The 1,153,433-nt window shown below is 39.8% G+C and overlaps 7 protein-coding genes, 1 long non-coding RNA gene and 2 pseudogenes across 31 annotated transcripts; 6 read left to right on the plus strand and 4 right to left on the minus strand.

Annotated features, from left to right (window-relative positions):
• Positions 1 to 45,781: 45,781 nt before the first annotated feature.
• On the plus strand, positions 45,782 to 715,466 carry SCHIP1 (schwannomin interacting protein 1). 9 transcript variants are annotated; one of them, XM_019731976.2, is made up of 11 exons: positions 45,782 to 46,147; positions 194,475 to 194,539; positions 199,726 to 199,806; positions 211,572 to 211,707; positions 602,628 to 603,326; positions 687,880 to 687,998; positions 705,819 to 705,936; positions 706,880 to 707,077; positions 707,998 to 708,121; positions 710,377 to 710,470; positions 714,834 to 715,466. In XM_019731976.2, the coding sequence occupies exons 1-11, from the start codon at positions 46,082 to 46,084 to the stop codon at positions 714,883 to 714,885; spliced, it is 1,752 nt and encodes a 583-aa protein (XP_019587535.2). In that variant the 5' UTR covers positions 45,782 to 46,081; the 3' UTR covers positions 714,886 to 715,466. The 9 variants fall into 9 exon arrangements, with proteins under 9 accessions (XP_019587535.2, XP_074183136.1, XP_019587536.2 ...); XM_074327035.1 differs by lacking the exon at positions 45,782 to 46,147 and adding an exon at positions 46,707 to 46,770; XM_019731977.2 differs by lacking the exons at positions 45,782 to 46,147; positions 194,475 to 194,539; positions 199,726 to 199,806; positions 211,572 to 211,707 and adding an exon at positions 221,387 to 221,967.
• LOC141570511 (uncharacterized) lies at positions 79,849 to 94,460 on the minus strand. The gene is made up of 3 exons (XR_012494555.1): positions 94,039 to 94,460; positions 87,110 to 87,178; positions 79,849 to 82,762 (listed from the first exon to the last, which is right to left on the minus strand). It is a non-coding gene; the product is annotated as an uncharacterized LOC141570511 (long non-coding RNA).
• On the plus strand, positions 365,417 to 366,274 carry LOC109447490 (heterogeneous nuclear ribonucleoprotein C; annotated as a pseudogene).
• Positions 715,467 to 776,620: 61,154 nt separating the features above from the next.
• Positions 776,621 to 788,194, plus strand: LOC109447491 (G2/mitotic-specific cyclin-B2; annotated as a pseudogene).
• Positions 788,195 to 817,279: 29,085 nt separating this feature from the next.
• IL12A (interleukin 12A) lies at positions 817,280 to 824,663 on the plus strand. The gene is made up of 7 exons (XM_019731928.2): positions 817,280 to 817,706; positions 818,401 to 818,555; positions 821,501 to 821,614; positions 821,952 to 821,987; positions 822,063 to 822,104; positions 822,202 to 822,345; positions 823,881 to 824,663. The coding sequence occupies exons 1-7, from the start codon at positions 817,691 to 817,693 to the stop codon at positions 824,034 to 824,036; spliced, it is 663 nt and encodes a 220-aa protein (XP_019587487.2). The 5' UTR covers positions 817,280 to 817,690; the 3' UTR covers positions 824,037 to 824,663.
• Positions 824,664 to 830,093: 5,430 nt separating this feature from the next.
• LOC109447523 (uncharacterized) lies at positions 830,094 to 868,813 on the minus strand. The gene is made up of 17 exons (XM_019731950.2): positions 868,358 to 868,813; positions 857,753 to 857,784; positions 855,108 to 855,152; positions 851,924 to 851,965; positions 851,577 to 851,606; positions 848,444 to 848,488; positions 847,774 to 847,821; positions 847,559 to 847,605; positions 847,408 to 847,457; positions 846,926 to 847,143; positions 846,566 to 846,816; positions 844,031 to 844,165; positions 839,111 to 839,249; positions 836,767 to 836,820; positions 836,351 to 836,437; positions 833,303 to 833,566; positions 830,094 to 831,582 (listed from the first exon to the last, which is right to left on the minus strand). The coding sequence occupies exons 1-17, from the start codon at positions 868,600 to 868,602 to the stop codon at positions 831,563 to 831,565; spliced, it is 1,752 nt and encodes a 583-aa protein (XP_019587509.2). The 5' UTR covers positions 868,603 to 868,813; the 3' UTR covers positions 830,094 to 831,562.
• A 107,335-nt stretch (positions 868,814 to 976,148) lies between these two features.
• On the plus strand, positions 976,149 to 980,716 carry LG01H3orf80 (linkage group 01 C3orf80 homolog). The gene has a single exon (XM_019732054.2). It carries the CDS (start codon positions 977,523 to 977,525, stop codon positions 978,261 to 978,263), a length of 741 nt encoding a protein of 246 aa, XP_019587613.2. The 5' UTR covers positions 976,149 to 977,522; the 3' UTR covers positions 978,264 to 980,716.
• Positions 980,717 to 992,257: 11,541 nt separating this feature from the next.
• IFT80 (intraflagellar transport 80) lies at positions 992,258 to 1,099,140 on the minus strand. 3 transcript variants are annotated; one of them, XM_074327086.1, is made up of 20 exons: positions 1,098,996 to 1,099,139; positions 1,088,874 to 1,088,958; positions 1,086,167 to 1,086,386; positions 1,074,933 to 1,075,043; positions 1,073,334 to 1,073,402; positions 1,064,599 to 1,064,708; positions 1,061,013 to 1,061,102; positions 1,060,136 to 1,060,273; positions 1,036,119 to 1,036,298; positions 1,024,229 to 1,024,347; positions 1,021,576 to 1,021,650; positions 1,017,509 to 1,017,672; positions 1,013,602 to 1,013,666; positions 1,010,133 to 1,010,268; positions 1,009,573 to 1,009,720; positions 1,008,300 to 1,008,471; positions 1,007,250 to 1,007,339; positions 1,006,976 to 1,007,148; positions 999,908 to 1,000,031; positions 992,258 to 993,093 (listed from the first exon to the last, which is right to left on the minus strand). In XM_074327086.1, exons 2-20 carry the CDS (start codon positions 1,088,910 to 1,088,912, stop codon positions 992,986 to 992,988), a joined length of 2,331 nt encoding a protein of 776 aa, XP_074183187.1. In that variant the 5' UTR covers positions 1,088,913 to 1,088,958; positions 1,098,996 to 1,099,139; the 3' UTR covers positions 992,258 to 992,985. The 3 variants fall into 3 exon arrangements, with proteins under 3 accessions (XP_074183187.1, XP_019587587.1, XP_074183195.1); XM_074327094.1 differs by lacking the exon at positions 992,258 to 993,093 and adding an exon at positions 993,100 to 996,686 and having other exon boundaries at positions 1,098,996 to 1,099,140; XM_019732028.2 differs by lacking the exons at positions 1,086,167 to 1,086,386; positions 1,088,874 to 1,088,958 and having other exon boundaries at positions 1,098,996 to 1,099,107.
• Positions 1,099,141 to 1,099,399: 259 nt separating this feature from the next.
• SMC4 (structural maintenance of chromosomes 4) lies at positions 1,099,400 to 1,132,134 on the plus strand. Its single transcript, XM_019731948.2, has 24 exons — positions 1,099,400 to 1,099,626; positions 1,100,736 to 1,100,876; positions 1,101,793 to 1,101,971; positions 1,102,434 to 1,102,625; positions 1,104,342 to 1,104,518; positions 1,111,516 to 1,111,680; positions 1,111,929 to 1,112,056; positions 1,112,542 to 1,112,682; positions 1,113,383 to 1,113,533; positions 1,114,905 to 1,115,069; positions 1,117,267 to 1,117,500; positions 1,119,218 to 1,119,403; positions 1,120,616 to 1,120,777; positions 1,121,271 to 1,121,496; positions 1,121,585 to 1,121,661; positions 1,122,289 to 1,122,441; positions 1,123,514 to 1,123,640; positions 1,127,500 to 1,127,689; positions 1,128,155 to 1,128,299; positions 1,128,577 to 1,128,750; positions 1,129,143 to 1,129,325; positions 1,129,482 to 1,129,714; positions 1,130,240 to 1,130,423; positions 1,130,904 to 1,132,134. The coding sequence occupies exons 2-24, from the start codon at positions 1,100,741 to 1,100,743 to the stop codon at positions 1,131,054 to 1,131,056; spliced, it is 3,861 nt and encodes a 1,286-aa protein (XP_019587507.1). The 5' UTR covers positions 1,099,400 to 1,099,626; positions 1,100,736 to 1,100,740; the 3' UTR covers positions 1,131,057 to 1,132,134.
• A 7,774-nt stretch (positions 1,132,135 to 1,139,908) lies between these two features.
• Positions 1,139,909 to 1,150,756, minus strand: TRIM59 (tripartite motif containing 59). 14 transcript variants are annotated; one of them, XM_074327173.1, is made up of 5 exons: positions 1,150,557 to 1,150,755; positions 1,149,546 to 1,149,592; positions 1,147,781 to 1,147,850; positions 1,144,183 to 1,144,376; positions 1,139,909 to 1,143,139 (listed from the first exon to the last, which is right to left on the minus strand). In XM_074327173.1, exon 5 carries the CDS (start codon positions 1,143,134 to 1,143,136, stop codon positions 1,141,928 to 1,141,930), a length of 1,209 nt encoding a protein of 402 aa, XP_074183274.1. In that variant the 5' UTR covers positions 1,143,137 to 1,143,139; positions 1,144,183 to 1,144,376; positions 1,147,781 to 1,147,850; positions 1,149,546 to 1,149,592; positions 1,150,557 to 1,150,755; the 3' UTR covers positions 1,139,909 to 1,141,927. The 14 variants fall into 14 exon arrangements, with proteins under 14 accessions (XP_074183274.1, XP_074183251.1, XP_074183277.1 ...); XM_074327150.1 differs by having other exon boundaries at positions 1,144,183 to 1,144,643; XM_074327176.1 differs by having other exon boundaries at positions 1,147,781 to 1,147,846; positions 1,149,542 to 1,149,592.
• Positions 1,150,757 to 1,153,433: the final 2,677 nt, after the last annotated feature.

Genomic DNA, 1,153,433 nt, shown 5'->3' on the forward strand with positions numbered 1-1,153,433 from the left:
TGAGTAGCCCCAAGCCTGGCCCTAGCAAAAGCCAGTCTCGGTTCCTGGCTTGGCCTCTTGAGATACTTCCAAGCCTACTGTGGGTGGTGGCCATCTTCAGACTGCTTTGGGGCTTATGCCAGGTGGCCCCAGGCAGGGCACAAGCTGTGGCTGAACTTGGCCTGTGGCAAGGCCCCTCTCAGGAGGCCCCAGGGCTGGCACACCCAGTGGCCAGCTTTGGACTGAGGTGGAGACCCCCTGGCTGCCTCCAGGATGACACAACCAAAAGGCAGACTGGGCAGGCATCAGAGCCCCACTAAAGCAAATTCAGCTCTGTAGGGTCAGCCCCTGCACAGCAGACCCTCCACTGTAGTCATGACCAGTCCTCACAACCAGTCAGCCCGAGGGTCAATCGTTCCCACTGATGTGCAAACAGCAACCAAGGCTCAACAATAACAGGAGGGAAAAACTCACACAAGGGACACTCCTGCAGCCCTCGGCTCAGGTGACCAAGGAGACTGCACACTGGGCCCCACAGCACACCTACTACAGCAAGCCACTCTACTAAGACAGGAAGATATAGACCTAACACATAGAAACAAACACAGAGAGGTAGCCATAATGAAGAGATAAAGAAACATGTCCCAAATAAAACAGAACAAAGCTCCAGAAAAAGAACTAAATAAAATGGAGATAAGCAATCTACCAGATGCAGAGTTCAAAACGGGTTATAAGGATGCTCAGTGATCTCAGGGAGAACTTCAACTAAAAGCTAGGAAGCATAAACATGGAAATAATAAATAATAGAAAACATAAAAAAGAAATAGTTAGAAATAAAGGACACATTAACCAAAATGAAGAATACATTAGAGGGCATCCACAGTAGATTAGATGTAGCAGAGGATCAAATCAGCAATTTAGAAGATAAGATAGCAGAAAACACCCAATCAGAACAGCAAAAAAGAAAAAGGAATCCAAAAAAATAAGAATTTAAGGGGTCTCTGGGACAACATTAAGCATAACAACATTTTCATCATAGGGGTACCAGGAAAAGAGAAAGCAAGGATTTGGAAACCAATTTGAAGAAATAATGACAGAAAACTTCCCTAAGCTAGCAAAGAAAATAGACATAGAAGCCCAGGAAGTACAGAGTCCTAAAAAAGATGAACTCAAAGGAGCCCACATGGAGATAACCATAGTTAAAATGCCAAAGGTTAAAGACAAAAAGCTAAAGGAGTTCATCACCACCAAACCAGTATTACAAGGAATCTTAGAGGGACTTCTTTAAGATGGGGGGGAAAAAAAAGATAAATATGACTAATAAAATGGCAGTAACTACATATGTATCAACAATTTTAACTGTAAGTGGATTAAATGACCTATTCAAAAGACATAGGAGGGCTGAATGGATAAGAAAACAAGACCCTTACATACGCTGCCTACAAGAGACTCACTTCAGATTGAGAGACACAGGCAGACTGAAAGTAAAGGGATGGAAAAAGGTATTTCATGAAAATGAAAACAGAACAAAAAGCTGGGGTAGTAATACTTATACCAGACAAAATAGCCTTTAAAACAAAAGCTATAGCAAGAGACAAAGAAGGACCCAGTAATCCCATTTCTGGATACTTATCCAAAGAAACCTAAAATGCTTCTTCAAGGGGCATTCGTATGTTCGTTGCAGATTGTTTATAATGGCCATGATGTGGAAGCAGCCTGGGTGTTTGTCGATGGATGAATGGAAGAAGAGGAGGTGGTACATATATGCAATGGAATATTGTTCAGCCAGGGAAGGAAATGGGTTCTCGCCATTGGTGGCAGCATGGATGGACCTGGAGGGTGTTGTGTTGAGTAGAGTACTTGTATGGCAGACAGAGACAGACAGATGCAGTGTGATTTTGCTTATATATGGAATCTGATGAACAAAATCAACCTACAAACAAAACAGAAACAAACTCATAGATACAGAGAACATTTTCTTGGTTGCCAGATGGGATGGGGGTTGGAACACTGGGTGAAAAGGGGGAAGGGATTAAGAAGTACTTATTGCTAGTTACAAAGGAGTTGTGGGGATGTAAAATAAAGCATAAGGAATATAGTCAATGATATGGTAATAACTATGCATAGTGCTAGGTGAGTACTAGACTAGTCAGGGGGATCACTTCTTAAATTATATACATGTCTAACCACTATGCTCTTCAGCTGAAACTAGTATAATATTGAACGTTAACTGTAATTGAAAAATTAAAAAGGGGGGGAAGGTGAAGGGAAATAAAAGGTTCAAATTTCCACGTATAAAACAAGTCACAGGGATATAATATACAGCATAGGAAATATAGGCAATGATACTGTGATAACATGGTACGGTGTCAGATGGTTGCTGGACTTACCAAGGTGATCACTTCTTTAGGTATATAAATGTTGAATAACTATGGTATACACCTGAAACTAATATAATATTGTATGCTAAGTACATTTTAATTTGAAAAATATTTAAAAAAATAAAAGCTTTGTGCCCTGTGGCCAATGAAGCTGAGCTTGGGCAACTGACCATTGATGTAAAATTCCAGAAAAAAATAGCAAACCACCCATTCTTTATTAGTGACTGCCAGGGCTCTTTACCTATAATTAAAAGGGATTATCAAAGAGAAATGGATAGTGCTTCCTTTTACCATTGGCGGTAGGTATGCAAGTAGTGATTCCAAAACATTCCGACTGTTGGTCCTTCCTCCCAGCCTCAGTTTGTCTTGAGGACTCCCGCCCTTAGCAGGAACTCGTCCCCACCCCACAGGCTGCAATGACATTGATCCATACCATGTCAGGGGAATGAAGATAAGTCACCACTTAGAATAGTCCAGCTATTTAGAGCATCACCATTCTAAGTAACTAAAAGGTTTACACTTAGAAATAAACAGTGGTTTATCTTCATTTTTTTTCTGCTGTGGGATGGCACTGGCACGCAGGCCTGACAGCAGCTGGTCTCCAAATGCCTGTACCCAGGAGTCTCTGAGAGCTGGGCTCCGTGCCCAAAAAAGTACAAGCACAAGAAATGAACATACCCACCAAAGAAAGTTGGGCAGAATACAACACTGGCTCAGAATTAATGAGCCCCAGCAAATCCCTTTCCTAAGACTAGAGTTTTATGTCTTCTGTGTCTAGAGGTTGATTTTGTTTTTAAACAAAATTCTGATTCATTTTAAGGAGGGCGTAGGGATATTTCTTATATGTGTATATTTCGGAGGCTAGTGGCAAATTCTGACTCCTAATTCCTTCTTTTTAATCAAATCCTGGAAATAGAGGAAAAGCACATATCTCTTCTTCCACCCTGAATTAAAATATAAGTTTTAAAGTAAATACTTCATTGACAAATAGACTGAGATTCTGATTGTGGATTTCCCATTATCTAGTTCTGTGACTTGGGCAAACCATTTCACCTCTGTGGGCTTCAGTGGCCTCATCTGAGAAATGGGTATGTGTTTTGATGAATTTACTCCCAAGATGCCTTTCAGCCGCAAGAGCCTCTGGGTCCATGCACATGCCCCACCTGCCCTTCTGTGACCACCTCCACCCTCTGAGGTGCCTTCTTACCTTCCCAGGCATTCAGTAACTTTAGGCTTGGAGCCTGTCCAAACCCCTGCCCTCCCCACTTCCACAGTGTTTTGCTCCCCATTGCCTCTTCCCACCTGATCTCAGTTGGCTGAGGAAGCTAGCAAGTATCTGAGTGTGGGTGACTCCTGACAGCTTTACTCCTGCTTACTTATTTCAGTTTCCTTTGTTGCACTTTTTGCAAATATCACCAACTGTAACCCTCTATTTCTGTGGCTGTGTACTTGGTTAATGCCTACCTCCCTGATACACAGTAAGACTCATGCAGGCAGACACCACATGTTTTTGGCTTGCCCTGCATCCCTGGTACCCGGGCATGTCCGGTAACAGTAGGGGACCAGTACACATTTGTTTGAATGAATGAATGAGTCCTTTCCAGGCAACACACCTTAGATCACATTTAGAGGGCAACTTAAGGTGGCCCTTGTTGGAATTCTTGTTGGCTTATGTAGGTTCACCCTGATCCCCAAATCTGAAATAGCCACCTGCCTCCCTTCCTCTCACCCACCCCTACCCATTCACTCTTGGACTTTTTCTGTTCTTTTATCCCATCTTATTTCATCTCCTAGCACTTTACACGATTAGAATTTATTTATTCCTAGCTTTATTATCTGTCTCTTTTACTAGAATGTAAGCTTTGTGAGGGCAAGGACCTTCTTCACTTTACTTAAGGCTATATCCTCAGCACCTAAAACAGCACCAGCACATAGTAGGCTCTTAATAAATATTTGTTGGCTGAATGAATGAAAACTCACGTATTGTTTGTAGCTTATTCAAGTGATGTGGGCTCTCTGGTTTGACATCAGTTAGAAGCCTCTTCCTTGCAGTGTCCCAGGCCATTACCAGGTACCACTCTTCTCCCTGCTCCCAGGAGCATATTGGCTTGTCATACTTTTGCCATTTCTCCTACAAGGCCTGGAGCAGAAACTGTGTTCTTGAATGACAGCCGGTTTAGGGTAGACCATCTTCTCCTTCACTTGCTTTACTCTTCGCTTTTATTTTAAAATTTCCAGAACTCGGAAAAGAAAGAGAACAAGAGACTTGAACCGAGTGTAACAACTCTTCAATCTAATAATGTTTCCTTCACTGGGCAGGCAGGCATGCGTGGTACCCAGGCCTCTCTGGAGAATGAGAAACATCTGCTCTAACTAAGCCTGATGTCTTGCAAAATTCTCAAGGCCCCTCGCTGCCTTGAGCACAGCACCCAGGGTACCTTCCCTGCCTGCTGTTACTGCTGCCTATTTGGTGGCTGCTTTCCTCATTCTGTTGGGCCTTTGGGTATGTTTTCTGTTGTTATCTACAGAACCTCTGAGCTTTCTTATTGTAAAAGCCACAGAGAAGAACTGGATTAACAGATGTTTTTGCTTTGCTGTATAGAGGAGAATTAATGTTTTCCTTGTTCAATATAGAACATTTTCATACTGTTAAATGTCTTCCTTGCTTAGTTATATTTTAAAGTAAAAATGGGGGTGGGTGTCTTGGGGATGGGGGCAGGGGCAGTGGAACATTTAAGGTCATTTCTAAGAGAAAGACTTCCTAAGGTATCATAAACACATTTCTTTCTGCTACTAATAAACTCTCGTGTTTGTGTAGCAGGCACAAATGAACTTGAATTTAACCCAAAGTAAGTGATTGACATATACTGCTCTCTAAAAGCATGATAAAAAGTCCTAAACATGGGAAAATAGGAGGGAATAGATTAGGGATAAGAAAATGCTTATGTTGTAAACTGTTTACCATGGTAAGTTTGATAGAATTAGTAGACACACACTAACTGTTCTTCATATTATGTTGGCCTTTAGTACTGACTAAAACCAGCTTTAGTTAAAAAAAAAAAAAATTCCACTTATAAAGTACAGTTAATTTCTATGAATGCTTGACTTTCTTAAAATGGGCTATTCTTCTTAATAATAAAGTGAATATTGAAAACAATTTCTCACTAATATGCTGTGGGTTTGTTTCTGTAAATAATACAGTAACACCTGAAAAAACAAAACAAAACAGAACTATTGTTTAACCTATTTACTTACTTGCTCTGTATTGGAATTGTATGATATAAATTATTCCTACTAAGGATGTGCTGTTTTATATGACTTTATTGTTAACCTTCTCCTTCAGATTTCTTCCATAGTTAATTTTGCAAAACTGCATTTAAATCAGTCCCCGATGGGAGGACCTGGAGTTCACATTTTTGCTTTTAATAGACACATTAGTCTTCCTCCATGGTAAGGTTTCATAAATGGCTCCTGATTCTTTTCTTGGGAGATAGCTATTATATATCACTCAGTGCATTTCTGGCCTTACCTTAGGGAATTTACAGCGGTCGTGATTACTTTGGCTTCAGGTGAAACATCAGATGTTTTAAATTGGATGTTGTATTTGTGTTTAGGATTGATAAAACTCTTCATGCACATTTTAACAAGAGTCATGTAAAGAATATGTTGGCTAAGCTAATTTGAATATCCAAATATTACTTTAATACCTAGTTATTTGCAGGTTGCTTTTTCCCCACCACCAGTAAGGAGAGGAAGGGAGGGAATAGAGGCAGGGATGAGGTGAGATTACTGGCAGGGTTATTTACATGTTGGCCTTAGGGCATAAAGGCTGTGGGAGGCCATGAGTGGGGTATTATCCTGCCAGATGAAAAGTTATTGTTGATTTTAAAACATTACATAATATAATTCATGTTTATATTAATATTAGAAAAACAGTTAATAAAAATTAACAAAAATAAGAAAAAATCATTCATAATCTTACTATCTAGAGATAACTATTGTTAAAATTTTGCATATAACCTTTTATGCTTATTTAAATGTTTATGTTTATCTTTTTTTAACATGAAAATGGGATCCTCTGATTAGTTAGCAAAGGGTGCTCTATTTAAAATATATATCCTTTATCTATTGCTTAATGAATAAAAAACAATATTATTATTTATAATAATATATTATTATAAATAATTATAATTTATTATAATATTACATCATACAAATAGTGTTTACAAAGAGAAGAAGAACATGGCCAACCATCCCAGGTCACCAGCTCCCCAAGTGACTGGTCTGAGATAAATTGGAAGAGTACATGGAAGCCTCTGAGAGTCTTCAGGAGAGAGTAATATCGTGCAAAAGCTGCCTTAGTGAAGCCTTTAGTTGAAACAAAAACAAAAAATCCTGATTATACGTGTTCAGGAGTCACAAAGAAGGATTAGGGCACTTACATGAAGACTGATACACAAAATGTTTGGGCTTGGAGGAAAGTGGGGTGAGGAGGATGGGTGTTTGCCAGTTCTACAACTCTTACCCATTTACTTACCATGTATCAAGAACTGGAAACGCTCTGAGATATGTTCCTACCTGTAAGCTAATAAGTTAGCCTGCTACGTGTCATGGATGCTGCCAGAAGACACGAGATGGCTGGATCAGAAGACTCTGTTACTCATGGCACAGCAAGAAGCATGAGCTTCATGTTCATGTCCATTTCCCTTGTACCTCAGGTCTCGTGAGGTGACACAGATAGGTCCAGCTCGATGTCACCCATCAAAATTCGGCATCTCTTTCGGTTTCCACATAATGAATGTCTCATAAAACTTAGCCCTCAGTCCTGTTCTTTGTGTATTTTCACACACATGTTCCCTCCTAGTAGAATTTTTCCTACCCTCATAGAGTTTTCCCTCAAAAATATATTGTTAAAATTCGTTTGCTGCTTTTCAAAACAGTTATCAGTTTTGAAGGACAGTTTATCTAAACATCAGTGAATGCAGACAAAACTGGGCAAGTTCTTTCCCTATTAAAAATGAATGTGCTGGGTATTGGAATCTGGGCCTCCGGCAGAATATAAGGGGTTATTTCAGGCCTTGGTTGGGAAGAATTAGTGATTAGGTTACTTAACAGGACACTAGATCCAGTCTCAGAGGAGACCCAGGTATTTTACATTTTAGGCTAACTGCTCCTTTTATGACTTTAGATGGCATGTCATTTGGAGAATAAACACCTTTATCATTAGCCTGAGAGGCATGGGAAGGTATTTGATGAATAATAAGCTTTTGTTACCAGCCACAGTGAGTTTTACAACTCAGATGTTCAAGTCTGAGGATGAGAATTGTGGTGTTTCTTATTTCACAGTGTGAATTTGGGGATGATGTGGGTTTGGGGTTTGGGAGGTGTGATTTCAGGCCTGGGGATATCCATGAGTTTGACTGGATTCTACTTACCTCATTGGCGAGGGGATCATAAGCTCCTGTCCTCATCTTCTTTCCCAGCCTTACTGTTAATTATTCCCATTGGAAGGAATTGCTCAGCCAGGCTATTTACTATCTGGCAACACGCAGTGGTTATTCCAGCGACACGCCTTCACCCATCCCTTCTCCTTCCCGTTCTTCATAGAAAGAATTCCTAAGAAAGCCCAGCCAAGTCCTGATCTTTCAAAAACCTCTCTATTCATGCCATTCCTCAGGGAACGCCCCCTCCTCTAAGATCCAAAAGTACCTGTTTTCTTTTATACTTCATTCACTTATTCATTTATTCTACAAATATTTTGTGTATTGTATCCAGGGAACAAGACAGATGCTAGTTCTATTTCTATTCTGGAGTTATTGTCTAATGGGGAAGACAGAGCCTAAAAAATCAAATATAGAATAAATCATTAATTATCATAAGTTCTGAAAGGGAGTGAAAACGGACCTAAGAGGGTCTGTCTCATTTGGCACTTGTTTGATACTATCTTCAGGGTGGGAGAGATTATTTATAAAATGTACGAAATGTACTACTAGGCACTAGGCATATATTATCTCATTTCATCCTGCCAACAGCCTTATGCATAAGGTAATATTACTCCCATATTTCAGAAAAGGAGCAAGAGGCTTGCCAAAGCAAAGGAACTCCATCTTGCTAATGAACAGTGAAACTGAAATTTGACGGTGGGTTTTTCAAAGTCTTTGTGCCTATTTGTTATTCTTGTAGGTGAGTTTCTTAACTCCCTCCAGTAGAGTATGACGTTTGAAGATAGGAAACTCACCTTGTAACTTGCCCACCATGTTGCCGCACAAATAGGACGATCTCAGTGGCTACTTGACTGAATTAAATCATGAAATGATATAACAGTGTGTTGGAGCTTGAGGGATTTAGGGGCTGATCCAGGCAAAAGATAGGACCACAGAGATAATGACACAAAACAAGCTTTATGGTGTGGTGCTTGGACAGGGTTGTATGAGAGGAGAAATCCTCAAAGCCTGCGACTACCCAGAAGCTTATGGTGAGGGGGCCACTATCCAAAAGGGGACAAGGCCAAGTGACTTCCGGTGGGGAGAAGGGAATCAGAAAGGGCGGTTATATATGTAACTGCATGATGTCCTCACCAGCCTAGAATCTCTGGGTCAGAAATCTCTGAACGGTGCAGAGGCTGGCTACAAGGCTTTGTTTTATCACTAGGTAACTTAGTCTTATCGCTAGCTGTTGGGGGAGGTTTTTGTGGAGTATGCAAAGCAGACAGGCTCTGAATGGCTACAAATTTGCTTGTTTGGGCTATTTTTTAAATAATTGGAAATGTTAAAATTTGAGTTTGCACTGATGGGCTTTTGAGCTAGTGGGTCTCAGATGTGAGTGAGTACACAGAGTCCATCTTAGGCTCTGCATATAACATAGTGAAATGTGTGACCCATGTGTTCTTCTGAAACTCAGACTCAGGCTAAGTGTGGTGGATACTTTTGTAAGAGGACTTACTTACGCCTGCGGTTGATTGTCTACCAGTAGCACCAAAAATTGTGTTTTAAACATACTCACCAGCGTGAAGGCTTTGGTGGTTATGGGCTCTGCTGTTTCCAGGTCTTGCCAATTTTTTTTTTAATGAATATTCACTGAAGATTAAATAAGGGAGAAAGTGAGATAATTGTGGACACTGAAAGAAGCATCTGCTCTTGAGATGAGTGGTCAGTGTTGGCCTCGTAGTGGGGTCTGTCGGTGGTCCTGCTGTTTCATGAATGGGCAGAGTATTGGAACAAGGTTTGGATGTAAAAGATTAACGTTCACATTATCTCTTTTATTTTATGGCTTCTACGCCCTTTAATTCAGGAGTATGCCTCAGGACATGGTTTCAAACTATAATCTCCTACCTTTTCAAACTATTCTTTCCTAATCTTCTTTCTAGAAGGTTAAGGTATTCTGGCTTTGACAGCTGTTACCCAATCGTGTTATTGACATTGCATTCAGTAATCGTCCTAATCTTTACCTTGTGTTTCTTCTTTGGGACATTAGAACTCAAGAAAAGACAACAGTAAAGAATTAGTAATTCATCATTCTGTGTTGAAATACACATTGATTTTTTAAACAAAAGCATAAACTGAATATTGACCATTGTAGTCTCAATCCTCACTCCTCTAAGAATTCCTAAGAATCTCTATCTCTGCCCCCACCCCCAATTAGATGGAAGAATTTAATTTGTATGACCTTGCTAAACTACTGATAGACAAATATCATGTGTTTATATTAAAGGCTGTGGACCTAATCCTATTCCTGAACAAGAAGTAAAGTGGTTACCAAATGGAGGTTAATTAATTCTTTATGTCATTAAGGTACTGTTTGGAATATTCAGTAGTCTTTACTTATGAGCATATTCTAGTATATCAAAATGGTATCCATTGGGCATTACTTCATGCACTGTTCACTTTAGTAATAGCCCTAGACTAGTTCCTTGGAAAAGATTTGAGGTGATGTGGTGTGGCTCAGCTGTGGGTTTTGAGTAGGCAAATAGGTCTTTTCTGAAATTCACCATCTTGTACTCATCAATCATATTTAATCCTTCCTGCTCAGCCCAGACTTCTTCCCGCCTCTGCCTTTCTTCTCCTCTTCCTTTCCTTTTCATATCACTCCTGTCCACCTCGTCATCTTTTGTGCTGAAATTCATGCACCTAATGTCTAAGTTAGTAGTTCAACTTCTAAAGGAAGAGAAAGGTCAGTCCTTATTCTTTCAATAGGCCAAAGTGATTGGGGGTGGAGGCTCGTGGGGGAGGTGAAAAGTAGAGAGGGTGGATGATTAAGAGCTACTGCATTTTGTTTTCTTTTTAAAACAAAGGGCCTATTGTGACAGAGTCCAAAAAATAAAAATACCTGGTTTCTCCTTTTATTAGGTGACAAATAGATTCTCCTGGACTTGCATACACATAGGAACAAGATGAGATCACCCATGACAAGAGTGAGATTGAGAAGAACAGAGAGCATACTAGGTTATATGCTCCCAAAGAGCACTGACAACTAAGATAGAGTGGAAGAAGCCACCAAAGGAGACCAAGGAGGTGGGAAGCAACTAGGAGAGCAGTCAAGCATTGTGGTCTTAGGAATGACCTCATTCCATGGAGGTCATTGGTGATCTTGTTGCATGCAGTTCAGAGGTACAATGGGCGGAAAACTGATTGGAGTGTGTTGAGAATGAAAGCAAGTAAAGAAATGGAGACAGCTGGCACGGTCATCTACGTTCTTTTCTTCCATTTTAAGACCCACTGTTTCTTGTTCCTTTCTAGTGGTTTTTCAGGAGGTATTTTACAATGGCTCTCAAGGATACCTGTCAGCAGCCTGGTGGAAGAGTGGGCTGGGACTGACCTGTCAAGGCTTTGGGCATGTGGGTGGACAGAGCTTGGGAAGAAGCTGTTTTATCTAATTATCACCTCACCTGAGCTCTGGGGTCTGATAGCACCACACTACTGAATTTTGACTTAAATTCCTATCTTTAGTTGTGAATTAAAATGTCTTCTAAAAGGGTGATACTGTGATGCAGAATTGAATTCAAGCATTGTTAGATGCCAGAAGTCGCTTACATAGAGCCAGGCAATGATCTTGAAGGCTGTGGAAATGACCAAAACCTCACTTCTCAGTGCAGGATGTTTGAAGCTAGGAGTGGCTGGAGGGATGATTCTTGCTCCTGAACATCTCTCTGGCTGACTTTTGAGGGAAGCTGCTTAGCACTACATTAAATATATTTTCAAAAATGAAATGAAAACAATATGCCTTATTAAATATCTTATTTTGAAACTAAGTCTTCACATCTAGGGATTCTGAATTACTTTTAACCATTTTCTAGTAGTTACATTTAATCTCAGAGGACATGCTGATTTTTGTAAGCTAAGACCAAGAGTTTGACTTTTTTATCACATCTAAAGATTTAGCATTATAATTTTTTATACAGTAATCTTTATAATGATGAACTAATATTTGTTTAAGGTTTTTACAATTTACTTTTTAATTTAAGTATAACTTACCTTTGGTAAAGGACACGAATCTTACATGTGAAACTGACAATTTATACATATCATACACCTGTGTAGCCACCACCAGATCAAGGTATAGCACATTCTCAGTGCCCCAGGAGGCTCCCCACAAAGTAACTGGTATTCTGATTTTTACCACCACAGATTAATTGTGGCTACATAAATGTAAGGATACAGTGGTTTCCAGTTCTGCATGTAAGGAGCTTGGGAGTCACCACTCCATCCTAACAATAAGTCAAGTGCTGAACAGACCGAGAAATCAACAACTGTTATAGGATTTCTAAGAGAAGTGAGGTCAGAGGGTAAACTGCTGTCCCCCAATATTGGAGAGATGGGCAGATGAATACAGGGAATCATGGGGGGCCCATATACAGGGGGCCTTCACAATATTGTGAGTTTTACCTCTAGGACCTCCACCAGTCTCTGACAGTAAATTATCAGAGAAAAATCTCCTCAAGGGGTGGGGGATAGGAACTATATTGAAATATGCCAAGGCATTTTGTTCTTAACAAGATCTGTCCTCAAAAGAAACTATTTTACCAGACCCTAACCTACTGGGATATTATCAGAGCCTAACTGACCTGGGAGAAGGGATGTATCCAACTCCAGCCCACTCTAGCCATCCTGTCTCACCTAAGGGGGAAGAAAAGAATCTGAAGAACCTCTTATGAAGTTCACAGTGCAGAGGCACAGGCTCACGGAAAAGCCTGAGATGTAATCCTAGGACTCTAGCAACTTCCCCTCCCCTCATACCTCACACCACATCACTAAGGCTATTGATAGCAGTTCCTTTTGGACAGTACGTCATATATGAATATATTAAACAAACAAACAAACAAACTACAAGGTATACTAAAAGGCAAACAAAAAAAAAGAAAAAGAAAAAGAAACCCAAAACAATACCATTTAAAGGGACAGACCAAGCATCGGAACCAGAAATGTCAGGAATGACCTCGGCACCACATTACTACAGGCTATTGATAGCAGTTCCTTTTGCCTAGTTCATCATGTCTGGATGTATTTTTTTTTTTTTTTTTTTTTTTTTTTTTTAAATTACAAGGTATACCACAAGGCAGAAGCACAATTCAAGAGTTAGGCAAGTATCAGAACCGGAGATGTCAGTGATGTTGGAATGATCAGACCAGGAATTTACCACAGCTGTGATGAGTATGCTGAGGGCTGTAATGGATAAAGCAGATAGCAGGCTTGAACAGATGGGCAATGTAAGCAGAGAGATACAAATCCCAAGGAAAAACCAAGAAGAAATGCTAGAGATAAAAAACACAACGGAAATGTAGAATGCCTTTGATGAACTTATTAGCAGACCGGATACAGCTGAGCAAAGAATCTCTGAGCTTGACGATATTTCACTAGAGACCTCCAAAACTGAAAAGCAGAGAGAATCAAGACAAAAAACCAACCAACAAACAACACAGAATGGAACGTCCAAGGATGGTGGGACACCAGAAGCAGAAGAAAGAAAAAGGAACAGAAGAAATATTTGAAACAATAGTGACTGAAAATTTCCCCCATATTAATGTTGGACACAAAACAGATTCAGGAAGCTCATAGAATATCGAGCAGGATACATACCCCCCAAAATATGTCTAGGTATATCATTTTAAACTACAGAAAATCAAAGATTAAAAAAATAATGAAAGTAACCAGAAGAAAAGAAATACCTTCCCTATAGAGGAAAAAAATCAGAGTTACATCAAACTTACCCTCAGAAACCATGCAAGCAAGCAGTGAGTGAAATATTTAAAATATTAAGAGAAAAAAATCACCAATCTAGAATTCTGTACCTTGCATTATCCTTCAAAAGTGAAGGAGAAATAAAGACTTTTTCTGACAAATAAAAATTGAGGGAATTTGTTGCCACTAGACCTGCCTTGCAAGAAATGTTAAAAGAAATGTCAGAATCTACATAAGGAAAAAGAGAGCATTGAAGCAGGAATAACTGAACGTAAAATAAAAATTTATTTTTCTTCTTAATTGATCTAATAGATAACAAGATAACAGTTTTTTTGGAATAATACTATGTTTCCCCGAAAATAAGACCTTGCTGGGCAATCAGCTCTAATGCATCTTTTAGAGCAAAGATTAATATAAGACCCGGTCTTATTTTACTGTAATATAAGACCAGGTCTAATATAATATAGTATAATATAATATAATATAATATAATATAATATAATATAATATAATACTGGGTCTTATATTAATTTTTGCTCCAAAAGACGCATTAGAGCTGATTGTCCGGCTAGGTCTTATTTTCAGGGAAATACGGTAGTTGGCTCAACAATACCATCAATCAAGTGGATATAACCGACACCAATAGACTATAGCCAACAACAGCAGAATACACATTCTTCTGAAGCTCACAGGGAACATTCACCAAGATTTTGAACACATTTAAAAGAATAGAAACTATACAATGTGTGCTCTGAGACCACAATGGAATTAAACTAGGAATCAATAACAGAAAGATATCTAGAAATTCCCCAAATAGGTGGAAATTAAGCAACACATTTCTAAAGAACACATTTCAAAGAAGACATCTCAAGAGCAACTAAAAACATTTTGAACTAAATGAAAATGAAAAGACAACTTATCACAATTTGTGGGACGTAACAAAAGCAGTGCTTAGCAGGAAATTTATGGCATTGAATGCATATATTAGAAAAAGATGAAAATCTAAAATCAATCATCTAAGTTTCTACCTCAGGAAATGAGAAAAAAGAGTAAATTAAATTCAAAGTAAGCAGAAGAAAAGAAACAATAAGAACGAGAGCAGAAATCAATCAAATTGAAAATAGGAAATCAATACGGAAAACCGAAGAAACCAAAAGCTGGTTCTTTGAAAAGATCAATAAAATCAACACACCTCTAGCCAGGGGAACTAAGGAAAAAGAGGATACAAATTACTAAATTTAAGGATATCAAATAAATACCACCCAAAATACCAGCTTTCCATGTACTTCTTGTTTGACTCCTTTCATTGTTTCACTTCTTTAAGTTGTCTGTAGGGTAGCTCGCTGATTCCAGCCCTACTCCCCCGGCCTAATCACCTCTAGCTGGGTGGCAGAGGCGGGAGGGGGTATGTTCAGAAAGGTTAGGGGGCTGCTTCAGCAGTGGAAGTTGCCCATCATTAATGCTTTGATGCCTGACATCACTGCAATGGCGTTTCCTTCTTTCAGTTCAATGAGCTGTCTGCAGTCTCAGGTTATGCGTGAGACTCTTCCGATTCTGTTGTAGAGCAGCCAGGCAGAGGCCTTGATAGGGAAATGGTGAGGAAAGCTGGGTGATTGGCAGAGGTGGGCTGGAAGGAAACTGCTTCCGAAAGAGGAGAGAAACTGGGAGTGGAGTTAGACAGTAGCTACCCCTGGGCCACCCTTCCTGGGCTACTGGGTGAGGCCTCCTTGGCTCTCATCTCTGATATGCTGCCACAGGCCACCCTCCTCGTGATCTGGTCTTCCCATCTCTCCTTAGGCAGCAGGCTCCTCCTTTTCTTTGTTTAGGATGCCCCTGCGAGCTCTCCAGTGCTTATGGCCCTGTGCTCAGCTACTAATGGCACAACTCACTAGGATCATGAGGCTTGTGGCTGTTGACTTGTGATTGTTTTAGCCACAACGTCTGTTAAAGTCACTGGGGACGGGAAATGGTTGGGATGTTTCTGCCACAGTGTGAGGTGACTTGAGATGACTTTCTTGCTCTTCAGTTAAAGGGATCTATCCTGTTTAGAGAGGATGCCTTAGTACTTTCTGACCCGTTTTGCTTTACAAAGCTTGGGGAGATGTAATTCTTTCTGGCGTGTATCACTGGGCATTTTGAGTACAGTGCAGCGGAGCTTATGGTATTCCTGGGCTGGGTAGAGGGCTCAGGAAAACTCAGAATACACCTCTGATTACTAATAACCCCCTTTCGCTCATTTCTTTTGGCGTTTTTATTGTGGTGAAATCCTGTTAAAAATAAAATCAAAGGTAACCCGGACGAAAAAAAGGTATACTTCAAAAAGGTGATAGCCAGCCTGAAACTGCGTATGAGAGGAGAGGGAAGGGGCTATTTGGTCTCCCCACAACTAACCTTGCCTTTATTGTGTGGACACAACCATCTTAGGTCTTGCTGTTTTTAGTCAAAGTATGTATACATATATAATTTTTTCTTTTTCCTGAAAACTTATGAGAGTTGCATATGACAATTTGAATAGTAGTTATAGTGTAGTCTTATTCTAGAAAGGCAGAAATGTAGGGGTTAGAATATGGGCTATAGAATCAAAGTCTCTGGATTCACCTGGGCAGGTAGGGGAGGATCTCCTCAGAACGCTAAGATCTGAATAAGAAAAGGGGCCGCTATGCATGGATATGGAGAAGAGCATCCTAAGTGGAAGGATACAGCAAGTGCAAGGGTTGTGAATGAGCGTGTCGTGTCTGAGAAAGAACAAAGTGTGGAACTGGACCACTGTGAACGGGGAGAGAGGAGCCGTAGAGGCAGGTGGAGACAGTTTGTTTGGCCATGTGCACTACAGTAGAGAATTGGATCTCACTCCAAACGCAATAAAGAGTCACTGGAGCAGGGAGCAGGCATGATTTGATTTGGGTTTTTAAAAGATCACTGGCTATTGTATGGTAAATGGATTGGGGGAGAATAAACATGGGAGCGGGGACACAGTTCAAAGCCCATTGTAATAGTCTAAGATAAGAGAAGATGGTGGATTGGACCAAAGTGCTAGTGGTGGAGATGAAGTGAAGCGGGTAAATTTGGCTCTGTTTTGGATGTGGGGTCTACAGGGTTGCTCATGTACTGCGGTGGGAGGAGATGAAAAGGGAGCAATCAATGGTAATGCTAACATTCTGATTTCAGCAACAACTGGGGGGGGGCGTGCTAGTTTAGATGGAGAAGACAGACTTTTTGGGGGGCAGGGAACTATAGGTGCAGTGTATGGATATCAAGAGTTCTGTTTTAGCTGTAAATGTGTGACATTAAACCTTAGACATTAAATATCTAAGTGGAAATGTCGTGTAGGCAGTTGGGTATAGGATTTGGAGCTCAGAGCAGATATAGAAACTGATGATAGACATTTGGGAGTCATTGATATGTAAATATTATTTATTTAGTCTTTTTTTTTTAATTAAAAATTTTATGGAGGTAATTACACAGTCACATATAGTTGTAAGAAATAACACAGCGAGACCCCATGTATCCTTTACTGTTTCCCCCAATGACAGCATTTTGAAAATCTATAGTACAATAGATAGTATATTATCTTGATAAAATTGATCTGTTTTGTTCAGATTTCCACACTTTTTCGTGTGTGTGTGTGTGTGTGTATTTAGTATTATACAGTTTTATTACGTGTATAGGTTCATGTGTGGACCACCTCAGTCACTTAACATGCACTCTTGGACATTTATCCCAGAGAAATGAAAACTTATGTTCACACAAAAACTTGTACACGAATGTTCATAGTAGCTTTACTCATAATCGCCAAAAACTGGAATCACCCCACATGTCCCCCAACAGTGAAATGTTAAGTCAAACTGTGGTACATCTAAACCATGGCATACTACTCAGCAATAAAAAGAAACAAATTATTGATACGTGCAACAATTTGGGTGACTCTCCAGGGAATTATGCAAAGTGAAAAAAGACAATCTCAAAATATGTACTATATATTTACACAGTTTTACATAATATTCTTAAAAGGAGACATTAAAGAAATGGAGAACACGTTGCCAGGGGCTAGGGCAGGAGGTGGGTAGGGAGGGTGGGTGGGGCAGGTGGGCAGTGGATGTGGTTATAAAAGAGCAACAGGAGGATCATTGTTGTGTTGCAGCTGGTGTCTTGACTGTAGGGGTCCACACATGAACCTACACATGTAATAAAATTGCATAAAATTAAATATACACATGTAGATGTTATTTAAAGCCTCAGGGATGCGATCTTGTAGGGAGAGGGTGTAGAGGGAGAAGAAAAGAGGGCTGAGATTTGACCTCCAGCATTTAGAGGTCAAGCAGGAGAGAAGAAAACTTAGAGGATTCAGAGCAGTAAATAATGTACTTCACCTAGAGTGTGACATGTAATATGGTAGGTACAGTTGCAACCAGTACGACTGCCACTGTTTTATAAAAGAGCTAAAATATGTAAAATCTGTAATTTCACTTTTTCTTGTAGACATTTTCTTTGATTAGACAGTGCCAGCATTTCATGCATGTTCTTTAATTTTCTTATTTGCCTTCACAGTTGAAGTCACAAGCAACTGGCTTAAGTCCAATGAACTTCCAATTGAGCCTAAAGATTTGCTGTTTTCAGCATACCTAGTGATTTCCAAGTTTGTACCAATTATATTAACTTTATGAGAATTGTATTTCCTATCACTAGTATCAGCACTTTCATTTTTACATTTTCTACTCATTTTATAAACCAATAAAGACAAAATACAATAAAGTATTCACGTAATTGCACAAATTGCTTTACAAAGATGGTGACTGCCAAAACAGAACTGGTTGCAAGCAGGCAGTGCCATAGTGTGATAGATTTAAATGTTTATTACTCAGCTGAGGTATGAAAATATGCATATGAAGGCAATTTTGCAGGGGCCTATGTATATCTACAAATGCATTTTTTTCCCAGAAGTAAATATTTGAAAGACAAGCCCCACTTGGATTTACTCATCCCCAGGCTGACCAACTTTCTTTCATACACCTCTCTAGCCCTTTTGTTCACAGAAGCCAAGAAGTAGGGTCTCTTTTCTTAGCACTGGTGCTTAACTCAGTAGTAATCAATAGCTCAAAATATCATTTAGTTGCTAGTCCTCTTACTTAATGAGGAGTTAACGATTGGCTAACAAAAGGCATCACAGATGGGAAGCAACAGACTTGAAGGGAGCCATGCCAGTCACTAATTACTAAGACATATTTGGAGAGCACGGTACTTGTCTTAACCACAAGTGAGAACTTCCATTGCTTCAGGCTTCCTTCCATTTCCACAATGTTTGAGTCATGGTTTAAAATCTAATGCTTTAGCAATTGGCTTGGCTTTCCAAATCTCAGGTCCATTTTAATTCTAAAATAAATGAATCGTTCTTATTCCACAAGAGATTATAGTACTTCAATTTCTCTAAGAACTCAATTCCCTCATCCTTGGTTTACCTGCCCTCCACCCCCAACATATGTCCCCAAGCAGTGGCTACTTGCTGAGGCATTGTTTTAGATCAGTGCAGATTTTCTTTTGGAATCTTTACATTGGTAAAAGAAGCCCCCCAAATTAACATTAGTGACACATTTGTGAAGGCTGATTATTTGTATAAGGGTTATTCCATTTTACATATTTTGATGGTTATTGTATTATTTATTTGCAGATAGCTGGGTGAGGAGATGATATCTTAATGCTACAAAATTCTTTAAAAATGTTTAAAAATATGTATTACATCTGTACGTTATAAAGCATAATAATAAAGTGAACATTTATGAACCCATTCCCTTTTTAAGAACTTTAGCAATGCTATTGAAATTTCCACTCATTCTTCTTCCTTGCCTCCTACTTTTGTTAGCTGTACCATTTTTATACTGTTAGAGCATATAACACTTTTATACTATTCTCCTCTCCTTATCTTTTAACCTTAGTCCTACAGTTAAATATATTCAAGGCTCAGACCATTCTTTATCCTGAAGCTTTCCCAATAATTTCTTACTTGTCTGAAGCTCATTTTCCAGTAGACTACTCAGGAAAATCTCATGGAATCGATATCCCTGAATTCTTGCATATGCATAATTGTTTGGTTGACACATTTATTCTGGAAAGATAGATATAAAATCTTTGGCTTGTATTTTTTTCTTGGAATATCTTTTAAAATGTTGTTCCATTGTTTTCATCATAAAGTGTTGTTGAGTAGACTGATTTATTTTCTGCCCATCATATGTGACCTGGTCTTTTTGTTTGAATTCCCTAATAAAATTTTCCCTTTTCTTTAAAGTCTGGTAGTTTTAATAGAATATATCTTGGTGTTAACTGTTGTGAGATAATTTTCTCGGGTACTTGGTGTGCCCTTTTGTATGAAGATTTAGTCTTTTTTTTTTTTTTTTAATTTCAGGTGTGTTTTCTTGAATTATTGTTAATTTTTTTCTGTTTTATTTGCTTAAGTTTTCTTTTAGGGGACTTAGGTTATATGCATGTTTAAGCATTTTTGGCCTATCTTTTCTTTATCTTCGATCTTTTTTATTGCCTATTTCCATATGATTTTCTTTATATTTCCCTTTTTATTGTATATTTAGCTCCCTGAGTTTCCATGGGGTCTAGTTTCTCTTGTGTTCCATTTGATTAATTTTTTTCTAATTCTGTCTGATCTCTGACAATCTCACATTTTATTCTCTTATAGTCTAGCCATTTTATTTATAACCTCATTTATTTCTGATGTATGCTGTATTTTTTAAAGCTAAGTGTTCTTGATTTCTTTTAGCTCACTGAGAAATATTACAGTCTTCATCTATTTTGAGTCTATATTTTTCTGGTTTGTTCTCATTGTCTGTTGGGGTATTTTACAGTTTATTTTAATCTGTTTTTCTGGCAATCATTTAGTATGGAAGTAGAGGGTATTTTCCTTTCATATTTAAGGTAGATGGGTTTTCCTGGGCTGTGAGGAGAAAGCTTCAGAGGACTGTGTAGATTGTCCAAAGTAGCTTTCACAGCTTCATAGCTGAAAGGCGCTCTCTTTTATTGTTACTATAACATAGTTAATATGTGGCCTTTCTGTACAGCTATTTCTCTGTCTCTCAGAGCAAAATCTGTTTCAGGAAGGTTTTCCTCCTCTAGCCCTGATTTCCTTAGTGCTGTAAAGACCTTTTCTTCAAGAGAATTGCTCTTACCTTTAGATGTAGGATTTGTGTGTTCACTACTTCTTGGGCTCTGCTTGCTCTGGACTCTTCCTCACTATATATATAGTATTTGAAACTTTTTTTCTCCATGACCCCAGGGCCCTGCCTTGCTCGCCTTGTTTTTCTTTTTACTTCCAGCAAGTTTTCCTTGGATGAGGCTCTGTCTTTCTAGAAGAGAATTTGCTATATGATACCTTTTATCTTGAAGTCCCTCTCCTTTTTTAAAAGAACACTGTTATTAATATAGCTACCCCAGCTTTCTCTTGCTTAGTACTTCCATGATATAGCTTATTTCATACTTTTATTTTAACCTTTCTGTAGGCTTCACTTTTAGGTATGTATCTTGTAAACAGGATCTCGTTTACATTTTCTTTCACAATCAGAAAATTTCTGTTTTTGTAACTGGCAAGTTAATTTTATTTACATTATTTTATTATTGATAATATCTGGAACTGTTTCAAACATCTTACTTAGAGTTTATATGTGTACAGTTTGCACTTTATGCCGTTTTCCCCCTCCTGCCTCTTTTTATGTTTTATTTCCTGATTTTCGTTTTACAATTTTCCCCTTTCAGAGGTTAGAACATGTATGGCTCCTGAGTACTATATTCTATTCTTTCACTGTTTTTTTCTTAAAATCTTACCATGCATATTTAACAATCCAACAAAGTCTAAAATTCTTAGTATGTCTGGCCCGCTCCAAAAATAAGAAAAGCACACACGCACACACAAAGCACCTAAGAACACTCGCAATGTGGTCACTCTTCTGACTGATTTGTATGCTAACGTTGCCCATTATATTATTCTTTTATCATTTGATGTTCAAATTGGACTTAATATGTTTTTGTTATTATCATATCTGTTTGGATTTACATTTATGTTCCGACTTTCTTCATTTACTATTCCTTTTTGCAACTTACAACTTCCTTCACAGATCATTTTTGTTATGCAGCCATAGATAACTTGTATTTTTGATCAGTTATGGAAACTTCTCAACCATTATTTCCTTAAAAATTACTTCTGCATTCTCTCTATCCTCTGAACATGTCTTGTATAATCTTGATCTATTTATTATGTCTGCTCTATATTTTTGATCATTGAATGTCCAAGCTGTGTTCTGTAACGTCTAGTTATCAATTATAATTCTCTCTTCGGTTGTATCTTATCTACTGCATAACTCATTTATTACGTTTTTAATTTCAAAAGTATATTATTTATTACTCAAAATTTTTTTTGTCTTTCAAATTTCCTTGGTCATTTTTGGTAGTGTCTTGTTCCTGCTCATTTTTTATTCTAACTTTCAAAGGATTTTTATATTCATATTTACTTTATATTTGGTATCTGATAATTCCAACTTCAGAAGTTCTTGGAGGTCTGTTTTTTTCAATCTGTTGACTTCAGTCATGCAGTTGTGTTTCTTTGCGGGTCCGGTGGGTTTTGAGTTGTGAGCTCGTATATGACTGAAATTATCCTGTGGAAATTCTGAGGGCCTCCACGTTTAGTTGTTTTTCTATGAAGAAGATTTGGTTTCCATCCGCTGAGATCCAAGAGATGTTGCCAAACTTGAGATGCTTTAGCCTTTTGAAGAGTCCTTGCTTACAGTGGCAGTATCAGGTTAAGCTCCACCTTGCCAAGGACAAAATTCCAGATATCTCATCAGCATTCGCTCCCGACAAGTTCCCTGACTTTGTTTCTTCATCAGTGTTTGCTGACTGGCACTATACAAGATTCAGCTCATAATTTTTCTTGTTTTTCCCCTCTTAGTTCTTGAGACTGTCTCCTAAGCCTCAAAATGCTGTATAAAGTATGTTTAAATTAATCTATAATTTTGTTACATTTCCTCTGAGTACCTAGTTCTGGTCCGTCGTACTGCTGGAATTGGATGTCAGGATCACTCACTTTTCCCCAAAGAAAATAATTTGTCCAGTACATAGTTCTTGAAACATGTAGAATTCAGAGGGCAAAGATATGATCTTCTCTGTTAGTAGACAAAGACCTTAATGTTAGGTCTTTAAAAAACAACAACCATAAAACACAGCTCATAATATTCTTTTATTTGTTCCTCTTTTCTAGTATTCCTCCAGAGAGTTTATTTAAATTATAGTTTCAGTGTAGTTTATTAAGTAAACTTTTTTTTTGCGATTATATCTGGGCATCGTTCTATAAAAGCTTCTACTTTCTAAATTCATTTTTAAAATGAATTTTAAAATTCACCAAAGCAATAAAAACATGATGGAAAATTTGGGAAAAACTACTTGTAACTCTGCCTCCTTAAACACTGAAGTACCCACAGAGCACAGGTAGAGATGAGCTACAAGCCCTAATGCAAGGATTCCCCAGATCACAGACCAGTCAGCTGGGGCAAAGGCATGAGAGAATCCATGATGCTTGGCAGAAGAAAAATCCAGCAAGAAGCAGAGAAAAACATTTTCCTTAACCCACGAGGACCAACAATGTCTGTTTAAGAATGTTCTTTCCTAAACCCTGCCCCAGACCTGCCAATCAGGATCTGAATTTTTGACAAGCTGTCTGAGTGATGAGTTGCTCACTGTAAAGTTTTAGAACTACCAGCCTAAGGGTTCCCAGCAATTTCTTAGCAAGGAGAAGAAACTAGATACTGATATCAATCTCCTGAGTGCTTTTGGTTGTTCTAATTATCTACATTCAAGTTAATATGGGGTAGATGTTATATAGTTTTCATTTCAGGTTGTGGGATCAGTCATCCTTAAAACCATTGTTTGATATATTATTAAGTGTTATAAGTTCCGTGGAATCTGCATATAACTGTCATTTTTAATCACAATATGATATTCTAATGAGAGGAGTAAATCTTAATTTCCTTAGCTGTTTCTTCATTGTTATACATTTAAGTCATTCCCAACTTTTGGATATAATACTAAATCTGTAATAAATGTTGGCGTTCATAGACTTTTTCTTTTCTTTTTTTTCTTTTTCAGTCTTAGCATTATTTCTTTGCACTTAGGTACTTAGATTTGGAATTACTGGAAGGAAAGTCATTAACACACTTAAGACTCTTGATGAGGATTGCCAGATTGCTTTCCAAAAGGTGATACCAATTCAAACTGCTGCCAGCAATGTGAGAATATAATTCAAGGCACCCCGGCCAGCATTGGGCATTATCATTTGTCTATTATGTAATTTGTGTTCTTACTGATTTTTAGTTTTCAGCAGTTGGATTTTACTGAGTTCACTTAATGAGTCTTCAGAAAGGGCAGGGCTGAGTGGACAGTGAAGAGATGTAGGGCAGAGAGCATCCCAGTTGTTTAGACATCCACCATAGATTCTAACCAGCATCTGTTTCCACTGGCTCTACCAAAGTGCAGGTCTGTACTCTTTTTTCAACCTTTATTTCCTCATTTGTGAAATGAAGGTGTGAGGTCAACTGCCCCCAAGATCCCATTTGGCTCACGGTTCTGATCCATCCCTTGGTGTGAGTCTCACATTTCAAATCTGTGCAGATTTGTCTGATTGACTTGTCAATAGTTGTAGGAATTTATCTGTCTACCTTGAATATTTTTGTCTTTTGTTTGGTGTCCTCAGTAGAATGTATTTTAGATTTTGTTCCTCCTCTGCTCCCTCTCTCTCTTTTGAAAATTCTGATAAAAAAAAGAATGCAAATATGGTATATGAATATTTAAAATGTGATTTGCATTTAACAAATTGCACATGATCACATAATTCCCAATGTGATTTTGCATCAGGAAAGAAGTGAGAATATGTATTTTATATTAAATGCATAGCATTTAAATACTTTAATACAAACAAACTGCATTTGAATATTAATCTCTCCCCAGAAGACTTTGCCAGGCACATTAAATATTTAAAACTTTTCCTCATTAAAAAGTTCTTGAACCCCTTAAACATTTCTACTTTTCTATGTTATTTGTAATTTTCAAAAATCTTGGTATTTTTTAATGCATTTGTCGTGAATTTTGAATCTCTACTTGTGAAGCTTTTCTTCCACAAGAACTGTGAATTAAAAGGCCAAGAATTGTCCAGGACAGAAAGTGTGAAACCCATCATACTAAGTACAGCAGTGAGGAGAGATGAATATGGTAAGGGGAAGGATGTTGTCCGACATAAGATGTCCTGCCTAAGAGTTATAGAAACATAGATTCTCAGTGTTGGACATGACCTTGGAAGTCATCAAGTTGAATCATCTATCTAATGCAGAATCCAGGTATCATATCTCCAGGTAGTTGATCAGCCAATCACTTCTTGAATGTTTTCAGTGTTTGAGAGCTTGCCACCTAACAAGCCGATCCCATCTATGTCATAATTAGACAGTGCTTGTTGTGGGTAAGGTCTTACTAACTCGAGTTCAATTCTACTTCTAAACGTGAGCCACTAATTTTACTTTATTTTTCTGGAACAGTTACATGGGAATAGGTAATTCTCAAAGGGATTTTGTTTAAAATAATATTCTATAGGTATGTTTGCTGTACTTAATAATGATTAAAAATAAATTCCACTACAAAGAATGATTTTCCAAGTGTGTGTTGAGGGAGTTGAAATCAAGAACAAGTTAGATGATTTTTTTTGATTTCACACCAAAAACAAAGATGACAAAAGAAAAATAAACAAATGGAACTACATCAAATCAACAAGCTTCTGCTTAGCAAAGAAAACCATTAACAAAATGAGAAGGCAACATACAGAATGGGAGAAAATATTTTCAAATCACATATCTGATAAGAGGTTAATATCCAAAATATATAAAGAACCCATACAACTCAATAGCAAACAAATCAAACAATCTGATTAAAAAATGGGCAGAACAATAGAATAGACATTTTTCCAAAGAAGACATGCAGATGGCCAATACATACATGAAAAAATGCTCAGCATCACCAATCCGGAAAATGTAAATCAAAACCACAATAAGATATTATTTCATACCTGTCATCAAAAAGATAAGAGATAAAAAGTGTTGGTGAGAAGGGAACCCTTGTGCACTGTTATTGGAAATATAAATTCATGCAGCTATTATGGGAAACAGTATGGAAGTTCCTCAAAAAATTAAAAATAGAAATATCATATGATCCAGCAATTCCACTTCTGGGTATGTACCCAAAGGAAAAGAAATCATTATCTCAAAGAGCATTTGGTAACCCCATGGTCATTGCAGCATTATTTATTTACAATAGCCAAGACATGGAAACAATTTAAGTATTCATTGATGTATGAATGGATAAAGAAAATGTGATATATATACATATATCACTGGTTACAGCTGACGGCCAACTAGCCACAGCTGATGGCCATCCAATCACAGTTGATGGCCATTTACTGGCTGAGCCAGCACCTGTATATGTGAGGCAACCCATGCTGTTGCAAATGGTAGGATTTCCTTCTGATTTATGCTTGAATAGTATCTCATATTCATTTATATATATATAAATCAGAAGGAAATCCTACCATTTGCAACAGCATGGGTGGACATTGAGGGCATTATGCTAAATGAAATAAGTCAGAGACAGACAAATAATTTATGATCTCACTATATGTGGAATCTAAAAAAAAAAACAAAAAACTGAACTCATAGAAAAAGAAAACAAATTGGTGGTTGCCAGAGGCAGGGGGTGTGGGGAGGAGGAACTGAAGCAAGATGGTCAAAATGTACAAACTTCTAGTTATAAGATACATAAGTTCTGGGGCTATAATGTTCAATGTGGTGATTATAGCTAACAATAATATATTGTAAAATTAAAAGTTGTTAAGCATAGGTCTTCAAAGTTCTCATCAGAAGAAAAAAATTTTAACTATGTGAAATGATAGGTGTTAACTTATGATAATCATTTCACTTGTAAACATATATCAAATAATTGTGTTTCACACCTTAAACTAATATAATGTTACATGTCAATTCTATCTCAAACTGGAAAAAAATGATCAGAAGTCAATATAGACATCTTTAAATCAGTGATCAGAACATAAAAATAGCCACCATATTTTGTTGGTTATTTATGGGCACAGCACTTTCTCGTAAATAAATACTTAATTGGTTTATTTTCTTAAAAGAACAAGTCAAGAGTTAATAATTATGACAACAACAAGGAAACATCTAGCACATAGTGTTTCTTCTGTGCCAGGCACTGCTCTAAGTGCTTTACACACATGGACTCATATAATCCTTACCACCTGAGGTATGTATTATCTGCATTTTACATATGAGGAAAGTGAGGCGCAAACAAGTTAAATAACATCCCAAAGTTGTTTCTACATAGCTATTAAATAACAGTGATTGATTTTAAATCCAACACTTTGATCCAGTTTGTGTTCTTATTTATTATGCTACACTTAGAGTGCTCATGCCATTCAAAGTTATCATTCAAACCAAGACACTTTTGAGAGTGAAAGGGGGTGCTAATAACAACTACTTCTGGACAGCAACCCATCTATACTGCTTCTGAAATGACAGACTGATAAAAGAACGTATTGAAAGTTCTCAATATGACCATGAGGGGCAGATCCAAGTTTTCTGGGGCCTGAATGTTGTGCTGTTTTGAGTACCCTCATTCAGAAAAAGAATACAAATTATGAATACATTAGATATCAAAATGATTTTTTTGAATGAGAAAGAAATCATAACAAATTAGTGGGGGAATTCAGGTCCCTTTCATATGAGAGCTATTTGGGTAATTTGCCAGAAACCCTTGTTTGTGACTTGGCTTCCTTCCCCCACCCGGAACATTCCATAACTTCCAGATTTCACAGGTGTGGTGCAAATCAGGGGCCTTGAAGCTTCAGCTGCATTAGGTTCATGGTCGCTGTACCTCTGATCACCATTTTCAAGTCACTTAGAAAACAAGTTGAGTGCTTAGAATGTTTGTGGTACTCCCCACTTGATAAGATAAAATAGCATTTTAAAATATACATCAAAGGATCACCACAGACATGCCAGAATGGCCAGTTTACAAGTCCCTTATCCCAGTAAGGCTCCATTTAGATCCTACAGAGCAGGTCCTGCCCAGGCAGGTGAATGGGTTGATCTACTGGTTCTGAGGTTTTGGTTTGAGTTCAGCACTGGCCAGTGTGTTATTTTGACATAACCCTCTCTGTCACTCTTCTTATTGATCTCTTTGTCCTCTCTCCCAGGTCAGAGATGGCTTTGTCATCTTTGGTTCCCAGCCTGAGAATACCTGTTTCTGTAAAGAAAACATTTGTGATTCGACAGGGTCTGGTGCCCCTCATATCTAGGAATCTCGTGGTGCCATATGCATTAGCTACATTAGATTATCACTAATAAATGATGAGAAAGACAAATGCTCACTGCAAAGTCTTCATTTATTTGTGGTTATGTATGGATCTGAATGCTTTCAGAGATATATTAGGTTGGAGCAAAAGTAATCGTGGTTTAAAAGGTTAAAAATGATTGCAAAAACTGCAATTACTTTTGCACCAACCTACTACTTTAAATTCTGTGACTGTTCCCCTGTGCAATTCCAGCTTCATTCTCATTCCCTTCCGTTTCTCCTTTGATTCAGTTCTCCCACACCTGTCCTCTCCCCAAAGCCCCTTGGTCTTCTAGGACAGCTGGTGCAGGAGTGGGGTTAGGAAAGAGTTAAAATCCATTTCAGGTTGCTTTTCTTTCTTTGTTTTCCTTTCTCTGTTCGTCCCCAGTGGCTGTCCTTCAAAACTAACTATTAGAAATAGGAGTTGAAAAAGTTCTTCCTCACTGTCCTAATAAAGGGCAAGAAGTCTAAAATCTGAAACTAGTGACTGCCTGTCAGCCCAAGTGGTTCATTATATTCTTGTTTGTCTTGTTTAGATTATGCATCCCCTGGGCAAGAGGCCGGGTGGGTTTATTACAGTGCCCATTGCTCAGTCAACACCATCGAAATTAAAGCAAACACTCTCTGGAATGGCACTTTGTGATCAGGGGTCCCAGCGCTCAGCCTGCTTAGGACTGAGAGGTTTGTTTGAGTTAGCTATGGCCCCATTAAAATGGACCGAACCCAAAATGATGGGGATGCCCTTGAGAAAATTCATTTTCTCTTTCTGACATGGGCGGCAGAAGACACGTTGAAGCTGTAAGACAGCTTGAAAATGACTAATTTTAGAACCCGTTTACACAGCTGCTCCACTGAAAAGCTGACTTTCATTGTACTGCGTGCTCTGCGAGCGCTTGCCTTTATTTAATTAAAAATGATCATCAAGGCCGACTCTGATACAGCAAGGTCCATAGTAAAACTGCAAGGCGAGTGCAGTTGCTCTCTGACATTCTGCTTTATTAGATGTCAGTTTATAATTAAAAGTTTGAATGGCAGAACTCTGAGTACCCAGCAAAAATGGAGCTTAATTATTTCCAGCTATCTTCCTAGCAAATACATGAGACTGTGAGATTTCAACATGGAGGGAGACATTTGGCACTGCCCTTTGAAAAATGCAGAAATAGGAAATGCTCTAGGGTTTAGAATATGGAAGAGGGAAATTCGTATTTTGAAATGCAATTGAAATCATTCCCTGCTAAGGTGAAGGAGTTATATGTTTGTGGCAATAGATATCAGAAGCAAAACAAAGGGAGTCAAATATCCAAACATCAGTCTTGGTTATGAAGTTAATTAGTAAAATAAAAGTGCTTTTCCCTTCCAGTTAATACGTGTAATTGCTTACGCCATGATACTCATTTTACAGGAATGCGTTTTAGAAATATGCAGATTTTATTGAAAAAATATTTTGAGATTTTTTTCCATTGTGCAAACTAATACAACAATTCAGTAAACTTCGAGAATCATCAAGTGTTCTTTTATTTTTTGACAACTAGGTGCCCTGAATTGAATTAATCGCAATGATCAAATGTTTTTCTCATAAGGGCTATTTTTATATGTCTGAAACTTCACACTTTGGAAGTGAGCCAGTTAGGAATTTCTGGGGAACCAACCAACTCAATTGTTAATCTTATTAGCAAATTACATAATATATGCCACATGTACTTTATATTAATACACATGCCATGCAGGGCAGCCTGCGGGGTCTCAGCTCCCGCTCCCCACACAAGAACACAGGACACGGTGAGGCCAAAAAGGAACACCCACGGAGCCATAGATGGGGGAGTCATACCACTATATTCTCGCTGGCAGCTGGGTTTGCAGACACAGGAAGCAGGAGCCACACAATCTGCAACCTGCCGTCCACTTGTCTCTGCCAACCAACCGACTCCACTTACTAACTCTAATCCGCCATGCTAACTGCAATCCACGCTTGCTGGCTCAGCCTCCATCTTCTTGCTAGCCCCCCATTTTTCTGCTAGTGTAGCCACAGCAGTTATATTAGTGGCCAATGGCTCACTGGTTACCCCTGACGGCCAACTAGCCACAGCTGATGGCCATCCAATCACAGTTGATGGCCATTTGCTGGCTGGGCCATCACCTTTCTATGTGAGGCCGAGAGCCTGGAAACTGTTCTCTGGGGCTCTGTCCCCACAACACACAAGGCTACTTGCAATTTTCTTAAGACTGCTGCCTTCAATACTACCACATTATAAGGATCAGGTCAAGTTCAATAAAATGACTATCAACAAGGTTACTGTTGAATCTATTTCAAGTCTGTTTTAATGGATCAAAGTTGAGGTTCACGGACTTTATTACTCCTTTATTACCTAGTCTTGTTTAATATAGAGACTGATTAACTGATAAGGCAGAAACAATGTAAAGGGACATTACATGTTCCAAATTACAGTAGATTTGTTTGATGGTTTGGAGTCTTTGCATCCTTGTTCTCTAGAAGGAAATAGTAGCAAGCAAAAAGAAAACAGCCATTTTCTATTGCCAGCACATTAGCAAGTGGCTGAAATTTCTGCAAACTAAATTTGGAACCCAAGTTCAGAAAATACTAAGCCATACCAGTTTCCAGCAGCCTCAAATTTGCACATTTTTAGAACTGTGTAGTAAATTCAAACATGAGAGGTAAATTACGTTTTTAAATGAAGTACCTGTGGTGTTTGGAGATGACTTTTTTAGCATGCAAGTTCTCCACTAATTAGCTCCCAGGAGGTCAATGAGAGTTGTCGTTCTTCTGAGTTCAGCTTGAAAAAAGTAAACCAGCAGTTAGCCACCCATGAGCATTCAAAGTATTGTTTAAAACACCACCCCCCTCAAAAGAAGAGAGACTATGCTATACAGAAGATTAACTTTGGTTTACAAAATATATTTTAGAAATAGTGTATTTATTATATCATCTCCTTAGTGTTATCATCTCTTTTTTAGAGTCATAGTTAAATAATATATTCTCTTTTAAAAAAATTGTGGCGTGCCCTTTCTAAATACTTTACATTGAGAATCAGTCCAAGTTATGCCACATTTTGGGAAACAAGCTCCGTGAGTCCGAGACATGACATTATAAAGACTGAAGAGACTATTAAACATATTGATGAGAGCCTCTCTACAAGCTGCTGGAGAACAGTGTCCCTCATCAAGTTCGTATCCAAATTCTGGACCATCCTAACCAGCTTGGCTAAATCCCTCTCCTCAGGTTAATTGGCATTGTATGGAAAAATAAAGGGCCAGTGAAGAAATTACTTATCTTCTGCATCGTGTGTATGAAAGACTAGATTGGACTTAAAAATTCTTGGCACAAAGTGATAACACTCTATGCAGTCCCTCACTCTTTCTTCTTTACCATTTTTTTCTTGATGTTCAGTATATATTTTAAAATTAGGTTTCTTTCAATTCCATAAAAATGACACTCAAATCCTTTTGGGATGAGTTAAGCTTGTTTTCCTTTTTCTTCCAATTTTAATGACTACAGATGTTAGTATTTCCTCTTAAATTGGGTTATATATTGATGAGAATCATTGTAGTAGCGTTGGTCTGTTAATGAATTCCTTCAGGAAGAATGTATTAAGGTTTGGCTATGTACTATGGATTGTTCAAGGTTCTGGAAATAAGAGTGAAGAAAGCACAGTTTCTGCCTTTTAAGGGAACAGTATGGCAGGGGAAGACCTGCAGATATATAAAGACCATGTGATATACTAGTGCTACAATGACAGGCAATATAGATACGTACTATGCTGTAGGTACTCATGTGTATTAATGTTAATATAATCCCCAGAGAAACCCACTGAGATAGGCACTATTACTAGCCCTATTTTACAGCTGAAGAAACGCAAGCAAAAGAGGTTAAGCAACTTATCCAGCGTCACACAACCCACAAGCAGCGGACCCAGGCAGCCTGGCTTATGAATTACTTACTTTTTGTTCAGGAGGATAATGCCTTCATTTTGAACCCCATAATTTCCTGTGCTTCAACTCTTTCCCTACTCCCCACCCCAACATATGCAACAAGCTATTACTCTGCGAGGCCCCCAGGGGTGAGTAGTTCTTGTACTTCCATAACATTTTTTGGCTGGGCTTTTGGCAAGCTTATTCCTGTTTCCTTTCTCCTGATTTTGTACCACAAGATCGAGGCTGGACATTCAGCCACCTTCTTACACCTTCCCTGTTGGGCAAAGATAGATAAATGCATGCTAGTAATAAAATATCACTTTGAGCTACGGGTTTGAGCTTTCAAATAGTATTTAGAGTACAGGGTTTTGGAGGAACTTGAGATCTGAGACAATGATTGAAGAGATTGATCTTTGTAACATTCCCAAGGGTACATAACTATAAACAGGGAAACAATATAGTTATGCTGTCTTAGATATGGCTTTAAATCTAAGATTCTTTTTAGGTCTAGAAATATCCTTATACGCGTATGAGAGAAGCAGGAATCCATTTAGTCATTCAATATATATTAATGAGACACACATGTTGATTTTCCTGGCTGTGGGCAATTGACCATTTACTGTAGAGAAATAAGACATGTATATATTAATTCAATAATGGAACAATTTGAAGAGTTACCTCAGCAACTAAATTAAATAGTGTTTCAAAAGGTTGCCTTGATAGGGGAGGCAAGGTTTCTGATCTTTGGCTTACAGAATGTTAGAATGGGAAAGGATCCTAGAAATAATTTAATTCACCGTTTCTCAAATTTCAAGTCAATTGGGTACCTCCTCTCCAAGATTTTTTAAAGTATCTGTGTAATTAGTACCTGTATATTATTTAGTTAATATTTTCCTTTATATTAACTTCCTGTTTTCATTTAATTACATTATACCATAAATGAAATCAGTTTTACATGTAATAAATAAAAAAATAACCATAAAATTAAATACAATGAAGATGAAACAATATTTTAGTTCTAGCTAAAGACTGCTTTTGGAAGGCTCTGAACTTAAGGCCTGCCCTCTCTTTGTTACAAAAGGACATTTGCTGGTATTAGGGAGGTGTCAGAGCTATACCAGCACTAAGCTGAGACTTTTTCTTGACTTTAGAAAAGTTAAAAAGAGCATTGAAAAGGAAATAATTTTCTTACATTGAGAGTCAATATTATTTATGTTTCTACTTATGTAAATCTGAAACTGTGGGACACATTAACGTAGTTTAATGTCCTTAGTTTGCAGAGTAAAAAGCCTAAATTCACTTACTGGGCAAGTCAACACCGGACCTGGGTCTCCTGATCGCCAATCTCTTTTCTGTACCCTCTCCCTGTAATAAAAAAACACAAGAGTGAATGCTTTTTAGAGATAACCTGTTAACTTAGGGCATGGCCCATCTGAGCTCTCTTGTAACGCCTTGTAGTTATGGACAGTGCCTTTATAATGGAATGATCCGTCGTTGCTTTCCCGCCTTCGTTGAGTACATTTACTATTGCCTTTACATATCTGCTTGCTTATTTGTGCATACTTATTTGTATTTAAACATAGAATACGTGGAAGTTGAATTTTGGAGGTTCTTGAAATTAAGAGACTGAATTCAATTCAGCTCAGCAAGTCAGCAACCAGGATAAGTATAATCCCCTCCTCCCTGCTACCCCCTACACTGTGATGAAGTGATGAACAGCTGGAGTTTTGCTATTACCCTGGGAACAGTTTATTTCGACCTTGTCACAGTGTACCTGCTTGCTATTCCTAGTACAGTACCTCTTCTCATCAGAGAACTTGAAGCAAATATTATATTATGCTCTTTGAAATTAAAGCTAAAGTAGGGCTTAGGATGGCACCAAAGCAATCCACTGGGGGAGACGAGCTAAGGCACATTACCATTTTCTCTGAGACACAGTTCGTCACATTTTTCATAAGATATTTTACACCTTGCACCTCACTGTGAGAAAAAGAGCTACACAGCAGCCCAAAGAGGGCAAATTTAAGATCACATAAATGCTTTTCAGTTTTAGGTCTTTTTCCCCCCCTGGAAATAAATATTATCTTATTTGGGCTTTCTTATTATTGTTACTTTCATTATCCTTGTTTTTGGTTTACTTGTTTTATTGTGTTATAAACTAATTTTTAAAAGCATACATTTTATTTCCTTACAATATTTTTAGTGAATTTGAGATTAATGTCAAATGAATAATGGTCCGAAGGCTTTTAAAATGTTTGGTCTTTGCATTAGTTTTATATTGCTGCTGTAAAACGTTCCTATAAACTTTGTGTGTTAAAACAACACAGATCTATTATTTTACATTTCTGGAGGTCAGAAGTCTGACACTGGTTGCTAAAGTTGAGATGCTGACACTAAAATTGAGATGTTAGCAGAAGAAAAGAAAAAAGATGTCAGCAGAGCTGTGTTTCTTTCTGAGGCTGTATCCATTGCGTCCTTTTCACTACTTCCGATGATTGTCTGCATGCCTTGGCTGGTGGCCCTCCTCGCCCATCTTCAAAGCTGTTAATGGCTAGTCGAGTCTTTTTCACATCGCATCATTCTGACACTAATCTAATTCTTCATCCTCACTCTTTCCCTTTTAAGGACCCCTGTGATTACACTGGGACATCTCTCTATCTTAAGATCCAGGACAATCTCTCTATCTTAAGGACAGTTGATTAGCAAATTTAATTGCATCTGTAACCTTAATTCTCCCCTCACCATTTAATGTTAAGGTTCAAGGAGGGGCCATTATTCTGCATACTGCAGTCTTTTTTTCAAAGCTGTGTCTTTATACTTTTAAAAATATATCTTGAAACAAATATTGATTGTAAGGTGATTATCCATCAATTCATTTCACAATCAAAACATACCTTATTAAATAAATTAACATTTTCGGTATACATTTGCATTTTAAAGATTTGATTAATTATGAAATCTGGTTTTTCACAATTCAGATGGTGTCATTAAAAGTCTTTTCCGAGTGACCATTCACTCTTAATCTTTTATATGTTCTTGGTATTTGGGTGTGAAGTTTTAGAGATATTAATTAGTCAACCCTTTGGTAGGTGGATTTATGAAGTTTCGTTATGATATGCTTTTTAATCAGTTGGTCTTTTCTTCTCTTCCCCAGTCCATTCTTTCCACATAATACCTGTAGTTCCTTCTACTTAAAGCTTTTCTTGTAATTATTGATGCAAATCAACACCAGCACTTAAAATAGAGGCCTCAGATCCTCAGTTATAGAGCGAAGACTGTGTTCTACTTTGGGATTATTTTCAGTCTGGTTTGGTTTAATCTAAAAAGATTCCCAAATTCTGAATTCATTCATTACATCAATGGATATTATAATTTAGCACCTATTGTATGCAAAAGTGCTTTCAAATAAATAAAAACATGTTATGTATGGTTTCTGTTCTCAGTATTAGAGAGGCAAGATGAAGAAATTAAATCAGCATAAGAATAATGTATCAATACAGACTGACAAGACAGAAAATGTCACAGGCAGCATATGATCAATGATTAATTGACAAATCTCTGGAATAGGTAATAAGTATAATGAGTTCTGAGAAAGGAGAGTGCTCTTTGTGTTTTGTGTACCCTGTATATTACCCATTACCACTTAATTAACCCCATCAAGCTCCCAAAGCCACGACAATTCTCCACCTCATCATTAACCTGTCCTTGGAAAATGAAATGTCTTGGTACTGATGCAAGTGCCGTTATAAAGCTAATGCCCAGATTAGGAGGAATTAGAACTATTTTCAGATATTGGGGATTAATAGGACCATTTGTAGGAGATGCTCAGCATAAAGTAGTCATGGTGAGTGCTCAGCAATTATTTATTAAAATGAAATTATATTAACGCAGCTCTTATTTTTTCCAAGTTGAGAGACACTTTCCTAATTTTTAGCTATATATTATTTCAGTTTTTTTCATGATTTCCATTTATTTATTTTGGGGGGATTTTCAAGTTGTTATATATGTAACTAAATTTAAAATCAGTGGTGGGTGTAATTTACACAGTGTTTTCTGGTAATTAATGACTATTAAATAAAATACAGCCTGATATCATTTTAATAATAATTTCTGTCAAAGGAGTACTTGCACTATTTTCATTCATCCCAAACCTTGATTTATATTTATCCATGATGTTGATATTATTATTACTGTATGAGATGGGTTCGTTTTACTACATATAATTTTAGTACCATCCTAAGAAATTTAAAGCTATAGAAGACTATTTTTTTGAAAAGGCTTTTTTATTTTTGCCTTGTTAGGTCAAGATGAAAGAGTAGAGTTTGCAAACCATAGACTTTGTTCATTGGTGATTATTTACATCCAGACCTAGTCTCTGGTAATGATGTTGTTCTTAGATGTGTATTGCTTTTGAAAGTTTTAATTGGACTGCTTTTGATATTGAAAGAGACTTTCTGTAGAGGTAATCCAATCTCATGATATGGCTCTATTTTCTTGCCTCCCTAACACAGATATTTTCTTTCCACTATTTATAATTGCATTTTACAGCAGCAGTGATACCTCAGTTTTATTTTTGCATATGTAATCTCCACATGATCCTCACAACAATCTTGCTGAAATTCTGGAGTGAGAAAATTCAGAGAGCAACTGGTTGTCTACTTGCAGCTAGATCTTGTGAAACAGTGGAGGCAGATGAAGTGGGGTTATGGTACAATTTTCTGTCTATATTATCTTCCTTCCTCAGCACAACATATTTCTGTTTGATCCTTCACTCCATTGTAGGTTGCTCTCTTTCTTCATTATTCCCATCTCAGTGAGATTAAACTGCTTGACCAATAGAATGTGTTTTGACTGGCAGCAGATAACTAGCAATTCTTCTAGCTCCTGTCTCATACTATTATTAGCTCCAACTATCACTAAGATAGAGACCACTTTCTAGAAAGCATTATTTTCATAAATACATATATGTATTTCAAATACATAGAAATATGTATTGCAAAGGAAGAAAGCACAGGGTTAGGAGGAAGGTGACTTGACAAGATAAGAGACTGGTTAACTGCTCATCAAATCCCTTTTCTTTATCTTCCTGCTGGACTACATTTCCCGGTCTCTTTTGTGATAAATGGTGGCCAGATGACTAAACAATAACCAATGAGTGGGAATGGAATTGATGTGCCACTTCCAGACTTGGCCTATTATAAACTTCTTCTCAGTGATCCTCCGTAATCTCTTCCTGTCAGACACAGGAGATCGACCCCCAAAGTGAGCCTGGAAGCCTTGGGTTGCAGACGACAGAGATGCAACATGGAAGAATCCTGGGTCCTGAATCACTGCTTGTACGAGAGGCCCCCAGCAGCTCTGGAACACTGGTGGTGTAATTTGTGTAAGTGAGACATGCACTTTTCTTGCATTGGAGTATTTGTTCATTTTGTTACAACAGCTAAAATTAACTTAATTGATACACTTGGGTCTGCCAAGGTTATGTCTCTAGGTCTCAGTTTCCTCTTTTATAAACGGAAGGAATTTGCCATACTGGCCTCCTTGCTCTTCCCAAATACACGGAACACTTGGGACTTCTGCACTTTCTGTTTCCTTTGTTTGAAAGTTCTTTTCTCAGAAACGCACATGGCTGACGCCCTAAATCTCCATTCTAGCCTAAATGTGACCTTATCAGTGAGTCCTCCCTGGCTACTCTAAGTATAATAACATTATCCCTTCCCCATCACTCTTTTCCCCTCTTATTTTGCTCTTTGCTCTAGTTTTTCTTATAACAAAATCACCAAACAATTGATCTGTTTACTGTGTTTCCCTGAAAATAAGACCGAGTCTTATATTAATTTTTGCTCCAAAAGACACATTAGGGCATATTTTCAGGGGATGTCTTATTTTTTTCATGTACAACAATCTACATTTTTTCAAATACAGTCATGTCATCTTCTTCTGGAACATCGTCATAATGTACTAAATGTGTCCGTCTGGCTGACAATCTTAACTGGGGCTTATTTTTGGGGTAGGTCTTATTTTTGGGGAAACACGGTATTTTTTTTTAAATTTGGCACTCAGTAAGATATTTGTTGAGGACTTGTGTGAATGAAGTGCTTTCTAAAGGTGCCAAAAGCGATAACAGATCATGTTCCCTAAATTTGAGAATTTACAGTCTCAGGGGGAAAATAAAGTAGATTAAAAATCTTAAATACCCAAAAGGCATATATACTTTGTCAACATTATATTGCCAAGTATGAAAGTAAGATAGGGATTCTAGTAATTATTGAGAACTTACTAAGTATTATATAATAAAATTTTCAAAACACTGTTTTATTTCATGACTTTGCAAAGTCAGTATTATTTTACCCATGTTATAGATGAGGAAACAGGTTAAAATGGATGGAATAAAAGCTTCATGAGAGTAAGACCACTTGTATTTTATGTACCATTGTTTCTCTGGCATTTAGTACACCTTCTGATAGAAAGAGTTTTTAAAAAATGGTTTAAATAACTTGTCCATGGTGGGACAGTTGAGATTAGAATACACACTTGCCTGAATACAAAGTAAGTACTATCTTCATTATCTGAGGATGGCAAATATATGGTAGTCTGATTCCCTTCCTGACTCTGGGCTGTTGCTTTTGCTGTTCCCTCTGATGAAAGGCTGCTCCCTTAGAAATGACATGTGTGAGTTTCCCCTTTTCAGCCCAGCCATCACCTTAGTGGAGAGGCTTTCCCTGACCACTTAGTTGGAAGTAGCCCTCTCTCGTTAACTCTATGCACCACCTGTTTTTTGCCTTCATAGCACCTACCACTGTATAAAACTATCTTGTTTAGTTGTTTGCTTTTTAATTCTCTCTCTATCGTACTAGAATGTGAGTTCCATGAACATCGTGACTTTCTGTCCCCACTCTGTCCATAGTACCTGACACATAGTGCTCAATAAATATTTGTTGAAGAAATCAATAAACCAATGAATCATTAATAATTAGATCAATGTTCCCATTCTTTATTGCAGTGCTCATGGCAGACATTACTAATAATCAATCAAGTCATTTTCTCTTGCTAAATCCAAACTCATACTCCAGTGACCCATAGCATCAGCATCATCTGAGAGCTTTTTAGACATGCAAATTCTCAGGCCCCATGCAGATATGCTGTGTAAGAATCTGCATCCCCAGATGATTCCTGTGCTGTAGCAAAGTGTGAGAAACATGACTCTAGCAATGTCGATACTAACACAAATCAATTAGGCTTAGTGAATAAGAGGAACCCTCTTTATCATCTCTGTGTGCTTCTCCGTTGTCCTCATACAGAGCCAGAGCCCCAGCTGTGGCATTGTTATATGTTATCTAGAGTGATGAGGTCTGAGTACAGTTAATGTGGAAATATTTCATAGAAAAGATGAGCTTCAAGTGTTTAAAAACAAAAAAAGGGATTTTGGTTGCTGAAAAGGTAGAGAGAAGAGTAGTGGGTCAAAGAAAATTGAGTAAGTACACTTGGTATTAACCAACCATGGAAACAGATGGACATCTGTGCGTAGAGTTGGAAGGATCCTTGGTCCACAGCAGTACTTACCTTGACTGAATGGATGTAGGAGGAAGGGAAATGAAAGTAGTGGCAGAGGCAATGGATGAAAGTAGCATGAAAGGGGCACATGGGTGGAACAAGGCTAGATTGGGTCTAGGTAAAAAGTGATGTTAGCAGTTAAAAGCAGGAGAGAAAAAAACCTACCAGGGCAATTGAACTTGGGAAGAAGGAAATTATGAGTATTCTTAGAGAAAATAATTATACTAGGTAGTGAGGACACAGGCTGTAATGTGAGAAGTTGCAAAGTTAAAGGCTTTCACAAAGAAGAAGCTGATGAAGAAGGGCAGCATGGATATAGACCACTTACTCAAGTTTACCATTAAGGGAATCAAAGGGAGAAGAGAGTTTAGCTGGAAGGATGATAGGTCCAAGAATTACCTCCTTAGACCTGGGGAACCAGGGTCCCTGCCCCGAGCGGTGCACTTTACAGGGCCTGCTTTGTGTCCTTCTCTGGTCATGCCCTTCCCCACTGGGGGAAAGATGAAGCAGCAAAGGAGGCATGCCCACCCGGAGTCTCTCACCCCTTGTTTAGCATGGTCCCACAACCTAGACACCAGAATTCCCTCCCTAAATGACCTCAAAGGCCATTTCCAGGGCCCGTGCAGACCTCTTCCTCTGGTCCAAAATCTTGATGGCAGCACTACATGACTAGTGTGCACATATCTAAGCCCAAGGGTATACAGTAGGGGTGTTTTTGGCCGTGGGGTTGGGGTAGTCTGATCAGAGTCCACACAAATGCATATGGGGCCCCCACATTGCTGGATGGAGGTAGGGCTGTGAGGAGAGGGGGCTAGGTCTAGAGATAGGGGTGGCAGGTCCCAACTGCATTACTACTGCCTGGAGGCTGATATTGGACTTGTGATGACGTCATTCAGTTCTATACATACAAATATTTTTCACCTTAGGGGAAAAGATGTCTTCATAACTTATGAATTTAATTAATTTTATTTGAATCTTCAATTAAGGAAGTTGAATGACACACAGCTGAATGCAGTATATTTACTGATTCTTCAACGATTCAGGAGGCACCGATATGGTGTCTTCAATAAATATTTGCACTCCCATGCAGATGTGGGATTAATCAGAGTGCTATAGGGGAAAATATAGATTAGACTCAGCTTCTATTTTTAATGCACTTGCGTTTTTAGAAAAGATCTTTTATCATGAGAGGCATTCCTGCTGTACTAAAATTAACCACCATGTGAGTGTAGCGTTTACAGTAACATCACGCTTGTGTCTGGCATCTGTGTTTGTCTCCTTGTTAATTCCTCAACCTTTCCATTTACTTTTCATGTTCACAAAGGTTAATTGACATTGACTACTGTTTATATGAGGAATTCCTTGGTGAGTCTTAGTGGTGGCCACTTTGCAAGGTTTCAGTTCAGTTGAGCAAGAACTTTGACAGTCAATCTACACAGCTCTCTGGAAGCCTGGCACTTAATTGAACTGCACTACCCCCGACTGGGTCGCATTGTTAGGTATGGGGGAAGTTTGATTTTCTTGGCTCTCTCTTTCACATGGCCTAATCCTTCACACACTGACTCCCTTGTAGGGTTCTGATAGGCACTTTCCCCTTTTGCTCTGTTGATGAAGCAGTAATGATTCACTAGTGATACTGATGCTGAGGGCGGAGGGCGGGCCTAGGGCCGTAAGTATACATTTGTAAAATGCTTTTTGACTGGTATACAAATTTGTATATATGGTATTGTTCTCTGTACATCAGTGCTAGGAGGTAGGCAGGGCAGACAGAATCCCCACTACACTGATGGGAGATCTGACAGTGCTAGGAGATAGAGTGGCAACTGAGACGCTGGGTCTTCTAACTCCTGCTCCCACGCAGATGGCACATGGACCCGTTTCCTTTGGCATGAGGATGGCTTGTGACTGCTGTGAAAACGCCTCATGCTCTGTACACTTTGAAAATTGTAGATGTCACTTCTTGATTCTGAGTTGGTAATTGGCTCCTAGTCACTTACTTTCCATGCCTTGGATTTTTGTGGGTTGTGGTTGTATATTGTTCTCATTTTCTTCCACTGGCCGGCCTTTCAGGGCTCGGTAGTATTGTCACTTTGAGAATACAGTATGTTTATATTATAGCAAAATATATAATAGTACATATAGAATTGTGTGTGTTATAATATCTCCTGATTTTATATCTACTATCATGAGCTGGAATCGATGTGAAACGCTAGGTTGGGGGTGATGTAGCCTTATTGTTTGATGGTTTACCAAGGCAGGGAGAATCATATCAATTTTTCATTAGGTGAATAAATGGTCAGGGTTGAGATGTCTGTCTAGCTGTCACCTCTCATAAAATCACCTCCTTATCCTTTGCACTTTAGACCCAGAGAAATAACATTCATAATGTCAGGGAAATGGGCTACCACCACCCCAGCTTCCTGTTTCACACCCACAGGCCCAGTAAAGGTGCCCAGCCAGCACCTTGGCTAAGGCTTCACACAGACCCACAGTGGCCTGTCCCTCAGCTGTCCTTGCAGGGAACCACCTGTAGTTGCTGGCCCTGTGGCAGTGCCATAGCCTCTGGGAAGGGGAGGATACCAGGAATTTCCAAGCCCCTGGCCCTTCTACCTGAGGTGGCCGGACAGCTCCTAACAGGTCTACCACTAGTGCCTCCATTTCACAGTATCTGAGGACTCCTAGGTGGGCCTGAAATGGACACAAGTGCACCCCTGCCCATACCAGTGTGGCTGTAGGCTTCCCAGGTTGGTTGACGAAGCTGGGTGGCTTTGGAGCTCATATTCTATAGCCTCTGAGTGGTGTGGTGAGTGAGGATTATCAGGGATTTTCCAAGCAGCAAGCATGAATTTGTAAAAAACCAAAATTCATAGGTAGAATAATCTTGCCAGATTGCCAGCTATGATGTTGGGGTGTCATATATTTTAAATTTCTTTACCACTGAGTGTGAGAGGCATGGAACTGTAGGATCCCACCTGGTCCCTTTCCGGATTAGGCGTGCGGTAGACATCTGCTGACCAGCACTTACAGGAGCTGAATTCTTATCTAATGCTGTTTGCAGAAGTCTTGTAGCCAAAGCCTTTGAAATCAAAGGGAATCATCAGGGAGAACAAAAGGTAATCCCCTGCCCTTAAGAGACAGAGTCTTTTGTTGTTCCATTAACTGTCTGCCTTAAATATGTGAGTGGTTTAAGTAACTGGAGTGCCTTTGTCTCCCTGACTGTCCTCATTAGGCAGATTGAGCATTCAGCATGCACATATATGTGCACACAGGCACACGTGCACACGGATGCACACACATGCCTGCCACAGTCTGGTTCCTTGGAGGGTACAGCCATGTCGCTATTTATCATTCATCACAATATGAGATCTCTGGTATGAAATGTTCTGTCTTCAAAAACAGATATTGCTTCTCTTTTAGAAAAATATCCTTGGCTGGATCCCTGGAACTTTAATTAAAATCCTGGGTGCTCTTTAAAAAAACCTTATTGCATTTCAGACAGCTTGGATGTAAAGCAGTGAGGCCAGGAACCAGAACATTTTGCCAGTGGGATGGAAGGGACCGGAGGACAGATCAAAGGGTTGCCTGGGCTAGCTGGTCTGATGGGGCTCAGGGGACAGCTCCTGGGGACAAACCTGCCTCTTAATGAGGGCCAACCCATTAGCCCCAAGTCTCTAGGTCTGAAGGTAATTATCGGAAACTCTCACAAATTTTAGTCCATTTGTGCCCTTGACATTGTCTGAGATGTTATAAATACAAAATGAAAAAGATTATCATTAATTAGTTAATTCATTTGTATTTTGTTATGGAGTAAATGTGTTCCTTCAAACTTCATATATTGAAACCCTAGCCCTCAATATGATGGTATTTGGAGGTGAGACCTTTGGGAAGTGATAAGGTTCAGATGAAGTCGTGAGGATGGAGTCCCCATGATGGGATTCGTGCCCTTGTAAGAAGAGGGAGAGACACCAGAGGTTCCTGTGGTATCCTATGAGGATGCAGTGAGAAGGTGGCTGTATACAAGCCAGGAGGAGGTCTCTCCTCGGGAACCAAATCTGCTGGCACCGTGATCTCAGATTTCCCAGCCTCCAGAACTGAGAAAAAAATATCTGTTTAAGCCACCCAGTCTACAGTATTTTGTTATGGCAGCCTGAGATAACTAAGACATGTGAGGTCTGACAATTAAGTTCGCGAACGTGTTGCAACAATGTTCTAACCTTTTTTCATATCAGAGGAGGGATTATTCATTATGAATTTGTACCAACTGGACAAACAGTTAACCAAGTTCACTATTTATAAGTGCTGAAAAGGCTGCATGAAAAAGACGAAAACGACCTGAACTTTTCACCAACAATTCATGGTTCTTGCATCACGACAATGTACCAGCTCACCCAATGACTTCTTTACCCGAAGATAAAGGAAATATTGAAAGGAAGACATTTGGATGACATTCAGGACATCAAGGGTAATACGACGACAGCTCTGATGGCCATTCCAGAAAAAGAGTTCCAAAATTGCTTTGAAGGGTGGACTAGGCACTGGTGTCGGTGCTTAGCTTCCCAAGGGGAGTCCTTCGAAGGTGACCATAATGATATTCAGCAAGGAGGTACGTAGCACTTTTTCTAGGATGAATTCGCGAACTTAATTGTCAGACTTTGTATATTATTCATGGCACTTAACATACGTGTCGCTCACTGAACTGTGAGCCACATAACAACAGGAGCCGTTTCTATTTTGTCCGTTGCTGTGTCCCTGGTACTTAGCTGGGAATGTGGGAGTGGTAGGTACTCCATAAACACTTAGAAATGGATGGAGGTACATGGCATACGGGGTATGAGGGATGTGAAAATGACTAAGACAGCTCTGTCCTCACAGGCTAACGGTGGTATTGAAGGCATTCAGATACTTTTGATTATTATAACATGAATTCCTGGAAGAAGAGACGGTGGTGGGCATAGGTGTTTGTAAGTAATTCTGCTGTGTCCATACCTTACTGAGACCCATTGTGGTCTCTCTGACAATGGCAAACCCCTTGAGGGAGGGTCTCGTCTTAAGTGTCCTTGTGTTCTCCGCAGCATGGGGTGGAGCGTCTAATTCACTAGGTATTTGTTGAATGAATGGATGAAGCAGATGGCAGTGGAGAGATAAGAAAAATCTCTTAGAAAAGAAGCACTGGGCCCTGGAATGTGAGGGGGCCTGGAGGCTGCCCAGTCAATACGTGTTTATTGAACACACTAAAAGATGAGCCCGCCATTTTCAGCAGGCTTGCCATCGACCCTCCATCAATAAACATAAACACTGTTCTGCCCTTGACCTCAAGATTTAAAATAATAAATAGCTTAATTGGTCATTATTAATTCTACCTTGGATTTATTATAGATTAATGTGGCCTTGAAAAGAATCACTCCCACACTCAGCCCAGGCATTTTATCCTGAGCCTCCCAAAGGGGTGTGTGTAGTAAAACAAATAAAACCGGCCTCCCATCTCCACCCTCACATCGATAGCACATTTGCTATTGAGTCCAGGCAAATGGCCATTTGCGAGGTTGCATGAGGAGTTAAGTCACACGGGCACAATGGAATATGACAGCATTCGTCATGGTAATATTGTCCTTCTCATTACATTTGAATATCTATTAGCAGTGTGCGAAGCTTCCAACCTCGCTTCCCATTCGAGAGCTTAGGAGTTCTTCAGTCAAGATGAAGTCCACATGTGCTCCCCAGAAATTATTAGCCGAATTGTAAGCCTAAACAGTATCACAGCTATTGTCAGTAAGAACTTAATTTGCCAAAGCTCTTTTCTTCCCATCCTTAATTATGTATATATTTATGGACTTGAGCCACCTGCCTGCTCAGTGTTCGTGTATAACCGTATCTCTTATGTGCCACTTAATGGCTCAGGGCTCTTCCTTTATACTCTCTTTGCTGCAAACTCTACATTTAAATATCTGTACTCGGTTCAGCTTCTGAGTATTAAAACATTTTTTTCTCCACTTCCTTGAAAAGCTGTGAACAAGCCTTTTAGCATTTTATCTGGACAAAACAGTAGTGGTTTTACACAAGAAACGAGAACTCTGTAAGTAAATCTATGTATTTGTATGACTAAAGTGCGTTATAAAAAGAAGCAGTAAATCCAGTTTTCTGCATAAAAGGAATTAGATTTGCCAGTTTACCTCTGCACTGGGATTAATAAAATGTGCAACAAATAGCTGATGGAATGATCCATTTGAAGTTTGTAAAGGCATCTTGGGAAGCTGGCTGGAGTAGCCTTTTTATTTTTTCAAAAAAGGATGCCTGTTAATTTTTTGATTCAGTCTTGTGCCTGAATGACTGTTTTAAAATGATCCGAGAGACTGTTACCTGCCCATTTCTGCATGGCTGAGCAAATACACCCGCAAATCCAAGTTTCTCTTCATTTCCATCACTATACGTCTCCAAATTACCGAGAATTCATTCCTGAGCTGGAGAGGTGCCAGAAGTTTCTCATCTAGCTGTCTGTGGGCTGCCTTTTTCTTTCCCCTCGTTGAGGCTTTCTGATGCCTAGAGTGAGCTCAACTCAAAGGTTTCCAGCCTCACACTCGCCTCACATTCCCCCACAGTCACACCGAGCTCTGCGATTCTGAGGAATACCGCATGCCAGCATCCGATTCACAGTCTCCTTTTACCTGCAGGTGTTCCAGAAACTTCAAAATGCGTCTGGTAATGTATTTGCTCCTCTAAACATGCCACTCTGGCATGCATTATATGTAGCTGCTTATTATTTTTTTTTAAAATCGGTGTTCTGAATAATATGCTTGCTAAAAAATGTCAAAGGGGGCTCGTAGAGCAGAGTAAGCTTAATTATTGGTCTAGGTGTGCGTGTGTGTGTGTCCTTGTTAATGTAGTCAGATTTGCATAAATATGTATTATTTATGTACACTTATGTCTGTGCAGGCAGATCACTAAAGGAATCTCATTGAAAGCACTACTTTTTATGTACATCCAGGTTTTCTAATCAGATCTGTAAGCATCTTACACAGCAGCAAGTAGAGGAAAATTGCATTTTTCATCCTCATGTACGCGTCACGTTTTAGGCACCTATTTGAAAAACCCTCCTTTCTTCCTTGAAAAGAAGGTGATTGTGTGTGTCTGTGTCTATGGGGATGGGGTGTTGGTTTTTGAAAATTCGGAGAGAAGAGTTATCTTGCTTCTGCACGAGAGAATTTCTATCCCATGTTACCTGCCTTCTTAAAACTCCGTGGTCACTGAGGGGAAGAGATGTGGTTGTGCTTCGGAGTAACCCCAGGGGGACGTTGAGCCGCAGTGTTCAGCAGGCATTTTAGGTATTCTAAGTACTAGTGTTTGAATAATAAGTAGATGGGATAGACTTGCTATCGCCGGGTCCTGCTCTGTTTCTTGCCTTGTGGAAATCACATCCACTCTGTACATTTAGGATGTGCATGTGTTTATTGAACTCTAGTAACACAGCATGAGAGTGTGGGCTCATAAATCATACTATTTATTTGCCAGTGTTGGGTGCTACATTCTAAAATTAAGAAATTACTTAGCAATTAATAATCCATTCGGTATCTCTTGTCTCATTGGGTGAGATTTACATCCTTAGGACTTGCTCTTCTAGTTAGAGACGAATGATTTAAGGTTCAGATTTAATTGCTATTTCAAATTCTTAAGCTAGAAAGGTGCTTGCAGTACTTTAAAAGACTTATTTTGAAATATGTGTATGTATATTTCTAACTGTGGTGGTGAGCTGATTATGACTGTAATGTGCTGTATGTTTAAGATAAACAACTTGTCTTGAGTATTGCTCATTTGTTTAATAGAAATCTACTTTCTTGTCTTTATGTAACAATTCTTTCACTTTGCATTACGTTCTCGCTTTTTGAGAGATCAATAATTACTAATTATTGTGAAGATTAGAAAATAATGTAGCAACTCAGAATTCACAAAGAAAAGTAGTTTGAACTAGCAGTTTTCTGAAAAATAAAATAGATTTTTACAACTGGGTTTTCTAAATGTACAGTAAGTATTGATATTTAAAAATGGAAACATCTTAAATGTAAACTTGTTAAGTGGAACAGATTACAATAGTATTAATGCCATCTTATTGTAGTTCCTCACTATATTTAAAATGAAGTAGTAAATAGGTTAATTATTTTATATTAGCTATTAATTATTTTTGAATCATAATATTGATTATAAAACAATTGGTTTTGATTTGCTTTGGATTGGAGGAGACTGTAAACTTTGGTAAAATAGTTTACTGAATTGCAACAATAAAAATGTATACTCTTGAAAATCAGTGTGAAAACTATTTTTACTTTTTAATGTTCGAGATCTAATGTTTTATCACTTAAAGAGCAGCATACTTATGGAGGATTATGTATATTTAGAAAAATTACATAACTTTTAATGTTTATTTTATCAACCATGTTCAATTCATAATTGCTCAAAGTAGTACAGTAAAAATGCATTTCAATATGTATGAATGATTCCTTGAGAGGACATATTATATTAGGAGCCATAAAAACCTGTGTAGACTATTAATGTTATACTCATGTATTGCTCTGTGCGTAACGGAGTTTTTCAAAGGTACTATTCATTCGCAGTATTTAAATACACCTAAGATTGTGACCTCTTCGATGTAGGAATCTTTGAATGTGAATATCTTGATGAGGGTTTCAAATTGAATACGTAGGATGGCTGAAGCTTTGTAGTACTGTTTTGGTATGTTTTGCAATATGCTTTAATACATATATACAAATATTAAGCTATGTAAAAACATTCATTCAACCGCATACAAAACACTTTCATCTTACTTTTGAAGTTGGTTATTTTGTTTGAAGTCAGTTTCATAGGTGTAAAAAGAGGTTTTATTTTTCTGAGCTTATATGGCGCTGTGTGGTAACAGGAAAACATTCAGTGTCACTTTGTGGGGAATATCTTATGTATGAAATAATGAGAGGAGAGAATGCCGTGTTTGCCATCTGTCTCTAATTATGATTTCCTACTGGCTTTTAGATGTATATATTATAAACCAGGCCTTTATTTTATAAAACAGAATTATATTAATTATAAAACTTATGCAATCATTTTAGACTGTACAACACTTCCCTCATACAATAGTTTCCCCATTCTGTAGCTGAGATGGTCTTATGAAACATTTCATTTTTCAAGGCTCACATGTAGATAGAGGATATAAAAAATATAATTTGCAGACTGACCAGGTATCCACAGCCAAAAACATTCATCCTTTAAGTAAGCATTTATTGAGAGTCACTTTGCTAAGCCATCTCCTAGCCTTAGGGAAAAGGGTAGGTGGGGGAGGGGAGGTCTTGGCTAAAGAAAAGGGAGATGCTGTTCCCGCTAGTTCATTACTAGCAATTGTTTATGGAGGCACAGACACCTTCAATGTGGTATGAGAATTAGATTATATTTTGTTCTACTTTGTTTCAAACTGGTACAGTTCTTAAGGTTTGCCAATAGAGAGGAATGATCACAGTTGGGGTGGATAGGGAAGGCTGGTCAAGAAATCTCTGGAGAAGGTAAGTTCTGAACCAAGTTTTGAAGGCAGTCATTAGCAGGAATGATGGAAAAAAGAGGAATAGGCACTTTAGGTGGGTGGAAAAGAAATATGGGAAGAAGCAAATCAGGGCAGGAGACGACAAGGTGATGACAGTGTGTGGAGAAGAGGAGCCATATTGGGAATAACAGGAAGTGAAATTGAAAACAAAATCACATGGTTGGGTTTGAAGTGTTTTTAATTAAGCCTCGTTAGCCTTATTACATCCTTTGGACAGTTCTCTGAGAAAGTGAACATGTCTTCTACGTTATTATACCCAGCAACTTCTGTAAATGGCATTTCAAAGTCTATACAATAATAATGAATATTTCTTGAGCATTTACTATGGATCAGGCACTGCGCTAAATAATTTAAATGCATTATCTCACATAGTCCTCACTTGCTGTTGAAAATCCTCATTTTGCAGATGAAGAAACTGGGGTACTGAGAAGTTGCATAGCTTGTGTAGGGTTATACAAGGTCAGCAGTGGTGGAGCTGGGATTTGAACCCAAACTCTGGAACCCAGCCTTCTAACCACTACATGACAAGACCACTTCAGCCTATCACTTCATCTGTAGCTCCCGGTCCAGATGGGTATGACCGCTGTGGACTAGATGTGTCATTTATGTCCTTTGGGAGCAGAAACTAAGACAGGATTACTGAACAAGTAGTTTATTGGACTGTAAAGCTAAAAGGAAGAGGAAGCAGAACTGGGTGGGGAGAAAGTTCAGACCACAGTGTGAATCTGAAAGTCTCATCCAAGTCAGTGGCCTCCAGAGGGAAGATGGCCTTACCTTGAAGGAGCCCCACGTTGAGCAGAAAGGGCTAGGCCTAGTACTCCTGACACGCTCAGTCACTCACTGGGGGTTCCCAGGAAGGACATGGTTATGACTCAAAAGTGAAAGCAGATCCTCTGTTCTGTACCTGGAGGCTATCAGCTAACTGCACTTTTTGCCGCTGAATAACAAGTTATTTTTTGAAGGGAGATCTGAGTGGTAGACCTCCTTGGTTGCCAAGGTGATATCTCTACAAAATATCCCATGGGAATTCAGGGTGGGGCGAGCAAGGCACCTAGGGTGCAGAATTTAAGGAGGCCCTCACTCTCAAGATGATGTAAATGCAGGGTGGCGTGGGTATGTGAGAGGAAGTGTCTCCTTAATTTTACAATTTGGAAAATATATAGGAGGTTCATGGGAAACATGCCTGGAAAAGTAAATCAGAATCCATCAAAGAAATGTAGGCATGGAGTTTGTTTTCCCTTGAAGGTTTTGGAGCAGAGAAGTGACATGATCAAATGGTCTTTTGAGAAGGTGAATCGTGGTCATGATGTGGAGGATGCAATAAAGGGAGAGCAGTCAGGGTCAGGGAGACCAGTTAGAAGGCGGTTTTGCTGTTATAGGCGAGAGGAGATGAGAGTTTGAACCAGGTGTGTAAAGAATGGGAAAGATATGAGAAAATATGAAGTAAAGGTGAACAGGATTTCAAGATTGATTAAAGAAAGAAGGTAAAGGGAAGAGAATACTCAAAGGGGACTTAACGTTTGAATTGTGTGATAGGGGCTGGTATATTGGAACAGGAAATGGACAGGAAGAGACTCTCACTAAGGGAAGATAGTAAGAGTTCAAGAACTGTCTGCCGATGGACTTCTCCTTTATTTTTCCAAATGAGTGACATACAGACCTTTCGTTTTTCTCTCATCTCAGGCACTACTCAATTCCTCAAATTTTGCCTGAGTTTTACTTCACTGACCCAATCCTTTGAACAAAAGGTTAAGGCACGGAAGACAAAAGTTATATTTATAGACAACAACAATGCTGACAAAATTTAGGTTCCCTTTCTTCAGATTCAACAGTAAAAATATATTTTTTTAATTTTTATTTTTGTATCCCTGCAGTTTTTAAAAGCCACTTTGAGGTATTATTATTATTATTATTATTATTACACTTTATTTCTCAAGATGATGTCTTTGCTTCATACAGACCTGATCCTGGCCGCCAGAGCCTAGCAGGATCTGCTCTTTGTTTATGGGACAGATTGAAGAGTCAACACTGCTTTCCTGAGATGCAGATGTCTTCTCATAGAGAAAACCTTAAACAGCTGTTTCCCACTGCCCAGCTAATAAAGTGACAAGTTATTGATCTAACATAAACAGAAAAAAGATTAAATTTCTTTGCAAATAAAGATTCACATAGTTTAGGATTGTGATGTGTAACTGAAAACCCAATTTTCAGTGAAAGGGAAATCGTGGCAAAGACTTAATGCTAAATAAGCTTTAGGTACAGACATGAATAGTAAGTTTTTTATGGATTTGCAATGCAATGTGAGAAGCTCAAAGCAAATATTTAATTGCCCTTAAAACTGAACAGCATAATGGCAAAATTTGCATATTCTTCCAGGCTGACATGTTTTATTGTAGTTCAGGAAAACACTTGTAGTAATATTACATTAGCTTCCTGCTATACAAAAAAGTAAACTTTTAAGAGACGATCAAATTAACCTCCAAAGCCTACCAAGCAATCATACACAGACTTGTGCCTAACAAGCTGTGGCAACCAAAAGATAAGCTCTGGGTACATGTGGTTTTATGACAGTGATAACAGATCTGATGCCCCATTCATAACTAGGGCTGCTGACACAGAAATACAGGATTTGCACACTCTGACCTCCAGAGTGTGAAGCTATTATAAGAAGATGAGTGGCAATCTTCTTCCCAGCCACAGACTTAGATATGGGACAGCATGTTTTCCTTATTGCATTAAAACAAAAAGCAGTAAGACACTGCGACATGAAAGCAAAGGGGTCTGTCCATGTGGACTTTTGTGATTCTGTGCTTCACTCTTAACCTTCAGGGCAGTGATCTGTACTGGACAGTATTTAATCTTCATGACAGACTAATGAGTAATGAGGAAAGTGTTATTGGTTATTACTCATTTTACAGATGGGAAACTCTGGCTAGAGAGGTTCAGTAACTTGTTCAAGGTCACACAGCAGGTAAGTAGCAGACCTGAACTCTCATACACCATGCTGGGCATGGTGGGTGTGAGCAGAGCAGTGATGGGTGGGCTTTCCTCCCCAGAAACTTCTCTGAAGCGCTCCTTCCTCTTGCTGCTCTTACATCCCTGGGTCCTTTCTATCTACAGTAAAGAAATTCAGTTGTAAACTCAGGAACCAGCACCACAGCTGTTTTGGGTTTTTGTTGTTGTTGTTGTTGTTGTTTTGATGGACTGATAATGAGTTGCTTACTGACATTATAAATATGTCGCTACTGTATTCTAGTGATGTATGTCCCTGAGTGGGGGACATACGTCATTTGTGCCTTTTGTACCCAACTATGTCACTCGTTTGTACTCAACTATGTCACTTTTCTTAAAAAGGGCTCTGTTACGATTTGGAATTTAGAGACCTTAATTCTGTCTTCAGTTGTGGTCCACACTGAACAATTTGAGCTCAGACTGTATGAGAGAGAGCAGATTGCCCACATGCATGTGACTACAAATACGTGAGCATTCTAACTGCACAGAACTGTGGTAAAGGAAGAATTAGGGGTGATACGGCCCCTGGAAAAACTCTCTTTATTGACAGGGATAACTCCCATTTAGCTTCCTTACACATGAAGAAATGGCGTAGTAGAATAAATACAGGCTTCAGCATCAGACATTCTTGGGTACAAAGCCTCCTTCTGTCACTTTGGCAAGCCACTTGAATATCTCTAAGGAATAGGGATGATGCTTTGTATTGCTGTGAGGCTAAAGATGGTGCATGTATCATTCCTGGCATAGAATAAGAGTTTAATAAATGTGTTTAGCACAATAATAGGAGCACAGAGGCAGATGCATAAGTGACTAAAAGTACCTGATTCTGGATTCAAGCTTCCTAGGTTCAAATCTGAGCTCTATCATTTATCAGCTGAATGACCTTGGGAAATGTACTTAGCTTTTCTGTGCCTTAGCTTTTTTGTCTGTAAAATGGAAATGATAAAAGCATCTTCCTCATAGGATTGGTAGAAGGAATAACTACGTGACTTAATATAAGTAAAACACTTCGAACAGTACCTGACACACAGTAAGCACACCATGCGTGTTAAGCCCATTTATGAGATTCAGTTGACTTCAACCTTATTCTTTTCAGAGTAAGGAGCCTGGCAATGCACAGGACACCTAAAGGCAGCATTTCCAGGCCTTCGTAGCTAAGACCTGAAAATACTTATTTTAATTCAGGGTCCACTGAATCATTGGTATTATGTACCTCAGTCTAATAGTTTCTTATACAGTCGGGGTCTCGCACACCAGTTGTGGGGGAAGAGTAAATCAGTACAGCCACATTTAGATGGCAGCTTGCAACATCTGTCAACATTTTAAATGCACATCTTTTTTGACTTATCAATTTTACTTCTAAGACTTTTCCTAAAGATATACCCACGTCATTGAGCAAACAAATGTGGTAGAATTGGTTGCAGCATTGTTCGTGATATTAAAAATCTATAATCAACTAAATATACATCTAGAGAAAAATGCATAAATAACTTACGATATATCCATGCAATGGAATACTGCAGAAGAGGTTTACAAACTGAGAATTACACAAATGGCTATGAAAAACTGTACAAGCCCACTTTTGGAGAAGACAACCATTTTTCAGAGCAATCACTATAGTATGAATGACATTGTTTGTGTTAAAGAAATAAACAGATATATACTTACATCTATTTACTTGTTTAATAATAGAAAAATTCTCAAAACACTTACAAGAAATCATCGATAGTGTTTACCAACAGGAAGTGGAAATGTGCATTGAGTGGGTACTTTTACCGTTCACTGTACGTGTGCCATTTGAATTGTTTAACATGGGCATGCATTACTTTTACAATTTAAAAAAATGGTAAAAATCACTTTCTTTTCCCTATCCCTAGACATTAGTTTTTGAAATAATTAGTCCTTTATGCAAGGATAATCCTAACCCTTGGTATAATATTTTTAAATTAGTGAGCCAAGTATCATCCTAGGTTTTAACTTAGGATGTGTATGAGCTCACTGCCAAACTCCAGAGAACAGAAACCAAATGACTTAGGACATTTCTTAACATCAAGTCACAGGAGAGTCTTAAGTCCTGTGGCAAAAATTTCTGTTGTTCAAAAGTTCATGCACTTAGAGACGAGACATTAAATCAAAGAGCATTAGATGGGAGAAGGGAACATTGAGTAAATGACTTTTCCTCAGGACTTAATAAATTGAATGCTAAACATGGGGAAACATTCCACATGGGATTTTTTCACATTAAGGTTTCTCTGTATTTTAAAAGTTCCTCTCAGTCTTTTGCAAAATGCTATATAAGAGTTACATTGCTTTTGGGTTTTGAGGGTAAAAGTAATTTGTATGCAGGGTTAATCAAGATTCCTTGCCCTTTGGACTTTTAAAAGTGCTTACACATACATTGTCTCCTTTGGTACTCATAAATGAGGTATTTAGGACAAGTATTATAAAGCTCATTTTCTACATAAGCACCTGAGGTTTGCAGAGGTTAAGTGATAAGTTTAAGCCAGTCAGTGCGTAGCTGAAACACAAGGACCCTTGGTTATGTCTTGGCTGACCTTGCCACCAGCAGCCAAGGGCGTAGCTGTGTAGCAGAATCATTCCTATGGTCGTGATGTTGGTTTATTATTTTCTTGGAATCACTTTTATTCTGGTTTAGAAAGACCCAGGAATGACCAATTGAACTTTCTTCCCAATGTGAATTTTAAACACACTCATTTAAATGGTTAAGGGACAGCTAATAAACTCAGATAGATCTGGGTTCCCATTTCAACTCTACCCATTACTGGCTGTGTAATTAATCGTGGGCAAATTGTTTCATCTTTAAAATGGGGGTAATGGTAGTGTTAATCTTCCAAGGCTGCTGTTAAGAGTTTAAATAAAATAATGTATGAAAAGTGCTGGACAGAGTGCGTGGAGTATAGCAAAGAGTTCATACACACCCGCTTACAATAAAAATTAATAATATTAAAAATAAGTCAGAGTTCAGGTCAGTGCGGTCGGTGTGGCTCAAACAGCCACCAGAGCTTTTGTTTACTTGGAAGTGACAGCAGGAGCTGCTTCCCAGCGTGGGCACCAATCAGTTTCTTTCCTTTTGAAGGAAACTTCCTTGGAACCACAAAGAACTAAGAGCAGGGAGCAAAGTTGCCTAAAACTTCACTGAGCCTCAGTGCAGAGGCTCGAGCATCTTTGACTAAAGAACCCACCCCCAGGTTGAAACCAGTTTTCCAGTTTATGGTCAACAGTAAGATGAGGAAGGGAAAACGGGCCCAGTCACCCAGGGCTTTAACGCAAGGATAGTCATCCCCCTAACAGAGCAGTCCTAAGATCTTCTTGCTATGGGACTTTGTCTTTAGTCTCTTAAATTTCAACGTCTTAAATCAGATTTTGGGGGAAATCTGCAAAGCCAGAGCTCATAATTCACATAATTAATGATGGAGTGATTTATTTACTATTTAGCTTAAAAGTACTTTGCTGCTTCTTTTTTTGAGTTTTTAAAACTTGCTTTTCTTTGCTACATGATTAATTTATGCTTACTGCAGAAAATACAGAAATCAAAACAGAAGAAATAAAAGTCCTTAGAAGGAAGCATTGTTCATATTTATTTTGGTGCATAGTTATTCAGACTTTTATAAAGAAATATATTTATTTTTATGAAAACTGCCAAGCACTGTACGTACAGTTTATAACCTTTCAAATACTAACAATATATCACACACATCTTCCCATATCAATAAATGTTTTTCTATAACACCATTTTCAGTGGTTTCATATTATTATTTGGGGTAAACTTAAGATTTTTATTAAAATGTAGCTGACATGCATTATTATACTAGTTTCAGGTGTACACCATAGTTATTCAACACTACCCACCTGGCACTATACGTAGTAATTACCGTATTATTGATTATATTCCCCATGCTAAAGAAGTGATCACCGTGATAAGTCCAGCAGCCGTCTGACACTGTACCTGCTATCACAGTATTGTTGACTGTATTTCCTAGGCTGTGTATTACATCCCCAAGACCTGGAACTTTGAACCTCTTATTCTTCTTTATTGTTTCTCCCCTTTAAATCTTTCAATTAGAGTTGACATTCAATATTATTTTATATTAGTTTCAGGTGTATAGCATAGTGGTTAGACATTTATATAATTTACAAAGTAATATCCCTGACTAATACTCTATGCATAGGGTCCTAGTATACGTAGTTGTTACATAGTATACTAGCACTATACATAGTTATCACCATGTTATTGGTTATATTCCCTATACTTTACATCCCCATGACTATTTTGTAACTACCAACTTGTATTTCTTAATCCCTTCACCTTTTTCACCCTGCCCCCAACCCCCCTCCCATCTATCACCCTAAGAAATCTAGTACCCATCTGACAGCATTCATAGTTATTACAGTATTATTGATTATATTCCTTATGCTGTATGGTAAATTCTCATGAATACTGCATAACAATCAATTTGTACTTCTTAATCCCTTCCCCTTTTCACCTACCCCCAACCCCCTCCCATCTGGCAACCATGAAAATGTTTTCTATATCTAGGAGTTTGTTTCTATTTTGTTTGTTTATTCTTGTTCTTTAGATTCCACTTACAAGTGAAATCGTACGGCATTTGTCTTTTGTCGTCTGACTTACTACACTCAGGTGCATCCATGTTGTCACAGATGGCAAGATTTGATTCATTTTTTACAGCCAAGTAATATTCCACTGTATATATGTACCACCTCTTCTTTATCCATTCATCCATTCCGGGGCACCCAGGTTGCCTTCATATCTTGGCCATTGTAAATAATGCTACAATGAACACATGGATGAGCACATCCCCTCAAAGTAACATTTTGGGTTCTTTGTATCAATACCCAGAAGTGGGATTCCACTAGGTCCTTCTTTGTCTCTTAGTATAGCCTTCGTTTTAAAGTCCATTTTGTCTGGTATAAGTATTGCTACCTCGGATTCCATGTTCATGAAATATCTTTTCCATCCATTTACTTTCAGACCATGCGTGTTTTTCAATCTGAAGTGCATTTCTTATAGGCAGCATATGTAAGGGTCTTGTTTTCTTATCCATTAAGTCCCCCTATTTTTTTTATTGGAGCATTTAATCCATTTACATTGAAAGTAATTATTGATAGGTATGTAGTTATTTAAATTTTATTATTGATATTTTTATTTTTATTTTTTTCGTCTTGAAGTCCCTCTAAAATTCCTTGTAAAACTGGTTTAGTGATGATGAACTCCTTTAGCTTTTTCTTGTCTGGGAAGCTCTTTATCTGTCTTTCAATTCTAAGTGATACATTTGCTGGGTAGAGTAATCTTGGTTGTAGGTCCTTGCTTTTCATCACATTGAATATTCTGTGCCAATCCCTTCTCTCCTGCAAAGTCTCCTGTTGAGAAATCAACTGACAGTCTATTGGGAGCCCCCATGTAGGTAACTAACTAACTGCTTTTCTCTTGCTGCTTTTAAGATTCTTTCTTTGTTTTTAATCTTTGTCATTTGAATTATGATGTGTCTTGGTGTTGGTCTCTTTGAGTTCATCTTGTTTGGGACTCTCTGTGCTTCCTGGGCTTGTATGAGGTCTGCCAATTAAGTTCACAAACTTGTTGCAATGATGTTGCTAAACTTTTTTGATATCAGAGGGATTATTCATTATGAATTTGACCAACTGGACAAACAGTCACCAAGTTTACTATTTGGAAGTGCTGAAAAGGCTGCATGAAAAAGTTAAACAAAAGCGACCTGAACTTTTCGCCAACAATTCATGGCTGTTGCATCACGACAATGCACCAGCTCAGACGGCACTGTGTGTGAGGGAGTTTTTAGCCAGTAAACAAATAATTGTATTGGAACATCCTCCCTACTCACCTGATCTGGCCCCCAGTGCCTTCTCTCTTTACCTGAAGATAAAGGAAATAGTGAAAGGAAGACATTTTGATGGCATTCAGTACATCAGGGGTAATAAGATGAGAGCTCTGATGGCTATTCCAGAAATAGTGTTCACATTGCTTTGAAGGGTGGACTAGGCTCTTGTCAGTGCTTAGCTTCCCGAGGGTAGTACTTTGAAGGTGACTGTAGTAATATTCAGCAATGAAGTATATAGCACTTTTTCTAGGATGAGTTTGCAAACTTAAATGTCCAACCTCATAGATCTATTTCCTTCACCAGGTTAGGGAAGTTTTCTGTCATTGTTTCTTCAAATAGGTTTTCAATTCCTTGCTCTCTCTCTTCTCCTTGTACCCCTATAATGTGAATGTTGGTGCACTTGATGTTGTACCAGAGGCCCCTTCAACTGTCTTCATTTTTTTGGATTCTTTTTTCTTTTTGCTGTTCTGATTGGGTGTTTTATGCTACCTTATCTTCTAAATCACTGATTCAATCCTTTGCTTCATCTAATGTACTGTTGATTCCCTCTAATGTATTCTTCATTTCAGTGATTGTGTTCTTTATTCTGACTAGTTCTTTTTTTTATGTTTTCTATCTCTATTTGTATGCTTCGTTTCTCTTTGTTGAAGTCTCCCTGAGATCATTGATCATTCTTATAGCCAGTATTTGGAACTCTGCATCTGTTTTGGAACTTGTCTCTATTCTGTTTAGTTCATTTTCTGGAGCTTTGTTTTGTTCTTTTTTTTGAGACATGTTTATTTGTCTCTCCATTTTGCCTACTCCCCCTGTTTGTTTCTATGTATTAGGTAGAGCTGCTGTGTGTCCTGGTCTTAGTAGAGTGGTCTTATGTGGTAGGTGTGCTGTGGGGCTCAGTGGCACAGTCTTCTTAGTCACCTGAGCTGTGCACTCCAGGTGTGTGCCCCTCTCTTGTAGTTGAGCCTTGGTTGTTATTTGCATGTCAATGGGAAGATTGACCTTCAGGATCATTGGTTATGAGGACTGGCCACGACTACAGTGAAGGAATTGTGGCACAGGGAATGACCCTACAGAGCAGGATCTGCCTCAGCAGGGCTCTGGGGCCTGCCCAGGCTGCCCTGTGGGTTTGTTGTCCTTGGAGGTGGCTGGGTGATGCTCCATCTCCTTTCAAAGCTGGCCACTGGGCAGGAGTCTCAGGGCCACCTGGGAGGGGACCCGCTGCAGGTCAAGATCAGTCTCAGCCTGTGACCTGTGGAGTGGCCCCGCAGGAGCCTCAAAGCAATTTGTAGATGGCCACCACCCGTGCCTGGCTTGGAGCCTTGAAAAGCTAAGCACCAAACCAAGGCCAGCTTGGGGTAGACATTTCATAATTTTACCAATCTTCTAATGTTGAATGCTTAGGTTTTTGTTTTTTTTCTCTGTAAGAAAAATTCTTGAAAAATCATTGTAGAAATCCTTAATTCATTCTTTAAAATAAATTCTTAGAAGTGGAATTTCTAGGTCAAACTGTAAATACATTTTTTAGGCTTTTGGTGTCAAAGTGTCTTCCAGTTAAATTTTACCAATTTTATTTGTACTATTGGTACAGGAGTATAGGGTACAACTAGATCAATGACTATTTGAGTAAACATGACTTCTATTCATTTATTATGAAAGGTGAATTCCTTTAGAAAAGCCCTTATGTCAAAAATAAAGAGTACTTCTTCTTAATGTCAAGTTCTATTTTTTGTTTTTATACTCCAAGCACCATATATCCATTAGATGGTGTGTTAATTGTATTTGGGAGGTTGGTAATGATATCAGTATCATATGAGTAACTTTTGATGGAATGTAACAGAAAATGAGGGAAAGTTGCTATAAGCACACTTCCACTGGAGCCCATTAATTCCACCCACATACCCTTTTTAAGATGTGAGAATAAAACAATCAAGGGAGTATAAACCTTTCCACTGTGGTTATCATCACATCAATTTTCTGTAGGGCTGAACATAACCCTGCCCGATCCCTTCTGCATCATGCTAGGCTTCTCAGCAGAAAGGTTAAGATTGGAACCTTTTCAGTAGAGATTACTCGTGATGACACTAGCTCTGTTGTCAGAGTAATTCCTGCTGGAAAGAAGGTGTCTGAATTAATGGTCTAATAAACTGAGTTAGTGTTTCATCTTGGCAAAGGATTAATTAGGGGAAGAGAAATTAACATTTATTTGGATTTTTATTTGGCAAGCCATTTGTTATTACATTATTGAATTTAATACTCTCTATAAACCTGTGAGGTAGGTATTACTGTGGGCATTTTACAATAAAGGAAGTGAAGTTCATTCAGATAAAGTGTCTTCCCTATGGTCACACAGTTGGTGAGCTGCAAAGGTGGGATTTGTACCGAGATTCCCTGTTTCTGGAGCCTGTGCTCTTTATACTGTTTCGTCTCACCAGTTATTCAACAAGCCTGACTGTTTCTGTTCTAGATACTCATTGTAAGCATGAATACACTTTTAGTCAACTGAACTGTAGGTTTTCTCTTCAAAATCGGTGTATTAGGCAGACGTAGAGACTTGATGCACTTATCAATGCTATGCCAGTCAGGATACATTTGTAAGCCAGAAACAGAAAATCCACTATCTTGCTTAACAAGCTATCCTGAGACAGAGGGGTTCTGGGTTTTTTCAGAGGCTCAGTGATTTCATTATGGACCCAGGTTCTTTCTGTCTTGTTACTCTGCTATATTCAGTGCTGGCTTTTACGGTTGTGGGGTGACTTTAGGAGCTCTGAGACATCTTCATAAAACAATATCCAGAGACAGGACAATAGAATGGCTCTTTCTCCCACTTTATTATTTTTTTTTTTTTAGAGCAAGACAAACTGCCCAGTAGATTCTTTCTTATGCCTCACAGCCCAGAACTATGTCATAGATCTTTTCCTAACCCAAACACTGGCATGGAGAATGGCTTAGGCCAATCAAGATTCACTCCCAGGACTGGGGAGGGTGAACCCTGAAACTAGAGCCAGTATCTGTGGGAGGAAGAAGCAACCTGAAATGCTACCAACACTGCTTTTGAGAGTTTGAGATTTCTTTTCGTAAGCAATTGAATATATACTCTGAGGTTCTTCAGTGAGAGAAAAGTGTACTGTTGCTTTTCTAGAAAGTTTTACTTTTGTGTAACCAACATCTACAAATGTATGTCATTTTTTTCCGTGTGCTCCACCAAATCCTTCCTATAGCCGTCACTTTTCTCCAATAGGATTCTGTATTTTTTTTTTTTTACCAGAGTGTTCAATTATTTTAACTCTTCTGCACTAGTCCTTTTTGATGCAACTTCTTTTAAGAATGAGGGGAAAGTAAGATTTTTAATGGAAAGTGAAGAGACTCCAATAGTACCTGCCTACTAGGGCTGGCACAATTTTTTGCTTTTAAAAAAGAGTGCTGCCTTATTGGAGAACATTAAGTAGAAGAAACCTGTATTTTCTATCATGAATAAATACTGATCATCTTTTTTTTCAGTAAGTCATTTAGCCCTCATGCTTGTGTTAGTACAACAAAACAAAAATTGAAATAGACATCTATCAATTGCCAAAATAATTAGATCGATAAAATAATTTGTTGATTCAATGGGGGGAATCAGTTAATAATTTTTAAATTGAATTGGCTTATTAATTGAATTGAAACAGTTCAGTTCAACAATTGTTTATCAAGAACGTACAATTACTAACACAGAATAAATAATATATGCAGCTGGTTAGCTCAGTTGGTTAGAACGCGATGCTCGTAACACCAGGTTTGCCAGTTCAATCCCCGCATGGGCCAGTGTGAGCTGCGCCCTCCACAACTAGATTGAAACAACTGCTTGACTTGGACCTGATGGATCCTGGAAAAACACACTTAAACAAAAGTTAAAATATATATATATATATATATATATATATATGCCATAGAAAGTCTTACAACCTGGTAGATGAGTAAATAATCAATATATGAAAAACATCTGTGATAAACTATTACGTGAGATGCATCAAAGGTACATAATAATTATAACAAGAAAAATAATGCATTGAGTACTTATTATGGTCTAGAGTATGCTTTTATTATGCTCTACATGTAGGAACTCATTTAATTCTCACAACAATCTTATAAGATTTTTTTTTGATTAGCCCTATTTTACAGATAAAAAAACAGAGGTAATAGAGAGAGAGAGAGTCTCATGGGGATGCAATTAACTAACTCTTCCTGGGGACGTGGGGGAAGCACATGTTTGGGGGAAAAGATTTAGAGAAAAGGTGACTTTCCAACTAGGGTTGAGGGAAGAAACCCAGAATAGAAGGCTTAGCAGTGGGGGAAAAATGGCACCTGCAAAAGCATCTCTGAAAGACCTTTGCGTGTCTGGTGTGGCTGAAGCACTGTGAGGTAGAGAACAAGTGGAGGTGAAGACAAAGAACGCTGGCTGGGCTGTCGGGGCCGTGTGTGTCAAGCTAAGGAGCCAGGGCTCTATCACTGGTCAAAACTATTTAAGGTGTTTGGGGAGGATAGTGACATCTTCACCATAAGAAGATGATTCTGGGACAGAATGGACAAAAACAGATTGAGGTAAGAGAGGCTGGAGAGAAAGGAAATATAGAAGATTATTGCAATGATCCAGGACAGAGACAGTGAGCCCTGGACTCGGGGAGTAGGGGAGGAGAGAACAGGAAGGAGGGACACTCCTAGGGCTTGGTAACTTCTCGGTGAATAGTGATGCCATCGATCAAAAGAAAAAAATAGGATTATTTCTAAGCAAAAACGTGAACCTCGACCAGAAGCCATACCTTATATAAGATTTACCTCATAGTAGATCAAAGAATTGAATGTAAAATGTAAAACTAAAAATGTTAGGAAAACAACATAGGAGAAAATCTTTGAGACCCCAGGCTAGGTGAACACCTGTAAACTTGACACCAGAAACGTGATCCTTAAAAGAAAAAAATGAACAAGTTGGAACTAATTAACATCAAACAATCTTTTTTTAATGAAAGAAAAAACATCTTTTTTATCAAGGCAATGAAAAGACAAGCTACTGCCTGGGAGAAAATATTAGTAGACCACCTATCTGACAAAGGATTTGTGTCTAGAATAAATAAAAGACTCTTAAAATCCAAAATTTAACAACAAATAAATCAAACAATGCAATTGGAAAATGGGCAAAATAAATAAACAGCCATTTTATTGAAGAGGATATAAAGATGGTAAATAAGCACATGAAAAGATATTCAGCATCATTAGCCATTAGTGAAATGTACATTAAAATGACAATGAGAGGGGTGGCTGGTTAGCTCAATTGGTTAGAGCATGGTGCTGATGGTGCCAGGGTTGGCGGTTCAGTCCCTGCATGGGCCACTTGAGCTGTGCCCTCCTAAAAAAAAAAAATGAAAAATGGACAATGAGATATCAGTATAGCTATCAGAATAGTTAAAATAAAAGGCTGTGAAAACAGCAAATGTTGATGAAGATACTGAGAAACTGGATCACTCATACATTTCTGGTGAGAATGTAAAATGGTACAACCATTCTAGGGTAAAATATGGCAACTTCTCACAAAACTAAAAATGTGCTTACCGTACACCCCAGCAATTGCATAGTTGGGCATTTATCCCTAAAAATGAAAACTGTGTTCACATACACAAACAGAAAACTGTACACAAATGTTCATAGCAGCTTTATTAATAATAGCTAAAAACTAGAAACAATCCAATGTACTTCAATGTGTCACCACCAAACTGGTTTACCATGACATGGAATACTCTTCAGTAGTCAAAAGAAAAGAACTATTGATATACACAACAACTTGGGTGATCTCTAAAAAATTATACTGAGTGAAAAAAGCTAGCATCAAAAGGTCACATACTGCATGACTCTACTTATTTAACATTCTTGAAACGATGAAATTATAGAGATGGAGAACCGATTAGTGATGGCCAGGAGTTAGGGAGAAGGAAAGAAAAGGGAGGTGTGGCTCCAAAAAGGTAACATGAGTGATCTTTATGATTGAACTGTACTATATTTTGACTGTGATGGCAATTACTCAGACCTACACATGCAATAAAATTACATAGAACTAAACATACACACATATACACAGTGTACATAAAGCTGGTGAAATATACTTAAGGAAGGTGGTTTGTACTAATGTCAGTTTCCTGGTTGTGATATACTATACCGTGTTTCCCCGAAAATAAGACCTAACCGGAAAATAAGCCCCAGCATGATTTTTCAGGAGGACATCCCCTGAACATAAGCCCTAATGAATCTTTTGGAGCACAACTTAATATAAGACCCAGTCTTATTTTCAGGGAAACACGGTAGTTATGCAAAATGTTACCGTTGAAAGAAACTAGGTAAAGGGTATACCAGCTCTCTATTATCTCTTACAACTACATGTGGATCTACAGTTATCTAAAAATAAAAAGTAAAAGAGAATTGTGAAGGAGAAAAGTGGGTGTGCTAGGAAAGATTTGGAAATACTGAGTTTGGGAAGCTGAAGAAACCTGGTAAGATGTTCATAGGACAATGTCAGGGGTGAGGGGAGTTAATAAGCAGGAGGGTTGTTTGCATGAAAGTGGTTAGGGAAGTCTTTCGTGAGATTGCCCCGGAACTGAAAATAAAGCCATAATAATGCCATTCATGAGTTAACCAAAAGCTAAGTGCCAGACTTTGTGTAACTCCTCTAGACCTGTTGCTTATGCAGTCTTCACAAAAACCCTATGATGTAGCTATTGTTACTATATTCATTATACAGATGAGGAAGCTAAGTCCTAGAAGGGTTAAGTAACTACCAGGGTCGTACAGCTGGTAACCAGGGGAACTAGTCTGTGTGACTCCAGAGATTGCCCTGCCTCTGGCAATAGGGAAGAGCCCAGGGTAAAAACACAAGGAGCATGATCATTGCAAGTCTTGACAGGAAAAGAGAAGCTCATGAACGTGACAGAAATGGTAACTCCATTTTGCCCGAGTTTCTGTATTTTGAGCTTTAATGAGATTTTATTCTAGTCTTGTTCCTTAGCTTTCAGATGCATCCTAGTCAAGTCTTACCAGGGGAGAAATACATAGACCGTGTGCACAAAGTTGGTGAATGGGTGGGTTGGTTCTTAGAAGCATGTGGTCACAGAACTGGTGTATGGGGCTAGTAACAGGTGTTCTCATGGAGTCAGTGGACCAGGAACCAAGTGAGGGAAGTAAGGCCAGAGATCAGGAAACTTGGCCCAGGCTAAAAATTGGGAAGTACACTGTGGATGTATCATAATGGAGGAACTGGGAGGAGGGGAATGGAGGGAAACGAGGGTCAGCTGTGAGGAACACAAGGTGTGAGTGGGTGAAAAGAGATGATTCTGGAGCTGATCCAGGGCAGCAGGGAGCCTGCAGTGACCTTCCTTTCCCTGAGGCCTGGGACAGCCAGGGCCCCTCCCTTGAAGACAGAGCTAGGTCCTACATAGCCCATTTGTCTGCCTTAGTCTCAGACTTCCCACCTTTTGTTTTCATTAAATTGGCCAACTGGAAGGAATTTATCAAATTGATTAGTTGTCTGGGTTCATATGGGCATAAATTAAACAGCTCGCCAGCTTTTAGGAAAAAGGAATAAATGTACTTTTTAGTTTCTTGAGTGCTCTTATTTCCTCAGTTGATTTGTACCACAATTCCTACAAATGTAGCTTAAAAGTTAAACTAATTTCCTGAAATATAGTGAAAAACACCAATAGAGGAACTTCCAAAATTAGGTTAATAATTAATGTTGACACACAACAACCCTAATTTGAATTTTTCTTAGCGTATTTCTGAGTACTTCAGCACTCTTCATCTTTATAGTTCATCAATTCATCAGTTCTTGCTCCAACTAACTGATTAAAAAGAATGTTGCTGGGATAAATGGATGACTACAGGTGTACAGTAGGGAAAATACAAAATGAGTGTAGCATCAGAAATCAAGGCAGTTCTCTTCCTGATTTCAAACTGTATTGCAAAGCTGTAGTAATCAAAACAGTATGGTACTGGTATAAAAACAGATACATCAATCAAACATAACAGAGGCCCAGAAATAAGCCCAGGCATATAAAAGAATAGTTTTTCACACACACACAAAAAGAACTATGTGAGGTGATGGATGTGTTAATTAACTTGATTGTGGGAATCCTTTCACAATGTGTGTGTGTGTATACATATATATAAAATCACATTTTACACTTTAAATATATTATAGTTTTGTCAGTTATATCTCAGTAATGCTGGAAAAAAGAAATCAAGGCAGTTTTCAAAACCTAAATATGTCTCACACACATACACACAGACACAGACACAGACACAGACACACACACACACACACGACAGCTTGACGGTCAGGTTTGCTTTGGAAAAATTTGGGGAAATGTAAACATCAAAATAATAATACTCAAGTATTATAACTCATTAAATAAAATTTTCAAAAGTCCATGTGTTCATAATGATATTAAAAAGAGAGAGAAAGGAGGAAAGAGGAGTGAGGAAAACTATTCCTTGTAGAAGAATGCCAGCTAATGAAGAAGAAATGGAATTGGACAATCACTATTTTGAAATTTCTAATAAATTACGTAAAGATTATCAGTGGAAGCTAAAATCATTTTGGGGATTCAGGGCATTCCAACAATCTTAACGTATCACCCCTCAGATGACTTAAATTAATACAAAGGGGGAAAATGTGCCTCTGTAGTGGAGAGAGCCAGAATACAATATTACCTACATAGTACACTTGGCAAAAATGTTAAATCAGCATATAATCATAAGGAAGTAATCCTATAAGTCCAGAATCCATTTTATTAGACAAGTGGCTGGTATCTTTGTAAAAGTCAATGTCATGAAAAACAAACAAAAGGCAATGGGACTGTTCTAGTTGTAAAACAACCGAAGAGAAACACAGCATCCAAATACATGTGAACATTGATTGGGTCCTGGATTCTCCTCCCCACCCAACCGCACTTTGGGCAAAGGCTGTAGAAGACATTTTAGAGAAAACGTAAAATTTAAATATGATTTGTATGTAAGAAAATACTACTGAATTCATGTGATGTTTCTTAGCTGGGATATTGTGCTGCGGTCATGTAAGAGAATACCCTTGTTCTTAGGAGATTAATGTTGACGTATTTAGGGGTGAAATGTCATGATACCTACAATGTACTTTTAGGTAACTAAATTTTTTATGGATTTATGATCTGATACAATGGTTTAGAACTTTAATTTATTGGTCATTATTTTGGATTTGTCTCATTTCTCAAAGTTACGACAGTTCGTTTAAAATTCCTCTGTGATAGTTTGAACTCTGTCTCCCATTTCATCAGCTTTTTGGTTGCTTTTGGCCTTCATACTTTCTCAGCAATGATGAAGCAAATGCCTGGATTTGTATTAATCTCCTGTGTCCTTCAAAATCCACTACCCATATCTAGGTCATCAGATAGAGATTAGCATATGAGTCTGCATGATCCTTACCATTTTATTAGATTCTTGCAACAATTTTGCAAGGTCTTTTCCTTGTTTCCAGCTACCTTTTGTTTGAAAATGAATTTAGCTCATTAGTTTCCTAGAGAACAATCATTTAGAAAAGAGAAAAGTCAGGGACTTTTATATCACCACTTCCAACCCCTTTTGCTAGTTAATTCTTTGATAATAGGAGATATATTATGAAGGTTTTGCATATATATTTTTTTTTCTTCTTTTTTTTTTTTAATCAAGATTTGGCTCCTCTGTTTTCCATAAAACACCTCACCTTTATATGGCAGCCAAAGTCAGTGGCATTGAGTACTGCCTTCCAAATGTGTCTTCACCCAAACCTGGTAAGGCTGGCAGGACAGGGGCCACCCTCCTTTCTGTCATGCTGGGGAGATGGAGGCTGGAGAGGACTGGTGTCACACAGCATTTAGTGAGTGTGTGATGGGAATAGAGTCTGGGCCTCCTGGGTCTTTGGGATTTTTTCTCCTTTACATTCTTCTTCCTGGCACTGTCCCAACCCTGTGCTCCTAGCCATTCCTACAGTGACATTTCCTTTAATTGCAGTGGTTGACTGAGCATCTGCCATATGTCCAGGTCATTAGAGACAAAGACAAACACTTCATGGTCTCTGGCCTCAGAGTGCTATTGTACGGCGAGCTAGACATTAGGTATAACATTATGGAAATTATATATTATATTAGATGTAGGAGATTAGATCTAGAAAAGGAGGATAGAGAAGTTGTTCAGAGGTATCTCTGTCATTTTCAGGAACTTATTTTTGTGATTCTCTGGACTTCTCTGGAGAGAATCTGCTGTTTCTGTAGATGGGGGAGAGGGGAGTTCTACTTACTATTGGAAATTGTGGATACACTTGCATCCCTGATGATTTCTGTGATTCTGGAATTCAGCACAGGTCATTAGAAGTGTGAGAAGAACAGAAATACCATACCTCACACTATCTCCTCTCTTGTCTTTTTTTGAACGTCTACAATATAAAGAGAGCCAAATGTGTCACCAGTGGATGGGTTCACTGAGGAGCAGAGAGTGACAGAGAGCCTCTTGTGAACCCTTAGAATAGGAGGAAGAGATTAAAGCTGCTAAAAGATGTCTGATCACTATCAGGTTGTAAGTTCAGGGAATTGTGTTTTGGGAGCTAGGATTTGATCTTGGGTAGGGCAAATCATGAATGGCACTTTAAGGGCATCTTCTTTATTATCAACTGTTGGTTGACGTAAATTCATTTTCATTACAACTGGGTTAATATTTACGTAGTTTGCACAGCACGATCAGATATTATAGCATCGAAATACTACCATATCACGGGGTAATACCCATTACTCTGTGAGATCCCATACCTCCACTCTTAGCATCTTCTCCAGGACTGGCTTCACCATTCCCACCTTCAAAATCTAGCAACCAAAGAATGAATGCTTGGCACAGCAAGAAAACTGGTTGTTACATATTTTCAATATCTTCCCCTTCCTAGTTATTATTATAGTTCCTAATTTCATGCCATTAATTACACAATTCTTCCTCTAAAATATTCTCATGCCTTAGAACTTAGCGAACTGACTATTAAAACTATTTAATATCATGACATCAAGTGAAAACTCAGTCTTAGTAGTTTTCTAGTTAAAATAATAAAAGTATTAATTAATGTGTATAGTGTTCATGTTCCTGAATGCCTAGTAGAGAAGCTGCCTCTTTTTGGAGTATGGAGACTGTCAGTCAAGAGGAAAATGCGGAGGGAATCAAGCACAATGAAACCTTGCGCACTGGAGGTGCCCCACACATGTTGTCCTGTAGGGAAGGAGGTGGTTCCACGTGGAGGAAAGAGCCAATCAGCGGGCATCAGCTATTATGCCAATGCGTATTTTTATAATGGCAGCCTCCCCAGTTGTTGACTTCTCTTGGTCCACAAAGCTCCTTGTAGCGACCTCCCAGGTGTCGTCTTTAGCTATTTTCTCTGATGCTCTCCCTTGGACTGTGGCCTCAAACCCATTTAATGTCTTCCAGATTTAGACTCTCTTTGTCTTCTGGCGTCACTAGGTACAGCCCTAAGTCTTCCTGGGATCAACATTTTTGTAATGCCTATACCTCTTGTCCCTGGCTCATGTTCAGTTAAACATGTTTCTTATGTGAAAGGCTAAACTCATTGTTTCATAATTCAAGTGAAACTATTTCTATCCAAGTCTTCATGAGAGGATGTTTCTATATACAATTTCATTTATCTACTATTTACACACAGCAGCTACACATTTTTAGCTACTGGGGTGTTCAACTGTCTTTTGGATTCAGAAAAAAAGTAATCACGGCTGGCACGTGCAGAATGGCTGTCTTTGACTGTATTTTCTCTTGCTCCTTCACCACGATGAATGTCATACTAGTAGCCGTCAAAAGCATGTTCACCTGAAATGGTTCTTTTTACAAATAAGAAACATGACTTTGAGTGCTGTACATCAGTTGCCAAGCTAATAAGATAATCCTCTTTTCGTTTCAAAGTCTGTACTCTAATCTTAAAACAGAAGTCTCCTTTTCTCTCTCTCTCTCACTTTTTTTTTTTTGCAACAGCCACTGGATAAAGATTCTGTTATCGTAATCCTATTAAAATGTATTCACTTTTGCAGTACACTTTGATAGTAATATTTATCCTCTAAGCACCTAGGGAGAAGAGTGATAAAAGACAAATCTATTCAAAATTTGGGGAAAAAATATTGCAGAGAATGAGACAGGAACTATATTAAAAGCTTAGAAATGAATAGCAACTAATATCCATAGCAGAAAACAACAATCAGTAATTCATGAATTAGGCTTCTATTTAGCCTCTGAATGGTAATTTTCCAACTGAAATGTCCTGTACTGATGACGTGTGTCCATATAGGCAAATGTTGGCTTAACTGAATTTCCTGAGCACTGAACTAGTTAGTAACCGATTCTCACCTGTGCATTTCTAATACAGCCCCTTTTATTGGCACTAATGGCTTTGAAGTTAACACCATTTTAAAAATAAACAAATAATTAGCTTTGACAGATGTGTGAACAGAGCCATAATTAATGAATTGATTCTGGTGAGAACAGTTGCTTGCGCACAGTCTGTTATTGAGTACAGATGTTGGGCTTTCTTCTCTTCATTTTGTATGGGGCAATGAAAATTCCTGGTGACTTCTGATATTTTAGCTAGGAGTGAGTGCCTTTCTCTCTCTCGCTCTTCCCCCTGCACCAGTAGTAGTAAAGTTCTCTATTCCTGATATGTTCACCCTGTATTCCTGTGTTGGTCCAACTTCATTTATGTAAAAGCTAGATGAAATGATTTGCCATTTCCACAAGCTTTCCTCAAACTTTTTGTTTCAAATCAAAGTGCATTTTCAGATGTCTATGTATCTTTTAGTACTAAGCTGTCCATTTATTTTCATTCCAGGGTTAAGGCTATCCTTTATTAATGGTTTATTTCAGGTATGTCTGTGGTTCATCTTATTGAGAAAATATCCACTTTGGTCACAAAGATTCCATCTGAAAGTTACTTACAAGATAGCAGCAACTTAATGCTTAATATTATTAAATGTGCTCACAATTGCAAAATGTATATATAATTATATATTTGCAGAAACTCTATATAGTGTCCACTTAAATTTTTCAAACCTGGAGAACTTTTTTTTGAAAGTAAATTGACTTGACTTATGCTTTCCACTCTTAGGCATTGCAAATGATTTGATAGACGTTTATAAAAGTTTCCTAAAATGTGTCATATTCTACTCTCGAGGTATTTGGTGACTAAATTAAACACAAAATGGAGTTTAATAGCTTGTAGCTTGATTTAAGGGTATTTTAGGATCTACATTCTCCTTGACTAAAGCGCAAATATGTTTCATAGGTCAATTTAGGGCCAAAACTAAAGCTCACTGTTTTGAAATAAAATATTTATGAAACAAGTGTTATATTTTCCTTTTCTGGGCTAAGTCTAAAATTCCATAATGTTGATATTTCTTGTAGAAGTTTGCGAGGAATGTTCCCAGAGCTGACATTTAATCACTCACTTATCTTCAGTGTTTTACATCTAAGTTGTTGGTATGCTGGGACAGATGCATCCCTCATTTCTCTTTATATCAGACAAGGATACTATAAATTTCTAGCAACTGCTGAGGCTTAAATGTGGCATATAATTTTTTTTTTTTTTGAGAAGTAATAATGCTGGGTAGTTTTACTTTCTCATTTTTAAGTGGAAACCCTGCAGTGATTTAGTTTAATGTATATTAGTATTGCACACACCATGTGGTTTTGTTTCATTTGAAGACCAAGCTGGTGAGACAGAGAGAGCCTCCATCCAATCTCCGTGCTTCTTGGCCGAGAAGCCTCAGTAGGACTGGTTGGTGAGGAGTTGATAGTTCAGCAATCAGCGAGCAAAACAAATGGGGCCTGTGACCTCAGGAGGATATCAAGCCACACAGGACCATGTGCTCTTCCGTAAGGATGCCTTACGGATGCTCTCCTTGGCCTCCTGGCCATCTGGTCTCGCCCTCTCTCAGCCCATCCCTCCTTTTGTTCTTCTCTTTGGACTTGGAATCAGAATGGGGTGAATTCCACTCCTCAGTTCATTGGACACTCTCATCAAGGGTCCATGCAAGGTCCTCTTTTTGTTTTATAAATTTATTTTCCTTTTAATGCCTGATCACGAAACTCATTCTCCCTTCCCAACACATCCACTCACATGTGTTTGATGTGAGTACGATGATGTGTGATTCCTTATAAAATATGCAGTCTTTGTGTGTGTTTCAATTTGTGTAAGTGTTGTTATATATGTTATATGTCATATAAAGTGTCTTTCTTACATTTTCCTCTCAATACATTTTAAATGTCTATCTATGTGTGTATACTAGAAGCTAATTCAGTTCTTCTAATTCTGCATAGTTTTTTATGGAATAAAGCCACTGTATTTACTTATCCGTTCGCCTAGAGTCCTGCTCAATTAAGTGGCCTCCACCATGTCTCCACACCCTGAATTCTAGTGCATTGACAGCTTTACATTCCTCTACAGTAGCAGAAGTCTTCTCATCTCCTGTTTGGCCCCATGCTCACCGCTTAGATAGCACCTATGATTATACATCTTTTACATTTCTCCTTAAGTGTAATTTAATTCAAGAAGCCATTTCCGATCTCCTCTTCGGAGTGTGCTTCGGAGGTTCCCATTCTGTGCGTGTTATACTCAGTACTTCCCTTAGCCAAGGTAAGTACTTTATTATAATGCCCTACTAGCCAAAGAGCTCCCAAGGGCCTGGATCATTTCTGCTTTGCTCACTATTGAACGGTTAACCTCTCAGCAACTAGCCCAATGTCTAGAACATGATAGGTAGTCTATCAAAATGTTGTTGACCGAATGAATAAATGTGTAAAGGAAATCAAGACATGACTACTGAATCCAAGAAGCTATTAGTGTTGCCAGTGACACCCCCGTTTTATTGGAAACTGAAGCTCAGAAAGATGAAATAAATTGTTAAAGTTACGTGCAGATGAGTCATGGAGGTGGGATTCAAACACACATATCTTTGTGTACAGTGGTGGTGACAAGTAAAAGCTATTGCAGTGGAGCTCAGATTCTCACAGAGATACAATGAACAAGTAAACATGTAATTTCAGGTGATGTGAAGAGACTTGAGAGAGCCCTGGTGGTGGTAGTGGATAATTTAAATTGGTTGGTCAGGATGTTTGGATAGACCAGAATGAGAAGGAGCCAGTCATGGAAAAACCCAGAACAAGAATGTTCCAGGCAGAAGGAAGAGTAAGTGTGAAGGCTGGGAGAGGAGAACAAGTGTGGTGGTTTAAGAACAAGTAGGAGGCTCCTGAGGTTGAAGATTGGTGAACAACTCGGGGAATAGAGATGAAGTAGATGGTCTCTTCGTCCATTCGAGTTGCTATAACAATGCACCATAAACTGGGTGGCTTATAAACAGCAGACATTTATTGCTCACAGTTCTGGAGGCTGGGAAGTCCAAGATCAGGGTGCCAGCACGGTCAGGTTCTGGTGAGGATCTCTTCCAGGTTGCCGACTGCCACCTTCTCATTGTAGCCTCACTGACAGGAGGGGGAGAGTGTTTGTAGGCCTCTTTTATAGGGCACGAAAACCATTCATGAGGGCAGAGCCCTCATGACCGAATCACCTCCCAAAGGCCTCACTTTCTTATACCATCACTTTGGGGTTAGGATTTCAACATATGAATTTGGAGGAGGGGAGGCACAAACAAACTACAGCAGATGAATACTTAGGTGACATCACATAGAGCCTTATAGGCCACGGCGAGGACACTGTGTCAGGAAGCCATTGAGAGGTTTTAAACCAGGGAGTTATCTGACCTGACTTACGTCTTAATAAGATCGCTTTGGCTGATTATACGGACACAAAGAGTGGAAGGAGCGAGACCAGTTAGGAGACTGTTGCTGTAACTCAAGATGGTAGCTGTGGGAATGGTGAGAAGTGGTCCGATCTGAAATGTATTTCAAAGTAGAGCAAGTAAAGAGTTGCAAATTCATTGAATTTGTGTTTGGAGGAAGAGATTGGGGTGGGGGAGGTGAGAGAAAGAAAGGGACCACATTGAGTTGACTAAAGGGAATGACAGAGCCATTCATTGAGATGGGAAAGGCTGAGGGTGGAGCAGAATTCAAGTAGAGAGCCAGAAAAGGAGAACTGTCTGGGACATGCTAGACATCCAGGGGTCTTGTCATGGAGGGACACGACCCAGGGCATGGAGGAAAGGTTAGGCCTTGAGATATAAACGTGAGAGCTATCAGCATGTAGATAGTTGTAAAGTGAGGCCCCCTGGAGTGAGGGGAGCTGGAGAAGAAAGAGAAGGGGGCGAAGGATGTAGGTCCAGACTCTAGAGCATCTCAACACTTCACAGTTAGGATGAGGAGGAGCAGCCAGCAGGAGACTGAGCAGGAGTGGCCAGCGAGGGACAAGAGAGTGAGAAAGGGAGGGAGGGAGGGAGGGAGAGAGGGAGAGAGATAAAGCAAATGTTCTGGAAGAAGAGTCAGCTGTGCCATGTGCTGCTGAAAGGTTTCATTAAATGAGGGCAGTATTCACTAGATTTGGCAAAAGCTGTGCTCATCAGTGACTTTCCCGAGACCCGCTCCACACACTGTGGCTGAAAAGCTAATGTACATGCTTTTGGTTTGTTGTTTGTATTTTTATAAATCAAGTTCTGCTTTATAGACACCGGAGGATCTTATTACTAAAAGTAACTTTCCAGAAGGGAATCCTTTTGTGAAGTCTAATACTCTGTTTTATTGTGAATTAAGGCCCCTAATTTTTCTAAGAGTTGTAATTCTAGCAGGTATTCTTTTTTTTCTTTTTTTCTTTCTGAAGTAAAACTCTCATTCCTTTACCTGACCTACCTAACTGCTTGGAGTGCTTAAAGTCTTTACATTTATTTTTGGAAAAATGGCTATCTACCAGTTAATGATACTTCTGTCCAATTTGTTTAAGGACGGTGCTCTTGAGTCTGACAGCAATATTAATAAGCTGATCAGTAATATCAATAAATCTGATAGTAATAACGATAATTTGTTAAGCATTTACCATGTGCCAGACATTGTTCTGAATGCTTTACATTTATTTACTCATTTAATCCTCATAACAACCTATCAGCTAAGTACTGTTATTACTCCGTTTCATGGATGAGGAAACTGAGGCACAGAAAGGGTAAGCACATCGTCAAGGTCAGGCATAGTTAAGTGGAAGACCTGCTAAGTGGTGGCTGAGCATTCTAACCACCAAGATAGATGGTCTTCATTCGTTCCTTCTTTCGTTGGGTGCTCTCAAGGTGTTGGGCAGGGGTGACAAGTCGGGTTAACAGGCTTCTGCACCCTAAGAACTTACTCTCATTCCCAGCACATGCTTACCAGGGTTTTCCTGAGTAGCTGTGTGAACTGAGAAGGTACATGTTGCATCTATGATTTTCCAAAAAAATTTCTAGAAAACAACTTGAAGGGCAGGAAAAAGAACTTCAGTGGTGGGATGGCAAAGATGACACCAGTTCACGTGAGTGAAATGAGAACTTGCACAATGTCAGTGCCTGTCAGCCGCCCTGAGAAGCTGCCATTGTAATTGCTGTTTTATTTAAAGGTTGTAAATATTGACAAATTGAGATTGAATTTCCCAGCTCCTCTTTTCTGGCAGCAATAAGGACATGGAAGATCTGGTTAAAATTAATTACTTCATTTGCATGCATTTTAATCACTCATTCCCTACAAACCTGAATATTTTCTCATCTTGTAGAATAAACGTTTTTTTAAAGATGGCAATGAGACTAGAAGAGATAAAGACTTAAATTTATATTAATGTTTGCTTATTCAAAAGGAAAAGCAACTCTTTGCCTGTTAGGTGTTTAATTTTTTGGGTTGAAGAGGAGTGTCTTCAACGCTACATAAAAGGGTGATATGGAAAGAAAACAAAAAAGAGGGTTTTTTTTGGTTTATGTGTAAAAATACCTTATATTGTATTTGGTTATTTACATTGAATCTTATTTTTTTAAAAAAGGAAGAAGACTCTCAAACAGTAATTTACATAGCTGTATTAGCTGTGAACCTCAACTGCAGTAATTTATTGGTGAATTTCATGCCCCAAGATGGAGCTCAGCAGTAAATCCCCATCATAATACCCTCACACAGCTACCACTTAGTCACAGAAGCAACTATTTGAACTTACAAAAATACCGAACGATTTGATTATGCTGTAATTTTTTTTGTTTTTTGTTTTTTGTCTTCAGATTTCTAAGAAACTACTGTAATGAAAAATGTTGTTTGGCAGTCTCCACCAGGTGGTGGGGAAGCAGTGGGGTGTGTGTGGGAGAGGGAGACCGGTATCCTATTGGATGTCTCCAGGCTCCCAGGACGGTGCTAGAGGCTTCATTATCTACATGAATCCTCCCAACAATCCCGGGAGGTGAGTCTAATCACTCACGATTTCCCAATGGCAGCACTGAGCTCAACCAGAAAGCTTTAGACATGGGCATTTCTGAGGGTCTCCAATCTTACAGCAGCAGCCTTGAGCTGAGTGGAACCCAGGTAGAATGAATCTTGCACCTGGCACTTACTGAGTAAGTTGATGGAAAGTTGTTTCCCTGCCTGCTGTTTTTGTTACGATTTTTCCCCCTTTTGTAGGATAGAAGGGATTAGCTTCCCTACAGGGCCTTTCTCCAACTGTGGTGATTTGAATATGTAAATCCATCCTTTCTGTCAAGCTCACTGGAGAGCAGGACATTTACAAGGAAATGATCATATGACCCACAAGAGTTAACTCTTGGTTTACTAAGGAGACTTACATTAATGATGTTTACATCATTCTCAACTAGGTAGACATCTGCACTTTAACTCTCAAACAGCCAAATTTAAACAACAGCAAATAAAATTTCTCAAAGGCTAAGAAAGCACATAATGCCATAGACTATTTTTAATTGTATTAACTGAAAAGCATGGTCATTCTTGTTGTCATTTTGTGTTGGTTGCCAGTTAAAAGCTCTATCTTTCTAGCAAGAAAACGTGTGTGCGCACGTGTGTGTGTGTGTGTGTGTGTGTGTGTATTTCTGAACATAGAAATTTCTGAACATGGAATTGGAGCACATGGACTAAGAAAGGTTTTGTCTAATTGGTGATTTATTTACCTACGAACATCTTATGAACATGTTCATTATATCCATTTCAGTATTTAAAATACTAAACAAAACCCCACCTTTTCTGAGAAGAATGAATTCAGAGCTTGATATGATAAAGATCTCTAATACAGGGAAACATTAATAATAATGTGGTTTGTGTGTGAAGCATCACTCTTTTGCAACAACATCCAAGAGGGTTTTATTGTATTTCATAGTCATACATATAAATGTTGATGGAATTGTAGTATTCTAGCAATCAGATACATTTTTTCTGTCTTCCTTGTGTTTCATGCTTTAGCAGTATCAGACTTTTTATAGCTTTCTGAGTAGTAGAGCAGAGGTGGAAAATGTAGGCTGCAAATACCTTGTTCCTGGTTTGATGTGGACTTGAGCAGATGAATCTCTCTCTGGCTCAAATTTCTCATCAATAAAATGGGGATAAATCTGTCGTGAAGATTAAATGAACCGATGCATTTAAACTGTTTAGCACAGTGCCTGGCAAACAGAAGTACTCAGTGAAGGTTAGCTACTAGGATTATCAGCATTGCCATCCCATTATACTGTTTTATCCCTATGTACCTTCGCAGCTATCTGTGTTTCCTTTGCATCTTCTCCCACTTGTGCTTCTTTCTAGTGAACTCCTTTTCATTTTTTCCAAAGCCTGGTGAGAATGTCATTTCCTCTAGGAAGGCTTTTCTTACCTCCAGCCCAGGCACAATGATTTGTTCCTCTTGGGGCTCCTGCCTTACCTTGTGCTCGATGCTGCTGTTACCTTAGCGGCCCTGCCATCATGGTGCTTTCCTGAGTCCATGCCCTCTCCTTGTCCGGACTGCGACCGTTATGAGGACCTGTTCTCTCATGCTCATGGTCAGATCACCAGCACCCAGCGCAGTACCTGTCAGGCAATGGGCACTCCAGGGAGGATTACTCAGTTGAATTTCTAACAGACACAGGCTGTGCTGAATCTGGTGTAAAGGAATCTAAGGACTGTGAATCTGAGAATTGGGGGCATCAAACAATAAACATTCTTTTTTCCACCTGCTGCATCAAGTTGAGACCTATTTCCATACTCAATCAATCAATCAATCAATCAATCAATCAATCAAATATACAATCTGAAATTGTAGTTAAAGGGATTTCAGGGAGCCATTGTACACAATGTAGCTTAAAAGAAAAATGCCCTGCCTAAAAAAATGATTAGATCTGTTACGATCATAGAAGAAGTTTACAGCAAACCTTGTTGGTGTGGTTTTGCAAAACAGTTTCAAACATTTGTGCTGGGTGTCACCGCTCTCGCTGTGGGCCTCCACACCGCCGTTCTTCCCGCCTCAGGGGTTAGCCCTTACTGGGGACTTTGTGTGACTGCCACACAGTTTTGATTTCCATTTATGATTTTCCCATTCCCAGTAAGCTCTAGGGCAAGCCCTTATGAATACAGAGAGTGTCCTCTAATCTCTTACCAGCGAATTGATGGAGTACATTCATGGTAAGAGTTCATGTATTAAAATGATGCTGTAACTTGAAATGATATAAAACTGTCCAGTAAAACTCTTTTGTCTTAATCATATTACACTGAAAATATTTCTGTTTTAGCCAGCTTTCTACTCTGATGATATGATTTTAAATAGAAACCAATGACAAAAAAAGAACATAATAAATTAAACAGTATCTCTTAAAGAGGTCTCGGCTATATTCTTGAGGCTACAATGCATGTTCTATGAGAATCTCTAAAATTAGGGCTTTTGTTTTGATGATAGTCTAAAAATTAACCTAAGCATCTTCTGAACCATTCTCTAACTGAACACTGGATTTGGGTTCCTATTTGTGTTGTTGCCAAGTGACCCCAACTTCCTAGTTTGGGCTGAGGAGGATGACCAGAAGCTGGTAAAATGACATCCCCTGCGCATGCTGGAGTGAGCACGCTCAGCTCAAGGCGCCTGCGTCTTAGCACTCAGCGCACGGACACTCCCCAGAGGGATTTGTTTTCAGCAACAACACGTACGTTTGTCACATGAACGTAATGCTATTAATTGGATTGTATTGGTTTTGTAGTTTTATTTGCATTTAATTTGAAAATTTGTTCTGGTTTGATAGTTGCTTAAAAGAGCAATAAACATAAGAAGTTTAGTTGTACATTTATACATATTTAAATAACAATTTTTAATGTCATGCAATATTATGTCTTGAGTTTCTTTTGTTTTTTCCCTTCTCATTCTTTGAAAGCAAACCATATAATTAGTTGATTTTGAGAAATGCTGTAATGGGTTCTGCTCACGCGACTACCTGTTGGGGGCAGGGTTTGTCAGAGACCGAAAGCCCCTTGTTGTATGCCTACTGTGTGCACAGGTGCTCCGCAGACCTTACTAGCCTGACTGCAGCCCTGCCTTCCTCCCCTCATCCTGCCACCTGCTTGTTGGTCAAATGTGAGCAAGTTGTAGATACGTTTCCTTGTCTAACCTACTTGGTGTTTGGATTTATGGATCTCTTTAGCGCCTTCTGGCTCTAAAATTTGAGCCTACGAACCCTTCAGATTCCTGCCATTTGTTTATTTTTCCACTCCGTCACCCCACCTGACACATAAAATTGGATTTATTTTTTCCAGCGTCTTAGACATCACTGACGACACTGCCATGTTTGAGTTCATTCAATCAGTTTTCTTGAAACATAAACTCACTTCTCTTATTGGAAGTTGTACAGTCTTTTATTTTTTTATTTTTTTCCTTGAAAGAAAAGAAATATAAAAGGAAAGCACTTAACCCAGACCTTTGGGTATATAGAACTGATATATCCCCTTTGAATGGACGTTAAGATCTCCAACAAAGGCTGCTGGACAGAAGGCTGGGCCATGTTCACTGTCCTCTCCTTCCCTCTGATCCTGGGGCCATTAGTTCTCTTCATTGGTGTAAAATCTCCCCAGCACTGTGACAGACCTGGGGCGTGCGTGATCCACCGCAGCCTTGCATATCCTTGCTTGCCATGGGGCTCTGGAGGAGCTGGAAGAACTCAGCTGTGGGCAACACAGTTTGGGCGCCTCAGGGCACATCTTGTGCTTAATGAGCAGGCGAGCTTGTTTGAGGCTTTGTAATGCGCTCCCCGATTATTAGCTTCCTTGGTTTCTCTGGGCTGGGAGCTCTAGAGGTGGAGGGAAAATCAGAAAGAAAGAGGGAGTGCTCTCCTGATGGACTACAGTGGGCTTGCCTCCCAAGGGGTCAACTAGGCCCAACAAAAGACCTAAAATCAATCGTCAGAAGTTTCCAAATAAATGGCCCATTTAAGAAAATTCCTCTCTAATGAGTGATTAATCCCAGCTATAGTATGCTGGGTGGCAGATTGGAAAAAGTGAATGTAATCTTCTAATAACTTTTTGGTTGATGGGGTGTAGGTGAACTCAGGTTTGATTTGAAGCAAAAAACCATGCCATGAAGAAAAATGTTTATAGTTGCCATTTGGTTTAAAGAGCCCTGGGACTCCCATCTATATTATGAAATATAGTCTTAGGACAAAAATATTTAGCTGCGCCTGTGTAAATTAAAATCTAGTTTCTCCTTAGGCTTATGATTTGAAGTCAAATTTCTAACTGAAGTGAGATAATTAAAGGAAAACAGAAGCAAGAGGATGATAGCTATAGCCCACATCCTTGGCATACAGAAAAGCCCCAGCTCTTTTTCTTCTGCTCAGCATAGACTGCAGATTTATCATCAGGACAGCAAACATATTCAAGGGGAGGAAAAGAAAGAGAAGTTACGTATAAGCCGCATGACAGCATCTGTCACAGAGAAGCAAATGAATATTCTTATAGAGACATTCCATTTAAAGGATTGCTTTTTATTGTCCTTTGAGTTGCTTTATGTTCATTTAATAAGCAACACTGAGTTCAAAGATAGCTCGGCCCTTACAACACTCACATTACAAAGTGATATTCTTGGCACCGCGATGCAGTGGGCTGAGAAAGTAATTACATCACCGGTACCTGTCAGAAGCTGGGGCAGCCAGTGGAGGGGCTGGGTGGGAAAGCACTTAGAGATGGAAGACTCACAACTCTAATTAACTACTGCTTACTCAATGATCTCTGACGAGATAAATTGTACTGGCTCCATGGAGCCTGAAGTAGTGTGTAAGATGGATGGTGTCATAATAGGGGGAACAGTGGAAAAACATTTATTTTTATACACTGAAAAATTAACAGGCAGTGATAGTTTAAGGATAGATATAAATATTTGACAGCATGAGCTTGCTAGGAACAATAGAAAGTCAACTAACAGTTCTAGGTGATTATTCCTTTCAGCTCGGTACTTGGCTGCCAGGGGTAATTTTGTTATTATTTCCCTCTCCTTCTCTCCACCCACAAGAAAAATAAGAAATTCATCAGTAGTTTGTGTACTTAAAATTGTGAACTTGCTGACCTCATTTTTATGAGCTGAAGAAGGATTGAAGCAGGGCCTGCGTTCCCTGAATGCACTGGGTTTCGGGTCGTCTTTCATTAGAAACAGGACCCTGTATTTTCTGGGGTTCTTTGGTGTGTGAGTGATTCTTTTGTACTTTGCACTGATCAGTAACATAGGTTTAATTTCACGCAAGACTTCTTGTTTCTAAGTGGTTTTAAGCAGTTTCTTTGGGCTAAATTCTGAACTCCTTTGCACCCTCCATCTAATGACATGAAGGAGGAGCTGGGATATCGGTGAGGAAACCACAGTGGCAGCCTGAGACCTTAAAAGCTGCCCCTGGTTCTCAAACTGCGCAAACACAGTAATTTTTCTCTTGGCTTTGCCATTTCTTCTTTTTTTCCCCTCCTCTTATTCCTGAAACTTAGATGAAGATGAAGAAGAAATTTGGCAGTAGAATCAGGCAAAGCTAAGTGGTCCGGTCTCCTAGCCCCCTTCACCCTGAAGAAAGAGCCAGCGTAAAAGTGACCAAGAAGAAGGAGGCTGGAGCTATGTGAACTGTAAGGATCTGTAGAATGTTTCAACATCCCTCTTTGTTCCATAGATTCCATAGAGCATTTGATTTAAAAAAACAACAACTTAAGCAATATGATCCTCTTTCTAATTCCAGTTTTATGCAAAACCTCAATACTGAGCCTCCTCCTACCTTCCCTCCGTAGCCTCATTTTTTGGGGGTAGGGCAGACAGAGGTTTGGTTTCAGGCCCCCACTCATTCACCACAGCAGCGGTGTCATCACCTGCTTTCTGTATTGGCGTCCCATGGAAGTTTTCATTTAAAGAACAAGTTCTATGGCTTTAAAATATTTAAAAAACATGCTAGAACAATGATTTTTTTTGAATTGTGCATCCCATTCGTAAAATATGCTTTTGAACATACTTTCAATGTAAGTATATGTAATTGTTTTATACATGGAGCACTTTACCAATGTATTATATGTATTTCAAAATAGTTTGAATTAATTAAAAATGTGGTTAAGTAGAAACTGTACTATTTTCATACTGTATCCCAGTGGATCACCTTGTGTATCACCCCCCCACCCCCCAACAGTGCTTGCCCTCCACTTTGGAGACCATTCCTAGAGTCATGTGCATAGTAGGCTGACTACTAGAACAGCAACCTCAAAATCTTGGTGACTTAACATAATAAACATTTCTTCTGGTGTGTCCGCTTCAGCAGGTACGGATGGAGCTTCCCCCTGGGGCAGCGACCTGTACCTCTTCCTTTGTGTGACTCTTTCGTTTTCTGGGAGCCTGTCCTTCCCATTCCACTGGAGGCTGGGAAGAAAGCACTACAAATAGAGAGGGAGGGTTTTATGCACTGAATCTGCAAATGATATACATAATTGCCTCCCCCATTTCATTGGCCAGACTCAGCCACATGGCCACATCTAGAAAAGCAGCAGAAGATACTCAGACCAGGAGGAAAAAAGGGTTTGGCGAACGTCCACAGCGTTTCTGTCACCAGAATGAATGCTACCCTGAAGGGGAGATTCTCTTCTGCCCATCTCCCTGGATGTGAAGTCTCACTTTTACTTTTAGTTCGTTGAATGAGGCATTTAGAGAGGCGGGTATGAACCTGTTTTTCCCTTAGGGTGTAGGTTCTGCTGATTGTAACAAAAACTCATCTAGAATAGCTAACGAAAAAGGGTTTTATTTTTCTCATGTCATGAGAAGCGTGGTGGTAGGGAGCCCAGAGCTGGTGGAGCTAGTTGCTTGAGACAGTGGGCAAGCACCCAGTCTCTTTACAGCTCCCTTTTCAGTGTTCTTATCTCTGGTGTTTATACTCATTGTCTCCAGATGGCTGGTCATTGTCCAGACAGCTCATTTGTTTTTTAAAAAGGTGAAGGATGGATAACAAAAAACAAAATGCCGGTGACAGTTGAGTCTGTCCCATTTAGCAAGTCTCCCAGAGACCCCTTCTGGTAGACTTCACTCATATCTTCTTGGCCGTAACTGTGTCTCAAGACCACCATACCCAAGCATTGCTGCAAGGGAGTCTGGGAAATGATTACTTTAAGCTGGGCATATTGCCAACCTGAATAAATTAGGGGCTCCATTACTTAGAAAAAGAGAAAAATTATCTGCAGCCATTTTGTAACTCAAAAATCCAAACTGGTGAAAGGAGGATGGTATGCTACCAAGCTGAGTATATACCAAGGCATAAATTATGCTTTTCTAATTTTTTACCTGAGATCAAGTAGACTGCTAAGATCTCTTATAGCTGGCATTATAAATTAAGCCCTAGTTTCTTTGAGGGTGAAATTGTTTACATGTACCTTTCCTCTTAGTTAGCTATAATATAGATCTTTTGATACACATTTTCTAGGTAAACAGGAGCATAAGCTTTTAAAGCTCAGTCTTGTATTGGTTACCAAATGCTCCTGGGACAACTGACACGTGACAGAGAGCATTAGGGACACACCAGCTATCCACATTCCACGTTCCCTAATATTGATCTCGGCAGCGATCCAGTTCTTCAGAAAGCAAGTGCATAGCATTAGCTTGTTCTCCACAAACATGTCTTCTTGTTACATGTTTATGTTTAGCTATCTATCATTTATATATATATGTGTATATATATATATATAATTACATACAATATATAATATATTATATATAAAATATACAATAATATATAATATATTATTATGTAATTATTATATAATATATATGTATAAAATTATTGCGACCCTTCATAAGTAGGCTTTGAAAGATATATTACCCTCCTCTCAGTTTCTTTTTTTTTTGTTTGCTTTGGCTGCTAGGAAACTCAGAGCCAATTTAGTGCTCATATGATAATGTCATATTTCAGATTCCTAATACAGTTATTTCTTTTTTTTCTAAATAGCTTCTGATGTTTTTTTAATAATTATTTTTTTTATTTTTCAATTACATTTGACATACAATATTATATTAGTTTCAGGTGTACAACATAGTGATGAGACATTTATATAATTTATGAAGTGATCACCCTGAGAAATCTAGTACCTATCTGACAACATACATAGTTATTACAGTATTGGCTATATTGTTTATGCTATACTTTATAGCTCTGTGACTATTTTGTAACTACCAATTTGTGCTTCTTAACCCCTTCCCCTTTATCACCCATCCCCCCAACCCCCCTCCCATCTAGTGACCCTCAAAATGTTCTCTGTATCTGTGAATTTGTTTGTTCATTTATCTTATTTTTTAGATTCCACATATAAGTGAAATCATTTGGCATTTGTCTTTGTCTGACTTGTTTTACTCAGCATACTACCTTCTAGGTCATTACATGTTGCATTTGCAGATGGCAAAAGTTCATTCTTTTTTATGGCTGAGTATTATTCCATTTTCTACATGTACTACCTCTCGCTCAGCAAGAGGGGTGGAACACACCAAGTCCATATGCTGCTTGTTTGGGGTTTGTGAACCTGTGAGAGATTTTAGGAAAGTCCGCAGCAGCAGCCAACACAGGCTATTTGTATGGAAAAGCCACTGGAAGTGGCTTAGGTGGGCCCACATTTGGGTGCTGGGTGGGCCCACATTTGGGTGCGGGGTGGGGGGTGGGGGGGCTCAGGGAATTACCAGTGCAGGATGAATGGTGTGAACCAGATTGATGGAGATTCAGATATCTTGGCCACCTGAGTCTGCACACTGGTAGCAGGGAGGGCTCAACAAAGGGACAGTGGCCTTCTGCCAGCACTTGTGTCTGGAAGGAAGCAGCCCCTCCAGCCCTTGCCTTGAAGCCAGACAAGTCAGTTCTTCCCCGTACGTCCCTGGTGCCTTTTGAGCTGCTGCCCCAGCGCTGAAGCTCAGAGCAAGTGAGTCTGTCAGCGAGTACGTTCATGCATGGGCCCTTTAAGAGGAATGTCTGGGACTCCAGCCACCCTCTGTCTCAGTCAGCCACAATTTCCTCTGGTTTTCCCAGCCAGAAGTAATGGGGACTTCTCTCCCTGGTACTGGAAGCCTGCACTGGGGAGCCTGGTGTGGGGCTAGGACCCCTCGCTCCTCCAGGGGAATCTCCACAGCTGGGATATTCCTCCCAATTTTTAACTGCCACGTGGGTGTGGGACAGCATGTTCCGCATCTCTGCCCCTCTTACGAATCTCGAGGTGGCTCCTTCTGCACGTCCTTAGTTATAGGGCTCTGTTCAGTTAGACTTCAGGCGATTCTCAATGATGGTTTTTCAGTAATTTAGTTGTAATTTTTATGTGGTCATGAGAGAACGTGAGCACAGAGTTTACCTACTCTGCCATCTTGACTGGAAATCCTAATATCATTTTCTTAACTTCACTTTTAACTATCTGCTGTTGTATATGGATTTTTGTTATAAACTTCCTTTTGAAATATAGATAGAATAGGAATGACAAAAAAGTAAAAATAAATGAGGAAAATTTATATTGTTTATTAGTGTCTTATTCTATCTGAAACATATCCTTTGGTAGGGAGCAATTTAAGCTGTCAGATTTATCTTGAAGTCTTTGGATTCTAGAATGACGCTTTTACTTTGCAAATAAATAAATTAGCTACATTTTCAATCTATTCATCTTTATGCATTTTAACTAGAGTTTACATCTTGAGGGGGGTTGGCATGAATGAGTAATTATCACCAAGATGAACAGTGATGTTTATTAAGATGGTATTTTGTTTTGTTTTTAATTTATTTTTTATTTAAACTTTCAGAGGGAAGAAGCAATTATCTCAGTCAGTCATCAACTTTGGAAAGATAGGGCCATTAAATTTTCCCCTTCTTTCAAAATAGTAAATTTTAAATGTGACAGGTAGTAAGTTATGCTCAAAGTAATACAATAGTAGTGTTAATGGGGAATGTAATTGAAACAAAATAAGCACCAGTGGGGGAGGCATTCACACCACTCACCTGAAACAGGTATCCCTTTCACAGACCTCACTGCAGATGCCCAGGACCCTGGGCACTCCTGCCCATTTGGCTTCTAGGAGCTGGGTGGGGTAGCCAAGAGACAGCTGCTTTTCCTGGGGGTACTAAATGGGGGTGGTGTGGTTTGGAGCTTGAATGAGTGGACTGGGTCGTCCATAGACTTGCAGTTGAGGTCCTTCATGGTATGTGGAGGTGTGGAGGTAGGAACAGAAGGGACAGGCAGGCCAGGGGCTGGGGACCAGGAGCTAGGGTCTGACTCTCCCCACCTCTCTACTATTTAAGTACTCAAGACTCCAGGGAGTCTGAGAAGCCTAAATTTTAAACTCCAGCTTTAGACTTTTTTTTTTTTTTTTTAAGAAATCTAAAGGTCAATACTGATGGGTGAGGAGCTGGAGACCTCTTGTGGGTAGATGTTTCCTGTTTTTGAGTCGGCGGAGTGAAAAGAAGCTTTAAGACATATGGAATTAGGAACTCCGTCTAGGCTTTTCCCCCTGGGCCATGAGAATGTAGGACTGCCTACAATGTTCCTTTCCTTCCTAGGCTCTACTGTGTAAAGTCCAAACTCCTTCAGATACTCTTCAGGGTCCTACACTACCAGCCCCCCAATCTCTTTTATACTCTTGCATCATTCTTTCATGCACTCTGTGTCTCATACCTGTCTGCTTTCAGTGTCCCACTTTCCCTAAATACCATCGCCTGCCCTCTCATTCCCCAAGACAAAGGTTGTCATGCTTCATCGTTCTGGCGCCCTCACCTCTCATATCCAGTCTGTGAGTAGGTGCTCTGGAGTCATTCCTCTTCTCATTTCTTCATGGCCACCTGTCTGGTGCAAGTTACCATCATGTCCACATGGATCACTGCAGTAGCTTGGCTTCCCCACATCTACTCGGATCCTATCCAATCCCAATTCCAGTGTGTGGCCAGAATGATCTCTTTGAAACTGAGATATTTAATCAGGTCACTCCTTGCTTGAAAGTCTGTGGTGGCTACTGTGGTTAAATACCAACACATGGCCCACAAGTTCCGTCTGGTCCGGTCCTACCTACCTGTCCAGGCCTCTCATCATACAACTCTCCTCCTCACTCTCTGCACCCCAGTCATACTGCTCTTCTCTCAGTTTCTTCCTTCGTCATGTGTCCCCAGAACTCCTTCCTTCAGTTGTCTGCTCAACTCACGTCTTCAGAGAAGAAATAAGTAGATTCCTCTGTAACATACCCTCATAGCACCACATAACTTTCAATCATTGCACTTCTTTCTATTTGGAAGTATATGTTCATTTGTGTGGTTGCTTCGTTAATCTCTCTCTCTTTTGCTAGACTGTACTATATTCTATAGGTGCAGGACTGTATTTGTTTTTGCTCACCATTGTAACCCCAGGGTCTAACACTGCGCCTAGCGAAGAGTAGATACTCAAAACATGTTTGTTGAATGGATGAATCAATACATGTATGAATGACAATCTCAATGTGCTTTTCCACAAGGAAGTTGTTACAAAAGGAAAAGAACAATAAGTTATTAATACTTATTGTTTATTCTGTGCCAGACTCTGTTCTAAATGCTTTACATGTATTAACTCAATATGCACAACATATCTACAAAGTACGTTATATTGTTGCCCCCAGTTTTACAAATGAGCACAAAAAGGCAAAGCACCCACTCTTTTAGTGTAGGCTGCCTTCCAAAGAATACAGTATAAAGAGAGGGGGAAAAAGAGTACTTGTACAGTGGAGAAACCTGACAAATACTACCTCAGCTAGGTTATCAAGGTCAACATCAACGGTCATCAGCATCAGTAAGTTATATTGATAGTATGTTCCCTTGATATGATGTGACGAAAATGGTGTTTTCCCTCTAATGGTGATCTTTCTCTAAAACACAAGAATAATCATAAGGAAAACGTCAGCCAAATCCCAACTGTGGGACAGTCTACAAAATACCTGATTTTCCTTCCTCATAACTGCCAAGGTCACTAAAAACAAGGAGAGTCTGAGGAACTGTCACAGCTAAGAGGAGCTTAAGGAGGCATAAAGACTAAATGTAGTATAGCATCCTGGATGGGATTCTGGAACATAAACAGACATTAGGTAAAAACTAAGGCAATCTGAATAAAGTATGGGCTTTCATTAATAAGAATGAATCAATATCAGTTTATTAATTGCAACAAATGAGCAATACTAATGATATAAGGTGTTAAAAACAGGGGAAACTGAATGTGGGGTGTATGGGAACTCTCTGTTCTATCTTTGTGTTTTTTTAGTTTTTTTAGTTTTGTGTTTTTTTTGATAGACATCCAACTGTTCTAAAAACTAGTTTATTTTTTTTAAAAAAGCAAGGTCGCAGAGCTGGTAATGGATATAGCCAAGACTCGGTCCTCTGTTATCTGACCATATTCCCTGCACTTAACCTCTGCACTACCAGGTGAGGTGTTCTCTAAGGCTGTTCTTGGAAGACGTGACAACATTCCAAATTCCAGCGTACAAATTTATCATGGTCAGTCCAAATCTGGACCTGATTCGCAGCAGTCTTGACACCCACAGAGGACCAATTCGGGGAACCTCCAGGAGCAGAGCCACCAGTGTGCTGTAGGAACAATATTCTAATGAGCTTGGAACATGCAGTGACTAATGGAAAGTGGGGACAGTCCTTATACTCAGACCTGTGCCGGTCTGGGGCTGCAAGTACGACAACTTCTCCAACAGCTTACGCTGAGAGAAGGGGTGGGCTCCTTGCTGATACCTGAGTGATCCTTTCCTCAGTTTCTTTCTGTTGAAATCCCACCTATGAACTCTAATACCCCTGTCATCATCCTTGAAGCTATTCTGATCCGCCAAGAAAAACTTAACCCTGGTGGTGTGAAGTCAGCAGTGGAAGAGCATGGGCTCTAGGATGGATGGGTGGGTATCCTGGCTCTGCCCGTCATGGTCATGTGACCGTCAGTCAAGTTTTCAACCTCTTAGAGGCTCGATTTACTCCTCTAAAAAAATAGGGATAGAAATTCTTACCTCTTAGGGTTGCTGTGAAAAATGAAAGAGAAAGGTGTATAAGGAGGCACCTAGCTCAGTGCCTTTCATGTAATAAATGCCAAGAGAGCTCCTTTGTCTCCTTCCCATTTTCCTCTTTATGGGGGTATCACACATTATTACTAAGCACTGGTTTCAATCTCTCTTATCAGTTATAAACATTAATGTGTCCCCACAAGACCATACACTCTTTAAAGGGGAGAATCATGTTTAATTCATCTTTGTATTTCCAGTGCCTAAAACAACAGGGTAAGTTCTGAACAAATGATCAGTTTAACTGAACTGAATTGTACTGAATTGCAGAGGGTGCATGTTTTTCAAGTGATGCTTACTCTTAGGGAATAAGATGAAAGGAGATAAGCCCACCTAATGACCCCTGGGAGCTACTTTTCGGGCTTTCTTTCAACCTAGGTAGAGATTTTCTTGACTGACACGGTGGCATTTGTTTTCATTAGTTGACAAAGGACTTTAGTCATCACCTGTTAATAAAATGCTTCCAAGTTAACAGAGATCAGCTCACCAGTACCCTAACGCGTTTATTTCAGCCTGGGTTGATGCTGCTCAGAGGGCAGAACTCTAGGGCAAGCCCAATACTGGTGATTAACACAGGTGAGGCAGCCAGTGGTGGTGACCCAAAGCTGGAAGACCTGGGCAGATTCCCTTGGCCCCTGAGCACACTGGGCACTGGTGCTGCGTTTTTGGTCCCTGTGTGCCACAGAGTAGAGGGCACAGAGGGGAGGCCAATGGGCACGATGCTGACATCCTCTGTTAATTTGCTAACAAGGAATTCCATGAAGTTAACAGCCATGTTTTGAGTGCCTGTTTTGGCAAAGCAGCATCATAGACAAGTGGATGTGATGTTATCCAAGCCATGGCTCATCCGAAGTGAAGTACTGCCTTCTTCATTGGTCCAGTGAGTGAACAAAGTTTCCACCCTGCAGAGGGAAGTGATGGGCTGGGGGAAAGGCACACATTTTGAGATTCTGGCTCCACTAACCAGCTGTGGGACACTGGACCAGGGAGCTAACCTCTCTCGTCCCAGGTTACACCTCTGTATAATGTCCTGACTCTTAGCTGCAGTGAGCACTCACGACAATGAACATACAGGCTCCTAGCACGGGGCCTGGGATGAAATAGCGCTCAGGAAACCCATTTTAAATCTTGGCAGTACTTACTCCTTTAGCCATGAAGCAATCTATTCATGTTTCAAGATTGAATTTCCTAGTTGTATGTTATTCTCAGGGTGAACATCAATTTCACATGATTTGTTTTTTATTAAAGCTCTAGCAATGGAGAGACCGATTGTTCTTGGACACCGAAGGCATAAAACATTTAGTTGTGTTCGTCGAAGAGAGGGTGGCGATTAGAGAATTTTATCGAATCTATTATCAGTAATTACAAAATATAGCCTGAACTATTATTATCGAAACTTTAAAGGAAAGTCACGTTATTGATAGTATGCTTATTAACTCGGTGGGTATGACACTTAATTAAAAACTAGTGGCGGGGGTCGGGCTGCCTTTGGCTTTTCTGTGTAATGTGTACCAAAGATTTTGCTGCAATGCAGAAGTGTAATAAATGCTTCTCATTTAATCTGGGAGTTCTGTAATTCCACAGTGCATATTTATGTGATGAATGGTTATCGTTGATCTCTTTTAAGTAATTACTTCTATCTATTTAAAAAAGAGACCTTGGTCACTTTGATTATAATGCGTGTGAAAGGCTGTAGCGGATAATATTGAAAATCATTGCTTCCTGTTTACCATTTTCATAAACCTGTAGAGCAATTCAGAAATTTTTAAAATTTCATTTTGGTTGAATAAAGCATAGTCTAGTGAGAACATTCTGTTTTATTATCAGTCAAAGGTACCTGTTAAAATTCATGGGACAATAAACTGAGATTACCAGAGAATACATTCAGAAGAGAAATTGTGGACGCTGAAAATCTGAAGTACATTCTAGGACTGAAAATTAATAATAACTGAGATTAGAATTGGTGGCAGATATGTCTGTATATGAGCCAGAGGAATGGATAGAAATCTAGACATCAAGAATTAATTTCAGACTGTTTATGTCATTTCATCTAGTGCAGACAAAAATATTCTTATGCGTCTGATAATGAAATGAAAGTTACAAATATGTTTTTTCCTCTTGTTATCTGGGAATATACAAGTAGAGTTCACAAATATTTTTCTAGTAATACCTGTTGGAATTGTCCTTCTCAAGTGTGAGTGTCATCCGCACATTCCACACTCTTCACAGTGTTGGCACGTTGGTCCCTCATTTCTAGATTTACCTCCATCCTTGTAATGTCTTCCTGGACTCTGGTGAGAGAGGCCTCTCACTGCCATTCTTATGTTCCAGTCCACAAAATTCCAGTCCTTCGTGTCCCCCCATGTAGCCAGATCAGCTCCCCAAAGCTCTGCTCCAAATGTATCACTCCCCTTCCTCTCTGGAAACACACAGAACTATACTCTTCCCACAGTGCTCCCCTTTTTCTAATACCTGCCTCATGTATACCCCTCCGTGTTCTATCCAATCGGGGTTCCCCTTGTTTCCTGAACACACATGCCCTTTGCTCTCCTGCCTCTGTGCCTTCATTCCTCCTGCTCCTTCAGCAGGAAACACCTTCTTTATTATCTCCATCTCCATCTGCCAGCGTGCTATCCTTTGGTAAAAACAGCTGCAGATACCAACCCATCACCGCTTCAACAATAACGACACATTTTTTTTTTTTTTACTTTAATTAGAAAATCTCTATACCAACCTTACCGATAATTTGGAAACTAGAGAAGAAAAAAATTATGGCAGAGTCTGATGTAATTATTGATTTTCCCATTTTAAATTTTAAGATAATTGTGGATTCTTATGTGGTTCTAAGAAATTAACACACGTAATAATGCCATGTACTCTTCACCCAGTTTCCCCCAATGGTAACATCTTGCATAACTATAGTTTAATATCACAACCAGGAAATGGACGTTGCTACAATCCTCTGACCTTATTTGCATTTCAGCAGTATGACACACACACATTCGTATGTGTGTATTTGTGTGTGTGCGTGTATGGGCACATGTGCATTTAGTTCAATGCAATGTTATTACATGTGTAGACCGGCATGACCGCTGCCCCAGGCAGTACTAAGAACAGTTGCAACATAATGATTCCTAGCGTTGCCTTTCTGTAGCCAGGGCCGCCTCCCACCAGTCCCTCCCTAAGCCCTGGGAACTGCTAATCTGTTTTCCAGCTCTGTAATTTTCTCGTTTCAAGAATGTTATATAAATGGAATCGTACAGTAAACAAAAGTCTTGGATAGGAATTTTCAGTTATTTGTTGGGAAGCACTGTGATGTAAGCACCTCCTCCATCTTCCTTATGTCATCTTCAAGACAGGCTGTGCTGGTACTGTCGCCTTTACAACGGGGGCTCTACAGAGACCCTGTGTGATGGAATGCAAGTCCCTGGGAATTAGCAGACGTGTGAGGGAGAGGTTTAACTATCAAAAATACAGATTGGAGCCCATCAGACCTGGAGCTCTGAGGGGCAAGAGGGGTGCAAGTGACTTTGCATTAGACGGTACTGGCATGGCTGCACCACTTGCCAGCTATGTAAGCTCAGTTTTCTCAGCTGTAAAGTGGAGCCGATGACAGTGTGAACCTCATAGGGTTGAGGTGAGGATGAGATAAATATATACTTTGTGTACCTTTTCTGACACATAGAATTTGAAACATCGTATCTCTTCAGGTGTAGATTTATTTAACAAACATTTATAGAGCAGCTCCTTTATGCCAGGAAGTGCCAGGGTCAGATCAATGGTGAGCAAGGCTAGAGGACCTTATGAGGTGATACTTTCAGTTAAGTGTTTTCAGATAACACACAGAAGCAGAACTAGAGCATAATGGAGTCTGATCACTTTTCTACAGAAGTAGAGATTTTTAGTAAAATCATACTTCTTCTGCTTGAGGTCTTTTTAAAAATGTACATTAAAAGTATCCCTCCTTTGTTATCATTTAGTAATCCTCTCCATGTTGTTAATTCACAAAGATTGCAATCCCTTGCTGCTAAACTCCTAGAGAGTAGGAAATAGTTTTGCATCACACCTTAAGAGTCACGTAGTCTGCAGCTTTACTGGTGGCCTTTTTTTAGAACGCAGGGCATTCAAATAGCAGTACTCAGCTAGATGTTAATTCTTATCTTTGTCTATAAATTCTTAGCGAAAAATGAAATTTAGACAACAATGAAAGACATATGCAAACTTAACAAAGATTATTATAATAAATACCTATTAGTTCCTTTCTCGGCTTAAATTTCGAATATTATCAATGAATGCTTATAATCTTTTCTATTTTGCTAATTTATGTATCCGGCAGCCCCCACCTCTATTGCCTGTTTCCTTCTCCTCTTTGATCAAAACCATTAATTATCGCCTACCTTTTAGAAGAAAAGTGTTAGTTGCTTCTTTGATCTTGAGCTCCTTCATTTGTAAAATAGAACTAAAATCTAACTTACTCCAAAGGGTTATTCTAGGGAACAGATAAGGTATAGTACTGAAAGAACTAGTAAAACTGGCAACTTGCAAATATGAGGTATCCTGAGAGTAGCATAGAGGATTGAGCACATACTTGGAGCCAGTCCTGGGTTGAAATCCCAGCTAAGCCACCTACCTTGTGCTGGTTGTGTGACCAGGAACAAGAACTTGACTCAGTGTCCTGACACATCAAACAGGAATGCCATTACATACATATGTCTGTGCCTCTGAGGGTGTGTTTTGGTTCATCTCCATGCCTCCTCCATCCCTGCTCCAATCCCTTCTCTGCTTTTCTCTGTGCTCTGGGTGTCTGCTCCCTAAGAATACATCATCCAGGCTCCCTTGCTGGTCGGCTTTGAGTCGGCCCGTGGGAGGTACTGGCAGATGAGACAGTGGTAGGAAAGAGAGGCGGGCCATTTCTTTGCTCTCTCCAGCTTCAGTACCGAGACTCTGGCAAGGAATGTGTCTCTCCTTGAACTCAGTGTCCTGCATAGCCCAGCCACCTGCCCTCCTCCGCCCTCCCAAGTTCCAGTTCTAGCTGGACTCTGGGAACACTGTCCTTTCCTGGGGAGTGGTGACAGCTTCCTACTGCTGCTAGCCTCTGGGTGCCTAGCCAGCCCTTATTTGTTCCCTTAGTCCTATCTGTACCTCTGTGCTCTTCACTAAGGTGTGTTCCTTTGAACCAGCTGCACTGATCATTATTTCTGCTGGTACAGGTGGTAAGGGATTACATTTAAACATAAATGGACACTATTTAACCTTGGGTCCGGAACATAATAATAAACAAAGTGTTCTTAGGCTCTCATTCGTCTACATTGTTCTGCTTCATTTTTGTACAGAGAGTACCTGCTTTTTATTCCTCATGGCTTAAGTCAAATCCACTTTTTTACACTAAATGTTAAAACTAGAGTGAGCCTGATTCCTCGCACAGAGATTATGCTTTCACGGGTTCTCCGCTGCCAGCCCTTCCAGCCAACCTGAGACCCTCATCCCCTCCCTGGTTTGTAAACTGCAACTTTTTTGTAGTAAGTGCTACAGATCACATGCTAGTGAGCCTAGCTTCTCCTGGAGTTTTTACAGTCTGCTTTGAGGTTGAGAACATTTTGTTGTTTTTAGGATTCCGGCTTTGAGCTGGAAGCTGCCTGGGGAGGTCATCTCCTTCAGCTTCCCTTTTACATACAATCTCAACATCACTCATAGCAGATGGGTACCTTCTGCTAGTCCTTTCAAGCTCTAGGTAATTAAGAAGTATTATTTGGAGAAAAATGAAAAGAAACCTATCCCCTTCTCCATGGTATCCAGGCATAGATTAAGATGCTGCCATTTAAAAACCTTTCTGGTTAGATGTTTCTTCTTCCCCGAAGGATTGAGTTAATGCAGTTAATTTTACAAATATCTTTTGGTAATTAGAAATTACTTTTTTATTATAGAATTTCCAAGAGGGAACGATTTGTAAATAAAGTTGGGTGACCAGAGACAAATAATGTGATTGCCAGTATTCAGGGTCTAATTCAAGTCTGTTTCCTGCCTTTGAACGCTTAGACTCCTGGGATTTTAGAGATGGAAGGCGCCTTACTGACCACCAGTTGATTCCTACTTACAGAAAGGCGACTGAGGCTCCAAGTCAGGAACTGACTTGCTCGTTGGAAAGATGTTGTTTCTAGTTTTCAGGGACAGTGAATTCAAAAGCATAATCTAAGTATTGCTACAGACCTCAAGACCTTGAGTATAGAGAAGGGTTCCCGTTTTCACTGACTCTTTTGGAAAGAAAAACAGAAGCTTGAGAACGCTGATTCACATGACTCTTGATTTAAAATTAAAATGACAATCCCAGTGTGTGTGTGTGTGTGTGAGTGTGTGTGCGCCTCTGATGGTTTGCTTTGTTTTTGCAAACAATCTTTGAGAACTATAATCTTCGGTTTCAGTTTTCTGAACATTTGTATATCAGCATTCCTTTGTTCTTTTCTTTTTCTTTAATAGCATTATCTTTGACTTATTCATGGCAGATACTTGTGTGAAAAATTATGAATTCGTTAAAAAAAGAAGAGACATTTGAGAAAAGCAGGGCCTTTTATTTATCAGCTGTTACTGGTACAAGGTCCCGGTCACATGAGGTTCTCAGGGGGAAACAAAGAAGACTGAGACCTGAAAAAGAAATAATTGGCTCCAAAATGCTTAGAGAACTTTTTGATGTGAAATTAATAAATACTTAATTAAACAACACCTAAAAATAACATTATGTCAACTTCATTAAGTGCTCAATTTAGTATGTAAGAGAATTTCATTATGTTGTAAAACATTTGAAAGTGAGATGTTCTCCTTTCACAAGTTCCCAAGGAGGCGTAATAATTGTCAAGAAGTCATTGATATGCTAAATTAAATGAGTTTTTGAGCCAAACAATTTTCAAGGTAAAATTGTAAATGAAAAGTTTGATGTTCATTTTTATTTTCCTGCAGAGAAAATTACATTGAATGTGTAACGAGGGTGCATTATGATATTATTTATGTGATGTGGGCTGAGGCCTCCTGAAGTATCAAAATACATGGGACCTTTGAGGGACTTAAAGCGTGTCCAGGGGTGACAGGAGAAGTAGGAGGAACATTTTGTAGTTTGCTAGAATAGGCTTCTCTAGCAGGAGTTGTGGTCACTATTTCTGTTAATACAGTGCGTCAGTTGTCTAGTGCTGTATAACAAAGTACCACACACTTAACAGCTTAAAACAACACATTTATTATCTTATGATTTTTGTGACTCAAGATTCAAGGCATCATTTAAATGGGGTCTCTGCTTAGGGTCTCTCAGGCTGCAAAGTGTCTACCAGGCTGTATTTTTATCAGGATCCTCTACATACGAAAAGTCTGCTTCTGAGCTCCTGCAGGTTGTGGGTAGAATTCTTATTCTTGTGGGTGTGGGACAAGGCAGACCTTCCCGCCAGCTGTCAGCTGGAGGTGACCCTTGGCTGTTAGAGGTTTTCCTTCCGCTATTCCTAGAGGTTGCCCGCAGCTTCTTGCCATCCTGGCCTGCCCAGTACATCTGCTACTTTATCAAGCCAGCAAGGAGAATCTCTAGAGTAAGCCTGATGGCAAGACAGTGTTGCATATCGTAATGCAGTTATGAGAAGGAAATTTTATGACCTTTGCCACATTCCATACATTCCAAGCAAGTCTGAAGTCCCTTCCGCACTCAAAGGGAGATGATTACACAAAAAATGTGAACACTAGGAGTTAGGGATCAGGGGGGAACCAACTTAGAGTCCATCCAATACATAGAGAATCTATTCTAAAAATCTATTCATTTGCTTAATTGATTCAGCTGTTTTTTGATTAGAATAGTTCTATTTGTGGAGAGAGTCATGGAACAAATCTGAGAATGACCAGAACCACACAAAAAGTTTATCTATCCTCCTTTCAGTGCCCTTTTCTGGCCTACTTGGGACCCTCAGTAAAAGCTTGCTAGCACCCAAATAATTAGCATTTCCCTAAAAACTGGCTTACCCAAACTTGTCCTTCTTAGTAGCAGTCCATGCAGAGGACTGCCCCCCTCCCATCAGCAAAAATTGCCCCACCTCTTCCATTCCCTCACGTTACTATAGGCAATTCGGAAACTGTTTTTATAAAGCAGCAAAACTCAGGAATTTGGAGTTGGTAATGATCTTAAGACTTTATTGCTTATCCAACACAGATTCTATTTCCATGATGATAGAGGGCAGCGCTGTGTCAGCCCAGGGTTGTAAGAATTATAAGGATTTTAGTCACTGAGGCAAGAGCACTTGGCAAGATGTTTGGGTACATTATGCCACTTCTAGGACACTTGGCTTGTTTTCATGAGTACTGGGACTCTGGCCAAAACAAACAAACCAAAAAAACAGAAAAACAAACAACCCCTCCCCCCACACACACACACATACAAAACCCCTGTGTTCTAGGAATTATCTGAGCCAGTTGGATCCGTGCTTGTTCTTATGCCTTTGGCAGCTTTGCTAACTGCAGCCATCTTTCAAGTCATGCTTTCTCCTAGATTTTTGTGCTTATCCTTTGGATTTGACATTTCTTGTGAAGTTTACTTGGTACCTGTCTCTGGTCTTCCCATAACTCTGCCTTCCTTTCTGGATACGGTTTTTCTGTGCCACTCATGCTTTCCTGGCATGTGATCTTAGCCCCACCCCAATTTTGACCCAGCCCTTCCCTTTAAGCATTGACGGATACCGTGATTTACTTCAATATGCAGCCCCACGCAGGAAATATTGGATTGTGTGGTTAAGAAAGGATTGATAGCTACTGAAACAAAATCTCAGGAATTTAGCACACTAAGAATTTATTTTTTATCGACCCAACAGGATAGCACAGACAATTCTGGTCAGACAGTGGTCCCATAGATGCGGTGATACTGAAACCCAGACCTCTTCCATCTTGTGGCTCTGACATCTTTAACACACAGCTTTCTCCATCACTATGTTTATCTGCATAAAGTCATGGAAAGATTATGGCAGGTTGTATAGAAGGTTTTATGGGCTAAGCTTGGAGTAGTGTCCATCGATTCTCATTTCAAGTGGCCATACTCAGATACAAGGGAGTCTGGGAAATGTGATGGACGTGGCTAGGAAGAAGGGGGAAATTTAGCTAGCAGTTTCTGCCAAATGGAACGTTTTGGCAGCTGTGAACTTGTGTCCACATGCATGCTGGGAAATTTTAGTAGGCAGCATCTTTGAGGCAAAGGACAGTAACCAAATTTTTTGTTTATTTATTGAACATTTATGCAGAACTTAATGTTTCATGTACTGCTCTAGGTGCTTTTCAAATAATAACTCATTTAATTCTTATACAACCCTATGGAGATTCTGTTATTATTACCCTTATTTACAGATGGGAAAACTAAGGCACAGAGTAGTTAAGTAGACTGCTCAAGGGAATGGCACCAGCAAGTGGCAGGACTGGGAATTTAAACCCAGGCTTCCTGACTTTCACCACCAGGCTCCTCGTGAGAAACTTCACCCTCATAACACTTTGGAGTCATGGCGACTTATTCTTTTTATAGGTGGAAACCCCAAAATGTAAAAAGATTACATGACTTACCCAGGGTTCGTGGTTATTAACAGTAAAATCAGAATTCAAGTCCTTGTTCAATCTATCAACATTTTGTGCTTTTCCTGTATTTCTTCCAAAATAAAACTGTTGTTCTAAATGCTCTGTGTGTGCTTCCACCTATACTGCGTTTCCCCAAAAATAAGACATAGCCAGACAATCAGCTCTAATGCGTCTTTTGGAGCAAAAATTAATATAAGACCTGGCTTTATATTATATTATGTTAGATAAGACCTGGTCTTATATTATAGTAAAATAAGACCAGGTCTTATATTAATTTTTGCTCCAAAAGACGCATTAGAGCTGATGGGCCAGCTAGGTCTTATTTTCAGGAAAACAGGGTACCTACCTATATTGAGTGAAATGGCAAATCTTAGGTAATTAGGCTCTGGGACTGGCTGGGGGCTTAACCAATATTTGAATGAGGAGAAATTGGCCATTAGCAGGGCGCTGTGTTGAAGCTGTACGTGTGCGTTCTTTAACTGAGCGAGTGTTTATGTTCCTGTATATCCTTTCCCAGCGAGCCTCCGAGCTTACCGGTGGGTGTGTTCCAGGGCTTTCAGATGAGACCATCCCCTTTATGTTTTTGATTGATATTTTTGACCTGATAGTTCATACTTGATTTTGTATACATATTTATTTGCAGTGCTCTTTCATGAGAAGTAATTTGGGGATTTCTTTATAAAATAGTGATTGATTTTTATATGGAAAGCCATTATTTGCTTCTAACAGTGAGATCCTGAAAACAAGATCTGGGACTTCTCTGTCACTCAGCCTAGAATTGAACAATGAATGATCTTTTCTCTGGTGCCTTGAAACAATGCCTTATTTCCTCAAGAAGCCAAACTAACATTTAAGTAAATCTATACATTTGCATTCAAATCTTTATAAAATGAATTTTCCTAAGTGAGGAAAAGATATGACATTAAGGGACATTTTTTTCTTCCTGGTGTTCTGCTTAGTAAAGATGTTGGATTTTTATTTAACAGATGTATGGATGAAAAAGTGAGTTCTAAGTTAGTTCTGTCAACACTTTGGCCCCGAAGTGACAAAATTAAAAAAAAATGAACTTTTGTGTTTGTTTCCTTTTTACTAGAACTATAGTTGAAAACAGCTTTACTTGGGAAAATGTGTTTTGTGTGATGGCATAGTATCAGCTCTTTTACTGTGAGACTATGTGACTTGGATGGGTCCCAACTTCTCACTTCTGTGTCATGGACAATTTCTTTTTTCTTGTATTATTTACACATATATTTACTGTCAAGCTGCTAAACGATCCCCTTTCATAAGGTCTGGCTCACTGCTCTTCCCCTCAGGCTGGTCTGCTTGCTCAAGTCCTGCTGGGCTGGCTGACCCTGCTCAGCAGCCCGGGAATAGCAGGTTGCCAACTGTTGGGGCAACTGCTGTAAAGACCAGCAGGAGAAATGTCCTGTGGGCTTGCGAAGGAGCCCAGGCACCCAGCCGCAGTGGCCAGGGACACCCACTGTGGGACAGCTCAACAGAAAGATCTGCTTCATACACTTATCTCCACTTGAAGCAACTGGCAATGAGACAGGCCTCCAATATTTACTGAGAACTTACTAGTCTCTAGTAGGCCCTGCTCTCAATGGTGTCCTCTATCTGTGTCACAGATCATGTGAATGTTAAATATAGAAGGTGGTATTATGCTCATTTTCAAATAAAAAATTATCATATTGTATCATATATCATATCATATCATATATCATATCATATATATCCTATCCTGTCCTATCCTATCATATCATATATCATACATGTTCTCTAAAGTTCCACATCCAGTGATGACCACGGCTAGGATCAAAACCCAGGTCTTCTGAGTGAGCATCCTAAAGTCACTTTTTAGGATATAAATTAAACATTTAAAAAAAATACACTTCATGTTTTAAAAAATTTATTTATTTTTTCAGTCACAGTTGACATTCAATATTTTTTTATTATTAAATTTATTGGGATGACAATTGTTAGTAAAATCACATAGATTTCAGGTGTACAATTCTGTATTACATCATCTATAAATCCCATTGTGTGTTCATCACCCAGAGTCAGTTCTCCTTCCATCACCATATACTTGATCCCCCTTACCTTCATCTCCCACCCCCCACCCCCCTTACCCTCTGGTAACCACTAAACTATTATTTTATATTTGTTTCAAGTGTACAGCATAGTGGTTAGACATTTACATGATTTATGCAGTGATTTCCCTCCGATTATTACCCACATGGCACTATGTGTGGTTGTTGCAACATTGTTGACTGTATTCTTTATGCTGTGCTTTACATGCGTGTGACTATTTTGTAGTTACCAATTTGTATTTCTTAATCCCTGCACCTTTTTCACCCAGCTCCCTAACTCCCCTCCCCTCTGGCAACCATCAGTTTGTTCTCTGTATCTATGAGTCTGTTTCTGTTTTGATTTCTGTTTACTTTGTTCTTTAGATTCCACATATAAGTGAGATCATATGGTATTCGTCTTTCTCAGTCTGACTTCTTTCACTTAGCATAATACCCTCTAGGTCTATCCATGTTGTCGCAAATGGTAAGATTTCATTCTTTTTTATGGCCAAGTAATATTCCATTGTATATATGTACCACTTCTTCTTTATCCAATCGTCTATTGATAGGCATTTCAGTTGCTTCCATACCTTGGCTGTTGTAAATAGTGCTGCAGTGAACACAGGAGTGCGTATATCTTTTCAAATTAGTGTTTTGGATTTCTTTGTATAAATACCCAGAAGTGGAATTGCTGGGTCATAAGGTACTTCCATTTTTAATTTTTTGAGGAACCTCCAAACTGTTTTCCATAGTGGCTGCACCAAAGGGAACAAGGGTTCCCTTTTCTCCACAGGCTCACCAACACTTGTTGTTTTTTGATTTATTGATGATAGCCATTCTGACAGGTATGAGGTGATATCTCATTGTGGCTTTTATTTGCATTTCTCTGATGATTAGTGACATTGAGCCTCTTTATATACTTTATCTTTTAGAGCAGTTTTAGGTTCACAGCAAAACAGAATGGAAGGTACATTTTCCTCTGGACCGGCTGGCACACACATTGCCTCCCTCAGTTTCAACAGCTCACCAGAATGGTACATTTGTTACACTTGATGAACCTACATTGACATATCATTATCACCCGCCGTCCGTAGATTACATTAGACTTCATGCTTGGTGTTTGTTGTACATTCTATGGGTTTTCACAAATGTATAATGAGTAGTATCCACCATTTATAGTATCACACAGAATAGTTTCACTATAAATCTTTTTAAGAGGAACAACAAAGGTCTTCTGACTCCAAGTCTAGTGACTCTTCCATTGCCTAGCAACCTCAGAAGTAGGAAAAGAAGGCCCAGTGTTGAACAGTTGTGGATGGATGACAATTGAGAGGCTGTGTGCAAAGGTCTGTGGGTCATACACTGGGCTCGTTACAAACCTCTAGCATCTTCAGTTTTTGAATAGTACTGTGTGTAAGATATGATCACCCTTTTTAAATTTTGTCACATGTCCATTAGACAGTTTCTAAATCATTAGATAGTTTCCATAGAGACACCTAACAGCAAAGCATGGGATGTGAAAGAAAGAGTTCACCAGAGCGGCAGGATTTTCTAGGGGTTTCGAGTGCAGGCTGTCGAATGACAGTGCTTGAGTTTCTCTCTTGACTCTGCCACACACTAACTGAAACATCAGGCATGTTTTACAGCCCTGTACCTCAGTTTTTTATCTGGAAAATGAGAATGATGGTACCTACCTGTATCAGTTTCCTAGGGCTGCCATAACAAAGTACCACACACTCGGTGGCTTAAAACAATGGAAATTGATTATGTCACACTTCTGGAGGCTAGACATGTGAAATCAAAATGTCGGCATGGCCATGTTTCCTCTGAAACCTGTAGGGAACCATCCTTCCTTTCCTCTTCTTAGCGTCTGGTGGTTTGCTTAAAATCTTTGGCATTTTTTTGGTTTGCCATTATAGCGCTTCAAACTTTGCCTTTATCATCACATAGTGTTCTACCTTTATGTAGTTATGTGTCTTTGTCTTCTCTTTCTATAAAAACACAAGTCAATACTGGATTAGGGCCCACCTTAATTCAGTATAACTTTACTTAAACTTGATTACATCTTCAAAGACCCCATTTCCAAAAAAGGTTACATTCATGGGTCCAAGGGTTAGGACTTCAACATATTTTGGGGAAGTACTTAATTCAACCCATAACACTACTCATAGATTTGATGTGATGAAATAATATGCATGAAACACATGCCCACACAGACACTCAGTAAGTGTTTTCCATCATCATCATCAGATCCATCCATTCAATTAGCAAATATATATTGCATGCCCATGAAGTGCCAGATACTGTACCAGAGGTTGAAGATAAAATGCCAATTAAAACAGAGTCCCTGACCTCATCTTAGAGTCTGCTTAAGAATGTCGATATCAATCAAATAACCATTTTAGTACATGTGAAGACGAGACACCTGGCGCCATGGGAGGGAATAATAGAGGAATTATTCCTCTAGGAATAACCCAACCTCATAGACAACGGCAAGGAGTAAACCTGTTATCACACCATAGCTGCCCAGAGTAGACCCTGAGACTTAAAGGATCAGAGCAAAACAGCTTACTGCTCATGGTGCATTAAGCAGCACGAGCATCAGCAGAGTTCCATTGCCACCAAGTCCCAGGAGGTCACCGGGTAGGCCCAGATGTATGCTATGTACCCAGTGGATTTCTTCTGCAGCTGAGACACCCAAGGTCAAAGACACAGCACTTTTTATAGCAAGCAGTAAGCAAGCTTGCTTTCTGTCTGGAGGGACATACTGTCTTTACCTTTAAAGACTGCCAGCTGCATAAACAATCCTGAGAAATGGTATGGATGAAAGAGCGGTGGTCAGCACTGTGCCATCTAAGGGCTCATAGAAGCACAAGACGTCCAGGAAGGACTGCTTCCGACAGGGACCAGATCTCATCTGGGGGTTCTAGGAAGGCTTCTGTAAGGAAATTGTATTTAAGACAGGATCCAAAAAAGTATACATACCAGGGATAAACCAGACAAAAGGGAATGTGGGAGAGAAGATCCCGTGCAGACAAGAGAGGATGAGCAATGTCAGGTTCAGTTACCTGGAAGTCCGGGGAGGCTGAGGGGTATCAAATGAGGAGCTGGGGCGGCCCTGATATTGGAGAGAGAGGTGGGCAGGGACAGACACAACAGAACCAGGTGGGCCACATTAAGGATGTTGACCTGTATCCTAAGATCGATGGGGAATCATTGAAGGGCTTTAAACAGTAAAGATGGAACTGCCTATTAGAATAATAAAATTACCCTTTAGAATTTTGACAGTCAAGAATTTTCCATCTGTAATTATCACCCCAAATAAAGCAATGCTGTTGCTTTCATCATTTGCAATAGATCCCATATTTGCTTTCAGACATTTCTGATTAGCCAAGAAAGTAGAAGCAACCCTCTTCACGCATTATTAAAACACAGTAAATCTTTTGAGGTAATTAAAATAGAAAATTAGTATTTAAATCAATTCCCTTTACAAGTTAGGCATGTGATTTTGATAAATAAATTACTCACCAAAGCCATATTTTTCTTCCAAATCAGCTGAGCGCCTTCCTATACGTAAAGCACTGTGATAGATCATGCTAAGGTTACTGAGACATTCTATACACTCAGGTTTTAATTATATATTAAGTTATGAATTTATCTGCTCTTATGGAGCAAATTGTTTATGATGACATATTAGAATGAGTCCCATTGCCCTTTGATTACTTGGAGTGCATATAATTTAATCAGCTCCAGTTGTATCTCTTTGTTGTTGCTCAATGAAATAAAAATAAAGGATTCGTGTCCTCCTTTAGTCTGTCTGTTTTTCAGTTGGTTTGAGTAATTCGAGGCATGGAGTAATCAGTTACCTTGCAATTTGCAGAGCCCTCACCAGCCATGCCTCTGTAGAGTCTAACTATGTTATTATTCTGTTTCCTCCATTTCAGCAGCTGGTTGGCACAGTTCTTTGAAATGGAGGATAAATATTTAACTCAGTTTTTTTAGTTTGTGGTCTTAGTCAAAAACCTTTGACTGTCAATTGACTGATCATGGTTCAATCTATTTCTTTTTTTTTTTTTTTTAAGTTTCCCTTTTTTACTTTTTGGGGAGTAATATTGGGGAACAGTGTGTTTCTCCAGGACCTATCAGCTCCAAGTCATCGTCCTTCAATCTAGTTGTGGAGGGCGCAGCTCAGGTCCAAGTCCAGGCGCTGTTTTCAATCTTTAGTTGCAGGGGGCGCAGCCCACCATCCCACGTGGGAATTGAACCAGCAACTTTGTTGTTGAGAGCTCGTGCTCTAACCAACTGACCCATCCAGCCACCCCTCTGGCAGCTCAGTGGCAGCTCGTTGTCTTCCATCAAGTTGTGGAGGGTGCAGCTCACTGGCCTATGTGGGAATCGATCCGGCAACCCTGTTGTTCAGAGCTCGCGCACTAACCAACTGAGCCTTCGGGAGACCCCTCAATCTGTTTCTTGAAGGTTCCAAAGGATTGTTCAGTGGTGAAAACCTCTTGTTGGTACTTGCAAGAGAACATGAGATCTTGTGTTCTTCACAGCAGGCATCCATGGCCCCAAGAGCAACCAGTGAGAAGGCTGTATTATTTAGATATTGATGATGATAAATGCTAGAGGAGCAGGTTGTCACCTAGAGGCCAGGCACTGAGGGGACAGCCCTTTTGTTTTATTTTTGGACTGCATTGCCAAATGATGGCCAAAAATCTGTAATATTGACTTTCACGTATCCCACTGAGTCTTTTTATAGTCTTAATAGTTTGATCATCACAACAGATATTTTTAAGTTATATACATACAGCCTGAGAGGGTCCTATAGTATATGATCAGATAACAACATAGTTATCTGAAGAGTTTTCAGTTATGTGCAGTCACGCTAGACTTGAAAGTTTTTGTGTATGCAAGTATAGAATAGCGAGCAAACTTTTGGCATGATTTAGGAATCACAAGCATCTCTGATATTGACCACAGATGGAGCAGGGTCATGCTGGACAAATCCTTTCATGAACTTTTTCTCATGAATCCTCACAATAACTCTGTGAGGTAAACTTACATCATTAGCCTTATTTCGCTGATGAAAAATTTGAGGATCGGAGATGCTACATGACCTGTTCCTGGTCATATTGCTGAGTAAAGGATTGAGTCACAAATAATTCCCTGATCTCTTGACTTCTGATCTATTTTTCACGCTTTCTGCCATATTCTACACACACACATACACTTCCTATTGTATCTAGAATCATAGTGTACAATGGGTAAAACTTTTCAAGATCTTGGTATCTTTGGGTAGAAAAAGCACTACCTATAGGAGGAAATAAATCAATGACTTATCATTAAAGGAAATCTCTTTATCCTTAAAGAATTGGGTATGAAGAAATGAGTGGCCTCATTTCAAATAAGGAAAATGTTCAACCTCTTTTAATTTGCTTAAGTTGTTTCCACCTTTTTTCTCCTGGCACTGCTCCTCATAGATCATTAAAAGTCTCTGCAAAAGGAAATCTGAGTGATCATATTGTTCTTTCCTTTTTTTTTTTTTTTTTTTTTTTTTTTTTTTGGGGTAGCTGTCTCACTCTGAACTTGAAGTGATGAGATCACCTTTTGGTTCCTTTCATTGGTGTTATTCAGGTTAGCAGAAAATTCTGCCTCCTTCATCTGTCAGGAGCTTTAGTCTTTTGCTGTCTTTGAAATCTGACCTAAGAACAAGGCTCTAACATCCAGAAAATGGTAGCTGAATTGATTTTATTTCAGATTGTTGCTATGGTGATTTTCTGCCGATCTAGACAGAAATGAAAAAGGGAAAAGAGTGTGTTGAAGAGAATGGTGGAGAAGCTGGTCAGACTGAGGAAAAGGCATACAGGGCTGTAGGGGACATTTATAGGTCATCTATACTCACAGCGTAGTCATGTCTTCTTCTCAATTTACTATTAATTCATCTGTAGTGGTCAAAATAATCCATTTACATTTGAGAAGCAACAATGAAGGTTTTTTGTTACATATGTATCATACATAGCCTTACAAGTTTGCAAAGATTTTTTTCTCTAGCAACAGGAATAGTAAATATGAATTGTAAAAGAAATTTTTGTGACAGGAAACATTTTGATTCCTGAAATAGTTCTCAAGGTTATGCTTTATTAAATATGTTTTTCAAAACCATGGGAGAAAGACTTATCTGGGGGAAAAGTGGATGAATAAATCCATTTTTATGTGTTTGTTCACTTATTTATTCATTTCTCCAAGTTTCCATCTATTCTTTCATTCAACAAATATTTTTTTCTCCTTTATACCAGATTCCATATATATATAAAATACATACGTATTCAGTAGATATTAATAAGTTTAAGAGATATTTATTGGGCATTAATTACCTGCAAGACAACATAGAGATCAATGTAAGATGCACAGCTGAGTAGAGCCTGTCCTCAAAGTGATTGTAACTTTGGGGATAGGGTGGAGAGTTTAGACCCACATCACCATAATGCAGAAAAATATTAATCATCAGAGCCATTGAGTAGCTATTTCTATCTCAAGGAAGGTTACATGAAGGAGCTATTTGGGAGAGAATTAAGGGCAAGTAGGCTCCTGATAGGTGTGTGGAGATTGCATGGAGGGAAGAAGCACATGAGGGAAATGTACACAATAGTGATTTGAAAGGGTCAGTTACATTGGCCTTGGAGATTGTTGATGTTTATAGAAACCCTCTTCACTCTTCTCTTACCTTACTGGCCTTTGAAAAGCAGGAGCTCAACTTGACGTGGTACATATTAGCTCTAGGTTGAAGATATCGACAAATTGATGCCATTGCTTTGGGTAGAGGTCAGGTTTGGAAGGCTTTGCAAATAAACATTTGGAGCTGCTCAAAATCAGAGTTTGATATATAAAAAAAAAAAAGAGGAGGCAGTGTGCTTGAAATAGAATAGAATACCAAGTGGGGGTACAATCCCTCCTTTTACATCCCCAGGCACTATTTTCTGTGTCTTCATTCCCAGTTGTGGCCCTTGAGGCTTTAGATTTCAGCCATATGAAAGAATTTAGGGAAGTGAGTTCTACTTCTTAACTTCATAATATAGCCTATGCTTAACCCTGCCCCCACATGGGATTGGAGTCGTAGACAGTGAGGGGCAAGAATCAATAGTACAGTCATGTTTTGAGCCTGGCTCTGATGCTTACTCTGTGTTTAACCTTGGACAAGTCATTCAGCTTCTCAGGACTTGAGATTTCTGATCTGTCAGGACAAAACAACCTCTAAGCCAAAACATATTATGAGAGCATGATATTAGAATTGCAAAGGACGTGATGGTTTAAAATGTATTTTCAGATGTGTAAATAAAAGCGTCAGACATAAAGGAAATATGTTAATTTTCACTTCATTAATTCCTAAGCTGTATAATTCTCTCTAAGAATTTTTTGATTCCATCACATTTTTCAGCCAAGATTAAAGTCAAGGGCCGTCAGGTGGGCTCAGCTTCCTAAGGCTTCATTACTATTAAAAATACACTTTGAAGAATTATCATAAATAATTAAAATCAATGTCAATTATTAAAATAAATGAACAAAGTCTGTATCCCTGTTTTTCACACAGTTTTCTCAGCATTTATGAATTAAGAAATACTCCTCATTCAATGCTAGGATTTAGCCTTGAGAAAATTCTATTCATTTTTCCAGTTTGTAATTTTCCTTTAATATGTCAATGTAGAATTTATGCTAATGTTTACTGGCGTCAAGCATTCATAGCAAAATGAGGTTCTCTCTGAGCTCCTTTAATTCAGGGATGGGAGAATTACAGAAGCGCTTGTTTAGTGGAAAGGGATGTGATTTATTTATTTGCTCCTGGAATTTGGACTGAGTTTAAAATATTTGTTAAGACAAAAAGACTACCATTTGTAGAAGGTTGTAAAGCATGTGACCAGCTGAAGCCGAGCCCTTTACTTTTCCATCACCACCTTTGCTCTTTCCCTTCCTCGTGGTATCTTGAGACATAATAATAGGTTATGGCTTCACTGTAGGACATAAAATACAAGACCTCCAAAGAGCAGATATTAATTTGCTGATATATTCGTCCTCTTTCTCAGAACGTTATACTCTTCTTAGGGGACTGACCTGGACCTAGATCCTGAAACAGCCTGCAAACTAACTCGGTGACTTCAGACAAATCTCTGTCAAACCTTCAGCAACTTTTCTTTCTTTTTGGTGAAAGTTAGATTGAAGGGTGGAGGGCGTGTTAAGGAGAGGGAAGTAACATAATAATGTTACAAAATAATTGCTGTTATTGATTTTTTTTTTTTATAAACCCTCTTGGCTTATTCCAAGATAGCCAATGTATGAATTCTGTGTGTGTCTTCTCTACGTAATTTTCATATCTGAATCTCTCTTTGAAACTTACTAAAAATGGAATGACATAAAGTTTCTAAGGATGCCAACCGTAGTGAAAGAACTGTAAAATTGTGAAATCTGTTTACTCCTATACCAGTGGCCCTCAAAGTATGGCCCCAGCCAGCAGCTTCAGCAGCACCTGGGAAGTAGCTCAAAATGCAAATTGTTGGGCCCCACTCCAAACCTACAGAGTCAGGACTCTGGGGGTGGGACCCCATGAGCTCGGCTTATCCAAACCTTCCAGGTGCTTCAGATACATGCATGGTACAGCTTGAGAACCACCAGTTCACAGCATCCAGTACTTTCTGGCGCGCTCATTTGTTGAATTAAAATTGAATGGCATTTGACTTTAGGAAAGTTAGATTCCCTGGCTATATTGTTATACTTCATTCTTCACTTGCTATTCTTATTTCCGATGGATTCTGGTGCATCTTATGACTAACTAGTCTTCAAATTGTTTTCCTATTTATGTGTGGCTGCTAGGAATCTCACAGTCACGTTCCAGGCCTTGGACAAGGTCTTATGATCTCTTTATATTTTCCCTGTGCCCCAAACTCCCCTCACAATGACGTTATCATGTGGAATATTTTGAACGATCAGGTATTAAATAACAAACTTGTTCACTGGCATGAGTAATAAACAGGTATTCCTGGTACAATTTCCTGGTGTCAGTTCTCAATTTGTTTCCTTTATGCACAACGTGAAAACTTCATTTGCGATATTCTCAAGAAAACCTGTAGGCCGTGTGCCTAAATAGCCAGGCTCATTTTATCAGACAGCTCCCACATACTGACGTCTGTCTAGTACGGTGATCCATTAACTTAAATGCTTTGAAACTGAGAGGTCCTGTTTACCTCTCACATGCACTGTGTTTTTCCTAATGGTGGTGAAATTTTTCGTCAAGGGCTCCCTTGCCATCCAAGCCATTGTTTTTGACATTGCAAAATCACCTCTACCTAATGGCTTTACTAGCACATGGAGGACCAGATGTGATTATAAGAGAGGGGTTTTTCTTACAAGTGCTTTTATTTAAGGCAGATAATTCCAAAGGTTAATTAACGTAAAATTTCAGCTTTCAGGGAAATTCACACGCACAGCACCCACTTCTTCAGGTGGCTCTGACACATTTTGTCAGCAATGCCGTGATGAAAAAAGTCAGCTATATAATTGGGGCCACCAAAGCCCTGTTTGATTTAATTTATGGATGACATCTCTAACAGTTAATTGCGTCAGATCTGTGCAGCAAACACAAATATTTAGGTGAAGGAAGGTTCATCCTCCTGTATGGTTTATAATGAAGCTTGTAAGCCCACTAAATAATTAAAATAAACAAATGAAGACTAATGTGCTTAGTTTTCATTTTTACCCAATCCACATTAGTTAATAATTTACAAGATAAAAATGAATAGACAATCAAAATTACTTCTCTTCTGGCTCCCACGTCGCCACGATCGTGGAGAGATTCTGCCTTATTGACTGCTCATTTGTAGTAGAAATAACCCCAGAGAAAACAATGTTCAGTGTGAACCAGGCTTTAATAAAAGGAGCGGCAGACTCCGGAGGTTTTTTTTTCTATTTCCATATAATCCCAGGATCATTTGTCTGGAGCTGTTTTTGAATTATTCATACCAACGGTAGCGCTTTCAGATATTGGATGTGAGCAGCTTCTATCATACAGTTTCACAGGCAGCAATTTTTTTTTATTTTTTATTTTTGCTGGCGTTTTAAAAATAGAGCTTTTTTTCTTTTTTCTTTTTTCTTTTTTTCTATTCCTGATTGCTCTTGGGTGCTACTGGGTGGGGTTGTGTTTGCAAAACATTAAGCATTAAGAGGCTGTTTAGGGGCTAATTCTAAGACTTCTCCAGGTGAAAGAGAAAATGGAGAACTGTAATGGGACTGTAATATTCTTGAGAAAGCGTTCTTCCTTTTGGCTCTGCTTTTGAAAATCTCAGCGTAGTCTCTTGGTGGAAGCATTGTTCAGGAGACTAGAGTTAACATTTATTTTCATTCACTGCAATCTTAACTTGGATCGAAGGGATTGACTCTGCTGATCCTGTTGTTCTCATGCCCCACTGGACACCAAGCGTTGAGTCTTTGTTTGCAACTTCCGGGAGAAAAACATGGCTCTTGAGGAAGGCCTCACGGGTCAGGAAGATGTGCCCTTCTGTACTTCTACTAAGTCGTCTCTCCCCTGCCACCTCTCCGCTCCCTTTAGTCCCAGACATTCCAAAGTCCTGTAAGTTCTTTATCCACCAGAAAGAGTCTCTGTCTCTTTTCTTTGCACTTGTCACATTTGCTTAGAATGACAGCATGTCCCACCCCCTGACACCCCATTCTCCCTGCTATTCCCTACTTCTTCAGCCTTTACACTTAGGTTGGTGCCCATCTCCTCTTCCCCAGAACTGGTTATTGGTGGCCCATGTTGGAGAGTGTCCCCAGAAACAAACCCAGAGCCAAGGATTTGAGTGCAAGTAGTTTTTTGGGAAACGATTCCAAGAAGTACTGGGAGGAAAGTGGGCAAGTGAGAGAGGAACGTGCAGGAAGCCAAGGCAAAGTGTATTCCAAGCAGTTAGTTCACTGTGAGCCCCGGAGGCTGGAACCTGCTGGGGACACTGAGCCAGGGCAGTTAGGCCACGTGGGGAGAGGCAAGGATTCCTTCCAGTTCCCACCTGCCACCTACCGAGGGATGCTCCTGGAGGCACTGCAGCCCCGTGGGTTCTGGCCTGCGCACAGCTGTGACAAGAAGACTGATGGAGAATTGCAGGAGCATTGAGTAGGACACACAGGCAGGCACTGGAGCGCTGAGAGCCAAGGGTCACGCGTCAGGCACCACAGCATATTTTGCATTGTCCTTGCTGCCCCCTCCTCCAGTGCTGTGCTTCTGTATGTTTAGCGTAAGAATCTGCTTCTTACGAGTATTCACCTCTGTGCCCTCTGTACCCTGGTGTAGTGCCTTGTACACAGTAACTAACTCGCATGCAGTGAACATTTATTGTAACGCCAAGTGTGGAATGATTGACTGTTAGGCAGACCCACCCTGAGTTTTGATTTCTGATGCCTCCTCATAAGCACATTCTATCATTAAGGCACCTTCCCCTCCTTCCTTCCTAGTCAGCTTTTATGCTTCAGAGAGAATCACACCCAGTGTCCCAGTGACTACCCTGGTGTTTTTATATTTCCATTTGTAAAGGAATACTGCAGCCGGTTCCACCCCTACTCTCCCATGGGCCCATTCCCCTATGTACCAGAGGGCTTTGCACCCGTCGGAGGTAACCAAAGCGATCCCAAACCTAGAAATGATGCACCTGGGCTAGGAGGGGTGGTGGGAGCAACCTCGGGTCACAGGATTTTAATCTGATATGGAAGTAGTTTTAAAAATTATCTAGTCTGCCTTCCCTGTTTTTTATTTTTTATTTTTTGTAAGTGACTTGAGTAAGTTCACTCTGGGCCACGGCCACAGGAAAGTCCACTCCACACAGGATGGACTGGGGAGGGAGAAGGCGGGTGGGAGAGCAGCCAGCACAGCAGATGGAAAGTGGGGAGACAAACACAGGCTGGACATCACCGTGGGGGGACGAGCTCTGAGAGCACACAGGCGGGTGGCTACAGTAATGATTCCCGCCTCCAAGGGCCACCATCTGATTAGGGAAGTGATCCCCCTGGTCCTGCCGGCAGAAGAGGGTGAAGAACTCTTCCTGGAGGCTGTTCAGTCACGATGTCTGTGAAATCCGACCACGTTGGCTTTTGTGGGAGGTTTTGTTCTTCTGGGAAGTGACTGCTAAGCTGAAAGAGGCTGCTGATTTTGACTCCTTGAGTCCATGGTCTCTCTTCCCTGAGGATCCCGATCCCCACCATCAGGTTCTCTCAGGGTCCTGCTGTGGTGGGAAGGAGGTCACGGGCCGGCCTTCAGGACCTTCTAATAGGGGTTACCATGTGTGTGGACTAGGGGAGACCACAGGTTGTTAAAGGCAAGCCAGACTAAAGACCTGGGGTTAAATCCTGCCTCAGCCAGCCACTAAATGTGTGATTTTCACCTCTGAACCTTGATTTCCTCACCTGTAACATGCTTCTCAGTATTACATGAGGAATAACTGGAAACAATTATTGAGTCCTTATGAAGGCCCAGGTTATTGTGTTAAGCTTGGGGGGAGAAGCACAAAGGAAAATGAGGCATAATCTTTGCCCCCTCCCATAATTCACATTCTTGTAAGGAAGGTAGAAATAGAAACAAGTAATGACACCATAGTCTGATAAATGCAACGGTAGATTAAATGAAGGAATAATTTGCTTGCAAACAATATGTGGAATATTCAATGAGATTTCTTTTTCTCGCAGTATGCTGCATATTGCCCACCTCTAGAGAGCTGTCAGGGCCATTTTGTACAAAGGCAAGTGGAACTCATACCTCATACCTGAAGGATTTATTTGAAATCCTTTAATAGTAAGTCATATTAATAACCTTGAGTCACTACGAAAAGGTTCAATGATGTTTAAGAATCAGGGAACTATAGAGTATATTTAAGAAAGTTTTCTATCTCAAAACATCAAAAAAAATGTTTTTTAAAGTTTTACTTTTGTTAAAGAGAATATTTTGGCATATCTTCCTTGCTCCAGCCCCCAAGTTTCAGAATGTGAATTGCTTTTTTTAGTTCTGTATCCCCAGAGCCTGGCACAGTTCCAGACACAAGCCAGGTGCTTAAGAAACACTAGTTGAATGAGTGACTGAAGCAAAGAGTGAATGAAGAAAGACTTCAGGGTAGAATTGAAAAGGTAAATTTGGGTAACCTAGATAATGAGATAGTGAGACTACCTAACCAGGAGTGCACAGGTCTGGGAGCTAGTTTTGGTTTTGCCAATTTTCAGCTGTATAAATATTGCAACTCGTTTACTTGCAGTAATCCACATGGTTTAATCAGATGTAAAATAGGATTCTTGCTTTTTCACAGACTGTTGTGTAGGTCAGATACAATAATGGAATTATGAACATTATTAGAATTAGATATAATCTTTAAGTAGAATTAAAATCAAAATCTTACAGTGCATCCTCACCTGCATTCCTTATCAAAAATCTTACCACGAATCCCTGAATAGCAGATTAAGAAAATTTTCTGTGGAAGATCTCTACCAACTTTCCCTTAATTAACTCCCCAAATGACTAAAACTCTCCATTCCCTCTCTAAAATATTCTGATGGATGCCCACAGCACAGTGAAGATGTAGGGTTACTGTAGATATGCGTGTCTGCTACAACCAGGTGAATTGTGTGCTTGTCAAGAGTGCTGATTACTCGATCTCTTTATTCCAGTTCATTCTGTTATTCAACCAATATTTGTTGCTCGTTTACTCGGTGCTCGATATTGGTTTAGGTATTGGAGATACGGCGGTGACCAATGTTCATTGTATTCTTGTTGTATTTACTTTTATAATTATGTAATTTAGTTAAATTCCATCAACAAGTGTGGAAGAATTGCTGACTTTTATAAAATTAAATTAAAACTTATAGTGGGCATCTGCCTTTGATGACTATATAAGATCTTTTAAATTTCTTCTCTGCGTCGAACATTTCCATTTCCCTGTGACATAGTATCTACTAGGCAGATGCACCTGTAACCGGTGGACATGGGACTGGATGTGGAGTATCTGTCCTGTGGTGTGGTTCTTGGGTTGGCTGTGGTGGCAGTTATGTCAGGAGATCCGTTCCGTGATGTAATTCCTGAAAGTTGGGTCTGAGTGGACTTCTACTCCTCCTCCCTCCCCAAGTTCCGTAAGTCTTCAAATATGTATTGATCAATTCCTTTTCTTTATGAACCAGCCCTAAGGAACTTGATTGTTTGCAACTAAGAACCTCAACCACCACAAGGGAAAAAAAAAGCACGCAAAAATTGTCAAGCTGGTTGTGGGCAAAACAATTGTGCAACTTTGAAGGGACAATATAAATGATTAGAAAGATTTCATACTCAGATAGCTTCACAATTTTTTCTTACTTGTGTTGGCTTCATTGTAAAGAAACTTATACGGGAACTCCATGCTGTGGCATTGTGGGTGTGGTGTACGTAGCACAGAGACTCCCATCAGGGGACTCCTGCTCAGAGAAAGGCCTTGTCCCATCATCAAGAGATGGAAGATGAATACACATGGATATGTTTTTCTTTAAAATGAAATATTTAAATTATTCATGAATCATTTTTTGTGATTTTCAACTTGGAACACTTTCGTTAACCAACCTTGTATGGACCCCTGCCTTTTGTCAGGTGCAGAGGCTGCTGTACTATTTGAGGCACCTGGCATATCCCAGGGGGAGCCTCCTCCTCAGGCCCCACCATCGGCTTCTCGGGGCCTCCTTCTCTCAGGCAGGTCTAGGGGCTCGGTTCACCCATCTCTTTGAGCAAGGCCTTTTAAAATGTGGAAAGCCCTTTCAGGTCTGATGTCTCCGGTAGCTCCAGGCAAAGCCTCTTTGGTTGAAAATCTCTCTCTGAAGTTATTGTGAATTCAGGTCATATCTACTCAGGGTGTCATTTAGCATTGTAGTCACAGCGGTGTAGGGTCATAACTAGCCAGTGGCCATGTTCAACACTCACTGTCCTCTGATACATACATAGGTTTCTTATTTCCTCATATCTCTTCCTGCTATTTTTCTTTCCTCTCCTCTCTCTCCCTTCTCTCCTTTCCCCCTTTCTCCCTCTCTTCCGTTTTACTTTCTCCTTCCTATTTGTCTCCTCCACCCCCTTTCAGCCTCTCTGGCACCCCCTCCCTTTCTTCTCCCCATTTCCACACTTCCCTCTTCTGGACCAGTGAGACTGAGATCTTGGTAAGAAATGAAGCAGAAATTCCCTTCGTTGAGCACAAGGCAGTATTTTCTGGCTGGTCTTCAATGAAGGGCAGGACCAACCTGTCATTTCTTCTTGCCAAACACTTCATGTAGATCCCACCTGTATAACCCGAGAACTTTACAGAAGGCTACGTGTACTATTTTTAAAATATTAACACTGTCTTCATGTAGTCTTTTCATGGTATTATAGAAGATTTGAACACGAGAAATTTTTTAAACAAGACAGTTTTTATCTCAACTTGTGACACGAGAAATAACTACTGATGATGAATGTTTAGTCACTCAGGTTAATTTTAATATGCCAGTTATAATTTGCCTTTGTAAAGGACTATTGTAGAAACAATGTCATACGGCTTTAAAAATATAAAATCATTTGAAATTCTAGAAAAGAGCTAATATTATAGGCAAAATACAATGATCATTAACTTGTAACTATTTAAAATAATATTTATTACTCATTTCACCAAATTCACAACAGTCCAGGCACCAGACTGAACATTGACTAAGTGACTGGAGATCATCTGTGAGGTAGTGACATTTGGCTTTTCTGGCTAGTGATAAAATTACCCAACCTATTTTGAAAATTGAAGTGTATCTGTAACATATACCTGAGAGGAATGCCCGACACACTAAACACCATCTCATCTCATTTCTAAATATACACACATATTTAGCACTCTTTATGCCTTTGAACAGCCTCCTGGTTTTATCTAATTCCCCACATGTTGTTATCAAATATTTCGTAAATCCTGCTATGTGTTAGATCTTGGCAATGAGAGAAAGCTAAGACAAAACTGGATTCTGTTCTGGAGGAGCTTCTGATTTTATTGAGAAGATCGCATTGTGTTCCTAAGCGATGAATAAAATGGCCGTTTCAAGTGAATGCTGCAGAGGTGTGAAGCAGCAAGATTTCCTGAAGGAAGTGGGCATTGATGGGGGCCCTGAGCTGGGCTTAGAAGGCCGTGAAGGGGTTTAGTACTATTAATAAAATAAAATTACAAAAACCAGTGTCACAGTCAACAAAAGAAACACGAAAGGTTTTTGAGTCCATCCAGGAATTAGTAACATACAAAGACTTACCTCCCAGCTTGGCTACCAGGAGGCCAGCCCAGTGGCTGCTTTTCCATTCTCTTAAGTCTTTACAGCCTACACTTGACTATTTTTACCAATGGACTCAGTGTTTCAAAGCAGCAGATAATCCAAACGTCAGTTATATTTGGTTTTGTACTGTATCGCTTAATCTTTTCAGTGGCAGATTTTCCTTCCTAATTGTGTTTTGCTTAGTCTAATGTTGAACTTAATTTGCATTCCTTGAGCACACAGTGGTTGGAAAGTTGGAGAGAAGGGGTGGAAACTGAGGATAAGAAATGAAGAAGCAGGGCTGTTGTCCAGGGAAACTGGCTCAGAATTTGGAATTTGTCACACATCATTTGCACTGGACGATCCCCTCACATGTAATTACAATCAACCGTGGTATGGTTAACTGAGCAGAGTCGTTTTACAAGTGGTGGTAGTCTGCTCGAAATAAATGTGTTTGTAAGTAGCTCCCTTTAAAATTCATGAGTATAAGGTTTCTATCTTTTGCCTCTGTCCTGCATGTGCTTATTTCTGGTGATTGTCTTTATCTTCTTCAGTAAAAACAAACATTTAATAAGGTCTCTGGTCAGAAGAAGCTTGAAGCAATGTTGCTATGTAAGCAAACATTCATCTTTATATAGTGTGAGTAATGAACTCATTCTAGCCTGTGAGGACATGTGAGGTAAAACCATGGAGGTGTTCTCTGAAAGATGTTTTTGAATAAGTGTTATGTTTATATGGCCTTAGTTCAAATATATGTCTATAGGTATATAGATGTAGATATGACTAAGGCATAGATATAGATACAGATACAGATATAGATACAGATACAGATACAGAGATAAGTGTGTATAAAGGTAAAAGGGAACAATTTCCTTCTCACCATTGCCTACCATCTACACAATTCATGTGACCCTACATACAAATAACCACTATTATTAGGTTCTTGTGTATCCGGAGTATAAACAATTATTCAAAAGAAGTATTGTGTGTTTGGGGTAGTGAAGTTTCTCAGTGATGTCATTAGCCTTCCTTCTTTGGTGGTTGTCTAGAAAGAAGTTTCAGGAACTCTCAGAACCCAAATCTGACCTGAGTTTTGGAGAGCCACTGGCTTCATTGTCAGGACAAAAGTTACATGTGTTTATAGGGGTTCTTACCTTAAGATCTACAGATCATAGAATTGAGGGATTTGTGAACTTAGATGAGAAGAAATACATTTTTAGTTTTACTAGCCTCTGTCTGAAATTAGACACTTTCTTCAATTATGAATGTAGGCCAAATTATAGTAGAATTGGCAGAACCTGTGACTATGTCACTAAAGCACTCACAGTTGTATCCATATCACATTATAGCCATTGCAAATATTCCAAAACATCATTTACACTCATTATGTTGAAATGATGATGTTATTAGACCCACAGCTAGTGTTCTAAAATTTGTACCCGAGATTTAAAGAAAAATTAGTTATGTATGGAAGGACACACCAACACAGAGATGGTTATCTTAAAGGAAATTTATACTCACAGATCTGTAGAAATGGAAAGCATGCCACATCATACAGGACCACATGGGGAAACACCAGGTCAGTTAGGAGGCAGAGGGAGAGAGGGGAGAGCGTGGCTCAGAGCCTTTACTGGGGTTCTCAAGGGGAGGAATGGGTGAGACAGAGTAAGTATACGGAGCAAATTTAGGATTGGGTAGTTTGAATAATTCCACCAAGTTCTGAGCTATGGAGGTGGTCCCTAGTTGTTCTGTACCTCGTCCTGGGGTGATTTTGAGTATGGAGAACATTGGCTTGGTGTGTGAAAATTTTATAAAGCAGATGGTTGGGGTGTGGGGCTCTGGACTAGTTGGTTTGTAAATCACAGGTCTGCTTGCAGGGGAGTCATTTATCTCTAGGAACTAGCTAGCCCTGGTAGGGACAAGCCCCTTCAGGATAAAGGCCCCAAATGCTAGAGCATCAAAAATACGGAAAATTGGGGGCTGGCCCGGTGACTCAGGCAGTTGGAGCTCCGTGCTCCTGACTCCAAGGGCTGCTGGTTCAATTACCACATGGGCTGGTGGGCTCTCAACCACAAGGTTGCCAGTTCAATTCCTGGAGTCCTGCAAGGGATGGTGGGCAGCTCCCCCTGCAACTGGGATTGAACATGGCACCTTGAGCTGAGCTGCCGCTGAGCTCCCAGATGGCTCAGTTGGTTGGAGCACGTCCTCTCAACCACAAGGTTGCTGGTTCGACTCTGGCAAGGGATGTGGACTGCACCCCATGCAACTAGAAAACGGCAACTGGACCTGGAGCTGAGCTGCGCCCTCCACAACTAAGATTGAAAGGACAACAACTTGACTTGGAAAAAAGTCCTGGAAGTACACACTGTTCCCCAATAAAAAGTCCTGTTCCCCTTCCCCAATAAAAAAAAATATATATTTAAAAAAAATACAGAAAATAAATGTACTCCATAAAGCTAGATAGTTATTATTTAATATATTAATAATGAAGCACAGGTACTACATAGTCACAGTTGTGCTTTTAAAAATATGTTAATTACTATATTTCAATGTCATCAGCTTCCTTTGTAACCCCGTGTACTTTATTTTCTGTATTCATGAACACTTCTGAGAAGGAGACCATGGTCTTCACCGGACTGCAAAGTGGTCCATGGCTCACAGGTGTTAAGCTCTGAAGAGAGAGTCAGCTTCTTGCCTCACTAACCCTCCTGTAGTTTCTGTTTTTCTTTCTTGTGGACTTAAGTTTAGCCAAACTTAGCACCAGAACATGTTACTGCGAGAGATACTCCCCTGCCGCCCACCACTAGTGCCCACATCTTCACCAGTTCTTAAGCCTCCCACACCTACCTTGTGCTAAATGGAGGATATATTCATTATGGCTGTGACTTATTGAGCGCTTACCACGTTTTTTATACATTTTCTATGTATGATCTCATTTGATCCTCGTAACAATTCTATGAAGTACATGCGGTTACCGCCTTTATTTTACGGGTGAGGACACTGAGGCGTGGAGGGCTTATAACCTGCCCAAGGTCACACCCTGGTGGCAGAGCCATAGTGAAGTCGGGCCGAGTGGCTTCAATCCCCACAGCATGGACACTGCAGGCGCTATGCTTGCCATGCAAGCGTGATGGGGGTCCCTGCTCTGAGCATGGGCACCAGGAACAGGGCATTCTCGCTCCCCAAAACTTCATAGTGATTAGCTGTCTGAACTTACAAAAGCTTGGAAGCAAATCTGAGTGCAGATCGGGGAGTACTTAATCCTTGGGTTCAGAAAAGGCTAGGCCTATGATAAATATCCAAGGTGATTTAAAAAAAAAAAAAAACACTCTGAAAATGAATTCAAGACGTGGTTAAGCTATTTTGTCAATGCATTAATTGGCCAGTTAAATTACCCAGTGGTAGCCTCTTTTTTATATAACTTATAAGGGGCCATGAAACCCCAAAGTAACTGATTCGTATCCAAAGCTTATCCCTGATTGCTCTGCCAGAGCCGTGATCACTGCTGGTGTTTTTGCTACCATAAGAAAGAAAGCTAGGACTCAGGTTAGATGTCTTGTTTCCCCACTGACCTTACTTTTACAGTACTGGATATGTATAAATTCATAAAGTAGGGAGTAGTCGTATCTTCTTTGCTACTGAAGTTCAGTTATATTGCTTTGGATTGTTTTAGCAAATATAAGGGAAATATATGCTTAGACCCTCTCAGTCAAGCTTTTCCTTATTGTATAAGCCTGCTATAATTAGGCTGAAGTTCAGGTGAATGAGACAGAAAACCCAAAATAACAGTGCATTAAATACAAGAGAGGCTTACTTTTTCTGTTGTCATTCCAGAGAGGTTTTGGAAGTTATCCCATGGTTAGGTAAAACTTCCCGATCTTGTTTCTACTATCCTTACATTTGGTACTTGACCTCATGGTCTAACATAGCTGCTAGAGCTCCAGCAATAACATCTTTATTCCAGGGAGCTGGATGGAGGAAGAAAAAGAGAAGAGCAAAGAGCATCTTCCAGCAGTGTTTTAAAGGAAGCCTGCTACTACACTTGTGCCTACATCTTATTTTGCAAAATGAGGCACAAGGTCACATGTAGGTAGGGAACACTAAGAAATCTAGCAAACTAAAAACTAGGGGTTCTGTAGCTGTGGAAGAAGAAGAAAATGGATGTAGGCATGCAGTTAGCAGCCTTTGTCACACATACTATTTGGACACCTTAATTACGAGTGAAACACCACTAGGGCAGCATACGCTCTGCTCAATTGCATTATGAGGCAAATGAATCTCTTGGACATTATATCTGCAAGCCCAAATATATTGCGTGATGATGGCATATATCACAAGGTGTTAAAGTGTTAGCTCTCCTAGATGGCACATCGGGTTAACAGCGTCTTCTGAATACAAGCTCTTAACTCAGAGACTGCCTCCAAGAGTGGTAGCTTCAGGTGCTGTGTGTCAGTGGGAGGCTTGGGGGAGTGACAGGACTTTGTGGGTTATCTCTCAGATTACATCACACATGCAACTGCATATTCTGTCTGAATGTAAAGCTGTTTCTGTGTTTTCAGTTATAACAGAAAGTACACTGGACCATACAGTATGCTATACTGAAACAAGCCTTGTTTTGGGACTCCTGGGCTATTGTTAAATTTTGTAACAGTACATTTTGTAAAAACATAACATTTATTTTTTTAAAAAAATAAGTGCGTAAGTGTCTTTGGAAGTCTTTGGAATCTTGCAAGTGTATCATGCATTCATTTGAGACACTGACTCATTTTCCCACTTTTCTGATTTGCAAAGAAGTAATTTTATTGATGTTTTTCTCCAGCAGGTGGAAATCATAACAGCATCATGCAGTGCAGGGAGCAGTTGCTAAGCAACCAATTTCAGTGTTAAAAAAATCTAAACAAAACTTTTTAAATGTCTGCAGTATGTGAAAAATTAGATAAATTCTTCATACAACTTTAAACAAACTCACACTGCTTACAAAAATTACATCATCTTTTTTTTTTTTTCTTATTCCTACTCTTGTTACTTTCATCAGCAATATCACAATCTTCAAAGTTGCAGTTTTAGACCTGGGTCAAGCTAACCATGGAACATAGCAAATATAGTTAGAATTCCTGCTCCACTCTCAACTATGGCTTTGTCAATCTGACATCATCTACATAAGGATTCTTGTCATCTGTTTTTGATGTCCTTTGAGTTAAAATTATGTTGGCCCAAGTCTTGGGTGTTTTGGAAAAGTGGGTTCTTTGTAGGCACTGAATTATAATTAAACTTGAAAACTAACTCCCTCACTTCCCCAAATAAGTCCAGTGATCCGCTGTGAGAGAATTAGTTCAGGAATTTGGAAATACTACCCTTCCCAACACCATGTACAACAGCATAATTGGGGGCATTCATATATATGAGGTCTGACAATTAAGTTTGTGAACTCATCCTAGAAACAGTGCTACATACCTCATTGCTGAATATCACTATGGTCACCTTCAAAGTACCTCCCTTGGGAAGCTGTGCACCGATGCCAGCACGTAGTCCACCCTTCAAAGCAATTTTGGAACTCTTTTTCTGGATTGACCATCAGAGCTGCTGTCGTATTACCCTTGATGTCCTGAATGTCATCAAAATGTCCTCCTTTCAGTATTTGCTTTATCTCCAGGTAAAGAAAAAAGTTATTGGGGGCCAGATTAGGTGAGTACAGAGGGTGTTCCAATACAGTTATTTGTTTGCTGGTTAAAAAACTCCCTCACAGACAGTGCCATGTGAGCTGGTGCATTGTCGTGATGCAAGAGCCATGAATTGTTGGTGAAAAGTTCAGGTCGTCTAACTTTTTCACACAGCCTTTTCAGCACTTCCAAATAGTAAGCTTGGTTAACTGTTTGTCCAATTGGTACAAATTCATAATGAATAATCGCTCTGATATCACAAAAGGTTAGCAACATTGTTGCAACAAGTTCACAAACTTAAACGTCAGACCTCACATTTATCAGAACTGCTGCTGTGTAAAGACTGGAGGATGGTTTCCTAGCGTCCTAGGGGTACTTTATGCAAATGAAGAGTTAAATGACCCCAGCTAACCAGTCTATAGTAAATTTTAAGAAACACAGAGGCTCAGAAGCCTTCCTGGAGGAAAGATGGATCAATATTTTGATATTCAAGGTGTGTTTCCCTGGCATGGCTTCTCCAAGGTCATTGGGAGTGACCCCTGGCAAGCTGGGGCCGATCCTGGTGCTAAAGGGTATGTGTCTAGTACATGTGGAAATGCTAGGGATAATGGAAACGTATTCTTAACCATACCATATAATTCAATTCCATACGAAACCCCAGTATTTCCTAGTCTGGATGGTGGCCTAAAGCCTGCCTTTGGCCAACCTGGGAAGTGGCAGAGTTTGTCTTTGACCCGTATTTGTTTTCTCTGCTGTGTCTTCTCAAGTGTCTGCACGTGATGTTCTATTTGCCTACAACACTAGCACAGGTATTTCTTGCCATCTAAACATAGGAATCCACTAGATTCAGCTAGCGACTAATTTTGGGTCTTTCTATAGCTCTTTATAAAGTGAGTTTTCACATTTCCAGTCTTATTTTCTTCCCACAGCAACCACATCAACAAGGCCAGGCAGAATACTTAATTTACATTTTCCAGCAAGGTAAACAGGCTACCTACTTGTAGATCTGAAATTGGAACCCAGAACTTCCGACTTTCAGTGTAGGGCTCTTGCCACAAACTTGGAATTCACAATTTGTCTTGTGTCTCTTTCAATCATCTCTGTTAAGTGCTTGCTTAATTCATACATTAAAATAAATTGAATTAAGTTCTCATTGGGTCATCTTAGCTTAAAGTGTTATCCTTTACAGATAACATTTGAATCTCAATCCTGGAATATAATGCATACTTAAAAAAAAAAAAAAAGCCAATAATGTCAGAATTTCAGGTGTCATGAATTGTTTAGAAAATGGAAGATAGCATGTTCAGGAAGAATTCTTGAATTAATTAATGAATAAGTTAATTGAGTTTCTACCATGTAACAGGCCCTGGCGTTACCACAGGAAGCAAAACAAACATGGTCTGTAAGATGGGTCTTGCAACCAGCTCATTGGTGTTCACAAAAATATAATAGACATAGTTTGTGTGTATCTAAAGCTACCTGTGATGTGAAGGCCCCGGGCGGACAAGCTTATTGGATCCTGGCCATGACAGAGGAAGAAGAGGGGAAAAGACAAGAGATGAAACTTTACTGCCAGTGTTCCAAACTATTTTGGGGTTATTCTTTTGAGAGAAATTTTGTATCACCTGGATGGGCTAGAGAGGGCAGGAAGGGAAAGCAAGACTAGTGGATACTGGCAGTAAAATCCTTGTGCAGAGGAAGAGAGCAGGCCTTCCATTTATTTTTTTCATTCTGGATGCCGTGCACAGCTAGAGGGTGTCAATGCTGTTGAGAGGACTGGCTGTGCAACCAGTCCTACTATGCAGCCCACCTGGAAAGGTCCTACTATGCAGCCCATCTGGAAAGGTCCTACTATGCAGCCCATCTGGAAAGGTCCTACTATGCAGCCCATCTGGAAAGGTGATCTACTGTTTGGATCCCCAAAACAGTGCTCTCCTGTTTTGAATCCCTGCTTTACCTACCTCCGTTCATTATGTTTCATTATCTCCTTTCATTATGAGCTTGAGTGGGGAGGCCACAGAGAGAAGGACTAGAATGAGAGCGCACTTGAAGGAGCTTCTTGAAGGAAGTCCTTCTGAAACAGGAATCCTCGAAGAGCAGAGATTCCTAGAGTGTAGTTCTCCTATAGTATGCATACTATGTAAATCTTGCAAGTGATTTGCAAAATTACTAGTGATCAATGGTTTTGAAACCTTTTTTCATTTATACTTGTAATGTAAATTTTTATATTAAAAACTTGGTGAAATGTAAGTGTGGTTCCCTCTCTATCATAACCACCACTGTGAAGTGGTCTTAGAAATAGTTTCATTGGTCATAACTGATTAGCCGCTGGCTTTAGAAAATCACCATATTTTGAGCCAGCATGTAAGTGACTGCCTTTACCCTGCCTCTCAGTATATGTGTTATTTCATCCATGAGATTAGTAATAGAATACTCTGTATGTCTGCCTCTCCTTGTTACATGGAACAGTTTATTTCTCACACTGAAGATGGGTACTGGTCTAACTAATTGTTTGTTTTCATGGAACACTCCATAATATTTATTCCCATTGGTTTCTACTCTTTAAACAAAATATTTTCAAGCCATATGTGAAAAACAAACAAACAAACAAACAAACACCACCAACAGTTTCACAGAGCCAATGGATCCAAATAGCTGAAGTTACTCTTGCACGGGAATTGTTCTCGTGTGCCAGGCCCACCAAGCTCTCGCAACAATCGCCGTGATGATAATGGTGATAACAGTATAACGTCTGCCATTTATTTTAGGACATACTCCTGTCACATATCTCAAGGACAAAATGGCAGTGTACTGGCCTCTTTTCATTGCATTACCTCATTGAATCCTCGTTTTTTGACTCTGTAAGGGAGATACTTTGGTATCCTTTTCTTCTAGTTGAGGAAACCAAGGCTCAAATGGCTGAACAACTTGTCAAAGACATATAATGTGGAAATAAATGTTGGAGGTGAGCCCTAATGGAAGGTTATGTGCTTCTAGAAATTCATCCATTTTGTCTAGATTGTGGAATTTGTTGGCATACAATTGTTTATGGTATTCTTTAATGATTCTTTGTATTTCCTTGGTGTTGGTTACATCTTCTCCTCCTTCATTGATGACTTCTAGAGCCCATGTTCTTTGTCATACCACAGCTCTAGTTAGTTGCCAGAATAAACATAGGGAATAAAGAGGGGCATTTGGGAGCTTTGGCTTGTTACCCCTTCCCCCCTCCGTGTTCATGACTCCAGCTTAGATCACTTGGGTCCAATAGTGCTCCTTGAACTTGAGGGTTATTTGGGGGTCAGGTTCTGGGAGTGCACAGAGGCAGTACAGAGAGAGGGAAGGAATAGCCCCAAAGAGTTTAGTCATCTTCAAATGTCCTTCCTTGGTGGTTAAGGAGGGAGGAGGTGTGAAAACCCCAACCTGTGTGTGGCCATCCAATGTCAGGCCACACACCTCAGCAACTCACCATTCCAGTTCAATACTTACAAGTAGATTGTTTCCCACCTATTTCTAAAACGGACCTCCTGAATGTATTCTGAAGACTCAACCCTAGAAAGAAGGTTACGTTCCCTCAACGAGTGGTTCGTAACTTTTCTTGATACCCAAATGTCTTTGATCTTTTGATATACTGATATACACTGTAATCTCCCTCCTCAGAAAAGGATGCACAACACACCTGCACACAGCTCAGTATTTACAATGGTGACACATTCAGAGATGTCTTACAGCTCCTTCATGCTCCTACTGAGGGGTCAAGGCACCCAAGTTAGGAAGAAAGCTTCAGGTATGTTCAGTGTCATAGATGAATGTTTCTTTTCTTTCTTCGGTATTTTTTTCAAGATTACAAAGTAAATTAGAAAGGAAAATGGAAGGGAGGGAGTGAGGAAGGAAGGAAGGAAGAAAAGTAATGAGAAATCAAACAATATGGTCGCTCTCCTTTTTTCACAGCTAAAATTGTCACATAATGTAAATAACTTTTGAGGACTTGTCTAATTAGGACAGTTCTAACAGCTAGGAGGGACAAACATTCAATTTCGGCCAGTTTGCGATTTTGAAATGAGAGTACAGCCAATGAGTCCCTAATGAGCATTTATTTTATGCTTTTTAATGGATTAAACAAAAATTTAGTAAGTAACAAGATCTTTAGAACATGAAAAGCAGGCATCCCTCCTGACTCTCAGCCTAATGGTTCTTTCACTTCCCCCAATCCTTGCTCTTTCCTTTCCTTTTTCAGTTTGGCTGTGATGGTCCAAGTCAGATGGGGTAAGGTGCTGTGATGGTTTGAAACAGCGACTGCCGCAGCGTGGGTAAAATGCTGTGACCGTGCTTGTCACCATGGGTGAGGGAAGCAGTAAACCTCAGCTCCTGAGAGGTCCTTTGTCTGTGGCAGCCTGGCCCCAAAGCCTCAGCTGTGGATTCCTCGCCAGCTTTCTCTCAAAGCCCAAGTTGAAAAAAAGAGCAGTGGAAGTGAAGTCATCTGTCATTTTAGAATCATCTTACATTAGCTTTCCATTCTCCGTTAGTCATTCTCCTAGGCATGATGGTATTTAAATAACTTTTTTGGTCTCTCCTTATGCTTCTGCTCTCTCCTTATACTTAGACAAAAGTTTTGCCTCCTTTTTCTTTATAAGTTAGTCATTTAGTGATCAGCCAGTTCTTTTTTAAAAAAGATTATACAGATCAAAACATCCAGACTTCATGTTTAAAGTTTCTAGGAAATCAATAGGTAAAAAAAAATGGACTGATAACAAAAGATGAATACAAGTCACGTATGACTTCTGCAATTTCAAGAGATGCTCAAAGTGGTTACCATCAGCGTCCAGACACTTCTGATTATGGCGAACTACTGCTTGAGCAGCATTGACCAAAGTGTTACCATCTCTTAAAATATGTATACATTTTTTGGCACCCCCACTATACACATGCCTAAGAGTAGGTGTTAAGTTCTACATATCATAGTATATCCTCATCATGGAATAGTCATTAAAAATGATAGCTGTGAAAATTGGCATCATTGGAAAGAGGATGATTTAAATCCAAATAAAAAATTTATAAATGCTATGATTCCAGCCATGAATATATGGAATATGTATTATAGGCTGTATATAAATATATGTATGTATATTACATATAATATATAGGCATTGGTGCCCCACAGACACTGGGCATTGTTCTTAGCAAACAAACATTAGACAAGTGGTTCTCAAACGTCAGCTCTGTCAGCACCTTCTCGGTGGCTTGTTAAACATGGACTCTGGGACCCCATCCCAGGGATTCTGGGATGGCTCGTAAGGATAGGTCCATCTAAAAGCTCCCGGGTGATGGCAATGCTGCAGATTCAAGAATCACTGGTCAGTCAGCACTGCCTGAGGCTAGTGGTTCTCAGCCCTGGCTGCACATTCGATCATTTGATGGGAACTTTTAAAAAATACTGATGCCTTTGTCCCAACCACTCCGGACAATTAAATCAGAACTTCTGAGACTGTGTCCCAGGCCTCAGGTTTTAAAAGCTCACCAGGTGGTTCTTATGTTCAGCCATTGCTTTCAGACCAGTGGTTCTCAGACTTGGGTGTGTGCCTCACAGTTGTCTGACGGCTTGTTCAAACAGACTGTGGGACCCCTCCTTCAGAGTTTCTGACTCAGTTGGTGTGTGGCCAGCCGGAAAACTTGCATTTCTCACAAGTTCCCAAGTGATGTTAATACTGCTGGTCCATTGTGAGACATTGCTTTAAAGTTTAGACTTTCATGATCTGGGCCAGCAGACTGAATCATAATACTTCCACTGGTGTCACTGCAAATTGCAACATTTTTGGAAAATATTGTAGCAATATATGTATTAAAAATCATAAACACTTTCATGCCTGTTGATCTGGTAATTCCGCTTTGGGGAAATCTATCCTAAGGAAATAGACTAGATATGGAAAACAGCTATAAGCTTGATGTTCACAGAACTGAGTTTTATAATGGTCAAATATTATCTAGCTAAAATATCTAAGAGTAGGTGACTGGTTTAATAAATCATGGTACATCCCCATAATGGAACAGTCATTAAAAATGATAGCTGTGAAAGTTGACAACATGGATAAGTGTTGTGATTTAAATCCTCATAAAAACATATATAAATGCTATGATTACAACTATGAAAAAGTACACATAGGAAGAAAATACCAGGAGGAAATAAACCAAAACAATAAATGTCATCTCAAGATGATGGGATTTTTTTCATTTTTCATTTCCAAATTTCTATGACTGCATTTATCAATTTTATAACTATAATTATATAATAGCTATATTTATATATTTTATATATTACACACACACACACACACATATATATATATATATATATATATGGCATCAAATTACTCATTACTACGTCTCTTCATGAGAATGTGGTTTTCTCTTGGTTTGAAGTGAAATTTCTAAGAATTCCGTATTTGCCTGTAGATCCTAATTGCAACTTTCCCGAATGAGTGACAGCACATGCCCTCTTTCCTGCAGCTCCTGTTCACGTATTTTCTGAGTGATGTTAATTACCTCAGAGGTGACATAGAAAGTGCTTAAAGGTTCCTATTAGGCAGAGAGCAGCCGAAGAGAGAGGTGAGCACATGTTGATGTTTCCTTTTTTATGATGAATAAGGCATTCAAATGAAACTCATCTCTATTCACTGTGCCTACAATATCTAAAGAATTTGTAAGACCTCCGGCCTGCCCCCAGTTATACTGTTTCTTTCTGTGCTGGTTCACCAGAGGAGTTGGGAGTTATTTTTCTAAGTCACCATGTTAAAAAAAAAAAAAAATATATATATATATATATATATATATATATATATATATATATATATCAGATCAAATCCCATGAGCAATCAGGAGATTGCTCACTATAATAAAATAGACCTAAGACGTAGATGGCTTGGGGTAATCTTACTTTGCAGACTTTATTACAACCAAATTACCTGCCATAAATACCCGTACCATCCTTAGGACCAGACTGTGGTCAGCTCTTAGGATGGCACACAGAACTTAAATTGTCAAAAATGAGTGTATTCTTTATTAGTTTTTTAAGCATCCCTAATGTTATTATTACAGTTTTTAATTGTATGAGACATTTCTAAGCCACTGACATTAGCACAGTGTTAGGAAATGAGATGTCCTTGGAACCGGGATGATTTTTATATCTTCAACTGAAGTATTTTCTATATTTTTGGAGAGTGTATGTTCTATTATTATTACTATTTGTAATGGAAACATATTTAGATTTATAAAAAAATTTCACCAAAGTCTTTGTGGATTGCTGTTCCTTTTATTCCACTCTTCTAGGATAATTTCTCTCCTTGCCGAAGTACATCTATCTCTTCTTTCAGAGATACGTGGGTAATAACTCTCTCTTATACACCTGAAAACATTGTTATTCCCACTCTCTCTAATTAATTAGGATAAAGAATTTAGATCTTCCCACTATACTTTGGATATATTCTCCATTATTTTGCATCTCTTGTTGCTGATGAGTTTGCTGACAATTGATTGTCATTCCTTCTGGGTAATTTTTGTTTTCCTTCCTTAGCTCTCTTTCTTTGATATTCTGCAATTTTATTACAGTATAAATGGATGTAAATTTAGTTTTATTTATTCTGCTTTTGTTTCATGTGTCCTTTTCAATCTGACAACTCATGTTTTTCTCCCATTCTGAAATTTCTTAGCAATTATCTCCTGAAAGTTCTATTAGATGTTCTTGAAACTGCTCAATAAATCCTCCATATATCTTAATTCTTTTACATAATTTTCATCCCTTTATACTTTTCTGCTGTATTATCTGAAATTTCCTCAGTTCTAACTTCTAATTCACTAATTCTTTCATTGCATTTCTTTTTAAATCTACTCATATGAGTTTCTGTTATTTCAATGACCAGATTTTTCATTTATAAAATTTTTAATTGATTCTTTTTTTAATCTTCCAGTTCTAATTTTATAGGTTTTTTTTGTTTTGGTATCGTAAGCTCCTATTCTTGTTTGATGGCTGCTATCTTGTCCTTGATTTTTTTTGAGCATTTTAAACAACAAAATAATTGTCTGATTGTTCTAATACTTCCCTTTCCTTGAGTATAAAATCTTCTTTGCTTATAATTTTTACCTATGTTTAGGGTTAAAGATATTTTCAAATTATTTTTCACTTAAAAAAGGAAATATTTCTAATGTACACAAAACCACAGAAACAGTACAAACACCCATATTTCCACCCCAGAAAAGAAACGGTAAAATTTTATCATAAATATTTCAGATTATTTTAGAATAATAAGCATCATTATTACTCTAATCGTTATTATTTTTAAGAGAAAAATAACTTATTATTATTAAAATTTATGATTAATATATGCTTAAAATATATGTTTTATTCTCAATTTCCTTATGCCTTATAAAGGCTGACCTCTCTCCTACAGTTACGGGTTATACTTATCCATACTTATCCAGATTTGTGCACTTATATTACACAATAATGTATCCATCATAATATTTAATATTTTTGATATTTCTGAAAATTTACAAAAATAGTATATTGTGCTATTTTGCAATGTCCCTTTTTAATCTTAATCATGTGTTTGAGATCTATGTTGATGGATAGAGGGCGCACATTCCTGTACATATTTCACCACGTACATATTTTGGAATCTCTCAAGAAAATGTACCCAAAGTAGAATAGCCGAATCCTCAGCTGGATCCACCATCAGCTTTGTGAGGTAGTGCCAAGTTGCGATCCCTGTCACTGTACCAACACATACTCCCTTCCACCAGCAGTGGATGAGAATTCACATTTCTTCACATTGCCATTGATGTTTTATTGCTGATTTTACTTTTTTAATCGGCTCTATTGAAATATAATTTACGTACAATAAAATTTGCTAATTTTAATGTACAATTCAGTGAGTTTTAACAAATGTATACAATCCACCACAATTAGGATAGAATTTCCATCATCCTGAAAAGTTCTTTCTTGCCCTTTTTGGTCAATTCTCTTTTCACTCCTGGCCCCTAACAACCAGTAGTCTACTTTCATTAGTTTTCCTTTTTCTAGAATTTTGCTTAGCATAGTGTTTTTGACATTCATCCACCATATTCATGTATTAGTGCTTTGTTTCTTTTTATTCCATATAAATAGTCTATAAGTTGATGGCACAAGATGGAAATTTGGGTTCCAGTTTGGGGCTATAATGAATAGAGCTATTATTACTGACCTACAAGTCTTTGTGTGGACTTGATAAATACCCAGGATTAGAATTTCTGAGTTCTATGGTAAGTATATATTTAATTGTATAAGGAACTGCCAAACTGTTTTTCCAAAGTGGCTGTACCATTTTCCATTCCCACCATCAATGTGTAGAGTTCCAGTTGCCTACGTCTTCATCAACAACAGAAATTGTCAGTCTTTCTAATTTTAGCCATTTAAGTGGGTGCGTGCATTTCTCTAATGATGAATGATGTTGAGAATTTCTTCATATGTTCATTTCCATTCATGTAAGCTCTTTGGTGAAGTTTCTGTTCAAATATTTTGCCCATTTTTAACCAAATTGCTTGACTTCTTAATATTCCATTGTAGAAATTCTTTATGTAGTCTGAATAGAAGTCTTCAATAAGATATATATTTTGCAAATATTTTCTCCCAGTTTTTGATTGCCTTTTTTATTTTTTGAATGCTTTTTAAAGAGCTAAAGTTGTCTTTAATATTTTTATTTTTCTATATTTAATTTTTTATTATTTTTACTGCTTTGATTTTTGTCTACTTTATTTTTAAAATATATTTTCCTTTAAAATTGATATATCCATTTTAGAAGACTACTGATATAAAATTAATGAGTTTTTAAAAATCCAGTATTTAATTAGTAAATATGTAACTTACTACACTTAACGGTGGTGTATTTAAAAGGAAGAGTGGATAATGAAATGTCCCATACATCTTGGAGATGTAACTAAAATAGTTACATCTTTAGCAATAGTCCTATATATTCTAGAGCATTGTTGCCTAATAGAAATGTAATGCAAGCCACCTACGTAATTACATATGTAATTTAAAATATTCTCGTAACTACATTAAAAATTAAGATAAACAGGTGAAATTAATTTTAGTAATGTATTTTAGTTAACCTAAATGTATCCAAAATGATATCATTTTAACATATAATTAATATAAAAATTTATGTGATATTTTACATTCTTTCTTTTATACACTGCTTCAGTTTAAAGTGCTGAATATCCACATGTGGCTAGGGGTGTATCATATTGGTCAGAGCAGTTCCAGAGGAAAGGCAAAATTTATTTCAATTGAATAATCTCCTACAGTGTGTGTAATACTGTACAAGGTGTTGATAAAATATGAGATTCAGCTGTGTAGCCAGGAGAATATCAAAGAGCAATGTCGTCTTTGAAGGTTTCCTAGAAATACTAGTGGGTAGTTCATTAAGCTCTATTTGTTACATGTTAGAAAGGGAATGTAGGTCTCAAAAATCCTGGTAGTGACAGGAATTCTTTTACCATTAAACAGAAAGCAGTTGGTGGGGTGGGGGAAGAGGGGAACACCTTTGGTTAGAAAATGTACACTCGAGTTTCTTCTTCCAGGCAAGGGAGTTAATAGTTTAGTAATATTATTGTTCAGTGACCCATATCAGTGGGGTTCCTTCTGAATGGTCTTCATTGGTTTTAATTATTACAAAATTCCTACCTATACAAGAATCTCGGTGTGTCCTCTTTTCCCTCCCACCCATGTGCAACAATAGACATACAGCAATTCCACTGCTGGGTATTTACTGAAGTGAATGAAAACTCTCCTTTGCATAGATCAGGGATTGCCAGGAAGTGGAGGTGTGGGAGGCAATGATTGAAGAAGCACAGGAGAACTTTTAAGGTAGCAAAACTCTTCTTTATCTTGATTACATTGGTGGTTACACAATTGTAGGCATTTGCCAAACTCCTAGAGCCTAACACACACAAAAAGACTGACTTTTGTTACAGATGTTACTAAGAAAAAAATGTTTTGTGTAGCTTATTAATATTAAGTGCTAGGACCAAAAATGGGGCAAAAGTAAGAAAATGTAAAGATGATTCAACACCAGTTTTTACGGGTGCTGAGATTTGACCTGGAAACCAATATTGCTTCAACTTAATTCAATCCACTGAATGCCTTCCTGTTTGGGGCCCTGGGCCTGCTTCAGGGATAGATAGTGAGTAAGACCTAGCTGCTGACTTCAGGACGCAATGTTCTTTTTTGTGAGACACATGCAGGCATATGATGAACATTTTTATAGTTTGCTCGCCTCCAAAGCACAGCAAATTATGTTCTAAGCATGCCTGTTACTTTGAAGCAAATCCAAGGAAGCTGTTTGGAAGGGACACCAGGCAGTAGCAGCATTTGAAGCATTTCTTCATTTCTATCCCTTTCATATTTGGGACGTCTGTGCCCTCATAGTGAATTCATTGGGAGGTGGGTGGCATGAAATAACTTTCTTGCTGCAGCTGGTATTAGTCAGGAAGGACCGATCGTGGGGCAAGGGTATGCTAAGACATGTCACACATCTCCAGGGCTGATGGCTCCCTACAAGCTTCCATTTGACTGAAAACCACTTAATCTTGGGTGGGTGACTTGTTACCTACTAATGAAACCACTCACTCTGCTGACTGTAGCCCTTGCAGTCCTGTAATCAGCCCAGAAAAATCATTCCTGTTGGGAATGCAGCAGGAGTCCTGGCACAAGGGAATATTCAGAGAGCGACAAAACCTTTGTCTCATAACACCTCCTGTGTGGGTTAAGGTTAGACCCATATGTGCTTGATACCAATACCATTTTTCCTTACCTGCTTCTCGTGTTTTACCCCTGCGTGGTATGCTGTCTCACCTTTTCACTGTGTTCTCCTCTGCTGGAAGGGAACATCCAGGTAGATTATAGTCCGTACGTTTGCATAGCACTTAATAGCTGTAGAACACTTTAGTCCTCAAAACAGCTCTGCACAGTAGCGAACGGCAGCGTTATTATCTCAGCTGTACAGTGAAACAAGAGTCCAGAGGGGTTGTAAGTTATCCAAGTTGCCCAACAAGAAAGGGATGGAGTCAGCTCTCAAGTTGGAGTCTTCTGATCCCTACCCCAGCGTCCTTTTCTCTCTTACACGATGCCTCATCATGGTTTTTGTTGGCTTTTGGGTTAAGAGGTGGTGAGTGGTGAAATAGGTTTGTTTTGTTTTATTTTAAGTAGTATTCTGGAGGAGACGAGACAGATCCCACCATGTCCACAGTGTCACTAGCACAATATCCATGAATACGAATTATGCAAAATTGGTGTTAAATGGAGGAATTATGTCACTTTCCTTCTTTGATGTAAATACTACAGAACAATTGCCTTCGTGTCACTTGGTTTGTTACTACACAGTTGGGATGGAATGAGACATGGAATCGGGCAACAAGGTGCAGCTGCCTGGTCTTCACGTCAGAGGCTGTTCTGGAGCCTTGGTTTTGAACTGTTTCCACATGGTTGGAGGTTCCCACAGAGGCATCTACTTCCAACAGCAGTGACCTTGCCTGGAAGTTTTACACCCACCATGATTCTTCCTATTTTTAAAACCTTTCAAGGGTTTTAAACAAACTAGTTAACTGCTTGTAGCAATACTGATCTTACCGATGTAATACTTACCATGATGCAGTTATTTGAGGGAAAATGAAAAAGCCCTTACAAGCTTGAACTATCATCTCACTGGAATCTATTCTTAAAATATGTTCTTAAAATCTGTTTTCTCTTCTTGGATTAAAATATCTACTATAGGTGTGGGGGAAAAAAGATGTGACATATTTGGCCAGTATCAGCTACTAATGATTAGTGTTAATTAAGCAAGTATTTATTATACACATCTATGAAGAGAGACTGTGATAATAGCTATAAAAATATGTAACTGCCATGTGATAAGTGTTTAGTAAAGATCAATCTCTTACCCATTATTTCCTTTACTCCCAGAACAACCTAATGAGAAAGTTTTGAAAGAGGGACTGAGACTTAGAGGTTCAATAACACGTTCAACTAAAAAGTGGAAGAGCCGGGATTCCAATCTGGATCTGCCTTTAGCCATGACTGTGTGAGCAAGACACAGCTCTTTTACTCAAGTAAATTAGAGTGTACAAGGGATCCTGAGAAAGGACTAAGCATGTGGGAAAATAACAATTCATGGAAGATGTGATGGGAACTGTCAGAGGAGGATGAGCAAATGTGCTTTGAGATTTGAGAAGCAAAACTCTCACCTGGTTGAAAGGGCTAACGGCAGAGGAGGCTTCATGGAGGACATGGCACCTGAGGTGGGCCTGAGGGGAAGGGAGGGCTATTGTGGCAGACAGGGACGTTTATCTGTAGCCTGTAAATGTGCTTAAATATAAATGTTGATTGCGCATTATCAGCAGAGAACAACACATGCAAATTCTGGCTCTTGAAGTTTTATTTGAAATCCTTTCTTGATCTTTAGGTCAAAACTCAGAGCTCTCTCTGTCTCTCTCTAATAATACACTCACGTAAATAACCCTAGTGATTGTGTGTACACATATACACACAGCGTAATTAGTATGATTTTAAACATTATTCTCCTCAGAATGTCTTTGTTCTTAGGAGAAGTACTTAAAGACAAAGTGACATGATGTCTACCACATAGAAATGATTCAACAGAAAAGAATATATATGACGTATGACAGTTAAGTTCACGAACTTGCCACCGTGCGCTTACACTGAAGAAAAAATTACAAAAATTCATCGAATTGTGCGTCAAAATTGTTGGCTGACTGTGAGAAGCATAGCAGACCAAGTAAACATCGATAGAGAATCAGTTAGGAAAATCTTAACTGAAAATCTTGGCATGAGAAAGGTGTATGCAAAAATGGTCCCGAAGGAGCTCTTGCATCACGACAATGCACGAGCTCACATGGCACTGTCTGTGAGGGAGTTTTTTGCCAGTAAACAAATAACTGTATTGGAACACCCTCCTTACTCACCTGACCTGGCCCCCAATAACTTCTTTCTTTACCTGATGATAAAGGAAATAGTGAAAGAAAGACATTCTGATGACATTCAGGACATCAAGGGTAATACGACAACAGCTCTGATGGCCATTTCAGAAAAAGAGTTCCAAAATTGCTTTGAAGGGTGGACTAGGTGCTGGTATCAGTGCATAGCTTCCGAAGGGGAGTAATTCGAAGGTGACCGCAGTGATATTCAGCATTGAGTTGTGTAGCACTTTTTCTAGGAATAGTTCACGAATTTAATTGTCAGACCTTGTATGCTTACGAGTGCATGCACGCATGAGTGTGTGTGTGTGTGTGTGTGTGTGTGTCACATTATATGTATTAATAGATCACTCTTAAAGAAGAGTAGACTAGATGGATGAATAGATAGATAGACAGATAGTAGATATATGGATAAATGGATGGAGGGAGAGACAGAGACAAAGAGGGAAGCAGAGAAAAGAGAACTGTGAAGCATGTTAATAATTAGTAAATATAGGTTCTAAGTGAAGAGTACATGAGTGTTCATTATGCTATACATTAACTTTTCTTTGTTTAAAATTTCCCACCAAAAGTTGGGAGAAAACATGGAAGATAAAGAAATGGCAAAAGAAGTCAATAAAAACCGCCCACAAACCCCAGCCTGATATAGCCACATTAACACACTATATACATTTCCTTCCAGTCTTTTTTCTAGATATGTTTTTTATTCACATCACTTTGTCATTGAGTTGCATATACAGCTCTGTAACCTTCTGTTTTTCACTTAGCACTGAGTCCCAAGCATTTTCTCACCAATAGAATCCCTGGAAGGAAAAAAAAAAGTTCTCCAGGATTAGGACCTACTTAACTATCAGTACTGTCCTCTCCTGTTCCCTTCATAGCTAAGCTTCTTCAAAAGTCGTCTCCACTTCCTCAACCTCCATTTACTTTTCCACCCACTTAAAATCCAGCATCATCCCCACTTCCCCATGGAACCTGCTTGGGCAATGGAAGCTCCCACTAAGTCCAGTGAACACGTTTTGGTCCTCTTCTTACTGTCTTCTCATCTTTCCTTCTTGAGATTTCCTGTTTCCTTGGCCTTCATACAACCACTCTCTCCTGCTGCCTTTCCTGCTTTAGTTGGATCCTGCTCGGCAATTTCACAGGCCTCTCTTCCTCCCTGTTTCTTAAATGCTGGTGTTGCTGAGGAGCCTCTCTGTAACATTGTCCCCGGGCAGGAGGTCTTACTGGCTCAGCTGGTTTTCACTTCCACCTATATTCTGATGACTTCTGAATCTACCCATTTATCTCTTAACTCTCGCTTGAATTTCAGTCTCAGTATCCCATGGCCCACCTGGGATTTCCATAGTCATCTCAAATGCAACATGCCTAAACTGAACTCATTGTCCTCTGCTTCTCAGCTTCCCCACCCCACCTAGAGACATTTGCTCCCCTAAGTCATCTTTCACAGGGAAGGATACCATCTTCTACCCAGCTTTCTGAGCTGGAAGCATAGAGTCCTTCTAGAATCCTCCCATATCTGATGAAAACCAAGTCCTATTAATTTTCTCTTCTACCTCTTGAATATGTCCATTGTTCATTGTCACTGCCATGGTTCAGGCCCTCATCAGCTCTGTCCTGGATTCTTGTACAATTTCCAAACTGAACTCTCATACTTATTCCTGTCTTGTCCATCCTTAATGCAACTACTAGAGTTACCATGTTATTTTCCTCTTAAGATCCCTTAAAGGGTCCTTTTTTATAGCTCTTCATACATTATATAGCTTTTTATTTCACTAAGAATCCTTTCTTGACTGACTTCCCTTCCTTCTACCACTATGCTCAGTGATGGCTCCCTACTTGGTACCTCGTCCAGTCCTTGTACAGAGGTCTGCCATAGCACTCTCTCCCTGGATGCTCTCACTCAGGCCCAAGTTTTAAACACCAAATATTTCCCAATGACTTCCATGTTTGTCTCTCCAGATCAGACCTCGCTCCTGAGCTGCAGATTCTTAGAGCTAACGTTGGGGTTAGTAAATACATGATTTCTCTTGCTATTCTCACTGTTCATTTTAGAGCTCCACTTCAGTGTCTAATTGGCTTCTTAGCCTTGACATGCAAAACCAGACATTTTTATTCTGATCCTCTCAGTCTGTACCTCCCCTAGTTACCCATCTTTGTGAATGACACCACTGTTCATCCAGTTGCTTGATCAAAATATCTAACAGTAATCCTTGATTTCTCCTCCTCTCCAAATTTACTATCACATGCCGTTAGTCCTACCTCCAACATATTTCACGAATCCATTTTCTTGTGCCCAGCCCTCCTCCTGTACAATTCAAGCCTCTACCGTTTCCTGCCAGATGATCTCAGTAGTTTCCTGCTTTCTCTCTTGCTTTTCTACCATCCTGTTGCACATCTAACAGCCAGAAGGGCCTTTATAAATGAAAAACAGAGTATGTCCCACCCTTGCTTAAAATGTTTCAGTGGTTTTCCATCAAACTTTGAGTAAACTAGGAACTCTTCACCATGCTCGACAAAACTTCATGTGATTCACTCCTGCCTACTTCTCAAGTCCATCTCACATCGTTCTGCCCCTAACCCACTGTACTCACGCTACTCTTTCCTTCTTCATATTACTCAAACAAGACACACTTGTTACTACCTTGGGTCTTTTCAACCTGCTCGTCACTGCCCTGAAACACTCTGTCTCCAGATCTTCCTGTGGTTGGTTCCTTCATATTACTTGAGTTTCAGCTTAAATGTCACCTCCTCACAGAAGCCTTCCTGATTACTCATTCTAAAGTAGCTCTCAGGTCATTTTCTTACCCTGATACTTTATTACAGCTCTTGTCAATGTCTGAAGTTTTCTCATTGGGTATTTATTTGCTTTCTGTTTATTGTCTCTCCCTTTCTCCATTAGAATGTGAGGTATAGAAGAACAGTGATTTTGTTTGTTTGTTTCTTTATTTACTTTTTAACTGCTACGTTCCCAAAACCTTAAATAGTTTAAGACACATAGGAGACTCGGTAAATATCCATGAGTGAATTAATAATACCTGTAATTATTTTTGCACACTTTTATTTACATGTCTACTTTTATTATATCCCATGGTTCTTGGGGGCTTAGCCTGTCCTTTTATTTACTTTTAAATTCAGGTATACATATTTTGAATAAATTTAAAGACTGATCTGGTATATTGATCCAAGTTCTGATGCAAAGAACAGAATCTACTCTAGCTAATATAAATAGAATGGAACTTGTTATAGGGCAATAAAAGTTCACTGAATTCAAGGGGACTGAAAAAACAGACTGCATTGAGTTTGCAAGAACATCTCCAAAAGTCCTACTGTGGAATTTTGCCCCCAAAAGAAACACTACTTTTTCTGTGACAACAAGTTCCTTGTCAAATTTTGAAGCTTCCACTTCCGCTGCTGGCTTCAAAATCATGGGCCCATCGTAGGAGGCAGCCAAGATCAGTAAACTTTCATGATGTCAAACTGTCTACCCCTATTACTGTCAGCTACTGACTCACATCGGGCCCATTACAATCCACAAGAGAAAAATGGATGTTCGGAATGATGACTTGGTACTCACAAGAGTTGTTATGGGGTACTGGGACCTCTGCTACAGCTGCTACAAAAAAAACAACAACACAAACCTTTTCACAACTGTACTTGCTAGTGGAAGCAATAGAAATAAGCTTTTTCTTACCTGCCCTTTTGTATCTCACAGAAGTGCATTCTGACTGGTGGAATTGAAATCACATTTGGAACCCTAGCTGCAGGGAAGTTTCAGAAGTACAGTTTTCAGCTTTCCAGTGTCTGTGTTCAGGGGGGCACTCTAGAAGAAGGTTGGAAAGGATCTTGTGTGTCAGTTTACTAATTCACATAACTGTTGGACAGTTATCATAATTGGTTATCTATTGTTACATAACAAATTGTCCCAAAACTTAGCAGCTCAAAACAACCAATATTTATTCTCCCATAGGTTTAGGGTTAGGAATTCAGCAGGGGCTTAGCTGGATGGTTCCTGGTTCAGCATCTGACACGGTGGAGGTCAAGATGTGAGTTGGGGCTGCAGTCATCCAAAGGCTTGACTTGGTCTGGAGAATACACTTCGAAGATGGCGCATTCACATGGCAGTTTGCAGGAGCCCCAGTTTCTTGTTGACTTTTAGCAGGAGGCCTCTGTTCCTCGCTGTGTGGGCTTCTCCCTCGAGCTGCTTGGTTGTCCTGACAACATGGTAGCTAGCTTCCCCCAGAACAAGTGTTCCAAGAGAAAATCAGGAGGAGGCCCAAACATTTTCAGACCTAGCCTTAGAAGGCAACACTGTCACTTCTGTCATATTCTGTTTGTTAGAAGCAAGTCATTACATCCAGTCCGTTCTTAAGGGAAAGGGAATTAGGCTCCACTCTTTGAAGAGAATATCATAGAATTTGTGGACATATTTAAAATGACCACAGTTACCTTTAGCCATCACGAGTTGACAAGGCAAGGGTATAGTCAGGATAGAAATAATGCTCCGGGGAAGGTTGATTCTGTGAGGGCTGAGCTTTTGGGGTCTGAGATTGATCTGATGGATCTAGGTCAGCCTAAGCAATTGTGTATCCCCAGCACCTAGCACCATGTGAAAACTGCGATACAAGTGGACACTGGGTGTTCAATGAATAAAGGAAGAAAGGAAGAAAAGAAGGAAGGGAGGGAGGGAAGAAGGGATGGATTGAATAAGTAGATAATGGCTGGATGAATGAATCCCACCTCTTAGGGTCCCAAACCATAATTAAACAAATCCTTCAAATGCTGTGATTCAGTAGCCAACCTGGTTGCATTTGGCTCTGAGTTGCTTCTTTAAAGGTAAGACAGCTCATTTCAAAACAGTGCACAAAATCCAAACCTCGAGGAAAGCCACGATGAAGCCCTCCTGTGTCTGCTGTTCAGGATTTGTAATCAGCAAATAGAAGCTAGTCAAGTTCAGGTCAATAGCCCCACATGCTCTAGATCAGGGGTGTCCAAAGTTTTTTCAACGGTTTTCACCAAGGGCCATATGCGGTAAAATACACAAACAGCCAGGCCACTCACTCCAGGTGAAGTACATATTGCCTCACCTGGTTTATTTAAGTAAACTAAACATATTTTTGGAATTTGCTGCAGGCCAATTAACAATGGATTGTGGGCCTCAGTTGGCCCGCGGGCCGCAGTTTGGACACCGTTGCTCTAGATGTTACGGAGACAGCCATTGCTTTTGAGCAGCAGAAAATGTGCTCACTGGCTCGGCTCAGCAAATTCAGAGGGGAGAAAGGTGACTGTTCCTGTTCTACCTTACTTTTTTTTTTTTTTTCACCAGCCTGAATCGCTTGCTATTTTTGAAAAGTTGCTTCCTGTCTAGCAAGATGCAGCTAATGACAGAGCAGCAAATTTCTCACTCATCAATCTGAACTAGCAGCTCTAAACTAGCACAGCACTTTTGAACGTGCTATTGGTGAAAAAAAATGGAATGTCAGATTGGTCACCTTTGAAAGGGTTTCTTGAATCATGTGACTAGTTTTCTGAAGAGTGAAAAACAAGCCTCAGGGCGACAGCATCCCGTTGTTTAGGCAAAGAGTTCTGAGAGGTCCATTGAGCTTCCCTTTAAAATGTTGGTTTTAAGTGTCCAGTCCTGTGACTTGCCTCAACATTTCTGTTTTGAAGACACTGGATCAGACATGCTGTTATAACATAATATTTTTTTCATCTAGAAAACTTAGTCTACTGTTAAATAAAGGCCATTTGCAGCCATTTATTCAGCACACATTTACTGAGCTCTTACTAGACACTTGTTGGTGTGCTAGTCCCTGGGGATACAGGGCAAACAAGAGAGAAATGGCCCCTGCCTGGCTGTTGAGGTTCAGCTTTTTATGCTTGCCTTGATATCAAATTCAATAAAACCTGCCTTTTGACCTCTACTTAGTTTTGCCTGAAACTGGAAGGTCACTTGGGTGTGACAGACCTTTGGGAAAGAAAACAGAGGGGCCTATTGTCTCACATGACCCCACTCTTCTTGTTGCTCTGTCTTTAAATTTGTAACAAGCACTGTAGTTGTGATAAGTGTGCCCCTTTCAATGAACTTGACTGCCACAAGGCCCAGTGACTTCCGCATGGCAGGAGTATCTCTTGGGGCATGCCATCCCCACTCAGTCAGCTGGCCACAACGGGCAACTCTGAACTGTGTACATCCAGAAGATGAGTGAGCATTTTTCATGTTGCAAGTGGCAGAAACCCACACGCAGTGCTGGCCTCGGGAGCCGTCATAGTCTGGGAAGCTCAAACCATGGCACCAGGCTCTGTTTCTCAGCTGTTCTTCCTTTGGGATTTGAGCTGTCTCATACTGTCCGTGTAATTCTTTTTCTTCTTGGTGACATTATAGCTACAGCCTCAGAAGCCTCATAGTCTCACACCCTGGTCCAGAGGAAAAGGAAAAGCTTTTCTTTCATAAGGCCTCAGCTAACAGCTCCTAGATTCCGACTGCTCTGATTGGTTACAGGCCCATTTTTGAACCAATCATGGTGGCCAGGGTGGGTGGGATATGCTGATTGGCTTAAATCAAGCAAAATGAAATCAGTCGGTTTGGAATGGAATCAGTCCCATCCAAGCTGCTGACTGAAGTTAAGGGAACGATGATTTAAAGGAAATTTGGGCACGGTTAGGAAAAGGAGAGGTTATGGATGCCTCTACCACTTTCTTCGGTGTTCTCAGCCTTCCTTTTCTTTTTTAAAATAGTTGTTTTTTAGAACAATTTTAGCTTTTCAGAAAAATTGGTAGGATAGCACAGAGGGTTCCCATATATTCCACACCCAGTTTTCCCTATTATTAATAGCTTACAGTATATGGTACATTTGTCATAATGAACTAATATCGATACATTATTATTAAGTAAGGTTCATACTTTATTCAGATTTTTTTTATTTTTACCTAATATCCTTCTTTTGTTTTTGGATCCTATTCAAGATACTACAGGACAATTAGTTGTCTTATCTTCTTACGCTCTTCTTGGCTGTGGCAATTTCTCACTTTCCTTAATTAGTATCCCCATCCTTCGCCTTGCCTCTTAAAACCAGATGTTGCTTTTATCAAATCAGTGTGTCCAGCTCATAGTAGGAGTTGAAGAAATTACTTGTTGCATGGTTCAATTAATGAAAGCTGACTTTTATACTCTCAGTTCATTTAATGGTTTTAGGAATTCTCCCTTTAGGGGGATTTACACCTTAAACTGAAATTTTATTTAAGCCAGAGGGGATGATGTTCTAAGCATGAAATTATAAGTTCAGTTGGAGAATGTGGTGGTGATGGAATTCTGGGAAAAGGAATTTAGCCATGGGGGACTCGTGGCACATCTGAATTCATATTATAGAGTCAGGTTTATGGAAACTCCCGTGTCATGAGGAGAACTTTGATATAATAGAGGGTAGGATTCAGAAGATAGCAACGGTGGTGGAATGGTTTTTTGGGAGAAATTACTAGTCAAAGAAATAACAGCTACTACATGTAACTTGCTTCATTCTGTCAAAGGAAACTTGGAAAAGGAGGCTAGGGCTACAACAGATAATAGGACGTGCTTTTTATTTCATTCTTCTTTTACAGTCTTCATAGCCTCTAGACTGGGGAGAAGGGTTGGTAATTTTTTTTTTTTTTAGCTTGGTTTAGCTATCTATAATTAACAAATCAATGTTTAGCCCTTCACAGTTTGCTAACAGCCAGCTGTAACCTTTAGCCCTGGAACATCTAGGCAGGAGTGTTCTAGCAACTTCTGGCTCTTTATTGTTTCATGCTGCTCATGCTTCATACTGGTACTAGGGGGAGATAGTAACAGGCAGTTCCTGAGACTGACAGAGCTACCGTGTTTCCCCGAAAATAAGACTGGGTCTTATATTAACTTTTGCTCCATTAGGGTTTATTTTCAGGGGATGTCTTAATTTTTTTATGTACAACAATCTACATTTATTCAAATACAGTCATGTCATTTTCTTCTGGAACATGGTCATAACGTACTAAATGCGTCCGTCTGGCTGATGAACTTAACTTGGGACTTGTTTTCAGGGAAGCACAGTAATGAGTGTAGCTCTAGAAACTGTAAGGAGTTTGCTGCTCTAGAGCAGTCAATGGTTAGTCTTGGCCAAGGGTAGGAATTTTTTGAGTCCTCTTTCCAGGAGACTCAGGTTGGAATAAGACAGGAAGACTGTCCATGACTTCCTTCTTCTACAGATCGGCATCTGATCCTGTGAGGGGCCAATCTCGGGCTCAGACCAACCTTGAGCACACCTACAGAACAGGCAAACCTGGTGTCCCATGTCCCAGTTGTTCTTTTCCTATCTCTGCTGTCATTGCTGATTGTCATCCCTCACTCCTCAGGCTGTAGGGCCCTTATGTTGCGGTCTCATAATCTCGTTACTTTCCTTTCATAGCCCACTCTTAGGAAAGGGCCTAACAAACCCATTTGCATCAGGATGTGAATATCTGGAAATGTTCAATCCTTGTCAAGGAATGAACCTTTAATAGTAGAATTTCAGGCATCAGACATCTATGACTAGTACTCAGAGGGTAGATACAGTTTTACGGAGGATCCCTTCCAATCCAGTGCCCCTGAAATGTGGCTGTAGGTACCCAGCTCCCACACTGTGTGTGACCACAGTTGGGAAATGGGGTCAGGATTAGCACCCTGCTCAGCTGCCATGAATTGGAGGAAGCCTCTCCTTCCCCAAACCAGACTCTTCTGGGTTTGACACCCAGGGGTCTTGCCGTTCTCTTGGCATATTGTTGAGGAAAGCTACCACTCGTCTCCTTCTCTGTATTTCATGTGCATGTGTTCAATTCAGTAAAGATTTCCTGAGCACCTCCTTCTACCAGGTGATGTGTGAAGCTTCAGGCCACGTAAGTTAGCTCTGACTACCCAGGCTGGAAGTCTCGTGTGGGCTCCTACACACAGGAAAGTCATTCTGCCAGGAAGCCATCAGGGAGTTCTTTCTTCTCTGGTGTCAGAAGGGCAGAGGGAGGCTGGAGAGAAGAAGGGTGAATCCTGCCTGGGAAGGGCTGTTTCAGAAGCATCTGGAAGTACAGCAGTGCCTTTTTGGATTTGACAGGAAAAGATGGAGGAAAGGAAAGTCATTCGATCAGTAAGACTAGTCATAAGGTACATGACCTGCTGAGGCTGTAGTCTGAAGAACACAGGTAACTGGAGGTGGCATCTTGGGCTGGTAAGGGTTCAGCACTGAACTCAGTACTGTTTACCAGCAGTGTGACCTTGGACATATTGCTTTACTGTCCTGTGCCTCATTTTCTCATCTGTAAATGGGGATAATAGTAGCTAACCTGTAGGATTGATGTCAGGATCAAAAGAGTTATCTAGGACACATGCTTGAAAAAGTTGTGAGACACGGCAATGGCTCAAAAACTGTTCTTGTACAGTTAAGGAACCATTAGACATTGTACCAAATAAACCCAAATGTCAGTGCTCAACACAATAAAGATCTATTTTGTCACTCATCTCACAGTTCTATGGGGTTGTTCCTGTTCTCAGGGGTTCTTCTATTCAGGGACTTCACCATCCCCTGGGATGTCAGAGCCCTTGGCAGTTTGTCGGCAGGTGGAGGTGGGAAAAACACGACTGCTTTTAACCTTTACCCAGGCTTGAAAGCGACATATATGATTTGGTGAGAACAGATCCCACGGCCTCACCTGGCCGGCAGCTGCTACCCAGACAACTCTATGCTCAAGATGGGGAGTGTGGCTTTTGGTTCAGTCAGCTGCCCTGCCTCTGTCAGTTAGGAGGAGGATGGGGAACAAGAGGAGAGGAGGAAGAGGAAGAGGAGGAGGAAGAAGAGGAAGAGGAGGAGGAGGAGGAGGAGGAGGAGGATGCAGCATTGGCTGGGTCTGATCTGGAGCATCTTGGTTCTAGATTGAGGATCTAGATTTTGCCCAAACATATAATGGTTGGGGAGGGGAGCAATGGTACCCCCCCCACACACACACACACCCATTAGGCATATATGAAATCATTGCTCAGTTTCTCTTGTTCCCAGGCTGGGAGTCTGGCACTTTCCGAGGCCCTAGGAACAAGTGGTCATCTTGTTTTCCCTGTCATTGCTGAAATGAAGTGGACAGTGGGATGTATAGCTTATATAAGGTGTTTGAGTTGGTTTATTAGAGGGAGTTCACGCAGAGGGTTAGCCAAATAGCCCTCCAAGTTGAAAAATAATAACACTGCAGCTTTATCTCTGTTTTTATCTGAAGAGCTACCAAGCACTTTACAATGCCTGACAGCATCCCCCCGAGGTGACTAATATTATAGCAATTTTAACAGGGAGATTTTATCTGTTACAAGTTAGAATAAAGCCCTTCTGAAAACACCCTGGCCAAGGTTAAAAAATTCTATTCAGGAAACTGAGGTGGTTGAATACAAGCCCTGTTTTGTGATCTCCCCATTAGGGACTATATAAAGGTCTATATTTTATCATTATGGTGATTTTCTTGTCGGTATCTTGGGTACATTTCTCTGTACAGGAGACAAGTGGAGCCATTGAAACCCTTTCAGACATTTTAGCTGAGAATTATTTCCCCAGGGGAGTGACGTTGTCCTGTAAGTAAGTCCAGAGGGGTGAGAGCAAACTCTTTCCTCTTAACTAAGCTCACACATGAATTTACGCTGAAAAGTATTAGGGGGAGTTTGCTGTCCGCCATATCTTGGTAAATGATCTTGTTTGGGAAAATCAGAATTGGGGCTCCTTTAGGTCTCTCTCTCTCTCTCTCTCTCTCTCTCTCTCTCTCTCTCTTATTAATAATTACATTCTTTGGAGACAGACAAACCTCCTGTAGAATCCAGGCATTACCACTCTCATCAAGGACAAATTTGGAGTGTGTGCGTTCAGGGGGTAGTTTCTATTTTATCCATTAGGTACAAAACCTTTATTCTGGTGCTGTGGATCTACTCCTTCAGACTCTGAGATGACTATTTGCATAGGGGACATTGATGGGAGAGTGTTCTCATGACTCACCTGTATGGAGGAGCAAAGGAAGTAGGATTGGGCAGAAGGAGAAGTTGAACTGTGAAGCAATTGTAATAAAGGCCTCAGCTGAGAACTCTGTAACTAGAATGGCCCAGTAGAGAAGACGGGAGTTGAGATAAGAGGGCCTCGTTTTTGTATCCCTGCATTACCAGCCATTGGATGTGGACTGCCTCTGGGAGGTGGTGTGGCTTTGAGCAGGGCAGCCCTTTTCAGTCAAGAGCAACTCCTGGGAGGGGTTCTGCTGTGTACCACCAGTGGCCAACTCTCCTGGCATCTGGGTGTCTTGGTCCTGAAAAGCAAGCTGGGCATCACAGCATCTTCAGTGAACGCCCCTTGCATACTCAGATCCGCTGTCTTCAAGTATTGAGTTCACTCCATTTGGAAACAGGTCCTCAAGACTTCTGATTAGCCTTTGGCAGGAGAAACTAAGAGGAAGGTTAGAAGACGAATCTCAGCCCCTGTGTTGCAGACTGTCTCAGGACCACCCATCCCTTTCTACTACCCATCCCTCCTCACCCTCACTCTGCACTTCTGCAGGTCCAAGTGGCTTATCTTGTGAGGCAACCCAGACCCTCATCCTTGACCACCTTGGTCACCATGTCTATCTTGGTCTGTGATGGCTACATTTGACCTTGAAAATTGGATAGAAATGTACCAAGAGACACCCTAGTAGACATCTGGTCAGAGGAAAATATTTTCTGTCTGCAAACCAGGACCTGTAGACCTGATAAGCCTGCAGTTGTAAAGATGGGAGACGTAATGTCCTCAAGTAGGTCACAAGAGTAATGATAGTGGGGCCACTTCCACTTCCACCCCTTGGTTCCAGACCCATGTATTTTATCAGTGGCAGACAGTCCTTGAAGGGTGTCATCTCCAAGCTGACACCTCAGTAAGCCTTCCAAAGGTCAGCAGCTTCTGGATTGTGCAGTAAGTCATAGGAATACTAGATCCCATGCTCATATGCCCACTGCTATATACTTTTTTGCTCTAAACTGCGTTCCTTGGTTCAATATGATGCTATGTGTGATACCATATCGGTGGACCAAACATTCTGTAAGCTTTTGGATTATAGTGCAGGCTGAGACTTTAGGGATAGAGAAAGCAAATCTGTACCCAGAATACATGTCAATTCCAGTCAAGATCAATCACAATCCCTGTTAAGTGGTAATCAGATTTCCGCTAAGTGGACGCTTGGTCTTCTCAACAGATGGTGCCATTGGTCTTCTTTACTGGCTAATGGGACATTTATCAGCAACAAGAGCTAGATAAGGCTTGGTGCTAGGAACCCCATACTGTTGAGCCTGTGTGTACCCTCCATTCCTGCCACCACGGCTACTTTGTACATATGGCCATTGTGCCCAAACTGGTGTGACCAATGACAGAGGCTGGCTTTCTTCAAGTGCCTGAGTCATTCTACTTGGTTGTTAAGGGATATCAGTGTCCAGAATCCTCAAAAGTTCTCAATATTTCTCTTTCCTCAGTGGATGATTTCCCGAGTAAATAGTCATATCCCTTTAGGGAAAGTGAGTAAATATTACCACATACACTTGCTGTGGTGTTTCAGGATCTCTTCTGGTAAATCAGCCTCTCAATGGGCTGTAGGTCAGAAAACTTGCTCAGATGTGAAAACTGTGCAAGGTATATTCATTTTATTTCCACTTTTTATTGAAGAATTTCCCTGGACCGCCTAATAATCCATCCTTAAAGTATTTTGATTGTGTAAATTATGCAATACCCTGGTGGGCTGCCTATCTACCTTGCCCCTGGAGACGTTGTGTTCTCATTTCTATAGTTCTCTGTAGGCTAAGTGCCCCTGGCAGTGGACTTTTCATTTACTATGATAACTGTACCCACCTTGTTTAAGTGCCACCACTTGGCCTCTATTATTTCAGGGTCCTGCCAGGTTTGCTTGGAGCCCAGTTCTATAAAAACTACTCCTACCATTAGCCCTGGACTACAAAAGAGCTTCTCAGTGATGTTGGTATCCTTACCAGCAGCACGTTCCTTATCATTTTGGACATTCAGAGTATCCTCTGAGCCCTACTGAGCATAGTTACATAATGGGTTTTCCAGCCTTCTATGGTGCAGTCCTTTAGCATGCCACTTCCCTCAGCCCTTTGATCTTTCCTTCCATCTGCTGCCATGACACTTAGGGCATGACTTAGCATGAACCCCGCAAGCTTCCAAAAACAGTCCTTACCAGCATGTTAGCATCAGCTCCCCCCAAATCCTGTATCACTGGAATGTGTTCCCATATCTATAAATTCTCCCTGATCCAATGGTTTTCTGCTTCTTGAGCCAGCATCTCAAGGTCCAGGCCTGCGTATCCTCCCCTGACTCCTGCTGGTGCACGTCGCTAGGTCCTGCATCTCCTCCATCATGCCTTTTAGAGCTTAGGAGGCCTAGCACTTCATCAGCTTGTTAGATTATTGATGCAAGTTACTGGTCTGGTGGCCAAGAGGGAAGATAGGAGTGGACCCTGGGGAAGCGCATGGTGCCTTTCAAGTCAAAGTTCTCTGTCGTGTTTTCGTCAAGCAATGAGGGACTGGTAGCTTTCAACAGGGAGGAGTGGGCCTCTTCTGTAAGCCCAGATGGTTCCGTGGGATCAGGGACTTCAAGGTTTTCAAGGATGTCAAATAAGATGTCCTGATCCCAAGTCTCAGGGACTTTCTTCCCACACGGGGCCTTAGTCTTTCGTAGCAGACTCGAGAGGGTGGTGAATTCAGCCTTCCCCTGAACCCCACCCCACCATGATTAAGTCTGCTGCTTGGTCCTCAGGTTGTTCTGACTTCCCCCATTCTAACCCCATCCCAACCACCGCCTCCCGCCTCCCCCATCCCCACCACCTCAGAGAGGAGAGCCTTTTTTGTATTCTGTCGAGGAGGCCCTCTGAATTTCATACTTCTTAAATTAATAGTCAGTCACCCTCAGCCTTTCATTATACTTTTCTAATTGATCACACTCAAGAAGACCCATTCAATTCAATTATTCTTATTAATTTATGCTTATTTTCTCAGAATCTCTCAAACACCTGATACATTGCATCTGCCAGTACATACCCTTCCTCTGATATCTCTTTGTATTTCACCACTGGTAAAATTTTAAAAGTTGCACTGCTAAAACTTGCAAGGGACTATCCATTCTTTCCCTACTCTCAGTGATGGAATTATCATTGCAGCTGGCTAGCATACCTGTTTCCCATGGCCCATCTTAGAGCCTTGTTGGTGGGTCACTCCTGCACCAACTGTCTTTGCTCAGATGCCCTGGGAAACTCTTAAGATGAAGGTCCTTTTGCAGAAAACTTATCTGGGTATCTTTCCAGAGCAATGTTCCTGAAGGAATTATGGCAGCAGGATTGGGCAGAAGGGAGAGGGGGCAGTGAAATAGTTGGAACAATGGCTTCAGCCAATCCCACTGAGAACTCCCAAGTGCTGATGTCCCATCAGAGATGTCTTAAATTGATTCAAAAGAATCAGGCCTTTGTACCTCTATGCTGACCAGTCATTGGATGTATATGGCCCCAGAGAAGGTGTGTGATCTTGGGGAAAGCAGTTCCTTTTGCCCAAGGTCAATTCCCACCTGTGAGCCATCATCAGCCAACACACCTGGCATCAGGGGAAAGGCTGCCTTGGTCCTGAAAGAGCATCCTGGGAATGAATGTACTGCAGCAGCCACCACACTTGTTGTAGACCAGCTTAGGCCTCCTGGTCGGCCCTGAAACACTGCCACAGAGACACTGCCACGTGAGCACAAGACTCATAGCTCAAAGGTCTATTGGATCATCTCTTGAGAGAAAAAGATAAATTTAATGTTTATTTTTGCTGATGGGTCCTCAGTAGCAGAAAGACAAGACGTGAACAATTATCTCAGTAATTCACTCCATGGCTTATAAAGTGCACAGTAAAATACCTGGCAGAGAACAAACAGTCAATAATGGCAATAAGGATAATAACAGCAAACCTTTATTAAGTGCTTTCTCTGTGCCAGGCACTGTTTCAAGTTCTTTTCATATATTGAAGTAATTACCCCACAAAACAACCCTGTGTAATAGAAGTAATATAATCCTAAAGCACAGAAAGATAACTTTCTCAAATTACCACAGCTAAAGACATGGTAGAGCTATGATTTGAACCCAGGCCTCACTTCAGAGCCATGCTCATAGTCGATACTTCATTTCACTCCAATTGCTAGTAAATGGGAGCTATTATTTTTATTATGTCTTCTAACAAGTCCTTGACATACAGTAATGTTTTGGAGTTTACATTTAGATGTGCATTTTGATGGATGCAGCCCATTTTACAATGAGAAATCCTAGATATTTTGTATCTTTCTTTAGGGATGTGCTTCTCAAAATTGGCTGTATATTGTAATCACCTGGGTAACTCTTAAAACTCCCAATACTCAGGCCACGTGCCAGAACAATTCAGTCAGCATCTCTGGAGGTGAGACCAGACATCAGTATTTTTGGAAGATCTCCAGGGATTACAATATGCAATGACATTTGCCAACTTCTGTAGGACTCCATCTGCCTCTGCCTCCCAGCCGGGCTCTGCACTTGGCTTTCTTCCCTCTCCAGTGTCTTCCCAAGGGAGCACATTCATTGTCCATACCTGAGATGGCTCATGTTTCTTTCTAAGGTCTCAGTTTCATCCCTCAACTACCTTTATGAGGTAAGCACAATTATTAATCCCAATTTTTCAGAGGAAAGCAAGGCTCTGAGAGGTTATGTAACGTACCCAATGTCGCACAGCTGGGAAGTAGTAGAGCCAGACCAGCTTCAGCCTCCCAGTTTGGCCTGACATACCTGGTACATTCTGGTTCTAGAGTCCATGCGACTGACCATTATACTGTACTATTACTTACTAGACATCTCCATTCATTGCTTGACTCTTAGATGCCAAACTAAACCTTGTCACTTCCTCCACCTTTAGCCTTCTCCATGCCCCACCCTCTGAAAAAGAAAATAAATGCTGCCCACTCTCCTGCATCCTTCGTCGTCATTAAAAGTTCCTAAAATTTATGATTCATTTTTAATGGCTCCAGGTCCTTTGGCACTTGTATGTAAGCGACCATATTAGAATGTGGAGCAGAGATTAGAAGCTGAGCAGTAGAGTCTGACTGAAGTGGGGAGTGTGGGTGTGGAAAGTCCAGTGAGATCCGTGGAGTTGGTGAAGGTCGGTAAATATTAAAATCCAGTCAGTTGTTAGCTCCTGTTGATTCTGCCGCCTCAAAATGTCCCACATCTGGCATTTCTCCACCGCTGCTACCATTGCCCTGGTTCAAACCACTATTCCATTCCCTCTGTGCTAAACTATTGCCCTTGTTTTCTAACTGTTCTCTCCCCCCTGTAATCTACTTTTCATCCAGGTAAAGCTGGATGAAACACAGGTGTGGTCATGGCTTCTGAGCCCACACTAAATCAGCTGGTGAGAGGTACATTCTCAAATGTGAGAATGATTTTCATAGACTATTAGAAAACTTAGAAAATAAGGTGCTTGATCCAACAGATTTTCTCCTGAAGGAATGTGAACTAAGCAAGTGAAAAAAAAAAAAAAGAAAAAATCTAGTTATAACTCATAGGCCATAGGATCCAGAACAACAGGCACCAAGTCAGTTGCCACAGAGGCCAGGCAGATTAATATACTCGTAGATAAGGATGGGAAGGGGAGGCAGGGAGCTGAGGCAAACTGGAGGGGTTTTTGCCCTGTGCAAAGGAAGTAGCTACTCTCAAGTAAGCATAGCATTACCTCGTGGTACTGTGGACCTGTTGTGGCCAGCTTTTCCCATTGCTCCAGAAGCCAGAAATTTAAATTTTGCATGATATCTCCTGGCTTTTAAGTGTTGGAAACCAAATCAAATTTTTCACTAGCACAGCATAGACGATGCCCAAGGGCTGATGTGTTCTGCAGCCTGTGGTCTAGGGAAGGTTGTTTTCTCCTATTCGTACTCCACATCTCTGATTGAATTGTAAATACCCTAAGGCCTTGAATTTTGAAAGTAGGTCCTGCAAATCCTAATGAAAAGTGCTCTCCAGCAATCTCTGAAATGAGCTTTATCCTATTAAACAAAGAACGTGTGGCAGAAATGGAGACATTTCCTCAGTGGTTGTAGGTTAACTTGATGGACTGTGAAATTTTAATCAGGTAGAAAACATGTGTATTTCACTACTCCAATGTTACCTCACAGAGGCAAGTTTCTCTGGTTCTAAACAACTGGAAAGGGAAAGGAGAAAATAATGGGATCTAATATGATGGAGCATGTAGTATATACAAAGCATGCTGCAAGGTGTAATAAATATGGTATTAATTCTCCCTACAACCTTAGAAATGTAGCTGGGTAAGCACCTACTTCCCCTGCGCACGTTCTCCATAAAAATAATAGGCTGACAAGATGATGTTAAGACAATGATGAAAAGCTGTTAGCTTTGCCATTAAGATACCAGTGGTTAGACTGAGATACATGGAACAGGTAATCATGGATAAAATTATTGTTTCTTGAAAAAATTGGAATTTAAAGAAATAAAGTAACTCATCAGAGATTAAATAGCTAATAAGGGGATAAACTCAGGATTCAGATACAATTCTCGTTAATGATAACATTTGTGTCCTTTCCAATGCACTCCACCATTTCTTCACTTTTAATGAAAGGAGCTTGAAAGTTAGGTGATGCTCTTCTGAAACCAGTGATCTGAAGACTGTTATAAACGGAAAGTCATGGGATCTTAGAGATGTACCTCCAAGTACCTTCTATTACCTTCTAACACAGAGTACAGCAAATGGGGCAGTCACCCCAGCACTGTCACTTTGGTGAGCAGATAAACCACCCAAAATGTACATTCTCCTCTTCTTGCTGGGAAGAGCAGTAGACTACATTCCCTAGTTTATCTTGCAGGTTGGTATGGCAATATGACTGGGTATCAACCAATGGAATTGTACCATTTCTGGACCAAAAACAAACAAACAAACAAAAACCTAAAGGTGTGACTGTGGTCCCTACCTGTTATTTTTCCTCTTCATATGAGCTAGATGTAAATGTGACAACTAGGACCTGGGAACTGATGGCAGAGCCACAAGATAGAAAGAACCCAGGCCACAGAATTGCCTTATGAAAGAAAGCCATTCACTAACTTGTAACACTCATCTTGGCCTATGTAAGCAAGAAACAAACTTCGGTTGTGTAGGGCACCTCATTCCCTTTGAGATCTATTTGCTATAATAATTACTATTACTTTAATATAGGAATTGGTACCATGGAGTGAGTATTGCCATATAAAAACCTAAAATAAGTGGTTCTAAATTTGTATTCGAGCAGTAGGAAATAGGTATTTCATGTTGGGAAGTGGGAAACTCAGTGGCAGAACATTTGGTAATAGTTTTTCTTGCTTCATTAGATAAGATATTCAAGCAAAAATTGATAATTTGAGATTAAAGATGAAAGGGAATACAGAGAATCCAGGAATTTGGGGCTTCACTGAGCTTGAAAAGTCAACTGCCTCTGAATTTAAACAATAAAAGATAGACTAAAGAAAGCATTGAACAATAAAATCTCACATAATTTTTACAGTTAATGAGAGGGAATCCCGACTTGTGCTTTTCCCTTCTTAGTGTCTGCATCCATTTCTCTGGCAGTGTCAGGGGAAGGGATTAGACCTTATAAGAAGTATTCATTTAGAATAGTCCAAGAAGTATGGAATTCCTATCGTTATTTCTGGATTTACATGTCCAAAGTACTTTCCATTGTTGTAGAAGGTTTACCTGTTGTGTATTTACAAAGTGTGGCAGGCAGATTAATGGCTCCCAGGGTTTCCACATCCGAATCCCTAGAGCCTGTGAGTATGTTATCTTACATGGCAAGCAGGACTTTGCACATGTGATTAAATGAAGGACCTTGGGATCAGGAGACTATCTAGGTGGGCCTTAAACATAATAATAAGGGTCCAGTAAAGAGTCATCGAAGATGTGATGACTAAAACAGAGTCAGAGTCAGAGACAGACTTGAAAATGCTATACTGTGGGCTTTGATGTTGGAAGAAGGAGCCATGAGCCAAGGAATGTCGGCAGCCGCTACACACTAGAAAATGCAAGGAAACGGGTTCTCCCCTAGAGCTGTCAGAAGGAGCGCAGCTCTGCAACACTTGGGCATTAGCCTGGGGAGACCCATTTCATACTTCTGATCTTTATAACTGTAAAATAACAAGTATGTGTGTTTTCAAGCCACTACATTTGAAGTAATTAGTTATGGCAGCCATAGGAGCAGACAGTTAAGGGGAAGATTATTGGTGTGGCAAGAAGAGAGCTTTTCTCTGTCTTGATTGAATAAGATGAAAGGGCATTACTCAAGACATTCCTGGGAGCTTAAGAGAGGGACCAAGGTCTTTCAGAGAGGGCTAAAGCTTCACACAGTCACTGTGGAGCTGTCCTGGACCCATCACACTGGCTCACAATGGTGTACAATCAGAGTATAAATCTCTTCCAGACAGACTTAGTACGAGTATCCTCCAAGTAGTCCAATTACAGTCAGGCCTTCATATCCATGGGTTCCACATCCAGGGATTTGGTCAACCACAGGTTGAAAATATTCAAAAAACAATCACATTGCTGTGTGCTCGCTATGTAGTTAGGCCTAGGATGGTTATGTCTATAGTGAACATGTACAGATTTTTTTCTTGTCATGATTCCCTAAACAATACAGTATAACGACTATTTACATAGCATTTACGTTGTATTAGGTATTGTAAGTAATCTAGAGATAACTTAAAGTATACAGCAGTATGTGCATAGGTTATATGCACATACTGCACCATTTTGTATAAGGGACTTGAGCATCTGCAGATTTTGGTATCCAAAGGGGTTTGAGGGTAAGTGAGGTTCTGTAATCAATCCCCTGTGGATACTGAGGGACAACTATACATTTGAGAGAAAAGAGCACTAAGACCCAGAATGGAAGCATAATACAGTGGGTAAGAGCATACGTCCTTCAGATTTTCTGGGTTCAAGCTACTTCCTAACCATGTGACTTTGAGCAGAATGCTTAACCTTGCCATGTCTCAGTTTTCCATCTGAAAAAGGGGAATAACTGTATCTTTGTAAGATTGTTGTGAGAGATAAATGACTGTATATGTAAAGTACTTAGAACAATGCCTGGCACATAGTTAGTGTTCAAGGAGTGTAAGCCGGCACTACCACTTACAACTTAGAGGGTGAATGACTAGCACTGAGACTCATAAATGGTTATTGGCACAGCCAGGCCCAGTATCCAGATGTCTTGTCTCCTGGTTCAGGGATTTTCTTTTTTCCCAGTAAAAAGAGTGACCTCCTGAAATAGCTGGGAGAGAAGAAGCAGTTAACCACTGTCCAGTAGTGTGATGGGGCGATGGCATTAGGAAGTGAAATTGTCTGGTTTAGCCTGTTCCCTGAATTTCTCCATGAATCGGTTGGGGTTCTTTAGTTGCAATCACAGAAGCTTCGTGGGCTGAGTTAAGTGAAAGGGAGCTGATTGGTGGTGGGGGACTTTCAGGCTGGAGATCTGGGAAGCAGGAATCCCAGCCTTGGTTCTCCGGCAGGAAGGGCCAGGTTAGGGGGTGTGACCTCTAAGCAAATCTGATTCTTTGTACTTGTGTCCCTTGCTCAAGATTCAAAGTCCTGGCAAAGAACATCTGGTAATTCATTGCACTCTAGCCACATGTCCTTTCCCTGGCTCTGGGGCAGAGAGGAAAAGGATCTGGCTCTGATCTCCTCATCATATCAAGACTGTATTCAAGACTCCACCATGTCTTTACGGACTTCTCAAAAGCCTCATGGACAGAGGAAGGGAGGAAACAGAGGTGGGGATCCTCCCTAGGCTGATTGCGCTGAGATAGCAGTGTGCCGGTGAGGGAGGAGGTTAAGAAGGAAGGTCAGGGAGTTCTGTGTTCTGATGAAGAGCTGCCATGGTTTAATGCAAATTGTAGCATCTGAGAGTGGAGAGAAAGATAAGTATAAGAAAGAGGTGAGGAAGGAAGTGAAGTAAAAGCTAAGAGAAATTCATCAGGAACCACAAAGAGACGTTGATACTGACCTAGTTGTGGTATGAAATGAGAGAGGCAGGGAACATACATTTTTGCAAGAAGAAAAGGCACTAGTGTAGAAACTGAAGAGTAATAGGCTGATTATACTTAATAATTATATGAGGACCTGTGCTTATTATGTGTATATACACACACAAGTTAAAATTAATTGTAACCTGATTTAGTTCTTCTATATCCAACAGAGATCACTCTGCAATTCTTTTGAAAAGTGAAGATTTGGGTTTTATACTGTAGTATTTAGAAAAATCTAAAAGATATTTTGTGAATAATTAAACATGCTAGTGCGGAAAAATGGGATTTAGAAAAAAGTCATCATTGATATATGAGCTATGATATACTTAATGCCAGTTGCATTTATGTAAGCATGCCTGGGTGATTCTTTATGGATGTATATGTGTGCAGAAAAAACATTTGTTTTGGAACAAGTTAAACATAAGACCAAGTTTGCTGAGAGTTGCAAGTATAAAATGTCATTACTAAAAGCAAACCCATTGACAATGGTTCTTAATCTGGGTTTTTCCCCCCTTTTCTCCATTAGTGAGTGAATGAGACAATTACGGAATTATGGTCTAGGTTGGAATGCAAAGCCACCGTGGTTCCTGCTTTCATGGGGCTTACAGTTTGGTTGACTTATCTTGGGAAGTCTGTTTTTCCAATGCATAGAATGCAAGAGCGTGTAATACACAATACTGGGAGCTGGGAGGTGTGGGTTCTATCCCAGTTCCTTCTAATTTGTGTGTGACTTTGGGCAAGTCACTTCACTTCCAAGATCCTATTGACTTACAGGTTACCTGAAAATGTATGTAAAATTTGTGTTTAAGTTCATGTTTATATTGTCTAGAAGAGAATGTCCGTAGCTTCATTAGTGTCTCAAAGAGTCCTTTGCAACTTGAAAGACTCTTTAAGTTTCTAGTGGTTAAAACTTATCTATAACCCCTAGTTTTCCTTTTGGAATGTTCCAAAACAAGAATAGTTGCCAGTCTGCCAGCTATAAGGTAAAATCATTTGATGTATCAACATTATTTTCTAAACATGAAAACTAAGAGCCAGATGGTGTATCACAACAGAAGCAAATCGAAATATGAAGACATGATTTAATAGCAAGCTTCTCAATTTCTGTTCCCTGAGGGAGTTTCTATCCATTTGTCTCTGTTTCCCAGATGCTTCCTAGAGATCCCCTCACAATCTTTCTGACAGAGTCCAACTTGGTTCTCTCTTGAAATAGATAAGAATAAAATGGTGGCCGTCCCTTCATGGTTCCTCTAGATCCTGTTGGCTCTCCCTGATACACAGCCCAACTACCAAGGCACAGGGATGCTCTGTGATGGCGAGCTAAGCAATCCGTAAATGCTCAATCACCACTCTTGTTCTGGGGCTGTGCGAGCGGCAGTACAGCATAATCGTGCAGATTACTGTGTGAGCCATTTGGAAAAAGAAGGAGCCGCCTCAGTCAGCTTTCTTTTTAGTTCGATGATCACAGCTGAGCCCACAGACAAGTAACACAGATTCTTTTTGATAAGGTACAATGGGTTTTTAATTGACTGTTACGTTTCTAACTGCTTTTTGACCCGTACCTGATAGCTAGCTGTTAGTGGATCTAGCATTCTAGGAAATGTGTCATTAACTAAATCCTTTTCTTTTGGCTGTTTATTTTTACCCAGAAATTAAATAAGTTCTGATAGTTTATGAAGACTTTTCTTCGTTTGTTCAAGATATAAACTCCCAGCATCACTGAGTAAGTTGAGGAGATTCTGCTTTTTTCACTGGTCATGTAGTGTAGGTTTGTTTACTGAAGGAACTCAGGATACTGGTTTGAAGCAGATCAACAGTAGTAATGGCAGGTGTGGACTATGGAGTGATTGGATTGTGCTCGCTTTGGTGACAAGGGAACTGTGTCTCTGTGAGGTAAGCCCACTTGTTCACAGTGGTACTGACGATTGGACATTCTGGGTCTTGAGTTTTCTGGTTAGTGTGTGCTCCTTTTATTAAAACATCACTCAAACATCACTGTCAGCTTTCACTCATTTGCCCAGCCGTCTACCCCATCACTACCCTCCCCTCCTAAGAGGTCTGAAATGTCTGTCATCAGAAGTAACTTATACATCAGACTCAAAAAGGCCACTGTTGAGAGAGAAAGAGAGAGAAGAGAGAGGCTAAATCCTGTTTGAGAGAGAGAGGGGCATCTGTGAGTATAGGAAGGAAGGCCATCAAAATGAGCGCCACTCTCCAAGTGGGCATAAGACGATGTTATTCCAGGTGTGTGAGCGCTCAGTGCCCAGAAGGCGGAAGATTCAGTTCTTGCATGTATGTTAAGGGTAGTTTTCCATGGATGTAAGAAGGCTGTGTCCCTGTGTGTGAAAGGGCTTTGTTTCCATTTGGTGAGAGTACAGGGTCACCAGGAGGGACAGAATTGAATTCTTGTGTGTATAACAGGGTTGTATCTCTGTGGCTGTCTTAGGGTCATGACTCTGTGTGAGAGAGAGAACTAGGCACCAATAGACATGAGAAGGCAGAGAGACGCATGTATGAAAGATTGAGCCCCGTTGATGAGAGAGTATTACAGTTACCTAATGTTACATAACAAACTTTTTAAAATTTAGTGTCATTAAACAATGACCCTCTTATTATATCTCACGGCTTTGGGGGTCGGAAATCTGTACAGGACATAGCTGGATGGTTCATCTCTATTCCCGCATGACTGCAGCCTCAGCTGGGATGGTTCAAATGACTATAGATTATCGAATGGCTCAACTGGACTTTCTCAGTTCTGGCCACCTTGCTTCTCCAGATCACATTTTCCGAGGCTGGAATATTTAAGAGGGTTTTTCACTCTCACATTTGGCACCTGGCCTCAGATGGCTGGAACAGTTGAGGCTGGCGAGTCATCTCTCCAAGTGGCTAGCTTGAACTTCTTATGGGGTGGCTGGCTTCCCACGGAGCTAGTGTTCCAAAAACTGGAAGAAAAGCTGTGTTTCCCAAGGCCTGAGCCCAGAAAATGACACAGCATCATTTCTGCCATATTCTATTGGCTAAACCAGTTACAGAGCTTGCCCAGATTTAGGGGAGGGAATATCCATCTTTCAATGGGAGGAATGCCAGAAAATTTGTGGCCGTCATCAATCTGCTATAATGAAAGATGAGTCTCTGTGTGCATAAAGGGCTGGGTCCTCAGGGGTGTGTGTGTGTGTGTGTGTGTGTGTGTGTGTGTGTGTGTGTGGTGTGTGTGTAGAGGAGGGGTTTCTGTGGGTTAACTCCAGAGATAGGTGACTAAAGTGGGTGTATGCTGGAGGTAGGAGAATCTGACAGGAGAAGAGGTTCCTGAGGGGCCTGAGTGAATGCCATGCCTCTGCTTTCTGCACGTTACTGGCTGTCCCTGCCACCTCTGCTGTTCTTGGATGGCAAGCTGATGCTCTGAGGTGCGGCAAGCCAGGCAGCTCGTGCTATAAATCTCAGACCGAGAATTGCCAGGTGGCAGGTCTTTAGCTTCCACTATGGGCCAACATCCCTGGGCTCACATGTACCTTTCTAGGTTGACAAGCAGCAAACGTTTCTACTTGAGAGTTTCCCCACACCACCGTTTCATTAATTTGCTAGGAGAACTCACAGAACTCATTGAAAGCTGTTATACTCCTGGTTATGGTTTATTACAGCCAGAGCATAAGGGTTAAAATCATCCCAGGGAGGAAGCACAGAGAAGTACCAAATAAAGAGCCTCTGCTGTTCTCTCCCTGTGGAGTCAGGCCATGGTACTTTCCTGGCACCCCTGCAGAGATTTGGCAGCCAGGAAAGCTCATCCAAGCCTTGGTATTTATTGAGTTTTCATTGGGGCTCCATTCCATTGGAATGTTTAATTTTCCCTGTGATTGATCTCAGTCTCCAGGTCAACTATTACTGTGTGACCCAACGCCCCCACCTTAAATCACATTGATGGTCTTTCTGGAGTGGCCAGCCCCTACCCTTATTCATGTTGTTAATAATTTGGCTACCTCAGAGACCACAACCAAACTAAGGTTTTACCGTGCAGGAGCCGAGGGCAGAAGCAGACGTGTTTTCCGTACGGTTAAATTCTTTGCTACACAATCTCCTGTAGAGAAGGCAGCCAGTAGTGTAGATGGGTTTCCCTCGCGGGAGTACCCTGAGTGGCATCCAAGAATGCGGATGACATATTTCTTTGCAGTATGCAAATTCTGGCAACTTTAATGTTTCTGCTTCCAAATTGTAAAAATTGTTCAGGTTTTCTTCTTTGTCAGTGTTCTCTGTAGGACTCCATCCCCAACCCTGGGCACTACCTTTCATTTGGTAGAAACATTAAAAACCATTAAGGAAGTACCTTAATGTCTGTCTGCCACAAGATTTCCCCTTTTCCCTTTATCTTCTCTATTCCCTCCTTCCTGACTCTGAGATGGGAGAGTTGGCCTGGGCCAGTCCCTCTACCCTTGAAATTCCATCCCCTCCTCCTTTTGCTGGATCCTCTATCCTTAATTCCTGTTTTCAGTTTCAATTTCCCCCACTTCAGTGGAACATGCTAAAACCCACTAACTCTCCTTCTAGTCACCATTGTCTATATTTTGGTACCTTCCATTTTTAAACTAAGCCATTTCCTACTTCTTCTTTTTTCCCAATCTCTCCACTGATAGAGTCATAATGATTGCCATGGGCATTTATGTGGTGCTGTTTAGTTTACCAAACACTATTGCATACCATGGTGAGATCCCTTGTTTTTGTGTACCTAGTAGTTGTTTCTGGCTTTTTTTGTTTGTTTGTTTGTTTGTTTGTTTGTTTGTTTGTTTAGGGAAAAACTCCCTAATTCCGCAGAACAATGTCTTCCCCATTTGAGGCTGACAATCCTCCTGGGATTGTCAATCAAGATGCCCACCCTGTCCTTGCCAAGGGGTCGTGGTGTGATCCTGGCCAGTCCCAGGCTTCCTCCCTGGAACGAGAATCTTAGCTGGGTAGCCCAAGATTGAATGTGGTTAGCATATGGAACAGGCAGATCACTAGATTCTGCTGCCGAATCCTCTAACTCTGCCCCGGTTCATGTCCTTTCCCAATACCTAGTTCTTCAGCTTTTCTTTTAATTCGATGAGCTACCCCATATCCTTTTATTAATTCTTCCTGGTCCCCAAGTTAGCCTGTCAGTTTCTACTGCTGGCAACCAAAGAACCCCAATGACACCTTTTATTTGACTCTCTATTAGTCTTGTAAAGTACAGGGAGGAGGGAAACTAATATTTACTGAATAAATTTTCTAGTTTAGTTAAAGTAAATTTAAATTCACAAATGTTACGCACCTTGTCAAAGTCCCATATAGTTTTATCACTTGAAGATTTCTTGAGACATCTGTATTTGCTGATTTCCATTAGCTACTCCCCTCTCAATTCTTGAACCCTAATAATTTGGTTTCTCTATCTTGCTGTCCTTTATGATCCCAAGATACCATTATTCAATGTCCAACATCATAATAGACACCTGCTGTGGGGGCAGAGCCCCAGAAAGTAGTTTCCAGGCTCTCAGCCTCACATAGACAAGTGCTGGCTCAGGTAGTAAATGGCCATCAACTGTGATTGGATGGCTATCAGCTTTGGCTAGTTGGCCGTCAGCTGTAACCAGTGAGCCATTGGCCACTAATATAACTGCTGTGGCTACACCAGCTGAAAGATAAAAAATGGGGGCCTAGCAAGAAGATGGTGGCTGAGCCTGCAAGCGGAGCAATGAGGGTTGAGAATTATGTGGCTCCTGTTTCCTGTTTCTCCACCCCAGCCACCAGTGAGAATATAGTGGTATATATGACTCCCCTATCTATGGCTCCGTGAGTGTTCCCTTTTGGCCTCACCATATCCTGCGTTCGTATGTGGGGAGCGGGAGCAGAGACCCTGCCAGACGCCCTGCACGACAAATGGCACAGTGAGCAGGGTCTCCTCCACGACACCTACTAAACTCCAGAATTACTGTATAAGGCCGCTGAACCCAGCAGCCTGTGTTACAACAGCCCAGTACTAGAAACAAAGCATATTTAGAGTCTTTACACGCTCTGTTTTGAAACTCCTTTCTGCTTTCATGCTTCAGACCTAAACAGTTAATTTCATAGTTAATATTCTATGATTTTCTTCATTTTTCAGAACTTTGCTTCAAAACCCAAGTGGTTACAGCATTCAACTGTGTAGTCATGAAAAACTGGAGATAAAGGCTTCATTATTTTATTTTCCGTCAGCTTCTTATTAATAAAATATGAAAGTTAAAAGCTATAGCATTTCAAAATGAAGAGCTATGGGGAAATTCAAGATACCGTAAAATGATCAAAGAGAAAAATGAATGTCCAGTGTACTATTTTGAACCAAAAAAATAAAGAGATAACTTTGGAAATTACTTGACTATTATTGCATTGACGGGTTTCAGGCTATCACCGCTCTGGTGCCATGGGGGTAAGCAGGCCTAAAGGAGTCGTATTCTCACAGTTGTAAATAAGATTTCTGATCATTCATCAAAAGCTGATAAGCAGGGAAGTTCAGCGCTTGGGGAATAGAGCAAACAAGGCTAGGAAGTTGTTTTTGAAAAGATCTATCTTTTTGGGGAAATTTGTGGTAGTTATTAGAAATCTAGCTCCATCTGGTTGGTGTCGGGAGGGGTAATAACTAACATCGTCCTGAACCTTTGCAGCACTTGGAAATTGCCCCGATTTTTCCAGTGTGCATCCCCGGCTGAACAAGCTGGAAAAACAAATGCAGCCAGATCTTCTGACTTCATTTGTACACATGCTAAGAAAGCAAACGTACACTAGTGTGGAGGCAATTAGGGCTGTGGTGCAGAGCACCATTATTTTAAAATTGACCCGTTAGCACAGTTGTGACAAGATAATGAATGTGCATTTGCTTCTGTGGGCGTGGAGCCGCTTAGAAGGGAGGCAAAATGAGCTCACTGAGTCTTCATGGACCATCAAGTCCAGAGACCTTTCAGTGTGAAAAGGCCCTTTGGTAGTACTTCTGGGGGAACTCCTGACAGATGATAGAAAAGGGCCCAGATTATTCCTCAAGGTAAAGCCATCCCCACGACAACCATGCCATGCTCAGGCTTTGCTTCCAACCTCACCGTCCACCTAGTTCTACTGAATGCCTTGCAGTCTCCATGCTGCTCTATCCTCTTCCCTCTGTCACCTGCCACAGTTCACGAGTCTTCAGGGTACACAAATTGTCCTGTCCACACTCTGCCCACCCACAGCATTCTCCGTAATACTTTTGGCTCCCATTGCTCTCCTCTGTGGGGAGCAGGCGAGGCAGAAACATAAGCCTCTTTTTCTTGGCCTCTGGGGTTCCTGACGTTTTTCAGCCTCCTTCCAAGACACTTTTTCCCAGGACAGAATTCTTGGCCAGTGGTCTGGAATCTACTCAATCCTAACAAGTCTCGCTTTCGAAAGGAAAATTCTCTTTCCTCCAACTTCTTATTTATGGGGCGTTCTTGGATTAACCCAACACTGTCCCTGCCTGTAGTGGGTTGCATAGGTCTGTCTGTTGCCTAACCCTGGAAATCTGTGAATGTGATTGTATTTGGAAAGAATCTTTACAGATGTAATTAAGGATTTGGGGATCTCTGGAGATGAGACCATCCTGGATTAGGGAGGGCCCTAAATGCAGTGACAGGGGTCCTTACAAGACAGAGACATGAGCAGGAGAATCACAGAGAGAGGGCCATGCGCAGACAGAGGAAGAGCTGGGGTTACACAGACACAAGCTACAGAATCCCGAGGGCCATCAGAAGGCGGAAGCTCTCCCCCAGAGCCTTCGGAGGGGCTGTGACCCTTCTGACACCTTGATTTCGACCTTCTGGTCTCCAGAACTATAAGAAAATAAATTTCTGTTATTTTAAGCCTCCAAGTTGGTGGTAATTCATTATGGCAGCCCTAGGAAACTCATCAACTGTCTTTTCTTTAGCTGGGGATGGGCCTGGGTTAAACTGCTCAGTACTGACCTGGCTTTGTACCATGATGGCTGGGGCTGGTGGCTGGCAGGGGGCTTGGTGGTGACCATAAAACATCACGTAAGTGAAGACCAGTGAATGCCTACTCTGAGGCTGAGAGGGATGAATCTGCCTCCCTCTTGGGGAGTTTATATTCTAGTTGTCAGCACAAGGCCTACACACATTTAAAAAAATATCCTGTTTTTATGTCATGAGTCCTTTTAACTGTAAAGACAGGCACAGAACAAACCAAAATAGACAGACAAAGCTAAGGAAAAGTGAGGCCAGAGCTCGGAGGAAGGAACAGTTGGGTGGACTGGAGGGGCTGCCAGGGCCTTGTGGAAGCAGAGCTCGCAGGAGTGGGCAAAGGGTGAGTCTGCCCTGTGGGCGACAGTAGGGGGTACATGGTGTGTGCAGAATATTAAAAAGTAATAACACTAACCAGAAATCAGTCTACTTTTTATTATCACAATTAGAAATGATGTCAGTGATAAATGCTCCTCCCCTCCAATCTTTCATTGGTATAAGCTTTAAACAATTGTGGAATACTGATGAGTCTTAATATTATATACGTAAGTTTCGCATGAGCACATTTTGTTACTTAACCATTTATAAGCATTGTATTCTGCATATTAGTTAATTCAAGTTATGTAGTTGACCCCTGATGTGCAGAGTCAGCTACACGTGCTTGTTTTGAGAGTCAGTGTATAAGGTTAAGAATTGTTTTATGTTATGTTTAGCACAGTGCAGGTCTCCAAAACCTGGCACTCTATATTCCTGTGTGTTAAGAAACAATAATAGCACATGGATTCTAAAGGCAAAGAAACAACTTCTGTTACTTTAATTCTAACACTCTGTGAAACCCCTTTGAATTTTTGTTTGTGACTGGGTTTTAATACAGTTACACAGAGTGTGAATTGCAAGGTGTACTATTTTTGTCTAGCAAGTATAAATTTTATTTCATACATGAAATATTTTACTGAATTTGATTATCATTAAAATTGAAACAAATTATTTTAAAATTATTGTTTAAAAGCTAAATAACAGATCGAGAAAATATTACTGATTAACAAATAACCATTTGTTACTGCTTAACTAGTTATTACTGATTAACTAGTTATATTGATTAAATAGTTATTTGTTAATCAGTAATAAAATGTTTGTTATATTTTAATACGGTAAAATACTTTTGTTGTATTGGGTGAGGTATTAATAAAATGATCCGCTCTGGGTTTCAGATAGGTGAGGTATGCCATTGTGTGGGTTAGGAAGGACAGATGTAGAATTGGAGGAATGGTGAGTTTTAAGTTCATTTCTCCAAGTTTAAATCTGTTGCTTACAATTATCCTGGTCATTTTGAACATTGTTTTATTAAAAGTTTTACAACACAGATGGAGGTTATGTAGATTATTAGGAAGTTATTAGGATGACCATAGGTCCTGGTTTGCCTAGGACACTTCCAGTTGAAGTCTGTTGCCCAACATCGTGCTTAATGGAACGCCCTTCTACTCTCCAAAGTGTCCCCATTTGTTATCCTTTAGATGAGGGGCAAGTTGTGCCCACACAGAACAATAAAGTTTGAAATCTAAAATATTGTTTATAGTCTTAAATAAGTGGACATTAAGGATTACGTATTAAGAAGAATGGCAATTGTCAACTTTACTGTCAACTGTGAGTTATAAATATTGAATAATAACGGGAGATGATGAGTCCATTTAGATAGTAACGAATTGCAACTCTTCATTGGTCGAACTTACAGATGAGTAGTTTAGAAGAAAAGCACTGGTGTGGACCAGCAAGTTTCCATTTCTTTGTTTAACAGTTTTAGAAGGAATGCCAGAGTGATGACACACCATCCAGATGGAAGAGAGGTTTTAGAATAAAATTTGGAAATTGTCAGAGCTGGAGTCGAATTAAGCAGAATGGAAGACAACAGAAGGTGTTGGCAGAGGGAAAGAAGTCCTTGTGGTGGGTTGGGTGCATAAGGGTGGCTGGAGTTCCGTAGAAGAGAGTCTGATTGTTGAGAGAATAAATCTGTAAACTGAATTTAAAATAAAAAGCATAGTCTGAAATTAGATCGAAGAAGATAAGCCATGAGAGAATTTTCCCTGTGGGTCGTTGCGAGCGAAACCAAGCATAACTGTGCATGTTCCTCCATGTTTCTTTTTCTTAATGTGTTTCCTTTTTTGGATAAAGAACCCTTCCCATCTCATTCACCAAACAAATTTTGAGCTGCCTTTTAAAAGACACTGGTTTTGGAAGCAGAGTACCTGGGTTTAAATCCCAGTATTATCACTTTCGAGCTGTGGGCTCTTAAGCAGGTCAACCCCTGTACCACCTTCTCGTCTGTGAAGTGTGGATCATGATAATGCTTACCCTGTGGGGTTGTTGTGAAGATGAAATGAGTTACATGTTTAGTACTTAGAATAGAACCTGGTTCCTAATAAGCACTACATAAATGTTAGCTATTTTTATTTAAAACTCACTCCATGAAATCAGTTTCTCTTAGGAGCATTTTCTGACTCCTCTTCCAGGCTATCACGGGGCATCCCCCCATAAGGCCTTGTGCACAGGCTGCCCTGTGCCATAACCATTGATTTTATGTTCCCACTTAGTTTAAACTCCTTCCCCTAAGTATTAGGTCTTACAGGTTCTTACATCCCATTGCCTAGCATACTTCTTCATAATAACAGGTGCTTGATAAATATTTATTGAATGGATGAAAGAAGGAATGCTGACAATTCACCTCTCCAAGTTTCAGTCTTTGAGAGGGATTTCTTAGAGAGTTAGAAACTTCTTAGGGAGCAATTTTTTAGGGAGTCTTAGTTTCTTAGGGAGATATAAGTCAAGTGTAGTGGCAGAGGGCTCTGGAAAGAGGAATTTACTCCTCACCCACTGAAATCTGGCTTTGGCCCTCAGCACATGTATAGACCAGAAGAGTGAACCGTGCTGTCACCACTACCTCCCACTTTTCAATACTAGTAGATGGGTTTCAATTCTAATCTTCTTGATCATTTTTTGTCTTTTATTGAAAACTCCTAACTTGGCTTCTATGACTCCATTTTCAAATCCAGCTTCACTGGCTGTGGTCTCTCAATTTGCTCTGTGAGCTTCCCTGCCTCAACTTATCCCTTCAATGTTTACGTTCCTCAGAGCTATCTTTGTTCCTCTTTAATTCTCACTTGACACTTTCCCTGGGAAATCTCATCCTTCCTATTATTACCTGCTGATTTCCAAATTTCTGTCTCTATCCTGGATCATCCCTTGAGGCGCAGACCTGCTTTCTGGACATATCCACCTAAGCCTTAAACTTAACATGACCAAAACACAGAACTGGACCTAGCATCACCTCTATCCCTACCCCAAGGTGTTTTTTCACTCTTTCTCTCTGTTCATTCTTATTAATTACACTTGTTCACGGAGTCAAAAATTTGGGAATTATTATACACAACTCTCTCTCTTTCCCTGATTTGATCTGGGGTTAGTCTTAGCTGTAACCTCCTAAAAATCTCTTGACTTCATTCCACCTTTTCTAGACCCTTACTGCCATTGTTCTAGTTCAACCCTCAGCATATCTTGCTTGAACTATTCTAAAATCATCTATTAGGGTCATCAAAGGACTTACTGGTTCTGCAGGGTTTTTAAATGTTTCTTGGTTTGAAGTTTCTAATCAAGTGACTGTTTCAAAATCAGGCCTCTTACCTACATTGCACAGCTTTAGATCCCTGTCTGTCAATGATGACTCAGTTTCTCCGTGTGGCCACACGCAGGCTGCTGGCAATACTTTCCTCCCACGCATTCACAAGTATTATGACTTCTTTCTGGCTCCCAGCCCTACGGATCAGACCCTTTCCACCTTCCCACCACGTACTGGGAGTGCACAAACACAAAACCCACCTGTGAAGTTTGCACTCACCCTGTTTCTCTGTAAGCTGCAGGATTTCAACTCTGGCTTATAGCTATGGCTTTGTGTTCCTTCTTTGTTTCTGGAAACTAGAAGTTTTCCTTTCTTAGTTTTGAGTTTGACTATGTATCCACATTTTTTTTTTTCAATTTACCCAACAAGTCTAATGTGTTTGGAGCCAGGCACATTAGGGTCTACCCCTTCTCCATCTGCCACATTGAAGAGGAGTCTGCTTTTAAAAGTTAATTTCAAAGTAGGACAAAATAATTCTCATATCAGTCTAAAATAAACACGTTAAAGATTCTATTTGACTCATTATTGAGAAAGCCAGCAAAGATGTTATTCCCACTCAAGAAAGTTAAAAAACACATATTTGTAGGAATATTGAAATGAATGTGAAAATGGAGGTAAAAATAACTTCTCCCATAGTGGAGCAAGAAGTCAATTAAACCTCTACTGGAAGGACAGAGTTTGCTTGTCTGTAGGATTGTTTTGTATTGTTATCAGTTATCTACCATTTACAGAGTTGTAAAATAGCTCAAAGGCAAGGAACAGCTAGACCAGGTAACCCAGAAGTTGTGCTGGATTTAGACAATTTGTAGTTTTCCACTGAAGCTCAATTTTCCCTACACTGTGTGGTCATTATTTGCTTCATGTTTGTTTTAAGTTTCTCTCAGGAACACAGATGTGTTCAAATCACCGATACACACTCAGAGCCTAGAAAGACTTGAGTTACCAGGAAACAACTCACTAACTACAGATGGAATAAATGAATGTTAAGTGTTCCTTATAGAAACTGGAGCATTTTCTCCCCTCTCTTAATGAGGGAGAAATTTTGAGAGAGAAAAATGAAAAAAAAAAAAATATATATATATATATATATATGTATATGTGCCATATATACACGCCGTGTGTGTGTGTGTGTGTGTGTGTGTGTGTATAAAGAGCATGCCAAAAACATATATACACATTTTAAGAAAGGGAAAAACTGTATTAATTGTAATACTCAATATATACTGATAACAAAAGATGAATACAGGTCACATTTGACTTCTGCAGTTACAAGAGGTACTCAAAGTGGTTACCATCAGCATCCAGACACTTCTGATTACAGCGAACTACTGCTTGAGCAGAAATAACATCTCTCAAAACGTGTATACATTTATTTGGCACCCCTGGTATATGACACAGAAAAGGAACTGAGGAGCTTCTGTCTTCCACTGCCCTCTCGCTAACTCCTAGCAGCCAGCGGGCTTACTACTGATTACAGGTGTCCCTAGGTCACTATGCATTACACTGTTGTAGGTGAACACTAAATAAAAGATCCTTTCTAAATTGTCTGTCAACCAGGTCTAATTTCTTAAGGCATATTTGCCAAAGTATTTTTTTTTTTTAATAAATAATGGCTAGTTCTCCTCCTGGAATTCATGTAAAGAAAATTCGTAATTACTTTCTTTTCAGCTGCTTCTGCATCTGAATTGCTTAATGGCTGCTGCCCTTTAGGTCCTGCCTTATCAGGGGGATCTTAGTGGTCTTGCCAGCAACACAGTCAGTCAGGTAATTTGCATGAGTAGTTCTTTAATAAACATCCAGCCCCCTTATCACTGTTCCCTGCAGGATTCTCATTAGTCAGTAACCTAATTCAAGCTTGAAAGATTTCCATTATGGTACCCTTTGTTTCTTGCCCATTGCCTAATTTTCTGTTCAGCAGGACATTTTTCTGCAGCCTGTGACTTGTTTCTTGACTGACATACGTGTATTTTTTGTTTGTTTGTTTTCAAAATAAGTGAGTACATAAATGCATACAGTCTATCTCCCATTAATGGTGCATTCAGGTTGACAATACAATAAAATGTCAGAGTGGTATTATCAAAACAACCCCTAAAGTTATCTTTAAAAACAAAATAAAGTGACTTAAAAAAATAGAATTCAATAACTTGACTGTGAGTATACAGGAGGGGAAAAGACAATCCAAACCTCAAAATCAATGTAATCATTGAAATGATAGCTCCCATTTTACCAGTTTAAGAGCTCGATTATTTCTGCACTTTTTGCCAACAAGTTTGGGTTGAAACAGTAATCTAAATTGGAATAGATCACTTAATAGAAAAGTTGGGAGTATTTCAAAATGCTTTAAAATCTTGCAGATTTTAAAATCTTTACAATCTTTAAATGCTTTAAATCTTTACAATGCTTTAAAATCTTTGCAGATAGTGCTAAATCAGTAATTTTCATCCCTGGCTGCACCTGGTAAAGTTTGAAAGCATGCCCATGAACTGAACCCCTCTATAGATATTCTGTTTTAATTGGTTTGAGATGATGCCTGGGAATAGGTAATTGTCAAAAGTTCCCTAAGTCATTCTAATATCCAACCAGGGTTGAAACCTAGAAATGTTGCTCTGTAGAACTCATTTATAAATAACATTAAATTGTGATTTTCTTATTATTACATGACTGAGTGTTCATCTAGATTTCAAGGTGGTCCTTCAAGACATTTTTCTTTCAAAAAATGAAATGATATGTTTTGTGTTTGTTGAGCATGTCTGACATGCTTGGCTGTATTTAATCACGGTGGCCTAAGTGTTTGTGAGATACGTAATTTCCGTCATGTAAGAATCAGGAGCGTGGATTCCCAGAGTCTCTATTACTTAGGAATGATGATCTTGAATTTGAATATTGTACTGAAAACTGGGTTCCAGTAAATCACGAGAGAGTTGCTTCTAACCCGAGATGTGGCCCTTCCTGTGCGCGTCCTATCCATCCTGCAGGGAACATCCTTCAAATTAATTTCTACAGCCCAAAGCACTGTTTCTGTTTTATGCCGGCTCCACATCAGAGCCTCTTTCCTCAGTTCCTCCAGGTACCTGGCCAACTCCTCTCATCTTCCAAGTCTCCGCGGAGGGATTGATTACTTTAATAAGTAGCCTTATTAACCGTCCCTCCCCCACCCCACCCAAGTTCTGCACCCTCTTGTGTGCTCCCAGAGCCTGTCCATTGAGTCACACGGGCGTGTTTTGCTTACCTGAATCTCTTTCTAGTAAATAATCCTTGACAGCATGGGCCATGTTCTCTTCACTTTTGTAGGATTGTTGGCAGTTGCTATTCTTAGTACGTTTTATAATCTGTCCGTGTAAGTCTCATAAACAACCCTGTGTGGTGGGTATTCCTATTGTTCCCATTTTAAACATGATGAGATGAGACAAAATAATAATAATAAATAATAATTAGTACGGCTATTCAAGGTCACACAGCTAGCAAGAGAAATTGCTGGGATTTGAACCCAGACAGTCTGGCTCCAGAGTTCTTAATAAATAAGCTGAATGAGCAAGTCTATTGTGGGTCAGTACAGAGTCACAAGTGCTTAGGTCACAGTGAGTGTGGCCTCTACTTAGTTGTGCCCCAAGTGATTATGCTGAAATATTGGGACAGTGATGAACACATTTTCCCCAAAGATGTGTGTGTGTCAAACAGAGAAGAGAGAGAGAGAGAGAGAGAGAGAGAGAGAGAGAGAGAGAGAGAAAGAATGAACAGATTGTTAGAAGTTCAAACACACAAGAAAGATACAAGATTATAACAGGCCAGTCAATACATCTTTGGGATGAGCCCAAAGGTCAGGTCAGAAACATGAAAATGCGATACTGTGTCATAGCTGATTGAACCATGTTGTCTTTGTCTTTTATAAAACAAGAGAGGGCAAGAAGTAGTGTCAGAATCTTCCTGTGGCTTATTTGGGCCATTTGAAGCGCCCTGCATGACCTGGGATGGGAAAAAGGATTTGCGAATTAATACATCGCAGAATCATTTATATTGTAAGTGGAGTAAATATAAAGCAGACAGAATTTTCTATTTCAGTCCCCATTTGGGGGCTACATGGATTTAACATTTTTATTAGTTTTCTACTGCTACCGTAACAAATTATTATAAACTTAGTGGCTTAAAACACCACCAATTTATCTTACAAAGCTGATAATCAGAAGTCTGCAATGTGTTTCACTGGCCTAAAATGAAGAGTATGGGAGCGTGTATTGCTTTGGGGGACAAGGAAGGAGACTCTGTTTCCGTCGTCTAGAGGCCGCCCGCGTTCTTTGGCTCATGGACCCTTCCTCCATCTTCAAAGCCCCAGCATAGCATCATCAAGTCTCTCTCGTGCTCTGACTCTCCTGCCTCCCTCTTATAAGGACCCTTGTGATTACATTAGGCCTATGGGGCTAATCTAAAATAATCTCCCCATCTCAAGATCCTTAATTTACTTATTTACCTCTGCAGTGTCCCTTTTGCCACGTAAGGGAACGTATTCACAGGTTCCAGGGACATCGCTGAGGGTGGGTGACGTTATTCTGTCTACTACAACCATTAATAATCTCTAAGAAAAAAACATGTCCAGCCAATGGACACCCTCATATGTTGTGTCTGGTTGAACATACTATAGAAAATAAAATCAAAGACTCAGAATATTTTTTCAAAGTGAAAATGTTAAAGGAAACTGCTCTTTCATCAGAATTGTGTTGCAGGAAGGCTGGAGGGACATCTTCCTCAGCAGGGAGCTTGGGACTACTACTTCTCTATTCCATGCACATCACAATTGCTGGCTTCTTCCTATGTGGGACTAGCATAGGACCCCCGCCACCCCCACCCCGAGCAATGACCTGTGGTCAGAAAGGAGAACAACCTCTTGACACTCAGGACAGACAAGACCATTTGATGTTCTGCGGAGACAGTGAAGGTAAATTTTGTAGTCATAAATGAGCAAGCTTCCAAAAGATTATTTGAAAAGAGAGCCAATTTCAGATCTTTCAAGTATCACAGTGTTTTTCCAATAAAACATTTCAGATCTCTCCTTTGCTAGAGATTTAATGTTTTCCTTCTAACTGTATCGACTTGTAGCCCTGTCTTAATAATATGGAGAAGCTAGTTTCATGAGGAGATATATGTAAGCTGGTTCATATTTCTATGTTTGAGAAATGACATCTGGTCTAGTCTAAAAAGACATCTTCATAACTTTCACATCACGTTCAAGTCTGAAATATCCTCCTTTTATGGATCCCACCGGACAAGGCCCTGAGTGAGTGAAGGAGAAAGCCTAGTTAAAGGGGATGTTTTTCACTGCACTCAGCTGTGTCTCTGGAGAAGTTTAACAAGTTCCTCTTTGCCCTTTATGTTTTTGAAATTTTTCTCCGTTGAGGCATGAACAAAACTTAATGGAAAAGGGGTGAGTTTACCATGGATGTGTTTCCATTTTTTTCTGTATCTCAGGTTTCTGTAACGTGTGCTTTTGGATACTTCATTTTTCATTCTCACATTGTCAGACTTTAAAAGGCAGCCTCTGCAGCAGGTTAAAAATGGGAGTAAGGTTATGGGATTGAAACAAACGCACACTCTGCTTAGGGGCTGAATTTTGCTACCCACCCCCAACAACAACAACAAATTCATATGTTGAAGCCCCAACCCCTCAATATGACTATATTTGGAGATGGGACATTTAAAGAGGTGATTTAGTTAAATGAGGTTATTAGGGTGCGACTCTAGTCCAATAGAACCGGTGTCCTTATAAGAAGAGGAGGAGCCACAGGGAAGTGCGCACACAGAGAAAAGGCCAGGTGAATCACAGCAAGGCAGCGACCATCTTTAAGCCAAGGGGCGAAGCCTCAGGAGAAACCAACCCTGCTGGCAACAGCCTCCAGAGCTGTGAGAAAATCATTCTTTTCTTGGTTAAGCCACCCAATAGGGGTATTTTGTTATAGCAGCTCTAAAAAACTAATAGAATCTCTTTTTTCTAGTCCTGGGGACTGGAAACACTCCGCTGACCTGGGTCCCGATGTCAGCACAACTAAGATCCAGCACCCCAGCAGTGGTTCTGCGATGAACATGGCACATGAGCGAACATTCACTTTGTGGCTTTAAAACACTAAGATTTGGGGGCCGCATATCTTGGCTGCTGACTATGGTTATTGTTGTTATTTTCACCTTAAATATTAAGAAACAAAGCTAATAGTTCAGGTGACTTGCATAAGGTCTTCTGTCCCCTGAACTAAACCTTCCGTTACTATACCACACCGGTGGTCATTTACATGTTTGCTTTGCAGGGGAGGGAAAAAAATATTTTCCCTCTACTCATCTTAGGTTCTCAGTCTGGGGCCCGGTGTATTAGACCGACAAGAGAAAGCGTAACGAGAAAAACAAACAGAAGTTGATTAATATGCACATTGCATACATACAGGGGAATACTCAGTTATGAGTAACTCAAATGGGGGTTTAGAACTTGGGCTTATATAGCAGCTTAATAAAAGAACAATACATTTTTAGAGAAGTGACAAGATAAAGGAAAAGAACTTGGAGTTTCTAGGGCAGCAAATTGTGGGAAGACAAATATATGAAGGAACAACATGATGGTAGATAAGGGCTGGTGTTAGCAAGACGTGTTATGTAGATTTCTCTGGTGGTCTCTGGGCTGATAAGGGTCTAAAATTGTCTCTGGATATTAACTGCTGTCCTTCCTGGTAGAGAGGGGAGGGGAGGGACCGTTACAATTTTATATCTTGCTTTTAGGCAAATAGGGGAAGGGCAGAGAGCTTTTCTTATATCTGCTTCATCTCAAATGCCTCCAGCACAAAATAATCAATATGCCAAAGTGGCATATTTTGGGATGGTATATTCTACGACCCTTCAAGTTTTTACAGAATTTGAAAGACCTAATTATAGAAAGGAAAAATCTGTGATGGAGAGAATAACAGCCAGATTGCCAGCATTTGAAAAGAAACCAGGTAAATTAAGAGATCAGAAAAAACAAACAAAAAACACAAAATACCTGTTCGTTCGTTTTTTCAAATTTCAAACAGAAGGTAACATTGTTTATGTTCTTGGAGTTAGAACAGCCCTGGATTCAAATGCCCACTGTTCTGTCCTAGACAAGTATTTGACCTCTCAGAGTTTTAATTTCTTCCTCTTTAAAATGGTGATGATTAAAATGGTCTTATGGGATGGTGGGGGGAAATTTCGTTGGATAGTAAATGTAAGGTGCCTGATGGTGGAGAAATCGCTACGTAATATCCAGGCCCCTTTCCCCAACACCACAGATGCTTAACAAGACGTCTTCAAGAGTTAAGTGATGCTTTTCTGAAAACTTGTTCTTAAAATCGCCTCTGTTGCAGTCCTAGAATTCTGAAGGAAAGAGCCTGAAGGTGATTGTCCCTGAATGTTTTCCTACAGAGAATGAAGTCATTATAAATTACAACACGTTTCTCGAAGTAGAGGCAAGTAGAGGCCCTTTAAAAGGTGCATAGAGCCCTGTCCTACATCTTAAAGACTTCACGGAGATTTGAATATAGAACACTGTCAAGCTTTCTACTTGGTCCAAATTCTTCCAAGTCGCGAAAGCCCCTGTTGTTTCAGTCCCTTAAGCCAGACCAAACTAGTTTTTAAAAGAAGTTTCAACTCCATTCACGTTTCCAATCTGGTGGGCTTAGCCTAGAGCCAGGCTTTCTGCTAGGCAGGTGACAGAAACCAAGAAAAAATTCAGCATGAAAGAAAGGAAGAACTTTAGAATTGAACACTAAACTAAAAGACGTGCAAGAGTGAATTTACTGGCGAATAAGCTTTGGACAATCAAACTGAGCGGAGAGACATGAGCTGATGTACTGGTGGTATGCATTAAATACATACGTAGTGAAAAATTAAGATGAAATGAAAGTCAAAGAAGAGAGAACCAATGGTCATATGCTACCATGTAGATATAATAAAACTATTAAAAGAAGTGAGGCATAAAAAATGAGGGCAGCCTGTGTGAAAAATTTAACTGTTTTTAGTAATCTTAATGGGTGGTAGTAGTATTAGTAATGTTTTGTGTGTAAGTTCTTATGTGTATGTATAATATAATTATGGAATGAGTAATTATGCACTATTCTAATTCTATTACCTCCTGTGTTCTGGAGAACTAGGACGTTAGTGTGGAAGATGGAGATACGGACATATTATCAGTTAAAAGTGGTTAAGTTAAAACTCTGCAGCCCTGAAATTGAATTGGAAATCTTAGTTTTAGCCCATGAGGTATTTTATGATATATCCTAGCTCTGTCTACTGAAAAGCCATAGAAATAATGACCAGTGATAATGAACAGATTATGCCCAGATTATGATATTAAAGTACCATTTCCCATATTTAAAAACAAAAAAACAAAAAAACAGGGCTTTTTGGAGAAATGGCTGATTCCTGGTTTCTGGCAGGAAATGTACAGGTCTCAAGTCTGGATCATTTTGTCAGAGCAAATAACCAGAAAGTTATCAGACTACAAGGGTTATATCAGAAGGACTCGGGAGCCAACTTGAAGAGGCTCCCACTGCCCCACAATGGAACAATTTGAGTTTTACTAAGAAGAAAAACAATAACAAAATAAAGATACCTAATATTTAATAATAAGGGGAAAAAAATCCATCAAATTTTTTTACATCCATGAATTCCTAATGATGTTAAAAAAATAATTGGCCGCTTTTTCAAGATGCATATCAAATTTTTTAAAAACGGAAAACACAAAAAATCCTGCCAAGCATGCAGAAAAACGGGCTCGCTCACGTACTGCTGGTGGGGATGGAAAATAGTATAGTGACTCTGGAAAACAGTGTAACGATATCTTCTAAAATTAAAAATGTACTAACCATATGTGGGGACAGAGCCAGGAGAGCAGTTTCCAGGCTCTCAGCCTCATGTGGAAAGGTGCTGGCTCAGGTAGTAAATGGCCATCAACTGTGATTGGATGGCCATCAGCTTTGGCTAGTTGGCCGTCAGCTGTAACCAGTGAGCCATTGGCCACTAATATAACTGCCATGGCTACGCTAGCAGAAAATGCGGGCTAGCAAGAAGGTGATGGCTGGCAAACGGCAGATTGCAGTTAGCACGGCGGAGTGCGGGTTGCGGACTGCAGAGAAGTGGACAGCAGGTTACAGACAGTGTGGCTCCTGCTTCCTGTGTCTCCAACCCAGCCACCAGTGAGACTATAGGGGTATGACTCCCCTATCTATGGCTCCGTGGATATTCATTTTTGTCCTCACCATGTCCTGCGTTCTTAGGTGGGGAGTGGGACCAGAGACCCCGCAGGCCGCCCTGCATGACATATGGCGCAGCAAGCAGGGTCCTCTGCATGACACCATATGATCCAGAAATTGCATTCTTTGGCATTTATTCCAGCAAAATAAAATGTTACATTTACTAAAACATCTGTATGTAAATGTTCATAGCAGCTTTATTCATAATAGCCAGAAATTGTGAAAAACCTGAATATTCTTCAGTGGGTGACTGGTAAAACAAACTGATACATCCCTACTGTAGAATATTACTCAACAATTAAAAGGAATGATACTATTAATACACACAATAATGTGAATGGACCACAAGGAAATTATATTATACAGAAAATAGATACTCTCAAAAGGTTATGTGATGTGTCAATCTATTCCGTAATATTCTTGGAAGAAATCATAGCATGAGAAACAAATGATAGTTTCCAGGAGTGAGGATTTGAGAGATGAGGACGTGATGGTGGCTATACAGGGGGAGTATAAGGAAGCCTCGTGGTGATGGAACAGTTCTGTGTCCTGATGGTGGTGGTGGCGGTTACCATGGTTACACAAAGCTAACCAAAGCTGTGATAAAAATCGCATAGCACTATAAACACACACACAAATGAGTGATTATATAATTGATGAACTTCTAATAAACTGCAAATTGTATCAATGTCAGTTCCATGGTGCTTATAGTGTACAATAGTTAAGCGAGATGTAAATATTGGGGGAGAAAGAATAAAGGGTGCCTGGGACCACCATTTTTTTGCAACTGTTTGTGAATCCATAATTATTTCCAAAAAAAAAGTCCTAAAATTGGGAAAGGCTACACAATAGTATTTAAGGATGTACAATTGGGTGAGAAAACTATAGCAAAACGTAAGGAAGTGGTTACTGTATGAGTTGTAGCAATAGAGGTTAGTAGTTCTAGAGGGAGGAGGGAGAGAGGGAGTGGTAATCAGGATGGGGCATGTGAAGGCGCTTCTGACATGTTTGGTGAAGTTCTATTTCTTGACTTGGAAGGAGGTGGTTATAGAAGTTTACCTTATAATAATTCACCAAACCAGGCATTTTTTTTGGCAGTGTTGTGTGTGTGGCATGCACGTACATGTATGTGTACATTCTCTGCATTTGCTTTTGTTTGTGCAGCAGAGGACAAGGTGAGCAGGGGCCATTTAAGCATCCACAGTAGATTGCTTTCAGCTAATACTAGACAGCTGCTGAAATCGGGAGGCTTAATGAGCTGGTGCAATGCTCTTAGGTTTATGTCTTTGCATTAACAGGGAAAACCTCCAAATGATCCTGGTTTAAGTAATGCGATGCATCCTAAATTGTTAAAATTAGGCTATTTTGGTAGCAATGAGCATAGACAATGCCATGCGTCACCTTGAGAATGCATGTTTTTAAAGATATCGGAAAATCCATAGGCTTGGCTGTGGTGAATTATAATCTAATGAATTTGCAATTATCATAAATTATTAATCCACCACAAAATTGTAGCTAATTGGATTCCAAGGGCTATTAAAACTTATAACCACTTATATTTATATTGTCAAGACCCTCTCAGGAGAGTGAGCATCTTCATTCCTTTGTGTGCAGGATGGGGGGATGAAATATCAGGACTCCTTTCTTAAGGGATGTACCAGAATGCATTTGGCCTCGCTCACCTTGCATGTGGGTACATGCTGGGATATGTTATAATGGCGCTTAAAAGTAGTGTTGTGGATGCTATGGCTGTCCCTTCACCTTAGCACTTCAAAGCTGCTGATTGCAGAAAATGGCCAGGCCCGGAGTGGTCTCTAAACACGTGCTAACTAGATGGAACCTCTTGTGTGCATCAAGTTTCTCTAGAAGATTCTGGCTGAAAGCATTCCGCAAAGAGGATTCTGCCAGATTTCCACATGGCAAAGAAGAAACATTTACCCAAAAAGTGTGGTATAAATGTGTTATCAAAGAAGAAATGCATTTTCAGAACTTTTCACAGGTGAGGACATAAATGTTACAAAGCATGTGTATAAGTCTAAGAACATAGTCATTGGAGAATTCAGGGTGAAAGCCTCAATTTGAAGATTTTACAGATACTGAAAGTGACAATTTCATAGTGAATGGAGAGGGGTAAGTGATAATAGGTGAGGTAATTTACCGTGAAGAGGGAGAGGAGACAAGAGTAGCCTTGTTACCAGCCTGGAGCTGGGAGCTTCTGTGAGCTGTGCTGGGGAGTTAGTACCGCTCATGAATTGGCATCCTGAGTAGTAGAGGTGCTAATCCACGTTTTGTTCCAATAAGTTCTTATTCTCTCCCCTCTCTCCTTCCTCATCCTCTGTGGTTAGAAGACCACCCATTTCTCCCCTGCATATTTCCACTTGGTTTAAATAACAGCTGTCCTTACATCTTGAGTACTTACAGATTACATATCTAAAAGATGTAATTTTAATAACAGAGAGCTTTACTGAGGTTGAATTTCCTCTTTGGGGCTTCAACATTCTTTTCTGAACATTCTGCTATTTGAAGGAAAAATGTCAATTCCAGCATACCTCAGTTTAGAATAAAGTACTTCTTTTCAAGGTTGTTCATCTACTTGTTATGAAGCAACCTGAGCAATTACTAAAATCATGAAATGTAATAGTACACTAATGGGAATTTCATATGTAAACAGAATAAAGTCATCTCGGCAATTTCTCGTTGGTTTTGAAAAGTGATGCTCTATTTATATAAACCTAATATTTTCCCTTCCCTGTGGGTTTCTCTCTTCAAGAAAATTAACACTTGGTTTTGAACAGATAAATCTATAGAAGACAGATTTATTCTAGACACATATGGTACTCACATGTTAATCGATTATAATATGCAGGGGATCAATATGCATTTGTATGTGTAATGGTGTCATGCCCATCACATGCCACAGCAGATGTGGACAGACTGTCTTCTGTCCTCCTGTCTGTCTGCCTGCCTGGCTCCGTCTCCCTCAGTTAATGTCACGTTTATTGAATAAGCGTCTAATCCATACCTTGGCATTTTATATGTCAGCTTTGATGACATGTCTATCACCCTTTCCCCATTCTGCACTCAGGCACTCCATTCTAGTCACAGGAGGAGCAGGTGCCCCACCAGGAACACGGGGTCCCCTCCCCTCCTTTTCTGAGCTCTCTCGAGAATATCGTCTTTCAAGCTCTATTGTCATGTACACAAGAGTCAGGCCTATATGACTGATGTGCATTCTGTCCTATATGTCAAAATGTTTGAGAGAGTTTTTGATAAAGAACAGTCTTGAACAACTTCTTGACTATTTAGAACATCTTTTTTCCCTCTGGCTACATTGGGCTTTTCAGTGTCTACTTGTTTTCTTCCCTTTTCCAGCCCCGCCTACCCCCATCCTCATGCCTAGCACAGTATCTAACACCTATGGGTATATTTTTGTTAAATAATGAACAGAATAATTGATTAATAGTGAAAGGGAAGTTTGCTGAGTAGCGACACCCTTTTTTCTCAAGTTCTGTTTTCAATTTCATGGTTTCTGTGTTGTGGCCTCCATTGTCTCTCTCTTCTTTTAATGAATATTTATTGACTATTCCCCTTAACACCGAAGTTATTTCTGTGTGCCCAGGATTATGTTGGATGCTAAAATTTATCTTACTTGATGTACCCATGAGGTTATAATTCAATCCCAGAAAGCTCAGCATCCACTGGGCCCGGTGGGTAATTAGGTGGAGAAGTGAGTGTTCCCGTCCCTACGTACAGCGATGCCTATTTCATCGATCTCATAGGGCGAGAAGGCATCAGACATACATGGATCCTGCGTCCCCCTCCACAACCAATGAGAGAAATGTAAATAAAGTCCTGGGGCGTCAAAAAGAAGAATGTTACACCCTGACAAGTACAAAATGTTTTTTACTTTATCCAGTGTTGATAGAAACCATACTATTACACACTTCCCAACCAGCTCAATTAAAAACTACATGCTATTCACTTCCTATCCTGACTAGGGTTAGTGCTTATCAAATCCTCCACCGAGAAATCGTGAAGGCAGAAAATAGTGGGCATGTATACTACTGTGGGGTGGGGGGCATGAATAAATAGCCGTACACAAACCTAAACTATATTTGCGGCCTTCTGTTTTTGCTTTAAAACTAATGCAAACCCTGGAGTACATTTTAAAATCATGCTTTTACGATCCATGGCGTAACGATGGCGTCTTGGAAAGATGTGCCCTGATCTCAGGCTCCATGTCCCCTGGCCTGTTGCTGGCACACCCCTGTTTGTGAAGTCCAGAAGTAGGGTTTGCAAGTTTGAAGGATACTTAGGCTTCATGAAAAATATTCTGGCCCTGAACCCTTCTGCTATGTTAAGGGAACTAAAGTACAACTTACAGAGACAACATAGGGTCTGTACTCAGCACAGACACACACAGCTGTAAGATTTCAGAGAGGCAAAATTTACTTCAGATGGGGGAGAATCTTCCAGGAAGGCTTTCGGAGGAGGCAGCATTCTAGGTAGAAAGAATCTTCCTTTCCGTGGTCAGTGAAAATATATAGATTAGGGTCTACTTTTTAGTTTCGCTGTTTCTTCCTCCCACATCTAGTCTGTGATCACCTCACCTCACATCTTCTGACAATAGCATCCTTATGAATTCTTTTATTTGCTGGAAGTTAGGAAACAATAAAATTAAGTGTGTGTAAGAATTGTTTTCTAAAGAAGCCTCTAAATAAAGAATTTCGAGGTAAAATGGATCGGTTTAGGCTCAGGGTTGTGTGACAGGTATTTTGAGACTTAATCTCCAAGAGACATGTTCCAATGTATAAAGTTTTCTGAAACTGCCTTCCAGATAATTGAGGTGATGCTGTACTGTTTGATGATAATATACACATTGTTTCTTATTTAAAAGGTTCTTCATCATTGTTTTATTTCAACTCATGCACGGACTGACTCATTCCAAGTTTTTAAGTGCCTTATTCTTATCTTAACTCAGCGTTTGAGTGACATGATGTTGCAAGAGGATTAAGTGGAAAGGGGGTCTGCAAGGACATATCCAGCCAATCACACAGCACCTCACATGAGGTTCTGCCAGGCCTGGGAGCTTAGGCTCTAATTACAAGGCAGGGAGAATCAAGCAGGGTTTCAAGCCTAATGAAGAGGTTGGAATATTAGGTTGCTCATTCTGGCAGGTGATAAATCCTCTACTAAGGACAATAGAAATAGGGCATACTGTGGAGACAATTAAGAAATAGAATTGATAGAACTAGGTGACTAATGGGAAATGGTTTAGGGTGAACCAGGAGAAGGTGTTTAGGTGCGTGTCCATGTTTTGGAGCATCTAGAGAGATAGAATAATAAAAATTGAATAATGATGAAAATAAGTAACATTACTGAACACCTACTAAGTGCCTGGTGCAAGACTGAATAATTTACATAAATGTTTAATCATCAAGCCTCTTGGCCATCCTTGGAATTTAGTACAAATAGTGTCCCCATGTTACAGATGATGAAACTGGGGCTCAGAGGGGTTACCTAGCCCAAGATCACACAGCTTAGAATGGAACAGAGCTGGGCACCACAGGAATGACAAGACAAGTGAGAAATAATTGCTGTCCTCAGGAAGACAGGCACTTACGGAGTCTCCTTGTGGGTGGCCAGCACTTTAGAATGCACAAAACACTTTTAAATATGTTGATCTTCAATAACACCGTGTAATAGGCGGTCCCATCATCATTTTACAAATGATGACACTGAGACCTAGAGGGAGTGAGTAGTTGTCTAAGGTCACACAGCAGGTAGGTGACATGTCCGGTTCAGATAATAAATTTGAGTATTCTGCAGACCACTGCGATTTCTTCTTTACATGCACCATTGGTGAGACACCAGCCCTGTTGGAAAAGAGTGGAGAAGATAAAGTTCATATTCTGGAATCAGACTTCTTAGGTTGGCATCCCATTTCTCCTATAAGACCTTGGTCAAGATACTTAAAATCTCTGAGTCTGTTTTCTTATCCAGGTAATGGGAATAATAATTGCATATTTTGCTATTTTTATGGGGCTACAGTCATCATTTTAAAGAGACAATTTATGCAAAGTGCCTGGCACCTAGTAAAATTCAATAAACGTTAGTAGTAATAACAGTAGTTCAAAGAAATGGCATCCAATTAGCTATGGAGGGAAATATTGAAATACATAAAATCACATTTGAGATGAACTTTAAAGGATTTCAGAAGGCATAGAAGGTGCAGTACTGGGATCAGGGGATTAAGAGTATTTTTAGTTCTGATGATTGTTTTTATTTAGGCTGGCAGTCAGTTTTGTGAGTAGGAGAGTTAAATTGCTGGAGATGTTCTTAAAGAAAAGCAATGAGGCAACCCAGTGTAATAGCCTTAGTAAAAGTCAACAAGGTAATGAACACAGTTGGCAGTGGAGGGAACGTAAAGGAAGAGATGGACAGGTCTGAGGTGCTACAGAGCATCTTAGGAAACTTCTTCCCAGCATGCACTGGGCTGCTTCCCCACAGTATCACTGAGTGACGACGTACGAGTAAGAACTGTTACTCTGCCATTAGGAAAGATGAAATACTGCCATTTCCAACAACATGGATGGATCTTGCGATTATTATGCTAAGTGAAATATGTCAGACAGAAGCAGTCGAGCACCATATGATGTCACTCATATGGGGGATATAAAACTGAAAGTAAAAAAGGAACAGGACAAACAAAAACACAAAAAGTCATAGACACAGACAACAGTTTAGTGGTTACCAGTGGGTAAGGGGGGAGGGGCGATGGTAGACGAGGGAAAAAGGGATCCAATATATGGTGATGGAAAGAGAACTGACTCTGGGTGGTGAGCACACAATGTGATATATAGATGATGTATTTACAGAATTGCACACTTGAAACTTACGTAATTTTACTAACCATTGTCACCCCAATAAATTTAATTTAAAAAAAGAAATGCAAACTCATTTTCCAATTTGACTGAGCAAAAAAAAAAATCTCATTTGGACAGCACTGTCACACTACAATGAAATGCATTCCAGAATTAGGCATAAACAGTTTGGGAATTACGTGTTGTTCTGATTGCCTGCGTTTGTTCTTATTCTTTTGCACAGGAAACCTGGACTGAGTGTGTGGACTCACTTATCCACCTTTGCTGTTCTGTTTGCATTCTAAGTGGTGTTTATTTGTTGGCTTGTGTGCTTATTTGCACTTGACTTCTCAGCTTGAAGCTCTAGGATTTATTTTTTTTTTCCCAGAAGGCGTAAATATATAAGATGCAAAAATATCTACACCCTAGTGGTTGTATCTAGTATTTCAGTCTCAGCTGACTTTTCATAGTTATTCTGCTGTTAAGCTGAATTAACTTTGAGTAGAGTGAGCACTTTAAAATTATAATTAATAGTATTTTAATTTCTCATATCCTAGATTCAATGGAAATGGTTAGACTTTTTGTAATGAGCTGGATCTTCGTTCTATAATAACTTCAGAATGTCTGTGATCTTGAACTAGCAAAAGATCTTGAGAACATGCACAATTTTAGGGAAAGGAAAGGAGGGGCATTTAAGCCTAAAGGGTATTTTTCAATGTAACACTGAGCTGGCTCATCCTGCCTGACAGTCCTGGGTCCACTACAATCGATCGTCCAGTACAGCTGGATGGAGTGTGCATGTGTTATGCAGATTAGGACAAGGGGTTGGCTTGGGTGATCTGGTTGTAGGTGTGCCCTTCCAGATGGGTACCACTGCACCCATCTACTCTAGGAGAATCTCAGGGACTGAAATCAGCTCAGATCCAAGGTGCCTAATGACTTAAACAGTCATAACTGGGTTTTTACTTAATATGTTTCTATTTGGCATCTGTTAAAATGAGCTCAGGTGTTTGGCTTTCTCAGAATTGGCAGTCAAAGCCTTTTTGTCCTAACGTCTGTGAACATAACCTGGTTGGTCAAACAAGAATAAAGAATGAGCTATCACAGCGATACTCATGATCACATCTTATGTTTATAAGTTTATAAGTTTCACTATGTATGAGACAGCAAATAATAATGCCATGGAGAATTCCCCTAGTGAGGCCAGAATTACCTCACTCCGTGATTGTCACCATAAAAATCACAGCCCCTCTGGATCTTGTCAAACATTTAAAATGTCCTGAAAGTGCTGGAAACAGGCAAATCTCTTTTTAAGTCTACTACCTCATCTGAGTGTATGCCTCATGTGCCTATAAGTTACCTGAATGAATTCTTTAAATGAGCTGTTGATGTCCTGTTCGTCACTTTTTTTCCTCCCAAAGAAATTCATGTTTAGCTGCAAGGTAACTTCCCTGTGTGAAATTTACAGGTCTGTCAACCATAAAAAAAACATTAATGCATAACACATAAACACAACGTACACTCTTTTTGCAAGACATGGCAAAAGAAAAAAGAATTTAGTTTCTGCTTTCCAAAGGGAGAAAACATGAATCTTGCATTTTTACTTTTGATGCCTCTTTGCCTTTAAATATATGAGATGACTATTAATGCCCACATTCGCAGCAGGGGCAGAGGGAAATGGCAGTAAATTGTAAAGCACATTTACATTATAACAAGGCCTGTGGAAGCATTGTAATTCACACAGTTATTTCAACAGAGGTTTGGACTCCCTCCAATTTAATTTTCTGAAGTTAGGCTGTGCAGCTGGGTCATTCCTGGTCTAATCTGGGAAATGTATCTCTTAAGGCTGTGGATGAGAATGCCAGCCTCCCAGCTGTCACCAAGGAGCATCATTTACAGTCACTGAGGTCCGAGGGCAGAGCATCAGAATCTCTTTATGTGGACACAGCAGCCTAGCTAGCTTCATAAACTCTGTTGCAAAGAGCAATAATCAATATTTCATGTTTAATGATGCAGAGCTAAAATTAGTATAGATTTTATGTCTTCTACTTTTCCAAATTATGCAAACATTAGTAACCCCCTTTTTAGTGTGGTTACTACACTTTCATTAAAAAACAAGGGTGATGGGGGTGGGGTGGGGACAATGAGGAAACCTGGTGATATTTAATTGAGTGATTGAATAGTCCAAAGTGTCAAAAGTAATGTTGGCATTTAACTTTTGTTCAATAGCTACCCTTAGGTTAATATGAAATCATTCCCAATACAAAAAATGATGTATGTAAGTGCACAGGCTTTGTCACCCATAGCTACACAATGAGGTAAATTGTAGATTATTTCCACATTTTTCGTTACTCAAATGCTCTGGAATATCCTGAGAATAAAATGGCCAGGGCATAAGTCAGAAAAGTTAAAAGGCTGACATTTAGACAGAAGTACAGTTTAGAGAAAAAGCAGTTTTGTGTAGATTTCTGATTTTAAACTCGTCCAAAGAACATAGCCTGCTTCTTTCAACAGTAGAAGTGGAAGAGGACAGAAAAAAATCAGAAGAGTGTTTATAATTGGGTAGGTTAAGGGGCTGACGAAGTGGCCACAGTGACAAGCGTATCGTACCTTTCAGCTGTATTCTCCTGTTTGTGACAGAAGCGAAACCTGCAGGATTAAGGTGTGGAGGGGAAGCCAGACACAAAGTAACAAACCCAGCATCCACCATCCAGTCTGACAGTTCACACCCACGTCACTTCCAAATCAACACTCGTGATGTGGGAAGCATGGCTTTGGCAAGTAGTTAATCAGTGATCCCCCCTCACGGTACAGCCTACATTTTGCAGTCACTCATAACACAGATTTCATGTGGATAATGGGATTACAGAATATGGAATGCTACATGTCTAGGTTGTGCTTGAATAATTCAACTTGTAATTTGCAGAGGGACTTAGCCCAAATGTCAAAAAAGAGGGAAGTTAAACAGAGCATGGTAGAAATTGTCCCCTCTTCTGGTAAGTCAAACTGAGCCAAAAACTTGGGGTTAGGCCCTTGAGTTGACAACTCCTCCTATAGGGATCAAACAGGCATGTTCTATTCATTAATGTGATTGATTAATATTATTAATTGAATTTGTTGGACTATAGAAAAAGAATTGCAAGGGTAGGGCAAACAAAAGCAAATTTAGGATTTTTGAGGCATGTCAACCAGAGTCCAGGGAGAGAAGACAGATGACTTACTTAGAAGAGTGATTGAAAGAGTTAATGAAGTGACTACATAGATATGGGCAGAATTTGGGAAAATCACAAGTGATGGTGAAACATCTGGGGCTATCAATAGCTGGAAGGGGAAAGAAGAGGGAAGGGAGGGGAAGAAAGGCCTTGGAGAGGTGAGAAAGAGGAGCGGTTATGGGAATATGGCAAGAGCCACCGTGTAGCAGAGGCCACCCCCTGGGAGCTGTGTCCTTCGGTTATGCCAACCTGTGCTCCAGTCAGGGAGGGGCAGCAGGGAGAATAAATAGTTCATCTTCTCTCTTCTGCTCCCCGCTGATTTCCTGCCAGTTCCTCCCACTGCTCAAACTCTATCCAAAGCCCCAGAACAAAGGGGCCGGGTTGATAAAGTACAAAGAGAGCACAGAGGAGAGTGGCGAAAAGTGAAGAGTATAAATGGGGAGATGTTGGTCAAGGGGTACAAAGTTTCAGTTATACAAGAGGAATAAATTCTGGAGATCTAATGTATAGCAATGTATTACAGTTAACAGTACTGTAGTATATACTTGAAATTTGCTGAGAGGGTAGATCTTGAATGTTCTCACCACACACACACACACACACACACACACACACACACACACACACGAGAAAATGGTAACTGTGAGGTGACGGATATGTTAATTAGCTTGACTGGGATTGTTTCAGAATGTATACATATATCAAATGTACACCTTAAATATATACAATTTTTAATTGTCAATTATACCTCAGTAAAGCTAGAAATATGTTAAATAAAAAAGAAAGCTACAGAATGATTTAAAAAAGTATATCTAGAGAGGCAGAGAAGACTCAGCAGAGGACATACGATTTCTTGGGATTTGGGGGGCATTAAGCTACTAATATTTCTTTTCATCCCAGTCTGATCGATGCATTCAATTCATTTATTCAACAGGTATTTATTAAGTACCTCTTAATTGTCTCATTTGGGAAATAGACACCTCAAGGTGAATAAGTCAGCATCCCTGACCTTGAGGAGCTTAGTGTGGGTAGGGGGAGGCGTCAGGTAAAGAGGTAATGCTAAAATAGGGATCGCCACAGGTTGTTGAGGAAGCAGGGCTGGGTACCCCACCCTCCTGTTGAGTTTGGAAAGCCTGTGTGGAGGAGGGAAAAACTGGAAGCTTTGTGAAGGAAGAATGGGAGTTGGCCAATAGAAAAGATGGAGACACACTGTCCTCAAATGTCTATGAAAAGAGCATGTGGGTCCCGGGATTGTGTGAAGTTTCATATGACCAGATGTGAAGAGGGAGTGTGTGTGGCAGGGCATGGCAGGTAGAGCCGGGAGAGACCACCTGGCCTAGTGCACCAGACCTGAGACCCTGGAATCCATCTGAAAGCACCGGGGCTGTGTTGGTTTCTAGTAGGGAAATGGCATTGCTAGATGTGAAACCAGAGGCAAAGAGGACTAGTGGGAGAAACCAGCGATGGGATAGACCAATTTGTATGGTTTTAATGGTAAATTAAAACAAAACTTTCAAAGAGTAAAACTCCGAGTGAAGATCTCTTGAGCAAGCCATCTACCTTATCCATCTCTGAGAAATGAGGACATGCTTTGGAACTTCCAGGCCAATTGAATAGAAGTGTTTTTGTATAGTTAGCTTAAATAACCAAATGATGAAATCAATCCTCCAAATTGTCAGCAGAGCAGCTGTTCAGAAAGCTCTAGTTAGTCATTGACCTTATGTTTAATATGATTTCCTAGAACGTGGATAGTCAGATTGAATAAAGTACTGCTTCAAAGCCCTCCCCACTCAGCAAGCTCCCTGCGATGAAAGAACCAAGGAAGAGAGTGGTGGACAGAGTGCAAAAGCCCTTTCCTTCCTGCTCCCAAAATCCCCAGGAAAAAAGAAAAGAAGAAAGCATGCCACAGACACATCTTAGAGAACAAAATGCTGGGACTACCAACAACTCAGTCTCTTTCCTAATCATAACGCAGGGGGTAAAAGAGAAAACATTTATGACCTAAATATCATCCCCTGGTTTTCAACAATAACTAAGGATTCTTATCCAACTTACTTCATTTTTGGACAGTGGCTTCAAACTTGACCTTTTGCATGACCTGGATTTGTTGCTTATGTCACTGGAGGTGGGATAGGCTATGATGAACAATAAGGTAAGAGGGATGGAGGGTTGGGGGAAAATAGATAGAGATGGAGACTTATTCTTAGAAAAAGGATCCAGTGTCTGTGGTGCTGAAAAGTTTTACCTTGAAAATAGAATGCCATGTATACAATTGGAAGGATGCTCTATCATCTATCTATCTATCTATCTATCTATCTATCTATCTATCTATCTATCTATCTACCTACCTATCATCTCTATATTCCTACCCATTTATCATATATTCTGTCTGTATAGCACTTGCTTCTACTTACTGTGAAAAGCACACATGTAAGAGAGTTAAAATAAAAATGAAGTTCGCACATCAAGTAGTGTTGTGGGGGGTGGATAATTGTAATAACTTCCTGGAAAGAATAGTTCTGGCAATTGAATATTTAATTTAGCTTAAACTTCTGGCAGCCAAGACAAAATAAACAACATCTGTAAAACTTGTAAGTGGTTATTATTGATGAAAAGAAGTGCACTATTATATCCAAAGGAAAAAATATCCCCTAGTACGAAATCCTAAACTTTTATTCTTTTTATAAGAGAAAACCTGTAGCAAAATGTACAGTGTCTTATACAGCAATTTTGCAGAAGATGCAGAAATGTTCTTCATATGAACTTTGTTATACCAATGTTGGATATAAAAGCAGCAGCCTTCAATAAAATGGAACTGAAGCGTATAACCTGTTTCATCCATGAGTCTTCTGAATATGAATTTTTTTAAGACACTGCCAAAGTAAAATAAAAATAAAATCAAACAAAAAGACCAGAACAACACCTATTCCGTTCTGCACTTTTATAGTTCTATGGCTCATCTAGTTAGGATTTTGAATTTAGTAGCCCTAGGCTATGGCTCACACTGTCACTTCTGAGTTAGGATTCCTTCTGTTGTAAAAAGAAGAAGAAAAAAAAAGAAAAAAAAAAGAAAAGAAACAAAACAGAAATCTCAACCAAAAGTGCCTTAAACAAATGAGAGTCTCTTGGCTCCTGAAACCGAAAAGTCTCTCACAAGCCTGGTTTCCGGCTCCTGTCTGACCCGGAACGCCACAGCATCGCTAGGGCCCGGGTCCTCGGCTGTTTTCCTTGGCCTCCATCCGCTTTGCTGTGTTCTCTTTTTCCTCCAGTTAGCATTTCTCCCAACAGCACACACTTCTGGTACAGTTCCAGGGTCCCTCACATTTTAAGATTCTATGCTCTAAAATTCAGAGGAAGAAAACAAAATTTGTCTCCAATTACTGAAGTGCTGTTTAAACAATGAACATTGACCAAGTAAGTCAAAATATCATGTCGAGTAAATTAAGCCAGACCCAGAAGCATAGAAAATATGTTATATGAAATTCTTAAACAGGCAGAATGAATCTACAGTGACAGAAATCAGAACTGGGGTGCCTATAGGAGAGTGCAGTTGACCTACAAGGGTAGAAAGGAACTTTCTAGAGCAAGAGAAATGTTCTATATTTTGTGTCGGGTGGTGGTTCTACCATAGTATTCATTTATCAAAACTTATTTTACTGCACACTTATGATACGTGCATTTCACACACTTAAACAAGCCCAGGTACTAAAAGTACATGCTGGCTGATGTAGGGACAAGTGAGTGAAGTGGGATAATGGGAAATGGGGACACAGGAGTCTCCCACTGTTGCCTTAGACCAGACTGAGAAGTGGTGGTCAAGTTCCAGATGTATTTCTAAGCTGGGGCCAAGGTTAGCTGACTGATTGGCTGTGTATCATGAGAGAAAGAAGGGAATACAGGCTGACTCCTGGGTTTTGACTCTGCATGTAGGTGAAGAGTGATGCCATTTACTAAAATGAGGCAGAAGAGGGACGTTTGGGTGAGAGGATATGGACAGGGAAATCAAGACTTGGGGGTTGAACTTGTAATGCCTGTCAGACATGCACATGAGCTGTCAAGTAGGTGTATAAGATGGAGTGTAAGGACAGGTCAGGTGCAGATATAAATGTAGGGTTGTGGGACTGGAGAAGACCTGAGGGGTGAGGATAGATAGGGAGAGAGGAGGACAGACCGCTAGCCTGCTCCCAGAGGAGCTAAGGGTTTGTAGGATGAGGAGGAACTGGAAGCAGCCATGAGGAGCAAGAGAGGTGCCCCCCCTCCTTCAGACCGTGTAGTGGATCACACGTGGGGAAGAAATGGCTGCCTCGTAAGAGGACTGCAGGGGAGAAGGGTGGTCAGGGACTCAGCCAAGTTTGTCATCAGCACAATCCTCTATATCCTTAAAACTCTTTTCTAAACAGTGCTTTGATCTCCTTGTTCTAACAAAAACCTAGCTGTCCTTAGAACATTGAGGCAGGGTTCAGTAAAACAAAATAATTAAGGGACTGTTGAAATAAATTGACGAGATAGAGGATTTTGCTGATCACAGACCGTGCATTCCAAAGGGCTCAGTGGAAAGGTCGGAGGGATTGGGAAGAAGTGGGTGATTGGCCTGAATTCTGGGATGTAAAGTTAAAGAGATTGAGCAATGGGGGTTGCCCTAGGAGACTCGGCTGTCTGGTGGCTTAGAAGCAGGTCGAGACTAGTTTTGATGGTCTTCTAGGGGAACAGAGGAGTCGTTAGTTCTAACTGGGCTTCCTCTTGGCACTTCAGCAGTTTGTGGTGATGAAGCAAGTAGTGTGACCTCAAAGAACGGTGCTCTGCCCAGGGCCAGAGTCCTGTGGGCCTTCCTCAAATCCCCTGGGACAGACAATGAGACTGGGGACAGGTGGTCTCTCTAGGAACCTGGGCCGTCTTCCCTCACACCCCTGAACCAATCACTATGGCCGGGGGAATGGGGTTGCAGAGACTATGGATGCTTGGAATTCGGGGAAGGGATGTGTGCATGTGTGAGTCTGAGCTCTAGGGCTACAGGAAGAGGTTCCTGAGAGTTACCAAGACAAGAGAGGATGGTTACCGAATGGCTATCCATTCATTAGGCACCCTCACCCAGCAACCAGCAAACGTAATACAGTTGACAGAGTAAACTTGGGAGAGTGGGTGGATTGATAGAAACACATCCCCATTCTAGAAAAATAACAGGAAGCATTATCTTTACTGATGAAAAAAAATCTCATAATTTGACTAGCAGTATTGTATTCTAATTTGATCAAGGATGAAATTGTTTTCTATGTTTAAGTACTTATCCATGGCAAAGCCCAGAACGTTTAATGGTGTGTTATCTCAATTTTGCTAATAATTGTATTCAAATACATATTATTGTACATGGGGTCGATTTGTAACACACTTCTTTTTCCCCCCCACAGGAAGAAATGAAAACATTGCAGAATCCTTTAGAAGAAGTTAATGATGGAAAATATTTACTTGGAAAGTAAGTAAAAAATACTAAAGGAAATTAAATTATTTGTGAGGTTGAAAAGATTGAATGAAAAATAAAAAACTACCTGGCAAGACAAAAATGCATAAGTAAATTTGACAGTTTCGTATGGTTATCATTGTGGTCAGAACCCAGAGAGGTGTCTCATTTGAGATGTAGTTAGATTCATGACTAGTTGAGCTACGATACACAAGCTATACTGATTCACAGAGTAATACGATGCCTGGACATGTCTTTGGTGGTGTGTTTAAGGACTGGAAACTTAACCCTGTCCTGTCATTGGCTTTTAATCAGTGATTACTGAAAGCAATCAGAAATTTACAAAAAGCACAGGGTTACACTAAAACTAATAGACAGAACATGCAAAATAATACTGTTGTATGGAACAAAACTGAGCTGGAAATAAAAAAGCAAGCAAGAAAGAGATGAAATTGAACAGAGATAAAAGTAAAGTCTTCCATTTAGGTTTTTTAAAAAAATTGTACAATTAGAGCATGTGAGATATATTCTGATTTCAATTTGTGGGTAAATGCTTAGAGGTTTTATCTGATGTTAACATGAGACCATGATTTTATATGGCTGAAACTATTACCACAAATTAGACTGATTAGTAGTCATGCATTGTAAAGATAAAAGGAGAAAAAATTAACTATCATTTATTGAGCATTTACAATGTACTTTGTATTAGTGAATGCTTCCAGATGTTTCCTCATGGAACTCTGATTAGAGCCTTTTGATACAGGCGTTGTTATTTCCATTTGACAGACGAGGAAAGGCTCAGAGACCTTTCAGCACTTGTGCAAGTAGCCTCAGCCATGAGGGATAAGGAAGGATGAGAATCAAACCCAGGTTCCAATGCCACCAGCGCCCCTGCTCTCAACCACTCACTGAATTCAAATGTCAAGGCCATGGGGTGTCACGCTTGGCTCTGGGCACCACATTTTAAAGGCATATTGACATCCCTAAGACACCAGAGGAGATCGGTTAAAATTGTGAGGGTTCTGGAACCATGTGAAAGTACCACAAAGAGCTGAGGGTGTATTCCTTGCAGAAAAGAAATCTCAGAGGGAGCATAATGGCGATCCTTAAACATTTGAAGGAGAGCTCCTGTAAAAGAGGGGTTAAGTTGCTGTTCTTGCTCTACAAAGTAGAATAAGGATCAGGGAGCAGGATTTATGGAGAAACAAGTTTGTGACTCTGAAAAAGGATCTGTTTTATAAAAATTTAACCTGCCCAACAGAATGGACTTCTTTGTTAAGGAGTGAGCCGATAAATACTGGAAGTGCCCGGCAAGAGTGTAAATGACCGTCCAGCCGAGATGCTATTGAAAACATTCCTGAAAATGGAAAACCTTGGACTTCATTCCTCTTTCTGCTTTTTCCTAGCTTTGTGAGTCTGGAAAATGTATTTAACCATCCTGAGCCCCAGTTTCCCCATCTTTAAAACTAAAGATAATAATACTGGCTTGACAATCTTATTGAGAGCGTTAAATGAGACACCTATGGTAACATAGTGTCAGCTCCTTCCTTTTCCATCTAAGTGGGTGCTTGGACCAGATACCTTTTCAGGTTCTCCCAGCTCCACAATTCTAAGAATTTTCTACGTTACCACTTAAAGGACAGCTTCAGCCCTTTGCTCAAACCAAGTTTCTGGGTTATCTATGGAGTGAATTTACCCTTGTTATGTCTATATTCATTAATATGAATAAATAAGAATAAAATGGTTCAATTTCCCTACCCCCTCTCACTACCACCATCATTAAGTACATCTAAACAGTAATAACTAGAGTTTTTGGCTGAATTGGAAAGATTTTCCTTCCATGGAGATTAGTGTTGTAATGACATTAGATCAGTGGTTCTTCGCCCTGGCGGCGCTTAGAATCACGCAGGGAGTTAAATAAAAATGCCCCAGCGTAAGCTCCACCCCAGACAAATTGAATCTGAATCTCAGGAGGGTGAGGTCCCAGGATCAGTATTTGTTAAAAGCTTCCTTCATGTGATTCTATTATACTAAGGAGCTGGGGTTGAGAACCAGTGGTCTAGATGCATTTTTGAGTCCTTTTGGTCATTCAATAAGCTCATGTAGCTTAATTCTCTGCAGACACACTTTCTCTGTGGTGTTTAGCCCATTTATCTGCTAAATCTGGCTATGCTGGTTTTTCATTATTGATTTTAATGGAAGAAGTGAACTCCAAAAGTTTTTTTCCTTCTAATTGACCACAACTCTATATTAAACCTCTCGCTAACACCAGCATGTATCTTTCCCATCTCTCTGCTCTTAGGAAGATATGTGAAGATTAATGGTATATATGTGGGCTTCTGCCTCCTCCCCCTCCCCATGTTCTTTTCCTCTCATTATCTAGAGGCCCTTGACAGCTAAAAGCTTCTGGAAATGGCCAGTCTCCTTTGTATGCTTATTTTTCCCAGTCAGGATTGAGGAATTCCAGGGATGGGAATTCAAGTTCCCCTCAAGGCACGCAGTCCTAAGGGGTAAGCGTCCCTTTCATACTTGTCTATGACAGAGAAAACAACGGCTGCCAGCCCTAAAAACTATACCCATTTGCCTGGAATTCTGGAGATTTTCCTGGTCTGCTACAGGGCAGGGCTATGTCCTTGAAAGCTGTCAAATTTGATTGAAAAATTGGTGTACTTTAAGTGAGCAGATGAAGCATTTCATTATAGCTGTAGCTGACTTAGGTACCAATGTAAATCATCTCAGCTACTTGAAATGACCATAAGTTAAATGATAGTGGTGTCATGGCAGTTGATCAGTGATTCCCCTTGGAACATTACGTTTATTCTGAATGCTCAACAGGGTTTTGTGGTGGGCAGTTGATGTGAAGGGAGGGGAAGCTGAAACTCCGTTGCTCTACTTGAGACCACATCCACATGCAGGGCCAGTCGAGTACATTTGTGTACACACACACACACACACACACACACACACACACACACACACCACAGTCAACTGAAGCCAGTAAACAAAGAAGAACAGTTAGTGAGGCCATTAATTAGGAGACTGTTTATGACTCTATTGTTGTTGATGATAGTATTAACTTTGGAAGACCTTAGGCTGACAGCTATTTTTTGTAAATATTAGATCAGGCTGGGTCTTTGTTAGGAAATGTGTGGTAGGTATTTGTAGTTTATAGTTTGTTGAGGATATATAAATTGTGAACCCAAATTAGAAAATTTGTTAATGCAAAAAAAAGTTTCTCTTTATGAAAACTTGAGCTTTTGTCTTTGGTTGCTGCATATCTGCTGGTCTCCAAACACCTCACCTGTATATCTATTGCTGAGTTTGCTAATTTGTTATTTAGAGGTTTTATTGACAATATGTTGAAGTATCTTTGTTATAAGGCTGTTGTCCCTACAAGAACATAGTGTTATAAGAATGAGACTTTACATGCCCACCGACCCTGGATTAGGTCCTTCTGTGTTTCCCCTTTAATAATATCCATCACATTTATAATTAGTTAATATCCATCTTCCTCTAGATTGTAAGACCGTAAGAACAGGGACCGCGTCTAGTGCTTTCACCATTGTATCCCCACTTTGCATCATTCCTGGCCCATAGAAGATATTCAATATATCTGTAAGTGAATGAATAAGGATAAATTAATAATGGACCCTGAATACCGACCGCAGAGAGCAGTGTTTTTCCCCCCTGCCCCTCAACAACCCAGAGGGACAATCAGAAAGCGATCTTGGGCTGATGGCACCACCTAGCGGCCATATACGAATTTATCTGATCTACAATGTTTTCCCCACCTTGGTTATTCCTTTCTACAGAGAAGATAAGTTCGTTATCCTAATAATGCCTCCAGCACAATGTTGTTTCTTGTCTTTTTCTTTTGTTTACTATCACCGTAATCCTGGTCCTCATTAGGTGGCCAATTTGAACATGCTCCTAAGTATTTTCCATATTTTCACTCCCACTGCAGACCATCCTTAAATATCCCGTCCATCACATTTTCCTGCTTCAAAAGTTTTGTTTCCCTGAGGCAATGTTTTTCACACTGTAGATCACAATCTATTGATGATTTGCTAAATCAATTTGATGGGTAACTTCTGACCTTTAAAAAATTTTGAAATATAATAAAAAATGTCAGAGAATATTACATGTAGTGGGGGAAATGATGTTTCTTGAAACTTTTGTTTCCATTTTAAACACACACACGCACACACATCCACCTTTACCACATGCATGTGTATGGGATTGGGATGTCCAATATTTTATTTTTGAAAACCACAGGCAGTAGAACTAAGTTTAATAAGTCTGATATTAAATTCCTCCAAGCAGTACTTTGTGATGGTGAGACTTGCGTTTCAGTGTGGTTTCCTCTTAGTTTAACATAATCTCTCTGAGCTTCAAATGTCTCAACTGTGTATTAAGGAATACTTAAATGATAGAGGCTACTGTGAGAATTAAATAAGATATTACTTGTAAAATGTCTATGACAGTGATTTGTATACATTACATGGCCAGTGACTTAGTTTTCTGCTTATGCAAACTTATTTCCTTTTATACTCCTACTTTTATCATCTACTTCCACCAAATTTCTCTTTATTGTCTTAAAATTGTCTGAATATTTCCACCTCTAATAGCTTCCTCATATGTTTTATCTTTCATATCCTAACTTACTTAATTCCTGTCTGTTCTTCAAAACCCAACTCAGGTGCCACTGTCTCCATGAAGCCTTTCTTGACTATTGTAGCCCCAGTGAACTTCTTGTAAGCTTACAGACTGAAAGGAGGAAAGATTCAATGGCACTGGCACCACTGGGGACGAATTAGATCCTCTTTATAACTTACTAGTTGGACATTGCCATAGGATATATAACATTCTCCTTATGTTTTTTTCTCCCCCCAAAATGGTTCAATATCTGCTTTCCTTTCCATTTAAAAGAAAATGATGTTCATGTCTTAGATATGAATGCTGAGCTGAGTGGTAGAAATCAAAAGAACAGGAAGGTAAAGGCAAAACAACATTTTCTTTCTATGGTATGGTTATTTATCCGTCATCCATCAGTAGGAATTAGGACCCCGTTAATAAATTAAAACGAACAAAATTGAATATATATCTGCTTTTTCAAATAAATATAAATTGGTAATATTATTGCTATAAATTGCATTAACTTTCTGGATTAAGCTATATTGAGGCATTACTTCTGTTTGCAGTCACCAGCTGGCCACGGATGTGGAGAATAATATTGAAAAATATCACCTCAATCTACAGCCCTTGGAGTCAAAGGTGAAAATGTAAGTTATTTCAAAGTTTATATTAAAGCATTAGTTTTAAAGTTCTTGTTTTATTAACCTCTGAACTAGTTTGGAGTTTGGGGGGTATAAAAATTACACATTTATTTATTTCACGTTTATGTGTTACACATTATTTCCTCTCTGTCTGAGCAGCAACAAAGTTGTTTTGGGCACACAGCACCATTGCTAGATAGTGTAGGGAATTATTTGATTGTCATCACTTCATTTCTCAGCTCTCCCCTTTTGGGCTGAATACTGTCCTTCAACTTCCACTAGCATTTCCCACTGTCTCTTATCTTAGTGGCTTGGTTAATTTCGTCTTGGAACAATGTGGTTAATTCCACCTCTCCACCTCAGGCTACTTCTTCATTACACATCCAAATATTGTGGAAAAATATATCTTGTCTTTCGTTCCCACTTCCTATTCTTTTATTTTTTATTCTCTCTTCCTAAGGCCAAATGTGGGTTCCCTTCCCTCACTATCAATGACTATTGCATAAAAATCATGCTAAAACCACCCCATTATTAACAAAAATGAAACTAATAAAATACAAAGTGAGACAGGCATATTATAGAACAAAATGGCAATCTTTTAAAACCATTTTTAAGTAGAGAAGGGGCTATCATAATTACTTTAGAAGCAATTTTAAACTATTCATGCCTGCTCTCTGTCATCTTTTCCCTTTCTGATTTTCCTTTAGGGGGCATATAAAAATTGCCACTAAGGGTGTATATAACACACATACACACACACACACACACATGCACACACACACTCAGCTTAACACTCTGAGAATTAAATGTGTCTGAGAATTTAAATATGTCTGAGCTTGGCCAGGATCACCGATAATTTTCAAAAAGGCCAAACAGGAATCTTTAGAGAAGCCACCCAGAAGAAGGGAGCCTGCAGGTGTACACCTTTGAAGAACAAGAAGCCATTGCTGGATTTAAGAAGTGAAACAGAAATGATGCAACTATAACATACCCTGCTGGATAAAAATAAATATTAATACACTGTAAATCTATTTTAACCTTAGTAATCAGTAAAAAGCTTGCCTCAGAGTGAGCACACAGGGCTACATCTCAAGGTAAAGTTCAAACATGGCTTCTGAACCAGTTGGGTCCCCGCCCGCCCCCACCAGGAAGCTCTGCATCACACTTCCTAAATGAATAGTAATCAGGCTACCAAATAGTTTTATGTACGCAGTGTGTCAGCCTCACTACACAAGATGTTTCCAACCCTAAGTTGCTTTATCCTTAGGAATTTTTCTCATAACGATAATGTCCTCTTAAATGAAAAAGTGCTAAAAAGGAAAGTGTGAAAAATTAGAGTGTTTAGTTTGAATGCTGAAATGAAGTTAGGGAACCTCCCTGTTCTCTCTTAGTTTTCATCCACTCCAATATGTAGAGGCAGTGGGGCAGGAGCCACGAGAAGGAACAGGGAAAGAAAAAAATCTCTGTGCCCAAGATTCTAGCCAGCTCAAGAGTCGGGGATTTTATGTGCAACTGGTTTGATGGAGGAGTCTCAGCTCAGTGAGGTGCAAACTGAATGGTTTTATTTCTTCTAATAACTCTGGACCCCATTTCCACTCACTGGAGGGGGATGAGGGAGAGAAAACTTAATCTTGTCCAATAATGGAATTTGAGTCCCATTGGAAAGTTTAGTGCAGTTCAGTGACTCTCATCTAATCTGGTTATTGAATTCTTAACTCTCATGATGGGTTAAACATCTCCCCTCCACCCACATGAGACCTTTCCTACAGCTCTGCAGCCTCCTCCCCTCTTCCCTCTCCTTTATTTATTTATACTCCCTCCATCTCCCGCTTCCTTCCTCCTCTCTTGTTGTCACTTCTCCTAACATTCATGTGCTAAACACCAAGGTTGCTCCAGTTTTCTCATTAATGGTGAACATTCAAGCTCCCAGATAGTTGTTTCCTTTAAAATAACCTGAAGGGGCTATTTTATTCCTTGTAGGAAGGGTCATTGGGTCTCCCTTAGTTTCTCCACCAATGGTATCGGCTGCCCTCCTCATTGGGTCTCTTGCTCTGCTGGGTCTGGCTTCCCCAGGATGAGCTTGGCATCCTCACAGGGAGAACCCTGGCACACCCCATCCCTGCTTCCCGAGAGACGTTCTTTAGACCTGCAGAGCATTGGGTATGAAAGATGAACCTTGTCCCACGTTCCTGAGTCACTGTCAAAGGCTTTCTCTTAGGGTCTTCTGACTTCTGTTGGTGGGAACCCGCTGAACATCTACCTTCCTCCAGGGGTTAGAGAGAAGTGAGGTTACTACACCATAAAATCTGCTTTTCGGGAAACTCTCCTCTCCCCTCCCTGATGAGGAGGAGACAGTAGTAGGTTCCAATGAAGGTTTTCTTGGCAGTCCAGGCCCTGCAAGCCCTGAGGTAGGATGTGCCTTGTCAGGTCAATCACTGAACGTAAAAGATAAAGCGAGATGAGAACCGTTCTCAGGTGTGGCTACTCTTACTGTATACCTACACTAGTGGGAACCCCACGGTGGAGGTGGGTGGGTCAGGAAAGGGTCTCAGTGTTTTCTTCACACTCAGGACGACATAAAAAAGAAAGAATTTGATAAGGAAGCCTAAATCTGTATGTAGAAGTACAAAGTATCTGGAAGGAAGCAGAGGACTGTGGGGAAAGAAAATGTGTGGGGTGGTGCGGGGTGGAATTTAGAAGAAAAGTCAGGAAGGGCACATTACCTGGTTCATGAATGTTAAGAGTAATTTTGACTTTTAGACTTGGAGGATCAAAGGACTGCATCAAAAGGGCAAAAGCAATCAAAATTGCACAGCTATTAATAAAAAGTAATTTTGGGGAGGTAAAAGGCAAGTTTCTGAAGACCAAGCAAATGCAAGCCTCTCAAGTCAGAAAATTCAGTGAAAGCAAAAGAAATACTGAAAGCTCGCACAATGAAGGCTCTCAGCGCAACTCTGGGACTAAAGATTAATGTATCCTTAAGAGCCTAGGCTGGAACAAGTGTGAGGGTATGAGGCACGTCAAAGGAGCATGGGTTTTAGCATGGCGCCTGACCGCGGAGGGAGGAACTGGACTCACCGGCTCCCATCAAACCGCTGCCCTTCACGTCGGGAACACGCCTTGCGTGCGGTAGTAAGATCTAAGACACATCTTCCGAGTACAAGCCATCATTTAAAAGTTCATGAACTGTGTGCGATCCTTCTCCTTATGTTTCAACAACACATTTATTTTGTGATGGATCAACATAGAGAAACTCCAAGAGAAGCATTTAGCCTAATGTATCTTTTCCATGCAGTTGTACCTTCTCCAAACATATTTGAATGTCAAATTGGGCTAATAGAATAACGCCAGTAAAGATCGTCAGGAATACAACATATCACATCCATGAATATGATTTGCACATGTTACTTAAAACCATTTGAAAGTGTTTGATTTTTTTAAAGAAATTATAATATTTATCGAGGACCTCTATTAGTCAAATTTGGGGCTAAGTGACCTAGATACCTTATCCTTGACTCCTTGCAAGAATTACAAAGAAGTTGTTATTCCCATTTTGTGGGTAAGCAAAATGTAGGCCAGTGAGTTTAGTATTTTGCCCAAGGCCACAGCTAATGAGACATAAAACTGAGCAAGAACCTACTGGTATATCTTGTAAACACACTTAGTTTCTGGTGTGTGGGGGGGACTCATGAACTGTTTTCCTCCAGTGAACACAGTGGAATCTGCAGACACATAGGGAACTATTTCCCCAGAAAACTGGCAGAGCAGCACCTTCACCTTGATCAAACAAGGGAAATCACCTGGAAGAGGCTAGGAAAGGCTGAGACTCCGCCTGGCCCTCAACCCCATCCCCCAGCGCAGTGATTCACAATTGGAAGGAAACTCAAAACCCAGAGCTTCTCCCTGAAGAGAAAAAGATTCATACCCCATCTTGGGCACCCTAACTTTTAAAACTGGCACTGGAGAAACAAGCCCCAGCATATCTGGCTTTGAAGACCAACTGGCTTTGTGCCCGGGAGACCCGAGATCCGTGGGGCTGTGGCAAACTGAGAAACTGCTCTTTAAAGGGCCTGTGCACAGACTCACCCGCCCAGGACCGAGCACAGAAGCAGCCCTTTGAAAAGCACCCAGACTTTTAAGTGAAAGAGATCATTTGCTAATTTTAAAGTGTTCATCTGAGGAGCAGGGGCCTGCTGGGATATTCCCCGGGATGGAGCCTGGCGGGTGCTGCCTTCCTCCGCCTTGCTAAAGCGGGTAGGTGCCATCTGTTTGTTCTTGGTTCCCCACCCCCTTTGCTCAGCAAGTGCCATCCTTGCACTTCTCTGCCCCACTCCAGCCAGTGGGCACCATCTTCACGCTCTTTTCCTGCCACACTCCCGAGCACCAGAATCTCCCAGAGGGGAGCTTCTACACATGTCTGGTGCCCTGGTTTTTACACCGGGTGACCCAAGTTTTGTGGCTGCCACCCAGGGGACTCCCCTTGATTGTCTGGCCCTGGAGGCCAGGGGAGCTTGCCTTCTTGGGTTCCACAAGACAGTAACAGTCAGAGACAGTTCTTGTCCGACTCCAGGGCTCTGTACAGACAGCAGACTGAAACACATGCCCAGTGTTTCTGAGAAAGAGGCCTAGTTGCTTGTTCAGGAGCTTTGGCCTGAAGGGCAGGCTTCTTGTTTGGCACACTGACAGGGGTGCTCTCAGGAAATGAAGGCCGGTGCACGCAATCTTTGTGTTGTCCCTCTGCCTCACTTCAGTTCACCAGTACCTTCCAGAAAACAGCTATACTCTTGTCTGGTGCCCTGGTTTTAGTGGCTGCCACCAGGGGACACCTCTACACCACTGGCTCTGGTGGCCAGTGAGCTGTGTGCTTGCCGGTTGGACAGAGCCACACCGTAAACCAATGGAGAAAGAGTTCTTAACCAGCTACCTCCTCAGGGCACAGCAGGAGGCCGCAGACCCAGGAGTTCAGTCTTCCTGTGAAGGAGGCCTATTAGCTTATCATCCCAGCTGCAGCCTGAGGGGCAGGCTTCTAATTAAACTCACAACTACGGGCTGACAGTAAACCTCTCCTGAGACTTCCTCAAAGGGCTGGCACTGTCTTCGAGTTCTCCCTCTGAGGAGCACCAGCATCTCAGAGGGAGCTGTTATGTGTCTGGTACCCCAGTTCATACATCCAGTGCCCTGTTTTTTTTTGTGGCAGCCACCCAGGGGATACCTCTTGATTTCCTGGCTCTGGTGGTGAGGCAGGGTTAAGTTCTTGGACCCACCAGAAATAGCTCTTGACAGGCTACCACCCCAGGGCACTGCACAGACTGTGAACCGAGGCACTGCCCAGTCTTCCTGTGAAGGACGTCTACTTGCTTGTCCTGGAGCTTTGGCCTTCGGGGCTAGGGCAGGCTTCAGGTTTGGCACAGAGCTAGAGGCTAGGAAGTTGCTCTCAGGGAACATAGGCTGGGGGACTCCATCTTTGTGCTTTCCATTTGCTACAGCTCACCAATATCTCCCAGAAAGGAGCTTACACGCTTGTCTAGAACCCCAGTTTTTACAGCTGTCACCCAGGGCACATCTCCAGATTGCCTGGCTCTGGTAGACAGCAGGGCTTATGCTTGTGGTCCCACAGAACATACTAGGGGTGCCAAAAAATGTATACAAGAGGACACTTTGGTCAGCGTTGCTCAAGCAGTAGTTCGCCGTGATCAGAAGTGTCTGGACACTGATGGCAACCACTTTGAGCACCTCTGGTAATTGCAGAACTCAAATCTGACTTGTATTCATCTTTGTTATTGGTATATATTGAGTATTACAATTTTAATACAGTTTTCCTTTCTTAAAATGTGTATACATTTTTTGGCACCCTCTGTAGATATATATTCTTTAAAAGCTGCTGCCTGAGTGTCTGACTTCCCATCAGCTGAAATCTAGGTACTGACTGAGAGCCTCTTCTTTGAGACACGCCAGGTCTTGGCACCTCTTTAACTATTAGGAGTTATTAAAAGTAAAATAGGCTGCTTGGACAATCACAAAGGTTTGAGAGACAACCAAGAGCTAGGGTAGGGTTGAATGATAAAGTTCATCTCCTGCACAGGCCAACCCTTCGAGCCTGGGAGAGGTGGCTGTTTCATCTCATGCAGAAAAACCACCACAGAGAATCAGTCAGGCATAATGAAGTAACAAAGGCATATGTTCCAAACATAAGAATAAGATAAAACCTCAGGAAAAAACCTCCACGGAATGGAGATAAGTAATTTACCTGAAAGTATTCAAAGTAATGGTTATAAAGATGCTCACCACATTCAGCTGAAGAAAGGATGAATACAGTGAGAACTTCAACAAAGGGACAGAAAACATAAGAAAGTGCCAAACTTGAAGGCACAGAGCTGAAGAATACAATAAACACAGTTAGTTTCTGAACACATGTCCCCTTTTCCCTTTGAGCATTTGTTGAGCTATTTCTTGGACATAGTCTTAGGAGAATATATTTGTTGATCAAATACTTACCATATTTGTATACTATGGAGATAGGATGGATACGAGTGGTCACTGCCCTCAAGGGCTTCAGAATCTACTGGAGGAAGAGGATTCCTTGGGAAAGAAGTGTTGACCTGGCCTAATGTGATACTCTTCTCTTTGAGTGGTTAATCTCTCCCAGAGCTACTATTGTCTTTCACAGACTCAGTAGCCTCTGTGTGCCTTGTTTCTGAAGTGCCTTCTTAGTCTTCATAAAGAACCAAGTGTTGTAGAGCCTAGACCCCATTTGCCCAAATTCCCATCTGTGAGGGAGTTGGGGGTTTTTGACAGTAAAAGTAGTCATAAATGTTGGTGAAGAAACTTGCAGAAAAATCCAGAAGAGTGTAAGTCCATGATGCGTTAGGAAGTACCGATAATCAAAGTAAGGAGCTGAAATCAGGAGTTACAGACTGGGCAGAAACGAGTGGAGGGGCAGCAGGCTAGAGACATGGTGGGCAAATGCTGTGGAAAACCTGCCTTTTGCATGCAGTGGCCCTTTACTGGCATTTGGGCAGGTTTATACCAGGACACAGGGTTGGAGCAGACACCAAAGAATAGAAACATGACATAGCTGTTAGGGTAACTTTTTATTGCACCCAGAAGATTTAGCTAACAGAGGGTTAAACAAACATGGGTTCTACTTACCCGCTAAAAGTCAGTATGTACCAAACCAGGTCAACCATGTTGCTCCCTTCTCTCTTTCTGTCTTGCTGAACCATGAGGAGGGGGCACAATGAAATGGGGAGATAGGGGATCTAGTCCAAGTGTTGGGTCTGTCAGTTAGTTCCCATCTCATTGCCTGAAACTTGGCCAGGGCTCTTGGTTGCAAGTAACAGAACTCAACTCAGACTTACATATATACAAAAAGAGATTATATTGGAACATCTAACAGAAACACCCAAGGGCTAATGTGCTTTAAGCACAGCTAGTCCCAGGTGGTCACGCAAGGTCATCAGCCATCTCTGTCTTTCTTCTTTTGTGAGCTCTGCTCTTCACCTTATTGCTTCAGTCTCACAGGGGTTCTGCCAACATGGTGATAAAGTGGCCACGGACAGCTCTAGGCTTACATCCTACGAGCCGAAAAAGGAGGCTTTTTTCTTGCTAGTCTTTCACTGGCCCGGCTTGACCCATGTGTACGTTCCTGAATCCGTCACTGTTTTGGGTTGGGCAACCCCAGCAGGTGGGCTGCCCTCTACAGTGGAGGGGTAAGATCTGTCCCATCCAAAGCTCGTGGCTTGAGGATTAGTGGGTCCCCTAAGGAAAATGAGTGCTGGAACAAAAAGAAGGAGAAATTAATGTTGAACAGGCAAAACCTACCACTATAATATAATTGTGCCTTCCTGACAGCCCACTTGTGGTTAAGATTGAGTGGCAGAAAACACACAAAAAGAGCTCTGTGTAATTAGCTATTATCTCTTAAGATACTCAGATTTGTGTCTTCTTTGATGGCATTCTCTTTCCCATCCCCAGATTCAGCCTACCTGGGTAATAAAGTATTTTGAAATTAAAAAAAAAAAAAAATTTAGTGACATTTAAGAACTAGTAACTTTCATATAAGAATCCAGATTTCTGACTGTTCCTGAAAAGTTGAAAGGTCTGGCAACAATCAACTGTGCTGTTATGAGGCTCTCCCGTACGAGAAGCAGGTACTGCCCAGTCTGCCCGCAGCCTGGCCCCATTGACGTCTTGGATTCGCTCCCTGTCTCCACAGCCTCATGTCCTACCACACTTTTCTGAGATCGCACCTGCCGCCTACTTGGTTCCCTCACTTCCAGGCCTTTGCCCAGAGGTCTTTCCTCTTCCTCCCTATCAATCTAAATCCCATCACTCCTTCAAGGCTAATTAAAGTACCAGGACTCCCTCACACCTTTTCTGAGCATCCCAGCTCTCAGCTCTCTCTTCTCCTTTTCTATGTAAGGACAACCAGGACTTCACAGGCTGTGAGTCTCCAACTGGCTGTAAGTGCAGGAGGGAGCCACCTGTGCCGTAAAACAGGCATATATAGAGAGAGGGCAGAGGCAGGTGAGTATGGCATCCCTGAGATGGGAAAAGATAAATAGGAATTGACTTAGCAAAAAAACTTACTGATCAAGTATTTATCTGTTTTGAAGTAAACCTCTATACTCTTATCTATAATTCAAAATATAGGAACACACAAAGTGTGCTCCCTTGCTGCAGCGAGCCTTTAAAAACTTACATTGATCATATTGCTTAGTTTCAGAAGTGAAAATGTCAAGATAGTTGGTGCTCAGGGTTTTACTCTGCAGGCGTAAAGGAGACTTGTGAGTAGGAATTGCAGTGAAACTAGGATGAGAAGGCTGAAAAGTGATTCCCCAAGCCCAGGGACGAGGTGCTTCTACGTTTTGTTTTAATTCCCTCTTACAGTGAAATACCATTTGGAGATGGTATTCAGAGAGCTAATATTAGAACAATTTAATCTACGAAGGTAATGTCAGTGTGTTCAGAGGAGAGAAATAGAGTGTGATGTAAACATTTTTTTATGATGCAGAGAATAATAACAGCTCCACCATTTAAAAAACATAGCAATTTATGGTAATAGTCTTATATGACATGACTAGCTTGTCATTTTTAACCTCTGATGCAAGTTTGAAGACATTGTCCAGTCTGTCACGCAGTTGTTAAAACTGTAATTATGAAGGACAAGTAAAACAGTGGAAATATGTATATCGTATTAAGTTTTTTTAAAAGAATAAAATATAGTGTAATATGTTTTCAACTAAGTAAAGTTGTTTCTACACATGTGAACAAGATTAGTAAGGTAAATACTCAAAAATCAAAATAGTTTTTGTGTTAAGGAAGTGAGTGAAATATGGGTGATTTTAATACACATTTTAAAGGTAATTAATATTGTCATAAGGATATCCATCCACTTGAAGAAAAAATATTGACTTCTTAATCTCTGACTTAGGGAAAACTAATATGTCACTTTGCAGATTCCACAGAACTAGGAGGGGGAAAGAGGACGCTTAAGTGCAAATTCACCTGTGCAGACGTCACCTCAGTTTTGACCAGCATTGTTTGTTTGGTTCTGTAAAGGTGTCACACTGCCCCCTGGTGTTCAATAAGCTAAAATGTAGTATCTTAAGTGGCCGCTATATTTTTTTTCTATAATTTATGAATAATCAAGGTGAGAGAGCGAGAGAGAAATCTTTTTAAATCATTTTTAAAATGTCACATGTTTTTAAGCCCTTGATGGGAAGTTTTACAGACTTTAGGTGCCCTCCAGTGGCAGAGCTTGTCAGCGGGGTCCTGGGAGACACCCAGCCCTTCAAGTGCTTCAGATGATGTGAAAAATCACTCACAGCTTCCAACAGGTCTATACTTCTTAGTAAAATGGGTCCCAGAAGAAACAGTGGGCCTCCCAGACTCAGGCCTGTCATCTTATGGGAGATTGCAGTGTCCTAACTAAAGTTACTGACTCGGTCTTATCTGCACAGTTTTTGTGTCATGTTTGCTTCTTGAATCTGATTAACTAGAATATTTCTCTTATCTCCTTTTTACTATGTGCGGTCACTTGACCGAATTTCAGTGTAGGAACCTACACCGTCGGTCTCCAGCACCTGACATGTAAGATACACACTTGCGTACAGAAAGAATCTCCCTTCAGGCATGCAATACCCTTCACATGGAAGATCAATGAGGGAAATCTTTACATTCTATATAAAAACAAAATCAAATTTATATACTAAAATCATTTATCCAAAAATTTAAGTTGTTTTCAAATAAAAATGCATTTCTGATATGCAAAAAAATCTTTAAACCAAAGAAAAATAAATAAGGATGCATTTTGAGCAAACGTTACATAACAAAAGAGTGACCACATATAACCCAAAACCAGGGTCAGATCTTGCTTTAATACAGCCTGAAGTGTATATACAATTTGGAGGGCCCTTAAAAAAAACACCTAAAGCATATCTACTTTTGCAATTTTATACAAACCATGAAGAGCCCTTCTCAGGGTCTTGGAAGAAGCTTCTGATCTGAGTCAAGGCCACTGAAGCTTAAGTTTCATAGTTTCAGGGAAATTGGCCTCTGATCCCAAGATACTGTTTTACTGCAGTTTCTGGAGTTTTCCTTGAGTATTAGAACTCACAGAGACTTCATAAATTAGGGACCACGTATACATTAAATAATGTGGTAGCATTTTTGTGTTTTTATATCTCCTTACTGTTGAAAATTGATGGTCTTCGAACCATTCTAGCCAAATGAAAATAAATCAGTTTATTTACACAAAAACAACTTTAGTAACTTTAGTTGTATGTGGAAGAATTTTAGCTCAAATGCTTCCAGGAGTCTAGAAAAGATAGTGAAGAATTAGTGCGATTATTTTAAAAGGCTGACTCCTGACAATGGGTCTTCATGTCTGGCTAAATACCAGGATAGGATAGATTACGTTCACTGATCGCTTGTGAAAACCTTGATGTTAATCTCAAACATTAGAAGAAAGTCCAAAAAAATCAGTTAGCTTTTGCAAAGAAGAGGTTTCTGTTACCAGTGCAGAAGATGAGGTGTTTTTTAGATATGAATCACAAGAAATAGAAAACTTCCTTGGGTGAAATCTCAAACAGTCGTGTGTTGGTTTAATTTTCCACGCAGTGCATAACACTTTCAGATATTTTGTCTTCTCGGTCCATTTCTTTTTTTATTGAACGTTCCCTGTTTCCTTCCACAGTATGTAAAATCCATGCCCACAGGTCTCTTGCCTGTGTTGGGCCATGCAGACTATACTGGATAACATTGTGGGTGCCCTTCACCTTGAGGCCTACGCGAATGGCGCCCCCTAGAGCCTCACTGCTCTGTCTGTCCAGACGCAGCTGACCCTGGCACAGAATAATCCCTCAGCCATGCTGTATTGAATGAGTAAATGATATGTCTGTCACTTTATTATTTTATATATACATACACACATATTATTCTCATTTGAAATACAGGATGAGAAATTGAAAGTTTGTGTCCCATAAATCAAAGTACATTTACATGTGCAAACTAATTTCACTTTGACTGATGACTTTTTCTGATGAAGTTGACACTTGTAGACTGAGTGAGCTTAGTCTGTGAAAGTCAAACCAGTAAAACAGAGACAAGTCCAGGTCTTCTGATTTCTCGTGTCACATTCTCTGTGTTACAGTTTCCCTGACTCCAAAGCCAGTTTCTTCAGAGTACTTTTCTGAGTCTGTGGGCTGTGACGGGGGAGTGACAGTGCATGTGCTGATTTTTTATTTTGATTTATTCATTTATTTTTGTAGCATTCAGCGAGCGTGGCGTGAGTACCTGCAGCGGCAGGACCCGCTGGAGAAGAGGAGCCCTTCCCCGCCCTCCGTGTCCTCCGACAAGCTGAGCAGCTCCGTCAGCATGAACACCTTCTCGGACAGCAGCACACCGGTAAGTGCCATGTTTCCTTCTCGTAGTGTGACGGGCCGTCACCTGGTCACCGGGCCTTGGCTCCAGCAGCGCAGTCTTGGGATGTGAGCAGGTGGGTTGTGAGAAGAGTGTCTACATCGCTTCTTTGCTGCATGTGAACCCATGATGAGGGCTTGTTATCTCTAAACAAAGACAGGGTTCGTAAACAGAAAGTGAACTTTATCAAATCTGAGGAAATCAGCTGCATTTGACATCAGCCTAAACTCTCATTTGTGTGTTTGCGTTCCTCTGTTACTAAGTATATCTTCTTTTCTTTATAACAGCATGTTCTTTTTAGTCTGCGCCTCGGGTAGCATTTTGTGGTGCTAATAGGATCAAGATTTACTTGGTTATAAAGATTATAAAGAGAACATTTCCAGGAAGTGTTGAAAGGATCGGGGTGCGACTCAAATGCCTATGGGGGCCAGTGAAGTAACCCATGTGACTGATGTGGGCCGACTTGTGGCAGCCCCGGGAGGCTCCTGGAAGTGTGTGGCCATGTGGGGATGCAGGACAGACATTGTCAAAAGTCATTTTCTTTCTTCTGGAGATGCCAGAAATCTGGATTTTTCAATGTGGGCAGCCAGTAAGAAAACTTAAAACAGAACTAGACCCTGACTACAGGACACAGTTGTCCCAGGGGATAGCAGTTTAAGGACACTGGTACAAGGGTACAGAATGAAAGGCTGGCTGAAGGGCCTTATTAAAAAAAAATGCCAAGTGTGGCAGGAAATAAATGCTCAGGCAATTGTAATGCAGAGTTTTGTGGATTTAGCCATTGTGATCATTTATGATAGTCACTGGAGTACGGAAAGAAGTTAGCAAGAGAAATGGAGTAACTATACGAGGATATTATTTTTTTAAAAAAATCTTCCTTGACTATTTTGTAATCCTGTTTGTTTATTTGTAACAAGGCTTCCCAACAGCCAAAATAATGTATTCACATTGGGATCGAGCAAAGGTTATTTTGAAATGTTTTCAAATGATTGAACTGTATGTTCTTTAATAAGTGGTTTTCTCTAGTCATGGATTCTAAAGAGAGAGCAATAAGTTGAGTTTACAGCTGTGCAAATAACAATGGCAGAAGATCTATTTTTAGCTGACAGAGGAAATTGAATACTTAGTGAATCTGCACCTTCACAGTTTTGGGGGGAATGAGTTTTCGTAACTGGCCTTACTATCACTGGGGGGCGCTCATGAACCACATTGGAAAATGGCTGAGTTTAGTCTCATTTGTATTTAACTCATAATTTGCAAGTGAATAATAGTGTGACAATTGAGTGTTTGGGGCGCCTTGTCTATGAATGTCAATTCAAATTGAAAGACTTTGAAGGTTCTAGTTGAGTGACGGACACTGACTATCAGAAATCACTCTGCCTTCGAGTGAAAGGTTTGGGTTTCCCGCCTTTGCACTTTCTCACAGCCCCATCTGGGAACAATGTAAACTGTTCCTGAGTCCAGTGATATTTAACGGTGGTAGTGTTGCTGTAGGGGGGGTTAACCTTTTGGTTTTATTGAAATTCTGGAATGATCTCTTTGCTTCATGTTTATGCTGCCACACCACTTTGATTCTAGCACCTCAGGTGTTTTGTGCGCACATGTATGTTCTTCCCCCTCATGGGTCATGTTTATTTGTATCTTTGCAGTTTCACTAACAGTCTTACCTTATTTGATTTAGCCTAGCCTCCTGATGTTTCTTAGTAGAGGATTTCCTCCCTCAAAAACCGCCAGCGATTCGGTTTCCCGTAGGTGTGTCAGACTGAATGGGGAGGGGCGTCCTGCACCCCCACCATATCGTGTCCTGCCTTAGCGCTGAGCTCATGGGACAAGGATGATTCTCTTCGGTGTGTGAAAGTCGGGCTGACTCCTGCTTGCCTGTAAATAGTGGCAATCAAACAGATTTTCAAAAATCACTATTGGAATTAGCTTCAGAAAGTAAGCAGACCCTGCCCAGAATTCTAATAGAGGCTATTGATTATATTATAACAACTGTGGTATTGATGGCAGTGGTGTGACACTAAATGTACAAACTAAAATATGAAAATGTATGATGTTGGGACATTTCCAAGTCTCTAGTTGGTCAGGCAGGTAAAATATGCAAGTCATAATTTTTTAGAAACTTTATGCTTAGTTGTCTGGGGCGGATATAACTGGCTAAATGGTTTTATCTCCCACGATCATTACTTGACTGGGGCCTCCCTCAGGAAGGCTCATTTTTACCCCGTTTGGTGGTTGTAGCCCCAGGAAAGGAAAGTGACTCTGCTCCCCTTTGACCAGTCTGCCAGACTCCAGGGCTCCCTCTGATGAGTAGACCTCAAGTTTATGGAGGGAATAGGGATGAACACTGGTCCACCTTGGCTATGCCTGTGATAAAGAGATGAGCTTCCTTTAACAGCCAGCGATTCCATTTGGAACTTCAGGGTTAAAAGCCTTCAGTCCATCAGATGCTCTCAGTGAGGTGTCTCCCTGGGGGATTCTCTGGAACCCTGACTCCTACTATTGTATTTCCCTGAAAATAAGACCTCGCTGGACAATCAGCTCAAATGCGTTTTTTGGAGCAAAAATTAACATAAGACCTGGTATTATATTATATTATATTATATTATATTATATTATATTATATTATATTATACCCGGTCTTATATTATAGTAAAATAAGACTGGGTCTTATATTAATTTTTTTTTAAGATTTTATTGGGGAAGAGGAACAGGACTTTATTGGGGAACAGTGTGTACTTCCAGGCCTCTTTTCCAAGTCAAGTTGTTGTCCTTTCAGTCTTAGTTGTGGAGGGCGCAGCTCAGCTCCAGGTCCAGTTGCCGTTGCTAGTTGCAGGGCCATCCCTTGTGGGAGTCGAACCGGCAACCTTGTGGTTGAGAGGATGTGGTCCAACCAACTGAGCCATCTGGGAGCTCAGCGGCAGGTCCGCTAAGGTGCCGTGTTCAATCTTAGTTGCAGGGGCGCTGCCCACCATCCCTTGCGGGACTCAAGGAGTTGAACTGGCAGCCTTGTGGTTGAGAGCCCACTGGCCCATGTGGGAAGCGAACCAGCAGCCTTCAGAGTTAGGAGCATGGAGCTACAACTGCCTGCGCCACCAGGCCAGCCCCTTATATTAATTTTTGCTCCAAAAGACACATTAGAGCTGATTGTCTGTCTAGGTCTTATTTTTGGGGAAACACGGTAGATCCCTTCCAGCCTTTTGAATTTCAACCCCCTCTCTCTGGGCTTGATCTGTTGCAGTTGCTGCCTAAACCATTGTCTGTCTTCTGGAATCTCATCATTTACCTGCCTTATGTTGGGTCCCGGCCTTCCCTCTACTACACAGCCAGTCTGGCCTTGCCTAACCCCTGGGCCTTGCCAGCTGCTCTGCCCACCCCCACGCCTATAGTAACCCCATACTAGTCCTCTGCCCCGAGCACACGCCGCGTGGGAAGCCAGCAAGCTGTTTTGCGTGAGTCCCTGTGCTGAGCTGAGAGGGATGCTTTTGCAAGCTTCTGCTCTGATTGTCTGGGCTAAGCAGAAAGGTTAAGGTCATTTTCAGAATATTTCTGCTCTAAAATATATAACAACAGTCATGTTTCAGTATGAGCTCTGAAATTTGTCATCTTGGTAAGAGCTGAGCACTTGCTAAGTGCCAACTAACTACTTTGTTAATGCTTCCCATGGATTATTGTATTTAATCCTCTCAATGACCATTTGAAGGAGGTCCCATTATTATCTTCGTTTTACAGATGATGAAAATGAGACTCACAGAACTAGCTTGCTCTGGGTTACACCTCCAGCTGGAGCCCGCATGCTTCACTAGTCTACCGCACTCTGCCACTTGAGAATAAGGCTGCAGTTAGACATGGCCAAGCAGTGCGAGAGACAGTCAGGGCATGGGCTTCTAAGACTGTTTTACAATTTAATAGTTATAAACAGTGAACGAAATAATTGAAAAGGGAATCTTCACTTGATTTTATAAATTGCCTAATTCAGTGCTCTCTGATTAAAACCTCAAACCTCAGCTGCTTAATGCCAAATTAAAGAGCAATAGGAGGGAAGATAATATTAAGTTATGTTAGCAATTTGCATATTAAATACCCTTATACCACCATGTATCATATGGTAACAGAAAAATTTGTTTTAGAAGTAGCAATTTTGAATAGCAGCTGTTATTAGGAAATGGAGCTTATGGGTATCAAAGTATCAAAGTGAGAAAAAGGAATAACTTTTTTAACTGTAAAAATATTAGTTATTGCATGGAGGACAACAGTGAAAAATGCTTTGAATATTTTTTATTAATTAATTGCATATGACCAAATATTTATTCTTTTAGTCCCTAGTTCTGAGAAATCTGTACTTTGTCTCATAGGATATCATAGAAAGAAATTATAGAGTGGTACATTCTAAACAAGATTGATAAACTTTTCACAAATCACTAGCATACTCCTGTGGATAAATCCAGAAAAATCTTTGAATCATTTGGAGACATTCTCAGTCCCATTTGGTTCCCCATATTATAATGGTTTGGTCTGTAGAGAGCAGTGTGGCTCACAGAATAAGACCCTGGCTTGGTAAGATTATCTGACCTAACATAGCATCTCTGCTACTAGTTTTCTGAGTCTAAGACATAACACTTGAGAAGTCACTCTCTCTCTGCAAACTGGAAATAACACCCACCTCAGAGATGGATTAGTATCGCTGTGAAGATTAAATGGCAGGACATATGTAAAACACAGCATCGAGCCTGCGACCCTGAAGCTTCTCAATATGTTAGTCTATTCTGAATCTGCTCTTGAAAACACTCCACATGTTCAAAATATTGTGGAAAACTAGTGAAGAGCAGAGGTGGAACTTTTAACTTGATTCCCATTGGGGACCTGGGGGTGGGGGAGAGAGGTGCACAGGGCCTATTTCTGATTCACCAAATGAATTCATGAGAATCAAATTGTGTCCTATTATAGCATCTATTCATGTAATGTATATTCAGAATGTGTGTGTGTGTGTGTATGTGTGTGTGTAGTCAGATTGAAGCTGTCCATCACAGAAATAATACATTCAACATTTATTTTAGTGTTGCTCCTTTTGAAACTAATTTTCAAGATCCAAAGGTAAAACTAGGTCCTTTTTCCTCTAAATGAGTAGGCCTCTTCTGAGAGACCACACCCACATACATAGTAAAAGTGAGCCTAGTTCATTCTCCTCCCTTCAGACCTGAGGAAAAAGAAATGGGAGCATCTGTAGCACACTGAGGAGAACAGAGTTACTTGGCCTCACCTCTCAGGCAAGTCAGTGCAGAAAGCACCATTCCAGTAGCAGCAGAGCCATTCTAGGCCGGCGTCACTCCTGGTCTGGAAGAATTACAGTTCTGAGCAGGTTCGAGAGCAGTGGTCTGGGCCAGCTGAAGACCCCGTTACCTTGGTTGTCCTGGGGAGAAGGCTGCGGAGCTTTCGTATTCATGTGGTTGCTTGAGTGGTCCTGGCTTTTAGCAAGAGTAGATGGGTACCCAGCAAGGGGGTCCAGACCAAACCTTCGCGCGTGTACTACCAAAAACCAGTACTGCTCCTGTCTGCCAAACGTGGCTTGTGCACCTACATTCAAACAGCATTACCTTCAAGTTTGATTGCCCTTTGTGAGATTTACAACCTCCAGGCTTTGAATACATCAGGAAAAAATCTAGTGACTAAAGGGAGAAAGTCTTCTTACAAAGTTGCACGTGTTTTTTTTTGGAGACGGGGAACTCAGACTCTAAAACAGGATTTCCTGGAACCCCTTCCAATACATTCTTGAGAGCCATAAAATTATAGAGAAGGTAAGCCTCGTGCTACTTAATAATTTAATAGCCTCGGTTTTCCAGGTCAGAGACAAGATGTAGTGTGATGCTCAGCTATTGTTATAAATTTAGGTCCCATGCATTCTAATGGTTCAGCATCCAAACTCTCAGACCCCCAAATAGCGCAAATTCTTTGTCTGTCTGTCTTAAATTTCGGTTCAGAGAAGTAGTACAGAATCATATGCAAAAAGAGAAGACTTCTAGATATTTACATAGACGTAGATATATTTCTGTTTTCTTCAAACCAGGGTCTTACAGAACAAATGTTTTCTTTTCAAAAGTTTTAAAAATTATGTCACATAACATATAATCATATATTACAATTTGAATGAATATGTTTTTGTATAACAATGTCTTTATGTCACAAACATTCTCATTTTCATGTCTTTGAATATGAATGATAGTACAGATTCCTTTTCCCAAGTTATCCTTTTAACTTAATGATTGGAGGACATTTTCCTTGATAGGTTTAAAAATGAGCATGTTGTTTTGGTTTGAGGATTTAAAAAAAAAAAGGATTGCTAACATTGAACGTTTCCTGGGTTCAGAATAATACACAAAATTGACAATTTGCTATTTGATAACTGACTCATTCATCCACAGTAATATAATAAATCCTCCTTAGCGGACTCAACATTATTAACCTACGAGTTTAGATGCAAAAACCTAGGCATTAAGTGCCTCACTTTTGATAAAGAGAACTGAGACAGAACTTGTTCTCTTTGCAGTTTATCTCAAGTCCAGTCTCAGCATTTGTCCTCACATAACTCCTGTGTTTATTCTACAGCTTAGAGGAGACAAAGTATCGAATCCTTCATTTAGATCCAGAGTGCACCCTCTGTTACAAAATCCAGTTTCATTATTACAAATCAGCATTTCACTCATTAGATGAATATAAAAGATGCTTTAAGGTCCAGGGAGAAATTGGATGTGGTAGAACTGAAGGGAAGTCTACTATCATATTTCCTTTTTCTGGAAAACTCATTGGCCTAAGGTTGTTTTGGACTTTCTTTTTTAAATAAGACGTCTTAGGTGGGAGGTGTTTATTCACAACCCTGGATTAGGTCTATATCTTTTGTTCACTCATCCAACAAGTGTCTGAGTGCCTACTGTGTGCCGAGCCTTTGCCAAGCACTAGAGATATAATGACCATCCAAATGCACACAACTTCTGCCCTTGCAGAATTTACACAATTCCTCAGTTATGGTTGGAAATTCTTGTAACAAATGCACTAATAACTTATAAAAGATACACAATAACATTTCACTAATTAGTTTTATAGAAGGTTAGGTATTAACAAAAATCTCACTGCTGAAACATCTTCTAGAGCAGAATTTCCCAGAATGTGATAGTTGAAATATTAGTCTCACAGGATATTGATAGGTGGTGATTGGGGGACGGGGGACATCAACCAACTTCTTTACTTCAGGACTTCTTAGAGCCTTTTAAGCTAATACACATTTCAATTTGCAGGAGGGGTGTTACTTTTTCATGTTTTTCAAATTTCTTTGGCCATGAAACCCATTAAGAGTCATATTTTATTGAACCATTGATCCATGGAACACTTTGGGAAATATTCTAGAGCTAGTAGCTGTTGAAGAAAAATTCCAAGAGCTTGTGTTTCTAAGTGGTTCAATAATAAAATGAGTTTGAGTTGAACAGTGCGTTTTGAAAACTTCCAGTGAAATTTTACACGTGACATCTCCATTGTATAGGTCTCTGTCAGAGAGCTGTATTATACAGACGCAAATTTTAGTAAGTTGGTTCACATATAAAACTTGTTCCATTAACTGGTTACAGGGTTTAAATAAAAAGACCAAGTCTAGTCCACAATATAACAGTGTTGGAAGATGGGGTTTTAGGGAGTCAATAAATAACTTCTTTCTCTCCTCTGATTTAGGAACTTATTTTCAAAGGCAAGAAGTTTAGGCAGAGGGATGTTGTTGTCAAAGCTGGATTTGAAGGTATAACTCTTACTGGTGACACCACTTGGCTTCCTGCTACTGAACTTTGGATTTAGGGAAACCTACCAACCACAGGAAGCGCTGGAAACTGCCATCCTTACCCACAAACCTTGTGCAGGGAGGTGGGTCCCATAGAAAAATCGAGGTAGAATGATCCGGGGCTACCCAGTTTCTTTGCCTAATCCTCCAATCAGGGTAACTTCTTCCACCTTCGTGGGGAGGATTAAAGGATGGAAATCAGAAACTGGGAGTATTTAGGAAAGTGCTTTCTCATGAAAATTGAAGGAGATGGGAAGAAGGGAGTTCCCTTATTACGTGCTTCATGTAGCAACAACTGGCCTTTTATCATGACAAATATCATAAACATTTTTTACTTATTTCGATTTTTATATGATTGTATACATTGTAATATGTTAATTTTCAGTGTTTTCCAAATAAGAATTATTTTTGGAACTTAAAAAAAATACTGATTCCAGAACCACAGTGGATCTATTGAATCAGAATTATCTAGAAAGAGGCCTGGGGTTCTGCATTTTTAAAATGCCCTAGGTAATCCTTATCATCATTAAAGTGTAAAAAAACTGAGTTATAGAAATTGGAAAAAAAAAAAAAAAAGATCAGTTTTATTTAGGAAACTTCCATGATCAGAATATCCGGGTGATCAATATTTTTTCCAATTTTCATTTTGATGTTTTAGCATTGCATTCATATACATTTAGGATGGACTGAAGCCAATTTATCATGATCTAATTCCAAAACAATCACCATTGTTTTAACAGAATTTGCCCAGTAGCACTGGTTGTGTTGAAATTCTGTTTTCTCTTCTTTCGATTTATGATTCTTTCTCAAAAATATTAGAGTACTATGCTCCTCAAGGGAGGGTTCTATTGTTTGATCCATTTCAGTTTTTATTAAAAAAGGGCTACATTCAATGAGCACTGATTAGTTTCAAGTTATTCTTTACTTTGTGAGGATTGTTTAATTGGCATGAAAGGGGATTAGATAAGTTAACTATTAGCTGACAAGAGTGTCAGCTATGACTGAAAATCCTAAATTATGATGTATGATACATAGTTGAGAAGGATAAAAGAAATATGTTATATAGAATGAAAATGGGCATTTCTCCTTAGTGCATTCTTTAAAATGCTATTTGTTACCAGTTATATGTACAGATTAGTTACATTATAGTTAACATTTTAATTGTTACTTTATTCAGAGCTGGAAACATCTAAAAATAATGAGTTAAAGAAAGTTTCCTACCAACATTTGAAAACATACTCAATTTTTTTCAGAGATCGTGTTAGTAAGATGCTTTTATGTCTATAAAACACTTTAAAAATTCCATTAAATAAAATGTTGTTAGGAGTTGAAGACAGTTGCCTTTATTTTGTTTTTCAATCTTCATGGATTGATTGATTTTTCAAAGAATAATTTTTTTTTAACTTACTAAAATTCTGACAGATATTTTAGAAGTAGGTTCTATGTCTCTACATTTCCTCTAGCTCCTGTAACAGCTCCATGAGGGGAAACCTTGTCTTCATTATGTTCACCATGAGTTAATTATAATTATTCCTTTTCTAAAGCAGCACCAGAAGCTGATCTTAAGTTTGAGACAGAGACTCTGCTTCACATGTGAGCAGTACATTGATTTTCTCTTCATTGCATCGATAGGGTTAAGTATATAATAGAAGGCCACACTATTTAATGCAAGTAGATTTTCAAGAAAATCATTATGCCAAACAGTTACTCGAAGGACTTTATCTACATACAGCAGCACCTGTGACCTGCTTTAGAGATGACATCATTGGATGTCATGTGGCTCTTTCTACGTTTCAGCCTCAGAAAGAGGTAATCTGTGAAAGCTACACGAGCCTGATTTGTGCTGTGATAATCTTCAGCAGACAGAGCTGGGGCTGGCGTGAGACATTCCTAGTGTGTGCGGTGCCTTGCAGAATTCTGAGCTTTATTTCATTTCATTTTTTTGTTTTTATCAAAAAGTAGATGTAATGATAGAATGAAGTGAATTGGCTGTTTTGGACTCATGGGAGCTTGTTTTCTGCCATAAGATCAAGAACTTTTCTGGAATCCTCTGTCTTCTGAATAGACTTGTATTCTATGTGTGTGTTTTCAGTTTGAAGAACAGTGACAAAAGTCAGCAAACTTCATCTCCCAAAGAGCTCTCTCTCTTTTTTGTCAATACTTGATGATTTCTGCTCCAAAATCTTATTTGAGCTGCCTGGGCATCGTGGTTGGAAACTGAACGTCAAAGCATCTCCTTTGTAATACGTGTTACAGAAATTCTTTACTTGCTAACGCAGGCAGCCTTTTATGGATTTCTTTCAAAGCCAGTTCAAATAAACAACTCTTTTCGCTCAAATGGGCAAAAGTAACTCTTCAGCACCATGGAGAGGTCTGGACAGCTTGAGAGGACGCGGGACTGTGACCAGGGCAAGCAATCTGACAGAGTAAGTTTTACAAACTACCGTCATCTATTTTAGGTGTATCATGTTTTCACATATGGAGAAAGGAAACTCCAAAGTCTCTCTAAGTGAGCTAGGCTAAATTTAAGTTATAAAAAGTGATGGCCTTCATTACATTTTAAATTAAGGATTAGCTATTTAAAATATATTAGGAAGTGTTAATATATTAATTTGAAAAATCACTTTCTCATTGTATAACTTGGTATGTGAATGTTTGGTGCTTTGAATTTTGAGAATGTGACTATTTCTTTTAATTCACCACAAAGTAATTGCATTGTAGTTGGACAAAACAATTACTTTGGAAATAGCATTTTTATATACACATTATATAGTTCCAAATGTACAGGTTGTTTGTTGCCCTTTGTAAACAGAAGGCTCGCTTTGGAAAGTAGTTTCTGATTTGTGCTCATTTGGAAGGATAGTTTTAAACTTTTTAGTTGCAGATCATACTTTCAGTTACCAAAGGAGCAAATGTCTAGGTATTCTAATGTAGGAACACATAGGGACTATTTAATGACTTATTAAAATTTAAATTTACTGGTATAAAATATATAAAAAGCCTATAGTAAATGGGAAGGACAGATGCTTTTATAAAATAATTAGACATGAGCTACTGAAGGAGCACTTTTAGGCATCACTGGAAATATTTAGTTAATTTCAAAGTAGTCCAATTTAACTGTTCAAACCAGAAATTTAAAAAATGGTTTATTCAGAAGCCTAACGCTCTCCTTAAAACTGGAAAAGGTGTAATTCTGTAATACTATGATAGACAGTACTTTGAATTGCTATCAAGAATGACCCTAATAAATATTTTGATTAACTATTCAAATTTGTCTAAGAGAATATAGTGTCATAAAAAAGTAATTTAACAAATAATTACGTTTTCTCGGGCCAGTTGTGAGGTTTGGAACATTTATTTATGTTGAACCATTTATTTTAAAGTCTAATACAACTATCTTTTTATATTATTGCAATATGGAATTTATGTCCCTCAATAGCTCTCCTCATATGTTAAAATCAGTAGTAAATGCAATTTACTCAGCTAAACCCCTAATTCACATATAATTCTTTCTATTATAGATTATTTCCAAGCAAATTTAATGTTGCCTTTTAACTCTTCAGTAACTTGTCATTTGATTTGGGGGTAAATTTTGACAGTGTATGAAGTGCAAAATTTTGGAGGATGTGACTTAATTTTATATTAAGGAGATCTTGACATACATTTTTGTCAGCTTTGTTTAGTAGATCCACTAAGATTTCTTTAATTGATGTCAGTATTTAAAAGAACTCAGGTGTTGTTTGTTTGTTTGTTTTTTAAAGTGAAAGGTAGATTCGTGATACCAGTTCTTTTAGTTTCATTTTCCCAAATTTTATAATTATGCTTATATTTTTACAGATAAATAATGCTTTTCATATAGTGTTGAGTGCACTTCTGTGATTTTAAAACGTTGTTTCTTTATGATAAACTGTATCCCTTCCCTGCTGGTGGTGGACTTTGGATAAATCATTCTTGTTGGGTAGCCTGTAACATTCTAATTCAGAGGATGTGAAGCTCATGTCATGCGATGCATCTGCTTTATGTTCTGAAATCGGGGCAAATATACCTGATTCAGAAATTTATTCTCTAGCAATCTTTATCTCTGTCACTGTCTCTCAAAGACATGATTCACTTATGATGTTGTCAGAAGTGTAACATTTTATATTTCTTGCTGTTTTACACACATTTTAGTGATGTATTTATAACAGCAATCTAACATAACATTTTGTAGTGGAGATATGATTGTCTATGTATTTATTTAACCAAAAATTATTGCTTATGACAAACCACCAACATGTTTTGGCTTCTGCTTTGATAGCCTTTTAATCATCGTTGAAATAGCATAAGTCATCTGAACAATAGAAAAATGTCCAGAGCTATTTAGACTGTGAACCTTTCACATTTCTTTCTTTCTTTCTTTCTTTCTTTTTTCTCTATAACATTCTGTTGGTAGCAGATGTTTGTGAACAATCTTAAATTTAGTTGAGTGACATTTTGCTTTTCTTGCCAATGTAAAAATATGCTCATGGATCTCTTTCTATCACTCTCTTTTTTTTTTTTTTTTTTTTTTTTTTGTAGTCCACACACTGTAGCAAAGGCTTTATAACCTTTGGTTGTAAAGGATTTAAGGGCATATTTTCTCAGTGAAAACCGCCCTACTTTGCATGGTAGCTGAACATAGAGGTTGCTGATTGGCAAGTGTTATTCTTGCTGATTCCACCTTTCTGGGCACTAAGAAAGATACATTTGTTTTGGGAGTTTTTCTAAGGTACTCACAGACTCATTTCTGTTGCATTGGCCTCCATCACAGCTTCCTACCACAAGCAGCTCTTGTAGCTCCAGTCCCAACAGGACCAGTTTCAGCAGAGGAGAGACTGAAAGTGGAATGTGCTGCAGGAAGGTCCCAAAGGGTAGCTTCTTACGGGGAAGTGGGGATTCTTGAGATCATTTCAATGAAGCAGGGCCCCGATTGATGTGGATTCTAGGCTTGTTTCAGTGTTTCTAGCATTATGGGCAGGGCTCAGATGACCTCAGGTGCCTGAGGCAAGTTCTGTAGTTTCTTAGAGAATCCCCCTGCATCTATACATCTACATAAAGATTTCCATCAAGTGATTTTTGTCTTCAGTTATCATGTTTCGTTGTTAGTGTTTCTTTCCTATCCCAAGTTATACTTACAAGGGACATTCCTACTTCATAGTACATGTTGGGCCTACGTAGATAGGACCTAATTGATTTGAGATTTATGTTAAATATTGCTAGAATCTTTGGAGTAATCCAGATTGTTTCAGAGAACTGCAAAGCGCTTCGAGACTTCCCCAGGAAGATCTCCAGATAGCTGGAAGACCAGAAATACTCTCCAAAGAAAAATAAGTCTGGATACCATGCTTTTCTCATTTTAACTAGTCTTTCAAATGCCAGTTCCTCTGAATGGGTCTGGCTCCCTCCCATAAGTCAGCTCAAGCTGGAGCATATAAAATGCAAGCAACACACCCAGGCAAGCAGTCATGGGGATGAATTCAAGCCATTTCCATTTTGCCTCAGTTACCCTGTGCTCCTCATCCTCATCTTACTTGGCTCTTTGACACCATCTCATCTGCACTTCTGCACTTGACACACTACGTTATACAGCACCAGACTCCATTAATAAGACCCGTTTTGATGAAAACACATTTTGAATTTAACATTCTGCAGTGATCTCGGTAGCACGTTTCTCCAGGATACTGTTCTCTTGCTTGCTCTCTGACTCTGTGCACCACAATGGTAGGAAAGAAGCAGCTCTCCACCTGGGGTTCCATTTGGGGTGCATTGGAACCGATGGGCAAATCTGTGTGGGGCAGATCATGGTGTTGGCATAGAAAGCAGGTCCTCTGACTGTCCATGAGTTAGTAGGTGTCACTATCTTTTAAGAACTGGTCAAAAGCAGACTTAGCCTAATGAGAATAGATAGAAAAGAATGTCGATCTTCAATGCCTTGGAGCAAGCCATACAAATTTACCCATATTTAACTTTTGTTGGGATTACTAGGAAGGAAATACAGGCATTGTATCTGGACTTGATGATTAGGAAGAGTTTTTCTGATATCTCTGTGGGAAAGATAAAGAACTGTGGATGGAATAATCATACAAATTGGTACATTTTCGACTGGTAAACTAGCCTTACCAAATTCGTGTTAACTAATGAATCAGAGCTAGGTAGGTCTCTGTGGTGTGTAATAGGTGTCTGGTATAAGCATTATTTTTATCAATGATCTTAACTATAATCTTTTTCCTACCTCTCATGGAATAGTTGAGGAAATTTCATTCAGGAGAGGAGAAACAACTTGCCTAAGGTCAGCTAGCTAGCTGGTCAGCTGCAAAGGTGGAGTTGGAAACCAGATTTTTCTGACTCTTGGACAAGGGAATTTCTATTGGGATATGTGATCACCAAGGGATCTCAACGCTGAGCAATCAGTGGAAGTTTTATGGAGAACTTTTCAAGTTTAAAATAAGAACAACTTTTTATACTTTGGAGCTGTCATTCAATGGTGTAGGTGTTTTCATAAAGCAGTGAGCTTGTCGTCACCAGAGGTATGCATGCAGACTGAACAGGTCATGTCAGAGACGCTGTAGAAGGGGAGTGTATATTGAGCGAGTGTGTATGTGTGTGTGTGTTTACTGGTTGGACCAGATGATCTCTAAGGTCTCTTGCAACTTGAACATGAGAGGAAACATTAGTACAATGTTGTCTCATTAAAAAGGAAAAAAAGAATAATTTCTTTATCCAACAAACATTTATTAGGTACATACTCAAGGCACTGTGTGATTCTAAGAACTGATATGATTACCCAAGTCTGACTAACCCCTCTGAAAAACTACCCATTTGAGAAGGAGTAAGAAAAGGGGAGATTGGGAGGGGGGGACCCAGGAGGGAGAGTAAAATGCATCACTTGGATCTATTTGAGAAGGAAAACTAGGTTAAAGGGGGAAAAAGCAGAACCACAGTTATAATTTATCTTTTCATTATCTCTAGCATGGAGATACCTCAACGCATGAAACAGAAACGAAAATTTGTTACTCTCTAATAAATTCTCAGTTCTGTTCAGGATTGTCAGATAGCTAAAGGGCTTTTATGCCTGCATCCTTTCAACCTGTGTAGCTGTAGCTGCATAATCTACCCTCAGAGATTCTATTCCAACTCTCATCTGTCCTTTTCATAACTGGGAAAAATTCTGAGGCTGTAGGACATCAATTGAAGGGTTCAACATCCAGTCAGCCTTACTTCTGGCCCTGCTCTGACTTTGAATCTTTCCTTGATTAACTAGGTTTGTATTACACGGTATATGTAGGCTTTGCTGTAAGAAATAGATCCCCAAAAGTAGAATAGCTCAAACAAAACGAGTTTATTTCTTGGTTAGGTGTCAGCACTAGACCAGTGAGCAGATCGGGGGCAGGGGGGAGGTGACCCTCCTTCATACAGTCATTCGGAGAACCCAGGATGGTTTGGGCTTTGCCATCTTCCACGTATGCCTTCCAACGCCACCCTAGAGTGAAAACCTAAAGGAAACCAGAAAGGGAAAAAGAAACATAGCAGCACACATAGGTTTTGATGGGCCAAACACATCACTTAGTTCACATTCTTACTAAACACAGTCACATGCCACACTGAACTGCAAGGGAGATTGGGAAATAGAATCCTACAGGATACATAAAAATAAGACAAGAAAATGAATTTTGGATCACTTAGGACATTCTGCCATACCTGGACTTCTGTTCCACTGGGAGGAATTCTTCCACCAAGCCTACAGTTCCTGCTGTTACAAACATGGCATACACTGCCAGATCTGCTTGATGTGAACTTCTCTGCAGCCTTGGCCATTGCCTGTTTCAGTCTTCCAGGTTGCAAACTATAGAACCTGACCCTAGTTCATTTCAGCTAAAAATGAATTTATTAGAAAGATAGGAACTCTCTCATTGAAATGACAGGAAGGCTGGAGAATCAGGCTCAGAAAGCAAGGAGGTGCTAAGGGAAACTGGTTGGCCTGAACTCCGGTCAAAGGCACATGTAAGGGACATTGTTGGAGTGCTGCTGACGTCATGGGTCTTTGAATGCAATGGTGGGAAGGAGTTCTGAAATGTGCCGTGTAGCTCTCAGCCACTTCCCTCCAGATTCAGAGCCTTGAGCCAGGGCCATCCCATTGACTGGTTTGGATCATGTGTTCAGAGCCAGATGGCTAGGGTCCAGGGATGGGAAGTTACTTCTATAATGGGGGTAGAATACTGTATCTTGCAGTAACTCCTGTAACAGTGGAATCTATAAATATGGACTAGGGGCTTAGATGTAATTTAGAAAGGGAGGGAGGGAGGGAGGGAGGGAGGGAGGGAGGGAGGGAGGGAGGAAAGAAGGGAGGGAGGAAGAAAGGGAAGAAAGATCCACTGCGCCTGCTGTTGTAAGATGCCCCTTTTGCCACATTAGACCTACCAGTGACCCATGCTGACATGCCAGTTCTCAGATTCCGATTGGCCACACCCCTAGACTGTGCCTTACCGCTATGCTTAAGCTATGCCTTGTTGTCCTTCCTGGTATATGTTTTGATCACTTACACCAGGTTATTCCTGCAACGCACCCAGCATCCTGTGTGAGACTTGCTCTGACCCTTTTTGAAAGCTCCTTTTGGAGTTTTACAGGTCCTTTCCTACAACATTGTTTTGAGAACAAAATTCAGACCTGGGATCTGATGTGATAAGTCTGCACGGCCATTGCCCAGACAGTTAACCCACCTCCTGTGGGGTTTTCTCATCTATAAAATGTGTAAGTCAGTTCAATTTTGCTTAGTCTCAAGGGATGCCAAGAGGCTTAACAAGATGGTGCTTCGAGATATTTGGAACACAGGGTGGCATTATCACATTATTATTTTAACAAACTGTTCACCTGAAGGGAGAAAATAAAGAGTCGAAATTTAATGCCAGAGAGGTTTTTGGCACTTTGTCAATTCGACCTTAGCTTCGAGGGCTTTTGGAAATTTGCCTGAAAATTTTCAGTACCAAGCAGAGAAGAGCTGTGTTTTTCTGGGCTTGTGATATTTCTGTCCCCAGGGATGGCATTAAGCATTTGTGAGGGATGAACTGTGCCAGGCCCATTTTCCAGTGTCCCACCAACAAGACACAAAAAACGCAATGCACACTCTGTAAATTGCTGCCTGTACCCACATTTCACACTTGGAGCAGCACCTTTGACTAGACCAGCAGAAAAGGGGTGGGAGAGGAGTGATCCATGTATGCACGTGTGAAGGAAGCTCCCTGCCACGTGGGCACTGGGGCTGAAGCTTCTATTTGAGAGGTTGCATGGATCTTATTGAAGGTCACAGAATCTTTTTTAGACCTTTCAAAGTCATCCATAATCACAGCCCTCTTTGAAAGAGAGCTATTATGCAAATGTCACATTTGCCAACTAAACAAAGTGGGCTAATTAGAAGTAGGAAGGACAAGTATATACTTTGGAACTTCATTTTAATGATTTTGGAAGGACGAGAAAGGCAGGAAAACATGTTGGGGTCCAGGGAAGCATTTATTCATGTAATTGAAGTTTAAATCGTGTGATCCTAATTACGGTTCACACGTTCGGAAACGGTTCTAAATGGTTGAACAGAATCATTTTCAAATGCATAGGCTTCCACATATGTGCCTAAATACGTACATATGTATGTTTAAAAATAATAATATACCGTTCCTATATCAGAATAAAAGATGTTAATAAGAGCTAAAAAGTACAACTTTGAATGTGCTTACTCTTAGTAAATATGTTTTGCATCTTTGTAAAGACCGACAAATCTGAGCTTTGTCAGTGGAAGAAAGGAACTATGTGCACTTTAAAACAAATTTATCTAAAACTGTTAGGAAATGAGGCTTCTACATAAATGAAATCTACCAAAATTAGCAGGTTACCTTTGTTTTGAATCAACATATTTTGAAAGACAGTGTTTCTAAATTACATTGTAAAATGCTCATTTTATAGCAAAGCTTATTTATTTCTAATTATAATATGTATCTATGCTCATTTTAGAAAATATAGAAAAAGTTTAAAGAGTATTTCTCACCGTTAACCTAATAGGCAGAGACCACCGTTGTTAATCTTTTGGTGAATTTCCCTGGAATTATGCACAAACACTAGAGATGATATATACAGAGGGTGCCAAAAAATGTATACACATTTTAGGAAAGGAAAACTGTATTAAAATTGTAATACACAATATATACTAATAACAAAAGATGAATACAAGTCACATTTGACTTCGGCAATTACAAGAGGTGCTCAAAGCGGTTGCCATCAGCGTCCAGACACTCCTGATTATGGCGATCTACTGCTTGAGCAACGTTGACCAAATTGTCCACGTTGTTGACAAAGATGCCTCCTTTTTAGCACCCCTGGTGTGTGTGTGTGTGTGTGTGTGTGTGTGTGTATGTATGTATGTGTGTATACACATATATCATATATCATAAGTGTATATCTATATATATATCCCTTAAGAAATATTTTGAATTTTGCTTTTTAAGCTCAATGTTTTAATTTATGTCATTAAAATTCCTCATAGTCTGATAGATATATGAGCTATAATTCACTGAACATGCCACTATTGATAGCAACAGCATCAACATTGAGGGGGTTTATATAGTTTTACATTTCTCTCTCCTTACAAGAGATTACCATAAGAAGAATAAAAATTTTATAAAATTTTTTAAGAATCTCCATACATATCATCACATTTCTGGAACTGTTCTGCCAATACCATTAACTTGATAGACTGAAAGTAGCATGTGTTCTAAATCAAAAAAATTTTATTTACTGTGGTTTAACATTTTCACATGTTTTGTGGCCATTTTAATTTATTTTGTGAATTGTCTAGCTATGTATTTGCCTATTGTTTTATTGAGGTTTCATTGCTTTTTCTCAATTATTTGGATAAGCTCCTTAAAATTTTTGTATACCAGGGGTGCCAAAAATACATATGTACGTGACTTGTATTCATCTTTTGTTATTGGTGTATATTGAGTATTACAATTTTAATAGTTTTTTTCTTTCTTAAAATATGTATACATTTTTTGGCACCCTCTGTATTAATATTTTGCCTTCATATGTGTTAAAAATAGTGTCTCAATTGTATGTTTTATTAGATTTATGATATTTCAGTTTATAGAATTTTAAAGTTATTTTTATAAAATAAAATCTATTTAGTATCTCTTTTTACCTATATAATTTTCTATTTTTATGGTTCAGTTTTTAATATTTGTGTTAAGTTCATTTCAAATTTTGGCATATGGTAGGAAGAGAAGCAATAGTCTTGTTCCAAGCAGTTAACCCTTTCCCTGAGCACCATTCACCTACTAATTCTTTTTTCTCCACTGGTTTGTGACATGATGTTGATAGATGTTGTAAAAATCTATCTATTAGCATCTCTTTTTGAACTACTTTCCTGTTACATCTGTCATTTCTAGCACCTGTATTAGACCGCTTTAATTCTTACATTTTTATTATAGATTTTAATATCTGGTAGAGAAATTCTGCATTTCTTTTCATGTTTTTGGTTAGTCATACTCATTCCACGTAGACTTTAAAATTGTGTAGTCAAATTCCAAAATAATCCTTTGGTGACTTTAATTAGAATTGTACCCAAAAAGCTGATATGGTAAGAATTGACATACTTACAAATTTGTTTTTTCTATCTAGGAATATAAGGTGCTCAGGTAGGCATGGTTATAGGTATAGATATAGATATCAGGAAAGAGTTGGAATTTCATTATTTACGTTTCCTACTTTTCTTCTAAGATTATTTCTATTACAAATTGGTCTCTTCCTTTTGTCACTTCTAAGTGGTTATCACTAGACTATAGAAGGCGTTGACTTTTTGTAGGTTGATTTGTATCTCTTCATCTTTTGGAAATGACTAGTTAGTATTTCAGAGATTTTCAGTTGATTCTTTTGGAGTTTCTAAATATATAATTTTCTCATCTGCAAATACTCGTACTAATAAATGTGCCTCCTCATTTCCAATAGTCTTATTGACTAGAAAATCCAGCCCAAACACAGTAGTTGTCTTATTACCCTTACTTGATGTGATGAGTTACATTCTGGAAATTAAATATTCTTGCATTTTGATGTAATCGCTGTTTGATTTTAATGGATAATTTCTTGATGAGCTGCTTTTTATTTCTATTTTATGGCATTTTACGTTTTTACACCTCTGCTTATAAAATAAAATTCTTCTGTAGTTTGTGATGTTTTTCTCAAGTTTTGATTCCTTTCCTTATCACCACTCCATCTTTCCCATCCACATCTCATTCATCACTAAGTCTTTGTAAGTCTACCTTCAAAAATGTCTTAAATATGTAAATTTGTTTTATCATCCTTGCCAATACCCTGGCAGTCACCTCTCACTGGGTCACTACCATAACCTCCTGCATGGAGCTTCCTGCCTGCTGTTACCCAAACTCCTCACACGAAACAGCCAGTACAAACTTGCTGAAACCTAAATTACATCCCACCATCCCATCAGTGCAGTGGTACCCAACTGCACCTGAAGTGAAGTCCAAACTCTTTACCGTGAGCTATGAAGTCCTGTATGGCCTGGTCATTGTCTCTTCATATTGCGTTAGCCATATAGCCTTCTGTCCGTTCCCTGAACACACAAAGCTTTTCTCTGTGTTTGTTTTTGCCTTCGGGCCTTCAGATAGCCTATCAGTCTGTCTACAGTGTTTGTCTTCTTCCTCTTCACCGTGGCAGGCCCCCCCCCATCATGTGAGTATCGCTTAGATGGCAGCTCTGCACAGAAGTGCTCCTCAGCTACCAACAGTCTCTCGTACTACATCCTATTCTTTTTCCTGCATCTGCTTTATCACTATTCGTTATTATTTAATTAGTTTTACTTGTTTATTGTTTGTTTCCCCATTAAAGTCCTATGAGGGCAGGGACCATGTTTAATTTCATTTCATTATTTCGAATGGCTTCAGGACATAGTAATTGGACTGTCTTAAAGGACTATTATCTGAGGACATATAGACCCGCAAAGAAATCTTAAACTTCACTCATTAGAGATGTTGGTATTATTATATCAGAACTATTTATTGTTGTTAAAGGTATAGTTATTTACATAATGCAAGTAAGTCATTATTTAACTATTGGAAGGAATCAAGATTTCCAGATATGAAAAAAGAAATTCAGTAAAAAGCCAAATAAATTAAGTAAAATCCTCCATTATTAAATATAAATTGGAAATGACAATATAAACTTAAAATTTTTATTCGTTGGGGCGGCCGGATGGCTCAGTTGGTTAGAGCGTGAGCTCTGAACAACAGGGTTGCCAGTTCGATTCCCACATGGGCCAGCCGAGTAATAGTCTGTCTGGAAGAATTATAAATGAGGCAACGAGCGGGTGGTTAATGCAAAAGTATCTCAGATAAAGAGGAGGCATGTGTCTTTTCTCCCTCCTTCCTCCTTTCCTCTGTTTGTTGTCCTGGATGTCAGATTAGCTGCTGAGCTTTCTTGAAAGCCTGTTATTCTCAGGATGTCATTCAAACAATTTTGACTCAATAGTTATTGAATGACAAATAATTTTTTCTCTCTCTCTTTCTGAGGGAGGGAAATAGAATCTTCTTTCAGATAATTACTTTTTTAGAGGGAAATTAAAGTAACACAGGGGACTGCCAAAAATCAAGGGGCACAAAGATTAGAGTTAGATACATGTGTAGAAATCACGGTCAGAATCCCAGCAAGATGACCTTGGGTCCATGCTGAGTCCAAAGAGTACTCTGCAGGTGCTCTGTCTTTGGGGCTGTGTGACCATCCTTCTGGAATGGGTCACCTGGTGTTGGACAACATGGACAAGTTCTTCACCGCTCTAGGACTCAGTTTCCACATTTATACAGTGAGCAGGTTGGATTAGGTGCTCGTTAGAACCTTAGGGAAATGATGGCTACTCTGATGGCTTCATATACTAGGGAAAGTAGCCTGCTTCCCAGACCCACAAACAGTTGTTTTAGTGGCATCTGATAAATGTGGATTTGTTTATCTTACTACTAAGCAGCAGAATGTCTATTTGGTTCCAGCGCTACGTCAACAGTAAAGGACAAATACTGGTATCATCAATTTAATTTGGGGTTTTCAAGGAGCTCTCACGAGCTGGAACTGCTGAGATGCTTTAAAATATCTGCCTTTGTATGGTGAAACAACTTTGGAAATTGTAGTTTGGGAATATATAGGTATTTATTTATAGCCTACCTTTTGGCTGAGATTTGAGATGACATTTCTTTCAACAAAACTCTCAAGTGGCACACCATGATTTATAATTTTATTTGGTTATTGTCTGCATATGTTGCAGAAAGTTGAAAACTTATTCAACTCCTGCCAAAAATCTATTTACAGTTACTTTTCTGCTGCTGAGATTTCCACCTTCAATACATTTTAAAGTCTTCATACAGAAACAAGGTTGCATGTTTCAGAGAAAAAGGAAAGAAGAGAGACACCAAGTTTTTGTCTTTACGCAGAGAAGCCTGAAGTAGATTTTAAAGCCTTAAATTATAACCAAAAGTCTAGGGTGGCACTAAATCTGTTTAGTAACTGTAACTGCCCAGTCTCTATAGTTCCTGCCTGTGTCCTGCTGGTCCCTAAAAATACTCTTCCGAAGCGTCTTAGAATGGATCAGAGCCAGCCGATTCCCAGAGGGAGAAAGGTAGTTTTCTCCTCCTTATCCTACCTTATCAGAGTGTCCTTTTGCCAGCTCACCCGGATTCCGGCTTTGGAGACAGAAATGGCTTATACACTACAGCATACTTCTGTTACCCTAAATGATTCAACGTGGAAGTCACAGCCCCACATAAAAGACGTGTCCAATCAGGAAGTTTACAGCTGCCCCCAAATTGTTCTTCTCATTCAATTTAATTCCTCATTTCAAAATAACTAAGAAGATTTGCACATTTAAAAATGTCCTGAGCCCCCCTCTGCTCTCCTGCCCCCTTCTCATCCCCTTTTGGTTCCTTCTGCCTCCAGCAGGGATGCCTCCAGGTCCTGCTGACGTGGCCACTTGGAGATTCCTTCCTCGCATCAGGCAACGCCTCCTTCCAGTTCTCATCTCTCAGCCTCTGAGAAATAGCACTGCCCCCACCCCCACACGTGGCATTGACCTTGTTGACCTCTACTGCCATGTTGCCACTGTCCTGTGTTAGAACTATACCCCTTATGTTTTTCTTTCTGGATGGCAGATGGGATTGGTTTTGACCTGTGTTTCTCTTAAGATATTTACACATAAAGGTATCCCATAAAATTTTTGAGTTGAATTTACTAGAATTTAGTCTTTCTTAGATAATTCATATTGTTCCTGTACATGTCCATGATGGGGGAAAAACAGTAAAATGAGGGTTCAATGTGACAAGGGTAGAAACTTCAGGGATTATCGATGTTTGTTTTTTGTACCAGGTTGTACAGTTATGTTTCATTGCCCCAAACCTCAATTTCCAATAATAAATACTGTCATTCCTGAGACAGGAGGGAGAGGGGGGCAGGGACGGTGCTTGGCGCTATAAGACAGGCATTACCATTCTCATTTTTAAGGGAGGTTACGTCGTTTGCTCAGCCATCCAGTCAGTAAGGGCTGGAACCAGAGTGTGAAATCAGGGCTATCAGAAGTCAAAGGCCCGCCTCTCCCATCATACTGTGCTCACTTCCTACACAGTGATGACTTTAAAATGTCAAAAAAAAAAAGAAAAGAAAAGAAAAAAATGTGTGGATACAATGCCATCAAAGAAAGTCCGTCTTTCCTTTATAAGTTTGCTTCCATATTCGAGAGACCACAAATTCACTATAAATTCAAAAAGGGTAGGGCTTGTCATTTCCAGTCCACTTATTCTCACGCTAACGTCCTTCAGCTTGTCAGAAAGAACTTTCTGACTGCTCTTTGTAAATCACCAAACCCAAGCACACTTTATCTGCACGGTGTGGTGTATTTTCCCTCAGAGCATTCCTCCCTAGCTGACACATTATGGTACATTTGTTTTCTTATTTAGTGCCTGTCTTCTGCTCACTGGAGTGTAAGCTGCATGAGGACAGGGACTTTTTTTCTGATGTGTTCACTGATGTGTTCCCAGCTTCCAGAAGAGGGCCTGGCACATGCACGTGGCAGACTCTTAGTACTTATTTCGTGAACGGATGGAGAAGCAGAAGACAATTCTGCAGCGCACTTAACTGATTCAGAACTAGTGCTACTGACAGTTCTTCAATGACTGGAAAATTTGGGGTCATTTTTTTCTCCAATCTACTTTCCTACCGTCCAGAAGGTTCCTGCCGCTGATCACCCTCCTACTCCCCAAACTACTTCCTACAACTCCTTTACCCTTGTTTTAGCCGCAGTCGACTTTTATCATAAATCAACCACGTAGACCTAGAGGTGTTAATACTTGTTGCAAAATTTATTGCACAAAATCATGGTAGACGGGCTCCCCAGTATCTTAACGATACTACTGCATACAATTTAACACACAAGTCAGAGATTAAAAAATATTAAATGCCAAGATTTCTCCTTATTGCATAACTTTACTCCTCCAATAGCTTATGCTGGGAGCATTTATTAAGGGCCCTTTAAGTTAGATGCAGATAGAATAATAAACAAAACAGGTTCTCCTTCATTGTTTGCAGAGCTCCCAGTGCTAGGCTGGGGCCAGTCTGTACCGGAAGCCACACTTGACGCTCAAAGCCAAGAGTGTAGACGTCTTCGTGGAGAATGTTGACATAAGAAACGTCCAAACCTGTAGAGAATTTTTATGAGTTTATTTGAGTCAAACTGATGATAATTGCCAGGAAGCAAAATCTCAATGGACTGAGAAAATGCTCTGGAGAAGGGCAGTTTTGCAGCTTATTTTATACATTAGAACCGAAAGAGGAGACATAAGGAAGGTTACATGCCATCCACTGGTGGTAGGTTAAGGGGCTGGGAGAAAACAAAGTGGTGAAATCTCTGGGATTGGATTAAAAGTAAAACAGAGAGACACGTACTTGTTTTACACTGGTGGGTATAGGATAGTTAACAATTAACAGTCACGGCACAAAGAGATGCCGTGCAGGAAACAAGATAACAATGAGGGGTTCTGTGCTCTGGTGTGGTGGTTTTGCCCTGAGGGGTCTGGAAAAGAAGATTCCTCTGACATTTCGAAGGTATGTTATCTTAGATGCAAAAAGACAACAGACAGGCTCACATAAGGTAAAGACTGACCTTTGTCAAGGAAGCTGCAGGCCTGGGACATGACTACCTGCCATGATTCTCTTTCAGTTAGGAATTTTTATGTTTAGACCATCTTCTGTGGTTACGTTTGGTCTTGGAGTTTGTAAGGCCTGGCGTGCTGGCCTCCCCTGGGCTTGTCAGGTTTAGTATGTAGCCCCTTTTTTGTCCACAGCTACAGCATAGAAGTGTCTGTAATGGACTTAGAACATTAAAAGGCAAGCGTCAGAAATACTGACACTTCGTGCTATACATGTGATTATTTTATTTAGTCCTTATATCAGCCCTGCTATCATCTTCATTTCACAGATAGGAAACTAAGGCACAGGAGGCTGAGTAACTCGCCTGGGGTCACATGGTTGTGAGGTGAGCTGGTATTATTCACAGCCACAACCTGTGGCTCCAGAGCCCAGTGTGCTCAAACACAGCCGCTTTGCTTACCTCCCCCAAGCGTGGTGCTCACCCCAAGCCCCAGGAAGGAACTGCTGTTAGCTTTCGTGCGTAAGGTGCTGCATTCATATGTATGTATGTGCACGTGAATATACCATGTTTCCCCGAAAATAAGACCTAGCTGGGCCATCAGCTCTAATGAGCCTTTTGGAGCAGAAATTAATATAAGACCCGGTCTTAATTTACTATAATATAAGACCAGGTCTTTATAATATAATATAATATAATATAATATAATATAATATAATATAATATAATATAATATAATATAATACCAGGTCTTACATTAATTTTTACTCCCACAGACGCATTAGAGCCAATGGTCTGGCTAGGTCTTATTTTCAAGGAAACGTGGTATCTGTGTCTATATAAAAAGTACACAGTCTTAAAAATGCCTGAAAGGATCACACATATCTTGCTTTTTTTTCCACTTAATTTATCTTATACATTTACCCATTTTAACTTTCTGCTTAGTAGTCCAATGTATGAAGTATGTTGTTTTATATTATGAGTGTTTAAATTTGTGTGTTTAAGTTTGGGGGTAACAGCTTTCCATGTCCTTGGAATACCTTCCAAACAATGGATAGGGGTAGGAAGACACACATTCATGTCTGTGATGTGGGGGTTCGGGGGATTAAATTGGGTGTTCCCCAGACCCAATCCCAATGTGGGGGAATTCCCCTGACACCAGCAAACTCAATTCTGACAGATCTACCTGGAAATAGCATCAGATTTCACAGGTTAAGGGTTCTGTCCTGCAAGACTGCCCCTCCTTCCTCTGTCACACACACACACACATACACACTTCAGACACAGCCAGAAGCAAAGGCTTGGAGGTTCCCACAACTCCCTCCAACAGAAACCAACTGCAAGTCCAGGTTGTTACCTGTACTTTTGACCAACTGGCTGTAAATCAGAAGTTCCCACACCTCCCTCCTTGGGTTCGATTAATTTGCTACAGCCGCTCACAGAACCTAGAAAAACATGTTATTTTCTAGATTACTGTTTTATTGTGAAAAGATATAACTCCGTAACAGCCAGGTGGAAGAGAGGCATAGGGTAGGGTAGGGGGAGGAAGGGGAGCTTTGTGCCTTCTCTGGGTGTGCCACTTTCCCAGCACCCCCCGTGTTCACCAACCTGAAAGCTCTCTGAGCCCTGCCCTTTGGGGGTTTTATGGAGGCTGCATTACCTAATCAGGATTCATTAAATCACTGGTCACTGGCATTTGATCCAACCTCCAGCCCCTCTCCCCTCCCTAGAGGTCAGGGGGTTGGCAGTGGTGGGGGTGGGGCAGGGAGGGACTGACCGTTTTAACCCATTAATTACATGATTGGCTCCATTGGCAATTCCCACCCAAACTGCAGTGCTTTCTAAAAGTCGCCTCGTTAACATAACAAAAGACAACTTTATCGCTCTCAACACAAAGGAAATTCTAAAGTTTTAGGAGCTGTGAGTCAGAAATTGTGGAGAAAGACCAAATGTATACCAGAAATATATTTTGGTATTTGACCAAATATATATGTCTTATAAATCCCATTATCACAGGATGGAGGATGAGGACACGGTGGGAGGTGGCTCCAGACCCAGCTTGGGTGGCTGCAGGTTCATTCACCATCAGTTAATGTTAAGAAAAGACTTGGGGAAGAAGAACATGGGCCCGGAAATCTCAATATTTGGCATTCACATTCAAGTGTGTTTCAGTGGTTTAGTCCATTAACTTCTCTGAGCTTTTTAAAAATTGTATTTAGGAAAACAGAAATAATAGTTCTTGTCCTTCCTTGTCACAAGATTTCTGTGAAGAAAGAATTAATGAAATATAAAAATGGTTTGCAGACACAACTTTTGTTATAGTTATTATTACCTTCACACTGTTTCCAGGTACTAGATATCAGAAATGTTGTTTTGTAGAATCTTGGGAATACAAACCACTATATGGTAGGATTTTGATTGCCTTTGTGAGAATGTTATAAAGATTAAATGAGGTGATGCATGTGAAAAGACCTCAGAATGGTGGCCCATGGGTATTTGTGAAATCTAAATTTCTTCTCTCTCTCTCTCTCTCTCTCTCTCTCTCTCTCTCTTAATCTTCAGTGTCATTGCCACCTAACACTTTGTTGAAAGGTCTTGTTGGATCTACCTTCTCATGATACAAAGTCTAACAGATTTATAATGACTCAGAAACTTTTCAAGCTTTCTGATAGAGCATTAAATCATTGTTTAATTTTGAAACTCATGGTTTGGTAAATTCTTGACTGATTTTACAAACAAGATTCTTTGGCTGCCTGCGCACATGTGTGCGTGTGTGTGTGTGTGTGTGTGTGTGTGTGTGTACTTTGCGCTCTCAAAACTCTCAAATTGATTTGCACAGGAAGACACACCCCCTATGTTAGAGTCGTTCAGAGCTCCTTTACCTCTGATAGTCTGAGCTTCAACTAGAACTGGTTTTTTTGTTTTGTTTTGTTTTCCCCTTTTACCCACATGAACATGAATAGGGAGACTGTACCAGGGGTGCTTTTGAGTAACGGACTTTGCAACAGACCCAGCCTCTGTCTATCAAATTAAGAAAAGGATGCAGATGGCTCTTTGAGTACACCACCAACAAAATGAAAGCGAAAGAGTAGGATTTGAAAAGACACCCATCACACCATGGCAATGGCCTTGCATAGTCATTTACTGCACCGAGAAGATTGGTTGTTTAGATTGATTACCAGAGCTTAAGAAAAGAAAAATGTTAGCTTTAGAAATGTTTCCATTTTTAGAACCGGTAGCTCATTTTCCTAGCTCTGTAGCTTCGAACCCTGATGTTTGTGTCAGGGTTCCTGTTGCCACGGCCCTGTTTCTCATACCACCTGGTGTGGCCTGTGCCACAGGCCCCTTCTGGCTCTCTGAGTGGTCACGTCCACTGAGGGGTGAGGGCCCCTCACAAGGATCCCTGATTGTCTGCGGGCCACTCCTGACCTCCCACAGTGTATTCTGATGCCCACCAATGACCAGAGGATGGTGTCTTCTCTGATGTGACCTCAACTACTATTTGCGCAAAGAGCTCCCATGCCTTGGGCCTCAAAGAAGATTTAACATACATTCAGTGGTTCAGGTGATAATTTCAAGCCCATGGGGTAGGAGAGCTATAAATTGCCTGATCTAGCTACCTCATCTGCTGGTACCTTACCGTGAAGGAAGATCTTGGGAAGTCAGAAGCAGGAACTTCAGAAGATGACTCTGGGGCTATTCTCTCCTTCCCCAGACACTTTCCTGCCTCCTTTTTCTGCAACTTAATCTCAATATCCTTTGCCCCTCCTAAGAAATCTGCATTTTTAACCAGCATCATAATGGATTCTAAGGGAAAGACTTTGATGAGATCACATACACTTTGAGAAATGCCGGATTACGAGGTCTGACAATTAAGTTCGCAAACTTATTGCAATGGTGTTTCTAACTTTTTTTGATGTCACGGAGATTGTTCATTATGAATTTGTACCAACTGGACAAACAGTTAACCAAGTTTACTATTTGGAAGTGCTGAAAAGGCTGCGTGGAAAAGTTAGATGACCTGACCTTTTCACCAACAATTCATGCCTCTTGTGTCACAACAATACAATAGCTCACAGGGCACTGTCTGTGAGGGAGTTTTTAGCCAGTAAACAAATAACTGCACCGGAATACTTTCCCTACTCACCTGATCTGGCCCCCAATGACTTCTTTCTTTACCCGCAGATAAAGGAAATATTGAAAGGGGACATTTTGATGACATTCAGGACATCAAGGGTAGTATGACAACAGCTCTGATGCCCATTCGGGAAAAAGAGTTCCAAAATTGCTTTGAAGGGTAGACTAGGTGCTAGCTTTGGTTCATAGCTTCCCAAGGGGAGTAGTTCGAAGGTGACTGTAGTGATACTCAGCAGTGAGGTATGTACCGTGTTTCCCCGAGAATAAGACCTAGCTGGACCATCAGCTCTAATGCATCTTTTGGAGCAAAAATTAATATAAGACCCAGTATTATACTATATTATATTATATTATATTATATTATATTATATTATATTATATTATACTATATTAAAGATCTGGGTCTTATAGTAAAATAAGACCAGGTCTTATATTAATTTTTGCTCCAAAAGACACATTAGAGCTGATGGTCCAGCTAGGTCTTATTTTCGGGGTAGCACTTTTTCTAGGCTGAGTTCGCGAACTTAATTGTCCAACCTCGTACGTAATGAAGTCCTGTTCCTCAGCGGGTGTCGGCGGGCTTCCCGGCCTTTTCTAGCCTCCAAGTCTTCTCTTCTTCAGCTTCCGCTTCTGTTCTGCTCCTGCGTCCCTTCACCTCACCCTCAACTAAGTGCAATTACCATTTGGCCAAAACTGAACTCTTAACATTTTCTGAACTCGTGGAGTTAACATCAAAATGCAAAGCTTTTGACTACAATGGCCTGTTCTCACCTTGAGCCCTTACAAAGTCGTACTCACCTGAGAGAGCAGTGAGCAGCCATTTTGTCAGACGATGCCCCCCAGGACCCTCCCTGCCCCCTGTGTTCCTCTGCCTTCCCCAAGTCGAAATGCCTCATCTCTCTCTCTGCTAGGTGTCATCTGTGCTTTACTATACTTCTCTTATTGTCCTTGTCACACCACTGAAAAGCCAACTCACGTCCTCCTTGAAGTTTGTCCTGCTCTCCTGAGACACGCTCTTTTCCTTAAATGTCCATTGTGTATCTTATTAACCTATCTTATGTGTCAGCTGTCACATTCTATCTTAAAATTAATAATAGTACACATGTGTATAGCACTTGCTATGTGTCGAGCCCTATTCTAAGCACTTTATGGAAATTAACTCACTTAAGCCTCGCATGAGCCTTTGGAGTAAGTGCTAAAATTACCCATCGTTTTATGGATGAAAAAAAGCACACAAAGACTAAGTGACTTATGAAGTCACACCACTACTAAGTGGCTAAGCCTTAGTTCAAACCCAGTCAGTCTGGCTCAGAGACCATGCTCCAAACCATTACTTAGTGTAGCCTCTATACACTTTATGTATTTTTGTAGTTATATGTGTATTTGTCTTATGACATTTTTTCTTCCATCTTTGTCTTTCTGTGTCTCCTAACACGTGGTAGACAATCTCCAAACACTTGAAAAATAGAATTATATGGGGAGACTTTTTTAGGAGGTCCTTGAATTCTAAGTTTTGGGAACCCTTAGGAAAAAAAGCTTCCCATGTATCTGAGAGTGGAACTTCCAGTGGTGATAAAGGGCAAAGCATAAATCCCTTTTGGCAGTTAGCATTTGCTCATGATTTTTCTTCTCCTGCATACCTTTCCAAGCAGTTTTCACTTTCATTTGTTTTACATTTTCTTAAGATATGTTCACAGTTATATTTTAAATGATGGCAAGAAAAAGCTCACTTGCAAATGCCAACTGGGGAAGAGTATTTATTTTAAACAGTGCTGTTCCAGGGCACCAGCTGCTGTTGCTATGCCGGCATATTGGTTCTTAGGGGTAGCGAGGAGAATTAAGCATGTGATGTCACACTGCTTCAACCCCACATTCTATTGGCTAGGACTTTTCTGGGACGAGGAATCCTCAACCCCAAGCAATTAGAAAGGTTCTTGGTTTCAACTTGCGGAAATAACTGAAACTACAGAGATAATTAATTATAATTTAGTTGTTTGCTAGGGGTGGGAGGAAATCTGGCAGCTTATACAGATTCAGAATTTGGACAAGCATTTTTAAAAGCTTACATCTTCCCAAGCAATGACATAAACCATTATAGAAGCCTAGCATCAGTGTTGTAATATGAGAAAAGGAAATGCTCCCTTTAATACCAGGATATGTCATCTGTCCAAAAAAGGGATTTTTAAAATATATCAGTTGCCATATCAACACAGGAAAAGAGACCTCACTGTTTTAGAAATTGTTTCACTGTGAATGCAGATTTGTGGATTTATGTGTATACAGAAAATATGTGTGTGTGCACGTCATGATCTTATCTGTATTTTACACACAATACATTTAATAAGAATTCCTTAAGCACCTACTACATTTAAAACAATGTCTTAGGCAAGAAGGCAGGGTGACCAACCATCCCAATTTTCCTGGGACTTTCCCAGTTTTAGCACTGAAATTCTCATATCTTGGGAAACCCCTAAGTCCTGGGAAAACAGAGACAGTTGGTCACCATTCAAGGGGAAAACAAAAATAAGACTAAAACAGTCTCCAAAAACTTTCATCTGGCTAAAAAAACAAGTCGAACACCCAAAGAATCAAGGAACTGAATAATTAAAGCTTGCATTTATTGAGTGTTCTATTATTAGTAAGTTCTGTTATTTATCTCTATTTTAAAGATGAGTACATTGAGACACAGCAAGGGTAAATAACCTAGTTAGTGGAAGAGCCAGAATTCATACACAGGAGTTTGGCTTTAGAGCACAAATTCTAATAAACACGATATGGGAAAGTTCTCCAGGGCGGGGGGTCGGGGGTGGAGTGGGGGTGGTTGGTAGAGGCAGGAGTTTTGGGGACAGCATTACAAAGGAACTGGATGACTACACCTTGGCCCTAAAAGTTGAGCAGGATTAAGAGAGTTAGGAAGAAGAGAGGACAGTGTCACAAAAAAGAGGATCACGCAAGCAATGATCTGGAGTGAAGAACAAGCTGAACCTTTTCTCTCCAGAGAAGGGAAGAGGACAGAGCCCTTTCTCCAATATTGCAGACAATTGAATACAAAGGCAGAGAGAGAAGACAGGGTGAAAGAAGGAAAGTAGCTCTCCTTGGAGACATTTAGCCTCTCTGGTCAAAAACAAGGTCACCTACTAGGCGAGGAGGTGGGATTGAAGCTGGAAAAAGGGAGGGAAAGTTTGCAATCTCTTTTCTTGAGCTGTTTTAGGAAATTCACAGGTGTCCAACAAGGGGATTTTTGAGCAGTAGGAAGGCATTGAAAGTGGATAGTATCAATTTGAGTTTTAACATGGCCATATTATAAAAAATTCTGGAAAATGGAAAAATGAAGAGAAATCCTTCATAAAATCCACTACAATTTTAGATCTTCATCTTCTGTTTGTTTCTCACACACTTAGAATCCTGGTGTACCTACGTATTAGAATCCTGCATTTGATTTTTACTCAATTTATTTCCATAAGTATTTCCTATGTTATTGCATAGTCTTTATTGCCATTATTTTAACAACCAGATAATATTCTATCATGGTTATATTTCACAATTCCCTTAGCCATTATGTTTTGTTGGTTATTAAGTTTCCAATGTTTTCTTTTCATAAATGAAACTAGATGACATTTTCATGCTTGCACTTTTTTCCCACAGTCTAGTTCTCATGTGAGTTTTATATCTTGTCTTTCTTTAGCTGCCATGTGGTAGTGAAGCGACAAGATTCGTTTTTTACACAAACATACACATGCTAAGGTATCCAAGTACATGTTATCTCTTAAAGGAGTAAAAAATATTGCCTTGGAGAAGTATTTACTTATTTCACTGGCATTTCCAATTCCTTTGAAATTTTTGGCTTTGTTTCCTTTTTTGTAACTCCTTCGTCTATAGCTGGAGTCCCCTAGAAAAATTAGTCTTGTAGCTTGTCTGTATCCTCAAATCTTATTCTTCTGCTGACTCCCACCCTGCTTTAGAGGACTTGGCTTTGAATAACACTGCACTTGACCCAAACGCTTGTTAGTACCCAGAACAATTCACCTCTGAAATCCTGGCCTTTTCTGACAACAGCCCGTCCCTCTGTATTGTTTTCCTACCCTTATCCGTCCATGGACTTTGATATTTGAGCTCGTTGAGATCTCTGGTTCCTTGACTTAGCCTCTTATTACACATCTGTAAACCAGCGCTTGACTTCAGCGTTTCCCTCTCACGCCCGTCACCTCATCCTCGCTCGCAGCGCCCTCCACGCCCGCGTCATCATTCTGCTGCCCTGCCCTTCTACTTCTGATTCCTGGTTCTACCCCGCTGGGTGCCTCCGCCACTCCCGCGGATCTGGCCCAGGGCCCTGCTGGGGTTGGGTAGCGAAGGGACACCTTACAAATGTGGTCCCCACTGAGCTGTGTTCTCAGGGTTGCTCAGTAATCCTGCCCTCCCAGTCCTCCCCTCCTCCAGCTCCTGGCTCTTGAACAAAAGCTTTTTGTTTAACATCACAGAGAAAACAGGCTGTCAAGTGTGAACTCCTTGACCTTCCCACCCAACACCTGCAAATTTGTCTTTATTTAAATCCTGCCTTCCTTCCTTCTTTCATCAGAGGCAACAATCCTTTATTGTTCCTCTGCCTGTCCAAAGCTAATCCTTCCACCTTCCACTGATGCCATCCACTCCAGACTTCTCTCAGATCATATGCCATCAGTAGTAAGTTGTCTTTCATGTCCACTGGCTCCTTCTTACAACAGGGGGATGCACTTACACCTTCTCCATCTTAAGGGTGAAAGGAAAACATATTTGTATTAAGTGCCTACCATCTGTTGGGCACTTGAGAACCTATTATCTCATTTATTCCTCCTAACAATTTTATGAATTATGTTATCCCCATTTTTCAGATAAGAAAACCAAGACTCAGAGAGGTTAAGTTAACTAATATTTTGCGTTAGTAGACTGGCTTGGCCTAATGGCAAAACCATCAATGCTACCTCCGTTAAGCCCACTCCAAGATTCCTTCTCTTTTCCTTCATAACCATATGTACTAATCAAATAACAAATCGCTTATTCCAACATGGCTTACCAATGAGTTGTCTGTGGGCATTATTTAAAATGTATCTACGCACTGAATATGTGATCAGTACCTTCTTAACCAACCTAGAGCACACTCTAGTTAGCAATACAGAAAGAAATCCCATTTCTTTAACTACTTGGTCATTTTATGGGTATTACTCACTGCCTGCAACAGCCTTTTTCAGAGGAAGGGTGGTACGTGTATGAATAATAATAGTCAGTAGTATGCTGGTCAATGTTTAACAACTTCTCTTTAAGTAACAGTTCTTGATTAGTAGTGTTTGCCAATTTCTATGGTGTAAATATTCCCACCATGAGGAATATTTAATAATGGCTGTGGTTAACGTCATCTTGCAAAATTCCTAAACATTTAGCAACCACAAGCCTATCCTAGCTGGCTCCAGCACACCGCTGAAATGGCTGTCAGTTCCTGAGCGCTTACTAAGTGCTAGGTGCCATTTAAGTGCTCAGCGGTATTATCTCAGTTCTTTCTATAACTCATTATGTCCACTCTACATGTGCGGAAACTGCAAGTTTAAGTACATTGCCCAAGAACATGCTGTAAATGTGGGAGCTAAGATTGTACCAGGCACCTAAAAATGCTGTCTTCCTTTGTGAAAAAATACAGAAATATCTTAACTATTTTAGTCTTCTTTATTTCTAATAATTTAGAAGGATCTGATTTGAATTTTATCATATAACTTATGAAGAAAATATATACTGAAAATAAATATGTAATTTTCTACCTTAGTAGAATGAAGTACCAGGAAGGCAAGAGTTTGATCTTCTGGTGGTTTTGTATACCTAATGTTTAGCTCAATACCCAGCAAGTAGCAAACTCATAAGGAACGTTAAAAGAATGTAATATACGTAATATATTGTTATCCCTTCATTAAAAGTTTTCTAAAACCTCTGAAAGTTGTGTAAATGTGTTTAAGATAAATATGTTACATATTTATCCCTTGAAAAATAATACCAGTCCTGGGAATTTATCCTAAAGAACTAATTCAAAAGGAGGAAGAAAAAAGCATTAGGCAAAAAAATGTTCATTGTAGGGCCAGCTACATAGGCAGAGAAATGAGACATACGTTAATATCCAAGCATAACGAACCAGTTAAATTATAACACATTTCTTCAAATAAATGTTGTGCAGCCAGTAAAAAAGATAAGAAATTCATTTAGCAAGTTAGAGAAAAATAAAGCAGGATACAAAAGTCTATCCATAACCTGATCGCGTAACACAGGGGCCGTATTACAGAGTGGCTAAGTACAGGTTCTAGATTTAGACCCACCAGAACTCAATTCTAGGATCTTTTAACTTGCCACAAAACGTGGGCAAGTTGCTTAACTTTCCTAATTCTCAGTGTCCCCTATGCAATGAGGGCGATCCTTTTAGAGTCATTGTGGGTATTAAATGAGCCATTTGCACAGTGCCCAGGATAGCACCTGGCACACTGATCTATTACATATACATATGGATAAGGGTGGAGAGGGACCATGGACAAGGGAAAATAATTGATGCTTTGGCGTGGGGAGATTGTGGATTAATTTAAGTTTTAAAAAAGTTTTATGACATGCAAGCCATAAATAACAACTACTGGTCGAAGAAAATCCCTTTTAAAATATCCTATGAATTAGCTTTACCTCTAATTTAAACTCCCTTCAGTTCAGACAAGTGAGCTCACGAGTTAGTGAACTATGCTTCCTCTCAGGGACCTCATGAGCAGCACTGATGCTTCTGTGTTTCCCGCTGCACATCAACTGTTGAGACTCAGCCACCATTCACTGGTTCACCCAATTTGCACCAAGCAAATGTGGAATTAGACTCATTTTCATGATGCAAAGATACACGTAGAATCTTGCTCATCTGATCATGGTGATGCAATTGCCTCATCCTTTGGATTTCCCCTCGTGTGGGAAAGGTATCCGTATCCTTGCAGGTTATCAGATCGCACAGTACTGTTTCTCTTCTCCCATCAGTGCTCATCTTCCTCTTAGCAGACTGCAATTGCTAAAGACGAACCAAATGTGCATTCCTCCTTGACCTGCATATAGCTTGAAATGTTTCAACACCTAAACCTTTGTTCTAATAAATCTCATTTAGGTGAACATCTTGCTGGAGCCACAGTGTGATGTGTGGATCACAGTTTTACCCAAAGCAAAATTGTTGGGTGCATAATATGTCTGAAGTCATTGTGGGAGAGTTTTATGTAGCAAGAATCAATAATAATTATCTTGGTATAAATTATTTTCATTCTTCAAAGCCTCAAGACTCAGAGAAATTTTTAGAAAGAAAAGTCTTCTTTCTGAGTCTTCAACTCCAGCAGAAATAAAATCCAGTTCAATGTGAGCTCCAGGCTTGTCACCACCTGCTCAAATGTGAGAGTGGTGCTTCAGGCATGCCCAAGTCTGCGTAGCTTCCTCTTATTAGAAGAGGCATTTAATTAAACCAAGGCAGTCTTTCGGCCTGACCAGGGCAACTACTGATGAGAATAAAATTGATAGGAGATGAACAGGTAACAGCAGGAGATACATGGGAACAAGAAATAAAAGAGCCATAGTCAAACTGAAGAATATTGCCACAGTATATTATATTTGACATTTACTGCTGTGTCTAATAATGCATCTCTTACTTCTTTCCAGCAACCACGTTACTTCATTATTTTAAATTTTGGATGCTTTTGTTTTCAAAAAAAGACAGAAATCTCAGTTCTCCATTCCTCATTAGAGTGCATATTAGAGTGCATATTTAATTGTGTTCCTCTGTTCATTGTATTTGAATGTTGCCATTCACAGAGGAAAGCTGGCAAAAATCATGTAAATGGCTATGCCTGGCTTTTCCAAGGTATTTAAAATTCTGTCGTTGTTTCCATAAGCTACAGACAGTGGGTTATTTTTCATGGATAGACAATGCATTCTTCTCTTGGGGTTTTTATGGACAGACTGTATAAAATGATAGCACAATGAATGGGGTACCAGCTCTACTATATCAAGGGCCTAAATCAGCTATTTCAGACAGGAACTCAATGGGTAGAATACGTTTCACATAGGTTTGCAGGTACAGGCTATAACACAAAATTTCAGCATCTTTTGTGATTAATTTTCATGAAAGGTTAATGACATTTTTTACAATAAATTAGAGCTAAGGTGAAGGAAATTTCAGTAATGTAGGTTCAGGTGGCAACCTGAATAAAATTGATAAGATTTGCATGCCAGAATTAAAATAGAGATGTAATCCATCTTCAAAATGGCAAGGGTTTGGATTATTATGGAAGGTATAGCAAAGGTGAATCTTCTACTTGCCTATTCATAGTTCCTTTCATATCACATGATAGTTTTCACAATTTTATAATGAGGTACCATAGTCACTAAAGTTCATTTCCACACTCTCCTGAAAGGGAAGTTGCTTCACTGTAATGGTTTAAAAAGAAGCTATTTTAAGGTTAATTTGTAATTAACCCTAACTTACTCATAGTCATTTGAGCTTCCATTTTGTTGTTTCTTTTTTATACCTGTTGTGGAAAAATGATCTAAAGAGATTTCTTAAAATTGTCTCTAAGGAGTGTGAAGAAATGTCTATTTGTAGTTAATGATCCAGAAAATCAAGTATTACCCCCAGTTTGCCAATGGAGAATATTTTTTATCAGTTTCAAATTCTTTTTAATGGAAAATGAAATTCCTTTTAATGGAAAAAATTCACATGGAATTAATTTTTATGCATAACCTTTAATGCAAACTTAAATTCCTAGCTACCCAGGTGTGACATGCGATCCAGATCTCTTTTCTACAGTAGTTACAATTCTTCTGAGAGTCCTAAGTTTGTACATAGAATCTCTTTATCTAAAACTGTTATGGTCACACTTTTATAATGATTAGTATTTAATAACCAGATTCATCACTCAATAAATTATAATGTTATATAACATACACCAAAATAGTTTGCTTTAAATCATTGAAAGAATTTCAGTATTATATTCTACAGTTTTCCCATTTGATCTTTTTCTAATCATTGTGATTAAAAAACTTGTAAAGAAATGATATTGTACAATACAATGAGAGAAAGTACCATATTTTTGGCTGTCTGAAAAACAATAGGGGAAAAATGCAACTGCACACACTCATAAGGTATAATTCTCTTCGTGATAAATCTATTTTGTTGACTCTTATTTATATCTCAAGAAAGAGATAAGGCAGCTTATCACTAGGGCTACCATATAATAAATCATCCAAACATTTGAGAGAATGAGAGGGTTAATATTAATCATCATTCTGAGCAACAGGCATAAACCAGTACTATCCCAGGAAAGCTGGAGCATATAGTCACCACGCTTACCAAAAAATACAATAAAACCATAGCCTAGGCAACATAAAAGGAAAAATAGAAGGAGAGAGAGTGAAAAACCATTCATGAATGCCCATCTAGACACAACATATATCCTTTGGCAGGCTATCAGTTGGGACTCTCCTTTATCACCATTTCCTCAATTAGGAATACTCTATTAGTCAGGGTAGGATAACTGCTGTAATAAAAAGAAATCCAAAATTTCAGTGGCATAAAACAATAAATGTTTACTTTTCACTCACATCACAATTCAGTGTAGATTGATGAGAAACTGGTGATTGGTGAGCCATGGCTAAGGAACCTAGGGAGACAGAGGGTCCTTTCTCTTGAACTTGGGACAAGCAAAGTAGCCTTGGGTGTAAACATCCAGACAAAAGATGGGAGAAGAAAGAAAGAGGGTGTGGAGAATCGCATGGAACTTTTGTCATAAGAGAATTCTGAAAACAACATGCATCACTTTCTCCCGCATTTCATGGCCAAAACTCCATCGCATAACCCCATGTAACTTCCAGAGAATCTGGGAAACATGGTCTCGCTTGTCTACCAAGAGAAAGTAGAAATGAAGTTTGGTGGCCACATGGCAATCTCTGTTACTCTCCTCAATTTTGGTTGCCAAGTACTCATTTCATTCTTTCTCCTATACATAGAGGAAGGAAATCTCATATAGTTTGTGCATGGAGCTCAAACTCTAGAATCTCTGGGAGGTACCAGTCCTCTTTATCAGCTTCAAGATGGGACTCCTTGTGCTCTGCTGACCTGTGAATTAGAGATGCAAATTATCAACTTCTCACCCTCTTTCTGTACATTCAGTAAAACATGGTGGAGCAGGGATAGACACTGGTTGTCATTTTCTGTTGGGAAAATAATCAGTAGGCAGCTAGAAAGCATCTTTCTTACCTTTGTTTTTGCAGAACGTTTCATTATTCTTTAACTTCAATCACAAATGTTATCTCCTTTCCTTTTTGCTGTTATTCCTCTTGAGAAATCGCCAAAGTACTTGTGTTATATTAAGAAGACATATTTGTTTGCTCTCTTGTAGCTCAGATTAGCAACTATGTAGCTACTTACTATGACTCTCGACATTCATTATTTAAAGCATACAATGGAGTTAACATGAAATAGAGCTTCTTTATCAGTGATTATAAGGCTTATGGAAGGAGATTTATGAGCTCTAAAAGAGTTGTGAAAATTACTTCTGAACCAAGATATACGGGAGGGAAAGAAAAAATAGTATAAGAGCAAAGTTATTTGGTTTTCTGACATTCAGATTATTGTTAACTGGCTTATATCTTTCTACGTCTTCCTAAACTTGGGTACTTTCTATTTGTTTGTTTTATGTTTAGTGCCTAGGGACCATAATGATAACATTTCATTTTGTTGACACAAACTCCATTGCTGTAGAGAACTGGGAAAATGTGTGAAAGTCTGATAATATTTATTGAATATTTTAAATCCTGATTTAAATATAGAAGAATAGCAAATAAACAGTTTTAAACAATTTTTTATTTCAAAATATTTTTAGACTTAGCAGAAGAATTGCAACTATAGTCTGGAGAATTCCTGTATACCCTTCACCCAGTTTCTTCTAACATTAACATCTAACAAACCACGGTTCAATTTTCAAAAATAAGAAATTGATTTGGTATGTTATCAACCAATCCACAGACTTTTTGGATCTCATTATTTTTTGTCTACTAGTGTCTGTTTATTGTACCAGCATCTGATTCGGGAGCCCATGTTGCATTTTGTTGTCATGTCTCCCTAGTCTCCTCCAATCTGTGTCTATTACTCATGATTTCCTTCTCTTTCATCACCTTAACTCTATTGAAAAATAATTTCATATATTTTGTAGACTGTGTCACAGTTTTGGTTTGTATGAGTTTTTCTCAGAGTTAGACTAAGGCTATGGAATTTGTGGAAGAATACCACAGAGGTAAAGGGCCTGCCTCATTGTATGATATAGGAAGACACATGATATCAGCATTACTATCACTAGTGATGTTGTCTTTGATCACTTGGGTAAGTGCTACCTGTCAGTTTCTCCATGATAAAGGTACTATTTTTCTCTTTATCATTAATAAATATTTTGGGGGAGATACGTTGGGTCAGTGTTTGCATCTCATCTCTCACTGCAGGCACTGCTTTCTTCCAGATTCTGGGTAGTTAGTTGCCCTACAGCCTCAGCAGTCTGGTGGATAAGAGAAAATCCATGGACTTGCTGTTAGTTCAGCATGTGTATTATATGTTTTGCTGTTTTCACCTTTCCATAGAAACCAGCAATCCAATATTTGAGGTTTCAATAAATACTGTTAATATTAACCGTTAGTTGTCATGGTGGTCAATACTCTAACATCGTTCCATTTCAGAAGATCGATCTTAGTCAAACCTAATCATCCAATTTCTCCTGCCAATTACCCCTACCTTTCTCCTCCTATTAGAATAGAATGACTCACTTTTGTCCAATGAGATAGGAGGGACAGTATGCTATGGTCCTCCTAAGGAAAGGTTATTTTCTACTAAGAAAAGATAGTCCACCTTCTTCCACCTCTGGAAGCAGCTATTTCTGGATATATTGCCCAAAACTTTGATCATTGTTTCCAGTATGAAAATGAAGCCAACACAGAGAACAACAGAACAAAAAGTGGAAAGAACTTGGATCCTTACTGGCACTTCTCATCTGCTATTCCAGCCAAGTGCAGAACTGAGCCTATCTGTGGATTTCTCCCTATGTGTTAGCCTTATTGTTTAAACCCAGTTTGAGCCTAGTATTTCAGTTAGTTGGATCCAGTGGCTTGTGACTGTTATCACCACTTTAAGTGAAGTATGATTTTTTTTGAAAATATACTACAGTCTATCCATGCTGCTGTTCATAGGTAATCAGGTTGTTTCCAGTTTTTAGCTTTTGGGAACAGTGCTGCTGTGAATAGTCTAGTACATATCTTTTGGTGAATATGTCCACATTGCTCTTATGTGTAAACCAAAGAATTAAATTGCTCAGTTACAAGCTATCTTCATGTTCAACTTTAATAGATACTACAAAATACTTTTCTAAAGGGTTTATATCAATTAACCCTTTCACCAGAAAGGTATGAGTTACAGTTGCTCCATGTTCTTGCCAACATTTGGTAATATCAGTCTTTTCATTTAGGTATTCTGATGTATGTGTATGTGTAGTAGTATTGCATTGTGATATTTATATGTGATATTTATATATGTGTTAATATTTGTATCCATATCCATTCTTTATCAACTTCTATATATTTCATCATTTTAGAATATAGCCTGAGTGTAAGTTGTTGGGAAACCACCAAAAGACAATTAATATTCATGCAAACGAAAGGCCTGTATGCTGTATTTGAAAATAAAGTGGTGAAAAGGGAGAGATATTAAGCTTAAGTGTATGTTGTCCAATGAATAAGCTCTAGTCCATTTTTAAGGGTAGAGTTGTTTTATGAGGTAGAATAGCAAGATAATGCAAAAGACAGAAACTGCTTCAGCTGAGAACATGAGAGATGAGACATACTCACCAACGGGAGAGACATAAAAAAACACAATGGAAAAGAGGGTCTTCATCGCATCATTTACTCTTTTTGGACTCATCTGTAATATGAAGAACAGAATTAGATGAGTTCCATGTCCCCCATTTATAATGTTCTATGATTATTTATATTTTTCTCAAGAATTTTCTTTGTATCATTTTAATCCAAACATTGGTTGTCATCCACACAAAACCCTGAGATCAAGTGTGGGGTCAGGAGGGCACCCTAAGGTTCAAATCATTGCCTGTGACCCTCAGAGAACAGGTACCTTAAAGGAAGGATCTCTTTGGTTCTCCTCTGAATATGGGCAGTGGTGATACGGACACTTCTGTGGAGAAAAAGTTTCATTTTTTCTTTATGCTGAAACTCATATTGGTGAGCAGTAGTAAAGGTCAATGTTCCAAAAGTGAGAGTATTAAAAATCCTAGTTGTAGGTTTTGAGGGAGAAAAGCTAATTGTAAAACAGACAAATAGCTATTTAGGCCTCAAACCCCCCCTGACAAATGCATATATGCATGTAGGTAACCTCAATACCTGTTCTGAATGTCTATGCAAGCCAGTCTGTGTGGTTTTCTGGGGGACATGCTTTTAAAGTCATGGATTGTGGTTGAGAATGGAGCCAGATCACTTGTCCAGTGAATATGTTCAAGTTCTATTAAAGTGTCAATGGAGACACTTTTTTCTTGGGCAATGATGTTAATATTTAAAGTCTTGTCTAAGCAGTGCCTCATTTTCCATTTACTTTGAAATCTGTTGCTCTTTTTTTTTTTAACATCCATTCATGTGTTGGTTTCTAGTTTTCAAGTGTAATTAATGACCAGAGCCTTTCCTCCTCTTATAGTCATGGTTTACCCTTCATTCAATCTGTGAGGCAACACTTAATGTTGACCAATTAAGTGTTTGAGCATGTCACAGGTTTACTCCATTGATCCTCTAATAGCATCCTCTTGTGGCACCGATAATAAGACATGGGTTTGCTTGGCAACTTGGTTCTGGTGGTTCACCTCTCACCATCAGTCTAACGCAGGCTCAGAGCCTCTTGGCATTTTGTACTTAAGGGCCATTTATTTCGGACATATGGCGATGAGTCCTGATTTATCTTTAAAAATAGTATGATCTTGGCTTGTTGAGTCATGGCCATTCCTATTTGTGAAATGCATTTCTGTTGATGCGATACTTCATTAAGTTCTAGAATTTTCAAAAATGTGCAGAGGGCAGCATGGAATGATTATACACCATGGAGTATTATGGGTGCACTTCCAATGCCAGCTTCCTTATTCACCAACCAGGTAGCCTTTGGAAATTCATTTCACCTCTCTGTCTGCCATTAGTAAGAATAATGTCAATATCATGTCACTGTAAATCAAAAGAATAATTAAAAGAAATTCTAAAATAAAGAGTATGACATCTACTGGGTAGGGTTTTTGCAGATTTAAATATAACAAATTTAAAGTATTTGGCACAAAGTGAGCACCCACTATCAGTGGTTATTTTAATTATAAGAGACACCCCTTTTCCTCATGCATGCATTGTTTCCTTAGTGACGTGATCCTCCATTTTTCTGTAGTGACATGAAGATCATTTCACTTCTATAAGTAACTGGGAATCTGAGAAATAAGGACTAATGACATTCCAGAGATGGCTGAACATAAAGATATGTTTTACTTCTTTTAAGAAGCAGATTCTGTTAAGATAAATATAGCTCTTAAATATAAAGAAATTATGCCAATTTTTTAGTCAAGAATTTAGGTATAAAAAAGTGGATTTGTATTTTTAAAAATTATACTTTTATTAACTCTTAATTTCCTTTTTAAAGAAAAAAAAAGCTGTCCTTTTTTTTTTGCATGTGTTGAGAGACTGAATATACAAACAATGGTTGAATCATATGTAAACTTAGAACTTTGACCCACAGGCTGTACCAACCTGTCCAGGAAACCAATCCCTTACCCACAATAAACAGCCCCGAAGCCAGCTTGCCATAAGTCAGACTTGCAGGAAGCCAGACACCTATCTTTAGTGACAGGGAGATAACGTTATCGTCTACTCCAATAAAAGAAAAAGGACATCTTTAAGGTTTCTAGACCATGTCACACATCCTAAACATTGTTATCTAATAATGAAGATTCTTGAATTTCTTTTAATTATTCTTTTGACTTACAGTGACTTGATATTGACATTATTCTTACTAATTCTTTTCGACACCAGGGAAATATATTATTTAGTGAGCTACTTTTTCTAAGTAGTATTTTAGTCAGAATCGTTTGCTGTAAATCCATTTTACCTGTGTGGAAAGCATTATTCAGGGCTGCGTCTTTGCCAACAGTTCCTATCGCTTTGCGCAGGCAGAAGACACCAACGTTGTATAACATTTAGGGCAGCGTTAGAGGACTAGATCAGAGTGATTAATGAATGGAGCTTACGTCTGCTTCTTCACCTTGAGTGTGCGACACTAGGGCTCCTGAATTGCCTAATTTGTACTGAGTACCTATATGTGGCAGACACCATCCAGGTGCTTCAGAAATATCAGTCAACAAACTAGACAAAAGCCTGCAAGCCTGTATTCTGGTGTGGGGGCTGTCTATTATACTTGTAGCAAACACTCAAAGTTATTGGGTAGGAGTAGGCGCCAACACCTTACCATGGTGTCTCTGTCTCTGACTTCTTGTACTGTATTGGAAGCTGTGGGATCCCAAGTCCATTTTGCTGCCTCTGTCTTATTATAACCTAATGCTATTATCAAAGTCCAAGAGAGCAGTCGCCCACCCTACCTCCCATCCAGAGTGCCGAATGTCACTGACAGCCCCAAGTTCACCAGGGGTGAGACTGAGCCTATGTCCAAGTGAGAAAAACATTTAGCGTGAGGTCAGGCCAGGTCCCAGCTGAGCTCATTTCTCAGTAAGGGCCCCACTGGCTAATTCAGTCCTGGTGGATGGGAGTCAGTCCTCTTTGCAAAGCATAGTAATTGTCAGGGGTGCTTGTTAAACATGCGGAGTCAGAGTAGGAATCTGTACTTTTAACAACATCTTCCCTCAGTGCTCCGCCTGCCCCTGTAATTGTGATATAGGGCATTTAACTGACCTTTGAGAAAGACTTTGGGCTCTGCTCTTTCCTGAGGTGGAAAAAAAGAGGCTAGCAGAGTGGCTACTGAAGTTCTCAGTAGTTATTAGTGAACAGACATGAGGCTATGGAACTCTGTTGCGAATGTAAAATTTAGGAACACCAGGAACTTCTCTGTGACTTCTGGCACCTCAGTGGTCACCACAGTTCATTTGGCAGGCGTCCCCTCTGTCACCAAACTGCTCCAGCCGTAACTATGTGGAAAGGGCAACATTCCCAGGGAAGGCCTGGGAAGCATTCTGTATGTGATTAGCTTGGGTCCCCACTCAAAGGATCAGCATTCAAATTATTTTTGTAATACATTGCCATGTTTTTAAGGCTGGAAATTATATATCAATTCTAGAGTCTGTAAGAAACTGGCCACTCTCCTGTTACTCCAGGTGTTGCAAAAGTTAGATTTAAAAAAAAAATCAATCTAATTGAATAAATAATTCATAAAACTAATGAAAAATTTAAAAGGAACAAAAGGATATATACTTGCATAGTAATTTTGCTCCTCATCCTTATTTCTCAGTCTTTTAATTCATCTCCCCATAGCAGTTTCTTGTGCATAGATTTGGATATATGATTATATACGATACATTGTTTATATTTTGTGTTTTCATTTATTTGATTTTTTCCTTAAGGATGTACCTTGGTGGTTGGTCCATGTACAAACATATATATCTACCTCTCTCTTGTTAATAGCTGTGCAGTATTCCATCTATGGATGGACCATAATTTGTTTTATCAGTCTCCTCTTGGTGGACATTTAAATGTCTTCAGTCTTTGCTACTTAAAGAATGCTAGAATGAATACCCTTTTATACACATCTTTGCATACTGTGGAAATAAACAAAGACTAACCAAATGAGAAAAACAAAGGCTATTTATTCAGGGCTATTCAAAGGCTATTTTGGCAGACTCGAATGCAGGCAAAGGAGCGCGAACAGTGGAAAAAAAAAAGGAAGGCTTCAGGTATGTCCTGACTGGAGATACTGTTGGCATGAGGAAGCTGGGGTCGGACATCTCATGTGATTGGTTAGAGGAATGTATTTGGCTTTTTGTGATTGAGCCTAAGTTGGAGGTGGGGACAGAACTTAGGGAAGCTGTCAGTTATTAATCAAGTCCTGAATATTTTGAGCTGATTGTTAACAGAAGTTATTGTTTAACTTCCTGGATTGTTACTAGAGCTAGGTGTCTGGTTTCCTGCCAGTCTGACTTATAGCAGGCTAGCTTCCGGGCTGTGTATTATAAGTAAGGGATTGATTTCCTGGACAGGTTGGTACAGTTTATGGGTCAAAGTTCTAATTTTACACATGATTCAACGATTGTTCGTTTGTATATTTAGTCTCTCAACACATACACAATTGTATCTATAAGACAAATTCCTGAAAATAAAGTTACCGAGTCAAAGGTATATGCCATTTAATTTATATCAATTTTGTTAGATTGCTTTCCATAAATTTTGGTTAATTTGTAGTCTTCACACCCTTATGGAAGGGATACAACAGGGTGTATATATTACCAAACTTTTCATCTTTGCCAGTCTGATAGGTAAAAACTAGTTTCTCAGCATAGCTTAATTTGTACCTGAGGTTAAGGGCTTTTATCATGTATAAAATCATGTTCTTTCCTTTTCTGTGAATTGTCTGTTCATGTCCGCGGTATTAGCACATTTTTAAGTGCTCCCAAGCAAGGAAGGTATTGATAAGAGAGTAAGTCTTTGGAATTTGGAATTATAAACTTGAAAATTCAACCTAGGACACAACAAGAGACCTACTCTTTTAGCAAATGTCAGCTACATAATACGGTATGTTAACCATCGTCACTATGCTGTACATTGGATCCCCAGACCTCATTCATCTTAGAACTGAGAGTTTCTACCATTGGATCGACATCTTCCTACTTTCCCCATCCCTAGCCCCTGGCCACCATCAATCTACTGTCTGTTTCTATGAGTTTGACTTTTTTTTTTTACTTGTAAAGATTAGTATTTATAAATCATTTAAAATGTTAGATATAGAAATATTCTTCAGTGCCCTGTGTTACTTTATTTTTAAAATGTATATTTTGTATTAGTTTCAGGTGTGCAAAGCAATATAATAGTTAGATATTTACACCCCTCACAAAGGGATAACCCCCGAAGTCTACTACCCCTCTGACATTGCCCACAGCTGTTACAATTCCATTGCCTATGTTCCCTATGCTGTACTTTACATCCCGTGACTATACACACACACACACACACACACACAGACATGCACACATATATACACATAGACACATATTTATTTATAGTTGACATTCAGTATTATTCTACTTCAGCTTCAGTTGTACAGTACAGTGGTCAGGCATCTATGCCTTCTGTGAGGTGATCCCTCTGATAAGTCCAGTGCCCATCTGGCACCCCACATAATCTTTACAGCATTATTGATTATATTCCCCATACTGTATTTCATATCCCAGTGACCCCTATGTTTATTGCAGTGCTATTCACAATAGCTAAGATATGGAAACAACTGAAATGCCCATCAATAGGTGATTGGATAAAGAAATTGTGTGGTACATTTATACAATGAAGTATTACTTGGCTATAAAAAAAGAATGAAATCTTACCATTTGCAACAACATGGATGGACCTAGAGAATATTATGCTAAGTGAAATAAGTCAGACGGAGAAAGACAAATACCATATGATCTCGCTTATATGTGGAATCTAAAGAACAGAATAAATGAGCAAACAAAACAGAAATAGACTCAGAGACATAGAGAAAAACTGAGGGTTGCTAGATGGGAGGGGGGTGGGGATGGGAGAGAAGGTGAAGGGATTAGAGAATACAAATTGGTAGTCACAATATGAGTTTGACTTTTTAAAATTCCACGTATGAGTGAGATTATACAGTATTTGTCTTTTTCTATTTGACTTAGCACAATGCCCTCAAGTTTCATCCATGTTGTCACAAATGGTAGATTTTTTTTTTTTAAGGCTGAAAAATATTCCATTGTGTATATTGGATATCTATCTATCTATCTATCTATCTATCTATCTATCTATCTAATCTTGAGAAATACTGACCTTTGAGAAATACTTTGAGAAATATCTGGTCTAGCTATCTAATAAACTCTACTTTTTTTTTTTTAGTCCATTCATCCATCAACAGACACTTAGGTTGTGTCCAAGTACATGGGTTTTGGAGTTGGGCAACCAAGGCTGTATTCCCAGCTCAGCCACTCATGAACTTGTGAAAGTAGTAACCTTTCTCATCCTATTCTTCCTCATTGGTTCAATGGAATTATTAATATCTATTCAGAAGTTCTTAGGGGAGGATTTTTAGCACAGTACAGGGAATGTTCTAAGTGCTAGGTAACTGTGGGCTCAGGTTCTCCTATTGGGCTTCTAGAAGACTTTCTACCCTCCTGGAAATCTAGGCAATCCTGAGATTATTAGCGAGATTTCAAGTCAAGCCCCATGAACACAAGTAACAGACCTTAAGGCTTTCTAAGTTGGTAGGATTTCTTTAATTAAATAATCCTAGTAATATTGTTGGGGGGTGGGAGCAGGGGCGTATGTGCAGAGGGTAATTTTGTTGAAAATGCAAATTAGTTTTCATGTCATTTGCTAGCAAACACACTGTTTATAATAACTGTTCATAATGAATCAGGCTGATATTTTGTTCAACATTTTCCCTTGAGGCTTTAATAGCTCTACTTCTGTGTTTTACGGTTACTTGTGAAATGAGACTCTCGTGGAAATACAATCCTATTTTATAGTCTCTGTAGAAATGAAAGGCAGAGAAAAAAAAAAAAAACAGTAAAGGAGGCAAATTAGTGGTGAGAAGAGTTCCAAGAAAGAGAGGAATGCTGCTCCAGTCGGTCCTGGAAAGTGTGTGGGGAAGATGAGGGATCGTTTAGAAAGTTTCCGTCAATGAAGTGGTTGAGCAGAATGAAAAATATAACAAAGGCTTGTGTGCTTGGTTAGGTGGAACTCTTGGGTGACCTGAACTGAATAGCCGTACGATGCAGCAAATACTTACTGACACCCGCTGTGTTCCAGACTCTTTATAAGCTCTTAACTGCACTATCCAATATGATATCCATTAGTCACATGGGCCTATTTGGTTTTAAAATACTTTAAATAAAATGTAAAAGTTTGTTTTCTCATTTGCACTAACCACATCTCAACTCCTCAAGCCACAAAACACGTGGCGAGTGGTTACTGTAGTGGACAGCAGAGAGGAGCAGCTCATTCATTACGGAAAGTTCTATCGGGCAGTGGTACGTAGAGGTATAATAACATCAGGTGTTGACCAAGACATGACTCCTGCCCTGGAAAAATTTATAATCTCGAAAGGCAGATGAACATGCCAAGAAATTCGTTAACTCCTGAGGCTGCGACGTCGCTGCGGCGGTTGGGGCTCAGGCGAGGAGGCTTAAAAGAGATGGGTGACGGGAGACGTAGGAGGATGAAGGAAGAGCAGCTGTTCAGAAGAGGCTTCATAGAGGCGGAAGAAATGACGTGATTCTGAAGGGTCAGCTTCCCCAGGTGGACATGGGTGAGGAGAGCATTAGGAGCGGAAGGAGGAGAAGAGCAAGTGAAGGCTGAAGCCGTGGAGCGTGCTCAGGAAAATGACCCTGTGTGGGGACAGAGCCAGGAGTGCCGTTTCCAGGCTCTCGGCCTCACATGGAAAGGTGCTGGCTCAGCTAGTAAATGGCCATCAGCTGTGGCTAGTTGGCCGTCAGCTGTAACCAGTGAGCCATTGGCCACTAATATAACTGCCGTGGCTATGCTAGCAGCAAATGGGGGCTAGCAAGAAGATGGTGGCTGAGCTAGCAAGTATGGATTGTAGTTTGCATGGCAGAGTGCAGTTAGCGGGGAGTCGGTCGGTTGGCAGAAAAGCGGACAGCAGGTCGCACATCGTGTGAATCCAGCCTCCAGTGAAACTATAGTGGTATGACTCCCCTACCTATGGTTCCATGGGTGTTTCTTTTTGGCCTCACCATGTCCTGTGTTCTTATGTGGGGAGCGGGAGCTGAGACCCCGCATGACACCCTGCATGACACCCCGGTTTAGTATGGCCTGGAGTACTGAGCCCAGGTTGGTGAGTGGGGCCAGGGCTGGTAGGGCTGGGGCACCATACCGAGGGGGCAGGACTTCGTCTTGTGGGAAATAGTGAAGGGTTTGGAACAGCAGAGTAAGTTATCTGATCAGATTTATGTGAACTGGAATGAGAAAAGCTTGGAGTCTGTTGTAAGCGGTCTATGTCTTGAATGTTGCACATTGCACTGTATTTGGTCGTTATTTAATTCTTCTGAGTCTCGGTTTTCTCATGTGAGAACTGAGACTTAGCTCCACCTCAGGGATGATAAGAGGATGAAATAATATAGTGTAGGTGAAGCAGCCCACATGGCCCTGGTACACAGTAAGTGTCCAATCTTAGATCCTTTTCTTTTGTCTTTATTGTTACAAAGGAAACAAAGTGAGTGAGGCCTGCCTGGGCCCTCAGAGACACAGGGATGTCTTCATTAACTAATTCACTGATGTGCCTTCATGTTGAGTGGGAGTGAGAATGTGTGGAGGAGTCAGACAAGGGCACAAGTAACTATTGTGCACATGCCTGCGTGTGCGCGGGCAGACACACACACACACACACACACACACACACACACACAATCTCCTGCACGAGGAAATAGTCTCAACTACAAGGGGGTACTGGCATCAGGTGTGTGTGTCATGCGGGGAAGCCTGCGGGGTCTCTGCTCCCGCTCCCCATACAAGAACGCAGGACATGGTGAGGCCAAAAAGGAACACCCACGGAGCCATAGGTAGGGGAGTCATACCACTATATTCTCTCTGGCGGCACTATACTCTCACTGGAGGCTGCATCCACACTGTCCGCAAACCGCCATCCACGCTTGCCAGCCCAGCCGCCATCTTGCTAGCCCCCATCCTTCCTCCTTTTTCTCCTCCGTAGCCGCAGCAGTTATATTGGCGGCTAATTGGCTAACTGGCTACAGCTGACGGCCAATCAGCCACAGCTGACGGCCATCTACTACCCGAGCCAGCACTCCTCCACGTGAGGCCGAGAGCCTGTAAACTACTTTCTGGGGCTCTGCCCCCACAGTGTGTTAGGGAGTGTTTGTCGGGAATTATTTCTCAATGAGGGAATGGGCATGCTTAAAAGCAGAGACTTGATTGAACCAAGGAGAAGGTAATGTTGCTACGCTATAGAGAGAGAAAATAAAGGTGGTCCCCAGTGCAGTCGAAGAGGTGAAGCCTACAGCAAAACACCTGTCAACCTTCCTCCTCTCCCAGAGCCTGTCCTGGGCGCGCCTAAGCTGGGAGGGAGCGTGAAGAAAGGGGCTGGTGGGTCCTTCCTGAGGATTACAAGGGTGGGATACGGAGCGCTGGCTGTGCCGTCAGTTGGGTTTCCTGTTTATTTATATGAAAACCTTCTGTACTTTGATTTTACACCAAATCCTACCTTTCTCTGGCCATCATCTCATTTCTAGTCCCCCCCCCCAACATTTCTTGTTTTTTCTTAATAGTTGAAAATTGCATTCATATAGTGCATTAAAACTCTAGTTCTGGTTGTAAATCTATAGCAGTGTTTCCTAGTTGAACACCCTCAACTCCCACTGCGAGTGAAAATAAAAGTGAGGGCACAAACACCCTTAAATTATATATAGATTAATTTATATATAGATAATTCGATATAGATATATATTTAAAAAACCCACCTTTGGCTGGGGTTCTGTCAAATCAAGTGTGATGGCAATGGTTATGTCCTACTGATTGGAGCGCTGAGTAGATTTATTTATCTTTGATAAATAAAACATTGGAAACTTAATTGTCAACATGTGAGTTTGATGTACAAAATCTTCCAAAATACATGGCCCATGGAGATGGGACCGGGGTGTCAGAAGGGACATTAGGAGGTGAGCAGACTGTGAGTCACTGGCCTGTAGCAGCACTGTTCTGATATATGGGAGGATAAAACCAGCCACATCGTCTTTTCTTTAAACTGTTGAAAGATAATCCCATTTTTTTTACATTTTCTCCTGATAATCCCATTTTTTTACATTTTCTCCTGATTTTTACATACATAATCAAAGTATGCATAGATTAGGAATGCCTTTTTATTTCTATGTTTTGTTTAGAAATATAATTGGAGAGATGGCATCTCCTAAGATTGCATACTAGCCTGGAAATCATTTGTCATGAGAAATGTAATGAGGACAGATAACTCTAAGATCCATAAACATATGAGAACTACGTAGTCCTAGAATTCCAGAGCTAGATTTTCTTCAAGTCAAGTTAGTAATTTGTTTCTGTTTCTTCTTTTGGTGCAGTGAGGTATTTTAATAAATATTCAACTTAGAACATTCCACTTAAAAATTTTAATCTTTGTAGATTTATAGTATTGCAATTCTACTGTCAAAATGACAGATACCGATACGTATTTTAAGGTAATCTGATATGATTATTTTTCAGTGCACTGTATCAATCAGTGCCCTGACAAGCCATAAAATGTTACAGCTCATGAAGAACCAGTAAATACTCAATTTTTAGTGTACAGCAGAGGAACTATAAATTAAAATGATTACATAACTATAAAATAATTAGTTCCGTATTCTCAGACAACTTTGAGAACTTCTCTGTCACAGATCACTATTGGAAAAGGTACTGGTGCTTATTAAGTCTATCCAGTGTCACACCCTGTGCTTGAGTTTTTTCTTTTTTCTTTTATGTCCCAAATATCTCCCCTCTTCTCCCTTCCTCAAGGTGGGCTCATTTCCTCCTCTAGCATCAACTACCTTGTATATGCTGATGGTCTCTAAATTGGTATCTCCTCCCAGACGTCTCTTTCACTGCACAGATCCATGTGCCCCAGTGCCCACTGGGCATGGCTTGGATGGGATTTCCCCTCATCAGCAGACCCCAAGGCAATGGTTTGAGTATTTAACTTGGAAGGGTATCCCAGAAAGCTCCAGTAGGGAAGTGAAGAAGTGATACAGGAGTCAAGGGTTTGGCGTGAAGCAGAATATCACTGCATACATCGGGAGTCCAGTCCTGATGGGAAACTCGGGGAGACAATATAAAAGACGCGTTAGATGTGTTTTCCTCCACAGAGGTCAGGGAGCTGGGGCTCTGAACTCCCTCTGTCATTGCCTGCGAGCTGCTTCAGAGAGTATCTCCTTTTGTGTTGTTTGGATGCCCCTGAATATGGGGGAGAGGAAGCTCTCAGGTGGAAAGTCACAGGTGCGTGCCCAAGAGGGTGTGGGCAGTGCACCGTAGCGTCTGGGGCTGCCATTTCCACAGAAGCGCTGCTCAGGTTCATCGTGCTCTGTGGATCCACACTTGTTTTTCCACCACACCCCGAGGAATGTGCTACAATTTACTACTTGATCCAGGCAGATACCACACCTCACCCCCAATCACCCACTTCCTCTCGGACCAAATCTTACCTCCTCAATAGATCCTGCTCTGTCCACTTTTTTCTCTCGACCCTGGTGCTACATTGCCTTGGTCCCTCATTATTCTCTCCATACTTTCCTGCCTCCTGTCTGGTTTGCTGTCAGTCATGCCTGTCTACCAGCATTTCTCCTTCCGGAGCTGAGAGTTCCAACGTTGATCTGACGATGTCCCTTCTCTGCTTAAGTCATAAATGACTGCCAGGGTAAAGTTTAAACTCCCCGGTGGTACATGTGAGACCCTTTATGGTGTCACTCTTCTCATCCCATGTCGTATCCCCATCTGGACACACTGCATGGCTGAAGCCTTAGGGTGTTTGCACAGACCCTACCCAGTCCAGCTCATCCATGAGGTATCCCCTCCTGGGGGTGCCTCGTCCTGACTCGTGACCTGGCTGCCGCTGTGCTTGCTCATATCACTTAACAGCTTACTTGTCCATCTCTTCAACTCTGAGTACCCTGAAGGCAGCAGCTCTCTCTGAGTCTCAGTCTCTAGCATCTAGCACCGTACCTGCTCATAGTAGGTGCTCAATAAATAGTTATTGAATTAATTTGCCAAAATTATCTTCTTTAATCCTCCAAGCAGTCCTATAAGATTGTATTATTTTCTTTACAGATAAAAATGTTGATGCCAGTTCAGCTAAACACTGTTCTCAAGATCAGAGCTAATAAGTGACCAAATCAGGATTTGAACTCAAATCTGTTTCCGAAAGTCCATATTCTTTCCATTAAATCACAGTAATTTTGTCATTGTAAAGCACTAAACATTTGCTCTATTTCTCCTTTTATGAATCTGAAGGAAATAACCTGAGTTTTTTAATTGGTCTACAAATGAATGTGTTCACAGGTAGCTTTCTTTTAGAAAGGAAATAAGGAGCACCCAGGAATATGAGAAATGTTTTAGGTAGAGCTTGCTGAGAGTAGCCTGTGACTTTCTAGTGGAACTTTTATGAGTGGGGGTTAGACCATGGAAATGAATATCCATGGTTAGATTGTGATGCCTCTAAGCCTGTGGAATTTAAATAAGCATCAGTCAGTTTGATAGTCAAGAGGATTTATGGGAGGGCCTGGGGGCTGGGCAGGATGAGGAGATTTGGAAATCTAAGCAGTAAATTTTCATACATCACTGATTGTGGAAGTGAAATGATTATCCATCAATTACAAGGCAGTTAAATGGATATGTTTCTGGGTTTTTACTGCACTATTTATGTATCCTAACCTCCTGCAAGAGTGACTTACGTGCCATAGTCCAGGCTTGACAGTCAGCGCCCGTTTCAGTGTATGTTGGAAATAGAGTGGTCGCTGGACTTAGAAATAAACAGCAAAAAAGAAGGGGTGGCACTGAAAGACTGTTCTTTTGAAATAAAGCATGTACCTTGGAAATGATAAGGAAAAATTTCCCCAGATTAAATTAGGTCAGCCTCACAGGAGTATTTTTCTGTTGTGGAATTTAAAATACAAACGTATTTACAAAAGTTATTAAATTATCTATAAATCCAAAGTTACAAAAATATGTTTTCTTAACATCCATTTAAATTCTGGGTCACTTGGATCCCTGATATAAGGACTTGGAAAATATAAGGTTTGTAAAATTTAGGGGAGGAAATAAATGAGAAAATGAATGTAAGACACTCATCCAATATATAGAACATAGTAAACAATCAATAAATGGTTGTTTATCATTAATTATCATCAACACTATTATAAGAAAAGACAATTACTGAAGGAGGTCTTGTTCTTCTGTGTTACAGGTATTAGTTAACATCTAACTATTCGCACTAATACCACATATGAGCTCACACACACGTGCACACACTGACTCTTTCTATCAGATTGAAATTAAATTCATGGTTTAACAAGTGCTCACAATTCTACCCTCAAAGAATACAGCAGACGTGAAAGACAAATTGAGGATATCAAAGACTATTCATAAGAACAGACATATGGGCCTTCTTAACAATACCTGCTTTAGAGTTGTTTACTCGAATTAAACCTTTGGGTTGAATTTTTGTATTACTCTGATATCACCAAAATGCAATAGAATCCCTTTTCCATCAACACTGTCTTAAAAAATATTTTACATTAAATTAGAAAGAGAAAGTACTAATATGCATGGGATTTTCAAGTAAACATTGAAAATTTAGGAGGGGATTAATGGGTCTTGAGTCCTGATAGGCAGGACCTATGGCCCAAATGTTTAATTCTGAATTCCCAATGAATGAATGATAGTTGAGCCAAAAAAGATAATTAATAGAAAAGAAAGCAAGCATTAGAAAGATACCTACCAGTTTTGAAACATTCACTCTATAGCTTACTCAAACATATTGCCCAAGATCACGTTCTGTGGAGAAAAAGAAAACAGTATTACACACCCCTAAACTTGTAAAGCTGTGTGAGATTGTATCGTTCAAGAATCCACTTTATCATGTGGAAATATTGCTTGATAATATCTGCTCATTCTAAATTGGCCTTCCAGCTCATCTGAAAGCATGTGAAGAAGTTGTGGGTGAGACTGTCTCACTAGTTGACTTTGTATGTGGTGTAGGAGAGGGCAAATGAAGGTGATCTAGAAAGATCATTGATCTGAGAGAGACAACTATATATTGGGTTTGACACAGCACCCCTAGTACTTCCGCTTTGCCCCAGGACGAGGGCTGGCAAATCCTACCCTGTCTTTTTTAATTTTTTTATACCTGAATGTTGTTGTTTTTGTTTTTTTTTCCAATTGGGTATAGTATTTTTTTTCTTTTTTTGTATACACTTCTATGAGTTTTAACGCATGCATAGATTCAGATAACCACTACCACAGTGAGGAGGATACAGAACAGTCCCATCTCCCCTCCCCCCGCAAAATTCCCTCATGCTGCCTCTTTGTGCTTTTTCACAACCCCTAACCCGTGGTAACCACCGATCTGTTCTCTACCCTGCTGCAGTCTCTGGAATGTTCTACACATGGAATTATTCAATATGTAACCTTATGAGACTGGCTTATTTAGTGTAACGCTTTTGAGAGCCAGTCATGTCGTTACATGTACCAATAGTTTGGCCCCTTATATTGTGTGTAGTATTCCAATGTGTGGCTGTACCTCTATTTGTTTATACGTTCTCCCATTGAAGACATTTGGGTTGTTCCCAGTTTTTCACTACTATGTATAATGCTGCTATAAACATTCATGTACAGGTGTTTTTTTAATTAATGAATGTAAGTTTTTATTTCCCTTGGGTAAATAACTAAGGGTGGGATTGCTGAGCCAAATGTTGTATGTTCAGGTTTGTAGGAATGTGCCAAACCATTTTTCAGAGGTGCTATACCATTTTGCATTCCACCAGTATGAGAGATCCACTGTATGAGAGATCCACTTCTCTGTGTCCTTTTCAGTACTCGGTATGGTTAGTCTTTTTTATTTTACCCATTCTAAATATTCTCTGTCTTCTAATAATCACGTCTGTATTTTCTCTGCCATCAGTGACCACCAGTGGCATCCTGACTTGTCTGTCAAGAACTCTTGGGGCACATTCTTAATTTAAAATATTGACCTCATTTTAATACAACAAGCATATGGTGGCACAATATACTTCTAAATACCGTCATGCGTTGTAAAATCACCATCTCCATCCTATGCCATGAGAATGCTTTCTCATTGTTAGTAATTAAACATGCCCTGTCATTATGTAGATGAGCATTGCTTTTTGTTTACATTGGGCCTACCTTCAGTGCTTAAATTGGAAAATGTCAAAGACAACTCAGTAAAACTTTACATATCCTTTGGTCTTATCTTCATTATCATTTGTGATGAAGCCCCACTGCTTTCTCTCCAGCAGCTTGCTTTCAACAAATTGTTGAGCTCCCTCTTTGTGTCAGAAACATTTTCAGGTGCAGGGGATACAGTAGTAAACAAAGCAGACCCAAATGCTTGCCCTCACAATGCTACAGTTTTTAGAGTGGGTCAAGTAATAGAGATTAAATAATTTAAATAGGTAATTTTTAAAAGGGAAAGTGCCATAAAAAAGAAAGCAGGCAGAGAGTTTGGAATCTTAGGATAAGAAAAGCTTCAGTGAGCAGATAATGTTTGCTTACAAACTTGAGTGAGGTGAGGGTAGACTCTGCAGATGCCTCCATAACCATATTGCGTGGCATAGGCTATGAGACAGGAGCATATAAGGCATGATCAAAGGGCAGCAAAAAGCCAGGGTGGCTGGTGGAGAGTGTGAGCAAGAAGATGGCACGAGATGAGATCAGAGAGGTAACTGTGCATCATATTGTGTAGGACCTTATAAGCCACTATAGTAATTTTGGCTTTTTCTCAAGATGGGAAACCATTAGAAGGTTTTGAGCAGAGATGTGATGTGATCAAACATTTCCATGTACAATGGAAATTTGGGACCAAGGATGGAAGCAGGAAGACCAGGTTGGAGGCTTTCACAGTAATCCAGGTAAGAGATGATGATGGTTTGAACCAGGATGGCACCAATGGCCACATGAATCTAGCCAAGCCGGAGGAACGTTTTTCTCTGAACATCCTGATAATATATTGGATGCTATTGCTATTTTTAAGGTAAAGAAGACCCATTTTTAACATGCTGGCACATTACCTACGTTTGTATTTCATCAAATATGGAAGGCTGTGCTTGAATAATCTACATAGTGCATATTGTAATTCCAAGCACACGAAGCTACACTAATCATAGAACCTTGAATCCATGTACTTTGGGAAATGTTACACTTATGGGTTATAGCTGAAGTGTAGGGCCTCAATCGGATGACACAATTATCACCAGTACTGAGGCTATTTCTAACATTTTGTAGCCAATTATGGAAGTATCGGCAGGTTCCATGGCCATTTCACAGGCAGCCGGATGAAACAATCAAAGGAAGCTTGCTGGAGGTTTGCACCTCTTCTGTGCATGCCTTGTACAGTGAAGAATTATTATATTATGAGGGCCTTTTAGAAACTACAAAGGCTTCTGACATATTCAAAATGATAGAAATTGTCTTTACCAAGCAACACGTGATTAGAAAAAAAATCTTGGTGTTCTTGACTCTGATGGCAGCACTGTGAGGTAGGTTATACATCATGTTTTGATATTTTGATAAAGAAAGGAACTCCTGTTTTTTCTATATCAGCAAGCGCTGGTGTTAGTCGCTGCCATCAGGCTTGAAAGAAATCTTATCCAAGATCACAAGCATCACTTCCTTCTTCAGAGCCACTTTTTCAAGAAGTTTCATCAAGAAGTAGAAACCAAATATGAAGTCTTTCTCCACACATAGAAGTTCTCTAACTTTCTACTAAACATCTTGAAACGTGAAACTACATTTCTTTTTTTTTTTTAAACTACATTTCAGAAAGCAGTTTCATTTATTTGAGGTAAGAACAAAGTCCCCTTTGGTAACAGTTTGATAGACAGGCCTACATTCAGATGTGAACTTATTTAATGGACTGGGTATGAGGGCATGGATGGATCGTCATAGACAAAACCTTCCAGAATTTCAGCTCCCTATTAAATTTTTCTCTGTGACTGATCTGCCTGAGATCATACCTTAGGTTATTCTCCTTCCCCACTTTTTTTTTGTCCCCATAACTGCCCTTCTTCCACTTAAAAAGAAAAAGTATATCTTTCATCCACCCAAAATTTAATATACCGCATTGTCTAGGGTGTAAAATTATCCAAAATAAAAAATGTTTGGGGGGTGGGAGATGAGGGTAAGGGGGATCAAATATATGGTGATGGAAGGAGAATTGACTCTGGGTGGTGAACACACAATGGGATTTATAGATGATGTAATTCAGAATTGTACACCTGGAATCTATGTAATTTTACTAACCGTTGTCAACCCAATAAATAAATAAAAAAAATAAATAAAAATTGGCACTGATTTTGAGAAAGGGACTCATTCTACTGACTAGGTTATAAATCATTTTGTAAATCAGATAATTTCCAATTCTTTGTTTTCAATGAAATTGAAGAAGGACCTAATCTAGTTGTCAAGAGATAGATCATTAAATATAATATTTGATGACAGACACTGATTTTAAGAATATAGTGTGAAAGGGATTTTTAGGTATTTGGGCAACATTGCTAGAACTGAATTCTTATCTCTTCTCACCTATTTATGTAAATAAGATTTCTCATGCTTACATCTATAAAAATAATAGGTAGGAATAGAATTGATGCAGAATAGTCTTTCATTCTACTAAGTGGTAATACTCATGCAGAGATAGATGAACTAATAGAAAAATGGCTTGATTCCTCTCATTAAGTGATGTAATTCCAATAAAAATAATTTTTACCTTTAATAATTATGACCAAAATTTGTAATATATTTACGTTGTCTTAATAAGTTATGTACTGCTAATAATTACAATGATAGTTAAAACTAAAATGAATTTTCAATACTTGAAGCCTTGCCATAGGAAATACATTTTTAAAATGCATTCACATTTTATGCAGAGAAATAAGATTGAGTAACCAATAAAAAGATTTGCAAGCAAAAAATTTACATTAAATTCAGATAAAAGCCTGTAGGTGGAAAAAAATGTCAAATTCCTCATCTGTTCACTAATATGTCCAACTTTTTCACTAGATCTCTTAGCATTTTATCATAGTTATTTTCTTCTCTGTCTCTGAAAATCTGAACTTCTGGGCTGTCTCTGAATCTGTTTTTGTTGATATTGTTTCTTCTCTTGACCATGAGTTACTTTTTCTTGCTTTTTTTGTGTACAGTATAATTTTTGTTAGGAAGAACATTTTGTGTAAGATATTAATAGAGACTGAAGAAAACATGTATCTCTCAAAAGGGAAACACCCCTTTTCTATCAGGCTGCTGGAGTGGGAACTCAGTCAATCTGAATGGATTTGATCAGAGTTGGAGCTTTTTTTGCACCTGTGGTTTGATCTGGTTCACCACCACTGGCTTCAAATATTTAGAGGTCATTATCCAGACTTTCCTTCCAACAGGACCCGGTATCAGAGTATTGTAGATTCCATGAACCTTCTTGTGCTGTGGAGTTCAACTCCCAAATTTTGGAACTATGAGTGATCACAGATACAGCCCAGGTGGCATGGTTTTGAGTCACTGAGGAGTTTTCTTTGGTATCTAGTTCTGCTCATGCTTCCTGCACCTGAGGAAATATCTTTCAGCCGGGTTGTCCCTTCCCTGGCTTTTGGAGTGCTGCTGCTCTGTGCCCTGAAAGAGTTTCTCTTAGCTCTTCTGTGCAGCTATTAATCTTTGTAGTTAAAAGTTTGGAGTGCCTAATTCCTTTTTCTCAGCTGTCCATCTGTGTCCCCATCATTCGCCATCTTTTGAAAGAGTTTAGCACTTGGGAGAGTCTCTGTGTACATCAAAGGAAAATCTCTCTCAGCTTTCCTTCTCTGGTCCCTAGCTTTGGGCATTTTACCCTCCATATTCATTTACCCGTGAGTAAACATTGGTAGGTAGGTGCATATTCACCGAGTTAGATGGGGTTCCTAGGGTTATAGCCCATCACGTCATCTCACACACAGCTGCTCCATGTTTGTTTAATGTTTAGCTGGCTGCTTCTTACCCGTCTATGGGGTAAAAAGATCTCTCTAACAAAGGGTTTGTATCTTTCTGGAATTTGCTTTATTTAGGCATCTTTATAGCCTGTCAGGCTTTCTTTGTAGCTTATGTTATTATTTATTTATTTAAAATTTTTGCTTGTCGGGGTGGGAACAATGGTTTGTTGTGACTTCCTACATCCAAACCAGAAGTCCTGTTTAAATATAGGTTAAAACTGGTGATCGTCAGTATCAAATCATTTGTTTTTCAGATTCCATTAATTCCACTTAAATGTGGCGTGTCAACTTGATTTCAAGAGATTAATACATACAATACGCCAAGAATCATGTCCTTTAGAACTATTTAAACTTATGATGAAAAATTTTAGATGTCAGCTGAAAAAATTTAAGGGAATATGTGGTTTTAAATACATGACTGATCTCAGCCATAATAATAAAGGTGGTCTTTTCTTTCTTGATCATGGGAGTTAGGGTGACTGGCCTAGCTTTGCTTCAGGCTGCGGGCGCTCTCAACTTGGTTTCACTCCTCTTTCTGCAGGCGGTCGTGGAATGGGGTCAAAGCCTGTCACCTTTTCTTTAGCTGGGAATTGAAGACATTTGGAACAACCTAGAACTCTTCTGTAAAAATACATCTTAAAAGCTACCACTTATTTATTTTGTAATTGTCATCTCAGATATATAATTTTTAAATATCTCTGATTTGTATAAAGCTAAGTTTTAATTTCCAACCCAAATGTAATGCATTTTAGAATTCAGAATTGTTCCTGGATAAAAAGAATTGTTACAGCAAATTTTACTTTATCAAGTCAGCAATTCAAAATAATCTATTCCAAAATAAATGCTGTTCAATGTATAATGTAGGAAATACATTTACTTTTTTAGTATATCACTTATAATAAATTATCTATTCAATTTTCCTTCTTTTAAACCTAAGTTTTCATTATATAACAGTCACTTTGGCATTGCATCCAACCAGAGTTAAAAGATTATAAAAGTGCTTTATATTACTCAAATTAAAACAAAAAAAGGCAATCAGTTTTGGATACGTTGCTGACTTTACCAATTGATAACTAAGAGTAATTTAGCAGAATTATTTGGATGGGAAATTGGCTACATTATTTCTTTTTTGGGATGTTTCTTATGGTGTCAAGTAACTAGATAGTCCACGTACAAATGATTTTTTTTTTCAGTCTCTATCAATTCAAGACATAATTGTTTGGACAGAAAAGAAAATGAAGTTTGTCTTTGTTTAATATCAGTTCCTTCTAATGTAAGTTAACTATGTAATCATAATTATCAGAGGACTGAAAACTAATTTAAATGAAAGTTTTAAATCCTCAAACACTTCAGAGGTAACCTGACAATTAAAATGCTTACTATAAATCAGTCTTATGTTTTCACTAAAGCAAGTTCCCAAGAAGCCGAAGGACCCTAGTTTTCCTGATTACTTTATGAATATAAAAACAGCCCAAAACTTCACACTTCTCGCTAAGTTAGTCTGTCCTTCCTCCATAATTAAAAATATTTTATGTAGTTCGTAAAGTTCTGAATATGGTAAATCTTACTTTGCAACTTTCACTTGACAACTAATAAAAACAACCAGCATTTAGTGAGCAGTTATTGTATGCAAAGCCCTTTACAAGAGTGATCTCATTTGATCCTTATAACATCCTATGAAATAGGCATTATTATTATTATCTCCATTCTGGAAATGAGGAGGCTAAGCTTAGTGAAGTCAGACAACTTGTCTACAACATCACCGTAAGTGGCGTAGCAAGGATTTGAACCCAGGTCTGTCTAATTCCAATCTACCTAACCACTCTATTTCCCCAGTCTATTTCATGTGTTGAGTGGTCATATTCTAAGACACCAAGTATCAAATGTTGCTCTTGACATACACACGTTTTGTTTTATTTAGCTATTTCTACAATAATGCCATGTAACAAAATACTCCAGAAACAATGCGTCCAACAGTTAACATGCTTTTCCTGATCCTGGGCATATGGGGCAGGCAGGAAGACCCTGTTTGGAGCTGCTGGTCAGCTGGGCGTGGCTTCAGGCTGAGAGCTGGGTCCGCGTATGCTCCACACGTTACCATGTTCTTCTTGGACCGGCAGCTCCCTAAGGCCAGTTTGTCTTATGGCAAATCCCAGGAGTGTAAGGGTATAATTTAAACCATGCAAGCATGTTTTGAACTTCTCCTTGCCTCACATGTGCTCTTCATCATTGGCCAAAGGAAATCACAGGACCAAGTCCAAAGTCAGTGAGGCAGGAACAGAGACTCTACTCCATGGGAATATATCTGTATATATACCGTTCCCAAAGCAGAGACTATTTCTAATACTAATTCAGTCGATCACATGTGGCTTGTGCAGTGCTATGGACAGCATGCTTCCCTTTGTTATGGTAAACATCGTCCATGGTAAATCTATGTAGTGAAGGTGTGTGTGTAAGGCAGATCCGACATAGAAGAGAAACAGAAGCGTATTACAAATGATTACATGGTGTTTCTCTTTTGATGAGTCAAGTTTAAATGTTTATACTAATTCTTGAATTTGTTTTAAAGTAAAAGATCTGCTATTTGGAAAAATAACTCTAATAAGGCTTAAAGTTATTTTAAAACAAGGTAGATTATTTTAAAATACATATATACATTAATAAAAATTAAATTACACCTTGGTTTCGAATGCCATTCTCCTAAAAAAGGGAAAAGTATGAAAAAGGGGGAAAAAAGAGTAACTTGACAGTAGAGAAACCTGACAAACTACTTCAACCAGGTCTCCAGGTTACTATCAGCAGCAATGTCGTGCTGAGAGTATGTACTCCTGCCATGAGGTGGTGAGATGGCACAGGTCTGTCACCTTCTACCCAAAACACAACCCAAGATAAACATCAGAAAAGTTCCAATTGAGGGACACATGACAAAATATCTGACGAAAACTTCTCAAAATTGTCAAGGTCATTGAAAACAAGGAACATCTGAGAAACTATCACAACTAAGAGGCCCCTAAAGAGACATGACAATTAAATGTCAAGTGGTGTCCTGAGACAGCCAAGTACATTAGGTAAAAACTAAGAAAATCTGAATAAAGTATGGACTTTAGCTAATGATGAAGTATCCATATTGGTTATTAATTGTGACAAATTAACCATACTCATGGAAGATAATAGGAGGGGAAATTGCGTGGCATATGTTGAAACTCCGTACTGTCTATAATTTTTCTATCAATGTGAAACTATTCTAAAATTTTTAAAAGTTTACTTTAAAAATATTAAATTGTAGTGATGTAAAATAAAAAGAAATAATAAAAACAAATTAAAAAATAAAAGCAAATACTGGAAAAAAATGTTTAAAGAAAAAAAACCACAGTGCTACTAAATAATTGTGGCAGTTGGGAAAACCAAAGCTAAAAACAATTTGACTATTGCTAAATATGTCTCATTGTAATTATTAATATTTGACCTTTAAACATTTTGAGCTGGTGTCCTGAAGGAATTGTCTTGTAACTTCCTATGACAGCGCTAGGAAGGTTCAAATGCCAGTCTTATGGAACCAAAGTCCATTTATTTGGTAGCCTCTCTCTCTCTCTCTCTCTCTCTCTCTGTCTCTCTCTCTCTCTCTCTCTCTCTCTCTCTCTCTCTCTCACACACACACACACCCATGCAGATTGTGTGTGAAGTACCATCCGTCCTCACTGTAGTTTCTTGTTCTCCTTTTGTTTCTGGACTCCCCCCACCCACCCACCGTCACCGTCACCATCATCCTTGGCACTTCTGGCCACACAAAACAAATCCACTGTTACTACTCTGTGTTTCTCAGAAAAGGAGCATGGACAGGAAAGCGCTAGAAGGAGGACCTGGGCAGTGAGGGATGGGTCTGGAAACATTGCAGCATCAGTAAGAGGAAGCTGGTCGAGAACATTTCAGAACTTTTCCAAAACCAGTGATAGTATAGAATGATTGAAAAACTCCATTAGTCATTATCAAAAAAGGAGGAGTAAACACCCTGTCAGTGTTTTTTTGAGTCAATAAAACATTCATGGAAGACTTGGTTGGATTTTGCTAAAGCTGAAATGGCTTCAGGTATCAGTGCTCTGTGTGTGTGTGTGTGTTCTGTATTTTACTGTTTCTCTTGAAATGAACCATGACATCCCATTTCTGGTTCATATGTTTTAGAAAAAAAAAATGAAAGCATATTGTCAGTCATGTAATATACAGTGCTTCTTGACATGTCTATTTTTAATTAAAACACATTTTAATTAAAAAAGGAGAGAGCAATTTTAAGAAGAGAAGCTCTCTGCCAGATGGTGATTTCCTAATTTACCTCAAATGTGTTGGGAGCCACATGACTCATTTTTGATTGGCTTGTGTTTGTGCATTGTAGAGAATAGTAATTTTATTATGAAAAATAACCAGCCACAGCATCTCTTCTAAGTGAGGTAATTAGGTGTGTGTGGGTCATTGGCATTAGTGAATGTGTCTTACCGATATTCACCCAGAAATGCTAATGGCATCAGTAAGATTTTGGGTAAAACTTTAATGTGTGCACTAGTAGATAAAACCCCTACAATATCAGATTCAGGTTTGCAAATCTGGATCACATTTGAGTGCCAGGCCTGAGAGCCAAGAAATACTGATGGGTGGGGGCCCACTCATAGTGGTGGCCAGGACTCCCAAGGAAGCAGGGAGGGAGGGATAATATTGTCCTTCCCTTGCTTTTTTCCATAGCTTCGTGTCTCACTGGATTCATGACCAAATTGGATTTCTTCACAAGCTCTGTCCTCCACAAACATACGCACCTCTCACATTCCACATGTATAGACTGTAGGAAAGATACATAGTACTATGCAGTCATACCGCACATAGCACACTGTGTACTAGACTACAGTGAATGTAGTTCTGTGTCTGTAGACGACAGGGAGAGAAAACAGGTGGACCAGAAGGTAGTCGTTGCTCTAAAGAAGTCCTTCCCGGTTAGAGGGAGCAGAGTGAAACTAACACGGAAGCAATTCTAAGTCACAATTACAGGCTGTGGTTAAGCTACACCTAAATTATCAAAGTTTAACTATCCTAGAAGGAACCAGCAGTGACATTCTCTGGATGTGTGACTTGGGCATGCCAATGAACATCTGAGTCTATTTCCCCACCATGAAAATAAGTAAAACCTGCCTATTATAGTAATTGCAAGAAATGAATACAATAATGACTATTAAAACATTTTGTAATAGTCAAATAGTGTAAATATACTTTATTAATACTGAGTTCAGAAATATTGTTTTTCTTAGATTTGAATATTCTGTTGTCTGCAAAAAAGTCCAGTGGCATTGATGTTGTTTGTGGGTTTTTTTGTTTTTTGGTTTTTTTAATATCTTCTCTGAGGCTAAGGAGAAATGAAGTAAAAAAAAATGTTCTAGGTATTTTTGAACTTTAAATGAACCAAAAATCATTATTTTTAATCAAGCTTTGAGTTTATAATTTTAATCATTCGTGAGAAGCTCACAGTTTCCTTTTTCTTGCCCAAACTTAATCCCTGAATCATGATTGGTATTAAAATAGCTCTAAAAATGAGAATATCAGTTGAAGGCATTGTCAAAAACAACCATGTCTTTCAAAACAAGGTGCCATTTTATTCAAACTCCTGGGATGAAATATATTCAAATTTGAAAAGAAGAAACTGTTCAGTGGACTCAGTGAGAAGATTGTGCTTTCTAGTATCTCTAAAAGAATGTTTTAGCATTTAAACACTGAGTTCCTAACCACAATTTTAAGAAATGACAGAATTAGGATATTATATTGATTCTTACAAGTTACGATGTAACGAGATAAAATTCATCAACAAGTTGTAGAAACTTAAATTTTAGACTTGATGATCTTCACTAGTAATAAAATCTGAGTCCTCTTGTAACTCAAACTCACTTGTGGTACATGCCTCAGGTTTTCCATTCAGTTTTGGGCACAGCAAAGGTACCACATCATAGAATTCATCAATAATTAAAATTAGTGTGAGAAATGGGAGTAAGAAAGTGAAGTATCCTTGAGTGTAACTCTTAGACGTCAGATATTTGACAGATGTCACATATATCTTGAGGTTAGTTAACATTAATCTTGCCAAAACACAGTTTTACTTCTAAATATTAAAGTGTGTTTACACAAAGGCTATAAAGACATGGCTCATTACTTTTACCAAAATGCCGTTGATATGACAGTGCTGTAATTTATCTATCTAACTCCTACTTTTTATATTAGTTTACTTTGCATTGGCATGATTTCTAAAGTGTTCAGATCTTTTAAATTTGCATTTCAAAGTAGCTATAAAATATGTATTCCATTGCAAAACATTAGCATAAAGCGGTTCAGTATTATATATTCTGTCGGAAATGCCAGGAAGAATTCCACAACTATTGCATTTCCATCTGGCAGCATCTTCCTACACTGAAATTTTGCATAAATATTTCAGCAATAAAGTAAAGTTATGACACATAAACTCTTTAGGTTATATTCCAAATTGATAACCTCTTCAAAATTTAATAAGCAAAGGAACTATGCAATAGCAAGGAAATTACTATAGTGCTTTCCACCTATTTTGAACTGTCCTGGGGAAATAGTTCCTTCCTCAACACATATTTCACTCATATCTTACCTTTTCTGTCCATAAGGAATAACTGTTCAGTGGTTGAAAAAATGAATTCCTACCCAACATAGGTATGAATGTTTAAGTAGTCTAGCTGCCTTTTCCAGAACATTATTCAGCCTGAATGAAAGAGTTACGTGCCGAGTTAATGACAGGTGACTGTTGTAGAATTGGGATATTATAGACCAAGAACCTTCTATTTTATTTAAATGAATGTCATCTGTTTTAGTGCAAAGATAACATTCATCCTCAGAGCTACATTTTCCAAGATTGGTGATGATTGATGTGCTAACCAAGTTTCCAGAACCTCATTTATTTTTCACCAGTGATAACAGATAGCACCTCTGTTTTCACCCATGTTGTGCAGAGAATGTTCATATTTTCAAGTGTAAGTGATGATAGAGGTAGGAGAGGTGCCACTTCATATGCTACTTTACTTAATAATCTAACTCTGCAAATATTAAGAGGTGGCTAAGAGTCCCTCAGTGGAGTCAGGTAGAACTGGATATTAATTTGGCTCTGCCTCTTGTTGATTCTGCGACCTTGGGCAAGTTCCTTAAAACCTTTTATTCTTTTGCTCATCTTGAAAACAGCAGTAATGGTAATGTCCATCAGTGGGATTGTTCCATGAATTAAGAGAGAGAAAGTATGTAAGTGCTCGTCCAGTGCTTGGCATGAGAAAGTGGAAAAAATGTGAGGTTATTACTATTAAAACTGTTCTTGCTTTTATTATCATTGTTGTTATTACCCATCTGCCCAAACTTGACTAAATGACTTCTCTTGCATATAGTTATATGTGTGATTTACTAGCGAAAGAAGCCGGGTAGTCAGGGCACCTGGTCTGTAGCCCCAGCTCCATTACCTGCAGGGGTCTTCGGCTCAGTAATTTACATCTCTGACCCTCATTTCACCTATGCTTAAACAGTGTTAGGTTTGAAGATGATAGGCGAGGTCCCTTCTAATTCTGGCTTCTAGAAGACTAATGCTTATAGAACTAAGCAGTAGTGTTGGCCGCTTGACTTGTTACGCTTTACCCAAACATCCCAGCTGCCTTTCCTCTTCACCTCTGTGAGCCTGGTCCTATGCCTGTCAGAATGGACATGAGCCCATGGAATCGTGCTTAGCCCTTGTCAAAGTAAGGAGGTTTTCAGACTGTCAACTAAATAAATAAATAAGAATGCTGGCTGAGGCTGTCTCTACATACAGCACCAGTTTTACTAAACTGTCTTTGTTTTCTAATGTAAATTAGCAAAACAGTAGAATCTGTAGGTAGAGCCAGTTTGCTTGAATATTTCTTTTTTTATATGTATGATTTTGGCATCACATAGACTCCAAGAGAGAACTATTTCCTAGAGAATGCTTTTGACACCCACCTTTATGTAATGGAAACATGTACCTGGATGTAATACTGGTCACTGTTTGCGAGGGGCCCAATGGAGTCTAAATCTCCCATGTTCTCCCAAAAGGACACTTAAGTAGTGGACTAGAGCCCTATACTATGTATTTACATATTTACTTACTTGATTACTTACTAGTTTGTTTGTTATTTTCGATTGGCCACAGAGTAAACTTTAGGACTGTAATGTCACATACACGATGTATGACATTGTCATCCTCTTGCGCCACTAATTTTTATCATTTTTTTGTCAAGCATTTTTGCCATTTTGTCAACCATGGGGAGCTGAACACCACCATCAAATTATATTCCTAGCTATTGTTTAGTTATCACCTACTATGCGCTATACATACCCTGTGACCCAGCAGTTCTACTCCTAGGTATATGCTTAACAGAAATGCATACATATATGCAGCAAAAGACATATATAGGAAGGTTTGTAGCAGCAATTTTTATAATAATCTCAAAATGTTAACAACCCTAATGCCCATCAACAGTAGGTGGATGAATTGTAGTACAGTCACACTGTACGTAAAGCTTAGAGGAGATGTGCTTTATGTGCTTTATTCATAATCTTTAAAACTCTGCAAGTACTGTTATTCCATTTTACAACAAAGCAAGTGGAAGTTCTGAAAGCTAAACTGGCTGATCTAAAAGTGTTCACCTAGTAAGTATTGCATCCAAATAAAGCTCCGTTGGATTCTAAAGTCCAGACTTTCAGTTACACCTCGTGACTACTTAGTAATTGCCACTTATTAAACACTTTGTGCTGGGCCCCTACATGCTTTACATATATCATTGCATTTAACCTCGTCCCATTTTAATCTCACAAGAACTGCAAAGTTAGGAAACAAGTGGAAAAGTTGAGATTAAATCCCAGCTCCTTTGACCTCAAAACCCACATCCGTCTGTCATTACAGCATCTTAGATGGTATAAGCTAAATTCATTTTTCTTTAAATGAATTTATGCAGCATTTGGTGAAATTTTTGTGTGTGTAAAAATCAGAGATTGTATAGTAAAAAGGATTTGATTGTGTTGTAATTATCCTAAAATGCAAACTTGGGGTTATTAAATGTGATAGTTTGTTTTTTATTTTTTTCTCACTTTTAATTAAAATCAGTGTTGGTAAAAAAGGAATTGGGGGAAATTGATGTTTTCCTTATAATTAACTTGATATTTTTAAGGTTTATTTTCAAAGAGTAATAGTAGGACTGCCTCATACTTTTATCTGAAGATTGTTTGAAAGAAATTGATGCATACCTTCAAGGTTATTTTCATTTCTTAAAAAACAAAACCCACAAATTGTACTACTCTTAATATAGATTAAGAGAAAGTACCTAACATAACAATATAAAATTTTTTTAAATATATCTACCATATTTCAAAATTAGGTCTCTAGGTAAGAAAAGTATCCGTCAGCTCTTAGAGACCCAACAAGGATTCTCAGAAAACCTTTGGAGGAATTGATGTATCATTTTTTGCCTTGGACAATTCCTGAGACCTTCCTGCACCTATGGCTCTGTAAAGCTGCGGATATACAGATTTGTGATAAGCATGCCTCCCATTTGTGTATGGTTTCCCGGGCAGCACTGCAGTTTCCCACGGAGTCAGCTGTGCAGGTGTGAAGATGCCAGTGTTTGGAGAGGTAAAGGGACTTAACCCAAATCCTCGGTGCTGGTGCATGACAGAGCCAGGAATCAAACCCAGATTTCTGAACCCAACTCCAGTCTTTCCCTGACACAGATCACTTATTCTTGTAATAATCCAACACATAATTGCTGATGTGTTTTCAAAGAGTTGGGATTTTCAACATTCTGTGTCCTTGATAACATAATTACCACAGAGTAACTATAAGACTTAAATTATTTTTAATGCTATTGCTGTAGGAATGGATGCATTTCATGATATACATTACTGAGTAAGAGATGAAATTGAAAGATAATTTCTTGCATCAATTGTATTCTAATATCTCCTACTACTTTATGGTACATTTGAGTACACAGCAAGATGGGTAGAGAAATCACAGATCATAGCATCTGGTAGGAACCTTAGAGTTTGTAAGACCCCTTGTTTTACAAAGAGGGGAGACTGACATGAAGAGAGGGGCCCCCTATTATATAACATTTCTGGGGCAGAATGAGGGAAGAAATCATCCACTGTCTCCAATAGCATGGAGGATGCAGACCATTACCAATACTAGATAAGTTTGGGAGCTCCTGAGATGAGATTTTTTTTTTTTTAATTCACTGATATATTTATTTGTTTTTCATTCTCACTGTTGAAAAAGACATAGAATAATAAAAGATATTTTCCCACTGGTTGGCCAAGCCTTGCTTCTTCTGGGTCTCAGTCGCTCCTTTGTTGTTTGGGATCATAAGGGACTTTGGAGCTACTGTAGACATGACAGTGATCACATCCATTGTCTATTTTGGGGCACATCACAGGAGCCCCAGATTCCTACAATCATCTTGTTCTGTTTCCTACTGTGTTCACAAGGTGACATTCAGTTGCGTAAGTATACCAAGTGCTCTCTTGCCTCTGGTCCTTTGCACATGCGATTCCTTTGGCCTATAATGCTCTTTTGCCTTATGTCTACACAGCTAGAGTCTTCTCCCACTTTAGGTCTTAGGTTAAATGTAGAGTTGCCAGATCAGGTATAGGATTCTCAGCCAAAGCAAACTTGAATCTCAGTTAAACAACAATTAAACTAAATTCTTCAGCGTAAATATTTCCCAGATATTGCATGGGACATACTTATACTAAAAAAATTACCCATTGCTTATCTGAAACTCAAATTTAACTCGGTGCCCTGTATTTTTTTCATTTAGACATGCCAGATTTACATACAATTAAATTTTTAAGATTTACATGCAATAGTGAGAAACTTACATGCGTTGTAAGAAATCATAGAGAGAGTTCTTGTGTACCCTTCATCCAGTTTCCCCCATAGTGATATCTGGCATAACTATACTGCAGTATCACAACCAGGAAACTGACAATAATACAATCTACTGACTTCATTCAGATTTCACCAATTTTATAAATGGTGTGTGTGTGTGTGTGTGTGTGTGTGTGTATGTGTGTGGTCTGTGCAGTTTTGCATGTAGATTTCTGCAACCACAACAAGCAACCCACATAGCAGTTCTATCATGAGGCTCCCTCACGTGACCCTTTATAGCCAAAGCTTCCTTTCTCCCTCTTTTCCTCCCTAAGCCCTGGCAACCGCTAACCTGTTCCCTATCTTTATAATTTGGTTAAGAGATGAACATTTCTAATAGCTATGTTCTTACTTTAACATGTACTGGGGAAAAATGAGCACATCAAAACCATGATTTTAGAGATATTGCTTAGGATAAAAGTAACTTGGGTATTTAAGTTTTGTAAAGGAGTCAACGTAAAGAAACATAATGAGTAAACACTTATGATTCAGGTGGTACACAGCTATGATAACAATTGTGGAGGCCATAGATGGTGTGTTTGGGAAACAGCACGTTTGAGCAGGGCAGAAGTGTGTTTAAGGGGAGACATCTGTTCACTCCTTTTTAATTCTGAAAGGAATATAATCAATAATGTTGTAAAGAGTTTGTAGGGTATCTGATGGGCACTTGTCTTATTAGGGAGACCACTTCATGGGCAGTTTAGGTTCCTGACCACTGCACTGTACACCTGAAGCTGACGCTGAATAACACTGAATGTCAACTGTAATTATATATATATATATATGGTCACAGGATGTGGAGTACAGATAGGGAATAAAGTCAGTGGAAATGTAATGGCTGCATGCGATGTCAGAGGGGTAGTAGATTGGGGGAGGGGGTTATCACTTTGTGAGGTGTATAAATGATAAATGTCTATTACATTGTTTTGTACACCTGAAACTAATAATAAAAGATTAACTGAAAAGAGGAAAAGAAAAAATAGGGCAGATTAAAAATGAAATTCTTTGAGGTTATTATATGACCTGAAATCCTGAAAAAAATTAAAGTAATAGTTGCTTTTAAATGTGAGCTGGGCATTCCAAGCCAATACTCCTAGTCCAGTTTTCAGGACTCAGTTACAAATTCAGCTGGTTACCTCCATACATTTGAGCAGCGTGAGTGATTAAGTAAATATTATACCCTGGCTGATTCTCTGCTAATAGAATAGAAATTATCATGTGACAGGCAGAGTCGAAACTTTTAAAGTTTTCATTAAACATAGCTTTGTTTTTCCACATGTAATTCTTAATTACTTAGTTCTTAATGCATCAAAGGGAAAAAATAAGGTAGGGATGGGAATATCTGGGCAGATTTCATAAAAACTAAGGAGAGGAGTTTGCATAAGTCTCCAAAACTTGCTTATATTTTCATGTTCAAAAATAGAGGATGAAGAAGCAGGGATAAAAATATATCACTCTTTGGATCGAAGATATTATTATTGTTACTTGCTTCATTCTTCCTGCAGGTGTGATAAAAAAAAATGCATTTTTAAAAGAGAGAGCCTTAAGTACCAATATCTAGAGAGTGCCAAAAAAATGTATACATATTTTAAGATAACAACTCTTAAAATGTATATACATTTTTCGCACCCCTGGTATTAACTTTTTCTTCATCAAGTCACCCTTTGTAGTAATAAGAATAGATTCTCCACCCTAAATGTATTTATGTATCTTCTCCCTGGTAAACTAGAACCATATGGGGAATCCAAAATAAATTCTGAATCAGAAGAAATGCAATATCGCTTCCATTAAACACCGTCTCCCATCCTGCTGTACACAAAGTAGGCATTGAATAAATATTTGTTGGCTGCTTCATTGATTTAATTTAGGATAACGTTGACTAGTTTAACAATGACTCTAAAAGTTACACATTGTGTCATTTCCTAGTGAATTGCATTTTATGAAAGTGTTAGCACTAGAGTTATTTTAAATTTTCATTTGCTTTCATTTCCCATGAACTTCTAAATAACAACAAAATTGAATGAAAAATTCTGTTACTCACTGACTTACAATTCTGAAAACAAACCAAATCTGTTATTTCAACTAGATTCACTCCATAATTTCATTACACTCTAAAAAAAAATAAATTTAGTCAGCTTTTACTGAAAATATACAATGGAAATGGGTTGGTGCTACAGTTAGTGTAATCTTTAACACAAGTTATTCTAATTCTGGCTCTTAATATAAAATAATTTTGTGTTGGAGAATCTTGCCACATCTTAATTAGAAATATCATGTTACTATATATCTAGAGGCTATATCTGTAATATTTATCACTGCATTAATTCATAGGAATTTTCCCCTGGATGTTATGAAGAGAGGCAAGCAGTGAATATTCTCTTTCAGAAAAAAAATGCGTCTGGAGTTTCTCAATGGCTGTTTCAGATAGAAGAAAGCTTCATTTCATGCTCTAAATTGTATGAAGCAGACTCCTATAACATTCTTCCTATTGGAATTTTGAAGAATGTAAAGTGAAGAAAGAGGATGGGTGAAAATGGCTTAATGCTTATTTAAAATTAATTGATAAAAAGGACTATTGATGCCAGGGTTACGCTTACTTTCAAATCTGGTGGAGTTAGAGGGGCAAACAATACTAAGAGAACTAGTAGGGTTAGCATTTTTTTAAAACTTTATGCATGGAAATACAATAGCTGTTTATAAGAAGCAAACTTGTAGCATTTATTCCACATCTAGTACTAGAACTGTGTTAGGAAGAAAACTGCAAATAAGACTCTATTTTTATTCTTCATGGCAATATTAAAAGAAAGAAACTACAGAAAGAAATGGATTCTTCTTGTGTTTTCTGTCCTGTTAATATGCTAAATGTAAATGGATTGGCAAAGCTAAATCCATTGCGTCGCAAGGATGGATGGAGCTTTTGGCTGTTTATTGACAGAGCATTTGCCAAGTCCACTAGTTGCGCCACAGTTGTGCCCAGCTTACAGAAAAAAGGAGTCTTTGGGTCACATCGGTAGCTCTCTGGAGTTGTCCCACCTGCAGACATTACAACAATCCAGGCTGGGCAGTGTGGACTAGATGCTTTTATAAACACACATAGAAACACATGCACACACACGTGCATGCCCATGTTTATTGGGGAAGAGTTTAAAGTCCTCTAAAAGGAGGAAAAGGCACCTAATAATTTAGTCCCTGGAAGTCCATCAGAGGGCATAAATCAATGATACTCATCCCAATGCAGAGTATCCCTTGTGTTGAACCCTCCCTCCCCACCCCTACCCCCACACCATTACTGTGTCAGAGTAAAAACAAGGAAATGACTAGATCAAAACAGCTGGGGCCGCGGACATTTGTTTTAGTCATTAGTGCACAGGAAGGTGACATTATATAAGATCAGATAAAATCTGAAAATCAGTTTCCTCAGATGCATGAAATAGAAACTTGATAAGCATCTATTACATTTCTGGTACTTACTATTTATCCTGGACTAAAAATGCTATTCAATTTCTTGAAGAAAGAGTTTCTCCATTCCTTACTCTTAATAACCCTGATTCTCCTGGTCCCCTCCTCTCTGCAACCCTCTAACCGACCCATCAGCATCCTCATCTCTCCCCCACCCCCACCCATCCCTGTCACCAAATCTCTGCCATTTCCCATCTTACTGTATTGTTCCTGGTGAGGATAAATTTGACCTGAACAATTTAAAGTTGAATTTCTTTGGGGAGATTACAAACCCTGGGGAGATAGGATCCTACTCTTTTTCCTACAGCTTCATGAAATCATTTTTTTCCCCACTGCTTTATTTTAGAAATTAAGAGGAGTGGTTTAATTCAAAATGTTGGGGGGAAGACCAGTTCTGTTCATCAACAAAATTCCTTTTAGGATTGACTTTTTATTTTCAGTTTTATGCTGCCCCTGGAATGTTCTTGTGGGCAATAAAGAATCTCAACACACCTACAGTAGCATGTGTGCTTGGCCACGCCAGTGCCTTCTCTCTGTGATCAAACCAGAGTTAATTCCCTCAGAATGGCAGGTCCACGTTCAGGCTTTGGTGGAATTTTTCGTTTTGTTTTGGAGGTGGTCTACCACTTAGCAAGACCCTGTTGCTATTTCTATCTTAAGCATAGTAGACAGAGCAACCTGATAAAACTTTTGATTTTGGTGCTGAGTTTAAATGAGGCATTTTATGGAGGAAAAAAAAAGTCTGAGGCAATCCTGAGCTTAACTACTATTCATTAGCTAATTAGACAACTTTGTCAGTAGAATCAAGTTTCTTGGCTTTTTTTTTTTTTTTAATGTGTCTAGGATCTGAAAGAGTTAAGCATCCAAAGATGCCTAATTTACTCCCTAAGAGTAGTTTAAGCCCTGGGAGAATTTTGACTCATTACGGTTTTTAACTTTCTGTCTGAAGGAGCAATTCACATGGAGGCAGACAGAACAGAGCCTTCATTATAGTAGAAACATGCATTGTGAGCCCCCTTTATGTCTTGCAGAGGCCATGCAGAAGAGAGAGCAGTTGTAAATTATACTTTTCACAGTGCTTCCCAAAGAGCACATGGCAAATGAATTCAATTCTTTTAAACCAAATTGAATATCTAAAGGAAAATAAACCCGAACAACCAACTTAGTTTTATGTGTTCCTTTCCCATAATTTCACTGCTTTATTTGAATTGGATTAGATCAAATTTAAGATAAAACACCTTTACACAAATTTGTAGAATGAGCTTTAGAAAGAGAGAGAGAGACTTGTTTCAGTTATGGAGAGATAGCTTTCCCATAATTGACTATCACTTGTATTCATAATGTTGCACTGTCTAGCAATGGTGGCTTTTGTTATTAAAATAAAGCTAAGAAAAACCTAAATTCAGGAGAGAGACCCCACAGAACCAACGAAGATCCTCACGTGTAAAAATGCAGAGCAGACTAAGGATAAAACTCTCTTCTCGTATATATTTCAAAATTATTGATAATAACTGAAATTCTAGGGAGATGTATATTTTTCAGATAATGGATTTGGTACAAAATCTGCACATACCACACACACACACACACACAGGACTCCTGTATAGGACAGGAGTTACTGGCATAGGGAGCAGATTGTTTCAGGGAAAAGACTTGCTGTGTAGAGTTGGATGACTCAAGTACTAACCAAAGGTTAGGAATGAGTTCTGCTAGAGCATTTCAGAAAGCGTTTCATTTGTCCTGTTTTTGGAGTTAACATATTTACTTTATTGAAGGGGTTCCCCCCCATTATATCAATATGCATAAAATCCTCATAAGAAGGAGTAAATAGTATTTATTTATTTACTGAAGCGAGAAACAGTTACTGAGAATTTACTAAGCACCAGGTACTCTCCCGGATATGTAATGAGAACACGGTAAATATAACACAGGCTCTACCCCTGTAATCTCACCTTCCAGAAGGGCTACCAAATATAATGAACAGAGGGATAATGTGACAGTGCCACGAGCGCTGACATGCAATCAATCGGTCATGGGAAATCAGGTTAAGAATAACTGACTCTCCCCCCCATGAGTAGGCAGAGGGGAACGCTTCTGCTGGAGTGGGAGGGTGGGAGTGATGATATGTGAGCCAAACTTTGAAGGATGAGACTTTGTACCTGGGGAATGTTGGTGCATGAATAGCAGCAAAAAGACAGAATTAGAAGGGGCTTGATTTAATACAAAACCAGAATCCAGCAATGGCTGTCATGGAGGCAGCTACAGTGGGTATGTCATGTAGGCTTAAAATGATGCAATCAGTGAAAAATCCACCAGGCAGCCTAGAAAATAGGTGAGCTGTAGATGACTGGGAGATAATAATGTGCACTTACGAGAGGCTCTCTTGGTAGAGGAAATAAAAATGCAAGCACAGTATTGTGAGTTGAAGTGCATGTGGAATTTCATATGATATTTGAGTCAAATGTCTATATAACTTAGTCCTCATCAATCTTTTAAAGGACAGGGAGAAAAAAATCATGACTATATGGTGATAGGTTTCAGAGTTACATAAAATGGTGTGAGAATTCATTTTGCATAAAAGAAATGAGGATTACGGATCCCTTATGTGTAACAGGAATCAAGTCTTTGCCCGGCCTCTGATGGGTCATGTGACCTTGAGAAAAGAAATTAACCACTTTGAATCTGTGTCTTGATTTTTAAAATGGAAATGATGCTACCTGCTTGACAAGTTAATTGATTAATAATTAAAAGATGCCACATAGATAAAAGTGTATGGTAAACTGTGATATACATATTAAAGATAAGGTAGTATCAAAATAATTAATATAACTTTAAAATTTGCAAGACGGAGTTGACTTGAAAATGAATAATATGCCGTAAACTGGGAATTGGAGTAGAACAAAAAAAATGCAAGGTGGGGCTGGGGTAGGGATAGTAAAGAAACCTAGTCTTTAAATCCGTAATCAAAGGATTGAATGTTACTCTAAGAAAATATGTCCTCCTATAAAAGAACCATGAGTCATCCAATTCATGAGTAGGTAAATCTTAGACAAGGAAAGCAGCTCTAGTCTCCTGCAGTTACTGTGAAAAGCAGGCCTGTTGTGAAAACAGACCCATAGATGTGACTTTTGTGTCCCTCTCTTGCTTGGGAGCTGACAGCACAAAAGCTGAGGTGACAGGCCAAGATGAGTTTAATAAATGGCACCTTAGAGCAAACACGTACCCAGAACTTTTCACTGCCAAATAGTGCATGACTGGACAAATGTAAAGATCTGGACCCAGAGGAGCCCTCTCTGGTTGTCTGAAGATGCTCTGTGCAAACATCCTAAGGAGCCCAGGGACCATTACGCTTCCACTTTCTTTCTAATTTACGATCATGTAGCCTTACAACTTAGACTTTAGCAGAGCATCAGCAGTTTCTTGGAAATGGGGACTGTCATTTAAAAGAATTTACATATACTGGTATTCACTTTTTTGGTGTATAATACTATCAGATTTAACAAATGCAGAGATCTGTGACCACCACACAAACAGAAAACAGACCAATTCTAAGATCCTTTGTAGTCAGATTCTTCCTTTATCTCTAACCCCTGTTCTTACTCCTATAGTATTGCCTTTTTCAGGATGTCATATACATGGAAATTTTCAGTATGCAGTGTTTTGCTGGTTTAGGTTGTGAGCAAGTTATTATAAAAGTACGTCTAGACCACGCCATCAAAAGAAAGCAAAGCTCAGATTCAGCGGGAGATAGGATTAGTTTTAGTGAAGCATGTGCTGTCTCTTCATTCTTTGTTACGTGAGGTTGACAGGATTATGCTCTCGTAAATGCTGGGTGCATGGGGCCTTTCTTCTCAGTAGCTTTCTATCACCGACAGAGCCAGACTTTCTTCCACAGTCATTTACTGACCACTTGTTTTTGTTTTGGTTTTTAAGTTTATTGAAAAATGCGGTACAAGGAGCAAGACCAAGCACATATCTAAACACTATAGCCACTTCTCTGACTACAGAAGGCCAAAACAGCAGACCTAATTATTGCCTATTTAATCTAAGGATTTTGCCAATTTGAATCTGCTGCCGTAATTCCTGTTACCATGTTTCCCCGAAAATAAGACCTAGCCAGACCATCAGCTCTAATGCGTCTGATGGAGCAAAAACTAGTATAAGACCTGGTATTATATTAATTAATATAATATAACATAATTATATTATATAACATAATTATATTAATTAATAATTATATTAGTTATAATAAGACCGGGTTTTATATTAATTTTTGCTCCAAAAGATGCGTTAGAGCTGATGGTTCGGCTAGGCCTTATTTCCAGGGAAACACAGTAATATGTTATCAAGAAATGTAAACAACTACTGTATATGATTAATAATTTTTTAAAAATTTTACAAAGCGCCTTCATTTTTGTCACCAAAATAATCTACTCGAGAGAGATTTGTAAAACCACCAGCCTGGGGCTGAGCTCCTGGGCAGGTGTTTACTCTGAGCATTTCTTGGTGTTGGTGGCTTGTTTTTAAATCAAGATGTGGTGCCCAATGCTGGTGATTTGGAGGCGAGTGGCCTTTGTCTCTGTTTTGATCAAGAAGCAAGAAGTTCTCCATCATGTGCTCCCTGGTGCCAGGTGTCTGCTGGGAATTTCTCAGTTCTCCTCAGACAACGTCTGGCTTATCCTCACTTTTATTCAATGTTTGAGTGTGTTCTATGTGCCAGGCTCCGTTCTTGACACTTGGAGTAAAACAGCAGACAAAACAAAATTCCTAATAGAGGGCTTGGATATAACAGATTTGGAGAGAGACGATTAGCGCATGTTGAATGTAAGAGAAATATTAGATATCCATGGAAATTTGGGTTATATCTGGAGTTTGGTAGAGAAGTATAGGACAGAGATAATACATTTGAGAATTCTTGGCATATATGTGGCGTTTAACGTCAGATGGCTAGGTTACATGCAGAAGGTACCAGGTCATCTTCTTGTTTCAGGTTTCTTAGCTAAAGTGAACTAGAAACCTGAAACAAGATGAGTAAGTCTCATTCTCTCAGATATTAAAGGCCTTTTGCAGTTCGGCCAGAGTTTTCTGGATAACGGTCTCCCTCCCTCCTTCCTCCTTTCTCTCCCTCCTTCTTTTCTTTCTTCCTTCCACTGAAAATTTCTCCTATTTATATAATGAAATATTTGTCAGTCATTAAATATATATGAGAAGTAGTTAATAATGAAGTTGATTTTTAATTATTCACATGTCTAAAGAGCCAAGGAGATAAAATGGACCATTTTGTTCATTCTTAAGTGTGTTTCCCCACTTCCAAATTTTATTAAAGAGGATGGTGAAGAATTTTGTAGTCTTTGCTGTAAAAGAGAATGCAGCCCATGAGTTTTCCTGAAGAACTTTTGTACAGCGTGAGGAAACATTTATTTTCACTGCACTTCTCAACTCTCGAGTGTTTGGATTGTTAAAGTTGCCCAATACGGCCAAGATTCAGGAATAACACAGATCTTTCATAATGTGGTATATGATTAGTTACGTTTTACCAAGAACTGCTCTTTCTCTTCCTGAAACTAAAACCAGCCACACAGATGGGCTGCGAATTATGTGGAAAGTGTCCCTGTGTTCACCATTCTGAAGTGACTCTTCCCTTTCTACTTCATCTCAGCCACCCACAGGAACACTGGGAAGCCCAGGAAAAGCTTCCTTTCGTAGACAGAAGCCCATGATATGTACATCTGACCATGAACCTGTCATTCCTAACACTGACCACGTTCCTCAGTCAAGGGGATTTTGACCCTTCTGTTTTTGCCCTGTCCATTGCCTGTCTCCAGACTGCTGTCTCTACACTGCTGGGCCCTGAGCTGAGCCCTCTAACAGAACTCTCCCCCAGGCTTTTTCTGCAGCCCCACCATCCATGATGTTGATCACCTTCTCCTGTATCAGGGTGACTTGTCCCTTCCAGAGAAAATTGCACCATAATTCAAAGAGCCTCAGTAACACTCACTACTTACCTCCTTTCCCTCTCTCTCATCTCAATGTCCAACTTTCGAAGATTTCCAGTTACAATCCTTTTCAAAATAAACTTACATTTGTTCTCCTTACCCTCCCTTGAGTGTTGATAGTTGATGATAACCAAGGCCTGGTTTAGGAAAAGTTCACAAGGAAAAATAAGTAACCACAATACAATTATGTTCCTTAAAAAGTGAAAGGAGCAGCAAAAAGAGGTTTAAAAAAATTGGCCTAATAAATAAATCTCTTTAATAAATAATAGTTGTGTTTTATGTTGTATGTAAGAAAATTAAAAATAATGCAGTACCTCTTATTTAAATAGTAAGCAAATTCTCCTCTTTCATAAAGAGCTGAATGAAATACGAGTAGAAAGATGATAAATGAGCACAGCAGCTGCTACATTGATTTGAAAGCTGGTAATGTGATAGCAATGAACCCAAAGGATGACGGGACCTCACGGGTTGTCCAACAGTGAAATATTGAATAAATACAACAGCAATTGCTCCTCTCTGCCAGACAGATACACATCTGTGCAAGTAGCCTTCTGGCAGGCTTTGGTAGATAAAATTGTCGTGCCTCATTAGCTGGGAATCTGGGAGACCCCCAACAAAACACCCACCAGCCCAATCATCCCCCAAATAACTATTTTATCCAAATGCAGGATGATTACCTGGCATCTCTGTTCCGTACACCCTAACATTTGCTCAGGCGATAGCAGCTCATTCTGAGGGTGGTGTTTGGGATTGCAAATTGACGTTGTCTTGTTGAAGGTCATTTGGTTGGTATTATTTAGCCCTATTCCGCCAGAAAAATAGAAGTATAGTTTTTGATATTGATAATGAGTTCTATTTTTACTAGGTGCCTGGGGGAGAATAAAAAAAGGGAAATCAGAGCATACCTACATCAAAATAAGAAAATAAATAGAAATCTTTCAAGTTTTATTTGATGAAAACTATGAATTTCTTTGGACAAGCTAATTCTAAACTAGCCAGCATTGCCTCTTTATTTTTCTCACAACACTGCATACCTATTTTGAATGTTGCTGATTCCAAAAATAGGTTAATACAGAATTTGGGGATTTTCAAAAGGAAGAATACTTTTGGCTGTTTTTTTGTTTGTTTGTTTGCTTGCTGTCATCACTCTGACTACTGTCCATTGATCTCAAGATAAAAACTACATGTTAGCAAAGCTGGGAAATGGATTCAGAGTTTGAGGCAGGCTGCTAAATGACCCACAAAACACAATCTATGTTACTTCTAGAAGTTGAGCACGTAGTAGACACTCAATAAAAATACTTCTTGATTTGCTCCAAAGGACTCTATGGCCTTAAAGATATGAATTTCCTAGAACTATTGGTATAGGCATTAAATCATGTAAATGACCAGTGTCAATAAAAATAGCACTCACAGAGAAAGGAATCTTTGCTTCTGTTCCTTGCGCTGCAAAGGAGCAGGTTGTGTCTTTGGGACTTTGTGTCTAGCAAGTAGTAGGTGTCCCATGAACATTTCTTGAATGAACCTATAGCAGAAAATGTTCATAATATTCTCCCTGTGGCTTTCCTAGAGGCAATATTTCCTCCATTCTACTGTCAGAGATTTTAAAGTGCTTTGTGGTTAGGGATGGAAAGAAATTGAATGTCACCCCTGCAATATGGGCAGCAGAAATGAGGGATATAGCTAATGCAGAGGGATGTGGAAGTGACTGATTAGTTCAAAGTTTACCATAAATTCTCCACTCGACTAATTAATCCCTACATCATGCAAGAGTTTATGGGGCCCTTTCCTTCCAAGGTGGAATAGAATTGAGATAGTGTTTATCAAATTCCTGGTCATCAGATACTTTTATAGTTCATACACATGTATGCGCAGGATTGGGGGGGGCATCCATTCATTCCCTTAGATGTTTCTGGTTTGTTGATATTGTTTCAAAACTGTTTCAGTGCAAAATAAAGCACTTCACAGGCTTAGAATTAAGGCATCCTCTCCACACTGACTCTGAAATCTGGTATTTAGTCTCATGACAAGAATGGAGCCTGACAGTGATGCTGTGGAGTGATGCCTGTATCGGCTGAATTCATTACCGTCTTTACGCCTGAAAGAGAGAAGGATTTGGGGCGGGTACTGGAGAGATGGCAGGCTTGACAGGACTGTCTTCTGATATAAAGCATCATCATATTGGTCTGTCTCTACTGATGCTGCTCTGTAGACAGATATTCTACTTTTAGAATATTCTGTAACAGAAACTGTGTGTCACAGGTTATCACATGATGTTTCTCTATTAGGGGGTGGTATGTTGAGTCATATTAAATTTCTTGAGCGTGGGAGTTAAGTGCTGCAGTGTAAAGTGTGTATCACCACTAAGTGTCTAAAACGGTACCCACTCTAGTACTCTATCCCTTTGTCTTGATTACTTTCCCATTATATATATATATATATATATATATATATATATATATATATATACACACACACACACACATATTCCCTCCCTTGCACTAGAAAGTAAGGTCCACGAGGGCAGGGAGTTTGCCTGTTCCCCGTCGTACCTTGGTGTCTAAAACACTGCCTGGCATATGACAAGCATTTAAAACCTGTGTTGAATTGATAAACAGTATATTCTGTGATAGTCCTAAGTCTGAGCATAGGTCCCTTTGCTTTAATTTATTCTCTATGCAGTGCTTCAGATCATTTAACAGGTTTCTCTGATCTATCACCATCCATTGGAATCCAGTCTGGTTGAATCAGTAGCCCTTTCTTCTTTCCAGGATGGCTTCTGGCCAAGCAACTCCATGAAGAGTTCATCCCTGCTCACCTCTAGTGACCTCAGCTTGGCCAAAAGCAACAGCTCTTGTGCTTTAGCTGCCTCTCACATCAGAGACAGTGAATTATCATTGTGACTTGCTATCACCCCACTCTTGATGAAGGACCCCCTTCTTGGTTTTTAACTTATCCCTCCACATTGGTCCTCTTGGCAGTCTTTTCTGTACTCAGAGTTTTTAACAACCACTTAAACATTAATGAACACCAGAATAGCACAGTGAGTGAGTAAAAATGCAGGCCTTGAGTTCATGCAAACATTTGTTCAAATCCTAGTGTCAGCATTTGCCAGTTTGTGCCCTTGGGCAAGTTACTTAATCTTCCTACCACTCAGGTCCCTCACCTGTAAAAATGAGTTAATAATAATATCCACCTCACATAGTGGCATAGAGTAAGCATTCGATAGCCATTGCCTGTGATTATTACTAATAATTTGTGTCTAGACATGCAGCTTCAGGTTTATGTATTTGCTGACTCTGTAGACCCGTCTCTCATAGGCCCACTGGATTTAAAGTTAAGAATCATTGAGTAAAAGCTGAGCACCTGTCTCCCTGCCCACATCTCCCACCATGCCCCCTAACCTAGGGATTGCCTAGCTGTAGATTGCATGGGACAGCAACATTTAAAAAGACTTTTTTTTTTTTTTTACAGGGAAAAAAGTTTATGTCATAGGAATGTTAATTTTTATTAAACAAGTAAATGACATTAAAAATACCAACTTCTATTATCAGGACTCATTAAACAAATATTTTAACTCCCCCAAAATCTAGAATGGAAAAATCTTGGAATACAGAATGAAAAGTCCTTTTCAAAAAGAATATCTACTAACTGTAGCTGTACTGTGCCATCTATGAATCCATATCTTTATTTATTATACTGCCTTTGTTTTTCTCATTTCACTGGAGACCTGTGAAAATTTACCATAAACCAGCACTGGTCCACAGTCCGGCATTTGAAAACCCTTCTCTACCATGTCAAAACTATCTCAAGCTATCCCTTTAAAAATCTTACAGGGAAGGTTCTATAGCCTCCTTTGAACATTCTTCTAATGGTCAGTCCTGCTCTCTGCCAGAAATATTAATCTCATATGAAAACTTATGACCCATATGTTGTAGCTTGTGACTTATTTTAATTCACTTTAATATCTCCTCACTGCAGGTCAAATAATAAGTGCATTATCTACATGCTAGACATTTTGTCTGTATAATCTGCATAAAATTGGGACATACAGACTATCTTAGATATTCCAGATAAAATGTGTTCACAAACCAGAAAATCTTTTTTTCTTTCACACAGAATTGTGAACTTTTCTCCCACCAGCTGGCTTCACCCATAATGCCCTTACCCCAGCGCATCCTGAAGAAAGAGATAAGACATAATCAGTTAAAAAGTTAAATAATACCAGAGATAATAATTGTTCAAACGACAATATAAAGAATGTCACAAGACAGCATATGATTAATTGCTAAATTAATGGCACTGAAAATCTGTGCTTTAGTAGCCCAGAATTAGTGAGCATGTGTTGGCTCTTTGAATGTCTGTGTGAACTTGTTTATAAGATAGTACATAACTGCCTTCACTACATTTTTCAGATATCTCTCTTTGTTTCTATTCTAACTTTCTGATTCTTGTCTAATTCCCGATCTTAGCAGGAGTCTTTCTAACCACTGTCTTCAGCATCTTCCCATTTTTCCTATCTTGAGTCCTTCCAACTCCTTTGATCAGCCTCTGTACTTCTTAAGTGCATCTGATACAATGGTTTTCATCAAGCACCACCTTATGTTTTTCATATCCTCTAACATTTTTCACAGACTCCCAATTATTGACTTACCAAATGGCCCCTTTCCAGCTGGTTTTGGGCTAATGTAAGGATGTCACCTCTCTCTTCTTTGTTGACTAACACCTCTCACCCTTCACATTTATTCTCTTATTTCAGATATCTATTCATGGTGATTTTGGGTTATCAGTCTATGGTTTTTTCAGAACTAAACTTAACACTGGCTTCATTCTTAACACTAGCTTAAGAGTCACAAGACCAAGGCGTACGTCCTGAAGGGCCTCATACTATAATAGCTGACTTTGAACAAGTCACTGACCCAGTGAAAACCTCAGCGTAAAATGGTGATTCTAGAAATTGGTACTTTTAAGTTTCATTACTGGTCAAATAAAAAATTGGCAACCCTATGAAGTAGGCTTTTCCCCTAACAACAACAATGAGAACAACAAAACCTGTCGTCTGAAATGCTGCTGCTCCATGCAAACCTTTAAGTTAGCAGGCATGGTGGGAGATGTGGGTGGGAAGTGATGTAGCTCAGTTCTTATCAGATAATGCTTAACTTTAAATCTGGTGGGCTTGCAAGAGGGATGGTCTTGAGAGTCAGCAAAGTGATGAAGACTTGGGAGGTACATTTAAACACAAACTACTAATGATAATAATAGGTAAATTATTGAGTGTAACCACCTTGATACATCAACAAATGAGATGATGAGGTGACTGTACTTTGTAACCTCTGAACTTTATATAAATAAGTCAGTTCTACTACTATTTTGCAGCTGATTATATCACACTAATATTTCAATTGAGTGCCTGGTGCTTTTGGATAAGCAATGGAAGAGGAATAACAGCACCTGGGTCTAGGTCATTGCCTGACCCTAACCCACTGGAGGGATTCCTTCTGGGATTTTGTATTTATCTGAAAAACTTGGGGCCCTTTTTTCTGGTTTCAAAAATGTAATGATATCTATTGTAAAAAGAGAATGTGACGAAAAATTGGACAACCTAGAAGAAATGGATAAATTCCTAGAAATATACAATGTACCAAAACTGAATCATGAAAAAAATAGAAAATCTGAACAGATCAATGACTAATAAGAAGAGTGAATCAGTTATCTAAAGCTTCTCAACCAACAAAAATCCAGGACAAGATGGCTTCACTGGTGAGCTCCACCAGACATTTAAAGAAGAATTAATACCAATTCTTTTCAAACTCTTCGAAAAAGTAAAAGTGGAAGGAATACTTCCAAACCCATTTTATGAGGCCAGCATTACCCTGATACCAAACTAAACAAAGACACTACAAAAAAAGAAAATTACAGACCAATATCCCTGATGAACATAGATGCAAAAATCCTCAAAAAATATTAGCAAGCCAAATTCAATAATGCATTAAAAGGGTCATACACCATAACCAAGTGGGATTTATTCCAGGGATGCCAGGATGATTCAACAAGTGCAAATCAACCAAATGTGGTAAATCACATTAACAAAATAAAGGATAAAAATCACATGATCATTTCAATAGTTGCAGGAAAAAAACATTTGACAGAAACCAACATTCATTCATGATAAAAAAGTCTCAACAAACAGTATAGAGGGAATATAGCTCAACATTATAAAGACCACATATGACAAGCCCAAAACAAACATCATACTCAATGGTGAAAAGTGGAAAACTTTCCTTCTAAAATCAGGAGCAAGACAAGGATGCTCACTCTTGGCACCTTTATTCAACATAGCACTGCAAATCCCAGCCAGAGCAATTAGGCAAGAAAAAGAAATAAAAGGAATCCAAATCAGAAAGAAAGTAAAACTCTTGCAGAGCACATAGTATTATGTATAGAAAACCCTACAGACGCCACCGAAAACCTGTTAGAACTGGTAAGAAAATTCAGTAAATTTGCAGGATATAAAATCAACATACAAAAATCTGTTGTGTTTCTATATATTAACAATGAACTATCAGATAGAGAAATTAAGAAAACAGTTCCATTTAAAATTGCATCAAAATGATAGTACCTAGGAATAAATCTAACCAAAGAGGTGAAAAATCTGTAGACTGAAAATTATAAGACATCAAAAGAAATTGAAAAAGATACAAATAAATTAAAAGATATTCCATGCTCATGCATTGGAAGAATTAATATTTTAAGATGTCCGTACTACCTAAAGCAATCTACAGATTCAGTACAATCCCTATCAAAATTCCAATGGCATTTTTCACAGAACTAGAAAAAAGTAAAATTTGTGTGGAACCACAAAAGATTCCTAATAGCCAAAGCAATCTTGAGAAAGAAAAACAAAAAGCTGGAAGCATCAGACTTCTCGTTTTCAAAAGTGTATTACAAAGCTCTAGTAATCAACATAGTATCACATTGGTTTAAAAACAGACATATACATCAGTGGAACAGAATAGAAAGCCAAGAAGTAAACTCATGCATATATGGTTGATTAATTTATGACAAAGGTGCCAAGAACACAGGATGGGGAAAGGATGGAAAGGACAGTCCTTAACAAATGGTGCTGGGAAAACTGGACAGCCACTTACAAAGAATGAAACTGGATCACTATCTTACACTGTACATGAAAATCAACTCAAAATGGATTAAAAGCTTGAATGTAAGACCTGAAACCATAAAACTCCTAGAGGAAAATGTAGGGGGTAAATTCCTTGACATGGGTCTTGGGGATGATTGTATTTTAACTTGACACCAAAAGCAAAGGCAACAAAAGCAAAAATAAACCAGTGGGACTACATCAAACTAAAAAGCTTGTACACAGCAAAGGAAGCTGTCAACACAAGGAAAAAGTAATCTATGGAATAGAGAAAATATTTGCAAATCATATATCTGATAAGGGGTTAATGTCCAAGATACATAAAGAACTCATTGTAACTCAATAGCAGAAAGACAAAGAATCCAGTTAAAAAACTTGCAGAAGAACTGAATAGCCATTTTCCCAGAGAAGACATACAAATGGCCAACAGGTCCATGAAAAGGTGACCAACATCATCAATCATCAGGGAAATGCAAATCAGAATCAAAACGAGCTATTGCATCATACCTGTCAGAATGGCTATCTTCAAAAAGACAAGAGATAAGTGTTGGTGAAAGGGTGGAGAAAAGGGAACCCTTGTGCACTATTGATGGGAATTGTAAATTGTAAGTTGATACAGTCACTATGGAAAGCAGTATGGAATTTCCTCCAAAAATTAAAATTAGACCTATCATATGATGCAGCAATTCCACTACAGGGTGTATATCCAAAAGAAATGAAAATAGGATATTGAAGAGGTATCAATACTCCCTTGTTCACTGCAGCAGTATTCACAATAGCCAAGATATGACAACAACCTCAGTATCCATTAATGGATGAATGGATAAAGAAAATGTTATATATATATATATATATATATATATATATACACACACACACACACACACACACACACACACACACACACACACATATGAAATTATTCAGCCATGAGAGAGAAGGGATTCTTGCTATTTGCTTGAGGGCACTATGCTAAGTGAAATAAGCCACAAAGAGAAAGAAAAATACTGTGTAGTATCACTTTTATGTGTAATCTGAAAAAAAAAAAATTAAAAGAAACAGTAGAGAAGTGGTTGCCAGAGGCTGGCGGGTGGGGGAAATCGGGAGAGGCTGGTAATAGGATACAGACTTTCAGCTCTAAGATGAATAGGTCTGAGGCTCTAGGGTAAAAGACGGTGACTATAGTTGATAATACTGTTTTGTATAATTGAAATTGGCTAAGAGGATAGAATTTCAATGTTCTCACACACAAAAAAGATAATTCTGTGAAGTGATAGATGTGTTAATTAACTAAATGGGGAGAATCCTTTCACAATGTGTGTGATTGTGTGTGTGTGTGTGTGTGTGTGTGATATATATATAAAAGCACAATGATGTATACTTTAAAGATCTTACTATTTCATGGCAATTATACCTCAATAAAGCTGAAATTTTTAAAAAACTTAATGATATCAATGACAATGAATTTTCTGGTGTTTTAGTCCATTGTCTTCAGTGACAATCTATTAAATATTTGCACCTCTTCCTCTGGTAAAATCCCTAGGCTGACATCACTTTTATTTATTTCAATAATTTATTTAACCATCACCCATAATACCCTTTTGCCAATGAAATGATAAATAATATAAATGTATTATTCAGGAATTTTATTCAATAATGGCAATTTAGCAATATTGTAACCCTGGTAAGAATATTTTGTGTTTGTATCATTTGTCAGCTGGAAAAGTGGATATTGTTTCTCATTTCAAGGATAGAGATTTGAAATTACGGGGCGATGAGTATAAGTAATCGGTGTTATGGATGTAAAACCTATAAATCAGGTTGATCATCTATAGCTAAGGATCCAAATGTTGAGGGAAAAACAAATTTTTTTATAGTGTTTATGTACAAATATATGTAGATTTTTTTAAAGAAAGGAATGCCATATAGCTTTCCAATTCATGAATAACTGCCCCCAAGTGATATTTCTCATGAATATAAATAAAATTGAAGAGACAAATTTGGTATATAAATAACCCACGGGCATCCAAATGAAAAGTGATTCTTACGTCCAAATGTGTTGTCTGGACAATGACAAACAAATGCACATTTTAAATATTCCACATATGTGGAGTTGGAATTATCCAGTTAAAATATCAGGATTGATTTATTTCATTTTATTTTTCTTACAAGTAATCAACTGACCTTAAACATAATCAATGAGCAATTTACAGGTAAACAAGATAATTCTTTTCAACCATGTTCACACTCCTGAGAACTATCTCTGGATGAACAATGTTGGCAAAAGATTCAGATTGAGGCTTGGAAGCCTTAGTTCTGGTCCCATATTTTCCAAGTATTAGCTGTATAACTTTAGGTAAAATGTATAACTTTCTTCTTTATACATCAGTTTCTTCATGTGTACATACTTTTCATGAATATGCTTGTGCTAAAACCTAAATCAAATGCTGTATCACTGCTCTGCTCAGAACCCCCAGTGGGTTTCAACTAGAGTAAAGACCACAGCTTTTCAATAGCCTTTGAGGCTGTAGATCTGGCTTCCATCTTTCCTCTGACCTTCACTCTTACTGAGTCTCACTTGCTCACGCCATTCCAGCTACACTGATCTCCAGGAGACCAAGCACACTCTCTCCTTCCTTTCCTTAGTTCTCCGTGTGGTTCGCTTCCTTTCTTCCTTACATCTCTCCTCACATGTCACATTCTCAATGAAGCAATCGTATCTCAACACTACTTATGCCCTTCTCTGCTTGATTTTTCTCCATTGCACTTGTCATTATCAAATATACTGTATGGCTTGTCTGGTTTATTGTCTGTCTCTCTCATAGAATGAACGCTCCACAAGAGCAGGGATTTTTGTCTATTTTGTTCAGCGTTGCATCTCCAGCACCTAGAACCATACCTGGAACATAAGAAGCACTTCACAAATATCTGTTGAATAAATCGATAAATTGATCCTATATTTCCCGAGCACATGTAGCTTACCTTATATCATGTGGGTTGCTAAGCATCCCAAGGCGAATAGAATTGCAGTTTTAACCCTTAGGGAAGTTATAGTCTGCAGATGTGAGCCAGCTCTTGCCAAACAGCTGGGGAGCTTTAATGAGATAAGTAACTACAAGGAATATTGGCTACATGGAGGTGAGAACATCAGATTCTTGAAGACACAGGAAGGTTTCATGGCGGAAAGGATATTCAAGCTGAGATATGCAGCATTCTATCAGTTGGATAAAGCCAGAAGTATTAAGGGGAGAAAAGATTGAGTATAAGGGCATTTCCTACACCACAGAATTTGAAAGTTAAAAGAAACTGTATACGGAAGTGTTTTGCAAAAAAGAAACTGTATACGGAAGTGTAATGCGATAATAGAGTATATGTATTATAATCATTTTTTACCTGTGTTATTTTTTTCTTTTCCCGTTGGCATTATCTCACATATTATTCCATGATATAACTTTATGGCAAAAGACAGTCATGCATATTTGAATTTTACTGGAATAGATCATTAAAATTGAGATAGTCATATTGGTCAAAGAATATATGTCAAAGAATACATGAAATATTTAGCATGCCTAAGCACTTTTTAAACTTGTTTTTTAGTAATTAAAAGCTGTTATCTCCAACTACTCAGGCTGAGTACAAATTAAATAGGACAGCCTGAAAAAAATTAGTCTTAAAATAAGCCATGCTGTATTTCTCAGGTGTACAAATTGTTAATTAGAATCGGGAAGTGAACACAAGGGGCTTAAAATAAAGACCTTCAATTTCAAATTAAAACTGAAAATGGACCATGCTTGGCACTGGCATTAAGAAAGAGCTAAGAATTATGGGGGCTGAAATGGAAATTGGAAATTTTTGAGATATTTAAATAATTTTTATTTACAATTTTTTATTGATTAATTGAAATGTGTATTTTGCCTTTTTATGTTAGTAGGCAATTTTGAATATTTTAGAATAAAATAACTTTTTAGAAGATGTATGAGAAATGATTTATTTTTGAATTTTTCCATTTACTTTAATTTGCATTTTTATAATATACTCAAACTTTGTCCACTTTGAAATTGCATTTTGTTTTTTAGTCATTTAGATCAGGGGTCAGCAGATTATACACTACAGACCAAATCTGTGCCTGTTCTGTACAGTCCATCTGCTAAGATGGTTTTTACATTTTTAAATAATTGGAAAAAATCGAAGTAACAATAATATTTGTGGCATATAAAATTTTATGAAATTTTTACTTTAATGTCCACAAATAAAGCTTTATTGGAACATAGCCCCCCTCATTTGTTTATGTGTTACTTATAGCTGCTTTGCATTACAACAGCAAAGTTAAGTAGTAGCTACAGAGATGCTATAACCCACAACAATATTACTATTTGTCTTTTATGGAAAAAGTTTGCTGACTCCTGCTTTTAATCATTATTGTCAATAAGACACAAATTATGTGAAAACTTTGATTATAACAATATATCTGCAAGAAAAATAACTTATTTATATTTAAAACAAATAATTTTTCAATCATACATATTTTATGTTTTATGACTCTTCTAAATATTTATGGTCATTAACAGAACATACAAACCATAGCTTTACACATATCTGTTGAATTTTGGTATTTTCAATATGTGTTTGTCAATGAGGGAGGAATGAACATATTCAACAGTTTGTTGACTTGATTTATAACTTTAAGTTTTTAGACATACACTAGGTGGGTGGGGCTCCATTTGAACTCTTGCCCCCAACTCTGCAAAGTTGGAGGAACTGAGAAACAGAGCAAACACAGAGAAACAGAAAAGGTGGAGAAGGTGAGCAGAGGGATAGCCTAGCAACTGATTTGACAGAAGACACTCCAAAAAACAAATGAGCAAACTTGAGTCAAAAAGCAGGCATATCTCTATGCCTTGTAGGAATCTGTGGGCCCTAAGAAATAGATTAGCTCTAGGAACTCTACACATCGCAAAGGAACCAACTGAAGCACAATAAGATTATTAGTCTCACTGTTACTTGACGATGACACCAGACTAACGGAATCAATCCATGCACGTAGGAATTATTGAGAATCCAAAAGTAATAGAAACATTTAATTTCAAAATTATCTACCATAATGATGTTACAAGGAACTTTTAATCTTATGGAGTTTAAGATGAAATACTTAATGCTGCTTGTGCCTGGGACTCATTTGTCAGCAACATTGAACCTTTTGGGTTCCAGACGCTGCGCAAGGAGCAGTGGTATAGAATTACGTAGTGATTATAGTCTAGCCACATATTGGCCATTGAGCACTTCAGTTGCGGCTGGTCCAAACGGATGTGTGCTCAAAGTGTGAACTACAGTGAATTTTAAAAACTTACTATGAGAAACAAAAGTACAAGTTTTCATTCATACCTTCTGATATTGGTTATGTGTCGAAAAATAGTGTTTCCAATACATTGGGCTATATAATATGTTATTAAAATTAATTTTACCCGTTTCTTTTTACTTTTATAATGTCACCTCTGGACAATTTTAAATTATATACAGAGCTCCCATTATAGTTCCTTTTGACAGCACTGGCATAGAAGAAAGACAGAACGAGTGTGCTCAGGTAACTCTTTAGGCCAAGGGATAAGTAGACCAGCAATGGCAGATGACAGCTGTAAATGGGCTGCTTTGCAACATCAAAGCAAGATGCCGGATCGTGTAGGGTCAGAAGAGCCTGCAGCAGGGGGCGATGCCGCGGATGAATCTTCAAGGATGAGCAGGAGACAACCTTCAGTCAGGGGAGAACATTCCAGGTAGAGAATACAGCATGGGCAAAGGCATAGCCTTTTGAAATAGCTTATCATGTTTGGGAAACTATTAATAGTTTCGTATATTTAAACTAGGGTGGGTTTGTGGGAATAGGGGAAGCAAAGCTAGAATGATAGGCAGGGACCAAGGTGAAAGTCAGGCATTAAGGAAAAGGTTGGAAGAAATTTGGACCTGGTCTCATGTCTAAAAATATGCCATCTTCCAATAATGTTGAAAAAACACCTATATTCTTTAGAGTCAACCTTCTTGAAAACAGCCTACTGTGGATTCTAGAAATGACACTGTTCCTTTCCATTTGATCCATGAATCAACTAACCTACAGCTAGTCAACCAGAAGCAGCATGCCCATAGTACTGTTGTATGCTGTACAAAATACAAATTGTGCTGAGAAAGGTCCTGGAAGGCCAGAAGGTCCTGGTAGGTAACAAATAAAATGGTGTTCTGGAGGATGCAAAAATTACTGTATTTAAACAGAGGCTATTTCCTTCACTAATTATTTGTGCAATTCACTTATTTACTAATTATGCAAAAAACAAGCGATAATCCCACTGTGTAGGAGACATTGACACTTTACATATTTTATGCAATCTTCATGAGGAAGAGACAAATGACTGTCACATGAAGGACTTTGTAAAAAAGTCATGTTTCAGGGCCCGTTCTGCAGGGGGAACCGGTCATCCTGAGATCAGCATTGCATGGCCCCTGCCAAAAGAGTCCTCTTCTGCCAACACCGGAGCCACCTGACTGCCCAACAAAAGCTGCAGCTCTACCCCTCATCCTGGAACCAGTTGATTCCTAAGTAAAAAGCACATTAGGGATGTCTAACTTAGCACATTATTTGACTAAATATCAGCTCATATGTGTTCTGATCTTGGATCCCAGATCTAGTAACTAGGTTTAAAACACATTTTGAATCTCAGCAACTCCCAGACGGGCACTTGCCATTCTCTTTGCTCTTACTCAAGTGCTATGCTTTATATTCCTGGCTGGACCTCCTCCCTCTCGGTGCCTTTCCTACCCCCCTGAGTGTGTCGTGATTCCTGGTCTTCTTCCACCTCTGGGCCAGTGCACTGCAGCTGATGGACCCAGACACCTGTCTCACATCAGTAACCCCAGTGTGGACTCCACATTGAAAATGCTCACTGAGAAGAGCACAGCACTTAAGGAGTCAGGAAAGCATGGGCTTCCATTGAAAAGTCTGTACTTGACCCTCACTGTTGTAGTTTTCAGATGTGGTGTTTGTATGACCTTGGACTTGCGCTCCACAGACCAACCACTCCGTTGTAATAGCGAAGCTGAACCTTCAAAGGTGGCTGAACTCTTCAATTTTCACTTTATTCTTTCTCAATTCCTTAATTCTTTTGAAGCAAAAGTAGTTTTGATTGCTAGGGGTTGGAGTTAAATTAACTGTTGAGCTGGATTGTGGCGAATGCATTCTGCTTTCTGAAAGCCAAGCACTCCCACTGACACAAATAGCTCATTTTCTATCCACTCCTGTTAATTTGCCTGGTTTCCATGCAAGACTAGCTGGGCGACTTTGCCCTGTCACCAAAGGGCCCAGTGTCCGGTCTGAGCCTGGCCCTCATTTCCTACAGAACAGCATGGCCGAAGTACTTACTTCCCAGTGCTTTCTCATGGTTACACCTTGGGTTTTCAGGTTTACCTCAATCAAAGACTGGATCTGCTGACCTTGTGCAGGTGATTTGCTGGAGCCTACAGACCCGCATCCTATAAGCATGGGGGAAATAAAAGTTAAGTAGAAAGAACAGGCAATCACAAACCTAGTACTTCGTTTAGACGGGCTGTCAGCGGCTGTCTCAGTCATCTAAGTTTTGGTAGTCATTTGAGATGCTGAGTAACTCAAGGAATTGACTAGTTTTTAAGTAATTGAAGCTCTTCTGGGGATAAGGCGTCATTTACATTGGAGAAATTTTTATTTTTTTATCTGGAGCTGTATAATGCAAGATTAATTTTGGGTTTTTAGCCTCTCATCATCCTGTGGTATTTAAACATATAAAAGTGTGTTATTAACAACTCTGCTTCCTACGATGAATCTTACTGATTTCGAATTTATGAACCCAAGGAAGGGCTGTATGAACAACAAAGACAGTAGAAAGGAATGATGGGAGTAATTGTGCCGTCCACACTCAAGGAAGATAAACATGTTTGCATCTTCTGTCCTCTGAACGGGCAGTGCCTTTGGTCAGTTTGCTTCAAGGCTCTATCGGGTGGGGTGGTGTGTGGAGCCAGAGAGTAGGGATAGATTTTAAGAATGATTAATAAGAGTTTAAGAAGGCAGAATCAATGACCAGCATTCTCCCTTTGAGAACAGGATCTATCTGTAACAATGAAAACACTTCAAAGGCAAAAGTATTGTCTTAGGTGACTTTGAACTGAAAACACTGCCTTCAGCAGCCCCACAGGTCTGCATTCTTATTGCCGAATTTGTCGTGTGGAGGGGAGCAGCCCAGGCAGAAATGAAAATTAATCTCAGTATTTGTGTGTCATCAGTAATTTACTCTGCAGAGCTGGGGTTTGCTGAGGTTTGCTATACCAGCCAATCCGTTTCTACTACAATAGGAGGCAAGTAGAGACATCTGGACAAAAAAGAATGATTCTTCCTGGGGTGATATGGTGATATTGTAGATTATCAGAAAACCCTTCCTGGAGGTATAGTATCAAACAGATCATTGACTCCTGGGGTGGTTGTTTTTATTGTTTGCTTTTAATTTTCAAAATACTTGCGAGTTGTTACATCCCTGACCTCCTCTCCCCCCACCCCCCACCCCCACATATACAAATGCTCTCTAAAGAAGAGGTAGTGAATTTGCATCTTTCTGTTGTGTGATTGCTCTGATTGGTGTCAGGTCACTGGGCTTGTGAGCACACCCTTGTTTTTATGTGGCGCTTACACTGCACTCTTTGAACTCCTGATACAGCCCTCCCTGGAAGCCTCTGATCTCTCCCAGGCAGGAAAGCAGGGCGTTGAAAGCAGCTCTGGAAGCTGGATCTGCCCACCATCATCAGTTATTATCACCTAGACACAGCCTCCTGTGAAGGCTTAGTGTCTGAGAAGTCTGCCTCTAAAGTCTCAGTGGCAATTAATAATGTCCACACCTAAATCTAAATTCCTACTGCTGCTCTTGCTGGTAATATAAGATTCTTCCTGTTTCTTTCATACTTTAGTTGATAACTGTCTCTGCTTCTCTTTTGAGTGAAAGGATTTTAATTACACAATGCTCAGGAGCACAAAGCTGCATCTCCTGGCTAGCAGACAATGGAGGCTTGGGATAAAAGCACATTAAACCTTCATTGAGGTTGTTTACACATTTATAATGGTGGCTGTGGCCATCTCTGATAGCAGGGACAATAAATCAAAACCTTAGGATGTTCTTTTCGTTAACTAATGATACTATAGCCTGTGGTGGCTTTTTAACTATCCAGTGATATAATTTGTAATTACTGGAAATCAGTAGTTTTAATTCCCCCAATGGATATTTAGGGCTTGCCTGTGATTTGGAAGATTCAAGTTGGCTTTGAAATAGTGCAGTGACAGTCTCCTATTAGTTGGCACAAACCACGGTGCATGCTGGGAATATCTGTAGGCGTCTTCCTCAGCCCTTATGGGTGTTAACATTACTCCAGTGATTCAGAGTATGCCCACCATGGTGGTGGTGGTGTTGGTCCCAAACAGATGACAAAAAGAAAAATCATCTGGTCTCCTGGGGAAAAAATGAGAAGCAGAAATGAAATGTGGAGAGAGAACTCTCTGGGAAAGTGGCAAAGACCTATGTTCTTATCCAAGCTGTACCATGTACCAGGTATGTGGATTTAGCCTTGTTACTTGGTCTTTCCAACCACAGTTTCCTCATCTGGAAAATGGAAGTCATAGCATCTGCCTTGTTCAGAGCACTGATGACACGATGTCTGTCACAGTGCTGTGCATAGTTGCTGGTTCAGTAAAAGAAGCTCAGTAAATCTGGAGTCCTTCATTTGTTCATTCAGCTGCAGCTTGTGGCAGAGGATGGTCTGATATTTTCTTATCTATTCCAAGAGACCTGCATGAAAAATCAAGAATGCTATGGCCCATCTGAAGTCCCCAGATACCATCTTTTTTTTGTTTTCTAGCAGGGAATCACAAATGAAATTTTGCCTTCAGAACCCTAGTTTTGATGCCTAGGATGTGGATTTAATTTATAATTTGAACTCAAATCCCAATCTAACCAGTTAATGTAAGAGAAAATACGGCAGAAATTTTAGAAACAGGCATATCATGTTTGAAATGCTGAGTGAAGTTTCCTTGAGTTTCAGAAGGGTTCTGGAAATATTTGCAAAGTTGTTTCATTGTGACTGTTGGAGATAGGCAAACCTAAAATCCCAAGGGGTGATTGACAGCACAAATCCCATTTGCAAGCTGGCCTAGGATAGTACAATCTCCCTCTCTTTCAGCTCTTGCGTCTCACCATCACCTCAGGAAACAGCTGTTGGTGTCTTCTTTACCATCAGTTGTTGATGTATTTAAAGCTGACATTTTCAATTTGTATTTTTCCTTTTCATCCAAGCAACTAGCAACACGAGGTCTGACAATTAAGTTCGTGAACTTCGTTGCAACACTGTTGCTAACCTTTTTTTATATCAGGGGGATTATTAATTATGAATTTGTACCAGCTGGACAAACAGTTCACCAAGTTTACTATTTGGAAGTGCTGCAAGGCTGCATGAAAAAGTTAGATGACCTGAACTTTTCACCAACAATTCATGGCTCTTGCATCATGACAGTGCACCAGCTCACATGGCACTGTCTGTGAGGGAGTTTTTAGCCAGTAAATTAATAACTGTATTGGAACACCCTCCCTACTCATGTGATCTGGCGCCCAATGACGTCTTTCTTTACCAGAAGATAAAGGAGATACTGAAAAGAAGACATTTTGATGAAATTCAGGACATGAAATGTAATAAGACAACAGCTGTAATGGCCATTCCAGAAAAAGAGTTCCAAAATTGCTTTGAAGGGTGGACTAGGTGCTGGCATTGGTTCATAGCTTCCCAAGGGGAGTGCTTCGAAGGTGGCCACAGTTATATTCAGCAATGAGGTGTGTAGCACTTTTTCTAGGATGAGTTCACGAACTTAATTGTCAGACCACGTATATAAGCCTCTAGACATGACATGGTCAGATAGAATTTTTTTAGTTCTTCTAATAAAATGTTTTAGGATTAATTCTGTTTTGAATCTGCCTCAGATGCCACTGTCATGTTGTTACTATTGTTATATTAATAGTTAGGACTTATTACTACATTAATATCAATATTAAAATATAAAAACTTTATATAACAGTATATAATAGTAGTCACTAATACTTGTATTTTATGATACCTGTATCTGCTTATCACCTGCCAGGTGCCAGACCTTATGTACATTGTTTTAAATCCTCACAATATCCAATCAAGATGGATATTGTGCCAAGTTTACAGATAAAGTGAGTGTGGCTGAGAAGTTTAGCAAGTTTTTAAGCCACACAGTTAGGAATTATCAAAGCTAGGATTTAAATACAGTCTGGTCAGACACCAAAACCAAAGCACTTGTTCCCATATCCTGCTGCATCTCTTTTCTGGAATGTGGACCACACTCTAGTAAAAGATGTTGTTGCCGGAAAACAGGTTCTTGGTATCATCACAGGAAAGAATTCAATGACGCACCGAACAAGCCAAGCAAGTAGTGGATTTATTAAAAGAAATAGGATATTACACTTCCAAGATGGAGGGAGTGGGCAGGCCAGGAGAAGAGTGACTTCTCCGACGAACAAAGGGGCGTAGGAATTTATTACCCTCAAAATTAGGGTACGAAATATTTGAAATTTAGGGGTGGCGTTATAGGCATTCCCAAACAGGCTCTCACTGACCACGCCTTCACACTGAGAGGTGGGATTCTCTTATCCTTATTAGGCCCTTATTGGAACTCTCATGGTGGTACAGGGGGTGGAGATTTTTCCTGAATTAGTAATGCTAATACTATTGTCATCCATTACAGCTAGCTAAAGTTCTCCGTGAGGTGCAAGATGGCGTCCTGGGTCTGCTCGTGGCCACCGAAATCTCATTCTGGCTGGTCCAGTAGCTATACTTCTTCTTAAGAATGATCTCATCTCCTCCTTCCTTTGTCTCCCCTCACCTCCTCTTCCTTTCCTTCCCCTCTCTCCCCGCAGCACTATTCTTTCTGCCTGCAGTAGCAACTGTTATACATGGGATAATAGTCTATAGCAGTTCATAACAGAGCTCTTTAGCTGTTGCTGTTTGAGTCTCTGTTAATGCTGTAAATGTGCCAAATAAGTGTCACTCTTCATGTGGGCAAATTTTAACTACCTCATGAACCACATTACAAGGAGATGCTTAATTTACTACAGGTTGTTTATGAGTGCTCTGGAGCAAGGTGAATCATTTAGGGCAGTTTATTTTCACAGTTACACGGGGTGGGTTAATAAAATACAGAATTTCAAGCAAACTCAGCTGGCACTAGATGGACATAAATTATGAGCGATAGGAGAGCTGACCTTTGAGCTTAAAGAGCCCCAATTCCTGTTTGTACCCTAATGCAGCTATCGCTGACTTGTATTTCACAAGACCAACATTTGAGTAAATAATAAAGATTTTTCTTTTAGAAAATCTGAATTGAACATTATTTACTATAGGTTTGTTTTCTTCCTATTTTTTTTCTATACTAGTTTAGGCCGAAAAACTTGGAGTCATCTTTGACACGTTTGTCTTACATCTCACATCCAATCCATTCAGAAACCCTGATGGCTCACCTTAAAGATACACGGAGAATATGAAGACTTAGCACCTCCACAGTTACACCCTGGTCTGAGCCACCATCTTTTCTTGCCTGGGTTTCTGTAATAACTTCCTAACTGGTCTCCTTGCCTCACTCCTGGCCCCATGGTTTGTTCTCAACACAACAGCCAGAATGATCTTTTTAGAACCTTAATTAGTTCTTTTTAAAACCCCCTCTCCTCATAACCTCCGTTGGCTCCCCATCTCTCTCAAGGCAAAAGCCTATGCACCATAGAGGATCTTTCTTCTCAGCGCCTCTCTGACCTCTTTTCTATCGTATTTCCTACTCCCCCACTTTTAGTCACTTGGACCAATTGGTGTCCTTTGAGTACCCTAGTGTTTTCTACCTTCAGGTCTTTGTTTGGTTGTTCCATCTGCCTGAAAGACTTCCCCAAATATCCGTCTGGTCAATGACCTCACCTTTTTCAAGTTTTTGCTCAGATGATGCTAATCTCCCATCTTATTTAATATTGCAAACTGCCCCTTTATCCTGTTACTACTTTTTACCCAGCACTTACCAACTTATTTATTATGCCCATTGTCTGACTCTGAGTGCTAGAATTCAGGCCACATGAGTGCTTCAACCCTTGTTTTACTCACTGACCTAGCTCAAGGGTCTAGAAAAGTGCCTGGCACATAGTAGGCATTCAGTAAATGTTTGCAGTATTGAATAAATGAAGGTGGGGTGCCAGCAAAGGGAAGGAAAAATAATAGTTCTACCTTATGTTTCAGCATTTGGCAGATATTTTGTAAACATAATGTATATTTATGCAAGTGGATAATTTCATATTAGACAAAGCTGGTATTTGACTGATATTTTGGACTAAAGTGGCACTAGAATCATTGCCTGGTCTCTGACACAAGTGGCCACTCAAGGAATATAATAGACCTTTGGCTCTTTCTAGGATGTAGAGGACTTACCTGGCTTTGCACCTGGAGGGCTTCCTGCTCTCTGAAGGTTAAATGATGTTCAAGAGAAACAGTGACTCATGTTTGCTCCCACTTCTACTCTTCATTGCCTGTGGAGGCAGCAGCTCTTCAAAGCAACTGTGGCATGAAATAACCAATACCAATATCAGCAGATATTATAAATACTCCTTAACAAAGAAATAGTCATATGGGGCAAACAAAAGAGGTAAAGAAACTCAACAACAACAAAAAAATTAGTCACAGATATATACTAAGAGGCCATTAATAAAAACATAATAAAACGGTCACCATCTATAGTTATAAAAGATAAAAACAAGCAGCAACAGCAGCAAATCCTAGTACAGACTTTATAGTATATGTCGACAGTCAGAATTGTTTTTATCTTTCCATAGTATTGTTGAGCCAATCAGTTTGACCAAATTGATCCAATATTCAGAATTTTATGCCCACATTGCTTATACTCTACCTGCTTCCAAAAGCAATAATAATAATAATAAAGATTACTTTCAAAAGTCCTGGTTCAATAAATAAAAAAATATAAAAAAAGATAACCAAAGGAAAAAAGCAAAAACCAAGAAATAACAGAGGCTGGAGGGCTATAATTAAGAAAAAATTAAGTAAACTATAACTAATTGAACTTTTAAAATAATGAAAATGAAGTAACAGAGGGTATATGTAGGAATATACTTCTTAAAACAGTACTTCAAGCAATTTTACATAACATCTAGATATCAATTAGAAAAATAAACTATTATACATTATGTTTCAGTAACAAATAATCTCAAAGTCTCCATGGCATAATAAAATGTAATTTTTTTTCTTGCTCATCTTATGCATTCAATATGGTTTGAGTGTTGCCTCTGCCTCTGATTGATCAGATTTAGGCCCAGGCTGATAAGCTCCACCATCTTTTGAACCTTATCATAGCTTTCTTGGTTGCTACAACCAGGGACAAAGAGAGCTGGAGAGTTGACATCTAGCCATTAAATGCTTTGGCCTAGAAGTGACTCATGTTACATCTAATCACTTTTTTTTTTTACCAGAATAAGTTACGTGGCCATGCTACCTCCACAGCAACAGGGCACTGTAATCTGTGTATAGAAACAGAGAACTGGATATAGGTGAACATTAATAATAATATCACATCACAACTTAGATCTAAGCTATTTGGCACTGAAGGCAAAAAACAAAAGTGTTTAAATAGCTCTATTTCCCTAAAAAAAGATAATACCAGTTCATTAAGAGGAAAAAAAAAAAAGCTTTTACTCACATCACTTCTTACTGTGTTGGACTTTGGCTTTTATACTGAAAAAATGCTCTTATGTTTTATTTATGAGCATCTCTTATTCCAATCTCTGGCAGTGTGCCAAGGGGTTGGGATAATTTGTAGTTTTGTAAAGACCATTTTATTGAGGAGACAGATAATCCAGATGTAGAGAACCTTGGTATTCTGTTCCAAAGAGTAATCAAGCAGAGAAAATTTAGAATGACTAATATTTGGCATATCCTTCAGACTCTCTAAAATGTTAAGTATTTACCTAGAATTTTGGTAAGAAATTATTTCAGTCCATTCAAATTAAAGTCAGCCAGCAGTATTTAATGATCAAGAAGGGATCTTCCAAATTGGTAGAAAATCCCTGTAATTCTAGATGCATGTAGCTTTGTTTTGAAAGTTAAAGAGTTTTTTTTATATCTTTGTACATCCATATATCTGTTCACTGATCAGAAAAGGCCTGAAGGCAAAATGCCAAAGTACAAAAGCAGTTTGAATGTGCTAGGCTCTATTTAAGACTATTTAAGACTCCAGCATCCAGTAGCATGGAGGATCGAAAAAGTGACTAACAACAAAAGATTTTTGAGTGTAAGAGTAAATCACCATCTACCTCTATCATAAAAATCCCTAAAATAATGCATTTTGAGCAGGACTGCTTCCACCAAGATAAATCAGTTGTAAAATATAACTCCACATACTACTATTAATAATAAAAAAGTTAAAGTAGATATATTGAGCATTATCTATCTGACCAACAAACATTTGCCAAGAATGAAAAATCTGATTTTTGCTTTTTTAATGAAGGGTATCTTTAGAGCATTCTTGATCAACAAACTCAGATGTTTCTTAAGGGTACTATCGAATGATTCAATACATCAGGGTTGGCAAACTTTTCTGGAAAGGCCAGATATAAATATTTTCAGCTTTGCGGGCCATATGGTCTTGGTTATGACTATTCAGCTCTGCCACGGGTGCAAAACAAACACAATATATAAATAAACACGTGCGTGTTCTCGTACAATTATATTTACAAAACAAGAACTGGCCCATGGGCTGAGCTATGGTTTGCTGATCCCTGCAACACACCTTCATCACAATTAGTGCTTATGCTAAATAATAGCAAGTGACACAGGTATAACTAACTATTAAAGGGAGTTGACAGCAAAGTCAGTTATCTCAGTAGTTGCCATTCCCCCCCCAATAGATCCGTTCCTGAAAAAGAAGAGCTATTAAAAATATGTAAGAAATAATTGAGTGAATGGCAAAGTTTTGAATCATTTCCACTACCACTGAAGTAAAGAACATGATAAGAATGCCTAGCGTCACCTCCAATATTCAGTGGTGTTTTGAGAAGCCTAGCCAATGGAATAAGGAAGCAAAAGAAATGTGGTACAGATACCGGAAAGAAGGAGAACAAACTATCATGATTTCTAAGTGATATGATCTTTTACCTGGAATATTTAAGACAATCAACTAAAAAACTTGTAGAATTAGAAGACGAACCATAAGATAAATATATATGATATCTTTTATATATAATATATATGATTGTATACCATATATATATATATATATATATATATATATATATATATATATATATATATATCTTGCTGGTATATAGCAAAGCAACTGATATATATATACATATATCAGCTGCTTTGCTATATACCAGCAATAGCAATTCAAAAATGTAATGGTATTATATTTCACTCACAATAAGTTAGAAACAAAAAATTTCCAGGAGTAAACTTAACAATAAATGTGTAAAGCCTAAATAATGGGACTATAACACTTTATAAAAAGACATAAAATAATACCCAGATAAATGAAGTAGTGGTTGAGCTTCTGGATAAAAGACTCAGTAACTTAAATTTTTCAATTTTCCCCAAGTATGTTTGTAAATTCGATATAAACCCCCTCAGAATCCCTTTTGTGGAACTGGACAAGGTGGTTTTAAAATTCAGTGAGAAGTTTAAATATGAAAGTGGAAGAACTAAGCAAAATGTGAAAAAAAAAAGAACATAGGGGGAATTGCCTCTCTAAATATCAACTCCTATAAAAGTTACAATAATTAAAACAATGTTGTGTAATTTAAAAAAATAAACAATAGATCAGTGATACAGAATATAGGCTTCAAACGTAGACTTATACCAAAAGAAATTTGTGATAAAGGTGGTAGTTCAAATTGGTGGGCAACATATAAACTGTTAGATAAATTATCTTGAGACAACTAGTTTATCCATCTAAAAACAAGCATATTCCTTCTTACCATGTTTGAAATAAATTCCAGATAGACTAAAAATATAAGTATATAAAACTTTATAAAAGCATTAGGAAAATACTTTGATAAGTTTGGTTGGAAAAGAACTTTCATAGGAAATCATAAGACCCTGGACCCAAAAAGGAAAATACTGAGTTGTCTGACTTAAAAGGATATGTGAGTGTGTCTCGGGATATTTGTCAAATATCTCAGTATATATGAGTATATTGGACAAAGGTTTAATATCTCCAATATAGACAGAGCACCTAAAATAAGTTAAAATTACAATATTTTCAAAGAAAATGAGCAAAGCCTACATATATCGAGTGTTTCATTAAATGTCAGGGACTGGTTTGTGTGCTTTATTTATTTAAATCTCACAACAATTTTATGATATATATTTTTCCCAACATTACTAATCATCATGGAAAGGTGTGTTGAAACAAAAATTTTCCTCTACCAAACTGAAAATTTTTTCAAAGATGTGTAATGTTAAGTGTTAGCAAGGTTTGGGGATGTGGTCACATCCTATACATTTTATTGGGAATAAAACTGGCTCACCATTTTTGGAGGGCAATTTTGCTTGTTTGGTCACTCTTTAAAACAGTCATGCCTTTTGACATAGTAATTCCACTTATAGATAACTCTCCTGCACAAATACTAGCAAATATGTATTAAAATATAGTATAAGGATGATCAGTGAAGTATTGTTTCTAACAGAAAAAAAAAGTTGGAACAATCTAAATGTGATCGTGCATTGCTCTGACGAACCATAAGTAAGAAATGTGATCTCTTACCTTAAATTGTCTGCAAACATTGTTCAAGTATTAGAAATGGACAAAAGAGATTACTAGGTCTTCTTTCAGTGGAGTGTAGATATTGTCTAGTGGACTCTCCGTGGATTATATGATTCAATTTTATGCTTCTATTGACTAGGCTATTTTATAACTGAAAGTGTTGAAGTTGTAGAAAATGGATATTAATACAAATGATTCTTGTCCATAGAATGCAAATGAATTATGTTCCATAGAAATACAATTGATTTCCACCCTATAGGAAAAGATAACCTCAAACATTACATTTAATTTCCCCAAGGAATATTAACCATTTTTGTATCTATTGGCACATTTATTTCACCATTCCTGATTGTGTGTGTGTATACACACACGCGTGTGCGATGCCAAAAACGTATACACATTTTAAGAAAGGAAAAAACTATTAAAATTGTAATACTCAGTATATATGTATACAGATAACAAAAGATGAATACAAGTCACGTTTGACTTCTGCAGTTACAAGAGGTGCTCAAAGTGGTTACCACCAGTGTCCAGAGACTTCTGATTGCGGCAAGCTACTGCTTAAGCAATGTTGTTGACCAAAGTGTGTCCACTTGTATACATTTTTTTGGAACCCCCCAGTATATGTACAAGTGTATATATATATATATATATATATACACACACATACACACACACATACATGTGTGTATATATATATATATATATATGTTTGTTCCTAAGTTCTCCTTTGAACTGGTCTTAACATGTTATTGATTGCCTTATTAACTTGCGAGTTGAAAACAATCTTTAGCATGTGGTCATTTTATATTTGCATGAGCATCAGGATTGTACCTTTTTCAAAATTATACATCAGCATAATACAATAATTGCTGTTATGAGACAAGAAGTTCCGTATTGCATGGTATTTGCTGTGGATTTAGCTATTTGTTCTCATTCAGAATAAAACTACATTTTACTATATGCTGTGGACAAGATTCAGATTGTCTTTGGTGATAGTGTTGAATTCTCTGTTGGGACAAGGACGAGGCTTCTCTGATGTGCACGAAAGCGAGGTGAGCCAAAGAACATTTCCTAGAGGTTCTAAATTGTTTTAGCCCACGGTTCCACCATACAGACTTCACATGAAATGTGCTAAAGGAGAAGGGGATGGTGAACACCAAAACATTGAGGCATCGTTGTGAGCTCAAAAAAACAAAAACAAATACAAAAGAAAAAAAAAAGAAAAAACCCTACCTAGCTCCCATGATAATTAAAATATTAAGAGTGGTCCTTGAAAGATTTAAAAATACCTTTTTTTTTTCATCCTTAACCCTTTGCCCTTTGGCAAGGTGAACTACATCATGGGTGTTAAATGTCAACAAAGTAGCGTTGTGCCCTATTCGCCTCCATTTTGCCACACGTGGGCTGCCAGCGCTGATATTTGTTGAGGTAGAGGTGACGGCACAATAGCATAGACGTTGTCATTTAGCAACTCATTCTTCTTGCCAGGTATGCACTGCCTCAGGGAGGGGGACGTCAGGGTGCTTAAGAAAGGAAAAAAATCAAACAGAAGAGAGAACTCAATCTGGAGAGCTCTGTGAAGTACCACTTGCTTCTTCCCTTCATACAATCAGTTAATCACCTTATAAAATGCCGAAATCATCAGAGCCTGAGCTGAAACAGCGAATTCAATTTTTTTTTCTCTCCTCTAAATGTCTCCTTTTCAGTTATAGAGTATTTTATGAAAAATTGATGTCTTGCTAGTCAACATGATGAATGTTGGGACATGTGGGGAATAGTTTAAAGAGTTTGTTTTAACAGTTATGCATTTAAATTGTCCCATTATAGTGGACATGTTTCCTCTGCTAACAAAAAATCAGTTCTTAAAGGTCCAGTTCTCCTAGAATATTTTTTGCTGTTTTCAATCATTTTGATGGCAATCCTGATGAATTCATGAATTAAAATTATTTCATCTAAATGTTAGATTTCAAGGTGGCAGTTCGGGGCCACTTTTTCTTTTATTGCAGGACTTTAATATATAATATGGAAGACATTTAGAGTTTAAAAATGTAATACATTATCTAAGGACAACCTTTAGATAGCTGGGCTCAGTGGGGCATTTGTCTGAAAGCAATTAAGTTGTGCAATGCAAATCGGTATAAAAGCCATTTCTGCAACTCGATGTAGTTTTGTTTAAGTCCAGTTCTAAGTCAAGTTCCTAGCCTCAGATGTTGATCATAGTAGATACATGATAAATATTTATTGAACAAATGCGCACATAGAAAGCATCATCCATTACTCTATTCCATCCATGGGAGAACAAAGGTAAATTGTCTTTTTCTTTCCCTTTGTCCTATTTTTTACTTATCCCCAAATCATGCATTTATAAAATAACACAGCTGGACCTTAAGAGCCATTAAAGCCAATTTCTACGTTTTATACATGGAGCAACTGAGGCTTAAAGTTTTGAAGTGGCTTTCCCATAGCTGCACAGCAAGTTCATAGCAAATCCAAAGGTTGTTTGGCCCTGTGTTAACATTCTGAAAGTTTGAGGCATAGGACATGCCAGGCAGTTCCTCTGGCATGGCAGCTCTGGCTGCATTGTAAAGGGGCTCCATTTATTTATGTATTTATTTATTTGTCTGTCTGTTTGACGCACAGGTGCAGGGAGAACAATTAGGAGGCAGCTGCTGTGATCCTGGTGGTGTCCACAGGTGGCACAAGCTCCGAGGTAGTAGAAATGCAGAAAAGTGAAGGATCTGGGAAGAGACGTAGCAAATAGTACCCATCTCTTGGGAATGGATGAGAGCAGACTTTACTTCCAGGTTTTGCCCATCCTGTTATCTCTGTGATTCTGGGCCAGTTACTTAATTTTTCCAAAGCTTGGAAGCCTCACTTATTAAATGAACGTAAGAGTAGTACTTGCCTGCTAGAGCTGTTAGGAGGGTCAGAAGCGGTTATGCATGCAAACCTCCTAACCCTGTGCCTGACACAGAGGAGGGCTCAGTAAATGCTAGTGACCACAGCCCTTGTCCTATGGCATTTTATGCACCCTTTGTCTGCGCCCCCACTGACAGCAAGCAACTTGAAGGCTTGGCTGGTTAGATATTCATTCTTGTATCTCCATACTTAATAACACCACATAAATAGGTGAACAGAACATAATTCTACTCAATTCAATAAATATCCAGAATACTGGTAGATGCTGAGCTCTGCATTTGGCGGTGAGAGGTTGTGGAAAAAATGTGAGCCTACCTTTTGAGTGACCTAGAATAAGTGCAACGTAGTTCCACGTAAATAATGTTGAAAGACATCTATTTGTTGAATTAAATAATTTTAGATAATAAAAATAGGTACAATTTTTTACTCTCTTGTTATATGCCTGGTACATGCCTAATTTCATGTAATCCTCACACACACCAACCCCTAGGTGATGGGTACTATTTTTATCCCTACCTAAAACAAAACGTATGTAGTGCTGAACACGACACATTCCCTGACCTCATTCTTGAGTATGTCTAAATAATTTTATGGAAAATGGTACTTTGAAAAAAGGTTTTTATATAAACAATCTTTTCCCAAGTCATGAAAATCATATTCCCTCGCTAGCCTTCTGTTCCCTCAAGTGCAAAACGAGGGCATTGATCTGGCTACCTCCCCAGGCCTCTCTAGCTCTAAAATCCTATGACCCTGCTGTCACTTTCATCCGGTTGGTATGAAAGGCAATACCTTTCTTTATTCAACTTTTCCATTCTTAATATTAAAAATCTAATTCCATCTCAAAGCAACACATTTGACATTTTTCTATACGCTGAATACGAATCAAAAAGTTAAACACATAAATCAACTGAGGAGCTAATCAGGAAGTATGGTTATGCACCCAACATATAACAAACCTTTCCGCTCACCTCCTCTGGAAGCTACGCCAGAAACGACTTCCTCTGTTCTTTTCAGGCCTTATGTAAACCAGCACCCCAGAGAAACCATGCCGTGGCATGGCACCATGGTTCAAGGAGAAATTTTATTTTCCTTTTTATTATTCTTGGATCAGAAATGGAGAAACAGACTGCAAAGGTGACCCTCCTATGCCCTTTTCCAGAATAAGAACATTTTCCCATTTCAAGGTCAGGACGGGTAGCCATTGGCAAGCTAATATAGGGAGGGGTGAGAGCAAAAGAACATCGGCACTCCCATTCTCCGTGTCACTACGGCGCAGTGACATGTGTATATGACATCTAAGCCTCACAAGAAGGCTTTCTGCTAAGCACTAGTATCTTCCATTTTAAGATGAGGAAACTAGGGATGAGAGAGGCGAAGTGAACTATTCATGATTCAGTAGCTGGGAGGTAGCAGAGTTGAGATGCTTGGAGTTGATGTGAGTCGAGAACCATACTCTTTCCAGGTGCTCCCTTTTCTGGGCCACCCCAAAATGTTTAATCCAATTTAAAGACTCCAAATTTAATTGTATAGAAGTACTCCTGATAAGAGGGTTTCTTTAGTCTGTGTCAGATAATTCCTCCATCTGTGTTATGTTGTGCTTGATATCTACTGATTGTCTTTTCCCATGTGAGTTGTGATTTTCCTGGTGTGTGTGTGTGTGTGTGTGTGTGTGTGTGTGTGTGTTTTGAATAATTTTGGATCATGTTGTGGATATTTCGACGGTTATGTTTTAGGACTCTGGGTCTTGTTTAAATCCTGTGGAGAATGTTGGTAGTTTCACCTTAGCAGGGAACTGGCCCAGCTGGTTCAGGCCGCAGGTTCCTACCAGCCTGCTGCGTGTTACAGTTTCAGAGTCAGTTCTGTTCTTCCCAGCCCACCCACATGTGCACTAGCCAGTTGTGAAGACACTTGTATATGCATACCACAGTGCAATGCACAAAAGTGCTCCGATATTGCCAGCTGTTCTTAAATGGGCGTAGCCTATGTCTACCTAACTGGGCCAAGTCGTATGACTGAGGACTGACTGGTTTTGAGATCAGACTAGGAATTAGGCCAAATGAATGAGGAAACTGTTGGTTTAGCACCAGCACGGTAAAGACGAATGAACAGTCTGTGGATTCACAGGCGAAATTTGGATACCAGTTTGGGCACATTAATTAATAGCAACATACTTTGGGTGAGTTACTCCAACTAAGTTTCTGTTTCATTGTAAAACAAGATAAATAATATACTGCAGGATATTTTCAAGGATTAAATAAAAATACACAAATTGAATATTAAAATTAAAACATATAAAATCCTAGTGTAGTACCTGGCACATAGTAAGTACTCAATAAATATTTTTGTTAATCAAAAAAAAAACATACTTCAGTAATAAAGCTATTAAAAAGAAAGACAAACAGTGATATTTTCAGTACATATGCCAAAGGGTTTACTTTTTGTTTTGTTTTGTTTTGCTCTGCTTTAATTCTCAGGTATATTCTCATTAGTAAAAGGTGCTGATGGGGTTATAGGGCCAAAATCTTTCTGACGGCAAATGCTAGCTGCTGGCTTCCCAGATTTCACATGATCTTGCCCCTCCTATCTCTCTGAGCTTATTTCATACCACTGCCCCTTCATTTACTATTCTCAGGCCTCTTACTATCTTCCCCAATTCTCCAACCCCTGGACCTTTGCATCACCTATTCCGCCTTTTCACATAGCTGGTGCTTTCTCATCATTTGGGTCTCAGAGCAAATGGGATCTGTCCAGAGAGGCCTCCTCTAACCATCCCATCTCAGATCATGGCCTCACCCTTGCCTATGACTGTCCATCCTATTCCTATTCCCCTGACTCATTTTATTCACAACATTTATTTCTATCTGGAATTATTTTAGCTATTTATTGATTTAGTTTCTTGTTTATGGTCTATTTTCACCCAGGAAAATATCAGCTCTATGAGGCAGGCACCTTTTTATTCTGACCATGGTATTTCCAGGGTCTGCAACAGTGTCTGGCACACAACAGACTTTTCAATAGTTATCAAATGATTGAATAATTGAACTTCCATTTCGTTGTTCATAATTTCTCAAATTGTTTTATGCTACTAGAAGCAAATCTATAAATAGTATTTTTTCATTTAATGGGACTTTTTTCAATTTCTGGTCTTCCCAAACATTATTGAATTCATCAACATACCTGAATAAACTTTACATTTGGATTGATTTCCACATTTAAAATCTTGAGTTACTATTTTTATTGTAGGACAAGCCAATGAAAAGAGGAAACCATTGATTGTGCAACTTCTTGGCATGTGACACATGCATATCGTGTGGATCCATGGGCTCCTGTGTAGGGCATTACAGTATGTAACAGTCATAGAATACCAGTAATACGCCTGAGGTGGATGGATGATCTGTTCACGTGTAGTTAGTGCCATTGCTCCCTCAAGGTCACTCCACCCAAATCAGCGAAGGCCTCTAGTTACCTCCCCCAAACCCCCGTGTGACCCCAGATGCTTGGGGAATGAACATTTGTTATATGGCCACTAAGGTTGGTCATTATTTGTTAAGCAATTTTATTGTGACAGTAGGTAATTGATAACATAAGTCTTGTAGCTCTTTCCATATTGACACATAAAGATCTACCGCCTTTGTTTTAACTTCTGCAAAATATTCCATTGTATGTAAATATCCTATTTAATACACTTTCTATCAAGAGGCATTTATGTTGTTCCTAGGTTTTTGTTAGCCAGACAACACTGCATAGCTTAATACAGACACAGATGTCTCTGTGTACTTCACACTCTCGTCCAAAGAATTCATTCCTAGAGATATAATTGCTAGGTCAAAAGACAAGTGCATTTAAGTTTTGCTAGCTATTGTCACAAAGACTTGTTTCTAAAGGTGTCTGTGCCAGGTCTTGATTTTATTTTAATCATGAGAAAGCCTCTAGCCTCTTCTAGAGTAATGAATCTTTTTGAAAGTATTATAGTACTTTGATATTTATTAACTTCTAAATTTCATTAACTTTAGCTTATAAGTTGTACTTTCAAATTATACAAAATATTGACTATTACCATTATTACCATTATTTATGTTTTGATATATAGAGCTTTCTCTTTCATTTTTTCTTTCATTTTTTTTTTTTTTTTACTTACAAGAATTTATATCCTCAGGGTCAGACTTCATTTGCTCAGCGTGTCTGGCTGGGCAAATGCACATAAAGGTCTGGGAGCCCAAGGCTGCAGTTCCAAGATGGCGGCAGCATGGAGACACAGGGGAAGTTGATGGTGGAACTCAGTGGCCGCAACACTGCGTCACTCTCCATCAGCGTCTCATCTGTTTGCTGTTAGGCAATGTAAACAAGGAGGCCTTTGGAGCTTACCCAAATTTGGTTTGACTCAAGGTTTCACCCTTATGTACTATGTGCATTTGGGCATTTTGTACAAATCCATGGGCCTCAGTTTCCTCACCAACAAGAAGCTGGTGATACATAGAAGCTGGTGAAACATGGTGACATGAATGAACAACTACAGCCGCTCAGTGTCTCATTTCAGAGACCATTTAAGGACCATTTGAAGGACTAGAGTCATTATTTTGTGATATCTAGTCCACTTCTCATATAGCATATTGTGGCCTGGGAAAAAGCAAAAACACAAGGCAGCCACTGGGGCAATTCACACGATGGGGATGAGGAAGCAAAGTGAAGTGGAGGACACAGCACGCACCCGAACGGCAAAGCTCCACATGCCTCTTGCTGGCTGAGGGACCCGGAGTGTGGCCAGTGAATCTCTCTGCACTTGTTCCTTCTGTTATAAATGGAAACATGGGTTCGACCTTGCAGGGCAGGGGTAAGGATTAGAGACACTGTACAGGAAGCACCCAGCACAGGGCCTGGCACACAGTAGGCACGCAGTAGTGGGACTTAGGACTTTTATTTGTGTGCCTTTCATGACCATAAATGAGTGGTTGTTACTTTCCCTCACTGTTTTCTCCTACAGTACAGTATTTTATCTACTTTAGGGAGCACATTCTCCACAAGTTCACCTCTCTGAAAATGCTCTGTGGCTTTATATCAATGCCATTTTGTAAGCGCTGCCAGCCGGGCTGTGGTCATAGTGTAATTGACTTGCCTGTGCGTGGAGGAACATGGTGACATGAATGAACAACTACGGCCTCTCAGTGTCTCATTTCAGAGACCATTTAAGGACCATTTGAAGGCCTAGGAGTCCCACTTATTGTCTGAAAACTGGTTATTTCCACAAGTGCCATGATTATTACCATCAGTTACACCCAGCATTTATTAAGCACCCAGCAGATGAAGGAATCTGGGCTAAGACCCAGAAATGCAAACCCCTTGAGGGTCTTACAATATCACTAGGGAAATAGGGCACAGACATAAAACATAATTAACTATACAAAGCAATCTGTGGCTGGTGCCAGGAAACAGTGCAGGCACTATATAAATGCTTCAGGGGGCAAAGAAAAGAGAGATGGCTGGGAGGGTGAGGATTCAGAGACAGCCTCACAAAGAAGAAACTCGTGAAGCTTTAAAATGAGAATAGGGTTTAGGGGAGAAGGGGGTGGGTCTCTCGCCACCGTTGGGAATGACTGGAACAATGAGCAGTGGGAAAACCCCAAAGGGTCTGAAAAATAATGTAAGTTGTGTCATTAGATTAAAGCATCAGATGAAAGGAAGGAGGAAATAGGGTGGTAAATAAGTAAGGTGAGAGAGTTAGATGCAGGCTAGATTGTGACCTTAAAGTCTCATTGAACGTCCCTCCTTATTTTAATTCATAAGTTAATGATGTGGATGCTCTTGGATGATTGCCATTGAGGCCATTGAGAATAGGAGGGAAATGTCTTCTTCATGGATGATTTGATCTGATTGTTCAGAACTAGAAGAAGTCTCAAAAGACAATTTGTCCTGCTATCTGACTATTACGGGAAACAATGGCATAATTATCAACCACTCAGAAAAGGAGATCATTATTCTTGGCAGATGTCCTTTAAATGTAATTGGTTCAATTTGATAACCCCAGGAAGTAAGACAATTCACTTGGTTACGAGAAGCTTTATTGAGATATTTGTGTGGCCATGGTGGGCAGTTGGCCACACCTGCTTTGAAGATCACACGAGCCTGTGTCATCCTGGCCACATGGTGTATAACTTTTCAGATGTAAGCTATTATTTGTTTGTGCAGTAGATCCAGGTCATTTCTTAAGACAAGCCTGCCTGATGTTGCAAAAGGGGGACCCATCAATCCAAGCAAGAGTCTCACCTCATTTAAGGTCCCACAATATCCATCATCAAGGAACCTCACCTTTTCAGTGAGACCTGAGATCTGGACCAATCTATTGAAAATTGCAACCTGCCCCTCTTCCCACCGTGACCTCTAGTATCCTTCTTCTGTTTCTTCTTATAGAATTTGTCACCTTCTAACATGTTTACTAAACGTATTGTTCATTGTATGCCTTACCTGGCTGGAATGTATGATTCAAAAGGGTAGGGATTTTAGTCGGCTCTGTTTGTTACAGAGTCTAGAACAGTGCCTGAAGTCTGAAAACGTCAAATACTGGAACAACTGTTACTTGGATGAATGAGCTCAGCAACAGCAAGCCTGGGGTGTGTAGAGAAGCCTGTCACGCACTCCGGGGATAAGTTCCACATCTGATCCTGTGGCTTCCTTGTTGTTGTTTTTATTCTTGGTGTCTGTGACTTTATGCTACAGAAAGCAGGACCATTAAAGTTAAAAAAATTTAAGTGTTGGTTGAGATGTGACACACACATAGCAATGTGTCATCAGATGTGTCTGATGATACTAGGGCAGGTCTTTTCACTTGCTAAATATCCACAGTGGAGTTTTGATTTATAAAAGCCAACAGGGAAGGACCTAAGTATATTCTTATACCTCTCATTTATGAAAACTGACTCTGTCTTTGCTCTTAACCAATGGAATTTGAGATAAAGATTGTATATATAGTCGGCTCTTCATATCCATGGGGTCAACATACTGCAGATTGGAAATATTCGGGGGGAAAATGTTATTAATACTTTGTTGCTAGCATGTACTATGTAGCTAGACCTACAATGGTTGTATCTGTACTGAGATATCTTTTCTTGTCCTTATTCCCTAAACAATACAGTATAACAACTACATAGCATTTACATTGTATTAGGTAGTATAAGTAATCTAGAGATGCTTTAAAGTATACGAGAGGATTGTGTCGGTTATATGCAAATACTATACATTTTATATAATTCCTAACCCACCACCACTAATTAAATTCACATTAAGCCCACTGCATGGCCCTCTCAAGTCCTTCAAGGGTCCTAGTAAATCGTGTTGCAACTTGATCAGCACGACGACACGTCACAGAGAGGCTTATGATGAAAAGTAAGTACAATGAAGAAAAAAGTTTCTAATGTTAGTTGTCTTCTGAACATGAATGCCCTATATGTAAGTGAGAGTTGCAGTGTATTTTGTTTTTAGTTGCTGAATTTAAATGCTAACGGTCATTTTCAGCGTCTGCTACAAGTGGGACAAACATTCTGTAGACCTCTTATCTGGTGTGGCTGTCAGTCTAGCACGTGTGGACAGTACTATATGCCGCGCAGAAATCTGAGGACCCTCGTTCTGGTTCATTGTCGGATTGCTAGGTAGGGAATTGAAAGAGTGGGAGCATCTCTCATACTTAACCTCCGACTGAAAGTTTGGGAAAACTCCAATTTCACAAAAAAATATTCCAGTTTACATCATTTTTGCCAGCTACATGTAGCAAATGCTTTGGTGTGCTAAGCAAGTTGTAGGCCAGACATAAGGGGCCCCTGGCACCTTGAAATCCAACTAACCTAATACTAGTGGGTTAGTTTGTATTATTCTTTTTTAAATCTCATCTCAAAAATTGTTCTTTAAAGAGCTTACAGCTCAATGAGTTTTCACGACCTGAACACACCTGTGCGACAGCACCAGCTCCAGCTCCAGAACATTGTCAGAAACTCAGAAACGTCCCCTTGTCATCCCTCCCAGTCACGATCCATCCCTCAAGGGTCATCACTCTCCTGACTAGTGACAGCATGGATTAGTTCTCCTTGCTTAGTGTTCTTTATAAAAAAAGAATCGTACAGTATGTGTGCTTTGGTGTTGGCGTCTTTCAATTTTTTTATATTGGTAATATATATTTTTTCTTTGGATTTAGTTATAGATCATTCATTCTCATTGCTGGATAGTAGGCCACTGTGTGACTGTTACCACAATTTATTGATCATATCAACTCTTGATGGGAATTTGAAGTTTCCCGTGTAAGGCTATATTGCAGTTAATGCTGCCATGAACCTTCTAGGGCATGGACTTATGGTGGAAATAGACATGTAGGCATTTCTGTTAGTTGTATACCTAAGAGTAGAATTTCAGGTTCTAATACTCTTCTGTAAGTGAACTGTTTGCTCTCCAGAAAAGAAAACATACAGATGCATCAAGGAGAAAAGAACATGTGATGGCAGTAGAATCCAGTGAGAGCCATAAACTCTTGATGATTTAATAAGAGGACTACAAAACAGCTTCCATGGGGCCCTCCCCTTTGGTGCCATGAAGAAGGCAATTACATGTCCTCAACACCTTTCCTGCCATATCTCTCTCATAGAGGGGTGGTGTGCGGTATAAATGTTCCCATCACCACAAAAATCCACAGAGAATTTCACTCTTCAAAATCAAAGCATCTAAGTGATAAGTTAGACCGCTGTTTCTCATTCCAAGAAATTATCCTATTTGTATCTGCCAAGGCGAGCAGGGAACCATAATTAAAATTCACACTTGCATATCACCCTCCATCTGCAAAGTACTTCATAGATATTAACTAATTAATCCTCCACCTCTCTCCTCCTGCTCTCCCAGCCTTCCTCCCCACCAGGAAGCAGGTGGCACCTCCATATTATGTCACTCATTTGCAAAAAAGATAAATATAAGAACAGGTTATGCCATTTCCTTGATGAGGTCCAGGAGTGTAAAATAAATACTTCGCTGCCTGGGGCATTTGTGAAATAAAATTACCACATACTTTAAGCCTGGAGATTTAAATTGCATTAATAAAGCCTCTGAAGAATTTTTGTCACATATGACAGGAAAGATGGATTTATCATCGTGTTTGTTTACTAAACTGTCACAGTAGTGGCTCATGAATATCAATGATACGATAGCTCCTGGGAAAGCTGTGTGAGAACCCTAAGTAGGAAAAATCACTAAATGTTTTCAAACATGAGACCTAGGAAGACTATTAAGGTGTTTACTATGGATTTTTTTTTCCCTCCCAATCCAAAGAGAAAACTTTTTTAATTGGTTGAAAAAGAGAACGTGGGTTAAATAACAAATTTGTAAATACAGAGAAAACAAAGTGTTGTCTATTCCTCTACATGTTTGTGATGAGAAATGTGCATTTCATTGTGATTTTTTTCTGTCTTTTTAAAAAATAACAATATTCCATGTAAGTTCTAGTTGTCTATATCCAGATATTAACCACTAATGGTTTATTATTTTCTATGTGGAAAAAGCCTAGGCTTATGAGAATTTTCTGTCATTTTATATTTGTGATGTATAAAAATGGAGAAATCTACATTAATTTTAGATACAACCTACATATGTAAAACCAGGAGCCAGGAAAGTAATTAGAACTAGTGATTATGCCAGAAAAAAGAATTCTTCCTGAGGCTACATTCTGCTCTGGTTCTATGCATGCAGTTTACTCTGGTTTCCCAGAATTTTATGCATATTGAGGACACGGTGGGCTCCTTAGGGCATAAAATAGAAAAAAATAATAAGGAGAGGAAGTAAATGGTTATTAGGCATGATTAGTTTTGTTCAAAAGAGAAAGTATGATGCTTAAAATTTGATTTTTTTTTCTTTCTATCCATCTAAGTACTGCTAGGGTGAAAGCCCCATATCAGAAGCTATCAAAAAAGAATAAAACCGTATTGCCCTCGGGGAATTCCTATGCAATGGCAGGGATAAATCAAGTAAGCATATGTCTAAATCAAGAGTTAGGCCAAGTGAATAGTCTTCTGCAATAGAGTGGACAGAATTGCTCAGGAAGGCCCCACACCATCCCCCTACAATATGCAGAAATATCCCCAAATAATAACACATTTAACAGACGTGCAGAGCAGTTCTCCAAGCAACCAAAGGATATCTTAAGATTTCAGAAATGAATGAAGAGGGAACTCAGAGACGGAATGATAAGGGGGAGTTGAAGCCAAAGTCCCAAGGAGGGGCATCTATCTCAGGGCCAGGACTTGTGCCACTAGAGGAGACATGAGAGGATTGGTAGTGCAATGGGCAGAGCACACAAGGCTCAGCCGTGAGCGTGGCACATGCAGGGGCAAAGCGGCTGTGGCACAAGGAGCTGTTGTCCAATTTTGGCTGCCACCGAAGGTCGCGAAGGTGCTGAAGCCTGAGGCGTTTGACAGTTGGGAAGTCTTGGGTGATGCTTGGGAGAGTGGTCTCAGTGTGTGGTGTGGCCTGAGGCAGAAGAGGCAGGCGAGGTGTAGAGGGGGAGCAGGTGGGGAAACGGGCAGAAAAATGAAGGGGAAGCCAGACCCATGAAGAGTTGTCTTTGTTGTTTTGTTGTTTTAGGAGGAAAGAGATCTTTATATGTTTGTAGGCAAGAAGTCTGTAGAGAGAAAAAGGCATTGAAATACAAATGGCGGTAATAGATAGAACAAAAACCAGGAGGAGGCAGGAAAGATTGCCCCCAAAAGTAGGTGGAGGAGTTGACATTGGGGAAGAGTAGGTAAAAGCAATGCCTTTTTCTTTAGCACTTCAAGATATTTTATTATCTTTGGGCATTCTAATTGCTGATGAGAAGTCTGCTGTCAGTCTGATGTCTTCCCTTTGGAGGCCACCTCCTTTTTTTTCTGGAAGTATGCTAATTATTTGTTTTTTACTATAAAAATTATTCTAAAAGGTAGTAGCTTAAAACAATAAACATTTGCTATCTCACCACTTCTATGGATCAGGAACCTCTGAGTAGCTTAGCTGAGTGGTTCCGATGCAGGGTCTCCATGAGGTAGCAGTCAGGGTGTTGGCTGGAACTGAAAGCTTGCCTGGGGCTGGAGGACCCCCTCCAACATGGTTCACTCCCATACCTGATAAGTTCGTGCTGGTTGTTGGCAAGAGGTTTAGGAACCTCATGTGGACCTCTTCAGAGGGCTACTTGAGTGCCCTCACAACATGGCAGCTGGCTCCCCCAGAGGGGGTGATCCAGGAGGCTGGAGGGGGGAGGGAGGGAAGGAGAGAGAGAGAGAGAGAGAGAGAGAGAGAGAGAGAGAGAGAGACCTTGAACAAGGAGAAAGTCACACATCTTTTAACGACCAAGACTTGGAAGTCACACACTTTCCCATTTACCACATTCTGTTCATTAGAAGTGAGTCCCTAAATAGAGCCCATGTAAAAGGAAAGGCATTGCACTCTACCTTTGAGGAGAGGAGTGTCAAAAAATTTGTGGACATCTTTTTAAACTACCACTGGCAGCGTGGATCCAGGTAAGAAGTTCAGGGCATCTCACATTGGAGATGATTGATATGCTTAGATGATCTGAGATTCATTAGGTGTGAAATAATGAAGTGTATACATACCATACCATGTTATTCTGCTCTGCATGCTTGAGAAGGCCTGTGTAATTCTGAGAATATTATCACTAAATTGTATCTGCTATGCCATCTGAGATAGTACAGTGCTTACACTGACAACAGAATGGATGACAGGGGAGAGGGGTTGACGCATTCATGGCTCCATTTGTTTCTTCATTTCCTTGCAGATCTCAGTGAGTGATTGTTTTTTTCCTTCTTCTTTTTTTCTTTTGTAGTTCACAGGAGAAACAACACTGTGAGTCACAGAGTTTCTGTAAGTTCTGACCTCGCTTGTCTAGCTGGTCAGAGCAGGGCAGCCCTGTATGAATGGAAAGAGAGAGATGTGAGGTGATGCTTCTAACACAGACACATTAAAAAGAGAATAATTTGCCCCATTTTGTTTCCCTTTTCCTTCAGTGAGCTTGGAAGGAAGAAGGAATTAATGAGGCTCATTGTGTATGCAAGGGTAAGCACAGTTTGTGTTGAGCTAAGTCTAGCAGAAGCTGAAAAAGCATATCTGGCACCGCTAAGTAATTGGACTTCACATGTCTCAAATTTTGTAGAGAAAAAAATGTCTTTAGTGGAAAAGTGTCTTTAAACTCATATTCCACAGACAGAGAAAACTCTCTTGGCCAATCCAGGCTTGGTCCCTTGTGGGCCACATTTAAAATGAAGGTGGAAAAAATAAATAAAATAAAGATAGAAATTACTGAAGTCATGATTGAGGTTATTTGCATGCTCTGCAAGAAGTGGCTGCTGGAGGAAAAACATGGCTGAAGCCTTGTTCTTGCCTAGAATTAAAATGTAGCAAAATATGTGTCCAGATCAAACGCAGGAGCCAGGGTGATAATGAAATCATCCATTTCCATTCTTTTCAAATGTCTGGAAATACCCTAGAAAACAGTAAGCACATCTTCAATATACTGGCTAATACCTGGCCTCTGGAGTCAGAAAGCATGAGGGGTTTCCATGTGCCTCTCTTCTTTTACAGGGAGACAGTATCTCCAATAGATCTTCCCTTACATACTGTTATCCACGATGGGGGTCACATGGTGTCCCTACCTTCAAGGGAGCCTGGAGCATTGAGTTTCTGGTTTGCGTAGCTTCTGTAAGGAAAGGTAGCAAAGGAAGAGGAAGTTGGAAACGGCTTCTCAGTGGTCAACCAACACTATCTGCTGCTCTTTGACTGTCCCTGCTTTTCTTCCCCTTGACCTTGAGCACAACAAAGTGTGAGCAAATATTGTTTGATACTCTGTGCCCCACCCCATTCTGTCCTGCGGCTGTAAAATAAGAAGGTAGAGTACGTGGTCCTTAAGGGTTCATCCAGCTTTGCTTGTCAGTTAATCTGTGACCATAGGTGGCAAGGCCTGTTCACAATCAGCTTGCATTTCTCTATGTTATTCTGAGGTGCCAGGTACCGTGTGCATTTTGGTGCATTAGAACAGAATATTAGGAATCAAAAGGTCTGGGTTCTACTCATAGTCTTCGATTTTTGACAAGTTAACATGTTTTCTCCAAGCTTCAGTGTTTTCATCATTTAAATAGAGATAAGTACCCCTAGTGAGTTGCTTTGAGGATTAAATGAGATATTCAGTGTAATTCGCATTTTGCTGATTTACTGTTTGTTAAGTTTCAGGGACGGTTTGAGATGAATGTTCTTTGTAAGCTGTTGTTATTATTACCCCCTTAAAAACAAAACAGCCTTATTAATGTATAATTGATATACAAAGAACTGTACACATTTAGTGTGTACAATTTGACACCCATGATACCATCACCACAATCAAGATAATACACAAATCCAACACCTTCCAGTTTCCTTATGTTCCTTTCCCCTCCTGTGGTAAAAACACTTAATACAAGACCTACCCTCTTAACAAATTTTGAAGTATTTAGTACAGTACTGTTACCTACAGACACTATGCTGTACAGCAGCTTTCTAGAACTTACTCATCCAGCATAACTAAAACTTCATATCTGTTGAATAACAACTCCCCATTTCCCCCTGCCCTTGACAATTGCCAATCTACTGTCTGTTTCTATGAGTTTGACCATTTTAGATACCTCATGGAGGTGGAATCATGCAGTATTTGTCTTTCTGTGATTAGCTTACTTCATTTATCCATGTCCTCTGAGTTCATCCATGTTGTCGCAAATGGTAAGATTTAATTCTTTTTTAAGTCTGAATAATATTCCATTGTATGCATATACCACATTTTCTGTATCCGTTCATCTTATAATGGGACTCCTAAAACTCAATAGCAAAAATACAAACAATCTGATTAAAAACTGAGCAAAGGATCTGAACCCGCATTTCTCTAAAGAAGGCACACAAGTGGTCAATAGCTATATGACAAGGTGCTCATCAGGAAATGGAAATCAAAACTACATGATAGCACCTTATACCTATTAGGATGGCTACTATTAAAAAAACAAAACGTTAAGTGTTGGCAAGGCTGTGGAGAAAAGGGAACCCCTGTGCACTGTTCATGAGACTGCTGATTGGTTCAGCCACTATGGAAAACAATATGAAGATTCCTCAAAAAATTAAAAACAGAATTACCAGATGACCCAGCAATCCCATTTCTAAGTATATACCCAAAAGAACTGAAATCGAAATCTTGAAGAAATATCTGTATTCCCATGTTCATTGCAGCACTATTCACAATAGCCAAGATATTTAAATAACCCAGTGTCTATCAACAGATGAGTGGATATTATTACCTCTTTACACAACTCTGCTGTCAAAGCAATCATATCAAAGGAACAGAAGATTCAAAACTAGCCCCAAATACTTCCCCTGCACCTACAGTGACAAATGCTAATCCTCTGGAGATTGTTGCCATTGTAGTTGTCCATTTTCTGACTCTAGGTGCGATAGTAGCACGTGAGCTCTTGTTTTGCTGTCCCCTTGTGCTTCCGGGATCTTCAACATGATTAAATTCGACCTGAGAAAGGCAGGTGAAGAACTGTGCCTTAGGCACTCACAATTTCAAGTTTCGTTCATCATGGAAGGTACATTATTTCAGAAATTATGCATGTAAATGTAGTCTTGATCTTGCTAAATATTTAAAACATGCTAATAAGAAGGCCATGTTCGCATTCAGTTATGCTCATGGAAATGCCACACTTTGCATGATGTCATCACCCCAGAATGCGTGTGTGCTGCTCCTCACACTAAAACAGGTGAATTTCTCTCACACAAGGCTGAAATCCTTGGAGATACTGGAGAAGAAGTGGGGGTGTAATAGTTTCCTAAAATCACCTAACTCAATTTCCTGAGAGCCACGCTTATTGAATCTTATCACCCAGCAGGAGATACAGCCAGACAGGCCAAAAGGACCAAGAGCAGATCAGTTCTGTTTGCATGATAAGAACCTCCCAAGTGTGTGTCTTCACTGATGGGGTCGGACAGCCCAGCCCGAAAGCTTCAGCTGGGAAATGATAGTGAACCAGCAGCTGCTAAAAATGCTCTACAGGTGTGGTCACCTAAAGTAACCCCTCAGTATTCTAAGTGAGTTGATCAGCACTGGTATCCAAACAGCAGTGCTGGAATTTTCCACACGTGCATGCACATTCTCATACGTAATTTCTTTAACCTTTTCAAACTTGTAAGATAAGCTGTGCACAGAGATTACTAGCCTAGGCTTTGCAGTCAAGCAGACCTGGGCTTGGATCCCTTTAGGTATTTACTTCCTTGTGCTGCAGTTTTCTCGTCTGGAGGATAAGAAGAATACCTGCCTCCCCAGTGTACCTTGAGGATTAAGGGAAAGAATCCCTCGAGTGAGCCAAGCAGAGACTCTGCCTTTGTAATAACTGATCAGTAATAGTTTCCTTCCTTTCACCCGGAGTGGAGGAGCTTTGTACCTTTTCTTGGCTGTGCTCACTTTGCTTTTTCCAAATATTAATGGCGAAAATAATTAATTTGGGGAAAAGCTAATGAACACTCCAGTTATTTTATTGGGCCTTACACTTGGAGGATAGAGTCTGTTTCAACCAACATTATGGAAGATAAAGAATGGTTGGGACCCAAGGTTACCAGGAAGGTATTTGCAAAGGAAATTAAATGCTGCGAGGGCAAGTGACACATTCATTATGTAAGCACTAAGGGCTTATGTGCCAGGTACAGTGGAATGAGGTTTTCTCAGCCTAGATGTCAGTTTGCCTCCTGGTCAGTGCATGTGACATGTGGCTGGAGTTGGTCTTTCATTGGGCCATCCATTTCAGGGTGCTTTATCTGTCTTCCAGTCCATTCTAAGGAGCTATCATGTAAAATGAGCCATGGTGAGCATGACCAACTCCTGTTAGTTCTTAACCTTGAGTTATAGAGGCCCAGTTACTGTTGATTGATTGGTAATGGAAATACTGTTTATCCTTTCTGTTTCTATCTCTAGCAGCCCTTTGCTAAGTTCCTACTATAATTTATGAGACCTCCTATTGCCTTATGAACAAAATTCAGGCTCCCTCGTGTATGAGGTTTTCCCTTACCCGATCTTTGCTCTTCTCGTGAAACCACCTTCACTGATACCCCAGATAGCGACTATTTGAAGGGCCCTAAGGATGCTGCATTACCTCTCACCTGCATGTTTTCGAGTATGTTCTACCTTACTCTAACCCCAGTTGGCCTTTCCTGCTTTGTTTATTTGGCTAAATCTTTCTGTGGTTATCCTCAAATATGTAAAGGTTCTGCTCTAGGATTCTTTCCTGTCTTCTTTATTGACATGTCACCCTGGCCTGTGGCTGCCTCAGGACTTGCTCTGTGAATTATAGATTTTCATTTCACTCTAGACGCTGAGGTCTTTATTGTAGGGACTGTGACTTCAGTTCCCTGTCTCCACTGCTTAGTTTGGTTCCTGGCCTATGGCAGATTGTCAGTAAATGTGAAAGGAAAGAGTAGAGAAGGAACATCAATCCTCATTTGTCTGGAAAAAGTCTACATTCTGCTATGGGAATCCAAAGTCAGTTTCTGGCCCACCTTTAGCTCAAGGGCAATAAGCCTAAATTCGTGCTCAAGAAAAGCCCTCTAGTAGAGAACAGTTTGGATCTCAAAGTTGGTTTTATGAGACAAGGTTTATGTTTAAAGATGAGACCAAGTTCCTGATGTTGGAATCATGGAATCTTTGAGAAAGAAAAGTACGAGTGAGAAGTAATATAGCACAAGCGTTAAGAACACCAGTCATAGAGCCAGACTGGCTTGGTTCAGATCCCAGCCCTGCCACTTGCAAGATTTAGGAACTTGGGAAAGTTGCTGAATAGCTTAGTTTCTCCAGCTCTAAAATGGGGATGATAATAGTCCTTCATAGGAGTTGTGACGATCAAATGGTTTATGTAAAGTGCTTAGAAAAGAGCCTGGCATTTGGTGAGTACTATGTAAGTGTCTCATTCACAATTGCCTAGACTATAATCTTCCTACATATTTAGCTGCAGTCCTTTGTTTCACACAATCTTACATGGAAACCCATGTACAAAACACAAATGTGGAACTGCTTACTGAGATGGGCGTGGGGTTTGGGGTGAAGCTCCTCCCTGCCTACTCCTGGAGGGGTTCTTTGGAACTCTAAGGCTATAGGAGCCTAGTTGAGAAACTCGCATTAAGTCCCCAAACTCCTCATTTTCTAGAGGAAGAATTGAAACCTAGCCTTGGCCTGAAATGCCCACGACCCCCCAGCAGCACTCATTCCACTGCACTGCAGGGAACCTCTTGGCACCCAGGTCACTGGGTTCTCAACTCAGAGGACTGTCCCTCCATCTCAGTGCCCACAGAGGACTCAGAATTAGGGCAGAAGAAGCTGGGTTCCACTTTCCATCCTGTAGTCATTTCCGAGTGGCCCCTCAAAATTCTGTTCAATGATAGTATTGCCCTGCTTTGTCTTCTGCCCAGTGAAAGAGTGGAGTCTGAAGAAAGGAGGGCAACAAATGAAGATATGATTTTACTTTGCAATTTGCCCTGCACTGCTTGGTAAAATTAGAACTGGAATTCAGTCTGTCTCCCCCCCCCCCCCCCAAAATATCTTAAGAATTTCTCTTAACTCATCACCAGGCATATTTTTTCACTCCTAATTTGCTATCATTTCAGCACTAAGTTGTCCCCAAACAGACAGGCTGTGGTCATACTGCACACAGCTACACCACGTAATTAAATCAGAGATGTTATCTTATGTAAATAGGCACATGTGCAAACCAACCCAGCCTTCCCTGTAGTCACGGTTGCTCACGTGGCTGACTCAGCAGAGATGCCTGGAGCAGGGTAGTCTGCTCACCCCACTTAACAGCTCCTCACTACAGTCCACTTTGATGGAGAAAACAATCTGTCTTCGTTTCCTAGAGCATAGCCCTCTGATTGGGCAGCACATTGTGGACCTATATAGGCTATTTTCTCAAGAGACAAGACAACTAATTATCTTTGTATGGCTGGGACTAGGGAACCATAATCATTCTGGTTGTAGGTTAGGCACGCCCAGCTTTCTTGTTACATATGAGATCACATGGCGTGGTCACAGAAAACCAGTCTTTCCCATTAGTTTGTTTTGCTAGACTCTGACTAAAAGAGAGGCCTTGAAACAGTTCTCTCTCTCTCTCGCACACACACACACACACACATACACACACACACTCCTTGCAATATGTGCTTCTCATTCCCCTTAAATGACTCTACATGTTTCCTTTGTGGATTGTGTGTTTTTATCCGGGTCCTAGAGAAAACTTAAATCTGTTCAGTTATTTTTTCAATACACATTTATTGACTACCTAGTGGTGATGACTTCTGTCTTCAGGCTGTATTCTACCTTTACAACCATCCTCTAAAGTCAGCACTGTTATCCCCATTTCGTATGTGAGTCAACTTGGAAAGCTCAAGTCACTTGCCCAAAGCCCAGCACCTAGTCTTGGCCTGAACTGGTATTTGAGTCCAGGTGTGTGAGACGCCAAGCCTGTGTGCTAGACCACCACATGGCATGCCTACCCTGACAGGACTGAACCAGGGTGATGAAGATTAAACACACTAAGTGACAGACCACGCCTTCAGGAACCTCACACACACCAATACATGTATCTGATAAAGAGTGTTGAGTGCTTTGTGGAGCAATGAACTATAGGGCCTGAGGCTATGGAAGAAAGGCGTCTGCCTGGAGGGAAAGGAGCAGAAGCAGAGATCAGGGAGCGCCGTGGATGCTGGCCCTGAGCTGTAGGCAAGGATCCTCAAGGGAGAGAAGGGTGGTCCACCAAGAAACAGCATGAACAACTGCGTGGCTGTGCTATGTCCAGAGAGTAGTGATTAAGCTGGTGTGGCCAAAGAGCAGTGTGAAAATGGGAAACCTGGCAAGAGCTGAGATTGAGTCTTTATCCTGAAGGCAGTGGGGAGCAGCCAGGGTTCCCTGCTTATAAGCTACGGAAACAGACTCTATGTTATGCTCAAATACACTCGCGGGAAATACACTGGAGGCTTACAAAGTTTACAGGGAGGCTGGAGAGCCAGCCTTGGAGACTGACAGGATTGCGTGGAGACCAACAGCTCCAGGGGGCCAAGAAAGAGTTATCAGCAGTGCTGTCCCAACAGGAAGACTCTGGTCAGGATATGAGAGTTTCAGCCATGTTTCCATACTCTCATCGCATGTCAATGATCCAGAGTCTGGAAGGATAAAACCCAACTGGCCAGCTGAGGTCCCCTGTCCTTCCCGGGCCTGAGTGGAAAGGGCTGTGGGAAGAGCATCCAGAAGCCCTTTCAGATTTTCACACAAAAGGGAAGAGAAGAACAATTGCCCAAAAAGAAAAAAGAGGACTCTGCTCGGAGGGGAGAGTAGATGTGGGGTAGATTTTAAAAAAGGAAAAGAAAAGAATCCTCTATAGAAACCCTCAGTGTTTTCAGAGCAGGGTAATCACATGGTCAGATCTGTGAGCTGGGTGCCGCGTGACAACATGGAGGGTGTTTTAGAGAAGTTTGGGCAAGGGCCAGTGGTCTGACTAAGTGGCCGCTGCATTAGTCCAGGGCAGCACTGGTCAGCCTTCCGAGTGAATGTGGGGGTGGAGGTGAGAAGACAAACTCAGGCTAATAGGAGCAGCGCTCCAGTGCCACTGTTACCTGTTACGTCCCTCACAGGGCAGCGTTACATTCTTCTGAGGAGAATAGTATTGATCTAATGAGGTATTATCCCAAGGCTTGTGATTTTATAAATGAGAAAATAACACACACTCCAGGGAGACTTAGCTGTTACATTAACAATTAATAGGAAAATCTGACAAAGCCAAGGCTTGGAAATCATGCTTATCACGAATATAATGCAGAGCTGGGAGAGTTGGTCTGAACCCAAATACATTCAGAGTAATTTTCCATAAACCTGCCACCTCCAGTTTGAAAATATTTCATGTGTGAGACTGTGATTTTCTCTGACAGGCTAGGATAGTAAGAAGAGGAAGTTGGAAAAGTAAATTGCTCTTTTTGTAATGGTAAAAATGTCATTACTGGGAAGAACATTAATCTTTCTTATCAGGTATTAGATTTTGAGATTCTGGTTCTGTAATACTCAGCGTTATAAGCAGGCATGTTTGAGAACTCCTAAATATATGATAACTGGTTTTATTTTATTACCCAAACAGTAATAGCTACATTTTTTTCAAGTTATTCAGTGCAGCCAATTACTTTTCCCAACACTGAAAACAGCAGTAATTTCAAGGTGAAATCTCGCTGGCCCCAGGCCCAGCTGGCTCTGATGGGTCCAGTGCACTCATTCTACCAGCCCTGCTGCATCTCTTGCAGCCCCTGGATAAGTCTTACCTGGGAGGATCTGCTGGAGGTAAGGAGGCGAGTTCCTGTGTCGGTCAGTCAGGTTCACTGTGTTCCATATTCTAATTCCAGAGCTGATTACCAGAAAACTGTAGGAAGAGGGGAGAAATTGTCTTCGTTGGGTCCCCCAACTGCAGGCCCTAACGACAAGAATTTGGGAACAGTTTATTTAGGAAGCACTGAGAGAGGGTGGTGAAATGAGAGTAGGGGGAAAGGAAAGACAAGGAAGGAAGGGTGCATTTGTGTACCGTCCAGCTGTGGACAGGGGAGCTCAGTCCCAAGAGCCCTCAGCGAGACTACATGGGTCACACTTCAGAATTGTCCTGCCAGGGGAGAGGATGACAGAGACACATAGAAGTATAAAATTTGTTTAAGTATCTTACAGTCAATATGGAAAGACAAACTGTATACGTGTGCATGGATAGACATACAAAATATTACTCCTATATAACATTACTTATAAAATACACATGTAAATTATGCCAAACAGTTAAGTCATGCTACAGACAGTATGGATTAGGCACAAAGGTGAACTGTGTGCTCAGAAATATTGTACTTGTTTAGAAGTGGAAATGATCAGTCTCGGTTTAAATGGTTAAGAGAGTTTCATGGAGGACATAGGGCTTAACTTGACCTTGAAGAATGGCTGAGATATCATCATTCAGGGAGGAACAGGAGCCTGGCTACTAGTATGAAACGGGACAGTGAGGAAGTCAAAATAGAGAAGGTTGTTAGGGATAATGGAAAAGAAGGCTATAAAGTCGCAGGATTAAGGCTGCAGAAGGATTTCAGTGCCAGACCACGTAGTCTGGCCCACAGATCAAGATCATAAACCAAAATGCCTTCAAGAACCAGTAAAAGTTGGCGGTAAAGAGTTAGAAATAGGGGGTGGTGGAGACGGGGGGAGATCTGGAGAGTATAAAGGCCTTCAAATTTAAAAATATTTAAAACATTGGTTTCTCCAAACAAAATATGTCTACAGTCCAAATTCTGTTAACCAGACCCTGGTTTTCACCCACTGTACCATTATCTGGGCTACCCATTGCCATGACATACGATTGGCAAACATTACCAATCAAACAAATCACTATTTCTTGCTAAGCCTAGAGGAGCCCTCGGAATCTTTCTTAATATGATTAAGTCATGAGCATGAGTTCCGTGTTGATTCTTCTCCCCTCTCTCTCTTGTCTCAACATGACCATTACCACAAGTTTGCATTAAACATATTTGCAAAAATCCATTAACTTGTGAGTGAGGGGGTCTATATTTATTGTATAAATTTACAGTTTCTTGGTTTCCCCTTCCTCTAACCCACAACTGCACATGTTTAGACTTTCTTCTCTTGCATTTATTTTCAAAGATGCATTAATTCTGCACTACTAGGGCCTTGGTGCTATAGGGCTACCTACCCTTCCCCTTCCCTTAAAGAAATCAGTGTTTCACGGTATCCTGTGGATCAGGGGATCCAGGCAGGGGTAGACAGGCAAATAGGATTATTCAGGGAATTAAGAAACCGTTCCTGGCTCCCTCGGTGACTGTGGCGTGAGTAACTTAACCTCTGAGTTTCAGTTTCCTCAGAGCCCAGTGAAGGTAGTCAATTCTTCCTTGACCACCTGATGATGTTATTATGAGGCTCAAATGAGATCAAGAGTGGTGTAAGGGTCTGGCAAACTAAAAGCCTTTTAACATTATTTTTCTGTCTATTCCTTTTACACTTCGATCGCCTGGGAGTGTGGGGGTGGGTGGGCAAGGTGGGCACACATGTCTGATGAGACTGCTGTGTGCTGATTAAGTTGTATATTTTAAGATTTATCACAGAACATGCTGTTTGAAAGGCTCTCCAGGAAACTAGGAAAGATTTCTTCACAGGGAACCATGTTTGGTGCTAATAAGCACAAAGAACAGATGTAAAACAAAGAAATAAAACCACTTTGCAGATTGAGTGTGTCATCCCGTGCAACAGACAATGAAACTTTCTCCTTTCCAGCCTCAACCATCCTAACAAATCCTTTCACGAACTCATGTGGTCCTCACAGTAGCATCGTGAGATTGCCTAGGAGGTATGATTACCCACATTGAGAGCTGAGGAAACTGAGATTCAGAGAAGGGAAGTTACTCATTCTTGGTCAGTCATAGACCCAGGAATTAAATCTGGGTTTTCTGACTCCCTGTATAACCTTGTCAATTTCCCTGTCTATCCCTATCTAAAAATACTGTTCACCTCAGTTTCCTAAAGGATGATGGGAAAGAAAAAGAAATCAAAACATGGCCATTCCTCCCTGTGTCTTCAGCTGAGGGTCTGAGATTGCACTCCCAGATCTTAGCCACCCTTAGCCTACAGAAGCCTGCCCTGTGGTAAGCATTTGTGTAGAGGTGGCCTTACCTACAGCTGGCCTGATGCCCTTCTGCTCTGCCCAAATGCTAGAAAGGATGGATTTACACTTAAATCAGTGTTTCATCTAATGTACCTCTCCCAGCTTTATTTGTAAAATGGTGTGCGGATCTTGGAAAAGAACACAAGCCTGTGAACTGAATCAGAGTCATTAGTGAGACAATAAACTCAAAAAGGAAACATAGGGATATATACAGCAAAGGAGAGGCTTCCTGGGCAAGGACCAGTGTATTTCCTTACCGTCCCGCCTTTTTATCAGAGATATGGAAAAGGGAGTCAATAGTGATTTAATTGTGCTCGGTTGCAGAGGAAGCTCAGGATTCCAACAGGCCCAAAGACATTCACCATAATGAAGAAAAATACCATAACAGCATGAGTAGGAATTCTTTTCAGTCATATATCATAATACTTCACACAGTATTTTCATTATTTGGAGGAGAAAAGGCCCAAGGTATATCCTTTTTTCATATCATAAAATAAATAAACATATGGAAATTACATAAAACTGAAAACCAAATATTTTATTTATTATATAGAACCTGAAATCTATGAGTGCCTTTCAGAGTGATTCAAATGATTTGTCCAGGGCCATTTAGATGGTTAATTCCAAACTAGACATGGAATTCTCAGCCCAGTCTTTCTGAAACTTGAGCTTCAGTTTCCCAGACGGGGAAGAAAATTGGTGTCTGTGGAATGGAGATGGTGAAGTAAGTGAGCTTTGAAGAATGAAGGAAGAGTGAAAGGATGAAAGAAGGGAGGATTAAAAAAAAGAGAGAACAGAAAGGAAGGGAAGGGAAGCGAAGAAGGAAGGAGAGGGGGACAGTGAAGAGGGAAGAGTACGTATACCTCTAGTGACCTGACGGAATCCAAGTCTCTTAAAGTAAGCTTTCACATCTTTCTTATTGACAAGATCAGACTCATTTTCAATTAACAGATTTCAAGGTTTCAAGTTGAATGCATTGGTCTACTTAATTTAAAAGTGCTTCCACCCTCCTTATGCAAAAATATTGTCCCACATTTGGTAATGTTCTACTTGACCATGCTTTTGATTGACAGTAAACTCACAGTAAGGGATTCATACCATAAATTCACAATTAAATAACTCTATGAGGCGTATGAAATGAACAGCATTTCATTAGTGAATTCTATTGCCCGCATCTAAGCATGATCAACAAAGTGCTTCTAACTCCAGAATGCCTTCAGAATCGCTTATGTCGATAGGAAACTTCAGTTACATACTTCTAAATGCACCATTCATAACTAGTATTTTTAAGTTACTCATAGTAACTAGGGCTTTTGGAAGTCAAATCGAGTTTGGGAAAATGAGCATGTTTTGTTACCACATCTGTTCCAAAGCAGGAGTGTTGTGTTTCTATGGTAGTAAAATGCCCTCTCCTTCAGCCTCTGTCCCCAAAGCCTCCTCAAGTAGACATAAAATCAAAGCAGAAGCATGGTGCTTGCTATACAAATGTAGCTTCAAGCCAAGTGCTTTTCATCCCTTCAATCCAATGACCTCTCCTAAGCCCATCCTATATCAAAATTTTGGAGCCTTTACTGGAACAAAATAATTACATTTGAAAATGTACAAAATTCCTAATTTTGCACAATTAGTATATTTATAATGTCTGTGAGGTTTTTAACTACTTCCATTAATTCATTGTAATAAGCTGAGATTTTGATATAAACATACAAATAGGAACACCATTCTCTATCTGGAGGGCAAATGTTACAGTGCACAGGGTGGTCGTTTGTAAGTTATTGCTTACACACCCCTCTAAACCCTGATGACACTTGTCTGATTATGTTAATGGGCAAGAGAGTGTTAGACAAAGCCACTGTGGTCAAAATAACAGGGAGAGCAGATGGATAAACCACATGAAAATCACAGCCATTCATCGACATCCTCTTTAAGAGCACACATTTCCACTGTGAACATATGATAATGACATTCACGTTATCATTTTAGGTTTAACTACACAAACAGTCAGTTGCAAAGGCATGAACTATACTTTAACTGACCATAAGTAGAAATTAGATTATATCACTTCTGTCATGTTCATCTAAAAGATTCATCATTTAAAATTCACGTCCCAGAATTTTGAGTTGACCTCTGAATCCATTCACAACTGTTCAAGCACTTAGCCAACATGTTTATGGATTGAGTAATGTGTCTGGTACTCTGGGAGACGCAAAAATAAAAAAAAAGACTGTTTACCCTTTGGGAGTTTATATTCTAGAAGGGAAAATAAGATGGCACATAGAGACCTATGGTGTATAACGGCACAAAAGCCAAGTGCTGTGAGAGCTGAGAAGAGGGTTGGACTGGAGCTGGAGATCAGAGAACGCTTGACGAACAGGTAGGATTAGGGTGGATACTGAAAGAGGGTTGGATTCTGACCTCCAACCCTGCAATTTTGACCAATTGCAAACTTAAATCAAATAAATTTACTTTTTTCCCTTTCCAGAAAGGGAATCCCAGCTTCCCCCTGTGAAGATGGTTACACAAAAAATGCTCAAGAAAGTGAGTCACACGGCCCAAGAGGTGTGTGCGGTGTGCAGTTATTTCACCCAAATGCCCTAACTTCATTTAGTCATGATAAAAAAGCCCGAAAAATCAATGTTGAAACATGTGTTATAAACACATTTGCTCCACTGCCAGTGCAAGAGAGAATACAAAAATGCAAGAAAAAAAAAAATGAAGTTAGTGAAATATTAGATGACAGATGTTAATTTTCTAGAATTTGGCTCAGGGTTCTTAGAAAACCAAACTTTCCTCTGTTTAACTTCGTAAACCTTGCCACATGGAGCTTGCTTCTGACTCAAATTAGTAACAAAAATTACACTGGCCCTACACAAATGCTTCCCGCAGGGCAGGATTCTGTAGGCTAAGGGCAGCTAAGATCTGGGAGTGCAATCTCGGTCGGTAGCTGCTTTGCTTCATCTTTTGCTGTGCATTCCAGTTAGGAACGCCCAGCCAATTCGGCTTGCACACCCCAGGGCAACCATAAGTGGAGATAGCATGGGCCCAAGAAGGGATCACTCACCTCGACCTGGAGTCAGGGCTCTGCTTGTCCAGCAGCTCTGTGACTCTGGACAAGCAGCATCTCATCTCTGAGCCTCGGTTTTCTCACCTGCACAATGTGATGCCTATATCACAGGGTCGTTGTGAGTTTCTGAGGTAAGCCTTGTGACAGTACTCTGTAAACTGTAAAGTTCTACCTAATTATCAGTGTCAGCACCATCACCATTCACAGTTGGTTTTTGCCCTAAACAGGACACCGCCCTTACTGAGGCAAAGCTCTTTTATTTTGTCACCAAGGTTATTCTCTTGCTGCTGCTTCTTAGCTGGGTGACCTCAAAGAAGCCATTAGACCTTTTATTACAGAACCTCATTTTTCTCACCTACAAAGTGGGCCTTGTAATGAGGCCTGCCCTGCCTGTCTTACAGTTTCACTATAACAATTAACTAAGGTAAAGGGATATGAAAGCAATTGCACACTTAAATCATCTCATAAATATTTATTGTTATGCCCGTACAGAGGCTCCAAGCCGACATTCCTGGTCCAGATTCCTGATTGAGTTCCTGATCCTTGCTCCTCAGGCCACCTCCCTGGACATAGTTTGTCCCCTGCTTTGACCTTCAAGCTTCTGCTCACTCTTCAAGCCTTTCTTGCCACTCGTTCTAGCCCACTGAGGGCTGTGCAGCACACGCCCCTACTCTGCAGTGCCCCGCTCTACCCTGCAAATCGTTGCAGGAATCCTGCTTCAGAACCAAGCTATTGAGACTTCACTCCATTGCTCTGACCCTGAGCTCGGGACACAGTACTGTCAGGTCTTGGCAATTCCAGGCCACTTTGCCCTAGGCCTGTATCTCTCTGTTGCTTAGACTTGCAGACTTTCCTGGCTGTTTTCATTTGGCTTCATGCTTGGAATGTTCACAGAGGGCAGTGATTCTCAGCAGTGGCTGTACATTGGAACCATGTGGGCAACTTGGAAAAATAACACTGCATGAGCCCTACCTGCAAAGATTCTGATGTAATGGGTCTGGAGTATAGCTTGAGTGTTAGGGTTTTTCACAGCTACCCGTGTGATTCTAATATGTAGCTAAGTTTAAGAACCACTGAGTTAGGGGGTTGTTTCCAGCCAAGTTATAACCTGGGATCGGAGTGAGAGCCATTGACAATCCACCTTTCACCTGCATTGGGTGTAGAGGCCAAAATCTACAACAAAGGTGAGTCCTAAGAAACCACATGTTCAACACGCACAATACTAGTCCTGAATCCAAACCCTCAGGAGACTGATTCAAAATGGCAGCCCTGTCCACCTGGATCACCAGGTCTTGGGTAGCAGAACTCGGGAAAGAGAGGAATGCAGTGGCAAGACTCAATCTGGGCCTCCAGTTAACATTGTTTATATTCCATCATGGGTTAAGGAAAAGGGCAGGGTCCTCGTAGCTAAAGATAACAGACTTGATATTCCGTGTAGTAGACAAGAAGAGAATTTTTATGGACCCAAAAGTCAGCTTTTAGCTTATTCTTATATGTGCACGCCTGTAAGTCTGGACCCACTTTGGGCCCAGGAAGTCTTGATCTTTCTATATTCAAAGTCTTTGATAAAGAATCAGACATGAAAGTGGTAAGAGCCTCAAAGGCCAACATTTTCATTTTACACACGAGAAAACTGGTGCTCAGAGAGGACAATGGCGTGTCCCAGGTCAGACAGCAAGTTGGGCACAGAGTTAAGCGCAGAGCGCAGGTCTCCTCTCACCATCCAACAACGGGTATGGGACTGCCTTGAGTAGCACGTATTTAAACTGTGAAGTTAAGAACTATGTAAAAAATTCCCTTAAAATAGATTATGTAGTTCATAAAATTTCTGACTGATGCAGATATATTTCAAACTCTTCCTCCATTTTGAGACTGTGGAGCAAGATATTTTATTAAGAGTGGGGGTCCAGCAGGGGAAAGCCAGATGCTTGCCACTTATTTTAAAGGGAAAAAAGAAAAGAAAATGAACCTGAGTTTTTCCTTGGATTTTTTTTCCCCATTTAGCTGGAAAGGAATTTGTAGTTTCTAATATCTTTTCTCTGTGGTTTCTGGGAGAGTGCAATTAGCAGGCTGGGATTCATTTTTCACCTAAAGCCAGGGTATTGATCTAAGGATTCACACTGTAGTTGGATGCTGAGCAACAGATGTAAAATATTTCCATGTAGGTGACTGTCAGACCAGGGCTGGCCACCAGAAGACCCTTCTCTCTGGAGGACTTTGGCTAAACAGGAAGACAGACAAAGCAATCACAATAATACATGGCATTGCCCTTAATGGTTTATAAAACAGTTTAAGGCATTGGTATAGCCACATCTTAGAAAAGTATATAAGTCAAGCAAGAATCAAAAAATAGGTAGAAACAACTCAAGCTATTTTAAGAGGGGGGAAAAGACACTTTATGAACACCCTGTGATTTTGGAGATACCCATTTTTTAGGTGTCAAAACTAAGTTCAGCAAGATCATGTGATTTGTCAGGGTGACACTAGAGCAATGATAACGATAATGACCGAGATTCTTATCTCATGTCTAGAGTCTATTTTGCTATCATACCACAGATGTCTCAAGCAAAGAAAGGGGAGCAGGGCTGAGAGTCCAGGATGGCCAGAGTTGGTGATAACAGCACTGAGAAGATGGTTTGGCAAACCCCTGCTGCAGGGCTAGGCCTGAGACATCCAGGGGTCCTGGGTGAGTGGTGGTAGGGTAGGTGCTGGGGGCCGCCCTTGGCCCTGATGAAGGCAGAGTTGCCCTTATTAATGAGTGTTTCTGGCTGTCTGTGTGCCCAGGTTGTACCTGCACTGAGGGACATCTAGTCAACTGAGCAGCTCAGCCAGCTGAGCTGAGTCTGTGCATGAAATGACCACTCAAATATAGCCTCGACCTAATAAAATAACTGAGTGGAATTTTTTTTTTCACTCTGATCACATGGTTTCCGGCCCTGTTTAGGATGACTAAGCACACTGCCCTGCTGGTCGCCCCTCCTCCCGTCCCTAGAGCTTGTTGGATTGGCTACTGGCAGTGTGTGAATGATGCTGCCATATGGTGTACATCTCTGTTTAACTCGTATGAATATTACGGGACTTGCCTAAATTGTTTAACATAAAGAAGGAAAGTATTTCTGTACCTTTTCTCTATGTTGAGTGAATGGTAAGTTAGAATAATGGACTTCATTTTAGAGAAAATCAGATAAATGGATCTTTTCATTTGTATGGATACTGGGAGCTTTCATACTTTGGAAAGATGAGCAAAACTCATAACCAACTAAATGCCCTAGGTCCCAGAGAATTCTCCTCTGTGGAAAGGTGATCTTATAAGATATCTGAACCCCACTCTCCCTATGCTGTGAATATTGTGATCTTTCCTCACATTTAAAGTGATACAGGTATGTTTACACACCAGTTAATACAAAGAAAACTACATAGAAAATATAGAAAACTAAACCCTGTGTTTGTGGAAAGAGGACAGTTACTTAGTGCAGACTCTGGTGCCCAACTGTCTGGATTCAAATTCAGCTGTACCACTTACCATCTCTGTGTCTGTGGGCAGTTACTTAACCTTCCTTTGCCTGAGCTTCCTCATCTATAAAATGAGACTATCCTCATAGGGTCATTGAAAATATTAATTTATTATGTCAGCTGTTAGAGGCCCTAGGATACAGTAAATACTCAACAAGAGCTGTCTTTATTACTACTGTTACATATAATTCTCTCATCCTGCATTATTTTAGTGGTTTCCTCACTTTCATTTCTGTTTAGTCTCCGTTTTTCCAGTTCCTTGCTTATCCAGCCATTCCATATCTGGTTACTAACATAATCTTTCAAATGAGCAGCATACGTAATTTCCCCATCCAGGAATTCACATTGAGAAGGTCCTGTTACAAAAGAAAGTGTTATATTTTTCACTTATAATAGGTACCTGAAACAACATGCGTATGTTTGTGTAAAAGTGTAAATCACTGGGAGGTAGGGGCCAAGAAAACAGAAAAGCACATGGAATTTTAGTGAGGTTATTAATAGGTATTTAGAATAAGATTAGAGTTTAACAGGGTACAGGTTTCATACAATAATTCATTAAGAACTTAATGGACATTTTCTACTCCAAACCTGTGAGTCATCTTGACCCGGCCTTGAAAATATCAAACAGTGAGAAAGTCACATATAGTCATTTTGAGTAAGTGTATCTACTCTTAGAAATAAGTATAAAACTTTAAAGATCATAATTTTTAATAAAAGGTTTTATAGAAGCACACAACAAACCAGGAAGGGTTGTTAAAAACAAAATAGCATTGTCTTCACGTAATATGTATTTACTGACCTGGATTTATACAATTAATGTGGCAAAATAAAACCCTCAATATAATTATGATTTGGACTGTTTTCAAAGTAAGAATTTCTGCCAAATATTAAATAAGCTTGTAGACACTATTTCCTTGGGCTCTAGTATTAAAATTTACATATATATATACATATATATATATATATATATGCACACACACACATATACATATATATGTGTATATATATATGAATAAATATATATATACACATATATATACATTCAGTGGTACATGATATTTTTAGAATAAGAGATGAGAAATTCTGAACATGAATACTAACAACCATATCTGTAATTAGCTCAACATTCTCGTTAGGGAATGCTGCTTTTAGAAAGTAGAAGATTACCAAGAATAATAGCTTATCTAATTGAAGATCATTATAAACAAATTAGAATGTATTTGTGAGTTGTGCTAATGATGCATGTTAAATGTATGAAGTGATATCCTGATGTAGAAATATGGTGAATATCTGTCTTTCATATTCTTAGTAATTGTTCTTTTCTTTTATGTATATGTTGTTTCCATTTTTTTATGTGTATATGTAATTTGGGGAATAGGAAAGTTGTAAAACTGGTGCTGTGCTTTGGGAAAATTAATCTAGTAAGCAAATATGAGTTGATTGGATAAGCAAAGGAAGATCTTGATGAAAGATCCTTTGATGAAGAGAAGGGGAGAGACTATAAAGAGAATGTTTAGTTTTATTAATATCTGATTTAAAATATAATGAATCAGGTGTTGCTTTAGCACAATTATATCACTACCAAAAAAGATAAAATGTCAAATGTAAATATTTTTAAAGAATGCTAATAAAAATATATTAAACCTCAAAATTGGCTTAGCAATTAATAAAATTCTTGAAGATGTCTCCTATATAGGGAATTTAAAACACTTTATCATGTATATATTTGCAAAGTGATGGAGGAGAGTTCTGAAGAAATAATCCAGAAGAAACTTAAAAGAAAAAATAATATAAAATTATCACGAGTTATGTCATGCTAATGTGTCCGTCTGTGTGGCTGTGGCACTGATCCAGGGACACCCCTCCTGTGCTTTCCAATGGTTGTCCCTTCTCAGGAACAGATGGCCCTGCCTGCCACATACATTCCTCTGCTGGAAAGATCCACCGTTTTCCCAGGCCTCCTTCTGGACCCAAGTGCACTCCCACGAGGACATGTTTAGTTACATCCTCCCAAAGCCAAAAGCAAACTGTGGCCCAGGAGTGCAATCCCCTGAGGCATGACCGTGTCAGAAGACATTCAAGGCACAAGAGTGGCCTCTGGGCTCCTTTTCTTCTCTGGCTCCTGGAAACAAAGAATAAAGGAGTGACTGAACTCAGCCTGAGTGATTGTCAAAAGTTATACATTTAGTTCAGCCTCCTAACAAATGAACTGACTTAAAAAAAAAAAAAGTTAATGGTTTGGGATGATTGTAATAGCTCCTTGTAATAGGTAGTAAAAGAGTTTTGTGGATTGAAGCCAAACTTACCTTCAGTGGAAAAGCACATGATGGTAATTGCTCGGAGAACTTTTACACTGAAGACAAGTTCACGACATTTTAACACAATAAATGATGGTGAAATGCCATTCGGGAATTAATCTTTAATCCATCTGAGCTAGAAAGTTGAGAGAGAAGTAAAACTATTCTTTTATCTGGCTTTGAGATGAAAAAACAAAATCCTGGCGCAGCTCTATGTTCCCTGGAAAGTACAGGCGCTTCCCCAAGATTGTGCTCTGATGAAAAAAGAGCTTTTTTAAAAATGCACTTTAACATGTATCTTCATGTGTACTTCTGCGTTTCTACTGAATAGCCTTAGGCTATTTCTATAAGCATATTATTTGTCATTGTTCTAAACTTTAGCACCAAAAATTACACATATACTTGACAATTCAAGGAGGATAATTGTAAGTTTCTCCTCTCCTTTTTTATTAATCAAAATGTAGTGAAGACAGATTTACTGTTTTTGCAAACATGTCCATCATGTTTGCTGTTCCTGCACATTTTACTATGTTAAAAGTCCCGCACTTCTGGTTGCCACTCCCCAGGTGCTTTCTCTCCAGGGCCCAATGGTGGCTTTAAAATGCTGGGCTCAAAGCTCAATAATTTCACTTCGGCCATTTTAGGGTTATGGCCCAGAAAATACTAATCAAAAAAGTTAGTAAAATGAATAAAATGAAGGTTGAGAGGAGCACTTCTTACTCTTGCGCTTTCATCCTTCTTGATCAAAACGCTATTCACTGTTTATTCACTTGAAAAACATCATCAATTACCTACTACATGCAGAGTCTGAATAAGGGGCTGGAGATACAGAGATATGAATAACATAGTCCTTGCTCGAAGAAGTCTACACACAACCAAGGACAATAGGTCGACATCTGAATAAGTTATTACAGTCCTGTGTGAAAAGTGCTATGTAACAAAAAATTGTGAAGAGCTGTATCAAATAGGAATATTCCAATGCAAATGACACAAAGTAAAACTAAAACTCAGGTGGCCCGAACAGCAAAGCTAATTTATCAGCTTTGGTAACTAAAACAGATTTTTCTGATCCAAGGTGAGAATGGATCCAACAACCCAAAGTATGACAAGTGTCCTAATTTCTCTTTATGTTTCTTCTCTGCCTTTCACAATATGGGTATGTTATGGGCTTAATTGTGTCAAATCCCCTCCAAAAAGAAATTCGTATGAAATCCGAACCCCCAATACCTAAAATGTGACTGTATTCAGAGATAGCAACTTTAAAGATGTGATTAAGTTAAAATGAGGTCTATGATGTAACACAATCTCAGTGGTGTCCTTATAAGAGGAGATGAGGACACAGACACACAGAGAGAAGACCATGTGAAGACACAGGGCGAAGGTGGCCGTCTGTAGACCAAGGAGAGAAGCATCAGGCGAAACCAGCCCTGCTGGCACCTTGCTCTCAGACTTCTGACCTCCACTTTGTGAGAAAGTCAATTTCTATTGCCTGTGCCACCCTGTATGTGATACTTTGTCATGGCACCCTTAGCAAACTAACACAAGGTACCATTTCAGTCTCCATGGTTGCTCCCCGTCAACTCTCAGCACCATCTTCAGGGCTACAAAATATCAGCAGCTTCAGACTTCACAGATTCTCACTATTATCGTCCAAGTGCCGTAAGTGGAAGCTTCTGGTAGGTCTCCGAACGCTTTAGGATTCTCCCTCTCTCCTATGCCTTTGCCTAAACAGTTGCTGTGCTTGGGGACTGGGATCCATGGATTTGCTTATACCAATCCCTGGATTGGTGGGTGGGGTCAGTTCTCTCCAAACTACATCAGGTGAAATCCCCAAGGAGAGTCAAGGTATGTTGGTGAGATGTAGCTATGGAGATAACCAGAGAGATCCAAAGAAAAGGAACAAATAAGTCCACCTTGGAAAGCTGAGCAAAAGTAACCCGAGGGGGGTTGGTGTGTGTCTTGGAGAATGACTAGGTGTTCGGCTGGTAGAGAAGGACCCAAAGGACAGTCCAGACAAAAGAAACAACATGTGTGAGAGCACAAAAGGCACAAAAGGGCCTGTTGTATTTGGCAGGTGCTCAGCTTGTCCGAGTTGGCTCCAGACTTTCAACTTTTAACACTGAAAGTCTCACATTCTAGGGACCCCCTTAGTCCCAGGCAAACAACTACAGGAAGTGTCACATTCCAGGACCCCCTCAGTCCTGGACAAATTGGGATGATCACTCTATGTTTGGGGAGTTTTGAGCAAAGTTTATGGGGCCAAATGGCTAGAGATAAGATTGGAAAGGTTGGTTGAGACTAACCAGGTTTTCCCTGCACCCTAGTTTGGACTAGAGAGAAAATCTGTAGTTTGCTCCGCCATGTTGGAAAAGTAAGTTGTAACACAGTATTCCCTGGAGGGTAAAGGGACTCTGTGTTAATACCATGAATTCCGTGGACATTTTGCAATTTGACCCATTTCAGGAAGTTCATGAAATTTGAGGGCTGTATAGCATTTGGGAGCAGCAGAAAGTTCCAGGCCAACTCTGACTCAGAGGCATTGACGCCTGGGGTCAAAGGTCAGCACTGGGCTGGTCACATCATGAAGCTCCATAAATATTACGTGATTCTTGGTTAACCGGTTCCCTTCGCAACTGGAATTCCCTCTTCTCTTTCTGCTGCTTTCTCTCTATGTACCTGTCTCTTAAAACTATCTCTTATTTTAACTTCTTCATGTCTTCAGTTTCAACAGCCCACATGGGCTTCAAACTCACTGTAACTACCACTAACTGCTTCCCTTTCCTCCAATATTGCCTCTTTTGCCTGCCGCCTTACGTCTTGTTGAGAATGCTACCTTTCTCCCAGTCACCCAAACCCATGTTATGGAATGCATTGCGGCCATTGAAAAAAAAAGGGGTGGGGGGGCTGAGACAACAAAATTACAAGTAGTAAATATTTAGAATGATCCCGTATTTATCAAAATGCTATATATGTATTTCCACATATATAAAAATGTGTATGTAAAGTGTTTAGAAATATATATACCAAACTCTTAAATGTTATTGTCTTAATGTCTAACTGGAAATAACGGAGGGCATCCTTTTACTTTTTACTTTACATACATCTCTATTGTTGAAATGTTTATAGAGTAAGCATTTAGCTATTTTCCAAATAAAGATAATACGTGTTCATTGTAGGACATTTCAATTGATGATAAACATAAAGAGCAATATGAAAGCTATCTGAAATATCACTACCAGAGACACCACGGTTAGCAGTCTGGGAAACAGCCTGCCAGACCTCCCCCGGGGCCCCTGTGCTGATGTAGATATAGAGGCCGCGCTAGGGGCTCATCCCAGCCTCCCTCACCACTCCCCCCATGCCCCAGACACAGTAAGTTGCAAAGCTTTCCTATCACTTCTGCATATTCAGGATCCCTGGAACCTATCAGTTTCCATTTCCCTGGCCTTCACCTTTGTTGAGGCTCTTATAACTCACCCCTGCTCTGCATGCAGGAATAGCCTCCTAAATTGCTCTCAGATTATTCTTCTCTCCTTCTTGTGTCCTATCTTCCCACAGCTCCAGATTAATCGTTCTAAACCCTAGGTCTGATCACGTTACAGGCCTTGTTCAAAAATCTTCAGTGACTCCCCATCACCTGTAAAAGAAATGCCAAACTTTGTGATCTGGATTGAAACTAAATTCTTCATCATTCCCTTAGGAACTTTTCTTCCCCTTAGCTCTAGTTCATATTGATTTTTCTAATGGGAATACCATCTCATCCAGGCATTCCCCTCCTCTAGATACTTGCCCAAGTGTGAGAAAAGGTTTGCACAAGGATGGTCATTGTAGTCAAGTCTACAAGGGAAAAATTAAAGCCAACTCTAATGTCCACCAATAAGGGACTGATTAAGTAAATTATGGTCCATGCAGCTGTCACAAATACAGAGTATAGTTCAGCTGTTAAACTGACAGCTATAAGGAAAATTCTACAGAATATTGCCAATTAAAAGAATAGGTTGCTAAAGTTTATATCATGTTTTTTAAAAAGTGCAGATATTTGTAAAGCTTTTTGGAAAGAAATCATCAAATAATAACAGGTAAACTCTAGGTGGTTAAATTTAGTTGGTTTTTACTTTTTTCTTGGTACTTTCTATTTAATTTGAATTTTTATAAACATAACCACTGTTATGGAAGTTAACCATGTATTGAGGGCTATTTGCCAAGTACTGTGCTGTTGTTTTACATATAATAATTCATTTAGTTCTTACATCAAAACTTTGGGGATGGTTACCATCACCCTCATATTACAGAAGAGTAAACTGAGAGTCAGGGGGGTAAAGAGATGCTCCCAGAGTCACATCACTAATGAGATGCAAAGATGGGGTGCCAGCTTCTGTCTTTCTCATAGGCATTACATCAAGAGTAATGACATATTAATTTTACAGAAAAGAATAAAGCTATTAAAATATGTTCTCCCAGTCTTACAAGGTCACAGTTGCTCTACTCCTCAGAAATTTCTCCTGTTCTCATATTCAGAACTATGACGTGATAGGAAGATGAGAATAGAGAGAGAGATCAGAAACATATAAATATTTCTATTTTATATGAATTGCATCATTCTATGTATTATATTATTTTCTGAATATATCTGGTTGTTTATACCTAAAAGTGCATCCTAGACATCTTTCCATGTCTGTATAATCTTCCTCAACTTATTTAACAGTTTCATAGTACTCCATTGTGCGGATGTGCTGTGATCATTTAACTGCCCCCCCCCCGTGAATGGTCAAGTATGTTGTTTGTAAATTTTGCTATTGTAAACAATACTATAATGAACATCCTCATCTAAATCTATGTCTGTACACACGTGAGACTCTTTTTGCAAATGGATTCCCAGGAATGGACTTGCTAATTCAAAAAAAACGTGGGTCTTTTCCTTTTCTGGTCTCTGAATTTCCAAACATTTTAGCTGTAGTAGAAGAATCTCTTCTAGGAACCAGCTAATGGGCTCTTTTGCAGCCTTGTGTCCCACTTGCAACTTCCCCAGGCATTGGTACCTGTTTGCGCATTTGTCATTCTACAACTCCAAATTCACTCGTAGAGAAGAAGCACACTGGGTTTCGAATTGCCTGAGTTCTGGTGAATTCTTGGCCACCACGTTGCTGTGCAACCCTGAGCAATAAATGATGCTTCTGATGACTTGCATTTCTTTGTCTATAAATGAAAATCTTCCAGCTCTAACATTCAGTGTTTCTTAACTCTAAAGAAGAGAATAATGTTTTGTTATTCTGACTTCCTAGATTTTGAAAAATAATATACATACCATAAAGGGTTATTTTGCCCCATTAAAAGTTCAGATGATATGGTGATAAGATCATATTAAAAGCATTTATAAAGGTCCATGGTAAGGAGTTCATTATGGTTCATTAAATCCCTTCATGCTTTTATCCACTTTAGTTACTGTATTTTCTTTAAATGGGATTTATGCCAGGGCCACATTAACACCATTTCACATTCTGCTGTGCTGTTACCCACTGAGCTTGAATCAATTGAATGAAAGAGGCCTTTTCGAGTATATTGATTTTCATTTATCCAAACTTATCTGTTTGCTTTGCTGCATGCTCATACATGGGAACCGGGCACAGCTAAATTTCTTGGTAGTGTTCCTTTTTCCCCCTTAGGCATTTATTTAATACTAGAATATACATATGACAAACACTGGTATAAGAACTGCAGAAACTTCACTGGAAATACAGTTTTCTATGGGTGACATACCATGTTTCCCTGAAAATAAGATCTGACCTGAAAATAAGCCCTAGCATGATGTTTCAGGATGACATCCCCTGAACATAAGCCCTAATACGTCTTTTGGAGCAAACCTTAATATAAGACCCGGTCTTATTTTCAGGGAAATATGGTAAGAGCCTGGATCTCTCTCAAGTCATGAAGAATGTAGCCTGAAGCAAAATCCTACAGCCCCTCTCCCTGCATGAAGGCAGCCACCCTCCACCCTCCCAGCTCCTAGAGAACTCAGTCCAGGGTCCTGCCCTCCTACCCCCAAAACAAGGAGAGGAATAGTGTCAAGACGGTGATTCTTCTAAGTGTAAAGTTTTGCTCACTCAGTAAGCTGACTGAGTATTCTGCTGCTCTGCAAGGAAACTCTCATGTTTCTTTTTGCGAAAGATCAAAAGGAAATCTGGACAAAGGACGTGTGTAATAGAGAAACATACATTAAATGTACATTTTAATGTCTTTTCTCCACACTCCTGGATTGATGTGTCAGAGAGAGAGAGAGAGAGAGAGAGAGAGAGAGAGAGAGAGAGAGAGAGAGATCGACCCTGACTGTTCATTTTGACCCATAGGACATTTGAGATAGAAAGCATTTTAGTAATTTGTATTGCTTAACGCTACAAAGGATAATTGCTATTGGTTTAGCAAGATCTCATGGTCGATGTTAGTGTAAAGATTGGCTAAGCCTGAGTGCTCATTGTGAAAAAGAAGATGAATGAAATTCATTATGAATAGCTCAAGTTTCTTAAATATATCAATGAGCAGGCATTATTGATTAAAATAAAATGAACAATTAACTTTAACCAAAGTTTAAATATGACAGTAATTAATAATTGAGCTAATTATTTTCCCTCATGCATTTCCATATCATGTGCAGTGTTATACAACTTTTGAGAGATTATTTATAAAATAACTTTTTAGAAAAAGTATTTTCATTTAAAAAGTAACTACATCATAATAAGTAAAAAATATTTGACTGTCACTTGATTAGGGACTAAGAGCAATATAAAGATACAGCCTCAAGAAAATCACAATCTAATTAGGGAGAACAGAAGAGACATACAAATACAATGTTTTGCCGTTGTTAAAAACATGAGATTTAGAATATTAATGAGTTTGAATTCCAGCTCTGACACTATGACCTCCAACAAGATTTTCTGAGCCTTAGTTTCCTAATCTATAAAAATGGGATAATAAAATTGACCTCATAGCATCATAGTAAGAATTAAAAGTCTGTAAAACACTGAAAAGGTGCCTGGCAAAAGGAGAACCTTCCAGAAGTGGTAGCCATTTAATGACATATCGCTTAAGTGACAGATGAAAACCCTCTATGGAGGCAATTCAAGGAGGTACCCATTACTGGAATTGGAATGAAACTGATTATTTTTGCCTTAATTTCAGAGAAGAATGTTTTTACAGGTGAATTGCATGATCAGTCAACTATTCAAAGAAGAGGTAGGATTTGAACTAGAGGAATAAGGTTTTATTAGTTGGTAGATAAAACTAGAGGTACTGAGGATTACAACTGCCAATAACATAGCAGTCATCTCCTCAAACATGACTCTAGCAAATCCTCCTTCATTTTTTCTCCTTAATTAATTACCATATTAACATTTCCTCCAGGTTTCTAAAATATTTTTTCAACCATTTCTTCTGGGTCCTTTGTTGGCATCTTTTCTGCCTCTTTTATTTCCTTCAAATAAAAATTAATAAATAAACAAAATAAAATAAGAAAAGTAAAACTCACAAAAAAATATCACCTTCCAGTTAATATATAGTCTTCTGTTAATATTTCGGTGAAAGTCCTTCCAAACCTTTCTATATCTGTCTTTTTGTCTCTTTTGATCTAAGCAAGATCATAATCTTACGTGCTTTTTGTAATCTCATTTTTTTATGGAAAAAATACAGTACACCATACATATCTTCACATGTCAAAGAACAACTTCATTATATTAAAATTGGTTTATCACATTTGATTGTGTAAATGTTAACACAATTTAATAAACTCTTTAATGGAAATTTTAGTTGTTTCCAGTTTTAAACAAACAAAAAAGTGCTACAGTGCTGCAGTGATGACACTTGTACTTTCATTTTGGCCTACTTATATGATTATCCTTTTAAGTAAAATTCATGGAAGTCAAATAGAGGGATCAAGCAATACACGCACATTGGCAGTTTTAATATTTAGAACCAAAAATGACACAAAATCACCACGTTTTTGTCTTAGAAGACTTTTTTAAAAAAAATAACTGTTGCTGATCTTAATTTTCCTGAATAAATAAAACAACACCCTTTTAAATTTGTTTGAAACTAAAACTTTAAAAATAGGAATTCATAATTAGAAATAGTTATGTGTAATTCTGTGTAAAGCAATGTCTTAACAATAGAAAAAATTGTGGAGAGGAAAAAAAGTGTTTTGTTTTAGGAAGTCTTGCCAATTAAGCTAACCAAACTTTTTCATTTAAATGCCTGACTATACAATTAAATTAATGGACTTTCTAGCACAGTTACCTGATATTTTGATGAGTTATTGTGGAATGTTCAACAAACTAATCATTTTAAATCTCTTGTATAGAGAACCTGTGAGCTAGTAATAGTTTAATCCACTCTATGCAGTTCTCTCCTCTCATTTCTCCTAAGACTATATTAAATAATGTATTCTTTTAGTGATCAGTGGTCATATTTACATCAGAAGCTTCCCATCAACATGATCTCAATTGTTCCAAGTGTAGCGGCTTAGGGTTTTAGCAAGCAAATATCTCACCCTCAAAGCAATCCCGAAAACACTTCTGACAGAGTCCCTCATTAATTCTTTCATTTATTCAAGAAATAGGTGATTGCTGTATTATCATAAACTGTTCCAGAACGAATAGTATGAAAAAAAACTACCCAATACAAACCATGAAGCAAATATAGTTGGATAACTCAAAAATGTATCACAAAAAATTCAAGCCAATTCATCTTATTAACATAAATGTTAAATTGTTAAATTAAATACTAGTCAAAAGAGTTCAACACACAGTCAAATAGTAATATAACATGGCCAAGTAGGTTTTATTCTAGTAATGAAAGGATAGTTCAATATAATGAAACACTTACATATAATACTACATCCACTTGTTAAATATGAAAGAAAACCCACATGATCATCAATAGATGCAACAAATGAATTGATAAAATTTAACACCGTCCTTCCTGAAGACATTGAAAAATAGTAAAAAAAGATACTTAAAATTATAAACTTAGTTAACATTATAATGAATCATGAACTACCATCATTATTTTCATCAAAATCAGAAACAAAACAAAAATGATTATGGTTGCTATTATTACATTGAACAAGATTTCCAAAATACTATCAAATCAAAAACATGTAACAGAAATAGCAGTGTTATATTCTAGAAAAGAAGAGAAAGGTGGCATGACTATATACATAGATAACTCAAACATGTAAGCAAATGACCATCTGACATGATAAATAATTCAGACAAGTAGCTGAATACAAGGTAAACATACGAAAATCAATGATATTTGTATTTTCTGCAATCACTATTTGAAAGTGTCATTTTAAAAATATCTTGTTCACATTAGCAACAAAATTATAATGTAACCAATAACAATCTTAGGTTTAAAATGTATATTTGATGTGAAGAAACCTGCACATGTGCACGTGTATACACACACAGTAAAATAAGAATTTGAGAAATAGAAGACCCATGAATTATTTTCCTGGTTGAGAAGACTAAATGCCAAAAGAATCATACACACACACACACACACACACACACAAACACACACACACACACAAACCAGGGGTGCCAAAAAAATGTATACACATGACTTGTATTCATCTTTTGTTATCAGTATATATTGAGTATTACAATTTTAACACAGTTTTTTCCTTTCTTAAAATGTGTATACATTTTTTGGTACCCTCTGTATGTGTGTGTATTCTTTCTTTCTCCTCTCTCTCTCTCTCTCCATATATATATATATATATATATATATATATATATATATATATATATATATATATGTAATGAGGACATGGAGGGAGGAGAAAGAGAGAGAATTTAATACCAATCAAATTCCTGATAAGATTCTTGTTGGACCTCTACAGTGTATTTTGAAAATTCAGCTGGAGAAGGAACGGTTTTCTACACAAAACCTAAGATGCAAATGTTTGTAACAACATTATTCCCAATTGCCAAAGGCTGTAAACAACCCAAATGTCCACCAGCTGGTGAATGGATAAATAAATTGTGGTACATCTGTATAATACAAATACTACTCATCAATTAAAAAGGGACAAAGTACTGATTCGTACAACAAAATGGATGAATCTCAATAATATTATGCTCAAGTTAAAAAGCCTTACATAATATATTATTTCATTTATATGATATTCTGGAAAAGGCAACACTATAGGGGAAGATTTCAAACCAATGGTTGCCTGGAACTAGGGGTGGAGGGAGGAAATTGTCTACAAAGGCACAAAAGAACTTTTTGGTGTGGTGCTGGTTATTTGACTATGTAAGTTTTTCCAAATTTATAGTACTATATACCTAGAAAGGGTGAATTTTGCTGTATCTGAGTTATGCCTAAATAAATAACAAAACACATACACACACTTTCAAAAATAGTGAACCATTGAAAGTCTCTCCTGGAAAGGAATTGTTTGCCTCTAGTGCTACAAGATATTAAAATGTATTTGAAAGCAAAAGAATTAAAGCAATGGCTTGTTTATAGGATAGACAGACCACTAGTAGAGAAGATAGAACCACAACGTCAACCCCATTGTACGTGATAATTAAATATATGGTAAGAAGAGCTTTCACCAAAATAAGAAAGAATCTTCAGCAAATTGTTATAGAATACTAACTGGTGAATACTTTTTAAATTTAGGTTTATACGTCACATACAATCGAATAAGTTTCATACAGATTTTTACATAATCAGTATCAAATCTAAAAAAAATAAAATCATTTGCCAAGATTTAAAAAATTTAGAATTATTATAAATAAATGACAAAAATAGATCCACTGTCTAGGACATATATCCCCATATAAATAAAATTTTAGAAAAACAATGTGTAAATAGAAGTTATTCCCAGAAAATATAGCAAAAAATTATATGCTTGCTATCCTACAATAAATAATTGTGCAAAACACTTAATTACATCATCCATAAGAATGTAAATATAACAAAACAATCTTATGGAAGTATTTTCATATGATCAATATTAAAATGCACATTATTTTGATCATAGCATGCTATTCTGTTATGTGTACAGTAACATCTACGAGCTCTTTTCTTGCTGCTGGTAGTGAAAATTGTACATCTCATTCAGAAAGACACTTCTGAAATATAAGTGTTCCCTCTTCTGGTCATTGTTTTTATCTTATTAATATTTCAAATAAAGGAAAACATAAAGCTATTCATTATAGCATTATTTATAACGATGAGAAATGAAATCAATTTGAATGTTAACTCTTGTACTAGATAGAATAGTATGCAGTCATTGCAATTTTAATTATGCAAACTATAAAACAGCATGGGAAGTAATTGTTATGATCTTAAGTGAAACAAGCATAATACAACATTGTATGCATATTATCTACTCAACTACATTTTCAAAGAGTTATGTAGTAGAGAAAAAAGACAGAAAACACTGCTTAAGGATAACAGCAAGTGCTTATACAGCTCACACTGTGCTGGGCAGTATTATAAAATCTTTATGTATATTAGCTCATTGAATACTCACAACTCCATGACTTCCACTTTGTCAATTAGAAATTTGTGCTACAGAGAGGTTAAGTAATTTTCCCAAAGACACACAGCTATTAAGTGCAATTGCCAGTGTTTGAACACAGGCAATCTCTTAACTGTTATCCTCTATTGCCTCAGTGTGCTGTACTCTCTGAAAGACACAAGTGGATATTGTTGTGTTAGGCTGTAATTGTGTTAATAGTACCAGTGACTTTTATTTGCAATCTTTCTGTAAGATTCTTAGTTAAACATGCACTTTATAAATGTTTTCATTGGAGGTACTTAAAGTCTTCAGGGGAAGGAATGGACAGTGTGAAGGAGAATGAAGGAACTGCCCACAGGCCCCAAGGCTGAAGGATCCACCAGTGCTTCTGGCCTGACCTGCAGGAAAGCCAGTGTGTGCGCTGCCTGAGTTTTGGGGGGCTAGGAGGGTGCGGGGGGCAGCGGGGGACAGGAAGGGCTCTCCTGGTTTTTGATTAGGTCTCCCTCTGAAGTCAGTTAGACTCAATACCACGTATATCCTGTGAGTTGTGATGCAGCTGAGTTAAATGTTTGGTCCTCTCAGCTTCACCTACATCGTGACACAACAGGTTGCGAGAACCCTGATTCACAGGTCCCAGTGCATGGTCATTATTTTGTATCACGTAGAAAAATAGAAAGACTATCTGAAGTGGTTCTTTTTTTCTCAATGAGCTCAATAAAAAACATATTGCCCGAGGTCCATTTGCAACAGATATACCAGTTTTATGTGAGGCTATAGGCTAAATTACGTATTCAAGTCCATCGGAACAGTGTTGACTAGGCCGTTTTGTGAAGAGACAAAAGCAGAACAGCTGCTGCCATGTTCCCAACCTCCAGGAGTAGTCACTTCTCCACCTCAAACCAGGACGAGTAGGAGGTTCAGAATCAAATCTCATCTCCCTTCCCCCCACGGTTTTTTGGTTTTGTGAGGAACCTTATCATCAAAGACAATGGCCGACAAGACAGACCCTCGCTCCATAAACTCCTGTGTATTCAGTGGGAATCTCAATACTCTTGTAGTCAAGAGATCTCTGATGTGGAGGCAGTCTTCTCAAAATATGGCAAAATTGTGGGTTGCTCTGTCCATAATGGCTTTGCCTTCGTTCAGTACGTGAAGGAGAGAATTCCCGAGCTGCTGCGACAGGAGAGGATGGCAGAAGGATTGCTGGCCAGGTTTCAGGTATTAATCTGGCTGCAGAGCCAAGAGTGGACGGAGGAAAAGCAGGTGTGAAACGATCGGCAGTGGAGTTGTACAGCTCCTCTTTTGACTTGGACTATGACTTGCAACGGGATTGTTCTGACCGTACAGGTACCCTGCACGTGTCCTCCTCCCCCGACTGCTCGGGCTGTAGTGCCCTCCAAACCCAGCACGTTTCAGGAAACACCTCAGGGAGGCGCAAAAGTGGCTTCAATTCTAAGAGTGGACAGCGAGACTGTTCTTCCAAGTCTGGAAAGTTGAAAGGAGAGGACCTTCAGACCATCAAGAAGGAATTGCCCCAGATAAAATGCAAAGTGCATTCTCTACTCAGAAACCTGGAAAAAATTGAAAAGGAACAGAGCACACAAGGAGAGATGAAGAATAACTCAGAAGAGGAGCAGAGCAGCAGCTCCCAAAAGAAAAATGAAACGGGTGTGAGGATGGAATCTGACTGGGGTGCAGCTGACTCTGCTGAGGAGCGGGACCTACTGGGTGGTGATGATAATGAAGATGAGGGGACAACCAGCTGGAGTTGGTCAACGATGATGAAAAAGAGGCTGAGGAAGGAGAGGATGACAGAGACAGAGCCAATGGCAAGGGTGACCCTTAAACACATAGTGGGGTTTTGAAATCTTGTCTCATTATTTCTTTACCTGGGTGCTTGTCTAAGATCAAACTTTTCACCAGATCCTCTCCCGTAGTATCTTCAGCACATGCTCACTGCTCTCCCCGTCCTGTTCTTCCTGTGTCATTCATTCATATTGCCCTGCACCTACCGTGTTTCCCCGAAAATAAGACCTAGCCGGACAATCAGCTGTAATGCGTCTTTTGGAGCAGAAATTAATATAAAACCTGGTCTTATTTTACTATAATATAAGACCAGGTATATAATATAATATAATATAATATAATATAATATAATATAATATAATATAATATAATATAATATAATATAATAAATATAATATAATATATACCGGTTAATATAATACCGGTTAATATAATATAATATAATATAATACCGGGTTGTATATTAATTTTTGCTCCAAAAGATGCATTAGAGCTGACTGTCCAGCTAGGTCATATTTTCGGGGAAACACGGTAGTTCCATCTTCACTTTCGTTGACACTCCTAGTAGTTATGTCAAGTCTTACCCCGTAATTTTTGCTTTCAATTTTGATACCTCTTTATGACTTACCAATAAAAAGGATGTAGCATTTTTAATCAACTGTCTCAAGAATAATCTGTTGTTGTGCAGGGAGTACAGTTCTTTCCATTCATACATGAGCTCAATAGTTAGTTGCTTCCCTAACTGCAAAGGTAATCCATTTGTTGAGTAGCACCTGACAATAGCTTTGAGTTAGAGGTATGTGTGTCATACCCCACGTAGAATGTGGGGTATATGTCACAATGTATTTTTGTGAATGATAGTTGGCATGTCAAATGCATCCTCTAGGAAAATAATTAGTATAATAGTCTTAAGGTTTGTTTTCTAAAGTTATTTTTGTGGGTTATTTTTGTGAACAGCCTGATGTTTGGGACCTTTGTTCTCAAAATAAACATGGCTTTATTAAACCAGGAATTTGAAGAAAGAAAAAAAAACAATATTGACTAAAATTGTGTGATTTATTGCCAGTTATTGAAAAAGATGAGGCAATTTGCTATCAGTGCTTTAGGCTGCAACTGGGGGGGAATCAAGATTATAAAAATTGCACATATATTTTAAAGTACCACTAGAAAAAGAAAAAACAGTGACTCTTTTACTTTGTCATCTAAATGTAAAGCACGTTTTTTTCTGCTTTTTTTTTTTTTTTTTTTTTTTTGGTCAGGAAAGCCGGCAATTCCTGTAATAAAAGATACCCTGGAGGATATGTAAGAATAAGCTTAGAAACACGTGAATAGAAGAAATCATAAAGAATTACTTGGAGTGATAGTTTTTGATCATGAGGATTAGGTTTGACGGGAAAAATATATCCTTTGGGAAATCCTATTAATTCTTAAAAGTAAATTCCGCTATACAATTTCCCTGTACAATTTTTGCAGTGTGTCTGGTGCTGAAAACCTATTTTTATTGAATTTGGGAACAGAAGTTTCTAATGCCCTGAAATCTGCCCTACAGGAAATATGACTGCAAGATTCTAAACATTTAGACAAAACTAAAACAAACCCCACCAAAACATCAAAAATCTGAAAATTCATAAACATTGAGTGGATAAAGCATTTGGGTTTGCAGACATTTTACTTTGGATTTATCCACTTACTGAATTTCAAATAGAGACTTGCTGAAATCAAGAAGAAGCTGGTATGGCTAGATATTTCAAATGCTAAGTAGTTTATATAACCTATCTTGAAAAGATTATTTTCTTCGTGAATAATTTAATTCCCTCCTTCTGTCCCACCCCAATTGTCTTTAGAGTTTAGCCTCTTATTGCAAAATGCAGGCTAAAATTGTCTCTAAATAAAAAGTGTCTGGTTTCTGATGCACACTGATTCACTCTGAAAATGGGCTATTTCTTTTCTCTTATTAAGTGTATTGATCTCCTTTGAAGCATTTTTTCGGTAATCATTAGTCTCCACTATCTGTTTGATATCCTAGAGTTCTGTTATTATAGATACAAAACCAAAATGTCCAAGTTCATAAAGAGCCTCTAATGCCTCAGTAATTTGATTTTATAAATGAGATTTCAGCTTTGCATTTTTTTCTGACCATTTCATAGAAAACCTCAAGATTCCTGAAAAGGAAAATAGACTGTTTCTGTAAGTGTGTTCCTGGTGGTCTTTGGTCAGTATGCCTTGGAAATCCCCAAAATGATGTGCCAACACACTATAATTGGAGGAGGTGTTTTAAGGCTCTGATTCAATAGATTATCCTATGAATGAAGAATATTGGTTAAGTTTTGAATTTCAGAAAGCTTAATCTCCATAACTCATTTCAAAATCTTTCTAAACTATATCCAGTTTCAGTGGCATAACGATAATAGAATAAAGATGTCAAGATACAGAAATGAAAAGTATAGATAAGTCCCAAACTCAGGCCCACAGTAGCCAGGCAGGTAATACAAAGGAGTGAATCCAGCCAGATGTTGGATGAGTCGGGGAGGGAGGCTCTAATGCATGTGAAGAACTAGAGAATTCATGTCCCACCTAATGGCTCAAAGAAACCCATCCACTGACTAAATATGGCTCCTGAGGTACAACAGTCAGAGACCTCCAGTGCAGCTAATCCAATTGAATGTGTCCTGTGCCCATTGTGAGATGTCTTTTGACCATTACTTTTCAAATAAAACCTTGAACACTGTGAGATGCCATTTCATACCACTAAGCTGGCTATAATTTTAAAAAAAAATCACGGGGAGGCAGACAAATTGGAACCTTCATACATTGCTCGTAGGAATGTAAAACGATGCAGCTGCTTTGGACAACAGTTTGGCAGTTCCTCGAGAAGTCAAACATACGACCCAGCAATTTCACTCCTGAGTTTATAACCAACAGATTAGAAAACATACTCATATATCCATACAAAATCTTGTACACTAATGTTCATGGCAGCATGATTCGTAGATAAAATGTAGGAACAACCCAAATGTCCACCAAATGATGAATGGATAAACAAAATGTGATATTTCAGACAATGAAATATTATTCAGTCACAAAAGAGGAATGAAGTACTGGTACATGTTACAACATGGAGAAACCTGGAAAACATTGCACTAATACAGATAAACCACGTATTGTATGATTGCATTTGTATGAAATGTCCACGATAGGCAAATCCATAGAGATACAAAGTAGATTAGTGGTTGTCAGGGGCTGGGGAAAGGGAGGAGTGGGAAATTATTGCTAATGAGTACAGGCTTTGGCGGGGGAGGTAAGAAAATATTCTAGAATTAGTGGTGATGGTTGCAACTCTATGACTGTACTAAACACCGAGGAATTGTATACTTTAAAAGAGTGAATTTTATGGTATTTAAATTACATTTCAATAAAAATAAGCCTTGATAGGAACTTATTACTGGTTTTATTTTCTCTTAAAAGTTTCATGCTGACAAATATAGAATCTCTCTCCTAATACCTAGTACTCATCTCTTGAGTTTCCTGTTCTTAATCTTTTCATATACGTGGCCCCTTGTGCATCTCTTTTTGGAAACTTCAAAATGCTGTTCCATTATCTGGGAGTCACTCCAGTTGGAGGTGATTAGGAAAAGAAGAATTTGAGAGCTGGGAATAGAAATAAGAAGTAAGACAAAAGTTATGGCAGGAGTTGAAACTTTTATATAGTAAGGTCTTGGAAAAAATCAAGGCAGCTGTGGGCAAGTAAACCTGGGCAGGATCCACACTTCTGCATCTGTAGGAAGGCAGGTGATGAGCTGTGTAAGCCAGAGACTGTGCCTTGAAGCTGCCTCCTGGGGCCTGGGTAGGACGTAAGAAACCTCTGCAAGTTAACAGCTCAGAGGGAGAAAAAGTCAAAAGCATCTTGGGTTGAAGGGACAGTCAGAGAAGAACAACTATGCTTCTCAGTGGGAAGCCCACTTGTGACAACTCAAAATAACTTTACAGGCATTTTTATGAAACTTCAAGGAAGAATCCAAGATGTGTCAAGGCAGTCAAGAGTTGATAAATCAAAATTGGTTATATTGTACTCACTAGCATTAATTTACGATCTGTAACACGCCATTGATACGATCTTGAAATCATAAGGCTAAAATTTATTGTCTTCAATATTTATAACGCCTTTAATCTCCATCCCCCATCCCTATTTTTTCTGCAAGGTCTAAAATTCCTCAACTGAAGATTTTCTTATGGAGGGCTTCTCATTTGTGGTTGGGGAGGGATCTGCCTTTGGTTGACAGAGGTTCTGAATAGCTGGGTACAACAAGGTTTTACAAGAGCAGGTTCAGTGGTTTTAATTTTCATTTAAGCTACAGATATTCACTATGATGCATAGACTGTGCCACCAAAAACAGAACAAAAACTAGACCTATTTATGAAGAAACTGACCTTTCCTAAAGTTCCAACATAAAGTAGTAGAGTAATTGTCATGAATTATGATAAATATATATAATGGGTTATTACGCAGCAAGTTTTAAAGTGATGTTTACAAAGGCTTTAAAAGCATAAGGAAATCTACACACGTTATTATCATGTTAAGCCAGAAAAATAGATTGCCAAGTTTTATATGCGATGCTAAACTTACATAAGAAAAAGTTGAAAATAAAGACTAGAATTTAATGTTAAAGTTTTAACAGTGATTAGAGAGTAGGATTACTAATGAATAGTATGTTCCCTTTTATATTTTTCTAAATTTTCCAAGTTTTCTCATGTATTATACTTTGTTAACTCAGAAAAAAAACCCGAAACATTTGATAAAATAAAGTTCAAAAAAAATCTAAAATCCGGGTCAGAGAATGCTGAATTTCTCAGATTCCATAGGCATAGTTGTAGAGCATCTACAAGAAAGCTAAAGACAGCAGGTTCTCTATTCAGGATGTAGAATGGCCTTTATGGTATCGTTTATGTCATAAATGTTGCAGTATTGCAAGAAGACTGTCCCTTTTTCCCCTCACTTATGGTCAGATTGAACATGTATGTATGTGGTTAAACAAGTTGCTTAGCTCTTAAATAATCAAGTAATTTATTATTCATAAGTAGGCAACTATTGGCTAGTTTTTTTTATTTGATTCGATTACATTTTACGCTGGATATTTAGACACATAAGCCATAACTTAAAGGTGGGATTTCCCTGAGTGTCAGTTGAACTCTCCACCTGCATTTTACAGCTGAGAAAACTGAGGCCCAAGAAAGTTCGTCATTTGTCCCTAGGATGGAAATCCAATTAGTAAAAGAAGGACTAGACTCCAGCAGTCCTGATTTGGCAGCTGACAGGATCTTATAGAGCAAAAGATAACAGATAAAAAAGTGATTAACATAATTTAAAAGTTTGTCTATTCAATAAAGACTGCTTGAAATAACTCACCATTTCCTGGTAATTAAAACAAATGTCTACAAAAAAGGCATGTATTCCTGCTCAGAGGAAAAGCTGGGGAGTAAAAGACTCAGCTTTTGTGTAGGAGATAAAAATCATCCCAAGCATCCATGATTCAGATTCAAACTGCCCCCAGTAGATTGGGTTTTGTGGTCCAAGGTCTTTTATTGTGTAAGATTGGTTCACGATGACCTGGGCAAACAAAGTGCACCTTGATGTCCATAATGAGCAGCGTAATGACCTGGGATCTTAGAAAAGCAAACCCCCGGCCCACCTCAGACCTACTGCATCGGAAATTCTAGAGATGCAGGTCCAGCACAGTGTCTCGTAAGAAGCCCTGTGGATGGTCCTTGTGTACCCTAAGTGTGAGAGCTACCTCCGTGTGAATTATTTCCTTTTAAGAAATGTTTTCGGTGACATAGGCCAGAGCTCTTAAAAGTCACTAAGACAGAGTGAACCTAGTAGTCTAGTTCTTGCAGATTCTGATAAAATACAAAATGTCCAGTTTAACTGGAATTTCAGTTAAAGAAAAATTTTCTTTTACTATAAGTATATTCCATATAATACTTGGGACATTATAGGTGTATATATACTCGTGTGTGTATGTGTGTGTGTGTGTGTGTGTGTGTGTGTGTGTATACATATATACATATACATGTATATGTTATTTATCTGAAATTCCAACTTAACTGGGAGTCCTGTACTTTTATTTGCTAAATATAGCAACACTATCAGCAGCCTGTTCTTCTACAGGTGGACTCTGAGAGGTAGGAGAAGCTGTCAGTTTGGTGGGACTGGGTAGCCTCTTATTTTGATTCTGTAGCAGGCGAAGCTGGGAAGAAAGCACTATGTAATTCATGCCTCTGGCTTTTATAAGCACTTGGCTGCATGCTGTGATTTGAGAAAACAGTAATTACTACACTTAACATCACTTGTTTATTTTGTATCACAGAAAAAGATAATGCCTTTTCCCCCTTTTTAACCTAATAGCCTATTAGGAAAGCACGAGGTGTCCTCCCCATTAGTCCCTCCAGGGAATTCTGGAAAATTGGGCAAAGTGAGACAAAATAAGATGGAGGTCGGGGAGGATGATTTGTAAAAGAGCAGAATGGCAGCCAGCATGTCTTGAATGACAGAGGGCTAAGTTTTGGCTCCAGCAGTGTGTGGTGTGTGTGTGTGTGTGTGTGTGTCTGTGTGTGTGCACACATTGGTGCAAGCATGGGGGGATCCATGAAAGAGTAGAACGCTAATACTTATTAAGTTCCTGCTGGTGTCAGGCATTGTGCATGAGTCTTTACATAAATTACATTTCATCTTGATGTTGTTACAGAAACATTCTTTGAGAAAGGAATGTTGGCAACAAGAGAGTCAGCTGGATGTCAGTGTTCCCTCCCCCCGTCTCCTGCTGCTTCTTCATGAAGCCGTTGTGTCTGTCTTGCCCACTTAGGTAAAATAACGCACCTGCCTGTATTTATTGCTCATGCCCTTCCTTCAAAAGACAACATGAATAGCTTTTAAAAAGAGAAAATCTGTCCTCAACTGTAAAGAGTTTAGAATTAAATTCTGAGGTTGCCCTGAGCCAGAATCTTCTAACAACCAGCTACTGAAGCCTTGAAGGAGTCTGTGAAATGCAATAGGAGTCAAGAGAGACTCGGCTGAATGTGGCTTATGCATTTCATCATCCTGTTGAGTACCCTGACCCACAGACACTAATTTTAAGTCCCTGGGAAATTATGGCCACCGTATTTCTTATTAACTAGTTTACATAAATATGTGTTTCTTTGTCAGTCATAGAAATAGTTTATATTCTGAAGGGATGCTAAGGATTAATGAGAAAGACATAAACAGCCAAATGCCAATCCCATCCCCTACCTCTGAAATGCATGATGATTTGCGATGTGAGAGTGATTCATGTATGGGTCAGCACCAAGACCAAATGGCCTCTTCCACCCTCCAGGCCCCATGTCAGGGCAGGAGTTAGCAACATGGGAAAGGGCTTGCAGTCAGATTTCTGGCAGTGCCCAACAGTGAGTAATACATTTTTATGGAATGACAAGTGAACAAATGGCCATGTGGTGGTCTCAGGGGCAGTGGCTGAACAGAAAGGGGAGAGAGGGACAAGGGGCCTCGCTGGTCAGCCCTGCTTTGTTGATTTAAGGAAGCGCAGGTCAGGACTCTTCCACCATTTGTAACTTTCCATACAATTTAACCTATATATTGTTATCTGTCTTCAAAGCAGCCTCCCAAGCAATTAGTTTAGCTGCAATTTGGTGATCGCTGACACAGCGCCCACAGTTTTCCACTAGCCATTAACCAAGCAGCTGTGTAGGGGGATTTTCTTTTTCCTAAAGTGATTCAAATGTAGGAATCACTTTTGTAGGCACTCAGATTGTTCTTGTTATTTCACCTTCCCTATCAAAGGTGCTTCATTTATTACTATTATTATTATTATTACCATTATTTCTAACTGAAAGACAAAAGATTGCTTAACATAATGATTTTAACTGGGTCTAGATAGAATTCAATTTAATCTGGAAAAAACAGTGTGAGAAGTAAGAACAATCGAAAGTTTCCAGGAAGCTCATAAAATATAAACTATTTTTTAACTTGTTGCATGCTACTTCTACTAAATAGATACATTGGTATTTAGAGTTAATTAGAGGTAAAATGTGTGATAAAGTTGATAATATTTTTAAAATACATATTCTTGTCTTCTATATCAATGACAGTCTTGATGTACTTGTGTGTGCTTGGCTGTATATGGATTTATATATGTAAATAATTTCCAGTAAATATATACACAACCATATATGTTTATATGTTATATATGCATGTAAGCATATACATACATACATATATGTTTGTAATGTTCTTGCACATTGTAGTTGCTCAATAAATAGTAACCATTATTATTACTGAGTACAGCAAAACCCCATCGTTATCTGGTAAGTGGAGTCAAAAAATACAAATGTGGGGTCACTTTGTTATGCAGTGAATCTTAAAAAAACAGGTTTTTCAGCTGGTCTACAATGTTCCCCAAAAGCCCACACAATTAAATAAAAAGAGTTTAACTTCTATTGTACCTACAGAGCATACTGTAAACTAAGATAGTTCCAAAAGCATCCCTTCCTCCTGCATTTAAAAACTGGGGTGGTGGAGGCCCCAGAGCCAATCACTAACCACATTAAATGCTAGCAGGCATAATCATAGGGGTTTATTTTATATTGTATTCTGATAAGTTGAAGATTATGATTCATGCATATTATATGTCACCAGAGCATTCGAATAACTGGTTGCCTCATTTCTTAAACATGTAATACAAATGAAAGATTTATTATGATTTTATTAAAAGTATATTCTAATTTTTACCCTTAGGCTATATCAACATGGCCTCATTAAAACTGGATGCAAAGTGAAAATTCAGTTAAAGAGGCAGTTGGTGTTGTTAGACCTACTGTGGCATAGATGGTGACGGCCAGGGTTCAGTTTCTCGTGCTAGCCGGAGTCTTCCAAATGCAGACAAAAACCCCAGTAGCATAAACGGCAACGACCAAGTGATGCCAGGAAGTTTTTCTAACTCAGAATCGGAACTGAGTGGGTACGTCATCATACATGTATGGTGTGAAGGGACCTCTCTGTTTTTTGTTGATATACCCAAACAATAGTTCTGTTTTAAATAGAGGCATTTATCTTCTTTGAAAAATCAGATGAGACGCTCTTATTAAATATTGCTCATGTTGCAAATTCTGTGGGGGGAAAAAAAACCCTACATAAACAGTTGCTAGGGTGATTAAAATCACATATTATATACAAATTAAAACTATTGACCATTTAGGAAAACAATTACAAAGCTCTACAATGTATTGGAACAGAATTCCATCAGTGTTTTCTGCCTGAGCCAAAGCAAAATGACTCTTTTGATTCCTACAGCTCATTAATTTCCAAGCTGGGTTATTAAGGATGATAACATTTAGTTTTTCAGTGTGTTGGGTTCTCCTCTCCCTTTTGGTTTTTAAAGAGTAAGTGTACGTTTTACATCTAGGTTGTGGATAGTAATTTCACAGCTCTGTCTGTCTTCAGTACTTTATATATTTGACCTTGAAGAACAAGCTCCAGTATTCCCTCTCGGACAAACAGAGACGAGTCCTCAAAATCAACCTTTGGTTCCAATGAAATTTTAAGAAATACTTTCTCCCCTAGTCCCTCACACTTTATGGGTAACTGAGCTTTCTCCCCACTATCTCAGAACGGCATTGTAGAGCCTGAGAGGCAGGGAGGTGATGAGCAAGTCTGAGGAGCCAGCCATCCGGGTGCAGATCCCCAGTCACGCACTTACTCCTCTGCGTGACTTTGAATAATTACTTCATCACTGAGGGTCAGTTTCCTCATCTGTAAAGTAAGAGTAACAGACATAGTACCAGGCACCTAGTAAGCACTTAATAAATATTAGTGTGTGGGGAGCCGGCCCTGTGGCTCAGGCAGTTAGAGCTCCATGCTCCTAACTCCGAAGGCTGCCAGTTCGATTCCCACATGGGCCAGTGGGCTCTCAACCACAAGGTTGCTGGTTCAACTCCTCGAGTCCCGCAAAGGATGGTGGGCTCTGCCCCCTGCAACTAAGATTGAACACGGCACCTTGAGCTGAGCTGCCACTGAGTTCACTGAGTTCCCGGATGGCTCAGTTGGTTGGAATGCGTCCTCTCAACCACAAGGTTGCCGGTTCCACTCCTCAAGTCCCGCAAAGGATGGTGGGCTGCGCCCCCTGCAACTAAGATTGGACCTGGAGCTGAGCTGCACCCTCCATAACTAAGATTGAAAGGACAACAACTTGACTTGGAAAAAAGGCCTGGAAGTACACACTGTTCCCCCAATAAAGTCCTCCCCTTCCCCAATAAAATCTTTAAATAATAATAATAATAATAATAGTAGTAGTAGTAGTAGTAGTAGTAGTAGTGTGTGTGGAAGGGAACATTCCAAAAATCTCTGAGGAGCTACATTTTGGTGGAGTAGAAAGAGGGGTGCTTTGGAACATAAAGTGATTGATTGTGACATTTTGGGCCTATAACTAAACATCTCTCTGGGCACTCACTTTCTTCTAGGTAAAATGGGAAATATAATTACCTTATGCACTTGTTATAAGGAGAAAATAAAGTAATGTACTATGGGCTGCATTGCTGAGAGAGCATGGATTTTGGCATCCAACAGAGGGTTTGAATCTCAGCTCTTCCACTTACTAGCTCTGTGATCTTGAGAAAGTTACTCTCTTTCTGTCTCTTTAGTTGATAAACAGGCACCGTAACACCACCAGTAGACTTACCATGTGGATTTAGAGTTAACGTCTATAAAGTTTCCAATGCCTAGTAGGGACTTGATAAATGGCAGATGAATTGTTTTGTGAAATATTCTGTAATCTATGTAGCACTATGAGCTGCCAACCTTGGCATTACTATTTTCTGGAAGATGGGCCAGTAAGCTCTTGCTACAACCGCCATCTGCAGCCTGCAGAAACCTTCAACAGTTACTACTTCCCAGGAATTCCAGGTGTGTGTACCATGAAGTTTGGAACTTCAAGTTCTCATGATTTCAAAGTCTCAGACACACAATGTCAAAAGAAGGCATTGCTTTAAGGAAAATGGCCGCATCAGGGATCTGCTTTCTGCAATGAGTATCAGCAATCCAGACTGAACATACAAGGAATGAACTCACACAGAAGACTCAGGGGAGGCAGTCTAGAGCTGGCTCAGCCACTCAAAAGCACCATCAGAGACATGGGCTCCTTCTGTCTACCTAGTACTTCTTCCTCAGTGTGTAGCTTTATTCTTCATGGCTCCTGTGCAGACACATTCCAGGAAAGAAGAGGGGGGTGGTGGGACAGCAACTTCCACTTGTGTCTCAGAGACCAGAGATCGGTCACTTAGCCACCCCTAGCTGCAAGGGAGTCTGAAGGGATTATTTAATTGAACATATTATTGTTCCAAATGAAATTGGGATTTTAGTAGTAAGGAAGAAGGGGAGCTGACACTGTCTGCCACGGTGGTCTGGGCTCCTGAATGGTGTGCCCGTGAGAATGAGCTGGTGGTATCTCGAGCAAAGCAGAGGTCTGTGCAGGTTGTTTCAGAAGATGACTTTGCATTGAAAATGCAAGTAATTCTGAGATGCAGACTATCTTCCTTGTGTGTGTGTGTGTGTGTGTGTACAGTAAGAACAGATAACATGAGATCTACCCTCTTAAATTTTTAAGTGAACAGTACAGTATTGTTACATGTGGAGTAAGGTACTGTTTGCTTTCCTTGCTTTCCTTACAGGAAAAGGGAATGTGAGTCTATAGTTGAGAGAAGCAGTTCATAACTATAGTTACTGGTGAGGTTTGGTTGGTTTGGTTTGGTATAATCACTTTTGTTTTTCTGAGGTGTGCAGCTGCCTCAGGTGTCCAGGCTGACACACTTCTCTCAGCAGCTCTTTCCTCGGGTCCATGGCCAGAGGTCTGTCTCCCCAGAGACATTCCCCACACCAGCCTGGCCCCATTCTAAGGCTCTATATTGCAGTTCATGGACATCCTGCTGAGCAGAGTACAGCAGGCCGTGCAACAAGCAGCAGCCCTGCATTTCGGGGTTGCAGCTGCTTTCTTCAATGTGAAGAGGGGAGCGTTTGACTACAGTACAAATTCTATTCAAATAAGTTTGGCCTAACTTGACACAGGCCATAGGTGTTGCTATGAATTCTCGGCCTGAGAAGGAAAGATAAATCAAATACATAAAACCAAGACTGGCGCCGTAAATACAGAAAATAAATGTTACCATCCATAACAGGTCTGAGTGATATAAGCCCATGTAAGAAAAGTGTCTATTGTTGTTTGCTTGAGGGAATCTCAAAACGGAGATGGAGTCACCTTCTTGATACAAAAGTGGCCCTCAACACAAGGGAAAATAAAAAGTGTGCTCTACTGGCCTTGACCCAGTGGCTTAAGTTTTTACATTACTTAGTCTTTTAAGGTCCCTGCTATATTATGGGTGTTATATAGAGTCAGTGACCTATTGGTTAGACTTTATCTTCCATAACACTTGACCTTAAATAAATTTATCTAATTAACTCTAGCAAATTCCACTAAGTTGAAATTTTTCTAGCAGTGGAAATTGGGCTTTCTTCCTGTATCCGAGGACCTGGCATGATGCGGGAAGCTGAGCACAGAGCAGGCGTCAGTGAATGTTGGCTCAAGTTAATGGAGAGGATTGGATGTGGGAATGAAGGAGGGGAGGGTCTGAGCAGGGCAGAGATGACAAGGCTCTCTAGGGGCAAGCACTGGCAGCTCTGAGGAAATGAGATGGCTGCGGAGAAAGGGCACAGAAAGAAGCCTGGAGCAGCCCCATAGAAAATAGGCATCCTACTGCGTGCTTTTGGCAAGCGTCAGGCTACCCTGTGATACCATCAAAGTGGAGAGCAGGAACCAAGTGTGCGATGCCACAGGAAAATAAAGACACCATGAGGAGGATAAATGTTTGTCACCAGGTCCAGTCCTGGCATCTGCTTTGGATTTATTTTTAAATAAAGTAGGTCTTATTAAGGTAATTAGCCTAGCCATGAGAGTTTTGTCATAGATTCTGGAGTTCCCAAGGTAATAGAGCACATGTTGAATAAAAAGATAATTCTAAGCCTCCATGTTTCCCTAGGGCCCTTTTTTAGTACATGCTTCTTGCCCAAATTCATAAGTGTTGAGTTAATGTAATGTTTTAATTGCCCTTGCTCCTCTGTATGCAGTGATAAAATGCAAGCCATAACACTGATTAATTTTACATGTTGTATACATGATACAAAGTCTTTTCCATCTTTGTTTTTAATCATGCAATACTTTTAGAGTATTTTCTTTTTAAATTTTGTCTAATAATGAAGTGTTGATACTCATGAATAACAAAATGTTTGCCTTACCATTTCCTTCTTCCCATGTCCACTCCCTCTGTCTCTATGAACTAGTATTCCTATGAAATTAGACCTCTGAATCAGAAACATTTATTTATTTAAGGAGATTTGTAATATAAATTTGATATAAAGGGCCAACACCTTGTGCTAATTCATTGCATTGCATGTACACACACACACACTCATATATATATATACAATTACTGAATTTATCCAGTCAGAACTTGTGATGAGAAGATAATTAACCATCTTCCTCATTAGAATGGAAATGCCTGTTCTGGGTTCTCTGAAAAAATTATTGACAAGAGCACAAATAATTGGCTAAGCTTTGGGGGAAAGCAATGTGGTGGCACATCTCGACCTTTTAAGTGTGTATGCTCAATGACCAGCATCCGTGCCCAGGAATCAGTCCTACGTGCACACATGTGCAATGAATGCTCAGCACTGCCGTATGGCTTATAGCAGCCAAAAGTTAGTGGAAAAACTAAAAGTTTATCATGAGTGAAGTGAGCAAGTAAAGTACAAGACAGCCACGCTGTAGATTATTCTATACCCACTGAAAAACATGATCAGTGTATACAAGGATAGTAGAAAGACTGCCAAGACATGTTAATGAACAAAGTGGTGGTAGAAGAATGCACGTGGTGTTGTCTCCTTTATATGAAAAATCTATACATTTCTATATGTTCATATACATTTGTAATTTTGTAGAAAGGAGATTGGAAGGATGCACACCAGATGTCAATTCTGGTTACTTCTGGGAACTAGAAGGGTTGAGCGTGAAGAGGACCTTCAGCATTTTGCTAAGATAATCTTTATAATTTGAATCTTTTACAATGAGAATGCTTTCATGTATTTTGGGGTAATTTTTAAAAACATCTTGGATCTTACCTGCTTCAGGTTTAAAAATAAAACAATTTTTACTTTCAAATAATAACCAACATCTGTGAGTACCATGAGTTGATATACAAGGAAGAAATATCAAGAAGACAAAACAGAAGTAAGGGTAATTAAATGAGTTGTTATAGCTAGATGTGTTACCAGACAGCACGCATGTATGCACGCACACACGCACACAAACACACACACGCACACACGCAAACACACGCACACACGCACACTTACGCACTTTGTTCAACTTCATTCAGTCATTTACCCAACTGACATTTATGATGTGCTTACAACTTGTCAGTGCTAAAGTAAATATGCAAGTGTATACACATAAAAATATAAACACTGGGGAAATAATGAACCTAAGATTGAATTGATGTTCTATTAAAGTCTACCAACGTTGTGGGCATACGAAGGGAGTCTTCATGTATAGGGAGGGAATGAATTCTGTCTAAGATTGATACTGCAGTCGCCAAAGGAGGAAGGTTTGGGTGTTGCAGGGGGAGTGAGAGAACTCAGTCTTTAGGTTTTAATCTGTAAGATAACTGCAGAATGACCAGTTATACAGAGAGATACTGGGAAGGAGAGTTGATTCAGTAGGTTGGTGTGACCCTACACCAAGAAGAAGTGTAGAATCTGATTTTTAAGTTACTTCTCAACTTTACCAAGTAGGATTCTGAATTTCAATTTCAAGGGAGTTATTCAGTAGTAAGTCCCATTTAACTTATAAGTTTATAAACTTATTAAAATTAGTAGTAATTTGGAAGTAGACATTTTGCAAGTTCTGGCAGGCAGAAGGAAAGCAGTGTCAGGGCTGAGCCCCAGGCACTACCCGTTCAAGAGAGTCAGACGTACCAAGATGATCTGGGGCTTAACTCTTTCCACATTTCAAGTTTGTACCACTCTTTATAAGGAGACAGGACTTATAGAAATGTTCTATTAAATGTTTTTCACACCCACGTTATGCGTGAACAGCTAGCTTATATTGAGGCCCTACCATGTGCCTACGCCATACCAGCTGCATACATAGACTCTCTCACTTATCTTCAAAATCGTCCTACAAATATGTATAATTACCATGTTACGATGGAGGAAATGAGCGCAGAGGGGTTAGACAAACTGCCAGTGACATCATATAGCACAATTAAGATGCCAAACAATGTTTGTCTCTTTTTGAAGCCAGCGTACTATCTTCTAAAAGAAGATAAAGAAAAGCAAGATGAAGACCAAGAAGATGGGAAGGGAGGGAGAGAGAGAAAGAACAGGAGGGGAGGGGAGGGGAGGGGAGAGTAGAGGAGAAACTATTATCGATTACATTGCTTTACACATTTAAAATTGAGGACTGGAGAAGTTAGTTGAGTTTGCAAAGGTCTCAACTAGCAAGTGGTAAAACCCAGAACAAAGCTCACGTCCTAAAAGTACTCTTCCCACATTGCCACTGCTGGCTCTCTAATGTCAGGAAATAATGAAAAACCTGACAATGATAAACCTGACAATTCATTATGTACTCATTTTACATCTGTTTATTTTCTCTAAACCAATACTGGATGAATAGAAAACTGATGCAAAATATTTTTTTTTATCTCTCCCTAATAGAAATAGTTTTTCTCAATCAAGATATAGTGCAAAAGTGAACAAACTATGTATTATACATTCAAATTACACAGAGCAATAAATAGTTCTCAAAGGAAATAAGCAATGATTTTCAAAAATTCAATTGACATCCCAAATTAGATCTACATAAGATCAGCCAATTAACTCTGCCAACAACTCTTTGTATTTTGCTGTTCTCACTTGCATTCTAAAATTTTGTTTATACAATTACTTCAGCATCATAGGGGAAGTAAACTCATTTCTGTCTTTTAGGGAATAATTGTCTTGTTCAAAGGGCAGCAATTCTAGCCATGAATATGAAAAAGATGCAAAAGAAGAATAACCATTAATTCCTTGTACTATGAGAGAAAATTGCTTCAGGTTGCAAAAGAAAGAAAAGGTTAGGAAGATTAAGTAAAAATAATCTAATCATTTTACTCAGATAAATGTCAGAGGAAAAGGAAATAGAATTGGCCTCTGGTTTCTCCTTCCTAAAGCAATAACCCACAGAGCTGGGTGGAGGAAGAGTCAGCAGTGTGATAGATTCTTTATGTGTAAATTCAAGAATGTCCATCATTTAACATTGGGGAAAAGGAACAATGTTGTGTTCCCACCTACATATCTTCAAAACCCCCTTTCCTCAAGTCTAAGTCAGTTTGCCTGAAGAAATTATCAGTTACAGAAAAGTATTTAGGAACCAGTATGCTCACATCAAGGCCTATTTATAATACCGTGTTTCCCCGAAAATAAGACCTAGCTGGGCCATCAGCTCTAATGCATCTTTTGGAGCAAAAATTTATATAAGACTTATATTAATAAAGTCTTATATTATTGTAAAATAAGACCGGGTCTTATATAATATAATACCGGGTCTTATATTAATTTTTCCTCCAAAAGACACATTAGAGCTGATGGTCCGGGTAGGTCTTATTTTCAGGGAGACAGGATAGCAATAATTACAAATTACTAAATTACAACAGGAGAATGACTCAATAAGTTATGGTGCACATATATGCCATATTTCTTTAATGCCATCAGTTGCAAAGCACAACCTTATTTTACAGGCTTCTTTGGGGGAAAAAGACAGTATATTAACGTAGTCACCGAATAACCAACATTACAATTTACGTGTACCATTTCACGCCCTTATAATTGAGATTGGAGTCTTCTTCGTCTGCTCTTCCATAATCAAGGTACATCTGAGTCCTGTGCTCTGGGCGTCTTGTGTGGTTCACACATGGCTTAGCTACCTCAGGCCCGAATCTCAGTCCCACTTTTAATATCCTTGTGATTGGCCTTTTAATTTCTAGGCATCTGAAAAAGTGTCGAAATACTGTCTGCATTTCCTCTTTGCTTAAATGTGTAGTTCTTCATTCTTCTCCTGCATTACACCATGTATTAAATAGCTTTTCTTCAAAGCAGTCTGGAAGTTTTTGACAGAGATGCTCAGTGCCTGAGTGATAGACCATCACAGAGCATAAATCAGGCCCAGCTTTGAAAATACTATGCTCTTCTCTAAAGAATTTCGCAATTTCTACTGCCTTTAATTCCGTTACTTAGGGTAGTATGGCAGGCTTCCTTCTGCATAAACAATAACTTTTCCTTTCAAAGTCCCATCGGATTGTGATATTTTTGAGGTCATTAGGAAATCCTTAGGAATCCTCATTTAAGTTGACATGCAAATATGCTTGGTGTTGCCAAGTCAACTGAGATGATACTGACATATACAGATACTTTCTACTCGTAGGTAAGGTCATATAGTCTCAAGGAATGATGACTGTTTTACAGTGTACTCCTCTGCCTGGCCACCTGTGTGCTCCTTTGACATTGATCAATTTGCCTATACTAATTTCAAAAGCATTCAAATATTTAAGGAAAGATTCTTAGAAAATAAAAAATATATATATCACTAATAGGGTATCATTCATGTTAAAAAGTTATATTTAAAGAATTTTCTATCACAAGTGAAAGTGCTCACCAGCTGTTGGACCTGGGATTTGTTACTTAACCTCTCTGTGGAAGTAATACTATCTATAACAGAGGGCTGTGCTGAAGATTAGATGAAACGAAGCAGTGGTTCTCAAAGTGTGGAGGTCCCTGGACCAGCAGCGTCAGCATCCCCTGGGAATTTGTTAGAAGTGCACACTCTCTAGCCCCACCTCCAAGTGACTTTGATGCATGCTAAAGTTTGTGAACCACTGGGGTATTCAAATCATCTAGCACAGTGTAATCATCATAGCTACCAGTTTCTAAATATGTAGCATGTGACAAGTGTTAGGTGTTTTACATACCTAATATTACGTAACTATCACAGTAATCCAGTGAGTATCGCTGCATTCATTCTATACATGAGGAAACTGAGTCCCAGGGAAGCTAAGGAGCTTACACTTGTTCTGTACGCAGGTTTCTCGTTTTGAGACATCGGCATAATAAGACACAGATTCAATCATTTTGTCAATCCCATGCTTGTCAGTCTTGTTTTGTTTCTCACCTCATTTTAGAGATTTAAAAAAGTGATTCCCAGAGAAGGAAAGGGATTTGCCAAGAGTCAAATAGTTCATGGAAGGACCTGAAGTAGAACTGAAATCCTGAAGCGTCTCGCCCGTGCTTGCCATCACACCAGACTGCCCCTGTATTCAGTTTGGACGTTCTGATTGCAAAGTAACAAATGGATATACATGAAGTGTCACTCGCAGAATATGTGTTTTGTTCCAGAGGAAAGCATTTTCTTTTCCCCTAGAATACTCAGGACCTCAGATACATGGCAGGACATTTCAGACTGTTCTCTCCAGGACTCACTTGTGTTAGGATTTATATTGTTGACATTCCTTACCTATTTAGCTTACTGACTACATCAGACATCCTTGCCTCCTTGAAACCAGGTATTATTATTTCATGCCCTAAAGAGAAAAACACTCTGGTCTTTTGATGTTATTGACCCCAGAATCTTCTAATAAGTTACAAAGTGTTAGCAGCTTTCTAGTGGTAGAATATTCACCTAAAAAGCAAAATATGATTTGGGGATCCCCCTCAACCCCATTTTTCATAATTTTATCACATATTCAATGTATTGAATTTTTTATTTACAAATTAAAAGACGGGCTACTTGTGTAGGCTATCCCAGGTCCCAGTCATAATTAGATCTTTAATTTTTTCCAATAAGTCTTTTAATCAATAGATTATTAGCGTTGCTCTTGATAGAGATATACACAAGCATTTATGTGATTATATAGTTTAGGATTTTATAGAAAAACAGAGTCTGTACACTTGGTGTTTTCCTGGAAAACCTCAGCAATCTGGGGCCAGGACAAAGTGATGTTTTGCTCTTTGAGGAGGAAGCTGTGCTGTTTGATCAGTTTTCAAACCAGAAACTCATGGACTGTGACATCGAGTTCTGACTTGTTCCCACCTATCGCTGTGACTTCTCACAGCTTGTTGGCCCCCAGTTGGGGACACTTATTTCTTCATCTATTAAAAACTATGGTAAATAATTGCCTGATTTTAAAGTTTGGAAATGAAAAGAATTCTATAACTTTATTAATTTAGGGCAGATGCACTTTATAAACTCCTCCCATCCCAAACCTTATCATTTTCCCAAAAAACACATTCACTTTTTGCTGCTGATAAAGAACACAGTGGAGATGTCTAATTACCACCTGACCAGGATAACCAAATAAATGGTGCCAGCATTTAAAGTATGGCACAAGACTACGGGCTGCCATCGATGTATTAATTACTTCGGTATATTCTCACAGTACATACAAATACCATATGCTTCTTAGAAGTTTCTACCAGTAAACCATGTGCTATAACAAAGTGATACTTTGTTCTTTTTGAATTGTGCCATTTAGAAAAGCAATTCTAAAATTTAATTACCACATAAGAGGAGTATACTACCTGCTTTCTGTTTTTCCTAATTATTATATCAATTCATTTGAAAAACTAGTCACATCAGTAGCACTTCATGTTTTCTAAAGCATTTCACATACGTGATTATTTGGTTCTGACACGGACGCAATAAACTAGTGTCATGGATGCAGGGCTGCTCATTCTACAGATGAGAAAACTGAGTGAGAGTCTGACCTATTCATAGTCACAGAGCAAGTTTTGGCTCAGGTCTCCTGATAATGATCCTTTTCAAACTTTAGCCGTCCATCAAGTCACTGTCCCTTCCACTGATTATTTCCACTAACAAATTGAATAAAGAAAAGTTTCAGTTTGTGGAAAGCCAATAAATGCGAATTTGAGAAAACAGACTTAATAATGGAGTTCACATGAAATTACAAAAGGGGGAAAAAATCTTGTAGCCAACCACTAATCTGGTCTCAAATTTGCATGGGATAAAGGCGTACCAACCTCGTGATACTGGTGACTTCTGGGGAGACGGGAACCGGGTGAAATGCAGGATTTAGGTTTGTCTGTAATATATCGCGCAAAGGGGGCAGATGTGGAGGGGAGACTACTAAATGGCTGTCATGTTGTTTGCGTATAGGTGAGCCGAATAGGTGATTATAGTGTTGGCAATGAGAGTGGGGTGAAGGACCATAAAGGACATTTCTTATTCTCCCCCCAAATTTCTAACTGAGTTATAGAGATCAGACAAACAGTGATCAAAGCCAGCTTTCTTACTGACAAGATGTGGGTAAGTGCACTTGCATCAAATATGTGGCCACGCTAGCCTTTCTCACATTTACCTCTTAATTAGACAGGCTGGCTTGCCCAGGTACAGGTATATTTGGACAACCACAAGCTTCCCACACAGACAGACCAGCACCCCACAGGCATACACATGGAAGGGCAGAAAACACAAGAAGATAAACTGACCATACGAAAAGAAACTCTATTTTTTGTTCATTTGTTGCTTTCTGTTTTACATCCCACATATGAGTGAAATCATATGGTTCTTGTCCTTTTCCTCCGGCTTATTTCACTTAAAAGAAAAAAGAAAAGAAATTCTGGAAGGGGCTAAGTAGAGCATGGTCAATTCCTTCTCTAGACTCGCCAGTCAGATAAGCTCTGCCCTCTCCCCTGGGAAGACACTGGAAGTGTTCCCGCCATACTTTTCCTTGCTGAGGAATGCACTATTCCCTGCTCCATGAAACATGGAGAAGTGTTGGAGGTAAAGGGTTTCCCCCTGCCATTAATTAAGATTTGGGAGCAAGTGACTAGTATCCCTTACAGACAGGCAGCTCTCCTAGGCTCAGTGCTGTTGGGGGGTGCCTCCTTTCCTTAGCGAGGCATGGTGACATGTCGTTTTTGACAGCTCATAGACTTTTTATTTGCTTGTTCCCTCCTCCTTGGCCAAGTCCCAGGTAGATGAGGTACTGTGAAACTACCACTTCTCCCCAGTTTGCATCTATGGAATTGTTTTTGTCTTCCTTTCATCAGTCTTACTGTGCATGGTGAATAATAGCAAGGACTTGGTGACATAATTATGTAGATTTCAAAGCAGAAGGACATTCTGCTTTGACATTTACAGATGCCATTTTTCCAATGCATGTACATATTCCTCTGGCAATATCATAAGATTTCAGGCACCACTGTTGTCACATCAAGAACCTGACTGGAAGCCACTAGGAGCTCTCCCTGGCTTCCTGGACTCAGTCCTTCTGGCTCAGTCTCAGCTCAACCCTTTCCTATGAGATTCAGAGTGTTTAGTCACATGAGTGGCTGCTAACAGCATGGCTCTCAAGTCAAAACGATAATTGAGAATTTTACTAAATGAACTTTCTTTTGACCAAATAACATCAATTATACCTTTCCAACATGCAATTAAGAAATACATTCTCAATTTTCTGCCACCAGCAGTCGTTCAGAATTTAGAGAAGACTCCCTGAGTCCCACTAAAGTAATCCACCTGATATTGACTGAGGAAACACTAGGTGCCAAGCACAGTAGATAAAGGAGGAATAACACAGGGTTCCCATCTTTAAGAAACTTGCAATCTAGATAGGGAGAGAATCATAAAAGCGAATAATTACGGTATAAAGTGGAACATGGGGAAGGAGAGATAAGTTGGTGCAAGAAGTGAAGAGACTTCAGTGCTAAGCTAGAAGTTTGCACTTTAGCCACTAGCCGTTCACCACAGGCTGCTAAGAAAAGGAGCAGCTGTGCAGATGTGTGTTTCAGGACGCTTACATTTAGGGTCATGGAGAACCATGGGTAGAGGAGAGAGAGGAGAAGCACAGCAGTGATCTGGGGGAAAGGTGCCAGGAGCCCAGATTCAGGCAAGGAAAAGATGAAATGGCCACTTTCATTGTTTTTAAATCGTGTGTAGAAAACATGAAGTTCTGGAACTAAAGATTAGAAGTGTTATGAAGAAATAATCCTGGTGGTTGCTAAAACTATCATGGAATTTTAAATATTTATATATTTAATATATTTTAAATATTTATATTTAAAATAACTTAAAATACCAGGAAGTGTAAGATGACTACATACACTCAATAGAAAACTGATTCTACGTCTGCGAAACCAGTTTAACACACTAGCACTTTATATGTTTACCTTTAATCCAATAATGCTTACATTTTGTAATGTACATTCGTATTATAATTTATGCTTACAAGTCTGATCAGCCCACAAGGTTGTAAGATCCCTCCCTGAGGACTTGTTCAATTGTTTGTCCCCCTCTCCCCCCACAACTGCCTGCCACAGGGACTTAGTGGTGGTAGAGATTCAATATTCATACAACATTGGTCGTATTTTTTATTGAGTACCAACCAGGTTCCATGTCCTGGGAATCCATCAGTGCTGGAGAGACTTCCATAACAACATATAATAATCCCTGTCCTTCCTGAGCTGACAGTCCGTTGGAGACATAGGAAATGTCCATACCATGTGAGGAAGCTTATGTCAGGGGAGGTATGGGCGATGCTAAGCACATCCAGAGAACAGCATCTAAACTACACTTTAGGGGGCAAGGAAGTCAGACTAAGAGCAGGAGGAGTTAGACAGGTGCCCAGGAAGCAAAGAGTGTGCCCACAGAGGGAAGCACATCTGCAAAAACCAGGAGGACAGAGGAGAGTGTCATGCATTTGCCTACAGGAAAGCGGTTCCTGAGGGTTTGGGTGCAGAGAACCAGATGGGGATGTGGAGGGGTGAGGGCAGGATAAGCCAGGCCCGGACCATGAAGTTCCCTATATAACTTCAGCATAAAGTAAGCACTCGAAGTGACTGAACAAGTGAATCACTGAATGTCAGCTTGCTTTAACATTCTAGCTACCCAAATCAATCTATGGATTCATTGCAATCCAATTGAAATCTCAATATGATTTTCCAAACAGTTTGGCCAGATGGCTTGAAAATTTATACAGAAAAGAAAACACATTAGTCAAGACAATTATGAAGAACCATGTTGGAGAACATGCCATATCTGAAATCAAAACTTATTATTAAGCCACTTGAACAGTATGGTTTTGATACAAAGACAGATAATAGATCCACTAAATAAAAGCAGAGATATATGTATGGGGACATGGCCTTTGATAAAGTCTGCATTGCAAATCACGACAAAGGGAGGACTCTTCAATGACTGGTACTGAGACTATTGATTTTCTATAAGGAACAGAAAATGGATCCTTATCTCTTATTATACACATAAAATCAGTTACAGAAGAATTAAAAAGCAAAGCATGAGAAGCAAAAAACATTTAAATCTTTTATCAAGAAAATGTTGTTGAATATATTTATGAACTGGAGCTAGAGAAGAATTTCCCAAACACAATACACACAAAAATCTCAGACTACAAAGGAAAATTGATAAATTTGAGTATGCTAATTTTTTACTTCTGTGCATTGAAAGGCACCATTTAGACTTATCAGTGTGATCACGTCTTGAGGTATATAAATGTCTAATCACTATGTTGTACATCTGAAACTAATATTATGTGTAAAAATGATTAGAGACAGAGTGAGAAGGGAGGAAGCAAAGAGGGAGGGGTGGAGGGTGGAAGAGAAAAGAAATGACCGGAAAAGGAGCTCTGAACAGGGAAAGATGGTGTGAACCTCACTAATCAGGGAAATGCCAATGAAAACCAAGGTGAGATAGCATTTCATACCAACCACTATGAGATAGCATTTTATACCCACTAGACTGACAACAATTCAAAATTCTGACAATACTAAGTGTTAATGAAAACGTGGGGGCATCTACACATTGCTACAGGTACTAGCAAAGTGGTATTATAAATACTTTGAAGAACAATTTGGCCATAAAAAGCTAAGTTTAAACGTCATATCCCACAGCCCAGCCATAGCAATTAGGCCGCTACCTAAGCGCCCGAGAGCACCTCTCACAGTTACCCACAGAGCCATGTGTACGTGATGGTTATTGCGGTATTGTTTGTGATGGGAAAAAAAAGGAATATATCAATTGTGATTGAGTCCTACAGTGGATTCGGTCATAAATGGACGAAACATTTGCATGTGTCAAAATAAATAATTCTCAAAAGTATAATATTGCCCAAAAAAGTAAGTTGTAGAATCATACAATAAAATATGATTTATTTAAATTTAAAATATGCAATAATGCTACATATTATTTAGAGTCACTTATATGTGTAATTATATTTTTTTTTAAATATGTTTAATGGGCAAACTGCAAATGCTCAATTGTAGTTACTCTTCTGCAGAGAGGAAGAGGGGGATTTGATCTGGGAGGAGTGCGCGGACAGCATATTGTTTATTTTCAAGCTGGGTGATGAGTGGTACACAGATGTTTGCTATATCATCCTTAATGCCTTTTTAAGTGCCTGAACTATGTCATTATTTTTTGTAAGCCTAATAAGCTCTCTTCAGCTATTGTTGTTTGAATCCCAGGTTTCTTAAACATGTTTGTTAACATTTCACACAAGAAGGATTTTCACATTTCTTATTCCATTTTACCTTCCTAGTAGCATTATTCTAGTTGGAGGACAAAGAGAGACAGATTAAGTGACTTTCCTGGGCCAACTAATTGAATGACAGAACCAGGACTGCAACCAGCTGTTTCACCCTCAGTATGGCTTCCAGCAGCCCAGCTGCCACTCAGTGTCAGGGAAAGAACCGGTGCCATGGAGACAGTCTGAAACAGCTTGATTGAAGGGAGAAAGGGGCTTCAGATCGCTCTAAGTAGTGCTCTCCAGACAGAGCAGAACAGATCGCATGTTTCCATTGCAGATGCTGACGGTCAGTGGGGTGAGACAGTGTGCCGCCCACTTGGGCGACTGCAGAAATGCATCGACCAGGTCTGGGGAGCCTGTGCCCTCCTTCTCCTCGTATTTCAAGGCACTAATTCTAACAGTTCTTGTCACTAGCTTTGCAATGTTCCCCATCCCCACTCCGAGCATGATTAAAGATTGGTCTCTTTAGGTATAAAATATTGTGTCTGTTTGACAACAGCACCCCATAAAAACAAATTAGGTGAGCTCAGTAGTAATTCAGGTGCAAGATGTAAAATGAACCCGGCATTAGGCAGAAAGACACGATAATGATTTCAAAGTGAAATTAACTTATGGACATCTGGGAAGCAGCCCTTTTTAATAGCTCAAGCACCTTTCACAGGCAAACAGGCTTCCCTGGCAGGCAGGCCCTGATCATAAGGGATCAGAAAACCACCACCACCATGGAAAACTACAAATGTGCATCAGAAAGGCTTTTCCATTTTTGTTTAGCAAAGAGGAATGCAAAAATACATCAATTGATGATGCACTGAAATTCTTGTTTGCTGACACGTTTTCATAGCTATTAAGCTTGTGGAATTAGTCACTATGATGCATTCAGCTAGTTCATATGAACTCCTGAAAGGAATTACATATTTGTTCATAAAGTAATTTATAGTGAATTATTAACAAGACTTCAGTTCAGTGCATACACGTTATGAGCAAATTGAGATCGTCCTTCACTGAGCAGAATTAGCGTGGCTCCCCCGGACAGTTCCACCATTTTGAATGAATGGATTAGCCACTGCTTCATTGCTGAGGAAGAAATCTAGGGAAGCTGTGGCTTGCTTTTCTCATTGATTTCTCTGAGTTTCCATAGTTGCTGACCTTCTGTTATGAAAAGCATAAGGGTAGCTAGACTATTTAGCACTAAACACTATTTTTATTGAGGGCTATTTGTTCATTGCTTCTAAATACAACTAGAATTTCACCTGCTTCCTGGCTTCACATACAACTCATTTGTTGTACCTTTCCGCTGAATGCAAGGCTTGGGTACCCAGCGGCCTACTCGGTATCTCCATTAGGATGTGTAATCGATGCCTCCCTCAGTCTTACCATGCCCAAAAGAGATCTTCTCACTCTCACTCCAGAACCGCTTCTTTAGTATTCTTCTCCAACCGGTTAATAGCAACTCTGTTCTTCTCATTGCTCGGGCCAAAAACGTCATCACTTACCCTCCTGGACTCCTTTCTTTCCCACACATCACATCTACATATCCCTACATCCAATATTTCAGGAAATCCTCTTATTATCTATCTTCAAAACACATCAAGAATTTAAATACATCCCAGCACCTCCTACACTGTGACCCTGTTTTAATCCACCATCATCTCTTGCCTGGATTATTTCCGTATTCTCAAAACTCCTGTCTTTCCTTCTGCCTCGTCTCCCCCTTTAGTTTATTCTCAACACAGCAGTTTGTGTTTCTTTTAACAGCTAAGGCAGATCACAGAACTCTGCTCAAAAGCCTTTAATAACTTTTCATCTCAGTCAGTACACAAGGCAGATTGGGGTCCCCCATACCAAACCCACCTCATCTATTTCTGTTCCCCCCCTCACTAGCCTTCTTGAATAAATCCATGAAAAAAAGAAAAATAGGTTATGTTTCTAGGTCTGAAGGTTAGCCTAGTCCTGTGGAAAGGGCACAGGTCCAGGTTTAAAATCCAGCCCCATCACTTAATAGTTTACTTAGCCAAAGTAATTAATTTCTTGATTTTCTCATCTGTAAAATAGAGATCACACATACAGTGATTATGACATAAAATACATTATATAAACCGCCTGCCATATATTTTGTGATCATTACATGGGAGCAGCTTTTAGTATAATTTCTTTGTCTTTAATGGAGATACTTGTTTATCATAGTATAGTTTTATGGTTTATGTAGGAAAAACCCCTATTTGAAAAACTTTAAATAGCAGCCGTGAACACTGTTGAACATGTCACCTCTCACAAAGCCTCTTGGTATCTGTGATATAATACACTTTGCTAGTTCATTTATTCAGCAAGCATTTATTGAACACCTACTTTGTGCCAGGAGATATGGTAGTGAACAAAACAGACAAAATTCCTGCTCACAAACCTCAGGGCTGTTAGTGCAAACCAACAGAAAATAATTAAGATAAATGAGAAAAATACATATGTATATAGTATTTGGAGGTAAATGCCAAGTGAAAACCATAGAGCAGGCAGGGAAGATATGAAGAGTTGGGGTGAAATCTTGGATAGGAGAGTGAAGGATGGCTACATCTTCTACGGCTCAGGCCATTCCTGGATCCCCACCCACCCTGAGCATCTCCCTCTTCCAGAATCCTAAACATCAGCTGCCCCCGAGGCTCTGCCCGCAGCCCCTTCTCCAGTTCCCTGAACTCTCGGTGGGTAACTTCAGGACACACTTTGACAGCGTCTTTTATTTCCTCCCAGTGACTGCTTTCCAGACGTTCACTGGTCAGGGCAGGCTCCCTCTGCCTTTACTCCTGGGCATCTCCATGTGGACACACAACCAAAGTCTGTGCGTCTGCAGTGAACTCACGCCCCATTGCCTTTGCCCAGGCCTCCTTCTCACGCTGCCTCCGAGGCTTGACACCAGGGGACATCAGCTCCTCCGTCTGCTTCACCCGCCTTAGCGATTCAGACCTGCAGCCTGTCCGACCTACTCCCAGAAAGTCTCTCAGCTCTCCTCCTCCTCCTGTTCCTTGTCTTCATGTCCTCTAACTCAACGTGGCCTCTCAGGTGAAACCGCCTTCTAAAAACTTTTTTCTGTCTCCTCCTCTCAACTCCTTGTTCACTCTGCTGCCAGATGAGTGTCTTAAAAATGGAGTTTTGATCGTGTCCCTCATTTGTTCCAAGATGTTCGTTCTCCTTTTGCTTTTCACGTCATCCTTAATCCTGGCAATAAACATCCTCCCCAATCTGAACCCAGGCTTCCTTTCCATCTGCATCTCTGCAGCCCACATTCCTCCCCACTGCTCAGACCTCTGTTGGTTTGGTGTTTTTCTGTCTCTCCCACAACTCTCCCAAAGTACCACTCACTCCAGCCTAAGTCTCCACTCACAGTGGCCACCATCAGAAAAGCCTTCCCTCTCCCTTCATTCAATCAAAACCCTGCTCATCATGTTAGCCTGTGGTCCTCGGTGACCGGGGGGCACTGCTGGGGTTGCACACGCTAATCCGTTTGGGGCAGAGTTTCGATAGAAAATCCCATTTCTGTTTTTTTCATACTGAGCTTTACTGATATGAAACGTGCAAACTGATGCTGACGGCCTCACGTGGGTATATATTAGAGAGGAGCTATTCTGAGGGTAAGAGGGTGTTCCCCGAAACAAGGAGTGTTGGGGTGCTCTCACTCTTTCACAGTTTCAGCATACTGTGGGAAATTTTACTCTAAATGTGTGCCCAACGGAGTGGTTTTATGGATCATATTATCAGAAAAAGGAGAATTGTATTGTACTTGATACTGAGATGAACAAAGTCTTTTTATTGCACAAAAGTTTGGTAAAAAGAGCTGGCAAATTCAAAGCTGAGATGGCATTTTTTTCTTTCAAAAGAGATACGGTTTGTTTGTTTTTTATAATCTCTGGCCTTTTCTGTGAGGAAAAATAGCTGTCAGGACCCTGTTCCCCTTCAGATACTTTAAAATAAACAAAAGTAAATATACACCTTCAGCAAAGGTGGTACTTGGATCGTGAGTAAAAAAAAATATTTGTTCATATGAATTTTGCTATGGAGACAGCATTTAAGAGTGGAAGTTTAGAAATGTTTTCATTGTTATAAGGTGTTATTGCTGATGTAATGTGTGTAACCTATTAAAATGCCTCATCTGACACTTTAAAAACATGTAATTTAATTATCTAACTGCTTTAAATTTTTCTAGAGTTTCAATAGTTTTTTGAACCCATTTGTATATGTGTGTGTTTGTGTGTGTGTCTGTGTGTGCGCGCACGCTTGCACGCGCACCTCACACCAAAACCTTCCAGTTTGCCAAAACAACTGATTAACATTCAGTGAAGGTACATACGCAGTGAAGGTAGACAATTTTTAAAAAAACAAAATGGAAAACTTTAGCATAACTGGAAGAGGAATTGAAAAAAGACTTAGAGAGTGCAGCTATCAGTGCACTTTCCCACCTACACATCTTTAAACATAAATGTTCAGTGGGGCATTGTTAGTCATTGGGAAAAAGATGAATTAACTAAATGTACATCACTATGGAAATGGACAAATAAATTGTGGTCTATTTGTACAATGTAATTCTATATAACTACAAAAATGAGGAAAATAGAGCTGTATGCAATAATTGGATCATTTTTGAAAACATTTTTTGAGCAAAAACGAAAAGCAAGTTGCAGAAGTATATATAAATGCTGAGACCATTTTTATGTTAAGAACATATAAAATAATAGCAAATGTCGAGTTTATTGTTTTAGATACATCCATGTGTAATAAAAGTAAAAACACATGCATGGAAGTGAGATACACCAAATTCAGATAACAGTTGCCTCTGGAGGACGAAGGGGACCTGGGTTGGGGGGTGGGTACTGAAAGGGCTTCCGTGGTTATTTTCATGTTTGATTACTCATGCAGGGTGGTGAATACAAAGGTTTTCCTTTTATTATTTTCTGTACACCTGAAATATTTCATAATGAAAAATGGTTTTTGCTATTAAAGATGGTTTTCTTTTTAAAATCCCTTTGAGGAAATTACAACAATGACAAATTTGTAGACTTACATCCATGACAAAAACATTCTGAGATGTTCTATTAATTTCAGAAAGCCAGCATGAAACTGCTCTGGATTTCTGAAAGTGTAGGTTAGCAGGTTTTTCTAACCATTGAAGAAACTCCCTCCGAGTGTGAAATATGAAATACCACATAGCTAATAACCTAGAGGGATATAATCTCTCAGGATCTAAAAACAGATAGAAATGTAGGGAGTGGGGGTGGGGGTGGGAGCAGCTCTGTATTTTATACTTTGAACTTGAAGCATCTTTCTGTATTCCTCCAACAATTTCTAGTACCACAGTGTCTTCCATATCCATAAGAAAAATCAAACAAAAATGCATTAGTAACGACAAAACAATCCATTCTCATTAAATTGTATCAAGGTCGATTTCAGATTAGATTTTCCAAGAGACCCAAGTAAAACTTTGGTAGAAAAATCTACATATCTAAGCCAAGCTTATGAAAGCTTTCTATTTATTTAACTTTGGAAAACATTTCTTTTCAATTTACTTAATAGATGCATTCCATTTAAGAAACTGAACTCGAATATTAACATTGCTCACCTATCTCTTAGAATTCAAAAAGTAATATTTAGTAAAACAAAACATTACCAGTTGAGCAGAGGTAGACCAAGTGTAAAGGCTTATGATTGACTCTCCAACCTAAAGATTAGGTAAAAAAAATGAAGAAACTGTGGATTCAAAGTCCATTGAAAGAGCCATGGGAGCCCCTTTTAAATAAAAGAGAAACAATTAAAGAAAGCTTTCAGGTATAGTGTAAAGAGGAGAGGATGTGTGGTCAGAAGTGTCCAATTAAATACATGACTTGGACAAGTCATTATAACTTTGCTTAGCTTCACCTTCCTCACTTGTAAAATGACAAAGGTAAGATTGAGCATCAAGTTACAAAAAAAAAAAAGTGGCTTCATTATTATCTGCCAGTACTTGACTTTTTAAAATGCCAATTTTCCCTAACTCTCCAAAAGATCCCAACATAAAAAGTTTAAGAGATTCCCAACAGGAATTCATTATCATCTTTTGAACCGCTATGCTCCTTTCCAAATTATTTAGAAAAAAAATATTACAAAAGACTTATGTTCTATAAATAAATCCTAAAAAGAAATTAATGGTTTTTGTTGGGAAACAACAGTACATTTCTATTAGTGGCTCCTTTTTACTTTCTGTTTTTTGAAGTAAAATTATGAAGGTCTTGTGCCCTTGGCTTTTTTAAAAAATGAGTTTATATGATAAAAATGTATGGTCATCAAGAAAAAGCTGCAATCTTGAGGTTGGAAAAGCAGTATCTTGGGCACCGAGTTTTACTCTCTGTAAGGGTTACTCTCTGTGAAGTCAGAGAACAGGCCCTCGAGGCATTGTCAGTCATATAAGAAAAACAAATATATACATGAAATTAAAACACACTGGTGTCCAGGGCACCACATACAGTTGTGTGGTTGGGGCACAGCACAGCCCCGGGTGCTATAGTCTCACACAGACCGTGACAGGAGAAGTAGGCTTGTGTTGGATATCGGATACCATGCTATTTCCGGATACAAATATTAGGACAACACATCTGCCCTTTCAAAAACACTCCCAGCTCAGTAGGGAAGACAGTACAACAGACACATAAACAGATCCTTACTAAAGAAGGTGGGAGCGCCACAGAAGAGATAAGCACAGAATAAGGGGCACTTACCCGGCTGCAAGCTCACGGTGACACTGTGCCTGACCTGAGCCTGAAAGCAGGAGTAGACATTATTAGGAGAAGGTAGGACAGGTGTTTCCAGGCCCACGGGAAAGGGGGTAGAGAGACATGGGTCTTCTACCTCCATGGAGCTGCAAGCAGTTTGGTGGTACAGGACTCTGCAGGGTGAGGCATTGGGCAGTAAAGATCTCACTGCTCCAAAAGCCCCATCTGACTTGTGTGATGTGGCCTAGATTACAGTCGGAGATGTGACCATGTGACCACAAACTTTGGAAAAGCCCACATCAAAAAAGTCCTGTCTAAGTGGAGTATAGCATTAGGAATAGAGACAGTGGAAATGTAATGGCAGTATGCGATGTCAGAGGGGTAGTGGATGGGGGGAGGGGGTTCACACAGTGTGAGGGATATAAATGATAAACGTCTAAGTTTTGCTTTGTCTTGTGCACCTGAAACTAATAAAATTATATTTAAAAAAAAAAAAAAAAGTCCTTTCTTCCGTATGTGCCGTGTCTAGCCTAGATTAGATTAGATTTACCTAAAGCTTGATGTTCTGCTGAGGACCATTTCTGTCTTCCTGTGCGCCTCACATTAGACTTACTAATCCTACTCTTACTTCTGTTTCTTGGTTTACTAGTACTTTCTGCCATCATGTATCATTGACAGTTTTCAACTAACTCTCCATTCCAATGAGCGAGACCTAGAACTTCCATATGATGTTTTAAAACATGCCGTTAACATACAACTCATTTCCTTTCAGTTATAATATATAATTGTGTTTAACTAATTACAAAAGTGATAGAGTACGTATTAATTTACTTAACCAATTTGATATTGTTAGACATTTTGTTTTTTCAGTATTTACTATCACAAATAACATGAGATGAACATTATATGAACCTCTGTGTTTTAAACCTATGTCATTTAACATCTGTGATTTTTTTTCCTGAGGATATATTTATAGAAATACAATTGTTGAGTGAAAAAGTGTATGCTAACAATTTTTTTAGCATATTGTCAAATTGCTCTCCATAAAAGTTGTTCCAATTTACCCTCCCACTCCCATGTGAGGAAAGTGTGTATTTCTCCCCCTTCCTAGTTACTTTGAATCAAGACTGCTAGGCTGAATTCACGAAGTGGCCCCATGTGTTCCTGGGGCAAGTACAGTCAGCATACAGACGATCCTGTGAGATAATCTGAGGACAGATAGTCATATAGAAGAAATATACCCACATTAGAAGAAATATACCCACATATTGAGACGGTAAGCAAATTGTAGAAATTCTAGGCTAGCAACCAGAGGCAAGCTCCTTCTGGTGCTGTTTATTCTGGATCAGTGTTTGCTCTATGCAAACAGCAGGCATGACTTCTTTGACCCGCATTTTTAAAATCAGGAGATTTAACACACAAACCTAGCTTTATGGCTTCTCTAGAAGAAAAAAAAAAGGAAAGATCTGGAAACACTGCCCACAAGGTACAGCCAGCTAGGTTGTACTAGAAAGTGCTAGAAGTACTGCCCCCCACAGATAGGGCAGATACCTCCAGGGGACCACATACATAGTCCACTTACCTCGCTTCACTCACTTAAGTTATCTGCCTGGCCCCTGTCACCATTTGAATTTGAAACCCCACCCCAAGTACTGCTTCTTCACTGGAATAACACTAAAATTCTGTTGGAGCAGAATTCTAATACAGATTTGGATATACTGACGATTGTGTTTCCGGGCAGGAATTCCTGCCTGTTCTCAGGAATTTTTTTCACTTTCCCATTGCCGAATCCCGAGATAAAAACTGTTTTCTGTTCTCCACAATGAATCGTTTCCACAAAGTGATAGCCAATACTACCAACCACCTGGGTTCAAGGAGCCAATTTTCCCAATTTCTTGACCAACTTTTCTCAGGATTCAGGAACAGGAAAGCAAAAAAAAAAAATTCCCAAGAACGGGCAGGAATTCCCGCCTGGAAACCCTAACTGAAGATCAAATCGTGACCTCTGAAACACATCAGCAGCATAGGGTTGGCTTCTGAATTGGTGCATCCTACCCAGTTCTACATTATAGATTTTCCCATAATATGTTTATGTAAATATGTACATAATTCATGTATGGAACAGTCTTGGCTACAAATATAACTGCTAATCTAGTATTAGAAATGTACGCAACAATAGTCTTCAAACAAGAAATACAAGAATTTTGTTCATACATGCTTTGCAATTTAATTCAAACTCAAACTGCAGTAAGCTTACTTGGAAAAATAATAGCCAATTAAAAATTTTAAATATCTAGCCAGTGATCTGAGGACAGAATTATATTCATTTCGTTAAGTTCAAAAGTGTAATTAGACATATATCTATGCATGTGTCAGAATTCTGTAGGCAGTTAGTTATGCAAGACCATGTGGGAATTAAAGCCTGTGAAATAGATGTTCTGCAGTCTTTTCAATGGCAACATAAATACAATCATACAGAGTAAAGATGGCAAAACCCTCAGGAGAAAGCTGAACAAATGATAGGGATGTAAGCACATACTTTTGTCAGAAGAAATGGGCCAGGGTTTTTATTTTAGTAAATCTTAGTTATACATAGTAAGAGGACTTATGCTAAGGTTTGCGAGTAACATAGAGTTGTTTTAAAGCACAAGGCATGGGTCTTAAGATGTTCTATATAAAGTGATTTATACAAGTGAAAAAGAGAATGTTTTAAAGGTTTGTTTTATTTCAATGACTTTCAAGATAAAAATAAATGCCTTCTTCACCAAGGCGTCTGTTGCCCTGTGAATATGCATATACAGTAGCAATAGATTAGATGAGTGAGGACTTTAGAAGTGTGTCTACTGTGGTTAACTGAAAGTACCGTAGTGTCTGCTATACCATTGTCCAGATCTTAGTATCACTTTAGTTTTTTATTTCTTAGTTATCTATCAAGGAGAATTTCAAACATATACAAAAATAGAGCAGCACAGGAATCTCCAGGTACCCATCACCCAGCCTCCATGATCATCGAATGGCCAATCCTGCCATATCCACTTCCCCAACCACCTCGCCACTTCTGGATTAATTTGCAGCAAATCCCAGATATCGTACCATTTCATCTATAAATATTTCAGTATGTATCTCTAAAAGATAAGGATTCTTTTTTCTTAAATATAACCATACTACCATTATGACAGCTGAAAAAATAAATATATCCTCAGTATTGTCAAATATCCTATTAGTGTTCAAACTTCCAATTGTCTCACAAATGTCATAATTTTTATAGCTTATTTTTTTAAATCTGGTTTCAAGTAAGGTACTTACATTGTAGTTGTTGCTTTATCTTTTATCTTGCTTTTTATCGATAGGTTACTCCTCGATCTCTTTTTTCTTGAAATTTATTTCAAAAAGTAGATTAGTTTTTAAAATTAAAAAAAAACTATGGGAAGTAAAATTCAGACTTTGTTTTTGTCTTTCAAGAAATTAGTATCTAATTAAAATGGGGGAAAAGAGAATCAATATATGGTAGTATATGTGTATAAATGTGTGTATGTGTGTGTTTATTCTCTATCATCCTTTTCAGGAACATTTAGCAATACTGTGATCACTCATTTACTCTTGCATGTATTTATTTATTTACTGTTCCATCCGTCCATCCATCCACCAAGCCATCCATCCACCCATCTACCCATCCATCCATCCATCCACCCATCTACCCATCCATCCATCCATCCATCCAGCCAGCCAGCCAGCCAGCCAGCCAGCCAGCCAGCCAGCCAACCAGCCAACAGCACCGTCTGAGCACTCTACAGACCAGCATTCCTCTAGCCAGTGAGTCCTACCAAGTAAAATAAGACAGTGCTCCCTGCCCTCAGGTTGCTTGCTCACTTCAGAGTCAGAACTATAAACAAATACAGTGTGATGGATGCACCAACTTTGTTCCTATAGCCCGATTACACAAGGAAGAAAAAAATAACCTGCCTCCTTATGCTCGATTTCTGAATCTATTCTTGATTTCTGAATCCCCCAATAATGTGGGTCAACATGGGCATTCTGTGCCTTGGGGATTATTTCCTGCTCAGCATTTCCTGATGCAGGAACATCAGCATTTTCTTATTACACAACTTCTGTTCCTTAAAATACTCTAATTCCAGGCTCAGCACGCACCTGCTTATATTATCTCTCTCATCCATTAACTCAGTGTTTGTCCCTTAAGATCCAGGTGACTGTGCGCCGTGTAGAAATGTTCAGCTGTTGCACCCAGTGGGCATAGGCTGGTATACACGTGGACAGTACCTCTCCGTGCCCCTCCCCAGCAGATATACCCCACACTCTTAGAACCAAAGGCTGGTTTCACAGTGTTGACTTCACTAAAAAGTGAACAGCCTCCTCCCCCTCCTTGCTCTGTCTAAGAGCTTCATATATTCTTTTTCAACAGCCTACCCCAAATTTTGATGCATCCTTGTCAGGTCAGTAAAGCATGGCAGCCAGTTCCCCTTCTCAAACTTGGTAAGACTTTATCTTGCCCAGATTTCTGTGTTGCTGCTATGTAGGGAGTCTGCAGTCAGCTTCTGCTTAACCCCCCAAACCTTCTCAGTGCACTCACGGACCTGCAGCGTACTCCTCAGGAGTCCTTCCTTAAGCATCCTACCCCACTGCTATCCAAGCCATGCTTTGTAGGAGATGGTGGGAGTCTGGAGTAGGCCTCTTTGAACTATGTGATTTGGAGAATTATATAAATAAGAGAAGGCTAAGCCCAAGAGAGGGCCTGAGTCTCAGGCAGAGACAGCAGTCAGAGACCAGGAAAGCACGGGGCGCTAGTGAGGTAGAGTCCTGCACAAAGCCAGTCTTTCTCTCACACTCCACATCCGATTAAGTACAAATCCTGTGGGCTCCTCCTTCAGAGGACTTCCAGAATCTGACCACTCCTCTCACCCCGCAGTATACCTCACTCCGGCCACCACCGTCTCTCACCTGGATCAACGCTGTGGCCTCCTGACTGCTCCCCCTGCTTCCACACCAGGCACATTCTTACCTCCAGATTTCTGCATATATGGTTCCCTTTGCCTGGAAGTTCTTCCCTTGGGTGTACTTGACGCACACTCTCGTCCTCCCTCAGGTGCTTGTTCAAATGTCACTTTGTCAGTGAAGCCTTCCACTCCCCGCCAGGCGTTAGTCATCAACTCACTGAAAATTATAACACGGGTACATTCACGACCAATTATCCCTATGTAATTTTTCTAGGTAATTTTTCTTCACTTTCTAATACACTGTATTTTCACTTGTTTATTTACTGTCTGTCTGCCATCTCCTCAATAGAAGATAAGCTCTGCAAGGGTGAGGATTTTCTTTGTGTTCACTGTTGTTTCCTAATGTGTAAAACAGTATGTGGCACACAGTAGGAGCTTGGTAAACATCGGATGGATGGATGGATGGATGGATGGATGGATGGATGGATGGATGGATGGATGGATGGATGGATGGATGGATGGATGACTTCCTCTTTCAAAGAATTAGGGTGCCCTCTGTGTGACACCAAGTTAAGCCTAACGCTTGCCTTTTAGATGCGGGAAACACACAATGATACTTTAATGGTGATAGCAAAGGTATGTCTAATCCAGTTATGAACTCATTGGGAAGAGTAGGTGTGTGGGAAGGTCTTTGGTGAATTGAGTAGCTAAACTTCTTAGTCTTCTCAGGATGTTCAAACATGTGTTCATGAGTAGAAGATGCTGGAGAGGAAGGAGGCATGGTCATATGGCATTTGCAGTTTTCTTTGCTTTAAAGTAAACATGGTACCTTCTGTAGACTAAAACAGTGCCAGGACCTCAGGTGGCATCACTTGGAGGACAGCCCGGATCTCCTTACGGGCAGACCCAGTTTGAACCAGGACATGTGGGCAGCCTGGGTGGACTGATGAGTCGACACCCCCTTAAGTGGTTATTTTTTCCCTATTTGTTTAACACTCATTTAATGAGCATGTGGAAAAAATAGTTTCTATTAATAAAAATTGCAAACCATTTTGTTCAAATTCAGTGTGAGGTATTTATTTCATTCCTTGACATACGACCATATTTTAGCATATTTAGAATTGCTTCACATCACAGTTTTCCCACCACTCATAACTAGAGAGTGTTAGTCATCAAACTCCCTGAAAATAAACTTCACTTTCCTGCGAATGCTCAAAATATACTTAAATATTCTTTATTTCTGGACTTCATGTTGGCAAAACAGTTCCCGCTTTTGTCTCTGACTTTAATATGTATTTTTTTAAAATGAGACAACTTCTTGAGAGATGTATTAAAAGATTTAAAGTTGAGAGAATGAAATAATTTGTTCGTAGGGAACATGACCAATGTGAGTTTGTTCAGTTTCTGTTTCAGGTGACACAGCTTCTGAGTAGGGGACTGTCAACTGGTAGGTTATAGGATAGTGGATGTAGGTCGGCAATTCCAACATCCACAGCAGGCTAGGTTGTATGGACAGGAAGTGTTTTATTTTGTTTTGGAAAAGGACAGTTTTCCAATTGGTATTGGATCAGTGCACATCTTGCCAGTTTTATAAGGTATGGGTGGCATGTGGAAACCTGAGTTAGCTGGCTCTGTGCAATCACCTCCTGGAGATCCTGAACAGTCCCAGGCTCTGTCCCCACTGCCACTGCTGTGTGCACTACCATGCAGTGTAGACTGGCGGTCCGGGGCAGTCTGACCCTGTCCCTGTCTGTAGTTTTTCAGAATAGAAGGAGGAGCAAAAGGAGGTCTCTTGACCAGTGTTAAGCTCTGCCTTAGTCGCCTATGTCACCATGTTCCTGAGTCCCAGTATTATAGCTCCTCAATTAATACACACCCCTGCCCCCGCCCACTGCTTGCGCACGCTTGCCGCGCGTGCACACACACACACACACATAGCTACATTTTCCCACTGCTGCGTTTCCAGTTTTGCCTAGAAAATGTGCATAAAACCAACTCTTTTGTTCAGATGCCCTCATCCTTGGGGTGAATTTCCTTTCACAACTTTCTTGATCTTCTCTTGACAATTGATCTCCATCAGTGCCACTTCCTTGCAAAAGAAACAGGGAACCTCAGAACAGAAGGGATCAAAATCTTAATTCCTCTCCTCCAAGGAGATCCCTTGACCCCATGCAAATTTCCCCTGCCCACTCCTCACCAGTATTGGATTTTCACAACCAAGGAGTATAGGAAAGTAGAGCCTCTGCCAGGCCCACAAATGTCTATTTACACTCTTCCCAAGAACAGTATCACTTGCCTTCCATCACTTGCCTTCCATGACCAGAACTAGAAGGGCCAGTCTTAAAGGGAGATCTCTGCCCCAAGGTGAGGTTAATAAACGAATAACCAAACAAACTCTCTTATGGATTTAACATGCCCACTGAATTAAACTGTTTATTACTGCATGTTATTTGATATAACTATTATTTAAAACTATTAGGAGCTTTGTTTTTGACAAAGTTGTCAACAGTTTATCAATTCAAGAATTTTTGACGGGGCAAGAAGAGCTTGAGTTTAGGTATCGCCAGTTGTTGCCCCTCTTAACTGGGGCAGAAAATCTATTATAATAACGTGCATTTGGAATAGGCAGATTTTTTTTTCATAAATTGTTTGTGAATTAAGTGGGTCTTAATTGGGGAGGATGAGTGATGTCCAGTGTGATCGATCTTATTAAAAGGATAAATCTTTCATGCATGAAGTTTTAATATTTCAACCATGAGATTAGCACTGTTCTGTTGCAAATCTCATTTAAATTGTTTGCCAAAGGCTTGAGTTAAAAACAATTTATGGTAATATAAAGTCATCTTGGCCAAAACGCAATGACAGATAACTTTTCAAAATAATCGTTCATCCAACAAATTTTTTCCCAGTCAAATTTGATATATCTGTTAAAGAAAGTGCTCAGTGATGTGCTAATTGCCTTCAGTAGTTTATTACTTTTAAAAAAATGTTAAAATTAGTTGTATCTAGAGAAGGAACTCCTATTCCTTTGTTGCAATGAATAATGCAAATATTTGTTTAAATTCATGCGGTCCTATTTATAAAAGAACACCTGGGTATCTTTATTTTGAGCTTAGAACAAAACATAAAATTGTTCAGAACGTGATATTTAAATGTACTCATTTGCATTCTTAGGCAGATCAGCAGTGGTAAAATAGCCTTGCTGAGGAAATAGAAATCTAGATCAGTGGTGCTCTAACTACCAGTAGCCTTCAAGGAGAGGGGAAAGGGAGAGTGATAAGATCATCAGGATGCCAATGGTGATCTCATCTCCTTCATGGAAAGAAAATGGGCCAGATGCTGATCTCCCTGTTAGTGACAGCAGAGATAGAAGAACTGCTGGCAGCAGGGACTCTACTTTTACTCTGTCACCTTCCTTTCACCCACTCTGGATTAAATATGTCCCTTCCTGCACCCCTCCCTCTAGCACGCATGTTTGCATATGTGTAACAGAAACACACACACACACACACACACACACACACACAAGCTTATTTCTGTTGAAATCTCCTACCAAAGGGCTCTTCCCACATTTCTTGGGACAGTTGGTCTCATGGACCACACCTGCCTCAGAATGCCCCATACCCTGCGCTGAATCAAGGGCAGGGGAACTGGTCAGCTGCCTAAAACACCAGCCCACTGTGGGAATGTGATGGACCACCCTGGGAATAAATCTGACATTTCCTCATGGGACTCCTTAACTAGGAGAAAAAATGTGATTTGGCCCTGCTCCGAGGATAGAAGAGAGAATCCTCAAATGAAAGGTGGAGACCAAAATAAAAGTCTTCACCAGAACACTCCAACCTCTGTTAAGCAATTTTTAATATATATACAATAATTTCTATATTTGGAGTAAATCACCAGCTTGAGACTAATTGCCCAAGGGTCTCTCATGTCAGAGTCAATTAAAATTCAGAAATGGAATATTATATTTACCAGTAATAAGTCTTAATACCCACGTCCATGTACATTTCAGCCATTGTTACAGACTGTGAATGTCAAACACTACCCAGGTGTGTACAGTGGAAAACCTATGGAAGCAAAGGGAAATCCAAATGAGTAAAAATGGAGGTTACTTCAGGGCACAGCAATCCTTCATTACATATATACGACTTTTATTGATAGAAAATCATGTTTCCTCCTCTCCTTAACTAAATACATTTTGAATAAATACTGACTAAGTAGTAGGTTGGAGGAAGATCAAATCACTCGTCAGGGTAGAGCCCAACGTGCAAATTAAAAACTACACTGGAAGTAAGGATGTGATATCTTACTTTGGGGGTTGGCAAACATCACCCCCGTTTGCTGGCTGCCACCTTCTCTCTTGGTTTTGCAGGCTGACAGCACTCCCAGGTCATTTAGGTTACAGCAGCCCTGCCACCCTCTCAATTCTCTGTCTACAGCACGTGGACCAGTAGCCTCAAGTCCAGGCTGAGAAGGACCTGCTGAAGGAGCTCGTGCTGGCCCGACCGCCATCTTGGGCCTGGCACCCCACCCTCATGCAAGCTTTGAGTGTCGGGCCCTCCTCTCCCTTCCCCATCCCTGCAGACGGCTTGCCTTTCCCTGCTCCTACAGTCTCTTGCGCCACCAGCCTTACTGCTTCCTGGGAATAGTCACCTCCTCTCCCCATTCAGGCTGCCACTTCCCCATGGAGTGCACTGAGCAGACTTACCCTTGCATTTCACTTTGAACTTCTCTACCATGTGTCCTTGGAGTGCTGCCATAGAGGCCCACCATGGAAATGAGAGGAGGAGTTAGTGAGGGATTAAAAGAAACCCATTTGCTGCTTTCTCAGACACATCCAGCCCACACAGGCGACAGAACCTGGCATTGCCCCTCCACGTGTGCACCCTGACAGCGGAGCCCTTACTGCCTCTGGCCCTGTTCCATATGGGCGCCACCCTGCCCAGGATAGGATTCGATTCTGCTCACCAGAGACCAGGAGCTTGGAATCCACAAGCAAAGGGCCGTGAGTACTCTTCTGTGTCACCCAGACTGCAGCGATTTTTAACAGGGTAACATCAACCACATTTCTGCCTGTAAAAATCCCCAGTAATGAAATCTTCTTCTGACAATTCACTGTCCTCATCCTCACTGAAATTGAACCTATCTACTGATTTGTGGTACATAGTACTTGGATTTACCACCCATCCTCGCAAGAGAAGCTAAAAGATTTCAAGATTATATTATAATGAAGGTTGGATAATTTTTAATTAATAAAACCTTTATGGAATAATTTTTAACTAACCCTCATGAGAATCAGACACCATTTATAATGATAAGTTATCATTTAAAAGGCAAAGTGTGCAGACATACTAGGGAATAACCACATTAATTACTCACTGCAGCCATTAAAATGTTTCCTAGAGATACTTCCTGCCGTCTTCACCACCTGGGGAGGTCTTCTGCTTTCTTCCGGATCATGGAAGTCCATCATTTCTTTCAAGACACAACTTAAGTGTCACCTTTTACCAGAAGTCTTCTCTTTCAACCCCACTAGCACACACCTGCATAGAGGTTGCTTTGTAATTGTGTAAGTTCTTTTTGGGTTAACACTATCTCTTTTCTTCTTTGTTTTCTTTGTGGAGCTTAACAAAACACCTTGCATACAAAAGACCAAATGCCTCACAGAATACAGGATATCATACTTACACAAACTGAGGGGCTCATGGGTAAATGACCAAGAAAATAATTCATCAATTAATCAATCAGTGCATAAATACATGAATTTTGAAGACTGATCAAAAAATCACACACTGACGCTGCACTTTGCCAAGCAGTATTATCCTTGCCTAAAAGTAGAGATTCAGGTTTGGCATGATGAGATAGGAGTTTAAGCTGTGTTGGAACATTTAACCAGATATGAGACAAGTTATTTTACATGTCTTAGAAATCGTTTTCCTTATCCTTTTTTGAAAGCACAATACTAAATCAAATGAGAGAATGAATGAGCAAAAAGCCCTCATAAGTGATGTAAATGTTAGTAATCACCACTATTATTTAAATGAAGGAGGAGGAAATTAGGCACAGGAAGTATCTGTGCAGTAAGCTGGGTCAGTCTAGAGATTCTGAAATATAATATTTGAATCAAGTATTACATATGCACTTAGAAATACAATATTTGAACCAAACAAAGATATTGTTTTTCTTTAATATTCAGCATGTTTGTATTCTCTAGCTTATTATTTGGAACTGATAGCACAGCTATAAATGGCTTTGGGAATTGTTGCATATCTCACATTATTGCCTTGCTGTAGAGTAGCATAATCAAGTAGAAGTGGAGAAAATATTTTGTCAGAGATTTTTTTCTAAGCAAGATGCTGTTTTTTTCCCTAAGTATCTTTTAGCTGTTGACTATTCTATAATCATTGGCATAAATATAAAAATGGTAAACAATGTTTATTGTTTGCACACAAGTGAGTCTGAATTGGGGACTTTTACTGCCAGTCATTCACAGTGCAATCTCAAGAACTTAATAGACAATCAGACAGTGATTTATCTGACCCATTATTGAGAAAGAACCAAGAAAAATTTGAACATCATTTGGCTCGCTCATGTGCACATTGCAAATACAAAACAGTGAATTATCTGAGCTTTCTCATGATTTTCTATGCTATAGACATATTGAATATTTGAAAATTTGTTTTTATTGCTGCCCTTAATTGTTCTTTGATCAATCATAGGAAGAAATACAGGAGCAAAATAAATGTAATGGGGTTTCATAAAGGAAAGATATCTAAAAATCAAGCCAATGGATGCAATAGAGAAATAATACTCTAGGCTTTCTTAGGGTGAGATGTGTTGTTCCAATGTCATGACCGAATTCCAGCGAGGGAATCACTTCAGTCCATACGGCCTACAAAAAATGCCTCCTGTGTTCTGAGCTGGTCCCCGGACTCTTTATCACATCCCTAGAACTACTGGGTATGTGGTCTGCTAAGTAGCTGCCATGTGGTTACAGTTCAAGAGAAGACGAAGAAGGGCTATGTAGTGAGTGAGTTCTGAGTCTCAAACCAAACTCCACGTCATACAATGTACTTTTAATTATTTATTTCATGACCCACAATTATGTTATGAAGTCATTTGGGGAAAAAAATGCTAAGTGTTATATCATGTGAAAAAACAAGCCACAGATTACTAGTTAGTTTAGTAGCTAATTAGTAATAACTTTCATGCCCTTTTCATGGGCTCTAAATCTGGTGAACAAGGAGGACCTATCCAAATAATGGCACAAATGAATGTATCAACTACACACTGAGAAGTGATGCAAAGAAGAAGAGCAGGGTTCAGTGAGAGCACACAGCCAAGGAAGCTGACGGGGATGGAGGGTCGGACGATGCTTAAGTTGAGACTGAAAAGTGAGAGGGACTTGAGCCAGGGCAGGGGATTGAAGAAGAGAACAGGGACAGCAGGTGTAAAGGCTCCCTGGTGAGGGAGAGCAGTGGTTGAAGGAGACAGAGGAAGGCTGGGGCACTGGAGTGCAGAGGTGAAGGGGAGATGTCAGGGGAGACAGGAGCAGACTCCAAGCCTTGTAAGGTTGACAGTGTTCCAAGGAGGTTTCACTCCTGAGCTTTAATGGGAACAATTGCCATTAAAAATAATAAAATTGATTTTGTAGGATTCAGGTATGTCATTCCATATTTACCATATTTTATTACCTTTATTTTTTTTTTAATAATTAAAGGTTACTAATATTTAAATAGTGAAATATGGGATGATGACTTAAACATTTAATGAATTAATATTTAAATGATTAAATATTGAATAATCAAAGATTGGGCACTACATTAGGTACTTTAATACATCATTTTGTTTTCACAGCAACCAACAAGGCAAGCATTTTTACAATTTGTGTATTGACGAAACAGCCTTCGTAACCTGCCCTAAGGTTCACAGTAATATGTGGCAGAGGAATAATTCACACCTTAGCTGGCCTGATTCCAGAGCCTTTTTATTGACCTGTCTGCCCACATTTGTTCTCTGCCCTGAATACTCAAATAGCATGTGGAACTATTTGGTCACAATTCCAAGGAAACAAAGAGTATCCCTTCAGATCAGCGATGGGCAGTTCACACTGCAGTTTTAATCTTTAATCGTTTTCAGTGGGCATACTTGAGGCCAATAAAATGTACCCCTTATTCTGGAGTTTTCCAGCTAAGCAGAGAAGAAAGGAGGCAACTTTTAGTGTTTAGTATCTTATACAAGTCAAGAATTGGCCAAAGATACATGTATATCAAATCACCACAATGTATACTTTAAATATTTTATAATTTGTCAGTTATACCTCAGTAAAGCTGGGAGGGGAAAAGAATTGGCCAGAGAAAATAGATTGGAACAATTTGTAACAAAACCCTGCAGTTATCAATAGTGTTAAACCTATATTTGGAAAGTTCAAATTTAACTTCACGTACAGAAGTCAACCTTGATCCTCTCTATTGACTGCAAATGGTTTGGTCATCTTCATTCTTTGGAGCCCACAGCCAATTTCAAGGTTCATATGGTAAAAGAAAACCAGACAACAATCTAAAATAATTTTTTTTCAAAATAATGCCCCTTATGCTTATTTCATTCAAAAGCACTGTCCTTTAAATAGTTTACCTTTGCAAAGGTCTCTGGATTATCACAGGATTTAGTCAAAGATCCATTTCTTTCCAAGGCAAAATGATCTGCTCCAACTTCTAAACTTTTTTCAAAATGAAAGACCCATATTTAGTCATGCCGATAGATGAACTCAGTACGTTGATGTGTTTCTGATGTTGCTACTGAAGCAAAGTAGAGGGAAGCCATGATGGAGAAATGGATTTGCTAAAATGTATTGACTGCTGTGAAAGAATCTGCAATCTCAGTGTCTGACTCAATAGAAGTTAATTTCTTGCTCTCAAAATCCCAACCATGGCAGGGGAGGGGCTGTGTGATGAGCATCACTCAGAGGCTCGGGCCGTGGAGGTGCTGCCATCTCAGTGGGAGCTGCCCCAGGTTGTGCGGGGTGTCAACATTCGACTAGCAGATGGGGAGAGAGAGAGCGAGTGGGGGACTGGGTGGGAAGGTCTGTGGGCCAGGCCTGGGAGTGCCGGACACGCCGCGCTGCCACATTCCGTGAACCAGAACTCGGTCACACACACACAGCTAACTGTGCGAGGGAGACTGGGATTCGTGGTCTCGCTGTGTGTCATCAAGGAAAGGGAAACAAGGAGTCAGTCTCCGTCACAGAAGGATTTAGGAGAATTTCTTTTCTACAATTATATTCAGTCTGATAATCTGGTATAAGAAGAAAACAGAAGCCACCTTGACAATAACGTCAGTTTTATATATCTGTGACTTCTCCTCTCTTTACCCATCTCCCAAACCTGCCAAACATTCCACATTTCTCCCAAGTCTCCCTTTTACAGCAAGAAGCTTAACAACACACCCTCTCGGATATGGACAGAAGGAAACACAACTGTTCTCCAGTCTTTTGTTCCCAGTTTCCTCCACTATAACATGAATATAATATTTAATTTAACATTTATTGAGCACCTTTTATGGACTATGATTCACAGCTAACGCAGGCACCATCTGTGAAAAAGACGACAACAACAGTGTTATGATAGAGGCAAACAAACTTGCACAATATATTTGTAAACACCCATGATGGTACTTAGTACACATTAAGACATCCAATAATTCTTGGTAATTTCCCCACTTCTGTCTCTCATTTTCTCAACTTATTCGCCAGCTCATCATTCAAAGGCATATATACGCATATATATACACATATATCACTGTGGAGGAGGGTCTGTTACTTTTAGAAACACCTCGGAGGCCACTATTCTAACCCTGGAAGCTGGGCCAGCTGAACTCCGAACTGGGGCCCAGCATTGCTGCAATTGTGGCCCAAACTGACCCTGAGCAGGTCGTCATGAAGGCTTGTCCTCAGCCCCTCTTGTTCTTCCTTCTACACGAACCTGGTTCTCCGGTCCCCAGTCCCTCGGCTCCTGTCTTGCACTTGGTTTCCTCCTGCTTGGTTCCTGCCTTGCATTATCAGCACTATTGCTCCCCTTCAAGACCTCAAGAAATAGGTTACTCTGGGTTGTCGACTCTTAGGGAAGTTTGCTGACCTTCTCACACTCACTGTCATTACAAAAGTAATTAATTGCCACGTCTAGAAGGGTCAGCAAACATTTCCTATAAAGGGCCCCATAGTGAGCGACTTAGGTTGTGCAGGTCACATACAGGCCCTATCTCATATTCTTTGTGTGTTTCTTTATATTTCTTCAACCATTTAAAAATGTAAAATCCAGTCTTGGCTCATGAGCCATACAAAAATAGGTTGCAGGCTGGATTTGGCCTGTGGGCCAGTTTGCTGACCCCTGGTCTAGAGCTGCAGTGTCCAATATGTTAGCCTCTAGCCATATGTGACTGTTTCAATTTTAAATGAAATGATATTAAATTGTATAAAATTCTAGACGTACTAGCCCAGTAGTCAGATTTCAAGTTCTCAAAGTCCACATTGGCTACCATGTTGGACCACCAAAATACACAACACTTCCATCATCACAAAAAATTCGACTGGACGGTGCTGGTCTGGAGCCTGACTCAAACTAGTAAGCTTTTCACAAGGTTTTGTTTAGACTAATCCCCTCTCCGCATCTATTCCATTCTCCTCCCAGCTAATTCACCCCCCACCACCATAACAATCTACGTGATTCCCTAATAAGCAGTGCGGCTGTAATTAGGAGAACTGAAACAGCAAGCTTGCAAACTTGACTTTCATCTCAAGTTATTTGTTTTATAATGATTTGGGTTCTTGACAACCAGCCTTTGAAACTTCCTCTCCAGATCAGAGCCTCAGACTTCTTGGCGGTATCTGTGCTGTTCCCAACTTCTAGTATCAATCAATAGGGAAACAAACACCAAGATGCCTTGTATCCCCCACAGCAAATAGAGGGAAACTGAGGAATCACAACTCCAACTATCTACCTGCACCCCAATCACAAAAGAGAATGTAAACGTTCTAGGGAGAAGGGAAAGCAGAATATTAGAGAAGACACTCTGCCTTCCAGAGGCAACACCTAGGGTACGAAGGGGGAGGGGAAAGCAGGCAAACTAGGTAGGGCAATTTGAGGGAAACTGAAGCCAGCTCCTACTGGCTCGTGAGAGCCAATTGTTAAATATTCAGGAATTCTGTAAGCCTGTTGTTAAACGCAGCCATTAGTTAAAAATAAATTATATTAACTAACAGTTAAGTAAATTATATTTAAAACAAAAGTAGTTAATTGCATAAACTCATCTCTTCCTCATTATTTTACTATCGCCTATGCTCCTGAAGTTATTTACGCCTGTTGTATATATGTGATAGAAATGTTATATAATAGTTTATTGCTGCATATCTTTTCCCAACTCCATGTCCAATGATGTCATGTTGCAATTGGCTATTTATACCGTAGAAAAAGGCAAATACTAAAATCAGGGTTTTAACCCAGAAAGCCAGTTGTTAAACATTTAGAAGAAAACCAGGCTTCTATGCAAGCCAAAAAGAAGAAGATGAGGAAAATGCAGGATATTAGGGAACTGTAAGATATGATCGAGAAAGGGCAGGGGAAAGGAAACACCACTAAAGAGGTGTGCAATTTCTGGTAACTGCAGACCTCTGATCCTGAAACTGAGTGTTGATCAGCATTCACTCGATTCTGAATAATCATCCCCCCAGTTAGAACTTCCCCTACACCTTCAACCAGCTTTCCTCAGTGCTCTTCAACCAGGATACCTGTCACCAGGTCTCCTTCACGCCTAACACCTGTCTTTCAGGGCCTTTGCTAATTACTTGCCATTTTGACTTAGCTTGATTCCCTGCCCCATCATTACTTAGACATCATAGGTTATGGAGCCGGTTCTACAAACAGCTAATAATATTTCTGCCCCTCCAGTCTTTTCTCCTCTGGATTAATCTCATCCTTTCCGATTTCTCTTTTATCATAAATTCTTGTATTTCTAGACTAAGGGACCCCTTACCATGCTGCTCACACTGGCCTTTGCCCAACCTGACAGCCTGGTCATCTGACCCTAACCTCCCCCAGTCTGGACAGTGCTGCTGAGGTCCTGTCCATCAATGGGTATAGTTACCAAACCATAAACATGGCTGCTATGGAAGGCAAGCGAAGGCTGGCCTCAATGTAAAAGCCTGAATGGCATCTTAGCACAAGATTCACCTTGATGGCTACATTTAAGTTTGCAAAAAAGTGTATTTATAAAAATAGAATGGCTTTTTCAAGGGGCTTAGAAGAAATTCACGGTTACACGCTTTAAACAACCTAGTCTAAGTATCCATATAAACAGCGGAAATGAATATATGTATTGTATTAAAGGCAATTCACAGAAGATTAAATTAAAGTGATACATACTACAGAAGCGAACAGGCATAAACTCATTTAACTCTTGACACAAATTATTAAACATCATTCTTTTTGTGTGACCTGATGTGTACACTGTCGTGGATCAAGGGAGATTAGCCATGTTGCTGAAGTGAGGAATTAGATGCTCTCGTTCTGAAGGAAAGCATGAAAGCAGAGCACATCACTTACTGTAATTATCATGATGACAATGAGACACCCTGGGACTTAAAAAAGAAAAACCATGTAATGTAAAAGTCCCTGTTTTAAACACTGTAATCCAAGCATTAGCCAAGATTGTTGGTAAAAGGGAGGGAAATTTTAGGAAACAGCCATAAATAACGCAAGTACCACAAATAATTCAAAAACAACTGCGATAGCAGTTTGTTGATGAAAAAGTAATATTGGACTAAAAGTTTTATTATTTTTTCCCACTGGTGATTTAAATGATTGACTTTTATCCACCTTGTTATTTTCCTTACTTATAAATTATTTATCAAATAATAATTAGCTGAATAAAAAGATGTTTTTGTGCCCTCTTTCAAATTCTTTGTCTAGAACTGAGACTTGAGAACTTTTAAGGCACATTTTTTTGTTTCTAAACACCTAACACCTCCTCTTGTGTGACAGTAGCAATAATTTACTGTACATAATACCTTGCATTAGCCAAGAAGCTAAAGAAATATTTCATAGCTTCAACCTTGACATGGTGAAAGCACATCCATAAGAAGATAAAAGGAGCATTGCAGTAGCCTGAGGTATTTAAGTTTTAGAAAGTGTTGGTTTTGTATATCTGTACCTACCAGGCAAGGCTGCTGTCTTTAAATATTGGTTTTGGCCATAACGTTGAAAGCAACCATTATGTATAACTATCTGCAATTTTATTAATTGGTCAGATTATTAACTGAAAAGTCAATATTATTTTTATTTTCATTGGGCTCCCTTTACCTATCTTGGAGTGGCTTTCTATGAATAGACATTTGATGCTTCTTACTATATCTGTCCTTATTTTAAAATAATCCCACTTGAATACTGTGTTTCCCCAGAAATAAGACCTAGCTGGACCATCAGCTGTAATGCGTTTTTTGAAGCAAAAATTAATATAAAACTTGGTCTTATGTTATAAGTATTAATATTATACCGAGTCTTATATTAAAATAAGGCAGGGTCTTATATTAATTTTTGCTCCAAAAGACGCATCAGAGCTGATGGTCCGGCTAGGTCTTATTTTCGAGGAAACACGGTATATGCTGTCCATGCCTCTATCAGAATATACTTTATCCAGACAAGGTAACCTCATGGACAGGGTCTCCATCTGCCATCAATCTGGTATATTCAGTAACACCTTTCCCCCTTTTCCATGGATCATTGTACAAGTGCATGTACATTCCCTCTAAACAGTTTATATCCCTACGTATACCTGATACTAAGAGTAGCCTTGAGTTTAAGCTTCAGGATAAAAATCACTGCCCTATAATGCAGTATTGATCCATAAAGATGGTACATAAGAGAATGCAATGCCTATTGGAAATGAAAATTTATGAGTATACTTACACTCTAAAGGAAACTTTTTTCTACCTTTTCTTGGTAGTCAATAACTCTAATCAATTTTCAAAGATCAACAATTAGAGTTACTTTTTAGTTATAACATTCCTTGTTTCAGATGGGATTTAAAATGCAAACAAGGCAATAATAATATTAGAACAAAAGTAAAGTTAACAAATAAGAAAAAACAAAAGTAAGAGAAAACAAATGTAACTAATTTAGTATAATACATCAGAGTTTAATAACCTGGAATGGACTTGAGATGGAGTTAAGGAAGGAGGAGTAAGGAAAAGGAAGGGTAATGAGCTTCTGGATGTTTGTGCAAAATGTGGTGGGTGTTTTTGGTGCACATTTTTCTGGCCCTGCCTCCTTCATAAATCTTCTCTATGACGGCAGATCCTTAAAGCCAGATAAACAATCCTTGAGTATCTATGGAATTGTCTATATGATGTCCTGGGACCATGTAAGAATGACCTAGTAATGATACAACAAACTTCCTTTCCATTCTGGCTGTTTCTGTCTTCTTTTGCACATTCTTTTCTCCTCTGGATATTTTCCCCCAAGTTTTACTTAATCGTTACTATGTGAACTAGATAATAAAAGGGAAAAAACGTCCACTACTATCAAAGCACATACACTACACCAGATAGGAAACAATAAAATATGTTTGCTGTAAATCTTCCAGTGAGAACTATAGAGACTCTGAAGAACTAGTACCTTTCCAGGAGACACTGCTATTTCATGTTACTCTAAAGAGATGAGTGTTTCTTTAAAATTAAGAAAAATATGTAGATCTCTACTCACTCTCCATTAATTTCAAAAGCCTGATTTAAATATGTAAGTGTATATGCACATACACACTTTTTTTTTTCTCTTTTCTCTTCTCTCTTTTCCCCGTCAGGATTTCTGAAATATAGAAATCAAATACTATTTCAATAAAGGAATTCTTAATAGCAGCATATTCACTGCCTTTCACAATGTCACCTCTAGCTTTTACATTTCTTGAATTTTAATGGTGTCTATGTTATAAAACATAGGTATTTTTCAAAAAAAAAGCACAGAATAATACATTTCTCTCCAAGAATCACTAATGCCTTGGCTATTTTCCCTTCGCATCATCTTAGGAATGCATGAGAAGTCTTCCTACCCACAGGGATTTCCCTACCTGCTACCTGAAATAAGGTAATTAAGGGTTAGACTCTCCTAGGAGGCACACTGAAGAATTTTTAAACTCCCCCAAAATTGATTTCACACTCAGTTACCAAATTTAGTTCCTCTTCAGTTTCGCCCCCACCAGAAGGCTATCTTCAGTTCATTTCAATGAACTCCCCGAAATCCTGGGACACTCTCAAAATTACATCTAGGGGAAGTGGCCAGCGTCCCATGTTCAGAAACTTTTACAGGAGAAACATCTGTATTATATTTACCAAGGAAAGCTTTAACTGTAAGTGAAAGAGTTGCCTTTTCAATGAAATAATGGGAAAGGGAGACCAGGAATATAAAATCGTGTTTGCTGCATTACCTGAATGTAAATGGCTTGAACATCCAGTTTTGTTTGTTTTTAATATAGTAAGTGGCCAGAAGATGCATGAGCATCTTTTAGAATTAATGGAAGCAGAATGAAGAAACTCATTAAGCCATCTTAGCCATTTTTTTGGTGTCAGTGGAATAGATTCTCTAAGCTCAAACTAGAAAAACCATTTTATTTGCTCTTAGTTCCTGAGAAAAGCTTTCCATAGTCCTACAAGTGACTCCAGCTGTGTCTACATGTACAGACTGGTTTTACTGTTTTATCTCAGACAGTCTGGTTACTTAAAAAACAAAACCAAATAAAACAAAAAACTCTTAAAATCCTTTCTACATTTTTCTGAGCAGACACTCACCTTCAACTACTGGATTCCTCATAATGTATTCTTAGATTTTTTAAAAAATGAATAAATAACTTTAAGCAGGAAATTAGAATGTGGGGGGGAGGAACCCACCCTGTCTATTTCTGTAGACCTGAAATATCTTTTGAAAAAAAGGAAATATGCAAATAACTATATAAGGCAGTTTACATCAAATTAAATAGCTGTGAATCAAAGCTCGGTCCATACATCAAATTATAATCCTTTCAGAGAGGAAGGATTATTTTGAATCCTTTCAAAAACTGCTGAAAACCTTCTTATTATAGGTTTTAAGACAACTGTAACAAGGTTTCATTTTGTAAAAACCATTAATGAATCATAGCTTTTTAAAGATTATTTTTGTCCTTGCTTTTCCTTTTCTTCCTCTCCTTCTTTACATCTCCCTTCCTCCCTCGTCCCCTACATCCCTCCAACCTTCCCTCCCTTTACCTCTCTTTGACTGTCCCAATACATTTGCAGGTTCCCTCTGATCCTTCTTTAAAGAAGGAAAGAGGTCCACCTTACACGGTGCACAGGCATGATGTTTTAAGGGGAAAAAGCTCAGTCATCGGTGATGTAATGATTGTGCTTTCCCCGGGCCTGTGACTTTTCACCATAGGAACAGCTGTTACAAGGTGCACTTTTCCAGTATAGTCACTAAAAGGAGGCCAATGCATTTTAACCATCACCTATACAAATGAGCAAAATTTGGAGCCAAAATTAATGATCTGATAAAAATATTTTGAATGTGTTTACAGTATACTTAACCCAATATGGATCCTTTGTCCTAAGGGGAAACAGAGTTTCTAAATGGTCTTATTTTCAGAAAACACAGACAGCACTTAATTTAGCAAGATCACCATGTTGTCATTTTGGCCTCAGCTATATTCTCTGTCTGAAAAGGGGGGAAATTTTTCTTATACTTTCTAGCAACATGAGCCATAGAGCATTAGAAGAGAATTTTTGCACTAGCCTTTTCTTTTACTTTCATATAAAATACAGGTATAGATGATGGAAAGAAAAGAGAAATATGGTCTGGGTAAACATTTACATTTTAATTTTTTCTTAATTTCTTGAGGCCCATTATGTGTTTATCAAGGCATGTAACAGCTTTAAGTTAACAATGCAACAATGCATCATTAAATGTATACCAGATGTTCCTTTTCTGGCACCTTGTACTGAGAGCCCTCAACTTGGCCTGTCAAGGAGAGAGAAAAAAATGTGTGTTCTCCTTTAATAACGAACACTAACCCATCAAAACAAGAAGCAATAACAGAAAGGCTCTGACACATTGCTTTGATAAAATACTGCCTGGAAACTCATTAGTGTAACAGGCTGCGGATGAGCCAGCATACCCACTCCTCAGCCATATTCTTGAGAAGCTGAGTAATAAAGACACTCAGCAAAACGTTAAGCCTAAGGATTGAACTGCTGATGCAGTTCCAAATGATGGGCGCACTGGCTGCCCTTGTGAATCCCAAATACAGAGGACTTGGGAGTATCAGCAAACCCATTCAGAAAATGTGTAATATGTGTTTTGGAGATCATAAACCCAAGTGATACAAAGAAAGTTGGAGCAGATGGCGACAGGGACATAAACGATCTGAAAGGGTTTTTTTTTGTTGTTTTGTGTGTTTTTTTAAAGGAGCTTTCTTTGGAAGATGTGCAGTTGGATCTTGGAATGCATTAAAAGTGGGGGAGTTATAACTCATTCTTCACTTTTCTTGTCTGATTACCTCCCTGAGAGAAGTTACTTAAATGGGCTTTCATAGATCCACTGTAGCAAATCCTATGAAAAGATGACACATTTCCCCTGCGGCTGATAGATTTATGGATATTTCTCCAGATCAAATCTCAGCCTGGAAAAGTGGTTTTAGGGGGAGGTGAATAGAGGAAGTGGGTGGGAATAAATGTACAAGTGAAACTTGTGCTATTCTTTAATTGAATCAAATTAATTGAGACAAGTCGGCTTTCCTGTTTTGCAGGCAGTTTTAGTGAATTTTGGATCACAAATGTCTTCGAAGTAAAGTAGAATCGAAACCTCCTCGAATGTTAAAATGTTCCATGAAGCTTGACTTCTACGAGGGAAAACATTCTCTTTTACCAAATCTGATAAACTCAGGGTTTATTCAGAGAGAAAAAAATCAGAAATAATAAAGTTAAAAGAAACTACAAAATTGCTTTGAAGTATATAGAGCACACATTTTCAAGGCTGAAGCTTTGCCCAGTATAATTTATGGATTAAGTTCAGAGTTTTATGATGCTACAGCATGAAAGTGGCCTCCAGAAACCGTTGGTACTGAGGGTGGGATATTTGGGGTTTCATTTCTCTTCTTTAATTTTTCTTTCCTCCTATTTTCCCTTATATGTGAAAACAAAGTGCATCAATGCTCCGTTAAGATAGTGTTATAATCGTAAATTGAAGCTGTAAGCTCAGCAATGAAATGCAGAAATCCTCTGTTGGACAATATCCAAAGGTCCTTTATCCAGCCTTTCAAAGTGCTATTTAATTTGTTCCAGGTTATGCTGGGCCCTCTATTAAAAGAAATCCAGGAACCAGGTTGGTGATAGCAGGAATTGTGCCACCCACAGGTCCTTAGAGCATGAGGCATGATGGGATACTTAAGAATAAGTTGTCTCTTCCCACAATCGAATTTCCGAACCTGCCATTTGAGATCTGCACCATTGAGCTATGACTCCTGTAATTAAGAAAATGAAGCTCTGCCTTCCGTGAGTGATCTGTCGGGTCTTTCAGTACTGAGATGAAAATAAATTAACAGAAATGGTGCAGATTACAAGGGTAATAGTTGTTCCTGCAACAAAATTAATAAAAGCAAGGGACCCAGGCATTTTTCATCCATTTCCACATTCTGTTGGTTTGGATGTATTTAAAGGGTTAGTTTTTGAGCACTAGGAACTGGGCTACTAAAAGAATGGCATTAAACAAAAATGAGTTCTGAGCAGTATACAGAGGGTGCCAAAAAGATGTGTACACATTTTAAGAAAGGAAAACTGTATTAAAATTGTAATACTCAATATATACTGATAACAAAAGATGAATACAAGTCACGTTTGACTTCTGCAATTACAAGAGGTGCTCAAAGTGGTTGCCATCAGCGTAATTTTAATACAGTTTTTTCCTTTCTTAAAATGTGTGTACATTTTTAGGAACGCTCTGTGTGTGTGTGTGTGTGTGTGTGTGTGTGTGTGTAAAGTTGTTCATGTCTGATTTATGATTTCTGTATGTTTTTATATATAAAATAATATAAATAAAATGAACACAACCACCAATTAGACCTAGAAACAGAACACTATCAGCATTCAAGAAACACTATAGGTTCACCTTTTAATCACTACCCCACCCTCATCCCTAAAGGTAACTACTAGTCTGATTTCCATCACAATAGATTAATTTTGTTTGGGGCTTTATATAACTACCATCATGCATTGAAGTTGTGTGTGTGTGTGTGTGTGTGTGTGTATCTGAACTCTTTCACTCTGCATTATGTTCTTGAGATTCTTCCATGCAATGTTTTTTTTTTGTTTTCACTGACTTATAGGTTCCATTGATTGAATATACTACAATTTATTTATCTATTCTAATGTTGAAGGATATTTGAGCTGTTACCAGTGTTAGCGTATTATGCACAATGCTTCAAGAACATTCTTACACAGATCTAGGAATCAAATTGCTGAGTAATAGGATATACATATGTTCAACTTCAGTAGATAATGACAAACAGTTTTTCAATGTGGGTTGTACCAACTTATATGAATTCCTGTTATTCAACATCATTGTATGGTCAGTTTGCTTAAGTTTTAACCATTTTGGTAGATGTATAGTGTATCCCATTGATTAATTTTCCCTGGTGGTCAGTGAAGTTGAGCATCATTTCATATGTTTAATAGAAATTTAAGGATTCTCTTATTTAGTCCCTATTTAGCTTACTTGCCAATTTTAAAATTACATTGCCTTTTTCTTACATGTGGGAATTCATTATATATTTTGCATGTGTCCTGTATTAGTTATATGTATTGCAACACCTTCTCCTATTATATAGATTCTGTTCACTACTTAAATGTGTCTTTGATGAAAAAGAGTTAATTTTAATGGTGTCAATGTTTCTTTCATATATAGTGTCTTTTGTGTCCTTCTAAGAAATTTTTGCCTCCTGGAGATCATAATGATATTCTCCTATGTCATATTCTAGAAGCTTTATTGTTCTTTCACATTTAAACCTATAATCTACCTGGAATTGATATTTGTGGATGATCAAGAAACGTTTTCCCATGTGAATATTCAATTGGTCCAGTTCTCGGTATTGAAAGGACTCTCTTTTATATACTGTTGTGTAGGTCTTTTGGGTCATAAATGTCCATACATGTATAGCTCTGTTGAAGTACTGGGATTGCTTTAAATGTATATATCACTTTGGGAATTATTAACATCTTTTACAATATTGAAACTTCCAATCCATGAACTCAATATGCCCCACTATTTCTTTACGTCTTTTTAATTTTTTTGAAAAATATTTTGTAATTTTTTGAATAGAAATACATTTTTAAAAGATTTATTCATAAGTATTTTATTTTTCTGATGCTATTGTAAAAGATATTTTTGTTTGTTTCATCTTATGTTTGTTGCTTATATATATATTGACATACCATGTTTCCCCGAAAATAAGACCTAAATGGAAAATAAGCTCTAGCATGATTTTCCCAGATGACATCCCCTGAACATAAGCCCTAATGTGTCTTTTGGAACAAAAATTAACATCAGACCCAGTCTTATTGTGGGGGAAACACAGTAAAATCACTTTTTAATTCTAGTGATTAATTTGAGTCATTTGTATTTTTTACATATACAACCATATCATCTGTAAATAACATTTAATTTCTAAATCTTTTCTGATATCTGCAAGATAAACAGATCCTCTAAATGTATGTTTTGTTGTCTGTTTTTCCTTTCTCTTTTTATTTTTTAATTCTTTTTTTTCTATCTGCTTGGTTATTTTTGATCAATTGCAGAGTGTTGTATATGAAAAATTTTATTGATAATTAAGGCTCTGGAGGATAATACTGTCCTTCCATGAGGATTTACTTTTCTTCATCTGGCAGGTGTTTGAAGAGAAGTCACTTACTTTTCACTCAAGTATTAAGCCTATTTAAAGCTGACCTCTAGCCTTTGTGAGGGTTGGTCAATTTCTGTTTTACCATAATCATGGGGTATAGACCTTCAGGAGGTACAATTGAATGTCTGGAATGGTTAGCAAGGCTCTTCGCACTTGGTGAGCCCTGAAGTCCAATTTTTTGTCCATTCAGTCTCATGAGACTGACAAAATTCTGATTGCCTTCTCAGCTTCTCAGCTGTCACATTAAAATTGCCAAATACATTGCCAATATCAGACTCATCTCTCTAGGCTTTCCTTCTCACTGGGATTTTAGCCCCTCAAATTCTTTTCAAATTATTATTTTCATCTTTATTTTTCTTTCAGATTTTCTACTTTATCACAGTGGTAGGGCTCAATGAAATTAGTCAACTAATGAAAATTAGTCTACCATAGCCAGAGGTCTCCAATATATTTTAATGAGGCAATGTTCTTTAAACTTTAAGATTTTGTCAAGCATAACTGAACCACAAACTAAAAGTCATATTTTGATGAGTGATAAAGAACCAAATATTAATCTTTCCCTGAATTTTGACCCAGTTTGTTTAAATACAACCAGTAAAAAGTTAAAACAATGATTTTTACTTTATTTTTTGTAATTTTAGTGAATACTAGTTTGGTCGTTAATGCCTGACAAGCATTCCTCTGGGAATCATGGGTATGGCAGTGCACGAGGGCTCCTGCTGTCACAGCTTCAGGTTTTCTAAAGGTATTAAACTGAAAATTCCATATGATTTTAGCAGTGAAATAGCTGTTACACTGAAGGAACTATAATGGAATACATCTTCTCTTCATTGTGTGAGTCAGTTTCCGCTTGGGACCAGCTACTAACAGACCTAACCATGAAACCACCCTCTCCTTTTTGCAAATCAGGCAAAGCACGGAGGTGCCTGGTGGGTAACATACAGGCCCGAGGCAGGGAGGCAGATCCCATACCAAGTGAAAAGCCATGATGATGAGGGGAAAAAAAAAGACAAGAAACAGAAGGATTTTGTTGACCATATTATAGGCAGCAAAATTTTAGCAAAATCAGTTGATTTCAATTCTGTACTTAGGGTGAACTGTATATAATCACAACTGTAGAGGGAGACTTAGTTAACTATTACGAGAAAAACTATGGTACAAGGAAATGACACCCTGACAGATATCAACCTGTAAGAAGCCTGACCCACATCAAGAGTTAAGCCAAAACTTAGTAATTAAAGAAGAAAAATCTGGACCAGAGCAATAAATCATTAGCAATAATATCCCCTGCACTATATAATATTCTTACTTATTATAAATAATTATTGTGTTGGGAATTAACTTTATGTTCTTTTATTCCATAAATTATTTTACCCTCAATAAGATCTTTTTATTATATTCATAAAGTCTCAAGTTAAAGAACCACTACAAGTTATCTAATACATCAAGGGTTGTTAACATTAAGTCCACAGAACCCCTTTAGTCGCTATGGGTGAGTTGAAATTTTATGTGGATATGTGACTAAACATTTTTCTAGGGAAAGGGTTTAAAGCTTTTAATCTGTTTCTTGAAAGAGTTCATAACCCCAAAATGTTAAGGACAACTGCTATTCCGTCAGTATCTGAACTCAGATGCCCATAGTGAATGAAACAGGCAGAGTAATTCCCTTACAGAATCCTGCTTTGACTAGGTTTATCTTTAAAAGAGTATGGCAAACTTTGCAATGGAGTATGATAGTATGTATCACACTAAATCTTATTTGAACTATTACTTCAATCCAATCATCCCAAATAGCCTGCTATTGTAGCAGGTTTGGTTGATTGTTTGGTAGGTTGGTTGGTTGGTTTGTTGGTTTTATATAAACTTCGGTTCTTTTCTTGCTTTACGTCACCAGCTTTAGTTTACTGAAAAAAAAAATTAAGACTGGGAAACTGTTATTATGAAGGAAAAACAGACTTCTTCCAGTAAAATCAATATCCGTAAAAATTAATTTTTTAAAAAACTAATTTTTTAAATAATAATGAACTATAGAATAGTTTCATTTTAAAACCTATAGATTGCTCAATAGAAGTATTTAAAGCTCATATATTTTTTGAATATGGCATTTGTTAAACTTTACCACCATTGACATTTTATCATTATACTGCTATTAAAAAGTTGTTTGTAGTTTTCTAATTCTTTTCCATTAAAAAATAATATTTTCCAAGCTTGAATAAAATTGACTAAAAACTAATCATGAAGTCAAATTGATGTACATATGTTGGTACGTGAAACTACATTCGGTTTCATGTAACCATGCCAGGATTCAGATTGGAGGCAAGTTATCCCCAGTTGATGTTACTATAATATGGCATTAAATTATTTACAGAATTAGCTATTGGCAAGACATTTTGTGATACCTACAAAAGGAGAAACATGAAATAACGTAATTCGCACTTGCTTCTGGTATAGTAATTTCACATGTACAGATATTCCTTTAGGCTACCACATTGCGTTTCAATTAGAATCCTTCATTCTGGGACAATGACTGTGGAATAACTCAGCCGACCACAAGTTTCGTAATCACCACTCCCTGGTTATGAATGGATCAACAAAAGGAAGTAGTTTTAGTTTCAAACCTGTATCTAAATGTGGCATTAGTTCCATTTTTAGTTGTAGTCCATTCAGTTTTAAAAGACCATTCTGCAGAATAGCTAGGGCTGAACAGAGGCAATTACTGGAAACATTTTTTACAGCTAGTCAACGTGTCCCTGAAAACAAATGCTAGGGCACAGGATTCTGTGATTAGTATTTTTAGTTTTTATTTTTAATAAAAAATCACTTTAAAGACAATGATTGGTGTACAGAATATATGCACTAGCATAAAATAAACTTTCATGAAAAAACATTAGGATCCATTATAAATTAATTTTTTAAATAGGTATTTGGTATATGTGACGGTTTTATTAGATATTACTCTTATTTATTGCCAACCTCAAAATTTATTTTCCCAAAATGTGTACGTGTTATGAGATGTGCCACATGATACAGATCAATTGGTCATTCTCCGTCAGTCATTACACGACAACACAGACGATAAAAAAGGCTCATCGTAATTTATTTTATGTTAAAATGTACAGTTTTTGTGTGTGTTTTTTTGAAGTGACTGACTAAAAAGAGAACAGGTAAATACAAGAGTGTCACTGGCTCCCATTTTATACAAGGACTACACCTCTCCTGCTGGGCCCTTCCAGTCACCCTGTACGAAGGCTACAAAGGAAGCAATAGAAATAGACACAAATCACTTTTTTGCTTTTTCACATGTGATCTGTAAGCTGTGTCTCTATTTCTCTTTAAAAAAAATAACTCCAATATTTTGTAAAGATAGAAAAATCTACAGATGGAATGAAAATGTAAAGTTAGAGACATTTCCATAAAATAGCAACTTTACACGAAATTCACTATTTTTTTTTAAATCCTGCCAAGTATTTGGACATGTATGAAATGTTTCAGAACCTGATAGATAAATAGAGATATGCTTCATTCAATAAACAGAAGTCTGCATTTATAAAGTGCTCAATCCCTCCTTTTTGCCTTTTAGTTACTTTTTAAAGGAAAAGTACTTGCCTGAACAGAAGCAGATGCAGGTCTAGAAATATTTGAGATAAAACTGTAAAATAACACTAAAATTATCTCTGTAATCGAACCCCAGCCCCCTATGTAACCTTACCATTGATTTGAAGAACTTCCTTTATTACCTGACAAGCTTGCTCATTCTCTACATTTATTTCGATTTTGTTGGGCTTTCAGCCATGCCTGTAATGTTGTGAGGAGTAAAATATCTTCCATAACCAGAATCATAAATCTTTCTTATAACCAGGAGACTATATCTTTATGGCCATAGATCATTTTAGTTACTGTCAAAAAGTGCCATCATATCACATTACAAATTAGAAAGCTGAAAGAGTGCGTGGCTGACGATACCTAGTATGTGTGGACAAGGGAATAATTTTCCTTTCTCATAAACCAACATTTCTAATTTCAAATATTTTTAGACACATAGAAATTATTTGGATATGTGTTTAGCCAAATTTTGAAAACACAACCAGGTGGATGTAAGCAAGTAAAACTAATGTTTATGAATAAGTGCTCATTCAAATGGAGGAGGTTAAAAAAAAAGACATGGAAAGAAAAGGAAATTAACCCTATTATTTTATGAGGGATGAGAGGAAAGGATTAGCTTTCTGATTTCAATCTCTCACACAAATGTTGAGCACACATTCAATAATGAGATAACTCCTGAGTTTGTTTTTGACAAGAACTGATGATTGTCTAGATGTTCAATGCATGATTTTCATTGAAAATTTGAATGTGGTGATTATTAAGTTACTCTTCCTGGGAAAAGAAAACAGAAATTTTGATAAATAGAACTTTATTTTGATTAATGAAATATTTAACTTTATAACGTTTCATTTAAACTCTCCTCTTGCTTTCAACCTTATGTAACAGCAGTTATCTTTTTAAAGCACTTTGCTTCCTTAGAATTCATAATGTCTCCTGGATCCTAATTGAGCTGTTCTGATGAAAACGCGGTAGCCGTGGCATTTCACATGTGGTGTCTGCCTCCCTGTGTGCTTACATGGCCAAAAGTTTGCGAACTTAATTGTCCGACCTGTATATGCACATGGGGGAGCTTTTACATGACCAGGGACTTCAAGTGAGGGCAGTGCGAAGGGAAAGGCAACTCAGGTGAGCTTTTGAGCCCTTCTTCGTCTTTTTGTCCTTAAATACATTGCCCACCTTCCCCTGCTTTACCCTGTATTGCGGGAATACTGGCTGGGAAATCATGTTAAAGAGGCTCCTATGCCAGGTAGTTTTAGCCAATGAAAGATGCTGGAAGGAGATAGGATGCAAAAGAAAAAGAGAAGCCGGGGTGTGTGTATTCCTCTCACCATGCTTTGGTGGCTACGCTAGCAGCAGCCGTGCCTGTTCCGTGCCTCCAGCTTCCTCTGGGCAAAGCCACTGTGGTTCTAGCTTTACCTGGCTCGACCTTAACTCCAGGCTTTGAAGTTCCACTTCTTTCCTTTTTCTCTCCAGCCCTAGGAGAGGCGGTGGCATCCTACAGCTGCTCATCCCAGCACTGCCTCACCTTTCCCTGTTTGTGCTTTTAGTTCTTCTAACACCTTCAGAACGAGGGGCATCTCCACTTACTTCCCAAGTTGCTGTTACAAATATTAGGCCCACGTCCCTGTGTATGCTCCCTTCTCCAGTTTCTTTATTGAATCAAAAGGGGTTTGCAGCCCTAGGAAAGGGAGAGGATAAATTGATATGGATAAAGGAAAGTTTTAAGGAAAAGGGAAAATAAAAACAAAACTGATACTTACCAGCCCTACACACACACACACACACACACACACACACACGCACGCACACGTGCACATATATCTACATACACATACAAACATTAATTGAAAAAATAGGTACTTCATCTAGGCTGCATAACTGGTCCTTCCTGATCTCTGCTTTCTTTTCAGTCAAAAGTTCAGACAGATGCATTCAGAATAGTACTGTAGCATCATTTTTCCGTCTAGGTCCCTATGTCTGTGGGTAGAGTGAATTGCCCTCTCTGGCTACCAAAGATGCGAGGAAGATCCCATATTGATATTGACTCTGGCCCTTGTTGTAGCAGGAGGTTAATGAAGTCCAGGGCTGTGTGCTTGGAGAACCTCAAATTCCCACGGAGAGGTAATTTGGTTTGCCCATTTCCTAATGGTCTTTGTGGTCATTAGGCTTACTGCTGTTTGACACTTGATGCATTTTCTTTTAACTTTGGCTTTTGTTATACAGGATTCAGAGCTGAAAGCATCTACTGCTTAAAACTATTGAGTGGCTCTCTCATGTCACAGTATGTGGGAACTGGGCACTCTGTAAAGCTAAATATCGTTTGGCACAAATTATACGGGATAATTTATAACCAATCTAATTGCTCTTTCTTGATGAGAAAATTCTGTGTGTGTGCATGTGTGTGTGTGCGCGTGTGTGTTTAGTACGTGTATGTATGTATTGGAGCAAGAGTCGGGTCTGCTCTGAAATGAAAGAATGAGTTCTTTCATTCTCAACTGAAGGAATATGAATTGATCTAAAATTCATAACCATCTTCAAGATATGAAGTAAGCATAATTCTTTTAATTTGAATTAGAAAACCAAGAACATGTTGTAATCTGGGCCACATATTTCTATCTCTGTGGTGAGTGTCTTTCCCAAACCAAGATCTAGGACATTTGCTATGTGGCAAAGAACTTCCTTTAAAAATGTTCTTAAACTCTTAGTTACATAAGCATTCTTATAAGGGTATAAACATTCAATCATGCTTTATGCACATTTCATAATTTTTAAAGAGAATACAATTTTTTGTCAGTACGAATTACTCTAGAAAGCCCACACATTGACTCATACTATGTCCTCTCCTCGTTCCTCTAAGGAATGATTCTGTTTGTTGGCCTTGTTTAATATATGGAAAGACGAGGCCAAGAATAGAATGGTCACTGGTTCATCCAGAAAACAAAGTTCTTTGCTTGTAAGATGGGATAGTATGCATTTAAGAATCTAAATTCACATGCAGTTGAAGCTGGCGTTTGGATCCCTTAAAATATTCCTCTTGTTCTGAACTGCTGTAAGATGCTCCCAAGAATTAAGAAGGAAAATAAGCACAGTACAGAGTCTTTCCCCTGTGGGAGAGATATAAATTAGCCTTTCTCCAAACCAGATTAAAATTAGTCTAGTAAAAATAAGGCAAATCCAATCCACATCTTTTGTGCAAACAAGTTTTCCAAGTGAGAAAGGGCTTAAGGAGGCAGTTCCTGGGTAGGCCGTTAGTAGGCCAGGACGGCTGTTGAGAGGGGAGTCCCAGGGAGCCTCAAGATGTTACCACACATTTGAGAACAGTGTGAGCATAAATGGAATGCTCCTTGTAACCTCCCTCTGCACCTACATCTGGGATGTTCCTGTAAGAAACCAGATATCAGGAAAAAACCAGTATCGAAAACCAGAAGGAGGTTTGAGGAAAAACTTCAGGAATAAAAGTTGAAGGCAGGTCTCCATGGTTCATTAATACCAGCTAGAAAGATAAACAGGAACTTTAACCTTAAGAAGCTGTGGGACTTTTTAAAGCTTTGTAGCTTCTCCATGTCTATTACTTATTAATCTGCTTTTCTGGTAGTAAATAAGAGTAAACCCCTTAAAAGGAAATCCTGCTTCTTCTTGTGTGTAGGACAATAGGAAAGAGAATTTGGGGAGAGTGCGTCTAACTTGGTATCCCAGCTTAGGGGTAAAGAATTCTGAAGATTAGAGAGGGAAAAAAGATAGTAAATCCTTGAAGTTTGAGGAACAGAGGAAATTTACAGGCTGAGGACATGGGAAAGAGAAGGAGCCCAGGAGTTAAACATCCAGAAGGGAGCCCCTTTTCTCACAGAGGGGTCTCATCGGTAGCCCCTTAGAGCTCACTTTCCAAGCTTCCTGACTTCATAAATGCAGCAATGCCAACATGGCCTGTGGGAGAAAACATTTTCTGTTAGTACTTTGGTTATCTGGTCCTTCAATCTTATTTTCTAATCCACTTCCCCTGCCCCGTTACTATCCCATTAAGAGCAGAAACTGCCCCATTTCTTTCCTTTACAACTCTATAGCTATCATCTATGACTCTGGAACCCACACACTTTTCATAAATACAGTAGCAATACTTCTCGTGCTGCCTTTTCAACTGAAAGCCATTCCCAAAAGTAATGAACAAAAGAATGGCCCCAAGAGACAAAAGAATGGGATGTGGGCAAGATGGATCGGGATAGTAAGTGCTTGGTACATTTTTTAAAAAGGAATTTCTCTCTCAGAACTGAAAGTAACTTCCCAAGAGTTGGACACCTAACTCTGCTCAGAAGGAGAACTCCTGCTTAGGTTTCTAATTTGCATTCAAGGCCAAGGTCTCAGCTCAAAATTCTTTCATGTTAGAGTACAAATTTTTCTTTAGTACAGAGTCATTTTCAAGGAGAGAGGGTGTTTTTTTTTTTTTTTTAGTCCCAACATTTAATATGAAAATTTTCAAATACACAAACAGAAAATTTTAGAATGAACACCCATATACTCACCATCTGGCTTATACCATTAATATATCACTGTGCTGTCTTTGTCATATACCTTTCCATCTATGCATCCTTCTTAGCCATCAATAAACCCACTGCTTCATGCATTTCAAAATGCGGCCACCAAAACATGTCTCCCTAAATACTTCAGCATGTATATCATTAGCTAAAATTCAAAATCTGTTTACAGATTTTAATGTTAAATTTACGTGTGGTAAAAATGTACAAATGTTACGTGTATGTCTACTGAGTTTTTTTGATCTGCTGAATTTTCACACTGTATGTATCTGTGTGACTTTAACCCCTATTCAGATGTAATACTCTGTGTTATATTAACTTCTCTCCGGCCTACCATCATTCCAGGGAGTTTTCACATGCCCTTCTCAGCCAATTCCCACCCTCCAGTCTCCCCCCGAGTCATCAAGTCTTTTGATTTTTTTTTTTTTTCTTAGATGAGAAAACTTTTCATGCTCGCCAAAGAGTCGTGCAAATAATGGTTCTGGTGATGAAACTTTGCAGCCAGTCAAACTTTAGGGACATTTGGCTTCAACACAAGAAAAATTTAACATTTCTAAAAGACTGATTATTGTAGATAAGTGAGTAAAAGGGGAATCATTCTATTGCATAAATCATCTTCACCTCCTGCCCATTCATATCTAATAGCCTGGATAAGAAATAAAGTACACATTGTCCCCGGTTGATAAATCAGTGATTTAATTTGTCTCATAATGGAGGGTCAAATAAGAAATTCTTTAACTTCTGAATATGGTCCCCCTGGGATCACAGGTCTCAGAATGCAGAACAAAAGAAAACAGATGTTGATAGTATCCATGAGCTCTTTTTGGCCCAGTCACTCATACTCACTTATTAATAAGATTATGTTGCCTTAGAAAAAACTGTAAATACAAGAACTACATCTTGGCAAATGATTAACTACTTCTGGGTGGAAGAACCATGAAAGGCACATTTTTTCTTCCAGGCTGGGTAGGAAGTTACTGTTGCATTATGCTCAGTAATGGTACCCTAATTGCTTATGAGAGTGAATTATACTCCTAAAATGTCAACTGACTTGTAGGAAGTAGCTTTCTGGCCCATTGTTTTGCAAATTAAATGGAAAGTGTCTGACCTCTGTGGTATCTTTATATCCACGGCATGGTATTTTCACCCGTTTTTTGTTAGGTTTGTTTTCTGATAGCTAATACAATTCTTCCTTTTTATCCTAGTGAATCACTGCTCATTCTAGTTTCTCTTTATGATGTCCTTTCGCTCACACCCCCACCCCATGTTTCCTTTCCCTCACATCATTGCATATTTTATTCCTATCATTGAACTTTCTGCTTCTTCATGTAAATTCCCACCCCTCCCATTCTTCCCATAGCTCTCCAGTCACCACCCCCTTCACTTATTATGCCTTTTGTTTCTCTTTCCTGCTGCTAAATGATTTTTCCTGCTGTTAAGTTGTGCTCAAAATACTGAGAGTCCTGAAGCACTTACAAGACAGTTCATTGGGCTCATTGCTCACTGAGTGTTCCAGAACAGATGCAAGTGGGACTCTCAGTCATGCTCATCGCAGGACAGCTCTGTCATGATATGTAATTCCTGTAACGTTTGATCAGCTTCTTTTTGGTTAATGACCTATATGCTTCCCACTTTTATTTCCTTTTTTTTTTTTTTAGGTTCAAATTTGATACTTTGGAAAGTATATTTTTGTTGGAGACTTATTTTCAGTGCCATCTTTTGGATGTAGACACAAACCCAATGTTTATTCACTTTATACACCAGAATCAAATATTTTGTTATGATTAACACTGGGAGGGTGGAATAATAACAATTACTGATATTTGTATGGCATTATGCTTTATAAATGCACCCTCCTGCGTTGCCCCGTTTGAGTCTAACATCAACCGCAGCCATTATTTTCATGATTCTCACTTTAAGTCAAAAATGTCTGCAGGAATTCCAGTGAGGGAGTGCTTCAGAATAACTCAACTTAGTCAGTATAAAAGCTAACCAGAACAGTATGTCATTAAATAAGGCTAATACAATATTTCCCCTGCTCCTTCCCTGCTGGCTTTTCCTTCCCCGGATCAGCACATAGAACACAAAGCTTTCTATGAAGCTGGTATCTCTTAAACACCCTTCAGTGGTCAGGAAGTTGCTACTGCAGTAATTAATCAGACACCCATACAATATATCCTGGGATATTTAGCCACATAACAACCATCATGAATATACAGGCACTCCATTCTTGACCTTGAAGAAGAAAAATTGTATGTAGATCAAATTACTGAACATGAAACCACATTGTAAAACACACCATGGTAATTTGCTATTTAAAGAAATGCTGAAGTTTATCTTTGTTTAAAGAACTATTTCATGATGCAAACAATCCACATTATTTGTAAGTTTAGGACTTTAGGCATGAGTTTGTGTGACATGAAGGACACATCAATTTTAATGGACTTAAGTATATATTGGTCTTAGGTGTACTTTTCTGAACCACCCCAGGGATTCCAGAAACTGTTCAGTGAAACAAAAGGACAAATTAGTCTCTCTGGAACAACAGAACTCTGCCATTGTTCTTAACATGAATTGACATGAGAATAGGAGGTCCTTTCCACTCTCTCATAGTGGTTTTACCTTTCCCAGTAATTGTTTCCTCAGAGTAAACTTGAGCTTATATTTGTGAAAAGCACAAGGAATTCTTTTCTAACAAACCACATGAGCATCAGATACCCTTGAACTAAGCATACAACCCGTACACAAGTACTTTCTCTGCATTTTCTGAGATGAGGTTCAAAATGTTACCTCTTGTCTCTGAGTGGTCCTTAAACAGGCTTTGTACTTCCTAATTTACAACCTTGGAATTAAATTCCCATTTAAAGAGACCGGTCATCAAAATGGTGGCGTGAGGTGAGCCTCTGGAAATCTCCCCTGGAATTTACAACAAATTGAACAACTATAATTCCACAAAGGACTCCCTGCACAGCAGACAGGCACCACGAAGAGTCTCACCACTGAATTCACCTAAAGGGACGCGACGCCCTATGACCCAGGAGAACTGTTAACAGAGGAGAAGCCCGCCTTCCAGAGAATCCACCCATTGTGTGAGAAGCTGGAATAGTGCAGAGAAAACATAACACTACAGTGTGAGAGAGAAAAAAGGGCTGCAGTCAGAGAGAAAATAAAACATTCTACCAACACATACTGGAAAACAAAAGAAAGACCTCTTCCTATCAACCCTTTGCAGAACCCACTCCTGCAGATGTCTAGGAAGAGAAATAATAAATCATTAATTGCCCTGAATAACCGAGGCAACAAGACAGCTCAGAAAGAAAGTGAAAAGTCTCCAGAAAATGAAGTTAAAGATATGGAAATATGTGACTTAAATGACAGAGAATTCAAGACTGCAGTTCTGGAAAAACTCAAGGAGATGCAAGAAAATACAGAAAGGCAGTTTAATGAACTCAGAAACACAATCAAAGAAAAACATGAGCATTTTACGAAAGAGATTGAAGTTTTAAAAAAGAACCAAATAGAATTTCTGGAGATTAAGAACTCAATAGAAGAAATTAAGAATGAAATAGCCAGCTTAGGAAGTAGAGTTGAGCAGATGGAGGAAAGAATCAGTGACATCGAAGATAGAAATCTGGAAATGACACGGATGGAAGAAGAAAGAGACTTGAGACTTAAAAGAAATGAAAGAACTCTACAAGAACTTTCTGACTCCATCAGAAAGAGCAATATAAGAATAATGGGCATACCAGAAGGAGAAGAAAGAGAGAAGGGAACAGAGAATATATTCAAACAAATAGTGGACGAGAACTTTCCAAACTTGTGGAAAGAACTGGATCCTCGAATCCAAGAAGCAAATAGAACATCTAATTACCTCAACCTCAACAGGCTTTCTCCAAGGCACATTGTATTGAAGCTGTCAAAAATCAACGACAAAGAAAGAATCCTCAAGGCAGCCAGGGAAAAGAAGACGGTAACCTACAAAGGAAAGCCCATTAGATTATCATCAGATTTTTCAGCAGAAACTCTACAAGCCAGGAGGGAGTGGAACCAAATATTCAAACTATTGAAAGAGAGAAATTATGAGCCAAGAATAATATATCCAGCAAAGATATCCTTTAGATATGAAGGAGGAATAAAGACCTTTCCAGACATACAGAAGCTGAGGGAATTTTCTAATACACGACCTGCACTACAAGAAATACTAAAGGAGGCTATTCGACCACCATCAACAGGGACAATTTGTGGCAACCATTTAAAGTTCATAGACAAACAACAGCCATGCCCTTGGATTATTTACTTCCTCTCTGCTTTCATCAATTTATGCCATATTCCATTTTTATTAAAGGATTTGCTATCTAAATAATAAGCCATCACCAGCCTTACTGAGAAAAGTGTTTCTAAAATGCTCACTGCTAGGGAAAGTGTAAGATATGGCCAAATTGTGTTATAGGGGTTGTCCCATCTCCAGTGTAGGCAAGTGTCTTCCCCAAGAAGCCACCTTCAAGAACTTTAGAGCTATTGTTCTTGAGGAAGGGAGGAATCCTCTGATTATCTGTAGTTGTGTACAGAAACAGTTGAGGATGGAATAAATTTGCCTCAGCTGACAGGATCCTTTGGAACGACACTGTCTGGTTCCTATGGAAAAATATGTCAACTTAGAGACCTTGAGTGTCCAGATTGTAGGGGATTTTGTTGACAACATCAAGTTGTGACCCAAGCCATGAGAATTACATGTTATTGCCTTAGTCCATGCCCAGGAGGGACTTCCATGAAGATTTTCGAAATTCCCAACATGCAGTAGCTTTACAAGTTTGCTCCCAATTTCTCCTCCACCAAACACAATATGGAAATAATACTAAGAGAGAGAAAATTTAATGAACTCGGTCTTTACCTTTTTTCCTAGGAGATCTTTCATCCTGTCTTGTTCTATGACTTAAACCCATCCCTTGGTATTGTAGATAGATCATGGCCAAAATCTTTTGCTCCTCAAGCCACACGTCTAAAATCCTAAATTCTAGATTTGATAAAATGTATAGGAAAAGACATTTTTCTCTTTTTCTATGGGTACTTTTATTTGGGAGGATGTGATTTGTAACTGGCTTAGAGATCCTAGACACGTTAGTTTTAATAGAAAAAGTATAACTCAATTACCGTATTTTGCCATGTATAATGTGCCCCCATGTATAATATACACCCATGTTGTTGGCCCAAACTTTCAGGGGAAAAAATCTTTTGTTTTAATTTTTATTTCAAATTTTTCTTTTTTTACATTTGGGTACTTGTTTTTTCTATTATAAAGGAATTTTAGCATTTATTTTTTAACATATTATGGTACAAGAAATTTTATGTAACAAATAATTACAAAACACAAGAACAGATACAAGGTACAAGAAATTTTATGTACCGGTAACAAATTTATGATATTTACGCATCATAGAAGGCCAAGAACTCTTCATCATTCCAAGTTTGTCGTAAATACAACAAAACCGATGATCGTATTCCAGGGTATTATTTTGCATACAGATACCGCTATTGATTTCTAGAGTTCCACTTTTAAATCATAAACATAACTGAAAGAATTAAAAACATTTATATAGATACAAAATTAGTACTACCCATGTATAATGTGCATCCTTATTTTTCCCTCACAAACATGAGCAAAAAAGTGAGCATTATACACGGCAAAATACAGTAGTTGAGAGGGAAATGGGAAAAAGGATTGCATCATGCAGGCGCTAACGATGATGTCAGCTCCTGGGCAGCAAGTTGAAGTTGGGGAGTATGCAAAACTAAATGGTCTTCTGACCCACCTGAGTTTATTGCTTAAATATATTTACTATTACACTTCCATATGATTAATATTAATCTTCAAATTATAGCTCCACAATTTTCAATATAGAAACTTGGAGGTTGCCACAATGTTGTATCAGGAGAATGAAGTTAAAAGTATTTTTTTGTGTCTTTATACTTCTCTATTTTTTAAATTTTCCACAAGTAGGCAGCATATGCTACCTGTATACTTACATATATAATTATACCTACATTTACCTATATTTGCATATAAATACTTATATTATTATACTTATATTTATATAAAAATATAGGTAGCATATGCTATCTATGTAATTATTTTTTAAAAATTAAAAATCGTGAAAGGAAAAACAGTAGTTCCCTATTACATATCAAAATCAAAATTTTCTCCTTATTGTATCTCATCATATACACCTCTTATTGGATTTCTGCCTCAGCAAAACACTTAATGTCCTCTGCCTGTCCCATTTTCCCCCTTCCTTCATATACCATGTTTCCCTAAAAATAAGACCTAGCTGGACAATCATCTCTAATGCGTCTTCTGGAGCAAAAATTAATATAAAAGACCCGGTATTGTATTATACCCGGTATTTATTATATTATGTTATGTTATGTTATGTTATGTTATGTTATGTTATGTTATGTTATATTACATTATATTATATAAGACCCAGTCTTATTTTACTATAAGACCCATAAGACTGGGTCTTATATTAATTTTTGCTCCAAAAGACGCATTAGAACTGATGGTCCGGCCAGGTCTTGTTTTCAGGGAAACAAGGTATAACACACTTATTTCTATCTCCTTTAAGCTACCCACGTTCTCCGCTGAATCTCAAAATTCACCTTCTTCATCCAATCTTCCTTTATCAGCCCCATCCCAAAATTCACTTTGCCAAAATTCTGTACTGTGCTCTCACATATATTTACCCATATTTTGCTTTTTTGTATAAAATTTTTATTACAGTATAATACCCAAGCAGTCAAGTACATACATCCTAAGTGTACAACTAGTTGAATATTCACAAAATGAAACCCAGATTGAGAAACAGAGCACCATAAGCAATCCAGAAGCTCTCGTCATGCTCCAATAAGTTACTTTCTTCCCACTCCATCAAAAGAAACCACCATTTTCACCCGTGCAGTGTATACCATGTTTCCCCAAAAATAAGACCTCGCTGGACAATCAGCTCTAATGCATCTTTTGGAACAAAAATTTATATAAGACCTGGTCTTATTTTATTATAAGACAGGGTCTATAATATAATGTAATATAATATAATATAATATAATATAATATAATATAATATAATATAATATAATATAATATAGTAATGTAATGTAATGTAATATAATATATAATATAATATGATACCAGGTTTTATATTAATTTTTGCTCCAAAAGATGCATTAGAGCTGATTGTCTAGCTAGGTCTTATTTTCAGGGAAACAGGGTACTCTTTTATGCCTGGCTTCTTTCACCCAACATTATGATTTTAAGATTAATCCATGTTTTTTTCATATGGCAGTACTTTGTTCATTTTCATTGCTGTATAGTATTTCATTTCATTCCTATCCATTTGAATTTTGATGGACAGTTAGTTTATTTTCAGTTTGAGGCTGTTATGGATAGTGCTGACGTGAACACTCCTATATGTGTCTTCTGGAGAACATAAAAACATTTTTTCTCTTAAGTATATCTAGGAGTTGAATTACTGGATCATATGTGTGCATATGTTTAGCTTTAATATATAATTCCAAATAATTTTCCCAACATGCTATGTTGCTCTTTAAATTCTCGCAAGCTAGAGTCCCAAGCTGATCAGTCTATGATTGGGCCGTCAGTATTGCCTCTCAGCCTGGGGGACACCCACGTCATACCCAACTCCCAGTGCTCAGCCTGTGGGTAGGGAGCCACCCACTCATGTCTCTCTGAGTGCACGTGAGAGGGTTTCTTCAGGGTATATAACTCCCATGTCTAAAGGGCTAGCCTAGCTTACTTCATCTCATCAATCCTAGCTGGTGAAAAGGCAAGTCAGTTTTGGCCATGTGATGTATTCATAATCAGACATAAACCCCTTGAAAGCAAGAATTTTACGTTATTTAAGTTTTTAGAATTTCTCAACTCATCCACCCCACTTTCCACTTGTGTTGAAGAACACAGCTTTAGAAATTTATAATATGATGGTAACACCTGACTGTGAACTTCTGCCTGAGGCCTTGGTATGCCCCTTACCTTTCTAGCAGCCCGTTTTCCTGTTTTCTGCACCGTAACAACATGTCAATGCTGTGTTTCTCTCCTCCTTTCTCTGTTTCTGCACAAGGAGAGACAACAATTATGGATACAGATAAACTGTACTAGTTAAATGTCTTTATACTAAGAGGGCTTCTTCATCTTTACATGGGCTCATAAGTTCTATTGACACTAATAGCCATTAGGTGTTTTTATGGAATATGCAGTCCTCTATATTTTAAAAGAAAAAGCTGAGTCATATTCTCCTTAAAATATACTTTTTCTTTACTTCATTTTAGGCTTTAGACAAAGTAGAATAGAAAGCCCCATTTAATGAAATGATACCATATTATATGGTTACAGTAAGTCCATGTTATGTACAACATTTATATTCACAACATTCTTCACGTGCCTCATGTAATGAGCATCTTACTATTGCAATTCTCACCAGTAAAATTCACAGTAGGGTAACCACTTCCCATATATACATCAGGGCAAGCGTGACTGAGAGGCTTTTGCATTCTATTTTGCTTGAAGTAATTCTTATTTATGAAATAAATAGAAAAATTCTCTCCAAGGTAATACATTTTCTAGAGATTACATAATATTTAAGGGAATAAACCGATTTGTCATTCTAATATTCTTCTTACCAGAATATATTGGGATGTGGAATTTATTTAAGTCGGATTTAGGGCGGCCTTATGTACTTGAGACTGTGCTGAATACTTGTCCTCTGACTTTGGGCAAGCTCCTTAACCTCTCTGTATCTCAGTTTCCTCTTGTTGCACAAATGGGAGTGTTATTTATCCTACTCTATTTCACAAAGTGTTGGAAGGATTATAAGCAGTGCTGTAAGAAATATTTTTATGCACATTTATTCATGTAATAAATATTTATTGAGCACCTATTAACCAGGTATTGTTCTAGGTGCTAGGGACATTACAGTGAACAAAAACAAACTGAAAACCTGCCTTTATGAATTAACATTACATAAATAAGTAAAATATACAGGCATAGCTTAGCGACATTACAGGTTTAGTTCCAGAACATTGCAAAAATGCACATATCACAATAAAGCAAATGACATAAATTTTCGGTTTGCCAGTGTATATAAAAGTTACGTTTATACTATACTGTAGTCTATTAAGTGTACAATAGCATTATGTCTAAAAGAATTTACATATCTTAATTTAAAAATACTTTATTTTTTTTAAAATACTAACCATCGTCTGAGCCTTCAGCAAGTCATAATCTTTTTACTGGTGAAGGGTTTTGCCTCAATGTTGATGGAAGCTGACTCATCAGTGTGGGTTGCTGAAGGTTGGGGTGGCTGTGGCCATTTCTTAAAATAAGAGAACAATGAAGGTTGCTACATCAATTGTTTCTTCCTTTCATGAATGATTTCTCTGTAGTATGCAACGCTGTTTGATAGCATTTCACCCACAGTAGAACTTCTTTGAAAATTAGAATCAATCCTCTCAAACCCTGCCACTGCTTTATCAACTAAGTTTATATAATATTTTAAATCCTTTGTTGTCATTTCAACCATCTTCATAGCATCTTCAAGAGTAGATTCTATCTCAAGAAACCACTTTCTTTACTCATCCATAAGAAGCAATTCCTCATCCGTTAAAAATTTATCCTGAGATTATAGCAATTCAGTCACATCTCTAGGCTCCACTTCTAATCCCAGTTCTCTTGCTCTTTCCTCTGCATCTGCAGTTACTTCCTGCACTGAAGTCTTGAACCCCTCAAAATTATCCATGAGGATTGGAATCAACATCTTCCAGACTCCTGCTAATGTTGATATTTTGACCTCTCCCCATGAACCACAAGTATTCTTAATGGCATCAGAATGGTGAATTCTTTCCAGAAGGTCTTCAGTTTACTTTGCCTAGATGATTGGAGGAATCACTGTCTATGGCACCTATAGCCTTGCAAAGTGTATTTATTAAATAATAAGACTTGACAGTCAAAATTAGTCCTTGATACACAGGCTACAGAATGGATGTTGTGATAGCAGGCATGGAAACAACATTAATCTCATTATACATCTCTCTCAGAGCTCTTGGGTGACCAGGTGCATTTTCAATGAACAGTAATATTTGAAAGGAATCATTTTTCTGAGCACTAGTTCTCAACAGTGGGCTTAAAATATTCAGTAAACTATGTTGTAAACAGCTATTCTGTCATAGAGGCTTGGTTGTTCCATTTCTAGGGCACAGGCAGAGTAGATTTAGCGTAATTCTTAATGGCCCTAGGATTTGCAGAATGCTGAATGAGAATTGGCTTCAACTTAAAGTCATCAGCTGCGTTAGCCCCAAACAAGAGAGTCAGCCTGTCCTTTGAACCTTTGAAGCCAAGCATTGACTTCTTTTCTCTAGCCATGAAAGTCTTGGATGGCATATTCTTCCAGTATAAGGCTGTTTTGTCTACATTGTCTACATTGTTGTTTAGTATTACAAGCTTTATTAGTTATCTGAGCTAGACCTTTTAGATAACTTGCTGCAGCTTCCGCATCAGCACTTGCTGCTGCACCTTGCGTTTTTGTATTATGGTTCCTTAAACCTCAGGAACCAACCTCTGCTCGCTTCACGCTTTTCTTCTGCAGCTTCCTCATCTCTCAGCCTTCATAGAGTTAAAGAAAGTTAAGGACTTGCTCTGGATTAGGCTTTGGCTTAAGAGGATGTTGTGGCTGGTTTGCTCTTCTATCAGAACTACAAAAACTTTCTCCATATCAGCAGTAAGTCTGTTTCACTTTCTTATCATTTATGTGTTCACTGGAGTAGTACTTTTAATTTCCATCAAGAGCTTTTCCTTTGCTTTCACAACTTGGTTGACTGTTTGGCACAAGAGGCATAGTTTTCTGCCTACCTCAGCTTTCAACATGCCTTCCTCACCAAGCTATATCTTTTCTAGCTTTTGATTTAAAGTGAGAGATGTGCGATTCTTTCTTTCACTTGAACACTAAGAGGCCATTGTAAGGTTATTAATTGGCCTAATTTCAATATGGTTGTGTCTCAGGGAATAGGGAGGCCTGAGGAGAGAGCGAAACAGGAATGGCTGATTGGGGGAGCAGTCAGCACACACAACATTTATCAGTTAAGTTCACTCTCTTATATGGGCACAGTTGTGGTGCTACAAAACAAGTACAATAGTAACACCAAAGGTCACTAATTACCGATTACTATAATAAATATAATAAAAATGAAAATTTTGAAATATTGTGAGAATTACAGTATTTGTGACTCAGAGACTCAAAGTAAGCAAACACTGTTGGGGAAATAGTGCCAATATACTTGCTCGATGCAGGATTGTCACAAAGCTTCAATTTGTAAAAAAAGAAAAAAACCACAATATCTGTGAAGTGCAATAAAGAGGAGTGCACTAAAACAAGGTATACACAAGGTATACTTATACATTATGTTAATAAGTGCTCAGGTGAAAAACATAGGTTGGGGAAGAGGATGGAGAAGAGAGGAGCTAGGAAGACCTTAATGAGAAATTGACATTCCAGTAAAAACTTGAAGGAAATAAAGAAGAAACCACGGACATACCTTGAGGAAAAGCAATCCAGGCAGAGGAAACAGCAAGTGCGAAGGCCCTGAGGTAGGCATGTGCCTGGTGTGTTCCAGGATAAGGAGGCCAGAACAATTGAAGCAGATTGAGTAGGAGGAAGAATTGTAGAAAATAACATCAGACAGGTAATCAGGAGCAGACCACAGAAGGCCATGTCTCCATGAGTATATGTGTGAGAGTTTCTTCAGGGTATGTAACACAGGAGTGATATTGCTGGGTCATAAGATACGAGCATCTGCAATTTTACTAGATATTGCCAAATTGCTCCTCAGTGCATAATTTTACACTTTCATGAGCTTTTATTTGAGTTCCTGTTGTTCTATATCCTTCCGATTCTTGGTTATTTTCAGTCTTTGAAATATTTGGTTGTTTGATAGATGTGAAATGCCATCTATTGTAGTTTCAATGGGTATTTCCTTAGCTACTAATGAGTTGAAGATCTTTCCGCCTGCTTATTGGTCATAACAGATTTCTCCTTTAGTAAATTTTGTTCATAATTTAAGTATTTAATATGTTGTTTGTTTTTTTCCTACTAACATGGACTTCTTTATATGTTCTGAGTATTAATTCTTGTCAGTTAAATATGCTGCTACTGCATTCTCCATGCCTGTGCCTTCTCTACTTGTTTCTTATGGTGTTTATTGATGCATAGAAGTTTTACATTTTAATGTATTCAAATTAGACGATCTTTTCCTTTATGATTGTTGTCTTCTTTAGGAAATTCTTTGCTATACACAAGATATTTACTACCTCTGTAGTTTCTCCTAGTGATCTAAAATTTTAGTTCTTACATTTGAGAATTGTGTCTTCCTGAAATGATGTGAAGTACATTTTTTTTTTCTTTTATCACATGGCTAACGAATTCCCAGTCCCACTTTCCTCTTTAGAGAAATCGCAGCTTTATAACTCAATAAATTTCTATATATGTGGGTGCCTTTCTGAATTCTTTAACCTCTCCCAATGGTCAAATTTTCTTTCTTTATAATAGTATCACATTATCCTAGTTCCTACAGCTTTACATAAACCTTGAAATATACCTTTGGACAAGTGGGCAATTTCCCCCACCTTTTTCTTCAAAATTGTCTTGCTATGCTTGACCCTTTGCTCTCCTATGAAAATTTTAAAGTCATTTTATCAAGTTCCATAGGAAAATCTCTTGGGATTTTTATTGGAATTGCACTGAACTTAGGAGTATTAATGCCTTTATGGTATTAAATCCACTTATTACAAATGTGGCATATTTTTGTTTGTTTTGGTATATTTTAATTTCATTCATTAAAGTGTTGTAATTTTCACCATATACGTCATGTACATCTTTTGTTAAATTAATTTTTATGAGCCATTTTTGCTGTTGATTGTAAATAGTGCTTCTTTTTATATTTTTGTGTTTTGTCACTGTTTGTTCCTGGTGAATAGGAATGCAATTTGTTACGCTGATCTAATATCCAGTAAGCCTGCTGAACTCTCTTATTAATTCTAATAATTTTACTATAGATGCTCTTGGGTTTTCTATGTAGAAAATTGTATCACCTGAGAATAAGAGCAATTTTATTTCTTCCTTTGTGACTCATGTACATTTTATTTCTCTATCTCATACTAATTCAGTGACTAGTCTCTCAGTACAATCTTGAAGAGGAGATGGGAGTATTTTTATTTCATTGCTAATTTTAAAAGGAATGAGTCTAACATTTTACCATTATGTACTTATTATGGAGGCTTTTTATTGATATCTTTCATAAGCTTAATGAAATTCCTTTCTAGTCTTAGTTCACTAAGAGTGTTTATCATGATTGGATACTCAATTTTATCAAATGCTTCTTCTGCTTTTATTGAGATAATCGTATGGTTTTACTTCCTAAATTTGATAAATTTTATTGGTGAATTTTTTAATTATCATGGTGCCCTTTCTAATGGGTTGCTGGGATTTGTTAATATTTTTGTGGTTAGTTTTCTTTTTAATACTCCCTGTTGTTTAAGGGAAGAAATTGTGTCTTAATCAGGAGGTGCGAATCTGTGGTGGGTGGGTGTGTGTGTGTGTGTGTGTGTGTGTGTGTGTGTGTGTCCAGCAGATCAAAGCTGTTAATTTTGTTGTTATTTTCTATATCGTTGCCAAATTTTTGTCTGCTTCATCTATCAATTACTGAGACTAATGTATTCAGCTCTCCCTCAACAGTTGTGGATTTATCAATTTCTCCTTATAAGTACATAAATTTTATCTTTGAATATTGTTATTAGGCATATACAATTAGAAATGTTATATCTTTCTAGCGAAGTAAGTCTTTTATCATTAAGTTGTCATTTTTTTTAGCTCTGATAAAGCTTTTTGCCTTAAAAACTATCTTATCTAATATTAATTTAGCACGTTTTTGGTTAGAATTTACGCAGTGTATTCTTTTGTATCTTTTTGCTTTCAACCTTCCTGTGTCCCTGTGTTTTAGATGTAACCCTCAAAAGCAGACTACAGGTGGGTTTCTTATAATCTAATATGACAACATGTCTTTTCACTAGCAAGTTTAGACTATGTAGATTCATTGTACTTTTCGTTAAATTGGTTCTACTGTGTTATTTTCTGCTAGTTTCCCTAAAATTTTCTGTGCTCCCCCTACTCCTTTCCTCCCTATTTAGACTGAATTATTTTTATTCTATGTTGACTTCTTTCCTCCCCTTACTTGGAATGTTCACTTGTAAAGTCCAAACTAATCAATAATTCTACACTCTTCCTAACAATGATCAACTTTGATCATCATCCTCCCTCTCACATGTTATTGATTTTCAGTATTTTGCCACCATATTTTTCTCTACCACAAATTAGTCATTCATATCATTTTGTTATTGTTTTATACTATCAGAATTTGCTTATATTTAACCTCATGTTTTCCATACTACTCTGTTCATTAGTGCTTTCTATACCTCCATTTGTTCTTCTAGGGTCAATTTCATTTTTCAAGGAGTGCATTTTTGGGGAGTTCATTTAGTGATTGCCTCACAGTTGTTGTTGTTGTTGTTGTTTTACCGTAATATGACTATTATACCATTTTTCTTGAATGATTGGTGGACAGATATTTCTCTTAGCACTTTGAGCACTGTCTTCTGGCTCCTGTTTCCTCTAAAAAAATTCTGCTCTCAATGTCATTGCTATTCCTTTGAAATAATCCATCTTTTCCCCCTGCTGCTTTTTGAAAAATCTTTTCTGTTGTCTTTTATGTTCTGCAGTTGCACTTCAATGTATCTAGTAGATTCGTTATTATTTATCTGCTTGTGATTCGTTGTGGTTCCTGATTGGGGGCGGGGTTCAGTTTGTTCATCAGTTCTGCAAAATTGTCAGTACAATATCTTTTTGAATGTTTATTTTCTCCATCTGTTACTCCAGTTAGAAACTTTGTTACCTTCTTTTGCCTGTAAACTGATTTTTTTTTAATGTCCCCTTTCATTTGGAATGTGACCCGTCTGTGATCCTGGCTTTATGAAAAGTTCTCAGTTTCAACCCAAGAGGCCCAAGGTTTTGCCTCCTTTTCCCCACCTACCCTGACCTTCTGCATACAGCTGTTGAAACACATACTGTCATTGGCTAACATAGGAACATACCCTGAGAGCAGCTGTAGCTTCCTCTAACCACTTTCTGGATTTGCTCCTCAGGTTTCCCTTAAATTCCTGTGACCTCAGGTTCACATTTGAGAGGTATTTCTTGCATTTTATTCAGCATATTTAAGTGCTTTGTAGATGAACAGTACACATGTAAAATCTACACTGCGGTATCTCCAAAAACAGAGCTCTAGTTTTTTGTTGGTGATGATGGGGTTTTTTTTGGTTTTTTGGGTTTTTTTAATAAATTTTGAATTCCTCAGTTCTTCCCATTGTTGTGGTCACATTATTAAATAATAAAATTATCATTATTTTAAAGTGCTTATTATTTTATTAAATCATAAAATTGTTATTATTCCAAAGCACATTTTCACAGAATGTTATAGAACTTGTTCTTCCTTACTGTCAGCTAAGGATTCGTTTCCCAAGTCCTCCCCTCAACCAAAGAACCAAGAAAAAAAAAGATAATTTACCATGCAAAGGATGAAGTTTGAGCCCTGTGGGGTCCCACTCTGCTCCTTCTCTTGCCCAGTTGCTGAAGTTTTAAACGGCATTCGCTTTGTCAAATAATTCCACTAACATTTTTGAGCACGCAGACTTACTGTGCTCAATTTGCCAACGTATCACACATCTCAAAGTGTGAAAAATCATAAAAGTTCCCGAGAAAAGATGCTGGTTAGTCTAAGGAACTTAGAAAAAGTACAACTGTTTGAGTCTTCACATTATTGACAAGTCCTTTTTATGTGGATGAATGAACAGCAGGGTTGGAATGATGAAATTCTACCACAGATTTGTCAGGAACTACCTCTCCACACTATTATGGAAAACAGTCAGGAGATTTGTTCTCAAGCAGCCTCACTCGTAGCTGTAGGTTGGCTCACTGTGTGGTACCACTTTTTGAATAGACTCATTCACTATTCTACCTTGAAGGCAGCTAGAAGGGAGACCAAATCTCATCCCTTTCCAGGTGATACAGTGGTCCTTCACTGGGAAGCACCAGATGAACAGCAGAATTCTCCACAGAAAATCCTGGATTTTACCAAAAACAATTCAATTTTTGCAAAAAAGAAAAAATATCACCAGAAAGTACTGATCATTTGAAAAAGAGGTGATTGAAACAAAATATTTAAGCAACTTTTCACATGGGTAATTCAAACAACAACAAAAGTTTTGTCCAATATCTAGATCAGTGCTCCTCAAAATTTAATGAGTATATGAATCGCCCATGGTTCTTGTTAAAATGAACATTCTGCTTCCACAAATGGGTTGGGGAAGGAAGAGGGGATGCTGAGATTCTCCCTAACAATTGTCAGTGAACCTCACTTTGAGAGACAAGGACCCAAATGACTGAGGCAAAATGGGTTATACTTAAATAATCTAGATCTTCTGGGCTGTCCAATACAATAGCCACCAACCACATCCAGAGTTTGAGTATTTGAAATGTGCCTAATCCAAAGTGAAAGGTGCTATATGGTGCTGTAATGATAAAATACACACTGAATTTTTATGACTCAGTAAGAAAAAAGTATATAAAATGTCATTCTTAAATTTTGATTGTGTGTTGAAATAATATTTTGGACATATGGGACTAACTAAAATATATTATTAAAATCAACCTCACTTTTTGTTTTTTAGTTTATTTAATATGACTACTAGAAAATTTAAAATTACATATGTGGCTCATATGTGTGGCTCACATTGATTCTGTATTCATTTCCTATTGCTGCTATAACAAATTATCACAAACTTAGTTTCTTAAAACAGAACAAAAAAATTACCATCTTACAATTCTGGAGGTCAGAAGTCCTAAAAATGAAAGTCTCAGCAGAGATCTAAGGGAGACTTGGTTGTCTTGCCTTTTCCAGCTTCTAGAGGCCACTTGAATTCCTTGGCTAATTGCCCCTGCTTCAAAGCCAGTAGCACAGTATCTTCAAATAGCTATCTACTTCTCTCTCTCTCTCTCTCTCTCTTTCTCTCTCTCTCACACACACACACACACACACACACGCACACACACTCTCTCTCTCTCTCACACACACACACACACACACACACACACACGTCTCTGCTTCTCTCTTCACAGGTCTCATTCCGAGTCTCCTACCTCCTTCTTATAAGGACTTTCATGATGACATTGGTTCCACCTTAATAATCCAGGATCATCTCCCCTCTCAAGATCCTTAATCACAACTGTAAAGTCCCTTTTGCCACATAAAAGAACATATTCACAGGTATAGAGTCATGGAACATATCGTGGTGGAGGGGACATCATTTGTCTACCACATTTCCACTGGACAGCACTGGTATACATAATACATTAGTTTTGCATTCACCGGTAACCAGTTGTGTGCTTTAATTACTGCACAAATGGAGTCAGGAATATAAAATAATTTATTATTTTAGTATCCTTATGCCAAACATTGAGTTAAAACACCTGAATTTATTTTTAAATGGAGTATTTCTGATTTCAGCATAGATTCAAAGTCATATAAATAGGTGCGGTGGTTATAAATACCGGCAAAAAAATTCCAGATTCCTGGATTCCCTTTTTAACTCAAGAGATTGTCATGGCCCTCAGTTAATTCCCCCCATTAACTGGCACATAAGGAGTAGTGAATATAAAGGATTAGTGATTGAAAACAACAAAGTCTGGATTGATGAATTATAATCCAGTTATAGCATAATATGTCTCAAAGACTTAGAGTATCTTTGGGGGCTGATTTGCCTTCTAAATTATTCATAAATGCCCTTAACAAATATTTGGGGAAGCGCGGCTATATGCAAGGCATTATCGGAGGACACGAATGTGTCTGGACTCTAGACGCTCACAATTTAACACAGATATAAGACATGAACACCAGTGGCAGACATCCCAAATAGGAAATAACAAATATCACATGTGGTGGTGATAATAAGGATCTGAGAGGAAAGAACACCTGCTAAGGTCTTCTTAGCTCAGAATGATCAGGGAGAATTCCTTAAAAGACGCAGACTACAACCTGGGTCTTTAAGAATCGAAAGGAATCTGGATACCTTAAGCAGTGATTCTTAGCAATTCCATGACTCCTGTTTTGTTTAAGAGGCACATTTTTAACTACTGAGATTGATAGCGTTGAGTTTCCCTCTTTGTCATTTTTTTTTTTTCCATTTCTTAAACATTAACCTTGGAGGTTAGATCAATGGAGAAAGTGAAGGGCACAGAAAATGAGGGCAAGGGGAAAAAAAAGAATAAATGGAAATTATTGCAGTATTTTTCCCCACATACTTTTTCTGTCTATAATACAAAATAACCTGTGCTTAGATTTGAGCAATACAACCATAACCTAGCTTGTCAAAATAACAGACACTGGCCAATTTTCAGGATATTAGAGACACGTAGTCTAACTTACTATACAATTCAAAACATTGAAAATTCTGCTATGGTCTAAACATACCACTCTTGCAGCAAATTTCCATATTCATAAATTATACATAGATCCACATTGTCATCCTATCTGTGTATTCATCCATCCATCTATTAAGTAGCAACTTTATCCTGGGGGCTCTACCACGATTCCAATCTGAGGAACCTGTGGGGAACACCCTGAAAAGCCAAAGCCCTATTTTGTCATGGTTACAAAATTAACCATCTGCAATGACAGGCATTTCCAGAACTTGCACAGACATAGGGCCTCTCTCTTTCGCTTGAACTGGAGTGCACATGACTAGACAGCGATTTGTCCCAAGTGGAGGAAGGAGCGAATGAGCACAGTACCTGTGCTGAGTTGTGATGGCGAGGGCTGACCCAGAGAGATGGAGCTGCTTCAGGCTCTCCAGAATAGAATAACAACCACTGTCTCTTTACGAGACTATTGAGATGTCTCATAAAATATTTATTGGATGAAATACAGAATGGCCCACAAATGTTATCAAATATTTCCAACAACAACAAAAATAATAAAATAAAATAAGGCCAGAGAAAAGTTACTCACTTCCGTGGAAATTTAATTTGATCAGGACAGAGCCTTAGCCACTGGTACCCTTTGCTGTTCTGAGAGCAGTAAAATTCGGCCATCTTGTCAGGAACTGAGATAGAAGTTGCAAGTGCCCAGTGATCTCCAGTGGCTTTATCAATGGCTCGGGGTTAGTCTGAGTGTCCTTAAGAGGTTGCTCTCTTTTCCAGAATCAAAATTAGTGGCAGGAAGAGAATCAAAAAGCCAGAACTCCTTCCTCGGCACTTTTCCATGATTCATGGAACTTCTTCTCAAAATGTGAACCAATTTAGCATTTATGCCACATCTCATGGCTGGAGTGGCAGGGCATTCTGAAAACCTGTTTCTTTTTAGAACTTCAACCTGCTGCCCTGAGAAGCCTGCCTTGGAATATGTCACACCTCTCTTTACTACCTCCATTTTACAATTCACGTTAAAAGCTAAGCAATATTGAGACATTTTCTTATAGATTTATTAAAAATTAGTTGGGGAGGACTTCTTCTGGGAGTAAGATGTACTTTTCCCCATTCCTCCCTATAAATACAAACAAAAATCCTGGACATTTAACATAAAACAAACATAAGAAGACACTAAGAGGAGGAGAAAAGAACACAGAACAGTTGAGGACCCTGGGACCCACCGAACAACACAGTCCTGGGTTTCCTTTTTACCTCATACTCATATGTCCTAGACTTGGACCTGAAGAAACCGGTAACTCAGAACATCAATGGGTGCAGGCAAAAAAAAAAAAAAAAGAAGAAGAAGAAGAAAAAAAAAGGGCCTCAACAAAGGCCTGTTCTCTCTAGCCAAAGGAACAGCAACGGGCAACCTAATAAGACAGAAACTTTTAGGTGATAACAACTCTACTCCGCCTGACATTACTGAAAACACTGTGGCCCCTTGCACACCCACTTCCACCTTCTTGAGGCTGTAAGAGGAGCTCAATACCTTCACCCCAGGGTGTTAGAGGAGGTCAAGTAGGTACTGGACTTTCATCTCCACTGGGCAGTAGGTAGCGCCACCCTGCCCACCCCCTGACAGCAGAGGACATCATGGCAGGAACTGGGACTTCCACTCCTGCCTCCTGGGAGAAGGTTTCAAAACTTATATGGGAAATGAAAGGAACTCAAATATCTAAGACAACTTCGAAAGAGAAAACAAATGGGAGTCGACACAACTTCAACACCTAACATCTAGCTACAGTAATCACGGCTTGGTGATGTCGGCAGAGGGGTCGACGTACACATATAGATCAATGAGTGTGAATCGACAATGACCTCAATATGAAAGGTTTAACTTTTACAAAATTATTTGTGCTACAACCAACTTATTCATATAGGGCTCATTTGTAATTTTCTTTTTGTGAACTTGTGTTTATATGGAAAATGTTTCTGAGGAATTGAGGGGGTTGCTCCCTATACAAAATCTTCACAAATTGGAGGATTTATTATTTTAGTATATAAATTAAAACATAATTGTGGGTCATATTTACATAACACAGCCTTAATTTTTAATTTCGAGTATAATTTATGAAATCAAAATGCAGATGCAAAGCCAAATTTCAGTCAGCTATCTAGATAGTTTTAACTAAACTAGATTATCTAGATAACTTTGCAGTATGACCAAATAAGAACAATTTGTATATTCAGAAATGAGGGTTCTATTTATAGCTGTACTCTGAAAATTAACCGTATGGTAGTTTAACTGACACCCTGAGTCTGAATTACCTCTGTCAACAAATAATAAGTTTGAGATGGTCAGGTCTACATTGTAAAATATACATTGTAAAATATACATATTATATTATATATGGCATACTTTTTATTTGAAAGAAAAAAGCATATTCTCAAAATTCACAGCCATTATTGCTTTTTGTTAAGTTACTTTCAGGTGTGCAAAACAACATAGTGATTAGACATTTATATACCTCACAAAGTGATAACCCCAATAAGTCTATTACTCATCTGACATCGTACATGGTTATTACAATATTACTGACTATATTCCCTATGTTGTAGTATATATCCCTGTGACAATTATTTTTAGTTAGAGTTGATATTCAGTTTTATTTTATATTAGTTTCAGGTGTACAGCATAATGTTTGGACATGTATATAATTTATGAAGTGATCCCCCCAATAAGCCTGGTACCCATCTGACACTATACATAGTTTTTACAATATTTTTGACTATATTCCCCATACTGTACTTTACATCCCCATGATTATTTTGTAACTAGCAATTTGTACTTAATCCTTTCACCTTTCTCACCCAGCCTCCCAGCCACCCTCCCATCTAGCAACCATCAGTGTGTTCTCTGTATCTGAGTCTGTTTCTGTTTTGTTTGTTTATTTACTCTGTTCTTTAGATTCCACACAAAAGTGAGATCATATGGTATTTGTCTTTTTTAGTCTGACTGATTTCGCTTAGCATAATACCCTCTATGTCCATCCATGTTGTCACAAATGATAGGATTTCATTCTTTTTTATAACCGGGTAATAGTCCATCGCATATATGTACCACAATTTCTTTATCCAATCATCTATTGATGGGCATTTCAGTTGTTTCCATATCTTGGCTATGGTGAATAGTACTTCAGTGAACATAGGAGTGCATGTATCTTTTCAAATTAGTGTTTTAGGTTTCTTTGGCTAAATACCCAGGACTGGAATTGCTGGGTCATAAGGTAGTTCTATTTTTAATTTTTTGAGGAACCTTCATATTGTTTTCCATACTGACAGCCATTATTCTTCACTAATGGGAACTAATTTTATTTCATAATAGGTCAACAAATGCAAATTAGTGTTAATTAATATGGTTGGTAATTGTTCTTTTCTGATACAGGGGCCTATATTCAGGGCCTTTAATCAGTAAGCATACCATCTAACTGGTTAATTCAGTTTTTCCTCTTAATTCAATATTTCATTGATATTTAAACAGTCTATTTAAAAGGTGTACGTTTTTCACCAACATTTCTGCAAAACTATGTAAATTTGATCCTCCTATATGGGAAATATTAATGTCAAAAATTTGTGCAGCATTTTAAAATTTAAAAACACATTTGTACCAGTCAACATTTCCATTCCAACAACCCCTTAATTGGAATCATTGTACAGATTTTCCAGGGCGAGTAAGTGATTTTCCCAAGCTTACAGAGCATTGAAACCCACCAAAGACTCTAACTCACGTGCCGTAGCCCCAAGTCGAGCAACTTTTCCCTGTCACCAAACTGACTAACTATAGGTGAATAGTTTCAAATACACAAAGTAATGCAATTGATTGAATAATGCTTTCATTAGGAATTGATACCCCTACGGCAATACCTTTACAAAAGATGAATAATTATATTTTGAAAGCAGGCTTCACTAGTTCTTCTCATGAGTACAATATCAGCTAAACATTATGGACATTTATTTGAGACATGGGCTTAGCTAAAATGGGTAGGACATTGTCACTTTGATTTCAGCTGGAAACGGGGACCTTTCTCTAACAAAGCAGAGAAAAATGAAGAGGAACTTGTGTCTGAAAATAATTTGGTAATTGCTCCAAAATGTAAGCCACTGCTTTGTAATTTACATCTCCCTAAGGCCTGGTATTCCTTAATCAGTCATATTCAAAAATCAGTATCTCTGAGTCAATGAATGCTTTGGGCTGCTAAGGCTTCTCCACAGTAAGAACAGTGTTTGTCATAAGGAAATGATTACATTAATTTTGTGCATGTTTTTCATCATTCCCAGTTGTCCTCTCTCCCCCACTGGAGCATGTCTGTGTCCTCATTATTTGCATTCTTAACATGTCAATTGTTTCTTTATTCTCTCACTGAGTACCTCTTCTCTAAGATGTGCTGGCAGTGCATAATTGCCCATGCCCAGCCTATAGATCAAACCCCAATCTAATTTGCAAAACCAAGAAAATACGAAGGAGGTTGCACATGATTCAGACCTAATCTTGCAATGATTAAGTTATCTGATTCTGGCTTTTACATTTTCCTGTGTTCCACTTAATATTCTCCCCATTATCTCGTCACAACAAATACTTGCCAGGCCAGTTTGGTTTTTCGACTGCCTCTTCAGCTTCTCTTTGAAAACAGTCACAAAAACATTGTATTACTTAGAAGTCTAGAGGATTTGTTGGGTCCTTAACTTCTGAGTACCACATCCTGATGAGGCTACATACACTGGGGCGTGCCTGATCTTTGCTCTTCCCCTCTTGAGATACAAAGAGCCATGTTTGGTTTTAGCAGGTAATAAGTTGAGCTGATTTTGTACCCTATGGAAAGGCTTTTAGGACTTTCTAACATTATTTTTTAAGAGGTCCAAATCTGTGTTCGTAACAAAGTACCCTGCAAATTCTCACTAAGTGAACAGAATAAAATATGATTCTAGCAGGCCTAAAGAAACACTATTATGACTGAGAATTAAATCAGAAACATTATCAGACGTTCTAGCCTAAAGGTCACATACCATGCGCTTCACCTGGTTAGAAAGCTGAGGTCCATGCAGGCCCCTGCGGCTGTCTGTGGATGAGTGATTTAGTCCAAAGTTCCCTAGGGCCAGGATTCCTAAACTGTAGTCCTGGACACACGTTAGGAGCCCAGGAACGTGTAAAATGTGTAAAATAAGGTGACATTCTAGATGAGAGGTTCTCAGAGTTTGGACCCAGACCAGCCTCATCAACATCACTTGAGAATTTGGTAGAAATGTTAGAAACTCTGGGGGTGTGGCCACCACGACCTGTGTTTTCACGAACCCTGATTCATGCTAAAGTTTGGGAACCTCTCCTCCAGAGAAAGGGTAGACAGTTTTCCTCAGGTGGTGGTCTTACCTCACATCCCACCTCTCCCTGCCTCATTCAGCTCCAGCCACACTGAGCTCTGTGTAGCACCGTAGTCGTGCTATGCCTTGGGACCTTTGCATCGGTCATTCCCTCCGCTTCGAACACTCTTCCCTCATCTATCTGTGCAACCAACTCCATTATCCTTTTCACATCATAGCTCAAGTTTTATTAACTCAGGCTACTCCAGTCACCCCATTTTTAATTATACCTTATTCCTCCCCACCAACACCCCTAACTCACTTTCTCCTGCTCTTTTTTGTTTTTCTAAAAAAAAGTTTCACTTCTTGCATATTACGGAATTCGCTGTGTATTCTGCTTCTTGCGTATTCTCTATCCCTCTTCCCCCAGAGTATAAGCTCCACAAGGACAGCAGTCTTTGCTTTGTCCTCTGAGTGGCTAGAATGTTTAGCACATAGTAGGTACTCACCAAGTAATTATTAAATCAATGAATGACTACTCAAAAGAATCCACGACTCTAAAACGGGGGAAAACACTGTTCCAGAGGCAATTTGCTAATCTTCTTTGACAGAGGAATCCTTTGTTGTAACCGATGTACTTACCTCTATCTTCGTGCTGCTATGTGAATCTGGGTGTGTGCTGCTTGTGAGGCTGGAGGTCAAAGATGGAGAAGAGGTTCAAGAATGACATTAGATAGAAGTTAGAAATATTTGTGCAAACTCCTTGTTTGATTATATTTTTGCCTTTCAGGTTAGGATTTGAGTTTTTGAAATAAACATATATTGACTCATTTAATCCTCCTAAGAAGCTTAGAAGGTAGATTCCTCCCTTATTCTCCTTTTATAGATTAGAAATTGGGGCGCAGAAAGGTTAATATTTTGCCCAAATTTACATGAAAGATATGTGGAAGAGAGAGGATTTGAACCTAGCAGTCTAGCTCAATAGCATGACTCTTAACAGCTGTACTGTAGCAACTTAACCTTCCAAAGTTAATGTTATACCTATGTGTTAGCATTTAAAATGTTTTATTTTAATTTTTTATAGTTCTATCTTTCCTGCTAGGCTAAAAAAAAAATGTTAAAAGGGTTACCATTTCTTATTCATGGTCTCTACTTTGCCAGTGCTTAGTATAATGTTATTGGATGGATGGATGGATGCATTCATGGACCAACCAATGGACTGCGATTTAAGTTTCAGGCTAGCTGCTCCATTCAGCTCTAAGATAAACAGTTTCTTGAAACTCCAGAAATGAATTCATTAGCTTTAGTTTTTCCTCAGCTTAAATCTGTCAAATAGCCTGAGGTTTCGTAATTGAAAAAAAAATGTGTAGGTAATCAGATAAGAGAAACTAAATGATAGGGACATTTTCTCCAGATACTTTTGTCCGCAGAAATGTCTGTTCCCCCAACCATCCTGCTTCCTTCCCCAGAAGATAAAAAGCAACAACAGCAGGGGAACACAAGGTTGCTGGGCTGTGCCTCTTGACTCCGTGTGAGCTTGGAGGATGAGCCAGCTTAGCCTCAACACTGGAGCCTAATTTCCATATGGAATCAAAACCCAATGATAAAAGTAAATTAAAAAAAAAAAAAATATATATATATATATATATATATATGCCTAGAATTGAAAGAAAGCAAAAGAAACGCAAATCGTTGCCTGACCACCCCAGTGAGTACTTTAACCCTATTCTTCCTGCCTGCCTGTGTCTCAATTTATCAAATGCTGTTTCAAGAAGATGTTTGTTAACATTTAAACCTAAGTTCTTACAAATGGATGGACTCTCAGCAGAGCCCCTGAGGATGCTGTAGGACTCAGCCTTCTTCTCACCCGGAAGGACTCCAGCTTGCTGGTCTCATCTTCTGCCTCTGCTCCTGGGTTGGCGGGAACGTGGACTGATCCCATTGCCACGCTGGGCCTCAGGCTGGTGCAGGGCTTTCATCTGCAGACGACGGGGGCTGCCCTCAGCTGGGATGAGGAGGCTTGGAGCCTTTCCATCACAGATTCCAAATATCCTTTCTAAAAGACTTCTCAAAATAAGCAGTAGCACAGCTAAAGGTATCAGCAGCATTGGGGAAATTTACTGGGCAGCAGCTAACTTCAGAAAGGAGGTTATTTATCCTCATTAGAGTTATGGGCTGCATGTCAGCGGAGGGAGGGAGCATCTCTCCACACCTGGGAATCTAAGCCTGCGTGATATAAAGACCATGCAGGATATATTATCATTATCTAAGTCACTGGCTCCCAAATGCCAGTCCGAGGCAAATGCTACTCATCTCCAGCAGAGCCACTTGGGAAGCTTTTCAAAAATATCGACTCCTAGGCCCAGCTCTGGAGATTCTGACTCATTGGGTCAGAGGTGAAACCCAGGAAGACATCTGCATTTTTTTAAGAGCTCTTTTTGTGATTCTGACACACAAACCAAGTTTAGGAATGACTAGCAAGACTTTTGAGACATATGTCATCTTAACAATAGAATTGGCTTTTTTTTAATGAAAGTATCTTTACTTTTATTATGAAATGTTACATTCTCATGTTAACACTTCAAAAATCTAGAAAAACATAAATAAGAAACTAAACGTCACTCAAGAAATTTTTTACCCAGGATTAATTACTGTAAAGATTTTGGAGAACATGTTTTTGCAAACAACTTGACATGCAAATATATATAATTTTAAATAAATAAAGACTTTAAATATAATTTTAAGTCTTCTTAGATAAACTTTACACATGTGTACTAATCATTTTATTAAATAAAAGTATGTATTCTAACGACAGCCTTTAGAAAACTTTAATAGCAGAATTAGAAATAATGCAGGAGCCTGCATAGGACCGCCGACAAAAGGAGTACACTGTGAAAAGCTGTTATATGGTAAATATTTACTGAGTGCTACTCTCCTTTATTCCATGCTAGAACTTTTCAAATTTAAAACCTAGCCAAAGTATCTGCTGGTGAACCCCAAACCTTCAAATACGTGTTCAGGAGTCTTAGGACAGAGGAAAAAGAAGACAAGTATTAGGGAAAAGGTAGGGTAGGTGAAGGAAGCATCGTTGCCAGATAAAATATATATAAAATATAAGGTTTCAAATTTGAAATCCAGATAAATATTTTTTTAGCATAAATATGTTCCAATTTGTTTTCAGAAATTCAAGTTTAACTAGGCATCCTGTATTTTTATTTGCTAAATCTGACAACCCTAGAAGAAGGGGCCCCACACTTTATAAGGGCAGACTTTGCCCAGGGTGAAGGTAGAAGGTGAGCAGACACACGACTAGATTCCAGGTCCAAAAACATGGTCATGGTGAAGTTCATTAGCTCTGACATGTCTCAGAGTCTGGCTCAGCTCTGCCACATTGAGACATCCAACCCCATCCACCCACAAACCTCATGCCCCCAGCTCAGTACATGTAACAACTTTCTTCTGGTTCTTAGAGCCAAACCAAGAACACCATTCTTCTAATGCAGTCAGCATCCATACCTATGCTTATTCCATCTCTTTTTAGTGTGTGTTAAATCGCCCTCTCCCAGAGTACCTTCTCACGCTAAATAATTGTTTACTTCAGCAAAGTTTCCTTTAATGATGACTTTGATTATTCTGTTAATACTGATTTGTTTGGTTTCTTTCTCAAGAAAACATAAATTTTAGGTGGGAGCTCTATTTATTGTCCTCCACATTTATCATTGTCTCTCTCATCATTTTTCTCTCTTTTTTCCTTTCATTTGCATCCTGGGAAAGCTTCCCAAATTTGCCCAGAACGTGATTTTATAACTTCAATTCTAATTTTGTTTCCTCCAATATGGATTTCATTTTACCATTGCGTTCTTATCATCCTTGCAATCTTGACTTATCTTACTCTATTCATCTCATCCCATTTTCTCTTTACCTCTCTTTATAGTTCGCTCTTCTCAGAGGCCATATCTTTTTGTACCCTACTAAAGGCCTCCAATGGTATTCTAGAATTTCCTTCTGGTTCCTAGATTCTGACTGAGTATTCACCAGTATTCACCAATAGAAGTTGCATGTGGATTACCCTTAGACCAGCTTTCAGTCTGCTCGCAGACTGGTCTAATTCCCTTTTCACATCAACAGCAAAAGCAGGTTGATGTGCCTAGCTGCTGTCCCCTTACCCACTATAAAAAGCTTTCATCTTGGGTGGGTTCTGCAGGACTGAAAGGGGACTATTCAGAAGGTCCCATTTCCTGTTTCTTTGACTTGCTGAGCAGAAGCAATCCAGGAAAATCTATAATCTCCAGTGTGCTGTGCTGCCAGAACCCTTCGTCTCTCTGCTTTACCTGTGCAGAAGGGATCTCCCAACATGCTCTTGCCACAATCTTTTCCTCACCCCCTTTTCTCTGCCCTGTGTGCTGTCCGTGGAGATTCTAAGTCAAGAGGTTTGGGAAGCCAGGTATAGAAAGACCCCAGTTATTGGTATAGAGATTGGGTTAGAACTCTCATTTCTAAAATCGAAGACCCCCAAATAAAAAGAGTTGAAGGGGCTTCCATCCGCTTTCAGTTAAGCAAGTTACGAGTGAGACCCCAGTTGAATTTCTCAGTCAGGTTCTCTGGGCCTTGTGGTTGATTCTTGTTGTCTAATTAATCCTGGCTTTTGGTAATGGCATGAGTTTCCATCTTTGGATGATTTTCCTGTCTTTGTGGGCATTTTAGATCAGAGGACACTAACCAGGTTCCATTTGAAAGCAGAACCCGAGAATATTTTTAGCTCGTTTTCATTTTAATGTAGCCAACTTCATATAAAGAGATTTCGCTGATGAGGTAGCCTTAATTTGACCATTGCCAGAAAAAACAAAAGCACACCATGCCTTGGTAGGTAGATATAAGTCAGAGAAGATAATAGAGACACAGGTGCTTGGCTACGTTCTGATGGGTAGCAGTAAAATCTTTAATCCTGCCCTAACGCATTGTAATAGAAACCCCAGAGTGTAATAGGAAAAGACAACGAGGAGACCTCAGGGTATGGAATGCAGTTATTGTGAAAATATCTTGGTTTCAATTGTTTTATGCTGGATCCAAATGCCCTCAAGTTAGAAGGTTTTTTAAAACTTCTCAAATAATGAATAATTCTATCCTTTCTATAAAATATAGTTTGGAGAAGTCTTCCTAACTTTTTAAAACACAGTGTAAGGCCCTTTCATGACTGGATTTGTCCCTTTTTTCCCCTCCTTTTCCTCAAAAGCCCTACCATTCATCCCCTACCTGATAGCAATACCAAACCTTTTCTTTCTGTGACCATATCAGGCCCTTTCCTACGACCGTGTCTTCACACACACTGGTCCTCTGTGTGTGCCCTTGGCCTTCCTGTATTTGGAGGACTCCTACACATCCTTCAGAACCCCTGGACAGTGCGTGGCTGCCTTTACTTTGTTTAGTCAACACGTTGTACAAACCCTCTCTCATAATACAAGTCATGGGCAGTTGTCCCTATGTGATGTTTGATATATACTGGACTGAACGAACAGAAAAGAAATAATGGAAGGCTGGTGATGTGCTCAGTTAAAAAGTAGCAATAGTCTCTACTAGACCCCCTGCTCTTCCAGGATCTTGCCTGACCCTTTTTTTTTTAAGGGAAACTAACAGTCATTGAGTATTTATAATGCTGAAAGGCTTGCCCTGGAGGGGATGAGACGTCCAAACTCTGTCACTTTTTAGCTGTGTGCCCTCAAGCAAGATTCTTACCCAGTTTCATCTCTAGAAGGAGGATAATAATAGAAATCTCCTGATAGGGTTGTTGTTAAAATAAAAGGAAACAGTATTTTAGACCACGTAGAAGAGTTCCTGGCTCCTAGTAAATGTTTAGTAAAAAAATTACCCATTAATATTAATCAGTTGGAAAACATAGACAAGTTGAATACCGCAGGGTGGATATCTACGTGGAGTCACAGAGGCGCACTTAGCCTCACTTTGGCGTTGAGGAAGGACACGCCAAAGAGAGGACACTTGAAAGAAGCCTTGGTGAGGAAGCACCTCTCCTGGACAAGCAGGCTGCCCTCTTTAGGGGTTACCTCCCGCCCCCAGCCCAGCATGTCTGGGGGACTACTCTGATTTAGGCCCCCACGCCCTAAAGGTCCACTGCCTCAATCCAGAATATCCCAGAACCTGGGCAAAAGTAGGGGATCTGGAGGAAGCTCCTTCCATGACCAACTAACTCGCACATAATGTTCCTGAGCACCTGGGAAAGCAGTTCAACCTCTCAGAGCTTCCAGAGTCTCACCTGTGCTGCTCCTTTCAGTGAGATCGTGGAGCGTAAGTCTCTATGAGGCCTCCCTCAGCAGATCAGGTCACCCAATGCAAAGTATAGATAAATGGGGGCTGTCCCATCCCAGGTGGACATTGCCTCCCCATCTGGATGCAGCTCTGAAAGGGAAGGAGGGGCCACATTTGGCAATGCTGTGCCCTTCTCAGCAAGAACCAGAATGGAAAAAGCAGGAGGTTGTAGTATGGGAAACGGTATTTCTGGACACCGTGTTCCTTTCTTTCCTGGATGTCCAGATTTCTCTCTGAAGTAATGAAGGGTAAACGCCAGTGGACTGCATCCGGAGCTCCTGGTTTTACTTGGCAGGTGTGATTCTCTCCTGATTGTTTCTGTGACCATCTCTCCCACTGGCCCCATCCCTCACATGCAGAACATAGAAAATGCCAAAGTTACTCAAAATTCACTCTGGAGGTGCTCAAGGAATGCCCTCTATGACCCCTGGCTGCTCCCTGTGTGGGTAAAGGCACCCTGACACGTTTCCAGAAAGCAATAGAAGCCCAGGATGTCTGCCTGCATCTCTTTGTCAAAGCATGAGTTAGATTAATTCATCAGATTCCTGTGTTTATAGGGCTGAAGAAATGGCAACTTTGTCAAAAAGGAAAGTGGCCAAACAGGAGCTGGAGGCAGGCTTTGATGGCTGTGAAATAAATGAAGAAGAGAAAATCACCAAGTAATTTTTCCTCGGGCATGTTTGCTTTGTCTTTGAACATTTTTTTTTTCTCATGTATGTCAGTGGGTTAATTGCCTTGTGACACTGACTGACAATAAGACATGTTCGCCTGCAAAGATAAAGCAAAGTTAATTGAAGGAAGTTAGTAATGAAAATATTGGACTCAGTCCATTCTGGTAGAATATGACACTTGAAATTATAGCCAACGTGACTCCTACACTCACACATCATGTTTCTAAGTGCCTGGCTTCCAAGAAACCGGCCATCAGTCACCCAAGTTTTGTGTCTATCACAAACGAATGACACAGGAATCTATAAACCATGAATCCTGAGTATCATTGGCGTACAGAAAGCTATGGGCTCATCTCTAGAAAATCCATCACCAATGTCTTCAGCACAGAGGGAAGCCAATTGTTTCTATATTTAACCATAATTTTATTTCTGAATATAAACTCAGATGGCTGAGTGCATTCATTTCTGAAATTTGTTTACCCCAAATACACAACTTGTTCAGTCTGCTCAGTCCTTCACTGATGGAAGCAGTGCCTGATAAGTCACGAAGCCTGATTGTTCACTTAATTGGCTGTTGTGTTATTGGATCTGGAGAGATGAAAAATGGGGAGGCTATCAGGTCTCCAACCCTGTGTGTACTAAGGAGCCTCAGAGCCTAATGGTCTTAAAATGCCAAAAACATTCCAATTTCTGAAGGGCTCTTTGGCCAGCATCTGTCATAAATTCAAGGCAAACTACTACAATCACCCAGACAGCAATGAAGCGAATGAGATTCAATTAGTTACTGGCTGGGGCATCGTCTGCTGGTGGTGAGAACTGCACGCATGCAGGAGCATGTATAAGGCTGGTCCATGGACAGCGGGTCCTGTGCGGCTTACCCAGACTGGCGCTGCTGGCAGACAGAGCAATTCTCAGGCTGGCTGACCTCCTGCTCTGCCAACTGTCCTCAAAATGGAGTGACAGGTGTCCATGGCTCTCAAATCGAGGAATTTAGTGGGTCCATATTAACTGTCTAGATGTGTTATTTCATTATTCAGTGAGTGTTATTCCTTCTTGATGGCAAAGCCAACTGTGGGCTAAGCTGAGAGCCCCACATGAGTGACTTCAGGGGATTGTTTAAAGGGATTCACCGACTTGCTCCCATAATACCGGAAATTTACAGAGACATGACTTAAAAGGGTGAAAGAGTGAAAGGAGGGTGAGATAGGAAAGGAAGCGGTGTCTGTTGAATATATACTCGGCATTCTGTGATGTATCCTACAAATATATTCTCATTTAATTGTCACAATTGTACTTCCTGATAGGAGGAGATGAGCCACTAAGACTAGTAATGGAAAGACTAATAAAGACATTATTTACATAGCAGGGTTTAGGAAAACTAAAGAGTACAATATGCTGCGACTAGCAAAAGTGAGAAGTCGTCTCCATCCTCGGCCTGCCAGGCAAGAGTTCAGAATGGTTACCAGAACGCCACAGAGAGCTGACGTGCTGAGACGGCTCCTGCCAGGAGATATGACCTGGTGCAGAGGGTTGCAGCCAACCAGGAGCGACCCAGAGTGACCTCCAGAAGATTAACTACCCCACCTCTCTCCTCCCACCCTCCATACTCATGCTGGTGCTTTCCGCTGGCCAAGCCCAACCAGAAACCAGGGAGCATGGAGGCTTATTGTGCATCTCTCTGAGCAGGCAAGGGAAAAGTAAGAAGTGGGTCTGGAAAGGCACATGGACGACACTCTGCACAGAGGTATATGCCGTAGTTATCCCCATTTCTCAGAGGAAGGATCTGAGGGTCAGAGAGGGCAAAGTTCACAGTCAACCAACCAGGATTCAAACTCACAACTGCAGGACTCCAGCGGTCTCTCTGCACCCCGAGTTCTCAGTGAGATGAAGAACAGACATAAATTTATACTGAAGTTCTAAATGCCTGATGATGGGAGGGAAGGAAAAGACAAGCAAGACCTGGAAACTGACAGGATGTGGGGAGTGAGGGCTACAGAGTGTGGGGGAGGATATAAAAGGGGAGACCAGGGGCACAGGAAGGCAGACTACTCATGCCCGACCCTGAAGAGGTCCCCTTCTCGTCAAGAGTCGTGCAAACCTGGCTCCAAGGCACTAGACAATGGTCAGAGTTCCACTATCAGACGCATGGCCAATAGGTCCCTTAAGATGAAAGGGACCTATTAGTCCCTTAAGATGATTTTTAAGCTTACGTATTATTCCCCAAAATTACTACTATTTGAGCAAAAATACCAGAAGTTAAAAGTAAAATGCTAAACTTCTTTGGTCCCAACCTAAAAAGGAACATTAACGAGTATCTTTGTAGTAAGGTCAGTATCTGCTGTGAAAATGCTGGCACTCAGTTGTCCTTGGGAGAAACGAAACACGAGGCAACACAGAATCCAGGAACCCAGGTGGCTTCTGGCAAAGTGTAAATGAACCCTTGGCTTGAATTCAAGAATCTGAGTTGAAATCTTGATAAGTCATTTCCTAACCTACCTCAACTTCCTCCCACTACCAGTTGTTTCTGCCTCTATAAAATGGGGAAACATTATCAGTGTTTTCATATGGATTTATTGTGGAAATCAAATGGAATAAGGTATATTTGTAAACTATACAATATGTAAAATACAAACTATCTTTTTATAGTAAGCAGACCTTATCTAAAATTAAAAAAAATAAAAATCAGTCCCCAAACAAAAACCAGGAGTTGGGTTGGGAGAAGTCTATCCTATTTTAGGAAATGTTATGATTATTGCCCCATTTCCAGCCCCACCCGTTACCTATAGCTCCACAATCTAACACAGGGTTGAAATAGAAAAATGTACCTAAAATGTAAATGTAACCGTGACTCACTTCTTGGCAATTTTCCTGACACATCTGAGTGAAATGTAATAATAAACTAACATCTGTCTTCTGTCTTTCCTCTGCCTTGTGCCTCCTATCCCCACATTCCTAAGGAAGTACTACCGTGTATCCCCGAAAATAAGACCTAGCGGGACAATCAACTGCAATGCATCTTTTGGAGCAAAAATTAATATAAGACCTGGTCTTATTTTACTAAAATATAAGACCGGGTCTTATAATACAATATAATGTAATGTAATGTACAATACAATACAATACAATACAATACAATATAATATGTAATATACCGGGTCTGAGAATTCGAGGCACATCCGTTGGTGATTTGTAGCATCTTCTTTTGAGTAGGTATAGTCTGGGGACTGAAGAAAATCATTTAGATGAGCTGGGATCACACCTCCTTCTCCCTGCTATCCCCTCATATAGAGAACTTAGTCATAAGTAGGCGACAGAAGGAGCAGGCACCAACAGTGAGATGGCTCATTTCACCAGCATCGCATAGTGCCTTCTCCATGCCAGGCACTATACCAGGGGCTGGGGATACCAAGATAAGTGATGGCAGATGACAGTGCCCTGCCCAGGAAGCTCACTCATAGCCCAGGAGAATGTTGTTCAAGTAAACCAGCAATTGAGGTCCATTGTGATCTTTCCATGACGGGTGAAAACAGACATATGAATCAGATCGACATTTGAAGTTGTTTTAGCACCAAAACATAATTTAAAGGTAAAAATTTCAGACCTTGTCATCATGTTTTGTGTACATGTTATTGACAATCCAGATGTTGCTCTTTATCAGAATGCTTGGCATGACGTGAATCCACTCCCAGGTCATGAGAGTTTTTATCCTAAAATGTTCCCTGAGGTGATTTGAACATGGTATTGACACAACCCAAGGAAACTAATTTCCCGTAGATGAGGAACAATAACATCAACCTGTTAAAATGATCAGATTGTCAAATAAGAGCACGCTACTACGTGACCCAAGAAATTTCCAATGCCATTTGTTGACAAAGCCACTGATTTAATGTAAAACATCTTTGTCTTCTACCAGAGAAAAACAAGCAAGGGACACAAGGTTAGCAAAGCATGCGTCAAACAGGACTGATCTAAAATGACAAGCAGGGAGACCCAGGCTAGTGGAGTCCAAATTTAGATGAGGCTAAAAGTTTCACTTCTATAATCAGAGGCAAGATTAAAAGGGTAGAGAATTAGAAGGAGGGTAGGCTAAGAAACAGTGAACATAGGCCTTTGAGAAGCACCATCCTTTTGTCAAGGATTTTAATCAGATACTGTGTTTCCCCAAAAGTAAGACCTAGCCAGACCATCAGTTCTAATACATCTTTTGGAGCAAAAATTAATATATGACCCAGTGTATTGTTATGTTATATTATTATATTATGTTATATTATATTATATCCAGTCTTACATTATATAAGACCCAGTCTCATATTGTAGTAATATACTAAATTACAATACACTACTACAATATTTGGACTAAGCTACTGTTTTGCTGTATACAACACTGTTCACTCCCTTTTAATCTCCTTTTCAAGCAGTAGTCTGTCAGATTATGGTTGAGTTTTAGAGTGTTCCTAATTTACTCGAGATTTTTTAAATGCTTTGAAATAAACCTATCTAACCTCACTATCACCCTGTTCAGTATTTACAATAGCATATGAAATTCTTTTCAGAGCAATGAGATATGATGGAAATAGTTCTACAAAGGAAGTCTAGAGACCTCAACAAGAGCCTAGCTCTGCTTTGAAGGATGAGCATGGATTAGTTTCTTGCTTTTCTAGACCTCAAGTTCCCCATCAACAAATGAACAGATTAAATAGTGATCATCTAAGGCTCTGTGATCAAACAATAGCTGGCATTCTAAATAAATCCATGCATGACTCCAATTTTCTTTCTCTTTTACTTCTTCTTCCATGTACTTGCTCTATCACTTTACCAGCAATGATGGGAGAACCCAGTGTTTAGCCATCTTAACCTTTGTAGCAGTTACTATGGAAACACCAGCTTGACAGTTCTACTTTTATTTAAACTTTGTCCATTCATCATATCTAGACTAAATCTGAGCCAGGCAAATACTAGATTTCAGGGATTCAAAAATAAGAGTAAAATAAAGTCTTGATCATGAGAATCTTCCAGCCTAGGGAGAAGATGGGGCCATAAATTATTAAAATTCTGTAATAAAGTTATATATAAAGCCCAAGGGAAGATAAATGTAGTGATTAAATTTCCCCATGGAGTGGAGGCATCGGAAAAAGTTCTATGAAAGAAGGGCTCTTTAAACTGGTCCTTCCGCAATGGTAGGTGAGCAGAGCAAGAATGCACATGAGAACAGGTCCTGGTATAAGCAGCTCTGGGTAACAGTAAGAAGCCTGGTGTTAACAGACTGAGGTGTGTAGCAGGGGAGGAAAGTGAAAATAAAGATGGTAGACAGAAGGATACTCCTTTACGTCATTGTGACAAGGCTGTTAACTGTTCATAAATATCCATTTCCTTCACAAGTTGTAGCTAAGCATGTAGCCAACTAGCTAAATACCACATTTCTGACAGCTTGGCCTTTCTGACAGTTTGATGTGGCCATGTGACTTTAGTTCTAGCCAATGAGATTGTCAGAAGTGATAAGTGCCGCCTCCAGAAGGTTCCACTAAAAAGCCGAGGTATGCGTTCCCCTGGCCAAGTCCCCTTCCCATTGTCTAGAAAGTGGAAACAACAGAAGCAGCCATTTCAAACTTAAAGGTGGCAGCATTGCCCTACCTAACCTTGGAGACTCACCTCTGAATATTATATGAGAGAGAAACCCCTGTCCTGTTTAAGCCACTGTACTTTTTAGTCTTTTTGTCACAGCAGCTTATCCCGTACCCTAACTAATACAGCCACATTCTGGAATTTAGAATGTATCTAACACATGGTGGAAGAAAACATAGAAGTCAGGGAGGGAAGTGACTGATTAGGCATGTGTATGTAGAGGGAGAATTAAAATAGGAGAGAGAGACTTGAACAGACACAACGGGTGAAGGGACCCATGCTGTGAGGGGCTGCTCTGTGCTGGCTACTGTACTGAGTGTTTCTCAGTTAATCCTCACAATAACTTTCAGGGATGTTGTCATTATTTCCATTGTACAGGTGAGGAATCCTAAACTTAGGTAGATTAAGCATACCCAGTCTCACAGCTGGTAAGCAACAAAGCTGGCATTCGCATCCAGGTTTGTCTGTGTCCAGGCTGGTACTCTGCCCCTAGGCACCCGCCTGTCCCCTAGGTAAGAGATGACACGGGTGGGCATGGGGTGGAGATGTCCAGACTGGGACAGTACAATGCAGTGCTACGCAGAGCAGCGGATGATATGGAATGCATTTCACGGATAGAACTGATAGGTATTGATAACTGACTCAGAAAACAAGAATTACCCATTCACTTGTTCATTAGCAAGGCATGAATCCAAGATTTTGTAGATTTGTAGCCTGTTTTTGTTTTTGTTTTTCTAAATTAGATTTAGGGTTTGTGGGATTTTGTCCTTGTTCTTTTCAAAGCTCACTGGGTTTATTTTTCTTTCTCTCTCTAGGAGGCTGGTTACTTGTTGTTCAGAGACACTTGTAATGTGTGTCTCCAAGGGCTTCTCCTCCCTCTGTTTCCATTAGGTTATTCCTATGTTCTTTTCTACATCAAACATATACCATATGCAGCTTGAAACTAAATCTATTAGCAGATTTTTGGAAAGCTGGATGATGGCTTATTTGACTCTGAGCCATCATTAACAAGGCATTTCATCCTTCACTTGGACCAGTGGTCTAGTCTGGAATGGTATTTGAAAATCTCTATTGCCGTTCCTTGTTTGTACAGAAAGTGGTTTAATTAAAAATTGGTATTCTAGATAATGCACTAACATTGATGTATAAAATGCTGGTCATTGTTCAGCAAAGAGCACAGAGAAATGCCCAGAGGAAGAGTTTGGAAACCAGCTTAACCCTTCATTGCAGGTGTATTTATGTTTTTGAACATTAACCTCCATATATGATGTATCTGGCACTTCACAGGTTTCAAGTCAATTCCATATTTCTTATGATTCTTTACCCTCTTAAGAACTCTAATAAGTCTGCATGGTAAGAATTACTGTGTCCATTTCCAAGAAGTATTCTTAAGTGTTTAGCTGACTTGCCCAAGCTCTCTTGGTTAGTGTACTCTTAGAACCCAAAGGTCACTTATCTCCTCAGTCTGATCTTTCCTTCCATAACTATGGAACAATATGTGGTAATATCAGAAAGCAAAAAATCGAATCTTATATTTCATGATGGACTCTGCACTCAGACATTTTCTCTCTTTCAAGCAACCCAGGTCATTTTGCAAACAAATGCCATTATTCCCAAAGAAATGAAAGCACCTATAATATAAGAGAAACACTCTTATGGGAACTAAAAGCACCTTTCAGATAATAACAAAGGTTGTAATGTGTTCCCAGGGTTGGAGTTTCTCTTCCCAGAAGCTGGTTTATAGGGAAAAAACATCAGTGACTGACCGTGGGCTAGTTGGTAGAAAGTCTACATAAACAGGGCAGAAATGTAATACAAAAACAAAGTGCCTTTTCTCATTTCAACCTCTGGATAGACCATCTCATAAACTTCTAGAAAAATGTTTCAACTCCTTCAGCACAGTCAAGCTCTGGGAACTGAGCTAACAGCCCCAGTTCTTCTGTATGTCAGAGGTGAGACTGCTGAGAAGTTGCATGACACATCCGGTGCACAGTTCTACACAGCGAAGTCTCTCCAGAGCCCAGACACTTTTTCTTCTTTGGGTTTCCAGTGCCTGAGACACTAGGTGCTCATTAAATGTATGTGGGATTATAAATCATCCAGATGAAAAACATGAGGCTCTGCCAGTATTTACCAAAGTCGCGTAGATGAGCACACTTCATTTTTTTTCATATGAATAGTTTGACCCCAAGAATTCATTGAAGAGAATGTCCATTAATATAGCAGAGGAGCCTCTGCTTCCACCTCCACCTATATCTTTGGGTCCCACTCTGTCGTTCTGCCCACTCCTGTCTGCCTTTCTTACTCTCACTGTCTCTCTCTCCCTCCCTCTCCTCTCCCCTCCCCTCCCCTCCCCTCCCCTCCCCTCCCCTCCCCTCCTCTCTCTCTCTCTCTCTCCCCCTCCTCTCTCTCTTTCACTCTCTCCCCACCCCCCACAAAAGTCCTTCCTATGTTTCTCGTCATGGATTAACTAAGAAATAAACACAAATTATAAGTCATTTATAAAATTTATTAGGAGTTATTCCTGGTAGGAATGATTAATACTACTGTGAGAATCAAAATTTTACAAGGACTAAAATTGTGCTCCATAAAATTTCTTAACTAGAAGTTAGTGAAAACATAAAATATTCCTGAGAAAATTTAGTAATGAAAAAAACTGATGTATGAAAATTGCACTTTGTAGGAAATGGCCATAAGAAAAAAACACATTATGGCCAAAACTATAATCCTTTAAAAAATAACTTATCAATGACAAAAATGAATACTTGACATAAAATTTAAATGGAAAGAATTAATCCTGGTGCGAATAATTTCAGTAAAATAAAAATGAAAATGGAAAAATATGAAAAACCATTAAATGCACTCTATAGAAAATTAAGGGATTAAATTGTCCTAATAGTTTTCACTACAATAAAAAATGCTTTCTTGAACCACATTATTCAATATTGGTATAGTTCTGACTGAAATATTTATATTTAAAATGTCCTTGGGGTCAATCAATTGCATCAAAACAACAGCCACTAAAATTTTCTACCAGTGACATCAGATACCTGAAAGCCTACAAATTATCTCCTTAGCCAAGAAAATCTCTTGGACATGATATCTTCTCTTTCAGATGAAGATGTTAGAATAGATTATTTCCCCCTTGTTTCTAAAGTTCTATAATTCTCTATGATTGCCAGATAAATATTCAATTCTTTAGATTTTTAAAAACTAAATTCCAAGTGAATATAAATAGAGATCACAAAAGTAAGTCAGAAATTAACCCAGGCAAAATTCCTTTTCACTTTTGTAAATAACAACAAAAAAATGATTTACTTTATAAACTGATAAAAAAAATCTCCAGTTTTCAATTCATTTCTGGAATTCTGCAAGATACAGTACAACACACTATTGGATGTATAAGAATAGCAAGTTTGAGGTGAAGTCCTCAAAATCTGATTTTTCTGTATTTTATCTGCCAGCCAAAGAGAGTATTTTAAGTTACACTTAATATTGAACTAGACACTTCATCCAGAGCAATTATAAGATAATAACGCACATTCAGGCCATTTACAAATAAAATTACTAATCAGACCATCAGTGTAAACTTGAGTTAATTAAATAATCAATAGGTTTATGAATTCATTTTCTGTAATTTTATTTCCTCTAGTATTGGCATGCATTTCCAACTGTGCTTAAAACATTACACATTTTTAAAGGTAGTCCTATTTGGAAGCCATTTCATTAATTCCCATTTTCTGTTAAGGCGACTGACGTGACCCACAGGTTGAACTTGACAGAGTATGAGGGGTACACATTCAAAGTCGCTACCGAGGAATAAACGGCCCAGCTAAAGTTACCACAACCCACTACTGAAGAATTACAGTCCTGGTTCACATAATTACTGGCCAGTCCTGCCATTTCTGGGCTAGATGGAGCTGTCAGCCATTAAAAACAAATTCAAAAGCAAACGTGGTCATTTTTATTCATTTTTCTGTATATAGAATATACTTGATTATACAAAAGTAGTCAAACAAAAACTTGAATATCATACAGAATAATTTATTTTTAAAAAACCTTCAGAGACCACTGGAGCTGTATTGCTGTGCTTATTTTAATCATTTTTGCCTTCAACTGGCAATAAAAATAATAATAACAATAATCTCAGCCGACACTGAGGTATCCACTATTCTAAGCTTGCACGTATTTAATCTTTACTAAAACCCCATGATGTTGGTGTCAGTATTATACCCACTTTACAGATGATAAAACTGGGCCTCAGAAAAGTCACCTAACTTGTCCAAGGCCACACAGCTAGCAAATGTCAGACCCAGGTTTTGAATACAAGTAGTACAGCTCCAAAGCCTGTGCAGCACAACCTTCCAGCACAGTGTGAATTTGGGTGGGGAGGATAATTGCATGTAGAAACTTAAATTATTTTTCTCCAGCAACTGATTGAGAACTTTAGGCATAATTTTCTATTTAATGTGGAAGGCAACTCTTTTGCAACTATAAATCTGAAGCCCATCATTTCTTGGGTCAAATTATAATATGTGCTTTCCTACATGCAGTTTTATTTTCTCATCTCAAACTTTCCTTTCCCTGTTTGATTACAATTTAATTGCTGTTTGAAGTTCAGTTCCCTTAAGAATTCTAGGTGAATGTCCTTATCTTTTCTTCATTCCATTTATGGGTCATGGATGCCTTATCTCTTTAAACCTAAGCACAGTGTTGTTATATAGATTTGCATTTTGAGAGGATGAAGTGAGAAGACTGATGGAATAATACCAGCATACTCAGTTATGCCTCCCCAACTCCCCCCAGCTCAACCTTTTACAATTCTGGCAAATCTTTGAAAGTGACCGAGTTTAGAAAGGCAATTCTGTAGTTTAAACCACTGTGTTTAAATGAAAAAGTGAGGTGGAAGCTTAAAATTAAAATCAGTTCAATTTCTGTTAAGTTTTGCTGAAGACCTATTCAGTCAACCTCTAATAATAAAATGGAACAGCACTTTATTCATGTATTCATTTACTTAACAGATATTAAAAAGAGCCTGCTATTTAATATCTGTTGCGTTGGGTGCAAGGGACAAAAAGTGAAATATGGCGTGACGTGACAGGCTCTGCCCTCAAGCAGTTGAGGACAGACAAATGTGAGAACTGAAAACATGCAGGTGCCATGATAGTTCAATAAGGGTGTGAAAGAGGAAGCTCAATTCCCCTTATTGGTGGTCAGGAAAAGTTTCGTCAAGGGTATGATACTTTGACTGAGTCTCAAAAGAAAGAGTTTCCAAGGAAAGCCCGGGAATTGGGTGGATGGGGGCACGTTCTAGGCAGTAGGTACAGAGGACAAAGGTGTCCAGGCTTAAAACCACAGGGCCTGTCCCCCGTTCCTCAAGGAGTTCAGAGAGTGTTGGGCAGGGCGGGAGGAGGTTGCGGGAGGGATGGAGGAGAGTCTGGAGGGGTAACCAAGCCCACATCACAGCAGGTCCGCTCAGTCACATTAACAAGTGTGTGCTTCCCGAGGGCAGCGGAAAGCCATTTGGGTTTTAAACAAGAGAGTGCCGATATCAAATTACTATTTGTGAATGGTCACTCTGGCTACAGCATAAACAAGAGAACGAGACTAATGGCAGGAAGGCGGATTTAGAGGCTGTTTCATTAGTCAGAATGAAAGATGTTGAGGCTACACTAAGGCAATTGAGAGAGCTACAGTTGTCTATCTGCCATCTTTATGAAATTTAGAAAAAGGTGCCCCTCTGGACATTATGAGAAAAGATACGCTCTCTGGGCTTGAAGCCCCACTCGCTGGGTGCAGACGACTCACCCCCCTCAGCCAGGCCCTTTGTGCAGTGCAGTGGCCTTGACAATGGTATAAGATGAAGAGGAAGGAGGTGAACATGGTAGAATTAAATGGAATGTGGGAGGTGAGGAAAAGATGAGTCTAGGACAACTGCCAGATTTTTATGATTATTATTATTTTTTACTAAAGTTTATTGGGGTGACAATTGTTAGTAAAGTTACATAGATTTCAGGTGTACAATTCTGTATTACATCATCTATAAATCCCACTGTGTGTTCACCACCCAGAGTCAGTTCTCCTTCCATCACCACATATTTGATCCCCCTTACCCTCATCTCACATCTCCCACCCCCCTTACCCTTTGGTAACCACTAAACTATTGTCTGTGTCTATGAGTTTTTGTTTCTCATTTGTTTGTCTTGTTCTTTTGTTGTTTTTGGTTTATATACCACATATCAGTGAAACCATATGGTTCTCTGCTTTTTCTGTCTGACTTATTTCACTTAGCATTATAATCTCAAGATCCATCCATGTTGTCACAAATGGTCCTATTTCATCTTTACTTACCGCCGAATAGTATTCCATTGTGTATATATACCACAACTTCTTTATCCATTCATCTATCGAAGGACATTTTGGTTGTTTCCACGTCTTGGCCACCATAAATAAAGCTGCAATCAACATTGGAGCACACGTGTCTTTATGGATAAATGTTTTCAGATTTTTTGGGTAGATAACCAGGAGAGGGATTGCTGGGTCATATGGTAATTCTATTCGTAATTTTTTGAGGAACCTCCACACTGCCTTCCATAGTGGCTGCACCAATCTGCATTCCCACCAACAATGTATGAGGGGTCCTTTTTCTCCACAGCCTCTCCAACACCTGTTACTATTTGACTTGTTGATTATAGCCATTCTAACTGGGGTGAGGTGATAACTCATTGTGGTTTTTATTTGCATTTCTCTGATGATTAGTGATGTTGAGCATTTTTTCATATGTCTATTTACCATTTGTATGTCCTCTTTGGTGAAATGTCTCTTCAGGTCCTCTGCCCATTTTTCAATTGGGTTGTTTGTTTTTTTTGTTGTTGAGTTGTATGAGTTCCTTGTATATTTTGGATATTAGCCCCTTATCGGAGGCACAGTAGGTAAAAATCTTCTCCCATTCAGTCGGTTGCCTTTTTATTTTGTCGATGGTTTCTCTTGATGTGCAGAAGCTTTTAAGTTTGATATAGTCCCATTCATTTATTTTAGCTTTTACTTCCCTTGCTTTTGGAGTCAAATTCATAAAATGTTCTTTGAACCCAAGGTCCATAAGTTTAGTACCCATGTTTTCTACTATGCAGTGTATTGTTTCAGGTCTTATGCTTAAGTCTTTGATCCATTTTGAATTAATTTTGGTACATGGTGACAGATAGCAGTCCAGTTTCATTATTTTGCACGTGGCTTTCCAATTCTGCCAGTACCATTTATTGAAGAGGCTGTCTTTTCTCCATTGTATGTTTTTTGCTTCTTTGTCAAAAGTAGTCTGTCCATGTTTATGTGGTTTTATTTCTGGGTTCTCAGTTTTATTCCATTGGTCTATGTGTCTGTTTTTCTGCCAATACCATGCTGTTTTGATTATTGTTGCCCTGTAGTACAAGCTAAAGTCAGGGAGTGTGATACCTCCAGCATTGTGCTTTTTTCTTAGGATTCCTTTGGCTATTCGGGGTCTTTTGTGGTTCCGTACAAATCTGAAGATTTCTTTGTTCTGTTTCATTTAAAAATGCCATTGGGATTTTGATGGGGATTGCATTAAATCTGTATATTGCTTTGGGTAATACAGCCATTTTAACTATGTTGATTCTTCCAATCCATGAGCATGGAATGTCTTTCCATTTCTTTGTGTCTTCTTCAATTTCTTTTGAAAATATAGTTTTCAGCACATAGGTCTTTCACATCCTTGGTTAAGTTTATTCCTAGGTACTTTATTCTTTTTGTTGCAATTGCAAAAGGAATTATTTTTTTTTTCTTTTTCTGAGATTACATTGTTGTATATAGGAATGCAATGGACTTTTCTACATTGATTTTGTAGCCAGCAACTTTACTTATTTGTTTATAGTTTCCAATAGCTTTTTGGTGGAGTCTTTAGGGTTTTCTAGATATAGCATCATGTCATCTGCAAAGAGTGGCTATTTAACTTCTTCATCCCAATTTGAATGCCTTTTATTTCTTTGTCTTGCCTGATGGCTCTAGTGAGGATTTATAATACTATGTTGAAAAGCACAGGTGATAGGGGACAGCCCTGTCGTGTTCCTGAAAGTAGAGCAAAGGGCTTCAGTTTTTCACTGTTAATTATGATATTAGCTGAAGGTTTGTCATATTTGGCCTTAATTATGTTAAGGTATTTTCCTTCTATACCCATTTTATTAAGTGTTTTAATCATAAATGGATGTTGTATCTTGTCACATGCTTTTTCTGCATCAATTGATATAATCATATGATTTTCTCCTTTATTTTGTTTATGTGATGTATCAATTGATGGATTTGCATATGTTGAACCATCCTTGTGCCCCTGGAATGAACCCCACTTGATCCTGATGAATAATCCTTTTAATGTATTGTTGCATTCAATTTGCTAGACTTTTGTTTAGGATTTTCTCATTGGTATTTATCAGAGATATTGGTCTGTAGCTTTCTTTTTTTGTGTTATCCTTACCAGGTTTTGGTATCAGGGTACTGTTGGCCTCATAAAATGAGTTAGGGAGTATTGTCTCTTCAATTTTTTTGGAAGAGTTTGAGCAGGATTGGTATCAGATCCTCTTTGAAGGTTTGGTAGAATTCACTAGTGAAGCCATCTGGTCCTGGACTTTTGCTTTTGGGAAGGTTTTCAATGACTGTTTCAATTTCGTTACTGGTGATGGGTCTATTTAGATTTTCTAGTTCTTCATGATTCCGCCTAGGAAGGCTGTATGTTTCTAAAAACTTGTCCATTTCTTCTAGGTTATTGAATTTGGTGGCATATAGTCCTTCATAGTATTCTTGGATGATCCTTTGTATTTCTGTGGTGTCCGTGATAACTTCCCCTTTTTCATTTCTGATTTTGTTTATTAGTGTCTTTTCTCTTTTTATCTTAGTGAGTCTAGCCAAGGGTTTGTCAATTTTATTAATCTTTTCAAAGAACCAGCTCTTTGTCACATTAATTTTTTCTATTATCTTTTTGTTCTCTATTTCATTTAGTTCTGCTCTGATTTTTATTATCTCCTTTCTTCTGCTGACCTTGGGTTTCATTTGTTCTTCTTTTTCTAGTTCTTTAACGTGCAATGTGAGGTTATTTATTTGGGATTTTTCTTGTTTCTTGAGATAGGCCAGTAATGATATAAATTTCCCTCTTAAAAAACTGCTTTCGATGCATCTCAAAAATTTTGGTAGGATGTATTTTCATTCTCATTTGTTTCTATGTATCTTTTGATCTCTCTAATTTTTTCTTTAACCCAGTCATTCTTTAAAAGTATGGTGTTTAATCTCCACGTGTTTGTGGTTTTTCCTGCTTTCTTTTTGCAGTTGATATCCAATTTCAAAGCCTTGTGATCAGAGAATATGTTTGGTATGATTTGGTATGATTTCAATCTTCTTAAATTTGCTGAGGTTAGTTTTATGTCAATATATGGTCTATCCCTGAGAATGTTCCATGTGCACTAGAAAAAAAACGTATAGTCTGATATTTTAGGATGAAGTGCTCTATAAATGTCAGTTATGTCCATTTCATCTAATGTGTGTTTTAGGGCTGCTATTTATTTGTTTATTTTCTGTTTGGATGATCTATCCATAGCTGTCAATAATGTTATTAGGATCCCTACTATAATTCTGTTTTGGTCAATTTCACCCTTTAGTTCTGTTAGTAGTTGCTTGGTATATTTAGATGCTCCCTAATTGGGGGCATAAATATTGATTACTGTTATGTCTTCTTATTGTACAGTCCCCTTTATCATTATGAAATGTCCATCTTTGTCCCTTGTTACCTTTGTTATCCTGAAGTCTATTTCATTTGATATCGGTATGGTTATACCTGATTTTCTCTGGATACCATTTGCTTGGAGTGTCAGTTTCCACCCTTTCACTTTGAGTCTATGCTTGGCCTTGTAGCTGAGATGTGTTTCTTGGAGACAACTTGTGGTTGGGTTTAGTTTTTTGATCCAATCTATTACTTTGTGCCTTTTTATTGATGAGTTCAGTCCATTTACATTTAGGATGATTATTGATATGTGAGGATGTCCTGTCATTCTATCTTTAGTTTTCTGGTAAGACTGTGTCTCCATTGTTTCTTTGCCTTTTTATTGTTGTCTATTATTTCTGTGTGGTGGTTTTCTATGATTTTTCTGTCTGTTTCTTCTTTTATTACATTATAGATTTCAATTCTGGATTTTTTTTGAGGGGTTACCATTAAGTTTATGTAAAAGCAAGTTTTATATTTAGAGTATTCCATTTTCTTCAGCATGCTTACTTTCTCCATTCCTATATTCCGGTTCAGGCCTTTGTTCTCCCCCCTTTTATGTTTTGGTTGCCACAAATTATCCCTATTGATGCTGGTCAAATAGTCTCCTTCAGTATTTCTTGTAGTGCAGGTCATGTGTGAGAAAATTCCCTCAGCTTCTGTACGTCTTGAAAGGTCTTTATTCTTCCTTCATATCTAAAGGCTATCTTTGCTGGATATATTATTCTTGGCTCATAATTTCTCTCTTTCAATAGTTTGAATATTTGGTTCCACTCCCTCCTGGCTTGTAGAGTTTCTGCTGAGAAATCTAATGATAATCTAATGGGCTTTCCTTTGTAGGATACCGTCTTCTTTTCCCTGGCTGCCTTGAGGATTCTTTCTTTGTTACTGATTTTTGACAGCTTCAATACAATGTGCCTTGGAGAGGGCCTGTTGGGATTGAGGTAATTAGGTGTTCTATTTGCTTCTTGGATTCGAGGATCCAGTTCTGTCCACAAGTTTGGGAAGTTCTCATCCATTCTTTGTTTGAATATACTCTCTGTTCCCTTCTCTTTCCTCTCCTTCTGGTATGCCCATTATTCTTATATTGCTCTTTCTGAAGGAGTCAGAAAGTTCTTGTAGAGTTCTTTCATTTATTTTAAGTCTCAAGTTTCTCTCTTCTTCCATCCGTGTCATTTCCAGATTTCTATCTTTGATGTCACTGATTCTTTCCTCCATCTGGTCAACTCTACTACCTAAGCTGGCTATTTCATTCTTCATTTCTTTCGTTGAGTTCTTAATCTCCAGAAATTCTATTTAGTTCTCTTTTAAAATTTCAATCTCTTTGGTAAAATGTTCATGTTGTTCTTTGATTGTGTTTCTGAGTTCATTAAACTGCCTTTCTGTGTTTTCTTGCATCTCATTGAGTTTTTTCAGAACTGCAATCTTGAATTCTCTGTCATTTAAGTCACATATTTCCATATCTTTAAGTTCATTTTCTGGAGACTTTTCATTTTCTTTCTGAGCTGTCTTGTTGCCTTGGTTATTCATGGCAATTAATGATTTATTATTTCTCTTCCTAGACATCTACAGGAGTGGGTTCTGCAACAGGTTGATAGGAAGAGGTCTTTCTTTTGTTTCCCAGTAGGCGTTGGTAGAATGTTTTATTTTCTCTCCGACTGCAGCCTTTTATTCTCTCTCACACTGTAGTGTTATGTTTTCTCTGCACTATTCCAGCTTCTCACACAATGGGGGGATTCCCTGGAAGGCAGGCTTCTCCTCTGTGAACACTTGGCCTTGGTCATACGGCGCTGCCTCTGTGGGAGGATGTGGAGAGCTTTGAAGTTCCAAAGCTCTTCCTGCACCAGATTCAGAGCCCCTGTGTCAGCAGCTCTGTTTACTCCTGCAGGGATCTGCCCAGATAACTGGGGACAGGGGTGGGGTGGGTTGTGAGAGGTGGCCCAAAGCAATGGCAGCAACCACCACCACAGCCAGTCCTGCTTCCACAGCTCCCTCCCCTTTGCCGGAACTAGTTGTGCTACGTGTCTGTGGACCACAATTCTCAGAACGGCAAATATTCTGTTCTTTTGATCTGACACGGCTACTGTTCCGCTTCTAGCACCAGACAGGTGGGGGCAGGGCGAGCTCTGGGAGGGGAGGGAGGGGGCGGCTAGTCTCAGTGCCTAAGGCTTCGTTCTCTGCTCGGCAGTGAGGACTTAAACCACCGTTTTCAGCCTTCTTCCCTCAGTCTTTTCTCCGAGGTCTCTGCCATGAGCGTTGGGTTCAGCCGTGTTATATGCTGTCCCCTCAGCCCTGTGGGCCATAAGCGGAGCCCTAGCAGTCCGAGTTCTTCCCTCTCCCGCAGCTGCGGTAGTTCCGGGAAGCAGCGAGCTCGGAGCACTGAGCTACGTCTGTGTCCTGTGCCTGCGCGGCTCCGTCTCCACACTTCTCCTTTCCCTCCTCCTCCTTCGCACAGTTTGCCCACCTTTAGGTGATTTCTGTAGTGTGCCTCTTAGTCTTGCCTGTCTGCTGCTCAGGGGGTCCTTCGTGGAGTTATAGTTGTTCAATTTGTAGTAAATTCCAGGGTAGAGTTCAAAAGGCTCACCTCACACCGCCATTTTTATGACGTCACTCTCCCAGATTTTTAATTTAGGGAAATATGTGAATGATGGTAGCATCTACCAAGAAAGAAAATTTAGTAATAAAAATAAATTTGAAAGAACAGGAAACCATGTCAAGATGAATGCTTTCGATACACACATAATTGTCCATCGAGAGGGACCTCTTGGTGATCAGCAGTGCCTGTAGTTGCCCCCACAGCTCCAGAGAGTCTTCATCTGAGATCTGCATCCCATCCCCCACTGCATCAAACCTGGAGATCTTTCTTACCCATTAAGTGGTGAGAATGTGGAAAAGCAGAAGTCAAGTCTTCTCATAGAGCCAACTGCACTTTTCCCCCTTTCTGAGAGCTGACCTAGAATATTCTGAACAGAGTCTGGGACAAGGTAGCAGTTCTGGCCCTTTCTCTTGTATTCAACTGGAACGGAGCAAGAGGCCTGTTCATCTTCTGACAGATCATAATAACCACACCAGAAACTATGAAGGAGATGGTCAGACATGAAGGCTGAGCTCAGGAAAGCTTCCTTTCAGGAGCTCTAAGACTAGACATAGTGCCATATAAAGGGTTATAGTGGCTCAGGAATCATTCATTATTGGTTAATATAAGACAACAGTGAAAGGAACAGTGTCTTCCTTTGGACAGCATATCAGTGTAGGCTAGGTTATGCAGTGGGAACAGATGACTCTAAAACATCAATGGCTTAGAACATTCACAAGTTAAAAAAAAAAAAAATGGAAGAAACAAACATGGAAATATCCCAAAAGACTGTTTCTCACTTGTGCTACATGTCCCTGGAAAGTTCTACTGTATATGCTGAGTTAGAGCACTGGAGCTTTGGGCATCTTACACCAACAATTAAATATTATGTGGTCCCATCCAACCACTAGGATCCAAAAAGTACAATTCCTCCATGCGTACAGAAAACAGTGTGAAATATTTGGTGAGCAGCATTAACAGGAACAACTACCCACTTCAGAAGAGCTCACCATTTCCCCCTTACCTATATCATCTGGGATATGAACAGGAAAAGAGGCACTCACAACTTGGAAATGTGAAAAGCAGGACAGGATGTCATGAGTAAGTTGTGAGTTCAGTCTTAAATTAAAAGAATAACAATGATAGCAATGACATTTCACAGAGCTCTTCCTCTAAAGTGATGCACCTTATTTTAACTTCCAAATGATCCTGTGTACGTATATTATAACCCCCACTTTAAAACTGAAGAAACTGAGGCTCAGAGAGATTAATAACTTGACCAGCAGGTCGACCTGACCTCAAAGCACCAGAGACACTGTATATGGAGCTGGAATATACTGTTCCCAGGGTCTTTTAATTTTTATCCTTCAGTTCTATAATATCACTCAAATTCTAAATTCTAATTCTACACAAAGGCCTTAACGAAGCTGAGTAGACATGTTTGGCTGACTTACAAATCTATTCAATTAAAAGCACTTGTGGGTGTGAACTGAACACAGACATATAAAATGACTATCTATTTCACACTTTCAACTGCTTGCAAAAGGTAGATATCTACACACACACGTATATATATACACATATTTATGTGTGTGTGTGTGTGTGTGTGTGTATATATATATGTATATGTATGTATGTATATATATATATGAAATCGATCTGTGTGTGATTAAGCTCCTTGGAAACCTTGAAAATCCAAGAGCAAATTTGTACAAAGTGTTCAACTACGATGATGTGACTATTAATATGCTATGTTGTTATTCTACTTTTGTTTTTTGAAAGTTGTCCTTGTGCCAACTTTCCCTCTTTAGATGACAAAATGGCAGTCCAGGGTTCCTGAATATTTATTTAGCACTGGAGCAGAAACTTTGTTGGGGAAGTGTGACCCTGACAGGACTCCAGTCCTCCCAGTGCTGGCGGTGACCTCTCTAACCTTTGACCCTTGTTTCATGAGTCCTGTTGGGTTGAGGACACAGCGGGCAGCTGCTGGTGGCCTCCTGACAGCATCCCAGAAGCTACACTACTGACACCATTCATCCCTCTGATTGGCCAAATAAATCACATCATCTCTCCTTACTCCTCCTCCTCTCCCTTGGCAGCATCCTTAGCAGGGTAAACAGTGCCATTTCAGCAATTTTAAAGGTGACTTCCAATAAAATATGTATGCAGATTTACTTCAGGGCTGGGAGGCTGAGCTATAAATTTATACCAGGTCAACCATGGAAAGGCCTTCGATTAAAAAAGAAGAAAGAAAATACAGAAAGTCAACTTTCCATCAGCATTTATCTTTGGATGGAAATGTCATTTGGGCTTTTTTCTTTTTTTTTTTGTTGTTTTGTTTTGTTTTGTTTTCCTTTTTTTTTTTAATGGAAGGTGTTTCTCTCCTCTTTTTTAATGCAAAAGGAAAAATAGTGCCCATGAAGAGCAACCGACTGGAGCATTTCAATAGCCTGGAAATAAAGAGAAATCCTCCGTGTTGCAAACCATGGCTTCAGATGGACCCCTACTGTGCTTTGGGCTGCCAACGCATGCCTGGCAGCCTTCGCCCCTCGGGTGCAATTGGAAGCACTGCCATTGGTGCTCCCAACCCCTCATTTATGAGAACTGAGGGATTAGCAGAGCCTGAGACAGAAACCCCACTGAGCCTCTGGCATCAGGGCACTTCGAACGCTTTCTTCTCTTTCTTTCAAAACCTGGGTATCCATCTCTTTCAAGGAACACTGTCCTCCATCCCCATAAATGGGTAACCTTTGGGCTCTGCCAAACAAGGACTGCAGATTGCTTTGTACTTTTTATTTGCCAAGAATTTATTGGAGCCCATAAAATAAATTTCTGTGGCTGGGAAACTGTACCCTTTTTGTTTGTTGGTATTGTTGTTTCTAATCTAGGCTGCAGTCCAAAAATTTGTAGCATGAGTGAACTGTTATGCTCTGCTTTCTAGTTTTATTTGGCCTGGAAAAAGCAAACAAATGGCAGTGCTTAGTATAACATTGTATATTAGAGGTTGCTGGTGTTTGGTATTTGCCTTATCATCTTCAAAATAAAATCTTAAAAAGAGGCAATGCTAAAACATTAATTCCATGACGTATAAAGCAGTTCTTTGCCAAGTAGCAAAAGCATTAATACAATCAAATTTATCTTTGTAACAACACTATATCTGGGTAAACAGAAGATATGCTTGTCCCGTTTTCTAGATGGGTATGCTTACTGGGTCCAGGACCCATCCATCCAAGGTCACACGCTGCAGGGTCACAAAATCAGCCTGCGGCAGATCAGTTTCCATCGCTGCCCGAGGCCTCGCCCTAGGTGCTCTCTCCCTGCCTTATAGGATGTTGGAGATCAATTTAATTTTGAAACATAATACTTCATGTGAAAGCCACTATAGGCAAAATCTGTGACCACGCCCTATTCATTTTACAACTATTAAAATGCATCCGTGATACCACTGAGTGGTCCATATTTACCAGAGCTTTTGTTTTCATCCAGAAGAGGAATTAAATAATAGAGGAAGAGGATAAAAAAAAAAAGACACATAGAACTACAATGACAGGCCATGCTTATTTCTGTCACATAGCATGTTCTTTTGAAGATTTAATTCATCTGGAAACTATGGCATGAGTTCGTGCTATTTCAACTGGGGAAGGGAATAGAGAATTGCATGTGTCGGAGTCTTGTGGTGGCTCAAAAGATACACGATAAAAGTAACATAGCAACCATGTCCCTTCTCTCCTTTCATGCCCGAACTCTTTCAAGTAACCTGACCCTGTCATTCTTGGGGGATAATACACTTTGCGGGATGTTGGGAGGACAGGCCAGTGGAGACAGAGGACGATGCTGCGGACGGTGTCGTGCTGAGCTCCGTCGTCACACCTGGCACAGTCTGTGTGATCGTGGGTGTGTGGTGCCTGCGGGGGTCCTTGCTGAGTGGAGAGAGCACCGGTCATGGCAGGAAAGTAACAGAACCAGGGAGGCGCATGAGCAAAGCCGTTTCTTTCCTTGAATGGAGCTTCAGGCTTCCTTGTTTTTGTTTTGTTTTGTTTTGTTTTGTTTGAATCCTTCTTATCATGGCATCCTTTAAACTACCTAAGCATGGAATTAGCCTGGCAATCCGATTGTAGTGTATTGTATTGTATTGTATTGTATTGTATTGTATTGTATTGTATTGTATTGTATTCTCTGCTACTTGCGCACGTATATTAGGCACAGAGAGTGGATCACATTTCCGTGGGCTTTTTTAAGTCAGCAAATGCTTGACACTTTCCTGACTTCCCCACTGAGTCATCTGTTCCTCGCTAGGATCAGAAGAAAAGCACCGTCATGCACAGTGACGAGGAACACTAGTTGATGGGGTCACATCCTATCCCTGGCAGATGTTCCCACATGGTCACCTAAAATCGTGGAGGTTCATGGGAGGAAGTTTCCACAGCAGATAGAAAGGTAATGAGAGGGCAGGAATGAGCAAGAGGTAGGCCTCCTCCAAAGAAGCAGCAACTGGATCAACCTCAAGTGCACTATAAATACTACAATGAGAGAGAATTCGAGAATTTCCAACAGAAATGCAAGACTGCTTCCTTTCTGAGCACTTGGCAGGAAGGATCCTGAGCTCCTGAGGGGCAGGAAAGTTATTCACGCACAGAATTCTTAATCTTTGGAATTCCCCATTTCAGTGTAACTCAAATTTCTCCAACTCTTTCTTTCTTTCATGTTATTCTCTGGCATCTCTGGAACCTAGAGTCAAGTCAGCTTGGAGGGCAACCATTGTGTTCCCCAACGAGGTTGCAAATCCTTTCATTTTCTAATAAGATAACAGCTCTATTTGCTTCTTTTTAAAGTGACCGCTGAAGCAGAAAGAGCGTGCGTGTGTCTTTTACTAAGGACATCCATATCCCAGCTGCAGAGCCCCCAACCCAGCCTCTGCCCCTTCCCTTCATCCTGCGGCTTCTCATTGTATCACAGAGGTGAAAAAGTAAACAGATCCAGACATTTGGACAAAGACCCCAAAGCAGCTCTGTTTTCTGTTAGCCTCCTCAGACCTCCTCTTTGCCTCAGGCGTGGGCCTTGCAAGCTGACATTGTGATCCGGACACAGGCAGGGAGCCACGAGAACACACGGGCAGGGCATAGCTGACCAGGCACTGAGGGGGCCCCGGGAGGCACGAGTCCAAGCCTGCACCGGCAACACATCTGTCCGCCTGCAGGAGTCCCGCTCCAGGTTACAGGCTCTGCCAATTCCATACTCGCACGATTATATAAACAATAGCTTCTCTAGGCAGAGAAAGGGTGCTGGATCTGAAAGAGAATGCTGTTTATTTCTGATGATTGTCCTGGAAGCTGGACATAGCTTTATTTCACAGCGTAATGTGTTAGGCTTAGAGTATAGCCGCAATTTTCCTTCTTCCAAGATCTTAAAGACCTTTGTAATTTCATTAATCCTCATGAGTGAATGCTCTAAAGTATTGACTTCTGTGCAAGTGTTCTCACGCTTTGACTCAACAATCCCAAATATAAGAATTTTTTGTGAGGGAATAATGCAAATGGAGGAAATGTGTGTGTAAATATGCATATATACAGAGAGTACCAATCAAATGTATATGCATTTTAAGGAAGGAAAACACTGTATTAAAATTGTAATCCTCAATATATATTGACAGCAAAAGATGAATACAAGTCACGTTTGACTTCTGCAATTACAAGAGGTGCTCAAAGTAGTTCCATCAGCATCCAGACACTTCTGATTACGGTGAACATTGCTTGGTAGACCTCTGTGGCGAGCGTGTACACTGTTCCAGCACCGCAGCAGAAGCAGCAGGACGTGTTGCTGAGCGAGGCCTCCCGGGTCTTCCCTTGTGCACATCACACCCAGTGCCACGCATCTCACACTTACAAGAATGCGTGCAGTTGTTAGGTATGTTGGAGATTCTGTTGCAGACTCACGCCTCTATTGTCATCAAACTTGTACAACGATCTCGAATTTCAAATCCCACTTCAAAATGGTCTCGTGCTCCTTGAACGACAACCGTGCTTCTGCCATTTTCTTTGACTGTCCTGCCTGTGGCATGGTGACACTAGCAATCATTTGATTGACACCATCTTTGAGCAAACATCATACTATACATTGCTACTGTAATTCAATTGAACTTTGAAAAGTGATAGATTAACACATCTTACAACGTGTATACATTTTTTTGGCGCCCGGGTATATATACATATATATATACATATACATAAATTTATACAAAACATTATATATCTAGGAACATATAAACATTCAGAGGTGTTCCTTGTAGTGTCATCTTAAGATTAGAAACAGCCTGAATGCCCTCTATTAGAAAAACATTCACTGAACTACACTAAAGCCTCTCAGTTGAATACCGCTTAGGCATGACAAGTAATACATTTGAAGCTGTAGTAGACTTGAAAATGTTCATGATGTGGTAAGTTTTTAAAATGAAAAATGCAAAATTGTTTTTATACTATGGATAGACTTGTGTAAAAATAATAAGTGCGTAAGGACAAGACCTGAAAGGAAATAGCAAAAAAGTGGAGGCAAAATCTTTACTTACAAGAGTGAGAAACTTGAGAAGTATATATACCGCTTTTTCTGAAGTGTTTATTTAATGTTATTATGATGTTGTTTGAGTAACAAAAGAGCAACTTGAAAAGGATAGTTTCCCACTTTACATGGCAACTGCTTCGTACATTGTCTTTAGTGGGAAATGTCAGGTACACACTCCAGGGTGCTCTGACAGTCTGACTTTTTCAAAGGTATAAAATTTGGAAGGTTTTGGGTAAATGAATCCTGCAGAGAGAATATGTGTCCCATAAACTCTACTGGAGACATATCTGAGCTCTGCCTTGATTTAAAAAGAATTGATTCTGCCCATACCCCAACCTTCTTCCCCAAAATGACAAGACCCCTTTGGGATGCTAGGCCCATAGGCAGTCTTCCCCTACCCCCACTGCCTTCCCCACCTGAGTCTGAACCTCTTGGTTGTAGGACAGTCAGGATGCTCCTATGAGGGCGTAAATTTGATGTTTCCAAGTTAATGTGTAACTAAGCAATCAAAGCACAAGTGGTTACTGAGCATCTGAAATGTCAAAGGCACCTTGTGAAATATGTATGGTGCTACCCCCTAAGAAACAAGCATTAGCTATGCATTATCACATTCAATCCGTAACGCAGTCCCCTAAGACACATTCCATGAATAGCCCCATATTACAGATGAAGGATGTGAGACTTGAAGATTAATCAGCTGTTACATGGAATGGGAATTAAGTAGCCTGTGGCTCCAAGGCCGTGCTCTAAGAGACCTACACTCTCTTCCTTTCTGAGTGTTCATCCAGGTAGTTTTTCACTTTTTACATCAAAGCCCATGAGGCTCTCCCTGAATAAGCCAGTGATTTCCTTGAGCTTGCAGATGTGTAACATGAATCGTGAACTGGGGACCCAGATCCTTTGGGCATGGAGGTGATCTGTATCCAGGATAGACAACTCCTGCAGGATAATTAGAGAGAAAACACGCAGAGAACAACAAGCTGGCAGAAAGCAGAATAATAGCTCGATGCAGGGGTATGTGTTTCACCCAAAATATATAGGCCATGGACTCACCCACATAAAAAGTGACGCCCAAGGCCATGGAGATTGGAGGTGGAAGACAGGTAGGCACCTACTTACCCAGAGATCGAAAAGACAGCTACAAATAATAACTCAATTTGGACCAAGGGAGCCACCTTGAGCTAAGAATCACCAATAAGAACCACCGTCCGGAGGCTTAGGGCCTTAAGGAAGGGCTAGAAGCGCCTTCCGACAAAAAGTTTGTGGGCCACAACCCGTGAGGGACTTGGTCAGGATTTGAAGCGTTGGCAAAGCTCCCTCAGTAGCTTGAGTCTACACTGCAGCTTCTGCCAGGTGCAAGGTTTGGACTTCTAAAACCTTCACAACCAGGGTTAGAGCTGGCCCTGTACTTGAGCCAACACTATATTTTGGACTTTGGAATAAAAGAAGGACTGTAAAATAGGAAGAGACAGAGAAGGCAAGAACATGGGAACAGCAGTTTTGATAGAGAGGGTTGTCCTTTGAGTGGAAACAATGAACGGGAAAATGAAAATGACGCAGTGATGGCCTTGGATGCTAGACCTTTGCCCTGGGTCCCTGTGGACCAGGTTTGTGCAGGGTGGTGTGGTGAACAAATCATGGGCCCTGGAGCCACGAGAGACTGAGTTCAGGTCCTGAGTCTCCCACTTCCTAGTAGTGTGACCTTAGCAAAGTCACTCTGAGTCTCTGAACCTGCATTTCCTCATCTGTAGAATGAAACCAGCCATACTTACCTCTGAGAGTTGTTGTGAGGTATGAATAGCATAAAGTACATGAAATACCCAAAATATAACTACTCAACAAATTTAGGTCTCTTCCTCTCTTTCCTTCTGAGAGTCGCCCGCATTAAGCAGGAGACCCATTGGACCAGTCAGAATAGCATTATGTTTCAACTATAGTGTTCAAAAGCCCAAGGTAACAGAATTCTCCAATTCTGTTTCTCAGAAAACATTGAAGGAGATTAAAATACTAAATGTTCTTTTTTATCCTCTTTACTTCCCTCCCACCTAGTGGTGTGCTGAATTTCTCCAGCCAGTTGACGTCACATTGATAGCTGCATTCACCCATGATGGGAGTGTTTACACCATGGAACTTGGCAAACACTACAGATCAGGGCCCTTTTTGGTTTCCAGAGAGCTGGGTTATCAGCACACCACAACTCCAACCTCACAGCTACTCCAAAGCCATTCTCCTTAACTCTCAACTCTCCCACTCACCTCCCACCACCACCCCGAAGAAACTTCTCTACTCACAAGCTTCACAGCTTCCTTCCTGCTCCCCTCCCCTCCTTCTGCCTCAGACTTGAACATGTAGACCTACTGTGCTTCTCTCCCGATGTAGCAGACAGAAGAGAACCGGGACAGAGGCAGGACTGTCTTTGGTGGAATAGGAGAGAGTTGCTGTCAGACTGCTGCTAACTCCCGGAGTAATATACTCATCCCCCCAGAAGCGTTTGACAAGGACACTAACCATTGTTACTCTGTACAAACTTGTCCCATTTTCCCAAACTAGGGCTAAAGGGCACTCCACTCTGGAGCCCAGCCAAGAGTTTTCCGCCTTAAAAAATATATATATCCAAGGAAGCAACTTATTTATTTTGTGAATGAGGCTTGTTGAGTCCACCTTTACATTCACCTCAGGGGCCGTGTCTCCTTGGCCACTGCCTCAGATGGTACCTGGCATCGGTGGTTCCTGCCTGTGTTTCTTGGAGGGCCTAACCAGACATGATTTTACCAACTCCCACCACTGCTCCACCAGGGCTCGTCTGTGGCATGAATGACCCATTACACTATATAATAATAAACTCAAGAGGTTAAAACCCACGAGGAGGAGGAACACCAAACAGAGGTTAACTAACAAATAGTTTGCCTGAGGATGTCGGTAGTAGTTTGCTTTTTCACAGTCAGGCCAAACCAACAAGACCATCCAATTGCAAGGGGTGTCTGCCATGTGTTTCTCTCCTGAGGAAGTCCCTGAGAAAGCTGGTCTCCTAGATTTTATTTCTGTCCTCCCTTTTGTATATACCTTGCAATTGGCAAGTGTCCCCGAGCAAGATAGCACTGACAGCTGTCGTTTGGCATTGAGATTTTTGTAATTATTAGTAAAAATCCAGAACATGAGCTTCTCAGAGCCACCGTGGGAGCAAAGAATCTCCTAAGTCCTTCTAAAAGATTTATTTTTTCCTCAAATTATATAGTAAGGCAAATATATTTAATCCACAGGGATGGCCTTAGGCAGAGGAAGGGCAGGAAAGCAGCATTTACTTGGCACTCACTGTATGACAAGCACTGTTTTAGGCACAGTACCTCATTTCAGCCTCACAGCAAACTTGATGAGACAAGTAAAGAGTTAACGGGAGTAGGCCTGTGAGCTAGCAGGATGGGACAGGCAAAGAGTTAACAGGAATGAGCTTAAACATTAACCGCTTGGCTCTAACTCCCCTGGCTAACACTGCACCTACAAGCTGACAAGCACCTTACCTCCATCCTAGGTGAGAACAGAACAGTTCCCAATCGCAGCGGCAACCCCCTGCACACTAACAAACACCCATCACATGTGGGAACAGAGCAGTTCCCAATCACAACAGTAAGCTGATATCTATCATAGATGGGAACAGGACAGTTCCCAGGAGAAGACAGTTGTAACGGCAGCACCCTGCAAGCTGACAAGCACCCTACATCCTGCATGGAAAAATATCAAACCCCAGCACCCCTTCTCATCGGTGCAGCTGTCCCCCATCGGACTCTGCCCTGGCACAACTCCATTTGCCAGCATCTCTCTCTTCCCCCTCTGTCTCTGCAGCTGTCCCTGTTGGGCTCTGTCCTGGCAAAACTTCCCTTTCCTAGAATTGTCTCTCTTTGACTTTCAATAAATCTTTGCTTACTCTTGTAGAGTCTCATAAATTCTTTTTACATTCTGTGAACAACCAGGGGTTAATTCTACACCAAGACAAAACTGGCAAGGGAAATAGTATTCTAGAAGAAAAACACACTCCTGTGTGTCTCTCCTTTACTCTCACACTACTCTACAACACTACTTCACTTCTGAGACCTGACGTGTGGGTTTTCTACTCATCAGACAATTTTGCAGTTCTAGCTGGGTGTCCTACAAATTAATTCAATTCTGATACTATCTTCCTGGAGTTAGCATCAGTCAGATCTCACAGGTAAAGAAGGGCTCAGTCCCACAAGACTGCCCCTACTCCACTTCAAACACCCGCCATAAGTCCAGGTTCTTACCTGTGCGTTGTCTGTAAATCGGAGGTTCCCAAGATCCCCACCTTGGGTTCAATTAATTTGTTAGAGTAGCACACGTAACTCAGGAAAACAGCTTATCTACTAGATTATCTGCTTATTATTAAAAGGATACAACTCAAGAGCAGCCAGATGGAGGAGATGCATACAGCAAGGTGTGGGGAAAGGGACGCGGAACTTCTACTCCTATGTTCTCTTTAGCACAATATTCTCCCAGCACCTCCGCATGTTCACCAGCCCAGAGCTCTCTTAACCTGCCCTTTTGGGTTTTTATGGAGGTTTTGTTACATAGGTGTGATTGATTAAATAGTTGGCCATTAGTGCTTGAATTCAGTGTCCAGCCCCCATCCCTTCCCCAGCAGTTGGGGAGCAGTGTTGAAAGTTCCAACCCTCTCATCACTTGGTTGATTTCCCTAGCAACTAGCCCCCTCCTTAAGGGCTTTCCAAAAATCACCTCATTAACATAAACTCTGGTGTGGTTGAAAGGGGCTTCTTATGAATAACAAAAGACAGATGCTCTTTCCACTTTTATTGCTCTTGTCACAGGAAATTCCTTAGGAAACCATAGGAAAAAAGGGGTTTTGGAAGCTCTGTACCAGAACTGGGAACAAAAACCAAATATGGACTTCTTGTTGTAAGTCACAGTATCACAACTATTACAATCCCCATTTTACACATGAACAAAACAAGGCTCAAAGACATGAAATAATTGCCCATGAGCTCCCAACTGGTTGGTTAGTGGTTAAGCCAGGATTTTCACCTCAGGCCATCTGACATAGAGCCCATGCTCTTCCCACGAAGGTGTGCTATGCTGCCTGTGTGAGAGTTCATCACCTAGTAAGAGGGCCTGGCCAGGTAGAGCCTAAAATGGAGAAAAAGCTGGCCTTAGCGGGGAGTCAAAATCTATGTGAACCAGGACGTCTGCTCCCGCTATTAATGGGTACCTTGTAGCAGAACAAAACTCATGGAAAGAACAACCTGACCTGAGCTGGATAAAATTCCACTCCTAGGTATATACCCAAATGACTGGAAACCAAGAACTCAAACAGACCAGTGTTCCTAGCAGCATTGTTTACAATAGCAAAAAGGTGAAAACAACTCCAGAAGCCATCAGCAGGTGAAAGGATAAACAAAATGTGGTAAGCACAGTCAACGAAATATTATTCAGCTATAAGAAAGGAATAAATTTCCAGTACATGCCACAGCATGGATAAACTTTGAAAACATGATGCTAAGTGAAATAAGCCAGACACAAAAGAACAAATATTATATGATTCCACTGGTATGAACTACTTAGGATAGGCAAATTCTTCGAGACAGAAAGTAGAATAGAGGTTACCAGGGGCTGGAGAGAGTAAGACATAAAAAGAGTTATTGATTAATGATCACAGAGATGGGGAATGATGAAAAAATTCTGGAAATAGATGATGGTAATAGTAACACAACATTGTGAATATACTTAATGCCACTGAATGGTTACACTTAAACACAGTTAAAATAGTGAATTTTATTTCATGTGTATTTTGCTGCAGTAAAAGCTTTTTTTAAAGATTAAACAGAAAAAAAAGTGATTTTAAAAATATCTCAAAATCTTAATGGGGTCTTCTCTGGGGGTCTCTCTCTCTCTCTCTCTCTCTCTCTATCTATCTATCTAGCTCTATCTCTATCTCTATCTCTCTCTCTCTCTTTCCCCTCCTCCAGACCCACTTATTGGTGTTCTCTAATTTTCTTTATTGCATATATATTCCATATTAAAAAAAAAAAAAAAAACAACTAAATTTTACTTTTCAAAAGAAAGGAAGGCACAAAACCAATATACCGTGTTTCCCCGAAAATAAGACCGGGTCTTATATTAAATTTTGCTCCAAAAGTCGCATTAGGACTTATGTTCAGGGGATGTCATCCTGAAAAATCATGCTAGGGCTTATTTTCCAGTTAGGTCTTATTTCCGATTAGTAAAATTTTAAAAATCTATGCTTTATCTATTGGACAGAGGACCTTGGGGGTGCAGAGGACATTGTCTGGATTTTACTAGGCCTGGCAACAACCTCGCAACTGTCTTGTTTAGAGGGCTTATAAAATATGGCCGTGTATCATCTTGCCCTAGGAAACCTCTCCTGGAAGGGGCGCCATGGTTCTGATCGTTCTGCGGAACTTTAGATTAGATCAGTGCTGCAGCCCCACACAGGGCAAGACATCCACAGCCTCCAACTTCAAAGAGGCACTTCTCCCTTGGAATGCAGCTGCCCAGCTGGCCTGGCGGACTCTGCAGAGATGAGAAGAGTCAGACAGAAACCCTCCAGTAGCAAGGAGGAGGGATGGAAACACCAGCGAGTTTCTTCCCAGGACTTCCTCTTTCATAGCACTGCCAACACCTCATGGCAAGTCTTCTCCCCTTTTACTTTCTGCCCTTGATCTTTTAGAAAGACTAAGTTAAATCAGGGAACGCAGAGAAGCTTGTCTTGGTAAACCAGTGTCTGCTGCCCTTCCCTTTGTTTGTGAGAGAGAAGGCACAAACAGTATTGTAGCCATGTCTCTCAAACTTGGAACCAAAGTTGTAGAAATGGCCCCTGCCTTGGAATTAGATCATCAGGCAAGTACCTGGGTCACTGCTAGTTTGCCTGGGATTTTGCCCCGATCTGGTTTGACTGAGGAACCAACTGAACCACTAGGGGAGGGAAATGGTGTGATGAGCTCCCATCAAATCTGTCACATATGCTGATGGCGCTCGCGTGTTTCAAGAAGACAGGTGGAAACCATAAGTCAGAGAGACGTGCATCCATAATTTGAAATTCTCTTAACTGTTAAGGGGCACATATGTGTGTCTTCTAAATAAGGTGCTGAGGATAAAAGTTGCCATGTCTTTTGGGATTGTGTCCCGAAGGTTAAATCTGGATGTAGGTCAGTCATCCAGTATGGCCCCAGAGAACACGCACCAAGGTGAAAAACTTCTCCTATATCTGAGAAAACTCATGGCCACACCCTGGAATTTCATTCTTTTGTTTTCAACCTCTGAGGTGCTGGGATTTCAGAATTGCACTAAGAGTTGGGACACAGAAAATGTTAACACTGAACTCTAATTTTCCCTGTGTTTTTCTCCTTTGCAATATCCAACTCCCTACTGCCGTGACCTATACATATACAATGTATGTAGAAGTTTATTCTCTAGTGATTCTGAAATGGGGACTTTGGGGTTCTGGGACCCAGTGGTGTGCTAGAGAGCCATGAGGGCTAACAAGAGCCAAGTGTACACATCTCTTCCCAACTCTTCACACATTCACATCACGTTTGGTAGCTTGAAATCAGCCAAGAGAGGGTATTTACACATAGAAATTAGCAAAAACTAGAAATCTGGGTTTTTGTTTTTGGAGAACAAGTGTAAAGCTCAAACTAAAAATAGAAAGATTAAGTTTAAATCAGCTTATTGATGGTAGGAACCTCAAACCAACCTTGTTCCCTTTCCCAGCCCCAGAATACAGCAACCAGACTTTCACTACCAGGCAGGCGATTAGATTATCTCTGGAAAGCAAAATGATCCCAGAGATAAAGACCTATAGTTACTATCATTCGAGGTCCCTTAACAAACAAAACAGCTGATATATCACTCATGATCAGTAAGTCCCACAAGACTTTCAAGTAGGTCTTTTTAATTCCTTGTTTTAATTATGAATTTTCATCCAACTTTTATTAGAGATTTGTGGAAAACCCCCAACATGAATGGAATAAAAACATTTAAAAAGATAGAGGAAACACATAATTAGGAAAACAAAGAAATACTCACAAAAATAGATGCTCTTGCAACCGTAGAATAGAACAGTAGGTTGCTGTATCAGTTATCTTTTACTGCATGATACATCACCACAAATTTCGCAGCTTAAAACAACATCTATTATTTCGGTTTCCACGGGTCAAAACTCCAGGTATGGCTTAGCTGGGTGTTCTGCTGGGGTCTCAACAGGCTGCAGTCAAGGTGTCAGCTGAGCTCTGATCCTTTATAAAGCTCGAGGTTCTCTTACAAGCTCATGTGGTTGTTGGCAGGATTCAGTTTCTTGTGGTTTTAAGAAGTCGTAGGTCCCTGTTTGATTGCTGGCTGTCAGCAGGGGGCCGCTCTCAGCTCCTAGTCCTTGCCAGGAGGCGGTCTTACAGGCCTTCCCACAAATGGCAGCTTCCTTCTTTGAGGCCACTGGGAGAATCTCTCACTCCACTCTGCTAAGACAGTCTTATATAACATAACGTAGTTCTGGGAGTTTGACTTCTACCTTTACAGTATGATGCGATCTAGGGGGTGACTATCTTACTGACTTCGTCATATTCTGGGGGGTTGGAGCAAGTCACAGGATCTGCTCCAATTCAAGGGTAGGAGATTATATTTGAGGGTGAATCATTGGGTCACCTTAGGATGTGTCTGCCACAAGTGTCATGGAAAAGGATCAGAGAACAAGAAAGAGCCTAACATTTTTAAGCCAAAATAAAAGCATTAACTAGAAGAGTTAGAAGGTAATGTTGAAGAAATCTCTCAGAAAAGAGAATAAAAAACATCAACAAAAAGAAATTTTAAATAGGAGACAAAGGATTGAAAAAACAAAGTTAGAAGACCAATTCAGGAGTCCCTATATTTGGCGAATAGAAAGTCCCAAAAGAGAGAAACAGAGGAAGGAAATGTAGCAAAGATCTAACATATAAACTCATCCCAGACCTGAAAAGTCTTTAGATTGAACGGTGCCACTGGTGCTCAGCACAATAAATGGAAGAGGGAGAGAAAAAAAGAGCCCTGTCAATGAGGCACACAGCCATGAAATTCCAGGACACTGGGAGTGAAAAGAAAGTCCTCATCGTTTTCAGAGAGAAAAAATAGATCAGATATGAAGGATCGAAAATAAGAAGATGTCATCAGACTTCTCAACAGCAATTCTGGAAGCTAAAGGAGAGTGGAGTAATGCCTTCCGAATCCTGAGGGAATTACTTTTAACATGAAATTTCAGGCCAGGCATACCAAATCTCAAGTGTGAGGGCGAGAAGAAGGTATTTTTTTTCCATATTTACGGGCAAAAAAAAAAAAAAAAATACTACTTCCCATGCATTCCTGATTAGGCCATATATTGAGAATTCCTTTTTGGTGAAACCAAAAAGGGAGGAAACCAAAAAAGAAGGGGACGTGGGCCACAAGAAATAGGGGATCCAAGTCCAAAGAAAGAGGTAGGGAGGCCTAGACATTGTAACAGGCTTACAGAGAAACATTCAAGGTTGGAAAGTAAGACAGAGGGTTATGGGAGAAAAGTTCCCATTAAAGAGAGAGAGCGACAGGATTAGAACAATTAGATTAGCTGATGTGATTAACTGTTTGGGAAATATTAGTGATGGGCAATTTGACAAATCTTTTGAAAATTTTGGAGTAGGGAGAATAGTAATACATACATGGACCTATGCATAAGTGAGGAGAGCAGGGGAAGGCAACTCGTAACTCCAGAAAAAAATAAATAGGTAACCTTGGAACACTCTGTAGCTCAATAGTAATATTTAGTCACAAATAATGTAAACACTGACTATTGATTTAACCACATCTATCAGAAATGGGAAAATTTGGAGGATTTGTTTTTCTTAGGTTTGGGGGGTATGTTATATTGCTTCATAACAGAAATAATGTTTAAAATTGGCCAAGCAAGCAATAGCATTATTAACATGCTAGTGAGAAATGTAGAGAGACTGTATATTCCCAAAGAAAAAAGTAGTGAAAAGAGTTGAAATGGGTTGCCTCTGGGAGGTGGAAATGAGGAATGGAAAGAGGATTGGTTTACTTTTCATACTGTTTGGTACAGCAAAAATCAGAAAGAGAGAAAAGAAAAACTATGTAAATGTATATTACTTTGGTTTACAAAATGTTTTTAGCTAGTATATCAGATTTCATCAAAATCTGTAAGAATCAAAGTTTTTCAGCCAGAATACACAAACAGGAAATGCTGAACAGTTAGAAACAGTCCCACTCTGTTTAGTGACTATAACAAAGACAAACCAAATTTATCTTCCTTTTGTTACAATTTCCACGCTGATTTTGACAAATTTCCCTGAGTGCCTATGCTCCACTACAAATTACTTATGTTTCTGAGTCACTCTTGTCTAGACTGCAAAAGTGGCCCCTGCTTAGTGTTTGGCGGATGGGAATTGTAGGTTCTGCTCAGATTTGTTTGTACAGCACTTCCTCCCTCGCGGGAAGTATGCATTATATGTGAATAAGGCTCTTCATAGCTCTGCATAATTATCGCATTTGGAACAATTCTTCTCTTCAAAGGTTGGGTTTTTTTCTTTTCTTTTCTTTTGGCTTCTTATATTTTGCAGCCACTGTCATCGTTATTTTGATGCTGTGGTTTAATAGCAGCTTCAAATGCAAATTTGACAACACAAGCTAAACATTATGGCTGGCAAACAAAGGAACTAAACTTCCATGACTGTTTTGAGGGGCTCCACCTGATCTGTAAAAGCAGGCATGTTCTAGTAGTAAGCCCAGCATACAACCTTGGCTTTTATATCATAAGCAGAGCCAGGATTTTCTGAAGACATTCTCCCAACCTGCACTCCAAAATGGAGTCTTAACTATTTCCTCTTACTCCATGTTTTATAATTCTAACTTTGCAGGTAGTTGAGATTCAGTCGGAGACTCTTTGTTTCCCATGAATCTGTTCCCTTCTATGGATCATTTATGCAAGGGTGATAAGCCAAATACATCACAAGGGGAACTGTCCAGGCAACGGCCCATCAGAGCAGGAGCAGAGCTGGAGCTCCTGGTTGGCACAAGCTTTTAGCCTATAGCTGCTGGTCCATAGGAGAGATCATAGGAAAGGTGTCTGTCCTGGAGCTGAGGGATAAGACAGTTGGGAGACCTGGGAAGCAGCTACAACTAACCAGTATGGGAGTATTTATATGTTTGCTAGGGCTGTATCTGTGCATGGTGAAATATCACCCCTGCACAGATCACTTCCTGTCTGTAATATAGTTACTTTCATACATGTCTCTCTTTCCCTACTATCTTATAAGATCCTGAAGAGGAGATTGGGAATCAGATTCTTCTCTGTGTATGACAAGAGTGCTTTCCCTAGATGAATGGATGAATGAATAAATGAAATACATAAATTATTTTTTCTTTCAAGGTCTGGCTTCCTTATTCTTGACTTAAAAAGTGTTCTCTATTGAAATGAACCATGTGAAAACATAGGGAGGGAGGGACTTTTTATAATCATAAATCTAGTCCTTTCGGAGGAGGATGGGACTTTGAAATAACCATGCAGATATAAAACCTTTTTTCTTGAAACAAGTTATCATTGCCATAATGGATGTTTGAGAAAAAGATGAAAGTATATGATTCTTTGTTTAGAGTTTGTTAGTTTTGTAGATGGATGTGGAGTGCAGTGGGAAAGACTTCATGCTAAAAGTTTTTTCTTTTTTTTTAATGGATGCTACATTGGCAATGTCTTAATTTTACAATGGTTTAGTTTAAATTAATACGAGAGAATCGAATCTTAAGCATCACATTGGCAAGTCTTTGTTTTCCCTGCCAAAGCTAATTGAGAAAGAAAAGGAGAGAAATCCGTAAGTAGTAAGGAGGAAATTAGGTGAGTTTTTATTGTTTTTTCCAGTTTTTCTTTTTTTTTTTTAGATCACTTCTCAGAACCCAAGAAGTTATCAAGCTATAAGGATAAGGGATATGTAAAGAAATAATGATTTTTATCTAGGTCATAAAGTTTAGAATTGTTTTTCTCCTTTAATTTAAATGTAGAAGTCCTAGCCGTCTATAATGTGCCAACCAAGCAAGATCAGAAACATGGCATCACAGGTTAAAACATTTATTTTTTTTTTTATCTAGAGAGAAATTGGCATGAAAGAAATTTATCAAGGGACTACATTTTTAAAGCGTGCATTGCATGGCTGCCCGGAACAAAAAGAAAATTCTAGTATATTAAAGTAATAATTCCTTTTGAACTATAGGTATTAATGTAAGATGATAGAAACAGACCAAAATAAACAATTTTCAAAGAAAGGGAGGCCACATTATCATCTTGCCTCTCTAATATTTTCTTAGTTGTAGTTTTAGCTGCTTGTGTTCTCAAAAGATAATTACCTAGAATCCTCTCAGCTCAATCTGAATCTCTTAGCAGAGCTGACTTACTGATATCATGCTGTTGATAATGAATCAAATGCAGGATGTTTCTTTCGAAGCAAGTGAATGGTTTATTTAATGCAACAGCTATTGATCATTTGAAGTATGAAGTAAATAGTAAATACTATAACTAGTCCACATTTAGACTTTGGGATATTTTCAGTTATTCTTTAATAAGATTCTGAAAATAATTTGTGTTCCTCTAACAACATGTTTTAGGAAATCCCCTGTTGTAGACTATTGCTAGTCACTGAAAATGTAAAAATAAATAAAGAAGATATTTTCTATCATCCTGGAATAGACAGTTCCTCAGATAATTTTAGCAAAGTCTGAATTACCCCAAAAGAAAAAGACTCCTCCTCGTTGCCAAGGGGAGAGGCAGGAGTGACCCCTAGGAGAAGGTCACTTAAGCAAACTCTGAGCTAAGTCTGCAAAGAAACGGAGACATTAGCCAGCCAGGAAGCACATTCCAGACAGGGAGAAAGAAAATGCAGGAAATGCATGTGGAATTACAGAAGCACAAACTCAGGCTGGAAACCCTTAGAGGAAATCCAATATTGAAATTAATGGGACGCACAGAGGCTAAAAAACTCCTTTCAGAAAAGTCATACAGAGTAAAATAATTCACATTTTCCTTTTGAGGGTTATCATTGCATTATGTTCTCAATTGCTTTCAATAAAAAATACATGGAAAACTTCCCAAGAATTAGCCATAAAAATACTCGGGAAAATTCCAACGTTGGCCATTATAAGACATTTCTACAATATTTAATATTTCTATCCCCTAGAGAGTAAATAAAATGCTAAATGACTTATTCCCATAAAATAAGACCAAGATTTGCCATGTTTGAATATTTTTTGAAGAGTTACATGTAGTCTATATATATATATATGTATCATAATATGCACTCTTCAAAATTATCTCCTTATAACATAGTTTTCCTATACAAATGGAGAAAAAAATATGCTAACATAAGTAATGTTGAGTTTGCCTTCCTGATAAAGTAAAATGTTTTCCTGTTCTCAAATACCAAAGTCCTCCTTCTGAGCCCAGCTAAGAGTTGGGCTGGCGCAAGAGACATTGGACTATCCTTGCTTCCTGAATTAATGAGACAGAGTCTTATATAACATAACATTATATAACATTCTAACCCTAATTCTGTATACCTCAGTTTCCTAATTGTAAAATGAGAGGGTAGACCAGATGACCTCTGAGGTCAGTCATTCTGCAACTTTTTTATTTCAAGCTTGGTATCCCAAATATGGCATCCTAATGCCTTTCCCAGTACCAGTCAGTGAAACCACTTCTTCAGCACAAGTCTCAGCCATGGAGATCAAGGGTCTTATTAAATATAGGCTGCCTTGTCCATCTCACTTAGGTCATAATACTATTTCTCCACCCCCAAGTAGAGCACATTAAACTAAGACTTTCTTTTCTAGACTTCCACCCAGCAAAGGCAGCTCATTAGCTGAAGTCCAAGTCATAGTGCAAAAAGTCTATGAAGGACTCCAAAGTGGTCAACAACCAAGTATTAAAAAAGCTTTCTCCCAACAACCTCTTCTGGTCTATTATAGAAAACAACAGTCACCTATAGGGAGTGCTGCGTCGGCCACTTGATAGCAATATATTGTGTATATTGAGCCTGTCCCACCCAGTCTCTCCTGACTGGGTCTAGAGCAGTGGTCCTCCAAGTTTTTTGATCACAAACCACTTCATCTATTAATATATAAATATATTCTTACATTTATATACTGTGTGTGCTTATTTATTTATGAATTATATTCATGTGATATTGATCTAGTAGGTTATATAGATTATCAAATATATACAAAAATATAAATTTTAAAAAGAAGAGATTTTTAAGAATTAATAGCTAGAAACAGAAGTTAAAATATTCCTCCTGAACCCTTGTGGATTATCTTCAGTGCCCTCCTTTGAGATCATTGATTTAAAGGTTGACTCTTCTGAATAACCCAGACCTTTACATCTTAAATTATCCCTGTAAACTTTTTTGTAAATCTTAATAATTTCTGATGCAAAATCTTAAAGTATTTAAATATTTTTAAATCTTAAGTTTTGATATTTTTGTGACAGGCAGTCAGTTTCACCGTTTTCAGTGAACAAAAGAGGTAACTGAGGGTCAGTTTTACCAGGCAAGTAATATCAGATCAAGTCGTTATCAGTAAAATCCTTGATCTACCATAGCCCGCCAAAATCTTGCCCTCATCACTCATTTTTCTCTACCATTCATTCATCGGATCCTGAATATGCTTTCCTTCTTATTGGAAAAGTCCTTGTTTTACATGCATATGAGGTAAGACAATAAGATACATAGTGATGCTGGTTCAGATATAAACACTCTAGGAAGTATATAATTATATTATCATTACTTTATGATCACACTTTATTTTCTTTCCTTTTTAATTCTATTACCCCGCTTCATCAGCCAATTCAGTCACTGGATTGAACCATTAATAATTTTTGACTATTTCCTAAGATCAGACCTATATAAAAGATGAGATTTTGGTCTCAAGATAAAAGAGCAAAGATTTACCATTCCTGAGACTATTTAAAGCAACGTGTCCTAGCATCCTTGCAGTAAATCCAAAGGGGATTGACAGCATCTTTATAATTAGTATATAAACAATTTATATATTAAAGAGAACCACATGAGTCTATGGATTTTAGAAATTGATTTTACTTCATTATAGACCTTTCTCGTAGGCATTAGTCATTCCACACAGATTGAAAGTCAATGTGATGTGGTGCACAGAGCCTTTGGAGGACTTTAAACCAGAGTTCTGGTCTCCACCCCATCATTAACTGGCTGTGTGACCCCAAACAATTGACTTGCTTAACCTTTCAGTCTCAGTTTCCTATTCTGCAAAATAGGCCGCTATTAACCTCTTAACCTTGTTGTGAAGATGGAAAGTCTATAAAGCTCTTAGTGCAGTGCCCAGAACATAGCAGATACCCATTAAACGGCAAATATTTTGCTACTCTTTGAAATCCTTGAAGTTTATGATTTGTATCTCTTTGTTACCCGTTTAGCCCCTAGCATAGTATCTGCTCCAGAGTTCATGTTCAATATTTGCCATTGACTAATACTAGTAATCTCCTACACTTTAGTTTTATTTAATTTCACAGAAGTAAATGGTGCTCTGATGCTTCTTATATTTTGGAGATTAAAGACAAAATAGTTTGACAACTAGATAACAATAACAACAAAAAGTCTGTGCAGTCCTGTTCACTTTCCGGCATATGGAACATTGATTCCCAGGGTCTAAAGCTATCTGAGCTCTAAGGTACAAATGAGAAATTGAGGTCCTCTAATCCTGATTCTACCAGCAACTGTGTATGATAGATCCGCAAATCCTTTCTCAGGGTCAATTCCACAATGCAAGGCTCTGTGTCTGGGGGGGGTCAAGTCTAATCTTCTCCATTTGGTGATTTGGGTAATCCTCTGGCCTTCATCTTTGGGGATAAACCTTATCTAATTCCTGAGAGGGAAGTGGGGAACATTAGTTTTCTATCCATATATGGCCAGATTAGATTCTGTGTGACAGTGTGTATGTGTACATGAAAGAAAAGCAGGAATAGTCAGTTGACTCTTCTAGAAGCTCTCTGCCTTAATTTATAAGGAACCTGGCCCTGAGTTTTAATCTTTCTTGTGTTGGGACACAAGAAAGCAGATTCTTCAAAAATGTCAGAGAGAAGGTGCAGCCTTGCCATCTGAAATGCAGAGAGGCTCACTGATACGACCCAGCTATTGGTTTCATCACCACTGAATGGCTGGGAAGACCCACACTTCTTGCCTTCCTGGGGACTGACAAATACTTTGAAAACCCTCTCCAACTGATCACTCCCTCTGAACAGAAAAACATATCAGGTTAATCTGCTCTGAAGCAGTTCTTGCCAACATTAGAAAGACAATAGTTTACCAGAGGGTAAAGGGGGTGGGGGTGCGAGATGAGGGTAAGGGGGATCAAATATATGGTGATGGAAGGAGAACTGACTCTGGGTGGTGAACACACAATGGGATTTATAGATGATGTAATACAGAATTGTACACCTGAAATCTATGTAATTTTACTAACAATTGTCACCCCAATAAATTTAAAAAATAAAAAATTAAAAAAGAAAGACAATAGTTAAATTTTCATAATCTGTATGGAAAATGGCATGTCGTAGCGGACATTTTGGTGTTTTTCATTTACTATTTATGTGGCCTTGAAAACAATACCTAAAATATGAGCTCTAGCTTTCTTATATGTCAAATGAGGGAAGTAAACCTACCTCACAGATTTATTGGGAGAATTACTTGAGAGAACAAAGGTAGAAAATGCCTAGAGAGAACTTGGCACATGGTAGCCATTTAATAGGTGTTGTTGAATCTGCATCAAATTGTGAAATGAAATTTCCTGCTTTGGTTTATATTCCTATCTCTAGCTCATCTTTCCAAACTGGAACTTTGACAGAAATTTTAAGTTCTGTTTTTAGAACCATTTATCATTGATTTGGATTTGGATTCTTTTGGATGATTAATTATTCAGCATTAATGAGTTTAGCAGCAGCAAAGACAGATTTTGAAGATTCACCTCTGTGTGAATTTTAATAATTATAACATTTATAACATCTCCCCATATTTGCATAGAACTATGCTCTGTGAAAGTCTTTCCTATCTGTTTTCTCATTTGTTCAAGAGTTAGTACAGTTATACTCTTAAATTTTAACATCAATTTCATGGAGATGAGTTTAAATGGTTTTCTGTGGCTGGATTCGAATAAGGGTTTTTATTTTCAAACCTTCATTTGAAAATAGCAACCACGTCCCATAATCTGTCTCAGAAATGACACCCAAATAGTGTAGTGTTTCAAAAGAAATTCAGAAAAATTGCAAGTGTCCATTACAGGACCAGTGTCTGACATTTGCCTTAGGTCCTACGTGAGTGTATTTGACCCGAATGGGTGGTACGTGTGTGGTTTGCAGCACACTGGGAAACACTCAAGGGCTCACTCTCTACAGTGGATAACCTGCCAAGGAAGAGAACCCAATGGCAGTCTCTGAGAAGTGAAAATATTGGTGCTTGAATTCTTTCTGGCCATTTTGTTGTAGGAAGTCCACATTAACGCAGCAGGAAATGATGTTGCTACATGTTTACATTGAATGATTTTTAACACTTATGATCTCAGCTTGAACTGGGCCTCCAAACAGAGTTCATTTTGTAGCTTCATTGTGTAAGCAGTACAGCTGAAGGAAAATGGAGGGGAGGAGATTTGGAGCCAGAGGACCTGGTTTTGAATCCCATCTCTGCCATTTACTGACTCTGTGATCAGTGATTTTTAACTTTTTGGAGCTTCTGTTTCCCTGAATGTAAACTTGCAAAGCACAATAAACATTACTTCATGGTGTATTGGGAGGATTAAATGATGTAATACACATAAATAGCCCTTCATGTACTCTAAAGTGCTAAAAAAACTTTAATGTCAGTATAATAATATTACTGTGAATAGTGATAACAGCAATACTGGTACGAAGGTCTTTGCTATGTTCTGAGGAAGGACGACGGTATCTAGTCCAAAATCCCTGCACCTACATATACACCCACCCCTGCCTCCGTGAAACTTCTATCCACTCCTCCCTCAGGTTCAATGCGTAACAAGTATAATTCCTTATTCACACAACATAACACTCACTCACTGCATCTGAAGGCTTCAACGACATCTTCCTAAGCCTTCTCACTTCTTTAATTTTCTCCAAAATATGTATAGGTTATTCAAATGATATGGTTAATTTATTCAGTCAATGAATATTAGATGAAGGGTTACCCTGTGCAGGGCTCTGTGGGATGCATTACCCCATCACTTATCCCAGGCACGTAAAGGTTCAGAAGCTTTAAGGTGTGGCTGGAAATAAAAAACAAATGGAATATGTGAGGATATATAACCTTGGGGTGGACACAAGGAGAGGGCACCTCTTGCCCCTGGGTTGTAGATTGTGGAACCAATGGAGGAGACAGTATCGTGGACCATCTTCTGGAAGTCAGCAAGCCCAGGGTGCTTAGCAGATGAGAGGGACTATGAGTACAGGACTCAGGAACAGAATGGGAGTATGAGGTCTGCAACGTAGAGTGTGAGAAGCGTGGAGAGATGGCTGGAGCACTCAGTAGGGTAACTATTATTGGGTGGTGTGAGGAAAGTGCCGAGGAAGGGGCTAGTCCCGCTTGTTTCCATGGGGTGGAGGGAGGTAAAGCACTGACCTTAAAGAAGAATGGTACTCAGGTGTAGAGTGTCAGGGATAGGCTATTAGTTGATTGGTGAAATTTCTATGTGCTGGATACTGTGAGTGATACAAAAGGAAAACAGCCCCTTCAAGGAAGAGAAGTCAAGGTTTAATGAAACAATACCTAAGAATCAAATGACGATACCTGCTCTCCAGGTGTTCACAACAAAGTGATCATTCTGATTTCCAGAAGAATTTCTTATTTCCCAAGAACACTCAAAACAGTAGAATTTGTTACCTTGGCAAATTTGCTGTGATCCTGAGTCCGTGGTTCCGCTTTGCGGTTTCTAAAACCAAATGCTATAAGCATGTCAAGAGTGTCTCTGACCCTCTGAGGCAGAATCGCACTAGCCACGCCCATGACGTACAGAGTGCCAACAGACTCATTTACAATGACACCTATTACTGTCACACATCCCAGAATACTCAAATGCCACACCAGCACATTCCCTTGCTACAGGCAAGCCTATGTGGGAAGTCAGTTTGTAATCAGAAGGTAGCTCGGTGAACACAGAATCAGAACACAAGGAAATAGATGATTATCTGTTTAATGGCATCAGACTACAAAAACTGGTTGTATACTTCAGTCATAATCGATGTGTCCTTGACTATCTGCCAACCTCCATGGCTTTGGAACCCTTCTGCCCTGGACTGGGCTTCTCTAGGCATGACTGATCATGGTCTCTCAGATTCATGTTTTTTTCCCATGTTCCACCTCTCTAATTGATGCTTTCTTCCTTAGACTTGTTTTATATTAATACATATATAAATGCGGGCCTAGGACCTCTCTCTTCTCATCCAATATGTGTTGACTTTTATGGTTTGACTCTAAGCGACCTATCTTATTTCTCTGCTTTATCTACGGTTAGAGGTGGGTGAACAGGGCAGAACATACCTCACCACTGATAACAGTTACAGTGAATTTGAACACACTCTTCACTTTCTCCATTCAACATAGGGACATTTCTCGGTTGTCAGTGTCCATCTTTAAAAGCCACACCTGTAATTAAACACGGTATTCCAGGTATGGTTTGATGTACTCACAGAAACTATAACCAGTCCACACATTTTGTGAGACACTGTACTTCTAGTAATGAACTCTAAGATAGAATCTGTTTTCTCAGCAGCAAAATTGCATTGTTGATTTATCTTGAGCTTCAAATGAACTAAATCTCTTAAATTGTCTATTTCAGTTAAGCTATATCTCCCTGAGTGGTATTTTTTATCTGTCCCCATTGAATTTCTTTTTACGTACTTTAGCCCATCATTGCAGTCTACCAAACATGTTAAAACTAGTTTGTCACTGATTAGGAATTATGTAAATACCTGGGCATATATTATAGACTGAATTTCTACAACAAGTGATTGTTTTCTCTACTTTGTTCAGACTATCTGTATTGCTAGTGTGAATAAATGCATCAATCACATTCTTTCTTGATCTTTTTCTCTTTACCTATTTGGAGAGTTGTATGAACCCTTTTTCTTTTGCACTGATGACCACAAAAGGATTGATACAAAATTAGCTAAAACACTCATCTCACACTGCTCATTAAACAGGTCCATACGGGTACTTATTGCTTCAAAAGTAAACAGGTAGAACACAATTCTGCAGGTCGAACAATGCCCACTAAATTCAAATTAAAAGTTAGCTTCATTATTTTATAAAATTGTAAAATTATTCCTGTTTTCCTTACTTTTTCAAGTTTGGTACTTATCTCATAACAGTTGAAATATAAGCATTCTGCAGCATGGGGTAGAAAGAGATTATCAATCAGACAAAAATACATGAATAGCTATTATATCCTAGAAACTTTGAGGAATAAAAACTGAAGCAGACAAAGATCTTGCCCCCAAGGAGCTAATTCTCTAGTTGGCAAAAGGACTAATGAGACTATTGAACTGAATCTTGATACCTCTCTGACTAACTGGTCCCCAAAGCAAAGCTAGGCTAACAGCCCCCAAAAGTTTGAGGTAGAGAATTTCCACCTTAACTAAACATTACCTTGATCTTATTTTCTGTTTTATCTAATCACCATTCTTGTGGAGGGGAAAAGGCTGAGATAGTTTTCACTTTTAGAAATTGCTAAGAGGACAAGACAATCCACATAGGCCAGAGTTGGAGAAGCCATGACTCAAGCATGAACTTGAGAAAGATCCTTCCACTTAATATTCCCCCACCTCAACTTGGCCTTGAATTAGACTTATCTGAAACAAGGAATGCTGCCTATTATACATACCAACACTATCTAAGCCCTGGGACCTTCGTGAGTCAAAAAGTGCCCATCACATCTCTTTGATGCTTGCCTTATATCTACATCATCAAAAGAAACAACTCGGAAGGTTCTTTCCAGAACAAAGTGATAGGCTAGTCTCAAAGTAAATTCCATTTCACACTGGAGAATGGAGAGACTGCTTGCAACCTCCAGAATGACCATTCTACTCTTCCAACAATTTACAGACTCTACCTCCACCAGGTACCCCCTGTATATTTAGGTAGCTCATTCTGTCTCCAGTGTGGAGGATGGATTAGGGGGAGGTATCCTGGAATTCAAGACCAGTGAGGAAACTGTTGCCATAATCCAGCAAAAAGATGATATAGTGTCCATTTCAGTGGGATTGGAGAAGAGATTATGGATCTGAGAAATATTAATGAGTAAAAAGAAATAGGATTGTGTGTTGGGTGTGCAGAATAAGGATGGGGATCAAAAAGTGGTGCCCAGATTGCAGACTTGAGTGAATGGGTGGGTGAGGTGGCACTTGCTGTGGAGAAGGGAAAGTCTAAGTGAGAATATGATGAGTCAGTTTTGATAGAGTTGCATTTACAGATTCTGTAGAATATTTAAATAGATGTATCCATGTTTTAGGTTGGCTTCTCCCAAACAGATTATGAGTCAAGAATCAGGTGCAAGTGATTTATAAAAGAAGTGCTATCAGGGGAAAGTAGTAAGAGAGTGGGGGAAACAGGACAGGGAAGGGGAAGGAGCTAAATAAGGATGTGATCTCTGGCAAAAGTTCCATAGGACACAGGCTTTAGCCTGAACTCTGATGGATAAGATACATCTTGCAGCTTCCTCACCTGTGGTAGCCATGGAACCAAGCAAGCAGCTCAGATCTCTCTTCAAGAGAGAGCCTCCCACAAGGAATACAATTACTGTTAGCAGTTAGCTGTTGGTGCTTCTCGCCTCAGCTTTCCAGCTGAGACCATGTGTCTCCCAGGCAGCCTCTAGTAAACAACTAAACACAGAGGTATAATTATAATGACTTGTCATTTCTAGGACTCCTTGACAATCTTTGCACTGGAGCAGCCACCCCACTGGACTAGCCAAGACTTTCTCAGTGCTACACAGCAGTCTGAGGTTCATTCTACCCCCATCTCCCTTCCTTTCTCTCCTTTCACAGGTGTCAGACCTGTGTTATGATCTACACTTTGTCTACTCGTTTCTCTGTCCTTTTCCTTTCATAGGCGTTACCCTCAAATAATTACTTGCACTTCTAACTTCATGTTGGCATCCACTTCCTGGCAGACTCAACACACCACTCAATACAAGGGAGCTGGGCTTTCATCCTCTGTGCCCCACAGTCCCTGGTTAAGAGTTGACAGTGGCACAAACCTAGAGGTTGGGGGGTGAGGGGCAGGCACATAAACCCCCAGGAAGTTCCAACTCTCCATGCATGTAGGTAGGCATAGCTGCTCTGGTAATCTGAGCACAGCCCTCTGAAAAAGAGCCACAAGGTCAAGTATGGGGAGCTCGCTGGGGAGCTGTGGCACACAGAAATACTAAAAGGGACCCAAGGAAGTCTGGGCAGTGTGCCAGCATTGTCTGCTACATCCAGTAAGGAAGCTGGGTACCTATATGGTCTGGAACACAGGAGAGAAATTTGGGCTAGAGATTGGAAGCTATCAGTGTGTGGTTGTTGAGTAACGCCTAGAAGATATGGTAACTGAGACTGAATAGAGTGTTAAGGGAGGAGAGACGACAGCCAAGGAAAGAACCAGAAAGTAAACCAGCCCTTAAGAGGCAGACGCAGGAGAAGTTAGTGAAAGGGAGAATGGCAGAGGAAAAATCAGAAGAGGGTGCTGTCAGAGAAAGCCATGAGGAAAAAGGAACCCAGAAATAAAAGAGTATTGGACAATAACAAATGCTCCCAAGGTCAAGCAAGGTCACAAGTAAAATGAGTTCCGTGGTGCGATGGTGTGGGGACAGAGCCCCAGAAAGTTTCCAGGCTCTCGGCCTCACATAGAAAGGTGTTGGCTCAGGTAGTAAATGGCCATCAACTGTGATTGGATGGCCAGCAGCTGTAACCAGTGAGCCATTGGCCACTAATATAACTGCCGTGGCTACGCTAGCAGAAAAAATGGGGGCTAGCAAGAAGATGGTGGCTGAGCTAGCAAGAGCGGATTGCAGAGAGGCGGATGTCGCCAGAGAGAATGTAGTGAGATGACTCCCCTACCTATGTCTCTGTGGGTATTCCTTTTTGGCCTCACCATATCCTGCATTCTTGTGTGGGGAGCAGGAGCTGAGACCCTGCAGGCCGCCCCGCACGACAAATGGTGCAGCGAGCAGGGTCTCCCACACGACAGATGGGGAGACTAGAAGAGGAGGGAGCGGCCTACTAAAGAGTTGAGAGTTGAATGGGAAATAAGGCGGGGATCTGAAGTGCTCAGTGCTCTTTCAGAAAGCTTGTCATAGAATAGAAGGCGAGAGACGGGGCTCTGGGGGAAAGGAAAGTAGATCCTTCTGCAGGTTCTTTGTGAATAGAGGGACATGTGCTCCTGAGAATTTCCAGTGATAACAGTAAACTTCATATGGAAAAGCAACTCCATGACAGCTCTGTATGACGTGCTGGCCAACGGTGTCTGTCAGAACAAATGAGTTTGCTAATTGTGTGTCTTCATAGCCATTGCTCTTTGCCCTGGAAAACCATTAGAGCTAATGTTCCGATGCTTTTTACCACTTTTACCCACTGGACTGGTCTGAGATAATACAATTGTTCAGCACTGTTCATTTTCCTGTCTTGTCTAGAAGCTCAATTGCATGTAGTTGCTGACAGAAACAAAAATGGAAAGCCACCAGAGCTAAATCAATATTTCTTCCAATTTGGTTTCTTTGGGAAGCAGGAAAGATTTTACAATTTTAAATATAATACATTCCCTATCTTCAAGAAGATCCCCGCCGCCACCACCAACCCCAACAAATAAGCTCTCTTTCCTCCAGTAGGGTCATGGAGAAACAGATTTATCCAGGGATCTCTGCGCAAAAGTAAGCTCATGAGGCAGGTAAGAGGCAAACCACTTCTTCCCCTAACTCCAGCCAGAACAAAGAGATGGACAGGCCCGTGGCTCAGGTTTCTCAGAAAGTAAAAGCTAAGCCAGCGCTGAGGGAGGAAGCTATAAGAGCTTCTTGAAGCGAACAGGAATGGAAGGTGGAACACTGGAATTGTTACATGATCCAAGCACACATCTTTCCATGCCCAGCCCCCAACTTCCCTTCTTTGAGAAAGTGGGAGGAAAGCGTGTTGGCCTGGCCCTTGACAGGAAGTCAGAGTGAGGCATCAGCACACGTCCACCCTGAAGTCATGTAGTCCTGCTAACACACAGGCAGGAAGTCGCAGAGTGTTTGAGGGCGTGACTGGGCGGGCCAGACCCACTTGTTTCGAGCCTGTCACTACCACGTGCTGTGTAAACTCCAGCAAGTCCTTTACCTCTCTCTGCTTTGGTTTCCCATTTCTTAAAACAAGGACAATTGTGCCTACCTCACACGATGGTCATGAGGACTGAAGGACATACTGCCTGGAATATGTGTAGCAGAGTGCTAGGCACATAATAGCAGTTGGGTCAATGGCAGCTCATCATATTATTACAGAAACGGATACTTTTCTTATGGTACTCATTGAGCATTGTCTCGTCTTGTTAATAAGTCAGTTTATGCCCTTCTTCCTGGATAGTCTCTGTTTGCACACACACCCCCAAATCCATTCCCTGCCCTTCTCTGCACCCTACAAGCTGACCCCTGTGGACAGCTTCTGCCTGGTCCCTTGCTGTCTGGCTTACTGACACCAAGAGTCCCACCAATAGAACACACCAGCAGACCAGGGAGTGGGAAGAGAGCAAAATCAGTATTTCTCCTCACACTCTCTCTGTCTTGGCAGGCTGTTTCTAGCTGTGACAGGGTCCTTCTTTCAAGCAGCATCTCTTCCAGTGCGCCAGCTCCCAGGGTCCCACAGGACACTCTCTTCACTGCCTTCCTCTGGATTTCTTGAGGAGAGAAGTAAAAGTTCTACCTAGTAGGTGCTTTGAATTGTTTGTCACTATGACCTGAAGCTAATCCTAATTAGCATACCCCACGTCTACCTTCCTGATTTCTTGGAGAAGGAAGACAAACATCATGGGACTTGATTATCTGGTAAAGAGCCCTGGGGAGAGGATTCCAAAGAGAGAAGTTAGAGATTTAGAGACGTGTATTCACTTCAGCAACAATAAAACAGGAGGGCTTGATTCTGCCATTTTGACGCCAAGGCCGTTTGCCTCCACCTTTCATACCTGTGGATATTTTGGCCCCTCTGTGCACTCAAGAGCTCAGCAATGATTCCTGAGGACTCAGGAGGGTTCTCGCCTCTCTCTCTCTCAGTCTCCTTTCTCTGTTGCTCTCTCTCTCTCTTTATCACAGAAGTGCTCACAGTTTTACCATGGATTAGCTAGGAGATAAATGCAAACCAATCTTTTATTCAAATTAATATTAAACAAGAAGGTTGAAAAATATTAATACAAAGTTAACAATGACTAAAACTGTATATTGTGAAATTAATATTGAATAAAAATGACAAAAGAACGAATATTCATTACAAAATTTAGACCTGTGAAAGTTGACTCGAAAAATGAACTTTGCAGAAATAATGGCCATCAAAAAAATGACAGAAACTAGAATCAGTACAATTTTATATAGACAGAAAACTAACTGATGAATCAGATCTGTTCAGTTTAAATGGAAAAGATTGAAACTAATGTAAACAATTTCAGTTTTTTCAGTTAAATCAAAATTAATATTAAACAAAATAGATATGAGGTAACTACACAATGTAGAAAATTGATTAAGGGATTTACATTGGCTTTAGTGTAATCCATTTAGGAAGTTTCCGCAATGAAAATTCATCAATGTTGTTATAGTTTTGATTAAAATATTTATGTTTAAAGTGTTATTTGACAAAGTGGAAAGGGCCCAAGCATCCTTTGTCACCTAAAACAACCCTGAATATACAACCTCCAGATAGTTTTGGTTGCTGCCATATTTCCAGAAATTTTATTTTCCCAAGACGCAGGCACACTCCACTTGTTTTAGTAGCATGGCTACATTTTTTTTTCTTTTTTTATAGAACCACGCACAAACCCTATAAAATCACAAGCCCACATCCTGGTGTTTATAACTCGATTTTTTTTTAATTCATATTTTCAAAGAATCATTGAGCTGGAAGGGACTTTTAGAAATCATCTGGTGTAAACTATCCAGGACAGATGGTGGTCTATCCCCTTTTGGTCCTCCCTGGAGCATGATAGAGATGGGAGAGAATGAATAATAAGAAATAAACACTGTTGGCAGGGAAAAACAAAAACTGCACATCTGAAATGAGGAAAAGGGGGAAAATTCCAAACTGCCATTTATAATTCCACCAATTAACTATTTTCCTTGTGTTTAGATAATCAGTTTATGACTAGTCCATAAATGTTTTCTCAGGAATAGGGTATAATATCAAAAACTGTAAAATAAAAGATTTGTTATAAAAGATACATATTCACAAAATTACTTTTCAAAATATTAGGTAATGAGAAAAGTTGTAGGATGGGTTTAGAGAGCAAGTACCCTGATTCACTCTTGGTACAGCTATAAATTTTCACAACCTTTGGGGAAGATAAACAGATAGCATTTATTAGGATTTAAAATGTGCATAGTCTTTGACCCCCAAAAGCCTAATTCTCAGAAAAATAAAAGTGCTAGTGCATAGAGATTTATGCACAAAGCTGTTTATTGTTCGTTGTTTGTAATAGCAAGAAAATGGAAACAATATGCATGCTTATCACAAGGGAGTAGTTAAACAAAGCATGATACATCCACATGATGGAAAGTGTGCCACTATCCACAAGAATATCTTAGATCTATCTTCATTTCAGTGGGAAGGGGTCAGTAATATTTTGTTAGGCATACACAAAGTTAAAAGAAACATAGTACAATCCCCCTTTACATACCAACCAGAAAAGCAAAGTGTAAGAAACAGTATAGCTTAGTAATTAAGACTATCTGTATTTAAATGTCATGTCTGCCATATACTAGCTATATGACCTTTAGCAAATTATTCGACCTCTCTGTGCCTCAGCTTCCTAATCTATAAAATGGGACTAATACTTGCACCTATCTCATAGGGTTATATCTACAGCATGACACATGCCCAGTCCTTAAAAATTACCTAATTTATCCTAAGCACAAGAGTGTTAATTGGTATGATTTTTATTATTATATGTAATGTTTACACTTATACAAGCAAATGAGAAAATGTATAATATGTAACCTAAAATTTTAGCATGGATTATATGAAAAGAATTAGAGAGGGAAGCAAAGACTGTGAATTTTATATAGATACTTTACTTTCATTTGAGCTGTTGTAACAAATATGTGTTATTTTTGCAATTCAGAGGAGTGGAATTTTTCAAAAGAAACAATAGGGAGAATTTTTTAGTATAGTGTGTCAGTTAAATCTAGAAATGTCAGCAAGCACTTGAACCTCCCATAGGTGAACAATATAGATAGCCAAACTCCTAAAGTTCTTTTATAATAAAGACAGAGCCCATCACTTATCCCACTTGTAAGAGCACAGAGTCCTACACAGTTTCACTACCATTATTACTAATAATATAGTTGTTTGGTTATTGCTTCAAGCACATTAAAATGCATTTTTGTTTCTGTAAGTGCACTAAAGGCTTAATGATTTCCATTAGTACCTCTGTAAAGAGCAGTTGCTACATAAAAGGCAAATTGTATAATTATGGAAGTATTAGAACCAACTTTTCTTATCATTTTCTATTACTTTTTAATAAGCAAACTTTTACTTTACTAAAAGTCTACCATAAAGTAAAGCCTAAAGCATTTTATTGTTAAACTACTCAAAATATTACCATAAGTATAGCAAAAATACACGTTGCAATTTAAGAGGCTAGGTAAAATGTGCTTTTGCTTCTCTTTTGTACAAGATATAAATATAGTTGGCTCATATTTACTTAACAGGAGCAATTAATTCCTTACTCAGTCTACCATCTTTATTAGCATCTCTTGGAATCCTCAAGATATCAATTCAGCATTATTGAAGGAAAAATTATATTTGCATTTATTATTTTTTTGCTAAGGCAATTCTTGGTGGTCTCTAATATATTTAATGTAGCGATAGTGCATTAAGAAGTACATAAACGTAAAAGGAAATAAAGCCAGCAAAGTTACTACTAATTTTCAGGTTTTGAAGATGAGTTTTAACTAAGCCAGTGGTAAACCGGCACTGTGTTTTCACTGGGGGTCTGCTCTGCCAGGTGGAAAGCCAGGGTGGTCCTGGCCCAGTGGCACTTACATCCTAATGGAGCCAATGCCAGGAGACCTTTCAGAGGAAATGACCTCTGAACTGAGAACTGAAGGCAAGAATGAGGTAGCCACATAAAACGATGAGACACTGTAAAAGACACGGTAAAAACAAGGGTAAGGTGATCTCTAAAATTAACTGTTTAGGGTTAGCTTCTAATGATCGTTAACTCTTACCTCTATAACAGTGATCAATTTAAGAGTCTAATCTCAGATTTTGCTAACAAAGTCTAAAATATACCATCGTATGTTCTTTGGAAATTGTTTTTCTAATACTTTGTGTCAGTCACTAATTCCTGCTTTTAACTTTATTATTTTATAGAATTTTGTTCTTTATATATAACTAACAAATAATTAGGATGATAGTCACATACAAACTACATCAAGATATCAGAGAAACACCCCACTCCAGATGCCAAGGTACCTTCCGAGTTAGGGAATCTTAACCACCTTTTACGACCTGATGCCACACTTTCATCCCGTGACAGCCTCCCTCAACCCCTCTCCCCTGGGATGGTTCACTTTTCCAGCTCCCAGATTCGGCATCCACTTCTCATTTGCCATTTGACTCTACAGACCCACTGAACTGTCACCTTGGCCTGAGTTTTCTCATAAAATTAGGCGGTTGGCCCAGATGATCTCTAAAGTCTGTTTCAATTCTAACAGTTTATGTTTTACAATAAACCGTTGAGACGGTCAGTCGTGCCTCCACCTCCTTTCTCTCGGAGTACATAGACCTGTATGTGTCTGGGTGCCGGTACTCTGAGGATATGGGTATGTGCGAAGGCGGGACATGGAAACAGTGGGAGGAGGGGCAGAGTGTATGTGAGATCCAAGGAGGTAAGAGGAGAAAGTAAGGGCCCATGTGGAGTTGGGGTGGGGGTATGGATGGAGTTACAAGACACTTCAATTTCAATTCCTACCTCCTTAAAAAAGGAAGCTACTGTACAAATGGTCCATGACTTTAAGTAACAAAATTCCTCATAAAGCACACAAGACAGTCTGCACACATTCAGAGTGACACATTGATTCGTTGCCAGTCAGTGACAGCAGTGCTGCCCAGAAATGGTGGACCCCACCATGCCCCCGGCCCTGTAGGTCACCTCAGTGCCTGCTGACCACTAATTACCTCCTTTCATAAAACAGGAAGGCTGTCCTGCCAGTCGCTTATTGTTGCTATTCAGGGCAGTGCAATATAGTAGTTAAGAGGGTAGGTTCTGGGTTTGAATTCTGCCTCTACCATTTATTTGCTGTGTGACCTTGAGCAGGTCATTTCAATTCTCTGAACCTCAGCCTCCTCATCTATAAGGTGAGAAAAAGAATTATCCCTACTTCAAAGGTTTTATGAAAATTCAATATAAAACAGCTGGCATAAATTTATTTTCACTAGCTCGTTCAAACCTCACACATAAGGTATTGTCTCCATTTTAGAGACGGAGAGAGTGAAGCTCAGAGAAGTGTGTAAGCTGCGCAGTCACACAGCTTCAGAGTGTCAAGGGCAGGATTCCACGCCAGGTCTTCTGCTTCCAGAGCTGCTTCCTTTCCACACAGCCCACGTAGCAATGTGTTCCCAAGTGTTCACCTCCTTTCTTCCAGTGACATCTGGGGACATTTGATTCCCATGGCCTACCCTGCTGTGCTCACAGTGTGTGAGTGGAGCGGGGTCTTCCTTGAGCACCCAGCCACTCTCGAATGTACACCAAATATACAACTAGAAACGTCATGGGTTTCCCTTGTATTACCACATGTGCTATTACAAGCCTGCACATATTAGAAAGGACCAGAAACCTTACATCGATTATTTTGGCTAAAATAAACTTTGGGGCAATTAGGCATCATCAAAAAAGAGATGCAAGTGACCATCCTCAGGGAAGATGCTAATAAACGGGGTGAGACACCGACCAGTGACCTGCACAATTACCACAGCCCCCCCTGAAAGCCCAGGTCAGCTGAGGAAGCACATTTAGGGCTCTCTCTGGACTTGTGCATGGCCGTCGCTGTGCTTTTCATTTGCTTTCGCCTTTATATAATTAGCCCAGAGATATTATTAGATGGTGATAATGTACACGTACATCACGCTTCGTTTACAGGCTTGTAGTTAAGGCTGTTAGTCACGCTCTGTGGGACTACAACCAGATCTGTCACAGAGTCTAAACTGACCAATAAATCCATGTCAAGTGGAGAGAATAATTTAAGTGATAATAAAAGGCAACCGGTTTAGATTTTTATTTTATTGGCAGAAGTTTCCTGCTGCCTGAATGTCGTTTAACTCTTCCTGAAACAGTGCTGGAGGTCTTGAACCTTCTAGTCGTGATTGTAACGGTGGAGATTAAAGGCATATTAGCCTCCTGAAGATAAGCTAATTGTGAGATCGGATTCTAAATTAATAAGTGCCGTCAGTCGGGGAGAGAAGCGACTGAAAGGATTTGAGGGCCCTGGGAGCTGCGTTGTGTGGATGCAGTTACTATGGTGATGGGTTTGTTCTCCAGGAGACAGAGCTGGAACCCAGGACAGACACGAGGAATCAGATGTCATTGTCTGCACGAAGCCCTTCACCCTGACCTACAGCACTGTAGCTTCCAGGGTCTCATTAAAGGCTGTTTTGCTTCCAGCATTGTCCTGGTAGAACCAGCAGCTTGTGGACTAAGGCCATCAAAGTCTGGCAGATGTTCCAAGAGTGGTGACTGGCCCATTTCCTCCCACAGTTACTTGCCTAGAAAGAGCAGCAAATTGCCTATCAGTGTGGAGAGGAGGTAAACAGAAGCCCAGACATCGTACTGGAAGGTGTGTGGATTGTGTCATAAAACTCTGCAGCTCGTAATACTGACATTCTTTCTGATTCAGAGAAGAAAACATGGTATCTGGCTTTTTCACAATCCCCCTTCTGTGACTCTAGCCAGGTGACAATAGCATGAACTCACTCCTGAATCAGAGGCTGAGGAGTAATGTGAGATTCCTCAAGTCAGTGAGAAAGGTGAAAAACGGCAGACATTCCAAATAATGTCTGAAAATCCCTTAAATTGCAAATCAAATACAGTACACGCAGTTGTACATGTTGTGTTCAGATAGTCTTAAGTACGTGAAAGTTTGAGAATGCCTGAGATAGATTAAAGGAAGGAATGATGTCCTGTCTTTACCTGCTTCCAGGACCTCCTATTCCTAATGGCCCTCCTGGCTTCTTCTCATCTCCCTAACCTTTATAAGTTGGACGCCCCCAGTTAAGTCCTTGAGCCCTGTTCTTAGCGGTCCACACTCACTCCTTTGGAGATCTATTCCAGTCTCCTGGCTTTAAACCCATCCGCATGATGACCACTTTCAAACAGGCATCTTTAGCGGGGGACCCCCCCCCCCAGACATCCCACCCAATCCCACATTCACATACCCAGCTGCTTACTCAGCACCGCCCCTTGGATGTTTACCTGGCATATCAAGCAAGCCCAGTGCCAAATTTCTAATCTCTCCTTTACAAACTTGTTCTTCTTCTTATAGTCTTCTCCATCTCACTAAAGAATCCCATCTTAGCGGCATGAGCAAGATGCCTTGTCATTCCTGGATGGCACCTCCTGCTAGCTCATGCCTTTGGGCTCAGTTACAACCCCTTCTTCTGCCGTGATCCAGTTGATCACAGTAAAGAGGGTGACGAGGACAGAGACCATGCTGGCCCTGCTCTTTGTTGTGTGCCAGCGCAAGGCCTGGCACAGAACGAGCTCGTAACAAGCTCATCAGAGAAGAGAGATTGCTGGTGAATGAGTGAAAAGGTCATTGGGATGAGACTGCCCTCAGCATGTCCGAATGGAGCATCCTTTTTTTGATGGTTACGAGACTGCCACACGGGGCTGTGACCCTTACTCATGGGGCACGTCAGACCGTGCAACTTCACCTTAAAGTGCCATCCTGTGCCAGTAGGGCCGTTCACAACAGCCGCCCGAACGGGTACAATTTTCGGTGTCTACCTCATCAAGCATTCAGTACTTCTAAAATTGGACTAAGAAGACTGAAAATAGTGAACTAAAAATATAAATATAATATCCTTGTTAATGAATCTTAATACTTTTTTTGTGGTGCTTCACAATTTTAAAAAAATCTGAGAAGGCTAGATGAAGGCAAGTCATGACATATTAATGATTTCAAATGTGCGCTGGAATTGGCAGAACAGAAAGTGGCATGAATAATTTAAATAAGACACCAATTTTTTTTTTCCCTTCTTGCAAAGGTTGAAGCATGAAAAGTGGGGGAGGGGTCCGTCTGGAAAGACAGACTCATATATTGTGTGGTTCAGTGATCTTCTTGCATTTGGAGGGTTAACACAAGTTCAAGTAACATAGGACACCATCTAGTCATTTTGAGGGGATTATATTGAAATCTTTTGACACCACATTTAGTTCCCTCTGACTCTGGCAGCTGCTGGGGAGAGTTAAGACTAAATGTTTGATGCTCCGTGAATTAAAGTCTATTTTTGAATTCAAATCTCCAAATCCTAAAGGAATGGTCACCGAGAAGAAGGGAAAGCAGGAAACAGTACTGGGGGCAGTTGGTTTAGTGCACTCTCTCCTTATCTCCACCACACAAACGATGATGGGAATCGGATATGAAATGTCCTGAAAGGAAGCTCACAGTACAGATGGTGATTGTAAGTCAGTAATAAAAGCCAACGCAGCCTCCTTCTTGCTCTAATACCTTTTCTCCATTGTCTTTTTTCCTTAAACTACCTTTGAAAACATAGCTATAGTATGCAGAAGAAGAGCAAAGCCTATTTCAGCTGTGCATAGTCATGATTTACTATGTATAAGTAAGATTAAATCTCTTTTAGATCTATATAATATATATTCCGTGTGTGTATATATACACACACACACACACATACATAGGACATATACATACGCATAACATATACACACACAAATATAATGAATATATTTTCACAGAGCAGGACAAAAGATGTTTTAAAAGGAAACTGCTGTGAGTGTGGTCAAGGCTCAAATTAATAAAGAATGAGGATTTAAGTGATTAGGGCAAGACTAAACCTCAGGAAGACCATGAATTGAAAGTTTTCCTTCAGAGGTTCAGTAGAGAAGATAAATCAATAGGTACTCGAGTCAATCCATAAATTATCTGTTGCAGATTGTCTTTTAGAAGCTGGCCCACAGGAATTCAAACAAAGGGAAAAGTAAAGAAATCAGCCCACATGATCAGGCAGCAGTCTGCAGCTGGGGAAAGGGCCATCCAGCCAAGCATCCATCCATCCCCCCATCCCCCCATTCAGACACTGAGGGTACAGTAATGGCAGGCTCTGTGTGAGGTGCTGTGGATCGGACATAAAACCCAGAATGCCTCACAGCTAGAAGACGAAGGCCTGAGCTCAGACCTTCTGATTCCAAGTCACTGTTGCCACCATCATTGCCGTATTATGTCTTCCCATCATCATGTATACAATATATATTACAGGTATATGTTTTCATCACTAATAGCTTGCAACATATTAGGTTGGTGCAAAAGTAATTGCACTTTTGCAATTTTTAACCTTTTCAACTGCAATTACTTTTACACCAACCTAATAATAATACATATGACAAGTATTGTTAGTCTAGAAAGACGTTAAAGATTGCCTGATATACAGGGTGGCCTGCTAGTGAAACGTCTTTTGGGCCGGCATAGTGTTTTGTTCCATTTCACTTTAATTTGAATGTGTCTCTCAGGTGTGTGTGTGTGTGTAAGGGAGATGTATGGGTGTTGAGGCAACATGTCTACAGTTTTCCAGGGCACCCACTCACAGCTCAGTCCTGAAGACTTTGAGTTAATCCCCCAAATCCTGGGACAGGCCCTTCCTTTTATGGATGACGTGAAGGATGCCCAAGGAAGTTAGTTCACTTCCCAAAGTCACAGCGTTCAGTGGCTCAATGGCCCTTGCTTGAGGACTTTGACATCTAGATTTGGAGATAACCTAACTCGTGTGAACCAGAGCAAACACCATGACCAGGCAGCCCTGTGGGGCTCTGTGCCCAGAGCCATCAGAATCAGCTGAGCAGCTCTTATTTGTTTTTTTATGAAAAAAAATAATCATAATAAGAGGACACTTTGATTGCTTTTTATTGGGAAAAACAGTAATATCTACACTTGTTTTTAAAAGAATCAAATTATTCAAAGGGGTATATAATTAAAATCCTATTACGCCCTCTAGGCCAAAGCTATTAATAATTGCTTTGTGTTCCTCTGAAAATTTTCCTCACATAAAGAAGTAAATATGTGTATCGGTCTCCACCACTTCTTTAAACACAAACAACATTCCCAGTGATTTTCTTCTTTCACTTACTGTATCTTATGAATGGTTTTAGGGTTCTCTGGCTGTACATATGGGTATGCTCTCCCAATGGCTGCATATTACTTCATTGATTGGAAGTTTCATAATATATTTAACCCATCCCCTATTGATAGACATCCAGGTTATTTCCTGTATTTTATTATCACAAACACTTTTGTACTATATCTTTGCCTATATATGTAAATAGAACCGTAGGATAATATCTTAGAATTTCTGAGTCAAAGGAAATACGAATTTTAGAAAAAATTTTGACAGAGATTTCTAAGTTGCCTGATATTGGTATGTTGTAAGCAGTCTGAACTAGTTCACAAAAGCCGATGGTTAAATAGTCAAGAATCTTGTGGGCCAGTTGTTGAACTGCTGATAACTTGAGATCAGCTGTGGTGGGAATATTTATGCCATGAAAATCTGGGCTATTTATTTACTTATAGCAAACTGGTTTACCAGCACACAGTTACCTATAAAGATAACTAATACTCATTTGGGGAGGTTTTCAAAGTATGGGACCCACCCCAGGCCTACAGAATCTGGGGATGGGAACAGAGAACCTAGCCTTGCAGGGCGCCTCTCATGGGAGTTCCGCGTACCCTGACTGGAACCTCAGCGTTGTCCAGAGAAGGCGGAGATGAGGATGGTCAGAGGGAGTTTTTTGAAGAAGATACTAAACTGGAACTTGAAGACTATTCAGGAATTAGATACACAATGGATCCTCAGGGCATTTGCAGCCCAGCAGTATTCATCAGTGGGAAAGAGCTGAGTAGCTATTTATAAAATAGTTCAGGCTCTTCAATTAATTTTCCAGAAAAGCTTTCCCTTCAACTCCTTCTCTCTTTCCTCTTTTTTGCAGTAGAGAATTTCTCTCATCTTCTTTCTCCCTTTGCGCCATTAGACTTTTCCAATAAAACGGTTACAGTGATGTTTTATAAGCAAGCGGGTGCTCTGGCAGCTCCAGAATGCTAACGCTTACCTAAGGAAAAAAAGTGTTTATGAGACAGTGGGTTCTACCCCAGCGTTTGCAATTGCCATTCAAGCAACGTGGTCTTGGTTCTTCCCTCAGCCCTTTTCGTTGGTGCTCCCAGAGGACCTGAGCTGTCATCCTGGCTGCTCCCACTGGGAGGGGCTGCAGAAGACCCCATTCTCACTGGAGGAAGGGCTGCAGGGGGAGGTGTTGTGCCTGAACTCCAGCTCCATCCCCTGGGGCAAGAGAATTAACTTCCTGACATTCCATATCTTCTTCAGGAAAACTAGGGTAATAATACATACCTTGCAGTGTTGTTGTAAAGGTAAGAAACAATGTATGTGAAATGAAGGAGCGTGCAAGCCACTTGCCGATACTGAAAAGCATGATCCAGGTGTAGGAGGTGTTTTCCTCAACTATATGAAAAACAGACTCCTGGGAAGCAGAGGTCAAACAGTGGGGACTCCTCTCACTCAGCTGTCCTCACACCTGTGTGTCTTCTACTTCCCGTCAGACCTCACCTCAGAACTTCCCCCTGAAGCTCTCTCCCCACCCATCCTACCAACAAGCACACTCACATACACAGGCCAAGGATAAGTCAAACTTTTCCCCCCTCGCTACCTTCAAAATACTGCTACCTCATTGCTAGAAGGGAGGGGGCGGGGATGAGAGAGAAGGGGAAGGGATTAGACAGCATAAATTGGTAACTACAATATTGCCACGGGGATATGAAGGACAGTTTGGGGAATCTAATCAATAATGTTGTAAAGATTTTGTAGGGTGTCAGATGGGTACATGTCTCATTAGGGAGGCTATTTCACGGACTGTGTAGATGCTTGACTGCTGCACTGGACACCTGAAGCTGAAGTTGAATAATAGTGTATGTCAACTGTAATTTAATATATATAGTCACGGGATGTGGATGGAGTACAGTATAGGGAATAGAGTCAATGGAATTGCAATAGATATATACGATGTCAGAAGGGCAGTAGATTGGGGGAGGAGGGTTATCACTTTGTGAGGAGTGAAATGTCTAACTAGTGCCTTGTTTTGTACACCTGAAACTAATAAAAAGAAAATACTACCTCAGGTCTGATGGAGTTAAATTTAAGTGAATGACCTCAAGGGCATTGATATACACTCACTCCAAGAGAGGTCATTTCTCTGGATTAGGTCCCAAGCTGCACATGTCCCCAGAGACCTAGAATTCTTAGAGGTCAGATGGGGTCTTTCTGACCAAGAGCATTAAAATGACAAGAAAATCCCACTCGCGGTCCTCATCTTCCAGTAGGTCTGAGAGGTCTCACCCGAGGTTAGTATAACAATTCTGTCCAAGGCACACATTCCCCACAACATTGCTCCAATGTTGTTTTAGCTAAAGGTGGAATGGAGACCAGTTGATGCTAGATCTAGATAAAAGCAACACAATTCAATGAAAAGTGAAAATTCTATTGTCTAGGTCATTCCACTATGTATTTTTCTTTTCATCTAAATGATCTTTTGGTGAAACAGAAGAAGATAACCAAAGAAGCAGTTTAGAATGGTAGCATAGTGCGTAGATTCTAATGATGGACTGTCTGACTCATATCTCAGCTCTACTATGTATTAACCACTTGACCTTGGGTGTGTTACTTAACTTTTATGTACCTCAATTTCATCATGTGTAAAATGGGGATCATAATAATACAATAACAGTATATATCTCACGGTGTTTTGTGAAGCTTAAATCCAGTAATATATGGATGATACACATGCATATACTATATATCACTTAGAACAATGATGACACATTAATTACTTCCATATGCTCTAGCTGTTTTCATTGTTTGGACAAAGTCTTTCAAATATTAATTCTCCACTGCAGATTGTTTCTCTCTGGATAGACAAACCTTGGGACAGGAAAATTAAAGCCAGTTTCATTGCAACAGATAGGTGAAAGAGAGAGACAGAGAGAGGGATATGATAAAAATTGTTCATTTCAACAAACTGTGGTAGAATATAAGATGCAAAAATAATTGCTTGAGACCTCAGGTTTGACAGACCTTATAAGAGATTTCCTTACTTTTAAAATTACTAACTCTGTGTGAAAAAAACGAAGTTTAAATTGGGCAGTATCTCCCAGTCCATTATTTGAGGTTTATTTATTTCTCTTTATTTGGCCCTTCTGAAGGGATTTAATGAAGAAAAAAAATGGGAGCCAGAAAAGGTCATAAGGCACTAAGTGACCAGGAAAACTTACACAGAAAACTTCAGGAGAAAAGGGCATTTTATTCATCTCTTCCCCACTCAGCTCAGTGCCTTTTCCCCAGAGGCAAAATCATCGCAAGAGAAATTGGTGGCTGGTGTGGGTGGAGGGTGGAAAGACCCAGAATCTGTTTTATATTTACATATACTCACCCAGTGTCACATCTGTGATCCCATTATCAATAATATAGCAGTTCTATATGTCCTTATTTGTTCCTTACTAATTATGGTTTTAAAAAAGGCTTATAATGACTTCATGTAAAATGTAGTACATCTTAAGTGTGAAAAAAAGAAAATACAGCTATAGTTTATTTTTGTGTTCATTTCAATGGAGGAAATAAAAACTTTATTTCATGAAAAACCACATGTTGTAAAAGTATACATATTAACATTAACAAATTTAGTATAAGTTCCCTCATTGGAGCTCCCTTGTGCTGGAGGAAACCTAGTGCCAATGAGTGAAACTGAATTACAGCCTCTTCTACGGCAGTGTGTTTTGTGACATGGGAAGGTATCGCAGGCAAAAGGAAAGGTGTGTTCAGGTAGAAGGAGCACAATATATTTATTAAGGAGCATAAGGAGTTCTGCATGGGTGGAAGAGAGTATAAAAATGGTGATAGACAAGAATAAGGCTTATTTATGATGGTTAATATTATTTGTCAACTTCACTGGCCTAAGAGATGCCCAGATAGCTGACAAAACATGACTTCTGGGTGTGTCTGTAAGGGTATTTCTGGAAGAAACTAGCATTTGATTCAGAAGACGGAATAAAAAGATTGCCGTCCTCGATGTGGATGGGCGTCATCCAGTCCATTGAGGCGCCACAGAGAACAAAAAGGCAAAGGAAGGATAGACAAAGTCCCTCTCTCTCTTTTTGAGCTAGGACGTTCATCTCCTGCCTTTGGAAACGGAAACCCTGCTTCTAGAGCCTTCAGATCTGACGCTTAACACCAGCCACCTCTCCACCCACCCACTCCCACTCCCCAATCCCATTCTGAATTACACCCACCAGTGTTCCGGGTTCTCCAGCTTGCAGACAGCAGGTTATGGGACTTCTCCACCTCCATAACTACATGAGCCAATTTATAGATAGATAATAGATGGATAGATTGGTTGGTTGATAGATAGATAGTGAGAGAAAGAGAGAGAGAGAGAGAGAGAGAGAGAGAGAGAGAGAGAGAGAGAGGGATCTCCTATTGGTTCTGTTTCTCTGGAGAACCCTGACTAATAGAAGGCTGTGGAGGGCACCTTGAATGTGGACTGTCAGCCACTGTGGGTACAAGTGGTCCTCAAAGTGTGGCCTGGAGCCAGCATCATCAGCATCACCTGGGAACTTGTTAAAAATCACATTCTCTGACCCATCTCAGCTATACTGATCAAAACCTCTGGGGGTGAGAATCAGCAATCTGCGTTTAACAAGCTCTGTGGGTGATTCTAGTGCTTTGATTCTCATGGTTTGGGAACCAGGAGTGTAGACCAGGCTGAAACGTTTTGCCTGAATATATGTATGTGTATATATATATATATATATTATATATATATATATATATATCTGGAAAAGCTTTAAACACAGATGTCTGATCCCTAGCCCATGCCAATTAAACCTTGGGGTCAGGCTCTGGCACTGGTATTTTCTGAAAGCTTACCAGGTAATTCTAACATAGGGCCAGGGTTGAGAATCGCTGGTTTAGACTAAGATTTTGTCATCTGTAACATGCTAATAATAGGGAAAGTTTTACTCTCGGGAAATTCGTTGATAACCAATTTCTTCTAGTCTAAGCCTTGGTAGCATTGACCTGTAATTAACATCCCCCATTTTTTAATGGCCAATCCTAAATTGCCTATGCCCTTCGCAGCCATGTTTCCATGACTCTTAGTAACAGAAAGTCTTTTTACATAGATAGCATGAGGTAAACTTCCCCTTAGTGCTGAACAGAGAACTGGATCCAAAGTAACAAGATTTTGTTTTTAATCATTAGTTTCAGGTGCACAAAGCAACATACTAGTTAGACATTTGCACCCCTCACAAGGTGATAGCCTCCCTTCCCCGAGCCACTACCCCTCTGACGTCTTATATAATTGCTACGATTCCATTGACTATCTTCCTTATGCTGTACTCCACCTCCCGTGAGAATATATATATTCTACAATATTATTACAATACAATACTATAATAGAGAACTACAACATTATTCTACTACTAATAGTAGAACTACAATATTTTTCTACTTCAGCTTCAGTTGTACATGCAGTGGTCAGGCATCTACAAAATCTATGAAGTGATCCCCTTGATAAGTCCGGTGCCCATCTGGCACCTCACATAATCTTTACAACATTGTTGATTATATTCCCCATACTGTAATAACAAGATTTTTAAAATTGAATTTACAAAGCAATTATTTGGGAAGTAAGTTGGGTTGAATAAGGGGAAGAAGGGGGGTGGTTGAGGAGGGAGGGACACAAGGAATTATCTATGAAGAAAAGTAAAAGTTTCATACTTTGCCTTGTGAATTAAAGAAATAAGGTAGCCACGGTCCCTTTGGTCTAACCAGCAGCTATTTCTTAAATTTCATAAATCATCTTCACTCATCACAAATCCTTGAACACTTGTTAATTGGGCAATCTTTAATAATGATAACCACCATGTATTGAATACTTAAGGTGGGATCACATTTTGGAGGAGGCAGGTTAGGCCCTGAAGACAGTATGTAAGTTGAAAATCAAATAGTCAAAATTACTGTTGAACATCCCTTAATGGCTGAGATCCAAGAGGCTCATAGGAAACAAGTTCCCATGAGCTCAGCTGGTCACATCCCCAATCTCTCACTCCCCAGAGCTCACAGAGTAGGATGGCATGTCTCCCTGTCACCCGTGGACTAGATGCTTATTTCGAGTGTCCCCTGTGCTTTGTGTTTTACATACATCATCTCCATCACAATCCCATAATGCAGATACTATTATCATCCCTGTTGTACAGATAAAGAAACTGAGATTTAGAGAAGTTAAGTAAATTGCCCAGTGTCGGGTATTGGAGTCCAGATTAGGAGACAGTGTGTGCGACCGCAGAACTCACAGCCACTGCTTCTCTAAACAGGAGCCAATCTGAAAATCATTGTTCTAGAGTTTTACCTTTATATCATTTTCAGTAACAATAAAACTTTTCTTAGCAATTAATTATGATTCCAGCAAGAGTGTTGAGCCCAGTGCTAGGGGATCAAGGCAGAACTTGGTCCCTTCCCTCCCACCCTTTCCCAATAGTAGCAGCTCTCAGAAGAGCCTGTGTTCCCATTTTGTATTGGCTGAATATATATATGTGTGTGTGTATATATATATATATATATATATATATATATATATATATATGTATTTCGGAAGAAACACCCCTTTTCCTAAACCTCAGTCCTTAAAGAAATGTATTGTGATGAAGCTCCTGCACTTTCCTGTCTTGGACAGGCAGCTATGGTGAGCCTGAGGTGGGAGGGCAGAACTTACCGTGTTTCCCCAAAAATAAGGCCGAACCGGAAAATAAGCCCTAGTATGATTTTTCAGGATGACATCCCCTGAACATAAGCCCTAATGCATCTTTTGGAGTAAAACTGAATATAAGACCCAGTCTTATTTTCAGGGAAACACGGTAGATAGCTACAAACAGCCAAGTATGCATGATGTCGTGGTCAAGGTTGCAGGCATGGATGCCAGACAGCCAAGTTCAAATCATCTGACCTTGGGCCAGCCACTTAGCATGGCTCATTTCCTTGTCTGTATAATGGGGTAAAACTGTTACCCCCCATGATCTGGCTGTGCGAGTATGTGGAGTAATGGCATGGTGTGCTTCGCACGGCCTCTGGTTCACAGCAAGCTCTCAGTAAAAATCAATTATTATTCCTGAAGCCCAGGAGGGAAGCTGTAGCTTGTGGCCAGGATCAAACACCAAGTTATCCACTGAGATGCCCAAAGAAGGATGCATGAAGAGACGAGTCTGGGAAGCCAGGGTGAGGAGCCTTCTGGAGAACTCCTGAAAGATGTCCAACCTTGGTGCCCTGGACCCTTCACGAGACCCAGGTTAATCTCTTCACGAGACAAGCGTTTGCTTGTCTTTAAAACAGCACTCTCTGCAACCTGTGGAGACACTGTAAAGTAATATATTAATATATTAGGTTGACAACAGCTTCACTGCAAATGCGGAAGGGACCGTATATATGGTGGGTTTTTGAATCGTGCCTACGTGTATGATCAGGGCTTCCAGTGTTCTGGCCTTGTTGCAGCCTCCAGCCACAGACCCATGTGTGATGGGTAGCAAGGGGAGGGATCCACTGGCACAGGTAGTGGGCGTGAGGCACAGGAACCAAAGTCCTGGTTATGAGTCATTGGCTTCTGGAAGGAAGAAGTGTATGAAATGCTGCATCTCGGAGGTGGGCACAAAGCCATAATGACCTACAAAAGGAAGGCTCTCTGATGGGGTCTACCTAGAACAGGGGTGCCAAAACTTATTTCAACGTTTTTTACCAAGGGCCATATGTGGTAAAATACACAAACAGCCAGGACACTCACTCGAGGTGAAGTACGTATTGCCTCACCTGGTTTATTTAAGTAAACTAAATATATTTTTGGAATTTGCTGCAGGCCAATTAACAATGGATTGCGGACCGCAGTTGGCTCGCGGGCTGCAGTTTTGACACCCCTGACCTAGAAGAAGAGCAAATTTAGAAAGTAGACGTAGGAGGGCTCCCGTAAGGCAACGCTTTTCCAGCTTTTTGGATCATAACCCATAGTGAGAAATGAAATTTACCTCACATCCCGCTACACACATATGCGTATAACTAAACGAAGTCTCACAAAACTTCTTACTCTTAATGTACGCTGCACTCCAATATCATTTTCATTGTTGTTTTTTCTTTAAAAAATGCTGCTTTATTTCAGTTTCAAAAACACTGCTTGAAGGAAAAGATGGCAAAGGACCATTTTAGGAGGACCTCGGGTCCAAAATAGTGAGAGGATGTCATGGGAACAGACCCTTAGTCACAAAGTAGCAAAGGGCATCACCCTGCAGTGTGGCCACAAAGACTGGGCTCTGGGGGGTTACATCAATGAGACCCCACTAGACTGGATCTTAGTTGAATTCCCCCTGCCTTGCTCACAGTAGGCATTCAAAAAAGTTATATTAAGCGAGCTTGACCTGTCTTAATTAAACTGAAATTAGCTTCCTCATGAAGGCAGCCCTCTAATAACCTGCCTTGATAGCTCGTGGGACTTGGAACATTTGGAGGAGTGGATGGATGGCGTGTCCCATTATCTGCCTTAAACATGTCTTTTCTCAACTGGGCTTGCCCCGGGGCCTTGAAGATAGAGATGTCAAGTTTGCAGCTCTGCTAGGGCCCGGGGTGCTGGGCTGCTCTGAACATAGTCTCCTCAGGGCATTCGCAGCCCAGCAGTTTCCATCAGGGGGAAAGAGCTGAGTAGCTACTTAAAATAGTTCAGGCTCCTCAATTAATTTCCTAGAAATGCTTTCCCTTCGACTCCTCTCTTTCCTCTTTTTTGCAGTAGAGAATTTCTCTCGTCTTCTTTCTCCCTTTGCGCCATTAGACTTTTCCAATAAAACGGTTACAGTGATGTTTTATAAGCAAGCGGGTGCTCTGGCAGCTCCAGAATGCTAACGCTACCTAAGGAAAAAAAGTGTTTATGAGACAGTGGGTTCTACCCCAGCGTTTGCAATTGCCATTCAAGCAATGTGGTCTTGGTTCTTCCCTCAGCCCTTTTCCTTAGTGCTCCCAGAGGACCTGAGCTGTCATCCTGGCTGCTCCCACTGGGAGGGGCTGCAGAAGACCCCATTCTCACTGGAGGAAGGGCTGCAGGGGGAGGTGTTGTGCCTGAACTCCAGCTCCATCCCCTGGGGCAAGAGAATTAACTTCCTGACATTCCATATCTTCTTCAGGAAAACTAGGGTAATAATACATATCTTGCAGTGTTGTTGTAAAGGTAAGAAACAATGTATGTAAAATGAAAGAGCGTGCAAGCCACTTGCTGATACTGAAAAGCGGTGGTGGTAGTAGCGGTGTTGTCATCACGTCGTCGTCATAGTTACAGGAAGTTTGTTCTCAGATGGACTCTGAGAAAGCTGGGCTCCTTTTGACTGCAGCCAAATAGGACATGGATCATTACTATCGCCACCATTGTTAAATATTTATGACTCAGCCTCCTGCTCACATCATTTATAGAGTAACGTATTAGACCCAGCCAGTATATATCCAATAGGAAGGTCTATAAAATGGAAAACATGTATGGGAAGTGACAGCGCTCTATGTAATGATATGAAGTGAGTAGATCACAGGAAGTAGGAACTAGACAATTGGCTTCCCTGGTACAGATTTTATGCACAGAATCCTTTCTGTTCTACTAGAATCCTCTCACTCTACCCCAGGTCAGAGGCTCGGTTTCATTTGTCTTCAGACTCTCCCCACCCACTCAACTTACTGCTCCATGCACATAGCAGGTGCTCCGTGTACAAAGCATTCTTACTGCTCCATGCACAAAGCATTCTCAGGTGGGGAAATACAAGTATTAAACAATCCTACAACACTGCATCAAACCCAGGTTATGTTTTAGTGCATTCTTGGTGACTGAGGATAAAGAGCAAATGCTGAGGCCCTTTTCAGTGGTAACTCAGTGTTCTGTCCTCGACCCCTGGGAAGAAGCAGTGGGTGAATCTTTTCAAGTCAGATTTGGTAGAGGCATATGGGAGGAGGTGGTGCCTGAGCTTGTCGAATGTAAAGCTGTGAGTCAGCATCTATTGTGGGCAACTAGCTCCTTGGTTAGGGGCCCTGTAGGGAAGAGAGATTTATCAGTCCACAAATTTTGAACAGCTAAAGAAGCATCCTTGAGGAAGGATGTCACCCACAACTCTTAAGAAAATGATGTGGTGTAGGAAAAGTTTCTGTCTGCAAAAGGGACTTTATGCCCCATTTGCGAGCAAAATCTTGGCGCATTTTATAAGGTCAGACAATTAAGTTCACAAACTCCTCCTAGAAAAAGTGCTACATATCTCATCGGTGAATATCACTATGGTCACCTTTGAAATACTCCTCCCCTTGGGAAGCTATGCGCTGACGCCGGTGCCTAATTCACCCTTCAAAGCAATTTTGGAACTCTTTCTGGAATGGCCATCAAAGCTGTTGTTGTATTAGCTTTCAATATTTCATTTCCTTTATCAGTATTTCAGTGTTGTCTTCCTTTCCATATTTCCTTTGTCTTTGGAGTAAAGAAAGGAGTCATTGGGGGCCAGATCAGGTGAGTAGGGAGGGTGTTCCAATACGGTTATTTGTTTACTGGCTAAAAACTCCCTCACGGACAGTGCTGTGTGAGCTGGTACATTGTCGTGATGCAAGAGTCATGAATTGTTGGCAAAAAGTTCAGGTCATCTAACTTTTTCACGCAGCCTTTTCAGCACTTTCAAATAGTAAACTTGGTTAACTGTTTGTCCAGTTGGTACAAATTTATAATGAATAATCCCTTTGATATGAAAAAAGATTAGCAACATCGTTGCATCGAGTTTGTGAATTTAAATGTCAGACCTCTTAGAAGCATCTGTCTTTTTTTCAGCCAGTTTAGAACATTCAAGGTATTAAAATGATTAGGTCTGCTTAAGCTAAGCAGAATACACAAGCCCATGACAAGGAGAAGCTCAATGGTTTCTTCTCACTAATTTTCAACATCATCAAAGTTAGATTTCAGAGCCTGACTGTTAGTTGTTTTCGTCTTTCAGCTAATCACAGGTAAAAGAGCACTTTCATTGCTCTTTTACAAAATACACCGATGTTTACTTGGATTTGAACAGCCCAGAAAATTCTCTGAACTGAAGAGAGACCAGCCAGGGCAAGGCAAAGGCTTCCTTTTGTGGTCCAGAATTCAATCAGAGGATTAATGAAAACTCATCATGAACTATATTTCTGCTGTCCCAAGATGACCTTTTTTGTTTGTTTGTTTGTTTCACAATTTGGTATTTCTTAAATCAGTATAAGTTGGATCTTTTATATGTATGACTAATATATTTATTTTTCTCAGAAAAAGAGAAACTGTCACTAAACCAATGGAGTAATACCTAAGATACTTGACGTTATCTTAAAATTAACGAAATAAGATACGTCACTGTTTCCCTCTAAGAACTTGCAGCACAGTGCCTGGTGCACAAACCTTGTGTTACTCCTGAGGCCCCTCCCCCAACAGCCCCATCCTCCCTGAGGTCCCCGAGTTACGTAGAGCAGAGTGGGCCACCTCCCAAAGGTGTATGGAGACAGCATGGTCACTGCTGCCCAGGACCAGCTGTATAATTTGCGGATCCAGGTGTAAAATGAAAAAATGGGGACCTTTGTTCAAAAATTATTAAGAATTTCAACAGAGTGACAGCAGAGCATTAAACCAAGTGTGGGCCCTCCCGAGCATGCGGCCCTGTGCATCTTCCCAGATTCCATATGTGCACAGCTGGCCCACACCTGGCCAAGGGAGCAGTTGTGCTGAGCGTCACCGTACAAGTGTCCTCACGCTCCCAGAAGCCCTTCCTCACTGGCACTTCGAGCTTTCTCCAATCTCATCCCCACAGCCACATTTTTGCACAGCCTATTAATTCTACATATGCCCAATTAACTCATTCTGTCTTGAGGAAGGGTGGTGAGAGTCGAGGACATAGTGAAGCTGTAGGAGACCTCCTAGCACAGATCTGGGCAGCATCGCCCCCGCTCTGAAGCCAGGCCAGTTTTCTCCTCGTCGATCCCTCTTTCTGTTCTTCTTTTTCTTTCTCACATGTCCAGGTGTCTTTCTGCTTTAGAATTAGCATCCCTGCTCCACTCTCCCAGGCTCTTCTTTCTCCCCATCCCATGTTCAAATCATTTTATTCCATAAACCAACTCTCCACCGTACACCCAAAAATTTTCAGCGTGAGTAATTGATCTGTAAGTCAGAATTCTTCTCTATGTGAACCATTATATAGTTTGATATCTTACCAAGTTATTTGGCCAACTTCCGAGCCAGCGTTCATTTATTTGGAGTATGGTTGCCGATGCCTAAGCTTTCTTCTGCTGGGCTTTAATTTCTCCCCCTGAAATAACTATTCAATCATTGGCTTAACTCAAACTAATGAGTTCATAATCACATTTTCTTTTTCTGAGACTATAATTTTTATTTAGAAAACACTTGCAAAACCCATGGCTTTTTAGGAGAGACAGGGTGAAGGAACCAAGAGTCTGAGAAGTGCAAGGAGCCGGTGTCGCACTGATTCCGTTTTCCCAGCAGGCTGCATGCACTGCGGGGGAGTACCTGATACCATAAAGGATCTGTGATCCAATCAGCTAATTGGTTGACTCCGTGAAAATTGTTCAAAACAATCCTTTTTTGACAGCTCAAGTTTAGCCAGGTACATTCCATAATTGGGGATAATTGGAACCACAGATGTCATTAAAATCTAGTATCTCACAGGAACTCCAGAGTTGAACTTTGGAAAATCATTAGCAATTGCAGAATGCTCCCATGCTGCTGCAATGGCAAAATTTCTTTTTCTGAATCTATTTTATTCTATGCTGAGTCTACGGCATATCATTCCTCACAAGGTTGTGGAGATGATCAAATGAGCAAATGCGTATGAAGTACTTGGCATACTTCATGGAACATCGTAAGCACTCCGTAAATGCTGGCTATTATTATTACATGCTCCTTTATTTTAAAATGACATTAATTGCTGTAACAACCAAAGTACATTGAATCATTCTGCTGCCCTGCAAGGCAGTCTCTTTACATAAGAGCTGCTGTTTACGCGTCAATTCAGTGTCTAGCTAAGGAAAGAGTTGGCTTTGACAAAAGGCAGATTTGGATTCAAAGCCCAGGTTAGTTACTTACTCTATGATCAGTGATTCATAGCTAGGAGCAATTTTACCCCTGAGGGGACACTTGGCAATGTCTGGAGACATTTTCAGTTGTCACAACCCAGGGAGGTGCCACTGGCATTTCGGAGAGGCTGTGGATTCTGCCAAACAACATATGGTACACAGGGCAGCCCCTCACCTCACAGCCAAAAGTTATCTGGTCCCCAACGCCACGAGTGCCGAGGCTGAGAGACTGCTCTATGCGAGACTTGGTGGGATATTTAACCTCACCGGGCCTCAGCTTCCTCCTCTCTAGAAAGGAAAGGAAATAATGCTTACAATGTTGATACAAGTAGTAGAAATAAATAGAAATGAAAAGTGCACAGTAGAATCCCTGAGACATAGTCATCTTGGCGGTGGCACTGGTGGTAGCAGAAGAGGTGTTTTTGGTGAGCATTGTTGTTTCTTAGACAACGTGTGGAGAGTTCGTTCTCCATTAAGCCCTGGGGGGGAGGGGGAGAGAGAGAGAGAGAGATTGATTGATTCTTGGAAACCATTTAGGCTTTTTTGTTACCGGAAGAAGAAAAAAGTAACAATAATCTGCTCTTCTTTTGTTTCTCATCTGAGGTGTTCAGAGATGTCTACAATAGCTCATGTTTGCTCATCATTTCCATCCCTTTTAAAACGCACAAAATCCAAGTTGTCCAGTGATGAGGACTTGAAACAATTTGTCTGTTCTGTTGTTTACTCGGTTCTCACGGACACCCTTGTCTCTCTGCCTTCATTCAAGTCATACCTTCCCAGAGAAAGCAGTCGGTTGCAGAGTGTGTGTCCTGGCATTAATAAGGCTCCAGGTCTACGCAGGCCACAGACAGCTGAGCCCTGTGGGAGCCCGGCATAGGCCTGCCCAGGACTCCAAACCTGAACGCACTGTATTCCTCCACCCTCCCCACTCACACACCTGCCTCTGACTTCTTGACACTGCTATAGACCACTCCCTAATTTGAGGATGCAGATATCGTAATTGCTGTATATTTCACTGATGAAATTTATCAGTGAGGCTGATTTGGCAATTAGTCACCATATTCTGTCTGCATCACTTATTAGTGACATCAAGAAACTGGTGGGTTCTTATAGGGAAGAACTTCAGAAAGTTCTCGTGTGGGTGACTATACAGGTCATGTCGATGAGGTTTTCCTCTGGGAGGCAAATGAACCTTACTGCAAATCCTTCTAGAACCCCTGAAGAGAAGAAGGCTTATCTTCAGAAGTGCATAAGTCAGCTTGCCCTTTATTGGAAAGGAGACCTGAGGGAGAAATTTACCTACTGTCTAATATGCTGTTTCCCAACAGGAAACGGCTTAATATATAAGACACCATGCACAGGCCTCATTTAGCATTTATTCAGTGGAGAAGTGTCACTCAGTCAATGCCAGGCATGGCCAGGGCACTGTGCTGGGCAAAGGGACACAGCAATGCACAAGCCATGCCCCTGCCGTGCTGCTCAGCCAGCTGCTCAGCCCTCCTGAAGTCCCTCCTACCCTGTTGCCTGGGACTGTGAAATTAATTTCAAGTCCTTTCCAAGGAGCTGATCCAAACTAACTTGAATATCCTCTTTACATAGTTTGATGATCAAAACACTTCCTTTGTCCTTCAGTCTGTTCCAAACCTAACTCTGCAAAGCCTGCCTCAGTCATGAGTGTGCTCCAAGCTTTCACAGACTGTCCTCCCATCATCAGCCCCCTGCAATCCCCTTCTTCTATATACAAAATTGAACCTACAAATTCATGTAAAACTGGGCCTCTTTGTGTCATGAATTAGGTGTAAGGCATAACCACAGACCCCTAATAACCTGGAACTGGAAGAGCTGGGGAGAGGGGACTGAGCTAAGCCACTCACTCATTGGTAAGGACCTAGAGAGGTCTGGCCCAGTTATAGAGGTGCCCCTGGGTGGGGAGGGGGGAGGGGAAGGGCAGGGGGCTTATTCCCTGTGTCTATTCCTGACATATCCAATAATGGGAATCCAGGCCGTCTTTTGAAAGTGAATGCCAGACTCTTAGCAGTGTCTTTGGAGGAGACTTATCCATGCAGAGCAAGAACCTGACCCACTGTCCTTAAATATGGGATGAGGATTCAAACCTCCAGAAAGGGTTGGGAAAAGCTCTCTCTAGAAAAATAGATTTGAATTGAGAACAGGATAAGGAGGGAGGAATGATATATTTAAGCAAAGTCACTGATCAGTAAATAAGAACGTAGAAAGAACCCCATCCCAAAGGCTGGGCAGGTTCCCATTAGGATATGGCTTAGGGGTGCCTGGACCAGCGGGGCACACCCAGGCCTCTTTGGCACTGATCACGCACAGTGTAGGGGCAGGGATCAGGGAGAGGCAATGAAGAGCCCCCAGAGGTAGCAGAGTCTGCAGAGCTCACGTTTGGGAGCAGCTTGTTCCAACCGCAGTGAGAAGCGGACACTGAATGCACCCCCTGTATTAGACCAGATGGGATCGGAATAGGGCCCCAGCCGTGGGCGTGGGTTTGTGCCTTAGGGGATCTGCGCAGTCGAGGGCCTGGCTTCAGGGCTTAGCAAGGGAGAGGGCGAGATGGAGAAAGCAGTGGAGATGCAGCTGATTTGTACGTCTTTAGACGAGGAGCGACAGAAATGTTGAGTTTGTTAGTTTGACATGTTTGTACGTATGTGTCCTGTCCACGGCTGAAAGACTGTTAAGACGATAGGACGCAGCTTTTCTATGCTCTGCAAAATCCCGTGTTTGTCATGGCTGGTGAAGATGGTGAGGAGGAGAATGGCATATGTTCAATTACACAGTCCCTGTAGGTTAAGGAAAAGCACAGCTACAGACGTAATCCAGCGGTTCCCTGAAACACTCGTGTATATGAATGTAGTGAAGGACGACACCACGCCATCCATACCAGCTGGAATTTACGTCGAATCATGGTCATTGTTTCTCACACTAAAAACAGTTCCCCTAAGCAGAAGGGACACAATGTGCATCACTATCAAGTCTTTGGGGACTGTCCCCCCAAAAGACCAGTTGCCCTTGGGCCTGCAGGAACTTGGGCTACACCATGCGTTTGGACAGGACTGTGTGTTTGGGAAGTTCTGCTGAGAGCAGTTCAGGAACGCTGGCAGCCCCAAACAGCTCCACTTAGTAGTTAGTGCCAGTTTTACTTTCACAAAATCCTCCCTAGCACACCTGAGGGAAAGCAGCAATCCCTCCTACTTGGAAATTAAAACCCGTGCAGAGAGAAGTGATGCCTGCCTCTGTTGCCCACGGCAGAAAACTTAGAGTTAGGTCTGGGCTCAGAAGTGTGTGTTAATATTTACATATGGAATCTAAGGGCTGCTGTGGATATGGAGGGAGTCCCAGGCTCTGGAAGGGTTTACCCTTTGTAGTTCTTCCGCTCAAAAATAATCTTCCTAAGGGAACAGACGGTAGCTCCCTCTATCTACATCAAAGCCTGAAAGTACTCAGTTACTCCCATTATGCTGAAGATAAACAGTGTTATTCTGTTCAGTTCTTCAAATAATCTTCTATTTAAGTCATAGCTCATTACTATTTAGCAAATTAAACTCATTGAGTACTTCAGACATGTCTATTTTGCTATCAGAATGGACGCTTTCAGGAGTCCCTGTTGCAAAGAGCTTTCTTTTTTCATTACATATTATTTTGTTGGCCCGAATCCACGACAAAGAATTTTGTTTCAGATCCTTTAAAGCAAGCAATACAAATCATTTTCGAAACTTCAGGTCTTCAAGTAGACATTCCTTTAGCACATGGAGTTTCCTGGGTAAGAGAGAAAGACCTTGCCCGTATCTCTAGCTGTGGACAGACCGAGAGGTTAGAAGTGGAGCCGTGGATCCTCGTGGAAAAGCGTGGCTGGCCAGACGGAGCAGACCAGCACTGGGCAGCCCCGGCCAGAAGAGCTGGGCTGCGTGCTCCAGGCTCTGCAGCCGTTCTGCTGCCTGGCTTCCCTGCAACCCAGAGGAAGTCTTTCAGCTCAACATTTTAAAGAGTGGATAATAAGGATTTCTTGAGAAGAGCTAAATCCATACTATGGAATGAATGTCGTTTATTAAACAATTACTACACATGAAGCAAACACACTATATACACAATAGAGGCATGACTGCAATGGCTTAGGCCTACCAACAACTCTGCCCTTCGACCCTGGCAAGAAGGGCCACGTGCTTTAGAAGGTCCCTCTCTGGCCATCGTCTAGCCATGTTTCCAGCCACATCATTTCCCACCTCCCAGAGCAAGAAGTTCGAGGCAGCGACAAGTCTTGTCCACCCGGAACCCAGGCCTTCCCTTCCAGGCATCGATCAAGTGTGTCCAAGACCCTGGAAGTCCCTGCTCAAATGATCCCAAAACTACATCTTCGACCTGTGCAGTCCTGTACCCCACAACTCCTGTCCCTAAGGCAGACTGGGGCTCCAGTGTGCGTGCTCAGAGGCCCACGGAGTGACTGGTGTATGGGGAGTTGGAGACAGGGGTGAGTGACGTGGATGTGAATGGAATCTGGGCATATAGTAATGGGAGGGGAGAGCTAGTCCACACATATACACACTGCGCCCAGTGGTGTGGGGGTGGGAAGATAAGTGAGTGGAACCAGGGAGCCAGCTCTCCCTGTACTGCTAAATCCTAAATGTGAACCTAATCTTCCAGGTAGTGATGAAGGTATATTTACTAAGATAGGAAAATAGAATATATTTATCTAGCAGTTTACCAACCTAACTGACAACGTCTACATATTTTGGCATCTGGCATGTGGGCCTTCCATCTGTGCTTGTTTCCTGGGGCCCACCAATGTTAGAGAGTGGCAGTGGCAAGGCACATCTTCTGTTCTGGTGGGGATCCTCTTTCCATAACATCCCCTGGGTCTGCAGGACCTGCTGATCTGCTTCCTGATCACACCTCAGTCCATCCGTTATACTGATGGCAGAGAATTCTCAAAGGTATTCGTCTGTAATTGCTCAAAGTCCATCTTTGAAAAAACGACCTTTATCAGATATGTTTCTATTATTCTAGTTATTTCACAAACCTGGGAAAGCTCTAGGAAATGCAGCAGGAAAATTACCAAATAAATCTTACCTATCTTTTGTGTCCATCTCATCTCCTTTTTCGAACTCACAGCTTTTGTGCTTTCTAGAGCTTCCCAACATCTCCACTACGTAATGGCATTCTCACCCAAGCCTGCATTTCCATAAATTGCCCTACTCTTTTCTTCACCCACAACTTTGTTACAAAGTCCCATTTCCTCATTGAAGATGATTTTATCCGAGTGAAAGGCAAACAATCTTCAGGCACTAGTTCATACTATAGTATGAATGATTGATAATCACCTTCTTACCATTTTAAGTACAATTGACTATATCAAAAAAAGTCTGGTTAGGAGGTAGCTGGATGGCTCAGTTGGTTAGAGCACGAGCTCTGAATAACGGGATTGCCGGTTCGATTCCCACATGGGCCAGTGAGCTGCACCCTCCACAACTAGATTGAAGGATTTGGAGCTGATGGGCCCTGGAGAAACACACTGTTCCCCAGTATTCCCCAATAAAATTAAAAAAAAAAAAGAGGCAATGTATATAAAGTTGTTTAAAAAAAAACAACCACCACCACCACAAACTCTGGTTAAACAAAGGAAGTAATTTTAGCTTCCAGCTATTGTAGATATATTTTAGGAACAAGGTAAGAATTTTTACTTTTTTTATTGGTAAAATTTTTTATCAGCAAAAAATTTATTGACATTGATAAAATATATTTTTAATTTTATAATTTATCTATTTATAATGAAGACCAATGTAGTAAAATATCCCATATAATAAATATCCCAATAAAAGAAAATAAACTAATTCAATGTAATTGGTTATTTATTAAATCAATGACATTGGCTGGCAAAGCAGAGGAGAAACTTATATTCTCACCAGTGAACATTGCCCAAAGGGCGCTATTGATAAACTATTTCCTCTAACTCCCAATTTAATTCTCACAGAATATAACTTTAGAATTTAGTAATTAAATTTGAATCATGAATCATGACTGGCTCTGCTCTTCAGGCCTGCATGAAGGTGATTTCAACCCAAGAGAGTTACTTTTAAATTTAGAGAGAGCTTGTTGGCAAACATGTGTTATGGGGGGAGCATCCCTCGGATGGGATTATAATGTATCTAATACCCTGTCAAAGACAAAAATGGAACGAGGTAGGAAATTGATTTTATTGTCCTAGTTGCAATCAGGAGAGTTCCCCAGATCTGAAAGTCAGAGCATCTTGGCAACGTGGTTTTGCCTTGAACTTGCACAGAGAGGAGTAGTCAAGTTATAGGGAAGTGATTTTCCAGCTGGGATGCTTCCATCATCAGGGGAGTCTTGGGCAGTCAGGAATAGGGAATGTTTTCCTCTGTGTCTCGCCAGTTTTGAGGGGACAGTTGATTATGTGTCAATCATTTATGAGACAAAGAATGGGAATTTGGAGGGTCTGCCTCTGTCACTGTCCTGGGGATACAAGGAGGTCACCCATATGCCTTCTCCAAGTCAGAGGGCCAAAGGAAGTTCTTTGTAGTGAACCATTACCTCGAACTAAAGGGGGAGGAGGATTTCTTAACTACTAGTGTTTTCTAGGAGTCCAGGGCTCCGGGGAAGCCGACAGTCTTCACCCATTTGTGGAGGTGTGCATTTTTATAATGCGCTGCTGTCTGTCTTGTCTTCCTGCTCCCTGAGAGCCACGCTGCTGTCACCCCCACGCCTCACTAGCCCTGCTCTCTGTCTCCAGCACCCCAGGCACACGCTGACTCCAGGGCCTTTGCACTTGCTGGCACTCTGCCTGGAGTGCTCCACCGCAGTGATCCAAGACCCCAGCCTCCTTCAGATATTTTACTCAAATGTCCCCTTCCTGTGAGATCTCCCCTCCCTCATAGCCCTATCTCCCTTCTTTGCTTTATTCTTCTCCTTAGCAGTGACCAGTCTGGAACACACTACATACTTATTTACCTGCTTTATGGTGCCTTCCCATTGGGATAAACGCCACGAGGAGAGGGATTTTTCACCACAGTATCCCCAGCACCTGGCACATACTAGGCGTGCAATAGTTTTCGATAAATACGTTAAAACACTTCATGTATGCTTTGTCTCACCACATATAATTAAAGTTACTTATTACAATTACTAATAGTCTGTGGGGATGTATGCAGAATAATATAAAGAGCATGACCTGGTAAGAATAGTGTTCCTGGTTCTCTTCTGAATGCTGCATCTATAAATATGCATTTGTAAACTTTATTTTTATTTTATATCTTTATGACCAAAGATCCTAAAGCCAGTATATAGCTACATATGTTCCAAACATCAACTTTCGGAAGTTAGGCCTTGTAATACACTTGTCCAATTTTTCTGAAAGAAGGCAGTAAAGTGCTGTGTACATCAAAAAATAGTCACTGAACCCTCAGTGTCTCCCGAGCTGCAGGAACCACGTTTTAATCATGTGCCACATGCGGCCTGGACACAAGGCTGTTAATCTCCTCTCTGCAGCAAGTGAAGTTTGCACACTTCCATCAGAAATTGCTTTCTTTTTTGGTGGGGCAAGCAAGCATAGTAGCATTTTCCCGAACTTATTATTATTCTGTAGAAAGTTTGGGTTCCCAGAGCAGAGGAGGAAAATTTAAAAAAAAAAAAAAAAAAATTTAATGAAAAAGAAAGGGAAATTAAATTCTCAAGTGACATTTCTTTATTTTACTTTATATCGTAAAACTAACATTTTCCCAAATAATCGCATCTTTATAAGACTTTAGTGAGTCTTCAGCCCTAATAAAGATTTCATTTCATTGTTTCACTATTTCCCTCTAGTGCCTGCTCACATGCACATGTAATTGTTCATATACCTGCAATCATATAATAGCATAGACAAAATTTTGTGTTTTTGGGGATTTTCTTTTCCTGCTTAGTAATAGTCTATAAACATTACCCACATTATCTTAGTGATTTCGAAATAATCATATTTTTGTGCCTGAAGAATGAATATTCTATTAAGTCCCTGAGGTACTTGTTCAAGGTTTACTTGTTCAAGTCAAGTTTCTCTTCTTTCTGGGCTACTTACCTCATCTCTTCTCATTGAACCCGTCATCAATTGGACTTAGAAAAAAATCTTCCAATTTAATTAGTTGACTTGGCATACTTGATGTTATTCAAACGAGGTTCCACAGACCTTCCTAGTTACTAACACACGTAGGTGTTCTGTGTTGGGGTGTGGGTGGGGGGACCAGGGAGAGAGGGCCTGTGAGAGGGGGAGCCTGTCTGCAAATGTATTTGGGAAGCTCTACACTTGATATACACGTCTGAGCATTACACTAATAGATTGAAGGCTCTGAGAGGTCTTCAGAGGAGGTACTTACTTAACTTCAACTCATCGTTCCCAAACGCTGATCATCTCAGAACTCTTCTTGGAGCATGCTGGGAACATCTGAGGGAGCATTCGGGTTCACGGGAACCTGGTGGAGAAGCCTGGCTTTAATGACTCTAGCCAGAGTCCAGCTGGCCCAGGGACCCTTTCCTCATCCTCCTTTCTTGCTCAAAAGCATCTACACTCCACACTGATTTCATAACTAGACTTTCAAGGGGGTGAATGAAAGCCTGTGTGGTTTGGGGCTTTGTCTAAAGGTAGATAACGGAGCAGGCACTCAGCGGCTAAGAGGTCCATTTTCTGTTCCCAGTCATACTATCTTTCCATATGACTTTGGGCAAATCACCACCACCTCTGCCCTCTGTTCACTCCATTTAGAAAGAGTCCAGACTAGATCGTTTCTGGAAGGCTGACGCGGAATCCAGCCCCGATCCTGGCACAAGTGCCTAGGGAGATAATGGGGAGACAGGGAGTAGCTTGAGGCACTCTCTTCTGAGTGTCATGTGGAGCCCAGTCCCTGGACAATCCGAGCCGGGGATGCTGAAACTGCAGAGAAGCTCCTGCACAAACCCATCCTTCCAGCAGGACGTACACATTATTCTCAACAACCAGGCACATTCTCCAAGGCCACAAGTGGTCAAAACTTTTTCTTTTCTATCTCCTTTCCTATTTAACTTCCTCTGTTGTCTTGCTGTGAGGGTCCTGAAGCAACGTCCTTCAGTTCTCTCAACCTCAGTTGCTTATCTTTTCTGAGCCCCAACTTCCCCATCTTTAAAATAAAAACAATCCAACCTCTACACAAGATGGCGTATTTGAAAGGCCTAGTACAGAGTAAGCACTCAGTGAATGCTAGTTTTCTCTCCTTCTCTTCTCCTTTCTCATGTTTCATAAATACCAAGTGTCTAAAGAAGACAGCTGCTAAAGTTCAGTAATTGCTTTCAGAAAAGCCAGTTGAGCATGAAATGACTCTTTAGGAAAGACCTCAGCTCCAGCTAAGAAACATAAGAAAATTGCTGGTGCATCTCATCGAAGTTCAGTTGTTTAATTATTTCACGTCCACTTATAACACATGTGTGTTATAGTGATGTCAATGAAATGAACTACAAAAAATAATAAATCAAGAAGAGTTTAAAAGAATGTCTGGATGATAAATTCAAAACGGGATGATTGAACTATGTGCTAAATCTTTGAAAATCTAGAGGGAAAATAATGTACTTCTTCTAGACATCCCGCAAGGATATTATCATAGAAAAATGACTGGAATGGACGGACCGTCTGGTGACCTAAGCAACACCAGACAAAACATGGCATCTGAACATGACCTTACTTGATCTGGGTCCCTTGGCAACTGGGGTTATTTCTACCAACACACGTCTCATAACATGTCCTTTGGGCTCAAATTTCACAACTCACGTTCAAACCAATGTTTCATTTGTATCTCTCACTGATGCCTTCAATTTAAGACGGTGTTGACTTAAGTGGTTCTTTCTTCCTTATTCCTGTTATACTTTTAACTATAGAAATGACAAAAATAAGGAAAGTAGAAGTGAGGAATCTTCAGTTATAACTGTATTTCTCTAAGTTAGATCTTATATCAGAATTATCAAGGATGCTTGGTAAAATTCAGATTCCTGAGCTCCATCTTAAACCTGTTGATTCAGAATATCTCAAAGTGGGATTTAGAAATCTGCATTTTAAATAAGCTACCTAGATAATTGATAAACTTCATTAAACTTCAGACCCTCACAGCTTGTGCCTGGGTCACTGCAACTGTCTCTTAGCTGGTTTCCTGCCCTGGTGTTTTCCTTTAATCATTTTTTGAATACTCCCCATCAAGATTCTAAATTTGTCAGTCATCCATTCTATGAGAATCTAGCATGGCTTCTTTGGATCCCCTCATTATATTTAGATCTATCCCTTGATGGTGAAAGACTTTCCCTCTGCCCCCCAATGCCTTCTCACTGGCCTTTCCCCCAACTCCTCCCCCACCCAATTGTCCACTGGGCCAACATAAACTGCCTTCAAACTCTGCTTGGCAGAACTCTAGAGTTACGTAGAAGCCCATAGGGGCTGCCACTGGGGGGGGGGGGGGGGTGCAGGTGGCCGATTTGCTTGAGGGCTGTCCATCTCCATTCCAGTCAGACCTCCACTTGTGCTTCCCCATAAAATTCATTTAAAGATAAGACTCTGGTGGATAGAATAAATTTTCTTTCTTTTTAATAGTTCTTTTTTTTAAAGATTTTCTTGGGGAATATTGGGGAACTGTATTTTTCTAGGGCCCATCAGCTCCATGTCAAGTAATTGTCCTTGCTGTTAGGAGCTCATGCTCTAACCAACTGAGCCATCCAGCCGCCCTAGAATAAATTTTTTTTAAAAACACTGTCCTAGATTAAATCTGCTCTGTCTCTTCCCTGCCTGTTAACACATTATTTCCTTTGCATGAAACCCCTCCCACTCTCACCCTCTTCGAGGATTCTTTGTCAACATTCTATGGTCCATCCATCAAACTTCAAAACCTTCCTCAAGACGTGGCTGGGTCCTACTTAACCTGCCAACCTCAGGGATGTAAGCGGGTCAGTTTCCTTCCCAACTTGTAAAATTATATCAATCTCAGTTATTCTTTTTCATTTAGCAAATGTGTATTGAGCCACTACTATGTAGCAGGACCTGCACTCGGCCCTGGAAATGCAGTATTAAGCAAAACGACAAAAGTCCCTGCCTCTGGTGGAGCTGACATTTTTATGTATATGTCCTCTTCAAAGAGATTGTGAAGTTTCACAATAGGAACTTGGTCTCATTAGTTTTGCATCCTTCCACATGATGAAAACTTACTATATTTTAATTAATAAAGTAATGAAATGCATTATAGGAAACAACACAAAATTCAGTGCAAAGCTATTTCATGTCTTAATGTCAAAACCTAAAGTAAAAGGTTTTTATTTTCCCAGTTACTTAAAAAATAATTGTGAATAATAGTATCTTTGTCTGCTTCTTACCTATGTTTCAGATTCTGGTTAAAATTAAAGATACAAAATTTTGGGGGAGGGGGAAATAAAGGACAATTATTTACAATGCTTTGATTCTGTAATCAACAGATGCCCATCGATTTTTTTCACAATTTCTTCTTAAATAGCTCTACTATTCTTATGGGAAAAACTTGTTTAAATACCTCAACCTAACCAATTCGCTTCACTTGCAAAAACTACAAGGAACTTTAAAAGGGAAAACATTACTCTATCAGTTCTCTTTATCCTTTCTGGATGTCAGAACACTTTTTTGCCTTATCTCAGCATAGATTTAGTGAGCAGGAATTCGCACTCACATAACTCAGGTATGACATGATTCTCAGCAATGCTAAGCTAATTTATTCAAACCAAACCTCCCACTGAAGATTACTAAAAATACTGAATAAAATAAGCTTTCATCTTTATTAGAAACATCAATAAACCAAAACATAGTAGGCATTACCAGGCCAAAACCTAGAATAAATGAGAACACAGAAAAGTAGGCCAAGCATTAGAAGCTGTTTTTGTTCCAAGGCCATTTGCCTATTTGGACTATGAAACTGAGCTGTGTCTTCAATGGATTCCTGGGGTGAGAGGGATGGAAATCAGATCCCCAGGCCCACCAAATGTGGCGCATATAATAGGAGAACCCCATGTTAAAGTGGAACACAAAGGGCGGCACTGCAAGTCAGCCCCTCCCCCCCAACCCCCCTCACAGAGCCACAGAAAGACTTGCTTTGCCCAGGACGGAGCAGGGCACAAGAAAGAGCAAAAGGAACCCAGCCCCAAGAGACTGTAACCATAGGAACATTTGAAGCCCAAATGTGCAGCCCCACATTTGTACCACTGCTGAAAATCCGGTTTAGAGTGGCACCAAGCTGATAATGGACCCAAGCCCCCAAAAGACGCAAATGCAGACCTTCTCCAGAAGCAGGTCTCTTCATTGCATTCGGCCTTTGAGAGGCCTCACGCCACTTTCTCAAGTGGTGTACGTGGCAGAGTCCAAGGTCACGACGCACATAAAGAAACGAGACACCGTGACCCAGAAGCAGGAAGGACAGCAGAACCAGACACTCAGAGACTTCAGATACGAGAGAATTCTAACACTCAAATTATTAAAAGAACATGTTTTTATCTCAAGAAATTTTCAAAACTTGAAAATATCGGAAAGGAGTGATCTATAAAAATTGTCAAAGCGGTGTTTAAAAAGAGTCCAATAGAATCTCTAGAATTTAAAAAAGACAATAATCAATATAAAAAGATAAAACATCTTTATTTCTGTTATTGAACTTAACTCCTGGGCCCTCATTTCTGCTGGTGGTGGGAATTTCAAATGTACTGATTAAAGGGAAGTCAGTCACCTCCAGGTTATACCCAGTTTCTTTTGGGGAAATGCTCAGTAAGTCAGTACTCAGTAACTCGGAACTAATATACTAGTAAGTTCCAGGGCTTTGCACACCTTTGTGGGGTGTTATGGTCTATGAGATCTGCTGTCCTCTTCTGGATGTTAACTCTACTTTGTCCCCTTCTTAGGCATTCGTTGGTATCTCTCCTCACTGTACCCACTATAAAAACACCCAAAGTCACTTCTGCACTTCTTCTAACTCTTGTTCGTCCCAACTATGAAGGTTCTTTAGATCCATTGGCTTGCACCAGCCCTAGCCTATGTCTTCAAGAAAACAGAAACTCTTGGCTCTAGGCTGCCCTCTGGAACCATACAATGTCCAATGTCCTCGGGTCCTCTCTGCCCAAAACCTCACCTGGGAAGCCATATTTTACCAAACAGGAATGGGGCAAAAATCCCCTCTACCATCAGATCCGCAAACTTAACTGAGTGTTTTGTCTTTCGTGATCCCACTGCCCTCTCTACCAAGACTCAAGCAAAACTTATCCTGTCCCTCTCTGCCAAGCTTCTCATCCCTCCCCCATTGCTCTGTGTCCTCTCTGCATTGTAGAAAACGCTCTGCGTTTCCCGAAGAACACTTCCCGTTTTATGTCTATTGTATCAACTCTACGCTCCGAGATCTCCATACTATGTCTCAATATTTAGGCTTTTAGAATTAAAAAAAAAAAAAAATAGCAACAACAAAAAACATTCTCCTGTCAAGAAAATTCTCATACTTTAAAGCTCAGACTTTGAAGACTGTCTTTGAAAACTCAAAGCCAAGAGTATGACTCTTCTCAGCAGTGTTGTGCTCTCTCTTCTCTAAGATGTGCATTTCTCTCAGGCTGAGGATAAATATGGGAAAATGCATCCAGTAATATTTCAAAATATTATTCTGCTGCATTGGCAATCTTTCCTATCCAGTCTCTACAAAAAGAAAACATATTTAACAATGAACTTGGTATAACAAAATTATCCTGTGGCAAAAATGTGGAGGCCCTAGGGTTTTGTTATACAAGGGTTTGGTCAGGCCATAGGTTTCAAAAGCAGGCCACTGGCAAATTGTATTAATTTTTACCATATAATACCCATGACAGAAATCAAAAATAGTATTAATAAGATCACTGAAGATTTGGAACAAAGATTTACATTTACTTTGGTTGGTAGCTGTGAAGAAAGAATCAATTTTCTTTTTTTTTCATTACAATTTATTGTGGTGACAGTTGTTAGTAAAGTTACATAGATTTCAGGTGTATAATTCTGTATTACATCATCTATGTCTCACATTATGTGTTCACCACCCAGAGTCAGTTCTCCTTCCATCACTATATATTCGACCCCGTTTACCCTCTTCTAAAATCTCCCACCCCCTTACCCTCTGGTAAATCAATTTTCTTTTAATCTCAAAATTAAGAGTGCTCTGCTGTCACTATGATTATGTTACCCCTAAATGTCAATAGGGAGGATTTTTTTTTTTTTAATGAGAATTGATGCCATAAATTGACAGTTCAAAAATGACTCTACTCAGAACTTAAACACATTACAATATTTAACATTGTTTAAAAGTTTGGGTTTCACTGAAGCAAAACCGGTTTCACACATTAAAAAAATGCAAATCTAAGATCTTTCTTTCCTTTTGAGGCCATATATCTAGAGAGAGAGCGAGAATAGATGTTATCTGCCAACTTTATATTTGGAAAGAAATTCAGAGACCAAGTAGATAAAGTTATAAGAAAGGATTAATAGGGTCCAAATCCATATGAAATTGAGCTGCCACTTTTGGTATGCTGCCTATTAATGTTTTAGACTGGAGAGTACAGTGCCTCTTCCAGCTAGAAGTGAAATGTCCCCAAAGACCAGCTGGGAAAAGCATGAAGAATACAGAGATATCCATGATTTTTTTTAAAAAATTCTTCACCATCACTATAGTTAGAGCCTACATCAGTCCTATGGAATCATCGGCATTTAAAGTAAACAACAACAAAAATCCTCCAATGTGCAGAGATTTGGGTCTGCAGAAAAATTAACCTAGAGCTGAAATTTACAAAACTATAGAACCTTCTCATTTTTAAAGATTTCAGTAAATAAGTTTTAGAAATTGTTTCCAAGAAGTCAATCCATCCATTATTAAGTCAGTTACGGATCAGTACTATGGTTTCCACAGCAACGACAGCTCTGCCTTGCTTGAATCCTCACATTGTGCTTTCTTCAGCCTGTGCTAGTAAATTCAGGTCTGTGGTGAGTACAAGTAGGTTCATCTAGGTGCACACACACCTACGTGTGCATGGAGTATTTCCCATAAGAACTAGGTTTTCCTTTGTAGCGTGTCGTGATATACATAACCTTTAAGCTTGGAATCAGCAGAACCTTTTTCAGGGCTTTCAATTCCCAGGCCTTATACTAACATATTTTTGTAATGAAAATTATGACAAACTGCATATTTTTTTAAAAAATGAAATGATCACATGTTGGAATAACCTGAATTCCCTGTTTACACCTGAGCAACAGCCCTCTCTCTTTCCTTGATTCAAGAGAGACATGTCGTCCCTGGAGCCCACTGCTAATTCTAGAAACTAGGCTGATAGACGAAGGGGATACTTCAGTTCAATTTGCCTTGAAACCACATATCTGGGGTTCTCACATCAGCACTTCTATCCCTTCCAACTGAGTTTCTCAATTGCTTTGTGATTCTTGATAGATTGGTTGATTGCGCTCAATGTATCTGTCACACCAGGCCCCGGTGCTTGACTGATTGCTATGCAGCACCATTAATAGGCCGGCACGTTATTTGGGAGACTTGTTCCTCACCCCACCCCATGAAAGACAGGCTCCATCAGGACTACTCCAAAGCTAAGTGAAGGTTTGTGCCACTGCTTTCCATGGCAAGAGTTCCTCCTAAATAAAGCCACTGTTTATACCTTTGGTGTTCACTTTTCAATATATCCAACAAATATTTATAAGGTGCCTGACATACACAAGGGGCCGTGCTGGGCACTGAAGGCCCTATGCTGACCCTGTAACTTAATGGGGTCTGATAAGAACCCACAGCATGATGAACAGTGTTAGAAAAAGATTTCCACTCAAGAGTCCATTCTCAGCTCCCAAACACTTAAAATGGTTATAAAATGGCCACTGCCATGTTTTCCTTTCATTACAGGCTTTCGTCTTGCATTCCTTGTTCCTGCCCTGTTGAGCCTTCCTCCGGAGTCTTCTTTCCTCCCTATTCTCTGTCCATTTCTGTTTCCCAATAAATTGCCATTTGATCCCCACTCTCACCTCAACCTTGCATCCCAGCTTCTCATTCCTAGAACCACCCAGCTGCTCCACCTCCCACCTACTTTCATGTTTTTCTGCCTTCATCCCTCTTCTCACTAAGGGTTCTGAAGTGTTCAAGAGACAGGGGAGACCCAAGGCACCATGTGGCCTTTGTCTCTGAAGAGTTCAGGTCTTTATGGGGTTTCGGGGATTCGTTTGAAACTTAGACTCGAGCCTCCTTGGCTACATTCTGGTTAAATAAGCTTTGTGGTATTGTGTGAGGCTCTAGCTGGTACTGGTCCCATTGCTTCTATTGGTAAATGTCTCCATGTTGGATACAACCCATTACCTTCTTCATCTTTCCCCCAAACCAACCTGGACTCTCCGTGAAGAGATCACCATCCACACGTTCATTCACCGGAACCAGAATCCCAGGGATGATCCCAAGCCCTCCCTGCTTACTAACCCTTCTTTGTCCCCTCCATCACCAAGCTGTAGAGCTTTCAGAATAAAATCCAAACTCCTTGGTTTATGACCTATGGTTTATGATCAGGTCCTGCCTACATTTGTAGTTTCCTTTTCCAGCAGCCAACCATGCGTTCTTTACTCCACCGTGTAGAACAGTGTGCAGCTCCTGTAACTTCTCTGCTGATTCACGCCTCCATGATTCCACATGCGCTGACTGCTGACTGTTTCTGCTCCTGGAAGGAAAAAATAACGCTCCCTCCATCCTTCTAAGTTCTCTGGATGGGACCCCTGTAACAAAAGGCAAATTAACAAGAGAAAAACAAACAGAAGTTTATTAACATGAATACTTGGGAGATACCCAGGAAAAAAATGAGTAACTCTTCAAAGAGGTAGCTGAGAATTCGGGCCCAAATACCATTTTAAGAAAATATAAAAATAAAATAAAATAAAAATAAATGTGTGGGGGAGGCCAGTTAGCGGGAGATGACAGTGAAAAGTAGGGTTTATTATGTAGAATTAAGGTCTCTTAAATTACCATTGATAAGTGTTTCTGGTCATTTCAAGTCATCCTTTTTAGGGGGAAAAGGGGAGAAAGAGAGAGAGAGGGAGAAAGAGAGAACTATCCTTACAAATGGAGATTTCCTTTATAAATATAAATTTTCCTTACAAAAAAATAACTTCTATTCTGTTTTCAAACCTTCTCTATCTGTTGTTTTTCAAAATCATCAGCTCAAAGTAATCAGCTCTTATGCCAAAGAGGCACATTTCGGGGTGTCATATTTTGCCACCATTCACCATGAAGAGACAAATTAACTCATTAATTTATTGGTGCTTCACACTCAATTTACTATGTGTTGTGCACTGTGCTAAGAGCAGTACGTGTTTCTTGAACCCCCAACTCCAATTTAGATGTCCCTCATTTGGGTTCCATAGCATTCAGTGAGTGCCTCTGTTAGAACATCTATCATATATAACATACTGCGGTACCTTGGTTTTCTAATGTAATCCGTTCCGGGAGACCGTTCAAGTTCTGAAACGTTCGAAAACCAAGGTGCGGTTTCCCTATAGAAAGTAATGCAAAATGAATTAACCCATTCCAGACCTTTAAAATCAACCCCTAAAACTGCAAATTTAGCATGAATTTTACTATCTAATGATACCATAGATCCATAAAATTTACGGCGTTCGTAAACTGAAATGTTCATCAACGGAGACATTCAAAAACCGAGGTACCACTATTTATTTTGTAAGTCTCATTTATTAACTCAACCAATATTTATTTTTGTGTCGTACAATAGTGGGCAATATAGACAAGTTTTCTACTCTTCAGTCCTTACAGGCTAGCAGGGAGAAAGACAATGAAGGAATAACAACGTGGGGAAGCATCAGAGGAGGGGAGGAGGAGGCTCTGCTGGTGATGGGGCTCTTAACACCAGCCAGGAGGTCAAGAAAGGCTGCCCTGGGGAGCAGCCCTCAGGTGAGGCTGAGGCATTCCCAAGAGAGGAGAGCAGTCCGTTAAGGGCTAGATCTGAGAGCTCACCTGCTTGGGGCCTCTCTTCAGGTAAGGAAAGTTCATCACAAATGGAGACAGGCAGGGGGCTGGCAAGACACCAAGATGGAGAGGTAGTAGAGGCTCTGGCTAGTGAAGAGCTGTGGGAACTTAGAGTTTTATGCCCCAAATTATGGAAAGGCAATGGAAAGATTATAAGGAGGAAATGACATGATCAGACTTGCACTTTAGAAGCATCACTGTAGCAGACCATGAGAATCGAGGGGTTGGGGGAAGAGAGAGGCTAGATGCAGGGACACTAATTAGTATACTGTTACCGCTCCAAGTGAGAGGTGAGAGTGCACTAGACTAGACAGTACCAGTAGGAGTGAAGAAATGTGGACATATTTTAAAGCTGCTTAGGAAGTAGAACTGACAGGAAAAACACATGAGGGAGAAGGAGTCAAGCATAATCTCAAATTTCTGGATTTAGATTATGGGTGCCAGTCCTGTGATTGGGAATATTTCAATGGGAGGCAGTTTTAACGGAAAGATGATAAACTCAGATTAGGACATGTTAATTTTAAGGCATCTTTAAAACAAACACGTATAGTTATCCAGTAGGTATTTGAATGTGCATGGATCTAGGGATCGGAGGAGAAGAGGGAGATAGATGTGGAAACAGAGACTTGAAAAGTGTTTAGCATATAGACTGTAATTAAGGTGAAGAGGGTAGACTCCATACACTGCAGATCTAATAAGTCAAGGGGCTCACATTATTTACCTCCAGAGTCCAATACTGTGCCTAGAACAGAATAGGTGCTTTGATAATTTTATTGAATGAATGAACAGTGTGAAATAAAACCAAGTCTAATTTTTTAAACTGTCTATATATAAAATATTAAAATATAAAAATTGTCATGGTATTGGTATGCATCAACCAAGTTTTTTAAAAAGCAGTATTGGAATGGATAATCTAAAAAAATAAAAGTGTTGGGTAGGATAACAACTACTTAGAAGACAAATGAAGTGCGTTTCATTTGTACAAATTAAGGCACAGTTACAGTCCAAAAATTACCAAAGCAAATTGCAAATTCTATTATCATCATTTGTACAGCATCTGGGACGGTGCAATTAAAATTTGATAATCATATTTTTCTATGCATAATAATTAGCAAGAGACAAAGTGATTAAAGGGATAGTTAAAGAGAAATGAAAAATGAGCAACCTTTAAACAGCACATTTGGCACCCCAGGAGCCTGCTCTCCGTGATGGCCTGTCATGGTGGTTTGCTTTCCATTTTCCACTTGTTCCCCTCACGGAGCTTCAATGTGGGGATACAACAAAACTCCTCTTGTGTATTATCATGGTAATTTTGTAATTATTTTCAAAGGGAACTCTTTGAGTCCTTTTGTTCTTTTATTGAACATAACATTTAAATGTAGGAATAGATTCTCTGGAACCAAACAGTGTCTACCAGCAATGGTAATGGATATTGGCTCTACTACTCAAAGAATACGTCCCACTACTTTTTAAACATCTCTTTTTTTCCTCTTGATTCTTCCATCTCATCAGAAAACCTAGGAGATACAACTCAGAGATTTATTTCCCCCAATTTTTGCATCATAATGTCAGTCATTAGTACAAGGCCAAAAGATAAATCTCCAGTGGGTCATTATCAAATGAGTGCATCGTGGAGGAAAACATCCTGGCCAAAGTCAGACGTGGGTTCATGCTGCAATGTACCTGCTTGGAAGGTGGAAGAGCTTAGAGGTCAGCCAACCTGTCTGGGCCTCAGGCGTTTCACCTGTAAAGTGAGGGATTGGATTTGGTAACTCCTAAGACTCCTTCCAGTCTATAATTTTATTATCTTACACTCAGGAACATTTTATTACTTTAAATGATGTAGGCTTTATTAAACTTCACTTTGCTTCATTATTTTATTATATTTATTCACTGTTAAATATATGTCTCTGCACCAGTAGAAACTGAAGATCTGGATTATAGGAAGGCTTGAGAATGGGAATATGATAACACCAAAAACAATGCTTCCATTCTTTGGGCGTTCGCCATGGGCCAGGCATTGGCCTACGCATTCGCTTTGTCTCATTTAACCTCCACAATAACCCTATATAGTAAATATTAATATCTCCATTTTATAGAAGATTAAACTTACACTTGTATGTGTTGATAACTGATAGCTAGAAAGAGCCACATAGCTTGATTTCAACTCCAGGTCTGCTGGTTTCCAAAGCCTGTGCTCTTAACTACTAGGTTACATCTGGATTTCGAGCTGGGTCCCACTCTGAGGGTTGCAGTGAACCCAGCAGAAGCAGGTAGCACTCAGGGAAGAGAGTTGAATGGAGCCATCAGGGATGTTTATCCACAAAAATGCAGACTTGAGAGATGAGCGAGGAAGGGAGAACCAAAATTGTGCTGGAGGGCTGCTCAGATTGTGGTTATGAGGCTGCACGAGGTATCCCGTTCAAGGGGACAGGCAAGGACGAGCATGGGAAAGTGAATGGTGACATCGGTAGCCTGTAGAATCTTAGAATTCTCTCCAAGTTTTCATCACTAAGGCCACGTGCAAAAGGATTATGTGGAAATTCTCCTTCAAACAGTACCTCATGGTGGTATAAAAAAAATAGAGTGAAAATAGCTGTAAGACAATGGAAACGGATCTCAAGACACAAGGGCAAGCAGTTTGTGCTAAAGCTTCTTTCAGTGGCCCATGGGAGGCACATGAGCGAGGCTTTCCGAATCGGGCGAAGAATGAAACGAGAGCTGGAGAAGATGTACCAGGCAGAGAGCTCATGGGTGATACTTACAACTAGGAGATACAACGCATACCATGGGTGCTAGTGTTCTAGAAAGCCAGGCCATCTCATTTCACATGGTAAACTGTTTAGAAAGTTTTCAATCTTAACAAAAGGTGAAACATCAGAAGTAAGTGGATTGCTTTCATCAGAAAGACGCAGATGGCTCTTATAAAATATACTTGGTTAAAAAAATGAATCTGAATCTAATACAAACTCTATATGAATTACCAGCTTCAGTAAATAGAGGGGATAGAGAAACAAGTTAAATAATATCACAAGACATGGTAACAGCCAAATCCTGAATATAGAATATTTTATGAGACACACGATCCAGTTTGTTCAACTATAAATGACTGAATTATCCAATAAATTAATGGCATGAAATTAGGGCAGATGGATTATAGGAAAAATGACAATTAATAGATATTATTTTTTTATTAATTGGTGTAATAATACAACTTCTAGGTATTTCAAGTAAATAATTGGACAAGAATTTAAGTGTGTGTATGTGGGTATCCATTGCTCTATTGTTTGTAATGGTGGAAATACTATGCATCCATTGAAAAAAGATGCAGTATTGATACAGAAAAGTAAATTAAAAGGGGGTGGGGGGAAGCAACCTCTCTGAGACTTGGTTTCCTCATCTTAAAATAGTGATGATTATAGTTTCTGTCTCTTGAGATGCTATGAGAATTAAATATAGTAATGTTAGGCACAAGACCTGGCAGAATAAACATTTGATATTTCCTTCTATAATATATACAGGACTTGCTCAGGTGTTCATGGCTATCTAGAGAGGAAATTATGGATTTTCCCTTTTTTTATTTTACATAGACTTTCATTGTCCTTTACAGTGTTCCTGAATCAGGTCACCATCTCAGTTTTGAGAGGCACTGGGGGAGCTTGGGATGAAAGAGAACCCCCTCGCATCCCCACCCCAAGTTCTTCATTTTGTTACATATTCCAGAGGCAAAAAGAAAGCTTTGCTCAGTTCTCACTGTGAATAAATTCTCTCTAAATCAAAGTAATTTTTAATTCAGTCATAATACTTCTAATATCCCAAGAAATTAATAATAGTCAAAACAATAATGGGATTTCACTTAATACCTGTTCATTTCACTTTATGTAAATTATTTAAGACCCTCTGTCATCTCTTTTTCCATGAAAGTACTTAAAGCCAAACCTAATATTCTCCTCACAAAATACAGAAAAAGATGTAAGCTTCAAAGTCGACAGGTGGTTAAAAGGAATGCTTTGCCTGGAATGGACACAGTTTATAAGAGTTGTGAATGTTTAATTTTCCAAAGCGTCCAGATTTAATAGATCCATCCAGCTCTTTAAAACAAACACCCTTCTCTGGCTCTCATTTATTCAGAGCTCAGTTCAGTTTAGGAACAAATATTTGTCCCTGTACTATGTGCCAGGCACAGTTCCAGGCCTTGGGGAAATGAAAATTGGTAAGATATAGTCCACAGTGAAGGGAATCCTAGTCTGTTTAATAAATGAGGAAAGCAATGCTTTAATATAGGCTTATATCAGAGAGTGAAAACAGGCAGCCTGTAGACATTTGGGCCACATAGCAATTTTATTTTTAATCCAGAGACTTCAGATAGAAACATGAGTTTGGGGGTTCTTTTGATGAGTCAGCAAATACAGAACGTGATGGCTGCAGTCAACCAGAATTAAGAAGCCCTGCTCTCTTTAGAAGGGACCTGTACTCCTCAGGTGGCCTTAGTCTGCACCCAGCCTGCTCCACATACCGGGGTTATCTGCGGGCTGCTTTAGGAGCAGAAGCTTGTTACCATTGTCCTGTACCAAATAATCACAAGCAAGGTGGTTTTCGGAATAACAAATGATCACCTTCACAGCACTGACAAGCTGTGTCTTGATACTTCTTTGTATCTAAAAGATAAGATTCTAAGTACAATTATTTTAATAAATACAAAACCCCCCTGCAGCATTGTGAATAAGGCTGCAGGAGACCCTAGGGCAGCAAGGAAGGATCTTATGGTTTCTTTGATTAAAACGAAAAGGTACTAATATATATAAAGCTATCTACAGTGAGTTGGACCAGATCACTCTATAAAAGAGCAGTTCCTGAATTGATGTTTGTTCACTACAGCAACTTACACATTTATAATGTTTTTGAGATCTTTTTAGCAAATAACCTGTAAGTGTTGAACATGGGATATATATATATATATATACACATTTGCTGTTAAGCAGAGAACATCTATAAAGTAATTACCTGTACAATCATACCCTAACTTCAAATGTGTGGTGCAGAGCTCTCTATTTGAAAAAGTCAGCCACCAAGAGCAAAAAGCTCAGCTGAATTCGGGAAATGCACTCTGAAAATAAATTCCCCAGATTTCTCCTAGCAGATGAATTGAGAACCTGATATTAGTTTCTGATTGAAATTTTCAGAAAATGAGTACAGCATTTGACACTGAAAGTGCAATTGCATTCCTGCACTTAATTTTCCAAGGTTCAACCACACAAACTTTATTACACATGGTTTATACATTTCAAAACTTTAAAAATATTTTTCCAGTTCAATGAAAGAATTATTTTCAAAACTAAAGCAAGAGATTGTGATAACCTTTTGAAACAAGTAGTTTTATAGGTTAAAAACAGTCAATGATATCATTTTTCTTGCATTTCCATTTATAGAAATGGCAATTCTTTCTTAAACAATTACCAGTATAATTGACAAACTATGTGCATTTATTCTGTATCTGTTTGCCATTCTCTGAGTACTGAGGCGTGAGGGAGGAGGCTATTGTTTGGGACCTTAAGCTGAATTCATAACTCTGATCTTAATGCAGCCAGTGATTAGAATCCAGTGTAGTACCTTTCTACTTGGAATGAAGCAGGGAAGAAGGGTCGTCCATAAAGAATCAAATGAATCAAGAATTTGAGTTGCAGGATAGAGTTCTAGGGTGCTTACTGACTGAATGAATAAAAACTATTCCATTAACCATTTGCACTGAAGAAAATCATTTTTCAAAATTTCTTTCATAGGTGTTCTCTTGCCAAAATCATTTCCCCGTTATTCACCTAACATAGTAGAGAAAAAGTTGAGTTCAAACTTGACAGTGATATTTGCCAATAGCCTGGGGTGGATTTCACCAAAGATGTGTAGTGACCTACTGCAGAGATGGGATAAATTATGTCGCAAACAACTGCAGGATTGAACTAGAGTTCCCAGAGCAGGACCTACCACAATACTTTTTAAAAATTGGATTCCCAAGCAATCTCACTACTGGAGCCACCCCCTGACACTTCCCTGCTTTCCAGTGCCCTGAAACATTTCTGGGGCTCCAGTGTCTCTCGGCATAATGCAGTTCATCCACAGCAGCACACGTTTGAATGGCATCTACTTACACAGTCCAGCTTTTATTTTCAAGAAGCAACATGGAAATGCAGCGAACTTGAGTTCTTTCTTGTGTGTTGAACTATGTTTGGACAAAAGCGTTTCTGCTTGGTCTAAATTCATGCAAAGGGTCATTCTCCAAACATGCTCTTGCTGGTCTTGCCTCTGTGTTTGGCATGTTCTAGGGCATCCCTCCCAAGTTTTCTCACTTCATATATGCCCACTCATCCCCACAGGGAAAGCCCAAACCTCAGCTCCTCTGGGAAATCCTCCATGACGCCCCCCACCAAGGCCTCCTTCGTCTACATTGAATAACCTTAAATACACTTAAAAGTAATTAATCATTTTACCTGACTCTCTGTCCCCTACACAGTTAGTGTGTGTGCCATGTCTTTTCTATGTTTAGTGCCAAAGGCTAAGCTGGGGCTCAGAAAACATCAAAGGAGTCACTAAATGAATGAATATATCCATACTAAAATCCCACTAAAATGTTTACTCATTAGAACAGACTGTCTTGTTTATTACCAACCAGTATGTTAATTCCTATGATTCCCAGGCACCTTCTCTTTCAATAAGGAAAAAGGAAAAGCAAACTTCCTGGCACCTCGCAGTAACTTAATCAATGTTTCTTAAATGAATGTACTTTTTTTTTTTAAGTTTATTGGGGTGACAATTGTTAGTAAAGTTACATAAATTTCAGGTGTACAATTCTGTAATACATCATCTATATGTCACATTGTGTGTTCACCGCCCAGAGTCAGTTCTCCTTCCATCACCATATATTGGATCCCCTTTACCCTCATCTACCACCCCCCTCACCCCTTACCCTGTGGTAACCACTAAACTATTGTCTGTGTCTATGAGTTTTTGTTTCTTCATCTGTTTGTCTTGTTCTTTTCTTGTTTTCAGTTTTATGTCCCACATATCAGTGAAATCATATGGTTCCCGACTGTTTCTGTGTGACTTTTTCGCCCAGCATAATAGTCTCAAGATCCATCCATGTTGTTGCAAGTGATACTATTTCTTTCATCTTTTCTTACTGCCGAATAGTATTCCATTGCGTATATATACCACAACTTCTTTATCCATTCATCTATCGAAGGGCATTTTGGTTGTTTCCATGTCTTGGCCACCGTAAACAAAGCTGCAATGAACATTGGAGCACACGTGTCTTTATGGATAAAAGTTTTCAGATTTTTTGGGTAGATACCCAGGAGAGGGATTGCTGGGTCATATGGTAATTCTCTTCTTAATTTTTTGAGGAACCTCCACACTGCCTTCCACAGTGGCTGCTCCAATCTGCATTTCCACCAACAGTGTATGAGGGTTCCTTTTTCTCCACAGCCTCTCCAACACTTGTTATAATTTGTCTTGTTGATAATAGCCATTTTAAGTGATGTGAGGTGATATCTCATTGTGGTTTTTATTTGCATTTCTCTGATGATTAGTGATGTTGAACATTTTTTCTTATGTCTATTGACCATTTGTATGTCTTCTTTGGAGAAATCTCTCTTCAGGTCCTCTGCCCATTTTTAAACTGGATTGTTTGTTTTTTTGTTGTTGAGTTGTATGAGCTCCTTATATGTTTTGAATATTAGCCCCTTATTGGAGGCATGTTTGCAAAAATCTTCTCCCATTCTGTTGGTTGCCTCTTTATTTTTTCAATGGTTTCTTTTGCTGTGCGGGAGCTTTTTAGTTTGATATAGTTCCACTTATTGTTTTAGCTTTTATTTCCCTGGCCTTTGAGGTCAAATTCATAAAATGCTCTTTGAAACCAAGGTCCATAAGTTTAATACCTATGTTTTCTTCTCATTTTATTGTGTCAAGTCTTATGTTTAAGTCTTTGATCCATTTTGAGTTAATTTTGGTACATGGTGACAGATAGCAGTCCAGTTTCATTCTTTTGCATGTGGCTTTCCAGTTCTCCCAGCACCATTTATTGAAGAGGCTGTCTTTTCTCCGTTGTATGTTTTGGCTTTTTTCTTGAAAATTATCTGTCCATATTTATGTGGGTTTATTTCTGGATTCTCAATTCTATTCCTTTGGTCTGTGTGTCTGTTTTTCTGCCAGTACCATACTGTTTTGTTTACTGTTGCCCTGTAGTACATGCTGAAGTCAGGGAGTGTGATACCTCTAACATTGTTCTTTTTTCTTAGGATTGCTTTGGCTATTTGGGGTCTTTTGTATTTCCATACAAATCTGATGATTTTTTTGTTCTATTTCTTTTAAAAATGCCATTGGGATTTTGATGGGGATTGCATTAAATCTGTATATTGCTTTGGGTAATACGGCCATTTTAACTATGTTGATTCTTCCAATCTATGAACACGGAATGTTTTTCCATTTCTTTGTGTCTTTTTCATTTCTTTTAAAAATGTTTTCTAGTTTTCAGTATATAAGTTTTTCACATCCTTGGTTAAGTTTATTCCTAGGTATTTTGTTCTTTTTGTTGCAATTGCAAAAGGAGTTTTTTTTCTTCTTCTGAGATTTCATTGTTAGTATATAGGAATGCAATGGACTTGTGTACATTGATTTTGTAGCCAGCAACTTTACTGTATTCATTAATTGTTTCTAATAACTTTTTGGTGGAGTCTTTAGGGTTTTTTATATATAGCATCATGTCATCTGCAAAAAGCGACAGTTTAACTTCTTCATTCCCAATTTGGATGCCTTTTATTTCTTTCTCTTGCCTGATTGCTCTTGTTAGGGCATCCAATACTATGTTGAAAAGCAGAGGTGACCGGGGATGGCCCTGTCGTGTTCCTGAACATAGAGCAAAGATCTTCAGTTTTTCACCATTAATTATATTAGCTGAGGGTTTGTCATATATTTCCTATATAATGTTAAGGTATTTTCTTTCTGTACCCATTTTATTAAATGTTTTAATATAAATGGATTCGTATCTTGTCAAATGCTTTTTCTGCATCTATTCATGTAAGCATATGATTTTTTGTCCTTTATTTTGTTTATGTGATGTTTCACATTGATCGGTTTGCATATGTTGAACCATCCTTGTTCCCCAGGGATGAACCCCACTTGGTCGTGATGAATAATCTTTTTAATGTATTGTTGCATTCAATTTGATAGAATTTTGTTTAGGATTTTTGCATCAGTATTCATCGGAGATATTGGTCTGTAGTTTTCTTTTTTGGTGTTATCCTTACCAGGTTTTGGTATCAGGGTAATGTTGGACTCATAAAATGAGTTAGGGAGTAGTGTCTCTTCTTCAGTGTTTGGAAGCGTTTCAGTAGGACAGATATTGGATCCTCTTTGAAGGTTTGGTAGAATTCACTAGTGAAGCCATCTGGTCCCAGACTTTTGCCTTTGGGAAGGTTTCAGATGACTGATTCAATTTCTTACTGGTGATGGGTTTGTTTAGATTTTCAAGTTCTTCATGATTCAGCCTAGGCAGGCTATATGTTTCTAAGAACTTGTCCATTTCTTGTAGGTTATTGAATTTGGTGGCATATAGTCCTTCATAATATTCTTGGATGATCCTTTGTATTTCTGTGGCATCCGTGATAACCTCCCCTCTTTCATTTCTGATGTTGTTTATTAGTGTCTTCTCTCTTTTTATCTTAGTGAGCCTAGCCAAGGGTTTGTCAATTTTGTTATCTTTTCAAAGAACCAGCTCTTTGTCACATTAATTTTTTCTATTGTCTTTTTATTCTCTATTTCATTTAGTTCTGCTCTGATTTTTATTATTTCCTTCCTTCTGCTGACTTTGGATTTCATTTGTTCTACTTTTTCTAGTTCTTTAAGGTGTATCTGGGATTTTTCTTCTCTTTTGAAATAGGCCTGTGATAATATCGATTTCCCTCTTAAAACTGCTTTCGCTGCATCCCAAAAAATTTGGTAAGATGTATTTTCATTCTCATTTGTTTCTATGTATCTTTTGATCTCTCCTCTTATTTCTTCTTTGACCCACTTGTTCTTTAAAAGTATGTTGTTTAATCTCCACATATTTGTGGTTTTTCTTGCTTTCTTTTTGTAGTTGATATACAATTTCAAAGCCTTGTGATCAGAGAATATGCTACGTGTACTTTTAATCTTCTTAAATTTGTGGGGGCTAGTTATATGTGCCAGTATGTGATCTATCCTTGAGACTGTTTCATATATACTAGAAAAGAATGTATAGTCTGATGTTCTGGGATGAAGTTCTCTATAAATGTCAATTATATCCATTTCATCTAATGCATATATTTCATTATTTATTTTCTTTTTGCATGATCTAGCCATAGCTGTCACTGATGTATTTAGGTCCACTACTATAATTGTGTTTTGGTCAATTACTCCCTTTAGGTCTGTTAGTAGTTGCTTGGTATATTTCGGTGCTCCCTGATTGGGGGCATAACTATTGATGACTGTAATGTCTTCTTGTTGTATAGTCCCCTTTACCTTTATGAAATGTCTTCAATACCAAAAGACATCCATTCGAGAGTATTTGGATCCCATTCTGCAGGCCAGAAGAGTAAGTGACACAAAGACAGACAGGGATTAGCAGCAAGATAATATCTTTAAAAATTAATTCTGTGCTTTACTTTTTCCAACTTTCTTTTATATGACCACCTCCTCTCAAGGAGAGTAGGATAATTAGATTGAGAATAAAATAGAATAGTACATGTTCAGCTTTGCAACTTGGAAGCAGGCTTTTGAGAGTCAAAGCAACATTTTGAGGGAGCCCAGAGATCATGCCATAGAAAGATGAAGAGCCAAGCCACCAGCCCCCATCCCTCCCCAAGAGGACCAGCAGACGTAGAGATGGAAGAGCACTTGAGGCCAGGGAATGGAAGAGAGAAGGACCTGAACTGGGGTACTGTGGGGTACCAAAGGGAAGAGACTTGGTGGGGTGAAGATGGTCAAATCAGACTACCCAGCACTATTGGAGTTCAGTACCAAGGGAAGCTGAGATCACTGATCACCATCTGAAATAGCACTACATGAAGTATAGGTGGACAAGTTCCTTTGCTGTCCCGTCCATCAACAGGTATCCTCCTGACACTTGTGGTTTGTTCAGCCTGAGAACTTTCACTTTTATCGCAAGACTTTAATAAATTTCATCTATAGGGCTCCATGTAAAAAGCCCGTATTTTTCAATTATCCAGGACACCCATAAGTCTCCTCCCTCAAACAGGGTGAATGAGAATCCTTGGCTTCCAGTAAGGCAAGGGGGACAGAGTGGCATAGAAGAGAGAGGCCCAGCACAGGTACTTGGGAAACACTGGATAGTGATCAAATAATTATCTCCATGATACATATTTTAAATGGAAGTTGGGGTTTTCTTGAAACTATATAAAGCAGAGGTGACATTAAGTTAGCATTTCTTAGTGTAGAATCTAAAACATCTGGTCAGAACATATCTACAGTTCAGATGATGGTGCTGTGTACTGAACGTGAGGAGCTCACACTCAGAAGAATGTGTTTGCTAGGTCAAACCATTGTGCCAGATCAAGAAATTCAATCTCAATCATTCCTGGGTTCCTTGCCCTCCTTAATCTTCAGTCTGTCATGGTCATTAGTGATCAATTCATCGTCCAAGGTGGTCTCACCTTTGAAGGGAGGCAACTCAACTGGCCAAAGTCTCCGTCCATTTCCTCATCTGTGGCACTCTTTCCTCTCTGAAGGCAGTAGTAGGTCTTCTCCTCCCCCAACACCCGTGAGGCATGAAGGGGAGGGAGTGTGCACAAGACGAGCACATCTCTCTTCTCCCACTCCCTTCATCTTCTGCCAGTACCTCCAATGGCTGACCCAGTTGGAAGCCAGAGAACTAGGGGGCCTAGGGATGTGTTCCTCAAAGGTCAGCCTTCTCAAGCACAGAGTAGGTGAGAGAAGGGCAGATAATGAATCAAAGTGGGGGAGGGTGATGGTAAATGTAGTGTCATCACCTGTGATGAACATTTATTCTTGGAATGAAAAAAGTGTAGGAGTGAAGAAAAGATTAGTGGTTTCTTGGGGTTAAGGAGAGGGTGGAGTTGGGAGGAAAAGGAGTGTGGCCATAAAAGGGCAAAAGGAGGGATTCTTGTAGTGATGGAAATGTTCTGTATCTTGACTGTATTGATGTCAGTATCCTAGATGTAATAGTTACTATAGTTTTGCAAGATATTACCATTGGGTAAAAGGTACAAGGTACACAGGATTGCTCATACCACAGCATGTAAATTATAATTATCTCAAAATAAAATGTTTAATTAAAAAAACAGGTTAGCTTATGATCAGATGCTGGTTATTTCCTGGCCTTATGTCATCCAAAGACAAGTAATTATTTCCTTCCCCCAAAGACTGAGTCTTCCATTTGGTTTACACAAAAATCTGTATCTCCAGGGATTATTACTCAGCTTTTGCTTAAAGTTTGTCATTCTTCACTGTGACCACATCTTTAGAACGTTTGTTAGATTGCAAACTCGGAAGCACACCTAAGAATAGTATTGATCTGTTAAGACATTTGTAGAAATTCATGTCCAAGCACATGAAGTCAAAGAGGACTGAGGAACAGGTATCTGTTAGACCTAATAATAGGACTAGAGCAGAGGAAGTGAAGGCAGTTTATTTAAATACTAAGGGTGCCAAAAAAATGTATACAAGTGGACGCTTTGGTCAACGTTGCTAAAGCAGTAGTTTGCCATAATCAGAAGTGTCTGGACGCTGATGGTAACCACTTTGAGCACCACTTGTAATTGCAGAAGTCAAATGTGACTTGTATTCATCTTTTGTTATTGGTATATATTGAATATTACAAATTTAATAGAGTTTTCCTTTCTTACAATGTGTATACATTTTTGACACCCTTGTATTTATTCATTCTCCATCATATTACAAGAAGGATTTAAAAATGGTTTTCAAACATATGTAATAGGATTTTTTTAAATATATGAACAAATCTGGGTGGAGAGAAAACCAGGCTAGTAACAGAGAGACCCAGCCAGGAGGAGGGTTAGTACACACATACACGCATGAAGCCATGTACACTACGCAAAGTCAGCCCCTCAGGTGGCCTTTGGCCCTGCCTTCCTAACAACAATGCAAAAAGCCAAATGCCATCTGTTGCACGACTATAAGCTAAAACTTGACCTGAAAGAAACCTCTTTGATGTGTCCTGATAGAGGTGACATTACAATTTTACTCAACAGCATCCTTAGGGGTAATAAAACAACTAGTTTCATAATTCGGTATAAACAGTTCTGTCAGGGACCTAAATAATGCAGTTTGGGTATAAAGCTTTCTTGGTTTTGATTTGGGGGCATTTTGGAGTATATTAAAATTGGAAGAATTGCATCTTTTAAGAAATCAAAAAATGTTTTCAACCAAGTAGTAGTAGTGGGATGGCAAGCTCAAGCCCCTCCAGGGTGCAGGGAGGTAAAATAACTAAGAAAATACACACGACAAATACAATGAAAAATGGCAGTTGACAAATGGCCTCCATCTGAGGAGCACAGCGGGTGGAGGGATCTGTGTCACCTGCACCTACTGCTCATTCCCAGCTGTTGTTACCATAACCAAAACCGGGGCCAGGTGTCACCAGATCGCTAATTTTTCCTGTGTATTAGTCAGAGTTCAGTTAGGAAGACAGAAACCACTCTAGCTATTTTAATCACAAAGGGCTTCAAACAGGGACTTAGGTACTTACAAAAAGCCCAGAAGAACAATGAAGAACCCACCCCAAAGGAAGCTGTCAGCTCTGCCTCCATCGGGAAGTTTCCCCTGAACTGTTAGCTCTAGGAACAATCTAGAGATTAGGAAGCTACGCATTCTGTTACTGTTGGCTCCAGAGCCATAACTCACCTGTTAGGTCTTCACTGGTAACAAGAACAACAACAGCTTAAAAGACGCTGCTGACCTCATCTGTTGGCCACAGCCACAGAGCTGGCAACAGGAATGCTGCCACAGAAAACCCCACAGCATCCCTCAGACCTGCCACCAGGGCAGTGGGACCTGTGCCTTTGAAACCTTGTTTGATGAATCTGATGGATCAAAGCAAAAGTTGCTCAATCTCTAGGGGGTCAGGAAAGGGGGGCATGTGGAATGGATGCAGAGCAATTATCTATTTTATTCACTGCAGTGTATTTTTATGCAAAACAATCACCTGAGCTTTTTAATCCTCATAATTAGATCGATTTTTAAAATTTTCATGGGAGGCCAATCATGTGGGAGTCAAAAAAAATACATTTGTGAACAGATTCCACTTCTGGCAAGTAATGGGGGAGGGGGAGGTAGTTTCTATCCATTTCAGCACATGGAGTTGGAGTGTGGGGGCAGAGCCCCAGAAAGTAGTTTCCAGGCTCTTGGCCTCACGTAGACAGGTGCTGGCTCAGGTAGTAAATGGCCATCAACTGTGATTGCATGGCCATCAGCTGTGGCTAGTTGGCCGTCAGCTGTAACCAGTGAGCCATTTGCCACTAATATAACTGCTGTGGCTACGCTAGCAGAAAAAAAAGATGGGGGTTAGCAAGAAGATGGTGGCTGAGCTAGCAAGCACGGATTACAGAGAGGCAGATGCCGCCAGCGAGAATATAGTGGTATGACTCCCCCATCTATGGCTCCGTGGGTGTTCCTTTTTGGCCTTACCATATCCTGTGTTCTCTTGTGGGGAGCAGGAGCAGAAACCCTGCAGGCCTCCCTGCATGACACATGGCACAGCGAGCAGGGTCTCCCGCACAACATGGAGGAAGAGAGGTGAAGCCCTGCCCCCTCCTGCACCCTATATAGGGATAACAATTTGTATAGTGCTGTGCTATATATATTCAATGCACTTAAAATTGTACTACTTCTTACAGAGCCAGTAAATGCTTGATAAAGTCATATTCCAACAACACACATGTTCATACTGTCAAAGTTTTTCTCCTTTCACTTCCCACTGACATTCGCCAGATATAACCTCCAATAACATTGTGAAATAAATCAGACTTCACTGTGTTTGAAGTTGAATCTTCTAGAAGCACCCTGTGTTTCAGCTGGTCTATGGAGAGAAAGCTAGAGCCCAAGTGTTTGAAGTGTTTGGACTTGTTTGAGAACTTATCCGATATATGTCACGGGGGTTTAATTGGGCTAGTGAATCTATTGACTGAGGGGTAGGCTAACTATCCAAAGCAGAGAGTTTATATTCAGCCTGGGAACAAATATAATTTCCTATAACATAGTTTATAGCCAAGTGAACAAGTACAATTTCTTATATCACACATTTTACAAGCTTGATGGTAATCTCAAAACTTTATCGTTAATGGTCATATTTATTGCTCACATTTGAATATCTTGGTGTGTGTCTTTCTCTTCTCAGTAAACATTAAAAGAGAAAGGCTGTAATTTATTATATTCTAAAACACTGTAGGCAAATATTTAAATTTAAGTAAGACCGTTGTTCCCCTAGTTTGTCTTTCAACAGTGTTCCTTGTTTATTGTGCTCCTGTTTCCACCCGAAAGTAAATATTCTCTAACCTTCTCTTTCTGATCCCATGGGAAAGAGTAGTAATCAGCACTTTTCAAAGCAGTTGGGTCAACAAGACATTTCCTTCTCAAGGCAGCTCATCAAATCCACCGTGACCTGTAGTTTCATTTACATTTAGCCATCGTCACATCAGGAATTTAAACTTCTAATTTTTATTTCCACAACTGTCTGATGTAATCATTTGAGATGTTTGTAACCTAGATACTTTTGTGAGTGTGTATGTATATCATGTGCACGTATGTATAAAGAGCATCCGTGTGTGCACACGTGCGTGTTTGTATGAACATCATTTTTTCAAGCACCTTCACATGTTACCTCATTTCATTGTCACAACAGCCATATGAGGAAAGTAGGTTACCTATTATTATCTCCAAAGAGGCTGGAGGAAGTTCAATAGCTTCATTAAGATAAGTAGGGACCACTTTGGGGTCCTCTATTTCTGAGTCCAGTTCTCTTTTCCCTAAACTTGCATGCCTTCCTATAGAAATAGAGAAATATAATTGAAGACTTCGAGCTCACATTCATAGTCCTCGAGGAAAGTGGGGAGCAGAACGAATAGAGGAAATGACCCCTCTTAGTAGCATCTCTTCCTCTGCTCGTTCTAGTGACTAGCGCGTGCGGCTGCTCATGGCCAAAGCCCGTGCGTGTCCCGTGCTCCAGGAACTGGATAAATGTTTTACAGCCTCTTGTCTGAGTCCTCGTCCTTCGTTCATCCAGAATTTAGGTTCTAATTTGTTTCTTTTCAGTCCTCTTAGAGTTTGGAGAACTACGCCTGACACTCAACATTGTTTTTCTTATTAAAATACTTTTATATGTTTACTAAGTAATTTGGGGAAAAAGTGGTTTCATACAGATTAGAAATTAGAAATAATCAGTCATTTCACTATCCAAATATTTCTATCACTAAAGCTTTGATATCTATTTTTCTGTGTTAATCAGTTTGGGCTACTGTAATACCATAGATTAGGTGGCTTAAACAGCAAAAATTTTTTTCTCTGAGTTCTGGAGGCTCCAAGGTTAGGTTCCCGTAGATTCATTGTATAGATTCCTGGTTTGGAAATACCTCCCTTCTTGCTGTATCCTCACATGGTGGCGAGAGAGAGAGCTCTGGTTTCTTCCTCTTCTTATAAGGGCACTAACACCATCCTGGCAGCTCCACCCTCATCACCTCATCTAAACCTAATTACCTCCCCAATACCCCACCTCCAAATACCATCATATCAGAGGTTAGAGCTTCAACATATAAATTGGAGGGAGAGTGAGGGGACACAAGCATTTAGTCCCTGTAACCTGAACTCAGTCCGAAGCACTTTCTTTCTTTATAAATGCAAACATTTTGTAAAGGAAATTGTACTGTTTATTCCCTTTTGCAACATTTTTCCCCCTCCATAAATAGAAACATTACAAATATATTTTCATGTCATGAAATAGTCTTCCACGAGAACATTTTTAAAGGTACTACATGGTGTCAGTTAACGTTATATCCTTGGTGGCGCTTTTAAGTTATTTCTGTTCTTCACTCCAGATATGCTATGCTTATTGCACTTCCTGTCTCTTATGGAGCATGGAGCATCTAACGCTAACCCCATATGTAGCCCCTGAAAGCCCTATGCATCCTAGGACACTTCTCTTCCCAGACAAACAATAGTTGATTGGATGAGGCCTGTCCATCTATTGGCATTCAGGAAGCAATCAGTTTAGATCATTCAAGAATTTTAACTAAGAGATGCAGAAAATGCAGCGAGAGGAGGCACTTCAAATGAAAGATACCTTGCAACCTAACACTTGAAAGCAAAAGAATCTTGACTAAAAAACCGCAGTAAAATTTGAGGCTGAACCTCTTTTTTTTTTTTTTTACTTATTTATGATTATTCATAAGAATAATTCTTAGACATGGGATTGCTAGTTCCACTTTAGATGTTTTTAAAATATTTTTTGATGCCTTTTGCCAGATTTCTCTCTAGCAATGTTAAACCAGTTTATTCTCTTCCCAACCACTATTAAACTACCATTAATTTATTTTTCCAATTTGATTTCCAAAATGACATATCACTCTTTTAAGTTGTATATCTAGGATTTCCCAGTGCACTTCAACTTTTTTTATGGGTATTACCTATTTATATTTCTTTTTTGTGAATTGCCTGCCCATTTATTTCTATTGAAATAATTATATTTTTCTAATTGACTTAAAGTAATTCTTTATATGTTATAGACTTTAATCTTGATCAGGATCTTTTTTATTGTGAGCTAGTGGGAGTTAGAACAAAGAGCAGGAAAAGACGGACCTAGGGTTGTGCAAAGGTCTGCAGCCAAAAGAGGAACAAGTCAGGGGACACTCCATCTCCTGATTCTGCTTCCTCTTCCCTAAACATGCCTTTAATGTGGGGTCAAAGTGTCACTGGGCATTTACAGAGACTGTCAAAGGGGTATGTAGACATAGATCTTTTTGAGGGAATTAATTTCCAGATCCTCAAATTTCATGTAAGGTGTTTCTAAAATTGACTGCCTGAGAAACCCTTTCCTACTTCCGTTTTCTGATAGTGTTTCTTGCATTTTATAATATCTCACTATGGTGATTTGCACTGGTGGGTATTTATAGCTCATTGGGAATTGAGTCACTCAATGGAAGAATCACTACCTCCATTCCATCTACATGAATAAGAATTCTCAGGGTTTCTATTAAGAGATGAATTTTCAAGAAGTAAAAATTCTTTTTCTTAATAATGACCTATAGAAAGTTGTAATATAGCCATGTTATTTTGTTTAGGTATGCCGTATATTAATCAGGATCATGTAAGCTACATTACAGTAACGATAAATCTAAAACTTCAATGGTTTAAACATGACAAAAGTTTATTGTTCATTCACATCACAGTCTGGTGCAGATGACAAGGCCCTCCTTGGGAACTCTGGCCAAGGGGGACCTGGATCACTGCGTCTGTCTTGTGTCTCTGTCATCTCAGACTTCCTAGATTCCAAGTGGGAAGACAAGGGAGAGAAGAGAGAGGTGGTGGGGCAGGTGGGGGTGTGTGTGTGGGGGGGTGGACTAGAACTCACTCTTAACTGGCCAGGATAGGAAACAATACATCATCTCTGCTCAGAGTCCCACTGGGAAACTGAGAAATATAAAATTCATGTACCTGCAGGAAGAGAAAAGGGTGACGTGAACACAGCATTGTCTCTGCCGCAGGTATTCCCAATAATAATTGTAATGACGACTCAATGCAGATGGATTTTTTTTTTAACCATTAGAGTCTTATAGCTACAGGTAAGAAAAAATAATAATTTCACTTTATTTTTATAGAGACGTATAATAAGGTAGATCAGCAAATACTCTTCAGCAGAAAAAGATATTTCATTAGGATAAAATTCTGTATAGAAATGGAAATAAGAATTCAATGCAAAAATAAAAGGATGTGAAATTTGTAACTCTTACCTAGTGGATGATGGTGGGTATCAGATTGCTGTGGCACATTCCATTGGATGTATTCCAATGAGGTGGGTAACAGTATCACTTCAAAAGGACAATATTTATAACAGACTATACATTATATCCTTTGCTACTGTTCCAGCTTTGGGCGAAATATTTTTTACATTACGACATGGAACTAAAGGAGGGTGCATTTCAAAATTCCTTTAGGAGCTAGTGAACAAAAATGTTGAAGTCCAGGGTCCTACAATCTCTTTAGGGAAACACCCACCCAATTTGATTTCATTGTTTAAAAAAACTCACAAGGAAGAAAAATAAAAATAAAACTACTTCTGCTGTACTGGATTTGCAGCTGCCATGGTCTGCAAACCCCAGTCGCTTATGACACCACCTTCCCAAGAAGCCCAGGAAGAGAGACTTCTGGGTACAGAGCTGTATTTTTTGGCAGACTTCATATATCAAGGTCACAACCAGACCCACGGTGGCCACGCCCTGCCTAGCTATGTGGTCAGGCTACCTTAGAATGTCAGCCTTTTGCCCTGAAGAGGATGAATTCTTACTGCCTTGCTCATCAGCTGGTCATATTGAACCATTCTCCTGGCTAAATAAACATCCCACCACTTTCCAGAATCATCGAAAGCAGCCTGTCTTTTTGACTGCTGAATATGGCAGTTTTAGACACGGGTCTAGCTCTCCTTCCTAAAAAGGCCCATTGACCTTTATTGCGAGTGAAATAGCTTATGGGAACAGTAAATGGCTAACATTACTGTACCGTAAAATAGAGCTCCTTACGGCCTCTCTCTCAGCTCCGGTGAGAGATCTGTAATAGCACTCCTCATAAAAGCCTCCATGCCATTTCCCAGGTGCAAACCTTTACAGAAGTACAACCAGGGGGTCACCAAAATTGCTAAAAGAAAAGATTGTCTGAGGGTAATGCCAACTGTTTAGCAGATGTGTCTTGACCGGAATTTGAGATCACTTTTATTTTTGCATTTGCTCTTTTCTAACTGGTGTAAGTGACAACGGGCAATATGCTAGAAATACAGGAGAAGAAGCTGACATGAAAAGGCCACTGAGCATGCCATCTGATTTGGAGATTAGAAAACAAGTTCTCCTCTCTGAACCAATGACGTTAAAAGCTATGAAAAAGAAACTTCTGTCAGGTTTCAAAAAGTAACTAAATCGGCAAAGCTGTAATACTTACTGAGCACCAACTCTTTGCAAGCTGAAGTGCAGCAGGGACTACTAAGAAGAAAGGTGTGATCAGCTTCAAAGTCAAGAAGTCAAAAAGTACTTTCCTGGCCAACACCCAGTCACCCCCTTTGCATAGCCTATTTAACCTGCATCACGAAATGTACCGCTATCTGACATTTTCTCCTGTTTCTTTACTGGTCTGTCTTCCCACAAGAAAGTAAACTCCGTGAATGTTGAGACGTGGCCCATTTTGTCAACTGCTGTGTCCCCAGGCTTCGGAACAGAGCCCAGCCTGTGGTGGCATTCAACCCATGTCAAAGAATGAGTCAATCCCCACCCTCAGAAGGGGCAGGAAAGAAAACCCCAAGTAGCAATAATATCCATGTCTTTATTCAGCGAAAAAGAGCTCAAACGAAGCAATAAGGGGCTTGAAAAATTGAAGGATCTTATTTTACAGACAGAATTGAGTTTCCTAGAGGAAATAACTAGGTTGGGTTTCAATTGCCTGGGTTAGTGTGGGCCTGGGGGACCAGGCAAACTGTGGAATACACGTAAGGAACATTGGTTCCATGCCTGGAACGTTATATGAAATGGAGAGCTGCTAGCAAAGCCTTCAGGATAGTCAACCAATTAATGAACTTGTGTTCAGCACATCTCCTGTACCCTGCATCGTGTGCTGGTCAGTCCTTCCTCCAAGATAATTCCCACCTCTGCTGTCTCGGTCCAGGTCACTCCCATGGCATCACCAAATTTAATAAAATAAAATACAGTCTTTAAAGAGAAGGCAACCTGTAATCTAAGAGTAATTTAAAGAGGCCTCCACCTGGTGTTAGCTCCCAGGCCACGTTTGAACTGTGTAATCTCCGTGACATCAGGTGACGCTCGGCTTGTCTTGCTGGTGCCTAAGGGACATACCCTATGCCTGTGGGTGGGCAGATGAACACTTTCTAGAAGGGACTGGATCTTTCCACTGTCATTCTAGAAGTTATCAATCCTGAGCAGAGAATAAGGACTCGGGAAGTGAGCCTTATACGTACCTCAGAGATGATTTCTCTTTCTGGCTGGGTAGTCAGTGTTGTCCAAACTCCAAGAGGTAGAGGTTCTCATGACATCTGGAGGCAGCTGGAGATGGAGGCAAGTAACTAGCGCCACCAGGGACCCTAAGACCAGACTGGAAGGTCTCACTTTGATGTATAGACAATTCAAGGACGAATAAATGGTGGTGCAGGTGTGCAGTGTGTGGCAAATGCGGTCCCCACCCCTGATTCCAGCGAGTCACTCTGCTGGCAGAGAGCTTCCCGGAAGTAACAGCACCATCAAGAGAACCTCTGGACACTCACTAACCGAGGCCTGTAGCAATGTTTAGGAGACTGCAACAGGATGGAAAAGCTAAGAGCAATGAGAACGGCCAGGCTGAAGTTTCTGTTGCAAGGATTAATTTTTAAATACAAAACAGGAAATGATGTTTAAGATAAGTTTAGAGAAATCATATCATAGTACAACACTGTTGCACAATTGTTTTTAGTTTTGCATGTTGCCTTCCATTTCTTATAGATATTTAGCTAGTTGCCATCCTAGATATTTTATATTCAGCCTCCCTTAACTGTATGCCATAAGCATGTTTCCATGTCTGTGTGTGTATTACGTGTCGCCAAGTCAACTCTGACTCCTGGTGACCCTAAGAATGAGCAATGTTCACAGTGTCCTGTCCTCAGCAGCCCTGTTCTGCTCCTGTAGACTCGTGCCTATGGCTCCTTTCATGGAGTCAGTCATCTCCCATTTGGTCTTCCTCTTTTCTTCTGCCTCGCTATTCCTTGTTTGTACATAGCTTTAATAATTATTATTTTTAATGGCTGCACGAAGGCCATTTTATTAACTTCGTTAATTTGTCTATCCTCAGTGCTTATTATAATGCTCAGTAAGTCCCAAAGAGAGCACAGAACGATGAGCACAGAAAGACTTTCGGTGCTGGTGCCAAAATATTTCAATTCAAATGCAAGTTTCTTAACCTCTGTGCTTAGTTTTCTGGTCTATGAAATGAGGGTGGTGACAATTCCTAGCACACAGGTTTGTCATGATTAAATGAGTTAATTTGTATGAAGTTTGTAGAACAGTGCCTGGTACATGGTAAGCATTCAATCAACGTGAGCTACTCATAATGATGTATAAATGACTGTGGAAGCTTTAAGTCACTTCTGGTTATTGCTATTACAGATAGCAGTGCAAGGAACGTCTCTATTTATATGATACTCTGCTTCCATTTAATTATTTCTTAAGATTAAATTCCTAGGAATCTGATTGCAGGGTCACAGAGCTTATCACAATAACTACCTTTTAAACAACTTCCTTTAACCTCTGCCCTTGAAGGAAATGTGATGGTATGGAAAATAAATGCTAGTTGATATAAAGAGATTGATAAAGCAGAAAAATCATGTTGTTATTTGATAACAACAATAATTTAGTAAAAACCCATTTTATTCATAAAATTATGTAGACATTACACAGAAACTCTGGGTTTGATTCAACTGATTTAATCCAACAAGTATTTTCCAGTCTACTATATGCTTTTATCATGCTAGGTGTTCAGCAGGTTGTGGGAGAATATGGAGGGGTTTTTGTCCTTAAAGACAAAAATCTATGTAAGAAGGCAAGATGTGACAGTGGTATGGGACCATATTATCAGGTGCCAAATTAGAGTTTTAAAAGGATGGCAAATCTGCGGTGTGGATACTAAGTATTCTGCATTGTTAGCTAGGCAATGGAGAGATAATATCTAGTTGGCAGTGCAGAAAAAAGTATATGACTGCCCACGTGATAACTAAATTATGCTCTACTTTTTTCTTAGAGTCTAACATTTTATAATTGCTTTTACTCCACCCAAACCAACCACCAGACTTGCAGTTGAATATCATTAGCAGAAAATGTTTGCTCTTACTAAAACACATGCTCATCCCTGCCTGTTGGAAGATAAAAGCAGCCCTCCAACTTGGCTGGGTTTCAGCCAAGGGAACCCAAAAGGGGCACTTAGGGGTGGAAATGGCCTTGGTCTAGAACTGTGTTTGTTTGTTCAGGAAAGGCGTCTACCAGCTGAAATAACAAAATCATCTCCACCTCAGTCACTTTCAAGGTGTATTGCTAATGTGTCTTAAACAATCCAAATCTCATACTACGATCTTTACACTCTCCAGTCCATTCTTTTGTCTCAATGTGGAGAGGAAGGAGGTCGAACTGCCTTTCCTTTATGAGATGAGCAGGAGCCCTGGGTTCCAGGAAGCCAAACCTGAAATAGAAGCAGAAGCCCTTTCATGTAACTGAGGAAGGTTTCTCGGTCACCGCAAACTCTCCGTAGGGGAACAAGCCCCATATAAAGGGCTTTCTGGCCTTTGCAAATTGCCTGCACAACTGTTCTTGTGCTTTATCCAGCAGTTATTAAACTGCCTACTACCTATAGATCCTCTGGAACAGATAGGCTCCAGATTCCCCCAGAAGTCTTACACCCCCATTGTCAAAAGAAGGAGCTGTTTTGCCCAAACAGGTTTCAAAGCAGACTCTCGAAACTGTTTTCCTTATATGGTGAAAAGTGTCCTGTCGCTTTAAGGCCAAGAGACTTGGCTCCAGAAGGTCCCTGGGAAGTTTGCAGGCAGCCCCATCCTGTGTCTGATCCTTGCAGCTGTGCAGGTGAGTTCACAAACCTCTCCCCAGTTTGCCCTGTGCAAACCCTCCTGTGGCGTGGTGGATTAGAAACGCTGTTAGAGAGGACTGGAGAATGTCAGGGTCAGGAGAGACGGTGTTGTTGGGAGAAGTTTGAGGTGAAGGAAAAAGCAAGGTTACTAGGGAAATGTGCAGTCATGCAACCAGTACGGATGCTTCGAACTTCCCGTGGGGAGGAGGCATCAAGGTGACAGAAGGGCCTGAAGCATTCCAGGACCGGGCAGGGGAAACAAATTCAGCAAGGGAAGAGGAACCAATTCCAGGTAAGACCTTGCAGTTGTTAGTTCAGACTCCTGAGCTATCGAACCTGATCAGTTGCAAGTTTAAACCAAACCTAGCTGGGAGGAAATAAGGCTGCTGCAAGTGCTGAAGGTTTGCAGGAGCGAGCGGGAGCTACAGGGCTGACTGCAGCCAGGAAAGTGTATGTGAATGTGTGCTGGTTGGAATGCTGCAGCCTTAACCCTTTGCGCAGCCCGGTTGGTTCGCAGGTAGGGTTTGTACAGAGCTTGGGTGGGGGTGGGGGTGCCTACATGGAGTATTGCAGTAGGAGAGGAAATAAATGAGTAAGATTATGATGGTGGAAAAGCATCTCTGGTATTCCCACAGTACCACCTGCAGAGAAGAGAGCCTTCTAAGCTCCAGGGAGATTCTGTGTCATCCACAAGAAAGGCCTGGAAGAAATCTCATTTAAGCTGATTATTGCTCTGTCATTTACAAATTCAGTTTTCTGATTTCTTTTCTCCCATGGCCTGGAGCTTCCTAAGATATTAATTTGAAATTAACTAATAGAACTTTTGAACAGTCAAAAATGTACTAGCAGCAGAAACGTGGGTCTATGAAAGGCTAAGATGTATAGAGTTAGGTTTGGGATTTTATTGATGGGATGAAAAGAGGTGGGCAGGGCTAGAAGGAGAAACACTGGATAGTCATTTTACAATACATCCAAAGCCCTTTAACTGAACCCATTCATCAGCTACAGTCAAAAAAAAAAACAAAAACAAAAAAACAAAACAAAAAAAAACAAGTCCATCCGGGAATTTAAAAAGAGAGACGGCTTGGGGCCGTCTTCCTCCTGGTTGAGTCTGGGGCTGTTCATCATTCAGAGGCCAGTGGTTTCTCTACAGTTGTGTGGGGGAGTGAACGCAGGCGGGATTAAAATTCTTTACATACTCCATGCCTTTAAAATATTCATTCATCTGAGTAGTCACTGAAGAATTCTTTTTATTATTAACTAACAAGTGCTCTATCCACTTGTTTTGTAAAGACAGACTGTTCATGAAAAAGGGTTTTGTTTTATCAACAGGGATTTGTTAGTGTGCGGGTCCCTCTCTTCTCACTTCTGATGGGTGGGCAAAGTGCTAATGATTGCTTGCTGAACAGAAAGACCTGTTCTTGACTCTCAAAATCACAGAGGCTTCTACTTGAGCCTTCCCCATTCAGAAACGCGGATGTCCTGAGCAAAAAGTTAACTTACGCGCTCACAACCTGGAAGAGAGTCGAGTGCGTGGGTATAACTTTGCTTCGTTTTGTACCAAGCCAAATCCAGAAAAGCAGTGTCAAATATACTGCTTTCAAAAAAGAATGCTGGCAAGAAAAACAAAGTCCCATCCCCGAAGCTGGAAAATCTCAAAAAGGAACATACTGTGATCTTTTATAAGCTAAATCAAGGCATTTGTAAAGAAAAAAGATGTGGCTTCCTGTGACCCTCAGTCACATTTGCCGGTACAACTTGATGCAAGCTACTTATTTTATCTGTGCCTCAGTTTCCTCACCATCAGAATTGTGCGTTGTCGGGAGGGACTTTTCAGTGAGGTGGAAAGATCAATTGGACCTGGAATTGAGAAGATCTGGATTAAATTTCCAGTCTCTTCATGTATTCCATAACCTTAGGCAAGTTACACGCCAGGTTGAACCTTGCTTTTCCTTATTTGTAAAGAAAGTCATTAACAAGGTCATTAGAATTAGAGGAACCTAGAGCTCAGTTGAGCCTCCATAAATGTTATTTTTCATATCATTCTTTTTCGATGACTTAGGAAATGGTATCATCCCTTGGGAGAGGAAATGAGTTTTGAGAACAAAACCAGCTCTGTGGCACAACTTGAGAACCACAGATGGTTCACCCCCTCTCCTCACCCTCCTCCAAAAAAGGATGCCCAACTCCCTAGGAAACGAACCCACTCCTTATTATGAACGAGGCTCATTGTTTGGAAGTTCTTAAACCAAACCCACTTCCACTTATTTTGTGTTTGGAGACATGAAGAATAGTTGCTTGTTTTCCTTTGGTATAAAAATATTCCATATGCTTGAAGGACAATAGTCAACCATCTTAGAATCTCAATAAAGGTGGTCTATTCAAAAGTAAGTTTAGAAAGCATTTTCAAAGGAACTTTTTTGTTAACCACAAGGCACCTTTTACAAGTGTCTCAATACTAACCAATTGCTCCTTTTCTGTAAAATCTCCTGACAAACACATTCCTCACACAGCTGTGTGTAACATATGATTCGTGTCACTTGCAGAGAGAGTTTGCCATACTTACAACGGGGCTGTGCACAACACACTTTTAAACTGAACACATTCCCTCTACCAGCTTAGAAAGGGAGTCATAAATGTCAGCAGCAGGAACATTTCATTGGAAGCACACATCACAGCACATAGATCAGCTGGGGATTGAGAACTGTCATTTTTAAGTAAAGTGTAGTCACCCCTGTAGCCAGTCTCCTAGTGGTGGGTTAGTATTACCTCTGTCAGGAGACCGGTGTATAGAATCCACATGTGGCTACTTCTCGTGGCTGGGGCTCTGGGCTAGCTCCTTTCTGTGTCTGAGCCTCAGTTGTATGGCCTGCATTATGGGTATGATGACACTAGCTACACACCTGGTGTGGGAAAGGCAGGAAAGTGGGCAGCGTACATGTTCAATAATGATGTTGGATCCTTGTACTTGAAGATCCTGCTCTTAGATCTCGTTCACATCCTTTAGAACAATCTGCAAGTATGAATATGTGTCTAGGATGTAGAAATTAAATTTTTAATAAAAATTTAAGTTTCTAATTAAATGGAACCAGAGAGAAGTAGGTGCTAAGGCAATCGGAGACCTCACGGCAGGAGTTAACTTTGGAAACAGGTGTAAAATCTGCTGGGTCACACAGGGCTTCGGAATGATTACGTTCTTTGAAAATATTTTTAAACTTTTGACCCCACAGGAAGTATCTCTGTGTCTGGCTCACGGGCAGAAGGAGTCGGAGTGGGGCAAAGCAAGTGGTCTAGATTGAATAGGTGGAGTAGAGAAATCCTGGGGGGTGGCAGTGCGTGACACATTTTTGACTCCTTCTTCCTCCCCACCCCCTACTATTCACCTTGAGCTTGTCAGATGTGATTCATTCATGAAATCACCAAGCTGAGGAAGCTTGAGGAAGTGTCTAGACCAGCTTCTTGCCTTCAGTCAAAGCACCCTTGAAACAACAAGAACCATGGCCTCTACCTCTGCTCAGTGAAAGAGCCTTTCAAGTTCAGTGTGTTGTCTGCCTGCAGTGGGGCTATACTGGAGAAGTTCACCTCTTCCCTGACCTCATAATACAAGCCCATTTCCTCTTAGTATGCTCTGGGTCTGTCCTTTATGTCGTGACACATTGCTGTCCTGCCTACAGGAAGTGGCCACTGGGGTGGGGCGTGCTGATATGGCCACAGCCTCTGCGAGGGGCAGCTGTCCTTGTCTGCCCTCTGATGAATCACCAGATGAGCAGACATTCTTCTCCCCTGACCTCACCACCTCTGCCGCCCCTCCCCCCATTGCAGTAATTCCCAAACTAAAGAGAGCTTTCATCAGAATCACCTGGAAGGTTTATGAACACATAAGGCTGGGACCCACCCCCGGAGTGTCTGCTCTGTAGATCTGGGCCGGGTCCTGAATATTTGCAATTTGTAACAAGTTCACAAGTGGTCTGGGACCCTCACTTCAGGAACCACTCTTCTAGTCCAACACTCAACCTCACTCTAGTATTTCTAATAACCTGACCTTCTCCCACCTTCCGAGCCCTCTCTTCACCACAGTTACATGTTCAGTATGTTTATTGAATTCTAATTCTAACAAACATTTGCGAAACACTTTATGTACATTATTGATAATTTTTCCCAACAACCCTGCAAGTTTGGTGTGAAACAAACAATGAAAGGATAAGTAACTAAGATCTTACAAGTGACGAAGAGCAGATATGGTATTCCAACTCAGATTTATCTGGAAGGATTCGCTCGTTCCACGATTCCAGGCTTGGCCAATAGATGTTTAACTTGTATGTCACCTCCGATTTGTTGGTGGCAGCTGCCTGAGCATGGGGTTGAGGAGCCCCAGGTGGAGTCCCAGGGGGTTGAGCAGCCGCTCAGCAGGAGGCAGTTCTGGAATGAGTGCAGGAGTGAAGAGGGGCAGCGTGGGGGCCCACATTTGCTGCCCCCACACCACGCTTTGTTTGTGGATCGATTTTGTTAGCTCCTCGAGTAAGGTGAGAAATAGGTACTCAAATGCGCGAATCTAAGTTTTGAGCTTAGATTTGAGAAAGTACAACAACCTATAAAGTAAAATAAAATGCAACTGGTATATAAATAGTAGTAACCACCAAGGACATTTAGCCTTAAAATGGTGGGGACAAGACAATTATATTAATTATAGTCTTGGTGTGTTATAGGTTGTGGGGGCAGAGCCCCAGAAAGTAGTTTCCAGGCTCTCGGCCTCACATAGACAGGTGCTGGCTCAGGTAGTAAATGGCCATCAACTGTGATTGCATGGCCATCAGTTGTGGCTAGTTGGCCGTCAGCTGTAACCAGTGAGCCATTGGCCACTAATATAACTGCTGTGGCTACGCTAGCAGAGAAGAAAGAAGAGAAAAGAATGGGGGCTAGCAAGAAGATGGTGGCTGGGCTGGCAAGAGCGGATTGCAGAGAGGCGGATGCTGCCAGCGAGAATATAGTGGTATGACTCCCCCATCTATGGCTTCGTGGGTGTTCCTTTTTGGCCTCACCATGTCCTGCGTTCTCTTGTGGGGAGCGGGACCAGAGACCCCCAAGGCCGCCCCGCACGACAAATGGCGCAGCAAGCAGGGTCTCCCGCACGACAAATGGCGCAGCGAGCAGGGTCTCCCGCACGACATAGGTCTTTCCGTGTGACCTAGCTAATCGCTTGCCTTATACTGAAGTAATCCATTGTGACTTAATAAGGAGGTTGTGGGGGCAGAGCCCCAGAAAGTAGTTTACAGGCTCTCAGCCTCACGTGGAGGGGTGCTGGCTCGGGTAGTAGATGGCCGTCAGCTGTGGCTGATTGGCCGTCAGCTGTGGCCAGTTAGCCAATTAGCCGCTAATATAACTGCTGCGGCTACGGAGGAGAGTGGAGGAGAGTGAAAGAGAGTCGTCGGTGGGTTGCAGACAAAACGGACAGCAGGTCGCACTTCCAGTGAACCCAGCCTCCAGTGAGACCGTAGTGGTATGACTCCCCTACCTATGGCTCCGTGGGTGTTCCTTTTTGGCCTCACCATATCTTGCGTTATGTGGGGAGAGGGACCAGAGACCCTGCAGGCCTCCCCGCACGACAAATGGCGCAGCGAGCAGGGTCTCCCGCATGACAAATGGCGCAGCGAGCAGGGTCTCCCGCACGACAAGGTAATGACATTTCTAGTTTTCTTCCTTCCTCCATCATTAATATTTAGTATGGGATTTGTTATTTTGAATGTCTCTGTTCTTTATCTGAAAAATGAGTTTTTTCATGCTTTTCTGCTTCCTAACACTTTTTATGTATGTGAGTAAATGACATATATCTTTATGGCATCTATTATTCAATCAACAAATATTTTTAAAATGTATCCTCAGGCAGTGTGGATATAGTAGCAAACAAAACGGACTACTCTTGTGCAACTTATACTCTAAGGAGGAGAGACAGACAATAAACAAGTGAACAAATAGAGGAAAACTGTGTATAGTGATAAGTATGCACAGAGCGTGACTGTGTGTGTGTGTGTGTGTGTGTGTGTATTGCTATTTTAAATGGGGTGGTCAGGGAAGGCCTTTCTGAGCAGGGGACATTTAAGCTAAAACTTGAATGTGGAAAAAGAGCCAAGAGCCAATCTGGAATTGAAGTAGTCCAGGCAGAGAAAGCAGCCTGTGCAAAGGTCCTGAAGTTGAAGGTAGAAAGGGGCCAGGTCAAGGAGGCTTGTGAGAGTTTTCAGCGGGGGGCGGGGGGGGGGGTGATGCAGCCCCCTGCCACTGCCTAGAGGGTGTTTGAAGATGTGCAGAAGGTGATTTGGATACAAAATGCTACATTTGAGGAGAGTCTATTGGCTTTGAGTGGGTAGGGACCAGGACACTAACCTTGCACTCCTTTGAATGGCTGCACCCACGACTTGTCCTACCCAGACTACCCTGCAGCTACTGTCTCTACTGAGAAATCCTAAGAGCCTCCAAGGCCAGGGTAAGAAGTCGAATTTTATCCCAAGTAGAGTGGGAAGCTGATGGAAAGTTGTAGGCTTTAAAGAATGATCTTTAAAGTATTACTTTGGCTACTGAGTGGAGAACGGATTATAAAGGGACAAAGGTAAAAACAGGGAAATCCAACAGGCACCTATTTCAGTAGTCCAGAGTAGAGATGATGGTGGTCCGTTCAGGGGGAGGAATGTGAAGGTTCTGAGAAGTATTTCTACCTTCAAGAAAACTGCTAGATAACTATAAAATACTATTTGCCATGACACCTCCATATCATCTTATTTTTTTTCTCAAGAGATTTTTTCAGTTTCAGAATCCACTGTGTGGAGACAGAGCCAGGAGAGCAGTTTCCAAGCTCTCGGCCTCACGTGGAAAGGTGCTGGCTCGGATAGTAAATGGCCATCAGCTGTGACGAGTTGGCCGTCAGCTGTAACCAGTGAGCCATTAGCCACTAATATAACTGCCATGGCTACGCTAGGGGGTTGGTTGGCAGAGAAGCGGACGGCGGGTTGCAGATCGTGTTGATCCTACTTCCTCTGTCTCGCCCGGCCGCCAGCGAGACGGGTGCAGGAAGACCCCTCGTTGGGGTAGTGGCGGATGTTTGCTTTTGTGTCTCGACCAGCCGCCATCGAGAATATAGTGGTGTGACTCCCCTATCTGTGGCTCCGTGGGTGTTCCTTTTTGGCCTCACCATGTCCTGCGTTCTTGTGTGGGGAGCGGGACCAGAGGCCCCGCATTACAACTGGTTTACCCTATATTCATTTAAGAGGATCTTTGCAGCAGCAAATTATGAAAATCTTTGCTCTTTCAAATGCAAGCCCTTATCCTCTTGCTCTTTCACCTTGCGGATCTGTGTGCATTTCAAGTTGTTCATAGCTCAGGAAGGTAATCTATTTGATTTGGGCTTGTAAAAAGAGATAAAATTACATGTGCTTCCTGAATAATAATATGTGATTTCTCTCTCTGAAGGGTCAATAGGAATTAGCCTACATGTATCATTTTACAAAACTGGTGCCTCGTCCCATGAATAACAGGGACCAAGTCTACATTTATTCTGCTGAAAGAGGAGCATTAAGTGAACATCAAAGTCTCTTGAAGGGATTGCAGGCATTTCAGGACTAATTTTACCTGAGCCTTGCAAATAGTTTTCAGGTGTGTCAGCTCCTCCCCCACAAAGGCAATTCAGTTTCCAAAGTTTTAGAAAATATCCCTCACTGCTGTCATCTTCTCGCTCTGTATAGCCGTCTCTTTTTACTGCATCCCCACTGCAAGTGGCTCCCAGACTGCCCTCACAGTCCACCTGCAGAAGAAGCCACTTCTCACATCCTGGGAGGGGGGAGCATCCTGACCCCAGGCTGAGCTGAAGTGGGTGGCAGGAGGATGGGAGGCAGCTGGCGTCAGGCCATCTGCACACTGAATGGTTCCACAGAGGGTGGAACTCAGGAGGTGGGTCTTCCCACCAGAATCTTGTGTCCTGAGAGCAGAGGGGGTTAGACGCCAAAGGAATACTGGGGGCAGGATGCAGCTCAGGCAGAACAACACACCACTGTTTCCAACTAGAGCTGATGCAGCGAGGTACTCACCAACCTAATCCTGCCTTCCATTCTGGGTGAAATTGAAGAAGAGAAACAAAGTGGACAGGACCATCCCAAGAAAACAAATTGAATTCTTTAAACCCATCACCCAATCTACATAAGCCAAACTCCTGGGAATTAAATAAGCAGGTGGTCTCAGCTGTGAAAACCAAGGGAGAGGAAGCTGTGCCTTCACGTCTGGGCACAGGTGTGGTCCTGTAAGAGGCAGATCGCTTCACTGCCCAGCGCAAAAGGGGGGAACCAGGATCGTGTATTAGAAAGAGCAAATGTTTTGCATTAAGAAATCCTGTCCTGGCTTCCAACTAGCCATGAACATTTGGACAAGAACCCCTTCTTGGGCTTCAGAAACAGAGTCGATCAAACGGTCTTTCAGACTCTGATATGCTCTGAGTCTGTAATTCATAATTCAGCTCACGATCCTCACTGCTCCCCAAAAGCCTCTCGTAAACCAAACCGTCTGCCTCAACCAATTCCTATTTCTGTCTCTCGCTCTGAATTAATAACATGCTTCATGCAGTCCCCATTGGCTCCTGAAAATGCTCCCATGAGCACCCTAGGACACTGCCCTTTTCTTTCTTTCTTTGCATCTCTCTTCCTCTTCTAGCTCTTAAGGTCCTCTGAAAGGAGGTACCAGTGTCAGGTGTTTTTTTTTCTTTGACTCTCCAGTGCTTAGCGCGATACCTCTCACTTATTAGATGTTCAATAAATGCTTGTGGTTGAATGAATGTATAGGGAAGATATAAAAACAGAGAAGAATGAGCCCGAGCAATTCAAAGCTCAAGAGCCAGCTTTGGCTAAAAGCCATATAGTCTACCCATAACTTCCTGAACTTCTTAGAATTAAAAAGAAAGAGAGAGAGAGAGAGGAGGGAATTTTGGATATTATAGCAATAATTTTCAGATATCACAGTTTCTACTACACTATGTCTCCACTGAGATACACCAGTTTCACAGGATTTTAGAAATACTAGTTTTACCTAGCCTTTATGGAATGTCTTATATTTGGAAAGCGTTAGTATAAAATTGCTGAGTAGAAATTTCCAGATGCCTGACTCCATGACTTCATACCTCTTTAAGCTGTTCACAGGAGGAAAAAAAACAAAAACCCAAATCAGAAAGTTTAAAAGTGACCACATCTTGTCTTCTAAGCCCTGATCCTTTCACTGAAAATTCGTAACCTCCAGGGCCTCAGAATTAAATTAGAATTGCTAAAAGCCTAGGGAAGGCCACGTGGGATGAAACCGCTAGCCTAGAGGTCTAGAGACCTTACCAAAAATAATAAAGCCTTGCTGGTGTGGTGCTGGGAAGATCAGAGGGAGCTGGGTCTGACAGCAGAGGTGGCCTGGAATAGGACAAATCCCATCCTAGTCCAGTTCCAGGAGTTTGGATTTGTGGGGACGGAGATAGGATGCAGCGTCAAAGCTTTTGGGCCATGGCCAAATGTTTGATGAGCTTTCGCCTAATCATGGAGATCATGCATGAGTGATTCCAGCCTCAGGAAAGAGGTCAAAAGGAAAAGGGAAACACAGTTGATTGTGCCTCTTCCTGGCTCCAGGTCCTCCGCTGAGAGGATGCTGCCATTGCAGCCAGAGCTACTGCCACCGGCCTGAGGCAGAGAGACACTGCCTGCAAAAGTGTGCAGTCACCACTGCTGTCCCTGAGGGATACTGAAGGAGCATTTCTTCCAAAATATTGTCCACAAGGCAAAGAGTAACAAACTTCTCTAGCTTCCATGTGGTGATGGGCTATATACTCCTATGGTTCATCTATCATTTGTCCAAGCGTTATTTGCCCCTTGAGTCGCCAGTGTCCTGAACTCAATTATTTTTTCTTTTTCTGTCCACTGTGAAAAGAAGGAAGCCCCTCTGGCCCTTATTAATGGTGTCCTGGCAGCGGGGACAGGGGGAAAGACAAATCTGAGACCATCATAAAACCATAGGTTTAATGACAATAATAAACCTTATTCAAACCAAAAAGAGCTGGGCTTTGTTAAGCTCCCCAGGGTCTTATCTAAGTGACACACAAGGGAAGGTGCTGGGAGGTGGGGGAGGGGGTCACAAAGGTGCTGGGGGAGGCGGATCAGGAGCTTACATTTGCTTGTGACTTTGCAGACTGTTATCTAGAGCATGAGCTTGCAAGGGGGGCTAGTGGCAGTTTAAGGTCCCCACAGGCCCCTTGGAAAACCAAATGGATAGGGAGGCAACAATACCCTGGAGTAGCTTTGGACAGTACCTTATAGTAAGTAAAACTATTAGGAAAGGCAAGGGGTTAAGCTCAATTTGAGGATAATGTTGGGGGGGGGGTCAGGGAGGAGGAGAGGCAGAGAGAAAAGTATGATCAGGGTGGGGTGCCCAAAAGGCTTCCAAGGTTCCAAATAATCTGACTTACAGTGGAGAGGTAGGAAATGCGCTGTTCATTTTGTCATTGTTCTTTAAACTGTGCATGTTTTCAGACCCTGCTTTTGTATGTATATTTCAAAATAAAAAGATCCATGTTACTCCCTCCAAAAAATAAAAACCCAAGGTCTGGAAGAAACTGATCGAGAACTAAAAATGGTGCCAAAATAATGTTTTCCGTGAAAATTTAAAACATGGACCATAGAACCAGTACAGATCTCTGTCTCTCTCTCTCTCTCTCTCTCTCTCTCTCTCTCTCTCTCTCTCCTCCTTCCCATCTCCCTCCCTCTCTTTATCTCTGCCTCCACTGGTAAAATTTTGCTGACTGGAAAAAATGTAGTGGGAGTGAGGTGCGTTAGAATTTATCTATGAGTTACATTTGAGAGAGAATCATTCCCTCCCCCCACCACACACACACATACCCCAGCCTGCTTGTCAGGGCAGGACTGGGCAGGACTGGTTCAGCACACTTTCTTTCCCAAAGTTGAAAAGTTAAAAGTAATGCCTACTCTCTGGAAGCCGGTGTTTTACCCCAAGGAAGCCATTGAACAGAAGGCTGTTTAACATCCGCTGTAACCAGGTGGGCTGCCGTGCCGTGCTGTGCTGGGCGGGTGAGCACCTAGTCCTGCCCTCAGCCCGTGTGGGTCTCCGCCCCAGGGCTCTCCATTATGCTCTGTGCACCAGCTCAGTATTTCCTATTTTACTTCACTCTTCACATGCCTCAAATAGCTCATTGTTTTCCCTGAGCCCTGGCTTAGCCAAGTTCCGTGTGTTTGGTTCCTTTGATCGTTCTGTTAAAATCAATCTTGTCCTCTAATTATTTTCTGTTCCACTTCTTTGAACCCCTTCCAGTTGCCTCCATTTCTCAAGGAGCCAGGTGTTTAATAAAGAATCTGGATGAAGTTCAGGCAGAACCAGGTAGAGAGGCAGCTGCTGGCCCCCAGGTCTTGGTTGCCACTTCTTTAAGCAGCCAAGGTGTTTTACCGAAGGCATGTGACATTCCAGACACAAGAACCGTGCCCTGCACTTGGCAAGTGCTCACTTGGCAAGTGCTCAGTAAGTAATGGTCGTATGAAGGAGTTAATTGGAATCTCTTTTAAATGGGCTGGACTATATTCTAACGTCCATTTAATTTGCTTCCCCATCCTACCCTCAGCCCAGCTCTCCTTCTGCTTTCAGATTTCTCTTTCCGGCCTCATAGTTATTTTATAGCTTACTTTGATGCTTTAGTGTACACAATTTTAAATTAAATTTTCTTGTTTTCTGATCATATATTTAACCTCACTAGTTTAATTCATGTCATAGGATTTTGCTAGGAACCTTGTTTACCAGATTGGTGCTATTTATACATTATTCTATGGTGCCCTTTTTTCCAAATAACTGATAATAATGTTTATATTGTCTTATTTTTAATTTCTCTTTATTTAAGAGTAGACTTTTCTTCGATAGTTGTTAATTTTCAGTGTTTTTCTAAGTATCCGTAGTTTCATCACATCCTGACAAAGGTTTGGGTTGAGGATAAAGACCATTGTCTTAAAATGATATGATGTCTGGGGTTTGCTTAATCTGGTAGGGGTGGAGGGAAAAGGAGGGTTATAGGTGAAATAAGATTGCCAGAGCTGGGTGATGGAGATACCGGAGTTCATTGCACTATTCAATTATGTAAATATTTGAAGTACTTCCATAACATAAAGTTATTTTTTAAGAAACCAAAAAAAATATACGCAGATATACAGTTGGTCCTGTGAATTATCTTAGGACTTAGAGAAAGGGAATTCCTCCACCGTCCTCTAGCTGTCCTTGTCATTGTCATTTATGGTGGTTCAGCCCTTCCTCTAGGTTCACTACAAAGTTCAGCCCTTGCTCCTCCTCTTCCTTCATTTCCAAACTCTTGTTCTCACCTGGGAGATTGTTTTGAGCTGATGTGTGGTTTGTCCAATGCCTCCCATCTGCCATGCTAATCGTCTGCTCTTCCACTCTCTTTCAGCAGCCCACTGGCCCTTTGAACCATTTTTTAAAATGATGCCAATCTCTGTGTGGTGACTGTCTAGCACCGCGGCTAAGACTTTCAGATTATGTTTCGTTACAGTTTCCTTTTTCTCAGCATCACTCAACACATAAAACATGTATGTAATCCAGCCATTTCTGGCTTAAAATCCTTCAAGTTCAAATTCAAGTTCAGTATCCTTCACATCCTTGCTTTCCTACTATTTCTAGCCTCTTTCCCTGTCATCCTGTCATATTCACTCTTTTTCAGCTATACCAAGCTTCCTTCATTTGTGGGTAACAGACCGTGCTTTCTCTCACCTCCAAACTTCTGACCATACTGTTCCCCGAGATTGGAATGTCCATCATTCTGCCTCTGGGGGACTTCAGCAAGTTTTGTTTATATCTCAAGACTCAATTCAAGTATCACTCCGTTTGGAAGGCCTCCCTGAGCTGTCCACATTGAGTTAAATGCCCCCTCCAATACCTTTTCTCATAGCACTCTTTGTGTCCATCCTAATCCTTTGAAACCCAACTGGAATCAGTGACATTCTTCGTGTCCTTTCTACACCATAACTCTTTCTCCCCAGAACCCAACCCAGTAGCTGGCACATAGTAGGTATTTGAATGAATGAGAAACTGAATGAACAGAGGAATGGATAAATGAATGCTGCTATCTCCTTCAGGTCGCACCTCCCTACCTGGGCTGTTCTCCAGAGGGCTGGCCTGGAAGCCCCTCCAGTGTTTGCCTCCTAAGTGCCCTCCTCAACCCACCTGACCCATCTGGCTCTAGTTGTAACCATGTTCCCTGTCCCGCCTGAGTCCTTCCCACTTGGTTCTTCATCCAGACAAGTGTTTCCCAGAGTGTGGTACACAATAATTTTTAGGTGATAGACAAACGTCTTTTGACAGTCTTGGATTTACATTCATATCTATTCAACGAGGGGAGGGGAATGAGCACATAAAACCTGTGATTTCGCAGAGAAGATTGCATAGGATGAGACAACGCTAGGTCGTGCCATGGTAATCAACCTTACCCGGACCTCATAAATCAGGGGAGAGGTGCTCAGGCATAACCATAAATGTTCCATGCCCTCTATAACTGAACCCTCACCGGGGAAGCAGCCTGGCAGTCAGCCGGGAAACACACGGGTAGGGAAAGGCTCCCATGCTGAATCCCACATGCATCTCTATGTTTTATCCAGTGATATGTTGAAGTGTCACTTCTGGAAGTTGCTTTAAATGTATGTATACACTTAAACGTAACAGATGAAATAATTAAGTACCTTTTAAGCTGTTTAACCGCATCCTCATGTGAGTTCAGATTTAGTGTGGATTATCTAACAACTGACAGATGTTTCATTGGTGTGGATCCTCCTCTGTGTCTGAAACTATCAATTAGAATCCAGCTATTTTGATCAAAAAGTTCCATTCTTCACAATAAGAAACTTATTTTCAGCCATGCACTTTATGTCAACTTGGTTTATTCTATTTTTTTGTTTGGCATTTTTACTTTATATTTTTTAAATGTTTGATAATTATAGAACTTACTATATTTTATCAAATTGTTTTCATAGAATACTATATTTTATCAAATCTAATATACCATTGGTATGTAAAACACCTCATTATTTTATGTGCTGCTAAGAATAACAGAGATGGTGCCAATTATAACTGCAAGATGCCATTGATTCTAAAACATCCCAATTTCAGAGGTGTTAAAATTATTTTTTAAAGTGTATCTTAAAATTGATGAAATGCAGTGTACGTACTCATACACTTCACTGCTATTTTAGCAGATAATACTTATATTCCATTTATCAAAATGATACGAAGTTTCTCTTTTGAATTAATTTTAAAATGAGTTGATTTAAAGAACAATATTAAGTAGGAGTAGAGGTGGAATATGGTATGTATGGTAAGATCCTGGAGGCGGTGGCCAAATATTGTGACTTAGCCTTACTGCTTAGGCCCAGGTACCACCCCTTGGCCCCACCTGCCAGCTCAGGTCAACTCCACTGCCCTCAGCACAGTGCCCAGAACCACCTGAGGCAGACCCCAGCTCCTCCACCGAGCCAGGGACAGGACTTTGGCCAATTACACCTGTGCTCAGGTTGAGGAATGTGGCTGTAACTCCCTGAAGTCATTTTATGACAGTGAAAAGAAATTCCTAGGAAATAGACTCATGGGGATTGGAATGATCTGGGTTTGCCTCTCTTAAAATAACAGCATATTCAGAGGTTTCTGTTTTGTTTTGATTTTAACCCTTTCTCCAAGAAGTCAAGAGAGAAAAAGAGCATTTCCGTCTCTGTTGCTGGGTAATTTACTAATCATGGCAAACTAAACACTAAACACTCAGTTTCAGTGATTATCAAACCAAAGAACGGTCGACTTTGTTTTCATAACAGAGTTAGCAGTTCAAAATAATTATGAATAACCTGAAGCAAAATGTATTTCACTGAGAAAGTACAGAAGTAGCTAATATCCGACTTCCGAGACAGGAAAAGTGAAAAGAGAATTATTTCAGATGGAGCTAGGAAAATGTGTTGCGTTTCCATTGGGAAAACGCTGTGCTTTTGTACACCATCTCCCTGGATGTTGCAGTGCATTTGTGCTCATCACGCTTTCAATCCCACCCTGTGCTCCGTCTAGTCTTGGGCTGCCAGGCACGGTGTGCAGCGTTTCCCCGCGAGCCCTCCAGAACCCTTTGACTTACTCGGTGCTCATTCTTGAAGGTTGCTATGAATCATTAACCAAAATGCAGTAGAGCAGGAGGTCACAAGTCATATAGGCTCCACTACTTGCACACAGCCTGTTTTTGGAAACGTAATTTTGAAGGTTTATTGTAGGTGTAATCGAGAAGATAAACTGAACACGTATGCATATCTTAATAAAGGTATTCTTCAGAGTCAGCAAATATTCATATCATATTAAGCATCAGTAAACCTATTACAGTGTAATAAAAAGGAAAGGTCTTATAATAGAAGATTATTTATAGGCTATTACTTATTAGTATAATTTTAAAAATATTATCAGTGACAATTAGCAAAATTGATAATATTGGAGATGCAGCTGTTTCCACTCACGAATACTAATAATACTAGCAATAATTCTATACAGTAATGTTAATTGAAAGCTAAACCTCTTCCAAGTTTTTGTTTATCCATATGGATGTTTTTGTTTATCAGATAACTACCGTTTCCCTGAAAATAAGACCTAGCCGGACAATCAGCTCTAATGTGTCTTTTGGAGCAAAAATTAATATAAGACCCGGTCTATATTATATTATATTATATTACATTATATTATATTATACCTGATCTTATTTTACTATAATATAATAAAGACCGGGTCTTATATTAATTTTTGCTCCAAAAGACACATTAGAGCTGATTGTCCGGCTAGGTCTTATTTTCGGGGAAACAGGGTGTTGCATATTTTACAAGAACTATTTCCTGGTATTCATAAAAGTTATTGACATCATACACTAAAGTTTGAAATGTACGCACAGAGTAAAATTATAAGTGTAGCCTGGTTCGGCACCCTTTCTCCAAGGAGACGTAGTGGACAGAAAGCCAAATATTTTTAGGAAGTAGAATTACTGGGACTTGGTGTCATAGGTCAGGTTCCCTAGAAGCAGAACCTGACACAGAGATTTAGGTGTGGGTGTTTTATTGAGGGATAAACCTGTAAAGAAGTGAGAGAAGCAGGATAGGAAGGAGGAAATGCCAAGTAGGATGTGGATCAGATGGTCTCTCCTTAGCCGGATGAAGGCCAAGGGATAAATGGTAACAGAGAGGATAGCTGTGAGCCTTTGCAGCCAATATTCAGAGCAGCCGGGGGTGGGTGTAGTGGCACCAACAGGAATCTGCTTGGAGCCCTAACAGCACTAAGTACATTTGATGATGAAGGGAGGGGACGTGAAAAGAGGGGGACCAGGAGGGCTCCCAGGTTTGTGGCATGAACGAGTGAACAGATTCTTGTATATAACAACAATGCTCCCTTCATAATCCCAAAAAATGTAAGGTTAACATAGAAGAAATATGAAAAGATTCTTTATTTTGCAAATAAATACATTTTCCTTTACTTTTACTTTCTGGGTGAAAAATACCAACTTCTTGACATACTTGCACAGGATCGATTTTCCCTTAAAAATATATACACTTTTTCTTTCCAAAGTTTGCTTTTTAGAACTGCTTCCCGTTGAAATTTATTCTGCTTCTCGTTGAAAATAGATCCAAACTGTTTCTAGTACTCTAATAATTCAAGATTCACCTAGCTACAATCCCAATATGATGTTAGCTTTTAATGAAAAAGTAGTTAGGCATTGTTCTTCTGTACTGACTCTTCAGTCCAAATTGGCCTATGGGCCAAATCCAGACAGCAATCTGTATTCGTATGGCCTGAGAGCCAAGAATTTTTACATTTTTAAAGTGTTGCTTAAAAATAAAAATAAAAAAAGAATATTCAAGAGACTGACCCACAAAGCTGAAAATATTTATGATTTAGCCCTTTACAGAAAATGTTTCCCAGCCCCTGCTCCCAGAACTTTTTCAGAAGTGTGCTGGCTCAGTCTATATTTTGAAAGGAAATCTGATATTCAAAAACTTCAAATTAGTAAATGATTTATAGAACCGTAAAATTATTTGTTTTTGGAAAGACTACATCACAGAATTTATATAAATAAATTCTAACTCTTCTGAACAATTATTTTAATGGAATTTTTCAGCAAATCAGAATCATTCATTTTAAGTAAAATACGCATAATTTGTCCCGTTTCATAAAAAAAAAATATTACCACCTATTTTGTGATTCTTGTAAATAAATTGAAAAACACCAAATAGATACAAAAGTGAAAAAAAAAAACCAACCTGCAATCTTACCATCCATAGTTAAGCACTGTTCACATTTCGCTACATCTTTTTCTCAGCATATTCATTTCATTTTTAAAATGTAGATCACATAGTATGTGTAATAGTATATCCTCATTCATTTAATGTTATAATTTTCAAAAACATCCCATTTGACTGCATTTATTCTGCAGGCTGAATATGTCACAATTTATTTAAACATCTTCCCATTTTTTGACATTTAGGTTGAAGCTAATTTTTCACTATTGTAAATGCCACAGTGAGCATCTTTATGCATAAATCTAGATCTTCATTTCCTTAGGTTAGATTTTTAAAAGAGTAACTATTGTCTCCTCCCCCTATTCTGTTCCTTATCTTTCTTATAAACCCGTTCTTCTTCAAGATTTATAAATGATGGAGTTCCTCGGGACTAGAAACTTGGCCTATTCTTCTCACTCTCTGTATTTGTCTCCAGAAGAGCTTCTTATATCTAAGATTTCAAACGCCATCTGTATGCGATGACTCCCATATTTACGTCTCCAGCCCCAGGTCTGTCTGCTAAGCTCCAGACTACATATCTGAGTACCTAGTTGTCATCTCCACTTGCATGTCATATGCCATCTCAAATGGAAAATGCCCTAAAAGGGATTCAGTATCTACCCTCCTGCTACTCCCCCACCAAAAACTCTCTTCTCTTTATTGCCCATTTCAGTAAAGAGATGTTGTCACCTCTGCTTATGATACAAACCTGGGAAATCATCCGTGACATCTCTCACTCTCTCACCACCCCCATCTATTCAGTCACCAGGGCCTGTTGATTCTACGAGCTAAATATATCTTTAATATTTCCATCTCTCTCCTCTCCCCAACCCCTCCTAAGCCACATACGTCTCTTTCCTGCATAACCTACTATATTTGCTTCCTAATTGGTCTCTCTGTACCCACTCCTGTCCTGTCCTGTCCTTTTATCCCCTTCGCAATTCTCCACCATGGAGAAAGTTTCAAAAAATGTCAATCTGCTTTTATAACCCTTAAGTGCCTGGTAGGAGAAAGATCTTAATGTCAACCCCACTTCTTGCTACTTTTCCCTGTACTGTCTTGCTCCAACCTAGGGGTTTCCTCTCAGCTACTCAACTGTGCTAAGCTTCTTCCAGCCTTTATTAAATATCTTCCCTATACCTGTAATAAATACCCTTAACCTCCCTTTTCAGCTATCAACCCTTTTCCTGATCCGTCCCCCAACACACATACTACCTACATGCTCTCTCAGCATCCTATGAGTCTACTCTTTGAGTACTTACTCCAAGTTGTAATCTAAATTGTTGTGTGTTTTTTCCCTGAAATGTCTCTTTTTTCACTAAAGTTTCATTTTGGGAAAATAGTATTTGTCTCTTTCACCACAGTATCTCCCAGTGCCTAGCATGTAATAGGTGCTCAATAAATTTGTTGAATTAGTGACAGGTCATGGGGTGTAAACTTTGTAAAGACATTTAAAACATAGTATTCCAGAAAGTTTATATCAATCAATTTATAAACCCACCAGTAGTATATGAATGTTCCTTTGATCACCCCCATCCTGACACTGAGTAGTATCGTTTTAAATAGTTTTTAAATATTTTTACAGGCAAAATGTTACCTCATTATTATTTAAATTGCATCTCTTTGATTACTATGAAGTTGAACATTTTTCACAAGTTGATAGGCTCTCATATATTTTCTGTGGTTTTTAAATTCATGACATACGGCTTTTATTGAAACATTTTTGTTGGGATATTGTGGAAGTTCATTTCCATTAATTATTTTTCTACCGATAAAACACCACCACCAAACGTACTTAACTTCATCTGAAGGTGTGGGCAGATTTGACAAATACTGCTCCCCATGATTTATGTTTAGACATTGATGCTTCACCCTGACCTTGGATGATCATAGAATTCATCACGTGAACTGGGACACTTTTGAGAGTGAAGGAGGGAGGGCACCATGAATAACTATGCCAGGACAACAGGTAGAAAGCAGGATCGTCCTGCATACGCCAAGATGTATGGTGTCTCTAATTTTCATGCAGACTTACAACTCAGGGGACCTTACAAGAAGGGAGAGCAGAGGTCCAAGTGGGGATCTGGGGATAATCTGAGGATAAATCTCCTTGCTGTTCTGAGTTTTAATATGGATGCCTTCGTGCTGTGCTGTTCAGTGATACACTGACTCATCCTGAGACTCCCTGTCACCTGGGCTGCCTCCCTCACGTGCCTCACCTGACTGACCCTTGGAGGCATCTGACAATTTCATACAGTTCTGCTTTCGTGATGAGGCCAGTGGCCCAATGAGCTGCAGGGACTGTCTTGCCCATAAATGGAGAGCTTCTGAGAGGCAGAGCCTTGGCAGAGTTCACCCCTATTCCACCACGCTGCCCCCATCTTCACTCTCAGATGCATTCCTCCTGCCTGCATTGCACTGAGAATGCCAGAGCTATTTTTTGATTTTATAGTGCTTCCAAAGTTATGTCAACAAGTGGCCAGAAGAGAGTTTTCACTTTCCTAGAGCATCCTGAGAGGATGTTCCTCTTTGACAAGCATAACAATCAACGTACAAGGCCTGCACCCGAGGCAGTTCATCTTGTCCTGGGGTTATGTGCACACGGGCTTCAGTGCCTAGCATTTGTAATGCTTCCCTGAGCTCGTGCAGTGCATCTGCAAACTTTCCCAGCTTATCCTAAGTATCCTTTTAAGTACTCTGTACCCTTCAGAGAAACTTAAAAAATACATTCAGAGTTGCTTACAGACTTGCATTTTCAAGAATCGCTAGGAACTTATGGAAAATAGTATAGGATGACAGAAAAGTGGAAAAAGAAAGACGGTGGGGGGTGGAGTTTAGATGTTGAGTTTTTCTCAATGCCATCCAATGAGTTATGACTTTATTAGGAAAAAAATCAGCAGCCTTCCTCTTCATTTCTTGTCAACAGAGAACAAATTTCCTACCAATGAAATTCGCAATAGGGCCTCTGTGGTCTGTGGTGCACTGCACAACTCCAGCGAATGCTCTTTACATTAAATTTCATCTATGAGAATGGTGCCAAATTGTCCCTCCTGGCAGGTACCTGTGGTGCAGTTCACAATCCTCCTGGCACCATAGAGGGCACATTCTGTGCAGCCATATGCTGAGGTCCTGACTGACACTCTATGTGATTTTTCACTGATCAAGACACTGTCCCTTTGCTGCCATTAGCGTTCCCTTATTTACTATGCCGTGGATATTCCAGGGTAATCTTCGTTTCCAACATACATTCACCTGGTGTCTGTAAGTACTGTAGTATTTGTCAAGCCAAGTGTCCTGGTTTCAGGTTTAGAAAAGAAGTCATTAGAGCTATCTTTTATGGGCGAAGGTTGCCTAGATTTTGCCATTTCATTTTTATTGAGGAAAATGTAGGAAATAAATACAATCTCATGGTTTGCTAGAGAATCGAAACATTTAAGATGCTAATGTATTTAAAGGATTTTTTTGTTTGTTTCCTTTTTTTTAAAGTATAGGTCTGGAGATGGATCCTATATACACCTAAAATAATTTTTTTTCTGTATTTCATTTACAAAGTATCTATGCATACAAACTAAATTAAGATCAACCCATTGGCTCTACAGAAATAAAAGAGAAATATCATGCATTCAAATTACCTAAGGGAGAGAGACCTTGGTTTTGAATTATAATAGTAGCAGAACCAACTTTGTATCTCCCAACAAAGAAGGTGATGCAACCATTCAGAGACATTTTTATACTATGTTTCCTATAATGCCTAGGATGAAATCCAAGGGGTCTTTTAGCTGGAAGAAACCTTTAGTTCATTTACTTTTTCATTCATTCAGTTAATTCTTACTGTTTGCTTAATACAGTCATGCAGTCTAGCCCCCTCCCTAAGGAAACTGAGGTCACACAGCTCGTTAGAGACAGGGCTGGAAACTAAGCTCAGATGTTATACACCCAGGACACTTCGCCCACAGTGCTGTTAAATATTCCCAGGTAGTTACATTCAGGTGATGAAACAGGAGAGCATCATGTGACTTGCATGTAATTTATGTAATAAAGATGAAATACAAACCCCATTGCCAGTGACTTCTTTGTTACTCTAAATGCTACAACTTACACAAGGTTCAACATTAGGGCTGCTAACTTCAGAATTCGTCTGGGATTTTGTAAATAAATCTTTTCCCCACCTATTCAAACTCCTTATGATTTAAATATTTCAATCATGTCTTTTCTCAAATGTTGCCTTTATGGATTATAGTCCTATAAACAGCACTGACCTCTGAGGAACATGCTGTCATCCCTACCCTTTGAGTATTATTCCAGACAGTTCCCTATCCGTGACAAAAATGAATAACCCAATCTCATGGTGGCTTCCTTGTTAAAGGATTTGTTTTGGGGGGAACTTCCGGCATGTAGTTCATAGAACAATGTGAAATTTTCTTTTCTGAGGTGTCTGTACTGTGCCTTTGCACAATGAACTCTCCCAACTTGCTGAGTACTGCTGAACTTGTTGACAGTTGAGGAGGGCGAGCACATGTGAGCAGAGGAGAGCAGCTGCTCCTGCCAGCTGCCTTCTTCTCTACATAGACATAGCTACTGCCCAAGGAGCCTCTGCAGAGCAGGTAACTGGGATCTAGTTTGAGGTTGTTGAAAGGAGACCCTTGTGACATTTTTGCTTGGTGAATTCATCCATATGCCTCCAGACCAAGGGATATGTTAGCAGAGTGACTAAGAGCCAGGGTTCTGAAGCCAAACTTCCCAGGTTCAAATCCTGGCTTTGCCACCTAGCTTTCCAGCTTTTTGACCTCAGGCAAGTTACTAAATGTCACTGTCTTCAGCATCCTCATAAATAGGGATAATAGTTTCTTCGTAGGGTTTTGAGGACTTAATGAATTAAATGTTATTATAATGAATAACTAGCAACAAATATTGATGAAGCTCCTACTCCATTCCAGTTACCATGAAAACCACAGAAATGGCCCCACCCTTCATGGAATTTAGAGTACTTTTTGTACTAGGAGCCCTGACCCATTTAAGGGTTGTGAAATCAATGTAATAAGGTGTGACTGCATTTTGTTTTAAATGAATAGGATAGGATTTTACAAAATATGAGTTTTATGAAACTTTTTTTCAGTTACATGTTTTTATATGTATATGTGGCCTAGGTCTTCATATAAAATGGATTTCTTGAGTAGTAGAGAAGATAAGCAATTAAATAGCAACCTCAATACACTGTGTGTGGTAAGTTCAGTGAGTGTCATAGGAGCTCAAAAAGGTCACCCAGCGCCATTGCGAAGGTATAAAGAATCAGGGAAGTCTTCTAGGAGGAGGTGACATTTAACCTAAGACTTAAAGGATGAATAGAAATTTGCTAAAAGAAGTTGGGGAAGGTTCGGCGGGAAGCGATTCCTTTAAGGGCAATGAGGAGAATGGGCAGAGATAGTTGGGAGACTGTTCAGTAATTTCAGGGCACAGAGTCTAGACCACGGTGGGGACAGTGGGTCTTTGAGAGGGACAGGACTTGGTAACTGATGGGGGAAGGTGCTGGTCTGAGATGACTCCCACTTGACTTACATCTCTGCTGTTTAATTTACAGAGGTTGCAGGGGACAAATCTGTCAACCCTAAGCCCCTAACTTGAGGAGACTTTCTGTAACCAGGAAAACAGGATCTTTCAATCACTTTGCAAATCATCTCTCCATCCTGTTGGACATAGCTGTAGACTGTTGCTGGCCTAGTAGTTGGCAGGGCTTCCTGTTCCAAAGTGGGAGGGTTCTTGGCAGACGAGGGAAAGCTGGAAACAGAATGGAAGCTGGGCTAGCCAGACACCTTGCATGAAAAGAAAAGGAAAAAAAAAAAAAAGGAAACCTGGTAGTTTCCTATCTGATCCAGAATATCTGGTTAGAGACTAATTTAAAAGGACAGATAATTCAAAGATATTTCTATTTGGCTTTGAAATGCCATGCATTTTTGGCAGTGCATGTACCTTGCCAAATGTTTTTTCTAAGGCCTTCTTTTGCATTCCCTGAACACAGACCATCTGGTCACCAGGGGAATGAGCCGAAACCGAGGAAGGATTCTGGGTGGGTGGTTGAGGAGGTCCTAATGTTTAAAAATTGGACTGAGACCACAACCGTCCCTTATCACCCCAGTTGATCGATACTTATCTATTTACCTGTGTCCTGCCACAGAGCAGGGAGCTTTCTCTGACCTAAGACTTACCAAGTCACATGGTGACTACTTGAAAAGGAGCTATCTGGTTCCCAGCACATAACGCTTCCTACCCACATCTCTGCACACTCACAGGGCCACCTCCTTCCCACAGGGGGCAGCCAAGCTGACCCAGGGCTCCGCAGCAACCTCAAAATCAAACCATATTTGGAGCATAAGGCAGGCTGTTGACAGATGTTACCCTAAAAGACATTCTAAGTTATAATCAGTCCTGTAAAGAGCTGTAAAGGGGCCAGAACAGAAGGTCCCTTTTCCTGTTATTCATAAGATTGCTGCTTGCAGACAAGTCAGAAGCTTATCTCTGGCTCAGGCCTACCTAGCAGAGGAAGGAGTCTCACTTTACTGAAATCACTTCAACAAAGGGTCTCTGCACCCAATCCTCATTAGACCTAGAAGAAATGTCAGGGTGGCAGCCACTCCCTCCTAAAGAATCCCAAGCATTCCCCCATCCTCCGTCTGGCATCTGGACAGTGCGAAGTCAGGCTAGTGGTCTGGTCCAGGCTAGAATTCCCTGGTAATAATTAGTAACAGGCTCAAATCTGGAGTTCAGGGAAACTGGTTTTCTTCAATCCATTGTAAAATGAAGTGCTATTTTTCTTTGTACAACCCCCATCCACAGCTTTCTTGAGGTATAATTGACATAAAATTGTAAGGTATTTAAAGTGTACACCATGGTGATTCAATATACATATACACAGATTCCACACACCTCACCCCATCTAGTTGAAAAACCCAGCATAGGGCTCTTTGACTCAGTTTCCTGAAAAATTGAAGGAAGCCAGCGAATGTGCCAGGAGCATGTCACCTGATCTCTTCCTTTAATGCCTCCATGTTTGGAGGTGGTCAGAGGGGACTTTGGAGGCTCGCCAGAACCTTCCCCACCATGCCAGGTATCATTCCCATCTCACGCTCACCCCTTCATTCCCCATACACACACCTCTCTGAGGTCATCCTCAGCGTGCAGCCAGGAGGGAAGGAGACGTGAGGTAGAGCAACAGGTTCCACCCACAGCCTGAACTTGGAAGGGGAGACAGCCCGGCGACTGGAGTTGGGCGATGGAGCAGAGGAAGCTGCGAGGAGGAAGGTGGGAGGGAAATGATGGGGCATGACCACCGAGCACACGTCATTCGGGCTCCCACATGGGCTTGTGTATGTGCGCGTGTGGGAGAGGGAGGTCCTCAGGGGGTCACTGGGGACTTTCCCGTGGGTTAGAAGGCGCGGGGTCCGCACTTTGGGATGTCGGGAGGCTCAGGCGGGGTAACGAGACCCCCAGCCAGGGCTTGAGGCGCGCCCAGAAAATACGAATGTGTCTGGGGCTTAAAATTCACCACCCTCCCCAGGGCGCAGCCCCTGCTAATTGTAAGGTTCTGCGCCCCTAACACCCCGCACTCCCTTCCTTCGGGCTTTTTCCCAGCTTCTCCAGCCCCATCGCTGCCCGGCCCCCCGCCCCAGCCTGCTGCCGCGAAAACCGGGAGAGCGGACTGCACCGCGCCCGGCAGCCTCTGGGCATGCTCCGTGGCGGGACCGGCTCCGCCGCCGAGAGGGCGCGTCCTTCCTCCCCAGGGCGGCGGCGGCGCCTGCAGCGACAGTCGCCGCGCCCCGGCCCGTCACACCTTTGGGGGCGGAGGGGGCCGCCCTCCCGGGCGGGAGCCCAGAACGCCCCCCACCCCGAGCTTTCCGGCGAGCAGAGGAGGGGCCGGCCCGGGAGGCGCGGAGGCGGGAGCGAGACCTCCGAGCTGCGGACCGCTCCTTAGAAAGTAAAGCTCAGCTAGCGAGCGGAGCCGGGATCCTAGCGGCCGGCAGGGGCGGATCTGGCCGGGGTCGGGGTGGTCTCCAGCACTGAGCGAGGTGCAAATTTAGTTGCCGCCCACCTTCTTCTCAGTCCCCGCCCCCAGGTAATTATAATTCTCTGGGAAAGTGGTTCTCGGAGAATTCTTGGGGCGGGGCGCAGGGGCGCGCCTGGCGCAAAATGGTTAAAACAAAGTCCATGCGCGCCCCAGGCCCCTTCTTAAGGAAAGTGTGCGCGCCGGTGGCTGGGCACCCCCTTTGCTGATTTGAGGGTTCGTTACCCGGAGGAAGTCTGGTTGTGGCAGAGGAGGGGGCTAGGATAGGGATGCCTCAGGCTTGTGCCGGCTCCGGCCCGCAGGCCTCCTTGGGGGGCGCACCTCCCGCGAGGCGGGCGCGGGGCGCTGGGCCCGGGCGTTCGCAGCGGGCGGCCGGAGCAGGCTCGGCCCGGTGGCTCACTCTCTCTGCCTCCTCCCCCCAGGATTACCGAGAGGATGGGATGGATCTAGGCAGTGACGCCGGCAGCAGCAGCAGCAGCAGCCGCGCCAGTTCGCAGTCCAACTCCACCAAAGTGACCCCTTGCTCCGAGTGCAAATCCTCGTCGTCGCCGGGGGGCAGCCTGGACTTGGTGTCTGCCCTGGAGGACTATGAGGAGCCCTTCCCGGTCTACCAGAAGAAGGTGATTGATGAGTGGGCGCCGGAGGAGGACGGCGAGGAGGAGGAAGAGGAGAACGAGCGCAACGAGCGAGGGTACCGGGATGACCGCTGTCCGGCCCGGGAGCCGGGGGACGTGAGCGCCAGGACCCGCAGCGGCGGCGGCGGCGGGGGTAGAGGGGCCACCACCGCCATGCCGCCCCCAGTGCCCAACGGCAACGTCCACCCGCACGACCCCCAGGACCTCAGGCACAATGGCAACGTGGTGGTGGCCGGATGGCCGAGCAGTTCTCGGGGCCCTTGCCGGGCGGCCCAGAAGCCCCAGCCAGCGGGGGTTCGGCGCGGCAGCCGGGGCCCGGCGGCTGGGGGCCTCTGCCTTCAGCCCACGGACGGCGGGACGTGCGTCCCGGAGGAGCCCCCAATGCCCCCAATGGACTGGGAGGCGCTGGAGAAGCATCTGGCTGGGTTGCAGTTCCGGGAGCAGGAGGTACGGAACCAAGGCCAGACGAGGACCAACTCCACCTCCGTAAGTTGGCCTGGGTGCGTGCCCACGCGCGCACACACGCGTACACAGCCCGCGCACACTCCGCACGCGGCCCCATTCATCCGTCCCCGAGGCTGGGGGCCGGGCGGGGGGAGAGCCTGCCTGCTGCTCCCCAGGGGTACGGTTGCTCTAGCTGTCTGGGTTTGCTGGTTGGGCGGAGTGGAGGGAGGGGCAGCCAGAGGGCAGCAGAAAGTCGGGTTAGTGGAACCGGCGACTCATTTTAATGGAATTACTTAGGGAGACGACGTTGTGAGTCACTTGCCTGAAAATAAATCCGGGGAGATTTTGGCACCGAAGCCAGTGCCTGCGGGTGGTATTTCAAGTCGTAATAGTTGTGGCTTTGTCAACCGTGGCGGGTCTCCGTTGCCACTGCTGTCTCGCCCATGTATAGGCTGTCCCCGTGCACACGCACACACTCGCCGGCCCACACCTCTGGTTTGGCAGCAGGGCTTGTTCCTTCTCGCGTCTTAGCGGATGCTCCTGTGTTTGAATGGGTCACCGCCTTCCTCTAAGACTTTCTTCCTTTCGGAAACCGGGCCTATTGTTGACCTGGGGGAAAGGAGTGAATTATGACTTAACCTGCTAGGATGACGGAGGGGAGCCAGCCTCCGTCTCCGACTCACTCCTCCTCCGATGAATCCCCCTTGTTGTGATAAGGAGCCTCTTGCACTTCCTCACCGGAGGTCACTGCCTTCACGCAGGAAATCCTGAGAGGAGGGAGTGCTGGAGTGGGAAAGGGAAGGAAAGAGGGCTGCATCTTTAATGACGCGCCCTGGCAGGTTCATACTTGTCTCAATATATTTTTTTGCCTCTGAGAGGAGAGCAGATAAATGACGTGAAAGAAAGCATCATGAATGTAGCTCTCCTGTTTATCACCTTTTTGAGGTAAAGCAACAGTTGTAATTTGAAATCATTAATGATTTCCTAAATGGGGCTTAAGGGCAGGGTTTCCATGTGCTGCTTTCTGTGTGTGGCAGCTGTGTGGCAGTGTGGGGAAGTGCTGGCTTGCGGGTGTCATTTTTCGGCTCCAGGGCCCTGGGGCTACTGGAAATTGGGTGCGTGCACTTCTGACTTCAGGGGTGAGGATGGTAACTGCGTTTCACGGAGAAATTGGCCCGGTTTCCATCTGTGAGAGCCCTTGGCTGACTGAGCCCACTGGTACTGTTCCTTGAGAAACTACCTATTAAATTAACACACTCGTTTTAATCCTAGCTTTACATGGCCCCTAGCAGACATGGAATCTTTCTATTCCAGCCAATAGATATCTTTTTCCTTGGAACAGAAAACATCCTTTTCCCACTTAGTGTTTGGGAAAAAAAATACCTCATTAAGCTCCTTGGACTTCAACAATAACCTGAAGATAAATGTTTCATTTACTTTTGCACGACATTTATACATTTCAGGAAAATGTGATAATTAGGAATACATGCAAAGTTAGGATGTGATGGTGACATCCAGTATTCAAAAGTTATTAAACAAGGTATTATTGAGCATCCCTGTGTTATATGTTAAATTTGAGGTATGATTCTCAGTGCTGCAGTTACTCACCTGTCTATGTGGAACTGGAATTGTGGTGAGGGGAGGTAGAAATGCAAAATACCCTCTGGATACTTAAAATGTAATAGTTTACTAGCAGCTTCCCCTTCCCCAATACACACACACACACACACACACACACACACACACACACACACCCTTTCTCTTCTTGTTTTTGTGAAGACTGAATTTTTCCTTCTTGGGCAATCTTGGAAACCAAAGGTATCTCCTCACCTAGTGAACATTGTGCATATTTGGGTTCCTTTCCTCCCCCATACTCACACAAGCCTCCTAAAAATGTCCCCTCTGGGCATTTCCTCTGTAAGTCACACAGAGAAATTTGGGTTCCGTTGCTTTAATGCAAGTGTGTGTAAAGAAAAAAGAAGAGGGGCCAAGTGGCCTTTGAGGTTGTTTAATATTGAATTTTTCCATGTTTTGGTTTGTCTTTGAACAAAATTATGAGCCAATGTTAGTTTAAAATAGTGTGTGTGTTTTTCAAACTATAAGTTACCCATGAAATCACTTTAGTATTTAATAAAGTAGAATGTACTACGTAGTACATTGCAGGTAGTCGTGGTCAGCTTAGCTTTTTAAAACTATGGTTTCGTTTTTAGGTCCCAATGTAAGATTTATTTCTCACTGTGGATCACTGTCATAAAAGTTTGGAAAACACTGACTTAAATCCTGTTTACTTCTGCCTGGAATAAGTGGGTGTATTTTAATCATGAGCACAGAAATTTGGGAACAACGAAGGAGTTGTGTAAAAGAAACAGACTTTCTTGGAGTTGTTCAAATCAAATAATATTTTTGCTACTCTTTAAAAAAATTGTGCATACATACATTTAAATGGGATTACTACGTTCTATTGGGAGGGGGGGTATAAAATGAAAAAGAAGGGTAGGTTTTTCTTTCACCTGTGAAGAGAACCACATAAGCTTATTCCCTCCTCAGGGCTTCTGGCCATTCTCTTTCCAAAGCAGGTGTCTGGCTGCTTCTCATCCCAGACTACTCAGCTCTCACCTCCACAGAGAGGCTGTCCCCACCACACTCCTTACGGTACAGGAAGACACTCTCCCCCTACTCAGGACTCCCCGGGTGTTTTCTTAGTGCTTATCGCTCCCTGACATGATCTTGTTTTCTTCTCTTTCATTTTTAGCCTCTCTAGAATCTAATTAGAGTGCAGGAGTCTTGCCTGTCATTTAATTGCTGTAACCTAGTGTCGGCAACAGTCCCTGGGATGTAATAGGTTCTCAAATATCCAAGGAATGATCAATGAATGACCCACACACCACAGAGCTAAGCCAACCCTCTCATTTTACAATTGAGGAAACTGAGGCCCAGAGTGCAGTGATTGACCTAAGGTCCCAAAGAGAAACTTAGGAAGGGGTTTTATTCTTTCTGCTGACACCAGACTAGATTTTCTTTCTCCTCTATTTTAATGCTCAAAATAATTTGAAATCAAAGGAAAGAGCCCCTACCTCCCTGAAATAACTTAAAAAGGGTTTCCGAATCATTAGTCCTATTTTTGTACGTCCTTAGTATTAAGGTCAGAAGTAAACTAGAAAGTAATCAAAATTCCATTACGTACAAGTCTCTTCTCTTTGACAGTGTTTGGTTTTGGTTTGTTTTAATGGAGTAACTTTGAGTTCTGCAGAGCAAAACCATGATAGAATTCAGGTCTCCTCACTCCATATCCGGGTCTCCTTTCTTCTCTCAGCTGCAGCAATACGCTCAAAAGGAGGCAGTGACGTCTCAAAAATACATGGACAATCAGTTTTCCCTCACCCAGGGAAGATTTAGAGGCAAATTTAAAAACCACAAAAACCCACAATGTTTTGGTGGGATGTAAAACCTAGAGCTGAACTTTCTTGAAGGGTGTGAGCAGCCAATCTCTCCCTTGGTGCCAGGCACCAGTGACAGGGTGAGCTTGGATGCTGCCAGGAACTGTCAGTATCAGAGCACAGAGGTGCCTGAGGAGTTCTAAAGGGAACACTTTGGTGACCTAACTTCCTGCTGTCTTCTCAGGGCTGGCTGCTCCGAGGCAAATCTGCGTCATCTCAGGCAGCCCAGACCCCTCCTCCACGTCCCAACCCCTCATCTTCAAGTCAGAGCCTGAGGGCAGCAAGGTTACTTACTGCACTGCCTATTCCCCAGTAGCTCCACTGTGCCTGGCACCAATGCCTGGCACAGGACGGGAGGCAGACCCAGAAGTGCCCCTTCCAGTTCGCCAGCCCCTGCTCATCTGGTACGCATGTGTTTCTCACTGTCTTGCCCTGGTGTGTCCTGCGTCACCTCAGGTGTGTGAAGGCTCAAGGGCCACACACAGTTAAAGAGGAAAGAACAGTCCAGAGTATTGGGTGCTTTTGATGTCAGATTTAGAACCAAAGTGGCAAGTTTAAAGGAGTCCTGTTCCCCTGCGTATTCATCCCAAAGTCTCCTCTCCCTGCCTCCTCTGACTGGTGGACTGGCTTGGACAATCCTGAGGGAAACCTGGACCTTCTTTTCAGGTTTCTCTTTTCCCCTGCTTCTCCAGGACTGCTGTCACAGCATCACTGTTTCTGCCTGCTCAAGGGACTCCCCCACACATCACCAAGTGGGGTGGGGGTGCCCACTGCCTCAATGCACAGCTCTTCCTAAATGGAGTATAATTTCACTTCTTTTTCTCAGTGGTCTATCCATGAGGTTTTCTTTCCTTCAGTGTCTGTGATCCTCGATGTTTAGCCTATTCTGTCTCTGGAAACACATTCCCATTTTTTCTCTCACTTCTCCCTCCTTTTGATTCTTTTGTTTTTTAATAGCTCTATTGAGGTAGAATTGAGATATAAACAACTGCACATATTTAAAGTGTGCAATCCGATGAGTTTTGACATATGTGTATACCTGTGAAACCACCGCCAAAATCAAGATAATGAACATTATCTCTCACCCCCAGAAGTATTCTTGTGCCCCTTTGTAATTCCCCCAGTCCTGTCCCTTGACAGCTACTGGTCTTATTTCTATCACTATAGGTTAGCTTGCGTTTTCTAAAGTGAATGTAAGTGGAATCGTATAATACATACTCAGTTTTTGTTTGGCTTCTTTCACTTATGTAATTATTTTGTGATTCATCTGTGTTGCCGTGTGTCTTAATAGCTCACTCCTTTCTATTGCTAGCGTTCCATTTTATGGACATACCCTGTTACCCTGTTGATGGACATTTGGGTTGTTTCTAGTTTTTGTCTATTACAAATAAAAGTGCTATTCACATATAAGTCTTGGTAGAGGCATAGTCTTTCATTTCTCTTGGGTAAATACCTAGGAGTGGAATGGCTGGGTCATGTGATAGGTGTGTATTTAACTGTTTAAGAAGTTGCCTGTTTTCCAAAGAAATTGTACCGTTTTACTATTGCCATGATTCTTAATGGAGTCACTGTAACCTTGGCTTGCTCTCCCACCAGTTGCTCTATTCCATCTGTGTTTTGGGGGACTTTTTGGTCATCTCTCTTCAGGTAACTGAAATGACTGTTCCCCTCTCTCTTAAAACAATAAGAAAGCACTGGGATTACGTTTTACATTCAATCAAAGTCATTCCACCCATTGTTCAGAAATGAAAGGACTCATTTTTCAATTAGAGAAGAGTTCTAGTTGTAGACCCAACACATTTTAATTGCAGTTTTATTATTTTTAGTGACTGTGACAGGTGCATTTCCCCCCCTTTAATGAGAAGATAAGAAAAAATTTAATTGACACGTTAATTGAAAGCACAGTCTCTTGATGAAGTTACTTCCAAAGTACTTGAAAATAATTTGTCTTTTTATTTGTTTGCACTATTAACTAGTAACAAACTTTAAATTACCTACATTTTGTCCTAGAATGGTGCTAATTGCAGGTTATTTTCAGTGTATTATTCTGTAAGCATTACAGCCCAGTTATTCTTTCCACGTCAGTGACACTATTACAGTAGCTTGAATGGCTGAGTAGTTTGTTTCCTTCGTTACTTGGGCTATATTTAAATGACACGAATTCCCATTTTTTTAATAGACTGAATTAAAAGGTCTTTATTACTCTTACAAAAAATAGTAACGTTTATAAGTTTAATAAGTTATGTGATTCAGCAGCCTGGGACACAGCCGTGCAAATGTTCTGTGCGGTATGTAGTTATCGCTTTTCCCTGTTAGCGAGCCCTGCATGATCGTGATAAAATCATTTTGTTTTTTCACCACAAGCAGACCTTACCAGGACTAAATGTTTTCTCTGCTTTGATCTTTTACCTTGAAATGTTTAGCCATCTTGCCCTGCTTTTCTAAGTTTTGTTGATTTTTGTTCAAGAGCTGCAAAGGCTGCTCCATCCATTAGCATATACTCAGGATTTTAAAGAAAAAGGGTTGGGTTTACAAACAAAATAGGTCACAGGTAAACTACAAGTTCTGGGGCGGTGTGTGTAGTTAAGCTCCCGTCTGACGGTTCATCCTATCGTGGAACCCTTACCTTTCGAAAATGGTATAGTTGGATTAAAGGAAACCTTGGCCTACCAGTTGGTTTGTACATAGTGGTTGTTTAACACATCCTAAGGAAAAATGTCAGGGTGCGTCTCTGAAAAGCGGGTGCAGGTATTCTCATCACACATTTGTTGAGATCCTTAACTGTCTCACAACCGACATCATGTCACCTTCCTCCATTCTTTTCTGGCTCTGCCTGCATTTTCAACTCCAGGCCCTTTACCTGGCATTCCTTATTACTTCACTCTTGGGAAGACCTAGCATGAGCCCGTTGCTTAGTAGCAGGTCCAGATGCTGCTGCTGTCATCCACTAAACCGCCCAGCACTTGCTTCTCCAAGGTCTGCTCTGATTCAGAGCCCCCACCTCTGTGGGGAAACTATGCCATCTCAGCTCTGAACAACTTCTCTTCTGAACTTCTGTTCCATTTGTGTACCACCTCCTCATAACTCGGTTTTAACACGTTGCGTACGGATCATGAGAATCTTCGTTTTTTTTTCTGAGCCATGCGTTAAGGACAGATAACGAGAATTCTCGTTTTTACTGTTGACTCTTTTTACTTTGCACATTTTATTGAATTATTTGTGTTTCGTTAATAACAAAAGAAGCTGCTTTCTGCAGTATCACACCAGGAGGGATTACTAACATCATAGATGAGTAAATCCTAAAAAATTCCATAGAAAAATAATAAATGACATAGAAGCATTTACGCTTTAAAGAGAAGAGTGCATTTTAAAGTAGTTTCTTTTAAAAACCTGCTGGAACAGAGGGATATGAGGGATTTAAACCCCGCCCTACGCAACGTGTTAAAAGTCTTTCTAGTTTTGAGTGCTTTCATGTTCATTATCACATTTGATCCTCATAACACCTTTAAATTGGACAAGGCAGTTATTATTCCCATTTTAGAGATGAGAAAACTGAGGCCCAGCAAGGTTCAGGGATTTGCTGAAAGTCTCATGCCTGACAAAACTCAGATCAGACCTGTCAATTTCTGGCTCTGGTTCCAGGCTTTTTCTGTGGCATTGTCTTATATTCTAGGTTACCTTTTCGTGGGTATGTTTCTTATCTACCTTCTTCCCCAAACACATGCATAATACAGACTCAGGCATTTCCTGAGGATTAGACATTCGATGAATGCTTATCTGGTTTGTTAATGTATTTTGTCAGCCTTTAGTTTTAAATTTACTCAGAGCTGCTATAATATGAGCTTTCTTATACGTACTTATAAATAGTAATTCCAGGTCCTTTCTTAAAAGCTTATCTAAAGTTTGTAACATTACATTTTCATTTTAAAATAGAAATTTGTTTTTACCCCTGGACCTTTGCCTTTGAAGACATGAATGGTTTTGTTTTCTTATGTTTAAAATTCCTTCCTAAATATTTTAACCAAAAGGGCTTTTGCAAATGTTTTTCTTTAGCTGCTTTATGCTCCTTGAGCTGTTAGAACAGATGAAGCTTTATACTGTCAGTGACTGGGAGATTATTTTGCATACAACTTGTGTAAAACTTCAAGTTTCAATTACAAAATTGAGCATGAGTAGAAAAGTAGTAGGATTTTAAAGATAGAAAGGAGCTGAGAGGTCATCTCATCAAACCCTCACCGTTTTCAAAGGAGGAAACGGGTCTTATGGAGATGAAACATCTTCACCCAACTTCCTCAGCCCAGGCCTCATTCAGCCGAAGTCACCTGACTCTCAATTCCCACTTTCAATGAGCTCCGCCCTCCTTCAGCTAATGCCACCTTCTTTTTACAAAAGTATTTTCAAAACTCAATTTGGAGGACAGATCCATTCTCATCTTCAAGACTGGAAATGGATTCACTTGATTGAAAAGTTTTCAATTTATTGTTCTTTTTCTTTTTTAAAAAACCCATGTTGTCTCGGGCAATTATAAATTGCTTTCTTCCATTCATATGTCAACTCATCACTGTGTGTATTTTTACCAACAGAACAGTGCTCTCCCTGGGTTGACAGGGCTCATCACTAATGTTTCTTGTCAGGTTCAGGATAGTTGTAGTTATCGCTCCCCTTCATTTACCACGTCTCATCCAACCTGGAAGAGCCTTCATTTTTTCAAATGCTCTTGGATTGTTTGCTTTGTTCTTTCTGTCTTTCTTTCTTTTTTTTTTTTTTTTTGGCTATTGTTTCACTTTTGTGACTAATTTTGTTATTTTCCTTATATATTTGTTAAATAATTACCTGAAGCATGTTCTACCAATCTTCATTACTTGTCTGTCTCTGTTTTCATTCATGCATATACTCAATTTGATTCTCTACACTGGACATGTTTTTCAACACCTGTGTCATTTTAGGTTATTCCCATTTTTTTTTCCTACTCTCGTGATATTTTCTCCTTCATAAAGTGTATATAACTCAAAAGATGGTAGTTTAGGCTAGAAAATACCCAGGTAGAAATAGAAATGAACTCGGTCAGTGTTTGTTCAACCCCGGGTTGATGGTTTTCCAAAACTACATGTAAAGTATTTTTCAGTTACGTCTAACTGATGTGAGGCTGTAGTAAAGCAAAGCTTATTGGAAGTGAAAAGAGTTATCAGTTTTCTTCAGTCTGGTTTGTATATCTGATTTTTCTAATAATTGCTACTTGTATCTGTATCTTTTACTGATACCCCAACAGCTCCACCCAAATATTTTATATTTATTTGTAGTTAAATGACCTTTTTTGGTATATCCATCATCAGCAATGTCATGTTCATCTTTTAATCCCTTCCATTTCTCAGTCTCTTCTTAGTATTTATGGTTCATGAAAGTGATGGTGAATCTTTCTTCCTTGGGATGTTAGCATAGGATGCCAAAAAAAAAAAAAAAAAAAAACAGTTCATTTTTTTATAGATTACAAGAAGCAATGCATTAGTCAGCAGCTGATTTCTTCAAATTCCTCAATTGCAGAGGGTTTTATTGCCTATATCCTAATAGAGATGATTGACCCTTCAAAACTCTTCCTTGTAGAAATGTCTTAATTATTCATAGAGTTCTTTTTTACAAAGTACTACAAAAAGCTTCTAAGAAGAAAGTTTGTGTGTTGGGCTTTTCCAGGTGTCGCTCCATTTGCCCGGTGGACGGGGCTTGTTTTCAGGCTGCTTGAGGAAGGGCAGAGAACACAGTAGCATCTCTGCACCCTCACAGCCCGGCCTCCAGGCAGCAGATGGTCTGTCCGCACTTGTGTTGGCACACGCCAGCTGATCGGTCATGCTGTTACCCCTCAGAAGCACACACCATTGTTCCTTCCTCTAGCATCCCCTCACGGTGGTCCACAGCCTGCATCTGTTTCTTTTTCCACTCCTGTGCCGGTTTACCTGTGTGTGTAGAGGACCAATTCAAAGTCCATAAGAAAGTGGCTCATCTGGTACTGGGCACCTCTAGTGGTCAGGGCCCCTGCCCAGGGTCCGCGATTGACTGCTTGGTGATGGAGAGATGAGGACAGGTACTCTCCCTGGCCAGCTAGCGGTGGCCAGAGTCTACTTGCTCACAAACAGGTGGTGCATGCCCAGGACAAAACAACAGGTAGGTTGTGGCAGCTACTAAACTAATATAACTTGATTCTGCTTCCTTCTTGGTTTGCCATATATGGAAAGAACTTAGCTGTCTAAAAGAGTTTAAAAAGAATGAGGTAATTTCCTCATAATTCCTAAGATCTCCAGCAGTGTTGTAAATTTAGATTTCAGGTTAGAACGTTAAAAAATAAAAACAAAACCAAAAAAGCTGTCGTGTTATGAAATGCTGGGGCATTTTCAATGTCCAGTCCAACAGCATAATAGCTTGTATCCCTTTCTCCCTGCCCAAAGAAAGAGGAGCGTTAAACTTATTTCCAAACTAAGAAGGGCCTGGCCCTGAGGTTCTTCTTAGAAAAGAACTTAAAGGCTAATTTCCACTCTTCTATAAAAAGAACATGTTTTCAAATAGTTTCAAAACCAATTTAGCCTTCTGTTTTTCCCCTCATGGCACCAGTAGCTAAAAATGATGCCACTTATGAACATTACAACTTTTTTTCTTTATGCAATCTTACATAATTTTTGGTCCACTTTGGCCTGGTCTGATGTTTTAGTAGGAGCCACTGATTCTTAAGTTCTCTGTCCTTTTCATTACAGAAAATTGGTTCTGTAAGGAGTAAGAGAGAAGACCACTGGGATTTTATGTTTGAATACTTACATTATGTAACCAGTGCTCGCCAGTTAGAGTGGTTGCCCAGACGACGGCGGCCCCACAGTCGGACACACATAGCCCTTAAAGTAAGACCTCATTCCAGAAGGACAACTCTAGGCAGCAGAAATTTAAAAATTTTTTGAATGCCTACTCTACTGTAGAATGGTGGTTTGCATATGAGATTTATTTTTCTTGTGTTTCTTTTGGAAATGCTCAACAAAGCAAATGGATGATTGTTGTGCTTGTACTAACACATGAGTAAGACCCTACAAAGAGTCCAGTGCCCTGGAAGCCCAAGTAAAACTCTCTTTTAGTAGTAAACAATCACGCTGGGAATCAGAATATAAGAGGTGGAAGGATGGCAAGCCCAGATGCTTCCAGAGGCCACGTAGATAAATAATGAGAGCAGTGGGTCAGAGGGGAGCAGGACTCGGGTGACCTGGAGGGTGTGTCCCTGGATAAAGGACAGCTGTTCTTCTGTACTGGCGGACTTGTTGCCATGTGAGGAGAAGCCCAAGACCCAGGCCAGGTTTTTATGAGGAATATCTTGAATACGAAATGTTGGCAAGTAACTAAATAAACACATAATTTGATGGGACTAAACAAACAGGTCTGTGGTTCAAAATAAGGCCTCTGGGCCACCAGTTTCCCACCCCACACCTAACCCAACCTCCTCATTTTGCAGATAGGAAAACGGAGACCCAAAGAGGTTAAATGATTTGTGTGGAGTGGGGCCGAGGTGGGGCGAGGTGGGGGTGGCTTGTTACGAGGTCTGGTGAGATTCTAGAAATGAGAGATCCCAGGGAAGAGAACTCATGCAGGGGTGTTCTTATTTATTGACACCAAATTCAGACTTTTTTCCTTCCTTTCAGTGCTTAAAATAATTTGAAACAATAATATCCAGGGGAAAAAATAAGAGATACCTTGTACACCTTACTCTATTTCACTTAATTTTTATATACATGCCATTCCTTAGAATTTGCTTTTCTCTTTCATCTTCAAAGCAGTTTAAAAATTGGTTTGTAATTTGGAATCAAGTAAATGTATCATGATTTATTTTTCATTATTTATGAATAATGAAAAGGGAGGTATTTTTAAGAACAGGTCATCTTACACACACACGCACACACACACACACACGCACACACACACACACTGCATTGATATGTAGCCTCAGTTCTTTTATCTGCAGAAACTCATCTGGGAACATTTAATTCCAAGGGGTGGTAGTAGGGGGAGTTTTGATAAAAAAATTTCTTATTGTTATGTAGAATCTAATGAAACTTTAAGATTGCTGAATTATATTGAGATTTTATTTAATTGTAGCTGTTACTACATAATACTGAGGACGACCCGTTGAAAGTATAGCAGTTGGGAAGTTATTTTTTTCTTCTTTAGAACTTCTGGCTGTAAATACAAAGGTAGCATAGATTTCATACAACCAAGTTTGGTGTGTGTATTCATTTTCCTTTAGAAAAATAGGGAACATTGTTCACTTCACTTTAAAAAAAAAAGAAGCGTTTTATTTTGGAATATCTTTAGATTTACTGAGAAGTTGCAAAGCTGTTACAGAAATTTCCCAAACATCCTTCACCAGCTTCCCCTCATGTGGTACATTTGTCAAAACTAAGACATGAACATTGGCACAATGTTATTGCCCAAACTACATGCTTTATTTGGATTTATATTAGCTTTTAAAATTAAAAAGGTTGTATGAATACTATTGAACAAAGGTAGTAAGTAATATATCCTTGTAGACTGTGGCTTGAGGAGAGAGGAGAGTTAGGTTTCTCCATATTCTCCATTACATCCCCACAAAATCATCCAAACAAACATAAAATCTAGCAAAATTTCCGCTAGTGAGTTTGCTTTGTCAATGCATTTTAAAGACAAGTCTCCTAGCCCCTCTCTGAGTCCAGGTGCCTTCCCTCACTCCCTCCTGTGTGGAAACTGCAGCTACCGTCGTGGGGGAAAGTGTCTGTAGAGAAGGGGCAGAAGAGAGTGGCAGGTGAAGAGAGAAACACAGGCACACATGCCTGTAGAGGGTGCAACTCCTCCAATCAGGAAGGCAGGAGTGAGGGGGCTGTGTTGTGAGCTCCCAAGTGTAGAAATAAACTATATGCTTGCCCACACTCGGATTTCCTGGGGACTGTGGACAGCTGCAAGTTGTCATCGTCCTTTGGAATGCTGTTTGGTTCGCCAACATCAAAATCTTTTGTTGTTGTTGTTTTTTAATTTTATTAGTTTCAGGTGCACAAGACAAAGCAATACTTAGACATTTATCATTTATATCCCTCACACTGTGTGAACCCCCCTCCTCCCATCCACTATCCCTCTGACATCGCACAGAGCCATTACATTTCCACTGTCTCTATTCCTAATGCTGTACTCCGCTTCCTGTAACCATATACATATATATATATATATATATATATATATATATATATATATATATATATATATACATATATATATATATATATATATATATAATTATAGTTGGCATTCATTATTGTTCAGCTTTAGGTGTACAGTGCAGAGATCAGGCATCTGCATCATCCCAGAGATTGTCTCCCACATGGGATACGTGTCCATCGGATACCCTACAAAATCTTTACATTATTGATTACGTTCCCCAAATTAATTTTCAAAACCCCATGGCCATCTTGTGGTTACCGACTATTTTCTAATCCCCTCACCTTCCCCCTTATCCCCACCCCCCCGCCCATCTAGCAGCTGTTGTTTGTTTTTTAACTAGGGAGCAACTTTTCAGCTTAGGAACTTGTTTCTTTCGAGTAAGATTGTTGGTGGGATTGCAAAAGCTCTGTGAGTGTGTGGTATGAAAATTGCGACAGAAGGAAGTACATTACAGTTGACTACACAGAGCTGTAAGTGACCTGGGGGACAAACGCCACTCGAGATGGAAGATGTGTGCTGTCATGAGGAACACGTTTGGGAGATTTCATAGCTTTGAGACTCTTGCAGGAGTGGAAAGGGAAAGGAAACTGGCATATCAGAATGTTCGATATTTGTTGACTGAATGAGTGATCTGAATTTAAAAAACTAAACTCTTAGTAGACACCAGGCATAGTTTTGTCAGCAACAGAAGGATGTCCCATGACTCACGTGAATTCTCATAAAGAGGGTTTCCTGGTTACTCGTTCTCTGCCTTTGGATGGCCTGGTTTGGCTGAGAGGATCAGTGATTTCTACTTAGGCCTTGTAAAAATTTCCCAGAATTCTTTTACTAATTACATGTTTAATGTATTGTGGATTATGATACTGCTAACTAAACTTCTTTTTTTTCCAACAAAACCCATGTAATCACATTGAAAACCGTGTACGTGCTTTCTAGACCGAAATGCTTTGAATGACTGCTTCAATTTGTATGGTCTCTTGATGTTTATTAGAGGCTGTGTTCGAGGACAGGACATACGGGTACTACCGACCTCTGTGTTCTTAGCTTCTCCCTCCAATGGTGGGTGTGCGTGGGTTTTGCACCCAGCACGAGTTATCCTTCCTAACAGCTTCCAGGTTCCTTTCAGGGCATGTGACCCCTTTCCCTGCTGTGGGTGAGGTTCCCTGACTCGTGTTCTCAGAACCTCAGCCCCAGATTCTCCCTCCCCTGGCTCTGCCGCAGGTGGACGAGCTGCCCCAGGACTTGGAGTCTGTGTAGAGCCCTGGCTGCAAGGCCCTCAGGAGCACTCAGAGGCCCTCGCCGTGGGGGCTGCTGCTCACCCCTTCGGGGCTTCTGCTTCCCGACCCTCCCCGCCTCCCTGGGTCTCCCCATGTTTCCAGTTCCTGCTCCAGGGTCTATCTCCTGTGGGTTCTGTGAGTTGAAGAAAACCATGTTGGTTTTATTGCTTTCAAATCAGGAACCCTAACTGTTAATAGCAGGCAGTCTTTTGACTTAGGACTCAAGTTCAAACAGGACAGTTCTAGGACCAATATCACTAGAGAGAAGTCTTTAAAGGTTTGTGAGTCTTCGACAGAATCGTTGACTATCAAAGGTGGAATGGACCTTAGAGCTCGTCTGGCCCAATCCCCTTCATTTTACAGGTGAGGAAATAAGCATACAAAGTGGAAGAGACGCTCAAGGTGTCATAAATGGGACATGCCACACCGATATCCTCCACAGAGACCTCATGGCCCAGCTGCCCCGGGCATCTTGTCCACACACCCTCACAGCTGCCCTGTCCCTGTGACCACCGGTGTCCCCTTTGGGGTGACTAGGCAGAACGAAGGGTGGCATCAGTGGCCTTGGGAAGAATCAAAGCTAATTGGACCACATAAGAATTCCACTTATGGTTGTTGGTGTTAATACCAAGATGCAAACCCTGAGCAGAAGCGTCAGCTGTTCGCTGCAGCCTCAGGCACGGTTACCCCAGTGCCCTCTGATGTCCGTCCAGACGTGTCCTTTTGTTTCAGCCAAGATTCGCTCTAAGGAAGTGGTTATCAGAAGCCTCTGGAATCAGGTGGACCTGGCCCAGATTAGTAGTACTGGCCTCCTTTTTTATTTTTGGGATAGAAACAACTAGTATTATGGTATAAATCTTGTGTTTTTAATGTAAATTGATGATTGTCTTCTAACCATTCCTTATTTTATAGAAACTGTGTTTTTATATAGTCTAAGAGTACTGAGTAGTCTCTGATTTTTGAAAGGGGAAACTTCCTGAATTGACTTTCGAGCCAGAGCTGTATTTTAAAATTGGTCATGTGAAGCTTTTTAGCAAAGTCGCCGAAGTCCACAAAGTGATGTCTGCCAAGAGTGTCCTCAGTATACGTCATCATTTTTCTTCAGAGCGTGATTCAGTCAGTGACCGTCTGTGGAATGCCTGTCATGTGTGAGGTATGAGCAGGGGCTCATGTAGTGCTGTCACGCCCTAAAGCTTCTTGCCCTCGTGGAGCTTGCCGTCGAGTGGAGGAGCTGACAGAAGTGGAGGAGCCCACGCGACAGGTGCTGCCAAACAGGGCCGTGAGGCTGTGAGCCCTGGAGCAACAGGCCCAAACCCTGTCCAATGAGCACCTCAGCGGTTACGTGCCGAGGGCCTGCTGCGGGACAGCACGGAGCTGCTGCTTGGCACTTCCCGTGCCCAGTGCTCACAGAGGGGCATTCTGGAGGCGCTTACTCCCGGTTTACAGACGAGGACACTGAAGCTGGTGGTGGGATCACTGAGACGGTGCAGGTCTCTGGCTCCACGGGCCGTGCGCTTGCCACTTGCAGTTAGAAACTGCTGTACCAAATATGTGGAATTTAGCCTCTCTGACTCATCCCACAGTAACCGCTGATCTTTGCTAAAAGCTATGGCCATATCTGAATATCTATAATCTCTTGATAGATAATAACCCACTCATGCCCACATGCATCTGTCGGAGGATTTTTCATAAATGGAAGTTTACTTAATTAGAAGTTCATTCAATAAATGTGAGGCTTTATGTTTCTTCTCTCAGCTTTGAAGGTCCCCACCACCACATCTGTGTTTACTTCTGATAATCAAATCTGTCCAGTCCATGAAGGCTCAGTCAGAAACTCGCGCTGCAAAAAAAATTTTTTGTTTTGATTAAAAAAATAAAACGGTGGTGCTAACTTTTATCAGTTATGTTAATTTCTGTTGGTTTTATAAAAAATGCATATTTATCATTTCTGCATTCATTTATTCAATACATACTTATTGAGAACCTGCAAAAAAACCAAAAAGAAAGAAAAGAAACAAACTTGCCCTACCTATTGGCTTGAAGGGGTCCTATGATCTTCTCTGATTGAATGCAGACTCAGAGAGATAAAACCACACATTCCCGCTCACTTGACCCCCATTCCTGAGCTGGCTGCTCCTCATAAATTGTTTTATACAGTTGACCCTTGAATAACATGGGTTTGAACTGCTTGGGTGCACACATATGCAAATTTTTTTCATCTTGTAAACAGTCGGCATAAACTTACAGTGTCAATAAATATAGTACAGTACTGTAAATGTATTTTCTCTCCCTTACAATTTTCTTAATATTTTCTCTAACCTACTTTATTGTAAGAATACAGTGTATAATACATATAACACAAAATATGTGTTAATCAAGTCTATGCTATCAGTAAGGCTTCCAGTCAACAGTAGGTTATCAGTAGTTAAGTTTTTGGGGGTTAAAAAGTTATATGCGGATCTTCGACTGCGTGAGAGTTGGCGCCCCTAACCCTCACGTTATTCAAAGGTCACCTGTATACAGAATGGGACTGTGAGTCCCTGAGGGTACAAGCATCCCTGAACGGATGAGGCAGGCCTCACTTCTTGCTATCAGGTGCTCAGTGCACCTGGAGAGCTTTCCCTCCAGAAGTTCTGGTACCACAATCAACAGTAGCTTCATCTGTGGCACCGTATGTCTAGCAAAAGAGACTGTCACCTGAAGGACCCGGGGAGGAACCAGGTTGGGTAGGGTGAAGCGGAGGGAGCTCAAGCTGTAGCTGAACGCACTACCTTGTGGTTTCTTTTTCCACATTCATATACCTCCTTAACAGTCACTTACTCAGTAGAAATGAGGTGCTTGACACTAGGGAGATGAGATAGCTATGACCTCTGTCCAAATGGCATCTTTCTTTTGGTGAGGGAGATGAACATGGAACAGCGCCTCCTCAGTTATTTAATACCCAAGGTAAGGACTGTGAAGGAGAGCTCCGGGAGGCGTAGTGCCTCTCACCTGGCCACCTGCAGAGGCAGCCGCGGGAGGAACACTCTGTGGACATCTGTGGAGGATGGACCCTGATGCGAGGTGGGATGGCACGAGCTGCCCAAGCTGAAGGGCCGTGGTGCGGGGCGGGGGGCGTGGTGTAGGATGGAGGCCGTGGCCGTGGTGCAGGATGGAGGCCGTGGGGCAGGATGGAGGCCGTGGCCCAGGGGGCTCCGTGGCGCAGGAGGGGGGCAGTGGCCCGGGGGTGGGGGGGCCCCGTGGTGCAGGAGGAAGGCCATGGCACAGGATGGAGTTCGGAAAGGCTGGTGGAAGTCGAGCCAGGAAGAGCCTGACCAAAGCCACTCTCCTGGCAAACATGCCCCAGGCATCTGAGTCTGTACCTCACTTACGGAACTTCGACCAGTACTCCTGAAAGCCATCTCTTACACAGTACAATAACCTTGCGATTTTCCTATAGTAAATTTAAAATATTTTCTTATGTTGCAAGGAATTTAATAATAGGCACAATGTTTGCAATGCTGTTTCTTGTACCCAGAGAAGTGGGGTGCTGTGCGGAATGGCACCTTTTAGGGAATTTAGTGGAAAGAAGCTATTTGAAGTTAGTAGTAAATTAATATAAAATTTCTCAGACTCCGGGAACTTCTTGAGTATTTTGGTTTAAAGGAGTTGGCTTACTTGTGAGTTTTTCTCACCATGTCTACTGGATTCTGTGGACTGGGACTATGTTAAAACAGAGGTCCCAGCCTTTATCCTCATGAGCTATTTGCGATTTACCTGAAGCTTTAGGCATGCTAACCCAGGATGGGGCAGAGGTGTTGAAATGCCAGATGCTGACAGGATCGGAGGCAGAAAATCAGGTATTCTAAGGCCAGCCACTTGAGCACCCTGTCCTAGGACATGCTTTCAGAAATCCCCACACTTTGCAGAAAGGTCCAGGGAGGTTAGAGAAATCCATCCCTTCCCCCACCCATCCCATTTATGATTGGACCAGGAGTCTTGGTTAGGAGCTGAAGGGTAATCACTGTCATTGCAGGACCAATGAATTATACGAGCTGAGGTAAAGCTTAATTCTTTCTGCCACCCACCCTCCACGAAAAGCTGTTGTCTGTCAGATATGTTTTGCGACTTTAAAGTGAAAAATGTTTCCTGCCACACAACATCCAGTTGAGCAAGTCCACACCTGTTCATCTAGTTGTTGGTTAGGAGAAGGAATGAGAGAGAAGAACCGCATGCCTTAGAGCTAAGGTATTTTCAGTACTTATTACTTGATTCACTTCCCAGCACTCAGCTGCACTGCGGTCCTCCTTTCACGTTGACACAGTAAGTAATGCCTGAGCCTTCCCTATGGAGCATCGCAGATCACGTTTAAATGATGAGAGCATCTCCAGCTCAGGTGATCAGCTCATTAAAAGAGCCATTTGCTACACAAGCAACACGGAATGTTTTTGTCAGGTTGATGCCTGAGGACTCCCTGTAACGTGTGTATCTCTCATCAGTTTCCATTGCTATTTTCTTTCGACTAATGGTTTCTGTCCCTTTAGTTATCCAGTAGAATAAACGGAAAAGTAAATGGCTATAGTATTGTGCTAGGTCTGAGAAAATTATTTACAAGTCTCTATCAAAAATGTAACTGAAGCAAAAAAAAAAAAAGAAACCTCTGAATTTTCTCCTTAGTATAGCTACTTTGCTGTGTAACCTAGAAACAACTAGGGCTAGCAGTTATGAACTAGACAAGTATTACATGGTTTTTCTCTAACCACCCTTCTCCATTAAAAAAAAAAAATCGACCAAAAAAAAAAAACACAAAACGTTTTAGGGTGAATCCAAAGGTTCATAATACTTAAAAAAATTACAATTATGGATTTTATACACCTAGCACTGGCCATACTGCTTAAAATGCTGTATCACAACAGTTGTGTAACTTCTCAGTATGATAGCTTTTCTAAAAAGCATAGCCATGCTTCCAGAAATATAATGAAAGCTTTTTTTTTTTCATATTAAAGCCATGTTATTGGGAGATGGTATGTTTTCTTCTCCCTACATAACTGCACAGTGATTAAATATTGACTAAGAGCCAGTTGCTGACAGCCAGCCACCTTACCCTGGTAAATGCTGAGGTGTGAGGTAGAAAGTAAATACAGAGCCATCCCCACAGGGCCATGGTTTTTTGATGAGAAGTGGGGGGAGCAGGCAAGTTGTGAGTTGTACATAAGGTGTCAATTTGAGTGCTACAATAGAAGGATGTAATTTGAAACAAGTAATTCCTTAAAAAGCAACCCATCTGTCCAAAGAAAAATATATTTTCCCAATCAATCTGAATAATAAAGAGGATGTTAGAAGTTTTAACAAAACATCCAAGATACCCACTGAATGCTGCTGCTTGCAGAAACAAAAGAGCTGTCTGTCACTGGGACCGCTTATTCTTACACAGACAATGATGAGTTGGTTTATATGAAACAAACTGGTTAAAATCATCAGATTTATTTCTGTGATACTCATTTGATTGGTTAATTTCAGTCTGCCTTCTGTAGTTTTGTTGTATGTGTATTTTCTTTTTTGTTGTTGTTTTAAACAGTCTGACTATTTAAAATACCTAATTAGTTGCTTCTCTCTCTAGATGGGGCGGGGGTGGGGGGAATGAGAGATGTTTTTGCTTAGCTTCCCAGAGAAAATAGTTTTCATTCCATTTTTTTCCTGTTAATAAGGTTCATTCTAGATCTAATTGTTTTTGTTCTAAGACGTTAAAACTCTGCAGCGAATACTTGGACTTTGTTTCAAAGTAGCTCCTTTCTGGGTTGAATGGATATGAGCCTCTACCTAGTCTAACCCTTTTGGTTTGGTTTGGTTTGGGTTGTGTTTAGCTTCTTTTGTAAACACCAGGAGTTGCTGAGGCACCCTCCCATAACTTTCCAGTCCCTCCCCTATTTACTCCCCACTCATTATACTCGCTTGACTCAGGCCTGTACGTTCAGACTCCAGAAGCTAAATGACTGTCAGCCTGAGTGGCCCTGCCCCAGAGTCTGCCCTGTGCTGAGTGCTTCAGAAGGATTCAGAGTGAAATGAATCCCTTTCCTCGGGGTTTTTTTTTTTTTGTTTTTTGTTTTTGGGGGGGGGGGTGGGGGGGTGGGGGATGGGTTAGTGTTTTGTTTTGTTTTCGTTTTTTTTAGGTGAATGGAGAGCAAATCCAACATACTAACTTTCAGTATTCTCCTCCAAGAGCACACCTCTGTGGTTTAACTAGGCTTTCAAAGTTTCCATCTAAGGACTGACTACTGTGTGGAAGGGATGTCTGCCCGCCTAAGTCCCCCTTTCTGCCAGCCCTTGCCTTGCTTACCTGCTGCATTCGCTCCCCTCAGCCCAGCCCGAATCGTCAGCCTGTGCTGAAAATCTGGCCTGGTTTCAATGATACTTGACTTGCGCTTCAGTAGGGGGAATGGAGAAGGTTAGCTGAGGAATGTTTACTTTTTCTGATTTCATGTGGCAGATAGAATTACCATCCTAGAGGTTTCAAATTGTGTAATCAAGATGACTTGTGACCTGTGTTGAGGACAAGCTCCTCAGCCTGGAGACTAAGCCCTGCCTTTGTTCTTCCTTAGCTGCCCCCACTGGTGTCTGTTGTGGAAGTGAGGGGGTATGGCCTTGGCTATCAGTTCTGTTCCCATCACTCAGGAAAGCGCACTCTTTAGATTAATGTTTTTGGACAGACACTAAAATAGACAATATTTGAGACTGTTTTCGGTTTCACGCTTTCCAGAAAAACAATGTACTGATAAGAATCTACTCTCAAAGCCCGCTCTAGATACAAAGCATAACAGAAATGATAAGATGCAGTCACTGCGTTCATGGCATTTCAAACACTGGGTCCCGTGGATAGAACAAAATCTTAAGAATGGCCTGCTGAGTGCTGAGCATTCTTTTCCCTAAGAAATTAAACTCAGAATCACTGAACACAATTCCTAGATATGATTTCCTGTTGCTTCATCTAGACACTTTAGAAGATTCCTGAGGAGAGGTTTATCGCTCACAGGAATTTAGTGGAGGTGTCCTCAGAGTTGACTGTTTTCCAGGAGCCCCTCTCAGGGCCAAATTATCCACTTCCCTTTCTCAGCAAGCCTCATACATCATTAAAAATATAGAGAGAGGCTACTATGTGCTAGCCACTGAATGCATAGAATTGAAAAAAAAGGTAGACTCATAGTCCTAATATGGACACATACATTAGACCTAGGAACCCCCTGTATTAGGGTTCTCCAGAGAAACAAAACCAATAGGGTGTGTGTGTCTGTGTGTCTGTGTGTCTGTGTGTCTGTGTGTGTATCTATAGCTAGCTAGCTAGCTATCTGTGTATCTATCTGGAGAGAGAGAGAGAGAGAGAGAGAGAGATTTTAAGAAATAGGCTCTTACCGGGGCTAGCAAGTCTGAAATCTACAGGACAGGCTGGCAGGCTGGAAATTCCAGAAAGAGTTGATGCTGCAGTCTTCAGTTCAAAAGCAATCTAGAGTCTGAGTTCATTCCTGTTCATCGAACCTCTAGAACCTCTGTTATTTTCTCTTAAGGCTTTCAACTGATTGGATGAAGCTGACCCATATTGTGGAGGGTAGTCTGCTTTACGCAAAGTCTATGGATTTAGAGGTTAATCACATCTAAAAAAAATACCTTCACATCAATATTTAGACTGGCATTTGACCAAACACCTGGGCACCGTCCTAAGCCAAATTGACACATAAAATTAACCACCCATTCCCTACCCACCACCCACCACCCACACAAATAACTGTCACTTCAATTTAATCGCTTTCACAATTGAGCAAGCATCAGAAACCCCTGGAGTGCATGTTAAAACAGGACACTTGTGTTAAAACAGGCTTTCATCCCCTTAATTCAGGAGGTCTGGGGTTGGGGCCAAGAATTTACAGGTCTAAGTCCCAGGTGATGGTTCTGCCCCTGATCCGGGGACCCCACTTTGAGAATCACTGGTCTGTGTAGTCCAGGGTCTGCCCTGTAGCGTCCTGGCTCAGAAACTGATTTTGTGATCATCAGAAAGGTAATTTTATTTCTCAGGGCTGGATCCAAATAAACCGAGATTACCAAGCTGATGTGTAAAATAACAATGCTCATTTATTGATTTGTAGTATGCACTAAACCATCACCATGAGCAGCACAATCACGTCAGCTTGGGAGGGGCAGGGCAGTCCCTCCTGGGCAGCTGTGTGGAACGCTGGGCAGTAAGCAGAAGGGGAACCGGAGCCAAGGAATGAGTGTTGGCTGCACCCACCTCACAGGATGGTCGTGTTCTCTGGATCCAGTGCCCTCTCTCCCTGGGCTTTGTATGTGGATTAAGACAGTGCCGCTGTTTGGGGAATGGATGCTTTAAGTGGGAAGCTTCATGTTTTTACAGACCTAAGAGAGTGCTTCTCGCTGCCCTGCAAACTCTACTCAGCAGTGGGGCTCAAAGTCCACAGAGATTGGAAATACTTTTAGTGAATCATTAAAAATTTAGTTTTTATAGTAACTTTTCATTAGGTGTAACATATACTGTTTTTCTGAAAGAGGGACTTGGGCAGCATTACCATTTGTTAATGTGTGCCCTTTATAATATGTTCCGTTTCCTCTCTTGGTGGCAATTTGAGTGAAGTTACAATCTCCCCTTAAAAGACGATTTCCATCTTTCTTTGCACATTAAGGAGACTTGACTTTGAAAAAAACACTTATACATTTGATATGTTCAGACTGTTCCATGTTCACTTAGAAGCTGTTTTTCCCTGAGCTTTGGCTTTCTGCCTCCGTCATGCTATTTTTAGATTTTATATTAAGAATGGGATTCCCTTCTTAATAAAAACCTTTGATCCAAATTTTGTTGCAAAATGTTATGTTTATATTGTTTGAGTGTTCTTTTTTTTTTTTTTCCAGTATCTTACAATGGCCTTCCTTGACATAAAAAGTCGGGCCTTTTGAATAAGGGACACCCTTAAAACTGGTTCTGAGAAATCAGAATATGGGCTCAGTGTACATAACCGCTCACAGCTTGCCTGCCTTGAACTTCTTGTGAAAAATAGCCTTCGCAGCTGGGGATGGGTGGCCCTGGAACTGCCTCTGGGTTGTCGTACAGGGACCTCAGTGCAGATAAGAAGTAAATCCACACCCGTCTCAGCGACATGGCACAAGGCAGGTGCATTCTCGCATTTTAACTTTTCATTTTCATTGTCATCTCCAGGGTCCAGTCAGCAAACAGACACCATTCTACAGATTGCAGGGAGCAACGTAGTACAGGGAATCGGTTACACAGGGAAGGAAGGCTGAAAGGGCAAAAAATGGACACCAAGGTAACACAGAAACTAGTGACTGCAAGAAGCACCACCGCTGGGTTTGAGGTAACGAAAGGGAGGAGACGGTGTTACCAGAATCTTCCTGGGAGGTGCCTCACGTGGCTGAGGCAGATGCCAGGGGGGTGGGGATTACAGCTGTGCTTGGGAGCTCAGCTGGGGGCAGCTGGCAGCCACAGTCAGATCACGGGTGGGTTGGCCTAGGAATGGTGCTCTCTGCAGCTGCTGGAGGAATGCCCCGTAGGAGCTGGACCTCAGAAAGCACAGCCCTCCTTTCCTCCCACTGACCAGACTCCCGCTGGTGCCGCCCATGGGGGCCAGGTGGCAAAGGAGCCTGAGGAATAGGGTTTGCAGAGTCTCCGTCTCAGCATCATAGAGCAAAGGCTCGTGGCTTCTTTGCTCCTCTTTCTTCCTGCGTTGGTGTTTACTATCAGTTTTACTCATTTGTTTCTATAACAAACTTAGTGCTAAAGGGATCTCTTACTTGTAAAGAACAAGGAAGGGAATCCAGTCATCTGTTTAGATTATCTTACAGATTGTTCATCAGTCGTCATTCGGAAATATTTTTACATTAATGAAGGAAACAAAAATCTCAGCTGATTTTTAATATCACATGTAAGATTCCCAGAGACTAAATGCTGTGTCCTATTCTCATTTCACTGTTGAGATTTTATCTGAAGTCGTGTTCACATTGGAGTGCAAACGTGCATCCTCATAATAACCATTCTTATCTGTGTGTGTCTATCTTGTGTCTAGAAAAGAAATGACTCATTTTCTCCCAACGATTAGAATTCCACGGGCATCTCTTTTGGCAACAATGCCTTTCTCTGTTTCATTTCTAGGGATGACGCAGGTGGTAATGACAATGCCTTCCTCATGTAGTAGGCAGCTCAAGTCAACAAGCCTTTCTTAAGGGCCTGTCCAATGCCGTGGCTTTGGGCCTAGCAGGGACGTGGCTTTGCGTTCTCTCGAGCTCCACCACTGAGGTTTCTCACCTCGCTGAGCTCAGTGTCTTCATCTGCGATGTGAGTGTGTCGCAGGAGTGTTGCAGGATTATATGTGGGGAAGCACTTGACACCATATCTGGGCTATAGTTAGTGTTCCATACATGTAACATGCAGTTATTATGAGTATTATGAGACTATGATTATTTTGATAATCACTCTTAGTTTGGGTGGGTTTCTTTAGACATTATTAAATTTAACAGTAAAGTTTTCATTGTTTAGATATTTGTGTTTTATTTCTGCAATTCATCATCATTTTAGTCATCATTGGCCTAGAGGGGAATTTTTCATTTAAAATTATTAGTTTGTTTAAGATTTACCCAACTCCCCTCCCTACCTCCAGACAGGATTTGAGGTGGCTGGCTTGTTGTTTATAAGGTTTTAATAAGAGCGTTAAATAACTCATGTGCTTTAACCATTTTTCAGGGCTTGGGTTTTCATACTTACAGGTTGACTGTTAATCAGAAAGGAGATTTGATGTGGGATTCGGTAGGGAGATGTGTTCTGTTCTAGTGACTAGAGTACTGAATTGAAATTTTAGAAAGAACTTGGATTCTATTTTTAACTGTGTCAGAGATTTGCCCATAACTATAGGCAAACTATTTGATTCTCTCATTTTCACTTTGGGTTTATCATCTCCTTGATTCACAATAGTCTTATAAGAATTAATGAGACTATTTATAAATAGCATATATTTACCTTGGAAGAAAAGGGCTATTTACAAATAATATCTTATCCTCCTTTCGTTGGTATGGGCAGGGTTCTTAACCCTCCCTGTGTATCATAATCCTTGAGAGTTTTTAACATACTTATATCCAAGGCAACATTCTCCCATCTTAAAATTCAGATTCAGTTGGGACCCTAGGGTGTGTGTGTGTGTGTGTGTGTGTGTGTGTGTGTGGTGTCTCTACACATTTCTTTCTATCTATCTATCTATCTATCTATCTATCTATCTATCTACCTACCTACCTATCCCCCACCCCCCCACCCCAGGTGGCCCTAACATGCGATCAGAGTTGAAAAACACTGGGATAAAGGATAAAGCCAACCTGTGTACTTGGTACTTTCTCTTATGTGTTTATTGGCCATTTTGTTGCTTATTGGATATGGGCAGATATAGTAGTTTCCTACTGCTGCTATAACAAATGACCACAAACTTGGTGGCTTAAAACAACACATATTTATTATGTTACAGTTCTGAGGGCCAGAAGTCTGAAATCATCTTACAGGACTAGAGTCAAGTGCTGGCAGGGCTTATTCCTTCTGAAGGCTTTAGAGGAGAGAATCTGTTTCCTTGCCTTTTCCAGCTTCTAGAGGCCATCTGCACATCTGGAGACGCATCCCCACATTTCTACCTCTGCTTCTGTCGTCACATCTCCTTCTCTGACTCTACCTGCTTCCTCCTTACAAGGACCTTGTGGTGACATTGAGCCGACGTGGATCATCCAGGATAATCTCCCCATCCCCAAATCCTTAACCTAATCAATCTACAAAATCCCTTTGGAGTGTAAGGAAATATAGTCATAGATTCTAGGGACTAGGACATGGGGGCTATTTGGGAGAGGCCATTATTCTACCTACCACAGCAGGAAAAAAACTCAAATCCCCCCATTTGTCTCATTTCAATACAGGTACCCCTAAACTAGCCATGGCTTCTCTTTTTTTAACGGTTGGGATAAGGGGAACGTTTTGCAAAGGCTGGAAGTGATGATACCATGTTCAGAAACTTGATTTTATTGATTTTTCAAAAGGCTACCAATTTTTCAATTTTCAGTTGCCTTAGGAACTTGTTCCAGAAACAGATTGCATAACATTGGAATCTTATCAGCGCTGAAATGGTCCATTGCAAAAGTTTCCTCAGGTGGGGTACTTTTCTGCTATTGAACCAGTGGTTCTCCGCTTATTCTTGGGTGTGACTTAATCTTGAATTTGTTCTTCCAGCAAGCATTTATTGAACACCAGGTGTGTGTTTGGCCCCTAGCCACGAGAAGGCTGGATTCCTGACCTCAAGGTCAGGGTCAAAGAACTCAACCCTTGTGGTTGGTGTATTTCAATATAATTGAGTTCCTTCTAATCCTATGTTTTTAACTATATGCATGTGACAACATCGTTCTGAGAAGGGATCCACAGGCTTCACCAGAGTGCCAAAGGGGCCTGCATGGGATAAAACGATTCAGAACTCCCATGAGGGGCCCACAAACAGGATTCCAGTAGAATAGTAGGTCTCACCAGAGAGATGATCATGAGATGCAGAAAAGTGCCTCAGGGAAGTGAAAAGTCCTAACAATAGTTTCCAACTCTAGATGCTTCTTGGGATGATGAGCAGAAGGTGGGTGGTACCCCTGGAAAATACCAGTGCCTGGGACCCACCAACAGAGATGCTGATTTGAAATGTCCAGGGAGGCTTCTAACAGCTGTCACAGAAGAAGAGATGTTGAGTTGGGTCATGTGGAAGGGAAGTAGAATGGGAAGACCTAGGGGCGTACGGCAGAGGCAAGGGCTCAGTGAAGAAGCTCTGACTCGTTCTATAGAGCTGGGATGCAAGCAGGGGCAAGAAGTCCATTAGCTCATCTTGTCCCCACCCCAATTCTTCTGCCAGACACTATCTGCTGAGACCCTGTGACCTTTGAACAGGACAGGACCAAACTTAGACACTTGGCAATTCAACCCACTTCTATTCCTTCTTTAGCCAGCTCATTTTCTAGTCGGGAAGACAGATTTCCAGGAGTTACGAATGTGGGCATGAGCCAGACTGCCTGGGGGGTCTCCCCACTCCTCTGCTTACTGGCTATCAATCTTTAGAAATTTACTTAATCTTGTTGATTCAGTTTCCTCACTAAGAATAGTACTTACTAGGATAGTACCGACAGCTGAATGGGGTAGGTACTTTTATGGGCTCCATTTACAGAGGAGACTTAGAGATATTAAGTAACTTGTGCAAGATTTCACAGCTATTGTTATGGACTGAATGTTTGTGTCTCCCCAAAATGCCCATGTTGAAGCCCTAACCCCCAGTGTGAATGTATTAGGAAGTGGGGCCTTTGGGAGGTAACTAGGTTTAGATGAGGTCGTGAAGATAGAGCCCTCGTGATGGGATTAGTGTCCTTAGAAGAAGAGGGAGACCAGAGCTCCTCTCTCTACCATGTGAGGATATAGCGAGAAGGTGGCTGTCAGAGCAGGAGGAAGGTCCTCCTTAAACCTGCTGGCACCTTGATCTTGGCCTTCCCAGCCTCCAAATTGTGAGAAATAAATGGCACCCATTCTCTGGTAGTTTGTTGTAGCAGCCCAAAGGGACTAAGACAGCTGGGAAGTGGGCAGAGCTGGGACTGGAAACCAGCTCTTTGATTCCTAAACAGGGACGCCTGACGTGCACACTGTCTCAGTACTGATATGTGATGAGAAGAGACACCAGGCACTGGAGTGGTCCAGAGGAAGGATCCCCTTCATTTGAGTAGCTCAGAGGAAGAGAATCTTGAGCTCGGTCTTAAAAAATAATTAATCCTCCTGGATTTGCCAGGAGGATGTAGAAGAAGGCATCCCAGGCAGAGGGAACAGGGGAAATAATGGAGGCCTGGGAGAGAGGCTGCACTGGGGAACTGTGTGGCCACGGGGTCGAACGTGTGGAGGGACGCCAGCAGTCAGAAGGAGGCTGCGGAGCAGTGTTTCTCCAGGACCGCACTGCTTCAGGTACCGTGTTTCACCGAAAATAAGACCGGGTCTTATATTAATTTTTGCTCCAAAAGACACATTAGGGAGTATTTTCAGGAGATGTCTTACTTTTTCATGTACAACAATCTACACTTATTCAAATACAGTCGTGTCATCTTCTTCTGGAACATCGTCATAACATACTAAATGCGTCCGTCTGGCTGACGATCTTAACTGGGGCTTATTTTCGGGGTAGGTCGTATTTTCGGGGAAACACGGTATGTATTAGGAGCAGTGGATGTGCAGATTCTGTGGCTCTCTTCATGCGTAACGAATCACAGTCACTGAGGCTAGAGGCTGTGTCGGCTGAGGTGTTTGGACTTGAGCAGAGCCACTGAGGTCAGACTTGGATTTTCAGAAAGATTATTGTGGACACAGTGTATAAGACAGAAGGAAAGGTGGTGTCTTGTGAGGTCAGAGTACATTCTCACAGGGAGATCGTGGTCCTAAGTGAAAACACTCCTGAACTGACACACGGGGTGGCAGTGGAAGAGAGAAGGGCAGAAACACAAGCCATATAAAGCATGTCGAATCATCAGAACCTAGTGAGAGATTTGCTGTGCGCGTGGGTGGGCTGGGAGGGAGTGGGGGCATCAGAGAGGAGTCTGGATTTGTGGGGTTAGCACAAAGTGACTGTCGGAATCCAAGAAATCTTTGATGTACTACTTCTTGCAACAGAGACCAGCCAAGGTGGTGTGGTCGTGCACCCATCCTTCCCAGGTTCCCCAGAGAAACGCAGAGATGTAAACATGGCGTGACTGGGTGATGACATCTGAAGGAGAAACAGAGAAAAAGCCATCTGCATAGCTACGGTCCCCCTCTTCTGTGACACTTGTTAGGTAATAACAATGGTAAAAGGAGATTTGCAGTTTTGATTCAGGACTAACAGTAAGAGTCATTGTACTAAAGCAAAGCACTGCTCTATGAGCATGCCTTGGTGACACAGAAGCCTTACATGAGAAATGAAGTAATAATTACTCTGAGAGTGTACCACGGCCATAGAATCATGAAAAGGAGATACAAACTCAAACCACACGCTCTCTCTGTCAGGGAGGGAAATGAATGCAACTCTCTGGACACGCACCACTGTGTTTTTTATCCAGATGATGTCATTTTGTTAGAACAAGGACTTAACTGAATCTCAAACTCTTCAAAATTATTAACATGAGGGACTATTTTTTTTTATTCCTCTAATTTAGTGGGAGGCGATGGTACCACTCTTTTCTGCAGGATGGAATTGATAAGTTATCCAGCAGGTCACTGCAGAGCTTGATTTTATTAGATGTCCTTAAATTTCTCTTGAGTTACAATGTGGGATTTGTGCGTCATCTGTTTCCTATGTCTTTCCTTCAGATTCTTCCTCAGAGAGACTTTCTCTTTCTTCCCTTCCATTGAGTTACCTTAAAAGGAATGAAGCATTATATCAACTTTGTGAAGTTCCTTCTTATAGGCAGCGTATTTGTAAGATACGAATTAGTATTGAAATGTTGTCGGATTAATTCTGTACTACGTTTTTCTAAAAATGTAAATCTAACTATTGGAAAGTATCATGTATGTTAGTATTACACAAACTAGAATGTTGGCGTTTACGTGGTGGGTAAGAGCGGGTTTTGGAGCCAACTGGGCTAGGATCTAATCCTGTCTGTCTCTTCTAGCAAGGTGACCTTGAACAAATCACTTGACTTCTGTGCCTTGACTTCTACTTCTATAAGTAGTACCTAACCTCACAGGCTTGTTAGAGGATTGAATGGTGATGTCTATATCTGACCCACAATTAATGTTTTTTTAATCATCGTTATCATCACGTACTCCATTTTCATAACAGCCAAACAAGGCTTCTTTTTGAAGAGGGCGACTGCAGTTTTCCACACCTGGTTGGCTCTTAGCAAATTAACGACACTGAACTTTTGAATTAGAATGATCATGAGCTAAAACAGAAAGTGATTTTAAAAGCCTTTCCTTGGTCTCTTGAGCCTTTGTTTTTAGTGGTAGTTAAAAAGCTCCTGGAATTTTCCATTTAGTTATCTTCCACTTGGAGCCTCACATGTGCAACAAGAAAAGTTGAGTAATGGAGGGAGATGCTAGGCCGGGCAATTTATTTGACCTACATTCCTTTCCTCTGGTGTTCAAGAGGCTTTATTTGTCCATGTGTGTGCAGTCTTGAATAACCACCAAAAATCCCATCTCCTCAGGCATTGTTTCTTCCTGAGGTAATCAACACAAGTACCATCACGGGTACTCAGACACAGGTATGCTGCCTGGGCTGCTCTCGTGGAAAAGGAAGGCCAAGAGCCACCATCTGGCACCGTGGAAAGAAAACAGGCTCTGGAATGCACTGATTCGAATTTAAACCCTAACCCCAGGCAGATCACTTAACCTGAGTCTCAGCTTTCTCATCTGTGAGCTCATGAAATGGAAGCTGAGAAAGAGCATGGCACTGAACCGGCACAGAATCAAACACATCTGACCAGGAAAAGATTCCTCATCGCCTCCTTTGTGCACCTAGAGTCAGGTGCCAGGGCCCCAGGGCCCAAGGTGACCAGACAGACAAACCTGACGGTGGTGACTGGCCGGCAGACACAGGGTGTTGCAGAGACACAGGCTGTCGCCCTGTAAGCACACTGAGGAATAAAGGGCAGTGGCGAGAGCACTGGACACCGAAGCTGAGATCAGGTGGATGAGTTAGGACGTTGCCACCCTGTCTGGAGGGCGACGGGAAGGAGGGTGTGTAGGAGCGTGTTGGGGGTGCCGAGAAGTCCAGTAAGGCTGCCAGAGTCAGGGAGACGGGTTGGCGCCCCATTAAAAGATTTGGATTTTATCCTAAATGTAGTGAGAAACCTGTTGCAGGGCTTTAAGTGGATAGGTGATTGGATTTGAGGGGGAGTGATGCGGAGGCCTGGGGTCCGAGTCTGTTGGGAGGCAGTTGAAGTTTTCTAGGTGAGAGATGACGGAGGCCTGGTCTGGGAGAGAGGAGGCTTCCAGGAAGAAAAAAGTGGTGCTTTATGTCACTCACTTTTTCCATGCATGTTAATTGAGGATCTGTTGTGTGCCATGCAGTGTTCTCACTGCCAAGGGGACAGTAGTGAGCACAGTCTCTACCTCGTGGCGCTGCATTCAGCCTGTAACACAAGTGAATGTAATGAAACACGTACAACACGGACTTTATCACCAAGTTGATGCTTACCTCGCTGATTCTCCTGTTAGGACAGGTCAAGCAGAGTGGAGCAGGTGTTTCCGAGGCCAACCTCCCCAATGCGCATGGTTAGTGCGTATCTCTGACCGAACCTCCCCAATGCAAGGGTCAGTGCGTATCTCTGACCGCAGTGACGGCGTGCCTGAGCCAGAGTTTCCCGATCTCCTCCAGGAGCCCTTCTCGTACCTGCCCCTTCCCCTACTGACAGACACAAGAAAGGGACCAAGTCAAAGCTACTCAAAGCCAGGGACGCAAACTCAGACACCTGCAGGGGCAGAATATCATTCTCAGCTTTATATCACACAGATGGTTTTCTGGTGCTGAAAAGTGCACTTCGCAAAGAAACCACGGGGTCTGAGGAACACCAGCGTCCATCGTCATTGCTGCTGTGGGGCTGTGTGGCGGTGATTCTCCACGACTGGTCGGGCCATGAGGGTACAGTGACAGAAGGAGAATTGAACCATGTCAGGTCTTCCTTTTGTTTCTGTAGGCCCAGGTCTACAGTTGCATGGTCTTTTGTTTGTACACAGGGCAGAGGTGTGTGTGCAAACTCAGACACCTTCAATTTGTATGTGCAAATAAATGTACATGCCTGCAATACAGGCCAGCAGATCTCTAAATAAGGGAAGCCTCCCACAGTGGAGAGAGATTTAATCTAAGGGGACTCACATGGCACACTGTGTGGCTAGCTGATTGTGACTGGACTGAAATGCAGGTCATGGGATTTTTGTGTGGAAGTCCCCACTTTTCAGTGTTGGCAACTGAGTCCTATTTTTTTTTTAAACAAGCTGTTGTAATCATCTGTTGGGCTGGGTTCCTCATCTTTTCCAAGGCTGTCCTGCAAAATGTCTACATTTGGCATCTGCTTTTCTTTCCTTTTCACTCCCCGCTGAGTTCTTTAGTCCCTCATTATGTCCAATAGGACTACCTCAAAATTGGCCAAAACGTTCCTACATTTATGGAAACATGATATACAGAAGTAAGTTTATATAGACAAGGATTTCATATAAGGAAAAGTTTTCGGTTGGGGCAGTAGCACTTACTGTGAGATGTGGTTGTGAATACTGCTTCTCTAAGGGGAGAAATACCTGAATTCCAGTCAACGTGAAAACATGTTATAGAGCACACACATTTATTTTATTATAAGTAAAAGAAAGTACATGCAGATGTTTTACCTGTATATTACACACAGTGCATATGAGCACATGTTTTTCTTAGAAATTATCCGATACTTTTACCTACATCAAGTGACAAGGAGTATCGTGTTTCCCCGAAAACAAGACCGAACCGGAAAATAAGCCCTAGCAGGATTTTTCAGGATGACATCCCCTGAGCACATGCCCTAATGCGTCTTTGAGAGCAGAAATGAATATAAGACCCACTCTTATTTTCAAGGAAACACGGTATGTAAAATAAGAAAAGAAAGCAAATCATTATATTCTGCATGGATATTTGTTATCACTTTTATGGTAATCAATTAACATATGCAGCTGCGCCTCTATTCTGGCATTATATGGCTTTCGATTACTTATACATTGAACATACGTCTTGGGAACAAAGTTGTGTACCTTCTTCTGTGCTTGAAATCTTTTGCTTTCTAAAAATCGGGGTGTTACTCTATTTGATCAATAATACTGCTGTTTTTGTCTGTACCTTACAGTTTTGTACGATGTTTTTACACATAGTATCCTTATAATCACTTTCTAATTTCTTTTTACAAGCTTCAAAACATCTCCAGGCGGTAGGAAAAACAAAAAACAAAAAACAGGTTTTAATGAAATAATGAAAATGAAGAACTTGGTGCAGGGCCTGACCCTTGATCATCGTGCAACATGGCAATAATTGTCATTGCTACGATTCCTAATGTCACGGCTGTTGTTAGAAGCCTCACTGACAGTTGAAGAAATAGAGTTTTGAGCAACTTAAGTCCATTATGGTTATAAAACTAGTGCATTTTAGAGACCATCAAAAGCAAAAGAACAAACAAAAAGAGCCTTTTGTTATTTGAGCACCTATTTGTATACTAGGGACCTTGCACAGTTGATTTTTTGCCAGTACTGTGTGAGGTTTCCTTTTATATCTGAAGAAACTGGAACTAGTAAGGGGTTAAATCACTTACCAAGGTCACATTGCAAGTAAGTGGCAAAGTCAAAAAGTGCTCCCAGGTCTGAAACCAAGGACCCCACTCCATTTTCCAGAGTGTGTTGTCTGTTATTACATTATACCTTATTGGGGCTCGCAAGGAACAGGTGTTTTATTTTTTAACTGATAGTAAGCATTTGAGAGTTTGTGTCACTAAGAAAATAGACTTCGTTTCATAAAATTGCCAGCTAAAGTAGGAGAAAGCAGTCATCTTGAATAGATAGGGCTTTCTGTAAGATAAACAACAAGGTTTTGTTCTTGGTTGAAAAGAAAAAACTTTCAATTTCTTTGCGTGTCTGGGAGGTGACCTTTCCGGTATCACATGGTGGGTAGAATTCATTCTGTAGGATGTGAGTGGGATTTGGGAACTATGATGGGAATACTGATGAATCCATACCTCATTCAGACGTAGCTTGTCACATTAAAAGCAGTGCAGTTCTGATATCACAGATGAAAACATAAATGATGGAGATAGGAAAGGATCATTTCAGATTAGGTTTAGCTGTGAGTGGCAGAAACAACAACAAAACAAACAAAACAAAAAAACCCACCAAAATACCAGTCCCTCAAGCCAGAGAGAATTTTATTTCTCCTGCAGGTAAAAGAAGTGTGCAGGCCAGGAGTATACGGCAGTTTCACGATGACTGAGTTTTTTTCTGTTTTGTGGCTCCATCATCCTGGATACATGGCTCTCTGCCTCGTGGTCCAGGCTGGCTGCTTAACCACCTACTATCACGTTGTAATCCAGCCAGTAGGAAGGAGGAAGGACACACACATCTCCCTTCCTTTACAGACACTTTCCAGAAGTCACACATGACACCTTTGCTTAGATCCAGCTAACCAGAATCTAGTCACGTGGTTATGAGTGCACACACTTGGTTGCAAGGGAGGCTGGAATATGTAGTCTTATTCTGGGGTGAGGAATAAGAATCAGGAAGGAAGAGGGAGAGAACAGATATTGGGGAGCTAGTAAAGTCTGCCACAGGAAGGAGGGAAGAGAGAGAACCGTGTGACAGATAAAGGTTGCCTCCTGTGCAGCCTCTCTCCTAGGATACTTATTACGTCCTTTGCCAAGAACAGGAATCCTGGAGCAGACGTGCAGATGGGAGTCCTAAACTTGTGTTCTGAGTACCTGCCTTTGAGTGAATGATAGAAATCTTTAGGATCCCATGTTGTAAAAAATTTTTAAATAAATTTTAAAAAAGCAAGGATGACAAAAACCTTAATGTCTTTAGTAGCTCCTTTGCTTGACTACAAGTAAGATCTACCTAAGGAATTCTATCACTAACGAATCACTAGCTTCAAATCTGCAATTACTTTCAGAAGCTTGCAACTTCCCTCTGAAGGTCTGAGCAACCTGACAAAGATAAAGATTCTGCACGAGGGATGTGGATTTTGAAGTTCTTGTCACCTGCTCTCCTCAGCACACGTACACCCAGGCAATCTTGTCATGGGTGGGAAGGAAGTGTTTGTATTGGGAAGAACGTTTAGGGAGCCGGCTTCTTTTCTGTCATACTACTCTGTTCTCCCAAGGAATAATAATAGTGACATTATTGTTATTATTATTATTATCATCATCATCAAAATAATAATCCTAGCAATGCGTTTTTGAATACCCAATCCATTACACATGTTATTACACTTAAACTTCAGAGCAACTGTGAAAGGCAGGCTTTATTCATTCTCATTTTATAGACGTAGAAGCTTGGAGACACAGTCTCATAACTAGTAAGGGAAGTTGCTAAGATTTGAACTTGGGTCTGACGGACTCTGAAATGTTTACCCCTTATCACCATAGCCTCTCATCTTTAAAAAGTTCAAGAAGGTACAAGGACCCCTTCCATGTTTCTTGTTGTATAATAGCCTAAGGAAAGGAGAGCGGTGGAGTCAGCTTTTCTTGTCCCAGGAGTTGAGTGAGGGCTCCCCCCACCCTGGCATTGGTTCCTTACTGAGCCAGGGACTGTAGGTGAAACCTCACACAGTGAACTGAAGGAAATGCCGTGGGTTTAGAGCTGTGAGAGGATGTAGCCTGCCCAGGGCCGAGCAGGTGAGGGCGGTGAGTAGCAAAGCGCTGTTCTCTCCCCACTTGGTCGCTTTTCCAAGGTCTGCTTTCACCACTCTGCTGTTTTTTCTGTTTGTTTTTGTTTTTATAGTCACCTTCATCTTATAGCTGTTTCTCCCCACCTGGTGGTTGTCAGATGACTGTCTGTACCTCTAGGACTTTGGGTTCTTTCATCCTCATGGGGGAGGAAGGAAGGGATGAGAGGAAGAGAGGGAAGGGGAGTGGAGAGAGAGGGAGAAGAAGAAGGAGAGGGCGATTGTCACTTACAAGAGCTCTCTGAGAAGAGCAAAGAAACCACTTTCCCAGTCATCCTCGGCACATTTCTCCTCAATCTCATTGGCCCAAATAGTATCATGTGTTTATCTCTGAACCAATATGTGGAGCCAGGGGATGGGATAATGCAAATTAGCTTAGGCTGAGCCACAAATCCCATCCCCAGATCACAAACCCCCAGTACCTGGAGTTTGCAAGAGCAGCTGTACTCAAATAAAAGGTAAGGTTGTTACAACAAGACTGGGAGTAGCGTTTGGAAAAGCATCACATGTCCATTAGACTCTCCCTGTGGTGAGAATCAGCCCTGCCCACTCCTAGCACCACCCCAGAGCTGGGACTCTAACCAGTTGGACTCAGACTTTTGGAAGGCTGCTCTGACCCCTAGTGTTTGGAGTGGAGCGTTGGATGGAGAATCCAGAGATACAGGTTATCCTTTGAAATGAGAATCACAATAGCTGTGCCGCCCCTTCACACAGTGAGAGTGTGAGCAAAATGAGTCTTCTAGAAGTGCTCTAATGAAAACGTCAGTTTGATTAGAAACCTTCCAAAGGTTCTTCCAGACCCAGTATGCAGGCCTTCGCTCACCTTGCAGGACAGCACCCTCAGAGCATTCTCTGTAACCCTTTTCACACCTATAAATAGTCACCCAAAGTGTGTCTTTGTTCCTGGATGGAGGGTATACTCTCTGAGGGTGGGGCCTGGTGCAAAGCCCCAGCCCCTGGCACCCGAGCTCCTCCATGCTTAGTGAATACTTGTGTAAGTGAAGCACCCAGACATGACTCAGCTCTCGTGTCCCCTTCCCTCACCACTCCTGGCACTTACAGATATCAAATATATCAGTGTAATTGTACTCACAATAAAAAAACTAATCAGTTGTGCTCAGAATATGTGCATATAAATATGAAATTATTCCAACAACCCAAAAGACACACGTTCTGTGATGTGGAATAGCCCCTACGTGGTAGCGTAGCAGAGGAGGCACTCATTGGCAGGGCTTTTTATTATGACCAAATCAGCCAGCACTGTACTGTGACCTCTGCTGTGAGCTGTAGATGAAGTGGTTGGACAGGACCCTTCTTTGGTCTGTGCATTGGGGGTGAAAGGGCATTTCTATGTTCCATGCTTTGAGGTAGGAGTGTGGAGGAAAGGCAAGAACGTGGTAATTATACCGTGTTTCCCTGAAAATAAGACCGGGTCTTATATTAATTTTTGCTCCAAAAGACGCTGTAGGGCGTATGTTCAGGGGATGTCATCCTGAAAAAATCATGCTAGGGCTTATTTTCCGGTTAGGTTTTATTATTAGGATGAAAAGGCAAGAAAATAGAGAATAAGGTTTTTGTTTTATCTTGCTTTAAATTAACTCTAATTTAGGTGTAAATGTGGCCGCTGGCAGAAAAAGAGAACTTTGGCACAAACCCATGAGTAGACATGAACTGCCGTTAGCTGTGGAGGGAACCGAAGGGAAGATAGGATTTCCCAGTCCACGATGTGAGGGAGAGTTGTGGTAACCGGTGGCAGCACCAGCTGTAGAAGTCCCCACAGATGTTCAGTTTGGCAGGCTGAGAGCTGCTTGCTGCTCGCGGAAGAGCTGTGCTGCTTCCATCCAGGGCACTCTCAGGACACGCCTGCGGGATCTCCAGGAGAGGAGTCCCGCACCATCTTTCTCTTCTTCCCCTTTGCACAGGGAGGATGTAGCAGCCAGATGGGTCATGGGATGGGGAATAAACATAAATCACTGATACAAAGTGTCTGGGAGAAACCAACCACGGCATTTTATCCTAAAGTATTGTATCAGTTTTGCCAGCTTTCTCTCCTCTCTTAGTTTAGTAAAGGAAATGCTGTTTATTTTGTGTAAGTTGTCCACTTATTGTAAAAGGCTGATTACTGTCATCATTAGTACAATTTTGTTATTTTGTAGAGAATGAAGATAGAGGTACTAAATATGTAGTATTCTAGCTTTCAGTTGACAAATGTCACAGTTCTGCTTTGGATTCATTCTTTTCCTTTGAGATACATAGTATTTTTATAGAAATGCAGATTTTATTCAGTCAGTGTTTAACTGAGACTTGAAAAGATACTAAAGTTGCAAACCGATCCCAGTCAGCCAGTTTGAAGAGTCTCCTATCTGAAGCTGTATTTGTGCGTCAGGGAGAAAGTGATGGAAGCGGCCCCATGGTGGATTCGTCGATCTGATTTGTGAATAATGGACAAGTGATGGATGACCTGGCATTCGTGCCAGCAGACCCACCTGCACACCTGCCTTCACAAGCACTTGATACAGCCCCCATATTTTATAAATGTGCCAAGGACATACATTTGGTTGCTGTATTTTTCTAAGTGCTGTCTCTGATTCTGTAAAAGAAGAATTAACTATTAGGAAGGTTACAACACTGAGTATAAAAATAGAAGTAGTTTTAGAATTTTGTTCTCCACAGGTTAACTTCTATCTTCAGTATTGTTTTGTTTTGTTTGCTCCTCTCCTCCCACTCCCACACCACATTCTTTGTGTGTGTGTGTGTGTGTGTGTGTGTGTGTGTGTGTGTGTGTGATAGATGATATCGAATTAGGAATTCTCTTGAGAAAAAGTCACAGCCTGGAAAATGTGGGAAAACCATGGCTGGAGAACTCTGAGACAGCTGTTTAATGTTGGCAAGAAAAAAATAATAGGACTAACTCTTCTGTGTCGGCTGTGTGAGGTACCATTGTGGCACTCTGTGGTGATTTGTGAAGGAGGGAAGCTAAGGCACGGGCTTGTGCCATCACCCGGTGTCTTATTAAGTCCTCCTGATAACCTTTTGAAATCGGTGTTCTTCTTCTTGTACAAGTGAGGAAATTGAGGCTCGCATAAGTTATGGATTTTGTCTGAGGCATAGTTAGTCAAGGGTGGGGCCAAGTTTTGAATCTAGACACTTCTAAACTCCGCGACCCTTTCTACTACTCTAAATGGCTCAGCTCTCATGGTTTTGCCTTAGAAATAAAAATACGAACAACAAGGAACACTTGTTCAGCTTAGTGTTTCTCAATAGAGTAACAGACAGTTTCTCTGGAGCCCTTATATTTTTGTTGAGAATGGGATTGTTTTAGTTTTCATCTTGCTAAGAAACCATTACTAATAAGCGTAGTCTGGGTCGTCTGGATTATTGTAACTGAGTGTACTCTGTGACGGAAGTAATGCTGGTTCTGTTGGTGTTTGCACTGGCGCCGAGACGTACGTACACACCCCACAGATTGCTCGCTGCTGTACCCAGTGTCCGCTCTTGCTTTCTTCCTTAAAAACAGGACACTGATTTGACTGCAGGTGGCAATATTCCCACATTTCCCAGCCTCCCTTGAAGTTAAGAATGACAATGTGACACTGTTCTAGCCTATGATATGTAAGAGTTACTGGGTGGTGCTTCCCAGAAAGGTCCTTAAAGGTGTCAGACTTAACGAGCTAATGCCGTTTGCATTCTCTGTCCTTTCTCCTTTTCTAGCCTGGGAGGAGGTTGAGTTCTGAGCATGAGGGCGAGAACACATGCTAGGGATGGCTGAAGATGATGGAAGGAGTCTGGGTTTCTAATGATGACAAAAAAAAAAAAAAAACAGCGTGACAACTCTGACTGTGGCTGTCTATCTACCTTATATGGGAACCATAAGCTCCTTGATTGTTAAAATAGCTTTATTGAGCTATAATTTACATCCCATCAGATTCACCTGTTTTGAGTGTATGATTTCATGATTTTTCGTAATTTTCAGAGTTGTGCAGACATCACCACAATCCAAATTTAGAAAATTTCTATCGTCTTCCAAAGATCCTTCCTGTCCATAAACAGTCAATTCCCAGTCCCACTCACAACTCAAGGCAACTTGTGATCTGGTTTCTGCCCCTACAAGGTTGCCTTTCTGGGCATTTCATATACATAGGATCATACTGTGTGATCTTTTTGTAGTTGGCTTTTTCACTTAGCTTATTGTTTGTGGATCTTCCACGTGGTAGCTTGTATCAGTAGTTCACTCCTTCTTGTTGCTGAATAATATCCCCTTGTATGGCTGTCTCACGTTTTGTTTCTCTGTTCACCAGTTGATGAACATATGGATCGTCTCCACTCTTGTGATATTATAAATAATGCTGCTGTGAACACACGCACGTCTTTGTGAGATGCACGTCTTTGTTTTGATTTCTCTTGGGTAGATACTTTAGAGTGGAATAGCAGGGTCATGTGATACAATGTTTAATTTCTTTTTTTAGGAAACTGCCAAACCGTTTTTCAAAGGGGCTGCACCATCTTACATTTCCACCAGCAGTGTATGAGGGTTCAGTTGTTTTATATCTTCACCTATAATTATTTTGAGTATACCCATTCAAGTGGGCATGAAACGGTATCTCATTGCTCTTTTAATTTGCATTTCCCTAATGACTAATGATGCTGAACATCTTTTCATGTGCTTATTGGCCCATTTTTAAATTGGTTTGTCTTCTTATTGACTTGTAAAAGATCTTTATATATTCTGGATAAAATCCTTCATCAGAAAAAATATGTGTATATATTTCCTCCCAGACTGTGATTTATCTTTTCGTTTTATTATTGGTAATTTTGAAGCACAAAAGGTTTAATTTTTAGGAAGTCTGGCTTTTTTTTTTTGCTTTTTTTTCTTTTTTTTCTTTTATGGATCATGCTTTTGGTGCTGTGTTTGAGAACTCTGTCTAACCCAAGGCCACAAAAGATCTCTATTTTCCTCTAGAAGTTTTATCATTTTAGCCCTTACGTTAGTTTATGATTTAATTTTGAGTCCACTTTTGTATATGATGTGAGGTAAGTATACTAATTCATCATTTTGCATGCAGATATCCAGTTGTCCCAGCACCATTTGTTGAAGACTATTCTTTCCCCCATTGAATTTACGTTGGCACCTTTGTCAAAACTCAATGGATTATAAGTGTAAGGGTTTATTTCTGGGTTCTCAATTCTGTTCCATTCATCTATTAATGTACGTCCATTCTTATGCCAGTACCATACTGTCTTGAATAATGTACTTTGTAGGAAGGTCTGAAATTGGGAAGTGTAAGTTCTTCAGCCTTGTTCTTTTTCCAGATTGCTGTGGCTTTTCTGGGTCCTTTGCATTTACATATAAATTTTAGGATCAGCTTGTCAGTTTCTACCAGAAGCCTATTGGAATTTTGATAGGAATTGTGTTGAACCTATAGGTAAATTTAAGGAGAATTGCCGTTTTAATAATATTGAATCTTCCAACCCATGAATATAGAATGTCTCTCCATTTATTTAGGTCTTTAATTTCTCTCAGCAATATTTTATAGTTGTCAGTGTTTTGGTCTTATATGTCTTTTGTTCCTTAATGCTTAAGGTCACTGTTCTATGGATTTTCTTCTGCTAAATTGAAATCCTTATATATATATATATCCTAATTGGCAATTGAAATAGAAAATTAAAGGAATGGAAGTTGACTTAACACACATAAGTGATACTTTTATGTGAAGGCCAAATGATGTCATGGGCATTATGTAAATGATCGGTTTCACAGCGGAGAAAACAGAATTACCACATGGCACACAGCATATCGGCATAGCCAACCCAAGTGAGTCTTTGCCTTACAGTTAGTACCACATGTGTAAAAGCCAATAAAGCAACATCATCTGCCATAATAACTCAGTATTTGTTCATCAACATTGATTGTATATCATTTTTGTTTATGTTTATTTGTATTTTATAGGTGTTATCAGCATAAAGAATGTATACCTAGTTTTACATTTACTGGCCCAATATTTTTTCCCATTTAATGGATGTCTAGTACTCAATATTGGAAAGCATTGGTTTTGGTTTATTAGTTTACAAATCATTTTCAGTTCACCCTCTTAGTGTTCTCATAGCAACCCTGGAGCTTGGGTAAAATAAGGATTTTTATTATTCCCACATTATAAATGATGAAAGTAAGAGTCACAGAAATTAAGTGACGTATAGAATCTTATACATCTATAAGCGGTAATTCTGGGATTTAAAATTAAGATTTCAGGCTCAAAATCCCTTTTTTTCATTACATGTATCATTGATCACTTTCTTAAAGCCTGTTAAGGATACAAGAGAAATATAAAACTTTATTTGGGGGAGGGGAAGGGGTCTTTGCAATCTAGGTAGGGAAATTAAAACCATGAAATATGCTAAAAGTGAAGTTAGTATAATAGAGCCCACGGTCCCAACACTAAGTTCTATTGACATCTGCAGAATGCAGACAAGTCCGAGTATATAGAAGCCACCAGCTTTATCTCAGATAATGTCAGTGGCCTGCACCGATATACCTGTGATTCCTTGCTGGTCTTCATTTCCTGTAACCAGTCAGTCACCAAGTCTTGCCATTTTACCTTCTAAATGGGTCTCAAATCTTTTCTCTCCCCATCGCAGCTACCTCCACCCTCACCCACCCCCAATTCTACAAATGCTATTAACTCTTCCCCTAACTGCTACAGCTTCTCCCACGTGGTCTTCCTGGTTTCAGTCCCGCACCGTTTAAATCTCTCCCCGAGTTGATCTCCCTGTCTACCTGTTCAGGAGGGTGTCCTTCCACAGGTAAAGCCAAACCTTCTAAATTAGCATTAGAGGCTCCTGTTTCTGTGTCCTACTTAATCCTGGTCTTGTTTCTTGCTATTCCCTTATTTTCTAGCAAAACCGGGCTGCTGAACTGCCTGCCTCGTACTGTTTCTAGCTCCCATGCCTTTGCTTTTGCCGTGCCCTTTGCCTAAAATGTGTTCTCCATCCTGCCTACTCTGTCCTTTCCCTGCTCAGTTAACTCCTACTCATCACTGAAGCTCAGCTCAGCCATTCCCCACTCCAGAAAATCTTTCCTGACCCTCCCTCCTCCAGACTTGGGTACGTTCTCTAAGCCATGATATGTATTATGTTTGTATAAACAGTATAAATCTGTAACGTGTAGTCCAGTTGTCTGTTTCTGTGCCTGTCACACCTTGAGAGTGGGGCCATGTGTGATTCCATCCCTATTCCTTGCACCTATGAACATGCCTGCTTTACCTTAAGCATTCAATAGATATGTGTGGTTCAAGTGAAGGAATTAAATATCCATGATAAATAAAAACTAAGCTAACAGCAGCCCATGAGCATCAAGAATATAACCCATGCTCAGGTAAAGGATTTTCTTTGTGGATTCAGAATGATTGCCACGCATGGCTGGTGAGGTCTGAAAGGGAAAAGCAAGCATTGGTCGCTCTCATCAGCAAAAGCAGCTCTGAGCAGCTTCTACTAATAACCTAAGTGTCACATAAAGCAATGTGGTCACTGAATTGAGTCTGGTTTCCAGGGTAAGAAAGTCACTCTAAGAAGCGCTTAGCTGGGTTTAAAGTAATTTTTCCACCTTTGTGTGGCCATTCTGGGTGTTTGCCCATATGTGTACCTCTGTGGCTGACTTCTAAAAAATGCCTACAAGTTGGCTTGTTTTCCTCATGGATTACTATAAAAAGAACACCTCCTTACTACTGATTAGATCAGATTTAAGTTAACCCACGTGACCCTAGGGTGCAGTACCAAGTGGATTAATACATCTTTTCAACTGAAGCTTTTTTTAATAACAGAGAAGGAACTGAGTGTAACCTGTTGCCTTCTGGCTAAATTCTTCATTGTCCATTTGTCACAGTATTTTTTCTATGTGCAGGACTTCAGCCAGTCATAGCCTCTACGCCTTGGCTTTGAGGAATCGTCTCAGGAATAGTCTTCCAGCCTCTCTCTAGGGCCCTCATCATATTGCTTTTCCTTTTTATACACATACACCCACAATGTGCTAGAGTCTAAGAACATGAATATAAAGTGAATGTGCAGCCCCCTTTCACTCCTCTGACGGTGAGACCTTCAGCAACTGTAACTGAAGGAAACCTAGACATACACCTTAATAGTACCCAACAAAAGAGTGTTTGTAAAATCCATGCATATTACACTCAAGTATGACAGGAGTGCACAAAGGAGTCAGCTGCAGTTGTATGGAAATTTCATTCATTCTCACATGAAGAAAGCATCCTACACCAAGGCAGTACCTTTAATGCTCTTACTTGGAAGCCCCCAGTCAAACTGCTGTGTCTAATGCTGAAGTTCTAGGGATACGAAGCAGTTGAAAAGCTGTCAACAATAGCTGAGTATACTTTACAGGAGGGATGATAGCACTCTGAGATTCAAAACCAAAGTGGAAAAGAGCATGAAAATCGTGTAGCAAGTCTGATTACTTACAAAACCCCCTGAACAGAAGTCATCAGCTTCTCTCATTCCCTAATCGCCTCAGCTTCATACCCACTTGCCCCGGAAGTGTGGCACCATGGGCAGAGAGCGCTGGGAGTCTGCAGGCCCTTTGTGGGTCTGCACGGCAGCCTGGGGTCGGGGAATCACTGCCACTGCCATCAGCCTCCCCAGTGCCAGGAGCTGTGCCTGATGCTGTCCTCATAACTACACTGCGAGGAGGCACTGTGACTTCAGAAGCCAAGTGACCTGCCCCAGATCACAGAGCAGGGTAGGTGTGCCCGCCTGAGGCCCTGCCCTAGGCTGGGGAAGCATCACAGATCCTTTTATTTTCTGGCAACTCAGGACTGTTTTACACTAGCAAAATTATGTATTCCAGGTTCTTTCTTTAAACATGAAAAAAGTTTAACTGTGTGGCCCTTACCATCTGCCTTACTTATCTATTGCTTTGTAACAGTTTACTATATAATTTAACAACTTAAAACAACAATCTTTTTTCTTTATCTCACAGTTTCTGATGGTCAGCAACCTGGGAGCTGCTTAGCTCGGTGGTTCTGGCTCAGGGTCACTCCTGAGGTTCAGTCAGAATGTCCATGGGGGCTGCGGTCATCCAAAGGACTGAGGGGGCTGGAGAGTCCTCTTCTGAGAGAGTCACTCACGTGGTTTGGAGGCCTCCGTGCCTTACCACACGGCCCTCTCCGTAGGCTGCCTGAGTGTTCTCACCACTTCCCAGTGCTAGTGGGGAGAGAGAGAGAGAGAGACAGAGAGAGAGAGAGAGAGATCATTTGTTTTTACCAAGTCTCCAAAATAGCCGGTGTGCCGCTTCTGCTTTTTTCTCTCTATATTCTATAGAACAAAGTCACTAAGTTCAGCCCACACACAGGGGGAAGAAAATTAGGCTTCAGTTCTCCAAGGAAAGAAGATCAAAAAATTTGTGGACATATTTTAAAACCACCCACTCTCTAACCCATATCCATACATCTTCTAAGGAAGATAAAACAGAAAAAGCCCACTATCACTGAAAGTACATTGCTTTCTCTGACTGCCACATGCATAGTCTGGCCACCCAGTGGCTCCAGTTAGGAAAACATTTCTTCATCCCTGAACAGCTTCCTAAGGAAATGGTGCTTTGCATTACAGAGACGTATTTACTGTTCCAAGGAATTTACAGGGACTAGGAAATGTAGAGATAATACAATTTGTCCTCTTGATTCAGCCCTATCTTTGGACCATCTTAAATTCTAAGTCCATCTTAGAATCTGCCTCCCTTTCTTGGTCCTGTAGGCTAGTGGCATAAGAGAGGCTTCCAAGAGGCTGAGATGGAACCTTGGTCACTCCCCAGATTCCTTCCCACGCGCTTTTCTCTTCCTGTCTGCTAGGTGAGGCCTGGGCCTCAGGGGGGTCTTAGCCTCCATCCTGGTCCCCCTAACCTCAGGACAGATGGCTCAGGTAATCAGGTCCTGGGAGCCGACTCTCCCTGGGCCAGTTGATCTTAGTTGGGATTGGTCAGTTATTTCCAGGTTTGAATGAAGGTTATCCTAGTATCAGGGTCACACACCTGACAACCTGGAAAACTCTGTACCAGACTCCAGGTGGACATTCTATAAAAAGACCTCCGTGGCTGTAGGAGGGCAACCCTAAGGTTAATTCTATAGTTTAAAGTGATTTTCTCAGAGTAAAAGCAGAACCAGTTCCCAAACTGAGAAGCCACGTACTTCTCCAACAGAATGACTGTGTGTCTGGCTCCGCTGCCCCCCATCTGCCATCCAGGGCCGCCTTCAGTGTGTGTAATCTCTGCAGTCACATGGGGCCAGGATTCAAAGGGCCCCCAACTCTTGACTTCATACTCTGCTGTTGCCATCCTGAAAGTCTTAATACATTTTGAACACAAGATCCCCATTTTCATTTTGCACAGGGCCCTGCAAAGTATGTAGCTGGCCCTGTGCTTATTCCAGTCCCGAAAAACACAAGTAACAGGTGAAACACGACCGTAGGAGGAATCAGGTCATTTGATTTATCACCCCATCCACATGTCAACATTTCAGTGAAGAAGGGTGATTTGAAACTAATGAAAACACCTTAAGCATATCACTTGTAAATAAGAAAATAATTGAGTGCATCTAAAACTTTAGGAAATCCCAATTTTTAATCATATTTTTTCAACCTGAAGAATGAGCATGACTTTCAGAGGGATTCTTCATTTATTGTCGTTAACCCCCGTGTATTAATATACTGAAAACCTGAAAGTTATTCTTAACTGCAAGTGAAGTGTGACTGGATTATTATCACTCGTGCCAAACAGAGCATTGAATCCTTCCCTGAGAGTATTTCCTACATGCTTGTAGGAACTCTCTTGTTGTCTTTAAAGCAGACATCCAGTTCCTTGGATGTAACAAGCGCAGTAGCTATGGGTTCAGAAAAGAGGTCACATGGGCAGGGCAGGGCAGGGCAGGAATGTGACCAGATTGAATGTCATTTAGCTGGGGATAGAGGACATACCTACCTCATTCCACTCACCGTCTAGGAAAAGCAAAGTCCTCGCACAGATTTAGCCGTCAAACCCGGATTATGTGCGAAATGAGGAGCCTGCTGGGCTTTCTGGATTGGGCAGTGCCAGACCCCTACCCTATGCTCTTGATGCGGATTCAGGATCACTTTATCACCAAGACAGAACAAGTGAGTACGTGGACAACTGAAACTCCAGTAGTTCTTTCCTGTGGAAATCACAATTGGTGATGATGCCATAATGTGGAATTGTAAATAGTTTCTACAGAGAGAGCATTTGGATTAGAGAGACTCAAGCTACATGCAGCATTTCTGCTTCAAACATTAGAATATTTTTTGGAAAGCCACAGGCTAAATTGTAGGTTAGTGCTTGTTTTCAGTTGTCATTTTTGTTTGCTTATTTTCCTCTAAGAAAGCAAACATACTAAATATTTCCTTTTTTTGTTTCCTCTAGCCTAAACCTCCATGGTAGGCAGGCATAAATTTTAAAGCTTCAGTCTTTCACAAACCCAGTTTACCTGCTGCTGGTCATTTGCATCCTATTCTTCTGATGCAAAAACAAGTTGGAACACTTTGTCATTCCTTACATGTAAGAATCCTGACTTTTTACACTTATCGTTATCCTTTTGGGGGGCACACAAGTTCACAGTGTCAAATTATTTGCCGTTTGGCCAGGCTATCCCCTGGAACCAAAAATCTATCCCACAAGGTAGCAAATTAAGAAGGGGGGAAAAAACACTACGCTGCTTTTTTTTTCCCCCCCCTTTTCAATTGATTTTGAATTCAGGTTGGGGGCAAAAATCTAGTGGATACAGTTTAGTAAGTGTTAACCTTACATGGGGAGCTGGAAATGATTATTTGCCCCAAGGTCCAGCTGGCACAATTAGTCCCTGCCCCTGAGGCAACCTGCAAGGCGAGGGTCCCCTTTGAGCCTGCCAACACCGCAGTTCACAGTGAGGAGGGAAATATAGCCAGAAGGCCTCACTGCTTAGCTCAGAAGCTGGCAGTCAGCCGCTTAGCTGTCCAGGTGAGGCTTCACCCACTGCCTTGAGATGAGAAAGTCGCCATGTGACCAGCTCAGCCACAGCGGTGAATTGAAATAATAACATGTTTCCCTGAAAATAAGACCTAGCTGGACAATCAGCTCTAATGCATCTTTTGGAGCAAAAATTAATATAAGACCCGGTCTTATTTTAGTATAAGACCGGGTATGATATGATATGATATGACATGATATAAAATACCGGGTCTTATGTAAGACTGGGTCTTATATTAATTTATGCTCCAAAAGACACATTAGAGCTGATTGTTCGGCTAGGTCTTATTTACGGGGAAACAGGGTAATAGGAATCTGAAAGACGGCCGGTGTGCCCAGAGCTAAGTAACAAGACTGGGTGAGAGGTTGCAGAGGAAGTCTGGAGGCTAGATCAGAGCCTGTAGGGATTTAGGATTTTATCCTAAATATTGTGGAAACCACCACAACATTAAGCCTAGTTTTAAGCCAAGATGTGACAATCTGATTTATGTTTTCAGAAGTACTTTTCATTCACAAAGGGTAAGGCTGCAAGCACTTAATTTCTTATAACAGTTTGGGAACCAAGTCCAGAAGTATGCAACTATTGAAAACATCAGATCAGGGGCAGTGAGGTGAGTGAAGGCGGCTAAATTTCCTTTGAAATGATGTTTTATAAATTAATGCCATCTAAAATTAGGGCCAGCGGCCTGATTGCCTCAGTTGTAGTGACAGCTCTGCTGAGAAATCACTTCTATTCTTTGGAAAGTGAATTTGATTTTAAAAACCTCCAAACAAAACACAAGTAGTTTAAACCATCAGTGTAAGTTCGCACTGCTGTCTACAAAGCAGATGTGTGCCTTTTCTGCTGGCTACCATTGCTCACTGTTCCGCTGCAAGTCGGAGGCAATGAGAAGACAGAAAAAGCACTGGTGTTGGGCACAATGGATCCTGTTTATGTTCCTAGTTTTTTCTTTTACTTTGAATGTCAACGGTGAAAAGACAACTCTACTGCCTCGTAGCCTCGTCTCAAATGAGGGGAGAGGAGAGGTAGGTGTTCTACAAGGCATTGGACCTCGAAAGGACTGCTAATTTCTATCTTGGCTTTCTTAGGAAATAATGAAAAAGCTTGAGCACTTGCAGTAAGTGAACATCTTGTCGGCCCAACTTTTATGTGTCTGAAAAAGGCTCTCTTTGCTCTTTCCAAAGAAAAACTGGTTTAAGTTCGAGTTTTAGAAGAGTTGGGGTTAATCTGCGGATTACTTTTACTACTTAGGAATAATTCATAACTAATTTTCACCCTTTTCTCTGAGAATGAGCTCACCTCTGGTCCACTGTTGGGAGTAGCATAATTTCCTAACCAGTACCTTTATATTCTGAAAGAATTTATTTCTAAAAGATGAGAAACTTGCTTAATTCAATAGCTTTTTAAGATCACGCAAGTTAATGACATTATTAAATGACATTCTGGCATTTTTATTGTATTTCAGAGAATATTTTAGACCAGTATTTGCTCTCCTACCCTTTAGCAACTAAAACCATTTGAACCCGTCTTTTGAGGGATGAGAATGATTGTAAAACCATTGCAGATTGCTACTTAACTGTCTCTGGGAAAGGTGGGTAGAGGGCATACCTGAGAGAAAGCTCTTAAGTACAAAATCCCATTATAACTAATAGCATTACACTACTCTTGCATGAGAGAGAGGGGGAGATTTAAGGACCACTACAGAATTTGAATAGTTCCTTAGAGATTATGTTGAGTTTAATCATAAATTATTATGCCTCTGTCCTGTGTTCAGTGATGAACTAGGAAAACATGTCAGTTGATGAGCACATAGTTTTTGGAAGAAATATACTACATAGATTATTATGTTTCCCTTCTTTTCATCATTATTTTGCTTTATTCTGTGAAATAAATCTTTTGAAAATAGTAGCTCTAAGTTTCATAACAAACTAAAGTTTTATAATAAACTAGTGATGTAGTGTATTGAGCTTTTGAAATTTTTTTTTTGCCACAGTTAATGTAAAAAGAAAAAAAATCAATGCCATTACATTTATTACATTTATCTAAGGAAGACTGTGACTGAAATTTTTGCTGACTCAATGCTAATATATAATGTGATATTAATTTTTATGATTAAACTTTGTTGTTGCTTATTTGGAAACCTCATCATATAAAATAAACTTGATTTAAAATGTTTTTATATCAACAGCCTGGAAAAGGGCAGAGGGGGAAATGATAGTTTATGAGTCAACCCATTTTATAGATTAGGAAATAGAGGCTCTTAGATAGGAAGTTGCCCAAGAGAATACACCTAGTAAGAGGCACAGTGGAGCCCAGAACCCAGGTCTGTGACTCCTGGTCTAAATCCCTGTCAGTTCCAGAACCATCAAAGATGGCCTAGATTGTAACTTTGGATGTATTAGCATTAGTGTAACCTTTTAGCATTGTAACTGAAGACATATATTTATATTTATAATTGGTATTTAAAAAATCATTGCAATGGCAATAAAACAAGGGAGCATACTTTTAACATTATTTTTGTTTCCTAATCCTATTCATAGTTTGAACTGGTTGAAAACACAATCGTCCACTAGAGGTCACCTTTCTTCAAGATGAGGGTCACTCCCCTTCCCTGATAAACTATTAATCTGGTTTTAAATGAACCACCTCCACCTTGGAGAAATGAAGAGCCCTTTTTGTCGTCGGGGATTCCAAGTGTTGCTTTAGCTAAATGCACTTATATTGTAGGTAAAGCTATCTGAGCTAGTAAAACACCTGGACAAATCAAGGGGAGGCATGACCCCCTCTTCTAGCACATACAAACACACTTTGTGCTAGTTCTGGCCTGGCCCCTGTTGACGGGTCAACTTATTTTTATTTGGAAAGTTTTGTGTTAACCCTGGCAGGTTATACTACCCTCACTTCTTCTGTCACTGCTCTCTCTGACTCCAAAGTCAGAGACTAAATGGAGACTAAAAGAAATGGTCCTTAAACATTGACATAAATTTGGAAGGAAACCAAATTTATCTTTGAGTCAGTTTACTGTTTTCCACAGTGATGCGAATTTCAGTCAGCACTGACCAGAAAATACTATGGGGAGAAGACTAGGACGGTGTCCAATAAACAAGCACTTTGGCAGATTCTACTGAAATACAAACGATCTCATTATTCTAGCCGGAGAGGGAAGCTGCCTGCTATAGCACTGTCTGACGCTTCAGGTTTCAAACTGTGTCTGTAGAAACCCAGGGTTGCAGGACATATTTTTAGAGGCTCATTTGCACCTATTATATGAGCCGCTAAACACCTCAGCCCCAATCCCTGTCCCCTCAAATTGGAAATTAAAGAGTTCTGAGATGCGAAAATAATTCAGAACATAGATGCAAATGAGATTGCCTGTAAGACTATGGACTTTTGGAGAAATGTTGTCCTGTAAAGTTGTGGTAAGAAGAGTATAACATTTTGGTCCAATTTGTAGTGATTTATGCCCTCATATCTAGGCAAAGTATTTCTCTCTACCCCCTCTTTGACATGAGCATATTAATGTATCCTGCCAGGTTAAGTAGTCTTTTATAGTCCTCAAAATTGAACTTGTAAATGTGTCACACGGAGCAGGAGGGTGGTAGCTCAGTACTGGTCATGCCGTGCATGTGCAAGCAGGAAAAGTCAGCTGACTTGTCCAAGTAACCCCGCTCAGTGCAGTGTCAGGTGAGGGGAGGGCACATCTGTTTGGCACATTCTCTCATCAAGCCTATAGGTGGGTCATGCAATGACAAGTGAATGCCCAGCACATCAAATGAGAAGGTCTGGTTCTAGATTGATGACCTATCGTAGGTTTGGGTACTCTGTCTTATCTTGTTTATAATAAGAAATGCGAGTAATTGCTGTACAATGTTAGTAACTCAATTTTGAAATAAAAGTCTTATTACTTTGTTTTCAAGCTTCTGGATATGTTCAATGAAGAATATCCAGATTGCAGCATAAGCTGTTCTAAAGGACTGTTACCATTTCCAACTACTTATCTGTGTGAAACAGGATTCTCTTCATATGGCACAAACAAAATAAAGAAATACATAAAAATACAGTTGGAATAAGGCTATAACTGACTTCTGTAAGTTCTATTTTCAAATGTTTGTGTTAAACAAAACAGCCTCATGTTCTCATTGAAGGATATGATAAATAATATAAATTTGAGATAAAAAAGAATTTTATCTTGATTAGAAACCTGTTTGATTGTTTTGTGTATTGGTTTTCATTTTAAAAGCAGATTCCAACACTTAAAAGAAAAGAAAAAATGACAACCATTGATTCACACTCAGAATTGTCTCAGAAAACTATTTTTTAATATTTGAAATAATAAACACAAGTATAGCCAGGGTCAGAATAGTCAAAATTCTGAGAAGGGGCGGCTGGTTAGCTCAGTTGGTTGGAGCACGGTGTTCCTAACACCAAGGTTGCCAGTTCGATCCCAGCATGGGCCACTTTGAGCTGTGCCCTCTTTAAAGGAAAAAAAAAAAAACTCAGTAAATGAGTTGACTGGTATATCATTTGTAAGATTCTCAGCTAAATTTCTTATTTATATACGAATAAAAAAGTTACAGCTTAATCTCATTTTTATCCACCTCTCGCTTCCTATTTCTGGAGCTCAGAGTGTGTGGAAAGAAGTTATGGGACTGTCCTGATACCAACCATCCTTTTCTGTGGGGAATGACCTTGATGCAATGGTAACCTCCAAATCCATGACCAGGCACTGTATTCTAGAAGTCTCAGACCAAATTAAGATGCTTAAGTCATAGCTTATTAAATCAACTTAAAATACATGTCAGGAAGCAAGGGTAAGAGATGGAATGAGCGGACATACTTAGTGTGAGATTCTGATTTGGTCTTTGTCCCCACTTCTGGCCCAGAGCTCCTAACATCCTTGGGGTTTCCTAAGTGAGATGGATATAGGTGTCTCTGATGTTACTGAGATGACATTTGGAAGCACCTCAGTTTGGGGGCTGGCTGCCAGGGGGACCAACCACATGGTCAGACGAGTCCCTCTGACTTCGGGGCAGGGGGGAGCCTGGAGGCTGCATCTATCACCAATGGCCAGAGATTTAATCAGTCATTCCTGTGAAATGAAGTCGTCATAAAAACCCTAAGGATGGGGTTTGGAGAGCTTCTGGTTGGGTGAACACAAAGAGATTTGGGGAGTGTGACATGCTGGGAGAGAAAGCATGGAAGCTCCGTGCCCTTTCCCCACACCTTGCCCTACACATTTCTTCCATCTGGCTTTTTCTCAGTTATATCCTTTTATAATAAACTGGTAATGTAGTAGGTGAAATGTTTCTGTGAGTTCTGTAAGCTGCTCTAGCAAATTAATTGAACCTAGGGAGGGGGCTTTTGGAACCTCCCATCTGTAGGCTTTGGTTAAAAGGGGGGGGGGGGTCATTGGAACCTCCCATTGCTAGGCTGTTGGTTAAAAGCACAGGTGGACAACCTGGACCTGCACTTGGCATCTGCAGGGGGCGGGAGGACAGTCCTGTGGACGGCGCCCTTAAGCTGTGGGACCTGACGCTCTCTCCAGGTAGACAGTGTCAGAACGGAGCTGAATTATAGGACACCCAGCTGGTGTTCAAGAATTGCCTTGTGATGTAGAGAAACCCCTCCCCCACACGAATAGGAGTTGGTCCCAGAAGCATATTTAGAGTATGGTACAGGAGTGTAGAAGGACCGCACTACCCGAATCTTGGGTTATGCAGTCTTACGTGTCCAGCCTGTCTGCTACAACCACCTTCCTCTGCTGGTGATATGGTTATAAACCAGAGTTGAGGTCTGAGAAAGGAGGCCCAATTAGACAGAAGGTGTCTGCCTTCTCCGAGACCCAGGGGTAAGTCCCTCTGGTTTCCTCTGTGGCTTGCCCCCTCACCTGATGAGCAGCTATGGATTGTATTTCCTAGGCAGAGGACACAGGGCGAGAATGGGTGTCACCATCTAATGAATACCGAGTGCCTCGTGTGCCTCAGGTGACTTAGCGTGCTGTGATTAGGGGCTTCTTTAGTCTTTCCATCATTTTCTGTGCTCTTATGCGCAGCACATATGCTTGATCTACGTCTAACACATCCAGGTTACTAACTTTTCAATACTTAACACAGCTCATGAATTGTGCCTCTGTCTTCTTGCTTACTCATGGTCTAAATCTAACACACCATATGCATTTCACCAACGTCAGACAACATATTCAGTAACTAAACATACCTTATAAGTTTCATCCACCCCATTTATTTCTCTTGTTCTTCTGTAGCAGTAATTGAATATTCTCAAGTAATACAGCAACACTCCCTATGCAATCTCTTGGAAAAGCTTGCCCCACACTGGTCTAGCCTCTCTGATTCCAGCCTGGCCAGCCTCCCTGCCCTTGAGCCCTGTACGACCCCTGCTCCCTCAAGGACCCAGTCAAGGATCCTCACCCATCCGTGCTCCTGCATCTTCCCCATCTGCACTCCCACCTCCTCCTTACTCAACGTGGCTTTGTAACTTTACTCACCCTATTGTCAGTGCCAAGGCTGAGTGAACCTCCGTGTGTGCTCCTCTCCCAGGACCTGGCCCTTTCAGTTGTTTTTCACCCACCACCATCCGCTTCTCCCTTCTTGCTGGCTCCTTCCCTGCTGCCCACATACATGTTTGGATCTCCCATCTTAAAAATCAGCCACAGCCACAAACTCTCTAATTCCAGGATACACTCAAGCTACCACCCTAATGCTCTCATTCATCCACAAACTTCTTTACACACTGCTCTCAGTACACTCATTTCCTCAACTTCTTAACCACTTAGAACCTGGCTTCTACTCCTAACATACTGCTGCTGAAATTATGCTTTTAAAGGGAACTGAAGACTTCCTAATAGTCAAACCTAATGGCTTTTGGTTGTGTTTCCCTTTCAACCTATTAGTCTTTTCAGCTTCCCTGCAGGATTTGAAGCCCATTGAGCTCTGTCAGCCTCCTCTCTGTGTCTCCTTGACCCTCATCTTCTGGAGGCCTCGCAAATTACTTGGCTTGTGGTCCCTCCCTCTGTCTTCAAAGCCAGTGCTGCTGGGCCGAGTCCTCACACTGCCTGTCTCCGGTTCTGCCTCCCCACTTTTACCACCATTCAAGGGCTCTTGTGATTGATTACATGGGCCCACCAGAATAACCCAGGATAATCCCCCCCCTCAGGTCAGCTGATTAGCAGCCGTAATTCCCCTTTCCCAGGTGGGGATTAGGATGTAGAATATTTTGGGGTATCATTATTTTGCTCACCACAGTGATGTCTTTGTCCCTCATTAGTTCTTTCTCTGCAATCTCTTCCTTGATCTAATCCACTGCTGCAGCTTCAACTACTGTCTCCTTGCAAAAGGCCCCCAAATTCTATCTATTGGCCTCTTCTCTTGTGAGCCCCAGTTGCCTCCTTCAACTCATAACTTGATGGTGAAAATAAAAGGCCTCATTACTACAACCCAATCCCTCAAAATTAGTTCCTTCTTCTAACTTCCTTATTTCTTTTCACAGCACCAGTGTTCCTCTAGCAGTGGTCTCAGAACCTTGACATTTCTTGTCTTGTTCACTCCCCCGTGTTGGATCAATGCCTAAGGCCTTCAGTTCATTTTTTTGTGGAATGCATCCTTCCGTCTTTTCCTTTCCATTCCCACTATCACCTCCATCCTTCAGGCCTCTGTCTATTTCTTGGATTGTTGTTATTGTCTTTAATTACGTAGGAGCGTGGGAGAAATCCAGTTCTGATGCTTTCCTGAGCACCTAAGAGCTGTGTTACATGATATTCTCATTTCATCCTGTCATCAATCCAATAAACAAAGAATTAACATCTTTAGTTTATAGATGAGGAAACTGAGGGTACGAGCAATGAGGTAATTTTATGAGGGTCCTAATCATTTATTCATTCATTTAAAATACTTATTGAGAGCCTATTAGGTATATGCCAGGTACATGTTAGATGCTGGGGATAATAGCCCTGAATAAACCAACCAAGATCCAAGTGCTGAGGAAACTCATATTAATCTAGAAATAGGAAAGACAGACATTCTAGAAGTGAACAACCAAAGGAACAAGATTACTGCAGTCTCCTTGTTTACCCTAGCTAAGAGTTTTCTTCCTCTTCTGAATTCCTAATGAGCAACAACAAAATCTCTTTGGAGGCACTTAACTCATTCATCATTTTATACAGTATTTGTGTATTGCCTTATTTCTTTTACCAAACTCCTTGAGGACAGAAACACTTCTTCACATGGCACATACCAGGAACTTATTTCAACTACAGGTTGTAAGAATCAAGGGACATGTTGGGGAAAGTACACGGTAAACTGCAAAGCCATTTTCTCAGACGTGTTGTCACAGGGGATGCCAGTTGTGATCTTCTTTGGGTGGGTCGTTCAAGGACCTAGTTCTCCCTGATGTAATCCTCACCATTTTCTCCCTTTGCCCTGTAAAGAAGCAAAACTTAAAGCTATATAAAATGTCGATCTGCTTCCCACAAATTCCTAAAGGAAAGTTTAAAAGGTATCGCTAAGGAGAGTGACTTACTTGTTTATCTTCCCAACCACCAGTAAGTTAATGTTTTCCCAACATTTCATTGAGGACGTCTTCAAACTGAAAACTTTTTTTAGGTGTATCCCCATTTATGTACTATCCAGATTCAACAATGAGTGTTTTACTAAGCTTGCTTTGACACAGCTTTCCATCAACCCATCCCTCTAGCCATCCATTAATTCATCTCATTTATTTGATGTTTCCAAGTAGCAGACATCAGTAAGTCTCCCACTAAATACTTCAGCCTACACACCATTAACTAGAATTCAAAATTTGTTAGCCAGTTCTTTTTTATTCTTTTAAGGTAAATTTTACGTACAATGAAATGCACAAATCGTACATATACTATTCAATGAGTGTTGACAAATGTCTACACCTGTGTAAGCCAAACCCTTATCAAGTCACACAGCTTGTGCCAGAAAGTTTCCTGTGCTCCTTCAGGTGAGCCCCTGGCCCCAGTAGTTGACTTTTGACGTTGTAGGCTCAGTCACACCTACACACCTGCAGATGTGCCTTTTGATTAATATATTTACTGTCCAGATACACCCGTCATCTGTTGCTATTAATTGCCACAATTGAAAAAGTAATTTTCTGGATTTAAATACGGTAGTTTGCTTGGTGGCAGAAATAGGAACAATAGCTTAATTGGGTAGTACGTCAATTTTCCTTCTTTTAAAACATTCCTTGGATTCGGATGTAGATAGAACCACACTGCACCCTCACTCTTACTTGGTGGTAGATTTTTATTTCAAGACCAGCCTATATTGACTAGGTCCAAGGGGGTTCATTTTGCCAAGTCTGGTGGGTCCTTATTTAGCATTGTTTTATATGAACACACTTACCAGGTCTGAACCAGAAAATCTGGGCTTTTTTTTTCTTGCTTTGATGCCTTTTTGTTGTTGTTGGAGGAGTTATGTTCTTGAACATGTCACACTTTCTTAGGCCTCAGTTTCTATATTTGGAAAATAACAGTGTATCTCTTAAGGTTCATGCTAAATCTGAAACCCAAAACTTTTTATGTGAAGGGAAGTTGTAAGGACCTGAGACGAAAAAAAAGAATGCTACATAGACCATACTTAAACAAGTCAATATTTCTTAGTCTAAAAAATAACAAATATTACTGTAGCTCCGTAAATTATTCTAGCTTAAATGTTCTTGGAACAGCTGGTTTCTGTTTAAAGTTTTTTGTACTAGCAAATCATAAGTTAAATGGTGACACAAGCCCTTCCAATGAAGGAAAGCTTGCTTGATAGATTGCTTTTTTTTTTTTTTATCTTGTTTACACTGCTTGAGAAGGTTTTTTAACAGGATTTGGGATACAATTGTCAGAAATCTGTTCTCCCCAGAGCCACGTCTGAGTCATTTCCACTATTTATGGAACAGCAACTGTGAAGAGTGGGATCATGTTTAGGCTTTTTCTTTTTTTTTTTTTTTTAAACAACACATGATAAATGTCTTTAGGAGCTTATGTAATGTATCCCAGAGCCTTCGGTTTTCAGATGAGAACACAGTCCAGGAAGTGGCTTTTTGGGCTTTGTACAGCTTTTGAAAGCATGTTCTTGAGTCTTAAGGTCATAGATTGTCAAAGTAGTAATTTGAGTAAAGCTTTAACAGCCTTTGAAGTTAAAGCTGTTCTGTCTTGGAAAGTTGGGATTATGCCTTTTACATTTGGCATAAGATTTCCATTTCATTTTATTTGCTACCTTGCAAAAGGAACTTTTACTTTGGGCTGTGTTTCCTTGCACATACTTAGGATTCCAGAACCTTCATCTAGGTGGTTGTGTAACAAGGCCCTCCACACAGACGTCTGTCTCTCTCTGTGCTGTGTGGATTACTCAGTAGGGAAGGGTAGAGTTTGGGTTGGCGATATGCTGCATATTGTTTTCTCTCTCTGAAGTTTCTCTCCTCTTTTCTTCATCCTGTATTTAAGAAACTCAAGATCTAGTTCAGGCTTCTACTTCATTCATCAAGCTTTCATGGGGCTACCTCCCAATGAGCAGGCCTCCAAAGTCCTGCACAGGTTATGTGGCCTATTGCTCTCCTGCATTCCAGGGACCAGGGCTGTGAGCTGCAGGGTGCATCTCCAGAATACTTCTCATTTGCACCCCTTGAACTTGGTGCTGAAATGCAAGCCTGTGAGATCCTCAGTGGGGCCTTCCCTGCCCCCCTTTTCCATCCCCTAACTGGGAAGGCTGAAGCCACACATGTGAGTGGGTTCGTGGACTGGAACTGAGGGGGCAAGCTGTCCTCCTGTTTGAATCTCAAATAGCAAAAATTAAGAATACTGATAAAAATAGGTTTTTCTCTTCCCAAGCAACAGAGACGTTATTATAACATTAAAAATATATCACCAAATAAAATATTCTTAACACAAACTCGCACCATTCCTTAAGATCGAGTTTCATATGGAAACTTGTCAAACGTTTTGATATCATTCTTCAGGCAAAAAGTACTTTTTCTCTATCAGTAGTATAATGAATATTGTGTGGTTATCAATAAGAGTTTTTGAGAAGATAGCTAGATATATTACGATAGCTTAAAAATAATATCCCTATTGAATTTCTTTTAATTGCTGGTTTAAATTCAGTCATGTTTTTATTGAAGACCATTATGTATTCAGAGCCATTTAAGAAACAACAAAACAAATTACCTATAGCAATTGAAGGATATAGATAAGGAAATTTTATTTTATTGTTTGTTTTCTTAATTTTCTGGCATTAAATTCACTTTAAAAATTTACAAGCCTAGTTGTTTCTTTTTTATATATCCTATAATACTAGAAAAGCTTGGAGATATTTCAGAAATTGGCTTTTCTTCCCCAAAATGCATATGGTCCAACTTGTATTTCCTTTGATTAGCTGCAATCAAAGCTGCAAGTCCAGAATTCTTTCTATTACTCATAAGTACAGGGGTTGGTTTCTAGGATCATATGAGCTGTATTGGGGGTGTCTATATATTCAAGTCATAGCATCGGTATATAGATACATAGATACACACACACACACACACACACACACACACACACACACACACAGCCTTACTTTCAAAAAAACTTGCAGGGTTTTTTTATTTAGTTTCATTTCCATGAAATGAATGATTTATACTGACTTTCATGAACTCTCTCCCTAAAAAAAAAAATGATAGGAATAATTATTTCACCTTAATTCTCTTTGACCTAAAAAAATCAGATTAAAGCCAAAAATCAGCGGGGAATCAAAAGTATTATAAAATAATATTTTTTTTAAAGAACGAAGACCCTCTTTTTAGTTATAAAGTTGGCAAACACTTCAAAAACTCAGCACAGAAAACATCCTTTCAGTGTCAATATTCTGAATGGGTCGTTCTCCCTTTCGCATGTTAAAAAGTTCTAAACTGATCCTTAAGGCCTCTTTCTAGAAGCAGCATCCAAGCAGCATCTAAGGGCGGGAAGGGTGATGCCGGAGGTTAGAAATGTTCGACTGCAACATTGATTTGTGCCTGTCTCTCTCCCTCTGCCTCGCTGGCCTTTTTCCCGTTGATGAGGACGAGAATGTTTCCACATCAGTTAACTGCCTTCATAAAGCACCAGAAGGTCACACCAGCCCCAGACTGATCCTTTCCTTTGTGCTTATAATATAATTGGCTGATTGTGCCAGTGATGAGCGCGCCCCCTCCCCCAGCCCGGTCCTAGCTCCATGTTTGTTAGCCTCACTGCTGGTTTCCGAGGAGAGCAGCTCGCGGCGCGCTTCCCGGCACAAGCAGTGCCACTGCGCAGGTTGATCAGCGAAACAGCATCCATTTTAATCTGCGGGGAGCCCCTGCCTTCCCAGGGCGTTCTCTCCGCCAGTGGATGCTCCGCGCCTTCCCTCCGCAGCCGTGCTGAGCAGTCCTGCTTTGGGGTCTGCGCCCTAGGATGCACTGAGATGGTACATCAGGAGAACTGTTCGTATCAGGTAAGATTTAAAGGCTGATTGTGAGGCCGGCATCCTTTGGGAGAGGAGGCCTTCCTCTTCCAAAGCAGCAGGTTGCTTCTTTCCGGATTTTCAAGGGATTTTGCCATCCTCCACTCCTGGCCTTCATTGCATACAGTATCTGAATTGTAATTAGGTTTTCTGGGGACTAATGGGGCAGAAAACACTGCTTCCTTGGCCTTTAAAGCATATGTGAAATCCACTGAGGTGATCTGTGCTTTGCATATTCCGTATATCTGTTTAGAACTGTAATTGAATTTAAGGGGCTTCAGAGGAGGGAAATCTGGTGGAAATTTCACATAGATAGCATTGAAGAGTATGATACGTGCTTATCCCAGGGGATGTGAGTTGCTTCATATCCAGTTTTTAGGCTTGTCTTTAAGGAAATTATGTAAATGGGAAGTAATTGATGATCTTAGAATTTTTCAAAAATCAGCCAGCATTCACTTGACATTTAAAGTTGCACTTGTATATCTTTCCAAAGTTATTTTTACTAGTATATTGTTTTAAATGGTTAGTAAATAAGAATTAAGATACCAACATGCATCAAAAAAACTTCAAATAGAAAATTTTTAACAATACATATTCATCTATATGCTAATTTGCTATCTGGAGTTTTGAATTAAACACTTAGGCGATTTCAAAAGACCGGTTCTAGAATGTTAATAACTCCTTCCTGCGACTTCAGCTGTCACTGTTGAGGCAGCATTGAAAATATCCTTATTGTAAACAGACAGTGAGAATGTTCTCTGAGAAATCGCTCTCTGCAGCAGCAGGCATGGCTAGTCCAAGTCCTGGGTAGTTAATATTGGGGTGTTACTCAACTGACCGAGTTTAGAAGCTCTGAGAGACCAATTCTCTAACTTAACAATGCCTCTTCCTTGTGTGAGGTAGGTTACCCGAGACCAGCAGGTGTTTCTCATAAGGTCAGGTTTCACCCTGGTAAGTGTATGCAGGCAGAATAGTACATTTCAGAAGACTTAAAGGCAATGGTTTCTCAGCTAAATGTAGTGTGCCTATATAATATATTTATACACCCTTTTCTCTGCTTAATCATTGGAATTTTGTAATTGTAGGCTTGTTTTATAATATTTCATTTTATAGTACGTTTAGGTCCATAGATCCTAAATATTGAAATTTGTGCTTCACAGAAATTCTTCCCTAGAGAAAGGGGACAAGATGCCAAGGAAACAACTAAAACCTCACTTAACATGTAGTACAGAACTTGGAAGTGGAGAATGTCAAATATCTACGGAGAGCCTAACCTACTTCTGGTGTGGCTCCAGATCATTAAATGACTATAATAATTAAATTAATTTTTCTTTTCTCTCTTCAGAGAAACTAGGTACTTTAATTTTTGAAAGGCAAGGTACTATAAGATTATTCCCTATGTCTTTTCATTAGCTTGAACATGAAATCACTGTTTGTATAGGTCAAAAATTGGTCAAATATCAGCAATTTCATCTTGAGAGGAGGGATTTTTGTTAGCCTATTGCTTTTTCCAATGGAAGACAAATTGATTTTATATGAACTGCAACATATAACACTGTCATTGTGTGTTTAATAGTTTAAAAGTATTTATGGCTTATTTCCACAATAAAAAGTGTATTAGGCAGATAATAGTCCATAGCTTCTGCATCTCCGTGGGGCTTTGTAGTAGAACTACCTTCCTCTGTATATTCTTTGAAAAGCTCTTCCTTTATACATAACTCAGCAAAAAGCAGAAACATTAACCTTGAAGCCAAGTCTCAATCCAACTAAGAAACCTTCGTTTTAGAGCCCAGCTGGCACCAGAGACTGGATTCAGAAATGGTGGTTTGGCTTGATGGTATCATAGTCACTGGTGTTATCAACAGTTTGATGTTTTCCATAAACTTTCCCTTTTTTGGATGAGAGCATATTTATTTATTTATTGTTAAGAATGATAATGTAGTGGGTTAAGGCAACTTCCCTAGGTTAGCATTTTTAATGAGTAGATAGAATGTATTTCTAGGACTGATTCCTCCCATAAATGTATACCAACGTGTCTTAATGGAGAGTCCAGGAATGGGGCTTCAGGGGCCATTTCCCCCCAAATTACATGCTCATTGTGGTGCGTATGTCTAGATGTATATTATCATTACGGTTCTTATCATTGTTATCATCGTCATTACAGCAATAATGGCCTCCTAACTGGTCTTGCTGCTCCTGCCTTTAGATGATCTTTTAAAACCCAAGTCAGAGCTTGTCACCCATCTCAAAATTCTCCTCAGAATAAAAGTGGACCCCTGTTTCATCTTGGAGTCCTCTCCCACAATCCCCTTTCCCGTCACTCCCCTCCCACCACCTGGCCTGGCTCTGCCTTTGCCATCCTGTCCCTTCTATGTGGCATGTGCTTCCCCTGCACAGGGTTGCCAGATTTAGCAAATAATCTACAGTGTCTGCGACATGCTTATACTAAAAAATTATTCACCGTTTATCTGAAATTCAAATTCACTTTGGCATCCTGTGTCTTTTCTGTCAGTAACCCCATGGCTTCCTGTCAGTTTCTTTGGGTCTTTGCTCAAATGTCACTTTCTTGGGGAGGCCTTCTCTGGACTTACTATGACAACTTCCAACTCCCCAGTTCTACTCCAGTATTTGTTACACTTCTCTTTTATTTTTATACTTGGCATTCATTACCATCCATCAGAGTACATATTTTACTTATTTGTCTGTTTTCTGTCTCCTTCAGTCCATGTAAACAACATGAGGGCGGGGACTTTCACATTTGTATCCAACTGCTTTCCCAGTGCTTTGTGCTTAGAACAATCCCTCAAGTAATATAGATGGCTGTGCCTACTGTATATAAAATTGACTTAAAAAAAAGGCGTCGTAAACATACTATAGCATCATGGTTTCTTATGTTTTGATAGCCAATGGGGTGATTTTCAGTTGTACTCTGTCCCCCCACCCCCACCATTAACCTGCACCAGTTTCATTGTCTGTGGGTCAGATTATCCCTTTATTTCTTTGTTACTTTTCTCACCTGTGAAATGGGTTTTTTCCTAGTTAACATCCTGTGTTGAAAATTGGCAGATCCCCTGCCCAAGGTTACCTTTCTGCATAAACAAGGCTGTTACCAGTGAGAATGGTGAGGCAGCCCAGGAAAGCCATGTACCATTTCATGTCCCAATTATTTGTTGCTAATATAGGGAACTATAATTGATTCTTGTATACTGCTTTCCCAAATGGATGACTGTTTTGAAAAAAGAGTTTCACCGCTACCAAGAGCCTGAAAACCTCTGTTGGAGATGTTTGCATGCACTGTGCTTTGAACAATTTAATCCAAGGAGGGATGATCCAAGAGACATCCTCAGGACGAATTTTGTGTGTTTTTAAAGGTTCTCACGTTGTCATCTTCTCTGTGTACTTTACTCCCTCCCAGGATTTACATTAGGGAAGAGGTTACTGAGGCATGTGCTGTCATTTTTATTTGTAGCCCTGTTAAAAGATAGAGCTATCGACCGCCATTTTCCAGTCTTGGGAGGAAGCCAGCCTCTTCAGGAAAGAAGCTTGCCCACAGCTTCAGACCTGGCAGCCTTCAAGGGGCCAAATTCTTCTAAACAGCCTCTGATGGAAAGCTTTGAGATACTGTTAACTTGAAAGCACAAGTTTAGGTCAGAGGGTCCATTTTGCTTAAAAGTTCCCAAATATTTTCTCCTCTTTCCCAGCGGTTGTTTTTTTTTTTTTTTTTTTTTTTTTTTGGGGGGGACTGGTGTGTATATAAAAACAATGACATGCTTTCATCTCTTTCTTTCCGTCGCTCACATTCCCTTACGACCACCTCAGATACAGATCACACCCTCACATTCTCTGCCAACTGTGGAAATGGAGACTTGAAAGAAAAAAAGTAAAATGATACATGAATGACTCTCATCTCTTTTCTCCCTTGGGAGCCTAAAGAGACTCTTCTTCAGACACATACCTGGTCTTGAGGAAGCAAGGTCTCAATCTGCGATGCTTCCGCATTTCCGTAGACCAAACTCCACACCCCTCTGCATGGCCCTTAAGGCCTAACCAAGACCTATCTGCAACGCCGAGCAGAAACACTCCTCCCCTAAATCCTGCACTCCTGCCCTCACATCGCCACCACTTCTTTTTCTTCGCTGCCTCAGCCTGGAATGTCTCCCCCTCTTTTACCACCTGCTCCTACCTGTTGCAGGCTGATGCAGTTTTCAAGGCTTGACCTCCTTCAGGAAACTTTCCCCTCTCATCCCTCTGTCAAAAGTGCTCCTTCTCAGTGCACTTTGTTTTTCCCTGTTAGAGCCTGTTTGCAGCTAGTGACGCGTAAGTCCGTCTTCTGCCCCCGTTAGACAACAGGCTTCTTGAAGACAAGGGCCTTGTTTTCATTTCCTGCCCTACACACAGAGTGTGTGTTCGATAAATGTTTGTTGGATTGAATTGCATTTTCTGCAGTTGGTGGTGGTCTGAGTTCCCAGGGTCAGGATTTCCCATCATAGTAACGAGAGAGAAGCCCAGATCTGTGCATTGCAGCAGGGAGTTGATGGAGCTGACCCCAGAACTCCGTGAACCTGGTTTGTGAGCCTCTTGGCCAGGTGCCAGCATTTCCAAGAGCCCATGTGCCAAAATGGGGGACAAAGTACAGGGAACAAACTGAATGAGACGCATCCCAGCCTTCCCCGAGACAATGCATTAAGAACATACCTCCGTACCTACTTCTTCACCCATGAATTTTCCCAAGATGAACCTCATGGTCTATCCCCATGCACTTTTTCAAGATACCTATGGTCCTTTGGGGCAAATACTCATACCCAAGCCACCTTTCTTAATACATTGAATTTTGCAAAGTTTCAATAAATCTTTTTACCCTATGGAGGGATCATTTTACTGCCTCCTGAAACACCAAATTTTTCTTAGGCAAAATGTTGCAGCCCAATTGAAGTATCATACATAAAATAAAAGATACCCTATATTGGCCTCACATGCTAAAACTAGGGAGTATGTCGAGTTAAGTAGTACATCAAGATGTTTTGAAAATTGCTGGAGAAAGGAGTAAACAGCCTTCATGCCCAGACTGTAGTGGGTTACTTAATAGTTAACAAAGGAAAGGAAATATATTCTACCCTATTGACACCAGGCCAAATGAGGACTCATTTCCCAGCCCCTTCTTCCTGTGAAGGAGAAAACAAGGTATCAAATTTGAGTTCATTTAAGATTCCACCCAATTTAAGCCTGGTTTTGTCCACTGCAGGGAAAAATGCATTAACCTAATGGAAAAGAGAATTTCAAAGCAGTTCAGTGAACTATTTGATTTAGGCTTTTAAATATAAGTTCAGTGAAACAGTTTTCTGTCTTATTGTATAGATTTTTTTAATGAGAAACATTTTCCCCCGATTAGTAGTGTTGAAGAATGCTTAGTCTTCATTGTTTTGCCTGGTTATATTTGTGTTTTGCCTTGTTGAGATACGGTATGTTTTTCTGAGGAGGCAGTAACATAGCTGTTACTGATAATAATAATAGCTGAAAATTCTGGATGTAAATTTATCTGCACTTGTTTTTAGCCAAAAAAGATATCGAAAATCTAATTTATATGTTTTAACACAAAGGGAGCAGAGCGGTAAGTCCCCAAATGAAAACGAACAAAAAAATCATCTCAACTGAATTTTGTTATAGGCTTGATCTGAAATAGAAATTTAGTACAAACACAAGCATTCCTATTTAAAGTAGCACTGGGGGCCTCAAACATCATGATTCAGACATGAATGATTTTAGGAAATAAAACTGCAACACGTATTTTAAGCCAAACATTTAGTGTTTTCTCTTGGAAAAGGGGTGGTGATGGGGATAAGGGAATGAGAACATCTCTTTGGTTCTTACATATCAGTGCATCCATGATTTTTGGAGAGTAGAGACGCCCCATTCACACACACACACACACACACACACAGAAACTCTTGTATAACTAATCACTTTCACATGCAGAAGCTCAACATTAATAGAGCCCTATCCTATTATTTATTTCTGTCCTACATGCCAAGGGCAAATTTGAAATCTTGGTGTACTTAGCATTCCACTGTGCACTATCTAGAAGCATCAGAAATTATCAAGCTTTATGAAATAAAAAGTTCTTTGACAAAAGTGCTTGAATTCAGAAGAAGACCATCAGAAAGCCTACTGACAGGGTTGGAGAGCCATTAATGGGGAAAGAATGGTGACACAGAGAAATGTAATGAGGTGATTAATGCTGGTCGGAAGCCACCAAAGTGACCATAGCTGAGTTTCTCATACTCAGGTTTTCAGTTGGGCAGAAAGATTTATGTCTGTGGCCCTCAATCTTTTTGATCTGGGTAAATGTTTGGCACTCTGTCTACTCCCCACACTTCTACCTCCTCTACCTTACACTCCCAATGCCATTATTTCCTTTTTTCTTAGCATACACTGAAAACTCAATTGAAAAATTGACTGCATCATTTCATGGCTTATCTAGCTGTCAGAATACCTTAATTGAAAAGTAAGGCCCATTTAGATGAATTTTGCACAGAAGAAAAAAATAATTTATTTGAAAAGAGATTATAACTCAAGGATGAGTTCGTACAGCACGTGGAATCTGGATGTGAAGGCTGAAGGGAAGGCAGTGGGGCGCCGAAGGGTTAATCAGGATGAACGAGAGTTTCTATCTTTGAAAATCTTTTGACGCTGCATAAGTGATTTCCCAGTAATGTGGTCAGTGTTCTCAGAGTCAATAATTTCCACCAGTGCCCGATAATGATCATTTAAAAGCATTAGCTCACATGACCGATGTGCCTTGCTGTTTAGGTCATGGCTGGACAGGCAGCTGAAGCTCTCCATCCTAGTCCTCGAATTTCAGGGCCGAGGGGTGGGGTGAGAAGAGGCCCTTTCAACCTCAGGGATAGTGAGTGGCTGTGGGTACATTTGCTAAGGGAAAGCATTAGTATCTGGGCCCACATTAGGCCAGCACAGTTCATTTTAGAGAGAGTGGCGGTAGAGGAAAGAACCAGAGAAAATTCTCTGTAGGCAGGACATGACTGACTGTTATCGCCTCGTTTGCATAGCTGCTGCAAAACCACCAAGCATTCATTACCTTGAGCTCATCTTCCAAAGTGGTGTTTTGTTCTGTTTTGTTCTGTTTTGTCCTTTCCGGTATTCATCTGGACCTTTTGGAAGTGAAATTAATCACAGTGTTGATCCCAAACATCTAAAGTCAGGATCTTGCCACCGGGCCTAGAAATATGATCTAAAATATAAGGATAATGGCTTATAATGAATTCTTTCAAAGTTTAGAGCTCTGCTTCTGACATGTAAGGTGCATTCAGAAATTCGAGAGCTCTTTTAAAACTGCATTTTCTGATTCAATAGGTCTGGGGTTGGACCAGAGAGTTTTCTTTCCCAGTAAGCTCCCAGGTAACGTGGATGCTGTTGTCAGAAGGATTTTGCGTCACTTTGAGTAGCGAAGCTCTAGAAAACATCAGAGATCATGATAGGGAAGTATCAGCTATTCTTAGCTGGTACAAGCCATCCAGATGGTGGTGGGATAGCTCCTTCTGGGAAGGGTCTGGGCTGAGTTGGTCTGTGTGCTGAGCACTTTAGGGAGGGTGCAAAGAAAATTCACCACCACTGGGAACCGCCCTGCAAGCTCTTACATCCGTGTTTCAGGAGATGGTCCATCACTTGTCTCTATATAGTGCTTAATGTATGTGTGTAGACGCATATATGTATAGATACAGTCAATATATTATTACTATAAATTTGAATATGTATGTACATTTGTATAGTTAATAATGAGAGTTTAGTCGTTTTAACTATATTTAAGCCCACCCTACTAAAATTGAAGTAAAATATTAGTAATTAGGCTTACAGTTTTATGTATTTTACTAAGTCTTATAATCTCTAAATGTTTGTCGTTTCATTCATGTTAGGCTTGATTACAGATCGTTAAGTGGACTGCTGTGATCACGTAGGTAAAAGACTGAAAGTCATAAAATTCATGGTAGCACCCCCTCCTTCCAACCAGAGCAGACCCATTTTTAACTTTGAACATATGTGATTTCCACAGAAGATTGTAGTTGAAAAGCAGTAATATGAACCATTAATATTAATATTTCCTACTTTGAACAGCCTTTAGAGAAACACTTTAAGCCACACATACATTTCTCCTTTGTTTATGTGTTTATTCAGCAGCCCTTCACTGTCCACTTAATGTGTGTAAAGCAGTGTCCAGATGCTGAAGGGAAAACAAGATGAATAAACACACATCCTCGCCCCCTCAGAAGAACTCTTGAAAGCATAGCAGCCATTGAAAAGAACCCTCAGTGGTGCTGAGACCACCGTGGTGCACTGGAAAGGAAAATTCACTGGGCAGCGGGTTAGGTCCTGAGCATCAGTGAAGGAGATTTTTCTTATTTTATTTCTTGAGGTCTTGGCAGGGGATGGTGGTGATACATGCTGGGTATTCCAGATGTGCAATTTATCTTGAGTATGTGATATTGTTATGAGCGCTGCCGGAATTCTATCTGTATTAAATCCTAACCTTTAAAAGCTGTGCTTGATTAGTGTGTGCAGTTGTTTCTTACTGAGGCAGCCAGTGGGAGACAGTCTCTCACACCCGTTTAGAGTGTGGGCCCCAGAAGCAGAGGGCCCAGGTTCAAATTCTAGCCTGACCATTGGCAAGCCGCCACGCTGCCGGCAAGTTGCTTAACCACACTGAGCGCTCGCTCAGCTATAAAATGCAATTCATAATAGTAACTACTCCAAAGGGTTACTGTGAGGATTGAAGACCTGTGTAAGTGGCCCAGGTAAAGTGGCTGGCACATAGGAAACCCTCAGTGAGGGGTAACTATTGTCATTATGCTAATACGTCACGTAGTAAGATGCATGCTTCCTTCACTTGAAGTAACCTCCTTTGGAAGGATTTAATATACACAGGATCCTTCACAGTAGAGAGACTTCATTTTAACCCCAAAACCTTAACTTTGGAGAATTCTCCAGTGTTGAAAACACCCACACCGGGGTCAGCATAGCCTCCCACCCCTGGGAGGTGTTCTGGGCTTCTTGCATGCAGATAGTGGGCGCCACGCCTGGAGGGTCCTGGAGTCTGGAGGAGAGTAAGACAAGGCAGACGTCTGCTAGGGAGAAGCCATGCCCAAATGCAAGTGTGGCTCAGGAAATACAATTTCTCATCATTCTCATCATACTCTCTAGAAAATGTGCAAGTCATCGTCTTGAGAACTGAGTTGGGGGAGCTGAGGGCGGAGTAAAGGGAGGATTTGGAGTTGGGTTCCGGGGCTGCAGAGGAAAGTATTTGCTTTACAAAAGTAGGGCTACCATGAACTACAGTGAGACACAGTTATGTCCCAAGTCTTCAACAAATTGAATTTAAAAAAAAAAAAATTTGTGGAGAGAAATAGTAGACAAGAGAATGTGAGAATGTCAGCAGAGGATCAGTAGGCAAAAGCCTATCTCGAATGGCATTTTTGCTTTAAACTCTGTTCTTCACAGTGTTGAACTTGGTCAAGAATTCATATTGCAAAATGTACTGACTAGTCCATCTGCTGCTTTCTGTCTAGGCGTGTCAGTATGAGATGGTGGTGTCAAATGGAGGCTTGCCCTTTGAATTCTTCTTTGGCCCACCTCTCCTGCACACAGTAACTTTATTTATTTTTTTTTTTAAAACAAACAGTGGGTCTATTTTTTAGCTGTAGTAATTCGATAATGACGAGTGTGTTTGTGTGTGTACTTCTGTTACTCTGCTTCTTGCACCAAAACATCCTCCAGCTGTGGGTCTTTTCCTTCTCTGTATATAAAGCCAATAAACGAAACCAAAAGCCATGGGAAAAGGGTAAAGAGAGCAGTCGAAAGGAACGTTCTCTTTTGTGAAAAAGCCCGCCACTGGCTGAATTTTAAAGAAAAGTTGATGGATCTTTTTCTCTTGACTATATTTATAGAACAAAGCACTGAACCTGGGGCAAAGAAGGGTCCTTCTCTGTGTTACAAACAAATTTCATCCTTGTGCTGGGGCTTCTACCCGAAGATGAGACTTTTACATCTGATTGTAAGAAATAATTGGTTAAGGAAAAAAGGAAAAAACATCTGTCTTACAGGTTAGCCTTTAAATTATACTGTTTTCATTTTGTCATGGGATACCCGGCTTTTAACTCACTGGTGAAGGCTACAAGGCTGGGTTTCTGCATATCTATTTTTATCCCATACACTCTACCCCGGGTTCAGAGCAAGGTTGCTGGTTTCCTCACATAGTTCCTAGTTCCTATCCACACTCAGCCCTGAACTGGGGAGTTAAATCAGCTTTTCCTTGATTGGGAATAGGAAAGGTGCTGTGGAGAAGAATCCAGGCGGGATCATTCAGGGGACGGTGACAGCAGATGGTGGGCAGGCTGGACTTTCAACAAGCCGAGGTCAGTGCAGAGTAAGCCTCAAACAACCAGCAGCTGCCCCTGTGCCAGAGCACAGGACAGACCAGGGAGGCTGGGCAGGGCGGTGTCTCTGGGACGGACAGGACAAGCACACGCACAGTCGGGCAGACTCTGAGCTGGCTTTCCACATCAGCATGCGCAGTAACCAGGGTACTGAGCAACTGGCACAGCAGCCTCACAGAATCCATGGCAGGTTATTTCTTAAGTGAAATTCTAAAGAGTTGAAGGATGAATTTGGACAGTGATGGAATGGATGACATCATCAGTCAAGAATCCCCATTGGATATGGAGGGGAATTATAAAGAGGTAAGGGGGGAGAGTTCTTTTGTTTGTAAACAATTGGACCATTTTTCTAACTGGGAGAAAGATCACCCTTGAGAAGTGGCCAGATTCCACATTCAGTGGCCATTGCCGTAATATATTCAGGAAAGCTAAATGCACAGACTTGAACACATTAAAAGCTGGGAGAGTTGTTTCTGATCTTCTCCGCTTGTATTCATTAATACACATGTTGTTATTAGTATGAAGTTGAAAAAATTCTATTATAGATTAGTTGCTAGTCAAGCTTTTTGTGTGAAGGAAGAATATTTTAAATCATTGACATGTTGACAGTTTGCCTGCAATAAAAAAATCGTCAGAATGTTTAACCTATCTTTCTAAGTTTGACTTTTTTAACAATGAAAAATAAGTTTATTAAGAGACGTGTGGGATTTTAAAAAGTTGATGAAGTATCAGCTAATTCTTTGCTTGCCTTTTGAAAGTTGGTAAATATATTTTTGGAATGTTTTCTGTGGTAATTGTCTGGTAATAACAGGCCCAAGTAAAAATAGCTTTAGTTATATGGGTGAGGTCATGGAATTAAACTATAAGTACATGCTCGTGTCTCCACAGAAGACTAAACACATACTATGTCCTTCCCCCTTACTATTTCCCATAAGTCAAATGTAGTTCACAACATAGCACAGGATGTAATAAAATAAGGTCCCTTCCATCATGGACCTGGAAAGTAAAACTTCTTTTCCATCAGAGGCAAGTATCAATTAATATAGTAAAACCTGCTGCTAAATTTTTAATTTGATCAAATACGTCACTAATGTTTATTTTTCCCAGAGTGAGAGACAGAAGCTTCTGTCTTGATAGATCCTTGCACATAATAATGTAAAATATGGCAGTTTATGTCTTACATGCATAATTGTGGTAGTATGGGGGCTGTCTGTTTTAAGTATATACTTTATTTCTTAGAGTAGTCCACAATAATTTATGGTCTTTCTCCAGAAGCTGAAACTAAATATGTAAAAGAGATTTAAATGACCTGCCATGCTACCCTGTGTGTTTTTTTGTCCCTTGTGATCCCCTAGGAGGGAATGAATGCCCAAGGTGATAAGTGCACAGAATCCTGAAACCCTAACACCTGTCAGCTGTCCTCTCCTGCAGGCAGTAGGTGTGCAAAAGATGCTTGGTTAGTCATTGATGTAATTTACAAAGTGAGCTTCCCCCCCCATTAATCTAGTACCCACCTGGCACTATACATAGTTATTACAATATTATTGACTATATTGCCTTGCTGTATGTCTGAAACTACGATAAAACAATACTGAATGTCAACTGCAATTGAAAAATAAACGAATAAAATAAAAAAACCTTTATAATGAAAGTGTTAGATTTAATAGCAGTAGGTGATTATAATAACTTATTTTAGCAGTCTCATTATTAATAAAGAAAAGCTAACGGAGTAAATAAAATGATGCTTGGGACACTCAGCCAGTCATTTACCTAACCCCACTGAACAAGTGTAGCGTTCTCATCCTGCCTCTGTTTGGGGCCAAAGGACTGGTCACGGTTTTCTCTGTAAAACCATTTCTCAGATAGAAAAGTGTAGGTCAGTTTGGACTTAGAGTTGCTAATGCCATCGCAATAAAGTAATGGCCACTGTCGTTTTATACTACTTAGAAACTGAGAGAGAGCCCAAATGCCTGGAATAAGTGAGCGATGGTATGTGGCAACTTGATACAGCACTGACCAAAGCCAGAAACAGGAAAGGCAAGGCTTGAGTAGCTTTCAAACATCAACAACAGCAACACTGAGTTGCATTGTGTAACCCGTTATCTAACTAAGGCAGTAGAATACCATATGTGATTTCAGGAGACAAAGTATCTGCTAGGTTAGTACAAAAGACCATGAGATGAAACGTGTAGAATGTCCAGAAGTCAGTATATATTGTTCTGACCCTAAACATCAGTGAGAGAGTTGTTCTCTTGTCATTTCAGCTTTTTAAGTAGCTTTCTCAGGCAAAGTGCTTTCAAATTCATGCATATCATGGGTACTATAAAGGCTTCATTATGCTACAGAAGAAAAAACACTACTCATAGTTTCATTAAGAACTTCTGGGCAATTAAGAACAGGGCAAATATGCTTTCTTTAAAATACAAAGAACAGGAAAAGCATTGCCTAGTATAAAGGATCACTTTTCCCAATTAGAATCTTCCTTTTCTAAGTTTTCTCCTCTAATGTTTTGTTTTTGCTATTTGGTTGACTAAGTAGAAAATTAAATTACATGTCATAAAGCAGTGGTATGCAGGCTTTTTTACCTTGTACCCATTAGTATAATGTTTATGAGCCCTTACCTCTAACATACATATATTTTATTCATAAATTATATATCACTGTAAAAATATATTATGTATGTATAAAACATATACACAAATAGATATTCTTAAATGTTTAAAATGATAAGAAAAGTTTTAATAATTTCTTCTTTCATCTCCAGTCACTTTGAAGTCAACTGTGAAAAACAGTTGGAGAGTTGGTATACCCCTGCCTCGGTACAACAGAACTTCCTATACTAGTTGCACTAATAAATACCACATGGGTGTACGGCTCATTTTACAAGGTTGTTTTAAAGCCAGGCTAACAGCCTTCAGAGGAAAGGTCCCTTTCCAATGTCTAGAATTAGATTCCACGCAGGCAAAGGAAGGAAAGGAGTGTGCTTCTGTTCCTTTTCCTTGGGGAAGGTCCTGATGGTAAGAAGGATGCCTCACGAAGGACCGCGGTTTATGCAGTCCTAGTACAGCTGTACTCAACAAAAAACAGGTCTCAGTATTTAGGAAGGAAAGCCTGCAGCTTGGCAGAATCCAAGGTGTGTATGTTCATTGCATCATTGCTCTGCCTGGCTCTGAGCAACCTCTAACTCCCTGGTAAACACCCACACAGCTGATTGTCTTCAGGACCAAGAGCACACAGCGTCCTGATTCCTTCAGCCATCACTCACCAAGAGCCCTCCTGTGTCCCTGGAATTGTGCGCAAGGCCAGGATCACAGAAGGGAGACGGGGCTTCCCGTCCAGGAGCTTATAGGGAGGCATGCAAACAAATAAGCTAACGTGAAATTATTGCTGCCTGGAAGGATGTTCAGAAGGCCGGTATGGACCTAGAGACGTGCAGCCTGTGCCTCCGAAAGCCTGGAAAGACCCAAATTACACTGATGGAGAGACAGAAAGGAAATTAAGAAAATTGAACATAGAAAGCAGCAGAACCCCGGCTCTCACTTTGTCCCAGAGCGGAGCAAACACAGGGAAGCCGGTCCGGCCGTCTGTTCCGCGGCTGCTCCTCTCAGAGTAGGGAGCTGTGGACAGGCCGTGTGTGGTCCAGGATGGGAAATGGCTTGCCTTGCTTTGTTCCTCTGAGGTGCTGTCTCTAGTGTGCATCCAATTATGGTGAAAGATTAGGGAGGAGCCCGTGAAAAAATTAAAAGGCTGGAAGGAACAATATTTAAAGTGAAGCCACAGCTGCGCCTCATGTTTTTTTTAAAAGGTGAATGGAAATGACTGCTTGAGATAAACTGCAATAAACAGGAACACAGAATGCCAGCTGCCATTCCAGACAAGAGCTCTGCCCTCCCCACTCAATTACTGAGGAAAAGCAGCCGTCGACCTCCATTAACCCTCATGTCTTCCTGTCTATAAGGGCTGAATGCGCTGGAAGAACTCTGTTAAGTTACTGAACCCTGGAGCCGAGCCCCACCTCGGCCACCTGGGGACAACCTCCTCCTTTCTGAGCGAGGGTCTCCTTTCCTTTCAAGGGAGCAGTTGGCAAGGTAGGTCTTAGATGTGATGAATATGAAGCCTCAAGGCTTCTACTTCAGGGTTCTGTCCGTCGTATCACCCTGTTGGCACACCTCAGTTAGCAACCGTGGCCAGGGAATGGGTTGTGTGAAGTAAATAGATTTTCTGGGTATATGGTATGTGAATTCTATCTCAGTATAAAAATAAACCATACACATACTATGTGTGTGTCTGTGTGTGTGTGTTTTAATTGAGATATAATTCATATACCACCATATAAGATACTATATATATAATTCACATACCATAAAATTCACCATTTCAGATTGTACACTTAGATGGTTTTTAGTATATTTATAAAGTTGTGCAAACCACTACTAATTCCAGAACATTTTCATCACCCCCGAAAAGAATCCATGTGTCCATTAACACTTATCCCTAATTCTCCCCTCCCCTCCCAAACGTGAATCTACTTTCTATCTTTATGGATTTTGCTGTTCTGGACATGTCTGGCTCTCTTTAGTCCCCTTCTCCACTCTTCTCACCAGTTTACCCCACACCCCTTCCTTTAATATTAACAGCTACCATTTAATAAGTTTCTCTCTGGGCCGGGCACTGTGCCAAGTACTTTCTATATAGTATTTCATTTAATCCTTACAACAGCCTAAAAGGTAGATATTATTATCCCTTTTTTCAGGGGGGTAAAAAAAAAAAAAAATAGCAACTGGGGCTGAAAGTGTTTCTGTAACTTGCGCCAGAGTGACAGAGTCAAGACGTTGACTTGGGTCTTCTTGACCCCGATATCCCTGCCCCAGCCTCCTGCTCTTCCTTCTTATTGCACACTTGTGTCCAGCTCTCCCGGATCCCGAGTCCACCCTGACGCGGGAGGTTGAGGACACTAGCTCCCTGGCAGTTGATTGAGATTGGGCTGTTTCATAACCACGCAGTAGGTATTTTAGACTGTTGTGTTCTGTCAGTGATACTGAATGACAGCGATGGTTTTACCAACCTCTAAAATGGCACCTGTTAAAAATAGAGTCCCCAGATAACCATGTCTTGTGTTAAAAAGTAGTCTCTGTAGGCAATCATTTGAGAACCAGAAAGAGCTCAAGAGGCTTCCAACAGTTCGTTTTGGACATGCCGCTCATAATGGAGGAAAACTTGAGTTTTCAGCTGTATTCCTGTAGGATTTAATGTTGAAAGACTTCCACAACGGTAGGCATCTTTGTGCATTGCGCCTTGGGCTCCTTTGTTGTCAGTCACCAAAGTTGCCATTCAGCCCGTAAGTGGCTGCTGAACTTCAACCCTTGGTGTTTGTTCAATACCTTTGCTCAGGTCTTTAACAATTAAGAGTATTCAAGTGTGAAGGACTCTGCACAGTAGCACTTCTATCTGCCGGCTTCTGTTTATATCTCCTCCCCGTAGCATGAGAAGGAATGCAGTCACGTCAAAACCACCCTCAGGATTAAATAGTAATTATAAACAAATGTCTGTGCTCTGGACTGGCATCCCAATACTTTTGATAACGGCCAATTCTCAAGTAACACAGGTCTTAGAATCCTTCCCCTTGGGTGCCTGTCCTGGACACTGGTCCAAGGCCAGGCCTCCCATGAGCACTTACGCTGAGTAAGCCAAACCCATGTCTCAACCCTGCCCAGCACTTTGGCCTGACATCTAATCCAGAGGACTTGGAGCAGATCAGTGCAAGGAGGCAAAGAGATTTCAACAGCATTTCAGTAAATTGTTCTGGACTGTTTAGTGTAAGTGTGTGAAATGGAAAACGTCAGAAATACAAACTAAAAAGAAAGTGCCCAGACATAATATCCATTCAGTGATACAACGGGAAGAGAATCTAGGTTATTTAACTAATAGTTCCACGAATAATTGGAAAAGCTCTTGAAACAAGATGAAAAATATGAAAGAATATGAAACAAGATGCAAAAACTTGAAATAACCAGCACAGTGCAAGTATCTATGTATTTGACGTTCAAGAGCGTATGATTCATTTTCTTATAAAATGCTGTTTTTATATTTTGATCTTGTAACAAGCCCATGGTTGCTTCAGTGAGAAAATAATTAGAAAGTACTGTCCGTATATTTGGGTTTTATTTTTATTTTAGAGAAAAATGAAGAAAACGTCCCTAAGGAAAAAATATGAATAAGCTCTGTACTTCTGGTTCCTAATGTTTAAAAGCCTTAGTCTCCTCCACCCCCAGAATGCCACCGCCTCTGATTGTTCCTGTAAAGCTGCCTTTCTTACAAGCGGAGAAGAGAAATAAAAGTGACTGTCGTTTTCGTAAAGGAAGAGTACTTTTCCACAGGGAGCTCCAGAATCCCAGCTGCATTGCCTGGTGGATGCTGCTCACGGTAACGATGCCAGCTATCGCCAGGCAGTAGCTTGCACTGAAGCAAGGGGATCATTCATTGCTTCAAAACAGGCCTCCTGGCAAGGCCCTGGCAGAAGCCAGATGGCTACAAATGAAATCCACCTGGATGCGGAGTCTGAACATTCCACATGGAACAGATTTGTGCACAATTAAAGAAGAACGAACTCTGTTTCCTCTGGCTGCTTGATCTGTTCAATTGTTCCATGGTTCTCAAAGTGTCTGAACCAGCAGCATCTGGAAACTTGTTCCCCATGCACTCTCAGCCCCACCCTACATCTTCTGAATCAGAAAAAGTCTAGGGTTTTACAAGCCTGCCGGTGGTTCTCATGCATAAGCAAGTTTGAGAACTACTGGTTTAAAGCTATTAGGTTGGTGCAAAAGTAATTGCGGTTTAAAAGGTTAAAAATAATTGCAAAAACCGCACTTACTTTTGCCCCAACCTAATATTTGTGACAGAAAGGGGCCGTTTTGTGTGCGTGCCCATCTGTGCAATTCTCCACCGGTCACACCTGCATCACAGCAACTTCCTGGCATCCTGACTTCCCTTATGGGCTGTGGGGGACCAGGGTATTCATCAGCGTCTGGAATAATGCAGCCCCAGTCCTTTGGAAGTTTTCCCTCAGTGGAGCATTGCTTTTCTTTTTGCCATTGGTGGAAAGTGTTGCCCCAGGTGATTTATATGCACCCTTTAGTGTGAGAAGCACTGACCAGGTAACAGTTCAGCAACGCAGAAAGCAGCATGCTAGAAGTGTTATCTTCCAGGATTAGTAAATTGAGTACTCAGACAGTTAACATTATAAAACAAAAACATCCAATAGCCAGTAAAAGCAAGCAACAAGTGGAGCTGGGAGGGCAAGGACGATCAACCCAGGGAAGAAAGAGATGGAAGACAGGAAATTGGGAGAAAGAGTTTCCTTTCTCCTACTCCCCTTTTTCACAGCCTAGCCATATCCTGCCCGGGCCCACGGCCGAAGTCACTGCTGCCCCCGGCTTACTCCTGCCTTTATTCCCAAAGCACCACTGGGCCATTTGCATGAATTGCGTCCCCTGATTCTCTAGGCTGAGCTTCTTTCAATATCTTCCTCCTTTGAGAAGTTTAAGGAACCCCTTCCTCTTGGTCAGACAGGCCCTTTCCGGCTCCATAGGTTTCATCATCTGTGCAGGAGTTAGAAGGAAGCAGCTTGTTGGCAGTATCCTGAGCACCAGCTGCCTTTACGTTTAGGTGTAGTAGGATGTTATTTCCCGAAGTGTATTCCTGAGAACCCTAAGGGCCCCCCACGTGTCCCCACAAAAATAGTTTGTCAATTAAATAAATTTTAGAAACACAGATGTGGGGGAGGAACAAATGTTCTTCTACGCTCAGGGTTCTTCGGGCGTGTCTAATAATCAAATAGACATGAGACAGATTAACAAGAGAAAATAACAAATTTAATACATACATATGTATGGGAACCCTGCATACATGAGAGAGTCAGAGACCTTACCTGCACAGGAGGTTCAGGGACAGGAAGGGGGATTGAGGTATGTAAGACATCCTGAGCTAGGGATGAGGTGATGCAGCTTGTTGGCTTCAAAGGGTCATGGCAGGATGAGTAAGAGCAGACAGTTAGTAAACAGAACTTTGCCCTGCCCTATAGGTAGGTCAAAAGAAGTGTAGTTTTGAGTCAGCTCTGATCATCTCTTATTAAGAGCCAGGTTCCTCATGCAAGTTCTTCTAGATAGCTAAAGCAAGGGGCAGAAGTTTCTCTTGAGCCAGAAGCTAACATTGCCTTTAGCTCAAAGTCATCTACATACCACGGAGGCACACCTTGGGGTGACTCATTCTGAACCCAGAACATACTCAGTCTTCCGCTTACCAATTTATATGCAGATTCACCTGTGAAAGAATAGGTGGCCCCTGCTTCAGAGACCTAAGAGACCATGATATGGAAGGTCCCCAGAGGGACGAGGACAGGACTAGGGGAGGGGACCTGGGAACAGTATCAGTGCGTAAGGGACAGGTACATACGTCGCATCCTGAAGAAATTATGCAAAGGACTTGAGGACATACTAGATTTGGAGATGGATGATACCTACCCAAGCAGAACCTTTTGCCTTTAATTTCTTTACCAAACACCCTCTTGTTCTTGCCAAATTTTGGGAATTGCAGCTGAAGAGACACGTTGGGAAAGGCTGAGATCGGTATTGGAGCCTGAAAGTGCTCGGCGGCCTATGCTCTGAGATCGTGGCTTGTATGGCGCCCTCAGAAGCCATTGTGAGCCTTATCTACCCGGGCACAGGGGGTGGCAGTAGGGAATTCAGTGACAGTCGAGGACAAAAACTGCCTGTGGCTAGACAATAGTAAGTTTCTAAGCACATTTTGCTCTCATCTTGGTCTTGAATAGCTTTTCTCTCTCATAGTGATAAGCCACTGTGCCTCAGTGGCCCTGAGGGTGTTTCCCAAGGCCATTTTAGGAGTGGACAGGGCTCCGCTTGTCAGAAAGGCAGCCAAACAGTGTAGTTTTGAGTCAGCCTCTCCCTTTTCCTGTACACTTCCCTCTTCCTCACCCTGGGGCATCTTTGGGCTTTGGGGGATTGGAGGACCTAATTGCCCTGCACATATAATTCCTTAGAGAACAAAAGAGCTTTGAAACTGCACACACAAACATATACACACATTTCAACCAAAAGGAAATTAGGTTCCAGTTGTTGAATTCTCCGAGAAAAACTATTTTACTAATCAGTTGAATCCTAATTACTTGAAATGTTAGGAATCGCATTTGCTCCAAAAGGAAGATTGAGCAGTGGTGTCAAGGAAAGTGGCTTTGATGCGAAGATACTTGCATTGTAAATATTTGTGGTTATGATTAGGCCTGGGTGTATGCTTTGCAGTCCAGTGTTTTCTTCTGTTCTGAGAAAGCATCACATGCATCTCAGTAGAAGTTTGAATGGATCCCTAACTCTTTAAGTCTCACATTATCCCCTCAGCATGGTGTCTAGCTTCTGGACACCTTACTGGTCAGTGTGGAAGAGTGGTATGGAAGAGCAGAAAGATCTAGTCCCAGAAAGATGGGCTTGAATCCTGGCCCTTTCCTATCAATAGAGTAACCTTCTGTCACCCTCCATTTCCTCACCTTCTTTCCCTCTGGCCTGGAAGGGGCTGTCCAAGCACCAAGCCATCTAGGACAGGACAGAGGAAGCAAGCTATTGACTTAACTACATAACGCTTAGGCTTAAAACTCAACAGGCCCAAAAGCCTTAATATAAAATTTTCAAAATTCTCAGACCTTTATAGAAATATAAGTAAAGCTAGGAGTAAATAATTCAGAGAAAAGCAAGTAGAGTAACAAAACAACAACAACCACAAAATTTAAATATTCTCACTGCTAATCAGAAATTAAAATAAAAAGACCACATTTTGCCTATCAAATTAAAAATGACAACATTTTTTGAAAGTGAAGATCTTCAGTGTTAGCCAGGATACGGGGAAAGTTGCACCCTTTTACGTTGCTGGTGGGCATGTAAATTGGAACAGCTTTCTCTAGAGCAGTGTGACAGAATGTGTCAAGAGCCTCAACAAATGTTCACACCCAGCTGATCTGGTAATTCCACTTCCAGGAATTTATCCTGAGGAAATAATCAGACATGTGGACAGGGATTTATGTAAAAATGCTAACTTCTATGTTATTCTTAATTGGATACAGCCCAGTGACTAACAATAGAAGGTAACTCCATAAGATACTATGATATACAGCCACTAAAAATTGTCTTTAAAGAATTTTAACTGGTATGAGGGAAATATCAAAATAATAATGAATACTATGATCTTAATTTTATTTTAAAAAAAAATAAAGATAAACACATAGAAGGTTAAAAAAAAAAAAACTAAAAGAAATATACCAAAATGTTAGCAATTGTCTGTTTCTAAGTGGTGGGATTATGAGTGATATTTACATTCTTTATACTTTTCTTAATTTGGTCAATAGTATCCAGAGGGGGGAAAGATTGTATATTATAAAATAGTCCTCTTTAAACTGTTAATGAAGTATTCATGTATAAAGAATTATCATTAATGTAAAGAGGAATATTTTTAAGACCTCCAATATCTATAGCTCTAGCATAACAAGTAAATCAGGAAAGGCAGACATGGGATCAAGGTTGTGTTCACACATACACACCAAGCATAGGTGTTTTCTTTAAATAAAACCGCCTCTAGACACGAGGCTAATGTTGGACACCAATGTGTTGGACATTCGTCATCAACACTCATGTTGTTATCTACTGATTTTATATTTGGTATTCAATTCCACTCCACAGTTTTTTGACTGTAGAGGACATTAAGTGAGATCCTCTTTTATATGGATGGAGAAATAGGTTCACTGACCACATGCAACCTAGATGGGGATTTTGAAATGAATTTATTTTAAGCGAATATGTCAAGTGATGTGGTTCTGTTTTGGCGACCATCACAAGTACCAGCCCTGCATGTTTGGAAAGGTGGGTTGCTTTCATTAAGGATCCCAGCAGTACAGTTACAAGTGGTTAAAAGCATTCTTGCTGAATTGTTACTTTCTCAAGGCTCAGTGCTGGCCTAGCCCAGGAAACAACAGGAAATCAGCATCACATCTATAACTATGAAAGCAGTCTTTCACTTTGTGGCTGTATTACACACTAAATTAGGGTTCCCAGACCCAATTCCAGTATGAATGGGGGAGTTCCCCCGACACCAACAAACAATTCTCAGACACCAGCAGCATGTCCAAGAATTCAACTCAATTCTGATGCTGTCTGCCCGGAGATAGCATCAGATTCCACAGGTTAAGGGTTCGGTCCTACAAGACTGCCCCTCCACCCCACCACACACAGACACTTCAGATGCCAGTGGCAAGCCCAGGCTCTTCTCACCAGCCGGCTGTAGAGTGAAGGTTCCAATGAACCCTCCAACTCAAAATGTTAATTTCAAGTCCAGGTTGTTGACCGACAGGCTATAAATCAAAGGTTCCCACAACCCACTCCTTGGGTTCAGTTAACTTACTAAAATGGTGCACAGAACTCAGAGAAACGTGTAACTTACTAGATCGCTGGTTTGTCGTCAAAGGATAACACTCGGGAACAGCCAGATAAAGGGAGGCATAGGGCAAGGTATGTGGGATGGGATACAGAGCTTCAATGCCCCCTCCAGGTGTGCCATTCTCCCCACATTTCCACATGCTCACAAACCCGGAAACTCCAAACCCTGTCCTCTTGGGTTTTTATGGAGGCTTCAGTGCGCAGCCATGATTGATTAACTCATTGGCCATTGGCGGTTGATTCAACCTCCCTGCCCCTCTCCCTTCCCTGGAGGTAGGGGGTGGAACTGAAAATTCCAACCCTCTAATCACAGGATTGGTTCTCCTGACAACCACACCCATCCTTAGGTGCTTTCAATCACCGCGTTCACATAACAATAGACATCTGCATAGCTCTCCTGACTTAGGAAATTCCAAGGGTTTTAGGAGCTGTGAGTTGGGAACTGTGAACAGAGACCACATATATGTGAGAAATATATTTTGGTCATTTCTTATAAATCACAATCTCTCTCTCTCTCTCTCTCTCTCTCTCTCTCTCTCTCTCTCTCTCTCTCACACACACACACACACACACACACACTAGCTCCTAGTATGACAGTTCTATTAGTATATGCCAAAATGGGGGGATATCTAGATGATAGGTAGACAGATAGATAGATAGATAGAACATAAATGATAGATACAGATATAGATATAATTGCTAAGTATAAAAGTTGAAAGAATGTTTATAGTGTCTGTCGTGCGGGAGACCCTGCTCGCTGCGCCATTTGTCGTGCAGGGAGACCTGCAGGGTCTCTGGTCCCGCTCCCCACACAAGAACGCAGGACATGGTGAGGCCAAAAAGGAACACCCACGGAGCCATAGGTAGGGGAGTCATACCACTATATTCTCTCTGGCGGCACTATACTCTCACTGGAGGCTGGATCCACACTGTCCGCAAACCGCCATCCACGCTTGCCAGCCCAGCCGCCATCTTCTTGCTAGCCCCATCCTTCTTCTCTCCTTCTCTCCTCTCTCCTAGCGTAGCCACAGCAGTTATATTAGTGGCCAATGGCTCACTGGTTACAGCTGACGGCCAACTAGCTACAGCTGATGGCCATGCAATCACAGTTGGCCATTTACTACCTGAGCCAGGCACCTGTCTATGTGAGGCCGAGAGCCTGGAAACTACTCTCTGGGGCTCCGCCCCCACAGTGTCCAAGGATTTTAAAATGTCAGAGAAAAGGAGACTAGAGATGAGCTTTCCTTGAACTAGAAGTTCTCAATCTATTAAAATTAAATATCTGGTGCTAGAGCCTGGGAATGTGCATTTTACGCTTGATCTTAGCCAAAGGCTGAGAAGTGATGGAAATGTGTGCTGCTCTGTCATGTATTTTATTCTGTGTTGTCCAATACGGTATCCACTAGCCACCTGTGGCTGTGGCGCTCATGAAATGCAGCTAGTATGATGAATTTTTATTTTTATTAATTACTTTTTAATTTGAATGTCAATAGCCACATGTAACTAGTAACTACCATGTTAGAGCGCCCTTAACCGATAGTATACTGCCCTTCGCTTGGGGATGAAATGAAGCCATTTTTCAGCCCGCCCTTCCAACAGGTTGTGCCTTTTGTCACTCTGACACAGTGATGCTCAGATCATGGCTCAGAGCTTTCACTGTAACTTCTGGATATTGGTGGCAGCACACGTGGCTCCAGAACCTACTACTGAGAGCTCGAGGGGCCATCATGCCTTCCATAGTTGCACCCAGTCACCTGAGCTGGGTTTTGTAACGTAATTTGCTCTGCATCGTCTTTAATGCCCTGCTCAGAACATAAAACGGTGTTTCCACAGCTTTTACCACCCCACAAAACAAAAAGCCAAAATCTCATCCTCACCCCAGGATTTCTAACTTCCTATGTTTGTTTTCGTAGTTGTTGTATTTTTAACTAACGAAATCATTTCTAATCTTCTCTCCTGTTGTTTAAAGGTTTAAAAGTTCAGCTTGGTGAGGTTTTATGGGACTTTTATGGGAAGCCAAGTGTTGTAAACATATCCAAATTATCTCAGCAGTGTAGTTTACCCAATCTTTTCCTATGCACCCTGACCTGACTTCCCTTCAAGATGTGAAACAGATGGGTTCAATTAGAATGCTCCAGCAATTTCAGGCCATACGTTAGGGTTTCTCATATTCTAAACCTGGTGAGATCAGTGTAACTCTTGAACAGAAACAATAGTCCCCATCCAGACTCTACGCTGGGTGGCAGAGGCGCTGTGTCTGTCTGTCCAGGACTCTGTTCCGGCATCATAGTGTGGCACCTGCCATCTCTTAGAGGTGCGGTGCATGTCGGTTGAATGAATTCATGTTCTTGCCATAGAGAAAGGGGGCTGAAGGGATGATATAGGATGAGAGAAAACAGGATCCAGGAAAGGCCACGTTTGGGATAAAAGCACTTCGATTCAGAAGTGCTTACCCTCCACAGCTTTACTCTGTCATATGTAGCAGGTAAGAAGAAGAAGGATTACAGCGCCAAGTAATCTATTCCCATCCCGGTGAGGATCATTTGGTACCACAATGGTGATTTCCTAGGCGGACGCTCGTAAAGGGCTCTGCAGAATTGAAATTGCTCGCAGAGGTGGAACCAGGAGAGACGGGCTGAATTTCAGCTCTTAATAATTCAAATGCCTTTGTGCTGTGGCTTGCTTATTTATTTTTCGTCTAATGTTACAGCTCTAAGAAACTTTGCAGTTAGACTGCCTATGGTTGTGATGTCCCGGTCCGCTTATCGGCATTTTTTATTTTCCTGAAATTTTAGGCACAGAAAAATGAGAGAGAATCAATCCGACAGAAATTGGCACTCGGGAGCTTCTTTGATGATGGCCCAGGAATTTATACCAGCTGTAGCAAAAGCGGGAAGCCAAGCCTTTCCTCTCGGTGAGTGTTCTTTTGAATTGATTTTCTGATATGTACCTAATGGATTTTGTCATCTGACTACATGTTTCATAAAAGGTATCTTTTAATTCCTTGAGTATTATTTTTTTCATAATACTATCACGTTTATTTGGATTCTGGACAGACCTCTTCTGACTTGTTTGTTGGGTTTGTTTTTGGGGTTTTAGTTTTTGGGTTCTTTTGGCCCATTTGCCCAACCTCTGGAGGTCAGATTTCTGTATTTTATTTTTCTTCTAGACACAGTAGTGATTTTGCATTGTGATGGGGGAGTCAGGGCACACTCTCAAACAAGCTGGCTGATGCTTAGAGAAGTGTGGCAGACCACCAGGTTCCCCATTAAGCAGTCCCAAAGCATCCAGCATCACCCCCTGATACATCTGATTGCAATGAATACTGGTAACTGAGAAATTCAGTTCCCACTTTGATCATTTAATGTTTATTACAGAGCTTAACCTGTCCTCCGGGTGGTTTTTCTTTATCTTAATTTATTTCAATATATCATTGCTCCTTATCGATATTTATTTCAGGATATCATTGGCTATTGGCATAGCTTCCAATCCCAATTAAAATATATTAAAATCATAATCTTACCTAGAAAAGAGGGCTGTAGACGAGGGCGTTTCAAACTTTAATGTACAAATGAATCACTTGGGGATTTTGTTAAAATGCTGATTCTGATTCAGTGGGTCTAGGTGGGGCTCAAGATTCTGTATTTCTAACAAGCTCCCAGCTGATGTCCACGCTGCCTGTATACAGGTCACCCTTTGCTTAGTAAGGGTATGGACAATCTGAAAAATTAGCTATTATGAATATAGGTATTCCAAGTGATGAAAGCACATAGAACTTTGTTTTAATAAAGACGGTAGTAACGGAAGACCCATCAGTATTCTCTTACTGCCTCCCCAACTGTTTGTTTCTGGTCAGAATGGCTGTGTCTTCCTAAGGCAAATACTCCCTGTGTAAGGACTGGGTATGGTGACCGTGTTAGGCCAGATGTGGGAGACACAGAGTATTCATGCATTCCTTCAGCCAGTAGATTTCCACTCTCTTTCATGTGAGGCCTGGAATTAGACACTTTAATACCTATTTAACTCTATCTGACTTTCAGTAAGCCTTGTACTTCAGTCTGACCATTAGAGATTCTTCTCAATCAGCAAATATCAGAAGGCGCGCATGCACACACACATGCTCACGTATATGCATATTTAGGAATCACTGTAGGTGGGTTAGTCCGTCAAGACAGGAGCTGCAGCTTGGCCATGCAGAGTTAAGGCATCTCTTCCTCAGCTGGGAGCCCACCCAGTCGCATAGAATTCTCTCGCTCTTTTCCCGTCATTCCAGAGCTGGAAAGTCAGCTTTCCCCTTTGCTGTAGAAGCACCTGTTTCCCCTCCCACTGGGATGTGGCAGGAAGAGCTCTGGCCTGGGGACCTGGAGACCTGAGGATTAGTTTTAGTCAGCTTCTAATTTGGAGACTTTAACAGTTTACTCACTTTTACCATGCTTCAGTTTCTTCAATTTTGTAAAATGAGGGGATTGGACCTTATAGTCTTACAGATTTCTGCTACTACCTCTAATATTCTCCAAAGCGCCAAAAAGTTTTTTTCTAGAAACTCCATTTCTTTGCTTAGCAATGTCTGTCTTATCTATCCAGTCCAAATGGGAGATTTTTGTCTTTTAAAACAAAGTTGGGTAGATAAACATAGATAGATATACATACACCCGCACACATACTCACTCATACATACATATATATAGCTGTGAAAGTGAAATAATAACTGCAAGGTATATAATGACACAAAATAAGAATAGCAGTCCCCGTCCCATCCCTCTCTATTCTTCTCCCACTCTTCTAGAAACAGTAACTTTTAACTCCTTGACTGTTTCTTCTGGTATTTACATAATGTACCTCTAAGTATGATTTAAAATTTGATTTAAACTCTGTGTCTTCTTAGTGTTTACTTTTAAATAACCACCCTTTACCTACTATAGAAATTTGGGATTTAACTCTCTTTTACAGCCCTCCCACAGATACGTCTATATATTCCAAATCCCGTTCTCCTTTAGTTATTTCACAGTTTGTGGTCAAATAACTATTCAATGTTCACATTATTAAGATCATGTACTATTCAGCCTGAACCATGTCATAAAATTGTATGGTTATTTGAGTAACTGTGTTGTTTGTCCTGAAATTAAAATTGCTTCATTTTCCGATTTGCTGGTCCATGATTTTGACTGCTATGTTATATTCCACAGTGTGACTACATCACAGTTTCTTCTGGTACTCTTCTGATGATGGACATTGGTTTGTTCCAAAGGTTTTGCTCTTGTAAACAGTGCTGCTTATAAACATTCTTGTACATGTCTTTTACTGTCCGTGTGCAAGAGTTTCCCTTTGGTGGACATGTAGGAGTGGAATTGTTAGGAAAATACACGAATGCTCACGTTTAAAAGATAATGCCTATCTTGTTTTCCAAAATGGTTGCAACAAGTTACATGCCTACCAGCAATGAATCAGAGATCCTCTGGATCCACAACCTTTCTAACACTTGATATTACCAATTATCTTTTACGTTTTTGTTAATTGAATGGGTATAATATGGTATTATTAGCCATCCTTGGTTCCTCTTCTGTGAAATGTCTGTTTGTGTCTTACTGGATTCTTTTTTTAATTTATCAAAGTTCTGTAGTCATGATACTAATCCTGAGTAAGTTGTGTATATTGCAGATAACTTCTTCCAGGTTGTAATTTGTCTTTTCACCTCTTCAATGTGTCTTTTATGACCAGAAATTCTTAATTTTAATATAGTTAATTTTTATCAAACTTTACTTTTAAAGTCAGAGCTTTACTGTGTCTTATCTTCTGCCCCAAGGTCCAAAGACATCAACCTCGATCTCTTACCAATAGTTGAGAGTGTTGATTTGTCTTTAAAAGTTCGTAATAAATCAGGAGTTGGTTTCTTGATATGGAATGAAGAGAAGTCTAATTTCATCTTTTTCCATATACATAATCATTTCCCATCATATTTATTAAACAATTCCTTTTTTACTCACTAATCTTACAACCCACTTTTGTATGTAGTAGACATTAATGGGAATACGTTCTATTTCACTGATTACTATTTCTATCACTGCACCAGTACCATACCGTCTAATTACTATAGCTTCAAAGTAAGTCCTGATATCTGGATAAGCAAGTCACTCTTCTTACTCTTTTTCTTTGGAAGTACTCTGCCTGCTCTTGCTTTTTTATTCTTCCATATAAATTTTAAATCATCTATTCAACTTCAGCAAAATACTTTCTTAGGATTTTGCCTGGAATCGCACTGAATCTACAGATCGATTTAGGGGAGAATTACATTTTCACAGCATTAAATCTTTCTATCCATGAACATGGCCTGTCTCTCCTTTATTTAGATCTTACTGAATATTTCTTAAGGTTTTGTAATTTTCCATTTAGAGATAATGTGCATCTTTTCTTACGTTTACTTCTAGATACTTGAAATTCTGGTTTTATCTTAAATTTTCTCTGATAATGCTTTCTCTTTGTTTGCTCCTGGTGAACAGAAATGCAGCTAACTTTGTATATTCGTCTTATTTCCAGTCACTTTGTTATTATCGCTCCTATTATTTCTCCACTCTCCTGTTATTTCTAGTAAAGTTGTACATTCTTTGGGATTGTTTAAATAATACCATCTACTCAGAAATAGCAACTTGATTTACTTCTTCCCAATCCTCATACCTCTGGTTTCTTGCTTTGTTTTATTGCAGTGGTAGGTAAGGTACACTGATACATGGAGGATTAAAAATGGTAGTAGTTGAAATCCTTGACTTATTTCTCATATTGATGGGAATGCTTCTAATGTTTTCCTGTTTAGGATGATGTTAATTTTATGTTTTCTTTAATCTTTCTCTTTTTGAGTGTCATGCAGTGTGGCCTGCAGGGTCTCTGGTCCCGCTCCCCACATAAAAACGCAGGATATGGTGATGCCAAAAAGGAACACCCACGGAGCCATAGATAGGGGAGTCATACCACTATAGTCTCACTGGCGGCTGGGTTGGAGACACAGGAAGCAACCCTGGGTTGGAGACACACGATCCGCAACCCTCACTCCGCCGCTTGCTGGCTCAGCCACCATCTTCTTACTAACCCCCATTCGCTGCGAGCGTAGCCATAGCAATTACATTAGTGGCCAATGGCTCACTGGCTACAGCTGACAGCCAACTAGCCACAGCTGATGGCCATCCAATCACAGTTGATGGCCATTTACTACTTGGCCAGCACCTTTCCACGTGAGGCTGAGAGCCTGGAAACTGCACTCCTGGCTCTGTCCCCACATTGAGATTTATGATTTTCCCTTCTATTCATAATTTACAATTAATTTGTATTAGGAATAGGTATTTAACTTTATTACATCCTTCTTCTGCATTTGTGGAGATGATTATATGATTTACTCTGTCGATCTACTAATGAATTAACGAATTACATTTATAGATCTTTGAAATATGGTGTGGGGAAAATCTGTCCATTTTGTTTACATTTTCAAAATTTTGGGTGCAATACTTTCTCATTTCCTTGAATGTATTCGTTTTAGTTAAGTTGTTTAAAATGTTTTCCTCTGATCTCTACATTGTCCATGATTTTTTCTGAGTTTATTTTATATATATATATATATATATATATATATATATATATATATATATATATATATTTCTGCCCATTAATAATTAAATGTGAAACACGGAAAGCTGTTTGTAAACTCTGTGGTTTGGGCTTAGTGACATATATTGTCTCTTCAAGAGACCTTCCCTAACTATCCAATTAAATGATAAACACCGAACCTACCTATCACTTTCTCTTCTCTTAACCCTGCTCCTTCCTCCTCTTACCCTGATTTGTTTTTCTTTGTGGTCTTATCACTACCTGACATCATATTATATAAATATATTTAACCTGTTTGCCTATCTCTAGCACTAAAATATAAGTTCCAAGAGAACAGGACTGTTTTGTTTACCACCACAACTATTGCCTAAAATAATGCCTAATACGTAAGTCAGTCACTACATTTTTATTGAATTATCGAATGGTGAACTTTCCTCTAGAATGGTCAGATAACAACACAAACTTTCATTAGGGTGTATCCAATTAAGAGTTATCCAAAGATCTTTTCTCTTGGGCTGTAAGTTGCCACAGAGAACTCCCTAATGTAATCCTGAGGAGTTTTAAGCCTGGCTACCAGTGTTTTAAGACTCTGGCAAGGAGATGATTGCAGGTTCAGCATGTAGAATTTCACCTGTTAATTCTCCCTTCGGTAAGCCCCTTCATTGTCCCCTCAGCTGTGCCTGAGCGTGCCCCAGTCCAGAGCTTCTCTGATTCAAACTTCCTCATTCTTCTGGCCACAGGTGGACAGGGCCAATAGAAGGTCTAGATAGTCCTATCAGGTGTTCAGACAATCTATCTTTGGCAGTCCTACTCCATTCCTGCCTTCAGATGTACCTGAGCGTGTCCAGGATTCTGCAGTATAAATACATGTGCTTCCTTCACCAGCCAGCTCTGCAGGCATCTAGCCAATTAAGGTAGTTTGGTCAAACACCTCTCATCCATCTGCATTTTATTTTCCAAATTCTTTTCCAAACGCTCTTCTGTGCTATTATTGTGTTCTTTTCCATTTTCTTTGTCCATGTTGGTTTATGCCTTCTTTGTTCCTTTAATATTATTTTAATAGGATTTCAGAAGAAAGAGTAGATAAATACCTGTGTTCAATATGTTGTGTTTAAATAGAAGTCTCAGGAAGGTTTTTACTACTTTTAATAATAGAAATATCTTCTCAAATAAAATCCTGTGCAGAAACCCTCTGACCCTCTGGTTCCGGAGGGTGGAAGGAGAAGAACAGGGATACCCCTGCCCAAAAATGCTTCCCCATCATTGCCCTTTAATGCCACTCCACACCCTCCACCTTAAGTGCCCCTCACCATGCCGCCTCTTTGGTGCCCCTCTCCATCCTTCCCCTACGAGCCCCCGGGGCCCACCTGAAATTCTTCTGGCATAGCAAAACTTGAAAAATCACTGAGTCACTTTTCCCCTTTGGAGACAAATCTCTAAACACATATGTATTTCACAGTAGCTCAAAACAAGCTACACTTGTTGACACGCCATAAGGAAGATTATTTATACCCTGTTCTTTCAGATGTTTTTATCTGCACAGGCTGGGGTGCGATCACCCTCTGTAAGAACACGATGGCTTTTTGGATACCCCTTAGGATGATGATTAATAATGACACTTAATGTTTCTAAGAAATACCACTTTGTCCTTGTAAATTGAAAGGCTGCCAAGACTGCCATTCCCCCTCGTGAGTAATAATGTAGGAGAAAAGCCCTGGGAGATGTTCAGTTATAGTTGTGTAACCCATATTCCCCATCCCTATTAGAATTAATTTTTTTTCTAATGTACTATAATCCTGACGTTCTTCGATCACGTCTTACTTACGAAAGTACTTGAGAGGTGCTAGAACTTTGAGGTCAGCAATAGCATGCTCCAAAGTGTACCAGCGCACATGTGTTGAATTAGTTAAATCATCAGAACCAGGTGAATCTTACATGAATGTACTACTCTGACAAGCTCGGTACTTAATTTTAAAGGAGGCTGGGGACTTAACTGGCCCAGCAATGGATTCTGAAGTGCTGAGCTTACTTTTAAGGCAGGGCCTACGCAGGTAAGGGGGATCTTCGGCAAACTAATGGAGTTCTGTGTATGTATTTTAAAGGATGTGCATTTACCTGTAAAAATGAACTTCATACACATTATATGAGACACTATGAAGTATCAGGAGGGTCTTCTGGGAAGATGGGTTGAAGCTGCTCCTGTGAGTATATAGCCTTCTCGGTTGTCCTTTGGGTTTCAGCCCCACTGAATTTTTCTAATTGGTGCTATCTCCCAAAGCACTTTTTGAAAGAGTAACAAGCTGTTAAATGTAAGCTAGGCTTACAATAATCCCATAAAGAGATTTCATGCCTACAACTGCAGCAAAAATATTTTTAATACAGCTTCATAATTCAACTAATTAAATTTGACTTATACTGAAATGTGACAAATATAGGAAGTGCCATTTTTCTCTTCAAAGTTTGCTAATCTACACATAATCAGCCTTTTCGAACTGAGACTGTGTGACCTTGGTCATGCTTTTTCTATTTAAAGACATTTCAGCAAAAAGTTTGTAAAAGCTTAAAAGGAAAGGAGAAAAATGAATTACTTACTTTTGATATAAGGTTTCTAAGAAATATTAGGTATACTCATATTCTTGGGGGGGAAAATCAATTTCTCTTACTACATAGTATAATACTTTTTTATAATATACTTTTATTGACCAAATTAATCTTGAATCAGCATTGATTATATTTTGGATTCTGAGTTGATATAACTTAGTTTTGTTAAAGTGATGGAAACTGGTTTGGCCGCTATGAGAACACGAGACAGAGTGATCAGACATCCAGGAAATCTTTCCTTTTTCCAACATTCCAACCTGATCTGATATTGTAGAGAAAACTTTCTCTGGCTTCTCCATTCTCCTCTTCTCAGGGTAATGACAAAATAAACCTTACTCTCACCTCTCTTCTTACTTTACCCAAGGTAGATTTTATTTACATACATATAAATGCAATCTAATACAGTCTTTTTCATAAAGCATGCAATGGGATGGTGTAACCTAGAATAGCTTCTTTACAAATATTATGAATATTAGGAAAAACAGAAATTCCCCAGAGAGCTTTTGAGCAGTTGTTTTGAATAACGATTACTGTTTATTTATCTCAACCATTCCAACATCCCCAAATCAACATTCATTTCTTTCTTATAGGTTGATTATTGGTGAGTGGCTGAGACAAGACCAATAATAGATGCCCACCACCTCCTTTTGTGTGTGGGTTGGGGCAGAGGGGCGCACCATAGCCCAGGGAGTCATATCAACTGGACAGAGAATATTGACCTAGAGAGTCTTTAAAGAAATTGGATTCATAGGAGCTTTGAATATGAGGAACTGAGAATCTGTACGTATAATCTGCCATGAAATTACAGGTCGAACCAGCATCATGTTGGTAATAATTTTTATATAATTTCGTGGCAGAAATAAGCAGAATAGTCATATGTACCCAGCACAGGTGAGGAAAGAGGTGGTTCTGCTTCATCACAATGAAACTTGCTTTCTGCGGCATTGTTTTGAAGTAATAGGTGCATACTGTAGCAACCTATTTGTAACATGCGACGTATCTTTTATATTTCATATTAGTCTCATACATATATACTAATAATTTACTTAGAAACCCTTCATATTAGTAATTCCAAAGTACATGTCACTGCAAATGGTGGTTTACACATTTTTTTCAAAAAACTATTTGAAAAGTCCTACAGAAAACCTATCATTTCTTTTATGTCCTCCAAGGATTACCACTAATATTCTACAATATTACACAATTTTAAAACTGAAGCAAGATTTGAAGTGGCTCTTTTGAGAAGCGATAAGATTAAAATGGCAAAACAAATTTAATTATGTAAGCAATTCTTCTCTTTCACAAACCTGAAAGAAAAGCAAATTGGTATTTGAGAAATTTTCTTTGTCTAATAAATAGCCTCGCTTTACAATAATGCCAATGACCCCAGTTTAATTAGGTGCAATTAATTTTGTGCAAGCGAAATTTGACATCTTGCTAGAGGCATAACCAGCTGTACCCTGTCTTACGAATTTTTTTTTTTTTAATCACCAATGAGAATTCATTGTCAGAGCTATTGCAAAAGGGTGGGAAGCAAACGGCCAGGGGGCTGCATTTTATGTTTAAAAATGGCTCCAGTGGACAGCTGAATGTTTAATTAAAAGAGCTTCTAGGAATGATTTTTCATTGGTGCACCATCTTTGAGAAGTCATCGTGACTTTATTACTGCAATTTGCACTCCCTTTGAACGGTGCGCCCACACACGTGTCTGGACACACACAGCTCATATGAAAACTGAGCTCCTTGAGAGTTTACAAAAGCATTCACTGCTGCTAGAAAACACCATCACTGACTTCAGGTGAGCTGTGTCATCTGGAGGTTTAACACAACCCTTTTGTTCAACTTTATAAAATGTTCTATGCCCCTCAGATTATTCTCATTTAGATGATCCCATGCATTAAAAACCCATGGAAGATATTTCCCAAAAAATCCACTGCCAATTAAATGGTGACACATGCCTCTTAACACTTAGAATTGTTATTTTAGTTATTGAAAGAGTCCTTTTAGGCTTATTTGGATATGCACTTTTATCACATGTGTCTTTTGTGCATTCAAAAAAAGAAAAAGTGAAATGTGTCGGTTAAGGTAATCCGAAACCCTTTTCAGCATTGGAGTCCAATTTGCCATTTTACCACTTGCCCTCAGAGTTGTCAGTCTTTGCTTTTCCACACAATGTCACCCTGTGTGTCTTCAGAAGATGCTTCCTTGCATCACCTTCTAAGCCACTGTCCCTGTCTGCAAGTTTTGGTGCTGGAGCCATCTTACCAGATGGCATGAACAGTCAACTACCAGAGCCGGCCTCTTCCTCAGTGGTCCTTACCTGGCTTGTTGGCCGACAGGGTTACAGTTCAGTGGAGCAGTCCTTCCACTAGCTGCCTGGGTGGCAGAGTTTGTGACACACATCCCGATTTTAAAGACGGCAAAGTATGCATAACCACGCTTCATAGAATCAGTGCAATTCAGTAGATCTACTGCGTTCTTTTTAATGACTGCATAGACTTCAGATGATCACAAATTAAACCATGAAAGAGAATGTCTTTGAGATAAAGCTTACAATGGAACCAAGCCTAAATGACAACCCCAACACTGTTTAAAACATGAACGCAAAAAGTGGTGGAAAGCAGTAGTAATTCAGTGATCAAGAGATTCAAAGAATTTGCCATTTTCACAAAATCCAGTTATACCCCTCAAAAATACTTACAGACACTGACTTTCCAACTGCTATAATTTTACCCCAGCCATGTGAACGTTGTCACAGGTCTGGAAGGGGACAAGTGTTTCTTCAGCTCCAACAGCTGAAACTCATGAGCAGTTCAGGCAGATACAAATTTAAACTCCGTCTGGGCTGAGCAGAATAAATAGGCTGGCTTTAAAAATGCAATTAAATGTGTATCAGTTACTTTAGAATCTATAATCTATTGCAGGTCCCAGGAGGAAAATGGGATTGAAACTGGGATGTCAACAGTTGAATCAAAAAGTCCATCCACAGAAATGTTCACTTCTTGCTGTCCTCCAAGAGAGCCCCCCCACCCCACCCCCAGAACCCTGCCAAAAACAGAAGCCCAGCCTGACTCATACGTGAGTCATGGTTCCTGCATACACACCATCTGAGTCAGACACACAACCATCCTGTGCCACCTGTCACACATTTAATCCTACTCACCTTTTCTCCAACACATAAGTGCTCATCAGCTCTCCTATTTTCTCTCCTTTGCATTTTTTAATTCCTGCTAAATGCCCACACATGGCAACTCAGAGGCACTCAAAAGAGAAAAATTCAAAGTCAATTTCTTCCACCAAAAAATATTTTGGTATTATTTCCTACCACTTTTTCTGTGTATCTCTCTCCACATTTTTGTTTACAAAGTTGAAATCATACTATACCTACTATTTTATAGCCGTTTTTTCCACTTAATATATCAGGAACATTTGCCCATATTCATAATTATTCTTCTATCATACATATTTGTACTAACTGCATAATGGCCCATCATATATGTCACCAAAATATACTTAATGAATCTCTGAAAGTGCCCTGGCCTCTCAAGAAAGACTCTCTAGTCCTAGAGTAAAATACCAGTTTTGTGACCTTGTATAATTTAACCTCTTAGCCTTAGTTTTCTCATATGTAAAATGGAGGTCATAATACTTTATGTATATCTGAGGATAGGTAAATATATAAAGTGCCTAGCACGTAGCAGATGCTCAAAAATGGTCACTTTTTATTTCAGAATGTAGGTTGCTTACAAATCATTAGGCTTTAATTCAGATCAAAGTAAACCACATGTGTTGCCTAGGAGAGATGGCTGTTTTATTCCATCAGTATTCCAGTATCAGAAGAAGCCTCATTCTGGTCTTCAGTTCATGCTAGAAAAGAGTTCTGGTGAAATGCGTTTTTTCCAATGTTAAGATCCTATAATTACAAATTTAATTACATGTAAGTGGTCATTAGTGAAGGAACTGGACACTAATGTGGAATTAGATCCAGCAGCTGTCTGAGGAAGGCAAGTATTTATAGTTCTCTGGAGAATCAGATTAGGATACAGGGGCTGATGCTTCACCAAGGAAAAGCTGGTGAATCCGAATTCCCCTTTTCCATCCGTGTTTTATGTAGTGAGAAGATTCTGTGGCCATGTGCTGTGGGATGCCTGCCAGTCACCATGTGAACATGGATAGATGGAAGTGTCCAGAACTAGCCTCAGGAAAGGCGGCAGGAAAAGAGAGTATGTGCAGGAGTAGGAGGAGAAAACCTAGCGAGGGCACCTTGGGAGCTGCCATCCTCAACTGCTGTTGAGGAAGCCAAATGCCTGAGTCCTGTAAGACGTGGGGTCAGGACAGGCCATAAAGAGACACAACACCCCCCTTTCCCCACCTCCTCTCTGTAGCACATAGTTTAGAACTGCCCTTAACTTCTCTGGGCACGTAACTGCTGGAGGTCTGGCTTCCCGTCCTGCGTTTATTTCCATCGCCCCAAATTCACCAGGACCTTCGTTCTTCTTCTCTTCCCTGCTCATTCTCTCTTCGTGGATGACACCTTACTTACTGATTCATGTCCAGGTAGTAAAAGTGTTTCTTTTCTCACATGTAAGATAGGGAGTATCTGCTAAGTGGTGGTTTTTGTGTTTGTTTCTGTTTTTGTTTTTTTCCAATACCCCATATAGTCCTGTTTGCCCTATATATTCCTAAACGTTGCTGTTTATACATTGTGATTTGATGATCCAAGCATTGGTACCTGTTAGAAGACCTGGTTTCTGTTATTCTTGGTGCAACTACTACTATGCATGCACTTAATATAAGGGTCATGAACTGTAAATAAAATAGAGACCTGCAAGAAACTAGGTTAGTAAAGTAGGGCTGTAGCAAACTAGAAAATCTGTGCCCCGGTCAGAGGGGACAGCTGCTCAGCACCAGCTTATTGATGCCTGGAGTTAGTAGAGACGTTATTGCCTGGTCATCAAATGGATGAGTGGAGGGAGAGTTAAACATCCCTTTTCTCTCTAGTATCCTTGATAGATCTTCTGTGTGTGTGATGATAAATGTTGGAACAGTGATATTCTCACCTGTTATATGAATACCACTCCTTTTAAAAAGTCAGATTATTATCCCATGCATCACACAGCCCATAGCAAAGAAAGTTAACACAATCCCACTAAAGTAAAATAAGAAATAGTATATTTTCTTAACAAATATTGAGAAGCAAGTACTTTGCCTTTCCCTTTTTTTTTTCTTTTTTTTTGTAATAGGTATTTCTATAACTCTCATGGTAAATGTCAATATGAAACAGTCAGCAGGGAAAAAAAGAGGAAGGGGCCATGTTTAGGGGATGGAAAAAAACTATTTTACAATCTTTCAACCTACCTCGGCACATTCCATAGAGACACCGTTACACATGTGATCACACACTAGAACTTACCCGAACTTATCCAAACCTCAGTTGTTCTCAAATTCTTTCTTCACGACAAATCCTTAGAAAAATGAAATGTGTTTGCAGCTACCCTTGGGTAATTACAACCCACATTTTATGTTCCTTCCCCTTTGAAATTCTCATGAAACAGAAAAAGATATGGTATAAAAATATGGTTGATTATTCATTATAAAGAAAGTCTTTAAATAATGCATCAAAGATCCAGTAAAATAAATGGGAAGAATGTATTTTAACAGCCCTTTCAGAAACTAGTTGGGGATATTGAGTAACAAATGGCACAGCAGGGCCCGTGGTTCTCACAGTCACGCTGGTTGTGGACAGACAATGAGTAAGGCATGTCTGAAACCCCTAGCCTATGGGACACTCCTTCTCACTGTGTTTCTTAAGGAAACCACACAATTGTCTTGAAATTATAAGTAACTACAGGAGGTATCTGCCCTTTAAAATTGTATTGCCATCATAGGCAGGATCTAATAAATCCAACCTTAAGTTTCAGTGTAATATGGGGGAAAAGCCCCTGGATTCCAAACCCAGAGGTCTAGCCTGTCATCTCTTGCTTTGTGACTCTGTACCAATTATCTGTTGCCACAGTGCTGATGTGTAATCAAAAACCACCCACATCAGTGGCAGACAACAGTAAGCTCTGAGTGCTGCTTAGAAGCCCTTATAGGGCGGATGAGCCGTTCCGCTGATCAGAGCTGGGCTCACATGGGCTTGCTCGTGTGTCCTGAGGTCAGCTACAGGTTGGTGAGGTCCCGGTGCTGCTCTTGGCTAAGCTCTGTCATGTGTCCCCAGCTTCAGTTGGGACAACAGCTGATTGAGCTCTGTGCTATGAAGTCACTCATCTGCCAGCAGGCTAGCCTGCGGAGTGGCAGGATTGCCTGACAGGAGACTTGGAACTGGAACAAAGGCACTTCTGCATTCTGTTGGCCAAGACAAGTGAGGGGTCCTGCCCAGGGGTAGGGAAATAGACTCCACATCTTGATGGAAGAAGCTGCAAAGTCCTATTACAGAGGGGGCAGATACCAGGAGGGGAAGAATGGGGACTATTTTTAGAATAGAATCAGGCTGTCACCACTCTGGCCCAATTCATTTGACTTCTCTGGGTCACCATTACCTTGCCTGTAATCCACAGGTGGTTGTTCAACCCAAGGAGAGAGTGTAAGTGAACATACTTTTAAACTTAAATTCAGTGCGCTATTTCAAGTGAAGTTAACTAAAGGGTAATGCAGGGGGTAAAACCAAAGAATTTTAAACATTTATATGAAGATGCTGGTGGTCCAAGCTGGTACTGGGAGATTTCCATTTCTAAAATCAGAAAACACCAAAGAGTTCTGGAGTTCAGAGCTGGCCTCACAGCAGTCCAATCACAGTGACCACACCAAGGCCAAGGACAGAGGCCGAGTCACGGTGGCTCCTGCACCACCAGAAGTCACAGTGACCCTTGGGACCATCACATTGTTTGTCTCAGGAAATCAACTGGTCCTGTCCTTGTATTTTGTAAAAAGTCTTATCTTTCTGCCACATCACATTACCACTTGGCTAAGTGTTTGAGGTATCCTCTTAACAGTTAAGAACTTTTCATCCCTGCCATCCTCGCAGTTCTGTGCGTGTTTTAGTCATAGCCCTGGTTAACAGTAGTTGGAGGGCAGCACAAAGCGTTTCTAACAATCTTCCGCAGCGTAAATGCCAAGCAGATGTGGGTGCTGAACAAACAGCCTCTCGACTCTTGCCTTCTCGACTCTTCTGGCCAACAGGCATTGTCACTCAGAAAGCCACTTCCGTTCCCACTGGGATGTCCGGAAGGCAGTCTTTATCTCTTCATTTTTCTGATCAGTCTCCATCCAGAACACCCTTTTTCTAGACCCTCGGGACTTCCTGTCAGTGTCTCTGGGCAGCAGTATGGTTTTTCTTTTTCTTTTTCTTTTTTTTTTAAAGTATGGGGTTTCTTTCCTTTTTTTTTTAACTTTTATTTAAGTGTGTTTTTCAAGGACCCATCAGTTCCAAGTCAAGTAGTTGTTTCAGTCCAGCAGTATGGTTTTTCATTGCTGCCTAAGGAGAAGAGGTTTCTGGGAGAACCAGAACTAAAATGCACGGGCATGACAGATAGATGTCAAGCAGCCTTTTGGAGGCAACTCTCTGCTAAATGCCATTTGAAACACCAAGTAACCATGACTTGGAGACTTTAAATTATATTGCTAATTAACATGATGAGGAATCATGTTGTGTTTTCACCTCAGACTGCGCTTGAGAGATCCAGACGCAGTAGACCCCCGGCAGCCTGGATTTCCAGGCTGTGTATGCACTGCAGTGTGAGTGACAGAGGCCAGGGACTTCCAGCTTGCAGGAGTAAGCCTCAGGACAGCCACACCGCTGCAGGGCAGGAAGGGGCCGGAACGGGCGTTCTCTAACTTGACCCTGTGTCACAGAGGCCTCGGGCAGCACCCGGTGGCCCTGTTCACCCCACAGCCAGGCTGCTGTTTGAGAGCTGTGGTTGTGTCTCCCCAAAGCTGCCTTCATCTTAAAACCCGCTTAAAGGCTCAAGGCGAACAAATCCTTGTTGAAACCTGAGTCTGTTTTAAGATGTCTTTACAAAAATCCCCTCTGAACCATTAGCTGTTATGTCATATAATGTCCTTTTCCTAAGAGTAACATTCTTGGTGATTACCGCTATAAGGAATTGTAAGTCTCACCCTGTGCAAAGCTCTGTTCCGTTTCCCACGGTGATAATGTGGTACTAAGGCGATTTTCTGAATTTCTACCTGAGGTGTTTTTTTCATCTCACTCTGACTACTAAATCCTCCCACACACCCTTTTTCCCTTTGCCTTTCCTGAATTAGAAACGCTCTGCGGGATGGTTGATTTAGGTCTGAGCTGAGCCTGGGCACAAAGTCGGCTTTGGGGCAGAACAACAAAATGTACGACTAAACTTTGTTCAGAATATATTACCTTTGGACGTTTTAAACTTTATTTTGTATTGGTATCATGGGTTATTTTATACTTTTACATCTGCGTATCCATTGGCCAGATACTTCTTTTCAATAAATAGAAAAAGCTACATAATCTTAGATTCAAATTAGGTTTAGTTTAAAATGTCTTTTTATTTTAAAATATGCCTTTAAGATATGTCTGTTTTTTAATTTGTAGTTTTATTTCCCATTATCTTCCAACCCATAGATCTTGAGTTTTATTAATATTGGGTTGATGTTGGGTGTTTTGTTGTTGTTGTTGTTGTTGTTTAACAACTACAGATAATAAATTTTAAAACTTAATTTGTGTGGGATCAAAGGGCAACCTGAACTTACTAGATTTTTCCAGGAGAACAATTCCAGTGAAAGAAAGTTAAAAGGAGACAAATTCCAGCTCAATAAAAGTCCAAGCTGTCTAACAGTTAAAGACCAGCTCCAGGACGCTTTCTCAGAAACCTGAGTGTGCCTCAGGGAATTGCTGTGACCAGGTGAGCTATTCAAGTATGTGACTTTAGAGGTCCCTTTATACAAATCCTGTGTCCCTTTGTCTAGGCTTTCAGGAAGCAGAGAAAGGAGGGTAATGAACCTGTACAGAGCACTTGCTCTATGCCCAGCTCTGAGATAACCCTTTTCATCCTTGTACAAAACACTGAATTATTCACCCCATTTTACAGATGAGGAAACTGAGGGTCATAGAGTAATATGCCTAGGCAAAGAAGTGAGTCCGACGGACTCCAAGCACCCTGAGCTGATCGCAGCAGAACCTGTTGCCCTCTGCGCCCAGCCCTGGGCCCTGCTGTCCTGCCTGCACAGGATGACCGGAAAGGAACAGAAATGGGCCTCCTGAGGGAAAGGCTGCGTTTCCTTACTGGGCAAATAAGCTGGGACTTTCAGTAATTCTAGAAGTGAGCAATAGGTGGCAGTACATACACGTGACAAAGATGGTGCCTGTGTTGAATCAGTAGATTTTCTGGGTTCTGTATCATTTTCAAAGAAGCATTTTGTATGTGTCATCTGAGCAATTTGTACAGAGCATCCCTAGCTATTCAAATAAAAAAAAACCTCAAATATAAATGTCAACTATCAGAGGAGCTCTTTGCATTCTCCCTGTGACAGTACTAAGGCGTGAGCTAGTCAGCGTCTGCTGTCCTATACCTGACTTAGGACATAAGGTTCCTCATAATCCCTTGCTGCTGAGAAGCTTCCTTTTGCCTTTTCTTTCTCTACTCTTACTGGCGTTACTAGAGGTGCTTAAGAAAATTACTTCTTTAAAAACTCTCCGTCACCAAACATTCATGAAATGTGTTCAACTTCAAAAGAAGGTTAGGACAAAGAATTGGTTCCGCCATCTGGCCTAGGGGTGTAACAAGTACACAGCCGGGTGACCCTTTGCGACCACACTTCCAGCAACGTGACTCCTGAAGCCTTAGGATTTGCCACAAACATGATGAGCTCCCAAGAAATCTCCGCCTCTGAGGCTCTGTGTGCATGAGGCAGCCTGTAGAACCTCACTGTATTCGAAGGTTGTGCCTTTCTGACGGGGTTTGGGGTTTCCCTAAGTTTCTCTAGGGTGGACCTGTGGTGTATGTGTTTTCCTTAATGACATAAATGTGCTCCCTCAGTTGGCTTTTGGCAACTGCCTTAAATAAAATTTTCCTTCAGTTGACCCTATTCTGTCTATTGGCGGCGGGGGTGGGGGGACAGGGAGAAAGTCTTCAGAGAGCTGTGACCCCGGCATGCTGGCTCTCGTGTTGTTGCCGTGAGAGAGGACACTAGATGACACCATGCAGCCGAGTCATTCATCATCATCGACAGGAATGGAAACCCAATGACTCGACACATTTTTATTGGGCACCAACTGTGTATTTGGTATTGTGCTGGGTGCTGTAATATGTGGCCTTAAATTATTTTTCACTTAACGTGAAATTAGTGCAGAAAAAAACTCATGCAGTATTAGTAAAAGTTATTATTTTATCATTTACCAAGTTATCATTATCTTTCTCTGGTGGAAGTTATCATTTAGGAGTTAAGAGTAGTGTTGGTCATTCAATTCTCCATGTGAAGAACCCATACACCTACGTTTTATTAGCAGTATTGGGTGCAGCCACATAACCAATAGCTGAGTGACCTGTTTGCTTCTGCCCAGCCTCCAGAGTGGGATGAACCTGCAGATATGCTTTGTCAATGACAGCGGCAGTGACAAAGACAGCGACGCTGATGACAGTAAGACCGAAACCAGCCTGGACACCCCCTTGTCGCCCATGGTGAGTCCCAAAGCTGCCACTGAAGCCCAGTGTGCGTGCTTTCCTGCTCATGGAGCTTCTTTTCTGTTGCTTGGTGAGCAAACATTGCAGCGGTTTGAAAAGAGAAATGTCTCTGCATTTTTTAACATGGCACGCTCCTAAAATTTGGCAGTGACTAAAGCATCAAAACCGTGATACAACAAGGATACATAAGCTCTGTTCAAGTTAGCAACTACTTTTATATTAAACCACAAGAGAAATCACCTGTGCCCTAAAGAATTCTGAAGGAAAATATGCTAAATACCAATCCTTCCCCACTGGGTGTAGAAATATGAACCCAGAATAGCAGTAGGACACATTTTAAAAGGCCGGGGAGTGGGGGGCAGGGCAGGTGGGAAGGCTAATGCCTTAGAGGTGTTGCTCAGAGAAACCAGCAAGACAATGTGTTGCATTCCTTACTCATTCCTTACACACATGTTCTAAAAGGTGGCTACTGATCATGGGTGCTTGTTTCCAGAATTCTTTCCACTCTGTGCGGTCTGTCTATCAGCTTTCTCCCTAACCATTCATGTTTTCTTACCAAGGAAACTATGTCAGTCATTGGATACCAGAGATCCTGTCCACTCCAGAAAGCAACACAACACCTTAACTCTGAGTTAAATATTCTACTGTGTCTGGTCACTTCAGCAAAGTTTTGAGACTAAAAATGAAAAATAAAAAGTCTCCAGTTTGTCATAAATATATTCTCCCTATTATTTATTGTGCTATTCTTTATACTACAATCAGAGTCTATTATTGATACTGAGGAAATAGGCTCCCTTTATTAATGTGACTTGAGATTGGTACAGAGACAAGCTGAGTTGATGGAGGGCACTCTTGAAGAGGGCTCGGGGAATGTGATAGCCCATCTCCCAAGATGGTACCTGGCATGGAAAGCTCAAGGCTCCTGTTTTTCCCTTTGCAGAGCAAACAGAGTTCTTCCTATTCTGACAGAGACACTACTGAAGAGGAATCTGAATCCATAGATGATATGGATTTCCTCACAAGGCAAAAGAAATTACAAGCCGAAGCCAAAATGGCCCTCGCCATGGCCAAACCAATGGCCAAAATGCAAGTAGAAGTGGAAAAACAGAACAGGAAAAAGTCACCCGTCGCTGATCTCGTAAGCAGCAAATGCTGAAATGCAAGAGAGTGTTTGGTGGCTGCAAAAGGTTGACGCTGTCCTAAGTCGTTTACCAGAATTATGCAAACTTGGGTTTCTCCAAGACAGTTTATAAAAAGTACTGTCATTGAGAAATATTTAAGTTTGTTTCTTTTTCCTTTCTATTGTATCACTGAAAGATACATAAGCGACAGATTTCACAAAAGTAAACTTTGCTCTTGATTCATGTCTACTATGTTTCTTACAGGCAATATTAGCTGTCATGGGAATATTTAAAGTCCTTTAAAGCAACCTCAGTTTAAGAACCTATTGGTTGTGTCAAACTCACTATTACTACAGCCCTGTTTCAACAAAGACAGTAAAGCATAGTGGATAAGAACCCTGCACTTTGGATTTTAAGTCTAGCTCTGCCACTGACCTGCTGTAGGGCTCTGAGCAAGTTACATAAGTCTCAGTTTTCTCATCTATGAAATGGGAATAATAAGAATACCTATGTCAGAGCGCAGTAGTGAGAATTCAGTGAACAGAGTATTCAACGCACATAGCACAATGCTTGTAGCATGGTATAAATTAATAAATAGCTGATATTAATTTTATCCAGGTCATTCATATTACTTGAGTTCCCCAGTAATTCATTTGTGGAAATAATAATTGACTCACGGTTGTCACAGCATGTGTTAAGAACCAGTCCAAAAGCTTTTGATTTGAGAAGTGTAGCATCTGCGGCCAGTGGCGTTTTAGACAATGTGGTGTGTAATGCCTCGCATAGGGAAAGTCAGACTGGGAAAGCTTTTAAGCCCAGACTGGAATTGAAGTGGGTGAGTGAGGGCGGGTCTTTTAGGAATAAAAAACTGGGTCTTTATGTTCAGTGTACTTGCTGCTGTCTTCTTACCTCCATTTCTTCTCCTCTGTACCTTCAGCTGCCACACATGCCTCATATAAGTGAATGCTTGATGAAAAGAAGTTTAAAGCCCACAGACCTGAGAGACATGACTATTGGGCAGCTACAAGTGATAGTCAACGACCTCCATTCCCAGATAGAAAGTAAGTGTGAGACGTGCTTGAAAATTGGATATTAAATGTAAAATATAATGGGATAGTACCACTTCCTGTGATTCAGTTTCTTTGTACACATTTTATTGGGTTCCTCCTGTGTGCTTGCAAGGAAAGGAAGAGAATCTCAAGGTTCTCCTCTCTCTCTTTATTTTTTTGTTATTACTTTGAAATATTCAGAACGTTAAGAGTTGTTCAAGGTGTACAGAGGTTATAGGTCCTTTTTATTCATCTTAAATTGCCAGCTCCTAGCAAGTGCCGAGCATGTATTTGCCTTGCAACATCTGTTTCTAGTACAATTTAGTAGTTACAAGTCATTTGTTATACAATTCTACTCTCAATTTACTTGTATATACATTCAATTTTAGGTCATCAAATCCAAAGTTGCCTTATCTTGTGGTACACTAGGTAGTGAAAATATATGTGATCAATATGTGAAAATTAGAGAATGACAAAATATGGGCCTCTTCCCCCAGAATAACTGAAGTGTGCAGAGCGGTGGTGAGTTAGTGGCAATCATGTGAGCTGATTGGCTGAATGAAAGAACATGCTCACGTGGGCAGTGTGGTTAGGCCAGATGGACCCTCAAGCCCTCTGCCATGTATGATTTGATAAAATCTTATGGACTTACAGATGAAACCACCTCAGACACATGCAAACCAAATGCATTCAAACAAACCAACTACCAAAAGCAGTTAAGAGCCAAGTGGAGAAATTTGAACACCAACTAAATGTTTTATTAAGTATTTATTTATTTATTTATTTATTTATTTATTTATTTATTTCGGTACGATAAAGTTGTTGTGGTGTTTTGGGTTTTTTTTAAAGAGCCCTGTCTTTAGAGATACATACTAAAGCACTAATAGATGAAACACTATGATGTCTAGAATTTGCTTTAAAATAATCCAGGGGGGGAAGGGGAGATGGATGAATCAAGTTTGGCCATGAATTGATAATTGTTGAAGGTAGTTGGATGCACGGGGCATGGGGGTTCTCAAACTGTTCTCTTTGGTTTTGTGTCAGTTTGAAATTTTCCATAATAAAAAGTTAAAAACGTCACGTACTATGCAGGCATTCTACTGGGTACTAGTATAAAAAGCTAGCCGAAGAACACATCGGAAAAAATAAAATTGGACATATTCAGTGTCGAGTTAATACAGTCAGTATTGTTTTAAAACAAAGAGACAGAGTTTAACATTTTAATTAAGAAACCATAGAGTCACAGGATTTTTGTCTTGATTCTCCTACATTGTAATTTTAGTTGCGAATAAATTCCTAGGAGTGTTATTCTGTCAAGTGATATTTTACCACCTATTTGTGTGATATTTTTTTTTCTTCTCTCTTTTTTAAATTGGAAACTAGTCTGAACTAGAAGGCAGGCAGACGCATCATTTGAAGTCAGGCTCTCTAAAAGCATTTCCAAGGAGGACCTTGCAGAATACCCACTTCCTTCCTTTGGTTTCCAGGCCCAGAGCTCTTGCTAAATGAATGCTGTCTTCCACGGGTCCATGGGTCCAGACCTAGAAGCTTTCATTCTTAGCTGCACTGAGGGGTAAAAAGCAAAAGGGAGCCGCTTGCTTGTTCATAGTTTTCAGGAGGATTAAAAATGTTTCTATCTATTTTAGTCCCAGTATAAATCCTAAGGATGTTTGCCTTGGCACCTATTGCCCAGAGATTGCAGGGGTTGTGTTCAGATCTTACACACCTGGCTTTCCAGTATGTTTAGTGAATACTTTTTCCTAGAACAACCTGCACGTGACACCGCTCCTTCCCTAGGTTGCATCCCTGAGGCACCATGCTCTCCAGCGGGGCACCTGGCGTAGCTGTCCGTCAGCGTGGCCGGAGCAGCCTGAAGACGACCCGTGGGAAACCTAACGATCCCCAGACTTTTTTGCTCACGTTTCTTCGAAACAAAACCCCGCTTTTTCTAACAGGCTGTTTTCCTAATAGTTAACTATTTCTTTTCCCACTTAGATGTGAATGTATTTAGAAACGCTTTGTATTCCTTTTCTTCCAACACTCCTGTAATGGCACAAATGAGTCATGTTCTCAAATTGACAGCTTCTCCTGAGCTTCTGAGAAGCTAGTATAAGAATTCTAAATTTTAACAAAAATAGCTTTCCGATTATGTTTAACTATATATATATATGTAGGTAAGTGTCTGTGGTACATGTATAATGGTCCATAGTTACTCCTTGTGACTTGGATGCAGTCTTACCTATTTTTAAACGCTCTCTTCACCCCAGGCTTGAATGAAGAGCTGGTCCAGCTGCTCCTCATCCGAGATGAGCTGCACACGGAACAGGACGCCATGCTAGTGGACATCGAAGACTTGACCAGGTCAGTGATGCTTTGCTCTTTCCAAAGAAAGAAAGAAGCTTGGGGTGGTCTGGAGTTTAAGAATTTGGGCACGAGCAAGCTGTAGAGAACTTTCATGAGTAAGTCACCTAATCTCTGCTGGTGTCAGCTGTTTAAGTGGAGGGGAAGCGGCCCAAACTGCTTTCCAAATGCATTGCTTTTCCACAGCCAGCCTCTCCTTGTGATGGAGTGTCAGGGCATTAGCACGTCTTACAGCCCACCCAGGTCAGGTCAGTAGTTCTGGCCACTTACAGGGCCGTGATCCTGAAGGACAGGCCCCCGGGGCGTTGGCCCTAAGCCATTCCATGCTGACGTGGTTGCTGCATAGGAGCAGTCCCGTGGTAACTGCCACAAAATGGCACTTGCTGTTATGTGACCTGACTCTGATCGCATCTGCCAGGCCCAGAAGGCAGGACACTGGCATCTTTCCATAGCATCAGTGCCACCAGATTGTTCTCACCAGGGGGACACTCCAGGACTTGAGTTTCTAGCTGGGCCTGGCTCCAAGCGCCTCTCTGGAAAGAGGTAAAGAATGTTTCCTTCCCGAGGGGATAAGAAAACTAGGCTAATGCTGCTCAGAACGTGGCATTTCTTAGTAGTTCTCCTTGTTGCAAAGCCTGTCGCCGTAAGCCTATAAAGACATGCACTACTGTAAGCGTTCCTATTATCTCATATTTACTCTGACGCCTTTTCTGAGACAATTCATGCGAAGCCTTTAAACCAGGAGGCAACAATTATTATTCATCCTAGAAATGGTATTCAGAGGGTAGAAGGCTCCCCAAGGAAAGAAAGAACCCTGCGTGTTACAATAACATAAGGAATTAACCACATGACCCAGAACCATCCTAGAAAAGCTTAAAAACATGTAGTGAAAATGCTCCCAGGACCTCTTGTCAGTGTAAAATACTTTTCTAAATGCAATGTTATAAAGATAGTTTGGGTAGCAGAATAAATGCCACAGAAACTGTGTTTAGGCTTTTTTTTTTAAGGCCTATGAGCAGCACTCTGTTTTGTATGCTTTGAATATTATATTGCCTCACCCCTAACAAAAAAAAACAAAAAAAAAAAAACACCAGAAGGCCTTCTCATACCTTCTTAGCATATTTGCCTGCATCTGAAATATCACAGTAACACTCAAATAATATTATTGCCATCTACAGATGCATTCATGCACTGCACCAACCGCTCTAAGACATATCCCTTTTTGTCAGTCTAAGAAATGTGCCTACAGGTATTAAGATGATGGGAAATCAGTACTGGACTATACAACCAGCACCTGCATCTTCTGAAACGTATTTAAACTCGGGTAAATTCTGTGACTTTCCTGTGACAGCAGAGACCTTTTCTCGGCCCCTCAAAGCAGCACTGACCTTCCTCATGGTACAGAGGACTTTGGCAGGCTCCTCCCTTCTCTCAAAGGATTAAGCTATTACATACTTAGATTTGTAGTGTATTTTTTTATACCTTGCAGGTGGTGTGATCATGGGACGCAGGGCAGGCAGATCCACGGGTTAATATAGGAGAGGAGTCACTAATTTAAAAGTGTTAGAAGAACCCTTTAAATTGGAGCAGGTGGGGAGAAGTTGCTATGTCCGTTTCTGGCTGCAGAAATACTACTTTGCTCCTGGGGGAAACTGAGGATACGTAAAGTTCCTCAAGGTAACGGTCCCAGAGTTTGGCAGCCAGCTGCTAGAGGGCTTGAGAGCATGACTGGAGAAACTGCTGGAATCCTGTTCACCTCTTCCCTTTCCCTGTCTAGCTCCTACCATTCCAGCGGGCAGTTCACGTCCGTGGTTCTCAGGTTTGGCAGCACCCGGGGAGTTTTAAAAACTGTTGATACCTGGGTCTCACTCCCAAAGATTCTATTTAATTATTCTGTGGAGTGTGGTGGGTATTAGGAGTTTTTAAAGCTCCCCAGATGATTTCAGTGTGCAGCCAAGGGAGGACCACTGGTTTGGGTGACACCTCTTTGGAGAAGTGCTCCCTGCCTCCCCCACCCCAAGACTCAGGTAGAACCCTTTTCTTTTGTTCCTGGCAGCATGGCCTCCCTCGCATATGGAGTCCAGTCATATTGTGTTATATTTGTTGGTCTGCTGTCTGTCCCTTCCTGACAGTAAACCCCCGAGAGCAGAGACAACGCCATTTTCATTTATTGCTATGTCCCCAGAGCCTAAGACAGGGCCTTCCAGGTACGTAGTAGGTCCTCAATAATGATTGTTGCTTAGTGGGCCTTGAGTGAAACAAATCCTGATAAGGACTTTCATATAAATAGTTGATTTGAGACCATTTACTTTTTATGGACTGAAACTCTTTTCCCTCCTTTCAAAATTTTACTGAAATTCTTGTACTTTGTTTCCCCAAAAATAAGACCTAGGTGGACAATCAGCTGTACTGCATCTTTTGGAGCAAAAATTACTATAAGACCCAGTCTTATTTTACTATAAGACCGGGTCTTATACTATACTGTACTGTACTGTACTGTACTATACTATAACATAAGACCAGGTCTTATATTAATTTTTGCTCCAAAAGATGCATTAGAGCTGATTGTCCGGGTAGGTCTTATTTTCGGGGAAACACGGTATGTACGTCTGAAAATAATACCCAATTTTCAATGTTTTCCGAACCTATTTCCTGTCTGTTCTTTCCTTCTCTCTCAGAAAAAAACCCATGCTGTATATGTGCAGGCACGTGCACGTGGACACACACACACACACACAGATACATATTTTAAAGGCTGCTGTAAGATTTGTAACTTTATTAGCTACAGTGGAACCTTCACTCATTGGAGATCAAAATATTTCTTGAGCTGAATCTGTTATCTGTTAGTGAGTCCTATGAGCTACTTTATGAATAGGACCAAGGTTCTTTTATACACATAAACAGAGACATAAGGGGGTCTGCTAAAGGGCATGTTTTGCTTTCTTTTTTTTTTTTTTTAGGAATAGAGGGCTGATAACTTTTCCTTGAGTTCCTTCATTGTTAAATGAATATCATCAATTAATTGTGGGCCGCTGACTGTGGCAATGACACTGCTGTTACTTCCCTATTTCTGAAAGTATTTGTGATTTGCTTTCCCTGTTCCAAAGATAGGAGACATTCTGCACACAACCGATGAATTAAACTTGACGTCGTTGATGACCCAGATCAGGGCAGCACCAAAAACTGCCCCAATCCTTTGAGTACAGCTGGAAACCACACCCTAGATACTTTTCTCCTCCCAAATTTATAATTTCCTAAAATCCTCCAAAACATTTGTCTTTTGCAACCGTCAGATCCTACCATTCCCTGAGAAGACATTTAATTAGTGCCTAGTCAAGTGACGTAAGCAGCTTGGCCATTTCTCCCACCAGCCAGGTGCTGGGTTGGCCACTTGGGGCTCACAGGCCACAGTCGGGCTCGATGAATAAGACTCACCCCACCCGACCCCCTACCTCACTGCCGTGATCACGCCCTTAGGACTAATTGAAGGGGAAAAAGTATGTAAGCATGGAAAATCTTTACATCCACAAAGGGCTGCCATTTGCCAGGAAGACATTAGCTTTTTTTATTATTATTAAATTTATTGGGGTGACATTGGTTAGTAAAATTATTAGGTTTCAGGTGTACAAGTCTGTAATACATCATCTGTATATTGCTTTGTGTGTTCACCACCCAAAGTTAAATCTCCTTCCATCACATATTTGACACCCTTTAGCCTTTCTGCCTCCCACATTGGCTTTTGTGAGAATGGAACTGGATTCAGATTTCTGTCAGGAGCATTGCTAACACTTAAATTTGCATCTCTGTGTGTGTGCTCGTGTTTAGATAAAGCAGTCACAACGTTACTTTCTGTCATACCCCCTGGTCTTGCTTAGCACTTCCTTTCTATCGGCTCTCTCTCTCCTTGTTTGTTATTTGTGCCTTTCTCATCTCTCTCCTTTGAAATATATGCTCCATGAGAACAAAGACCTCGTTGTCTGCTCACCACCAAACCTCTCAAACCAGGAGCAGTGCCTACCACTTAGAAGGCACATAGTAAAGGCACACTTAGAAGGCACATTTGTGGAATAAATGATCCCAGAGACTTACCTCTTTTCATTTTTAAACATGGCACTTTTCTCAAAGGTGGTGACATCTACCAGTCTTAGGTTAATCCAGTGATTTATTAAATAAAAGGAATCATGCATAAAATATTAAAATTGAAGACGACAAATCCATTTGAATGAAGAACTGTTTTCTTGGTTCTCTGGATTTCGCTATGAGTAATTCGGAACCTCCGTTTGGAGGATGTTTTAGCTGTTGATTGGAAAGCAGCTTGGATCGTTCTGCTTAGCACTAAACAATTGTATTATTAATTTGACAGACATGCCGAAAGTCAACAGAAGCACATGGCAGAGAAAATGCCTGCAAAGTGAAAAGAAGCCATCCAACCAGAGGACAAGCTAGACTTTTTTTTTGCTTCTGTGGTTGTAAAAATGCTGTTGCTAAAGGTGGCGCACAAACAAACAAACATCAGTGTTAGTCATTGGTAATGTCTGAAGCTTAACGTCCAGTGATTGGCCTTTGCTTCTTAATTTATTTTAATTTTTTTACTGTGCCACTAAATACCAGGCATTTTAATAAAATATTGTTACAAAAAATGTACAGTACTTACACCATCACAAATCATGGTTAATAAAAGAGGGTAGTTTTGACTTTGTTTTTATGCATTTAGAGATGTTAAGTTGGAGCAGTATTTTACCATTGACTCATTCTTCACTGTAGTTTTAAAGAACTGTAAATGACGGTGCTATACAAGTCAGAAAATACATGCCTGCCTCGTAGTGAAATTGTAGATCTCCGTAATATGTATATTTTAATCAGTTTTCAACATTTTGTGAATGTTGACTACCTGAAGTTCATTTTTAGATGTGCTATTAACATTCTGTTGGATTCAGAGGGTTCCCTGAAAGTTTTATGTATAAATATGTAAAATAAAAATTAAAACTTTGTTTCATATGATCTGTCTTTTTGCTCACTAGCAAGCCCTACACTGGCTATATTTCTTCCTTTTTCACTCTTCCTCAATTAAATTCCCCACCAGGAAGCTTTTATCAGTGAAAAAACCAAGTGCTCCTGAGGATAAACAATGCAGCGAATTGCCAGGAAGATGGGGAAGTGTGTGTGGGTGTGTGTGTGGGTGTGTGTGTGTGTGTGTGTGTCATGCAGGGAGTCATGCTGGGTCTCAGCTCCCGCTCCCCGCATAAGAACGCAGGATATGGTGAGGCCAAAAAGGAACAACAACTGAGCCATAGGTAGGGGAGTCACACCACTATATTCTCGTTGGCGGCTGGATTAGAGACACAGGAAGTAGGAGCCACGCTATCCGCAATCCGCTGTCCACTTCTCTGCCAACCAACCTCACTTGCTAACTGCAATCTGCGCTTGCTAGCTCAGCCACCGCAGTTATATCTGTGGCTAATGGCTAACTGGTTACAGCTGATGGCCATCTACTACCCGAGCCAGCACCTTTCCACGTGAGGCTGAGAGCCTGGAAACTGCTCTCTGGGACTCTGTCCCCAGAGTGTGTGTGTGTGTGTGTGTATGAGTGTGGGAATGAGTGAGGGTGTGTGAGTGAATGTGTGTCTATGTGTGGTGTATAAGTGATCCAAAGAAGACAACACCCACAACATCAGAAATTGCACTTCAGTTGTTGTTCAGAGTTATCAACCTGGAATTTTAGCTCTGTACCACTTCATAGCTGCTGGTCTTGTTAGAGCTTATTACTGCATCAAACTCCATTAACCAAATTTGCCACATGAACACATCATCCTTGCATTTACACTTTTCTGAAGGCCAGTTGTTGACTTTTTCTAATTTTAACCACTCCATTAACCACTCCATGAAAAAAAATGCCAAGTCTAAAGAACTAGATTACAGGTTATTTCCCAATAAGTAGAGAGCTTCAGAAAATTAAGTAGCTAATGTCTATGCAGGTATTAGAGAACCATAAGCTAAAGCACAGATGAGCAATCAACATTCCAGAACCACCCATAGACCACCTGGTTTCAAGGCAAGGTCCATGATGTAATCTGAAGATAGGAGTTTAGACAACTGTCTACATTTTCCTTTCTTAAAAATACCCAGCTAGGTTTTTAAGTAATTAACAGTTGCCATTTTTCATAGCTTTCTATAATCTTAAATTGTAACACTAATTTTTTATGCCTCAATCAAGTTATTTTTATTTAGAATAGAAAAATAAAGCAGCTCGTAAATGTATTTCCACATTTGTGAGGTGGCTATTGAGCAGGACAGATAGCTCACCGCTGAGCTAACAGGTGGGGGCCAAAGTATTCTCTGCCCGGAGGTCTCTGACTGAGCCCTGAAGCCCTGCACTAGCTGTCCAACCTCGGGGTTGATCCCAGTCCTAAGAATCCAGGCACAACTGCTGGTCCTGTGCTACTTGAGCTGCGTGAGAGGACTGGTCAGTAAGCTGTGGGTCTCATCTTTAGCTACACAATGGACTCACCTGGGGAACTGACAACCACTGGGTCCTGAGTCCCATCCCCATAGATACTGATTTAATTGGTCCAAGGTGTGGCCTGGGTATTACAATTTTTTAGAGGTCCCTAGGTAATACTACCCTGTTTCCCCGAAAATAAGGCCTAGTCAGGCCATGAACTCTAATGCGTCTTTTGGAGCAATAATTAATATAAGACCGGGTCTTACATGTTATAAGACCCGGTCTTATGTTATAGTAAAATAAGATCGGGTCTTACATAAATTTTTGTTCCAAAAGGCGCATTAGAGCTGATGGTCCAACTAGGTCTTATTTTTGGGGAAACATGGTAATGTTGAGAACCACTGCCTTAAACTTTCTTCCTTTTTAGCTTTTATTTAACCATTTCTTTAGTATCTAGTTTTTTTCTAATTGAAATATATTCCTATTGATTTGGAACTTTTGGGGAGAGCTGACTTAGGAAGAGTGCTACAAAAAAATGCCTGTGCCCAAGTAAGCGTGTTAGTATGACCTAAACCTCCGTCGGTGACATCTAGAGCTTGGAGTCCTGAGCGTAAAACTCAGTCGACCAAGAAAGACTGTCTTATTTGTTAAATCCTTGCCAGAATTACCAATTTCAATAGAAATATGTTCTGAAGAAATCCATGGCCTCTAAACTCTTCAGTTGTTTGAAGCCCATAATCATAACTAAAGAAAGAGCCCATATGGAAGAAACTGAGATTACATCACAAGGGCCTCTTGAAACACCTCCAGGGTCAAAGCCAACTAAAAGCAGAGTAGGTCTACTCACCATCTAGAGATTCTCGAAGGAGATTACACTCGGCATCTGATGTCCCTTTCACACACTCTGTCCCCGGTAGAGATGTCACCACTGACTCACCTCCAAGGGGATTCTTTCCAGTCCTGTTGCTTATGTTGTTCGTCAATGAGTGGGATTATTCATAACAGGGTTCTCATCTGCACTAGATCACCCTTCCATATTTAAACTGGGACACTTAACCAGGCTGAGGTAGAATGCTAGACTACCTGAACTGAAAAATAGGGCCACCTCTCTTCTGGATTTTAAGAGAGTGAGGTGTAAGCAAGAGCACATGGGCTCGGGCCGAAAGCGTCTGGACACAAAGGCTGACTCTACCATCTTCCTAGTGATTTGACCTTGAGCAAGTTACTAAAGGTCTATTTTTGTCTTATTTTATCACCTGTAAATAAGTCCTCTTGGGCTTATTTTAAAGATCGAATAAAATAATGTCCATGAAAGCTCCTGGTACCCATTAGATCCTCAATTGATAATTGTTGAAAGAAGAAGTTAAATGATCAGGATTTAGGTGGAAGAAGAATTCTGTATTTTACCAGTTTCTGATATTTAACACATCCTTATGAGCTTTTTCTTGTTTATTAATCACTAATTTACAAAGCATGCTTAAGGAAAAGTTAATAACTTCAATCTTCAAGTCCCTTCCCTCCTTTAAATATCGATGTTAAAATTAGGGATGTATTCTTACACACCTTTCTCCATGCTAATACAGATACACACACATACAGGTTTTGTGTTTCGATGTGTTTATACAAAGGTGGGATCACATAAAACACAGTGCTTTGCAACCTGATTTCTCCATGAAAATCCTTGCAGGTCAGTACATACAGATCTAAGTCATTCTTTTTAATAGCTGTATAGTCATCCCCAGTATGACGGAACGTACGTTATTCAGCCATTCCCTTTAATGATGGACATTAAGACTCCAGATTTCTGCCACTAAAAAGAGTGATGTAATAAATATGTTTGTACTTAACATCTACTTGTGCTTTTATTGTGTGATAACCTCATTTTTTCTTTAACCATTACTTGCTATTAGGTTTAGATACTTGAGAGTACAGAGAGCTAATTAAGGTATGGAAGACCAGATGAAGCCACTGCAGAGAAGTTCTATTCCTTGCAACAAAATTGGACCAACCCCCCTTGTCTGACAAACACAAATTCATTTTCATCTTTAAAGAATATGGATGTCTCCCGCAAGGGATGGTGGGTTCTGCCCCCTGCAACTAAGATTGAACACGGCACCTTGAGCTGAGCTGCCGGCTGAGCTCCCAGATGGCTCAGTTGGTTGGAGCGCGTCCTCTCAACCACAAGGTTGCTGTTTCGACTCCCGCAAGGGATGGTGGGCTGTGCCCCCTGCAACTAGCAACGGCAACTGGACCTGGAACTGAGCTGCGCCCTCCAAAACTAAGACTGAAAGGACAACAACGTGAAGCTGAACGGCACCCTCCACAACTAAGATTGAAAGGACAACTTGACTTGGGGAAAAAAAAAAAGGCCTGGAAGTACATACTGTTCCCCAATAAAGTCCTGTTCCCCTTCCCCAATAAAATCTTTAAAAAAAAAAAAAAAAAAAGAATATGGGTGTCAGAGTTAGATTTTTACTGACATATTCCCTCGGGCAAGGGAAGTCAGAGAAAAAATAAACGTGGGATTACATCAAACTAAGAAGTTTTTTCACAGCAAAGGAAACCATCAATAAAACAAAAAGGGATCCTACCGAATGGGAGGACATATTTGTCAATGATATATCCAATAAGGGGCTAATATCCAAAATTTATAAAAAAGCTCACTCAACTCCAAAAAAAACAACCCAATTGAAAAATGGGCAGAGGACATAAAGAGACACTTTTCTAAAGAAGACGTACAGATGACAAACAGACATATGAAAAAATGCTCAACCTCACTAATCATTAGAGAAATGCAAATAAAAACCACAATGAGATACCACCTCACCCCAGTCAAAATGGCTATCATCAATAAATCAACAAACAACAAGTGCTGGCGAGGACGTGGAGAAAAGGGAACCCCCGTGCATCGTTGGTGGGATTGCAGATTGGTGCAGCCACTATGGAAATCAGTATGGAGGTATCTCAAAAAACTGAAAGTGGAACTATCTTATGACCCAGCAATTCCACTCCTAGGTAGCTATCCGGAGAAATCCAAAACTCTAATTCAAAAAAATTTATGCACTCCTATGTTTATTACAGCACTATTTACAATAGCCAAGACATGGAAACACCCAAAATGCCCATCGGTAGATGACTGGATTAAGAAACTGTGGTACATTTACACAATGGAGTATTACGCAGCCATAAGGAAGAAAGAAATCTTACCATTTGCAACAATATGGATGGACCTAGAGAAAATTATGCTAAGTGAAATAAGTCAGACAGAGAAAGACAAATTCCATATGATCTCACTTATATGTAGAATCTAAAAAAAAAAGAATAAATGAATGACCTAATCAGAAACAGTCTCACAGACATAGAGGAAAAACAGGGTTGCTAGATAGGAGGGGGGTGGGTATAAGGGGGGGAGGTGAGGGGATTAGAAAGCACAGTTGGTAACCACAAGATTGCCATGGGGTTATGAAAGTCAATTTGGGGAATGTGATCAATAATGTAAAGATTTTATAGGGTATCCGATGGACACTTATCCCATTAGGGAGACCACCTCAGGGATGATGTAGATGCCTGATCACTGCACTGTACACCTGAAGCTGAAGCTGAATAATAATGAATGTCAACTACAATTATATATGTGTGTGTGTGTGTGTGTGTGTGTGTGTGTGTGTGTGTGTGTTTACAAGAAGCGGAGTACAGCATTAGGAATAGAGACAGTGGAAATGCAATGGCTGTGTGCGATGTCAGAGGGATAGTGGATGGGGGAGGGGGGTTATCACTGTGTGAGGGATACAAATAATAAATGTTTAACTATTACATTGTTTTGTACACCTGAAACTAACTTTTGAAAAAAAGAGTATGAATGTCACTTCCTTGACAGAACTTTTTCTGTGTGTGTGTGTGTGTGTGTGAGAGAGAGAGAGAGAGAGAGAGAGGAGAAGGAGGAGGAGGAGGAGGAGAAGAAGGAGACTAGGACTGTCATCTGCCTCCTGAATACAGATTTTTCTCTATTTCCTGTTTGAAGGGAGAGGCAAACCTTAGCCAGGTTTGTAACTAGCGCCCTCAGCACAGAACCAAGCAGAGTCTTCTCCCGAAGAGAAATGATAATCATTGGGGCCTGCCCTTTTGACACTTGCATCAACTGGTGGGACTCTCTGCGCCTCCTTTCAGCTGTGGAATGAGCCTCTCAGCTTGACTTTCACTCAGGTTTAATCTCACTGTTCTCAAGCTCCATTCCTCATGACTAGTTAATGCTGCCTCACCTCTCCAAAGTTTTGATCTACCATCTGGAGACTTTCCTTCCACAGATTATTATCATTTCTGCTGTCAATGATTAAAGAGCCCTATGGCAGCTATAGCTAGCCATCTGCTAAAACTCATGCCTCCCCACCATGATCATAGTGATAGAGCTGTGTCATGCGGGGAGTCATGTGGGGTCTCTGCTCCCCCTCCCCACACAAGAATGGAGGATGTGGCCAGGCCCAAAAGGAACACCCACAGAGCCATAGGTAGGGAAGTCATACCACTATGGTCTCACTGGAGGCTGGGTTCACCGGACGTGCGACCTGCTGTCCGCTTTTCTGCCAACCAACCGACGACTCTCCTCCACTCTCCTCGACTCTGCTCCTCTACTCTCCTCAACTCTTCTCCGTAGCCGCAGCAGTTATATCAGTGGCCAATGGCTCAATGGTTACAGCTGACGGCCTACCAGCCACAGCTGACGGCCATCTACCACCCAAGCCAGCACCCCTCCATATGAGGCCGAGAACCTGGAAACTGCTCTTTGGGGCTCTGTCCCCACAAGCTGTCCCTGGGAAGTGGCTAAACAGGAACTATATTTCTCACCCACCACCCCCTTGCATTTAGATGTGACCCATGACTGATTTTCAACAGAATGTGAATGAATGGGATATGCCTTAGTTCCAGCCAAGGCTTTGAAGAAGGGGTTTGCCTTCTCCATGCTTTTTTTTTTTTTTCTTACATTAGCTGCAATCACAAGAACCCAGAGGATGACAGAGCCACAATGTAGAAGGAGTGTGGGCCCCTGAGTTCACTTCATGAGGAGAGCTGCCTGCTATCCAGCAGGATTTGCCTCAGACAGTTACAGGAGAAATGAACTATGATTATGTTTGAGCCATGATACTATATTGAATCTCTTTGTTACAACAGCTAGCATTACCATAACTAATGCAAGTCCTTAACAGAGAAAGCCATAGTCCTTTAAGGAAGAGCTAGACCACAAACCCAGGTCTCTGAAGATAAATCCTGTGTTCTGAATCACTTTCCTCTAAATCATCTTCTCTAGGTCAATGACTTACCCTTTTTCAGTTCATGGACCTCTTCAGTTTGGTTTAAATCCTGTCCCCCATACCACCTTTTCCTTTAACGATTGAATCAGGAACCAGAGAGGCTCAAAATGAGATTTGTCATGAACAAACCATTAATTCATGACAGAAACAAGAATATGGATTTTATTATAATGCCAGAAACACAAATATTTATCAAGTAACTACAGGAGACTTCTTTGGTGTCCACCCCGAAGAGCCTTGGGTTTCTACAATCCTCAAGCCCACTCTTTAATTATTACTATGCCAGCTGAATTCTGGTGCTTACAAAAAGCAATTACCTTTTGTACTGATGTTCATTTATTTTTTTCTAAATAAGATATGACACATTCATTATGAGATAGGTTGATGGGTAATGAGTTTTTCAGGATATTTTAATTGAGGCTTATAGTCTGTTGTCTGCATAAATTAATATTTTATTAAAGAATTTATGGATTAATGGTCTGGCTATGTAAAATGTGTCTTTTTAATTTCTGAGAATCCAAAAGGTCTTTCATTTAGTAGCTTTGGCAGGAAACAATTCACCAGGACAAATTAATTGGTTGCAAGAAATTCTTTCCTATAGCATACATCTCTTCATACATTTCTCTGTTCTAGAACAATGTTCTGTGTATGGTTGTAACACTGCCCTTGTTTTAAAAACTATTGAATGCACTTCCCTGCACCACTAAACAAAAGCACAAGGTAGAAAAGCAATACTTATGGGAAAAGCAATTTTATTGTCACCGTCCAGACTAGGCATTCAAACTTTCTTGGTGATTATTTACTACCAGAGTCCCATTTCCCTTATATTCAATCAATACCTTATTTGCTTTTGGCTTTGCAGAAAATAGTGGCATGGATCCTGACTCTGATAAAGCATAAACAAGGCTGGAAGTGAGTTTTTTAATTTTCTGCCTCATAAAGTTACTTCCTTCCAGATGTCTGTTAGTTCTCAGTAGACATTACAGTCTGTAATGATGGTCATCTCACCTTGTGAGGGGGCTTTTTAGGTCACAGAGCATCCCCATGTGTTAGAAATGGCATTTGAAAAATAGCAGGAGCCCATACTTCATTTCAGGAGCAATTCAGATGTGAAGGTTAAAAGGGCAAAAGGTTTTGACTTTTATAGGCAAAGGAGAGAAAGGATTTGACTAATGGATCACAAAGCATCCCTTTCCTCTTCCCAGTGATGTGAAGTACTCTTGTCCTTGCTACGTAAGAAGGCTGTTTTTAAGATGTGTCACCCCAATAAATTTAATAAATAAATACGTAAGTTTGGTGATCTCAAACAAACAAAACAAATATGTGTCGTTGTTCAGAGGCCAATCAGATTGAGAATCAAGTACCAGGCAACTCTGTGGGGCTAAGTAATTTTATCAGGGACGTCATAAATGCCTCGGGAAGAATAATTAGGTGTGGGGATGTTTTCTATGGGAATAACAAATCCATCTCCCTGCAGTTCTGGCTAAATCAAGAATGGGCGTGAAACAAAATGCGGCCTTTTCGGAGTTCCCAAGCCAGTCTCCCCACTCTGTGAGTGGGGGTGCCGGGTCTTTAGGGAGACAGCAGCTTTCATTCCCTGTACTTGAGGCCAAGAGCAGGTGAGGACTCAGGAGAATGGAAGTGCTGTTCAACGATTGTCCGCACGGAACCAGGTCAGCATCTGCAAACCGTGACAATGCCACTGCAGGCCTTGCCGAGGCCACTTTCTCCAATGCATTTTAGGGCCTGGAACCCATGTGCCGAGCAGTTACCTGGTGGGTGGTGGCTCTGTGAGAGTTGGAGCTTTTAGGGACCTGCAGTTTCCTATGAGGACATTCTTCAGTCACCAGTGAAGCTCAGAGTCAGGCCCACCCAGGAGTCCTGAGGCCTATAGATTTGTGGAAAGCAGCCTTGAGGGGCTGTATAACAGGTTTTATGAATTTTGCAAGCAATATGCGAGCAATTAAAAACTGCTTTTACCTGAAACTAATTAAAAAATAAATAAATAAATTTGGGAAAAAAAAAAAAACTGCTTTTGAGTTTCCTCTACTTCTCAAGCTGTTCTTGAGGATACCTCCCCGACACACAGGCAAGACTCACTCAAGAAATATAAATTAATGAGATTTAGAGGGAAGGGGCAAATCCAGAAATGAAAAAATAAAACATAAAAGTCCTGAATGATTCCCTTTTGACCACACTTGAAATGTATTGTCCATTTGCTTCTTACAAGAAGGAGTCTTAGATAAATCATCATGTTTTTGAAATCTAAATTGTATTTCAAGTCTCTCTCTCGCGCTCTCTCTCTCTCTCTCTCTCTCTCTTCTCTCTCGTTTCTTTTATAATCAGCCCAATCCCCTGATTTGCATATTGGTGTGCCAATGTCGCGCTAACAATGCCCTCCCCAATCTACTAAAATAAAAAGTCAAATGCCTACTTCCTCTTTTTAAAAGTACACACATGTGTATCACTTCCTAAATTACACTCATTGTCAAGAATTTTGGACTATAAAATCATCCAAGAGTTGGTTTTATCTGAGGCAGTTAACTGATCCTTTAAAACAGGGCTGTCCAAACTTTTATCAACGTTTTTTTACCAACGGCCATATGCGGTAAAATACACAAACAGCCGGGCCACTCACTCGAGGTGAAGTACGTATTGCCTCACCTGGTTTATTTAAATAAACTAAATATATTTTTGGAATTTGCTGCGGGCCAATTAAAAATGGATTGCGGGCCGCAGTTGGCCTGCGGGCCGCAGTTTGGACACCCCTGCTTTAAAACATCACAGTTGCCTTGATTTCGTATCTTAGGAGAGTTGTACTTACTAGCAAAGGCCAAATACACTCACTAATCCTCAGAATTTTGAATTTTAAAGAAAGCAGGAAGTTCACATACAAATGACACTCATTTCAGGGGTTTGCATGGATTTTCCTCTACTACCAATTAATTGGGCCAGCAGCCCTGATTTCACATCACACCAGAAAATGAAAGCCAAATTGTAAGGCTACTTCAGATTTCTGAGACTAATACTTATGGTCATTCTCAACTCAAAGTTACCAAAGCTTCTTGGCTCAAGATGAAAGCATTTTCATCGGGAATTTCTTTGTCTTCAGTTTCCAGACCAGTCATACAAACCATCCAAAAGCATGGACCAGTCCCACCACTCTGCAGGTGGGGCGTTGGGTCTTCAGGAAGGTGGCAGCTTTACCTTCCAGGTTCTGAAGTTCAAAGCAGGAGAGGGGTGGATGGGAGGACTTGCCCAAAGGAGACTCGAAGAGAAGGGAAGAGCTATTTGATGAAGCTAGTATTAGAGGCAGCTGGGGAGGGGGACAGAAGACACCGAAGGATGCCAGTAGGTAGGTTGAGATGTGTAGAGGAGGAAGGAGTTGGACCACTGGCTATGTACATCTCTTCCAGAGGTCACATATGCAAATGCGTTTACCGACCAGCTGGTCATACAAGCAACACAAACAAGTTGGGTGCAAGACAATGAGGAGCAATGCCCTGACTAAAAAGACTCACAGCTAAGTAAATGCGAACTACTCATCTAACTGCTGGGCAGAGCTGGGTTCTGCAAGACCTTTCTAAGATTTCAAAATAGTCTGCATTTGTTACAGAGTTCATTACTTCTATTAACTAATGTTTTACTTATATGACATTAGCCACCACTGAAAGTCATTCTAAGGAATTGCCCCACAGAGGGTGTTATTGTGTTTACGGCAGAATGATATCACTACAGCATTACACAGTGACAAATTTATGAGTGCCTGAGAAGATATTCCTTTCGCGTGTCAGTACCAATAATAGCCAGGTTTCTTTGAGGATCATTGTAACTTTTTTGATGCATAATGCATAATGTTGCTTCTTTGCATTGGCTTCCAGGAAGCAAAGAACTAAATTTGCAGCCCACCTATGACAAATTGGATAAGAGCTTAGGGTAAGGTGATTCCTAGTTTACTGTATTATTCCTTTAAGTTGCCTCGAATTCTTTTGGGGAACCAAAAAAAGTAGTTAATCAGATGCTGCCCTGGAATTGGTATATAAATACTAGAATTGTTAGACTATGCAGAGAGAAAGTTTGCATCTGAAGCTAATGAGAGCAGCAGAGCTGAGTGAGAGGGAAGGAGAAAGCCCTGATGACATCTTACAAGTTCCTGGATTTACTGTGGAGTCAGATCCTCCTTTTAACATTTTGTTACAGAAGCCGATGATACCCCATTTTGCTTATTCCAGTGTCAGTGGGATTTCTGTCAGGACTGAAAGAGTCTTAGCTATACTCTTATCTCGAATCCTGTGGCCCTCTCTCGATCACCTCAATCCATTTTCCACATAGCTAAGTGATCTTGTAATGTTTCTAACAAACCTCTGATCTTGACATGTCCCTACTCAATGTCTTAAAAGGCTGTCGCCCCCAGGATAAAATAGAAACTCTGCTTCACATTGAAGGCCCGTAATGATCTGTTTCTTGTCTTCCCATCCTGCCTAACTCTAGCCACTCCCCCTCTCAGATTTTGAGCAGGTGACGTGTGAGCTCCTTGTTCACCCCAAGTTCTCCCTGGCTTCCAAGCCTTTGTACATGACATTCTTTATTCCTGAAGTGCCCTCCCCATGCTTTGAGCTCAAATGCCATCTCCTCTAGAAAGTCTTCTTTTGCTTCCTTAGATAGAATTTACTGTTCTCGTCTGCTCCCACAGTGTTCTCATTTGGGTAATTGTTCAGTATTGTCATTGTTTTAGCCTTTTTACAACCAGAGTATAGCTCCTTGGGAACAGGGAAGGGCATTTCTCTGAGTTTCTTCATGTCCAGCTTAGCAAATGGCACTCAAGAGGAGCTAAGTAAACATATGTGGAATGAGTGAAAGAATAAATGAATGTTCAACACCATCTCGGAGAAAAATCCTACTCCTAATATCTCTTTTTATATGTAGTTCCTCACCACCCAGTTTCCCCACAAGTTCTTAGACTTATGCAACAACTTAAAACTCCCTATCTTTTTCAGGACTGCAGGTGTCTTAAAAGTCCCAATTTGAGATTCAATGTACTCATAAGGCCTGTGAGGCGAAAGTCAATTCTGCAGCACATTAGACCTGCTAGACATCACAACCTAATGTGCTTTATGAACTGGGATGAGAGGCTCAAGGTCTAACTTTCCATTAATTGTTTACAAAATTATAAGCATCTTGAAAAGGAAAGGAATTGAAAAAAGCTATGTCAGATGATCTACCAAGCTGAAGAGGTCCATATGGGGTACAATGACCATCCTCAGTTACCTGAATAGGTGTTAACATGACAACACTCAGAACCTCAGTCAATCTTCTCTGAACTAAGACACATGTGCTCCCAAAGCCATTTGGGAAGGGAGTGTAGGCTTGTTGGCTTTCCTGTTGTATAATCTGTGGTTTCTCTTACTGTCAAGAGTAGAACTTTGGATGGAGCCCTGAAACAGAGTTAGGTCTTTTCTGCTCACCCTATGATGCTGAGATGAGGAAACTAACCCTACAATGCTAGATCGCTTTCATGATGTTCCAACAGCGGAATCAAAGCTGGGGGAAATGGGAGGTCACAGTAAAGTAGAAGTAGTAATAAGAATACCTTTCATTTATACTTTCTGGGGAACTAATCAGTATCCTGTTAGCCTGAAAAAGTTATTGAAACTCCCCAGAGGTGTCCAACTTACCCCCCGGAAATAATCTAGACCCTTTCATTTCTCATATGAACTCAGAATTTTCCTGAGTATAAGGGAAAACAAGCAGGTGTGCTTTTTATGTTGCAGAAAGAGAAATGGAGACAGAGGGATTAAGAAGGGCATTTCCCAAGGCTTGTTAGTAACCGTGCAGCCAGGACTAGAATGCTACACTTGTGTTATTAGCCAAGTGGTCTTCAACCTTTGCTGCCTACGTAGCACCCAGAAAAATATTTAAAACTGTGTACTCCTCATACATTTCTAAGTTAACTTCAAACTTTGTCCATTATACTTTTAAAGAATTGCAAAAAAAAGTTATTTCCAGAACTTTCTAAATATAAGCATTTTAAAATGTAGCTGATATATTCAATTAAATGCATATTTTCCATGTATCCAGTGGAATTTAAATACCAAAGCAATTTGACTATCATATCCATTTTTAAAAAATTAATGAGCAAACTCTTTGTTAGAAATTTTATACCATTTATTTATTTATGAACTTATACTTCATTCCACTTCCCCCTCAGAATTTAGTCCTTATATAATCATATCTCATTTTTATAAATATTTTATTGATCACTCTTATCAAACGTCTTTACACAAAAATATATATAAATATCAATTTAAATTTTTTTGAATTTCCTGTAACCATAAAGTTCTAAGTAATAAAATTCTATACTGAGTTCCTATTACAAATACTATTATTAATCAGTTGATTAAAACAACATAAATATATTATAAACTTTGATGAACAGCTATAAAATAAAAAGGAATTGTATTAAAAATGTATCTTTTATTGAGGGGAGGTTGTTCTCTTTTCAAATTCATTCATGTATCTGTCAATGAGTACCACTATTGACAGAATGAGACAGTGTTCTCCATCAATCTATTCCCATTATTTGTATTTATAGATGTAAACCTTGAGAAAACTTGTTCATAAATAAGTAGGTGAAAATGGAAGGACTCTTGTTACAATAACGTCAATTAATTCTTTGGGTTCCCTTTGAATGATACGCCAAAAGTCACATTGTGATCTATGACCAAAAATTATTTCTAGGATCGATCGGTCAGATGACAGATGACAACTCCATTAGGTTCTACTTGAATTTTCTTGGCAGCAAACAATTGGAAACCACTTGACTTGCAAACATTTATTAGCCAGCCATTAGAGCCATTTTTTTTCTTTTTTTTTTTTCTTTTTTTTTTTTTTTGCCTCAAACCTGTTCGTATACCTTCAAGGGCTTCGTCTCAGGTGCTTACTACCACCTGCGGGGATGCAGCTCAGTGAGACTGGAGAGAAAAGCCATTCATTGCTACGTAGAGAAGAACAATGTAAAAGGGAAGATGGGAAAGAAGCCAGCAGGACAACTTTCTCTCCGTGGCTCTCAGGCAGATAAACTTTGTGAAATAGTTCATACGGAAGTTGAGGATCTGAAAATTAATTCCCTAAAGCTATCCATGCCCATCCTCCCCTTGGAAAATCTTTGTAAATTCTTTTGGGATAAGCGTACTTCAGTTTCAAGATGATTGTATTAGCTCATTTTTCACCACCTTTAAATATATCCTTCAAACTTGTGCCCCTTCATTACATCGTATATCAATCACCAACAATGTGTTGGGCATTCTTTTAAGTATTGAATATACAACAATTAATAAAAAAAGACTAAATTCCTGCCTTTCACACTAGTGGAGGAAAGAGACAATAAATTATCAGAATTTGACTCCATTTTACACTGAGCACTAGGACATGACAGAGTCAGAAATAGAAAGCTCAGGCCATTGCTGCCCCTGGAACATGCTGTCTTGTCTCTCCTGTAGCTGCAAGGACAGGGTATCATGGCCTCTGTCCTCAGTTTCCCTGCACCAAGCAGAATTCCAGGCACGTAATAGGCTCTCCATACACATTTGCCCAATTAACTGAATGAAGTTAGAAGTCAAAGAACATTGTATTTATCTTTCTAAAGAATCTGATGTAATTGTTCTTTAAATGAGGACTAATATAAAGTCATTCAGAAAATCGTAGCATTTTTAGATCCAGAAGGAAACTTAGTGACCATCTGATCCCATTTCTCCTTTCCTTGAAGAACAAGAAGTGAAGCCTGGAAAGGTGAAATAACTTGTCAAAGTCACGAATCTAGTCAGTGACTAATCCTGCATGTGTGGCCAGTGGAAAATTTCTAGATACCTTCAATTCAGGCAAATTCTGCCTCTAGAGTCCTTTAACATAGCCCTGGTTTGTTAGCTGCCACTAAGAAATGTCCCTGACTCATACCCGTGTAAACTTCCAACAAAGATTCAGCCATCTATATTAAAAGTGAAATAAGAAAAACATTTCTCCATTTCATGAATTCCCTTGAAATTCATAGGAAACATATCATACAGGAAACAGTTTGGTCAGCTTGGTCATTTGGAGCGGCTACCCCTACAACCCAAAATGTGGTTTCTTATCTTCAGCTTGGCAAGTATGAATGGAATTTTTAAATGAATGGGAGTCTTCCACAGTTTCACTGTGAATTTAATATCTGTGCAGCCCAGAGGCCAAATTTCCCATAAAGGGTTAGCAGGATTCTTGGTCAGGAAGACTCCTTAGAGAAGTAACAGTTGAAGTGGAAATGCAGCTGTTTCTGTTCTGAGGTCTCTGGGGTAAGTCCTTGGAGTGCCTGCTGCCCCTACCAGAGGGAAGTCCCTGGTGGCCAAATAATGAGGTTCCAAGTAAAAGAAAACATTGTTTAATTACACTGGCACAAATGGAAACCAAACAAGCAATTAAAGAGCTTCTGAGAGGAGAATTTGTTGGTTTGGTTTCTGAATCAGTTCCCAATGCTTTCACTTTGCATTTCTGTGGCGTTTGGTTGAGGTGACGTGCCATGAGAAGTTTCTGCTCACGGCCTTTGAATAAGAAACGCTGGAAACCACACTCAGGGTTGGGGGCCAAAGGATCCCAGAAAAAAGCCATCATTTCAGAGCTGTCCTTTAACCTCCACTGGTGACTCAGATAATCAGCTGTATCCCTGAGCTCTTATCTGCGTTCTCAGCTGGATTTCTCACTCTCTGCTGGAAATCTCTATTGGAAAGTTCCAATATGATTGGAACATCTCAAATCTATTCTTATTATCTTTGTCCTTGAAACTGCTTCTTCTCCTGTGTTCTCTTGCTCGGCAAATAGCCCTACCATTTAACCAGGTACCAAGGCTGAAACTTGGAACTTATTCTTGATTCCTTCTACTATGCCACTTCATTCACCACCAGGTGCGGTCATTGCTGCCTTCAAATAAATTTCACACCTTTCTCCTTCTCAGCAGGCCTAGGGCCGATGCCTTCTCTTGGTGACATCATTTCTCACCAAGACTGGTACAAAAATCTCCGACCCGAGTCTCAGCCTCCACTCAGGTACCCTTTTGTCCATCCTCCACATTGTTCCTCATGCTCTTTCAAAAAAGAAAATCCAACTATCTACCTTTCCATTCCTTAAAGTCCTTCAGTGTCTCTGGCAACCAAGGCATCTATGACATAGGATGAAATCTGTAAGTCCAGACATCTGAATGGGAATTCTGGCTCTGCTACTCATCTTGGGCAAGTCACTTTGCCTTCTGAGCCTCCATTTCCTTATCCGTAAAGTAACGTATTTTGAACTAGGACAAGCATTTAAAACTTTTTAGTCCAGGGCCAACAGTAAGAAATACATTTAAACCACAACAAACACACACACACACACACATACACACACACACACGTGTATAAGCACACAACACTTTAAAAAATGCACACACAAAAAGCACATGCATATACAAACCACATACGTGTACAGGCACACACAAACACACATACTACACACAGACACACATACATATACACTAATCATATTATAAAACACAAAGTTTCCCAATATAATAGACAGCCTTTCTATGTATAATGGACTCTGATACTTTTTGTTTTAGTCTGTATTATTTAAAAAAATTTTTTTTTTTTTACCAAGGTTACTGAATCCTTTTTTTTATTTATTAGGATGATAATTGTTAGTAAAATTACATAGATTTCAGGTGTACAATTCTGTATTACATCATCTATAAATCCCATTGTGTGTTCATCACCCAGAGTCAGTTCTCCTTCCATCACCATATATTTGATCCCCCTTACCCTCATCTCCCACCCCCCCACCCCCCTTACCCTCTGGTAACCACTAAACTATTGTCTGTGTCTAGGAGTTATTGTTTCTCATTTGTTTGTCTTGTTCTTTTGTTGTTTTTGGTTTATATACCACATATCAGTGAAATCATATGGTTCTCTGCTTTCTCTGTCTGACTTATTTCGCTTAGCATTATACTCTCAAGATCCATCCATGTTATCACAAATGTTCCTATATCATCTTTTCTTACCACAGAATAGCATTTGCGGATGTTGAACCATCCTTGTGCCCCGGGGATGAACCCCACTTGGTCATGATGAATAATCTTTTTAATGCATTGTTGTATTTGATTTGCTAGAATTTTGTTTAGGATTTTTGCATCTGTATTCATCAGAGATGTTGGTCTGTAGTTTTCTTTTTTTGTGTTGTCCTTACCAGGTTTTGGTATCAGGGTAATGTTGGCCTCATAAAATGAGTTAGGGAGTACTGTCTCTTCTTCAATTTTTTGGAAGAGTTTGAGCAGGATTGGTATTAGATCCTCTTTGAAGGTTTGGTAGAATTCACTAGTGAAGCCATCTGGTCCCGGACTTTTGCTTTTGGGAAGGTTTTGGATGACTGATTCAATTTCTTTACTGGTGATCGGTCTGTTTAGATTTTCCAGTTCTTCATGGTTCAGCCTTGGAAGGCTATATGTTTCTAAGAACTTGTCCATTTCTTCTAGGTTATTGAATTTGGTGGCATATAGTCCTTCATAGTATTCTTGGATGATCCTTTGTATTTCTGTGGTGTCCGTGATAACTTCCCCTTTTTCATTTCTGATTTTGTTAATTAGTGTCTTCTCTCTTTTTATCTTAGTGAGTCTAGCCAAGGGTTTGTCAATTTTGTTAATCTTTTCAAAGAACCAGCTCTTTGTCACATTAATTTTTTCTATTGTCTTTTTGTTCTCTATTTCATTTAGTTCTGCTCTGATTTTTGTTATTTCCTTTCTTCTGCTGACCTTGGGTTTCACTTGTTCTTCTTTTTCTAGTTCTTTAAGGTGTAACATGAGGTTATTTATTTGGGAGTTTTCTTGTTTCTTGAGATAGGCCTGTAATGATATAAATTTCCCTCTTAAAACTGCTTTCGCTGCATCCCAAAAATTTTGGTAGGATGTATTTTCATTGTCATTTGTTTCTATGTATCTTTTGATCTCTCCTCTAATTTCTTCTTTGACCCATTCATTCTTTAAAAGTATGTTGTTTAATCTCCATGTATTTGTGCTTTTTCCTGCTTTCTTTTTGCAGTTGATACCCAATTTCAAAGCTTTGTGATCAGAAAATACGCTTGGTATATTTCAATTTTCTTAAATTTGCTGAGGCTGATTTTATGTCCCAATATATGGTCTATCCTTGAGAATGTTCCATGTACACTAGAAAAGAATGTATAGTCTGATGTTTTAGGATGAAGTGCTATATATATGTCAAGTATGTCCATTTCATCTAATGTGTCATTTAGGGCTGCTATTTCGTTATTTATTTTCTATTTGGATGATCTATCCATAGCTGTCAATGATGTATTTAAGTCCCCTAGTATAACTGTGTTTTGGTCAATTTCTCCCTTTAGTTCTGTTAGTAGTTGCTTGGTATATTTCGTTGCCCCCTGATTGGGGGCATAAATATTGATGACTGTTATGTCTTCTTGTTGTATAGTCCCGTTTACCATTATGAAATGTCCATCTTTGTCTCTTGTTATCTTTTTGACCCCGAAGTCTGTTTCATCTGATATCATTATGGCTACACCTGATTTTCTCTGGGTACCATTTGCTTAGAGTGTCAATTTCCACCCTTTCACTTTGAGTCTATGCTTGTCCTTGTAGCTGAGATGTTCTCTTGGAGACAGCATATGGTTGGGTTTAGTTTTTTGATCCAATCTGCTACTCTGTGCCTTTTTATTGGTGGGTTCAGTCCATTAACATTTAGGGTGATTATTGATATGTGAGGATTTCCTGTCATTCTATTTTCAGTTTTCTGGTAAGGCTGTGTCTCCATTGTTTCTTTGCCTTTTTGTTGTTGTCTATTATTTCTGTGTGGTGGTATTCTATGATGTTTCCCTCTGTTTCTTCTTTTATTACAGTATATATTTCAGTTCTGGATTTTTTTTGAGTGGTTACCTTTAAGTTTATGTAAAAGAAAGCTTGATATTTAGAGTATTCCATTTTCTTCAGCACGCTTACTTTCTCCATTCCCATATTCCGGTTCAGGCCTTTACTCTCCCCCTTTTTATGTTTTGGTTGCCACAAATTGTCCTTGTTGATGGTGGTTGAATAGCCTCCTTTAGTATTTCTTGTAGTGCAGGTCATGTATTAGAAAATTCCCTCAGCTTCTGTATGTCTGGAAAGGTCTTTATTCCTCCTTCATATCTAAAGGATATCTTTGCTGGATATATTATTCTTGGCTCATAATTTCTCTCTTTCAATAGTTTGAATATTTGGTTCCACTCCCTCCTGGCTTGTAGAGTTTCTGCTGAGAAATCTGATGATAATCTAATGGGCTTTCCTTTGTAGGTTACTGTCTTCTTTTCCCTGACTGCCTTGAGATTCTGTCTTTGTCATTGATTTTAGATAGCTTCAATACAATGTGCCTTGGAGAAGGCCTGTTGGGATTGAGGTAATTAGGTGTTCTATTTACTTCTTGGATTCGAGGATCCAGTTCTTTCCACAAGTTTGGAAAGTTCTCATCCACTATTTGTTTGAATATACTCTCTGTTCCCTTCTATCTTTCTTCTCCTTCTGGTATGCCCATTATTCTTATATTGCTCTTTCTGATGGAGTCAGAAAGTTCTTGTAGAGTTCTTTCACTTCTTTTAAGTCTCAAGTCTTTCTTTTTCCATCTGTGTCATTTCCAGATTTCTATCTTCGATGTCACTGATTCTTTCCTCCATCTGGTCAACTCTAAATCCTAAAATGGCTATTTCATTCTTAATTTCTTCTATTGAGTTCTTAATCTCCAGAAATTCTATTTGGTTCTTTCTTAAAATTTCAATCTCTTTCGTAAAATGCTCACGTTTTTCTTTGATTGTGTTTCTGAGTTCATTACACTGCCTCTGCGTTTTCTTGCGTCTCGTTGAGTTTTTTCAGAACTGCAATCTTGAATTTTCTGTCATTTAAGTTACATATTTTCATATCTTTAAGTTGCTTTTCTGGAGACTTTTCACTTTCTTTCTGAGCTGTTTTGTTGCCTTGGTTATTCATGGCAATTAATGATTTATTATTTCTCTTCCTAGACATCTACAGGAGTGGCTTCTGCAACAGGTTGATAGGAAGAGGTCTTTCTTTTGTTTTCCAGTAGGTGTTGGTAGAATGTTTTATTTTCTCTCCGACTGTAGCTTTTTTTCTCTCTCACACCATAGTGCTATGTTTTCTCTGCACTATTCCAGCTTCTCACACAATGGGGGGATTCCCTGGGAGACGGGCTTCTCCTCTGTTAATAGTTTGCCTGGGTCACAGGGCGTGTGGGTATACGGAGAGCTTTTGAAGTTCCAAAGCTCTTCCTGCACCAGATTCAGAGCCCGTATGTTTCAGCAGTTCTGTTTACTCCTGCAGGGATCCGCCCAGATAGGTGGGGCCGGGGGTGGGGTGAGTTGTGAGAGGTGGCCCAGAGCAATGGTGGCGACCACCACCACAGCTCGTCCTGCTTCCACAGCTCCCTCCCCTTTGCCGGAACTAGTTGGGCTGCGAATCTGTGTCTGCGGTCCACAGTTCTCAGAACAGCAAATATTCTGTTCTTTTGATCTGACACTGCTACTGTTTCGCTTCTAGCACCGGGCAGGTGGGGGCGGGGCGAGCTCTGGGAGGGGAGGGAGGGGGCGGCCAGTCTCAGTGCCTAAGGCTCCGTTCTCTGCTCGGCAGTGAGGGCTTAAACCACCGTTTTCAGCCTTCTTCTCTCACTCTTTTCTCCGAGGTCTCTGCCGTGAGCGTTGGGTTCAGCCGTGTTATATGCTGTCCCCTCAGCCCTGTGGGCCATAAGCAGAGCCCTAGCAGTCCGAGTTCGTCCCTCTCCCGCAGCTGCGGTAGTTCCAGGAAGCAGCGAGCTCGGAGCACTGAGCGAGGTCTGCGTCCTGCACCCGCGCGGCTCCGTCTCCGCACTTCTCCCTTTCCTCCTGCCCCACTCGTGCGACTCTCCCACCTTTAGGTGAATTCAGTAGTGGGCCTCTTCGTCTTGCCTGTCTGCTGTGCAGGGAGTCCTTTGTGGAGTTATTGTTGTTCGATTAGTTGTAAATTCCAGGGGAGCTTTACAGAGGCTCACCTCACGCCACCATTTTGATGACGTCCTCCATTTAAAATTTTTTTAATGAATAAAATACAAAACTGATTTCAGGACTCACTGGTGTTGATAAATACTGAACTCCATGATTTTTAAGTATCCTTCTAACTCTGAAGATTTAGACAGGCCAAGTCAGAAAAGAGAAGAGCTCCCAGAATATAGCAAAAGAGGCTGGAAAGAATGCCTTTTAACTAAGACCATAAAAGTGCTTCTATATCATAAGGCAGTCCTATATCCTAGTCAACAGCTCACTACTTTGCTACTTGCAAATATGGACCACAAATACCAGTTAAAAATTATGTGATTGGCTTCATGATAGTATCCACAAGTCCCCGTTTCTTTAGGCAGCCAGTCACTTTTAAAACAACACACAAAAAAATGTTGGTAACAGCTTCTTTCTACTTATATATCTTGTAGATCATTCTATGTCAGCATATTCAGATCTACCCCTTCTTTGTGGCTGCATAGTATTCCATTTTACAAACAGAGCTGTATTTAACTAATTCCTAACTGAAGACCATTTCTACTTTACTGTAAACATCCTAGAAATGAAATTCCAAAGACAAAGAATACACACAGTTTTTATTTGATATATATTGCCAAGCTATCTTGCACGGAAATTTTACCAATTGACACCCCTATTCACCATGTATCAGTTTTGGACATTTGCTTGAGAATCAGCCACAGGGATTCAAATCTCAGCTTTGGCAGGAGGTACCGTGTTTCCCCGAAAATAAGATCTAGCTGGACCATCAGTTCTAATGCATGTTTTGGAGCAAAAATTAATATAAGACTCGGTATATTATATTATATTATTATATTATATTATATTATATTATATTATATTATATTATATTATATTATTATATTAATTTTTGCTCCAAAACACGTTCTAAGTTAGAGTTGATGATCTGGCTAGGTCTTATTTTGGGGGAAACACAGTACGTGACCTTGAACAAGTTGCAGCACTACTGTCAGCCTCAGCTTCCTTGTATTTTGGCAAGACCCCCAACATTGTTAGGAGGATTAAAGGCAGTAACAAATGCAGTATTTTATAATTTATCATGCGTGGCTGGCTGCATTTCATTTTTCACCAGTCCCATCCCAGTAATAGTAATATGATATTTAACTTTAATGATTGTAAGTTAACTTACAATTCTAATAGTGTAAGCCCCTAGAAGGCAATCAAATTTAAATAGGACACCTCCTAGTCTCTGGGGCAAATGCTTTGCTCAATAAATGTTGGCACACAATGCCCCAGAGCACACATCTTTTCCTTTAAATATATCATACAGTTTTCAAGTTAGTCTTGGTTATTGAAGGACTTAGAAATTTAAAGGCTTCTAAGCTCTAAGGCATAAAGGACTGAAAAAAACAGGCATTGTAGAGGAGCACTACCTATGACCAAAATAGTTAATTATTGTTCTGACTGAAATGGGCTTTGGTGTGTCACAACATACGAAAGGACATTTTTCATAACAACATTTCTTAGAGCCATTTATCAGAACTTGAATGTTTTTAACATTTGTAATGATGTATAAAATCACATACTCGAAAATTCACTTGTTTTGAGTAAAAAATCAGTGATTTGGGGTAAATTTACAGAGTTGTGCAAACCTCACCACAATCCAGTTTAGAACAATTCCATCAGTCCAGGAAGATTCCTGCATGGTCGGCGTCTCCTGTACAATGCCACAGCCTCCGCCTGCCAGGGATGTGAGCATAGCTTGGATGGTCCCTGGTCCCTCCCTGCTGTGCTCAGAAGACAGCCAGGCGTGTGTGAGGGATTCTTTAGGCCCCTGTGTAGTTGTCTCATTCCTTGGATCTCCCTATTACATTTCTGCCTCATCCACCATTCTGTTACTTCCACCCACCTGGACACACCTCAGCTTAATAAAGCACTGGCCTTCCCTATTCACTTGCCACCGAGATCGTTCCTCTAACTGACAACACAACTGGGAGTGGGTTTTCCATCTTCTGCTAAAACTCAGTTGTGCTCCCTCTAGCAGTGAAGCTGCGGGGTTTTCCAGCCTGTTCCATCCTGCTAGAACCTTTTCACTGACTGAGCTGGGACAGGGCTGAGAGCAGTCTCAGGCAAGAATGCTATAGACTCTCACTATTCTTACAAAATAGAGCAGTTCTTCATGAAGAACATTGTTTCTCAGTTTGTCATTTGCCTTTGGTCAATTTCCAGAAACCTGAAATGGCGGTTGGTGACAATGTTGTCTAGTTTTATCATTATTTATGGGGGTAGATTTGCTGACTTGCTCATTCTACCCCATTAGAAATCTAGAACTTGGGTTTTAAAATGAGCAGCTCTCTTTTGTTCAGCTCCTCAGTATTCCAGCAGCTTTGATCCTTGGCCTTCGCTGGACATTCTCCTATAAGTGAAGATGCCCTTGGAGGGAGAATCAGAGCCCAGTGTCACCATGCTAGACCTATCAATCAGGAGGTGGCCAAACATCACTCAGCATATATAGTTTGTCTTGGTTCTTCTATGGCAACTTGATGGACAAAATGAGCCCAATAGGACAAGAGAAGCAGCAGTAAAAATATATGTATTAAATAGTCACAGAGTAAATAAAACTTCCTCTTGTGGCTTTAAAGCTGAGAACTGAACACTTCCCCACGCCAGGAAAATCCGGAGGTGAAGGCCTTCCAACACATGACAAACTGGAATCAGACTGTGCACAATTAGAATTCTGAGACAGAACTGTGGGGCTGAGACAAATTATTGGTTAAGACTGACATATTTTATTCTAAGCAATGCCGCAAATTCAGTGCTCTTCTTACATCCAGTAAGTGGAATCCTGTTACTAACGTACCAATAAGTCAGTACAGCATAATAGCTTGATGAGCAGGGTCTGGAGCCAAACTCCCTCCGCTTGAAACCCACGCACCCCACCTTCCCACCTACCCCTTTTACATGCTGTATGACCTCAGGCAATTTTCATAATCTCCCTTTGCCTCACCTGCCACATCTGCAAAATGGGAAAGAAAATGATATAAGCAATACCTGCCTCAGAGGGTTGGTACACACGGAAGGTCTTAGAATCATGCCTGACTAGCTCAATAGATGTTAGTTCTTATATTTTAAACATCATTGTTTTTAGGGCTCCCCAGCGTATCCCTTATGAGAAGCTACTGGCTGTGAGATCTCCTTACCGGCTCTGGAGGAGAACAGGGGGTGAGAGTAGCAGCCTAGGAATAGTGCTTTTTCAGATGCAGAATTATGCCCAACAAAATGGTACCAAATCCACTCAGAACGACCCATTGGCCACCATGCTCCTGAGAGATGTGTTTGGGAGCTCCTTGGGGCCGTCCCACTTCCCCCCACCTCAGCCACCATGCCTTCACTGTGCCTGGACCACCTGCCTACTGACTAAGCTCCACTGTCCCCCACATGGGTGTCCAACAGTCAGAGGTCACTTCACCTGGATCCTCTTACCTCCTCCCTTCAGCTTTTGTAGCCAGGACCCTGACCAGATCAGCCTGCCAGCTCAACCTGGCTCCAAGCAATGGCCAACATTCCCTAAGGTGACACCTGGGAGCCCCATAACCTTGCCAATCTGAAACAACCAGCCACCAGCTTGATAAAGAAAACCTCAGTGAAAAAAATATATATGTACCATATTCTTGCTACAGGTCAAAAGTACAATTGTTCCAAAATTTGACTTCAGTGCATGAGCCACAACAGAGTGTTTTAAATTATTCTTTATGTCTCTTAGAAATATAAGCCAATCTCATTTGGAGAACTCAGTATTAAACACCCTAAGAGTCCTTATCCTGTTGAATTCCCATTTTTATGCTATAAAACATAAACTCAGATTTATACTATATAGGTTTAAGGGACAAAATCAAGATTAAGACAACCAAACCAAAATAAAACAAAACAGAACATTAAAAAGGCAGTGCGCGTGTGGTCTGGAGTGCAGCCAGTGAGCACAGACTGCCTGGTTCAAAGACTTGCTCTTCCCCCAGTAACAGTGTGCGTGCAGACCAGCAAATTAGCCTTGCTGTGCCTGCTCCTTCATTTTTGATTTTTTAAGAGAATATGGTCATTGAAGAAATTGTTGAAAATCCAAGAAGCAAAAAGAATTTAAAAAGACAAAAAACCCTTCCATAATCTCCTTTCACTGGGGAGATAACTATTTGGCAGATAAGCATTTCAGCTTGTATCCCCTTCATCTTTTCTCCCTGTAAACATGCACACGTGTTTTTTCCTCCCCAATGCAATAATTTTGAACATAATGTTTTCTCTCAATATGTCATGAGCATCTCTCCTAATCAATAAAAGAAATATCAACTGATCTAAAAGAACAGATTTAATATTCTCTGTTCACAGAGTAATAAAATTAGAAATCAATGGGAGAAGGTAGGGAAAAATACTTGTGGAATTTTAGAGACATTATTCTAATAATGCATGAGGTCAAAAAGAAATCACAATGAAAATTTCAAAATGTTGGGAAGTAAAAGATAACCAAAGCTCTACAAATCAAGAAATGTATGATGAAATGAGTGTCTTATTTATATGGAAATTTGTAGTCTTAAATGTGTTTATTAGTAAATAAGAAATCTTTAGTACATAAAAAACATTGAAAATAATTAATCTGATTTTTAAAATCTGGGTGATAGCTACATGGGTGTTTATTACATATATAAGTTTTTGTTTTTGCTTTTCTGGGTGTTTGGGATATCCCATATACTAAAATTTTATATATATATATATATATACACATATATATATACATACATATATATACACACACACATACATATATATATACATATCCATATATGTATATATATAAGTATGTGTATATATGTGTATGTGTGCACATATATACATATATATGTATATATATATATCGTGTATACAAACACGATATATATAGAGATATATGTATGTGTATATATATACACATATATATCGTGTGTGTGTATACACATATAAGTTTCAGGTGTATACTGTTATATTTTGAAATTTGCATGCACTACAAAGTTATTGAAAGTTTTTAAGAAAAAATAAATAAGTTAATTTAGGAAGTATTTAGTCAAAGTAAACTCAAAGAAAGAAGGAAAAAATAACTAAATGCAAAAGCAGAAATTAATGATCATCAACAAAACTAAAAGCCAGTTCTTTGAAAAGACAATAAATAAACCCTGACCAATAAATAAATACTGACTAAGAAAAAAGACAGAAGCCACAAATTAGGCATAGCTTTAGGAATGGAGATGAAGACATAACTACAGATGCAGTAGAACAATTTAAAACTATAAGAGAACAACATTATAAACTTGAAAAATATAAATTACAGAAATAAATTTAAAGAGAAACAGAAGACTTGAATAAGCCAACAACTATTTAAAAACTTGAATAAGTTGCTGTGGGAAAATGTTCTCCCAGCTCCTTTCACAAATGGCACAGTATGATTTCATAGGCAGGTTTTAACAAATTTCAATAAATTATTTTTATCAAATACATCTATCACAGAAAAAAGACTTTAACTTTTTATTTATTATTTTTTTCTAAGAAACTTTTTTTTTTTTAATTGGGGAACGGTGTGTTTTTCCAGGCCCCATCAGCTCCAAGCCAAGTTGTTGTTTTCAATCTAGTTGTGGAGGGCGCAGCTCACTGGCCCATGTGGGAATCGAAGCGGCGACTTGGGTGTTATGAGCACTGCGCTCTACCCAACTGAGCCAACCGGCCACCCTGAAAGATTTTTTTTTAAAGAAAGAAAGCAACCAAGCTATTTTCTGAGACAAAACTGTCTTAGCCCGGGTTTCCCTGAAAATAGAGCCTGAGACACAGACTTGTGTGTAAGTAGTTTATTTGTACTGTGATCCCCAGAAGGAGAAGTGAGGGACAGATTGAAAGAGGGAAAGAGGAAAAGTAATATATGGGATGCATCCTTCCGCTGGCCCCCAAGGGGAAAGACTGGGATCTTATTAATTGCTTCTCAGGACTGTCGGCCTGGGGAAAGAAAGGAGGGTACACAAACCATCCTGAGTGCCATGGTCAAGGCCCACCGCTGGTCAGGGGCAGTCCCACCAGTGTTCACGCCTCGCTCCTCAGCACCAGCAGGTGCATGTGTGTGAGTGCAGAGCAAGACGTACGGGCAGCTCATGCCTGTGCGCTGGGGAAAGCCTAGGAAGAATGTGAGAGAAACAGGTACGGTTAGGCTGTACCTGTCCAAAGCCAGAGACAAAGCCAGCATGTGATGGGAGTAGGAGGTGAGGCTGGAGTTTTAAATCATGCTCAAGAAATGTCCAACACAAAACCCCAAAGCAGATTTGGGTTTTTGCCACCAAAACCATATAAGGAAAGGAATCTATGGGCCAATCTCACTTATATACACAGATAACAGAAATCCTAAATTAAGCGTAAGCAAGTCCAAGAAGGGTTTAAATAAGGAATGAAAGAATTCATCATTAGTAACATCCATCAGAATGACCTAACACACTAACAGATTAAAGACTAAAACCAAAATATTATCATTGCCATAGATGCAGAGAAAGCATTTGAATTTCATTCACAAATTACAAAAACCTCTTAACAAACTAGGAATACAAAGAAATGCCCTTTTATTAAGAAAGGCTATCTATCAGAAACTAATACCGTGTTTCCCCAAAAGAAGACCTAGCCGGACCATCAGCTCTAATGAGTCTTTTGGAGCAAACATTAATATAAGACCCAGTCTTATTTAATATAAGACCGGCTATAAAATGATAATATAATATAATATAATATAATATAATATAATATAATATAATATAATATAATATAACATAATACAGGGTCTTATATTAATTTTTGCTCCAAAAGATGTATTAGAGTTGATGGTCCGGCTAGGTCTTATTTTCGGGGAAACACGGTAGCAGCACCACAAACAGGTGAAGGTCTAAAAATTTTCCCTTTAAAATCAGGATCACGTCAAGATGCTTGCTATCATCTCTATATTAAATAAAGAAAAGTTCCAGAAATAAACCCTCACATTTCTGGTCAATTGATTTTCAACAAGGGTACCAAGACAATCCAATGGGAAAAAAATAGTCTTTTCAACAAATATGCTGGGACAATTGGATAGCCACATGCAAAGAATGAAGTTGGACCCCTTATTTCACACCACATTAAAAAACAATGAATTCAAAATTAATCAAAAACCTAAATGTGATAGCTAAAATTATAAAACTCTTAAACGAAAACATAGGCATAAATGACCTTGGATTAGGCAATGATTTCTTAGATGTGACACCAAAATCACAAGCAACAAAATAAAAAATACATAAAGTGGACATTATCAAAATTTTAAATTTCTGTCCTTCAAAGAACACCCTCAAGAAAGTGGAACTACAACCCACAGAATAGGAGAAAAAGTTTGCAAATCATATGCCTGATAAGAGACTTGTATCTAAAAAATATAAAAAACTTAAAACTCAATAAAAAGACAAATAACCCAATTTAAAAGTGAGCAAACTGACTAGCTATTTCTCTAAAGAAGACTTATAAGTGGCCAATAAATACATGAAAAGACTTTCAACATCATTAGTAATTAAGGAAATGAAAATCAAAACCACAATGAGATACTACTTGGAACCCACTAAGATGACTACCGTGTTTCCCTGAAAATAAGACCTAGCCGACCATCAGCTCTAATGCGTCTTTTGGAGCAAAAATTAATATAAGACCTGGTATTGTATTGTATTGTATTGTATTGTATTGTATTGTATTGTATTGTATTGTATTCTATTCTATTCTATTCTATTCTATTCTATTCTATTCTATTGTATTCTATTGTATTCTATTGTATTCTATTGTATTCTATTGTATTATAAGACCCAGTCTTATATTATAGTAAAATAAGACAGGGTCTTGCATTAATTTTTGCTCCAAAAGACACATTAGAGCTGATTGTTCGCCTAGGTCTTATTTTCGGGGAAACAAGGTATAATCAAAAAGTTACATAGTAACAATTATTGGTGAGAATGTAAAAAAATTGGAACCTTCATACACTAATAGAAGGAATGCAAAATGGTGCAGCCACTTTGGAAAATAGTCTGACAGTTCCTCTAACAGGTACTGTATGACCCAGCAGTTCTACATTAGATTTGTACCCAAGAGAAGTAGAAACATATCTCCACACAAGAACATGAATTTATGAATATTTATGGCAGCATTATTCATAATAGCCAAAAGGCAGAAACAACTGAAAAATCTAACTGATGAATTGATAAATAAAATGTGGCATGTCTATATAATGGAATACTATTTGGCAATATACAGAAAGGAAGTGATTTGACAGTGACTTCATAGATATGACAACAAAGCACATAGTCTTTTCAACAAATATGCTGGGACAATTGGATAGCCACATGCAAAGAATGAAGTTGGACCCCTTATCTCACACCACATTAAAAAACAATGAATTCAAAATTAATCAAAAACCTAAATGTGATAGCTAAAATTATAAAACTCTTAAATGAAAACATAGCCATAAATGACCTTGGATTAGGCAATGATTTCTTAGATGTGACACCAAAATCACAAGCAACAAAATAAGAAAACAAAGCAACAAAAAGAAAAAAATAGATAAATTATACTTCATCAAAACTAAGAACTTTTATGCACGAAAAGAATATTACCAAGAAAGCGAAAAAAAACCTATTGAATGGGAAGAAATGTTTGCAAATCATATACCCAATAAGAGATTAATATCCAGAATACATAGAGAACTAAAATTCAATGATAAAAAAAAATTCAAAAATGCGCAAGTTACTTGAATAGACTTCCCCAAAAGGACATACAAATGTCCAATAAACACCTGAAAAGATGCTCAACATCATTAGTCATTAGAGAAATTCAAGACTAAGCCACAATGAGATACCACTTTACACCTACTAGAATGGCTGTAATAATGATTAAAAAAACAAAAATGGAAAATAAGTATTGACAAGGATATGGAGAAATTGGAACCCTCATGCATTGCTACTGGGACTATGAAATGGTGCATCCACTGTGAAAAAGTTTGGTGGATTCTCAAAAGACTAAACATGGAACTTCCACATGACCCAGCAACTCCACTCCTAGAGACTTGGGAAAAATTAGAAAGTAGAGACTCGCACAGATATTTGTGCATCAATGCTCATGGCATCATTATTCAAAATAGCCAACAGGTGGAAACATTCAAGTGTTTATCAGCAGATGAATGGATGGACAAAATGTGGTGTATACATGCAATGGAATGTTACTCAGTCATAAAAAGAAATGAAATGTTAATGTGCTATAACATGGATGGATTTTGAAAATATTATGCTTAGTGAAATAAGCCAGACATAGAAAGACATATATTGCATGATTTCATTTACATGAGATACATAGAAAAGGCAAATTCATAGAAACAGAAAGTAATATGGAGGTTAACAGGAGCTCGGGGAGGAAGGAAGGAGTTACTGTTGAATAGGTATAGAGTTTTTGTTGGGGATTACAAAAACATTTTGGGTATAGGTAGCAGTTATGGTTACACAACACTGTGAATGTACTTAATGCCACTGAATTGTGCACTTACAGTTAGAATGATAAATATTACATTATGTATATTTTACCACCACAAGAACAGAAAGAAATATTGATACATGCCCCAACATGGATGAAAATAGTATACTAAGGGAAAGAAATCAGTCACAAAAGGTCATACATTGTATGATTCCATTTATGTAAAATTTTAGAATAAGCAAAGTTATAGAGAGAGAAAGCAGATTGGAGGTTGCTTAGGGCTCAGAGGGAGGGGTGGAATGAGGGTTGATGACTAAGGGGTATGCAGTGTTTTTATGGGGCAATGAAATGGTCTAAAATTGATTGTGGTGATAATGACCTAACTAGTAAGTATACTAAAAGCCATTGAATTTTACAATTTCCATGAGGAAATTGTATGGTATGTGAATTATATTTGAATAAAACTGCTACAAACACGAAAAGAAAACACTGTTCAAAGTTTTTCAGATTATTTAAAAATAAGAAAATAAGACCAAAAATTTTAAAAGAAGGAAGAAGAGAAGCAAAAAAAGGATGCAAAGAAAGAGGTGCACAGGAAGAGGGAGAGAGAACGAAAAGGAAGAATAAAAGTCTTTTCAATCAGTAGGTAAAGACAGAATTATTATTTGTTTATGCTCTGTAATGCGGGGTCTCAGTTCCCGCTCCCTGCACAAGAACGCAGGACATGGTGAGGCCAAAAAGGAACACCCACGGAGCCACAGATAGGGGAGTCATACCACTATATTCTTGCTGGCTGCTGGTAGAGACACAAAAGCAAACATCTGCCAGTACCCCAACAAGGGGTCCTCCCGCACCCCAGTCTCGCTGGCAGCCAGGCGAGACAGAGGAAGTAGGATCCACACGATCCGCAATCCACAACCCATTTGCTAACCGCACTTGCTGGCCGCCATCCGCTGTCCGCTTCTCTGCCAACCAACCAAAGCCCTAGTGTAGCCACGGCAGTTATATTAGTGGCCAATGGCTCACTGGTTACAGCTGACGGCCAACTAGCCACAGCTGATGGCCATCCAATCACAGTTGATGGCCATTTACTACCTGAGCCAGCACCTTTCCACATGAGGCCAAGAGCCTGGAAACTGCTCTCTGGGACTCTGCCCCACACCAAAAGAAGTCATAATCTCAGATTATTAGGTAAAAATGCCCCCGTTTTTAACGTTGGCAACTCATTCAAAATTCGTTGTGCAGGTTCAACAAAGCACAGCTGCAGGGCCCTGAGACGCTCCAGCCACACGAGACGCTCAAGGTACCTGTGGCGGTCCCTGCCTTCAATCTTGCAAGAAGCAAATTAAGACAAATGAAGAAATATTTCACTACTGCATACCAAGTCATAAAGTCGGGAAGCTCGTTAACCCCTAGGGCATGATTTAGGTGGACAATAAAAATAAGCTTCCCCTAAAGTCTCATTAAATTCGTGGAAAACAACCAAAATTAGAGGTGCAGAAGGGACACTCAAGGATGTCAGTCACCTTCCTATGAGCTGGAGAAGGACAAGCAGACTGCTGACAACACAGCCCTTCGTGTCGCCATCAGAACAGACCTTGGTGAGAAATGGACCGTAGGGTGATGATGATGCCACTTGTCAACTCAGATCCAGGCTCTCATTAGGAACAAGGTCAGGTGGGTAGAGACTTAGGAGAAACAGGCCTGGATTCTGTTTCCTTGGCCTCTCAAGGCTTCAGCTTCCTCATTTCACAACAAAGGGGCTGAGCCTGAGACCTCACTCCAGCCCCTTCCACTCTGCGGTTTGCACTGCGTGGTGGCCTGAATTAATTTTTCTCTCGTGCTGTGACACAGCGCTGTTTTCTGACCCGCAGGAGCGAGGAACACCTCTGTGACTTGATGAAAAGCTGTGGCCGCAGGCCTGAAGCTGTCTGCACTCACAGTGAGCACCTCGGGAAACAATAACAACAACAGAGGCAGAAATTCATCTTCAGAACCTATAAGCAAAGTGCGGCAAAGAAGAATGGCAAGACTAAAGGGAATAAAAATCTGTTTGGGTTTTCTTGTTTTCCGTTTTTCCAGCATCCTTTCCCTTATGAAAAAGAGAGAGAGAATGGGATTTATAGATGATGTAATACAGAATTGTACACCTGAAATCTATGTAATTTTACTAACAATTGTCACCTCAATAAATTTAAAAAAAAAAAAAAAGAAAGAAAGAAAAAGAGAGAGAGAAAAGTCTTGCTCTACAGGGGTAAATGGCGTATATTTATTCGCCATTCACTCAAATTTTTATCATGTGTCTGCAGGCTCCAGCTCCTGTGCAAAGTGTGGGGGCAGCACAGTGAGGGAGAGGTGTGCTTCTGCCCTCGAGACACTCATGTTCTCCCAGGACACAAATCAAATAAGAAAGCATAATCAACTAAATTTATACTAGAAAGATTCCATATATATATATATATATATATATATATATATATATATATACACACACACATATATATATTTAATGAGCTATGAAAGAAGGGCATTATGTGCTGTGAAAAGAATAACTTCAGGAGATGTGCAGATGGCCTCCCTGAAAATGATATGAAAGCTGGAAGGTGGAGGTGAAGCAGGTCATAGGAAATGCTCGGGAAAGTGTGTTTTAGGAATAGGAAGCAGCAAGTCCGAAGTGTTAAGTCAGAAAAAGTTTGGCAAGTCCTAGAAACCGTCAGAGGGCCAGGTGGCCAGAGCCTGTTTACAAAGGGAGAAGTAAACGGAGTCGGAGATAGCTGGAGAGGGCCATCCCAAGGAATTTGGATTTTATTTCATGGGGAACAGTTTTTAAGAGAATTTAAGTACTGGCGGGGGAGGGTGACATGATCTGATTTTTTTCAAAGATCCCTCTGGCTGCAGCACGGAGATTAGATGGCAGGGAGGCAAGAGGAACCTAATTAGGAGGTGAACACAATCATCCAGGCCAGAGATGAGGGCCGTGGAGGGCCGTGAATGGACTCAGGATACCTCTTGGGGGTAGAAGACACAGAGCATGCTGTGGGAGGTGCCGGAAAGGGAGGTAGCAAGGATGACCTCAAGATATCGGACCTGAGACACAGACATTTGTGGGTACCATCTACCTCAGTGGGGGAGGCTGGAGAAGGAGTGGGTTCAAAACTTGTTGCATTAGTAAATCAATGATTGGGCTTGGAAAACACCGAACCCCCTGAACACAGTGTCCCACGTCACGGCTGGTCGTGCCACTGCCCTGCCTGAAACACATCAATCACTTCTCAGCACCACTGAGACAAAATAGAACTTAGCGTGGAGTCTAAAGTGCTCTACGGCTTGGGCCCCACTTTATTCTCCAGCTTTATCTCCATCCACTTCCTGTACACATTCGACCTTCTTTCATCGTTATTATTGTTACTTTTGTCATTCCACATAATATGTAGTTCCTTGAATATGCTTTTCTCTCCTCATACTTTTTAGCATTTGAACATATTTTCTTCCCTTAGAACATCCTTTCCTCTTCATTCACTTGCTGAACTCAACTCAGCTCAGAAGTGATACCTCTTCTTAGAAGCCTTCCTTGATTGCAGGCTGAGTTGGGTGTATTTTCTAACATGGAGTCAGACTGCCAGAATTCCAAGCCTGACCACACCATCCAGAGCTGAGAGTTCCTCGAGGTCTAGGACGAAGCCTTACTAAGAATAATTGTCACCAGCCTGAGAGTTTGAACCATAATTACATGGGCCCCACATATATGTTCTCCAGAATTTTCCTTACTTAACTATCCAAGCATAATCAGATTTCATGTTAGTCTGGAGATTTGCACAGGCTACTGGGAAGCAGAGGGGAAAAGAAAGAACAAGATCTGCCATCTGCAAATCTGGGTTCAATTAGTTATGTGAGCTTAGCAGCCACTCTAAATCAAATCTCCAAAATGGACATAACAAAAGTTCCTGCCCTGCAGAGGCGTTCTGTGTGGGGGAAGTTCTGTTTAAAAACACCCTGAAACTTAAAAATTTCCATGAAAAAGTCATATAATTTGGCATCCTGAGAAAGGAAGAGAAAAGACTGAATTTAGTGATGCTTCTAGTCATGCATTCTCCCAATATTGTGAGAGGTATTTAAAATTCATTGCCTACTTTATTAAAATTGATTTTCCAAGGCACACAATAGAGCAAAGCAGGGCTGGATTCAAACTCAGGACTCTGGGTTCCAAGTCCCCAGTTTTTCCATTCTGCTGGGCAGCTGGGTTGCAGGTCAGCAGGGACCAGGCTCCCTGCTCGGGGGTCCAGGCTATAGTGTATGGTGGGTTTTCTCATATCTTCCTCGAGACTACAAATCCATCTGTTAAGACAGAGGAGGCCTCTCCTTCCTCCTGAAGGCCTTGGCCCCTGGGCGGAGGCCCAGCTGTTAGCAGCAGAGGGAAACCAGCACTCATTGCTTCGTAATTCTTTATGCTCTCCACAGGATCCTCACCAGCAATCCATGCATATCTGGAAAATTTCCTGAGTACCTGCTACACTGCGTCAGGCCCTTTGGGGGTACAGAGTTGACCCAGGTACAGTCAGACCCTGACCTTGGGAACTTCCAGCTGGAGTTAGGAGTTGAAACCAGACAGATCATGAATTTTATATTGAAAGGATTCTCAGAGTTCACTGGGCCCAATCCTCCCATTTTACAGATGAAAATGCTGCTTCAGTATTTGCTAGGTGCCAGGCAGTATTCTAAGGACTTTAAAAATGTGAGATAGGTACAAAGGAAAAAATGGAGGCAAAGTACTTTTAAGGAACTTGCCTAATACCACACAGCCAGGCATACGTGGCAGAGCTGGGATTAAAACCCAGGCTTTCCTGCTTCAGCACGCACACCCTCAACCTCTCTTACAGAATGAGGAGTAGGATGTAGGCCCACTGGGAACTGCAGGCCTCAGGTCCCTCTGCCAGGTTGCAGCCCTTCCCACACACACCTGTCAGGATGCCCCCCATCCCACCCACACCCAGCAGGCCAGACAAGGCCCAGTCTTGAGCCAGAGAGCAGAGATGATCTCAGGGATGACCCAGGGAACAAACAAGAGAGGAGTTTGTTCTCTGCTGTTTTTTCTAGCCTTTAGTCAGCCTGAGAGTATGGTTTCCCAGCATCTCCCAAGCTACACAGAAAAGCCCCTGAGATACAGTGGGGACCAAGCAAACAGCCCCTTCCCCATCCTCCCAGCCGAGTCCTCTCCACTCCTCTCTCAAATCCTGCAGTCTCCTTTGCCCTTGATCTGACTTTGAGGGAACAAATCATCAGTCTCCAATTAGGCTGACATTTGAGTAGAGGAAGTTTAACAGATGGGTTCAGGCAGATCTGCTGATTGGATCTGGGGGGGCTCATGAAATATGGTGTCAAAAGCCCCCTCCAGGGGGCTCTCAGGCAAAGCACTGCAGCGGGCCCTGAGCAAGGCAGGCCCGTATAATCTGGACAGAGGCCTCCTACCTGCCAGCCCTGAGCCTTTGCTACTGAGACACTCTCTTCTCCCTATCAGTACATTTCTGCAGTTCTTTCCTGCTGCCAGAGAAGAACGAACTCCAGTTACCTCTGCGCTGATGTTTGCAGGTCCCAGCTGTGTCAGCATCAGCCCCTTTCATACCCCTGCAATGCAAGGGCCCTGGTCTGAAAAGACCCCTGACTCTGCTGCTGCTTTCGGGACCTCACAGTTGCTTTCATGCCACCATTTGCCCTCTATTTATTGAGCATCTACTGTGTGCCAGGCATTGTGCTCAGTGCCAACGATCAAGAGGCAAATAAGATGAATACAGTCCCTGCAAGAAACTTATGATCCAGTGGGGACATGGGCATTCACAACAAGGAAAAACAATTACAGGGATAGGGAACCTAGCCTCATCTGTGTGGTCAGGGAAGGCTTCCTGAAGGAAGATTTATCTAATCTACGGCCTGAAGGATTAATGGGGTTTAACCAAGCAGAAATTAAAGGAAGAATTGAGTAAAGTATTTGAGGTAGAGACAGGGGCACACGCAGAGGCCATTATAAGAAGAAATGCTTGGCTTTCAAAGAATGAATGTTTGTGAAAAGCATGAGGGGCAGGATGGCAATGGAATGTGGAGAAATCCTGGAGAGATTACAAAGGGTTTATAGACCAAGGTAGAAGTTTGGATTTATGAAGACAGTAGAAGCCATCATTGGGTTTTATGTAAGCGAGAGTGTGTTTGGCTGCCCCCCACCATACCACAGGCCATGATTCAGGTCTGTAAGTGACCTGGTCATTCAGCTAATATGTCACTCCCTCTGAGCACCTTAGCTTACATGGGGAGGAGAGACAGAGCTCTGATGTGAGTGAAGATTGGAAATTTTGATTGACTTAGACCATAATTGATCAATTATGGAATCTGGCTGGGCTGAATCCTGTCAACCAAAAGAAAACTGAATTTCTGTACATTTAAGAAAGAGTCCTTTCCTTTCCTCAGTGCTAAAGAGGGATTCAACAGGTCTCAGTCACCGCTCTTGGAAAAACTGAAGCCTTCCAACTTATAGTCAGTGAGTTGAAGCTCTTCACTCAATCCAGTTCCACAAGGTCAGAGACTGTGTGGCCCCCATGTGGTAGCGAACAGCAGAGGGAACCAAAACCAGGCCTTTGAGGAAGAAGTCTGAGGAGAGTGTGGGCATTTCGCATAAAAGGAGAGCATGTACTTTCATTTTCTCTTGGCCTTGGGGCAAGAATGAACAGCAACACCAAAACACTGAGCCTTTTCAACAGAAACAGGGTTATTTTCACAAACCGCCCTGATAGAGTCTCATTACTCAAGCAAATGGTTTAAAAACCCCACAGGGCTTAACAGAACCATGAGAGAAGTGAAAGGAAGACCTGTGAGCTCATCCCGAGTAGGGATGGTGCTGCAAGAAGTCCATCACGGCCTTCTGGAAGAGCAGGGATTGGCACTCATTTTAGAAACCAAAATAAAGAAGCAGTGTCAACACAGAGTTGTTTGGAAGAAAGCTGGTCACCTCACAAAGAGGGAAACTGAGAATCCCACAAATATGAATTGTGGCTCTGTGAGTAGAGCCAGGGTGAGTGGAATTTCCTCTTGCTGTTCAGGAATGAGAGTTTTATGAGGCAGGTCTCCAGACAAGACAGAAAGCAATGATTCATCCCCATAGCACTGTGCTTGGCTCCATCCCCAGAGGCCCTGAAGGAAGAAATGAGGCCCAAAGGCTCAAAAGTCCCCATTAGTCTTTCACCCTGAAAGACCATTTTGAAAAGACTGATGAAAACTTGACAAATGTAAATATTAACCATGTGTTGAATAATGAGCACTTCTCAAGCAAGAAACTAGCGGTTATTTGCAGATGTCTGTAAAATAAAATCGTCCCGTGGAAGCATAGCTTCCCATCTCTAACTCCTCAACACAAGTGCCCAGGTTAGTGGTCCACCCAGGCTCTGGGTTCTGAGAAGAGAGGATTTCTTGATGCAGGTAAGATTCACATGAGTCAGCATAGACCAGCTTTGACTAAGTCTGGCTTCTAAAATAAGTTCATAAACCAAGGGACTCTTTTGGTGATCGATGAAAATGATAACTGGGCTGGGAAATTGATCATTATGTGGGAAGGCTATAGAAATTGAGTTATATTTTGTTGTTGTTCTGGAGAAATAGGTTGAAAAAGAAAAGCCTGGAGAAGCTGACGAGACTTTGGGGAGGAGACTACTTGACAACGTTCATCAGATACACAAAAAGTTATGTGAAAGATGGTAAGCAAGGTCTTTTTAAATCCTCAGGGAAAAATGAGAAAATGCACTTAACTAGCCACTCAGTCCTCCAAGCCATTTTGCACACGCCCTCCCCACAACTACTACCCTCTGCTCCAAAAGCTATTTAGAGAAACTTGAAGTTTGTTTTTGTTTCAAGACCACATACACTCAACTCGTTCTATGGCTTTATCTCTGTAGCTATCCTTTTTCAAAATGGCTGCCAAACAACTATTGGCCACTGTTTAACAGAATATGAGCTCATTAGTAAAATACAGGATTTCACAGGAGTAAACACATTATCTTAGCTATCTGTCCTTAAAAGTCCCCTCACTACTCATGGCCAAGGTCACTGGTGCCTTATAAAAAATTATATTTACGGGCTTCAAAAAAATTATATTAATGGGCTTCAAAGATTTCAAGAACTCTCTGTGCTTCCCTCACATCAAATTTAGATTCAAGGCCTCTCGCTCTAGTCTGGTTTCCTAAAACGCCATTCTGTTGCCCCAAACCTGGAGTCTCCACAGAGCCTCTGGATAAATGACTCAGTTGCCCTGAAACTTGGATTTTGTTTCTTGTTTCAGCCCTAGTTCATTTACTGTCTTATCCTCGGTTTCATATTTTACAGCTTATGGGCAAATCCTATCCAACATTAGCAATCAACTCCAATACTACAATTCAGCTTCCTGAAGAAGGCTCCTGTTTTCTAGGAAGAAAAGCTTACAAGGACCATGGCCAGAACGCTAACATAAAATCAGGACGACCCTGCCAACATTTCACAAATGGCACTCTTTGGAACAAGTCATCTTAGTAGATTACACTAACATGAGGATTGTATGGTCAGATAAGAGGGGGAAATGCTGGGTTTAAGTGTATCACTCTATCCCAGTGCCTAGAACAGTGCCTGACACACAATGAATGTACAAGTCTTGTTGATTGAACACACAAATTAAATACATATCTGCAGCACTTCTCAATACATTTAAAGTGCTAGTGTGCGTTATAAATCTCTAAGAGAGTGACAATTTGCTCAACACTTCATCAAGAAATTCCTCTCTTATTTTTCAATGATCACCAGTTAACATCTCATGAAACATTCTTATACTAGGGAGCTCAGTCTGGAAAATACTGACCTACTTCCTTTTGTTTCCCTCCAATGTGATTTATCCACTATGTTTTAGCCAGTCATAGCTTTTGAGTCAAAGCTACTTAAAAATAAATAACTATGTCTTATAATGCATATTTTTCTTCAAACTGTGAAAGACAGTTTCCTCCCTGTATAATCAGTTTTTTATGTGGTCCCCCCCAAAAGAGCACCTCAGGAAAGAATTATTGGTCCTTTAGAGGAGTCATATGCATTAAAGATCTTTGCTGCTTAGTTGGATCTCAAACAATAGAAGCTATTTGGTGATTTGCTGTTATTTTTTGGTCAAAAATACTTGATTCAAATAAAATAAGGTGCCCACAGTTTTTAATATCACTGTGGTTTTCATGCAGCAGCTTTATATTAAGGGCCATTTTTCCTAGAAGTTTGAATGCCAGAACAGCATTTAACATAGCTGTGCTTCGATTATGATGGATGACTGGGCCTACTGAAACAATCCACTTAACTCCTTGTCCTGGCCTCTGTTTTGTTTCGATAGCTGTGAGCTCTATCTCTGTACCCCTGTGTGTCCAGTTGATGTCTCAACTCTGAAAGCAGGCCTCCTTGGGCAACGATGATAGGCAAGGTAAGGAGCTCAGGCCAGTACCTTGGTGGGTCAGCATCATGCTGGTGTTAGAGTCTTGCTCTGACAGTAGTGCCCCAGTCACTTATCCATCATATGAGTTTCACAATGTTCTGGAGATATAGCCCTGCCTTACACCCAGCCTGGCCTCCTGTGAAGTCAGTTTGGGGCCAGTGTACCTTAAGACACTCTAATTTGAAAGCTGATGTTTTTTTCCTTTAAGTATAATGACTCTTTTTAAAACACAAAAATTAGGTCAAAGTCTAATGACAAATAATTTTCTGATTTCTGTATTATATTTAGTAGCACATTTAATAAATTATATTTATTGAAGATATGTATATTCAGGTATACATATCACATATCTTCAGCTGAATATATATATTCAGCTATACAATTTTTAAATACTATAAATTGGAATTTTCCTTTAAAATCTGGGTATATGGCCACCTTTGTTCTATATACTTACAGGTAGACATATGTGCTTCTTGAATTAACTATTTCTCTCTGCTATGGGGATATTTTTGCATATAAAAACATGCTTAAGCATTTAGTTTCTATGGCACTAGGAAAAAAAATGAAACGTTTTCTTTATGAAAGGAAAAAGTGGCCCATTTCTGTGTGTGTAGGCATATATGTCTCCCTCTGGGGAGAGGACCAGTGGATTCCTGGCCAAGTCAAACAGGCTGATTCAGCAGAGGCCTTTAGAGTCCGGAGCTCTGGGCTGCGTTTGCACAGAACAAGGGCTACACTGTCAGTTTCAAATGACAGAATATGCGTGCTAGAGTTTTGAGAGGGGCTATACAGATACGAGTTCTGTTATTACCCATGGGGTGGGGATTCCAGCTAAGTGCTATGGTAAGTGTGGTCAGAAGATCAGGGGGAAAGACCCCTAGGAAGCCACCGAAGGTCAGGCCCGCCTCGTCTGCAAAGGCAGAAAGGCCCCCTGACCCTGGCAGGATGGGAGAGAGACTCAACCTGTCCTTTTCTGCTTCCTGTGGTCCTAGAACTCTGCGCCCACCAACCACCCCCTGAGGAGAGAAAGTAAAGGAAACTAAATGGCAATGGAAGGAAGCAATGTGTGCTCATTCTTACAAGCCTGGCCATGTTAACACCGATCCTTTCCCGGGACATCCACTTTCTACCTGTAAGTCTGGATGATCTCTCTCAGCTCTGGAAACAATCCACCTTGGGAAGGATGGGCAGGATAAGGAGCTTTTATGTTGCTCCATATAGTGCTCCTAAAAAAAGTATTTATACATAAGGTATATAGAGATGAGATAGAGATAGAGATAGAGATAGAGATAGATAGAGATAGATATATAGACATATAGGTATATATAGATATATAGATATAGATAGACATATACTAGGGGTGCAAAAAAAATGTGCACATATTTTAAGAGATGTTACCTTAAAATGTGTATACATTTTTGACACCCTCTGTGTGTATATATATAGACGGATAGATGATAGATACATAGATAGATATAGATATAGATATAAAAAACAGATAGAAGATATGGATACATAGGTACAGATCTATAAAATCAGGCGTTTTGTATTGGTGTCACGCGAGTCCTTTCACTGGAATCATGGTCACCCTGTACTTCCATAGCAACTTTGATGTCTCTGTTGATGGGCCAATCAAAGTATCTAACCAACTAGTTCTCTACGAGACCGATGTATATGGAAACAGTCTACGTGTAGCAACAATGCAGCTTAGGTCAAGACTAGCTTTCTCAGTGTTTCCCTGTATAGAAAACTTACTGCAAGAGATAAACTAACACTCCCTAGACTGTATGTCTGTTCCCCCTGAGTTTGTACAGTCTTCAATACCTGTGTACATGTGTCTTTAATCACTCCTTTATTCATTCACCAAATATGCATTGATCTCCTTCAATGAGTCAAACTTGCCTAAAATGCTTTTTTTTTTTTTTTTAATAACAAAAACCCTTGGGGCCAGCCTGGTGGCTCAGGCGGTTAGAGCTCCATGCTCCTAACTCCGAAGGCTGCTGGTTCGATTCCCACATGGGCCAGTGGGCTCTCAACCACAAGGTTGCCAGTTCGATTCCTCGACTCCCGCAAGGGATGGTGGGCTCCGCCCCCTGCAACTAGTAACAGCAACTGGACCTGGAGCTGAGCTGCGCCCTCCAAAACTAAGATCGAAAGGACAACAACTTGACTTGGAAAAAAGTGCAGGAAGTACACACTGATCCCCAATAAAATCCTGTTCCCCTTCCCCGATAAAATCTTAAAAAAAGAAAAAAGAAAAAAAAGACCTTTGCCCCATCCTGCCCTCCAGAGCCAGCACACGGGTCACCTCCATGGGGCTCCCTTACCTGTGAATAATTGCTCATTGCACTTATCACACTGTGTTTCACCTATTCACATGCCTGCCCCCTTTATTAGGCTATGAGTACTTCAAGGCAGCATCCAGTCTTGATCAGTCTTTTTTCAGTTCTATTTCCAAATACCAGTGTATAGTAGACAGTCATCAAATGCTTAATAATTTGAATTCTGTGTGACAGATCCTGGGTCAGACACAGGAATAAAAAGATGAGTAAAACAAGGGCCTTGCTTCAAGGAACTCACAGCTATCCCCTGCCAGTTATCACTACATACCGTGTTTCCCCGAAAATAAGACCTAGCTGGACCATCAGCTCTAATGCATCTTTTGGAGCAAAAATTAATATAAGACCCAGTCTTATTTTAATATAATATAAGACCGGGTGTTTATAATACAATATAATATAATACCCAGTCTTATAGAACATAATATAAGATCGGGTATAACACAAAACAATACAACACAATATAATACAATACAATACAATATAATACTGGATCTTTAATATAATATAATTAATATAATATAATATAATATAATATAATATATATAGTATAATACTATGTCTTATATTAATTTTTCCTCCAAAAGACTCACTAGAGATGATAGTCCAGTTAGGTCTTATTTTCAGGGAAACAGTGCACCTGGGAAGTATTCAAGCCCTTCTTTTCCTTTTTCTTTCCAGCCCTGGATTAAACTTTAAGCAGAATCAGTTCAATTGCCCAAGGGAACAGGGCACCTTGGAGTTTTCCCTCAGCTCTCATGCCTTTAACTCTTTCACTGCCACTCTAGTGTGGAATTATGTTGTAATTGTCTTTACCTGCTTATGATCGACTTTACTCAGCATCTTTAAAAAGCAGTTTCTTCAGCACGGTAAGTGACTAAATTTAAGTTTGATTTGAAGGCGTCATCAGATACCTCATTTGTTTCCAACTCATGGGGTGAGAGTTTCACTTCACAGCCACTTCATTTTGGGGCCGGGCCGGGTGGTGGTGGGGGCCGGGAGGGTCGCAGGGGACCATTGTTGGACTATGTGTAGGGCATCAGTTGGCCTTAATTGAGCTCTGGTCCTTTCATTACTTGTTAGTAACTCTGGTGAAAGACTTGTTGCAGGAACATGAAACATCTGGATAAAAAGAGGCCTCTTGGTTATCAAGCATGGTTTGGCCCTGGTCTGTTGGGCTCAGTCTTTTTCCTTACATGCACCCATCCCTCTGCTCCATTCCACTTCCACTGTGACCCTCACTTTCTCCCCAAAGCACTCCCCTCCACAGTATAGACTTCCTCACCATCCTACTCACTTACTTAGAGTTTACCCCTGGGAAGACTCAGCTTCAGTCTGGTCTCCTCCACAGAGCCTGTTTGCAAAATGTCTAGAGCTTTCAACACGTTGTGCCAAGTCATAGCCATGGAGTGCCATTATCCAGTGTCCCATGAGCTCTCTTGGGTTATTTTTATGCTTGGTCAATATGTTTATTATTGTCTTTGTCTGAAAAATCTTCATAGACAATTGTGGTTTACTTTATTACTGTGTTTCCCCGAAAATAAGACCGGGTCTTATATTAAGGTTTGCTCCAAAAGACGTATTAGGATGTATGTTCAGGGGATGTCATCCTGAAAAAATCATTCTAGGGCTTATTTTCCGTTTAGGTCTTATTTTCGGGGAAACACAGTAGCTCTCAGTAACCCGTGCCTGAGCTCTGAGGAAGCTTGGCTTACCTTCTTCTGAGCTACCTGATCTTTCTTCTGGGCAAGAGACATTTGGGGGCGGTTCCACCTCTTCTTTTTAACTGCTTTTTAACTGCTTTCTTAGCCTCCTTCTCATAGACTCTTGTATAGCAGCATGAGCTTTCTTACACTATACATCTCCCTCATTATGCCTGGAGTTACGCAGTTCTTTATGTATTGAGAGAATTGTTTCTTGTAAGTATCTTCATCTTCTTCCATTAGGTACCACATATAACCTGCAACGTTCTGACCCATCCCTCAATTAGAAGGCAAGTTCTGGGAGGTCTGAGGCTGTGTTTTTTAGTATAGTGTAATGTGTATAAGAGCTACATCACAAATGTTTTGCATTAAATGCACTCCAGACTTCAGTTATTCCTGGGACCTTACCTCTCCCCACTCTCCCCCTCCCCAAATCACAGGTTATTACTGTCACTCTTTAGTCCAAATTCAGGCTGATTTAGGAGTCTTCTCTCATTACCTCTCACTTAGGGGCAAGTGTCCTGTGTGGAGGACATCCCCACAAAAATTCAAATAAAGATACGTATGGGAAGTTTGAACCTGGCACTCTTACTTATGCATCCTCCTGAAGAGCAGTGGATTTTCACTTCCATGTTGTTGTAAAGTTCTCTCCTGTCTTTCAACAAATGAAGGAGGTCATCTGGGGAGGAACCAAGTAGAATCCAAACAAGGAAGTCTCACTATATCGAGTATCTATAGTCAGCAGAACTGTCTTCCAGAGCCATGGGCAGGGACTGATGACCTGAGCAAGGTGAGCAAGGCAATGAGTTTGGAGCAGGACAGGATGGTAACACCAATGAATGTCCACTGCCATTGTGTATCTGCCATAAGCCAGGCACTCTGCAAAGTACATTACAATCACATTATCATTTAGTCCTCAGAACAGTCTCATGAAAGCAGGAATAATGTTATACCCATTTAACAGATGAGCAAACTGAGACTCAGGCTGTTTAATGGCATGACTGACGTCCAAGCATACACCCAACCGCTACACCACACTGAATGGATTTCTCTAACAGCTACTGAGGCTCAAGTCCAAGAAAGAAAAATGTGTTAAACATGAGCTGAGTATTCCTTATGAGTGAGAACTGATTCTGAAGTTCATTTTTCTAAAATGGCTCCAAATACAATTTGAAGTAATTTCTAAGTATTCAGTTTTATTGTATTAAAAAAGCTCCAAGGATTATAGAATAAAGTTGTTATATGATGCAGCAAGAACAAATTCCTGCTCTGGCCAATCTTGAAAACTTCACCAATCACAGGCAGAAAAACTACTTCACCCAGTTGTGCAGAACAAAATGGCGCTCCAGGAGAGCCAGCCTGACCCAGCCAGTGATCCCACCTTGACCTCTGGGCTGTAACTGCCTTTATTGTAGACATGATGGGCAGGGCTTGAGATATGAAGATAACATCTGATTATGAATCACTAAGCTGCTGTGAGGGGATGATTGGCAATTTAAGGCTTTCGGTTCAGTGTTCTAGAGCTGTGCTTTTCAAATGCATTAATGATCTGTTAAATCAATTCAGTGAGTGGTAACCAGCAAGGGAGGAAGGAAGGAAGGAAGGAAGGAAGGAAGGAAGGAAGGAAGGAAGGAAGGAAGGAAGGAAGGAAGGAAGGAAGGAAGGAAGGAAGGAAAGGAAGGAGGGAGGGAAGAAGGACAGGAGGGAAGGAGAGAGGGGAAAAGGAAAAGAAAAAGAGAAAATAGAGTGCATTCCACCACGTATGACTGAGTATTGTTTTGTGAAACATTTTCAGTTGGAAACCATTTTTTAATATATATGTTTACTGGAATATGATGTAAAAATCACAGTCTAAAAACCACTTGAGAAATACTGGCCTTGATTCTTGAAGTAAAATGTTTCTTCAAAATACAGACAATTGGATTTCCACATTTACTGGGCTAAGTGGAGACACTTCCAAAGTTTTGCTTCCTACTAACTTAGCTTATCTCACTGGAGAAGTTCAAGAACCTTTCAGGTTTGCTTACTGTGTCTCCAAAATTCCTTCCTTATCCTCCACCCTCCGAGGCACAGAAAACACATGAGGGACCATTTCCTGAACACTTTTTCCTCACCACCTAAGAAGGCTTCAAACTGTCCTAAATTTCTGATCATTTCTTGGGTGGGGCACTGCGTTTGGGACGCAGACTCTTGGTGAGCTACACGCTGCTCCCCTTGCCACCTGACCGCAGGAGTTGTCGCAACCTCTTCACTTCTCTCTCACCAAATTGTAAGCATCTTGCACTTGGAACTATTTACTATTGCTGTGTCCCCACAACTCAATGCCTTGTATGCAGTAGGCACTTGGTAAATGTTTGGCACATAAAAAGTGAGTGAATTATCCACTGTCAGTTAAGATCAGCTAGGGGAAGTACCACAATTGACTTTGTTAAGGCCTTTCATTAACCAAGGGGTTCGTGAGATTTGCTTGCATAGCAAATGTCTGGCCTTGAACCCAATTAAAATTCATCTTCCTCTGATTACCAAAGTTAAGTGAAGGTCTCCAAATTACAGTCAAGGATCTAGGATATGTGCATTCCCGTCTCATAAAAGGTGTCTCCCAGCAACTGCGGTCAGGAGGCCAGGTATTTGCCTGAAAAGGCAAAGAATACCTGGGAGACGGTAAAGAATTCTGTGTTTGGGATGGAGACTGCTCAACAAGGAGGAAGGGAGGCTTGGCCTCTCTGAGAGAACCCCTGGGTGGGGGGGATCAAGAACTCACCCAGAAGCCAAAGAAGATGCTGGGGTGCCACACTGAAAACCAAGTGAAGGCTGGTGACAAGACACATTTCTGGGTGCCACCCAGACAACACTTCTCAGCCATTCCCTAACTTTTCCCCAAGGGAGTTTAGGGCCAGACCATACAACACCCTCTAGGTGCTAAGTCAGGAGATGTAACCCTAAGGGGAGTGACTATCCAGTCGGGGTGGACCTCCTGACGGTAATGGCATCACAGAGAAAGCCTGAAGTTAATCCCCAAGGTGAAGGAAGCCATGGCTGCAGCAGCTCCTGTTCAGGGCCCCTGACATGAGCAGAGTGTGGAGCCTACACGCTAAAAGGCACCTTGGAGAACTATGCAGTTGCTCAGAGAAAGAGAAAAAGAGAATCCTGAGGGGTGTTCTGGCCCAGATTGTCGGATAGCGGCTCAAAGCTAAAGTTAGCTTTCATTCCTGGCACCATTATTAGCCAACCCGTCATTTGACCTTTCCCAGCTGATGTGGCTTGGCAGAAAATAGGGCTACCCAGCATTGTGGAAAATTCTTCAGCATCAATCAGTCTTTTTCTAGAGAATTCAGATATCTGCCAGCCCAACCCTGGGGGGCTTATTCATGTCCAGGAAATGTGCGGGTGAGTCAGGCCCTGTGAGCATAATTTCATTATTAAAGAAGGTTCCTACTCTATGAGGAAGTATAGCTCTGGCCTCTGTTCCTTTAGGTCTATTCTAATTTTAGGATATGGCGCTCCATGGTGCAAAGCACACTTCTCTATGAAGCCACAGAAATCCCTTCTGAAATTACAGCCGGGTAATACTCTTTTGTTTCTATTCCATTATCACTTCAATTCACTGACAGTGTGTACCAAAACATCTAGGAAATTTTCAAGTTTTGTAAAATGGCCGAAGAGGTGTATACAGAGCAATACTGCCATTGACTCATGGTTTCCAATAAGAGGGGGGAAAAAACACCAGACTCCTTATTTCTTAGGAATAATCTATCCATTGAAAGGTCATCCACTTGTTTTGTTAAAGACCTTCAATACTCACATGGTCTATAAGCTCTTGGGGACGTGGAGACAGTGTATCCTCATGTTAAAAGAGACAGAAAACAGTAGGGGTCTCGTGTTTTTCAGATTTTGATTTCTATGTTGCATGTTAAAATTGAAAAGGACCAGAAAGAGCTAAAACAATTGTTGTTTACTTTGTATTTACCATGTGCCAACTGCTTTACAAGCAGTGTCTTATTTAATCCTCAAAGCAATATGAGCAGAGCTGACATCCAGCCAATATGCAACAGTAGACTAAGCTATGGAAAGCTTCTTTCCTGGTGGTCTGTATTCACTGCCCTGAGACCACTGAGTGACAGCCCCTCCCTCCCCCTGTACCCTTTCCTCTCCCCTGGGGACTTCCACAACTGTTCCACCATCCAGGACCAAAGCATTACTACCTGTGACTGTTGTGATTAGTCGTTGTCGAGGAGCGACTCTCGGGTAAATATTTCTAATGTCACCCTTTCGCTTATGAGGTAGATATGGTTATCCTCAGTTGCAGGTGAAGAATCAAAAGCTTTAGAGAATATGGCAGACTCTCTTTTCCAAAATTGGCTACAACAATATTTCCAGCCATGCATACTCTTCAAGAACTTTGTTGCTTCTCCATCGAATCTTGATGTCTATCTCCCGTCCCTGAGAAACTGGGTGGGGCTGTGTGCCTGTTTCGATCAACAGAAAATGGCAGAAGCAACGCTGTGTGACTGCTGGGCGTAGGTCAGCAAAGGCGATCCAGTTTCCATTTGGCTGTCTCTTGGCACCCTCACTGTTGGAATACAACCACCATGTAGAGGAAACTCCGGCCACATGAAGAGGCCATGTATAGTTACTCTGGCCGGAAGTCCCAGCTGAGGTCCCAGCTGATAGCCAGCTACGATAGCCAGACATGTGAGTGAATGAGCCTTCAGATGACTTCAGCCCCCAGCTGTTACCCCCTCAGCCTTTGAGTCTTCCAGGTAAGGCCCCAGACATCAGGGAACAGAGATAAAACTGCTATGCTGCATCTAAATTTCTGACCCTAAAATTTATGAGTATGCAAAATGGGGGGAAATGTGTTAGATGGCAATACATGATCATAACAGACAGTTAAACAATTTTCCCAAAGTCATACAGCTAGTAAGTGATGAAGCCAGGATTTCAACCCCAAATCACATGAGTTTGAAAGCTAGCATTCATTTTTTTTAATATTTTTTTTAATTTTTCAATTACAGTTGACATACAATATTATATTAGTTTCAGGTGTACAATGCAGTAATTAGACATCTCTAAAACTTATGAAGTGATCACCTCAATAAATCAAGTACCTATCTGACACCATACATATTTATTACAATATTACTGGCTACATTTCCTATGCTGTACTTTACATCCCAATGACTATTTTGTAACTACCAAGTTGTACTTCTTAATCCCTTCCCCTTTTGCACCCACCCCTCCCCCCAAAACCCCATCTGGCAACCATCAAAATGTTCTCTGTATCTATGAGTTTGTTTCTGTTTTGTTTATTCATTTATTTTGTTATTTTTGTCCACATATAAGTGAGACCATATGGTATTTGTCTGTCTGACAAAGGTAGCATTCTTAACTCCAAGTGACACTGCTCTTGTGGCTACAACACCAAAAGGCAACATGGCAGGGGAGGATGCCAGCTGGACTACCTTTCAGTTGCATGTATGGAGTTGACGGATGGGCCAGGGCTGGCATCATTCTCCCTAGTGTTAACCCAGGCTCCTTTTGTCCTGTGGCTCTGCTGCGTATGGTTTCCCTTTCTAACATCATCTCCTGATCCAGAAAGGCCGCTCCAGTTCTAGCCATCACATCTGCATTCCACTCATTGGGAAGAAGAAAAGAAAACCCCTTGTTTCAAGAAAACTTTCTAGAAAGTGCAGACATTACTTCTGTTTAACGTACCACCAGCCAGAACTTAGCCACATGGTGTAACTCACTGCAAGAGATGTTGGGTGACTGTGTAGCCATCTCAAAACTAGAGGCACATTCCTATAGATTCTGGAGAGTGAAAGAAGAGAAGATCTGATAGCAGAACAATTGGCAATCTCTGCCACAGAAAAGAAAGGGGAACGGGTAGGAAATAAGTGATTTCCAATTTAGAGCCTTGCTAATCCCTCACTCCCTCTACTTTCCTCAGCCTTGTGTTTTTGTTTTTAAATAATTTATCACCTATTATTAAATATTTTCTAGAGGATTTAAACTAACTTTACTGTCAGAGTTTTGAATACCCTGAGAAAACAGAAGTGTCCCCTGGCTGTGTTGCAAGGGGACATTTGCCCTGAAAATAATCTGAGCTCAATCTACTATGACCCATCATACTGCAGAAGAGCGGAAACGCTGGGTAGACCGAAAACCTAAAAAAATACTGTCAAGTTCAGGCATGACACCACAGAAAGCCACCTAGAACCCGCTGGTGTTTCTGGCCTGGTTGAGAAAAAGGTCACGTTGAAGTTTGCAGGAGCCCATTTCCAGTTTGAAAGCTATATTTTCTTCCCTCTTAAGTGTACATCTAGAGAATATTTCTCATGATGCCTGCTCAGGTGGCTGATCTCCCTGATTGCTTCCTAAAATTTGAATGTCTACTTTCTTTTACATTTCCAAGATCCTTCCCAACATGGAAAATATTTAGGTGGGTAGAGGTGGAAATCGTGGAGGCCCTTGGAACAAGCACATGACTTGAACTTCTCATGCTAAGCCTCTAAGATATATATTTTTCAGCACTTGATGACTCAATCGCAAAGAATTCTTTAAAGGGACCTGAAATGCAATAACTAATGGAAGGGAGTTTAAAGGAGGGAAAAACATAGCATCCCCAATACACAAACCTGTCTTTACATCATTTTGATGAAAATTTGCTGCCGTGTAAGTAAATAAAACAAAATCAAGTATGGCTTAGCAATGGAGAGAAAGGGCACAAAATGCAAATCTGCTTTCTGAATCGAAGTCTACCTGACCTTAATTATAGAAGTCCTAATCTTGTTTCTACAAGAACCGGGACACAGCCTGTGTGAAATGTTTCGCGCAGACCTCTACAGGCGCTCGGGAGAGGGCAAGTAACAAGAAGCCCTAACTAACGCTGTGAATTCCTCCCTGATCCTGATCCTGAAATAGGACTGGGTAGGAACTCCGCGGCCTGCACTTTAGGAGGAGAAAGGGCCAGGGGTTTGGATTCTGCCCACAGGGGAAGAGGGAATGTTTGTGTGAAGAGAAATGTTTCCCTCAACCACACATAAAGCCAGACCAAATATAAAAGCAGCATAAGTCTGCGTAGCGTTTTATGATATACAAATAGTTGTTCACAAACGGCACCCGTAACCCTCTGTAAGGCTCACTGCAGTATCCACATATTTCTGGCAATGGGAACTAAGGTTCAGAGCACTTGTGATTTTCTAGGAGCCGCCAGCTGGTGAGTGGAAGAGCTGGCACTCAAGCCAGGTCTTTGATGTCAAATAAATTATTCTTTCCTCTGCACCATCTTTTTCTCTCTTTGCACTCTTCTTGGAGTCCAGACTGTGTAAGTACATACAGCAAAGGCACAGTGGTTTTAAAATATGCCCATAAATTCTTCAGAACTCCTCCTTTAAAAAAAAATACAGCCTACTAACTCCTCTTCCTTTCAGCATGACTGGACTTAGAATATGATAGAAATGACATGTAGCAACCAAGTCATAAACCTGTGGCCTTCGCCCTGCTCTCTCTCGGAATATTCCCTTTGGGGGAAGCCAGCAGCCATGCTGTGAGCACATTCAAGCAGCCCCTTGGAGAGAACTAAGGCCCCCCAACAGCCAGGAAAGAACTGAGGGCTCCTGTCAACAGCCTTGTGACTAAGCCGTCTTGGAAGGAGATGTAGCCCGAGTCCGGTGTCCAGACGACTACAGGGTCTGCTAACATCTTGACTGCGACTTTCATAAGAGACTCTGAGCCAGAACCACCCAGCTAAGTCACTCTCACATTTCTGACGCAGAGGAACTGTGAGATGACAAATATTTATTGTTTCAAAACATTAAATGTGGGAGGTAATTTGACACACAGAAACAGATAACTAATATACTAGGGAACCCTTCATCCTGTGTATTCTTTCCACTACACCACACATTTTTCTATCGTTCTCCACTTTTTCAGGAGTCCAGACTGTGCAAGTCCATAAACCCTGAGAATCCTTCATTCTGTTCCTTCGCTCCTAGAAGCCCTATCTTTTGGGCACATCCCATCCCCACCCCCAGATTCATGTTATCCTTTAGCTATTCTGCTCATCTAACTTGTGTCAGCGTGTTAACGTTTAATGATGTGTGTCATCCCTTCTAGATACTGTGTTTGCATTTTAACGGGGAACTTCAACATCTTAACCTAAAGGGCAATCTCAACGTCAAGTGGGAGGGGAATTTCTGGACCTTGGAGATCCCTAGAACTTCACTCATAGTATTCCCTGAACCCCCAAGATTCCCAGGGACCCAAACTCTGCATTTGAAAAGGGTTCAACAAGGTAAGTAATTGAAAGACAAAAAGTAGGAGGTTGAATCTGAAAAATATTGTATGGTTCCAACTTTATGACATTCTGAAAAAGGCAAAACCACAGAACTACAGAACAATAAAAAGATCAGTGGTTAGGAGCAAGGGGGAGATGACTAGGCAGAGCACAGAAGATTTTTAGGGCAGTGAAACTATTCTGTATGATACTGTAATGATGGATCCATGTTATTATGAATTTGTCCAAACCCACAGAATGTACACCACCAAGAGTGGCCCCTAATGTAAACTGTGGACTCTGAGTGATAATGACGTGTCGATGTAGGTTCATCGACTGTAACAAAAGTACCTGTCGGCACGGGATGTTGACAGTGGAACAAACAGGGCATGTGTAGGTAGGTACAGGGATATATGGGAGTACTCCATACTCAGTTTTGCTGTTGATCTAAAATCACTCTTTCAAAAAAGTTTATTAAAACCTAAAATATAAAGTCTTAAAAAAAAATGCAGGTTAGTCTACATTTACAGGTTTATGTAAGAGAAGCAGATAGCAGTGGCGGGGGTCCACAATTTGAAGGAGGGCCTCCGTCCAACACTAGGATACGATGCCCATGCAATGAGGAGTCAAAATGGCGCCTCGTCAACAGCAACGTCTGCTTCTGAGCTATTTGTTTTCTGCCCAGTCTTAGGCTAGATACTGAGAGTACAAAAGTTATAGATGACTTCCCAGATCTACAATCTACTTAAGGAAACAACATAACACAAAAAAAGGAGAATAAGCAACAGCAACTAATACAACCCAGGATGATAAGGACATGGATTGCTACACTGTGTGGCGACGAGGTTGGGTGTGGACTGACTAGTAAGCAAGGAGTGTGAGAAGTGGCTGAAGTGGTGGTTAAATGATGCAAGGTGCAGAAAATAAAAGACAAAAGGTGCAGAATTGGTGGGCGGAGTGACTATCTTAGTGAGGATTCAAATGAAGTTATCTTAGAGACTGAATTCTGAGTGATGTTTTGGAAAGGTATGGAACATGAATTTTCAAGGAAATAATTCTACTATCTGTGATTTGATTTTACTCCCTAAAGACTCAGGAAATGGAGACGTCTCTCAATGATGAAAATGGAACATTAATATGCTTCCTATGGAGACCTGCCTGGTGATAAGAATCTGCTTTCACAGGAGGAAGTGGTGTTTCCACCAACCATATGCTCTACTCCCAGACCAGGGCAGCCTGTGGAACCATCCATCTGACCTCAGATAGGGGTACCAGAGGCCAGCTGGGTGCTGCCCTCTGGCCTCTGGGTGAGGCAGGGCTGGTTTGTGTGCCGTGAGTACAGAACCCAGGGAACCCAGACAGACAGAAGTCGGAATCAACTGCCAGACATACAATGGAAATGAAGGGTCAAGTTGAAGGCGCCACGAAAAGAGAGGCAAATCAGGAGAGAGAACTGGCAAGATAGAGACCCTCTGATGTGGGAAATCCAAAACCTGAGATCTTTTCATAAAGCATCACTGTCAAATGGGAAGAGGACTGCTAAGGTGCAGGCCTTAAACTGTGCCTCTCTTTACATAGTTCTTACAAAATGGGCGTGACAGTAGTATTTGCCTCATAGGTTGTTATGAGAATTAGGTGAATTCATATGTGTATAATCACTTAGAACCATGCTCAGCACAAAATAAATGCTTAATAAGGATTCGTTATTGTTGCTGTGGTTTCTAATCATGGACAGAAGCAGCAACAGCTCCTAAAAAGAAAGTTGCCAGAAGAACCCACATACCACTTGGTGACAAATATGCAGCTTAACAGCATGCTAGCAAGTCTCTCGGAATGCCTTCTGCTGAGCTGATTGCCCTGTGTTTTAGGGGATGGTACATTCTGGCCATGGCTCCAGGATCCTGCCAGCTGCAGTCATGCCCCACTATCTATTGGGAAGCCATGGGGGACTGTCCAGGATTGGAGCCCGTGTTCTATCACAGCATGCACTGTGGGAATCACCTCACAGCCATGCAGCCACTGCAAGCCTTAGTCTCCTACATGGGGTCTGCAAGAAAACACTGCTTTCTCCTTTCGGGGAGAGACGTGATCTGAGAAAATCAAATTGCCATGATCTCGGGCACAGCCGACCCTGAAGCCTGCATTCATTCCCTGAGTTTATTGAAGGAGTGGTTTCCAGGGTTACCTTTAGAATTCACAGTCCAAATGCTTTAGCAAGGAGAGAATTTTACTGACAAGTGAGGAGATGAAATGGCTTCGCTCAGTTGTCACAGTCACAGAGGACAGAGGAAGTAAGTGCTTAAAAAACGTTCATGGCCTCCTCCAAGAACTTTCACTTTGTCCCCACTGAAGTAACTCTCCTTGTCACTGTCTGTGTTCTGTGTGGCCAAGAGTAAAAGATTCAGAAGTCTGGGGATCTTCTTTCCTTTCTTTATGGAGACCCTCTCCCCACAACTATTCTTGTGCCAGCATCTGTGTTCTACTCTTCAGCTCAGTTGGCTTGCAGACTTGGAAGCATCTAGCAATGTTGGTCATTCATTTGGAAATATTTATCAAGGATCTACTATTTGGAATAATATTAATAAATAATAATATTAAATATTAAATAATAAATCTAATATTTCCATCTACTATTTGGAAATATTTATCAAGGATTTACTAGACCCTGGGGGAGAAAAGTTGGATAAGATAAATTTGCTCTCTAGGGTCCCTGTCCACCTGGTGGGGTCACAACCATGGGGAAAAAAAAGCAATGTGGTTAATTCTATACTATTGCCAGGATTATCATATTATTATAGGAATCCATGGAGTGTACATTAGGGTCGATACCATAACCTACCACCTGATGAGTGGCTCAGAGTTTATCTCTATTGGGGAAAGTTATGTTTTAATAACATTTCTGAAAGGCAGAAAGACTTTCAAGGAAAAAAAGGAATTAAATCTTCTTACCAGTGAGAGAGATTTGGGGGCAGGAATGTCCTTGCACTTTTCAATCACCTGACTCCTTAGAAAACAGTGCCACGCCCCAAGACTGTCCCACTCTCATGCTATGTGTCTCATCAAAAGAATCACCTTATAGTAACAGGTTTCTCTTTGGAGAAGGGAATGTTTATCTGCTCTTAAGAAAAGTAACATTTTTTTTTTTTTATCATCTTTCCACTAAGGACATGATTTCTCCCAAAAGTCAAACCCCTTTTCAGGAGCTGTGCGGAGTCCTGCTCAGGTATCATTTATCTGGTAAAGAGATGCTAATGGGTTGCTGGCCATGGAGGGGGATTGTCATGGGTTACACAGTAGCATCAGCTAAAGTCAGGCTTTATCTCAGTTGGGAGGATCTCCTTCTTTTGTGGAAAGCTATTATGGGATGTAAAGGAATCTAGTTCTTGCCTTTTTACAACCCATTTCTGGCTCAGAATGACTTCACTGGATGGTCTCAACTACAAGGAAAAGGGGGAAGCACCCTGCACATTTTGGGCATTCTGGAAAGAGACCCCTTTGAATGCTGCCCTGCCCATTGCCACTGACTGTGGCCAAAATTAGGGTTAGGCTGTCCTGGGGCCCCACTCCTGCTAGAAGCAGACAATCATTTAAAAACAAACAAAATTGGAGAAAAAGCCTCTGGAGTTGGGTCTGCAGTTCAACATACTATCCACAGGACAAACGCTATGCTAAAAAGTCCAAGATGAGCCCAGGAGAAATAAAGGGACACAAACCTGCACCCTGCAGTCAAAGAGTTAGGAACCTACCTGCAAATTCACCCCAAAGAGCAGAGACTATCTAGTAGCCACCTCAATCCAGGGCCTGATGAGTGGCTAGAATACTGATGCTACAAAAAGAGGAGGGAGCCGAGGAGAAGAGCGATTCTGTGGGCTGTGGGGTCCAAGAAAACGTCCAGAGGACTTGAAAAAGGTAAAGTGATGTGGTTCCAGGACCAACAATTATAACTCAAATGACATTTTCAGATGTCTGAGTCAGGGAACTGAAATATACTTGTAAGGGGAATCACACTAACTTACTGAAGCTTGAGCTGGTTCACATTATCATTTTTATTAACCTGTGAATTGATGTTAATTAGGAAAGGTTTGTTTTTATAAAATGACTGAATCAATTCAGATGGAAATAAAGTACCATACTTTTCTAACATGAATGATCCAAATTAAAACAAAGGCATTTATTCATTCATTTGTTCAGTTGACAAACACTGAGTATTTGCTAGTGCCAGCCAATGTTCTAGCACTACAAACACAATGGAGAAAAAGACACAGGAGGTTCCTGCCTTTTGAGCTTACAGTTCGAGAGGGGGAAGCCAGACAAAGAACAGATCTAATGAACAAGGAAATATCAGGAACAATACAATGAAAATAAAACCAAGTCATGTGCTAGAAATACTAATTCAGATTAGTGGTCAGGGATGGATTCTCTGGGGGAGAGTGACATTTAATAAGAAATGGAAATGACAAGAAGGAGCTAGGAAAGCAAAGATGGGGCAGTGGGATTGTTCCAGGCAAAAGAAACAAGTGTGAAGGACCTAAGGTAGACACAAACTTAATGTGTTTAAGAAACTGAAAGAAAACAAGGGCTGGAAAGTGGTGGGCAAGAAGAAGGGTGGTACAAAATCAGTTAGGAAAACTAGGCAGGGCCGTGTCATGGCAGGTTTCATAGGCCAGGGTAAGGGGCTTGGCCTTTGTTCTAAGTGTGATGAGAAGCTATAGATGGCTTCAGCTGCCATGTGGGAAATGGGCTGTACAGAGAGGGGAGGCAGGGAGCCATTCTAGTAGCCTGGTGAGAGATGGAGATGGTTGGACTAGGCAAGCATACCAGCTGACCCAAATCTTGGTTTTTCCATTATCACTATGGGAAAGCATCAGCAAGCTGTTTTTAAGTTACATGTGGTTAAAACACAAAAACAAATTCTCCCAGATAAGATTCAATCGAACCACGTTAGGGTGCTCTTTTCCAACAGGCTGTGCTAGAGTTTAGAGTTTCAGACAAAAGGATAGACTAGACACCCCCTTTGAGGTATCCTTGAATCTTTAATAGCCTGGGGATTTGGTGAGAAGATGGGTTTGAGCTAGCTGGACAATGTCTTAGACAGCTCAAGTTGAAGGAAGTTAGGCTGTTGTGGTGAAGAGCAGGGTCTCCCCTGCATCTCCATCTTCCTAAATTAGCAATAGTCTGTCCACCTGGTGTAGGATTATCCCCATGGAGACTATCCCCACTTTTGCCCTCAAAGGTATTGTAGAGAATAAGGTTGGAGAACAGAAGATGGGATTTGAATATGAATCTCCTCTGGTACCTTCTGAGCTCTTCAGCAAATCATTTACCAGTCGAAAACTGGTCCTTCTTAGCTGGTGGAAGAAGGAGTTAGATTTATCAGTCAGTGTGTGCACAGAAAATTATATAACATTCTACAAGATATACAGAAATTTGAAAAGATGTATTAGTATTATTTGTCAGATGCCAACTGTGTTTATAAAATTTTCTTTTCTTGGTTAGTGGTCTCCATTTTGTAAATTTGTTCTAACTAGTAAATCAAACTCCATTTCATGCTACAAAAAGGCTACAGACTAGGCTAGCAAGCCCTGTGCAGGGGTCTTTATAAAAGAATAAGAGAGTCAAGTTTGTGTTCTTAATGCCCATTTTGTATGCATGACTTGAGCTGAGTCCCTTATGCATAATTCATGTGGTCATTTACAGGCTTTTACATGGCTCCTCCTCTAAGAGTTAACTAACAAAGCATGTTATCAGCCATGGCAACCCAGATATTATGCAAATCTTTCTATCTCTGAGCCAGCAGAGAAGGGGGTGGGTTGATTAATTAAAAAGATAGAGGAGGAAAGGGGGGGTCCACATCCCTCTTGATGTTACGCATCATTTATTAATGTATTTAACTGAAAAGAATTTTGAAGGGTAAATATGTTCTTGTGCATCATTACGTCTGGGCGTGAGGGCGCTGCTTAACTTTGTGAGCAGACATTCAAATGAATGGAAAATGTTTGATTTCATTCATTCCATTTCCTCTCCTTTCATGCAATAGCATCAAAGGTGAACAAAGGGTTCGATTTGGTATCAGGACATCTGATTCTTGTCCCTTTAGCCCATTATATTAATCAGATGGAAATAAAATAGCATACTTTTCTAACATGAGTGATCCAAATTAAAACAAAGGCATTTATGCATTCATTTGTTCAGTTGACAAACAAAGTTAAGTCACTAACTTAACTTTGAGTACCAGTTTCTTATATATACAATGTAAAAAAACAAACAACAATGGAAAACTTCTCCCCATTTAATTTGGTGGGAAGAAATGAATGGGAGGAGGCAGGAATTATCGGAGGTCAATTTGAGGGCAGCCTACCACAGTCCCTGTCACTATCAAGCCACCTAACCAGCGCTGGACCACTTACTTAGATTTGTAAATGAGAAAGAAATGGATATCCGTCTTGTTTATGTTACCATACTTGGGGGCTTTTCCTTACAGCTGCCTGATCTATCTTCTACCTAATTCACTGCCACAGTAAATTAGAAAAGTCAGCTGGAAACAGCTCATGAACACCCCTAAATATTAGATTAAAAGTTTGGGCAAATCTTTGAAGATTTGTGTAATAGGGAAATAGCTGTTTTCAGTAGATTAACTGGGCAGTGGGATGGAATACAGTGAGGAGAGGCTGAAGACGAGAAGATAATTTCAGAGGCTGCTCCCTGAACTAAAATGGTGACTAAGAGTCCAAAAAAGCGCCAGATGTGAGAGACACCAAGGAAGAAGAAACCCAGGATTTTGACCTCAACCAATTGGGAGAATATATTTGCAAACAATACAACCGATAAGGGGCTAATATTCAAAATATATAAAGAACACATACAACTCAAAAAATTCCAATTAAAAGATGGGCAGATGACCTGAACAGAATGTCTTCTTCTTCCAAGAAGACATACAAATGGCCAACAGGTAATATAAAAAGATGCTCAACTTCACTAGCTATTAGGGAAAAACCACAATGAGATACCACCTCACACCTGTCAGAATGGCTATTATCAACAAGACAAGTAGTAACAAGTGTTGGAGAGGTTGTGGGGAAAAAGGAACCTTCATACACTGCTGGTGGGAATGTAAATTGGTGCAGCCACTATGGAAAACATTATGGAGGTTCCTCAAAAAATTAAGACTAGAATTACCATATGACCCAGAAATCCCTCTTGTGGGTATCTACCCAAAAAATCTGAAAACATTTATCTGTAAAGATATGTGTATTCATATGTTCATTGCAGCATTATTCACAGTGGCCAAGACATGGAAACAAGCGAAGTGTCCTTTGATAGATGATTGGATAAAGAAGATGTGGTACATATATACAATGGAATATTACTCTGCCATAAGAAAGGATGAAATACTGCCACTTGTGGCAACATGGATGGATCTTGAGAATATCATGCTAAGTGAAGTAAGTCAGATGGAAAAAGTCGAGAATTGTATTTCACTCTGGAATACAATTAATATAATATAATTGTATTTATATGTGGGATATAAAACTGAAAGCAAAAATAAACAAGACAAACAAACAAAAACTCACAGACACAGAAAGCAGGTTGGTGGTTACCAGAGGGAAAGAGGGATGAGGGGGAGATAAGAGGGTAAAGGGGGTCAAATACATGATAACAGAAGGAGATTTGACTTAGGGGTGGTGAAAACACACTGCAATATACAGATGATGTATTATACAATGGAACACTTGAAACCTATGTAATTTTACTAACCAATGTCACCCCAATACATTTAACTTAAAAAAATATACACATGCTTAATGCCTTCAGAGTCTGTAGCACACACTTAAAAACGTCTCTGATCCTTTGAAGGGGACATAGTGTTGTGATCATCTTTCCCTACCATGTGCCCAGCTCAGTGTTAAGCCCTGGGAATAGCAACACACCCCTGGAGCCTGTCCTAAAGGCACATACACTGCAGCAGGGAAGCCAGGCTAATTAAAAAAAAAAAAATCATCACCCCGAGGACAAAGGCTAAAGCAGAAATACTTTCAGTGAGATGAGAGAGCTTAGAGAGAGCAACAACTGGGATCTGGTGATATTTGATTTATAACTTAAAGAATAAGGAGGCAAATAATGTGTGGAAAGTTACTGTGGGCAGAGGAGCAAAGAGACTAGAGGTCATGGTGCATTTAGGGAAGAGTCAGGTTTCTGAAGCTGGAACTCAGGGTATCGGTAGCAGGATGTAGGAGATGGGTGAAGCTGGGAAGTAGCAAGAGATACAGGAGAGCAAGAGGCTGAGTTCAAGTTTTAAAGAGTTTTGTATCATTCTAAGAAGTTTTAACTTATTATATTGGATGCAATCAAAATCCAATGGAGATTCTGAAGCAGCCAAAAAAGATAAGAACTCAAGTCTGGTGAATTAGTTGGATGAGCAAGCGAAGCAATCTGCTTTTGTTCTAAGTCCACAGAGACGCAACCAACATATGACTATGGAGTAGAGGTTGATTTATCTCATGTGTGGTAAAATCCAGTTCAAAAAGAGGTCATCTCAAAATGATTTAGCCAACTATAAGATCTTGAAAATAAATGTAGAGCCACCTGGGGGACCCCTTGGAAGGACAACAATCAACTACATGATGATTCGGGGCAGGATTTTAAAGAGCAATGTTAACTACTTACTATTTTTTAAATTAGTTTTGTTGCTTGATAGTCACCCAACAAGGAAGCTTGCAATGATGCAGTGACAATGGGGAGTTTATGGCATGTGGTTGGAACAGAATGAAAATGCAAAACCAAAATATTTTCTCTGGCTAATGTCAGAACAGAATTCAAAGCATGTCTTCTTTTTGCTTGCTAGCTCCTTGTTTCTAAGCTAAGTAAATAAAAACCAAAGACAAGTGTCCCTGCCTTGTTATCCCTTGTGGCCACCAGGAACAGGCGTGTAACTGACCATATAACTGACCATGCAGTTGGTAACAACCATAACAGAGGAAGTAATGAAGTGTGCTGGGGAGAGCTAGCATGGAGCTCTTGCAGCAGATGTCAGAAACAGAGACCCGGAGAGGTGACTTTTTCAGAATCACTGGGGTGAGTCAAGTCAAAGCAAAACTCTAGCAAAGTCTTTCCACAACAAAGCTCCTGATATACTGCTGTTCACTGACTTGCTGGAAGGAACCAAAGTGGAACCCTCTAAGTTGCCAAATGAGACTTTGAAATTTTCATTTCTAAAAGCTAAACCAAAAGTATTGATAGAGTGAGACCCATGAGTAGCTAATATACTTATCTTTTATCTGAAAACAGATGTTTCTATTAAGTGTTGCTATAAAGAAAGACTGAGTCAAGGAGCAAGTTAGCTTCTCATGCTCACTCAGGCTCTCTCTCGCTCTCTCGCTCTCTCTCTCACTTTCATTACTGAGACAACGTCAGGATTTCTGTCCAGGAGAACCTTCAGGAGCGAGTGAGTGAAGCTATCAGAGGTCTTCCTGGATTCCATAAATGATCCCAGGGTAAAGGATGACTCCACCTAAACTAAAATCCCAGTGAAAAAGACATACTTCTCTGGGAGCTGCTGGCTCTTGACTTTAGTTCCTACACCTAAAACTGAAGACATCTCCCATATCCCCAGAACTTACTCTGTAATGTCTTCTACTTAAATTATGGTATAATTGTACTCCATGTTGCAGAGGATTTGTGGATTGTTCTGATTCAGCTGAAGAGCAGACAGCACCTTGTTTCTGTTCCCAAATGACCTCTGTTATTTTTTTGATTAAACAAATTATATATGCTTATTGCATAAATTTTAGAAAACAAAGAAAATTCTGAACAAAAAATTTTAAATCTTCTGTCAATATTTGATGCATTTTCTTAGGGATTTTTTTTTCTGTACATATATGAACATACCTGTAATTACAATATTAAGAAGCACAGTCTATTTTCCCATAGGAAAAGTTACAATTGGGGTTGCCTTCGGATCTGGATTTTAGCATTTCATATATCATACTGTGTGATTTCATACATCACTGTGATGTATGAAATGCTGAAATGAAATGGCCATAAATGATGTGCCATAAAACATAGCTACAATGACAAACGTCTATAACAATTTAAAATCATAAAATGATTACCCAGTCTTCTAAAATGTGCACAATTCCTACCCTAGAGACTACCTCGAATTACAGTGAGTACACAGAGGCTTCCAAGCCACAGAGCACTACTGCCAACTTTTTCAAGAGGTGAGCATTCTTGGAAATAAAGAGTTCCCTTTCCAACCATCCAAGAAGAGAAATCTCCAGGATCCCCAGAACAATGGATTTTTAGAGTTTTGCTGTATTCCCAGCAAAGGTGATGCCCATAGCCTCAGTCTCCAAGTCTAACCAGTTATTGCACTGACGTCACTGGGATCTTTGCCTTTACTCTCTGGAAACTAGAAGCCAGTTAATCCCATAATTCCTTTAATCCCTAAACCATAATACAAAAGGCAAGCCTCCCTGGGTTTCTGGTACCTCACATATTCTTAATTCTATTCTCCTTAGAATTTAAATCTTCTTAAAAGAATCAAAGGCCTGAAAAGGCAACAAGGAATTTTAAAACTGAAAATGAGAAGCCAGTGAGTTAAATAAGCAGAAAAGCTACTGGGAGCATTTGCCCATTCTGAAAAGTTTAAACTTTGGTTTTAATGGCTTTGTGGGGTGAAGGGCACATTTACCAACCCAGGACCTGCACAAGGCAGAGGGTCTCACAGGGGACACAAAGACATGCTCCATAGTAAGCTATGGTGAGCCTCAGGGTGAGGCTAAACTGGCCCATGCTGGGAACCTCAATCCTTGATTTGATAAGGTGGTCCTAGACTATTAGTTGTCTAAGAACCCAAGCAGAAGCAAAATAAAATAAAATAAAATCTCTGGAGGATTCATCCTAGGCCTTGAATGATTATACAATTTTTTTTTCAAATACAATGGCATGCATATAATCACAGCTAACAGCTCCAGAGCAATAGCAATAAAATAAACAAAAGCTCACATGTCTGACTTCAGATACTGAAATTATCAGATAAGGACTGTAAAATAATAATTACGTTTATGATGTTTAAAGTAATGAAAGAAAGCTTGAAGATACCTGCAAGGAACAGAAACCCATAACAAGCAACATAAAATATTTGGAAAAGAAAAATAGAACTTCTATGAAAGAAAAATGCAATAACAAATAAAAATTCAGTGGGTGGATTAAGACACAACTGAAGAGAGAATTAGTGAACTGAAATGTGGGTCAGAAAAAATTATCCACAGTACAGCACAGAAAGACACACACACACACACACACACACACACACACACACACACACACACAAGGAAATCACAGAAGAGAAGGTAAGAAACATAGAGAATAGAGTGAAAAATTATAATCTATATTTAATTGGTGGCAGAAGAAGCTAGATACAATGGGATAGAGATAATATCTGAAGATACAATGGCTGAAAATGTTCCAGAATTGGTGAAAGATACCAATCCAAAGATTCAAGAATCACTACAATCCCCAAGCAATATAACTAAAAATGTTAAACACATTATATTGAGAGTACATAAAACTAGAGACAAAGATACGTAAAACCTTAAAAACATCCAGAGGAAAAAAGACATTAACCTCAAAGGAGCATCAATTAAACAGACAGATAATTTCTCAACAGCAATAACGGAAATCAAAATACATTGGAATGCTGTCTCCAAAGTGTTAAAAGATTACTGCCATTTGAATTCTACACCCAAGAAATATATCCTACAAGAAAGAAGGTGAAATAAAGACATTCTAGACTAACAAAAACCAAGAGATATTACCACCACCACACTGAAGTTAAAGGTAATTCCAAAGGATATGCTTTGCACAGTAGGAGACTGATTGCAAATAAAAGTTCTAAGCTACTAGAACCAAAGAAAAGTAAAGAAAGTAGTAAGTGCATAAAGCTAAATGAAAATTGACAGTATAAAACAATAATGATAATGTCTTAATGCTTTTAAAACATATAGAATTAAAATATATCATAACAATAACATATAGGTCAGGCAAATGGGATGAAAGTATCCTAATCTTTTTTATTGTCCTTGGGGAGGGAAACATCAGACTTCAATACATTAAGAATATAAGTTGTCATATCTAAGGTAACATATAATTTCCAAACAAGTAGAAGGAAAAAAGTGGAATAAAAAAATACTCAATAATTATACAAAAATTAAGGAAATAATTGCCCTAAAAGTCAGGATAGTAGTTAACTCCAGGGGTAAGGGAAGGGGATGCAATGAGTAGGGCACTTCTAGAGTGCTGGCAATGATCTATTTCTTCAACAAGTTGGTTGTTACATGACTATATGCTGTATAATTATGTGTGACTCCGTACATTTAGGATTTGATGTACTTTTTTCTATGTGTGTTATATTTGATAATTAAAAAAAAAAAATGAAAAAAGAAACTCCCCTACACCTTCAAGCTCTTCACAAAATATTCACTCAGTTTCCTTGTCTTGGTGGCGCTCTGGCTCTCATCCACATCCCTTGTCCCTTTTTAGGGTCTTGTTGTTGCTTTCAGAGCATAGGTCTTTCATTTTCCACTGAAGTCCATGCCATCTAGCTAAGTCACCTACTGTCCTTCATGATTTCTACACAGCCCCCCACCCCGTGCCAGCCACCTCTGCTCATTAGTGAAGACATTGGTGTGGGGAGCCATGGTTGCAGTTAACTCTGAGCCTTAACAGAATGGCTCGGTTTATGCTTAACCTGTTTCCTCCCCCTGAGGCAATTGTCTCTGCCTGCATCTGGAGAGTGCTTGCATGCTGCTCAGGAATGTGGTGGGAGTGGCCAGTTCCCAGAACAGAAGGCTGATGCCTATCAGGGCAATTGATAAGATAATTATATTTGAGAGTTTCAGTAAATTTTGTGTCTCCTGTGTTAAAGTTAAAGATTCACTGTTAACTAGGTAATGCATTTTTGTACTTGTTAAACTGCACGTCCACAGAAGGTATAAATTCTGGGGACAGAATAAACTCAGCGTCTTCAGGATCACTGAAGTCCGCGATCGCCATCATCATATGTGTGAGTGTCTTTTTTCATTCCCACTCCCCTTGTCAGGAACCGTTCGACTCGTGGCGGCTGGCCCGCTACACATTGGTCCCTGACTCCCAGCTTTCTCTCTGACCCACCTCACAGCATCATCATGAATGACTTCAAAATCTACGTGGCCAAACCAACCGACAAGCTGGCCTTAAATTGTTGCCACCACCCCCACCCCCAGTTTCAACACTCTTTGCTCTGATCCAACAACCCATTCCCTGGATCCTGACATCTTTTTTTAAATACTTTATCTGGTTTTGAAAGCACAAACACAATACAGACACACCAGACGAGAAAAAATGTAAATACTATTAACTTCTTTTAAAAAGGAAGAGACGAAAAGAAAATTAAAATTACCCATGGTCCCATCCTCCAGAAATAACAAAACATGGCTGTGCACGTCTGTCCCCAGGAGTCTGAGAAAAAGACTGGACCTGTCTTTCACAGGATAGGTACTCGTGTGTCCCCCTCAACTAACTGCGTGTTTGTCTGCACCATGTAAGGATCTCTTGTCAGTGAGTTAACAAACAACAAGGTACTTTATTAGGGGAGGCCTTGTAGAACAGAGGAAAGAACTCCGGCGGGAACTCAGAAGGCCTGAGTTCTGTTATGGACACTGATGTTACCACCACTTTGACCTTGGCAAGCTGCCCCCTCTCTTTTAGTTACATTCCCTCCTTTGGACACGGTCGTTTCTAACATCCCTTCCAGTATGGAATATCCATATTCTTAAAACTGCCATAAAAGGGAAAGTTGGGGAAACATCCAGCGTTAAAAAATAAAAAATACCTACAGAAACAGTCTCTGCAGCTGGGCTGTTGGCACCACAACACAAAGGGCCTAAGCTGACAAACACTTTTCTCATCAGAAAGACCTGCTGTACAAATTCATGACCCTGGCGGTATTATTGTGCATTTTTAATTAGCGGCTATTATGATGAACAGCGTTTCCCCACTTCTACTCTCTGAGCTCCCAGGACACCTCCATTTCCATTTCCAAAAGATATGGAAACAGCTCGCTTCACTTCAAATGTCAGTGTTTATTAATAGCAACTGTCAGTGTTTATTAATAGAAGATACACATCTGAACTGGTAGAAATTAAATAATTGAGACAGACATAAAAGCTTTTTATGTTGATGTTCTTATATATCACTTATTGATAATCCAATCCTGTTTAATGCTTTCCAGTTCAATTCCGGGATTTGTCAGGCACATGCTGGGACATTGTTCACAAACCGTTTTGTACCAATACCTTGGCAAGCAAATGAAATACCTCTGGAGGATGGCCGGCCAACGGGGGTTACGGGCTACGTCAGAACTCAGACTCTGATTCTCTGTTTGGTGCCGAGAGGACCTGTGCTCCTCTGTGCACTTGGTTCACACAGATTCTGGGCTCCGTGCCTGAGTGGGGGCCTTATCATTGCCTCCCCCTTACTCAGCACCTCCTGCTCCCTCATTTTCCTGACTTGCAGGTTGCAGGAATGATGGGCAAACTCAGGACCGTGACAGAACTCTTTAATAAGCAGGTGAGACAGACACGCTCAGTGGTCTAGGGGAGCATGCAATCAAAACCAGACATTGCACTATGGTGAATAAGTGGAAGGCCTACAAACAGAATACGAAAACCCCAAGCAAATACAAAAGCAGTACTTCCATGGTATATCCAGTCCAGGGTCAAGTACTTTGGAGCTGAGAGAAATATCAGGTGTGTACCTGCAGTCCGAGAACACGTGGCCCACGTTAACATACTGACACTGAATATTTAATATAGAAATCTATTCAAAAATTGTTGAGGCATTATTCTTGCATTTGATATCAGGTTTTATTCACATTTAATAAAAGAGCAGACAGCACAGTGTTAAGGACTTGGTCTGGAACCAAGCATATCTGGATTCAAATCCTGCCTCCAAGAACGACACTTTTCTCAAGCCAAATGGTAGCAATAATAATACCCCCTTCCTAAGATAATTGCAAAAATTAAATAAAAAGATGTACATAAAGTACTGAATATACTGCCTACCACATCCAGAGAACTAAATAATTATTAACTATTGTCATTGTATTTTAGGCGATAGGTGAATTTCTTTTTGGCTATTTGTGAAAAAGAGATTGAGTCATTCTCCTTGAATCGCCACCAATACCAGCAAACATATTGATAAGATTAATAGCAACCGTTGTGATTATAATATGTTTATTTTAAAGGTGAATTTCATGATTTCTTAAAAATTTCAGCTATCTTCTTTCTTCCTTCCTTCCTTCTTTCCTTCCTTCCTTCCTTCCTTCCTTCCTTCCTTCCTTCCTTCCTTCCTTTCTTCCTTCCTTCCTTCCTTCCTTTCATCTGGTGAAGTTTTTTTTGTTTTTTTGTAATTCCTTATATTTGAAAGTCCTTGTAGAAATTTACATGGTCTTACTCGTTTTTTTAGTTTAGCACTTCTGGAGTAGCTAGCACATAATGTGTTTCTTTACAATAGTAACTTGTCATGTGTGAAGTTACTCTTTAACAGTATAAACTTCTATACAAACATTGGGGGCTATTTTAAGTGAAGTCATTTTTTCTTAAATAATTCTGTATATGCAAAGATTTTAAGACCACAGGCAGTAAAATTCATAGTCTGGAATGGCTATTAATCTTCAGGTAGCCTGAAGGACATGGCACATTGTCAGGGCTTAATAATGATGTATCTTATCATTAACATAGACTTTTTCTTTGCTTTTAGAGTTCTACAGAAAATCTTACATAGAAGATGGACCGACTTGAAGGGATAGTAGTGCAAAGTACTTGAAAGTGGAAACCACAGCTGCTCACAGTGTCATCACTGAGGTTTTTGCACACCAAGTAGCTTGCAGTAGATTCCCGGATTGGTTAATTCAAAGCTAGATCACCAAGGATCGAGATTCTATCTTTCCATTCGGCTATCTTCAGTATGCTACCTTTATCCTTAGGCTGGTTGGCTTTCTGATAACTTCCCATCCAGACAAAAGAGTGTCCAAAGGGATGAGAGGTGTCTGGCTTATGCATTATTTTTTAACTTCCCTCTATGAAGAAAAAGGATTTAGCTTTCTTCCCCCAACTACATACCAGCCCCTTCCCCATCCTCCATCCTCCCAAAAGACTCACATCGCAGCTTTGATTAGAGAGATGATCAATATTTACATTCCGAGGGCTATTTAGACGTTATTGGAACTGAATCAGAAGATATACTACGATTTATAGTCCCTTTCCTCTACAACTTCATGTTTTCCCTGGAGTTATTAATTATCTATGTTATTTGCTTATTTTTCAACATATTTACTACTGTTTCAACCACAAATTCCTTGTTAATCATCTAAATTCCCCTCAAGATGTTTGGAAACATTGAGTGTTTATCAAATCATATTCCTGAAGAATTTTCTCTTGGAGACTTCTGACCTGTTCTGAAAGATTCATTTAGGAATCTTTCTTTAACACCGCCCTAGATGTTCTCTTTCCCTGTCTCTTCTTTCACAGTTCTCTTTCTTGGTTTACTCAATTCTAAAGCAAAGACTCATGTGACACTCTGACAGGCAGTGTTAGAAGAAACTGGAAATAGAGTTACAACTGGAGCTACGCAAATAGCTAAGAAAGCTCAAACACCAAAGTATCTGTTCAACACTCCAAAACAAATGTCAACAAACAACTGAAACTTACTGCTTCTGTGAAACCAGTACAGGTGAAAATGTTGGCTCCAAAAAATCCTTCTCCCATACCTGAGGATATCCATGAAGGAAGAGATCTTCTGCCAAGCTTTCTCTGATGCCTTACTCTGCAAAATCAAGGATATTGATAATGAAAATTTGGAGAACCCTCAGCTCTGCAGTGACCACGTTAAGAATATCTACCAGTATCTAAGGCAGCTTGAAGTTCTGCAATCCATAAATACACATTTCTTAGATGGAAGAGATAATAAACAGACATATGCATGCCATGCTGGTGGATTGTCTAGTGTAAGTTCACTCCAAATTTAGGCTGCTGCAGGAAATTGTACTCGTGCATTGCCATTGTGGATCAATTTCTACAGGTTCAGCCAGTCTCTCATAAGAAGATTCAGCTGGTTTAGAGGAGATCCAAGATGGCAGAGTAGATAAACACGGTGGCTGCATCCTTCTGTGAGCACATTAAAATTACAACTAAATTATAGAACAATCAATCTGGAGAATCATCTGAAGTCTACCTGAGCAGAAGTCCCATAACTGAAAATATAAAGAAGCCACATCAAGACTGGTAGTAGGGATGCAGCAATTGTGAATCAGGAGGGATATCAAGGCTGTCGAGGTTTCCCCCAAAAGGAGGGGCCCCAGCCCTACTCCAGGCTCCCCAGCCTAGAGTACTTGTGCCAAGAAAAGGAGCCCCTACACATCTGGCTGTGAAAAACAGTGGGGATTCCGACCATCTAGGTGGGACAGAAGGCTCCAGGTTGTTTTATTTTTTTATTCTTTTATTTTTTATTTTTAGATTTTATTGGGGAAGGGGAACAGGACTTTATTGGGGAACAGTGTGTGCTTCCAGGACTTTTTTCCAAGTCAAGTTGTTGTCCTTTCAATCTTAATTGTGGAGGGTGCCATTCAGCTTCAAGTTGTTGTCCTTTCAGCCTTAGTTGTGGAGGGCGCAGCTCAGCTCCAGGTCCAGTTGCCGTTTCTAGTTGCCATTTCTAGTTGCAGGGGGCACAGCCCACCATCCCTTGCGGGAGTCGAACCGGCAACCTTGTGGTTGAAAGGATGCGCTCCAACTAACAGCCATCCAGGAGCTCAACAGCAGCTCAGCTCAAGGTGCCATGTTCAATCTTAGTTGTAGGGGGTACCGCCCACCATCCCTTGCGGGACTCGAGGAATTGAACTGGCAACCTTGTGGTTGAGAGCCCACTGGCCCATGTGGGAATCAAACCAGCAGCTTTCGGAGTTAGGAGCATGGAGCTCTAACCGCCTGAGCCACCAGGCCGGCCCCCAGATGTCCTCTTAAACAGCCCGCACATAGACTTACTCACTCGCTGGCACTCACCTTGGGCTCCAGTGGAGGGACAGTGACTCAGGGATGTCAGAGGCATATGGAAGGTCAACTGAGCTGTGTGGCTTTGTAGTGAGGGCTGGAGGACAGTCGCCATTTTCCCTGTGAGGGGTCCTTCTCCCATGCAGCAGGTAGGCGGGCCTCATCTTACCTGTGTTAAGCCCTCCCCCACTAGGCCAAATCTGAATCTGATTGGTCTGGTGAGTTCCACTGAGACCTGGCCCCACCCATCTCCCCCAACGCTGGAGGCACTTTCTCCATGAGTAGCCAGCCCCACCTGCATTTCACTCTTTCTTAGATAACTATCAGACTCTGGAATACGGCAGGCCCCAGGCAGGTGGTAACTGGCCTCAGTGTGCTTTGAGACTTTTGCTGAGTAGCTTCAGGCTCAGCACTGGCACCAAACCAGAATTTACATTAATCTGGTGACCACAACTCTTCCCACTCTAGTGATTCCCTGACATCTTGCCTCACCCAATTTGCGTACTGCATGAGGCTCTCAGTGGCTGAACCTTAAGGGAGCTGGCAGGTGGTAGCAGGCCTTGGAGTGTCCTAGGTTTTTGCAAAGCTACCCTGGGCCCGGTACTGGTGGCAGACATCCTCAGTTCACAGCATGGGCTCTGTCACGCGCCTCCAGGTTTATCACAGGCAGCAAACAACTGTGGATCACTTTATAGCTCATACAAGGTAGCCCCCAGCTGGTCACATGCAGTGCCTGACCTGGGCCTGCACCAGAGCTCTTCCCAAGAGACCCAGAACTGACATACTTGGAGGTTGGCTTCAGACCACAGCAAAGCCCCACTCAATTAGCCCTACAAGCAGCATACACAAAGGGCAGTCTCAACAGACACCAGAGCCCACTGGGACAAATCCAACTCAGTGGGGTAAGACACCACACAGCAGCCTATAAGCTGTGAATGTAGCCAAACCCCACAGCCAATCAGTCTGAACATCAATCCCATCCACTGACATGCCAATAGTAATCAAGGCTCAACTATAACAGGAGGGCACATATACAAGGGACACTCCTAGAGCACCTAGAACAGGTGACCAGGGAGACTGTACCAGGGCCCCACAGGGCACCTAATACATAAGGCCACCTGGTCTAAAGAACGAAATTAACAAACAAAACAGAAACAAACTCATAGATACAGAAAATATTATAATGGTTGTCAGATGGGAGGGGGGTTGAAGGGGTGGGTGAAAAGGGGGAAGGGATGAGAAGTACAATTTGGTTGTTACAAAGTAGTTATGGGGATGTAGGGTATAGCATAAGGAATATAGTCAATAATATTATAGAAGCTATGTATGGTGTCAAATGAGTACTACATTTGTTGGGGTGATAAATGGGAGGGGGTTGGGGGCTGGGTGAAAAGGTGAAGGGATTAAAAAATACAAATGTGCAGTTACAAAATAGTCATGGAGATGTAAAGTAAAGCATAGGGAATATAGTCAATGATACGGTAATAACTATGTATAGTGCTAGGTGGGTACTAGACTAGTCAGGAGGACCACTTTTTTTTTTTAGGGGGATCACTTCTTATATTATATAAACGTCTAACTACTATGCTTTACACCTGAATTTAATACAAAATAATATTGAATGTTAACTATAATTTGAAATTTTTGAAAAGGGGGAAGAGGTGAGGGGAAATAAGAGGTTGAAATTTCCAGGTATAAAACAAGTAAGTCATGGGATGTAATGTACGGCACAGGGAATATAGTCAATAATATTGTGGTAGCGTGGTACAGTGTCATATGGTTGCTGGACTTATGGTGATCACTTCTTTAGGTATAGAAATGTTGAAAAACTATGGTGTATACCTGAAACTAATATAATATTGTATGTTCACTATATTTTTAATAAAAGCCTTTAAAAAAAAAAAAAAGACGCTTCAACTGGTTGAGATTATGGCTCTGCTCTTGGCTTCCAAGTATGAGGAGATGTTTTTTCCTAATATTGAAGACTTTGTTTACATCACAGACAATTTGTATACCAGTTCCCAAATCCAAGAAATGGAAACTCTAATTTTCAAAGAACTGAAATTTGAGTTGGGTCGATCTTTGCCACTACATTTCTTAAGCCGGGAGGCTGATGTTGAACAGCACACTTATCCAAATATTTGATGGAGCTGACTCTCACTGACTATGCCATGGTGCATTATCACCCTCCTAAGGTAGCAGCGGCTGCTACCCGCCTCTCACAGAAGGTTCTAGGTCAAGAAAAATGGAACTAAAACAGCAATGCTACACTGGATCCACAGAGAATGAAGTATTGGAAATCCTGCAGCGAAAATGAGAGAAGGTGGCCAAAAATAAGTGAAAGTGGAAATTCATCACCATAAAGAATAAATATGCAAGCAGCAAACTCCTGAAGATCAGCATGATTTCTCAGCTGAACTGAAAAGGCTTTCAAGAGCTTGCCTCACCTCTGATGGGACAATCCTATCAGGTTGCCAGGGCCCTCAGGGAAGAATGATTTGTCTGTGCATTTTGTCTCACTGATTTGAAACTCTTGACTTTGTTCAAAGTCCTCTGGTCTATTTCATGAAACCTCTTCTCAGGCCTATTTTCTAAATGTATATTGAGGAAAAATAAGGCTATTGATTTTTCTTTAAAAAAAAAAAAGAAAATGTCTTTGTTGTATCTTCATTTGATTGATAGTTTGGTGGGTATAAAATTATAGGTTGGAAATCATTTTGCTTGTGACATATTTGAAGATATTTCTTCACTTCCTTTTAGTTTCCAGTTTTCTTTTGAAAAATCCAGAACTGTTCTGATTCATGATCCCTTTATACATAAGCTGTTTTCTATTCTCTCTAGAAACTTGTAGGAGTGTTTTGTGTTGTAGGAGTTTCCCTTGTGTTGTGAAATTTCATGAGACTATGCCTTTATGTGAGCCTATTTTCACTTATATTGATGGCCACTCAGTGGGCTCTTTTGATTTTCTTTAATTCTAGGCAATTTTGTTGAACCATTTCCTTGATGATTTCTTTGCTTCCATTTCTTCTACATTATAAATCTTTTTCTTTTTATTCTCAATGTAATGAGCAAAAAATGATAAATTTTAAAGGGTTTAGTTTTCATTTCTTTGGTTACTAGTGATATTGAGTATCTTTCATATTACCTTTATTATTTTTATTTCTTATGTTAATTATCTTTTCATATCCTTTGTCCATTACATTCCCTTCCTTGCTAGCAGGACGATAGTGAAGCCAAAATTGAGAGAAAAACTTATCCTGTTTTTAAGTAAAAGATTCTTCAGCCATTATAAAAGTAAAACAAGAAGAAACAAAGAAAGAAAAGAGCTTATATAGTCTCATCACCCAAAGACAGCTAGCCACAGTAGATATTTTGGTGTTTTCTTCCATCTTCTTTTTCTTTCTTCCACTTTTTTTTTCTATGTAATTGATTTTGGACCATGTTGTTATCTGATAAAGTTGAATTCATCCTGTTTGTACAATTATGTGCCTTACAATTCTATCTTTATTTTTAAAACTCTTAAGAAGGCACATTTGAATGTGAGCCACTCAATTTAAAAAAAAAAAAAAAAAAATTTTAGCAAGTAGTTCTCTACTGTAATACCCTAATTTTCACTATGCCCACATAACACGTGCTCTGAAATCAAGGCAGGGAAAGGGCCTGTGGAAGACATGTGGAATTGAAATTTTTTAACATAATTTTGTGAGGAAAGGAAATGAATTTAAGGTAAAAGTTGTGAAACTCTAAGAGTCCAAGCTATCCCCACTCTTGGGATAGCTTCCTGACTTTTCTGTGTCTTCTTCTCTCATGAACTGTGCCTAGGCCCTCTCTACGCTCCATCTAAGACTCAACTCCTTGCCTCACTTTTCTTTCCAAACTGCCCATTCTAGATCCTGGGGGCCCAGATGCCCTCATCCTTTGACCTTCTTCTCCAAGATATCTTTGGGACTCATTCTCTCGACTCCTTTAAGTCTTTACTGACCAATTCATACACACACACACACACACAGAGTCCACACTCTCAATACCCTGCTCAATAGTTTGTGTTGTTACTAATTACACAAATGTATTGAGTTTATTATTTATTCTGTGTTCCCTACCCACCAAACCTCCAAATTTAGATATCTTTGTTATGTTCATTGATGTATCCCATAAATGACCAGGATAGTGCCTGATGTCAATACTTTTTTGTTGAATGAATAAATAATTGCTCAACAAACACCCAAGAAACCTCTATCACCTCAGATTTCTCCCACCTTCATTGTGTCAATCTCTAAACTTGAATTTACCCAACACTCATTCTCTCAGCCTCTGATGCTGTGGCTTCTATTTTCAAGCTGCTGAGAGTTGCTGGAGAAAATCACAGACTTCTGCCAAGTGGATTCACCACAAAATCATACTGCCTAATACAATCTTTTTATTTATCTCATGTTGCCTCCCTAGCAAATTCCATGCTGTGATGTTTTAAAACAACTTTCCTCTTTGAATTTGCATGAAGATTTGCCTCCCACCCATAGCCATTGTTCAGATGTGAGCAACTGGTTTTCATTTCTGCAGTAGGTTCTTTTCAGTTCTCATTTTGTCCCTAGTTTTGTTGGCTTCTTTCCCCCACCTATTTCTAACTCAGACAATCTTGCTGAAGTTTAAGTCTATTCACAAGCTGCCTTAAATCATTTTAACAGAGATGGCTTTATATTTTCTTTTTAATGTTCTTAGGTGATTTTTAAAAATTCTTTCGCAAAAAAAACAAACAAACTCTTTCTCACTTAATTTTAATGGCCACATAATATTCCATTATATGGTATGTACTTAACATTTATTGATGTTGGACATACATATATTTTTCCATTCATTTTGTTTTAAAAACCTAGGGACAGAAATTTTTACTTTGCATTAAGGCAAATTCCTTATGGTACATACCAAGATTATTTAGGTCAAAAGGCGTAAGATTTGGGCCGGCCCGTTAGCTCAGGCGGTTGAAGCTCCGTACTCCTAAATCTGAAGGCTGCCGGTTCAATTCCCACATGGGCCAGTGGGCTCTCAACCACAAGGTTGCCAGTTCAACTCCTCGAGTCCCACAAGGGATGGTGGGCTCCACCCCCTGCAACTAAGATTGAACACGGCACCTTGAGCTGAGCTGCCGCTGAGCTCCCGGATGGCTCGGTTTGACTCCCGCAAGGGATGGTGGGCTGTGCCCCCTGCAGCTGGCAGTGGCAACTGGACCTGGAGCTGAGCTATGCCCTCCACAACTAAGACTGAGGGGACAACAACTTGACTTGGAAAAAAAAGTCCTGGAACTGCACACTGTTCCCCAGTGGGGTCCGGTTCCCCTTCCCCAGTAAAATCTTTAGAAAAAAAAAAGGCTAAAAAAATGGTACATTTCAAAAAAAAAAAGGCATAAGATTTTAAGACTCATGATAAGTTTTGCCAAGTTTCTTTTTGGAAAAGTTGTACTGATTTAGTTACTACAAGTCACAAAGATCATTTCATTATATCTTCACCAGGACTAGGTATTCTTATTATATCTTTTTATTTTTTCAAACTGGATAGGTAAACAACGGTGTTTTCTTTCAACTGCATCTCTCTGATCATTCATGTACATGACATTTTTCACATATTCATTAGCTATTTGTACTTTTCTTTTTGTGAACTGCCAATTATTGTTTTTCCCCCGTTCACCTATTGAGGTATGCATGTCCTTGATCATTTTTTTGTGTGTACTTGATAGATTTCGTGTAGTAATTATGTGTAACATTTGCTGGAAATAATTTTCCAGTGTGATAATTCCCTTTTCATTCATTTTTGCTTTTTAATGTGTACACGTAGTTTTTAAATCTTGTTAAAGCAATGTACATTTACCTTCAGGCTTAAAGAGTCTTCCCTGATCTAGAAATTTAATGTTGTCTTCTAGGTTTTATTTTCAACAGTTTGTTTGATATTTATAAAAGTCATTCTTCCTATATTGGCACGTGTTAGGATATAAATTTTCCCTCCAACTAGCCATCCACTTGTTTCAGTTTTGGAGCTTTAGCTGGACCAACAAATAACACCCTTTCCCCCTCATTAGTTAGAAACCTATTAAAAGATAAAGACACAATGTGGGAAGATGGTGTCTTTATTTCTAAGAATTCGATTAGAGCCTGTAATTTTAGATAAACAGCCAAAATAGTCTGCTAATACACCTCACCTCTGGATTAAGCTGCCTCAGCCACCCAAACCCAGGACCTGCTGGCCTCCCAGCGAATCCTGGAAGGACAGGGGCAGGAACTTCCTCATTAAGGGGCCATAGGGCAGAGAGTAGGAGAAAATGAGGGCTTTGGGAAAGAAGTGGGAAGCATGAGTCCAGTTGAAGACACTGTACAAAAAAACCACACTCGGGAAAACATTTTCTCTCCATTCCTTCCTCCCACCCCACTGCACCCCCACCAATATCTAGCACCATTCACTGGAGAATCCTTCACTTCCATCCTGTTTTGTGATATTTTTTTTTTAATCATCATCATAGATATTCTATGGGCTATTTCTGGCCTATCTCTTCTGTTTCACTAAACTATACTCACGGTAGAAACATATTGATAACATTATTGCTCTTTTCTGTTGTCGTTTACTTTCTGGGAAAGCTAATTCCTCTCCGCCACTCCCCTGCCCCCTCTTTTTTTTTTTCTCAAAATGTATTACTTACTATGGCCTGTTGTCCTCTAGATGCACTTTAGAATGATTCTGTCATATTCCTGTTGGGGTTTTGATTGGAGTTATATTATAACTATAAATTAATTTGGTAGAAATTGACATCTTTATAATATTCAGTTCTCCCATCCAAGAACATGGTACGGTTCTATTTATTGAAGCCTTCCTTTATAATCTTGTAGTAAAATTGTGTCATTTATTCATACAAATCTTTCACATTTCTTGTTATGTTATTCCTAGGTAGTTCATCTCTTTTGTTACTATCGGAAATGCAGTATGTTTTTCCATCATGCTTGCTCACTATAGTTAGTATATAGAAAACCCAGTAACTTTCAGATATTTATCTATGTGTGTGTATCTTTCCTATATTAAGTTTCTCTTTTCACTCTTGTATTAATTGCAAGACTTTCTGCCTAGGTTGTTCTAGCCCGGAGCTTGCCAGTTGGGGTGCTGCTTGTGCCCACGGGTGTGCTGAGAATGGGACTGGCTCCTGGTGCTCAAGAGAGGGCTCATGCAGCCACTTGGGACTGGTAACTGACAATCATGAAGCCCTTGAGGGCTTAAGAGAATGCCCCAAGCGGGTGGCTCTCACGGTGTGCGATGCACACAACTGGCCTCATCCGGCTTGCCCTGCTTTGTGGCATCGCATAAACCCAGGCGAAGGGGTACCCTCCAGCCAGTACAATCCTCCAGCACCAGCTGCAGAGCACATCTCTGTCTTGTGCTCATGGGCCTAAGGAGCTGCTGGAGGACTGTGGGTCCCAGGTACCCACTGTGCCCAGATCACAGCCCACAGTGCACTAGGTTGGGGGCTCAGGGCAGGCACTCCACCAGGTGGCAACCTGGAACCTTGCTCCTGGCACACAGCAGATGCTGCCACTTCTTTGTGGCCGATGGATTCTTTTAGTGACATTCAAGTAACTGGCAAGGTGATTGCTCCAATAACACCGGCCTTTCCTTTACATTAGAGCTTCATCACTACTTTGAAGTACATGATGTGAAAAAGCTCTATTGTTTAGAAAAATCTATTTACCTCATCACCACAAACTTCAATATCACAGTTGTCTATGAAAGAACGAAAGAGCTGGTAGATGCTCTTGGCAACTATTATAAGTTTTAAAGATTAAAAAAAATTAAATATTTTACATCAGCCACTTATGTGAACAAAGTTTCTCATTCATGTTGACTAGCAAGAGATGATCATTAAAAAGGCAACACTAAGAAATGTTTAATAGCCTTTTCAGGCATATAACCTTATGTTAAAGTTATGTCCCAGAAGTAAGCCTAAGTTTCTAAGTAAATAATCTGAGAATATTTTACATGGAAGTTTTACAAAAATTCAATATTTAATATCTTCCCTAATATTTTATGTTTTATTTTTATTATCACATAATATAAAAAAAACACTATATTTTTCACCAAGCCACTGAAAATTGACTCCAAATCCCCTACGGTTTACTTCAATATATCTTACAGATATTATCATTTTCTCTGTGGGCCATAATGTGGAACAAAGTTGAGAATCTCTATTTTAGAACAGGAAACATATCATCTGCAAATTGTCATAATCATGCCCTTCTTTTATAATAGACGTTTTATTTTTGCTTTAAGCCATTGCATCAACAAGAACTTTAAAAAGAAAAAAAACCTGTGGGTTTGCTCCATTCACTGCCTGTCTTCTCCAAGGCCATGTGCTGTCAACCATCCTACTTCTCTTCTGGAACATTAATCTCTTCTTCTCCTGGGCTCCTTCCCTTCAGCATAAAAAATAGGATAAAATTCTCCATCTTAAAAAGGAAGGGTATATTCCAGCAAGGGTATTTCCAAGCAAGTATTTTCTCTCTTGCCTTCCTTTCACCACCAAACTTTGTCAAAAACTGTTTATACCGACTTCCTCTGCCCTCATTTACTCCTCAATTCATAATAGCCTGGCTGCTACTCTGGGCAAAATCATCGCAGAAGAGCATCTCAGTTTTGCAAAACCCTGTGGAGTCTCTTCAGTCCTCACTGACCTTGACATCTTTGCTAACCACTCTCCTTCTCCTTTTTAAAAAGCTATTACTTATGCAACACTTCTTGTGAGTCAGGAATTGTGCTAAGTGCTTTATCTAGATTATCTCATTCAACCATCATGACAGCCTTATTTTAGGTAGAGTCTATGCAACCCATTTTACAGATGAAGAAACTGAGACTTAGATAAGCAAAATTCCCCAAGGTCACACAATAAGTAAGGGGCAGTATTGGACATTCATATGTTTAAAATATTTTCAATCCTCAGTTGTCTTCTATGACATTTTGTTTGCCTTGTTCCTAATTCTTATCCCGTAGCTTTATTGCTTGTTTTCAAAAGTTGGGGGATTTACAGTCATTATTCTTACAAATTTTTCTGACGTTTCCTCCTTCTACTCTCTTTCTGGGTCTCTGATGGCACAAATGTTAGACCTTTTGGTATTCTCCCTCAGGGAGAGAAGTCATGCAGTTCCTACTCTGACCAAATCTTTTTTCGCTCTGTGGTTCAGTTTAGATAATTTCCATTGATTTGTCTTTAAATGTAATGCTCTCCTGAGATCTTCTCTCTCCGTGATCTCCTTGATACTCTTCAATTCCCTGGATGACTTCTCTTTTCTGCCTGGGTGTGTAGTTACCCCACTCTGCTGTACCCATCCTACAACATGGAGTACACATTCCCTATACCATGAACTATGCACTCAATACGATAGGGCCCATTTAAGTGCCATGTTCGCCCCATCCCGGATCAATACCAGTCAGTGGTAGAGGATCACTGAGTTAATTGGTGTACACCAATCAGGACACCCCGCAGGGGCTAAAGATGGGTTAGACATTTGAGGAAATCAGAGCTCTGTGAAGAATGGGGACATGGCTTTTGGGTACATGACCAGTAGTGCTTCTTTCCTCCTTTTCTTCCCGAAATCACTAACTGTCATCATTACCCTCCCAACCACTCAGGCTTAAAACCTCAGTTTTCTCACCTCTGTACTTCTTCCCACCCACACCCCTAAACACCCAGTCAGACGCTCAGCCTAAAGATGCCTCCTCTTCGATCCTTTCTGTCCAGCCAATTTATAAAGCCCCCTGTCTAGTTTCCTTGCCCTCAGATTCCCTCCCTTCATAGTTAGCTTCCAAAAGCAGAGAACAACTGCTCGTTCAACTCCCTGTGGCCTACAAAAGAAAGTCCTTGGTATTATGATCAAGGCCTTTCCGTGTCTACCCACTGTCCTTCCAGAAGTATCTATTATGCACGCCTCTAGTGTCACACAATACCCGTCTTTCCCCTATACTCCGTCAGCTACGTTTGACTAGAAGTCAATGCATAAAAACACCCTGCATTTTCTGCCTTTTGTTCCCGCTGTCCCCCTAAAAGACCCGTCTACCCAATCACATTAGTCAAGGCTCAGAATTCATCTCCCTTTCCCCTTAGGTTTTGTGGACATCTCTGCTGTAGCTCTGGTGACAGATGCCCTGGGTTACACTGTTGTCTCCTTCACTAGCGCAGAAGCTGCTTAAGATGCGAGACCATCTCTTATTCTCTTTTGTAGCTCTCACAATGTCTGGCCCAGACCTCAGACACAGTAGATACTCAGGATATGGTAGTTTCATTAGATTAAATTAAATGGGCTTGACTCTTTAGCCTCTAGTGTGACATTCTTGGAATCAATGCAATCCAGAAAAATAATTCTCTTTCTAATGGGCTTCTGTGGGTATCTTCCTCAGACAGAAATTTAATAAGGGAAATTATTCTCTCTCCAGCATAGCCTGGGTGCTCACCTCTGTGCTGTTATAGCTCCCTGTGCTCCTCATTTTATACCATTAGTCACTTTCTAATAACTTGGTCAGTATCTCTTCCCCCACCATACGAATGTTTTCATATGATTCTTTGAGGGCGGGCACTGATCTTTCTTATTCTCTATTATGTCTCACACCTATACCACAGTTTCAGGTTTGCAGAAAGCACTCACAAATGTGTATTCCTTGAATGGAGTTCAATACTTAGCAACTGAGAAGAGATAAACAGAAGTTTGAGTTGGTTATAAAACATTGCAAACTGCAGTGATAAAAAATAAACTCAGAAGTCTAGGATCAATTGAACAACAGAAAATAGGAAAATACCTTAAAATATAGTCTACCTTTATCAACATAATCCTTGACTTTTTGTTCTCCCATTCCCTTTCTCCCTTTCTTAACTTCCCAAATTCTTCATTCTCCTTTATTTTTCCTTCCTGTTTGTACATATTTGTCCTTTCATGTCCATCCTCATCTTCTTACACATGAGTACAGTTTTGAGCTTGTCATATGACAACCCAGGTAAAGTTGATATTTCTTAGCCTCCCTTGCAGCTGGGTGTAGTCATGTGACTAAGTTTGGGCCAGAGGGATGTAAGTAGATGATGCCTGTAATGTGGGGTCATATCCTTGAGGGAAAGAACTGTGTGCTCCCCTTCCACTCACCCCTTCCCAACAGCTGAAATGCAGCTGTGATGGCTGGAGCCAGAGCAGTCATACTGGCCCGCAAGGTGGAAGCTGAAAGAAGATGGAAAAACCTAGATCCCTAACCAAGCCCATCCTGGCTGCTTCTACCCACATTGTTAGGAAAGTGAGCTAGAGAAATGTCTATTTTATTTGAGCTACTGCTACTTTTATCTTTAAAATAACACAAATATTTACATCCTTAATAATACAATGCATGGCCATCTTTATGGCCATTTTTCGCAATAGGGGAAAAAAAGGATGAAGGTGCTTTTTGAAAAATCCTGCACCCACAGACCAAAACTCTTTTTTTTCATATTTGTTTCACTTACCATATGACAATACTTCTTTTATCTGGAAGCCTCCAGAAGAGAATGGTATGGGCTGTGGGTGCAAGATATCTTATTCCCAAGGGACAATGTGTGTTACCACAAGGGAATTAATGCAAAATAAGACATTTTTGCAAAAATTTTGTATCTTGCTCTGTCTTGAGACTTACAGATGTTTGCTACTTTGTGATATTTCTGTTAAACATAGAGTAAATTTAGTTTCCAGTATCTAAATGAGAAGGGAAAAGTTGTAATTGGATGACCACTGAGAGTCATCTTGGTTATGAGTAAGGGTTTAGGAAACTGTCCCCATTTAGACTTTTGGGACAAAAGAAAAAATCCAGTAATAACATTACTGATTATTATTTAACGTTACCTTGAGTAGATAGCAAAAGGGATTCTATTGAGAAAGACTTTTGAATTATGTTTGTCTCTCAGAGTTCTGAATCTTTCATTCACTTCTCAGTAAAAAGAACTACTTAATTTATGGCTGGGCAAAGTGAAAGGAATTATTGGCCAAGAATTCCCCTAAAACACTGAGGGCAAGTACTGAGATAATGTGTATTTTATTAATTTAGCAGTTGAGAACTTTAATTGCTTACTCATATTTATCAACTTTTCAAACTTATTGGTAATAACTTCATATTTTGTATTTAAAAAAAACAGTAGTCTTAGCATTTTTAGATTTAACTTCATGGGCTCTAACATCCATGAAAAACTTGGGAAGTGTGTGATATGACATGATCATATATTTCGCTGCACTTCATGGAGGATATGATATCCTAGAATGATCCATTTGACAGGTTCACAAAGGCCCAGGAATGTTCAAGACCTCACCTCTCGGTATTATAACTATCCTCTCTCTTCAGCAGGAAGCTTATCTGATTCAATAGATTCTGTTCTTCAAGAAATTAGGGGAGGCTTCCTTTTACGAAGCCTAGGGTTTGCAGTCCCTGAAGGACCAAGAGAAGAGACCAGTGCCTTTCAAAACCCTTTGGTAAGTCTGTATTGATAATAGAAAGAATCAAGTGTTAGTTCCTGATCCCTCTTCCTTACAAATCATTCCCTTGCTGAAGGGACAGAGAAAATTTTACCAGTAGATGTGCAGTTGGAATGAAGACTATCAAGCGAGAGATCTCGAATGAGCAAGGCCCTTCATTAGTGGCTTCCTGGACTAGAAGCTCTGGTGTATTCATCGCTTTATTCAAGGACCTAGTACAGGGTCAGGTGCAGAGCGGGTGCTCAACAAGCATTTGTTGAATAAATAAATAAATGCATTCTCTGGATAATGCAAAGAAGCATAAGAAATATTTCCTGCCCTTAAAGAGTTTACCAGTCATACATGCATAACCCATAAATTAAAAGAAACCAGTTTTCTAAGAAGCAAAGGATTAGTACAGACTGTAAGTACTGTAGCTATTCTGGAAGTTAGTTCTCTAGGACTTGGATGCAAAAAGTCACAGGTGAGATGAGCCTTAGGAGAAGGAGGGGCAGAGAAGAAGGAATTCTAGAGAAAGAGAAAGACAGGCATTAATGTGTAAGGTACAGCCAAAGACACTGGGCAGGTGAAATGGCAGAAAAAGGGAGTGGTTGAAAATGAGGTTAGAAAAAGAAGCTGGGGCTCTGTACAGAAGTGCGAGACAGTCAGCTGAGAGCTTGGATTCTCCTTCAGGTCACAGGCAGGCAGCCATTATGCTTTGTGCCATTGGAGCAGATAGGTAGAAAGGGGCCAGAAGACCAGACAGAAGGCAGCTGCTATCTGGGCCACATGACCAAGTTAGAGTCTAAATTAGGGCAGGCAGGGGCAATGGAGAAAAGAAATAACAACATCAAGAAGCACAGTGAACAGCTCCTGTGGGAGCTGTGAGGTAAACCTACAATACCTTTCACTGGAATTGCAGTAAGCAAGTCAGTTAACTGTGGGCTGCTTTGACATAGGTGGACTAGACTAAATTCTAAAGTAGAAAAAAAAACAAAAACATTTTTCCCTTTTAAAATAACTCTATTAGTTTAGTTTAAAATCTTTTTCAGAAAGAAACAAGTTCATTTATTTTTTAAAAAATATACAGTAGTATAGAGAAACAAGTAAAAATCACCCCCAAATTCACTCTCACCCACCAATATTACTGTTATTATTTTTGGTGAATACCTGTCTACAAATTCTTGTATGCAGAAATACATACATAATAGAATCTTATTAAAATGTAATCATCCCATATATGCTGTTCCAGAATCAATTTTCTTTACCCCCTAATATGTTGTAAACATTTTTCCATGTTGATAGACATTGATCTACATATCATAATGTCAGTGAGTTTGCCTATATCACAATGATCCATTAACCGATATTTAGATCCTCTCTGCGTGTGTTACCATAAACAATCCTGTGATTTACCTTATATGCATATCATTTCTCACCTGCATAATTATCTCCTTAGTACAAATCTAAGAAGCTGAATTGGCTAGGTCAAAAGTATGTATCACTTTATGTTTTGATACACACTTCCAAACTGCTTTCCAGAAAAGTACGTCCATTCATTTACTTACACAATAACTTTTTCTCAAGCATCTACTATGTACCAAGCACTGTTCTATATGTTGGGAATATAATAGTGAATAAAATAGACAAGTCCCTTCCCTCAAGAAGTGTACATTCTAATGCAGGACAACAGACAATAAACAAAAAACTAAACATATATTGTCAAGTGATGGTCAGTGTTAGGAAAGCAAAATAAAACTGAGTAGGGGCAGGGGAGTGACAGGGAAGGGGAAAAGAATAGAGTATTTTATATAAGGTTGAGGGGACTATGAGGAAGAGACATATGATACGACACGTGAATGACCTACGGGCACAGGGGTACAGAGAGAAGGAACAGGAAGTGCAAAAAATCTGACATGGGAACAATGCCTGGCATGTTTCATGGTCAGAAGAGCAGTGTCTCTGGAGAGACTCAAACAAGAGGAAGTCTTGAGAAATGGAGGTGGAGAGGTAGCCAGGTCAGACCAGAGGATGCACGTTAGAGCCCAGCATGTCCATGAGGGGTTTCACGGCAATTTGCAGAGGTGTTTGGATTCACTATGATATTAGCCAAAGGAATCTGAGATTCTAGTCTTAGGATATTAAAAGGAAAAGGAGAAAGATGGAACCAGTTCTGCTTTTATTTGTTTAATCACCACATCTCAGTCTTCTCTTCTATGTATTAGACACTGCTTAATGGATGTCTGTATTCCTCCACTCCCTTCCCCTCTTATACCTGGGGTCTGGCAAGGATGGAACACAGGTAAAACTATCTAAGAGGTGACGTAAACTTTTGTTGCACGTATTATTATGAGGTTTTTTTACACTTCCTAACTGCAATTGGATTTGAAAGCTCCTCTTGCCTGCCCCTTAACTAAACTGAGAGACTCTGCTCCCCTGGTTGGAAACCCACTGTCTTAATAAAAACAGGCAGTAACCTGGGCTAGTCATGGCTGATAAATGAACTTTCCCCAAGCCATCTGACACAGAATCTTTAATATGAAAAGTGTTCTACAAATATCTGCTGGATAAACAAAAATGCCTTCACAAATTTGCTCTCATGGTCCCTTTACTTAGTGGGTGCTCTCTTCTGTTAATTTGATTAGCATCAGTTTCAGAGAACACATTCTGACTGTGTTCTCTGATTCTAAGGCTCTTTGATTATAGCTCCCAGAGCCAGGCCTTTGGGTGTCTTCTTATCCACCTGCTTGGAAGGTCTAGGGAATTTAAATGTGCCAAATGAGAGTACCTACAAACAGCATTTAGAGCCCAGGTTTGAGTAAACACAGTGCTTCACTCTGCCCCAAGATATCTGCCTGAGATTACAATTTCCTCTACAGTGACATTTTAGAAGTTGCACAGAATAAGTAAATAAATAATCAGACTAAGAGCAAGACAAAATTAACCCCAAAAATTAATCACCTTTCTTCAAAGGTGATTTTGCTAACAATGGAAATTGTAATGTTTAATTTACTATTCTTTAGTTTTAAAAAGTTCATAATATTTTCTTTGGGCTATAAAATTAATTTGTACTCATTATAGAAAAAATGTTAAATACCAAAAAGCATAAAGTAGAACATAAAAATTACCCATAATCCATTATCCAGACATAGCCATTGTTGACATTTGGCTGGATTTCCTTCCATTTTAAACATAGTTATGATCATACCATACAAGTATAGTTTTATATCTTTCTTTTTCACCTGACAACAAATTCTGAACATTTTCCTAATATGTCTTTTAATATTATTACTAAAAGATATGTAATATTCCAACTATATCTTTGTCACCATTTATATTATATGCCTATTATGGACAATTAGTTATTTTCAACCTATATTATAAACTCTTGTTAACAGTGTGGCAGTGAACCTTTTTGTATATAATCATTCCCCAAATCTCTGATAAATGCCCTAAATGAGAGTCTCAGAAGTGTCGTTATTTGGTCAAAATATATGGCATTTTCAAAGGGTTTTTGATAAGTATTTCAAACTGCTTTCCAAAATGTTGTATTAATTTACACTCCCCTCCTACTATCCCTACTTCCCCATTTTAAGAGAGTAACAAAGATATGCTGGGTTCAAATCCCAGCTTCACCATCTTAGGCAAGTTATTTAAATTCACTAAAGCTCAGTTTCCTCATCTGTAAAATGGGGTTGGTAATGGTATCTAGCTCACAGGGTTGTTATGAGAATTAAATGAAATGATAATATAAAATTGCCTCGTACAGTCCCTGGCACATCACATGTAGTCAATAAATGTCAGCAACTGCTACCAGTAACCAGTAAAATCACTCTTCCCCAAGTCTCTCCTATCCAGAGTAATATATGGGTGCAAAATCCCCTAACCATAGTCAAGAAAAGTACCAACCTTCCCAATTCAACAAAATTATTCAATAGCTGAAATCATTCAATTATGGCATCCACACACAAAGCCTCATATTCTAAAAATAATAGCCTATTTGATTACCATCTGGAGACAAAGAGGATCTTCTAAAAGGTGTTTTTCTGCCCATTATACATTATTTTAACAACGATATATTGTTCTTTATTATTTCAAGGGAAACAAAATTTTTAAGGGGCAGTGACTTCAACTTGGAAAATATGTTTTTTTCCAAAAAGAGAGGAACTCAACGTAAATAGCTTCATAATTCATCATCATAAATAGGCCTCCTGGGCATCTACTACATTTTGATCATAGCCTCTCAAAAGAGATCAATTTTTTTTTAAATGTCCCTAAGCAACTTAACTAAGAAAAAGCCATTCCAATTAATTTGAAAGGTCTGTTGGAACTTTGTGTAGTATTCAGTGAGGTTTTGGGTTGGCTTGCCCCAGAATTTTTGGTTGAGATGATCCCAAGATAAAGGAAAACACTTGCAAAAGGTTGTTTATCAGATGGATGCCCTACAACTGCTACATGAAATCAGTTTAGTTCTATTTAAATCCAAAATAGATCATTTTCGATTGCTTTATGAAAATACATTCACTTAATCTTTTTGTAAAGCTAGATATTTATTAGGTCTGGGAACATTAGTATTCAGCTTCTAGAGAGAAACTACTCAAAACAATTCTGTATCCATTGTTTAAAGGGATATTACCACCAGTGAGATAAATATACAGAACATGTTCTACATTCTTTGGAGTTCCTTGATATTGGGTAAATTTGCGTCATTATTTAGGAAAGAAACACTGGGGCATTTCATGCTGTAAAAACAGAGGAAATGAAATTGCTGCTGCTTTCACCTGGAGTTTCTTCTATGGAAATCTACTAAATAAAAAAGCTTTGATCTGACGCCAAAAGTAGCATTTGGGAACAGAAAACTGATTCAACTCTTCCCTTTCTGAAGTACAAATATGCCCAGTGTTTTCCTGTCCTATTTTCCTTCTCCTTATTCTGAGATCAGTGTTATCAGACCTGTAAATTTCCCATCCAGTGAGTCACCAAATAAACAGAGCTTTATGATAACAAACAGTTGGGTTTAAATGTCTTCCTGTCCAATTATTTTGGCCAGAAAAGATGCGTAATTCCTCCTGTGAGGGAGGGAAAAATTCTTACTTAGAGATGCTCAGAATAAGAAACCTGAATAAGAAAAAGGCACCCCTTCCTCCGTGCTGCAGTAGGGTCACAGCTTGACAAGCAAAGCACAAGCTAGATTTTGCCAAAAACTGCCTCTTTGGCCCACATAATCTTACTCTGCACCCTAAATTTCATTCTCGCAAATGCTGTATGTATTGTTGAATTCCTATAATAACATAAGAAAAGTAGCAGGGACAAATGACAAAATATAACTTCAGATCTCAGCTCTAATCCAGAAACCGAAATGTTTTGATTGTGGATCTGCATATGGGAGAAGACCTGCAATGGGGAGAAGAAGGATTCTACTACTTTCTGAAGGATGATGATGGTGTAAAAGTCTCTGTACATTTCTCATTGCTTGTATAAGCTTTGGGGATAGGGAAAGAGAAAAACTGTCACATTACTTTCTCAATAAGTAGAACTATTTGAAAGTCTACCCTTCTGTTAAGGTGACCTCAAGAGTCAGACCACATGGGTTCAAATCCCAGCAGTGCTACTTACTTGTTATATGACTTTCAGTGATTGACTTGGATGCCCTGTTCCTCAATTTCCTCATTTTTCTTCTGGAAAAATGGGGAGGATAATAGCAATAACCTACTAATAATTATTATTATTTTGTTTCTATCACAGCTCTTCTAGTACCGAGAAATATATATATATATATATATATATATATATATATATATATATAATTTTTTTTTTAAAGGACATCATTGTGGGGGGGAGGGAAAATAGTAGAAGAGGGAAAAGGGGGTCAAATATATGGTGATGGAAGGAGAACGGACTAGGGGTGGTGAACACATAATACAATATATAGATGATGTTTATAGAATTGTAGTTTTGTTGACCATTGTCATCCCAATAAATTTCAACTTAAAAAAAAAGGACACCATCAGTTGTCATAATCACTATGAAGCTGAGTTTCAACTTTGGACTTCTGAGCAGACCTTGTTTTTAAAATGGTGATTTGGTTTCTATTTCCAGCCATGACAGACTAGTTTGTAGTAGGAAAATCCTCTTATGAGAACAACTACCAGAGCCAAATAAAATTTTTTAAAAAGTTTGAAAACATTAAAGAGTGACCAAGAAGTAAGCCAGGACTGGAAGAATCAAGATCCCTGAAAGAAGGAAAACTGACGGAGGTAAGTCTGACAGTCTATGCTCCCGACTGAGTCATTTGCTGACTCAGAAGCATAATGAGTACAGGACTGAGAAGCTGAGCATAAAGTGCCTGTTAAAAAGTAGAGAAGGTGAGTAGACTCATTGAAGAGACAAATATTGAAGTTCAGGGCCACCAGAGTAACCAGGACTTGAAATGCTAAGATTCTAGAGTGAAAGAAAGTGCAGAGAAGTGATTCAAATAGAATGAGCTGCCTTTTGCCTCTCCATATTTGACTAGTGAACAGAATAAGCTAAGAGTTAAAAAGGCAGAACAAAAAGTGGCTGTTAAGAGACTGAGAAATTAAACAGAATGCATGACAGTACCATAGTGTTGGATAAATAAACATTAATGTTCAGAGCCTACCAAATCAGAGTGGCCTTGGTAAACACCTCTTGCTTTCAGTTGGAACTCATGGAACTACATCCAGAAATAAGGGTAAATATATATAAACCGGCCTTTGTAAGGATTGAAACCCAGCCTCAAATCAGCTTATTCCCTAATTGGTTTAGGGTGTTCTGCTTCTAATCTGACTGACTGTCAGAGATAACATCATTAAGAGATTCTACAGCTTTGCATATGCAATATCTGGCATTCAATCAAAAATTATGAGGCATACAAAGGACAGGGACAAGAGAAATAATATACAATAGAAACAGACACACAGATGATCCAGATACTGGAATTATCAGGCACAGGATACAAAATAACTGTGATTAACATGTTCAAGAAATGAGATGACAAGATAGAGAATTTCACCAGAGACCTGAAATCTATAAAGTAAGCCAAGAGGAAATGTTAAAGCTGCAATAACTGAAATTAAAAATTCAATAAACAAATTTAACAATAGTTTTAGACACAGGTGGGGAAAATATTAATATCCTGGAAGACTGGCTGCCAGAAAATATACAGATGGAAATACCCAGACCCCCCCACCCCAAAAAAAGATAGAAGATAACATTAAAAACATAAAGGACATTGTGAAAAGGTCTAACATATGTGTAATTAGTTTCAGAAGGGTTCCAGAGAAAGATTGACTTGGGAGCAACAGGAACAATATTTGAAGAGGTAATGACTGAAAATTTTTCAAAACCAATTTAAAGAGATCAAGCTACAAATTCAAGAAGTGCTACGAATCTCAATCAGATAAATACAAAGAAAAACATACCTAGGAATGTCATAACCAAATTTCCAAGGAAAAAAAAAAAGGAAAATCCTAAACAGCCAGACTATCTTCCCAAACAAATTACCTTCAAAGGAGCAATAACAAAAAAACAACAAAAAGACAGCAACTGTCTTAAAGTACTGAAAGAAAACAACTGCTAAGCAAAAATATATTTTTAAAATTAATCCAAAATAAAGACATTTAAGACAAACAAAAGGTGAAAGAATTTGTTGCCAGCAGACCAGTGCTTTAAAAACAGACTAAAAGAAGTTCTTCAGGCAGAAGGAACATGATCTCTGATAGAAGAGCATATACATGTGGAGGAATGGAAAACACTGGAAACTAAACATTAATGAATAGTGACATTAATGAATTAGTGACTATATAAAAAATATCTATTTGGAGACTTTACAAAGCAAGCGCCAGCCAGCCTGCCTTTCAGGTCTCATATGTTGAGAAATTTTCATTGTTTATTAAGAAGCAAAAAAGAGTAATCTTGACCAGGAATATTCTGATTCCTTCCATATTATGGGCCACACAGTATAATCATATTATACTAACCCCAACCATTCTACTCACTGAAGAAAAGGACATGTGATGGGCCCTTCAGGGGTTGTTAAAACCTCATTAGTCACTATTTAGAAAGCAATGCCACAAAAGGAAACTAGCAACCGGCTAAGGGCAATGCTGCTGTGTTAACAGGGCTCTACCCTGTCTCACTGTGTATGCATTATCCCAATAAATCGTCCCAACAAACCCAATAGGTAGGTTCAGAAAAGTTAAGGAAATTGCCCAAGATTGCACAATTAGAAAGTGACAGGGGCTGGATTTTAACCCAATACTGCAAAGCCCATGGTCTTTGCACTCTACCAGGCCACAGGCTATAAATGTTCCAGCCAGTGAAATAATGTTAGTGCACATAATAGTTAAAAGAGATGATCTAAGGGTCAAGATGGCAGAGTAGGAAAACACTGTGCTTGCATCCTCACACGACCACCTGAAAATTACAACTAAACTACAGAACAATCATCATTGAGAATTGCTTGAACTCTAGGTGAACAGAAGTCCTACAAGTAAGGATATACAGAAGCTACATCAAGACTGGTAGGAAGGGCAGAGGCGTAGAACAGGCTGGTCCTACATGTGTGGTGGTTAAAAATTGGGAGGGATATCTCATCTGAAGAGGTTCCCCTTAAGGAACAAGGGGTCCCAGCCCACACCAGGCTCCCCAGCCCAGGGTTCTAGTGCCAGGAAGAGAAGTCCCCATAACTTCAGGCTGTGAAAACCAGAGGAGATTGTAGCTGATGAGATGGAGGGCAACTAGAGTCCCAAGCGATCCTCCTAAAGGGCTCACACATGGACTTACTCGCTAATGGACTCACTTACTCTGAGCTCCAGCACTGGGGCAGCAGCTTGAAAGGTGCCAGGGACATACTGGAAGGAACTGAGTTGTCTGGCTCTAGGGTGAGGCCTGAAGGGGCAGCTTATTCCCAGACAGAAGTGCTAGTAGAAACCATTGTTTCTTTGTTGAGCCCTTCCCCCACCCAGCATGCAGATGCAAGCGGGTGCCATATCTGAGTCTCCATGGACCTGGCTAACTCTAACACCATCTGCCCGCCCCATCCAACTTGTGGGTCCACCCAAGCTGTTTCCAGTGCTTTTCCCATACAAACAGTCTTTTTTGGCTCATGCTGTGGATTTTCCTAAAACCTCTCAAAGATTCACAAACCCCAAATAAGCAGTAACTGGCCTCAGCATGCCCGTACCTCTTGCTAAGTAGCCCCAAGCCTGGCACCAGCAGCAGGCCTCAGTTCACAGCTTAGCCTCTCCCAGTCACCTCCAAGCACAAGTGACAACCATCACTTTGTAGCTCCTACTAAGTGGTCCCAGGCAGGGCACAGACAGAGCTGACCTTGGCCTGAAGCAGAGCCCCTCCCAAGAGACTCCAGAACCAACACACCCAGTGACCAGTTTCAGACCACACCAGAGCACCAGCCATCACCTCCACAAATGACACAACCAAGGGCAGACTTGGCAGGCACCAGAACCCCACTAAACTTAACCCTGCTCCCTAAAGTCAGCCCCTGCACAACAGTTCCTCCACTGTAGTCATGGCCAGTCCTCACAACCAATCAGCCCAAGATTTAATCCCTCCCATTGACATGCCAAAAGCAATCAAGGCTCAACTACAATAGAGGGACACATACAACTCACACAAGGAACACACCTGGAACACCCAGCTCAGGTGACCAGGAAGGCTGCACCACTGGGCCCCACAGCACACCTACTACATAAGACCACCCTACTCTACTAAGACTAGAAGACATAGCAGCTCTACCTACTACATAGAAATAAACACAGGGAGGCAGCCAAAATGATGAGGCAAAGAAACATGTCCTAAATAAAAGATGAGAACAAAGCTCTAGAAAAAGAACTAAACAAAATGGAGACAAACAATCTACCAGATACAGAGTTCAAAACACTGGTTATAAGGATGCACAGTGAACCTAGGGAAGAGTAGGTGAACTCAGTGAGAGCTTTAACAAAGAGATAGGAAACATAAAAATGGAGATAAGAAACGTAAAAAAGAACCAGTCTGAAACAAAGAATACAATAACTGAAATAAAGTATACATTTGAAGGAATCAACAGTAAATTAGATGAAGCAGAGCATAGAATCAGTAATTTAGAAGATAAAGCAGCAGAAAACATCCAATCAGAACAGCAAGAAGAAAAATGAGTCCCCAAAAAATGAGGATACTTTAAGTATCTGGCACAACATCAAGCATACCAACATTTGCATCTTAGGCGTACCAGATGGAGAAGAGAGAGAGTAAAGAATTTAAAACATATTTGAAGAAATAATGATGGAAAACTTCCCTAACCTGGCAAAGGAAATAGACATACAAGCCCAGGAAGCACACAGAGTCCCAAACAAGGTGAACCCAAACAGGCCCACACCAACACAGATCATAATTAAAATGCCAAAGTTTAAAGACAAGGAGAGAATTTTAAGAGCAGCAAGAGAAAAGCAGTTAGTTACCTACAAGGGAGCTCCCATAAGACTGTCAGCTGATTTCTCAAAAGAAACTTTGCAGGCCAGAAGAAATTGAAACATTATATTCAAAGTGATGAAAAGCAGGGATCTACAACCAAGATTATTCCACCCAGCAAAGGTATCATTTAGAATTGAAGGACAGAAAAAGAGCTTTCCAGACAAGAAAAAGCTAAAGGAGTTCATCACCACCAAACCTGTATTATAAGAAATGTTTAAACAGACTTCTTCAAGAAGAAGAAGAAAAAAGATCAAAAATATGAATAATAAAATAGCAATAACTACATACCTATCAACAATTACTCTAAATGTAAATGGCTCCAATGAAAAGACAGAAGGAGGCTGAATGGATAAGAAAATAAGACCCTTACATACGCTGTTTACAAGAGACTCACTTCAGATTGAAAAACAAACACAGACTAAAAGTAAAGAGATGGAAAAAGATATTTCATGAAAATGGAAAAAAAAATAAATAAATAAAAGCTGGAGTAGCAATAGTTATACCAGACAAAACAGACTTTAAAACAAGGACTGATATAAAATAAGTTGCAAAACGGCCATTTTCCGGAGCATTTTCTCAATCTGTTGAGACTTTGCTTCCCGACAATTGTCGTCAGTTTGGCTCAAATGAACTCTTATAAGCTTTAAAAAAAAAAGAAGAGAAAAAGGAAACAAGGGCTATAACAAGAGACAAAGAAGGACCCAGTAATTCCACTTCAGGGTATTTATCCAAAGAAACCCAAAACACTAATTTGAAAAGACATATGCATCTATATGTTCATTGCAACATTATTTAAAATGTCAAGATATGGAAGCAACCTAAGTGTCCATCAATAGAATTGGATAAAAAAGAAGTGGTACATATGTACAATGGAATGTTACTCAGCCATAAATAAGAATAAAATCTTCCCATCTGCAACAACATGGATGGACCTAGAGGGTATTACGCTGAGTGAAATAAATAAGTCAGAGAAAGACAAATACTGTATGATTTCATTTATATGTGGAATCTAAACAACAAAATAAACAAACAAAACAGAAACAAAGTCATAAATACAGGGAACATTTTGATGGTTGCCAGATGGGAAGCGAGTGGGTGAATAGGTGAAAAGGGGGAAGGAATTAAGAAGTACAAATTGGTAGTTACAAAATAGTCAGGGATGTAAAGTATAGGATAAGGAATATTGCCAATAATATTGTAATAACTTTGTGGTGTCAGATGGGTACTAGATTTACCAGGTGATCACCTCATAAGTTATATAAATGTCTAATCAATGTATTGTACACCTGAAACTAATATAATATTGTATGTCAACTGTAATCGAAAAATAAAATAAGTTAAAAAAATAAATGTGCATAACATACATATAGAATATTCTTTAAAATAGAGTAAGAAGGTAGATAGATGAATAGGATGGATGGATGGATGGATGGATGGATGGATGGATGGATGGATGGATGGATGGATGGATGGATGGATGGATGGATGGATGGATGGATGGATGGATGGATGGATGGATGGATGGATGGATGGATAAATGGAGTGAGTCAGACACAAAAGCCCCTGCCTTTGAAGTAGAGGATTAATCCACTCAAAGATTCAATGTTCGTATTGTAAATCCACCAAGTTCAAAAACAGTCAGAATGGGCCCAGCAGTTGTCTTGGCGGTTCATGTCACCTGCCATTAGATGATCTTTCAAAATGCAAATAAAACAAAGCAAAACAAAAACAAATAAAACTGTAATGTATTTGCATGTTAAATAATTCAGTACGGAGGGTGTATTCAACAAAAAGCAGGTTTCCCTCCCATGTCAAAGATCCAATTTCCTTCTCCAGAGGCAATGGTCATTGATTTTCTATGCTCTTACGAGTGTAGATCTGTATCTATACTATATTTCTATCTGAGTACGTATGTGTATGTATTTGTATATACTTTTTTCTTTGCACAAATGGAAGTATATTATACACTAATCTGAACCTTGATTTTTCACATAATGAAGATTGTTCCTATCACACATATAAAATCGAATTCGATGTTTTTAATAGGTATATAGTAGTCCATTGAAAAGATGAATCATGTTTTATTTAAATGATCACCTATTAATGGACATTTAGAGTGTTTCAAGTCTTTTCACATTAAAAATAATACTTGTAATGGAAATCAGTCTTTATGTATACATGCAAATAGTTTATAGGATATATTCCTAGAAGAGGAATTGCTGACAAAAAGTTTATGTGCATTTTTATTTTGACAGCTATTGCCAACTAATCCTTCACATAGATGGCACTAGATTACATTCCCTCGAATAGAATACGGCAACTGTTTCCACATACCTTTACACACTCTATAAATCATCAAACTTTCTAGTTTTGCAAATTAAAAGTTAAAAACAGGTAGTTCTAATTTGTGTTTTTTAAATTTTGAGTACAGCTGAGTATTTTTCATATGTTTATAAGTAATTTGTATTTCTCTGTCTTTGAACTGTCTATTCATATCCTTTGCCTATTTTTGCTTTGGATTGTTGGCCTTTTTCTTATTAATACTCATCTTTACATACTAAGGACATTAAGCCTTGGTCTGTCATATGCTGTTGCAAATGTTTCTTCTAAGTTATCCTTTGTCTTTAAATGTTATCTATGGTATCTTTTCCTTACAGAAATGTTTAATTTTTACATAGCAAAATTTACCAATCTTTTCTTTATAATGTCTAGGCATCAAGTGATTCATGAGGCTGATTGCTCAGGAGTTGTATCATATTCAGAGAGTTTGTTAAACTGTCTCAAGAGGCAGAGAATTTTGCACCGATATTAGTGAAATCTTTATTCTGGAGCACCAATAAGCAATCACGGCAACTTTTCTGCAATCTTTTCTTGAGCCCATTGTCAATATTTTTGAAGTTCTTCAAGACAGTATTGATAACATATAGATGTTGCCTATGGAATCCCTGTGGTGAATATTTAGGACTCCCCTTCCCCCCTCATTGGGAAATTGCCACTTAACATTTCAGAGTGCAAAGAGGCAGTTGTGGAAGAAACTACCTCTCATTATATCGTGACATCTCATAGTCATGACACGCTACCACTTTACCAAATTCTTAACTGTCTATCATATAATCCGATTCGCAAGACAAAGCTTGACAATGAAGGATCCATCTCCATTTTGCAGATACGAAAATTAGGAAAAGCCGTGGTTTGTCCAAGCTCATACAGCTACCAAGTAGCAGAAAGGAGCTAAAACTTAGGTCTTTTGACAATAGGTCCAAAGTTACTTTAGCTCTAAGAGCTCTACCACAGTCTGGCTCAGCTCACTGAGCCAGAAACATTTCACCACCAAAGAAGAAATTGCTCAGTGGAACCAGCCTCATGAGCATGTCGTGCTTGGGGTTGGTATGCAAAACGGAACATAAAGCTCTGTTTCTTACCCTGATAGGTCACCTTTCAGTATTAGAGCTGTACTGGACCCCAGCCTATCAGATGCCATGAGAGCACCAGCTGATTTATGCTCAAATTCAATAATACCTACAGACTGGAACTGCAGGAAAGTTGACAGCAGAGTCCTTGCTTTATTATAAAGGACCCTAATATTTACAGTACCTACCTACAGATTCCCATTTACAGTTTCAACTAATTACATGCCTCATTGGGATCTCACTTCTTCCAAGGATGGGCTGCCACTCTACATTATGGCACCAAAGACACAGCCCAAAGTTTTCTGTTCAGGGCCTATGACTATGAACTGTCTACTTATGGAGAAGAATAATGATAAAGGCAGGCATGGCAAGCTACCTGTCGGCCTTACATTGGCCAGTGTTTCTCAATCCAGCACTATTGATAGTTTGGGGTGGGGGCGGCTATCTTGTGTACTGTAGGATGTTTAGCAGCATTTAGTATCATTCCTCTACCCACTACATGCCAGTAGCATATACACTAGATCCCTCCTCCCTCCATTATGACAACCAAAAATGTCTCCATACATTGCCAAATATCCCCTGGGAAGTAAAATCACCTCCAATTAAGAACCCTTGATATAGGGCCTTAGTATATTCTTCCACATTCTTGAAAAGGCCCTGGATTCCCAGTGATGGAACAATAATGTGAGATCCCAGATTGGCCCATTGTTCAAAGTGAATGGGAAAGAAATAATAGAGAAACTATCTGAATGTACCAAGCTATAACTGAAGTTTGCAAACAACTATCTTGAGTTATCTGCTTAGAAGGGATATCTTTACTTATCTTCATTTTGGGCAAAATAAAGACTTCAGACAAAGAGGATTAAATTGATCATATTCTTCAATTGATGACATCACTGGTTTCTTCTCTTATATGTGTGTATGCAGGTGTTTATATATTTTTTCTTTACTCCCATTCCTCATTCTCATCTCCCTCACTCCTCTGTGGGATCTATCCTAATATGTTTAACATATATCTTTTTGTTTATAAGTGTTCTTGTGTAAGGTATACCATTTTGAATATATTCTTCTCAATTAAGTAAAAAGAGGTCCACAATCACTTATTCACAATTATGAAACCTACAAAACTCTGGACACCAAAAATTTTTTCTTCAACTCACTTAGCAGCTAAATATGACTCAAGGGACAAGAGGTTATTTGTATTTTTTATCCACTTAGTATAACCATACATTTTGCTGCAAAAATATTGTGTTCAATCATGAGATTCTGCCTCTTTCCTTTCTAAAATCCAAATTTTTTGAATTCCAACCCAAATGTGACTCCTAGGGGTTTGTCTACCTCTAATATTATATAGAGATATTATTCTGTTTTTATCTTTATATTTGTACCCAGTGTTATGTTTTTAAGATCCACCCATCTTGCTGCATGTACATCCAGTCCATTACTTATAACTGTTGCAGAACACCCCAGGAAGTGGATCCCTCACAATTTACCTACTCACTCCCCCAGTGGTGGGCAACTAGATTGCCTCCAACTCCCCTCCACTACAAACAACGGTTAATGAACATCCTTAGACATGTCCCGTTAGGGGCCTGCATAAGAATCTCTTTGGGATATATACCCAAGGTAGAACACTGGTCATCAGGTGTGCATATACTTAATCTGACCTAGCCAGGTGCCAGGATGCCTTCCAGTATAGCTGCATCAGTCCACTTGCATTATAGAAAGGATCCTGGAATCCTACGTCTCCACAACACTTGTCAGTGCCCATGTACTGATTTTTGCCAGTCTCATAGTTATAAAATAATGTATCACTCTTGTTTTCATTTGCATTTTTCTGATTATAATATATCTGAGTGTCTCGTGATGCTGGTTAGCTTTTGGGGTTTCCTCTCTGTAAATCGCCTATTCACAAGCTTTGTCCATTTTCACTGGGATTTCTGTCTTTTTCTTTCTGACTTACAGGAATTCCTTGTATACTTCCCTATTGGTTTTAGACATTGCAAAATATCTTCTCCCAGTCTGTCAGCTGTCTGTTAACTTTGTCCATGGTTAACAGGAAATCATACTACAGAAATTCTTAATTTTTATGTAATTTTTATCAGTATTTTGCCTTATGGCTTGGGACTTTGATGTTTTTTAAAAAATCATTCCTACTCTTAGTAACAAAATAGTGTCCTAAATTTTCTTCTACTCCTATCATAATTTTGCATTTCATTTACTCTTTAATCCACTTCCAAGTGGCTTCACCTCTGCATTTTGTTTTAGGCTCGAGTCCAGTTTTATATTTCACCACATAGTGAGTACTTTCTACTAAACTTTCCTCATTAATCTGAAAATCACCTCTATCTCATACCAAATACCTATGTGTACAAGTCTTTATTTTGTATCAATGGTTTATTTGGCTGCTCTTTTGTCAAATACTATTTTTATTACTATTGCTTTGAACTATGTCTTTATATCTGGAAGTACTAATGCCACAGCTTTATAATTCCTTTGGAAGTTTATCTTACATATCTGTAAACTTTTATTCTTATATACTTTAGAGTAGGCTTATTATTAAGTTCCTTGGAAAATTTATTTGTAATTTGTATTGAATTGCATTGACTATGTAAATGAATTAGAAGAGACTTGAGTTCTTTATGTATTAAGATCTTCTACCCAAGGATATGGGATGTGTTTCCATTTCAATTAAATCACTCTATGTACTTGGTTGGACTTTTAAATTTTTCTCCAAAGACCGTATTATACTAGCTCGTGTAATAAACAAAACAACCCAAAATATGGGTATTTTTATGATCATCATTTTCCAGATAAGGAAACTGGGCCCAGAGATAAGTAACTTGCCCAAGAACACACAGTAACAACACAAGTAAGTAGCAGAGCCTGGGTTCAAATAATTTAGAGCCCACACTCTTAACCACTATACTGCTTCTCTATCTACAATTATTCCATAGATTCACTGCTACTGTAAAGAGTATCTTATTTTTATAATTTATTTATTATCTGGCAGATTATTTTTATTATATTTTCTAATTGGTTGTTGCAGATGTAGAGAACTTGGTTGATTTTTGAAAGTTGATATTTGTATCCAGGGAAGTTGCTAAATTCTCTTATTAGTCCTACTAGTAGGTCTACTGTTTCTGTTGCTTTTTTTGTATGTCAACTGTAAATAATGACAATTTTGCCTTTTCCTTTCCAATTTTTAAACATTTCACTTCTTTTTCTTTCTGTATAGCATTGGCCAAGACTTCCAGTACAACGCTCAACCCTATGTAGTAGTGATAACAAGCAAATAATGTCTCTTATAGGAAAGTCATATTACTCCAGAAGCAGGTTTTCATTTCATCTTGGGTACAGTTTGTGCAGCATTCCGGAGAACAGTTCACAGAAGCACAGGGTAGAAACTGTGTCTGGTGGCCAAGAATCTATTCTGAGCACAGGCTTTGTGCTCATTTATGCCACAAAAATTGCTTTTCCATAGGAGGCTGCCCTTCCAGGGGAGAAACAGCTCAATTGTGAAAAGCTTGACTTCATTCTGACTCTAAGTACATTTAACTCCATCCTAAAGCCCTATGGCAACAACACAGCTCTGGCACCTATCATTTGCTTCACACAATCTGCTGGATGAAATTGTTCCTGACAGTGCATTGGTCTCTACCCACATGGGCATTTCACAGACAGTACCATTGGAAGGAGCCTTAGTGATCGACTACTGCTCTCATGTACACACATCTGTAAGCCCCTATGGCAGGTGCCTCCTACTCCTTGAGTAGGTGATCTGCTTAAGGGGACTGATGCCAATGACTGAGAGAGCTTGAATCAGACCAGGGGCTAACACGGCTTTCTCCCAATTGGCTTCATTGCCCCATCTTCAGTAGAGAAAGAGGAAGCACCCACTCTTCTCTCCGGTATCTCAAAATGTTTATCCCTACCCAAGACTGGTGCATGTGTACCAAGGTGGGCACTGGCAGCTCCACAGTGAAGTCCTGGGGCCTTAGTGCAGTGAGCCCATCAGAAGCTCTGCCTGGGTGACCAAACACACCCCTCCCTTTCATACACACCCAGGATGACTAATGCTTGTGGTAGAAATGAGTGAACTGAAAAGTCCCACAGAAACCTCAAACCCAGCATATCCAAAATGGAACTTCTCACTGTCGCCTCCAAACTCACGCCTGTCTTACAGTAACCCCTGTGCAGGAACTGGAACAACTTCCATTCCGCCATTCTCACTGCCTTTCTGGCCCTCACACTTGAGGAGTTACCAAGCCTTGGCCCCTCCCCAACTCCCCCAGAGGCCCCCCTGCCCACCCTCTGTGCTCCATTCTGAAAGGGGTCTTGGCCACACCTTCCCAACTGCACCCTCTGCTCCACTCTTGACCCCTGGGCTCCATCCTCAATACTACTGTTGGAAAAAACCTTCGCCTCATGCAAATCCAACCAGGTCTACTGCCTAAAATCCTAGAGAGGCTCCCCACAACCCTCTGCAGAATGTACATCCTGAGCATGGCACCTACTGCCATCATGGCACAGCCCTGTCATCCTCTCCAACCTCACACCCTGACAGCAGGACCCCCAGATCGCCACCTCCCTCTGCCCTCCCTGCCTGTGCTTCTGAACCCTACTCTCCCACCTAGAACCTGCATCCCACCCAACTAGAAGCTCTCTAATGCCTACTCCTCCTTCCACACTCAGGTCAGGGGCGCCTCCTGCTCCTGGATGCCGCTGCTGCTTCCTCACCCCCACTGCTCCTGCTGAGGTGTCCTCTCTCTGGGCTTCTCCTCCCAGGATCCTGCACATCCATCCTACTAAATGGTCCCAGTTCTCTCCTGGACACTACAAGAAACTGGATTCTCTTAGAAAGTCGTTATTGCATAACCAGTCTGGTTTCACCTCTGTGCATGTTTAAGATATACCCTTGAGCAAAACACATCGAGTCAGATTTGGTGTGGAAGCGTTTCAAAGGGGCCTGCCTGTTCACCGCTGGGTGTCCCATGCCTGGCACAATGTCAGCGTGGCACACTGTGGACCAACGAACTGAATGAATGAATGAACTAAGGAACAAACGAACGAATGAATGAATTGCCCACCCCTATCCAGAACTAGGCGGGAGGTGACGTTCAGGGCTCACCCTGCATACGTTAGATGAAAAGTGGATGGCACTACTCGTTGTTCCGCCAGGCGGCGGCGCTGCTTGGAGGCCGGAAAACGGCTGGGTAGCTGGTGCGTCGGGGTGACTAAGGGGGCCGTCAAGGGGGCAGCCGTGCCCGGGAGCCCTGTGTGGCGACTCGGTGCGAATTTCGTTTTCACTTTGGGCCAGGCCGGAGGCGGCGGGGCCGTCCCAAACGACTGCGGCTGGGCACCCGGGGAGTTAATCCGAAAGAGCTGCAAGTCCCACGGGCTGAACTTCACGTGTCACCGAGAAGGTGATGTAGAGAGAGACAGAGAGAGAAAGCAAGCAAGAGACCAGAGTCCCGGGAAAGTCCTGCCGCGCCTCGGGGCAATTATAAAAATGTGACCCCCTGGGTCGGCCTCCTAAACACCTCACCTGCTGCATCCAGCCGTCGGCATCCAGCTGCTGGTTCAGTGTCTGCGCAGAGCCCGCTCAGCATGCGCCCACCGCACGGTGAGTAACCCCGCAGCCAGCCCAGCCTCTGGGCTGTGGTGGGGAGGGGCGGCCACTGGGGAAGAGGAGGCAGAAACTCGGGACTGCAAGGGGAGACTGAAAACAATCAACAATTTCGTGTAGAGCAGAAAGAAGGGGTGGGGAAAGACTTATAGAGCGCTTACCATGAGCTAAATAGGACATTGCCTCTTTTGATCTTGAAACAGCCACGTGAGCTAAATATCATTATGCCCACTTCGCAACTGAAAAACTGAGGCTCCACGGGATGGTTTCTTGCCCAGGGCCCCTCAGCTACAGCTCTAAGAGGGCAGATCCCAGCTGACTTCAAAGCGAGGCTTTATCACTCCACTGGAGCGCCTCTCCACTGGGGCATGGGTTTGGGCCAGTCACTTCACCACTTAGCCTCAGTTTCCCGACGAGTGAAATAGAGACATTTTCTGGGTGAGCTCTGAGTCCAGCACCCTTGTCTGAGCTATTAGGGTTTCCTCACAGCGAGTTGGCTTCTAACCCTGCAATAGAGCACTGCCTTCCAAGAACTTGATTCATTTCTCAGGTATTCAAGGAAGATTCAAACTGGGTGGAAGGGGGTTGGTGCCCAGAAGAGGTGGATGGGCGGAGATGGCCAGGATGGATGGAAGGTAGAGTCAGGACACATCAGACAGACAAGCTCAGTCAGCCCTCCATTCCCTTCCAGGCCTCCTCCTTGCGGCCACCCTGGTCCTGCTAAACCACCTGGACCACCTCAGTTTGGCCAGAAACCTCCCCATAGCCACACCAGGCCCAGGAACGTTCCAGTGCCTCTACCACTCCCAAAACCTGCTGAAGGCGGTCAGCAACATGCTTCAGAAGGTGAGTGTTTCAATGTCCTTGCTCCCACTCAGCAGCCTTTCTAGGGAAGGGGTTTCTCTGAACCCGTCACCTGAAGGAACGGCAGGTAAATTGTGGAAGTTAATCAGGAGCTGTCAAGAGAGGAAGAGGGAACTTTACAAATGGCCCAACTATTAGCTAAAGAGGTCTCAATGAAATTGTGTCTCCAGAGAAAGCAAGAGTGGTAATAAATTATAATGGCATTCATTTTGGCTGTGTCTACACAGAGGAAAGTGGATATTTACAGTGTTCCCTGTAGCCTGCCAACAGAGATGGAATTGTGTCAGGCCCACACTGCTTCTCTGACACACTTATCAATCCAGGAAACTGTTATTAGGTGCAGCCTCTGTGCTCCAGGGGCTACAAAGATGAATTAGATTTGCCGTTCATGCCGCTCGCCAGCTTCCAGTCTGGTAACTCAGTTCATTGTTGGAGCGACGCATTTCAGGAAGCCTGTGACAGTCCACATCCAGCCTTCATGTTCTAGGGGAAAAGTTATATAAATTTATTTACAGCTTCATTCATTTTTCAGGTTTCAAATTTTAATGCAAAAAGAAAATATTTTCTTTCCTTTTAAAAGTGTTCTAGTAGCTATTGCTTTTGCTGCAATGGTCAAAGACTGATGTTTTAAAAGGTGTCCTTTTACCTTCCTGCTCTCTAGTAAATCTTTCTTGAATATTTTTAGCTTGCTGTTTTATGAGTATCTTAAAATAAACTCAATGCCACAAGGCCTTCTTAAAGAAGTCTTTTTTTCCTTCTTGTCTTTCGTAATGTGCTGCCAATGGCTCCTTACAGTTCAATCAATCTTAATTAAAAAGGTGGCCTACCAAACGAAAACTGCCAAGGTAAGTACTTTGATTCCTGAAGAAAGGTTCAATATGGGCAAAATTTAAGAGCTCCAACGTAAACAGATGCATTCTGTGAAAAAGTTGACTCTTCTCTCAAATGTAGCACTAAAGTTCAAAAGATTGCAGAACTCAATTTGATATATTTTTAAATATCATTCCTATGTCAAACTGGCCAGAACAAATACCCGGCTAGTATAGAAAACAGAGGTGGCAAATGCACACCATTCACAGGCTATATCCAGCACACAGATTTGTAGAATTTGACCCATGTCTTTTATATTTTATTTAGAAATTTTTCATTTGATGCCATTGAAACAGTGGACCTTTCATAAAAGAATCCAAATTTCCAGCTTCTCTTGAAAAGATCTGAAGAACTATAACAGTGGGCCCACATTTGCAAATCTAGCTTTTTACAACAGGGACAATGTATTTGTTTTCTACTGCTGCTGTAACAAATTACCACAAGCTTAGTGGCTTTAAAACAATACAAATTTATTATCTTACAGCCCTGGAGGTCAGAAAGCCAAAATGGGTCCTACTGAGCTAAAATCAAGGTGTCAGCAGAGATGTATCCATTTCTGGAGACTCTAAGGGTGATTCTGTTTTCTTGCCTTTTCCGGCTTCTAGAGGCTGCCCACTTTCCTTGGTTTGTAGCCCCCTTTCATCTTCGAAGCCAGCAATGGCCAATTGAGTCTTTCTCATGCTACATCAGTCTGACCTTGATTCTTCTGCCTCCCTCTTTCCCAGTGATTACATGGGACCCACCCAGATAATCGAGATAACCTATTTTAAGGTCAGCTGATTAGCAACCTTAATTTCCTCTGCAACCTAATATTCCTCTTTGCTTTTAAACATAGCATCTTCTCAGGTTCAGGGATTGGGAGGTGGGCATCTTGGGATGGGGGTATTATTCTGCCTCCTAGACAGGGATTTTACTACCTGTTCCCAAACATGTTCTGCACTCTTAAGCCTTGATTCACGGCTCATGCAGTTCCCGCTGCCTGAAATTTCCCCTGCCCTGCCAGTCAGCATTCCAATCCTCTTAATGCAGATGTCCCATCTCTGGAGAAGCCTTTGCTCCCATTTCATCCCCTGCTGGGAACCTTCATACCTCCTCAGTACTTCTCACCTGCTGATGTTATCTCCTACCCTGTTTCTCTGAAAATAAGACCTAGCTGGACAATCAGCTCTAATGAGTCTTTTGGAGCAAAAATTAATATAAGACTGGGTATTATATTATATAAGACTCTGTCTTACAGTAAAATAAGACCGGGTCTTATATTAATTTTTGCTCCAAAAGATGCATTAGAGCTGATTGTCCGACTAGGTCTTATTTTCGGGGAAACACGGTAGTCATTTGTGCACTTGCCTGTCTCCTCAGATGAACTTGGAATCCTGGGAGACATAACACAGTCCTGTTCTTTGTCATGTTCCTTAGTACCTAGCATAGTGCCCAGTACACATCAGGCTTGCTGAATAGAAAAATGATCTCAATCTTTAATCCAAAAGTCATTACTTCTTAAGATAAGTTTCATAACTATATTCAACTATGCTTCCCAACATGTTTCTAAGGGGACGTGTGTGTGTGTGTGTGTGTGTGTGTGTGTGTGTGTGTACCACAAATTAAATCTCAACTTGTCTTTAGGGTTGCACATTTGTTATATCCATCAAGTTGTAACCTTAACAGTTCCCCTTTAGAAGCTGTAATTGAAAAAGATTGTCATAAAACACAGGCGCTTTGGCAAAAGAAAAAAAAAAAACTGTTTTCACCAGAAGCAAGTGTCACAGCGTGGTGTAGATGCTGATTAGCACAGCCCGTTGAAATGATTTATAGTGTTTATATAATGAAAAAACACATCATCCAGGGAAACGTGTCCTAACAGCAAAGGTAGAGGAGGGAGGGAGAGAGAGTATAAATGACCTGTTTCCTTTTGTCTTATGAAGAGCCCAAAGTTCCTACAGGTCAAAAGAGTGGAGGTCAAGGGTAACCAGCTCTGGCTTTGCTGGGACCCCAAGGTATGGGAAGCCAGGTTCCTCATTCATATTATAAACTGGGTTTCTCCTGGTGTTTTTTTACAGGCCAGGCGAACTCTAGAATTTTACTCCTGCACCCCTGAAGAGATCGATCATGGAGCTATCACAAAAGATAAAACCAGTACAGTAGAGGCCTGCTTACCACTGGAATTAAGCACGGTATGGATGCTTTCCCTCCAAAACCACATAAGGCACTTAAAAGCTGTGCACCAAACCTCGTCTTCTTCCAAAAATGTACATGTTTCTGGTGTCCACCATCATGGGACTTTGGTCCCATGGTATATTTGAAAAAAAGTTAGATTTGAAAAAAATTATAAAAACAGACAAGGTTCTTCACAATATGAATATACTTAACATTACTGAACTATACATTGAAAAATAATTAAGATGGTAAATTTTATGTTTTTTTAACAATAAGAAAACAGTTATGTGAGAAGTCAGGAAATTTTATATTCAGAATTAGTCTTTGATGTATGATTTTTTTTTTTCCCCCTAGAATGAGAGTTGCCTGGTTTCCAGAGAGATCTCTTTTGTAAGTCAAAAAATTAAAAGTTTCAGCCCATATTATGAATTCCTGTCACTGATGTCTGATTATTCTTTCTTCTAGAATGGGAGTTGCCTGGCTTCCAGAAAGGCCTCTTCTGTGATGGTAAGACACAACACTCTTTCCTTAAATACAATAGGTGGAGGGGGGTACATGACCAGCCCATCTCAATAGATTCTCTCCCGTTTGTCGTATCACCCAGACCCTGTGCCTTAGTAGTATCTATGAGGACTTGAAGATGTACCAGGTGGAGTTCAAGGCCATAAATGCAAAGCTTTTGATGGATCCTCTGAGGCAGATCATTCTGGATCAAAACATGCTGGCAGCTATTGATGAGCTAATGCAGGTAAGGCCTTCATCCTATCAGTGAGAGCAATTTCTTCATGCTGAGACAGCCAGCCAGGGTCCCTGACAAAGAGGAATACTGTCAGTCCTTCCTGGATCGGGAGAAGTCTGAAATCCCCTCCTAAAACCCCTGCAGAGCTATAGCCTTGAGAGCGCCCTCTAGAGAAAGGGCAAAGCTGATCAAGTCCAATTAAGGAAAGCAGCCACCTGTTTGTTGACCACGTGGTATGCACCAGGTTCCCTGCAAATACTTCCATACATTTTCTTATGTCATCCTCACAACAACTATGTGGGGTTTGTACAAAGGAGGAAACCACAGCTTGGAGAGTTAGCCTCTTGTCCACAGTCATACAGCTTGTAAGAGACAGAGCCAGCATTTAACCCCCCGTCAAAAGGATTTCACTACGCTTCTCACTCACCTCTACAGGCTCCAGGATGGGTTTGTGAGGGGCCAGCATGCCTATCTGCAAATATTGCTCGAGAAAACAAACAGGGTTAATGCCTGGATATGACCCATTCTGAACCAAAATTGTGAACGAAATAAAAGAATGACCTACCACCTGGGGCCCCCCCACAATGTTATTCATAGACAAGCACTTGCTTTGTAAGTTCTGGAGCACCATAGCACACGATGCTAATACAAAACATAGCAATATTCACTTAAGAAAGAGCGGTGTGAGTGCCATGGTGACCAGGGCATGGGATAAAAATATGGTGTCAGAAATCATTGTCTAAAAGGGAATTTATTTTTATTTCACTCATTCATTCGTGTGTGTGTGTGGCAAATTATTTGTTTGAAAAGCAGTGAATGCCATCCAAGTAACAAAGAATGTTACCATCTAGAGTGGTGTAGATAATATTGCATTTTGAGGACCAAGTCGGGTAATTTGGGCCCTGGAATCAATTCGAGTAGACTATACCAGGCTATTTGCCCCCCAGTGCCTCAGTTTCTTCCTCTGTAAAATGGGAGGACTTTACCCACCCTACCTTTCATTTAGGCTTTTTGGGAGGAACAAGTGCAAGTACTGATCACTGTGCAAATAGGTCTTGCATTGTGCTGTCAAATCCAAGGGCTAAAACTGGGAGATCCATTGCCAGGTTTATTTAACAGACATAAATCGGTGTCTCCAGTAAACAGGTGTGTTATTGACAGTGTTTCAATCAATAGCAACCCATCACCTCCCTGTTCTAAAAACGACTTAGCTTCTTAATATAACATAAGAATCAATTAGATACTGCAGCAGATGTCATCTTCACAGAATTGTTCCTTTCTAAAATGCAACTTCCACTGATGAATTTCTAAATAGCTTTAAGGGTCTTTCCAGAGCTCACTGAAGATACATGTGCTTAGATAATGAGATTTCTTCTCTCAGGTTCTGCCTAGCCATCTGGCTGGGAGTAGACTGGGCTGGGTTTAGATGTAATGAGGGAGTAGGTTGCAGGCTCTGAGACACGTGTCGGCTTCCCCCATTTTTATAGATGAATGTTTTAATTTTGGAATACCCTATATGTCATACTCAATATTTATTCTCCTAGGCCCTGAATTCCAACAGGGAGACTGTGCCACAAAAACCCTCCCTTGAAGAACTGGATTTTTATAAGACTAAAGACAAGCTTTGCATCCTTCTTCACACTTTCAGAATCCGTGCAGTGACTATCGATAGGATGATGAGCTACCTGAATTCTTCCTAAAAAGCTGAGGTCTCTCCCAAACTTCAAGTCATTTTTATAAAAATCTGAACCAAAGAAATTTTAATAGGATGTGGGAAGAACTAGGGAGAGGGTGGCTTTACCTCGTCCTACTACCGTGTTTCCCCAAAAATAAGACCTAACCGGAAAATAAGCCCTAGCATGATTTTTCAGGAGGACATCCCCTGAACATAAGCCCTAATGCGTCTTTTGGAACAAAAATTAATATAAGACCCGGTCTTATTTTCAGGGAAACACGGTAGTACCGTAATTTGCATGTTGTTTATATTTGTCACCACCCAAAAGTTGAACTATTATAGTCACGTGATTCCTTTCATCAAATATGTTTCATATTTCCTATGGATAAGTTGTTTTAAAGTTTTAATGAGCAAATTGCTAAGGAGGGAAAAATTTCTTCACTGAATGTTTTTCTTTTTAATAGAAGAGCAAGAATTTATAAGCTATTCCTATATCAGTGTTTGTAGAAACGTTCAAGCATAATTTATTTTAAAATATTTATTTATATAATTTTGTGTTCATCAAGGCATGCGAACTTTTGTTAAGTTGTAAGTTTTTTATAAATTATAAATAACATATTTATTTATGTTATATTTATTGAAATATTTATTTTCAAATGGATTTGAAAAATACCATATGTTCTTCTAAAAATAAAATGACTAAATTAAACTAATTCTCATATTTTTCTAATGTAATTGGAGTACTTTAAGTGTTAACATACACATTGTGGGAAAATTCAAAACGCTGATGGAAGTTGAACAAAATTACCGTGGAAAGAATTCTACAATATTCGTACCCATTTCCTAATTCCTTTAATCCCATTATTTTAAAGAGAGCTTTCTAAGACTAGATATGCTTTAATACTGAGGCCACTGAATTACGGTTTTGAGAGTATATTTTATTTCTGTTCACATCTGAATCTAAAAGTAAATTAGGTAAAAATGGTTTTCCCCGTTAGGCACAGCCCTGTAACATACTGTGCATTACACAAATACATTGTAATATACTCCAACCGGGAAAAACATCATTAAGTGGCATTCTAGTTAAATTATTCTAATTTTCGTGACCCTTTGGGCCCTCGGGAGAAGTTGTTTCTAAATTACAATGAGAAAAACTCTCCATTTGCTTTAAATTATATAGAACTTCTGCCTCAACCACATGGATAATTGCCTTGCTTTGGCTTAAGAGATGTGCTCTTAACTGACAGGGTAGGTAGACAGAAATGAGCAGGAGGAGAGAGACCCAGCCCGTTAGAAAGCCCCCTGCTGCAGCTCCTACTTGGGTCAAGACCCCTTGCAGCTGCCCTCACTTAGGGCACCAATGTCTTACTAGCCCAGCAGGATTCCAGGCTTACACACACCCCTAAATCAAAGGGATATGTCATTAGAAGCTTAGAGAAACCATCCTGCTTATCAGAATATGTATCCTGCTTCTCAGGAACATTTTTAATGAGCTTCTCAAATAAATCATGGGAAATTAACAGGTTCACACTTACACTCTGAGGCAACCTTGAGAAGCAGAAGAGAGGACAGGCACCTCAGCAGAGAAAGAGAAAGATAACAGGGAAGGAGATGGGGAGACAATTCTACCCGTAGAGATAAAAACCTTCACACAATGTGAGAGGCTGCTTCCCTCTCGTGTCAGCCCGCTCCACGTCGCAGAGTGTACTCGCTTTTACTAATAAACTTTTTGCTGTTCTATGCTGCACAAACATCATGAGCTAAATATTAAATTCCATCTTTTTAATTCTCTAAACCATGTGAATTTTAAAAGATTCACCTGACAGAATACCACGTAATTTTAGTACTCTGATCATATTCCTCCTGAATATGACTAGGCTGCAAGAAACAAACTATTTAGGGTGGCCTCCCCCTTTCCTCATGTGAATCCTCCCCACCAGATCCCAATTCTTAGATCCCTGTGAACTGTGAGGGGAATGTGTTTGGCCACCCCAGGTCCTCATCTGTGTGACACTCATTTTTCAGATTCTCACTCCACTTGATACCCAATTAGATAGAAATCAGTGGCACCCAGATCCCATCATCATCTCCCTTTTCTTAGGGATGGATTCTTCCACAAGTCTGAAAGACCCACAAGTGATGCACAAGACAGGAGCTTCTCGCCTTTCAAGTGTTGGGTTTGGGGTTTCAGCAGCTTTGATTGTGGGAAGAGCTCAATGGCTTGATGGGGCTGGGACTGTCCAGTTGCTGCCACTCCTCACACAGACTGGCGACTTGTCTCGTCTGTGCCCAGAAACAAGGAGAGGCAGGCAGATCACTCATCCTATGGGCTGGGTTTATACAGAGGAACACAGGTGTTGCTTTGGTTCTAGAAATTACCATGACACAATGCTTCAAAAACATGACTGGCCCCAGAAACGTCTTCACAACTAAGTCCATCCTTCATCACATGGTTAGTTTTCCACGTTTTTCTTTTAAGCCTGGGTCTGTAATTTACAAGTTGTATAACACGACCATGTTGTTTTAACCGCTCCCTGTTTCCTCTTCTAAGAAATGAATACTAGAACCTGCCTCAAATATCAGCACCAGGGTTAAATAAAACAACTCATACAAAGCACTGGCATTGGTCTGGCACATAATACATGCACAATAAACGTAAGCAATTTTCGAAAAGTATTATTCGCCTTTGGGTTTGGTGACCAGGCTAAATTGGTTCAAGTCTCTTTGCTACTATTATCTGTGAAATTCAAACAATTGTAACCCCTATTTCCCAGTGCTTCTGCGCGGATTAAATGACACAGTACAGTGCTGGCGTCTAGTCAGTGCTCAACATCAATTGTTTTACATTAAGATTGTTTCCCTAAAGACCTGAGTGATGCAGGCCCTAGGCGTGGGCGTTCACAGGAGGCCATCTGGTGCAAGACAGGAGGGCAAAAAGGCAGGGTCCTCGCCTTCACAGAACATAGGGTGGGAAGAAAAGTAACATAGCAAGACCGAGGCCCAAACCCCCCCAAAAAATATTCCCCTCCTAGCCTGTTAGAGATTCATTTGATTAACAAATTACTTTTTTCAAAAGGAAATAAACAGTGAAAGTGTTTCCCATACCTGAGAATGACTTAATCAGATAATTAACAGGAAAGCCAGCTGCCAGCTGCCCCACTGACGACTCAGAGCTTTGGAGAACAGGGAAGGTTCTCGGGAGCTAGCCCAACATCCAAAGATGGATACTGTACAACTCAAGAGATGCAAGTATCCATATGTTCTTTGCAGCATTATTTACAATAGGCAAGATATGGAGAAAACCTGGGTGTCTATCAATGGATGGATAAAGAGGTGGTACACATGTACAATGGAATACTACTCAGCCATAAAAAAGAATGAAATCTTGCCATCTGCAACAACATGGATGGATCTGGAGGATACTGTGCTGAGTGGGGTTAAGTCAGACAGAGAAAGACAAATACTATGATTTCACTTACATATGGAATCTAAAGAACAAAATAAATGAGCAAACAAAACAGAAACAAACTCACAGATACAGAAAACATTTTGATGATTGCCAAATGGGAGGGGGGTTGGGAGGATGGGTGAAAAGGGGAGAGGGATTAAGAAGCACAAATTGGTAGTTACAAAATAGTCAGGGATGTAAAGTACAGCATAAGGAATATAGCCAGTAACATTGTAATAACTATGTATGGTGCCAGATGGGTACTTGATTTATTGGGGTGATCACTTCATTAAGTCATATAAATGTCTAATCCCTATATTGTACACCTCAAACGAATATATTATTGTATGTCGACTGACTGAAAAATAAAACATTATTTTTAATAAAAAGATTTAAAGGGGCTTAGACACTCTAAAGGGGAAAGAAAACATAGGGCTAACAAGGGAAGAAAGCCAGCTTAGTCTGGGCCAGCACTGAAGAGATCATGAAACCCCTTGTCTGTGTCACCCTGGGCTATTCAGTTGTCCTTGTTTAAGGACTAAACATTTGGTTGTAGGTAGCATAATTTTGGTTTCCTAGTTTAAGGCAAAGTGCATTACAATATTGCTATGGGTCTGAATGTGTTACCCTAAAAATCCTTATTTTGAAGCTCTGATCCCCAGTGTGATGGTATTTGAAGATGGGACTTTAGGAAGTTAATTAAATCATAAACATGGAGTCATCGTGATGGGGTTAGTGCCCTTCTCAGAAGAGACTCAGAGCTATCCCCCACCCCCATGTGAGGACACGGTGACAAAGTAGCCATCTGCAAACCAGAACGGTTCCACGGAGCCTGTGCACGCAACCACTGCACCCTTTTGCCTCCTGCATTAACGTCCCAGTTAAGTCATGGGACACTTTCATCATAACCATACAATCATCATCCTCGTTTTTATGTCTCTCTTCTCTCCCTCACTACACACGAGGACCTCAAGTACAGGAAATGTCACGTTACTCATGCATTTGTGTTCTCAGGCCCTGGCACTCAAAAATGGTAGAAAGAGAAACGCAAATCTTCATGGGTTCCCACTTGCCTTACATTTCTTTACCTAATCTAGGAATAAAGTTTTTACGTCTTTAAACATCAAATTATTCCCAATTACAAACAAAATGTTAAAAATTGTAAAGGCACATGCTTGCTTGCTTGGTTCAAACCAATTATATATGCTTATATTGGGGGGAGAAATCCAAAATTCATAAGCCTGTTGATCTAAATAGTTGACGTATCTATGGCTTAGGATGATGTGGTTACTAGCCTTCAGAAACCATGTGCCAACATACCACAGTGGGGAACTGGAACGCGGCTTACTACACATTGCAGATGTCTTAGAAATAAACTCCTGGATGATAGTTTGAGACCCTAGCAACCCTGTCATCAGCTGGTTCCCACTCTGCCCGACAGGAATGGCTCAGGGTCCAGCAGGGCTCTTCACAAATCCCTCAGTAGTGCTCAGAACCTCGCCCACACCAGAACTGCTCCACGTTTAAATGCTTTGCCAATGCAGGTTCCAGGTAACATTTCCTTTCACAAATGGCTTCTACAGATAAGGAAAAGTTAAAAACTCACTGAACTAGTCCAAGCTCCTCCCCCCTGCAGTTACATTTTTATAAGTAACAAAACCATCTTTTAGATTTCCCAACTTGCTTGCAAATAAAACACGGCCATCAATGCACAGAGCACACCCCCATCGAAAAATGCAACTCATGCTGGAGGTTAAAGCAAACAGCAAGATGGACTTCCACAGAACAAGGATGGCTGACTCACTCCGTGCTAGCTAACAAGGAATCGACATCGCGACTGGAACAAACTGCATCTAGGTCCACTGGAGGGCTCCTGGGCAGAGCTGGAGGTCCCAGTGAAGCAGCAGGAAGAGCTTCAGAACTCAGAATTTAACCCCTGGGACTCTAGTTAAGGATCAGCAGCTATGGAGCCATAATGAGAAATGCTCAAAACACGGTATGTGGGTTGGAAAAGACACAATCCCAGCAGCACCTCCCTGGTTACCCATTTGGGGATCACGCCCTTCACCAGCAGTGCACTGCTTCACCCCAAGAAGGACTCCCAGCACCAGGCACCCGGCTAGGCTCACTGCTGAAACCACCATCCTTTTAACTGTGTCCTGAGACACAGTGAAAATTCAGCAAATATGGTGGCCTCTTTAGAAAATGGAGTGAAAACGCGCTTCCACATGAAAAAGCAAGGGAGGAAACTTTTCCCCTAAAGCAATACAATAAAATAACAAAGTGAGTCCTGACTGTGCAAGAAAATCCTATTAGAGATGTACAGGTGGGGAACTAGTATGAGCCCACTTGGTTTTAAGTAAAAGCACACCATCCCATCACAGCAGTTGGGGGGGCGGGGGCTCTAAAGCATTCCTGTGGTGAGATGGGTTAAGGGAAGGCACAGGTGGTTCTGAACCTGTGCAAACTCCCGGGAGAACCAGAACTCGGGTTTACACTCACTCAGCCTTGGTCCAAGAACTGGAGTGCTGGTCGCAAAGCAACTAATGGCTAAATAGTGAAGATAACAGCAGTCGAGGAATACGATGCTTTAAAAAACAATTTGTAAGGAAATAAGAATACAAAGAAGCCACATTTACACTGTACAAATGCAGATTTATTTTTCTTCCCTTCAACCAAAGTATGAAAACAGTTGTAAATTGTTAGGAAACCAGCTTATATACAAAGCACTTCTGCAATTATGCTTTTCTTCAAAAAACAACTTATAAAAAATAATAAACATTTAAAAATTCAAGTCCTTTAAGCAGTTTATACTTCCGAATGTTAAAACTCCATGTGTTTCCTAAAATATAGTACAATCAAAAAAAAACAAACACATAAAGTGACACTGATTTGAATTCCACAGGATCCCTGACAATTAAAAATATGTTCTTCCCTATAAAGTAAATTTGTTCTTCACAGGCAAAACAGTAAAGTGTGTTTCTCTGATTAATTCATTGAGATTTATTGTACTCTCCAGCTAACGTTGACAGAAGACCAATGGTAATTTATAGTTTCTTCAAATAAGTTAACAAAACACATCCAAAATGTTAATCACCACATGCATGATTCTGGGAGAGTGACAATATCTATATATACGCCCTTCCAAAAAAAAAAGACATTTCACCAATTAACAAGAGCCAATGTGGCCCATGATTCCCTGGGGCAAGTCTTCTTCAAGAAGAGATGGCAGTTTTCCCTTGGTCCTGCTAAGGCTATTTCTGAGTGGGTTTTATCCCCCCCAGGAAGTAAATGACCCCAGGGTAAAAGTCAACAAATGTAGTGTTGGGCCTGGTGATTTTGGAAAGTTGATGAAAATTGCAGCAACTCTGACAATTGACCCAGTTAAATTTGCCCAGTAAGGTGAAAAGATCACCTCTGAGTGTACATACAAACATGATGGGAGACAATTACATTCATTTCTAATCACTCTAGGGCTAGATAACATGATTGGTCTAAGGGTTTAACAGGCCACTAGCCAGATAGGTTAGTAATGTGAGAAACAGAAATCATATCCCACATAAAAAGATATATTGTAGCCAGAGGCATGTGTGTCTGTCTGTGTGGGAGCTAAAAGAGTAGGAACCTCTCTTCATTAATGTCAATACAATAAAAGCTAAACTAAATGGGTGCAAGTTTAACTACACCACCATTTAATTGCTAAAAATGTTTCAAACACTTGTTAGGAATTTCATAGTCCACAGACTCCAAAAAGAAAATTACCACATTTCTCACCTGAGTTGAGTCATTTTTAAGCACCCCTTGTAATTATACCTGTTTGGATGGGGTAGCAGGGTGGGACGGTGTGAGGAGGAGGTGCAAACAAATTTAAAAAAAAATCTCTTGATATAATAGGGGCGTTTTCTTCCTCAAGTTTTCCAAATAGTTTACATTCTCTTTGCCCCTGGATAGTATGAGCTATAGAGTGGCTGACTATAAAAAAGTTCCTTCCACAGACCCGTGAAGTTCAAGGTCTCCTCAAGTCTTTAACCAATTATCAGTGGAAATGGTGTTGTGCAGATACAAGTTCCTGAGGCTTCCTTTTTCAGTTCATCCTCCACATTTCACATGTCCTGTAAGAAACCTAACAAAACAGAGAATCAAACAAATTCAGGGACTCATTGTTGGGGATAAAAGGGGCATGCTTTGAAATAAAATCACTTGTCCATTTCAAAAAGAAAGTCCTGGAAGTTGCTGAGTTTTCCTGAACTTCAGAGAAGCCATTCCAATTTAAAGGCTATTGTTAGAAGACACTAAAACGTGCAGCCAATCAACTGGGTATTTTGACTATAAAAGGGTATAAAATACTGGTAAATTGGGGGGAGGGGTGGCTTGTTTGTCTTTAACACATAGATTTTTTTTTTTCCTATTTAATGAAGGGCTTGGACTAATAAGTTTTATGATCGCTTTACTCCTAAAATATGTCACAAACCCTTTTCTATTTCTAATGTATCAGCAAGTTAAGTGTCAGTGAGGTCAGGGGCAGATAAAAACAAACAAAATAATTCATTACCAAGGGTTTGAGAGAGATTTTTCTGAGCCTTCCTTTGACGGAAGACACTGTGATTCTTTGGTTATCACAGCGCAGTGACCGCTGTTGTCAACTGGCAGAAGCACCTACATGCAAATAAGCAGATTTCCACACATGCACCTCAGTCATGTACGTAACTTCAACATATCCAAGAATAAGAATGAAAAATTGTATATTGAAACCAGCTATTCTATTTGCTTGAGGCTTCTGCATCCAATGTCTACAGGATGAGTTCAGAAACCTAGTCCACCGTGTCTGAAAGCATCCTGCTAGATAACCAAATGTTTTTACTTTTCATATAAACTTCTGGGGCTTTTACACACTTTTACATCCTTTTTGGAATAAAAAGTCCAAATAGCACTCCAAACAAAAACCTCTCTCGTTATTATTGAGGGTTCCGAGATGCAACACTGCATTTGCTAACGACAGTAACGGATATATAATAATCAAAGTTTTGAATTGGTTTGACCTTGGGTATAACAATGTGCTAAATCAAACCACAAAAGAAGTGCTTAAAAACAAAGGAAGGAACCCTGTGGTTTTCTGGATTGAGACTAGAAACACTCCCTTTAGCCTCTCTGGGATCCGCTTTTTCCCTTCCCCTCTTTGCTGCTTGAGGTTCACTGGTGCCACCTAGTGGCCTCTCCGAGCACTGCTTCACTATCACAGAAGGCCCAGCAGGCTCACTGCTACCACCGTTTCTCCGAAAGTAAGACCTAGCTGGACCATCAGCTCTAATGCATCTTTTGGAGCAAAAATTAATATAAGACCCTGTCTTATTTTACTATTTCACTATAAGACTGGGTATAATATAATATAAGACCCAGTCATATTAATTTTTGCTCCAAAAGATGCATTAGAGCTTATGGTCCAGCTAGGTCTTACTTTCGGGGAAACACGGCAGTTGTCTCAAGTACCACGACATTCATATCTGAGCCTTACTACCTGCCTGAAGCTTTACATGCTCTTTACGTTCTCACAAGAGACCCAGGACATAGAAGGTTTTGCATCCATCTGACAGATGGGAACAGAGAGGCTTAAAGTTAGGTTAAGAATTTGCTTAGTCACAAAACTAGCCAACACTTGAGCAGGGATCTGAACCCTTCCTCTGACCCCACGCACAAATCATCATTACTTAGCTTACGGCAGTTCACGTACTTACTGCTACATCTGCGTAATTATCTAAACGCAAGCAACACAATCTATAGACATTTGCTATTCACCAAGATACAGCTTGATTCCAAGTAAATGACGAAGACAATTTCCTGCTCACCTTCCAGCACAGCTTGGATTTCAGCGGAGACGCTTTTCAGGCAGTTATACAGATTCTGGACTGTGGCATTACTCTGCTGCTTTTCTTGCCACTTCTTCAGCATCCTAAACTTACAGGCTGTATCAGTTTCCTTCTTCTCCCGGATAGTATCAATATCGGTAATATCCAACTCCAGGTTGACAAGGGCAACTTTTACCCACTCCTTCCCCAACTTCTCAGCAAGGGTAATCAACTGAGTGTCTGTTAAAGGGGTCTTCGCTCCATCTAAAAGCAAATGAGGAATTCAGTAGCTCTTCTCAACACTTCAGTCATTAATAAGCAACTTACAATGAAAGTGGATTCTGCTTCTATTAAAAAGGATACTATGATTTGTGTAACTGTTACTACTTTTAAAATATATTTAATGCCAAAAAAATCCCTGCTTTCCAAAACATCTTAAGGACTAGGGGGGAACTATTTCATATAATTAACATTAAACTGGGGTATAATGTTCACAACGATAATTCAGGGATGAGACAAAGCAGCACAGATTAGATTGGAATTAAAAAATTCAGACACCAAAAAGTAATTTATGTGGCTCAAAAGACAAAATGCATAGCTTTGCCCTTGCCCACCTCTGAGTCTCTATCTAAATGTTAGCACCGCAAAAGGGGGCAGCAGGAGATCTGAATTGCAGTCTTCATTATGCCATCTCCTGGCTTTAGAGGAAAAGCACATTCCACAGAAAAGTCAGGTATCTATAATACCTGTTGACCTCTAAGAAAGTGTCATAATCTTGGAAGGGCATATATTTTCCAACGCAAACAACTGGCCCCATAAAAAAATTAGCCCTATCATTAAACTAGATTTTCAACAATCACTTTTATTAGCTGGTTGTGCTCTGGTGTGGGCTCGCTCTCTGGCTGCAGTTTCTTCAGGTAAAGATCCTCAGGGCATTACAAATACTGGAGGGGACAACAGAAGGGAATGAGAGGTAAGAAGGCTTCCTGCCCCCTCTCCAGGACTGCAGCACCTCTGCTCATCCAAAGCCAACAATGTATTAATGTGGATCTAACGTGTATTCGGACCCTTCCCCACCTTGGTTTCCTCTCCAACTTTCTAGCCTCAAGAATGGGTTCTGGAAGACGGCCTGCGCCATCTAGTGGTTTCCTGATACATGGCCAATCTCTCCTTGCTCTCAAAACCAACTGTCAAGGAAAACCGTGCAGGGAACCTATTAAAAATGCAAGTTCTCAAGACTATCCCAAAACCCACTGGATCAGTCTCTGTGCTGAAATTTTAACAAGATCTCAAAGTGATTCTGTTCAAGTTGAGCACTGACCATATTTTGAAAAGCAACAGAGTGATATACCGAGTCTGAAACTACAAGGCTAGTGACTGGCTATCTCAAAGAATGCTGTGGAAATACCTAAACAAAAATAAATCTGTATTAATTTGTTTCTTGTGAACCCATATTGTCAACTCCAAAAAGACTGGAAATCCTTAATCTTTCTAAGTGTGTTTGATAATTTTAATTCTATTTCTAGCTACTTGGTATTGGCGCTAATTTTCGCCAAATATTGGCTAATTTTAAGTAGCCAAATAATTGCATGAAATAAGAAAAACTTGTTCTATACATCAATTTAATATAAAATTGTGTCCCATTCAGTTACAAGATGAGTAAGTTCTTAGGATCTAATGTACAGCATGGTGATTACAGCTAATAATACTGTATCATATACTTAAAATTTGCTGAGAGTAGATCTTAAGTGTTCTCATCACCAAAAAAAAAATAGTAACTATGTGAGGTGATAGACATGTTAATTAACTTGATTAGTATTTACAATTTCACAATGTATATGTATATCAAATCATCATGGTGTACTTTAAGTATATACAATTTCATCTGTCAATTGTATCTCAATAGAACTAGAAAAAATTGTATCCCAATTTAGTTACGTCTAAAAAATAATTCCAGAGCCTCATTTATTTTGTTGACTTAATAATAAACATTTCTGTAGTGATATACAGTAAAATCACACGTCATCCTCAAAGCCTCCTGCTCTACGAAGTGAAGAATATCTTATTTCACTTTAAAGAGTTTATATGCTTTCAGAGATTCATACCTTCTTACAATAATAGTAAAATAAAAGGTATTCTGATGAAAAGGTTAATTTGGAGACTTACATGAGATCCCTAAAAGCTTGAGACCTTGTCTCATATAATTTGTGTCTGGATTTTTAAACTTATATTTGTGAATTCTTGCTGGACTTGCATTTTCTTTTTTTAAAACTTTTATTTATTTAAATGTGTTTTTCCAGGACACATCAGCTCCAAGTCAAGTAGTTGTTTCAATCTAGTTGTGGAGGGCACAGCTCACAGTGGCCCATGTGGGGATCGAACAGGCAACCTTGTTGTTAAGAGCACTGCGCTCTAACCAACTGAACTAACCGGCCGCCCTTGGACTTGCATTTTGAGCTACACACTCCATCTTCTGGCTCCTTAGAGTACTGTACATGTTTTAAATCTCTTACTGTATTTTCACAACTACAGAGCCTTGGTGTCTGCCATTTAATTGAAAGAAACTGAGCTCTGCCTCTAATACCTGAGCTGGAGGTGCCCCACCTGGATTTAGCTAAGAACTGTGAAGCCAGTGAATGCACCCAGGGGCAGTCACGTGGACACGGACAGTCATTCACTCAGTCAGCGTTCATTATCGGCTACATAAAGGCTCCATGCTCAGTGCTATGGGAAATGTAAAGATGGACCGGTTATGAACCTACCTTTAAGGACTGCAAGGGACCCCCCCACCCCCCCTTCCCTCAATGCTGCTAGGACTGAGTGAAGTGTTGGAGTGGGGAATCAAGCTGGAAAAGTAGGCCTGGGCAGGCCAAGGAAGACCCTTACGCATGCCTGAGGAGCCTAGAGCACAGGGAGGAGGTACGTGGGAGGGCAGCACAACTCGGATGTGGTTCTAGAAAGACAGACCAAAGAGCACGTGTGCTGGATGAACGTCAACGGGGAGACCAGGGAAAATGATTTGCAGCCACTGATGACACTGTTACACACCTGAGGTGTCCACGGTGTCCACCTTCATTCTTTTATCACAGACCTCCTCAGCAGGTAGGGTGCTGCTCAGTTTCCGTCGCCTCTTACCTTAAATAAATCAACCAAATCAACAAATTTACTTTATGTTTATTGTTTTCTGGTCTCCACTATTTATCTTTATTGTTATGTTTTTATTAATCCATCATGTTTATTACTTTCTAGTGACCTTCAGTCTGGATTTCCTTTTTAAATCACCATTCAGGTAGAAACACACTGAAAATGGGATTCTAAGGTGGTTCGGCAGATTAAGAGCGTGACAGAGCACTTACCAGATTCTTAACGAGACAACCTTTGCGCAGCAACGTAGAAATCACAGCGGAGGGAAGGAATACAAGAGTGGGTTAAAATTCGTTTCTTGTCTAGTTACGAGCACTTACCACTTGTGCTGCTTTTTGAAATGTTCCGAGTTTGGTCCTGCTGAACCCAGTCACCTGTTCAAGTACAATGAGCATCAGTTAGAAAAAGTGGCATGAAATTGAATTCAAGAAATCAGTGTGTGAAAAGTGTGCGAAGCTCTAGAGTCTTCGCCACCTCTCGGAAGTGCAAATACGAGTTTGGGGATTAACTTTAGGTAGGTAGGTACATGCACGAGGGAGACGTTTTGAGATAAATAACAATTACTCCTTCCAACAGGTCTTGTCAGGGAAGTGTTTCCCAAACACAAGTCCTCTGCACATCACTGTCATGACTTGTCACAACTGTATACCAGGTGAAATGTTCTTTACTTAGTATTTCTTTAAATCTATAGCTACTACACAGAGAACAACACTGGCGTCAATCGCCATATGGACAAGGGAGACATAAAAGTAAGCACCTTTTTATTTTAAATATATTTATATGTACTCCACCCAAAACAGCCTCATATGTTTTCATTCCGTACTTGGGAAAACATTGTGCTTGAGGTTCTTTCTGGACACGTCATTGTGATTCAACACGACCTTCCTTCCTCGTGTGAAATTTAGCCCCGGCTCTAGGAGGCGCCTACGTCTCACACAGGTCTTCTCTAAGTCCCTTTCGTGAAGGTCCCTTAAGGGTGATGACTAATCTCACGGAACCATTAGCTTAGGCCAAAAATAAATACATAAATAAATATGGAGACCAGAAACATCTTACAATGCAGAGTACTAGTAAAGAAGTTGTTAAAAAAAAATCAAACATAGTAAGAAGTCTTATGAAGTGGTCTTTAAAACTGCCAAGAGACTTGTTTTTAGTCCAGAAGAACATCCATTAGGCAGTTGCTACATGTTAAATACCTCTATTACCAGAGCCTTCGTGGTGACTGAAAAGGAACATCTTTCAGGTTCATTTTATTTGAACACATTAATGAATACCAAGAAAAACAACACAATCCACAACACAGAGGCCCAGCTAGATTCTTTACAGGTAAATAATTTTAGCTTGGATAAAAGGGCTTGTTTCAAACGGGCTAATTTTAAGGGTGTAATATTGGGAATAGGAACCAATCATATCGAAAAGGCTCATGCTTAAACTAGGACTGAGAATTCCGAAATAATTAGATCAGGTTTTGTTTCCAGAGTATACAGACATGACAGGAAAACCAGACTCCACACATAACCCAATGGATACAAAAGAAACGAGCTGAAAAAGCATTCAAATGTTGTTCAGATGATAAAGAGATTTTCAGAGCACGTAACAAATCCTCCATGTTACGGCATTTGTACAGCAAAATAAAAATTCTGGAGGACAAAAGGAATGAAAGAGTGGGTTACAACTCCTTCAGCGTCCAGTTACTGGCACCTACCACTTGTGCTGCTTTTCGGAATCATACTGTAGTCAACACTGCACTATGTGTGACACTGGGAACGAGTTAAGGTAGCATAACCCAAAATGCAACTGATGCAAAAATAATTTCTACTACAAACATGTGGCACTGGCAGGAGCGACCTCAATGCCATTTGCAGATGAGGATACTGCAGCCACACGCGGGTGAGAGACTGGTCCCCACTCCCACATGGAGCTGGTTAATTCCAGGGCTGGAACTAGGGTCCATATGACCTCACTCCCAACCCGATGCTTCTGTCTCCCTTCTGGCTCCCAAATGTGATCACTGTACACATGTCTGTTATTCGATAAACTTCCTTCAAGTAGAATTGGAGGTCAAGCTCAGATCTGCCTGAGGAACAGGATGGGGGCACCTACCTGGTGTCCCCTGAGACTCCCCTCTCCACAGGGGGGCCCCTCCTACCTCACTAAGAGCAGGAGAGGATGTTAAAGAGGGGCTTGTGAGAGGGCTTCCCAGCACCAAAATGCTAAACAGGGAGACTGCAGTACCACTGTAATCAGAGACAGTGGGAGCTACCAGCTGAAGACCCAAGAGGCAGAATCAGGCAAATGAGACATGTAATCAGCCAAAATACACATCTAAATCCAGGTCACGGAAGAGATTTTGTCACAATACCCCTAATTCACATGAAAATATCTGAGCTCCAAACCTCAGAATGGTAAGGGGGAAAACACAATTCTACTGGCCAGACCCACCGTGTGAAACCTGCCTACACGCCTGAACCACCCACTGACCTCCAGCGATCTGCATGTGGGTAACTGAGCACCAGAGCTGGCACTTCTGCTCTAGGAGCTGGGGCCTCTGTTTCCCTTCATCAGATTTTAAATATTATGATGACAGGACAGACCATTACTTTATTTGCTTTCCTTCCCCACCGCCCCACAAACCAGTTTTCATCCAAGAAACAAAACACTTACATTCTCTCAGTTTCGCTTTCCATACAATTTCATCGGAATCCATTTCAACCAACAGTAATTTAAACTCCACTGGTTGCTCTAAATACACTTCAATATAACTTTTCAATTTTAAAAGTGAACCATCCACAAATTCAATTTCCTTAAAAAAAAAAAAGTGATTTTTTTTTTTAAATGGAAAAGTTTTGCATTGACAACATAAATATCAAATAAAGAGTGATGACAATTAGGAGGGTTAGTGCTCACTCGAATGCTCACTGACCTTTTGACCATGGAAATCTCATTCCTTAATCACACACCCTCTTATCCTCTTGCTTCTGGCCCCTCCTACTCCAACCTCCTTTTATGCTTCATTGAGGCTTCCAGTCCCTTGGCCCCATTTTCCTATAGCTTAACTTTCTAGCCCTTTCCTGTTTCAATGTTTCGTATTCCCAAATGAGAATGTGTGCTCACCCTTTCCTAAGTGTTTGTACACTTCCTCACCATCTTGTGCTTAGATCATTCGACAATCTGGAACAGATTCAACAACATTTATAGAAGAAAGCTGGGTGTTTTATGCACTCATTGAACGTGGAGCCACCTTCCCCCAACAAATCTTTTGTTTTGTTTTGTTTTTGGCTATTTTATGGATAAAGAATCTCAGAGAAGAGAATTAACTTGCCCAAGTCCACATCTACGAAGTGGTAGAACTGATTGTGGACCCACACCTTCCGACTCCAGAGTGTGAGCTCTGAACCACTACACACACTGCCTCCTGCCTTCCACCTCCTCTGCCCCTCTCCTGACTGGCTACCAAACCTGAAGGGAGAAACGCATTTTTAAAAAACACAGGCATACCTCAGTTTATTGTACTTTGCTTTACTGTGCTACATGGATCTTACCGTTTTTCTAAGTTGAGGTTTGTGGCAATCCTACATGAAGTCTATTAGCACCACTTTTCTAGTGGCATTTGCTCATTTCACATCTCTGTCACATCTTGGTAATTCTCTCAATATTTCAGACTTTTTCATTATTATATTTGTAATGATGATCTGTGATCAGCGATCTTTAATGTTACTTTTGTAATTGTCTTGGGGCGTCAGGAACCACACCCATATAAGAGCTTAATCGATAAACGTTGTGTGTGTTCTGACTGCTCCACAGACTGACCGTTCATTCCCTCCTCTCCCTTCCCCTGTTCAGGCCTCCTGATTCCCTGAGACACAACAATGTTAAAATCAGGCCAATCAATGGCTTCCGTGAGTTCAAGTGAAAAGAACAGTCATACATCTCCCACTTTAAATCACAAGCTAGAACTCATTAAGCTTAGTGAGGAAGGAGTGCCAAATGCCGAGACAGACCAAAAGCTAGGCCTCTAACGCCAAACAGTTAGCCTAATCCAAAGCAAGTCCCTAACTCTCTTCAATTCTATGAGCCTGAGAGAGGTGAGGAAGCTGCAGAAGGAAAGTCTGAAGCTAGCAGGGGTTTAAAGAAAGAAGCCGTCTCCATAATATAAATGTGCAAGGTGAAGCAGCAAGTGCTGCTGTAGAAGCTGCAGCAAGGTATCCAGAAGATTCAGCTAAATGATAAATGAAGGTGGCTGCCCTAAACAACAGATTTTCAGTATAGATGAAACAAGCTTATACTGGAAGGTGCCATCTAGGACTTTCATGGCTAGAGAGGAGAAGTTAATGCCTGGTTTCAAAGCTTCAAAGGATAGGCTGACTCTCTTGTTAGGGACTAATGCAGCTGATGATTTTAAGTTGAAGCCAAAGCTCTTTTACCACCTTCTGAAAATCCTAAAGCCATTAAGAATCATGCTAAATCTACTCTGACTATGCTCTAGGAACAATAAAGCTATATGACAGCACACATGGCTTACTGAATATTTCAAGTCCACTGTTGAGACCTACTGCTCAGCAAAAAGATGCCTTTCAAGATACTACTGCTCTCTTACAACGCACCTGGTCACCCAAGGGCTCTGATGGAGATGTACAACGAGATTAATGTTTCCGTGCCTGCTAAGACAACATCCTTTTTGCAGCCCATGGATCAAGGACTAATTTAAACTTTTCAAGTCTTATTATTTAAAAGACACATTTCCTAAGGCTATAGCTGCCATAGATAGTGGTTCCTCTGATGGCTCTGGGCAAAGCCCATTGAAAACATTCTGGAAAGGATTCACCATTCTAAACGCCATTAAGAACATTTGTGATTCATGGGAAGAGGTCAAATATCAACATTAATAGGAGTTTGGAAGAAATTGATTCTTCCAACCCTGAAAGTCATGGGTGACTCTGAGGTGTGCAAGACTTCAGTGCAGGAAGTAACTGGAGAAGTGGGGGAAACAGCAAGAGAACTAGCACCGAAAGTAGGGCCTAAAGATGTGACTGAATTGCTACAATCTCAGGATAAAACTTTAACAGATGAGGAGTTGCTCCTTATGGATGAGCAAAAAAAGTGGTTTCTTGAGATGGAATCCACTGGTGAAGATGCTGTGAAGATTGTTCAAATGACAAAAAAGGGATTTAGGATATTACATAAGCTTAGTTGATAAAGCAGTGCCAGGGTTTGAGAGGACTGTCTCCAATTTTGAAGAAGTTCCACTGTGGGTAAAATGCTACCAAACAGCCCTGCATGCTGCAGAAAAATTGTTTGTAAAAGGAAGAGTCCATCCATGTGGCAAATTCCATTGTTGTCTTATTTTAAGAAATTGCCACAGCCACCGCAGCCTTCAGCAACCACCACCCTAATCAGTCAGCCGCCGTCAACACTGAGGCAAGACCTTCCACCAGCAAAAAGTTGCCCTTCACTGATGGCTCAGATGATGGTTGGCATTTTTTAGCAAGAAAGTATTTTTTAAATACAGTATGCATATTGTTTTTTTGGACATAACGCTACTGCACACTTAACAGGCTACAGTATAGTGTAAACATAACTTTTATATGCGCTGGGAAACCAACCAATTTGTGACTCACTTTATTGTGATATTCACTTTATTGTGGAACAGAACCCGCAACGTCTAGAAGGTCTGCCTGTGTATCTGAACTGCACTGGGCATAGCCATCGTAAATCAATGACCTTAACCAGTCCCTCTCTTTTTCCATTCCAAACCACTAGCATTATCCTCTCAACCTTCAAAGAGTCACCAGGGCCTATAAAGCCTAGACAACATCTACCCTGGCCCCACTTTCCCCAAAGCCCTCCACTTTCCAGTTTCCCAGAAGCCATCTCAGGGCCTTCAGCCCAGCTACACATTCCCAAGACCTCACTTAGGCCCTGCAGTTCCTTCTTCCAGGAGAGGTCATCTCTTCCAGTGAAGAGATTCTCTCACCCTTCACACCCAAAACAAATGTCACCACACGGAAAGCCTCCCTGAAAACCCACTGCACTTTGTACCCACCCCGATGGAAATACCACATTATATTAAAACTATTTCTTTACAGGACTATAATATTTCTCCCTTTATGCTGGCATCTTTGGAGGGAAAAGATCGAGACTTACTTATTTTTCAATTCTTAGGATAATATCCCAGGCTGACTTGTAATAGGCACTATTTATTGGTAAATGTCAGTTAAACAAATCATTAATGGTATAAAACCAGTAAGAACACCTTAGATTTACATAGTTTTACAAACTTCAGAGCACCCCCAAACCATTACCTCATATGATCCTTAGAGCAATGCTGGGAGATTATTCCCATTTTAAAGGCCCCAAATTTGGTTAAGAGAGAGCACACAATTAGACTATTCAAAGTCCTCTAGCCACCAACATCTTTATATGAAAGAATTCTTGCAACCATCTCGGTCTCTTCCTGGGCACATTCACCCATTCAGTACGTCCTGTTCCCTCTCCTATTGGCTCTTAACCTTGGCAGCACATTACAGTCACCTTGGAGCTTTAACAAGCCCAATGCCCTGGCCATTCCTGGAACAATTAAGTGAGTATTTCTAGAGGTGGGATCCCTCTAGGTGAGCCACAGACTTCTTTAGAGCACCTCAGGGAATTCCATTATGCAGCAAAGGCCAACAATCACTGTTCTAAGCAAACCCTTCAAATCCATTCCCACCTCCCAGACAAGGCTGCAGTTTGCTTCTTGTGCCTGCTTTGCACATGACTTTCCTCAGCTGCATTGTTGTTAAGGCTCAAATGATACTGGGTTTGACGAAACTCTTTGAAAGGGAACAGGTCAGTCTGCGTGCAAAAATTAAGGCTAATCAACCAGATCGCTTGTACATAGGGCACTAAGACCCTAATAATATAATAAAATAATGCAACATGGACCACTACAATTAGCTCTCTCTTGCTCCACAGTTTAATATAATGGAATGAAAACATGTTTTCAACTTTTCATATGCAATAAAAAACAAACAGAATGAGGTATACAAAAGGAATTTCCACACAGATGTCTGGATAAGCTATGGTACACGTTCAGAGCACATAACGAAAATAAGTTTTAAAAATAATTTAGTCATTTCCGAGAAACCAAAATCACTTATGAACGCCATGGTGTGTACAGTGAATAGTTTAAATCTAAATGAGAGTATGTTCCCATTACTATTTTTCAAATGCCTTCCAGTAAGAAAAGCTGAATATCCCTTGCTAGCAATTCCTTTCCATTAACCTTTAATGCTCTGTGACTTAAAATTAAACTTAAGTTTTTTATTCCTTTGAAGCTAACACTGTTTGAAGAATTTAATAAAATATTCAAGAACGTTTCAAACCTTTCATAAAGGAATGTGATTAGCTAGTCTATTTTTGCAATGGTCGCAGATAATTCTGAAATTCAATAAGCTACAAGATTGGCAAAGCAGCTGTTTTTTTAATAAATAGGAAATGAAAAAAATGAGAACAAAATGCATTAGTTTTAAACTTTCAAAATACCATGTATTTAAGAACTATACATCCCTGCTCCTACTCCAAGTTGATTTTTAAAATCTATACCTCTGGGGTAATATCAGCTTCTGGTTGACTGATCAGTTTGTATCTCTTCCCATTCTGCAGCAACTTCTGGCAAACAGGAGGCTTGTCGATTTTCATGAATTTCTTAGAGGAGTGCTTTACAGACTTGGAAATATCCTAAGGATGGAAACAGGTTTTGGTTTTGAAATTCATCAGGAACAACTGTAAGAACTGTAAGCATCCAAGCGGTGCAGTGCCGGCCTGCATCGTCTGCGTTCCCTCCTACAAACTGACAGCAATGGAGCAACTGTCACCGTCCTCTCTAAAGAAACGCCACAGAAGCTGCAGTGCCTTCCATCTGCACTGCAGCCTCCTACATCTCCAAACGTCTTTCTGCAGAAGCTCTACAGCCAAAAGCAACACATACGACCTGGGTGGCACCAACAGTTTCCTCCTGAAGGACTTGAGAAAATTAAAGGAGCACCAGCATTGTACATTTACACTAATTACAGGCCCGTCCTGGGAACAGAAAGCAACTATTTTACCAGACTTAGTTCCAGTTGACTCAGTGTTTGTTTCTACCCAGCACTTTATATATGTTTCCATCCTTATTTTCACACGTTTCCATAGCCTTAGAGGGGACATTGATTTTATATGCATCGTGTGTATGCCCCAAAGAGGTTAAAGTAACCTTTGACCCTCGTTCTCTTGGTAAAGCAGTTACACAGCTGACATACAATTTAGGTTTCCTGAAGGCAAAGTTCAAGGAAATGTTTTCCTGTATGGGGAAAAAAAATCAATCCAAGAAGAAGAGTGTAAGCATAAAACACCCACCAGGAAGGACTTCCTGCCTGAGCCAGGCATGCTCCCTATTGTCTAGTGACATTCTCCTCTACCTCTGCGGATACCATCAGCTCCTTAGCCCAGCTTCCCAGCAAGCACGGATAATGCCCTCTTAACTAACTGAATTTACTTTTAAAAAATAAAAAGTTCAAAATATACATACATATAAAGTTCACTAAATAACAGAGTACTTATTCCAAAGCTATGCTAATTATATTTTATTTTTATTTTTATTTTATTTTTTATTTTATTAAATTTATTGGGGTGACAATGGTTAGTAAAATTACACAGATTTCAGGTGTACAATTCTGTATTACATCATCTATAAATCCCATTGTGTGTTCATCACCCAGAGTCAGTTCTCCTTCCATCACCATATATTTGATCCCCCTTACCTTCATCTCCCACCCCCCACCCCCCACCCCCCACTAATTATATTTTAAATGGGATTGTTTTTATACCATTTGAAGACTAGCTTCCCAAGTTGAACATAATAACTTTAATGAGATTACAGGAAGTATATTTCACCTTCTTAGGAAGAAACTAAAAGCCTATCAGTTAATAAAGTTTTTAAGCTTTCATAATATATGTTGCTAATTATAATCACTATAACTTATTTTTAAAGACAAGTAAACAAACATGACAACCTAATACACTGTGAGTAGTTTGATGTAAATTCCGTAACTCAAATTATAACTCATCAATTTTTACACTTTATTATAAATCTAATGCTTGTATTTTTAACTTACGTCAAACTCTGATCTCAAATCTCAAAGCATAGTTTTGAGTCACTGTTTTCTCTCTCTACTTTGTTCATTTCAGTTCTCTAACCACCTCTCAGCCATTACAACTATACTGACAAAGGCGAAAGGTACGAAAGGAGGTTCAATTACAACTATTCTAATTTACACAGGAGTTCAGAAAATGGGCTAAACATCACAGCCTTACTCTACATTCTGGAAAACTGAACCATGATGAACATCCAAACCCCACGAAGAATATCCAAATCCCCCTCTCCTTCCCTCAAGTACAATAGGTGAATCATGAAGATTTGCTGCTACAAAACACAGAAGGCTGAACGCATGAACCACAGGTCTATTTTTATCCGAAACATTGTTCTGAATGAAATGAGTTAACCTGGGAGGCCCATCTTATCTGAGGAGCTTCAGGCCAAGGAGAAATCTCAAGTCGGTCACCCTACAATTGACCCAAAGACCTCAAACGTCTCCCCAGTGTTTTCTAGAGCAAGTGTTTCTCACACTCTAAAGTGTGGACGGCTCCCCTGGGAATCCTGTCGAGTGCACGCTCTGATCCTACAGATCGGGAGTAGGACTGAGGTTGGGCTAAAATTGTAAGAAGCTCCCCACTGATGCCGATGGTCCTGGTCCCCGGACCACACTTTGAGTAGCAATGCAGCAGAAGACAGCTGGCCTCGGCTGTCCATGAGGCAACCATCTCCAGGCCAGGTCTGCTTGCCTGGGCCACCCTCATCCCTGGAGAGCTATTTCCCATCTGTTGTCTTCTCGATGCTGTTTACATGTATAGACAACCATATTCCATGGATCTGAGGACTCGGCACAGACCTAGACGCTGACCTTATAATCACTGTAGCTAAGCGCCAAGTTAGACCCAGGCTGTGGGGCTATTTAACAGGGACAGGACCTGCACCTAAACATGGTGCAATGTTTGAACACAAAGTAGTCAACATCTACCATTCATTTTTATTGGCTTTACCTTGATGAAGGACTCGTTATTGGTTGCTACGTACACGCGAAAAGACAAGGATGGATTCTGGTCAATGACTTTGTACAGAACCACAGCCCCATGGTGGTATAACGTCTCTTCACTTTGAATAACAGGTCCCACAGGAGAAAGAGAGCTCACGTGCCATTTGACATGGGACGCAGAATGATCCACAGGATATTCTAATGAGGCCCCAGAACGTTTGACATGCAAGACTTTGAATGTCATATTAACGTCATGGTCTGTTAAAACATGAAAGTAAATTAGTGTTCCAGGTGTTGTGTGGGTTACACATATACTCTCATAAACACATGCGCACAACAATTAAAATTTTAGCAAACAAGTACTTACGACCCAAGCAGAGGGAATGTGGCAACTGAATGGAGGTAAGACAGGTTGGGTCACATTTAACATCAAACAAAGGTCCCCCAACAGCCCAGGGCTTAACAACCAGGTCTGCGTATTTGCTCCAGGACAAAATGCAATACTTGATGTCAACTTTTCTGTTAACCTCAAATACCAGACCAGTTTCCGTGCACTCGTAAATTCCCTCCGTGTCCACCTTCAGTCTGCATTGGACAGATAAGAACACCTGTTCAGTCCTAATGTTTGGTTAGGAGGGGACTTCTTAAAATTATTTATGTTTTTAATTTCATTCAAAAACACTAAGGGAACTCTATAGCATTCTGAAGAAGCATTGCCAAAGAAAACATGTTACATAAAAATGTGTGAAATTAGTTATGCTGTTTTGTGTTTCCCCTACTTGGGGTTATTTTTATGCAGAAAATTAAATGACTGATGATATTAAGTCTCCTGTATTCAAAATTACTTACAAAAATTGTCCCCTGGAAAGAAGTCTGGGGGTCACTTTTTCATTGTTTTTCTGGAGAAAAAGTACATAGATAAGTTAAGTAATATAAAAGTGAACATTTTCTTAAATAAAGCAAATTAGAGCATTATATTTTATAATTAAAAGATACTTACATTTTCAGCTTTACAGTGTTCACAGTGAGGTTGAATTTTAATAAATTCTAAATGACAGAAACAAAGTTTTACTTATGTGAATGTCCTTGGCATTTTCAAATAAAATTTATAAAATAAATGTATATGATACACCCAGATTATAAAATTCAAAGGTGTATGCCCCTCAGCAATAATGGTATTTAAAAGAATATTTTGGAAAACGTTTAAATTCATACCTGAATTCAAATGATCTGTGGGCAATTCTTTATCCTCCCATTCTTCACCTGTAAAAGGTATCATCACACATGTACTGACACATGTCAATCACAGGGTAAATCACCTACTACTTAAACACACACCTTCAGCTTCACAATCAACAGGAACTTTAAACATACAGAGGGTGCCAAAAAAATGTATACATATTTTAAGAAAGGAAAACTATTAAAATTGTAATACTCATTATATACCGATAACAAAAGATGAATACAAGTCACGTGTGACTTCTGCAATTACAAGAGGTGCTCAAAGTGGTTATCATCAGGGTCCAGACACTTCTGATTATGGGGAACTACTGCTTGAGCAACATCGACCAAAGTGTCCCCTTGCATACATTTTCTTGGTACCCCTGGTATATTTAAACATCTCCATGAGTCGACTCAATGGCACATGACACATTACCATGTTTGTGAACACCACTGTAAGTCTAATGCATAAAAATAAGTTTGAATGTGACTCAAGTTTCAATGCACCCATCTTGGCACATATGTCTGTATCTGATCTTTTCATACAGCAGCCACCACTCTCATCATCCTTCAACCTGCTCCTCAGGTCCTCTAACAGCACGGGATGAGGAGAATGGTATGAATTAGACAACACAAGAGGGCAAGCACATTGCCTCGCTCTTACCCTGAGTGGCAGCTTCCTCGGTGAAAGACTCTCCTAGCTCCCCATCTGTGGAGACAACAAGGGCTTAGGACACAGGCAACTTCATTAGTTATTCCTCACCTACCATAGGCCAGCGTCAACTGGACAGCTGCAGCCCCCACTGAGGAGTCATTCACGGGGACCAGGAGTCAGGAATTAAGCTGGAGTCATCATCCCCAAGATAACGCTTGGCGGGCATCAGCCCTCCAGGTTATTATAGAGCTAGAGAGAGATTAGCTTGGAAGTAAGAAAAGGGGTAACATCTGACTTTAGGCATAAACTGGAATCTGACTTTAAGTGTAGTCTGTAGGAGTCTCTGATTGAGCAAGCACACTCCTCCCATACGGCTCAAGGCCCAGTGCGGCCCCGCTCCCCAGCTCCTGTCAGCCTGCCCACACTGCTCTCTGATCACTCCTTGCCATGTCTCCACACCAAAGCACACTCCTGACTCAGGGCCTTGGCACATTCGTTCTCCTTGCACCAATAGTCATGTTGCTTCCTCGCTCACAGCCTTGAGGTGCTGTGCTCGAGTGTCGCCTGATCTGAGAGGCTTTCCTGTTGTCTCCCCTGCTTGATGCACACTCTTCTCTCTGCATTTTCCATCAGGGCATGCCCTCCTCCCCCACCTGGCACACTACACAGTGTTTCTGCTTCCTGCCTCTCCCCACTAGAATGCAAGCTTTATGAGGAGTGTATCTCTAGAGTCTGGTATGTGCTCAATGACCAGTTTCTGAATGCCTAGAATTCCGTGATACAAACCCGTACCACGAGAGGCTACAGCAATGAATTTTCCTATTTTCTCCACTAGCTGCTAGTTGCATGAGCTTCGGCTCTCTAGTTATGTTACTAAGTCTCTCCGTGCCTCACTTTCCCCATCTGTTAAATGGGGATTAAAATAATGCCATCCCCACAAAGTTAAGAACATTAATTACAGGTAGGGATTGTACCTGGCACTCACAAGTGCTCAGTGTGTTACCTAACTGTTAGCAACTATTATTTTGCTATGGTGATGGGCAGGAATCATTAAAAAATGCAAGAACTCTAAAGTAGACAACAACTCTGTCCCTTGGGGTCAGACCAAATGTGTCACACACTTGGTTTTACATTTTAAAGGTCTGAACAACCTTTGGGAGGGTCGCCCTGGGGGGAAGAACAGACACCTGTGTAAGGTCCTACGCCATCACCAATGCCAGACGGTGCAGACACTCCCGGCCAGTGCTGCAGCCCTTGCCACACAAGCTGCCTAACCCGTCCAGCTATCAGTGCAGCGTTCAAGGACCAGCTTTGCAAGAGAGAAGCAGCTTCCCAAAATGGTATTTTTAAAAATGAAATGGCAAAAGGAAACGAACTATTCAGAACCCTCGACTCAGAATACTATAGATGAAAAGGTTCTGAAATACTGACCCAAGTCCTGCACCCCACAACCCTCCAATCGTCTTTCCTTAGCCACTGTCCTTTAAAGGACCACTAAATTAGAAATTATTTAATGGCTGCACATCTACACTGTATTGCATCCACATCCCATGTTTTTCTATCTTACTGTTTGCCTTGGGAGCGCAGAGAAAGGGAAAGAGATCAGAGAATCCTAACCAGGTAGCAAATGCAGAGTCTGACAGGTTTTCCCAGCCAAGGCAGAGAGATTGATCCAATTCTCCCCCAACCTGTAAGCCACAGCTTCTCTTCAACCCACAGCGCTGGCCAGCCCACACAGGAGCAAGCTTCCCAGGGGTAGCCCACCTGGTCCTACACCTGACCTGAGAACGGAGGTGAGCGGGAGGGTGCCTGTCCCATCTCTTCCCCCAATGTGGAGGATAACAGGCCTTTCTTTCCACAAGAGTAACCCTAGAGGAAGGTAGGGCCCCTTGGATGGACCTGGGGTTCCAAGGACAAGCATCCTCAGCCTACAGACGATACCAGAGCACTTTCACCACTGAAGGACTACCAATCGAGCCACAGGCCAGAGCCAGCTGCTCTCTGCCCCACGCAGGCCCTGCCTGACTGCACTGACCCCAGCCGCCCACCTAATTCTGAGCCTATCTTGAGCCTCACTGACGCCAAACGCCTTCCACCTGGGTTGCCGGCCATGGTCCAGGCCTGGCTTCTGGACCTGCCTCTGGTCTCAGGTTCCCTATGGCCACTGACCCAGTTAACAGCCAGAGACAACAAAGCCGTGACCCCAACACATAGCTTTCTAATTTCATTTCTACCCTAATCCAATCTGCGGAGGCTGGACTTTAGACCACATTTTGAAGGATGGAATAATCCATCAATGTATAAAGAGGATTGGGAGTAGGAGGGCTAGAACACATTTTTTCCTTATGGGTATCAGAACGGGACATCTACGCCACAAGGTGACACAGAGATCGTCACAGGTTATCAGGACACAACACGACTACAAGAAGCTTACACTTGCCTTCAGAGACTCCCCACTGGGAAACTGCAGAGGGAGTTAGATTAAACACAGAAGGACTTCTGAATGAAGAGACTTCATTTATTTTAAAGGATTACAAAGGAGCCCTCCAACTGCGTTGTATAGTATTCGTGTTCATGGGCAGATCATGTTCTAAGAACTGGGACAAAAATCCGACAGCAAAATAAAATCAGTTAAAATATAAGCTTAGTCACTCACAAAACTTTAGACAAAAACCATGATCCTATATTTAGAATCAATGTCCTTAAAGTGGTTTTCATACCCAAGTTGCTCACAAATAGCCAGAACAGCAACCCAGAAACTCGAAACCACAAATGGTACGACACTTTCCGCAGCAAACAGCTTTCTCTGTGACAATCTGGGGGCAGTGACCACCACGGAAGGAAGCCACCACAGCGGCCGCACTACAGATTAGGGTCGGTCTCTCAATCTTTTTTCCTTAGGGAAAGTGTCAGAGCAGCAGTTCACAGGAGTGTCTGTATCTACGCACGACCGAGAACACGGTCCTTATATTCCAAGTGGAGTGAGCTCCAATTTTCAAAATGCTTAGAAGTGTCCTAATGTGTACCTCAGTTTTTGCACCAAAATGGATTGTGAACAAGCAACTGGCAGCTCAAAAATCCCAAAAGCCATCTTCTTTCTTTCAACAACAAAAGGTAAAATTCAGAGGGAGGATATACTCACTTGTTTTTTCTGGTTTTGGCTCCTCATTATCTGGGAAAAAAAAAAAGAGTCTAAATCAGATTCATATGACAACTAAGAAAAAACAGGCTAATGGGAGAATAGGTAAAATGTTTGCCTTTCACCAATAGCAACCATTTCCTGTCTTTCTTCTTCAGCTCATCCTGTTTTGCCACTTCTCTTGCCAACTAGAAATTATTCCCCATGTTAAGTACTTTTTCAGTACTTTACAAAACCATGCTAGTAATTAACAGGTCCTCAAGCAATATAAGTGACATGTGCAGTACTTTAACATAAAAATAAAGGTTTATATGTTTCACTTATAAATTAAAGAGAAACACATTACTTACCAGAGTCACTTTCAGAACTGCTCTCAGAACTGCTGTCCTCTCCTAAATAAAAACATACACCAGAAATACGTAACGAATAAAATTGAGGAACTATTTTATTTCATTATCCATATTATAAAATGGATCTAAACTCAACTAATTTCTTCTGTTAGTCAATTCTCAAGTCCAACACTAGTGTGGTTCACATACAAGGGGGCTCATTCTTCTTTGGAAATGGATAAAATAAACTTGAGTCATTTCAATATGAGCTCAGATCACACTCTGGCTGCAATAGCCATTTGATATGGGTGTCACCCAAGTCCCACCTGGCCTTGTCCTGCCCCTCTGGCTCCCATCTTGCCCCTGCACTTGTGCTCCAGAAGGTTCCGAGGAACAATGAACAGTTCTGGAGCGTAGGCACCATCTCACTGAAGCACAGGACAAACTTAGTCCATGTTGTTCAAGTACTACTGAAAAGAGTGGTCCCCAAGAATGTTCCCCCCACTTCCTCACTCCCAACTCAGCACTTCCACCACTGCAATCCGGCGTCTGTTCTCACAACTAGTTCGGGATCCTTCCCCTGATGTGCCCCAAAACCTGTTCACCGCCTCCTGCCTGCACAGGCCTCCCCCCACCGTGTTGTCTGTCCTGGTCCCCCTCCTTCCTCTCTGAGTGCCCTCCATTTGCCTCTGGGTTCCTCTCACCAGCCACCCCCTACTACTACCCCCCAGGGCCCACTCCCCACCCTCCTTTCTACCATGAGAGCCCTAGCAGGGCATTTCACCTCCCAAAACTGCGTCCAACCTCCACCTCCAGGGGCACCGTGGGCCTCTCCTGACCGACCACAGAAAAGCCCAGGCGCCCTGCTAGGCCAAGTTCATCCCCTCCACCTCCCCTCCTCCCTCGCTCCTCTTCCTCTTCTCCCTACGTGGCCTCACCCTCCACTCAGGATCAGAAGTCAATGAGTAAATTCATGGAAAGCTACCAGCATTATTCTCCAATCTTCCCTCGCTCGTATAACTTAATGACAACCAGAACCAAGAACTGGCAACAGTTCCATGGAGGAAGGAAAAGGTTTGACAATAATGATGGGAACAATAATAATAGCAGCTAATGGGCTAGTTGAAGCTTTTTTTACAGTATTCACTATGTACCAGGCACTGTACATGTAATTACTCATTTAGATGTATTTACTCATTTATATTTATTTACTTATTTTGCATATATACCTACATATTCTACATATATTTATGAAAGTGCTCTACGTATCATTTATACATTAGTTCTTGTAACTGCTCAATACGGTAAGCTAAGGCCAGTTCATTCACTTAGGCGGACACCACCACCAACACCACCACCTCACCATCCTACCCCAGGAAGTCTGGAGCTAGGATTTCAACGTGGACAGACTGGCCGGCTTGCAACGTTGTCATACTTCCAAGTATGATTATTAGGACTGAAGCAGTTCAACACCCAGGAGATAGATCTGGTTGGGTGTGCAGGCGAGAAGGGGAGTAGGAGGAAGCTCCTGCAGGACAGGACACCTGAATACAGGGGAGGCATCGGTTGTATGTGAACAGGTGCTGAGAAATCAAGGTGATAAGACGTGACGTTGTCCTCCAGGGCTGAAAGCACAGAGCAGCGGTTCTCAACCTTGGCTGCACCGGGAAGCACCAGGGGAACTCTCTCAACACACCATGCCTGGGACTCGGCCCTTCCTTACACGTCCTCATTTAACTGGTCTGGGGTGTGGCCTAAGCAGCAGTATTTTTTTAACGCCCTCAAATGATTCCAACGTAGCCAGATTTAAGAACCACTGGACTAGAATCAACCTATCTTCATCACACCCGTGTTCCCCCAACTCGTACACCAGATGATTGCCATTCCTTCCTCTAAGCCTTTAGAAATGCCTTCTCACTGCCTGGAAATCCTTCCCCCAGACCCCACCTGCAGAGCTCCCAGGTATCCACTAAGACCCAACCCAAATGTTACTCCTGCTGAAATTTCTCTGCACCCCACCCCGTGAGATGGGCCTCCTTTGTCGCCCTGTCGCATTTCTCCCACTGCTAAATAGTGGCTGCTTATTTAGCTGCTGGTGTGTGATCCCTGGAGGACTGATGCCCTGTGTTACCACCTTAATTACCCCACCTATCCCTACACAGCTGCTCAAGGAAGGAATGTGTACTGGATCAATGAATGCTTTGCCCAGCTTTGAAGTACCAAGCAGACCCTACCATGGCCCCTCTTTATTCTGTTGGTGCCCTCGAAGAGTCTGAGACTTCTCCAGTGCTATAATTCTGCCTGGACCAGCCCCTGGTGACCCCACCTTCTGCCCCAGGTCCCTGGAAGATGGAATCTCCTTTGGGGGTGGGTACAAGAGGAGGGTGTGAATCTGGGGCCACCTGTTCAGTTCACCCACCTGCTGGTTCTGGTCCTAGGACTCCTGGTTCTAGCTCTGCTCCCTAAAACTCTAGAACCATTTTTCTGCCTTATGGCACAAATTTGAGGACTAAATAAGATATCTGTAAAGAGTGACCAGCCCAGGGCCTTAATAAGTGGTAGCTGTTTTTTCTAATAGGTCATATTCACTCCTAAACTTCTGTGACAGGCACTGGCTAACCCTGTTATTACAAAGCACTAAACCTTCCCATATTTGTGCAAGGGTGAGCTCATTTGTTCTCTGATTCCAGTGATCTGACCTTCTTCAGTCTCTGGAAGGAAGCACTATATGTACGCTCTCCCACATCAGGGCCTCATTACACCTGCAAGTCCCTTGAACTAAAAACAACTCTAACAACTCTTTTACTCATCTTTACCGTTATCCCAATTTATCACCTCCTCAAGGAAGCCTCCCAGGACTACCACAGCCAAGTGGATCCCCCCTGGCCGGGCTTAAGGAGCACCTGTATGAGGTAAGTGTGGTCGGTCTAGAAAATGGCTTAATTGCCCCATCAGATAAATCCTGTTTCACTAAGTACAGCTTTATCACCAAATTTTAAAGTAATTGATTACACTAGAATAGGTAATCATAAAACTTTAAAATGTATTCAACTCTTTTAAGTAGAAAGATAAAAGTCCCTACCTTTCACTCAGATTGTTTGAAGTAAATCAGAAAAATAAATGGTAATTTATCTTGCTATGAATTGTTTATTTTGTAAAAATCTCACTTGGGCATTTACCAATATTAATCATATATATCCCTTACCTGACTTAGAGTCCTTTGAAGTATCTAGGTTGGAGCTAGGGCAATCTAAATTTTGAGAAAGAAATAAAGGTTAAGAGTGTAAATATAAGCACAAAATAAAATATTATGTTCCTTTTTGTAAAAGCCACTAAGCCAATAATAATAGAAACACCCTCTTCTATAAATTGAATCACTTTTTTAGACCTAAAGCAGCCTTGCATGTCAAACTAATAAAAATGATGGCATATTATCTGGGGGAAAAAAGATTTCGACCAGGAAACATTAAGCATTTTCCAGTAGAGGGAGAACAGAAAGCCAACAAACTTTAGAATTACATTTGGTTGGTTCCCTGGTAAACTCTCAATTTTGTGCCAAAGTAGCTGTATTGTTTCTTTGATTGATCAGCTCATCAGCTCCCTAAAAACATCCCTGGCAATTAAGTAACTTGACCCCCAAAGGAAAAAAGCACCTGATTTTAGATCTTGTAACCTAAGGACAGACAATAGGTTCCTATAACAAAGAAGCGATGACTTTCCTTAGGCAAACAACTGTCAACAGTTTGGTGAAGTGACACAAATTCATTGAAGATAAGGCCCTGAACTTGACAGATAAGGTGGGACCAGGCCAGAAAAGGCCTTGAATGCAATTAGGAAGAACTGGCATCCGTGATGGTTCTCTTACATGGAGACTCAGAAAGCTTCAAACGGGAACGGGCCTTGGTCTTCCCCAAGATGTTGAGGGCCATTGGCGAGCACTGATGCTGAGGACAGATCAGACTTCAGAGAGCCTGACACAGAAACCACTGCAGCGGTCCAGCTACAAAGTAATGAGAGGCTAGGCCCGTGTGGGTGGCCATGGGCATGAAGACATCATAGATGAAGGAGAAGAGGGGTTTGCAGAAGTTACCAACAATGTTAAATAAAACAAGGGCATTTCTGTGTATGGAAGGACTGCTCCATACCGTGTTTCTCCAAAAATAAGACCTAGCTGGACAATCAGCTCTAATGCATTTTTTGGAGCAAAAATTAACATAAGACCTGGTCTTATTTTAATATAAAACTGGGTATTATATAATATATATAATATAATATAATATAACATAATATAATATAATGATATAATGCCCAGTCTTATTTTACTATAACACCGGGTATAATACCGGGTCTTATATTAACTTTTGCTCCAAACGATGCATTAGAGATGATGGTCTGGCCAGATCTTATTTTCGGGGAAACACAGCAGCTATCACGGTCCGTGTGTGTACCGATGCCATGCTCAACTAGACTGCCCCAGGGAACAGGGCCTAGAAGTCTTCCATTTCTCTCCTATCTGGGCTGCTGAACGACAGGGGCTTAGTTACTAACTGACGAATTCCCCTGGGCATGGGCAGTGACTACTGGCCCTTCAGTTTCATGAACACTGACTTAGTGTACACTGTGTGACAGGCACTCTGCAGAAATTAGGAGACAACCCAGGCCCCAGAAGACAGCTTACAGGTTAATGCAATTGTGAGGGCAAGGGGCAGCTGTGCATTAGACAGGTCACTACAATATACAATATGAAACAAGGCCAGCAGTTTGCTGGTCCAAGAGAGAAACTGAGACCCATCACTGAAGATGAGGGACTCAGCATGAGTTCATAAATTTGGTTGAGCTCAAACAAGTCTTGAAGGTAAAATGTGAAGGAAGAGAGAGGCATCTCGGGCAAACAGCAACAGAGGCAAAAGGAAAGCAAAGGGGTACGTTTACTATGGGTGGGAGGTCCAGCTCTGCACTGTTAAGCAAAATCTAACCAGTCTTGATAGACACGGGACATCCCCAGACGCTGCACATTCCAGCCCAACGTTACAGAAGCCTTTATTGGATTTTAATGGCAATACTTCATTAGGCCGGTTGCTATTCTGCACTAACAAAAAAATGAACTATAGGAGGGATACAGAACGTGCAAAAGCAAGACAGTGGCCCAACAATGGGCTAAAGAGTTTCTAAGTCAGTCTGCACATAGTCCAGTGACACAGGTGAGGTTAACGCCTAAAGTGGCCCCATAACCATCCTCCAGAATGGCTTTCAGCCACACAGCATGAGGGACCGGGCCAAAGCAAGAAATACAGCCCCACACACATTTTACACTTTCAAGAAACACCAAAGCAGTTCCCACACCAAACTCAGAGCTAGTCTATTTGCTTAATAAGAGTTTTTAATTGACCCAGATTTATGTGCTGCTATTTTCATTACATATATAAAATTGACGATAGCACTCAAGTATTACAGACAACAACTAGTTATTATGCATGAAAAATTTATAGAATTCAGTTGATAACGCTTCTCTAAACTTACTTTATTGAATTTAAAATAAAGTTACAAAGAACGTTACACCCACAGTTTAAAAGTTGTAAAAAGCTACAAAGGTCCAAATTCTTTACATTTCACCTTTTTAAATATCTGTTGAAAAATAGTTTTAAAATTCTTAAAAAAAGCCATTATCCCATCATCCTAACATGATTAATTTAATACATTTCTATTTTTGTACGTCAGCGAATGAATGAATGTAACAAAGCAACTGCAGCCAATAAGTAGAATTAATAAATCATTTTCTAAAACTGCAAATGTTTCACATAGTACAGGTAACGTTTTTCAGTAACTCCACGTTGACCTAGGGTGCCGTACCTTTTTCTTCTGAAGAGGCACTGTGATCCTCACTAGAACAAAGGGAAAAAAACAATTTTAGAAACTGATACTAATCTTATACACGGTAATTATGCAAATCTTCAAAATGATCCTTATGCTGTATTTCTCCAGACACGTTGCAGATTAAAGAACTCTCTCCCTGCTCTCTGCTCTTCCTGCCCCTCTCACTCTCCATGGACTGACTCGGAACTGCACAGATAAATGGAGCTTACCAAGCGTGCCCTGAATTCCTTCTTGTGCTGCCACACCCCCAGGACCTGCCAATACACCTTCACAGGGTCACAGTATGGCCACGTCCATGGGCAGCCATCGGCCTTCCTCTGTCATGTCTCCTGTAACAACCCTAATCGCCCATCCTGCGTGGGCCTGCAGCCCCTCCCCCTCCACCTGGCTCCCTCTGAGAGCCTCCTGTACCCTTCCTCTCCCAGGTCTTCTCACTCTGCTTCTCGGGCCTCTGGTAGCTCCCACTTAGCTAAGAGGCCCCTCCCTCAACCTATGTTCCACCCTCACCGCAGCGTGAACTCTCTCCGCCCTTCTCAAGCCAGTCTCACAAAAGACCTCAGGCTCCACATTCCCACTCCCTGTTGTCTCCTAGACTCAAAGCCATCTGGTTTCTCATCTCCCCTGTGACCAAAACCACTCTAGCTAGAGCCCCAATGACTCCTGCTCAGCAGATCAAATGGGCTTGGTGACCACTTTCTCATTAGATGAAGCGGGTACCAGGTTCTTCCATGGCTTCCAGTCCTTTCTCACCTGGTCTGCTCCCTTCTCCCACCACCCATGTCAGCGACCTCTCCTCTGTCCACATGCTGGATCTCCTGCCTCCATCTGCTCCAGCCTCCTGGGGACTGACGTGACCCAGAAGCACGCCCTGCACCCTCCTCTTCCCCCTTCTCACTGCCGTGGAGCTCACCCTCACGCCAAGGCTTCCGACCCCACATCTTTCCCTCGTTCTCAGGCCTCTTTTACGGTGCCTGGTACCTGGGGGTCACTTCAGCACTTAGCTAATCATCGCTTTCCCTCTCCATGAAAACCTGCTCCTCCTGACCTGCCTTTGAAGAGAATCACATCAGCGGGTCACCTAACTGGAACCTCCAGGTCACCAGCAGCTCCTGCTTCCTCTTCCTCATCAAGCAGCTAATCCAAGACCTACTGCGCGCCTGCTGGGCATCTCTCACACCCGTCCCTCCCTCAGCGTACACTGTGTCGGCCTTAGTTCAAGCTCGCGCGCTCTCCCCCTCTCTCTCACTGGCTCTCATTAGTTGGTTGATTATAATTTCTCCTAATTATCGTACCTGGCTCATCCCTCATGTGACCATCACCATGGTCTAAGTACGTCTTTGCTTAAACCCTTCTGTGGCTTCTCACTGCTTCCTGACGAAAGCCCGAGTTCCTTGGCATGGCATGCTCCCTTGTCTCCCACCCTGCCTGCTCCCCCAGAAGGAAAGATCTACAGTGTCGCAAGCATACCCTGCATAACACACACACACATCCCTCTCTCTGCATCTCTCCCCTGGGGTCACTGCCTGCTGCCTTGCACGTCATGAACCCCAACTCTGGGTGCGCCATGGACGTGTACTATAACGTTGGGGTACCGCCTGGGGTTATGTGTGCATGTAAGTGACAGCTCTGCCCTCCCCCTTCACGCCCAAACTCCCACTCATCCTTTAAAAGTAGCGTCTCTCAAGGTGTGGTCTGAGGACCACTAGAACTCTATAAGGTGCCCTGTAAAAATATTTTTTCTGGGCCCACTGAACCAGAATCTTTGATGAATAAACAAAAAGGCAGGAAGAAAACAACAATGGTGTTATCTGCATTTATGGGTGTTGAAAAAAATCTTTATTTTCTCATTTAATCATCCCACTAAGCCTATGAAGGCCATTTTACAAATGCAGAGGCTGAGGCTCAGAGAGGTTACTTAGCTTCCTCAGGGTCACGCAGCTAACAGACTGACTGTAGGCCATTATCACTTGAAGTCCATGTACTTGCCTGGTACCATGTCTTCCCCTTACTGCCCACCACTTCACCCCCAAATCCCAATCCTGGGAGAAGTAAACAGAGGAAGAAAACAGCACAGGCAGCAGACGAAGTGCTCACCCTTTCCCTTCCCTTCTTCACCCATGTTGGTCGGGAACCCCTAGATTTTGTAAAGCTCCTTGACTGAAGACTTTATATGGTAAATTTTCCCAAGGATTTGGTATTTCCCAAGTTCCATGGTTCTAGGAAATACATGTATTCTCGTTTTCAGACCTAAATCTTCTTAGCTTTAATCATAAATTTCTCAAAAAGTCAGAGTGGTAGTGAACCTGAAATTAGGAAATGCTTCAAGAAACTAAAATCTGGTTCCTGATGAAATGCATAAAAGAACAAGCCACCATTACATTTTTTTCTCTAGACTCGTATCATTTATAATGCCGTTACTATGCCTTTCAATTGTAAAATAATTACTATGAGAACATAAATTGAAAGTTAATCATTCTTATTTTACAAAATATGTCTGCTTAAAACCCACTGTTTGGGCTGGCCCAGTGGCTCAGGTGGTTGGAGCGCCATGCTCCTGTGCTCCTAATGCCGAGGTCACCGGTTCAATTCCCACATGGGTCAGTGAGCTGCGCCCTCTACAGCTAAGATTGTGAACAACAGCTCTCCCTGGAGCTGGGCTGCCGTGAGCAGTCCAAGGTCGCGAGCTGCTATGTGCTGCCAAGGGCTACCGTGTGCTGCCAGGAGCGGCCTGTGGCCAGTGTGAGTGGCCGGCAGCCGGCAGGAGCTGCCATAAGAGGCCGACCAATGACCAGCAACCGACTGCCTCAGCCAGGGGGAGCGCAAGGGTCACAATACCAGCATGGGCCAGAGAGCTGTGTCCTACACAACTAGACTAAGAAACAACAGCTTGAACTGGGGGGCGGGGGGGAAGGGGGAAAAAAACACCCACTTTTGTTGTCCTCAACGACAAAACTGCATTTTTCTCTTAACTGGCACTTTCATAATCCCCTTTTACAGCTGCTTATCTCTATATCCAGACATATATACATCTGCTTAGATAGTAGACCTGCTAAAACCCAGAAACCTCTGTATAAAACCTTTATTTTTCTCTATGAAGTAGATGAGAGTGAATGGTGTCCAAGACAAGATTCATGAGGCTGCGGGAGACGGCCAGCTCTCTGCACAACAGCACCTGCGTTTAGGGAGCTGGAGCCGGGCTTAGGCCCAACGAGGAGGAGGAGTCCGCCCACAAGGCAGCCCCGCCCCTGCACAGCCAGGCGGAGGAAGCGGACCCTACAGGACCCACGGGACCCTTGCCCCTCAGTGGATGCTAGTCCCCCACATTCCCTTCCTTTCTGCTTTGCCCACGTGCATTGTTATAAGGAAAACCACAGCAACCATGGAGAGAGAACACCCATTCAGTGTAATTTAGGGATCCGAGATCAGTAGGGGAGGGGCATGGACATTTAATTGATAGCACTTAAAACTCCTTCATTTTGATCTGGACTTAATCACTATTACTAGGCATAACTCCTATGTCACTTCCCGCCTGTCGGATTCCAGGCCCCACCTTAGCACAGGCCCGTTTCCCTTAGGAGCGGGGAAACCCTGCCTCTTGGCACAGTAAAACTGCTGAGCGACATACAACAGGACTGAAAAAACAGGCTGAAGACTTCAAAGGAGTAATATTAAATGAGGGTATTTATTGCATGCTTGTTGGAAAAAAGGTGGATTACATTAAAATAGGTGCAAATGAGTCAAACAACAAAATCATTTTTGGAGTCAAGTCATGGCTGCTGCGAAATGAAGCCTCGAGCCAACTGTGCAGTCAGGTAGGCAGAGTCCATCAGCACTCCCGAAGTGCTTGCAGGACCAATGACTGCCGTGCCCACGTGCAGAGGGATTAAGGCACTTGGCCAAATCCACACAGGCTGGTAAAGGGAGGAGCTGGAACTGGAATTCAGAAATTCTGACCTCAGAGGGCACCCTTTCTCCCACCCCAGCACCCCAGCTTGACTTGTGCAGCCTAGACAGGTTAGTATTTGCTGTCAGAATGATTTCACTCAAAGCTTGCTCAATGAGTAATAATTCCCCAGTTAAAGGTGTTTAGCAATCCTTAAAGTAAAAATAAAACTGTAAGATGGGCACAGCTAATATTTATTAAACATTTACTGTGTGCCTGAAATTAAGCCAAGGACTTGGCATGCATCATTTAGCTTGTCCCAACAACCCTTTTAGTGCCTGACAGTGAACCACTTTATCCCTATTTTACAAATGAAGAAACAAGGCTCAGAAATCTTGGGTAATTTATCCAAGAACCTGGTCCATCAGACTGCAGATCTCAAGCTTTTATCAGTACATTTTACAATAAGGAGCCTAAAATTCTGCCATGCAGACAGCAAAACACCTCCTTACCAGTCTCTCTTCCTAAGATTCCTACTGCCTGTGAAGGTAATTCTCAACTATAGGTACATTATAGTAACTAATATAAAGTTATCAGGCATAATTAAATCCATAATGGGCCCCAAATCCTCCTTTAATTAACTTTTCACTTTTAAACCAAGTAGTGTTTTACTTCTTTTAGACCCTACACACCTTCTAGGAAATAGGCCATGAGAAGTAAACGGGTTTAAAAACAAGTGGAAAAGAGTTTAGGTTAGTCACAAACTAGAGTTAGTCTGTATAATCAGATAGATATACTTCCAGACATAATCTCAATGAAAGCAGATCTCTCTTCATCAACCCAAATTAACAAACACCTATTTACCATATGACAGGCGGGGGGGGGGCATATAAAAGTCACACACAACATATGCACCTTGTCCCCAAAGGCACACTTAATGGAAAAGACAGATCAGAAAAAAAATAAATGTATATGATGCAGGAAGAGCAAAATTAAAAACAAACGTAAGCTACAACATTAGCGCAGAGCAGGCTATGATGACCTGGGAAGCACTGAGCTCTTACTGCCAAGAAACAGGCACTAACTAAAAGGTCAGTTAAACCACAATGCTAAGGCCATCTTGCACTTTCAGAGTGCAACCACATCCCAAACAGATCCTGTCAGACTTAGAAAAAACTGAAACGAGAAGGAGCCTACCAGGTCTTATAAGTCTGATGTTTTATTTTACAGAGCGGGAGATGGGACTCTAGGAGAGGTTAAGTGAATAACCACCCAAGATCACATAGGAAGTTATAAGCAGAGACCATCTGATAACTCGTCTCAGCCTCTTGGTTTCCGTTACCAGTCCGTTCACTTAACATGTGGATGTGGATTATGCGCTAGGCGCCAGGGAACACAGCAACTAGGTCTGGGTCTGTGCCTTCCAGTCTGTGCCTTCAAGAAACCCCAGTGTGGGGCTGGCCCGGTGGCTCAGGTGGTTAGAGCTCCATGCTCCTAACTCCGAAGGCTGCCGGTTCAATTCCCACATGGGCCAGTGGGCTCTCAACCACAAGGTTGCCTGTTTGACTCCCGCAAGGGATGGTGGGCTGCGCCCCCTGCAACTAAGATTGAACATGGCACCTTGAGCTGAGCTGCCGCTGAGCTCCCGGATGGCTCAGTTGGTTGGAATGCGTCCTCTCAACCACAAGGTTGCCGGTTCGACTCCCGCAAGGGATGGTGGGCTGCGCCCCCTGCAACTAAGATTGAACATGGCACCTTGAGCTGAGCTGCCACTGAGCTCCTGGATGGCTCAGTTGGTTGGAATGAGTCCTCTCAACCACAAGGTTGCCGGTTCGACTCCCGCAAGTAGACCTGGAGCTGAGCTGCGCCCTCCACAACTAAGATTGAAAGGACAACAACTTGACTTGGAAAAAAGGCCTGGAAGTACACACTGTTCCCCAATAAAAAAAGTCCTGTTTCCCTTCCCCAATAAAAAATAAATAAATAAATAAAAGAAACCCCAGTGCAATGGGGAATGCTCTTCCTGTATCTAAAACAGGAAGCGCTTTGAGAGAAGAAGACACGAGAGAGAGCTTGTCTAAGATTGAGGAATTGGGGAGGGCTCCAGGAGAGGCGACATGGAAGCTGAGCCACAGAGGACAGGCAGGAATGGAGAAGAAAGGAAGAAGTGGGCGGCGGGGAGGAGGGTGGGATTCTGTCCCAGGCAGGAAGGAGTTGATCGAGGTCCAGGAACAGAAAGAAAGCAGTGTGGTCAGGCCAAGAGATGCAAGACAGATGAGGAGAAACCCTAATTCTGTGACCAAACTGAGGGCAGCCACCAGGATGCTGAGTGGGCATCCATCCATCACTCAGTCTGCTGAGTCGTCGCTAGGAGGAACTGAAACGAGAGCAGAGGAGGAAGTCAATAGCAGTCCCAGGATCTGCTGTCATCAACATTATACGTGGGGGCTGCCTGACCTTGTGTGACCCCGATAATCTGCAGGTTTAGACCCTGCCTGTATTGAGCCCAAAAGGCCCAAGCACTTCCCTACAGAAAACCTCACTCCCCCAGGCCACAAACGTCAGTCCACCCTGCTCAAGAAGTTGTAGACTAGAAGAGAAATCCTTCTCGAGAGGCTAGGTGACTTGAAAACATCCTCCAGGGAAATGGACTTCATTCAGAATCGAGCTCTGGAAGCCAACAACAGAACCACCTCCATACTGGCCAGGACAGAAGGACTTCCTCAGTACCCAGACCTCTGGAACTAGGCCCTGAGGTGGTGGATCAGGGGCTCGAAGGTGAGAAGCAGGTGGGGGGATAGGAGAGATGTGATTAGCTCGAGCTGCCAGCTATCGATCCTCTCAGGGAATAATTCCCAAGCCAGGCTGGTTTCCCATCATTGCCCACTTTCTTTTCTAAGCACCTCAAAGATCACCACTTCGTCAACTTGACCACAACAGAAGCAATCCCATGGCTTTTTTCTCATATGTCCGGGTCCCTGAATGAGAGCACCTTTCAATGCTTCCAAAGGGACTTAGCTCTGGCAAAGATGGGAAATCCACAGGGCTGGCTCTCCAGGCTGGCTCCTTCACACCCGTATACCCCTCTCCTCCTTTCCTTTTTTGTTACACCAGTAGGAAAAAAATAATGGTGAAACTTGGTAGCTCTTTGATATCAAAAAGCTAAAGGATTCATTGTATCATTACTTGTAATAGGCAAAAACTGGAAACTCCTCTCTGATCAAGGAGAATGAATGAATAAAATGTGACAGTCATACAATGGAACACTATAAACCATAAGAACCAAAGAACTGCTACACACAACCATGTGGATTTATCTCATACACATGATGTTGCACAAAAGAAGTCAGACACAAAAGGGCATATATACTGTGTGAGTCTATGTTTATAAAGCTTACAAACAAGCAAAACTAATCTCTGGTTCCTCTGGGGAGAAGGGCTGTAACAGTAAGAGGAATATGAGGGGGAGGGGGCTTCTAGCATGTCATGCTCTATTTCTCCACCTGCGTGGTGGTTATACTAGATGTGTTCACTTTGTGATAATTCATCAAGCTGCTTAAGATGCCAGTGTTTTCTGTGTGATTGTATATACACACATACACAGAGGAAGGGTTTTCAGCACCCTGGGAAAGGAAAAGTAAAGTACTTGGGGCTTTAGCTTTGTGGTCCTCGGTTGTAAATGGAGAATGACCCTGGGTAGTAGGGGGGGGCAAGGTGAAGAGACTGATTGCATCGGGGATGTGGCCTAAAGGACAGCTGCCGTGCAGTGGCAGGAATTAGGGGGGCAGTTTTAGGGTTACTCCTTTCTTCCTTCTTGTAACTGTCAATGAGATCTCTGCATAAAGTACTCCCAAGGGAAGTGGGGCCAGGAAGGAAAAGGGCTGGGGCTAGGCTGGCAGAGAGGAGAGAGGCAGCTGGAATCTATCCAGCAGTGACGCAACAAGGAGGGAAGAGAGGAAGAGGGAAGAGAAAGAAACCCTAAGTGCCCAGGGTGAGCAAGGAGGAGAGCCAGCCTGGCTGGAATTGTATAGGGTGGGGGGATTCCCACCACTTAGCCCAGGAGAAGGGATGCAGTCTCCACTCCACCCCCTCCAGGAACAGGAGGAAAGCAAGTGTGGTCGGGCAGAGAGAGGCACAAGAGATGAGGGACAGGGAAGTAGAGAAATCCTAACTCTGTGACCAAACTGTGGGCACCCACGAGTGGTGATCACTCAGTCGGCTGAGTCGTCATCTCTAGAAGAAAGTGAAACTTGAGAGCAGTCAATAGCAGTCCCAGAATCTGCTATCATCAACATCATACATGGGGGCTGCTTTTGTGCGACCCCGATATTCTGCAGGTTTAGACACTGCCTGTCTTGAGCCAATATTGTCTGACATACAACTGGATTAAAGGTTTTATTGCACTGCTCTGCTCTGCTTTGTTTATAAGTTGGTCACCCTTGGGAACTAAGAGAGTGAGTGTGTGTGTGTGTGTGTGTGTGCGCGCGCGCACGCACAGCAAGGTTTCAAAATCCCCAGCATCTAACACATTGCTTGGCACATAGTGTTCACTGAAAAAAAATGTTCATTGAACAAATAAATGACAGAAAGAATATGGTAGTTAGATATAAGGTAGAGACTCTATTCCTCAATAGTTAAGAAATCTGTACTAATAGCTTAAATGGCCAAAAATATAGGAATGACTAAGTATCAGTGACTTATTGTGCAGCTATTAAAAATTACAAGAGTAGCAAACATCTATCAGGTGCTTTAGTTTACTAAGAATTGCACCTTGCCCTGACACAGGATTATATGGACTGAAATGTGAAAACCACACATTAGCAACAATCTCCCTGGAGGCGAGATGATGAGATAGATGAAGGAGTTTTGATGGAAAGGGTGGGAGAGGGTCCACATCTTAGTGTAATACTAGGAAGGGCTGGTGATTCTGAGCAGCCTGCAGACTTTGGTTAGCTGTTTGTGTAAATAACTGTGCTAATTTCACATACTACATTTCAACTCACTTCCTGTCTCTATTGTTTTGGCGGGGAAATCTTTACTTTAAGCCACAATTTGATTCCAAGTTCTCTTTAACACCATTCACAAGTCTTGCTGTTGAGTGAAACCTCTAAGAAGTGTTTCTGACCTTCAAAGTGGACTCAGTTCATGTTCCAGTGTAGTTTTACTCATGATCCTAATGTCAAGAAATCCAAATAAATAAATAAACAAACAAACGACTTTTCTAAGCTGTCTTCCTGATTGCAACAGTGTTTTAAAGAAAGAACAGGAAAACGAAAAAAAAACAAAAACACCTCCCTCCACCCTGAGAGAAGCTGGGCCAAATGTTTAATGATCCATCAAAAACTGAAGTGTGGACACTTTAAACCTTGGCATTCTCTTCTTCCTCTAGTTGTTCCTATAGAAACTTTGTTTTGCAGTCTGACTGTCCCGAAAGTAAATTCTGTGCAGACTCTGAATCTTGGCTGAGTGTTTCTGCACTGCTTTGGGTGGACTTCCTGCAAGCACTCTTACTGCAGTGAGAGGGTTACCAAAAGGATACATTTCACAAACCAACCATCACGTGTCTTTTGCTGAAACACCACATCCAATGGTAAAAGCCTGCTTTTGCAAATGACAGTGGGTACTACCTCTGGAGAACCCGACAGCCCACAATTAGAGTGTCCCCAAACCACCTCTTAATAAACATTCCCATGTAAAAAGCATCGGCTTTTAAAGGTCTGTAGGACTCTCATGACCAACAGAGGCACTGGCTACTTTTACAGTAATAGCACAAATCCTTCAAGCAAACTTCTTTGCGCAAGACATTGTGTTAGTGCCAAATGGGGGGTGAGGGGCTGACAGGAAGGGTGGGGGCCTCCACGCATGGGCAAAGGGGATGTGAAAGGAACTAAGCCTGACCTCCACTAAAACTATCTGAAAGGCTGTGGCCAAAGCGCCGCCAGTATTCAGAAAAACACAGAGCACCCGCCTGGGAAACCTCCCAAGTCCTCCAGGTGCAAAGGGCGCAGAGGCTCCGGAGAGCTCCCCGAGAATTGGGGGCAGATAAGGACAGCAGAGGCTGGGCCTCGGGGCGGGGAGTCACCCAAGGAGGCGGGAAGGGCGCCAGTCCACCACAGAGAGCAAAGGAGGTTCCGCAGCGCGCGCGACCCGCTCTCCTCCGCCGGGCGCCGCCACCACCACGACCAGAATGTGAACAAATTGCGCTCACCTGCCGCCGCCGCGCAGCCGGGCTGCAGGCGCGAGGGAAGCCACAGCTGCAGGGGGCGGCAGCGCCGCCTGTAGGCCCCGCCTCCGGGCCTGGTGCGCGGGGCCTCCCGAGCAGCGCGCCGCCACCTCCCTCGCGGGCACCTGCGCGCGACTGCGGCGCCGCCTGCCCTACCCGGGTGCGACCGCCCAGCCCCCTGCCACCTATAGGGTGTCGTCGGGGGATGGGGGGGCGCATCGCCTCCGCATATTCCGTCCCCCACGCGGGGCAGGTGCCGCCGTCGAAGGGCGCTTTGTTTGTGTGACTGGAGGGGGGATGCCGGGGTGGCAGTGGAGCCCTCGCCCCGCCCAGGGTCGGGATGGCAAAGCCCCTTACGCACGCGGCGATGTTGGGCCCAGCCGCCCCCATCCAGCTCTGCGCTTTTTCCTTCCGACTACTTCCTCCACCCCGCACCGCCCCCCACCCCCATCCCGAGCCCTGCGGCTACGCTCACCTGCTCTCCGTGTCCCCCGCGCCGCAGCTCATGGTCGCTCGGTGGCTGGGAGGGAGCACCACGCACGACCGGGGCTCGGCGCTCGGCTCGCTCCGCGGCTGCTGCAGGAGGGGCTCGCGTGTGGAGCGCTGCCCTGCGCATCCGGCGGCGGCCGCCGCTGCCGTGGGTGAGGTGGGAGGAGGGAGGAGAGCGAGCGAGAGCGGCCGGGGGAGGGGATTGGGCGGGAGGGGGCGCCGGGCGCGCATCTGCAGCCGCCGGCAGAGGCGGCCCTGGCTCCCGTAACGGAAACGCGAGTTCGGCGGCGGACCCGCGCGTGCACACCGGCGTGCACACTCGCACAACGGCCTTGCGTCCCTGCTTATCAGAGCCCTCGTCTTGTGGGAACTCGGCTTGACGACACTAATGCTGAGGCTTCTGTAGAGGAAAAAGGCCCCGCCGTTCTGGAGGAGACAAAAAACTCAAGTCACCTTGATTGGAGTTGGATACTCCTGTACCTGGAGATTTTCACTGGGGACCGCGAGACATCCCCTCCTCCAAGGGGTCCCCAGATTCGTTTCTTAGGATCTGTAAACCCCCTGAAATTCTATGCCAGATTCTGTATCTAAATATAAGTGCTAGAGTGAGGGACCACAGCCTTCATTGGATTAAACAGCTGTCTGACCCTTCTTACCCCAAACTGTAAACTATGGATTAAACCAGTGGTTTCCAAACTTTGCTGCACATTAAATCACCCAGGGAGTTGTTTTTTTATTTGTGATGCCTTGAGTGTTATCTGAGACCAATTTAATCAGTGGAGTGGGACTCCGGCATCAGTATTTTTAAAGATCCCAGGTGATTCCAATGTGCAGAAAAGTGCCAGAACTTCTTAGACTGTTGGTGACCCTCACTGTACAGTTTGTTACCCGATTTTTCAGCATTATTGCTGTCTGTCGAGAGCAACCCAGCTATCAGTGGAGAGCCAGGGTTCATGTTCACATGGGTTTGTGGGGAGTCAGGCTAGCATGTTCCTTACTCACCTCAACTTGGGCTTCCAAATGAGGGCAGAATTCCAGCTCTGCCCTTTCCTAGCTATAGGAATTTGAACAAGTCATTTTTTTCAACTTCAGCTTCCTTGCAAAACAAAAGGGGAGAGGTGGTTCTTAGGAACTGGTATTTTTTAAATGGAGATATAATTGACATATAACTTACTAGTTTCTAATGTACAATATAATAACTATATATCTATACATTGTGAAATGGTCACAGTGAGTCTCGTTAACATCCATCATCACAATTACATTTTTTTTCTTGTGATGAGAACTTTTAAGATCTACTCTCAACAACTTTCAAATACACAATACAATGCTATTAACTGTAAGAAATTGGTATTTTTTCTAAGCTCTCCAGGTGGCCCAACCCAGCACCTGTTGGCAGACCCTGGTTTGGGATCTACTGTCCCTATCTCCCTTTCCCTCTCCACCATTTGCTTCTCAACCAATTGTAATATGGTTGCCCACCCACTCCCCACTCTTGTTAAGGTCACCACTTACCTTGCTGCTGTGAAACTGAGGTATCCTTTTCCATATGCCCTTGACTCTCGACATTTTCTCCTTCCTGAAATTCTCCTTTGGTTTCCAGGAGACCCACACGGTATGACAAGCAACTGAACCCCACGAGGACCGAGGCTCTTGATCCAACATCCTGTGGGAAACTAAAACCTGAAAACAACCATACAAGTGGTCTTGGAAGTGGATCTTTCAGCCCCAGTTGAGTCTTGATGATGGCAAGCCTTGGTGGACAGCTTGGCTACAATCTCATGAAAGACTTTGAGCAACAAACCACCCAGCTAAGCCACTTCCAGATTCTTGACATACACAAACTATAAAATAATAAATGTTTGTGGTTTTTAAGCTGCTAATTTTGGGGGTAATTTGTTATGCAGCTATAAATAATAGAAACAGGAAACAAGATCCTTAGTGCAGTGGAATCACATTATTTGCACTTTTAATTTTCATAAATTCAACCATACTTAGTCTGCAAAAGAGGAAGAGAGAACACTTTCAACAGTGTTGCCAATTCCACCTGCTATTCCAGTGAAAGGAGATGATGAGATGTAAGAGGCAGGTCTGGTTTTATCAGTCAATTTTTGTCCCAGTTCTGGGGATCTCTCATAGAGAAAGTCTTGACACTGGCTGTGCTGCTCATTTATTTAAATATCCAAGTTTTGTACACAGTGGGAAAAATAAGTCTAATTCTTACTTGGGATATATATACATACATACATACGTATATGTAAAATGAGTCTCGAAATCCCTTAACTCATCAGGACCTGAGCCCAGGACTCCGCCAAACCAAGAATAATACCCAGACCTGTGTAAGAGGGAGCCCAGCCCTGCACTCCTGCTTCACAGAGCCCCACCATGGCCCTTCTCCATCCACAACTCCCACGAGGTGAGGAGTCAGTGAGGGCGAAGGTATATCCCTCCCAGAGCCTGTGTCTGCCCCCCCACACACACACACACACTTTTAGACCAAACTCAGGGAATGAGAGACCCCAAATTCTCTGTGCAATTGGCCCTGAACCCATTTCTAGGGCTTGCATAGGTCCTTCCCCAGTCCAACTTTCCAAGGGTGGAACATACCACTGGAGTGCATACACTGGGCCAAGGTGACACCAAGGGGCAGCTGTTCAAAGCGATATACGGATGGAGCTTGTATGTGGGAGCTAATTGGTCCTCATGTGTACACACAGCCCCTGGCCCTGGGGACAGCGGCAGCAGCAATAAGTATTATGTTAAAGAACATGAGGAGGTGACCTATGGACGCCAAGCCAGCTCTCCTAAAGCTGCCTCACACTGGTGTTGGACTCAGAACTCTAGCTTGACCTGGCTCTTCATGTCATTTTATAGGAATATTTTTCAAGGCCGGAGGACAAAATATATTTTATTTAGCAGTGTGTTAGCTTGATTTATAGCTTTTAAGTATTCAGACATATTACATATAGATATCATTTGTACTCTAGCCCAGGGTCCCACAAATGACCAGGAAGACCTGGCCAAGAACTAACTTCTTTATCTTTGTTTTACTTTTTAGTTTTGGCCTCTCTTTGCCTGAGGAAGTGAAGACCAAGGCATCATTTGAGTGGGAGAGGAGGGCAATGGGATAAAGTCATTATTTTTCTATCTCCTTTTATTTAAATATCTTTGGTTAAATCCATGAACATGGTGTGTCTTCTCTCTCTGAAGCTCGAGTGGGTCTTGTTCTTGGAAATACCTGTTGGTGGAGCCCATGAGTGGATTCTTGAGTGCTGCTGTGGTTGTTCAGTCCTTTCCCTGGGTAATTACTCCTCTCAGTTGGGCGTGTCTCTTCCAGACCATTTTCCCTGAATCTTAATAATATAGAAAACAGTGTGTGTGTGTGTGTGTGTGTGTGTGTGTGTGTGTGTGTGTGTGTGTGTGTTTGCCTCAAAGACTGTATGCACATATGCACTAATTTTTAATTTGCTTGTTTTTATTCTACAATATATTTCAAATGTCTATCTTCAGAACAAATTTTACTGTTTACATATTTCACACTATTCCATTTATATAACACTTTACTTACCTTACTTTGATACTAAATACACTATATGAAATTTGTATGTGAGTCATGCATATTTTTAGATTAAAAATGTAAGTTTATTCATCTTAATTTTTGAAGAATGGGGTGTTAGTGGAGATTTGAAGAGAGGATATCCTGAAGACATCTTGGAGAATTCCTTAAATACTGTAATATCAAAGTGAGAATTCCTTATCCAAGCTATGAATAAGAGAAGACCAGCCATTTCCTGATTTAAATATGGCAAAGACTACCCAGTTTCCTCTCTATGTCTGTTTTCTCTGTGTTGTAGACTCGTCTCTTCTGTATCAGGCCTAGAAAGACAGGTACAGCCAAAAAATCAACACTAAGAAGTTCTTTGGATGCTGACATTAGCCAGTGGAAATCTTTAATTATGTATTTAAGCAACTCTTAGTTTTCTTCCTAAAGGTGATTTGATGTATTCTCTGGTTTCTGAGCTACCTTGGAGCTTGCGGTGTTTGTTTTCTAGAATGAGGACATCCAATTTTTTGTTTGAGGTACTTCTCGTGGCACCTAGGGCTTGCTATACATCTGCTTCTCTAACCAACAAAAGTCGTGATCCTCCGGGTTCCACAGAGAATGTTGCTCCCTGCTCTGCTCTCAGTCAGAGCTCATCATGATACACAATTGTTACAGCGAAACACACCACCACTGGCAACAGAGACCTTTGCCCAGAATTGATAGACTCCTGACACGGAAGCTAAATCATTTATCTAGAAGAATCTTTATCTAGTTGTAATGGACTGAATGTTTATATCCCAACAAAAGTCTTCTGTTAAAACCCAAACCCCCAAAAGTGATGATATTAGGAGGTGGGGTCTTGAGAAGGTAAATAGGTTTACATGGGGTCATGATCAGAGGGCCCCCAAAATGGGATTAGTGTCCTTGTAAGAAGAGGATGAGACACCAGAGCTCCCTCTCCATCTGTGAGGAGCAAGCGGCCATCTACAAGCCAGGAAGAGGGCTCTCACCAAGAACAGAACCTGCCAGCTCCTGGCACCGCCCATCCTCCAGAACCGTGAGAAATGAATGTTTGTTGATTAAGCCACCCAGGCTATGGTATTTTGTTATGGCAACCCAAGATGACTTAGACACTAGTATTTAGGCTTTTATTGTCGACAAATGTTACTATATTTTTAAGGACTGCTATGCTTCTGCCTGTATCTAGCTCAACTTTTATCTCTTTGTTTTATTTACTTAAAGAGACAGGGAGTGTGTGAGGAAGGGATTCCAGGAAAGTAAATTTAGCCAGGAAGTTTTCATTCCTGCCTCGCACACCCCTTATACCTCCATTCTAGTCACGCAACTGAAGATGTAACTGCCTCATAGAGTGATTTCCAAATCCGGTTTTATGATACATCCCTGTGGCTCCAATGAACTCTAGGGCTGTTACCGAACCATAAAATATCGCTCAACACAATTTGAATTCACCTTCATTTTTAAAATTAAATATCATCTGTCTTTTTTCTAGAATACAATGGATAGTTATAATTCCAGAAAAACTGGAAATTGTCCTTTGTGTGTTTTGGTATTGTTTTATTTATAAACACTGCCTTCCCATTTTTTATGACACACTATGTAAGTATCAGTAAGGTTGTTAGTTTGAGCTGAAAACAAATCTAGTAAAGATTGCCACACATAACCTTGTGAGGGGTGCAAATGTCTAACTATTAATATTAACGTTGTTTTGTACTGAAACTAATAAAATAAAAATAAAATAAAAGACTCGCTACACAAAGTGGGGCCTATGGACCAACAGCATCAGCATCACCTGGGAGCTTGATTGAGATGCAGAATCTCAGACCCAACCAGACCTTCTTGGTCTCAGCCCTACATTTCACACCACCTGGTGATTTGTGTGCAGCTTACAGTTTGAGAGGCACTGGTTTAAAAGATACTGGGTAGTTCACAGACTCTCCAGGAAGGCCAGAGAGCCAAATTTGGGATGTTGCTGTCTGGAACAACAGCTCAAAGCTCTCTGCAGGGGGGCTCAGTGAGGACCACAGCCTGTAGTACCAGAAATCAGCAGTGGATTTCACCACTGAAGCCATGTGGGCCCAGCCCCTTCCTCATTTCTCTAGCTTCCAATCCAAGGCATGAGGGAGATGCTGGAAATTGCTGGGGCCCAAGTCACAGCCTGTCCTCCAGCTTAGGGGAGGCTAAGAAAAGGAGTGACATTTTCTGTTTAAGTAATGAGAGGAGGGGTAGGACTCCAAAGGGGGCTGGGGGGGGAGGGGAGTCTTCAAAACATAGGCAAAGGGGTTCAGCTGCTGGGTGGCCAAAAAGAATGACAGGCCTCCATTCCCTACACACTTTTTGGAAGAATGCTGGAGTCCAGCTCTGCCAGGACCTGCCCAAGTCACCTTTACCAAGTCCAGGGACATCTCAGAGGCCTGTTTCCACATCTTTAATATTACTTTTAAATGATGGTTTCTATTTATATAGAACTTTACAGTTTGCCAAGCATTCCCCTGCCTACATATCTTTTCATTTGAGCCACAAGACAACGCTGTGATAAAGTAGCGTTATCTCAATTTTACAGATTGGAAAAGAGAGGCACAGAATAACTTGCCTAAGAGTGCTTCCTGTACTGTATCCCCGTAACCACAGTCAAATGAGTCAGTGTATGTGGAAGTACACTGAACACTATAATGTGTGATTTCACTCAAAGGTGTTCCTTATGACTAGTAATACTCCTAAAATACATATGCTTCTAACTGAATTGAATCACCTACTGTGATGCTGTTGGTCCCAGGATTTGCAGCGCCCTTCTTGCCTTGTGGTATGGTAAAACTATTACCAGGAAAAGTTAATCATTAATATCAGTGGTGAAGTGTATATTAATGAGCAATAAAGGAATGTTACAGAAACCCAGAAGGAATTGATCAAACCAAAATTATTTCATTGTTTACAGAGTCTTCTGCAGAAAGTAACTGAGAAACTCAAAAATGTTTCTTATGAACTATTTTGAAGAACTAAAATGACAACCATTTCAATTGTTTGTTATTTCTCTTCATAGTTTGTAAGTTCTACAAAGTGCTACTCCAGTGTTAGGAAGTTAAAAGGCTGCTAAAGGACCAGGACAAAAGTAAGGCCAGAATTCCAGGCTTCTGTTCTCAAAAATCAATGTTTATTTTGGGTTTCTAAAATAATGAGTCTCTACAACTTTTTCCTTTGGAAAGACTCAATAGTTTATCCTTTTATCTCTCTTTTAACAGTAGATCACACCCTATGATTCTTTTATCACCTGTTATGTATTCCATTAACTCTAGTTCCTTTTTTGTTATTGATGTTACATCAAGTGAAAGACTTTTTAACAGGATTTCAAATTGGGTGAGGTCTCAAGGTCAAATGTCGTTTACAAAGCCTGCTCAAAGAAATAAATTCTCAGCTAAAGCAGTGGAGAAAGGATTAGTATATTTTATTACTGTATGAAGTAGTCCTTGCTCTACAAATATATGATGATAAATGTTATCACTACCCCATCTAAATGGAAATGTCTTTATTCTTATTCATTTATTTGCCTTTTTTGTGGGGAGAGGGATCCTTTTCTATTTTGAGTATTCTATATTGGTAATAGCAGCGATTGCACCTACTATATGCAAAGGACTACATGCTAAGCATCTTAAATATACTATCTCAATTCCCCTTTGGTACTATCAACATATCAACAATATTATCAACATTATATGGTTGATTATACAGTTGACTATTTATAATTATAATAGTCACTAATTTTTGCTACTTTTTATAATGCAATTGGCAATAGTGTTAAGCTCTTTCACATGTATTGCCTTGCTTAGTCCTCACACCTGCCTTATGAGGTAATTACTGTTATCATTCCCATTTTACAGATAAGGAAACTGAGTGTGGATGAAAAATGGGGTTCTCACAGGATTTATATGATCGTAAATCTCTAACTGGGAAGGTTATGGTGGGTAGTCACATCCCAGGCTTGTATGTAACTCTTTACTAAAAGGCTTATCTTTGCCTTAATCGAGTCGTATCCATTGTTTCTGTGCATCTAGGTTAACATACCTATGAAATGCTCCCTTTCAGACTCCTCCTACTATAATAATAACTGTCCACCCTTTCAGACCTTTCCTTCTAAAGTGGACCACTCTCAAGAGAGCACATCATCCTAACTGTCCTGTAATCCAGTCCCCACCTTGCTTTCTTCCACCTCCACGTAATCTTCTTCTTCACATTCCCTCCTTAATTTCAAATGCATAAAAGAAACTGCACAACTGTTATTCTCCAGAGCATTTGAGATCTTGCGCTCTGGCATATGTTGTCAGTTTGGCTCAAATAAACTTTTATAAAAATTCTCTACAGGTTTGGACATTTCTTAACTTGACATGAGGGACAGACTGGTTAAGAACTTTGCCTGTGGTCACTCAATAAGTTTTGGAGTCAACATCCATCCCCACCTATGTAGGTTCATTGCCACAGCCATTTTGCTTCCCGAGAGCAGGTTACCTTTGAGTTCTGCTAAATTCTTCTAAACGTGGTTGCCTTTGAAAGCCTAGCTTAGAATAGGCTCTAGAGCAAGGGTGTCCAAACTGTGGCCTGCGGGCCAACTGCGGCCCACAATCTATTTTTTATTGGCCCGCAGCAAATTCCAAAAATATATTTAGTTTATTTAAATAAACCAGGTGAGGCAATACGTACTTCACCTCGAGTGAGTGGCCCGGCTGTTTGTGTATTTTACTGCATATGGCCCTTGGTGAAAAATGTTGAAAAAAGTTTGGACACCCCTGCTCTAGAGTCAGACAGTTCAAAGCCGAGTGAATCAGTTTGGCAATAACCATCAAGACTTCTACCACTTCTACCACCAAGTCTACTCTCCAGTGGGGAAGAAAGAACCAAAGCACACGCCCCTTCCTTATTCAGTTACTGAGCTTTCTCCTATCTGTATTTCAAGGAACTATGGGAGCTAATATGAGATATTTTCAGATTCTTGGACAACTGAGGTTTCATGTCCCAGGCAGAAATGGTGACCCCACTAGAGTGTATACATGTTAACCTATATTATTTAGATATATCTAGATATAATATCTAGATATTAACCTAGAGCAGTAAAACTCAGCTTTAGTTTTGCAAAATTTTAGGTTATATGCAATTATTTCTAAGGATTCAACAAATTCTTCAAAATAAACTTAACTAAAATAAATGTTTATGCATGCAGTATACACAATATTCTGATATTTTATGCAATGTTTATTGAGATCTGAGCATGTACTAGGCACCCTGTAGGCACTGGGAGTACAGTGACAAGTGAAGGTGGACATGGGCCCAGCCTTCATGGAGTGGACAGTCTCATAGGGGAGATAGACTCTAATCACAGAATTGCACAAGCCAGTGTTAAAACTGCAACTCCGGTGTTGTGAATAAGAGGTAGATGGTGCTCTGTGTTAAGCCATATTTAGGCCCGGAGCATAATCCTTATCTTGAAAGGCAGGGTCCTGTGATCAGCTGGCCTGGGGGGACCTTGGCTGTCTGGACAGCAACCTGGGGCCAGGGTGTGGAGCTGGAGGGCTTGGCCATGCCCTGAAACCTTTGTCAGCAAAAACACTCTGAAGCATTGAAGGGGGAACAGCCTCATTTACCCCCTCCTATAAAATTCCATACCCCTCTTTGCTCAGGGAGGTTATGGTCTTTTCTAGCCTGACCTCCCACAGCTCAAACACGCCAAATAAATTCTAATAGACCAATTTTGGTCTCCCGAGACTCATTCCTCCGGCCCTGAAAATGTACAATGGGGGGAAACGTCTACATGGGGAGATGGGGAAAGTTTTCCTAAGGAAAGTCATGCCCTTTTGTCTTCTGAAGCACGAGGAGGAATTGCTGAAGAGCATAGAGGACATGTTTTGATGCAATCTGGAGACAATCCAGGTTTTGAGGGCCTGAAAAGGATAAAATTTGGGAAGCCCTCTTCCAGAAAAAATGTACAAACAGATATTACTTTTGTAAATTTTATATAACACATGACCAAACACATTTAAGAGCCCAATGCAAGTGAGGGGATCTGAGGCCTAGGCTTCATCAGCTGTAAGTAGCCCCCTCGAAATGGGGACTCATTTCACTGTCAGGAATGGACACAGCAAAGCATTTGAGAGTCTTAGACTGGACCCTTTCCCCCTACTTCCTACTCTGTGAATTTGGGAAGTAAGGTCTCTAGTCTGGTTTTCCTCCTTTGCTACGTTGGGATTAAAAACACCTTCAAAATAGCTTGTGTAAGCGCCTGGAACAAGGTGTGATAACTGGTAGCATTGTTATTAAAGAATTTGGAAAGACTGCTTTGTCCTTTTGTGAGATGCAGGTATACTCCAATGTGGGCAATGGTCCCTTTGGGTGGTGGCTCTATTAGGTAGAAGTCAGAAAATGGAAGAGGTGGAGGGGTGGGAGGGTGTCCATAGTGCCTACAGAAAAAGCTCATGACTGGCTTCGATTAACTGCCTCCAGCCACGGTATCTACTTTTACAACAACAGATGACCAGAGGTGGTCTGGAGCAAGATAAGGATCTGAGTCAACAGACCTCCACCCATTTTAGGAGGTCACACCCTCCTGTGGAAGAGCATACACCACATTTTCCTGCTAAATCAAGATTTTACTCCCTCACCTCACCCAGTAAAGTATAAGTCCTCAGGACAAGGTCTCTCTCTCTCTCTCTCTCTCTCTCTCTCTCCCCCCTCCCCTCCCCTCCCCCTCCCTCCCTCCCTCCTCTCCCACAAACTATGGCTAATAAGCCCTGCTTGCATACTAATCAGCTTGCTGACCTTTGATTCTTCACTGCGGAGGCAAGAAGAACTAAGACTCCTGTAATGGTTCAAAGACACCCCCCTGCACCCCCCCATTCACAGTGTGACCTCTCCTATCATGAGGTGGCTACTCCAGACCCGAGAAGGATCTCTCACCAACCAAAACCTCATGCATGTGGTGAAAGCTGTGATGGTTTTTGAATGAGCAACGGAAGTTCCCAGGCCCTGCCAGTGGAGACAAGTACTCTAATTCCCTCTCAGAGTTGGGGTCCACTAAGAACTCTTTGGCCAATCTCTGTAGTAACCTCAATTTTTAATTAAAAGGCTGACAAGAGTTTGGGGCAGCTTTTCTAAACGGGGTAATCAGGGTCAGAACCCAGCGAGGGTCACTAACCATCTCAATTGGCCTGCAACTCTCCTAGTGTTAGCATTGAAAGTGCCACATTCTGAGGAAAACCTATCCCAGGAAAAATGGGAAGGTTTTTCACCCAGCAGAGGGCAGCCTGTGAATCCTTATCACTATGCTGTTTCTTCTGGTGAAGGTGGGTGTGGCAGACATTAGTATTGCCCACCCACTTCCTGTTCCCCTCTACTTCCCAGCCAGAGGGAGAACTGCATTTCTCTGCGCCTTTGAAGTTAAGTGATATCATGTGACTTGCTTTGTGCAAGAAGACCTGAGTGGAAAAGATGCTTCGACTTCTAGGTAGAAGCATTTAAGAGCTGGTATGTAATTCTCCATCATCCCTTCCTCCTGTCCTAGTACTGACAATGTCATTAGATAATGGAGCCATTGTCAGCCTGAGTTCCTGAGTAAGGACGACATGGAGCAGAGCCCCCTACCAACCCTCGAAGTCATGTCCTGTGTGTATGCAAAAATCTTTTGTTCTCTTAAACCACCCGAGATTTGGGTGTCGGGTTTTACTGCAGCATAACCAAGCCCATCCTGACCGATACCGGAATTAAAACCGAAGCCCTGCTTAGAGTCTAGTAATAATATGGTTATAAAGATCTTCTTACAGATGATAATAGTAAACCCTTTGTAAATATCCCGGTACAGTGCTGACTGGAGAGGAAACAAGTGTCACTTTCCAAGCTATCTGCCAGGAGAAAGTCCCTGGACTAACCTGAAGACCTAGTGCGCAAAACTCCCTGGGCCTCAGGTTACTCTAGCAGATGTTTCCTTCGTGATTTCACAGATTAGACAGATGCCCAACCCCTTCAGAGAAAAGGAGGCTCTGCCACGAGTGTGTTAAACTAAAGATTAAAGATTTAACATGCACACTAATAGTAACAGGGTTAAATTAGATATTTCATATATACAAGTTTTTAAACCAGCTTATGGAGGTATAATTTACATACCATAAAATAATTGTAAGTGTACACTTTCATGGTTTTCAGTGAATTTACCAAGGTATGCAACCATCATTTTCATCTATTAGAACAATTCCATCACCGCAAAAGGACCCCTCCTGTCCATTCACAGTTAGACCCATTTCCCATCTCCAGCCCCAGGCTACCACTAATCTACTCTCTCCTCAATAGGTTCGCCTTTTCTGGACACTCTATAAATGGAACCATACACTACGTGGTCTTTTGTGTTTGGCCTCTTTCACTTCACATAATGTTTTTGAGGGTCATCCACGTTTTAGCATGTATCACTGTATATACCATATTTCCCCCAAAATAAGACCTAGCCAGACCATCAGATCCAATGCATCTTTTGGAGCAAAAATTAGTATAAGACTCTGTATTATATTACATTATATCATATTATACCTGGTCTTATATTAATTTTTGTTCCAAAAGACACATTAGAACTGATGGTCTGGCTAGGTCTTATATGCAGGAAAACATGGTATATATATTTTTACATATAGTTGTATATTGGTATTGATTATATATATATCGATTATATATATGTACATATATATACATATATATATATATACACATATATATTTCTGAAGAGGCAGAGTATGGTGGAGAAATCATAGGCTTCAGAAACTATCAGATTTGTAAGAAAAAAAATAGAACAGGAAACTGTCAGACTTGTGTTGAATCCCAGCCCCCAGGAAACTCTCAAAATGTCAGTTCCATTACTCCCCACTTCCTTAAAGGTGTAACAGTTTCTTTTTACCTGAGTACATGAGTACAGATAGCCCTTAACATTTCCTAGCATCTTCTTCCTCAAGGTTTATATTGAAAGGTGACTGTACATTACCAACAGGATCGCCTTGTCCAGCAATATAGAGACAGGGCAAAACACCAGAAACCTCACGGTAGCCATCTCCTGCTGACCCACTCAACCTTTCCTCAGCCTGGCAGTCAGAGCAGCCAGAGGTGTGCACCTGGCATGGTCCCTTTTCCTTCCTCAGGCCTATCTTTCCAGAGATGCTGATAAGCCCCTGACTACAGTGACCTAAAAGAGGCAGCAGGAGGGGGACAAGAAGGCAGGAGAGGAAAGGGGCAGGATAACTCATAATCAGATAAAGAAATAGTAAACAATCCTGCAGATACAGCCGAAACAGCCTTAGAGGAAACATCCTGGGTGTCCGGGTTTGTCCTTAACATACAGACACCTCTATACTTGTACATAGAGCTTTTTATTTCCTTACTATAAACTTTATATATATCCTGCCTGCTCTCACAGTGCATTAAATATTTACTCTGCTAAAAGATAATAAAAATATAATTAAGACATCATGATATTGCAAAAACTATTTAAGCCCTGAGCTAAGGAACACTACCAGGGGAAATGCTTCTGAAATGCCCCATTCCAGTGTTTCCCAGCCCTGGCTGCACATTAGAACCACCCAGGGAGCCTTAAAAATATACACGCCCACGCCACACCCCAACTGTATTATTATAGTTTCCAGAGACTGCGCAACAAATGATCACAAACCCGGGGCTTAAAACAACAGAAATCTGTTCTCTCGCAGCTCTGGAGGGTGGAAGTTTGGAATCAGGGTGCCAGCGGGGCCACGCTTCCTCTGAAGGCTCCAGGGAAGAACCCTTCCCGTCTCCTCAGTTTCTGGTGGCTGCATAGTTACCATCTCTGCCACCATCTTCACACGGCCTTCACCACTTCTCCATGTGTCTCTGCTCTAAGTGTCTCCTTTTCCTTATTTATTTATTTATTTATTTATTTATTTTTCAGCAAGTTATTTTTTCAATTTGCTATTTTTTTGGGTGTCTCTTCTAAGGACATTTGTCCTTGGATTTAGAACCTCCTGGGACAATCCAGGATCATCTCATCTCAAGATCTTTAACTTAATTATATCTGCAGAGACCCTTTCTCCAAATAAGGTTGCATTCACAGACTCTGGAAAGGGAACATACTTTTTTGGGAGCAACCATTCAACCCACTGTAACTGCTGGAGAATGAATGTCTGTGTCTCCTGGCCCCCAAATTCATATGCTGAAACCTAATCCCTGATGTGATGGTATTTGGAGGTGGGGTCTTTGAAAGGTGATTAGGTCGTGGTGGTGGAGCCCTCATGAATGGGATTAGCGCCCTTATAAAAGAGGCCCCAGGGAGCTCGCTCACCCCTTCTGCCATGTGAGGACACAGCAGGAAGGTGGCTGTTTATAAACCAGGAATCAGGCTCTTACCAGAAACGGCATCTGCTGGCACCTTGATCTTGGACCTGCCAGCCTCCCCAATGGTGAGAAATGCATTTCTGTTCTTTATAAGCCGCTTAGTCTATGATACTCTGTTGTAGCAACCCAAGCTGACTAAGACAGAAATAAACCAATGAAATCAGGTTCTTTAAGGTGGAACTTGTGCATTAGTATTTTTTAGAGCTCCTTGGGTAATTCCAACATGCAGCCAACTTTAAGAATCAGTGATCTATTTCAACTGCCACCTTCCCAGTAGAGGTCCTTGGGTGGGAACAGACAAGAGACCCAAAGAGGAGCCCAGAGGTTGTTCCTGGCCCCCATCTGAAGCTGAGAAAGATTGAGTGGACTGACCAATCTCAAAGGGTGAAAAAGGGGTATGGCTGGAAAGGGAATCCACATGGAATAGTGTTAGAAATGCCCATTGGCATGGAGAAGGTCTTGTTTTTAAGGTTTGGAATCTATTCATAGGAGAGAGTATTGCTAAAGGTCCTTGAGGTCAGATAGGCCTGATTTCAAATACTGGCTCTGTCATTCTCTTGTTGTGTGACATTGGGCAAGCTACATAACTTCTTTGCACTTGAGTTGCCTCACCTCTTAAAATGAGAGGTGAGACAGCAGTTGTACAGCCATCAATTACTGGAGATAAAGGTCACCAGTGAAATTTTGACATGCTAGACCCATTTCCCAAAGAGTTGGCTCATTGGATAGATTTTTTAAATGCAAAATAATGAGAGACAAATTAAAATACAATCCCTTGGTTATTTTCACCTGTAATAACTAAAATGAAAGTAAAAGGAAAGTGATGGGGCAGATCCTAGAATAGTGCCGTACTTGGATTTGGCCGTTCAAAGCTATGGTTTCTAGTTTCAGGGCCACTACCAAAGAGCCAAATTATACTGAAACAACAGATAACACCTCTACAACCTGTGGTCACCTAGAAAATACTCCAGGTGGTGCAAGAGAGGGGGTCGAGAGTGTGCAAAACCAAGGAACTACTAAACCAGGCAATATAGTGTGAAGGAGCTATCTCATTTTGTAGATTGATATCATTAGCTTCCCAAAGAACATTTACAAAACTGGGCTATGAGAACGAATGACTCGGGAATAGTCTTCTTGATTTGGAACGCTGCAAAGTACAAGAACATGTTGGGTTGATGCAGGACCCTCAGCTTACTGTTGAACAACCAGAGATGGCTGTACACAATCCAGACACATAGCAGGTGTTTCTGAAGGGAACAGCTGGCATGGTGGATTGGATAAAAACCACTGTAATGTTTGTTTACCCTGAGAAGGGAAACTGATGGTTTCCGTCCTTAAATGCTAAGTGGAACTCCCCAGATGAGACAGCTCATGCTGGACTGGCTTTATGATGATCAGAATGTTCGTCCACTTAATATGCCCCTTACCCAGGTCATAGCAAATGTGATTAAGGGAGCCCCTTTTGCATAAGCACCCCATGTAAACTTATTGCTGCAAAACCAAGCAATAGTCCAAGAAACCATCTCAGGATTGTTATCTCAGCCTACCCTTAGACTAAGAAAATTAGACCCATTCACAAAAGAATGGGGTGGAGGAGGAAGGAGGGTAGTCGTGGGACTAGTCCCAACAGGGTAGAAATGTTTAAACAGTTATTAAGAAATGGGATGAATATGGAGGACGCTGATGGGGTTGAAACAAAGGTCTTAATTGAATGCCGCACTGTTAGAGTCTGACGGCACTGATAGCTCCTGCTGATGCCCCAACACTGAAGGGCCCTAAACAGATCCACTCGATTTACCCTAGTTTGGAAGAATTTTAAAAGCTGGAAGGTAAAGATGACAATGAAAAACCTGACCTCCAGTCAGGGTGATACTATCAATTCTGCACCCGATTTCCAATGTGTGTTGGGGGCAGGGGGTTTTCCAACACCACAGCGCAATCTTCACATACAAGCAGGGTGTCCTACGATTCAACTCAACTCTGACGCTATCTCCCTGGGGAGAGCATCCGATCCTACAGGTGAAGGGCTCAGTCCTACAAGACTGTCCCTCTTCCCTATCAGCTTCAGATGCCAGTTGTGAGTCCAGGTTGTTTCCTGTGCCTCTGACGTACCAGCTATAGATGGGAGGTTCCCACAACCCCATCTTGGGTTCTGTCGAGTTGCTAGAGCAGCTCACAGGACTCAGAAACGTTGCACTTACTAGAGAGAGTACTGATTTCCGGTGAAAGGATGTCACTCAGGACTAGCCAGGAGGAAGAGATGCACAGGCCAGGTGCGTGAGGAGGATGAGGAGCTTGCATGCGCTGAGTGTGCCATTCCACCCAAATCTCCGCATGTGTACCAACCCAGAAGCATTCTGAACCCTGTCCTTTATGGTTTTGATGGAGGCTTTATTCCATCACATGGTTGAATACATCATTGGCCATTGGTGATTGAACCCAAAGCCCCTCTTCCCTCCTAGGAGAGGGGGGAGTGGAGACTGAAAGTTCCAACCTTCTAGTCACATGGTTGGCTCCCGTGGTGACCATTTCTACCCTTAGGCGCTTTCCAAAAGTCACTCTACTAACATCACAAAACACTTTATTGGCTCTCATCACTTAGGAAATTCCAAGGTTTGTAGGAGCTCTGTGCCAGGAATGCGAGGAAGACCAAATATCTATTTCTTTTTATAAATCACAATATCCCAGGGTTAGTCAGGCAAATTAATCAGGATGAAGACCGAGGAAAGGGCCAGAGTCCCTTGGCCTGATCCCTAGCTGGGGACTCAAGGCCGTGTGCGCATGTGGGTAAAAAGGTCAGCAGGTGGACAAAAACTTTTCTGGGACTTCTTGATGCAGGATCCTAGTGTGATGTGATTTAAAAACCGATTGGTGAGGTCCTGATGGGGACTACAGTAGCTTGGGAGCATATGGGGATGCAGCAGTGATGCGACAAAGGTGACGAAAATTAAAATAATGTGTGAACAGACTTTATGTGAAGTCGTTGTTTCTCCTCTACCTGAATAAATGATCAGGATGGGTATTATGTCTGACCAGGGAACTCTTCCTGTACCTTACACTGTAAAACAGAAGGCATGTAAGTTTGCCCTTCAGATATTATTAATTGGACATACTAAGTTAGAACCGATAGATTTGCTAGGGCCTACACAGGTTGTTAAGTTGACATGGTATTAGATACCTAGTAAAGAAAAAGAGATTTCCACTTTAATTAATGACATGTTCAAAGCTGGAGTGCTGGTGCCAACAAATTCTCTGTACCTTCCCCCTCTGTGGCCCATGAAAAAGGTGGATGGCTGGTGGACGCTAACAATAGATTACCAAGGCTTGAAGAGAGTAGTGCCACCTATAACATTAGCAGTCTCTGATATGGTTTCCGCACTGCAAAATATGCAAGCCAGAGGAGATGGGTACTCAGAGATTAATCTTGCAGATGCTTCTGTCTTGATCACAACCTCAAAACAGAGCTGACCACAGTTTGCCTTCCTGTGGGAAGATTCCCAATTTACATTTACTGCATTGCCCCGGGGTTATTTGAACTCACCAGTTTACTGCCTTAATTTGGTCTGATATTCACTACATTGATGATGTCATGATAATATCAGAAGCTGAGGAACAAGCCAGGACGGCTTAAAAGCAGTGGTCACTCACATGACAGGCTGGTTGACACATCCGGCAGAGATCCCAGAGCTCACCCGAACATGAAATTCTCAGGCGTGACCTGCGCCGGAGCCATCCCTGATATTCCACAGAGAACTGGAAAGAAACAATCTTCATCACCATCCCTGGAACTAAGAGAGCAGCCCTGCGCCTGTTGGGTTATTTAAATTTGAAGGCGTATCCCACACCGGGGAATGTTTCTTGCTCCTATCATAAAACTGCCTGAGAGAAAGCTGTGTTTGAATGGGAGGCTTGACAACAGCACCAAGCAATGGCTCATTCACTATTGGACCCTGATGATCCATGCTCAGATCTGATTGTAAGTATTTGCCACTTACATGTGACGCAGACTAGAGCTAATGGCAATACCCCATGAATGCTGCCCACTGGGGACCACTGGGATTTGGGGCCAGAAAATGACCAGATGCAGCGGTAAGGCATATGGCATTTGAGAGACAATTATTGGCTTGATATTACTGGGCATTAATCGAAACTTCCTCTATGACTGAAGGATATAAAATAATCTGAAACCTGAAATACGCATAATATCTTGGTGATGTTTGAGAAATACTCCGATAAGGAAGCCAGTGAAGAGAAGTGCCCAAGGAAGTGGTTTATTCAGGAACAGGCTACTGGAGGAATTCAAGGAGGTTGTCGTCATGTTCATGAGCAAGTAGCCTCATTGCCTCTAGCCTTGACCTTGGAACCATCTGAGGAGCTGCCAGATCTGACTGACACGTGGGTGGTGTCTTATGAACTGTTTTCGACTGACCAACAAAAACTGTTTGGTCCCCAGATGACAGTTCTAAAGTGGAGAGGCAGCTTCCTGTTGGAAGGCTGTGAACTGTGACCCACTGAAGGGAAAACTCTAATTGAAGAAGATGAGGACAAATCAGTTCAGGGGGCTGGATTGCATCTGTTTTCCTTGCAGTGATAGAGGAAGTGAACAATTAGAGCCTGAAGTCAGGTGTACTCTGACCCTTGGACTGTGGTCAGTGTGTGGCCACCTGCTCAGGCAGAAAGAGAATGGAAACTGGATTAAGTGGATATCCATATGGGACATGGCCCTGTGGAAATCACTATGGGCATTTAAGGGATGCATTATATAGGACATGTCAATGCCCAGCAGAAGAACCTCCTTCCCAGATTGGAAGGAGATTGGAATGAGTAAGGGGATGTCTGGGAGCACTAACCTGAGGTGTGTACCTGGGCCCTGGCCTAGGGCAGCTGCAGCCATGAAGACATGTGATGATCGTTGGCATGTTCCTCCTGCAGCTCCAGAGGCACAAAATGCCAACTAGAGCTGCCCTGTCTGCAGGACAGAGGCAGCAGGGGATGTGGGGCAGATAGCCAGGGAGAAGACCCCGAGGCATGGTTTGCATGTAGACATTGGGCTGCTGCCAGGAGCTCTGAGAGGCTATACACGGGTCCTGACAGAAATAGACACTTACTTTGGACTGGGCTTTGCATACCCAGTAATAATACAGATGCTCAAAACACTAGGAAAGGACTGGACCAAGATGCTGTACCAGTTTGGACTTCTGAGGTACAAATCATCAGCCTAAGGAACACACTGTACGGCCCACAGTGTCCAAGAGTAGGCAAGGAGCTATCACATCAACTGGGCAAATCATGTCAGAGTAGCAGTTTGATGGAGAATTAGCAGGGGCATTGAAACATTTACTGTCTAATATTGAGGGAGATAAGAGCATGAAGGGCTGGTTTACACAATTTGTGAGTGCGTGCTCACACTCAACATGAGGGGGGCCAGGGAGGGCTCCCCATTCAATAGATTCCTCTGCTTTTTTGGTGGGGGGAGGGTGTTGGAGGAGAGGGAGTGGGAATGATGCTAGTATTACCATACAGTTATTTCCCACATCACCTCAACTTTATTTTCCTAATGGATGGTTCTGGGACTGGGGCTACACTGTGGGTCCTGGAAACAGGATGAAGCAGAGATGATTCCTAAGCAAAAAGCTGTAACTATACCTTTAAATCTTACGTCAAAATCCTAAGGGCCTGTGCCTTCACTTCATCTGGCAAAATCAGGGTGACAGTGAGTGCAGCTGTGTGGCCCAGGGGTTGCGATAGCCCGCCAGCTGTGTACCCGTGTAACTTACTCTACACGAACAGAAGTAGACTGAGGGGAGACGCTTGTACCCTGGTATTGCTGCTTGGACCAGCACAGTGATTGAATCTAACATTCCTTCAAAAGGTAAAAACGTTTGGGTAAAAATCGATGACGCATGGAGAGAAGGAGAAACAGTACCTGGGGGGTAAAGGAATGAATAAATGGATTATGCAAAAGGAGAAATCCAATTGTGCATTGGTGCCTCTAGAGAGGCTCAAAACCCCAGAAGGATATTGTCTCTTAGCTCGATTATATCAGATGCCTGATGGGGTAAAGTCACGTTTGCCAAGACCACCTCTGCTTTTGAAATCTGACAAGGTCAAGTGGAAATCTGCAAACCTGAGTGGCATTGCTATGGGAGACATTTTAGTCATAGGACAGTTATGATAAACTGAACCAATTGTTAATGACTGAATGGAATGTTCTAGTATCTTTCGTCTCTTATTTTTCAGGTTACATCTACTACTAAAGGATATTAACTTAGGAATTTCCGGGGTATACTTTTTACTGGGCCATCGGACCACGTAGTGTACAGCTTCTGGCCAACTGATTACTGTGTAACCATAAAACCTGATGATCAAATGCTAATAAAGGTCTCCAGTTATAATGGTCAAAATCCAGCAGAGGCACGCCCAGCATGTCACAGTGTACTGTGTGCAAATACATATTACTCTTGTTTTTGTGGATGGAGAGTTTTAAACAGAACAGGGAAAGACAATGAGTTTCTGCTGGGAAAAAAGCAGTGGTCATCACGTGGTAGATCAGAGTTTCCCCTGGAGAATGGCCTCACCCCGAGATGAAGAAGCCTATGGGAGGCCTGATGGCAAACTCAGACTAAACTCTGTTGAGGTGCGACTACCTACCACTCATCTCACCTTACTATGGGAGACCCAACATTCTTGAGCACAAAACATGGATCTTAACTCACCCAGGCCATTAATACACAGTGACAACAACATGCTTGGTGGCGCCAACGCTGACCCATAAAACAGAGAAGGGCCTTAGGGGAGACAGGTACCAGCTCAGGCATCGTGGGATGAGCTGAATTTGCTTTTAATGAGGAGTGGTATGCAGAAGACAACCACAGAGTTTTCCTGTTAGTAGCATGCAAGGTGCCTATGTAAAGGCCTATTGTGTAGCACATAGTGACAAAAGTCATCCAAGTCACTGATAGTCAAAGACATTTTAAATGAATGCCCACGGCAACTTCAGAATAAAAATCCCATTTTTTATTGGGCAAGTAGCCAAAGAAATGTACCCTGTAAATGTATAAAACCAGTATCCAATTAAATTCACTTATTGTTTTGTACAAGTCTGCGTCAAGAACATTCTTATAAATTCTTAAACATATTTGGATGCAGTTTGATTTTCTAAGGGTCACAGTTTTAGCTCAGAAACACTTAAGTTCCATGTGAATCAGAAAAGATTCCTTTCATAAAATTTCAACCATAACTCTCCGAATGCTCTCTCATCGGCCTAGGAGTCCAAAAGCTTCATCTTAAACTAGGTTTAGATGCTTGTTCCTGTGCCCCAGTTTCAAAAGACCCCAACCAACCATTCCCCCCTCATCCCTGAAGCTTCTGCTTAAACTACAAAGTATTTTTGGGTTGGGAGGAGGACAGAAAGCGTTCCAAACCATGAAGCAAATGGTAAACAATGAAATATTGATAGCGCCAAAAAGAACCTGAGGGAATCGCAGAGGCTCATGTTACTCAGAAGCTTTGTGGGTTTTATAAAGTTGCTTAGCCATATGTCTAAGGATAATAAAACACAAATACACTGCACAAACTCCAATAATGAGGGACACTAAGTCTTTCAAACAATAAAGAAAAAAGTTAAATTCCGGGTTTTAAAATATTTATTGCCACTTTCATCTTTTAGGACCTATAAGCAGATAAATTGAAGCAATATTTAGATTTAAAAATACATGCCTAAAAAAAAAAATCCAAACTCAGGGCTGCACACTCTAAAACAAAGCCTCCAGTATGTTATTATTTAGACGCTCATCGGCTTCTGATAAAACAGAGAAAAAATATAGATTTGAAACTTTTGGAAAACCTACTTTGAAAGAACTTTAAAATACATTCTTTGGGGATTGTAAGTAGCTGGGTTGAGAATAAAACACTCACATTTATCTTCTGGTAGAGAACATTTGAAAAGTATTTTTATTTCTTTAGGAAGTTCAGAGCCAAATAATTTGGGGCAATTGCTTAAGCATCTGGAAATCCCAACTCTGTCATTATTTTAGTCTAATCTCAGAGAGATGCAAACATACATTGGAGAGTTGCCTCAACTTTTCCATTGTTTATGTATCCATGCGTACACAGATAGAAAAAGTCACGGGTGAAAATGAAAGTAGCTTGATTTATTGGGGTGGATGCAGGGTTGATGGGTAATTTTTAAATTTTTTTCTGATTTATGTTAATGTTGCTACTATTACCATGATTGCACAACCACATTTCACAAATGTTTCCTGCATGATGTTTCCTCTAGAGCCAAAAAGCATTGTACAAAAACAATTGTGGAGCAAGTAGGTTCTTGCCCAGATTTTGTGTGGATTCCCCCGACACCAAAATGAGAGCCCAGAATTTTGAGGGATCTTAGAATAAAGATAATGACTTCCCGCAAAACGCATGTACCTGATAACCTTATAAAAAATAACAAATTAAAGGAGCATACGAACCATTGGATCTCAAATCTAGCTGCATGTCAGCAGCACCTTTAGAGTTTCTAAAACATAATTGCTCAGATTCCTGGGCGCTGTGGGTTCAGTAGCTCTGGGGAAGGAACCAGACATCTGTATTTTTTCAGATCTCCATAGACTGCAGTCAGGAATGAGAAGCTTTGTCCTGTACAGAATAAGGCAGGATGGGGCAGTTAACTTTTCATTTTATATCCAAATGTATGCTTTGATTTTTTATTTTTTTAGCATATGATGTATTATGATAAAAACAGTTTAATTTGCAATCGTATATATGTTGACTGGTAATCACATACACATTGAAATTTCTCCTTGCTACATGTCTCACAAATATCTCCCTTCTATGCTTCTCTCAGAACAGCTGGGAGACGCCTTCTCAGCTCTGCCCCTTTGATAGCCAAATGCAATGTCCCTTGGGACACTGGTCCTCAAACTCAGGATAAGAATCACCTGAGAAGCTTTCCAAAATACTGATTTCCTGGCCCCACCCGAGGGCGATCTAATGCAGAACATCCAGGGTGGCATCTGAAATCTGCATTTTTAAGAGGCTGCCCCAGAGAGTTCCATCAGCTTCTATCAGGACAAATTAAGCAGCTCTCTATTAATCATTGGATGTAGGACAGATTTGGCCATAGTTGGTCAGGGGAAGGAGATGGCATGCTGGAACGTACTACATGTTGTGTGAGAAGTACAGAGAGGAAAGGACACCACAAACCAACTCTCCCACCCCACATGTATCTTTTACCTTTTCACAAACTCCCAAGTTAGAAAATATAGTAAACTCAGCTACCTTTAAGCTGTTTTGGTCTTTGGGACTATTTTTAAATAAATAATATACGCAAAAGCTATGACATTAAAACGAGCAGCAGAGCTCATGCTCCAGTTTCCCATTCCTAGCAGTGTCTATTGAAGGTCTGGCCGATGCCCCGTGGAGGTCAGTTGCTCACTAAAAGTCCAAACCTCCTGGCTTTTATTTCTAGCTCCTCTTCTGAGTGCGCTGGGACAAATCGTTCATTGAGCACCTCAGGTTTTGTTTTGTTTGTTTTGTTTTTCCTGGCAAATCAACAAGAATGTTTTTTTGAGAAATTTTGAGGATAGGCCCCAGAATGAAAGTTCCTAGAAATTGGAAAACTTTGTTAAAAATAATAGAATCAGTTCTAGCCATTATCAGGGTAGAGTAAGATATGATGAGTCCAGAATAAAAATAAATAGGGGCAAGTCCACAATAGTTTTTCAAAATCCCAGAGAACTTGTGCACATTGGGTACGAATAGTTTTTAAGTATTTAAAGGGCTAAATACTTAGCCCTTTAAATACTTAAAAACTATCACTATCATAATGTGCTATAAACATAAATCACAAGATAGCTTTCAAGAATTTCTTTAACTAAATATTTTAAAAACATTTTTACTAATTCAGACATGTTTATATCCATATTGGTACATTCAAACAAGATTCGTGAAACAATATGTATGAAGGTAACATTTAAATGACATTTCCTTTTGCTTTCGGAACAGACATCTCTCCTTTTTTAAATCGAAACAGACATCTCTCTCTCTCCTTTTTTAAATCATATATCTTGGTTCCCAGTAACATCTTTTCTTTCAAATCCATTCACTTGCCTTAATTTTTTAAAGTGCCTTTCTCCACTAGCTTTCAAATAAATTATTTACCATTCTGAAAATGTTTTAAACGTCAACCCAGCCAAAACTAATGTAAGTGAACCCAGAGGAATTGACAATACACAAAATGAACGGTTTTTTCTTAAATGGGGCTACAGGAAAAAAAAGGAAAAGTGAATAAAAGAATAAGCTTAATTCTCCATTTCCAAGGAGGGGAAATGAAGGCAAGACAAATTGAGGCATGATATTTTGCTCAATTTTTCCTTTTCCACCCAGGGGCAATAATTAGCATATTCGTTGTCTATTACAAACGGGTGAGCTGCTAGCAAAAGTTAATTGTTACGTATGTAGAAGAGAGTTAGAGTACTTTGTCAAAAAAGGAAATACTGAAACAGCCTAAAGTAAATATTTAGTGTGTTTAACACATAGGCTCCAATTAAAGAAACTGAAAAACAAAGGGTATCAGCAGGCAAAAATGTCACAAAGTTTTATTTTGTGGCAAATGACTAAGGACACAAAAAAATGAACTGTGATTTTTCTCAGGTTCACAAAGCAAGAATGAAAATTTTCGGACTCTGACTTTTACCCTACAATAAATGCAGAAATGGGGACAGCTTCAGCCAAAACGAGGATTATGTACTGGGTGCATTCCCAGCCTGGATTTTTAAAAATGCTCCCGGAGGATGAACAATAAGCCAGTTTAAGCCTGTCTCACCGCAGCCAGCAAAAGAACAAGAAAGATGCAGAAAGCACAGACGAAGCAGGGCAGAGCGTCTTCATGGAATCAACTGTGGGCGAAGCGCCGAGCTGGGATCTGTTTCCACAAGAAATGTTTATATCTTCATTAAATCAGAGACTCCAGCCAAAGGAAGGCCTCCAGAAACTAAGAATGAGGAATCTTTTTTAATGCTGTAGCTTGTAATGAACTACTAAAAAAATGAAGTTAATGCAGAAGAGAGCCTGCTTTATTTTACTACCCCCGGGCCCCAGATCTCTGAATACGAGACCTGGTAATTCACAGAATCCAACTCCTCCATCTTACTCTTTTATCACCGAGAAAACTGAGAGGCTCAGGAAGTTTTTCCTAAACTTCCTGTCTCCCCTCAAAGCCCCAGTCCGGTCACTTGCTAAGTATCCTCTGCTGCTACTGCTTGAACACTGGTCTGGAACTCTCTCAAGACACAATGTTTTTGGTCAGCAGACTCCTTAGGTGATATAACAAACCCCAAATGCCACTTACTCCCTTTTTCACAGAAGGGCGCATGTGCACGCAAGCACAAAAACTCACCCTCAAAGGACAAAGGCAAGAACAAATCCCTCACCTCAATAGCAAAATGACACTTAATAGCACCTAGTACATAGACACAACGGAATTACTGTAAAAGCACAGGCTTGGAGACTGCTGCTATACAGAAACGTGAGAATTAAGTAAGACTCAGGAGAAGAAGGCAGATAAAAAAAAAAATTCTACTTATTTGCAGTGGAGAAACCTGACAAAATCAACAGTGATAAGTCATGTTGATAGTATGTACTCTTGATATGATGTGATATAATGAAATTGGCACTTTCCTCCGTGGTTTTTTATCCCCCACAAAACACATAACTCAGTCTAATCATGAGAAAAACAGACAAATCCCAATTGAGAGACATTCTACAAAATAACTGAACCACTTCTCAAAACGGCCAAGGCCATCAAAAACAAGGGAAGTGAGAAACTGTCATAGACAAGAGGAACTTAAGGAGACAAGGCAGATGACTGGACGTGTGGCATCCTGGATGGAAACCCAGAGCAGAGAACAGACATTAAATAAAAAGGAAGGAAATCTGAATCAAGTCTGGACTTTAGTTAATAATAATGTATCAATATTAATTCATTATGTGTAACAAATATACCATACTAATGTAAGACATTCATAATAGGGAAACCTGGATGCAGAGTATATAACTCTATATTATCTTTGTGATTTTTCTGTGAATCTAAAACTGTTCCGAAATAAAGTTTATTTTAAAAGATTCTATTTATATGGTACATCTACCAGTGGTTTTGAAATCAGAGAAGTAGCTTATAATCTAATTTCTGCTTATTAACCTTGTAACCCTGGACAACTCTTGCCTTTATTTTCTTCATCTCTATGTGTTTTAAAAACTGAAGGGGATTCAAATATGTCATCCCAAATATGCCACTTTGACATAAGAATTATTTTGATTCTTTTAAGCTGAAGGCAATTGAGAAACAGCAGACACCGAAGTGCTCTCTGCCCTCTCTCTTCATAAAGTTGATATCAACTTCCATCTATGGAAATGGAAGGTGTTCCCCTCTCCTATACCTGGAAGAGAACCAGCTTAATCACTGGAGAGGGCACCTGGAATCAGAGGCAGCATAACAAATCTTACTAAACAATCCTGTCTACCATACACTTCCTAGTCAACATTCCACAATTTACTGCCCCTTGGAGCCCCAAACCCCTTTTCCTTTACCTAATCACTTCTCCACAATTTATCATCCTTGGTTAAAATGATATCTAAGCCCCCAAATCTAATCACTTCTTTGGGTTTTCACTTCTTTTCTGTGAAGCTCCCACGCACATAAAAATATTAATAGTCTGTCTGCCTCTTCTCCTGAGAATCTGTCTTTTATCAGTATAAATCACAAGCCCTTGTTAAAGAACCTCAGAGGGTAGAGGAACAATTTTTGCTCCCTTACAAAATCAAGTGAGATCATATCAACTGCATGTGGGATTGTAGCTAAGAGCAGGGGAAGCTTCCAATTATTTTTTATTTGTATGACTGCCTGCAGTACCTTCTTTAGAATTCAGTTTCCTCTTCTATAACCTAGAGGGAATAATAGTACCTTTATCTCAAAGACACGTGATAACACTAGATGAAGGGATGCTGGTGTGAAATGCCCAGTGCCGTTTAGGACATGTGAGCTGTTATTGTTCACCGTCCCTGCATAGCTGACCCGCAATCAGAGACTGTTCTTTCCCTTGGCTCCCCCGATGGAGGCACCAAAAGAGTGATACCTGATCTCCAGCTCTGTGAAGTGTAAAAAAGCCACATTTTATCCATCTAGGTAGGTGTGGCCAGGGCCAGGGAAACAGCCGTTTTAGCCAAACTTTCAAGAGATTAGCTCACAAACCACCAGGTTGATACATTACATTTCTTAGGCGACACAGTGGTCAAGAGGCTGTGTCTGGCTCTGAGGCTGGTGCCTCCCTGTGGGAACATCCTCTTGGGAAAGCATCTCAGGCTCAGAAGCCCGGTTAAGAAGGACTGGAATGGAGCGCAAAGAATATTACGGTCTTAGCAGAATGTGAGCCACTTCTGGGTAATTTATGTTCCTAGTCCAACTAGGAACTGTTATGAGCCCAACTGTATCCCCTGAAAATTCATGTGTTGAAGTCCTAACCCTCTGTACCTCAGAATGTGACTGTATTTGGAGGAGAGGCCTTTAAAGAGGTAATTAAGGTAAAATGAAGTCATTAAGGTGGGTTCTATTCCAACATGACTGGTGTCCTTATAAAAAGAGATTAAGACATGAACAGAGAGGGAAGACCATGTGAAGACACATAGAGAAGGAGGTCATCTGCAAGCCAAGGAGACAGGGCTCAGAAGAAAACAACCCTGCTGATACCTTGATCTTGGACTTCGAGCTCAGAGAACTCTGAGGCAATAAACTTCTGTTGTTGAAGCCCCCCAGTCTCTAGTGCTTTGTGATAGCAGCCCTAGCAAAATAATACCCCCACTCTCAAGAAATGCCTAGACAGCCTGGGACAGATTCTTCCTACTATCCAACTCTTTTTCAACTCTCCTTCTCAAGCTATAATTACAGCACATACTGAAATAAGTTACAATTCATTTGTATAAATAATTTTTTGTATAACCGTACTTGTATGAATAAAAATTTACTTATATACACACATTTATTTGTAGCAATATATACAGGCAGATAATCAGAATCCCTTGCTGAAATTAAGAAAACACTCTAGTATGGAGTCTATGAAAGCAGATTTCTCTCCAAAAAAAAAGATTCTGTGGTTAAAAAAGAACATTGGGAACATACTGCATACTTAGAAGTTCAGTGTTCATGAATATTAATATATTAAAGGTTCTGAGAAGTTCTATAATAAAGAATGTGTTTCGACATTATTTAATCCAGTATTTGCAGAAATTATCTAGCCATTGAATGCTTTCTTTCTAGTAGGTTTCTATTTATAATTCCCTTTGAGAAGTATTGCTCTGTCTAATGCTTCCCACTTACCCATCATCATTTAAATGTATTATTTCCTCATAAGTCAGTTAATGTCGTCCTTTTTATTTCCATAGTTTTTGTTTTTCAGAGGGTGACATTTCTTGACTGCCTTCCCAGTTCTCAAACGTCTAGTATTTTATTCACACACTATGGAAAAATAAAATTCTCCTAGTAAAGAAAGGCAAAAGGAAAACTAGAAACCATTTAAGTTAGTATCATTATCTTGTCACATCAATTAACTATAAAAGTTTTGCTGGGGACCTACAGAAAACAAGAAGCTCTTACTTGATGAAATGTAGTTTTTAAAAAGGCTATCTTTGTTTGAGGCTTTCTGAGGATCTTTAATCGCAACCAATATTTTAAAGAGCCAGATAAATAAGATAACTAGCTGGGAAGCTATTTGTTACTTGTGTAATGGCTGAAGGGGCCTTTCTGGAAATTAAAATTTATCCTATCTGTAGCCATCTTCAATTTGACTTTTATCTTGATTGTAAGAGAAAAGTTAACTCAATGAGTTAAAAGCCATTGTTATTTATAATTGATTTTTGGCTTGCTCATTGGCCAACTGACAAATAGAACAATTATTCCTTTTTGGTCTATTCTTCACCTTCATCTCTTAGCATCCTGATTGTCATTTCAGATTTTGCACCTTGGGAAACAGCTGCTTCTGAAAAAAAAACAGACTACCAGCTTGAGAGCAAACATAAAAGTGCCTTGTCTATAACGAGTGAGCTAGGATGCTAAATTCCTCTGTGAAATTGCAAATACCAGGGATGCCAAAAAAGTGTGTACTAGTGAGCACTTTGGTCAGTGTTGCTCAAGCCGTAGTTGGCCATAATCAGAAGTGTCTGGACGCTGATGGTAACCACCGTGAGCACCTCTTGTAAGTGCAGAAGTCAAACGTGACTTGTATTCATCTTTTGTTATCAGTATATATTGAGTATTACAATTTTAATAGTTTTCCTTTCTTAGAATGTGTATACATTTTTTTGGCACCCTCTGTAGAATTAGAGAAGCTGACCAGACGCTCAGAGTTGAAAGAGGAAATGATGACTATCTCATGTAACGCCCACCCTCTCCCATGTTTGTGTTAGTAGAAGAGGAGACTTGGGACCAGACTGTTAGGGAGGCTGTGGGGCATCCAGTAGAACAGGCACAGAGAGCTGGCTTCCACCTCGGGCTCGGCAGCTTCCCAGCTGGTGGCCCTTGGCCAATCAGTCAACCCCTGTACAATGTTGCTTCTCCCCCATAAAATGCAATCAGTGCTGCTGTGCCCTCCTGGTGGCTTCAAGCAGTTAAGTAAGATCAAGCGAATTTGTAACTGGGTGACCTCTACATGGGAGGTTGCAAACGGGTGGCCTGTCATTTTCCTGATGTGTTTTTCTAAAATTTATTTTAGCTTTGATTTTTAACTTAGGAGATTTTACTTAAAAATCTGATTTTCCATCAGCTTTTTAGAGACTTTGCATACATAAGTTTATTTGTAGAAATCTAAACAAACAGATAATCAGAATCCCTTGTTAAAGTGAAGAAAACAAGGCCCTTCATTCAATACTGGGCCCACGTTCCCACAGAGAGAGCCAAGGAGCATTCCCCCCTTTCGATGGGGCACATGCTTTCCAAGTTACCCTGGTGCTCACCCTACCCGTGTGTTAATAAGACCTGCCTGGCACAGACAGGCTTTTGATTTCTTAACTTGTGTAAAGGCAACATTGGGAGTCAAGATAGCTGCATTCCAACTTCCTGCTGGGTATGCTGTATCCTTTCTTTACATTGGGGTTGGAGCTCTGATTTATCTATAAACCCAGAGGTGCTGACAATATTGAACTTTACCTGAGCCCTGTACTTCTGGAAAACAGGGAAGATGAATCCTCCCAACTTTTTTTTCCCTAAAATCCTTCACCCTGTAGTGTTACTAGAAAGGGCTTCTGTAAAGAACCACCTTTCCCCATAAGACTTAGATAAAACTTGCAGACATTCCTTGCTTACCTATGAAAAGGCCAGACACAGACTCTCCAAATTCCTAATCCTTGTCTCAAAAATGGTTAGCTGAATTGACTCTTCCTCCCCCCCACCCCCCAAAAAAAATACCCAACTAACTAGACAGAGAGAGAAATATTTCTTGTTCAGCTGACTGACTGGGACTTCCCCTGACGACAGAAGCAATCCCAGCTGTAAGATCAGCCCACCTATAACTTGCCTATTCCTCCCTATAGGGTGAAGCCACTCTGTGGAAACACTCTGATCTTGACATCTGGGAGGCTCTGGATATTGCAATAGCCTGAATAAAATCAATTTCCTTACCTGTTCAGGTTTGGTTTTGTTTTGTTTTGCCTTTGACACCCTGATTCCTGAAAACCATAGGGTCTTTGCACAGAGCATGAACCCTTTAAAGCATTTTAGACATGCCTGAGTCACTGTTGCACAAAGGTTGGTGGCTCAATATCCTAGTAAGGGGCTGTTGGAGAAAGGGAAGCCCCAAGAAGGCAGGAAGTGAGAGCAGGACAAATCCGGAGACATTCTGAAGAGAAGAACGAAAGCTGTGTCTTTGTGATGGGCAGAAAATTCTTTAAAAGTCATAGTTACAAGCCAAGACTTAGCAGCTCTCCCTTTCACTGCACCCCGCCCACCTCCTGAAACATGTTCTGTTTCCTTCCTACGGTGTGTCCTCCAGACCACCAGTTAAAATCCAGCCCGGATCCCTTCACTGACCCATTCAAAAGACTGCAATTGCCTTTGGGGTCAAGATCAAAATCCTCAGCAGGGCACAGAAGACACTTCACAGCTTGATCCTGTCCTGTGTTTCCTGCAGCCTCCCCCACCAGTCCGAGTGCTTTGACCCCCCCTCCCCAACCATGCCCAGTACAGCAGTACAAATGAAGCATCTGTCATTACAGCAAGGATCTCTGAGGAGGCCTGACTTCTACTCCCCACGTGGGAACTCCAGAGGGCCAGGGGAGGCCTCCAGATCCCTGTTTACATAAGGACCAAATGGCCCTGGGAAAGACAAGGGAAAAATAATGTTGGAATGAATGTTAATCCCAGGAACCCTGGCATTAAGGCTATCCCTATGCAAATGGTGCCCAGGACGTGCTCAGCTATCCAGGGAAAGCGGTGCTCTGCGGGTTGTAGAAAGAGAATCGTTATTCGGCAACTAGGCATTGACCAGAGGTCAGCCCTCAGGTTATCTGGTTCTAATCTTTCATTGCCTTTGAGCTCTTTTACAACGTTTTTCACTTATAAGTAAGTGATAGTAATGCAAAATGTTCATAGACATGCAAATTTTGTCCTGCCCGGATAGAGGTCCATTTGATTTCCCTAGCTCCTATGGAAAAATCAATTTGCTTCCATTTACACATTAATTTCAATATTTCTGATCTATAAAAATGTCTTTATAGAAGAACCTGCGATACCAGGTTTTATAGGAAAGCAAATATCTTATAATGTAAAAAAATACCCTCTTGAGCTGCCCATTTAAATAACCCTTCCCTCAAACATCCCTCCCCAAGCACGCTAGCAGCCATATCAGCTCTCAGTCAGACTTGTGGTCAGTCAGTCTCTCATCAGCTGTCAGAAACTGTAAATAGATCTGCCATTTTCAGATGACATCTGTGACTAAGAAATCAATTGCAAAATGAAATTGCAAGTCATCTAAAAGATGTACGTTCACGCAGCAATGAATCTGACATGAGAGAACTGTTTGAATCATGCACAAAGCCACCACAGGAGGGAGGAAACAGTTAATAACAGAGAAAGAGAAAACTGATCAGACAGATTTGGCAGACATCACAGGTGACTCATGCAGCATCTCCCAACCCCTTCTTTTCTGGCCTGCTTTTACTTTAGTGGCTGGAAAAGCTGACATAACTTCTCTCCCTGTCTTCCCCGCAGCTAGCAAAAACCAGATTGCCCAAGTTCAAATCTGACTTTGCCTCTTCCTAGCTACGTGATTCTGAGCTAGTCATTTAACAATCTTTCCCTGAGTTTGCTCAGCTGTAAAATGTACTTCCTCATGGGGTTTTTCTGAGGATTAAATGAGTTAATGTACGTGAAACCCTAAGAATAGTTTCTGGCAAATAGCAAGTGTTCAATAAGTGTGACCAGGAGTCTGACAGATCTAGAAGCAGGGTCACACGCGTGCCTACCACTGTGGGGGCAGGGGGAGGTGAGCGGAGATGATTAATAGGCTCACAGGCTGCATATTTTGGAGGAAGGGAGTTTCACGGAGAGAAACACTGGACGCTGGGCTGGCCCAAACACGGGAGGTTCCCCGGCGCTAAGTCACCAGGGACAGCCCAGGGTGATTGGCACCGTCACCCACTCACCAGTGGCCCAAGGAGAAGGCACATTACTCCTGGCTTATTGAATTCCAGAGCCATCCCCACTGTGCCCTTGGAAGGCTTGTCTAGAGCCACACTCTTTTGGAAATTATTTTCTTCCTCCCCTGATGTTCCTCTTACATTTTCTTCTGCTTCTTTTTCTCAGCCCTGTATCTATTCACACAAAATTGTGATAAATCCTCCTCACCCCTCTGTAATGTTAATCTGTAACTATTTGGAACACATAATTTTGACTACACGTGGTTGGCCATACATCATCACTAGCAGAACAATTTCACCCCTCTTCCGCCACATTTGTCAAGTTCCTACCATTTGCATAAGTCATACTTTTCTCCTAATTATTATTCTTGGTAAGTCCCTTAGTGTCTTCTCTTTTGCTGGCTGTGTTTTCCTAATAGTCCTTCAATTTTCCTGCCCCCTGACCCCGGGCTCTTCAGGGACCCAGCCTGGCTTTTGTTCACTGTCAGGCAGCCTGGCTGAATACGCGTGTCCCATTTCTTGGCTGCCCTCAATCCCTTGGCCGCTTAGTTTTCTCTAGAGGATGGTGATGAGTAATTGCACCCAAGCTTCTAACAAAAGTAGTGCCAAGAACTAACAGAAGGTCCCCTGAGCATAAAATTACAACTTCAAACTGAGGAAATGTTTCTCTAACCATTTCTTGCCTCTCTCAATTCCTTCCATCCAGATCCTCTATAACCATCCTCCCTAAAGATACAAATAAAATAAAATCTGGTTATGGAATCTCCTCACTTTAAGCAGATTCATTGGCACACAAGTGGTAAAGCTTCCATTTTGTGCAAACTTCCAATTTGAAGAGGATAGGCATGCACCCATCTGTGAAATTAGAATAGAATATTATTTCATTAAAAAGCAGGCCAATTCATTGGAGACATACAGAAAGGACCATCAGGGTAACCAGTGAAATATATGGAACTTGAAATGGTGAAGCAGTGTTTCCACCACTGAGCAGCTGAGTCTCTCTAAAAACAGTCTGACTAGGAAATGCACATGTGGTGAAGGGATTTCTCAGTTGTTGTTTTATGTGGTCATTGATATTTGGAAAATACTGTTCAAAGAATAATTTTAATTTAAAATATTGTGGGCAAGCAAACATTTCACCAAAGAAGGTATACCAAAAGCCAAAAAGCACAGGATAAAAATGTTTAACGTCATTAATCATAAGAACAAACAAATAAAAACTACAATGAGACACAACTACACACCTACTAGATGGCTAAAATTAAAGAGACTGACAATCCCAAGTGTTGAGAAAATGTAGAGCAACTGGAACTCTCATACGTGGCTGGTGGAGATGAAAACTGCGACAGTTACTTTGGAAAACAGTTTGGCAGTGTCTTACCAAACATAGTCTCACCATATGACCCAGTTGTTCAACTTCTAGGTATTTATCAAGAGAAACAAAAACAAACGTCCACACAAAGACTTCCACAAATGTTAACAGCAGTCATGTTCATAATAGCCACACATTGTAACCCACCCAAATGTCCACCAGCAGGCAAATTGATAAATAAAATATGGTATATTCATGCAAAGGGTCAGTAAAAGGATGAGCTAGTGATATATGCAACAAGAATGAATCTCAAAATGACTGTGCTGCCTGAAAGAAGCCAGGCACAATAGAGTATATGCTGTATAATTCCATTTACAGATGAGAAAACTGAGGCTCAGAGCATTTGTGTAATGAACCCAAGATACATTGCTGGTGAAGTAGCAGTAGCTACTAGATTGTAAACCAGATATTGTAACTCCAGAGCCAACGTTCTTAATCACCTCACTCCCTAACATGGAAATCCATGGAGTTGACAATTGTTCAGTTAAAATGATCCTCACCTTTGCTTACTATGATTAAGGCATCCTTTCAGCATTCCTACTGTAACCCTGACATCGTGACGTGAGGTCTAGAGCACTTGCATGGCTGGCACTTTGGTCCCTCAGAGGGAGGGGAGCTGGTGAAAAGAAAGGAAACATCTGCTTCCTCAGAGGCTTTTCTGGCTGCCTGAGTCCCCACACAGGGACAACCCATACCTTCCTGGATAAAGACAGAGGGGATTGAGAATCCCAGTGACACCCCAAGAAGAAAGCATTTCAGGTTTAAAATCTCATTCCTCAGGAGTGTCTCTCTCTCTCTCTCACTCTTTGTAGAAGCCACAGCCTTTTGCCATGAACATCTATCTATATAAGAGACATTGTCTAGATACTCTTGCAAAGCCCAGCTCCAGGCCAAATTCTGTGTGAATTTTCAGCCTAATCATAGGCAATTCTAAAGGCTTTCCCTGGCAGGCCTCCTGGAGGCAGCTGCCCTCCCTGGGCAGCGGTGCTCTTACGCAGAGCTACCTTTGTAGCCCAGGCGCCCCCCTTGGAGGTTCCTTATCAGAGAAGCTTAAAGACACTTTTCTCCACTCTCAGTACTCAGTACTTTTCCACTCCTTGCTCTTCCCCGCCTGCACCCCTGCCCCCAGATCCATAAAATGGCCTTCGCCTTTTGTTTGGGGGCACCCTCAGCAGTGAGATGACCCCCCCAACCCTTCACATCTATGCTCATCCACCTTACCCTCACCTGATGGTCGGGATTCCATGGGGGCTCCATGGGTGGTGGGGAAAGGAACTCTGGGGAGTCAGTGCTTTCTTTGGTTTATAGTCTGGCTTATGCTATTGCAGTACCTGACGACAGGCTAGACTGAACTGGTCCTCTGACACCCGGCAGTTTAGCTCTCTCCAGCTCAGCTAGTCTGTGAAGACACGATGGTCTGTCCTACCTTTCTTCTGGTCAATCTTACACACACCTAGTTTTTCTTTCCTTTCCTCTTTATTACGTAGTAAGACTCTGCATTAACCATTTTCTTATTAATTCCTACCTCTCCTGGGGCAGTAAGTGTGGCTCTCTCCATGTCCAGATACCGCTACTGCAGAGCTTTCAGACGCGGCGTTCCCGTGTGTAACTCCCTGTGGGCAGTAACCAACATCCCTGCACTTCACCTTGGAGGAATCGCGTTGGCTGTGTCTTCCCACTGGGAGGGTAACACAGCAAATAGTGAGGGCCACCCACGATGGCTCACAGCACGAGGAAATGATGAGTGGAGTACGTCCTGGGATGGGCCCGTCCTGAGTTAGGGTGCTACCGATGAGAACTTTGGGAAGAGTGAGGCTTGGTGGGTTTCCTGTTTGACTGGGCCTTATATCTAACTTTAGTAAGTAGAGTTGTGAATGGCTCAAGTCTCTAACCCTCACTGTAGAGACGATGTCCTCTTCTCTGACACAACTGAGTTCCTCAGGGCCAGGGACCCTGGTTATTTCACCTCTGTACCCCCAGCGCTAGGTGTGACTCACTAACTGTATGCTGATCACACGAAGCAAGCCATAACAGAAGTGATTGGCACATAGGAGAAATGGGACTTCTGGAATGTTTTCACACTGCAATTTAATTTTACCAACCACTGTGCATATAAACTCACTGGGTAGCACTGGTTATACTGTGTCCTTGTATGAAAAGTCAGACAGGTCCTATGACCTCTCTGTCCACTTTAAGTCACCAATCCAGTCTCAAATTCAGTATTTAATGTGTCTAGACCCGTATAAAATGCAAAACTCCAACTATGGCTTAAAGTTGAACTGTCCCTCCTGAGTATATGGTCGCCCAGGGCTAGCTGCAGACAGGAAGTCTCAGTTTGGGAAAGTGCTTTATCTCCTCTCTTGTTCCTGCCCTGTTGATTTCTGCCTCCTCTGCTTTGTCTGTTGTGGTTTCTGATCTCTCTAGGGCCTGAGGGTCACAGGAAAGTTCTGAATTGACTGTTTCTATCATATGCTGGCTCCAGGTTTTCAGTCTGGCAGGTGTTTAAAGGCAATGCTTCCTCTCATGGGTGTTTTATGGGTTCTTTGGAGAGCTCTGCTCCCCCTCCCCCCACCCCAAAAGAAAACAAAGATTATTCCACTTGCAACTATCTTGCCCTGGGTACATTCAACTCAATTCCACTGGTACCTGAGCTAGGATATTGGCCCCTAGGAATCCAGTCAGTTGGTGGATTTCTGGGGTAGGAGAAAAAATGACCCTAGAGCAGCTCTCTCTCTCATGTGACCTACATTTGGTGCACAAGAAACGTGTTTTTAGCTTGACAGTCCGTGAGTGACACCTGGCCCCAATGTAACCCTCCTCCTTTGCTCACCACCAAAGCTGTTGGCCAGCCCACCCCTCAATGCTGAGGTTCAGTCCTCAAGCCAAAGTTGACCTCAGACCACTAGGACCCACCTGTGAGACTCCATCCAGCACAACGGAAGGCCCCGTGCATTGAGTTTGAGGTGGGAACAATCTTTATCCCTTGGCTGGGATGAGACTCTCAGTGAACCAACAATACTTTTCCAGAAATCCACTCCTCAACCTCTCTGTTGTCCCTATTCTCTTCAATTCTTTCTATGCCCTTGATGTGGGTGAAGAGTTCAAGAGTCTGTAAGTACTCTTGCTAAATCCTTTGGAAGCTCGCATGTTGAAATTCAATATCTATTCTATGTCTCGTACCTTGGCAGTTACACATCTAAAGCAGCTGAAGCATAAATGCTATTAAGCTTAACATGAAACGAATTTGCTTGCTCAGTGAGGTGAAGACTGGTTGAGGAGCTGTCATGACTGAATGCCCCCAGGTGACTCGCTTGTGTTCCCTGACAGTTTCAGGGGTGCAGAAGGGGCCCCATAAACATGAGGTCAAGTTTTTTGTAGATGGGAGATCAGAAAGGTTTCCTCCTAGGGGAGTCTATGGCTATGGCTCAGTGAGAACCGCTGGAATAAAGTGACGAGCCCCACCCCCCAGCCTTTTATGGCGGTGGTCGCAGAGAACTTGGGGTCTGCTGACAGAGTGTTTCCCAACAGCCCCTGTGGGAATGGAGGTGAAACCCATATTGAATGGAAGTGAAAAGTCCAGACTAAACTCCCCTCAAGAGGTCAGGGGTTGAGGGAGCCTGTGGATTGTTGGGACTGACTTTAGAAACATCACACTAGAGGTCAACTTTCCCTCTGCCTGTGGCAAAAGAGACAGACATGGTTTTAATGGAGTCCTGGACTCCCAATATAGGTCGGCGCACCAGGAGGGAAGACCAACAGACTTGGTTAACATTTGTAGGAAAGCACAGGCATTTGAGTGGTGATAGTAGTTTGGGATACTGCCAGGTAGTGAATACCTGACAGAGCTTCATTTGGAGGATCACTCCATTGAGAGGTAGGAAAAGCCAAGGGGACTTAGGGACAGAATCAATAATTCTGCAGCCCCTCAGGCAGGGGAAGTGATTGTTGCTGATGGGATGCAGAACACACTACCCCTTATTGAATATCTAAAGCTGAAGGATTGTGAGAAAAAGGCAGAAGCAGGAAGGAAGATCACTCTGACACCCCACCAACCGACCCACTTCCCACCCCCATTGTCCTTCTTCCTGGAAATAGGCCATAGCCTCTGCATGCGAGGTGCCCTCCCTATCCCCAGAGAAAAAGAAGCATCCTAACTTCCAAAGACAAAGGGACATGGAGGAGAATTCTAACAAACAGGCCTTGCTCAGTTTCTTCCACACACTGTCTACACTTTCTACACTTACTACACTTACTACACTTTCTACACTTACTACACTTACTACACTTTCTACACTTTCTACACTTACTACACTTACTACACTTTCTACACTTACTACACTTACTACACTTTCTACACTTTCTACACTTTCTACACTTTCTACACTTACTACACTTTCTACACTTTCTACACTTACTACACTTACTACACTTTCTACACTTTCTACACTTTCTACACTTACTACACTTTCTACACTTTCTACACTTACTACACTTACTACACTTTCTACACTTTCTACACTTTCTACACTTTCTACACTTACTACACTTTCTACACTTTCTACACTTTCTACACTTTCTACACTTACTACACTTACTACACTTTCTACACTTTCTACACTTTCTACACTTTCTACACTTACTACACTTTCTACACTTACTACACTTACTACACTTTCTACACTTACTACACTTACTACACTTACTACACTTACTACACTTTCTACACTTTCTACACTTACTACACTTACTACACTTACACTGACTACACTTCATGTTCCTTAACTAGATCACATTTCTCGACAACTGTGCACTCTTCATCAAACCTAGATAAAAACACTCAGGTCTGATTATTTCATTGGGTCTTCATTTCCTTATGAAGGTTCTCATGTCCTGTAAAATTTATGTTAAATACATGTGCATGCTTTTCTCCTATTAATTTGTCTTTGTCAGTTTAATTTTTAGACCCAACCAGCGACTCCAAGAGGGTGGAGGAAAACTTTTCCTCCCCTCCACAGCTTAGGATTTCTTACTCTCAGGGTCCTGAAAAATCAAACCCACAGGAAGATCCAGAGCCAGGCTTTTCCCTAAATCCTTGCTTCTTCTCTAGGCTCAGGGAGTGGGTGAGACCATTAAGAAGGAAAGTAGGAAGTTCTCTTTATTTCTGGAGCCCAGGCCCTAAAGAGTCTGTTGTTGGCTTCTTTCCATCTGAGCCACCAATCAGAGACACGACCCCAAAATCCCCGCGGAATTACAATCTCCCATGATCCTTTGCCAAGACGTCTCCAAAGAGCTCACCCTAATAAACCTCACTAGTTTTCGTAATATCTTCACTTTTCCAAGTAAAATTCCTACCCACTTATCAAACCTTCCCTTGTTCTTCTGGAGAGGAGGGAGGAAGGAAAGATACATCGGCCAGTACCTCTGAGCCCAAAGAGGGGTTATTCTCTATTCTCCCCATATTAACATATAACATGGTTCCCAAGATCTTATTTGTGAACGTTGAGATAAAGGAGAGCAAAGACATCTGAGAAAGTAGACTAAGCAGGTGAGGAACTAATGAAAGTGAAGGTTCAGGCTAGGGAAACCCTGACGAGGAGTTCAAGACGTACCAGGTAGGGGGCAAATGGCATGAGTGTCAGAAGGTAGCAGAGAAGCACTTTGGGTTTGTTTGGACCAGAAGTTGCCACTCAACCCTCAGGTTAGAAGGACCAGCTTCCCCATAGATCAGGGCTAGGACAATGGGAGAAACAGCTAAGACTGATGCATTGTTCTGACTAATCAAATTCTGCGACTCTACCGACTTATTATGTGTAATACCCAGAGATTCTTCACACCGAGTATACTGATTTGGATGCCTCACCTAGAAGCACAATAAAGAGCAGGACTGTAGGATTACATGAGGTCCCAGCAAGCAGTGTAGAATAGAAACTAATTTGTTTGATTAGGGGAGTGGGGATTCACGAGGACTTTACATGGGAAAGGGCCTTAGATAACTGTGTGTCCAATGAAGACACTTTTGTGACAGATGTTTTTTTAAAAAAGACATACATTTAGCTTTCATGGGAGAATGGAGCAACCATATCTATATTTTCTTTTGCTATAACATAAATCTTACCTAAAAATAGGAGATTAAATGGCATAGGGTACGTAGCAAGTGATAGTGTAACCCATAGGTTTTGATTTCCGATTAAAATTCAAATTTACCAATGTGTATGCTAGGAGCTTACCTGTTCAAATATACTCCCAATGAATATCCTAACTTTTCAACTTTTATGTTATGATTTTAATTTCCTCTTTTTTTTTGCTAAACATCTCCAGATGTTTGAAATCTAATAATCCTTGCTTAGACTGTTCATTTCCTTAGCATGTCCTCCCTAAGCCCAAGCCACTTGCTAGGAGGGACCCATCACATGAGACTTGGCGTCCTCGTCCTCGGGGTTTCCATTGTAAATTTCTAGCCTGTTGAGCGGTGTATTAGGTATTCTCAGCAGGCCACTCTCTTCTGGTAGGAAATTGAGCTCCTTTCATTCAAATGAAAAATAAATTTGGTGCCCTTTAATGGGATTCATATTCAATTAGTCAATAAATGGAAGGAAGAGTCTACCAGTGGAACACAGTCTGGATAATAGAATTAAGCTAATTTACCTCAACTTGATACTATTTTTTTTCCTCCCGAAACACAGTATGTAGTATAGAAAATTCTAAAGTTTCCCTTAATCTTCAGAGTTCTTTCCAAATTTGTCTGTGCCTGAACACCCAGATACCCCTGTATAATTGTGTTACCAAATCTGATACTTCTTTCTTAAATTAGAAGAGACCTATGTAAGTAACTCATTATTTATCATTAGCCTTGCGCCACAAGAGTGTACCTTCCTGTCTGCACAGCCCTCTATCCTCAAAAGGCCAATTTCTTGTCCAAGGGAACCTGTGGTAGTCTCTCCATGGACTAAAATAGGTATTTCTTCTTCCAATAAATGAAGTTTCATGGTTTAAATGAACTTCTATAAAATATACAAGGTCAGATGAGAAATAAAATTGAGATAAATCACCATAAAGTCCCCCATTTAAAAACAAAACCACTTCAGCCTAGTCCTGCACGGATAAGCCATAGGCCAGCAAAACAGAGGCTTCTGTGGACGGTCCACATCTGCAAATGGCCTCTTGTTGAAGTTCCAGAACTTGGAGCTTTACAAGGAATTCAGGAAGGTCAGCTTTTAAAAATAACATCAAACACTAAGTAAAGACATTCCCCACCAAACATGATTGTGTCTAAATATATTTGGAAATGCATGTTTGTTCAAATGACCGTCCTTCCGGGTTTCCCATGTCCAATGCCACAGCCTCGATCATGTAGTTTTACTGAAACAATGGCAACATCAAAAACAACTAAACTTATAGGCCTCTGGCAAGCGAGGGTTACGCCTGATTTTTCTCTAAGTCTTCCTTTTAGGAGAACGCACCAACCAACCAGCATGTGTTGTTAGGTTTAGAGGTCTGAAGGGAGTGGGTTTGTCACTCACTCAGCCCCACAAGATGCCATTATCTTGGCAATTTACAGCAATCCTGGGTTTTGCCCTCGGCCTTCATGGATCAGACACTCAGTCTTCAGAAGGGCCCAGGGTTGACTCATGGTCACAAGAGGCTAATGTACAAAGCCTCATTTATTCATTTCCAGTGATAAATAGAACTGTAAGGTGGGCCAAAAGCACACGCCAGCTCAAACAGCTCATTCTTCCCCAGAGGCGAGGGACGCCAGTTCAGCTGGGGGTGATCAGGCAGCACAGCATCAGAGCAAGGGGCGGGAGTGACCTGAGCAGAAGGCTGGGTTGCAGCACACTCGGGTGGCCCACTGGACCATCTCTGCAATAGTTCTTCCCATCCTGCACACTGGCTGGGCGCTCATCCTATGGATGGTGTTAGAGTAAGCACCAGGATTGTTTGCTTTGGGGACTGTCTGAAAAAAGCATCATTACAAGGGGGTTGGCTGTCCATGGAAATTAGAAAAAGGGCTGGGGCCCTGTATTTTTCTCAAATGTATCTCTAGCACCTAACAGTGTCTGATACATATAGTAGTAGCTCAATAAATATAGTAGAAGGGCAGAGATCAAAGAAATCAATTTATTTAGAGTAAAGGATTCATCCTGAAGTGGAATTTCTTACTGGGGAGTCCTGAATCGATAGGAAGAATAATGGAGCTAGAATCAGAAGATCTGTTATGTGATTCAACATGTGACTTGAAGCAAGTCAGTTAGGCTCTTTGAGTTTGGTTTCCTCATCTGTAAAACAAGGATGGCAAAACTCACTGTATCCACTTCATGGGATTGCTGTGCAAAGCATGTACAGTGGTGAGTGGGAAAGCACAGTGCTCACAAAATGTGGTGGCATGAGGCTAAATAACCTAGCTGCTTTGGCTGTCCAAGGAAAAGCCATTAAGAAGAGAGTTGTGAGCCCACGTCTGTGGAACCATTTGCTATGCAAGATCATGGGTAAGCCTGCTGAATGGGCCTCTGGGGGGCTGGAGACAGAAGAAGGGTTCCTCACCCAACATTGGCACACTTGCCAAAATTAACCGAGCAAGCAGAGCCAAGAGTTAAATGAAAGCTGGGTTCAATTAAAAGAGAGAGAGAGAGAGATAAAAAATAGGACAACGAAAGTGAGGCATCAAAAGCAGAAGCGTGGAGCCAGGAATCTGAGAGCCTTAGAGAGGCACGCAAAGCAGTGTCCTCAATGTAAGTCCACGCCCAGAAAACAGTGACTGCCTATGCTGCTTTAAAAAAAACACACAACCAGTTTTATTGATATAATTCCTATACCATACAGTTCAGTCATTTAAAGGGTACAATTCAATGACTTTTAACACATTCACATAATTATGCACCCATCTCCACAATCAATTTTAGATTTCGTTAGCCTAAGACAATAACCCACACCTCTTAGCTACCACCCTCCAATCTCCTCACACCACCCTCATTCCTAGTCAACTACTAACCTACTTTCTTTTTTCTTTTCTTTTTTTTTTTGAGTAATGGAAAGGTTTGTTGATCTAGTAGGCACTAACAGAGAAGATGGGAGCCCTACTGGTTCCTCAAATCTATCTTATTAACCTACTTTCTGTTTGTTATAGTTTTGCGTATTCTGGACATTTCAAATAAATTGTGCAATATACATTGTACACTCTCTGGTTCTTTGTGAATGGCTTCTTTCACTTAGCATGTTTGCAAGGTTCAACCAATTCTATAGCACATATCAGCACTTTATTTCTTTTTATCGACAAGTAATATTCCGTTTTATGGGTATACCACATTTTGGTTATCCACTCATCAGTTGATGGACAGACTTCTAAACCCAGCCGAATTATCATTAAGACTGAGGGCACAATAAAGACCGTTCTCAGAATTTGCAATATGCTGGTATTTTCAACCCTGTTAAGCTACATTTAAGGCTTATGCTGAAGAAAAAAACTGAAATTCTAAATGATTGTTAACCACATGTTTCATTCATTTCATATTCAAGTATAAATAAAACAGTCTATGTTACTCACTTCAAAATATCAATGCCTCTGCTTCCTCTAACGGACTCTTCCTTTCATTTACACGACCTCAACAGAGCAAGTGATTCAAGCTGTTTTTCCAGCTGGGAGAGTAGAACTGAGCCCCCATCTTGTGACCCGAATACCTGATGACAAGCGCAAAGCCAGGGTTTCCCTAGGACAGAAGGTCTGGAGCTTTCGCTGCATAGAAATCACAGACTCATCCAGGCACCAGCCCTCCAATCTTTTCCTCATGCACCACATGAGCTCACAGCCCCAGGCTGCAGGCCTGAGCTGTGGTTATGCAAAAGGGTGCTCGAATTAAACATTACAGGTTGGAACCCCATTGGCTGGGAGCCCCGATGAGTGAGATGAGGGCGGTCATACCTGGCCTGCTGGGGAGGGCGGCCAGAGGCAGCGCCACTGGCTGTGCCTTCTCCAGATGGGAAAGGGAGCAGGAAGCAAATGCGTACACATACGAAGAGCTGTCTCTTGGAGCTAAAGCTCCTGAAAGTCGCACTGAACATTTCTGGCCTCCAGCCTGGGATCCCCTCTAGCTCTGTAAGATCATCTCTTCCGAAAGATAAAGAAAATAGGGCCTCTAAACAGATTTTCTTGTCTGAATTGTGTGCTTTTGGTAGTTTGTGGTTTTCTGAGTTTATAAGCAGCACGTTCCATGAAAATTTGAAGGAAAAGACAGCAAAGCAAAAACTATGAAGAAGTAAAGAACAGAAAGTTGTCATTCTGATTTAATCTACGCATCTGCTGTTTTCTCATTCTGGAAGTCTCTGATTTACGTGCTCGCACCGACTGGATTGGAACATCATGGCTTCTCTTTTCTTTGTGTCACTTTTGTCTATTACATTGTGGGGAAATGTCTTATTTATCTTCTTGCCCTAATTTAGTATCAGCTGTGTCCACCAGCCCATATGGCATTTCCAAACATGGAGATTGTATCTTATCTGTAAACAGTCCTCCTGCCTCCACGGCTCCTCTGTTCCCATCTGCCTATTCTTGTGTGTTGGGGACAATGTGCCCGCGACTCTTGGAGGATAAAAAAGAGACGGTTTAAGGCTTCCTAATGGACTTGAAGTAACCTTTTCAGAAGGAAACATTTTTGCTCTGATTTCTCAGGTTGGGCCTTTCTTTTGTCTTTAAAAACATCTTTAAAAAAAAAACACATCTTTTAACATGTCTGGTGGTTTTCTTCATGTAGAGGGGCTATCCCTATATGTCCAGTATTGAGAGGTGAGATAGATTCTGGCAGCAACCACGTGGATCCCTGCTTAAACACCACAGGTCAAGTAAGGAAAATGGTTTTCGATATTCTGAAGTTCTGCTTTTCCAGATTAGAGGTCTGGTTTCAAGGCGGAAGTAGGTGGGGACTGATCTGACAGCTGGAGGCAGGGTTTGGCAGTCCTGTCCTGTGCATAAGTTCCTTCTCTGAGTTTGTTGTGTAGCCCAAAGTTCATGGGTGTATCTTACCCCTCGTTGGCCACCACTGCCTTCATTAGGAATCTGCTGCCTATGTGGAGATGCCATCTGTTCCTGCTGGGAGCTGGGAGTGCCTCAGATGGGCTCTGGCACCAGTGGGACTGAGATTTCACATCGTACCTCAGGTCCTCTATCACCCTTTTCGACCTCCCGGAGGATGCTCACACCTTCAGCTTCTCCTCCTCCAGGTCAAGGGGTTTTAGAGGGGTCCTGCTGGGGCTCCCTTCCACTTACTCCCTGTGGCAGACATGACATCATCACATGCCTGCGCAGTGTCTGTGCCCCTTCCTTCTTGCCTACAGAATCCTAATTTTGTTCCCCAGGACACTGTATGCAACCCAAGGTGAACCATGATTCACCTGTTAGTGGTTCCTCAGAAAGGTTGTTAACCACACCAGAGGGGGCTCTGGAGATTTTCGGGTGGTGGTAAATGTCACAATGATTGAGGGACACCAGAGAGTGGGGGTGGGGATTCTGGGTACCCTGCAATGTGTGGGAGATTTCCATGGCATAAAGACCAGCTCTGTACATCCTTCTAATGCCCACTAGAAATGTGTGTAGATGATAAAACTGTATCATCTGTGCCTAACGATCTAACTCCATTTTACATGTAAACACAAAATATTTGTTTCATAACTTTAACAAACACTTAAATTTTCCAGAATTGCAGCTATTGCATAAATTGAGGAAAGATTGTGCTGCTTTGTTATGTTTGTGCTGTTTTGCAATTTACCAATGGTTATTCACTATGACAGAATATTACATCACCCCCAGGCTTAACTCCTTGTATTTGAGTTGATGGGGCCACACCCCAGCACTTGTAGCTCTTACATGTAATTATATGACAGGGGATTTGGATCTCTAATAACAGGCTTAGAATAAAATATTATTAAATAAAAGAGGATGCATGACACATAGGAATCTGAGTTAAATTCATTATTAAAAGTTGTTTGCAAAAACATTTCATTTGTAAGCCGATATTTTTAAAAAATTGTTTAGCATAATGATAAGTAATCTATGTTGTGAGAATAATGACATGTATTTATTTGCGGGTTGCCTATTGTTTTTCAACCTTTTGATTCTCTCGCCAGAATTATACCAAACACCTTCTCCACAGCCTCTTTGACTATGATTTCCTTCTAGAACATCTGTTCCATTGCTTATTGAAGCACAAGGCCTCCCAAGTTGTTTTTAGGTCCTCAAGGCTGAGCATCTCTCTTAACATGTATTAAATCTCCAAGATAGAAGATGGGTTTTACACACAGACCAATGGAATAGAATTGAGAACCCAGAAATAAACCCACATAAATATGGACAGATAATTTTTGACAAAGAAGCAAAAAACATATAATGGAGAAAAGACAGCCTCTTCAATAAATGGTGCTGGGAGAATTGGAAAGCCACGTGCAAAAGAATGAAACTGGACTGCTCTCTGTCACCATGTACCAAAATTAATTCAAAATGGATAAAAGACTTAAGCATAAGACCTGAAACAATAAACTGCATAGAAGAAAACATAGGTACTAAACTTATGGATCTTGGGTTCAAAGAGGATTTTATGAATTTGACTTCAAAGGCAAGGGAAGTAAAAGCTAAAATAAATGAATGGGACTATATCAAAGGAAAAGCTTCTGCACAGCCAAAGAAACCATCAACAAAATAAAAAGGCAATCAACTGTATGGGAGACTATATTTGCAAACAACACTTCTGATAAGGGGCTAATATTCAAAATATATAAGGAACTCATACAACTCAACAAAAAACAAACAAACAATCCAATTAAAAAATGGGCAGAGGACCTGAATAGACATTTCGCTAAAGAGGACATATGCCAATAGACATATGAAAAAATGTTCAATCACTAATCATCAGAGAAATGCAAATAAAAACCACAAGATATCACCTCACCCCAATCAGAATGGCTATCATCAACAAGACAAATAGTAACAAGTGTTGGAGAGGCTGTGGAGAAAAAGGAACCCTCATACACTGTTTGTGGGAATGCAGATTGGTGCAGCCGCTATGTAGGGCAGTGTGGAAATTCCTCAAAAAATTAAGACTAGAATTACCATATGACCCAGCAAGCCCTCTCCTGGGTATCTACTCAAAAAATCTGAAAAAACATTTATCCGTAAAGATATATGCTCTCTGATGTTCATTGCAGCTTTATTTATGTTGGCCAAGACATGGAAACAACCAAAGTGTCCTTTGATAATGATTTAATAAAGAAGCTGTGGTATATATACACAATGGAATACTCCTCTGCCATAAGAAAAGATGAAATAGTGCCATTTGCGACAACATGGATGGATCTTGAGATTATTATGCTAAGCAAAATAAGTCAGACAGAAAAAGTAGAGAACCATATGATTCCACTGATATATGGTATATAAAACTGAAAACAACAAAAGAACAAGACAAACAAATGAGAAACAAAAAGTCATAGACACAGACAATAGTTTAGTGGTTACCAGAGGGTAAGGGGGGAGGGAGGTGGTAGATGAGGGTAAAGGGGATCACATATATGGTGATGGAAAGAGAACTGACTCTGGGTGGTGAACACACAATGTGATATATAGATGATGTATTACAGAATTGTATACCTGAAACCTATGTAACTTTACTAACAATTGTCACCCTGATAAACTTTAATTAAAAAAAAAACACGAAGATGTGTTTTGTGTGTGTGTGGGAGGGTATTTCCCAAGTTTCCTGTAACAACAGAAAGAATTATTTTTGACACTGCACTTAGCAATAAGGCTTAGTTCACATGAGAGAATATCATAGTCGTCATGGCCTGTACTTCAACGTATAATTTGTCTGGACAATTAAGGTTTTTCTCCCTCTTTCTTTTATCATATACAAACAAGTCTGGTTTGTTACTACTTGTATAATAGTTACACTGGTTTTTATTCTAGTGCTCACCTGAACCTCTGCTCTTTCAAATCCTGTACTCTTGTATGGAATATCTTTTGATCTTCTTTTTTTTTTTTCTTCTCAACTATTCCTTATAGATAGGTGCAAACTCTGACCATGACATTATGTCATCTAGTAGAGTCATACTGAAGCAATTATGCATTGAAATGCCTAACATTTTATTATAAATTACTTTCCTCTTATTTCTTATTTTTATGTCACAGGACATTATTCTGAAATTATGTATACAGATGGGTAATGTGATCTATTCATTGCCTTTCTGGATAAAGGAGTATTACAAAATACTTGTTTTCTAAAAGGAAGGAGTAAAAAGGGGGCTTGCTCTGACAGGATTGAGTCTAGGGCAAATATGAAAGTCCTGTTCCCCATTATCCCAGCCTCCTTGGAGTTGGGAAAGTGGGGGCGTGTGACGCAGTTCTAGTCAATGAAATCCAAGCATAGCCGGGTATGGGGAAGCCTCTTGTTCTCTTGATAAAAGGGAACATCGTAACTTGCCTGCCTCCTTTCCCTTTTTGTCACCGGGAATACTGATGCATGGCGGGAACTGCAGTTTGTAACCATGGGTGACGAGTCCAAGGAGGAAAGCAACATACTAAGGCAGCAGACTGAAAAGAGAGAAAGTAGTGAGTGCCCAGATGACATCTTTGATCTACTGGATCAATGCAAATAACCCCTTACTTCTGAATATTTAATTTTATGGGGGGAAATTTTGCTTAAGCCATTGCGAATTGGGTTTTCTGTTATCTGCTTAACTAACGCATAACTAACTGTTCCTCTGCCTACACTGAATCCTGGGTAGACTGGTCTCACGTGTAACTGAGACCAGGAATCAGAAGTGTAGAAAAAGCTGTGAATGACATCTCTACCAGCATGCACCACTATGCTTGGGGAAACGGCCCATATTCTCTCCAGAAGGCTTTGTTTTCAATGCTTATTCAATCTTTTGAACAAGCTATAGAGGAAAACTTGATCGGGGGGATGACCATTCTTTGCCACCTTTGTAGGAAGACAACCTTCTTAGGAAAACACTTCCTTCTTAAGAAATCACTACTAGCATGGCCGGGAACGCTCCACTGCGGAACCGAGGTTTCTAGAGCAGCACGGCAGCAGGACCCTGCTGTTAGGTAACTGCAGTAGCACAGAGGAAAGGAAAGCAGATCTATTAACTCTGCTACTGTAACCACTTCAGGCTAATTACTTAAGTGCAGTGGTTTTGCCTTAATTAGCCAATTAAATTACATTTGACTTTCCATAACTTTTGTTCAAGGAGCACTTCATATACAGACACCTCTAATCAGAGCACAAAGCACTTTAACAAATAATCTGGTTAAACGGAAGTCAAAACCATCATGCACAACATTCTTGCTGCCAGGGGAAATCTTCAGCCACTCTGTCTGTGTAAGACCAAGCTTTAGAAATAATGAGCAACTACTAGCATTCACTTAGAGGATTTTGGGGAGTATGGGAAAGGTACCCAAACTACAATTGTTTTTCAAAATCCAAAAAAAAAGAAGAAAAAAAAATTCTTGAAATCATCCTTATACCAAAATCATCCTTATGTAAAATGATGGAAATTATAGTACAATTGATTGATTCCCTAATCAAGCAGAAAATAACGACAGGGACCCTAAGAGACAATTTACTATAGGATGTGGAAGTTTTTTTGTCCAGAAAACAGGTCACTTGCCATAGTTTCCTGGGAGAGATTTAGTTGGTGCTTAGTAACTGCTCTTTCATTTAGTGTCTGGTTTGCACGAGGCCACGTGCTGGGCACTGGCGACTACCCATAGCAGGAGAGACACTGTCCCTGCTGCCCCTGAATTGGCAGACCAGGGGCTGGAGGATCGAAAAAGAAGGTGAAAACACTGCCACTGACTGGGCCAGAGGAGCTTTGGGGACACACACAGCAAGGGTGTGGACTTAGAGAAATCATTGAAAGTTTTGCCCGGCCATCTCTGTATCGCTTTTACATTGTAAAACCATTTATCTGGCTGCAGAATGGACACTGGCTGGAGAACAAGCAAGACTGGACACCGGAGTCCCGACAGGTACTGAGGTGGGGTAGCGAGGAGGAGACAGTGAGAGGGCTTGGAGAGATACTTAGGAGGCAGACTTGAAAGGACGTGGTGAGTTACTAGACATTGGTTTGGGATGATTGTAACACAATGGGTCTGTTGGTGCCCAGGAAGCTCAATGTATTTAAGAAACACAAGCCTGGAGTTTTGGAAGAACACGGCATTTCCCCTACCTTCACTCCATGACTGAGGAACTGCACACCTAAAGCAGGTGACTGATGTTCCCTAGGTCACCTCGCCTGAAAATGCAGCTTCTCTCTTGGTTAGTTGGCACTTCACATTTCTTTCTGCTTGAGCGGGCTGCCTTCCTTTCCCCTCCAGCAAACCTCTGCGCAAAGCAGAGGTGACAGGTCTGTCACACAGAGTAACTAGATTGAGCAGCCTTTGAAGGAAACTCCCCAGCACCTCTGTGCTAGTAAAAGAGGTTAACAATATTTGTTGAGGCCCTCATGTCAGATTCTGGCGAGATGCTCTATTTTATCTCATTTAATACAATATGTTCTGATGAGATAAACTGCAAGTCACATGGTTAGGAGTTTATGGGGTCCCAACTCCGGTCTGTCTGGTTCCAAAGGACCCGCACAGCCTTACGCCGTCGCTGAGCAACAGCCTCACTGGGGTGTGAATCACGGGGCTACTCCCTTTTTTTTACCATAAAACCACAAGATGGAACGTGGCTGAGGCCAGTTCAACCAGCTCCATTTTAAGCCTATGATTGTGATTATTTTCTGTTGATGGGATTAACACATCTGCTGAAACTTCATACTTTAGTCAATCCTTGGCTAGCATCATAGATCTGACCTTCCACCCACTTAAAGAAAGTGTGGAGGCTTTTTCCACTGTCAGATACAAATGAGATCCAGCTGCTTGTGACTTCAACCCTAGGCCAGATGTTTTAAATGTTAAGTTTCCTGCCCAGTGTATCTTTTCATTAACCTTTTTTTCCCTTAAACTACAGGCTGCAACCCATTAGTGGTCCTGAAATCAATTTAGTGGATCACAACAGCCTTTTAAAATATTGGAATAGAATAGTCTAGAATAGAAAAGAACAGAAAATATCAGAACATATCCCACTGAGCAAAGGGTGTTATTTTATGAAACTTGCATGTCAGTTCTGTTTGTATGTGGTGATAAAAAGTATATTTCTTACTCTGAATAGTGTTTTCTTTTTCTTTTTAAAAAAGGAAAACCACTGCTTTGGAGGGCTCTGTCACCCTTCCTCTGTGGTTCATGAAAAAGCAGCTCTCTCTGCCCGTGGGAAAAAGTTAATGTACAAAGAAAGAAAGAAAAGGGAAAGGAAAAATGAAAGGCGGAGTCTTCAAGCAGGCAGGAATAACAGCTCGCAGTAAAGTGAGAGGATCTTGTCAACAAGTCATCCAAGGCCAGTGTCCTCAGGGAGACTCTGCCACGTACAGCAGATCATGTCATTGTATCAACTTCACCATTTTCCCACATCTCAGGACTGCTTTGGGAAACTGCTTTGTGGAGACTCAACATGTCGGCTTTCTGGATGGTGCAGCATGAAACAAAGAAGGGTATTTCTTTTTAATGTTTTATTGTGGACGATTTTTAAACATATACAAAAATAGTCAGATAGTTTAATGACACTGACATACTATCGCCCAGCTTCAACAACACTCAAGTGGAAGCCAATCTGGTTTCAACTATACTTTACCCACTTCCCAGATAGTCCATCATTTCATCCATAAAGAATTTCAGTGTAACTATTCAAAGCGGTGATTTTTGATCTTTTATGAAGAGAACTGCATTCCCTGAGCCATGAGGCTGTGGCCAAAACACAAAAATAGGCAGTCAGGCCCCATAAAAAGTAGGTCAGATGGCTTATGTTCCCTCCTAACCATAGACCCCAAAAAGGAAACTTGATCACATATCCCAAGACATCCTACAAGGAAAGAAAGGGTGGGGCATAGAATGGCTTTATGAAAAGTAGGACAGAGCAGACATAAATTAAGGTCTCATGGTCACTGTGGCTGACTGTCAGAAGCTGGTCCAACACACTGACTGTCATTTTGCAGATAAAGTAACTGAGACCAGAGAGATAAAATGACTTGGGATAAAGAGCCAGAGAACATCTGACCATAGACCCTAATTGTGCATGAATACATCTCTCCGTCAAAGTTAGGAGAGGGAAAGTGACTGAAGGGGAGCCTGCCAGGCAGGCAGCAGAACTAAGGGCAGCCCCAGGAGGTCTTCTAAACTGACCTTCTAGAGCTTCATCTTTCCTGAGTGAAATCCCAGTCCCTTTAACTGCCTGCAGATCAATTCCATTTTTAAAGAAAACTCAACCTGTCCAAAACCTTCTTTAGATTATCTCCTTCCTTCCATTTCATTTCCACGGCTCTGCCATGCCTCAGCCAGGCCTTCCTTGGCCTCCACCCCCATCATCTTCACACAGCTTCCATTTTGTCAGACTGGTTTCTCTCTGTCCTCTGAGCCCCCTCCAGACCCTGCCAGGATGTCTCCCTGTGTAGAACACCTTCCTTCCTCCTCATGCCCTGTGCCTTATCCATCCTTCTCAGCCTCCCTCAACTCTCTGTGCTTTGGGAAGCCTTGCGCTCCCAGCCATGCACGCCTCTCTCTCCCCACTATCTGGGCGCCTGCAGTATTTCAAATCTGTTTCATTAAAGATACACCCATGCTTTTTAAAATTGTCTTCTATCTTACCCTGCTTCGCCTGGTGCTCTCATCTGGCCTTTCCTCTCCCTGAGGTTAATAACCAAGTATTCTGCTTTTGTGCAGCATCTCCCACAGGGGATCAAATAGGGGCAACTTGTCAGTCAAGGCTCAGGGCACTTTGAAATGAGCTTTGGAACCAGACTTCCCTGGGTTAGAATCCCAGCTCCACTGCTCGGTCACCATAGGTGGTGGGCACGTTAAGGGACCTTCCAGAGTCTCATTCTCCTCTTGTAACATGGGGGGAAATACATCCACTGAGCAGGGTAAATACAGAAATGTCTCCTTACTCAGATGATATTTAAAATCTATAGGTATAGGTTTGGAAGCTACTAAAGACTTTTCTGCCACATCACTAAGGGGACGGAAGCACAAACTTAATTCTTTACCATCATTACTTTCTCTGAAGCAACTCCAGGATAAAACTGTGCCAGGAGCCAGGCCTATGTAGAAGTCAAACACTGTCGATCCTGAAAGGCTGTGGCAGATACTATTATTAGCGGTAATTATTACAGATTCAGCAAGAAGTGCAGAGTGCGTTAGGGACAGTATTAACATGAGCTGCTGCAACAGAGTGACCTGAACTCTCTGTGGTTTTACTTAATAGAAGTTTATTGTTGTTGCGACTGTTGCTGCTCAGGTACAGCTGGACGCAAGTCCAGAGGCTGTCCTCCATCTTCTCACTAGGAACTTGGAAACCGGGACGCTAAGACCTTGGCAGTGGAAAAGAGGCATTAAGACTGGAAGCGCTACATCTCCTTTGCTAATTGTGTGCCAGGCTGGGAAACGCAGGGAGCACGTGCCCATTTGGAGTGGGCGCACTGCCTCTGCCCGGGTGCAGTCCTGCAGGCAGAGCTCAGCTCCTAATTCTCCTTTGACTGTGGCCATATTGTTTGTATCAGCCATCACCCTGACACGAAAATTCAAATTGTGCTGCCGTGCCAGTGAAATCCTCTGCTAGAGAATTCGGTGTGCTGCCACCCCCGGGGCCAGACTTTCTCAGGCTGGCGGTCACTTAGAGGGAGAAAGGAGGTGGTCCTATGGAAAGCAGCAAGCCCTCCCAGAACCCAGGCTCTCTCTGCTCGTTCCCTCCGCTTCTGTAAATGTCCTCACAGCTGCCTGTTTGCATAGCTCTCCCTGCTCCCTCCACCCCTTGCTTCTGTTTGTACAGACTTTGGACCTAACACCTGTTGTGAGAGCCAAAACAGCAGAGGGAGAAGAAGCTGCTGGCTACCCCCAGGGACTATCTGGACCCCAACTCCTCAGCTCCCCCCATGAGACCTTACAGTAGAGATCATGTTATTTCTATGCACCAAGGAGGTGCTCAATACATATTTACAAGGAGGGCAATAGGTGCTTCTATAGTGGAATTAGAAGAATGTGCATAGAGTTAGCCACACCTTCATTCAAATTTTGGCTCTGCCATTTCCTGGTTCTCTGACCTTGGCAACGTTATTTAATATATCTGAGCGCCAGTTCCTGGTGCCAGGCCAGTGTCCACAATAGCTGCTGTTAACTATGTTTACATTAACATCAGCCCTAGATGTCAAAGATGAAATAACACAATATGCTTGCGGTGCTTCGCACATAGTAAGCCCTCTACAACTGGTAGTGATTACTAGTTCTCAAGGGCAAAATTCATATCTGACTCACACTTTATTCCCAGCACTGTCTTGCACATAGTAAGGATTTCATAAACCTTAACTGGTTGAATTCATTTTCCCAACATTTACTTGTTGGGTGCCTCCTCTGTGCCAGGGGAGCTGGGGTTGCAAAGTCCCTGCCTTATTGAGTTACTCTCTAATGGAGAGAGAATGACAGTAAATAAATGGCCCAATAAAATTACATGTAGTGGCAAGTGTGCTGAGGGAAAGTGGGGAAAGTGCAGCGAATCAGAGCTAGAGAGAAGGGAGAGCACTGTTTTAGAGGGTGTGATTCCAGAAGGCCTCACCAAGGAGGTGACACGAGAAGAGATACCTGGGAGGACAAAGCAGCCATTGGGACACTGTGGCACTGACAAAACTGCTACAGTCACTTTCGCTGCTTGAGACCAACACCACTGTAGGTCTTAATGCTTTGCTCAGAACGACACTAATCTTTATAGTTTGTAAACAGCCCCTTAATTTGAAGGGCACCCATCCCTATTCGTGCCATTTCTCCCTTCTTAGCTCTAACTACTGCACAGAGCCATCCCCCTGCTCCTGCTTCTTTTTTCCAGGCACTTCATTCAAATTTTATAGTCCCTCCTTCTCTCTTCTGTTCCAAAACCACTTTGATCTTTTTGTCCTTTTCCTCTCTAAGTGTTCTGTGGCCCTTTTCTGCAGAACATGCACATTTTCAGCAAAGCTCTCATCTCCATGCCCTTTGAGACTATCACAGAACAGCTGAAAGTGCTGAGCGCATTAGGGAGGCAAGAGCTGCAGACAGGGGGAAGGTCAGAGAGAGCTGAGCCGACAGAACTGCTCAGGCAAGAGTCCCGAGGCAGGTGCAGTGGCTCGTGGGCCAGCATGGCTCTGAAAAGGCTCAGAAACCATGAAATCATTGCCCAAAGGCCAGGAGCTGTGTTAGAGCATTAATCATGAAGATGTCATCCTTTCCGGTCATCCAGGGCTGACCCTGGGTTCAGGAGGGCCTTGGTGTTCATGGGACTCAGAGGCGGCAGAGGAAGAGTACAGACTCAATGGGTTTGTCAGCTTTCCTTGACTGTGACAACCCAAAGTAGGGCCCATAGACAAAGCTGGCGGGACATTCGGTAAAGCAGCATTTCCATCAGTTGTCTGCATACCTTCCTCTCAATCTTTGCCACATCTTATCCCTCTCATACAATTTTTAATGTAACTTTCTACCTTAAATTGACTCATTTATCTTCCTTTATTTTCGAGGAACTCTTTATGTCAAAGTCAAAAAAAGGAAACTAGTAATGGGCAAGAACAAAAATACACTGAAAACTAAACAATGATATCAAGCAGCGTTAGTCTAGGTTCTGTTGCTTCCAGATACTCTAAACCTAAGGCTATGCGTTTCATTAAACTCTCTCTGTTAAAAGGAAAACACAAAGGAAGAAAGGTAGGTATATTAGCAAGTGTTAGGGAGGTGTTAAAGCTATAGGAGCACCTATTCTTTGGTTTTATCAGGAGGACTGAAAGAGAATTGAAGACCCAGGATGGTGGAGTAGATAAACACTGCCTGCTTCCTTCTATGAACACATGAAAACTAAAACTAAATTACAGAACAATCAACCCAGAGGACCATCTGAAATCTGGCTGAAGTTTTATAACTAAGGATGTAAAGAAAAAGCCACGTAGAGACTAGCAGGAGGGGCAGAGACGCGAAATGGGCTGGTCCCAAACCTCTGTGTGGAGATGAAAATTGGGAGGGATGCCTCAGCCACAGAGGTTCCCCTTGGAGCAGTGAAGGAACCCAGCCCCCCAGCAAGCTCCCCAGCCTGGAGTACTGGTGCCGGGAAGAGGAGCCCCCACAACACCTGGCTGTGAAAAACCCAGGTGTCCTCTTAAAGGGCCCACGCACAGGCTCACTCACTCACCTTGGGTTCTGTCGGTGGGACAGTGACTCACGCAGGGTCAGAGGCATGCGAGACGCAGACTGAGGTGTGTGGCTGCAAGACCAGGGCTGGAGGACGGTTGGCACTCTGGAGGATGGAAGGTCCTTCTCCCGTGCAGCCGGCAGGCAGCCGCCATCTTTAATGTGTTGAGCCCGCCCCCTACGTTTACGGCCAAATCTGAATCTGATTGGTCTGGTGAGTTCTGGGGCTCTGCCCTGCTGACCCACTGGGACCCAACCCCACCCAACTCCCCCACCCAGTGGGCTTCTTAACCCAGGCAGCCTTCCATGAGTCCCTCCCCCATTGAAAGGGCTCTGAGAACCACACAATAGTTACAATTTATTGAGCTCTTATTATATGCCAAGGTCTTAACAGAGAGTGTCTGATTGTATGTCTCACATTATTTTCCAAGGCATGTATTATTAGAAATGTATGCTAGTCATGTATTTTAGAAGTGAAGAAGCTAAGAATCCAAGTTATGCCCGATGGAAACCCAAGGCTGTCTTACTCCGAAGTCCTTGCCCTGTCCACTATTCTCCACTGCCTCCCTTGTTGTCAAATATGAGTTCTTCGTAAAACCATTGATTTTGCTCAGAGGAGTGGTTTTTCAGCTCTTTGTTTAAACCTTTGCTTCAGTTTTCTATTGTTGTGTAACACACTACTGGAAAACATAGTGGAATAAAACATTTTATTTTGAACACAATTCTGAAGTTCGTGACAAGGCAAGTAAGATTGGCTCATCTCTGCCCCATGTGATGTCTGCTGGAGACAGAATGTCCGAGGTGGCGTCTTCCTGTCCGCTAGGATGCCTCAGACGGCTGGCGGCTAGCCGGAGCTGCCCAACTAGGGGTATGTGTCGGTGCCTTGGGTCTCCTTGTTGGCTGGTTCCTTGGAGCTCTGCCATGTGGTCTCTTCAGCTGAGAAGGAGGACTTCTTAGACGGCAGCTGAGGCTCCCAGAGCCTGACTGTCAAGGGGGAAGTAGAAGCTGCCAGGCCTCTTAAAAGCTGGTGCAGCATCACTTCTGCCACATTCTTTGGTTAAAGCAGTCACAGGACCAGCCCAGATTCAAGGGCAGGGTAAACAAATTCCACCTCTTGATGGAGAAGTGAAAGAATTTCTGCCTCTCTTTCATCCACCACAACTTTGAAACCTCTGAGAAGCTAAAGCTTACACATGCTTTGAATGAGTAATACTGATAAAGGGAAGGATTGGTTTGAAGTGGGGATGGTGGGGGAGGGTGTAGAGCCTTGCCCACCCTGTCACTCTCTTGGACTGTGCATGAAACTCAGTTCTCGAGGGAAGGCAATTTTCAAAGAGTGGCTTCATGACATCAGAAGAATGAGACACAAATTCCTCGCCATGGCCTACAAGACCTGTGATCCAGCCTCTGCCCGCCTCTCTGATCTTGCCTGGATTCATTGTCTCAGCCCACCCCACATTTGCTCTCTGAGCTCTGCCCTGCTGGCTTTCTCTCTGTTCTTCAGACACAGTTCTACCCCAGGGGCTTTGCACGAGATGGTCCCATTACTTGGAATTCTCTTCCCTCAAGTCTTCACATGATGGGCTCCATCCTGCCATTCCTACCAGAGACCTGCCCTAGCTAAGGCAGCCCTCCCCAAACCCCAAGCACTTTCTATTGCATTAACCTATCTTATTTCACATACAACAGTTAATACCTAGAATGTACCTTATTAAAAAGTTTCCCAAGGGCAGGGATCTCCTCTGTCTTATTCACTGCTATCATTCCTGGCACCCTGCACACTGCCTGCCACTTACTAAGCATTTGATAAATATTCATTGAACAACAGCGTGATTAATTGAATGTAGGAGTGAATAAGATTCAGTGAAAGGCAATTTTGCCCTGTCTTCTCTTCTCGATGTGTCCCCAGGCATCCCAGAAGAGGATAGATCCTTTGGGATTGTGTAACTAACGGTTCCTGCACAGAAAACAATAATTGTAATATGACTAATAAAAACAGCCTTGACAGGGGCTCAGTCACTAATCTTCCCTCCAACCCAGGTCCCTCAGGCCTCTTCAAGTGCTTTTCCAAATCCAGCATTCCCAAAGTGAGGCCGGGTCTACTGACAGAGCTCACTGATGGAATGCACACAGATCCTGAGCAAAACGTGTTTCGGCAGCACTGTGAGACTCCCTGCCGATAAATGCTCCAGGACGTGGCCCTTGTGTAGCACTATGTCCCCGGGCCTACGGTGCGCAGTGATGGAGAAGAACAGGACTCCTTTGTCCTCTTCCCCCATGACATGTGCCCAGCCAAGCATCCCATCGACACCCTGGTTATTTCAAGTTCACTGTGCCCAGTGGTGATATGTGTGTTCAAGTATGCCCTGTGGGCACTCTCTCAGAGAACCCAGCTGGGTGAAGCCACGGCTTCCAGGGACCCTGTCAACTTAAAGTTCAGAGCTGTGAAATGAGACCTTTGTCCCCGGACCCCAGTGAGAACAAAAGTCTTCATTCCTAGACAGTGCCATCCCTTTGGACAGAGCAGCCCTGAGAAAGGGCTTCTTCAACTGCTGACCAGAAGAATGTGTGAGCTACCCAAGACTAACCTCAGTCCTATGGCTCTAAACAAGGCCTCTGTTGAGCACGATTCTCATGACAAACAGCCTTTGTGCGATCACAGGGTGTGTTTAGCCAGTACACTCTTAGAGAGTCCTGAAAAATTCACTTGGGACTGCCCCTTTAACATAAAGATTTCCCTGTTCTCACCCTAGGGAAGAGTTTTTTTCTTACAGATTTCAAAAGATATTATGAACAGTACTAAGGAATTCCCAAAAAAGAAGAACTAGATCTTGTCTTTAATTTATTCATGAATGTAAACTTTGTTTCCCTGGGCTATACCAGCTGTGGAGGAAAATCACAGACGTGGGTTCTAATCACCGCAGAGATTGATTTCCAGTCCCCACCCCATCTGTTACTTACTGCAACTCGAATGTTTCCTGTTTCTGTAACTGTCACCCTAGGGCTGCCGCTAGCCCCGGTGCCATCACCCATGGATTCCAGATGACACACACCATCCTCAGCTGCTGCCAGCAGCACTCCACACAGGAGAAAGCCAGGGGAATGATTGGTCCCCAAGAGGAGCATGCCTTTCAGCCAAACTCTGGCCTTTTGGGCTTGTTTATTCTCCTTTGTAATTACCTGATTTTGGGGGTGGGAGGTGGGAGGGTGTTCAGTTGACAAACTCCTTTTCCAATACTGAAACGAAGTCTAGAAATAGGGCCTCATCTTTACTGTCTCTTGCTTCAATAGAGTTCTTCCCTTTCCTCGGTCACCTAATGACCCCAGGGCCCTAGGCGGCCATTATGCCTTTGTCTTCATCTCAGTCCTGACTGTAAATCCCAAGGTCCACTCACCTGTTTATCCCAAGAAACCCGTATGCAGCTAAAGATCCTCGTGGCCTGCTTTGCCGCCCTCAAAGTGCATGCAGATGCACTGGCTTAACCTCTCCAACCAGAGATTAACTAACCTAAAGTTGGTCACACTGAAAACAAATGTGTGTATTGCAAATGTGGCAAAAGAAAGATTCTCTTTTCTCAGACACACTGTCTATGGATTGGAACATTTTTCTAGATAATAAACACTCTATACTTCAGGGTCTAATGGAACCTAACAGGCATTGTGTGAAGGAGCCACAGTTTTAGTACTCCTTAATTTCATACACTCTCCAATCCCTCCCCCAAACTCAAGTCACTCTGTCTGAATGCTTTAGAAAAGGGACCCAAGGTCATCAGTCTTGGGACATAGCTCAGAATGGGTTGGGAAGTGTTTCCCCCAAAGATTGTAAGTTTTGGTTTATTATATGCTAACTTGATCTTAGCCGATGCAGCTGTCCTTTAAGACAGTGGTTCTAAAAATGTGAGCCAAGGATCTTTTGGCTTGGAGCATTAACTCCACAGTATGTACTTTAGGGGCATGAATTAGTCATTAAGTTGTGATCAATTTACTTGTGATAGCTCTTCTTGGTGTCTCATCAGGAACACCACCATCCATCAGAAGAACCTATTTGTATCCACAAATAGGAGATTTGGGGGGTGGAGGGAGAAAAGGGTCAGGCTCAGTCCATAGACTAAAACTGTTTAGAGAAAGCTGTGACCCGGAGTGCCACCCTAAATGCTCAGGCCCCGCTTAGAGAATGCTGAGGAGTCATTCCTGGGGTTGGGCCTTAGACAAGTCGCCATGGGCAAACCATTTCCTTGGCCCTCTTTATAACTTTGGAAATAGAAAAACCACCGTTTGGAAAATACCACAATACTAATCGTAGCAGTCCTGAATCATCAAAAGATACTGAAATCAGTGGACAAAAGTATGATAAGAACCAACATATTTACAAGCTACTTATTAATTACAAGGGAAAAGCAATCATCTGAGAGTGGAGGAAACTGCCAGAGCCACCTTAGCCAAGGGATCAGGGTTAACATCATTATTAACGGCACACGGAGACGTCATGCACCCTCTGATATGATGCACTGAGAAGGGTATGCTTTGCAAAAAGTAACACCTGAACATAAGCATGAGAAAATGTTACACAAACCTAATTTGGAGAACATGCTACAAAATAACTGACCAGTGCCCTTCAAAAATTTCAAGGCCACGAAAGACAAAAAAAAAAAGAGAGCGAGAGAAACTGTCCCAGATTAAAGGAGACTAAAGAGATATGGCAACCTAATATCAAGTGTGATCCTAGATTTGGATCCTTATTCAGAAAAAGGATGTTAACGGGACAATGGACAAAATTTGAATAATTGTATCAGTGTTTATTTCCTGGTTTTGATCATTGTACTGTGGTTATATAAGGTGTTAACATTTGGGGAATATGATTGAAGAGTATGGGGGAACTTTTGGTACTATTTTTACAACTTTCTTAAAAGTCTGAAAGTACTTCAAAATGAAAAGTTTAAAAAACAATCTTTAGACACAGATAAAATCAGGGAAAAATAAACATCAGAGCAAATTTGATCAACAAATGAAGATTTGAAATAACAGAAATATTCATTCAACAAACGGAGTGCCTATTACATGCTGGGGGCTGTGCTTGGAGCTGGGACGACAATGGGAGGACGGTCCCCGCTCCCTATGATGACTCAGTCTACACTAGAAGGATCCAGACACATAAAATAATGGGATGTTGTGATGACAGCTATATTAGAGCCATGGACAAAATGTTATGAAACAGAGCGAAAAGAAGTAATAAAAAACCAGGGTATGCCATAAACGGGCTAAAAGCAGCTTGAAGACATTACAAATGCATGGGAAAGAGAGATCCTGTGGAGGGAAAGAATGAGTGAATATTAGAACAACCAGGGAGGTATGGAAGGTGGGATAGAGTGGGAAGAGACTCAGCAAGGGAATAGCAGAGGAACTTGGGAGCGTTGGCAGATGATGAGAGCGTTTGTAGGTAGCATGAGAACCCTGTGATTGCGGGTGGAAAGGGAAAGGGAAGTGGTAAGAGCTTTATCCCTTGGAATTGAGTATGTTAGAAAGTTCCTCAGGAAGGAGTCCCTTGGGAGTAGGCACACAGTGAGGCCACAGTGAATGTGAGAGGGAGATGTAGTTTCTCGGAAGGCCGAGGAGGGTAGAGCCCTCTCAGCCAACTCAGAATGGTCCAGTGTTGCCTTGGTAACAAGAAGAATGCCCAGGTGGTCAGACAGGCTGACGCGGATCATGTCCCAAGTGCCAAAGGCGGGATCTCACGCCTTTGGCAGCATCAGCTGCTGGTGTTGCTATTTGCTCCTCCTGAGTGACTGCACTAAGCCAGACTCCTGCCTAACCTACAGCAAGGGAGCTCCGCAAAGGGCAGAGCCTGGATAGCCACTTTCCTGTACCCCAAAGAGAGCTCTGATGAAAGGTACTGATCTCAGAAGCTTCCGGGCTCAGAGGCAAAGACCTAGCTTGGCCTTTGTGATTCAGTCTGAAACGGCTTGAGTTCCAGACTAGAAAGTAACTAGAGCTCTCTCCAACAGCTCATTTATTAGCTATTCTTATATCTTCAACCAATTAAAAAATAGAACGGTCAATTAAGAGATATTTTCTTTTCCTGTTTAAACTTGATGTTCGTTAGAAATACCGTGTGTGTTAGTTACATACCATGCCTATTGGTTCTGCGGGTGACTTCAGTGAGTCTTAAGAAGGAAAAAAGAAAAACGTTAGGTGTAGCCCCCTTCTTTGAATAAAGATTTAAGACTTGGAAGGCTAAGTCTAGGAAATAACCAAGCCAGAAAGAAGGGAAACATGTCTAGACTGTATTGAAAACAAATCTAAATTCCAAACAAAGGAAATGCTTTCCTAAATAAGTGTGTCAACGATTAGCTGTATTGTGTGACAAAATGTCAGTTTGTTTAGGAATGTGAGTGAGGGTGTAAGAGAGAGAAAAGTCCCTGCTGAAAAGATTGCTACAAGTCACAGTAGCTACACAACGAACTATTTCCTCAACAACCACATTTGAAGTCTCATTTTTAATTCCTGAATGTGGCCAGCAGATGGGGGTAGTTCTTTATCGGTAGATAATAACTCACAATCTATTTCGTAACTTTCTAAGATAAACCAAAAAGAAAAGTATTGTTAGGCCTGTATATTCCTTAGATAACATCAAAAGGATGCAGGATAAGTATGATCACTCCCCTGCTGAAATAGAACCAGAGCTATCTTTCTCTACGATTTATTAGGTACCAGGTAGTGAATTAAGCACTTTAGTCTTTACAAACAGCCCTATGAGCTGGTAATATACCAGGGTAGGTGTCCAAGGTCACAGAGCTGGTGTGTGGTGGAGTTGGGCTCTCATCCCAGCCAATGTGGCTCCAGTCTGTACCGCCTCCATTCTATTAGGTCCTGCTTCAGTGTAACTTGAGAACTGATGTCAGATAAATAGATACAGCTAGAGCATGGTGGGGGTTGGAGGAAGGAATATAATAACAAAATACAGATTGAGTGTTCACAGCAGAAGAGGAATAACTTCAGAAACAGAAGAAAATGTCAGATAAATACTTCCCTGTGCTCTTAAAGAAATTGGAAAAGATATACAATCTCTGAGGAAAAGAAAAATCAAAGAAGAAATCGGATAGATCAAATAAGATCTGATAGGACAACAAAATTCATTGGAAAGGGAGATGGTAGAGTTGAGGATGATGAAAGAAAAATAAAGATACAAACGTTACAATAATGAAAGGCATATTAAAGGAACAAGAAGTACAACAGACAATGCTGAACATACTTAGAAAAAAATGTTTTGAGAGAACATTAATAATATGAAGGAATCTTTAAAAAAATAATATGAAGGAAAATGATAGAGATATAAACAAGAAATGATCTGAATTAGAGAAAAATAAGAATTCTACAAATATCTGGGCAGAAAAACCAAGTCACTCAAAAAGAGGATAAATCAAGCTGGCCTCAGACTTCTCCACAGTCCTGAAATGTTCAATGTCAGAAGACAATGGCGGGATGTTTACAGAATTCTGAGTGAAAACGTGATCTAACAATTTTAAACAGAATGCATATGTCATTCATATAGAAGAGACAAAAAACAGACATTCTCAAATATGCCAGAACCCAAGACAAAATCACCCATGTGGTCTTGTAGAAGGAACTATTTGATGACGAAATCCTGCAAATCAAGGGATGATTAAAGTAAAATATTCAGAAATGAAGATGCCAAATTATGAAAAGTCTGGTGGTATTGGGAACATGTAAATATATTGTAATGTTAAGTTACTTTTTATATTACCCCAAGAACAGACAGAACAGAGTCTGAAAAAGATCCAAAAAATATAAAAAACTAAAAAGTAATATAGTTAATACTGCAAAATCAGTGAGGAAAGATGAATTATCTAAGTCACACTGGTTTGGTTACTTACATACTTGGAAAAACAAGCTCCTAAGTCTTAACCTCTTAAGTCTTTACACGAAGATAAATTATAAATAGATCGACTAGTTGAGTGTTAAAATATGTAACAGAAGCTATAAAAATAGTATCTGTATATTTTGTTGATAGAAAAGAAATTTGTAAGCACGACTTCAAACTCCCAAAGCAATAATAGATAAATTTGACTGCACACAAAATTTAAACTTCCTCAGGGGCAAAAAATAAACAAAGGAAATAATCTGGAAAAAATAGTTGTGACAGATATGACAGACAGAGGTAATATTCTTAAATAAGAGCTCTTACAAATCAAAAGAAAAAAAAGGAGGGGAAGAAGCAATGGATAAATGGCCAAAGGACATGAATAAATACATTCATTTAAAAAAGTAATACAAATATAAATAAATATGTAAGAAGATGCTCTACTACATTCTAATCCAAAAACGCAAAATTAAAGAAAAATGAGGGTTTCTGCTTCTAGAATGACCAAGAGAGCAAGAAAGCTTTTTCTGGACAACTATAAACTCAGAAGGAAATACACACACACACACACACACACACACACACACACACACACACAGATGAAAGCACTGGACAGTGAACAAAAGCTGATATATTATGAAGTTAAGTTAAAACTTGGACGAAGGAAACAACAAAAAATGTCTGTTTTTATGGCTTTTAGCCTGAGGTCAGGCTAAAGTCATTGCTACACAGGGTGACTAAAACTCTGATAGAAAAAAACCAAAAACAGTCTTTGTGGGTTGATGAACCAAAGGACAGAGTTTAGAGCAACTACAGACACTGGAAAATGAATGGGGAATCTAGAAAGAAGAGAATCTGAGTGGTGGAGACCCCAAATTCTGAGTATAAATTATATCCAGTTCTCGGCACACATGGGGTAGACTCAAACAGCCCATATAAAGCAGAGTACTGAACTGAGACTTGAGCTGCCAACCAAAAGACACAATTTGCAGCTTGAGTCCAATCAAGTGAATTGCCTCCAGAAGCAAAAATACATCAAAACTCTGGGTAGGATATAACAAAATTCAGAACCTATACAACATATCACAATGTACAAGATACAATCCAAGATTACTGACATATGAAAAGTGAGAAAAATGTGACCCAGTTTCAAGGGAAAAGACAGTCAATGGAGACCAACTCCAGTATTACCCAAAGGTTGAATAGCAGGCAAAGATTTTAGAGTAGCTATGGTAATTATGCTCAACAAAATTAAGGAATGGATGTTCCCAATAAAAGAAAAAATAAGAAATCCCAATAGAATAATAGAAACTTTAAAAAGAACTAATGGAAATTCTAGAATCCCAAACAACAATATTTGATATTTAAAAATTGACTTGCAGAAATAAAAATTTTTTTAAATTTCTTTTATTTATTTATTTATTTTTAAAGATTTTATTGGGGAAGGGGAACAGGACTTTATTGAGGAACAGTGTGTACTTCCCATGACTTTTGTCCAAGTCAAGTTGTTGTCCTTTCAATCCTAGTTGTGCCGTGCGCAGCTCAGCTCCAGGTCCAGTTGTCGTTGCTAGTCGCAGGGGGCGCAGCCCACCATCCCTTGCGGGAGTCGAACTGGTAACCTTGTGGTTGAGAGGATGTGCTCCAACCAACTGAGCCATCCGGGAGCTCAGCAGCAGCTCAGCTCAAGGTGCTGTGTTCAATCTTAGTTGCAGGGGGCGCTGCCCACCATCCCTTGTGGGACTCGAGGAATCGAACTGGCAACCTTGTGGTTGAGAGCCCACTGGCCCATGTGGGAATCAAACTGGCAGCCTTCGGAGTTATGAGCAAGGAGCTCTAACAGCCTGAGCCACCGGGCCGGCCCCAAGAAATAAAATTTTTAATTAAAATTAAAAATTCATAGCAGAATGATGATAACGAAAAGAATCAATAAAACTTAGATATAAATCAATAGAAATTACCCAAAGTGAACAACAGAACAACATTGCAAATAATTAACAGAATCTTAGGGATCTGTGGGAAAATACTGAAACGTCAAACCAACATACCTTGGGAGTCCCAGAAGAAAAAAGGAGAGAATGGGGCAGGAAAAAATATTTGAATACATAATGGATAAATTTTCTTTTTAATTTGGTTGAAAATGTAAGTTAAGAGAGTAAATAATTTCAGTGAATCTCACATGGGGTAAGTATGAAGAAAACTCTAACTAGGCACATTATACTCATAGTGATACTACCGCTGGAAACCAAAGATAAAAGCAGCAAAAGAAAAGTAGCTTATTACAGGAGAACAATGATTCAAGTTTCTGATTATTTGAATCATAAATTATGAGGGCCAGAAGGCAGTTGAACAACATTAGAGTGTGGGAAGAAAACAACACAAAACCTAGAATTTTATAACCAAGAAAAATGTTCTTCAAGAATAAATGCAAAATATAGTTTAAGGTTTAAAACAAAACAAGATAATTTGTCACCAACTACACCACTCCAAGAAGTGCTAAAGTAATTTCTTTGAACTAAAGGAAAATGGTACCAGATGGGAACCAGGATTTCCAGGAAGGAGTAAAGAGCATTGGAAATAGTAAATATGTGGGTAAAAATAAAAGTATCTTTTTCTCTTAGCTCCTTAGTTGCTTTAAAATACAAAGTAATACATAAAGCAAAAATTACAAGGTTTATTATAATAATAAGGTCTTATAAGTATGATATAATCCATATATCAACTAGGACAAAAGCATGGAGGGGAGTAAATAGGCCTTTATGATTGCAAAATTTTTACATTTTGCACAAAGTGATACACTATGAACTCTAGAATGGCTGTGCAAAGTTAAGGTGCTATAATCTCTGGAGCAATCACTAAAAGAAGAATGAAAAAAGCTATAGCTAATAAGCCCAACTAAGATTTTTCACAGATCTTGACAAATTAATCCTACATTTTTGGAACAGCAGATAGCCACGAAGAACCAGGACAAATTTAAAAGACAGGTTATTTACAAAGAAAAAAACCCAAAAGGCCAAGAAACATTTGAAGTTTTTGAAACTCAGAAAGGTGAAAATAAAGCCATGCAATACGGTTTCCTACCCAACAGACTGGCCAAACAAAAGTCTGACAATACCACAAGTTGGCAAAGATGTGGGGAAATGGGGAGGCTTATAATTGCTGTGGGAGTATAAATTAGTACAACTACTTTCAAGAGCAAGATGGCAGTTCCTAGTAAAGTTGAAGATTTCAAGCAATCATGGTAAAACATTAATGTGTATTTAAACCCAGTAGTGTGCACATGGTTATATATCATATCTGCTCTATAGTTTCAAATAAAACTAGAAGTAAAACAATTTATGCTCAAGGATATTTGTGGAAGCAATGTTTATAAGGCAAAGAAAAACTGGAAATATCCTATGTGTCCAACAATAGGGGACTAGTTCAATGGATTGTATATAATAATATGCAGCAGAATGGGCTAATTTATGTGTGTATGAAGAAGTGTATTGCGTGTATTGCTGTGGGATAAAACCAAGCTGTAAAGCAATAATTTGTTTAAAAGCTACATACTGTAAGTGCTTGTACATGCATAGACAATGGGTGAAAGAATGCCCAAGAAACTGTTAATAGTATTTACCACTGAGAGCAGGACTGGGAGGAAGAGGGGAATTCTCATTTTTTTCATTTATGCTCTTCTAAACTATTTGAATTATTTATTTATTTTTACCACGAGTGTGTATTACTTTTATAATTTTAAAAAGCAGCTTGTAAAAAGTTATTTTTGTCCTTATAACAGGCTACTAGTTGATTTGTTAAGTCATTCCAGTTGCAGAATTTAAAAAAATGTTTTCCTTGAGTTTTAGCTAGTGGAAGGAACTTAGGTTTTACCATCATTACTCATCTCATTATGCCTTTTGTCCCTGTTTATGTTGCCTCCACAAGAACCAGGACTCCAGGTCACCTCCCTTTTCTGTACTCTGAATCCATGCAGCTCTGCGTGGCCCTGAACCAAACTCCTGTAGCCTTTTCCTGGGTCCTCAGGAAACTCACAGTCATCAGCAAAATCTCCCTCTGTCCATAGCCTCTTCTCTAGAGGCAGCCTTCACAATCCTGCTCTCCCAGGAATACCGCTGTTCCCGGACAACACTGCTCCCTGAAGCCCCCTCCAGTGGCAGCCACTACCCCTCTCACAGGCCTCGTGCCTCTGGATCTGGGGAGAAGGGTTCCTTTTTCTTCCCTCCCTCTTCACTGTCTGCACCCCCCTGCATCTTTGAATCTCAGGTCATCAGGTAGACCACCCATACTTCTCCTTGTTGTCATCTACCAGCTCTGAGACATTGAAGATTATAACTCCTGGCTCGCTGTCACTCTCCCTAACCCTGCTCCTGCCTTCATTCTTGGCGATTTCAACAGCCACTCAGATGATCCACCCACAGCCCTGCCTCTCAGTTCGTTTCATCTCATCCAGTGCTCCCACCCTCCGCCTTGCCTGGCTACTCACATTCAGAGTCATAGTCCAGTCACATCGTTACCAACAACCACAAACCCTCCCTGATCTACTCTCTGGCACCACCACCCCCCCATTTTTCCATCTCTCTTTTTCTGGTACCGCAACTGGATTGATAATCCATCTCTCCTATTACCTTTTAATTGTCCCTCAGCCCCCTCTTTCCCTCACTTCTCTCTTTACCCATTTTAAATTCCATGGTCAATCTCAACTCAACTCTGCCAACTCTGGCTGTGCCCACACAGCTGAATGAGTCTGGAGAAAACACACAAGAGTTCAAAGAGTTGAGTGGGTGAGCCAGATGGTATCTGGAGGACGGCTATCCCAGAAACAAGAAACAGCATGTGCAAAGGCCCCAAGGCATGCAACTGCACAGGAACATTAAAGAATAAAGGAAGGCCCGGCAGCTGAGCAGGAATATGAAAGGGAACCTGACCAAAGATGTGCCCGCAAAAGTGAGGAGCTAACTAGGTCATTTAGGGTTTTGCAAGTCATGGTAAAGACTACCTTTTCTCTGAGCGAGATGGGGAACCATAGGAAGGTTTTGAGGAAAAGAGTGACATCAACTATCAACTGACTTATGTCTCCAGAGGTTACTCTGCTTGTGGTGTTGAGAGTAGACTATGGAGAGCAGGGGCAGGAGCAGGGAGACCATCTAGGAGGCTATTGTAATCATCTAGGCAAGCGATGGTGGTGGAGAGGGTTGGTCTGGCAGCCATGCAGATACTGAAGAATGGTCTGATTCTGGATATATTTCAAAGGTAAGCAGCATATTGTAACTGACTGGATGTGGGTGGGAGAGGACGGGAGGGATTACTTCATATTGTTGTTCCTTTTTGTTTGGTTGGTTTTTGCCTGCACAACTGAAAGGATAGAGAGGCCATCAACTGTGGGTGAGTGGAACAGGGGTCATTTGGGGAGAGTCGCAGGTAAATCTTAAATCTCAGTGACGCCATTCTTGACCATTCTTCTTGAAATCATACTCCACCTCAGCACTTTCCATTCCTTTCCCTGCTATAGTTTTCACAGCATGGATAAGAGTCCATCTGACTCACTGCTCCCCACCTCCACCCTTGCCCAGGGAGAACAGGGCACCTGGTTAGCTGTCTGTCCAAGGAGGCATTCAGTGGAGAAGGAGAGTCCCAAGAGGAAGGGAAGGTGATGCTATGAGAAAAAGGAATGGGAGCTGAGTGGGTAAATAAAGACAGATGTCCATTACACAAGCTATAAACAGAAAAATCATTCCCTTTCCACTTAATTCTTTTTAAAATTGGTTACAGCTGCAGGAACAATAAATATTTCTCCTTTCCTATCAGAAATAGATTTAAACCTGAACCTCATAAGATGAGGTTTTTGTATGATGCCATCACATCCTCCTCCTGCTTTCTACTGAAACAGGTAGCCTTAGCTAATTGCCAACTTCCGGAACAGCAGAATCCGCCTGAGGTGTAATTTGGCGAGAGGCCATGCAATAAATTTCATTTTGACGTTAAGAACTCCAATTGGACCAAATAAATACCTTGCTCTATTAAGAACAATCTCAGGTAATGTATCTATTCATTCTTGTAGACATTTCTCTCTCCAGAGACGTCAGACAATGCTTTTTCACAATTAATATCCATGTAAGTGCTGCCTTTTACAAACTGAGGCAACAAGTCACTCAGTCGTCATGAGGCTGAACCCCAGGTCACCCTTGTTGACTGCATATGCCTACTTTTTAACACACCCACAGCTGAAGGGAAAAAGTCCCAAAAGATGAACAATATTCTGGGACTTTAAGCCAATGTATTACCATGCTTGGTCATCCCTACATAGCACACATGGTTGACAAAAGAACATAGAGATTTTCTATAGCCCCTGACATAGGCTGGGATTGGGACAAAAGCCACAATGTTTGGGAACTTCACAACCAGAGGTAAATGACTGAGCCAGAGGCTTCAAGCCTGTGCCGACAAGATGCTCCAGAAGACTGTATGGGGTCAGGTGCGCCTCTGCATGTGCCGTCGTAGGGCCTGTCCGTGCATCTGCTTAGGGGCCTGTCCACAGCAGACAATCAGCAGCTGACATCACCCCATTAGTTTCTGAGCATTTTCTTACTGTCTGACAACTTAATTTTCCAGGCTTACCTTATACTTTCTCTGCCTCTGACATGGAGTCAGCCATTTTTCCAAGGAAACTTGTTTCTTTTTAGTGGGGAATGGTATTCAGAAACCAGGATCTTGTCTCTAGGTGTGCTCATGTCTACAGGTGTGTGTCTTTGTTTCTAGCCCTTTTCAGTACACATACTGGGACACACACACACACACAAACACACACACACACACATTTATTCAATACCTCCAGTTCAAATCCAACAGCACAGGATTCTCCCTGGCCTTCCCACATTCCATGTTTGTATCTACAACATGCTTGGATGCTGATGTTAGTGGTCCTGCACAGAGAGGGAGAAATCATGGGGTGTGGGAGACAGAAAAGACAACTGCAAGAGCAAAGTCTTTGAACATACAGGAGGAGATAGGAGCTAGTGCACAAATGGCCTAGCATTTAGTTGAGACTTAATAAAAATGTGTTGAATGAAAAAAAAAAGGTGAGTAATGGACTCTTTCCTGAAGGTGATCAAGTTCAAAGATGGGAGACAGATGAGTGAAGCACTCATCGGGGTACAAACTATGCCATCTACACTTGTTTTTTTGTTTCATAAAAATGCAAGACCTTTGAGGAAAAAGCAGCATCTTCTCAATGGTGAGCCTTCCCAGAGCAGGTGGCATCTGCTAGAACTTCAAAGATGAGAACATGAAGTGAAGGATTCTGAGAAAGGATATCACCCCAGCCTGAGGAAACAACATGACTAAAAAGAGGGAGAGATAAGTATGCCTTACCACTTCATGAAACTATGGTTTTTACCATAGCCAACATCATACACAAAAAGGGTTTCCTTATAAACGGTTGAAGCGAAAGTTTATTGATAGCATTCTTAAGCAACAGTTCTGGAGCAACACCATGGTCTATGTTCCTATCTCTGAATATGTCATTGGTTGGCCCTGGGGAATTTAATGTGGAATCCTCTTCTTGCTGCTCTCATATACAAGCTCTGGATTTCTTGACCACACCACATATGGGGAATACTTTCATCTACTAGAGAGGGGTGGCTTCTCCATTAACTGGTGGAGAGAACCAGCAGAGTATTTAAACTTTCCAAAGTCTCAATTTCCTCATCTGCAAAGTAGGGATGGTAATACATAGCTTATAGAGTTTAGTGAGGATTAAAGTAGGCAATATATGTGAAGTGCCTACGCCATGTATGGAACAGAATATGTGCTCAGTAATGGTTAGCTCTTTTTGGTACTAATAATATTCATAGTTACCATATAACAAATACTTGTGATGTGCCCAGTACAGCTCTAACTAAGTGCTTAACAGGTATTAATTCACCGAACCCCCAACTCATCTTATGCAGTAGGAATTATAATTGCCTCTGCTTTCACAAATGAGAACTGTAAAGTAAGCAGGCAGCAGAGGTAGGATGTGAAACCGGGCAGGCTGGCCACAGAGTCCTGCCTCTCGTCCACTGTGCCACACTGACTCTCTTAACAGTAAATGGAATCACACTAGGTCCAGGACCAGTTCTATCTGTTCTTTTAGATTCATTTCTCTTACTAACAAGGAACCCAGGAAGTAAGCCAATGGAGTTAGGATCGTTATGTTCTCCACAACCCTGGGAAGCGCCAAGAGGTGTGAAAAATGATCCACACAGTTTATTAGCATGCTTTAGTTTGACCAAATTTCCTTCACTCACCAGTTACTATTCTAATAATAAAATGCAACTTTCTTTGTTTTATATTTCAGCTTGAAATTTACCATTTTTCAAGAGTAGGCAGAAATATCTAGGAACTTATCCAACCAAAGCACTTCCACAGGCCTGGAAAGAAATACGAACAAAAATATTTTTGCAGTACTTTTTATCATATTGAAAATTAGAAATAACCCAAATATTCTTTAGTGGGAGTCTAATTAAAAGTATGGTACATCCATTCAATACGGTACAGTTTTTAACAAGAATGAGATTTAAAGACAAGAAAAATCCTCATATGTAATATTAAGTGAAAAAGTGAGATACAGAACTGTGTGTCTAATTTGATTGTACTTTTGAAAGTGAACACAAGTGTTAGTATGTGCATAGAAAAAAATCTAGAGAAATAATCAATAAACCTTTAACAGTGATGAGGAAGAAATAAAATAACAGATGAGTTTTGATTTCCTAAATTATACATTTCTGGATTGTCTGAATCACTTACAGGCACCTATTCACTTTTGATATCAGATGGAAAAAAAATATTGTTTAAGCAGGCAGAAGAGGCAAAGCCTGTCAGAAACGGACCAGGGAAGGACACAGCCTGACATGGGGCTCCAATCCCCCAGTCTGTTAACTGCTGCCTCATTTCCTGGCAGCAGAGTTTTATGACTGGCTGACTCTCAACACATCCTCCTGCAGGACATTGGCAAGCGGGGACATTAGAAATCTTCCTTGAGAGAACTCTAACCAAAGCATAAGAGGCATTACAACTTGGAAATAGAGCCAAAGGTAAAAATCCATAAAAAAAAAATCCATTCCCCAAGTCTCTATCCAAGGTGGAAAATTTAGCCATTATGCCAATGAAAGGAATTAGTATCATTATGAAATCACATTGGTTTAGCTGTGGAAAAAATGAGAGACATTAAGTGCAATTCATCTTTAGAGAACTCCACTCATTTCCATCAGGCTTCAGAACATTCAGAGCCATGAAAGCAACAGAGATCAGATAAGTAATCACTAGCATAGCTGATATTTTTGCAGTGATCCACAAATTTCAGAGTCTTTCTCATCCATTTTGTGTCTTTCACACACCACATTGTGTGTTTGCCCTTTCCAAAAACTCCAGGAAGCAGGTTTTTGAGAAGAGGAGGCTGTTAGTAAGTGATAGTAGAACTTGAAACCAGGATGTCTCACATCCACCAGCAAAGAGGGTCAACTTGGAATTAACCAGAATAATAATGAATACAATTCATTTTTAGGCAAATATATCTCTTCCTGAAAAGCTAGAGAAACCATATACCCATCAGATTTTCTGATCAAGATGGTAGAGTAGGTAAACACTGTGCTCACCTCCTCTCAGGACCACATCAAAATTACAACTAAACCACAGAACAACCATTATTGAGAATCACCAGAAGTCTAGCTGAACCAAAGCCCTGCAATTATGGACATACAAAAGAAGCCACCTTGAGACTGGAGGGGCAGAGACATAGAACGAACTGGTCCCACACCCATATATAACCATCAAAAATCAGGAGGGATATCTTGGCTGCGGAAGTCCGCCCTTCCTCCTCTCCCCCCTGGGAGTGAGGGGTACCAGACTCTCCTTAGCCCAGGGTTTCAGTGATGGGGAGAGAAGTCCCCATAACTTCTGGCTGTGAAAACCAGCAGAGATTGTGGCTAAGTGAGACAGAGAAGGGCTGTACTCCCAGGTGCTCCTCTTAAAGGGCCCATGCATGGCCTTACTCACTGATGGACTCACGTGCTGTTAGACTCACTCGCTCTGAACTCCAGCAGCTTGAAAGGCACCAGAGACATATGGGGAGGAACTGAATTGTCTGGCTTCAGGATGAGGGCTGGAGGGGTGGCTTTCTCCCAAATGGAAAAGCTGGCAGAAGCCATTGTTTCTTTATTGAGTCCTCTCCCTCCCTGTATGCGGACACAGGTAGATGCCATATCTGAGTCTCCATCAAACTGGCTATCACCTTTCATCAGTCCTGCCCTAGTGATTTCCTGAGACCCTGCCCCACCCAACTTTCAGGCACACTCAAGTCACTTCCAGTGGCTTTTCCATATAAACGGCCTGCCTTGGCTCATACTACAGACTTTCCTAAAATCTCTCAAAGGTTGACAAAACCCCCAAAAAACAGCATCTGGCTTCGGTGTGTCCTATACCTCTAGCTGAGCAGCCCTAAGCCTGGCACTAGCGACAGCTGGCCTTGGTTCATGACTTGGCTTCTCAAGGCACTTCCAAGCACAGCACCAGCAGCAGCTATCTCTGGATTGCTTTGTGGCTCATGCCAGGTCACCTTGCTTATGGTACAGGCTGTGGTTGAACTTGGCCTGCAATGGGTCCTCTCCCAGGAGGCCCTGGGGCTGGCAGGCCCAGTGGCCACCTTTGGACTGGGCCAGAGCATTACCTGGCCACCTCCAAGGATGACACAACCAAAGGGCAAACTGGGCAGGCACCAGAGCGTTACTAAAGCTAACCCTGCTCTGTAAGGTCAGACCCTGCATAACAGCTCCTTCACTATAGTTACAGTCAACCTTTGCAACCAATCAGGCTGAGGGTCAATCCCTTCCACTGATGTGCAAACAGCAATCAAGTCTCAAGTACAACAGGAGGGCACATATAACCCACACAAGGGAAACACCTGGAGCACCTGTCTCTGGTGACCAGGGAGACTGCACCACTGGGTCCTATAGGATACCTACTACATAAGGCCACTCTACTAAGACCAGGTGGTATAACAGCCCTACATAGAAGCAAACACAGGGAGGCAGACAAAATGGGGAGACAAAGGAATATTTCCTAAACAAAAGAACAGAACAAAGCTCCAAAAAAAGAACTAAACAAAATGGACACAAGCAATCTACTGGATGCAGAGTTTCAAACACTGGTTACAAGGATGCTCAATGATCTCAGGGAGAACTTCAACAAAGAGACAGGAAACACAAAAATGGAGATAGAAAACAAAAAAAGAACCAGTCAGAAATAAAGACTACAATAACTAAAATGAAGAATACAGCAGAGGGAATCAGCAGCAGATTAGATAAAACAGAGATTTAGAAGATAAGGTAGCAGAAATCACCCAATCACAATAGCAAAAAGAAAACACCCAATCACAACAGCAAAAGGAAAAAAAATCCAAAAAAATGAGGAGAGTTTAAGGGGCCTCTGGGACAATAGCAAGCATACCAACATTGGCATTATAGGAGTAACAGGAGGAGAAGAGAGAGAGCAAGGAATTGAAACCCTATTTGAAGAAATAATGACCGAAAACTTCCCTAACTTGGCAAAGGATATAGATATACAAGCCCAGGAAGCACAGAGAGTTCCAAACAATATGAACCCAAAGAGGCCTACACCAAGACACATTATAAGTAAACTGCCAAAGGTTAAAGACAAAGAGAGAATCTTAAAAGCAGCAAGAGAAAAGCAATTAATTACCTACAAGGGAGCTTCCATTAAGACTATCAGCTGATTTCACAACAGAAACTTTGCAGGCCAGAAGGGATTGGCAGGAAATAGTCAAAGTGATGAAAAGCAAGGACCTACAACCAACATTACTCTACCCAGCAAAGCTATCATTTAGAATCTAAGGACAGATAAAGAGCTTCCCAGATCAAAAAAAAAAAAAGGACGAAAAACATTAACAATATAATGGCAATAATTACATATCCATCAACAATTACTTTAAGTGTAAATGGAGTAAATGCTCCAACAAAAGACATAGGAGGGCTGAATGGATAAGGAAACAAGACTGTTACCTTTGCTGTCTAAAAGGACTCACTTCAGATCAAGACACACACAGACTGAAAGTAAAGGGATGGGGAATAGATATTTTATGAAAATGGAAACAAACAAAAAAGTTGTGGCAGCAGTACTTATACTGGAAAAAATAGACTTTAAAACAAAGGCTATATAACAAGTGACAAAGAAGGACTCAGTAATCCTACTTTGGGTATTTATCCAAAGAAACCCAAATGCTATTTTGAGGGGACATGTGCGTCTATACATTCATTACAGCATTATTTACAATGGCCAAGATGTGGAGGCAGCCTGAGTGTTTGTTGATGTATGAATGGATAAAAATTAGGTGGTATATATACGAGGTTTGACAATTAAGTTCACGAGCTCATCCTAGAAAAAGTGCTACATACCTCATTGTTGAATATCACTATGGTCACCTTCAAAGTACTCCTCCTGGGAAGCTATGTGCCCATGCCAGCGCCTAGTCCACCCTTCAATGCAATTTTGGAACTCTTTTTCTGGAATGGCCATCAGTTTTCTTTGTATTATACTTGATGTCCTGAATGTCATCAAAATGTCTTCCTTTCAATATTTCCTTTATCTTCAGGTAAAGAAAGAAGTCATTGGGGGCCAGATCAGGTGAATAAGGAGGGTATTCCAATAGTTATTGTTTACTGGCTAAAAACTCCCTCACAGACAGTGCTCTGCCAGTTGGTGCATCGTTGTGATGCAAGAACCATGAATTATTGGCAAAAATTCAGGTCGTCTAACTTTTTCATGCAGACTTTCAGCACTTCCAAATAGTAAACTTGGTTAACTGTTTGTCCAGTTGGTACAAATTCATAATGAATAATCCCTCTCATATCAAAAAAGTTAGCGACATAGTTGCAACAAATTTGCGATTTAATTATCAGACCTCGCCTACAATGGAATATTGCTTGGCCAGGGAAGGGAATGGGTTCTCGTCATCTGTGGCTGCATGCATGGACCTGGAGGGAATTGTGCTGAGTGGAGTGTCAAACAGAGAAAGACAGATGCACTGTGAGTTCGCTTATATGTGGAATCTAAAGAACAAAACAATGTATCCATCCAGGAAGAAAGACTGATAGCAGATGAACAATGAAGAAAATGGAGGGGAAACTGAGGCCATAAATGAAGCCATAGATGAGGGGGGACATTGGTCAGCCTGGCTTCCCCTAGATGTTAGAGTGGATTAAATTTGGATGTGGTGACAATGTTCTAGAAGATCTTGGTTTTATGGGTAAATGGTATGGTCTCCTCTCCATTCTGTCTCCATGTCAGCCATCCCACCACCAAAATGGACCTGACATGCAGTGAAAGAATGGGGACACCGGAAAGCAACCCCTCCCCTGCCAATCTCACTTGGATTGGAAGCCAACAAGCCACCAGGATGGCCTCTGGGGTGGCCAATGTTTGTTTCAAAAGACAAAAATAAAGATGCAAAATCATTACATAAATTCCTCAAGATAAGTGAGTGACAAAACCAAGAATAAAATCTACCTTTTCTCAATGCCAACTTCAGTGCCAGACCTCCAAACGGGGACCAATAAGGACTTGAGACCAGCCCACACCACACCTCATTTTAGTTCTCATTTTATATACAAGCACTAACTTTACCACTGTCCTTTTTCTAGGTGACTGCCCTTGCTTCCTTTTTGCTCTCACACTGAACCAAGTTCATTACTCTATTAAGCCAAAGAAGGGAGAGGGAATAAATAGATTGACAATGGTAGAGAAAAAGATGATTTAAATTGTTTCTAAAATAGTTGTGTATCATCTTTTAAGACAACATATGTTCTAATAATTTTAATGTCTTATTATAGAAACAAAACGAGTTTTAAAAATTAGAAAAATATTTTTTCTTCTCAGTCCTTGGTGGACCCTTTAGAGGAAGACCAATTAAGCATTCCCAATTAAGGCTTCAATGAATGGACAGGCAGTTTGAAAACAAGAATAAAAATTATCCTGAATCTGCTTCTCCAAAGTGAACCCAGGTTTTCTTAATGCTTTCTTTCCACCAGCAAATGGGACAGCCTGAAAACAGAGATGCTGAGCTGCACTGTCTTTATGAACGAGGACCGGATTCCTCCATTAGCAAAATCTATTATTCATCCCTGAACAGTGCACGAACCATGGATCAACAAATGCATATGTACATCTACACAACAGAATACTATTCAGCAATAAAAAGTGTTAGTAATAAGTAAAGGAAACCTCATTTAAAATGGAGTCAGGAAGCCCTAAATGGGGAAGTCTCCTGCACTGCCACGCTGACCCCAAACAGGAAGACTTACCACAGCAAGAGGAAGGAGAATTTCTCCTTGCCCAGCAAAATACCTCAATACCATCACCTGAACCTCTTTAGCTGGTTGCCTTCAGGCTGGGACTCCAGATTATAGCCCAGCCAATGAGAAACTGCCACACTCAGCCAATGAGAAGCCATTATCACTTTGAACTCTGAAACAGCTCCTCCCAACTTCCTCTTTTTCCCCTGTGAAAACAAGCCCATCTCTTGTTCTGACTTGCCTATGATTCACAAGTTTGTTTGTCCCCAACTGCAGTTCCTCTGCTATTCCTCAATAAACCCATTTTGCTGGTAAAATAACTGGCTCTTTTGTTTTTTAAGGTCAACAAAAGGAACCGAAATACTAATAATCCCACAACATGAAGGAACCTTTAAAACATTATGGTAAATGAAAGAAGCCAGTCACAAAAGACTACGCCTCATATGATTCCATTTATATTAAATGTCTAGAATAGACAAATTTCTAGTGACAGGAAGCAGATTAATAGCTGCCTGGGGCTGGGATAGGGTGGGAATGAACTGTAAGCAGGCACAGAAGACCTCTCGGAGGTGATCAAAATGGTCTAAAACTGGATTGTGGTGATGGTCGCACAACTCACTAAATTTACTAAAAGTCATTAAAATGTACACTTAAAATGGGGGAATTTTACAGTAGGTAAATTATATCTCAATAAAGTTACTTTAAAAAATGCAATTGTCCCCTGCAGTTCTCAAGTTGCCACATTTAACATCACATTCCTGCTACTGTTGAAGCTACTTCAAAGAAAATGACATGCATGACATTATTTTTATAAAATTATATTATGTCCTGCGACTTGCCGCAGAAGAGCCCCAAAAGCAAGTCCAAATAGCAAAATCCCCACTTTTTTTTTTAATTTAGCAAAGCTGACTATCATCTTCTTACATACTTCCCCTCTGCTTGCTGAAGGTGACTTTGGTTTGTTTACTTTTCATGGGAAATTTGCTATTGTCTAAACACTAGAGTTTCACTTGAAGTTGGCTGCAGAATAGTTTACTTTTGGATGGTCAGATGTGACTTCCAAATGTTAATCGGCATGGGGTCAAATTTACTTAAACTATGGCATTCAATCCTGTTTTTCCCATTTGGCTGCAAGGTATTTCAAAGGTCTTTTTCCAGTCTCAAAAAGGATCATTTATGGATAATCCTTATTTTCTATTTTACTTATAATGTATTTGTATTTCATGAAATCTGAGAGTATCAATTCATTCATGTCTTTTAAAATATCATGCAGATGGATGTATGTACAAGGATTTCAGCCTTGTTGCAGCAGCAAAATATTATTTGTAAATAGGGAACTGGTTAAATAAATTATTATGCATCCAAACATGGAACAAATTACTATATAGCTATTAAAAATGTGAAACAAAATCTATGGGAATTGATAGATTTCCCTCCAAGATGTATGGTTCAGTAAAAAAAGATGTGGGACAGAATACTTATTATACTATCTTTGTATTTTGGTTTTAAAAGAATATATACGTAGATGCTGCGTACTCTTAAGCATCTAAGCATAGATACACCAGACTGGTAAGAGTATGTACTTGTAGGGAAGGGAATTATTGGGTACTCCCTGATAGGAACACCGACTTTTTTCAGTATTTATTCTTTAATATTGTTAGAATGTTTATCATGAGTGTTATCAGCCACTGAATTTCTTTTTCATGATTTATACCTTTACATTTGGTAAATCATTTCTTGGTTAGTAAGTTTTTTGGGTTTTTCCCCCCTTCTTCTGCCTCCCCCGACTCTGGTTCAAGCCTTTTTTTCTCTGTCTAGTTGTGTAGGACACAGCTCCCTGGCCACCAGCCACTCACGGCGGCACACAACAGTCCACAGCCGCTCACGCTGGCTGTGGGCCACTCACACTGACCACCAGCTGCTCCTGGCAGCACACGGTAGCCCATGGCAGCTTACGCCTACCTCCAGCTCACTGGCCCATGTGGGAATCAAACTGGCAACCTCGGCGTTAGGAGAATGGCACTCCAACCACCTGAGCCACAGGGCTGGCCCTGGTTAGTAAGTTTTCAAAAGTGCAATTCAAATACTCTAATAGCTTTTGTCCAAATGTAATAATAATGACATGTAATAAGAACTCTGACCGCATTTTAATACATAGTTTAATAAGAAAATTCTCTAAAGACTTCAACTTCTCCATCTCTAAAACAAGTATTATTATGAAAAGTGATAGAATAACGTGTGAGATTTTGTAAGATGCAGAATCATTGAGATGAGGTTTTGTAGGGGACGTTCACCCTTGGATATAAGTAAACGGAGTTCAGCTGCAAAAGCAATAGATCGCTTTGTACTAGACATTTGTTACTTACTCATCATTGGATCATTCAGGTTGAATTGGACTTGACTTATGGTGATCAATTGTCTTTTTGTATTGCAGGACCAAATTCATTATCAGATCCTTAGGGACTAAGTTTAACATTAGATATGTTCGCAGCAGCAGACAAATTCATAATCTGCCTGTCAGTTCGTTCCACTGCCTACTCATTCTGCCTGCACAATTAGTTGAAGAAACACTAATAAACATATCTTAAAATTGTGATGGCACATTACAATTTGCAAAACACTCCTACATATTTTATCACATTGGACCCTCTTAGCAACTTTGTGGGGGAGGCAAGACAGACATTATTATGTCTGTTTCAGAGATGGTCATAGTTAAATCACTGAACCAGGAAGCAGACAGCTGAAATTAGAAGCTGGGTTCCCACTATCCCCTTCTACCAAGGTATACATATTTTACTGTGTGTATGTGCGAGTTCAGAAAAGGATGTGTTTGCATATAACATCTATTTGTTATATTAGAACATAAAGACAACGTTTCAACTTCATAATTTCTGTTTTTTTCTGAGTGGAATTCACATAGACATTGCTTCATTTGCAGTTTGAAATTACTTTGACAATTATAATATCTAAATTCACATGGGTAGCCAAAGAGTGTTCTTATGCGATGGGGACCATTCATTTTCATAGTCTCATTTATGAGTCATAGGTTTGTGTGGGTGTTGAAGACAAAAATCCAAAGGGAGAGGAATGGAAAAAGATTTCTTTCTATATTTAAATATAAATAATAGAAAAAGACTGAGCTAAGTTATAAATAACAAGGAAGTGAAATGTTCTCTGGAAAATCCATGGCAATAGCATTACTGATGCCTGAGAAATGTGACTGCTTAAAACTCTGGTTTGGAAAACCTGTTAATTGTAAAATAAGTGCTTTTTTTATTGTTGTTATTATTACATCAGGTCATTGTCCTGAATTTTTCCAGGCTTACAAATGTAACAATTGGTTTTATACATTTCAGTGGAATGGTTTTGAATATATACCATGTATTAGAAAGAGAAACTTGGGCTATCATTTCATGTGTTGTTCTGGAGTGAGATAAATTTTCACTATTTTTTGCAGCAAGATGTGAAGAGCTTTTCATTATTTTAAACATTAACCAACTATTGTATGACAAAAAATATTATTAGGTTCAAAGTATCATCGTATTATTTTTTCACACACACAATAATAAAGACATTAAATAGTATCTCTAAAACCAGAATCTGAAAACTGTGACAATATTCATGGCATGCTGCGATTTTCAAGACTGAATGAAGTTAAGTAGTTTGCTTTTGGACATTATCTAACTTGTTAACAGAAGCAATCACCTAATGTGGGAAGGGAAAGCATCACAATTCTGTGTAAATGCTGAAACTGCTCTTCTTCATAGCTTAAAAGGAAATACTTGCTCACAGCAGAATGCTTCACATCTCTTTTATTTGGTTCCCACTTGCAGTCATCTCGATTCTAAAATGGTTTCAGAGCCAGTGATGGGAGGTTTACAAGCCAAGAAGAAACTCCCCTTGCCTTTGCATATGTGCCTTTTTAAAAATGGCACCTCAAAGGCCAACTGTATAGCTGCGTTCTAAAATTTTTAAGCTTCCATTGGATATGTTTAGCATGACTTAGCATCCATGTGAAGACTCCACAGAAGTTGTTCTAATAATCATGCACAGTGTTAATAAATAATTTCCATCTGTTATATAGGTGTTCTGAGAATGCTGCAAGAAGGGGATGAAAGAACAGCGGAGGTTACACCCATTAAAGTGTGAGTGCACTTCTGGTTTTGTTTTCTGTTCTTCAAGATTGGTTCAGCTAATCTAAGCTAAAGAAAAGCTAATTACCTTGTGTTTGAGTTAATGCAAGAGTTTACATTGTATTATTCTGCAGTGTCAACCACCCTCTGAGATGAACATTTACTAGCTTGTTATTGAATATTTACATACATATGTATATATGTTTAGAATTATGCATATATATGGTTTTTGTCATGGGTAATGGGTTACAGTGAGCAGGGCTACTTCAGGAAATGTTAGCACTGAAAAAAAAAAAAAAGCAATAGTATGAAAATATAAATTACCAGAGCCACATCATGAAAGAGAGCAGAGATCAAAGTACACAAGCTTAAGAGTATGCTGTTATTCAAGGCCAGGTGACACAGGTGATCAGAAATTTAGACAGTTTGTCTGTTGTTTAAAAAGAAGTCTGGCACTGCAGGTCTTACGGCGTGGGCAGGTAAGTGTGAGCCAGGGACTACAAATCCAATTCTGAGGCAAAATCTCCTATACACTCCCCAGAAAGATGGGAAATCTCTCACTCAAAGTCTGTGATCCTTTGACGACCACGCAGACTTATGTCACCTAAATGAATTTTGTTAACAGGACAAACTGCGTAATGCATCATGGCTACTCTCCTATGATTTCCTACACTGGGTGCTCCTCCTTAGCTAGTAGCAAAGGGGCAAATTGAGACATGGTCGGGACACCTGACAGGTATTTAAAAGTCAGGAGATAAGCACGGCACCCCACACCTCAGAGGTGGCACCTGGGTGCCTGAGGGCTTGACTTGCATGAGCTTGAGGAGGCTGCTAAACCAAGGTTATCATATTTCTGTGACCATTTGTGTAGCTCACAGAACTTGAATTTCAAGGTCCACAGGAAGAACGACTAGAAAGGACTTTCTTTGGCTGCTGCATGTTTACAAGGCAGCTACTTAATAGATCAGATTGCACATGGCTAGCCACCTCTGAGAACCTGGGTAGGGAAGAAGATGACATTACTAGCAAGTACCCTGTTACTTGCTCATTAACAAGGAGGGGACTGAAGCTTTTATACTGAATATAAGGGGAAGTCGAGGTAACATTACAGACACACATCTCGGCCTCACATATGAGCAATACCTTTGTTTCCAACTGTCACTGGGGCCTGCCCTGAGAGCAGGGCTCACCCTGCAGATTTCAGGTTGAGAAATGTTGAGCACTAAGGAAGGGGACGTGGTTATCAGAGACAAAAAGACATGGAGAAGAAGTTGGGGGGTGAAGGGGAACAGGACAAATCCAACATGCAGAAATCCAGAACATGGGAGGTGCCCAAATCCAGGTTGTAGGACACCTTAAATGTCAAGTGTCAGCCAGGCAAAGGGCAGAACAGAAGCAAACAGATGTGTCAAGACAGCAGTTCTGAAATGGAGCCCTGTGTCTCATCCAAGGATTGTCTCACCCCAAGATTCTTTGGTTATTCCTTGTTAAAAAAATGATTGCTTCACCATGAAGAAAGGGCTAAACTGAACCCACAAGAGTGGATTGCAACAGTGTGTATTTATGGGAGTTGATGGATGTCGAAATATGCCAGATACCCAGGAATCAGCTTGAAACAAACAAAAACATGTTTGCATCCATTTCCCTCGGCATCCACAGGTGTTAGAGCTAAAAGAGACCTCGGAGAGTTTCTAATCCAGTCCTTCATTGTTCAGACTGCAGTGGAGGTCCAGAGTGGCCGAGTGACTTGCCTGGGTACACACAGTGAGAGGCAGCGTTGAACCTGGAACCCGCACCTTCCGGCATTCTGGCCAGCATTCTTGCCATTTCCCGGGCTTTTAATATTCCCCGAGCAGCGTGGATAAAGGAATAGGTAGGTCTCTGGAGCTTCAACAATCAGAGTATCATAAATTCAAAATCCCACAGAAGGGAAGGGGAACACCCCTCAACGGTAGGAAGTTGAATGAGAAAGAAGACTACTGAAGGTTTAGCAAAGACAGGTTATATGTGCCCCTGGAAAGGCAGATGTGTGACCTGGGATGTACTAGGGAAGTGTTCAGCTGGAAGTAACACTTCCCAAGCTTCGAGGGCTGAAATGAATATGGGGGTCTTCTCGCCTGACAAGGTGTCTGGAGAGAGGCAGCTGCTGGCAGTGGTGTAGCAGCTCCCCAGAGTCAGAGGCACAGCATCTCGGTGGCTCTCTAAGGCTTCCTCCCGGTCTCAAAATGGCTGCCACAGCTACCAACACATATCCAAATGGGAACTGTGTTATAGGCCACCCCTAGCTGTGAGGAAGGTGGGGATGGCAAGTGTTTCGATTTTCCAGTACTTATAGTAGACCTGGGCAAAGGAGATAACGCTGAGAATGGGTGTTGGGGTTAGGCAGTACGTACACCTGGCATGGCAGGTCTTGGCATGGGTTCTACCACTTTATCCCTGTGGTGGACATTGCTAATCAACCAAGCTTATCTGTGGGCCTTGAAACGCTCCCCAGCAGAGTTTTCCGAGGGAGTACTGCTAATTAATCAAACCTCACTCATGAGGTGAAGCCTATTTGCTCTCCCTGATTGTTTTCAGCTTTCAGGGCAACTCTGAGGTATGACAAGAAAGCTCTCTTAATAAAGATAATCGAGTTTAAATATCCAAACCATAGATACACAGAAAGAGCCAAGACAGTCTTTAGTTCTGAGTCTTCATTTCACAGCTGAAGAAACTGAAGCCCAGTGGGTAGGGGTCTTTTTTTTTTCTTCTTTTTTCTCATATGGTAGGTGTCTTAAGATCCCATGATCCCACGGTGCACTGGCTGAATGGGGTTTCTTTCAAAACAGTCACCCCGAAAGGCTTTATACCTATTCCTTACGATGTTGCTGACACTATACTCAAACCATTTTTGACACTCATGGGTGGCCCCCTCCTGATCACCGCACAAGGGGACCTGGAAATTCAGACATTTGCCATCCCACTGGAGGCATTTAAAACAATGTCCTGAAGGCTCTTTCCCCTTTTGATTGGAGAGTGATGAACTTAGAAATTTGCCCTGGCTCCTAGGGTGACTTTACCCTAGAGGTAGCGCTTAGTGGCACTGCAACAAATAGTCCGTGGGAAGTTTTCCCCTCAGTGAGCATTGTGCACTTGGAAAATAAGACTGAATGATTCTTATTCTTGACACTCCAAAGCACTTCAAATAATCATTCACTCACTAGGATAAGGCAGCATTTCCATAGTATAGGGATGGCACCCTCAATGCTTTAGTGGATATGCATTTGTCTGGAGGTGCAGAGCTCTTTCACCCGTCACTGTTGGAATCTGAGATGCTGGAAGCTAGAGAGGGGGCGTGGGCTTCAATGGCAGATTGTGTTTTGCAAAGTTGGGCACAACAATAGCTTCCATCTCATATTCTTGAATCTGGAAAGGCTGTGACTCGAGAAGGCAAGTGACGCACCTTGGAGCTCTAAACTGCCATGTAAGAAGCCTGGGTTCCCTGCGGCTGCCATGCTGTGCGGACACGCAGGCCATCCTGGAGAGGGGGCAGCAGGTACCCCAGTGGCTTCTCCCAGCCCGGGCATCAGACATGTGAGTGGGAGCTTCCGATCACCCCCAGCCACAGAGTCTTCCTAGCTGAGGCCCCACACGAGTCTCAGAGAAAATCTTGCCTCATTGTGCCTGTTTCACATTCTTGGCCCCTAGAATCTGTGGGCATAAAGCGGTTGTTGTTTTGCACCACTACGTTTAGGGCAATAGTACCCACAATTGCTCTCTCAGTCCAAGAAATGAGTGACAAAACACCTGCAGTTCCCAAACAGAAAGCTCTCATCACCTCTACCTTGACTAATTCTTGACGAATTCATGAGGATAAGCCATTTTCCTTCCCCACCCAAGAGGAGAAAAGGAGTGGGTGCTATTTTGTGATAGTTCCTTAGGAACTCCTGGTTAAAAACGGAAGTTAAGAAAGGAGGTCTGCAAAAGATTTGCTCATAAAGTTTGGGATTTATTCCAGAAGGAAAGACTGACGTCTTGCTTCCTGTTTTGCTGTTCGCTTGGCCACTGGGCTCTCGGACAGCCCTAGTGCTTGCAGACTGGGCAAGGTACACTGGGGAGAGGTTCGCATCGTAGATGGGGGAGGGGGGGACAAAACGGATCTGATCCAAGCTCCCAGGCCCCAGTTTTGGAGATGAAGGAAGGAAGAAGAGATCGGGGATGCAGGATTCCCAGATGGTGAGCATGGAACATGAGGCCCACAGTGGAGGAGCACGTGGACAGCTGTGTCCCCCAGGTGCCACCGAAGATGTGGCTCATATGCTATGGGAGATGGGCTGCCAACCATTTCACTGAGTCTGAGGTGACACCCATCTGAAAGGGAACCAAACCTTGGCTCAGACTCTTGCTTAAGGAGACAGCTTTCCTTCTCTGCAAAAGCATGAAAACAAGAGGTGGACGGTTAAGGGAGCAGACCACTCCACCTCGTGCACTCCAGGCTCCCATATTCACAAGCTGAGCCTGAACTTAGGGAAGGAAGAAAGATTTGAATCAAATATGAGGGTGGGGTTTTAAAACAAACAACGCTGAGTTTTAAGAATGGTGTCACCCTGTTTGAATGACTGAAATGATGCAGATTTATAGAATCGAACTGAGGTGACATTAAGGGAGCCCCCGAGAGCAGAGCATTGATGGGGACTGACATTGGGGACATAAAGCCATGGCATGGGTGGAATAACCAGTCACCTAACTGGTTCCACATATAACTGACCTCAGAGTACAGGTCCTGGGTCTCACAGCCCTGACCTTCAGCATGTCATGTGAAATCTCTCAGTCTCAGTTTCCTGTTTGTAAAGTAGGGCTAATATATGCTATGTCACACAGTTACGAGACTTAAAATGAAATAATGTCTGTACGCATTCAAAATAAAAAGGAGTTGTTTTTTGCTCTCTATTTGCTCCTCTACGTGTCCTCCTCCCGGTAAGAAGATCTCCATCATGCCTGGTCCCTGGGGTGCTGTCTCCTGGCCTGTCCCTCACTGTGCAGACCCCCTGACTTCTGGGTCACTGACCACTGAGGAAGTGAGTTCTTTCCTGCCTCGGGGTCCTCCCAGGCCCGCCCCCCCATTCCACACTGAATCGGTTTTCCTGGCAGGCGCTTAGCACTGACCATCAGACACATCTTTTTGCTTCAACCACCTTTTCTCTTTCCCCTGAGAACCCGGAGCCCCTGAATTAGCACTGCCACCCAAGGACTGCCCGTTTCCCTAGGGATCCTCAGAGAGGGGCCGGTCCAGACCCCCATCCGGGCCACTGACTCTTCTCAGCAATGTGAGCCTCCTGGAATAGCTGGGTCCAGCCCAGCTGCACAGTGCCCTGCTAGCAGCCAATTCTCAAAAATCGAGGTCTAATTTATCTATAGTACAGTGTGCAGATCTTACGTGTACAGCTTGATGAACTTTACATACGTATACACCTGTGTAACCATTACCTAGGTCAAGCTTCTTAAACGACATCGCCTCCAATGGCTTCCCCATGCTCCTTCCCGGTCAGAAACTTTCTCCGCCAGAGGTAAGCAGCATTCTGACGTCTAACACCACAGATTTGTTTCACCAATTTCTGAACTTCTTATACATAGAATCATACTGTATGTAGTCTTTGCACCTGACCTATTTTTTCCACAGTGTCTCTGAGGTCCAACTGTGTTGTTGCATGTATCAGTAGTTTCTTCCTTTCAATTGCTGAGTGGCATTCCACTGTAAGAATGTACCACAGTTTGTGTATCCATTTATCTGGACAGTCATTTGAGTTGTTTCCAATTTTGGGCAATTATGAATAAAGCTGCTATACACACTCACATAATGTGTTTTTGTAAACATATGCACTCAGTTCTCTTGAGTAAAAACCCAGGAGTGAAATCAATGGGTCATGGGGCATATGTTTAGCTTTAGTAGACATAGTGGGCATTTAATGAATGCTATTTATTTGAATACATAAGTGAATGAATGAATGAATGAATGAATGAATGAATGAATGAATGAATGAATAAATGACACTTTAGTGCCACAGTTAGCTTTCAGACACTAACATAGGGATGTTTGAATTTGAGGTTAAAAGGGTTTATTGCAGATAGGGCTGGCAATGGTTTTAGGGCAGAGCATGATGCTTGAGGGGCAGGAAGGGGCAGAAACTCCACCAAAAGACCCCCAGAGAGGCAGGTCAGAGCTGGAATGAGATGGGGGCTAGGAGCGGGGGCTACTGCAGTGCTGGGAACAGGGCTAAGCACAGACACGCAGCCCACACACAGCTGTGGCCACAAAGAGAGCAATAAAGTATGCTTGCACAAGATTCTCCGTCATGGTTCCTCACTGGTTGCCTTCACCTTGGGAGTCTTTAGTCATAAAACATTTAGCTGCCAAAACATTATCAATTCAGCCATATGGATAATGTATCAGCAATGTAATCCACAATTAGTGCAGCTGTCAGTCAAGGGCCGCCCTCGGGAATACAATAGGCCCAGAGTTCTGCCCCCTCCCTTGCGGTTCCAGCTTTCCTTCCAGGCAGCATTTAGACACCCAGGGCCATCCTGCTTTCTCCAAGCACAGGGGGGGCCTGCTCTCAAATCCCTCAGTCAGAGGTGCAACCACTTCAGTATTGGCAGCCCTCCCCCCTCTTGGGAATACCGGAGTATTTTCTGTATGTCAACAGGGAATTGTGGGAGGGGTAAAGCAGTTGATTAATGGTGGACTTTCAGATACTTGGGAGAGGGGGAGTTGAGGAAAGAGCAATAGGGTTACCCTCTTCCTAAGCAGCATCTTTAGCGAACAGTCCCAGGGTGGCCCTGGCCAGTCAGCATTGGTCGGCCCCTGCTGCCCTTGTGCCAAGCAGGCTGTGGTCATCTTGCTGTGATGCTTAGTCATTGCTCAAGCTCCTGACCAGGGAACATACTGGGGAAGGCTGGGTCTTACTTGTTGACCCTGGGGGTAGGGGTGAGGGTGGAGGTTGCTGCAGAAGAGCCACTTTGTCCAGACTTTGGCTCTGTGGCCTGCTTGGCATTTTCTGCTCACTCCCAGGGCACACGGGACATGAGATGGACTTCAAAGCCCATGTGGGAGTAGAGGTAGTGGAGTGGCCTTGAGTTTGCCTGGAAAACAACCCCCCATTTAAGCTGGAACAGCACACTCCCTGTGACAATTAAACATTTCCCAGCAGCCATTCCCTAGAAAAGCTCAAGGGAGCTTGTCGTTGTTCATCCCTGCTGAGTGACGTTATGCCCACTAGTGGCAGCAGCAGCACCCCATCTGGTCCTCCTGCAGCACTCTGAGGGATACAGGATCGTTAGGAAGCATCTCGAGCTTACAGGTGAGGCCGTGGAGGCCAGGGAACGTGCTTTGCTCAGGGCCAGCCAGTTAGTAAGCAGAGGGTCTGAACCTCAAGCTGGTTTCCCAGTCAAGCTGCTTCTCTTTCCTCTAGGCTCTGCATGGCATGGCCCTTGCTGACCTTAGCTCATTTCCCATCACTGCCACCCTTGGCTACCTTCCTGTTGCTCAGAGAAACCAGCCCTTTCCTGCCACTGGGCCTTTGCACCTCCTGTGTTCCCTGGGCTTGGACAGCACTATGTGTGTGTCCTTGGATATCAGTGTAAATGTCATTGCCTCCAAGAGGCCTTCCCTAGTTACTTTAAAGTAGCATTCACCAGTCATTCTGTGTCTCATCACCTGACTCAATGACTTCAGATCCCTCATGCCTGTCATCTTTGTCTCCCTCGTTAAGGCAAGGGCCTCAGGAATCATGTTCACTACTGCCTCCCTGTACTTGGCACGCAATACCATCCTCAGACGCGGGCAGCTACCATAAGACCCTTCCATGGGCACTAAACTAACGCCCAGGGGGCCTGCATTGGACCCTGCAGCTGTGCCCTCCCCATGGGTTGAGGAGTCCAGAGGGCCAAGGGGATATGCCCACCCAGAGCCCACAGCCTCCCCTCCCAGACTGCACTGTGGTACTCAGGGGCTGGGAATTCCCTGGCCACACGGGCCTGTGTGGGCTCATCTTCCTGCGGGCGGATCACCACTCCTGTGAGCCCCTGCGGCCTGAGGGGCAGCCAAGGGGCCACATTTACAGCCGAGGCTCCTCAGAACCTTGGTAGATGGGGTGGTGGGAAAAAGGTGGGGGAGGGAGGTTCCAGCTGAGGACCAGAGGTCTGGGGGTGGGGGAGGAAGCTCTCCATGCCATCAAGTTTTAATGCAGAACTCCAAGGAGACCTGGAATTGTGCATTTGAGCCTGCTCTTCCAGGTGGTTATGAAGGTATGTGATTTTTTATGAAGGTATGTTTGTTAGTTGGATTTATTACTTAAAAGGTATACATGTATGGTATGTAGGCCTCCAATTATTCTCTAGCCCTGAGCCTGACGAATATTAGAAACAGGGCTGCTAGCATATAGCAGACAACCAGTAAACATTGGCTAAGTAAATGTATAGGTGAATGAACAGGTAAATGAATAAAGTTTAGGCCCATACACCAGAGCCTCGGCAGTGGCGGTGGGGGGAAGCTCACACAGAGCATAAAGCCGACCCACTCAGTCAGTCTGGATGTGCAACCCAAGCAAGGAGCTTGTGCCATGGTGGGTGGAATCAGGCTGCCCTGGGGATTGCTGTAGGACGGAATCAGCCTCACTAATGAGATCAAACTAGAACTGGGGCCAAAATAACCAGTCATTTTCTAAGGTGGCCTAGAAGGCAGCTTTGAGCTTTTCCATGGATTTAATTCCTCCCACTGGCTATGCCTTCAACCGTTGACTGCTGGTGCATTTGAAGTAAAGCATTAAGGAACGTTATGGCCTATAGCCAGCTCCATCCTATTTTTCTAGAAACAGTGAAGCTTGTGGATAAGCCCCAGGAAGATAATATATTAACAAAAGAAGAAAAAAGAGTTAATGCCATAAAAGGCAGTAACTGCTAAGTCAACTCCTTTTAAAACATTTTAGAGATTTTAAGGTCAAGAATTAATGGTCCGCTTACTTCAAAAGGAATCAATTTATTTCTTCAGCGTTCATTCTGAGAATCAATCTTTTTTTTGTCACCTAGAGAACTTAAGAAATTGAACTTGAGAGCATATTACCGTAAAACACTCATCAGTCTTTGTATGACTTCCAGCTACTACACGTCTTTTCACATAAATTTCAAAGGTAGTTGATTTCTTGTTGCTTTGCTCTAAATATAATAGCTAGTAACAGTAATATGGTCCTGCAGAGGTGTTCTAAATTAATGGATAGCAAAGTGCAGGTCTTGCAGGAATCAATTCAGACCAGGAAACATCTAGAGCAGGGGTGTCCAAACTTTTTTCAACGGTTTTCACCAAGGGCCATATGCGGTAAAATACACAAACAGCCGGGCCACGCACTCGAGGTGAAGTACATATTGCCTCACCTGGTCTATTTAAGTAAACTAAATATATTTTTGGAATTTGCTGCGGGCCAATTAACAATGGATCATGGGCCGCAGATGGCCCACGGGCTGCAGTTTGGACACCCCTGATCTACAGTGAACATACACAGGCCAGGCCCATGCTATAGGTGCTGGCAGGGGCTTCAGGCATCACTGAAGCAGCACTGGCAGCCAAGTCAGGAAACGCACATAGAAATATGCATTTGCTTTTCCCTCTGCCAGCTGAGTTATTCCTGCAAGATGGTTTTGTTTAGGGTCCTGAATTATTTAAAGATTTGTGCTGGAAAGTTGGAGGACAACAATTAGGCACCAGTGTATCTTCAGTCATATTTGTTAGGTTTCTGTTATGTAAAACCATCCAATCAATGCAAGCTAAAGACTGATGTTAATACCCCAATGCTGCGACTGACAATAATTAGGGGAACTTGGGCAAGTCACTGCCGCTCGGGTGATGATCAGTAAGGCTGTCTGCAGTGCTAACAGCCTGGAAAACCCCATGTTAAGCAACGCCAGGGGTTCAGATGGACCAGCTCTTTGGCTTCAGAAATCAGAACCTCCAGATGAATGAGGGACATTTACTGTTGGGCTGTTTGGCATTTGCACACTCAGTGAATAGTGCTGGGAGCAGATGAGTAAGGAAGCCTTGGAGAGAGAAAGCCTTAGTAATTCAAGTCCCTAAGCATCCTATTAACTGAGAAGTGGCTCTGGATTAAATCAACATTGAAATGAAACACTCATCCCAAGTTGGATTTCAGGTTGAGTGTCATTACTAGAGTCGAGAGATAGCTGCAGCCCAAGGTTACCTGCTCTGCTCAACTTCAGTACAAGTTGGATTGTAAAGGTTACAAAGTCTCCCAATCTGCCACATAGCTCACACTGCATCTGACCGGATGTACTAAAGGGCAACTTGAGTGGGGGCTAGTACTTAGTTGCAGGGGTGGGGGTGTGGGATCTGGCCATCCTACCCCTAATTCTTCACTGACTACGTATTTGACCTTGAGCAAATCTTGTTCTATAATCACTGAAGTCCTGTCCACCTCCGACATTTTACATTTGTTTTTAGTAAGAATCAGATCAAAATCAATGGTGGGGCAGCCCCTGGAGTGGTAAAGGTCAGACGGTGCAGTGGTTCCACACCTTGCTCTACACTGGGATCACCTCAGTAGCTTTAACATTTACTGCTGTTGGGTCCCACCCAGAGGTTCTCATTCAGTTGGTCTGAGGATAGCCTGGACTTTAATTTTAAAAAGCTCCCCAGGGTAATAATGCACACCCAGCTGAGAACTAGTTCAGGGAGAAAGTCACACAGGGTGTGTGGCAGATGCTCTGAGCTACCCAAAAGTTATTCACAATCTTCTCTTGTCTTCTTCTCATAAAAAGGCTAGAAAACTTGCCTCCCCAGACTCCCTTGCAGCTAAGCGGCCCAAGTGACCTACTTCTGACCAATGAAATGTAAGTGGAATTCACTGGGTAGAGATCCCAGGAAAGCTTTTCAAAGAAGACTGGCTTGGCTAGCATGCCCGCCAGCCTCTTGACCTTTACTTTCTTTTCTTCCTGCTGCCCACCCCAGATTTTTTGATGCATGAGATCAATAATCCCTTTCCTTATTTTAACTATGGCCAGTCACATACCCTCTTTTCTGCAGCCCAACACCATCCTTACATGATATAGAACTTGAAAGGTGTTAACAAGAATTGTTTCACCTTCTCAAAGACTCCTCGGTCTTACAGCAGAGACGCACAGTGAAAGGCAATTTCCTTAGTTTAAAAATGGCCATTCACCTAAACCACTTTCACTGTTAAACCAGGAGAAGACATGTTTATTACTGCTGTAGAAGGCCTCCCAAAGGGCCTATGCCTTGACAGAACCATCTGGAGCCTAGTCCTTAGTTAAGGTTATGGCTCTTGAAAAACTAATACTTGACTACCATCCTAACCCCTCTCAGCCTCACCAAAGCTAGCTGGGTAAAAGGCCTAATGTGCTCAAGGGAACAAAGGTAGGAAGCTGAGAGCAGAGTTGTACAGAACAGGGCTTCAATAAACCTCAGGAGCTTTCTAAAGTAATGTGATCTCAAAGGCCATCAACCTAACAGTCATTTATAACTAGCCCAAGAGTCTATATTTCTGGGTTGGGGGTTGAGATGGGGGTGAGGGTAGGGGCACTTAGTTTCTTTTGCTGCCCTGACTTCACTTCTCCTCTAAGTCTCCTTTCTTTACCTACACTTCTGCACCCACAAGGAAGAAACAGAGTGCTAGCCATCCTATGTCCCCTGCACCTAGCGGAGTATCTGGGAGATAGTAGGTGCTCACTAAATGTTTGTTAAATGAATTAACAGCAATCCTCATACTCTACTCACACTTATCTACATGAACCAACCACCACTCCCCCTTCTTGTGCAATAAGAAATCTCATCTCTTTTAGCTATTAAATTATGTTTTGTTCTCTTACTACCTTCTCCAGGTCACCCTACTGCCATTTCCACCCCCTGATGCTGGGATTAAGAAAGAGAAATGGGAAAGCAGCAGGAAACAGAGATTGAGGGAGGTGACTTTTTGTTTTTAGGACACATCTGTCTGCTGGTGGCAGTAATCTACTAAAGAGGGAGAGGTTAGTGATGACAGAGACAGAGAGTAAGTGAGAGAGAGAACAAAGGCACAGTCCTTAAATAGGGAAAGGGGACCTGAGTCATGGCACGGGTGGAGGATTGGGGGAGAAGGGGCCTTCCCCCACTCCCGAGAGGACAGAAGACAGGTCTTACGTCAGCAGACTTATAAGTTTGGCTTCTACTTCCCTGATAAAGAAGAAAGTGAGATCGTCAACTGAGAATAACAGTAAAGGGCAGCGAAGGTTGAGAAAGGGAAGCTGGTATGAACCCACCACGACTCTCTTCCTCTCCTTTTCTCCTCTGTGGGCCAGCCTTGTCCATGGGCTGCTGGCAGGCTTTTGACGACTGGTATAATGACTGGCCTTGGCCTCCTTGGCCTAGGTTATGAGAGCTGGTCAATCTATCAAACTGTCTTAACTGTCTAATACCAACTCACACAGAGAATGGGCATGGAGTTATTCTCTCATACTAGATCTAAGTAAGTTCTTGCACTTTCTCCCCTGTCCTCCTGCATCACCCTTTTCCTGGTGGTGGCAGGGGGAGGAGAGGCAGAGATTCTAATTTGGGCTATAGCAGGTGAAATCTGGGAAATTCAGTGAAGTCAAAATGAGGCCATCCAGATCCTGAAATATGGTGACCGAGAGAAGCAAAGATTTAGTAAGTAGTTTTAAGTTCTCTGGGCATCCTTTGGCAAAGCTTCCAATGCTTCTCTAAGACTTATAGTACAACTAACAATCTTACTTAGTCAACCTCAGTCAATTCAACACAATGACATTAATAGTTATGTCCTAAAATATGGGAGGAGGAGTGTAGGCGGTTGGGGAGAAACTACAGAGGGATGGGGAGGCGGGGGCGGGGTGAACCTTTTCTCTCCATGGAATTCTCCAGGAATACCTCTTGGCACACTGCTGGGACTCTCACACCAGGAGGGAAGCAGAGCCATCTCCAAAGAGTGGGGTAAGTAGGAATTGGTACCATCTTCCTGGAACCAAGAATGGGGAGGGGTCTGAACACCCATCTGGTCTTAGGGAACCACGATTCTTGGCTTCAATGGGAACCCACACAGAAGGCTGTGAGGCCACAACTTGCATACAGAACTGAGGAAAAATAATGACCAATATTGGTCAAGCGAGCCCATGCCTATCCCCTGCTAGTTCAGTGCCCATCATAGTCACATTAGCTTTTCACCTTTGTTTATTCTCACCGTCAGAGCTTCTACATCTTATTCTTTGTCTCCAAAGTGATTCCAGGGGCAAATCAAATAACTCCTCGTCCTCAACACAAGCTTCAAATATTTGACCCCGCCTCTTCTTGCATCAGTCACCAGCACTGATAGCTCTGGAAATGTGGAGTTTGTGCAGAAGAGTCTTGAGGTGAGGCCTTTGCAAAGCACTAACTTTAACATAATGCGAAGACTGGTATTTATAGAGGAGTTAAGATGAATGAGTTCTCATGTTTTTACAATGGGAAAAGGGATAGATAATTTTTGCAATCCATATGCAGCCTTCTTCCATTAAAATATGAAATGACACATTGGAGCATCTGGATGGTCTCAAAGCAATGGTTGGCCAGAGTATGGGGCTCAGTGGCTTTATAAAGTGCACATTTGTTTTTAAAGAAAAAATAAAAAGAAGGATGTTATGTTGAGAAATTTTGCTAGTGTGACCAGACGTCATGGGAAATATGCTAGCTCCTTTGATAGAGGAAATCCAGCCTTTCCACCCAGGGTGATGGGAGAGAATTCTAGGGAATTTAAATGTATAAAAAGAAAAAGAAAGTAAGAGAAGGTGAAAGTAGAAAGAAAATAACAAAGGATGTTAAGACACAAAAATATATGCTCTTGGGTCACAATGTTCTCTACTACTGGGCATTTAACCACCCTCCCTCGTGTGAGCTCATCTTCCTTCACCCGTGGCTGTCTAGAGATTCGCAATGGGTTGGGGTTAGACTCTGAACAGACCTTGTCCAACGGTCTTCAATCAGGATCACAATGAAAGACAAGCCAAGAATCCCATTTGCTCTTCCTATGCTTGGAGTACCTCCACATTAGGCCAACTTTCCATTAATGTCACTGACTTTAGACTTCTGGATGACAAATGTAAGAAGAAGAAAAAAAAAGGGATTCTGTTATCCAGCATCCTAAACAGCTCCTTGTTATCATTTACCAAGATCTGAAATTACGAGCTGTCCCATTTGTGAGCCCATCAATCTTGGTTTTCCAGTGGGAACTGTACAATTACAAAGAACTGCTCAGTGGAGGTCTATAACAGCTGTCCAATTGCAGGCCACAGGCACACTTGCCCAAGTGGAATGGGAATGCATATTAGGGGGCGGGGGGCAGGCAACAGGGGGTTTGAGCTCATCAAAGCACAAGGCTTGTTTAGGATTTATTGATGTGTTGTTAAATGTGTTGCAGCTTGTCCTAGTACCATGGCTGTTTATTTATTGATTTTTCAAAAAAGCTTTCAATATTGTGGTTTGTCTATCACGGAGGTTTGAGCTGTTGAAAGTTGACCTCACAAGAGATGTAATTAACTGCTTTTAGTTTTCTCTGTTTAATTGATGTTGAATTGTCAACAACAACAAAAGTCTGTGTTGGGGGTGTGATTTTCTAGTTAGTTGGATATTGTTTTAGCATTTAGAGCCTTCTGGTTACTAAACAATAACTTTCCAAATGTTAGCTCTGCTCTGATTATTAACTTTATGGAAATTACTTTGTCATTATGCCTCATCAACAGCTGTGCGGAAACTCATTTCAATCATATTTTTCCTGCTTAGAAATTAGCAGATGAAGGATAATTACCACCAGTAGCTCCAGAGTTCTGACTGGCTGCTTCCTGTATAACATTGTCAAAATAAAAAGTGAAAACTTAAAGAAAATGTAAAAACTTTTATTTCTGTTCATAAATAAAGGATGACCTCTCAGCCTTTTTTCCATCTACAGGCTGAGAATGAGTTGCTCATTTCTCTACTCTGAAACCAACCATTTATCAAATCAGAGTTATTTAATTAACTAGATAAATTAGATTAAAGGTACGCTTTACAGCATGTGACTTAAACAGCCACAGAGTTGTGAAGGATGGCAAAATTTCTTAATTCCCTCTCCAGAATTTAAGTACTGGACTTTTCCTTTGCACATATTTCGCAGAAGCATCAGAGCTTTCAAAGACACCAGGGCTAGAACGTCTTGGAGAGACCATCTATTCCAGGGCTTGCCTGTGGGCCTGGGGGTGCATATGTACATGTACATATATCTGGGGAGAGGAGTCCTAGCATCCAGAGATTGCCAAGGGGACCATGGCGCCAAAGAAGTGAAGAACCACAGAGCAAACCCAGCTCTCTCATTTCACAGAAATGGAAACCAAGAGGGTCTCAGAGTCAGAGGTGGCAGAGTAGGATTGAGAAGCAAGGTTCTCAAACTTCCCAGCACATCACTGCCTCACAAAAAAGCTGCCACTTCCCCTAATCCAACATCACTGTTAGCACCCGCTCCTGAAGGCTCAGCACGGCCCCCCATGGCACTGCCTAGGACGTAAATGATCCTCTTGTCCAGCGTATCGGGGCCATATACACTGCCTGCTATCTCAGAGATGGCTACCGTCCCTTAGTAGCCATCTCAGCTATCAGGTCAGCTGTCACGGTATCACAGTGCCTGTGTTCAAGTAACCTGTATTTTACTTAATAATTACTCCAAAGTGCAAGAGTAGTGATGCTGGCAATTCCGATATGCTGAAGAGAAGCCGTAAAATGCTTCCTTTAAGTAAAAAGGTGAAAGTTCTCAACGTAATAAGAAAAAAAAAGAAATCATACTGAGGGTGCTAAGATTGAATCTTTTATCTGTGAAATTGTGAAGGAAAAAGAAATCCATGCTAATTTGCTAAAAGAAAGAGAAACCACATTCACATAACTTTTATTACAGTATATTGTTATAATTGTTCTATTTTATTATTAGTTATTGTTGTTAATTTCTTACTGTACCTAATTTATAAATTTAACTTTATCAGAGGTATATATGTACAGGTAAAAACATAATATATATAGAGTTGGGTACTATCTGTGATTTCAGGCATCCACTGGGGATCTTGGAACACACAGCCTGCAGATAAGGGGGGACTACTATATTCCATTCTCTGATGTTCTTTTAAGCATCTAATATTTAACTGTAAACTCCAAATAATATCTGAAAGTATATATTGACTTACTGTAACTACAAATCCAAGATGTAGTAAACATGCTCAGAAAAGCTTACCAAAATGTTTCTTTTAAGAGCCTATTAAGGAGCTTTAATATTTTATTTTGGATTATACAGATAAAGTTTATAAACAAGGTTGTTACAAAATAATGGGGATGAGAAAGTCTGTCTCTCTCTTTCTTTATATGTAGGTAAAGAAAAGAAAATACAGTGAGTCTAAGTCTCCACCTGCTTGGGCAAGAACTTGGGCCATTCCAAACTCTGCTCTGTCCAGATTGATACAGAGGCTCTCTAATCCCTTCTCAACAATGTGGCTTCTCAACAACGACCAACATTTACTGAGAGCTTACCACACACATGGGCCACCTTACATACAGCAGCTCACTGAATTCTCACAACGATTTTGAAGAGACGTATCATTATCCCAATTGTGCAGAGCTAGTAAGTGGCAACACTTGAATTTGAATGCGTAGCTGCCTAATTCTAAAACTCACGCACTTTCAGTCACCCCACACACCCTCTCTACTGATGCTATGGTAGGTCATGTGCTAGAGCCTTGTTGCGTGGAGTCAGCAGGGCATTCAGCAGGCAGCAGTGATCCCCCTATGCGGGCTCTTATGGATTCCTTACTGGGAATAACAAAATCAAAGTTCAAATCCTAGCTCTTACCTTTTCTGCAAACCCTGAACAAGTCACTCTTCTAGAATCTCATTTTCTTCTACATTCTCTAAAATAATGTACTTATTGAGTATTTACTAAACATCAAGCACTTTGGATTATTTTATTTAATCCTCATATAACCTTATAAATTATATTCTATTATTACTTCTATTTTACAGAAGAGGAAACAGGCTTGGAGCCGTTAGGTGACCTGCCCCAGGTCAGTGATAGAGCCAGATTTAAACCCAGGTCTGTGTGACTCCATGGCTTGAATTCCTAACCACCCAGCCTAACTGCGCCTACTAATATTTTCTTGATCCATCTTGTTGTTGAAATAAACAATACATGTGCGAGCATTTTTAAAATGTTAAGCATAAAATGCTAACCATAAACTCTCTGGAACCAAACAGAAACACACAACCAGAATGCTATATTATGAGATGGTTCCACTTAGCAGTATCCATTTTGTTCAGCTTTAAGAAAAAGCAAATCACTGCTAAATGTCTTTTTGAACTGCTTTCATTTACATTAGGCTTGTCAATCTTAATAAAATTATTTCTCGTGTTTGAGGTTTATATATGGAAAAGTGCTCAAAAGTAATTATTTTTGTTTTCCAAGCATGTCATTTAAAAAATTCTTATATTCACAGCTTGATCCCTTTAACTCTATTCTTAGATTCACTTTTAATCTGATTCTGTCTAAAACTAAATTGTGGCTCAATGATATTGAACAGCTTAAATGTCTCAGTAGTGACATGGTCATTGATTTTATATATCTGTCCAGACTAGTAAATTTGAAACAAAAACAGTGAGGGCCCAGCACTAAAACTGTGCATTCACTTCCAAAGAATGAGCTTTTATTATTACAATAAGATGAATTTTATTTTTTAAATTAAGAAATCTTCAAGATTCCGGATTCTAAGGAACGCTCTTAATTGATGGTAAAAAAAAACAAAACCCTTTCAGATCTTGTGGACTTATTGGAAAAGTGGCACTTGCCTACATTAGGTGGGCAAAACCAAGTCTACAGAAAATTCACCTATAATGGAGAACCCTAGTTCCTCAAAATATTAACTGGCGTTTCAGTTAAAAAAAAAAATGGCAGTGGAAATTTTCTGTAACTAGGCATTTCCCAAACTTACTTGACCACAACCCTTTTTCCAAATGACAAGAACATCTCATAGAATTTATGCTCTACAATACTTTGGTAAAGGTTATTATAATTGATTCTGAAATAAAAATGACTGAGGCCTGTGACCAAACCACTTCAACTTCTTAAGACAGTCAGTGCTGAGAAATATACCTACCGAAGACTGTAATCTTTTACCTTGAGATTAATTTCTAAAAATAATTGGTGACGCAGAATAACATATTGATGAAAACTCACATCATACTCTAAAAATCCTACCAACTCAGTGTTATTTATGTATGTCACATTTTACTCCACAAAGAATGTACCACACTTATAACATGAATATAAATGGCAAAATATGAAGAGGAAATCAAACAAAAAATAAATTGAATTAGAAAACCGAGGCCATATTAAAGTAGAAACATAAAAATGGGTGGGGGTTGGGGGAAGGAGCCAGCACAAGCGTTATAACTAAACTTTAAATTTAGTTCTGAGCTCCCCAGCAACCAAAGCAAAAAGAGATACATGGCCATTTACATAATTACCATGATGAAAAGAAGAAAACTTTAACAGGTCCATAAGAAAACCAATCAAGGCTTTTTTTTTTCCTTCTGAATTCTAAAACAAATAATTCAAAAGGGAGAATTTCATACGAGACATAAGGCTTACGACCATTTTCCAAATGCAATAACAAATTTATGTGGCTAATTTTTATAGCATTGCCAGTGATAAAGCTCAGGGACAAATATTAAATACCACAAAGTTAATGGGTTCCATTTGTCTTGGCTAATTCAGGAAGACAAGTTACAAATCTAATATAAAGTCATGATAACCCTAAGACAAATTAGCTTTTTACTTCACCATTTTCAGAATCAAACTAACAGGCAAGAAAAGATTATGTGCGTTTTTTTGTCAAATAATAATAGCCAACACTTATATAACTCACTATGTGCCAAGCAATAGTCTCAGCCTTTTATAAGTATTCATTCGCTTAATCTTTACAACAATTCTATGCGGTAGGTATTATGTTACCCTTTATTTTACAGATGAGGAAATGCAGATCCAGAGATTACGTGCCCACGGTCACATGGAAGTACTAGCATGTTTACTGTCACTAGCAATGGAAGCCAACTTTTCCATGTGGATGGGTGGGAGGAATGGGACCAGCTTAGGCAGCAGAGGGGGGAACATTACTCCTGTCAGTCTACAGAATCAGAATAATCACATAACTTATTATCTTTGCATCCCTAGAGCTGGAGAAGGGGCACTGTTATTATCAGTCAAGGTCCAACCAGAAAAACAAACCATTCTGAGTATTTATACCAGAGGGAATTAAATTAAATACAAGAAATTGAGTACACAGGAAGAGCTAAGAAGCCCCAGGAAATGGGGAAGCAGCCCAGAGATCAGCAACAGTGGTTAGGAACAGTGTTCTCATGGGAAGGCTAGGGGCTGGGGTCACCCACAGCAGACCTCCCATGGGAGCCCATCGAAGAGCTGCCAGAGCCCCCAGGCTTTACCCACCTCCAATCTCCCGCTGCCTGAACACTGCCAGAATCCAGAGAGCAGAGGAATGTTCACACCCTGTAGGGATCAGCCTTCCTGTGATAAAGGTCAGAGCTACAACGGTTGAAGAATGGATCTAAAAGCAAATCGCCAAGACTGACCTAGGTAGTAACAGTGGAAATGTGAACATTGTTTTCCAGTAGCTGAAGCATATGAGCCTCAGGAGGCAAATCACTCGGTAACTAAAAGCTTGTTCTCTAAATTCCTGGTCACTATAACATGGGGGAAGCCCTCTTTTCGCATGAAAACATACATAGATAAAATACCTCATTCTGCCGTAGGGAAACCATGGACTTGTTACTCAAGAGAGCAGTATACGATGAAAATATTAACAGATTCATACACTTAGGTTATTAAATTAATTCCATAGATTAATTTAATTAATTCCTTATTGTGTACAAGTTGCCACGGCAGAGGTTCCTGCGTGTGGCTATGGCATTCGGAGTCCTGTAAGCTGCCCATGGGGCACCCCAAACTCTCATCAGCTCTTTTTGTCCCAGCTGAGCCCCACACGTTATGGTGAGAGGCCTCTCCCATGAGACAATGAATGGAGAGTGCGTCCTGTGACTTATGTTTCAGGAGGATCAACCTTGCTGCTGGAGGTCAGAAGAGTGACCAGCACTGAATTGGGACTATGAGAAAGATGGCGCGCTGACAGGACATTTGAGAACTTGGCCTCATGAATTTCTAATAGAGCACAGGCAGGCAGGGAAGAGGTGCATTCAAGCAACCACACAGCAGTGGGCAGGGGCAGAACGTGGGTCCAGGGAACCTTCCGGTGAGCCTCCCAAAGTAATCCAAAGGGTATCAGTACACAAGTGATGGGGAACCACTGTTCTACAGAAGCACAGACACAGCCTACTGCTGTGAACCGATTTCCAGAAACTCTAAGATTAAGATATATACATAACCACTTGAAATATGAGGTAGAAAATGAGAATTACCACAAATGGGAACAGTACTAAGGGCATTCCGAGAAGGGAGAAAGAAATGACTTCTAGTGGGAAAGGTGGGTTTGGGATGTGTAATATAAGATTTTAAAAAGGAGGTGACATTGGACTTGCGTCTCATATGGTTTTGACCTATAGAGATGGGGAAAGAGAATTCCTGGGAGAGGGAACAGCAAAACGGAAATCCAAAGCAGAAGGTTTGGCAGCTGTATCGGGTAGCCCTGTATTGAAGCAAAGGGTGCAGAAAGAAAAGGGGTCCAAAATAAAGGTGACAAGGAGTCCAAAATAGAAGATTAAGATTACACCCAAAAGACTCTTTTAAAATTCACAGTTGGGTAAATCTACAAGGAAAATTGTTACAGGAAATTTGGGCTATATTCATAATCTTTAAAGGCAAGTGTCTTAGAAGACAGTTATTCCATGGCCTCTAACATTAGAAGTAGGATGCTGGTGGATGGACCACCGCCCGGCCCAGGGACTAACGGCCGGCTCAATCAGTGCCACTAGTCCTGTTGTCCTGTAACTATAAATTCACAGGCAAGATGCAGAGCTAGAAAGGCACCTCACACTCCATGCAGGGTCACAGAGAACATTAGGAAGAAGGTATTCACAACCAATTTTTCCTTGTAATGAAAGGTAGGCAAAGAGTACATTACTAGTTTCAAGTTTAAATATTGGAGTGTAAAAATGTTTCACCTTATAAAATTATTTCATCTTATGAAGTAATTTCATGCTGTATGACTTTTCTGCCAATATGAGCATTTGGCTGGTATGTCAGCCTACTGACAAGTATATTCTAACTTCAACAATCTGACCACTTAAAAGGCATGAGTGAGAAAGAAATTCATTTAACTTATATAACTGGAATGCTAATTTCAGATCTTCTTAGCCTCACTAAATATGTCTCATAATATGTATGTTTTTTTTATATCTCCAGCAATAAAATTTGCCATGAGAAATTAACTGATAAATTGTTCCAAAGCAAAACTTACATATAGAATGCTAAGGCACTGATAAATAATATCGTATATTCATTTTGTGTTTTAGAACCCAATATATCCTTATTTTCCCGAGCACATACTATTAGTATATTGAACATTAGATGGCTTAGTTCACGGATAAAGAATGTAATGTAATGAAGGAGGGGAATTTTTTCTTTTTTTGGCAGAAATGCATACAAAGATAGCTGGCCTGTCACATCATTACCTAAAATATTATTAATGGGTTACCAAAAGTGGCCACAAAAGTGACAGAAATATAAGCTTTATTTCCTCAGAAAAATCTCGTGTTCGTGGTCTAGAATAGAGTCCAGCTCAGCTCTCAGCCGTTTTGCTCACAATTGGCCCCTCAACACATCAGTTGTCAGAGGGAAAACAAACGCTTCCCCCACTGACTGGACCCAGCCCCAGTCAGGGAGCAAGTGAGATGCCTTTTTAACTAGACTGGGATCCACAAGCCTTGGATTGTACTTTCAGCACCGCCACCAATTTGTTCTGTTGTTCGCGTGTTTTAACCTCTCTTCACGTGTTTTAACCTCTCTTCACCTGGAAGGAAGGAATGATAATCAATTCATCTCACAGGAATGTAGTAAGCAGGAAAGAAAACAGTGCATGCGGAAGTGCTTTGAAAAGCTGAAAGGACAAATACAAATGCAGATACTGTTTTCACAAGAGCCAGAAAATACTCAACCTTTTGTTTCTAACTTCAAGCATGGGAGAAATATTTCTACTTCCTTTTGTGCCTAATTTGAACAAAAGACACAAACCATCTCACTTGGACTTTTCTCTAGTTCAAGTATTTGGAGAAGGCTTTAGTCAGCAAGTTGCCAATTCCTAATGTTGAACTGAAATCCAAGTTCCACTCCGAGTCAGGGGTGGAAAGAACAAGAAACATTTCTGGAGCTTTCCAGGTCTCCAAGAGGAAACCGAGCAGGACTACAGAGGAAACTATAATCATACAACCTGTGACAGACCTCTGCAGAGAACCAGGTTTGGTTTAAAACTGAACAGCAGAGGTGGCTTGATTCTTCTTAAAGCTAACCTAGGAGAGAGTCTCAACTGTTGAGCTAGAAATCACACAGGTTTTGCCCCAAAAGTAAAAGATGACAAGTGAAGGGGTCCTCTTACCTCAGGAATTTGTCCCCATGAGTTTCCTCTGCCTGGAACACACCCTTCCTCTTTGCCTCTTAAGGACAAGGACGTCCAAGAACTCAGAGGACCCTCACTTCTCCTTCATGATCAGTGGTTATTGTTTAGCATTAGTGATTCACTAATTTGGCTGGTTAGTGTCTGTTGTTCCCTCCCCCAATAAGCTCCCTGAGGACAGGGCACAGTTTGATTTCATAATATCCCCAGAAGAGAGAAGAATGCTCAGAGTGAGCCCTCATTAAACATTTATTAAATGAGTGATGAAAGAAATACAATCTGAAAAGAACTTCAAAGCAGATTATTTCAGATCACAAATCATTTCTAGGAGGGTACATTTATGCAAATATAGGCCATTTACAATAAAAACCTTAATTTACTGTTGCTCAGGGAGGACATGTTGCAAATAAAACAAGGAGGTTAATAAATCAATTTTAATACCAACTTAGTAGGAGTGACTGCTGCACACTCCAAATGAGGTGTTCTTATGGATTGGATGGCTTGTTTACAAGGTCTCAATTGCTCATGTTTAGACATTTTGAAGAAGGGACATGAAAAGGGCAGAGCTGTTGCTTCCCAGGCTTGAAGCCATAAGGACATCAGGGAGAAATTCCCTGTGGACCAACTATCATGTGAAAGAACAGAAAGCTGCAGGATGGGGCTGCTCAGTCTTTCTCAAGCTGTCAGGACAGCTCCCAGAAGCACAGGTAAAACAGCAGCCAGGATTGTTTCTTTCTGTTTACTTTCTTCTGCTCTAAAAAGTTGAAAAGTATGGCTTTTCACTCATTCATCTGAATGCAAAAGAAGTGAGGAAGATAAAATTTTTAAAAAATATATTATTCAAGCACTACAGCAACATAAAGCATAATGTTCTTAATTTTTATCAAGCTATACTTTAAGAGACCATGCTTTTTGGATAAAAGTCAGTCCCCATATACTTTCCATCTGTGTGTTTTCTCTTGCACACACTTATTTACACACAATTTGGTGCCAATTTTCAACAAAATGAAGTTTCTTTTTTATTTTTACATTGTGATCTCCCTTATCTTTCAATTATTCTATGGAACATATAATCAAATTTCTTCTTCCTCACTAAGGGGCTTGAATTTATGACTTTCTGGGAGCTAAGTGTGCTCCATTCATTTGTGTGCTAAACCAATATAAAGAATAAGGATGCTGAGTAATGAAGATCATGTCTTTTCTGGGGCTTTTAAAGCTATAAGGTTTCTTTTCTTTCCTTCAAAGGTTGTACACAATAAATTACATTGCAAATAAAAATGAATTAAGTGAGGCTGAGAGATCAGAAAAGAAATAAAGGGGCGCCAGTTTCTGTAGAGGGTCTTTAATGGATGATGTTTTGGGGTTATCAGTTCAGAACAAAAAAAAAAATCAAATAAAAATCCATTCCATACTTATTCTGCAGACCTTATCCTTGTCTTTGTTTTCATAAGTAACTCTGCCAATGGTTTATTTTATATAAGATCTATGTTGTTCTCCTGTGTCCTAATATTTGACCAAAAAAAAAAAAAATCGAATCCTTAAGAGTAGACAGAAATTAAACAATTTAAATGCTGCTTAGTAATTTCAAAATAACAATATCAGGGCTCTTTCTCCTAAGTATCATCAACCGTACCACCCCCTTTACTTTTGCTATTTGCTCCTACTGCTACTCACAGAAACCCTAAAGGATCAGAAGGAAAACCTAAAGGGGTCTTCATGTTTTTCCAATGTTATACTTAAAGCCCATCTCAGGCTAGGAACTGCCTTCATGCCTTAGAATGTTTGAAACTCATTAATTTTATTTTTCCTTTGGAAAAGTGAGAACAAGTCAAGATCAGAGAGGAAAGTGCATTTGTTTCCCTCTGTGGAATCTCTCCTTGACTCCATTTCTTAGAAGCGGGGAGCGGGAGCGCAAACCTCAGTTTACCCCATGCTGGGGAAAGAGAAGTCATTTTTCTCCACAATGGTGAACATCTAGCAGAGTTCCTTGCATACAGAAAACATTCAATGTAAATTTGGCAAAAGAATGGGTGAATGAAAGAATAATACAATTATCGCTTTTTTAAAACGAATCATTTCCATCCCATTATTTTACTACAATTTGAAACCCCTTGTTACCAGGCTTTACACAATAGGTTTAAGGCCTCCCTACAGAGACATAGGCCATGCCGCAGAGAAATGTTGTGGCTTTTGGAGAGCTTAGAAAGAAGGACCTGTGCTCACCAAGCTTCACATGAAGCATCTCTTCTGAGTGACACTTAGGAGCTTCTCCACAAGGAGAACAGATTGTTTTGGAGTTTGAGGCAAAGTAAGGTGTTCCCAACAGCAGAAATATTGTAAATGTTTTCATTTAGGCAAGGCAATGCCTTGTCCAAATCAAACCACCACCGTGGTCCATAAAACTATTAGGGAGATAAAATATGACTTACTCTTTGAGAAATCTTTGCTTTTATCTGACCTACAGTTGAATCTTGTCTCTTTGTTTTTACTTTTTTCTCTTAATGACTGTCGTATTCCCGTTTGGTTTCCCTATAGGGGTCCTAGTATTTAAAGGGTGAGGGAATGAATAAATCCTAATCCTAAAAAGATGATTGTTTCAGCATTAATAAAAGCGCAAGCTCCTTCGGGGCTTCCCCGTGGTGTCGCTCTAAGAGGCTGCTTAAGGCCACCGCCCAGATGCGCCAGCGGGTCAGGGTGTATGGTAACTCATCCCTCCCTTGGGTAGTAAGGGGCTCGCTCAGGGAGTGGTGACTTCAAGGAAAGGTACTCTGCCCCATGTGCTAAGTAGGAGCACAGACTCCATCTAAAGGCAAACTTTGCAAATAAGAATAACCTTGAAAGAGACCCTTTGGATGCAGATCAATGCTCAGGAACGTTGCCAACCACTTACAACTCCCCTTTGACATTTCACCGATGTGTTATTTACACTGAAGGAGAAGCCTCCTATCCTGAAACCCAAATCCCTACTATTTCTCGAGTGCAGTGGGGGCTTGTTGGATGAGTCACTGGGAAGATAGACGCCCCCTCTCCTCAACTTGGTCTACTCACTCGGGTCACCTTCGCAGAAGGCTGGGGATACTTCTGTGGTGCTGCGACCTGAACCTCTCCGGGGAATTCTCTTATCATTTCAGGAGGTCTCCGGGGGGTGCCGGCTTCCCAGTGCCCTGGATGTGCCCGAAAACAGAACCATCCAGCGGTCCCCAACCCCCAAGCTCTGGGACGGATGTGGCGCTGCGCTAGCCATTAATGGCCATCATCCATTTTTAATCAGAAAGATCACAAGAAGGATGGTAAGCGAATCCCAGTCGCAAGTCAATTTAAATAACATTCCTGGGGAAATCCAATCACTTAAAACTGAGACACCTACGCGAGCAACAGACCCCGCCCGTCTGGAGGGGAAAAGCGCGACGGCTGAATTAATCAAGATCAGGATGCTCCCGAGCTGTGCGCGGAGCGTTAACCCTTCCAGCCCCGTAGGGTGACAAGGGGGTCTTGGCAGAGCGCCGCCGGCCGGGGCCAAGATGCCCGCGGCAGCCCCGCACAGGATGCCTCTGCCATCTTGGGCGGCTCCGGACGCCCTGCGCCTGGCCCCGGCGGCTGGGCGCGCGGGGTTAAGGTCAGAAGCTCAGGAAGCTGCTCGGGCTGCGAGGAGCGGCCGCCTCCCGCAGCCTCGGCGCGCCGCCGGCTCCTCCTTCCGCGCCAGCGAGGCCAAGTGAGGACTGCTCTGGCTGCAGGTAGCGGAGGCGCGGGGGCGGCGCGCGGGACCGAGCGGGGCGCCCCAGGAGGGGCCGGCGGACAGGAGGACAGACGGATCCTCCAATCCCCCGCCCCAGACATTAGTGACGGTCTGCGTCGGCCATGTGGGGACCCGGGGTCCCCGCCGAGGGCCTGTCGGTGGCACCGGCGACGCCAGCGCTGCTGCTGCTGTTGCTGCTCCTGGCGCTGGCGGCGCCCTCGCGGGGCGGCGGGGACTGCGCGGAGCTGGCGTGCGGAGAGCGGGAGCGCTGCTGCGACGCGGCCAACGCCACGGCCGTGCGCTGCTGCAAGCTCCCGCTGCACGCCTTCCTGGACAACGTGGGTTGGTTCGTCCGCAAGCTCTCGGGGCTGCTCATCCTGCTGGTGCTCTTCGCCATCGGCTACTTCCTGCAGCGTATCATCTGCCCCAGCCCCCGCAGGTACCCGCGCGGCCAGGCGAGGCCCGGGCAGGCGCGGCCAGGGCCGCCTGGGGGCGCCGGGCCGCCAGGAGCCGCGGGGCCGGACGACGACGACGACGACTCCCCCGCGCTGCTGCGGGACGAGGCGGCCGCCGGCTCGCAGGACTCACTGCTGGACAGTGGCAGCGGTTGTCGGGGCAGTGGGGGCGGAGGGCTCTCCGCCCCCTCCTGCGTCTCCGAGCACGAGCTGCGGGTAGTGTCGCCGGTCTTCCTGCAGCTGCCCAGCTACGAGGAGGTCAAGTACCTGCCGACCTATGAGGAGTCCATGCGCCTGCAGCAGCTCAGCCCCGGGGAGGTCGTGCTGCCGGTGTCGGTGCTCGGCCGCCCTCGTGGCGGCGGCGCTGGGGAGTCCGACGGCAGCGAGGGCCGCTTCCCACTCATCTGAGCGCCCGGGTCTCCTCGAGGACCCCGCGGACAGAACTGGGCTGGGGGCTGCGGGTGGGTCACAACGGCTGGAGTGGCCACGGCCACCACCAACTGCCTCAGACCAAGCCTGCCCTCCCGGCCCAATCGCCTATCACCCAGCCACTGGGTTGGGATCACCCCCACCCTGTACTTTTCTGCGATCTTAAGTTTCCCTACGTTTCATTCGGTTCAAGGAAACGTTAGGCACGCGCAGCAGGGGCGACAGCAGCCGACGGGTCCGGAGCGCAACGTGGAAGGACGGTCCCCGCCCTCGGATTGTGTTCACTCGTAAGTGCCTGCTTCCCGAATCACAAAGCGTGAGCCCTTTAGTGCGTCGGAGAAGGACAGCATCCTTTAGGGATGAGCGGGAAGGGATGCAGCTCCACTCCTTTCCCTCCAGGACAGAGAAGAGGGCCAGGAGAGGTAGGGGGACAGCAGCGGCTGGAGACGGCTGCGCGCGTGTCTCGGAAAGAAGCACGTAGGTATGACCGAACGCCTCCCTTGAGGAGGACTCCCAAAACCCCTCCGTGTCTGCCTGGCCAAGCATGGTCACAGCTGATGGCTCACAATTTGGTGGGGGCTCCCCGTGATACCCAGTTAGTTGCTGTACCTATTCAAGATACAGGAATTACGTATATCCAAGACCATATTCGTAATAAGGTACAGTTGGACTTTTGATTTTTCAATAACTGAGAAGATATTTATATTTGTCTTTTATTTTTATATTTTTACCATGTATTGAATGCATCAGGAGGGTATTTCTCCAATTAATGACAAGATAATTGTCTTATCACCCTTTTTAGGCCTTACTGGCCTGGAAATTGCCCACACTGTCATTGTTTTAAAAAATGGACATTATTTCATTTACAATGGGGAAAAAAGAGGCATGGTCAAACGAGAAAACGTGACATAAAAAACATGAAGGATATCTTATTTTCACTATTTGAGAAGAATATATATATTATTTTTAGTACTGTGGCATAATATATCTTTTTATAGTAATAACTATGCATTATATAGTCTAGGTCTTAATTGTATCATTTACCACATAGTTATATGTAAAAATGATTAATCCATATACGCCTACCGTGAAGCATAATGTCAGGCACTTTGCCCTCCATGTTTCATTTGGAATTACAGTCACAACATGCTACAGAACAGAAGAAATTGCTGTGACTTGGAACTTTTGTTTAAACCCATAATTGTGCAGTAATATACTACAGAAGGATTCAGTCAACTTATTTTAAGAAAAAAAAATGTCATTGTAACAGTTCTGCCATTCTATGAAATGTCCTTTAAGCAAATGGTAATATGAAATATTAAAATATATGTATAATGTACATATGCATATTGTCTATGTACAATATATACATTGTATACAATATAATTATTACAGTTTATGATTATCATGAAAGGAAAACAGAAAAGGTTTCCTTGCTTAAGGAATGATGAGTATTACATTAAGAAAGATTATACACATGGACTTCACATGTGTATCTCAAAATGTTCTTATACTTGAAAAAGTCTGGCAATTCTAAGAAATCTTAAAATACCTGAATTGTATTAGAAGAAAATGATTTGGTTACCTTAAACTTTTAAAAGCTGGTTGAAAAAGTCTGATAGTTCTAAGAAATCTTGAAATGTCTCAATTGTAATAGAAGAGAATGGTTTACTCTAAACTTTTAAAAACTAATGACCCTGTCATTAAAATCATTTGAAGTGTATTAAAACAGAAAAACATTAAAATCTTTCTCTGTGCAAATTATATCAGATGTATGACTATATGGTAGTGTATTAAAACTTGAAATGTGTATCTTTGTCATTTAAAAGCAATTTTAAGCTGTGAATTGGCAAAAGCACCAGGAGTTGAGACTATCAATTGAGTATGATACAAGATTAAATGAAATCACATTATATTGTATAATTGCATATATTAATATTACTCAAACACTAAAATTTTATTGATATGTGACTATCAATATCATCGACCAGTCAAACAAACAGGAAAATGGCCATATTCTTTTAAATGATTTATGCTTTGAGAGTACACTGTTTTAGACACTTCTTAAAATTCACCCATATCTGAAACATCAATATAAGTATCTAAATACCAGTATATAAATGAAGAACCAGAAGTTCTTGATTATTGTCAGTTGGGTTGATTGTCCTACAAGTGGTTGCTTCTAATATCTTGAGCTTTACAAGAAAATCTTGCAAAAATACACTTATAATATGGACCAAGTATGTTTCCCCTGTATCAACTATGGAACATCTCTTTCCCTAAAATTCAGAATTTCTATAATGTAACACCAATCACGCAGTGAGGTTCTCTTGAATTTTAAAACTGCAACAAATTTTACATTTGTTTCTTTCCCTATACATCACACAAGCCTTTATTCACATCTCAGTTTAATAAAAATGAGTTTGACTTTACTTTGTTTTTTTCTTCTTGCAGTTCATTGATTTACCAGGCACAATTTGTTCAGGCATAATTTTGTGGGAAAAAACATCCTCAAGAACTATTTGTATTAGTGATAAATGTACATGTCTCATGGTAATACACACACATACAGAACAAACCATGTTAATACACACAGAACCTACGTATTCACGAGGCTAGATAGACTACCTGGGTAGAAACATTTGTAAAGCACGAAGGCCAGTATCTACCTGGGTGTTCAGGTTTACAGGTTTCGCCTGGAAGTTATTTATCCCATAGAACTACTAGAAAATAGAAATGTAGAAAATAGTTATTAATATAGAAAATAGTTACACATACATATTTTTATAGTCTGTGACTGTTAATTTTTGCAAGGCTGCTACATAAGGACCCATTTTAACCAAACCCACCCGAGAGTGCCAGGTTCTCTAGTACTAACCAAGCCTTTGCTCCTGGTTTTCAGTTATCAATGTAATTCACATATTAAAACATTTCAAGCATATTTTATTTCCACTGACTTCTCATGTGTAGGGAAATAGTAGTCCTGGATATGTGAGAAAACATGATTGATTTTCTAAATCACATACATATCATATATATATGATCACCAGTTGCTTAAAAGCAATTTGTTATTGGCATTCAATATCATAACCAAGGGGAAAATGTCTTCTAGAGATAAAATGATAGTTCTAAGAGGCCATTAATTGCCACATTACAAATGTGAGTGTGCTTCAACCATGGGAAATGGCATTGGCAATTATGCCAAAGGGCATGAGGTGTACTATATAAGGAAAACAAGATTCAATTGTAAAGGCCAAAGGGAATATTAAGGAAATGGCTCCAACAGTTTAAAAGGCAATGTGGTAAGTACTTTAATGTTGTCCTTTATGTATACAGTTTCTCTCAAGTGGAATTAATAAAGGCATCAATTCAGAGCTGAAACGGGTATGTTATAAACATGAATGTGGTCATCAGATTTCTACAATATTCTGCATTGACTTTTGTAAAAATTTCATGAATCATAATTCATTTGGATTTCCAGACTGAGAGAAACAGTGATGAGTTGTTTGACTTTGAGCAACCCAGCACTAACCATTTCTCCAAAAGTGTAAGTTGCAGGCAGCCAATCAGTAATAGAATATTTGGCAAGTTTATATCTGACCTTCACTAGTTTACAATTTACTTTTTCATTCTCCTTTCCTCCACTGGTAAAAAAGCTAATAACTGGTAGGCTGAGGTATTTTATCAATCAAAGAATGAATTGGCAACCATTATTGCAGTCACATTCTAGTTGTACTGGGAGATGAAGATCTTATGCACTTCTACCTTTGCAGACAAGACCTTATTGGAGCCTCTAGACCTCAAAGATAGCTTGATTTACCATTGATTTTTGTATCTTTTGCTTTCTTATGGATTTTCTGCACAGGCTCCTCTTCTACTTCCTCTGTGTATGGTATTCTCTGTTTTACTGAGTAGACGAGAAGATACCTCTAACTTTACATTTCTCTTATTCTAGATGATCTTGAAGAATCCCTACCAGTTGTTTAAGATTTTATCTGAGGAACTGTCAGTGGTTTTTCTTCTGCTTCTTTGTTGCTATGTTTGTTTCATCTGACAAAGAATTAGAATCTTCCGGATTTATTCCTGTTTTATATAGGTTTTCTCTTGTGTACTGACCAAAGATTTTACCAAATCAAATCAAATTTGATTTTATTTTTCCTGGGTCTTAAAAGTATCTTCATTTGTAGATTTAATTTTTTTCTTGCAAACTCTTCATTCATTTGTAACCTTTCTCCATGTGAATAACCCCTGTGGAACCAGCCAAGCTATCAGATTCCTATAGATGTATACCAGTTTTACTTCTTCCCCTGATGTGACACCCTGTTTCACAGCTTCTTCACCTTTCAAATTTTTATCTTGGAAGCTCTTCACAGTATTCTTTGCGTCTTTATTTGAATCTTTTCTGTTTATGTAGCAACTGAGACTCTGAATTCTTTCCTTTCGTCTTTACTTGCATGTTATATGTTTGACTAAGCAAATGTTTTGATTCTTGAAAATCCCTCGTTTCTTAGGGCAGATCTTGTTCTTTGACTAACCCTATTTTGTATGTTCTTTGGCCACCCATCTTCAGTTTCAGAGACATTCGTTTTGGATTCATATTCACAAGGATTACAAGAGGAGTTTTTTTGACTGAGATCTTCTGGTCCATCTTTAATTTTTTCCGAAGCAAACATTTCTTGAAATCCACTATAGTCACCTTCCAAACTTCATATCTTTTGTTTGGATTCTGCCATAAGTGTTTGAGTTCCAAGAAGTCTTCAATTGCATTTTGCTTTTTTCTTGATGGTTTCAATAAAGTACTAATAAATGTTGGCTTCAGGGTTTCTTCTGGTGTTTAAAAAAAGTTTTGTATGACCTACATCTTTTTTATTGAAAAATGTGTACACTCTGTTTATGTTCTACTATTTTTTCTATTACTTGGTTTTCTTGGTTTTCACATCTTTTATTACAGATACTTTAGGTGTTTCTTGTAATTTAGCTGATTCCTTACTAAAGGTTTCCTGTGAGTTCGTTTTTAGAATTTAGAATTTGAATATGCCATAAATCTTATAATATGTGCCAAATCATTTACAGGATATCTTAGGAATTTTCTTATGTTTCTTTGTACCTGTAGGATTTTCTGTTCATTCACATCTCTGCTTTGGGGTTGTCATGATGTTCTTGACACCTGTCAAGTCTTCTACTTAAGTTTCCCTTTTCTTTAGGTGTTTTGTTTGTGGGTGCCTGTCGGGTCTTCTATGGGTTCAGTCTCAGTCTTTTCCACAGAAGTTCTTGATTACTATCAGTTGGGCTGATTCACACATCTCCCTGGGAGCTTCTCCGAGTTTCTTGTTGATTGTCTTATCTTCTGTGTCCACAATTTCCTGTTGGGTCTTAACACTGATTCTGCCTTTTCTTTGTGTCCAAACAATCTCTCAATACCTGTGAGATTTTCACCTTTTCCACATTTTCACTTGGGAGCTATGGAGTTCTGATTGCTTTCTCTCTGCAGCTGTATTGCTTGCTTCAGTGTTTTTAGACGCTCTTTGATGCCTGTCATACTTTCTTCCACAGAGTCTGCATTTTTCCTCAGTTGTCTCCAACAGTCTCCTGAATATTCTTGGATTTTTCTAGTGGTTCTGGTTTGTGCTCTGGACTGTTCCTAAGCTCTCTGCGGACATCACCACCATTTATTTATTCCTCTGGTTCTTTGGGTGTTTGCAGGAAGCTGATAGCTGCCAGGTCTTCCAAGTGTTCTGGTTTTACTTTAGATGTTCTCAGCAGCCTCTTGATGCCTGTTAGACTTTCTGCTGGTTCTGGATTCTGCTTTCAAGTGTTCCTAAGCTTTCTGTGGACTTCTCATCATTTATTTGTTCTTCTGGTTCTTTTGCCATTTATAAGAAACTCAGATAGCTGCCAGGTCTTCCATGAGCTCTGGTTGTATTTTAGTGTCCTCAGTGTTCATGGGAGTTTTTGCTAGGCCTGGTTTGTGCTTTGGTGTGCTTCTGAGCTTTCTATAGAAATGATTGCCCTTTTATTTGTTCCTATTTCTTTTGGTGTTTGTGGGGATTTTCTGATACCTGCCAAGTCTTCCAAAGGTTCTGCATTTTCTTCACTATTTTCACCAGTCTCTTGAAGAGTGTTAGAGTTTCTAAAGGGTTCTGGATTCTGCTTTGGAATGCTCCTAAGCATTTTGTGGACACCTAGTTTTATTTTAATAAATATCTGTAATCTGTTTATTATTAATAATGTCATCAGTTATTTCCTGAAATTTATAATGCTGTATTTGAGTTCTGGCAATTCACTTTGGCATGTTAACTATCATTATTTCTAGCATGCTCTGACTTAAAATTTAGTAGCAATTTACATTTTAGCCTTTCTTCCAAAGAACGAAATATAAATATATGCACAGCTTTAAATATGAGCTTGTCAGTTGCTGTGGAGGGTGACACTTTTCATTGGTTATGATGATGGTAGAAATAATAATTATGCTTCATTGAATGCTTACATTTGCTAGGCACTGTGCTAGGCATTTTACATGTATTATCCCATTTAACATTCACAACAGGAGGAGCTAAGGACTATTAATTCCCTTGTGCAGGTGAGAAACGTGCAGCCCAGGGAGGCTAAGTAGTGCGCCCAAAGGTATACGGCCAATAACTAGAAGATCCAGGAGGTCGATCCAGCCTGACTCAGGAGCTGATACTTTTAACCACTGAACTACTCAACCTGCGTTTAACCTCACAGAATATCTTATCATTAGGGCTGTGGTTGTAGCTACATAGCATCACATTAGCATCAGTTTTTATTTTTTCACATATAAAACAAGGTAGCTATTATTTGTTATTTGCTGTTTAAAGGAAGTATTATTAAAGAAATACTATAGAATCTGGGCCAGGAATATTTAATAACTCAACAAATTATTTGTTGGAATGCAGAAATGTTTCATGGATAAAACCTGAAATGGTCAACAAAAACAACTGATATTGTTTTTTTCCATTTCTTTCAGTCAATTCCTTAAGTGCCAACTGTGTTTCTTTCCTGGTCTGACTTCATTAACTTTAAACATTGAAAAACATTTCTTTAAAATATCTGGTACATCTAGCCCGATATTTTTAAAAAAGAAACAGTATGGGTTTTTGTATGCTCGGCATAAAAATGAGAACCATCGAGTCACAACTAAATACACAATGCCAGCCAATGTGGAAGCAAGGATAAAAATAGCTTCCTAAATTAAGGTTCTGTTTATATTCTTGTGGTAGAATATGATTGTTTGTTAAGACTTTATATAGACTAACATACTGGTTTAGAGTTGGGCAGCCCAGGTGAATCTCTGGACTCTAGATTTTACTAGTTATTTGACCATAAGCAAGTTGCTTAACTTCTCTGAGCTTATTTTCTCATTTATAAAGTGGGGAGAGTACCTACCTCGGATGGTTGAAATGAATGCTAAGGTAATGTATAAAAATCACTTGACACTATGCCTGAGACATAAAAATATATTTCAAGTGCCAGTGTACACGTATTGGTTGATAATTCAGATAAACTTGTGGAAACTCAAAAACTTTTCCAGTTGATCATGGGCATTAATGATTTGAATTAAGAATAGAAACACTTTTAGGAAAAACAAAAATTTACTTAAAAAAGAAGAACATGTCAGCTGGTCTTAAAGACTGGTTTTGGTTGAGGTGATACACTGTGGAGGAAAGCCTGGGTAGAAAAAGAGAAATTGGGTTTGGGCAGGAAAGAAAAGACTAGGAGTGGCAGACTAAATGAAATGGAAAGGCTTGAGAGTGTGGATTTCTTGATGTTGGGGAGGAAGTATAGTTGGAGAAAGATAAGAAAGATAGGACACTGGAGTAGGACACTGGAAACTGGATCTTGAGATTTCATAGACAGAGAAGCTCTGGGAGAGGACAGGGGTGAAGCAGTGTCTTTAGAAGCGGGGCCTGGAGAACGGACATTAGGGCTGTAGGAATGGAGGGGGGTATAGGCTGCTGAAGGAATAACAGTTGAGGCAGAGGAGGGCTAATCAAGCAATAAGGAAAAAATGCATCGGCCCAATGGACACTGAAACCCACCTCAGGTATGGTGGAACTGACTCTGCTATAAAGACTTTCATATAAATATTTCTGATTTTTAACCTGAAGAAGAGACAACCAAGGGAAAATAACTGTCATCAAATATTTAAAAGGCAAACTTGTGGAATTGGAATTAATCTTATTTTATAGGATTCTAGAAAATAAAACTTAAAGGAAAAAAAAACCCCTACAAATACATCAATTATCCCATCCATCCATCCATCTACTCATCCATGCACCTACTCATCCAGCCACTAAGCCATTCTTTAATTTACACAAACAGAAATGAGGTCATTTACAAAAAGGACACACAAAACAAGACTCTCAGGAAGTAAATGAAGAAACCAAGGCAAAGGGGAAAAGCAAAGTTCGAAAAAGAAGGCCATACCTTAGTTCTGAGCTTTAGAGGAGGAAATACAAAGAAAGAAGCAGATCAGTTAAAAGATTCAGTGTTTGTAAATAAAAACCAGACCAGCTGCTTGAGAGAAGCACAAATCTTCCTGATACTGAAATCTGGGAGAAGCTTCTCCTGTGAGTTCTTGTGAAGAAGACACTATCATGTCAAGAATAACATATTCCACCATCTTTACACTAAATATATTCCATAGGGCTTCTGAAGATGAGATCCTCAGTATAGACAAATGGCATAACATTGTAAGTTCACTACAATTTTCAAGGGGTCGAAATAGTAGTCCAGGCACTCTTAATTCCTGATTCTTTGGTCCAATCCCAAAACAGGTTATATTCTAGAGGAATGGATGACTATATAACTTGTCAAATTATTCTTCTAAAATGTCATTTCTCTAAACCCTTTTAAAAACCATTTTGTTGCTTTTACAAATTACAGAAGCGATATTTAACACACACTGACCCTAAAGATTCCTACAAAAAACTTAGAATAAACAAATTATTTCAAGTCACAGGACACAAAATCAATATACAAAAATCAGTTGTGTTTCTATATACTGTGTTTCCCTGAAAATAAGACCTAGCCGGACGATCAGCTCTAATGCATCTTTTGGAGCAAAAATTAATATAAGGTCCGGTATTATATTATACCCGGTCTTATAGTAAAATAAGACTGGGTCTTATATTAATTTTTGCTCCAAAAGACACATTAGAGCTGATTGTCCGGCTACGTCTTATTTTCGGGGAAACAGTATTAATAACAAACTATCAGAAAGAGAAATTAAGAAAACAATCCCATTTACAATTGCATCAAAAATAATAAAATATGTAGGAATAAATTTAACAAAAGAAGTGGAAGACCTGTACATTTGAAAATTACTAAGAGAACAGAGCTTAGAATTTCTCATCACAATAAAAATAAAGTTCTGTAACCATGTGTGATGACAGATGTTAATGACACTTATTGTAGTGATAATTCACAATATATACATATGTCAAATCATGTTGTACAGCTAAAACTAATACAATGTTATATATCAAATATATAAGACCAGGTTTTATATTCTACTAAGACCAGGTTTTATATTAATTTTTGCTCCAAAAGACGCATTAGAGCTGATGGTCCGGCTAGGTCTTATTTTCGGGGAAACCACTTTCCAAGAAGCAGTGGGCAGTACAGATTGTGGGACCATGTTGCCAAGTCTCCTGACCCCAGATCCCCTGCATATTAGGGCGGTGATTCCAGTTGCATTGCCTAATCTCCCCGGGCCTTAATTTCTTCTTCTGAAAAGGAAGCTAAGAGTAGTACATCAAGAGGTAAAGCTTATAGAGCCTGGCACCCAGTAAAGACTATATATGATGTGGCTGGCACTGTCACTGTAAATGATTTGAGAGAGAGGAAGGGTCAAAGCTGACTTCAAGGCCATGAAAAAGTTTTCTGCATTGAGCTTTGAGGAGCCCCTGAATTCCAGAATATGTCAGAAGCAGACTTTCAGGAGTTATCAAAACCTTAAAAGGTACATAGCCTTGATTCAGAGGTTAGACTCCCCACTGAGAATCTATCCCATGAAAATACTCGAAGTCCAAGCAAAGATCTGATTACAGAAAACCTGTCGAAGCACTGCTATAATGGTGAGATATTGAAAACTAAATTATCCAATAGGAGGGCACTGATTAAATAAATTCTCCATCCATACAAAGAGACAGCCTACAGCCTTTAAAATAGAAAACATCTAATATGGAAATATGTTTATGATATAATGTCATTAAGTGAAAAGAACCAGTAATAAAACCTTATCACAATATAAACACACACACACACACGAAAATTACATTTTAAAATCCATTTTTTATGCCACTACACTGAGATACACCAACAAATGAATAGAACCCGGGGCGGCCGGTTTGCTCAGTGGTTAGAACGCAGTGCTCATAACACCAAGGTCGCTGGTTTGATTTCCACATGGGCCAGTGAGCTGCGCCCCCCCCATAACTAAATTGAAAACAACTACTTGACATGGAGCTGATGGGTCCTGGAAAAACACACAGTTCCCCAATATAACAAAAAATTAAAAAAAATATGTATAGAACCCTTCAATTTCTTCTTGCTTAAACTTTCAATTACTCAGGTAATAACAAATACATCTTCCTTTTAAAAAAGAAAACATCACAACAAAGGTCCCCTCTAACACCTGACCCTCAATCCCTGCCCCTCCTCTAATTTGAGTTAAACCTTGTGTGGTATCCTTCTAGAATATTCTCTGAATATTTTTACCGCATATAGATGTATTCACAGTAAATATATACTATATAGTACAGTTTTGTACCTAAGGCTTTGTATCATGCAATTTTATCACACATATAGCTGCATGTAACCACTACCACATTCAACACACAGGACTGTCCCACCACCACAGGGCTTCCCGATGCCTTAGAACAACGTCAATCCTCGTCCTCTCACTAGTCCTCAACCCAAGGCAACCACTAATCTGTTGTCCCTCTCTAGATTATTTCAAGAATTTAATCCTCTAGCACATTATAAACATTAATCTCTATGATATTACATTCTAGCATTTAATGCTAGACATGTGGAGTGTCTTGGCTTGCAAACTCTAGTTTATTAGGTTGGTGCAAAAGTAATTGCGGTTTAAAAGGTTGAAGGTAATTGCAAAAACTGCAATTACTTTTGAACCAACATAATATTTTCTTGTACAAGTAAACATTATTTGTCACGAGCTAAACAAATGAGCTCTCTGGTACAGTCCTAGTTGACTTGAGAACAAGAAAATACACTTTAGGTAGATGTGTTATTGCTTCTGGAGTGAGGCACTTTAAACTGTTTTGGTAATACTCCCAAAATGGAGATAGGTTTACAACCACTTTATACTTGCCTTTGTTGACTGGCCAAATAGTTCTCCAGGTAGTCCACCGAAGAGCGGTTTATTCGGGGAAAAGAAAAAAAACACAAAGCGACAAAGAAGGTTGTGAACACACACCTGCCGGCGGTGCTCCAACCAGCTGCCAACGTGCAAAAAAAGCCCCAATTCCAAGATGGTGTCTCTATTTATTAGCATCCCTCCCCCAGAAGTTACCACAAAGTTTAACAGGAAGTCAGGACTAGAGAGTTAACAAGGGGCCCAGCTCCACCCCATAGTCCTCCCAGCTCTATGGTTAGTCATCAAGATGCCAGTTCACTTTTATCACCTTACTGCCATAGAATTATAAAGTGTTTTTCTAATTAAAATTTTTTTATATGAACGTTGCTTTATAGTAGGAGAGTATTAGAAGATAGTTTTCAATAATCTAGAACATCTGGGAATATTTGAAAAGTTGAATTGCTCTAAATTGTTTTGGGATGGTTATTTTGAAATCGTCTGTTTTAGAAATCACTACATTTTAAAAAGCATGCAAAGTGCATGGTAAGCAAAGTGCATTGTGACCCATTGGGTTGCAAATGTCCAGGCAGTGATGCCCAGCAGCTCAAGCCAAGTTGTAGGGACAGAGTAGCTTTAGATTAAAGCTGGAAGAATGAGAAATGACTTTGTTAGAAGTTATATAATCTCTAACAGGTTGTGAAATCTCTAGAGTTTGTGAAAATCTTACTTATATTCTGGCCCAAAGGTCATTAACCACTAAGCAGAAAATACAAAAGATATACAGGTTGTGGGCAAGGAGAAGATAATGATGGGTCTTTCCAAGAGTTACTTCATCACCTTCCCTTTGGTTTCTGCAGATGTGTTTAAAGAAATTCTGACAAGTGATTTTGCCGCAGTCCTACCTGCACATCTGCACGTAAAATCTGCAGAATAAAAATTCATGTATTTTTATTACTGCATATTACCTTTTTATGATGTGTACATTGTAAATCCTGATTTTATTTTCAGTATAAGAATTTACAAGGAAAATGTGTTTGAGATATTTATCTAATCAGGATTTATGTAGCATACTTCATTTGCAAAAAGGTATATATTTCCTATATGTACAAAATGACAGATATTTGAAAATATCCTTCAGTTGATACTCATGGTAATTGTTTAAAAAGCATTTTCTAAAATATGTTTGCTTTAAAACTTGTTTATTTCTTATCATAACTTATGTTCCATCTTACACACCATATCCTCTGTGATGAAATGTTTTTTGGGGGATCATCATGCCCTAGGAATATTATTAATCTGTAACAGGGCCAGGTCCCAGGCATTCTGTATAAACAATCTTCTCTATTTGTTATGTTTATGAAATAATACAAAAGATGTATAGATACTGGGTTTCCCTGAAAATAAGACCTAACTGGACAATCAGCCCCTAATGCGTCTTTTGGAGCAAAAATTAATATAAGACCCGGTCTTATATTATATATTATCTAAGACCCGGTCTTATTTTACTATAAGACCGGGTTTTATATTATATAGTAAGACCCGACCTTATATTATAGTAAAATAAGACCGGGTCTTATATTAATTTTTGCTCCAAAAGATGCATTAGAGCTGATTGTCTGGCTAGGTCTTAGTTTTGGGGAAACATGGTACATACAAAAGTACTAAATTATGTTAAATCCCCCCCAAATGTATAAAATTATCAATGATAAACTAACTGAAAAGCTTCTATAATAGATATTTTTTAAACTGTAAGACAAAGAAAAACAACATATCAATACACATTCAGTATGATTGAGAAAGTGATACTGTGATATAACAAAGAATATGCCTGGTCTTTGCCCCTGGTTCCTGGCACAGAGCTTCCCATCCCTTAGAATTTCCTGAGTGCTAGGAGTATCTTTGTTATGCTAATGAGAGAGAGAGAGAGAGAGAGAGAGAGAGCGCGCGCGCGCGCGAGCTGGTCAGATCAGAAGGGTAAAATTTTCAGCTACCTGACTTTGGGGTAGGGGGAGGAGAGGGTCTGGAGATGAAGTTCAATCACATGGCCAATGATTTAATCAATTGTGCCTACGGAATGAAACCCTGATAAAAACTCACGACGGCCAGGCCTGGGGGAACTTCCTGGTGACGAGCACATTGCTGGGCTTGGGAGTGGGTGGGAATCCCCAAATTTGCAACCACTTCTTACAGGCGTGTGGGTATCCTGGGGTCTCTGCTTGTGGCTGGGAACTAAAATAAGGGCCATCTAGTTGGGGATCTCGTCTTTTACCTTGTGAGACCTGCCACTGACTCCAGGTAGGTAGTGTGGGAATTGAATTGCAGGACACCTAGTTGGTATCAGAGAACTGTTGGTAGAATACACACATATTTCATTACACTTTTTCAACTTTTAAAATTGTAATAAAATAAACAAAATTTACGCGTTTAGGAGGTAATGGACAGTGTAGAGAATAGGGTCAATAACATCGTAATCACTATGCACGACGACAGATGTTTACTAGACTTACGTGATGATCCCTTTGTAAGGTATACAAATGTTGAATCACTGTGTAGTACACCTGACACTAATATAATATTGTATGTTGACTATAAATAAAAATAAATTGTAGGAATTCAACCTTTTTAACCATTTTTCTTTTAAAACTTTTTATTGAAATATAGCATTGTAGAAAACATATGTAAACTTATAAGCACAACTTATAAGTAAACTCCTCATCACACTTCATACATTGAACACATCCTCCTACCCAGCGTCTGGATGAAGAACAGAATATTCCAACAGTCCAGAAAAGAAAAGGAGTATGTTTAAAAGACAGGAACGTTTTCATAAAAGAAACCTAGACATCTTAATTAAAATTGGGACAAGAGAGGTAATTACTTTTCCATGCATTTGCATATTCCCACTTCATAATATACCATTTCTAAAAATGGTTTCATGGAAGACTTTCTAAGAAGTACTTGTATCAATGTTAAAAAGCTTCTGTGGTAATAATAATTTGGGGACAATGATAACATACATTTTAAAGAGTCCCATGTTTTATTATCAGCATTAATATTTGCTCATGCTGAAGATTCAGGGATAAACTAAGAGACAAAAACTGGAATGTAAGCAACATGACGTAGGTGTATTATAAATATATCAAAATATTTTATGAATTATTGGACTAAAAATATAAAAGATGAAGTTACATCAATTATTTTGTGCTTAGTCTTTCTGAGTATAAGTTTATATTGAATACACAGTAAGTGCTTATACTTAAAGATTCTGCCTTTTTCTTTAGCAAGGAACACATGCTTCCCCTTGGTGAATCAGAATTAATCTCAAAAGGCAAAACTCCTTAAAGGTGAGCACGGCATTTAGTGCTTTAGATCTATATTCTTGCTGGGCTGGCTGCTTGATCGCTCTCGTTCTTTAGTAATTTCCATCTCAATTTTGGCTTTGATTTTCTCCCAATCTATTTGAAGCTGCAGTAGAAGAAAAGAAGAAACATGCTTATATAGTAAAGACATTTTTGTTTAATCCAAAGAAACCAAGAGTAAACAAAAAGAGAATATATGACTTCTAAAACATTAGAGAAAAATCGGCATGAAGGAAAAGTTAAAAAAAAAATGCTCAAAACAAAATAAAATAGCTTTAGGAGTAAGACCAAACAGAACAATTACCACAATAAAAAGCAAAGACTCTCATTGTGATTCAAAAGACCAAAATCTCATCATAGCTATTTATAGAAGGTACATCTAAACAGGGTCATGGAGCCTTAGGGTTTTGCACAGGTGCACCTGGGGATACAGGGGCGAAGGTGGGCTGCCCTCCTCCAAACAAGAAGAAAAACCGACAGGGACCTAGATGCCAAGCCAACACGCGTCAGCGCTTCACTGCTTATATACTGAAGTTTCCTACGAAGCCCAGCTGTGAGGAAAGATCCAGCAGCATTTGCTTCCCCCAGCATACTCTGCAATAATGGCTCCTTTGCAACAACTCTTAAAGTAATATAAAGACACAGTGGTGGTTAAGACAGGGATGAAAAGATATTAGCGGAAGTAGTGGGAAAGCAAGGCTGGGAGACACGTAAAAAGAATCACTGAGTTGTTATCTGTTTCCCTCCCTTTGATCCTGCCCCCTCTCTAAACTCATTACACTTGGTGTCAGGAAAAGACTGCCCTGAGTTCTTTAGGAAAAAGCATTCTCTGTCTTAAAAAGTTTGGAGATCATTGATTTAGGAATGTGTGTCCTCTTTCAGGCAAAATATGGAAAAAATTGGGTCCTAGGGTAAACTAACTCTGATTTACCATGAAATAAACCCAAACTCCTCAGACTGAGCCAAAAGTGAGTAGGTTTTCACCGCCATGTAGGGGAGCTGAGTGGAATAAGTAGTATTAAAACAGACTGAAGCATTACTTGCTGCTTGAACAGATTTATCTTAAGTAACCAAGAGATTAATTTAACCTTAACAGAATTCATGCCCTTTTTGTTTTGTGCCAGAAGTTGACAGAATTAATTATTTGGTTCTTTTTTTATTCCAATATCCTTTATCCAAATCTGTGAATTAATTTCTAGATACTTTGGGTCATTTTTTTAGAAAGATAATAATTCCATATACTTTTTCTGTACTATATCAAATAGATGAAATAAAAGAATCCTTTCTACCATGTTTCCCCAAAAATAAGACCTAGCCAGACAATCAGCTCGAATGTGTCTTTTGGAGCAAAAATTAATATAAGACCCGGTATTATATGATATTATACCGGGTCTTATATTATGTTAGATAAGACTGGGTCTTATAGTAAAATAAGGCTGGGTCTTAATATTAATTTTTGCTCCAAAAGACGCATTAGAGCTGATTGTCCGACTAGGTCTTATTTTCAGAGAAACATGGTAATAGAAGACGAATGTCTGTGCTGAAATGCAAGTGACAGCTCATTGAAAGGCAGAGCAAACATCAGATTATTTGAAAGACTCATTTTTTTCAATCAGGCCAGAACTTGATAGTTTTCAAATGGCCAAATACTTGTTTCTATGTCTAACAAAACATTTGCAAAGAGAAAGACAAAACGTGATGAATGCTTTGGCCTTCTTCCAGCCTTAAATTGATATACATGATTCTCAAATCAATCACAATAAAACGATATATGGATGGTACATTGAACAATTGTTGCCCCGTTGCACCAGAAGTCCATCAAGTAAATTGATGACATCTATATTAGCTACTTGTTATAGTACAAATGAGGGTGTCAGTTGATAGCCATCCTACTGAAAACAAATGTTTCACTTTCACTTTGGCATTTATCCAGTTTTAGAAGTGTTCTGGTAATTTAGTCCTTGAAATAGAGTATTTTTAATAGTGAGTTTTACGTGAGTACGTACTCACGACAGCTGTCAAGTGACTTCTATACTAAAACACATCCTTTTCTGTTATAGGGAGTGCCGATACTATTTGGCACTTCCTATTCTAGCTCCTAGTCAATTCTTCTTATTCACACAGAAGTAATTTCAAAATCATACAAAATGGCTCCCCATCCTCTACCTCATCTCTCTTCCTCTCAGCTGGAAATCAGCTTCCTACTTTATAGAGAATACAGTGGCCATTAGGCATGAGTTCACTTAATTTCCTTCCTTGCAGTCACAAACTTACCTGTATCTGTATCCATCCTTATCTCTTTCCCTTCTGTCTCAGGCCAACCTCTTCACTTAAGTCCCTGATCCCATCTTCTTTGATTCCTCTAGGACGTCTGCCTTCAGTTATTACTTATGCGTTCAGTTTCCTTCTCTTCACTGGCTGCTCCTCACCCTTCCCTCTCTATTCCGTCTCCCTGCACTGCCAGCCACCACCCTCCTGCTTCTCATTGACGCTCATTCTCTCTCCAGACCACTTTTAACACGACTGCGTTCTCGTTGCACTTCAGAGTGTAGCGCTATCATCAAGTGTTCTCATTCCTCATCCTATATACCTTCTCTGCATGATTCAATTACTCATGCAACAAATATTTAGTGCTGACTATATGCCAAGGGATGTTTTAGGTGCAAGGACTCAGAAGTGAACAAAAAGATAAAAATCATTGTCTTCATAGAGAGATAAACAAGGAAAGACAAACAATGGAAGAGATACACATATATAACTTATGTCAGAAGTGGTAAGAGTTTTAGAAACGGGGAAGGGAGATCATGGGTGCCAGCGGTAGAGTTGGGGTGGTGGTGTTGTATTTCAAATAGTGATCGGAGAAGGCCTCGGAGAAGCTGACATGAAGACCTGAAGGAGACGAGTGAGTTCAAGTGCACGTCTGGGAAAGAGCATGCTGACAGGGGAAAACAGGCCCTAGTGCAGGAGCATTTCCTCAACACTGCTGACCACTGCTCTTTGAAAAATCTCTATTAGATTGTAGAGTCCCCCTCCCTTCTGGTTTCTGCTCTCCTTTCTAATGTCCTTCTTTGTCTTTTGCTTTTCTTTTTCTCCTATATTCTTACTCTACACAACCTCTTAACTATTAGTATTCACCAGGGTTCCAACCACAGCTTTTTCATGCTTTCCCTAGGAGATCTCATCAACTCATAGCTTCAACTATGCCTACATGGTCATGACCATAAACTGATCTAGCCATGATTCCTCTGTTGTCAATATCTTTCAATGTTCACACTTATATTTCTAGTTGTCCACTTAGATATCTCCACCTGAATATCCCAGGTACTAAAAAAATATATATATATTTTCGTGCATTCAAATTCAAAAGGTCATAAACTTGTATATTCTTGTTCCTTGTCTAGGTTAATGACCTCCCCATCTACGCCACCCACACTAGAAATACTGAAGTCACTCTCAAATACCTGCCTCACCTCACCTCCTCTCCTCCCAACCCCAACCACATGCTGTCTTGATTTTACAGCTGAATTTTTTGTTTCACTAATCTTACCCTTTCCATCTCCTAGTGGGACTATCATAAAACCCTCCCAACTGGTCTCCGAGTCACCACCTTACCTCCAATCCACCTTGCACATCAGAAGTTCTCTTTCAGTTCTCTCGATGACAGACCTCCAGGTCTTCTCATTGCCTTCACTATGAAGTCTGTTAGCACAGTATAAAGACCCTTCCATGTCTCATCTTAACCAGTATTCCAACCACCAAGAACCCAGGATCCAGAGTAGTTACACTGTATTCCTTCCCCATCTTTCAAGACCCCATGCCTTTGTTGTTATTATCATATCCTTTGACTGACGGCCAAAATCCTACTCAAGATAATTTTGTGGAAAATTCTGAGTTTCCATTTATATTTAGGAATTGGGATTTTAAAAGGGAAAAGTGATCATGGTATTTCCTTTCAATAGCTTCACATTAATCTTAGGAAAAAGTCCAATAATATCCTTAATTTACCCTATGAAATCCTCAAGTCAGTCTCCCCTTTGCTCTTTACTCTTTCCCACTTTGATGACTTCTCTCTGCTGGGAACATGTTAATCCCCATGCACCACCCCCACCCCTAATCAGCTTCTATTCATCCTTTAGAGCTCAGCTCAAATATCATTTACTTTGCTTAGAAAAGTCTTTGCTGATCCCTCCACCCTAGATCAACTTCCCCATTCATAAAATCTTGTAGCACCATGTGCACAGCCTTCAAGGCAATTATCACAATTGCAATGAACAACCGTATAATTAACTATCATCTCCATTTGAACATGAGCTTCATGAGGCCAGGGTTAGTGTCTGCCATGTTTGCTAGTATATCCCAAGCACCAAGGAGAGTACACTGTCTGCAGGAGGCACTCAATAAATATTGAATAAATAAATGGCAACTGATTACCCAGCAAATGAGATGTCACTGCACAATCTCTCACTATTTTCTCTCCTGGGTTTTGTATCTCAGGACCTTGTAAAACTATCAGTCCTTAGAAGCTGCAAGACCTGAAGTGGTTTGTCTGAACTCTAGAGTATTGACTCTTCTGGATCTTCTTCAAAATTCTATACTTTCTGAAATGCTGCTCATGAGGTGTCTGTTGGTTGGTTGATTTTTCTCCATGTTTTTCTTTCTTTTAGCATAATATTTTAAACATTTCCAGGTTTTTCTACTTTTCTTCTTGTATAGAGTATGTATTCAGTAGATTGAATATATTCCTCAAGTGGATTTTATTTGCCAGACTTACACATTATTTTACAAATACTACTGAACGCCATTACAAACCAGGTACAAAGACTCTAATGGGATTCTTCGAAGATAGTACACCTTGTATGAAACCAAGTTTGCCATATTTTAAACTAGAAATGCTCAAATAATATTTCTGGGCTCATAAATATGAATGTTTATCAAACTTTTCACATCTTATATTCATTTTATGCATTGTGAACCCACAGAATTCAAAATGTCTGAAATAAATTTCTCAAATTAAAAAAATGATCTTTCTCTATTCAACTATTACGTTCTGAAATAAGGTGTTCATATAATCACAATTTTGGATAAGATGGATAAATAGTGGGAAATTTTTAAGTCAAAGGTAATTTTCATCTTAATATACTGCTTTATGATTTCTAGTTAACTTCCAAATTACATTTATGAAAAAGAAAAGTAGGAAATTAGAACATAGTTCCATAGGCAATCAAAGTAACCTATATAGTTTCAGAGAGAAAAGAAAGCAAAATACCTAAAAAAGCCATGTTGTTCTGATGATCTCACTTTGAACATTTGTGCTACTCTTGTAACTGAAATATTACACTTTGGTAACAGTTCAATACATATATGAGAAAGAATATTAAAATTTTAAGTTTGTGCTATCTAAAATATAATTTTCTTCAAGGTAAGAAGTATACTTTCTATGTCCTCAAAAGCACCAAATGTGAAAATACTGAAAAAAATATTGACAATGACATTGAAGAGGAAACAGAGTAGCATTAGTCTGCTTAAAAATTATACAATAAACTTAAGGTGGGTGCTCAGTGTTAACATAATGTCATATTTTCAAAACTGTGACAAGAATATCAGATATATGGTGACTGGTCTGCTTAGAACTGTAGTGGTGGCGGTTGCTGTCACATTCTGTGAGTTAGAATGCAGCCCTCATGAGTCCCAGGGAGCCTGAGTCTGTCCTAGTAGAAGAGTAAAGCCTCACAGCCCAAACTCCCAGAGGTTTCATTTCAGTACTAGACAAGTTCTGAATGAAACAAAAGAAGTTTGGGGAGCTTCTATAAAATACATCCCTTTCCACCAAGAAACCCACAACTTGTGCCTTTCCTGAATCCAGATATTGAAGTTGCATTTCGGAACAAGAATGTCCCCAAAAGCTTCACTACCCTGACAACTGTTCTGAAGTCCAAAAATATAGATCATGACACTCAGTATTTTACATATGGGAAGTGGATAGTGTTGGCTTTAGTAGGAATTGTAGGGGACTTCTCCCTACCCTCTTTCTTTTTCCCAAGGTTCCTCTAATATACTCTGCCCTCTAGAATGGATCAGAACATTCCATTTTACTCTATCCCCAAGGAGGAACACTCCCACATAGTTTATAAGCTCCATGAAGACAGAAGCCATATCTGATTCAACACCCAGCGTAGTACTTGGCCCAGAGTGAGCACTCAGAAACATTTTTAAAAATAAATAAATGAATAAAAGGTTAAGAAAATCAACTCATTCATAGAGTTGGAGGCAAGGTTGGCCCTGTCTTGGGCTTACAAGTCTCTTGTCTATACGGCTAGAGGTAAATTCTATTTCTGCAGTTGAGCTTAGAAGGATGGGGTCAAGTGGCCACAATCAGTTCTGCTCCAGGCGCTGGGGCAAACTCTCTTGTTCTGCTCTCCTTATGAGTTAATATGTACTGGAATGACTCTCTACTAATTGGAATGATAGAATCTGAGATTGGGGTAGGAATTTGAGAGGCAAAGTAACCTTCTTTGGTCGTAGGTGGAGAAGTCTACTTATGCTAGGCCTCTCTGGAAGGGCAACCTAGCTCCCTAGAATTCTATAAAGTGCCAAAGTATCCATTTTCTGGCCAGTCCCCTCTGTGCTTATATATTTCTCCTGGGGCAGAAGGGGCAGCTGGTGGAAGGCAAAATTCAGGAGTTTGAAGCCTTTATCCCAGCCATTTATATTGTTTATCTAAAATATTAATTAGCACCCAAGCATAACACAAATTGGATACCATGAAAACAGACTTGAGTTAATCAAAACATGGCTGTAAGATTCAAAAAGTTTTTAGTAATATTGAGTCAAAACAAGACTTCAACATCATAAGGCAAAAATACCATATATAATTAATTATAAAACATGTACATTATTATAAAATATGATATAATACTTACACCTTCTGCATACTGCAAGTATCGTTTATTAGTTTCCTGTTTACCAAATGTCTCCAAAAACTTTTGACGGTAAGCAAGAACTGTATCAACATGTGTTTTGTATTTTACAGCCAATTCAAGTGCCCTATAATGAGATAAAACAGATTATCAGCATTGCTTGTGCTGGCCTCTATAGGCCACAGAGTCTGGGGGTGAGTGGGTGGGACAAATGGTCTGCGTTGTTCCCTCCACTCGTCCCCCAGTATGGAACGTCATTCCCTACCTCATCCAGATCAGATTATAAAATTCCTGTTTATAATTCAAGGTCCAGATCAGATATGATGTCTTCTCTCTGACCAGCTCCTCTTGTAGAAATAAATGACCATTATCTTATCTGTGCTCCATTTTATACATACCGTTATTATAGCACTGCTTACAGTATCATTATTATTTGGAAGTCTGTTTCCTTCACTAACCTGTACGTTTATTGAAGGGAGATTTGACTTTCATTTCTTTTTGGTGAGTATTACAGAGTGTATGTATGTATGGCAAGTGTTTACCTGAAAAATTCATTGAAATCATAATAAAATACAAGTAAATGAACTTTCCTTCAGTGGACGTGGTTCAACTATCTTGACCATTTTTGTAAGTCTACTTGTACAATGAATTTATTCTGTTCAATATTCAATTAAATACTGATCTCCTTATGTTATGAGTACAGTACATTTAAAGTATTATGAAAATAAAATTTAAGGATAATAAAAGCCTGACAAAAATGCCTTTGCCATTGGTTATTAGAAAAAGTTAATAACCATTTAAATTTTGTAATCTAATTAATATCTATCTATGTAACGAAGTTATTTTTAAGGTAGTATTGAAATAGCAGATGAGAGCTGAATGAATTGCTGAAATCAGTGGTACAACACCAAAGAAATAAAATCTCTATATTGATAATTTGGTGGAAAATGAAAAGATGAGCTCTCAGGTCCAGGCCGATTTTCATATGCAGGTTTTAGGCAGCATCTCAGCCCCTATCCCCTGCATCACTCACAACAGTTGAGTCATAAATAATCCAGTGAGTACAGCTTTCCTACACTGTTCCCTGTCATCCTGTTTTAAAGTATGGGAAAACAGCTATGATAATAGTCAAAGTACATTATTCCTCACGTTTTCTTGCTTTCTAATATAACATAAGACTCCTGAATAGGCCAGTCATGATGTATCAGAGTCAACTATTACAAATCTGTTGTTTTGGACAAGACTGATGACTGACTAGATTTCTTTTGCAATGTGTGACTCTTTAGTAGGAAAACCTGTTTCATTCTTAGCATGTTTTGATTTGACTTAAACTAAATAATCATTTTAAGAATGATTTTAAGATAACGCTGTGTGTATTAATTGACAATTGATAGACAATTGAGATTAAAGGCTTAATATGATAAAATTATTAATATAAGTCATGTAGAATACAAATGATTATGCCAAAATTCAGCACAATTTCTTATAAAAAATATATTGGCACAAACCATATTGCTAAGTCCAAGGGTATTTGCTACCCATCGCAAACTCCTCACAGTTCCTTCATTCCTCTGACTAAATCTTTCAGAGAAAGAGGATATACAGAAAAGAATGTAGAAGTACTAGAACATAGAGGAACAAAAGTGGAAGAGAAGGCAAAAAAGAATTCATAAAGGACCAAAGATGAGAAAGAGAAGATGCCTAATCCGTCTAACCCTCTCCCACATCATCCCCCTACATAGCCCAAAGGCTCTGATTCCAGTGGTGAATGTGTGAGTGGAGACTCTGGTGAACCACCCTTTTGGCATCTTAGAAGTTCCACTTCCCATTCTTTCTTTATGATTGTACACGATGAGGGAAGGGGTTTTTATTACGCACATCTATAAGAGATCTAAGTGGGGAGTACGTAAGCATCCATTCTGGGTTGGAGCTTTTCAAAACTTCCAGATACTTTGTCATGGAACATCAATATATTTAATTATGTAGAAAGGCATAATCCTGCATTTAGAAACTAGATTCTTAGTATTATCTATCATTATGGTCATTATTATTATAAAATATGTATTAATTATCTGATTGAAGAGCAATGCTAAACGTAAAAATTCAAATGATATGTGCTAGTATAAATGGTCTCTAAAAGTACACACTGGGTAAAAAATGTTCCCTTACCACATTTAGGAGGGAATTCACTCCAAATTATATAAGGATTATGGGAACAGTATGTCTCTAGCAAATGGTTATTTGGCAACCAAACAAATGTGACATTAGAGTATGGAGTTGGAATAAGTCCATGTATCTTCTCTGATTTTAAATAGAACGAAGTGATATAAAAAGATTACTCCAAAATATGATTTTTTTGCATAACTTGAATGAAGTTTGCTTTATATAACTGGTAGACACAGAGAAATTATATAGACACTTTATATAACTGGTAGACACAGAGAAATTATTTTTATTAATATTTACATAAAGGATCAATATGTATACCTGGAGTTTTTAGTTTCTACCTGTCTGAATCTTCAGTTTTTCAGAACAGACCACCACCAAATGTCCAAAGTCAATGTCATGTAGATAACCTGCTTACCTACAGCTCTTCAAGGGCTGCATTTTATTAGGCAGGCAATTTTCAAATTCAAGTAGGGATGATAGCATGACTGTGCTTCTCAAATGGAATAACATATTAAAATAAAATCTGTTTCCTTCTAAAGACTTTAAACAAAGATAGAAATTCAGGGATCTTAAAAGCAATCTAATATATTTATCATCCAATCCATTCTTTGGATTGAACTGCTATAAATGGATTCTTACATTGGATTCAAATACATATCCCTCTTACTCCTACCTTTCTGTCTTAGCCATACCATTTAGAATCAAAACTGTCATTACAGAGCTTGGTTGGTTTTGTTCATTGCTGTATCCCCAGAGCCTAAAACCTGGCACACCAGAGACACTCAATAAATATTTAAAGAATGAATAATGGCTACCGCTTATTGAAAGCTTACTATGTGTCAGGCAGTATGTTAAGACATTTTCACACACTATGCTATTAATATTTCATCCTGACAATAAATACAAGGTTGTAGTTATTATCATCATTTTAAACATAAGGAAACCGAGGTTTACAAAGCCTCTGCAACCTGTCCAAGATCACAGAGCTTGCAAGGGCAAATCCAGAAATCAAATCCAGGTCTGATTCCAAAGCTCCCATTCTCAGCTATTACCTTAGCCCTTTCTCTAATTCAACAGCCCTTTTGAACAAGTACACTTAAAATGACACTTTACCAAAAAAAAAAAAAAGCAGATCTCCATGTAATGTCTAAATATACCTGAAAGGGCAGGAATTCAATAAACATCCACTGAATAAATATGCAATAGGAGCAAATATTCCAAGAGGCTTCAGAAATATCTGTAGAATTTGGAAATGAATACAATACATAAAAGTTTCTTAGCAGCGATATTAACTTCTGCTAAGTCCTTTCTTACTCAGTCCTAGATAATTATGCTAAAAGAGATGAGAAACTACGGGTTTCATTTAAGTGAGTCAGAGATCAGGAGTGACATGTTCAGATTTACAACTGGGCCGTGACCGTTACGACTACAGTGTGAGGAATGGGTGGGAGAGGGAGAGAGTAGCTGCAGAGATCAGTGATGATGTAATACCGAGAAAAACTTGGATCTGCTTAGACATTAGACAAGGGTGCTGGTGGGGAAGAGAATTAGTGTCAGAGGTTTTGGAAGGAAAAATAGTTGGCCATTGGGGTGAGGGGGAAGGAGCATAAGGAAAATGTCAAATGTAATTCCTGGATTTCCAGCCTTGTATAGCCTGAAAAGATAAATTACTCTGGAAGACGACCAAGTTTATAAGAGAATAAACACAAATTTGAACTCCAATGGAAATGTTGAGGAGGTAGCAGGATAGCGGGGTTCTGGGAGCAAATATGGGCAGGTCAGTGGGCCGGATGCCTACTTGGGAGTCTTAAGTGTGTAAGTAGTAGTCAGAATCCTGGAACAATGCTGTGGATCTTTATCAGGTAGACACAAAGGTCTAGCAACACTTGACCAACCTACTGGTTTATAGTCAAGATAAAAAGCAAGACGCATAGGAAAGGGAGATGCCAGGTAGACAGGAGGAATGGAGAAGATGCCAGGGACACAGTGTTCATTTTTTCCCCATTAAATCCTCTTTGCCCCTCCTGTTTTCCCTCTCCCTGAGATCTAATATCTTAAGGTAGGGTCATTTGCTGAAAATTGGAGGTAGGGGAGCAGGATACAGAAATAACAGGGAAGCTTTGAAGTTACAGGAAAATAAGTATGGCGCATGACATAACTCTCAAAGGATCACAGATTCTATAAGACGGGAAATAAAGATGAAGGAGACAAAAAGGACACCAACTCCATTCATATCCAGATCCTAAGAAACGTGGAGTTGGAAAGAATTAACTCTATTTGAGAGGCAAGATAAAGAAGCAGCGTCCTCTGGGAAGAGGCTAAGTTCCACTTAGGTCAAGGAGATACAGAAAGGTTCAGAGGGCATCATATATATTATATACATCTATATATACATTATCGGCTATCAATAGAAGCCATAAGAGGCAGATATTCTCACCTTCCTGCTATGACATGGATACACTGTATATATCTACACCCAATGTTTGTAGAGGAGCAACATGCAAAATGATTAAGAGTATTGCACAAAGATTAAGAGCATGAATGTTAAGCACCTACTATGTGTATATAATATGAAATGTTTCTGTCCTTCCATAAGTATATAATCTGAAAGGGGAAAGATGATGGAAGTATCTGCACAAATAATGAAAGAGATAAACAGCAATCCAATAAAAAATATAAATAGTACATAGCTAGTTGCTTGGTGATACTGAGATAATTCAGGTCCTCTTTGATATTAGAAGACTAAGTTCATATCCTACACTTGCTACCAACTTCTGAGTAAGCTTCAGTTTCCTCATTTGTAAAAAGCTGTGATGACAAAATGAGATGATATATGGAAAGCGTTTAAAACAATTCCTGGTATGTCATAGCACTCAATAAATAGAGGCTCCACAATTATTGTTTTACTGTCTTATAATTTTATTTTATTTTATTTAAATTAAAGCACTTAATTTAATTAAGTGATATGGTCATTGCGGTTCTGATTTGCATTTCCCCGTCTGTTGGTCCTCTGTATGTCTTCCTGGGAAAAGTGTCTATTTAGTTCTTCTGCCCATTTTTAAATCAGATTGTTTGTTTTTTGGTTGTTGAGTTCTACTCAGATATATTTTGAATATTAGCCCCTTATTGGAAGTATCATTTACAAATATCTTCCCCCATTCAGCTGGTTGCCTCTTTGTTTTGATGATGGTTTCTTTTACTGCACAGAAGCTTTTTTGTTTGATGTAGTTCCATTCATTTATTTTGCTTTTGCTTCCCTTGCCTTTGGGATCAAGTTCACAAAAACACCTCTGAGATCAATGTCCATAACTTAGTGCCTATGTTTTCTTCTATGTATTACATTGTTTCAGGTCTTACATTCAAGTCTTTAACCCATTTTGAGCTAATTTTTGTGTATGGTATAAGATAGTAGTCTAGTTTCACTCAATTTACTATTACTAATGACAATAAAATGGAATTCCTAACTAGGTTGAAAGCTTTTTACGTTAAAGATCATTAATTTTTTTTTAAAGATAGTGTACAGTGTTCAGAGAGCTACACAAATAGTACTGTCTAACATTTACCAACATAAATATTTTCTCAAAAATATTAGTTGAAAGAATGCTGTAAACATTATTCTATCCTATTTCTCATGGAATGCATAGATTGGTAACAGAATACACAATTTTATTAGTTATTTAACATAGATTTTTCAGCAGATGCTATCTCTTTCCAAACTAGCTACTTTAAAATAATGAATTAAGAATAAATTGAGAACAAGGACAGTGACTTATTCATGTCTGTAGAACCGAAAACATCTTCCCTGATCCTTTGTACAGTTAAACAATGACAACAAATCTGTGTCCATAAAAGACATAAACAGTGGCTGAATTGTAATTATATAGATCACTAGTGTACAAATTAGAGTACAGTATGACAACGACAAAATTAACCATTTTTGTTACTTCTATTCAAGGGAAAGGTACAGATAGGGTATCTATAAACATTCTAATCAAAAGGAATTATAGAATAAGGGGTGTGTAATTAAAAGATTTATGGGTTATTTTTGAGGCCAGAGACAAACAAAGATGAGGAAAAACACTTCTAACCTGGAAACGTAGGCACACCGATTTTATAACATAGTAACTACAGGTGTTTATAAGCAGTACAATCTCGGTCACTAAGAGACACACACCTGAGAGAGCTTAACTTAACATATCATAGGGAAGAGCAGCATGCTACTTTGTCTTAGAAAGCAATCTGTCCCAAAGCCTAATGGTGGGGGGAAGGTTACTAGCAAACACTCCTTACTACAAATCCTATCGTCTGTCTTCCTTAGCATCACAAACCTCTCTTGGCTCTTCTCTGCCAGACTGCTTTACCAGAGTCGTTCAGTGGATTTCTCTTCTTTCTACCATCCCATAAATGTAGCTGATGTCTTCTCACTCCACACAGTGCTTAGGCAATTGCATAAATTCTTTTGGCTTCAACTACCAACCATTTCCTGATGACTCCAAAATCTATAGCTCCAGTTCAAATCTTTCTCATGAGCTCCTGGTCCATTTAATCAACTGTTATCACATATTTCTTCACAAATATTTCAAGTCCAACATGCCTAAAACTGAACTCATTATATTCCCTTCCAAGTCTGCCAATATTAGTATTTTCATCTATCCGGTTACTAAAATCAGAAATTTGGGAGACATCCTAGACTTTCTTTTCTTCTTCACACCCCAACTTCTGGTCCATTACAAGTTCAGAGAAGGCACAAATCTTTAATGGCAAACTACTCACAAATATAAACAAATTTTTTTGTGGTATTTGGAAACTATTAAGTATAGTGGAAAATGTAATTTACTCAAGTGGTAGGTAAAAGAACAAGATCAATCAGGTTTTGAAATTGATAAAAAACCATTTTATTACCTTTCCCAGTTGTAGAGATTAATATTGATCTGGATTGCTTGATAAACAAGGCCAGCCTGAAGAAGTACTATTTCAGCCTCCTGCATGTTCCCACTGAACATTAATATGTGGGCCATTTTTGATTCTTTAGACGGAAGATCTTTTATAGATTTGATGTATTGAACCTTATCAATCTAATAAAAGAAAAAATATTTGAAGCGGATAATAACAGAAATATAATAAATTATGGTAAGAAATACACACACATACATACAAATAAGTAAACATTACTTACTTCACCAATTGCTGCGTAGGCTATTTCGGCAGTAGTCATATCTCGATTAGCAACTGCCATAGCAGCTAGGCAAGCCCACATGGTTTGCTCCTAAAATAAAATATGAGAATAATTATCTCAACTACATGGTTGAACTGCCTTAAAATATACTGATTTAAAATATAACACAATTATATTTTTATTTTTATTTTAAAAAATTACCGAGTATGGCACCGAAAGAACTAATAATTGAATAAATTAATGATATGGAAATTTCATTGTGGCTACTTTGTTAAATTATATTAATAACACATAAAGAGCTTCTTTTAAATCAATTTTTTTGAAAAATTTCTTTTCTAATTATCAAAGCTTGGTTTTTGAACTTACAATATACTTTTAAGATAACAAGGCTTAAACCCTCCAGTCTTTTTGATGAGATGTTAAAGACCATAGCTTGTAGGGAACTTAAGGAACAATGAGGCTCTTAGATAAGGCTATTATAGCAGACTGTCATCACTAACCCACTGTAAGGAAAAGCATCAACAAGTCATTCCACTAAAGTGTACTCTAAGGGATGTTAACCAATGTTCAATAAAAGAGTTCTGTGGTCAAACATATTTGGAAAATACTGAATTCAACCAAGTTGGGAAATGCTGACCTAAAGCAGATTCTTAACCTTAGCTGTAGGCATCATCTGAGGAATTTAGAAACTATGCCCAGGCCTCTCCCCAGATGTAAGAAATTAGAATCTTTGTGAGGGTAGAATGTGGAAACCTGACTTTTTAAAATAGTTCCACAGAAGACTTTTATATGTATCAATATTAAGGACCTATACATTTAAATGATAGCTTCTTCAGAAAATAAACTACAAAGCATCTATCCACCTACATTATTCACGTCTTCACTTATAAAAAGAGACAAGATCCCAATTGCATATTTTCCAGCCCTTAACTGTTATCATTTCTCATCTTGCGCAAAGACATTGTGTAACATAATACTAACATTATATAATAATATTATATAGTAATATAAACGACGTATACACAACTATGGATCTTAAATGTGAAGTACCTTAACAAAGCGACAAAGTCTTACAGCATCTTCCCATTTTGAACTGCTTACATATTCATGGAGAATAGCAGGATATGGTGATATGCTGATGTGAACCAGTGAACCATCAGCTCTTCTTATAGTTACCTGATTTCCAACAAAACTCACAATATGGGGATTTTTACTAAATTCACTGTTGGGGAAAAAAAAAGCAAAGTGTAATTTATATTCTGAGCAAAATTTTTCGTATATATTAAATTTGAGGGTTGACCCCTGACATACATATGAAGTCTCAAACCTCCAAAATAGTTAACTCCAGGAAGAATGTATATATTCAAATAAACATTTGAATGTAACCTGCTTTATACACTTGGAGCAAAATATACAGTTTAATATGGTAAAATTATTACATACGTGAGAGCTAGTCCTAGAAGTATTTGAAATGACCTTTTTTCCTCAGTCTTAAGATAAATCACACAAATCATTAAATCACTTAGCTTCAGCTTTTAGAAGTGTTAAAGTAAACCATTAAAAATTAAGTTGATTTCAAGATTTTATAATCATAAAAAGAGGTGACTAACTTCTCTTCATTAGTTTAAATACTTTTTAAATGATGCCTCTGGTTTGGCTAAGGTTGTGAACTTGAATATTAAAAATGAACTCAAAATAGATTTGCAAGATTAAGCTAAGTTTTAGAGTTCAGAAGCCTTTGTATTCCTATTTTGTCAAGAGTGGGAGATCTTACTATTTCCTAAGAGAATTTAGAAATATAAATGCATTTAATTTTCTGAAGAATATAAAATTTAAAAAAAGCTTTTCAATAATTTCATATATTTTTTCTATCTCTAAGATTAATTTAAAAATTCAATTTTAAGTTGAATTCAATTTTAGAATACATACATTCCTGGAAGTTTTAGGGTCCATGATAATCTGGGACATAGGAAAGGTAGTTACAAGGCTGGGGAACACTGAAAACTCTGAAGAGTTATTAAGAGACATTAAAATCACTAAGCCACATTGACAAAAGAAAAAAGAAAACCTGAGGTACCATTAAACAACATTAAGCTTGGAAATTACATTCATATAAGGAACAAATAAATAACTATAACAGTATTGTACAACACTTGCAACTCGGTTCCATCACTTAAGTCTCACTAAGCTAACTTTAGCTGAACAAATTAGTTTACTGAGTAAAGTGAAAGATATCTTGCAGGATTGAAATTAGAGTAAAAAATGTGACATTCTTAAGAGTTTTATTTACCACAATAAACAATTCTATGCAGTAAAATGTTACCTTGCATCCCTTTCATATAATGTTTTAGGCAAAATGTCTCTGTCCACATAAACCGTATTGGGGTAATACCACACTGTTAATCGAGTGTCTTGAAGTCCACACAGGATATTGCATGTGTCACTCCACGCCAAAGTATGTACCATTGTTCCTTATTTTTAAGAGAATTAATGTACTGTTAGTTCCACGGTATTGTATTAAAAATATATCTTTAAAATCAGTTGTCATGCAAGACCCCATCTAATTTCTGGTAGGACTGACTCTATTTTCTGATCATATAAAGGTGAAAACAGGTACAAAAATTCACATAAGAATTTATGGAAATATTTGAATAGCCTTCCCAGAACTATTATATTTTTATCATGCAAGTCTTTCTTCCATGCCAATTTAGTTGTGGCAGATAAAGACTTGCCATTAAAATGGAGTTAAGTAGGTAATAAATGTTATGATATCAAAGCATTATTCATAGATTCATTCAAACAAGTAAGCTATTTAGTATAATATATGACAGAGTAGATCTAAGAACATTGAAAGTAATTTTAAATGTATTACAATTATTTTACCAAGTTTGATAATTTGTTCTTCCTTCCCAAATCGTTTCACTGAGGTGATATAGAGATCTCTATTTTTATCAATGAAAGCAATTTTTCTATCATTGGTAAGTCCTTTTTGATCCAGAGCAATTTCCAATATTTCATTCTAAAATAAAAAAAAAATGAAAATACTGGATTAGTTTTAGTGCTTAACATTAGATCATTTTAAGTATTTTAATTAAAGAGTGTTTGTTTAAAGATCAATTAAATATCACTCCAGTACTAATAGTGATAAAATGTCCTTGTTAAATAACTTTGAACTGCTAATACACTAATAATTCAAAAGCTATAGTAACATGTACATTTTTGTTTGTTTACCAGGGAAAGATGCTCCTTAAAACACTATACAATAATATATATTTTGAAACTCTGCAAGCTGAGAAACACTTGCATCTTAGTAGTCAGGATGAAAGAGTGAGGCAACTCTGGGTATCCCATAAGGTCTACTTTGATTAAGCTTCTCATACCAAAATTTAAGTAGATTGCTTATACTTTAAAGATTTGTAAGAGTTGATTTATGGAGATATCTTATGTTCTTAAGAGCCTTAAATTTTATGGATTCTTTCATAGTCATTTCTTGCGAAACAGGAAACAATCTTTTGATGTGGGTATTATACTTACTTTGCAGATGAGAAGACTGAGATCCATAGCCATTAAGTGATTTTGCTCAGAAAAAGCTGGTAACAAGCATATCTGGAATTGACAACCCAGACTTCTGACTGCACAATTAGTGATCTGTCTACAATAGTAAAGTATTTCTGGCATACAGCATTACTCTATTATACTAGCTAGTGAAATGAATTTCCTTATAATTTGGAAATGTTTCAGTATGGATTTATTTCAATTCAATCCAAGAGGGATTTGTTTACTGCTTACTATGTCTGAAGACTTGCTAAGATCTATGAATTCAACAAGAATCATGAGCACACCAAGTTACTGTATCTAAGTATACTATCATAACTCTATAAAAAAATTACTGGAAACTAAAAACAAAAACAAAAAAACCCACACATAAAGCCTCATCCAAGTTGATGGATCAGGATAAGCCATATACCAGCTCATAATACACTTTTTTTTACAAATTCTTCTTGTCTTTGGAAATTCCATCAATTGTATTTATTTTATTTTATTTTATTGGGGAATATTGGGGAACAGTGTGTTTCTCCAGGGCACATCAGATCCAAGTCGTCCTTCAGTCTAGTTGTGGAGGGTGCAGCTCAGCTCCAAGTCCAGTTGCCGTTTTCAATCTCAGTTGCAGGGGGCACAGCCCACCATCCCATGTGGGAATTGAACTGGCAACCTTGTTGTTGAGAGCGAGCGCTCTAACCAACTGAGCCATCTGGCTGCCCCCATCAATTGCATTTTAAAGAAGAAAAGAATGTTCCATTTATATCCATTTATGCATGAAATGTAATTCTAGATATTTCCAAAATTGAAACCTTTCATAGAAACTGATCTTTACAATAAATTACTTGTCATCCCCATCAAAAGTACCTAGAACGTTTTTTTAAACACTGTTAAACAGATAGGATTCTCCTCTCTAAGAAATTCAAAATTGAAGATTGACCATAATAATAATGCATTTGTACACGGTGGGGAGTGTTTCCTCCTCCTCATCCCCTCTTAATTCAGCAGGGCTTTTTCACTTCCTCTTGTCCAGGCCTCTTCTGTCCACTGTTGTTTTGTTCCTCCCGGGTCACTCTTTGTAGCAGGACATGAAAGCAGCTTCATGTCCACTTGAACCTTCTCCCTTGCCCTACATTACTATTCATTCAGGAAAAGTCAGACTTGAGTTCTAGTTTTGGTTCTGTTATTTACTTGGGTTTCAGTTTCTTCATATACGATAAAATAAAATAGATTGGCTTTTTCTATAGCAACCCAAATTTGAAAATCCTTTGTATTATATACGAGGCAAAGAGATAAAAATATCCTGTGCAACTGAGTGAAGCGTGAGATGAGGAAGTCACCTCCATTCCTACAATAATGAAATTGTAACTTTCTTACACTTAGGAAGGATTCCAGAAAAAGAATTATCACATTAAAAGAAATGTTTATTAAACCTTACTAAATGACTCTTCATTTCAATGCTACTAACAAAAATAATGACTGTATCTTTGAAAAAGTGGCAATTTATTCCCTTTATGTATGCTTAATCCTACTGTAAAGGAAAAATTCTGCTTATATAGTCTTGATTTAAAATGATTATAAAGGAGAGGCTGTGAGGAAGAAGGCATCTCATGTATTACTAGTGAGAACATAAATTGGTATATCTCTTTGTAAGAGAACTTGACAATACTTACTAACACTCATGTCCTTTGACCCAGCAACAGCATTTCAAGAATTTATCCCACAGATACACTAACACTTGTGCAAGAAGATACATATGTAAGGTAAGTAATCTTGGTAACATTGTAATAGCAAAAGACTGAAAACAAATGTCTATCATTTTGGCACAGGTTAAATTCTGATATATCCATAAAATGTTATACTATATGTGTGTGTCGAGAGGGGGAGGTGGAGGGGTAGGGGATTATTGGGAAAGCACTTTATATGTTGATATGGAAAGATCTCCAGAAATAGTGTTGTGTGAGAAAAGCAAGGTACAGAGTTATATGTTACACTTTTGTGCAGGAGCGAAGAAAAAACATATAGTTTTGTTTGTATATGCACTAAAAACCTCTGGAAGGATATATAGGAGATTAGTGGCAGTGGTTACTTACTTGGTGAAAAGCAACAATAATAATGAGGAATAGGTGTAGCAGGGAGACTTTTTCAATGTATAATTGATGCTTTTGATTTCTGAATCATATGAATGTGTGTTATTCAAATTGAAAATGATTACAAAAAGAAAAAAATAACATATAGAGTAACACTTCACTAGCAGCACTGAACAATAAAGTTAAAAGCATTTTTAGACCCTAACATATCACTTATTAGAAAAATAATAAAAGTGCTCCTTTGTTTATTTTAAGGCTAAAAATCAGAAACGAATAAACAATTCACAATTCAGGGTATTTTTGCACTTTCCCCCCCCAATTTAACTATAATGCTAAAATCTGAAGAAAATGCTGGCAAAGGGCAGGTCAATGGAAAAACCACAAGCTGTTTAGAAATATAAACACATTTTTATTTACCGACAGGTGCTACAACTTTAATTAAGATAGAACATTCTATTGAAAAGCAGTAAAGAACCTGGACAATAGACATATAAATCAGACCCTTTTCTTCAGTTAATTTGCATTTATAGCATTGTATTACAGTTCACTAGTGCTTAGTCTTCAACGGTGACATTTTTAGGCAAAACACTCTGTAGAATGAACACTGGCTTTAAATATAAAACTAGTTCCTATGTTTTTCTTCTTAAAGTGAAAACATTAATATTAAAAAGGAAGTAAATAAATAGTGGCTATTTACATTAGAAATAGCTAATGCTCATTACCTTATGAGAAAGAAGCTTTCCATCACCTAATGGTTTTCCAGTTGATGCCTCAAAGAGGAAGATTACTTGGGAAAAAAAAGGAGAACATCAGTTAATGTATTACAATTTTTATTGGTACATTTCAGTGGAATTACCATAATCCTCATGAGAAACTGTTTAACTCTGCGCCCCCCGGAGTATCTCCATGAGCAGCACAGAAGAGCGGCAGCAGCACCCCATCCCTACTTATTAGTGGGGTCAGAATTCTCAGTGAAAACGGTGGGACTAAGTACTTCTTCCTGAAAACACACATTCCCTAATTTGAACTGTTTGTAATGGTATGGCCTCAATGCTCCATAAGATCAACAATGGCAAGTCCAAATCTGGATGTAGTTTGTAATTTTGATAACTCCGATGTAGACCAATATAACATCACAATTGTATTTCACAAAGGAAACACATGTCAAGTGCCTACTATATACAAGGCGGGCAATGTGCTAGGCACCGTCCAGTTCCCTGTGGTCAGTAGACCACGGTGGGATAAAGAGTGTGTCTCCTCTCTGTCCTGGGTTCCTGGCAGAGAGCCTGTACTCTTGGAATTTCCTTAGTGACAGGAAAGTCTTTGTTATGCTCACAGGGGTACTCCTGGTAGAACAAATGCTTTGGCCCCCTTTTCTGTTTCACCAAAGGCTTTTCCTAATCTCAAACATGACAGTAGTATTGGCAGCGGTTCTTTCCTCTTGAAAATATTGTTGGAGTGTTTGTTTTAAAGTAATTCCAGAGTTACTTCTGTCCATAATTCATCCCAAATGGAGTAATTTTATATGACTGAACACATATAGGATTACAAAAATGAAAAGACAGAAATGGCATTTAAAGAGAGTAGTCAGAAAAGAAAAGCACGGACAATTTATAAAGATCATAAAAATGCTAAAATATGTCTAACATGATATTTAAATGCCAGAAGATCACACTTTTATTAATAGTATATTTATTAGAAGCTTTTAGTAAACCTTAGGATATTAAATTTGACGTCACTGGTTATATTCAGAGGAAATCAGGTGCATCTTTTAAAATTGCCAATTATACTGAGAAAGAAGAAAAAGAAAAACATATAACCATTTTTAATTAAGTGTAGAAACAAAATTAGAAAATTTTGGCTTCCATTTAAAAAAATGCTTTGGGCTTGGCGAAACCTAGTTATTTTCATAGCTATACAAGTATCTTTAAAAAAAAAAAAGCCTTCCATCCTTTTGCTGACTGCGTGTATTACAATGAGCTGGAAGTATGAGGATAAACTCGTCAACTTCTTTCCATAACTGTAAGTGGCCCTGATCTATAGGAGGCTGGACCTGTATTTTAGTGTTAACATGTAATAGAAACTGACAGAAAGAACAAGGAAAGAGTTGGGAGCTGAAAGAGTTGCTTCTAAACATATGTAACTGCTCTCTAACTCCTACTCCGCCCATACCCAGACATTTGTTTCAAATAATCACCCACATTAATCACATAGCGTATCTGTGCAAAGTGAATGGGAAGAAGGAAGTCAAAAGCAGTACCTCTGCTACTTAACCAATCACTCAAAGGGGAATTCACATCCATTTAACATGTACTTATTGGGCACCTACTATAACATAGAATACTGTACTTGGTTCAAGAATCCTGCCTATAAAGGGACTCTCAAATTATAAATGAACCACTGATTTCACTTGTGGATGGTCCCTTTGAAAGGAAATTTTAAAGATTCAGATATTGCAATTGTGTTTTCGATTGTTAGCATATACCTCCACTAGTTTCTTTAAAAAGGAACACAAGGAAAATACTTTCCCTCATTTTATATCAGTTCTACAATTTTACTCTTTTTGATTTTTCTATTTACAGCAAAATGAAATTACATGATTATCTTGTTCAACAATCAAAGTGTATGTAAGAAAAACAAAATTTATTGGCATATAAATCCGTATTTCTGAAAAATGTTCCTAATTTTTTCTAACTGTCAAATTCTATGAATCATCAAAGGATTAAAGAATAATGGAATATGCTTCAGATGTAAATTAACTATAGAAAAATTCAGAATAAGGTATGTTCAGTTGGAAACATACCTGTTTATTAGAGCTTCTACCTAAAATATGTGGTGCTGAATAAGAAAAGTATAAACAACTCATAGTGATCACTAGGATTTTTCAAATGTTAAGTTTATTGAAGACAAAAACCTGACTTCCTAATTATCGTTAACAATTACACAGCCATCTTAAATCTGTCTGCTATCTCCGTTCTATTTTACTTCATTCTCTTTTCTTCTTCTTTAGCTAGAAAGGAAGTCCTTAAAAACAAAACAATTACCAAATGTCCTCTCTCAGAGAAGGCCTAAGGCATGAAGAGACCGGAATAGCTTTATTTAGGAGAACTGTGTTTCCCATTAGTAAGAGAGGTGATGCTATCTCAAAGCAGAGAAGTTTTAAAAGTGGGACAGTTTCGTAGCTCCTGAATTAGGTCTTCCATGGAGTGAACTAATAAAAATTAACAGTCAGGTCAGATTTTTTTGTTTGGTAATAGTCACAGTAATGAACAATGTTTAGTAATATGTATTAACAGAGAAAAACAGTATTTTTCCACGAGGCTTCAGGGATAACTCACTCTCACTCTCACCCGACTGGCTCCTCCTCCTCTTACCCATCTCTAGATATTGATGTGCTCACTCTGGTCCTCTTCTCTCGATATACCTACTTCCTAGGTGACTTCATTCAGTGCCATGGCACTGTACAACAATGACATCCAGATTTTCTCTAGTCCCCACCTCTCTCCTGAGCCCTGGGCTTGTTTATCTTACTGTTTACTCACCATCCATGCTCAGGTGTCTAAGACACATTTGAACTTATCCTGACCAAAACAGAACTCTTGGTTTGTGGACTTCCTCTACACTTCCTCCTGCCCTGTCTTCCAATCTCCTTCATCCAGGATGAAAACCTAGGACACTGTGCTTGCCTCCTCTCATTCCCTCATGCCCAGATCCTTTCCATGGCCAAGTCTTTACATGATGTGGCTCATGCTTATCTCGCTCTCTGTCCTCCTGTCCTGTGACTCTAACTCTGGGGACTTTGTCACATAGCCCTCCAGCAGTTCCTTTTCCATGCCAGTCATTGTCACCTTAGAACCTTGCACTCGAGATGGTCATTCCTCTCCCTCACCTCCAGAATTCTCTATTTACTCACATGAATCATTAGCTGACTATTTAAAAAATATATTTGTCTGTCAGTCTTGTTCATTATTGTATCATCAACGTCTAAAAAAGTGCTTGGCACACAGTAAACACTCAAAAATATTTGTTGCATAAATAAACTGTGATACAGCAATGCCTTAATAAAATGGTTTCACTGTACCATGCAATTGCAAAACACCTGACATATTTATTTATAAATACTAATGTGGTCTAGATTTTTATATGAACATTTAAAATTATTCATAACTTTCCTCTTTCTTAATTTAAAATTCTGATTTAAAACATATATCAGCAAAACAAATAGTATAATGAAACACAATATTTACTGTTACCAAATGAAGAAAAAGGGAATGTTTTTAAAAAGATCAGTAAACTTAAAAATTAACTTACTCTTTTCAGACTCACAATCTTGAATTTAATCTCTCTACCAACAGCTACTGAATAAGTAAAGATTTATTCCTTACCACTAAGCTGTTATTATTATGACAACAATCTATTTGTTCCATCAATTGAGTATGACAACTTTACAGATAGTATGACAACTTTAGTTCTTTCATTGGTTCATGATTAGGACAAATTAGGAAGCTTATAATGGTTTCATATAAAGTTAACATTAATAGATGAGAAAATGAAAGTTAATGTATGAAAATTTTAGTGTTAACACATTGAATGGAAATTGGACATAGCAGATTATAAAAATGTACTTACTTTTTTCATCAGCTTTATCTTTTATTGCTATGGTATCGTTACTCAGAGACACAGTCTGTGCATTCAGAATATCTGTTCTCATTCCAGGAAATTTTGGAGAAGAAATGAAGCGCCCTTCGTAAGAATATAAATAGATACCACTACCATTTACAAGAAGAAAATGTCTAAAAAATAGAGAATAAAAATATATTCTCAAATAACAGTTTACTATATTTTTATATCAGAATAGTCTATCCTTTGGAAAAATCTAAATCTTAAAATTAAAATAGTAAGTACATAGATATATACAGAATGAAATATACAAATAACCTGAAAAGTCAACACTGGCTATTTTGGTTTGTTTTTAGGTTTTTGTTTTTTGATGGAGATAGAAGAAAAATGAAAATGCCCATAATCACAATCCTATATACTAAAATTTTGACTTCTTTTATATTATAGTTGCAATTTATTTCCTTTCCTAAAGAAGCATCTCTATAAAAAAAAAGCTGTAAGAAAAATCTTACCATTTGCAATTCAGTTATTGTAACGCCAGATGCTACTTGTTTCATGAAACCGTATATTAATATGTTTCACAATTAAAGATTATGTTAAAGATAATTAAAGATTAAATACTGGTTAAAGTCTAAAACAGTGAAAATGACTCAAAAGTTAACCTCAGGGTCAGCATTTATTAAAATAAGATGCTTTGACTTTAAAATAATATGGTGACTATCAATAAATGTCATATTGATGTAGGAATATTGTTCCTGTGAGTCCCCAAATCATGTAGATGATGTTGGATCTGCCGGCAGTTTCTGGGTGTGGGCCAGGATCGTGTCTTGTGAAGCCGAAGAATGGAAACACGGACCAGGGAGAGGTAAAGAGTTTTAAAAAGAGGATAGTTTATTGAAAGCAAAGAGTTAGAGCTCCCGAGTGAGAAGGGGTCCCGAATGGGGGTGCCCCGTGACTGAGGCAAAAGCTCTTACTTTTGTACTTTCCCTTGCCTGTTTGGGGTAGTGGAGCTGTTTCAAGAACGGAACTGTTTGAAGAAGGGAACTGGTGCCTTCTAATGAAATTCATCTATCAGGTTTGCTCTGCTTGCCCATCCTAAAGGAATTAGCAAAGTAACCCTCTCTTATCTATCAGATCTACTCTATTTGTCAGGCCAAAAGGAATTTTATGATTAACCACAAGGCCTTGTTACATTATGTTCTGGAGCAAAGGAGTGATTTCAAAACCTGGAGTTTTAGGCAATGGCTGTCTTTTGTTTATCCCACCAGGGACCTCCCTGTCTACCTAGGGACATGCTAACTCTCCTGTCTCAATATCTAAAACAACACACCGGTGTTGACAGCTGTATTCAAGGCATAAGAGTTCTGTGTAGCTAATTTTTTGTTAAGTCAAAATGCAAATATTTATGGCTACATTTTTCTTTGAAAATTTATAACATTGCAAAAAACAATTCAAATAATACAGAGAAAGCAAAAGATCTTTTGCAATCCTACCTCCGTAAAGATAGCTTATGGCAAACAAATTATGAATATAACATAACTTTGCTTAGTTAACTCATTCCTAATGGACTTTTATTTCAAATTACTTACTGTTTTAAAGGATGTCTAACACATCTCTGTACATCTACCTTATTTACTTTCTTAGTACAACTTCAATAAATGCAACTACTTTTAAAACTTAAATATATATTGTTAAACTGCCCTTTGAAAGGTTGTATTGATTTACACTCATAATACTGCTATACTGGAGTGCCTATTTCCTCAATGGTGAACACATTGCTTTTTTTTTGGGGGGGGGGTTTACTGAAACTTTATTTAGTGAAAGGTTATTAGCATTATTACTTTTTAAATCTTATATTCAAGATTTTAATATCCTTGATTCAGAACTATTTCTTTATTCAGGAATAACTAATTGTTCTTTCTTGCTATGGAAACAAATAGGAAATAAACAAAACCAATGAAAAGTTAGTATATAACGAATACCAAATATACACTTTAATTAAATTAATACGTGAGTATTAGTCTAGTTTATTTAATTGAAGGGTCTGACCCTTACATATTAGTGTATAAAAAAAAATATTTGCTAATGTTGACAAAATGACACATCATATTAGTATATATTCTTTCTTAGTCTCAGTACTAAAAGCATTTTCTCTTCTAAACAAGATACTATAACTTTTAACCTACTTGTGAGTAAACACTGTGTTTCAAGGGGCAAACATATCTAAATGTACAAATAAAACTAGCAATAGGTAGTAAATAAAATATGCTTTAATTACCTACCTAATAATTTATTCCATTAAAATATGCCTTTACTAACAGAATAGTCAATAAATACATATTTATAAATAATGTACAAATAAATTTATTTGGAACTGTTCGAATAAAAAGAACTTCCGAAATATGTTTACTTTTTTAAAATTTTTTTAAAATTTATTGTGGTGACGTTGGTTAATAAAATTATATAGGTTTCAAGGGTACAATTCTCTAATACATCATCTGTATATTGCATTGTGTGCTCATCACCCAAAGTAAAGTCTTGTTCCATCACCACATGAAACATGGTTTTTTAGATAGCTGACATCGTACCTTTTAAGGAACAAAGATATCGTTTTTTAAATTTATGATAGAACTAAATAAATAAAGCCTATTTTAATATCATCAAACAGATGATACAAAATTTGACACAATTATTTCTTGATCACTCAGGGTCATTAATATGATGATCATTCTTTCCAGTAACTAGTTAACTGATAGCTTTGATACTCATGAGAATCTGTTGGTGCCGCAGAATAATGCCACCCAGCTCCACAGTTCTGTGCTTTAAGTTTCCCCTGTGCTCCCTTGCCAGGCAGTCACTTTTCTTCCTGTCACTGTGCCAGCCTCTAACAGCCCATCAGCACCATTCTGCTGGTTTGCTATTTATAAAAGGCTGTGGGCCAGCAAACCTGATAATAAACACTATTAAGAGCTGCCGAGGTGGTGAGTAAAGGGATGAGGAATAAAATGATACATGGTTTTGGTGCAAAGATTTTCATAGGGAGCTATTTTAAGTAATTGTCTATTATATTTTCATATTTGTTCCAGGTTTTACTGGGTTGCAGCTCTCTTGTTTAACTTGTGATTCAGTAGGGTATCACTGTACTTGATGGGCTGATTGATAGTGCTCGTGGAAAAGTGTGGGTTCCTGAGTAACAACTACTCCATCCTTAGTCCAGTTAATTGGTCTGAAATTTCTCAGTCCTGTCTGCACAGAATATTATTTTTCAAACTTGAGGTCACAGCCTAGTAATGGCTCGTAAAATAAATGAGTTGCAACTAGTATTTAAAAACAAAAACAGAACAGAATAGAAAATAGAGGGACCATGAGGTCAAAACTATTTCATAGTAATTAGCCTGTTTCACTCTCATTCTTATGTCATTACTCCGATATTTACTTGTTATGAGTTTATTCTCATCACTTTAAATAAATTAATAACTTTTAAATCTCAATTTTAATTTCTAATATAGTAAATGGTGATACATATACCTTATTTGAAAATGACAACTTACAAAAGTGTTTAGATAACTGCCTGTTATGTAGCAGATACTGAACAAACAGAAACTTTGATAACAATCACATGATAAACATAATTATTTTTCCCACAAGTCTCCCAGTTATTGTTGGGCTGAATGAAAAGATGTTTACACCTGGAGCTAAAGTTGAATGTCAACTATAATTAAATGTGTATATATATATATGTATATATGTATATATACATATATATATATACACACACATATATAAATGTGTATATGTATAGACATATATACACATACATACATATATATAGGGAGATATATATATATATCCCTCGATATCTTTTTAAGTATGCAAGGCAATTCTGAGTCCAAAAATTTCAGAACCGTTGATCTAAGATCTATTCTCTTACTTTTTTTCTTTTAAAATAAACAGTAGAAACAGATTGATTCCAAATAATGTACCATTCTGTAGATGGCACGCTTTAAAGAGTGCTTTACTGTGACTTGAAGTATTTTAACCCCAAATTCAATAGTCAAACATAATAAACAAATTACCTTTCTGCCTGCAGAATTAAACTAACAGTTCCTTCTTTGAGATCAAATATAAGTGGTGTATTCCAGTTCTTTGTACTAAAAGACAAATAAAATGGATATTTGTTAACATATAAAACATTAAATATTTTTAAATAGGGAGATAGGTACTCATTTTAAACAGCGTCTTCAGTTTCCCAGTAACTTTGTAATATATTTCTATTACAGCAGTTGACTCATTGTTCTGAAACTATTCACATAATTTCTGTATCCCTCACTGGAAAGCAGAGACTGTTTTCCCAGCATCTAGCACAGAGTAAGCATTCAATAAAACTTTATTGTAGGTATCACAATAAAAGAATTGAGGAATCCTAAGTATAAGTACAAGTTCTGTCATTTATTAGCTCTGTGATTTGGGAAAGTCATCTAACGTTTCCAATCTGAAAAACAGTAGCAGCATAGCATAAAAGAGGGGTTTTGGCTAGAAAAATCAGGATCGTAAATTTGGTTTCACCACCTGTCTGACATATGATCTTAATAAGCTTAACTCCCGAAGCATTAGTCTCCTTATTTGAAAATGACAACTTATAAAAGTGTTTAGCTAACTGCCTGTTATATAGCAGATACTGAACAAATAGAAACTTGGTAACAATCACATGATAAACATAATTATTTTTCCTACAAGTCTCCCAATGCTATTGTTGGGCTGAATGAAAAGATGTTTACACCTGGAGCTGAAGTTGAATATCAAGTATAATTAAATATGTATACACACACACACACACACACACACACACACATACATATATACACACACTTTTTTCCTTTCTTAAAATGTGTATACATTTTTTTGGCACCCCCTCAATATGGGTGTGTGCGTGCGTGCGTGTGTGTGTGTGTGTGTGTGTGTGTGTGTGTGTATAGTCATGGGATATGGAGTACAACACAGAGAATATAGTCAATGGAATTGTAACAGCTATATTTGAAGTCAGAGAGGTAGTAGATTCGGGGGGGGGATTTATCACTGTGTGTGAGGGGTGTAAATGTCTATTATATCGTTTTGTACAGCTGAGACTAAAAATAAATTCAAAAAAAAGAAAAGACGTTTGTGAAGCATTCTGTATACTATCTAAAAGCAAGCTATGACCATACTTATTGAATAAATGGATGAATAAATGAACAAATAACTCCTTTGGTTTTTATAGTATAATATGATTCAAAGATAGGGATGGGTGGAGAGAACATTTACAAACTGAAAAATCTGTCCCCAAATGATCAATTGTTTCACAGTTTAAAATATGTTTTATTACTCCTGTATATTCTGAATTTCTCTCAATTACCTTCATAGAGGCAATGCTTTGAATCTCATATTCAGATCCCGAAGTTGGGGGAAAGGGAAGGTTGCAGTGAGTAGACACACTGGTGGGAAACTGATCTTGGCTAATGCAGAGTCTGATACCCACTTCAGTAAGTAAATGCACGCATAGAACAAAATGAATAAATGCTACTAAAAATTAGTAGATCTGGGGTTCGCAGATATGAAAAAGATATGTGTTTTTGTATTTTAGAAGAAAAATCATGGCATGCTTCATTTAGGAAGTCATTAGAATTAAGCAAATTATATTTTAAAAAATAATGATATTCAAAACTAACCACTTCCAGATTATTTTATTACAATTTACTATTATCTATGTACTTGAGATTATTTATATCAACTGCATCTATACAGTGGCAATACTATGTAATGGTTTGTATGCTACTGGGTATCTATCCTCAATTCTGCTTTCAGTAACACATTGGAAGCTTGAAATCAGCCACAGTAGAAATACTACATCATAGAAACCAGCAAACAATGCAAATCAAGTTTGTTTGTTTCCAGAAAGTCTGTTGTTCAACATTTACTAGCACATACTAAGTTACCATTTTAAAAACACCAAATACTCGTTGTTGTTAAAATTTTAGGTGCAAGTTTCTTGGATGTATTGAATCACTCCCTGCTTTCTAATACAAAGCACACTGAATATATTTCCTTTCTTCATTTCTGGACAACTCTGGATTATCAATATGAATATCCACAATTACCCTGGGATATGATGTTAAGCCTTAATACCTTCGTGTGTCCTTATCGAGTACCTTTCAGCCTATTGTTAGGCTGCTAGCTGTCCTCTCTTCCAGTGGTCAGAGGTTCCTTTTCCCATCATTTATCAGCAGCTCCTAATCTTCTCTGGACTTTGAAATAAAATTACACTAAATTCCTTAGAACTGTGAGTAAAGGGAGAGTAAGCACCATCTCAGAGAAGGTATTTTATATTATTAAAGTGATTATTACCCTTTGATGCACAAAGTTTATTAGATCTATTTTCACTGCTCATAGCTTATTTATTTATCACTCTTTAAAAAAAATTGTATTTATTTATTTATTTATTTTTAAGGAGGGTACGGCGCACAGTGGCCCATGTGGGGATTGAACCAGCAACCCTGGTGCTACCAGCACCACGTTCTAACCAACTGAGCTAACAGGCCACCCTCTTATCACACTTTAGTTGGGATTAGGTTCATAATAGGTGAGATTTTGAGAAAGTTAAGTTTAAGCCAAATAGTGTTGATATGAAAGCTTGAAAATAAATTCCTCATCACAGACAAAACTCTGGATTTTTAAAAAATGCAAAATGCTTACGAGAACACATAACACTGAAGAGACGTTGAAACAACTAAGTGCGCATAGTTCAAAGATGCTTTAATGACTCTATCACGGAATTCCAGTAAATCCACTGCATCATTAAGAACGTTACGAACCTAAACAAGAAAAAATGAAATACCAACAAACAACATTAAAATACATCACGCTTTTTAAATAAGTTAGCAAGATTTTGTAAAACAAAAAAATTGAAAGCTCTCTTGATTGCCCAATGATATAAAAATGAATTCAATAGGAACTAGGCATAAGATGACACATTTGGGTATAAAAACCAACCAACAAAAGTACAGACATGGAACACTTCTCAGAAATAAGTTGAAAAAGGCCTATAGAGATTTCTAAACTGCAAGCTAATCTGAACGATGGAGCAATAGAGCAATAAGGTAAAAAATGGTATAACACTAAGACATAGCCCAAGGAATGTGGTATATATGAGTTAGAAAGAGACTGCTATATAATTTCTGGCCAAAACAGTAAGAATACATCTTTTTTAGGATTAGGTTTTATATTAAAATTTAAGTTCTAAAAAAAGAGATAAGTAACTTTAAAAATCAAAAGTAGAGTAGGAGGTATTAGCAAAGAAACCAAATGCATAGTGAAAAAACAAACTTCACAGAGAGGGAGAAAGTATTTCCCTATGTAAAAACATACAGATAATATATAAGAAAACTAAGCACCAACTAACAAAGGAAATTTGCCTTTGATAGTCAAAATTGTTATAAAAGTTTGTAACAGAATAAAGCTTGCAAGGATTTTAACAGTTGGTAGTATCAGCCAAACATCTCAAAGTTGATGGATAATCTGCAAAAAGTTAGGACAAATGTTGGGCAAGTTAAACTTATCTAATCTCTGGTCAATACCAGAATGGGTAAGGTATTATTGCAAGAGCTGAAAGGTAGAGAAAAAGAGATTAATTGCACCTAGACATTAGTATTTCTTTAAATTCACTTTATAATGCTACCATCTTTCTAAATACAGCATAATGTGACAATTATAATATTAATGAAGAATGAAAGGTTATGGAAAGATAGATGGGAAATTAAAGTCAAACTTCTTGTACTTCTTTGCCATACTTCTACTTATAAGGCATATTATATTTCTATTATCTGTTCCTCAACTCCATCCCCACCAAACTATTATCACTATGACAAGAGATAGCAAAATTACATATATGTATATTCCTTGACCCAGCGATCTTACTTCTAGAATTCCATCCCAAAGATAAATAAGCAAAACTATGAAATAACATACACATGAGGATATTACTATACATAGCACTAATAGTAACAGCAAAAGACTAGAAATAGCCCAAAAGTCTATCAATGGTGAATAAGTTAAACTATGATACATTCACAAAGTGGAATATTATACCGCTGTAAAAAGAAACAGGGAAGACCTATGGAGTGATCTCCAGGATATACTGTAAAGTAAAAAATATAAGATGCAAAACTGTGTCTATAGTATGATACCTTTTATCTAATAAAGGGAAGGACATAAAGATATATGAATTTGTTTATATTAAAAAAACAATTGTGTTCGCTTCGGCAGCACATATACTAAAAAAACAAAACAAGAAATCTAAAACAGTTTTTGGTAACATATTATTGGAATAGTATTGATTTATTATTTGAAACTATATTTTAGGAGATATATATATATATATATATATATATATATATATATATATACATATTTTTATATATATATATTTCTTTTACAAGAAAAGTTTGGTTCCTGAAGACATTAATTTTCTTGTAAAAGAGCTTCAAATAAAAAAACAAAAGTAAAACTCTGTAATCTTAAATTTGAAACCTCAGTATACGCTCACATTTTTACCTGTCAAAAACAAATACATTGTATCTTAAAGTGATGATCAAACCAGTAACAATGAGCACACATAGCACATAGATTACGGACTCTAAATAACATTTCCCTCCAAATGGAAAAAGGCCTTCTTGGAAAAATGGCTGATTGCAAATCTGGAACAGGAAATGTATAAGAGGAGCCTAGAGAATATTTTGTCAGAACTGCAAGCTATGAGATGATCTCAAAAGAATACAGGAGACAATTGGCCAAAGCCATTTGAGCATTAAAGAGAATAATGACTGCAGTATATTGAAACACATCAAAAATGTTAAAATCTGCAAATTTATCATAACATCAATAAAAACAACAAAAAAGAAACTCATTGGAAATGAGTTAGGAAATCATTGCTAGGAAATCAACTCATTATGTGAAAACTGGTAAATAAAGGAAAATAATTCAAAAATGTGTCTCACCTCAGGGTAACCAAGTGATTGATGAGGCAAAGTCTTTGATAAAAGACTTTTAGCTAATAATTGCGGAAGAAATGACAGAATAACAAGATTAACATTTTGCGATCCCCAGTGAAACATGGTTCTAGACAAGTATCATCAATGGCTGACAAAAATATTAAGTTAAAAGCCTAATGGGGAACTAACTACATGATAGATGAATCAGACTGACAACACCTGAACACACGGATTGATCTCAGCATCACTAAAAGAGCGATAGCCAGACGTATGTTTCTCCTGATGTGGTACAATAGGAAGTCACAGCATCACCTACAAAGTTTTCTTTATACTTATCAAGGCTCTCAATCTAATACAGGGGTTAGATGAACCTGTGAAATGTAATCACATCACAGGGATGCAAAGAAGAAAATGCGGGAAATTCAACAGAACAAATGACCTGGTTTCTTAAATAAACAAATAAGAAGAGGAATTGTTTCAGATTTAAAAGGAATGAAGAGACAAATTAACTAAATGCAGCATGCGACTTTGTTTCCTGATACAAACAAACAAACTATAACAAAATATATAAATAAATAAAGAAAAATAATTGGAGAAATGGGACCTGTTACTGTAAAAGACATTTAGGAGACAACTGGAGAAATGTGAAATGTTACTATGTTAAAATAAAATAGTTCTTATCCTTTAGACATATAAAAAATGTCTTAATTAAAAAGAGTGATGCCAGGACTAGTGGTAAAGCAAAAGACTATGTGCCCTTCACTCTTCAATGAGTGGGGGAAATGACTGCAAAAGAGGGGTTGTCTGATGGCAAGTGCTTCAAAGGTGCTGGAGTTCTTCAGAGAAGAAGTTATTGTGGTCTGGAATTAGCAATGAGAGGTAAGGAAGACACCTACCGAAACTCCAGACCCAGTCATACTTGGCATAAAGAAGAAAAACACCTTTACTTGAGAACGTTGTAGGAGAAACACTGGCCTCAAGAATCAGCAAAAATGTGAAGAGAGTGCATTCAGTGACCAGGTCACAGGTGCATGCTGCAGGTGTGCACTGGACAAGTGCAGTCTCAGGGAATAGGCCCCCAGCACTGAGCAAGCCATGACTGTAGATGGTGACCCTGTGAGTCCCTCTTCAAATCCTAGGCTTTCTAAAGCCTTCGTTCACGAAGGGGAGAAGAGAGCTGCTCCACAGACTCCCAATGCCCTGATTTCACACCTGGATTAGCGCACTTATGTCACCTCCCGGACGTTTTAGTTCCATTAGCCAGCAGGAGCCGCTCCCCTCACTGCCTTTGGCTGCCTGCTCTGGACCTGGAGTCAAGCAGGTCAGAGACTTCACTCCACATGCTGCATTTCTGTTCCATTTCTGGCCCACAGAGATGTTTATCTTGTTTTCGAGTCCAGATAAGTCTTTTTAAAAATATTTTTTTCATGTATTATTGATGTCTTTGGAGCCAAAGGTATATGTATTCCTTCCAAGTGTGAACTTACGACACCATCTTTACCAGAAGCCTGAGCTTCCAGAGACTTTTTAAAAGGTCCAAAATGCCATCGTCTCCTAGAAACATTTTAAAGCTAATGGAAAGAAGTATGTTTTTAAAGGAAGTTATATGGTAGCTTCTTTATAGCAACATGATACCCAGTGAAACAAACTGGCTCTTAATATAGGTTTAGGAAAATTCAATACTTAAAAATTTGATTGTATAGGCCTCTGCCATTATTCAAATTATAAACATATTTCTTAAAATCCATACTTGCCTAAAGCGTCACATAGGGGAATTCTGTTTTTTGTGAATCTGGAACACTACAACCAAACAGGAATAAAACATCCCAGCCATAATAACAAAACTAAAATACTCTGATAATTGCTGTTACAATTTCAAAACTATAGTGACTCCCATATCAGAAATGTCCAGTGCTGAATTTTACATTGTACCCATTACTCTGTTCAATTCAGGGCAGATCCAGGATTAACCTCGTGATACTTCTGTCACCTAATATGTGTTTCTAACCACAGTATATAGACTCTTCAGATTGACATAAGTGCAAAAATTCTGTTTCCACATTTCCAAAATACTCATTTAACCCTATAGATAGCTATAATCTTAGCAATAGCTACCATTATTATTTTTTTACATACATTATCTCATTTTATCCTCAAAGTCACTCTGCTCTTAACTCTTATCTTTACAGGAGATAAAATGACTAAGAATCAAATAATTTTGAATTTTGGCAACTATTAAGAGCCAATGCTAAATTAAGAGTGGCAGGAAAGAGGTAAGCTTGAGATCTGAGAAATGCTTCATCTCCTCCACCTGTACCCTCTCCCTTTCAGGCACTTCCTCCTAACAAAGACATCAATTAACCCTTTTAGAAAGAATTATTCACTGGAGAAAAGAGATCCAAGATGGCGGAGTAGACAAACACTGTGCCTGCTTCCTTCCATGAACACATTAAAATTACAACTAAATTACAGAATAATCAACCTGGAGAATCATCCGAAGTCTAGCTGAACAGAGGCTTTATAACTAAGGATTTAGAGAAGAAGCCATGTCGAGACTAGTGGGGCAGAGACACAAAATGGGCTAGACCCAAACCTCCGTAAAGTGGTTGAGAACTGGGAGGGATATCTTAGTTGCAGAGGTTCCCCCAGAGTGAGGGACCCCAGCTGACCCACACCAGGTTCCCCAGCCCAGAGGAGCTGTGAACATCAGGCTGTGAAAAACGGTGGGGATTCCAACCATCCAGGAGGGATGGAAGGCTGTGGGAAACCCAGGCGTTCTGTTAAACGGCCGTCGCACAGACTCTCACTCACTCACAGGCATTCACCTTGGGCTCCAGTGGAGGGACAGTAACTCGGGGCGGGGGGTGTCGAAGACATACAGGGAGCAGACTAAGGTATGTGGCTTAAGAGTGCGGCTGGAGGACAGTCCTCATGTTCCCTGAATGAGTTCCTTCTCCTGTGCAGCCAGCAGGAGGGCACCGTCTTTCCTATGTTGAGCCCGCCCCCACAGGCCAAATCTGAGTCTGACTGGCCTGGTGAGCTCTGCTTCCTCCGCCCTGCTGACTCACTGGGACCCCGCCCAACACCAGAGGTACTTTCTCTGGAGCAGCTGGCCCCGCCAGCATTGCACTCTTTCTTGGAAAACTATCCGTGTCCTCGGGCCTCAGGTGGGTGGTGATTGGCCTAGGTGTGCTCTCAGACTTTTGCTGAGTAGCTTCGGGCTCAGCACAGGCACCAAACCAGAATTTATATTAATTAACCTGGTGACCACAACTCTTCCCACTCTAGTGAACTACTCCCTGAGACCCTGCCTCACCCAACTCTTGTACTATATGAGGCTTTTTCGGTGGCTGAAACTTAAGGGAGCAGGCAGGTGGCAGCAAGCCTCGGGGTGTCCTGGCTTTTTGCAGAGTTACCCCAGGCCTGGTTCTGGTGGCAGACGTCCTCAGTTTGCAGCAAAAAACTGTGGGTCACTTTGTAGCTCCTACTGGGTAGTCCCTGGCTAGTCACAGGCATTGAGTGACCAGGGCCTGCATTGAAGTCCTTTGCAAAAGGCCCCAGACCCAATATACTTGGAGGATGGCTCAGACCACAGCAGAGCACCATCCAATTATCCCCCACAAGCAGCACACCCAAAGGGAGGTCTTAACAGGCACCAGAGCCCATTGGGGCAAACCCCACTCAATGGGTTAAGCCCTGGCACAGCAGCCCGTAAGCTATGGATGTGGCCAAACCTCACAGCCAATCAGCCTAAGGGCCAATGCCACCCACAGACATGCCAATAGCAATCAAGGCCCAACTATAAGAGGAGGGCACACACAACCCACACAAGGGACACTCTTGGAGCACCTGGAGCAGGTGTCCAGGCAGACTGTGCTAGGGCCCTACTACATAAGGTCACCCAGCCAAGACTGGAAGACACGGCAGATCTACCTAATATATAGAAACAAACAGAGAGGTAGCCAAAATGAGGAAACAAAGAAGTATGTCCCAAATGAAAGAACAGAAGAAAACTCCAGGAAATGAACTAAACAAAATGGAGGCAAGCACTCTACCGGAGACAGAGTTCAAAACAATGGTTATAGATGCTCAAGGAACTTAGTGAGAATGTCAACAGAGATAGCAAGCATAAAAAAGGACATAGAAGCCATAAAACAGAACCAATCAGAAGTGAAGAATACAATAATTGAAATGAAGAATGCACTAGAAGGAATCATCAGCAGACTTGATGAAGAAGATAATTGAATCAACAATTTGGAAGACAAGGTATCAGAAAACACCCAATCAGAACAAGAAGAAAAAAGAATCCCAAAAAAACAAAAATGAGGATGTAACAACATTTGCTTCATAGGGGTACCAGAAGGAGATGAGAGAAAGCAAGAGATTGAGAACCTATTTGAAGAAATAATGACTGAAAACGTTCCTAACCTGGTGAAGGAAATAGCCATACAAGCCCATGAAGCACAGAGAGACCCAAATAAGATGAACTCAAACAGGCCCACCTCAAGACACATTACAATTAAAATGGCAAAAGTTAAAGACAAAGAGAGAATTCTAAAAGTAGCAAAAGAAAGGCAACTAGTAACTTATAAGGGAGCTCCCCTCAGATTGTCAGTTGATTTTTCAACAGAAACTTTGCAGGCCAGAAGCAATGGGCACAAAATATTCAATGTGATGAAAAGCAAGGACCTACACCCAAGATTACTCTTTCTACCCAGCAAAGCTATCATAGAATCAAAGGACAGACAAAGAGCTTCCCAGACAAGAAAAAGCTAAAAGCCAAACCAGTATTACAAGGAATTTTAGAGGGATTTCTTTAAGATGGAAAAAAAAAATCAAAATTATCAACAATAAAATGGCAATAGCTACACATTTATCAACAAGTACTTTCAATATAAATGCAGTAAATGTTCCACTCAAAAGACATACGAGGGCTGAATGGATAAGGAAACAAAACCCTTACACATGCTGTCTACAAGAGAATCACTTCAGATTGAAAGACACACACAAATGGAAAGTAAAGGGATAGAAAAAGATATTTCATGAAAATGGAAAAAAACAAGAAAATCTGTGGTAGCAATACTTATACCACACAAAATAGACTTGAAAAAAAAGGTTAAGGGAAGAGACAATGAAGTACCCAGTAATCCCACTTCTGGGTATTTATCTGAAGAAAACCAAAATGCTACGAGGGGTTGTATGCATCCATATGTTCTTTACAGCATTGTTTACAATGGCCAAGATGTGGAGGCAGCCTGGGTGTCTGTCAATGGAAGAATGCATAAAGACGAGGTGGTACATATATGCAATGGAATATTGCCCAGCCATGGAAAGGAATGGGTTCTGGACATCTGCAGTGGCATGAATGGACCTGGAGGGTACTGCACTGAGTGGAGTGTAAGACAGAGAAAGACAGATACAATGTGATTTCATTTATATGTGGAATCTAAAGAAAAAATAAACAAACAGAACAGAAACAAACTCATAGATACAGAGAACATATTGATGGTTGCCAGATCAGAGGGGGGTTGTGGGTGAATGAATAAGGGAAAGGAATTAAAATATACAAACTGGTAGTTATGAAATATGTAGTCATGGGGATGTAAAGTAAAGCAAAGGGAATATAGTCAATAATATGGTAATAACTAGGTATAGTGCCAGGTGGGTACTAGACTAGTCAGGGGGATCATTTCCTAAATTATATAAATGTCTAACCACTATGTTGTACACCTGAAATTAATATAAAATAATATTGAGTGCCAACTGTAATTGAAAAATTAAAAATGGGGAGAAAAGGTGAAGGGGAATAAGTGGTCCAAATTTACAGAAATAAAACAAATAAGTCATGGAGATGTAATGTACAGCATAGGGAACATAGGCAATAATATTGTGATAGCACAGTACGGTGTCAGATGGGTGCTGGACTTATCGTGGTGATCACTTCTTTAGGTTTATAAATGTTGAAAACTATGTTGTACACCTGAAACTAATATGATATTGTATGTTAGTTATATTTTAATAAAAATATATTTTTTAAAGTAAGTATAATATTTTTAAAAAGCTAATGGAAAAGTAGCAGGGGAATTTGTATCACAAACCTCCTAATTGTACATTAAGACTTTAAAACTAAAGAAAAAACATTAAATTTCAAAAGAAATAAAAAAAAAAAAAGAATTATCCACTGGGATCTAGCCCGGAAGCAAGGAGCAGATTAAGAAACCTTCTCTCTCAGGTTATGGGGGGGGGGGGGGTCACACAAATGCTGAGGAACAGGGGGACAGGTAGGGCAATGAAGCCTATTGCCAGATAGCAACTGCCAGGTCAAGGTCTAGACTCAAGAATTATGACTCAAGGGCTGGCCCAGTGGCTCAGGCGGTTAGAGCTCCATGCTCCTAACTCCGAAGGCTGCTGGTTCGATTCCCACATGGGCCAGTGGGCTCTCAACCACAAGGTTGCCAGTTCAATTCCTCAAGTCCCATAAGGAATAGTGGGCAGCGCCCCCTGCAACTAAAATTGAACATGGCACCTTGAGCTGAGCTGCCGCTGAGCTCCTGGATGGCTCAGTTGGTTGGAGCATGGCCTCTCAACCACAAGGTTGCCAGTTTGATTTCCCGCAAGGGATGGTGGGCTGTGCCCCCTGCAACTAGCAACAGCAACTGGACCTGGAGCTGAGCTGCCCTCCACAACTAAGATTGAAAGGACAACAACTTGACTTGGATAAAAGTCCTGGAAGTACACACTGTTCCCCAATAAAGTCCTGTTCCCCTTTCCCAATAAAATCTTTAAAAAAAAAAAAGAATTATGACTCAACATGATATCTGGTTTCTGAGTTAATGAAACACAAATCAACCAAGAGTCTACTAAGCTTCTAAGGAAACTGTAAAATTCTAAACCAGGCAAATAAAAAGCTGTGATTGTTCAGTCCCTATGGCAATTCATGACCCCACCTCACAACAAAATTAAGTGGGCTACTTCCACTTTTGGGTATTTATCCAAAGAAAACAAAAACACTACTTTGAAAAGATATATGCACCCTTATGTTCACTGCAGCATTACTTACAATAGCCAAGATACGGAAGCAACCTAGGTGTTTATTGACAGATGAAAGGGTAAAAAAGATGTGAGATTTGTGTATATATATATATATATATATATATATATATACATACACACACACACACACACACACACACACACAATGGAATATTACATGGCCATTGAAAAGAGTGAAACATTACTTGGCCATTGAAAAGTGTTGCCACTTGCAACAACAGGGATGGACCTATAGGGTATTATACTAAGTGAAATAAATCAGACAGAAAGACAAATATCTTATGATTTCAGTTACATGTGGAAAATAAAAAAAATTAATAAACAAAACAGAAATAGACCCACAGATACAGAGAACAAGCTGATAGTTACCAAAGAGGAGGGGTGGGGGGAAGATGAGGGGAAAAAAAGAATTTGTTCCCTAATGGGATTGGCTATTAGGGTTCTCTGAATATTGTCGTACAGGTTGTCTGAATTAAAAATAAATAAATTCCCAATTGCTTTAGCTGGTAGCACAGGTGCTTTCATTAGGGGCTGAAAAAAAAAATTAAGTGGCCTACTAAAATGTACAGTCCCCAGAAAGGGAATTCTCCTCCCAGGTGGGAGATCGTCCCAGAAAAGCGAAGTAGAATTGCCAAATTAACCAAGCAACCGACTCTATTGCTAAGAAAAAGAGTTCTCAGGATATTCCTGGCCAGCTCGATTGTAGCTATGGACCCTGTAATCACTGTGTGTTGTTTTCCCTTCTCCCCTTTCCCCACCTGTTTTCACTGAAACTGTCCATTTTGTCTTCACCACTGTAATTTGGAATACGGGAAGGGAGAGGAGAATAATTAAAATTCACATTTTTTTTTACAGTTTTCCAGACCAGAGATTTGGAGCTGGATGGAGTAACTGGATGAATACAGGTTAATTTCTTTTAGGGAGGGAGTGGGTTTGTTTTCAACTGCATATGGAATAGCTGCATTAGTTAAGCATTGCATTTCTGAATTTTTACGTACATGAATAAGGGTATGTATGTGTGGTTAGGTAGCTTGTAAGATGGCTCCTAATGATCCCCATCTCCTCGTATTCACATCTTTGTCTGGTCTCTCCACCGTGTGTGGATTGGACCCAGCAGCTTCCTTCTAGTGAACATGGCAAAAGTGGGATGTCACTTCTCAGGAGGGAAATGGACATGAAAGGGGCGGGCTTGATCATGGGTTGGTGTTGGGGCTGGGTGACGAGTACATGGAGATTCATTATATTATTCTGTGTATTTTTGTATAGGTTTTAAATTCTCCATAATAAAAAGTTTAAAATTTTTAATATAAGTAAACAGAACAAAGAAAAATTATGATGTAACTAATTTGGTGACCATATTATACAAATTAAAATATCTAGATACTAGAGGCTAAAGAATATTTAAATAGACCTGTCCAAGAAATCACAAGATATATGCTTCCAAAATTTTATATTATTTATAATAATCTGAAATCTGAATCCTGAAGATAGAGGCAACTGACACAGACAGAAAGAAGAAAGATATAGTTTCTTCTTCTTTGCACACTGTCTTTGGCCTCTTCTTCCTACCTTCTGTCAATTAACTACACAAATATTTGTTGAGTGGAGTGCTTATTATATGCAAGACACTGGGCTAGGCCCTACAGGGGAGCTAAAGACAAGAGCAGTGTAGGTCTGTGTAAGGGGCTCGCATTGACCAGAGAACCCCCACCACCTCCCAATGTTCTCTACCTGTAAAACATTTCTCCCCATCTTCCATTGCCATGTCCCAACCTTCCCATCTTAGTCTACAAAGTATTTCACTCCAGAAGTACCTACCCTGTTTCCCCGAAAATAAGACCTATCTAGACCATCAGCTCTAATGTGTCCTTTGGAGCAAAAATTAATGTAAGACCTGGTCTTATTTTACTATAATATAAGACTGGGTATAATATAATATAATATAATATAATATAATATAATATAACATAACATAACACTGGGTCTTATATTAATTTTTGCTCCAAAAGACGCATTAGAGCTGATTGTCTGGCTAGGTCTTATTTTTGGTGAAACACGGTATTTTTCTTCCTAACTCCCAATAAGAACTTCCTACCATTTTTCCCACTTTGGTTTGCCGTAGGTAATTCTTAAAAGAAAAAAAAATTAGTCAAGTTAAATAAACTCATACAATTATAAATAAATAAAATACTGTAACCCTGACTGTGACTAGCAGGTTAGACCTGCCTTGGGGTCAGCTCCAGGAGTTAAATCGAACTTGTCATAGCTTCCCTCCCTCCTTCCTCAGCTGAATCTATACATTTCCTAAATGCTTTGAGCTTCACTATCCCTGTGCCTTAACCCTATGACTGCACTAGCTGTGGGCACGCAGGGTCTATATTACGTCATGAAAACATCACTAATGGTATAGTTAAAATATATCTAATGTAACTGAATTTTTATAAACTTCATTTAAATATAATTAAAGAAGATAATTCCATAATCTATATAGTGAACTAATGCGAAAAGAAGCAGGTTTAATCAACCATGGGCCATAATCATACCTGCATGGTCCTTCTCTTAGTTAATGTTATTTGAAAATTTTTCCACTCCCAACGTTGCTCCACCACGTGTGCGAAAACAACATGTCCATTGCCACAGGCTCCAGCAATCTGAGTGCCATCGATCGACCACGCAATATTGAATATGCTGCCAGTGTTGGGCTTTTCTAACGCATATGACCACTGGGGAAGAGAGAATAAGAAAAAGCCGATTAATTTAAAAAAAAAGAAAAAGTTTTTAAAGAAGTTTGAAACTGAGCATATGTTAACATATTAAGATAATTTTTAACAGAACGTGTCTTTATTCCAGAATTATTAAGATATTTTTCTTGATAAAACTATAGTATGCTGAACGAAAGATAAAGATGTAATTTCTAAAGTACACAGTGGAATAACATGAAATCTCTCTCAAGAACTGCAAAACACCCACACAATATATTCACAATATTGATTCACAATATCACTTTTAAGTAACACTGAATGGGTAAATATAAAGATTCTGTAGAAAAAACAAAGCCATCTTACTATTACTTCTTAAGGATCTCTATAGTTGCTATACCTAAAAATTTCTGATCACAATATTTCAAGAATGTCACTAAAAACTGAAACTAAACACACAATGTAACTAAAACATCTGATATATACTTTAAATCATGAAAGTATAGGTAAATCGACCTTTTTTTTTTAAAGAAGGCAGTAAATATTACCTTTTCTAGGATCTACCTATCTGTGTGAGAATGTTATCTAGAGATAGCAATAAGCACTAACTGTAACAAATGAGGTGTGGGTGTGTGTGTGTGAATAAGACAGAAAGAAAAAAACAAAGATGGTTTTACAAGAATTTTCTTTCATTTTTCAGATGTAAATATGTATTTGCTATGTCAGGGCCCAGGGAAGGCTGCCCCAAAATGGCATATTATTTTGAATTGAAGTTACTTGAAAAGCCGCTGGTGTAAGGGCACTTGGAGCCTCCTTTGTCTCCGTGAATGCAGGAAGTAAATCCCCCCTATGGTGCCCTCCTTGCTCCACCGGCCCTGAGAGACGGCCCTTATTGCTCTAGTTAAGGAATCCAGGGCCAAGAAACCTATTTAAACAAACCTTGTGATTTTTTTACTTATTTACTACCCAAACCCACTTTCTGTTTAGATTCCTTCCTAATGAGCACCCAAACCTGTTTCTTGTCCTGGCAATTCTTCACAAATTTACAAATGTATAAATAGCTGGCTGGTTTGATCATTTCTCTGAGTATCATTTACGATCTCCCATGTAGACATGTTAAATTGGTTTTTTTCTCCTGTTAGTCTGGTCTTGTGTCAATTGTACTAGTAGTTCAGCCATGAGAACTCAAAGAGTAACAGATGGGAGGATTTCCCCGTCCCACCACCTAGAAGGATGATTTATTTATTTGACTAAATTTATATACATTCTCTTTCCATTTTTCCAATCCTATAGCCTACAGTCAAATTAAGTCTTGATTTCTGTTGCTGTTGGATGGGTATTTACTTTTGTTCTATATCATTATTTTTTTCAAAAATATTCATTATTAATATGGCAGCAAAATCCCACCCCAGGGAAGAACCGCCAGGAGGAGTCAAGCTCTCCAGGTCATCTTCCATACTGAGCAGAGAAACAAAGTAGAAGGTATAGATAAGGAACTAAGGCCATGAGGATGGTGGTTAAGAGCCCGACCTCTGGAATAATCAGAATTGAATCTCAGTTCTGCCACTTTGCTTTGTGACTTCTTAAAGAGAAATTGGAACTTGTTGAAGAGAACCTTTTAGGATAGAACTTGTGATGCCACCATGTTGCCAAACCTGACCCAGGATCCAGTGCACTGCGGTCAAAGCTTGTGCTCTGCTTTACTTCTATGTTACCTTCCTCCTCTGAGGTGCACGGGGATGTTTTGAGCATAAGGCCTGGCAAATCTCTCTCTACGCCTTGTTGTGATGTTTCAAATGAGGTAAGGCAGAATGCTAGAAACCTCACAAGTGGGCAGCAAACTGCCAGTTAGTGAGTAGGTCTCTGGCCAAGCTCTGCTTCCTCTCTCCCTGGGGCCCAGTGCAGCTTGGTGTCCAAGCCTGCCTTGAGACAACAGAGGTACATGGAAGAGATATCTGTGCGTTTAGAGAGAAAAAGCTGCCACTAATTCTTCCCTCTCTACTCCACAAGAGAAGTCTGGAGGCAGGTTTCATGCAGACTACGTATAAAATAAGACACGAGATTGAAAGCAACAGCAAAGAACATACTAACAGCCATAAGAAGGAGCAGTTCGTAGAGAAAAACAGCATTTAAAAATATATGGAAAATTAATATACAAAAAGCAGGATGGAATTATTTAAAAAGCACAGAGTACTCCACTGTGTGGTCATCCAGAAACAATAATGAGGCCCCTAAGTCTCTAAGGAAATAGTTCACGCTAGGAGAGCTCTGATTCAGAAAGCAAAGCAGGAGAGTGTGCAAAAACCTTAGCAAGATTTCAATCTTGTAATGGTCAAAATATGTTTCTATAAAGTTTTTGGTGCTTAACGTATTTCCTTAAAACTATGGAGCAGCTCTTTTTCCCCTGCAAAGCTGAATTGGGAGGTGTCACTGTATTTTACCTTTAAAGAATCACATTACTTGTTCCTTTTCTTTTCTTATTGTTCACAAATTGTGGAAGTACTTTTTTTTTTCAATTCTCAGCTCATTTCTCTGCCATTTGGGCTCACAATATGGCAGGGGACGATCTAGGGACAGGTACGCCAGCAAACGTATGTTGAAACAAATAGGAGAATCCCTTTTTCCACCTTCACCTGTCCACTACAGGGTGTCTTTTGAAAGACTGCAAGAGTGCAGACCCATCCTAAGATAAAATCATCAGCTTGCATCTACCCCAATCATCTTCAGAATCAGATTTCAAATGACTCAGGCCTGGTGCATGTGGTCATCTATTCTGATGCCTGGGAATCGGTTCTGAAGGAAGCAGGCGAAGCAAAGAGTCACAACAGAACCAAGAAACCACACAGGTATCACCCATCTGCTAGGCTGTGAGCAGAAAAACTTACACAGTCACATCAGCAAACTCTTTTTCGTGCGGGAAGGGGAAATGTCAGTCACACAACAAAAAGAATATTCAGTATTAGCTATGGGCTCACTGACAAAAATTTGGAGGAAATGGAAAAAAATACAGTAAAAGATTCACTAATTCGTATTACTATAAAACAAGATTCCCAGTAAAAGTTCATACATATAATAAAAATGCTGAATGACTCTTACTATTCACTGACATTTTTTTGCAACTCCTTCATACCACTCTTCAAACTGATACAGGTTAGCTAGCATGTCCCCAGGTAGACAGGAAGGTCCCTGGCGGAATAAACAAAGACAGCCACATCCTAAAACTTCAGGTTTTGAAATCACTCCTTCGCTCCAGGACATAATGTAACAAGGCCCTGAGGTTAATCATAAAATTCATTTTGGCCTGACAAATAGAGCTGCTCTGATAGATAAGAGTGGGTGACTTTGCTAATTCCTTTAGGATGGGCAAGCAGAGCAAACCTGGTAGACGAATTTCATTAAAAGGCGCCAGTTCCCTTCTTCAAACAGTTCCGTTCTTGAAACAGCTCCCCTTCCCCAAGCAGGCAAGGGAAGGTATAAAAGTAAGAGCTTTTGCCTCAGTCATGGGGCACCCCCATTTGGGACCCCCTCCCGCTTGGAAACTGCAACCTCTTCTCCTGCCTCTAATAAACTACCCTCTTTTTAAAACTTTTTGCCTCTCCCTGGTCCGTGTTTCCATTCTTCGGCTTTACGAGACACGATCCCGGCCCACACTCAGAAACTGCCGGCAGATCCAACATCACCTACATCAAAACCTCTGTTACTTAAGTTAAAGGGTCAATAATAAAGTTAACAAAGAGGTGGTAAAGAGCAAATCATAAGCTTTGCTTCTTCAGCAGCATGAAGAGAGTACACACTTCCTTTTTTGAAATTATGAGGAATAAGTTCAAAAAATGAATACATCGGGGGTGCCAAAAAAATGTATACATATGACTTGTATTCATCGTTTGTTATCGGTATATATATTATTACAATTTTAATACAGTTGTTTCCTTTCTTAAAATGTGTATACATTTTTTTGGCACCCTTTGTATATAATACTTGAGGTCATCTTTTTAAAAATAAGTGTAGAAAACTAGGAAATTCAAGAGTACAAATAATCTGCTTCTGGCAATAAAGTGAAATCAACTCCTTTGTGTTCGACCAACAAGAATTATGAAATACTACATGACTTGTTTTATGTATGAGATAAAAAGTGGTTGATACAGACGAATGAGACTCGACTTGATAATATATAACACTTAATGGCTTGGACCATGCTTATGGCACATCTTTCATTCTAAATCTAGTCTGTTCTCATGGTATAGATGGGACACAGAACTGATTTTAAATTGTGTTTGACAACTACAGATTCATATTTTAAAACTATTTAAAGTATGATTTTAAAACACCGAAAGAATCGAATCAGCCAGAAAAAAAATCTTACTAAAATTAAACATACACATATCTAAGAATTCATGGATGCCTGACCCTAACTAAGAGGAGGAAATGGCAAGAAATGTTTAGAAAATATTATCAACACCCTACATTCCTCTAATTTCTTTCACAGTCCATATGAACCATCAAAAGTAAAATATGCAACATGCAACTTATCCCTAAATACAAATTTCGAAGAATATAAATCGATACCCAAGTTATATTAAATTGATACTTTTTTAAATTTAAGAAGTGATTTCTTTTAGATTACTGTAGTAATAAACACATACACACACACACACACACACACACACACACACACACACAGCACAAGCATATCATCAGAGAATGGATCTTTAATTGTCACTAAATTTGGGAAGACGGGGTTATATTTTGTCCAATCAGTAAATTTAATAATTTTTATTGGTAAGTCAGAAAGACCTATGTATCACTTGTGCTTATAAAGAGATTTTTAACACTCTTAAGTCTCTTCTCTTCCCCAAATATGCCAATTAATATTGGATTCAAGTTTGCATTTCTACCCTTGAGAAAAAAATGAGGCAGCTGTAATTTAGTGGTTCCAGCAGTAAGAAACCTGAAGATAAAATTTCAAATACCCCTCACATTTACCTCTTTCTTTAACCAAATGATCCCTTACTTTATGACAATGTTACTAAAAATGTGCTCTGGCCAGCAGCATCTTTATCTCCGGTGATCTAGTTAGAAATGCAAATTAACAGGCCCCACCCCATCCTATTGACTCTCCCCTCTCTTTAGGGCAGAAGGTCCAGGAAATTTTTAAGGAGCTGGTCGGATTCTTAAGTGTGTAAGGTTAGGATACTGGTTCTCAACTGTGGCTGCACATTAAAATCATCTAGGAAGCTTTAAAAAAAAAAAAAAAAAAACCAGGCCCGGCCGGCCGGTGGCTTAGGCGGTTAGAGCTCCATGCTCCTAACTCTGAAGGCTGCTGGTTCGATTCCCACATGGCCCAGTGGGCTCTCAACCACAAGGTTGTCAGTTCAACTCCTCGAGTCCCGAAAGGGATGGTGGGCTCCGCCCCCTGCAACTAAGATTGAACACGGCACCTTGAGCTGAGCTGCCACTGAGCTCACCGATGGCTCAGTTGGCTGGAGCGCGGGCTCTCAACCACAAGGTTGCTAGTTTGATTCCTCGAGTCCTGCAAGGGATGGTGGGCTGCGCCCCCTGCAACTAGAAACGGCAACTGGACCTGGAGCTGAGCTGCCCTCCACAACTAAGACTGAAAGGACAACAACTTGAAGCTGAACGGCACCCTCCACAACTAAGATTGAAAGGACAACTTGACTTGGAAAAAAAGGCCTGGAAGTACACACTGTTCCCCAATAAAGTCCTGTTCCCCTTCCCCAATAAAATCTTAAAAAAACACACAAAAAAAACCAAAGCCTATGTATCCAACCAATTAAGCCCAGAATCTCTTTGGGTGGGGTCTGGGTATGTTTTTCAAAGTTCTCTAGGTGATTTTAATGTGAACTACTGTTCAAGAGAAAAAGCAAAATCTGTGATTTGGTTTGAGACCATCCTGAGCAGCTCGCTCACTGTTAACACCTTGCCAATTCATCTCCAATTCAACTCATGTGCTAACCACACGACCTCCATCTTAGCCTCTGAACCAGCTTCTCATAGTATGTGTACATTTGGTTTCTTACATTCATCAATCTAATTTTTTTCTTTTTCACTTTTTATTATTAGCATTTCAAACATCCCAAATCCAGACTGTGGGAAACTATAGGACATAATACAGTTTCTTCAACTACAGAAAAATGCAAGGGGAAAAAAGAGATGGAAGGGGAACTTACAGATCTAGAGATCTAAGAGACTTATCAACCAATCACAATGATTATACCTTATTTGCATCTCACTTTCAACAAGCTGAAAAAAAGACACTAGGAAAAATTTGAACAGTGACTGGATACTTGAGACTGTCAAGGAATTATTGTTTTTAGGTTTAATAGTGGTATTGAGGTTAGATCTTAAAAAGTCTGCATTTTTGGTAATATATACTGAAATATTTAGTGATGAAATGATATGATGTCAGGGAATTGTTCAAAATAATCTGGGCCATGGAGAAGCAGGTGGTGATATAGATGAGATAAGAATTAGCCATTAGTTGATAACTGTTGAAAGATGGGTATTGGGTAAATGGGACTTCATTACACCAGTTGGTTCCCTTATAACTTCCAAATGTAACTGACAAATGTTGTTTAGTATCATTAACTCATTAATTTTAACATATTTGATGTGTTTTAACAAATATAATCCTCAAATTAACCCAGTTTAGCCACTGGGATCCATCAAGTTGTTCTTTAGTCTTTTTGACAGAATCTTGTAGTCTTTGATCACTTCCCTTGTTTTCTAGTATGACACAATGTTTCAGATTAATATTTTATATTTCCTGACCCACACCTGGAATCAGCCTTTTCTTCAGTGGAACCTGGTTCATTTTATAGAAATGTGGAAAATGGTATTGAGAGAAACACCCACAAGTACTAGGGGTGCTCACCGATACTGAGTTGAGCATTGCTTTTCTGGGTCTTTTTTACGAACAGAGCTAGGACATTTTTTCATGAACTCAAACTGACACTTCCGTTTCAAATCCAGGAACTATAGGATTTTTGTTTAGCCTCACCAGTCTTACCTCAGTATCTCCTTTCACCTAGCCAAAAATCCCAGTTCTTAAAAGCACTGATATCAATATTCAAAGTAACAATATCAACACCATAAACAATCATAAGTTTAATTTTTTTCATTCTTTTGACTTTAAGCCTACTTTCTTTTTTTAAAAAAATAACAACTTTGAGATACATTTCACGTATAAAATTCACCCTTTTAAACTACAGAATCCAGTGGCTTTTAGTATAGTCAGAGTTGTGCAAACCATCACCACTATCTAAGTTCAGAACATTTTTATCACCACAAAAAGAAACCCATACCCATTAGGAGTCACCCCCATTCCCCCTCTCGCCCAGCTCTTGGCAGCCACTAATCTATTTTCATTTTCTATTCTGGCCATTTCATATAAATGGAATAATACATTATGTGGCTTTTGTTTAGCGTAATATTTTCAAGGTTTATCCATGTTGTAGCATATACCGGTACTTCATTTCTTTTTATTGCCAAATAATATTGTATTGCTTAAATATAACATTTTTGTCTCCATTCGTCATTTGATGGGCATTTGGGTTTTTCAGCTTTTGGGCTATTGTGAATAATGCTACTAGGAACATTTGTGTACAGGCTTTTGTGTGGACATGTTTTCATATTTCTTGGGTGCGTACGTAGGAGTGGAATTTTGGGGTTTCTGGTAACTCTATGTTTAACATTTTGAGGAACTGCCAAACTGTTTTCCAAACCTACAGGGAGATTTTGCATTGAATATGGTGAGCGCAAGGAACACACAATCAAATCATTTAGTCACTGGGAATAGCTCCTCTCTGGGTAGTTATACAAACAACTAAATACAATTAGGTTTATTTATTTCACTTACTTTTGAGTTCGGGGAATTGCTTTCCAAAAATTTAACTTTGTTTATAATTATGTAAAGTATTTACCTGGTTCCAAAGTTAAATTTACCAAAAAATATGAAACAAGGTAAAGTCAAAGAACTCTAACTTCTATCATTTTTCTCTCTTTCCCCTACAATAACTATCTTTTTTTTTTTCATTTTAAATTTATATTGGGGAACAGTGTGTTTCTCCAGGGCCCATCAGCTCCAAGTTGTTGCCCTTCAATCTAGTTATGGAGGGCACAGCTCAGCTCCAAGTCCAGTTGCCCCATTTTCAGTCTTTAGTTACAAGGGGGCACAGCCCACCATCCCATGTGGGAATTGAACAGGCAACCCTGTTGTTGAGAGCTCATGCTCTAAACAACTGAGCCATCCTGCCGCCCCTACGATAACTATCTTTTATTTTGTTTTATCCATACATCTTTCTTCAAAATAAGTGTGTGTGTATGTATGTGTGTATGCACCAGCATTTACCTAAGAAAGGGGTAGGAGTAGTGATACAAATATGTCTAACAATATACCTGATGTTATCTATTGTAGTATATGAGTACATACATTCCTTTATAGCCACTGATAGTATGATCAGTATGTTTTTATGTACTATGCCTGTGCACACTTGTGTGGCTGTCCTCTGTGGTCTTTATTTGCTCTGTCTCTTTTTTGGAATATATTTTAGTATTCAGAAATGTTTTTAATCTAATTGTTACCTTTATACTAATTACTTTTACAAAAATACTCTTAGCCCCGTGCCACTTTTGGAGAATTGTTCTATTGGTTGTCCACTATAAACAATGTGAAAAGTAGGAGATATCCTTGATCCCCTTTTCCCCTTGATTTTAAATAATATCCTTTTATTCTCAAATTAATACCTATAAGGTAATCAGCAAGTTTATTCTAGTTTTCATATACTTCCTCATTCTCCCATTTTTGCAACGTTGGTGCCTATATCCAATATATACTATACTGTATTCTTCATAAACATTTTGTCATAGTTCTACAGATAAATATGTATCTAGTGCTGACAATGAGTCCTTATTTTACTATGTCCCTAGTCATATTGTTGATCTGAAGCTAATTCTCCAGTGGACTCCTCAAAACACTCATGGGAACAACATTTCTTGAGTTCCTACACACCAGTTTATTCCAGTTTGCTTATGACCCTTACACTTAAAGATCAGAGTGGCTGGATATAAAATCTTTGGCTCACCTATTCTTCCTTCGAGTATCTTATGCTAACCTATTGTCTTCTCACATAAAGTGTTGCTATCAAAGTCTGATGATATTCTGATTTTCTTCCCTTTATGAGCGACTTGGTCTTTTCTTTGGATGCCCATAGTACTTTTTCTTTTTCTTCAAACTCCTTTAGTTTTATTAGCATATATCTGGGTGTTGGCCATTTGAGTCAATTTCCTAGGTGTCTGGTATGCCTTTTCAAATTTCAAATTTCTTGTGCTAGAAGAAATCTTTCTTGAATGGTAGCTTTCCGTATCTGTTCTGTTCCCTGCTTTGGGCTTCTCCTTTGAAGACTCCTATTAGACATACTTTGGATCTTTTGTATCTACCACTTTCTATCAAAACCTGTATTTCTTTTGCCATTTCCTTGCTTCCCATTTCACATTCTATTTATGTCAAGTCATTGTCTATTATGTTTATTTGCTCATAATTATATTTCTTCTCATTTGATCTTCACTTCTGTAATAACTTTTCCTTTTTCTGTAATTCCCTCCTGAGTTCTGTGATCTCTCCTTAAAAAAATCACCTCATTTCTTAATTTTCCTACTTCTTATATGGTTATTTCACAGCTTTTGTCATATTCTTCATATTCTATAGCTTGCTTTGAATTATTTGGTCGCAGTGCTTGTCTGTTTATGTCATACTTTCATTGTCTTTGGCCGCATTACATAAGTTGGCTGTCATCCTGTTCTGCTGCTCATTTTTAAATGAAATGGGTTTTGCTATACTTTTGAGAGGGAAGGATGTTCCACCAGGATAGCTCTAGAGCTCTCTCTTCTATTGTTTTCTCATAGTGATTTTAAAAAAAAAAAGGCTCCATCATCATCTTTCTTCCATTATTTATCTGAATCTTCTGTTTTCTTTGCTCAGTTGTCTCTGTTCCAATCAACCTGGATTTTACTACCAGTAAGTTTTGTTCAGTGTAGGGTTTTGTCCTGAAAGGAAGCTTGATTTGTTAGTTTCAAGAGTACATTAGGCCCAGAGAGCTACAGCACTGTCAAATTCTGTCATGGCCCCCTTGCACTCACTCAGAATTGGATCCTATAGAAATTTCTTTCCAATTTCAGCTGCTGTTCTCAGATTGGTCTGTCTCACTTTCAAGTATTTATGGTGATTTGGGCCTTCTTTTCCCATGGTCTTAGAAGGCTGGCTGCTTTTCCTCTGCTTCCTCACACACAGATTCTGATACTATGTGTACCTGTCAATGGTACTTGGGAAAATCACTTGTATTTGCAAATTTGTAGGGGTATTGTGTTACCTAGTTTTATTGTAGTTGCTATCTTTGGGTTTTTGGTTATGGTCTCTTATTTTCTGTTGTTTTTGTTTTAACTTTTAAAAAAAATTTTTATTGTGAGTGTGTTTTTCCAGGACCCATCAGCTCCAAGTCAAGTAGTTGTTTCAATCTAGTTGTGGAGGGCGCAGCTCACAGTGGCCCATGTGGGGATTGAACCCGCAACCTTGCTGTTAAGAGCACTGTGCTCTAACCAATTGAGCTAACCGGCTGCCCTTTATTTTCTCTGAGGAGATTTGAGAAGATTCAAAACTATGCCACTATACCCAACAACATGGATAAATCTCACAGACATATGGTTGAACAGAAAAACTCAGACACAGAAGTGTAAATACTGTATGATTACATTGATAAAAGAGTTAAAAACAGGCAAAGCTAATCGGATGACAGAAGTCAGAATAGTAGTTACTATGGAGGGGTAAATGACTAGGGGAGGCACAAAGGAAGTTTCTAGGTTGTTAATAATGTTCTAATATCAATATGGGTGGTGGTTTCTTCTTCAGTAGTTACATGTATAAAAATTACTGAGCTACATACACAAGATACTGTATGTTATATTTCAATTTAAAAATAAATGCTGCCTTTGCCATTGTCTTTCCCCCTCAACCTATTTTATCAAAATTATACTCATGCTTTGCTTTCATAGTTTGAGCATTTTGAGACCATAATATAATACTGAGCTAAAGTAAGTATTCAACATAAATACTAAAAGGATATGTAAAAATATATGTATAGTAATCATAACTATGTGAAAAATATATCTGCTCAAAGACTTGTAAGGTACATAGAAAATGAAAAGTTTCTTTTGATACGTTGTGATTATGGGTATTATTTTGCTATTTTTTTGTTTTCATTATTTTTCTTATACTGCTTTATGCCATAAATTTCTTCAAAATACAAGTCTTATATCTAATTAAACCATTTCACATTAATCACTATTTGTTCCTACACATTACTGGTGAGGTTTTCTATTTTTTCCCCAAAATCCAAGCAATAAATTACAGCTAAGAGGTTTCTTAGGATACAAAATATTAAAAAGTAAACAAAAATTATTCTGGGCTTGGTTAAGTGCAATTAATTTCTAAAAAAACAAACAGATGAATAAGCAAAAAAACAGAAGAGCAACAGAAAAATCAGTAATTATAAAAGTTTACAGAACACAAATATGATCGGTATTCACAATATGACTTCCAAGTAAAACACCGATGTTATTTTGAGCTGTTTAGGAAGAAGCATTATGCCACTGAACAAGATCACAACAAATTGCTATTATGCTTTTGAAAGACTTAGCAATATATTTTTTGTCTAAAGGCAGTCTTGAAAAATTGTGAGGCTCGCCACTTTGGTTTTGACTCTGAGCAAATATCACTGGTTTCTCCCCAAATATCTAGGATGCTGATGGTCCCCCAAAAGGGCCATCTCCTTGGGTAGTAGAATTCTATGCCTTTCTTTTCACTCTGTCATCCAAAACCTGCTCTAGGCTAGCCAAATTACTGAGAAAAGACCTGATAAGAATAAGTTCAATGTATTCCTCCCGAGATATTATTACATTTTAAGAAATAACAATTTCTTAAATCAAAGCAATAAAGCTCATGGGAGAAATCTTGTTATCAATAAGAAGGTGATGAAAACCATCCTCAGAACATGCCATCCACATAATTCATTGCTAAGAGTAGCCCTGAATTGCAGTTACAAAGATACAGTTTGCTATTACTGTTGTAACAAATTCCCACAAACTTAGAGGCTTAAAACAACACAAATTTATTATCTTACAGTTCTATAGATCACAAATCCAACACCGGTTTCACCAAGCTAAAATCAAGGTGCCAGCCAGCAAAGCTGCATTCCTTTCTGGAAGCCTGGGGAAAGATCCACTTCCCCGATCATTCTGGGTGTTAGCAAAATTCAATTTCTTACAGCTTATAGGACTGAGGTCCCATTTCCTTTCTGGTCATTCATACCTTCTAGAGGCCACCTGTATTCCTTGGCTATGGTCTCCTTCCTCCATTTTTAAAGCCAGCAATGGCAGGTTGAGGTGCTCTTACTTTGAATCTCCCCTCCGCCTTCATTTTGTCTAACCCCGCTGGGAAAGAGTCTCTGCTTTAAAGGACTCATATGATTAAATTGGGCCAACCTGGATAATCCAGGACAGTCTTACCATCTAAAGGTTCATAATCACATCTGCATAGTCCTTTTTGCCATTTAAGGTTATATATTCAGGTTCTGGAGATTAAGGGGTGGGTATCCTTGGGGGCCCATTATTTGGCCTACCACAAAATTACAGCAGTCAATTTGGGGACTTTTACAAGCTTATTCATTTTTTCCTCTAAAGATTTAGACTGAAATATAAGCATAAACACATGAAACAATATTTTTACCACTTTTAAAAAGTAGTTTGGTGTTTGTGGTTTTGGCTTTCAAAAGGCTTATATTCACAATCAGAAAGAAACTAAACAATAATTTGACCGTGTTGTCCCCAAGTGGTAGTAGAATCTTGGTATTTTTCATGTGGTACTGAATATCAAGAAATTGAAAAGAAAACATTTAAAAATTATTGAACAAGTTGCTTTTAGAAAGAAAAAAGAAACAAAATAGGTTTATGACATCAAGCAAAATATGCATTTAATATTCTATCGTGTATATTGTATAAAAAACATTATTATATTAAGAAAAAGAAAACTATCATTTTTCATGACTATTTCCTGATAGTATGAATAATTAGACTGAGATAGAATCTTCCTCAGAGAAAATATGGACATCTTAGAATACTGAGGGAAAAGTCCTTAAGGAGCATTTTTAAATCATCAACTCTATAACTGCTACCAGATGTTACTGCAAATAATTAGATATGGCCTAATGGTCTGGAAAAATCTATAGAGTCTTAAAAAGGTTAGGTGGTAAGGAAGGGAAAAGTAATTTAACAAAAAACAATGAAATGAAGGGAAAGAACATCTTTTCTTAAACAGAAATAAACGATTCAAGATTTTTTACATGATTTGGTATCTCTGGCGATGACTAATCAGAATGTGTGAACGTTGAAGTTTGGTTTATGAGGTATTTATAAGTAGAAGAAAATCTGAGAGAGTTTAGAAGAGGAAACTGTACTCCAAATGGAGGGTAGGGGAACAATGACACACTGTATAAGAAATCATAGTTGGATTGCCCATGTGAAATGGAAGCTTTTGCATGATTTTAGCATGTGCACACCTAGAGAACATTGTCAAACAGAAGTAAATTTCTGTGCTTCTACAGATAGAGAATTAAATACAGATTTTCAGGTACCAAAATCAGAAAAAAAGCAAATTCAAATTTATGCTTCTCGGGGTAAAAACAAACAAACAAACACCATGATCTCTGGTTTGAAAAAAAGTGGGGTTTTGTTTTTGTTTTTGTTACTCAACCAGAGAGGAATTTTACTTGGTTTAGTGTCATCTAAAGTAAGTACAGACATACCGGAAAATTTACTGTTATTCTATTCTTTCTCTATTCTCCCACAACTATTATAACCTTTGCCATTAAATAACTTAATTATCTGTTTACATATCAGTATTCTCAATAGAGGGTGAGCTACTCCTGGAGGACAGGTGTGGATGTGATTCTTTGAACAGCCAGACTTATCACACAGAACTTAGCACACATGAATATTTGTTGGATGGATGAGTGAATGAATGAATGAATGTGCCTGTGTATTTAGGCACTCCTTCCTTCTCAGAGCTCAACTATGACTTTAACCAAACTTGACTTTTAAAATTAAAAACCCAAGGAACAAATTAAAACCAAACATTTAGAAATTTTAAACTAGCCTTCTCAAAAACATCGACCAAACTGACTAAATGGATCAATTCTAGTAGTGAACTAATGCAGTCAAAATGCTGCAGTGTAAGTCACTGAGTTACACTGAGTTAAGTTAATATAAGTCATTAAAAACTAAAACAAAATCTTTTATCTGTCCAATGACCCATTAAAATGCAACACTTATGGAACACCTACTCTGTGTTAGGTGTTGATTTAAAAAAAAGATTAAAAGTAATAGAACTCTGATTTTGTATTGCTTGCCAAGTTTCTTACAGCAAGTCTGGACAGCAGGGTTTCATATTGTAAAGGAAGCACAGTTCCCTTACTTTATGGTTTATACTTTACAGCTTTATAGCTTCTAGCAAAGTTGGTTTTATATTAAATCTGAAAATACAATTCTAATTTCCATTATAAAGGCAGACATTTATTCATGTAAAAAGAAACTCAGAGGATTAAGCTGAAAACTTTTGACAAATCAGGCTTAGGTGGCTTTGAAACACAAATGATAACCTACAGGGTTGGTTGCCTCCCTCCTGCATTTTCAGGACCTGGCACTCACCAGCAATCTCTGTGGTTACTGGGAGAGTCTTGGCAGCCATGTTTATACAACATACCCCAACCTGCCTAGGCATATCTGATTAGACCAGGCATGAGTACCTTACCTAGACCAGGCCAGTGACTAACAGAAGCAGAGGTAAAAGACAAAAAGGGAACACTTTCTGTGTCTTCTCAGCACTTCAGTCTCTGATTCCTGAGGCTCCTTACCTGGCTTCTGGATGGTATCCCTGTAAACTTATAAAAAAATTCCTCTTTTTGCTTAATCGTGTCTGCTTCTTGCATCCAATTATAATAAAATGTATAGTAAATTTGAAGTTATAGGGTCAGCTACATTTCTCTAGTACTGCTTGAGTCTTTCCCACTTCTGTCATATCATGTACAGTGCTGCCTCTTCATATTAAATTTATATTAAAAAAACAAACAAAGAGCACAGTAATACTACTCCTGAGAGGAAGCAACCACTATGTCCAGTACCTATGGAAAAGGTATCACAGATTGTGAAATTGAAAGGAGGCAAACACTTCGCCCTGCCCATCTACTTCAGAGATAAGGAAAATGAAGGCCCAAGAGAGGCCTTTAACTTTGTACATTCACCACTGGAGTCTTGACTCCAGAGCGCTACAAACATGTCAATACTACCTACATAAAATAAAATAAAACAACCAAGCATACCACACAGCACAATACAGAGAACAACAATTGAAAATGTATCTATAAAGTGTTGAACTACCTACTAAAGATATTATATCCCTTTGAAAGACCATACGTTTTTTTTCTGTAGTCTTCAAATTGCTTAGGCATGCAGATTATTTCCCAACAGGAAAATAAGAGATATTTAAACTGAAAAACATGTCTTTGCTATAATAACTTTTAAAAGTACCTCTCTTCTCATATGCCAACCTCACCCTTCTCTTTACTAGTCCTGTATCAATATACTAAATTAAAAGGCCCCTCAAAAGCATGTGTCTTTAGCCAAGTTGAATGAATTCAATTCATAAAATTGAGTGTTCACAAAATAAGTTTAGGTGGAAGAGAAAACAGATGCAAAGTTTCTTACATTTCTTTAAAGTACACTAACTGATTTTTAAGATCAATATTCTCTCTCATATACTGTGTTTCCCCAAAAATAAGACCTAGTCGGACAATAAGCTCTAATGTGTCTTTTGGAGCAAAAATTACTATAAGACCTGGTCTTATTTTACTATAATACAATAATATAATATAACATGATATAATATTATATTATACCCGGTCTTACAGTAATATAAGACCGGGTATAATATAATACCAGGTATAATATAATACCAGATCTTATATTAATTTTTGTTCCAAAGGATGCATTAGAGCTGATTGTCCGGCTAGGTCTTATTTTCGGGGAAACAGGGTACCAGGAATTAACAAAGTGCAGGCTGTCTTAAATTATGTGTTGACATAAACAAGTATAATTGACAATGAAAAGTTACATATAACAGTAAGACCAGTTACTGCAGATGATGAACCACTGCAATTATTTTAACTGAATGGAAGAATGAATGAAGAGAGGAAAGTGTTTTTATTATAATGACTAACTGGATATTGAAGAACTGAGAAAATAAGAATGGCAAAAAGTTCTCTCTCACACAAGCAACAGCACCACCTGCTGATAAATAAAAGCAACAATGTCATTTAATTTAAAATGTGCTCATTTACCTTATATATCCAAATCTTTACCCTGGAATTCTGTTACATTTAATGCAATATAATATAATTCATTAATATATTCTGCATATTTATTTATAACTATGTTAATTTGAAAGCTTTTACCTTACATATTTAAATTATGCCCTTCCTAAAAATCAAAGGTAAAAATAAAATTTATTATGGAATCTAGAGATAAATTGTAGTACCATGGCTTTTAATTTTTATTCCATAAGTAATTCACTTATGTCATAATTTATGCGATAATGTACATTTGATTTGTGTCTGATATTCCCTGACCACCTCACCTAAAATAATGCCATCTCCCATATCCAGGTTTATTTTTTATAGCATTTATTACCATTTAACATATTACATATTTATTTTGTTTGTATGCTTATAGTCTTTCATCTGCTGAGTTAAAACTCAGAGCAGGGAATTTATTTTGTTTACTGCTGTTTCTTTAACACCTCCGGTAAGTGCCTAACATATAACAGACTCAATAAATATTTGTGAAGGAATTATTGAATATAAAAATAAATGAGCAAATGAACATGCTATGCATTTTTAAACTTCCTTGAAGGCATAACAGCTATTCAAAAGTTTCAAGTATCTTGATAGATTTTGCCAAATTATACAAATTATACTTGAGAAAAGTTGTACCAATTAATGCTCCCTTCAATGCATTATGAGGAGGCCATTGTCCCATTTTCTGGTAAGTGGGAAATGGCATTGTACTGTGATTTTTATTTGCACAAAACTCATTATTGAAGAGACTGAACATATTTTGGGGTTCTGGGGGGAGGGGTATTTACAACATACTTCTTTTCTCCTCTGCTCATTTTTTTCAGTTCCAGATTTTCTATTTGGTTCCTTTTTTATAATTTGTATCTCTTTATTGAGCTTTTCTATTTGTTCAGACCTTGTTCTCTTGATTTCCTTTAGCTCTTTGAACATATTTAAGACCATGGATGTAAAGTCTTTGTCTAATAAGTCAGTGCTGGGCCTGCTCAGGGATGGTTTCTATTTCTTTTTTTTCCTGTCAAGGGGCCATACTTTCCAGCCTCTTTGAATGCCATGTAATTTTTTTGTTGAAAAATAGATGATCTGAATATTATAATGTGGTAACTCTGGAAATCAGATTCTCCTCCCTCCCCAGGGTTTGCTATTGTTGCTTTTTAGAGGGTTGTAGTCACTTGTTTACTGACTTTTCCAAACCATTTTTGGCAAGACTATTCCTTTTATGTGTGGTCACTGAAGTCTCCGTTCTGTTAAGTCAGAGGTCAGCTTATGATGTGACAGAGCCAAAAAGAAAGAAAAAGAATACTCTCCCACTCTGCCAGTTGGCTCTGAGCTGGGGCACTCATTAACACTTAGCCAGGCCCTATGACACCGCCTTAGCCTTTACCTCCTGCCTGTGATCCAAAGCTCTGCCCAAAGATCACCGTTGACATGAGCTTAGCGTCCTTTCATGTCTTTTCTGAGCCTGTGTCTGGCCCTGGGCATGTGTGTTGCACTCTGGATGCCTCAGTATATGTGAGAGCCCCCTAGACCTCTGCTCTCCCATGTATCTTTCTCCTTCCTAGGCTTTTTGGTCTGTGTGCTGCTCGCCCCATCCACCATCCCTTGCCCCAGGTGGCTTGGGTAGTAAGTCTTTACATAGTTTTAACAGATGTCACCTGGGAAGCCACCCCAGCTCTGAGAGATTTACAAAGGAGGCAAACAAAAACAAGCCTCTGTGTCAGTCCTCAGGAACCACCAACAGGTCAAAATGTACAACAATTTTTTGAGAACATGGTCCATATTGTCCCCTCTGGCACCAGCAACCTGCACCAGAACACAGGGTACGACCCCCATGGCCACTGTCAAGCTGGGAATGAGGGATGGTAAGCAGGTAAGCAAAAAATGCTACAGTGTTTTCTTACCAAAATTTAGCAGCGTCTTTCTTCATTAAGCATTTCCCCTGGTTGCTGTAAGTTTTAAATTAGATTCCAGAACTCTGAAAAAGTTGAATCTGACATTTTTTGCCAGTTTAATGGTTGCTTGAGTGGAAGGTCCAATCCTTGGAGCTCCTACTCCACCATTTTCTGCAACATCACTCCTCTTTTGCTTATTTTTATTGAAGAATTTTTAAAAGATATTTATTGCATCTCTATAATTGATACCTTTCATTAAGAAAGGTTCACACTATACAAAATCATAAAAGGAAGAGGACCCAAACGTATCCAGCAACAATGGGTATACTTCAAGCCATATAGTTAGAGATATGGGTATACTGCTTTACTTAAGTGCGATCATAGGATAAAATGCTCTCCTGAAACCTGGTCTTTTTACTAATAAATTATGGATACTTTTCCATGTTACTCAACATAACCTCTCTTTCCCATTTTCAATGAGTTGAGAGGGTAGTCCATTTTAGGTAACAGAATAATAACCTAATTAGTCTCCTAGTTGGGGACATCTAATTTATTTCTAAATTTTACTATTATAATACTATGATAAAATCATTACACATACATCTTTGTATACTTGTACAATAATCTCTTTAGAGCAAATTCCTAGAAGTGGGATCCCTAGGTCAAGGAATACCTTACACTTGGGATATGTATTATCAAACTACCCTTCAAAAAGATTGAATCAATCCATATTCCCAACAACAGTGTAAAATGAGGGTGCTCATTTCCTCCTACTTAAGTGAACTCAAGGTTTTTAACTCATTGTTAAGCTTTTCAATCTATTGGGTAAAATACCTAATAGAATTCTTTATTTTATATTTATCTATTAGTTAAATAGATAAATAGGACATCCTTTCATGTTTATATTGGCCATTTGCCTTTGTTTTGTGAACTGACTATCGATGTCATCTGGCTATTTTCCGTGATAATTCCTTGAACAGTGCATCTCAAACAGGTAGCTCTCCCTCTCCACTTCACTTTGAGAATCGCTGCAGTAGTTAGCACAGCTCTCAACTGTGCAGAGCTGATTTTTAAAACTCGTGATCAATTATTTTAAATAAAATGTTGATATGTAAGGAATGACAATAGCAGAACAGCTGCTACCAGGCCCGTCTTCTCACAGATAACACCTATACACTCCAGACAAAATACAAAAAAACAACAACAACTACTTGAAAACTGGAGAGCAATCAAAAGCAGGCAGACAGCCACTCTGGAAAACAGTTTGGCCATTCCTCAAAAACATAGAGTTAAACATTCTCTAAAAATAGAGTTACTATTTAACCCAGTAATTCCACTCCTAAGTATATACTCAAGAGAAATGAAAACACACAAGTACGTCCACACAAAGAATTATACCCATTCAGAGCAGCATTATCCATAATAAAACAATTGAAACAACCCAAATGTCTATCAATTGATCAATGGATAAACAAAACGTGTCATATTTATATCATGGAATATTATTTGTTCATAAAAAGAAATGATGCACTGATATATGCTACAACATGGATGAACCTTTAAAATATTAGGCTAAGTGAAAGAAGCCCATCGCAAAAAGCCACATACCATAATATGTTATTCCATTGATACACACTGGCCTAATATGTATCAGAATAGATACATATTCTGTATCTATTACAGAATATGTAATAGATATTACATATTATCTAGAATAGACAAATCCACAGAGAAAGAAAGTAGACTAGTGGTTGCCAGGGGCTAGGGATGATGTTGGGAGAAATAGGGATTAACTGTTAGTGAGTATGAGATTCCTTATAGAGGGGAGGAAAATGTGCTAAAATAGAGTGTAGTAAACTGTACACTTTAAATGGATAAATGTCTAGTATATGAATTACATCTCAATAAAGCTGTTAAAACAAAAAGCAGGTAGAAACTTGAGGGGGGTCAATGGTTGAAAGAAGGGCACCGTATTGACTGAATTTCCATTTTTTTATAATCTTTTACCTGAGAGCAGGCCCGACTTGGTGCCTGCATCACTGTTCCTTTGATATCCAAGCAATATTTCCTTTTTTTTTTATTTTTATTAAATTTATTGAGGTGACAATTGTTAGTAAAATTACATAGATTTCAGGTGTACAATTCTGTATTACATCATCTATAAATCCCATTGTGTGTTCATCACCCAGAGTCAGAAGAAAACATAGGTACTGAACTTATGGATCTTGGGTTCAAAGAGCATTTTATGAATTTGACTCCAAAGGCAATGGAAGTAAAAGCTAAAATAAACGAAGGGGACTATATGAAACTTAAAAGCTTCTGCACAGCAAAAGAAACCATTGACAAAATAAAGAGGCCACCAACTGAATGGGAGAAGATTTTTGCAAACAGTGCCTCCGATAAGGGGCTAGTATCCAGAATATACAAGGAACTCATGCAACTCAACAACAAAAAAACAAACAACCCAATTGAAAAATGGGCAGAGGACTTGAAGAGACATTTCTCCAAAGAGGACATACAAATGGCAAATAGACATATGAAAAAATGCTCAACATCACTAATCATCAAAGAAATGCAAATAAAAACCACAATGAGATATCACCTCACCCCAGTCAGAATGGCAATCATCAACAAGACAAATAGTAACAAATGTTGGAGAGGCTGTGGAGAAAAAGGAACCCTATACACTGTTGGTGGGAATGCAGACTGGTGCAGCTGTTATGGAAGGCGGTGTGGAGGTTCCTCAAAAAATTACGAATAGAATTGCCATATGACCCAGCAATCCCTCTCCTGGGTATCTACCCAAAAAATCTGAAAACATTTAGAGATAAAGACACGTGTGCTCCAATGTTCATTGCAGCTTTGTTTACGGTGGCCAAGACATGGAAACAACCAAAATGTCCTTCGATAGATGAATGGATGAAGAAGTTGTGGTATATATACACAATGGAATACTATTCGGCGGTAAGAAAAGATGATATAGGAACATTTGTGACAACATGGATGGATCTTGAGAATGTAATGCTGAGCGAAATAAGTCAGACAGAAAAAGCAGAGAACCATGTGATTTCATTGATATGTGGTATATAAACCAAAAGCAACAAAAGAACAAGATAAACAAATGAGAAACAGAAACTCATAGACACAGACAATGGTTTGGTGGTTGCCAGAGGGTAAGGGGGGTGGGGGTTGGGGGGTGGGAGATGAGGGTAAGGGGGATCGAATATATGGTGATGGAAGCAATATTTCCAATATGCGAATATTACCATGTTAGCACCCACCATCCGTGGTTCTCTACTGATTAACATACTGGTTTTCCAACTTCATTGTTTCAGCTGTTCAAAGAAAATCTTATATTGGATGCTAGTAGTAAACCTGATTAATGTGTAGCTTCTCTGGTTGCAGGTGGCAAGAAGGACCAGGAGTTTAACCCTCTCACCTGTTTTCCACCCCACAGCAACACCTAAGGGGGTGAGGGGGCTCCACAAAAAATAGATTTAAAAAGATTAAGTTCTAAACTCTCTTACATGGTAAACAAGATCCGGTCTGAGAATGTCTTCTCTGTATTCTTTCCTGGCACTTATCCTATTAAATCGTACTGATGTTGCACAAAAGCAGCATATTTTATACTTTGATGACAAGAGTTTCCTTTAGCATGCACCTCTCTTCCCACGACTTGTCTCTCTGGAGAACTGCTAATTCTTCAAGCCTCTTCCCTCCAATCAATGTCCCACAAGCAGAGTTAGGCTCTGCCACACCTTCACAGCACTTGCACAAAACAAACCTTCTGTATAGCACTTATTGCACTGTACTTTAAGTCTTAAAGTTAAATTCTCCCCTGGACTGTCAACAACTTGAATTAAAATCTTAACAGCTTTCCATCCCCAGTTACTAAAATACTCTGATGAGTAGTATATATTAATATTTAATGTCTATTGAATAAAAGAAAATCTATTTAAAACGTTAGTCTCAAGTCCTTAAAAAATTATTATAATATATTCATCTATTCAGTTGAACAAAGTAAAAGGAAAAGCCTTTGAGAAAGTTTACTTTTCCAGATTAGTTAACATTTTAAAAATAGGTTCAGTGCTTAATAAAGTAAACCTTTAATTCACTTATTCAGATGAATTCAATGCCTCAAGCTTTTAAAATTTTTAAATATTTCCATCAAATTGGCAAATTAAAATTATTATGCTTAAATTCACTTATCAATGAATTGCTGAGTATCTACTGTGTTGTACAGATAATCATTAAGCTATGGAATCTTATAAACTATCCAGGGAGGCAAAAATAATATACATGAAACTAAAATGGACAATATAAGAGCACAAGGCATTGTGAAAATGAGAGTACGTATTTTACAGACTTAGAATCATTGATAGAAAATCAGATGGAAATGAGATCATCTGATCTAATGTCCTGATGTTATAACTAGGAGAGATGGAGGTGAGAGGAAGTTATAAAAATAGATAAACTTTAGATTATCTATGAAAGGTATCATGAAAGGAAGTTGAACATGAGCTGGGCCTTAAAGAATGGGTAGAACTCAGTAAGTATTAGACTGAGCTGAGAGCATTTCATGAAAAAAGATGACTAAGAACATTAGTTGGGGCTGAGAAGATACATGAACCAGTGTTCAATCTGATCTGAGTACAGATACAAATTAGGGAGTTGTGAGCGGAGCACTGAATGGATTTTTATGGCACCCGGTTTCAGAGAACTTTAAAGCCAGGCAGAGGACTTTATATTCTACATCATAGAAAACAAGGAACCAGAAAAGTTAACAGGTCATTTATAAAGCTCTAAAAATTCTACGTGAACTGTCTTATTTTGGAATTGAGTAAAATAAGCCACAGAACAATTTTGTGACTTCCTCAAGAGTAGTATGGAATAGCCCCACGCATCTAATGCTGCTGCTTCTGGAGCACTTTGATGAAACAACTGATTTTCCAAGTACAATGGGTAAATACTATTGAGCTTGGCTGTTTGCCTAAGTTCTAAACCAAGTTTGTGTGAAGAAAGGCATATTCTCTTGTGAGGAAAAAGTCTCACTCAAACACGAATTTTTGACAAAAACCAACGTCCTTTGGTTTTAAAATGACCATTCTTAAAATTTACTATCAATTCTTTATCAAAAATATGCAACCCAAATTTTTGTATGCAACATATGGACAGTGAAAAAAAAGTTTAAAACTAACTCTCCATATTGATTGGGCATGAATTTTAATACTTTAACTCCTTCACCATTTTTTACAATTATGCTTAAAATAAGTATTTCCAGAAAGACAAATAGTAGAGAACACACCTATTCTTCAAATTTAAAGAGCTTGGCTCCATAAATCTGGAATTGATTGAACCACTATATTAAGAAGACAAACGAGAAAGATTCAGTCCAATGTATTCATTGAAAATGTTTTTTAAAGATTGAGAACCAGGTGTGTTGTACATTACCACATTTATGACAGCACATCTGTGATTGCTCACCACTATAACTTACCCCAGTTTTATCACACAAGCGTAAAGTATGAAACGATCCAACAGCAAATAATTCTCCATCTGGAGCCCAGGCAACTGAGGTAATAGGATGTTCGTGAGGTTGTGAATTGTACAGAGGGCGGCCGTAACTATCCCATACCTACAAAAGCAAATTTTAAAAAATCTTTTATAACCATTACCACATTATTACAAACAAATTCATACTCCAATAAAGTTCAAGTAAAGATCTAGAAATCATCACTTTACAATATTAGCAATTAAATGTTTTTACTATCACACAAGGGATGGGGAAGCTGTATTCCTTGAAACCTAACCATCTTGAAAAAATATAACATCGTGATAATTTTCAGAATTTACTAAGTCTTTGATTAATCATAAAACTTACCCATCTTAAGTCCTTTTAAACTTAAAAATAAAGTTTTGAGATGATCAGTTTTTTGCTTAAATTCTTTCTGTCCAGTTAAGTGCTCTATCAACTTTCCCTAAAAGTATTTGCTTCAATTAAATTTCCTCTAACTATAGTTACATTAAATCTCATTCTTCCCCCAAAATTCTTTTGGTCTGAAGCTGATCAATGTTTAATAAACCAATAAGGTTGATTTTTAAAAATCTGAATTGATTTAAATTGAGTCACTAAAACTAGGAGTTGTATTTATGTTGCTACTTATTAAGTCAAATTCTGTAGGTCAGTGAGATAGACCAATAAGAAAGTCAACACACTAAAACACCACTTAAATTTATAAAATAACAATTTGCTAACTTACTAGCGTTAAATGACATGGCTAAAGTGAAGAACTAAAAGAATATTCTCAGATGCTAAATACTTTTCACCTATATTTGATTCTTTTAACTAGGTGATAAGTTCAAACATCACATACCTTATATTTACAGTCTTCACCAGCAGATAAAATTAAATCATTGACTGAGTTCCAATCTACTTTTAAAATAATGCCGTCATGAGCTTTCCACTATGAGAAAAAAATAAGATATTAATTATAACTTTAAGAGTACTGAAAAAAAATTTTATAGAAGACATTTTGCCCTTTCTAATGATTCTCTTGTCCTCTCCTTGGAGATTCCCATCTTCCTTTCATAGCCATTATGCATTAAGCTCATTTGCTTGTTTCATTTCTAATTTATACTGATGAAAGCACCTAGCACTATGACATCCACTATATAGCTTATGTTCTTATAAATTTCCTCAGTTGCCTGATCTCCAGATGGAAAATCACTTGCTGTTGAACTATTCCAAACTTGACATTTGTGTGAACACTGGAACAGAAAACGTTATGTATTCCAAAGCTTAGTTAAATCCAAATCTTGTTCTCCTCTGTACAGTTGATCCCATTACTGATACTGCCTTCATTCTTGTTTACTCTCTTCTTTTTTTAAGAAAATCTTCTACTACATGAACATCTTCTTTAGTACTTTCTTCATTCTCTTCTGCATATTCTCCTATGCGTCATTCTCTTTACCCTCATGTCTCCGGGGTAATCACTGAACTACCCTGAGAAGCTTCTGCTGCATTACCCCTATAACAAAAGGATATATGAGTATTCCACAGATATCTATATACTCTGTAGTCTATACATATATAGAATGCATATATATATGTATAAGTGACCCAGAAATTGACAATCTAGAAAGTAAACATGGATGTCTTCTTGCTCTTAAATATTATTCATATGTCCATTAGCTATTACTACACATGTAATTAAAAGCTGTCTTTCACCATGTTTAGGTAGAATAATATAACTGAAAAAGAACTAATTTTCCTTGAACACTATAAGGTACATTTTAACATCTGAGCCAATAACTTCATATCAAAGAGTGACCAATTTTAAGGGCTCTCTCTACAGACCCTTCCCAATCTATTATTCATAATATATACAGAACAAAATATTAAATTATGGTCAAATAAGCTCTAAGAATAATTCATAGCTTGTTTTATTGAAGATATATAAAAATATACACTCTTAAAAACAAATGTTTTGATAATATATGTTAAAATGCAATAATTCTCACAATTTACTGCCAAATTAACCCAATGTCCTAAATAAACTACAAGGACAAAACTAACAACATATAGGCATACATATATAGGTAGATATACACACAGAGATCCTTAAGAGTTTAATTTTAAAACGACAAAAATTAATTTTGCATATTCAAAAGTTAGGAACAATATTTGATTTGATTTAAATTTTCCTTATACAGTTGACCATTGAACAACATGGGTTTGAACCACATAGGTCCATGTACATGCAGATTTTTGTCATAAATACTGTAAATGTATTTTCCTTATGATTTCCTTAATACCATTTTCTTTTCTCTAGCTTACTTTATTGTAAAAATGCAGTAAGTATATAATACATGTAACATACAAAATATGTATTAATCAACTGTTTATGTCATCGGTAAGGCTTCCTGTCCACATTAGGCTATTTGCAGTTAAGTTTTGGGGGAGTCAAAAGTTATACTTGGATTTTTGATTGTGTAAAGGTTGGCGTCCCTAACTCCCATGTTGTTCAAGTATCAAGTGTACTGTGTTTTAGGACATCAATTTATATACTACATGTATTCACACATAATGCACAGTTTTCAATTATTTCTCAATGTACTAGTCACTCTGTGAAATTCCTTTGAACAACAAGCTCCTTGACACCAGGAACTATGTGCTGCTTCACTATCTCACACCTAGCACAGGGCCTGGTATGTAGTAGATATGTACCATATTTTCAGTAAATGAAAACAAAATTCTCTTCACTATAAAACCAAGTTCTGGGTCTCTAGAAGACTCCCTAGAGCACTTAAGGGAAATGAGATATAGATATACCTTTGAACAGCATTCTACAAGGAGGAGTTAGTTAAGCATTCTTTTATTGGTAGACAATCCAAATTTGAGTATATATTTATGACCAATGAGAACTGCTGCAGCTTTAATTTTTCAAAAGGATTGGAAAATTTCCACCAAATTACTACTTTAACTCCTCCTCCACTCTAGCTGAATTTTGGTACCAGATATTTTTTCTTCCCTCTACTACCTCCTGGCCCAAAGGTTCTAACAAACCACTTAATTCTAATTTAATTTATCAATGTATTGATATAAGCATCTTCCTGAGTTTCACTTATATAAGCCTGATTACAGGCATCTAAACAAGTCATATACCTATAAACAAAAAGATTCATCTTGCCTGTTTTTGCTATATAATTTCTTAGCAGAGTTTCAAAGTGTAAGTGGTATGGAAGAACTTGGACTAAAGGCAGTCAGAACTGGTCTTCTTTTCCAGCTTCTTCCCTTTGTCCAAATTCTTTACCTTAGTTACCTAAGAGCAAGGACATGTATCTTCTATTTCTTATTTGTCCCACTGTTCCTAGCAGACTGTTCTGCATGTAGTAAAATGTAAATACATGTTGACTATATGAAATATATATAGCATAATCTACATAGACGTTACTAATATGAAAGCTCAAAATCATTTCTATCTCCTTACTCCCCCAAATCTGTATCTTTTCAACTGTTAAATCTGATGCTACTTCTTCTTAAAACATCTCTATACCTGCTGTAGCCAAACTCCAGCACCAAATCCCTTCACCAGGAGCTAGTCATTCTACATCTTTTTTCTGGCCTCCTTGGCTCTAATTTATTAGGGGCTGACTAAAAGGTAGAGACGACATAATAATGCATAATAATATAAATAACTACTCTAGATTGAAAACTTATTGTATGTACTCACTGTGCTCACTGTATGCACTGTCCTGTGTACTTTGTAATTAACTCACTTAGTCCTCACAACAATCCTATGAAGCAGGTATTAGCATCACACCTAAGAGAGGCAAGAGCTGAGGCACAAAACTTGCACTTGAACCCAAGGCTTAAAGGTTTTCCATTAATTTGTCCTACTCTGACCTGTTTTCACTGCCACCACTGTTTTGCTTCCATATAATTGATAAAATTATATACACCTAATTTGTTCTAAACATTACATTGACTCCCCCTCCACTCTACAAATACTAAAAGAATGCCAGTCTTAGAGAAGACTCGAAGTGTATTTGAACAGATGAGGAGGAGGAAGATGATAGTGATGATAACAAAAAAAACCATAGTCTAAACAAGCTCTTAAAGTTTAATGATTTCATCCTGTTTTGTCTCAAATCTATACATTTGAGGCTGATTCTGCTAAATTTAAAGATGCTTATCATGCCAAATCATGTGACAATTTAGTAACTCAAAACACATTTATGATTTACTGGCATAATGTGAGTTGGAATAAGAAGGAAGTGAACCTTCTTGGAAACATAAGCTGATATTCCCTGTTCTATAATAAAGGCTGATAAAATCACACACTTAAAAGCCTGAGACTTTAAAAAGACCACCCAGAAGAAAGGGACTCCTAAGAAAGTGACCTCTGACTTAGCAGCCTGGCAGATCCTTACAACAATTAACAAATGCCTGAGAAGTACCTGTAAAACTTTAGCATTTGGTTGAAGAGGTTTAATGATCAGCTGCTTGCCTGCTGTGTAAAGAACCTTTTCTGAATCAGGGCCCCACGCGACTGAATACACTGGTGTTCCTGTAAAAAAAAAAAAAAGAAAGAAAGAAAAGAAAAACCTGATAAACTAATTATTATGCCTTACAAAAAGGGAGAATGTTAAGAGGATCAAAAAAATAATTTGGGGTGTCATTTTGTTTCCTCTTAATTGAAAAACCTTTTTAAACTGGATTATAGATAGCCTTATACTGAAGTACAGACTGGGTTAATATTACCATTGAAAATCTACCTTGACAACTGGAAAACTATTTTTTAACTAATTTTGATCTTGCTGAGAAAGATGGAGTTTTTAAGAATTGTATCATTGAAATACATGAAATAGACACACTACATTATTTTAAGATATAAGGAGGTATATAAGGAGGTATCCTTTTCCATCAACAGCCATCAGTATTTAAACTGACTCGAGGCATAAACTGACTTAAATTTTCCACACAAATATAGACATTATACTCATCTTATAGATTATTTCCCATTCCTGATGTTGCTACAGGCCGCAGTACTTTCCTTCATCCACTGTTGAAGCAGTAGTCTAATGAATAGAAATCATCCAACCCCCAAATAATCTATCTCTCCCATCTATGAATTCATAAATGGCAAAATAAGTATCAGATTAGGGAAAGTTTTTCTATCAATCAAGTGTGGCTTTGGCCTGAAAGCTAGGCTAAAAAGGGATTAAATGTCCTATAACCAGGACAAAGTTGACTCCACTTCCAGGGGAAAGGTATGAGTTTGATTTACTTATCACACAAAAAACTATATTAAATGTTAGACTGTTTTCAATTTCCTAGAATAGGAACTTAAGAGATGGTATTTCTTAACTCAATTACTTTCTAGATTACCTAACATCTTCTGGAAGGCTATACTTTACGTGATCCTAGTTTTTCAAAAAATGAATATCATAACTATTGAAAGCATTAAATATTTGTACTCCACTATATGACCCAGTTACCTCTTCATTAGGGAAGTGAATCAGGTTATACAATTAATCTATGAAATATTAACCCACCTGTATATATAAAACCAAGCCTTTAAAAGTTGTCTAGGTCTCCTAAGTCAGACCATTATTAGCAGTTGACTTTCTGAGAACGAATGAGTGAATGTTTCAGGAATTTACTTTCTCAATAGAAATGAAATGTGAATATGAAGATTTATGGTCAATCAATATTTAATTATTTATTTAAACAGTAAATCCAACCGATGCTAATCAACAGGGAGTAATCAGTAATCAATGGGGAATACATTTCAGCAAGATAAAAGCTTGTGTTCAAGTGGCATCCTACTCTTTTTGTGCCATTTTCTTCCCAATCAGAATACAACTGGGAACAAGTCTCAGTCGTTTACAAGACTTAGAAAGTCTAATTTAAACCTAGTCCAAAAAAATCCTGAAGCATGTCTTCCACAGTTTAGGTAAGACATTATATTGCATCTAAATATCCTGTTTAGTCAGTGACATCTAGGATGGTTCTGTATCAGAGGAACCTACAGATGGCCAGTGAGACAGCCAACCTCCGAAGGCACTCCTCCTTCTTCTGTACTTGGTAAGTACGTTCTCTTGGAATACTCTTTGGAAGTAGCCAGGAGCTGACCTGGGCTTCAAAAGTATACTTTCTTGGAGCTGATGGGCCCTGAAAAAACAGTTCCCAATATTCCCCAATAAAAAAAATTTTTTTTTTAATTTAAAAAACAAAAACAAAACAACAAGTATACCTTCAAATGAACAGAGTTCAACTCTAATAAACTCCCCAGAAAATGTAAATAAAAATTTCACATATCTCAAATGTGGTTCTCGGGTGAGGACTGGGAGGGAATGGGAGGAAAGCTTATTTGATAAGGTGGTGGAATTATAGGTACCTTCTTAATTTCCGTTATTATAGTTGTAATTATTGTGCAAAAAAGTAAATTAATATATTATAATTACAGACTATCAAATCTTCAAGAATATATTTGATAAAATTACACTTTCCTGGGGTATATATTAAACTATGACAAATATCTACCCCCAAGGAAATAATTCAGTAAATACAACTCCCATTGAGTTATACAGGATGTGACTCTAGCCCTTCAGTTGTGGTAAAAGGCACAGTTGGGGTATAGGATGAGGAGCTAGGGACGCTTTTGTCCTCTTTAACATTGAATTTGTGGCCCCATCAAGTCAGCTGTGTCACCATTTCCTTGTTTATAAAACTTATAGATCTTCAGAATACTTATTTTTCCTTTTGGGACATGGAGATTATTCATTTCCTGTTTATAAAACAATTTTTAAAACAATAATGATGTTAAAGAAACAGGTATAATAACTTATGGTTTAAAACAAAATAAGCTTATGGAGAAAAGTTAAATAATTCCTTTGCTATAACGTGGTTTTTAACCACATTCTTTCCATCAAAAAATAAATATGGAGTTATTTATGATAAATAAGCAACCCTAAATAAGATCAATAGCTAGGTCTCATTAGTTCAATCTTCTTAACCATCAATATTCAAAATGGATAAAACATCAAGAACTAAGAGAAGTCTTCATTATATTCACCCCATATAATAAAATATTAAGTATGGAATTACTGTATATATGAATGTTTCCTTTTCTAAAAGGAGATATACTACACATCGCTGTACAATTTCCCAATTTGGGTAGTTCTAATAAAGATTATTATTGAAAGTGGATGAATTAGCTTCATAAAGAAAATAATGATTTCTATTATGCTGAAATCAATCTATTAGCATTTGAAACAAAACCATAATATAGAAAATGTTTTTAAAAACATACTTATTAAAACACTGAATTATTCCTAGTGCTACACTTCACTTTACAAAGTCAGGTGGAAATAACATATTTAACTTTTCAGATTGAATAACTTTAAAACAAGATGTTTTAAATTTCATCATTACAAAAAATGGACCAAAAAAACAAAAACAGTCTTATTAGAGTTAAGTAATTTCTTGCTTTTTATATTGGGAATTTTTATTTATGTTCCATTTCAGTTAAGACACTCAAAAAGATCTTGTTTTTCTGACTTTGTACACTAAGATCATGTGACCTTTTTGACATTTTTTAAGAAACCACATGCACCTGGGGTTGTGTTAAATGTCAGACCCTTATCTCTCTGTAAAACAAATTATCTAAATTCTTTCAACCTGTTGAGGCATTTTAAACCACAGAAGAGGAGACAAAAATGTATTTCAATTGTTTTAAGGAAGTACATGGTTAAATATACCATGTTTTTCACATTCATACTAAAAGGTATCCCCTAAAAATGTTGTTTTTGCATGTTTTTAAGAATGCTTTTGAAACAAACTCTTCACTATTATAATGAAGCATTAGCTATCTTTGCCTTGAATGCAATATAGGTGTAAACTAAGTGACTATAAATAAAGTGCTTAGAACAGAGTCTGGCACTATATAAACACTATCTGTTGGTGACTGCTACTAGAAATTACTTTGTAATGCAATAAGCAATCATTTATTTATTGTGTTGTTCATGGGAGTAGGTACCCTTTTTTTTTGTTTGTTGCCAAATTAAGAATTCAAAAATGAAGAATTATTTCCTTCATTCTATTTGTAGGGACATGTACTAACAATAGGTAATCAAGTGGGATTTATTACACAAAAAAGCAACTTTTTGGTTAGATGTGTCACTGGGTCAGTACAGAGGAAAAGTTTAAATGAAGGCATTTGTTTCTTTAGTTTCTATCAGCCACCTCTCCTTTGGGGATCTCGACTTCCCCCATAGCTTCACCTTTCACCTTTCTGTAACTGACTGCCACACTAATATTTCAGCCTTTACCTCTAAGCTCTAAAACAACCGTTCCACTTGCCCCAAAGACATGTCAGAACTTCAAACTCTACAAATTCAAAGCTTTCATCTCTCCACACATATCCCCTCACTTACTCTTCCTTCTGAATTCTTTACCTCTTACAGGGTATCCATTCCTCTCAGCTATGGAGAACTATTCACTTTTTTCAACTCTATCACCACTGCCTCTGTTCAAGCCTTCATCAACACTAGCACAGAATATTTTAATAACCTCCTTACTGGCCACCCCCATTTAACCTCTATCTCCTCTAATGTATCCTACATATTACTGCTAAGGTATGCTTCCTAAACGACAACCCTTATCTCTTACTCTGGTGCTCAAATTTTTTTTTTTTAGGTTTTAAAATAAAAAGCTATAGCAGCAACTCCAAAACCCTCCATTTAGCATCCAAGATCATCAATGTCTTGGTTCTTCCGACAGAACTATTCCTCACACAACCTACACTTTGGCCCCGAGGGTCTGCTCCCACTTACCTGCCTTCCATGCCGTATGCCATTCTACCTCTCATCATCTAACTTCCGCCACAGCAACAATCCACTGCCAACAAGCCTTACCTAATTTCCTTACCTAATTTCTTTACCTTTCAAAGCCCAGTCAAAGATGCTGCAATATTTGCCAGGAAGCCTTTCTGATACTTTCTACCCCCCCAAAAAACCCATTAATCTCTGCTTTCCTTGTCTTTCCACAGTACCTTAGAGCAATGAGCACATTCTGCCTTGTATTACAGTTATTCACATTTCCCGTTGACTTCCTTTACTAAGCTTATTAGGGACAGATTCCATGTTTTGTCATGCCTTTCTTCCAACTGAACAAGGTTTGCAGTATTACCTATTCTAATTTTAGTCTATAATTAAAATATATAATGTAACACAAGATAGGGCTTAATTATAATAAGCATCACCGGCCTACACATTATTTTTCTCTAATAAGGAAAAATAACTCTTCAGAGGCACAAGTAAGAATTATTTTTAAACTAAGTCAAATTTTCCCCAAAAAACTTGAGATTGATGCTTCTTCTGCATTAGAGAAGAGGATAATGACTGTGACTTTTTCTATCTGTACATCTGGTTCCAATCATCAAGAAATGAATTCAGGAATTAATTTGTATTCATCAAGGAATAAGTATAACATAAACAAGGACACTTTCCACATTGTTTATTGAATTCCAAGTTGTACAATAATTCAGGCTTATGTTATTTCATTTGCGCCAAAATTTACAATATTTCTTTTCAAAAGAGGCAAGAGTTCCCCATCCCCACCTAGCTTGACTTTCTTAATTGAGTCTTTAGTATTCAGCTCTCAATAGTTCAGATTTATAATCACCCTAGTTTCTAATAAATCAAACAAATCTTATGAATAACCAGGAATTTTTCTTTTGAAGTTAATACCATTATAACTTAGCTTCTCTAATGATTTTTCCCAGAGATAAAACAGGAAAAGTCTTTGCCTGATTAGGAAAATGTGAGTGGCACCAATGATCAAAACCTCAAAAGTTAGATGCATAGCTCTGTAGTAAATTTATAATCCTTAATCTAGAAAAAAATATCAGATGACTCAGTTGAAATACCAGTAGGTTAACTAAAATAAGAAAATCTATCTAATTTAATTTTGCTCGTTAATCTTATAATTAACATTAACTTTGAGGTTGAGAAGAATAAGTAATAGGATTCAAATAAGATAAGAATGATCAGTCCTTTCACAGCCATTTGATGTTAAGGACATTATAGCTATTTGGAATGTTGATGGAAAATATCATTACATGATATAAATATATAATAAAATGACCTATATTATATGACATAATCTGTATCTTAGCTTTTAATAGCATCCTATTTACCCATCTATTTGGGAGGAATAAAAAAAAAAAGAAGAGTATGAGTCATCCCTCTCCACAATAAACAACATACACAAAAATTAACTCAAAATGGATCATAGACTTAAATGCAAACAGTAAACCTCTTAAAAGAAAATATAAGTGTAAATCTTCATGACATTGGATTAGGCAATGTTCTCTAAGACATGACACTAAACTCAAAAGCAATTAAAGAAAAAATGGATAAACAATTTCATTAAAACTTTTGTGTTTCAAAAGATATCATCAAGAAAGTGAAAAGGAAAATCACAGAATGGATAAAAAAATAGTTGCAAATCATGTATCTAATAAGAGTCTATTAACCAGAATATATAAAAAACACTTACAATTCAACAATAAAAAGACAACCCAATTAAAAAGTGTGCAAAAGAATTTGAATAGATATTTCTTCAAAGAAGATATACAAATGGCCTGCTCAATATCATTAGCCATTAGGGAAACGCAAATCAAAACTACAATGAGATACCACTTTACGCTTACTAGGATGATTATAATAAAAAGGACAGTCAGTAATAAGTGTTGAGAATGTGGAGAAACTGGAACCTTCATACAATTCTAGTGGGCATGTGAAATGGTACATACACTTTGGAAAACAACTTGAAGATTTTTATTTATTGATATAGAACTATTTCCAAGATAGTTCATGACTCAAGTGAAAATAAGCAAGGAACACATTGCAGTAGATATAGTAGGCAACCACTTATTTACAAAAAACAAAAAAGGAATATACAAAAACAAATTTCACTCATAAGAAAAAGTTACACCAGTTGCTTCTGGGAATGTCTGCTGGGTGACTGTACAACAGGGTAATTAATATGAGAGACAGAAATAGTATTTAAGGGGTAACTTTATACCCTTTTATGTGCTTTAAATTCTGAACCATGTGAATGTACTATCCATTAAAAATTAATACTTAAAAATAAAATAAAAAGATTTAAGTGCTCCTTGCACGGTACATACTAACAATCAAAATTTTATGATCACTATTATTGAAAACAGGGGTTGCAAACTCAAATTCCTACCGATTTATGTTGCATTCTACCATGTAACATAAATGAGTAGAGTGTAAGAAAAATAAGAAGAGAAGCTGCAAATCCAACTAAAAACGGAGCAGCCACTACTGAACTCCAGCTGATCGCATTTATTCTGAAAAGCAGGCTTAATGTTGCCAGATCTTCCAATTTTTCAAGACATAAGAAATCCAAATTTGAATATGAAATGTCCTAATTTAATATATGGCCTCTACCATGATAGTAGGCCTGATTTAGCCCACAGTCCACCTGTTTGTGACCTCCGATTTATAAAAAGTCTTTAATTTATGAACATACTCTGCTTCCAACTGCCCTTGCAAATTTGGGAACTCTAAATGTATTTTCTCAGTAAGAGTAAAATAAGTAGCAATTTGGTTTCCAGGTCCATTATACAGGTAAACTATAGTACTGTCACCTACCCTCTATAATTAACAAGGTTTATATTAAACAACTTATTCTACGTCTCAACTTTAGACTTTGGAAAGTCCAAAATGGTGAATCCAAAGATAGTAAAAAGGAAGGAGATGACTGGGAAGAATTTAAAGAAACACAAGCAGCCTTAGGGGGTCACTGATGAAGGGTCTTAGGCAAGAATTCAGATTACTGTAGTGGGTAGTGATATACGCTTTCAGAATTTCTCTGAAGATCTGTGTCTTCTGCAGACAACAGTTAGTAAAAGAAAAGAAAGGAAAAAAGATTATGTCTCAGCAGCAACAGCAGAAAAGAACCACAGTCCCTGTTCCAAGGGGGCTGATAGAAAAACTGTCAGTTGCTCATGAGTCAGACATCATAAAATGAGAATGTCAAATAATTAGCCCTAACAAAAATTATGAAGCCAAAAGGATATCCCTATGCCCACTAGAAGATTAAAATAAAATTTATTTTCTAAAAGTACGTTTTATTGCTAAAGTAACAATAAATTGGTATTTTTTTCCTAACTGAAATTCACCCCTGAATGCTTCTACCAACTCTAAATTTTCTACTTGTGGATAAATAGCCTATTTGGAGGTTATCTATCGTGAAGATTTAAGCTCAGGAGAGAAGTACTCTCTAGTACTTCTGGTTACCTTTGCTAACATTTGGTTAACGTTAAAGAAATGGAACTATTTTAATACTATCCTAAGAGCAAACATGATTTAAAAATGAAATCTGGAAATTTTTGAAAATCATTTATTGAAAATGCTTCACAACATGACTTTATCATATAATTCTGAAGAATAGTCTGCAAGCAAGCTTTTTGGCAACCTGTTCCTAAAGATCAGCTAATACATGCTCAGGTCAACTGCTTTATTTCAAACTGCTTTATTGTTCCTAGGTAAAATCTAATTAGGAAAATAAATCTGCTATATAGAAAACAACCCTATGTTATCTAAATCCCAACAGGAATGACCACTGGATTGACTTTATGAGGTACTTCAACCCAATAAACATGGAAAACTGAGATGCTGCTGAAGTACTTGTAGCCTACCAAGTTTTGGCTCATCCAGGTGTCTGCTCCCTTCCATTAGTATAGCAAGCAAATATACAACATAATTTAGAAAGGGTGCTAATATTATGAAATTATTAGGACTTTTTAAGTAAGGAGACACTCAATGTTTTCTATTACTATTGTTTACCTAACTAGACACCAAATCCTATTCTAGATAGGATATGCTCATAATGCTTCAGAATTGTTTTAAAATGAATCATTAGCCTATAACTGTATTTGTATAGATTCACTAACAAAGAAAAGGCCCTTGAGTATTTCCTGGCTTGAATAATACAAGTACCTTGATCCACCAGACAACATGGAAAGGCAAAGGAAAAAGTGTAAAAGGAAATAAAAGATTTCAGGTTTTGAAGCTGAGCAAAATCAGTCTTAGAAACTATATTAGACTGGTTTCAAAGGAAAATATTAAGACATATTTACTGATTATATACATACCTTGCTGAGCTAAAGTTGATCTCAGCATTCCACTCTTTGACCAGATTTTTATTTGTCCATCTTCTCCAACTATAAAGAGAAAATAATAGTTGATAGTTTTATCTATAAGAAATAAATTTAAACATTAAATTTACATACACAAATCTGTAGCATCTGTATTAATGCATATTTAAAATTCAGACAAAATTTAATTAAATGACAGTGCTTCATAACATTTAATTAAAATTACTTTGAAACAATTTTATCAAAGTAGCCTGACTTCCATGACAAAATTTTTTTCCTTTAATATTAGAAGATTTATGAGTATATTATTCAAATAATGCTTTCATTTTCACTGAAATCTCCATCCTAGAATTCTAAGAAAAGTGTTTTCAGTGTAATAAGATGAGTTGCAGCCAAATTTCAGTGAGTTGGGGACTGAGTGGGCTACTCTTTTGAATAGCTTGCCTGAAAGGGGAAGAAAGGAAGAGGAACTTGTAGCTAGAGAGAGTTATTTGTTAACGGAGGGATTTTTTCTTTCTTCTCAATTTTCATGACAGATGACATCTGAAGACATTTATACACTGAAAAAGAAACCACTGGAAAACAAGAAATTGAAAAAACAGGCAAGAGAAGAGACAACTCACTGAGAAAAGTCCTACAGAAGGCCCAGGGAATAGGTGTGGTAGTTTTAAAACATATCCATAAATTCTTCATTATTCCTCCTATTAAGAGGTGGAGTTTAATGTCTCTTTCCTTCAGTGGAGGCTATATTAGTGACTTGCTTCTAAGAGAATGTGGTGGAAATGATAGAGTATGACTTATGAAAGTGGGTCATAAAACATTCTGTGGCGTCCATCTTGCTCTCTCTTGGATCACTCACTTGGGGCAAAGCCAGCTGTCATGTTGTTAGAACACTCAAGCAGCCCTGTGGAGAGGCCCAAGTGGTAAGGAACTAAGTAAGGCCTTCTGCCAATAGTCAGAGAGGAACTAAGACCTCCTGCCAACAGCCATGTAAGTAAGCTATCCTGGAAGCAGAGCCTCCAACCCCAATCAAGCTTTCATATGATTGCAGCTACATCCAGCTTCTTGAGTCTAGCACAGAACCACCCAGCCAAACTGTTCCTTGTCCCATATAAACTGTGAGATAATACATATGTATAAGCTTAAGTCACTAACTTTTGGGGTAATTTGTTATGCAAAAATAGCTAACATACAACAGGTGAAGAGGAGAATCCTTGCAGTAGGACAGGAGATGGGAGACTGAAATGGGTAAAGGACAATTAAACGAGATTATATTGAATTTTAGAATTTTAAAGAATTACAACTTTTATTTATTCTCTACTTGATCATTCCAAAAGCATTCTTTGACAGTACATTCTCCATAAGTCATGTAAGAAAACTGATAATTAATGACATTCTCAATTATAGCATTATATAGCAGTCTAGATCAATAATGTGCCAATTACTTGCTATTAAACACTGCAAAACTTTTGCTAAATAAGAATATTTTGTTCTTTAGACATTTTTCTTTAAAAAATTTATTTAAAATGTCATTTTTCTTTAAAAAAAATTTCTTTAAAAAATTTATTTAAAATGTCATTTTTGCAGACAACTTACCTGTAACTAATGCTGTTCCTTCATAATTCCATCTTCCTGCAAGTACTGCTCCACAGTGAGCTTCTACACTTTTTTCCACTCTTCCTAACTTGGAAATCAGATGAAATTTACCTAAAAGAAGTTATACTTGAGAAATCTATTTTTTGAAAATAATTTATTCAATCAACAAACATCTGTTGAGTATCTACAACTAGACTGGTTAGCATAGTGCTAGGTAGTACTGGAGACAAAAGAGTAAATAATATAATTATTCTTACTCTTAAGGAACACACACATCTATTGGAGAGCAGACACAAAACAAAATTACAAAATCCTAAAACAAGTGGTGTTAACAGAAAATATGTATATGATACTATGATAGTTCAGAGGGACAATAAAACTCTGCTGGGATATGGTCAGAAGGGACCAAAAAAATGTCAAGAAAGACTTCTATTTGTTTTGTTTTTTACAGACTTTAGAAAAGGTTAGAAAGGAGAGGGACCAAGATAGATAAATGCTGTTAAAAGATAAACTGAAGCCTATTTTAAAATTTTAGGACTGAACTCATCAATAAAAAGACACAGAGTAGCAGACTGGATCAAAAAACTAAACCCAACCATATGCTGCCTCCAAGATACACATCTCAGCTACAAGGACAAATATAGACTCAAAGTGAAAGGGTAGAAACTGATACTCCAAGCAAATGGTATTCAGAGAAAATCAGGTGTAGCCATACTGATATCAGATAAAACAGACTTCAGGATAAAAAAGGTAACAAGAGACAAAGATGGACATTTCATAATAATAAAGAGGACTATACAACAAGAAGACATAAGTCATCAATATTTATGCCCCCTTCAGCAACTACTATATAACAGAACTAAAGGGAGAAATTGACCAAAACACAATTATACTAGAGGACCTAAATACATCATCAACAGCTATGGATAGATTATCCAAACAGAAAATAAATAATGAAATAGCAGCCCTAAATGACACATTAGATGAAATGGACATAATTGACATTTATAGAGCACTTCATCCTACACCATCAGACTATACATTCTTTTCTAGTGTACAAGGAACATTCTTAAGGATAGACCATATATTGGGACATAAAACTAGCCTCAGCAAATTTAAGAAGATTGATATCATCCCAAGCATATTCTCTGATCACAAGTCTTTGAAACTGGAATATCAACTAAAAAAGAAAGCAGGGAAAACCACAAACATGTGGAGATTAAACAATATACTTTTAAAGAACGACTGGGTCAAAGAAGAAATTAGAGGAGAGATCAAAAGATACATAGAAACAAATGACAATGAAAATACATCCTACCAAAATTTTGGGGATGCAGTGAAAGCAGTTTTAAGAGGGAAATTTATATCATTACAGGCCTATCCCAAGAAACAAGAAAAATTCCAGATAAACAACCTCACATTCCACCTTAAAGAACTACAAAAAGAAGAACAAATGAAACTCAAAGTCGGCAGAGAAAGGAAATAATGAAAATCAGAGCAGAAGTAAATGAAATGGAGAACAAAAAGACAATAGAAAAAATTAATGCAACAAAGAGCTGGTTCTTTGAAAAGATTAATAATATTGACAAACCCTTGGCTAGACTCACTAAGATAAAAAGAGAAAAGATACAAATAAACAAAATCAAAAATGAAAAGGGGGAAGTTATCACGGATGCCACAGAAGTACAAAGGATCAGCCAAGAATATTATGAAGGACTATATGCCACCAAATTCAATAACCTAGAAGAAAATGGACATAGAAACATATAGCCTTCCTTGGCTGAATCACAAAGAACGGGAAAATCTAAATAGAAAGATCAACAGTAAGGAAATTGAATCAGTCATCTGAAACCTTCCCAAAAGCAGAAGTCCAGGACCAGATGGCTTCACTAGTGAATTCTACCAAACATTCAAAGAGGATCTAATACCGGTCCTGCTCAAACTCTTACAAAAAAAAACTGAAGAAGAGACAATACTCCCTAACTCATTTTATGAGGCCAACATTACCCTGACACCAAAACTTGGTAAGGATAACACAAAAAAAGAAAATTACAGACCAGTATCTCTGATGACTAGAGATACAAAAATCCTAAACAAAATTCTAGCAAGTCGAATGCAATAATGCATTAAAAAGATTATACATCATGACAAAGTGGGATTCATCCCAGGGGCACAAGGATGGTTCAACACATGCAAATCGATCAATGTGATACATCACATAAACAAATAAAGGACAAAAATCATATGATTATATCAACAGATGCGGAAAAAGCATTTGACAAGATACAATATCCATTTATGATTAAAACACTTAATAAAATGGGTATAGAAGGAAAATACCTCAACATAATAAAGGCCATATATGACAAACCCTCAGCTACTATCGTAATTAACAGTGAAAAACTGAAGCCCTTTGCTCTATGTTCAGGAATACGACAGGGCTGTCCCCTAACACCTCTGCTTTTTAACATAGTGTTGGAAGTCCTAGCCAGAGCAATCAGGCAAGAGAAATAAATAAAAGGCATCCACACTGGGAATGAAGAAGTTAAATTGTCACTTTTTGCAGATGACATGATGCTATATGGAGAAAACCCTAAAGACCCCACCAAAAAGTTATTAGAAAAAATAAACAAATACAGTAAAATTTCCGGCCTACAAAATCAATGTACAAAAGTCCATTGTATTCCTATATACTAACAATGAAATCTGAGAAAAAGAAATAAGAAAAACAAATCCATTTGCAATTGCAACAAAAAGAATACAATACCTAGGAATAAACTTAACCAACAATGTGAAAAACTTATATACTGAAAACTAGAAAACATTTTTAAAAGAAATTGAAGAAGACACAAAGAAATGGAAAGACATTCCGTATTTGTGGATTGGAAGAATCAACATAGTTAAAATGGCCATATTACCCAAAGCAATATATAGATTTAATGCAATCCCCATCAAAATCCCAAAGGAATTTTTTAAAGAAATAGAACAAAAAACGTCAGATTTGTATGGAACCACAAAAGACCCCGAAGGGCCAAAGCAATCTTAAGAAAAAAGAGTAATACTGGAGGTATCACACTCCCTGACTTCAGCTTGTACTACAGGGCAACAGTAAACAAAACAGCATGGTATTGGCAGTAAAACAGACACACAGACCAATGGAATAGAATTGAGAATCCAGAAATAAATCCATGTAAATATGGACAGATAATTTTCAAGAAAAAAGCCAAAAACATACAATGGAGAAAAGACAGCCTCTTCAATAAAATGGTGCTGGGAGAACTGGAAAGCCACGTGCAAAAGAATGAAACTGGACTGCTATCTGTTACCATGTACCAAAATTAACTCAAAATGGATCAAAGACCTAAACATAAGACCTGAAACAATAAACTGCATAGAAGAAAACATAGGTACTAAACTTATGGATCTTGGATTCAAAGAGCATTTTATGAATTTGACCCCAAAGGCAATGGAAGTAAAAGCTAAAGTAAATGAATGGGACTACATCAAACCGAAAAGCTTCTTCCCAGCAAAAGAAACCATCAACAAAACAAAGAGGAAACCAACTGAATGGGAGAAGATTTTTGCAAACAATGCCTCTGATAAGGGGCTAATATCCAAAATGTATAAGGAACTCATACAACTCAACAACAACAAAAAAAACAAACAATCCAATTAAGAAATGGGCAGAGGAACTGAATAGACATTTCTCCAAAGACACACAAATGACCAATAGACAAATGAAAAAATGTTCAGCATCACTAATTATCAGAGAAATACAAATAAAAACCACAATGAGATACAACCTCACACCACTCAGAATGGCTATCATCAACAAAACAAATAATAACAAATGTTGGAGAGGCTGTGGAGAAAAAGGAACCCTCATCCACTGTTGGTGGGAATGTAGACTGGTGCAGCCGCAGTGGAGGGCAGTATGGAGGTTCCTCAAAAAATGAAGCATAGAATTACCATATGACCCAGCAATTCCTCTCCTGAGTATCTATCCCAAAAATCTGAAAACATTTATCCACAAAGATATATGTGCTCCGATGTTCATTGCAGCTTTATTTACAGTGGCCAAGACATGGAAAAACAGCCAAAGTGTCCTTCGATAGATGATTGGATACAGAAGTTGTAGTATATAAACACAATGGAATACTATTATGCCATAAAAAAAGATGAAATAGTACCATTTGTGACAACATGGAACGATCTTGAGATTATTATGCTGAGTGAAATAAGTCAGACAGAAAAAGTAGAGACCATATGATTTCACTGATATGTGGGATATAAAACTGAAAACAACAGAAGAACAAGATAAACAAATGAAGAAACAAAACTCACAGACACAGACAATAGTTTAGTGGTTACCAGAGGGTAAGGGGGGAGGGGGGTGGGAGATGAGGGTAAAGGGGATCAAATATATGATGATGGAAAGAGAAATGACTCTGGGCGGTGAACACCCAATGTGATATATAGATGATGTATTACAGAATTGTACACCTGAAATCTATGTAACTTTACTAACAATTGTCACCCCAATAAATTTTAATTAAAAAAATTTTTTAAGAGTTTAATTGAAGAAAAACCGATTACAATCAGGCAGCGCCAAACCAGACGTATATAGTTAGTAGCACTCCATTGGCAGGAGGTCAGAGAAAGACTTTGATAGAGAAAAAGCAGAAGCAAAGTAAGGAAATTATTAATTGACTACAGCTTAAAGCCTAGTTGGCTGTTTGTGATTGGATGTCCTTACATTTCAATTTCGTAACCTTGAGGCCTTTACAGACTTAGATTTTGGTTTGCTTCTGTAGGCCAATGGCAGTAATGTCACCTCAGTCTAATGGCCTCCTCGTTTAGTTAATTTATCAATTGATAATCCCAAATTTTAAAATACTTGTCTTACATGATATTACACTGTGCCAGGCACCAGGTAGACAAAAAGAAGTAGGCTACTTGGTTGCCTGCTTCATAAATATGTAGGCAAAAAAGGTAAAAACTTACAACTTTAAAGTATATAAAGAATATATAAGAGATGTCAAGGGAACAAATCAGCTATGCAAAGAATAAGTGCTACAGGAAGCTGAGAAAAGAACAGTGTGGTTTTGAATGCTCATGAAGCCTACTAATGCATAGCTCGAAATAAATTAAGTACAGTGAAATTAGAAACTTTCCCCCAAATATATATGCATATGCAGTAAAAGAATAATGTGGCTGCCTAACCAAATTTTGTCTCAGAGGATTTATTTTGTTTGAATTCACTTTTAATTTAAGGCTTTTCAAGATTTGGCCTATTATTAACAATTCATTAAAATATATTTAAGTCAGATGCTTAAGATGGCTTTAAAATATTTCTCTGGAGAACTATTACAGATGGCTTTAAAACATTTAACACCTAGCACCCTGTGGTTATTTCACTGACCACCTACCCGTTCCCACCAACAAAGTCATTCCCTCTTTTTCACACACAGTGTACATTATTTGTAACTCTGTTGTAGCACTTTTTTTTTTAATTGGGCTGTGATTCATTTCAGGGCAGGGAGCCATGTCTTAGTCATATTTTTATTTGCAATAGTGCTTTTACATGATCAGCATTTGATAAATTTAACCAACTCAGTAACCATACCCAGTAACTAAAAATAAAATAAAATAAAATGGACTACTTTGACATTCTCTTCTTTCTCATTCAGTCTGATAGTTTACTTTTCCCATCCTTCATTTTCTAGCCCCTCCATTCTTTGCCTTTATTCAGCCACTAACAGCATCTGCTTTTCCCCAAACCTTCCTTTTAATTTTATATTTACCTCTGGGTCATTTTTCAGTGTAACAATTACTTTGAATTAAACTGTGCTATTGTTCTCTTTATGAGGCTAACTTAATATAACAGAAAATACAAGGGGGAAAACAATCTCAAAATAGGAAACTGTAAAGATGACATATAGTAAGTGGAAAGCTAAGTCTGTGGTCATTTACTTTACCCAGGTCTGTTTCACTAAATGCTAGCATATTGCCTAGGACAAAAGAACCACATACTCAACAATTGTTGCATATGATGAATGAATTCACCACTGAAGAGATTAACCAAATAACCCTTGAACCAGAAATGAAAGGTCCAGAAGTTGTTTTTCAACCAATTCTATATTTCAGAAATTTTATGTATTTAGGCAATTGATATTTCTTATCCTAAAAATACTGACTTTCTGACAAGTGCTAAAATTATTCTTGCTTCCTATGACCTCACAGAAGACAAATATTGGGACAACTAAGGTCAATTCTTTGCACAGCTTTGGCCTTTAATAAATCTTTGGCCTTTGCATATTGGCTGATTATCACAAATTGCTTGACTAGCACATGCAGAGTAAAGTACACATATAAAATTACATATATCAAATATTTTAAAACCCATAACTATCCACTTAACTATTTTAGTTCTTCTCTCTAGCTTTTCTGTAACTTTTTATAAGTACAAGACCAAAATTAGAGATCAATTCATTTATTTCCAATTATTTGCTAGGATAGGGGTTGGGAAGAAAATATAATCAATATGATTCATTTATTGATTTATTAAACAAACAATGGATAATTTGGATAAAAAATATGGATATTTAAATCCTGGAGTATGAAATTAATCTCTTATTGTTAAATAAAAGATAAACTAAAAAGAGAAAAATGTTATAAAAGAGAAAAAGAACAGAGGAAGTAGATTAAAGTTACACAAAACACATTTTTTAAAGTTAGAAATGCCTTAAGAAATGTCCTAGAAACATGAGAAGGCTTGGAATAGGGTGTTAGGAAAAAAGGCACATGAGCACTTTCGCAGTCTGCTTAATAGCAGAAATGTTTTGGCAGAAGGTTGCAAAAAGCCATAAAGATTGGTAAACTTCTGATAAAAAGAAATAAACACATAAATTCTTTTCAAAGTGGAATTTTAAATGGACATATTAACTAATAAGAGAATATAGGGATTATTTTAAAATGTCTAACACAATGTATGAAAATATCAACTTTCACTAAATATAATTTAAGGAGTGTTTAACGGCTTTACAAAAGATTTATACCAGAATTCCTTTACATAGCAGCTCCCCTAATGCATTTTAAATCATTGAATTCTTTTTAAAATGTAAATCTTTTAACACATTGTTAAAGAAATATCTCCTCTACATATGGGATACAACTGCATGAAATATTCAAAAAGAGGTAATAATGTTGAAGGGAGAATTATTGGTGAGACAAAACACTTGGCAAAAGTGTGCCTTATGTATTTCAGGGCCTGCCCCCAAAACCCAGGGATGTTTTCTGAGTGTTACCACGAACACCACAGAAGAGGGAGGGGGACGGACAAAGGGAACATTGGAAGAGTGATGAACAAACTCAAAAACTCATCTTCTCTTCCAGCACTGAGGGAAAAAAATCAAGAGGAGAAAATTGGTGGCAACTAGAAAAGAAAACCTTTTGAACAATGAATTAAATCTTGAAGGAATTTTTTTTGTAAGTATGAGGTTAATGTCACACAAAATGAGAAAGCCCCTGAGATCTGCTGTACAACATTATGCTTATGGTTAACAAAACCAAATTGTACAAATAAAAATTTGTTAAGAGGATAGATCTCATGTTATATGTATTTTTTTTTTTCCAAATTGACAGTTATTCGTTTTTTTGTTTTTGTTCTTGTCTTTTTTAAAGTACTGGGTTAATAAAGAACATGGCACTAATACATAAAATGACCTCAGATCTTTATCTGGCAGGAAACCCCTTGACCACCTCCTGATGCCATCACTTTCTTCTTCTTTTGAACATTTCTTTCTCATTCCTGAATGCTATTTTCTGTCTTACCCTTCCACTTCTTTTCTTTGATCTATCATCCTTTTCCTTCCCTTTCACAAGATCTCAGATATTCCTCATCTTAGCCTAGCAGACAATACTCACCTATTCTGCTTTGGTTCTCTCTTCTTCCCATATCTAGTTGTGGCATGTTATCTTATTTGTTTTTTTAATATTGTAAACCGAAAAATAAAATTAATTAAACATTCTAGTTTCTCAAGCATCATAGTATATTTTCCTTTATTTCATCTTGCAAATTTAGCTTTTAAATTACATTTGTTTTACTTTACTTTCCCCATCAGAAAGTGTTTTGGCTTTAGGTAAAACATTAAGCAAATATTGAACTCTAATTTTTTGCAGTAGTATGGGTTAGCAACTCTGAAACAACCTACTGTGTATTGTAGAATTTAGCAAATGAGTTAACATATTGAGAATAATGGGAGTGAGGCTTTCTCACTGTTTCCAAGTGAGAAAAAACAAATAAACAAACAAACAAAAAAACACTAGAATTAACCCTTTGGTGTTGAAATAGAACTGATATCAGAATTAACTCATGGTTTTTATAATAACCTGTTTCCCCAAAAATAAGACCTAGTCGGACAATCAGCTCTAATGCATCTTTTGGAGCAAAAATTAATATAAGACCGGTATTATATTTTATATTACATTATATTACATTACATTACATTATATTATATTGTATTCTATAAAACCCGATCTTATATTATAGGAAAATAAAACTGGGTGTTATATTAATTTTTGCTGCAAAAGACGCATTAGAACGGATTGTCCGGCTAGGTCTTATTTTCGGGGAAACACGGTAGTGTGAAAAGAAAGGAGGAAGGGAAGGAGGAAGGGAAAAAGAGAGAAAGAAATAGCTGTAGATATATGTTTTTAAATATGCATTTATATTCATAATTCTTAACTCAGTCCTCTGAAAGGCCTTGAAGTAAACACATCCCACTGAAATGAGCACACCTAGCACTCTCATCTGGGTTTTTAAACACCATTAAACACCAAAAAAAGAACAGGAGTAAAGGCCGATTTGAGGGCTGGGACTGGGAAAGTACAAGATGGGCCTGGAACATCTTGTGCCAGCAAAGAAGTGCTCAGAAATGATGAGGACACATTACCCCACGCACACACCAAGCAAAGTTTCATTTGAGCTGGCTTGATGGGGCTCCCACTGACCAAATCTGGGACAATTTTAACGTCAAAATTTAAAAATGATAGTAACAGGATACTCAAAAGAATCTATGAGTCTAACTGACGTAAGTAGACAAATAAATGGGTGGGAGAAGGGAGGCTCCTCTCCTTGCAGTAGAATACCAACTAATCAATATGGAAGGAATTATGGACTTTTTTTTAAAAAATCACCATTTGGTAACCATCTTAGAATAAATGACTCAACCAAGAATCATTAAGATGCTAAGATAGTGGGAGGAAGTTTGAGGAGGAAGAGAATATTTTTACATAGTGTGAAAATATTCTTTCACAAATTATTTATTAAGAGGGAAAGAGAGTAACTTTACAGTAGATTAATTTAGTAAACACAACTTTTTGAAGTAATCAAAGTTAATACCACTAGTAATGAGTCAAATCAGCATCACAAATCTCCCAATCTGATGCCCTAAGTATTGATGCTAAAAATGTGTAAACTGAATCTAATCATGAGGAAACATCCAACAAAAACAAATTAAGAGACTTTCTATAAAAATAACAGGCCTGTATTCTTCAAACTTGTCAAGATTATAAAAGAAAGACCGAGGAGTTGTTCCAGATTAAAGGAAAATAGAGAGGTATGATAAAAGCAGTGTGTTATTTTATACCAGAAAAAACAAATTTCTATAAAAAGACAATATTGGGACAATTGTTAAAATTTTAACATGAACTGTAGATTAGATAATAGTATTATATCAATGTTAAATTTCCTGATTTTGATCAATGTATTGTGATTACGTAACAGAAAATCCTTATTCTTAGAAAATACATTGAAGTATTTATGGTTAAAGGGGCATATCTGTAAATTACTCTGAAGTGTTTCAGAAAAAAGTGTATGCGTGGTGGGGGGGTGGGGAAGAGAGAGCAAAGAAAGCCAATAATGAAGAATACGGGACAAAATGTTAACAATTAGTGAATGTGGATAAAGGATATGCAGGAGTTATTTGTATAATTCTTGCAACTTTTCTATAAATGTGAAATTATATCAAAATTAAGTGTGTGTGTGTGTGTGTGTGTGTGTGTGTGTGTGTGTGTGTGTTTAAACTCAACCATTTTGTCATCTGAGGTAAATTAAATTCTAGCTGTGGGTAGAGTCATTCTTCTAGGCACAGGCACTATAGGGAAGTACTTTCACAAATATCTCATTTAATCAAAGTTCAGAAAAATAAAGTTAAAAAAAAAAAACTACCATAAGTTCTGTCTGTAAAAGATGTGGAATCTGATGTGATTGTCTACCACAACATGCCCACCCCGTTCTGGTGATAAAAGCCCTCTTCTCTTTTCTCTCTCCCTTTCCACAGTGGCCTGAGGCCTGGCGTGCTCAATCAATGACCCATTCTCTTAACTAAAGTGATTCACTCAGTGATGGGCAAGTGACCCAAGCTCTTTCAAGACCCTCTGAGAAAGACGCACTCCCTCAGCTGACCTTTCCTCTTATTAGAATGAGACTTGGGCTGTTGGCTGCCATCATGCTCACCTTGTAGGGAGAGCCTGTCCAAGAGATGGTGGGAACAGGGGCCTGATGCAGCTGTGCTTAAGGAAGTACCCTTCCCTGGAGCTAGGTGGACCAAAGACTCCATCTGTGCTAAGCATTAGCCAAGTAAAGTCTGTTACTTTTGATGAATGTACTCTTAATTGACAATAGTAAGTAAAGTGTAATACAGACAAAAACAGTTCAAATTATTTCTAAGAAAATTAAAACATCCCTAAAACGTAGACAAATCATGCTTTTTACTCACCAGTAATAAAACTATGGTCCAGTTACATAAATCTCCAACTATGTAAGCAGAAATTAACATGTACTAGAAAATAAAGATTATATTTAACAGGTAGCTTACTAATGAGTATGTGTTATGTCCATATTTTTAAGTGTAATTATGTTATAAAGTTAAATTTGAAGAAACTAGAAACCAAAACTGATAACAGCTTAACAACTATTAAGAGAGCACAGACAAAGGAAAGCCAAAGGTTCAGATTCAATTCCAGTATACATCAGTATAATTCACTTTCTTCCATGACAATAGTTTTATAGCCTGTACACAAACCAACTGAATACATAGAAAACAGATGAAGGTGTAGATAAAGGTGTGCAGATCCACAAATATCAGTTTTGCAGAACAAGTCAAAGCATAAGTCTTTAATATGTTACATCTTTAAAATACACAGATGAGCATATAACATTAAAAACTTACCATCAGAACTTGTGAGGACAAAACTTTCTGCTTGAGTTTGTTTCTTTATGCCTAAACTTTTTGGAAACCAGTGAAGATCTATTGGGTAAATATCATCAGGAAGCTTTACTATTTGACTTGTTTCACTGGTTAACAAGTTCCACTTCACTATTTGGTGATCATCACTACATGAATACAGCTCTTCAGCAGTAGTCCAGCCAACACAGCTTACTAATTCTTGATGTATCACCGTGTTAAGGAGACATAAAACACACGAAAGTCTTAAATCTTAATAAATAAAATAATTTCCAATGCAGATTACCAGTATAAATTAGGATCAAACATTTCAAGCTTCTAATTGTATCTTTCATTTGATGATTTTCATATTTTCTTTAAAGGAAAATAAGCATCAAAACAGTTGTAAGAATGGAAAGCAAGATAAGAAATCCAGATACTAAAAGAGGAAAAAAAGAAAGATTTGACTACATGAAAATTTAAAAATTATGCTGCAAAATATTCCATACACAAGACCAAAAGATACACAAAGACATCTAACATATCAAAAGGTGTGAAAGGATCTACACTGAACTATCTGGGGATAGGCGGGGAGAAAAGGGAACTATACTTTTGTATTTACATATACGTATCTGTATAAGTTATTACAATAAGCATGAAATATTTTGATGTTTTAAAAAAATCAAGTGTTAAAAAAAGAAGATTGACGTGTAACAATAAAACACCAGCTTAAATTACACATTATAATAACTATTTACCTTGGACAAAACCTAGAGCTTAACAGCTGAACTCAAACCTTACCAAACTTATTAACGTTAAATTCAGGAAATAGTTCAACTACTAATACAATTTACTGCACCTATAAAGTGCATAGTGCTGGATGAGATATAAACCCTAAAATTCTTACTTTATTTAACCCACTTTTTCAAAGTCTCTGATTTACCAGGAACGATTTCTGTAAACTGAGGTGCTCAAGTAGCCCTCACAGGCTGTTTACCCAGCAGAATTGTATGTCTACAGAAGGCATTTCAGTTCATCATTTAGGAGAAACCCTTTCTCTTGCTTACATCTGGATTTCTATGTTACCAGATCATTCCTAGTTGGGTTGTTTGTTCTCTTGTAGTTATTGTATAATCCTTTTTCTTCCTCCTCTTCTTATCAGTGCTTGTTATTGGCTTATCTGAGCATTAAATAAACTCCAAGGAAAAAAGAGACAATGTGCCATAAATATTCTGGGATGTTCTAAGATTTTTTTTTTTTAATACTTCAAAAATCTCATAGATTAAGCAAAAACCAAAAAGGTGAAAAAATAAATTATGGGAAGATCTTAAGAGTCTTCAGATAAATAGATAATAAAGTAGCACTGGAATACTCAGAATTCAAAATATAATCTAAACAAAAGGACATGGATATCAATATACCATTACTGAAAAAATTGTTCCAATATATTTTCTAAAGTCTAAACAATGTTAGGTAAAACCTTTAGAAAGGCAGAATGTGAGGTAAAACTTAGAACGAGAGAAAACACACACACACACACACACTCACCCCCCAAAACATAAAACATTAAGCTTATCCTTACATAAATTGCTGTAAGTACTCATCAGATGTACATGATGGATCTTCAAACTACTAGGTTAACCAAAATTATGAGACGACTACTGGATTAAGAAAGCCTAAAAAACTGTTATTAGACTGTTGTTCTTCAAGCTTGAAAAGAAAGGTAAAAGCAGACAATGGACATAGTCGAAATCTGGTAAATGGCATTAATCTTATGTATGGCATGAACTGCTGAGGGCACACTTTGAAAAGAGAGTAAAAATGATTTAAGTAGAAATAAGAGAAATGATATCTTCATTCAAAAGGTAAAATAAGCAGACAAGGTAATATAAATTCAAAATGTTGGATCAAATGTGTAACTCAGTGCTTTTCTAGCTCTGATGAAGGGACACATTTTTCTTTATTTCAAATCTGTCGCAGATCAAAATTTTGTAAGATAAAATAAAGATGAATTATAGAAAAATGATCTTATAGTTGGATGTTGTGACAATGTCAAATTGCTACAAAAATTGTTTATCTCTTACTTTCAATTTTTACTTATCCCTTCACAGACCTGTAATAGAGTCTGTAGATGATAATTTTAGAAGCTCTGGTCTAAATAACTAAGAATGAAGGTAGAGGGACCCATGGTATCTTCCTGACACATAATGGGGAATTCTTGCTGACAAAATACAGGGTCATGCATTTGGAAAATACTTATAATCGCCATCTTCCTACATGAAATAATAAAGGTCTGGCTGCTCAGATTTCCACAACTTGTCCTCCACTTTATCATGCGTATGAATAGAGCTGAACTCATGAGAAAACATTGTAGGTCACACTAGCAAAGAAATTATTTGGTTAAAAAAAAAAAGCTGCTCTTTAAGATCCTACTAGACTAAACAAAAACTGATTTTTATGTACTTAAGTATGGTACTTAAGTAAAGTAAGAAAAATGTCAATAAGAATTTGAAAGTAAGATTCAGAGCAAATAGTTTGCTTTGGAAAATTACCTACAACACATGATCTGAAATATTTCAAAAACAATTCAGCTAACTGCCATTAAAGGAATGAAAAAAAAATCCATGCTCCAAGTAGAATACAAAATAGAAGAATACTTTTAGCAATACTCGAGTAAGATGATCGCAATAAGATCTATACGTATTAAAAGGATATGCTTTGGTTCTTTTAAAAGAGATATCTTCAGTCTCATGTTTCCACTTTCCAGCAAAGTTTTAGATGCTACTTGATTATAGTCACTGTAAAAATAAAAGTTAGGGGAAAAATATAAAATCTGCATTACAGACAAACATGTGTACACAGAAAAAGAAAACAAAACATCTGAACACCCCGAGGACAACGAAACACCTTCAATCTTTCTGACATCAAATACATGGAAAAAGGTTGACAACTAATTGGTGTGCTAATCCTGCCGGGGTGACTGCAGACTTTGGGATGGACCCCAGAAGTCCTCGACACCCTGCCTGGAAGTCCTCCAAGGGCAGAACATCACTAAATGTGGTCAGCTAAATAATTTCCAAAGGCTATCTTGAGGCCAAGTCAAAAGATTCTGCAACCTGGGAACCCCTCACTGGCAGATCAATGTTGATCCTGTTGAATGGATATAATTAGAATAAATCCCCAAAGTCTGACTGTGGGCTAAGATGCTTTTAGGGCCTTAATTCTGGAACCCACATAGGAATATTCAGACATCATCAACCTAGTGGTTCAAATCTGAGGTTTACGTTCTACTGGAGGTAGATTAAACTGCCCCAACAGTCATGGTTGCCATGGTCGCAATGTGAAAATAATTGAGTTATTGAAGGCAGAGGTAATAAATCCATTATAAAAGTTATATAAAAACCACAATATAATTGCCAAATAAAAATTTGGAAAAAGAAAAGTAACACTCTCCCAAATAACCTTGTCATCAAAAGATACAAATCAAGAAAATGCTAAATTGTCTGAGTCCAATTTATAGTTAATGGGATTTTCTGAGTAATATCACTAACCTAAAAAGAAAAAACATAAATGAAATGAAAGTGTAATTAAAGGAACAAAATCCTCTTCACCAAGGAGAAAACGACTAACTACATCAAAGGAGGTGCTGAGTATAGATAAGAATTCAGTGGACCTCCCTTAGCTAATTTCTCATCCCCCGAATCCAGGAAGACTTTTAGATCAGTGAGGAGCTGAATGATGCTGTATTTCAAAGCACCTTTTTCAATTATTCTACTCATAAATATATATGTTTATGACTGGGAAGAAAAAGTTATTAAAACCACAGAAAAAAAATCTGAAGTTTTATGGTCAGCCAATATGCAACTCGGGTGAGAAGACTTCTCTCTTTTCCAGTTCACTTATGAAGATTTCAGTTCAACATCAAATGTATGAAACTAAATACAACAGCCAGAGTAAGAACACACGCTCTCCTCAGCACATTTCACAGGCTCACTTTTTGGTCCTTAGGAGTTTCAACATTTTTCTCAAAACTCCTTCCGCCCCTTCCATCAGACCTCCTCCAATTAGAAAGGAAAAAAGGGTAAATAAATTTACAATGTTCTGCCTTTTCACAATAATTCAAATTCACCCAGTTTATAAGGATTTTAAAATAATAAAGGCATGCCACTGAATTTCCAAAGTGTACCATTTTTTAACTGTGCTTCAAATAAATAGATACAAGTTATTTAAAGTATAAAGGCAGATAAATTGTTGTTTCTGGAAATGATAAACAACACAAAAGACAATAAACATATATATAATCTGAGTATACAAATACAATCAGAAACTTAAAAGACCTTTGACAAAGGCCTGATGTATCCTAGATCAAAATACCTCAAACTGCTGAAATCCATAATAATTAGGAATAATTTCTCACCAAAAGAAACCATAATCCCATATAAATAGCAAAAGTACGTTTTTTATGAGAAAGGAAGCTGCAACCATTCAGAAACATGGTGCCAAAGAATCATAGAAAGAGGAGGGTGACATTCTAACACTGGGAAGATTCTCCCTTGCTTAGAAAGCCCTTCCCCGTTGCGTGAAGGATGTGTGCATTGCGATGTGAGACTGAATAGAGCAATGATGGAAAAGCAGTATTAGGACACAGACAATTCCGGGAAGTGCAGAGCTGCCTAAGGGCTGCACTGAGGTGGTTTTTTTCTGCCCGAAGGCATTGGTCATCAAGGATCTGACTAATCAGTGGTACTGGGGCAGGAAGGAGGGAGATAATAAAAAGAAAGTTTCTAGAGTGTAGATAACTTGATCTAGTCACAACTTTATCTAGGGAGCACAAGGGAGCGACTATGCCTTTGCTCCCAAAAATCATTTATAAGTTCTCTTTGGTCTAGTGTGCATCAACATTCATGGGGCTTAAGAAGAAAAAAATGGGCTCAGCAAACGCTGACAGTCCAACTACCAAAATATACCCCAAATCTGGCCACTTCTCAGCACCTCCTTCTTAGTCCAAACCATCACCATCCCCTGCCTTGGTTATTGCAGTAACCCCAGAACTGACCTTCCTGCTCCTACACTTAGCCCTTCAAACTCTTCCAAATACAGCAGCCAGTAATGCTTGTAAGGCTAAGTCAAATCATGAAGGCCAGTATGGTTAATACATGGTGAGTGAAGGGAGTGGCAGGAAAGTGGAGGGGGAAAGGAGGGATACAGATCATGTAGGGGTTTGAAAAACCACAATAAAAGCTTCAGTTTTTCTTCTGAATGAACAGAGAAGCCAATAGAGGGTTATGAGCAACGGGTGATACGATCTGACTTACATTTTAAAAGTATCAGTATGGATGGTATGGGAAAAAAAAAAGAGCAAGGATGAACAAGACTGGAGGTAGGGGGGCCAGTTAGGATTTCAATAATCCAGAAGAGAGGTGAAAGTAGTTTGGATGAGGAAGGCAGTAGTGGTACAAATGATATGAAATGGTCATATTCTGAATATATTTTGAAATGAGATTCCAGGATTTGTTGATGAACTGGGTTTAAAAGAAGGAGGAATAAAAAATGATTCTGAAGTTTCAACAATGGAGTTGCCATTTACTGGGATGAGGAAGGCTGAGGGGGAAACACATTAGAAGGGATGATACCCACAATTGTTTCAGGGGCGTCCGGGTGTCTCAGTTGGTTAGAGCGCGAGCTCTGAACAACAGGGTTGCCAGTTCGATTCCCACATGGGCCAGTGAGCTGTGCCCTTCACAACTAGACTGAAGGACAATGACGTGGAGCTGATGTGCCCTGGAGAAACACACTGTTCCCCAACCCAATAAAAAAATTAAAAAAAAATTCTGTATTGGATATGTCAAGTTTAAGGTGACTATTAGACATCCTAATGAAGAATTCAAGGAGAAATTGGATATACAAGTCTGGAGTCAAAGAAGAGTTCGGACGGAGCTAGAGATATCAATGAGATATCAACTTGAGGGCTGTCAGCACAAAGATCATGTTCAAAGCCATGGATAAGATGAGCCTACCAGCTACATGAAAAGGTGGTAGCTTCAATGGCCTAGAAGTCCTACTGAAGTATGAAGAATTGTCTGCATTAAGATTCTACAGGAATTAAACTAGAGAAAACAAGTGGAGATATACAGACAATTGATGCTTAAAACAGATTTTGGGAGGGAGTGTAGGTATTGGTAATGATGCAGTAAAGACTGAAAAGTGGTGGCCGAGGTCCAGGAACTGTGAGGCCAGGGAGTGGAATAGAATGATTTGTGGATATTGAATTGCTGAGAATAATGAGAGGAATAGTCGTGTCGATAGTGACAGCCAGATGCTAAAATATTCCTTGTACAAGGAGAAATAGCAAAGAGACCTGGAGACGACTGCAAAAAGGTAGGGTAGAGAATGGTTTAATCTGGTAGGACTTGTTTAAAAGAGAGTCGGGGATTTTAGAGAGGAAGAGAAAAGAGGATCAATCGTCCGGGTATACTAATGAGAAACAAGGTCCTTCAACTCATGGGAGTCTGGGGGCAAAACAGCCTCCATTTGAAGGCCTAGGGGAAAGCAGTTTTCCTAAGGAAACAAGCCGATTTAAGTTTGACTGTGATGGTAAAGAAATCATTCAGAGTAAAGGTTGAGGACACAGATTTGGCCAATGAAATACTGAATTCCAAAAGGTAGAGTGGAAGGATTTCGATAGGAAAGAGCTAAGGGTTTGGGACAGGTGGAGGGAAATGGCTGAAACAGCTGACAGTCCTCCAATATTCACTCATCCCTACTTATGTGGTAGAAGAATCTGAATTGTTGCTGCACATCTGGCCACCTAGAATAAAGACTATGTTTCCCAGCTGCCCTGGAAACTAGGTCTAGCCACAGAGGGCATTAATAATGCCAAAACCCACATGTGGATATATTACAACATCATCAACCTAGCGGCCCAATCTGGGATTTATATTCTGTGGGGGGTAGATAATACTGCCTACAAGTAATGGACCCACAGTGGCAATATGAAAACTAAATGAGTTACCTCATTTACTTTTTAAGGAAGCCATTTTATTACCTCTTATAAAAGTTATATAAATCACAGCATAACTGGCAAATAAAAACTTAGAAAATAAGAGTAACACTCGCCATGCCATGCCATCAAGGCCATGTAGAACATGGTAACAGATAGAAGGAATCAAGACTCTTGGCCTTATGGAGAGCTGGATCAGTCCTGTACCACCTAGTGAGGCTTTTAAGTGATACAGAAGGAAGTTTAATCATGTTTAAGTTACTGTCGTTAACAGCTAAACCTACTAATGAACTAATGCAGGGAATTAAGAGCATCGAATGTGAAGAGTGAGGTAACGTGTAACGGGCGTGATGGAACACTCCCAGGTCTCTCAGGGGAGGATGGATAATCAGTTTATATTGTATCCTTCTTCCTGGAACTGGTCTCTTAGGTTTGCAGCATCCATGTAGAGTTTTTTAAAGGAGGAAGGGGCAGTCTTGCTAGGAGCATAAGGAACTCTTTGGGATTCCTTTTCAATCCTACTAAGGGTATTAGGATTTCAATGAGCTGTTTAGGGAGGGGAAGGATTTGCAGAATTATAGAGGGAATAAATACCCCCAACCTTTCCTCCTAATTTCCCGTACCTTAAACTGTGGACTGGCCTTGTCTATCTTCTGTATCTATACTCACTGCGATAGTGACCTCACCCAGTTTCATGACTCAATGTAAATGTAAATGTATTGACGACACAGTGACAATTCCCAATTTCATACGTCCATTTCAGACCTCTCCACTGAAGCCCAGACTTTTACATCTGACTATCTGGCAACTCTATTTGAATGTCTAACAGACATCTCAAACTTAAGAGCCAAATGGAACCCGTGATCTTTCCTCCAGTTATGTTCCTCCGCAACCTTACCTATCTCAGTAAATGGCAATTCCATTCTTGCAGTTGCACAGACCAATAACCTTGGAATCATCATCACTGACTCTTCTTTCACATCCCAATCCAATTTGTAAAAAACAAAACCTGTATGTTCGACCTTCAAAATACCAGATTCTCACCATCCCCACTGCTATCACCCCAGCCAAAGGTGCCATCGTCTGTTAACCTGAATTACAATAGCCTCCTAATTGGCCTCCTAACCCCTCCACAATCTATGTTCACCACAGCAGCCAAAGTGACTGTTTTAAAATAGATCCTGGCTCTTCTCCACTCAAAACTCTCCAATGGCTCCCTATTTCAGAATTATAACAAAGTTCTTACAATGGTGTTCAAAGCCTTTATGGATCTGGACTCCCACTATGATGGTTAATTGTACGTGTCAACTTGGCTACAAGATAGTGCCCAGTTACCGGGGCAAACAGCCATCTAAATGTTGCTGTAAATGTATTTTTAGAGGTGATTAAATTTAAAAATCAGTTGACTTTAAGTAAAGCAGATTACCCGGCATAATATGTGTGGGCTTCATCCAATCAGTTGAAGGCTTTAAGAGCAAAGAAAGAATTCTGCATCCAGATTGAAACACAGAAATGTTGCCTGAGTTTCCAGCCTTCAGACCCAAGACTACAACATCGAATTTTCTTTCTCTGGAGAGCCCTAATATACCCATTATTTCTCTGACCTCATCTCCTGTTTTCTCTCTCTTTTCACCCATACTGCTCCAGTCGCACCAGCCTCAGTGCTTTTCTTCTGACATACTAAGCATGCTCCTGCCTCAGGGCCTTCGTACCTGTACTCTGCCTGGAATCCATGCCCCCAGATAGCTTCACGGATTACTATTCTTCCCGTCTTTACATGTTTGTCCAAAAGTCGTCTTCTCCATAAACTCTTCCCTGCATTCTCTATTTAAGGCCATCTGTCATACTATGTGTTTTACTTACTGTTGCTCCTTTCTAAAATGTAAGCTCCATGAATGCAGGCATTTTTGTCTATTTCGTTCACATCTATATCCCCTGCAACTGGAACCATCCTTGCATACAATAAGTGCTCAGTAAATATTTGTCCGATGAATGAATGGGGGAAAAATGGGGTCAGCAGGCATAGCTCATAAATGTAGAAGTTAAAGGTATATAAATATATAGAGAATATAGAAATAGAATAGTAGCTATGAAAGCCTTTTAAACTTGGGTAACCTCTGTATGTTTGTGGGGACAAAAGAGAAGGAACCAGTGGACAGGGATAGATTGGCAATACTATAGAAACAAATAACCAAGACAGGACAGTCCCCTATGAAGTCGTTTGGTCAAGGGCACTGATAATTTTTAAACACATAGATTGACAGTTCACAGAAACATAAATACAGGATGTCAGTGGGCAATCAAAAACATGAAACAACACTCAGCCTCAATTATAATTAAAAAATGAAAATTAAAACAAATAGATACTATTTTTCTGTTTTCCTTTAACATACTAAGCATGCTCCTTACCCACAGTCTTTAATTTTAGAAGATTTGAGGCTGGAGTTACTGTAGCTTTCTTACCACAGCAGGGAAAGAGCCTGGAGGTGCCAGAAGCCACTAGTAGAGCCTGAGGATAATGGTATACAAAGCAGAGCAAAGAAAGAAACCAAAACCTGTTGTCTTTGTTTGAACACTGAATCCAGTTATACTCATCTGATTTTCCGGCTATGGGAGCCTTTTTTTTCTTTCTTTCTTTTTTTTTTTTTTTTTTTATCAAGACAATCTGGATTGGGTTTTCTGTCACTTATAATCTAGAAAGTCCTACCTGAGACATTACCATAATTATTTCTTCTCCCTAGATTCTAAGAATGCCCATTTTCTGGTGCTGTCCTCTCTTTACTCACAACCTTAAAAACCTAATCTATTTTTAGTGTTCCAAAGTGTTATTCTTATAACACTGTTTCATCCTATTTTCTCTCGTGAGCTACATTCTCTACCACTGCTGCCCACTGGACACATCTTTCCACAATCCCAACAAACACGAATAAAAACAAACTCATCTTTTAAAATGGTTCTTCCCCCTAAAACTGTTCTGCTTCTTCACTTCCTATTTTTTCTGCATTAAGTTAGGTGAGCGTTTCAACAAGCTTAATATATTAAGGGGCTTATATTATCAAGGGGGATATTCATTACTATCTGTCCTGTGTCTATATCCAACGTATATAGACAATATTCTCTAAGTACTTATACATTACTTACATAAATTCATGTTTATTTATTCATTTTATTAGCTAATATCTAATTAATTCAAATATTTACAACTACAAACTCGATTAATATTTTTAAGCATTTACTCGCAAACCTAATTTCAGACTTAATTAAATGTTATAACCACATTAGAAGGCAGACAAAATGTATATTATTATAATGACAAAATCATGCACTTAAAGAATTGCAAGTGTGCATTGTAATTCTAATTCCAACTTTTCTCTGAACTTATTCTTATTTCTTCCTGTGGGGTACAACTTTACTTTAAAATTTAAAAAGTGAGTGTTCTCTTCTCAGTCTGCCTGAAATTATAGATAATGGTTGTTAGTAGATGATTTTGGACCAAGAGGATCAGACTTAGTTATACTTTCCAAAATGATTATAACCTAGTCCATTCCAATTAGACCAGCCTTTTTTAAATAATTAGACAGTGTTAATTTCATGAGAAGTATCAAAAGTATTGGCAAGGATCAATTATGTCTTTATTTCTTGTGACCCTAATCTCTTCTCAAATCACTTCTTATTTTGAGTGTCCTATTGTTATTCTAGATTTAGGTCTACTTTGTAGCTGTTATGAATGTCTTTTCTTCATTAAACAACCTTGTTTAAGTCTGTTTTGAAAATATTCGTTCTGAATGGGGCGTGGTTAGTTTCAACTAAATCTAAAGCCATCAGTCACTTTATTGGTTTATTGAAATTACATTTCTTTCCCATCAGTCATTAGACTTACCATTATTTACAGCAATCATCAAAGGCAGTAAAATTAGGATTTATATGTGACTTATCTTTCTTCCTCTCCCTTCATCACTAATTCAAAGATTCACAAAGAATAGTATCTGACATTAAGGGTTTATACTCTTACCTTTGTACATTAAAATCTATAAAAGCTATAGATTTTATTTCCTCCAAAGTGTGTTGGGATTTTTTTCCATTCTACTGTGTAAGCACTTCTCACCTCCCACATGGAGGGACTGTACAGTAATAATCTAACTAAGCCATGTCTGATCTCAGTCTCTTTAACCTTTAACACATCCCACATAGCTACTGTTTTCTTTTTGTTGTTGTTGTTTTTACCAAGTCATTCCTTAGCCCAAATTTTTCATGTTTCCTCCATAACATATCTAAAATCCTTGACTTGGATTTCAAGACCTTTCTTCATAAGCTAACCTTCTTCTAACTTGATTCCATTATGCATCTTTCACACGATATCAAATGCTTGTAGCATGTGTGCTATATGAACAATCATAAATAATCCCGTGAAATAGGTATTATATGCTGGTTTTTGTAAATAAATACTCAGAGAGATTGATAAATTGAATAAATTATCCAAGCATGTAGCTAAAAAATGATGGGATTTTGGATTCTGTTATGATACATCTTTCTACTACATTGTGCTCTGTCCCCCACACACACCACTCAACTTGGTCTAGTCTTTGCTTTTTCATGGTTGATATCTCGCCAATTCAAGTTTTACAGTTTTACAAACTTAAAAAATCCAAAGGCTTCCAGAAGCTCTCAAAGAGAATCCCTACATCTTTTCCCCTACATCTTTCTGATATGGCTACCAACCACATTGTTTTCTTGAGCTATATTATCTGTAGCTTGTCTTATGAAAACAATTAATCCTTTTTTTCAACTTCAAATATAAAGGTATATTAGGATATCAAGTCAATGAGTATTCAAACCACACCAGTCTCCAAGCTCACCAAATTCTTACATTTGTGAGTGTCCACACCCCTTTTTGAGAATTACTGCACCTGATTTTATGCTCCTCAGAACAAGTCACAACACTTACTTAGAATGGCAACATAAATTCATTCATTAAGCAGATTTATTAGTGCTTTAGTATGCCAGGCACTAAGTATGCAAAAATTTAAAAGAAAAAAAATAGGACGCCCCCGTTCTCAATGTCAGAAGAGTTGCTGAATACTTACTGTAGGCAGTCAGATCAGTGGTTAACACTGTGGGGGATTAGGACCACGTTTCAGAATCTGATCAAAGTTCTGGGAAAACTAACTCCCCAGAAAAATGAGCGCGCGCGCCACGCACGCGCGCACACACACACACACACACACACACACACACACACACAGAATTTTGTATATAATTTCGGGGGAGGGAGGGCGCTATGAACTCCTCTGAAGCCCAATCACCAACCCCTGATCCACAGACTCCAGATAAAAACCCACTGACATAACTAAATTCTCTGGGAACAATAATATTTGCTTAATAATCCTGATTGTGTCTTGCACAGTGCGATGTATACAAAAGCTACTTTAAAAACATTTTCTCATAAAGATAACCAAATGACATCGTCAAATCGTTTCTTCCATGATGGGGTCTTTCAATCAAATGATTTCAAAAGCCCGAAAATCCCTTTCACTAGTGACACTTAAAGATCTAACACCAATAACTCGAAATTATTATTTTGCTAGTAACATGTGGACTACACCATCATTCACTGCATTCACTAGTCCAGGTCTTCTCTTCTCCTTGTTGTCCCTCGACTCCCTCCAAACTCTGGGCTCCTCCTTCGCATCCCAAAAGCTACGTCCAGAGCCCCACCAGGGAGATGGAAAATAATAGATGCTCCCCGCCGCACACACCCTCAGAGAAAGTGGGATCCAGTGATGGCTACAATTTCCAAACCCTTTCTTCACCACATCCGGAGGTGAAGAGATTTACCTTACGTTCCAGAATTGCGGTGGCGATTGCTCTCACAGAGTTGGGGACCAGTTACCAAGAAGCCTCCCGACCTCCCCGTCACCATAGTGACTTCAAGGAGCTACGCTCACTCCCTCTTCCCGCGATACTTTCCCGCCGCGCGTCACCCGAGCGGGCCTGAGACCCCGCCCCTCAGGGAGCCCGCCCTCTCTTTAAGGGGCTTTATTGGATGACTGAGCCCCGCCTCCAGCTTTGGGCGGAACCCTACTCTTATTTTTCTTTTTCAAAACTCTCCAGGTTTTTTTTTCAATATTTTTTATAGGAGTGCTGTTGCCGTAGGCCGCAGGGAACACAGTGTCTTGCTCTTCCTCTTCACATAGAAGAAACGTCCCATGCCACCTGGGTTCCCCAGCGCCGGAGTTTGCGCATGCGTGTAAGCGACCAGAAGATGGCGGTGATAATCGCCGCACTTTTTTTTTTTAAATTAGTGATTCCCAGAAACCATTGCGCGCATTTGTAACGAATTTCCGTTCGAGTTTGTATTTTAGGCGCCATTTTCGAGTGAAGGACCCGGAGCCGAAACACCGGTAGGAACGGAGGGGGGGGGCTATACAACCGTTTCCAGCCTTGGTCTGAGTGGACTGACCCGCAGGTAAAGTACATCTTTTCCTAATCAGGTTGTCACACTCTCACTTCCTACCCCGTCCGCGGGCGCCCGGAAAGTAGAGGCCTTGAGCAGGAGCAGCCGAAGTCGGCTCAGGCTGTCGCAGGGAGATCTCTCGCTGTCACCCCTCCCCCCGCGGCCGCTCCCCGGCAGTTCGGGCTGCCTCGCGCTTCTCCCGGGCGCTACTTCTCTGAGCTTCTTAAGCGTCGCGCGGGGCGGTGGAGGGGGCTCTAAGCCTCGCGGATCTCAGAAATCCTGGTGTCTGTCGAGGAAAGGGCGTCTCCCCCGGACCCCTTGCCTTCTCTCTTCTCCCGAGGGACCAATCACCGGGTCCTAGCCCTTACTGGTGACCTTTCGTAGTTCATTACCCAACGGGATTCCGCCGCGGGCCCCGGAGAGACAAACCCGGATCATCGCTGGCGTCCGATTTGGAAGTCCCGAGTGGTGGACCCCAGCCTCTGGCCGCCCTTCCCAGTGGGACTGTAGAGAGGAGACCTCGAAGCCCCCGAGCCGTCACCGGCGCCAAGAGCTAAATGGCGGGGAGAGGACGGCGCAGCCGGTCGTCCTAAACTTAGCCTTCTGCTCTAGGAAGAGTTGATAGCCCCGCAAACCTAAAACTAATACGAACTCCTCTTAAGTCTGTGCGCTTGCATCCCTAGCCCCGAGAACGTGGGAATGTCAGTAAATGCCGGCGTATGGAAATTACTTCGTTCAGAAATTACATTCAAATATCCGTATACACTTATACTGTGGGCGACGGGGGAGGGGGCATTAAAAAATAAGAACCCAAGCAGTTAGTCTGTCGTGGCTTGATTCCCAGGCACGTCTAGGTTTTCCCACTTGCTTGGAACTTGTTTAAGAAAACGAGCCCCGCACCTCTTTAGCACTTGGGGTTTGGGTGCCTTCTTGCCCAAGGACCCGCTGGCGTTGAGCGGTGTTTTTAAGACAGGCTCTCGGGAACGGGAGAACGGAGTTTTCTCCCGAGTGGGGCGGGGTAGAGGCAGAGCCGATCACGTCGCGGGAGCCGGCGGGGAATGTACCCGCACGGCCCTGAGGCCCGCGGGCTGACTTAACTCCCGGCTCTCACCCGGCCCCAGCGACCATGCCCCGTAAAGGCACCCAGCCTTCCACCGCTCGGCGCAGAGAAGAGCCGCCGCAGTCCCCGGACGGCACCAGCAACGACGCGGAGCCCGAGCCGCCGCCGGGCCGCGCCGGGCCCAGGGCCCCTGCTACTGCAGGTGAGTAGCCGGCCGAGCCTGGGCCGGAAAGCGCGCTAGAGGACTCGGGTGGGTCCGCGCCCAACCCGGGACTGGGCCGTGTTATTTGGCGCGGGAGAGCGGGGCTGCGCGTTAGACGTCTGAAGGTCGCGTGTCTGTCCGGTAGATCAGATCAAGAAAGCGATTCGGTGATTGTTTCAGAGATTAGACTCTTCGTGCAAGTTCGATGTAACGGTGCTTAAGGGAATGGGGCGAGTAAATTGCTTCAGTTGTGAATTTCTGTTTGTGGCCTTGTATTTCCGCGGAAATCGGCACGGTCAGCCAATAGCCAGTGGACTTTTTTTCAGATAGAATCAACATGACTATGTTAATGTGATGAAAAGTTGCTTGACCCTAACCTCACTCCCATGGTCTTAAATTGCGATTAAAGAGAAGATGATAATGTCCTCGAAACCACCGTAACATTTGTGAGTCCAGTAATTAGATGACCTTACGAAACCCTTCTGACAGTGTCGCTGGAGCTCTAGAGTGTCCAAAGTTAAGGTTCCAGATGACCAAAGATACGGAGAGAGCTGGGTAGAGCCTTAGGGATTTAACCACCTGTTTAGGCGGGGAGCAGGGAATCAGGCTGTTGTGGTTTTACCAGATTTGCTTTATAATGTAGTGTTTTGACTCCTAAGAGGTATATTTCTATAGAATTTCGAGACTGGTGGCATTTCTTTTAAGAATTTCATTTTTTATAAAACCAAGATGAAAGATTGTCATCTCCTGTGAGCTTAGGACACTACTATATTTAACTGGAAAATATAGATTCCTACGTTTCATAAATAACATCTCTCCAGAGATTAGCAGGCACTGGTCCTCAGAACTAATTTGCACTAATGCAGGCTTTCCCTCCACCCTTTGCCTTCCCTTTCCTTTCCTTTGACTGACTTAGAGACTCCAACTGAGGAAATTGATAATCGAAGTTTAGAAGAAATTTTGAATAGCATCCCTCCTCCCCCACCTCCAGCAATGACCAATGAAGCTGGAGCTCCTCGACTTATGATAACTCATATTGTAAACCAGAACTTCAAATCGTATGCTGGGGAAAAAATTCTCGGACCTTTTCATAAGGTATTTGACAATTTTAAATAACTGTTGAGAAATCATGAGTCTTTATTACAAGATGTTTCAATTTTGTAACTGTTAGATTGGTCCTGATTGATTCACACGGTGTGTTTCCTGTGCTTTTAACAACAAATTAGTTTTTGTTTTATCTAGTTATCTTTGGTACCTTTTTAGCTATTATAAAGTTTTTCTCACTGAATAGAGTTGGTGACTTATTCGTTTGAAAAGAGTATTTTGTCTTGATTAGAATGAATTTTATAAAAAGTCTGTTAGAAGATGGTCTTGTTTAGAGTGTTTGACGCTTGTGATAAAGGAGTAAGAAAATTTAAGTTGTGTTATCTTGTAGCAGGGAAAACTTAAATAGTTGTAGATTTGCTGTAAGTAAAAAATCAAGGCATTTAAATTAAAATCAGTAGTATGACCTTTTAAAACTTCATTTTAATTTTTTTTTATGTTCTTTTTATGCAGCGCTTTTCCTGTATTATTGGGCCAAATGGCAGTGGCAAATCCAATGTTATTGATTCTATGCTTTTTGTGTTTGGCTATCGAGCACAAAAAATAAGATCTAAAAAACTCTCAGTACTAATACATAATTCTGATGAACACAAGGATATTCAGAGTTGTACTGTAGAAGTTCATTTTCAAAAGATAATTGATAAGGTAAGGGACTTTGACTATTCAGTTATTTGCAACTTTCTTCAAGTAAGGAACACAGAATTTCAATATAATGCACACTTTATTATTTTTGACTTAAATTTGGCTGTTTAAAATTAATACATGGCTAAAGTGGAGCAGATTATTGGTTTCATTACCTCGATGACCATATTTTCTTTTTGAGGAGCGGTGGTGGTGGCTGTTAAACTTAAAATAATAAAATTTTTAGCCAGGGAAATGAATTATAAGTAGCTCGTAGTAGTGCTTACCTTTTTGGAATAAAACATTAAGCAGTTTTAGTATCCTGAGTGCCAAGTAGCATTCTTTTACTAGAAAATTTTGGTTCGTTTTTAAAGTTGTATTTTTATTGCCTTCTGATAAATTACCTAAGCTTGAAAATGTAACAGTTGACTAATTTTACCATCTGTGTTATTTCAATTCACATTAAATTTAATGTTATTAGTCCTGTGTATCTGATATGAAAGAGCTTTACTTCAGTTTGGACAACCCTTTTAAAATGGGAAGGGTCAAGCTAACATGTTTGTTTTCTAGAAAAGGAGACAATTATAGGTAAAATGTCTATTTAGGTTATTTACACAGTTTTGTTAGTATAAGCTTTTTCTCTTTTTTAAATAATTTTTTATTCAGTTATAGTTGACATACAATATATTAGTTTCAGGTGTGCAACATAGTGATTAGACATTTATATAACTTACAAAGTGATCACCCCAATAAATCTAGTACCCATCTGACACCATACATAGTTATTACAGTATTATTGACTAGGTTTTTTCTGTTCTAATTGATAATTAACTTTGGAAATTCATGGCTCAAAAATGACTGGCTGGAATTTAAAAATATAGAAAAGGAATTACATAATGAAACGATGTGACTTGGCTTCTAAATTTAAAAAAAAAAAATTTATATAAAGGGCTTTAAATATACACAGTGGCTTCTATTTTAATTTTGTTTCTTAAGTGCTTTTCTTATTGTACAATTTGGATTGGAAAATAGATAGCCAGTAAATTAAATTTGATTCCATTGCCTATTAATTACATCTGATTCATGTAAATTCTAAAGGCCTTAATTTCAAAATGACATAGCTTTTAAGGGGAAGTGAATTTTAATAAAGTAGATTTGTACTTCACTTATTTTTTTTAATCTGATTTTTTTTTTAATGTCAGCAATATAGTTATCAATTCTTTATAATTCTTTTTACGTTCAATTAATGGCATAGTCTTTGCTACCCCCGACCCTCCCCCCCCAAAAAAACCGAGCCGTATTACTGCCTTCCTTCCTTTTTCCTTAAATCATCTCTTGCACCTTTTTTAAATGGACTAGTATTTTAATCTGTCAACATGATTTAATAATTTAGGTGAGTTTGTTTTGGATATGGTCAGATTCTCGTACCCCTTCATCAACTCTTTTCAGTCAAATGTGTTTTTAGCCTTGTTTGGAGGTGGATGGTTTTTGTTTTGTTTTTGTTTGTTTGGTTTGGCGTTTTGGTCTTTGTGATCTGTGAGAAAGGGATCAAACAACTTTGAAAAGTATCTATTCTTTGCTAACAAGGTTATTTTTGAGAACTATTGCCAGTTTATGTGCATGTTCAATTGAAGTTTTTAATCCATAAAATTAGTTTCAATATGAAGTGAGTAAAATTTGGAGCAGACCTGTGACTTAATACCAACAGTTGTTTTCTGGTTTTGTTTTTCCTCAAAACAGGAAGGGGATGATTATGAAGTCATTCCTAACAGTAACTTCTACGTATCCAGAACGGCCTACAGAGATAATACTTCTGTCTATCACATAAGTGGGAAGAAGACGACATTTAAGGATGTTGGAAATCTTCTTCGAAGCCATGGAATTGACTTGGACCATAATAGATTTTTAATCCTACAAGTAAGTTTATTAAAGACTTCAGAGTCTCTTATTCTTGTTACCTTTTTTCAATAAAGTGTAGGGGAGTTTCCCCTGTTGCACGAATCCTGTGTTTTTGAAGCCTTAAAGTACTGTAGCAGCACATCATGGTTTACACACTACAGTCAAGATGCGAATCATTATTTGCTGCTCTAGAAATTTAAGGAAATTCATTCAAAACTATTGTCATCATCAGATGCTCATTTTATTTTTGGATGGACTGACATACTTGTTCCGCTCTAGCAGCACGTAAATATTGGCGTAGTGAAATAAATATTAAACACCAATATTATTGTGCTGCTTTAGCGTGACAGGGATATAGCAACTATCATTTCTGTTTGTACTTTAATATAGCATTTCAGATTGGATTCATTATCTCTTAATAGTCCTTTTCCTTTACTTCGTTCTTATTCTTATCTCTACTAATATTATATACCAAAAAAAAAAAATGAAAAAACTCTGTAACTTGGTGTTTGCCAAATTTACCTGCACCTAACTAATTTAACTTAATCTTTTTTTAACACTTAGAGTGGTTAACTAAAAGCTTACTCAAGTTTGTTTTGGTTAGAATAGGCTACTTGAACCACTACTGGAATATTTTATTTTTAAGTATCACAACTCTTAAAGTCTTTTTAAAGGGATATAAAATTAAGTACCTGGTCTTAAGTTGATTTTTATTAGAAACCTGTATTCTTTTTTTGAGTAAGGATATATTCTACCAGCAATGCTTAGTAAGAAAAATCCATTTTCTATGTGTTACCTTTCAAAAAACTTTTTAGTGTAAAACATGGCTTTGTTAGATGTATTCAAATTCCATTTTGATTTGAGGCTGTCTTTTCCTGTGTCCTATCCAGATTCACCAAGAGTATGATAGTAAAAATATATTGCGATGTGGAAATAGCGGCTATATTCTTTAGTGTCTTGTTCTACTGAATTTACACTAAGTTGGAAATTTTGATTTGATACTAAAAGTTTTGTTAGGAAGACTGAGTGTTCCCAGTAACAAACTTATAAAATGTTAGCCCCTTTTCCCATTTTTGTATGTCAACTGTTGTTTTTTTTAAAAGAAAATATTTCTTTTAGACATACTACATAGTGTTTGTACAAGGTAAATCAGTATCATTCTGAAATGACATATTAATATCTTTTGTTACCAGGCCCACAGTACATTTGCAGTACTTCTGTAACCCAAACTTATTTTTAAAAGAATGTGGGAAAATCAGCTGTAGATATATTTTTAAATAAAATTTGAATTTACACAAGTGTGGAATTAAAACTTTGTGGGTTTTTGAAATCAAATTTAACTGTTTTATGGACTTTTGTGTTCTGGGATTTGGTTTGGTTAATTATGGGTGAAAAGTTATGTCCCTTTATAATACTAAATTTGATAATGATACCATTTTGCAGGAACCTATATGTGTGTCTATTTTTTGTTATTTGCTATTTGCTATCATCCTGGGATAATCAAAGTTTTACATATGTGTAAAGACATCAAAATAAAGTAAGCTGCATTTTAACCCTTGTAAGGGTAATTTTTTTCCTTGGTGCAGCCTCTCTCTCCATAATTCAGTAATAAAAGAGGCTAAATAAAGTAACAGCTTCCCAAAAAGGTAAATATGAATAATTTTTAAATTGTTGACTTTATATTAAATATGTGCTTCTGAATCACCTGGGATGCTTAAGCCATTTGTCCTCATAATAATCTCATATTTTTATGTCATGTTAACAGTTAAATTGTTTTAAACATTTTTAATACCAAAGTAAACTTTCCAAGTTGACTGATTCAATTCTATTTAATTAAATTTACAGACAAGAACTTTAGGAATTCACCTGCTAGGAAGAAAAAAGAGGGATGGGACTAGGTAGAATTAATGATGCCCCATTTAAAAGTTTGAGGGAAAGTGGCAGTGGTGTCTGTGGATGTTTATTTAGTTCTTTAACAAAACCTTAGACTCCTGCATTAGAGGTTTAAAGCATTTGAAGGTAAGTAAGGGTCCAGTTTTTATTACCTTGTCTCCCACTGAATAATATTTATCTTAAAAACTAGCTGTGATTTGGGAGGCTGGGAACTTGGAGGCATCATAATATCATCATCCAAGACATAAGTAATTACTTAGAATAAAATGTATAGACTGGACAGTAGAAGTGATTAACAGAAGTCCATAAGGGTAAATTTTTTTATAGTGTTTGTATTGTTTTAGTAGGTTCTTTAAGTAGGCATTTCTAGTATTTGAATACGTTTAAAATTTCATCAGTTGACCACTCTAATGAGTGCTTAATGAAAGTACTATATGCTAAGTAAGATACTATGAATGATACAAAGACGGTTAAACCCTGTTCTTGTCCTTTAGAGACACTACAAAAAGTGTGTTGACCATTGTACTTGCCATGTTTGTACATATCTTCATTTATGTATACCTGATCTGGGAGCCTTTGTCCCATTGTAATAACTATTAGTCAGAAAAATACAGGGTTTTATTAGCTCTGTAAAGTATTTCAAACTATGACTTGTAAATTAGGTTTAGTTGGTTTGGATTCATTTTTTCCATTCCAGGTTGGAAGAATGATAATTCTTAATGCTTTCATTATAGTTTACAGTTGCATTAATGATTGCTGTCTGAGGAGTGTTTTTGTAAACTCCTGAAAAGCTACAACTATGAACACAATTTTAGTTTTGTCAGAGTTTTCAACTTCTTCATATGCTTTGTCTTCGTATTATAAAATCTAAATTAAAATTTAAAACAAGAACCAAGATTTTTTTCCTTACTATTTAATAATTTGGAGATTAGATTAACTTAGGTCTGAGTTGTTTTCTATCCATCTCTTCCTTTTTCTTTCCAGTATACTTTAAACCTGGCATGGCATACAAACTATTTGGATTCTAGTCTTTTAGCCTGTAGAAATATGTCTGTCATATCAAAGAAAGTTTTCAACTTTATCAATAATGCCTCAATTATTCAAAAGTGTCTTGTACAACAGCCCCAACTATGAAAGAAAACAGGAGGCTACCTTTAAGCAACCAGAATAGATATTAAGCAGTCCACCCACTGAAGCATTATCCTTTCTATTTATGTACTATTTTAGATAACTACTAACTTTGGTGATTTGGTTTCTTGGCCTCTAGTAGCTCACAAAGAGCAAATTAAAATAAAATTTGTTAGAAGGTAAATGATAATAATTTACAGTACAGTGAAAAATGGAGAAAATAAAAAGATTAAGACAAAATAAAAATTCAAATCCAGTAATTCTGGGCCGTTTAATTTTGATGCAAACACCCATATTTATCTTAAGAATCTTTTAGGTCTTATTAGGAAAAGAAAATGGATTTTGTTGTTTTTAATTGAATTTATTGGGGTGACATTGGTTGGTAAAATTATGTAGGTTTCAAGTGTACAATTCTATAATACATCATCTATATATTCCATTGTGTGTTCGCCACCCAAAGGTAATTCTTCTTCCATTACCATGCATTTGACCTCATTTCTCTCTTCTACCACCCCTTTCCCTTACCTTCTGGTAACCACGAAACTGTTGTCTGTGTCTAAGAGTGTTTGTTTGTCTTGTTCATTTGTTGCTTTCAGTTTTATATCCCACATATGAGTGAAATTATATGGTTCTTGACTTTTTCTCTGACTTATTTTGCTTAGCATGATAATCTCAAGATTTATCCATGTTGTCACAAGCGCAATATTTCATCTTATGGCCAAGTAATATTCCATTGTATAGTATATGTACCATATCTTCATAGGAAAAAAAAGTTTTATTTTAACTATGTACTTGAGTTTCTGTGGTTCATACTTGCTAAAACTTGGATTCCATTTGAATAAAGAGCATTATACTTGTTTATTCCTCTTAGATTTTTAAGTTGTATTCCTGTAACTTAATTATCAAAGAATGGTATAGCTGAATCACAATATCCTGGTTTGCCATCCACTTCATTAAGTTAAGATTTAAACCCTTGGTATTATAAATATTCTCTTGAAGTATGTTAGCTATTTCTATGTTACTCTTAAAAACCATAGTTGATATTTTCCACAGATGTTTAATGTCTCTGATATAGTATGAACATAATTTAAAAGATGAAGTCCATAGTAAATAACTGCGAAAAAATTTTTTTAAAACCTTGTTTAGTATGCATAAGTTATAGAAACTAGATAATGGTATGGAGGCCTATAAAACCTTGCCAACTTCAGATGCTAGAATTATAGCAATTTGAAACATTTTTTGATGTCATTATGCTACTACTGTTTGTGAGCCTTGATGTGGAAGACTGACTTTAAATTTAGGTTGATGCTTTAAAATTATGTGTGAAACGTACTGAGCTTATTGCCCTAAATTAAAACTATATTTTATAATTTCCCATGGCATAGGTAAGATTTCTGAAAAATAAGACGTAGTCCTTTAGGCACAGACTAGCAACCCATAGATTGTATATGAAATAGCACAAAATGGAAAAAGATGAAAGCAAGTAGTAGCAGATGGTAAAGGCAGGCTAGGGACTTCGAGGAACAGAGCCACAAGAAAGGGTCCCAGGTTGTCATTGGAATACCACAGCAGTCCTAATAGTCAAGTGACAAATTGAGGCTTAAATGTTCTAATAGCCTGTTGATTCAGTAGTGATAATCTGATAATAACTGGTTTAAAAAAATGAATGCATATAGTATGAATGTTACATGGGACTCAAGATGGGACTATTTTGATTCATGAATGTCCTTGCCTTTCACTGTTTTATTTTCAACTGGGCAACCTTATTAGAATGAAAAGAAATTACAGCTGTTTATTCTTCATTTTAATTGGGGTTGGGGGAGGAGGAACTGTTAACCAAAAACAAGCAACCACTGTACTTCACCCGAAGCTATAGGTGGTCTCCTAATAGTCATATCTCTTCTATAAGTAATTTGGCCAGGAAAAGTGTGATACCTTTAGGAATATTTTTATCAGTGTAAACTGGTATACTGAATCCCAACTTTTGGTTATCTGAAAAATGTATACTGTAGTTAAGTAATAATAGCCATTTGACTCAGGTATGTAAGTTCTCTTGGCACAGTTTTTCATTCATTTTAATATAGGTGTTCAAATATTCAAATTGAATTAGGTAGTATATTAGAATATCAGGTGTCAGGTACTATATTTGTTATTTGAATTATAAACATTAGCCCAAAATATTTAAACAAGTACAACTTCTGGATCAGTCATTCTCAGCTGAGGGTAGTTTTGCATCCCATCCCCAGGATATTTAGCATTATCTGGAGACAGTTTAGGTTATTACAGCTGGGAGAGGAGAGATGCTACTGTCAAATAGTGGCTAGAAGTCAGAGATGCTTTTAACATCCTAGGATGTCCAGCAGAGCTCCCCAAAAAATATCCAGCCCAAAATGTCAGTAGTGCCGCTGTCGATAAACCCTGCCTAGATGAAAACTTTGAATCAGATTCTTGGCTTCTTCAGTGGCTGGAGTTCATTTTGTTGTAAGCCAAAGCTCTGGACATTCTTCCAGGCTTAAATCCTGCCTAAAACTTAAACTATTGCTTCAAATATTTGGAAAGAACTTATCACTGAACACAGAATAAAATAATATAAATAAATATCTACATTATTTTAGTTTAAACACTAATTTAGTTAAAACACTAATTCATACATACTGAAGGTTACAGAAAATTTAGATAGACTCTTGGGATGATAACATGTCACCTTGTATTTATTTGATAAGCATGTGCTGTTGTGTTGTCAAAGTAGAAAGTGTGATGGTGTATAAAAATATTAAAAATAATGCCTTTCAGTGAGTAGATTCAAAAAATGAGATGTTTTGTTTTATCTTTAAATTTTTTTACTTTCTGTAATTATGTTGAGGCTGCTGGTAAACATGATAGTTTGCCATTAGCAAGTTTGACCCCAAGTTTTTAGGGTTCATTCATAAATAAATATTTAAATTGAAAAAGAGTAATATGCTTTTAATGTGTAAATTTTTTTCTTGATTTTTTTCATCTTTGCTATTTTGCTGAAATAAAGAGGTATTTTTTTCCTACTTGCCTGTCCCTTTTCTTCTATTGTAATAGTACAGAGTACAAGCAGGCTACTTTTGTGAAGTAAAGTAGCATTTTGCCTGAGCATGTTTAGACAAAATTTACTCCACCATCAAACTAAATGGCTGCCTGGCAGTCAGCCTTGAAGATTACTGATTGTGGATTTTTTTCTTCTTTTTCTTTGTAATTAAGCTGCATAAATACAAATACATAATGTTAATCTAAGATTTTAATTACAGTTCAAAGTTTTATATTGATGATTGCAAACAAAAGTTTTTCAGTGTCATGTATCAGGACCTTTACTTTTCAGTCAGTTGAATTTCTTCTATCCTTACCATAAGAAATAGGTATTTCTGGTCTTGCTTTTAGAAAGTTAGAACATTAACTTGAGACACCCTCATGAAGCACGCAGCACTTGAACAACTCATAACATCAGGTTTATAGAGAAAGTTTAATAATACTAACCACCTTGAGACAGGATTTCTACCAGAGTATAACCATGAAGGGGCTTTTTGAAAATTCTTTGTTTTAGAATGGGAACTCTAATTATGTTATTAACAGTTGACAATGTTGCCACAATAATTGAATTGTAGATTATATGAAGAGCTTGCTGAATCTTGCTTAATAGAAAAGTTAATAGTTTATTTATATTGAATGAACATTGTAGATGGGGAATCTTCCTTTGGCTCTGTTTATATGTGGGCGTATCCTATAATTTATCAGAGTTTATGTAAGGGAGTATATATAAACATTACTTACCCCCGTATGTAAAATTAAAACTCTTGATATCAGTAGAGAGAACATTTTTATTTGTATCTTATTAAATCTCTTAAACTACTGATTTACATCACTTAATTGTTCATTACTCTTGGGTTTGTTAACTGTTTCTAATTCTCAGTTTAAAAGATTGATGTAGCTAAACATACACAGTGAGTGTAAAATATGACTTTTTTTAAAGGGTGAAGTTGAACAAATTGCTATGATGAAACCAAAAGGCCAGACTGAACATGATGAGGGTATGCTTGAATATTTAGAAGATATAATTGGTTGTGGACGGCTAAATGAACCTATTAAAGTATTGTGTCGGAGAGTTGAAATATTAAATGAACACAGAGGAGAGAAGGTGAATCTTCTGTAGACTTTTGCTGTGAATCAGAATTTTTTGTTTATTAATAAATTTTACTGAATCAAATATTCATGTTATAATTATTGAAATATTCTATTTTAGATTGAATTTTATAATTTTTATTGACATTTAAGATGAACGTTGTTTTATTAATATAGTTTGTTTTTATCTAGTGTTGGCATATTTTAAGTTCAGATTGTACATTTGAAGTGTATTTTAACAATCTATACACTTAATTTTTATAGTTAAACAGAGTTAAGATGGTAGAAAAAGAAAAGGATGCCTTAGAAGGAGAGAAAAACATAGCAATTGAATTTCTTACCTTGGAAAATGAAATGTTTAGAAAAAAGAATCATGTTTGTCAATATTACATGTAAGTACCTGAACTTATCGATTTTTATATTAGTTTCTGACCATTAAGTGAAAGCTCTTCTCTTTTCCTATAATAGATGTGAACACTGAAGTTAAAAAAAATTTTTTTTAATTGTTTTATGTGATGAATTCATTAAATTAGGGTTGTTTACCATAGTACTGAAATTGACTTAAATATCCTACTTTAAGTTGGGAGGTGGGTTCACAAGTATTTATTAGTATACTTAATAGTTCTACATACATAGTTTTCCATTCTTTATCATTCATGTAACAGCTCTAATTGTGTTTATATGGCCCTGTTTTGTTCCTAATTCTAGCCTTTACTCTGGGTTGGTCATCCCCCCACACCCCTCAACAGCTCTAGGTAATTGTAAATTGACTATAGTTACCAATACTTTAGAAACAGCTGGTTTTACTGAAATAGTTACACAGTATTTTAGAAATGGTATTTTAAGATCTCCGATTTCTTTTTTTCCCTCCCTCTAGTCATGATCTACAGAAACGAGTTGCTGAAATGGAAACTCAAAAGGAAAAAATTAATGAAGATACCAAAGAAATTAATGAGAAGAGCAATATACTGTCAAATGAAATGAAAGCTAAGAATAAAGCTGTAAAAGATGTAGAGAAGTAATAATTTTTTGGAAAGTACTAAAAGTATTTAGATTCAGTTAATTTTATTGTATGTGTGTCTATACATGAACTTATTGGCAGCACATGAGTATGACATTCGCCAGCATATAAAACGGTGCTGGCAAAAGCAAAAACTTAATTGCCCTGCATCAGTTCTTGAGTGCCCAACACTGAAGTCTTAAAATAATGGAGAATGCTACCCTCTAGTGGCAGAACTCCATAACACAAAACACAGCAAAAATAAGCATTTAACCTGACCGGTTAGTTGTCCTAAGAATAAACAGACCCACAGCTCTAATTAGATAGAATTGGGACCCCAATTCTAGACAGATTTTTAAAAATTTTATCATAACCTTCTCTGCCGATATTCAATGAAATCAATGTCTTTTTACCTACGTGATTTTTATTCTTTAAAATAAGTTTTATGATACATTTTAAAAAACATGTCTAGACATCACAGTCCCTGGAAAATATATTTCCCATCCAGCTTAGAAGGCCAAAATAACTCTCATAATCACTTAATAGCTTCCTCAAATATGGTGGAGTGGGGGGAGGATCAACTTGAAAAAGGTTGTTTTAGGGTCCTTCCTTATAAGAGATTGGACACATAGTGGAAGTGTTCCAGGCAGGGTATATAGCATAGCTTTAAATGTCTGAATATCCAAAATAGTGACTGATAATTTTCTTGTTTTGCTAGGAAACTGAATAAAATCACAAAATTTATTGAGGAGAACAAAGAAAAATTTACACAGCTAGATTTGGAAGATGTTCAAGTTAGGGAAAAATTAAAACATGCTTCAAGTAAGGCCAAAAAACTGGAGAAGCAACTTCAAAAAGATAAAGAAAAGGTAGGTTTTAGAAAATAATTAAAATTTCATGTCTGCGTATTGTATCTAGTTTTTATATTTTTCATAGATGTGCTTGCCTGTATTACTGACTTAAGAGAATGAATTGAGATTCTGAATATTAAGTGTTTAAGATTTATCTCTGAACCTGATTTTTTTTCCCCAAAGAGAAATCTTGTACTTCATTTACTTTGAGTTTTAGAGTTTATAGTCTGTGATGCATATTGTTGGGAAAACATTTACCAAATCAGCAATTATATTTTAGTGATAAAATAATTTTCCTAGGGTAGAGGTTTAAAAAAGATATTTTTGATTATGTATTTTAGACTTAAAAATATTACCTGCCTCCTACAAAAATTAAGTTAGTATCATAGCAGGAGTTGCCTCTTAAAGAGGAGGGAAGGGGAAGCTCATAATTTACAATAAAGGGTTGATTTGCTATTCTGAGGTTAAAAAATACAAACTTTGGACCAGAATGCCTAACCTAACTTGCTTAGGTAGCAAACTCTAACAATTAATTTGGTGTCTTGAAAACTATTCATAGCTCTGTCAGATACTACTAGGTATGCTACCTAAGCCCCTTCTCCAAAAAAGCTTTGTACCTTATAGTTACATAAATAATATAGGCTTTTAAGCATTTTATTAGATATTAATATCTAATGCTTATAGGCCTTATAAGCATTTTCCGAATGCATTCGTTCACAAACTACATTCTGCTTGGTACGATAACAAGTCTTATGTGAATCAGTGTTTGAGGAACACCATTTTGGGAAATGTTAAACTTCTCTAGTACTAGATGATCAGAATAAACAAAATAACATGGGTTTGAGAGTAACTCCTAAAATGGACAGATAACTAAATGTAACTGTTGTAAAAGGATTGGCCTTTAGGCATCAAATGTAGATAAGTGATTATTACCAGAGAGTATTAATGGAATAAAATAGCCCTATATGGTGACTCTGGAAGGGTAAAGTTGTGAAAGATCTTTAAAGGTAATTTGTGGTAAATTGTAATATACCAGGAAGGATAGTTTAAGAAATCCCACATAGTCAGAGGATATTAATAGGTAAAGGAGGCTAATTATAGCCTGAAATGGGAACAGAAGGAAGAAAGACCTAATGCCCAGCCAGGGAGAATTTTCTTCATAAGGAATCGGGAATTCATAGAAGTAGCTTTACTGTTTGAAAGAATATAGTAATTTCAGTAAATGGTTAAGAAAGTACTTGCTGAAGCCAGCTAATTTAAATCTAATTACAAAGAAAACCACTAAGACCTGGAAGACCCTGAGAAATGCTTTTTAAATAAGTCAAATATTGATAGTATTGAATGTAGCCTAAAGGCACATGCTCCTATGACTTTGTTTTATCATCTTAGGTTGAAGAATTTGAAGGTATACCTGCCAAGAGTGAGAATATCATAACTGAGACAACAACTAGAAACAATGCCCTTGAGAAGGAAAAAGAGAAAGAAGAAGGGAAATTAAAGGAAGTTATGGATAGCCTTAAACAGGAAACACAAGGACTTCAGAAAGAAAAAGAAGTAAGGTTCTTTATCAGTTGGTGTTTATATTGGTGGCTTTCTTTTAACTTGATTGTTTTTGTACTAATAGTAAAAACTGACCAGTTAGAAGAAAAGGTTTGGACTTTCAATATCTAATCTAACATTCCTAAAAATAGCCTAGACTCTGTCTGATTTCCCATTTAAGAAAATTAATTGACAATTTATAGTGGTCGCAGAAAATGTAACATGTCAAATACTTTGTTATACATGCCATTCTTTGTTAAGCCTGTTGATGCCATCATCAAATTTTCATCTTCTCTTAAATTATTTTCTTGATAACTAATTGGTTACCACCTATAAAAACCTGGGGTCATACTAACCACAGATTGACATCTCCCTTTTGTGCTTCTATAGCTCTTATGTAATAGTTTAAAACTATAGCCCTTGTGTCAGTTCCTGGTTGAAGTCCTAGGTTAGTCTCGCTATTTATTCTGATCTTGTGCATGTTGTATCTGCAAGGATTCTTCCTCAAAAATGGGGAAAAAATATTATCTATCTTTTGCCTCTTTTTTGAAAATAACCTATATACAAAGGGTGGCAAAAAGACTACACATTTTAAGAAAGGGAAAAACTATTAAAATTGTAACACTCAATATATACTGGTAACGAAAGATGAACACAAGTCACATTCAACTTCTGCAATTACAAGAGGTGCTCAAAGTGGTTACCATCAGCGTCCAGACACTTCTGATTACAGAGAACTACTGCTTGAGTAACGTTGACCAAAGTGTCCACTTGTATACATTTTTTTTGGCACCCCGGTATATATTATATAAAGTGCCTAGAAATTAAGAAATTAATCAGTGTTAGCTACTACATTATTGTAGCACTTCATTAATGAAACAAGCTTGCAGTTGTCACATTGATGTGCTACCTATCTAATGAGAGTATTATAAGCACAAAATTTAGCTGTCTTTGTTTATATTCACCACAGCCTTTTTGAGAACACTGAGCCTATTAAGTAAATATTTTAATAGATAATAGTAATTGATTTGAATTGACTGTTACATTAGTAAGTTATATAAGACATATATACATAAGTTACAGTCTTATGTACAACCTTTGTATGTTGATTGTACCTCAGTAAAATATTGTTGTTTTTTAAGTTGCAAATGTAATAGATTCTGTTTTGGAATATGGACATGTTCTAATGTCACACTTAACAAAACTTTATAAGTGGGATGCCCATGTAGTAAAGTGGCAGTGGATAATACAGTAGCGTTCATAGCAGAATACTTTATAGATATAGATTTTTACATTTGCTTATCTAATGAATATTGAGTAGTCCTATGTGCTTTTGCACCCTTTGTTAGTGAAAAAGTCAGGACTCACATCCAGATGTCTTCACTCCGCAGTTTAATATAGTAGCTAAAAACAGAGGTTCTGCCACTTAGGAGTGAGTGCATGTAAGCAAGTTATTTAAACTCTGACCTCAGTTTCCTCAAAATGGACATAATGATGATATTTACCTCATAGGATTGTTATGTTAAGGAATTAACCCCTATAAAATAGTTCTTAATAGTGTCTATAATATAGTGAGTGAGCAGTGTGTATGTGTTAGTGTTCATAATTTTTACCATCAAACATTTAAACTGATCATTTGATGGCCTTGGATGTAACCCCAAATGAAGGTTAGGATTTTGTAAGGGCCTTTTTTATGCTGTTATTCTAAGTAGATCCTTTCTACACCTTCGATTATAGTAGCCCCAAATTTCTGCTCATTTATCAAGTAATGACTAGTGTTGGGTATTATCTGGCCTTACCTCTAAAACTATGAAGATGTTTAACACAACTGTACTTGAGGGAACTTTCTGCTAAATAGTCCTTAATTCTTACCATTTCAGGTAAGGTAATGTGGAAAGACCATGAATCTGGAGTTTATACCCAAATTTTTGTTCTCTTAACCACTACTTTTATGTTGTTTTAATCTCTAAAATGAGCATAGTAATATCTACTTCATTAAGTTCTTGTGAAATCAGTTGGGAAAGGACTATATATACAATAAACATTGACAACTAGGCAAAAACTTATTAGTCCGTTCCACTCAAGAATTATTTATTTCTATATATTATGCTGGTAGAATCTCTTAAGTTGAATTCAAAATATATGGTTTCCATTTCAGCTTAGGTTTGAAAAGGCAATATTTCAGATTTAATGGAGTCTATCATTTTAACAGAGTAAAGAGAAAGAACTTATGGGTTTCAGCAAATTGGTAAATGAAGCACGTTCAAAGATGGATGTAGCCCAATCAGAACTTGATATCTATCTCAGTCGTCATAATACTGCGGTGTCTCAATTAAGTAAGGCCAAGGAAGCCCTAATTGCAGCTTCTGAGACTCTCAAAGAAAGGAAAGCTGCAATCAGAGATATAGAAACAAAACTGCCTCAAACTGAACATGAATTAAAGGAGGTAAATATTTGCTTATTTTTCATTTGAACATTGTTTATCAACCCAAGTTTTCTTTTTTTTTTAATCTCAGCATCTGAAGTGATGATACCCAATTTAGGATTTTCTGACTATGATGGTGTGAAAACAATACACATAATAAATTACATGAGATATTCAACACTTTATAATAAAACAGACCTTGTGTTAGGTGATTTTGCCTGACAGGGCTAATGTAAGTGTTGTGAACATGTTTAAGTGGCTGGGCTTAGCTATGATGTTTGGTAGGTTAGGTATATTAAATGCATTTTCAACTTAAAATTAGTTTATCAGGATGGAACTCCATCCTAAGTCAAGGAGCATCTGTAGAGATTTTTTTTTTCATTAGCGTGATCTTCCCCAAAATAAATAGGATTAGTGTCTCAGTATTCCATCTGAGACTATCAAGAAACTAGCTGTATTCTCCCCAGAAGCGTCAAACATTAAATAACACTGCCACCACCACCACCATTATTTCCCATGGAAATAATTTAAACAAAGTTAGTATTTCCCTAAATCTAAGTGTAGACCATTTATGCAAGGGTAAATGAAAACCATAAATATATTTATGAATGAATATGCAAACCAAACATCTTGGTGTATTCTGTTTTTCAATTTACAAATAATAGTTTCTTTGTTGGGACTGCAGACTGTTTTAAACTAATCAAGATATCTAGTTTAGCCCATTAGTGCCCTTCCTATCCTTAAGTGAATTAGATATTTAAGGAATTTCATAACTTTAATTTCCAAAGCCTCATTAAGAAAGATGGCAATAGAAAATATTGTCTGAAAAGAAATTATACTGCAAATAGTTGTTTTTTATTTTGTTTTGTTTTTCATTTTAGTAAATGTACACTATTTGGTCATCAGAGAATTCCATGACTAGATGGAATTTATTTAAGCTTAAATGTATATCTAATGACCATTTCTGTCTTCCTGGTGATTCAGTTTATTTTGGGATAAATTTTAATTATAATTTGAGCTTTTACTTTATACAAGTATGACTGGTAATAGAGGTAATAATTTAAAGCCAGGAGATGAGGGAGAATGTCAGTTAGAAAAAATGACTGCTCTAACTTGGAGATTGAGTAACTGAGAATTTGAATTTTTGTGTACCTGTGTGTGGTTCCTCTCTAGTTGGCAGCTTGACATTTTCATGTCGCTGTACGACTACTGTTGTCATCATGCGCCCCTTCCTTTCAGATCAGTGCTTTCTTGTTGTTTTTCTTTTATTTAATTAAACATATTTATTATTTAATAATAATAAATTTATTATTTAGAAAGCAAAGCACAGTATGACCACAGTCCTGCCCAGTCACCCATAGCTAGGGTCCTGTACCAAGGTCTGATTTTTATTAGTGCAGAACTTAGGAATTAGGACACATTTACACATAATAACTGTGGTACCAAACTGGGATTTCCACAATCCTAGCTCTGCTTTCTCTATCAATCAGTGTATTGCTCCTAGCACCATACTGCATTTACGTTCTTTATTATTGACCCAAATAATTTATGCCCTTTTAAAAATAGAAAATCCATCCACATTTTGCAAAGCCAAACCAACAGCTGCGGGATGGTCACTTAGTTCTGGTTCAAGTGTTTATTGTTGGTCTTTTCCTTCTTTTTTGAGGTATTACAACTAGTTCCATGCTGCATTTGCACATATGCTTCTGGTATTCATTTTTTTACTTTTCACTTTTAGAAAGAAAAAGAACTTCAAAAACTTACACAAGAAGAAATAAATTTCAAAAGTTTGGTTCGTGATCTTTTCCAAAAAGTTGAAGAGGCAAAGAGTTCCTTAGCAATGAATCGAAGTAGGGGGAAAGTCCTTGATGCAATAATTCAAGAAAAAAAATCTGGCAGGATTCCAGGAATATATGGAAGATTGGTAAATTAGATTTATTTGGAAATGACTATACATTTTTCTCAAGAAAAACATTATAATTTTCTTAACTTAAGAACTTTATATTGAATGACGCTGTAATAAAATATATCCATCTTTAAACATTTTGCTCTTATACTCAGGCATAGTAAAATTCTTTGGTATAGATTCACATTAAAAATAGTTGTTTGGGGTTTTTTTGTTTTTAGTTTGGGTGTTTATAATCAATATAATTCCAAGAAAAAAACCTAATTTTAGTTAGTAGTGATAAACATAGTAGAAGTACTCTAATCTTTTTTTAAAAAAATAAGAATTTGATCCCAAATTATGTTCTGGGTTTTATACCATTATACTGAAGGGTACGACTAAGAGTTCATGAATATCAAAAAGTATGATTAGAAACCCAAGGCTAGCGACAGTGGGGATCATTCCCACTTTGAGCCTGAAGAGGGAAGGGAGCTGTGTACATGGCTAGAGGGTGGCCAGGAGGAAATGGGGGAAACGCATTATTTCAACCCCATTCATCTCCTACTCTGCCTGTTTCTCTAGCTGGTGCCTCAAGTTGGCTATAGCTAGAGAGCCAAAGGAGCCAACTGATGGAATCCTTGAGTCAGACTTTTAGAGAAGGAAGCAGAAGAAAGAGTGATTCAGAAGGGCGAATGATACCCAGCATAGTTGCTTCCATGTCTACATGTTAAGCGACTTCCACCTTACTTTCTTAAAGATAACACAATTTGATCCTATTCAGTTGCTCTCAGAGAAAAATAAAGCTAGTCAGTGAATGCTGCTTGATGCCTAGTTTGTTAATTGATAAGCAGGCAAATATGTTTCATTAGAATTTATGTAATCTTAGATGGCTTTCAGTAATTCAGTTTTACTATTTTATAAGTTACTTATAGAACTTCAAGGTTTCAAATTTTCACGTTTTCATTTTTATGCAATGAAAACAGTTCATTAAAAATTTAAACTGCATACTCATAACCTTTTACAAGGTAGATTTAAAAACTAGTAGTGATTGCCTCTGCAGAAGGAGAAGGTTGGTGAGAGGAACACTTAGTTTTCGTGTGTACTCTTTTTGTACTTTTTAAAACCATGTGTACGTATAGTTTTTCAATTAAGAGTAATTTGGAAAATCTATATGAACAGTTATGAGATGATCCTGTGCCTAATTCGTTGCTGATTATGCATTGATTTTTCCCCCCTCCTATTAATTATCAGGGGGACTTAGGAGCAATTGATGAAAAATATGATGTTGCTATTTCATCGTGTTGTCGTGCATTAGACTACATTGTCGTTGATTCTATTGATACAGCCCAAGAATGTGTAAACTTCCTTAAAAGACAAAATATTGGAGTTGCAACCTTTATAGGTTTGGATAAGGTGGGTATTCATAAAAAGCTATCTGTAATTTAATTAAGTGCCAAGTGGTTTTTTTATTTCTTTTTATTTTGAATCCTAGCTTTTTCTTCATTGTTATTCCGTGAACACCTGGTAGGCTTTGAGGATTATTTTAGTAACCAGACTGGTTATCAGAGACAGACTGCATTCACGTAGCTTTTATTTTAGTATAATTATAATTCTATTTTATTATTCATCTCTTACTGTGCCTAATTTATAAATTAAGCTCTATCGGATGTATGCACATATAGGGAAAAACATAGTACACGTAAAGTTCAGTACTGTCTGAAGTTTCAGGCATCCATCGAGGGTTTTAGACCATATCCCCTGCAGTTAAAGGGGAATGTACTCAATTATGCAGATACTCAGAACCTTGTATATATATCCTTACATTTTATATGTGTATATTATGTGAATGATAACCTTTAAATGACATATTCTTTTTTAAATATATATCTACTTATTTTACTTGTAGATGGCAGTGTGGGCAAAGAAAATGACCAGAATTCAAACTCCTGAAAATACTCCTCGGTTATTTGATTTAGTAAAAGTAAAAGATGAGGAAATTCGTCGAGCTTTTTACTTTGCTTTACGTGATACCTTAGTAGCTGACAACTTAGATCAAGCCACAAGAGTAGCATATCAAAAAGATAGAAGATGGAGAGTGGTAACGTTACAGGGGCAAATCATAGAACAGTCAGGTAATAATGGTTTCTTCCTGCTGTTGAGTTCATTTTTATTTAATCTTGTTAGGGGAGATATCTAAGCCTGACGTTGTCTGTTCTCCAGGTACAATGACTGGCGGTGGAAGCAAAGTAATGAAAGGAAGGATGGGTTCATCAGTTGTTGAAATCTCTGAAGAAGAGGTCAGCACATATAAAATTGAAGTCAGACTTTAAAACTGCTCTATTGATGTATAACATACAAACTATAATATTTAACCGTTTAAAGTATATTATACTCACATTTTAAATTGACAGATTGAATATTCTATAAATGATTTGATTGTAAGATGTAGGATTTTATGTAAAACCCTTTAAAGTTCTAAAAATAAAACAAACGTTCATTAGAAAATATATGCTCAACATACATTTTTTTCTATTACACTTGGATCTTGTGGCTATTTCACAATTTAACTATTCACTTCCTCTTTGGCATTTAATTTCTTGTTGTTTCATACAATTACTGCATTACATAATTAGTTTTTTATATTTCAAAATAGTTCTTTAAAGTATAAGTACAGTAGAGACGTCTGATGCATGTTTCCAAATTTTATTTCAAAATACATGCCCACAAGTATGTGAGTGTCAAAATATCTAGGAAAAACTGTTATGTTCTATTATTGCCCTCAGAACACTATGTACTTTTTTCTTCCTTAAAAACATATACTTGGGTATCTTTTTCCAAAGAGTTATGCCTTGATTTTTTTTCCCATATTTTGAAATAGTTTATATCCCCACTAAGAAAACTTATTTCACTGGTATTCTTTGTAGGTAAATAAAATGGAATCACAGTTGCAGAGAGACTCTCAAAAAGCAGTGGAGATCCAGGAACAGAAAGTACAACTGGAAGAAGCAGTAGTTAAGTTAAAGCATAGTCAACGAGAAATGAGAAATACACTTGAAAAGTTTACCGCAAGCATCCAGGTATTCTTTTATCAGTATTAGCTCAAACTTGGAATTCAGTAGCAATTTGGCAGAAGCATTTTGCTGTTTGCTTGCAATTTTAAAATATTAAGGGAGGAAGTGGGAGGGTCTCTAGGTGGAAGGCCTGGCTCTTGATGATTTTTGTTTCCCTGAGTATAGATGAATAAATGCCCTGTCACATTGTTGCTCTATCCACTATTCCTGGTTTCAATTTGTACTCCATAGCAATGTGTCTTTCCTTAACAAGTTTGGGACCCATTATTTTCATTCTCTTCAAAGTGGAATGTTGTCTTAATTATGAAAAAGCAATGCATGCTCACTGTCTTTTTTAAAAAACAAAGCCAAAAAACTTCAGAAAATACTGAAGATTATCAACCTCAATTTTTATGTAGATCCTTCAACATAAATATCTAGTTTGCATGCATGTTTATGGGAAATACAGATATACATTTAAAATTTGTAATGGGTCATACTAATTTCTTCACTTAATAAATTACGGTTTTCTTTCTAAGCTAATAAAAAATTTACTTTGCGATTGCGTTAGAGCTTTTTGTTTGTGAACAATTTGTTAAATGTTTTTCTATGTTCTTATATACACTGTTGTGTTTAAAATATCTTTGTTAAGTATACCTTTATATACTCCTCCAATTACTTAGGTTAGATTCCTAAAATTACAGTTATTACTCAGTATTTGTACAATGTTTAAAGCATTTGTTGCATAAGACCAAGTGACCTCAAAATGATAGTTCATTTACTGCTAACAGCATATACAAATAATTATTTTTTCAAGTCTTGAAGAAACACTAGGTAGTCCTCAGTATGTTGTAAATTTGCTACTTTGAAGTACTGAAAATGGCATTTTAACTTGTCTTTGTAATGATTACCCATCATTTCATGTGTTTATTGACTGTTTTTATTTTTTATATTAATTGTTCATGGTTTCTGCTGTTTTTCTATTTGTATTTGTCATTTTCTTAAAGATTTTAAGTGCCTTTTTAAAAATTCAAAATGTTTAAAGCAATGTTCTTACTGAGTTAAAATATTGACCTTGAATGTTAAAACATTTCTGTAGCGTTTATCAGAGCAAGAAGAATATTTGAATGTCCAAGTTAAGGAACTTGAGGCTAATGTACTTGCTACAGCTCCTGACAAAAAAAAGCAGAAATTGCTAGAAGAAAATGTTGGTGCTTTCAAAACAGGTATGTTTACGAATAAAACCCCTTTTTTTTGAGATTGTCAAAACAGGTTTTTAATGTTGGAAATGTTTAAGATAGTTCGTAGGCTAAGAATAACAGCTACATATATTATGTGTGAGTCACCACTCAGGTTGATGGTTTCTCTTTAGTCTCATAATGTTATAAAGTAAGTGCTAATTTAACATTAATAAGTGTCATTACATTAAGTACTATATTTGACAGATAAGGAAACCAAGGCACAGAGTGGTTTATATAATTTGCTCAAGATCACATAGCATATGGTGTTATAGGAATTCAGGACCAAGGCAGTCTGATTCCAGAACCCATGCTCTTAAGAATGTCATACTTTGTATATTTTGGCCCAGTCTTCACTGGAACCCTTCAAGGTGGTAGTTATTTTATAGATTTAAGGAAACAGGATTTGGAGAAACTAAATCACTTAAACAAAAGCACACAGGAAATAAATGGTATATACATGAAGAAAAACAGTATTTGCTTGAAAACTTAAAAATACTTTTTTCCAGAAACTTTTCTTCTTGTGTACCTATAAACATGTGTTCTACCAAAACAGAATCTGTAAGCAAGAAAGGGAATTTATAGGCTCGTAGTCAGAATTGGCTTTGATACCAAAACCCCCTGATCATGCACATGAGCAGCTCTGCTTCTCCTTCCATGTTGACTTCAGTCAAACATAGATACAGATGTGCATCTTATTGCAGGAGGGAACGGTGAGTTATGATGACAGATCCCTTCCTGGCTTGCAGTACCTTAGCTAGTGATCCCAGCAAACACAGTGTGCCTTCATCACATTCTCAAGAAAGACCCCTGTTACAGTCTGGTTTGTGAGCCAAGGAAAGCAAACAACTGATTGTCTATCCCAAAGAAGTAAGTGGAGTGGAGTTCGAGCAATTATGCAAATGCTCCAAAAATGAGGGCGTTTTCTCCCAAAAGAAAAAGGTAAAATGGTGTTAAGCAGACATAAGTCCACTGTGCACATTGAATATTCATCTAGACTCATTTTATTGTGGTCATGTTTATCGGTATTTTCAATATTAAGGCATTCATTCAAATAGCATCTGCTAAAGTCTCTCTTTACAAGGAGCTCACACTTAAGATAGGGGAGCAAAACAGTATATTGCATATTGGGTGCTAAAGACTAAGTAAAACCAGGATAACGGGACGGGGTGGGGTTAGGGGTCATATGGACACGATGGTTATAGACAAGCCAGTGCTACAGATGTTTGAGCCAGAGACCCAAAGGAAGTGTGAGTGCTAAACGTGGATATTTGGGAGAAGAGCTTTCCAAAAAGAATGTAGAAGAGTAAGTATAAAGGCCTTTGAAGTAGGATTGTGCTAGAAGTTTCTAGGAACACAAGGAAGCCAGAGTGGCTAAAGTAAAGGATAGAAGAATCCAGATTAATGTAGGGCCTTCCTTCCAGGCCATATCTCCAAGGGAAATAGTCTCCAGTAACTAATACATGGTGAAGGTGTGTAATCCGACAGGATTTTTTTCCCCTTTCATTTAATTTTGGATCTTGCAGACACATTGACTTCAGCCATGCTCCTTTTACCTCACACATACCCACAATATTTGTTGTAACTTTGTTTGTTTTTGTTTGGGGGAGCGTTTTGTTTTGTTTCAGAATTTTTATGAGTTTTTTTGAGCCAAACTGACAACATGTGCTGGGGAGCAAGATCCCCAGTGCTCCCTGTTTTGATGGTACCTAGTGGTCATTTGAAAGACCAGAAACGTATATCCGTGTTATTTATAGCAACACTGTCACAGAGAGACTGCAGGAATCTGTATTTTATTTTTGTTTGAAAAGGAAGCCTTGACTTTATTAGGAACTCTGTATATCTCATGGAAATGCTGGCTATTAGCAGTAGATTTTGTTAATGTCTAATATGGAGGACCCATTTCTGCAAGAATATCTTGAGGATTAAATATTTCATTTTACATAGGTTTAGGTCTTTAAAATATCTCTCTAGTTAATGTGCAGAGAATAGAGTAAGGGTGGTATAGAGAAGGTGGTAAAAAATAGTAAGTTCAAAATTACAGACTTTACATGCCAGTTTTCCCCTCCTGTTTCTAATAGACACGCTACTACAGATACTAAAAAAGAAATGCATCGTAGATACTTGGAAATAGGGAAGAAAATGCCTAAAGACTGGAACCCTTTCCGGCTGCATACTTGCCACTTCCGGTATAGCATGGTGCTGGCCCCCACAATAGCTCTGCCCCAAGAGTGAGCCGAGCACGCAGGCAGCCAATGGCCTGTCAACCACAAAGAACATTGCCACTGTGAGCATATGTTCACATAGCAATTCCTTCAACAAATACAGTGTCTTAGACCTGAAAAATATAAATTACTAGTGTTGGCAAGATAGAGCTTTTAAATGTGTATTTAATATCCTTGGGGAAAAGCGGGATCCAGAAGACCAAAAAAAAAACACAGGTCGTTTTTGTTTCTTAAGAGCAAAGTGGTTACTGCAGAGATATAAAAAATAGAGTTGTTGGAATTAACTCAATAGATGGGCTAATGTCAAGCTAAAGAATTTTCTGATACTATAGAACAAAAAGGTGGAGAAACAGTAAGTTACAAGATTGAGGAAATGTTGAAATTCCAACCTGCCTAACAGGCGAGGAGAGACAAAGGAAGCCACAGTTCAGTCTTTATCCAATCCTTTCCTCACAAGTCCTGCCTGCCTCCACCTGTGCCACTGCCCATGCACCTCCTGCAGGGGCTCTATGGGAACCTCTTTCCATGAAGTTAGCTCGGTGTTGATGTTTACCTTTCTAGACATACCATAGGTATTCTTGATAGCTTGAACTCCTCACCTTATTGTCTTTGTCACCTGTCATCCTTCTGATATCGTATAGTGATTAAGATTCAAATAGGGTAACAGACTCCACTCTGGCTAGTGTAAATAGGATTTGTTTAGTACGTGTGTGATTAACAGTATTATATAAGATCATTTACATAATCATTAGGATGGCTCAAGAAAGGAATTCTAGGTTGAACATTCTAGAATAATTTCCAGAGCTACTTTGTAGAACCATTAAAGGAGCCATGCTGCCTCTTCTACAATTGGAAAGTCAAATCTCAAATTGAAAAGATAATACTACAACTACCAACAACAGAAGCACACTGCACCTGGTGGTAATCTACAACGTTAGAGTTAATGCCACTGCCTGTCAGTATTCACAAAGCTTTTGACTGGACACCAGAACCGCTGACCACCAGGAAAATCCAAACTTCTCTGTGACTGCTTGCTAGCAAAAATATGTTTGATTCATCACGTAGGCCTCCCAAATTACGCAATTTCTTTTGATCTAAATGATGTCTGAACACTAGGTACAGGGGAATCTAGGCAGTGTAACTTTCAGCTTTCTGTGCCACAGAGAAATGTGCCGATTTATCCTCTCTCCCACTTTCCTATTATTATAACATGTGGTGGAGAACTTTAAGTTAGGTTAGCAGAACAAAATAACCACAATTTTTTTCACCATGGGCAAGTTAATTGTCAGGCACCTAGTCTAAGGGTAAAAATCATTATGAGACCAGTAGTCAAAGAAAGCACCAGAAGAAAAAGTTGAAAAGTCTTTGAAAAGAGCTTGAGATCATGAAGCCATTAAGAAATGGGTTATGTTCAGGGCTGAGCCAGAGAATGTATGTGTTGTTATAACATCATTTGTTTTGACATAGGGAGTTCTGGGTTTTTTTGAGATACTTTCTCCCAAATGTCTAAAATTTCTTTCGCATGCATCAGGTGACATCCTAGTGACTGAAGAAACTTACCTAACAAGTGATGCTTGTTACCTAGGAACACGAATTAAGTTCTTTGTTTTTTTTTATTTCAGAATATGATAATGTGGCTCAGAGAGCTGGTAAAATAGAAGCTGAGGTTAAAAGGTTACACAATATCATCATAGAAATCAATAACCACAAACTCAAGGCCCAACAAGACAAACTTGATAAAATAAATAAGCAGTTAGATGAATGTGCTTCTACTATTACTAAAGCCCAAGTAGCCATCAAGACTGCTGACAGGTAGAGTATGCTTACTACTACCCTATGCTGTCCTTCTCTTTCCTACTCCACATCAGAAGAGGGCTTAATGTTTAGAGCCCATTAAATGTTTCTATGACTGTTACTTATGAAGCCTATCTGACCCGGTCTTATAATAAAATAAGACCAGGTCTTATATTAATTTTTGCTCCAAAAGACACATTAGAGCGGGTGGACTGGCTAGGTCTTATTTTCAGGGAAATATGGTAGAAGCTTACATAAGGAAGTTTCATTAATTTATACTGAGTTTAATAAAACAACATCCCACAAGAGTATGTACAAACATAAAAAGCAATTCAAGACTGGTTTTATAAATCATAAATATTAAAGTCTGTGATAGAAAAAAATGTCGCATTAATATGTCATGAAAAGTTCTTTGCTCGGTTTTTCAGAAGTAGAATAAGTCACATGTTACCACATTTTTAATATACTATTTTGCTTGTTTAGAAATCTTAAGAAAGCACAAGACTCTGTCTTTCGCACAGAGAAAGAAATAAAAGATACTGCGAAAGAAGTAGATGACTTAACAGCAGAGCTAAAAAATCTTGAGGAAAAAGCGACAGAGGTCATAAAGAGTACAAACGCTGCAGAGGTAAGACGAAGAGGGGAGAAAATGGTATTTGAAGCAGTTAAAAGACTTGGATACATCAGTGCCTTGCATTGTAAGCATTCAGTAGGTTAAAACATAACTATATATTTACTTGTACAATAAAAATATGAGTACTGTATTATAACTTTTGAGTAAATACTTTTTAACTATGGAAGGGGTAATGGGAGAGAGGGCCACCTTCCTCATCCTTGTGATGTGAAAACACAGGTTCTTCCTGTTTGGGAAGGTCATGTCTGTGACAGTTCTTTCTGGCTTTTAGGAGGCCCTACCAGAGATCCAGCAAGAACATCGCAATCTACTTAAAGAACTAAAAGTAATTCAAGAAAACGAACATGCTCTTCAAAAAGATGCACTTAGTATTAAATTGAAACTTGAACAAATAGATGGTCACATTGCAGAACATAATTCTAAAATAAGATATTGGCAAAAAGAGGTAAGATTGTTAACCATTTAAATGTCACTTTAAAATATCCTTTATGAAAAAGGGTTGGGTTTTTTTGTTTTGTGTGTTCGAAGTATGTTGTGATTCTTTCATTCTTTCACTTCTCAGGTTTTTATATACAGAAAAATCTGGGTAATATTTAGAATTAGTCAACATTTTGATCCCAGCGCTGATTTGGAAATTTAACAGAAGGCTACATGGACACTTTGGAACACTACAAATATTTTTCTTTGAAAAATAGTTAATACTCAAATTAGTCACAAATCCTTAGTATATGATGTTTTATTAGATAGGTAATTTGTCATATTGTTGATTTGATTCTTTTTAAACAATGAATTATACTGTGCCCTCCCTAACTCTTTTCATTTATATTGAACTTTTAGATTTCAAAAATAAAATTGAATCCTATAGAAGATAATCCTGTTGAAGAGATTTCACTTCTGAGCTCAGAGGATCTTGAAGCCATCAAGAATCCAGATTCTATAACAAATCAAATCGCACTTTTGGAAGCCCAGTGTCATGAAATGAAACCAAATCTTGGTGCCATTGCAGAGTATAAAAAGAAGGTCTGAATAAACTGAATGTATAATAGTCAGAAATTCTTTTTAGTCCTTAGCCTAAATTGTGACCTTTAATTTTATGTAATTAGTGGTGTTAATTCTCATCTCAAATTTATAACTGAATAGATGTTTTTTTCTCATTGTGATTTTTTTTTTTTTTAGGAAGAATTATATTTACAACGGGTAGCAGAATTGGACAAAATTACTTATGAGAGAGATAATTTTAGACAGGCATATGAAGATCTTCGGAAACAAAGGCTTAATGAATTCATGGCAGGTTTTTATATAATAACAAATAAATTAAAGGAAAATTATCAGATGCTTACTTTGGGAGGTGATGCTGAACTGGAGCTTGTAGACAGCTTGGATCCTTTCTCTGAAGGAATCATGTTCAGGTTTGTAAATTAAATACTGAGTTTTGGATCCATACATGTCTGTATATTCTCCAAACTCAGTATTAGGGGTAGGATGTGAAGGTTAGATATATAACTTGTTTTATTTAATGATACCTACTCATTTATTTACATATTGGCAGTTTAGAGCATAAATTCTGAGCAAACAGCAAAGATTTAATTTTACACTATTTGTCTAGTTAGCCTTTTTTAAAAATGTTCAAGTCATTTCAATTTAATGTGTGGATTTTTAAATTGCAGAGCAAAAAAATGCATTGGAAATGGGGGAGAGTATCAAGAAGTATTTATTAGCCTGCTGTTTAAATCTTAAAGTTTTGATATATGTTCCTATATGTCCATCTTCCAATAACGTTTTTATAAAATTGCCCCCCAAAAGTTTAGAATTATGAAAAGCAAGTTAGAGATTCCCAAGGAAGGTGGTAGAAGCCGGTTATGTTTCAAAAATGAATTACAAAATCTTAAGCTTTACAATTAATTAGACTAACGAGATTTTCTTAATTATTTCAGTGTTCGACCACCTAAGAAAAGTTGGAAGAAGATCTTCAACCTTTCAGGAGGAGAGAAAACACTTAGTTCATTGGCTTTAGTATTTGCTCTTCATCACTACAAACCCACTCCCCTGTACTTCATGGATGAGATTGATGCGGCCCTTGATTTTAAAAATGTATCCATTGTTGCATTTTATATATATGTAAGTAATCATTTAGAGGTTTTCAGACTTTTTAAAAAGTTATGGATTTCCTAAACATTACATATGGAATTGACATTTCTTTTGAGTTTTTTCTTTATTCTCTTAAGTTCATGTTTGGGAGTATCAAAAGAAACAAAGTCTTTTACTTGAACCAAATATTAATATTTCCATTGGGGGGAAGTAAAATACAAATTGATAATGTAAATTAATAGTAGAAACACAGCTAGACTCTTCCATCTCCTGCCTAGATCTTTTTTTACTAAAAGACTTCTAAGCAGCCATGCTTCCAAAAACACTCAAAAGTCCCCTCAAATACAAATACTGTTTCCTAAATTATCTATACCATCATTCTTGTTCATGTTAATTTATCAATGTAATATTGAATTTACTGCCTAAAATATATTACAGGGAAGTAAAGATTAGATGTTTATTATATGATTTGCCTGTTAATAATGTTTCTCACTTTTTCTTTCTCTTTAGGAACAAACAAAAAATGCCCAGTTCATAATAATTTCTCTTCGAAATAATATGTTTGAGATTTCAGACAGACTTATTGGAATTTACAAAACATACAATATAACAAAAAGTGTTGCAGTAAACCCAAAAGAAATTGCATCTAAAGGACTTTGTTAAACTTGTTTATACTGAAGATTCCTCAGATTGAATCAGCAGACTGTGTATTGTATTACAGATTTTCTACTTGTAAAGGATTATAAACTGTATAAAATACATATTCCTAAACTGGATCATATAATGGCCTTCTAGTTTATGCTGTTAACAAGTCTAATAAAATACTCTATATACTGCCTTCTAGGAGATTATAAGAATCTGATAACTTTGTAAACAGCAGACTATGGAGAAGATAAGATTCCTGCAGGGTCAGGTTACTGCCCTTTTTCCCAAATTGCTACTAGCAGAGTTAAAAGTATGTTAGTTGATTAACAGTAAAGTTCTAAACAAGATGCAGCATACCCTCATGGACCTTTGACCTACAGTGGAAAAACCTGCCTGGTGGGAAAAACTATTGTATAAATTCTAAAGGTTTTCCACTTAATTTACTAATTTAGATAATGAAAATATTTATGACCTGAATACTGGGACCTTTTTTTTTTTTTTAAATCAGTCATTCTGAATTGTAATGATGAGATTTTAAATATCTTACATGTTTTCCTAAAACTTGATATGTTTGTTTTAAACACTTGCATGAGGGCAGGCAAACTGAGTCAGTGTCTGACTGAATATGACCAGGTATCACATATATTAAAAGGAAGAAATGCCCACTATATATAGTTGCTTCATAAAAGAATGAAGTTTATAGTAGTTAACTTCCTTAGTGTAAATAATTGGAAATTAAGGTTGAGGGCTGTTTGCCTACCAAATTGTCAGGATTTTGTGGGGTTTTTTATTTTTTATTTACACCATTAGCCCAAAAATGTTAAAATGCTACTGGAACTAAATAAATGCTACTTGGCAACCACTTGGTTTTCAGAAAGAAAGTTGGTATTGAATCAAAAGTCTTTGCCCTAGCTATTCAATTTCTAGATATTGATCCTGAGGACTTAAAATTGTGAGTTAATAATAGCTAATTATTCAGAGAAGCATTGTGTTGTTACTAAAAATCCAACAAAGGTTTGTGTCATTAAAGCTTTCTGGCCACTAAAAATGTAAATACCTTATCATGGACTTAAATAAAGCAAGATCTGAAACTCAACTGTGGTCATTTGTTTTACATCAAGATTATAAACAGAAAACTAACCGGAAAAGGCTATAATTATAATCAAGTGCTTTTTCATTGGTGAGAGTAGAGGTGAATGGAATTTAATACTTTTATTACATTTTATAACCAATGTAGTAGAGTTTAGTACTAAGTTTTAAAGAGTTAAGGCAGATGAGAGAGGTCTAAGATGGCGGATTAGGTAAACGCTATGTCTGCTGCATCCCAGGCTCACACCAAAATAACAAATTATAGATCAACCTCAAGAATCATCTAAAGACTAGCTAAACAGAACCCCTATAACTAAGGATATAAAGAAGAGACCGTGTCAAGACGTAGGGGTGGAGACATAAAACGGACTGACCAGTGTTTGAATGCTGGGAAGCACACCTCTGGCAGAGGTCCCCCCTAAAGAGGGAGGGGTACCAGCCCTATGCCGAGCTCCCCAGTCCAGGGGTCCTGTGCCAAGAAGTTCCCATGGCACCTGGCAGTAAAAATCAGCGAGGAATCTGTCTACCCTTCCCGGTGGGGTAGAAGGTGGCTGGAAACCCAGACACCCTCTTGTAGAGCTGGCACATGGACTCACTTGGTCTGTGGTGGAGGAGCGGCAGCTCGTGAGTCCCAGGGACGAGCAGAGAAGGACTGAGTTGAGTGGGTTTGGTGCAGGAGCTGTGTGGCGCCTGACACACATGGCCTACAGGAGGGCGCCATCTTTTCAGGGTTAAGCCCTCCAAAGGGCCAAGTCAGACCGCACTGATCTGGTGGAATCTGCACACGTGCACTGCCTTGGTGACACCCTGGGTCCCCATCCCCCTGCACAACTGGTACTACATTGCCCAGGAAACTCAGGTGCTGGGCTGCTGGTCCCATCCCACAGGCTGCGGAAGCCTGACTGAAGCAGATGGAGGGCCTGCAGCAGCCTGGGAAACATTTGCTGGTGGATGGTAACCCAAGACCTGTGCCACACTCTCTTGGGCAGCTCTCGGAAACCTGTGAGCCTGAGACAAGTGGTGGCTGGTTGTGGTGTTCTCGGCATGTTTATGGGGTGGGCAGCACCGGTGAGGGACCCGAGACTGCACTGACTTTGTTGAAACCACTGCGCACACCCCTTAGCTCCCTGGAGTCCCACCCCACCCACCCCAGCTCTATTGTCAGGGGCAGTCTGGGCACCTGGGTGGCTGGCCCACTCCACAAGCCATTGGAGAGCTTGTACAGCAGCGAACAATCCGCAACAGCCTGGGGAGATTTTCATGGTGGACAGTGACCCAAAAACTGCCACAGCTACTCTGGGCAGTCAGCCACCACCTCAGACTTGCAAATTGTTCTTGGGGCACTCTGCAAAGTGGTCAAAGGCCGCGCACTGGAGTAAGAAATCTGCATTCCCTTTGTAAAAACCACCAGTCACATCTTGTGACTCCATTGAACTCCACCCTGCCCAGCTAGTGCTGCATCGAGGGCACTCTCAACACTGAGTCAACCAGCCCAGCAAACATACCTAAGGAGGCTCTTGCAATGACGGCCTTACATGCAAGGGGTGGGTGGCAATAGGCTTAGGGGGCCCTGGGCCTTTTGCTAAGCTGCCTCAGGCCCACTATTGGTGGCAGTCAACTTCTGTACATAGCGAGACCAACATGCCTCCAGGTCCAGCATGGGCAGCAACCAACCACATACAGCTCTGTGGCTCCTACCAGGTAGCCAAGGGCCAGTAACAGGCATGGCTGAAATTGGCCTGTACAGGAGCCCATCCTAACAGACAGCAGAAACAACACACCCAGGGGCCAGCTTCAGACCACACCAGAGCACTACCTGGTTAGCCCCACAAGTGGCACACCCAAAGGGGGGGCGTCTCAACAGGCACAAGAGCCCACAGGGGTGAAGACTCCTCTGAGGGGTCAGCCCCCACACAGTAGCTCATACATTGTGGGCATAGCCAGTCCTCATAGTCAGCCTGGGAGTCAAACCCACCCACTGAGAAGCCGAAAGCAATCAAGGCTCAACAACAGAACACACACAAGGGACACTCCTGGAACAGACACACATGAAATTAAAGACTGCACAACTGGACTACACAAGACACATACTACATTAAGGCCATATAGCAAAGACTGAGAGACATAGGAGATATACCTAATACACAGAAGCAAACACAAAGCAGCAGCCAGAATGAAGAAACAAAAAACATGTCCCAAATAAAAGAACAGGAGAAACCTCCAAAAATGCAACTAAATGAAATGGAACAACCAACCTACCAGAGACAGAGTTTAAAACACTGATTATAAGAATGCTTAGTGGGCCGGCCCGGTGGCTCAGGCGGTTAGAGCTCCATGCTCCTAACTCCGAAGGCTGCCAGTTTGATTCCCACATAGGCCAGTGGGCTCTCAACCACAAGGTTGCGGGTTCAATTCCATGAGTCCTGCAAGGGATGGTGGGCAGCGCTCCCTGCATCTAAGATTGAACATGGCACCTTGAGCTGAGCTGCCGCTGAACTCCCAAATGGTTCAGTTGGTTGGAATGGGTCCTCTCAACCACAAGGTTGCCAGTTCGACTCCCGCAAGGGATGGTGGGCTGTGCTCCCTGCAACTAGAAAACGGCAACTGGACCTGGAGCTGAGCTGCGCCCTCCACAACTAAGACTGAAAGGACAACTTAAAGCTGAATGGCACCCTCCACAACTAAGATTGAAAGGACAACAACTTGACTTGGAAAAAAGGCCTGGAAGTACACACTGTTCCCCAATAAAGTCCTGTTCCCCTTCCCCAATAAAATCTTTAAAAAAAAAAAAAAAAAAAAAGAATGTTTAAGGAACTTGGTGAGAATTTCAACAAAGAAATTCAAGCAAGCATAAAGGACACAAAAATCATTAAAAAAAAAAAGTCAGAAATCAAGAATAACTGAAATGAAGAATAAATACACTAGAAGGAATCACCAACAAATTAGATGAAGCAGAGGATCAAATCAGCAATTTAGAACACAAAGTAGCAGAACACACCCAATCGGAACAAAAATAAAAAATAAAAGACAATGAAGACAGTTTAAAGGACCTGTGGGACAACATCAAGTGTAACAACATTGGCATCATAGGAGAGTACCAGAAGGAGAAGAGAGGAAGAAAGGGAACAAGAACCTATTTGAACAAATAATGACTGAAAACTTCCCTAACCTTGTGAAGGAAATAAGACATTCAGGCCCAGGAAGCACAGAGTACCAAAGAAGATGAACCCAAACAGGTCCACACCAAGACAAAGATTAAAGACAGAGAATCCTAAAAGCAGCAAGAGAAAGACAACTAGTTACTCACAAGGGAGCTCACATAAGATTATCAGTTGATTTCGCAACAGAAACTTTGCAGGCCAGAGGGAGTGGCAGGAAATATTCAAAGTGATGAAAAACAAGGGCCTACAATCAAGACTGCTCTACCCAGTAAAGCTATCATTTAAAATTGAAGGAGAGATAAAGAGCTTTCCAAATAAGAAAAAGCTAAAGGAATTCATTTCCACCAAGCCAGTATTATAAGAAATGTTAAAAAAGACTTCTTTAAGCAGAAAGGGGAAAACAAACGAAAAGAAAAAAAATGTGAATAAAATAGCAACAACTATGTACCTTAATCACTTTAAATGTAAATGGATTAAATGTTCCAACCAAAAGACATAGGGTAGCTGAGTGGGTAAGAAAACAAGACCCTTACATATGCTGTCTACAAGAGGCCCACTTCTGACCAAAAGACATACACAGACTGAAAGTAAAGGGATGGAAAAAGATATTTCACACAAATGGAAACAAGAAACAACTGGAGTAGCAATACTTACATCGGACAAAATAGACTTTAAAATGAAGACTATAATAAAAGACAAAAAAGGACATCACATAATGATAAAGGGATCAATCCAAAAAGAGTATATAACCCTAGTAAACATCTATGCACCCAACATAGCAGCACCTAAATATACAAAACAAACATTGACAGACATAAAGGCAGAGACAAAGAGCAACACAATCATAGTAGGGGACTTTGACACCCCACTGACACCAATAGACAGATCCTCTAAACAGAAAACCAACACAGAAACCAGCCTTAAATGACACCAGATGGAGTTAATTGATATTTTTAGAGCATTTCACCCCAAGGCAGCAGAATATACATTCTTTTCAAGTGCACATGGAACATTTTCCAAGATAGATCACATGATAGATCGCAAAACAAGTCTCAATAAATTCAAGAAGATTGAAATCATATCAAGCGTCTTCTCTGACCACAGTGGTATGAAACTAGAAATCAATTGCAAGAAAAAAAACCCTGAAAAACACACAAACACATGGAGACTAAATAACATGCTACTAAATAATGAATAGGTCAACAATGAGATCAAGGAAAAAAATCAAGATACCTGAGACAAACGAAAATGAAAACACAATGACCCGAAATCTATTGACAGTGAAAACAGTCCTAAGAGGGAAATTCATAGCAGTGCAGGTCTACATTAAAGAAACAAAAATTTCAAATCAACAGTTTGTCTTTACACCTAAGGAAACTGGAAAAAGAACAGCAAAATAAACCCAAGGAAGGAAAGAATAAAGATTAGTGTGGAAACAAATGAAAAAACAACCCAAAAGATCAATGAAACCAAGAGCTATTTTTTTTTTTAAGATAAGCAAAACTGACAAACCTTTAATCATACTCATCAATAAAGACAGAGGACACAAAATCAGAAATGGAAAAGAAGTGACAATCAACATCACAGAAACACACAAAAAAAATTTAAGAAAATACTATGAGCAACCACATGCCAACAAATTAGACAATCTGGAAGAAATGAATAAATTCCTAGAAGCATACAATCTTCCAAGGCTGAATCAAGAAGAAACAAAATCTAACCAGACCGATTACTACCAATGAAATTGAATCAGCAATCAACAAGCTCCCAACAAACGTCCTGGACCAGATTGCTTCACAGGTGAATTATGCCAAACATTCAAAAAAGAATTAACACCTATTCTCCTCAAACTATTCCAAAACCTCCAGGAGGAGGGAAAGCTCCCAAGCTCATTTTACAAGGCCACCATTACCCTGATTCCAAAAAACTGACAAAGACATTACCAAAAAAAATGAAAACTATAGGCTGATATCCCTAATGAACTTGGATGCAAAAATCCTCAACAAAATATCAGCAAACCAAATTCAGCAATACATTAAAAAGGTCATACACCCCTATCAAGTGGGATTCATTCCTGGTATACAAGGTTGGTTCAATATCCACAAATCAATTAATATGATACACCACATTCACCACATAAACACATAAAATGAAAAATAAAAATATGATCATATCAACAGATGCAGAAAAAGTACTTTTCCAGCATCCATTTATGATAAAAACTCTCAAAGTGGGATCTAGAGGGAACATATGTCAACATAATAAAGGCCATACATGACAAACCTACAGCTAATATCATAGTCAATGGGGAAAAGCTAAAAGCATTCTCCTTAAGATCAGGAAGAAGACAAGGATGCCCACTTTCACCACTTTTATTCTACATAGTACAGGAAGTTCTAGAGACAGCAATCAGACAAAAAATAAAAGGCATCCAAATTGCACAGAAGGAAGTAAAATTGTCATTATTTGCAGATGACATGATACTAGATGTAGAGAGCCCCAAAGAGTCCATCAAAAAACTATTAGAATAAATGAATTTAGTAAAGCAGGATACAAAATTAAAATCCACAAATTGGTTGCATTTTTATACACCAATAACAAACTACCAGAAAGAGAAATTAAGAAAACCATCCCATTTACAATTGCATTAAAAATAATAATAATAATAATAATAATATACTTAGGAATAAATTTAACCAAGGAAGTAAAAGACATGTAACTGTACTCAAAAAATTGTAAGACATTAAAGAGAAAAATTAAAGATACAAATAAATGGAAACATACTATGCTCATGGATAGACTTAACATAGTTAAAATGTCCATACTATTCAAAGCAATGTATCAAAATACCTATCAATTCCAATGTATCAATTCCTATCAAAATACCAATGGCATTTTTCACAGAACTAGAACAAATCTAAAATTTACATGGAACCATAAAAGACCCCAATTAGCCACAGCAATACTGAGAAATAAGAACAAAGTAGGAGGTATCACGCTACCTGATATCAAACTATACTACAAGGCCATAGTCATCACCATGGTATTGTCATAGAAACAGACATATAGATCAATGGAACCAAATAGAGAGTCCGGGAATAAATCCATGCCTATATGGTCATTTAATCTATGACAAAGGAAGCAAGAATTTACATTGGGGTAAAGACAGTCTATTTAATAAATGGTGCTGGAAAAACTGGACAGATACATGCAAAAAAATGAAACTGAACCACCTTACATCATATACAAGAATAAACTCAAAATGGATTAAAAACTTAAATATAAGACCTGAAACCATAAAACTCCTAGAAGAAAATATAGGAAGTAAACTCACAGACTTTACCCTTAGTAATATTTTTACTGATATATCTTCTCAGACAAGGGGAAAAAAAGAAAATATAAACAAATAGGACTACATAAAACTAAAAAGTTTCTTCACAGCAAAGGAAACCATCAACAAAACAAAAAGACATGCTACTGATAGGAGGAGATATTTGCCAATAGTACATCTCATATGGGGTTAATATACAAAATTTATTAAAAAAAAACTCATACAACTCAACACCAAAAAAAACAAATAATCCAATTAAAAATGGGCAGAGGACCTGAATAGACATTTCTCCAAAGAGGACATACAGATGGCCAATAAACATTTGAAAAGATGCTCCACGTCACTAATCATCAGAAAAATGCAAATAAAAACCACAATGAGATACTGCCTCACCCCAGTCAGAATGGCTATCACCAATAAATCAACAAACAACAAATGCTGGCGAGGATGTGGAGAAAAGCGAATCCTCATGCACTGTTGGTGGGACCGCAGATTAGTGCAGCCACTATGGAAAACAGTATGGAGGTTCCTCAAAAAATTAAAAATAGAACTGCCATATGATCCAGCAATTCCACTCCTGGGTATTTATCCAAAGAAATCCAAAAAACTAATTCAAATACATATGCGCACCCCTTGTTTACTGCAGCACTATTTACAATAGCCAAGATATGGAAACAACCAAAATGCCCATCAATAGATGACTGGACAAAGAATTTGTGGGACATTTATACAATGGAGTATTACTCTGCCACAAAAAAGAATGAAATCTTACCATTTGCAACAACATGGATTGACCTTGAGACTATTATGTGACATGAAATAAATCAGACTGAGAAAGACAAATACCATATGATTTCACTTATATGTGGATTCTAAACTGGAATAAATGAGCAAACAAAATAGAAATCGACTCATGCAGAGAAAAAAACTAATGGTTGCTAGATGGAAGGGGAGTTGGGGGATCAGACAAGAGGTGAAGGGATTAGAAAGTACAAATTGGTAGTCACAAACCAGTCACAGGGATGTGAAATACAGTATGGGGAATATAATCCTTAATGTTGTAGAGATCATGTAGGGTGTCAGATGGGTAACGATCAAGGGGAACACTTCACAGATTATATAAATGCCTAAGCACTGCACTGTACACCTGAAATATTAAATAATACTGAATGTCAACTATTATATATCTATATATCTATAGCTATATCTATATCTATATCTCCATTCATGGTTTGTAAATTGCAAAGCTACCACTCCTGAGTTTGAGCACCTTATTAAGCCATTCAATGTAAATAAAATATCAAAATAAGTTTATTAAAATATGCTTGTTATACATAAAACTAGAAGTAGTTCAGGATTATATACTTTAAATTTTACAATCTCATCCTCGTGGTAAAAATACAAAAGAGAACGGCATGTTTAAGAATCAGTTATTCGTATACAGGCGTACCTTGGAGATACTGTGGGTGTGGTTCCAGACCACCACAATAAAGCTAGTCACACAAAGTTTTTGGTTTCCTAGTGTATATAAAGGTATGTTTATGTTACACATATTGCAGCCTACTAACTGTGCAATAGCATTATATCTTAAAAAAAATGTACAAACCTAATTTTAAAAAGTTTATTGCTAAAAAATGCTAACCATCATCTGAGCCTTCAGGAAGTTGTAATCTTTGGCACAGATAGGGTTGCCACGAACCTTCAATTTGTTTAAAAAAAACACAAACACAATATTCTGCAAAGTGCAATAAACCTGGGTATGTCTGTACTTGACTATATTCATGCATACTACATAAAAGTCATCAAGAAATAAAGTTTTGTCTACTAAAAACTGGCAAATTTACAAAAGTCATATCAAACCGAAAATGTTGATAGGTTTATGCTTCACTTTTTAGCTATAATGCTTAAATTTAGATTAGAAGCCCCAATTTAATAAAAATCTTGGCTTACTTAATCTTGACACCATGCTTTAGCATGACACCATAAACTCTGAATCTCAGGGGTCTCCTATATACTAGCTATGTGGCCTTGGACTAATGACTTTTGTGTCTGTTTTTTCATCTGCAAAGTGGGGGTTCCTACCTACTTCAGAAATTGAGATTAAGTGCTTGACACATAATAGCCAACATATATTTATTAATAATAAGCACATTTCAGTGCTTATTAATATTTACATGTATTTAAAAGTACATGGTGTTTTTGTGTTGTGACTAATACTTTTAAATAATTAACTCATTGCAACTTCAGTCTAAAGTTAATACTTATTTCTATTTCTATTTCAGTTGCTGAATATCTATCTCCCTCACCTCCATCACACCCTTCAAATGATCTTTGCCCACACAATAGTTAACTGTGCTGGTTATGTTCTGATTCCGGTCATAAATGGACCTAATGCATCCAGTCCTCTTAGTGCTAAGGCTCCCTTTTAAGCAAAATTGAGTAAGATTAGCACATTGGTACTTTAGCAATAGCATAAGGGAATGTTTGGCTGAAAATTTAAGACAATTACAATTAATGTGATGCTATCCAAGCTTGATGTGGATGGAATATATATTTTGTTCTAGTAACATGTTTTAGAGTTTTTATCAAAGAACTGATTTATCTGACAACTAAAAACTACACAAAAGTTAAATCCTAAAATTACACAAACCACAGAATATAAGTATTAGAAAATGTCACTGTTTGTTCCCTAACAACACTTAAGATTTCCAATAGCAATAGCTTTATTAGGAATGTATATTGGTAAAACATTTTAGGGCTCTTAAATCTGAAACCCATTAATGTCTGGATCAGGTATGTTTGATCAAAAACATCTTTCAACAACGCTTTATCATTAAATTTAGACTTTGCTGCTTGATTTTAAAACCTCAACATCCTTAGTTGCCCATTCAAAATATCCAAGCCACATCAAAAATAAAGGCATGGGCACTTGCAGGATTCTGGCAACTACTACAGTATATTAACGCTAAAAAACATATTGGTACAAGAATGTTTAAATGTCATAACAATATTAAGTAAATCTCTCAAGCCAATAAAAATGGGATAATGTGTTAATACTCAAATCAAATAATTACTAGATTGTATTCTAGTTTTCAGGCTGAAAACTAGACACATTTTGTCTCATTTCTAACTGACACATTTCTATCCAACAGAAGTTGACAGGTTTAAAATATTTCTACATATTTGCTGCAATTCTAATAGTTTAGTTTGCTATTTTATTTATCCATGCTACCCCTATTTCTCCATTTAGCAATGGTTCTTAATCTCTATACAGAATAAGCCTATTTAAATGATTTAGATTTGAATTTTCAATGAGAAACTATTTTCCACATGAATTCCTTTAGTAAATGCAAAGTGTGACATAGTATATTCTTTAAGTCATGCAGATTGTTAGATAAACTTTGGTAAACAGATAGAGGGATTTCAGAGAAACACACTGAAGTGATTTCATTTAGAAAGGTTATTATGTTTTGGTTAAAAAAGAGGATCAACATCAGTATCACAAAAATTAGTAAAACTGTAGCAATGTTTAGAATCCTACAAAGTTCAGCTTCCTTTTCATCATCCGGCCAGGAACGTGGCATCCTTTTTGAAGAAATTTTCATTTCAGGAATGAGAAGTTTCTTAATTTGTCCAATTTCTGTTCTATTCCAATCTTCTTTCAATACTTGGCTTACTCGAGGATAGATTTCAACAGGTTGGACCTCAGGGAGTCGTATTTGTCTCAAGATCTGCACATGCTGGCGGACATCATCGAGTTTTTCAAGAAATTTAAGTGGAGACTCTTCTTGTAAAGATGTTGTCAATGTCATTAATTCAAACTGCTGCTCTCTCATTTCTTTCATTCTTTCAATTTGTGGAGTATATTCTTGATTAATCAGATTGCCCACATCACAGAGAGCAGTTAGGAAAACTTTTTTCTTCTGTTCTAATGTATCACTAAGCTCCTTAAAATACTGGAGAACAACTTCCTTGTCACTTTGGACCATTTTCTCCAAATGAGATTTTTGTGCTTCTAGCTTTTCAGTAAGATGAGTAAGACCTGTCCAGTGTGTGTCAGTTAACTGTTCAAGCAATTTCTGAGGCGTGTCCTTTTCTTTCAGATAGGCACTTTGAAGATCATCTATAGGATGACCATGATGTTGACCTATGGTAAGGCAATGACCACAAACTAATTTTTTATCCAGTAGACAGTAAACATTTAATGGTTGCCTATAATGTTCAGGGCAAGTGACGATATCCGGATGGTCTTCTTGCTGGTACTTTTCAATAATAGCCCTTAATGCAAAGTTAACAGGTAAAGATTCAATACCAGATGGAGCAATTTCAATAATACTTCTGCAATTAGGGCACTTGAGTGGAATTCGTAAAGGTCTCCATATATAAAAGTTACCAGATGCCTGAAGAACATTTTCCAAGCAGTTTCTGCAAAATGTATGAGAGCATGGTAATACACGAGGGTCTTCAAATATACTGTAACAAATGGGACATGTTAACTCGTCCTCAAAATTGTGCATTTCCTAGAAAGAGAAAAAAGTATTATAAGTCTACATGTAGCAAAGATACCTGCATATATGTAAAGTTTTAGCTGTTAACCTCCAAACTGTTAATATATACTGTGCTTGTCGTTTAAAAGAAGATAACTGAGGTATTTACTAAGACTTTTTAAATGTAACTTCTTAGTAATTTAATTCTTGATAGTGCCAAAAAAATGTATACATATTTTAAGAAAGGAAAACACTGTATTAAAATTGTAATACTCAGGCGTCCCAGTGGCCCAGGTGGTTGGAGCGCTGGGCTTCTAACGCCCGAAGGCCCCAGGTTCAATTCCCACATGGGCCAGCAAGCTGCGTCCTCTACAGCTAAGATTGTGAACAACTGCTCTCCCTGGAGCTGGGCTGCTGTGAACAGCCGGAGGTCAGTGTGGGCTGCCGTGAGCGGCCAGCGGCCGCGCTGGCCAGTAGCCAACAAGAGCTGCCATGAGATGCTGTGAGCGCTGACCAATGACCAGCGAACAACTGACTCAGCTGGGGGGGAGCACAAGGCTCATAATACCAGCATGGGCCAGGGAGCTGCACCCTACAACTAGACTGAGAAACAATGGCTTAAGAAACAGGAGAGTGGTAGGGTGGGGGGGGGGGGTACGGAGGCAAAAAAAAATTTGTGATACTCAGTTTACACCAATAACAAAAGATGAATACAAGTCATGTGTATATATTTTTTTGGCATCCCCAGTATAATATTGAATGATTGATTATCTTTAAGATCTTATTACTTTGGGACAAAAATCATGCTGAACAAAACAATTCTAATTAATTTGTAATAAAATGCTTCAAAGGACAGTTATTTACATTTGTTCCTATATAATGAAGACTAAAATTCAGCGTTCTATTGAAGTTTACTTAATTATAACTATTCTGTGCAACTTTTTACATTCTAAAATGCTAAAATAAATTGGGCTTAGCAAAATTATATTCTTTAATTCAAAAGACTTCATGCTCCCAGTTGGCTCAACCATACAACGTTAAGTTCGTGAACTCATCCTAGAAAAAGAGCTACTTACCTCATTGCTGAATATCACTATGGTCACCTTCAAAGTACTCCCCTTGGGAAGCTATGCACCAATGCCAGCGCCTAGTCCACCCTTCAAAGCAACTTTGGAACTTTTTCTGGAATGGCCATAAGAACTGTTGTCGTATTACCCTTGATGTCCTCCTGAATGTTATCAAAATGTCTTCCTTTCAGTATTTCCTTTATCTTCAGGTAAAGAAAGAAGCCATTGGGGGCCAGATCAGGTGAGTAGGGAGGGGGTTCCAATACAGTCATGTGTTTAATGGCTAAAACTCCCTCACAGATAATGCCTTGTGAGCTGGTGCATTGTCGTGATGCAAGAGCCATGAATTGTTGGTGAAAAGTTCAGGTCATTTTCATCTAACTTTTACATGCATCCTTTTCAGCACTTCCAAATAGTAAACTTGGTTAACTGCTTGTCCAGATGGTACAAATTCATAACGAACAATGCCTCTGATATCAAAAAAAGGTTAGCAACATCGTTGCAACAAGTTCGCATACTTAACTGTCAGTTTCCAAAGCAAGACAGTAAATTTTTTCAGCAACTGTAACTATAAATTTCTCAGCTTACTGCACTGGACTACCAGTGTGTTTGAAGACCACTATCAGCACAGTGTAATATTCTAAAGTAATCATTTTAATTTGAAAATTTAGAAGGAAAAAACATTTTTGAATTGGTCCTGGCAATAAAAGTCAGTTTGAAAGATGAAGTGTTGATCATGACAACTGAATTATGGACCACAAAAGCATGAGCAGTAAAGAACACCTTGAGTCATCTTTCTTTAATGAAAGAAGCCCAGCAATAGTTCCGAGACCGTCCCTGACAGAACTAACTTGACCTCTTGGCAAGCTATTACTGACATTTCCAAAAACAGACACCTGACTGTTTTGTACCCTACCACCTTTTATAACCTCCTTTGTACCTATCAATGCAAGCCACAGTCCTCAGGAGTTTCTTAGCCCTGATAGAGAAAATGAAGCTACACCATTGTTTAAAGAACCATGAAAAGCAAAACAAAAAAACCCCAAGTGCCATTCATGTAAAACATTAGCTTATGAAAGAAAGTCTTCCTCTATAAAAAGATTAAAAGTTTGAGAAAATGTCTACAAATAACTAATTGTACTTTTAATAAACATAAAAACCTCTTTAAACTTTTTTAGTTCTATGCTCCTTACCTTCACCATTTTTGAAACCAAAATCTTATTCATGATTCAAATCTCAATTTGGGCCCTTCCTCCTCCCCAGGTTAGGTGCCGTTCATCTCTGCACTTAACTAGATTTTATTTAAAAGAATTTTGTAATATTTTTCTATACATTAGAATATGAGCCTACAACCAGGGCAGGAATTGTGTCTCAGCACAAGACAGGACACATAGCCGGCATTCACTCACAATTGATTGGTAAACGCTGCCTCTTAAGAGACCAATGTTAATAAAATGTCAGATCTTAGTTTTTTGGTTCATTTAAAATAGCAAAATCTCTACTTTCTAGGAAAAAGCTATATAACAGGAGAGTCCATCAGAAAATATACTCCATTCAAACTGACCAATATTCAGAACCCTAATAAGCCAGGAAGTGTCACATACAGACTAAGCTTCGATGAACATTCCAGGAAACTAACGTAATTGAGCAAGAGTACAGAAGATGACAGTCATTGCATATAAATTCAAGTGAATGCATGCTGGGAGGACTTTATGACTTTACCCTACACCTACAGAGAGCTGAAATCATGCAAAAACCACCCAAGAAAAGCAAACATGTTTCTCAGAGTATTTCAGTGATGTCAGAATTCATAATGAAGGAATAAACTGAATAGCACTTAGCAAACGAATAAAATTTGAGCAGTGGATACTTGTCAAAGCCAAACATTTTCCCTGAGAGCCCTAATTAAGGGACCCCAAAAGCTCTTTCTTTAGAATGAGGACATTCACAACAATACTGTAAAGAAATTATCTCCTGAGCTCATATAAAGATTGAAGCAAACATGGTCTTAAAAGTTTCACAGTATGTGAAATTTTTAATAAAATTCAATCAGAAATTTGTGGATAACTTGAAAATACAGAAATCAAATTCTACTCCTGGACTATACCCTCTTCTTGCTGATTTATTAAAAACTAATTTAGGTAACAAATTCATAGGAAGTCAGATACTGGTTAACAGAAGCAAGCCTGGTTGAAAATAATTATAAGGTCAGGAACTTTCTGGTTGCTGCCTGAGAAACAGAAGATATAGATGGTTATCGAGCTTAGAGGCTAGTTCCAGAAACTAGTATTAAATTTTATGTACCAGAAACTTTCCATAACCACCCTACACTCTTGAGAGGGAGACAAGGAACAAAAAACTAGCTATGTATATTTTCTAGGGTGACTATCTTAGATTTAGCTATGCTGTATGTATATAAGAACACTGGACACTAGAAGCCATATAGCAATGCCTTCAAAATTCTCAGGAAAAAAATGGCTTCCAACCTAAAATTCTATACTCAGAAAAATAAATTTGACATGAATGTTCTCAAAAATGAACACACCACCACCACTACCACCACCACTACCACCACTTTTCAGCACTTCCAAATAGTGAACCTGGTTAACTGTTTGTCCAGTTGGTATAAATTCATAATGAATAATCCCTCTGATATCGAAAAAAGTTAGCAACATCGTTTTGACTCTTGATTTGGACTGACAGAATTTTTGGTCGTGGAGAACTGGCTGACTTCCATTGTGCACTTTGACGCTTTGTTTCAGGGCCGTATTGGTACACCCATGTTTCCTCACCAGTGACAACACAGCCCAAAACATCACCTTGCCTCTCCAAAAGGTCTTGGCAAACTTCAAATCTCCTTTGCTTTTGTTCATTGGTGAGCTCCTTTGGGACCATTTTTGCACACACCCCTCTCACGCCAAGATTTTCAGTTAAGATTTTCCTAACTGTTTCTCTGTCGATGCTTACTTGGTCTGCTAGGCTTTTCACAGTCAGCTGACAATTTTGACGCACAATTCAACGAATTTTTGCAATGTTTTTGTCAGTTCTGCTCGTTACTGGCCGCCCGGACCTCTCTTCATCAGTGACACACTCTCTCCCCTCAGAAAAACATTGAATTCATTTGTACACTGCTGTTTTCTTCATGGCATTAACCCCATAACTTGGACTAATATGGCATTAACCCCATAAACTTGGACTAATATGTCCCTGATTTCACTTCCAATCTTGCCACGTTTAACAAGAAATTTAATGTTTGTTTGTTGCTCTAATTCAGGGGTGTCCAAACTCTTTTTAACGGTTTTCACCAAGGGCCATATGCGGTAAAATACACAAACAGCTGGGCCACTCACTCGAGGTAAAGTACATATTGCCTCACCTGGTTTATTTAAGTAAACTACATATATTTTTGGAATTTGCTGTGGGCCAATTAACAATGGATCGCAGGCCGCAGTTTGGACACCCCTGCTCTAACTGAAGCTCAGACATTCTCGCGATGGCACATATAAACACGCAACAACAATAATGTAAGCCACTCATCAAGATACCACCACACATCCATAGGAACACAGCTGTGAGACACTTATATACCAAGGTTATGAAACCTTACCGAGCTGTTTGTACAGTGCTGCCAATGTAAGTGCACGGTGGCAAGTTCGCGAACTTAATTGTCAACCTATCTAAATCAAGAGGGGAAAGAAAGGAACAACAAATGTACAGTTAGCATTGACAAAAGGAAATAAACCAAATAGAGAAAAAATCAAAATTATAGAGAATTTCTGACATAACTCTAAGCTACTAGATCTGAAAATCCGTAAGAAATGAATTATTATCTATATCAGTTCAAATACCAAAGATGACGTGAGAAGATAAAGCAAACCATGAGAGAAATTTCCGGGTTGGAAAAGAGCTACTCTGAAAAAAAGGGGGCGAGGGGGAAATCTTCCCTGGTTGAGGTCTTTCAAATGGTCAAGAAACAACTTCTTGTTCAGCTATTCCAGAATATAAAGATATAAAGTTTGCAAGTTGTTTTGAAGATAGTATAACATGATTCCATAACCTAACAAAGACAACACAAAGCAAAAATACTTTCAAAAGCGGATACCAATGTAAAATCCTGAACACAATATTAACAAAAATAAATCCAGAGTACATTTAAAAAATACGACACAATGACCAAATAAGGTTCTTTTCAGAAATGTAAACTTAATTCAGTAACAGAAAATTATTCAATTAGGTAAATGGAGAAAAACTGTAAGTCACACCAGACGTGAAAAATGCACATAACAAAAATCAATGAGGCGTCCACAATGGCAGAAAGTGAAATAGTGGTTGCCAGGAGCTAGAAGGAGGAGGGAATGGACAGTTATTGTTTAGTGGGGACACAGCTTCAGCTTGGGAAGATGAAAAAGTTCTGGAGATAGATGGTGGTGATAGTTGCACAACTCTACAATTTTTTAAGTTTCTTGCCATTATCCAGCCTCTTCTTTGCCAAATTAATTTTAGAATCAACTTGTATTATTTTATAATTTTACAAAGCCAAAGAATAAGATAAAAGGAACGCATTTAAAATGTTATTTTCCTCCAGTGAGTACTAACAGCCCAAGTAAAAACTGATAACTTATTTCAACATATGCTGCCTTCTCTTTTTACTTCTGAATTTCTAAACTTTTTACGCAGTCTTTCTCCAGAGGGCTGGCTGATTTCCTATGGAGTCTCCACAATGTCTAACCAGCCTATTATGGATGGTCAGCACTGATAACATGATGGAGAATTAAGCAGTACCAAAAATATCATTACCTATTCTACTGTGTAAATTATTTTTTAAGTTTTAATTCACTAATGTGTTATTGCCTTTCATCTCCAAACATGAATGGTTATAAAACATTCATTACATTTTACAACCTCTGAATAGAAATTATATTTACCACATTATAGAGTTAGATGACTTGCTCTAAGGACTTACACCATAAGTCAGCTACGAGTCTGGGAAAATTCAAGAGATGCTACCACCCAGATTGGGGCTCACATCTTTGTTGCCATAACTGATAAAAAGCACATTTCATGCAATTCAAGACTTACTTTAGAAATACTACAACTGTGTATGTTATATACATAGGGCAAGATTGTAAACCTACTTTTGTACATGTAAGTGTACAAAAACAATGAAGGATAGCCATAACTTTCAAATTAAAAAAAAAAAATTCTATGGTGAGATTTGATTTTAATTCTGCCTCTTTGTACTACTTTCCTGCATTTTGACATCAACCTGTTTGCCCAAATTAAAAAAGAAACTATTAATGCAATTTAACCAGAGAGTAAAAGTTTAATGAAAATTTCTTTCTTATTCACTTGATCCTCCAGAGCTTACCTACTTTGTTGTTTATCTTCTCCAACTTTTTCAGATTCTTTTATTCTTATTCTAAAATTAAAATAATTTTATCTTAATGTTTTAGAATGCACACCCTCAAAAAATATATTAAATAGGACATCACGGGAATAGTTATTTCACTCTTTGATGTTTACATTCCCTATGCCTCATTGTGTTTTTATTAACAGAAAAGTAGTGACACATATCAACAGTTATTGGAGCATTAGGAGATGTTTCATTTGTACCTTGAAAGTCCCAACAGTTTTATGACCAAATTATCTCAAAAGGCCTCTTTTACACTGTCAAGTATCTTTTGAGCTCTCAAAAATATCAACAATGGTGATGACACAGCAAACATTAATGGTAATTTTAGACTGTTTAAAGTTAACTGGAAAAAGCATCCATGGCACTTAAAGATGTTACCAGCTTAAAACTACAAATATTGATTTACATTTTTCCTATCAAAACGTCTGTTCATCTTTCAATTCTGCCATTTAAATGTTGTGGGACCCTGGGTCAGTTTTACCCAATGCATGTCACAACTAGTGTTTCACATCTGTAAAATGGGCACAATTACCCCCCCCCCTTAAGTCCTCAAAGAACCTCTCACAGAGAAAGGGCTCAAAATAGCACTACTCTTCCCCTTCCCTTTCTCTAAGGTTCATGAAAATTCTGCCGGGCCTCCCTAATGTGCCTCCACCGCCTCGGTGCCCTCCGCCCTAAAACCCCGCGATGCAGACCAGCTCAGCGGAGTCGCACTCCTCTCACCCTCACCAACAAAGAGGGTCTTCCCCCTCACAGAAATGTAATTCCACACTGGACGGAAGAAAACGAGGTTCCCCAAACTCCCCATCCGGACAACAGGGAATAGATGCAGGACCCAAGCCCACTCTCTCCATCATCAAGCCCCTCCACTTCCCTTCAAACGCACTCAATACACCAGCCTCTGCTACAAGAAAAGAAGGGGGATCCAGGGTCGACTTCCCGGACCGGAAGAGAAGACCCTTAGACTCACCACGCGGAGGGAGAGAACCAGGCAACTTCACAGACCGAAACAGAGATCGCCGGCCTCCAAGCGGACGCCGAAAGTAGCTTGGTTTCCCCGCCCTCCTCCCCCCCGAGGAACTTCAGGTGCCTCGACGGGGCGGGGCTTCACAGAGCCTCATGACGCAGGCGCAGTCTCCCGGCAACATTCAACTGGGTAGCATTCGCCAATGGGAAAGAGCGCGGGGCTGCTGTTCGAAAGTAAACAGCCTACGGCGCCTGCGGATCACGGAGGGGGCGTGATCGCGAAGTCGGCTCCCGGCCCACGACCGGCTTTCTGCGCCTGCGCACTAAGCGCGGGCTGTTTCTCGAAAGCTCTCAAGGCGAGGTAAAGGTGGCGCTTCGGTGTGTCGGGGCGGGTCTGGTAGCTGCGGCCTCGGGTGGGGGTCCCACCTCAGGAAACGGAGTGGCGCCAATGGCCCCGAGAGAGGCGGAACCAAGCGGCGGCCAACGAATCCTACAAGAAAGATTCGTAGGACTGATGTTCACATAGAACCATGGACTTCAAAGCGCAGCGTCTTCCATTGTTACCTCACAGGTTCCCTGCTCAGAGAAGTTTCCACCCACCTTAAGGGCGCACGCGTTCCAGTGGACAAGGTCCGGGCCCAGCGGTCCTTTCCTGCTGCGTACAGAATCTGGAGCCCTGGCCCTGCCCGAGGACTGGGCTGAGCGTGGGAAGAGGGGCTTCTGGTCATTTAGAATTCTCTGTGAGAAGTAACCCTATGAGAGCTGCTGGGAACTTAGGACTCATTAGGACAAGCTCCCTGCTGTTCTTCTTACCACCACCACCCCCACCCTGCTGCGCTTTTCCATTTTATGAAATTATTGCCTAGAGATGATGATTGTTGGACAAAATTCCTGATTTCCAATTCAATTTCTCCACCAACTTCCTATTTCACCTTCTTAACCCCTTAGAATCAGAAAACATAAACTTCAGTGGTCCTTTTTCCTTTTTTAAGAAACTTTATTCAGCTGTATCTCAAGACACACTCATCACAGCTTCCTTCTCTTCACTATGCTTAAAATTTTTGAGCCTTGCCATATTGTATGTTGCCAGTACATTCAGGTTTTCAGCTCTTATGCAATAAATTAACAGGAAAATGTTAAACGCAATGTAAAACAAGTAATAACATTGAGTCCTGAGTCAATCTCAGATGTCTTCACCAATTCACGTACTGAAAAGGTTGCTTTTATGGTGTGTGGATTCCAGCTATATCCAGAGAAACCTAGTTTATATGGTGGTAAATATATATTTCGATTTTGTAATGCACATATATTTTCTATTTAAACATTAGCGTCTTCCTAATAGATACCTTTTTAACTTCCTGTCTTAACAGTACATTGTGAATATCTTTCCATAGCAATAAATGTAGTATACTTCTATGTAATCATAATGGGGGAAAACTAAAAGCATTCTCCTTAAGATCACGAATAAGACAGGATGTCCACTTACTAGTCAACATAGTACTGGAAGTCCTAGGCACAGGAATAGACGAGAAAAAGAAAAGGCATCCAAATTGGAAAAGAAGACGTAAAACTGTCACCATTTGCAGATGACATGATACTATATATAGAGAACCCCAAAGCGTCCAACAACAACAAAAAAAGAACAATTAGAACTAATAAATGAATTCAGTAAAGTAGCAGGATAAAAAATTAATGTCCACAAATTGGATGCATTTTTATACACCAATAACAAACTCTCAGAGAAATTAAGAAAACAGTCCCATTTACAACTGCATCTAAAAATGATAAAAGACCTAGAAAAAAATTTAACCAAGGAAGTAAAAGAAAATTATAAGACATTAAAGAGAGAAATTAAAGAAGATATAAATAAATGGAAACATATACCATGCTCAAGGATAGGAAGACTTAATATAGTTAAAATATCCATACTACCCAAAGCAATATATAGATTCAATGCAATCTCTGTCAAAATACCAATGGCATTTTTCACAGAACTAGAACAAATAATCCTAAAAGACCCCAAGTAGCCACAGCAATCCTGAGAAAAAAAGAACAAAGCTGGAGGTATCATGCTACCTGCTATCAAACTATAGAACAAGGCCATAGTATCAAAACAGCATGGCACAGGCATAAAAACAGACACATAGATCAATGGAACAAAATAGAGAGTTCAGAAATAAATCCATGCCAGTATGGTCATTTAATCTACAACAAAGGAAGCAAGAATTTACTTTGGGGTAAAGACAGTCTATTTAATAAATGGTGTGGGGAAAACTGGACAGATACATGCAAAAAAATGAAACCGGATCACCTTCTGACACTATATACAAGAATAAACTCAAAATGGAATTAAGAATAAATGTAAGACCCAAAATCATAAAACTCCTGAAGAAACTATAACTCTCAGACATTACCTTTAGTAATACTTTTACTGATACATCTCCTCAGACAAGGGAAACTAAAGAAAAAATAAACAAATGGGACTATATCAACCAAAAAATTTTTTCACAGCAAAGTAAACCATCAACAAAACAAAAAGATTTTTGCCAATGATACATCTGATAAAAGGTTAATATCCAAAATTTATTTTAAAAAATAAAAATAAAAAACACACAACTCAACACCAAAAAAAAATCCAATTAAAAAATGGGCAGAGTTCCTGAATAGACATTTCTCCAAAGAGGACATACAGATGGCTAATATACATGTGAAAAAATGCTCAACATCACTAATCATCAGAGAAATGCAAATAAAAACCACATTCTCATACCTGTCAAAATGGCTATCATCAATAAATCAAAAAACAACAAGTGTTGGCAAGAATGTGGAGAAAAGGAGAACCCTCGTGTCCTATCGGTGGGATTGCAAATTGGTGCAGCCA

Source organism: Rhinolophus sinicus, linkage group LG01, assembly GCF_036562045.2.
Source record: "Rhinolophus sinicus isolate RSC01 linkage group LG01, ASM3656204v1, whole genome shotgun sequence".
NCBI lineage: Eukaryota > Metazoa > Chordata > Mammalia > Chiroptera > Rhinolophidae > Rhinolophus > Rhinolophus sinicus.

Bases quoted from the DNA above. Each gene is read 5' to 3' on its own strand.
- SMC4 (XM_019731948.2), top strand. From the start codon at position 1,100,741: ATGCCCCGTAAAGGCACCCAGCCTTCCACCGCTCGGCGCAGAGAAGAG. The intron at 1,129,326-1,129,481 runs GTCTGAATAAAC...TTTTTTTTTTAG, and splicing joins TTGCAGAGTATAAAAAGAAG to GAAGAATTATATTTACAACG. The intron at 1,130,424-1,130,903 runs GTAAGTAATCAT...CTTTCTCTTTAG, and splicing joins TTGTTGCATTTTATATATAT to GAACAAACAAAAAATGCCCA.
- LG01H3orf80 (XM_019732054.2), top strand. From the start codon at position 977,523: ATGTGGGGACCCGGGGTCCCCGCCGAGGGCCTGTCGGTGGCACCGGCG.
- LOC109447523 (XM_019731950.2), bottom strand. From the start codon at position 868,602: ATGCGCGCCCGGCGCCCCCTCCCGCCCAATCCCCTCCCCCGGCCGCTC. The intron at 847,458-847,558 runs GTAAGTATCTTT...CTTTTTCTCCAG, and splicing joins AACACTGTAAAGCTGAAAAT to AAAAACAATGAAAAAGTGAC. The intron at 844,166-846,565 runs GTAAAGCCAATA...TTCCATCCTTAG, and splicing joins ATAACGAGTCCTTCATCAAG to GATATTTCCAAGTCTGTAAA.
- IFT80 (XM_074327086.1), bottom strand. From the start codon at position 1,088,912: ATGAGACTGAAGATATCTCTTTTAAAAGAACCAAAGCAT. The intron at 1,013,667-1,017,508 runs GTAAGTACATTT...TTTTTTCCCAAG, and splicing joins AGATAAAGCTGATGAAAAAA to TAATCTTCCTCTTTGAGGCA. The intron at 1,009,721-1,010,132 runs GTAAAATAATTG...CTTAAAAATAAG, and splicing joins AGAACAAATTATCAAACTTG to GAACAATGGTACATACTTTG.
- SCHIP1 (XM_019731976.2), top strand. From the start codon at position 46,082: ATGCCAGCATCCGATTCACAGTCTCCTTTTACCTGCAGGTGTTCCAGA. The intron at 46,148-194,474 runs GTAATGTATTTG...TCCCCCCCACAG, and splicing joins GAAACTTCAAAATGCGTCTG to GAAGAAATGAAAACATTGCA. The intron at 687,999-705,818 runs GTGAGTGTTCTT...GCTTCTGCCCAG, and splicing joins AAGCCAAGCCTTTCCTCTCG to CCTCCAGAGTGGGATGAACC.
- TRIM59 (XM_019732048.2), bottom strand. From the start codon at position 1,143,136: ATGCACAATTTTGAGGACGAGTTAACATGTCCCATTTGTTACAGTATA.
- IL12A (XM_019731928.2), top strand. The intron at 821,615-821,951 runs GTATGGATGCTT...TTTTCCCCCTAG, and splicing joins TACCACTGGAATTAAGCACG to AATGAGAGTTGCCTGGTTTC. The intron at 822,346-823,880 runs GTAAGGCCTTCA...TTATTCTCCTAG, and splicing joins CTATTGATGAGCTAATGCAG to GCCCTGAATTCCAACAGGGA.